This window comes from Bubalus bubalis, chromosome X (genome assembly GCF_019923935.1).
Source record: "Bubalus bubalis isolate 160015118507 breed Murrah chromosome X, NDDB_SH_1, whole genome shotgun sequence".
Lineage (NCBI taxonomy): Eukaryota > Metazoa > Chordata > Mammalia > Artiodactyla > Bovidae > Bubalus > Bubalus bubalis.
In genome coordinates this window covers 18,114,993-19,268,425 of record NC_059181.1, presented here as the reverse complement: position 1 = coordinate 19,268,425, position 1,153,433 = coordinate 18,114,993, and the positions used below count along the sequence as shown (strand labels likewise).

The 1,153,433-nt window shown below is 41.5% G+C and overlaps 8 protein-coding genes and 1 non-coding gene across 45 annotated transcripts; 7 read left to right on the top strand and 2 right to left on the bottom strand.

Moving 5' to 3' along the window:
• Positions 1–150,591: 150,591 nt before the first annotated feature.
• LOC102410871 (heat shock protein HSP 90-beta-like) lies at positions 150,592–152,855 on the top strand. Its single transcript, XM_044936958.1, is given in 1 exon segment — positions 150,592–152,855. A coding segment is annotated over 1 exon segment (2,178 nt). The 5' UTR covers positions 150,592–150,662; the 3' UTR covers positions 152,841–152,855.
• Positions 152,856–277,368: 124,513 nt separating this feature from the next.
• On the top strand, positions 277,369–381,339 carry RPS6KA3 (ribosomal protein S6 kinase A3). Of its 7 annotated transcripts, none has more exons than XM_006045388.4 (24): positions 277,726–277,835; positions 300,277–300,370; positions 301,354–301,390; positions 307,107–307,163; positions 330,539–330,655; positions 337,244–337,325; positions 345,709–345,789; positions 346,516–346,595; positions 347,193–347,299; positions 349,938–349,975; positions 350,207–350,349; positions 350,525–350,595; positions 357,732–357,820; positions 358,007–358,071; positions 358,152–358,254; positions 360,700–360,824; positions 362,793–362,918; positions 364,909–364,998; positions 367,194–367,352; positions 369,129–369,290; positions 371,860–371,936; positions 372,457–372,574; positions 374,931–375,071; positions 375,717–381,339. In XM_006045388.4, the coding sequence occupies exons 4-24, from the start codon at positions 307,122–307,124 to the stop codon at positions 375,837–375,839; spliced, it is 2,139 nt and encodes a 712-aa protein (XP_006045450.1). In that variant the 5' UTR covers positions 277,726–277,835; positions 300,277–300,370; positions 301,354–301,390; positions 307,107–307,121; the 3' UTR covers positions 375,840–381,339. The 7 variants fall into 7 exon arrangements, with proteins under 7 accessions (XP_044792886.1, XP_025131785.1, XP_006045454.1 ...); XM_025275998.3 differs by having other exon boundaries at positions 301,291–301,390; XM_025276000.3 differs by lacking the exon at positions 300,277–300,370 and having other exon boundaries at positions 277,444–277,835.
• Positions 381,340–383,327: 1,988 nt separating this feature from the next.
• On the top strand, positions 383,328–393,272 carry EIF1AX (eukaryotic translation initiation factor 1A X-linked). The gene is made up of 7 exons (XM_006045393.3): positions 383,328–383,544; positions 384,429–384,512; positions 386,538–386,641; positions 387,668–387,718; positions 390,289–390,370; positions 391,150–391,241; positions 393,166–393,272. The coding sequence occupies exons 1-7, from the start codon at positions 383,529–383,531 to the stop codon at positions 393,169–393,171; spliced, it is 435 nt and encodes a 144-aa protein (XP_006045455.1). The 5' UTR covers positions 383,328–383,528; the 3' UTR covers positions 393,172–393,272.
• A 7,573-nt stretch (positions 393,273–400,845) lies between these two features.
• On the top strand, positions 400,846–501,524 carry MAP7D2 (MAP7 domain containing 2). Of its 13 annotated transcripts, none has more exons than XM_044936943.1 (17): positions 400,847–401,401; positions 452,872–452,949; positions 454,380–454,543; positions 461,289–461,403; positions 462,278–462,376; positions 464,598–464,708; positions 469,300–469,454; positions 471,004–471,113; positions 482,388–482,665; positions 483,233–483,365; positions 486,435–486,657; positions 487,414–487,515; positions 491,050–491,106; positions 491,559–491,637; positions 495,542–495,728; positions 497,844–498,119; positions 499,849–501,524. In XM_044936943.1, the coding sequence occupies exons 1-16, from the start codon at positions 401,161–401,163 to the stop codon at positions 498,091–498,093; spliced, it is 2,382 nt and encodes a 793-aa protein (XP_044792878.1). In that variant the 5' UTR covers positions 400,847–401,160; the 3' UTR covers positions 498,094–498,119; positions 499,849–501,524. The 13 variants fall into 13 exon arrangements, with proteins under 13 accessions (XP_044792880.1, XP_044792878.1, XP_044792877.1 ...); XM_044936942.1 differs by having other exon boundaries at positions 400,853–401,401; positions 487,411–487,515; XM_044936944.1 differs by having other exon boundaries at positions 400,854–401,401; positions 462,311–462,376; positions 487,411–487,515.
• On the bottom strand, positions 425,099–425,171 carry TRNAG-CCC. The gene has a single exon. It is a non-coding gene; the product is annotated as a tRNA-Gly (tRNA).
• A 10,033-nt stretch (positions 501,525–511,557) lies between the features above and the next one.
• Positions 511,558–563,533, top strand: BCLAF3 (BCLAF1 and THRAP3 family member 3). 12 transcript variants are annotated; one of them, XM_006041388.3, is made up of 14 exons: positions 511,558–511,717; positions 513,909–514,061; positions 526,178–526,252; positions 528,676–529,245; positions 529,618–530,274; positions 538,480–538,655; positions 540,167–540,281; positions 541,021–541,084; positions 542,548–542,663; positions 548,418–548,532; positions 550,435–550,527; positions 552,926–553,081; positions 561,702–561,730; positions 562,507–563,533. In XM_006041388.3, exons 3-13 carry the CDS (start codon positions 526,212–526,214, stop codon positions 561,705–561,707), a joined length of 2,109 nt encoding a protein of 702 aa, XP_006041450.1. In that variant the 5' UTR covers positions 511,558–511,717; positions 513,909–514,061; positions 526,178–526,211; the 3' UTR covers positions 561,708–561,730; positions 562,507–563,533. The 12 variants fall into 12 exon arrangements, 10 of the variants coding, with proteins under 10 accessions (XP_006041450.1, XP_025133017.1, XP_025133015.1 ...); XR_326062.3 differs by lacking the exon at positions 561,702–561,730 and adding an exon at positions 554,555–554,670; XR_326061.3 differs by lacking the exon at positions 561,702–561,730 and adding an exon at positions 554,552–554,670.
• A 25,769-nt stretch (positions 563,534–589,302) lies between these two features.
• SH3KBP1 (SH3 domain containing kinase binding protein 1) lies at positions 589,303–925,645 on the top strand. 6 transcript variants are annotated; one of them, XM_044937139.2, is made up of 18 exons: positions 589,303–589,572; positions 631,423–631,580; positions 718,454–718,577; positions 755,507–755,610; positions 767,151–767,280; positions 779,065–779,270; positions 825,157–825,232; positions 840,294–840,388; positions 861,746–861,853; positions 872,632–872,683; positions 875,358–875,438; positions 878,226–878,385; positions 892,453–892,538; positions 912,072–912,181; positions 915,591–915,719; positions 920,410–920,678; positions 923,527–923,590; positions 924,594–925,645. In XM_044937139.2, exons 1-18 carry the CDS (start codon positions 589,569–589,571, stop codon positions 924,633–924,635), a joined length of 1,998 nt encoding a protein of 665 aa, XP_044793074.1. In that variant the 5' UTR covers positions 589,303–589,568; the 3' UTR covers positions 924,636–925,645. The 6 variants fall into 6 exon arrangements, with proteins under 6 accessions (XP_044793074.1, XP_025132002.1, XP_044793076.1 ...); XM_025276217.3 differs by lacking the exon at positions 589,303–589,572 and adding an exon at positions 626,277–626,296; XM_044937141.2 differs by lacking the exons at positions 589,303–589,572; positions 631,423–631,580 and adding an exon at positions 654,104–654,204.
• Positions 925,646–942,797: 17,152 nt separating this feature from the next.
• MAP3K15 (mitogen-activated protein kinase kinase kinase 15) lies at positions 942,798–1,104,733 on the top strand. 3 transcript variants are annotated; one of them, XM_025276771.3, is made up of 29 exons: positions 942,798–943,376; positions 980,448–980,587; positions 983,003–983,026; positions 1,011,935–1,012,128; positions 1,015,182–1,015,350; positions 1,017,356–1,017,462; positions 1,047,299–1,047,469; positions 1,051,876–1,051,988; positions 1,052,526–1,052,685; positions 1,056,407–1,056,557; positions 1,057,415–1,057,522; positions 1,064,492–1,064,541; positions 1,066,605–1,066,700; positions 1,073,452–1,073,539; positions 1,075,596–1,075,729; positions 1,077,714–1,077,841; positions 1,080,922–1,081,052; positions 1,081,249–1,081,354; positions 1,095,661–1,095,818; positions 1,096,722–1,096,905; positions 1,097,562–1,097,661; positions 1,098,081–1,098,255; positions 1,098,929–1,099,114; positions 1,099,721–1,099,826; positions 1,100,692–1,100,905; positions 1,101,929–1,102,041; positions 1,103,228–1,103,328; positions 1,103,407–1,103,483; positions 1,104,075–1,104,733. In XM_025276771.3, exons 1-29 carry the CDS (start codon positions 943,010–943,012, stop codon positions 1,104,160–1,104,162), a joined length of 3,939 nt encoding a protein of 1,312 aa, XP_025132556.2. In that variant the 5' UTR covers positions 942,798–943,009; the 3' UTR covers positions 1,104,163–1,104,733. The 3 variants fall into 3 exon arrangements, with proteins under 3 accessions (XP_025132556.2, XP_025132557.1, XP_044793472.1); XM_025276772.3 differs by having other exon boundaries at positions 1,097,475–1,097,661; XM_044937537.1 differs by lacking the exon at positions 942,798–943,376 and adding an exon at positions 944,129–944,252 and having other exon boundaries at positions 1,097,475–1,097,661.
• Positions 1,104,734–1,105,651: 918 nt separating this feature from the next.
• Positions 1,105,652–1,126,333, bottom strand: PDHA1 (pyruvate dehydrogenase E1 subunit alpha 1). The gene is made up of 11 exons (XM_006045837.3): positions 1,126,145–1,126,333; positions 1,113,186–1,113,245; positions 1,112,430–1,112,603; positions 1,111,541–1,111,667; positions 1,110,753–1,110,844; positions 1,109,815–1,109,907; positions 1,108,869–1,109,024; positions 1,108,585–1,108,656; positions 1,107,706–1,107,773; positions 1,106,457–1,106,565; positions 1,105,652–1,106,067 (listed from the first exon to the last, which is right to left on the bottom strand). The coding sequence occupies exons 1-11, from the start codon at positions 1,126,199–1,126,201 to the stop codon at positions 1,105,903–1,105,905; spliced, it is 1,173 nt and encodes a 390-aa protein (XP_006045899.1). The 5' UTR covers positions 1,126,202–1,126,333; the 3' UTR covers positions 1,105,652–1,105,902.
• Positions 1,126,334–1,153,433: the final 27,100 nt, after the last annotated feature.

Below are 1,153,433 nucleotides of genomic sequence, written 5' to 3'. Positions count from 1 at the left end.
CCCAACATATTTTCCACAGGACAAGCTATTGACAACACACCAATAGGATAAAGCATGGCTTTGAGCAGAAGCTAACAGGGATTTAAGATACAGTCTCCAGATGTGAAAGTCGCTCAGTTGTGTCTGACTCATTGTGACCTCGAGGACTATACAGTCCATGGAATTCTCCAGGCCAGAATACTGGAGTGGGTAGCCTTTCCCTTCTCCAGGGGATCTTCCCAACCCAGGAATCGAACCCAGGTCTCCTGCATTGCAGGCGGATTCTTTACCAGCTGAGCCAAGGGAAGCCCGATAGCTGAAAAATCTCTTCCTTCAAAGAGAACACCCTAGAGCTGTGAGGACTCAAGTCTGACCCCAGAAGCACAGTTCCCCTCCTTACCCCCATACCCAATCTTGTGTTGTCATGAGACACATGCACATACTCAATCTTCCCCATTACAAAATAAGTTGCCTTAGTTTTCCTAAAGCAAATAAACAAATGTACCTATCCTTTAACATAGAGATCAGATTAAAGTATAAATTCTTTCTGGAAACACATCTCAACCAGTCTAATGTTTTCCTTCTTGTTTTCCCGTTAATATACCAGAGAGAAAATTCTGCTCCCCATCAAAATTGGAGCCAGTGTAAATAATAAACTTGTAGAGCCATAGATTAAGTAGTCAAATGTCTACATATAATATTGTACTTTTTAATCAATATTTTTATTGATTAAATAAAATAAGTTAGTGTTGTGTTAATTTCTGCTGTATAGCAAAATGATTCAGTTATATATATATTCAGTTATACATATAATATACACGTATATTATATGTATATGTACTTTCTTTTTTTAAGGGGCTTCCCTCATAGCTCAGTTGGTAAAGAATCCTCCTGCAATGCAGGAGACCCTGGTTCAATTCCTGGGTCGGGAAGATCCACTGGAGAAGAGATAGGCTACCCACTCCAGTATTCTTGGGCTTGCCTTGTGGTTCAGCTGGTAAAGAATCCACCTGCAATGTAGGAGACCTGGGTTCAATCCCTGGATTGGGAAGATCCCCAGGAGAAGGGAAAGGGTACCCACTCCAGTATTCTGGCCTGGAGAATTCCATGGACTGTATAGTCCTTGGGGTCACAAAGAGTCAGACACAACTGAGTGACTTTCACATCTGAAAGGTGTGCCTTAAATCCCTGTCCATGGGGTCGCAAAGAGTCAGGCTTTTTTTTAAATTTTTCTTTTTTGTTATGGTTTATCATAGGATATTAAATATAGCTCTCTGGGCTATGTAGTAGAACCTTATTGTTTATCCATTCCATACATAAAAGCTTACATCTGCTAACCTCAACCTCCCACTCCATCCCTCCCTCAACCCCCTTCCCCTTGGCAACCACAGTCTGTCCTCTGTGTCCATGATTCTGTTTCATGGGTAAGTTCACTTGTATCTTGTTTTAGATTCCACATCAAGGTCATATCATATGGTATTTGTCTTTCTTTTCCTGACTTACTGTCTTTAGGTCCATCCATGGAGAAAGCAATGGCACCCCACTCCAGTACTCTTGCCTGGAAAATCCCATGGATGGAGGAGCCTGGTGGGCTACAATCCATGGGGTCGCTAAGAGTCGGACACGACTGAGCAACTTCACTTTCACTTTTCACTTTCCTGCATTGGAGAAGGAAATGGCAAGCCACTCCAGTGTTCTTGCCTGGAGAATCCCAGGGATGGGGGAGCCTGGTGGGCTGCCGTCTATGGGGTCGCACAGGGTCGGACACGACTGAAGTGACTTAGCAGCAGCAGCAGCAGCAGCAGCAGCATGTTGCTGCAACTGGGATTGTTTTGCTCTGTTTTGTGAATGAGTAGTATTCCATTGTAAATGTGTACCACATCTTCTTTATCCATGCACCCATCAGTGGACATTTAAATTGCTTCCATGTCTTGGCTGTTATGAATAGTGTTGCTATGAACATAGGGGTGCATGAATATTTTCAAATTATACTTTTGTCTGGGTATATGCCCATAAGTGGGATTGCTGGATCATATGGTAACTGTATTTGTAGTTTCCTGAGGAACATCCATACTGTTTTCAACTGTGACTGCACTAACTTACTATAATATTGTACTTTTAAATTTTCACACATGTGTATAATATCACAAATTAAATAAAGCCATGTATTGTTAAAATAATGCTTTTTTCCAAAGTCATGGGTCAGCAAACATTTTTTTATTCATTTTGGACAGGTTTCTATAGCTATGCCTCAATATCTTCATGGTCACTATAGTTATTTTTAACAGCATCAGTTTCAATTCATTCTGAGCTGTTGACATACAGCATCTTTTGATTTCATATATGATGAGAGTGTTGGGAATTCTATCTGAAATTAAAGCATTCTTTTGCACATTTAAAGAAACTTTATGTTATGAGTATTATAATCACCATCCTCTTCAATGGAGCATCTTAATATATTGCTCTATAAAGCAATGACTAAAAGATTTGTTTACAGTATCAAATGATACAGTGGAGTCATGATCCCAGTTATAATTACTAAATCTGTTATATTTCTTTTTTTCATTTTACCTTATCTGTAAAGTTACCTGTATAAACTTCCCAAATTAATATTGATTCAGGTTGTTTTAATGTTCCTCCCCAAATGGTACTTTTCATTCAAACAAAATTAATCAGACTTTACAAAGACTCAAATGGATGGCAATTCCTACTTTCCTGGAGAGAACTTCACCTCTGAGTTTGCTCTCCCTGGCTAAATCAGAATCCACGATGTTACTGAACCACACTTTTTTAAAAAAAATTAACTTTTCACTTAAATTTGTCTTTACCGTCTCCACTGCCCCAAACTCTCCCCCATCTCTAGAACTAACATCTGTATATTTGGCTCTTTGCACAGACACCCTTCTCAACCTTAAAGTCATTGTCTAGATACCAAAGAAATAACAAAAATAATAGTAGAGATTAACACTTACACCCACATGTTAGGCACCATGCCATACCCTGTAATCCTTGCAAAAGTAATGCACTAAATTACTATCTCCATTTTATTTAACTTCAGAAAAATTAAGTAATTTGTCCAAGGTCATAGGCCTATTACATTGTATGTATTAACTAGATCTGTCTGATTCCAAAGCTTATATTCTAAACCCTATCATCTTCTGCAGTTGCATTTTTAGACAAGATACTGTGATGATAACACATTAAATTCATTCTATAAGCCAAAGTGTGCAGAATACATCACAGATTGAAGTGCAGATTATGGGAGACAGTTTTCCACAAAGGAAGTACTCTATGTCTTGCTAATTCTGTACTCAGTGAGATACAGACAGATTTCCAGAGCCTGGACACTGTGAGCAGGCCAAACTTATGTTTCTCCTGAGCAGTGAGCCTATCATGGCCCCAAGATAATTTTGGAAAATCCACATCTAAAGTGTGAGCTATGTGTGCACAATGGCTAAGCACTTATACAGAACTTCTGGAGACTTCTGTTCAAAGAGCCAGAGTTCCAAATGAAACAGCATTTGAAGAACTTAAGAAAAGCAGAAAAGTTAGAAAAAGGATGCCCTTCTAAATCTGTTGCATCTCCTCATCAGAACTCCTAAAATCTAGAAAGGAAAGGCTAAGAGGCATATGGGGTTGAAGTGAAGAGCAAAGGCTTTAGAGTTAGAAACTTGACCCTGCCACTGACTGCCCAGCACTGCACACAACACTTACCTTCTTTTTCAAGTCTGTAAGATGTAAAATAACAACTATAATATAATAATACATTCATATAGGAGTCACGAGGGGCAAATTCACCTATGCCTGTAAAATACAGGAATTTTATTTTTATGTGCATGTGGGAAATCATTTAAAAAATGATGAGATGATGATGATTTCAATTCTATTTTATAAACATCTTCAACCCAAGCTTAAGTGACTGGAGTATCTCTTCTCACTGCATTTAAAGTATTTAATGTTCGCCCAGGAAAATGGGGGGAGGGGGGAAGAAACTTAGGGAATGTGAGGGCAGAGCATCCCCATTTTTTCACCATACTACTTGTTTCTGAGTTTGTTTTGCCACACAGTAACACTCCTCTCAGCCCACTCAATGCCAAGACTCACATCACCATCTGAAGTAACATCTTCAAGATGAAAGGAAAAACAGATAAAAGGATGCCAGTGATGTCTCAATTCAAGCCATGGGAAATACAGCTAAATTTGTCATTCCTCCCATCCCATGTGAACAAAACTGCCTTGTACCTGCCACACAGTAGCTCTATAACTAGTACACAGGTTGGGAAAAAGAACATCTGATTTTAATTCTTAATCATCTTGAATGATGCTAGACCTATTTTTGCCAGCTTTTTAGAACTTTCTATTATGGAAATTTTAAAATAAACAAAGTTAAAAGGGACTCCCCTTGTACCCATAACCCAGTTGAAAAAGTTATCAATTCATGGCCAAGTGCATTTCTTACACGCTCCTATCCACTTCCCCCCTCCTTTTACTTTATTTTGAAATGAATCCTAGATCTCAAATCATTTTAACCTTAGGTATTTCAGCAGGTGACTCTAAATAGTGATTCTTTTCTAAGGCATAACCATATTATTATCATTCCCACCAAAAAGTTAATAATTACTCCTTAATAACATTAAATATCCAATAAGTGTTCAAATTCCCCTAATCTCATACTCTTTACACTTTGTGTTAGAATCAAAATAAGGTCCAAATTTTGCAATTAGTAAATTAGTAGATGTCTCTTAAGACTCTCTCAATTTTACATTTGAAAGCACTCTCTCTCATTCTCTCTCATTTTCCAATGCAGTTTGGCCATTGAGAAAAGCTTGTTCCTTGCCCTTAAAGCCTGACAGTCTAGATTTTGCTAATTGCATCCCTATGGTATCGTTTAATATGATCCTCTGTTCCCTATAAATTGATAGCTTAGTCTAGAAGCTTGACCAGATTCTTGTTTGGTATTTTAACAAGAAAAACTTCATATATGGTATTTTGCACTTTCCCAAGGAGGCATATAGTATCTAGTTGTATCTCTTTTTAATGTGGTATCCATTGATGATCATTGTCCAGATTCAGTTTCTTTTTAAAATAAGCTTTAACTATAGTTTATTCCAATATTTTTTATAAACTAGATTTGACTTGATTAGGTACTAGTCATCTGGGCAGAGATCTAGCCATTTTAGAAAAGAGATTTATCTCCTTCTTCTTTATGCCCTCAGTGGTGAGAGCATGGTGCCTGTGACATCACAGGCACTCCAAAACTGTTAACCAAATTAAATTGGAAAACCAATATTTCCTCTAAAATATAATTTATGCAAAGAGGTGCATGCTTTTTCCCTCTCATCTTATAGAGTCAAGTTCTTATAGAGTCAAGGGCCTCACCACTACCCTAACACCTAGGCTGCCTATTCCTTCTAATTTAGTCATCAAATTCTCCTCACACACATAAAGAAGAAATTGCTATGCCTGGAATTGAGTGGCTGCAAAGGCTAACATTAGTTTTAATTCTTCCATCACATCTGCTTAAATTTCCTCATTAAGACTTCAGGTACAATTTTCTCTATAGCATTACCTGGGCTGTGTATGCAAATTATATCCCTGCTTACACAATTGAGCATTTAGAGCATGAATATATTTTCTTCCCTGCTGTGATAAAGGAACAAAAGGAAATTTGGTTCACACAAAGTAGGAAACACCTTTCAATTGTCTTATTCTACTTTTTAAACAATTCATTGCAACAGCACCTGGCAGGACTCGTGGCCCTGGGGGTTAATGATCCACCTTTGCCACACCCCAGCCTCTCTCTTGATCTTTTGACTGACTTAGAAAATAGGACCAAAGCAGCATTTAGCAGAGGTCTCCATAGAAGCTGGTTCGACATATAGAAATGATCCTCATGCATAGTTTCTAGTTTTGGTTCAGCTGTGACCCTTCACTGTCAGAAGTCTTTGGAGAAGCTGTTTACCTCCACTCTGTCCCCTTCTCCCATCTCACAGCCTCTTCAGCCTCCTGCAATCCCACTTTTATACCTACCTCTCTCTAGCAACTGTTTTTGGTGGCCAACATATCAAACCAAATCAACTTTCCTCAGTTCTCATCTTGCATGATGGTTTTGCGGGTTTCATGTTGTTGAGCAGCTCTTCCTTTTGAAACACCTCTCTCAACATCTGTCTACACACCGATTCCCCTTCTACTTCTCACACTTCTCTTCATTCTCACTTGCTGTTTTCTCTTCCCTTATTAACCTTTAAAATACTGAATTTTCCTATTGCTTTTACTGACGATAAATTCTTTTCTTATCCTTTTCCAATATTTCATTAGGTAGTCTTCTTCCAAAACTTGATCTGTCCTTGTCTGGGAGTTCATGTTAGCACAAGTCTGTGTACCCGATGTACAATGAGGCCAGACAAATGGAAACATCAGAGTTTGGAGCAAAGAAAGTTTATAGCAGGGCCATGCAAAGAGACAGGTGGTTCATGCTCTAAAACACTCTGAGCTCCCTGAAGGGTTTAGTCAAAACATTTTTATTTTTTTTTAATTTTATTTATATTTGATTCACAATGTTGTGTTAGTTTCTGCTGTACAGCAAATTGAATCAGTTATACATATACATATGCCCCCTCTGTTTTGGGTTTCCTTCCCATTTAGGTCACCACAGAGCATTGAATAGAGTTCCCTGTGCAGCAGGTTCTCATTAGTTATCTATTTTATACATGGTAGTGTATGTATGCCAATCCCAGTCTCCCAATTCATCCCTCCCTTACTTCCTCCCCTCATTATCCATAAGTTTGTTTTTAATACCTGTATCTCTATTTCTGCTTTGCAAATAAGTTCATCTGTACCATTTTTCTAGATTCCACATATAAGCAATATTATATGATAATTTGTTTCTTCTCTTTCTGACTTACTTCACTCTATCTAACAGTCTCTAGGTCTATCCATGTCTCTGCAAATGGCACTATTTCATTCCCTTTTATGGCAGAATAATATTTCATTGTATACGTGCACCACATCTTCTTTATTCCTCTGTTAATAGACATCTAGGTTGCTTCCGTGTCTTGGCTACTGTAAATAATGCTGCAATGAACATTGGGGTACATGCATCTTTTTGAATTACGGTTTTCTCCAGGTATATCCCCAGGAGTGGAACTGCTGGGTCATATGGTAGCTCTACGTTTAGTTTTTTGAGGAACCTTCATCCTGTTATCCTTAGTGTCTCCACCAATTTACATTCCCACCAACAGTGTAGGAGGGTTCCCTTTGTTCCATATCCTTTCCAGCATTTATTGTTTGTAGATTCTTTGATGAGGGCCATTCTGAAAGGTGTGAGGTGATACCTCATTGTAGTTTTGGTTTGCATTTCTCTAATAATGAGTGATGTTGAGCATCTTTTCATGTGTTTGTTGGCCATCTGTTTGTCTTCTTTGCAGAAATGTCAGCCTAGTATTTTTAAAACCCAGGTGACAGAGCAGAGTTGCAGGGTACATGATCAACTTGTGCACAATTCGCTGATTAGCTGATGGTGAGGTAGGAGGGTGATGTCACAAGAGTTAACATTATCAATCCTTAGGCTCCAGGAGGCTTGGGGCTATGTGCTCATGGTCATCAAGTAGTTAACATCTTCCATTTGATGGGGAATTTTTACATTTGCAAAACAACTCAGAAAATTTTCATCAAATATCGTCATCTAGGTACTTCAGAGAGGAAATGAAGCAGAGGATGTCAGGGAAGGGCCTGTTCCCGGAAGGCCCATAGGGTCCTGCTGGGTTACATTCAAACTCACATCTCTGGTTGCACACTGGCAGAGCTGCAAAGGAATGTGCAATCCGCACGTATCCAAATAAAGTTCTTAGCTCTTCCGCATCTATTTCTTGCCCTCTATCACTGCCTTTCACAAATCTGTAGAAACTTCAACCCCTCCATAGTATCCTTTATTCTGTCTTCTTCCCATTCTCCACATCTAACTGGTCAGCGGATTTTTTTTTTTTTAATTAGTACACCAGAGGTCTACTACAAAAGCATCATCCCTTCTGCCCTTTGGCTCTACTTTGCCAAGTTTATATCCCAACCTCCTTGCACCTAAACCTTCACAGTGGCCTTCCAAACGTGTGCCAGTCTGTGCCTCTCAGCAGCCGTCATTCACACCACTGCCACATTTATTCATACCTTCCTGAGAGGCACATTAGCTTCCACTGGCTGCCAACACCTTTCATGACGTGGACCCAATTTCTCTTTCTAGCCCTGTAAGTCAAAGCAAAGAGTCTCTGGGGCTTCCAGAAGCAGAGGAAATTTGCAGAAAGCTAGAACTCCTATCAGAGGAAAGCAAGCAGAAGGGCATGCTTGAGTGGGGAAGCAACGCAAACCAAAGCACTGACATTGAAAACATTGTTTTATTAAAGGGAAGCCAAAGGAGAGATAAGCTAATTGGCAAGGAAAGCTGCTGTCATGCAGAGAGAGATATGGTCCAATCAATAGGATGGAGAAAAATCATTAGCAAGAGTCTTATAATCAGACATGAATTTAATAACAAAGTTATGTTCATTGCCATGTATATTACCTATCGCTGCATACAACTAACTGCTCCAAACCTAATATTCTACAGCAGACCCAATAAAATGCTCACAAGTTTGTTAAGTGTTCTTATTTCTATTGTAGGCTGTCAATCCCAATTGTTAACAACTCCATTAAATATAAAACTTCCTTTCCAAGCTACTTGCAAACATGTTACATAAATGCTGCATATTTCCCCCTTACTTCTTTCCAGCTTCTCCAGCTTCTAAAAATAACACCTCAGATGCTGCTTTGTTCACTGTTCTAGCTCCCACTTGCACACCTATCATGTTCAGAGCCCAACTGGGACACATCGCTTTCATTGGCATTTCTTTTTTGTGTCTCCATTCTTCCTGCTCATATAGCATTTTTTTTTAATTTTTTTAAAATTAATTTTTTTTTAAAAATGAAGCTTAATGCTACTGAGGAAATTATGCTCTGCCATGGGAATGAAAAAGCTACAAGTCATTTTTCTCTTCTGATTGCCCTAGCAGCCCCAGAAGATATCCTTTGTGGCCAATATAAGAGGTCTTTTATGTACATTAGGAAAGTAATAAGGACAATAATAGTCAATGACTGACAAAATTTATTTAAAAGCTTAGACTATGAGCCAGACACTGTGCCAGGCACTTCATATGTATAATCATTCAATCATCACATCACTCCAATAACTAGGTATTATTACACCTTTTTCAGATAAGCAAATCAAAACTGGGAGGGTTTAAAAAACTTGACCCAAGGTCACAAATCTATGTGGCAGGACCCACTTTCAGACCTAAATCCACATGGTACCATAAGTCATGTTCTGCATGCAGATAATCACATATAAATTTTGAAATAGAAGCCTGTGTCCAGTATCTTAGGTTGGGTTCTCCCAAAGCAGGCCCAGAAACAAGGATTAGAGTTCCAGTCCTCTACACACACCAGGAGACAAGGGAAGAAGTGGTACAGGGGAGGGAAGAAAGCCAATAAAGAACGTGCATCCTCTGAGGAACTCTGGAAGCCAGCCTACAGCACTAGAGCATGCCTCAGAGTTCATCCAACCAGTAGACAAGGAAACTGAGAAAGTTCTCCAGCAACTCCTACATCTGTTATTGGTTGAGAGCTATGTTGGAGGCAGTAGAAGCTTGCTCTGAGCACAGACTGAGCACACTCCCCAATCAGAAAAAGACCTCAGACACAGAATCCCAGACATTCAATAGAAAGCAGCCTGCAGCAAGTCGAGTTGAGCTCTGAGGGGTGCAGCCAGGGCACCAGGAGTATCTGCTCTACACACAGATGGCCCAGGAACTCAAAAAGGAAAGACAGAAAACCCCAGTCCCTGGGCACACACACACTGCTTCACACACCAGCCTCTGGACTCAGCTTAGCAGCTGGGATTTCTCAGCACTGTCTTTCACCATCTTTCTTTAATAATGCTCTCTTTGCTATCTCTAGCTGAGCAATATGAACTGTCAAGGAGTCACAGGAATGACTGTGAGGCTGCTACCACGGAAGACAGCGGGACCCCAACCTACCCTTCCACCACTGCACACCAGGACTGTCTTCTCTCCAGCATTCCCCTCCATTGTGGAAATCAGTACCTTCCATGATAAAAGATTTCTCACATGTCTCCTTAGGCTGCAAAGACTGGATACTCTAATAGCCCCCAAAGTCCAACTTTTGGAGACCAAGATGAGGTCATTTTGAAAGACAGGATCCCATTTCTGAAAAAAAAAAAAAAAAAAAAAACCTGCCTTAAATTTATTTTTTTTAATGTATCTTATTGAAGTGTAGTTGATTTTCAATGTCTTAGGTTCTGGTGTACAGCAAAGTGATTCACTCATACATATATATAATAGTTTGCATTTGCTAAATCCCAAATTGCCAATACAGCCCTTCCAGCCCTTCCTTGCTCCCCCTTGTGAAAGTCGTGTCCAACTCTTTGCAACCCCACAGACTGTAGCTCACCAGGCTCCTCTGTCCATGGGGAATTCTTCCAGGCAAGAATACTGGAGTAGGTTGCAATGCCCTCCTCCAGGGGATCTTCCCAACCCAGGGATGGAACCCAGGTCTCCCACATTGCAAGCGAATTCTTTACCATCTGAGCCACCAGGGAAGCCTGTTGGCCTTCCTTAAATTTCTTCATTCAAGATTATATAATTCTAAAGTTTATAAGTTTAAACCTAACCAAGAGAGCTATATATTGCATAGTTCTTTGGGGTTAAATAACTCTCTAAATAATTTTATCAGTTGGGCATTATAGTAGTAATGACAAATATTAATACAGTTGATGGTTCTTTATGTGCCCAGCCATCTGGTTAACCCATTATTTCCAATTATAACCATAAGAGATTCTTGCAGTTTAAAAACCAAAAACCTGTGGGTGTGTTCACAGGCACTTCCAGAGCACCTATTCCTATGTGCCCCAAGCTTTATAGGCTTTAGATACCAAACACACAGAGGAATGAAAAGTGGCTCAGTTAGATTATAATAGTGAGGTCTGGGAGAGAGGGCTCTAGGCTGGCCCAAGCAGGTAGGGGAGATTAAAATCCATCTTATTCTCTTTCTTGCATGTCCCAAATTAGTGTAACATCCACTTGCATAATTTTCCTCAAACTTTCCTTCCAACATTTTTCATCCTCTCATCACTTTGCTCCCTTCCCAGAAAAAGAAGAAAAAGATTAGAGTCCAGCTGGTTAAACAACTTGTTCAAGGGCACATAACAAAGGCAGATTCAGGGTCCAAACCAAAGTTTTTTTTTCCTTGCCGTCACAGTGCTTTTCTAGCATTCCCCAGGGTCGATCGCCATTAAAACACTAAAGAAATGATTGCTAAGAAATGAGCTATTTTCATAAATAAGAAATATAGAGTACTTCAGAAAGCTTGAAATATTATAATATCCTGCAAAATGCTTGATTTATTCATGAATGCTGCTATATTCTCCATGAGGAGTCAAATTAACTACGTCATCTACGTTTGTTCTTGGAAGAAGAAAAACTTGTTAGAATGGAAAGAATTCTGAGATCATCTAATCATGGGCTCCCAGACCTAAGGCCCAGAGAAGTTAAGTAACTAAAAGAGGCTCAGCTAGCTAGTTAGCCCTCTGCTCCGGTTAGATCCAGGGTTTCCCAACTTCAAGTCTGTAGCTTTGCCATCCACCCCACCAAACTGCTTCTTTTCATTCAAACTGCCCCCTTGGACAATTGTAGATGGTCACAGTTTTTAGCACTGATGCAAATTTTGATCAATTCCACTGCCTCACATTTCTAACCATTCTCAGAAACGTTTATCCCACAGGCATCTAAGATAGTGCTGTAATAACAGGATTTTTTTAATGTCTTTTCTCAGAAAGAAATAACCAGCCAGAGCTCCAGGCTTCTGCTTCATCGTTATATAATACTTGTCTGGGACTGCAAATCACTTGCAAAAGGACAAGGCCTGGAGGAGGCGAGGGTGGGTGTGAATCTTTTGTGGTTTCTTGAGTAACGTGAGACGATCTGTCATTTGAGAGAGGCCGGAGCCTGTGCTCTCACATCCCTACGCGATCAGGCTCTTTTCTGTCATCTTTGGAAACAGTTTCTGAGGCTGTCACTGAATTGGGGTGGAATACAACAGTTGCAGACAGAGCTGCTTTTCTCTCTTCCCTTCCACCCAAGTAAGAGAACAGGCTAATAATAAACCAAAGTTCTAGAACTTGCTTTTGAACTGAAAATACCTCCGAAGAAAACCTGTTTCTTCCATCCTGCAAATGGAAGGAGACGCGATCAGAGCAGGGAACTGGCGTATTTTCTGTTAAAGTCCGCCCTCTAGTGATGTATTTCGGTAACGACTGGCTCTCGGGAGAAGTAAACAAAATTACCATACCAAAAAGAATTTTTTATCGGGGAGGGAGATCTATAGCGAACTCATTAATGTTCAACTTTACAGTCCTAAGTTAGCGGTTATGGAGGATCCACTGAGAGATTTGCACAAGGGAAATTCAAAACACTTCTGTTACTTGGGGAGCTCTCCAAATACCTTGTTGCCGGGTGTATTTATAGAGAAGTGAAAATACAGCAACTCCGAAGGGGCAACGGTGGAAAGATTTCGGTTATTTGCATTAAACCCTCAGCAAAATAGTCGGAAGCAGTATGAGGTCGCTTCAGATGGGCAGATGGACAAGAATACCAGAGCAAGTAGAAATACTTTTCACAAAATGTTTTGACTAAAAACGAATGAAGATTTTTTTTTTTTTTTAACACAGTACAATAAGCTGTGCCTTCAGTGGAAAACCCTCCACTGATGACTCTTGTCTTTCTACTCGTTTGCCTCCTTGTAAAAGCCCAGCAAGCTGCTGCTTATCTTTACTTCAGTATTTAGATTGAAAGGGCAGTGAGAGAAAGCCTTTATTAAGCATTCCACTCAGCCATATTCCATTCCGTGGTTCCTGCTTACATTTGATAAGGAACGAATTCCAATGATCTACGGTTAGCTGCTAGTAGCAAGAGAATTTTCCCCTCATAATTCCCTTCCCCGCTTCTCCTTTTTCACTCTCCTCACCCTCCCACACCTAATTCAGACCCCCTAAACTGCCTCCATTATTCATCCCAATCATTCCTCACCAAGCCATGCACAGGCATCCACGTTTATTTCCTTAAAGATTCTCAGTTTAACCTCTTGGTGCCTGAGTCTAGCACTCACTGGGACTGAGCACAAGTTTTCCAGTACCCACTCTTGAGCCGATTGAACGGGAGCCCATCAACAAACAGACTACGTTACATAAGCCAAGATCCAGGCTAGCTATGATCACACCGCCACAGCTTCACCCACGTGCTTGGAGAATCTCTACCAGCCCGTGGTGAGAAGCAAACCCAGACGTCTGTAGCTGTGTGTACATTTTGTGCCAGGCAGCAAGCACTGGGGTATAGAATGGACTCTCTGCATTTGTGTATTCTGAAATGGAAATACTTAACAGAATTCATGTTGCCCCAAGGGGAATACAGAAACATGCTTTCTTCCTTTGAAATTCCTTCAGCTCTTTATCAAGAATAGCAGTGTGCTGGGGGCGGCTTTAGCTCATTTGCTTTACTACCTGGTCAGCATGGGTTTGGTGACTAGGGTGAACAGAGCAGCCGTGATTCCTTCTTCTTGCTCCTTGCCTGAGCTTTCTCAGTTGGCTGCTCTGTAAGAAGAAAAGAGGGCATCACGAGAAATTGAATTCCCTCTGTGATAACCTGAATCATAGCTGCTCAGGTTCCAAACCCCATTTAAAGAAGTCTAAATCTCAGATGGAGATTCGCTTTGAGAAACGAGCAGGCAAGTAAAACCTCTCTCCACTTGGACAGAGATTGTCATTAGAAAAAGGAGACTGGAATTGTAGTCATTTTTCATACTGCATGATTTCAGTTGATCCTAAGTAGGTCGTTGCACTTCGCCTCTGCTCCTCTGTTCAGCTGATGCTCATTCAGATATGGGCAGATGACAGCAATGATTGAGCATTGCTTTTAAGTGGAAATAATATTTTCCTACCAAGATACCATACACACATTTAGTATGCAAGAAAACTCCCTTCTAACATTTTTGAGATCAAATTTATATTATATGGATATTCTCTCATTGTTATAGGTTTAACATTACATTGTAGAAGGAAGATCATTAGAATTCTAAAAGGGAGAGCAAAGAAGGAAGAGATGGAGAATAGAAAATGGAAAGGGGGAGAAAAGAAAAGAGAGGAAAAAAAAAAAAGTAGAAAGTGAAAGGGTCCCGGAATATTTAAAGGTATGAAAGAGAGCAAGTCCCACCCTAAGAGTGACGGTCAGTTCATTGTTGCTAATTCGAGAAAACTAATGGCTTCTGAAAACTCATCAGACTCTAAGGTTAGAGGTATCCCAGCTATACACAGCCCCCTCCCCACTGAGAATCATTACTGAGAATAATGCAATAATAATACTGAGAGTGATATAGTGGGAAACGTCACTGATATAAGAAGTTATACATGAGAATCACATGGAGGGAGAAAGAATAGGCTGAGGACCCTGGAAATTAGCAAGGGAGAAAAATGAATTCCTTCACTGCAAATGAAAGACACCAAAAACACATTTGAAGATAAGCTATAGAAACTCTCAAAGAGGAAAGTAAACCCAGAAATTAAGTCATTGAATACCTACAATACCCCCATTCCAAACAAAATAGGAAAACAACAACTCCTTGTTAATAAGTGAAGAGGAGTGTGTCATTCTCAGGGACAATTGGTCACTATGCGGCAGTCACTCTGCAGAGAGCTGGAGTCTACATTTTTCCCATGACTGTCAGAGATTCTTATTATGTAAATGTGGGTGGGTGGCAGCTAGTTTTGGGTTCAGTGAGGATATTTTCAGCATTTTTGGATTAATAATTTCTAAATTCTTCAGCAAAGGCTTTCCAAAACCTAAAGTCTGAATTGTCTTCAATTACAAAGTTCTGAACTTCTTTATGAGTTGCCTTTCTTCTAGCTTTTGTTGTTGATGATGGTGGTGGTGGTACAGGTGGTATTTTGTTGTGACAACGATGAAGTTGTACAAATAAGACGATGAGGTTGTACAAATAAAGGAGACAAAAGGGATAGGTCTTCTACACTGCAGCAGTTTCTGGTAAGAAATGATTCTTATGAAGGGTTTTGCTGCCATCTAGTGGCTATTATGTAGAACTGCCTTATTCTGACGTAAAATTCATTGAACTAGATTTTTTTAATGCACCTACACTATGCCGAAAGTTAGTCATTTAAAACACTAATACTACATGGGAAAATTATTTGGAAAAGAATGAATACATGTACTTGTATAGCTGAACCACTTTGCTGTACACATGAAACTAACACAACATTGTAAATCAACTGTACCTCAATATAAAATAAAAATTAATAAAAAACAAAAGCAGTTTTAATAAAAGTAGATTTTTAAAAAATACTCATACTACTGTTTTTAAAATACTGCTAATGATGATTTACCCTGCCACTGATATGTCCCTAGTATACTGGAAGAATCAGCTAGTTTGATGTAAACTAAACCAAGAATAATAAAGAGTCGGACACAACTGAGCAACTGGGCACACACACGATGCTGACTACATGTCAGACAGCCACCTAAGTGCTTTACATGTTTTAACCCACCTAATAGTCTCAATAACCCTTTAAGGTACTATTTTTAGCCTCATTTAAAGAGGGAGCTAAGGCTCAGAAGGATTATATAATTCCCCTAGAGTCATACAGAGTAAATGCTGGAGCCAGGCTGTGAACCAGGCCAACTGGCTGGAGTTCTACTATGGTATAGTCGTATGACAAGTATAATCAAAGGAATATATAGTAATTTTAGGAAATAAGTCATGGCAAGAATTTGGAGTAGGGGAGAGATCTAAAATATATTTAGGGGATAGATTTAATAGGACTTGGTGGACAATCGGATGAGGAGCAAAGGAGGAAGGAAGTTGCTAGTTTCTGGGTAAGCAAAATGGGAGATGGTAATCAATCAAGAAAGTGCATTTTGAAGTAAGCATAAATGGGAGAAGAATGGGTGAAGGTCAGACTCTCATTTCTTGTGTAAAGGCTTAGAAGTGATGAGAAGTAAACTATTTCAATGAAAACTTTTAACATTAGGAAAAGATCTCTGCATGATTAGGCAAACTATTCCTTAATATTGTGAATCATTGACTTGAGGAAGGCATATAAGATTATACTAATCTAATAGGACTTTGTAACACCTTTGATATTTCTGAAATGGAAAATGTTTATCATGAGGTATACCTATACCTAAATGTTCAAATGTTTTACTATAGAGTATACCAAAAGTGTGTAATGTGAGGTCCCCTATATGTTCTTATGAAATTTTTCACAGTTTTATTAAAGCTGGAGAGGCCTTGGAGTTCATGTATTCCAACCTCCTCATTTTGCAAATATAGAAAGCTATGTCAAGGGAAATTAATATTTTGAGCACCTAAAATATAATAAGGAACTGAAGGAGTCATTCTGTGGGATTAAAAGAAGTGTAATACAGAGATTTTATTCTCAAGTTTATGCATTAGTTGGAGAGATGACAATATAGTATACAAAACAGTTGTTCTTCTGATCTGCTCAGAATCCATTCCCTTCTTTTTTTGGTCACAGCACCATATATTTCTTTGGGGAAGCCACTCCTTCTCCACTCTCAGTGATTTATCTGGAGCGGACATCACCCCTGGTTCCAGGTGATACAACCTAGCCAATAAAACTAGTAGCCTGTTTCCATGGTGATTAGTTGATCCAGGGATGGGCTCATTTGCATAGCCCAGTCAATAAAAGAAAATGAATGATTTTTAACACTTTTTAGAAAAACTGCCCTCTTTCCACTCACTGAGGTTGCCAAACTGAAAGGGAGTCAGTCTAGAACTGCTGGAGGCAACCATGTGAAGAGTATCCTGAGAACAAGGCTGCCAGTGGAAAGGAGACCAAGAGAAAAAAAGATTTTGAAAGTTGCTGGCCATGTCTCATTCTCTAAATCAAATGACCCTAGAACTTTCCAGATTCAGCATCCTCTTTACCATGAGTTCTCCATTCCTGAGGTCTTTATTTTAATCATCCACATGCTTAACAGAATTCTCTTTCTGAGAAGTTACATTCCTTGATTCTCATGTCTCCCTGTTGCCTTTTTAATTGAATGATTGGTTAGCTGGGTATAATACTCTTGAGTCCCATTTTCTTTCCCACCTGAATTTGCAGATATTATTCCATTGCTTTCTGACATTAAATGTGGCTTAGGACTGCCAGATAAAATACAGGATGCCCAGTGAATTTTAAATTTCAGATGAATGATGAATGTTTTTAGTATAGGGCTGTTCCAAATGTTGCATCTAAATTTTAAAATTTAACTGGGGAGCCTATATTTTTGTTTGCTGCACTGAGAAACCTTAATAATGCTTTGGAAAAGTTACAGGAAAGTCTGATTACTCTTCCACCTCCTTACCTTGTAGATGACTTGCTTTTCTGTTTTCTAATTACCTGCACACCAAAATTTCTTTTTTAAAGTTAAAGGTCAATAATGAATATCATTTGTTTTCTTTCTTTTTTCCATGGTACAAAGGATACATTTTTGATATTAATATTTCCTTTTACCTTCATTTCAGTAACACAGTTGTCTACTATGTTGGATTACCTATTTTCCATTTCATCTTTCCTATTTACCTTTTTGCCTCCACATATATGTACTAAGACTATCTCAAATATTTTCCTATGCCTATTTTCAACCTTAAAATAGTCTTCTCCTTGCTGTCTCAAATTAATTTTTTTAAGTGTAATGGTAAACAAATTTCTTAACCTCTGAAGTCTCCCTTTTCTCACTTTGTTGTTTTATCATCTGTCTACTACTACTTGTTTTATTGAATTTATATTCTTACAAAGTCTTTTGTAATTTGTAGTACAGAAATTATGTGTATAAGGATAAATCTTATTCTTCCAATTCTAGAAAGAGGCCTTCTGTCTTTTGTTTATTTATTCATTTATTACTGTTCATTTGCTTAAACCTACCATTCTATTATTGATTTATCTTCTATTATTCTTCTATTATTGATTTATCTGTCTGTCTCTCTAGCCATTATTTACCTGTAATACAGTTCCGTTCCCTGACATTTTATTTCATCTTGCTAATGCTGAATGTGAGTAGCTTTGTGCAAATCTGTCTGCTCAGAAATTGTATGGGTAAATTTTAATTGATACTTTTCACACTTTATACAGGGTGAGTCTGTCCTTCTCCCTGTTGGAGAGCTGGATATTACATTCTTTTGTGTAGGTGGAAGCCATGTAAAGAAGGCAAGGGAGATAATTCCCTGGGAACTGAGATCACCCCTTGCTAGGGAATCTGAAATCCGCTTTTTCCTCTGAGGCCTTATTAAATTTCCAAGCTGGAATCCATTTTACCATCATGTTTGAAAGGAGTTTAGAGGTAACAAAGCCTTCTATACTTTGGGAAATTAATTTAAGGAGATAACATAAAGCCCTTTTTTTTGCAAAAGAAAAAAAAAGTGTTATAAACTGCTTAGCACCAGTCTAATCCTGGCACAACTACAAGTTTCATGGAATTTGTTTCTCTTTCATTCAGATTTCAACCTGAAATCTTTTGAAATATACCTCTGTGTGGATGGAGGGAAGGCAAGGGGCAGAGTGACTTCAAGACCCCTCCATTTTAAGTAGGTGCATGCTCACTGGAAGGAGGCTGGTCAAGCTGGAGTGTTGTGTGTCAAAAGGACCATAATACCAGTGTAACAGACATTTTGTGTCTGCTTTGTTTTAAAACCACATTTATTTTACGTGATTTTTACTGCATTTCATATGTGGCTTTAGGGATAGGCCCTAACATTCATAATCAGCCTTTATCGCTCTACTTCTCTACACAAGCTCTCCATTTCAGCCAAAGTGACCAACTCATTATGACCTAGTTTTTAATTTAGTCTCTGAAATTTGGCTTCTGTAATGCTACTCCTCTGAAATACCTTCTTTCACCCATTCTTACACAACCTTTAAGATTCAGTTAAAAGTCCACCTCCTTCACAATGCTTCCTCTGATTGTGCCAGTCTAAAGTGATTGCTCCCACACCCCCAGAATGTGTTATTCTCTGAGTAAATTCTTCAGCTCTATCTTCCATTTCAGTAGTTCACTCTTTAGCTCTGTCTAATCTATGGTTTATCTACTGACTTTGGGTTTTAATGGCTATTTTTTTTTTCATTTCAAAGAAAATCAGTTGGTTCTTTTTCAAGCCTGCTTGGTCTTTTTGGTGGTACTTTGATATTTATCATACTGTGTCATGTGTGTGTGCTTAGTCTCTCAGTCATGTCAGTCATACTTCATAGCACAAGCACATATTTAACAATCTCATCATCTGAAGGACTTGAGGGCCTGATCTAACTGTTGGTTGTGTTGGCTACCAGTGTATCTTAAAAAGAATGGTTTTTTCAGATGGTAAGCTCATGTTTAGTGAGGCTTTATCTGCAGGAATCTTTTGTGGTCTGGGTTGAGAGTGTGACTGATACTCCAGACAAGATTGGTGTTTACTTCTACCAGGGGACTCACTGGATAGAGACTACTTTTTCTGTTCATTTCATGGGTTGGAGTATACTGGATTGTAAAGGGAGTAGATATATGAACAGAAATACAACCAAGTGCAAGATTTAGGTTCCAACTTTTCGAGTGAAGAACCTGGGGAACAGGGTGGTTGTCTTGCTGGCAGTAGGTAGATTTTGCTTCTGTTCCACCCTTTCACTGTGGCATAGCTTATGACCTAATCGCCTTGGTTACAGAAATGAGCAAAAGCCACCATTCCCAAACCCTGAGCAGCAAGAGCTCAAACTTCCCCCTCTTACAACTCTCCTCTTCCAGTTTTCCTCTTCATTTTTGGTTTTTGAGGAGAATTCCTTTAGTTTCCTCTTATCTCAGCTTTGTATAAAAAGGATGTTTATTATGTTTCATTAATTATTTCTTGGTGTTTTGTGTTGGAATCATTAATATTACCTAATACACTACTTTAGAAGAAATGAAAAGTTATAATTGGTTCAATAATTAATCACAGAGAGCCTTGTGACAGATCCCCTATTGTTGTCTTGATCTATTATTTAAATCTTAAGGAATTTCTCACACATTCTCTGCTCAAATAAATTACCAAAAAAAAAAAAAAAAAAAAAAAGAAACCAGAAATTGTATCTCACAGCCCTTTTGGTTTATTATAGTGTTTTGCCTAGCATGGATCCAGGTTGATTAATAGAAAATAAATTGGTTGAGAATGTTTGGTTGAACACAACTAGTCAGAGATACAAATCTGAATATTCCAAGTTTTTTTTCAAATATTGATACACCATTAATAGAGAACTATTTATAGAAAATGGAGATAGAATGTTGAGCAAGCAGATGTGGTATCTTCCCTTATAGAGATACCAGCACAAGGTAGATTTATGGTCCTTTAATTGTTTTAAAGCATATGTATCCATTTCTTCTCCAGAAGTTTGTGTCTTCTCACACACACACTAATTTTTTGTTTTTTATTTATAATTCATTCTCGTCCACTTATTCCAGCTATGCCCGTTTGCAAATGATTTAATAAATTGTTACATCTGCCTCTAGCTCTAAATGAATCATCTATAAGCAAATTAGTATAAGAATTAACATTTACAATATTCAGTTCATGTATGTATAATTTTTGTGCAACCTAGAATAATTGTACAAATTTTAAACACAGTCATAAAAGTTAATTTTGTCTACCTTCTCATTAACCTTTTCATCCTTTTAATTTTCAAGCATCACCATTAACCTAATTTATTTAACATGTTTTCACTCTCGTTGCATAAACACTTATTTTTTAAGTATTCCTAGCTGAATTTGATGTTTCGTGGTCAGCATTCGTACAGTGTCTGCTGTCAGGATTGAAGCTGTAATGCAAAGCATGTGCAACCACAATGTGAATGCAAGGACAAGCTTAAGGTTGCTTACGCTGCTGGCCTGAAGGCAGATCGATCTGATGTTTGCCTTGCTGCTAGACAGGAGACAGAAATCTCTTTCTGGATTTTAAGAAAGAAAAACTGTATCTAAACATTGATCTTTATATGGTTTTCATGGGCTTTGGGCCATCATTAATCAATGCAGCTAGTTATAGTTTGAGGTCAATGACAAATAAACCTCAATTTTCTCTGATGGAAGGCCACTTTTCCAGCTGACAGCTGATATACCTCTACACACAGGCTCTCAAAGAATTAGAAATTTAAAAAATGAATAGAGTGAAAATTACCCTAATTCTAAAGAAATGAACAAAAAATTTTAAAGGCACAGGAAAAGGTTGCAAAAATCATCCCAGATTACTCAAAAATGTTCAGTAAGTGAAAATCAATTATTGGGAATAATTATTTCAACAATTTGCTTTCAAAAAATCATCTGGGACTCCCTAATAACAGTTAGCATTTATGAGCTGCCCATCCCACATACTCTTTTTATGACAGGCCTTCGACACTCCTCTCATAGAGAGGCAGGGAATCCATGTCTCCTTCCTTTGAATCTGGGCAGGCTTAGTACTATGGTAGAAGTGATGCTGTGTGACCACTGAGGCTAAGTAATGAACAGTGATGCAGCTTCTACCTGATTCTCTTGAGTTGCTCGTGCTGTGAGGAGACCCAGACTAGCTTACTCAGAGAGACCACCTGCAGAAGCCAAGTGTAGATGTTCTAGCTGATCACCTGAATGAGGTCCAGCCAAAGCCAGCAGGAACCACCAAACACTATAAAGGAAGATGCCCCGAAGTGATTCCAGACCCTAGCTGTGGAATCAATCCCAACCTTTGAGTGTTCCAGCTGAGGTCCCAGATATTGTGGTACCATCTCTGCTGTGCCCTATCTGAATTCCCGACCACCGAATCCATGAACATCATGAAACGGTTGTTTTAGACCACTATGTTTGAGGTGGTTTGTTATGCATTGGTAGATAACCAGAACATAGCCTTCGTCAATATGGTCCAAAAGGATGGTGAATAAGAGAAATCCTCTCACAAGAGAATATCAAGCAGTTCATCTCTCTACCTACTTTGTGTGGAAAGGGAGATGGCCTGAGGTCAGAATCTACACGAATGCCTTGGCACTGAGTAAAGATCTGAATAACTAACTGCACATGACTTAAGTGTTAAGTCTCTCAGTTGTGTCCAGCTCTTTGCGACTCCATGGACTGGAGCCTTCCAGGCTCCTCTGTGCATGGAATTCTCCAGGCAAGAATACTGGTGTGGGTTGCCATTCCCTTCTCCAGGGAATCTCCTGACCCAGGGATTGAACCGGGGTCTTTCACATTGCAGGAAGATTCTTCACCATCTGAGCCACCAGGGAAGTCCTAAAGGACCTAAAAGACATGACCCAAAGGAAACAAAATTGGAAGATTGGTGACAAGGATTGGGAAAAGGCTGTGTGGGTGAATTTCTATGAGTGGACTAGGGGACTGAGAATATTTCTATCCAGTGTGAATGGCCACCAGAAAGCCCCACAGCCTTGTTTATCCAATGTTGTCAGCTAGACTTTATTCCCAGCCCAGAGCTTGCTCAGAGGACTCAGGTTGGTCAGGATGAAGCCTACACCTGGGGAAGAGAACAAGCCTGTTCTCGCTTTAACAAGGCTAAATGCTCTGTTTTCCAGAAATCTTCTTGTTTTGAAGCCCACAAGTCTTGCTTCTTTTTTAGGGAATTGATTGTTCCCTGAAGAAAAGAAACTCTGCCAATTATATTTAGTTTAAACCAACTGAAACTGCTATTTTTCTAAGTCAAAATGGTTGAATGTTAGCAATGTCATGTGGCTCAAACTAATATTCCAGAGATTATTTTGTTGAGGGTGGATAAGTAGACTATCCAATTTTTTTAAAAAGGCAATTTATTGGTCTTTATGCATACTGCCCAAGATCAGTTCAAGAGCTGTATCAGTGGAGAAGTTATCTTATGTCTTTATTCTGTGATATAATCTTCTTAGTTATATAAAAATGCTGACTGTAATGTCAGTCAAACAATGCTTCGTGAAAGCTTAGTAATGTAGGAGGATTGAGAAAAATGAAGGGAGAAGGAGGATGAAATGACTGGTAGAATTAAAAGGGAATCAGCTTCTGCCATCATAAAAGACACACCTGACTGCTTTACTAAATTTGAAGATGATGAAGTACCGAAGAAGCACTTACCTGTCTGAGTCATGGGTAAGACGGAAGACAGTAATTGCACTGTTCTTTACTTCTTTCCTGAAATTTGCCTCTGAAGATAATGGGAAGTTTATTAGAAGCAGATAACGTTTCTTCCAGAAGAAGTCATCTGGAAATAAAGGAAAACATGAAATGTCTCAAGCACAACATGCTTTGCTGTGTCTTGCCCAAGAAAAGCCTTAAGAATGTGCCAAGCAGTATCTCACTTCGTTATGCCAGGCACCCAGCAAAATGCACTTGGAGAAAATACACTCAGAGGAGGATGCACAGTCACACCACATCATCTTTATTTCCCTTTCTCATTCACCCACAACATTCAAATTCAAATAGTATTTGTTGGCAGCTATCCTAGACTCTTGGGGGGCATCAGTGAACACAGCACACAAAGTTGGAGCTCCTCAGGAACGGGCTTTGCAGAATTAGGGGTGGGGAGAGCGAGCTAGAGAACAAAATCATGACTAGAATACAGAAGTAAATTTATAACATGGGTTAAAAGGTCATCTGAGCTATGCAGGAAAAAATGAAGAACAGAAGAGCAAGAGAGGGTTCAGGAACACACAGACCTGAGTGCAGAGGGCAGGTTGCAATTTTAAATCAGGTGGTCACAGTGGAGCTCATTGAAAAGGTGAGATGTGAGCAAAGATGTGAAAAAGGTGAGCATTAGCCAAGTGGATCTGGGGCAACGCTGTTCCAGGGAAAAGGAATAGCTGGTGCACAGGCCCTGAAACAAGAGGGCCTTTCTTGTGTGGGCTGTGAATAGTAGGGAGTCCCGTAGGGCTGGAGTGGAAAGAGCAAGACAAATAGGACAGGCAATCAGAGGAAATGGGAAGCCTTACTACTCAGAGCAGGGATCCAAAGACCAGCAGCACCCAGCTTCTCCTGGGGGTTGGTTAGAAATGCAGAGTCTCAGGCCCCACCCAGACCTACTGTGTCAGAGTCTGCATTTTAATAAGATCCCTGGGTAACTCGTATCATACGAAAACTTGAGAAGCGGCAATGTCAAGTCTGAAAGGCCCTTGTTCGCACTTGAATTTTGACTGTGAGAGAGATGGGAGTCATTGCAGAGTTGTGAGCACAGGAGCCCCAAGCTCTACCTTCTGTTTCAAAGGATCACTGTGGCCCATCCCATTGGGAAGAGCTTCTAGGATCAAAGCAGAGGGAACAATCAGGAGGAGATCACCATGATCCAGGGGGAAGATGTGGAGTAGGGTCCAGAGCCCCAAGCAAATTGCCTGATCCTGCTCCCTCTCCAACCCATCTCCTCTCCAGCTCCCCTTCCTCAGCTTTGATTCAGACACACAGGTCAGTTAGACATGGAAGGGTTAGAAGATGCTTTGGAAGAAAGTCACCTTTCCAATCAACTCCCTTAAAGAGGGCCCTGGGTGCTCTGGGAGCAAACACAGGTGGCCTAACCAAGTCCCATCATAGCCAGAAGAGTCTTCACGAGTAGATGCTTGGGCTGAGCTTAGGAGAAGTGAGAATTAAACTAGAAGGTGTGGGGAGAGGAGGGAAATAACATCCCGGGAAGAAACAGCAACGTATGTGAAGACACAGATGTGAGGAACTGTCTGACACACCTTGCCTGAGCAGAATAGGGGGCTGCGGGGACTGGTGGGAAATAAGACTAGAGGACTAATCAGATCCCAAAGTGCCTCGTGCACTGCAGTGAGAAGTTTGAAATATCTAGAAAGCTCTGAAGACATAATGTCAGATTTCAAGGCGGGAATAAGTTGTACATTTTATAAAGAGCATTTAGGAAGCAATGCAGAGGATAGATAAACTGGGGATGAGCCTAGAAGCAGGAAGAATAGTGCTCAGTCAATAAAGGATGAGCATCATTCATCCCAGGACACAAAGCCCAGGATTAGGGATCTGAAATGCCTGAGCCAGACCCGGCTGCCATCTCCAAACTTTATAATCTCGGCAAGTTCCCGAACTTCTCAAACTTCAGTTTTTCTTCCATGAGATTAAGTATCCCTCATTTCCATGATGATATCTCAGGCTACTGTTGGATCAAATGAGATACTATATATAAAGCCCTTGGCATGCAGTAAATATTAAACAAGTTGCCTTATAAAAGCAGTCCAAGAGATCCTAATTTGCAGCCAAGGACAAACCACCAATGGAGTCCAACTACTTCATTTCTGTGTGAAAACACAAAAGCACACGGAAGAGAAATTATTTGTTCAAGGACACACTTCTAGCCAGGAAAATGTCAGGAGTTGAGTCCAGCATATTTCGACATTGTGGTGTCCTCTCTCTCAGCCACATCTCTAAGATGTGGATAATGACAACAGGCTCTACCTCATAGGGTTGTCGAAAGGATGAAATTGATTCAGGCACACAGAACACTCAGCACAGTTCCAGGCACCATCTGAAGCATTAGTGAAATGTGTGCTATTGTTATTAGTTATGTTCCAACTTATGGACCAGCATTCTTTCCAAATCTCTCCCACTTTGTATAAGCCTCTCATGAATTTTAATTGTTGTTTGTCTCATCCCTCATGGCTGCACTCATGGGAATAGATTTTTAGATATTGAACTGAAAGAAAAAATTAACAAGCTGACTAGTTCTAATTCTTCCTGCCGGCTGATGATACCCAGAGTTTTAATCAAATGAACCAAATATAACTGTGTACCAAACATCCGTGCTCATGCACAGGCCTGGCCAGGTGCTGTTTGTGCTGTCACTGGGTTTTTTATGTCACCATTTCCTGTGTGTAATCAGTAATCGACACCAAAGCTCTAACAAAATGACCGGTTTTAGAGTGCCATTAGCTGTCTCCCTGGGTTTGGCTGTAAATGTAACATAAGTAGGATCTTTAATACATCAATTTCTTATTGCAGGCATGTGTATCTTCCTGAAGTAAAACGCTCTGGGAGGAGCTGAGTGGGTGAGTATTTTGGCTTGTTTTTCAGCTACAAGATGACTTTGATGTTCTTCTACTATTACCTGAAATGTGTGTGCTGTTGCAGAAAGCATCCTTCTCAAGGGAAGGACATGGGTATTGCTGGAGCTCAAGGACTGTTTTTGTTATGTGTACAAATGAGGCAAGAGGTGCGCTTCTTACAGAAAAGCTGCCCTGGTAGTACATCTAAATATCCTAACCCTTAATTAACCACTATAGACCATCTTTTGCCTCTTTCGTGTAGAGCACAGAGCTTTCAGACTTGAGCAATTAGAGAAAATGTTTTCTTTGGCATATATAAAAGTTATAATTGCCACTAGAAGCAAGGTAGCTCTATAATTGCCAGAGCCAAGACAACAAGATGTTTCCAAAGGTGCTTTAATTAGAGTTTTTTCCATGTTCCGTCTTATCATGAAATTGAAAATACCAACCATGAAAACTCTGTGGATAAGCTTACTTTTTATTTTGTTACATGCTTCTGTAGAGATTCTTGTTTTTTAGAATTGTAGATTCAATAGAATTGTAGATTCAAGAAATGTAAACTTGTTAATTTGGATGACCATGAGGAAAAGTGACTTAATTAAGGAACAAATCAATAAAAACATTTCAAGGGTTATCATGGGTTTCTGATTAAACAAATTTTAAAGTCTATAAAAAAAGTCACTATAGATAATTTATCAGTTGGAACTTGTACAAGGTTTGGGATTTCAAGCTTAACCCATCTCTCTGGACAAGTAAGCTAATTTTGTGTTTCCTAGTACATGGGGTGAGATGGGACGGAATGCAGTGCAAAACCAGTACTTTATTGCTCTTTTACAAGACACATTTACTTGAACACGGCAATTTTTAGTTTCAACCATTGTGACCCTCCTGGAAAGTAGGAAGAACTTAGAATAAGCATCTGGAAGAAATGAGTACCTTGCAGCTGATGTCATCCAAAACTCATTCTTAATTTTAACATCATGAAAGTATGCCTTACAAATTTCCCATGTTCTCAGAAATTGTAAATGTGATAAAGTGCCTTGTTGGCTCTAATTTTTCATCCCTGCCTGTATCATACCTTTTGTCATGTAACTTTGGAGATCCTTCTTAAAGGCAGAATTTTTATTGCTACCCTTTGTCTTTGAGCTAGGCCATGTGATATACTTTGGTCAAACGAATGTGGGTACAAGGGTAGAATGACCGTCAAAGCCTTGGCCTTAGAGGTTTGCATGTTTCTGCTTACTCTCTTGTGGCTCTGCCATGGCATTAGAAGATCATACCTGAGGATCAGAGACATGTGGACTTGAGCCTCCCACCCAGAGCCCAGCCTAGACCAGCCAATCCTAGGCAACCACACACTTGTGAGCAATTAGAAATAATTGCTGTTTAAACTACCAACATTTGGGGTGGCTTGTGATGCAGGAGTAGTTAACTCACATGATCCCATAACCAGTGACTGACTTGAGCGTCTCTAGGTTGTGGCCTATAAATACATATACTGGTTGAGTTTCTATAATAGAGAAGTTATTATCCAACTCTAATCTCCAGGAAAGATTATTTCTCTATGATATGAATACATCAAAAAATAAGTTGTCATCTATCAATTCTGGGCTCTGTGCTCTGCTGGGTTCTGATACACAGGATCAGTTCAGTTCAGTTCAGTCACTCAGTTGTGTCCAACTCTTTGCCACCCCATGAACTGCAGCACACCAGGCTTCCCTGTCCATCACCAATTCCCAGAGCTTGCTCAAACTCATGATATACAGGATGGAATACACAAAAGTGGTTCCCAAAGTCTCAGACATAGGTATATGCTTTCTAGTAACTGAAAAACTGGAACCATAACTGCAAAGGTCATTCAAACTGGAGGCTGTAAAACCTTCTTTTTTCAGGGTTCCATTTCATATAGCCAGGTATTGTAATATCGTGGCCTGTGTTTGAACACTGAAACCAGTGTGGCAAGCACTGTCTCTTGCCTGATTCAGTAAAGGGTCAAGAGTACCTCTTGTCCTGATTTTCTGGAATTTCCCAGGCAAGAATACTGGAGCGAGTTGCCATTTCCTCCTCCAGGGGATCTTCCCCACCCAGCGATCACACCCATCTCTCTTGCATCTCCTGCACTGGCAGGAGGATTATTTACCAACTGCGTCACCTGGGAAGTCTGATTTTCTGTAGCGATGACTAGTTAAGTTAGGTGTGTGACCCATGGAGGAATGGGAAATTCTCATAGGCCACAAGCCTTTCAGTATAAACAGATGTGTAAGAGAGGCTGGCCTAATGTGTGGTCGGACGGTGGGCAGGAAGTAGAACTTGGAATTACTCCCCGTTAGAATAGAAAGACGATCCCTGAGAACAGGGCCACTGGGCAGAGGTAGGAGGGCTGGACTGTGGTAAAGAGGAGAGCAAGGGGGAAGGAAGAAGATGGGTAGAACGCCGAGCTAGAATCTGAGACAACTCTTTCCCAAAGGACCTTATGTTAGTTATTTTTGCTTGTTTGGATGTGTTTTAGCACCGCATGGGATACAGAACCTTGGGGGACTTTCAGTTTTGAGGTCTTGGGTGTTCTTTGTTCTGCACTTCCTTTTCTCTGACATCAAGAACGAGGACCATTTGGGGACAAGATTGGTCTTCTAGTTTGGAAGTGATATCTTTCTCTGCCCATGAAGCCTCCACATTTGTCAAAGGACTCATGCATCCTTTGGGCATGTGGAAGCAATTGTCTCATTCAGGAGACAATTGGAAGCTGAGTTCTCTGAGAGCAAGGACGTTGCTTGTTGAGTCCTCTTGGATCTTGGCCCCTAGGTTCTGCTATGCCACACCAAAGGAAGCTCTTGGACTCTCTGCCTCCCTCCTCTCAACCCACGCAGGGCATTCTGACCCATCTAGGTATCAGCAGGGGATGACTCATCAGTGGGTTGCCTCTGAGTCATGGCTTGGGCCTGATGTGGAAAGGCAGAGTGAATGCAGCACTTGAAAATTAATGTGAATTGGTATTCATTTGGGATTTGTACTTAATATTAATGTAAATTGACTCAATGTTAGTCCTCCTTTTAGTTTAATAAGAATAATGATGGCAAGATATTCAAAGTCGTTCTGATGACTTCATTCCTGATTCAGAATCAGGCTGAATATCCATCATTTTTTATATTGAACCCTAATATCAAAGTAACTGCTGATATCAAATGATGACTGAGTTGATGAGACTCCATAATTATTTTTTATTAAAGTATAGTTGATTTATAGCACTGTTAGTTTCAGGTGTACAGCAAAATGATTCAGTTTTATATATATATATTCTTTTCAGCTTCTTTTCCATTATAGATAATCACAAGATATTGAATATAGTTCCCTGTGCTATACAGTAGGTCCTTGCTATTAATTTTATATATAGTAGTATGTATATGTTAAACCCTAACTCCTATTAATAATTTAGCCTTCCCCCCTTTGCCCCTTTGCTAACCATGAGTTTGTTTTCTATATCTATGAATCTATTTCTGTTTTATAAATAAGTTGATTTGTATCATTATTTTTAGATTCCACATATAGGTGATATCATATGGTATTAGTCTTTCTCTTTCTGACTTACTTCACTTAGTATGATAATCTCAATTCCATCTATGTTCCTGCAAATGACATTATTTCATTCGTTTTATGGCTGAGTAATATTCCATTGTGTATATATACCACATCTTCTTTATACATTCATCTGTTGGTAGATATTTATGTTGCTTCCATGTCCTGGCTATTGTCAATAATGCTGTTATGAACATTGGGATGCATATATCATTTCAAATTAGTGTTTCCTCTGAATATATACCCAGGAAGGGGATTGCTGGATCATATGGCAATTCTATTTTTAGTTTTTAGAGGAACCGCTATACTGTTCTCCATAGGTGAGTCCATAATTCTTGATACAAAATAACTTCAAAATCAGTGCAATTGACCATTTTCCTTTGGAGAGAGGAGCAGATTTTCCCATGTGATCAGCATCTTGAACTGTTGCTGTTGTTGTTCACTCACTCAGTCGCGCCCAACTATTTGTGACCCCATGGACTGCAACAGGCCAGGCTTCCCTGTCCTTCACCATGTCCCAGAGCTTTCTCAAACTCATGTCCATTGAGTTGGTGAAGCCATCCAACCATCTCATCCTCTGTTATGAACATCCTCAACCTTCTCCTCCTGCCTTCAATCTTTCCCAGCATCAGGGTCTCTTCTAATGAGTTGGCTCTTAGCATCAGGTGGCCAAAGTATTGGAGCTTCAGCCTCACCATCAGTCCTTCCAATGAATATTCAGGATTTATTTTCTTTAGGACTGACTGGTTTGACCTCCTTGCAGTCCAAGGAACTCTCAAGAGTCTTCTCCAATATTGCAACTCAAAAGCATCAATTATTCGGCATTTAGCCTATTGATGGTCCAACTCTCACATCCATACATGACTACTGGAAAAACCATAGCTTTGACTACACATGGTGTGATCACTCACCTAGAGCCAGATATCTTGGAGTGTAAAGTCAAGTGGGCCTTAGGAAGCATCACTACGAACAAAGCTAGTGGAGGTGATGGAATTCCAGCTGAGCTATTTCAAATCCTAAAAGATGATGCTGTTGAAGTGCTGCACTCAGAACTGTTGCTAGTTTTGTTCTATTGATAATTCTGATTAATCTCTGTCATTCTGCTTATTTGTCAGCTACTATCCTATTCCCCAACATGGACCATAAACTATTTAAGATGACAAAATAATAATTTTGTCCTATGAACAGCTAAGTAGCCAACTCTTTAAGTTGTTGTATTTCTTTCCTTTCTGGATTATATCCCTTCTTGAAGCTCTGAAGTCACTTTATCTAAGTTATTAATTTTCTTTAATTCTCTCAACAACCCCCTCTTGCCATCCCTCTTTCTCACATGAGGAATTTGAGTCAACCTTTCAGAGAGAGCCAGTAAGTGGACAGCAGTGATACAGTTATAAAGTCATGGAGCCAGACTTTGAACCCAGGCAGAATGACTCAAAAGTCCTATCTCTTAGCCTTTATGTTACTAACCTCACCAGATGCCTGAGTCTAAATTATCTATTCCCATATCCTAGCCAACATTTGCAAATGACACTTAATAGAGATATAGTTTAGAGATACAGATTTTTCTTTCAGATACATTCTAGGAGACTATTTTTAAAACACCATTGAGTCATCTTGGTTCCCCCAATATTGATCCTTAATGTCAACATTTAATACAACTTACATTGTACTTGAGGTAAGTACAACTTTTATCCTAGTGACTTGAGGTTCTTGTGTTAATACTACATTTATTTGGTAAACTGAGGTTCCTATATTAATACTACAGTTTAAAAAGCAGCATTTTCCTATTTTTTATAAACAAGCTTCGACTGTTCCTTCCTCATCTGTCTGCATTGTGGCTATATCTAGTAACCATCAATTAACAGTAATGTCAATAAAACAAGCTTAGCAAAGTGGGGCTAGGAAAAACAGAGTAAAGAGCATTATGCCAGGAAATACTTTAATGCAGGTGGACCTCTGCCAACTTATTATTATAAGAAAACAAAGCATCTTTATTAACCCAACAGACATTATACTTTGGCTTTTATTTTTATTTTGTTTTATGGTTGAGCATGCAGTAGAATTCTTTGTGTTCGGATTTTCCTTATTGTCTGCTACTTGCTTCGGATAAAAGGAAGCTTATTTTAGTGCAAGATACGTATGTCTTTCCATTTGTATTCATTCATTCATTCTCAAATATCTACAAAATTCTCTTATCTGTGGTGTTTGAGAAGCATAACTGCTACTGAAGCAGAACCAATCCGGCACCTTGCTTCCTTTGGCTAGAGCAGAATTTGTTGCAGAAGAAATTATGTTTGCTTCTGAGCTGCCCCAGGAGCAACTAAATCCCCTGAAAGGATTATAAATAATGACAATTTTATGCATAAATTTGCTCCATTACTAGTATCTATTACCAGAAAAATCCAAAACAAAATAAAAAGGATGCTCCAAGCAGTAACAGACTTTTTCATTGAGGTTGCAGACAATAGGAACTCGGGCCTATTGGGGCCCCTCCACTCCCTCCAAACCCTCTTCATCCCCTCCCTTTGCAGATGCTCACAGGCAGATTGACGAAATTTGATAGCTATCTGAATATCTAAAGAGAAAAAAAAATACAGCCAGTAAATATATGCAGCTTTCTCATCAATTTTTCTCTGCACGAAAGAACAAAATGTAGAAACATAAATCTTCATATTTCCATGCTTTAAACATACCCTTGAAACCTTCATTGCTATGTTGTCATATGGCAGAAACCAACACAACACTATTAAGCATTTATCCTCCAATTAAAAATGTTTTTAATTTTTTTTTTTAAAAAAAACCTTCATTTGCTGTAAATTCAGATTTTGTGTGCTTCTCTCTTTAATGAAAAATCACAAACCAGGTCTCATCTAAGAAAAAAATAAAAGATTGGTTACTCTGTTTTAACATTTTATTATAGAAATTTTCCATTGTTCACACAATCAAGAGAATAGTACATTTAGGGACCCCCCTCACACATATCTGTCACTCTGCTTCAATTATCAAAATTTTGATCATCTTGTTTCATCTATTCCCCCTGTACTTTTTTCTTACCTTCCACCCCACTGCGCAGGTCTCCAATGCAGTCTGTTTAAAATAATTCCTAGACATATCATTTCATCAAGAAATAGTGTGTATCTGTAACTAGTAATTGTTTACATAACTGCTATGGCACCATCACACCTCATAAAATTAGCATAATCCCTTAATGGTTTTTAATGTTTACTTCATATTCGGAATTTCTCCTTTCTCTCAAAGGAGAATTGATTTGGTCCAGTGAGGATCTGTATCCGTCCCTTCACAAAAGAGCACTCTCAGGTCAGGATGGTTCAAGGAGGGTTTAGTTATAAAAGCCCTGTGAGGGGTGGAGGAATCACAGAGGCTAGTGCTGTCGTCTCTGGCTGCAGAGCTGTTACCGCCACTAGGTGTGAAGGAGTAAGGAGAACAATGTCAAGGTTACTGAACCTGCAAGGAAAGGGTCTGCAGAGAAGACCTTCTTAAGAGGAACAGTGTCCTTCCAGTCCAGGTGACCTCACAGAAAGGAAGTCAGGGGAATAAATCCCCTGACTGCCCTCTCTTACCCTTGTGATCTCCTACTGGGTCATACAGAGTCTGACACAACTGAAGCGACTTAGCACACATGCACACAAGTGGAAATTTAAATAGTCACAATGCCAAGGCCACACCCAGAGTCATTTAAATCAGAATCATTGATGGTGTGACATGGGTATTTGCATTTTTTAACCCCCTAAGTGATTCCAACACACATGCAAAGTTGATAACCTCAGGCCTAATGATTTTAGTATCCACTGATTATCATGTTTTCTAGATCTGTTATTTCACTTGAATTAGAAAATTGGTAATTGTCTATTCTATTCTGTTGATAACTTCTATCATTCTTTCTGTATTTACTATCTGTCAAATAGTACCAAGCATACGCTTGCACTCAGTAAAGAAGTATCTGTTGATCTGATCTGTAGTACATGAGTATGACTATTTTTCATCAAATTTTACGGAATTTCTCTATTAAAGAGATTTTGGTGTGTGCTAAGTCTCTTCAGTCATGTCTGACTCTTTGCGACTCTATGGACCGTATAGCCTGCCAGGCTCCTCTGTCCATGGGATTCTCCAGGCAAGAATACTGGAGTGGGTTGCCATGCCCTCCTTCAGGGGATCTTTCCAACCCAGGGTCTCCTGCATTCGCAGGTAGATTCTTTATCACTAGTGCCACCTGGAAAGCCCATGAAAGAGATTTAAGCATTTATAAATGAATTTAAGTAGGATTTTATTATTTTTATCAGATTTATATTTATTTTTACAGATGAAAGCTCTCTGGATCATGTCTACAATTAAAATTTCCCTCAAAAAATTCTCCCTCTAAAATCTCAGCTATATGTGTTGCTTATTTGTTATTCATGATATGTTAGATTTTTCAGTCCCATGCACACTAGGATCATATGATGTAAATACATACTTTTTTTTTTAAGGAAAACTTACACCAGAGAAGTAGAGAATGCACACATCCCCAAAACTCTCATTATCCCATTAAAGAGGTGTACTTAGGCTGACCAGGCTAGGCTGGACAGACAGGGTTCCAGAATAGAGATCCCATCTCCCATTGTACCCTACATATTTATTTTTAAAATGGGGAGTAGGGCATCTTCAGGAACTATATAACAATAGAAGGTTGATGTTTGAGGAAGTGGCCTAGTTAGAAAAGGGGAGCCTCTGGAACTTAGCAACTGGCATTTGTTGAGTTGACTCAGACCTGCTGGGCTACCTCTTTGCCAAACCACCAAAGGAGTGCAGTGCCTTCCAGATTTGCCTCTTTTCAATATCATGCATATATAAAATAAATATCATAAATATAAAAGATTGCTATATATAAATATATAAGATTACACTCATTGAGCATTTACTAGGTGCCAGTCAATTCAATCAATGATGTTATTTTCCCCAAACACACTTGTAAACCCTCTATCCTTCTTTGATTTCTTTGTCCTCCAAGAGCTATTTGGTGGTTCATCTCTCATAATGCTTACACATTTGATGTGTACTTATCTATTCATTTTATTCACAGGTTACTTCATTTACTCAATTATTCAGGAATATTTATGTAATAGACCTTTTTTTTTGAGGCATGATATAGGTTCCAGTTATGACCAAGGCATAGTCCAAGTAGCTTATAATCTAGAAGATGAAATAAGGCAAACCTAATAGAGGGCAGCAGAGGATGAGATGGTTGGATAGCATCACCGATTCAATGGACGTGAACTTGGGCGAATTCTGGGAGATGCTAAGGGACAGGGAGGCATGGTGTGCGGCAGTGCGTGGGGTGGCAAAGAATTGGACACAACTGAGCAACTAAACAATAATAATATCCAAAATATAAAAGGTCCCTTCTCTGTCCTTTCCCTCCATCCTACCCATCCTAGTCCAAGCTTGATTCTCCTCCTCCTTTGGCTAGCCCTCCTGCTTTCGTTTTATTTTCCAAACCATACTGCACACCTTTTTCAAGTTACTTTCTCCAAAATACTACATTTCACTCTGTTCACAAACTAAACGACTCCTTTTTTGCCTACTAAATGAAATACAAGCTTTTCAATTTAGTTTAGCATTCAAACCCCTTCCAGACCAGTTTATTACCAACTTCTACCTTTCTCTTAAATTTCTCTCTTTGAACCCTTCTCCCCAGTGAGCTTTTCTGCCAAGTCATCTAAACACTCCAAATCTATGAAGCCTTCCATACCTTACCGATCCTTTGAACAGCTAAAGTAATTATTCATTGTACCTCTCATCATCGTGTCCTAGCTTATATTTTTAATAACCTTTTCATACGTTGATGTCTCACTTCCCTTCCTAGAGTATAATTTCTTTAAGATCAGAAATCGTGTCTTAGAATTCTTTTCATCTCAGTACTGAACACTGCTTTGCAGACAGTAGGTGCTCAATAAAAAGGTGTTAATGAAGATGAGAATATTGGGAAACTCTTGGGATATGGGGGTAGTTAAAGCATTATATCAAGAGTGAAATGGTTTTTCAGCCATGTTTCAATGGATTCTTTTTCTCTTATCTTTAGAGTATATCCCAGTCTTTCCATCTTAAAGATGGAAATTAAAGATTTCCTATGTGCAGGTAGGTAATTGCCTCTCTCTTTCTCTCCCTCCCTCCCTTCTTCCCTCCCTCTCTCTTTCCCTTCACAGCCAGACTTCCTAAATGAATAGCCTACACTTGCTGCCTCTGCTTTTTCACCTCCCATTCACTTCCTCAACCCACTGCCATCTGTCTTCCTCCACCACTATACCAAAAATCTCCTGGCAGAGGTCACCTAGCACCTCAAGATGCCAACTCAGATGGACAGTTTCCAGTTCTTTTTGCATCTCATCTCCATAGCATTTGATGCTGTTTCCTCCTACCTCATTTGGGAAACTCTCCTTTACTTTGGGTTTTCAGACCACGCTACACAACATAGTTTTCTGGTACCTCTCTCTATTTCTTCTCTAGTTCCGTCACGGGCTTCTTTTTCCCCAGTCATCCCTTGAATGTTATTGTAAACCAAGTTCCATCCTTGCCTGTCTTAATTTCGGTTCTCCTAGAAGCAGACCCTGAGACAAAGATTTACATGCTCATCATTTCTTGGGGAGATGATCCCAGGAGAGGAGTGGGAAAGAGAGGCAGGTAAGGGAAGGAAGCCATAAAGCATGTGATACCAAGCCAGTCACCACTGTGGGCAACTGGAGCATAATCCCGCTGTAGAACACATGCCTCCAAATTATCCTGCTTGTGGAACCACCAGTTCTCTGAGTTTTGGTTGAGAGCAACATTAATTCCCTACACTTCTCACCTTCCCTCAGGCAAAGAGTTGTGGGTGCCCTGGTTGGAAGTCAGATTGCTATATGCAGAATGTTAAAGGCTGAGGGATATGGTCAGGGCACCAACAACATTAGTCATCTTCTTTCCTAACCCTAACCATTACTCTCATCAGTGATAGTAAAATTAACAATGATAATAGCTAACATTTATGTACTAGGTTGAATGTTTTACCTATGTTAGCTCATTTAATCCTTACAGCAGTTCTATGAGGTACCTTTATCACTCTCATTTTATTGAGGAGGAAACTGAAAACCAAATGGGCTAAATTGTCCAAGGTTCTGTGTCTCTGCACTTATTTACAATCCATATTGCTGCAAGCTCTAACTATTATTTCCATTTGCCAACTGGATATCCTCACCAGGTTCTACTGACATCCCAAATGCAGCACATTCCAAATGAACTTATCAGAAAGTCTGAAGAAACCATGGTACATTATGAGCCTTCTTATCTTTTCCCTTTTGACAGCTTTTTGTCACTTAAGAATAATTTTTATCTTAAAATATTTTTTCTGAAAATAAGAGATATACATTCTCATTATAGGGATTTGAGAATATATGTGGAAATATAAAGATTGCAATACCATTCTCCACAGATGCACCACACAATTGACAGTGTGGTCATCTCCTTTTGCCCAATTGTCTATGTATTTTTTAATTAAATTTATTTATTTTTAATTGGAGGATAGTTGCTTTACAATGTTGTGCTGGTCTCTGCCATACATCAACATGAATTAGCCATAGGTTATACACATGTCCCCTCCCTCTTGAGCCTCCCTCCCACCTCCCACCCTGCCCCACCCCTCTAGGTTGTCATAGAGCACTGGGTTTGAGATCCCTGCATCATACAGCAAATTCCCACTATCTATTTTTCATATGGTAATGTATATGTTTCCATGCCACTCTCTCAATTCATCCCACCCTCTCCTTCGCCTGCTGTGTCCACAAATGTGTTCACTATGTCTGCATCTCCATTGCTGCCCTGCAAATAGGTTCATCATACCATTTTCTAGATTCCATATATGTGTGTTAATATAGAATGTTTGTTTTTCTCTTTCTGACTTATTTCACTCTATATAACAAGCTCTAGATTCATCCACCTCACTAGAACTGACTCAAATTTGTTCCTTTTAAGGCTGAGTAATATTCCATTGTATATATGTACCACAACTTCTTTATCCATTTATCTGTTGATGGTCACCTAGGTGTCTATATATTTTTAAGATATCTGAGAATATTCTTGATATGTATAAATTTGCTTATTGCTTTTTTGCATTATTAGCATTTCCTCATGGCATTAAAAAAATCCTTATAAACACATTTTAAAGGCTATATTATGTTCCTGACATAGAGGTGTATGAGATTTGCTTTACTCTTCGCTTGTTATCAAACATTTGTATTGCTTCTTTTCTTCAGTCCTATTACAGATACTGAAATTAACAGTTCTATACTTAAGTTTTTAGTTGCATTTTGGATTATTTCCAGAAGAGGAGTCAATTTTAAGGGCAATAGCATTTTTAGGCTTTTAATGTATCCTGCTTTCCAAAAAGGCTATCCCAATTCACACCAATACCAAGAGAATGTAAGAGTGTCTTCTACCACACCCTTGCATGTAATGAGTATTTTCATCCCTTTATAAACATATTAAGTCCATAAGAGAAAACTGTACTTATTGGTTCCATGTTTATTATCTGTTTCTGATGAGGTTAGATTTTTTTTCACCTGTTTCCTTTTTGTAAACATCATTGTCCAATTTTTCTAGTGGTCATTGTGGTATTTCTTATCACTTTTACAATTTAGTGATAAGTCTTTATTATATTTATGGAAAATTTTCCATCTCACCATTTGTCAATTTTTTACATAAAAAATTTAAATGACATAGCAGAGTAGCTCACTTGCTGCAATCTTTTGAAAATCAGTCTTCAACAGGAGGGTTTCTTAAAAAGACACATACAAAAAAGATTTTAACTGTTTTCTGAAATCAAATATAACATTTCTCTTTGAGATTATTCCTATTACATTTGAACTCTGACAGTCTTTTGACAGTCTTTTCCCATCCAGAAATTAGGCAAATATTCACCTATATTTTCTTCTAGTGTCTTATGGTTTGTATTTCTGCATTACATTTCTTTTAAATCCAATAAACTACTACATAAAACTGATTTCCCCACTCCCCCAAATGCTGTACCTGCTAGCCAACTTTTTGTTTATTAAATTCTTATCCTTGTTGTTATAGGATATCTCCTTTCCAATGTATAACAATGTTTTGATTAAATGTTTTGATTAAAGCTTTGCAATAGGTTTTAATATCTGTCATAGGAGGAGTACTATAATCCTTGCCTCTCCAGTATTTTCTCAGCTATTCTCATCTATTTATTATTCCATTTGAAATTAAGAATCATTCTATTACATTACAAAAAATTCCAATATGTATTTACACCAAATTTAAATATTAATTAGATAAGAATCAATCTAGTAATATTTAAAATATTTAGTGTTTTCATCCATTAAGATGATGAATGGTCTCTCAATTTATTAATATCTTCTCTTACATGTCACACAAGCTCCTAAACTTTTCTTATTAAATTTATCCTAGTGTTTATGTTTTTTTTTCCTATTTCAAGTGGTTTCTTTTGTGTTATACTCTCTTCTGACTGGTTATGTTTGTTATAGAGTAGATCTATTTATTTCTGTAATTTGTTTATCCAACCAGTATGATGAAATCTCATTAATTACAGTAATTTTTAGTTGATTCATTTGGGTTTCTTCCTTTGTTTCATGTCTACTTCTACTACTTTTCTTTTTGCTGTTTGGGGTTTTTGCTTTTGTTTTGGTTTTCCAGAACTTCTAAAACAATGTTAAATAATAATTCCCTTCAGTTCAGTTCAGTTGCTCAGTCATGTTCAACTCTTTGCGACCCCATGGACTGCTGCACACCAGGCTCCCCTGTCCATCACAAACTCCCAGAGTTTACTCAAACTCATGTCCATCGAGTCGGTGATGCCATCCAACCATCTCATCCTCTGTCGTCCCCTTCTCCTCCTGTCTTCACTCTTTCCCAGCATCAGGGTCTTTTCCAATGAGTCAGTTGTTCACATCAGGTGGCCAAAATATTGGAGTTTCAACTTCAGCATCAGTCCTTCCAATGAATGTTCAGGACTGATTTCCTTTAGGATTGACTGGTTGGATCTCCTTGCAGTCCAAGGGACTCTCAAGAGTCTTCTCCAACACCACAGCTCAAAAGCATCAATTCTTCTGCGCTCAGCTTTCTTTATAGTCCAACTCTCACATCCATACATGACTACTGGAAAAACCATAGCCTTGACTAGATGGACCTTTGTTGGCAAAGTAATGTTTCTGCTTTTTAATACGCTGTCTAGGTTGGTAATAGCTTTTCTTCCAAGAAACGAGCGCCTTTTAATTTCATGGCTGCAGTCACCATCTGCAGTGATTTTGGAGCCCAAGAAAACAACGTCTGTCACTGTTTCCATTGTTTCCCCATCTATTTACCATGAAGTGATGAGACTGGATGCTATGATCTTAGTTTTCAATTGTTGAGTTTTAAGCCAATTTTTTCACTCTTCTCTTTCACTTTCAACAAGAGGTTCTTTAGTTCTTCTTTGCTTTCTGCCATAAGGGTGGTGTCATCTGCATATCTGAGGTTATTGATATTTCTCCCAGCAATCTTGATTCCAGCTTGTGCTTCATCCAGCCAAGCATTTCGCATAATGTACTCTGCATAAAAGTTAAACAAGCAGGGTGACAACATACAGCCTTGACGTACTCCTTTTCCTATTTGGAACCAGTCTGTTACTCCATGTCCAGTTCTAACTGTTGCTTCTTGACCTGCATACAGATTTCTTAAGAAGCACGTCAGGTGGTCTGGTATTCCCATCTCTTGAAGAATTTTCCACAGTTTGTTGTGATCCACACAGTCAAAGGCTCTGGCATAGTCAATAAAGCAGAAGTAGATGTTTTTTGGAACTCTCTTGCTTTTTTGATAATCCAACAGATATTGGCAATTTGATCTCTGGTTCCTCTGCCTTTTCTAATCCAGCTTGAACAGCTGGAATTTCACAGTTCACATACTGTTGAAGCCTGGCTTGAAGAATTTTGAGTAATTTTGAATAATTCTCTTGATGTATCACAATTAATTAGATATTTACTGCTATACTGAGATTAATATTTTACTAATGCTATGCTATTTTTTCTTTCTAAGCTATTTTTAAAATCAGAGGTAGCTATTGAATTATCAGCACCCTTTTCAATATTTGTTAAAGTAATCGTGTGATTTTTCTTGTTTGTCATCCTGATATGATGCATTATATTAATATATTTGGTAATATTATATTATGCTTATATCCTTAGGATAGTATTACTTGGTGAGTTATTCTTTTAATATGCTTTAGACTTGATTTGCTGCTATATTATTTTATTGTGTTACATTCATACTGAGATTAGACTACAATTTTTGTTTTTTGAATTTTTTGTCAAGTTTTAGTTTAATGCTAATGTCATAAAATAAGTTTGATAATAAAAATGGATGGGAAAGGTTTTTGTCCTTTTGTTCTGTTCATAAACAGTTTATATAATATTAAAAGTATGTTTCTTGCTGGGTAGAAAGAACTCACCAGTAAAGCCATATGGCAAGGATAAATTTTTGTTATAATTATAAATAGAGATAACCTGTGTTGACAGGCAAAGTGGGAAGAAATTAATTATTAATCATTAATAGTACAACATTGATGTTGTGCTTTATCCATTTCTAAATTGCTCTTACATCTGCTACCTCATTAGTTCACCCATTAAAAAAAACCTGTATCGAATGCCTTCATGTGTTAGATAGATTAGTTGATGCTGCAGATAAAAGATGAATTGGCTGTGGTCCTTGATTTGGGGAATTCTTTAGCTAATTGAGATAAACCAATAAGTCTAATATATGACAACTATTTTAATAGATGCATGTTTACTCACATTATCTCTGAACTACTTATACTAGTGTCATTATGCCCTTTATACAGGTGAGGCAACATTCCAGGTATTTGAATACCTCCAGTGACCAATAATTCAATATCTCTTGAGGAAAACACATTTATCTTTGGACCAGCCTAATAGCTGGAGTGTAATTCCATATGTCTTCTAGTAGCTTCCCCTAAACCATGATTTTGGCTCTCAGAGCCACATGATGAATCTGATTCCTTTAACACAGGATAGTTCTTCAGATTTTTAAACACTGTTATAACCATAGCCTCCCCCATCATAAGCCTTTATAACCAAGACAACTCTTTCAACCTGTCTTTATATAACACAATCCTGACTAATCACCAGCTTGGCCCCTTTCCTCTGAATGTACCTCAATTTGTGTTGTTTCAGAATTCTACCCAATAATCTACATGTGCTCTGACAAAAACAAGGTACAGAAGAAATACTACTTTTTTCATTCAGATTTTACATTTATGAATGTAGTCCCAGATCAACTTGGTTTATTTGGTGGTAAGACTGTCAGCTGACATTGAAGCTATTAGCCACTGAAAACTTGAAGTTTTTTATACATATTCTCCTAAGTCATATTTCCTTCATCCTGACCTTGGACAGTTGTTTCTTGGTGCTCATACCTGATACCTCTCACTTTTCCCTGTCAAATTTGATTTTAGTTGTTTAAAATCATTGCTTAATCATTAGAAGATTTTTTCTTGGCCCAGAATCTGCTATTGATTAGCTAATTTTTCTAGCTTCACAAATATATAAATATAATGGTGCTGATCCCACAAGTCGTGATCAAAATACCAGATAAAAGAACATTAAGGACAGAGTCAGTCCTGTAACATGGCATAAACCTCTTGTCATGTTGGCATTGATCTATTAATTAACACCTACTAAGTATAGTCACTGACAAAGTTACTTTACTAAGTGACGTGTATCATATACACACACACACACACTTCTCGTACTTGGCTCACATGTCTTCATCTTGTTCACAGTTGCATTTAACATCTGTCAAATGTCTCTGGCATTGAGATCATTGCTTACTAAAAGAAATTAAAGCATACATCCATACAAAATTTGTACATGACTGTTCATAGTAGCTTTATTAATACCTCAAAATGCAATACAAACCCAAATGTCTATCAATTTGTTTGTGAATAAGCAAAATGTAGTATGGCTACATAATGAAATATGACTTTCAATAAAAGTAACATCCAACAGCATGGATAAATTTCAAAAACAACACAGTGAATGCTAGAAGCCTGACACAAAAATTTACATACTATATGTCTATATGCATATGAAATTCTAGAAAACTGAAACATCTACAGAAACAAAGAACAAGCAGATTAAATATTTGCCTGGCACCAGAAATTAGAAGGGGTTTGACTGCAAGGGAACACAAAAGAAACTTTGTGGGTAATGGAATGTTCTATGTCTTGATTATTGTGATGGCTGCATGGGTGCACACATTTGTAATGGGCGCGGTTTATTTTATGTAAATCACACCTCAATAAACATGATCCCAGAAATTCCCTAGCAGTCCAGTGGTTAGGATTCCATGCTCTCACTGCCAAAGGCCTGCGTTCAATCCCTGGTTGGGGAACTAAGATCCCACAAGCCATGCAGCATGGCCAAAAGAAAAAAAAAAAAGATGATCCTTTAAAAATAATATTGTTTATTGAATTCTCTGGATTATTATAATCATCTAATAATTTGATTAAAGAAAAACTTAAACTAGTCTCATTCTTCATGAACCCCTCTTGAGTGCTAGAGACTGCTACATCATTTTCTAAGTACATGTAAATTATTCTCTTAATAATATGTTCTAGAACATTTCTGAAAATCGATATCAAATTCACCCAGCCATATTATGTGAGAGCTATCTTCTCCCACCCTTTGGAAATGGGAATTCTACTTGCCTGTCTCAGTTTTCTGTGACTTTTTATATTGCCAATTCCCATAAAGAAGTAATGATTCTGTCACCTGATTTGCATGCTCTCTTAGTTCCCTGGGATGTAATTCACCCAAATCAGGCGATTTAAAATTTGTTTGGAAATATTTAGTGCTCTTTCATCTCAGGCTTCGTTTACAAGGGGCCTTTTGAGTTAGAGATATTGTGGGAGAATTTAGGCTGCAATTTAAGGAGCCGCTCGCTGCTTATGAGCCATTCTGTTAGCCTCTGTCAGGATGTCTGGCTCCAAGTCTGGTGCGGCTGATGTCTGAGGAGCTTTCTGTGTGAGAGCACCACAATTTCCTTCCTGAGAGTTCAGTATTGATCTGACTCAAACCACTAAAGGATTTTTACTCTCCTTCACTTCTTTGGTGGCAGGAGACAAGGTTACTTATGCTTTTATACGGTGCTGATTTCATATATTCACATGCCATAAATGCATGTGTAATACATGTTGTGCTTGGCATTCTATATTACTGTTACTGAGAATATGTTTCCTCTCTGTTTCTGCAAAAACATTTAGAGCCTGGAGGAGAAGAGTGAAGCAACAGTCTGCATTCTGAGCTGACAGCTTCTAGCCTCTATTTCATCCAGCCCATTGTAGGTCAAGTTATAAATCTGAAGACAATGCCAGTATATCTGTGACAGGGAGCTATAGGCCAAGGGGTAGGATATGGAAACTCTAGTGGGTGAGGTGCCCCCTGCCCTCCCTCTTCAGAGCACAGGATAGCCAATAGAAAAATGGACATAGAAAAATGAACAGTGGAGGGAAGAAATCCTCTGTCCTTTGATCAGCATGCCTTTGGAACTGTGGCTTTGACCTTGATGCTGATGGATAAAGAGAAGTACTTACCAAAAACTCACCAAAACAGAATAGCCCTTCTTAAAGGGATCTGGGTACTTCTGTAAGAGAGCTTATTTATACCACTAGAATCCAATAGCCCTAACAATAATCCCGCTAAAATGCTCAAAGCCTAAAGGACACTAAAAACAAAGGACGATCCCTGTGGCTCCTATGTCAGATTTGGAGATATTTTCTTTCTGAATTTGGAAAGTTGGAATCACCAAGCACTGTGAGTGTTAGAATTAACTCAGGGTTGAGAGATGTTTAGGTTACTCTAGTCTATCCTCCCACCTAATGCAATATCTCTGACAGATGATCACCATGCCCCTGGATAGATATTTGATGCACAGGAACTCAATTCTTACCAAGTTGCTCATTTCCTTGCTGAAACAGTTGGTTCTCTGAACTGAACGCTCTCCTTGAGTAACTTGTATTTAGCACTCTTATTTCTGACCCTTGAAGCGGTATAGAATGAGACCATATTCTTTAAAGTCTGAGAGTCATTTAAATATCTGAAGACAGAGATCATGTTTCGCATTAGTTTCTGCTCCCCTAGCTTAGACATCCCTAGTTCCTTAAATCGTTGCTCCTTAATACAGTGTTTAGCTCCTGCCCTGGATGCATTCAAAATAAGCAATACAACCCTTAGAGTATGATCCAACCCTTAAATACAGTGTAATTTATTGGTGTGACAGAATACACACAGAACACACACTGTACAACACTTCTCTTAGAGCAGCTTAACAGTGTTTAGCTTATAGCTGACAGCAAATAGCTGCTCTGGCATAATTGTTCTTTACTGGAAGGGTTGTGGAGTTCATGACCCAGAGACCCAACTCCTTAGGCATGGGAGCTCCTGCCAAGAATATACAAAATTATAAATCTGTTTTAATCTTTTAACAACAATATCATCAAAGATTGTTTGATCCTTAAAATGTATAACAAACCATCTCCTGAACTGATATATAGAATAAGACTACTCTAATTGAAATATAAAAATATAAGGAACTTAGAAATAGTGAAATTATATCTACCTAAGCAGAGCCTGGTGGGCTACAGTCCATGGGGTCACAAAGAGTCGGACAGAACTTAGTGACTAAAACAACAACAACAACAAGACTAAGTAAAGTTCCCCATATTTGAGTAGAGAGCATGTTACTGAGGATCCAAGCCGTGGGGGGCATTTCAGATTTCATGCTAACTTTTTTGTTTCTGTGGACAATGTTCCTCTGTCCATTCGTTGTGATTCTAAAAAACTACACGGAAGCTGTTAGGAGGTGTTTGTCCTGTTGAGTGCAGCACAATATTATGTCATAATGCTTGTTGGGGGTAGTTTTGTTAGAAATGAAGATCTATATGATTTGCTGAAAGTTCCAGACTTTGGAGTGGCTGAGCACATTTGGAGTTCAGCTCATTTCTCATCTTTAGCTAAACGTGTACTGCATGGCATCACAACACAGAGCCGGTGCGCTGTGGGGTAGATGCCGTGGTCCTTTCGTTGCCTCATTATGTAATTGACTTCACGCTACCTGAGAATGTGACCTAAGGGGTGAGTTACTTTGCTTTATCTAAGTCTTCTCTTGTTCATGGGCTGCTGATCATGAGAATGCCTGCTGGGTCTGTGTGCTGGGATTTCTAATGTAGGGGAATGGAAGAAAGGGCTCTTTGAAAACATGATTTTATTTAATCCTCAAGTAGCTCTCTCATGTAGACATGAGACATGTAGTCATGACAAACAAAAGCAAAATGATCTATTCAAAGTCATAATTGATAACAGGTAAAGCTAACTTTCAAATAAATACACATGTTCCAGGGCATTCCCCGACAGTCCAGTGGTTAGGATTCTGGGTTTTCACTGCCAGGGGCCAGGGTTCGATCCCTGGTCGGAGAACTAAGATCCCACGAGCTGCATGTACTGTGCAGCAAAATAAATAAATAAATAAATTGCTCCAGAATCTAAAGCCTTAATTCTAGATGCTGTGCATTATGCTGCTCTGCGTGTAGAGGATGAGTCCAAGTGCTCTTTTGACCCTCTACATCTGTGGACATAAAGACAGATATGTCTTAACTTTTTCACAGGCTACTGATGGCTCTCCATCCATTCTCCCTGCTTATTTTAGTGATACTGATAGCTACCAACCCATATTCATGATTTCTACTGATAGGAGCCTGGTATCTTTCAAAGCTGCACTGTTTCCCTGAACACTCTTACAGCTTGTGTCCATGTGACCCATTTTTGTCCTTTGAAATGTGAGCAGGTGTCAAATGGGTGAGGCTTCCCCAAGAGCAATTGCTCTCGTGATAGAAAGGGGCACACTAGAAAGGGGCAAACTCAGGATCTTTCCCTTAACTCTTTGCCTTCTTCCTCTCTGGGATGTGGACATGATGTGCTGGGGGAGCAGCTATCTTGCAGTCTTTGAGATGATAGCCACAGGATGGCAGAATAGAAAGATGAAAGTAACCTGTGTGCCAGCTGGCATCTTGTATGCTGCTGCTAGAATTGTAATTTTTGGTACATTAGGAAAAGTTACTATTACATACAGTCCAATGCCATCCTAACTGATATAATGGTTTTCTCCTTCCCTTCCATTTGTCACATGCTCCAGACCATAGTTAAGAAGAGAGTATTTGAAGCCTTAATTTGGAAATTCATATCAGAGTTGTTCATGTTCGTGTTAGTCACTTAGTCGTGTCTGACACTTTGCAACCCCTTGGACTGTATCCCACCGGGCTCCTCTGTCCATGGAATTCTCCAGACAAGAATACTGGAGTGGGTAGCCATTCCCTTCTCTAGGGATCTTCCCCACCCAGGGATCGAACCCTGGTCTCCTACACTGTAGGCAGATTCTTTTTTTTTTTTTTTTCAGTTTTTTATAATTTTATTTTATTTTTAAACTTTACAATATTGTATTAGTTTTGCCAAATATCGAAATAGATCCACCACAGGTATACATGTGTTCCCCATCCTGAACCCTCCTCCATCCTCCCTCCCCATTCCATCCCTCTGGGTCGTCCCAGTGCACCAGCCCCAAGCATCCAGTATCGTGCATCGAACCTGGACTGGCAACTCGTTTCATACATGATATTATACATGTTTCAATGCCATTCTCCCAAATCTTCCCACCCTCTCCCTCTCCAACAGAGTCCATAAGATTGTTCTATACATCAGTGTCTCTTTTGCTGTCTCTTACACAGGGTTATTGTTACCATCTTTCTAAATTCCATATATATGCATTAGTATACTGTATTGGTGTTTTTCTTTCTGGCTTACTTCACTCTGTATAACAGGCTCCAGTTTCATCCACCTCATTAGAACTGATTCAAATGTATTCTTTTTAATGGCTGAGTAATATTCCATTGTGTATATGTACCATAGCTTTCTTATCTATTCATCTGCTGATGGACATCTAGGTTGCTTCCATGTCCTGGCTATTGTAAACAGTGCTGCGATGAACATTGGGGTACACGTGTCTCTTTCCCTTCTGGTTTCCTCAGTGTGTATGCCCAGCAGTGGGATTGCTGGATCATAAGGCAGTTCTATTTCCAGTTTTTTAAGGAATCTCCACACTGTTCTCCATAGTGGCTGTACTAGTTTGCATTCCCACCAACAGTGTAAGAGGGTTCCCTTTTCTCCACACCCTCTCCAGCATTTATTACTTGTAGACTTTTGGATCGCAGCCATTCTGACTGGTGTGAAATGGTACCTCATAGTGGTTTTGATTTGCATTTCTCTGATAATGAGTGATGTTGAGCATCTTTTCATGTGTTTGTTAGCCATCTGTATGTCTTCTCTGGTCAACCACTTGTAAAAGAATGAAACTAGAACATTTTCTAACACCATACACAAAAATAAACTCAAAATGAATTAAAGATCTAAACCTAAGACCAGAAACTATAAAACTCCTAGAGGAGAACATAGGCAAAACACTCTCTGACATACACCACAGCAGGATCCTCTATGACCCACCTCCCAGAATATTGGAAATAAAAGCAAAAATAAACAAATGGGACCTAAGTAAACTTAAAAGCTTCTGCACATCAAAGGAAACTATTAGCAAGGTGAAAAGGCAGCCTTCAGAATGGGAGAGAATAATAGCAAATGAAGCAACTGACAAACAACTAATCTCAAAAATATACAAGCAACTCCTACAGCTCAAATCCAGAAAAATAAATGACCCAATCAAAAAATGGGCCAAAGAACTAAATAGACATTTCTCCAAAGAAGACATGCAGGCAGATTCTTTACCACCTGAGCCATGAGAGAAGCCCAGAGTTGTTAATAGGATACTATAAATTCAGATGCTTCTCTTCTACTCCTCAAACCAAAATCTGGTTGTATCTCCCACCACCCCAGTGCTGTGGGTGACCAGGTGTCTGAACTGGGGAAAAGCATAATGGGATGAGGGGAGAAGAGAGCGAGGTGGCTTCCTATACTCCTAATTATCAAGCAAGGGTGGTGTTTCCAGAGTCCAGGGTTGAATGCCCAGTCTTCTATATTTCATCAGTACTGAATTTAGAAGAAAAAGGTATGTAATGTGATTTGCTTCAAAATTTCGTTTCTATGGTGCTATCCCTGGATATCTTGGTGCATTTTTTTTTTCAGGTGGAACTATTTAAGTCAAATTTATTTTAGTGTCCCTCAAATCTAGGAAGAATAAGCATATCCTATTTTAAAGCACAGGGGAATTGTCACATTAAAATGAATGTAGAATATGTAGAATAAATCCATAAAAATAGATCAGAATAAAGATTTCTGAGTACCTCTTATCCAGTATGACCCTCCTGTGAAAGGGAATATTTATTCAGCATATTTGTATACCCAGAGGGAATATTTACATGCCTTGTAAACAAGAAAATGCTATAAAAGATGAGTAACTGTTACAGTAGCATCTGAAAGTAAAGAGTTATTCATTGTGATCTTTTAAAATATTTTCTCACAGTAGGGCTAAAGGTGAGCAAATGAAACACAGAAGCATGTCTTCTTTGCAAATTAAGATCAAGATTACTACATTATGCTTGACTGCCTTTTTACACAATGATAAAGGAAGTTAATGAAATATTCTGTGTGAAGATGGAGAAAAGGAAACTACAGAAAGTGGGCCTGTTTTGTGTGGGGTTTTTTAAATTTGCTTTTTGAGTTTCAGTTTAGAAGACAACGGGGGTAATGAACAGCTCAGTGGCAAAAAGTTGGTCTGCCACGTATCATTTGCACATGATGTGGATAAATGAACTCACCCATGAGCTTGAATGTCAAGGGAGAGGGACAGAGAAGAGAGATGGAGAGGATACATACCAGAAGTATTAGCCATCCATGCTTCAGTCCATTTGGAGAATCCATTTGCAGGGCCCCAATCAGGAAGGCTCTCTTTTCTCCAACAGGAATGAAATAAAATACCCCCTCTCTTCTCTGCCATTTGAGCAGAGCATATGCTGAATACACAGTAGCCTGAAACTCTGGGAGAGTGCAGCAAGGTGGCCTAGGGGATTCGGTCTCCTTTCTTGTCTCCCATTACTTCCTGTCATCATTTTAACTTGCTCAACTCTCTCCCACTCTTAAATTAATAAACAGATCCATTCCCATGACTTTGTGTTAATCCCCAGCTGCCCCTTGTCTCTTTCCTCCCCTTAGCAATAAAACAATTTTTCCTTTATTATAGAAGTTAATACAAAAAGAAGGAAATCCTCCCATTTGCAACAACATGGTTGGACCTTGAGGGTATTATGCTAAGTGAAATAAGCCAGAAAGAGAAAGACAGATACTGCATAGCATCACTTATATGTGGAATCTTTAAAAAAAAAAAAAAGTCCAACTCATAGAAACAGAGAGTAGAAAAGCAGTTGCCAGGGGCTGGAGGGTGGGAGAAATAGGGAGAAGTTGGTAAAAAGGTACAAACTTTCAGCTGTAAGATGAATAAAGTCTAAGGATCTAACTAAAACATGGTGACTATAGCTGATAACACTATTTTCTAATTGAAATTCACTAAGAGAATAGAACTTAAATATTTTCACTAAAAAAAGAAAAAAAAATAGGTGAGGTGATGGATATGTTAATTAACTAGACGTAGGGAGCCCTTCCAAAATGTATACATACATCAAATCACCACAATGTACACTTAAATATCTCTCAATGTTCTATGTCAATTATACCCCAAGGAAGCTGATGTTTTTTAAAAACAGCTTTTAAAAAAAGCAAAAACCACCATACTATAGTTTTGTAAGATGATACCACTGGGGGAACTAAGTGAAGGGCATAGGGGAAATCTCTATCATTTCTTACAATGCATGTGAATTTACATTTCTTTCAAAATAATGTTTAATTTTTAAAAAGAAGGCACATGCTTGATGTAAAAATATTTAAACACTATCTAGTTCTAGAGTGTGTACAGTCCCACCACCACTGGCATGGTTTACCCACACTGAAGAATAACTCAGAAATATTTAATTCTTTTGTATGCAAGTTGTTTCCTTATACGTGAGGGAATCCATTGGTGGACTGAATTAAAAAGTCAAAAGCAGGATTTCTAACAGGCTGGAGACAGGGGAAGGGGAAACCTGCAGATATTCCTTTGCACATTTATGGGTGAAACTGATTGGCTGACAGCTAACACAGCAGTCACTCTGGGCACCTGGCCTTGGTAAGGGCTTCAAAGAAAACAATTTCACTCGCTTATGGATTCTCCCTGGTGGCTCAGATGGTAAAGCGTCTGTCTACAATGCGGGAGACCCGGGTTCGATCCCTGGGTTGGGAAGATCCCCTGGAGAAGGAAATGGCAACCCACTCCAGTACTATTGCCTGGAAAATCCCATGGACAGAGGAGCCTGGTAGGCTACAGTCCATTGGGTCGCAAAGAGTTGGACACGACTGAGCGACTTCATTCATTCATTCATGGATTCTCCATCACATTCTAAGAGTTTAGCTAGGGAGCACTCAAGCCAGGTTCTCTAGCTCTAGCCATGGCCTTTCACCAGTCTCTGCACCAAAGTTAGGCCCATTCTGCACCATTGTCCACATCGGAGTCTCTCCCCATTGTGGAAGAGCCAGTCAGGGCTGGTTCTGGAATCAGCAGTAAGACTTGGATTGCAGCCTGACTCCACTGGCCGGTCATGCAGAGGCTTGGCCGAACCGAGCTCTCCAAGGCTACATTTCTCCACCTCTTAAAGAAGCCGAGTGCTCTTGGGAGAGTTGAACCATAGCATAATAACAAGTCAGGTCCTCTACCGGTGCTGTGTACTTCTTCTGCTGTCATCAGTGCATTTGGTATGAGAGATATAAAAACACATGGGCTCAAGCTCTGCTTGTTCTTCCCACAAGGAAATTGTAAAGTTAACGTAACTCTTACCTCTTTAATGTAGGCCCCGTAATTAGATCTATATTATTGATTACATAGAGCTTTCAGTGGCTGTTTTAAACCCTGGCTGAAGAGGATATTACTTTGACTTTTTTTTTTTTTCTTGCTGAAGCACCATGCATCATTTTTTTTTAAAAAAAGAAGCAATAGGAAAAAAAAATCCTGACTCTCCACGCCTCAAGACCTTTGACTCTGCGGCTAGAGCTACCATCAGAGGCCCCAGGTGGGTCCCTGGGTTCTGTTAGCACAGCTGACAAAATGTTAGTGCCCGCCATTTCTTCTGGGAGCTCTTGAGAGCTGATTGAGCGGATAGCTCAGTCTTTTCCAGAAGCAGTTCTCCCCTACTGCCTTATTGATCCCTGCCAGGTACCTCATTTTTGATCCTTTAGCTTGATGTGGCCAATTCGCCATTGAGTTACTGTGGAGAACTATGGTATTAAATTGTCCAGCTGGAAACAGTCCCAGTCCCACTCCCATTCACCTCCCCATTTTGTTTTGAGCTGGCTCTGTAACAGCTCTCAAAAATGAAGTATTGTCTGTGTCATATAGTTAACACTTCTTTAATTCCTGGTGTCTCAAGATTAAATTAGCTCTTCTGATGGGCTCATATTCTGAGAACACTGTGTTTTTGGAAACTAACTTTTATCAGCTGGGAGGAGTCATTTGAAAGCTTTGAGTGAATCTTTGCCAGACCTAAGTATTGATCTTTGTGGCAAGGGCAGGAGGTAGAGAAAGAAATGTAGCAGACAGGACACACGAATAGGAATCAAGAGGTTAGAGAACACCATTGAGTTCCTCTACATGAGGAAAGCATTGTTATGAGGAGCAAAATGGGCCAGGGGAGGGATACAGGAACATCCCGGGCTTTGATGATTTTCTTAAAAGCAGCCCTAATGATTCTCAGTGACCACCGTGAGAGGAACCTTATACACAACAGAAAAAAGTCTCCTTACCATCCTCAATTGACAGTAATTTCCACTCTGAACTAAGCTTTTTGTCTTCAAAGGTTAATTTAGTTTAGGGTCATCAGCTCATTTGACACTCTGGTCAGTAATGTCACAACCTGCACTGTGTTGATATCACTGTGGCATCTTAATAATAATCCCCTCAGTAACAGTTAAAGGTGATAGTCTAGACTGAGGGCCAGCAAACAATGGCCCACCACCTGTTTTTGTACAGTGCCATGAAATCCGCTTTCAAATGGTTGGGGAAAATATCAAAAGAAGAATAATATCTTTGTGACATGAGAAAATTATATGAAATTAAAATTTCAACCTTTATAAAGTATTATTGGGACACAGCCATGCTTGTTCACTTACATGTTGTCTGTGGCGACTTTCGCACCACAGTAACAGAGTTCAGTAGTTATTTCAGAAGTCACATGGCCCACAAAGTTGAAAATATTTACTCTCTGGCCTCTCACAGACAAATATTTCCTGCCCTTGCTCCATACCAGTGCTGCCCAACAAAACTTTCTACAATGATGGAAGAGTTTCATAGCTTTTACTGTCTAATCCAGTAGTCACTAGCCACGTGTGGTCATTTCAATTTAAACTAATTAAAATTCAGTGAAATCTAAAATTGATTTCCCCAGTTGCTCTAGCCACATTTTAGTGCTTGATGGCCACATGTGACTAATGGATACCATGTTGAATAGCACAAGTCTAAGATAATGAATAGTCTGTATCAAGGAGCTCTATTGTTTGTTCTGTGGAATATATAAGCCTCTTTCATTGCTTCTGCCTTCTTTTACGAACTTCTTAGGGGTTGTTTCTCTGCTTCACTTTACAATCAGAGGACAGTAGCTTTCTTAGCTTGGTTACTTCTGTTCAGCAGATTTAAGGCAAGGATTTGGGTGTGGGTGGTTTATATGGAAGGTGATCCCAGGAAGCATCAGTAGGGATATGGGGAAGTGAAATAGAGAGGGGAGGAAAGCCAATTAATGATCTTTTACCAAACCAGTCACCACATGGGCAACCAGGAAACAGCAGTAATACCGAGGAGATATAGGCAGGGCACAGATAGCATCTGCTCCAGGAAGCCATAGAAGGGTATTGACACAGGAAACTCAAAGTGTGGCTTTGCTCGTTTGTACTAGCTTTGGTAAGAGGCTCGTGATAGTTGTTGGATAAAGTTTTTGACTGAAATTGAGACTTGGGGGTATCTGTAAGTGACTAGTGTCCTTTACACCAAAATGTACGTATAGTAGCACCACCTGACCATGCTCTTTGAGCTCATGGCAACCAGCATTTCTGCCACATGTCCTGCTGTGGCCTCGTAGAAATATCCCTACCAGCCAGCCCATGTTCTGGCTTTGGCAACTGAACATTGGTTGACAGTTGAGCATTGTTTTAGGATCATGCCAGAGGTCAGTACAGTATTAGATGTACATATAGTATTAGACCCAAGAAGGCTAGGTGAGAAGGGGGAATTGAGAAATAAAATTTAAAAGTGGTCAAGAAACACCAGGAAATCCATGAGGATGGATCAACCAATCTAGGTGGCCTGGAGAAGTTCCAAAGATCCTGCAGATGCCTTGGGTAGCTACTTATGCACTTTTTACAGGCTGGCTTCAACATGCTGGCACCCTGAAGCAGGATAGATAATGATTCTGAATTTGACAATTCAAAGCAGCAGTAGTCAGCTTATAATTGATGACAGGAAAACAGAGAAATATACCATATACCAAAAGTCTCTGTGAATTCAATACAAAACCTCAGTGATAAATATTGGCCTAATTTTGAGGGAACAGCAGTTAGGTCATATGTTTCTAATTATGTAGGGCTTTAAAAACTTTTTAAAAATGTATGTTTTTGAAACTTTCAAAATATAGGCTGTTTCAATTGGGAATCAATCATCTTTTTTAAAAATGTAAGGGGTTAACCACCCTTTCTTCCTTCATGTCTGTAATTGGGAGAAATGAGGTCACCTTTTGTCTTTCTGGCATATTTCCGTGTTCAGAGTAACTGTCCATTCTTCAGGTGCTTCGTCTTTGGTCTTAGCTTATGTCTGAAATCCCTTCCTTCTGCAAAGTCCTAAGTCTTTAAAACTTTGTTATCACAGTTGAAAACTAGGAAAAAATCTAAACAGGTCTTCAAGTAGATGTGAATAATAATTTTGAGAGCAATATAAAAATGTTTCTTCTATTAGGTTGAATTACATACTACTTAAGTTAAAGCTAGCTGTTATATGAGATAAACCCTATAATCTTTGTGGTTTAACAAAACAGAATTTTATTTTTTGATCATAAAAAGTACAGTTTGGGGGCTAGGGGCCTCTGTTCTCTCAGTATTTGGGAGCTCAGGCAGAATAAGACTCTAAAATCTTTAAAACATAGCTTCCACAATTTCTCCAAGCATCAGTCCAGTCAGCAGATAGTAGGGAGGGGTGAGAGAGAGTGAGAGAGACTAAGAGAGATTGCTTGCACAGGAGGAATTAAGCAGCCCAAGCCTGAAAGTGGCATATGTGACTTTTCTACCCATATTGCATTGGCCAGAACTCAGGCATGTGGCATGACCTAATCGCAGAGGAGGCTGGGAAATGTAGTCCGATAAGGGGCCAGGTCCAAAAGAAGAGGGTTTGTTGAACAGCCAGTCAATTTCTGCCATGCAAGGCCATTTGTGGTCTGTCTCTTTTCTTCTTCCCCGCTGACCTTTCTCTACTACAACTGAGGTATGGTAAAGCCCTCTGACTCTCCTGGTTGGGGCAGTGTGTCCCCTGTGGATTTCTTTAAGCACATGTGCTCAGTCTCTCAGTTGTGTCCTACTCTTTGCAACCCATGGACTGTAGCCTGCCAGGCTCCTCTGTCCATGGGCTTCTCCAGGCAAGGATACTGGAGTGGGTTGCCATTTCCTCCTCCAGGGGAATCCCTTTAAGACCCAAGTTCTAACCTCTTTGCCTTTTCTCTTGCTTTTTAAATTCTGCGAATCTCTCTAGTTTCTGAGACGAGCCTAAGGACAGGCCAGTGGTGAGGGGTGGAAGGTAAAAGCCATGAATTCTAACTGTGGCAGTCTCACTAGAGCCATTGCTGGATCCCTGGCTTTGTACCCATAGGTGCAGATTCTTGCAGGCCTAAGACATCAAGCCTGTAGTCATGTGTACTTCCTGCTCCCAACAACGTGCTTGAAAGGACTGGGGGTTTTGTCTGAAATGACCTGCTCCATTGATAATGCACCTCATCTTCCAGGGATGGGAAGAGAATTCATTCTTCAGAGGGCACAAACAGCAAATTCTTTTTTCATCTCCTATGAAACAGAGTAGGAGTGCTGTAAATGCCAAGCAGTATGGATTTTTAGAATGATGAGTCACTGCTTCTGGTTTTTTCAAGGCAATTATTCATCCAGTCTGAATCTCCTCAAGATGAGCCTCTAAGTCTGTTATATAGGAAAAGAGAATGGCTGAGATCCCCAAAAGCCAAAAGATTGATTTAGGTCAAATAGTAAAGCTGGGGCAAATAACTTTTATAAATAGTGTATCTATTTTGAAATAAGAGTTGAAATTCAGAGCTCAAAGGCTGACACTGCTTACCAGTGTAACCCTTGGCTTCAACAATCCTCTGGCACCAAAGGTCTGGATTACTTTTGTGGAAGAAAGGGTCCAGCTTATGCTTCACTTTCTCCAGAAAGGTACCCAGCTCCTAGAAAATGCCTCCTCAGCTCAAAGCTAGAGAGAGAATTAATTAACAGACAACAATATTATACACATTAAATCTGCAAGTAGTCTAAGGAAACAGATCCCTTCTCCCCCAAGTCTTGTAAACACCTCCATGGCCTACAGTTTCCCCTATGCAGTGTACTCTCCACCACCCCCCTCCCACCTCCACCCTCCTTTTTTCCCTCAGTTTTCTTCTGCCCTGAACCACCGTCTTTTGGCTCCAAAGTTATGATTCCAGCCTAAGCTGTTCCCTCAGCCTTCTTTAAGTGTCCAGAAAATCACTGCCTGTTGTCCCTTGCATGCCCTTCATCCTGGTGGGAAAAAGTCCTCCCTGTTACTTATGAAAACTGGGATGGCATCCATTTTTCCAACTCTATTTGTTAAAATGGGATGATAAACTATGGCTTGCTGCCAGAAGAAGAGAACAAAACGTCCCCACCCTAACTCCTCCCAAAGCAGGCCTGTTCCTTAGCTGATGCATAGGTACCTGCCAAGCCAACTAGCAGACAATAAAGAGATCACTGCCTTGTATGGATCTGTGAAACCAGGAGCCTGAACTTATTTTATGAAGAATTGCTGTGTTGACTTGAGTGATGAGAAGTCTGGGACACTTCCTATTTTGTGTGTGTGTATGCAACCTATGCCCCATGTGGTACAATCCTGCCTTCTAGTCCCTGGTCATATTATAGAATACATCATTATTCTGCTTAGAGAGTTTGGGGCTTCCCTGATAGCTCAGTTGATAAAGAATCTGCCTGCAATGCAGGAGACCCCAGTTCGATTCCTGGGCCGGGAAGATCCGCTGGAGAAGGGATAAGCTATCCATTCCAGTATCCTCGGGCTTCCCTCGTGGCTCAGCTGGTAAAGAATCCGTCATCAATGTGGGAGACCTGGGCTCAATCCCTGGTTTGGGAAGATCTCCTGGAGAAGGAAAAGGCTACCCACTTCAATATTCTGGCCTGGAGAATTTCATGGACTATATAGTCCATGGGGTCACAATGAGTCAGACGTGACTTTCACTTCACTTAGACAGTTTGGGTCATTGGTGTCTTTACTTTTTAAAATTATTTATTTATTTGGCTGTGCCAGGTCTTAGCTGTGGCACTCTGGATCTTTGATCTTCATTGTTTCATGCAGGATCTTTAGTTGAGGCATGGAGAATCTTTAGTTGCAGCACGTGAACTCTTTTATTGAGGCATGTGATTCAGCAAAACCTGACCAGGGATTGGACCCAGGCACCCAGCATTGGGAGCACGGAGTCTTAGCCTCTGGACCACCAGGGAAGTCCCAATACCTTTACTTGTTAATGATCAATAAGAAAATGTGTTGCAACTAAGAGATTGTAGAATATTTCAAGTTTAAATCTTCAGCATCATCTCTGAAGATTTCAAAATATTAAATGTTATTCCATTTTGCAAGGATTAACTAATTCAGAAAATGAATTTGGGAAAGACAAAGCAATGGCACAGATGTTGAAATTCTAGTTACATAGTTAACACTTTGCAAATGGGGTTGTACCAATTTAAGTTCTGGCTCCTAGTTTGACCTGATACATCCACAATGGGCACACATACTACAAGGAAGGAAGTGGGAGAAGGTGACATCCTAATGTCATGTCATCAAGGATTTGCCACCCTCCAGTTCACTGGGTGAAGTTTTAACCCACCAAGCCTGGGCTGTGAATCCAGAAGACTTGTACTCAGTCTAATTCTTTGCACCAACAGTACTTTGTAAGTTGTTATCTGTCAATAAATATCTAGCTCTAAAATTCCACACTGTGCATCCGCTTTTCTAAGTCATGGACTTTTTTCTTCATTCTTCATACTAAACATTGACTCCATTCAAAGCTTGGTTTAAAATGACTTCACAGGGTATCTTCTTCTTAACCAAAAGACATTGATTCATGCCACACTTCTCCATGCAGAATTAGCTTTTTGGTGTACTAAAAGTGGGCAGACGTTCTTAGTCTATAAAGCATATGGAGTGTCGGGGTTTGGGAGGAACAAAGCATCTCAGAAGGGCTATATTTTTCCTACTTTAACACCTAGAGAATGTCTCTTTCCCCTCTAATTTTTAAGCAAACTTATTTGTCGGCAGAACTAAGCAAAAGCATTCAAGTCAAAACATCATTTGCCTTGAGTTTCAAAACCATAATCTCTGTTTTGTTTCATTGTGTCTAGCTGAGAACCTGTGGGTTAGACTTTGTTTCACTGTAAACAAAAATAAATAACCTTTGATAAATGTGATGACGAGAGCACCCAACTGTAAACTCTAGCCTAGACTTTGCTTCAAAAACTCTTCCCTATCTTGCTGCTCCTCTCATATTTAAAGCAAGAATCATCTTCACCTAGATATTCATTAACAGATAACGTCTTGCTTGAGTACTGTTGAAACAAAGAATTAGACGGAGTTCAAGGCTTCTAGACTCACAACCCAGGTTTAGTGTGGTAATACTTTACCCACCGAACTGAAGGGTATGCAACTACTTGATAACAGGCTTCTGCTGATTCCCGAGGTGGGTGAAGCATCTCTTTACTAAATCACAGGTTCATGGGCAAAATCTGGAAATGACTAAAACGATCCACAGTTCTGATGGTCAGGATTTTTGGATGCATCTATGGGAGAATTGTGCAATGAAAGTTCCCATGGATATATTTGAGCAAATGATTATGGGGTTAAGGCAAAGCAAAAGGACTGTTGCAACACTGTGGTATTGAGTGTCCACCAGTGGGCTTATTTGGATTGCTAATATTTGTGATAAGGACCTGGAGCTGTGTTTTCCTATCATAGAAGATGGTAAGTAATTGTTTCTGATCTTTCCCTGTCTCACCTTACCACCCTGTCACGTCCCAGATCTTGTGTTTTTATTCTTGTCTGGATGTTCAGTGTTATTATTGTTGTATCTGTCCAGGTTCACCCAGCCACCTACAAGAACCCATCAGGTTCCAACAGTAGCCAGAATGACCATTTAAAAATATCAATAAAAAATTGAAGAAGATGGAACACTTCCAAACTCATTTTACCAGGCCAGCATTACCCCAATACAAAAGCTGGACAAGGACATCACAATAAAAGAAAACTACAGGTCAATATTTTTGATGAACATTGATGTAAAAATCCTCAATAAAACATTAGCAGACTGAATTCCACAGTACATAAAAAGGATCATACATTATCATCAAGTGAGATTTATTCCTGGGGTTCAGGATGGTTCAACATGTACAAGTTAATACATGTGATACACCACATGAACAAAATGCAGGACAAAAATCATATGAATGTCTCAATAGATGCAGAGAAAGCATTTGACAAAATTCAACATCCTTTTGTGATAAAAACTCTCAACAAATTAGGTGTAGATGGAATATGTTGCATGCTCAGTCATGTCCGACTCTTCACAACCCCATGGACTGTAGCCTACCAGGCTCCTCTGTCCATGGGATTTCCCAGGCAAGTATCCTGGAGTGGGTTGCCATTCCCTTTTCCAGAGGATTTTCCTGACCCAGGGATTGAACCCAGGTCTCCTGTGTCTCCTGCATTGGCAGGTGGATCCTTTACCACTGAGCCACCAGGGAAGCCCATAGATGGAATGTACCTTACCATAATAAATTCCATAGAGTTCTCCCCCAGTATCCACAGGGAGTTGGTTCCAGGACCCACCACTGTGTGTGTGTTAGTCTCTCAGTCATGTCCGACTCTTTGCAACCCCATGGACTGTAGCCTGCCAGGCTCCTCCATCCATGGAATTCTCCAGGCAAGAATACTGGAGTGGATTGCCATTTCCTTCTCCAGGGGATCTTCCCAACCCAGGGATTGAACCCAGGTCTCCTGCATTGCAGTCAGGCTCTTTATTGTCTGAGCCACCAGGGACAACCACAGATACCAAAATCTGAGGATGCTCAAGTCTCATCATCAGCTCTCCATATCCACAGTTCTGCATCTGCAGATTCAACCAACCACAACCACACATCATGTAGTACCTTATTTACTATTCAAAAAAACCCATGTATTAGTGGACCCACCCAGTTCAAACCTGTGTTGTTCAAGGGTCGACTGCATATAACCCACAGCTAACATCATATTCAACAATGAAAAACTGAAAGCTTTCCTTTTAAGATCAGGAATAAGACAGTGATGCCCTCTTTTGCCATTTTTATTCAACATAGTAGTGGAAGTCCTAACAGAGCAGTTAGACAAGAAAAAGAAATAAAAGTCACCTGAATCAGAAATGAAGAAATAAAATTGTCTGTGTTTTTAGATGACATGATCTTATATATAAAAATCCTAAGTACTCCACCAAAAATGGTTAGAATAAATGAATTTAGTAAAGTTGCAGAAAACAAAATAAACATAGGAAAAATATCTAAAAATAAATCTACTGTGTTTCTGTATACCAAAAATGAAGTATCAGTAAGAGAATTTTTTAAATAATCCAATTTATAATAGCATCTAAAAGAACAAAATACTTAGGAATAAGTATATATAGTAACATATATTACTTGAGTTATATATATATATATATAAAACTTGAGTTAGAGTAACCTATAACTCAAGAAATAGAACAGTATCAACTACCCAGAACACCCTCATCATGCCCCCTTTCCGGTATTACTGCCCCCAAATAAACACTATCTTGACACTATAGTTTAGTATTGCCTGTTCTTTACTTTAAATGAATGGAAGCATACAATATGTACTCTTTTGTCTGGTTCCTTTCACTCAACATTTTGTTTATGAGCCCCAGCACAACTATACTGCGTCTGTTTGTAAATTGTGCATTCTCGTTTCTGTATAGTATCCACTGTGTAAATATACCCCAGTGGATTTATCCAACTATCATCAGGCAGTATTTGGATAGTTTCCAATTTGGGGCTTTTACAAAGTGCTGTGATCCATATTCAGGTTTTACAGTTCTTCTGTTAGTCACATATTTATTTTGTTGGTAAAATTACTTTTCCCGAGAAATGCCTTCAGTGACGTCCTTAATTCCAAACTAATCTGCACAGTCTTTTACTTGTTGAGTTAATTAGAGCTGGATCAGTGAGGTCAAAAATGACAGATCAATTATCAAAGAGTTGGTGAGTAAAGTCAACCTCCTAGGACAAACACAATTTACCAGCTTAAGCAAACAAGCACAAATTTCTACCCCAACCATTCTAACATGCAGTTTCCTGTCATAAACATTCATAGTCTCAGGGTTACAAGTCAACAGTCTTTAGAGTTACTAAAACAAACCTTGCAAGATCATAGAAATGTTCTTTGCCCCTTTTCAGTAAACAGCCTTAGAAATTCAACTATATAATGACAATATATAGAAGCAAAGATTTAGCTTAAATGTTGTGAAAACTTGTAGGTAAATATTTGCTAAACTTCGCCTTTATCTGTCTAAGCAAAGGGTAATGGTTAATCCAGTGTTTTCATTTGTCAAAAATGCTTGTGTCTGTCATGTCTTAAACATTCTCTTTGTGTTTTCTATTTGAAACTTGTAGCCTCTGATTTCAGTGTTTATATCAATTGAGCCTGAATTGTAGATACTCGGGACTTGTTTTATTATTTTCCATAATGATGTATGTATAACTTTATCTGATAATTACTAAGAGTTTCGCTGAATTGAACTGAATTAAATAATGTTTTAGAAAATAGTTAAGAAGTAAAGGTGCCCACTGGGTGTTCTGATGGTTTTATTGTATTTCCTCTTTTCAGAGATGTAAACTAGGACAAGTATGGTTAATAATGATTAAATTAAGGTGAACTTAAACACTACCTTGAGATATCTTTCATGTATGCTCAGTCATGTCCGACTTTTTGCGACCCCATGGACTGCAGCCCGCCAGTCTCCTCTGTCCATGGGATTTCCCAGTCAAGAATACTGGAGTGGGTTGCCATTTCCTCCTTCAGGGGACCTTCCCAATCCAGGGATCGAACCCATGTCTCTTGAATTAGCAGGCGGGTTCTTTACCACTGAGCCACCTGGGAATTCCTGAGCTATCTTGAGCAGGAATCTAGTATAGAAGAAAGGTTTGGAAAATAAGAGGGGAAAATACAAGTGCTTCTTTAACATGTTGAGTTAGGATGGCTAGACAAGCCATCAGTCATAAGCAAAGTGGGAAAATGAGCAGATCTAATAAACAGAAAGGATCCCAAGTTAAAACAGGGAAGAGGAGAAAGATCTCTAAGGATTGGAACATATTAAAAGCAAATAAGTAAACATTCCTGTAATGTATGTGTGTGGAGGGGAGACCAGAATCTGTGAAAAGATTTTCTCTTGAAAAACTTCTGGTAAATCAGTGGAGCGCTAAAGGCCCACACAGAGCTTCTTGTAGGTTGAGTTCCCACATGTAAATCAGGGGATGAGAATTCACATGAAAGTGACTTATTAGTAGGCATTCCCAAGGAGGGGAGTGGGAAGGGGGCATGGGGAAGGAGGAGGCCAAGCAAGGGTGCTGCAGCCAGCAAACCTATGGAGGGTAACGTGGGCTCCGTCTTGAGGGAGCTCTGCAGGCGGTGGCGGTCACACCACAGAGTTGTCCCCCACTGGGAGCACAGGGACTGGAGTTGCACTCCTGGACTGTCAGTCATTGGTCAGAAGCTACCCTGGGGGCACCTACAGCTCTCTCTTCACCCAGGCCAAGTGGGTGCCAGCAGCCGGGGTGGTCCTCCAGGAAGGAGGTGAAGGTGCTGCGGTTGAGAGAGCATGCAGTGGGGAGCAGGAGTGCACAGAGATGCTGAAGGGATCCAGGAGGTAACAGGCTGAGCTCCAACAGCATCTGCTACAGAGCTCTAAAGCCTCACGATTAAAAGTGGGGCAACAGCTCCAAAATCCCTAGAGCAAGCAGGATTGGAGAGGGAGATGAGATGCTCTGTGGCTTTTTCCAGGCTGCTCTGGACATCTGTGGGAAACAGGTCAATCTGAACACTTCCCCAGGGCTCTGCAACCTGGAGCTGAGAGAGAGAAACCGTTAGTCCTCGGCTGTAGACTTGGATTGGGTAAACTGGAGCTTCGCTGAAGTCACCAGGATGCGGCTCGCTGAGATCATGAAGGGACACCAGACAGGGTGGCAGCCCAGCCTATTGGTCAAAGGGAGCCCCGAGGGCATTCATGCCCTTAGTTCTATTATTTATCCCTTTTGCCATGGATTGGATTCAGAAATTAATTCTCCTCTTCGCTTTATTCTTCAAATATTTACTGAGCACCTATTATATACCAAGCACTGCTCTAGTGCTGAGACTGTGGCAGTGAACAGAAAAGATAAAGCCTTCTAGCCTATGCTTACAGCCTAGTGGAGAGAGAAGCAATTATCTGTGTGAAATGTGAGCTAGTTCTTTTCCCACTAGACTATAAGCTCCATTTTATATATGTGCATATGACAATGTCCCATAGAGACAACTGCTACGAAGGAAAACAGCCAGTCAGAGCAAGTGGATGGAGTGAAGAGTGAGGAGGTTATTTGGCATAAGGCTGCCAAGGGAGGCCTTTCTGCCAAGGGACATTTGAGCAGAGACTTGAATACAATGAGGGTACAAGCACGCAGGCAGGAGGCAAATATCTGTCAGTTGCAACCAAAAGTCTGATTTTGAAACATCATGGCTTGCAGGATTGTATGTGAGCCAACCTACCGTGGTTCCTTGGGCTAAGGGGGTGTGTGTTCCTTCTGGGTCAGCGAGGGCCTTCGCTTGGTGCTTTTGCCTCCTTGTTCAGGGCTGAGTGGGCTTCCCTTGTGGCTCAGCTGGTAAAGAATCTGCCTGCAATGTGGGAGACCTGGATTCGATCCCTGGTTTGGGAAGATCCCCTGGAGAAGGGAAAGGCTACACACTCCAGTGTTCTGGCCTGGAGAATTCCGTGGTCTGTATAGTCCATGGTCACAGAGTCAGACACGACTGAGCGACTTTCACTTTCAGGGCTGAGTGTGCACAGGGCTATGCCTGACATGACCTACTGAGAGGTGACGGTCTAGATTTTTCTTTATGGTCATTTGGATTACAACATTGGAACTTTTCTTTCCTAGTTCAGTTGTAAAATTAGGTTTTAAAATCTGCTTATATGCCAACAAAGGTTAGTCTAGTCAAGGCTATGGTTTTTCCTGTGGTCATGTATGGATGTGAGAGTTGGACTGTGAAGAAGGCTAGCACTGAAGAATTGATGCTTTTGAACTGTGGTGTTGGAGAAGACTCTTGAGAGTCCCTTGGACTGCAAGGAGATCCAACAAGTCCATTCTGAAGGAGATCAGCCCTGGGATTTCTTTGGAAGGAATGATGCTGAAGCCGAAACTCCAGTACTTTGGCCACCTCATGCGAAGAGTTGACTCATTGGAAAAGACCCTTATGCTGGGAGGAATTGGGGGCAGGAGGAGAAGGGGATGACAGAGGATGAGATGGCTGGATGGCATCACTGACTTGATGGACGTGAGTCTGGGTGAACTCCAGGAGTTGGTGATGGACAGGGAGGCCTGGCGTGCTGCGATTCATGGGGTCGCAAAGAGTCAGATATGACTGAGCGACTGAACTGAACTATATGCCCTCTTACTTCCTGGTTCAAGGATGTGATCTTTCTTTCATTTTGGTTTGGTTTAAATCAGGTTTATTAAGATATCATTGGTATTCAGTAAAAAGTCACCCTTTTTAGGTGTACAATTATCTGAATTTTGACAAATACACAGAGTTGTGTTACCTCTGCCACAAGCATGACACAGAACATTTCCACTGAAGCCTCTGTATCCCAACACCAGATTAAATTTCAGAGACAAGAGTTTTGGGTGAAGTGGAAAAAGATAACTTTAATGCTTTGCTAGGCAAAAGGGAGTCACAGTGGGCTAACACTCCTAAAACTATGTGTCCCAACCTGGAGAGGATAGTGAGGAGTTTTGGCATAATGCTTCAAAGAGCACATGATGAGCTTGTGGACATTCTTCTGATTGGTTGGTGGTGAGGTACGTGGGCGTCAGCATCATCATCCTGGTTCCAACAGGTGTGGGATCTACTGTGCTTGTGGGCAGCAGACCATCATTAAATTTAACTTCTCCCACCCTGTGGGGGTTTCAGTATCTGCAAACAGCTCAAAGATATTGTTCTGTATACCATGAGAGGGGACCAGCTCTCTACCCCAAGGCTGTCCTATTGTTTCTCCTGACTGCTCATCCTTTGTCTCTGCATCCCCTCCCTTCCCTGTTTGAACCTGCTCCTTGGAACTCAGGAAAAGTCTGGAGGCTGAATGAAGCCTACTTCCTGTAATCAAGAAATAATAAGTGGCCACGGAAAGGACCCACAGGGTCCTGCTCGCTATCACCATCACCCCAAGAATATGTCCTTGAGAAAACTTAGGACCTTTTCTCTCTCTCTCTCTGCTGACAAGTTGGGGATACAAAGATACACAAGCATGGAAAATAAAGTTAATACTTGAAAACCGAAATGGAATCTTTGCCTGGGAATTTAAGCTACAACGGATAAACTATTATAAAGATAAATATAAAATAATTACATAAATATAAAAATAAAAATATATTACAAAAAGATACCTTTACTAAACGTATTTTTTATATAAATTGAGCTGTTTCTTCTAGATTCATAAACAAAATAGTTAATATGTGAAAATTGTAATCTTCACCTAGACAATTTGAATTGTAGAGGATTGACTTTCTTTTTTTCTGTCTGCTTGGAGTTTATTGTCCACTGGCTGCAAGGCAGAGTTATGGGGTGTCAGGAAGGCTCTCGTGTGGCTTGGGTAGCAAAGAGTAGGGTTCTCTCAATTTCCTTTTTGGTGTTTTGGTGTTTTGATATTAAAAAACCAGCTGCTTCTTCTGGCTGCACCCTGCTTAGTCTCGAGGAGGTGAAGGAGGAGAGGGGGGCTCTGGAGGCCTGGGGAGATCCAGGGTGCTCTGGGGACTCCAACACTGTGGCCATAACCAGGAGACTGGATTTCCCAAAAAAGAAGCTACCCCACCAGTGTCCGGGCTGGGCTCTGGGGACACCGGGATGGTGGGGGATGGCTTCCCCAGGGTACAGAGCACAGGAGCCGTTACTGGAACTGGAGCCCAGGTGGCCCTGGTAGTAGTCATTGGTGGCTGCCATGCTCTTTCCTGGGAGCTGAGGGAAGCCTCGGTGGCGACCCCTCAAGGGCCTGGGCTCGTGATCACAGGCAGCAGGGATCAGAGCACTAGGCCACGGAGCCCATCTGGGCAGGAGACAACGGGCAGCTGCCCCAACCAACAAATTTTATCAAATAATAATGTGAACAGGTATGTTTTAAGACTAATTGAGCTGTTTCTTCTTGGTAAGCAACTACTATTTAGTCGAGGTGGGGTATTCCTTCAGGAATCATCTTGGTTCTAGCGTGTTCAGGACATTTGCGTTGAGATGAGATGTGGATGACCTGGTTCCTTCCATTGTCCCCCTCCCTCCTGCAGCCTCCATCAATGACCTTCCCTCTCCAGGGATATCTTTCTTTTTTCAACATGCCAGTTCTCCTCTATCTGTGGGGAAAAGCAGTTAATTCTTCTCTCTTAAATCCAGCTGGGTTCCCAGTAGCTAACATTTGTTCAGTACCAGCAAATTTCTAATTGCTTTTGGTCATCATCCCACTTCATTCTCCCAGACCTTGGATGCAGGTGGTTCTTTACAGAAGAAAAATATGATGGCCCTGTGCCTAGATTATCAGTGTTATGAGATCCCAGCACATCATCCTCTTTGATTCTCACAGCAAATCCTGTGTTTATCAGTGAGGAAACTGAGGCTTAGAAGGGGCAGGAGAATGTGTGATATTTCAGGCTCTTGGGAAATTGGTTTCATATTCCCCTTGCAGCTTCATTGCTTTGACTTTGCCCTCAGCTCTGCAGCCTGGCTGTGTTTCTCCTTCATTCCCTGCACCTGAGTCTCCCAGCCTTTACTCAAGGTGTTTGGGGCTGGGGGTAGGGGGAGGGGAGAAATTGCAGAAATTCTTTCAAAGTGGCTTAAATTTTAAAGGGGGGCTTCCCTTGTGGCCCAACTGGTAAAGAATCCACATGAAATGCAGGAGACCTGGGTTCGATCCCTGGGTTGGGAAAATCCCCTGGAGAAGGGAATGGCTACCCACTCCAGTATTCTGGCCTTGAGAGTTCCATGGACTATATAGTCCATGGGGTCTCAACGAGTCGGACATGACTGAGCAACTTTCACTTCACACACTTCACACAAATATGTTATAGAGGGTTATCACACAGTACATATGGTAGAAAGTACTGGTAGGCTTCTGATAGGACTGGCACCAGGAATTAGACAGCAGTCAGGAACCAGGGCAACATCTTCTTATTTATTTGAACATGAAATCCTTTTACATGGGATATCCTTAACACCAAGTAACTAGTGTTCCTTAGAACCTTGTTAGACCAAGCATGATTCATGGACCATCAGCATGAGCTGAGAGCTTGTTAAAATACAAAGTCAGGCAGCACCCTCGCCACAGCATCAGATTTTATATTTTAACAAGATCCCTGGGTGACCTGCGTGTGCATAAAAGCCTGAGAAGCACTAACACTGGTGTAGAGCACAATTAGGGGAAACACTAATCTCTCAGGCCTCCATCAAATCGGGAGATTGAGCAAATGCCTTTATAGTTTTTAACCCCCTGAAGACAAACACTGGCAAACTTGTTTGCTGTGTTCATCAAGAGGCCTCCACTAGATAGTCCATTAGAATATGAGCTCCATGAAGCTAGAACTTTGTTTTGTTATAGGTCTTCCCCTTGCAGTTAGAATAAGGCCTGACATATGGTAGGCACTCAAATGATACTTGTTGAAAATTTTTAAAAAGCACCACAGGACAAAGGAATGTAATAGAGATAGTCCCCTCACTCCCTCAACATTCTATGGTGCTTGACTTTGCTTCAGTAGAAGACACTGTAATGATTGGCTGCGTGGGACTTACACTGCTTGGCATGGACTAACTACTGAACCAAACAGACCCAAAACCGTACAATGGCTCAAATACAGTAGAACTTGATTTCTTGCTCACTTACTAGTAAACAGATCAACAGGGTACTCTCCTCCATGCAGTCACTCAGGACCCAGGCTGATAGAGTGGCTACTACCTTTAACACGTGTATCCCCAGTTGTCCTGAGAGTGTTTCATTTCAGTCATCTGAAAAGGGAAAGGCGCTTGAAGCAGCATGTGAGAATTCTTTCTTCCTTTGGTAGCCAGCCTTTGAGATAGCCCCTGCCTCCTGATCTTGATCATGTTGAGCCCCTCCCATACTGAATGGGATTGACCTGTGGAACAAATACAATATTGCAGAAATGACAGTGTGTGACTTCCAAGGCTGAGTTTTACTCTTGAATCACTGAGGGAAGCTGGCTGCCACATTATGAAGACATTCAAGCTTCCCACAGACGGCCCAGAGGCATCCCACCAACAGACATGTGAGTGAGCCAGCTTGAAAGTGGATCCTCCAGCCCAAAGCAAGCCTTCAGATGACTGTAGCCCCACTTTGACTGCAGCCTCATAAGAGGTGCTGAACCAGACCACCTTATTAATAGACTCTGAAATGCCTGATCCTCAGGAACTAGGAAATAACAAATGTCTATTGTTTTAAGCAGCTTAGCTGCAGGGTGATTTGTTATGTGACAGTAGATGATTAATACATTTCCACTCATTTCATTGGCTAGAAATCAGCCACGTGGCCATACATAACTGAGAAACATAGCCTGGCCCAGAAATAAGAGGGTTTTACTAAGCAGTGGGCAGTCTTCCACAGGAATAGATAGAATAATCCAAAGATAAAATAAACAGAATTAAGGACATGGGTTCAAACCACAGAGCTAATGGACACACTTTGCCTTTCTCTCCATCTCTGCAGAGTCCACCTGCTCTTAGAGGGTCATCTCCCATTCTTGCCTCTTCTTGAAACTGTCTCTGTGAACTTCAAATCACATTCCTCCCTCTCCCCTCTGAACTCCTTTAGCTTTTCTTGGCTTGGTCTCTTCTGTATATAGCAATATACGTCACTGGTTCAGAGATAGGAGGCATCATTTGACATTCAATCATGCATTTCCTTGTTATAGCTCTTATATCACTGTCTAGGATGATTAACTTTTCATGTCTGTATATCTTGTCTTCCCAATTGTGTTTAATATCCTAGAGGGCAGACACCAGTGGAGGTAGATGATATATGATTTGTGACCGCATCAGCCCAATAATCTGTAAAGAGATTTATTGAAACCACCAAATCTAATCTTGATTAGAGTTGAATTTTAATAGGAATTCAGTCCTTTCTCTAGATCACTAAACATATGATCACAACCATGTATTTAAAATTCTGTTTGCTAAGCATTAGGTCATAGCCTCAGTGGTACCTAGCACAAGGGCAGTCAATGAGTATTATTTGAATACAATTTTAACAGTAACTAACACATCAGAAACTTGATTAAATTTTGGATAATGATATTTAGAAAAATGCAATGAAAATAGCTATTAATCTAGATTTATTTTGATACAACTCGCTCACCTGTGGTTTAACAGATCCTAATCAACTTTAAATTTCAACTACTTCTTGGTTTTATAGGAGCGACCATCATGTTGCCAGCAAATGTTATTTCATTTGCTCTCATTAGCCCCTCCTTGTGATATATATTAGTCATTTGACATAATTGCAGAGGCTTTATGTTCACCTTCCATTTGAATCTTAGCTTGATGCCAAAAGTACTGACTGAAGGACTGACAAGTAGATATTGCCTTATAATAAATTTATGAGGAGTTTATCAAGCATGTGCACTGTTCTTTGTCAAGCATCTTGTAGCTAAACATAGCAAGCAGACCATTTAAAGTAACAATGTTCACAGTAGAAGCTTTTAAGAACGATCACAGAATACAGCTTCTTGAAAAGGCCAAGTTTAAAAAAAAAAAAAAGCACCCTGTGATCAATTACTTCGGCTAATAAATACTTTGGTGACAATTTTGTTATTTTCTAAACTGAAAAAAAAGTTTTATTTTCATATCACTGATTTTTTTTTAAAGACCCATAGAATAGTAGAATAAGGAACACTGGTTGAACTCTTGGAATATGTAGTCTAACTGGCTCTATAAATACTTGAAATTAATTATTTATACTATATGTAAGGATTTGTTCTTAGAAACTGAGGAATTTAGATTTTAAAATACTGGACCTTTTAATGTGAAAGGAAAAAAATATGACTATGAGCTTTTCCCCAAAGATAAATGTTCTACTCTGACTTGAATCACTACATGTCAAACACACATTTTTTTCTGCTGAATTAAATTAGGGAATTGATTTGTTTTACAGATTCTGTAGAAATTACAATGGCTTTGAGCACCAGGCAAACTCACTGAGAGTACAAAAATCATTGGTTAAAATAAAAGGTTCTTTGTGTTATGTCTTCATGTGTTCAGACCCCAGAGTCCCTGAAGCAATATCAGCTAAGTACGCCACACTGTGATCTTGTAAATAAAACATGACAATCTGAAGGTCAGAAACTGTTTTACCAGGGTGCTCTCTGACTGCTAAAAGTAGGACCCATGATTGACACACGTCTTCTGTACAATTGTGTCCTTTACTCTGAGTCACCAGAGTTCAGTGTATAACCACATTTCATGTGCTCCCTTACAGAAAATTTTTAAAAATATGTCAATTGACTCTTAGCTGTCATAACTGTTTCTAAAATACTACAAGTACCACAGTATTTGTTAACTTGTTCATATGCTGTAAGTTTAGCATGATTTCATCATTAAAATATTAATAGAGACTATAAAGCTGGTTAGAAAGGCATGCTATAAAAACATACACCATGCAAAATAAAGTGAAGTTAAAATATACTGTTATCACTCACAAGAAACAATATAGTGGACTGTTTTTGGAAAAAATATATTTTCACTGATCAAAATGATTCGGTGTCAGTTGAATGCCAAATTATTTTTATTTAGAGAACACACAAATCAAAGGCACTAATAGAAGGATTATACAGAAGAAGGGATCCTTCCAGACCAGAAGAGGACAAATACTGGGCAGGGTTTAAGAAGGTGTGGGTGTACCTTCTGGGTAGTACCCCTGCATTGGGGTCTGGGCAAGAAAGCCCCTTGAAGTGAAGAGAAACTGACTGCTTGTTATCAATGATAACAATATCACCCCTCCCACCAGTTTGGGATAGACCCCTACAGAAGGGGCTAGTTTTATGAAAGAAAAGAAGGCCTTAAGAAAAAGAGTGATGTCTCATATCCCTTAAAAGTGGCCCAGAGGGAGTTCCCTGGTGGCCTAGCAGTTGGGATTAAGGGCTTTCACTGCCAGTGGCCTGGGTTCAATCCCTGGTCAGGGAATTGAGATCCCACAAGCCAGGATCAAAAGTGGCCCAGAGGTAGAACTAGTGGTTGACCCATGACCTTGCTGGGCCTCTTTGTAACTGGAGAAGAACCACCACAGAGCTTGCTATGACCCATTGGCCTCTGGATGAGCCATCTTCTTCTGCCCCAGCCCCAGCCCTGGATCAGCCCTCTTTCTTGCTGCTACAACAGTACAGGAGCTGAGAGCTCCAGAATTTTATGGCAAGAGAAATGGTTGATGCTAGGCCCTTCAATGGTGCAGACATATTTTAGAATAACTTCTGAGATTTTAATCATCATTAGGGACAGCTTGGCTATGGGTTGAAATAATCATTTGAAATTACAAAACTCTGTTATAGCTGAGCAGCAAAGGACTTTACTTATGAATACTGGAAGCTTTCATTGGTATATGAGAAATTAGAGAAGTAAATATAAAGTATGTATTCTCAGCAGACTCAAGATAAAAATAAAACTCCCTTTAAAAACTCAAGGCAAACACAATAACACATTCAAGGCATTTAACAAAGAGCTGTTTAAGAGTCAGAATATTCAAGTGTTATATTTTTTAAATTAAGGCTATCATGATTATATTTGTTAGAATATGCACTGAGCTGCTATTTCTCTATTCTGAAATACACTGAGCCTCCCATAGAGAACCAATTTACCCGTCATCTTTGCCTGTAGTATGCCAGCACGGCTGTACTTTGCATTATCACATCTGAGACTAAGTCAGTCAACAAAAGCAGATTTAATATGTGACTAACAGCACTCATTTTTCTTTAAAGAATAACATAAAAAGAGTAAAATAAAGAATCAGAGACAGAAGCCATACATCTTCATATGGCTTAATATGCACCAGAATAGACCTTAATTAACATCATAATTCACATCACATAGGTCAGTGTTTCTCAAGCTATTGTCACAGACCAATAATTTTATAAATTACAATGAAAATAAATTATTAGGAAAGTATTAAAAAGCATACAAAACGCAAGCCCACTGATCACATAGTGCTACAGTAATGTCAAATTTTTGTAGAAGTTTCTACATGCTTATTCCCAATCCCTGTGCTTACCACAGACTAGTAACAGTTTGTGGACTAATAGTTTGCTGGTCCCAGTTGGTGTTAGTTACAGTCACTCCAAGTTTCATAGGTCAAAATGATTTTTTATTTAAACTTTGTCAAATGTCCCTTGAAATAAGAGAGCCATTGACAGTGACTGGGACATTATCACCCCCTTTACAGTAACCTTCACAATATCACTTTAATGTGTGTTCAAAATATGACATATCATTCTGTACTGAATAACTTTTCTAAAGTGAAAGCTGCCTTCTCTCATTTTCCTGGGTATTTATTTATACCACCAGCCCCCAATCTTGTTCCTTAAATAATTTAAGAAAGGAGGATTGAGTGTGGTGTATACTCAGGTACTTGTTGTTTCAACCTTATTTGCAGAAGACGCATGCAAATTCAGTTCTGCAGATTTGTTCAGTTTAACCTCAAAGGTGTTTTTAAAACATTAGACTTTCAATGTCTCTAAGTGAGGCATTGGCACTTACCCGGCCCCACATATGAGTTACATGGCTCTCAGTCTTTGGTTTCTTAACCAGAGCCTCCTGCTGTTGTGGAAAAGGATGTGCTAGAGGCTGAATCCATTTGGGCTAAAATTTTAGACCTGTGACAGATGATGGAGACATTTCTCGTGCAACCTACACAAGTTGTTTAAATGCTCTTAGATTCATTTCCTTATTCTCTAAAATGGAGATAATACTTAGATTGCAGGATTCTTGGGAAGATTAAACAAGGCAAAGTAAGTGTAATGCCTGGCGTGCGTAGTTGAGAACACAATAATATTATTTCCTGTCCGAATCTACCTCTCTATGCCCCATTTCCCCTCACCCCCACTCTGCCTGCCCCTGCTCTTTGCACCATTGGTATTTCGCCTCTGGTGAGTGTACTGCTTCGCTCTGCTGAAGAGAAGGATAAATGAACCCACCAAAAACATACCTTTTCTAAGTACAGAGGAAATACCATACTAATACTTGCAGCTTTGCCATCCTTAGAAAAAAAGATGACTCAAAGATGGTACTAAATGAAAAGGAAAGCTCTGAAGGAAAAAGCTGTGGAAACACCCCTTTCCCAAAAGCAGGAACTGCTCATCCATCTGATGGAGTCTTCTTGCCGTCCACCGTCCCCATTTCGCTGATGAGCACCATGGCCTGAACAGCACTGCACTTCAGGAGAGTGTTTGATCTCTGTTAGCTCTAATTCTTCACTGGAAAAGTACTTGCTTGTCTGTTAAATATAAATATTTCCATGATTTTAGGAAATGTCTTTACTAATGGAATTAGCAGAATTGTATGCTTTTATGCGCTTTTTGTTTCCTGTGAAAACTGGTATCTTAGATAATAGCTTACTTAGTACCAAATGATTCCACTTATAATCATTTAATTTAAATATGTTTGAGAGAATATATTTAAGAAATCAAATTGTGTGCACTCCTAATGCTTTATTGGCCCTTGTAAGACACTATTTATACTTTCTGGTCAATTGCCTAATACAGTGCAATGATACTATCCCACACTTGGTTTGATGTGTCCACAAGTTAATGTATATTTTTCATTCAGTTTAATTATATATAATTACTAAGTGTTTAATTAACTTCAGTTATAAAATTAATGACTATCACTAGTAAAAGTCTCAATTTAGAAGTAAATGAAATAAAAAACGTGTCTGCTCCTTGGTGTTTACCCAAGGGAGTTGGAAACTTAGGTCCCCAACACAGTCACACACATATATTTATAGCAGCTTTATTTATTTATAATTGCCAAAACTTAGAAGCCAAACCAACATGTGAATGGATAGATAAATAATGGTACATTTAGCTAGTGGAATATTATTCAACACTAAATGGAAATGATGAAGATATGGAGAAATCTTAAGTGTATACTACTAAATGAAAGAAGCCAATCTGAAAAGGCTACATATTCTGTGTACAACTATATGACATTCTGGAAAAGGCAAAACTATGGAGACAGTAAAAAAAATACAAAATACAAAAATCAGTGGTTGCCAGGGTTTGCAGGAATGGGCAGGGTAGGGGAGGGATGAACAGGAAGAGAACAAAATATTTTTATGGCAGTGAAAATACTTTGCATGATACCATAATGATGGATACATGTCACTAAATATTTGTCTAAACCTGTAGAATATACACGACCAGGAGTGAGCCCTAATGTAAACTATGAAGTCTGGGTGATAATGGTGTATTGATAGAGGTTCATCAAGTAGCACAAATATACTGCTCTGGTAGGGGATGTTGATAATGGGGGAGACTATGCATATATGAGGCAGGGGTCTTATAGGAAATCTCTATACCTTCCCTTCAACTTTGCTGTTTTCGACTGAAAAAATGCACACCCTAAAAGTTCAGAGTTATGTTTTATTTGGCAGACATTCTTAGAACTTCAAGCCTAACAGCATCTCAAGTAACCCTGAGAAAACTGCTCCAAGGAGGTGAGGGGGGAGCTGGGCTATATAAGAGTGTTCTAATAAAAGGCAGATAGTCTTAATATCAGAGGATTATTGTTAATTAAAGAAAACCAAATATCTCAAGTTAAGGAATTTAGTACTTTTCTATATATGGGAAGATGCAAGAGTGTGGGCTCACTGACATCATTCCTTTGATGTTCATCTCAGCTAACTGGGGCTTGTATCCTGTTTTCCTATCCTGAGTTTCCCATGACATCCTTTGTTTACTGATAAGCAGAAAATGTTTTATTTCTCACTGTAAACCTGAAACTGCTCTTAATAAGTAAAGTCTTAAAAAAAAAAAAACTAAAGCTACTCCTACCATAAACCACTATCCCACTCACACCCCCCAGTCAACACCCTTCCCCATCCCCACTAAAGGTCTTTTAGCCCTAAGAACCTGCACATTTCTGCCTTATTACTCAACTCACTCTGAAACTTTAGGTATAACCCATTCTTCAGCCATTCTGCTTTTCTCCATGAAAGATCTTTCTTCTCTTTTTTACTTCTAATCCTCTACCCCTTCAGATACTAGAATCCACTTGACTAAAAATTCCAACTCGACAGTAACAAAAAATGAATTACTAATTTTATAGAGATATACATCAGACAGTAAAGAATCTGCCTGTGATGCAGAAGACCCATGTTTGATCCCTGGGTCAGGAAGATCCAATGGAGAAGGGAATGGCAACGCACTCCAGTATTCTTGTCTGGAGAATTCCATGGACAGAGGAGCTTGGCAGGCTAACAGTCCATGGGGTCACAAAGAGTTAGACATGACTGAGTGACAAAGTATGGATAACAGACATATAACATTATATTAGTTTCAGTGTACAACATAATTCAACATTTGTATTCACCAAAATAGATCTAACATCCATCACCATACATAGTTACATATTTTTTGCCTTGTGATGATAACTTTTAAGATCTATTTGCAGCAATTTTCAAATATTCAATACAGTATTATTAGCAGTAGTCACCATGTTGTACATTGCATCCCCAAGACTTACTTATTTTATAACTAGAGGTTTGTAATTTTGACTCCATTCACTCATTTCACCCACCCCTCCAGCCTCTGGGCCTAAGAACCACCAGTGTGTTTATTAAGCTTGATTTTGGTTTTTAGATTCCACATACAGGTGAGATCATACAGAACTTGTTTTTCTCTGTTTGATTTATTTCACTTAGCATAATGCACTCAAGGTCCATCTATATTGTAACAAATGACAAGATCTCCTTCTTTTTTAATGACTGAATATTATTTGTGTGTGCTTGTGACATTTTCTTTACCCATTTGTCCACTGATGGACACTTACTTTTTTCCATATCTTGGCTATTGTAAGTAGTGCTACAGTGAACATGGGGATATATGTATCTTTTTACATTGGTGTTTTTACTTACTTTGCATAAATACCCAGAAGTGAAACTGCTAGATCATATTGTGCTCCTCTTTCTAATTTTCTTTCAATAACGTCCATACTATTTTCCATAGAGGTTGCACCAATTTACATTCCCTCCAATAGTGCACAAAAGTTTTCTTTTCTCCACATCCTCACCAACACTTATTATTTTTTGTCTTCTTCATAACGGTCATTTTAACAGTTGTGAGGTGATATATCATTTGTGGTTTTGATTTGCATTTCCCTGATGATTTGTGGTGTTCAGCATCTTTTCATGTGGGTGTTGGTTATCTGTTTGTTTTCTTGGGTAAAATGTTTAATTATATCTTCCTAGTTCTAATCAGTTGGAGGAGGAAATGGCAACCCACTCCAGTGTTCTTGCCTGGAGAATCCCAGGGACGGGGGAGCCTGGTGGGCTGCTGTCTATGGGGTCGCACAGAGTCGGACACGACTGAAGTGACTTAGCAGCAGCAGCAGCAGTTCTAATCAGATTGCTTGTGTTTTTGCTATTAAGTTATGTGAGGTCTTTACATATTTTGGATATTACTGTCTTGTCACATATATAATTTACAAATATATTCTCCCATTCCATAGGTTGTCTTTTCATTGTATTGATGGCTTCCTGTGCTGTGCAGAGCTTTTTTTCCCCTAGATTTAAAAAAAAATCGAAAGGAACAAAATGGCGGAGGAGTAGGTGGACATAGAGTATATCTCTCTCCACAGATACATCAGGAATACACCTTCAGACACAGAAGTGCATGCAGAACACCAGCTGAGAGTGGACAGGAGTACCTGACCAGTGGAAAAGAATATACAGAACCACGCAAAACTCGGTAGGACGAAATAACTAGGGGAAAAAGTAGGAGTGTTAGTAGGACTGGACCTGCCCTCAGCCAGTGGGTGAACTGAAGCAGGGGTCTGATCCCCACATCAAAGCAATCGTCTGAGTCAGAAGAGAACCACTTAAGGCTGAGAGTGTGGCACCCTAAATGGAATAAGAATCAGACAGTCCTTGCCAAAGCCATACATACCCCAGACAGGGATGCAGGTCCCCTGGAAGGCACAGTGGCTGGGAGCTGGAGTTTAGGGATTGTGGAGCTATCCCAGGGCAAGGGCTGCTGTTAACTATGGAGAGACAGATCAAAGGAATGTAAGGGGGGAGACTGTGGTGGGAAATGCCTGTGGAGGAAAGCAGGGCAGCCAAGGAAACAAGGCGATACTGCTGAGTCACACATAGCGGGTAGAGCCATCACCATAGCCTCTCTCTCCCCACACACCAACATGGGCAGCTGAACAATAGAGAGGCTGGGCCATCAAATGCCTGACGCACTGAACTACAGAGTAGGACCCCACCCAGGGTGCCCCTTTAAGTACCTGATGTGCCGATCTACAGAGTAGGACCCCAGCCGGGGGTGGGGGGGCCTCTATGTGCCTGATGCACTGAACAACAGAGAAGGACCCCAGGCAAGGGAGTCTTCTAAGTGCCTGAAGGGGCGGAGCTACGGAGAAAGATTGGCCAAAGAGGCCAGTCTTGAGCTACAAGATGCTCAAAAAAAGACTGATAGGGCCATAACTTTTGTGACTGAGGCAGTCCGTGTCCCTGCACACTTGGCACCGCCAGGGTCCCCATATGCCAAGCAGCTGTGCCACCTTCACGCTCAACTCTCACTGGGGCAGAGCTGCCACAGGCAAAAAAAAGTCTTGCATCTATGCATGCAGGGTCACTTTGGTCGTGTCTGACTCTTTGTGACCCTGAAGACTGTGGCCTGCCAGGCTTCTCTGTTAGGGAGGGGGCTTCTCCAGGCAAGAATACTGGAATGTATTGGCCAATACTGGTTGCCATACCCTTCTAGAGCACTATATTTCCTGCTGCCCTAGCTGCCAACTCCCCTGAGTACCTGATGCTGCCAGAACCTCTGCAACCCAAGCAGCTGCACCACCTCCACACCTGGCCCTTACAGGGGCAAACCCAAGTCCTCCAGGGCAGCCTCAGGAACAAATCCCAGTGGACGACCCACATGCAGAGGTGGAAATAAAACCACAATTGAAACCCAGGTGCAGTGTGACTAAGGAAGAATATCCAAAACCTTCCCACAAGCTGTACAAACTGTAGATTAAATCCACACAATCAATAAGGCAGACTCTGTGTCTTGCAGTTCAGTTCAGTTCAGTCGCTCAGTCGTGTCTGACTCTTTGCTACCCCATAAACTGCAGCACACCAGGCCACCCTGTCCATCACCAACTCCCAGAGTTCACCCAAACTCATGTCCATTGAGTCGGTGATGCCAACCAACCATCTTATCCTCTGTCGTCCCCTTCTCCTCCTGCCCTCAATCTTTCCCAGTATCAGGGGCTTTTCAAATGAGTCAGCTCTTCACATCAGTTGGTCAAAGTATTGGAGTTTCAGCTTCAACATCAGTCCTTCCGAGGAACACTCAGGACCAATCTCCTTTAGGATGGACTGGTTGGATCTCCTTGCAGTCCAAGGGACTCTCATGAGTCTTCTCCAACACCACAGTTCAAAAGCATCAATTCTTTGGGACTCAGCTTCCTTTATAGTCCAACTCTCACATCCATACATGACTACTGGAAAAATCATAGCCTTGACTAAATGGACCTTTGTTGAGAAAGTAATGTCTCTGCTTTTTAATCTGTTGTCTAGATTGGTCATAACTTTCCTTCCAAGAAGTAAGCGTCTTTTAATTTCATGGCTGCAATCACCATCTGCAGTGATTTTGGAGCCCCCCCCAAAAATAAAGTCATCCACTGTTTCCCCATCTATTTGCCATGAAGTGATGGGACTGGATGCCATAATCTTAGTTTTCTGAATGTTGAGCTTTAAGCCAACTTTTTCACTCTCTTCTTTCACTTTCATCAAGAGACTCTTTAGTTCTTTTTAACTTTCTGCCATAAGGGTGGTATCATCTGCATATCTGAGGTTATTGGTATTTCTCCCAGCAATCTTGATTCCAGCTTGTGCTTCTTCCAGCCCAGCATTTCTCATGATGTAGTCTGCATATAAGTTAAATAAGCAGGGTGAGAATATACAGCCTTGACATACTCCTTTTCTGTGTCTATGGAATATATAAAAGATCACTGAGAGTGCCCACAAAAGAAAACACACTAGTTCTGATAGCTGTGGACATTGGAGGCAAGAACACACAGGAGTAGGACTAGATTAGAATCTGAGCTGCCCCCACAGCAGGTCCAGGATCAGTGTTGGAGGGTATCCTAGAGAGGTGATGTGGACTGTGACTCCCAGTGAGGGAAAGGACTCTCACAGCAGTGACTCAAGAAAAACATTTATTATTCTTATGTTTTGACTTGTTCTATAGATTCTTTTGGAATTTTTTTCTTTTTTTCTCCTTTTCCCCCTGTCTGTTGTAGTTGTTGATTTTATTGGCACTATGAAATCTAATTAAGCTTTTGAGCTTTTTTTTTCCTCAGTCACATTTTTTATTGTTGTTATAAACCTCTGCCTCTACATTCGGCTTTTGCAGTTCTGTGGAGTTTTCCTTTTTTAGTTTCTCTTTTTTAAATTTTAATTGTTAATTTTTTAAGCCTATTATTATTTTTTCTACATTTATTCCTTTGTTTGCTTTTCCTACTGTTCTTGTCCCCTTGTAGTTAATCTTTAATGTATACAAATCTTTATCTACCTTATTTAACTTTGCATATCTATTCTTTCTTTCTTTTCTTTCTTTTCTTTCCTCTTAACATATGTTAGTTTTATTTTTATTGCTTTATTCTCCAATTGGCACCTTGCCTTAGTTTTGTTTTCCAGTTTGCGCTTTAGTTAGTTTTGTTCTGTTAGATATAATTTTTGGTTTCCTATGTTCACCAGATCAATCTATTGTACTTTATTTTTGCTGGACTGTTTTGATTTTGCTTATGGGTGTATATGTATATGTGTATATTCAGTCACACTTTTTATTGTCATTATAAACCTCTGCCTCTACTTTGGGCTTTCACGGTTCTGTGGAGTTTTCCTTTTTCTCTCTCTCTCTCTCTCTTTTTTCCTTCTTCTTCCACTTTTTTCTTCTTTTCTCTTTTTTTTAATTTTAATTTTTAAAATCTATTATATTTTTTCTACATTTATCCATTTGTTTGCCTTTCCTACTGTTCTTTTCCCCTTGCAGTTAATCTTTAATGTATATATATCTTCTTCATCTACCTCTATTTAACTTTGCATATCTACTTTTTCTTTTCTTTTCTTTCCTCTCAACATATTTGTTAGTTTTGTTTTCATTGCTTTATTCCCCACTTGGCACCTTGCTTTAGTTTTGTTTTCCAGTTTGTGCTTTAGTTAGTTTTGTCATTAACTGGTAAATATACTTTTTTAATTTCCTTTGTTTGCTGGGTCAGTCTACTGTACTTTATTTTTGTTAGACTATTCTGACATTGCTTATGGGTGTATATGTATATGTGTATATTCCATTATCTTAATTATTATTTGCCCGATTTTATAACTGCCATTTGTCTGGGGTTCATCTTTGGTTTCTCATTTTTGGGTATTTGTTTTAATCTCACTAAATACCATAACAAACCACTTGTGGAATCTTCGTTCCTGACCAGAGATCAAACCTTGAGCTTTTGGAGTGGGAGCACCGACTCCAAGACCCTATACTACCAGAGAACTAACCCTAGGGAGTACCAAATAGTGAGAACTCAAACAAAGGAAACCACTTGAATACAAGACCCAGCATCACCAAACACCAGTAACACCCTGTACAGGATGCCTCATCTAAACAAACAAAACAAATATACAAACCCAATTGTCAGGAGACAGGATTACCACCTCACTCAGCCTTGCCCATCAGAGGAAAAACTAACAAACAAACAAAAACTCAGCACAAATCTCACCATATACTAAGCTTGCACAAACCACTGGACCAACCTTAAGAGGGAAGAAACAAAAAGGAAGAAAGAATTCAGCATTGAAGCCTGGGAAGAGAAAACCTCAAATACAATAAGTTAAAAAAAAAAAAAGAAAAGGCAGAGAAATACTATACAAATGAAGAAACAAACTAGAAACACAGAAGTCCAAATCAATGAAGAGGAAATAGGCAAACTACCTGAAAAAAATTCAGAATAATGATAGTAATGATGATCAAAAACCTTGAAAACAAAATGAAGAAAATGCAAGAATTAATTAACAAAGACCTAGAAGAATTAAAGAATAAACACACAGAGACAAACAACACAATTACTGAAATTAAAAATACTCTAGAAGGAATCAGTAGCAGAATATCTGAAGCAGAAGAATGAATCAGTGAGCTGGAAAATAAAATGGTGGAAATAACTTCTGAAGAGCAGAAAAAAGTAAAAAGAATGAAAAGAACTGAGGATAGTCTCAGAGACCTCTGGGACAATATCAAATGCACCGACATTCCAAAATAAGGGTTCCAGAAGAAGAAGAGAAAAAGAAAGGTTATGAGAAAATTTTTGAAGAGATTATAGTTGAAAATCTCCCCAAAATGGAAAACGAGATAGTCAATCAAGTCCAAGAGGCACAAAGAGCTTCATACAGGATAAATCCAAGGAGAAACACACCAAGACACATACTAATCAAACCACTGCTCCTGCTAAGTCACTTCAGTTGTGTCCGACTCTGTGCGACCCCATAGACGGAAGCCCACCAGGCTCCCCTGCCCCTGGGATTCTCCAGGCAAGAACACTGGAGTGGGTTGCCATTTCCTTCTCCGATGCATGAAAGTGAAAAGTGAAAAGGAAGTTGCTCAGTCGTGTCTGACTCTTAGCGACCCCATGGACTACAGCCTACCAGGCTCCTCCATCCATGGGATTTTCAAGGCAATCAAACTAACAAAGACTAAACACAAAGAAAGAATATTAAAAGCAGCAAGGGAGAAGCAACAAATAACATACAAGGGAAACCCCATATGTTTAACAGTTGATCTTTCAGCAGAAACTCTGCAGGCCAGAAGGGAATTGCAGGATATATTTAAAGTACTGAAAAGGAAAAATCTACAACCAAGATTACTGTACCTGGTATGGATCTCATTCAAAATTGATGGAGAAATAAAAAGCTTTTCAGACAAGCAAAAGTTAAGAGAATTCAGTACCTCCAAACCAGCTTTACAGCAAATGTTAAAGGGACTTATATAGTCAAGAAATACAAGAGAAGAAAAAAGATCTACAAAGTCAACCCCAAACAATTAAGAAAATGGCAATAGGAGCAAATATATCAATAATTACTTTAAATGTAGATGGATTAAATGCCCCAACTCAAAGACAGACTGGCTGAATGGATCCAAAAACAGGACCTATATATATGCTGTCTACAAGAAACCCACTTAAGACCTAAAGACACAGATAGACTGAAAGTGAGAGGATGGAAAAATATATTCCATGCAAATGGAAAGCAAAAAAAAGCTGGAGTAACTCATATCAGGCAAAATAGACCTTAAAATAAAGAAGATTACAAGAGATAAGGAAGGACACTGCATAATGATCAAGGGATCAGTCCCAGAGGAAGACATAACAATTGTAAACATCTATGCACCTAACATAGGAGCACCTCAATACATAAGACAAACACTAACAGACATAAAAGGAGAAATTGACAGTAACACAATAATAGTAGGAGACTTCAACACCCCACTCACACCAATGGGCAGATCATCAAAACAAAATTAATAAGGAAACACAAGTCTTAAATGATACATTAGATGAGATGTATCTCATTGATATCTTCAGGACATTTGATTCAAATGCAGAAGAACGCACCTTCTTCTCAAGTGCACATGGAACATTCTCCAGGATAGACCACATCTTGGGTCACAAATCAAACCTCAGTAAATTTAAGAAAATTGAAATTGTATCAAGCATCTTCTCCAACCACAACACTGTGAGACTAGATATCAATTACAAGGAAAAAAACTGTAAGAAATACAAACACATGGAGATTAAACAACATATTTCTAAATAACCAACAGGTTACTGAAGAAACAAAAGGGAAATCAAAAAATTTCTAGAAACAAGTGACAATGAAAACACGACCACTCAAAACCTATGGGATGCAGCAAAAGAAGTTCTAAGAGGGAAGTTTATAGCAATACAATCCTACCTCAACAAACAAGAAAAACATCAAATAGACAACCTAAGTTTACACCTAAAACAACTGGAAAAAGAAGAACAAAAACCCCCAAAATTAGTAGAAGGAAAGAAATCATAAAGATCTGAGCAGAAATAAGTGAAAAGGAAATGAAAAAAAAATAGTAAAGATTAATAAAACTAAAAGCTGGTTCTTTTAGAAGATAAAATAGACAAACCTTTAGACAGACTCATCAAGAAAAAAAGAGAGAAGAATCAAGTCAACAAAATTAGAAATGAGAAAGGAGAGGTTACAACAGACAATACAGAAATAGAAAGGATCATAAGAGACTATTATGAACAACTATATGGCAACAAAATGGAACCTGGAAGAAATGGACAGATCCTTAAAATGCTCAATCTTCCAAGACTGAACCAGGAAGAAATAGAAATTATGAACAACCCAATTACAAGCACTGAAGTTGAAGCTGTGATCAAAAATCTTGCAAAAGACAAAAGCCCAGGACCTGATGGCTTCACAGGAGAATTCTATCAAACATTTAGAGAAGAGCTAATGCCTATCCTTCTAAAACTCTTTCAAAAAATTACAGAGGGAGGAGCACTTCCAAACTATGAGGCCACCATCACCCTGCTACCAAAACCAGACAAAGACAACACAGAAAAAGAAAGCTACCTGCCAATATCACTGATGAACACAGATGCAAAAATCCTCAACAAAATTTTAGCAAACAGAATTCAGCAACACGTCAATAAGCGCATACACCATGATCAAGTTGGGTTTATTCCAGGAATGCAAGGATTCTTCAATATATGCAAATCAATCAATGTGATACACCATATTAACAAATTGAAAGATAAAATCATATGGCAATCTCAATAAATGCAGAAAAAGCCTTTGACAAAACTCAGCACCCATTTATGATTAAAACTCTTCAAAAAATGGGAATGGAAGGAATCTACCTCAACATAGTAAAGGCCATATATGATAAGCCTACAGCAAACATTATTCTCAATGGTGAAAAACTGAAAGCATTTCCCCTAAAATCAGGAACAAGACAAGGGTGTCCATTTTCACCACTATTATTCAACATAGTTCTGGAAGGCCTAGCTACAGCAATCAGAGAATAAAAAGAAATAAAAGGAATCCAGATCAGAAAAGAAGAAACAAAGCTCTCACTGTTTGCAGATGACATGATACTGTACATAGAAATCCTTTAAAGATAGTGTCAGAGAATTACTATAGCTAATCAGTGAATTTAGCAACGTTAGAGGATACAAAATCAATACACAGAAATCACTTGCATTTCTATGCACTACCAATGAAAAATCAGAAAGAGAAATTAAGGAATCAATCCCATTCACCATTGCAACAAAAAGAATTAAATATCTAGGAATAAACTTACCCACGGAGACAAAAGAACTGTACACAGAAAATTATAAGACACTAATGAAAGAAATTAAAGATAACATAAACAAATGGAGAGATATCCCATGTTTCTGGGTAGGAAGAATCAATATTGTGAAAATGACTATACTACCAAATGCAATCTACAGAGTCAATGCAATCCCTATCAAATTACCAATGGCATTTTTCACAGAACTAGAACAAAAAATTTCACAATACGTATGGAAACACAAAAGACCCCAAATAGCCAAAGCAGTCTTGAGAAAGAAGAATGGAGCTGGAAGAATCAAACTTCCTGACTTCAGATTATACTACAAAGCTACAATCATCAAGACAGTATGGTGCTGGCACAAAAACAGAAATATAGACCAATGGAACAAGATAGAAAGCCCAGAAATAAACCCATCCACCTATGGGTACCTTATTTTTCACAAAGGAGGCAAAAATATACAATGGGGCAAAGACAGCCTCTTCAACAAATGATGCTGGGAAAACTGGACAGCTACATGTGAAAGTGAAAATGAAAGTGAATTTGCTCAGTCATGTCCGACTCTTTGCAATCCCATGGACTGCTGTCTACCATGCTTCTCTGTCCATGGGATTTTCCAGGCAAGAATACTGGAGTGGGTTGCCATTTCCTAACACCATAAACAAAGATAAACTCAAAATGAATTAAAGACCTAACTGTAAGACCAGAAACTATAAAACTCTTAGCGGAAACATAGGCAGAACACTCGATGACATAAATCAAAGCAAGGTCCTCTATAACACACCTCCTAGAGTAATGGAAGTAAAAACAAAAGCAAACAAGTGGGACCTGATTAAACTTAAAAGCTTTTGCACAGCAAAGGAAACTATAAGCAAAGTGAAAAGACAACCCTCAAAATGGGAGAAAATAATAGCAAATGAAGCAACTGACAAAGGATTAATTTCCAAAATATATAAGTAGCTCATACAACTCAATGCCAGAAAAACAGACAACCTAGTCAAAAAGTGGGAAAAAGACCTAAACAGACATTTTCCCAAAGAAGACATACAGATGGCTAACAAACACATGACAAGATGCTCAACATCACTCATTATTAGAGAAATGCAAATCAAAGCTACAATGAGATATCACCTCACACCAGTCAGAATGGCCAATCATCAATAAGTCTTCAAACAATAAATGCCAGAGAGGGTGTGGAGAAAAGGAACACCCTTGCACTGTTGGTGGGAATGTAAATTGATACAGCCACTATGGAAGATGGTATGGAGACTCCTTAAAAAACTAGGAATAAATCCGCCATATGACCCAGCATTCCCACTCCTAGGCATATACCCTGAGAAAACCAAAATTGAAAAAGACACATGTATCCCATTGTTCATTGCAGCACTATTTACAATAGCTAGAACATGGAAGCAACCTAGATGTCCATTGACAGATGAATGGATAAAGAAGTTGTGGTACATATACACAATGGAATATTACTCAGCTATAAAAAGGGATACATTTGAGTCATGTCTGATGAGGTGGATGAACCTAGATCCTATTATACAGAGTGAAGTGAGTCAGAAAGAGAAAGATAAAATATCATATTCTAACACATATATATGGAATCTAGAAGAATGGTACTGAAGAACTTATTTACAGGGCAGCAATGGAGAAATAGGACTTCCCTGGTGGCTCAGATGGTAAAGCATCTGCCTACAATGTGGGAGACCCGGGTTTGATCTCCAGGTCAGGAAGATCCCCTGGAGAAGGAAATGGCAACCCACTCCAGTACTCTTGCCTGGAAAATCCCATGGACGTAGGAGCCTGGTAGGCTACAGCCCATGGGGTCACAAAGAGTCGAACACGACTGAGTGACTTCACTCACTCACTCACTCAATGGAGAAACAGATAAAAAGAATAGTTTTATGGACATGGAGAGAGGGGAGGAGAGGGTGAGATGTATGGAAAGAGTAACATGGAAACTTACATTACCATATGTAAAATAGATAGCCAACGGGAATTTGTTGTATGGCTCAGGAAACTCAAACAGGGGCTCTGTATCAACCTAGAGGGTTGGGATGGGGAGAGAGGTTCAGAAGGGAGGGGATATATTACCTATGGTTGATTCATGTTGAGGTTTGACAGAGAACAACAAAATTCTGTAAAGCAATGATCCTTCAATAAAAAAATAAATTTAAAAAATTATTTATTTTTTGACTGCACAAGGTCTTCATTGCTGTGTGCAGGCTTTCTGTAGTTACAGCAAATGGGGACTACTTTATGGAGATGCAGAGGCTTCTCATTGCAGTGGCTTCTCTTGTTGCAGAGCACGGGCCCTAGGCACCCCAGCTCAGTAGTTGCAGCTCACGTGCTCTAGAGCACAGGCTCAGTAGTTGTGGCACCTGGCCTTACTTCCTCTGTAGCATGTGGAAACTTCCCAGACCAGGGATTGAAACTTTCCTTACATTGGTGGAGAGATTCTTAATTCTTTATTCTTCTTTCTCCAGATTGCTTTGGCTATTTGGGGTCTTTTGTGGTTCCATGCAAATTTTAGGATTGTTTGTCCTATTTCTGTGATTTACCACCAGGGAATTCCAGAGCTTTTTAATTTAACATAGTCCCAGTGTTTGGTTTTGCCTTTGTGGCCTTTGCTTTTAGAGTCAGATACAAAAACTCATTGCCAAGAGGGATGTCAAGGAGCTCATTGCCTGTGATTTTTTCTAAGAGTTTTAGGTTTCAGTTCTTGCATTCAAGTCTATAATCCATTTTGAGTCAATTTTTGCATATGGTATAAGATGGTGGGCCAGTTTTATTCTTTTGTGTGTGACTCTTCAGGTTTTCTAATACTGCTTATTGAAAAGACTGTCTTTTTGCCATTGTATATTCTTGCCTCCTTTTTCATAAATTAATTGACAATAGGTGCATGGGTTTGTTTCTGCACTCTGTATTCTATGCCATTGATCTATGTACCTGTTTTTATGCTAATACCATACTGTTCTGATTATGATAGCTTGAAGCCAGGAAATGTGATGCCTCCAGCTTTATTCTTCTTTCTCCAGATTGCTTTGGCTATTTGGGGTCTTTTGTGGTTCCATGCAAATTTTAGGATTGTTTGTTCTATTTCTGTGAAAAATGTCACTGAAGTTTTGAAAGGGATTGTACTGAATCTGTAGATTGCTTTGGGTAGTATGGGCATTTTGACAATATTAATTATTCCACTCCATGTACACAGATATTCTTTCCATTTATTTGTGTCTTCTTCAGTTTCTTAGTGTCTTGACTTAGTAATGTTTTAAAACATGTAAAATTGTATTATGCATGCTTTATGTTGTATTCAAGCATGAAGGCGCAACAGTTTGCCTGAAGTGGAGGTAAAAGTCTCCTTACAAGACTTCCACTAAATTAACTAACTGACCATATATTCTCTCTGCAAAACAAGACAGTCAAAGCCCATGACACTTGGAATGCCCCACATTTCACTTCACCCATGCAGTTTAGCTCCCATTTTTTAAGTTGTATGCTTAAAAAAAGATCATTTGGAGTTTTGTTCTCAAGTTTGTTTATTCCAGTTGTAATTGTAGGTATATTGTTTAGTTTTAAATACTATGAAAACTAATTAAATGTGAGTGCTAGTGAGGAGAGGGAAGCAGAATTTTACAGAGGGAGAAGCTGCGTGGCAACTGCGTGGCAACGTGATGATCCCAGGGGCACTACTTCATAAACATCTTGCCCACTAAACTCCGTTTCAGGATCTGCTTCCCGGGAAACCCAATCTACAACAGTGTTGCTATGCATCAGAGCACTTAGCCTGGGGAAATAAAAATGTTTATGTCCATTCAGCTTAAATATAATTTCATCCAAGTATAGTCAGACCTTAGACCAGAGGAGAGTTAATTCAAGGTATCCCCTAGCCAAGAAAAGCACCACATCCATTATGGATATAAGCATCTCTTCTCCTGAGCTATGCTGGCTGATAACCATAAAAGATGGGAAAAGTGTGATTTTTAAGACATATATCCTATCGATCAAAAAAAAATCTTATAGGAAAAGAAGTTAAATGTAGTAAATATATTTAGGTTCAGAAAATCTAGACACTCCCACTTAATATTAATATTAGAAGTCCTGAGTAGATTAGAAACTGTGAGACTTCAAAAAAAGAAAAGGACAGAAAACACCAATTCAACATTGCAACAGAAATCTCTAGATCCTTTTCTAAGATGATAAATTTAGGCAAGGGAATGATTGCTCCTCATTACTGATGAAAAAAGAAATATGCTTGACAATAGTTGTGGGTGGACTTGCTACTTGGTCCCCAAAGCAGTCAAGATTAAAAAAGAAAAAATAGTCATTGTCTGAAATTTTCCATCGTGGTGACAGCTATTCCAGTGTGCTCTTTTGACCTAACAATCTAATCTATCTGATTTGCTGCAGGAATGTTTCACTAGTGACTAAAATGTTTATTTAGCTAATAAAATTATTCACTGTCATTAGATAGAATGATAGAATATTTTAATGCAAATAATGAGAAGAAAAGTGTCATCAACTGTTTCATTTGCAAGAATAGGCTAGCAAAGAAAATAGAAAGGAAATAAAAACATTGTAATGCATCACTTCAAGAATTATTGAATCCCTTTACTTTTTTTCATATGCATAGGGACTTCAGATATATTCACTTCCCATATTCTATCAGGGTGAAAAATTACATCTTTCCTATCTATAAATAGAAAATTTTATGACCTGCTAAAATTATACTATATACCCAAATCCTACATGGAATTATAAGTAGAAGGAAACTTAGGAATTGACACAGTTGCACTGAGAAATTTTCATCACCAAGAATAAAGAGGTTAACCTGTCTCCCCTCCACTCTCCACCACCTATGCTTCTTTTATCGGTATCATCTGACTATAAGTTCTGATTATCTGCCTCCAGTAGGTCTAGGACCTTGCACCACCTTTGATCTCTTATCAGCAACATTTTGATCAACCATCCCTAAATCTTTTCTAATGTGTGTGTTTTTAACTGAATTCCGATGAAAATTTGGAAAGGTATTGCATCTAAAAAGAAGTGCAAATTTCTAATGGGAAAGGGCAGATGTGGCAAAAGCAACCACTGGTATGCTTCATACTCATAGGGCTTCTTGGGGAGAAGAGGATGTACCAGATAACAGTGATTCTGTGTAACAACCAACCACAAAATCTCAGTGGCAAACAGTAATAAACATTTATTTAACCCATGCACAACCTAGTTGACAGGAGTTCAGCTGATCTAGGCTGGGCTTTAGCTGAGTGACTCTCCTGATCCCTGCTGGGCTTACTTATGCATCTGTAGGGTTGACCGAATATCAGTAGATCTCTCTGGGCTTGGCTTGAATGACTTGGCTCTGCTCTACATGTCTTTAATCCTCTTTCTGGGACCAGCAGGCTAGCCTGGGCATGTGCTTCTCAAGGTGTTGGCAGAGAGGTAAGAAGGCAAGCCTAATCATGTAATGTCAACTTCTACTTTGGGGTCATCTCACATTTGCTAACATTCCATTGGCCAAAGCTCATCACAGAGCCAAACTCAACGTCAAGTATCAGAGAAATATCACCCACCTGTTTAGTGGGAAGAACTGTAGAGTCATATCACAAAGAATGTGGACACAAGAAGTAAAAAAAAGGGCCATTAATTCAATCTACTATAGGAAAGGAGGAAAAGCAGTTGCTTTGATATCAGAAGGGACACTTATTGATGTGCAGGCATATCCTGCACAACAGCATCTGATGAAAGGGGAGGGAGGGGCTGGAATCCAGCCCACACTCCACTTCCCAAAGCCATGCACCCTGGCATGGGGCTGTGTCTTTCTAACAAAAGCACTACATAGGTTGGTGGATCCCTATTGGAAATTTACCACTGAAGATGTCAAAAGCTACTGTTGTATCACTGTCTACCCACTGGACAATTGTAAACTTTCTCATCAGGTTTTTCAATTCCATGCTCTTCTACTTCATTACCCCCTTCTACTCCCAAACCACCCCCTCCAGATATTATTTCCAACACATGCAGTACATATCGATCACAATGCACAAACCTACACTGTCAAGGAATTTAACTTAACTTTTTATGTGTGTATGCGTGCTATGTCACTTCAGTCATGTCCAACTCTTTATGACTCTGTGGACTGTAACCCACCAGGCTTTTCTGTCTGTGGGATTCTCCAGGCAAGAATACTGGAGTGGGTTGCCATGCCCTCCTCCGGGGGATCTTCTTGACCCAGGGATTGAACCCATGTCTCACGTCTCCTGCGTTGGCAGTCTGGTTCTTTACCACTAGCACTACCAAACTCAATCCTTTTTAGTCCCCCATTTCAGTCAGTGGTAGAAAATTAACCCCAGCCAATTGAGCATTACCCCTTCTCCACAGTTGTGTCAAATGCATGGGGGCTTCCATATTGTCATGCAGTCAGTGGAAGATCTGGTATATGATCATCACGTAGTCAGTGAAATGTGAGGCTGATGTGCACCCATAAAATCCTCTCACATGTGATCCTCCATGTTCCCTCCCAAAGCTGAGACCTTAGAAACCATGCATCAAAGATGATAAGGCCACAAGAGGGTAAGAGCCTTGGATCCCTGAATCATCACCTAAACTAGAGCCACCTGCCCATCAGGAACACTCTTTGAGGATTTACATAAAAAGAAAGAAAGAAACTTTTATTACATTAAGCCACTGATGTTGGGAGTCTATATTTTCAGCAGGTAGAATAACACAAGTAGAGAAAATTAAGACAGGAAGTTGACTGGGAAATGCAGGATGACCAGGCTGTACCTAGAACTCATATGACTTTGATCACTAATTCAAAGTGCAAATCATTAGCACAGTTACGGGTTTTTCTCCAACCATATTAAGCTTCTCAGTGCAGATGTTGAGTAAGCAAGAGTCCCATTTTGAACCTCAGGCCTCTTGGCCTCATCCTCAATGATTTTAACACCCAGATAACTATCTTTCTTGACAACATTACTCCTGTCATAATTCTTGGAAATGTCAGTATCCACACAGATGGTCCTTCCAGTTCCCTTTCCTTGCCAGCTCACTTAGTAAGAGGCATATCTTTCTCCAAAGGTTGGTTTTTCCAGAAGCAGATTCTGAAATGGAGATTTTTGTATAAGGGATTGATTGAAGAAGTACTCTCAAGAGTAAAGCAGGGTAGGAGAGAACAAGCCATGAAAGATGTAGTTTCAGCTCTAGCCTCTGCTTGATCCCACAAGAAGCTCTGGTGCTTGAACCAGCACCATGGAGTTGTCCTACCTGGAGACAAGAGTGGACAGGATTTTGTACCCTCCCCCTAAAGCAGGTGGTCATTGGCTGTGGGAAACCCTCATGGGAAAGGCATGATGCCCCATGCAATTCCAAGGAAAGCAGCTCCAACTGACCAAGGATACTTCTCCAAGGACTAGTACAACTATCAGTCATAAACAGCCAACTCTCACAGGAAAGAGCATCTGAGTGAAACACCAACAGCTTATGACCACATGTGACCAAGAGTTGTCCTCCAGTAAGAAAAATCAGCTTTTCTCTGTGTGGCCTTCTTCAGAAGGAAGCTAACCAGACCACTTCTCACTGGCCAGTTGCCTGGCAGAGCTACCTGGTGAGCCTCGCTGCCAATCCAAGGTCATATCAGATGGATGTCTACATCCTAGTAGCCACTTGGAAAGGGGTAATGCTAAAAGCTAAATCTCTACCTAGAGTAAAAAGCAATAACAGGCAGGTATTAGCTTGAGTTATTATGTCTCCCACCTTGTTTCAGCTGAGATAACTTGATGTAGCCCTTAACTGCTGCTGCTAAGTCGCTTCAGTCATGTCCGACTCTGTGTGACCCCATAGACGGCAGCCCACCAGGCTCCCCTGTCCCTGGGATTCTTCAGGCAAGAACACTGGAGTGGGTTGCCATTTCCTTCTCCAATGCATGAAAGTGAAAAGTGAAAGTGAAGTCGCTCAGTCGTGTCCGACTCTTAGCGACCTCATGGACTGCAGCCTACCAGGCTCCTCCATCCATGGGATTTTCCAGGCAAGAGTACTGGAGTGGGTTGCCATTGCCTCCTCCGGTAGCCCTTAGCAATCTTGTCTTATTAGGAATTTTGTGAACTTGATATGCAAAATAAAACTAAAGGGAGGATGATCTGTGCTGTTAACCTCACTGCAGTTCACAATTTTTGTGCAACATTTCCCATGTAACTAGCTTTTCCATTACTTTCCAGAGTGGTTTCAAATTATGGCGACAGAATTATTCTTGCAATTTAAAAAGCCATTTCATGAAGAAATTTTGGCTCAAGACATGCTCAGAGAGCTCTTGAAATTGAATTAACCAAGTGAATGGGGGCCCTTGTCTTTCCAAATTAATCAAAGACCTACTTCTCCTCCATAATAACAAAACACTCTAAAACTCCCTTTTTTCCTTGCTGATGATTTATCAGCCCCATTAAAAAAATCCACCTACCCAGTCTATAAAACTCAAGGAAGGAGTTCTGCTTTCATTCAGTCCTACCACCTACCAATTTCTCAAATATATATATTACACACACACACACAGACACACACACAGACACACACACACACACATATATATATATACATACATGTATAAACACATGCAAAAACTAAAATATTGGCCAAAGTTATCATTATATGTCAACTATCTTATTCAATGTGACAAATATTTATTTAGCATAACTGTGCCAGACACTGTGCTAAATGCTAAGCTTGCAAAAGAGAATGAGGCATGTGACCCATCTTCAAGTTGCTGCCAGATCATTCATTGGGAGAGATGGACTTGAATTCAAATAAATTACAGTAGAACTGTGGCATGTGGATGAAACAAGTTTTCATAGGTTAGTTTGCAAAAGCTTCATTGAGATGGTGGCAATTTTTTTGAAGTTTAGAGGATGAGTATGCATCGTCTAGTAACTGTAACAGTTAATTAATATCCTAATTTATAGAATAATCAATGATTCTACATTTCAAAATTCAGAAGAGTCCCTTTTTTCCAAGATATACTAGTGAAGCTTCCAATATAAAATGCTCCATCAAAAAAACATAGATAATAAACATTTCTGGCATCTAAAACCAAAGAAAAGAAGAGGGCTTGATACAGTGTAAATAGTGAATTTTAAAAAAGGAAGAAAATCATAATTATACAGACCTTATTGTTTGCTACCAAATTATGTTTCTTCTTTCCACTCGTTCAGCTCAACAAACATTTACTGAATACTTTCCAGAAGCCACACCTGGCAATATTTAAGATGATGAAGAATAGTTGTGTGTGCAAAATCAAAATTTCAGAACTTTAGAGCAAAACCTCTGGCAATGAAAGCCATTAAAAAAAAAGAAGAAACGATATTCATAGAATTGTTTGATGCATTGCTCATATTTTTCTTTACCAAAGACTTCTCTTGCAAAAAATTAAATAATTAATTCTCTAAAACACGAAAACCGGAAGCACCCCAAGGATGGCAGGTACATTAGGAAACGTAAGGAGCTCTCCCACCTCAAGAGAGTCTGCCGCTTGAGTAGTTCCAGACTATGGAAGATGGATTAGCCATTGCTGACAACCATGAAATTGATGTAGCTAGAGACTGATTCAAGCATAAGAGTCACAGTCATAGTCATGGGATTTAGAGATGGAAGGAAATCCACTCATCAGGAGCAGACAGTTGTTTGTCAAACACTCATCCAATTTAAATAGCTCTTCCTGTACTGAAACCAAAGGTCAAGATTAAAGCATTGGGGAAAAAATTGGCGTGGCAACCCACAAGCACAAGGTGGGCAAGGAGAGGCCACCCATTTGGGCTGCAGTGATTTCAGGGCTCCCAACCTTTAACATGCCCAGCATGTGCACAAGCACACACATGCTCATTCACACACACACACACACACACACACTCTTACTCTGTACCTCAAAAGCACAGCCGTAAGTCTCACACTTTCAGAGTCATTACAGTTCAGATGTTGAATTCATTCCTGGACCCAGTTAGAGTAAAATTCCTCTGGAAAATAGAAAAACTTGTTTACTGTGTGATCCAACAATGCCATCCCTAGAGAGGAAATCTTACATTCCTACAAAGACTTGTACAAGAATGTTTATAGCAGCTCTACTCATAATTGCCCAAAGCTACAAGCAAATGTCCTCCAACAGGTGATAAACTCTCTGCAGTACATCTACAGTCTGGAATACTACCCAGCAAGAAGGACTGACTAAGAATGCAAGACAGCGACATGCGTGGATCTTATAGGCATTATGCTGAGTGAAAGAAGCCACTCTCAAAGGTCACCGTCACAGTGAGATTCTCTTTACATGATATGGAGAAGGATGGAGAACAGATTTGCAGTTGCCAGCATTCAGGTGTGGGAAGCAGGGTTTTCTAAAGTGACAGCCCAAGGTTTTGTTTTGTTTTTTTTTTTTGAAGTGATTGAACTATTCTGCATCCTGATTCTGGTGGAGGTGACACAAGCCTACCTGGTGTTAAAACTCATAGACCTCTATATTAAAACAATTGCAAAATATGTCAATTTTTTTTTAAAATTTAAGACAATGCATGCCAATCTAAAAAAGAAAAGAGAGATGTATATTTAGCTACAATGTGGAAGGATAATTAGATTCTCCTTCTCTCCAAAAATCTGATTTATAAAAAGTGAGAGGGAAGAAAGATGATGAAAGCATTTGGGGCTCCTGGAGGTGGATGTGCAGGGGATGTAATGTGTGGGAAAGAAATGGCATGAGTGAGGGAGGATAAAGAGCAAAGAAAATGAAGTCTGGGAAGCCAGGGTGTTTTCTGACTCCTCCATTTTGCCCAAGGAGCAAGTCTGAGACTCGGAACCATAACAGCACCAATTCCAAAAATTGAGCAGATAAGATGATGCTCTTTATTTATTTTTTTAAAGGCTTAAAATGTATTTTAATAAGTTCATGTTGCATTATTCATTTCTCAGAAAAACTTCAAAGGTATTAGGGACAAAATCAAACATGGTACACCAATAAAAAATGCACAGCATAACTACCTAAGATAGGCAAAGCTAAGAGCTACCGTCTGACATTCAGCATACAGCAACCCTGTTCTCAAGATTGTACTACGCCTATCAAGAAAGCTGTGAATGGCAACATCACAGACACAAAAGGGCCATTTCTGGGTTGTCCTTACCCAAGAAAAAGATGGAGGCAAGTTTAACACAAGATTTTTTAAAGATACACTAAATGAAAATCTCTAAGAGAAAATGTCTTCCTTGGGACATGAAAGGGTAATATATGGGACATAACAGAACCGTATGTATGTTGTCTGTGACCTCTGTGGACATGTGCCTGAATTCCCACCTGGGAGTGATTGGAACAGTGGGGCCAAGGTCATTGGGGGATGTTTGGTTTTTGTGGTATATGTGGCAGGATCTCTGGGGTGAGACAGTGCACTAAGTCGTGTCCGACTCTTGCGACCCCATGGACTGTAGCCTGCCAGGCTCCTCTGTCTATGGGATTCTCCAGGCAAGAATACTGGAGTGGGTTGCCATTTCTTTCTCCAAGGATGATGCTCTTTAGAACCAATTACACAGCCCCCAATTTTTGTTCTTCAAGAAATGGAGGTTGAGAAGAAGAGAGCTGAATAAAATGGGAGGAGCAGGGGCAGATCAGCAAACTAAAACAAGAGGAGGTGTTCCCCTAAGAACTTTCACAGTGGATATTGCTTTTCACCTTGTGTGTAAGTGCAGAGGTGAGTCAGCAGCTCTCCATCAATGGTAGCGTTGAAATCACCTGCCTTTGCCGAATGAACCACCTCTTGTCCATTCCCAGCCCTTGAAAGAAAATGATCCAATTACTTACTTTCCACGTTGACAAGAGGCTGGTTTTTACAAAGACTAGGAATCATCATGGAGAAGGCAATGGCACCCCACTCCAGTACTCTTGCCTGGAAAATCCATGGACGGAAGAACCTGGTAGGCTGCAGTCCATGGGGTCACAAAGAGTCAGACACGACTGAGCGACTTCACTTCCACTTTTCTCCTTCATGCACTGGAGAAGGAAATGGCAACCCACTCCAGTATTCTTGCCTGGAGAATCTCAAGGACGGCGAAGCCTGGTGGGCTGCCGTCTATGGGGTTGCACAGAGTCGGACACGACTGCAGTGACTTAGCAGCAGCAGCAGGAATTATCATCAGTTAAACAAGCCTTCCAAACTTTAAGCCTCTCAGATGAGTCACGTGCATTGGGGAGCATATGTTTATTACATATCTACTTCTAAACCAGTGATTCTCAACTGGGGACAGTTATGCCCTTCATGGGATACTTGGCAGTGTCAGGAGACATTGTGGGTTGTTACAGCTTGGGAGAGGATGCTACTGTGTGTCTCAGGTGGAGGCCAGGGGGGCTGCTGAACATCCCTACAATGCACAGGAGCTGCCCCACAACAGAGAACTACCCGTCCCCAAATATCAGTAGTGCCAGGATTTAAAAAAACCTGTTCTAAGTGTTCTACTGGTACTTGAAATATTTCCATTACCTAACTTACATGCTACCTTTTCCTGAAATAACTTTTACTCATAGGGGTTTTTCTAACACATGCGGTGTGGCTGGAGATCTGGTTGGGTTTCTTGACTTCACAACTAAAGCTGCTGATCACCACAGGAAGCTGCGAACTCAATACAGTTGCTTTGACTTAAAAACCCAGGCTGCACGCTCATCCCCATATGCTAAGTGCATTTTTCACATTTGGTGTTTTTTATGGGGCAAATAAAGCCCACACTGCTTTCTCAAGTTCATACGAAGATCAATCAGTGTTCTCCATGGAAACATCACCCAGCTCAGGGCAGAGCAAAGAAATGTGCCCTCTCTGTGAAGGGACAGTCCTTCTTGTTTCACAGGCTCATGACAGGTAAGATGATACGTATGTTCATGCTTCCTCAACGTTTAAAAAGCATGAATTGTTTTCAGTGTAATAGCCAGAACAACCTGTTGAAATCACCAAGCTCCCTGTGTACCCCCTTTCCTGTCCTCATCACCCTTCTCTCTTAAAGCTGCAGCTGTCCTCAGCTGGGCGATGATGAATTCCTTTTAACCTGAAATGTAGACTAGCGAATCCTCTGCATCCTCTAAGACACAAGGAAGAGAAGGCAAAGTAAACCCGAGTCACATCTCTTTCAGTGAAGGTTTAATAGAAACGTTAAGTTGCCATTCATGCTCGAATGAATTCTGTACGTGCTGAACTTTCTTTTCCTGCATCACAGACACTTGGGTTTTTCATACATTTGTCTCCTGTCTCTCTTTCACCTCCTGTCCCATCCAGGCTCAAAGAATCAGCACAAAGGTACATTATGCTGCTGTCTTGGTTCTTTATTCAGTGTCTTGTTAAAAAAAAAAAAAAAAGACAGCGATGAATGGTGTTGAGCATAAATGGAAGCAGGTGTGGCACACCTTGCCTTCCATCTCGTGTCTGACATTTTCAAACACATAATAGGAAAATTGTGCTCTAACAGGGCCCAATTTGTTGCCATTTCTAAAATGCCTAAAGCGCTAGAGGATGACTAACAGCTCTAGCTCATTTCTTCCATCTACGCATTATTATGAGAGCAATACATTCACTACAGATGAAAAGGACATTTATTCAAAGACCACCTGCCCCCAAAGGCCTGATTTTCTATGTAGAGACTCTTTTCTATAAGAAGAGTAACATTTCAGCCTGCACTTAATAGCCCCCTTACTATGATGGGCTCCATAAGCTGCTTGTATTTATGGCATAGTGAAGCTACATCCAAAGAGAATGATCACCTAAAGCACAGCTCTGGCTAGAAATTTTGGTCACTGAGGATTTGGGGATGTAGGATAGGGGCTGTGAAATACGTGTGTTAAATCAACAAACAGTAGGTGTAGCATTCCAGGTTCTATTACAGGTTTAAAATGACCTGCCTGCAAGGAGTTTAAGATATAACTGAAAACATAAGACAGATATACTTACAGCAAAAGGAAAAAACCCACTAAAACTAAACAAGGGCACTACAGATGTACATATTTCACTTATTGCAAGCTCTATATGATGGTGGTTAACCCTCAAATAAAAAAAAAGCCAAACTTCCTTTTGGGAGATTCAAAGAATATGATATCATATGATAGCCAGATGACATCAAACGCAAATCAAATGTGGGTTTTCTGAAGACATCAAGGTATGGCAGCCATATGTGGATGATTTCTAAAGTAGTCCCAATTTCAAGTATTTTATCATCTTGCCAGATTTGGTGCCAATTTTCAGTTCAGAAAATATGGTCACAATACGTGAAGGGCTGGCTTCTCCTCAGTGGGGTCTCTACACACCACCATAGGAGGAAGTTCCTAGAGAAAGACTTCTCAGGATAAGGAATCCCACCGTGAGTGGACAATTGTCTCAAAGAAAGAAGGTAGCACTTGGTCTTTCTGCCCTCACACTTTAAGAGGTGATTCTCACTTTTGAACCTTTGGGCCCCTAAAAATCAACTACATTTCCTATCATCATGCTGAGGAGTCCGAAAGCAGAGAAACAAGCGATGTACTTTTGCAAGCAGTGTACTTAATCAAAGAGCAACAAATCTCTGACACAGTAAAGACATTGTTTTTTGTTGTTGTTGTTTAAAGCAAGGGATATTTTTATCCTGGTCAGGCTGTGACATTTATGTGGGAATACATAAAATGAATTCTTATTCTCCAATTAGCCGCAAAGCTCTTGACCCGAGGTTATGCTTATAAAGGAAGCAAAGAGAATCAGAATTCAGAGAGAAGATGCCTCAAGCCCAGTATATCCATTGAAAACCATCAAATCCATCAAATTCAACATGAAAGAGCTTCTGTATTGTCTCCACAAACAATTTCTTTTTCCCATCTCCCTATTTTTCTCTTGCTGAGTGGAGAATTTTCAAAAGAACCATTGGGTCAATGACAAATTGATGGAAAATGCTTCAAGCCACTTGTTCTGTCAGCATGTATAGACTCCTTTAATTCTCAAATGACTGTCTTTGGTAGCCTTCCTGTTGTTATGAGTTAGGAGTATTGATGTGTGATGAATAAATTGCACCCATTGGTTATTGTCAGAACAGAGTTAAATTACATGTTGAAACTGGCATTCCTTTCTTAAACCTTATTGGTAAATGAAGCATGAGTGATATGACTGTGAAAGTCCTTCCTGACTCAGAGTAGAGTAAAATAAAAAACAATTTTTAGATGACTGACTCCTTATAGGATAGGAAGAAAAATCCTAAATACCCGCGAAATATCCAAAGGCCTTCTGGAGATCCTCTTAGGGCTGTGTCTCTTTCCTTCTCCTGTATCACACAAAAGCTAATAGTTCTATGTAAGACCAATGATGAAATGCTTGAGCTCCATTTGTTCACTGTTGTTCAGTTCCTAAGTTGTATCTGACTCTTTTGTGACCCCACGGACTGTAGCCTGCCAGACTCCTCTGTCCATGGGATTTCCCAGGCAAGAATACTGGAGTGGGTTGCCATTTCCTTCTCCAGGGGATCTTCCTGACCCAGGGATTGAACCTGAGTCTCCTGCATTGGCAGGCAGATTCTTTACCACTGAGCCAGCAGGGAAGCCCCATGCTCCATTAGAGAGGAGAATTAAGATAAGAATCCACTAATTTGTGAAGTTAGAAGTGGTTAACTGAAACCTAAGCAGGCAGGTCATCACTGTTGATATCTCATGCTTTCATGTAGCAAACCCTGCTCTAGTCTTTCACGGCCTCCTATGATTCCTTACTCTCTTCCTTGTGAGTTTTATTTTTTTTTATATTTATTTATTTTATTTATTTGGCTGTGTCAGGTCTTAGTTGTAGCACGTGGGATCTTTTTAGTTGCAGCATATGAAGTCTTAGTTGCAGTACATGAACTCTTAGCTGCAGGATGTGCAATCTAGTTCCCTAACCAGGGATTGAACTTGGGCCCGCTGCATTGGAAGCACTGTGTCTTAGGCACTGGACCACGAGGGAAGTCCCCCTTATGACTTTTAATGGGAATAGAAAAGAAGAAAAATGTTCCAATTCACAATCCTATTAATGAAGATTCAGTCCAAATTCAGGACTCTGTATAAATTATTATACACTAAGTACATCTTAAATTACATCAATATACTTGAAACGGGAAATGAAAACAGGTTTATGGATTTTTTTTTTTTTTTGCCACACCACACGGTTTGAAGTATCTTAAGTCCCTGACCACCGCCACAACCCCACCCTCACCATTGAAAGTGTGGAGTCTTAACCACTGTACAGCCAGGGAATCAGATTTATGGATTTTAAATAGCTACTGATTGCTTGCCAAATGAACTTGCCTTTGTAAAATCCACTTGATAACTCACCCATATCCCCAACACATTATTGTTCTGTTGTATGGAATATTTAGTCATTGAAATTGTTTATTCAACAAACTATTCATTCAAGTAACACTTACGGAGTTTCCAATATCTAACTAAGACAGGTCTTAATCTTAAGGAGCTCAGTCTAAGGGGGAAATTTTATCTAAGGTCATAAAAGAAAATTTAAAGTCATCAAAAAATCATAAAGAAAATTTAAACCATTCAGTAATGTTATTGTTACATCTAACTGTGATAGTCTTATTCAGAAGCTATTTTTTATTCGTGTAAGATAAAACAATTATATTAAGAATCAAAATTTTTCAGAGAAAATAATTACAAAATGAAAAAAAATTTAAGTGATATTAAAGTTAATTGGATGTATCAGTATGAAGTCATTTGTAAAATATACATATAATTAAAATGCATTAAAATGTACTAAAAGCAGTCACCCCCAATCATCGAACTTAACCTTGAAACTTTTTTTTTTCTAATACTTGTTCCTCACTCAAAGGAACTATGTCTCTTTAAAGAAATGGCTGATACCAGGCCTGGGGCCGAGAAGGTACAATTATAGGTCTGAAGTTACAATTATAGTTTCTTTTAGGCAAGAAAGAAAGGAAGTTTTTGAAGATGAATTGAGGAATGTCAAAAGGACAGAGGAGCCAGACTGAAAGTGCCCCGCCTACTGGCCAAAGTTGTTACAAATGAGCATCAAAAAGAACAATGTAGTCATTTGAAATGTATTGAATGTATGAAAATCCATAAATCAAAAAAGAGAAAGCCAGGAAAAATCCATTTGGCACCATTAAGGGCAGCTCTAAAACCAACTCCTTCCTTTGAAAGTTGGTGATTAAATGAAAAGAATTAAGCATTTATCTTGGAAAGGTAGCCAAATAGCTGTAATTGATAAAAGACAACTCTTCATTCCATAAAGATGCCAGTTAATACATGTAAAAGGAATGCTGCTGCTACTGCTAAGTCGCTTCAGTCATGTCCGACTCTGTATGACCCCATAGACAGCAGCCCACCAGGCTCCCCCATCCCTGGGATTCTCCAGGCAAGAACACTGGAGTGGGTTGCCATTTCCTCCAAAAAGGAATGCTAGGATTATGCAATTATTATTTTGCCGCCCTCAGAGAAATTATTGATTCGGGCAAGGATTATCAATCGGTGTTTAAAAAGAAAAATTTTAAGGGAATGGTTGATTCGAGGAACGAGGCATTCATATGCTGCCAAGAAAAACCAAACTAAATCTTCAAACTCTGGTCTTGAAGAGTAAAACTTAAGTGTATGGCAAAGAGATCAAGCTATCATCACTTTAATCCAGGGTTAAGTCTCTGCAGCACCAATGGCAGAACAAGCAGATATCACATGTCACCTGATATGACGCACTATAACGTACTCATCATCTATGATGAATTCTTGCAGCAAATATTTAGCATGTACCTATCAAGCTTTCAGAGCCAACTTCTACTTTACAGGAAATACAGCCAAATACAGCAAAGTGACACCACAAGGAATCAACCACACAAATCCAGACAGTGAAATATTTTTATGGGCAACTTGCCCATCAGTAAGTCAAGGTCATGAAAAATAGACTGTTTTGGAATAAAAGAGACTTAAAGGAAATCACCATATGTGATGGGTGGTCCTATGCTGAACTCTGATTGATTAAAGGGCATTTTGGAAGCAGGTGGGAAAATTTGAATATTGACTGCATATTAGCTTTAGGGAACATAATTTTAGCTTCAAGCATGATAGTTATTTTGCCCAAGATGATTTTTAAAGATGCATATTCAGTAGCTTATGTAGAGTGGTATGCAACACAAGCCAAGCCTAGAGCTAAGTGTGATCCATGAACCAGCCACACAAGCCTCGTCTGGGAGCTTGTTAGAAATACAGGCACTCAGTCTTCACCCTAGACCTACTAAATCAAGAGTCTGCAGCTCAACAAGATCCCCTGGGGATTCCTCTGCACATTGCAGATTAAGAAGCATAGTTGTAGAGTGTGTATCTTGCTACATGGGAAACCACAGAAGAATGTTGTGACAGGATGTCAATTGCTTCTGCCTCCAGCTCCCAGTGGACTGACGTGCCCCATTCCATCCAGAAATGGATTGGGGGGATTCCCTGGCAGTCCAGTGGTTAGGACTTGGTGCTTTAACTGCCAAGTGTGCGAGTTCAATCCCTGGTCAGGGAACTAAGATCCACAAGCCAAGGGGCATGGCCAAAAGGGAAAAAGACAAACCAAAGTTGGATTGGGACCTAGCCTCTTAGTCCACAAGACTCAGCCTTTAGTTTTTCTGTCTGCCTTCTTCACTTTCTTCCTGTCTTGTAACTGCTCCTGTGGATGTGTGTGTGTTTGCTCAGTCGTGTCTGACTCTTTGCGACTCCATGGACTGTAGCCTGATAGGCTCCTCTGTCCATGGGATTTCCCAGGCAAGAATACTGGAGTGGGTAGCCATTCCCTTCTCCAGGGGATCTTCCCGACCCAGGGATGAAACTCGCATCTCCTGCACTGGCAGGAGGATTCTTTACCACTGCGCCACCTGGGAATCCATAACTGCTCCTAGTGGTTCCCAGTTTTCAGCTCCAGGTTAAGGAGAGTCTGGTCAGGAGATGTGCTATTGTATTCAGTGGACTGAAGCAGTCATCCAGTGAATATGGAAAACCCTTCTTTTGGGGGGCGGGGAGAGACTTATTTCCATCCCATCCCTTCCCTTCTTGCCCAGGTTCTGCTTAGTTCAGAGTGAGCTCTGCAGGTTCCCTCTTAATCTTTTCCAGGACTTAGTACTGTCCCATACTGGTATACTGTTTTAAATAGTGCCCCCCTCCTAAAACTCATGTCCACCTAGAAACTCAGAATGTGACTTTATTTGGAGATAGAGTCATTGGAGTTGCAATCAAGTTAAAATGAAGTCATACTGAAGTAGGTTGAGCCCTAAATCCATATGACTATTTCAGGAAATTTGGACACACACACAGGGAGAATGCCACGTGGCAATGGAGGCAGAGATTGGAGTGATGTGTCTACAAGCCAAGGAACACCAAGGACTGCCAGCAAACAACAGAAGTTAGGAAGAGGCAAGGCAGGATCCTCTCCTAGAGCCTTCAGAGCCTTGCCAACACCTTGGTTTCAGACTTCTAGCCTCCAGTACTGTGAAAGAATAAATTTCTGTTGTTTTAAGCCATCAAATGTATGGTGCTTTGTTTCAACAGTCCTTGGAAACTAATACACCGGGCAGTCCTCCCATCCTAAATTCAAAAGGAAGAATATGAATATTAGTTAACATTCATCAAGTGTTTATTGTGAGCAAGACACCAGACTACTTTATATGCAATTATCTAATTTAATTTTAAAATCATCCTATCAATTAGATAAATTTATCCTCCATTCTACAGATTAGAAAACTGAAGCTGAGGGAAATCAATGACCTTGTATGAATCTACAAAGTTAATGAATAGCTGGATGAGATTTAATGCATCTGTCTGACCACAGCCCATGCACTTAATCACCATGCTGCGAAAGTCAAGATGAAAATAGAATCATATTTTGACCAGGATTTTTCAATATGCATGTCCCATGATCATTTTGATTATGGACTTGTATCATTTCCCAGTCAGAAGGCAGCAAAAGCCAAGGCCCAGAAAAACTAGGGACCCAGGGTCACTCAGAAGGCTACCAGTCCCGGTCTTTTGGTTACCCGATCTATCAAAGTGGCTTTTTTATTCTCACTTACTGATGTCTCCATTGTTTCTGAATACAGTTCATGTCACAACTGAACCTAAAATAGCTTTCAGTCAGCTCTATCCTATTAGATACTTGAAATAATCAGTCTTTTATTCTTGTTAGGACAGAGATAAAGCCAAAAAGTGTGATCTGTACCATACATTACCATTGACTAGGTGAAAAATGTCTGACTTAAATAATCATTAGCTTCCTGCACTAGCTAAAAGCCAGAAAGCTCTATTTAAAATACACCAGTATTTTTACTCAATTGCCTCTTTGTCTTTCCTACAAAACCCAGAGACAAATCCTCCTCATTATCAAGAGTGACATCTGGGGAAAAAGGCTGCTTAGGAACGGGTCAAAGTTACCTTTCAATGATTAACAGCTTAGATGTGAATTTAGTGTTCCAGTAGTCTCAATATTTTATGAGAATTCTAGGCTTTTGAATTATTACTACTTAAGTGTCTAAATAACTCGTAAACATAATTATGAGAATCCTAAAATGATTAAAGTGGCTTGCGGGGGTAGGGGTAGGGAGGCTGTTACTGATTTCAGTGCTAGAGCCCAGTAAGGTAAGAGGATTCGTCACTACTCAGAGCCAGAAATATTTGGGTTTTCCTTTCTTTAACTGATTTTTAAAAACTATTTATTTACTTATTTATCTGGCTGTGCCAGGTCTTAGTTGTAGCACGTGGGATCTTCGATCTTCTTTGTGGTCTTGAACTTTCAGCTGCAGCATGTGAACTGTTAGTTACGACATGTGGGATCGAGTTCCCTGACCAGGGATCCAACCCAGGCCCCTGCATTGGGAACACAGAGTCTTAGCCACTGGACCACCAGGGAAGTCCCTGACTGATTTTTTAAACCATTTAAATAAGTATCTTATTGATCTCCAGCTCTTGAGGCTGCTTTATTTTGTTTTCAGCTCCTGTTTTATGTCTCATGTAGCCTATCAAATCAGCCCAGGGCTGAGAGGGTATGACGGGGAGGGGGATCTATATTACATTGTCTTTATTTCTTTCCACTTACATAGAGCTTTAGAATTTCAAATCTATTATCGTATTTGATGTTCACAATACTTGTAAGAGGGAGGAAGAAAAGACATTACTCTGGTGGCCCCTTGTGAAAAGAGAGTTTGCTTTGATAGTCCAACAAGTGAGTTTTGGGACTTAGATACTCTTGACCAAAGGGCAGAAAGACTCCCATAGGCTTTGGGAGGGGTTAACATAAGGAAGAAAGGGACGCCTACTTAGCTGGTCGGATCAATGGAGACAATCCTGGCAACCAGTTCAGTAACAGATGCTCCAGCCAGATGGCCCTTTCATTCATTTTACACATGAGGAAACTGAGGCCCATTCATGCAACAGATTCATCGGACAAATATTTACTGAACACTGGGCTTGGGATACAGTATCCAGAGTTGCATTCTAACCAGGGGAGTGGACATTAGCTGAATGGATAACTGCTCTGAAGATAAAGCATGGTGAGGGGACAGAGAGGGATGGGAGTGCTGTTTTAGATAAGACACCATTAAGGCGGATCCCTGAAGGTAGTGGGGGAGTTAGCTAATGGATATCCAGGGCAAGGTTATACCACTTAGAGGGAATGGCAAGTGCAAAGGCTCTGAGGCAGGAACATACTTGGAGAGTTCAGCAGCTGGGAGGCCAGTGTGACTGAGCAGAGAGAAGGAAGGGAAGAGTGAAAGAAGAGGTCAGTCTCATGCTGGAGGTGGGTTGAAGGCAGGGGATATTATATAGGGCTCATGTGATTTCTTTCTAAATGCAGTTGGAAACCATTGTGGGTTTTTCACAGGGCAGTGACGTGATCTGACTGGCACTTTTAAAGGATTACTCCACCTTGCTGTGTTGAGAACAGATTGTAAAGTGGACAAGAGTGAAAGAAGGGATGCTGGTCCAGGCAAGAAATGATGGTGGAAAAAAAGAGAAATGATGGTGGTGATGAGAGACAGCAGAATCAGAATATTTTTCTAAGAGAGAGCTGGGAGGATTACCGAAGAATTGGGATGGAAGTATGAGAGAGAGGAATCAGGAGTGACTCCACTTTGGGGCCTGAATAATTGAGTGAACTATAATCCCATTACTTTAGATCAGGGGTCAGCAAACTTTTTATGTAAAGTGCCAGATGGTAAATATCTTCAGCTTTACAGACCAGACAATCTCTTTCGCAATTAGTCAACTCTACCGTGAAATGTGAAAACAGCCATAGGTAACAAGTAATGAATGGACGTGGCTGTGTTCCCATAAAACTTTATAAAACAGATTTACTCATGATTGCGTAGCTGATATGGAGCCAGGATGAGAAGTCTGATCTACCAGTCCCCACTCTGCTGTTCTTTCTGCTGTTCGGCCTCTCCTAATAAGATTGCTCCTACCACCGGCAGTATGTGAGCATCACAGTGTACAAAGCCAACAGTATTTTAAAAACCACCAGGCACTCAGTTAGTACCATCCAGTGGGCATCTACAAATGACAGAGAAGTTCAGCAGCCCACATGCCTGAGAGAGGGCCAACAGTCTCCCCTCACACCTCTGTTCTAAGGGATATGTTCGCACGGGCACTTGTTGAAGGTGTTCGATCTTGTCCTGCTTTCAGTAAGGTCACTGCAATGAACTTGGGGCATGCTGTTCTTTGTCAGAGTAAATTTGCACAATATTGCCAAGCAAGAAAAACGAAAGATATCCTACTGCATCATCTCAGTAGCTCTAACAAGATGAACCTAAAATTGAGGTTTCTTTTTTTCCTTTTTGGCTTCTGCCAAGAAATAAAAGAGAGATTCTGGCTGTATCTCCTGTAATAAACTGTAATTACTGCAGTGATTAACAGTCACCTCTTCTGTTTCCTCAAGCCTTTTCTGTTATGTCTCTGACTGCGGGTCACAGAGGTGAGCAGTCTCAGGGCTTCAGCAGGAGGTGTCTGATTCTCAGTTATTATTGGCTTTGGCCCTCACTAATGCCCTCCAAGTTTGCATCTACAGCTTATTTCTGTGTGCCCATCAGTAATCAATTACACAAAATTCTTCATGGGTTCCTCATCCTGACCTCAAGTCCCCTTGAGCTCTTCCAGCTCATGTTCAACCACTTCTATTATGCTCTCAGGGTACAGGAAAATCTGAATCTTCTCTTCTACCACTAGGGAGGGCCAAGAGATGTGAGAGTTGATCGTATGCCCTGGCCACCTGGACCCTCCTAAATGGGCCCCCATTTCCACTCTAGATGACACATTCTGGGGAATCCTTAGGCTCTTTGATGTCTTTTCTGGTTCAAGCCTAGAAATAGAGTACAAGATTCTCTGCCCTCAGATTCCCAAACTTGGGTGAAGGATTTCTCATGTTCATACCCAGTGGCATGCTTGAGCCAGCTCCTACAGATTCGCTAGAGCCAATTGTGTGTATTTCTTTCCAACTCCAGTCAATGATGTTGTCTTGGTAACTTGAAATTGGCCATGCATGGTGGGAGTATTTATACAAGAGAAAGTGGAAAACACTATAATTGAGGCTTCTTTTCTTTGTTTTTCCATCTGTTAAACATTTACCAGCACATGACTACCCATACCCACTTCACGGTCTGATGGGGATGTGGGAGATGGGGGTCAAAAATGTCCTTCTCAAGGACATTATTAATGTCTAAGCTACTGTCTCTCTATTTCACCTCTCCTCTCACTTGTTAACCTGTGGAAACTTCTAAGTGTAAAGCAGTAGAACTTTCACCAGGATTTCTTCATAAATCTACTGTTTAAGGCACCTAGGTGCCCCCTCCACACATTCCAGTTTCATTGGTACAGGTACAACCTTGGCATTGATGATTTTAGCCCCCCGAGGTGATTCTAACATGCACCAAAGTTTGGGAACAACAGTTTTAAGGCATTGGTTCTCCACCCTGCTTGCATGTTAGCATTACCTGGGGAATTTATAAATATATATATATATATATGAATGCCCACCAAAAATCAATTACACTTGAATCTTTTCAGTTAAAATACAGGTACTGGTAAATTTTAAAGCACTTTCTGCTGATGCCAATGCTAGGAGAAGCCTGAGAACTGCTGTTTCTAGCATACAATTTTGCTCCTTTAGTGTTTTTAAAAAAAATTCTGTTAAAGTTCAATGCCTTTTCTCTGAATCTATCTAGAAATTCAAAAGCTGTAAAATGTCATGGCTTTCTCTCTATTTTCCTGCTACAACCAGCCTACCTTGTGGGGAATTTGTTTAAAAAGGTTTCACTCTGCCTGAATGGTGCAAGAAAGACATAGGTAAATGGGAATTCCTGTAGTCAAAAAACACACAAATGTTATTATAAATATTATAAGACTTTAAAAAATAGTCTTTAAAATAAAGCTTAAAAACCAATTCAATCATTTTCTTCAAGAGAAAAGAAAAAATGGCACAATCTCTAGGTATCTGAAACTGTTTGTGCCTTACAACAGAATATCATAGACTAGGTGAGTCAAAAATAACAAAAACGTATTTTTCACAGTTCTGGAAGCTGGAAGTCCAAGATCAAGGCACTGGCAGCTTCTGTGTCGGTAAGGGCCCACTTCCTAGTTCATACATCAGGGTCCTCTTACCATGCCCTCACACGGAGTGAGGGAACTCTCCCAGTCTATTTTCATAAAGGCACAAATCCCATTCATGGGGGCTCCATCCTCACGACTAATCACCCTCTCAAAAGCCTCCACCTCCTAATACCATGGCACTGAGGGTTAGGTTTCAGCATATGAATTTTGAGGGGACACAAACATTTAGTCCATAGCATTTGGCTTCTGTGGTCATGTTGGTTTGTCTGCTTTTTAGAGTTTAGGTTGTTTTTCATTCTGGTTTCAGTTTTCAGAAGCTCAGATCACATCCAGGAGCTCACATCAGATCACATTTCAGAAGCTCAGATCCAGTGTTCTTGCCTGGAGAATCCCAAGGACGGGGGAGCCTGGTGGGCTGCCGTCTATGGGGTCGCACAGAGTCGGACATGACTGAAGTGACTTAGCAGATCGCATTAATGATCTTGTGGCAATGAGTCTTTACAGGCAATAAGTCTCTACAGGGAGATTAGTATAGTTACTTTGTTACATTCTGGAAAGTGCTTGTTCCTCTACCATGCACAATTAAATCCTGTCCTCTGCTTTTTTCCACTAAAAATCCAGTTAGATACTTAATAACTCTTATTATTTTTATAATTTCACACCCCAGTGAAGCTTCAAATCACTTCTCCCTACAAGATACCTCCCCCTTCCACTGAGATTTATCCAAGAGTGTTCAAGCTGGTTTTAGAAAAGGCAGAGGAACCAGAGATCAAATTGCCAACATCCACTGGATCATCGAAAAAGCAAGAGAGTTCCAGAAAAACATCTATTTCTGCTTTATTGACTATGCCAAAGCCTTTGACTGTGTGGATCACAATAAACTGTGGAAAATTCTTCAAGAGATGGGAATACCAGACCACCTGACCTGCCTCTTGAGAAACCTGTATGCAGGTCAGGAAGCAACAGTTAGAACTGGACATGGAACAACAGACTGGTTCCAAATAGGAAAAGGAATACGTCAAGGCTGTATATTGTCACCCTGCTTATTTAATTTATATGCAGAGTACATCATGAGAAACACTGGGCTGGAAGAAGCACAAGCTGGAATCAAGATTGCCAGGAGAAATATCAATAACCTCAGATATGCAGATGACACCACCCTTATGGCAGAAAGTGAAGAAGAACTAAAGAGCCTCTTGATGAAAGTGAAAGAGGAGAGTGAAAAAGTTGGCTTAAAGCTCAACATTCAGAAAACAAAGATCATGGCATCTGGTCCCATCACTTCATGGGAAATAGATGGGGAAGCAGTGGAAACAGTGTCAGACTTTGTTTTGTGGGGCTCCAAAATCACTGCAGATGGTGACTGCAGCCATGAAATTAAAAGGCACTTACTCCTTGGAAGGAAAGTTATGACCAACCTAGATAGCATATTCAAAAGCAGAGACATTACTTTGCCAACAAAGGTCCGTCTAGTCAAGGCTATGGTTTTTCCAGTGGTCATGTATGGATGTGAGAGTTGGACTGTGAATAAAGCTGAGCACCGAAGAATTGATACTTTTGAACTGTGGTTGTTGGAGAAGACTCTTGAGAGTCCCTTGGACTGCAAGAAAATCCAACCAGTCCATCCTAAAGGAGATCAGTCCTGGGTGTTCTTTGGAAGGAATGATGCTAAAGCTGAAACTCCAATACTCTGGCCACCTCATATGAAGAGTTGACTCATTGGAAAAGACTCTGATGCTGGGAGGGATTGGGGGCAGGAGGAGAAGGGGACGCCAGAGGATGAGATGGCTGGATGGCATCACCAACTCGATGGACGTGAGTTTGAGTGAACTGCAGGAGTTGGTGATGGACAGGGAGGCCTGGCGTGCTGCAGTTCATGGGGTCGCAAAGAGTCGGACATGACTGAGCGACTGAACTGAACTGAACTCAGCCAGCAGATCTATTCATTCAGTGATGGTGGTATGGTAATGATGTTGGTAAAACCATATTTTAGTAACTAAAAAAGTTAGTTACTAGCTTCATTGTTTCAGTGTGACATTGCAATGTGTCCCATAAACACATAAACATCACTACCTCAATATAGTCCTTTGGCAGATATAACAAGCTCAAATGCAAAATGGGAAGCAACACTCTCAAGTCAGAGTGACATGGATTTGAATCCCATTTCTGCCACCAAATAGACATGTGGATTTGGCAAGTTATTTTTCCTCTAGGCCTTGGTTTTCTCATCCATTAACTAGAGATAATAATGCTTTTCTTAGAGAGGTGTTACAAGAATCACAGTTAATGCATTTAGACTGAGAAATTTGATACATTAAGTGGGTCTTTTTAATTACTATTTTCAGGTCTAGGCTTAGCCATAGGACAGTAGCCACATACTTATATTAAAGTGCTTTCTCACAAGCAGAGAGAAACAGTAAGCTTTCATTTGCCCTTTTAATTTTAATATATTAGCAACCACCAACCTATACCTAGCATTCAGTGTACCATGTGTGTGCCAGAGGTTGTAGTAAAGAAAGGGAAAGGAGGCAAGAAAAAGAAAAGAGTGGGAAGTATGCTGCACAAATTATCAGATTTCATTTTCAAACCCCAAAAATCACCAGTAAAGATTAAAATGCAAAGGGAAATTTGTTCCAGCAGAAAACTATTCAAATACCACCCTTTCTTATTTCCAGAGTTCACCAGTTTGTCAGTGCTCATCTAATTCTTCTGATGACACAGAGAGCTTCTATTGGATGTAAGTGTTATTTTCGCTTCCTGTGTGTTCCTCCAGCAGCACTTTGTTTTTACCTCTACCTAACACTTTGCATGTTTTAAAATTTCCCTTTACAGATTTGTCTCTTCCCCCTTCCCTAGTGTTTCTCTACCTCAGCTGCACTTTGAAATCAGCTGGGGAACTTTAAAAGGTATGAAAGTCTGGGTTCCCCCAAATTCTGATTTTATTGTGCAACTTAAAGTTCTCCAGGTGACTATAATCTGCAACCAAACTTTTGACGCCCCCTAGCCAACACCCTCCCCAGATTACGTGAGCACCATGGAGACAGTGTCTGTGCCACACTCAGCCTTGCGTGCCTGGTGCATAGCACAGTGGCTGGAGCAAGAGGTGCTCAACAAATGCAGGTGATACTTAAGATCTTGTCATTTGTCATTCTCTCCCAAACAAAGAAGGAAATGATCAGGATATTTGTAATAGTCTGATCCTAGAATCTTGGGTCCACCAATCCCAGGGGCTCTTGTAATTAGGTTCTCATGTTCGCCAGTTGGCTCAGGCCCTGGATGATGATGGTACTAGTGGCGATCCCCCAGCCTTCTTTCATATATTAAATAGAGACAGAATAATTTCATGTCATTTGGAAACCTGAGACAGAGGGATCACCAATCCTTTTTGCAAAGGCAAAATGAGAATTTCCTTCCTGGAAATACTTAATGGAAGCATAAAGAATATGGCAGCAAAATCTCCTTCTCAGTGGGTAGCTCCATCCAAGTTAAGGCATGTCAGCCTATCAATAAACATGGCAACGTGTGACCTTATTTCATAATCTTCACTGCAACTCCTTATGCCTAATCATGTGTTTCATCTAGGGCACGTTTACTGAATGGATATTTTGTGCAAGGTTCTGAAATTCGTGTTATGAGAAATACAAGGAAGATCCAGTATGATTTAAAAAATACATCAAAATTGCAGAGTACTTTACATTTACACAGTACATGACACTTTCTTTTTTTTTTTTAACTTTACAATATTGTATTGGTTTTGCCATATATCAACATGAATCCACCACAGGTATACATGTGTTCCCCATCCTGAACCCTCCTCCCTCCTCCCTCCCCATACCATCCCTCTGGGTCGTCCCAGTGCACCAGCCCCAAGCATCCAGTATCGTGCATCGAACCTGGACATGACACTTTCTAAACTTTATACTTCAAAAGAGTCTTGTTCAACCCAGTCATCTGCCAATAAATTCACAAAATTGTCCTGTCCCTCCTTCCTTCTCTTTGCCATAGTTACAACAAATTCTACTACTTTAATTTCCACATCTAAAGCCAGCCTCACAGAAAAATAAGTTATTACTTGCCTGGGCATAATTTAAGAAGTTCTAGAAAGATCTCACAGCCAAAAACACCTACCTTCCTCGCCCACAACTGAAATTCCAACATTTGAGATTCTTCTCTTCTTGATATCCTATTGGGAAGAATAGGAGAAAACTCTTACAACTTAAGGAATTTATCAGCTGCTTCCTTATCCCAGGGAGCATGGGAGAAGGAGAGCAGGATCAGTGAAAGTTTGGAGGAGAATGAATAAAGAGATGGTGGAGAGCATGGAAAACAAATTTCTCCATCTCCATACTACACTTAAGGTCAGGGCTGAGCACTGCCCCATTTCTGCTTTGGGTAAAGTGATCACACACTCAAAATGTCCAAAAACAGACTTCACTCCTTCTGTCTCAGTAAGCTCCCTAAGTCTGCTTTCACTTGCTTGACATATTTTGTTTATGTTCTTAAACCTTCTGAATAAGAATTGCATATAAACGGCTCAGTATCCCCTGAGGAGGGGAAAAAATATTTCTCATCTGGGCCCTATTGGCATTTTGAATGGGACAAAATTTGTGCTAGACATTTTCCCTCCCTCCTCGACCTCAGCAACTGGAAGCAGCACACCCCCCAGTCATTGTGACAATCAAAAATGCTCCCACACTCCTCCAAATGCTCACTGGAAGGGTGGTTCTGGCGTGGGTTCAGAATCGCTCATTTTGCATCCTGAGCAAGCAAGACACAAAAGGCTCACAGCCGTCTTGTAGCGGCATTTTGCCTGCAGAACTTTGAGGATGAAGTTGTCGTCTTATCCTACCACCTTCAGTAACAAGGCAAAAATTAGAAACTATCCAATCACGTGACGCCCTTTCTACAAGAAATAAACCGGAAAGGAGTCTTCCCTCCCTCTTGCGAGAGCTTAAACATCTCATATATCCCTCTTAAGCCTTCCCTGAATTGAATGGTTCTCAGTAAAACTCCAAAACATTCTAAATTTATTTTGAAAGCTTTGAAGAGAGTTACTGAAGGAGTGAAGTCTGAGACATTATTCAACATATCTTAATAAACTTGACCTCAGTCAGACGTTATGTCTACAGGAGGAACATTTCAGTGTCCCCCAGGGGGCGCCATAACCCCTTCACAAGTATACCAGCCCGGTGTTCTGTGGTTAGGCTGGTCTCCAGCCCACCTCCATTATCAGCGGGTTGGTAGCAGAGAATAACTCTCAGCAATAAGGTTGCCTGGAGACCATCCAGCCCAATTCTGGTAACCCCGTGGCACTTGGGCTGCACTGAGCTCTCATAATCCATCCTGCTTGGATCTCTTCCAACAATGCAACATAACTCTGTTTGGCCTTGGGTGATCTCAAGGTGAACCAAGCTATCCTGTTTCTAAATGATGAAACCCAAATTAATCCAATTTCCAAGGTACTAAGCATTCTGTTGCAAGGACTTCTGAGCACTTCCATCCATTCAGACATTCAGCACCCGTATTCATCTCACCAAGAAAGAATCTGAACTATATCTCCAATTTCCCAAGCAATAATTTGAGATATTCCAAGTCTAAATGCTAAAACATTGTGTTCAGGCAGTACAAGGTTTTGTTCTCACTTTGCCAGGAACAAACAATACATAATCACTTTTTATGTACCCTTCCAGTTGGTATCAATTTTAATTTTATGCGTGTATGTTTTGTAAATTTTAAAAACAGACCCAGCACTACTGGTCTTGGGTGTGTATCCTTAAGAAATAGGTACCCAAACAGCTGTGTTCTGTACACTATCCATAAAAATATTCCTACAAGAATGTTTAAATCAGCTTGTCTCATAGTAGACCAAAACCCCAGAAAAATTCATCAGCAAGAAACTAGGTAAACTGTGGTACATTCATACAACTGGATACTACCTAGAAATAAAAAGGAATGAACTACTGATGTATACCACAGCAATCTCAAATGTGTTATGTGAGGCAAATGAAGCCAGATTTTTGAGTACATCCATTTATATGAATTTCAAGAACAGGTGAAACTAATCTGCAGTGTTAGCAGTCAGAAGAGTGGTTACCTCTGGGAGAGGGTGTTACTTGGGAAGGAGCACAGGGAACTTTCCAGGTGGTAGAATTGTTCTGTACCTTTAGGTGGTGGTTATATAAGTGTATGGGCTTCCCAAGTGGCTCGATGATAAAGAACCTGCCTGCCAATGCAGGAGATGCAGGAGACGCGTGTTTGATCCCTGGATGGGGAGGATCCCCTGGAGGAGGAAATGGCAACCCACTCCAGTATTATTGCCTGGGAAATCCCATGGCCAGAGAAGCCTGGTGGGCTACAGGACATGGGGTTGCAAAGAGTCGGACGCAACTGAGCACAGCACCGTATGAGTGTATAGATAAAAATTCAGAAAACTACATACTTAAGATGTGTGCATTTTACTGTAGGTCAATTATTCCTCAAAAAAATTCCAGGGCAAGTGAAAAATAATAAAAACAGAAGCCTCAGTGAAGCTTTTGTCTTGTATGCAGTAATTACATGTGATGCCCAGTGTTTACGCTAATATTTCTGTCACCTATGTCATGTGTTGTGAAATCATATTTTTATGCTTTCCTCTAAATTATGTAATTGAACAGGGCTGTCTGAGCTGGGGCAGCATCCAGAAGAGGAAGCAAACTTCCCCAAATCAATGAGTGGTCTCAGTTTAAAATGGGATTTGCTAAAGAGGCACTTCCTTATCCTCCAAACCTTGCCAGGAATCTTCGAGACAGGCCTCCTTTTATGAGGCCTGCTGAACTCTACAATGACTATTGGAGCAATAATTGCCCTATGCCCCAAGTTTCTTCCTTTTTAAATTCAGTCTTTGCTCCTGTGAATAATTTATGACAAATCTGGTTTAGAAGACAAACACACAGGCTCTACCTGATTGAATGCCCCTTTCAGCTTTTCAAAATGCAGTAAAGCAATTCAGTGATCTAAAATTGTTTTTCCAAGCAAGCATTTAATTACTGCACAATTACCTAGACCCTGCATCTGAACTGGCACTTGCTAACTCTATCGCAAGAATAATTAGAAAATAAAGAAAGTCTTTAGAAAATCATATTCCAGTTGTATACAGCAACACAGTGCACTTCTTGCCTGCTTATCACATTTTTTTAATCACAGTAAAACAAATTAGAATTTCAAAGAAAGTTATTGCAGCATTGCTTACAGGGTTTTTGTTTCTCAGCAAGCTAAGAACTTGATGAAAGCTTGATTTATTATTACATGTCAAAGTTCAAGGCCACTAGCTGAGCTCAACAGAGGTAGACCCACCGATGAGCGAGGCTCAGTAAAGGACACTCCAGTAATCCTTCATATTTTATCAAAACATGAATGCATTGACCGCATAAGTTCCCACTGCAAAACCTGAAGAACTTTCATTCACACTTGTTTACAGGTTATAAGAACGTATAAATTGAAGGATAAAATTGGGAAGCAATGCCTTCTTAAGAAGGAATTACAACCAGAAAATTAAGATCTGCCAGTAGATCCTCAGGGTCAGTCTGAGATACCTACACACCCATTGCTGACCCCAAGACTTGCTTCTTGGGTTTGTCAAAGTTCTGTTCTTACATGGGGTCCTCTAGCAGCAGACCCTCAGGCTCGGGTGTATAGGTACGCAGTTTATCAACGAAGAGCTCCCAGGAGAAACCAGTAAGGCTAAGAGGGAAGCAGGATGGGTAAAGGGAAGAAGTCTAAGTAGGGTGTTATCTCAGGTATCTGGGGCTCTCAGCTCATGCGGATCCCATGGAGAGCTCTGGAATGTAAATCCTAGCTTGAGGCAAGAGAGCTCCCGCAGTCATGCCCTAATGGATCTGCGGTGGAGGTAGGAAGAGATACACTCCCATTAATTCTCCTAGTGTCTGAAAGTGGGCTCCAGTAGCCCAAGGCCAGGTCCCTAAAGAAAGATGAAGGCAGTTACGTATTGGTGGAGAAGGCAATGGCACCCCACTCCAGTACTCTTGCCTGGAAAATTCCATGGATGGAGGAGCCTGCTGGGCTGCAGTCCATGGAGTCACTAAGAGTTGGTCACGACTGACCGACTTCACTTTCACTTTTCACTTTCATGCATTGGAGAAGGAAATGGAAACCCACTCCAGTGTTCTTGCCTGCAGAATCCCAGGGACGGGGGAGCCTGGTGCGCTGCCGTCTATGGGGTCGCACAGAGTCGGACGACTGAAGCGACTTAGCAGCTTAGCAGCATGTATTGGTAAATACTTAATGGGCTTCCCTGGTGGCTTCAGTGGTAAAGAATCCACCTGCTAAGCAGGAGATGCGAGTTCAATCCCTGGGTAGGAAAGATCCCTTGAAGAAGGAAATGGCAACCCGCTCCAGTATTCTTAACTGAGGAATCTCATAGACAGAGGAGCCTGGGGGGCGACAGTCCATGGGGTCACAAAGAGTCGGATACAACTTAGCAATTAAACAACAACAAAAAATACTTAACAACTGTCTGGGGGCTAGGGAGCAAGAGCTTTGATTTGTAGCATTTGCCAATTTCTGTAGTGTAAATACTCCAGCTGTGGCCAGTGTCAAACTACCAGCTTGCTATCACCGGACATGGGGACTCAGAAAGAGATGCACAGCAGGCCCTTCCATTGTGTAGTATTTCTACTACACAAACACACAAAATACACATAAATCACCTCAAGAGCTTAGACCATGGCAATAGGTAGCAAAGTCATTAGGAAGTGAAACATTTTGAGTATTTATTACCTTTATTGTACAGTCACTTCTCATTATTCATGATATTTATGTTCTGTAAAGTTGATGCAAACACTGAATTAGCAAATATTAAATCATTGCTTCTAGAGGAAGTGGAGGGTAGGTTCCTCCAAGCCACTGGGTCAAAACATTTTGTCAACTGATTGATGTGTAGCCTTGTTTTATGTGTGTTTCTGTTTAAAGACATCTTATTTAATATATCTTGCTGATTCATGAACAGTGAACTCATGGCCAGCAGACTGACTCAGGCCTGAACAGAGCTCCTCTAACACACATGTAAGTTCTCCATAAGGCATCTCACAGCCTTTCTGTGCTCAGGAACATTAGACAGCACTTCAGCACTACCCTTAGCCATTTTAAACAGTGAAATCACTCACCAAAGGCATAAAAATGTATGAAAACCTGGCACTAAATATACCACAAAAAGGACACTTGTTTACAGTATGAGAGCTGGAATAAGAAAGCTTTGTTTGATCTCAGCTGGGAACATGCATGTCAGGCAACCCAGGTTTTTCACAACTCTGCATGAGTTTTTCACAGCTCTGCAAATGACCACAAAAGTGCCCCAAGTATTGATCTGGGACTTACAAATACATTTTAGTAAGCCAGTGAATGCACAGATAGAATACGTGAATAATAGCTGTCAACTATATCTTAATTCTTAATTTTTAATAATAGCTGTATTTAACAACTCATGTGCAGAATTCCTGAAAATTTAGCAGCTCTTGTGAGCCTGAGTGAGCCAGCTCCAGCACAGCATTGAGTGGACTAGACATTATCTTGACCATCATCTCCATTGACCTGTAAACTTCTACAGTGCAGAAACCAGGTCTTGTTTATTTTGTTTATTTTGTTATTCCACCACTTAGCCCAGTGCCAAGCTCATGGCAGGTAATCAGAAACTGTTAATAGATGGATGAATGAGTGGTCTGTTTCTCTCTTTTTATTATCATGGAAAATTAATAATCTCACATTGGAAGAGCAATTTCACATTTATAAAGTAACTTCCCATTAAAATTCTGTGGCCAGCTTCTACAATTTTGCAGATACGAAAATGAGGCTCTGAGATTTGGGTGACTTCCCAAAGGTGACAGTCAATCAGGAAGAGAATCAGGACTCAAAATATTCATGCTTTAAATCCCATGTGCTTGCATCATACCAGGATTAGCTATAACCCTTCCATTAATGAACATCAACAGCAAACATAGACAAGCTATGCCTGTGTAGGGTCCCCACATTTGCTTCAAAGGTTTCAACTGAACAAGTCACTTTGTGGTTGTTCAGTTGCTAAGTTGTGTCCAACTCTTTGTGACCCCATGAACTGCAGCACACCAGGCCTCCCTGTCCTACAACTCACTAATCTACTCAACAAATAACAACAACAAAAACCACCTCCTATAGTAGCAGTTCTTTAGTCATTCATGGTACAAAACTTAGCATTCTAGATTTTTAAAGGCTTCAGATAACTTCAACACAAATCCTTTAACCATAATTGTTTCTGTAGAAACAGTTTTTAATAAAATGTGTCTAAAATGTATTCTATGCAGAAGATAATTTCTAACTTCTCAAGCAACAGAGATGTTTGTGCAAGCTCCTGGCTATCTCCTAAATCATATTTCCTTTAAGAGTAGCTTATTTCCTGTGCATGTCCACACACCACAAGTTATCTGCTTTTTCAACTTTTACTAGTGTTTTCTCTTTCACTTACAGCTATGTCTAACAAAGAAACACGTTTAACTGTCTTTGTACCTTATGTGAGTAGAGAATGCAAGAGCCATGTTGAGGTTCAGAGGTTAAATAGTTGGCTAAACTTAACAGTTAAATGATACAGTTCTGTAACCCAGCCTCACAAAGCCTAAAATTCTAGTCACGTACACACAAAATCTGAAACTGCTTCCTCAACTGTAATGCCATGTTCAGAAATGTAACACATCCTTAGAGATTCCAGATCATAATCATAAGCTGCAGGGCCTGAAACAGCGCCTGGTTCATGGTAGGTACTCATCAACCGGCTCAGTCACTAACCAGAGTCTATGTTCCCCTCCTAAATCATCAGGAACAAGAAAAAGTGTATAATCATTGAATGCAAGATCTTTCTCAGCTCTCGTCCTGACCAATGAGCCACCTACCAGCTCAGCTACATTCAGGAAGAAGTTTGCTAATTATATGGGAAATAAGTCAGGACAGCTGGGCACCAACAGCCTTAGAATGTGTTAGTGTACAGTTCTCAGCCTTATTTCCTTTATGTAGAGAGCTTGTATAATGGCAAGAAATGAGACTCAGCTCATCAGTGAGAGGAGATGAGTCCCTTCCAAGAGTAATGTCTAAAGGAAGACTTGAGACAGTTGACAGCAATTCAACTAGGGAATGTCAAAAGTCTCTGTAACAGATAAATCATTTGCCCTGGCAATTTCGTATCTGGGAATTTAACTGTAGGCAATAACAAGGGATTGATAAATCAGGAGCTCCCACAAATTTCTTTTTTAAATATTTATTTGGCAGCACTGGGTTTTAGTTTCAGCACACAGGATCTTCTGTCTTCATTGTAGCATGCAGGATGTTTAGCTGTGGCATGTGGGATCTAGTTCCCTGACCAAGGATCAAGCCTGGGCCTCCTGCATTGGGACTGTGAAGTCTTAGCCACTGGACCACCAGGGAATTCCTTCCCACAAATATTTAGCAAAATTATAAAGAATGTGACTTTAACAGAACATGTTTCAGGAAAGAAGTATAAATAACCAATTATTACAGGAAAGAAGTACTATACAATGGTGAGGTATCATTTTCATCCATCAGTCAGCCTGGAAGAATTACAAACATGAGTAATAGCCAATGTTGTCAAGGGTGTGGAAAAATATGTGGGAGAAATATAATTTGGTTCTCCAATGTTAAGAGTCAACTGTCTACCAAGGGTCCCCAACCTCCGTGATCTACTGCCTGATGATCTGAGGTGGAGCTGATGTAATATTTAATAATAATAGAACTAAAGTGCACAATAAATGTAATGCATTTGAATCATCCCCCTCTCCTAAGTCCATGGAAAAATTGTCTTCCACAAAACCATCTCCGGTGCCAAAGAGGTTGGGGACTGCTGGTATACTATTGAAATTGCAAATGCCCATACTCTCTGACTCAACTGCTGTTACACCTCCAGGCAACTATATCTTAAAAATACCTGCACACGTACAAAAAGGTATATATGCAAGAGTACTTATTTCAGCTGCCACTTTTTGTCATTGAAAAAACAATCACAACTAAAAGTCCACTACCCAGGAAGTCATTGCACAAATTATGCCATGTCACTTCAATGGAATAATATAAAGCAACTTAAAAAAACAGTGGGTAGATATATGAATATGAAACAATCATCATGCTATATTATTAGACAGAAAAAGCAGTTTGCAGAATGGTACAGACTGTAGGATCTCGTTTAAGGGAGAATAACTCTATGAGCATATATACACACTCTTGAATATATGTATATAGAGAAAGTATAAAGGGAGCCACAATAAACCATTTGTAGTTGTTACTTCTGGAAAATTGAGTAGATGAAGGGTCAAAGTAAAAAGATGTTTTTACATTTTACTGTGGATGCTACAATACTGTCATAACTTTGCAAGTGAATATATATTTATATAGTGCTTAAATTCTTTTTAGAAAACAACAAAAAATATATGAAAGCAAAATGGAAGTTTCAAAAAATGAAAATAAAAAGAGTGAGTGACTCTGTACAGCTGAAGGTTCAAAGACCGCATGCTGACTCTCTACCCCCAAAGTTAAAAATTGGCCACTGAGAGGAAGAGACAAGGAATCACAGGGAGTTCTATTGACTGCTCAGGCTTGACTTAATCTGATAAGAACCGGGGAAGAACATGAATAAATATTTTTCTTTCCACTTTTCTCTCTGTAATAGATTAAAGAGGGCCACAGATTCTTTGCTCCCGCATCAAGAGATGAAGTCTATTTCCCTTCCCCTTGAATCTAGACATGCCCTGTGACTTGCTTTGAACCAGTAGAACATGGCGGAAATGACAATATGCTTGTTCTGGGCCAAGCCTTTGAGAGGCCTGGCAGCTTCCACTATCTCAGAGGAAGCCAGCTTTCAGTTAAGAAGTTTGACTCTTCTGAGGCCAGTATGGGGTGGCCTAGCTAGCCATGTGGAGCAGTCACATGGCAGAGAACAGACAGCCCAGGCATATGACCCCAGCTGAGCCATCTCATCCACTTCCCAGTTGTTCAAGCCACCTAGCTGAGGACCCAGACATTGGCCAGGGGAGACAAGCCATCCCCACTGTGCCCACAAAATCACAAGCAAGTAAAATAGCTATTGCTTTAAACCACTAAGTTCTGGGGTACTTAGTTACTCAGCAATCAGTAACGAAAACTCCGTGCTGTTCTTCTCTCCTCTCAACCATAAGAAGACGTTACAGAATTTATAGTCTGACACAGTTGACATTTATTACAAATCTTGTAGTCATGACGCTGACCATGTAAACTGACTAACGTTCTGACCAAAAAGATGCACCATGCCAGATACTCAGAAAGCTCTCTTCCTAAACACTTCCAACTAAAAAGTATTGTCAGAGAGCCAATAAAGCATGGGTGTTTTCGAGCTGGAAATAATCAGGTCATGATTGAGTTTGGAAAACCAAATTGCCAGCTCCTAATGTCACGAAAGATTTGCTCTTCTCTGGAACCTGCCCTGCGCAAGTTTATCCAGGGGCTGGACCCTCTGGGGGCATACACTGGCTCGTCCACCTGGTCCTTCTACATGCCGGGCTGGGCCCTGAGCAGCGCGCATGGGGAGCGCCTGGGAGTCATCAAGCATCTGAGGGAAGTGGCAAGTGAGAGAGGTCACAGATGTGGGTGGGAGCAAAGCCACAGATGTGGCCCTCAGAGATTGACTGGGTGGGCCCTGAGACTGAGCCTCCAACAGGGTTGAGACCCAGGAAAATCTGGCCATTTGAGTACTGGAAGCAGGAAGTGGGCAGTCCCTGTCACACTTGGTCTGAAGCTTCTCCAAATGCAGTGCTTCTGGCACACTGAGACAGGAAGTTGCTTGGTTTCCCTAAACCTTGAAGTCAGTCTGTCCCTCAGAATCATGGCTTCCGACATGCACATGGGCCAGTATTCACCACAGTCCAGGAGCTAGCGAACACTGTATCCATCCAGATGAATGTACGCAGATGTTTCAGACTTCACTCTCACATGAAAAGTCACTGAATTGCTCTTTCTCATTCTGGAATACTCTGACTTAGTTTACTGAGACTTCATCTGGCTAACTAACAATTGAAGTATTTTTCTGAGGGTTTTCTTATTTTTATTTTTTTTTTAATTGAATGAAAGATTCTTTAAATTCTATAGTGCTTTACACTTTTCAAAAGTTTCACATACATGAATTCATACAATCCCAGGATAACCATTTTTTTCACCCACCCCTATATTTCCCTCCTCCACCTGCCCCGTCCACCACCGGTAACCACTAGTTTGTTCTCTAGATCTGTGAGTCTGCTTCTTGTCTGTTTCATTCACTTGCTTATTGTAGTTTTAGATTCCACATATAAGTGACATTGCACAGTGTTTGTCTTTCTCTGTGTGACTTATTTCACTTAACATAATGGCCTCCAAGTCCATCTGTGCTTGCGTGCTCAGTTATGTCCGACTCTTACGACCCCATGGACTGTAACCCACCAGACTCCTCTGTCCATAGGATTTCCCAGGCAAGAATACTGGAGTGAGTTGCCATGTCCTTCTCCAGGGGATCTTCCCGACCCAGGGATCATACCCATGTCTCCTGCATTGGCAGGCAGCTTCCTTATCACTGAGCCACCAGGGAAGCTATATATATATATATATATATATATATATATATATATATGTATATGAATATGACTCAGCCATAAGAATGAAATTTTGCCATTTGCAGCAACATGAATGGACTTGGGAGCTTCTCCAGTATTCTTGCTTAGGAAATCCCATAGACAGAAGAGCCTGGTGGGCTACAATCCATGGGGTCGCAGAGAGTCAGACATGACTTAGCAAGTAAACACAACAACATATATATGCCACAGCTTGGCTGTTCATCTGTTGATAGGTTGCTTCCATATCTTAGCAATTGTAAATAATGCTGTTATGAAAATTGGGGTATTATAGTTGAAGTTTTGAAACCTCCCAAACATGGTAATGTTCAGTTGTTTGGCATAAATATATGTGACCACCATCTAATCTAGGTCTGGAAGCTTACCACTTTGGGAACCAGCAGCATCAGCATCACCTTGGAGCTTGTTAGACCTGGAGAGGTCTTGTTAGACCTCGCAGGCCCCACTGAAGATCTACTGAATCCGAATTTGCTTTTAAACAAGCTCCTTGGGGGATTTGTGTGCTTACTGACATTTGAGAAGTGCTGGTCTGGGGGAACCACATCCTTTGACTGTGGCTCCAGAAGCATCCAGGTCCTCCTCCTCCACCCCCAACCCCTAAGTTTCTTACAGGCAGAATCAGTTTTTGAGAAACATGAAAAGTGGCTTTGAAGAAGAAAATCAGGCCAAATAGGCCAGCACGTTGCCTCATAGAGCGGGAACTCGATTAGGTAGGAGTAGGACTTTGGCCTTGATGAGTTCTAGCTCTGGTGACGATGTCACAGAAACAAGCTTTCTCACAAGAAGAAGAGAACATAAGTATTTAAAGGTACCTAGGACACCATGCACCACCCTGTTTTAAGCCCGGTAGGAATAAGAAGAAAGTGAAAGATCGCACAAACGCCCTTCAGAACGTAACTTCCTCGTCAGGGACTCAGCAAGCAAACTGGCTAGATTGCTCAGGAGGGTGCTACAGAAAACAGCTCTCTTCTGCTCTCTGCTCTGTCTCTCTTGCCATAACAAGCACTCTTATCTGGTTTCGGTGTGTCCTGTTTAGTGCCACATGGAGCCTTCTATGGTTCTTCAGCAACATCACTGATGCACTGTGACTCTGAACCTCAGGCTGAGAGGGGAAATCCTGCCCAGCGCCCTTTCTCAAGATACCGAATGTATGTTATTTATTTTGTCTTATCCCTCCCTGTGGTTTACCGAGCATTTCAAAAGATCTTAGAGCCAAAATGAACCTCAGTAAACATCTGGCCCAACTGTCTTACACATGATGAAATAGAGGTCCAGAAAGGTCAGATGTTGGGCAGCAAAGCCAACATTGGAAAAAAAAAAAAAAAAAGACTCAGGCTGTCCAACTCGCAGGCTCTGCTAGTTTCATGGCCACAGTAAATAGACTGGCCCTTGACCATTTTTCATCTGAGGCAAGCTTTAGGAGACCACAACAACAACTTGAGCGCAGCCTTTGAAGTTGAACAGATCTGTTTGAGTTCTAAATCTTCCACCTACATGTTGGATGACCCTGAGCAATTTAACCTCTTGGTTTCCTCATCCCATACAGCAAGGATAAGGCCACCTAACTCAGAGATGGCTGTGATGACCGATGAGAGAACACGGGAAGTTCTGTGTCAGTTGGGGTGATTTCAGCTCACGGTGTCTTCAATTTCACCCCTACATACACTCCCCAGCCACCTCTACCCCTTAACATCTTTCTCTTCCAAGATCCTGGGTGTTAGCTTCAGCTTCAGGCAAGCAACAACATGGCTGCAGCAGTTTAAGACATCTCCTCTGGGCACAGCAACTCCAAAGAAGAAGAAATTTTTGTGGCCCTCTCTTGGGAGTAAGGAAACTTTTTCCAGAAGACTCCCAGTAGGCTTTTCTTTGTTTCACTGGCCAGATGAGGTCGCATGTCCATTTAAGCAAAATGGGAATAATGTTAAACCAACTAGGCTATCCCTGAATATGTGGACAGGATTGGTTTCTCTTGGGGACACATGATTGAAAAAATGTAAGTTTCTGTTAAAAAAGAGGGCAGAATGGATGCTGGGCAGACAAGAAGCAGTGACAATTACAATAGATTATTTCCATGAACTTATTGTGAATGAAGAAGATACTTCTGAAGTATCTTAGATGACCTTTCTGATAAGGTTTTATATATACACACACACACACACACACACACACACACACACACACACATATACATATATGTATTTGTCTGTGCCAGATCTTAGTTGCAGTATGTAAACTCTTAGAATCTAGTTCCCTGACCAGGGATTGAATCTGGACCCCCTGCATTGGGAGCTCAGAGTCTTAGCCACTGGACCACCAGGGAAGTCCCTGATAAGGTTTTAATGATAGTCATTGATGAATTCCTTTCCCTCATCCATGCCAGTTCACCCGAAGTGAGTTTCCTGACATTCCTGCTATGGCGTCTCCCTACCCCTCTGGGAAATATGTGGGCTGCACCCTCGGCATTGTGCTGGAAATGAATAGAATAAAGCCATCTATGTGAATAGTACTCTCAAGTTTACAAAGATCTTCAGCCCTGTTATCCCATGTGAGCCTCTACATCTTAGAAGAAGGAGGAACATGGAGAGGTAAGGCAAGTTACCTAAAGTCATAAACTAAGAAGTTGTGGTGTGGTCTGGAACGAAACCACAAACACAATGTGCTTTCTGCCCCTCTACTTTGCCACAGAGAATTTCATGTCAAAACTTGGTGTATGTGGCAGCAGGAACAGAAAAAGGTTATTGGTGCCAACTGCACTGTGGAGTCTGCAGTCTGAACCCCACTATATCTGTTCTTTAGAGATTCATCCATTTTCCTCGAAGCACAAATAAAACCTTCCTTAGTTCAAAGTAGAGCTTCTCATTTATTTGTCAAACATTTATATAGCACTTGCTGTGTGCCAGGCATTATGCAATGTGCTTTACAAATATTAACTCAATTAATCCCACTTAGCTCTATCTGCTTAGCAAAGGCCAGCATCCCGAGGTCACACACGTTTCACAAAGCCTTGTATAATTTATTCCATTGGAAATCCACTGAAGGACGAAGTCCCAAAAGGGTCCAGAATTCAGGAACAGATCAAACTTTGGGGCAAAACGTTTCCAGAACTAATTATCCTTTGTCCCATTCTTTTATTAGTAACAACCTGTGCCTAAATTACCCAGTCAGGGCAAACACATGTAAACAAATCACGCTGCAGTCTGCAATTGCTTGAGGAAAATTCTGGATTGTCCTAAACTTATTATAGAATGTAATCCTTTTGTAACCCTTTTTTCTATTTTGGCAGATTATAATCTTCCTTAAAAGGCGAGGGAGCTTTCTGGTTCAAGTTTAGGAGGGCCAGAGGGCATTGGTTGGTGCCGTTTTTGTGTCAACACATTCTTAATCTTCCTGTTGGTATTTTAAAATAACAGATCACCCATGGAAATTATAAACTGTACAGTGTCAAAGTCTCTGTGAAGTGCTGCCATTTGCAAGAAGGGCTTTCTGACAGCCCAAGAAGTCACAATATGTCTTCCTGCTTTTCATGTGACAGTAATTAGTATCTAAGCTCTAAAGTGTTTACTCCCGCAGCTGAGAAGACAACATTTATAACAGCTTCCAGCCACAAACCATTACTGTTTGCAATATATAATCCCCATTTTCAATAAGGAAGGAGAAAGCCTTTAAGCATAAAAAGAGAGAACCTAAGATATTTTCTCCAATTTAACAGTTTGGGGGAACCCTTTTAAGGAGGATACAGTCAACAGCCTCACATTCTTGCAAAAACAAGTCACAGTTTTATAGACTTGATTAACAAAGTACCCAGAGGTGCTGGGGTGTTTTTTTTCTCTTACACAATTTTTTCTCTTTTTCTTTTTTAAATTAAAATTTCCCACAGATAAACTAATAAAAATTCCTACTTCTTATACCTTGGGGAACTAGAGAAAATTCTGTCAGATTCTAAGAAATTTGCTTAAGTTGCCCTTGATTAAATAGGTATCACAAATAGGCACTCCTCTATAAAATGTCAAATGTAGAAAATTAAGATTTCTTCCTTAAAACTGTCTATACCAGTGCTTCTCAGACCTTAGCAGCTTGTCAAAAGGCAGATTCCTACCCACTCTCAGAAAATCTGATTCATCAGGCTTGGGGTGGAGCCCAAGATGTGGCAGCTCTAACAAGTCCCCAGTTAATATTGATGCTGCTGGCCTGGGAATCAGCCTGTGAATAGCACTAGTCTATAGCAGTAGCCTATTCAGTGAAGGCTGAAATTCCACCTTTGGAGATTCCTTTCCTGGAGTAAAGAAATGTGCAAATCAAATATACTAACCCATGTTATCAACTAAACTTGTATTATGAATTTGAGTTCAACTCAATTCAGCAAGCTCACTCTGCTGCCTTGCACTGTGCCAGCTGGACACATCAGTTTACATTTAAGAAGATTCTGATCTATACATGTACAGAAATAACAAGGCAAATTGTAATGATACTGTGAAATGAGAAATAGCAAAAATAAGATACAAAGTCTTATGAGATTATAGCATGCAGAGAGTATCAAAATGGAGATGAATAGTATAAATGAGTATATATGACATATATATTTTATATATATATGCTTTACACATATTTTATAGGTGAGAAAATGAATGCTTAGAGAACTAAAAGTAATTTTCTAAAGGTGTGTTTAAAACAAATAAGTCAGATTTTAAGTCGTGGAGCTAGGATGATGGGCATCCTCAGATGAAGAAGCAGGAGGAGGAGAGAAAGAAAATTATAAGGTTCTAAGAGTAACAAAAATAGTAATAGTAGATTGCCAACATTTCTTGACCACTTAACAAAGCAGGCACAGTCCTATGAACTTAATAGACTCTACCTCCTGTCATCCTAGAAAACAATCCCATAAAATAAGTATATGATTATCCCCTTTTACAAAGGAGAAAAACAAACACAGAGAGGTTGAGTAATACGTCCAAGGTCACATAGCTAACAAATGGCTCTGCCAGAATCTGAATCCAGTTCTTTTACAGTTTCAATAAAGAACAAGGGAGGGACCATTGACTAGAGCTTTGTTGCTGGAGGTGAAGGGCAGATGAGGTTAGAAAAGGGTCTTAATTGTTGGAGTTGATGTCAGTGGATTTGAAGTCAAAAGGAAGTCAGTGCAAGTTTTATTTAACAAATGGGAATGAAAAGATCAGAAATCTGTTTTAGAATGATGTTTGTAGCAACAGTATCTAGGATGGTTCAGTGGGAGCAGAGAAGAGAGGCAGGTGAATCAGTTATGGCTGTCAGGAGTCCCCTGAGAGCTGGAACCAGAAGCGTGTGATAAGCCCCAGGTAAGTGCTGCATCAGGAAGGTGAAGAAAGGGCTGTAGAGTGAAGACTCTGTCCAAGAGGGGCTGCCAGAGAGAGGCATCTGGGCTTCTCTGAGCAGCCTTATGGGTTGAGACCTCAAGTAGACCTCAGAGAAGCCTGGAGTCCTTATGTTTGTGTGGTGCCTTATACTTTACCATAAAGTTTCCATGTAGCCTCCCTTGGTCTCCAGAATAAGCCTGTGAAGTAGATATTATCTACCCCATTTTGTAGATGAAGAGATGAAGGCCCAGAGGGTGAAAAATAATTTGCCAGAGTTACAAAGCAAGAGAGCTGGAGCCAAGGAATAAAGTTCAAAGCTAACATTATGCTTCCCTGAAAGAAAATTTGGACACATCACAACTTGGCTGAGACAGCCCTCTCTGATGGTGATTCCCCATGGCAGCAGGTCATAGGGCCCTGCCAGCTGTTAGTGGGAAGAGGCTTCCAGGATCAAATAAGAGGAGGTTAAACAGGGTTGTCTCCTGCAGAACTTCTCAAAGCCTTCAATAGAGGTGTGTAATCCAAAGCTGTAAAAAAGGGGCTATAGGACAGGGTAATACTGTTAACAATACTATGCTGTGTACTTGAGAGTTGCTAAGTGAGTCAATCTTAAAATTGTTCACCACAGAAAAAGGTAATTATGTGAGATGATGGATATGGACATGTTCATTAACCTTATTGTGACAGTCATCTCACAGTATAGTTGACCCTTGAACAAAGCAGGTTTGAAATGCACAGGTCTACTTATAAGTGAATATTTTCCAATAGTAATGCTACAATACTGCAAGGTCCATGGTTGGTTGAATACACAGAAGTGGAACCTTGAATACAGAAGGCCAACTGTAAGTTATATGTGGATTAACCCCAGTTGTTCAAGGGTCTGTAGATACGTGTAGCAAATCATCATGTTGTCCACCTTATACTTATACAATGTTATGTCAGTTATATCTCAAGAAAGTTAGGGGAGGGGAGAATTGATGCAAATGCAAAAAAAAAAAAAAATGGAGGAGAGACTGTAGTACACATCATATACCGAAAAGAAAATATTGGCCCATGGAAAATTTGCCTTTTGCAAAATACATATGTATTTAATTTTTTATTTTATAATGGAGTATAGCTGATTAACCAGAATACATATTAACTGTATAGCAGAGAGTACAAAATCATTCCCTAAGGAAATTATTTTCAGTTCAGGTCAGTTCAGTTCAGTCTCTCAGTCATGTCCAACTCTTTGCGACCCCATGAATTGCAGCACGCCAGGCCTCCCTGTCCATCACCAACTCCCAGAGTTCACTCAGACTCAGGCCCATCGAGTCAGTGATGCCATCCAGCCATCTCATCCTCTGTCGTCCCCTTCTCCTCCTGCCCCCAATCCCTCCCAGCATCAGAGTCTTTTCCAATGAGTCAACTCTTCGCATGAGGTGGCCAAAGTACTGGAGTTTCAGCTTTAGCATCATTCCTTCCAAAGAAATCCCAGGGCTAATCTCCTTCAGAATGGACTGGTTGGATCTCCTTGCAGACCAAAGGACTCTCAAGAGTCTTCTCCAACACCACAGTTCAAAAGCATCAATTCTTCGGCACTCAGCTTTCTTCACAGTCCAACTCTCACATCCATACATGACCACTGGAAAAACCATAGCCTTGACTAGACGGACCTTTGTTGGCAAAGTAATATCTGCTTTTCAATATGCTATCTGCTGCTGCTGCTGCTAAGTCGCTTCAGTCGTGTCCGACTCTGTGTGACCCCATAGATGGCAGCCCACCAGGCTCCCCCGTCCCTGGGATTCTCCAGGCAAGAACACTGGAGTGGGCTGCCATTTCCTTTTCCAATGCAGGAAAGTGAAAAGTGAAAGTGAAGTCGCTCAGTCGTGTCTGACTCTTAGCGACCCCATGGACTACAGCCCACCAGGCCCCTCCGTTCATGGGATTTTCCAGGCAAGAGTACTGGAGTGGGTTGCCATTGCCTTCTCTAATATGCTATCTAGGTTGGTCATAACTTTCCTTCCAAGGAGTAAGCGTCTTTTAATTTCATGGCTGTGGTCACCATCTGCAGTGATTTTGGAGCCCCCCAAAAATAAAGTCTGACACTGTTTCCACTGTTTCCCCATCTATTTCCCATGAAGTGATGGGACCAGATGCCATGATCTTCGTTTTCTGAATGTTGAGCTTTACGCCAACTTTTCCACTCTCCTCTTTCACTGTCATCAAGAGGCTTTTTAGTTCCTCTTCACTTTCTGCCATAAGGGTGGTGTCAGTGGGGCCATAATATGACTGCTTGCTGGACCTAGAAGTGAACCCATTGGATGGCTTTGGTACTTCCCTGACTTTTTGTGTGAGGCTGGAACATTTAACAAAGGCTGGTCACTTTTAAAAAAAAGAGAAAAATATCACTCACTATCTGAACTTGGCTAAACTCTCACTGTCTGAAGGCAGAAGCTAAATTGAGTTGAGAAGCAAGGAATATTTGTATTTATCCCTGTCAAATGAGATACATATTCTTTACCATCCTTAGGGAAGAAATAAAAAAGTAAGCCTTCATGGAAACAGATTAATAATAACATAACAGGCCATAACTGTTCAATTGCCTAATTCCATCATTCCCACTCTTCTTCACTCATCTCTTTATTGGCAGGGACAGGAAACTTGCGAACTACATTTCCCAGACTCCCTTGCCTGTTGGCATCTGGTTGGGTTCTGCCAGTGGGAGAGAATGACAGGAGACTGGAAGGTGAAAGAAAAGAAGAAATTCTTTTTCTCCTGCTTCTGGGGGTATTCCTGGCACAACGGGTGGCCTTCTGTTTTTCCAGCAGCTGTGCTGGTGGGCAGTTGTTGGTGACTGCCAGCAACTAAGGACTACAGTGAAAGTAGCAGATCTGACATCAGGGATAGCTACAGGCTCTAGTGGCCTTTGGTGTTTTCAGGAGGGAGCAGGATTCCGAAAGCATCAGCAGTGTTTAAAGAGTTTCACTGATGAGCGTCCCCCTCTGGTAGTACCACCTCTTCCCTTTTGCTCCTCCATTCCTAACAATGATTCCTCCAGTCTTCGGAGGTAGCTTCCTGCAATTACTACTGTCAGGCTTTCCTCATCTTTTCTGTGAGCTCTTTGTGCCTTGCCAACACTGTGTAAACCATTTCCTGTACTAAATTCCCCATGAAAGACCTAGAATGAACTCTGTCTTCCTGACAGACCACTGACTGATACACCCGTACAACTAAGTTTTCCCTTACTATTGCAATATTTCTCAAACTTTCCTATAGAAATCCTTCTCAAGTAGAGAAGGCTCAAGGTGATTGCTTTGTTCCCCATACCTGGCATCTAATGATTTAACCCAAAGTAGTTTCCAAAAGCAGGAAATATATTTTCAATCTCTTTGCTTCACATTAAAACTTTTCTTTTTATACACATATGCATCATGAATAAGACTTGACATTGAAGATGCATCAAGTTTATTATGTGGTTCTGCTTACCCTGGCATGTCACCACATAGGTCATGTGGTACAAATATCTCAGTTTGAAAAGCTAGAATGCAGGGGCTCTCTGAGGCTATCTTAGCCATGAGTCATCAATGGACTAGCCCTTTTCCTTAGAAAGCAAACTCTGGTAGGCAGCTTGGCCAAGTAGAAAACCTGTGGTTTTGGAAGCAAGACAGGTTGTGTCCCAACCCTGAGAGATATTTGCTAGCTGTGTGACTTAGGTCCAGTTTCTTAACCTCTCTGAATCTTGCTTTCCCTGTTTATAAGTTGAGCCTAGGAATCTCTCCCATACCAGGTTGTTAGGAAAATGTGCTATAATATGGAAGATCCCCTGGAGAAGGGAATGGCAACTCACTCCAGTATTCTTGCCTAAAGAATTCCATGGACAGACCATGGGGTTGCAAAGAGTCAGACATGACTGAGTAACTAGCACTTTCTACTTTCTAAATTCTTAATAAACGGTAAATTGCTGGTTGCTTTCCAAGCTCCCCCTCTCTGTAGATCTTGGGAATGAAGACGAGGCTAACAGCCCACTCCCATGTCTATCAGCCAAAAAGACTTCATAGAAGTTGATAGCTGCTTCCCATCAAGAGGAGGATAGGACCCCTCGACCCAGTGACTTTTACTTTTAGTCAGCTTTAACCTCACCTGACTGAGACCTGCTTTATGAAAGGGGTCAATGACACCTCTAGGGAATTCCCTGGTGGTTCAGTGGTTAAGAGTCCATGCTTTCACTGCAGGGAACATGAATTTGATCCTTGGTCAGGGAACTGAGGTCCCACATGACTCATGGTGAGGCAAAAAAGAAAAAAAAGACACCTCTACTACTTGCGATGCCTCTCTTGTTCTCTTAAATTCCAGAGAGTCAGGTAATGTCTGAAAATCTAGGCACAGCTTAGAGAATAAAAACACTTTTCTTTAATTGTAGGATGTATAAATTCAATATTGAAACCACTCTGACTGTGCCACATTTAACTTAAGGCCAAAACTTTAATAAAATGGACAGCCTGGGCTTCAAGTTTTTGTGATGGGAGTGTATTTTGGGGTTGTTGAGTGTTTTTTACCTTTGTTCCTAAGTAAAACTTCCAAGTATTACTATAAGCTCTAATAATCATAATAAACAACAACACTGCCCAGAAACGTATAACTGCAATGCTATTTTTAAAAAACACTTGCTTTGAGGTATTTATATTTATAGTGTGGTTTCTCGCTGTTAGTGTTGCCTCCTGTCACTCCTTTTCTCCTATTATCCCCATGGTTACCTCTTTGTCACGAAGTGCTAACTGGGCTAGTGTAAATAGACCCTATTTAAAATGTTAAATGAATAATAATAAACCAGAAGGAATTAGATCTTAGATTTTAAAGCTTGACTTTACAAGATTGTGAAATAGGTGGTCAGTTGGTTTGAAAAGAGAGTTCGGTACATTTACAAAATAGCAGGGACTGACTTTACGGATGGAGGAGGCAATGGCACCCCACTCCAGTACTGTTGCCTGGAAAACCCCATGGACGGAGGAGCCTGGTAGGCTGCAGTCCATGAGGTCACTAAGAGTCGGACACGACTGAGCGACTTCACTTTCACTTTCATGCATTGGAGAAGGAAATGGCAACCCACTCCAGTATTCTTGCCTGGAGAATCCCAGGGAAAGGGGAGCCTGGTGGGCTGCCGTCTATGGGGTTGCACAGAGTCGGACACGACTGAAGCGACTTAGCAGCAGCAGCAGCAGACTTTACGGAACAATAGAATTTTTATAGAAATGAGTTCACCATACTTTAAAATGTGATCAGCATATCTATATTAGTGTTTTGGTAGTCTAACACATCCACCTAACTGATTAATATTGGAGACCACACAAGACCCATTTATTCATTCAAAGAGCAAATATTTATTGAGTATCTACTATGTGTCAGACATTGCAATAGGCAAAGACGAATAATCTCTGCCTTTACAAAACTTAGAGTCTAGTGGGGGTGGCCCACAAAAGATGTTCTACCTGGAACTTTGAGTATTACCTTATTTGGAAAAAAAGGTATATATAAATGCATATGTAAACGGTAGATATAATTAAGGTAAGGTTCTTGAGATAAAATCACCCTGAATGGGAGGGGGGAGGTGGCAGTGGCTAAATCTGATCAGTGTCCTAAGAGACAGAACAGGATGACTCTGAGACACAGGGGAGGTCATATGAAGCAGGAGACAGAGATTGGAGTGGTGTAGCTATAAGCCAAGGAATGCCAGGAGCCACCAGACCTGGAGGAGATGAGGAAGGAGTCTCTCTAGAGCATTCAGAGTTACTATGGCCCCATTTGCACCTTGCTTTGAGACTTCTGGGATTCAGAACTGTGAGAAAACATATTTCTAGTTTTTTTAAGCCACAAAAATTGTAGCAATTTGTCTCAGCAGCCCTAGAAAACTAATTCAGCAGATACTAGTCAAGTAGCCACAAAATAAATATAAAATTGCAGTGGTGCTGAAAGTTATGATGAAGAGTTAAGTGATGTAAGCCAATACCACAGGGCTCTGACCTCCTTGGGAAGATCAGAAAATGATCTGAGGGATAAAGAGGGAAGGGGTGAGTGAATCCTCTGGGCAGAGGGAAAGGCACAAGGAAAGTCCCTGGGAAAGAAGGCAGCACTGGCTAGGACCAGGTCTCAAGATGACTTTGCGGCTCCAGTTCATCCAGACCAGACCTTACCAACCATTTTAAGGATCTCTGATGTATAATCTAAGGCAAACAGAGAAGAATTCAAATATATGAAGTTCAAGGGATGCTGTGTAATCCATTCAGAAGATTAAGCAGTTGATTGAAAAGGCTCCATAAAATAAGAATCATTTAAAATGACACATGTATACCTTTCACATTTTATTTGAAACATATATTCATTCATCAATCACTCCATGAAGACCCAAGACTTTAAGTGTGGTTTCGATGAGTGTTTTTCCTTGGTCTCTGTCTTATCCATATAATGTGCTGACTGCAGTTTTCCAATTCAGTTGCTTTTAAAAAAGAATTGATATACATGTGCAAAGAATTCAGAGAGCAGAATTATTCTAGAGTTTTATTTTATTAGATCTTTTATATATTTCTCACTTATACTTAAGTGAATACTTTTCTTTATAGCAATTCATCTTTATTGAGTCTTCCCAAAGTATCTAACCTAGTTTCAGAGGGAAAAAGCAAAGCCCTCTGAAATATGAATGTGTTCATGTTTCATCAGCTTACATAATACATTAAATTTGGTATTTATTTCAAAAACAGACAAAAACAGGTTAGAGACTCTTAGTAAACATAGAGCCCAATTATTAGGAGCAGAAATATATGTGCATCCTGGAGAGCAGTCTACTAGCCGTGAGTAAGCAGTGTGCTGTGGGCATGGACTGTGTTTTTACAAAGGGTATCATTGGAGAGCAGGCTTCCCAGGTGGCTCAGTGGTAAAGAACTCGCCTGCCAATGCAGGAGATGTGGATTTGATCCCTGAGTCTGGAAGATCCCCTGGAGGAGGAAATGGCAACCCACTCCAGTATTCTTGCCTGGAGAATTCCATGGACAGAGGAACCTGGTGAGCTACAGTCCATGGGGTCACAAAGAGTTTGACATGGCTTAGCGACTGAGCACAAGCACAATCATTGAAGAGTACTGTTGTTAAACTGAGCCGAGTGATTAAGTGTGATGTCAGTTATAAGAATAAAACTGAAAAAAAAAAAGAATAAAACTGAATCTTGGTTTTAAGAAGAACAGATTTCATGGAGAAAAAGAATAAATGGTTGCAAGCCAAATAGGAGGCTAACATAGTTCATGTGAAATATTTGTAGCTTGGGTTACAAGAGTTCTCCATAATGATAAAGGAAAGATAGGCCCACATTTGAGAGAAACATAGGACATAACATTGGCAAGATAGTGGGTTAGATGAAGTGAGAAATAGAAAGGGTCAAACATGACTCCAGGTTTCTGGTCAGTGATGTTCTCACTAAGTTAAGTTATGCTGGAGTTGAACTAAGTTTGAGATGAGTTTGGGATACATTGAGTTTGAGTTACCTTTAATATCCAAAAGGGGTCTACAGCTCAGAGATATGTGGGCTAAAGTTTAATGTTTAAATATAATCAATCTCATCTACCAATACATTGATAGTTATGGCAGGTTTCAATCAGCAATAATTGTGCTTTGATTAGAACCTCATTAACTATGCAATCACCTCTACACAAAAATTGCCATGGCAGTTTTGCATGTATGTATACATTATACAGCTATACATTGCCAATATTTAACAACCTGGCAGACACACATACACACACATACGGACACCCACACAGACACAATTCCGTAGGTGACAACCTTTTGAAAGAAAATCTGATTCATTATGGTTTTTCTCTATTCCTCATTAATACTGATAGTAAAATATTGAGTGCTTTCTACAGGCATTCTCCTAAGTGCTCATACGTATTTCAGTTCATTCAATCTTTGAAAAGATACTTGAAGGTAGATACTGATGTCATCATGTCCATTTTACAGATGGAAAAGGTGAGCCACAGTGGGACTAACTGTTCTCATATTGCCCACCCAGCAAGTGGCAGAGCTGGGAGTCAAGTCAAGGGTATCTGTGTCCATAACTACTGCACATCACCGCTCCCAGCAAAAGGAGGTATCACCACCCACAGAGCTTCTGGACACAGAATATTCCAGCACCTGAAAGTGGAGGAGTACAAAACAGTGCAGCCATGATAAATGTCCTATTTGATTAGGCTCGCTGTCCATAGTCATGCAGTTTCCCAGCTCCTAGGATCCTGTGTTAGAAAAACATATTCTCTAAAGTAGCAACTCAAACTGCTTCTTCAAAAGTTTTGAAGTCTTTGTGCTGCTGGCTCAGATAGTAGTCTTGCTGGCATTGGAAAGCAGTAAAGCCAATAAGGAAACTACAAACGAAAGCTTCTTTAAAGAGGTCTGAAATCATCTTTCAGACTATGGAGAAGGAGGATATGTTTGCAAAACAATAAGAACTGTCTCCAAAGCCTTCTCAAATCTTTAGCAATACCAGGTACTTGATACCTACAAAAAAACCTCTTTAATCTCTGAAAGAGTAAAGACGTCATAGAATCAGTGCATTAATAACAAGGGCCTTGTTTTGCTGTCAGGCAACTAAAACATATTTCTCTCCTAGGAAATATTTTCTAGATTTCATCATTCCTGGTCATAAATTAGGCATTTCTAAATTGTTGTTAGCCAACTGCTAGAGTCGGCTGGACAATTCTTTTTACAGAGGCATAACTTGACAGTGATTTGATATCACGAACTTCATTGGGCCTGCCCTGATTAAATTTGTCAGAAAATAAAATTATTTGAAGAAAGTGAATTCATCTCACATGGAAAAACTATAATAAAATTTCACTGTCTTTCACACAGCCCTGGATAAGCTTCAGAATTCACTTTTCTTTTATCTTACTGATCTCAAAAAAATTGAAGTTGTTTTAACAGCTATTCTTTCTTTTTCTTGCTTTCTTTTCATCTCTTGTCTCTTTTCATTGACATCCTCCACCTATCTCTTATTCCTTCTTCTCACTCAACTCCCAGACTTCCCTGGTGGTCTAGTGGCTAAGAGTCCACACTCTCAATGCAGAGGGCACGAGTTTGATCCCCAGTCAGGGAGATAAAATCCCATGTGCTGCCTTGTCCAAGAAAAAAAAAAAATCCCACTCAAAAAAAACCCTGTGATTCACCCAGTGCTCTTTTTGTCACCTGTGTCTGCCCTGCACCTCCAATCTTTCTTTTTATCTCAGATTCTTTCCTGTTCTTATAAGAATTAAACCAGGTACATAGTTCACAGTATCTATCTTGGCCATTGATATAAAGCAGGAGTCGGCAAACTACAGCCTTCTGGCCAAATCCAGCCCTCTGCCTGTTTTCATAAATAAAATTTTGTTGGAAGACAGCCAAACGTATTTGTTTACACACCATCTACGGCTGCTTTCATGCCACAACAGCAGAGATGAGTAGTTGCAACTGAGACCATATGGCCCACAAAGCCAAAAATATTTGCTATTGAACACTTTTTAGAACAAATTTGCTGACCCCTGGTATAAAGCAATGGGCTCCAGACTTGAGCAGCCATATTTCCAGGGTCTTCAGAGCACTTCTCTCTCTAGCCAGGGGACTAGATCACTATTCTGCCAACTTGGAATCTCTTTGCCCAGTTCTCTCACTTGTAGAATCAGTCCACAAAAAGTCATTCTTGCTCCTATTTCAGAATGCTGTGGTGATCATACATGAAATAATATTCCTGATATTAATACATGAATGGGGAAAGGTATGGGGGCACTATAACTTCAGATGCCAGGAGGAAAGTTTTTCTATGGACACCATCACGGAAAGTATAAATGACCTAGGCAAGGAATATCTTCCTTTTTGCACCTTGACATATCTGAATCATAGTATTTATTTCTAACAGCCTGCTCACCTTTGCATCCACTCTCTTGTGAGAGCTCCCTTATGATAGGGAAGTATAAGGCCAGCTTCAAATACCCACTGCAGAGGGAACTGGGGAGCTAGGTCCAGCTACGGAGCTACCGAGATCCCATAGCAAGCTGCCAAGAACGGACGTTGGCCATGGCTGCTTTGAGTTCATTCTTTGGCTGCTGTTTCTTCAAGATGTTTCCAGATTTCCATTTTGGGGCTGTGGCCACCACCCTGTTTATTATACCTTCAATTTACAAAGTGTGATCTTATAATTCAAACTGTTTGGGGACAATCTACTTTCTCCTCACACCAATTTGGTAAGATGATCCCCTTAGGAAAAGATGGATATAGTACGGAGAGCCTGTGTGGAAATCATGGGTGAGTTTGGGATTCTTCATCACCTCTTTAACATCACTTCTTCAACAGGGTGTCTACAGAGTAGACACCCTGTCGAGTTATCACAAAGTGGTGGTCATCAATAGAACATTGTCTCCAGGTACGTAGGATGAACCATCGGAGATCAGCCCGGATGAGCCCCTTCCTGCTTTCCTATTTGACTGATGGCATGAAATGGCTCAAGTTAAAACATTAATATTATTTGGGAGAGGCCAGGCTTTCACCTCGGAACTCTCTGAATCCCCATCAGCCAGTGAAGTCCTGGCAGATTTGATGCAGAAGCAAGAAACGAGAAAGCCCTAGAGTAAGGAAGGTGGGAAAGGAGGGCACACCACATGCCTGCCCCAAAGGTGGCACGAAGACACAACTGACCGGCAAGAAGTCCTGTAAAGGGCTTCCCTCCACGCCAAACAGGAAGGCACAAGCACCAAATTCTTCAAGACCTCCTAGGATCTCGCCGCTCAAATGTGAGCATCCCTGGGAGCTTGTCAGAGATGCAGAAGCTTAGGCCCGGGGGACTTGTATGCTCCTTAAAGTTGAGATGCATTGTCCTGGGATGCACTCAATTGTCAGAAAGGACTTGTGCCAGTTGTTAAGTTGTCCATTTATTCACGTGTTCTCTCAGTCCCAAGCCCACCCTTCCATGCTCTGTCCCGTGACACTGGTGCTGGGACTCTGCAAACTACATTTCTATTTTGCTGATTGCTCATGGTTTGGCTCGGCCAGCAACCCACCCCCTCTGTGGGGGTCAGTGCCTGGGCCCATGAGCCCCTTTTCTTGGAGATGTCAGCACCAGTGGCCTCCTCAGAGAGCCGAGTTTCAGCAACATGTGCACCTTCCCCAAATCTCTGTGTGCATGCTCAGTTGCTCAGTTGTGTCAGACTCTCTTGCAATCCCGTGGACTGTAGCCCACCAGGCTCCTCTCTGCATGGGATTTCCCTGGGGCAAGAACGCTGGAGTGGGTTGCCATTTCCTTCTCCAGGGGATCTTCCCGACCTAGGGATCTGGCACTGGCAGGTGGGTTCTTTACCACTGAGCCGCTGTGAATCCCACCTCCCTCCATGCCAAGTCTCTAGCCTTTGCTCTCTCAGCCTCAGGGGTCAGAGTTGCTTCCTACAGTTGCTACCTTAGTGACATCTTAGAATTCTCCTTTCACCTTTTTGGTTACCTAGTTAACAATTGTATACATAGTTCAGTTCAGTTCAGTTCAGTCGCTCAGTCGTGTCCGACTCTTTGCGACCCCATGAATCGCAGCACGCCAGGCCTCCCTGCGTTGGTCATCACCAACTCCCGGAGTTCACTCAGACTCACGTCCATCGAGTCGGTGATGCCATCCAGCCATCTCATCCTCTGTCGTCCCCTTCTCCTCCTGCCCATAGTTAGTGATGTCTTAATAGGAAAACCTTATTGTTCAATAAGGTTCAAATAACTCATGTAGCTTCCATCCCCTGACTGGACCCTGCCTGACCCCAGACCCTAAGCTGCTACAACAGAACTGGTCCCAGGACTGACTGCTCCATGGGACCACCCTATGACTTTGTCTTCCATACTCAGAGCCACAGAGAAACCCTAAAAAGAGCAACACACCCCACAGCCCCCAGGGAAAAGCCCTTTCTCCCTCAGAGGATAGGCCAGTTCTGCTTAAATACCAAAGCCAGAGCCAAACAAGAAGCCAGGGCAAAGAAGAGGGCCAAAGAGGGAAGCTTCTGGGTTGTCAGCCTATGAGGGGCCCGGTGCCCTCAGAAGGCCTTCTGGTGATCACTGTTGAACTTCCTCCCCCAGCACCTCTGCACCACCAGCTGGTTCTACTTTGAGAGAATGGGCCTTGTATTTAGCAAGAGGAGTAGCTTCTTTCTTGGGTCAGAGTCCAGGTGTTCTGAGCCCCCTGCCACAGCCACAGGCATTTCAAACAAGGAGCTGAGGAGTGGGCTGTCAGCTGTGCTAGAGCAAAGATGGGTGTGGAGGAGAATGGGACTTGGAATTTAAACACCTAAAATTCCACCCTACCACACACAAGAAATAGAAAGATGGCATTGTTTTTAGCAGTGGGTCACCTCAGCACAAGGTCATATTCCTGCCTATGGTAGAGGCACACCCAAAATGATGGGTTCTGATTGATCCTGTCAGCTGTTCAGAAGCAAGAAGTTGTCAGGAATATCTAATTAAAAGAAGAGCCCAAAAAACCCCAAACCAAACAAAAACAAAAAGGAACCAGTATGTTTAAGCAGCAACATCCATTTGCAAAAGAGGGTACAGCAACAATAAAGAAAAAATAAAGATTGATGATAAACACCAAATGGAGCAAGAATTGTGTAACTTGATGTAAACTGGCATAATGAAGAGAAATGGAATAAAACAAAAGAAAATACAGATTTTCAAGAAAATCAGAACCAAATTTAGAATACTTCATTTCCTTGTAAGTTTTGAAACTACTTAAAAGTATTATGAGTGCATATCATCTCTCTACCCATGATTTAAATGGAGGAAAAGAAGAGAGACCACATCACATTGTTGGTCCCACTATTGCCAGGGATTGAGTTCAGTGCTGCACATGGAGGACATCAGAGAATTTTCTCTCCTTTGCCAAATAAACCTGTAGCTATTATTATCCCCATTTTAGGAGAAAAATGGAGCTCAGAAGTCCTGAGTCTTACTGAAATTTTGGCACATGTTGAAATGGAATTAGGCCACAGATTCCATGTCCTGTTTTCCATCCCATGCAGCTGCCTCCCAACAATCTACTTGTGGGTTATTGACATCTCCCATTGTCTCACACCATTTGGGTTGCTATCACAAAATACTTCACACCAGGTGGCTTACAAATAACAGAAATGTATTTCTCACAGTTGTGGATTCTGGGAAGTCCAAAATCAAGGCACCGGAAGATTCAGTGTCTAGTGAGAGCCCACTTCCTGGTTCAGTAGACCACTGGAAGTGCCTTCTAGGTGTAACTTCCCTCAGCAAAGAGAGCAAGGGAGTTTTCCTGGTCTCTTTTATAGGAGCACTACCCTCTCCAGTACTCTTGCCTGGAAAATCCCATGGATGGAGGAACCTGGTAGGCTGCAGTCCATGGAGTCGCTAGACACAACTGAGTGACTTCACTTTCACTTTTCACTTTCATGCATTGGAGAAGGAAATGGCAACCCACTCCAGTGTTTTTGCCTGGAGAATCCCAAGGACGGAGGAGCCTGGTGGGCTGCTGTCTATGGGGTCACACAGAGTCGGACATGACTGAAGTGACTTAGCAGTAGCAGCAGCAGCAGTCATGGGCTCTGCCTTCATGCCCTGAACACCTTCCAAAAGCTCCACCTCCTGATACCATCACCTTGGGGGTTAGGTTTCAACATATAAATGTGGGATGGACACAAAAATTCAAACTGTAACACCCTTCTGTAGTCTGTCCTTATTTATTATTTCCTGAGATTTGAGTAAAACATTCAGCTTTGCATGACTTGATTATTTAAGTAGTTCATTATATCATCCTGTTATGATTCTAGTACTTAGAGAAGGAATTTCTAGCCACTGGGAACCTACAGTTCTTTCCTCACCACACAGGAAACTTCATTCAGGATCTCTTTGCTTTATCTGTACAACGGAGCTTACCACCTGATAAATTCTCTGGTATCTCAAGATGGAACCCCTGAAGTGGATTATACTTAAATCATTAGATAGTCCCCAGTTCATCTTTAAAAGCCTGCTAGTTCATGAGCAGGGCAGACTAGAGATAACCCAACTTGTGGGTTCTTGTAAATAGACTACATGTTGTATTGAAGCATCCCTTTGAATGGCAGCTAATTTGTCCTCTATCGCAGTGGTTCTCACACTCCCCCAAATTCCCTGGGGAGCCTGTTCACACAGATCAGCAGGCTCTACCTCGGAGTTTCTGAGTCAGCATCTCTGCAGTGGGACTCAAACATTTGCCTTGGTAACCAGTTCCCAGATGTTGCCAATGCTGACGGTCTGGAGTCCAGACCTGAGACTCAGCACTCTATAGCAAGGTTATGGAAAATGAACTAGCCATTGCCTCTTTCTTCTTTACTAATACAACTGATTTTTTAGAGACTTTTTAAAAATTTTTATTTTATATTGGCATATAAGTTGACTGGGGCTTCCCAAGTGGTTCAGTGGTAAAGAATCCACCTGTGATGCAGGAGACGCAGGTTCAATCCCTGGGTCAGGAAGATCCCCTGGAGGAGGAAATGGCAACCCACTCCAGTATTCACGCCTGGAAAATCTCGTGGACAGAGAAGCCTGGTGGGCTACAGTCCATGGGGTCACAAAGAGTTGGACATGACTGAGTGGCTAAGCAATAATAAATAGTTAATAGACAATGTTATGTTAGTTTCAGGTATACAGAAGTTATGCATATACATGTGTCTATCCTTTTTCAAATTATTTTTCCATTTAGGTTATTACAGAGTACTGAGCAGAGTTCTCTGTGCTGTACACTAGGTCCTTGTTGGTTATCTATTTTAGACATAGCAGTGTGTGCTGGTCATTCCCAAACTCCCAATCCATTCGCCCCCTCCCTTCCACCCTGGTAACCATAGGTTTGTTCTTTAAGTCTGTGATTCTCTTTTCATTTTGTAAATAAGTTTGATGAAACAGATTTTAAATCAGGGTGGAAATGCATCTAACCAAAAGATTCTATTTCTTAGCCTCTCTTGCAATTTGATGTGGCCCCATGACTAAGTTCTAGCCTGTGAACTAGAAGGAGAAGTGTTGGGTGGTAACTCCAGAAAGGCTGCTTGCAGGAAGCTGGGTCACTGGGAAATGCCTGTGGGAGGCAGCCTCTAAGATGGCCCAGTGACACCCATCTCCTGGTGTTCAGGCCCTGCCGACACCATGTGAGCAGGTTGGAAGCAGATCTCCTGAATGGAGCCTTGGGGTGACTGCAGCCCAGCTGATGCCTTACTTGCAGCCTGGGAGACACTGAGCCATGAACACACAGCTAAGCTGCTCCCAGTGGTGAGAAACTATGAGATAATAATATCTAGGAGATAATATGGAAACTGAGATAATGAATGTTTCTTATTTCCAGCCCGTAAGTTTTAGGATGACTTGTTAAGCAGTGAAATGTAACTGATGCAGAGCCCGTTTCTTGTTCTCCTGCCTGGATACCTGGATATGAGAGTCAAAATCGCAGAAGTCATCCTAGCCCTTGAGGACAGAGTCTACATGATGAGGATGGCAATGAAGGACAGGCGTCTGGGTCCTGATGATACGAACATTGGGGCTGCATTCCCCACTTTCTTTATATGTGAGAGAAAGAGGCTGCTCTCTCATTATTTTTTTTACCTGGAGTATAATCACTTTACAATGTTGTATTGCTTTCTGCTGTACAACATAGTGAATCAGCCATGTGTATACATATATCCCCTCCCTCTGGAGCCTCCCTCCACCCTATCCCACCTAGAGGGTCATCACAGAGCACTGAGCTGAGCTCCCTGTGCTACACAGCAGCTTCCCACTAGCTCTCTATTTTACACATGGCAGTGTAATACGTCAATGACTGTTCTCTTATTAAAGCTTAAAAATATTTATGTATGCCTGCCTTTCCTCCTTTCACCAAGTCTATAAAATAACAATATTACAATTTTTGCAGACATTTAGCTCTTGCTATAGGCCAGATACTGTCTAAATACAAATATTTACCCATGAAATTGACATTACAACCCTATTGTTGGTCCCATTTTGCAGATGGGGAAACCTGGGACACAGCGAGGTTAAATGATTTGCTGAAGGTCACACAGCTAGTGAGGGTTATAAACCCAGGAAGCCTGGCTGCAGAATCTGTGCTTTTAATCGCTAAGCCTTGTTGTGCTAACATTTCCTAAGTACTTCCCAAGTGCTGGCCATCATACTAAGTGCTTTACACATTTCACAGGAGAGGAAACTGAAGCTCAGGGAGGGTTAAGTAACTTCCTGAAAACCACAAGGCTGAAACTGGCAAGTTGAGATTCAAATCCATGTTTCCTGGCTTCCAGGGCCAGGGCTTTCACTTCTTGTGAATTGATCCTTCTGCTCTGGACCTAGTTTGTCTTCAGGGATTCCCAGTAACTGCATCATTGAACCCTGAAGCCCCCCAATCTTGGCTGTGCATACAGATCAGCTCGGAGGCTTGGTAAATGCAGATTCTGACTCAGAAGTTCTATTCTGGGGCCCAAGAGTCTGTATGTCTCACAGGTGCCCAGATGACAGTGATGCTGCTGGTCTGGGGACCACACTTTGTGCAGTGAGGGTCCAGATGGCAGGAGATGGACTTTCTCCTTAGCGGGACTTGACCCTAAGTGGCTGTGGCTACCTGTTTCCTTTTCCGTAAAACAAGAGGGAACTAGAGGAGATGGAGGTTTGATGAGGTTCTTCCTTCTGGCTCTCAAAGTTCTTGATTCTCCACAGAATATAATTTTCTACCACTCTCCACACCTTTGTACTTATCTGACAAAAGAATCATGCATCATTAAATGCATCTACTTTGATATCAGGGAGAGGATCAATTTGTTCAAACCCTTCACTTTGCAAATGAGAAAACAGAAGTGAAGTGACTTGCCCAGGTCACAGGGCTGGGGTGCAGGAGAGCTTGTGACCCGATGCTGTTGCTTCTCAGACTTGCTTGTCCCTCCAGGGATCTGGGTACAAGGCAGAGTCTAGTTCTGGGGCTTGTGCTTTGTGACCCAGCTCTCAGATGAGGCCAACACGGGGCACAGATCCAGTGCTTCTCACAGTATCGCTCTCCTCTCCAGCCACATGACTGGGCGTCAAGACGGCTCAGCTGGGGCTGGAAATGGAGACCAGGTCTCCGAGCCCTCGCAGTCACAAGAGACAGGAAGTGCACGGTGAGACAGGAAGGAATGAGCCAAGTGACCCGAATTTAGGAGGACCACCACCGCAGGAGGGCTGAGGTTCGGGGAGGGACTGAAGTTCAGGGGAAGTGGTTAGAGTCCCAGTGAGGGCTGAGAACACAGCAAGAGCAGAGCCACTTCCGGCTCTGCAGCACAGCTTTCCTGGCATTTCTCTAACACAGGGGCCAACCCCTTGGAGGTGGTCCCGGTCTGTAGTTGGGCACAGACCTGGGTGGTAGCACTGGGGCGGTGTGGAGTGTTCAGGGGTAGCCCTCAGGCAACAGCCTGACCTGAGGCCCTGGGGTTCATCCCATGCATCTATGAGAATGCTGACCTCAATTAATTAGTCTTTAGTAAATGTCCCCTGTGTGCGTAGTGCTGTGCTAGGTGGTCTGGCAGAGAAAATGAAGTATACAATATGGTTTCCACCCTCAAGGGGTTTGTCATCTAACTGGGGGAATCAACAGAAAAGTCAAGAATTCAAGAGTTCCAGAGAATCCTCAACTCTGCAGTGAGGACTGGATATGCAGTGGAGAATCTCAGAAGGAAAAAAAAAAATGGGTGTGAGTCTGAGGGAGTCAGAAAAGGCTTCTTGAAGAAGTGATACCTAAGCTGGAGCCTTAGTGTAGGTGGTGTTGGTAGTGTTCATTTGCTCAGTCGTGTCCAACTCTTTGCAACCCCATGGACTGCAGCACACCAGGCTTCCCTGTCCTTCACCATCTCCTGGAGTTTGCTCAAACTCATGTCCATTGAGTCAGTGATGCTATCCAGAGGTGGGGCCTATTACTAAAATGGCCCCAATTCTTCCCCCTCCCTGTATCCTCAGCTTTTGTTACGTAACTTTGTAGCTCTCCCCACTTCCCTGACCATTTGCAAGTCAGCCATGTGACTTGCATTGGACAGGGGCGTGTTAGAAAACTTGACGGAACAGGGGTCTGAAAATTGGCTTTCGTAATTCTGCTTGCCTTTTACACCCTCAGGCATCACCAGGCAGATATGCCCAGGCTGGCCTGCTGGAGACTGAGAGACCAGCATGGCAAAGCCATTGCACCCCAGTGGTCCTAGCTAAGAAGCAGGCAGACCCCAGTCTTAGGAACCAGCTGAGTCAAGGTCAGCAGAGCCACCTAGTCAACCACCCCAGTTGTGCAAGCACTAAGAGCTTCTTGTTACCTGACATTTAAGTTCTGTGACTGTTTTCATGCTGCATTATTATGAAAATGGGTAAGTGATGTAATAGGCAGAGGTTGGAAGAATGGAGTACTCAAAGTGGCTCCTGTGGAAACTCCTTTAGAAAACTAGCTTGGTGTGATGATAATAGTTGCGACTTAGAACAAGGCTCCCTTGGTTAAACATGTTTGGGAAACACTGAGTAACCTAAAATAACAGATTTCTTAATATAGGACTTCCTGGGACCTTGACTATGAAATTGTACATTGTAAATCTCCAGCAGCAACATTTTTTGAACATTATGTGAAATGCCTCATGGGATAGATGTGCCCCGGACACATTTTGAGACATGCCGGTCTCAGCAAATCATGTGCCATTCCATCACTAGTGGGGATAGCGTCTTTCTGTTTCAGTGCTGTATCTCTGGGGACTAGACCAGTGCTTACCAGGTCATGGGCACTCAGTAGATAGAGAGAAGGGGAGGGAGGGAGGGAAGGAAGATGTGGGGTTTCTTACCCCTGCTCTCCCTTTTGTGCTGTGCCTCTGCCAACAATGAATGCCTTGACTTTGTCTACCTGGTGAGCCCCAACTGTGCATCAAAGCTCAGGGTACAAGTCCTCGATTCCCTGAGGATTTGTCTGAGGCCCTCAAGCAAAGTTGGGTGATTCATTCACCATTATAAGCACTTAAGTATGGCTATGTCCCTCTCCCCCATGATGCTGGGAGCTGGGCGGCTAATTTCATCCTGCCCCCTACACTGAGTCAGTCACACTGTAGATGCCTAATGAGTAGGTGCTGGGAGGAAGCAAGGGGGAGAAGGAGGGAGGGAAGGAGGGAGAAAGGAAAGAGGGATTGAACAGCAGGAAAAAGAGAGGGAGGGAGTAAGAGAGAGAGGGAATAAGAGAGGAGAGAAGGAGGTAGAAATTAATATCCTGGGGGTAATTTCGTAACAGCAAATGGTTAGAGATGAGAAGATTGGAGACATTTCCTGAGGGCAGGTGGTGGAGAGACATGAATATCAGTAAACGAGTTCAGTCTTTATCCTGTAAGTTGTAAGGCACCACTGATTAATATTTTAAGCAAGAAAGTAGCATTAGATAAGCTTTCTCAGGAAATTGGTTTTTTTTCCAAAAGGTAAAACACTATTAGACCATGTATTCCAAGGTAACCCAAATATGAATTAAGTCATTTGCTTAATAGAGAAAAGAATGTAGCCAAAGAGAAAAAGAAATTTTGTGCAAGTCCCTCAACCTTTGTAAACTAATACGGAGACCTCTACTGAATGGAGATGCTGAACTCAGCTGGGCTCTGGTGACCAGCAGTCATCACCCATGAGGTTGAGCCATGTGTTTACACATTAAATATTGATTCAAATCTGCCCTGTGTTGATAAAGGAAGGCAGGAGTCCCAAGAAGAGTCACCTACACTCAGAGTGGAATTAAGTATTTTCCTCTTCTGAAAGGCAAGAACAGCACAAATAAGCATTTAATCAAGATTTGTTTATCATCAACCCTCATGCATGGAACATAAAGAGCTTGTCAAATTTATGGGTTCCATTTTCTACCCTTTAAACTCTCAAGCACATTCTGGCAGTTTCTTCATGGCTAACATGCCTGCCAAAGTTGAAGGAATGCCTTGTATTTTTCTGAAAGCTATCCAGAATCACAGTTATGTTAAATGCTCTATACTAAGGAGGAGAAAATCAGAACATAACCACTGTGCCTGCTTCGTACACTTGTCGCTGCTGCTGCTGCTAAGTCACTTCAGTCGTGTCCGACTCTGTGTGACCCCATAGATGGCAGCCCACCAGGCTTCCCATCCCTGGGATTCTCCAGGCAAGAACATTGGAGTGGGCTGCCATTTCCTTCTCCAATGCATGAAAGTGAAAAGAGAAAAGTGAAAGTGAAGTCGCTCAGTTGTGTCCGACTCAAGCGACCCCATGGACGGCAGCCCACCAGGCTCTTCCATCCATGGGATTTTCCAGGCAAGAGTACTGGAGTGGGGTGCCATTGCCTTCTCTGTTGTACACTTGTAGTCCTTACTAATTCAAAGCTGACTGAGATCATTAAACAAGCTAAATCTTATTTGTATTGACATTTAATAAGAGGTGAAAACTCAATTCTGCCCAAATCTAAACAAGCCAAAAGAATTACAGAAGTTGGAGAATTGTCCAGAAGTTTCCAAAAATTTAAGAAACAGTGTGTGTGTGCATGCGTGCATGTGTGCACACGCACATGCATATTAGAGTAGGGAGGCAGAGAAGGAAATGATGGATAGGAAGAATCTCTGTTGCAGTCAATATATGGAGGTGTGACATTTAAGCATATCCAGGAGGGGATGAGGTTAGGTAATGGATGTGATTAGCATTCACAAACGGAGAAGGCAATGGCACCCCACTCCAGTACTCCTGCCTGGAAAATCCCATGGATGGAGGAGCCTGGTGGGCTGCCGTCTATGGGGTCGCACAGAGTCAGACACGACTGAGGTGACTTAGCAGCAGCAGAAGCAGCATTCACAAAAATAATCTATACAGACCCTATGAAATTGTGACTGAAAATATTTGAGGATACATCCATCCCACCAAAATATTTTGAGAAGGATCTCAAGGAAAATGACTAGAACTTTTAAAAGCTGATTGGATTGCTCTTGAGTCACCCCCGCATAGCCTTCTTGCAGCGAGTGAGCCCGAGGCAGCCATTGCCTGCTCGGTGTTCTCTAGTACCTGTGATTCTTATCCTTGAAGATGCCTGAGGAAGTGCACCATGGAGAGGAAGAGGTGGAGACATTTGCCTTCCAGGCAGAAATTGCCCAACTCATGTCTCTTATTATCAACACCTTCTATTCCAACAAGGAAATTTTTCTTCGGGAGTTGATCAGTAATGCTTCTGATGCCTTGGACAAGATTCACTATGAGAGCCTGACAGACCCTTCCAAATTGGACAGTGGTAAAGAGCTGAAAATTTACATCATCCTGAACCCCCAGGAGTATACTCTGACTCTGGTAAACATGGGCATTGGCATGACCAAAGCTGATCTTGTAAATAATTTGGGAACCATTGCCAAGTCTGGCACTAAAACATTTAGGGAGGCTCTTCAGGCTGGTGCAGACATCTCCATGATTGGGCAATTTGGTGTGGGCTTCTACTCTGCCTACCTAGTGGCAGGGAAAGTGGTTGTGATCACAAAGCATAATGATGATGAACAGTATACTTAGGAGTCTTCTGCTGGAGGTTCCTTCACTGTCCGTGCTGACCATGGTGAGCCTATTGGCTGCGGTACCAAAGTGATTCTCCACCTGAAGGAAGACCAGACAGAGTACTTGGAAAAGAGGAGGGTCAAAGAAGTGGTGAAGAAGCACTCTCAGTTCATAGGCTATCCCATCACACTTTATCTGGAGAAAGAACGTGAGAAGAAAATTAGTGATGATGAGGCTGAAGAAGAGAAAGGTGAGAAAGAAGAGGAAGATAAAGATGATGAAGAGAAGCCTAAATTTGAAGATATGGGCTCAGACGAGGAGGATGATAGTGGCAAAGATAAGAAAAAGAAGACTAAGAAGATAAAGGAGACGTACATTGATCAGGAAGAACTGAACAAGACCAAGCCCATTTGGACCAGGAACCCTGATGACATCACCCAGGAGAAATATGGAGAGTTCTACAAGAGTCTTACCAATGACTGGGAAGATCACTTGGCAGTGAAGCACTTCTCTGTAGAAGGTCAACTGGAATTCAGAGCACTGCTGTTCATCCCCCTTTAGGCTCCTTTTGACCTCTTCGAGAACAAAAAGAAAAAGAACAACATCAAACTGTATGTCTGCCGTGTGTTCATCATGGACAGCTGTGATGAGTTGATTCCAGAATATCTCAACTTCATTCGTAGGGTGGTTGATTCTGAAGACCTTCCCCTGAGCATCTCCCGAGAAATGCTCCAGCAGAGCAAAATTTTGAAGGTTTTGAAGGTTTGTAAGAACATTGTTAAGAAGTGCCTTGAGTTCTTCTCTGAGCTAGCAGAAGACAAGGAGAACTATAAGAAATTCTACGAGGCATTCTCTAAAAACCTGAAGCTTGGAATCCATGAGGACTCCACTAACCAGCGACACCTTTCTGAGCTGCTGCGCTATCACACGTCCCAGTCTGGAGATGAGATGACTTCTCTCTCAGAATATGTGTCTCGCATGAAGGAGACCCAGAAGTCCATCTATTACATCACTGGTGAGAGCAAAGAGCAGGTTGCCAACTCTGCATTTCTGGAGCATGTGTGGAAGTGAGGCTTTGAGGTGGTGTACATGACGGAGCCCATCGATGAGTACTGTGTACAGCAGCTCAAGGAGTTTGATGGGAAGAGTCTGGTCTCTGTGACCAAGGAGGGCCTGCAGCTGCCTGAGGATGAGGAGGAGAAGAAGAAGATGCTGGAGAGCAAGGCAAAGTTTGAGAACCTCTGCAAACTCATGAAGGAGATCTTGGATAACAAGGTGGAGAAGGTGACGATCTCCAATAGGCTCGTGTCGTCACCCTGCTGCATTGTGACCAGCACCTACGGCTGGACCGCCAACACGGAGCGCATCATGAAAGCCCAGGCGCTTCAGGACAACTCAACCATGGGCTACATGATGGCCAAAAAGCACCTGGAGATCAACCCTGACCACCCCATCGTGGAGACCTTGCGGCAGAAGGCAGAGGCAGACAAAAACAAGGCCGTCAAGGACCTGGTGGTGCTGCTGTTCGAAACTGCACTGCTCTCCTCTGGCTTCTCGCTTGAGGATCCCCAGACACACTCCAATCGCATCTACTGCATGATAAAGCTTGGCCTGGGCACTGATGAAGATGAGGTGAAGGCCGAGGAGCCCAGCGCTGCTGTTCCTGATGAGATTTCCCCCCTTGAGGGTGACGAGGATGCCTCTCGCATGGAAGAAGTAGATTAGGAATTTCTACCTGCAGACTGCTCCCTCTGTATAGCGTCCCCACAGCTCCTGCAGCAGCAGCAGCCCCGGTGGCCCTGGCCCATGTGGTTCCCTCTGCTGATGTCTAGTGGTTTTATTTCTGTCCTTCTAAGGCAGAATACATGGGCCTCAAGCCCTATCCCTCTCCATGTTTGACATGGGGTTTGAATGTTGTGTGTTGTGTTTTTTTTTTGTTGTTTATTTTGTTCTGAAATTAAAGTATTAAAAATAAAGAAGATGCAGGTTTTTTACACAGTTTAAAAAATAGTTGATTGGATTAAATTCTGATTTTTTTTTTTTTAAAGATTTTAAAAACCCCTCCCTGCCAACAAGGATGCTCTGATTAAAAGCTAGAAAACAAGACTTGGAAAGCAAGAATTAGTCAGCATCTCAACAACCATCCAAGAGTAAGGAACTCTGAACAGCCAAAATGGGCATCCACCCTACTCAACAAAGACATAACCTTTTTGGTCAGCTCAGCTGTTAGGTTTCCTATTGTGAATTTACTTTGCATTTATGCATTAGTCTCTGTGAGAATGACTAGCAGAAGCCAAAATCCCCCCCAACTCCCACCCCACCAAAGTTGGTTAGCTTCAGTCATTCTAACACAGTCAGTTTTCTGGACCTGCAATGTTGAGGTCTCAGTGTATAGGTTCCTGAGGTTCTCGCCATCCTACTGAATCCCGGCCTGGGTGGCCAGCTATCTTTCCTTGATGACATCTCCATCTCCTCTGTCAAAATGTAGCAGTGGCCTGAATTGGGTGAACTCATTTCAGGTACCTGTGGAAAGGTGGAGCCTTTTTTCCAAAAGATATAAAAATATCATGAAAATAGACACTTGATGAACTCGTCAAGTATCAGTCAGTTGCAAGTGAAGTAACCCCAATTCAGATTAGCTTAGGTAACAAAGAGAAACTCAGAATGGCTTAAAAACTTAAATATAAGATGTGATACCATAAAACTCTTAGAAGAAAACAGGCAAAACATTCTGACATAAATCATAACAGTATTTTCTTAAATCAGGCTCCCAAGGCAAAAGAAATACAAAATAGTAATAAAGAAATGGGACCTAATCAAATGTATAAGCTTTTGTACAGCAAAGGAAATGATAAACCCAATGAAAACACAACCTACAGAATGGGAGGAAATATTTGCAAACTATGAGACAGACAAAGGCTTAATAAACTAAATATACAAACAGCTCATACAGCTCAATACCAAAGGAAAAAAAAAAAACAGCAACCCAATCAAAAAAGAGTAGAAGACCTAAATAGATATTTCTCCAAAGAAGACAATCCAACTCCTGGGCATATATCTGGAGAAAACCCTGGTTGGAAAAGACACGTGCACCTCAATGTTCATAGCAGCACTATTTACAATAGCCACAACACGGAAACAGCCTAGATGGCCATCAACAGATGAACCGATAAAGATGTCATGCATATATACAGTGGAATATTACTCAACCATAAAAAGAATGAAATATTGCAGCAATGTAGATAGACCTAGAGATGATCATACTAAGTGAAGTAAGTCAGAAAGAGAAAGACAAACACCATATGATATCACTTATATATTGAAGCTAAAAATAATACAAATGAATCTATATACAAAACAGAAAGAGGCTCACAAACATAGAAATAAATTTATGGTTAGGGGAGGGAGGTTAGAGGGGAAAGGGAGGGATAAAGTAGGAGTTTGGGATTAACAGATATACACTGCTATATACTAATTAGATAAACAACAAAGACCTACCATATAGCACAGGGAACTATATTCAATATATCTTATAATAACCTATAATGGAAAAGAATCTGCAGAAGAATATGTGTGTGTGTATCTGAATCACTTTGCTGTATGCCTGAAATGAACACAACATTGTGAATCAACTATACTTCAATTAAAAAATAGCTTAGACACACAAACCAAAAAATTATTTACTCTCATATCTGAGGTTCAGAAGGAAAGCTTCAGCTTCAGGCATACCTGGATCCAGAAGCCCAGTAATGTAACCAGAAATTCATCCCTTTCTATCCATCTCTCAGTTCTGTCTTCCTCTTATTGACTTTCAGTCTCAGGTATGCTTTTATTGCTGGGTGGCAGATATATCCATTAGAAGTTCAAAACTTACTTACCCTTCTATCTAGCAATCACTGCAAAAAGCAGTTGCCTCTTTACAAGTTGTCTTAGCAAAAATTCCTGGGGAAGCTCTAGTTGGTCCATCAAGAGTTACAGATCCTTCTTTGAACAGTCACTACTAGGAAGTTTTGTGCTAAATTGTCAATGTGACAATTCTCAAAATGTTTAAGTATGAACAGTGTGAAATATGTGTTTAAATCAAGTTGAATCTCCACCCAAGGGGTGGTTAGTATTTGAAATCTTCTAATCAGGAATCAACACCCCAGGAGTGATTAGCTAGAAGTGCACTGTAATCAGTAATCAACACCTTTCTAAAGTCCCAATAGGAAAAAGATAGCCCACTCAAATTAAGATAATTCAAGCAGGGTTTAATAAGCATATGGTTTACAAAGGTGTAGATAGGATGTCAAGAAATCTCAAAGGATAGTACAGTACTTAGGAGCTAGTAACAGCGAGGCTATTACCACCCTAGGCCCAAAGGGATGAAAGGAAGGAACAGTTTTGAGAACCTAAAGAAGACAGTCATGTAGAGGTTGCCCCCTTGAAGGAATTGTGGCCTTCAAGATGCGTCACAGACAACTTAAGGAGACCCTGTGGAGATAGAGTTGGGGGAATTAATACAGTAACCACTCTCTTCCCTCTCCCCAATCACCTGCAGGCCTCACCTTTGGCCAAACTCAGTTGGAAGCCAGAAAGTATGTATGGGAGCCCATTGATACAGTTCATGTAGGCCAGACAGCAGAGAGAGGAAGGATGGACAGTACGATCTGGACAGGGCAACAGAAAATATTCAGCAAAAGATGTGATGATACAGCACTCAAAACCTAAACATGGGATGTTTCCTAATGAGCAGAAAGAATGTTAGAGAAATGTATTGATGAAATGTATAATAATCAAAGTAGCATATGGTTTGAAAAGCTATAGCGGTTACACCACTATTGTGTGAGAATCTGGCAGGACCAGCAGCCTAATGCCATAGGCGACCCTTGGGTGTAGAACCTCACCTCTCTGTGTCACTCCCTTCAAGAACGCTATCATGAGCCCACATACACGGCTGACCTGTCCTGCTGTCAGAGCACTGTGTCATCCACAAAGGGCTCCCATGCAAGGTGCTGTTCTCAGTGTCTAGGAAAGAATGGAACTTCCCTGAACTACAGAGCAGACAATGGTATGCTTGGGGCTGCTCGCCAAAAAATGTGCATTCTATAGTACTTAGTCTAAGACTTGGTTTCATTGGATAGTTAGGTTAAGGAGGAAGGGCACCAATTGCTTCCTTTCACCAATTGCTAACCACCACAGGCTCCCAAAACTTCCCAAGGGAGTCCAACATCTGCTGACCAGCAAGACTGGATCATGTGCCCAACCCTTAGCAAGGAGGAGGGGTCATTTCCACAAAGTTTATCCAGAATGTATTTTTCCATAAGCAAAATAAATTCTGCTACAAGAAGAAGGTTAGGGAAGGAAGGACAGTTTATTAGGTGGACAGTAACTGTAACTACCCCAGCTTGCTACACTTTCCACTTGTGGATTTAACATTTATGGTTCCTGAGTCATGTTTTTTTGTTTTTAATATTTATTTATTTACTTATTTGACTGCTTCAGGTCTTAGTTGCAGCACATGAGGTCTTCATTGTGGCATGTGGGGTCCTTTAGTTGTGACAATCAGGCTTAGTTGCCTCCTTGCGGCATGTGGGATCTTAGTTCCCTGACCAGGGATCGAACTCCCATCCCCCACATTGGAAGGCAGATCCTTAACCACTGGCCCACCAGGGAAGTCCCATTGAGTCATCTTGAATACCATAACATTCATAAAAGTTGAATTGCCCATGTATTAATACAAAGCCAGGGAAATGGTGCTTAGCTAGTGCATGAGCCTAGCTGACCACCTGTCAACCACATCTCAGAATGGTTTTGTTCTCTCCTACATCTACACAGCTTTAATAAGAGGCAAACTTTGTTCCTTGGGGAAAACGTCCCTCAGGTGATGGCAACTATTGATGTTGACGCTGAAGTGAAGAAGTGACTGAATCTTTTCTAAAAACTAGAACCACATTATATTCAAAAATCATCATAAGCCTGAAGGGACTACTCAGATATTTTCATCTTAGCTGATTGCATATTATGAGTTTAAATGTCACAAAGTCTTCAAGAGCACCTGAGACACACACTATATGAATGATGTGGATTTACTATACAAAAAAAGTCTGCATAACCTTTTCAGTTATCTATTCTTACATAACAAACTACCCCAAAACTCAGTGTCTCAAAGCAACACACACTTTATTGACAGTTCCACAATCTGGGTTGGAGTCAGCTAGGCGGTTCTTCTGCTAGTCTTACCAGCACTCACTCATGAGCCTGGATTCACCTGGTGTGTTGGCCAAAAGCTAGGCTCAGCTAGGACATTAGAATGCTTGGATCTCCCTCTCTCCATAAAATTCTCAAGTCCTCTCTCTATGTATTCTCTTCAGTTCAGAGAACTTCCCATATGGCAGGCAGACTTCCTGTATGGCAGCTCAGAGCTCCCAAGAGGACAAATGCAGGAACTACCATGTCTTCCTATGGCTTAGGCACCGAACACACTCTATTAATTAAAGTGAGTCACAGTGCCAGCCCAGATTCAAGGGACAGGAACTCCACAAGGGCGGGAATATAGGGAAACATGGTCCATGGGGGCTGTGGTTATAACAGACCACCACGGCTCCCCTATACTCCAGTTGTAGGTGCATTAGTCTAGTCTTTCACTGAATAAATCCAGATGCATCCTCATTTTGTAGATAATGAAGTGAGGCTTGTAGAGATTAAGAAACTATCCCAAAGTTGCCCCGTTAGATTTGAATCCAAAGACAGTGCTCAATCCACTAACCATAGGATGTCATACTAGCTTTGGAACATACAATTAAGTTCAGTTCCTGGAAATGTATTCATTGGGTGTTTCCGTCGGGTGTTTCCTGGTAGATTTCAAAACAAAGACACCCTTTCATCTTCCATTCTCTCCTGTTTAACCTCAACCCCAATATTATCATCCCCTACTCCAGGACTTCCGGCCACTCAGATTCCAGAGCTCATTTCTCTATCTGCTTTTCTCCAGGCACAAAATTAACCACTCACTGCCACACACAAAACAGCACCCACTCAACAGTTAAGTGTGTGTGTTAGTCACTCAGTCGTGTTCGACTCTCTGTGACTCCAATAGCCTGCCAGGTTCCTCTGTCCATGGGATTTCCCAGGCAAGAATACTGGAATGGGTTGCCACGCCCTTCTCCAGGAAATCTTCCTGACCCAAGGATCAAACCCGGGTCTCCGGCGTTTACAGGCAGATTATTTACTGTCTAAGCCACCTGGGAAGGCCAAGACTGAACTCAAATGCAAGTACACCTAAGTTTCCCTTGTCCCTGATTCCCCACCCCTCCATCCTCCATAGCCTAAGGTAAAGGCTCTCCATACTATTCAAAAGTACTGTCATGCTGCCAACCCCTCCCGCTCCTATCAGCTTTCAGCCAAGGTGGTATCATCAAGGAGGTTTTGAGGCTGTGGACTCTGGGCCAATGAGCTGAGGTTGATAAGCCTAGACTGGTGGTCTCAGAAGGAGGAGAGGGTAGCTCAGGGTATAGTCAAGGACCCATGAGTAAGAGAGCCACCAAGTCAGGCCTACTTTATTATTATTATTATTAATTGATATTTTCAAAGATGCAGAGACAGTTTATTGATAAATAACTGTTAAAGCATATTGACATGAAAATTTGACTCTGACAGCTTTTCATAACAGCCTGGTGCCAAGCAAGTGCACTGAATATCCAATTTCATGTTTTCCCCACCATGGTCTCCACAATGGTGATTTGGAGAAGAGACTGAACCAAGAGTGAGAAGGAGAAGAGAAGGCCTACATGAGTCACCCTTGAGCCCACTGTTCCCCAGATTTCAGGTTCTCCCCTCTTGTAGTAATCTCCCCTGTACCCCAGGAGTTTACTTTCCTCCTTATGACAGTACCCTGGTGGCTCAGATAGTAAAGAATCCACCTGCAATGCAGAAGACCTTGGTTCTATCTCTGGGTTGGGAAGATCCCCTGGAGAAGGGAATGGCTACCCACTCCAGTATTCTTGCCTGGAAAATCCTATGGACAGAGGAGTCTGGTGGGCTACCATCCATGGGGTCACAGAGTCGGACGTGAGTGGGTGACCAACACTTTCACTATGACAGTACCACACTCCCTGGGTTTATGCTACAACCCAGGCTGGTACAGGGACCCAAGGTGGGAAGGGGAAACATAGAGGCCTTGCCCTTGCCGCTAGAGGGTTGATGAATGAGGGACAATGAAACCCCCTATGTTTATATGTCTGAGCCCAGCCTCAGCTCTAAGTGGGTGCCATTTTGTGTGTACATGCGAAACAGTTTAAAGATGCGAAGAAATTGTCAGCCTGAATTTTCCAAGATGTATAATCTGCATCAGCGTGAGAAGAGAAAAGCACAGAAATTGATTTAACTCTGTAAATATAATACTAATTATATCCTTTAAGTGATCTATTTACTGTTTAAGCTAAATCACCACTTGGCACAATAGCAATTATGGGCATATCATTAAAATGTGTCCTGTTGGTATGGTTTCAAGTTATATTTGATTCTGATAATAATCCATGAGACTTATTTTATGAGCAATATATGAAAATTAATCTTTTTACTTTATAATTATATCATGAATTTTCCATCTTTGTAATTTGCTGCTCAGAAAATGTGGTCATGGCTGAAACAATTGAAGAAAATGTTAACTGTTACTCAAATCACATATTGCTTTTTCTCCATTTAATTGGTTCTAAAAATTCTATGAGTTTCCATTTAAAGAAGTCAGCGATCCTTGGCTGTGGCACCATGAAATGTCTGTTCCTTCTTTCAGACATTTAATATGCAGTGTTTCTCTTCTGTTATGCTTAGTACATCTAACATCTTGTATTTCTTAGACCAGGGCCATAAAAGGAAAATGTAGTAGCATATTCTACCTTTACCTTTTATCTATAGATACTTTTTAAAATTTATCTGAGCTTTAGTGCTGAACATTGAGGAGGCAATATATGAGAACAAGTTACCAAGGTGTCAGAGTTCCAGCTCCACAGTGATGATTTTTTTTCTCAGCTCTGCTGGACAGGGGCTATATGTTACAAGATGCTAAGGGCCACGAGATGATAGGGTGACTGGGTGAGATCTCCGTGACAAGCAGGCAAGCATATCCAAATTGGGACAGAGACTGAGTAGGTAGATTTACCCTCCCATTTGCTTCTGCTAAGGCACCCCCTGAAAATTGATCTGAGGAAATTGTTGAGTCACAAGTTTTCAGGGTTTGGGGACTGATAGGAGTTAGAAGTAGATGAGGGCGATAGTTCTTCTCTCCAACAATCTCACTATCAGGTGCTGCTGCTGCTGCTAAGTCACTTCAGTTGTGTCCGACTCTGTGCAACCTCATAGACGGCAGCCCACCAGGCTCCCCCGTCCCTGGGATTCTCCAGGCAAGAACACTGGAGTGGGTTGCCATTTCCTTCTCCAATGCATGAAAGTGAAAAGTGAAAGTGAAGTCACTCGGTCGCGTCCGACTCTTTGGCGACCCTACGGACTGCAGCCCACCAGGCTCCTCCGTCCATGGGATTTTCTAGGCAAGAGTACTGGAGTGGGGTGCCATTGCCTTAAACCAAGTGTCAGCTCAAATTCAGGCACTCATACAAGCGTTCATAGCAAGGAGACAGCTTAACCGTCACACAATCTGTACTGAAAGTGCAATGATGTCCCATCCTGGTGACCCTTTGGCCGCTCCTACTGCACCTTGCATTGGAAGCTTCACATGAGATCTATGTGCAATACTAGGACTGTTGAATTTACCAAAACCTCTAGCCAGAATCAGGTAACCAAATCCCCCCCAAAATGGGGAAACGAGGGACCAGTCTAGAATCCTAATCCTCGAGTGCCATCCTAAAGGGATGTGGGCTATTGGCATCACCACATGCTTATACCCTTAGCATGCAAAACTAGGACTTTCTGAACAATATTTCTAGCTACTGCACACTGCTTAAATACCTTTTATTTCATCAATGAGAAATTATTTCTAATATCCCATTAGGCTAATTAACAAAGCCTGTGATATTGATCTGAGATAAAGATATTCGAGGGCTTATAGCAGTTGCTTTGGGAATGTTGATTTCTGATTAGAGTCTTTCAAGGGAGAATAATCCCTAGAATGAATATCTTCAATTAGAGGACTTCAAATGTGAACAACTGCCCCTAGGGTATAGATTAAAATTAAGAGGCATAAATATCTATCATATTGTCTTTCTTGACATTTAATAAAGTAAATTACACCACAGCAACCATATGCTATGAGATATGATGTTATTATGGCAATGATTATAATAAAAGATGAATTTCAATATTTTGTTTGCTTTACATGTATAAGCTTTTGTCCAAATGAATGCCTTTGAGCTAAGCTTAAAAATCACTTTTGCTAGAATGGCCATATGATCCAGCAGTTCACTTTCAAGGTATAAACGCAAAAGAATTGAAAGCAGAAAGCAGAGTCTCAGAGATATTTGTAGACCCGTGTTCATAGCAGCATTATTTACAACAGCTAAAACGTGGAAGCAACCCAAGTGTCCATGGAGAGATGAATGGATAAAGAAAATATGGTATATACATACAACGAAGTATTATTCAGACTTTAAAAAAAAAAAAAAGGAGATCAGTCCTGGGTGTTCTTTGGAAGGAATGATGCTAAAGCTGAAACTCCAGTACTTTGGCCACCTCATGCGAAGAGTTGACTCATTGGAAAAGACTCTGATGCTGGGAGGGATTGGGGGCAGGAGGAGAAGGGGACGCCAGAGGATGAGATGGCTGGATGGCATCACCAACTCGATGGACATGAGTTTGAGTGAACTCCGGGAGTTGGTGATGGACAGGGAGGCCTGGCGTGCTGCGATTCATGGGGTCGCAAAGAGTCAGACACGACTGAGCAACTGAACTGAACTGAACTGATCTGAAAAAAAAATGGAATTCTGACATGTGCTATAATGTACATGAATCTTGAGGACATTAAGCAAAATAAGCCAGTCACAAAAAGACAAATACTGTATGGTTCCACTTATATGAGGTACCTGTGCTAAGTCACTTCAGTCGTGTCTGACTCTGTGACCCCATGGACTGTAATTCACCAGGCTCCTCTGTCCATGGGATTCTCCAGGCAAAAATACTGGAATGGGTTGCCATTTCCTGCTCTAATATGAGGTACCTAGAGTAGTCAAAATCATTAAGACAGAAAGTAGAATGGTAGTTGCCAGGGGTTAAGGGATTGGGAAAAGGGACACTGGTGTTTTGTTTTGTTTTTTAATTGAAATGTAGCTGATTTACAGTGTTGTCTTAGTTTCAGGTATACAGCAAAGTGATTCTGTTATATATATATACATATATATATATATATATATATATATATATATACACACACATATGTATATACATATGTGTGTGTGTGTATGGGCTTCCTCAGTGGCTCAGTGGTAAAGAATCTGCCTGCAATGCAGGAACTACAGGAGACATAGGTTCAATCCCTGGGTTAGGAAGATCCCCTTGAGGAGCACATGGCAACCCACTACAGTATTCTTGCCTGGAGAATCGCATGGACAGAGAGAGGAACCTGATGGGCTCCAGTCCATAGGATGACAAAGAGTCAGACATGACTGAAGCAACTTAGCATGCATGCATATATATATAATACATACTGATATATATATATGTGCTTTCTCAGGTTCTTTTCCCATATGGGTTATTAAAAATATTGAGTATAGTTCCCTCTGCTATACAGTAGGTCCTTTGGTTATCTATTTTACATATAGTAGTGTATATGTGTTAATCCCAAACTCCCCACCCTTTCCCCTTTTGTAACCATAAGTTTGTTTTCTATGTCTGTGGGACTATTCTGTTTTGTATATAAGTTCATTTGTTTCCACTTTTTCTATATTTCACATATAAGTGATGTCATAGGATATTTGTCTTTGACTGCTTCACTTGATATGACAATCCTTGGGCCCATCCATGTTGTTATAAATGACATTCTTGCTTTCTTTTTAATATCTGAGTAACATTCCATTGTATATATGTACCACATCTTCTTTATCCATTCCTCTGACCATGGAAATTTAGGTTGCTTACTTGTCCTGGCTATTGTAAATAGTGCTACTAGGAATACTGGAGTGCGTGTATCTTTTCGAATCATGGTATTCTCTGGATATATGCCCAGAAGTGGGATTGTAGGATCATGTGGTGGCTCTATTTTTAGTTTTTTTAAAGAACCTCCATACTGTTCTCCATAGTGATTCTACCAATTTACATTCCCACTGACAGTATAGGAAGTTTCCTTTTTCTCCATACCCTCTCCAACATTTACTATTTGTAGACTTTTTAATGATGGCTATTCTGACCCGATGGGTCAGATGGTCAAGAATCTGCCTGGAAGACGGGAGACCCAGATTCGATCCCTGGGTCAGGAATATCCCCTGTAGAAAGAAATGGCAATCCACTCCAATATTCCTGCCTGGGAAATTCCCATGGACAGAGGAGCCTGATGGGCTACAATCCATGGGGTTGCAAAGAGTTGGACATGACTGAGCATGACTAACACACAACACACACATTCTGACCACTGTGAGATGATACTTCATTGTGTTTTGCTTTGCATTTCTCTAATAATTGGTGACATTGAGCATCTTTTCATGTGCCGGTTGATTACCTGTTTATCGTCTTTGGAGAAATGTCTATTGAGGTCTTCTGCCCATTTTTAAAAATTGGGTTGTTTGTTTTTTTGGTATTGAGCTGTATGAGCTGTTTGTATATTTCGGAGATTAAAAATCCCTTGTTGGTCACACTGTTTGCAAGTATTTTCTCCTCTTCTGTAGTTTTGTCTTTTTGTTTTGTTTATGGTTGCCTTTGTTGTGTAAAAACCTTTAAGTTTAATTATTTCCCATTTCTTTATTTTTCATTTTATTTCATTTAATCTAGAAGGTAGAGGCAAAAAGATATTGCTGTGATTTATGTCAGAGAGTGTCCTGCCTATGTTTTCCTCTAGGAGTTTTATAGTATCCATTTTACATTTAGGTCTTTAATCCATTTTGAGCTTATTTTTGTGTATGGTGTTAGAGAATGCTCTGATTTCATTCATTTACATGTAGCTCTCCAGTTTCCCAGCACTTAAAAGAGACTGCTCTTTCTCCATTGTATATTCTTAGCTCCTTTGTCATAGATTAATTGACCACAGGTGCTTGGGTTTATTTCTGGGCTTTCTATCTTGTTGCATTGATCTATGTTTCTCCATTTTGTTTCTCAAGATTGCTTTGGCTCTTTGGGTTCTTTTGTGTTTCCACACAAATTGTAAAATTTTTATTATTCTAATTCTGTGAAAAATGCCATTGGTAGTTTGCTAGGGCCTGTTATGACCAACCTAGATAGCACATTGAAAAGCAGAGACATTACTTTGTCAACAAAGGTCCATCTAGTCAAGGCTATGGTTTTTCCAGTGGTCATGTATGGATGTGAGAGTTGGACTGTGAAGAAAGCGCTGAAGAATTGATGCTTTTGAACTGTGGTGTTGGAGAAGACTCTTGAGAGTCCCTTGGACTGCAAGGAGATCCAACCAGTCCATTCCGAAGGAGATCAGCCCTGGGTGTTCTTTGGAAGGAATGATGCTAAAGCTGAAACTCCAGTACTTTGGCCATCTCATGCGAAGAGTTGACTCACTGGAAAAGACTCTGATGCTGGGAGGGACTGGGGACAGGACAAAAAGGGGGCGACAGAGAATGAGATGGCTGGATGGTATCACTGACTCGATGGACGTGAGTTTGAGTGAACTCCGGGAGATGGTGATGGACAGGGAGACTGCGATTCATGGGGTCACAAAGAGTCGGACACGACTGAGCGACTGAACTGAACTGACTGAACTGAGAGATTGCATTGACTCTGTAGATTGCTTTGGGTAGTATAGTCATTTTTACAATATTGATTCCTCCAATTCAAGAACACTAAATATCTTTCTGTTTATGTCATCTTCAGTTTGTTTCTCATCAGCATCTTATAGATTTCAGAGTTCAGATATTTTGCCTCCTTAGGTAGGTTTATGATCTTAGTTTTGCAAGACAAAGAGTTCTGGAGCTGGATAGTGGTGATGATTGCACAACAGTATGAAAGTATTTAATGTCACTGAACTGTGTATTAATGGTAAATTTTATATTAGGTGTATTTTATCACTATAAATTTTTTAAAATCACATTTCCTGCTTTCTTGATATTTGGGTTCATCATGAGAAAAATATTTTCCAGGTTTCTGTCCCTCTATCATTACCCTGAAGCCTCAGGAAGAATCCACTTCCTGCTACAACAGGTATTATTCTAGCAACAATAAGAGTAAGGTGAGTTCAGAGGTATATACGCAGCCCACTATGTTAAAAATGAGAACTTGAGTGGCAAGGAGATGAGATGAGATCTGAGAGAGTAACAGGGGCCTGCACAAAGGCAAAACTACTTGGCTGGGGCAAGTAAGCTACCTAGGGAGTAAAATTTAAGGTGGTATTCACACTCAAATGCTAACTCTACATTTTCACAATCCTTGAGAGTGGGTGCCTTCTTAAATTTTGCACCCAAGTGCCTTTATTGCCTCCTCCTACTTCCAGTCCTGCACCTTGGGCCTTGTTTGCAAAGTAAGAATATTAGATTACATCCTGATGGCTCGAAGGAAACTTTGCTTTTTTTTTTTTTTAAAATGAGAATTTATTTATTTATTTATTTTTAGATTTTAATTGGAGGCTAATTACTTTACAATATTGTGGTGGTTTTTGCCATACATTCACATGAATCAGCTATGAGTGTAAATGTGGTCCCCATCCTGAACCCCTCTCCCACCTCCCTCCCCATCCCATCCCTCAGGGTCATCCCAGTGCACCAGCCCTGAGCACCCTGCCTCATGTATCGGACTTGGACTGGCGATCTATCTCACATATGATAATATACATGTTTCAATGCTATTCTCTCAAATCATCCCACCCTCGCCTTCTCCCACAGAGTCCAACAGCATCTGTGTCTCTTTTGCTGTCTCGCATATAAGGTCATCATTACCATTTTTCTAAATTCCATATATATGCATTAATATACTGTATTGGTGTTTTTCTTTCTGACTTACTTCACTCTGTATAATAGGCTCCAGTTTCATCCACCTCATTAGGACTGATTCAAATGCATTCTTTTTCATAGCTGAGTAATATTCCATTGTGTATATGTACCACTGCTTTCTTATCCATTCATCTGCTGATGGACATTAGGTTGCTTCCATGTCCTGGCTACTGTAAACAGAGCTGTGATTAACATTGGGGTGCACATGTCTCTTTCAATTCTGGTTTCCTCGGTGTGTATGCCCAGCAGTGGGATTGCTGGGTCATATGGCAGTTCTATTTCCAGGTTTTTAAGGAATCTCCACACTGTTCTCCATAGTGGCTGTACTAGTTTGCATTCCCACCAACAAGGGTAAGAGGGTTCCTTTCTCTCCTCACTCTCTCCAGCATTTATCGTTTATAGACTTTTTGATAGCAGCCATTCTGACCAGCATGAGATGGTACCTCATTGTGGTTTTGATTTGCATTTCTCTGATAATGAGTGATGCTGAGCATCTTTTCATGTGTTTGTTAACCATTTGTTTGTCTTCTTTGGAGAAATGTCTGTTTAGTTCTTTGGCCCACTTTTTGATTGGGTTGCTTATTTTTCTGGAATTGAGCTGCAGGAGTTGCTTGTATATTTTTGAGACTAATTCTTTGTCAGTTGCTTCATTTGCTATTATTTTCTCCCATTCTGAAGGCTGTCTTTTCACCTTGCTTATAGTTTCCTTCATTGTGCAAAAGCTTTGAAGTTTAATTAGGTCCCATTTGTTTATTTTTGCTTTTATTTCCATTACTCTGGGAGGTGGGTCATAGAGAAGACTGCTGTGATTTATGGTGGAGAGTGCTTTGCCAGTACCATACTGCCTTGATGACTGTTGCTTTGTAGTATAGCCTGAAATCAAGCAGGTTGATTTTTCCAGTTCCATTCTTCTTTCTCAAGATAAACTTTGAAATAACCTAAATAAAGGATTCAGGTTTTTGAAAGATAATTCTTGCCATTGTGTAGAGAATTGATTGGAAGAATGTAAGACCCCTGGAGGCAGGGAGGTTAATCCAGACAAAAAAATTATAAAGGCCTTATTTTGAGTCTTAGGGCTGGAGGACAATGGATGCAGAAAGAGCTATTAAGGAAGCAGGATTGAAAGCCTGGTGACTAATTCAGTATGGTGGTGATAAAAGACAGGAATGGTCAAAGATGACTCCTTTGCTCACTTGGACAACTTGATAACATGGTAATACCATGCACTGAAAAGAGATAAAGGAGGTGAATAAATCGAGAGTGTACAGAGAGAGAAAATAGGATGCATGTGTCTGCATGCATGCTAAGTTGCTTTAGTCATGTCTGACTCTGCGATCCTTTGGACCGTAGCCCTCCAGGCTCCTCTCTCCATGGGATTCTCAGCAAGAATACTGGAGTGGGTTGCCATGCCCTCCACCAGGGGATCTTCCTGACCCATGGATCAAACCCATGTCTCTTACATCTCCTGCATTGGCAGGTGGGTTCTTTACCACTAGCACCACCTGGGAAGCCCTAGCTGAGAATCAGTGCTTTATATATTAATGGAGAGGAGGGATGGAGAGGGAGTTCACCTGTTGGCTCACCCCTGTCTCCTTTTCCAGTAGATCAAAGTTCAGTACATGTGGCATTAACTTACCTGTTCTTCCCTGTTGCATTAACTGCCTGGGTAAACTAGACCCCACACCCACTGGTTGTATTTGAGTTAGGGAAGAATGAGAAAAGCCAGAGTCTAGGCCTCAGACTCCAGAAAGGGAACCACTTGGGCCCACACAGAGACTATTGCCATAACAACACAAGTCGCAGAGAGTCCAGGAGACAAGTGAGGTTGCGAAAGTCTGAGGAGGAGGTGGAGATGGGTCTGATGCACAATGAACTTGACCAAAAACCGGAGGGGAGTGGGGAGTGCATTCCCATCCTTAAGACCGTAGCATTTCCATCATGATTTCCTAAAAAACTCATGCTGGAAGGTATTCTATCTATGCTGAAAGAAACACAACCTCTGGAGTGGGCACAATATATTAGTTGCCTACCCTAAATTCCTTCCACTGATGAGTGGTTTATATAATTAGGGAACAGGCCTCCTTACCTCCCCTCCTACACCCTCCCACCTCAGAATGGACGTCTGAAACTGTCTCTGTGATGACTTTGGCTACAGCTGGAAAGACTCAGTAAATCTTTGCCATTCTATATAAACAGGAAGCCAGGAAGGGAGAGGAGCACTGTAGAAACTTTCACAGAGAATTATGTGAAACAGTCCTGCCAGAACAATACAGCTGGGCAACATCTTGCCTTTCTTTTTCTTATGGAAACTCTGTTCAAAGCACAGAAACACACACACACAAATCACAACCACAAATGCAATAGTGTGCGTGGGTGCGTGCACACACACACACACAACAAAATTTGCCAGTCTCGCTAGCAGGGGTAGTTCTGAAACATTGTTTTAAATTTATTTACTTTTGCTTCCCTGGTGGCTTAGCTGGTAAAGAATCCGCCTGCAATGTGGAAGACCTGGGTTCAATCCTTGGGTTGGGAAGATCCCCTGGAGAAGAAAAAGGCTACCCACTCCAGTATCCTGGTCTAGAGAATTCCGTGGACTGTATAGTCCATGGGGCTGCAAAGAGTCGGACACAACTGAACGACTTTCACTTCACTTCATTTACTTTTGATTACACTGGATTGTCATTGCTGCATACAAGATGTCTCTAACAGAGGTGAGAGGGGTCTACTCTTCATTGCAGTGCTCAGGCTTCTCATTGTGGTGGCTTCTCTTGCAGATCATGGGCTATTGGGCAGGCTTCAAAAGTTGCAGCTCCCAGGTTCTAGAGCTTGGGCTCAGTAATTCTAACTCACAGGCTTAGTTGCTCCATGGCATGTAGAATAGTCCTAGACCAGAGACTGAACCTGTGTTTCCTACATTGGCAGGCAGATTCTTATCCACCATACCACCAGGGAAGTCCTTGAAATCAAGTATAAACCCTAGCCGTACAAGCATCTTCTGTGCCACACTGGAGGAACTTGGGGTAACTGAAAAAAAAAGGCCAAAATATTCCTCAGAACGCAAACTAGTGTTTCTCTTGCCCAGCTGAGAAGAACCCCAGGAAGTGAGTTTGAGAAGGGGAAATTTGGGAGGTTATTTTTCAAGGGTGAAAACACAGTAGTTTCTCTTAAATATTCAATTGCAAATATTTCTTGAGATCCTTCTATAGTCGACAGTCCTGATAGACACTGGAAGATGGGTATCATGAAGTGTAGAAGGCAGTCCTCACCTCTGGGACAGAAAAAGCTCTTTTCTCTACTTCTCCTTGGCCCTTAAATATAAAGTTCTCTTTATACCTTTATGTCCTCACGGACATGGTAGACAGGAGGTTTCACCCTTCACTCCTTTCCTGGTAAGACAAGAAGAGAGACAAAAATCTAACATCCATTGATCTTCCATCAAGTGGTAGAAATGTCACTGACAGAAGTGGCATGTGACTTTCTGGAGACATCCTACCCATGGGAGGGGGGTAGGTTTCCTAGGGCTTGCTGTCTCTTCCCCTTTATAAGCACACTGGGGTGGTGCGGGGGAATCTTCCTTGCTGTGCTGGAGAATCCTTCAGTTTTCTGCTTGCTCCCTCTTTGTTTGGGCAATTAAAGGTGGAAATTGTAGAAAGATTGATATGGGCCTTAGTTCTAATGGGAGGACCCCTTTCTTGTTTCTGTTATCACCAAGTGAAAAACAGGCCATGACTAAGCCAATAATTCAAGGAGAGTGAGATTCATGTAGAACAGACATGACCTCAACCTACAGTTGGAGCTGCCCAGCTGAGCCCAGCTGATACTGGCAAACCCGTGCCAGCCAACCTGCAGACATGTGGAACCTAAATGCTGATTATTATTTGCCACTAAGATTTTGTAGCTAATTGGTACAGAAACTGGTGGTTCTAAGTAATTAAACAACCGGAGTCTGGTTCTAATTGAATCAATCCAAAAGTCGATAAAATTCAGACAAGTTATACTTCCCTTTTTTGTGTCTGTATATCCATCAAATGGGTATAACACTATTTCATGTCCCTTAGAAGGTTGTTGTGAAAATTCAATTTCTTAATGCATTCAGAGTTGTTGTTCAGTAGCTCAGTCGTGTCCGACTCTTTATGACCCCAAGAACTGCAGCACACCAGGCTTCTCTGTCCTTCGACAACTCCCAGAGTTTGCTCAAACTCATGTCTGTTGAGTCAGTGATGCCTTCCAACCATCTCATCCTCTGTCATCCCCTTCTACTGCCTTCAATCTTTCCCAGCATCAGGGTCTTTTCCAGTGAGTCAGTTCTTCACATCAGGTGGCCAAAATATTGGAGCTTCAACTTCAGCATCAGTCCTTCCAATGAATGTTCAGGATTGATTTCCTTTAGGACTGGCTGCATTCAGAGTGCATGAAGCAATACCTGGAACACAGTAAGCATTCAATAAATGTTTACCAGCATCATTTTATCTAGCAGTAAAGCTGGTGTTATATTTTTGCACAGGAATGCAAATGTTAGAGTCAACTTGCAAACTTCTATCAAAAACTCCTGCAGGGATTTTGATTAGTATTGCATTGAATCTATAGATCAAGTCAGAGAGAATTGCATTTTAGCTCTGAATTTTCCAGTCCATAAATATGACATATATCTCCATTTATTAGGTCTTTTAAAGTTTCTTTCAGCAATGAAATCTTGTACATAGTCTGTTAGATTTATACATGAATATGTCCAATTTTTATATTTTAAATGGCATTTTTACTTCACTTTCCAGTTGTTGATAGCTAGTATATTGCATTGTATCTTGTAAACTTGCTAAATGCACTTTTAGTTTTAGTAACTTTTTGATAGATTGTTTTGAATTTTCTATGTAGATGAACATTTCATCTGTTCATAAAGCAGTTCTATTTCTTCCTATTCAATCTTTATACCTTTTTTTTCTTGACCTCTTACACTAGCCAGAACCTCCAGTACAATGTTGAATAGAAATGATCAGAGAAAATATACTTGCATTATTCTTGTTCTGAGGAAGAGACAGAGCATTCAGTCTTTCACCATTAAGTTTAGCTACAGAGGGACGTCTCTTCAAAAAAAACCTTTGTATGATAATGTTCTTCTTTTTAAAATATGTTAATGTGGTAAATTACATTGATTGCATTGACAGATACAGCTTTGCATTCCTGGGGTAAACCCCATTTCTTCATTGTGCAATATCATTTTCATATGTTGTTGGATTAGGTGTGCTAATATCTCGTTAAAATTTTGCATCTATGTGAGGGATATTGGTCTGTAGCTTTCTTTTCTTATTATGTCTTTGTGTGGTTTTGGTATCAGGATAACACAAGCCTTGTAAAATTAGTTGAGAAAATTTTGCTGCTCTTCTATTTGATTGAAGAGTTTGTATGGCAGTAGTATTATTTTTTCCCTTGGTAGTGCTTGGTAGAATTCACCAGTAAAGTTTTTTTGGGGGGAAGACATTTCACTATGAAAGAAATTAATAGCTATAAAGTTATCCTGAGTGTATCTTCTTGAATGAACTTTTGGTCATTTGTGCTTTTCAAGATTTTTTGATCTACTTTGTCAAATTTATTGGCATAAAGCTGTCCACAGTATTTCCTTATTTTCTGTTTAATATCTGTATGATTTTTAGTGATGTCTCCTCTTTCATTCCTGGTGTTGGTAATTTGTATCTTCTCTTTTTCCTGATCAGTCTGGTCAAAGGTTTAGAAATTATACTGATATTTTCATAGAATCTACTTATAGTTTGATTTTTCTCTTTTTTTCTGTTTTCTGTTTTGTTGAGCTCTGCTCTTAATTTTGTTATTTCCTTCCTTCCACTTGGTTTGGATTTAATTTGCTCTTCTTTTACTAGATTCTTACAGTAGAAACATGGCTCATTGATTTGAAAATCTTTTTTATTTCCAATACAACCATTTAATGCTATAAATTTTTATCTAAGCACTGTTATCGACATTCCACAATGTTTGATATATTCAGTTCCAAGTATTTTCTAATTTCCTTTGTGCTCTCTTCTTTAGCCAGTGATGTTGTTGTTCAGTTGCTAAGTCGTGTCCGACTCTGAACCCCATAGACTGTAGCTTGCCAGACTTCCCTGTCCTTCACTATCTCCTGAAGCTTGCTCAAATTCATGTCCATTGAGTTGATGATGCCATCCAACCATCTCATCCTCTGACATCCCCTTCTCCTCCTGCCCTCAATCTTTCCCAGCATCAGGGTCTTTTCCAATGAGTCAGCTCTTCACATCAGGTGGCCAAAGTGTTGGAGCTTCAGTTTCAGCATCAGTCCTTCCAGTGAATATTCAGGGTTGATTTCCTTTAGGATTAGCCAATGATGCTATTCTTTAATTCATACATGGATCCTGCATCTCTGTCTCAGTTGGTTCAGAATGCATATGACAAAGGGATGTGTTTTATTACTATCACCCAGTGAGTTAACAACCAGGATCAAGCTGTGAGGTCAGACATAAAGCAACAGCACCTAAGTGCCGAAGGCCAGTGTATCCTATAGACATAATACACCAGAATCACCGAAGTGGCTTTGTTTTTGTTCCTCAGAGACTCTACTTCAGTATATTTGACCTGTAGATATAGAGATCTTTATTTTAAAATCTGCATTTAAAAAATAACACAAGAATAACTCTGTAGGTAACTATGATGTTCAGCTAGATTGGGTAACTCGTGTTTGGATGTAGAGAGAACGTGCTTTCTACAAAGCCTGAACTAGAGCCAAGGAAGAGAAGCACCTAGGGCACCACATTTAAGGAGGAACTCATTCTCAAGGTTTCAGGTGTGCTTACACACATCTGTGAGGGAATGCCACCTTACATTTTGTGCACCTGGTAAGTTTCTTGCCTCACCCTAGTCCTGGTTTTCAGCATTCAGAAAAAAAAAAATGCAAGTAGGCAGGAGTCCCTGCTCTGCCTGATGCCCTGTCTCCCCGCACTCCCAGGCTTCTCTCCAAACTACCCCAGTTTAACGCCAGGCCACTTGCTTGCCAACCTGGAAGCAACTCTGCTGTCAGTCCTGCATCCCTAGCCATTCCCAATAGCTACTTTCCTATCTTAGGCCTCCTTGGTGACCATCTCTCACTCTTGCATCACCATCTCCTAAAAACTCAGCACATACTGCTTTATTTCCAGCTCCTTTCCCTAACTTGAGAATGAGTTTCTTTCAACTCTGTTTATAAGTCAGTTGTTTGTGGTTTGAAGGATTTCAGTTTAATTCTAAGGCTAACGGAAGGTCACTGGAAAATCATTGAAGAGTTTTCAGCAAGCATCTTAAATGCCACGTGTTTGTTTAGTTCCTCTCTTGTTTCGAAGAAATAGATCTCTATGTTTTTCTGTTTGCAAGCTTTGTTTGCAATGATTTTCTTTTTCTGACATCTTCAAATGTGAACATTCTTTGAATGCTTTAATTAAAGATTTCCAAATGGCTTTGAGAAAACAATGAAATAAAATTTAGAGGACTCACAACAGTGTTCAAAGCCAATGTAGAACACTTAGTTTGATTTACAAAGTAATTCTTCAAAGCCTCAGAGATTTCTAAAATCGACTTGATGATTGCCAGGAAAGAGAAAGCACATACTATTATGTTAAGTATTTTTAATTCAGCATCAGCTTTATCATAAAAATGTTGTATTTCAGTTATTCTAATGTTGTATAGATAGAAACATTTGTAAATTCTGAAAACTGCATCTTCTATTTTGATTGGTAGAATATTGCAGCTTGTTTGTATACAATTAATTATAAATTATGTTTGCACCTTGACAAATTCCAAGTACACTTAAGATTTCTTAATTTTAGTAAGAACGTTGTTCTTGCCATCATGTTCTGCTGCACCAATATTTGTATTTTAACCATTACCTTCAAAACAATTTTATCTTCAAATGTTAAACTTCTAAAATGAATTTACTATGAAATTACTAACAAATGATGGCAGATGTTTCACCTTTATTAAAACGAATCTCCAAAAGCTTTTTTTGAGTCCATGAATTGGATGAAAATATTAAATTATAATTAAAATAAATTAATTTTTTATTCAAAACATCTGATGACACTAATATAAAATGTATCACATAACTCTTTGTGAACTTTGTCTTCTGATGGAACCAACATGTTGACAACTCTTGTTTCACTTTTGTACATGCACAAGAAAACTTAGAATGCAGTCCAGCCATTTATGAAACTATATGCTCCACAAAGTGATATGTAAATACTCTCAGATGTAGACAGGAAGGACCCCTGCCCTCAGACATGAACTTTAGGTGGCCTGGCCCATCACAAACACACACAAAATAAGTATGTTAAAAAACTTGTGGACAGCCCTGTCACTCATGATCCAAAACTCAGTACCAAAACCCTAAATGTCCACACTCAAAACTAATACCTTTTGAAGCTCTAGGCTCTCTTTTCCACAACTCATCCCTACTGTTCTAGAAGCAAAAAGCAACTGCATGCAAATACTGTTGCTGAAATCAAAGAAACAGTTTTAGACTGCAAGCAGGAGGTAAGGAGCACAGGCACTTACATAAGAGAAAAAGCGAATTAATTGATCTTTCAAATGTTTCCCTGCAGATAGCAAGAATGCTGGAGATTTATGCACAACCATATTATTTCCAATTAGTCCTGAGCATCCTTTGCCTTGCTTTTCTTTTTGCTCCCCTTCTTGATTCCAAAGGTACTAATGATTTAGTATGTGTTAGTAATGTTTTACAAGAGTAAACAATTCATAATATTCTTAAATGGGTGTGTGTACATATATCCATACATATAAATATATTTAGTTCATTTTAGGTAATTATGTGTAAGAATATATAAATCTAGCAATAACATGGGTGAAGTGTGATGCAGGTTCTTTTTTACTTTTGACCACTCCACGATGTTTGCAGGATCTTAGGATCTTAGTTTCCTGACCAGGAGTTGCAGATTGTTTTAATTTGTGACTGGATAGGCAATGAACCCTAGAATTGTGAGTAGTTCTATTTTTATAAGATTCCTTAATACAGCTGGATTTTCAATTGCAAACTTAAATTGAAATGTTCACCTTTCTTAATTTTGATTGTGAAATTTGTTGATATACATGAATCCTAACTTGTATTTCCCTTTTAACTGGCAATTGATCATTTAATTGATAATTTTGAATATTTTAGAAGAAAAACCCCATTTTTGAAAACCTGAAAAGTACTTATTTTTTTATATTTTTAAATTCACTTTACATATTTCGATGAACATGTGTTCAAGTGCTATACATTTAATATAATTACATTTTATTTTTTAATCCTTTAGATTTTAACTATGAATAGAAACCAAATTATGTGACGATCTCAAATACAAATATGGAATTAGTGATTTTGCTGAAATGGAAGAATAAACAATTTCATAGAACAAATATAATTCCTGTATTACATATTACTTTACTTGTATTACTCATCTAAACTTTGACAGCCCATCAAGAGAAAAATTCAGACATGTTCAATATTTAAGTTTAATCATCTTTGAGTCTTTGCCAACTCCATATAAATACTGTAGCTTTGCATATTTTGGAGGGGTCATAATGAAGGTATTTTGTCAAGGTAGGAGCATAGAACATATTTTATTGAACAGTTTGCTAGCTTGATTTATCACTTGTAAATATTTAAACCTAATGGAATGCGGGCTTTCATTTGTCCTCTTGCCCGGGGCCCACAAATGTCAGGAACAACCAGAACACAGGTCTGCAGCTGCATGTGGTAAATCACCATCTCCAGGCAGTCTCCCCACAGTGGTGATTACCTCTTGAAGCAGATGATAACGCTTCTTCAGCAGCTTTGGCTTTTCTACTTCCCACATGGTCAGTGACATCTCTATGGCCTCCATGGCAGGTGATAAATATGCACCCACACTTGGTGCAGGTCACAGACTCAACATCAACATTCCCTTAAGCTTGATGTCAAAAGGGTTTACTGCAAAAACAAACCACCAAAAAAACTAGCAAATGATACAATAAATGAGGAAAGAGACCTAGGTTAGCACAATACAATAAACAACAAAACCCCTGTAGCAAAAGCATTGCGACTACTCTTTCCACACTCCACAGAAGCACAGATCAGCTTCTATTTCCTGCACATACTTCACATACATCTAACCTGTGATGTCCCCATTTCCCACTGATGCTGCCAAGAGGTGGCCTCTCCGTGTGAGTCACAGCAACTGGCTGGCTCACAAAGAGGCTGGCGAGGACAGTAGTTTCAAATATCACCACCCAAGACTGGAAGGGCTTCAATTGCTGGGGCTGCTATAATCTGAACCCAGTTGGTTTTATCAGGGAGCAGCCTGCATGTTCCTCTTCATTGAAAGGCAGGCATTAGCTCCCTTGCATCTGGAAAGGGCCAGGAAAAGAGAGGCAGGCTATCGCTGGTCTTGTTCCAGGTTTAACTACATGATAAAGTGAGACCTCTGGTCAGCGAATATGCCTCTCACTACTAGACAGGACCATGACAGAAGCTGGAAGGACACAATGGAAGTCTACCAAACTCACCTAGACTTAATTGAATGCTTTGTAATTATAATACTTAATTTAAAAATGAAAAACCCAGGATAAACGCTCTAAACTGGGCAGAATCCCAGGACAACAGGTGTAGATCGAAACTGCCTCAAGCCAACTGGCACTTACATCACTCAGAATATTCCCCCCTGATTGATTCTCCAGAATGCGGCCAGAGTGGCCTTGCTAAAGCATAACCTTGATCAGGTCAATCCTGTTTACAACTCTTCAATTACTTTCCAGTACCCTAGGGTTAAAATGCAACCCCCATGATGAAATAGACTATCTGGACTCTGCCCAGCTCAGCTTTGACTCCCTCCCCCTACATTCCTCTTCTGGACCCAAACTGAGTCTCACCTAATCTTCCTTCTTCTAATGATATCCTTCCTCCCCTGTAACCTTTCTTTGGCTAACTGACATGTATCCATCCATCAAGATAGTTCAGCCCTCCTCTTTTCTGGTAAGATTCCCTGGCTTCTCTCTTCTAGTCAGGCTGTTCATCCCCTCTTTCCCCATGGTGCACTTTGAATGTTTCCCACATGAGGTCTATACCACAGATTGCAATCTTCAATTTATCCTTTCTACCTCCTCTGTGAGCACCTTGAAGACAGAGACCTTGTCACCTCTACATCCTCAGCACTTAAACATTGCTCTAGTCTACATGGATTTGGGTTGGATTGGATACAACATGAAAATAAATATTTAGAGCCAAAATATGCAGAAATGTTAATGCCTGGTTAATGAAATTATGCTTTGCTAGATGGCTGATAATAACAAATGGGGAGATTCTCAGCTGAAGAAGGCATGTTGACAGTATTATTTTAGGAGAGTCAGTCTGGAGGTGTACGGAAGCAAATTTCCGCTCACTCTCATACGCTCCCCACCAATAATGTTCCCAGTAAACACCCTCACATTCCCTCTCCACCCACTCCATCTGGGCCTATCAAAGTCACTAACACATGAGAATATGGAAGGCATTTCTAACTCAACATTTTTCATTTTTAGTGAGTAAATGTTAATATCTTTACTGTATAAAGCGGAAACTTATAAATAAACATGAAAAATACTAACATCAGTTGGACCAAAGAGAAAGGATATAAATAGGAATGTCACAAAAGAAGAAGTTGGGCCAAGTAAGCAAAGAAACTGCAGACTAAATTAATAGTGAGATGCCAATTTTGCCTATCAAATTGTCAGAAATTATAAAACGAATAATAGAGTAGGCAAGGCTTTAGGAAAATGGCACTCTTATATGTTAGATGTAGGAGTGGAAATTAGGTTTCTGGAATGGAAAAAGAATTCAGAGATGAAGATAACAATATAATGTACTAGACATTCAGAATATTTATATTCACTCAGAAATTTGCAAAGAACGGAGTGGCCAACAATAAGGGAATAATTAAATTATGATAGTCTAATGACTATTTCATACAGTTATTCAAAACCTTAAAAGAATATTAGATATTTAGGGAATTTCATATTTCTAATATAATGTTTAGTTTAGAAAACAGAATATGGACATCTATATAGAGTCATACCGAATGCATGCTTTGGCTGAATATAACATGACTGAGTGTTAAAATTGATATGTGGCTGAAACCAAATATCACCATCACAGAACAAACTTCTGAGATACTAGAGTAAATTAGAACTTTTATCCAAAATTTAATTCAAATTGCAATTTCATTATAAAAATATTAGTAGTTAAAAATTCAATGTTGCCCTTATAGTATTAGGACAATAATTTGAGGTATTCAATAAATGTTTTTTAACCTAAGGCTGGTGGAATAACAAGATATTTTCATGTAGTTCATTTTTAAACATAATCTTCATGTTCTTTATATTCTTCATGATGGAGTAATTGAGGATGGTATTTCATTAATGTTGCTGTGTGTGATTTTAAATTTCTTCTTCTATTGTTATTACATTTTTATAAACATTTGTTGACTTGAAAAGGATGTAATGAAGTCTCTAAAATTACTAAGCTAACACACTCTCTTAATGTTCCTATTATCTGTGCATTTATTTATTTAGCTGTTTTAGAATAATCATTTTCATACTTAAAATTAACAGATCTTACAGTCTTATAATAATAAACATACATCCATACTTCACCTGATTAGTAAAATTTCAGTACATAACACACTTAAGATATTCACTTCATTTATACCTAGTATCTTAACTACATTTGAAAGAAAATAACCAAGTAAACAATAAAAAAATCATACTAATACAGCTAACTTGCCTTCTTCATGATATAGTTTGGCCTTGCTTTTTTATCTAACCTGGTTATTTCTCTCTTTCAATTGGGATATTTAGATCATTTACATTTAATCTTATTGTTGATACAGTTGGATTTAAATCTACCATCTTGCTATATATTTTCTGTTTGTCCCATCTGTTCTGTGTTCCTTTATTCCTCTTTTTCTGCCTTTTTTTTTTGGATTGAGTTTTCTTATGATTCCATTCTCTTTTTTGTGTGATCATTAGCTAAAACTCTTTGCTTTGTTATTCTAATGTTTGTTTTAGGATTTATAGTACATGTCTTTAACTTATTACAGTCCACCTTCAAGTAATATACTACTTCATGTTAGTATAAGAACCTTACAACAATGACTTCCACTTCCCCACTCTCATGCACCCAGAGAGAAGGCTTATAACTTTTCAATTCAAGAGTCCACTAGAGAGTCACACTCTGGATTCTTCTGTTTCAGATGATGACCTGATCACACCAGCCCAGCTTCTGATTGGTTGTCCCAAATCAGGTGGCCACTCCCAGCCTAATCAGCTGAGGCCAAAGGTGATACAATACAAATATGGCTGCCTAAGTCCTCCCCTTCCTCAAGGACAATTTCAAAGAGGGGTGAGTTCCACAGACGTCCTAAAATGGCCCTGACACATATGTGTAAATAAATACAATATGAAAGGCCAAAACTGTGAACCCTGTTTCTCTTTGGATAACTTTTCAACAGGTGACTGAGTCCCAGAGGCTTGGGAAAAGATTAACATTTGTACAGCACCTCTTAGAAGTCAAGGAAATTGGGGCAATAATGAGCAACTCTTACCATAATTACTCATCTTAACTGACCTATAAAGCAGCTTGAAGGGAGAGTATTAAAGAGTGTGGGGCAAAAAGAGAAAGTGGAATATAAACAGAAAAGAATATAAAAGGGAAAGGAATGACTGTTTATTGAACATATATTGTGTGTCATACAATGTGATGGGCACTTCCCACAGGTTTTCTGGTGTGTTTGTTTGACATGGGGAAGAGAAGGAGGAACTTAGGAAAGAATTAAAAAGTTTGAAAATGTGTTCTCTCCACCACTGGTAAATGCCACTGCCTGTTTTCCCACAGGGTGGATTTATTTTAAGAAAACTCTATTTTTATGTTATCTGTAGAGCAAATCCCAGTTATCAGAAAACTTCAGGTGATGGGCAAGTTCTTCTAGTTTTAGGTGTAAAATATTTTTAAAAATTTTAATCAGCTCGTATAATTGAATCTCAAGCATTATGCCAAGTGAAAGAAGCCAGATTTGAAGGGCTACATAGTGTAGTTACACAACTGTATACACTTCTGAGCACACATAGCACTATCCATACCTAAACAGGATGAATTTAATAGTATGTAGATTACACCTCAGTAAATTTGTCTACATTTTTTTCTTATTCAGACTGAAATATTTTGAAATCTTATTACCTACTGTCTTATGTGTTCTGTCTCTAAACATAAGCTGACCTTTCTTTATTGATTTAGGATTTGAAAACAATGGGAAATTCTAATGAGTGTTCTCTTCTGTATAAAATTGATACCTTCAGAATCTATTTTACCCAAGACTGAATGGCCCCAGATCTCTGTGCCTTTTCAATCCTTACGACTGTTTTATAATTTTTCTTCCCCCCACCCTTGCTATGTTATCAGTAGTGACATACACCCACCCCCACTCTCCTCCCACCGCTACCCCGGGAGTATACTTTCCCAAAACAGCAATTCTAGGGTGCTGCTTCTAATTTGTTGTGAACTATGAAGAGTAGGAGTGAGGGCAGATAATTGTGTGGATAAGAATTGTGTGTTCAGTACAAATAAATAAGTGCTGAGTAAGGGTCTAGGAAGGTTTCCTACAATAAAGCGCACCAGCTTGTGTGCACAGATTTGAGTAATTAGTTAAGCCACTCAGAGGCCCATTTTACTTATTTATTAGTTCTTGCCCAAGTTCCTGAAAGGTCAGGTTGCTACATCCCTGCATTCATTTGAGGTGAGGTGTTATCACAGTGTTTTATTCATACAAACACTCATACATACATATTTACACACAACAAACCACTTACTTAAACAACAGGAGAGAGGAGGGAGCCAAAAAAAACATTCCATTCTGGATAATTCAGAAGGTACAGCATAGAACAGAGTTAAGGAGGAGGGTGGATTACACACACATACATACATATATATTATATATATATAGACACACATATTATGTTATATAAAAATTATATGTAATATATATTATGATATAATATACACATATATGGCTTCCCAGGTGGCTCAGTGAGTAAAGAGTCCACCTGCAATGCAGGAAATTCAGGAGATGTGGGTTCAATCCCTAGTTTGGGAAGATCCCCTGGAGGAGGGCACGGCAACCCACTCCAGTAGTCTTGCCTGGAGAATCCCCATGGACAGAGGAGCCTGGCGGGCTACAGTCCATGGGTCACAAAGAGTCAGACATGACTGAAGCTACCAAGCATGCACACACATGTACATATATACTACATACATATATATGTGCATATATGCATGTTTCTTGAGTTAGAAAAGATTTTATTCACTGACCACATGAGGATAAGGTCACATTTTGAGTCAACCAACTGGTAACAGCAGGAAAGCATTTTAAAGAAGCATGAACATTAGCGGCTGTTTTCTCTTTCTCAAACAGGGCATTTGATTAACCTTTTTGCAAGATAAGAGAATCAGTGACGTGCATAGCCTGTTGCATGTGTATCTATGCACGATGACACCATTTAAAATCTATAAAAATCAGGTGATTTCTACACTCACAAGTCTAGACAGAATTTTGTTAATTCATTCTCAGAGGACATAGTAATTAGTGCAATATTTAAAACGACAGGAAATACTAATGAAGCTTTGGAGTTCTGCTGTGAAAAGGCATAATGACTAGAATATAGAAATTCAATTCTTGGCTTCTCTTCCCTGCGCTAAAACCTCAACAATTGAATTTGTAGGTGAATTTAGTCACTTTAGTCAGACATCCTCGGTTTGCTTCCCTATCTGTTCTGTAATTGCTACCAACTTCAGAACAGCTTTGTAAAAATTAAGGCATTCATTTCAGATTTATCTTCTCCTAATATTTTTACGCTTCTCTTTTGTCTCAGGCACTGTGCAGGTACTTTTAATCCTCAAAGGATAGGTACTAATATTTTCTCCATTTTATAGCTGAACTAACTAATGCTCAAAAAAAGAGATTTCAATAGACTTCCCAGTGATACATAGCTAGTAGCAGGGAGCTGGAGTCTGAGGCAAGGACTCTGTGCTAATGTCCTCAAAGTCATTGACATCACTTTGACTCAATAAAAGGTAGAGGCCTTGTTTCCTTTTGTTGTTGCAGCAGAGAGTCTCCACTAAATCTCTATCTTTGTGTATTTTAAAAATTAATTCTACCTCCAGTGCCTCCACTCATGTGAATTATTCTCTCATCATTTTGTTTGGGCCAACAGCGCATTTTTCGTAAACATGAGCCACAGTTTGCTATCTCTAGGAATTTTTCATTTTCTCTATTATGTACCAAGGTCTTCAGAATCCTCTTTTCATTGTGAAAATGTCCATTTTACCCTTTCCAAGTATAAAGATGGCTATCTCAAGGCTCAACTTTATAACCCTCCCCTGAAGAAAATGGACTGAGTCTTCATTTTCCGCAAGGTTGAGCAGTCCTCCCTTCCCACTTCAGTTCATATGATCATCAAATCTTAGTAAGAAAAGAATTGGACCGTCTCAACAGTTTCATAGGATTTTTAAAAAAGGAATAGGAACGTCTAATTCAATCCCTTTGCTTCATCTTTTATGCTTTTACACAATTTATTTAAAAACGTATGTCTTCACCAATGCTATGCCTCTCTTTCCAAGGGACTCTCTAGAGAAATACAGAGGTTAGGAGAACCTTTACAGGGAAAAGGATGAGGCCCAGAGAGCCCAGAGAGATGTTAGAGTCCCTCCCTCTGACCCCCTCTCTCCTGCTCGGCCTGGGGTTTGCCTCCTTCCCACTGGTTTTCTCCCGATACCTGGCTCTCTTCAGTCTCCCTGTCAGTCTGCTCACAGAGAAGGCTATGTCTGTGCTTTCTAGCAAAAACAACTTCTGAATGGTACCCATTTGTTTTCCTTGATGATTAAAGCACAACCCTGCTGGTGTTAACTTTCCAAATCATCAGATAACAAATTAAGTCATCTCTATGTTCCATGCGGCTAGGCCATCCACTTGTGCTGACTGATGAGAAATGCCATGAAGGGCAGGGAAGCGATTCTGGGGCAACAAGTCAGAGGAGCAGGGATCGATTCTTTGGTACAATCGTGCTTGTTAGGTCAAGATAACCCACCCCTTTGCAAAAACCTGAATGGGAAAAGAGAAATGAGAAGTCCTTCTAGCTCTCACCAGTTTTGTTTTAATTTACACATCTTGTAAAAATGAGAAACTGAAATGAAAGAGGGAATGAGAGCGAGGAGAGAGAATGATTACTCTAGGGTACAGGAGAAAGTTCAAAGCGGAGGAGCAAGCCCAGATTTTTGTCCCTCCCCTCAAGAGCTGGCCCTCTTCCTTTCTGGAAGCAGGCAGGCTGCTCCACGCAGTTGGCCACCTGTGAAATATTGCCCCATGCTGGGTTTTCATCAGGAAAAACAAACACCAGCCAAGTTTCCTCATGTGTAAAATGCAAAACACAACCTGTGCCTCAGAGTGCTGTGAGAATGGCATGATAGGACTAATGTGAATGTGCCCCAGCACAGGCCTGACACAGAGAACGTGCTTCTCGAATGGTAAAGCACGTGGCAGACCCAGAGCCCCTTCTGGGAAAGGCTGGTGGGCCCCCCTGCCAGAGGTGCTGTTGGCCTCTCCAGAGACTGCCTCAGCTGGGGCGCCCCCTTGGCGTAGGCATACCCTGTCCGGGGTGGCCCACACCCTGGAAAGGCAGGAGTATAAAGGCCTAACCTTTTGGGTCCAATTTAGGACAACTTCGATGGGCTGTTTAGTCAAACTGCTCCCTGTAGGATTGGCCTAAGGGGTCACAGCTTCTCCCCCTGTCCGCTCTTGCTTCCTCCCCCTCTCCTCCACAGTTTCAACTCCCAGGGCACCCTAATAAACATCCTGCCCACTCAACCCTGTCTCAGAGCCTGCTTCCCAGGCAGCCCCTCCTGCAATAGGAGAGTATGGAATTTGGGGTTTAAAATGGTGTGTAGCTCTGGCTAGCACTAATACAGCTTGTCCAAACCTATTAGTATAAGATTTGTAAAGCACCAGAAAAATACGCCTAAAATGCATAATGACTTTCTAAAACTAACTCAAGTTAATATTACTTGTCAAATGGGACTAGGAAATTAGCCACTGGGAAAATTGACTCCTAGGGAAAACATTTTCAGATATAGGCTTCACTTCCTATATCTACCAATTCATTTTCAGATATATTTCAGAGTTAAATGCATTTTCTTAAAATATAGGAAAATGTATGGGTGAATATTTAGCTGATTTCTGCCTTTTATGAATGTTTTAAAGTAATTTACACATCATTGTTAAATTTTAATTTTTTTCTACTTTTGAGAAACTTAAAAGTTATAAAAATAGAAAGAAAAATATAACAAACTCCTATAGCCCCATCACCCAAAATTGATAACTGTTGATATTTTCTAATGTTTGCTTCCAGTCATTTGTTTAAAATTCACATGCATGGTATTTTTTTTATTAGTTTGAGTATTTGAAATCAGGGGCTTCCCTGATGGCTCAGTGGTAAGAATCCACCTGCAGTGCAAGAGAGGCAGGTTTGATCCCTGGGTCGGGATGATCCCCTGAAGGAGGAAATGGCAACTCATTCCAGTGTTCTTGCCCGGGAAATCCCATGGACAGAGGAGCCTGGGGAGCTACAGTCCACGGGGTCACAAAGAGTCAGACATGACTTAGCGACTAAACAACAAAATTTTGAATTCAGGTAAGCAGAAGAAGGATACACTGGTTATTGGGTCCTTAAAGCATAGAAACAAAGTCTGGAGATGGCCCCTTAAGACAGGCAAGCCCAAGGGCTACTGGACAGTAGGCAGCACCACCAAGCTATGGCAGAGGAATAGTCTTATTTGGAGCCATCGCTGATCCTACCACTGCCTGCATTAGACACCTCTATCTCTGGACTCTCAATGTGGCTGTTTCAACCCTGAGTAATTTTTCAACTCTTCCTTAATCTTAGCATCAGTCTCTCAAGATTCAAAGTACATTCAAATGCTCTAGCTGTCGAGGTTGGGGAGAGGGTATATCTGACCCACTTGGCAGAGACAAGACTTCCTCTCACTGACTCACAAAATTTGGAGTATCAGTTATTAAGCTACTTTTTCTCAGCTTCAAACCCTATTTCCTGTATACCACTTTGTGATGCTGAGACTGAGTTTCTGTAAACCACATTTCTCCTTTGCCAGCTGCTCCCTATATTGACTGCCAATGGAGGATTCTAGAAGAGAACTTGAAGTCTGGGGAAGAAAGAAAAGTTAATGCTCCTTCCTATTTACTTCCTTTGCCTGTCAGCATTAATCCAGTAATGCTTCTTCACCCCAGCAGTGGTAGAAGATTCCAGACTGCAATTTTTCCAATGCTCCCAAAGTGAGGTCCTCATGCTCCCTTGAGCTCAAGGACACCAGGGCCAGCTAGTCAGCTCCCACCTCCTCACAGGCCTAAGTCCAAGCCCCATGTGGTCCCTGCTCTAAACCTGTAAGGTTTAAACATTCTAACGTTTTGCCTCTCCTCTTTCATTCCTGGGGGTGGTAGTCCTTAGTGTCTCCTCTTCTGTGAATTGCCTGGCCATATTTTGCATTCATTACTATAGTGTTATTTGTCCTTCACATATTGATTTAGAAGACTGCTTTGTATATTCCGGATACGCATCATTTTTGAGTGTCTTCTGTTGTTCATAATATAGCTTTTAACATTTTTGTGATATTATGTGCCAAGCAGATATTTTATAGTTTGATACACAAATTCATTGATCTTCTCCTTTATGGTTTGTACTTTTTATGTCTTGTTGAAAGAAAGGAAGATGAAGGGAGGGAGGGAGGAAGGGAGGATGGAGGGAGGAAGAGAAAGAAGAGAGGGATTGAGCAAGATCATCCAAGCCAAGATCATCCACTCATTCATTCACTGAACAATTTTTTTTTGAGTTTCTGCATTGGTCTTTCTTCTGCTGTTACTTGCAGCAATAAATAAGACAAGTAAGGCCTGCCCTTGTGGTGTGCTTGTGCTTAGTCACTCAGTCATGTCTGACTCTTTGCGACCCCATGGACTGTAGCCCACCAGTCCCCTCTGTCCATGGGATTTTTCAGGCAGGAATACTGAAAATTTGGGTTGAGTGGGTTGCCATTTCCTGGCAACCAATGGACAGAGGAACCTGGAAGGCTATAGTCAATGGAGTCTCAAAGAGTCAGACAGAACTGAGCAACTAACATGCCCTGCAGAATTGATGTAAATATAGAATGGACTGTGGAAAATGAAGGTACTGGGAAGGAAAGTGGGCATGGGTAAGTGGATAGATAGGGACAAGAGAGCTACCTCGCTGAGGGTTGTCTGGGATGCCACTCTAAACAGAGACCTGGATGGAGTGAGGGAGTATGCAGTGCACTTATCAGGGACTGGAGCCTTCCAGACAGAGGGGAAAGCCACAGGAGTGGCCCTAAGATAGTGCAAATGTTTGAGGTGTTGGAGGAGCCATCAGCAAGGAAGCCAGTGGAGTTGGAATCCAGTGAGCAGGGGCAAGTGGTAAGATATGAAGAGAGAGAGGTCAGCAGGGCAGGGGCCACCTGGGGTCACTGTGCAGAGCCAAGAAAGAGATCTTATCTTACAATTTCAAAGAGTCACTGTGTTCTCCCATGCCAAGAACAGGTGAGGGGAGGCATGTGAGAAACCAGAGAGACTAGTTGGAAAGGACCACAGTGTCCAGGCAAGAGATAATAACTGCATGAACTAGGTCATCACCATCTTCTTACATTTCTCACATTTTCTTCTCTTTTAGAACATTGTTTTGTTGTTGTTGATGCTGCTGCTGCTGTTTTAACCTTTAGGACTTTTATGTAGCAGAATTTATTTGGGGACATGATGTAGGGATATAATTTTAACTTTTTTCCATATGGAGAGCCAATTGTCCCAACTCCGTTTATTGAATATAATTGATCTTTCCTCAATTGATTTGTGAAATGAGCCAATGGGCAAGGTCTCTTTTCTGTTTCATGGATTAGTTTGTCTATTTCTATGCCAATACCATTCTATTCAAATTGTTAAAAATTTTTATTGTGTCTTGATATCTAAATATCAATCAAATAACCATTATATCTACTACTGTGGGCAAGAATCCCTTAGAAGAAATGGAGTAGCCATCATAGTCAACAAAAGGGTCTGAAGTGCAGTACTTGAATGCAATCTCAAAAATGACAGAATAATCTCTGTTCGTTTCCAAGGCAAACCACTCAATATCACAGTAATCCAAGTCTATGCCCTGACCAGTAACGCTGAAGAAGCTGAAGTTGAATGGTTCTATGAAGACCTACAAGACCTTCTAGTACTAACACCCAAAAAAGATGTCTTTTTCATTATAGAGGACTGGAATGCAAAAGTAACAGGCAAATTTGGCCTTGGAGTACAGAATGAAGCAAGGCAAATGCTAATAGAGTTTTGCCAAGAGAACGCACTGGTCATAGCAAATACCCTCTTCCAACAACACAAGATAAGACTCTACACATGGACATCATCAGATGGTCAATATCGAAATCAGATTGATTATATTCTTTGGAGCCAAAGATGGAGAAGCACTATATAGTCAGAAAAAACAAGACCAGGAGCTGACTGTGGCTCAGATCATGAACTCCTTATTGCCAAATTCAGACTTAAATTGAAGAAAGCAGGGAAAACCACTAAACCATTCAGGTATGACCTAAATCAAATCTCTTACAATTATACAGTGGAAATGAGAAATAGATTCAAGGGATTAGATCTGATAGAGTGCCTGAAGAACTGTGGACGGAGGCTCATGACATTGTACAGGAGGTGGGGATCAAGACCATCCCCAAGAAAAAGAAATGCAAAAAGGTAAAATGGTTGTCTGAGGAGGCCTTAAAAATAGCTGTGAATAGAAGAAAAGTGAAAGGCAAAGTAGAAAAGGAAAAAAATACCCATTTGAATGCAGAGTTCCAAAGAATAGCAAGGAGAGATAAGAAAGCCTTCGTCAGAGATCAATGCAAAGAAATAGAGGAAATCAATAGAATCAGAAAGTCTAGAGATCTCTTCAAGAAAATTAGAGATACCAAAGGAACATTTCATGCAAAGATGGGCTCGATAAAGGACAGAAATGGTATGGACCTAACAGAGGCAAAAAATATTAAGAAGATGTGACAAGAATACACAGAAGAACTGTACAAAACAGATCTTCACAACCCAGATAATCACGATAGTGTGATCATCAACCTAGAGCCAGACATTCTGGAATACGAAGTCAAGTGGGCCTTAGGAAGCATCACTACGAACAAAGCTAGTGGAGGTGATGGAATTCCAGTTGAGCTATTTCAAATCCTAAAAGATGATGGTGTGAAAGTGCTGCACTCAATATGCCAGCAAATTTGGAAAACTCAGCAGTGGCCACAGGACTGGAAAAGGTCAGTTTTCATTCCAATCCCAAAGAAAGGCAATGCCAAAGAATGCCCAACTACCACACAATTCCACTCATCTCACATGCTAGTAAAGTAATGCTCAATATCCTCCAAGCCAGGCTTCAACAGTACGTGAACTGTGAACTTCCAGATGTTGAAGCTGGATTTAAAAAAGGCAGAGGAGTCAGAGATCAAATTGCCAACATCTGTTGGATCATCAAAAAAGCAAGAGAGTTCCAGAAAAATATCTCCTTCTGCTTTACTGACTATGCCAAAGGCTTTGATTGTGTGGACTGCAACAAACTCTGGAAAATTCTTAAAAAGATGGGAATACCAGATCACCTGACCTACCTCCTGAGAAATCTGTATGCAGGTCAGGAAGCAACAGTTAGAACTGAGCATGGAACAACAAACTGGTTCCAAATCGGGAAAGGAATACATCAAGGCTGTATATTGTCACCCTGCTTATTTAACTCATATGCAAAGTACATCATGAGAAACACTGGGCTGGATGAAGCACAAGCTGGAATCAATTTCTGGGAGAAATATCAATAACCTCAGACATGCAGATGACACCACCCTTATGGAAGAAAGCAAAGAAGAACTAAAGAGCCTCTTGATAAAAGTGAAAGAGGAGAGTGAAAAAGTTGGCTTAAAGCTCAACATTCAGAAAACTAAGATCGTGGCATCTGGTCCCATCACTTCATGGCAAATAGGTGGGGAAACAGTGAGAGACTTTATTTTCTTGGGCTCCAAAATCACTGCAGATGGTGACTGCAGCCATGAAATTAAAAGATGCTTACTCCTTGGAAGAAAAGTTATGACCAACTTAGACAGCATATTAAAAAGCAGAGACATTACTTTGCAACAAAGGTCCATCTAGTCAAAGCTATGGTTTTTCCACTAGTCGTGTACGGATGTGAGAGTTGGACTATAAAGAAAGTTGAACACTGAAGAATTGATGCTTTTGAACTGTAGTGTTGGAGAAGACTCTTGAGAGTCCCTTGGACTGCAAGGACATCCAACTAGTCCATCCTAAAGGAAATCATTCCTGAATATTCATTGCAAGGACTGATGCTGAAGCTGAAACTCCAATACTTTGGCCGCCTGATGTGAAGAACTGACTCATTGGAAGAGACCCTGATGCTGAGAAAGTTGAAGGTAGGAGAGAAGGGGACGACAGAGGATGAGATGGTTGGGTGGCATCACCGACTCATTGGATATGAGTTTGAGCATACTCTGGGAGTTGGCGATGGACAGGGAGGGCTGGCGTGCTGCAGTCCATGGGGTCACAAAGAGTTGGATGCGACTGAGTGACTGAACTGAACTGAACTGAACTGATATCTAAAAGGATGAGTTTCTCCCTTCTCCCCACTGTATTTTGTTCTTTTTCAAAAGTATTTAAGATTGTGGTGTACTTTCATTGTTTCATGCTAAATTTAGAATCAGTTGTTGTTGGGTTCCCCACCACAATCAGAAAAATACTCTAAGGTTTTTGGTTTTAATTACACTAAATACATAGCTTAACCTAGGGAGAATTTACATCTATAAAGTCTTCCTAAGTATAAATGTAGCAAGCTCGCTGGTGGCTCAGATGGTAAAGAATCTGCCTGCAATGTGAGAGACCTGGGTTCAATTCCTGAGCCAGGAAAATCCCCTGGAAAAGGGAATGGCAGCCCACTCCAGTATTCTTGCCTGGAGAATTCCATGGACAGAGGAGCCTTGTGGGTTGCAGTCCATGGGGTCGCAAAGAGCCGGACACGACTGAGCGAATAACATTTCAACCCTTTTTCCATATATTCAGATCCTTCAATAAAGTTTAAAATTTTTCTCCATAGAATCCTTCCAAGAGCTCTAAAGTTTTTATTGCTATTATGAGTCTCTGTTTTCCTGTTTTCTGTTGGTTACTCCTGGTAATGAAGGACTCCACTCTTAGTGTCAATAAAAACGCTTATCAAATATTAAAAAAGGCAAATAAACAACTAAAAACAGTAGGCAAAGGACAATGAACAGACAGCATTTTCAGGAGAAAGACAAATAACCTATTAACATATTGAAGTTATTCAGCCCACAGAGCAAAGAAATACAAATTCAAACAACCCTGAGATAATCATTTTACACCTGCCAAAGTGGAAAGGTTGATTTTCAAATTCTGTGCTTACTCTATTTTGACTATACTAACAGGCACTCTTATACTTTGCTAGTGAGAATGTGTTTGAGGTAAAAGAATGTAGCACAAGGTTTCAAAAAAATTTTAAAGTGTATATTTGCAATCCTAGGGATTCTAACCAGAAGGAAAATTCAAAGATTATTGGGGGAAAAATGCTCATCAAACAGCCATTTCCAATAACAAAAACTGAAAGAGTCTAAATCTCTGATACCAGAGGGATAGATAAATAAAGTATATTATGGCCACATGATAAAATGATGCATCTCTTATCATAACCATGTTTTAAAAAATTTTAATGGCTGAGAAAAAGGCTCATGATGAAATGTTAAATGAAAAAGGAAGATACAAAACTGTAATCTGTTTCTTTTTGTGTGTATGTGTACATATATATGGGCTTCCCAGGTGGTGCTAGTGATAAAGAACCCGCCTGCCAATGCAGGAGACATAAGAGATGAGGGTTCGATTCTTGGGTCGGGAAGATCCCCAGAAGGATGGCATGACAACCCACTCCAGTATTCTTGCCTGGAGAATCCCACGGACAGAGGAGCCTGGCAGGCTATAATCCATAGGGTCACAGAGTCGGACATGACTGAAGTGACTTAGTATATATATATCACAAATCAGATTAGAGAAAATATATCAAAATATAACAGTGTTTATCTCCTAATAGTGGAATACCAGTGATTTTTATTTTTGTTGCAGCTATTTATATTTCCTAAATTTTCTATGGTGGGCATGTGTTGTTTTTTAGATGCAGGACATGAAAATGTTAAGTAAATAATAAATTCTCAGAAATGCTACAAGAAACTAGAAGTATGAAAGGACCCACCTTGAATTCTCAGTTCACTTTTTAATGTTTGGTTTATTATATGTAATAACAGACACTGCCTGTGGACAGATTGGTCTCTGCTTACAAGTGCAAAATGTTGGTTGTAACATTTGAGCTCCTAATGAGAAGGGGTCCACTTCATAGTCTTAAGATCCTTAATGAAAGCAAATGCAGCAATGAGATCTGAGAGCTATATAGTGTCAGGAATAGGGACTTTGTCCATGTATCTTATACTGGGAACTCATCATAGTTCTAAAGTATCTTTATTGCCCACCTATCCACTCGATAAATATTTTCATGCATATTTGGTTCTAGACTTTAGTATAATGTTGGCATTCTAAGAAAGATGAGTTTGTTGTGATTTTAGCAAAAACAAATGCATTTTTTCCTAAGGTTTATGTTGTGACTTGGTCTGGTGTCCAAGCCCAGCATATCCGCAAATATAATCCCACCCACAGCCTTTCTGGAGAATGTAATTCACTCCTCCTCGCCCTTGCAGCCAGGAAAGATTTCAGAGTATCCTTTTACACTTACGTGGAACTGCCTCCCAAGATATTTTTATCGTATCCTCAAAACCACTCATCTCCTTTTCATTTGCCTTTTATACTTACAATAACTTTGACTCTTTCCTCTTTCTGAAAACAAGGAAGTTCCCTTGATATTTGTGTATTTATTTTGCTAGGAAACAAATTGGAGTTAAGCCCACATTTCTATTCAGTGTCAATAGAGCTCATAAAGAGACCAGTTTCCCCCTCTGTTTAGGCCTCTTGGTCAAATTTACTCAGCTTCCCAGTCAGCAGTCCATCCCACTCACAAATGCTGGGCACCTCCAGAGAATAAATAACCTAGGCCGGGAGCTTGGTGACTAATAGTGTTTGCCCAACCCTCACCATTCCCTCATTAAACAGCTTTTAAAATTCAACTTCCTCTGTCTACCAGCGAGTAACCAAAATACAGGGACCCTCCATCGCCAGCTCCAGTCTAAAATGGCAGCTCCTCTTGGCTGGGTCCTCATGGGCGGGCAGGCACGTAATTGATGTGTTGTGTGTCCTTGCTCAGCGTTTGCCCAACTGGACAGACGCCCTTCGAAGCCTGTCCCCATCAGTAGTGTCTCCATTCAAATACGAGCCCTCAGCCAGCAAGTCCAGAGCTAAGGGAAGGATTTTTATGCTCCCCAAAATGATGAGGCCACTTAGCTGAGTCATCTGGAGCCAGAAAGGAGAATGGTGGTTGCCAGGGGCCAGAGGCAATGGCAGTTGGGAGTTAGGGTTTAAGCGGGGGACATAGTTCCAGTTTGAGAAAATGAAAAAGTTCCAGAGATGGATGGTGGTGATAGTTGCTCAGTGGTATGGATGTACTTCATGCCACAGAGCTGTGCACTTAAAAATAATTAAAATGGTCAATGTGTGTGATGTGTATCTTATAATATTTTTTTGGTAAATCAAGTTGATAGAAGGTAAAAGAGAAAAGATAGACAGAAGGGGAAGGAAAAAGCCCCCTTGTTTCTCTCCTGTAATTCAAACCCTCTTATCTAGATGCTGCCTCTTAACATTCCAGATGGGTGAGCTCTTAGATTTTCAGAGTTCCACACCAGGTCAACTGGTAAAAGGGACTGTGAAGAAGGGGAGAGAAGGGAGAGTTAAGAGGCACGTGCCCACCCTGGAGAGCCCGCAAGGAAACTGCACAAAAAGTGCACGTGGCTCCACAGCTCCTGCAGACTCCCTTTCCTGCCACAGGCTTCCTAAGCCCTTATTAGGCAGAGGGCCTTGTTTCTATACTTCATCTTTTTTGGAGGTGAATGCCTCTCTCACCAGCTCCAACAGAATTGATCCTATTTGCCCACCAGCTTTGCAGACTGCAGCCTTGGGTGAAGCACTGAGTTTCCCGCTTCCCACCCCACCTAGCCCGTTAGGATCACACCCTAGCTGTGCCCTCCCCAAATAGCAGGGGAGATGGATGGGACAGGTCAGTAGCGTGGGCATTTGACTCTGCATTTTGCTGAGCATTTGCCCCAATTCCTAAGTAAAATTCCTAAAGTAAAAATGGAATTTTTGCTGGAAGAGTTTTTAAGTCAAGCAAATCTGCCACATTCCTTAAACGACAGCTGCGGTAAGTACAGCTACTGTGTTGTTATGCAACATTCAGCCAATATTGGCACAACCGAGCACATGGATAAAACATGAAATGCTTTCCCTGTTTTCCATGTTTTGCCACAAAATTCTGTTGAGAAAAGTCTGCGACTCTTCACTGTCTGTCATTTCTGTGGGCTCATCCGGAAATTTAGAAAGTGCCCTTTCAGTTAAAACTCCTCCCCAGTGTAATGAAAGTCTTTGTTCTCACCTTGGGTAACACATTCTTACCTGAACTCATGTTTACCTGTGTATGCTTAAGCGGCAACAACTCCTGTTTTTATTTTGCACTTTCAAGGGTTAATATATAGGATCCCACTTTCCCAGGTAACTGAACTAGCAAAGACCCACTCATCTAGTAGAAAGCCGAAATTCCCCCATTCAGTTAATATTCTACAGCTTCCCTGCTCTTTGGAAACAGTATTGCTAACACTTCTCTGTATTTGCAATCTGTTTAGGTGTAACATTGTTGGAATTAACTGTAAGGTGTTACTTTAAGTGAACTAAAACAACAACTTTTGAACCTGAAATTTTAATGTATGCCAGGTAAAACTAATATGTCCAAAAAGGGAGAAAATGCTCAGGAAACTACTTGGAATATCACAAGTGTGTTTAGTCCCTCAGTCCTGTCCAACTTTTTGAGACCCCCCATAGCCTGTAGCCCACCAGGCTCCTCTGCCCATGAATACTTCTAACTTAATTAGGCTTCACTCACAAATTGGAAAAATGTGTTTATTTGTTCCTAAGAAATCAATTTTTTAAATATTTTGAATGCTTCTTTCCTTCTGGGAGAAAACTTTAATCATTCTTTTAGTTATAGGATTATAAAAATGAAAGAAAAAACTGGTAAATAAAGTTGAAAAGATTTTTCAGATTAAAAACAAAATATCTACAATGCCAAGCCAAAATATTTTCCAAAGCCAGGTTCTAAAAAATGAACTACATCTTTCAGGATCCCCAAGGATCATTCCAGATTGAATTTCATAAAAATAAGTACCATTTTGGCAAAAAAAAATGTTTATTCAACAATAGGATTGCCAAAACCCTAACCAGTACCCATTCACTATAACAAAATTTCAACACACTAGTATTAATGTTTAAATGGTCCTTACAAATTCCAATGGAGTGTGTGATAAATACAAAACAATATAGGAGTAGCTTGCCTTATATAATACACTAGATGTGTTCCTACAATGATAACAGTAACTTAAGTTTTGTTAGATTAACTCATATTTTTAAGATTTAACAATTCTCCATCAAAAGAACTCTGACAAAGCTCTTATTAAAAGAAGCATTTTTCAAAGAAAATCATCACCTCTTAATTTATGTGCTTTTTTAACATGTCATTTCAGATATTAGGTTTTTGTAAAGGCGAGCTTTCCCCATAATACAACCCTAAACCTTTAGGATAGACCCCTACCCCCAAACAAAGAGTTACCATTCCTCTTGAACCCTTGACTATTAAAAAAGTAGGGCAGCCATATCTTGGAGAATCATACTTACATAGGCAACTTTATGTGGTCCAGTAGTTTTCAAAGATCGGACTGAAGCAAAAGATTGATAAAAAAACCCTAAATGGCTGTGTGTAGGGGTGCCCTAATAGCTCAGCTGGTAAAGAATCCACCTGCAATGCAGGAGACCCCGGCTTGATTCCTGGGTCGGGAAGATCTGCCAGAGAAGGGATAGGCTACCCACTCTAGTATTCTTGGGCTTCCCTGGTGGCTCAGCTGGTAAAGAAGCCTCCTGCAATGCGGGAGACCTGGGTTTGATCCCTGGGTTGGGAAGATCTATAAAAACTGAATGAAGCTCTCTGTGTACATGTATTGAAAGTCCTCCAAAATATAGTGTAAAGGGGAAAAAGCAAGATATAGATACTGGGTATAGAAGGTTATCCTTTGTGTAAAAGGGATGAGGAAGAAAATAGAAATCTGTATTTGTTTGTATATGTACTTTTTGAATCTGTGGAATAATTCAAAAGCAATTAGAAGCTGCAGTGACCTGTGAAAGAAAGTGAATGGGCAGACAGGGAACAGGTTGTGAGAGAGACCTTTCGCCACATATCATTTTATACATTTCAATTTTTGAAGCATGTAAAGGTATTACTCTTTGAAAAAAAAATTTTTTTTTTAACTCAAGGTCAGATTGAGTGATCCTAAGCCATGTGCATGCATGTGTGCTAAGTCCCTTCAGTTAAGTCCACGTCTTTATGACCTAGCCCACCAGACTCCTCTGTCCATGGGATTCTCCAGGCAAGAATACTGGAGTGGCTTGCCATGCCCTGCTCCAGGGGATCTTTCTGACCCAGGGATCGAACCCACGTCTCCTACATCTCATGCATTGCAGGCGGATTCTTTACTGCTGAGCCACCAGGGAAGCCCCCTAAGTCATATATTCTCTACATATTCATTCCCATCTTGGAAGCCTTCTTCAAGCCTCCCATCTGCTCTGCCTGCAAGCAGAGCCTGAGACAGGCATCCAGATGCTCATGATGGAGTGGAGGACTGCTCTCTGAAAGCCTGTTATGGAGGAGGGGAGACACAGTAGGGTGGGGAAAGAGCCAGGCAAGGATGTGGTCTCAGGTAAGATCCAGAGCATAAATTGCATCACACATTGTCCCTACTTGAGACTAAAGAGCCTGCTTTTGTACCTTGATGTCAGACTCTGGGCCTTGGGGGCACGGGCAGGGGACTGTAACCTCTCAGGCCATGTGGCTCCTGTTCGGCCAAAGGCAAGTCTCCAGAGATTTCAATGGGCCAGCTGGGAGCAGCCAGCAAACAATATTCCTGGCAGCTGGTGGGTGAGCGCATGGCCTGGAGAGGGGTGAAGATGGGGCACCAGCCACTTCCCCTGCTCCAGGGATTCTCCACCTTCAATGCCCATCAGAGGCCCTTGGAGGGCTTCTCAAAACAAATGACTGACCCCCAGCCCCAGAGTTTCTGATTCAGTAAGTGGGGGAAAATGGAGGGAGAAGAGAAGGCCTTGCTATTTCTAGGAAGTTCCCAGGTGATGCTTTGCTGCTCTGCTAGTTCAGAAACCACGTTTGGAGAACCACTGCCCTACAGCATTGTTGCCTGTCCTTTTCCTCCATAGCCAATCTCAGGACCCTCTTATCTCCCTTTGAATCTTCTGCAAGGTATTTCCTCTCCATTCTCATGGCTGATGTTCCAGGGCAGATCCTTATTTTATCAAGACCTAGACTAAGGGTATTTATTCCATAGACAAAAAAGGGCAGGGCCTATTGTGAATTACCTTTACTGGCTACCCTGATTAAAACCACAGAGTAATTATCTCACTCTGCTGCTGCTGCTGCTAAGTCGCTTCAGTCGTGTCCGACTCTGTGCAACCCCATGGACTGCAGCCCACCAGGCTCTTCCATCCATGGGATTTTCCAGGCAAGAGTACTGGAGTGGGGTGCCATCGCCTTCTCCGAGGGAGGGCTTGACACGGGTTCAAACAGTGAAAGAACTGCTGCAGTTCCTTACCAGTGATCCATGTGCTAACTGTTTTTTCTAGGGAAATGTATACAGATCATCAAGTTCAGTAGTTTTTGTGGGGTGGTGGCACTGTGGTGCAAAGGAACAGCTCTCCGAACTGGGGTTGGGGGGTAGGTCACTGATCTCCAAGCCTTGCATTTTAGAGATGAGGAACCTGAGGCCCTGCTCACAGTCACGTGCCTTAGAGTAGCACACAGCTCCTTGTCCTGGGAGAATCCCAGCTCTGGCATCTAAGATGAGGACCCCAAGTTTGGGCTGTTTACAGCCCAAGAACTTCAGCAGCTGTCAGCTCACCAACTCCAGATCCACCTTCCTGCTTTCCAGGCTCCTCATCCCTAAGAAACAATGTAACTAACACTTATCGGGACCCTAGTGTGTTTGAGACAACATACCAGAGTCGTCATGTATACCACCTCTTTATCTCCCTTACACATCTCTCCAAGACCAATTCCAGGACTAGCGTGAGACAAGAGGAGTATGCAGTCCCAAGCCTGACCAGGACCACCACCTTCAGGGTGGGTACAGCCACCCTCTGGGGATGCCCTGCTCCTGGCATCCCTGACAAAGTCAAATCCTCTCAAGTGACATTGTGCATGTGATCATGGCAGAAGAGTGCTCCTTAAGAAGTGATGGTGTTGTGCAAAATACTGGTCAATGAGAAGTTACCCTTAGGTTCTCAGAATCACGAACTCCTTTGTAAAAAGGGGAGTGGTGTCAGCCACCCAGAAAAGCCATCTGTAGCCTCATTTTTATGTCCTCAACTCTGTCCTTAAAGGTCACTTGGGAATGGAGGCTTCTTTTGATATGAGATGTCTCTTTCAAAAGGTAATGGCATCTCTTTCCAATGGGAAGATTTCTTGTTCTTTTGATGGAGTGAATGGCTACCTCCAGGCAGTTATTTTGTCTATAACTGTGAAGGCAATGGCACCCCACTCCAGTACTCTTGCCTGGAGAATCCTATGGATGGAGGAGCCTGGTGGGCTGCAGTCCATGGGGTCGCTAAGGGTCGGACACGACTGAGCGACTTCACTTTCACTTCTCACTTTCATGCATTGGAGAAGGAAATGGCAACCCACTCCAGTGTTCTTGCCTGGAGAATCCCAGGGACGGGGGAGCCTGGTGGGCTGCCGTCTATGGGGTCACATAGAGTCGGACACGACTGAAGCGACTTAGCAGCAGCAGCAGTGCCATCCAATATGATAGCCATCAGCCACATGTGGCTATTTCAGACTAAATTTAAATCAATTAAACAATGCAATTAACAATTCCATTTTCAGTCTCACTAGCCACAGTGCAAGTGCTCATTAGCCACTTGTGCCCAGTGGCTACAGTATGTGACAGCACAGATAGGAACATTTCCATCGTTATTGAGAGTTCTGTTGGACAGTGCTGGTATAGTGGCTTTCCCTATCCTTGATTTTTTCAAAAATTTTATTTCTCAGAGTCACCTAGAAAGACAAAAAGTTTTCCTCCTTAATTATAGAGAAACTGTTTTTGCCTTTAGTGTCATCCTTTAGTTTCTCTATGACTTTTAACTGCCTGAATTCACTTTAAAAATAAGTTCATCTATGTCAGTCATTCTCAAAGTAGAGCCCAGAGATCCCTGAGGGCTCCCACAAGCCTTTCAGGGGGTCTGCAAGATCAAGCTATTTTCATAGTAATAAAATAAGTAAGACATATCTTTTTCATTTTCATTCCTTCCAAATGTACAATGGAGTTCTCCTGAAGCTACATGACTTGTGATATCACAGAAGCAGATAAGATAATCCATGAATCTTCTATTAAGCCGGGAAAATCCATGAATCTTCTATTAAACCAGGCATTAAAAGAGATTTGCTAAAAGGTAAAAGCAGCACTACTGGCAAGGACAATAAACTAGGAGTTTGGGATTAATAGATACACACTACTATCCATAAAAATGATAAACAGCAAGGGCCTACTATATAGCACAGGAAACTATGCTCAATGTCTTGTAATAACCTATAATGGAAAAGAATCTGAAAAAGAATAGATATATATATTTGTGCATATGACTGAATCACTTTGCTATACACTTGAAACTAACACAGCATTGTATATCAACTATACTTCAATGTTAAAAAAGATTACATTATATCAGAATAAACAGTGCTACTTTCTCACTAATTTTTTTTTGTTTTGGAAAAGAGCTATTTTTATTTCTTTTAATGTCACGTTAACATGTAATGGCTTATTAATGTTATCTTAAATGAATTGATGAATCATTTTAAGTATGTTTTCATATCTTATCTGGTAAATATTGATAGTTATAGCCTATGTGAATAATTGCTCTTTGGCGGCCTCAATTGTGTTTGGGAGTGTAAAAGGGACTACATTTTTACACTGCCAAGCTATGTTATTGCACATTTTTGTTTTCATCCTGGCTTTTGACATATACCCATCACTAGATAGGACTGGTCCCATCCCAGATTCTCCCATTGTTCCCAGCTTGTTTGCTGCAACATTAAGGAGGCAATCATCTCTAATCCCTTGTAGAATGAAACTGATGTGAACAGGAGAACAAGGGCTCTGTTGTCTCCCGCACAGATGAGCAAAATGAACATCTTCTCAGGAAGTGGAGCAGCAGGCAATGAGAATGTGCTACACAAATGTCTTTCCCAGCCACTAGCCCTTTTCTCTCCCAACCCGCCCCTACCCTCTTAACCTAAGAGAGCTGCTGGAGAAAAATCCAAAGCTTGAGGAAGGAAAAAGTCAAACTCAAAGGTTGTGATGCCCAGGGAACACTGGGGTGAACAAGGTTGCCATTCGAATCAGTGGCTGCTAATAAGATTGGTATTAAACTATTAAGAAATAAATTAAAGAGTAGGGAAATATACACCTGTGTATTTTAGGAGTCAATGTTTTAAAAAAGAAATTCTAAAGATGCAGCAGTTTCACATTGTTTAAGCTTTGTGGGATTTTTTTTGTTTTGCTAAAGCATTGAATGCATACAGGAGGAAGCCATGTGTAAACACAGCTAAACCACTCTGTCCCTGTGAGTGAAGGGAGGCAGGAACAGAGGAGAGGTGAGGGCTCCCTAGAGAAAAATAATATCTAAACAAATGCTAAAACCGAAGAGCATAACAAAGTTATGAATCTTAATGACATAAAAAACAGAAACCCAGAGCCTGGACCCTAGGATGCTGATCTGAGGGAAATTGTCCAAAGATTCAATAAAGTTATATTCTTTTCTCCTTGTTTTTCTCTTTCGAGTGGGAGTAAGAAAAAGAATAAAGGAAGTTGGAAGGTGGGAGGGATATCGTCCCCAGTAAACAAGGTTCTCTGAACCCTGCCATGCCTCTTCCTCCTCCTCCTTCCTCCCTTCACCCACTTTCACCACCTCAGATAATAACAACAGTAACAAAAGTAGCTTCTGTGTATTGAGTCCTTGAATGTACCGGGTACTGTTCTAAACACTTTCCATGTTTTTCCATGTGCAACTCACTTAGTCCCACAAGCCTATGAGGTGGATACTCATGCCAACCCTCACTTTATAGATGAGGAACCCAAGGCACACAGAGGTACAGTAATTGTCCAAGGGCTTTGCACTTCTGAGTCAAGAATTCTAAGAGGAAAAATAAAAAGCATTGGTTTTGATTGAATGGATAATGCTTAAAGTTTACAATAAGAAAAATGTGCTGTTCGCACCTAGGATGTTATTCTTCTTTGAAGATTACTCTTTCAGTTCAGTTCAGTCGCTCATTCATGTCCGACTCTTTGCGACCCCATGAATCGCAGCACATCAGGCGTCCCTGTCCATCATCAACTCCCAGAGTCTACCCAAACCCATGTCCATCAAGTCAGTGATACCATCCAGCCATCTCATCCTCTGTCGTCCCCTTCTCCTCCTGCCCTCAATCCCTCCCAGCATCAGGGTCTTTTCCAATGAGTCAACTCTTTGCATAAGGTGGCCAAAGTATTGGAGTTTCAGCTTCAGCATCAGTCCTTCCAGTCAACACCCAGGACTGATCTTCTTTAGGATGGACTGGCTGGACCTCCTTGCAGTCCAAGGAACTCTCAAGAGTCTTCTCCAACACCACAGTTCAAAAGTATCAATTCTTCAGTGCTCAGCTTTATTCACAGTCCAACTCTCACATCCATACATGACCACTGGAAAAACCGTACCCTTGACTTGACAGACCTTTGTTGGCAAAGTAATGTCTCTGCTTTTCAATATGCTATCTAGGTTGGTCATAACTTTCCTTCCAAGGAGTAAGCGTCTTTTAATTTCATGGCTGCAGTCACCAACTGCAGTGATTTTGGAGCCCCAAAAAATAAAGTCTGACACTGTTTCCACTGTTTCCCCATCTATTTCCCATGAAGTGATGGGACCAGATGCCATGATCTTCGTTTTCTGAATGTTGAGCTTTAAGCCAACTTCTTCACTCTCCTCTTTCACTTTCATCAAGAGGCTTTTTAGGTCCTCTTCACTTTCTTCCATAAGGGTGGTGTCATCTGCATATCTGAGGTTATTGATATTTCTCCCAGAAATCTTGATTCCAGCTTGTGCTTCTTCCAGCCCAGTGTTTCTCATGATGTACTCTGCATATAAGTTAAATAAGCAGGGTGACAATATACAGCCTTGACATACTCCTTTTCCTATTTGGAACCAGTCTGTTGTTCCATGTCCAGTTCTAACTGTTGCTTCCTGACCTGCATATAAGTTTCTCAAGAGGCAGGTCAGGTGGTCTGGTATTCCCATCTCTTTCAGAAAATTACTCTTTAGCATATTTCTAGAAATAATTATTGGAAAATCATTTGCATGTTTATACCATTTAATGTTTTAATAGAAAAGACCTACATAAAAAGGAAAGAGAATGATATTTGTATTTATCTTTACTGTCCACATTTGAGAATCTAATTGCTGATACTCAGTTGCTTGTTCTGTAAAACGGGGATAAGACACCAGCTTCTTAAAGGTGCTAGAAGGATTCGATGCCAAAAGTACAAACAGATTCTAATGTCTCCTAATACACATTAGGTGATAAGTGGCAGCTGTAACAATGGTTCCGCCATCCTCTGCCCCAGTTTCTGTACTTTACTTTCTCCTCTGTGTTGATTTCATCCCAAGGCAGACAAGGTCATGTCTTGTGGTGACAAGATGGCTGCCAGCAGGTTCTCCTCAGCAACTTCAGCAGGAAACAAGGATTGTGACCAGTGTCAAGATCTATGCAGGCTCTGAGATTTTACCCTCTTTGCAAGCTAACAACTTATCCTGCCACAGTTTCATGGATGCTGGGAGAAGACACAAGACTCCTCGGTCAGAGATAAGGGAAAGTTTATTACTCATAGCCATAGTAGTAGCTAGAGTACCAACAATTTTTGTGCTGGTTCCCCAGACCCAGTTCTCACAGGGCAATACTAACAGGGCCTGGTGACACCTGTACACAAGGTAATTGTGTTATGGGGGAGGAGCCTTGAGCTTGATGAACCTGAATCTTTTATAACTGTCTGGAGAGAACTATTATCTTTATTATGTGGGACTGTAAGCCTGCACGTCCTTGCTTTGGAGGGAGACAGTATCTCAATCTTCCAAGTAATGAGAATCACTGTGCTGCTCACCCCAATACCAAGGTCTATTTATTTAATACTCTCTTTGAATTTGCCAAGGTAGCCATCAAGCAAAGCCTGGATGGCCATATGTCTGGCAAGGATGTTATGAATGGGGTAGGAGGCTATGATAGATGTGTTTCCCAAAGTATATGGAACGTTTGATTATCTCATTAGATAAACATGTTTTTGTAAAAAAATAAAACAAAAAACAAATTCCATGACCAAATTTAAGAAGTATGCTACAAAGTTGAACAGGTTTCTTTAATGCAGGATTTTTCAGTGCCTTTAAAATAGTAACATGCACTATGAATCTCCACAAGAGAGAGAACTGCAGAATCACCTATACTTCTTTGACCTCAGAAGAAGCAATTTTTTTTTTACAGAAAACCTAATCATAATTCAGTGAAGCACTGTGAAAGATGAACACTAACAATTCTTACCAAATCAGAGGTTTCATAACTCTGTTACTTTATCCTCCACTGAAGACCTAATAGAAATGTGACCAGTGATTTTTACATTTTTATATAATCGACAGTGTCTATAGGACTAAAATTTCCTCCATAGATTATGTAATTCTTCAACAAATTATGGAAATTTTAGTTCGGCTCCAAATTCTTTTACTGTGACAGAGCGCTTAGGGTTTCAAGATATCTAACTAAATGTGTCAAAATTAAACATGATTATTACAGACCAAGAGAGACAAAATAAAGTCAAAACTATCTGAACACTGGCATTTTCTTCAGGCTAAAATACACTTTTTACAGAGTGCGCAGCCATAAAACTAGCATTTATGTCAAGCTAGGATTAGTGTTATCATATTGTAGATACACTGAGGTACTTTTAGCAATTTTGAAAGACAGTTTCATATTCCCAACTGTAATAGAGTGCCTGAGAAATCATACCCATCTTGCTAAAACTAGTGTAATTATAAGAGTGAAAACAACTAAATAGCTTTGACACAGCCCTTTGGCTGTCTTGTAATACTGAGACATTAAGTTAATGCAGTCTGCCTCTCTGAAGAAATGTAGAATCTGCCCTTCCATTTGAGTTTGAAACAAAAATTGGTAGCATAAAATTGAGAAGTAAATGAACCAAGAAAGATGTCCATATTTTTTGTGATAGCCTTGCCCTAGAGAATAAATCCCCCACTGAAGAAGTAGTTAGCAGTAGAAAATGAGCAGATCAGAGAGTCTCAGAGGCAAAAAGGATCTTAGACATCATCTGGTATTATGTAGACCAAGTTGTGCAATTTATTTCTTGGAAGTAATAAGTATGGCCATAGGAAAAAGATGCCTCAAGGTAGATAATGTCTTATTCCACTTGCTATTTCGTGTTATCTGCCCATGTGAGACTGTGCCAACAATTGCACACACTCTTCCCAGACTTGCAGTTGGGAGCTAGCAAAACCAGGAAGCAGGGACAATGGAGAATCCATGTTGGTGGTGGTGGCAACAGCATTGGCCATGGTGGCAGGCGTATCTGGAGTCCAGGGGTGGCAGCATCCAGTGCCACTGGTGCAGCGACACAGCTACGACATTTGCAGGAAGAACGTCACATTGAGCTGTGACTTTTGGCAGTTTGGAGGGCATTACCCAATGTCTGAGCTAGGGTTCAGCTGTCCTGAAGATACTTTGTGAGCTACCCAAAATCTTTTCATTAAACCTTTTGCCATTGAAGTCATCCAGTGTTTGGTTTCTTCTTCCAGAGAAAGGGAGTCTGGGAGATAGTTTTTTAGGTGGCCTCATCAAGGTGGGCTAGCCTGAGGTATTTATCCATGGTAGGCATCCCATCTTGATACCAGTCTTCTGATCAGATCTCAGCACAGCCTTGTCTTTCTAGTTTTACAAACATCACCCAATCCTAGGAGTGTCATGATGCATCTTCATATACTGACTGTAGGAGAGAAGCCTAGAAAGGTTTTTGAGACCAAGTCCCAAAAAGAGGGCTATGAATGTCAGGCATGAATTTCAAAAGTTTCTAAGCAGAGGGCTAGTATTGGGTTGGCCAATAAGTTCTTCTGGGCTTCTCCATAAGATGTTACAGAAAAACTCAAATGAACTTCTTGGCCAACCCAATATGACTACAGCTGCACTATTATTAGTTAATGATGTACAGAATTGAGAGGAAGAATCCCAAAAGGCCAGCTGGGAAGCCATCACAACAATACATGTAAAGTACTACCGCTGGAATAGCCTTCTCACCCTCGGCTGAACAACTAGACTTTGTCCTCCAGTCTCAGCTCAGATGCCAAATCACCTAGGAAGCCATCTCTGAACACCCAGCCAGGCCGCATACCTGTTCTCTCTGCTGTCAGACATTCAAATGCATTCCTCTACATCAGTTCTTAATACATTATTTTGAAAGTAGCAATTTACTTGATAGTCTCTTCCAAAAACCTTACTGTTTCTGTTTGCATTCTAAATACCTAGAAGCTCATGGCATGGCCAGCAAGGACACCCAAATCTTCTTTCCCAAATCTGCTCTAATTCCAAATATTTGCACTTTGGCAAATGACTCCTGGCTCAGGCAAAAAACCTGGGAATCACCCAGGACTGACATCTCTGTCACCTTACCACCAACTGCCTCCAGTCTCCTTTCCAATCCACTTCATCACCAAGTCATACCTGGTCTACATTCAAGACGTACCTGGAAAGAATTCACAGTCCCTAGCAGGCAGAAATATTCAACCACCAAGAAGCCAAGAGAAGGTAGAGAACTTTTTATGCTCCTTGCCACGGCCCTCCGCCCACCTCAGATTCCCACTTCAGCCATGTGGACAGTACCACGTGACCTTCCACATCTCTATGCCTTTTTGCTTCAGGACTATTTCTAAAGCTTTTCCTAAGGCTGTTTCTTCCAGGGCAGTCCATAAGCACAGTTCAAATAGGAAGACGCTGTTACTGTTCCAGAGAAAGCCCTCAACCAGGAGGGAACAAGGATGGATAAATGCTCCAGCGTTCAACGCTGGGAAGACATTTCTGAGGTGTATTCTGCACAGTTCCTCAAAAAGTCCCCAAAGGTGTTGAGCACAGTGGCTGACAGAGATAACCAGCTCAATAACGCCCATGTCATTGGTTCTTGGTGCTTCCTGCAACTATCTCCCAAATAAGCTACCTGTACCCAAGGCTGTTTTCAGGGTCTGCTTTCAAGGGAACCCAAACTAAGACAGTAGTGGACAAATGTTCTTCCTGGCATCTTTTAAACAACTAGCATTACCTTAAATATACAGATGGGTTCAATTGGCTGCAATAGAACTGAAACAGAGACTATGGCAAATTCAGGACACTGAAGATAGTTCAGAAAGCTGGAGAAGACAGAGCCAAAAAAAAATGTGTGGCAGCGGATCAGGCTGGAGAGGAAGGCAGAGGTCAGGTCAAGTGACAAGACCTCACAGAGTTTGCTTTAGTAACTGTAAACTCCACCAAGGTCAACCTCCAGAGAGTGCAGCAGGACAGAACAGATTAGGCACGAAATATACACGTGTCCTTCGTGATCGTTTTCTCCCAAACTACTCAGTATACTTCTTGGCCAAATAGATTAATAAGAGAATCTCAGAGCAGTTGATGAAACTTCAGAGAGAAGCCCCAGAAACAAACAATGGGTAAGGGATGAACACCTTTGAAGTAAAGATACATTATTTAATGTGAGGAAAATGAAAACGTGAAGGACTTGTCTGTGGTCTTATGAGGCAATGACTAAGCTAACAGATACAAAGGGAAGTCATGGGTTCCTTCCACATATTTATGGAGGGGCCAGGAGGAGAGGCTCTAAGTGGGTCTGCTAAACCCTGACGCTCCTATAGGTACCCAGCTGAGAGAGTAGAGGAGAGAAGGACTCAAAATAACCTAGAATTGGTGGATGGTAACTAAGGTGAGTGTGTTACTCACTCAGTCATGTCCAACTCTTTGGATTAGGGCCCACCAGACTCTTCTGTCCATGGGATTTCCCAGGAAAGAATACTGAAGTGGGTTTCCATTCCCTTCTCCAGGGGATCTTCCTGACTCAGGGATTGAACCCAGGTCTCCCACATTACAGGCATACTCTTTACCATCTGAGCCACCAGGGAAAACTGGGAACTAAGGAGATCAGTGTAAATAAACACAGATTATTTCTCTGTGCTCTGGGGAGTGGAAAGGCTGTGCTAAAGAACTGAGCAGACTGATATTCAGTGAAATAAAGGCATGTTGTTTGGGTCCTCTTACCTCTTACAACCCAGCAATAGATGCCTGGACTTCTGTCTTCTGATTGCAGTGAGTTGCAGTGCATCATCATTTGGCAAAATCCAGTACCTTCTTTTGCCTGTTTGAAAATAAGCCAAATGTTGATGGTAATTTACTGGTCAGAAATGAAATGGGGGAACTAGTAAATGATGGGGAAATAATGGGCAAATAGTGAGGGATAAAAGTCTCTTCCATAAGATGGGAGAGGAATCTGAGAAAGTGGGGGAAATTCTATTTAAAGACATTATTGGTAAAATACTAGTTACATTCTTCTTATTCTCGGTATTAGGGGCTTCCCAGATAAACCCATGATGGTATTTTGATCTTACTTGACTCTAATCCAACTGTGGTCATGCCTCCTCTCTGTTATCACAGGCACCACTCTCCCTCCTTAGTTCATTCACTGGTTTTCTTTGCAGCACTATTGCGCCACACTTGGAAAATCCCAGTGTACCAGCTGCACCAGCAAGTCAAGCCTTTCTATTTTGCAAAACCTTCACAAAATGCTTTCTATTAAATAGTGTTCACTGGAAATAATACCATTATCATGATCCCTTGAGGAAAGAGACATTAGACATCCTGGTGAAAGTGGCAGTCATCCCCAAGATGCTGTGACAAGCCCGTTATCCTCTCTTTGTGACACTTCACATTTGCACCAGGAACAGTTACTCTCAGCGAGAGCCAGTGCAAGGATTGCTTCAGCAGGTCTGCATTTTATGTAGAGTTGTGACTGGTTAGTTCTATCCTCGTATCTCCTCTGACAATAAAAGGTTGACCTTTACTTCAGGAGAAAGTTCATATCTAGTTGATGCTTTGTTTAAGAAGTCTAATTAGGATGATTGGTTTGAAGAGTTGAAGTGAAAAGTATGTATTTGAATTACATTCACTCCTTTTAAGGTTCAGGTCCTCACTTTTAAAAATCTGAAATCCTCAGCTCCCACTTCACCCGAACACCTTCCTCCAGGTGTCACCTGTCAGTGTCATATGCATTGGCCCTTCCTGGTCTCAGAGGTAGTACTTACAGTCAGTTCCTTGCTGCCAGAAACAACTTCTACCTCCTGACCACATACTCCCTGCCCAAGCGAGACGTTTGTAACTCAGTGTTCAAGTTTGATTTGCCTTCAGAGAAGATCTCTTTGAAGCGCCTTAGTTGCAAGCAAAAAAAAAATCATTTTAGAATTAAATTTCTTCCTAATTTGTTTCTCACCCTCTCCTTCCTCTTGACAATTTTATGGCACTGCACAGGTTTCTGAGAGGTTCCTATAAGTTATTTCACTTGTTCTTCACTATCGTCTGTAAGCAGGTATGGCAGATTTACTTGTGAGGAAACTGAGATATTCAGGGGTCAGTAAATTGGCCAGGGGCTCTCAGATGGCAGATGATAGAGAAAGGACTCAGTGCCAGAGTTCCTGTTGCCTAACCCAGGGCTCTGACAGTTATTCCCTTCATTCCTTGGCTGTGATCTTCCATAAAGAACCACCCTTGTGGCTCCTGATCATTTGCATGAACTTTCTTGGGACTGCTGTCTTTGAGATTGATGTCCCCTTCTTTCCACCTGTCTCATCTCTGACCACCCTTTACAAGTAGTGTGCAGCAGATGGAATCAGAGCCTTACCTCCGTGTAGGTAGCTAATGCCCTTCTCCCCACCACACACCCAGAAACAGCCCTCCACCCATGGCTGATGGAAGTGCGTACATAAATTCTCAGTTCCTTTACCTCACTGGTAGAATAGGAAGAATATTCTACATTTTGTTGCATTGTTTCTCAGTTCAGTTCAGTTGCTCAGTCGTGTCCGACTCTTTGTGACCCTATGAATCGCAGCACGCCAGGCCTCCCTGTCCATGACCAACTCCCAGAGTCCACCCAAACCCACGTCCATTGAGTCGGTGATGCCCTCCAACCATCTCATCCTCTGTCGTCCCCTTCTCCTCCTGCCCTCAATCTTTCCCAGCATCACGGTCTTTTCAAATGAGTCAGCTCTTCACATCAGGTGGCCAAAGTATTGGAGTTTCAGCTTCAGCATCAGTCCTTCCAATGAACACCCAGGACTGATCTCCTTTAGGATGGACTGGTTGGATCTCCTTGCAGTCCAAGAGACTCTCAAGAGTCTTCTCCAACACCACAGTTCAAAAGCATCAATTATTCGATGTTCAGCTTGTTTCTCAGGTGCTTTGATTAGTATGCCGCTCGGTCATACTCCTTCTACTGGCTTCTTTTCCTTCACTGTCTCACTTAGTACTTCCACACCAGTGTTTCCTGGGATCACCTACCACACAAACTAGTTGTATTCAAATTCTGTCTCAGAGTCTGCTTCTGAGGGAACCCAAACTAAGAAATGCATGCCCCCTCATCTCAACCTGCCTTCCTAGCTGGGATTTCCAGCCTTCGGTATGAAGGAATTCTGCTCAAAAAAATTCCCTTGGCCTTAAGGAACTACTTCTGCTTTAACTACCAACTTCCAGATTGGTCCTAAGTCTGACCATTCCCACGCCATCCTCATAGCTTGTGTATAGGTGTTCTAAACACATCTCCTCTCCCTGCACCTTCATACCTCTACCTCCAATACCATAGCCCCATCAATTCTTGGTGTTCAGCTGGATGGATGGATGGTATGGCACGAATCGATGAGGGTATATTCTAGAGGGAATAAAAGGAACAGAAGACAGAATGCATGTGTACATGTGGAACTAACAGGAGTTTCTATATGTCTGGAGAGTTCTGTATGTCTAAGGAGGAAGGAGAAGAGAAAGCTGGTGACAACCACTGGGGAAGCAGAGATTATGTCCAGAAGAACTGAGCATGCTCTGCAAAGTTTACAATTTATCCTGAGGTCAGCCAGTCAGCTCTCAAAGATTTCAAGCAAGAGAGTGCTAAGTTTAGATTCGTATTAAGAAAAGTTATGGGGATTCCCCTGTGGTCCAGTGGTGGTCCAGTTTCACTGCCCAGGACACGGGTCAAGGAACTAAGATCTCACAAGCCTAGAGGTGCAGCCAATTAAAAAAAAAATTAACCCAAAGGTTCTGTGGAGGGTAGTTTGGAGTATACTATTATCTAAAATCAGATGATGGATGTGAAAGCACAATGTAAATTGGGAAGATGATTCCAGGTGCAATATTTGGAGTCCTGAGGTAAATTACCCTAGGAGTCCTCATTTACATGGCATAGTGCCTGCCTCTATTCACTCCTCCAGCCCAAATCTGGGACTCCCAGTGGCAGGAGGCAGCAGTGGAGGTATTCCATCAAGATTGATTCAGCATCTTCAGGAGCCTGACGGGTGACAACGCATGGGGTAGCAAACAGTCGGACATGACTGAGCACGCACAATCTTCCAGGCATTGGGATTGTGTTGGGGTCGCTTAATGCCCGACCCTAACCTTAGTTGATTTCACTGTGCAACTTGCAGAACCGGCAGCCTCTGGACCCGCCCACATGTCCCTCCACAGGCCTAATTGCAAGATTCTGTAGTAGCTTCAAGTAGTAGTTTCAAGGCTCCACTGTAGTTTCAAGGCTCTGATTACACTGCACCCAGTGATGGAAACTGATGGGAGACTAAGAGGGGGCAGAAGCTGAGGCCAGTACTGGGTGGGGAGAATATACATGTTTCCTAATAAATTGTTGGAAAGTGGACATATACAAATAATTTCGGCATGCTTTTTACATTAACAGCACTTGAGGATTTTGCACTTAAAAATGAAATGTTTTCTGTGCTTGTGAGTCTCCTTTTCTGCTAAAAGAAAACATAATGCAGCTGAACCTAAATGAGATGTATTTAAAAATTCAGTGACATTTTAGCAACAGTGTGAATAAAAACTAAATGGTGCTTTGCCTTGCATGAAACAAGAGCATTTGCTAACTTTGATAATATAAAAAAACAAGTTATTTTTTCCTTGTATAATATTAATTCCCTAAATAAACACTATGGTTTTGCATTATAATATTCTGGATAATAGCTACTTTACAGCTAATATTAATCCTCTAAATATGACAGCACACAATAGATTTGCATTTCAATATTTTTGGTAATGGTTGGTTTATGTCAGAGGGAATAAAGGTTCTTATTTGATATAATCTCTGCATTATCTTTTCACATACTATTTTTGATTAAATGTTCCCTTCCAATATCAGAACTGACCTTTTACAGAAATCTCTACACCAGAGCAGAAATTGATCTCATAAGGCAAAGGGATATTAAATAACAGAGCTTGGCAAGGATGTATAATATTATCGTATCCTGGTCTAGCATTTTGCTGCTTGTGCATGCTGCTGCCTTCTTAAAGTTACAATTAACATTCGTAAGTAAGCTCATTAAGGCCACTAAGAGGAAACACAAATCAGCGAGGGTGATGAAAACCGAGACAAATATCAATAATCATCTTGGCACACTACTCAAAAATCATGTCCAAGAAAAAAAAGTTTTAAAATAAACAAGAGAGAGCTTCTTTAAAAAAAAAAAATTCATTTATTTATTTGGCTGCACTGGGTCTTATCTGCAGCATGTGAACTCTTAGTTGCAGCATATGGGATCTAGTTCCCAACCAAGGATTGAACCCTGGCCCCCTGCATTGGGACCATGGAATCTTAGCTACTGGACCAACATGGAAGTCCCCAGAGAGCCTCTAACTTAATCTTTGCTTTTGCATTCTAAATTCCCCCTCTGATCGTCTCCCAAAAATGGGTTCGCTTTCAAAATAATGTAGAAATGGAGACTGGACTTGCACTGGGTGTGTCTGCATTTTTCTCCTCTGTCAATCTTCGCAAGCCTTCATTTCCGGTGTGCTTCTCCAGGCTTTAGAATGTTTACATGGCCCATTCCATTTTTTTGCTCTAGGGCAGTAGAAAGGGAGCATGGCTAATTTTAGAAGGAATAAGAAGACAGTTGTGCAAGATGTAGAAAATGAGAATATTTATAACTTTTCTGAAGAAAAAAATCCAAAAAACCAAATTTAGATCTTGTAAAAATTTTTAGCTAAAAAGCCTTAATATTTTCCATAACCTCCAGCGCTACAAAGAGGAAAGGACTGCCTTGACAAAAAAGTTCTCTCTTTTTAAAGATAGTAATGGGGGGAAAGGAGCTATAGATTGTATAATAAATATACAATTAACCTTTGAACAACATGGGTTTATTCAGCACGAGCCCACTCATACATGGATTTTTAAAATAAATATACTAAATTGAGATGAGTTGATGATGTCAGCCAAGTTTTCCTCATCACTGACTCATTACGTGAGCAGTGAATCTCTACCATACTTGGAATTAAGCCTTGTGTTGGCCATCTATGTAACAGCGATGCTTGATTTTCCAAATGAGCCCAGTCATCTTTGAATCCTCCAATGACTTAAGTCAGAAGGTCTGTCAAGTCTTACTCTGAATTCCTTTCCCAAAAACCATCTTATATTTTACAGTGCTTTCTACAACCTGGTAACTAACACTTAATGTTCTTAAATAAGAGACAGTTTACAGGTTACTAAGCATTTTTGACCTACTGATAAGTTCCAGGCTCTGAAGGGTGATGTGGAAACTCTCCTCCATCCACAGACCACAGGTACCAGCATCCTCTGGGAAGTCATTAGAAATGCAGAGTTTGGGGCCCTTCCTCAGACCTAATGAATCCAAATTTGCAATTTGACAAGATCTGCAAGAGTCCCATGCACACAACTGTCTGAGAAGCTCTGATATAAATGACTGAGGAAAACTAGTTCCCACACAGGCACCAATGTGATGGGACCTTTCTGGAGGAAATTCAGGGAAGAGGGGGATACTCAGAAAGAGGCCCCCAAATCTACCCATTTGCAGACACATATCTTAAATAGAGGTCATAGCATTTCACGCCACAATCAGAGATAAGTTTTAAGAAAGGATAGCTTCTGGGAGGATACTGACTACATCCTCATACATACCTGCTTGTCCTGACTCCACAGCTCTGGTTTTTCCCACCACCTTGGCATATCTGCCCAAGGAAAGCCTGTGCTGAGCAGATAGGGACCAATTACAGTGCCTGAGCATTAGGTTCCAGGGGTTGGACCTGAGGTGGCACTCACACCCCACTCATATCCCAATACCTTTTAAATCATATGCCCCCAAACAGCGACCTAGTGCACAAAAAATAAAATACTACTTCCTGAAGCCAGAAGTTTTATTCCTGAAATCTATCCTCCAACATCTACACACATTGTCAACAGGATGGAGGTTGCTTGCTGAGAGGCCGGCCTCTGAGTTTGGGTGCCAGCCCATCACTTACTGTGTGGCCTTAGACAAAGGATTTAATGGCTCTGATCCTCACTTTCCACATCTGTACACCCAGCCATAATAATAGCTCCCACCTCCTGGAGTAATTGTGAGGGCTCAATAGGTTAATACAAATAAAGCATTTTTAGCACCGCCTAACACAGAGTAAAAACTCAGTAAGCAACAGCTACTGTTACTATCATCATTTTTATAATTGTTATTATTATTACTGTTATTACTGGAGATCCGCTTCTGACTGAACATGAATGAGCTCTCTCTGGGTAGAGTTGTTCAATCAGTTCCATAGGCACACCATCCCCAGCTGTTTTTCATCCAGTTCATAATTCTCAAGGAAATGAATTTTTGTAAATTACTGTGACAAACAGGACTAAAATCTGATCGTGGAGTCTCATCACTGGAACACAGCCCTAATCTGCCAGAGCACTAATGATCGGAGCTTGAGTTAGTGACTCAGGCTTGAGTTAGTGACTCAGGGTTGTTTGCTGGCCAACCCCTCTTCCCTGCGTAAGTACCCGTAAGCCACTCAATTTAATCATTCATTCTAGAGTTCTGAGCAAACTCAGTTTCCAGTCTGAGGTGGGAACTCTGGAGAAATTCAGACATCTTCCCCTTTTCCAGTCTTTGAGCTCTCTTCTTGCCTACAGTTCCTCATAATGACCAGCCACGGCTCAGCAATTTCATCTGCATTTGTCTGATTTCTCTCAGATTGTCATTTTTCTGTGTCAGAAGACACCAATCCATTTATAGCAGCTTGTGGCTCTCTGCTGATCTTCTCACTTATCTCTGCCTTCAATTCCCCTTAACCAGACATGTTCTGACCTTTCTGAATTCTCTCTACTGCCCACTGACATGACCCCATCAGACCCAAGCAGTCAGGCTAATCCCATTTTATTCTTTGTGAGCCAGGATAAATTGAAAAATCTACCCCCAAAAGAGTTAGCTTTGATTCATTTGGGGTTGAAATAGTCATGATAATAGTTTTACAGGCTTGTGTTTGTTCTTTTATAAATCAGGGAATGTCGGATGGGACTTTGAACCTAAAGTTGAGGACAGAGAAGTAATAAGTAGCTCCACATTCTAAAGATGAGAGAATGTTGGGAGTTTGGAGATTTATGTGAGCATGGAAACTGGAGCCTGCTTCTAGCCTGGAGGTGTAGAACAGGTGGATCAAGGTGGATGCTGAACAGCCCACCCTAGAAGGCTGGTGAAGAAGGTTGGCAGTGTGCTTGCATGGCATAGGCTGGCAAGACAAGAATGAGTACATTTCCTGCAGGCCAAGGAGACGCTGAAGAAGAAGGTACCTGGACTTAAGCAATGGTACCTCATCCCACTCAAGAGGGCTGCCCGCTAGACCAAGGGACCCTCAGTAGTGAAAGGCTTGGGGAAGGCACCCAATGATGGTAGCTGATGGAGAGGGAGGAAAAAGAGGCTGAGACAGACCTCCGCAATCAGAGACCTATATCTTAGGGAGGCCCTCCAGGGTCTTCTAAAAGAGTACATGTACCCCCATGGATCATCTGGGCATGTTAAAATGCCAGTTCTCATGCAGTGAGTCTGGGATGGAACTCTGCATTTCCAACAAGATCCCAGGTGATCCAGATTCTGTTGGTCCATGAACTCACTTGGAATATCCAAGCCCTAAATCACCAGTTCTCAAACTCTGGTCTTGGGATCCTTTTGCAACCTTAAAGATTATTGAGGTCACAAGGAAATTTTATGTGCCTTATAATGATTGATATTGACTGAATTCAAGCTTAAAACGGAGAAATTTTAATATTTATTGAACAATTCATTAAATAATACATTAAAACCCATTACAAGTTATCATAAAGAACCTATCTTTATGAAAAGATAACTATATTTTCCAAGGGAAAAGAAAATATTGAATGGCATTGCTTTACATTTTTGCAAATTTCTGACTTAGAAGACAGCTGGATTCTCACACATCTGCATCTGCATTCAGTCTGTTACCTCATGCAGATAGGTAGTTGGAAAAGAAAGGAATGTTTTAATGGCCTTTTCAGGTAATTATAAGTACTCTTCTTTGATATCACACTAAAAGTCTATAAGATATTTTCTTAAAGATTAGTTAGAATGTGAAATCTGAAACCACAACAATGAACTTTTCATGCTCTGTTACATTAAAATCCATCTGTGTAGCACTTTGAATGGACCCACACATGATTTTGTAACATCATGTATCGGTAATTTCAATATATTGGCTCACTGAACTGTGCAGATGTTCCCAATGTTTATATATTTCATTATATAATTTCAAAAAGTCACATTTGTTGATCTTACCAGTGATCTCACCATCAGCTCACCAGAAATTTAAGAACTAGGAAGCTTTCATGCTCAAAATGGTGGATACAAGTTTTACAAAATTTTACTTTTGCTTGAAACCTAAAATTTTATCATTGACAACAAACGGTATCTGTTGTTTTTCTTGAAGTGGCAGGTTTCCTTCAATTGTTTACAGGAAAATGACTGCCAAATACCTGAGTCTAACAACCAGAGCTTGTCTGTTAGGAGTTTTTCCCAGTCAAAATTATTTTCCAGGAAGATAAGTGGCTAGTTCAGTTCACAACTCAACCCACCATACACATAATTTTTCTCAAGATAACCATCATGCCTCAGTATACAGCCAGAGTGCTTTCTGCACACTTCCCATTTTATCACACAGAGTATTAAGAAGACATATACTCAAAGGTCACTATTTAACACAATTAATAATTTTTACTGCTTTTTCAAGGACATTCTTAATTGAAACTGGATTCTGTTTTGCTTTGCTTTTTTACCAAGAGTGACAGCAATGAAGAACACCATGACTACTAGTAGAGCTTATTGTCACTGCTTTGATTTGGGCGAAGGGACAGTCAACCTTATCCCCAACTGCTTTTGCACTATCATTGCAAATGCCAACACAGCGAAAAAGACAAATAACATCTCAATGTCAGTAAGAAATAGTTTTGATCTCGCAGACCAAAGAAAGGGTCTCTGAGAACCACCACCCTAAGGAACTCACCATGTGCCCCCTAAGAAAGTCAGCATTTGGAAAGCTGCCAACAGAGGGTGCAGAGGCCTGGCGGTGTGCGCCCTCAAAGCCACAACCACTGAGAGAGCAACAATAGCATCCCAATAAGTAAAGATATATTTTGCATTACGTAAAGGATACATTTTAGAGCTGGATCAGACCATTTCAACACAGCTCAAACTTAGGCTTGGGCAAGGAAAGGAAATGAGAGATTGAGATCAAAGTTGAGATTGAAACTTTAAGCTGGACTGGACTTCTCATAATTAAAAGTGACCAGAAAGTTATGGAATTTGCCCAAGATGTTATTAAGAAAACGGGAAGGGTAATAAGACAGAGCACAGTGGGAAACAGAGATTAAAGCGAATAAAACACTTTCATGTCTCTATCCCTACTGAGTTGAAACTCTTCATTAGAAAGTTATGTCTAGTCCCCCTTCCATTTATATCACATACATATTTGGGCTAATTGAAAAGCTCCCTATGTGACATGCCATATTCCTTTTTTCCCTTGTTAACATCATATCATTCATCTATTCAACAAAATTCGACTGAATGCCTACTGTGTCAAGCACTGTTCAAAAGGCTTGGGAAACACTAATAAAAAAACAGATGGATATTGTTGGTAGAGCTTACATTTGTAAATGTTACTTTTTAAAGCTTTTGTCCGGTTAGCCATGGAGGCTCAGTTGCAAAGCATGCTGGAATTTTGGAGCCACATAGCAGGGTTCAGTAGAGCTTGGCAAAACATTCTGAGTAGTCCATAAAGCCAGGCCCAAGGAACACGGTCAGTAATCTATATCACAGTGTTCCAGGGCCTGCTGGCTCCAACAGTCAAGGTTATCTGATAATCTGGTGGGCAGATGCCCAAGAGCAAAAGGCTCTGGGCAAGATTCATAAGAGTGACAGCATCTTGATTTCAGTGGGATGGAAGAGGAACCTAATCCCAGCCAGTATCTGGAGGCACAACGGACAGGAGCAACTCTTCTGAGGAGGGGGACCTGGCGAGGGCTTGGCCAGGGAAGGGTCTTTGTCAAATGAACTGGTCTTCTTCTGGGAACGTGAGTAGTAGAAACAGAAACCAGCTTACAGGCTGGAAAGGACACTCTGGACAGGATTCAGAACAAAGAGCAGTTCATGGGGTATGTGGTTGCCTCCTGCTGAGCTCTTTAATGAGTGTGTTCCACATCCAGTGAAAGACCATTAAAGGTGCCACACTCTGAAAAGACATATAATATCAAACAAAAACAACTTTAAACCAGAAAATAAGTACAAGGAAGTCCAACAAAGTTCTACTTTTGCTCATGATGTCGTCTTCAAAGTAGTCTCAGTATCCAATTCCTTCAAATGGGCATTTGTGTGGGGAAGTGCGGGGTTCCTGCACTGTAGCATATGTGTGTGCCATGCTGTCTCAGGGGTCATCTGTGCTGCTCTGTCCCCAGCCCAACAAGCAACGTAAAGGACATATGATAGGAAACTTCAGAGTGAACCACTAGCATTCATGTGATCAAGCCTGAGCAGGCCCTTTTTTTTTAAACAATTTTATTGGCGTATAGATGATTTATAATGTTGTATTAGCCTCAGGTATGTGGCAAAGTAAATCAATTATACACATACATGTATCTCTCCTCTTAGAGTCTTTATAGACTCATGCCCATATAGATCATTACAGACTATTGAGTAGAGCTCTGTGTGCTATACAGCAGGTTTTTATTAGTTATCTATTCTATATATGGTACTGGGCATATGTCAATCTCAGTCTCCCAATTTATCTCCCCACCCCCCGCAACTTATCCCCTGGTAACCATAAGCCTGTCTTCTACATCCATGACTTTACTTCTATTTTTTAGAGGAGTCAAGGTGTTTGAACACCAACTTCCCTCAGTCATTGATTGAAGCTGCATCTGGCTGGTATGAATTCCCTGATACTTCTGGCCTCCAAAATCATAGCCTTCTGGTAAAAAGATAAAGGTGCTAGGAAATGGCAATCGGGTTGAGTGCTCTGAAATTGTAAGGGTTGAGGAAATATAGTCAGGGACCCACCGTCATTTGCTACACCAGGTAAATCAACCTGCCTGTGTGTGGGACTAGAATCTACATTTTGAACAAGTTCCTCAACTTATAAAAGTAGTACAAGTGAGATTGAATTTCTAATTTCCTAATGACCCCTGTAAAGAAAAAGATACTTCTACTCTGTCATGCCTCCCCACTAGGAAAAAAATCCAGTTTTAGTAAGCCCTCCTTTTCTTCTAACAAAAAAGCATAGAACTTGAGTCTACCACTCACCGTTATTATCCCTAGGCTGACTTTCCATTTTGTACCAGGGGAGCTATTTTAGACAAACCCTGTGAACTTAAATAGGGAAAGTGATTCATTGGCATGTAAGGCCCGTTTCATGTTGATGTCAGGATGGAGAAATCAGATGGTGCTAAATGTTCTCTCAGGTCAATATTTGATGACTTCATAGCTTTCACCAGCGTTTTTAATGGTTCAACATTTAGCACTCAAGTCTAGGAGCTTTTTGTCAGCTCTTTGTGTGGGGGGAGGCAGCGGGGGGAGATGCTATTGAAAGGTTTTTTCAAAAGGTTAGTTAATGCACTAGGGCATGGATTTCATTACATGATCGCATAACACTGAGTGGCAGAACATATAGTAGGCAATCTAAAAATAATTACTGCTCAGATGTCGATTAACCAAGGGTTGGCCATGAGCCGGACTTTTGGAAATGTGAAGTTGGAGTCTGAGAGAGCAGGTTCCTGGGACCCCCATAAGGCTACAGGTTGGGAGCGATTTAAATCAAATTCCTGCTATTGCAGGTCTCACTCACTTTCCATAATCATAAGCTAGTCCATGCCCACAGGAACTGCAAAGGGCTAATGCAGCAATATCTTAGTCTTTCTTTGCTACAGTCAGGAGCCACCTTATGAATACATATTAAGCATCAGTCTAGATTGTCTGTCGTGGGTGTCCTGCTCTTTCTGTAGTTTTACCCTACCTATGAAAGTATGGTAATTGACTGGATACCAAGGGAAGCCAGAGAAACTAGCCCAGAGTGGAGCTGAAGGTTCTCATATGAAAACACTCAGGAGAGGCAGGGAAGTGAATTCAGGTAACTGAGACCGACATTCTGAACTTCCACCCTCTGCCAAAGCACTCATCGTGTTGTCATGTCTTTGTCTCTTTCCTCGTCTCTCTCCTCCCTTCTGCCACCCCCACTGATGGCTCCTTGAAGGCAGAGCTAAGTCCTGTTCATTCATGGTAGGTTCCAGCGTTTTTTGTCAATGGTTGTTCAGCAGTTAGTTGTGATTTTGATGTTTTTTTAAGAAGGGGGTGAGCTCATGTCCTCTACTCTGCCATCTTGAGCTAATCCAAGCCCTGTTCATTCTCGAATCTTCTCTGCCTAGTATCCAGTAAGCTAACACTGTATTTTGGTTGAGTAAATAAATGAGTAATGATTATTTTTCAAAAGAGACTTGTAATGCCAGAAAATAAGGAAGTGCTGAAAGAAAGAAAGAGGAGGAAAGGAGGGAGGGAAGAAGAAAGGAAGAAAGAAAATACAAGAGCCAACTGAAAGACTTCTCAGTAGTCAAAGTTGGAACAGTTGGACTAACAAAATAAAGAAAGTAGTATTGGATTATAACTCAAAGTATAAAATAAATATAGAGTCCATACTGATATAAACAAATTATTGAATTAATTAATAAATTAGGAGAAAAAAACAAATTTTCCATGCAGAACAACTGAAAATAAATTTTGAAGATACTCCACCCTACAGGAAGTAGACCCTAACTTCCCACTCCTTAAAAGTGGGCTGTGCAGAGTGACTCCCCTGAAAAGAGGACTGCATGGAAAGGGGGAAAGGAGGAGTAACCTTGCTGTAAAGAGATCTGTATTAGCCGAATGACCAGTATTAATGTCAAAAGTCATCGATCATGTATAATAGATGGTATGTACCCCTGATATGCTGTGAAAGTGCTGCACTCAATATGCCAGCAGTATGCCAGCAAATTTGGGAAACTCAGCAGTGGCCACAGGACTGGAAAAGGAGAGTTTTCATTCCAATCCCAAAGAAAAGCAATGCCAAAGAATGCTCAAACTACTGCACAACTGCACTCATCTCACATGCTAGTAAAGTAATGCTCAAAATTCTCCAAGCCAGGCTTCAGCAAAACGTGAACCATGAACTTCCAGATGTTCAAGCTGGTTTTAGAAAAGTCAGAGGAACCAGAGATCAAACTGCCAACATCTGCTGGATCATGAAAAAAGCAAGAGAGTTCCAGAAAAACATCTACTTCTGCTTTATTGACTATGCCAAAGCCTTTGACTGTGTGGATCACAATAAACTGTGGAAAATTCTGAAAGAGATAGGAATACCAGACCACCTGACCTGCCTCTTGAGAAACCTATATGCAGGTCAGGAAGCAACAGTTAGAACTGGACATGGAACAACAGACTGGTTCCAGATAGGAAAAGGAGTATGTCAAGGCTGTATATTGTCACCCTGCTTATTTAACTTATATGCAGAGTACATCATGAGAAACACTGGGCTGGAAGAAGCACAAGCTGGAATCAAGATTGCTGGGAGAAATATCAATAACCTCAGATATGCAGATGACACCACCCTTTTGGCAGAAAGTGAAGAGGAACTAAAAAGCCTCTTGATGAAGGTGAAAGAGGAGAGTGAAAAAGTTGGCTTAAAGCTCAACATTCAGAAAACTAAGATCATGGCGTCTGGTCCCATCACTTCATGGGAAATAGATGGGGAAACAGTGGAGACAGTGGCAGACTTTATTTTTTTGGGCTCCAAAATCACTGCAGATGGTGATTGCAGCCATTATATTAAAAGACGCTTACTCCTTGGAAGAAAAGCTGTGACCAACCTAGACAGCCTATTAAAAAGCATAGACATTAATTACTTTGCCAACAAAGGTCCATCTAGTCAAAGCTGTGGTTTTTCCAGTGGTCATGTATGGATGTGAGAGTTGGACTATAAAGAAAGCTGAGCGCCGAAGAATTGATGCTTTTGAACTGTGGTGTTGGAGAACACTCTTGAGAGTCCCTTGGACTGCAAGGAGATCCAGCCAGTCCATCCTAAAGGAGATCAGTCCTGGGTGTTCATTGGAAGGACTGATGCTGAAGCTTAAACTCCAATACTTTGGCCACCTCATGTGAAGAGTTGACTCATTGGAAAAGACCCTGATGCTGGGAGGGATTGGGGGCAGTAGGAGAAGGGGATGACAGAGGATGAGATGGCTGGATAGCATCACCGACTCTATGGACATGAGTTTGAGTGAACTCCGGGAGTTGGTGATGGACAGAGAGGCCTGGCGTGCTGCGATTCATGGGGTCGCAAAGAGTCGCATGCGACTGAGCGACTGAACTGAACTGAACCCATGATATGATGTGATGACAACAACACTTTACCTTCATGATCTTACTCCCCCAAACCCATCACCCCAGTTCAACCAGAAGAAAAAAATCAGACAAATCTCAATAGTGGAGCATACTAAATAGTACCTGACCAGCGTCCCTCAAAAGTGTCAGGGCCATCAAAAACTAGGAAACTCTGAGAAATTGTCACAGCCAAGAGGAACCTTAAAAGACATGACAACTAGACATAATATGGTATCCTGGACGAGAGCCTGAGAAAAGGACATGAGAGAAAAACTAAGGACATCTGAATAGACTATGGGCTTTCGGTTAATAATATATCAATTTGAGTTCATGAATTGTAACACATGTATCTTGCTAACAAGTTAGTTTGGGAGGAAACTGTATGTGAGGTAGTAGGAGAAGTGAGGAATGTGGGAACTCCCTGTAGGATCTGATCTATTTTTCTGTAAATATAAAACTTCTAAAAATCAAAGTATTTTTTAAAAAGAGAGAAAGAAGGTGAGAAGGAAGGGAGGAAGGGAAAGAGTGGAAGAGAAAGAAGAAGACAGAGGGTTTAGATCTGTGCTCTAGGCCATGGCCAGGCCTGCTTACAGAAAACTTGTAAGTAACCATAAATGGGAAACTCCTAGGACCCACAGTGTAGGCACGGATCTGAGGCCTCTGTGATGTTCTAGCAAGAATTCAGGCCTGAGCGAGGGGCTTGCCAGACTACTGCCTGACATGATTATACAAGTTGTTTCTAGATGGTGACATGGATGGGGTTTAAAAGGCAGTGGGCCCACAGCTTTGGGTTCCTCTGACTTAGGAAATGTCTCACTGTCTTCAGACAGCAAGATCACTAAGAAAAGCAAGAGAAGAGATGGGGAGCTGCATCAGCCTCGTTGCATCCTCATCTCTCTCATTTGCATGGTTTTTTGTTTTCACTTCTTTTGGGAGAAAGTGGAAGTGAAAGCCTCCTTGAGGTGAGCTTAGGTCAATCCCACCCATCCTTGCCCGCCGACCAGAACCTGGCCTAATCCCTCTGTAATTGTGGACTAGGTGGGATGTGAGAGTATCTCACCCGGTGAATACTGCTGACTTCTTCCATTGTGAATACTGCATCTGGCCTGCCCAGTGAGCTCACGTCTATTGAGAGCTTTCTGGGTGCTGGGTGCTTTATTTTTTTGGAATAATTTTTGGCATCTTTCTGTGTTGTTGCAGTACTGCTCCCATTTATGCAGAGGGGGTACTCCTTCCCCACCTGGAAATGGAAATTTGACATTTTCGGAGGGCCTGTGGTGGAATCACAAAGCCTGCAGTCCAAATTCTATTTCTTTCTGGTCCATCAGTGAAGCTGCTCAGTCGTGTCCGACTCTTTGCGACCCTATGGACTGAGGCCTACCAGGCTCCTCCGTCCATGGGATTTTCCAGGCAAGAGTACTGGAGTGGGTTGCCATTTACTTCTCCAGGGGACCTTCCCGACCCAGGGAAGATAATCCCGGGTAAATCCCGGGTCAGTTAGATAGCCTCATATGGGGATTAGCATAACCATGGCCAAGAGTCAGAGACCCTGGGTTTTATTTCAGTTCTGACACTGACTAGTTGGAACATGCCTCAGTACTGATATTGACAGACACTCCGTGGTGGTAACAGCACAAAATATGCTGAGGATTTGGTCACATCTCTTTATTCCTTTCATTTTTATAATAAACATTTATGTTTGAGTTTCCAGTGTTCACACAGACCCTATCTCACTTGCTTTTCAAAAGAATTCTCTGAGATAACTAGAAGAGTGGTTTTTGTCTCTGTTTTGAAGAAGAGCAAGCCAGAGCTCAAAGAAATGAAGCAACTGGTAACAAACTAATGTGGCAACAAAGACAGCAAGGGTGTGGGCAACTCAGCAAATGGCTCCTCCTGAAACCTACAGTCAGGAGCCATCTTATGTCTGTTAAATATCAGTTTAATGGTATTTCCTGGGCTGCCCTTCCTACTCTTCTTTTAAGTTCCATTGATTGGATTTTTTTTTAATCTCAAACTCTCATAAGTCTCCAAGTTGGGCTTGTTGTTAAAAATGAAGAAACAGGTTCAAAGTTACTTGCCCAGTACCATACATCTCAGCAGTGTGAATCCAGACCTAATAAGACAACAGAACTCCTGTCCTTCCCTCTCAGGCATGGTTCTTTCCTCAAGCTATACCCTTCCTGAGTGACATCCCTCACTCCTGTGACATGTTAACCATCAGATCTGTCTCCAGCCCAGACTTCTCCTGAGCTCCAGGTCCATTTACGCAACAGCCTGCTGGCCATCTCCCCTTGGGTGGCCCATACACATCTCCAGGCCAACACATCCTAAACTGAGCTCATACACCTCCCAAACCCGCTTCTCCTTGGGGGCTTCCACCTACAGCTAGTAGCGCCACCGTCCAGTCCACTCCACAAATCTGAAACGTGGAAGTCCTGTGACAGCCCTTCCTCTTCCCCCACCCCACCCTCAACTGGTGTGCCTTCTCAGTTCTTTCTCCTAAACCTGTCTCTGACCACCCTGCTGCTTCATCTCTCCTGTGCCTCTCAATCCTTTATCTTCTGCAGTAGATCTCTTGGCCTCAAGTCTCACCCCACCCCTCAAACTCTTCTTGACCTGGCAAAGCAGCACCCATAGATCTGGCTGTACCTGGCTACTGTTGCAGCCTCACCACCCTCACTTAACCTCAAGCACATTGCGTTCAAATCCAAGGTGCATGCAATCCACAAAGAGCCATGCACCTTCTGCCTGGAACACCCTGTCTGCATCTACAAGGCTCAGGTCAGCAGCCACTGTCACATACTTCCTCTAAGAGGCATGTGACTCCCCCAGGAAAGTTGCTTACTGTCACCTTTGTGATGCTCCTGTACCTTGAGCTTGCCCCTGCTGTGGCCCTTCTAACAATTCTTTGCCGACATGCCCCTCTGCCACCATGCCGGGGGATCCTTGAGAACAGAGACGAACCCCCTGTTCATTCTAGCCCAGTGCCCAAAACATAGTAGGCACTCCATAGACATGAACTGAATGTGTGCTGGAATTCATCATTGCTGACTTTTAGAATCACTGAAGGAAACTTAGAGCAAGTCGTCATTCCAAACCCTTATTTTACAGATAATGATATCAGGACTGAGAGAGGATATGACTTGCTGAGCTATATAACTACTTGGCAGTGATGGTAATAAATAGATTCAAATCTGAACAGATTCACTCCTTTATCAGCTCTCTTTCCATGATTCCTCATTGCCTCTCAGACTCAAAGTAGAAAAGCCATTACGCCTGTCAGTGTCTCTGTTTCCACTCATAGACAACGGAAATTACTAATGCCTTCCCTTTCTACAGCATAGGGATTTTATTTAATGATGGCTGAATGCTGTCTGTAAAAATACTTTGACTTCAGAGATGAGATACACCACAGCCAAGACTTAGCGGCCTACCACTTTGATTTCAACTTCTCAGTTTACTCTCTCACTTCCTATATTGACTTTTCCTCCCATGCAGCCTGCAGCCCAGCAGAAGCTGCAGGAGAAGGAGATTTGTGATTTCCTCTTCCACTCTAAATAAGGAGAAAGGCATTGTAAATAAAATAAGGCCAAGGTTCCTGCATAGCAGCATTAAAAATGTTGCCATTGATGTTAAGTTCAGAATGAGAATAAAAGGAGATTCAAATTTGGAGTCTTACACTGGGAGTGATTATATTACTCAGAAAATTCACATCCATCCATATGTATATAAAATAGTCTGCCAACCTAGGAGGTTTTTTTTTTTTAATTCTGACATTCTTTAAAGGGGAGAGGTGTGTTAACTTGAAAACTAACCGTGTCATAAAAGATGTGGAAGTGTTCCCCCTTAAAGGAGGTGAAAGAAACACAACCAGGTGCTCTATCTTGACCCTACACTGGATCCAGTATTGGAGGGAAAACATGCCATAAAAACATTATTAGGTCACTTGAGCAAATTGGAATGAGAGCACATTATTGATACAAATGTGTTATATCAGTATTTAATTGATGAAAATTGAATCCTCTCTTATGATTAGGGAAGAGATTAGTCTATATTATTAGCCTATATATTTTTAAAATATATTTTGTTTTTTTTTTAATTAGAAGATAATTACTTTCAATACTGTGATGGTTTTTGCAAAACATTGATATGAACTGGCATTAGGTATACATATGTCCCCTCCCTCTTGAACTCCCCTCCCACCACCCTCGCCACCCCACCCCTTTAGACTGTCACAGAGCACTGGCTTTGGGTTCCCTGCATCATACATTGAGCCCCCACTGGCTAAGATTAGCCTACTCTTAGGAAATATACACTGAAGTATTTAAGGGTAAGGCCTCATGATGTATATAATTTATCCTCAAATGATTCAGGAAAAACACTCTGAGTGTGTGTGTGTAGATAATATGATAGAAAGATAGATACATAAATGATAGAGATATTGAAATACAAAGGAAATGAAGTAAGATATTTACAGTAAGTGAATAAGTGAATCTGGATAAGGCATTTACAGGTTTTATTTATATTATTTTTATTCCTGTAGCTTTTCTGTTAATTTAGAATTATTTCCAAATAATTTTTTAAAAATCATGTGTGAAAAAGACTTTGCATTTGTGATCTTCAAGAAGTTCAATTTGCTATACCTCTATCTTCAGTATTCATGTCCCTGACTATGTATTAAAAACCATAAGGGTTCAGAAGAAAAATAGGCACAATATTTTCTTTAAATAATTCTTTTCTAGATCAGAAGAGAGGACATAAACACATAAAAAAAGGAAATAATAATAATAAGCAGCAAATACTGAAATCCAATTGAGTCATGGCAACAAAACGGAAGGCAAAATGGGATTTCAGAGCCTTAGAGAGGAGACAGAATTAGAGTCAGGCCAGTGAGTGGGAGTGAATCCAGAAAGGAGCAGAAGGGAGGAAAGGACACTGTAAGTGGAGAGTAGAGTTGAGCTGAGGTGTGGAGCTGGGAGATCATGGTCTGGCAAAAGTATGATTCAAGAGGTTTCATGGGGAGCAGGGCAAAGATCAGGGTAGAAGGGTAGGTTGGAAACAACCAGAGATGCCTGGAAATGCCAGGTTCAGGAGTCTGGGCTTTATTCCAGAGGCCAGAGGTCAGCAATCTCTTAGAAGTGGCTGACCCGTCTTTCTTGCGGGCAATACAGATAAAGCTGGGAGCGGGCTGTGCTCATTATCATGTGAAGACAATGAGGAGGCTCAGATACTTCAAGAACATCTCTTTCATAGATCTTACCGGATGTTCTATAAAACTCCTAGAGGAAAACATTGGCAAAACACTCCCTGACATAAATCACAGCAGGATCCTCTATGACCCACCTCCCAGAGTAATGGAAATAAAAGCAAAAATAAACAAATGGGACCTAATTAAACGTCAAAGCTTTTGCACGACGAAGGAAACTATAAACAAGGTGAAAAGACAGCCTTCAGAATGGGAGAAAATAATAGCAAAGGAAGCAACTGACAAAGAATTAATCTCAAAAATATACAAGCAACTCCTGCAGCTCAATTCCAGAAAAATAAACGACTCAATCAAAAAATGGGCCAAAAAACTAAACAGACATTTCTCCAAAGACATACAAATGGCTAACAAACACATAAAAAGATGCTCAGCATCACTCATTATCAGAGAAATGCAAATCAAAACCACAATGAGGTACCATCTCACGCCAGTCAGAATGGCTGTGATCCAAAAGTCTACAAACAATAAATGCTGGAGAGGGTGTGGAGAAAAGGGAACCCTCTTACACTATTGGTGGGAATGCAAACTAGTACAGCCACTATGGAGAACAGTGTGGATATTCCTTAAAAAACTGGAAATAGAACTGCCATATGACCCAGGAATCCCACTGCTGGGCATACACACTGAGGAAACCAGAATTGAAAGAGACACGTGTACCCCAATGTTCATTGCAGCACTGATTATAATAGCCAGGACATGGAAGCAACCCAGATGTCCATCGGCAAATGAATGGATAAGAAAGCAGTGGTACATATACACAATGGACTATTACTCATCCATTAAAAAGAATACATTTGAATCAGTTCTAATGAGGTGGATGAAACTGGAGCCTATTATACAGAGTGAAGTAAGTCAAAGAAAAACACCAATACAGTATACTGATGCATATATATGGAATTTAGAAAGATGGTAATGATAACCCTATATGTGAGACAGCAAAAGAGACACAGATGTATAGAACAGTCTTTTGGACTCTGTGGGAGAAGGCGAGGGTGGGATGATCTGAGACAATAGCATTGAAACATGTATATTATCATATGTGAAACAGATCACCAGTCCAGGTTCAATGCATGAGGCAGGGTGCTCAGGGCTGGTGTACTGGGATGACCCAGAGGGATGGGATGGGGAGGGAGCTGGGAGAGGGGTCCAGGATAGGGAACACATGTACACCCATGGCTGATTCATGTCAATGTATGGCAAAACCCACTACAGCATTGTAAAGTAATTAGCCTCCAATTAAAATAAATAAATTTTTTAAAAAAGAAATCCATTTGCAAACAGAACTATCTTTATGTAGCTAACTCGGTACTTCTTGTTCAGTTGAGTGTACTTCAGTAGGTAATCATGTCATGCTTTTAACACGTGGCCATTTTCAGCTATGTTATTAGCCATTTTGAGGGAATGGGGGAAAATATTTTTTGGGGCTGTGCCACACTGCATGTGGGACCTCCGTTCCCTGACCAGGGATTGAACCCATGCCCCCTGCATTGGAAGCCTGAAGTCTTAACCACTGGACCACAGGAAAGTCCCCAACATTTTTAAAGGATGGAGAGAAGTCATTTTTGAGAATTGAGTGAGAGCAGGAACATTAATCAGGATAGTTGATGCTGCTGCTGCTAAGTCGCTTCAGTCATGTCCAACTCTGTGCGACCTCATAGACGGCAGCCCACCAGGCTCCCCTGTCCCTGGGATTCTCCAGGCAAGAACACTGGAGTGGGTTGCCATTTCCTTCTCCAATGCATGAAAGTGGAAAGTGAAAGTGAAGTTGCTCAGTCATATCCGACTCTTAGCGACCCCATGGACTGCAGCCTACCAGGCTCCTCCGTCCATAGGATTTTCCAGGCAAGAGTACTGGAGTGGGGTGCCATTGCCTTCTCCGATAGTTGATGCTACCTGCTGTAATAAAAGAAAAAAATATCAGTGATTAATGTAGTAGTTATTCTCATTCATTTGTGTCACAAGCTGGTACAAGTGGGACAGCTCTCGTCAGTAGGTGCCCCCCAGTCGGTGACTCAGGAATCCAGGCAACTTCTATCTTGTGATACTGCTGTCTTAAAACGTGGCCTCTGGAGTCATCGTGAAGAGGAAAGATTGAGAGGGATGAACACACCAGAAATTTTGTGGCCAGGCCTTGAAGTGATGTATATCACTCTGGCCCATGTGTCAGAGCCTAGTCACCTGGGCTCAAGCAGACTGCAAGAGCCACTGGAATATGTCACTGTCCTATGTGCCCAGGAAAATGAAATGAGATGGTGAGTTTGGGGTCCCCCTAAGACCAACTCTGAGACCAGGATATAGGTACTGATCATCTAGACAAGAGGTGATCTTGGGACCCAAAAAGGAGAGTAGGAAGTGAGGCAGAAGCCAATACGGATTATGGTGATGAACGTATTCTGGTCACCTCCAGCTCAGACCTACTGGGGACTACTGGGAGACCACATAAAATTAGCCCCAAGTTATTCCAGCTGAGTGGTGAGCCCGTTGAGCTGTTTATCCACCAGCTTCTGTCCTTCTTGGTTGAAGGCTGCTCCCTAGGAAATTAACTCTCTGGCATTTCTGGCAAGCAGGCCAGCATGCTCCAGTTGCCAGAGAAAGTCCTCAGGCAGAGAGTACATGTGCTTGCACATGACGCCAGCAGTGTGTACTGAACGGTGAGCGCTGAAGGCATGTGAAAGGGACATCAACAGCATCCGCTATGGGGAGCACCCACCCGTAGCTTCTGAGCTCTTTGCCACTCAGATCATTCTGATAGAAGAGCTCCTGGGAGGCCAGAATATACCCTGAGGCTATGGCTCTGGGGTGAGTCCTAGAAATGCATCTTTAATGAGCTCTCCAGGGGGGATCAAGGCTGCCCATTTATAGGTGAGCATCTGGGGCTATCTCCCAGTCTCCTCTCCACCTTCCTTCATCACTTCTCTAGTGAACCACTAGTGAGACTACCCTCCATGATCACCACTGGCCTGTCCCTTCAAATCTCATTGTCTCCTCCAGTCCTCAACTTAGTCATTTGATAAATCTTTTTATTTCCTTCTTGAAACACTCTTCTTCCTTCTGGGACCACCCCTCCCCACTCTTCTAAGACTTCCCCTGCTTTTGTGGGTGCTTTCTCTGGCCCTGATACCCAGAGCAACTGACTCCCACAATTGTTCCTGATCACCACAACTAGATTTTGAAAAGAAACCAGAAATGGTAAGTGAATTTGTTGGCAGTGGCTCTCTGAAGCCACATGTTGCAAAGTATTTTGAGGTTCTATGTTCAATTAATTATGACTGCCATGGGTATTGACATAGGGAGCAGCAGCCAGAGTTCAGCTCTGCTGTGGATCTTTCTCAAGCTTCTATTTTACATAATCTGCCTTAACAATCTCCTCTACTCCCAAGGCATATAACCATCATCTCTCTATGTTGGGTGGGCCAAAAAGTTTGTTTGGGTTTCTCTGTAGGATCATATGGAAAAACCTGAAGGAACTTTTTGGGCAATCCAATACATACCACCTAAATATGTATTTCTATTCATGACCTCTCTCAGGAGTTCCAAAGCCGTATTTCAAACTCTTTGGAGGACATATATACTTGATGTTTATTTTCTAGTTACAACATCTTTCATCTGCATTCTCCATGTCACATGATGGCTTTACTGTCTTTCAAGACACCGCGGCTTAAAACATTAGCAGCGCCTTTACTCTTTTAATATTTCTTCATCACTTTTCCCTATCATTTACCAGGGTCTGCAACAGATTGTATTAGAATTAGTTGTTTACTCTCTGTCTACCCCAACACACTGTGGGTTAATTGAACAAAATAATCAGTTCCCTGCTGGTCTAGAGGTTAGGACTCAATGCTTCCACTGCTAGGACCTGGGACCATTGATCTTGCTAAGATTCTGAAATCTGCACGGAGTGGCCAAAAAAAAAAAAAAAAAGGAACCAGATTTGCACCTTCAGCTTCCAAAGCTGTTTCTTATACAAAGTAGAGTTTAAGTTCCTGAGAATGTATTATGCATTTACATATATATAATATGTGTATATATATTTAATGTATTAACTATGAATATGTGCGTGTGTTGCTCTTTCTCTTTACCCCTTCCACCCTTCCCACCCAATGTCTCTAGTCAGTCACCAAGCTCTAGCCAGTGGATCACTCCACAGAGACATCTACATATGCCAGCTCCGTTTCTAGACTAAATGTTGGGCTGACCAAAAAGTTTGTTTGAGTTTTTCCGTAACATCCCACTGAAAAAACCCGAATGAACTTTTGGCCAACCCAGCGTCTGCCATGCTCGTGGTCCCCTGGAAAATGGACACTGAGGAAGAGCTACCAATGCAGGAAGTTTATTAGGAACAACACCTGGGGAGGAGCGAGGTTAGCAGAATTGGGGAGAGGGAGGACTTGGGCTGAAATACAGTCATAATAAAAGCCTCAGCTTTTAGGAAGCTTGAGAGCCAGGATGGCCTGTATAAATCACCCCTCCACACACACACACACACACACACACAATAGATTAATCATTGGATGTAGGCTGTCATAAAGAACAAGTGTGATTTGGGGCAGGGAGCTCTCCTCGGGTGAGTGCAAGGCCCCAAAGGAGACTTGACTGAGATCCATCAGCACTGGCACTTCCTGCTGCTGGGCTGACATGTGCCCAAGTCCTGAAGTGGGAGTCTCAGAAGTGCACCCCAACATTCATGCAACTGCTGTGCCTCATTTGTACCCACATATCTTCTTGTGCCCCTCACTACAGGCATTGCTAAGCCATGTCACTGCCCCCAACCTCTTTTTCCAATCCATCGTTGCCCTGCCACCCAGGCTAATTTTTCACAAGCCAATCTGATATGGTCAAGAATCAAGAGATATATATGTTCAAGAGTCAACACAGCTTACTTCGCAGTATGTACAAATCCCTCTGTGTAGTGGAGAGTATATGTGTAGGTAGTATGTGTTTTACACATGTATACACACAAAAAAATCTCTCTGGGAAAATCCATAGAGACAGAAGGTAGATTAGTGGTTGCTAGGGGTTGGGGAGGAGAAATGGGGAGTGATTGCTCATGAGTATGGAAGTTTCTTTGGGGGTTGGGGGGAGTGATGAAAATGTTCTGGAATTAGTGGTGATATTTGCACAACCTTGTGAATATCCTAAAATGCACTGAATTGTACACTGTAAAATGGTAAATTTTATAGTATGTGAATTCTATCTCATTTTGTAAAAAAGTATTTCAGAGTTGACATATTAAAGTGATAGCAGTGATTATATTTGGTTTGTGTCTTTCATGTTGGACTGGCTTTTCAGATTTTTCTGTAAGTGAACATATTTTTAAATATTAATTTAGGGAGGATAACAATTCTCACTTCAAAGTTATTCCAGTGCTTTAAGACCTTTGAAACTTCATCCTTCTGGGTGGAGTGAAGGCCAAACTCCTTGCAAAGTAGTCCAGGCCCTTACAGAGCTGTCCCCAACCTGCTTTGACAAATGCTCATCTTTCCCTCCTCCAAGACTTTCCACCCCTGTCTTCAGCCACTCTCTCCATTTCCCGAATGTGCCCTGGGCTTGCTGTCCCAGAGTCTTTGTTCCCTGCCACTCACCACCCACCCCCTTCTTTGTCTCCTTTTCCACCCAGCCCTACCTGCAGAAATACTTTCAGGGCCAGATCAAATCTCACTTCCCCCAAAGCTGCAATTGAAATGACTCTCTCTTTCTCGCTCTGCTACCACGTTGTTTGGCATCTGTTTCTCTAGCATTTATCACAGGCAGTCATTTTATGTAGTCGTGTATTTTTCCTTAAGCTAACTTACCTTTGATTCCTCTCCTATATATATATATATATATCTCACATGGAATAGACAGTAAAACTCTACTTAATTTGGGGGTTAGCATTTTTAAATGCAAATCCACATCTATTCACTTGCTCAGTAAGTAAAGAGTGCTTACTGATAGCATCCTGTGTGTCAGACAGTAGTACCCAAGTCACAAAATGTCCTTGCTCTCATGGAACTTGCTTTTTTATTTTTTTAATGTATGACATATATAGAATGTGCATGAATCTTAAGTATGCACCTTAATGACCTTTTACATATGTACATATCCATGTACTCACCACCCACATCAAGATATAGAATATTTCCAGTACCTCAGGCTCCCTCCCAGGCAATATCCTCCTGCCCAGAGGTAATCATTATTCCCACTCCTACTATGATAGATTGGTTGTGCCTGTTCATGAATTTCATAGAAATGGAATCATATAATATGTTCTTTTTTGTGCCTTGCTTTGTTTTTTATCCCAGTTTCTAGGAAATCCATCCACGTGCTCTGTATAGCAGCAGTTCGTTCTTCACATTGCTGTGTAGTATTCCATTGTAGAATATTCCATTAAATATTTCACAATTTACTTATCTATTCTCCTACTGATGGACATTGGGTTTGATCCCAGTTTGGGGCTACTATGAATAAAACTGTGATAAACATTCTTGTATGTGGCTTTTCATGGACATTAACATTCATTCCTCTTGGAATTACCCCTAGGAATGCAATTGTTGGGGCTTAGATGGCTTTGGTACATACTACCCAACAGCCTTCCCAAAAGGGTTGTGCCAACTTGCACTCTCACGAAAAACATAGGAAAACCAACAAAGAAGGAAAACATCTGAGCGTGAAAGAAGTGACTGACATTGAGAGTTAAGAACAGATGATGAAGCTGCATTAGATTTGGTAGCAGGCAAGGCATCTCTGACAAAGTGAAATTTAGCCTGAGACCTAAGTGACAAGAAGTCTGTCGTCTGCATATCAGGGAAAGAGCAGTACAGGCCTAGAGAGAGCAAAAGGCCCTTGGGCAGGAAGAGGAGTAGAGAGGAAGCCCATGGCCTTGGAGTGAGTCGGGAAGTGAGACACAGAAGGGAAGGAAAGGAAAGGCTGCAGATGAAGGGTATGTTGTTAAGCCAGCTGCCACAATAGATGACTAGAGCTTAATCCTATGGGCAAGCTATGGGAAAGGTATAAAATACATGCTTCCAGATTACCCCACCCTAGAGCTGAGAGAACTCAGGTATTTATGTTCCAGCTGCCGTAGTCATTGGTTGCAGATTGCTGCTGGGATGTTGAGCATGGAGGTAGATGTTCACTTCCCAGTGCTCTGACCTGGAAATTGACCTTCCGCGATTCTGGAAGAAAGCCCTTGGGTACAGGTTGCAGATACCAGCAGACAGAACCCACTAAACTGGACAGTGTCAGGGCAGGAGTGTACTGACAGTTTTGCTATGTTTTCTTTTTTTTTTTTTAAGATTTTTTTTTAATTTTATTTTAACTTTACAATATTGCATTGGTTTTGTCATATATCAAAATGAATCTGCCACAGGTATATGTATAATATCATATATGAAACGAGTCGCCAGTCCAGGTTCAATGCATGATACTGGATGCTATGTTTTCTTATGTTAATTTTATCTGTCTTCTATATTAACACTTAGTCACACAGACACATATCTAAGAGAGGTTATTTCCTTCCATAACTGAGAGTCAATGTCTTCCTCTTTGTCTAGGCTTTTAACTTCATCCTTTTGTCACTGTTCTCCTTGACCCTCGACTCCACAGCCAGCTCCTTGATTTCACCCTTCTCCATCACCCTAAACATCCTCAGTCATTTGACCAACTTTTTTCTTGTGGCTAGCCTCTCTAACGGAGAAGGCAATGGCACCCCACTCCAGTACTCTTGCCTGGAAAATCCCATGGACGGAGGAGCCTGGTAGGCTGCAGTCCTTGGGGTCACGAAGAGTCAGACACGACTGAGCGACTTCACTTTCACTTTTCACTTTCATGCATTGGAGAAGGAAATGGCAACCCACTCCAGCGTTCTTGCCTGGAGAATCCCAGGGACGGGGGAGCCTGGTGGGCTGCCGTCTATGGGATTGCACAGAGTTGGACATGACTGAAGTGACTTGGCGGTAGCCTCTCTAAATCATGTCTATCATTCACTTTTGCTTTTGTGGGTTCCCATTCCTTAGGTATTCCTCCTAACATAGTGTCTTACCAATAATAGACTCAGTATATGCATGCAGAATGACTGTTGGAGTGGTATACATAACTGTGCTGATTTGCAAAGACTTCAGATTTGTGTTAGATCTCAGTTTGATTCTTGCTACTCTCTGCAATCCTCCAAGCCGTAACTTCCTGGATGTTCCTCTGACAACTAAAGTCTCACTTTCTATATCAGTTATCTGTTGCTGCATAATGCTGTGCAACGAAATACCCCGAATCAAAGTCTTTAAACAGTAAGTATTTATGGAGTTCATAAATATGTCAGTTTACAAGTTAGACTTGACAGTGCTTCTGGTCGCAACTGGACTCACTCAGCGGTCTTGCAATCAGCTGCCGCTCAGGTGATCTAGGATAACCTAGTCAGTTGCAATGACTAGGGCAACTCAGCTCTGTTCTTCATGTCACATTTTCCAGCAGCATAATTGGGGCATATTCTCATGGCAAACAGAAGAGGAAGCAAATGAAAACACTGAAGGTCTCTTGAGACCTAAATTTGGAACTGGTATAGCATCACATCCACCACATTTTATTGGCCAAAAGCTACAAGATCAACCTAGATTCCAGGGAGAGAAAACAGACTCTCACTCTTTAGTGACAGAAACTCCACGGTCACATGGTAAAGGAGGTGGTTATAGAAAGAAGTGAAGAATCAAGGTCATTAACGCAATCTGCCGTATTTTACTATGTGTTTTTTCTTTTTTTTTTTTTTACTATGTGCCTTTTGACTTAGAAGGTTGAGTGTATATTTCCTTCCCTTTTCAGTTCAACGTTTCTGTGTCTTAAAACCTCCCAATAAATAGAGCCAGCAGTGCTTTTTTGGTTCGAATGGTTCAATATTGCTTCAGTTCTCCATTTTTATATGTGTAGACATCAAAGAAAGAACTATGGAAAGTGTGATTTGGGTCATGACTATCCTGACAGATTTTAACAGGATTTCTAGTCACCAACCAAAAGCCGAGCTGGAAAAGAAGTTAGATAAAAATCACTCACAATCTTAGAGTTCATTTTCTAATGGAGAGAGAGATGCTTTTCCTATATCTGATGTCCTCATTGAAAGAGAGGCAGTGCAGGAAAGTGCTTAAATTATGTGTCGTTTATGAAAGGGAACAAAGGAGCTGCCACTATCACAGCTGTTGCCATGGCCTTATCATATTAAATCAGGGTAGAGGAGGATACTGCATCGGCTTTTCAAATGGGGTGTCTCCTCATAAGACATCTCTGCCAGTGACATCAGCAGGAACACCAAGTACAGAGTGTCCAGTGGAGAATGTGTACAAAATATCCAAGACAGCGGTGATGCTGTGAATCAAATAGTCCTGCTGTGCCCCGCTCAACACTATTTCTGTCCTGTGTGAGGTGTGTGTCTTGAATTTGATTTACTATCTTTACCGCCATTCACCCACTGTGTAGCGTGTGGCTGCAGTAAAGGACTCCAGCTAAGACCAAGACCTGGAAATCCACTGCAGTGCAATGAAAGCATGACAGTTAGAAACAGATAAAAGCTGTGGAGAGGGAGAAGGAGGTGAAGACAACCCATTCCTGATTTCCTGCTTAGAGAGAAGGGACAATGCAGAATGGTGATTAAGAAGCTAGGTTTCCAAGACAGTCTCAGATTTGAGTCCAGGCTCTGCCCTTGTTCACTGCGTTACTTCAGGCAAGTCTCTTATCCTCTTGATGCCTCCATTTCTTTCCCTGCAAAATGGGGCTGCTGTGGTTTCAAAGTCTCGAAGGTTTAATGGAGGGGAAAGATCCAGAGATAAAGCACTTCACAAGGTGCCTGGCACAAAGTAAGCACTCCATAAATGGGATCTAGCCATGTTTTAACTGCTAGGTACTTGGAATATTTTCCAATCCAATCCCCTCATTCAGAAGATGAAAAACAGAGTCACGGAGATGCTAAAGAATCTTCTTGGGATGGGGTAGGAGGTGGGAGGGAGGTTCAAAAGGGAGGGGACATATTTATACTTATGGCTGATTCGTGTTGTTGTATGGCAGAAACCAACACAATATTGTAAAGTAATTATCATCCAATTAAAAAACAAAGAATCTTCCTTGGTTACAGAACACAGTCAAGGCTGAAACCCCAGAATGTGCTGATTCCCATATCCCCCTTACCTTCCACTAGCACACCCACCTGGGGCCTTCCTACCCTTTTCCACAAAGTGGGGCTTCAATAAATAGCTGCGAGTTTTCCCCTTTCCCCTGATAGCCGCATCTCAGGCACAGGAAACTCTGAATGGTATGGAATTTTCTAACGTGGCACTCACCGCCTGCTCACTTTAATCTGCTGCAAGTGTCTCTGGGAAATAAAATATTGGCAGGTTTGTCCAACAGCTGCTCAGCCTAGAGACCACAGCTTATTTTGGTCCATTTATGTTAACTCATCTGTCTTAAGCTCTTTGTTAGTGACTCACCGCATCCTGCTACCAAAAATATACACCAAAATCCAAGAATCATTCATATGAAGGGCAAACCTCTTCCTTAAAATACCACATTTCTGCCGTCTTGTCTTTATGAAGTTTTTCCTTCCTCCCACCTCCACATCACATTTTCTTTTTTCTTGCTTCTCCATCTTTGATTGCCTTCAGTGACATGGAAGCTGCAGGCTGTGGTCAGAATTCTAGAATGGACATCCGAGGGCTTGGTTCTGGTACTGGCATTCTTTAGCTGCAAAAACCTAGCAACTCACAATCAGTATGAGAATCCGTTTCCTTATCTGTAATACAGGAGAGTTACATCAGCTTTACAGCTCGCATCGGCACAATTGCCAAAAACTTCCTTATTATTTTTTCCTTCAAAGATTCTAGGCTTTGAATGATTTTCATCTGCTTTGTAAATTGCCTTTTAAAATAACATTAGTATTCCCCATTTTCCATTAATTGCAGGTATAAACAACCAAAGAAATATATATTAGAATCAACAAACAACAATAAATAGGAAATAAAACATCTTGGATTAAATTGAGCCTATTAAAATGACTGCTGCTTCAGGTACCATTGCCAGACTTATCACAGGAAAATAAGCCATCTTTGTTAGACTTAGTGAAATATTGAAAATAGTTCATATATTATGTCATATACTTAAAAATAGACAGATGTGGGAAGATACACCCCAACTTCAAGATGATGCTAATTCCAAGGAGGAGGAAGGGGAAGAAGATGGGAAGAGAGTCTTCAAGTGCATCTATAACATTTCATTTATCAGGATCAGAAGCAAATACTGAAAATTTTTAATGTGTTAAATCTGAATAGTATATAAAGACTGTCAGCTAATATTATTCATTTTTTATCTTTGAAATGCTTCAAAATTAAATATATTAAATAAGTTTATCAATGGAAACTCTTATGCATGACTGGTGGAAATATTAACTGATGTAACCACCTTGGAAAAGCTTGGCAGTTTCTTAGAAAGTGAAATCTACTCTTACCATATGACCCAGTAATTCCCCTCCTGTGTCTAGACCCAAGATGAATGAATACATACATTAACCAAAAGACAGGCACAAGAATGTTTTTAACAACTTTATTCATTATAGCCAAAAATAGGAAGCAGCCCAAATAACCATCAATAAATAAGTGGATAAATGATAGCATGGTCATACAATGGAATGCTTAACAATAATAACAAGAGAACTTCTTTCATCCCATAATGTGGATAAATTTTTAAAAAAAAATACATATTGAACAAAAGAAGTCAGACAAAAAGAATTCAGACTGCTCAATTCAATTTACATGAAGTTCTAAACCAGGCAAAATGAATCCATAGTGATAGAAATAAGAAGGGTGGTTGCTGATTGTGGGAGGAGAGTGCCTAGAAAGAGGCATAGGGAAATTTCTGGGATGAGGGGCATATCTTATGGAAATATCTGGGTTTGAGGAAATATCTTGATTGAAGTGGTGCTTATATGGGTCTTTGCATCTGCAAAACAAAATTCTTCAAATTGTACATGTAAGATCTGTACATTTTGCTGTATATGAATTTTACCTCAAAAAAAATGAATTTTACCTCAGCGTGAAAAAGAAATACCTAAAGATTATGTCATTATCTTCATGGGTTCCCAGGAGCTCTAGGGACCTCAGAAGAGGAACCAGTCTCAGCTGAGGGACTCCTGCAGCCATTTCCCTCTCTGAACAGTATAGGATTTTGCCTTCTTTACTGCTGTCTCCTTTCCTTCCAAATGAAGTCTGTCTCTGAGGTTGGCTTTCAAAGGCGATGTGGTGTTGTGTGGAACCCTGGGTTTGAGCCTCTGCCCCATGATTCACTGGCTGTGTGACTCTGGGCAAAGAAGTGACTTCCCTGTTTTTGTTTTTGTTTTGTTTTTTTCCTTAACTGTATGCAGGAGAGTACGAAGCCTACTTCCCAGGGTTATTTGGAAGATTACATTAGATTACACCAGCCAAAGTGTATTTCACACAGCCAGGCTCAGCACAGATGCTCCATACAGTCTGATTTTCTTTTCTTCCTTCCTTTACTTTTTATAGACCCTCCACAGAACGGAAGTTTCATATCTCCTCCATCATCACACTTCAAATCCTAAGGATACAGGGAGTTGCCTCCTTGTTGCTTGTCAGGCATGATGAACAAAAGTGCCACCCTAATGTCCTGCAAATGGGCCACTGCCCTGGCCTCTGTGATTTCAAGGGTCTTGCTCTGACCCTCCCCCAGCCACACCCGCTCCTAGAGGGCAGAGTCAGTGGGGTCCAGGGGCTGTCCCCATCAAGAGCCTGTGCCCCATCTAGATCACATTCTGGGTATCAAGGACCCCAGGTTATGCTGCCCAAGTGGCCAAGAGCTGGCTTCCAATGTCAGAATGGGCCCCTGACCTGGTTCATCTTCCCACGAGCAGACTGTCATGAGTGTGCACATCCCTAGTTCCAAGGGGCCATCAGAGGGCAGCTGGTTAGGGGGGTCTGTCGACAGAACTTGGCCATACAATCAGGGATGCCCACTCACAGGGTGCAAGAGCCCACATGGCGATGGGAGGATCCCAGGATGGGAGGATAAAGGGGATTGTCCTCTGGCTAGTATCAGATGCCAGAGGCTGGCTCACCCCGTACCACCAGATTCCTGTGTAGAACCCTGAGGAGTCCAGGAATGCTAAATCTAGACCTGTCCTTCCTGGCCAATATTGACATATATTGGTCAAGTTTGGATAATAGGATATGTTTTATAACTTTTAATGTTGAGACGTACATTTCATGGGCCTCGACTTGCACTCTTGCCCTGGGCTTCACAAATTTTAGGGACAGTCCTGCCAAGCATGTTCACCTCTCCAAGCCTTCTGTTCTTATGCCTGGAACATCCTTCTCCCAGATATCTGCTTGGCTTCTTCCCTCATTTCCTTCACATTCTCCCTCCCATTCTCACCTGCCTTCCCTTTTCTGACCATCATGTTTAAAATAGCTCCCCCACTCTCATGACTCTATACCCTTGCTATGATTTTTTGTGTTACAATTTCATATTTGAGGGTCTAACTCCTCCATTAGAGAAAATATAAGCTCCAAGCCATCAGAAATTTTTCTGTCTTGTACACTACTATATTCACAGTCCCTAGAACAGCACCTGGCACCGAGGAAGGGGTTAGCAAGGTATTCGTTGAAATAATGAAGGAGTGAGTTGGTGAATGAATTTCAGTTTATGCCTTACTCTCTGTTCTAGCTCTAATATTTTACAACATAAAAACCAAAACAAAACAAAACAAAAAAAAACTTTTTAAAATAGGCCAACTTACTTGCTTTTCAGATTTATTTCAGTTTTAATAAAACATGCTGAGCACAAACCCCCGTTCTTCCAGTCCTCTTGCTCTATTTTTACCATTATGTCTGCTCTTAGTACAGAGACCTCTGTCGCCTTGACCTCTCCTACTTTGTTTTTATCTATCAGCCCTCACCTGTCTCCATTTCCTTCCTTCTTCTGTCTACAACTCGTGGCACATCACTTCAACCATTCTTTTGCCAGTACCCTCAAGAATCTTGCCCTTTTGTGGGAGAGGGAGAGGGTGGGAAGATTTGGGAGAATGGCATTGAAACATGTAAAATATCATGTATGAAACGAGTTGCCAGTCCAGGTTCGATGCACGATACTGGATGCTTGGGTCTAGTGCACTGGGACGACACAGAGGGATGGTATGGGGAGGGAGGAGGGAGGAGGGTTCAGGATGGGGAACACATGTATACCTGTGGCGGATTCATTTTGATATTTGGCAAAACTAATACAATTATGTAAAGTTTAAAAATAAAATTAAAAAAAAAAAAAGAATCTTGCCCTTTTGTCTGGCAAAACCCTAACTCTGGATCAAATCAAGGAACTTCTTCATCTCTACACTTCAGCTACAGCAGAGGACAATATATTAACAGGGATAGGGAAATGATCTAAAAATATAGGCATTTCTTTCCTGGCCCAAACTCTTGCCTACCATCTATTGCACATTCTTTACATGGCTAAAATTAAATATGCAAACCTTCCATGGCATTTAATTAGCAATCTGTCAGAAAGCAAATGCTGCTCTACTTTCATTCACAAATTTTAGTTTAATTACATTCCATACCCTTTTCCAACCCAAGATGGTTGGGTTCAAATCTATGGTTTAAAAAAAAATCTAAGGTAAATGTTACATCACTTTTGAAAAGCTCCAAACTCACACAATCAACACATGTTCCTTCCTTTTTTTCAGCTAAAGTGACGTAGCTTCCTTAGTCCTATTTTCTGTCTTCATAGAAATTCCAGATTTCTTTTCAAAAGAGAGTTGGCAATAAAAAAGCAGAATATAATATTGTATATATACTGTGATTGCTACTATGTTTAAAAATATAAATGTGTATGGGCAAAGAGTAGAAGGCAACAAATAGAAATGATAATAGTAGTATATGGAATTATGTTTCTGAATGCTCTTAGGTACTATAATACTGTTTTTGCAATTGGAAGTGCAGATAGGGTAGGGAGGAGGGATAGAAAGTCAATTTTACTGAAGAGAAGGTATGACGTCATTACAATATTCAAATTTATTTTGAATTTCTAATCAGCATTGATTCCACTGACACCTAGAAGTGGCCATCTCTCTGACCTTTAATAAATTTCCTAAACAAATCAAAGTGTTTGCAGTAGGACAGTTATAATCCTGTGGTTTGATTGTCACATGCATCGTACTTATTACAAATGTCTTACCGGCCTTTTTTTTAAGTCCCAGAATACAGAAAGCTTTTTTACATGATCCTAGAGTCTGGATCAAGTTGCAAGAGAAAATCACTATAAACCCTCATGAAAAGGCAACTATATTTTAAAGATTATGAATAATAAATGTATTACTAGAATTACCTCACAACATATACATATAGCTTTTCCAAGGCCAAAAGTAAAAGCTCAGAGCCCAGAGACTCAATTCTTACAGAAGGAGGAGTGGGGGGAATACATTTAAAGCTGGATTATTCTCTAAACCTAAAGAAAAATGAGGAAAGGGCCCTATCATTCCCTTCAAGTCCAGATTCACCCCTCAAAACTCAGTGTTTCAGTAAACAAATGAGGTGAATAATCCACTTATGATAGCACTAATTTCACAAGGTTACTTTCTAATCAGGACAAAAGTAAACCCTAGACATCAATGGATCTTGCTACTGGCTTCTCCATAAATAACATTATTATGTTCATTTCCTTAGGAGTATGTGAATTATTATTCAACATTCTTGCATAGAAAATGTGAGTAAAAACAGAAAATTAAACAGAAACCATTCCAGTATCCCAATACGTTCACTTTGGTTATGTCTTTCTTAGTAATTCTATTTCTGTTATTTGAAATTTTTTCCCCAAAATACCTGCTTGTTTATCTTAAGGAATCCTTCTAGAGGTGGGAAGACTAATTTGGTACAGTTTAATATCACTGTATTTTTTAGTCAAGAATGATGGTAAACTATAAACATTTTAAATTATCAGTAGAAACATGCCTGGTGGGCTGCAGTCCATGGGGTCGCTAAGAGTCGGACACGACTGAAGCGACTTAGCAGCAGCAGCAGCAGCAATAACGTTGTATTTTTTTTTTAATTTTATTTTATTTTTAAACTTTACATAACTGTATTAGATTTGCCAAATATCAAAATGAATCCGCCACAGGTTTACATGTGTTCCCCATCCTGAACCCTCCTCCCTCCTCCCTCCCGAATGATGGTAAACTATAAACATTTTAAATTATCAGTAGAAACATGCCTCTACTAACATTCAATTTACTCCAAGAGCGAGTTTTTATGATTTCACTTACTTATTGTGTTTCTGCATTTGCTATAAAAATTTGTTTATAGAAATAATGAAGGAAGATTGAAATAAGCAATTAAGTGCATAGATCATTGAGCAATATTTGTAGAAGTAGCAGCAGCAGCAACTGAATGTGCCACCTTTTTAACATGATACTGTAATCTCACTCAGAGCCATGTAAAGCAGTGTTATTAAGTAATAAAGTGTAAGCGGGGTGAAGGATAATGGAATAATTCCCACTTACCACTTTGTGCTGTGTGAACTCAAGTCAAGGGACATTTCTGCTTCTAAGTGAGTTTTATTAAGCAACAATAAAGAGTCCTGGGAGATTCTTTTGTAATTCTCATTTTTAAATAAGAGCCAAAGACAAAGAACCATTTCTAGCACCACAGCACTAGCACTTTTTAAAAAAATATACATATATTTCAAGTAAAAGGTAAATTGCACTCAGGGGAACAAAGCTAGTTCTAAGGCAATCCTGATGGTGAGTCCTTGATGATCTGTGGTGCGTTCCTAGGGCACTGGGGTTTGGTGTGGGCCGGTGTCTTGCTTTGGGGTTCTTGCTACTTTTAGGCAGCGTTCCTGTATTTGGAAGGTAAAGAAAGAATAACATAGAGTGCCTTTGTCAGAGTTCATCTGAATTGTTAAAGAAAATATGTAGAACCTCACTGATGAGTTAGCAGTTTGAGCAAGTCTCTTAAGCCTGCGTTTCTTAATTTACCAGCAAAGTTCCTTTAAAAGCAAAGGGGTATAAACTCTTAACTAAAGAGAGCCTACTGTATAAAACAGGAAACTCTACTCAGTGCTCTGTGGTGACCTAAATGGGAAACAAATCCAGAAAAGAGGGGATATATATAAATATATAGCTGATTCACTTTGCTGTACAGTAGACATTAACACAACATTGTAAAGCAACTATACTCCAATAAAAATTAATTTAAAAAAAACCTAACCATCACCCTACCCACCCTAGAGTCTGGAGACAGTTCAAACTAGACTCAGCATCTTGCGCAAGTTGCCCAAGAAGCAGACCTGAAGACTAGGATTTGAGTGGTTTATTTGGGAGATAATCCCAAGAAGCCATTTCAGGGTACACTAATGAGCAGGTTACCTCTGTGGGCAGAGAGCTCAATCCCACAGAGGACCTTTGGGAAACAGTATAGAACATAAGTCACAACTTCCTCTCCCACCTCCTCCCCCACCCAAAGTCAAGGAAGCAATGGTATTGAAAGTCCAGTTCCCATTCATCATTGGCTTAAGATGGGTCTCGGGTTTGTTAACTGCTTCTCTGGCCAAGAGAAAGCCCTCAGTCAAAATTGCACCTGTCAGTAGTAAGACATCAACTAGCTTATACAGGAACCATGAGTGTCAAAGGGACATGGGTATGACCCAACTAGCTGGTTGCACTCTACAAGTCTCATAATGTATTATAAAAATTCACACTAACTGTGCACCTCATTCCATTATAATCTCAATGTTAAAGTGATGCTCTATAAATACAAATCCTATTTATACTGTGGCTTCAAGTACCTGTCTGTAACATGCCTTTTGAACCTAGTATTAGCACACCCCAGTTTTGAGGGAACCAGGGACAGATAATCAGCTTCTGACTACACCCATTTGGGCAAGGAAGGAGACTAGGTCATCTTGGCAAAAGTTCTCTGCACAGGTTTCTCTAGGGAGTATATTAAGTCAATGCCTTCCACTTTGATTTTCCATAACCCATAGAATTTCCCAGTTTTTCATGGATTCCCATGGAACCTCAGTTTTTGCTGGCCTCCCTCTCCCAGTTGACCCCTCCTCTTGATTATGCACACAGGCTTGGACAACTGATTCTATCTCATTCTTCAGGAGTTCTGGTACTTCAATTCAAGTACCTGAGAATCCATCAGTCTTGGACCCAGACTCCAGTTGTGGCAGTTGTCTCATTTCTAAGACTCTGCTCATCATGTGGCCCCACTCTGACATCCAAGTTGTGTCTCGGTCTCTGTCTGAATTGCTGTTTTGGCCATCCCCAATCCCTTTTCACACTAAGGCTCATCTTGTGCTCTTCAGTCTTTGTTACAGGTTAAATTGTGTCCCTCCTCCCCCATCAAAATCATGTTGAAGTCCTGACTGGTGTACCTCAGAATGTGACCTTATTTGGGACCTAGCATCTTTACAATCAAGTTAAAATAAGGTCATTGGGGCAGGCTCTAATCAAGTATGACTGGTATCCTTATGAAATGGAGAGATTTGAACAAAGAGACATGCATAGAGGGAAAATAATGGAAAGAAACACAGAGAGATGACATCCATCTACAAGCTTCAGAGAGGCATGGAACAGACCCTTTCCCCCACAGCCCTCAGGAAGCACTCTGCCAACACCTTGATCTTGGACTTCTAGACTCCAGAGCTATGAGACAATAAGTTTATGTTGTCTGAGTCACCCAGTCTGTAGTGCTTTGTTTTGATAGCCCTGACACACCAGTACAGTCCCATTCCTAAGCTCCAGCAGGCAGCCCTTACTACCTGTTTACTTTAACTGCCTGTCTACCTGGATTCATCCATTTCTCCTCTCCCAGATTCCTTCTAAAGGCATTCAGCATTCACTGGAACTCCCAAGTATCTCCTCAAACTCCTAATGCTGGTTGCTTGCTTGAAATTACAACATGATTTTACCACTCCCTTTGGATGTTGTATCTTTTCTGCTAAACTCAAACATCTCTCTCCCCAACACCTACTGCCCTGCCCCTAGCAGGTGGACCAAATCACAGGTCCTAACCTTTCTTAATCTTTCAATACATAATGTCAACTGACAGGCTCTGCCATATTCTGTCATAGAGCATCTTCCTCCATGCAACACTGAATAACTATCATAGAATATTGGCTCTCTAGGCTTATAGATATTATTCCCTACTCTCAGGACTTTATATCTCTAAAATAAAGTTATTCATGTTCATATCTTGATAATTATAGGTTGCTTCTACCTTCCCTTCATTTTGGTGATCCTCTCCTTTTTCTTTGTTCATATGAATTAATCTAGGAGGCCTAAATCAATGTTGTTCTAAAATTAAGACATACTCTGGGTAGCAAGTTCCATCACCAAAAAAAAAAACACACTACCTTGTAGATATTATTTTTCCTCTCCAGTCATGAGAGAGAGAATGAATTTGTAAAAATGCTCCAAGAACATTTAATACACACAAAAATAAGAAAAAAAAAAGTCAAACTTGAACTTTTGTCACCACTTTCTTAGCATACCCCAGGAATACTATTATGTTTTTTTTTTTTTATAACCATTCATATAAACTTAGGAGTAACCTTGAGATAGTGACTCTCTCTGCTGAGTAGGAAGGGGTGCAAAAGGCTATCATGTACAACGGTTCCATCTTTGTATTTTTTTCCATTCTTACTAGTGTTTTTCTTCTGATTTCTGTGTGATACTACAAGAAGTAGGATGGAGATTATTCAATGGTTTTCAGCTATCAGTTTAGTTCAGTTGCTCAGTCGTGTCAAACTCTTTGCGACCCCATGAATCGCAGCACGCCAGGCCTCCCTGTCCATCACCAACTCCCGGAGTTCACTCAAACTCACGTCCATCGAGTCAGTGATGCCATCCAGCCATCTCATCCTCTGTCGTCCCCTTCTCCTCCTGCCCCCAATTCCTCCCAGCATCAGAGTCTTTTCCAGTGAGTCAACTCTTCGCATGAGGTGGCCAAAGTACTGGAGTTTCAGCTTTAGCATCATTCCTTCCAAAGAAATCCCAGGGCTGATCTCCTTCAGAATGGACTGATTGGATCTCCTTGCTGTCCAAGGGACTCTCAAGAGTCTTCTCCAATACCACAGTTCAAAAGCATCAATTCTTCGGTGCTCAGCTTTCTTCACAGTTCAACTCTCACATCCATACATGACCACTGGAAAAACCACAGCTTTGACTAGACGGACAAAAAAAAATGAAACCTGCTTTTGAGCACCTCTACCTAAAGTATGGAGAAGGCAATGGCACCCCACTCCAGTACTCTTGCCTGGAAAATCCCATGGATGGAGGAGCCTGGTACGCTTCAGTCCATGGGGTCGCTAAGAGTTGGACACGACTGAGCGACTTCACTTTCACTTTTCACTTTTATGCATTGAAGAAGGAAATGGCAACCCACTCCAGTATTCTTGCCCGGAGAATCCCAGGGACGGGGGAGCCTGGTGGGCTGCTGTCTATGGGGTCTCACAGAGTCGGACACGACTGAAGCGACTTAGCAGCAGCAGCAGCATCTAAAGAATTCTATCGTCATTACCTAATGAAAACGTTTTTTTAATAACGTTAAAAATTATCCCCTGCTTTTGACCACTTCTTCCTAAAATACTCTATTGTCATTACCTAATGAAAACATTCCCTAAGGATATAATGCTTTGAACTTCATGTTCATTGAATATGGAGGTTTATTGTGTTTCAGTGGCCTGCTGAATTCTATGGTGAGGTATCTAAGGGGAAAATTAGAAGTTGTTTGCATTCATAATTAGACTCTTGTTCTGAATGTTCTGAACAATTTTTATAACTCAGCTTTATGGTTTTTATCAAGTCATTTTAAGATTTCTGTTTGGGTGAAATAATAGCATCACACATTGTAGAACTGAGTGGAAGCTTTGGCCTTTAGTCCTACCCTCTACTTCTATGGAGAATGAAACAAGCTCAGACAGAATAAATGATTTACCCAAAATGCCAGAAATAAAGAGTAGCAGAGATCTAGAACCCAGGTATTCTAACTCCTAGACTTATTATCTTTGGTCTACATGTGGAGTACCAATTTAAGGTAAAATTAAAAGACGCTTACTCCTTGGAAGGAAAGTTATGACCAACCTAGATGGCATATTCAAAAGCAGAGATATTACTTTGCCAACAAAGGTCCGTCTAGTCAAGGCTATGGTTTTTCCAGTGGTCATGTACAGATGTGAGAGTTGGACTGTGAAGAAAGCTGAGCACCGAAGAATTGATGCTTTGGAACTGTGGTGTTGGAGAAGACTCTTGAGAGTCCCTTGGACTGCAAGGAGATCCAACCAGTCCATCATAAAGGAGATCAGTCCTGGGTGTTCTTTGGAAGGAATGATGCTAAAGCTGAAACTCCAGTACTTTGGCCACCTCATGCAAAGAGTTGACTCATTGGAAAAGACTCTGATGCTGGGAGGGATTGGGGGCAGGAGGAGAAGGGAATGACAGAGGATGAGATGGCTGGATGGCATCACCGACTCGATGGATGTGAGTTTGAGTGAACTCCGGGAGTTGGTGATGGACAGGGAGGCCTGGCGTGCTGCGATTCATGGGGTCGCAGAGTCAGACATGACTGAGCAACTGAACTGAACTGAGTTACATTCCTGAGATACAGCTTCTGAATCTTATACTGTATTTCCCAAGTTTTTCCTTCCTTCTTGAGAAAACTCAAATTTTTCACTCCCTTTTCTCCTTCCCAACTGCTCTCAGAGTTTGTCTTGAGTCTTAAACTCAGGAGTTTCTCTTCTGCATGTTGAGTGGCAGGTAACTAATTTAAGTCACATGATGATATCCTATGGCTTCATGCTAAGTGGTTCAAATATACTAATGGATACACATAAGTATAAGGCCAAGTACATGGGATCATTGAAGCCTTGGATTAAATATTTTGACTCATCTTCACCTATCATCAAATTATCTGAAGAAATCGGTTGTGGAAAAGAGTGCTGAAATCTTTGCCCCTTCAGATATATGTTCTATCCCTCACTACCCAATTCTGTGCTCCTAGAAGCTGACCTGTAGAGACTGCATCAATGGGCTCCCTTGTCTTTTGGTTTCTGATTGGGCCTGAAGAATAGGGAGCATCAACAGAAGATTAGAGGATATTGATTCCCTCAGCTCTGTCTCCACAGGATCTCTAGAGGTTGGCTCCATCTCTCTGCTGAAGGCTGGCTACTGTCAGACAGCCCACTTAGTACAGCTGAGTCCCCACAGCCGCTCCTCCAGTCCACGCAGTAGTAACAGCTTCTCAGTATTACTACTTCCAAGGTGATGCACCATCCCTTCCTGTTTTCCACACCAATGCTTTTGTAAGTAGTCCCTCTCTCACACCCTCTTCAGCTACCCAGTTTGAATGTGCCATCTGTTTCCAGGCAGGAGCCTAACTGATAGTCAAACAGGACATTAAATAATTTGACTAAGTAATTTAAATATTTTTATATTACCACAAACTTACATATATTAAAGAGGAAAATACAAAGTATGAATTTGTTGTCCTCTGCTAAAGGACATCTCTGTGGAAAATTTCAGGACACACTGGCAAATATAATTCTCTTTCCTTAGGGAAAATTTATGAGAATCAGAACTCAATTAGAACTTTTGCATTACTTTTTTTTTTCTGGCCTTTAGCTTGTAGTGAAAGAGGAAAAGGAAAAGACAGAAATAAAAAGAATTTCATGGCAAGAATTCACCTTTATAAAAATGTTTTCAAATAATGCCCTGAGCTCAGAACATTTTTTTTGAAATTCAGTATTCACATTTTAAAAACTTGCTCTTTTATGTTTCTACTCACAAATATAATTTTATAAAAATCCATAAATCTGATCATATCATATACATTTGAATTTTTGGTGCAGTCTTTTTTTCTTCTTTGCCCATTCAACTTGGCTTCCCTCTCTCTCTTTCTTGCCTGCCTCTCTGGCAAATATCCCCCTTCCAAATAATCCATAATAGCAAAGTAGTCTCTATCTGTATGTATTTTCTCCAAGTGCATATTTTACTTACTTACCTACACAGACACATACACACCTGCACATACATTTGAGGGGTTTTTTTTTTTTTTTTTTGGTCATTATTTTATAAAGAAAGATTTATATTATAGTGTGTTTCTGCATCTTGGTTTTCTCATTCAAAAACACCATTTGGAAATGTCCAAGTAAAATGGTATACCTCTCATTCATTTTTAAAATAACTAATTGTACAATATTCCAATGGATGGATATACTATAATTTATTCACCATTTCCTATTTTGCTTTTACTTTGATAATCTTCTGCTGGTATAGGCAGTGTGTGTGTGTGTGTGTGTATTTACAATTGTTGCTTTTAATTCCTAAGAGCTGGATACGCTGAAAAGGGATGACTAGGTCAAATGCCTTGGATATTTTTAGTCTTAATAGATGCTGCCAGATTATCTTGCAAAAAGCTGTAGCAGGTCAGATTTCCTCCAACAATGAATGACAGTGTCTTTTCCCCTGAATCCAACCAACAATAAGAGTTATAGATATGTTTAAATTTTGTACCTGTTCCTTGAGCAGTGTGTCTTTGTTACCTTCATTTGCATTTTCCTTTGCTAAGAGCATCTTTTCATGTGCTGTTGACCATCTGGATTTGCACTTTGGCCTGTTTTTTCTATAGGCAGAGAAATTGTATGTATAAAATAGAAATGCAGAAAGCTTAGGTCCCAAAACTGCACTTTTTTTGGATACTCATCTTCAAATTGCCTATTCTACAAAAAAAAAAAAAAAAAAACACCTAGTTGAAGTATATAAAGTTAAGTTGATCTAGACTTTTTAAATGCTCTTCAGTTCTATAAAAATGTGTGTTCCTTCAAGAACTTAACTCAAATAATTATTTTCAAGAAAGTTTTGAAATAATTGCCTTTTTAAATCTTTTACCCATTTTTACATTGAGTTTATAAGTTTTTTTTATTAAATATATATTATTATGTCTGTCTGATGTCAAACTACTGTGTCAAACTACTTTGCTATTTTTTCCCAAATATATTGTTAGTCCATTAAAGTTGACATTTTTACAATTTTACAAAGTCAAATATATCTGAGCTCAGTTTTACTTAAGAAAAAGTTTTACTTAACCCACCCCAACTGTGTAGTTGCCTAGACTTTCTCACAAGATGTTTATTATTTTATTTTTATCATTTGTGCTTAATCCATCTTAAATTTGTTAGTATATACAACGTATACAAATTTTACAAAGTCAAATATATCTGAGCTCAGTTTTACTTAAGAAAAAGTTTTACTTAACCCCACCCCAACTGTGTAGCTGCCTAGACTTTCTCACAAGATGTTTATTATTTTATTTTTATCACTTGTGCTTAATCCATCTTAAATTTGTTACTGTGTACAATGTATAAGGTCTCGTTTTATTTTCTTCTAGATGCACAGGCTAGTTATGCCTACCCCATGTCTTAAAAATAGTCCGTCCTTCTCCCATATGTCACCCTTCTCTTCTTAAAATTCTCCATTCTCTCCCACATTTCCTGTCTCTCCCCAAATCCTTTAGTTTCTCTGCAATTCTCTGATTTCTCCCACAGTTTCTTGTCTCTCCCACAGTTCCTTATATCTCCCAATATTCTTCATTCTCTCCCAATTTCCTGTCTCTTTAATGTTTCTCCATTTTCCACCAAGATTCTCTGGTTTCACGAACACTTCCTTTTGTCTCCCACCGTTCTTTCTCTCTCCACAATTCTCCTGCAATTCCTTATCTCCCCCACCATTGTTCATTCCCTCCCACAATTCCCTGTATCTCACACATGTCTTGATTTTCTCCCAGGATTCTCTGATTTCACCCACAATTCTTTGTCTCTCCCACAATTCCTTATGTCTCCCACAATTTTCCATTCTCTCCCACAATTCCTTATTCCTCCCACATTTTTTCATTTACTTCCACAGTTCTGCCTCTTCCACAATTCCTCATTCTGTCCTATAGTTCCCTATCCTCTCCCACAAATCCCTGACTCTCCCAAATTTCTCCATTGTCTCACATAATTCTCTGGTTTCTCCCACACTTCTTTGTCTCTTTCAAAATTCCTTACATCTATCACAGCTTTTGTCACTCCCACAATTCTCCCACAATTTCTTGTCTCTCCACAATTCTCAGTTCTCAAAATTCCCTCTTACACAATTCCATGTTTCTCATACAATTGTCTGTTCTCTCCCACAACTCTCCATTCTTTCCCAGAATTACTTGTCATTGCTAAATTCTTAAATGTGTTGGAATTTTTTCTGGACTATTTTTTTCCTTTGAAGCATTTGTTTATTCTTATTCAATTACCATATTAATTGGGCCTTATAATATGTTCTTTCATCTGGCAAAATGTTTCCCCTTTATTGTAATATATCCCAAAAAATGCCTTGACTCTTCTCAGACATTTATTCTTCCACCCAAGAAAAAAAGGATATTTTATTCAGTTAGAAAATGTATGAAAGTTCAACTATTGACTTTCTAACTATAACTAATTAAATTAATATTATTAATTAGATAAAATTGAGTTTTTTATATTGTCTCCTCCAAGATTTAAGGTGTCTTTCCATTTGACCAGATCTTTTTTTATGAACCTTCAGTTTGAATTTATTAGCCTTTTTGTGCCAGTTCTGAACCTTTCTTGTTAGCTTTCTGTTCTGAATCTCATGTGGGTTTTTTTAGTACTATGAATAGAATAGATTTTTTTTTCAATTTCCTGTTTTAGGTACTTATTGCTAGAAAAGAGAAAAACTATTGATTTTTGAAATGTGTGTCTTCTTACTTGCACGTAGTGAATTGAGGCAGTGAATTATGTAGAAAGCTGGGGATGTAGAATCCAAGCAGAAGAAACAGTAAGAATACAGATTCTGAGCAGAGGACATGCTTAATGAGTCAATAAATACTGAAAAGATCACCACTGCTAGAGCCAGTGGGCAATGGGAACAGAGATATAAGGTGCAGTCAGAGAAGTAGCTTTGGGCGAGATTACCTGTCCAATTTCTACTGCTGCATAACAAATTACCTCAACTTAAGCAATTTGAAGCAACAATAAGCATTTATTATCTCACAATCTCTGTTGGTCAGAGATTTGTCAGTCATTTAGCTGGGAGATTCTGGCTCCCAGTTTCTCTTGAGATTGCCATCAAGATATCACCCTGGGCTGCAGTCATCTGAAGGTTTGACTGAGGCCGAAAGATTGACTTCTAAGATGGTTTACTCACAAAAACCCTGTTTCAGACATTTTTAAAATTTTTTCAATCAATTCCTACTTAATGCCTAAGGTGAAACCCTGAAGTATATGTACTGTCGCTTTTCTCTATTTTTCCTTGACTCCTATGTTAATTTTGAAAGACATGTTTTGAGAATGAACCCATCTAAATGTCAGACCCCAGCTACAAATGTCACAATCCATGTACATTTCTAAAGCCTATAAATGCTTTCTTTTGAAAACACAAGAGCATTTATGCAAGCAAGAGGATAGTAAGAAAAGAAGTATGAATATTTTAAAGCAGGAAATATGGGGAGCCTCAAGATTTTGACAGACTCTCTTTGATGAAATACTGTGTGTAGCTCTTTCTCTACTGCAAACAAAAGGCAATATCTCTTAGCATGGAGATTCTCTCACGTCTACCTATTTATAGGAGGGGAGGCTTTATGTAAATGAAATGGGAGCAGACTTGACTATAGAGAATTATTCCATCCTCCAAGAGCTTAGTCTCTCCTTTCAGAATTAGGTTACAAGTTTATTCTCAGGCTGTGACCTTAGAATTTGCATAAGTGGTTCCATGTTTTTTCTTTTAGTTTCACTAAGTTCTAATTACGGGAATTGGAGTTGCTTTCAATATTCAGCTTTCTGTGGACCTTCTCCTGGTCCAATCTGCTGGACCTGGCAAGTAATAAAGAGTTCCAGACCCAGGAGGTAAAGACAAAAGCCAGGAATGACATGAACAGTGAATCAGTCAAAAATCCAAGAGATGGCAACATCTCTGATGAAAATTAATACAACTCAAGAAGGTAGCTGGGTGGGATCCATCCAGCGGAATAGATGCCACCAAAAAAAATTGTCAGTGCAAAGAGAAGGATATCTATAACTTTTCCAGAGACTACTATTCTGTTTTTGAGAAGATTAGTTCATTAGGATATAACAAAGCCTGGATCTCTTATCATCTTGATTATTGACTGATGTCTTATTGATTTCTTCCCTCTGTAGTTCCATCCGCATCAGCATGAACTTTCAATAAATAAGATAGTTCCTAGGTATACTAGGAAGGGAGTATCTTGGAGAGAAGACTCTGCTGTGGTTCAAATCACTAGAAAATTGTGTGTGTGTGTGTGCGTGTTCAGTCATTGAGTTGTGTCCAACTCTTTGCAACCCCATGGACAGCAGTCTGCCAGGCTCATCTGTCCATGGACTTTCCCAGGCAAGAATACTTGAGTAGGTTGCCATTTCCTTCTCCAGGGGATCTTCCCCATCCAGGGATCAAACCCACGTCCCTTGCATTCCCTGCATTGGCAAGTGGATTCTTTAACACTGCACCACCTATTAGTGTTAGTTGGTCAGTTGTGTCCAACTTTTTGCAACCCCATGGACTGTAGCCCACTAGGCCCCTCTGTCCATGGAATCCTCCAGGCAAGAATACTGAAGTGGGTTGCCATTCCCTTCTCCAGAGGATCTTCCTGACCCAGGGATCGAATCCAAGTCGCCTACGTTGGCAGTCAGATTGTTTACCATCTGAGCCACCAGGGAAGCACTGCCTGTACCTCTCTATAAATTAATAAAATTTTCATTTTGGTTCATAAACCAGACTCTTATAAATTTTACTTTATGGTTTGCTGGGACCTGATTGCTTCCTAGAGCAGGAGGAAATTAAGTGACATCTATTGTTTCTTTTCTCTTTCATTTTATATTCAAAAGGGAAATCAATACACTAATGTTAAAAGCACTTAAAATTTTAAAAAAATCTTGATAAATACAGATGGAGAAATATGAAATAGGAGAAAGCTGAATTGTAGGATACTGCTAATGAAATACATATATGATCACATAATCTGCCAGCAGACTTCTGTAAGTATGAGACATGTTGAATTTATTGATAATTCATTTAATAGATGATTCATATCTAATTAGCAAAATCCATTTGGTCACAAGCAGTTACACTAATATGTGGAGTCCTTAAGCACTGGTTAATCCCCTGATACTGAGGGGACAGTTTCACATGTACCCTGTGTCATAAGTAGCACTGTCTCTGTTGCAGATTATTGTTGTTATTCAGTTACTGCAGCACACCAGGCTCCCCTGTCCTTCACCATCTCCCGGAGCTTGCTTAAACTCATGTCCATTGAGTCAGTGATGCCATTTAACATCTCACTCTCTGCCGCCCTCTTCTCCTTTTGCCTTCAATCTTTCCCAGCATCAGGGTCTTTTCAAATGAGTTAGCTCTTCGCATCAGATGGCCAAAGTTTTGGAGCTTCAGCTTCAGCATCAGTCCTTCCAATGAATATTCAGGGTTGAATTCCTTTAGGATTGACTGGTTTGATCTTGCAGTCCAAGGGACTCTCAAGAGTCTTCTCCAGCCCCAAAATTCAAAAACATCGATTCTTTGGTGCTCATCCTTCTTTATGGACCAACTCTCACATCCTTATATAACTACTGGAAAAACCATAGCTTTGACTATACAGACCTTTGTCGGCAAAGTAATGTCTCTGCTTTTTAAAACACTGTCTAGGTTTGTCATAGGTTTCCTTCCAAGAAGCAGTTGTCTTTTAATTTCATGGCTGCAGTCACCATCCACAGAGATTTTGAAGCCCAAGAAAATAAAATCTGTCACTGCTTCCGCTTTTTTCCCTTCTATTTGCCATAAAGTGATGGAACTGGATGCCATGATCTTAGTTTTTTGAATGTTGAGTTTTAAGCCAGCTTTTTCACTCTCTTCTTTCACCCTCATTAGGAGGTCCTTTAGTTCTTCTTCACTTTCTGCCATTAGAGTGGTATCATCTGCATATCTGAGGTTGTTGATACTTCTTCTGGCAGTCTTGAATCCAGCTTGTGATTCATCCAGCCTGGAATTTCACATGATGTACTCTGCATAGAAGTTAAATAAGCAGGGTGATAATATGCAACCTTGTCATGCTCCTTTCCCAATTTTGAACCAGTCCATTGTTCCATGTCTGGTTCCAACTGTTGTTTCTTGACCTGCATACAGGTCCCTCAGGAGACAGGTAAGGTTGTCTGGTATTCCCATTTCTTTAAGAATTTTCCACAATTTGTTGTGAACCACACAGTCAAAGGCTTTATAGCCTAGAAATAGATGTTTTTCTGGAATTTCTGGAATTCCCTTGCATTCTCTATGATGCAACAAATGTTAGCAATTTGATTTCTGGTTCCTCTGCTTTTTCCTAAACCCAGCTTGTACCTCTGGAAGTTCAAAAATACTCAAACTAAAGTTGTTCAAGCAGAAAGAGGAAATTGGGATAAAGATTTCTCACAGAATTCTAAGTCAAAAATGTGATTGATGCTGCCTTAAAAACGACTAAAATAAAAGATACATTTGGTGAATTCTATCATACTTCTCTCTGCTCATTGGCTTTATTCTTCTCCCTTGCTGCAAAGTGACTTTCTCCATGTGAAGAAAAGCATGGCTAATAACTACTTCAGAACTTTACAGCTTACTTTTTCCAGTATCTAAATAGAAATTGATCTTCTTTCTCCTTTCCTGTTCTAAAAAGTCCTGAGCTCACACTGTAATTGACTTGATTTGGGTCAAGTGAAAATCCACACCAATCAGATGCAGACAGGGATGAGCTCATATTGTACCAGCATTGGGACTCCTATGATAACCAAGTGGATGGAAAAGGAGTTTCCAGAAGAAAGGTGCCAAGGAGATAATTCCAATATATGTCTGCTACCTTGAATATATTTTCTTGGGATAGATCCATAAATTTCATCAAATTCTCAAGGGATCCTAACCTCAAAATGTTGATGAACTACTGTCCTAGTACAGCTCATGTCTTTTAACATTTTCCCACACCAGAGAAGATAAAGATATATGTGCTCCTATCTATATTTCTATACTACATTATTACTTAAAGTTAAGGTTGTACAAGGTAAATACAATGAAATTCCCACAAATTCTAAATTGTTAGAATCAAACAAGGTTATCATGCCAGATAGATTCCATAGTCAGTCTCTTGGAAATATTTTTATTGTTTTTTTTCTAGTTATATATTGTTACTAACTGTGATGGGAGGCACCAATCACATCTTTGGTTAGAGAAAAATTATCATTATGTATGATCTTTGATTGATATCTGACAATGATAGTTTGAGAGATTTATACTAATAAGAAGTGGGGCATGAACTATTTGACTAATAACCAGAGCTCAGCTAGAGAAGTCTATGCCTCTGTTCTTGATTACTCTTTATATATTGTTATAGCTAATGATTTCTCATAGTACTTGAGCTTGTTTGCAAGGTAATAATTTCTGGAAACTGCGTCATGACCTCCTTGTTCAGCTTTTATTATACAGTCCACAAAAAAAGTATCTTATTGATAAATGTGACATACAGACTTGATAAATTTTTCTATATCATCTTAGAATAATATCTAATGATTTTCAAGTTAGGGTAGATGATATTGTATGTGACTGTACCAGTTGTAAAGCATTATCTTATAATCCAGCTGTATTAGCCCAGTTTAATATCCTCATAAACAGATTTTCAAGCATGTAGCTAAGGGATCAGTAGGTACCAAAGAAACATTTCCTTTTTCACAAAATATTCAAGTCGGTTCACTAAAAGATGATTTATTTGTGACTGTTAATACCTGCAATCTTGTAACTAAAATCAATGGAAAAATAAGAATCAGGTTACAAATGATTTTGCTAGCTGTGAATCATTAAATAGGCAACATGAAGTAGGAAAACAAGATCTAAAGTCAACTGGATTTTACACCTGACTTCACCTTCATTGAATTCCCACTGAGTCATCTTCCAGCTATAATATCTTAAAATCTTATTTCTATCAATTAAATTAGATTTGGTAGCAAGTAACAAAGACTCAAAGTAACTGTGGTTTAAACAAGGTTAAAATTTATTTATCTCTCACATAAAAATTAAGAAGTCATCCATCCAGGACTGCTATAGCAGTGCTGCTTCACCAAGTCCTCAAGAACACAAGTTCCTTATAACTGTAGGATGTGACCCTCATCCCTGTGGTCTAAAATAGTGACTAGAGGAACTTCCCTGGTGGTCCAGTGGTTAAGAATCTGCCTGCCAATGCAGGGGGTGCGAGTTCAATCCCTGGTAAGGGAACTAAGATCCCACGTGCTGCAGGCCTACCAAGCCCGTGTGCCACAGTGAAAACTCCCATGTGCCACAACTAAAACCCAATGTAGTCAAATAAATAAATTTTGAGCAAAAAATAATAAAATAGTAACTAGAGTGCCAGTCATCATACCTGTGCTTTGGGCAGCAAGATGAAGAAAGGGAAAATAAGATAAGAAGCAAAGATCATACACTGGCCATCTTTTAAGGAAGATTCTTGGAAACTGCCACACCTCATTTCTGCTAGTGTCCCATTGGTCACACTGAATTACAAAGGAAACCAGGAAATGTAGCCATCATTTGGAGTGGCCATGTTCCCAACTAAAGATGAGGAGAATGGTTGCTCAGGAATACCTTGCAGTGTGAGCTTCATTCATCATCTAAAAAGTCAGCATTTCTGATAGGGTACCAGGAAAGATCATTCAATATTTAGTGGTGGAGTTATCCATACCCATAGGAGTTAAGACCCTTGTTATTTCAATTCACTGTCTCCCTTTGCTTGCCACTGTGCCAGGCTCTGGGGACACAAAAGTAAATAAGGCAAGCTTAGTCCTTCGTCTCATGGGCCTTACATTGGAATGTGGAAGATCTTAAATACATAATTATAAACATGGTGATTATTACATAAGAGAACAGGCTGCTTTTATATTTGTGATAATTTATCCACCAACTCCTCTAGACTCTCTAGGGGAAGAACATGACGTTATCCTTATTTGTCACAAAGACCAAAAAGGAGTTTTCTATGACATTAACTTGTTTCGTACTCGCCTACCTTCTTTCCTGCTCCTTCCGTCAATGCCAGGAAGTGGTCTGAGTTCACCAATTTTCCATGGAACCTTAATGAATTACTCATCAGTTTTTACCCTGAGAGCCCAGCATGTTAAAATCTGTGTTCATTCTAATATCTAAGGGTAGAGCAATAATAGTGCCAGAGATATTTAAGAATTGGTTTCCTTCAGATCGCCAGTCTGGTTTCAATGCATGAGACAGGGTGCTCAGGGCTGGTACACTGGGATGACCCTGAGGGATGGGATGGGGAGGGAGCTGGGAGGGGGGTTCAGGATGGGGAACACATGTACACCCATGGCTGATTTATGTCAATGTATGACAAAAACCACTACAATATTGTGAAGTAATTAGCCTCCAATTAAAATAAATAAATTAATTTTTAAAAAAGAATTGGTTTCCTTGAGTTTATGTTTATGGAGGGAAAAAGCCTTGCAGAAGATTGCATCAAGAACTTTACAACTGATTGAACACACTTGGGGAAATTATATTGCATTGTTAAATATTATCAAATCAGGATTTGCTTTTTCTATTTTTCTTTATTTTAAAATAATTTCCTTGAAACCTTATCAAATGTATATTTGTCATTAAAATGGCACCCCACTCCAGTACTCTTGCTTGGAAAATCCCATGGACGGAGGAGCCTGGTGGGCTGCACTCCATGGGGTCGCTAAGAGTCGGACACGACTGAGCGACTTCACTTTCACTTTTCACTTTCATGCATTGGAGAAGGAAATGGCAACCCACTCCAGTGTTCTTGCCTGGAGAATCCCAGGGATGGGGCAGCCTGGTGGGCTGCTGTCTATGGGGTCGCACAGAGTCAGACACGACTGAAGCGACTTAGCAGCAGCAGCAGCAGCACTGTAAAGCAAGCTGTCTGCTACCTACAGTATTCATGTCATCTCACACATCCATAAACATTAAACAAAGAGCAGCACAGCACTTATAATGTATTCAAAGAATAGGAAAGGAGTCCTTCAAAAATAAAATAGTAGGTTTAACAGAGTTGTATGTAGAGGAATGTGTTAAATACTTATGTATGAGAGTGTAATTTTTTAATAATGAAGGAAGTTCATTAAAATGTTCTTCATATCACTTCCCTTAAGACAGCCTACTGACTTTCCCTGAGAAAAATTCTTTCTTTCACATTACATTGTCAAAGTTCAAATGAGTCTAGAAAGCATTTAACCACTATACTGGATTGAATGGCACCCACCCCCAAGTTTATGTCCATCCAGGCCCTCAGAATGTGACTTTACATGAAAACAGGGTCTTTGCAGATGTAATTAGTTAACAGGAGGTCATACTGGATTAGGAAGGCCATAAGTCCAATAACCGGTGTCCTTATAGGAGGGCCATATGAGGACACACAGACACACAAGCAAGAGCTCCATGTGAAGACAGCGCATGTATTGGAGAGATGCATCTACGAGCCTGGAACGCTAGAGTTGCTGGCAACCAGCAAAAACTAGGAGGAAAGCATGAAATATTCTCCCTCAAAAGCTCCAGAAGGAGCCAACCCTGCCAAAAACTGACTTTGGACTTCTCGCCAACAGAGCTATGAGAACATAAATTTCTGTTGCCTGCATATGACAGCTGGAACTGTTGTGACCATCTTACATCCATGATGGGACAAGCTTGAGGAGCAAACCAATTCTCTGAGAATGGCAGAGCAAAAATATAGAAAGAGCCTGGGCTTTTAGTAACATTGTCAGTCACTGAATTAGTTAACCTTGCAATCCCTCTGCCTTTATTTCTCTTCTTATATAAAATAACAAATTTCCTTGTTCCTTAAGCTTCTTTTAGTTGGGTCTTCAGCTCTTTGCAGTCAAAAACATCCTGACTGATAAGCCTCCTCTGGTACAAAGACAAAAGAGCAATACTTTAAAAAATTTTTATTTTGTTTTGGGATATAGACAATTAACAAACAATGTTGTGATGGTTTCAGGTGAACATCGAAGGGACTCAGCCATACATATACATGTATCCATTCTTCCCCAAACTCCCCTCACATCTAGGCTGCCACACAACATTGAGCAGAGTAAAAGAGCGATACTTTGGCTTCACTTCATGTTGCCTAGACTTTTGTGCACTACTCTAAAAGCTTTACTATCCGAGTCATCAGGGTTAACCACTGGGATTAAAAAATGAGTAGAATAGAACCTTTGAATGAGAAGGAGAAAATTCTCATACAAAAAACTTGAAGAGAGAAAAGATTATTCATCATCTGCACGATGTTTTCGTGCAGATAACAATGACATCAATGGTCTTGAATTATTTAATACTTTGTTCCACAATGTCATTTATGAGCAATGTCTTCTGCAGTTCAAGATTAGCAGCATCTTAACTTTGCATTTCATCTACCTTGGTCACTTAGTTTTTAGTCACATATTTTTCTGTGTTGGCTTTGCTTCAATGTCTCTTTTCAATTTACTAAAACTCTTCTTTGTTGAACCTGAGCAAAATACAACAGAATATGTACAGAATATAAAAGTAGAGAAAATGGAAACAGGTAAAAAGTCATCCCCAAATAAATAATCCACAGTAAAAACATTGGTGTCGCTTCTATAAAAAGTTAATAAAGCAAGTAAAAAGTGCTAAAAATGACCAACAAACTATGGCAATAAAACTTATGGACAGTTGTATGAGATGAAAAAAACATAAAAATGTATTTCTCTCTGAGGTGAAGCTGTTATGACATTAATGAGCTTGGTGAAGGAGTTTAGATGCTGAGTAGAAGCTTGAAACAGTACCAGGGAAAATAATAGTTCAGCAGCAAGGGCTGGGAAACTAGAAAGAATAAGTAAAATTGAGCCAAGGAGAAAGATGAGATCATGAAAAGCAGTCTATTTAAGGTTCAGATCTGAGATTTGTATAATTAAAGTGAAAACTTTTCCATTTCAGGACCTGGAATTATGTCAAAATGGATTTTGATAAAACTCACCATTCAAACTTTATGAGTATGACTGCATAATTGCTACCTATCCATTATATAGAATGTACCCACGAAATTCTGCTAGCTGAATTAGTCATGACTCATTGGTATGTTTTTAGAACATTTAGATATATTGGTTGCATGAACATTTTAGGCAGTTTGTTCAAATGCATCTCAATCACAATACTTCAGTAGTTTCCACCATTTCTAATGAAGCACTAAAACCCTACAAACCACTTAAAACATTTCATAAAATAGACATTAGTAAATTGTGTTTTGTTAATTCCAAAGGAATTTAGCAACAGCCTAACCGAGACAGTTGTTGGTACTGTTTTTAGTGTTAATGATACTCCCTTTCAATAGAAATAAATATTGACGTGGTTATTTATTCATTTTGCTCAACATTTATCAACATGGCTCTGTGCAAAGCCTTATAGTAGGCCATGTGGGGAATATTCAGATGAATCAGGCAGGGATTCTGCCCATTCTGATATCACAGTTAGTTTGGGAAGATAAAACACATACACAAATGACTATAACATGAGATGGGAAGTGGTAAATGTTAAAAGAGATGTGGACACAAAATTCAAGGAGAATGAGAGCATATTGCCTTCCGAGAAGTACAGGGAAGGCTTTGTGGAGACAGTGCATTGATGTTGAATTCATTCCTTTTTCCAAGAAAAACTTATTGGAAAAGTCCCAGCCCTCACAGAAAGGACAGTCCAACAGGGAAGACAGACAACGAGTAAATATTTTTTTTTTTTTGAGAGTGGTGAAATCAAGAAATAGAAGTAGGGCTAATGTGGGCAGAGTGTAATGAGAAAAGGAGAGAGTGATAGGGGATGAAGTCAAAGGGGTAGGCAGGGATCAAATCACATAAGACCATGTAGGCCATAGGAAGGAGTTTGGACTTTAAGTGCTTTGGCAAGGCATGAATGATTGAGCAAGAGGGTAACATTATCTGGTTTGCTTTTTTAAAAGTTCACCATGGCTGAAAGGTGGAAAAGGAATTATAAGGAGGTGGCTCAGAGGGTAAAGTGTCTGCCTGCAATGCAGGAGACCTGGGTTTGATCCCTGGGTCAGGAAGAGCCCTTGGAGAAGGAAATGGCAACCCAGTCCAGTACTCTTGCCTGGAAAATCCCATGGACAGAGAAGCCTGGTAGAATACAGTCCATGGGATCGCAAAGAGTCGGACACGACTGAGCGACTTCACTTTCACTTTCAAGAGTGGGAGCAGGAACACCTCTCAGGGCACCTGGAAGAGTCCAGGTGAGAGATCATGTTGACTTAAATTCCAATGACAGCAGCAACAAAGACCCAGCACAACCAAAAAATAAATTAATTAAATACATAATTTAAAAAAAATTCCAATGATAGCCAGAGGGCTAGAGAGAAATGAACAGATTCAAGATCTATTGTGAAGATAGAGCCAAAGTACTTGCTGATGGATTGTAGGTGGAGTGTAAGGGAATTGGAGGAATTGGAGATGATTCCTAGCCTTGTGGTTTATGAATGGTGTTGACATTTATTGAAATTGAGAAGGCCTGCAGAGGGAATGGAACTGAGGAGAAAGATAAACAAGAATTCTAATTTGACCATGTTAAGTCTCAGATACCTATTGGACATTCAAGTGGAGATATCAAGTAGACAGTTACACACAAATCTGGAGCCCAGTGGAGGCATTAAAGGCTGAGGTTACAGACTTGTGGACCATTAGCATATAGATGGTATTTAAATCCATAATCTAGATAAGATCAATCTGGAGAAAGTGTTGATCAAGTAGAATAGAATAGAATAGAATAGAATAGAATAGAATGCCTGATAGCCATTTTGATAGGCAGAGATGAGAAGGCCATTTAATAGAAAGGAACAGAGTGAACAAAGTTCAGAGAAAGCAAAGTGCTTAGCAGGAGTCGGGTAGCACAGGTGATCCATTTAGAGAGAACCTATGCTGCTGCTGTTGCTTCTGCTGCTAAGTCGCTTCAGTCGTGTCCAACTCTGTGCGCTCCCCCGTCCCTGGGATTCTCCAAGGCAAGAACACTGGAGTGGGTTGCCATTTTCTTCTCCAATGCATGAAAGTGAAACGTGAAAGTGAAGTCACTTGGTCGTGTCCGACTCTTAGAGATCCCATGGTCTGCATCCTACCAGGCTCCTCCATCCATGGGATTCTCCAGGCAAGAGTAGTGGAGTGGGGTGCCATTGCCTTCTCCGGAGAGAACCTATAATAGATATCCTATAATAGATACCAAATCCTAGATTTGGTCCACAGATTTCCATGGAGAATCATGGAAGTTTTTAAATCTGTGGGGTGCTTCTGTTCCTGATAATGTGAGAGTAGCTCCTTTGTGACCACCCTTCTCTAGATAACAACTCTAAATCCTGGACAAGATTTTTTTTTTACATCTTACCTGAAGACACTGGAAAGCAAACAAGCAGGAAGGTACTAGAGGGAGGTCATCCCTTGAAGGACAGCATCAACTCCTTGTGAGTTTGTTGTATTCATTTTACAGTTTTTGCCTGAAGGCAAGTTCCAGTCTACACCAAGGAGGGCTGCTAAACCTGCAGTTTTATTGGACTAAAGAATCAGAGGACAAAATTTGGAGATGGGTTGTGGGGAGGAATCTGTGAATGGAGAGGGACAGAAAGGAAGTAATTTAAGTTCTGTGTTGAAATGTTGCCTAAATCTCTGCACACATGTACAGTGAAGACTCCAAGAAACCCAGGTAAGGTTTAAAAAAAAAAACAAACACTGAACTTTGATTTTAGCTGCTGCCCACCATGAGGGAGACAGTTTGGAATTTGAGCTCAACCAAGTTAACTGCCTGCAAAAAACAAACAAAATTTTCCTTTGGAAAAGCAGGACAGAATCCAGAATCTCTAGAACACATCACTTACAATATCTAGGATACAAAGCCAAATTATTAGATGTAGGAAGAAACAGGAAAACCTGACCCACACTCAAGAGAAAAAAAAAGATCAGTGGAATGAATAAGTGGAGATGACCCAGATGTTCAAATCAGTAGAAATAGGAAAACAGGTGGTTCAGTGAAGAACCTGTTTGCCAATGCAGGGGACAAAGGAGATGCATGTTTGATCCTTGGGTGGGAAGATCCCCTGGAGGAGGGCATGGCAACCCACTCCAGTATTCTTGCCTGAAGAATCCCGTGGGCAGAGGAGCCTGACAGGCTGCAGTCCATGGGGTCGCAAAGAGTCGGACACAACTGAGCACACACATCCAAGGAAAACATGCTGGTAATGAATAAACCTGTGAAGTGAACTCATCACTCTGTATCTTAGAAGCATGAATCCAAAATCAGTGTATGAGAACCAGAACCTGCATTGTTAACAGATTCCCAAGATTCCACATACATGGTAAAGTTTAAGAAGTACTGTGTTCATGTGACTTTCACCTTCACTCCTTCCCCAAACAAATCACCCTTATCCAAAGTCCTTTCCCTTATTTAGCAGCAAAGTGCATGTAAAGGAAACAAGTTATTTCAAAAATAAATAAAATCAGTGTATCAGATCAATCTGAGGATGCAGAGGCCAGAGATGAGAGAATAATGAGAAAGTTTTGATGAGTGAGTAGTTCTATAAAGTGAGGAAATATGGTAAAAAAAACAACTTTGAAAACTGTCATCTGACTGACTAAGGGAAGAAATGAGAGGAATCAGAGATAGCACTGAGGTTTCACTGGTTAACTGAAAGAATGTTAGTACCACCAACAGAAATAAAAGCATCAATAGAGGATATAAGGTTAAATATTGGATGACAAATCCAGCTTTCCAAATAGTAAGTTTAGAGTATTACACATGATATCCAAATGGAGTATTAAATATGGAATTCCAAATTCAAGATAGAGCTGAGCAAAGCTGGGAAGAGTGAGTTGGAGTCATTCAGTATGGTAGTGATCATTGAAGTCCCTATGCAATTGGATTCGATCTCCGAGGAAGAATGCATATAGTTGAAGGAGAAGTAATGTGTATTAGTTATTAATTGCTGCATAGCCAATCAAAAATGCTTAAGACAACAACCATTTGTCTAGCTCATAGTTCTGTGGGTTAGCAATTTGGGCTGGGTTCAGCTGGACATTTATATTAGTCTCTTGTGGGCTCACTCAGTATCTGCCAGTATGGCTGCCAAGTCAACTCTGCTGACAATGGTTGGAATCATGTCAAAATGGATTTTGATAAAACTCACCATTCGAACTGTATGACTCCTTAATTGCTACCTATCCATTATGTAGAATGTGCATCTTTCACGCCTCATATGTGATGGCTCATCTCTGCTCCATATGCTCTCTCATTCTCTAATAGTCTAACCTAGGCTTGTTCACATGGGTTCCAAAAGAGCAAACAGATGTCCAAAAAAGACCTCTTAAGGCTCAGACTTGGAAGCAGTACCATATTGCTTCTATCTTATGCTATTGCAAAGCTAGTCATCAGGCTGTTTCAAATTCAAGTTGTAAGGAAATAAACTTGACTCTTGGTAAGAGAAAATACAAACACATCAAAAAGGGGCATGGATACAGGAAAGGGAATAACATATGGCCATTTTGCAATCTACCATATCGACAAAGAACTTTGGATCTGCACATTCACGTTCATAATAGGATTATTCAGAAATAGCCCTCAGTGTCCATTGACAGAAGAATGGATAAACAAATTGTATATACACGCAGTGGAATATTATTTGACCTTATAAAGGAAGGAAATTTACAGATGCTACATATGGATGAGCCTTGAGGACATTATGCTAAATGAAATAAGCCAATCATAAAAAAGACAAATAATATTTGATTCCATTTATGAAAAGTGAAAGTGAAAGTCACTCAGTCATGTCCGACTCTTTGCGACCCCATGGACCATACAGTCCATGGAATTCTCCAGGCCAGAATACTGGAGTGGGTAGCCCTTCCTTCCTCCAGGGGATCTTCCCAACCCAGGGATCGAACCCAGGTCTCCTGCATTGCTGGCTGATTCTTTACCAACTGAGCTATCAGGGAAGCCCGATTCTACTTATAAGAGGATCCAAAGTAGTTAAATTCCCAGAAGCAGAAAGTAGAAATGGTGGCGGACATAGAGGAGAGGGGGAAATGAGAGCAGTTGTTGAAAAGGTCCAGAGTTTCAGTTTTGCGTGATGAAAAAGTTCTGGAGATGGGTTGTGAAAGTTGCTCAGTCATGTCCGACTCTTTGCGACCCCATGGACTCTATAGCCCATGGAATTTTCCAGACTAGAATACTGGAGTGGGTAGTAGTATTAGTCGCTTCATTCATGTCCAACTCTTTGTGATCCCAAGAAGGACTGTAGCCCACCAGGCTCCTCCATCCATGGCATTCTCCAGGCAATTCCCTTCCCTTCCATTCATGGGATTCCCTTCTCCAGAGGATCTTCCCAACCCAGTGATTGAACCCGGGTCTCTCGCATTGCAGGTGTGGCCACCAGGGAAGCCACAAGGGAAATGGTTTAATTCCACAATAATGTGTATATACATAACATTACTGAAATATACACTTTAAAAGGGGCCTCCCCGGTGGCCCAGTGGTAAAGAATCTGCCTACAATACAGGAGACACGGGTTCAATCCCTGGGTTAGAAAGGCTCCCTAGAAAAGGAAATGGAAACCCACTCCAGTATTCTTGCCTAGAGAATCCCATGAACAGAGGAACCTGGTGGGCTACACAGTTCTTGGGGTTGCAAAATGGTTAAGATAGTAAATTTTATGTTTGTTATCATAATTAAAAAATAAAATATTTTGTAGAAGATAGGACCTAAGACATGACCCATATTTTGGGGAGAGAAAGTAAAAGAGAACCAAAGAAAACAAATTTTGCCCAGTCCAGAACTAATAGAAACCAATCTAGCAAGTGGGATTTGAAAATGGTTCTCTTCTCTTCTGTCTATAAGGACCACTGTCAGATAAAGGTTCTAGAATTTAGCCTTTCCACAGTGGAGAAAAGATGAGACCAATCTGCTCATCTGAACCTCTTCTCTCCAGGATTCTGGAGTTCACATGGTTTTCCAGTTACCCGAGTTTGGAAGATCATGGTGGAAATTCCAACCCCAGATTCACCTTCTTTTCTCATTCATGCCAGCCCTATCTCCTGATCCTGGACCCCAATTGTGGTCTCTTAGCTTCACATCAAATTGATTATTCCCTATTAATAACACAATCTGCATCCAATCCTTCTCAGAAACAGCCTGCCTTGCTCCCAAAGAGCCGGCATCCATACTTGGAGTAGTTCTGAAGGTTGGTTGCACTCATAGATTTGTTTGCTCTGGGCTGTCCATTTGCCACCAGGGAAGAGACAACTGTTCTGCCATCCTGGATGTTCTCATGTGCCTGGTTCTGCCTCGTGCCCTGCTTCCTCTCTCATTACACTCAGGTTGTCTTGTGGGCCAACCTGGAGTCCTTCTCGCTAGAAGCTGCTGCAGATGTTAAAGTCAGGCAGGGAAATGGGCATCCCAAAGAGCTGAATGGGCTATCAAAGTTCAGTAAAATTTGAAAACCACCAAATTCCATCCATAGTCACATTTTCATGATTATCTCCAAAATGTATTCACAATTGGTTTGTTCAAATCAGGTTCCAAACAAGGCCCACACATTACATCTGGTTGTCTCTCTTAATATAAAACATTGCTCTCTCCCCCTTTTTATTCATTCCATTGAATTGTTGTAGAGCCCAAACTACCTAAACCTGAAGAATATATCATATTCTTCATACTAGTCTACTTGCTTGCTTCTAGTGTCATTTAATGTCTTACTTTAACCCCCTTTTTTCCAAAAATAGAATTTAGCTCTGAATCAGTTCTGTCCAATAGAACTCTCTGCCCCAGTGGAAATATTCTATAATGTGCACTGATACCATAGCCACTAACCACAGGTGAAAACTGACAAATAAAATGTGGTTAGTGGGACTTAAAAACTGAATTTAAAAATTTTATTTTCCTTAATTTAAACGTAAATAGCCAAATGTGACAAGTGGCTACCGTATTGGACAGCACACCTCTAGAGGCTTAATTTAATCCCATTTCAGGTTTTTGGAAAGAATACCTCATAGGTGGTCTTATATGCTTCCTATTGTGTAACAGAAGAGGCTGACAGTGCTTGGTTGTCCCACATTTTTTGATGCTAAGATGGATCATTGTGTTTAGGTGGTGATAGCTGATCCTTCCAATTTCAAGTTCTCCATCCACCTTTCATCTAATGGCTTGATTCATTTACAGTTGTTGCCTGAATCAGTTCCTTCATTATGGTTTTCAAAATGTATCATTTTCTAAGTCTGTCATTCCTTCTACAGGATAATCCTGTAAAGAACTTTCATCATTTAATATTACATGGTTGGGTTGGCCTGAAATACAGTTTATATAAGAAAAGCCATGATAAATCCTTAATTATTCCTTCTTAATTGCCATTAAGTCTTCCCTGGTGGCTCAGACGGTAAATAATCAGCCTGCAATGTGAGAGACCTGGGTTCGATCCCTGGGTTGGGAAGATCCCCTGGAGAAGGGAATGGCTACCCACTCTGGCCTGGAGAATTCCATGGACAGAGGAGCCTGGCAGGCTACAGTCCATGGGGTCGCAGAGAGTTGAACATGGCTGAGCAGCTTTCACTTTCAATTGCCATTAATGACTAGAGAAAAAGGCAGGAGTCTTGCATCTATGCAAAGGTGCTGGAACTTTATCCTGAGGTAAGGCAGGCCACCATGGGTTTTAAGCAGGGGATAAACAAGATGAGATTTTCATTTTAGGAAGCAACTTTTGGCCATGGTGTGAAGAACGAGTGAAAGTCAGGTAGGTTCTAAAGCGTGTGCATCTAAGTCACTTCAGTCTCGTCCGACTCTTTGCGACCCCATGGACTGCAGCCTGCCAGGATCCTCTGCCCATGGAATTCTCCAGGCAAGAATGCTGGAGTGGGTTGCCATTACCTCCTCCAGGGGATCTTCCCCACCCAGGGACTGAACCCACATCTCTGGAGGCTCCTGCATTGCAGACGTATTCTTTACCACTGAGCCACCAGGAAAGCCCAGGTTCTAAAGGGAGCTGTCATAATATAGGCTGGATCTGGCAAACTCTGGTAGGGGTGCTAGAGTAGAAGAGTTTGACAGAAGTCAGATAGATGAGAAAGCAGAGTCAGCAAAATCTAGCTGTCAGATAATGCAGGGGATGGAGGCGAGAGGGAGTGCGGTAGGATGACAGGATAAAACCTTGATTTCTAATTTGGTGAACTAAGTAGATGATAATGCCATAAACTACCTTGAGAAATACAGGGAGAGAAGTAGAGGCAAGTTACTTTCTAAATGAAAAACTAAATTAGCCCAAATACTGACCACTCAGACAGAAGGAAAGATTTAGGATGCTATAGAATATTTTTTTTTCACTTCAGTCTAATAAATAAATAAACTGCATGGTGGGGGTGAGATTGCTCATATAGAATAATCTGGATTCCAGAGATCTATAAGTAAGAATCAGGGATTATTTTTGTTAGCAGTAAGTGTTTAACCTGAAGGAATTAAATTCTAACTGCTAGTCCTAGTCCATTTTTAAACATAGTTCAAGTTCTTATCTATCATTATTTTTTGCACCATTCATTACAGAGGTGCACCAACTATTTTCAGAATTCCTTAATAGTAGATGCAGTGTTTTCAGAAGTGAAAACGCTATGCAAGTGTATAAATGAAAATCTTTTCTATGTTGGATTAGTTTGCCAGGACTGCCATATGAAACACAGCAAACTGTTATCTTAAAATAACAGAGTTATTGCTCACAATTTTAGAGGCTCGAAGTTCAAAATCAAAGTGGCAGCAGGGCCATGCTCCCTCTGAAACCTGTGGGAGAATCCTTGCCCCTTCCTAGCTTCTGCTGGTTTGCCAGCAACCTTTGGCTTGTTGATGCAATATTCCAATCCTCTGTCTTTACATGGCCTTCTTATAAGGTAAACAGTCACATTGGATTAGGGGTCCACTCTACTCAAGTATGACCTTATCTTAACTGATTATATCTACAATGACCTCGTTTCCAAATAAGGTCACTTTCTGAGGCACTGTGTGTTAGGATTTCAACATATGATGTGGGAGTGGGGGGTGGGATGGACAGAATTCAACCTGAAACAGCGGTCTACAGACCCATGATGAATTATGGAAGGAAAAGTTTTCATTTGAAAATTATCTCCTTTAGCATCCTTTCAAAAGCCTTACATTGATCTTTGGAGAAACTAAAATTTATTTTCTTTTTTTTTTCCAAAATGATAGTCATAGAAGCTTGCTGTCTCCAGAAAGCAACATGACATGCAGATATATTTAACAAGGATACTTTTAAGTACTTATTTGACTATATCTTATGGTACATTTCCCCCAAGCAATGTCCTGAAATTTTTTGAAAGAATTAATTATAGTGGAAAACATTCATTCTTTATGAGAATACAACACTAACTTTTGCTAACAATATTTCTTGTTAGAATGAAACACAGTAACATATGTAAACCATTTAACAATTTGCAAGTACTCATGAGCTGTTAGGTGCTATTAATATATATTTAGTATTTTTTAGGATTGCAATGAAGATTAAAGGAGTTAATACACATGAAACACTTACCATAGCACCTGACATATAGTACCTATGAAATAAATGTCTGTCTGTTGCTGTAAAGTGTCCAAAACTGCCAACGCAACTTCTAATTGGTTTATTAATTGGCTTACACACACACTCAACATTTGCATATTGTTTCATTCAATAGGGTTTCTTTAAATTTCATTTAATCTACAGAATTCATCCCTCAGTTAGTAGACAGTTGTAAGTTATTTAAATTCAATTTTTTAAGTAAAGAAATTTCTTAATATTTATACTTCCCCAAAGCATTTATTTTATTTACTACTTACCTGAAACATAACTTGAAAACAAGCTACTGAAATCATAAGCAACGTGTTGTTTGATTAAAACATACTTCGTTTACAAATACGCCTTATTATCTGCAACAGACCTGATTTGACACTGCCCCCATTCACATAATTTTTGACACATCTTTGGGATTAAAGCTGCAGATTTCCCAAACATGGAGATCCGAGGTTCAGTTGGTGGTCGAGGAATAGAGCTCTATTTGCTACAATAGCTTTACCCAAATTTCATTCCCCCAGTTGAAGTCTGATCATAGACTGATCTTAAATGTACATCACTAAAAAAGTTAGCATTTTTTTAAAGTATCTTTTCAGGTTGCAGATGCAAATCTATATTCAAAAGCACAAATATAAACTTTAAAAATAAAACCCCCCACAATAATAGCCACGTTCTAAAACAACAGTTCCATAAAGTTTTTTTTTCTTGTTTTTCCATAGTGGTGAGTAGGAACTACTGGTTCTTGGGTTTTTGTTTCAGAATGGTTTGTGGACTGAAAAAAGATTTGAGAAGCACTGCTCTAACCAACCAAACTAAATTGATAGTTATAAAATGGGAATGTTTATTCTCTGAAGGAGTACTTTATACTGTAATTTTTGGTTAATGTTAAAGCAGTTGTTTTTAATATCAGTTTGAAAATGAAATTTTAATGTATTATCTCCCTCTTATGAATTAGTGTTTATAAACAAGAACATTTAGTGGGTCTTTTCTGTGCTAGTAAAATGAAAACTGAAGGAAAACAGTAGCTTATGAAAGCTCCAGGAATGGCTCTTCTCAATTCCTTGTCAAGTTTCAAAGCCCCATAATTCTTCCCCTTCAAACAACCCTGAAACAAAGTGACACCTCTAAGGATTAAACATTTTGGAAACCAATAAAGGAAAACATTAAAGCATGTCTGACACAGACCTCTCCTCCATACTTCCCTGTTCCTTGTGTCCTCACTGTGTAAGTATGAGTCAGGTAATGTTAACTTTGAATCATACATTTGTAGTTTCTTTTGAGCATTACATAAACAAAGTTTTGATCATAGCCTATGAGGCAACTGACCTGTAATCATTTGCATTTCAACATATGTGGCTTGAAAACCAGAACAGTAAGTTACCCTACATGCTCTTTTATTTGAATTCCACAGAAAGTTACAGTATCATTTTGTGTGTGTGTGTCTCATATCACTATAAGAGTGCCCTCAAGAAATAGATTATACCCTAATGAAATGATCACACAACAAATGGAAAGAAGTAACTTAGGAGTAAAGTCTTTGAATTATATTATGTATGCAGGAATACTCCCTTTCTGAAGTTGGTAACAATAGCTCCATTTATTGAATGTTTCCTATGTGGCAGGCACTGTGCTTAATGCATCCCAGACATTATTTCTATTTAATCTTCCTCAAAATTTACAAGGGGGGCATTGTTATCCTGTTTTCAGATGAGGAAAACATCTTATTTTGCCATTGTTTATTGAGCAACTATTACATGCCAGACCCTGTTCTAGGCCTTTAACTTGAAGCTTAGAGATGTAAAGGAACCTGGAGTTTAGACATAGGCCTAGCTCTACTCTTGTCCTGATCCTGTACTGCCTTACCATGAAGAATGTTAAATGTTTCAAGTATTTGTATCATAGATCGTCTTCCCTTTAATTCCTTATAGATTTTATGAGCATCTTGCACCACATGCAATTCCAGAATCATTGAACTTTAATATCTATAGGAGAATCTAGAGAAGATCTTACATTTTCTGAAACTTGAATTCTTTCAAATAAAATGTCCAGATAGGTTTAGAAATATCTGTTGTCTCTTAAGATGTGTGTCAATCAGGAAACGATTAATTTTTACTTGGGAAATTTCAAAGAAAAGATGAAATTCATACACATGAAAAAAATATGTCACCATGTATTTTGTTTAATTATTGTCTTATGCAAGATAAAATTCGAGCCCAAGGTTTATCTTTCTTTCTTACTGCAAAGAAATAGTTAAATAGTCTCGAGTGATTACTTTTTTGTATGGAAAGTAAACATGTTTCAGATAATGTAGAGGGATAACACCTGTTTCAGAGAGGTACTGATGAGTACATTTTATGGGTTTTCTATAGGGACAAACCTATAACTGGGAGTACTGGATGTATATGAGGTGGAAATTGTGCCATGAGCCATAGTTTAGTCATCTTGTAACTTTTCCAGACTGATGTAACTCCATTTTTTTTTTGAACAAATGTTATTTTGTTAAGTAAATGCCCATTTAAACTTGTATACAAAGGTTATAATTATAGCAGGAAATTGTTGGGGACAGAGGAGGTTAAATCTGGTTGTCCTGTCATACATCAGGAATGATTTCTTGGAAATCTAATCCAGATTTTTGACTGAGGTTTGCTGTTTCCCTTTGCTGTAGTTTCAAGTAATAACTTTCCAATATCTTGGTTCTGACTGAGAGGTGTGTGTGTTGGGGGAAGGGGTGTAGAATCAGTAGGTAACTAAATCAACCCTTTCTTCAGATTTTGCACCGAGGAGCCCCAAAAGACAATGGAATATGAGGGCATCACTTAACATTACAGGACTTTAGGAATACATAAAAGGCTCAGTGTTAAAGGAAAATGCTAACACAGAGCTGTCCTGTACAGCTATAATGCCAGTCTTGACAAGTAAGCCACATATGTAAGTATATATTTTATAGGAGCCACATTAAAGAAGTAAAAAGAAACAGGAAATTAATTTTAACAAAATATTTTAACTCAGTATATTGAAAATATCAACTCGTCATTATTACTGAGGTCTTTACATTCTTTTTTGGTACTAAGTCTTTGAAATCTGGTGTGATCTCAATAGCAACCAGCCAACCTTGTTTTAAGTTTTCAAGAGCCACAATGTGGCTAGTGGCTACCATATTACCCTGCACAGATGCTCTCTAGAGGCAGCTATTCTTTGATTACCTAAGAGTTTTCCTTTCTTAAAGGGGAGCGGGGAGTAATCCTGCTCAGGGCAATATCACCTTCTATGTTCAAATAACTCCTTTTGTTGCCACCTGCAAGACAAATCCCCCAGCCTTATTTGATTTTCCCCAATTCTCCCAGCAAGAGTGAGTGGTTGCACCACTCTTGGATTTAATAAATGAAAGAAGCCAAAAGTTTATTGTTAACCAAAAGAAAAAAATCGCTTTCTTTTCTTTTTGGGCAAAAGGAAGGAGAATAGTGTTTTCCCAAATCAATTCACATACTTATCAACTTGAGCCTATTTGCAGGACAGCTGTGCTAGTGGTACTTTAGCCCATTATTAAGTTCATTTAATGCTTAACTCCTGCAATGTGACCACTGTTCACACTACTTTTTCAGATGAATTCGCTATTTTAAAAGTTATTCCTCTGAATCAACTCCCTACTGAAATCAACTTTTCAGTATGCAAACAACTAGATTTATTTTTAAAAGGTTGGCTCACCCTTTGGGTGGAGTATTTAGCGTTGGACAGTATTAGACACATAACTCTTTTCAACTGTATGTTTTTACTAAAGAAAGAATGTTAATTGGAATAATTGATCACCTTTGGGGGCGGGGGACTAATTTACCTTAAACTAACCAAACTGACCGACTTCTTTTTGCTGTAAGGAATGGTAACGTGCTTTGCAATATAAATGAAAGATAAATCTGGCACTTTGTGCATAAATGCAAAACGATATACAATTCCTTATCTTCAAATTACTGCAGGCTGGTTTTGCTGTCAGGAGTTACAGAGACGGTGGCTGCCAAATTAGCTGAGGTTTGGGTCCAGATTGGATTTGCAGCACTTGAATCAGCATGCTGGGGGAGGTGACAAAATCACGAGCTCCGTCCTCCCCACCCCCACCCCACAGACCACGCTGAGCCTGCCCAGATGTTGCTCAACCCTGAGCTGTCCCCCTGAGTCCAAGCCTGCAGGAGAGGGCGCGCAGCGAGGATTTCCGGCCGCCTCCTCAGGCTCCCTGAACAGATGGAGCCTCTTCAGGTGGCCACGGGGCTCCGGGGCCTCGAGCCTGTGCCCAGGGGCGCGCCAGCGAAAGCAGCAGAAAAAACTAACACCTGCCTCTCTCGGCCCAGAGAGAAACCTTGCACCGCCCGCACAGACCTGGCTGGGCGGCTAGGTGTGGGGCTCTAATCTCATCCTCACACCTGCGTTAGGGAGGAAGGCCAGGGCTCTCCAGGTGTGTGGGTCCCTGGAGGATGAAAGGAGCTGTTAAGAGGCGTGCACAGGAGCGCAGCGGGGGACGCGCTGTGGTCGCCGAGCGTGGGAGGACTCAGACGCCTGGGCAGAGGCCTGAAGGGATGGAAGCACTGACCGGCTTGGAGATTGGAGATTTCCCTTTACTTTTTTCCTTTTCCTTGTAGGGCGGTTAGCCAATGGCTGCGGTAGCTTTCCACTCAGCCCGGCGACTTTTACACAATTCTGCCCGGGCGCACTGAGCTCGCCGGGCACCTGGCGCCGGTAACATGGGGTCGAAACCGCCGCCCCCATCCACTCCAGACGTCCAGGCCTCTCCCTTCACGCTCTCCCGGTCTTCTGGCGCTCCATCGCCGTCTGGGGCTTGGGATTCCTTAACCTAGGGCTTCCCTGTCTTGGGCAGGAGTTAGAAGCCCTCCCTCTCTCCCCTCCTCCACTCACCGCCAGCCTGATTTTTAATCTAATCTTTTATTTAAAGTCAACAGAAAAGCAGGAATCCCGGGCTCCTGCCACCAAGATATTTTAAAATAATTCCCCAACCTCTGCTGAGACTGGCAGCCTTAAAGAACCTCCTTGTTTTCTCCTTCGTGAAGATTTAGGCTGCGGAGAACCGGGGAGGGATGGGAGGGGGCGAGCTTGGAGGGTAGTGCCTGAAGCCCGAGGGCTCTGCGGACTTGGGGGGGGGGTCGACTCATGCAAGACGAAGTAATTCCAGATATTAAAAATAATATAACACAGAAGCGTCAGTTTGGAGAGCCTTGACTCAAACCGAGAGCCGAAGCCCCAAGCGGTTCCAGGACACGAAGCCTTCTGTGTCCCCATCGTGGGGGGTGGAGGGGCAGGTGAATGCCCATCATATGACCCTGGGAGAGGGTGGGTCCTGGGCCATTACGAGATGTGCCCATAGACTCGGCGCGCCCACATGCACCCACGGAAGAATCGGGCCGAAAAGACCCCACGACCCCTCCCCGGATCCTTGGTACCGTACCGCACCCCCTATGCCTCGCCGGTCTCTCCCTAGATGGGTGGGGACCACTATTCTCTACATCCCCGAGGAGCCTTCAACCTGCTCGGACCCGTGGCTCTTAGAAACTCTCAGCCTTTCGCACCTCCTCCTTTCCCGCTCTTTCCCCCACCTCGCGCCGACGCCCCCAGATTTCTCCGCTTGCCCTTCCTGAAAGAAGGCGAGGCCCAGAAGCTGAAGCTGGGGCGAGGAAGGAGGGACGAGCGGAGCGCCGCGGCCAGGGGCGTGTCTTCCCAGGCCCCGCCCCCGGGTGCGCGCGGCGGTGGCGGCGGCGGCCGAGCCTCGCTCTGAGAGACAGGTATCGCTTAGGCGCCATGTTGTGAGCGGAAGTGGGGGAGCGCGCGGGGGCCGCTGTTCTGCTGGGAGCGGGCGCGGGAACCGGCGGGGGGGGCGGAGCTGTAGTCCCGGCGGCGGAAGGAGGAGAGGAAGAAAGGGGCGAGACCCGGTGCCGGGCAGCGGCGCGAGGCTCTCGCTCAGCGCGCGGGCGTCTCCAGCCGGGCGCGCGGCGTTCGAGGGTCGGTGTCGGCGCCGAGCCCTCTCTCGGGCAGCCGCCGTTGCTGCTGCAGCTGCTGCCGCCGCTTCTGCCGTGGGGCTCGGGCGGCGACGGAACGGGGCCGGCCGCGGGGCGGGCGGGGAGGGAGGAGGCGGTGAAGGCGGCGGGCCGGGGGGGAAGATGCCGCTGGCGCAGCTGGCGGACCCGTGGCAGAAGATGGCTGTGGAGAGCCCATCCGACAGCGCTGAGGTGAGTGCAACCGGGCGGCTGGGGCCGGCGCGCCCCCTCCCCGCGCCCCCGCCGGTTCGCTCTCTTCCCAGGAGCCGGCCACTCGGCCCCTTCCTCTGCTGCTCGCTTCTCCCCTCGGTTCGGGATTCCGGTTTGGGTAGTTGGGGTTGATCTGTTTGCCCTTCTCTTCCTCCCACCCGCACCCCCTCTCCCTTCCCTCGCTAGAGGGGCTGTGGTGTGGTGGCGCGTGGGGTTTGGAGTGGGCGCCGGGGCTTTGCAAGAAGCCGATTTTCATCAACTTTGCGTGGGGGGAGCAGGACGCGCGGAGCGGGGGCCGGCGAGGAGTTGGGAAGTTTGGCCCTGCTTGGTCGGGGGCTTCCCTGGACGCTGGTGACTTTGGGGGATGCGGGAGGGGTGTGGATTGGGTTCACTGGAGAGCGGGGACTCTCGAGTCCGGCCAGGGGACAGGGCTACCCTGGGGAACCGGGCGCGCGTGGGCAGGAACGGCCCGGGGCAGGGGTAGCGACCTGTGGGGGGGGGGGGTTTCGGATAAGGGGTGCAGGACAGTCGAGGGTTTTTGGCCCCCCTCCCATCTGCCGCAGTAGTTTTTGCTGCTGCAAAGGAAAAAGTGGAAGCCTGAGGTTCTCCATCCTATTCCCCCCCCCCCCCGCCCCGTTTCTGAGGTCGCTGAGCTTGAGGACCCCGTCTCTTGGAGTTTAACTTGAGTTTCCTGTCCGCGGAGATGATACAGGGATATTCAAGGAGATCAGCGGCCGCAGTAAAGGGCTTTCTGGTTTACCTCGCCCGGGATCCGGTGACCGTCCCTGATGATACCCACCCTGGTGACCCAAACCCAAACGATATGACCAAACAGGGCCAGACAGAATTTCCCCGGCTCTTCGCAGCCGCTTCTGTCCCAGAACCAACTCGGGGTCTGTGAAAATAATCCAGACAAGACCCATTCCAAGGCATCAGCGCTCCTCTCCGGAGCGGAAAATCAATTCCTGATGGTGGCGCGTCTGTGATTCTTCCTTCTTGACTTTTTGCTGTCTTCTATCCCCACAGCGGACTTTGGGGGATTACAGGATGATAGGCTGCGTGTGTGTGATAGTTACTGAGTGAGTGACCCCATTTCTGGAAAGCATGACTGAAGCGCGGGGGCGGAATGGGGCAGGCTCTGATGAGTGGTGTACTTGGCGGCAGCCGCTGCCCTGCCGGCCTCCGCAGTGTGAGAGGTGGATAGGGTTACTGGTTACGTCAGTAAGACCGAGGCTCAGTTTTGATCTGAGATGCGGGACACTTGCATTCTTGGGTAGAATGGAGGGGGAGGGGGACGGGGATCAGTTCAAATCACTTTGCACTTTTTGCCTGGTCACCTCCGCTGCTGAATAAAGTAAAATGTTTACTTGCTCTCCTTATCACAAGCAGAATTGTAATAGTGCTTACGGTTGGTGCTTTGCATTTTGCGACTTGGATCATATTTTTAAAACCTAAACGAAACGCTGTTCTTCCATGGAAAACACATTGATAGATGTTTCCTAAAAATATATTTTTTAAAGGAAATAAGGTTTTTAAGTCTGGCGAAATAAAGAGAATTTCATTTAAAATTGCTAGCCAGTCGAATATTGTAAATTTTTTTGTAAGGAAATCAAATTTAGAATGTTTAATCATCTTTCGAATGGATAGTGTGAAAAAACAATGCGTCCGGGACTCTTTTCATTCATTTTTTTTTTCTTCAGAAAAAATTTTTGCTTTAAGTACCATAGGTAAAAGGTTAATAAAGTATATTCTCAAACTGCCGACCTTGTGGAAAGAAACTGAATTTGCTTTGAGCTTGATTTGTAGATGCAAACGTTAACATTTGCTACTCTTAATCAGTCCACATTTCTGCTTGGCATTTATCAGTGTGTTAAAAAAAAAAAAAAGTCATTTAAGATTCCACCTGATCCTTTTTCTATGCAGCATGCATTTAGCTAAAGAAAACACAAAACTGATGTTTACTTAGCACTTACTATATGCCAGATACTGTGCTCATGCTATTTCATCCTTCCAATCCCCCCAACAGAGTAGGATCTTGGTCTCCGTTGTTACAGATTAACAAACTGATTTCAGAAGTTAAGGGCACAAAGATTATAAATAGTAAATGGCAGAGCCATAATTCAAAGCCAGGTGAATATAATTCATGTGCTTTACTTTATACTAGGGTAGATGTTTCATATCTTTTGTGGAAAAAATCAGTACAAACAAATAAGCCAATAGTTAGAGGCCATGTATTTTTCAGAAACAATTATGGTATTATAAGATGTCTCATTTGTTAAAGCTTACTTATTTCAGTTACTGTCATGGTTTCCAGACCCTGGCAGATAGGTTTCCACAACTTGCCATTTTCAAGTAATTTTCTTGAAATTCTGGCATAAGGTATTTCAATCAGAGCCAGTGTTGCCTAGATTTATTAAAATTAGATTCTAACAAATTGCCTTTAGATATTTTATTGCTTTTGCTTATTCAGCTGTTTCAAGTAAATTACTTCTGACACAAATATGAAAATATTGAAACCAGTAAGAAGAAGGTTGAAAATTTTCATTTGGATGTATAATATTGGACTTAGTATTATGCCATCTTCTCCCCAGTAAGTTCTTATCAGTGAATAATTGTATTTTATTAGAGTAAAATCATTTTTAAAAAGTCATTGAGTAAAAACACCAAAATGTTTCTCATCAGGCTAAAAGATTTCAGGGTCCTTCTCTATAGAGATTTACATTTATAGTCTCTTCCTTAGGAGACTGAATTCTTCAAAGCTGAGACTTTTTTTTTCTTCTCTATATCCTTAGCACTTGACACAGTGCCTGGCATATACATAATATAGGCCCCCTAAATGACCAGTGAGTTAATTATGAAGGTCAGGAATAGGGTAATTGTCAGTCTTATTTCTATTCTTACCATTTTAATCTTAAATTGAAATATGAGCAATCTTAAAAGAACTGAGTGCTTCACCAAAAGTACAGGCAGTTTGTTGATTCCTTTATATATCTTCTTGACCTCATATGGGTCTCATAGTGCTCAAAACAAAAAAACCCTTGTGGTTGAACTCAAACATGGGTCAGAACATGATAGGCTAGAACTATGCCAAATGTTTAAAGAAGCAAATTTAGACTAATAAAGGAAGTACTATGTAAGCAAAGTCAAGGTTGGTACAAGATTAAAAACAAAATACCTTCCTAAATGCTCCAGGTTAATTCAAAACTCTAATGAATTATTTAAGATGGTAGTGTGTTTTTGAATATTTGACGGTTTAGGAGATGGATATCAAGGGATTGTGGTTAATCAGTTCTACAAACTCCAGCCTCTGTTCTTAGGGACATTTACTGAATCTTAAGCCTAACTTAAAGTGACACTTTCTCAGTTTTAGTAAAGATAAATTATAGTAAACCTAAATATGAATAATTTTCAAAAAGAATAAAATTAAGGAGATTCTCTTTGCTTTATAGAAATGTGCTATGTAAAAATATAATAGCTACTTTGAATTCCTTTAAATAAGATGTACCCATAATGCATTGAAAAATATTAACTATATAAATATTTACAAAAAACAAGACCCTTGTTTTGGAAACCATCTTCACTGGATGTGCAACCATTTGTGATCTCAAAGATTATATTGGCTTCTGTAGTATTTCCACTATATCAATATTAGATTTCTTATATTTCATCTGTAGGGAAAAACATTCTATTAAAGTGTGATCTTTGATTTTGAAAAAAATGTTTTATTAAGTTTCTTTTCCTTTTCCTGTTTCATTTTTACCACTTTTCAGGTTTTTTTCTTTCCCCCAAGTGAAGATCTGAGGAGAGGACAGGTATTGTTACATGTCAACTGTCGAGTAACTGTGACACATTATTGAACACTTTGCTGTTTTCAGTGATTATAATATTAAATATCAGTTTTTTAAAACTAAATTTAGGAAACTTTGCTTTATTTTGGCAGCTTGATCCTATACTAATGGGGTTAATCCAAAATGAGAAACTTCTTTGATACATTTAAATTTTAAGATAAAGAGAGAAGCCTATCCAATTAAACAGGTAAAGGCAGACTGCCTTTTCATCATTGTTTCTGGAAATCACAATGAGTATATCTTATTTTTATATGAAAAGAGTGGCATAATTGGGATGTGCACCCTTGACCAAGGACATGACATTTGGTAAATTATAGAATGATCAAAAATATAGCAGATCATTTATCAGAAGTCTGAATTGCAAAAGAGTTGTTGTAAAGATTTTTTTTTAATTTATCATCCATTAAAAAATGTATGCCATTGTGATCATTGACAAGATTCGCTCTAGAGTTCCATACTCGGGGACGTGTGGTCTGCTGGGCTGTGGACGATGGGTGGCCTCACGTGGCCCAGCTTGTCCAGTGCAGACTGAGTGTCTTAGACCCAGTGCTTTCAGGTTACAGTGTACAACAGTGACATCTTGGTGGTCTCTTGGTAATGCATGAGTGTAATAGTGCTCAGTTGTTTGTTTTTTGGTGGATAACAAGTTTTAAAGCATTGGAATGCAAGTGAGTAAATGTAATATTTTATACATCCCACTCCCTATTTCACATAATAGGAAGAAAAAAAACAAGTAATTGCATTTTAATACTTGGCATTAGAGTTATACCGGCATCACATCCCCCGCCACCTGAGGAGTTGGTAACAGTTTCCTGTGTCATTAATCTGGAACAATTATCGAATCTCAGTTACTCTAGTTTTTCAATTTTATACCAAATAGCAAGATAACTAAATCTTAATTGTTAAGTAAAGTGTGTCAGTTAACAAAACAAACACAAATATATATGTTATATAAAACAGTATAAAATGTATCCATATAAAACATAACTATCATTCAATGCATTTGGCTATTTCAAGCAAATACGTTAGTTACTAGCAATTAAATATTTCAATTTTACTTATTCCACTTTGTGGGATAATTTGAATGTATGGCAAAGTGTTAAAGAACAGACTTTGCAGCCATGAAGATCTGGGTTTGAGCCCTGCCTCTACCACTTAATATCTTTGTAATCTTATGCAAGTTATTTAAAATCTCTATGCTTTAACATTCTAATCTGTAAAACAGGCATAAAAATAATACCTACTTTATTGGGTTGTGATGGGAATTAAATGATAATATATGTAAAGCATTTGGTTCAGTACATGGTTTAAGTGTTTAATAGTTATAATGAATCATCTCTCAAACAGAACTATTTTAGTAAATTCTGTATTTTTTTTCTGGGGTAGTTTTTCCAGAATCAAACAGAACAATTAAAAATCGTTTATTTGGTTGACCTGTTTTAAAAGAACCTTTGTAATATCGGAATATAATTGTAAGGGTAAGGTGAACAGAAATCTCTTGAATCTTACCCTTTTTTGTATTGTTCCCCTCTTCGATAGTGTCTTTAAAGGGGGAAAACAGATAAATAACATTTTGAGGAGTATGTGTGGAAGGAAGAAAGGAAAGTATGTTCATATTTCAATAATGCTTAAATTGGAAGCCCTCTCACAATCCATGGCATGTCATTTAGTTAGTAGTTTTTTTCCCTTAGTGATATATAAAATAATAGTGTATCTTAACACATGATGGTATCTAGTAATTGATGAAATATGATATACTGTATATGTCAGCCTCTTGAAGGAGGTATGTCTGTGAAGAAATAAACTTAATACGTAGTATCAATAGGTAGAATTTTAACTCACTCTAAAAAGTAACAAAACAAAATGTGTGCGTCTTTTTATATTTTAGGGTCACTTCTGTTAATTTCCTTTTTTAGGGACAGAAATTAATACTGCACACCTCCCTCCCCATTACTATAACCATGTTTGTTTTGGTTATTTGATTATGCCATGAGTAGCTGGGTTTTCCTGTCTAGAAATACAATCCTTTGGATTTTATTCTGTTATGTGATACTGGTACGTAAGCAACTTTCAATAGTGCATATGGTATTTTCAACTGAGAAGTCTCTGAAAATTTGCAAAATGTGTCTGTGTCCCAACAACCATCTTCTCCCTCCAACACACACACACACACACACACACACACACACAGCATCATGACATAATCAAGTAAATTTGAGGGTTGTGGAGTTAAATGAGATGTGACCAATGTCTTTACTGCCCAACATCTTAGAAATTTAAGATGATGTACATGATGAATCTGCAAAAAGGAAATATCTCAAAGCATTTGAGACTTGATGTCAGCACCCTTTTTTCGTGAACCGTCTATTGAAGTCTCAAAGGACATAAGTGCTTTGCAGAACACAATTTTGGAAAGTCTGATAACTATAGTAATAGGATCCAGTATTGCCTGGAAACAAGCTGTTATGTTTAATTGACTGTATCAAAGCTTTTTTTTCTGTAACTGTCAAAGTTTTTGTTTCATTTTGAAGTCTTTCTAAATTAATTTGTGTAACAATTTTCCGTCTTAATAGTGGACTAAAATTTAAATACAATAATTTAAATTAAAGTTTTAAATAATTTAAACTTTTAAAAGCCAATGTTCTGAAATTAGTGGTCATATTCTATCTTAATATCAAGCTAATTGCCCCTACTAAATGGCCCCCTTATTGACTTGCTGTGTAACTTATTTTTAATATTCAGAGTTTTTAAAAAATTTATCACTTGCTACTTAATGCTGCTGTCAGTCTGTCTACCTGTCCCATTCTTTTTTAATTAATTGCTTCAAACTTACTAGAAAATAGCTAGGATTAATAATATTTTGATGCAGCTGTTTTTAACTTGGGAATACTGTTACTTCATCTTTTAAAAAATTTACACTTACAGCTTACTAAATAATGTAAGGGCTTCCCTGGTGACTCAGATGGTAAAGAATCAGCCTGCAGTGCAGGAGACCCAGATTTGATCCCTGGGTTGGGAAGATGCCCTGGAGAAGGGAATGGCAACCCACTCCAGTATTCTTGCCTGGAGAATTCCATGGACAGAGGAGCCTGGAGGGCTACAGTCCATGGGATTGCAAAGAGTTGGACACAACTGAGTGACTAAAACTTTCACAAATAATGTAAAATGACTTTCTTAGCCTTTTTCTGATCTCTGTCCATCATGTACACATACCTCTGGAATCAGGGATGTTTGATGGACATATTACCTACTAACAAGCTGATTTTGTTTCAACCTACCATAGTGGAATAGCTCAATTACTGGTATTACCTACTCTGAATCTTTACCTTCTTCTCCTGAAGGTGTCAGCTAGAAAGAAATGTGAATGAACTAAAGATCAGCCAGCTGCAAGACTGAAAGCTAGCCTGCTGTCCCACCTGGAGTCAGCTCTCCACATTGTCTTTTGGAGGGTATTTGTGTGTGTGTGTGTGTGTGTGTGTGTGTGTGTTCCCCATGAAACAGTGCTAGTTCCCTGAATATTACATAACCATACATTTATGTGTAAATCCAAAAGCATTTTTATACTTCCTATTATTCTTTTCCTCTATTAGTATAAATAGAATTACAGCAGTAGCATAACTTAAGTCAGATTTGCCTGTCTTAACTAATATTCTATCCATGGTCTCTTACATACCTTAAAAACTAATTATGTTTTATCCACCGTGTGAATTGATTTTTATAATCTTACATGTGATGATGATCTCATCTTCATTTCTGACCTGGTCATCTAGATTTCTGTGAGCTTACCTCTAATCCTTTGGGCCACAAAACTTGTTATAGGAAATTTGGTTTAGTCATTTGATATGAGTTAGAAGCAGATGTCAAATGATAACCTGAAACAAAAGTTCATTTTGACATTAAGAGATTGAAGTACATCTCAAGTGCAGTGTTTGGGGAGATATCTTCACTCCAGAAATCTTGTAGAATCTATACTAAAAACCTCAGTTATGCAGGATCTTATTTTGCTTCTTCACATTTAGGAGCAGAAGAGTGTATCTGAAAACAATATAAAATGATAGAGATTCACTTAAACAACTTCTAGACAGGCACTGTTTGGTCGCCACTAGCTATATGTGGCTATTGAGCACTTGAAATGTGGCTAGTATGAGGAACTGAATTTTTTAAATTAACTTTAAAATTTTAATAGTAACCTGTGGCTATTGGCTACCACATACAACAGTACAATTCTAGGTTATAGAATACAAGTTGAATCCTTTTTTCTACACCAGTGTTTTTCAACTCTACCTTCTATTGCTTGTATTTTAAACTTAATAGGCTTAATGCTTTTTCTAAATGAAAAGTATATTGAATATGCTTTTTCAAATTATGTTTAATCAGCTTTGTCTTGTCTATCTTCTACCCTGAAGATTTTGATAAGTGATACATGTACCTCAAATAACCATTCTGCAATTTATACAACTCTACTAATTTTACGGTGACATTCTCATTCAAGTGGTAACATCGAAGCATTGGGGAAATTTGGCAATCCGAAATGGTGCCTTTTGTTCACTATACTGTACTAATAAATACTGGGAAAGTAGATTGATACATCTTAGAGATTAACATTTACTGAATGCCTTTTCTTTGACTGGGGTTTCTCTGGTGGCTCACATGGTAAAGAGTCTGCCTACAATGCAAGAGACCTGGGTTTGGTCCTTGGGTCAGGAAGATCCCCTGGAGGAGGAAATGGCAACCTACTCCAGTGTTCTCGCCTGGAAAATCCCATGGATGGAGGAGCCTGGCGGGCTATCATCCACGGGGTCGCAAAGAGTCAGACGTGACTGAGCAACTAACAACTCTCTCTGTTTTCTTTGACTAGACGCTTTGTGTGTATCAACTTGAATGAGATAGATGTAATTAACCTCAACTTACAGATGAGGAAACTGAAGCCTAGAGAGGTTAAGTAACTTGCTCATGATTGCACAGCTATTAAGTGGAGGAGGCAGAGTTCAAACACCAAGTCTCACAGATTGAAAATTCCATTGATTTTCCGCTAGACTGCCCGGCTTTGGTTGAGAACAGCATATAGGTGAGTGACTGAGTCAAAATGACATCTCCTCCTAAGGGAGAAAGGGTCCATATGGTTTGTACTGAGCACATGTTTTTATGGGAATGTATAGGTAGACTTAGAAAAGCAAAATGGATATTACTCTTCAAATAGAGCTTGGATAAAATAACCTGTGAGCTGGCTTGAGAAACAGCATTTTTGACATTGTATGGGAAATTTTTACAATTTTTAAGCTGTCTTACAAGTGAGAATTTGAAACAAAAACTACTGTACTTGAAAAAGGAGGTTTGCCCAGATGTAACTTAACCCCTCTCCATACAGAAGGCCCTAGGTGTGTGCTTGAATAACTGCTGTTTTTTAATTGCAGCTTATTAAATCATTACCTCTTTATATTTGCATCTTCTTTTCAGAAAAAAATCTATTTAACTTTCCCTCAGAGTGCCAGAAAACAGGGTCTGACTGAGCCTGAAAAAGTTGCCAATTATCTTGCTACAGTGAAAGAAAAGGAAATTTAAAGAAATGTTACACAATCATTGGTGGCTTTTTTTCACGCTTTGGGTTTTTTTAACTGTTAGGTTAAAGAGCCCCAGTTAATCTTTTTAAAAAATTGAGATATGATTTATATGCCACAACATTTCACTCTTACGAAGTATGTAATTCAGTAGTCTTTAGTATAGTCATAAAGTTGTGCAACCATCATCACTATCTGATTTCATAACTTTTTCATCACCCCCAAAATCCCGTACTTGTTAGCCAGTTACTCCCTATTCACTCCTTCCCCCAGCCCCTGGTGACTAATAATCTAATTTCTGTCTCTGTAGATTAGTCTCTTATGGACATTTCATATTAATGGAATTATATGATATGTGGCCTTTGTGTCTGGCATCATTCATTTAACATAATGTTTTCAGGGTTCATCAGTGCTGTAGCATATGTATCAGTGCTTCACTTTTATGGCTGAGTAATATTCTGTTGCATGGTTATAGCAATTTTGTTTAACCATTTATCTGTTGATGGGCATTTGAATTGTTTCCACTTTGGGCTATTATAAATGCTGTGAACATTTGTCTACAAGTTTTTATGTGAATATGTTTTCAGTTCTCTTGGGTATATGCCTAGGAGTGGAATTGCTGTGTCATATGGTAAGTCTGTATTTAATTTTTTGAAAAACTGGCAAATTGTTTTCCAACTGGTTTGTACCATTGAAAGTACTGATGCTGAAGCTGAAACTCCAATATTTTGGCCATCTGATTAGAAGAACTGACTCATTTGAAAAGACCCTGATTCTGGGAAATATTGAAGGCGGGAGGAGAAGGGAACGACAGAGGATGAGTTGAAGGGCGTCACCGACTCAATGGACATGAGTTTGAGTAAACTCTGGGAGTTGGTGATGGACAGGGAGGCCTGGCATGCTGCAGTCCATGGGGTCACAAAGAATCAGACACGACTGAGAGAGTAGACTGAACTGAACTTGTACCATTTTACATTCCCATCAGCAGTGTATGAGAGTTTCAGTTTCTCCACATCCTCACCAACACTTGTTATTGTTTTTTCATTATAACTACCCTGTTTGTGTGAAAGTGGTATCTCATTGTGGTTTTGATTTACATTTCTGTAATGAAGGAGGATGTGAAGGATTTTTCATGTGTTCATTGTCTACTTGTATCCATAATTCTTGCGCATGTTTTGTTGCTGATTAGGGAGCTTAAATGGAGTTTTACTCTAATGCTAATATAGAAGATGCTTACTTATGTCATGCTATATACATTGTTCTCAGAAAACTTAGTTTCAGTTTGTACTTTTAAAAGATTTGCTTCATTTTTAGAGGTGATAAAAAGCTTTTTCTAAATAGCTTTCCAACTGAGTGAATAGAGACCTACATTCTGTGGAAATATCTTAGGCTACCTCATCACCTGGGCCCACCTCCCAGCTAGAGCAGAGTTTCTAAAGAAACACATCTAGGAGTAAAAGATTAATTTTAAAATATTATAGAAAGAAAGCAAAAATTGAGGTGATATTTTTCCTTACAGTCCCTTCAGCCTTCAGTCGTGTTATACTGTAGTTTCTTACTTAAAGCAAGACTATAGCAATAAATCAAAGACCAATCAAAACAAAAAGTCTACAATCTCTGAAATTAAATATAAATAAATGAATTTTCAAGAATCCATCTCTTAATGTGAGATATACAGATGTTTCATTTAAAGAAGTAAAAATGCAAAGCAAAACCCCTGTTTGCCTTCTTTCCTTCAAGTTCCTGTTGGCTCTTCGTATAATTCAAGAATAGCTATCAAAATGGATGTTGGTAGCAGTAAGGGGAGTTACTTAGAGGTGTCACTGGCAAGTTAAAAATAAAATTTGCTTTAGAGTATTAAAAAGAAGAGCTCAAAATGAGTTTCAAAGTGATCTTTCCCCCCTGGCTGTTCTGAGTTTGTGTAGTATATTACTAGGTGATAATGAATAGAGTTCTTTCCTTTGGAATATTACAATGTGAAATTATTGAGGTGGACAGACAGTTGAATAACATTAAGCAAGCTAAGTTTGCTAGGAACAATATAAACATAATTGGATCTTTAGGGGGAAATTATGATTTATGATGTTATAGCGGTTTTCCATAGTGCATTTTTAACCATAATGTGGAAACTTAGAAAATAAATGTTATTACCCCAGACACCCAATAAAGTTTCTTTTAACATGTACACACACACACACACACACACACATGTTATTTCAACATAAAAAGTAGTCATTTGGAGGAGACTTCTGTTTATGCCAAGATGGAGGAGTCTTTTTTTTTTTTCCTTAGGTCTTCCTTTACAACTAAAACACCTAACAAACAAGCACAGAAACACTCTGAAATGTGGAAATAAGAAGGCAGACTGCCTGCAGACTTTGAGACTAAAGGAATGACACAAATAGTAAGTTTTCTGGGTGTTCTTATCACCTCCCATATATCCTGGAGGGTGTTGTAAAAGCCTCCAACTTGGAACCAACAACAGGCACAGACAAAACGGACTCCAAGAAAAGCCAATTCTCTTTAACCAGACTGGGGGGGAAGGGTAGGCTAACAACAGTAAACCTTTTTGGCAACACCCACCCTACTATAGCCAAACACCAACAGAAAAACCCCACCCTACTTCCTAAGCAGCAAGTGGCAGTACTTGGATTCCTCCACCCCATGGTGTTGGCTGGGCAGCTGAGGGACCTCATCTTCCCTTCCTGCCTAGCAAAAGCAGACAGCACTTTGATTCCCCCTGCTGGGTGGTTTTGGCAGGTTGTGCAGGGACCCAATATTCTCTCACCGCCACCCCTGTCCCACTCCATACAGAAGGAGGTAGTGTTCTCACTAGAGTAGTGTCTGTGGGTCCAGCAACCACTGAGCCTCCACCCCAACCTGAAAGAAGTGAGACATAACAAGGTAGTGTGAGGCAGGGCTAGTCCTGGCTAAGCCTCCCCACTGCCCTGTGTTAGTGAAGTGTTGAGCCTTCACCCTCACCCAGCATCAACAAGGTAGAGCAAGATGGTTGGAGATGGCCTAGTCAACACTGCTTCCCCCTCCCCTGATGCAGTAAGGCCCAGGTGCCACCCCCATCTGGCAGCTACAAGGCAAAACAGTGGTGGATGACAGGGCTGATTGGCACTCCACTCCCCCCCTCTCCCCTCTCCTGTTGTCAGCTGGGTCTTTAAGGGAGCTGAACTTTTCCTCTCTGCCTTGCAGGAATGAAGCAGTGTGAGTCAACCCTCCACTTCCCCTCTCCCTACTGTCAGTGGGATCTGTCAGGGAGCTGAGCTTACACCCCTACTCTGTGGCAACAGGGTGGTGCGGGTTGGTGCCCCACTTTCACTAGGAACAAGAGTGAAGCTGAACTTCCATCCCACCCATCTGCAAAAAGGCAGTGTGAGTCATTGCTCTACTTTTGCCAGGGTGGTGTTGGCGGAGCCCAGCAGGAAGCTGAACATACACACTCACCCTGCCCTCACACTACACCTCAGCTGGTAGACTGCCTGCTAAAAAAGAGTAAATAGGATCCAGAGTCTTAAATTCTCCAAAATGTCCATTATTGCAGTTGAAGTTTGCTTAAGAATTAGGAAAATCATACCATGAATGAGAAAAAAAGGCACCAGATACCAATAGTCAGATGCTTTAGATGTTGGTTGTCTAACAAGGATTTTAAAACAGCCAGTATAAAAATTTGAAACAAATGAATTAGTCTCAGAAAAGAAATAAAGCAGAAAATTGACATTTTGGAACCGAAAAATACAATAACCAAAATAAACTTACTACATGGGCTCAACAGAGGAACAGAGGGACTTCCCTGGAAGTCCAGTGGTTAAGAATCTGGGCTTCCACTGCAAGGGGCAAAGGTTTGATCCCTGGTCAGGGAACTAAGATCCCACATGTGGCACACTCAAACAAAAAAGAATGGAGATGACTGGAAAAGAATCAATAAAACTGAAGATAGAGTGGTAGAAATTGCTCAATCTGAATATCAGAGTAAAAATAAACCATAAATTAAATGATGAGTATCTCAGGGGTCTGGGGAACATTAACAGGAGATTTAATATTCATGTCACCACAATCTCAGAGCTAGAGAAAAAAGGTGGACTTGAAGAAATAATGCCTGCAATTTCCCCAGTTTGGCAAACGATGCAAACCTACAGATTCAAGAAGCTGATTGAACCCCACATAAGGTAAACCTAAGTAATCCACACCTAGACACATCAAAATCAAACCTTTGGAAATGTGAAATTATTTAATGGCTATAGAGTTTAAATTTTGCAAGATGAAAAAATTCTCAAGATTGGTTGCACAACAATGTGGATATGCTTAACATACTGAACTGTACACTAAAAAATGGTTAAGATGTTAAATTTTACGTTACATGTATTTTACAATTAAATTTTTTTAAAAATCAAACTAAATGACAAAGAATCTTAAAGCAGTTAGAAATGAACTGTTACTTACAGGGGAACAATGATGGAAGCCAGATAGAAATGGCACACTGTATTTTAAGTACTGAAAGAAAAGAACTGGCAACTCCAAATTCTATACTTAGTGAAAATATCCTTCTATCATGAAAGTGCAACCAAAGCAGTCTCAGATGAAGGGAAGCTACGAGAATGTGTCTGTAGTAAGACTGTGAAAGAATGACTGCAGGTAGTTCTTCAAGCAGAAAGGAAGTGATAAAAGAACGATCTGGAACATCAAGAATAACATGAATTCTACATATTTTCTTCCAGAAAATAGATGGGGAAACATCACAAGTCATCTTTTGAGGCCAGTGTTACCCTGATACCAAAACATAAAGACAGTGCAGAAAAGAAAACTACACATCAGTACCCTTAGAAATACAGACACAGAATCCTCAACAAAATATTAGTAATATAAAAAGAACTATACACCATGACCCAAGTGGGTTGTATTCCAAGGATGTAAGACTGATTCAGTATTCAAAAATCAGTTGATGTAGTCCACTGTATTAAACAGTTGAAGAAACATATTTAAAATGTGCAAACACATGATTAAAGACAAACAGATTGGAAAGGAAGAAATTAAAAAATAGTCTCTATTAGCAAGTGACATGCAAGATGAAAAAATTCATCAACCTAAACCTTAATCTTTATACAAAAACTAATCAAAAGTGTATCATGGATTTAACTATAAAACTCTATAAAACATTTAGAATTTAGATAGGAGAAAATCTTCAGGACCGTGGACTGAGGAAAGGGTTCATAGACCAGATACCAAAAGCACAACCCATAAAAGAAAATAAATTGGACTTTATCAAAATTTATAATGTTTGGTCTATGAAGAAGATCCTGTTACAGAGATGAAAAGACAGGTTACAGATGGTGTGAAAAAGTATTTGTACACCTGTTTCTGAGACAGGACTTGTATCTAGAATATATACAAGAACTTTCAAAACGTAACAGTAACAAAGGAAAATAGTCCAATTAGAAATGTCCAGACATTTCATCAAAGAGGCTATATGGAAAACAAATAAGCATATGAAAACATGTCAACATGGTTAGCTATCAGAGAAATGAAAATTAAAATCACAGTGAGGGATATCTGCATGCTTTTTAGAATACTGTTTTGCTGAGATTTCACTTTGGTCTCAGGTTCAAAGGATTTGTTAACAAAATAAGCCACTCATTATATACAAATAAATAATACAAATATTAGAGAATTATCTAGCTTAACTTTCAATAAACTAATATTAAAAGAGAAATAGCAAGAGCAGAGAATACATCACCAAATTGGGTTTTGACCAATATCCAGACTTAAAACAATGCTGCGAAGTCCCATGTCAGCACATCTGGAGTTCCAATTGGGAAAGGGTCCCAGGCAGGGCGTCTGGTCTATGGGTAAGACTTCAAAGATTGCAGTTCAGGATTCAGGATTCCCATTTATAATCCCAGGGTGCAAACTGATTTCATCATCAATCTGTGATGAAATTGCAGCTCTGGTTTTTATGTTAAAGCTGTTGGTTTTGTCATGTAAAAATTGAATGTTGCTAAGCCTGGGGCTTGGTTGCCCAGGCCCCCTCCAGGGGCACAACCATCTCAAGATTCCTCCCCCATCTTATATATGGTGCTGCAAGTCTTGCACTCACAGCAGGCAGTTACTCTCAGTCAGCTCACCATCTGGGCAGTGTCCAGGCAGGTTAGAAGTAAGGTCAGAGGCCTACTCTGCTTTGTCTCTGAAGCCTAATCAAGACTATTTATTTAATTTCCCTAACAAATAGCCAAAATGAAAAATATTAACACTACTTAGTGTTGTGAGGATGTGGACAGACTGGCTCTCTCATATGTTGTTGATGGGGCAGTAAAATGATACAGCCTTTCTGGAAAACTTTGGCCATCTCTTCAAAAACTAAACATACACTTACTGTACAACCCAGCAGTCGCATTCCTGGACATGCGTCCCAGAGAACTGAAAATGCTTGTCCACACAGAAGTCTGTACATACATGTTCACAGCAGCTTGATTTGTAATATCCGAAAGTTGGCAAATGTCCTTCAATGGGCAGATGGTTAAACAAGCTGTGGTATGTTCTCACTGTGGTATACTGGAATACTACTAAACTAAAAGGAATGAATTATTGATACACACTCAAGGGAATTCATGCTGAGTGGGGAAAAGGTACATACCATATGATTCTATTTATATAACATTCTTGAAATGACAAAATTGTAGAAATGGAGACTAGATTAGTGGTTGCCAGGGTTAGGAAGAAGGGTGAGGGAGAGGTGAATGGTTATAAAAGGGCAACACGCAGGATCCTGGTGGTAAAGAACTGGTATCTTTACTCTGGTGGTAGATACAAGAATCTATACATGTGATAAAATGTGTAACATGAGTGCACAGACACACACGTGAGAACCTGTAAAACCAGTGATATCTGAGTAAGGTCTGGGCATTGTACCAGTATAAATTTCCTGGTCTTTGACAGGAAGTTGTGTAAGATGTAACCATTGGGTTAAGGGTATATGGGACCTCTGTATTATTTTTGCAACTTCCTGTGAATATATAATCATTTCTAATTAAAAAGTTAGGGGAAAAGTTGAGAAAGCATTAGACAAAATTCACTATCTATTATCCATTTAAAACAGTGAAATAGAAATAAAAGAGTGTGTCATTAATGTTATTAAAAAATAGTCTAAAACCAGTAGCCAGCATCATGCTTGATAGAGACATATTAGGGGCAATCTCATTAAAAGTATGCCTACTGTTTTCACCTCTATTTTACATTCTAGAAGAGTTTGCTAATGAAGTTAGACAAAATCAAAGAATATTCAAAAGAAGGATAAAACAAAACTATTCATAGGTGATATAATCATCTACTTAGGTAATCTAAGGAAACCACTAAAAAGGTTTGTTAAAACCAATGATAGTCTAATAAGGTGGTATTAAACAGAGTATATATTTTTAAGTTGATAAATAGTTTTCTTTGTTAGAAATGATAATGGGAAAAGATTTAATTCAAAATAGCAGTAAAAATATTAAGTGTATGGAAATAAGCAAAGGACCAGAACTAAATGAAAGAAAATAGTTGCATTAAAGAATGAGTTGAGAGAAAAGCTATGATTCTTTAAATTACTTTCAACAGGATTTGGTGTTTGTTATTTTCTTGTTTATTTTTTTAAAAATTGAGGGTAACCTTTTCTCTGTCTTGAATGAATATTCCCAGAGTTTTATTATTTTTTTTCTGATTTGTTTAGGTTTTTTTCAGTTTGTAGCTTATCTGGACAGTTAATATAACAATTTGAGTCGAATACTCTTATTAATAGTGTTTATGCTTAATACATGGACAGAGGAGCCTGGTGGGCTACAGTCCATGGGGTCACAAAGAGTTGACACGACTGACTAACATGCTTAATATATATACAGCTAGAATTCATTATCTAGCTGTAATTATAAACTATATTTCTCATTTTTCATATGTAAACCTTGCTGCCATGCCAGGTTGTGTGTAGACGTATGATAATTTTAAATATATGTATCTGTGTACATAAATGCATGCATTTATGTTAATGAATGAGTAGTTTAGATTGTTTTTTCCTAAGTTATTTCAGTTCTAAACTTGTCTAATACACTTCGTGTTAAGATACAGTTGATATTGCTTAGGTGTTAAGTTCTTTTTTATTGTGTATTTGAGCAAGTCCTACATCTTGGTTCTTTTGCAAGCTATTATTGCTGTCTTTTTGTTCGTAAGGGTGTTTGTAAGACTGTGTGTAAGTTTAATTATTTTAATTAACAATTATGTTATCAGTAACATTTTGGGTTCAGTTCAGCAAACATTTAAGCACCACTTGTTTTACCGATGAGGAAACAGTAATTGGTAATTTTGCCAATTTATAGTAAATCTTGCTGTTTATTATAGCAAATAAAGCTTGGGCTTTGAAGCTCAGCATAATGGTGTATCTTTTTTAGATAGGAGGGCTTCATTAATAAGCCTCCAGAAACCAGAAGAAATTATTAGACTTTTCCCTAAGACCTAAATTAGCCAAACCAAGTAATGCATTAGCAAATTACTACTCAGATTTTTAGCCCTAGAAATGGAAGTGGACCCATTAGGGTAAGGGGCTCATCAGAATATTCTTAAGTATTTGCATTTGTCACCCCCTTTGGCAAGATAAGCAGGAGGAGAGAGAGGTTAACACTCACTGAGCAGCCAGAATGGCTAAGCACACTAAACTTGATTACAGCCTCCAGCATAGCTAGTATTCAAATCTTGTAGTTTAGAAAACTAAGACTCATGTTAAGTAGCTTGCCCAAAGTTACACCTATAATAAAGGGCAGAGCCAGGTTCTGAAACTGGATATGTCAGGCTCCAAAGCCCATGATCTTTTCTCTACACTGTGATTTCCCAGACTTACCTAATTACAGGAGTCATCTCAGGTACCTGTTTAAAAAATGAAATACCGAGCCATGGGGCTTCTAGAACTTCTGATTCAGTTTTGGTTTGGGGTAAGGCCAGGTAATGAGTATATTATTAACAGGAGTCTTAGGTGATTCTGATCATCATACATGTTTATGAAATACTGTCAACTCCATGAAGTACCAAGAGGTGGGATTCAAGGTGTTAGGAAGGCAAAAGTTGCATTGGGAGTACACAGAGGAGATTAAAACATAAGTTGACACTGTACTAGTAAAATGAGAACAGTAAGATTGGATTGTGGAAATTATAAAATTGTTTTAGGTTGCTTAATCTGCACAGAAAAACCATGTTTCATTTATTTTATTTTTATTAGTACGTCTCTTTGAAGTGGGGCTTCCCTGGTAGCTCAGTGCTTCCCTGGTAGCTCAGCTTGTAAAGAATCCGCTTGCAATGCAGGAGACCCTGTTTTGATTCCTGGGTCGGGAAGATCCCCTGGAGAAGGGATAGGCTACACACTCCAGTATTCTTGCCTGGAGAATCCCCATGAACAGAGGAGCCTGGTGGGCTACAGTCCGTGGGGTCACAAAGAGTCGGACACAACTGAGTGACAAAGCACAGCACTCTTTCAAATGACAGCATTTGTACATTCCATTCTTTGACGTTATCCTTGTTTACATTGGAATACAAAGCACCCCTAAAGGATACAGATAAAACTGTATTTTGGATGCAGAAAAGAAAGAAGAAACTAGAGTTAGAAATAATGTGCAGAACAGCTTTAAAAACAGAATTAGTAATGTCCTGAGGTGTAAAAAAGCCCACAAAATTTTAAATACTTTTAATCCTTAAAGTCACAGGATTATAATATTTTCAAGCTGGAAGAGCTCTTAGATATCCATATATTTTATGCATGAAGAAACCACAAATCAGAGAGGCTTAAGGGCTTGACTACAGTTGTGTGCTTAGTGGCTTAGTCGTGTCGGACTCTTTGCAACCCCATGCCACCAGGCACCTCTGTCCGTGGGGATTCTTCAGGCAAGAATACTGGAGTGGATTGCCATTTCCTTCTCCAGGGGATCTTCCTGACCCAGGGATCAAACCAGGGTCTCCTGCATTGCAGGCAGCTTCTTTACCATCTGAGCTATGAGGGAAGCCTACACCTAGTGGCAGACAAACTACACACTGGCCAAGATTCCATGAAACTCTTATGGATTGCAGATAAATACCAGAAAATAGTGACTTTTTAGAAATAAATTTAGTAGCAAATCATGTTTACCTTATATTCCCTACTTTATCTGATTTTATGGTTTCTTCCTTTTTAATTGCCCTCGAGAATATGAATGTTTTCAAAGGAATCTTTTTTAGGAGATTATGCAGTTTGAAATATAAACAGACATTTTCAGAACATGTGTTGAGGAAGAATTCTAGTCTTCTCCACTTTTTATTACAAAATTTTATAGAGAAAAATGAGCACAGGTAGTTGCCTATACTTGAACAGTAATAGGGCATTTCTGTGTAGTAGTGTGAGCTTTGGATTCAGATGTGGGTTCAGTTGTCTTATCTGCAAACTGAATACCTCTGTGACCTTGGACAGGTTATTCTCAACTTTTTTCTTCTCTATATAATAACATGACTCATGGTTTATTAATGATTAATTGGGATTAAATGAGAGAATATATGTAACATAGCTAACACTGTACTTTGAACAAAATAATTGCAGAGATAATAGCTATTATTATTTCCTTGAGCCAGTAGTTACTTAGAATAATATAAATTTCTGAATGAGTAATTTATTTCCTTATTCAGTATTTTTTTATCATAATCATAAAATACTGGTACAATTCCTGCTTTTAAGAATTTTGGATTTACCTCATGGCCTGGAACATGGTTCATCTTTATAACTTTATAGACAGTTGAACCCATATTCTTTTCACAGTATAAAATTCAGTATCTACCTATTCTAATGTAAGTTACATCAAATGCTTCATCCTTTTCTATTCATTATGCTAGTTTATGTTAGTGTGCTAAAATTTCCCCTTCTACTTGTTTCCGTTTATTTCATGTCCGTATTTGTGTTTTGTGATTAGGTTAGTCTGTGATTAACTTTTCAGTACTGTTTTGCATTATATTATTTTTAATGACTTGTTTGAAAAAAACACAGGCTAATTGTAGAAAATCTGAAAAAGAGAAATATGCACAAAAGGAAATAAAAGAAAAAATAGAACATCTTTACTCTTACTATGAAATATCATTAGGAAAAGATTTAAACGTGATTGAGTAGGGGTTTTAGAATCAGATTTAGGTTTGAATTTAGGCTTTGCTTATTTGCCTTAGGCAGGATATTAGACTTTTTTACTTATTCAACGAATATTTATTGAGCACCTACTGTATGCCAGCCAGGCATTTTGTTAGGGGCTGAGGATACATGTGCATGTGTGTCAGTGCTTTCAAAGATTGACATACCCGTCTTGACTTCCTCATTTGTAAATTAGTGATAATGCCTCACAGAGTTGTTAGAAGCATCAAAGATGGACTTGCCTAGTGTGTGATAATTGCTCAGTAAATGATAGCAATTATTATTACTGTATGCATTAAGTACTAATTATATTTTTAGTCCAGATCAAATCACCTTTTTAATCAGTTTAAGGTTTTTGCTTCACATTTTATTTTTGGCCTTATTATTGCAAACACTTGCTTTCTTCTTTTTCTTTGTGCTTTTTTATGCTTATCTGTTTTTGTTTGGGTTTCTCTTTAAAGCAGTAAATAATTATGTCAATTTTTTAAGCTTTATAAAAATGCACTAAAGACCATTAAATTTTTATTATCAAGCATTTTGAACACATACCAGAGTAGAGAGAATAGAATAGTGAACCACCATATTTCAATAGCCCAGCCTCAAAGATTATTGACTCATGCCCACTCTTGTTTCATCTGTACTCCCCATCACACACACTACTCTCTCTCTTCCCCTCCCTGGCTCCAGTGGATTATTTTGAAGCTGATATATCATTTCAGACATAAATATTTACATGTGTATTTCTTAAAAGATAAAGAATTTTTTAAACATCTAATTAACATACCATCATCACTCATAAAAACATCAATAATTCTGTAATAGCATCAAATATCCTTTAAGATACTCAGTTTTAAGTAGATACTTTACAGTTCTTAGTGTAAATAGGTGTAAAATAGGAATTATTTCCATCATCTTATTTTAACTTTTTTATTCTTGTGGCTTGGTTTCTTTCTGCTGCCTTATGGATTCTTTTGTTTGAGGAGGTTATGAAAACTTGAAGAAAGAATTACAGAGCTGGAAAGACTTGGGTTTGAGTCTTGCTTCTGCCATTCACTAATTAACTTTGCTGAACCTTGGTTTCCTCATCTGTAAAATAGGGGTAATTATACCTACCTCATGTGCTTAGGGTTGAATGGGATGCCTACGTAAGGCACTGTTCACAGTCTTTGCCAGTTATTATATTCTCCACTGATTTGGACTGCAATAAATAATTATAATTTCTCAGTTGTTTCATGGTTTTTCAAAGCATTCCAAAGTTTATTAGCTAGTTACTAAAAGCAGTGGTTTTTAAATGTCTTTTTAGGAAAGACAGAATTTAGAATCTTAGTTTTTCCTTTCTTCCACTACCTCTTTTATTTTCAGTCCACTTTATTTTATCAAAAACTTGCTAAAGTTTTATATTGTTTATATACTTGTATCAGTTATTTATTCTTCATTAGTGACCCTTTCTCCTTTATTGGGGTTAATTATTTTATTCAGTTATTTCTAGATACTAAGTTGGTGTCAATATACTTTACCAATTCTTTCCTACCTCAGTATTTTTGAATTCTTATTTTGATTCTCTTTCAATGGTCTAAGATATACCTTTGAACAGTTCATGAAAAAAGGTACTACCATGGTGGTGAAATTTTATAAGACTTTGCAGAACTAAGAATAATTTCCTGTAACTTTTGGATGTGAAGAACTGGGACAAGGTATAAAATTCTTAGATCCTAACTTTTCCCTTTTAACTCTGTGTAAGTCATTACTTCATTGTCTTCTGGCATTTTATTGTTGCAGAGGAGAAATCTGAGGTCAATATGATTTTAGTTCCTTTGAAAATAACCTATTTTTTTCTGCTTGTATGCTTGTAGGATTATATCTTTATCCTTGACATTTAAAAACATTTGCCAGGACATGTCTTGGTGTTGATGATCTCTGTTGAACCTTCTCAGTCTCCAGTCTCAGGTATTTTTTTTTTCAGAACTGGAAAGTTTTCTTATACTTTTGATTGATTAAACTGCTGGTTTTTCTTTAGGAGCATCTGTTATTCATAGATTATTTCTACGTCTGTCCTCCATAGTTTTTTAATCTTTTCTTTCCTTTTTTTTTTCATTTACTCAAGTTTGTCCTCTGTGGCATGGATTCTGTTTTCTGCAGTGTCAGTTCTGATACTTGCTATTCATAATGCAGATTTAATTTTGGCTACCATGTTTTCATTTCTTTATTCTTATCTCAACATACTCTTGTTTCATAAGCAGAATTCCCCTTAGGGGTACACTCCAAAAAAATGAGATGGATTCAGGCCTAAAGACTTATTTATTTTCTGAGGCCACAACCACAGGAAACCATCAGAGAGGAAAAAAAAAAGCTTCTGAAAGATTCTTCTAAAACTTAATAATGTAAATATAACCAGTGGTCATTCCTACCCTAGTCTATAAAATAGAATAGTCTTGAGTACTAGCAGACCTTTAGTTGCTAGAGGAATAGCAAAGCCCATGTAATGGCACCTTAGCTAGAAATAAATGGATTTTTCTAATTACATTGATTGTTTTTTCTCTTTATAAAATAATATATAATAAATGCATATAATTTTGAAAATACAGTACAAAGAAGAAAATTCTATGACCCAGGTAACTACTGATAAGATTTTATATGTTTTCCAGTTACATGCACACATGTTGGGAGGGGGTGTGCAAAATTGGGATCATATGATTTAGTTTTGTATCCTTTTTAACTTAATATATTGCAGTCATATTTTTACATCATTAATTTTTATTTGAGGCCCTGATTTTAACCATTGCATAGTATTACTACATATGAATAGATGTATTATGCTTTATTAACCAGTCCCCTGTTGGTCATTTAGATTGTTTTCTATTTTTCAGTATAATGAGTATGATGAATATCACTGTACATAGTCTTTATGCACATCTCTGATATTTCCTTAGGATAAATGAGGAGCTGATTCTTAATCCTGTCACATTGGTAAGGATTATATACATTCCTTATTAAGAATATAAAATGCTTGTTTCTTATTGTTTCAATGTGATTGCATAGAAGATTCTTTGGATTCTGAACAATTTGATGCTATCTTAACTGAAGTTTTAGAGAGGTTTCTCATGCTTCATCGTCAGCACCTTCATGGAAATCCTCTGCCATATGCTTTGGGCAGGAAAACCGCTGCTGATATCAGGGAGTTTGGAAGGCAGATATACTTGTGGAAACTTGAGGATGGTTAAAAAAAAAAAAAGGCATGGTTCTTGTTTATATCTACAACCTGGATCTCCAGATTAGTACACTAAGGCTCTGGCCCTGTTCTTTTCCTCCTCCCTTCCTGTTGTTTTAGGCTGTTCTCTATGAGGAATTCTTTTCTCCCAATGTTCATATGTATATTTCATTTCTAGGTGGTAGGATGTCACGAGATGATATGTCCTGCTAAGTTCAAGGTAGCATTTATGAGTCACAAATCATTTTTGTAGTACTAGTGTATTTGTGCAAGATGGTCTTCTGCTAGACTCAGTGTATTTTTTAAAACTTATTTTATATTTAGTGATAGCAAACTACCAAGCAGCCTAGAAATGTGCATGGTAGTAACACACCATTACAGCAAAACAATCTGTTTAATAGGGTTGCTTAAAATTAAAAAAAATTTTAATTAGAGAAATATTCTTGATTTTAACATTTTTAAAATTTTCCTTAAAATACTTTGCAATATTCTAGAAGTCCTGAAACCTTGGTTCAGAATTACTGATTTGAACTGAGGCTAACAGTCTCCTTTGTCTGATTTGTTCTGGTGAGACCCATATTGTATGTTATTCTAATTTTTGACTTTTACACATTCAAACTACCAGAGTAAAGCATGATTAGCATTTCCTAACCTTTTCCAGTATTTCACATAATATTTGCATATGTACAGTCTGCCAAGCTCTGTGATTTTTTGGCTGGAAGGCATTATGGTGGGATGAGAGAGGATAAATACGTTTGCCTCGCATTTAAACTATTCTTTTTCACTCGTACTCATTCTTTAGCCACATTGTATAAAAATATATCACACATATGAATGATCTCTTCCACCCTGCTTGGCAGGAAATTGGCTGTGTAAGTGGTGAAACAGGTATCTCAATACTCTCCTGTACTTCTTCATTGCATTATGACTTTTGGAAGCTAACTGTAGAAATAGAAATATTACACAGTCAATTGAAGGCAAAGAGGGGACAGGAAGTAGCATTTACTGAGCATCTACTGTCCCTTGGTGAGTCCTTTTAATTTCAACAGCCCTGTGAAGTAGATATTATATGCATCTTACAAATGAAAAAACTGAGGCTCAAAATGTTAAGTAACTTAGCTAGTTAACTACAGCAGTAAGTGACAGGACTGGGGTTTAAACCTGCTACTAGCCAGACTCAGAGCACATGTTTTTTTCTATTTGTTTCTTAAAATTAGAGAAATTTTCTTGTTTAATTAGTATTATTTCTTGAACTTTTGAAACTGTAAGTATTACAATAGTGAGTCACATTAGTGGTCCATGTAACCTAATCTCTAGTGAAGTCAAGAGTCCTTTTTCAGAAGGGAAAATTCTTAGCCACAGAGGTAATTATCCTCATTTCTAAATAGTTAGCATTTGAATCCTTGTTTTGCTGAAGTGATATAAAAGGTTTATTGAAGTAAAGTTGCCTTTTAGGGTTGATTTTGGTAACGCTACACTGGTATGTAGGATAAAATTAGCTTTTATATTTCCCTGCTTTAAAAATTAAATTGTTCAAAGTTCTAAATCTTTCATAAACTCAGAAAGGAAGTAGATGTTTTTATTCTCCAATTAAAAATAATTATATAAAAAAAGGCTGAAACATTAGTAGTTTGAAAAAAATGTAGAACATAAAATACCTTTAGATTATATTTTACTTAACTTTTTTCTTAGACCGCTTTGTTAGTATATTGTATTAATTAACCAGGTGGAAAATTCAGAAAAGAGAATGCATTGTACAATTTATGGATTACATAAAGATGAAAATAGTGAAGAAGCTGATTGACAGAGTTGGAATCTAATCTATAGAGGTTGTAGCAATGAATCAGAACTGGAAAAAGATGAATAAAAAAATTTAAGACTCTAAGACTAAGTAACAAGTACAAGATAGAGGATAGAGGGCTTAGTTGCAGTGTAAGTGAAGAAAACAAGAATTTAACCAACAGAAAACAAGAAAGAAATAGTATGACTCAGCAATGTGTTGTGGACATTCCAAAAATAATGCATTTGTGAACTGCATTAATATAAGTGTATTATGTAGAACAAGGGAGGTGATATGCCCTTTACTCTGCATTGGTTATATCAAGGTTACAGTTAATTGCGCACAATTCTCTATACCACCATTTAAGATGAATTGGTTGCATGCTCAGAAAAGAAAGTGGTCTGATCTTCTAAATGGAGTGTTTGAAGGAACTTGAATTATCTAGAAAAGAACAGACTTGAGGTGTTCTTTGAGTTTATGGTCACAGCTGTAGATTTACTTCCATGACTTTGTAGATAGAGTACAGACAAGTTAGTCATCGTGTATTAGTAATCCTCTTAAAAAGAATTTGCATTTGAGGAAAGTTACTATATGAAGAAGAGCATTATCTAGCAGTCAGTGCTTTTCCTGAAATAGTATAGTAAGCTGCCCAGTGAGGTATAGTACTTTCTTGTCCTAATAGTGTTCATAGGTGAGAAGGGGATAGAAAGAATTTAAGCATATGATATGAGTATGTTTGTGTATTTGGAACAGAAAACTAAGATCAAAATGACTTTATGCAGTATTATTTTATCCTTTTGAACCTACCTTACCTTAATAATAGTAATTTGTGTTGGTACAGCTTCTTACAGTTTATAATGTATTTTCTTATGAGTTATCTCAGTTTTGAGCTTAACGACAACCCTTTGAGTAGACAGGGCAGATACCCCCATTTTGAACAGATATAAAGTAATGGATCAAGAGACTCTGAATTGCCCCAAATCATAAAGCTTTTTAAGTGGCAGATCTAGGACTCTACCCCTGGTCTACCAATTCAGATTTTAGTGCCGATTCTCCTATACCAAAAAGTAAGTTACAAGCTGTGATTCTTTGCATTGAAAATTGCAAGGAACAGATGATTCTCAAATTATATTCCCATGGAAAATATAAATGTAGCTCAAGTTAAACCAAGGGTTCTAAAAGCCAAATAATGGGGAGCCATTGAGTAGATCTGTGTTAATAGGAGGAGAGCACTATGTACAATTAGTGAGAAAATCTACTTTGGGCTCCTAGATTAATGATGATACCATTCACTGAGACAGTGAATGCAGGAGAAGTAGCAAATTGGTGGGCTGCAGAGGGAGTGATTGAATTTTGACAATAATTAAAATAGCTAACTTTGATTGTTTACTGACAGGTCTTACATCATTATCTTATTTAGTCTTCAAAGCTCTCTGAAGATAAGACTTTTTAATCTCCACTTTCCATATGAAGAAAGAGCTTAGATAGTTTAAATAACTTGTCCAAGGCTTCATAATCAGTGTAAGAGCAGGACTTTGAATCTAGGTATCTGACTCCAAAACCAGTGTTCTTAAGAGCTCCTTAAAGGTTTTTCTGGGATATTTGGATAAAAATGATCAGTGTTCAGTTGAATAAATGGTTGTGGCTTATAAGAGAAAGATGTATCCTGGTGTTATTTGAGTCCTTACCATAGGAGTGGACAATACATAGCCTCTGAAAGTGTCTTCAGAAAATAAAGATTTTACACCTGCTTCCTCCTTTTCTGTATTTTGGCACCATTTCTGTGCTTTGTAATCTTGTATGGGCATTTCCTAACCCTGGCACATACTCTGTGAGTGTTTGAAAATGGAAGTTGCCCTTTTTATGGGTCAGTAAACCTATGAGATGCTGTAGGATGGATCTTTAGGATGAGGGTATGTTTCATTAAGTTTTCATCTCCAGTTTGGTGCCTAGAACATAGATAGCATGAATGAAATGAAACGGATGGATGAATGGATGGATGAATAAATAGAGATAGGGAGAGTACAGAGAGGAGTTCAAATTCGGACCAGATGTCTCTTGTGGGATATGGGGTAGTGGATGCCTACCTTTTATTTCCTAGTTGATAATTCTCTAAAGATGGTTAGCTTAGATCCTTGTACTTTGTTGAATTAACAAGTGGCCAGGGACATTACTCCTTTTTCCAGTGAGGGAGTTAGAGAAGACATTACGTATACCTGACTTTTGCTTTTGTTTTTAATTACGCAAATAATACATATTCATTGTAGACATTGTAGACACATTAGAAAATCCAAATAAGCAAGACAATTTAAATTGTCTAAAATTCTACCACTCAGAGATAGTCACTGTTAACATTTTGGTGTATATCCTTCCAGAGTTTTTCCCATACAAATATATACATTAAAACATGTATATATTTATTTACAATGGGATCATTACAATCCATACTGTTTTGTAAACTGCTTTTTCACTTATTACATGTGAGTGTCTTTCCATGTCAATAAATTTACATCTTTATCATCATTTTTAGTGACTGCATAGTATTCCATTATATGGATGTACCATAATATATTTAACTAGTTCTCTATTGTTAGGAATTTAGGTTTCCAATTTGGAGTTCTTTTTGGAAAAAGTTATGGTGAGCATTCTTATATGTACATCTTTGCACACGTGTCTATTTTTTTAAAAAGTTGAAATGAGACATTTCAAAGTTTTATGTGTCTTTTTGTTTTTTAAATATAGGCTTAGATTGCCTTCTTGAAAGGTTGTGCTGATTTACACTTGCTACAGCAGTATATCCAGAGTGTTCTTATCCCCATACCTGTATTAGCACTGGGTGTTATTTTTTTCTGTAAATCATTACCAATTTGAAAGTCAAAAGTATCTTTCAGTTAAATACATTTCTTTGATTAGTACTAAGGCTGAACTGTTTTTTCTCTTATTGCTCATTTCTGTTGAAGTTCAGTGTTTTTTCTTACAGGTTTGTAAAACGAAGTTCTTTATGTATTGAGGATACCAACCCTTTGTCATATGTTGCTTTTATTTTTTTTTTGTAATCAATTTGTCTTTATCTTTTTTATGTCTGACAGAGACATTTTAAACTTTTATGGATTCAAATGTCATTTTTTTCCTTTATGATTTCTACCCCTCTTACCTCATAAGTAGTACTCACCTGTGTTTTCTTCTAATGCTTGTATAATTTTACTTTTTGACACTTAAATGTTTAATCCATCTGGAATCTCTATTGATGTAGAGATTTAGCTTAATTTTCCCCCCAATAATTAATCATTTGCCCTGATTGTTTATCAATGGAGTTGGAATTTAGAATGTGTTTTGCCATAGAAACTATTGTAAATGATGTTTGGTGAGGTTTAAATAAGACCATTGTAATGCATTTAACTATTAAAATAAACTCAAGGGCTTGCCAGGGATTACCTGGAAAGGTAACCATCAGTTATTACATCATTTCCATGGAAAAATATTTTTATAATTTTAAACATCAATTTATACATTAACTTTTGAAGCACAACCTGTTGCAAATTGGCAACTGCATACTTAAATGGTGGTTCTTTATTTCATTAGAACCCTTTAGGAGTGAAAATATTCCTATATGATTTTTTTTTGTCTGCCTTCATTTGACTCGAACTGATGTGAAATCTGTTTTGGTAACTTTCTACTTGCTATGCTTTTCACAGAATGGACAGCAAATTATGGATGAACCTATGGGAGAGGAAGAGATTAATCCACAAACTGTAAGTAAAATATTGTATCATAGGGATATAGATAAATCAGATACCATAAAATTTAAACATTCTTATTTTTAAACTGGGCAAAGTAATGATTTTACAGTGTTGGAAACTTATTGATGCTTTCACATTAACTTTACCAAAATACATTCTTGAATATGCCGGTGATATTTTTAAAAACTGTTTGACAAGCCTGATTTTAAGACAGATTATAAAGACAGACTTTATATTGTTGAAAATTTTTCATTAGTAACTTAAATCTTGCTTTAAAAAAAAAAGAACCTAACCATAGATTTATTGGTGAAATAAATAAATGGTCATGCTTTTTAGAGATGTTTAATGTTGAAAATCATTGTTCACTGTTTCCTCATCTTGCTTTTTTAATTCAGTCCTGAATCCCAGCACCTAGACCAATGCCTGGCACATAATAGGCACTCTGTAAATATTAAGAAACAAATAAATAAATAGTCTCCTCTTACAAGATAACCATCGCTAGCAGCTTAGTTATTATCATCATTTTGTTCTGTATATAAGACAATTATTATTATTGTTTTACATTATTTATTATTATTCCTGGTTTTACATCCATATATCCGCCATCCAGTACCCAGTAGATGTTCCATCAGTGCTTGTTAGGTAAAGGAACGCATGAATTAAGTCTTGGCTAACATGTAGAGCCTAGTGCCTGAGGCTGCCTTCAGATTTGGTCTAGATTTCTGCACCTCCCAGATTATTTGGATCATTTTACTTCATTGGTCTATAGTATATCTTTATTAGCATGTAAGCAAATATAAAAACAAGTATTAATATTGATTTTTCTGCCATCAGCCACCTTGTTTTTCTTGCACAACAATTCCTTTGGAAGGAAAACCTTCAAATTTTTTATTCTCTGTAGTATAAAATCAAATCATTTTCCATTGTGATATTCTACATACATGGCTCATACTTTCCCTCTGAGTACTCCCAGCATTAGTGACATTTACATCTGAAAGAAGATTGCATTCTAGAGATAGATAGGTTGAAAAAGTGCAGGACTAAGAAACTACCAGCAATGTGGGTTAAGTTGTTGAGATCATTCCCCATTACAGGAATTGGGTATAAGATGAAAGCCTAATATTTAATATTTCTTTAATGATATTAAATCCAGAAGACTATCAAATATTTCTTAGCCTTATACTTTTAAATTGTATTTGCCTATAATGTACAATTACATGTTTTTGTCAGTTACTGTTAAATAGTGAAAGTTGAGATGTTGTAGTAGTTATTTTCGGAGAAGGCAATGGCACCCCACCCCAGTACTCTTGCCTGGAAAATCCCATGGACGGAGGAGCCTGGTAGGCTGCAGTCCATGGGGTTGCTAAGAGTCGGACACGACTGAGTGACTTCACTTTTCACTTTCATGCATTGGAGAAGGAAATGGCATCCCACTCCAGTGTTCTTGCCTGGAGAATCCCAGGGACGGGGGAGCCTGGTGGGCTACCGTCTATGGGGTCGCACAGAGTTGGACACGACTGAAGCGACTTAGCAGCAGCAACAGTAGTTATTTTATATGTAACAAATTACCCTAAATTTAGTAGCTTAAGCCAACATACATTTTTTAACTCACAGTTCCTGTAGGCCAGGAATATGGGCATGGCTTAACTGCGTCCTTTTGTTCAGGGTCTCTCATGGACTACAGTCAGGGAGTTTGCTAGGGCTAAAGTCTCATTTGAACCTCATTTGACTGGAGAAGGGTCTGCTTCCAAGCTCACATGTTTGGTGGCCGGGATTCCTGGCCCCTAGAAACTGTGAGATAGTAACTATGTATGGGACTGGTAGACTTTCTTGTAGGTTGATTGACCCCTTTTTGAACCCCCCCCCCCCATGGGCTGGAATGCAGAGTGTGATGATTAGCCAGTTTTGGCCACAACAAAACTATAGAATGGATATAGAATAACAAGAAAGAAGAAACTTGGATCCTTAATGACCTAAGGACCTAGCGACACTTCTTCACTCTAACCTAACCTTGTACCTGTAAAATGCTCTGTGAGAGAAAAATAGGCACTTCTCTTGTTTGAGCCTTTGCATTTGGGGTCTTTTTGTTAGAGCAGCTGAGTCTGTACTCTGACTATATCTAGTCATTCATTAGTGAAGTATTTAATGAAGGTCTGTTTGGTGCCAAGAACTCTGCTAACTTGTTAGAGACACAAAAATACATACGGGAAACTTGTAGTTTTAAAATGGCAAAATAAAGCTGTTTTTGTCCTCTTCTCTGAGATATTATCACCCTAAACAACAAGGAGAATAAAAAACAGAAAAGTGGTCTTTGAAATTAGAAGACTTCAGTTATTTGAACCACAATATATAAATATGAAAAGCAGATAAAAGAATCATAAAAAGATGGAGTTATAGGACCTACATGCTGGTAAGGGGTATATCAGTACGAAGGAAACCTTGTTCAGGGCCCCAGAGCCCCAGAAGAGCTCAAAAATGAGGTCATCTAGTACTATGGAAAGTGGAGGTATGGCCCAGGCTGAAAATAGTGATTGGTTGAATGTCGACATAAAAAGCCTTCACTGTATCCCCTCTCCTACCCCTGGAAGAGACAGAAAGTATTTCATAGAGAAAAATTAACCAGAGAGGCTCCAGACATGGAGAAGCCCAGGCATAGTAGTAAGTGGGATGAGACACTGGGCTGGAAACAGGGAGATCAAGTGAAAGGCTACTCCTCAATGGTACTGTGATCCCCTACCGCTACCCGTTTCACCAGCCAGGACCATATCCTCCATACAGGAGAGTGGAGTCACCTTTCCTGAAGAAACAATGATCCCTGATAAAAGACCTTCAGATAACTGCTGTTTGGGAGATCTTATTGTAAAGGCTGGCTGCTTGGCCAGATACAAGAAAGCCTACCAGTTGACAAGCTCCAGAATATTTGGTCCACTTCTTAGTGCCTCCTCACTCTTAAATATGAGTTAAAAGCCAAATATCACCAGATACTTGAGAAAGGCTTCCAACATGAAAGAATAAGATCTTAAGGGAAAGAGACAATGCAGGAAAAAAAAAATTAATATCCTTTGAATGCTAAGAGGTGAAATTGATTTTCTAAATCAGAAGTAGAATGCTATTTTTTTAGTTAGAAAAAGAAACTTTTAGAAATTAAAAATGTGATAATATTTTATATTTCAGTAGAATATTTAGAAGCTAAAATTGAGGAAACTTCAAAAAATAGAATAAGACAAAGAGAAAATAGGAGAGAAAATGAAAGAGAAGCAGTCTAACATTTACCTAATAGGAATTCCAGAAAGAGACAGTGGGGAAATGGAGAGGAAGAAATTAGGAAAGAAGTAGCATGAGAGATATTTTTCCCTATATCTTAATAATCTTTGAAATCAGAATGTTTGTTATGATTGAAGGTGTGACACATTTTAATTGGCATCACTTTCTCTTTCTTAATGTCATAGTGATAAGCATGCTCTTAGATTAAGTAGAATACTAAAATAACAGAAAAAGTTTTTTTCCTTCAACATGAGGACCATGAGTCTCTGGATTAAAATGGCTTACTGAAAGCCTGTTAATAATAATAATAATTAAAATAAGCCAGAAAGACCACCCTACTCTAAAGAAGGGTCCTTATAAAATATCAAAACACCAGGGATAAAGAGAAGATCCAGGGATAAAGAGAAGTTTTGCTGTGGGCTAAATGTGTTTCCTCAAAATTCATATGTTGAAGCCAATGTGATGATATTTAGAGGTGGGGCCTTTGGGAGGTGGTTAGGTCACAAGGGCAGAGCCCTCATGAATGGTATTAGGACCCTTATAAAATACACCCTAGAAAACTCCCTCACCCGTTTTGCTGTGTAACGAGAAGACACAGCAAGAAGATGGCTATCTGTGAATCAGGAAACAGGTCCTTACCAGACACCATATCTGCTGGCAACTTGGGCTTGAACTTCCTGGTATATAGTACTGTGAGAAATAAATTTCTGTTGTTTATTATAAGCCACCCACTGTATGGTATTCTGTTAGAGTGGCCCAAACAGACTAAGATAAGCTTTTAAGAGATTTTTTTTTTATACCATATATAAAGGAGTGGATATAAGAACAGTATCAGACATTTCAGCATTGAAAGTTGAAAATCAAGGAGCAATGCCTTTGAGATGCTTAGTGAAAGTGATTTTCAAGGAAGATATTTTCAGACATGTACCTATTCTTTGGAAGTTCCTAGAAAATGGGCTCTGCCAACAGTAGAAGACTGTTAACTGAAGGAAAGAGATTCAGGCAACAAAAGACCCAACATTTGCAAAAGCACAATGAAGAAAGTTCCTTCCCATTATGATGAATAAAGGATGCCTTAGAAGATTAATTCATTCAGTCCACTTAGACAGTCCTCAGTCCAGATTGAAGCAGAAAGATGATTCCAGGAGGGCTGTCTTCGGGGGAGAAGATGTTAGAAGTTATGAATTATCCAATAGGTTTTGAGTATTGAAAATTCACTTGAGATACAAAGAGAAGAATTTGAGATAGGTACAAAGAAAAGAAAGCAAGTTCTAAAGCAAAACAACTATAAACTAAAAAAAAATGTGTATGAGAAATGTAACTATAGTATATTCCTTCAAGTAGTGAACAGTGTTTGCATAGTCATAATATTTATAAAGACTAAATATTGATTTAACCAAAGCTTGTGTTATGAGTTATCATCTATAATAGGATGTCTAAAGGTAGTAACTGAAATTGGTGAGTCAGAAGAAAATAGTATAAAGTTATTAGCTGTCATATAAATACCAGAGGGAACAATGAATAGAGCTGAAAGGGTATTGGAAACACTAGGTACTGCTACTTTTTGGTTATATAAGCCTTGCATTATTTGACCTTTTAACCTTCACTCAGACCTTCTTGACATGGAGCTGCCCCTGTGATGTCTCTTAAACATGTCCCCTGATTTCTGTTTGTTGGGAGAGTTGTTTCATCCTGGCTGAATTTTTTTTTTACTTCTTCACACCTCATCTCTTCTGCTTTTCCTTCTGTTCTTTGCGCTGCAGTCTGCCTCCTTCCCATATCTTAATCCACCTTTCTTCCATCTTCTAGAATTTATTGCTGTTTTCCTTTCTTCTGCTTTTCTGAAGGTTCAACCCTTTCTTGTCTATATGTACTTGAAGTACAATTATTTCTTTCATGTGTCTAATAAAATATTAGAAAATTTATCTAATTAAATTGATCCGTACCAGAATAAACAAGTAGTTATCACCTTCCTCCATCTCCTTGCCCCAGGAATGTTTGCATGTTCAGTTCAGTCACTCAGTCATGTCCGACTCTTTGTGACCTCAATGGACAGCAGTACTCCGGGCTTCCCTATCCATCACCAACTCCCGGAGCTTGCTCAAACTCATGTCTGTTGAGTCAGTGATACCATCCAACTATCTCATCGTCTGTCATCCCCTTCCCCTCCTGCCTTCAGTCTTTCCCAGCATCAGGGTCTTTTCCAGTGAGTCAGTTCTTCACATCAAGTGACCAAAGTATTGAAGTTTCAGCTTCACCATCAGTCCTTCCAATGAATATTCAGGACTGATTTTCTTTAGGATTGACTGGTTTGATCTCCTTGCTGTCCAAGGGACTCTCAAGAGTATACCACAGTTCAAAAGCATCAATTCTTTGGCACTCAGCTTTCTTTATAGTCCAACTCTCACATCCATCCATGACTACTGGAAAAACCATAGCTTTGACAAGATGGACCTTTGTCAGCAAAGTTATGTGTCTACTTTTTAATAAGCCATCTAGGTTGGTCCTCCTTCCAAGGAGCAAGCGCCTTTTAATTTCATGGCTGCAGTCACCATCTGCAGTGATTTTGGAGCCCCAAAAAATAAAGTCTCTCACTGTTTCCATTGTTTCCCCATCTATTTGCCATGAAGTGAGGGGACCGGATGCTATGAGCTTAGTTTTCTGAATGTTGAGCTTTAAGCCAACTTTTTCACTCTCCTCTCTTACTTTCATCAAGAGGCTCTTTAGTTCTTCTTTGCTTTCTGCCATAAGGGTGGTGTCATCTGCATATCTGAGGTTACTGATATTTCTCCTGGCAGTCTTGATTCCAGCTTGTGCTTCATCCAGCCCACCGTTTCTCATGATGTACTCTGCATATAAATACAGGGTGACAATATACAGCCTTGATGTACTCCTTTCCCAATTCAGAACCAGTCTGTTGTTCCATCTCCAGTTCTAACTGTTGCTTCTTGACCTGCATCCAGATTTCTCAGGAGGCAGGTAAGATGGTCCGGTATTTCCATTTCTTTAAGAATTTTCCACAGTTTGTTGTGATCCACAGAGTCAAAGGCTTTGACATAGTCAATAAAGCAGAAGTAGATGTTTTTCTGGAACTCTGTTGCTTTTTCGATGATCCAGCAGATGTTGGCAATTTGATCTCTGGTACCTCTGCCTTTTTTGCATGGTTCAGTTCAGTTCAGTCCAGTCGTTCAATCATGTCCAACTCTTTGCGACCCCATGAATTGCAGCACGCCAGGCCTCCCTGTCCATCACTAACTCCCGGAGTTCACCCAAACTCATGTCCATCGAGTCGGTGATGCCATCCAGCCATCTCATCCTCTGTCGTCCCCTTTTCCTCCTGCCCCCAATCCCTCCCAGCATCAGAGTCTTTTCCAGTGAGTCAACTCTTCGCATGAGGTGGCCAAAGTACTAGAGTTTCAGCTTTAGCATCAGTCCTTCCAAAGAACACCCAGGACTGATCTCCTTTAGGATGGACTGGTTGGATCTCCTTGCAGTCCAAGGGACTGTCAAGAGTCTTCTCCAACACCACAGTTCAAAAGCATCAATTCTTCGGCGCTCAGCTTTCTTCACAGTCCAACTCTCACATCCATACATGACCACAGGAAAAACCATAGCCTTGACTAGATGGACCTTTGTTGGCAAAGTAATGTCTCTGCTTTTCAATATGCTGTCTAGGTTGGTCATAACTTTCCTTCCAAGGAGTAAGCATCTTTTAATTTCATGGCTGCAGTCACCATCTGCAGTGATTTTGGAGCCCCAATAAATAAAGTCTGACACTGTTTCCACTGTCTCCCCATCTATTTCCCATGAAGTTTAATGAAGTTTTGCATGTTTAATAGCCATCTTTGCATGTTAATTCATATTTATGTATAATTAGTTGAATTTATCACCAGTTAACTTGCTCTAGCCAGTGTATTTTGTTCTTCTCCCTTACCTGTTAGACTTTATTTTTATCCTTTATTCTGCTAAGGCTGGGAGAGAGAGATTGCCTTCATAGTAGAAGATAAGTTACTATATAGCTCCTCAAGTGAGGATACCTTCCTGGACTCCAAAATTTTCTATCTTTTCTCATCTGGTCAGAGGACTCCATGCTCTGATGATCCATGCTGAGGAAATAGGGTGTCTGAGCTGTTAAAGTCTCCATAATCATCCAGGAATCTTTAAAGCAGTTTCTTGTTTAGTGGGGAAATAATTCTCTTAATGGTTCTTACAGTGGCAGGCAAAGGTTCTTCTGAGGCTTGAGAATTAAAGGAGATAAATAAATACCTAGCACAAAGGAAGAGCCCGATAAGTGTTAATTTTCCTGTCCTCTTCCTCCCAGAGACTGATCCTGCTCTCTCAGACTATTCACCAGGGAGAAAGTATGCCTTTTAGAAACAAGGGTGGTATCCAGTAATTTTGTGGCTGACAGTAGACCTGGCTTCAGACAAAATTGAGAAATGACTTTCTCTTAATTTGGTCCTTTGGCCCTTCCGTTCCTTTTATTGTATATTTCTAATGGCCATGCGTATGTGAATTGCTCATAACATTAACTTTGTATTATATTACTACAGTCCTAAATACTATATATCAACTCAGTCTTTTGTAGCTCTTATATCAGAGTCACATGCATGATTGTCAAGAATTAGAAAAAGCTTGTTAAAAGTAGCAGTGGTAAAAATGGTTTTAAAAGATACAATGGAGATGGGTCATAGATGACCTTAGATGCCAAGTTAAAGAGCAGCACCCTGTGAAGGACACAGGTAGAGGTACATAGGCAGTGTCCTGTTCTTCTCAAGTCTCCCCATGGGACTTAGTAATAGTTTTTTCCAATGTCTACACATGCCTAAGGCAGCAGTGATGTGTTTGATGGCCTTCACAGCATCAAGGGAATTTCACCAGTTCCCTGTTGATTTCCTCCATGTCCTTGAAGTTTCCCTCAAACTCTCTTAAGACTTGGATTTGAACATCCAGAAATGACAATCATAGCCATAAGTCCAGCACACACTTGTGTAGCTTTTGAAGTTATGGGTTAAATACAAACTACAGAAAGAGAAGCCCTAGAAGAGTAGATAATAGTCAGTGAATAACCCACTCAACACAGGAAAGTACAATAGAGTGCTCATTGGCAGTGAGCATTTGTGGAGTGATACATTGATGACACTTACTGACTGATTGTGTAGAGTATTGTCTGTGGTTCTAACTCTCATAGGCTGAGAGTATATTTTAGCACTTAGAGCATGGGGAAAATATGCTCTAGTAGATTTAAGTATATGCCACTTAGAAAAATATTTCTGAGATTAAGTAGTATTATAATTAGCACTGCATGGTGGCATTAAATGGAGTATATGTATAATAGACAAAATTTCCAAGCATGTAAGATTTCCTATACTACATTTTTCACCCTCTTTCAGGGCTATTTTTAATTTCTAGTGTCCCTTCTCTCCTCCCCTAAGAGCTTTTAAAAATCACACATGCACACTCCCTTTCAAAAAAAAAAATCATAACTTGCCTAACTCATATAATCCCCCTGATCCAAATTTGCTTCTCCTCTGCTCTAGTCTGCTTATCACAATACTCATTTTTTCAGAGTTTGAGTGATCCAAACCATAATTGGAAAGAAAGAATATTCATTTGATTAAGTTCTTTTGAAATGTGAATGGTTTATTTAGTCAACCTGAAATACTGGTGTATTGAAAGTTGTAACCTCTGTACTTGAGTGGATCTCTTAATTTACCCATTTTAGACGAAAATGACTAAATGAAAAGAACTCCAGGCTAAGCAGGAAAAAGTGAATAAGGAGACCAGCAATACCGCCTAGGGTATATTGCTGCCTACTGCAAGATGCCAGTCTGGGACTCTGGTGCTGCCCCATTGCTCTTACATCATGCTCAGGGGAGATGTTGTGAGTGAAATATAGTGTGCTTTCCATTGAGACAGGGCCTTAGAAGCAACCCCTCTCCATGTTCAAGGAAGCCACTACCATTTGGTTCAGGTTGATGGTCATTAAACTTATTTCCCATTTCTGATTTAAAACCTTACAACCTTAGCATTTTATAACATTTTTTATTAATGGATGTGTGCTACAGAATTCTTCCCCTATACTTAAATATCTGAAAATTTAGTATCTGAAAATTTGATTCATACAAAAAAAAAAAACCCTGTATCTGAAGGAATTGGTTAAGAACATGTTAAGTTTTTATTATAGCAGTTGATTTTTCTCCAGCAGAGTTCAGCTCTCATAGAGTCATGAAGATGGTTGATAATTGACCAGAGTTCAGGTTTTGTCAGACAAATATAATGTGTGATGTAGAAAAAGTGTTCAGAAACTCTGCTGTGGACCCTCTACTGAGCCGTATTCCTTCAGGGTCATATCAAAAGGTTTAGCACCTCCTGGTGTCTGGCCTACGTCAGCCACTGGCCATACATATACACACTCTTTCCCCAGATATAATTGCCTGCCTGTGCTCTTACCAACAACATCGCAGCCATTCCCACTTCTGAATTTGGGCAGCAGGTTCCTTAACTTCTCTCTAACCTTTTGTTTCTTCATCTGTAGTGTGGATAACAGTACTTATCTCATTGCAGTGAGAAGTAACTGAAATAATTTCATGTGAAACATGGTTCTTAGCATATAGTAGTATGTTAAATGATATTGTTAGAATTATACTTGAAAAAGATTTATTAATAAATGAGAATTCAAAGAAAGGAATTGAGAATTCAGTGAATGAAACTGGAAAAAGAACTACACAGTAAACCTATAAAAAGCCAAAGAAGAATTTAAATTCCAAAATGGATGAATTAGAAAACAGGAAAAATAAGAAACAAAAGAAAATGCACAACATTAGGAAAGCAAAACAAGATATAACCACAGATAGGAAGGAGATTAAAACATTATAACAACTGAAATATTTACAGATGAAATATTATAATGTCTGGGATTTACTTCAAAATAATTAGTTATGAGAGTGGGGGAAAGTGAGTATTTCAAGCAGAATTGGCCATGAGTTGATAATCGTTATAGTTGAGTGCTGGATTCATGAGGGTTTGTTATACTATTCTATTATGTAAGCTTGAAGTTTTCCTTAAATTTGATTTTTTTGGGGGGGGGTTGCAAAGAGTCTTTATTATTGTAGCTATTGATTGTTCAGTTGGAAAAGAATCTCCCTGCAATGCAGGAGATCCCGGTTCATTTCCTGGGTCAGGAAGATCTGCTGGAGAAGGGATAGGTACCCACTCCAGTATTCTTTTTTTTTCTTTTTTAACTTTACAAAATTGTATTAGTTTTGCCAAATATCAAAATGGATCCGCCACAGGTATACATGTGTTCCCCATCCTGAACCCTTCTCCCTCCTCCCTCCCCATACCATCCCTCTGGGTCGTCCCAATGCACTAGCCCCAAGCATCCAGTATCATGCATTGAACCTGGACTGGCAACTCACATAATAGTGTACTAAGTATGGGCTTCCCTGGTGACTCAGTAAAGAATCTGCCTGCAGTGCAGGATACCCAGGTTCAATCCCTGGGTCAGGCAGACCCCCTGGAGAAGAGAATGGCAATCCACTCCAGTATTCTTGCCAGGGAAATCCCATGGACAGAGGAGCCTGGTGAGCTACAGTGCAGGGGGTCACAAAGAGTTGGATACGAATGAGTGACTGACACTTTTTTCACTTTCATATGAAGTATATCTCTATGCCAATGTGAAAGTCTTGCTGAAATATGTGTTTTTTAAGAAAACCTGAATGATTTCATCAGGAAAAAATGGAAAAACTATGACTTTACCCATAGGAAGGGAGAACTTTAAGTTATTAAAGAATATGTGCTGCTGCTGCTGCTAAGTCGCTTCAGTCGTGTCCGACTCTGTGCAACCCCAGAGATGGCAGCCCACCAGGCTCCCCCATCCCTGGGATTCTCCAGGCAAGAACACTGGAGTGGGTTGCCATTTCCTTCTCCAATGCATGAAAGTGATAAGTGAAAGTGAAGTCGCTCAGTCATGTCCGACTCTTAGCGACCCCATGGACTGCAGCCTACCAGGCTCCTCCATCCATGGGATTTTCCAGGCAAGAGTACTGGAGTGGGGTGCCATTGCCTTCTCCTAATATGTACTGCCATTGTCCTAAAACATATGAAAAATTTGTATCACCTTCTAGACTGTTTTATAAAGTTAGCATAGCCCTGAAAATGAAAGAACACAGAAAAGGAAATTGTGCCAATTTAATTTATGAATACAGATGCAAAAGTCCTTCTAAAAATTTACAAATCAAATACAGATTTATAGTAAAGCAATGGAATTTTCCCAGAAATGCAAGCATATTAGGACATCTGTTGATCTAAGTTATCAAATCAGTGAGTCAAAGGAGAAAAACTAAGTTTATTATATTAATAGATAATAAAAAGACACTTTACAAAATTCAATATTCATTCTTCTTTTAGTAAAGAGGAAATTGTCTCATATTAACATGATTAAAATATGTCTAAACCCAAATATTGATAACTGTATTTGAACGATTTTCTGAGTATATTCCCAAGTTAGGATCAAGGTAGCATTTATTAGTGTTTGCTTTATGCTCCATAGACTATGAGAAATTTGAGTTTTAGTCTGGAATTCGAAGCCATTGAAGCATGTGAGATAGGGGTGTGACCCAGCCTGATTTCTGTTTTAAAATTATTCTGGCTGCTGTGAATAAAAAGGATTATATAGGAGAAATTTGGAAAAAGGAAAATCAGTTAGATGGCACTAGATGATAATGGCTTGTACTGACAGTGTCAGAGGAAATAGAAACAGACAGATTTGAGGTATATTTCAGAGATAAAATATGTAGAATTTATTGATGGATTAAATATGAAGGGGAAGGAAATTAGATTAGAAAGGAAAAAGCCAAAAAGGGCTTACAGATTTTGGGAATCAGTATTGATGCTGCTGCCTAAAATGAGGCAGTTTAGCTTCCCATTACACTGGAAATCAAATCCAAACTTCTTGATAGTCTGTAAAACCCTGCTTAATGTGGCCCAAACCTACCTCCCCATTTCCTTCTCTTTCCTTGGTGTTCACACATTCTAGCCACCAAGGTCTTTCCTTTGTGTTTTGAGTTCATTAAGCTGATTTCCTAATCTCAGGGCTTTTGCATTTGCTGCTCATTCTGTTGGAAGACTCAAGACCATGAGTCAGCAAACTATGTCTATAAAGGGCTGGGTAGTGAGTATTTTAGGCTTTGTGGCACGTGGGCTTTGTGGCAGCCACTCACGTCAGTGGTAGCCATTATGTAGGGCAAAACCAGCAGGAGCTGTTAGGTAAATAGTGATGGGCATGACCAGATTTAGCCCTTGACTGCCCCTGCTTGGCTGTAGTTTACCCTTGCCTGAGGTCTTGGTATGGTTCTCTCATTATTATTTACGTTATTCCTGGAGGACAACTTGCCAAATAAGTTAGGATCAAGAAACTTTAAAATGCTGTATACTCCTTTAGAAGGTTCCATCCCTGGTGGCTCAATCGATAAAGAATCTGACCACAACATGGGATCCCCAGGTTCTATCCCTGGGTCGGGAAGATCCCCTGGAGGAGGAAATGGCAACCCACTCTAGTATTCTTGCCTGGAGAATCCCATGGACAGAGGAGCCTGGTGGGCTACATTCCATAGGGTTGCAAAGATTCAGACATGACTGAAACAGCTTCACATGCACTACCTCTAGAAATACAGTGCCATTTATAGAAATTATTTCTGATAAACTGTGAATGTACACAAAACATGGAGACATTCTAGTGATATAGATCAAATATCCAGCACCCCAGGGAATTTATATAGTAGAATCCTCTGCAGTCATTAATGACACATTGAGGCTGATTTAATAATAGAAAACAAGAGTCAGCAAACTATACCTGACACCTGCCCCCTATTTTTGTTAATGAAGTTTTATTGGAACACAACGTCACCCATTCTTCTTCCTGCTGCAGTGGCGGTGTTGACACCAGTATGACTTGCAAAGCCATATTTTCTGACCCTCTACAGAAAAAAAAATGATAATATTCTGTAGTATGGTTCAAGTGTGTGCATGTATATATTCAGAAAAAAACTAGAAAGCATTGACATAGTGAATTTTTTCCCCTCTTTTGTTTTTCTCCTTTTTGTTTATCTTTATTATTTAAGCTTTCTATCCTGGACATGCATAATTTTTATAATGAAAGTTACTTAAATAATAAGGTGAATGATAAAACCAATAAGACACAAAAATGAAAAACTAGCTGAAAATTTTAAAAGATAAATTTAAAGATAGTTAAAAGTTAGAGGCAGGTGAATATTAACAATAGTATCTAGTTTCATGGGTACAACCACACAAGTAGTGTCCATTTCAGACTTCAGTATATGATACTTAATTGAGCAGCCGTTATTTGAGTTTCTCCTATGTGGTGTTTGCTATAAGGATACAAGCAAGTATGGTGCCTGTTCCAAAGATTAATCTGGTAGGGACAATGGGATATGCTTAAACACTAATAAATGCCATAAACAATGTCCTGAAGGACTTTAAGAGCTTTTGTTCTGGTTAGGAGATAACTAACACCCAAGTAAAGCAATTGTTCAATGATATATATTGAGCTACTCTTCTAACTTTGTTTATGGTGCCTTTTGATGTAAAGGAGTTTTTAAATTTTATAACCAAATCTATATCAATGTTTTCCTTTATGCTTGCATTTTCTAAACAGGTAGCCAAATACCACCACATCTCCCTCAGAGGTAAAGCGTCCCATTCTTTTCTGTCGCTATGCTTATCTTCTATACAGCAGTACCATGCTGTTTTACTTAAGGTATCATTTCAACTGAGGAAGACTTAGTTCAGATTTTGTTGTCTGAAATATTGCTTTATATTTTAGGGGTAATATTAAAAAGCATAACTCACAGTAAAATGTGAATTGTTAACCTGAGCATCACTAGTCATTAAAGCCAATTTAGACCAACGCTTTAAATTCAAAAAAGGTTATTTGGTTGCTCCTGTTCTTAAATGTTACAAGAGTAAAGTTGGTGACTGCTCTGTACGGGGACACTCCTGTTTTGTTTTGTGCACCTTAGTTGGTTGTAGAATAACCATGACGTTTGCCTCTTCTTGACAGTCTTAAGAAGCACCTCATGTTGAGAGACTGGTTCATTGTTGGGTGATTGTCCTGGCCTTGCTGCCCTTTTGCAGTATTGTAAGGAGCCTTATGTAATTGATTTTGGGAGATGGGAGGGTTTATGTTCTGATGGAAAACTTTTTAAGTGCTTTCCTTGCTGAAAAACTAAGATATGCATGTTTAATCAAGAGACATGCAGTTTCCCAGGCACAGTTGAAAATTTTATCTTGGCTCTTTGTTCGAGTCCCAGGTGATTCTAATATGTTTGGTTACATAGAATAATTTTTCAAATCGAGTAATTTTTTTTAAATTCTTCAACTGTATTAGGTCATTTATAGAACATGGCCATAAAAATTTGATCTAGCAGAAAGAGCCGTGGCCTTTCACATGGTATCTGTAATACCTAATACTGCTACTGCTAAGTCGCTTCAGTCATGTCTGACTCTGTGCAACCCCATAGACAGCAGCCCACCAGGCTCCTCTGTCCCTGGGATTCTCCAGGCAAGAACACTGGAGTGGGTTGCCATTTCCTTCTCCAATGCATGAAAGTGAAAAGTGAAAGTGAAGTCGCTCAGTCGTGTCCGACTCCTAGTGACTCCATGGACTGCAGCCTACCAGGCTCCTCCGTCAATGGGATTTTCCAGGCAAGGGTACTGGAGTGGGGTGCCATTGCCTTCTCCAAACACCTAATAGGCCCTCTAATGTTTGCTCAATACAGGACAGCAGCACTGAGCTCTCATGGTAGGTAGCTCTGTCATCAAATATGTGCCTGCCTTCACCGTAGTTCCTTCATGCTTGGAGCAAACCTGCTGATTTCTAAATGCTCTTCAGTTCTTGAAAATTCGGTGATTTTTATGAAATTGGTACAGGTTATGTAGATTAACATTTGAGGTTTTTATTGGTTCCACATAGATTGTGTACGTTAAATAGAGTATTTCCCCACAGATCTTGATGCTTCTGTCGTTTGGTTTTGTTTAAATGACACTGTCTCAGTGATCATGTCTGAATATTGGCATACTTTAAAAAATATTTCTCAAAGCAAAAATACCTTAGAAGAACTTCTGGAAGCTATTAGAGGATGAAATGGAGTAGGGGATTGTACAGTAGTTTCACCCTTCCTTCTTTTCCAGATTTACTTCAGTAAATGTTCCTTTTGCTCACTAATAACCCAGGGAGTGGACTTTTTTTTTAATTTAGATTTTATCAGCTAGGAATGTGAATTTTAACTGTGGGCCTTGAAGTCTTTAACCTAGTTGATAATTGATGTTTAGAAACCAATAAGAATTTAAATGTAATTTACTTTCATTTAAGATAGGAAGAATCTGTCCTTACATCACAATCAAAAAGTTTCTTGCATGTGGTCATTTTCTTCCCATAGTTCGGAAACTCTTCCTCATTGACAGGGAACACCCATTATATGTCTACATGTAACCTTAAAGTAGTCTTGAAACTGTCTTTTGGAGTGTGTGTATAAACATTACACAGGGTAAAATTTCACATGTGAATGGATGACTTATTATTTTAGCAGTGCTGACTAGTTTCCGTTGCTTTTAAAGTGTCATATAGTTAAGAAATACCTTAAGAAATACCAACCTATCTCAGGATTCTGAAATAAAAGAATGTTCATTTTACTGGTTGTGAAAGTCATCCAGATTTCTGGGAACCAGGCGTATGAACATTTCAACAGGATTTTGCTATCAGCAAATCTGTTTTGGTTTCCTGTTCTGGCCTCCCTACCTATCAGCTACATTAGTGCCCTCGCCATTACGGTTCTCCTTTCTTTTACCACAGGAAAATTGTCAGGCCTCTTTCTCTAGCATTTCGGGACCCGCCTGACAGGAAATTTTCTAATTGCCGGAACAGCTGGTAGGGGAAAACTTTGCAGGGGCTTGGCCTTCCCTTTCTAACTTAAGTTTTACCGTCAGAAATTCTTTTATCACCATCATGGTTTCGTAGCCATGTTTAAATTTCTGTCTTTTCGTGTTCGCTCTATACAGGTAAGCTTTGTTCAACTTCTTTAAAGACTAAAATGTTTCGGTTGGAGCTAAGTATAATTACACTAATTAAACAATTATTTTACTTCATATGTTCTTTTAAGTAGCTTTTCAGAATTCAAAACCAGTTCTTAAGGAACATTTAAAGGATGCTATTTCTGTTTGCTTAAAGTAAACTAGCTATTTATATTATACATTTCAACTCTGTGTATTTTCTACAGTTATTTTACATTGGCTTTTTAGTGCTAAAGTAATGTTTATCTTGTTAGTGTGTATAATTTTGTATTATAAAACAGATGACTGTAACTCTCAGTATTAAACTAGGCCTGAACAAAACTGGAAACGTACTAGTATTTACGAGATTACCATGTAATAATAATGAAAGCAACATTGTAGGAGAATGTCTTATTTTAAAGTCAAGAACTTAAAAGCAGAGTTTTGTTGAAATTAGTTCTTTCAAAAATTTGAAGTTTTTAATCAATTATATTTTAAGCGGGTAATTTTATCTTAGAGTAGGCACAGTTTTCAAAGCATAACTTTGTTAAAATGTGTTTGTGAATGATAATTTGCATTGTATTTAATCTAAAAGCATGCCAAAATCAACTTGATATTTTCCCATGAGAATTGTGCTGTCCTCCTGCTTTTTAAAGAGAATTAAATTTGTTGATCAGGATTCCCGACTGGGAGAAAACTTAGTGCTCTTTGCAGCAGTTATTGAGAATATTAGTCTGGGAAACTAGCAGTGCTCTTTTTTCAAGCATAGATTCAATAAACTGGTTGGAATATTCTCTTAAAGAATTTGATTAAATGAGAAATGTTGAGCATATTTATCATTCATTAGCAAATCAAGTAAATTGGATTTGGTCAAATTGTAATCTAGAATAAATTAAAATGTAGTTTCTCACCACAACTTGAACAAGCAGCCTAATTATGTGTCACAGCCAAAAAATTAAAATATCTTTTTAAAATTAAAAAATGTGTATTATGGAACTATAAGTATCTATATAGAAAGCAGTGTTTAATTTTGGATTATATTTACGAGGTAAATATAATCTTATAATTTCATTTGTCAGAGTTTTTTTTTTTATGATAGGCCACAAAATGATTACATATCCATGAGTAGAAAATACTTATTTATTGACTTTTACTAAGGAATATTTAAATGTTTTATTTCCAGCTTCAACAATGTTTTCTGACATTAAAAACAATTTTAAAAATACAAATGCCTTAAGAACACACTTCCTGACTCAAGGGAGGGGAGGAAAAAGGAAATTATGTATACAAGGCAGGGCATAATGCCAAATGTTGAATCACTCTTTAAAATCAGTTAATGTCACCCAGTTTGGTTTTTTGATGTTCGGATGCTAAAATATTATGTTTTCTATAACTCAGGTAGGCAGCATCAATTTCAGTTCCTTTTCTTTAATCCTTTTAAAAAAACATTTTAAGAACAAAATTCTATTTTTTCCCTTTCAACTTGGAAAGGAAACATTGAGTTAATTTTTCCCTATTAAGGGAAAGACCTCAAAGACCATTTAAGACAAAACCTATGGACCTTTTCTTGGTCCTGGGAAACAAATGAGGTGACCTTTCTCTGTGATGGAAGGAGCACCAAAAGATCCATCTGTCCATGAATTTTCTTCTGCCATTTTTCTGTAATGTCTAAAATGATACTCTTTACAAATTCCAAAAATTACAGATTTTTTTTAACTGAACGGACTTTGTTTTATCTATCAGGGTCATATCTCAACAAGTGTTTCCCCAGTAGTACATTTTTGAAACCCTGGGTAAATTCCTGAAGAGCAGTTACTTTTCAGTATCTTAGTATTGCTAATACCTAGCACCATGCTGCTGCTGCTAAGTCGCTTCAGTCGTGTCCGACTCTGTGTGACCCCAAAGATGGCAGCCCACCAGCCTCCCTTGTCCCTGGGATTCTCCAGACAAGAACACTGGAGTGGGTTGCCATTTCCTTCTCCAATGCATGAAAGTGAAAAGTGAAAGTGAAGTCACTCAGTCATGTCTGACTCCTAGCGACCCCATGAACTGCAGCCCACCAGGCTCCTCCGTCTATGGGATTTTCTAGGCAAGAGTACTGGAGTGGGGTGCCATTGCCGGGCCCATAATCTGAATTGCCTTCTAACAAAAAGGAAGGACCCTAAGAGAATATGTCATAGATCAGAAACACTTCCATCAGGACCAGGCAGTCACGAAGGAAAAGTACAAGAGCTGCCTTGTTTTAGTCCCCTCTTGAACCTTTCCTTTTCTTCCTCTCCTTCTCACTCTCTGATCCGAACACTAGTTTCCCTGTGTGCACCACACTGGCCTTCACACTGGTTTGTCCATTTGCCTGGAATGCTCTCCCAGATGGTTGACTCCCTCAACTCCTTCAGGAAATAGCATCTTTTCAGTAAAGCCTGCCCTGGTGTTTTTATTTCAGATTGCAAGGCCTTCTTTCCATCCATGCACTTCTGATCCCTCTTATCCAACTTAATATCTTTTTTCCACAGTATGTATCATGTTCTAAGATGAACTTACTATAACTACTATTACTAGTAGTAATACTACTACTACTTATTATTATTCGGTCTCTCCCAGAACAGCAAAGATTTTGTTCTGTTTCATTTATCATATGTCTCAGACAATTAGAAGAGTGCCTGGCATGTATTAGGTGTTCAATAAATAAATGTTTAAATGGATGAATGAATTAATTCCCATTCATAAGTTGAGAGTATTGAACACCTAGGCTGGAGTGCCAAGTGTCTGAAAGTGCGGGGAATGTAGATGAAGGATACAGGATTGTGATGTAGACCAGCTGCCAGCCTCACAATTTTACCTACAAGTACACCTTTATCAAATAAATGTGGACTTTGTAAAAATAAAAATATGAAATTTGTTACAACTTTTTTAAACTACGCAAGCTAAGTTTTTGTGATAATGAATGGGCGGCTGCTGCTGCTGCTAAGTCACTTCAGTCGTGTCCGACTCTGTGCGACCCCATAGGCGGCAGCCCACCAGGCTCCCCCATCCCTGGGATTCTCCAGGCAAGAACACTGGAGTGGGTTGCCATTTCCTTCTCCAATGCGTGAAAGTGAAGTCGGTTAGTCGTGTCCAACTCTTTGCTACCCCATGGACTGCAGCCTACCAGACTCCTCTGCCCATGAGATTTTCCAGGCAAGAGTACTGGAGTGGGGTGCCATTGCCTTCTCCAATGAATGGGCAGATATCCATAGATCAGTTAAAGTGCAGTTGTGCTAGAAAATGTAAAAATGTGAGCCTCACAGAAAAATTATAATGGTTATAATGTATAGTTCTCCTCTACCTCATTGACAAAATTCTTTTCCCATAAAATTATAGTTGCTTCACTGTATACTTAAAGGCAAAAACACAATTTTACAAACTATCAAGCTGTAATTCTATGTTTTCCTATGACAGATTGATTTCAGTAGCAGTTGATTTAGTGACATAAAGATAGGTTTGTCACATGTGAATGTCAGTCTGTCCTTGGTTATCTGTATCTTCAGAAATTTGATATTCTTCCCTGCATCTATCTCATTGGATTCCAAATATGAGCTGGAAGAGCATGCTGTTGCTTTCCTATCTGTTATCCAAGATTGCGCAAGCATTAGTATAACGTCCTAATTGAACCTCAAGCTCATTTCTGAAATATTCATGGTCCAATAACTTGGAAAGACTCTAACATAAAGCACAATTTGGGAATCAAGATACCAACCAAGGATATCATGCCTATTATGCTACTGTGACTTCACTTATACGTAAAAGTAGATAGAAAATGGTTTACTGATATGATTAGTAAAAATTTCAACTGGGAAGGAAAAGAAAAATGTGTTGGGAATAGAACAGTGGCAAGGTTTTGGAACTTGAGCCAGAGACATTGATCTTTTCTCTTTACCCCCAAGGACGATTTTTATATTCTCTGCACTCCCAATTTAGAAAAAGATTTTTAAAAGTCTAATATCCTCAAAATGATTGCATCCATTTTGGGGAGGATGTGGTAGGGGAGTGGAGGAAAGTGCTGTTTAAAAAAAGAAGCTGAGAAAAGAAGGATTTGAAGATTTATTTTAAAACAAGATTTACCATAATAGAAACTTTGGTATGAAGGTGGGAAAATAAAGTCAAGGATGTCTCTCAGAAAAGAGACAGAAACCAGGAGAAAAAAAGATGAGAATTAAATTCCAGACATACAATGTCCAATTGATAGAGTTGTTGTAAAAAGAAAAACCCTGAAGAGTAGTTGGAAGGAATTTATCAAAGAAATGTTAGAATTCCGCCAGAGTTAAAAAATTCAAGTCTTTAGATTATAAAGGTTTACCAAGCATCTAGCATTCTGAAGGAGAGGAGACCATTTTTATCTCACTTAATGTGGAATTTCAGAAATACAAAAACAGAAAATTCTTAAAACTTCCAGAAAGAAAAACCAGGTCACGTACTAAAAAGTGTGTATCAGACTAGCATCAGCAGCAGCGCTGACTGCTAGAAGGCAGTGGACGAATGGCGCCAACATTCTTGGGCAAGGTTGTTTTTATTCTAAAATTTGGTAGGAAGCCAAACTATACAAATGTGAAGACAAAATAAAGACATTGTCAGATGTGTGAGATCCAGAAAGTTTTCTTCCACATCACTTTTCTTAGGAAGTTAGAAGGGAGTGATCTAAGAAAGAGAGAAACGTGGGAAACTGAAAATAGTAAATTCAACCAGGAAAGCACTGAAGATACATCCCGAGATAATACCTATGCAGCAAGGTCTAGAGAACATCCCTTCCTGAGGGAGGGTAAGAAAGGCTCTCAGAAGAATAGAAAGTATGATTAAAAGCTAAGATTTCAAGTCCCCTTGGATTGTCCCAGAAGTCACTGTTAGGGACCGTATGAAAGGAAATTTAATAAACCTCCTAGCCTTCGTTTAAACAATGTATTGTCATGAAAATGCTGCTGCTTGTATAGGCATTCAGCTTTTAGAATCAGGCTTTGAGGAGAGCAAGAAGAATTTGGTAGTGGTTACAAGAGAGGATGTTAATTTTCTTAATATTAAATTAAATATTAATACAAAGAAGCTATCAGCAGGTGGGGGGTAATTTGAGGAAAAGAATGTATGGGCACTACTACCCTCTTACAAAGTGAAGAGTTAGGATCCTGTCTAAAACTTATCAAAAAAATGAGAGGGTTTTGTGAAAATAATTATCAGATAGTAGGGAAGAAGATGATGGATGGCAGGGGCATATAAGTAAGTCCTTCATCTTATTTTTAAATCAGTAGGCATTGTCGTAAAGTTAATAAGCTAAAAAATTATCAAAGTTAGTGCAGAAAGAATTAGATTTTTTTTTTTAAAGCTTAGGTATGGCGGTGAGAAGAGACTTGCTTTTCATCTTAAACTATTCTGCCACTATTTGATTTGTTACCCATGTGTAAGTATTACTTAGATTTTAAAGACAAAAATTTAGGAAACAGGAAATAACCCAGCCTGACAAAAGACTGTATAAGGGAATGTTGGGAAATAATGCCAGAAAAAGCAGTTGAGACCATGTTGCAGAGGACCTCCAGTGCCAAGGTGAAGCAGCGCATTTAATTTGGGAAAACTTGGAGAAGTTTTTGAGCAGTTGGTCATGTAACTGGAGCATCTACTTTCAGAAAATGAATTTGTCAGGAGGATGAATTGGAGTGGCAGTGGCAAAAAGGGGCATGATGAGTGACCAAGCTAGTTTCAGTTTCCTACAGGAAAGGTAATGACGGATTATATCTAGACAGCGTTACTAGAAATAGAATGAAAGGTATTCCCAGTACTGTGCTAATACATAGTAGGTGCTTAGTGTGATTATTCAAAGGAAAGGAAGGGTAGTCATCAAAAATGAAATCTTTCTTGAATAGTAACTGCTGTTTATTGTGAGATCCGTGGCCTGATTGTAGCTCACACTGTGGAATGAGGCTTAATTCTGAATGCCTGTGACAAAATGCAGAACGGTTATAATCAGTAATCCTTCCCTGCCTGTGTTGCATTTTTATTTGTGACAGATAATTGTAGTGGGTATTTGCTGTGAACTATAAGATGAAAAAATGTTGCAGCCTAATAAATTACATCCCACTTAACCCAAGAAAAAAAGTGCTAAAATATACAGCGTATGATAATAGTCTGTGACAAGCTTATGTTTCTCATTTTGTTGGGTTTTGTTTTATTGTAGTTTTGGGCTGATTTTTATGTGTCTTGATTAAATAAGGTGTATTTAATCTTCTGATCTCAGGGTAAATAAATAATTGAAATTATATGTATACTTATATGTACTTTCAGCCTTTCTCTTCTGACACCTTCTCTCAAATATAGTAAAACCACCGCCATCTTTAACTATCCTTTTCTTAACTCTAAGATCTTCTACTATTCCATCATGCTGGAAAGACACTTTTTTTTCTATCTAATCCTCCATCCAAATGTTAAATATTTTTTGATGTTGTGCTTTAGAGATATCCCTTTCTCCCCTTCTCAGATCTCAGGTTGTCCTAGAAACAGGAAGTAACTTAGATATTTCAAACACAATAAATTTCAGCATGCTAATTCAGATGGCCTTGCTGAGGGTAGAAATTTCCACATTTACTTTGGAATATGTTTCAATCCCTCTCCCCAGTAATCAGGTTTTTTTGTGTATAGTATTGATTCTACCTGATACAGCCACATATCAGAGCATAGCAGATTAGTCTGATCTGTTTTCAGATTTCTTTACACCCTATGCCCTCAGCCAATGAAAGTAATTATTCTGATTATTTCCATTAGGAAGCATGAAGACTTGAAAATATTCAGTGCTAATGTTATGTAGAGGTTTAACTGGCCTGTGTGGTTGGCTGGTATTATTCTGTCTCTGACATTTAACTTAAAGTATATTTGCTTGGCATGTGTTCTCTTTTTACTTGATGGGTCAGTAAAGGCAGTTTATGTATGTTAACTTGAGGATTTCTAATATGAATACACTAAATTTATATTGTTTGATTTATAGCCAGAGGAAGTAGCTCTAACTCTGTTTTATCCCCTTACATTTGCATCAACAGGAAGAAGGCAGTATCAAAGAAATTGCAATCACACATCATGTAAAGGAAGGACATGAAAAGGCAGATCCTTCCCAATTTGAACTTTTAAAAGTATTAGGGCAGGGATCATTTGGAAAGGTAAGTCATGAATATGTACTTTTTAAAAAGTTGTTTTTTGAAATTAATGTGTATTTCATACAAATGGGGAATGGAAATATTTTATTGAAATACTACTGATCTCCCTACAAAGAGGTATTTTCTGTGTTTTTACAATTCTCACTGTCAATAAGTGTGAGAAAGTGAATAAAACCATTCAAAAATACATTGGAAACTTTTGTAAACTGGCAGTATTCAGTTCATTTTATCTTCACGGCGTTCCGTTCATTTTATCTTCACAGCGTTCAGTTCAGTTCAGTCGCTTAGTTGTGTCCGACTCTGCGACCCCATGGACTGCAGCACACCAGGCTTCCCTGTCCATCACCAGCTCCAGAAATTTACTCAAACTCATGTCCACTGAGTCGGTGTTGCCATCCAACCATCTCATCTTCTGTCGTCCCCTCTTCCTTCTGCCTTCAATCTTTCCCAGCATCAGGCTCTTTTCAGATGAGTCAGTTCTTCACATCAGGTGGCCAAAGTATTGAAGCTTCAGCTTCAGCATCAGTCATTCCAGTGAATATTCAGGACTGATTTCCTTTAGGATTGACTGGTTTGAGCTTGCAGTCCAAGGGACTCTTGAGAGTCTTCTCCAACACCACAGTTCAAAATCATCAATTCTTCAGCACTCAGCTTTCTTTATAGTCTAACTCTCACATCCATCCATGACTATTGGAAAAACCATAGCTTTGACTAAACCGACCTTTGTCAGCAACCTCTCTAATTGCACTTCTCAAATGATTAAAAAATCACAAAATGTTCCTGTGATACACTGGTCTCTTTTTGAGGCTTCGTGTAGAATTGGAAGGTGATCCTGCATTACATTCTAACACTGCATATCAGTCTTTCCTCTGGAATATCCCTAATTCCAGCAGAAAGTGAATAGGTACTTCCAAGGAAATAGGGTTTGGGGGTTAGCACTACAGATATGAAATTGGGGGACTTCTAGCTTGTCTTTAAAATGAACGCAAAGGTTGCATTCTAATCAGTGATATCTGTGTCTGTTTTAATATCTAAAAATATTTCCCAAATCCACTAGCTGAAATTGCAACATCTTTATCATTTTTCCCCCTGTTGCATACCTCAGGAGCACTTCCTGTACTCCATTTTGGGAAATATAGCTTTATAATCACTACTACTTGACCTGTTTATCTAGTACATTTCTCAGCAAGAGGAACTTTCTGAGAGTGCATTCAACTTTCACCATGCAATACTTCTTTGCCACCTCGCTGAGGAAGCATTTGAAGATAACATGTTTTGCAAGTTTCAGAATAACACCAGTTTTTCTCTCTTGTGTATTTTAATGGGACTATTTAGCAATTCTTGGCTAACATAGGTAATCTGTTACAGCTGTTAACTTCTTCCAAACCCAGAATGGTATTTTTAATCCAAATACAGATTAAGTAGCCAAAAGAAGATAATGGTTGCAAGTTTGTGCTCTAGGTCAGCCAGAGGTAGATTCTCTTTCTTTTTTTCCTACATACTTGCTATTTGTGCTTGAGCAAGTTACTGAACCTCTTAGAGCACCATTTCCCTCTTCTAGGCAGTCATCAGGTATTAAAGTTCTCAATGTTCCATTCTAGGCTCCCTTCTCCTCACTCTCTACCTGCTCCTAATTACTTTCTCTATGTCCACTATCTTAATAAAACCCATGTACAGCTGACCTAAGAGATTAGCACCTTCAGTCTAGATTGTGCCTCCAAGCTCTGAACTCTATGTATAGCTACTTGTTTTTTTTTCTTTTTGCATACCTTAAAGTCAATTTAAATTCAATGTGTGTAGACCAAACTCATGATTTTCCCCTAACACCCAAACCTCTCCTGTTTTATTTTTCTCCATCACTATGAATGGCATCCATTCTTAACATATCCTTCTAGTCCCCACCCTTCCCTCTCCCCTCACCTCTACTAGTATGATTTGTCCACAAGTTTTGTTGATCTAGTAAAGATTTCTCAAATCATGCTTGTTTTCTCTTTTTCCCTGCCACTTCTTCAGTCTTTGCCACCACCATTTCTCCCTGACCTAATGAAGAAGGCTCCTACCTTGGGCTTCCCAAATTTATTCTTGCCTCAAGCCATTATTTACAGGGCAGCCAAGAGGAGCTAGTCTTGTACTCCGTCCCCTTAAACCTTTGGTAGCCTCCCTTTGCTTTCAGGAGAAAGACGAATTCTTTAAGATGATAGAGGAGCCCCTGAGTCTGCCCCCTAACTACCTCATCAACATCGCTTTATATACTTTTCGCTACCTGTGTTCTGGCCACATGGGCCTCCTTTTCAGCCTGTAAGCAAAAGCCTTTTGCACGTGCTGTCCCCTCTGCCTGAAACACTGTGTCCCACCCCACCTCTTCCTCCTCTGGTTAGCTCCTGTCATGCTTATGAGCTCAAAGAAGTCTTCCCAGCCATCCTGGCTAGGTCATATTTGTCTCTTTTACCCTTGCAGAACATTACATACCTCATCTTCACAGCACTCACCACAATTGCAGTCTTTTGTTTGAGTAGTTATTCATTAATTGGCTAACTCCCACACTAGACTATATGTTCTATGAGTGCAGGGGCCATGCACGCCTTGTACCATGTCTCAGTGTTGATCCTGTAGCACGGTACCTAGCATATAGTTCTGGAAAGAATTAATGAGTAAATAATGTCCTACCCTCATAAAGTAGTAGTGAGAATTAAATCATGTAAGGTCAAGCACATAATATCTGCTATGAGATTGTATTATCATGTAATTTATTACAGATAAACCAAAATAGATGGACTTATTTCAGCATATTATATTTTCAGGGAACATAATATTGAAGTTTCCAGGAGTTAGCATGCTTCTCCCTTTATTTCTTTAAGAGTAACTTAAATACCTTACTAAAAATAGCAAACATTAAAAATAGGGCGTCTCCTTTCTTACTCATCCTCAAAAGCCAATCTAAGCCAAGGAAACAGGGATGACCTGTCACAGCCTAGAATAGCTTCATGGGGGAGTTAGAAAGGTCAGAAATGCTGGTGGGAGAAGATCCAATGGCATCTGGGACTGCTGTTGCTACTGCTGTGCTTGACTGGTGACCTGCCAAAGGCAGCGGAATAAGAGGGCCCTGAGCAGAAGCACAGAACTGAGTTCAGTTCAGTCGCTCAGTCGTATTTGACTCTCTGCGACCCCATGAATCGCAGCACGCCAGGCCTCCCTGTCCATCACCAACTCCCAGAGTTCACTCAAACTCACGTCCATCAAGCCGGTGATGCCATCCAGTCATCTCATCCTCTGTCGTCCCCTTTTCCTCCTGCCCCCAATCCCTCCCAGTTTCAGAGTCTTTTCCAATGAGTCAGCTCTTCGCATGAGGCGGCCAAAGTATTGGAGTTTCAGTTTTAGCATCAGTCCTTCCGAAGAACACCCAGTCCTTTAGAATGGACTGGTTGGATCTCCTTGCAGTCCAAGGGACTCTCAAGAGTCTTCTCCAACACCACAGTTCAAAAGCATCAATTCTTCGGTGCTCAGCTTTCTTCACAGTCCAACTCTCACATCCATACATGACCACTGGAAAAACCATAGCCTTGACTAGATGGACCTTTGTTGGCAAAGTAATGTCTCTGCTTTTCAATATGCTATCTAGGTTGGTCATAACTTTCCTTCCAAGGAGTAAGCGTCTTTTAATTTCATGGCTGCAATCACCATCTGCAGTGATTTTGGAGCCCAAAAAAATAAAGTCTGACACTGTTTCCACTGTTTCCCCATCTATTTCCCATGAAGTGATGGGACCAGATGCCATGATCTTCGTTTTCTGAATGTTGAGCTTTAAGCCAACTTTTTCGCTGAAACTGGGTAGCTGGCCCAATTCTTATCCTGATGTCACCACTGTGACTAAGTGAACTATTTCACCTCTCAAAGCCCTAGCTTGGGCAGCTATAAAATAGATATTGCTTAGTAGGCCTGCTTCCCAAAATTATCATGAATGATGCATTACAAATCCTTGTGAAAGTCATTTGCAAAAACTAAGATGTGCTGAAAGGTAATAAGAGGGTGCTTTCAAAGAAGGGTGAAGAAAGCTTGCAACCCATGAAGACAATATTTCTTGTAGAATGGCCCAAAGAAACTTGATTAGGGACTCTTAAGAATAAATATAAATATCATATAAATCCTCACTATCCCTACCTAATCAGAATTTATTTCAGATCAGAAATACTCATAATCTCTGACTGCCTTTAATATTTGAATATCATTCCTTCTTAGGAACCACCCTGACTAAGAATACACTTTTTCTCCCCAAGTTGGCTCACTGCTAGCTGGCTGAAAGAAAGTTTCACCAGTGAAGGGGGACAAGGGGAAAGATTTAGGCAGAGAAGCATACCCTGCATCAGGGTTTCTGTGTACATTGTGGCACTTTTCAGTGAGGTCATTGCCCATTGTCTTTGGAAAAATTTCTCAAAGTGAGGAACTCTGCCTTGCACCAGAATCAGTTGAATGAATCAGTTTTTGATTTTGTGCTAATAGTCTAGTGTGCTGATGCAGATAATTGAGAGCTGACCCTAGAATTATTCCTTGATTATAGTTGTGTCTCTTCTTAGCATCTGTGGCAGCTCAATAGCACTGCTAGGAAAGAATGGGTAGGAGAAAAAAGAAGTCTGTTAAAAGAATGGGTAGGAGAAAAAAGAAGTCTGTTAAAAGTCTATTTAAACAGACTTTAGCAAGTCTATTTAAAAGTTTGATGGAAAAGATCATGAAACTCATGGTCAAAATGAGTAGAGGGGATATATTGATAGTTTTGTATTAGCCATGTTATAGTATGACCTTGCGGAGAAGGCAGTGGCACCCCACTCCATTACTCTTGCCTGGAGAATCCCATGGACGGAGGAGCTTGGTAGGCTGCAGTCCATGGGGTCGCTAAGAGTCGGACACAACTGAGCGACTTCACTTTCACTTTTCACTTTCATGCATTGGAGAAGGAAATAGCAACCCACTCCAGTGTTCTTGCCTGGAGAATCCCAGGGACAGAGGAGCTTAGTGGGCTGCCATCTATGGGGTCGTACAGAGCTGGACACGACTGAAGCGACTTAGCAGCAGCAGCAGCAGCAGTATGACTATGAGTTATTTAGAGCAGGCTTTATTCATTTTGCATAAATCTCACACTGAATTTTGGAAATATTTGGAAAATCTAGAAGCTCAGTTACATACCTGGGAATTATAGTCTTAATATTTAGGTTATATGTGTATATTTTATTTTTAAAAGATGGGGAAGCAGGGTTCTGACTTAGCTTACATTAAGTATTTATGAGTAGGCTTCTTCAGTATAAGTGTTATAAATTGTTCTGCCCAAGTCAAAACTGCAGTGAGATATCACCTCACACCAGTCAGAATGGCCATCAATAAAAAGTCTACGAATTGTAAATGCTGGACAGGGTGTGGAAAAAAGGTAACCCTCCTACACTGTTGGTGGCAGTGTAAATTGGTACAGCCACTATGGATGTTCCCTAAAAATCTAAAATTAGAGTTGCCATATGATCCAGCAATCTCACTCCTGGACATACATCCAGAGAAAACTGATTCGAAAAGATATATGTACCCCAATGTTCATAGCAGCATTATTTACATAGCCAAGACATGGAAGCAACCTAAATGTCCATCAGTAGATGAATGAATAAAGAAGATGTGGTGTGTATACACAATGTAATATTACTTGGCCATACAGAAGAATAAAACGAACGCCATTTGCAGCAACATGGATGGACTTAGAGATTATCATACTAAGTGAAGTAAGTCAGAAAGAGAAAGGCAAATATCCTATGATATCACGTATATGTGGAATCTAAAATATGATACAAATGACCTTGTTATTTACAAAACAGAGACAGACTCACAGGCATAGAAAACAAAGTTATGGTTACCAAAGAGGAAAGAGGATAAGGGAGGGATAGATTAGGAGTTTGGGATTAGCAGATAGAAACTACTATATATAAAATAGATAAACAACAAAGTCCTACTGTATAGCACAGGGAACTATATCCAATATCCTGTTGTAAACCAAAATGAAAAAGAATGAATATATATATATGGAATCACTGCTGTACACCAGAAACTAACACATTGTAAATCAAGTATACTTCAATTTAAAAATAAAAATAAATTGCTCTGCCCAGTAAATGAGAAATTGCGGCAGTTTTTATATAGAAAAGACTATTCAACAGAATTGAATCAGCAGAAAATTATGGTTAATGGGAACTCCTGTATAACAGTTTTTATGGAATCAGAATTTTTGTTCTGTTAAAAGCAGAGTAGTTACCACCTGTGTTATACTTTAAACATGTTAGACTTTGATTGCTACATGTTTTAAAGATTTTTCCTTGTCTTACATGTTATTTGATCTTCAGGGAATTGGCAAATAACAATAAGAAATGTGTTCACTTATATTGACACCTAAAGTTATAACCACTGTTTACGATTCATTGTGTTTATAATTGATAGAGTTTAAGGAAAATAGTTAATGTACCAGAATCTTTCTAATAAGCTGTATTACAATAGGAGTCTTATTTTAGCAATAGCATAGTTTGTGATACTTTGTAAAACTTACTTTCTCTTATTTAAACACAGGTTTTCTTAGTCAAAAAAATCTCAGGCTCTGATGCTAGACAGCTTTACGCCATGAAAGTACTGAAGAAGGCCACACTGAAAGGTAAGTGCTACTGCAATTTGTAGTGTTCGTGTAGTATGAACAGATGAAAAATCTCAATTGATCTCATATGATTTCTCAGCCAGTTACTTAAATTCTGAATCTGTACCTGTTACTGTCTTTAAATTTAGACTTTGTTTTAGTGGATTTTTTCCTACAAGACTAGGACTCATATGACTAGTGATAATGGGAGTTGCCATGTTTAGAAAGAAGTATGACAAATTTTTCTTGGGTTTTAGGCAAATAGAAGTTTAGAATATTAAAACTAGGTTTGATACGTTTACCAGTTCATATTAGTATTTTAATATTTTAAAAATGTACTAATTAATTTATGACACACAGTAGCTTTTATTCTAAGGACTTTATCATTTTGACTTCTGGTCTGCAAATTGGTTCTTGTAGGTAAACAGTCTCTTAGAAAAAATTGTACCTAGATTTCAAAATACTTAAATCTTCCTTTTTAAAAGTAGTATTGGGTTTTTTTTACCACATAACCTCTAATTGTTTTATGTGTTGATTCCTAACATCTCTTTTTCCTCTTCAACTTTATCTGTATTTTCTAAAGGTTTTAAAATATTCTGGAAGGAATATTTATGATGATCAATTACTATTTCTGATGTTATTCTTCCCAATTAGTAACTCACGCTGGATTTTGCCATCATTTCAAGAAATTTCATCTTCTTCTAAAAATACCATCCATTGCTTCTGTTCTTTTGCTCCTTCCTGAATGTATTTTTTCTTTCCTATCTAGTGTCCACTTCCTGACCTACTACTTAGTTGATTCTTGCTGGGACCAGGGCATTAAAATTATATCCTTAGTGTCCTACTCTGTGTCACTATTTTTTATAACTTCATACTCAGGAATCCCATGTTATAAAGCTACATCTGTTGTTCGGTCATCCAGTTGTTTCTGACTCTTTGTGACCCCATGGACTGCAGCATGCCAGCCTCCTTGTTACTCACCATCTCCCGAAGTTTGCTCAAGTTCATGTCCATTGCATTGGTGATGCCATCCAGCCATCTCATCCTCTGACGTCCTCTTCTCCTTCTGCCCTCAATCTTTCCCAGCATCAGGAACTTTTCCAGTGAGTTGGCTGTTTGCATCAGGTGACCAAAATACTGGGGCTTCAGCTTCAGCACCAGTCCTTCCAATGAGTATTCGGGGTTGATTTCCTTTAAGATTGGCTTGTTTGACTTCCTTACTGTCCAGGGGACTCTCAGAAGTCTTCTCCAGCTTATTTAAGAGAGTTCATTTACAGAAGCAACAGAAGTAGTTTGTTTTCATGTATATAACAGCACTTGTGTTGTGCATAATATATGTAAAGGAAACAATGCAACTCTGAGAAACCTAAAAGATATTAGGAAAGGAAAAACATGCCCAATTTCTTTTAGAGAAGGCTAATAAGATTCTCAGTATTCCACTAGTCATCTAGTTAGCTCCATATCCTCAAGATTCCTGTTGCATTTTCCTTGAAATATTCAAAATTTCACTTGAAAACATATGCCTCAAAGAGTATTCTAAAAAAGAAGAAGAAAGGAACAAGCTTTATCAGGCTTAAAGCTTATTAAAGCAGTAATGCTGCTAAGTCACTTCAGTCGTGTCCGACTTTGCGCGACCCCATAGACGGAAGCCCACCAGGCTCTGCCATCCCTGGGATTCTCTAGGCAAGAACACTGGAGTGGGTTGCCATTTCCTTCTCTAGTGCATGAAAGTGAAAAGTGAAAGTGAAGTCGCTCAGTTGTGTCTGACTCTTCGCGACCCCATGGACTGCAGCCCACCAGGCTCCATCCATGGGATTTTCCAGGCAAGAGTACTGGAGTGGGGTGCCATTGCCTTCTCCGAAAGCAGTAATAATTTAATGTATTTTGAGGGGGAAATAATATAGGTATATAAACCAGTGGGACAAAATAGTACAAAAGTATTATATATTAAAGTTTAATGTATTTGTTGCAAAAATATTAATTGCTGTGCTGTATGACAAAGCATATGTCCAGAAAATGAGAAATTTAATACTGATTTTATAAATTTTGCTTGAAATCCTTCTGAACAACCTGGAAAAAAGTTAGTCTTCTCTTAAACCATATACCATAGTAAACAACAATCTAACTGAATTTTACAATTTAACACATCCTAGGAAACTTGTGAAGAAATGTTGAGCAAATCACAAATTATAAGCAGATTGACAATACAAAAATTTTTGGCCCTTCATATAATGAAAAGTAGTATAAATAGGAAATCAGGAGATTATTTGCCTTAGATATCACAAAATAGTAATATATAAGGAATTTATTAAAAGACTCCTACTGGCCAAATCTAGGACAGTTTAAACATTGCAGTAATTAATGATAGTGATCGATTACAACCCACTGAATAAAGAATCCATGGGTTAATCCATAAAATAATTCATGGAGAACAACGGAAAGCTCTTTCTTACAGTAGAATTCCAACTAATAAATGTAAAAGGAATGATTGGGTTAGGAGTTCCTAAGAAACAACATTACAACCTCCACCTACAGGGTTTTAGATTACATTTTATATAAGGGGATAAAATAAACCATATTTGGAAAGATGTCTCAGTTTTCTGATAAATGCATATAAAATAATGAGTTTTTTCATATGATGGCAACATAAATTAGAAAGCTGTTTTGCATTAAGTATAGCAAGCCATTATTGCTGCTAAAGTAACCTGAGGAAATAATCTTAAAGGAAGATTTTGTGCACTTGCCATTTTTTCATTGCAACAGTATTTACAATATCAAGAATTTAAAATCTTATAAATATTGAAAAATAGAGGCCCGCCAGAGCCTGTTCGCGTCAACTGACCAGAGTCCGCGAATTCAACGCTCCGAGCCCGTCCAGATGGCCCCGATCCCAGCTTTCTATCCTTTGAAAACACTAAGAATAATGTCCCTGTATCAGTTTTACTGGAAATAGAACTGCCTTATGATCCAGCAATCCCACTGCTGGGCATACACACTGAGGAAACCAGAAGGGAAAGAGACATGTGTACCCCAATGTTCATCGCAGCACTGTTTATAATAGCCAGGACATGGAAGCAACCTAGATGTCCATCAGCAGATGAATGGATAAGAAAGCTATGGTACATATACACAATGGAGTATTACTCAGCCGTTAAAAAGAATTCATTTGAATCAGTTCTAATGAGATGGATGAAACTGGATCCTATTATACAGAGTGAAGTAAGCCAGAAAGAAAAACACCAATACAGTATACTAACACATATATATGGAATTTAGAAAGATGGTAACAATAACCCTGTATATGAGACAGCAAAAGAGACACTGATGTATAGAACAGTCTTATGGACTCTGTGGGAGAGGGAGAGGGTGGGAAGATTTGGGAGAATGGCATTGAAACATGTGTAATATCGTGTATGAAACGAGTTGCCAGTCCAGGTTCGATGCACGATACTGGATGCTTAGGGCTGGTGCACTGTGACGACCCAGAGGGATGGTATGGGGAGGGAGGAGGGAGGAGGGTTCAGGATGGGGAACACATGTATACCTGTGGCAGATTCATTTTGATATTTGGCAAAACCAATACAATATTGTAAAGTTTAAAAATAAAATAAAAAAAAATTTTTTAAAAGAGCAAAAAAAATGTAATTTGGCAAGGAAAGAAAAATAGAGAACTATTTAGAAAATTATGGTATACCACTTAATAGAATATTATTTAAATGAACTATTTCAAATGTGAGCATAAAAATGAATGTAATAAAAATTTGCAAGTGAACATTATAACAAATTGGTCTACCTAAAGTATAAATATATAAGCTATAGAAGAGACCATAGAAAAGTGAAGATACTTGACATATTGGAATTGTAGGTTGCTGGTGTGTTCTTAAATTTTAATTTTTATTTTTCTCAAAGTGATCTGCATATAGAGTCTTATAAAATATCAGTGCTTTTCCTATCCTCCTCCCTATCCCAATTCTTGACCCTCAGAGACAATGACTTCAATCTCTTTAGCCACTACTTATGCCTTTTACCTCTACATTCAGTATTCTTTTTTTTTTCTTTGCCCAATTTTATTTTATTTTTTTGTGTGATGATGTGTATTTTATTTTTTTAATTTAAATTTATTTATTTTAATTGGAGGCTAATTACTTTACAATGGGGAACATGTGTATGCCTGTGGCGGATTCATGTTGATGTGTGGCAGAACCAATACGATATTGTAAAGTACATTCAGTATTCTTATATTGTAATTCTTTGCCTATTTTCATAAGGGGACATAATCTTTTGACTTCCTACCATGGAAGTTTTGGATTTAGTTCTTTTATACTACCATCTACACACAATTTCCCTTTTCATGTCCTCCTAGTAATATTTCCATGATGCTTTATAAAAGCTGTTCCTTACTGAGCCAGATAGTATACTGAAGTCACATATCCTTCACATCTTTGCTGATTAGATCTCCTTTCCTAAATTCTGTATCTACCTTTTTCTAAGTTTGCTTTATAGTTTTGGTGGAATACATCTTCTAGGAGGTACTTCAGAAAGGTTGGACAGTAAATTTTTTTACAACTTTACATGTCTGACAATGCCTTTATTCTACCCCCTCACTTAATTTATAATTTTCTTTAGTGTGGGTTTTTAAAATTCATTGTACCAGAAATGGGGTGGTCTCTTTCAATCCAGAAACTCATTTCTTCAGTTCTGGGAAAGTATTTTGTCAAATTTCTTCTCCATTTTACAACTTCTACTCTTCGGATATGTTGAACCTCTGAGTTTGTTGATTTATTTTTATTTTTTTCCTGTTTTCTAGGAAGTGTTATCAAATATCTTCCAACCCTCTATTGACTTTTTGTTTCTACCATTATTTTTAACTTCCTAGATTTTTCCTTGTTCTCTAATTATTTCATTTTTAAAAACTTTTTATTATGGAGAGTGTCAAACATCTACAGAAAGAAACAGAAAAATATAGAGAACCCCCATATACTCTTCTTTTTCCTTCAGTATTTCTCAACTCATGATCAATCTTTTTTATCTGTGTTCTTCCCCTTTCCCTGTTTTGATATTTGAAGCAGTTTTCAGACGTTGTATAATTTCTTGCATAAATGTTTTGGTGTGTATCTCAAGAAGATCAAGACTCTTTAAAGAAGTAATATAATTCTGTGATTATATCTGAAAAAACCTTACTGTACAGATGTCTGATAACTGTTCAGATTTCCAGTTGTCCCTATTGTTAGAATTCATTTTTCTTTCTACAGTTTGTTTGAATCAGGATCTATACTTTTCTGTTTATTTTGGTAGCTATTTTTCATGTTTAGAGTCTTTTCTTAAATTCTTGGGAATTCTTTGCTTTCTTTTCCTCATTTAAGAGTGAGGTACCAAAAAGCTGATTGGAAGCGATTTTGTGGCAAGAATTTTCTGAATTCTCATTGGCTTCTTTTCCTTAAGCTTAGATTTTAGCTTTCTCTGATCTGCTGTGTGAGTTACCACTTAGTCAGTTTCTGCTACTGTGTCTTCTCTTTTTTGTCCTTGTGAGTTTATGTGTAATTTTCCCATTATTATAATTTCATTAGGATTTTTGAAAGAAAGAAAGTAAAACATTAATGTTTAATTAGAAGTCTCTTTCCATTTTGAAGTTTCTATTAATACAATGAATGGGGTCAAAAAGAAGTCAATAGTGTTAGGTTGAGTTTATAGGGACTCTTGTCCTAATATGTGGGCCTAAAAGGTTTTGTAAACTATTGCTTAAAGCATTTGTTTAATATGTAATTCTAGACACACAAACAGCATTTCTTCTTATTCGTTCTCATGTTCAAGTCAAGTAGAGTTTAAAATCTAATAACTAGTATGTAATACAAATTATTCCTGAGGAATGTAGTTGCTTTGCCAACATGAGTCAGTATTAACAACTTCTATTTCAGGATTTAGAGTTTAACTAATATAAAATTAGTGGTTCTTCTGAACCACTAATATCCTAATCAAAATTCTTGATGGTAAGATGATTTATATTTGTCACTAGGTCTTTATATACATAAAAGAAACCTGATTGGAACTATTGTACAGACCTGTCTCCAACAAAAGGAAGGAATTCTTTAGTGAGTGAATCTTACTGTTCATTTTGAACTAAACAAGGTCTCATCAATGTTGCTTATAAGGAAACTATCTGACAAGATAATCATATTAAAAAGAAAACTATCTGGTTCCAGCCTCTTATTTTATACAGAAGGAGGCAGAAAGTCCCTGAACAAAGGATTTTACCAGGGTAACTCATCTAGTTATTAGCATGGCCACTAAACTATAGCTCTTAACTCCCAAGTAATTTTTTTATAGCAGTAGAATAACAGAAGAGTGATATACAGTAAATATAATGATAGGTATTTTTGCTGCTTACTGAGCAGAGGAGTGATTTTTAAATAATAAGCTTTGTATAATTACTGAAAGAGATAGAAATTTGAAATCTAGCTTTAAAGTAACCAGAACATAATCCAAGATTCTATGGGTAGTAATGGAAAAAAGAGCAGTTTTGGGCTAGAGTAGAATAGAATTGTCAGCAGACCTAGGTGATGAACCTCATTCACATAAATAGTAGAAAGGGCCTGTTGGACATGAGGCACCAGGGTAGTAGTGATAGGACAAAATAACAAAATCAGAGATTGATAACTGAATTTGATATATCAACAAAGCAAGTCAGGTAAAAAACTGTATTGATATCAAAGCAATTGATTCCTTTTCCAGTTTTGCATATTTTCAGTCACTGGCACCAAAATCTCCCATTTGGAGGTAGAAAACTGGTAGAATGGCAAATGTAGGATTTTTTTTTAAGCTTTGTTTATTTTTTCCAGAGGGCTTATATCTGAGTTTTAAATATCAGTAGTCACCTTTAATTGACAAGGAAACCAACACTTTGTTCCCACCCCTGCGCCCCCAAAAGACTCTCCCATTCTTTCTGTTTAATCTTTGGCATAACCATGCAGTCTCTTTGGCCTGAAAAATAGAAGTTATGTGTGATTTGTCCTTATTACACAAAAGAAAAAAAAACTTTAATGAATGATTATTTTCAACTCTTAAATCCATTCAGCTACCAACAGAGTAGTTATCAGATGATTAATCATCAGTTTACTTGTCTCATTCCCACCAGATTATGAGCTTCTTGAAGATTATTTTATTTGTATCTCACAGTGCCTGGCACACAGAAGTTTGCTCAGAAAATGTTTTGTTGGTAAAAGAGATCTTTGCCCACATACAGGGTCAAATGTAAATTCATCCTGGCATTCCAAATTGTCAGGAATCTGAATCCTCCCTACTTCACATCCTCCCCCACATTCCCCTTCCTTCCCCCCACCCCCACCTACCCCCGCTACCCCGAACCAGTTTCAACACTGATTAGATTCCTTCTTGTGCATCATGCATGCCTCCATGTCCTTGCTCGCACTGGTACTCTATACCTGGACTTTTCTTCTCTGTGTCCAATCCTTGTTGCCCATCTAAATTCTACTGTGAGAGTCCTAAACACCTCTTCACTCTAGCCTTCCTGTGCAAGTAAAACTCATCTTTCTCTTTTCTGAATTCTTGTACTTATTCCTGGTGGTAATACATCATTTATTGCTTTATCATATTCATGGTACTATAACTTTATCATATATACATGGTGCTATAATTGAATATCTCTTATATCAGGCTCTGGGATGTACAAACCTTATCTCAAATGGTCACACAGCCCCCAAAGATATAGTGGTGTTAGCCCCATTTTATAGATGAAAGTAATAGAGGCACAGAGAGTTTAAGTAACTTGCTCTAGATTACACAGATCGGTATCCAGATTTTTCTAATTCCAAAAATCTTTACTCTTTTAGCTGCACCACAGTATCTCCTCTCAGTATCTCTATTCTCCTGCCTCCCTCAAAATAGACTTTTTGGTGTATATCTGTCCTTCACCTTGTCTGCCACATATTTTAGATGCTTAATGAATGAATGTTGAATTGAGTTGATATGATTGGTAGGGAGGGGTGTTTAAACCTATTTCATATTTTTGTGTTTTAATACTTCATTAACATGCCATTTTTTTAAAGTTGCTTCTTTTTTGGCCAATTTTCATAACTTTGATCAAAATACTTAGATTCTGATGTTAAAGCCAACATCTAATATGTTCTCTATTTTTTTAATGTAGAACACAGGTTTTATAAATATATCCAATTTTTTCTGGTAATATAATTTAGTTAAAATTAGTTAATGTTGAAAATTTAAGAGTAATAAATAGTTTTATTTATACATAATAATTTTATTTCTGTGTGAATTCATACTTTTATACATATAAGCAAAATTTTATTTAATGTAGTCACCAAAGAGATTTTATTTCAAAGATTGTCTCTGGAAGCTATTGCAGTATAGCCATATGTACAATATTTTATAGTTCGAGACCGTGTTCGGACAAAAATGGAGCGTGATATCTTGGTAGAAGTTAACCATCCTTTTATCGTCAAGTTGCATTATGGTAAGTTATGAACAACCTCCTACGTCATCCTTTCACCTCATTCTCCCACTCCCTGATTACATGCAGATATACAAATGTATATAAATATTTACTTGTATATATTCATATATGTCTCGTAGATACATCTAGTAAGTCATGGAAATTGAACCATTACTTCTTAGATAAATTTTAAAAGCTTTTATTGCATTTAGCTTCATGTTTCTTTTAAACATTATAGTTTCTGAGTAATTAGCCATAGGAATGGGTAATAATAATCATTTTAAAGTTATAATAATGTGCCAATATTTCAGCCTAACTTAAAAGCAAGAAAAATCCCTAATATAGACATCCTGATGTTCTTATATGTAATTAAAGCTAACCAGTCCACATTTTTTTTGTAGTTAAGTGACATGGTTTTTGTATTTTGTTTCATGGTTAAGTAAATCTTTTCTGTTAGGAATTTTTCTTACTGACCACATGTTTTAGAACTATTGTATTCTTGAAAGACTATTGCCTGAATAAAATTTAACAAATGTTCTAGTGGTTCCATAATAAGAAACACTGCATTTAACATTTCTACATGAAAATGAAGAGGAATTGGTGATTAACTTGTAAATAAAAATTAGTTTAGATATATGATATAGTCATTAATTGCTAAAATAGTATTTATTTGTGAATGAGTTGACCTAATGTAAGCCCCCCAAATTAAACTGTGAATTAAATGGAAATTTTTATTTCTTCTTTCAGCTTTTCAAACTGAAGGGAAGTTGTATCTTATATTGGATTTTCTCAGGGGAGGAGATTTGTTTACACGCTTATCCAAAGAGGTATATAATTAATCTCTATTTTAAATCTATTTATATGCATCCTGTTTTAAGTAAAGCTTTGTTATGTTTCAATATTATGCTTATCATATTTTCTCAAGTGGCACACGATTCTTACATTGAAGAATCAGAACCAAAAAGAGTTATTTTCCTAACGTTTGAATTTATTCTGAAGGTAGATTTTTAAATTGATAAACTGTCTTTTGTCCTGCTTCTTTTAGTTTTAGGTTTTTCAGAAGCAATAATATATCAACAAATATCCTTGAACAGTCAGTAGTGGAAATTCAGCATGCGTTGTAAAGATCATTTTTCATTTCTGAAGATTTTATTATGGTGGGGCAACAGTGGCACAATCTGAATATAGTTGTTTTAACAAAATGTAAAATTATTTCCCACACAGTACATATTTAGCATTTAGTAAGTCATTAATTGGCTGATGTAATCATCTTTGCAAATATCTTCCATAAGTGAATTGTACAGGAAACAACATCTAATAGCATATTTATACCTTTTAATATTTAAACTGTAGAGTGGAACTTTAAATAAAAATAGCAAACACCGAAAGAAAATAAAGACAGAAAAATTATTATTTTATTTTAGGTGATGTTCACAGAAGAAGATGTCAAATTCTACTTGGCTGAACTTGCACTTGCTTTAGACCATCTACACAGCCTGGGAATAATCTATAGAGACTTAAAACCAGAAAAGTAAGGAATCATGCTGCTAAGTTTAATACAATGTAATGTAATTATTTAAGCGGTAAAACAAAGTAACGTTTGAACTACCACAAACATTGAATTAGAGTACCTGTGCTTCACATTTCTGCTAACCCTCTGTATTCTCATACTTTTACATTTCTGTTAATCAAAATATCTGTTCACATTATCTTGTTTTCATTTACATTCAAACCTATGCTCATAGATTTATTGGCAATTTGTCTTTTTCTGTGATTTTTTTGTTCATTGCCTTTGCTAGTTTTTCTTTTGGAGCATTATTTTTTTCTCATTGATTTGTAAGAGACCATTCTTTATAAGCTAAGATTTTACCATTTGACATTATCATAGGTATGCTTTTCTAGTTTATTTAAAATTTTTATATTATTTTAACCTGCACAAGTATTTTTTTCTCAGGTCTACCAATCTTTTGAGATCTTTTCTATGGCTTCTATTCTTAGGAGCCATAATTCTCTAACTTGGCTAAATTCATGATCAGATTTTTTCTTCTTCTAATTTCATGGTTTCTTTTTTTTTTTTTTTTTTACTTTAACTCCATCTAGAAAATTTTTGGTATGAGAGATGTCATGGAGCTAATTGTTTCCTCCAAATACCATTTATTGAAAATTTTCTTCTCGACATGATTTCAAATTTTTAGTGTGAGTTGAGCAAATTTTGCATTACTTTTATAGTAGTGGTTACCAAGAAACTAATATTTAAAAATTGCACACAGTTCTGTGCTTTAATTTGTCAGTGTTCACTGTCTACCACTTTGAGCAAGAGAGGGTTTTTTTCATCCTTTTTTTTAAAAGGATATAAACAAGAACCTTGTTCTATCAAGAATTTTTAAAAATAGTTTTATTGAGATGTAGTCCACATACTCCAGTGTACATGGCAGCATTATTTACACTTGCCAAGATATGAAAGAAACCTAACCATCCACCAATAGATGAATGGATAAAAAAGATGTGTGTATTTCTCAGCCATAAAAAAACAAAATTTTGCTGTTTGCAGCAGTGTGGATGGACTTGGAGGCAAGTCCCTATGGTGAAAAGGACGTCTTTTTAGGGTGTTAGTTCTAGAAGGTCTTGCAAGTCTTCATAGAACCATTAGCTTTTTTGTCATTAGGTTGAGGCATAGACTTGTATTACTGTGTTGTTGAAAGGTTTGCCTTGGAAACGAACCAAGATCATTCTGTCATTTTTGAAATTGCACCCAAGTACTACATTTCAGACTTTTATTGACTATGAGGGCTACTCCATTTCTGCTAAGGGATTCTTGCCCACAGTAGTAGATATTAATGGTCATCTGAATTAAAATCACCCACTGCCATCCATTTTAGTTCACTGATTCCTAATATGTCAGTGTTCACTCTTGCCATCTTCTGCTTGACCACATCCAATTTACCTTGATTCTTGGACCTAACATTTCAGTTTTCTATGCAGTATTGTTCTTTACAGCATCAGACTACTTTCACCACCTGACACATCACGACTGAGCATTGTTTCCACTTTGCCCCAACCTCTTCATTCTTTCTGGAGCTATTTTTCCACTTCCTCCATAGCGTGTTGGACACCTACTGACCTGGGCGCTGACCTTTCAGTGTCATATTATATTGCCTTTTCATACTGTCCATGATTCTTGAGGCAAGAATACTGGAGTGGTTTGCCATTCCCTTCTCCAGTGGACCACATTTTGTCAGAACTCTCTACCATGACCTGTCTGTCCTGAGTGGCCCTTCATGGCATGGCTCATAACTTCATTGAGATCCATGTGATTTTTTTGGTTAGCTTTCTGTTCTTTATCATAACCCATACCTAAGAGCACAATAAATATTCTTTATTTTTCCTTCTAAATTGTTTTCTAAAATCACAGGTTTGATTATCTCTGCCTTCCTTGCTTGTAAATCTTTTATGATCTTCATTACCCTTGAGAAGAACTCCAAAGTCTTTGGCATGCTGTATTGGCCCTTTACAGACTGGTCTCATTCGTGCAATGTACATTTCTTATCTGTGCTGTGCCAGACACTGAACTACAAGATGAATAAGGTCAAAGTCTCAAGGAGCTCTCAGTTTACTGAAAAAGAAAACACTGGGTAATACCAATATACACAATAAAAGGATGAATCAAAGAAAAGCAAGGAATGTGAGGAAGGTGTGTTGAAGAGAAGAGGATTGTGTAAGTTGTGTCAGAAAATAAACTAGGAAGGAATGACTAAGTCAGATGCCTTTTAAAAGACCAAGAAAGTGACAGCTCTAACACATTTGGCTTAAATTTCCAGACCCTTTGTCTATTGTTCAAGCACTAGGGAGTTTAGTTAGGCTACCTATGCAGAAAGTCACTAGAAAGAGCAACTTACAGGAATAGGTTTTAGTTCCTTTCCTCATAGTTCTCAAGTGTCCCTGTCTCTTTAGTACAAGTTTATATCACTTTGCCTTTAGGATTTGTTATATGTGTGTGTCCAGAAGAATAGTTTTTCTCCTCCTTTACCTTTGCCTTCTTATTCACAGTCTAAAGCAATGTTTTGGAATGACTGTAGTGGTCTGATGCTTAACAAAGTAATTTCAGTTTTAGCTTCTAAAAATCTCTCTTTAGTGGTTTGAAAAGATTTTCTGACTTTGTTGTCTTTCAGCATTCTTCTTGATGAAGAAGGTCATATCAAGTTAACAGGTAAAAATCCTTATTTTGTTAAAATAGTCTCTCCTGCTCTATATAATTTCCTGTAAGGTTGATCATGATATAAATATTAAGTAACATATTGTGTTAAAAACTTGAATTAGAATTTTTAAGTAATTAATGTAAATATTAGAACTATTAATGTAAATTTTGGAAGTCAACGTTTAAACTTTGTATGTGCAAATTATTGTAGGGTATTTATGAAATTGGTATTTATTTTCTCAGACTTTGGCCTAAGTAAAGAGTCTATTGACCATGAAAAGAAAGCATATTCTTTTTGTGGAACTGTGGAATACATGGCTCCAGAAGTAGTTAATCGTCGAGGTCATACTCAGAGTGCAGACTGGTGGTCTTTCGGTGTGTTAATGGTAAGGTTTGAGGTTTTTTGTATTTTTTTGAAAAGTTCAGTAGTGACTATAGTAAAAATATGTCACTTATTTTATTCTATAGCAATTTTAGAAGATTTGATTGTCATTAAAACGATGCTTTTTGTCTTTTTGATAAAATTTTATACTTACTAATACCTCTTATTTTTCTTTGTAGTTTGAGATGCTCACTGGTACACTACCTTTCCAAGGAAAAGATCGAAAAGAAACAATGACTATGATTCTTAAGTAAGTATGCCTTGAGTGCATGTGTTTTGATGAGATTTAAAAATCAGTGCTTCACACTAGAAAATGAGATTTTAGAGTGTTAGATATAGTATAATAAATAAGAAATTCTTTGATATTATGATATTCATATTATGTGGTTGAAATATGAACAAACCCATATAATTATCTTCATGCTAATACTGAAAGCTTTACCTTTGAGATTTGGAATATGACAAATATGCCCATTATTCTACTTCTGTTCACATTGTTCTGAAGGTACTAGCAAGTACAGTAAGGCAACCAAAAGAAGTGCAGTTTAAGATTTAGAAAGAAGAAATAAAATTGTCATTGAGAATTCCCTGCCTGTCTAGTGGTTAGAACTTCAGACTTCCACTGCCAGGGGCCCAGGTTTGATCCCTGGTCAGGGTACTAAGATTCTACAAGCCATATAACATGGCATGGCCAAAAAAAAGAAAAAATGTCCTTTAGTTAAAATGATTGTGTCCATAGAAAATGCACATCTTCATATAAATCCTTGGTATTAATAAGAGCTTGATAGAGTTGCTGGATAAAGGGTCAATAAATAAAATCTATTTCATGATTGAATACTAGCAACAGAAAATGTAATTTTTAAAAAAAGATTCTGTTTATGATAGTATAAAAAAATCAAACCTAGAAATAAATCTAGAAGTTATGTAAGAACACAGTGCAGAGAACTTGAAAAATGTATCAGGGTACTTCTTGCACATTGAGAAACCAGTACTCAGATAGTCATAGCAACATTACTTATAATAACCAAAAGTTAGAAATTAGATTGTTAACAGAAGAATGGACTAATAAATTATGGTAAATTCATACAATGGACTACAACAGGGATTGACTATCTATAAATATTTTAGACTTTGTAGGCCACACACAGTCTCTATCAGATATTTGTATTGTTTATTCTTTCTTTCTAACACTTTTAAAATGTAAAAGCCATTTGTAGTTCAAAAGCCATACAAAAATAGGCTGAAGTCTTTTGCCCATGGGTGTAGTGTGCCATACAGGAAAGAAAATTAACAAACCACGGTTATATACAACTTGCGTAACCTCACAAGAATGTTGAGCAAAAGCAATTCAGATACAAAAAATGAATACTACATAGGTGGTTCTATTTATAAAGTTTTAAAAGCAGACAAACTAAAACATAGTTTTTAGGGTCCATATTTAGATGGCAAAAGCCTGTGGCAGAATAAGGAAAGTAGTTACATTGGATGAGTGGTTCTGGAAATCTTATATTTCTTGGTCAGATGACTGTTCACTTTGTGGTCAGTCATTGAGCTGTGTACTTTGGTTTGGGGTTTTTGTTTTGTTTTGTTTTTTGCACTTTTATGTTATCCTTCATAATAAAAAAACGTTAAAAAGTATTTGCTATGTAAACAAATGTTCACTGAACCTTCATCACTCTTATCTACTCTGGCCCCTCCTTTCAACTAACACTCACACTCTAGTGTTGAAAAAATCAAACCATTTCTTTGACTTGGCCTTTTTTTCAAGGTTCTGCTTCATCTTCCTGCATTCTTTTGATACAATGGCTCTTTAAAGAGTAGTCTGTGCTTTTTGTTACCTTTTTGGCTGCTTTTATCATAACCATAGCCTGTTTGTTGCTCACTTCTACCACCCTGTTGAAACGTCTCTCACTATATAGTCACCAGTAATTTCCTGGTTGCTCAAATTAGTGACAGATTGTTTGAAAGGTGACTCTGTATCATTTGTCTCCACAGTTCATTCAACAGATGATTGAGGTCTTGCTGTATGTATGTACTTAGGATGCAGTGTGAACAAGACTGACAGGATCTTCTGTCGTCTCACAGAGTTTGCGTTCTAGTGGGGGAAACTAAGGAATTACTCTAAACAAACAAATACAATAATTTACTATAGTAATAGGAGCAGTGGGGATAGTAAGCCAGGGTACTCTTGAAGTGTGAGGGCAGGAGTCGTTTTAGGGGGGACAGTTAAGGAAGGCCTTTTTGAGGAATATTTGACCCTGCTGGCCTCCTCCTCCCCACTTAATTTTTCCTACTTTTTATCTGTTGCTCCCACCTCTCTAACCGTTCCTGTTTTAGTCTCTTTTACTTGACTATTCCTTCTCTGCCTGCCTTTCTCTTTATAAAATCTCTTATGAAAAATTTCCAGCATAAGTTTGCAAAAATAGATTACAGTGAACATACGTATACCAATCAAGAGTCATCAAGATTTTGCTGCATTTGCTTTGTCTAGTCTTTTCTTTTTTTTCTTCTTTCCTGAGATATTTCAAGCATTCCAGGCATGTCATTTCTTAGCTGCTTCAATTTGCATGGTAATAGTCATCTAATATCAATCCTTAACCAGATCTTTCAGGTTTTCTCCAAAACTGTGTCCCAGATCAAGTTTGCACATTTCCTTTGGTTATATTTCTTAAGTTTCTGTTTATTTAGAACAGTGTACTCCTGTTTTTCCCCTGCCATTTACTTGTAGAAATTAAGTCACTTTTATATCATTTCACTTTCTAAATTTATGTTGTCAAAAGATAAGACCACTTCTCAGTATCTGAAACAAAAAGTATAAAGGTGGTTCTGTTGCTTACGATAGTAAGGGAAAGCGATGGTGGTTTAGCCACATCTCTCCAAGCATAGTAGACCACTGTTCTTGTATAGGGTTTGGAGGAAAGGTGGAGTTCAAGAACTGGCAGGTTTTCAGGGCCTTAAGTGAGTTGACATCATTTGTAAGAGTGTAGTTACTTGGGTGGGACTGTTGGTACTCAGGTCTGGTTATTGGAGTTAGTTCATTCTTGTTTGGCTAATTTTCACAGATGAACAGCAGTTATTGAATGGTCGGTTTGCAAGAACAAAAAGGGAAGGCTGTTCACCTAGGCAGATCGTCTTTGATCAATTGACTGGTTCTGGTGACTTGTTACCATGGTTATATAACAATTAGTCTTTTCCCAGGAATGTGGATGTTTCTTAAATTCTCCTTGTGGTATTTTTTCACTTATTCCTTTATCCCATTTTTGGTTAAACTTTTTTGCAAGATTATTTCCATAGCTTGTGCTTTTGCACCCTGTTACATCACATCAGGAGACTTACAACACTGTGTTGCACCACTATATGTGATGAATTCTTGTGATTATAGCTGATCCCTCCATTGTTAAGTTCCCTGTCAGGCTTTCATCTAATGGTTTCATCCATTGATAATCATTACTTGAAACAGTTTTTTATTAGGGACTTTAAATGGTGTATTTTCTGTTATTTTTTCATTTATTAGCTGGTGTTTTCCAAAAATGATAAACTTTTCTTCATCAGCTGGGTTTATTTAGTTATCTTGAAATTAGACTCAAACAAATGCAAAATAAATATTTGATTCTTTTCTTAATTATTTCCAGTTGTCAGAGCCCTAGTTACTTCCACTGGGGGTGATGTCCAATGTGAGTTGGGTTTTTATGTTACTTTTGACTTTTTAAATTTTTCCTTTTTTGAAAAAAACTATAACAAGCTCATGGGAATTAATAATCTGTTTGATTCAGCCAGTTGCAGTCATTACTTTTAATGCCCAAATTGTTCTTTTCCTGACCACCTTTTAAATGTTCTCATTCCCCAGGGTTCCATCTCTGATGTGCTTTTCTTCCCCCCTGGACTCACTTTACTGAATATCAATCTTTCCAATAACTATTAAATATTTTAATTACTCCCAAGTCACTCTTTCTTAATTTACCAGACACCAAACCTGTATTTCCATTTACTCACCTGCATGTCTCACCCAAAACAAACGACATGCATGACTTAACACTTTTAAGCTAAATTTATCTTTGTTTGCTGTTCTGTTCCTATTCTTGTATTCCCAATTAGCAGCATTTCCATGCACCCTATTTCCCAAGCCAGAAACCTAGAAATCATTCTTAATTTCTTCCTGTTGCATTCACAGGTATTCATTAAATTCACTCTCAGAAATATTTCACTCTCCCAGCCTTTCCTCTGTATTGTACTGCTTATAGCTCTCAGATCTCCTACCCATGGTGATCTCCTACCCACACTATAGGGTCAAGCTTCTAAGTAGAAAGCCCACTGCCCACCACCTTTTACCACTCAAGATCATTCTGTACTTTCCTTGGCATTGCCTTCTTGAAAATAAGTATGGTCTGTTAGTCCACTGTTTAAAGATCTCTACTATATTCATGTTATCCAATATGGTGGTGTTTCCCCTTGTTTCTGTTGTTTAACATAACCCTAATTATAGAAGATGTTAATAGGTATTGTCTGAAAAAGAGATGCCAAAAACAAATGTTTAGAAAAATACTGATTTCTTAACTCAAGTTTATCAACCTTTAATATACAACATATTTTTATTTTATGTCTCCAGCATGGGGTATAATAGATGAGATTCCACAAGCTCATTGGATCATGAAATATTTTGTTGTTATTGCTTAGTGTCTAGGGAAATTAATGTTATTTGGTAAAGTATTGAAGGAATACTGACCAAATGAATAGATTCTCAACCTTTAATTGCACTTAAGGCCTTTTATAATCTCCCATATTAAAATAAATATCCCCTACGGTTCCCTTGAGCTTCCCTGGTGGCTTAGTGGTAAAGAATCCACCTACCAAACAGGAGACATGGGTTCGATACTTGAGTCAGGAAGATCCTCTGGAGAAAGAAATGGCAACCCACTCTTCCCAGGCAACCCATGCCTGGGAAGTCCTAGTGGAGCCTGGCGGGCTACAGTCCGTGGGTCACAGAAGGGTTGGACATAACTGAGAGACTGAGCATGCACACATGTTCCCTTAGCACTCTTCACATATGCCCTTCTGGATTTGTCTCTTAATGTACAAGAGTTACCTATACCCATCTTCATCACTCACCATTGGGGGCTGTCTTTATGTGTATGCTCAGCTCTAAGCAGTGTCTAGCACATAGTAGCTTCAATAACAACTCACTGAATAATAAATGGATCTATTCCTGAAATAGAAATTTCTCTACTCGCCATTTTGTCCATCTCTGTTATTATTTTCATACTTACAGGATCATTGGTTTCCTTAATTTGTAGGTTGAGAAAAAGAATAAAATTATATATTAGAGCTGAAACAGACCTTCAAGCTTATCCAAGCCAGTGGTTTTCAGACTGTACCACAGACATCTTAGATGTTCCACAGACCCCTTTGCCACCAGCTCCTCTTCCTTTCAGGGCTGTTAAAGGGAATGGAAGGAAAAAATAGGTATATGGAAACACATGTTCTCTTAACAGTTTTAAATGTTGGATTTCTTAAATTCCTTTTGAGAAAGGGTTCCAAGTCTACCATTTGGCAGCCATTAATCTAACATCCATATCCCCTTGCTTATGAAGAAGTGGTAACAGGCTCAGGGGGATTGGCTTTCCCAAAGTCACAGAGATCTTAGTAATAGATCCAGATGCCCTTACTTTTACAGTAGAGCTTCTTTAAAAAATTCTGAAAAATGAAAAAAATTCATTACAAGATTTTGGGCTAACATTCTATTATGTGTTCATGCAAAAACCTTGACCAAAATGTTCATAGCAGCTTTATTCATGATACCCCAAACTGGACACAATCTAGGATGTCCTTTAACAGGTAAATAGACAAACTGTGGCATGTCCTTGTCATGGAATACTGCTTGGCAATAAAAAGGAATGAACTATTAATACAACAGCTTGGATGAATCTCAAGGAAATTATGCTGCATGAAAAAAGTTACATACTATATGGTTCCATTTTACATGGCATTCTTTTTTTTTTTTTTTTAACTTTCTTAAAATGATGAATTTATAGAAATGGAGAATAGATTACGGTTTCCAGAGTTTAGGAATCAGGGAAAGAGGGAGGTGGGTAGGGTTATAAAGGAGCCACTTGAAGGATCCTGGTTGTTCAGTACCTTTGCTCTGGTGGTGGCTACAGGAACTTAGAAATGTGATAAAATGGTATAGAACTTCAACTCACACCTGTAAGAATGGCTGTCATCAAAAAGCCTGCAGATAACACATACTGGATGGGACTTCTCTGGTGGCCCAGTGGTTAAGACTTCACACTTTCATTGCCACGGGCCCAAGTTCAATCCCTGGTCAGGGAACTAAGATTTCACAAGCCGCACAAAGCAACCAAATAAAAATGTGTTGGAGAGTATGTTGAGAAAGAGGAACCCTTATACACTCTTGGTGGGAACATAAATAAATTAGTGCAGCCACTATGGAAACAGTTAGGAAGGTTCTCCAAAAAACTAAAATTAGAACTACCATATGATCCAGCAGTTCCACTCCTGGGCATATATCTGGAAAAAATGAAAACAATAATTCAAAAAGATACATGCACCCCAATGTTCATAGCAGCACTGTTTACAATAGCCAAGACATGGAAGCAACCCAGATCCCCAGATGATTGGACTAAGGAGATTTGGTGCGCGTGTGAACGCGCACACAAACACATACACACACACAAAATGGTTAGCCATAAAATAGAATGTTTCTGCCATTTGCAGCAACATGGATATACCTTGAGGGCGTTGTGCTAAGTGAGACAGAGAAAGGCAAATACTGTATGATGTCATTTATATGTGGAATCAAAAAATAATGCAAATGAATGTATATGTAAAACAGAAACAGACTCACAGACATAGAAAACACAGTTACCAAAGAGATGAAGCAGGAGGGACAAATTAGGGGTATGGGATTAACAGATACAAACCAGTATGTATAAAATAGATAAGCAACAAGGATATACTATATAGCACAGGAAATTATGGCCATTATCTCATAATAACTGAAAGTGGAATATAGTCTGCAGAAATACTGAATCACTATGCTGTACACCTAAAAAAAATATAAATCAATTCCAGTCTTTAAAATGACATAGAACTAAACACACAGACAAATAAGTGCAATAGAAATTGGAGACATCTGAAGGAGATCAGTGGATTCTATCGATATCAATATTCTGGTTGAGATACCCCAGTATAGTTTTATAAGATGTTACTATTGGGGGAAATTGGGTAAATGATACATAGGATCTCTCCGTATTATATCTTAAAACAGAGTTTGAATCCACAATTATCTTACAATTAAAAGTTCATTTTAAAAATAAAATACAGATACCTGCAAAAAATAAAATGTTATTGTATGGATTTATTATTTAGAGCCAAACTTGGGATGCCACAGTTTTTGAGCCCAGAAGCCCAGAGTCTTTTACGAATGCTTTTCAAACGAAATCCTGCAAACAGATTAGGTAAAATTCTTAATTTGTTTCTTTTTTGTGTTTGGTGATATTTGTTTTCTAGGGGGTGGATGGATATTTGTGTTGTGGAATTATGAAGTACTGGGGCAGGTGTTAAAAGTAAAGACTAAATAAGCATTGTATATCTATCCTTGAAATAAAATTGCCATTTAATCAAAGCTAATTAATTTTTGATAGGTGCAGGACCAGATGGAGTTGAAGAAATTAAAAGACATTCATTTTTCTCAACTATAGACTGGAATGTAAGTATCGAATGAAAACTTGCTTGAAATATTTTTTTTAATAATTAACACATGACTAAGGCTCTCTTTTTCCCTTCCAGAAACTGTATAGAAGAGAAATTCATCCACCTTTTAAACCTGCAACTGGCAGGCCTGAAGATACTTTCTATTTTGATCCTGAGTTTACTGCAAAAACTCCCAAAGGTAAGGAGAAAATGTGAAAACCCAAATATAAGACAGTCTATATATTTTTTCTTGTTCAATCAGAAAAGCTTATCTAATATAAATCTTTATGCTGTCCTCATTTCTCTGCTTCATACAATATCCCTGCTGCAATAAGTAGATCATTAGTAAATCCTTTATAGCATGTTATAGAAATTAAGGTCCTTGTTAAATCTTTTAGCAAATTATGTTGTGCCTTAAACTGATTTGAAAACATTATTTGGTTGTGCATTTATTTACTTGTGGCTATGTTCACATGAAGTACTCCAGCATAAATAGTGTTTGTGGAAATACTTCTAAAGTTCAAATCCCAAACATAGCTTAAACTTTATGTGAGATGTGATAACTTCAAAATGATTCATATCCTGTATTAGGATATCCTAAAATTACTGCTGTAACTGTTACAGAGAAGTGATCTTTTAAATGGTAAGCTATATTTCATTAATTTATATGTGCATTATACATAATGGTGTGTTTTGCACTTTAATATTCTCTTCTTTAGGTGTATCAAATCCCAGGTTTATCACTGACAAGTAAATAAATAGCAAATGTACTTGTGTGTATCATTTAAATCTGGATATAAAGCTTTACAGCCAAAAAGCCTGACAGCCTATAATATTAGCATTGAAGGGTGTTTATTTTTATAAGGCAGTCTTAGAAATTTGGATTAATACACGAATAGAATTTTATCAAATGCATAGGCAATGACATGCATAGACTTGATGATACATGGAAGTATTTTACTTTGCTTTCTTAATACAAGTTATTTTGATAGAGGGAAAATCTTAGAATAGAGTAGTTCTATCTTATGTTCTGCCCAGATAGGTTCTCTTAGCAGACGTCTTCGGTATAATGGAGCTTCCCTGGTAGCTCAGTTGGTAAAGAATCTGCCTACAATGCAGGAGACCCCAGTTCGATTCCTGGGTTGGGAAGATCCCCTGGAGAAGGGATAGGCTACCCACTCCAGTATTCTTGGGCTTCCCTGGTGGTTTAGCTGGTAAAGAATCCTCCTACGATGCAGGAGACCTGGGTTTGATGCCTGGGTTGGGAAAATCCCCTGGAGAAGGGAAAAGCTATCCACTCCAGTATTCTGGCCTGGAGAATTCCATGGACTGTATAGTCCATGGCGTCGCAAAGAGTTGGACACAACTGAGCGACTTTCACTTTCAGTATAATACTGCCACGTTAATGTAAAATTCACTAAATATATTATTGCTGAGGATATCAAGCTAATATTAAAAAGAATTATATGTGGAGTTGATGTTTAAGTAGATTTATTTGTTTTTTGCTTGCCTATAGCCTTTAGAGTATGTTTATAAATATTAGTATACCTAGTTGGGTTTTTATATTTATTAATAACACATTTATTATGCTTTTATTATTTCTTTTTATAGTGAACATTAGCTGTATTGTGAAAGTATTTTTCTGTTTTGTTAATGCCAATAGATTCCATGGATATGTTTGAATAAGTATACATGTAAATGTTGTAAAATATATTTTAAGGACTGCATACCATGATTGTCCTAGGAGATATATATATATATAATTTATATATATACATTTGATATTTTATATATTTAGTAACTTTAACTGGAGTTTAGATTTCTAGATTCTGCCGTTATGTCTTGAGACTACTGAACTAAATTTGTTTCTCCTAAATTATCTGTAGATGAACCTTGTATCTCCCTCTAACCAGTAGCCATAGCATTGTTAGGTTATTATTTAGAGTTGGACTGTCCAATATGGGCTTCCCTGGTGGCTCAGAGCGTAAAGCATCTGCCTGCAATGCAGGAGACCTGGGTTCGATCCCTGGATGGGGAAGATCCCCTGGAGAAGGAAATGGCAATCCACTCCAGTTTTCTTGCCTGGACAATCCCACTGACAGAGGAGCCTGATAGGCTACAGTCCACAGGGTTGCAAAGAGTTGGACATGACTGAGCAACTTCACTCACTTTCACTCACTCATCTAATATGGTAGCCAGTAGCAATATGTGGCTATTTAAATTGATTAAAATTAAAAACTTTGCTTCTTAGTCACACTAACCACATCTCGAATTCTCAGTAGCTGCATGTGGCTAGGGGCTACCATATTGGGCAGCACAGATAAAGAAAATTTCCATCACTGGAGGAAATTCTTTGGGACAGTGCTAATATAGAATAACAGTAACCCAGTAATTCATTCATTTAGTATATTCTTCAAATGAATTAGCTCTTTTCTGGGCTCTAAGGGACTAGGATGTCCGAGTTGTGATGGCAGTAAGCCATCAGGACAGTTCTGATACAGTGCCTCACTGAGTTATCCTGAAAGCACTGAATACCTGAGAAGTAGAATTCCAGAATAAGTGAGAAAGGTCATAATGTGGACAGTTCTTCCCTTAATTACCTTTCAAAGCAGTTGCCTTCATAGTAATTTATTATTATTTTCAGATTCACCTGGCATTCCACCTAGTGCTAATGCACATCAGCTTTTTCGAGGGTTTAGTTTTGTTGCTATTACCTCAGATGATGAAAGCCAAGCTATGCAGACAGTTGGTGTGCATTCAATTGTTCAGGTGAGTGAATGTATAAGTAATTTTAAATTTGAAATGTTGTAAGATATAGTTCATTGTGTGAATAATTATGTTAGATTTGATCTGCTGACTTTAAGTGAGCAGCTTAAAGTGCATTATATATCATTGACCCTTAGAAATTTCTTTTGTATGCCTTTGAAAAGGTTGCATGTGCCAAAATCCTGGATACCTATATGACTTGAAAGTGGAATTCTAAGAGAGTTTAGATCAATATTACCATCTTGTCTCTCTTGTCTCCTGTGCCTCAGAATGTTTATCAGGCCTAGTTTGTTTCATCCTCTGTCTCTATTAGATCACATATGATGAGCTGAGGTCTCCTGTTTCACTGATGTTTTATAACAGGGGTCAGCAGACTTTTTCTATAAGGAATAGATGATAAATATTTGAGGATTTGTAGGCTATATGGATCTCTATTGCAACTACTCAACTCTGCCATTGTAGCACAAAAGCAGCCATAGATTGTCCATAAATGAATTAACATGGCTGTGTGCCAATAAAACTATATTTAGAAAAGCTAGCATTAAACCAGATTTAGGCCACAGGCCATAGTTTGCCAACCTCTGGCATAGAAATAGATAAGAAATAAAAATGAACTTAAATTTTGAGTTTTCCAGGTTTGTGTCTTTATGCTTTTGGAGCCTGCATTGTCATTAGGAAAAAATGCCTGTGGATACTGCCTTAGGGTGCCCCCTACTTCCCTTTTCCCCTCTGTTGATCAGTGCAGGAGAAAAAGAAGTTACAGAAGCAGGTTTCTGAGTGACTCTGTGTGTGTGTGTGTGTGTGTGTGTGTGTGTGTGTGTGTAAGTAACAGGAAACTACACTACTAAATTAAATATTATTAGAGGAACACAAGTAGTACAAACCATTAGATTTTATTTCTTCCCATCCTAGTATCATTGAGAAATAAATTTAATTCATCTTCCTAATCATAGAGGGAACTAGATACATCTTTTGAAACATTGAGCTGTTTTTAAGGTATAAATAGTGCTTCAATTTGCCTGATGATTATATTGCTTTTGCACTTAAGTTTTTTTTTTCACAAGTCAGTCCTCTTGCTTTCCACTTTCTAGAAAATCAATTTAAACACTGGGTGTTTTTTTTTTTTTAACAAAGTTCATGTTTAAATAGTCTGTCCCTTTTACTATGACAGGCATGTGATGTATGGCAAGTTTCTAAGTCAAAACTTCTGTACCTAACAGAAATCATAAACATTTTTTCTGTAGAATTCAAGTTTTAACCTATAGGCATGCTGAGGGGTGTCTTCGATACTATAGGCAAGAGCAGAACAACTCCCCTCAGTCTGTTTGTAGAACTAGTAATTTGCCGTTCATCATCCTACCCCTTGTTACTAGTCCTCAAGCCATTAGCAGCTTCTCTAGACAGAGTTGTAATGAAGCTATGACTTGAGGGTAGAGAAAGGAGGGCATGGCTAGTGATAGTCCAAAGTGACAATAAAATAGGTATCACCTTCAGATACATTATTTTCTATAATCCTTACCTTCTGAGAATACACAAGTTCAAGGGTACATGGCCTACAAGTGGTGCATCTAAGACAAGAATCCAGATATTCTAATTCTGAATCTTTCTAATCTTTTCTTCTATACCAGAGGTTTCAAACATCTCCCCATTTGCTTCAAAGACTTGTAGCCGTTTGGATAGTAGAATGGGGAATGATCACAGGCAAGGCTGTCAAAAACCACGTAGCTCCATGTTTTTTGTTCTACATATTCAGTTTTCTCTTTTTAACATAAGCTTTTTAAAAAGGAGTATTTCTTGCTGTACATTTTATCATAGACACTTCTGAAATATAAAGTTGTAGAAGAATGAGTGCAGTTAAGATTCACTCTTAATTTTACTAAATTCATTTACAGTACATGCTGATGTTTCCGTATTACGTAATGTACCAAAGTCATTACAGAGCTCTTTATCAACTTATAATTGTGTTTGTAGCAGTTGCACAGGAACAGTATCCAGTTTACTGATGGGTATGAAGTAAAAGAAGATATTGGAGTTGGCTCCTACTCTGTTTGCAAGAGATGTATACATAAAGCCACAAACATGGAGTTTGCAGTGAAGGTAAGTGTTTTTAGATTTAAAATGCAATTCTAATACTTAAAAGTAAGAAAAAGATCTGAAGGGATGTACATTAAGGTATGACTAGTGGTAGAAATGTGATGTTTTTATTTTATTTTGCTTTCTGTGCTTTTAAATTTTCCACAATACACATGTATTGCTTCTGTAATAATAAAGTGTTATTTAAGAAATAAAAAATAAATAAAATGCAACTCTAACAGTTCTTATTCATACATGCTAGTACCAGTTAAAAATTACACTCTCCTTTGCTAAGTGTGTCCTCTTGTTATAAAAAAGTAAGGTAATTTAAATGTCTAACTAGTGATCTTCAGGATCTTAATCTGGAACCATAAGATTCCCCTGTAAGCTCGAAAGATAAGGCAGCATACATACAGTTTGAGGAAGGCGGTACCAGTTTTCACCTGACCTGGTTTTTAGTATCATGCCTTTTATTCTCAGAAGTCCCCATTTATAGTTAAGCCTTCAGGGAGTTCCTCGAAATTTTATGCTGGATTTTGTATGTATACATTTTTATGGCAAAAATATTGATACATCCTTCACATTTAAAAGGATCTGTGAACCAATAAAAGAACAAGTGTCATAAAATACATCATCATTAGCTGTTTTAATTTAGTTGAGTGTCCTAAGACAATAAGGAATTTCTTAGCCAAAAAATAAGACACATGCCTCTATGAGAAAGTTTGAGTCCAAACCAGACTTCCCCAGTGGTCCAGTGGTTAAGATTCTGCCCTTCCACTACCAAGGGCACAGGTTCAATCCCTGGTCAGGGAACTAAGATCCTGCAAGCTGCATGGTGTGATCAAATAAATAAATAAAGTAAATTTTAAAAATTAAAAAATAAAGCCTCCCAATGTGTTCTGGTTTTCACAGGACTAGTGCAAAATCATTTCCTTTGAGTTGGCATGTCTTTTCCCTGTATCTTTCCTCTTTATCATCCATTTGCCTGATTCCACACTATCATTTGCAGTCGCTCACAGTGGAAACTTGTATGTTTGTCTTCCCCATTCTCCAAATAAAGAACTGTTTTCACAACTAAGTCCATTTCAGATAGCGGGTTTAGCTCATATTGAGAGTTACAAGCTCTTTCCTAGGATGATGGAGCATTTGGGTATTTATTACATATATTAATTACTAAGTTATTTTAAAACGGAAAGTATGAAGATCACAAAATTTGTTTTAGACTACCTTTTGGATGAAATAAAAGCAAAACTTGTTGCCTTTTAAAAAATATAATATTCCTTTAACAGATTAAAACATTTACAGGAATATTCTTAAGAAGCAGCTGACATAAACGGGTTGGAAAGCTAAATTAGTATTTTAAAGGGCTTTATTATAATAATTAAACTTAATTCTAGCCAAGTAGAATTTCTAGGTATGGTATTCTGTTTAGCTCTCTGCCTAGCTTCAAAAATAAGCTTGTTCTACTTAACTGTTAATTAATTTTTTATAAGTAGCTTACAGCTAATGGGATATTCCATTGAAGCATTTTATTTAAAAAAGTAAAGGTAATCCAATAACTGTATTGAATTACAATAAACAAACTCTGGTGGTGGTTTTAAAGATACATCTTGCTCTTCTTAATTATCTATATTGATAGAGGTTAGAAGTTAACTGAGTTCCCAAAGGTCTTAAGACATTTAAAAATGGAAGAAAATTATGTTAACTGTGTTCTTGGTACCTTTTCTTGAGGCTTTTGAGCTTTTGTTAAATCCTAAACTTGTTACAAACTTAAACTAGACAGACCTGATGTGAATGTCACTCAGGGCATAGAGTTTATGGCCTTACCATCTATATCAAGACTGGCATTCAAATTTTGATTAGACAATCTGGCCAGGTACTTGAGTAAAAATTGTTGATAAGTGGCTTATAAATACAATGTTTACACAAAATAACACCTAAGTCTATAGCTGTAAATACTTAAAGTTTATACTGTATAGTTCATGAAATTTTATGATAAATATTTGCCTTTTAGATTATTGATAAAAGCAAGAGAGACCCTACAGAAGAAATTGAAATTCTTCTTCGTTATGGACAGCATCCAAACATTATTACTCTAAAGGATGTAAGTAGATTGTTTAACATAGATCATTTGAATCAGTTGTCTGACTCACATTTGGAATCATGTGTTAGACAAAGGACTCAATATAGTGAGCAAAAAAAAAAATAGAGGACAACATACATAATTCAAGTTACAGAAAAAAATCATGTATATAGTTAATTTTTCTGCCTTTAAGAAGAAAAGTACTAATGATATTATTGCTCTTAATATCAGTATTTATTGGAACACTTAGGTATCAATTATATTCAGGTTGAACTAGGTCAGGTTCCGGGTGTGTGTGTGTGTGTGTGTATGTGTGTATTAGTCGCTTGGTCTTGTCTGACTCTTTGCGACCCCATGGACTACAGCTCGCCGGGCTCCCCTGTCCATGGAATTCTCCAGGCAAGATTACTGGAGTGAGTTGCCATTTCCTTCTCCAGAGGATCTTCCAACCCAGAGATCAAACCCAGGTCTTCCTCATTGTGGGCAGATTTTTTACCATCTGAGCCATAGGGGAGGCTCCATAGGCTCCCCAAACTGTCTTCCATAGTACTGCCAGAGGGAGCTACCACTTCTATGGAAGTAACCACGTTACTTTCCTGCCTGTAGTTCAGGCTGCCCATCACCTCTGGTCCCTGCCTTCCTCCGTCTGTAGTTTTCACACTTCCTCACATACCCTGTGCTCCAGCCATGCTCAAGTATGTACAATTTTGTGTGTGTGTTTTCTTCTACTGCTCTTTCTTTTATATGATTCGCTCTGTTGGGAATACCGTTTCCCTTCTTTGCCTGGCTAATTACCACAATCTAAGACTTAGCTAAGGCATTATGTCCTTCAGGCTTCATATTCTGCCCACCACCACCCCCAAAACAAGTGAAGTTCCCCTTCCTGCTACCATTGGCTTTTGTCATAACAGAGATGTTGACAAAGGGTGCAAACTCCCCAGGCAGTATTAAGTCCTCTCTTGCTGATCGTGCTCATATGGGCTTAGAGGCCATGTCTGGGTGTTATAGACCAGAAATGTCATGTAGCCAACTCAGCCAGAAGACTCCTAAGGTACCTTTCACCTCTGAGGTTTTGTGAATTCCAGCGTTTATCCTTCCTTCTCCTTCCTAACTGAAACTCCAGTTTCCTCAGAATAATGTATCACTGTTCATTGTTAAAGGAGGTTAATATAATCCATTAAAGTGTGAAGCTGTTTCACTTAAGTGACTCTTTAATTAATATAACCTCCAAGAATCCAACCAAGTACATTAAAAAGGAAATGTAGAAAATATTGAATAGTTAATCTCAGTCTTGCCTGGGGAATTCCCTAAGCTATTGCTATTTTTTATATCTTTGCTCCTTCATGTCAAATTCCAAAGTCTCTAAAATGATCCCCACTTTTGTTACAGCATCGCCAACATTTTTTAAAACTCATTTCTTTTTTTTTTTTTAAAACTCATTTCTATGTCTGTTTCTCCTTACTAGAATAAAAACTTTGAGGGCAGGTACCTTGTTTTCTCCATATTCGGGGCCCCAGTACATGGTATCTGTTAGGGAGCTAAACAGAGCTGTGCAGTAACTCTATGAGAAGAGGGGAATAAAAAGGCCTGAAGTTTAAGGAGAGGGTTATTTCAGTTTGGGCTTGCCTAGAGTATAAATCCAAAATTACATTGAGCTTGCTTTTTCTACATTAGAAGTGAATTGGTATACTTCTGTATGGTTGAATGGAATTTCTCTTTGCTACTTAATCTTCCTACTTAATTCTTGCCACAGCTTGTCCTTCAATTTAATCAAAATCAGAATAATTCACTATACTGTGCAAATAAATATAGAAGTTCTGCAGTTGTAGAAGTTCCAGGAAAGTCTCAATCACATGTCTTTGTAGCAGTCCCTCTCATCATTAGTAGGTAGAAAGATCAAGAGGAACACACCCTAAGAGCAGAAGTTCAGTGCCCCTTCACATTCCATACCCATAGCTATTTTGATTGCCTTGAGTTAAGTTTTACGGAAGGAAATCAGAGGGTTTTATTTCTGACATTGTCTCATCAATTCCTATTTTAAAGTTTTTATGTGTATAAAATTGTTTACAAATTTTATATCCTTCATTGGTTATGATAAGTAAAATTTTCCTTGAATATAAATGGAGGTTTAATTTCTCTTTGCTATGCTAAACTTCATGCTGGGCGCATGTAAAGCTTCACATAACTTTTTGCATTTTTGGTGTTGAATTTTACAGGTATATGATGATGGAAAATATGTGTATGTAGTGACAGAACTTATGAAAGGGGGTGAATTGCTGGATAAAATTCTTAGGCAGAAATTTTTCTCTGAACGAGAGGCCAGTGCTGTCCTGTTTACTATTACCAAAACTGTTGAATATCTTCATGCACAAGGGGTAAGTATTTTTAACATTTTATTAACTTAATGTATATAAAACACCTTATGAAATTTGGTATAAAATACAAATTCCTTTTTTCTTTTTCACTCTTAGTGTTTAAGCTGAAATTACAAAGGTAGAAGTTAGTTTATGCATGTAAATAAAAGTAACTATATTACGTTAATTCTGCTGTTTTTCCACTATGCAGATTTCTCCCATTGAGCCTGAAGTTCTTCTTTGAAATTTTAGCTTGTTTATAAACATTAAATTCTTACACTTCCCAAGAAGTACGTGAGGTTTTGTGACCTAGAAAACAGCACCACTTTTGCTAGGCCACTGCATACTCTTGAGAATTGGGCCCATTTAGAGTTTAGACAAGAACCAGAGTTGTATTCACTTATAAAAGGAAATCCTTCAAACAAACTAGGCCAAAGAGCCACCTGCATTCTGACTGGTGGGTGCTTTCCTCCTTTATTCCTGCCTACAGATTTTTAGTAAATGGACCAAAAAAAAAAAAAAAACATTTTTTTTTTAAGAAGTGAGTCTGGGAGGGAAGAGGAACAAGAGAGAGGTGGAGAGCGGGGAGAGGGAGGAAAGAAGAATAGCAGAGGAGCAAAGAGGAATGGGAGGCAAGAAAAGAATAACAGACCTCTTCCTAAGGAGTTTATTTTCAGTACATTATTCTTGTTTTCTTTGTCTTTGCCCCTAGAAGCTAACAAGTGAAAAGTGTTCATTTAATTCTAGAGCTTCTTTACTTGTAGCTGCTCAAGATTTGCCTATTACTGTGACTGGAAACTAATAGAACTCAGTTTTCACTGAAGAATTTGTGACTTTGCAGTCATCTAACTCTTCTATGTTCTTTTCTTAGTGCCTCAGCAGTAATTAGTTATTAAAATAATAACTGGTCTGGAGAAGTAAAGTTCTGGATGTTAGGATGTGAAACTGAGGTTACTGATTAGAACATAAACTCAGAATTGAGTGATGGAAGAAACACATAAGTCTAATAAGTAATAAGGGGCATCAGAGAGACTTAAGATAAAAGAAGTATTCCAGTAGGTGATTAAAGGGAGAAAGTAATTCAGAACTCTAAAGGAATGGTATCTTTCTGTGTGTGTGCCATTGTTGCTTGGATATCACATAGGCAGTACTTAGGTAAATCTGGGTTTTTGTTTCCTTTTTACCCTTAAACCCCATGCCTGTTCCGTTGAGCCTGTCCACACATTTATTGTATTTATCCACTGTACACACCATTCCCTCTACTTAGAATAACTACCCCCACTTCTCTGGCTTCTACATTCAGTTCTTCAGATCTAAAGTCAGTTGTTACCTCCTCTAGAGTCCCTTCCTGACCCTCCTGAGTTGTGCCCCATCACTCACCTATTTATTCTCTGCCTCCCTTATTACTGGGTAAGCTCCTGGCATGTAAAGGCAAGGATCTTACAGGTCTTGTTCATCAGAGTATCTGCAGCTCCTTGTATAATACCCTGGTACATGATAGATATTCAGTTAATATTTGTTGAACAGTGGATAACTTGGAGACAGATATTACTGCTATTTGCATTTTTCATTAATCCACTTAATTGGACAAAGTGAGGGGGGAGATAAATACTGTTCTGACTTCCTCCTTTCCTTGCCACAGTTCTGCGTGAGAGAGTTATACTTACACTATCAGTATTTTATACTGTTGGAATAATGTGAAGGTCACTACCAATCATCTTGTTAAGTTTGTGATAAATAATTTTCCATAATGGAGACATATTGTTAATGCAGCTCTTTAATTTGTATTTCAATTAGGTGGTTCACAGAGACTTGAAACCTAGCAACATTCTTTATGTGGATGAATCGGGCAATCCAGAATCTATTCGCATTTGTGATTTTGGCTTTGCTAAACAACTAAGAGCAGAAAATGGTCTTCTCATGACTCCTTGTTATACGGCAAATTTTGTTGCACCAGAGGTAATTGTGAAAGAGTTTGCTTGCAATATTTCAGTATATTTAAAGACTCATTTGCTTTGTTTTGCCCATCTTCCCTGGTAGCTCAGATGATAAAGAGTCTGCCTGCAATACAGGAGACCTGAGTTTGATCCCTGAGTCGGGAAGATCCCCTGGAGAAGGAGATGGCATCCCACTCCAGTATTCTTGCCTGGAAAATTCTTTCCTGATACTCTTCGAATTTCCTGATTTTTGTCACCATCTTCCTATATTTCTAAAGCTAAAACATCATGGTCTTTTCTTGTCTTAGCTTTGTAGCCAGTTAGCATCTCTGTTATCCCCTATAACCAGTTTGGGCTTCTTCTGTTCACAGACCTGCCTTCCTAGCCCCTGCTTCCTTCACTAGCCCCAGGTGACTGCCACAGCCTAGGTGCATGGTGTTCCCCTTTGTCATTGTCTGATCAGTCCACAAAGATGTTGCAAAGCTGCTGAAGTCTTCCTCAAGCACTGCTTTGATCAGGTTTCTTCTTTTCCTAAGAAATTGCAGTTCCCCATTATAGCATCTCTAAAATCCAATGCTTTGCCCTCAAAATTTCTTGCCTTTGGATTATCACTATGTAAAAAAATTATAACTAGAAGCAAGATAATAAAAAACAATAGTTAATCCTAATATAAGGCTTGCATGTCAGGCACGTATGTTAACAGATTTCATCCTCTCAGCTTTAATTTGGGTGTAATAATTTGTTCTCATTATAACTATGTGAGGTGAGTACTTTTATTTGCATTTTACAAGAAACAAGGTGCACAGTGAGGGGTGATGCCATTTGCCTGAGGTCAGATCTAGATTTGAGCCCAAGCAACCCAGCTACAAAGTTTGTGCTTTACCATGTGCTAGGTTTTTCACAAAAATGATAATAGTTGATAACGTTAGACTAGTTGTATTATAGATTTGGATTCCCCTCTCTGTTTTCCAAACTTTACTTTTTAGATAGAAAAAAATTTTTTTAAGATTATTTGATTCAGTTCTCCCAGTGATACTAGAATTGATGAGGGACAGGTTTTTTTCCTTTTTTGTTGACATTTCCACAGCCTCTGACTACACACTGGTGTCCAAGCATGTCCCCCTAATCCAGCCATCTCATTTTTCCTCATGATTATTTCCTACTTCATATAAGTAGTCTTGGAATCTTGGAATCACCATGTAGCTTTTATGTCTTGGCACATTGGAATGTTTTTTTGCTTCAGATCCTGCCTCTAAATTCACCTTCAGGAAATCTTCTATGATCAAACTGTCCTTAGACTGACCTCTTAACTCTTCCCAAAATCCTCCTCCTGTATTATTTCTCCACATTCATTGGATCACCAGATCCTTTCCTTTCTGATTCCTAAATATTTTAGACCTTTTTTCCCTTACCCTACTCTGTACATCCAATCTTTACTGCATCCTTCCCATTTTATCTTTATGTCTTTTCCTCTTCATGTCCTATTTTAGTACAGATCCTCACAGCCTTTCACTTAGTTTGCTACAAATTGCCTCCAATGCGGTGGCCTTGTGTCCATTCTCTCTTCTTGCCAGCATTTTCTCTATACCTTGAGTTATCTTTCTGGTATACACATCCACTCATTTTATTTTCCTCTTTAATGCTTCAATGACATCTGATTGCCTGCAGGGGGAAAAAAACACCTAGATTCCTTAACATGATATTTATAAAAAGCTCTTCAGGGAATTTCCTGGTGGTCCAGTAGTTAGGACTTGGTGTTTTCACTGTTGGGGCCCAGGTTCGATCCCTGGTTGGGGCACTAAGATCCCAGAAGCCACATGGTGTGGCCAAATAAATAATTTAAAAACCTTTAAAAGCAGTCTTCAGTCTCTCTATAGAATCCCCTGTGTGGAAATCTGGCCACACTGAACTTACATGTCGCTAAGCAGGCTCAGCTCTCTTGCCCCTGCTCTCTCCCACCTCTTGATTTTGCCTCCTGAATTCTTCCTTATCAGCCCAATACAACAGGCTGCCTCCGAGCCTTCCCTCCGTCCCGTCAAGAGTGAATTGCTTTTTCATCTTTATACCCATATCCTTAAAACAGTTTTGTTAGAAAACTTATCATGTTGAATTAACTACATATATGTTTATTTCCTTTGCAAGATTCTGATTTTCTTACAGAAAACAGTTTGTTTTGTATTTGTCACAGTGTATGCCTGATAATAGTAATGATTAAATCTTGAGTATATATATAAAAGTACAATTTTGCCCTATACCATTTATACTGTTATATTTTCTTTGTTTTGTTAGTTCTGCAGCCCCTTACAAAATATAAATACATTTAAATAAGAAATTTACCTTCAGTTTATTTTTATAGTCCTCTGTGTGCCACAGCAGCATTTGATAAATTAATCTGAATATAAAAATTTAAATTTATATATATTAAGTATTAGTAGAAGTTTCTAGAAGTAGTATTACTATATTGCCTTGTTTGTTAATCATGCTCTGTTTTTCTTGTATGCATTGATTTAGGAGACATAATTTAGTTCACAGCCTATCCAAATCTGTATAGTAAACAATAGTGTGTTAATACTAATTTTTACTTTTTCTAGGTTTTAAAACGACAAGGCTATGATGCTGCTTGTGACATATGGAGTCTTGGTGTCCTCCTCTACACAATGCTTACTGGGTGAGTGTGTACCGTATGTTGTAAGCATTTATTCATCAATATTTTGGTTACATTATCTAGATTTATCTTTTAATCTCTTATAATACTTTCTTTCCATAGTTTCTCTCATTGTTTAACAATACAATTCTATGTGTATGTGTGTGTATCACTATTATACCTGTATTATTGTTTTCTGTAATGTACTATTATTAAGTTCTTCAGGTTATGAGTTGATTTTTTTCATACCTTTTTTGTACTCTGTGTCATAAACATATACTGTTTTAAATATTTTATTCTATAGTATGTCATGTCTTAATTATATTATTGTATATTAAATATAAATTAATATTTCATAACCTATACCTTGACCTGGTACTTTATGAAGCTTCATATTGTTGTTAATTTTTACTTAAGTAGATTTTAATGAGGTGTAACATTAAATGAACTACTTAGAGTACTTTTGGATATTGCAAATAAATATGAAAATTACCAATGAAAAAAGAAATTTTATTCATTAGCATTTTATTCTGTTATAAATTAGTTACACTCCATTTGCAAATGGCCCTGATGATACACCAGAGGAAATACTGGCTCGAATAGGCAGTGGAAAATTCTCACTCAGTGGTGGCTACTGGAATTCTGTTTCAGACACAGCAAAGGTAAGTATGGCTTCCTATTAAAGCCTTTGAGAAAATAATTTTTCATAATCCCTAGTGAGAAAAAATAATATCAGTTAGAAACTTGATAAAGCAGTATTGAAATGATGTCACCAGATACCTCAGACTCAAAAATTGACCACTTATGTTGTTTCTTTCCCAGAATAGATTGGTTTGGCCTTACTATCTGTATATTTCATACTACTTCTTACTAATGAACATGATGAATAATACTTGTGGTGGTCCTCATGATTTGTGTGTTTCCTCTGTGCCTCACACTGCAATTTACCTAAATTATCCCCTTTAATCCTCTTAACAACACTGTAGAATAGCTAGTAGTGTCACCATTTCACAGTAGGAAACCAAAGCCCAGAAATCTAGTGTGAACTTCTCCACAGTTACACACCAGGCATGAGTAGGTGCTTCAAAAGAAACAGCCGATTCCAAAGTCCTTGTTCCCTAGAGTAACTGTACCATGTTCTATTTTTGGTCCATATTATGAAGAAAGGGGTCTATCTTTTTCACAATAAATAGTAGTTTAGCTTTATAGTGTCTAATTGAAATCCATTTGAAAAGCCTTTCTTGCTAGCAAACCTGCCATCCCCTGAATAGCATTGATTTGCCTTCTAACTCTGCTCTAGTTTCACTTTCAGTTCATTTGAAGAAAATTCTGTTTGAAAGGAAGAGCAAAGTTTTCCATTTCAAAATAAGAAAAACATAGAGGAGATGAGGAAGATACATATTGGTAAAAAGTGCTCACTCCTTTTTCTTAGAGGTGGATGCTTGACTTGAAATAATTGCATTAGTAAATAGGATATGTCAGAAATTTCTATAGATAATTTTGGCATCGATATGAAGCCTCAGTGGACTAGTTTAATATCTGTGTAGATAATATTTAGCATTGTAACTGTATTTTAAATGATATGTTAGCTTTTCCCTTTGTTTAACAATAAAATTTCTTAAACCAGGTAATTCATTTTTCTTGGTACTTTTTACTTTTTTAAAATTCATGTATTGAGCACCTGCAATGTGCTTAATAAGTGAAGGTGCCAGGGATAAAAGATGGGACTCAGATGGAATTCCTGATCTCAGAGAGCTCTCAATCTAGTTGTAAGATGGCCAGAAATATACAGTTCAGTGTCACATGTGCTTTTACAATGCTCTGCTTACTGTGCTAAAGAAGTTCACAGATGATGTTTGATCAGAAAGATTTCATGGAAGGCTTTCCAGAAGCATTGAAGGGATTTGCCAGGCAGCTTTGGGAAGCAGAAGGATGTAGTCCATCCCAGGCTGAGAGAGCAGCCCATGCATGGTCATGATGGCATGGGAATGGCACAGTACCTCCAGGGTGGTGCACGGAGTTTGATGTGACTAGTACAAGGTACATGTAAGAGGGTCACTGATGAACCGCAATTATGAAAGGTTTTGTCAGTCATGCTCAGGATTTGGGATTTTCTCTAATTGCTGGGGAGCTGCTGAAAAATACTAAGCATTGTACTGATCAGATTTTCCTTTTTCAAGGTCACTGCGGAGTAGTAATTTTTAACCATTGGGATCCACTGCAAACTTTGTCACAATTGGTTGTCAGGCATATCAAGTAATGTTACCATAGAAAGTACCATAGTTTATACATTGCCTGGTTTTTTAATAAGTTAAAGCAAGTCTAGCTTATCTCTATGATTTTTATAATTTGGTTCTCATTCACTTGCATTTTATGATTTTTTTTGAGTGAAAGGCAGGTGAGGATGAGATACAAATAATGCAAAAAAATTACATCCAATACACAGCCTATTTTATGAATGCCACATGATTACTAATAAGTTTTGCTAATTTGTCCAGTTAATACTTGTGATTATAATGTAATATGCTGAATACCCACAAAATTGAGAAGTAGAAAAAAAATAAAAATAACTGTAATCTTTGGAGGGAGCATTTAGAACACTCCAATTAATTCCTGTTATTAGACAGTTATATCCTACTTTTCAGTTTTACCAGTAGTACAAAAAAAATCTTAAGTAGCTGAAAGTTACTTAGAAATAAACCAACGAAAATGTAGAGAAAATCAGAATATCTGAGGGAAAAAAGAGCCAAAATCCTTAAAGATACATAAAATGTGGTAAATTCACCCTTTGCAATGCACCAGAATTATTGTTAACTCAGGGAGGAGAAAACAAAAGACTTAAGTTTTTACTTTTTTTTTTTAAACATTGTCATATTGACCAAATTGCTTTGTACCCAAAGGTCTGCTCCTCAGAAAGAATAGTGTCATGGAAGCCAAGGAAGAATATTACACAGTATCAGGTGCTATAGGAAAACAAATAACAGGTTTAAGCTTGTTTTATTCTTTTTCCCACTACAGGACCTGGTGTCAAAGATGCTTCATGTGGACCCTCACCAGAGACTGACCGCTGCCCTTGTGCTCAGACATCCTTGGATTGTCCACTGGGACCAACTGCCGCAATACCAACTCAACAGACAGGATGCACCACATCTGGTCAAGGTGAGCAGCCCACTGGGGCATGCATGCCACATGCCCTCCAGGGGAGACTATGAGATGCTGTCTCTGTACCACAGCACCTTGCCCTTTCACTGCCTCTCAACACGCATCCACTTCTCAGGTGAGATTCTCATACAGTGGGTGATTTAGAAAAGAAAAAGCCAAGGCATGCCAAAATACCATCCTGAAGCTAGTTTAGGAATGATTGCTGAGTTTATTAATCAGATAAGCTTTGTGGACTTCCTGACTTTTCTTTGTACTTTTCTTTCTTACACACAACCCAAAGCAGACTCTTTGAGGTTGTCAGCAGTGGTAAAACACAAGTTCCAAAACAGCATTCCTTGCTGACTCTCATGGTAAAGGATTGCAGAGGTAAAAAAACAATTGAATAGTCCAGAGAAAAGTAAGGACTGGTTGTTATGAGCCCACCCCTGTCCTCTCTCATCCATAATTTCAACCTCCCTCATTGCCCTCTTCAATTTTAGTTAGATCAGAGAATTTGACTAGTGTGGTTATTTTCATTATGAGCCTAATAAAATCTATATAAATTTGTATGTGAAGAAATTATCTGGGGAAAATTCATTTCATATTCTGTGTATAAGTGACTACCCACTGTCATTATTTGTGACCTTTCTTTCCTGTTTTCAGGGTGCCATGGCAGCTACATACTCTGCTTTAAACCGTAATCAGTCACCAGTTTTGGAACCAGTAGGCCGCTCTACTCTTGCTCAGCGGAGAGGTATTAAAAAAATCACCTCTACAGCCCTGTGAAGTGACCTCAGTGAGATATTTGGTACCATGGTGTAAGTTGATAGCACAAGTTCTGGTGACAGGTAGCACATATCTGAGAGGCACCTGCAAGCACACACTGTCCCAGCTGGTACCCATAATGCTGCTGCTCCTGCTGCTGCTCCCGCTTTTGTCTCTTCTCGCTTTAAATGATTGTTAGCAAGTTAGATTTTCCTGGAGCTTCGGATGAAATGAAAATGGAAACATGATGAAGATATATTCACTGAATCAACAAGAATAATAATGAACACATGAATACCACCTAAAAATACACTGAATAAAGTACTCTACACCACATAGCATTATTTTTATAGGAAATATTTCATGTCCCTTAAATATTCTTCGTTAGTTATAGGGATGGACAGTTTATGTTAAGCACTTAGCTTAAACAATCCGTTTCTATTAGCACTGTATCCCTTGTGCCATCCAACATTTTGTATGTTTTTGTAAACAGTTCATATACAGTACATTTCTGTACTGCTTTCTTTAACGTATACATGCCTTGTTTAACTTGGAATCTATTATTAATCAATTGACTATTAAATCTGGTTAAATAGTTCACCTGGATTAACAGTATTGTTGGACAGCCCTCAAAATGGCCAGATTGTAGAACAGCCTTTGAATGTAATACTTCCAAAATGTACATATCTTTCCCCATGTCTGTTTCACTGGTTCATTTGTTTGTTTGTTTCTTAAAGTCAGGTGCTCTGTCAGGCTAACCTAGAGAGCTTTTGTGATAGAGAAAGTTACTGTGTGTGTGTGTGTGTGTGTGTGTATGTGTGTGGTATGACAGACATCAAGAGTACACCTATGAAGTTAGTCCGTATACTTTGCAAAATCCTTAGGGTCTTTTTTCCTTAATTAAGGAAGTAGTTCTTACATTTTTTATCTTAAATCGTCTCCATACTTAGAATTTGGCATACATTTGGGATTTTTCCCAATATACATCAAAGACCTTTAAAAGGCATGGTGAAGAGATGGCAAAGGAAAATTTAGCAACAGGTCATTGAAATCCCATTGGACTTTTCGTGTTTAAATAGATCAAATTGCAGAATTTAGCTTATGAATAACAGGATACTGTTCTTATATACCTGCAGGAAAAGTATGCTTTTTGGGGGGGGGGGAGAAAAAGATAAATCATAATGAATTATATCCCATTAAGATGCTCTACATTAAACACTAATTTGAATGTAATAAAGGCCATGGGCCTCTCTATGAAATTTGGACTTAAACTTTCTTATTCTAGGGAATAAAACATTCTGGATCAAATATTATCTGTTCTAACCTTAAATCATAGCTGAGGTAGACTAAGTGAATGTTTAGCATTGAGTGTTTTCTGAATTCCTCCTGATGATTTATAGCCATATAATGCTTTCTTTTCTTTTTTAAAAAATTTTTATTGGAGTATAGTTGATTTACAGTATTGTGTTAGTTTCATATAATGCTGTCTTTAATTTCAGAAATGATCAGTTTTCACAATGGGCACTGTATCTGCTTATTCATTATCTACATCAAATTTGGTAGTTTCCACAATTTCATTAAAGAAACGTCTGCATCCATTATTACCTGTATCTTTGCCAAGCTACCTAGCATACATCAGTATGTAATACAATAAACATACGAGCAAGGAAAAGGTGTTTTAACTTATCTCGTCGAGAATGTGCCCGAACAGATCTTTCCTAGTCATGTACTAAGCCATTTACATCAGAAATCTCTTTTCCTGCCAGAAGCTTTAAATCTTCCCCCTGAGAGTACAAAGCCAAGAAAGCATGGTTTATCTAAATGTCTTGGAAGCCACTTGTTATTCCTTAACTTCTCCTCTGTGTAATTCAAGAGAAAGAGAAAAGTGATCATGCCATTTGCCCAGGTGACACAAAATGATTATTGCCTAGAAATCAAATATAAATTTATCTTCTAAATAAAAAAATACATAAGAGGAAGGATTTCAAAAAATCTAGATGGAGAAAGTTTTAAAATATTCTTGAGTATATGGATGCTAACGATTAACACCTGCTTTCCATTGCCTGGAAATAAAGGTTTGTTTTTTTTTTTTTTCTTCTCCTCTATTAAGTGTTTCAAACCAGAAAAGTGGAGTCACTCAGTCGTGTCCCGACTCTTTGTGACCCCATGGACTGTAGCCCACCAGGCTCCTCAGTCCATGGAATTTTCCAGGCAAGAGTACTGGAGTGGGTTGCCATTTCCAGTCATCCCAAATTCTTGTCACTTACGTAATTCTAGGCAGAAAATAGATCTTTTCAGATTTTTGACACTGATGCTATTTCATAAGTGCTTAGGTGTATTGTTAATTGTAGTCTTTTAAAACCAGAAGTAAATGTGTAAATCCTTATAAATTGTCTAGTCCAGCTTTCTCATATTGCATGTAAAGAACCTGAGACCCAGAGCAAAGACTAGAATCCTTAACTTCCCATTCAGTTTCTTTCCCTCATAACACCGTGCTGCCTTCCCCTCATATTATCACACGACCATGTGCTGAGTTGTTCAAAAACTATAGTTCTTGGAGCAGTCCTCTGCTGGTACATGAATGCCTTCTTTGCCTTCTCTGCCTAGAAGAGCTGCCAGTTTTATTGGAGATAACTGGTTATATGTTCACAAAACTGAAGGCCTTCTGCCTAAAAAGCAGTTCATACTTTATTTCATCTGTGATTCTGGTGTTCCTATTGCCTTTGACTTAGAGCAGACAAACTTGGCCAACAATGTGCTCTAAATGTAGTGCCTCTGCTGGGATAACCTTTCCATTAATTTCTTCAAGTCCAGTTTGTCTTGGGCCCTACAATTGGAGTGAGGCCCTTTCCCATTAGTGCTGCTGGTTACCTCCCAGGAGGTTTTAGTTCAGTCTGAAGGATATTTCAGTATGAAAGAAGGAACTAAACTAACAGGCCACTTTCACAAACCTCCTCTTAGCTTATAATCCAAAATAATATCCAGAATGGTAGGTTGAATTTAACATTACCAAGCACATACTGGAAAATCTGGATTACACTGTACCATGTGTTTTCTATCTTCCCTTTCAAGCGATGATGCTAAATTAAGGTAAGTTTTTTGCCCTCTGAACTTTTTGTATAAGTAAATAATTTTCAGTTCCTAATTCATAGACATGTCTTCTTTCTAAGTACAATAGACTCTTCACTTTAGCAGATTTGATATAGATTCATTTATTTGCAAGCAACCCCAAAAGTCCAAAAATATAATAATTTTGACAAGGCACAAAGTTGGGATGCTGTGAGGCTGGAGACTGACATGTGGGAAAAGTCACTTGGTGAGTGTCTGGAGAGGGTGTGGTGTGTATGCAGTAGAGATTCCGCGTTTCACACACAGTGGGCTACAAGGAGCTGGTTTGGGTCAACCTTTTCCCAACTATTTTTAAGAAATGGTTACTGTTGGGACAAGAGAACATCATGGGAAGTGGGGCTAGTCTGTCAGCTGTACCTTGTACCCTCAGCTCAGGAAAGGCTTCATGATTGGGCACAATGGGTTGGGTAGGAAAAGCACTAGGGTACATCCAGCCTCAGGTGACAGCAGAAAAGCATTCACGATTTGGGGGCTTAGTACAAATGTGCATCACCACAAAAGCCAGCAGTACACACTTCAACATGGCTGTAATTTTTCTCAACTTCCTGGCCTTTATACATGAGCTGAAAATTTTCAGGTTGCTTGACTATATTTTATAGAGAAAATTCTCTCTTATGGTGGTATCGAGCATTTGAAATTTACAAAGGCATTAGGACAGATATCTCAGGAATGTAAATGGTCAGAAAAGGTCTGCTTTCTGTGATAAACAAATACGATGAGTTCCATAGCTGACCTTGGTGCTTAAACCAGGGGGTTCCAACTAGTCCTAGAGCTTCTGTCCACTTCCATGTGACTAACAAACTGGATGTATACTTTGAGCCTTATTTAATTCACAGATAAGTTGACTTAACTCAGCATTTTTATTTCAATTAATGAAAACAGCCCTCTCTTCACCTCCAGATTGCTTACATTTTGCTGGTCTCCCCAAGTGACCATTAGTGGAGACCAATTAATGAAGGAATGAAATTTGCTGTTTTTTTTTTTTTTCAATTTGCTTTCTTGGGACTGTGGTGTTCTGCAGAGCCATGCTTAACCACTTTTTCTAGTGAAGAGTCTACAGAATGATAATAACTAAATATGGATGGCCAAGAAGATTTTGTATCTACAGTGCGCTTTATATATTTTTGACACTGCTGTATTTTGTGTGATCGAATGACCTGTAACTGGTTCCAGTGTGACTGAGTGTTCTCAATGAATTCTAGTAGCAAAGTCAACTTAATTTTCTTAAGCCTTGTATTACTATCTGTCTCACATTTACCACTTTGATTCCAGTCTTTTAACTGTTCATAACAGGGCATACCAAGGGTTGGGATGAGAGCCTACTTCCTACCTCTAAAGGCACTTTCCTCATTATTTTGCCATATAACCTTGAAGTGCATGATAAGCTGTTTAAATGTCCATGACTTCTCCCAGAGCAACTAGCAAAGTATATGACATTGAATAGAGATTAGTGGAAAGGAAAATTTTTAGAGACTAAACAGAGGTGTAAACCTCAAGAAAACCTCTTTAGAGCACATACCATTGGAGTACAATGTATGTAAATGTATGTGAGAAGAGAGTTGCTATAATAGTCCTCTCTAAGTAGATTAGTTCAATATCTAATGGAAGTGAAAATCTTTACTCCTATTATCACTATAGTACTGAGTGAACTGTATACTGAGTTTTTCAAACAAGTACTTAAAGTAGAACTTTTAAATATAAAGCAAGGGCATAAGGACAAAGGTTTTGGTTTGCGTTTCTCTAAGTGTAGTTTACCATCTAAGGCTTTCTTTTTTAATTTAAAAAAAAAAAGCTTCAAGGTATTGCCATTCCTTAGCATCCTTAATAATTATGGGTGATGAGTTTTTAACTCTTAAGATTATATACCTGTATTACGTTTATCTTAATTCTTACCCTAAGCAAAAGGGAAGGTATACACCTAAGGGATGTAATTATTTTGCATTTTTGGCCATGGGTGGGAAAGGGGTGGGTATCTACTTAAACAGTTTTTAAAAAAGAAAAAAGTCACAAATATTTTTCTACTCTTATATATGATTTTACTTTATACTAGTTTCTCTCTAGTAAGGCATGCCAGAAGCCCATGACACCATATCATGAGTTTATATGTATTGTACCTTTTATTGGTGGTTAAATCTCATCAGATGCTTGGCACTGCTGCCATGATTATGAAATGCTTGTAAAGGATTAAATATCACTGAGTATTTTAAATTGTTTTACTTAAGAGTCTAATCTGGGAAGTTTTCAAATCATACTATTAATGTATAATCTAAGCTCTTTCAGATGTATCCACGAATAATCCTGGAACAATATTGCTTGTATTCCTGTCACAGAACAGGTTTTGTAATCTTTAAAAGAAATGAAAATTTATATAATAAAGTTTCAAATAAATGCATGTATGTCCTTTTATGAGATTATTTTGCTTAGGTTTGTCTGTTAGATGCCAGCAGCATGGCCCTCCTTCCCCAGTTGTGACAACCAAAAGTATCTCCAGACACTGTCAACCATTCCTGGTAGAGAACCACTGTTTGACAATTGTACTTTATTTCTCTGTCACTTAGGAATGTCCACTTCCTTAGAAAATGTTGAAATGCTAACATTTTCAGAAAAGTGATTTAAAATAAGCTTACTTAAAAGTGGAGCTCTTCCTCCTGCATAGTCAGCTGTATTAGTTTGCTGAAGCTACCAATAAAGTACCACAGACTGGGTGGCTTAAAAACAAATTTATTTTCTTACCATTCTGGAGGCTACCAATCTGAGACCAGGGTGTTAGCAGTATTGGTTTCCTTTGAGGTCTCCCCCCTGGGCTTGTAGATAGCTACCTTCCTGCTCATGCAGTGTTCCTTTCTGTGCTGTGTCCTAATCTCTGTTTATAAAGACACCTAGTCATATTGGATCAGGGCCTACCTTAATGATTTCATTTCAATTTAATTACATCTTTAAAGACCCTGTCTCATCCTGAGGTATTGGGGGTTATGAGTTAAATATGCAAATTTTCAGTTCAGTTCAGTTGCTCAGTCGTGTACAACTCTTGGCGACCCCATGAATTGCAGCACGCCAGGCAGCCTCCCTGTCCATCACCAACTCCCGGAGTTCACCCGAACTCATGTCCATCGAGTCGGTGAGGCATCTCATCCTCTGTCGTCCCCTTCTCCTGCCCCCAATCCCTCCCAGCATCAGTCTTTTCCAGATTTTGGGAGGATACAATTAAGCCCCTAATGCTGAGTTTGTCTTCTTCCCTCCCTTCCTGTGTGTACTGAGCACCTACTGTGTGCCAGACATTCTGCTAAATGCTGGTAATAGTAAGCAACTGATTTGGTCTCCGCCAAATTAGGTTTACAGTGAGGTAGGGAACACTTATAAAGTAATAACAAGTGTCACGTAAATATTACTCTTTGGGACAAGTAATAAACTGAACTGTGAGATTAATGAACCCGCAGCTCAAACCTGAAGACGTCAGTTTGCCACAAAGCAGTAGAAGTCCGGGAGTTGGTGATGGACAGGGAGGCCTGGCGCGCTGCAGTCCATGGGGTCGCAGAGTCGGGCACGACTGACTGACTGAACTGAACTGAGTAGAAGTCTGGCGCCAGGCAGCAGGGGGCGCTACCTGAGTACGCCTGTACCGCTGCGCCTGGGCCCCGCCCACTGCCTCCAAGACTCCCTCTGCTCCGAGGCTCACAGCCCCGCCCCCAGGCTCACGGCCCCACCCCTACTCGCGGGCTCGCGGCCCCGCCCCCGGGCTCATGGCCCCGCCCCTGCTCTCGGGCTCACGTGCCCCGCCCCCGGGCTCATGGCCCCGCCCCTGCTTTCGGGCACACGTGCCCCGCTCTCGGGCTCACGCGCCCTGCTCTCGTGCTCACGTGCCCCGCTCTCGGGCTCTTGGCCCCGCCCCTGCTCTCGGGCACACGTGCCCTGCTCTCGGGCTCATTTGCCCCGCTCTCGGGCTCATGGCCCCGCCCCTGCTCTCGGGCACTCGTGCCCTGCTCTCGGGCTCATTTGCCCCGCTCTCGGGCTCATGGCCCCGCCCCTGCTCTCGGGCACATGTGCCCCGCCCCCGGGCTCATGGCCCCGCCCCTGCTCTCGGGCACACGTGCCCCGCTCTCGGGCTCACGTGCCCCGCCCCCGGGCTCATGGCCCCGCCCCTGCTCTCGGGCACACGTGCCGCGCTCTCGGGCTCACGTGCCCCGCCCCCGGGCTCATGGCCCCGCCCCTGCTCTCGGGCACACGTGCCCCGCCCCCGGCCCCCCGCGGGGCTCCACCAACGGCCGTTAACGGTCTGAAAGCGCGTCTGCCTATCTAACAATAGGAGTCAGCCAGCCACGCATGCGCCGTAGGTAGAAGGGGGCGTGGCCTGCTGACGTTGGGAGGTGGAGATAAGGGACGCAAGCAGGCGGGACGCCATTTGCTGCGGCCGAGCGTCGGTGAAGGCGGATCTCGGAAGACGTCCGTCGCCAGACTCCCGCAGACGCGACCTGGTCTCTCGCAGCCAGTTCGTGTCACCCTATCTCACGCGTCTCCCTTCGGAGGAGTCGCCGCCACCACTCGGAGAGAAGTCGGGGACGCCTCAAGTGCGTCGTCACCGCCATGCCTAAGAATAAAGGTAATGCCGCTTGTACCTCAGGACCACGACTCTCCTCTGCCCGGTCTCCCTTGCTCTGTCCGCGGCCTACGCATGGCCTAGGCTGCAATAACTTTCCTCTCCGGCCTGCCTTCACACAGCTAGACTATCCGGACGCGATTCTGGTCTTGGGGGAGGAGCTGGGAAGTTACTTCAGGCTTCCAGTTTGGTCACATTGGGGTGGAGCCGACGCCATTTTTTGAGGGGCCTCCTGTGGGAAAACGTGTGCTTCTGCTCGTAATTCGCGCCAGACAGACCCCGGCGCTATAGGGACCTGTGGGTAGACCTCCGTGCGGCCTGGGCTTCCCGCATGGGCGCCTGTGGCCTTACCGGCAGTTGTTAACTTTCACAGGGTGATGGCTGCTTTAAGTGGCCATCAGTACTCCCGCCTCCCGCGTGGGATTCTGTATGGGCAGTTGCTGGGTGTTATTGAGACTCTTACCTTTCCGTGTAAAGGGGGCTTGATAGCTTACTTCTTTTTATTAATAAATAGTACTCATTATATGGAAATATCAGTTTATCCGTTTACCTACTGAAGGACATCTTGGTTGTTTTCAAGTTCAGGCAGTTAGGACCCTGCTTTTTTACTGGTTTGATGTATTCTACAGATCCAATGTAAACTCTCAGAGTTGCCACAACTGTTTCTCTCCCTCTACTACTGCAAAAATCAGTGTGTTCCATTACAGTAGTGAGAACTCTGCCGGGCCCACCTCTGGCCCATTTATCTTTCTGCACACAGATCTTTCATTTGGGAGAGCAGGTACAGAGAGACCTTATTTTATAAAATTAGTCATGAATGTTTTATAAGCCTTAGTTTCTTTTTCTACTGTTTTTCAGATAATGTTTTTTTCTTTAAAAACTATTAGGTAAAGGAGGTAAAAACAGACGCAGAGGCAAGAATGAGAATGAATCTGAAAAGAGAGAGCTGGTGTTCAAAGAAGATGGGCAAGGTAAGCATTTAATAAGTTAGGTTTCTTTCAGTAATAGTTCTCTTTTGTAAATAAAGATATTCAATTTCTAAACATAAAAGATACTGTTCATAATCTGGAGCAAAAAATGCAGTGTCCCTTCTTGCTCTTCTCGCTTTCTCATTCCCCACACTTCTCCAGAGCATTTCTTTGTAGTTATTTCGTGTATACTCAGCCTTTGTTGAGGGTTGATGGCATTTCTGTAAATACGTATGTTTCACTGTTTTATGTGAACACCCTCAGAACTAAGAATGAATTGAACAGTTCAGAGGGAACTAAACTTCAAAAGCTATATTGTTGACAATTCCATGACTTGGTTGGCTTTTTTTTGATAGTGAATGGTGCTACATAATAGTGTGTTCAATAGACCATGGTTATTAAATGAATCCAAAGCCTTTCCCTTACTTCTCCAGTTGTATTGGCATTTATCAATAATTTCTAAAATACAGTGAAATGAAACTGAACCATTGACTTGACCTTTTCAAACCAATTAAGACTTTTAAGTAATAACACTAGTTTCCCATGTTTTTATTTTGAGTAATTTCAAACTTTCAGAAAAGTTGGAGTTTAAGTACCATGAATTCCCTTAAACACTTCACATGTGCACGTGTGTGTTTGTGTGTGTCTCCATCCGTCTTGAACCATTTGGAAGTTCATTGCAGACATCATGGTACTATGGTACTTTTCCCTTACTATGAATGCTTCATCATGTGTCTCCTAAGAACAAGTCTATTCTCTCAGATAACTAAGGTTATCAGTTCAGTCCAGTCACTCAGTTGTGTCCGACTTTGTGCGACCCCATGGACTGCAGCATGCCAGGCTTCCCTGTCCATCACCAACTCACTCTCAGGTATTTTAACGTGAATATATTATCTGTCCAGTATATAATCATATTTAAATTTTTCTATTTATCTCAGTAATTTCCAGCAGTTTTTAACAAATAACTTTTTCTAATTGTCCCTTTTATAGAACTTGATGAATTTGTTCATACCATGAATATGTATAAGCCACTGAAAATGAAACACAGTATCTGGCTGAAAGACCTTTTTATTTCTTACCCTTGGTCATTTTTACCTCCTTTAGCAATTGACTTTATTTTGACTACCATTAGTTCTTTTTCATGTTTCCCCAAACTCCCTCTTTGGAAGAGAGGCTGCCTTTTAATTGACCAGCAATATTGAGGTGGTAAATGGGTGCTAGATTCACTGCAGTCTGAGTAACACTGCCACTTTGCAATCCCACAGGTGAACCTTTGAAAGTTAGGTTTCATTATATTTACACACTGGTGGATAGCCTCTTCTTAAACACAACTTGAGTAAGCGAAAAGTTCTGGAGTGACCCCATCCCCCATCTCCAATCTTCTGGGCCACGAGAGATGAGCCTTGTGCAAGCCAGGGTATAATCTCAGTTTTTCAAATGGCAGCAAAACAGGGTGGCTTCCTCAGTACCGTTTTGGAAAGATTTTGATTTAAAAGTTTGGCATTTGCCTGGGAACATCTTTCCAGCTTTACAAAAACCAAAATAATCACAAAGACATGAATAACGTTCAAGCTGCTTTTATTTGCTAGTGTACCAAAAATTGTGTTGTGACCAGTCTCTAAAGGCTAACCTTCCTCTGAGGGAAAGGAGATCCATAACTGGGTGAGGATCCAAAGTGAGCGATTGATGAGGAACATTTTAGTGTATATTTTGGGACAAGCCACTTTGATCTCCAGAAGTAGAGCATACAGTGATGAAGACCATGGTCAGTCTACTTAACTCACAGTGAGTAAGTAGGTAATTAAAATATTTCTAATAGAGACAGCTTGTCTTGGACATGGCATTCCACAGCTTTGATTCTGGCTCTGCTGTATACTAGGTGTTTATCACGCCCTTGTACTTAACTTTACTGCAAATACTTACTCCTAACCAACACACCTATGTGTTCTAATGAACTTATGTGGACTTTAAGTTACCTTTATCAGAAATTGAGCAATGTCCTATACCCTTTTCTTTTCCCTCATCCAGAGTATGCCCAAGTAATCAAAATGTTGGGAAATGGAAGATTGGAAGCGATGTGTTTCGATGGTGTTAAGAGATTGTGCCACATCAGAGGGAAACTGAGAAAGAAGGTAGCTGTGGAGACTTGTTTTACTTTAATATAAAATTATGGTTAAAGGGGGAGAAATGGCAGTAAGGTTTTTATGGGCCAGGGACCTTTTTTTAGCATCATTTATGTTGTATTCCTGCCCAAGGTGGTTAACCTGAATCTAATCGTGAGAAAATAATTAACAAGCCCAAATTGAGGGGCACGTTGTGTAAAAAAATCATCTGACTGTGAATATTGGGTTGGCCGTAACAACTTAAGGAAAAACACGAACCAGCTTTTTGGCCAATCCAATACATGCAATGTTACTGTCATGAAAGAAAAAAAAAATGCTGGAAGGTCTATTTCAATGTAAAGAAGATTAAAGAGACCCATTGGTTATGTGCAATAAGTGGTCCTTATTTGGGTTCTGACTTGGGGTTGGGGAAAATAGTTGTAAGGAGTGTTAAGAAATTTGAATATGAACTAATGGTAAATAAGTGTTGTATTAATGTTAAATTTCCTTAATTGAAATCATGAATGGACAGCCTTGGAAAGAAATGATTAATTTCCCATCAGTGTAGCTGATCAGGCAGATTTATTTATTCATGAGGTTGGTTAGAAGTCCCTCTAATCTTGACTTTATGATTAAAAAAATAATTGGGTCATTAATGCTTCTGTTACCAAACTAAAGGGATTTTGTTTCCTGTGTGTATTTGAGTACATGGGGGGAAGGTAAAACCACATTTCTAATTTTACTATTCTCGTATGTAATGGGTAACTAACCACTTGGAGTGGTTCAGTATTAGAAATCCCTTAATTGCTAAACTAATCGTTGGTCCTCTGGAATTATTAAACTGTCAAGTAGTTAAATAAGATTGTTATTTTTCTAATATCCCAAATGATAGAAACTTTAAAATGGCTCAGCTGCTTATTGTAGTTTTTTCCCCTAAATGTAGATACTCTACCCATAGTTGAGTGAATAGTATGTATGTGTTGTGGGAAGACTGACTCAACATTGCTCTTGGTTGAATATTTTTATTTTAAATGTAACCTGCTCTGGCTTTTATAGGTCTGGATAAATACCTCAGACATTATATTGGTTGGTCTACGGGACTACCAGGTAAAAATATTATTAAATTTTTCATTGTTTACTTGCTTGAATTTGGTGAGCAACTGATGTTTAGAACATAAGTCATAACCAAATTTGACTAGTTTCCAGGCAAGTAGGCTGCTCGGTATTGTGTCAATAAACATTTCTTAAGGGCCAGTTCTGTCATAGGCATTGTGCTGGGTACCCCAGGGATCATGGTTCCCCAGTGCCAGTCTATGGAGTCTGCATTTTCACTATAGAAGAATCACAGTGTGAATTTTTCATGAAGCTAAATGCTCCTTTTTCTCTTTTGGATATTTAGAAGTTCCCTTTTTGGAATGAAGGATACTATACTGTAGTTTTGTTAGTGTTCTTAGTTGGCAGGATAAAAATGTAATTTTATGTTGGATTGCCTGCCTGCCCCAATTTTTTAAATTTATACATATTGAAATAAAAATACGAAAACCATTACTCTAGGGGATACAACTGAGTGAGTCAGGCTGCCATCTACAAAATGCTTATGGCCTGACAGTGGAGAGAATAAGAGGCACACAAGTAATTACAAGACAAATCATGATAAAAGTGTGTGTGTTCAGTCACTCAGTCATATCCAACTCTTGTGCTCTAAATTTAGATGGGAACTTAGGGAAGAAAATGGTAGTTGCCCTTCAGTGATCTCTACCTGGAGACTCTACCCATTGTGAGTCTGTGAAATCTATTTGGTTTCCACCTATTGGAACTCATCACCATGTATATATTTACATTTTGAGTGATAGTGTTTCTATTTTTATAACTCTGATCATACTCTGATTTTTTAAATGTATGTTCCAGAATAAAGAATTAAAATTACTACTTTAAATCAATGGTTCTCCACTGTGGGTGACTTTCCTCCAGGAGACATTTGGCAGTGTCTGGAGACATGACTGGTTTGTACACATGCGGGTAAAGGGCAGTGCTGTTGGCATCTAATTGATAGAAACCAGGGGTGATGCTGAACATCCTAAAACACACAGATTTGTCCCTACAGCAAAGAATTATATGGCTGAAAACATAAACAGTGCTGACATTGAGATAGAGTGCTCTAAACTCATTATTTTAATTATTTTAATTTTCTTCTTTTGATTTTAAAGAGAACCTCAGAAGTAGAATTAATTCCCTGTTTGACAGATACGGAAGTCAAGGTTCTGAAAGATGTAACATTCATGCATGCGTGCTAGCGTGCTGAGTTGCTTCAGTTGTGCCTGACTGTGACCCCAGGGACTGTAACCCACCAGGATCCTTTGTCCATGAGCTTCTCCAGGCAGGAATACTGGAGTGGGTTGCCATGCCCTCCTCCAGGGATCAAACCCGAGTGTCTTAAATCTCCTGCATTGGCAGGTGGGTCCTTTATCGCTAGTGCCACCTGAGTAGCATTCATATTGATACTCTAAAATGACAGCCACAATAAATGTTCTGATTCTTAATTTCCCATGATCCTTCTTTTATGCCCCTGCCACTGAGAGGGTGGTACAGGGGCCAGTAGTATCACTAGCTTTCAGTTACTTGTTAGAAATGCAGAATCTTGGACCCCACCCCAGGCCGCCTCAATCAGAATGTGTGTTTTAACCAGAATCCCCTTGGGCTTCTGTACATAATGCTTTTTGAGAAGTGCTGGTCCTGAATCATACCATTCTTGGGTCGCTGTGATCACTTTCCTGCCTTTCTTTGGACCTTCTTTCAGGTCCAAAAATTTTTTTGAACTTGTGACAATCAGCTTCAACCTGTTTTTCTTCCTTAATTAAGTCAGATTCTTTTCAGATGGGAAAGTGTGAATGTTGTGAAGCATTCATTTTCAGTGGGACACTTGCATCAGAAATAGCCATGTATTTTACAAATACACTCTCATGGGCTTCATTCCACAACTCCTAATTTATCAGGAGATATAAAAGCTCCACCCAGGTAGCGTTACTGGTAAAGAATCTGCTTGCCAAGACATGGGTTAGATCCCTGGATTGGGAAGATGACCTGGAGGAGGAAATGGCAACCGACTCCAGTATTCTTGTCTAGAGAATTCCATGGACAGGGGAGCCTGGTGGGCTACAGTCCATGGGATCACAAAGAGTCAGAAACGACTAAGCATAGACATAAAAGCTCCAGAAGAGATTCTGATGGATTTGTACCCTAAGAACCACTGATTATGGAAAAGTATAATAATTCCCTTAGGTCATTATCCCAGTCTCAATTTTTGAATTAGTGTTTAATCACCTATAAATTATGGTCCCAGTGAATTTTTATTTTTCAAAAGACTTCTAATCACAGGGTAACTAAATAATTAAAAAATTGGGTCTGCACAGTTCTGCTTCTTTTGAAGTGAAATCTATATAAATGTCTTCCCTAAGCTTGTTGAACATTATTTGCTTACATATGCAAGATTCTTCAGACTGACTTAAACCCAAGAATGTTTTTCAGAGGGTAGGAGAAAACTTTAAAATTTAAGAAAAGAAGAGTTTAATAGCACAACAGTGAAATTTAATTTTTTATCCAGTTTGAAACTAATTTATGAAATTAATGGATAGTATTTTGGCATAATTATTTTTAAACATTATGTGTCTCTTTTTAAGGATAATAAAGCTGATGTAATCTTAAAATACAATGCAGATGAGGCTAGAAGTCTGAAGGCATATGGCGAGCTTCCAGAACATGGTAATGTCTGAGTTATTAACCTATTAATATGCTGTTAATCCTTGATTTAGATGAAGGAATTTTGATAGAATTTTTTGGATTTTGCATATTTAGTTTTGTCTTTATGTGATTCAGTCCAAGTATGCCTACCTTCACTTCATATTACTAGACACCTTAAGAAGAAAGTAATTGATATTCTGTTTCTAATAACTATATTTTTGGTGAGGATTTATCGTTTATGAGCCCTGGACTATATTTTGGTTGTTGCATATTACCAAGAAAACCATTATTTTACTTGGGTGTGAAAATCCTGCTGTAATTATTTACTTCACATTTGCAGTCTAGGAAATACTAATATATCTGGGAATAGGACTAGCAGTTCTTGGTTCATTTCTGTTAATTAAGGGATAAGCATGATATAACCAAATTTTTCTGATTGATGTGTTTGATAATTTCTGGGTCGTTAACATGTGCTACCTTTTTTGAAGTGTAGCTGGAAGTTGTAATAGTTTAGAGTTTGTTTAATTGGAGCCAGCCTCACTAAAAATACCTTTGTGAACAAAAGAAAGCTATCTCTATCTTGACTTAGAGATGTTGTTGTGTAAAATAGTGTTCTATATACTAGGGTTGTTAGGTAGACGTTACAAGGATATTTTTGATAATGAAACAGATTAAATTAAAAGTTTGACTTGTGTAGTTCAGCATTTGATACCCAACTACTGCTTTCAGTGGGCACTTTAATTCATTTTTGTTAACATCTTGGCTATATTATATGACTATATTTGTTATTGTTTCTTAAGCTAAAATCAATGAAACTGATACATTTGGTCCTGGAGATGATGATGAAATCCAGTTTGATGACATCGGAGATGATGATGAAGACATTGATGATGTAAGTTGATGCACCTTGTGTTTCTTAACTTTCGTTTGTGCTAGTCAAATTGTTTGTGCTTATGAGAATTTTATGATCTTTTTCAATATTTCTTCCTGAAAAGATCAGTATTTGCTAGAGTATCTAGAGAGAGAGCTGTTAAGAAATTTAGCTGTTAAGAAATTGTGAGAAATAAGATTTTATCCAAGAAACAGGCCTTTTCTTTTATTAATTGAGATATAGTTGATGTAGAATATTATGTAAGTTAACAAATGTACAATATATGGATTCACAATTTTGAAAGGTTATAGTGTGTTTATCGGAGAAGGCAATGGCACCCCACTCCAGTACTCTTGCCTGGAAAATCCCATGGATGGAGGAGCCTGGTAGGCTGCAGTCCATGGGGTCGCTAAGAGTCGGACACGACTGAGCGACTTCACTTTCACTTTTCACTTTCATGCATTGGAGAAGGAAATGGCAACCCACTCCAGTGTTCTTGCCTGGAGAATCCCAGGGATGGGGGAGCCTGGTGGCTGCCCTATGGGGTCACACAGAGTCAGACACAACTGAAGTGACTTAGCATAGCATAGCATAGTATGTTTATAGTTGTTATTAATATAAATGGCTATATTTCCTGTATTGTACAAACATGCCTTCTCTTAATTGAAACGAGTATATTAGAAGAATAATCTTGTTTGAACCAGTTTGGTATGAAGCATTGGAATTACAACATAACATTAAAAGCCCTGTTAAAGGGACTCCCTGGATTGCCAGTGGTTAGGACTCTGTGCTTTCACTGCCCTGGTCAGGGAACTAAGATCCCACAAACTTTGTGGCATAGCTGCCCTGCAAAAAAGCAAAAACTGGTCTTGAGGAAGACTGAGTTAAGTGGTACCTACCACCAAGATTTTATAATTAACATATTTCTAAACTTGGTGTATCACGTTTTTATCTATACTTTTATTCATCTGTCAGTCCATCTTACATATTTTGATGTATCTCCAAACCATTTAGAATACACCATGACTTAAAGAAAATTTGAGCATAAAACCTACAGTACTGTATTTTAAAGCATACCCTTAAATAGAAAATTAATAAGGGTTAAGAAATAAATCCATCATTCTATTTTTAATGTTAGCTCCGTTTGAAGACCCCTGAGCCAGAGGATTCCTGTGACTAAACTGTTAATGATACTTGGACAGTAGATTTATCGATGATATTCTGTGACAGTAACCTGATATGGAGCTGTTGTGTTATAGATCAAGGAGTGATCCCAAGATTCTGACAGATGGGGTAGAAGACCTTTTTTAGGAACTTAAGAACCTAGTCAGAGAACATGCCTGAGTCTGAAGTCACATACGCAGAGGTGATAGGGTGAGGATCTAGATAGGGTAAAGCTTTTCTAAGAAAAATACTTTTAAATTTGTGCCAGTGCTTCCTCAGAACTGGGATAATAAAGACAGTAGTTATTAAAGTAATTTGAGTTGGCTTGTACGTTTTGTAAGTGTTGCTTTATCACCTGAGAACACTAATTCTTCCCCAAGGTGTTTCTCCAAATGGTTTCTGTGTGTTCTTGCCTTCACCTCTATAACCAGGTTGACTGGTAGGAGAATTTGGTATCACACTTGGCCCTTTCTTGAGGAAGTAACACTCCTTGTGTCTGCTCCCACCCCTGAGATAAATTTCTAGTCAATATCATGAAAGGACAGAGACACTAATCTTTATAGATAATATTCTGCATAACATATAGCATTCTGAAGGAATTTGTAAAGATTCACTGGCAGCAGACCAGAATTGAGAAAATCCTAGTGTACAGAATTTCCTCTTCAAACTGAATTTGTTTCCCAGATAGTCTAAAGATAAAGAGGGTGCATGTGCCCCTTACATGAGGTAGACTGTTGGAGTATAAAAATTCTTTTGGTTGATCTGATTTTTTTTCTTCCAGATCTAAAGTGAACTCAGCCTCGCACATTCCAGTTTTCTCTGAAGATTGTTCAACAGTTTGGATGTTAACTGTGACTCATTAAAATAAAAGTTTCATTAGCAGCAAAATTTGCTAAAGCAGAGTGATTTTGTTTCTAAGGTATTTCTTTAAAAACTGGTAATGCTGAATTCTCTTAAGTGAAATGTTAGGCCACTTTGTTCTTTTGGTATAATGGAGCTTGGATAAAAGACGTCTGCTTTTTCAAAAAAGGAAGAAAATGGATTACTGCCTTTCCTACTTTGACCACTTCCAATAATAAGTAAATGGATGTTTTGAATAAACCACTTGCCATACACTCATTATAAATTATAATTAAGCCCTAGTTTTGACTTACCTGTTGACTGTACAATGAATTTTTATATATTCCAGTTACCTAGTTCCCTTAAGATTTTGGTACAATTTAAGGGAAGCAGAAATCTTCATATGAAGTAAAAAATTATTGTTCTGTTTTTCATATTTAAGTAGCATTTAGTTATTTTTATACTAACTTTGATATCATATCCTTTTTTTTCATGATCTTATTTTGCCACTGTAAGCCTGTCAACGAAAAAGGCAATTCCAAAGTGCAGTTTTTAGAACCTGGGTTTTAATAGCAATTTTGAATTTGTAGAGTTAGTAGTTGCAGAAATCAAACACTAGGTGGCACCCAGTTATCTTAACATTGAAGACATTGATATAGTTATCAACTTTTTTTTTCTAACTTACTGTTCATGGATGATTTCCCAAACAACAAAAGACTGATCACATGCTATGTAGAATATTTTTGCAAAACAAAAAGATTATGTTCAAAAAGTTTTATTTTCAGAAGTCATATGTGTGTAAACTGGGATTTTGAGCGCTTTATAAACTTATGTGTAAATGAAAATTAATTTCATAACTTCTTGTACAAATTAAGCCTTTTGGAAAGTATCTCTAAGCTGGGAAAAGAGGAAGGCATAACAATGAAATGAAAAGATGGTCTACAGTTTCTGAGTGGAAGAGCTGCATACAAGGGAGAAACATAAAAGTCAGTATTGTGCTGTAGAGAATATTAAACCCTTATTTTGTGTTTAGGATGTATTATGTGTACAGGTGTTTTTGCTTGTATTTTATTGGCAATTTAGATTTACCCTGTGTTACTTAGTTTTCTATTATCACTTCAAGTAAGATGAAATTAAGGGCAGGACCTAGACCTACGTAGAAATCATATAAAAGAAGTCCTTGTAGCTTTTAACACTTTTAAGGAAACAGCTTTGAAAAATTTGACTTTGTGATCGTCGTCATCACAAAGTAATGACGTAAGGAGTAATCTAAACCTCCTAAGATACTTAGGCTTCTGTACATAAAAGTGCTTTGCTAAATGTGTGCCCTATGTAGATCTTTCCTCCACATTATTTTACCAAGAATGTTTTGACCCTGCATCTGTGCTACAGTTCATGGTAGGGGTGGTACAACTCCAACATTGGTTTTTCTGCTTCCCTTAACAAATGGTTTGTCTAAAGATTCTTTTCAAATTACAAATATGACACTAATTCTTGTGTTTGCAAGTGACTTTTTTCTTGTTGAGGTAGTAACAGTCCCATCTGGTGCTGTTGCACTCTAGAAGATCTCAAATCACGATGATTAAAATAGTTGGGGTTAAACTTGTAGTTCATATGCAACACTACTTGGAGGAACTATTTTACTTGCTTGTCTTTAATGTAAAAATTAATTTGATTATATTTCACATGAATTTGGAATGGAAGTGGTCGTTAAGAAAAAAAAAAATTTTGTTACGCTGTTTGATTCCTATAATACAGTGCTATAAGGTGTGCCCTGAAAGAAAATAAAGTGTTTGAAATCTAAGAATAATGATTCTTGCTGCAAAGAGGGTGTAATAGTTACCACTATTGAGTTTGACAGGCTTGTGTTTTTATACAATGTTTATTCCAGTTAGAGTATAAATAAGTTGTATTACTAAGGTAGTTAAATAACCAAACCAAATGTTTGTGTAAAAAAAGAGACTTGCCAAGAATTAATTGTTTGACTGTTGAATCTTGAACATCCAGCTTCTCAAAGAGACCACCTCTTAAGGAGCCTGTAAACTATGCATGATGAAAATTCTTGTATTTTATTAAGGAAGTGGCCATTGGTTTACTCACCACATCCATGGAATTGTGGCTATAAACATGAAAGTGAAGTCACTCAGTCGTGTCCGACTCTTTGCAACCCAGTGGACTGTAGCCTACCAAGCTCCTCCATCCATGGGATTCTTCAGGCAAGAATACTGGAGTGGGTTGCCATTTTCTTCTCCAGGGGATCTTCCCAACCCAGGGATCGAACTCGGGTTTCCCGCATTGGAGGCAGACGCTTTAACCTCTGAGCCACCAGGGAAGCCCATAAACATAGTTGTTGCTTACAAAACTCATAGTGACTTAGTTTAACTTAATCTCATCTCTTGTGTAAATATATAGGATGTTGCATAACAACTTTAATAAATGCAAACTGCTGTCAATACTGACTTCAGAGCAAGTGAGTAATCAAATAGATAAAAGCATGTTTCAAATAAAATACCTAGCTAGATTTATACTTGATTGCATACAGATTTAACAACATCCAGTGTTGTGTGGCTTGACAGTGAAATAAAAAGTAAGTTCTTTATGTTCCCTGACAATCATAAAGATTAAAAAGATTTGTTCTGGTATGAGATGTTTAGATCTCTATCCTGCTTATTACTAAGGGGAAGTTTTGTTTATACAGTTTGGACTCCTATGAACTTTTGCATACCACTTTGTATTTATTTGCCTTAAAGTAGCATTCTTGCATTTTTCAGAAAGAAAATTTAGAAAAGAAAATCTGAATTACGTCTTACTAGTAAGTGTGATAAAACACTCTTAGGAATTTGGAGAGTGTGTTGGACTGTATCTTCTCTTCCTCCACAGCCGCCTTGTGCTTAGGAGGCCTTGTGATAAGTGAAGAGCGTGGACTCGGGTCAGGCAGCCTGTGCCCCAGCGCCTACTCTGCCCTTTACCTGCCCGTGACCACGCACACTTTGTCCAGCTTGTCTGAGCTTCAGGGCCCTCCCCCTGTAAGATGAGAGAGAACAGTACCTGCAGAATCAGCATTATTGGGAGGATTAATAATATGTATTCATATGTGATGGACTTAGAGCAGTGTCCACTACTATTCACTTGATACCTAGGACTGTATAAGATACAATATGCATGCCTTTTATATTCTCAATTTATCATTTCTTTCACTTGCAGTCTTTGGTTCCTATAATAAAAGAAGTGTGTAGAATATATTTGTATATTTATGTCAACACAGTATTTAAAATAATTGCTACCACCCTCATTTAATTCAGCATAAGACTAACAGATGGAATTTTCTAAATTGCCTAAAGATATTTTGCAAAATACTAACTTGCTCTATATTTCTTTAGAGAAAGTTTAGTAATGTTGATAGCTCTGGTCATATTTCATTCTTAAGTCTTAAATCAGTCTTACTGTAGATTCATGACAGGTAATTAGTACTGATTTGGAGGTTTCTTTTCCCATTGTTTGGAATTATGATTCCCATTGTCTGGAATCAGATGCAAACTATTGCAATTAGAAATAAAATATGAAATAACTTTCAGTATCGTATGAAATTGATTGTTTTTAAACTATCATGTTTCAAACTAAACTATTCATGATCATTCTTAAAATTTTGATTAAAAAAAAATTGTGATGTATGAGGGAAATCTATACATTATCTTTTTTTTTAATTTCTGTGTTTGATTTGAGTGAATCCATTTGGTCAGACTCCAGATACAGGATTTTCTGGGCAAGTGAATTTGTTGCAAACCCCTACTGAAGACATTTTCTAACATTAGGTCAGTGTCCAGAAGGATCTCAAATTCCCAGAATCCCATTCACTGGACCTTATTTTATACTGTGCAGAGACATAGGAGAAGTAGATATTTATTCTTAGGTCAACTTTCTCACTTTTAAAAAGCTAGTCTTTTATATTGCAATCCAAGCTTTATTTGGTTCACAACCTGATAATGGAAGATCAAAAAATGAAGACAAAATCTGAGTAAGGTCTCATTGCTGATTTGATCCACCAGACTGTCAGGTATAGAATTAGTTGGCTTTTTGCAAATTCGGTAACAATTTCTTTTAAAAAGCAAGTTTTACAGTGTCTCTGACATGCAGTAAAATGATTAATCTTGTTAACAAATCTTCTATACAGGGATTTGTTTCTTTAAAATGTATCTCAAGCATCTTTTAAAGTGCGAGCTACAAGTATGCTATATTCTTAAAGAAAAAAGCTTCCAAAGGAAGTATGAGACAGCTATACGACACTGTCAAGAGTGGTTATATAACCGAAGAATCCCAGCAGCACCCTGCTAACTCTTTGTGTGGCAGTCTTCTACACATCTACACATCTCTTCTACACAGTTGTCTCAGGGAAAAACTGTGATTATTGAGTTGCAAACTGAACCAGCCATCATTTTTCATGGAATACCATTTTTACTTGAACAACTAACAAACTGATTATTGAAACTTGGGTTTGTGGTCAGCATTTTCTCGATAATGAAAGAAATGACCCTGTCACTCCAAGGAAAACACAGCATTTTTTGCAGGTGATAAAATTTGAGTTTTAAGTGAAAAAGAGTTGGGGAAAATTGATAACTGCCACCATTAGCTTGACAGCTTCACAGTGAAGAGGTCAGTGGTGGTAGTAATGGATGTGACTTTAATACCATAGAATGAAATGTGTTGACATTTGGAAGATTGTAGCAGAGTCAAGCAGTATTTTCTAAATGATTGTTGCATTTTAGTGTGCTAGTATGAAAAGATCACTGATTCTGAAAGGAGGTTGTTGAATCACGCGAAGACACCGGGATTCTTGGCCCCCGGAGGAGAAGAATTCAATCCGGGGCCAGAGACGAGGCTTGATCGCTCAGAGCTTTTGTGTAATAAAGTTTTATTAAAGTATATAGGAGATAGAGAAAGCTTCTGACATAGGCATCAGAAGGGGGCAGAAAAAGTACCCGCTTGCTAGTGTTAGCAATGAAGTTATATAATCCAAAGAATGTCTGGAGGTTGTAAAGACCTCCTCAGACCTACTCCCATAATTTACATTTTAAGATAACACTGTCCTCTGGCAGGATGCTGCTACTGCTAAGTCACTTCAGTCGTGTCCGACTCTGTGTGACCCCATAGATGGCAGCCCACCAGGCTCCCCCATCCCTGGGATTCTCCAGGCAAGAACACTGGAGTGGGTTGCCATTTCCTCCAATGCGTGAAAGTGAAGTCGCTCAGTCGTGTCCCACCCTCAGCAACCCCATGGATTGCAGCCTACCAGGCTCCTCCATCCATGGGATTTTTCTAGGCAGGACTACTGGAGTGGGGTGCTGGATACATCCTTGTAAAGACCAGGTCTACTCCCATAATTTACATTTTAAGATAACAGAAGGTTTAATCCAAAGACTGTCCTTAGGCAGGATACATTATTGTTATATAATCCTAAGGAATGTGGAGAAAGAAAAAAAAGTTTGTCCTTTCTTCCTCCTTGAGAATTCCAGACCCCTCTCTCCTTGGCGACCCCTAGACTCCTTATCAACCTGCCTAGGAAATGACTCTCTCAATCCAGTGTCAGATTGTACATTGCAACTAACTTGAAGTTACCATTTGTCAAGATTGGATGTAGTATCAAGAACATACTTACCTGGAAAGCATTAAACTATTTCTCTCTTTTCCAAGGGCGTAGAGGCTAGACTTTCTTCGTGTGTTTTAACAACCTACTGTAATACATTGACTACAAAAGCAGATACGAGACTCAATTTTCAGTTAAGCTGGACAATAAAGAGATGTTATTTATGTTAAAATTTAGGTTTATTGTTGAACAAATCTAAAAATTTTCTAACAAATATCCCCCCAAGTGAACTTATTACTTCAAAGAAAACTGAGTGTTGCAATATTAACACGGGCACGTTCAGGTAAAAAGTTTTGGAAAATATGTACCAGCATCAGCAGATAATGAAGTTCTTTGGGATTCTTAATTTTAGGTGTAAAGTAGGAATTAGGTTTTACTGAAGGACCAAAATATTTTTAAGTTTTGTAGGCTCTATGATCTGTGTTACAACTAAGCAGCTCTGTGGGTGTTTCACAAAAGCAGCCTGAGATAAGATGTAAACAAATGACAGTGGCTATATTCCAGTAAAACTTTATTAAAAGTAAAAGTGAGCTACATTTGGCCCATGGGCTGTAGTTTGCCAACCCCTGATGTAAAGGGTCTCTGAGGCAAAAAAAAAAAAAGAAACAAAACCAGAACTGCTGCATTAGACTAACATACTAGGTGGTTTAACAGATTTCAAGATGTTCAAGGAATTCCCTGGTGGTCCAATGGTTAAGACTCCTTCCTTCCACTGTAAGAAGAAAAAAAAAAAAACAGCTCCAGTGCCCTAATTGTTTTAATCTTATTGAGTTAGGAACACTTTTCATTACAGCCAAGGGACCAGCCCCAGCTTGCCCACTTTCCTGCCCATTTGTGTCTAAACTCCTGGCTATCTCACCATAGTTGCACCCTACACCCAGCACCTACACCCAGCACACCTTTGGGAGTGTCAGGAAAATGTTCATCACATTTTTGTGCCAACAAAGGGACTCTTTCTAAGCTTTTCACTAAGAACCCAGCTATAAGTTACTGAGGGCTTCAACTTGTCAGGGTTTTGTGTGTGTGTGTGTGTGTGTGTTTATAATTTACACACCATAAAGTTCACCCATTTAAAATGTACAGTGTTTTTTTTGTACATTTAAGAGTCAACCATCACCATAATGTTATTGTAGAACGTTTTCATCATCATCACATACCCCCCCATTCCACCCACCCCCCAACCCGCATTCAGCTCTGTTCCTCTTTTTTAAATCATGCATTTTTCCCTGAGGGGTGTAAGTTAAAACCTGGGGGCTGGTCACCATCCAACAGAGAACGCTGCAGCAGAGATGTTCTCCTTATAGAGATTCCTCTAGTAGTGATAGTTTTTCTTAGTCGCTCAGTCGTGTCCAACTCTGCGACCCCACAAACTACTGTAGCCCGCCAGGCTCCTCTGTCCTTGGGATTCTCCAGGCTAGAATACTGGAGTGGGTTGCCATTCCCTACTCCAGAGGATCTTCCCAAGGATCGAACCTGGGTCCTCCTGCATTGCAGGCAGACACTGTTACAGGTACCTGTGTGCATTATTTGTGCTCCAGTAAGGAAGGAACCATTGAGTAGTCCTCAAGTGGAGTCAGACAGGGAGCAGGGGCACAGTTGGAAGGCAGACTACATACCCCTGCTCTTGCTTGAAGGTTCACCCAGCTGGCGTCCCGGAGTCTGCTCTGGGTGGATGCATGTCTGACTGCAGTGAGGGAGGACCTAGCTCCTGCCGCCCCTGCGCGCCTGTGCTTGGACCAGGGAGACGTCTGCACACATGGCACGGCCCCAAGTGGCACCTGCCTGAGGCCCTACTAGGACCTGTTGCCAGAGCTGCAGCTCTAAGTATGTGGTTGCCTAGTGTGTGTGAACTTAATGCGAGCCGTGTGAGGATCTGAATGCACGGTGTGTGAGAATGTGTGCGTGCTGGGTGGGCAGATGTGTGTGCACTGTGTTTGCAAGTTGAGTGAGGATGTGAGTGCATGCTGCGAGAAACTGCATTCCCTGTGTATGACACTGAGTGTATGCACTGTGTGAGGATGTGTGTTTACACTGGGATGTGTTCGCTGCCTACTGTGTGTAAGCACTGTATGGGGAACGGTGTCCATGCAGTGTGTTCTTTCGTGCTGTGAAGACCAGTGTACGCCTCGAACGTGCACGCGGTGTGTGGGAGCTCTGTGAGAACTAGTGTGCACATTGCATGTGCACGCCGTGTAGGCGTGATGCGTGAGAGTGGGTGTGCATATTGCTAAGTGCATGAGGTACGCGCCTGCTGCGTGAGGACTCGTTTGCACCTCGCGTGTGGACGCGGTACGCATGCGCAGCTTGAGAACCGGTGCGCACATCACACGTGCACGTCTTGGGGGGGACGCGCGCGGGTTCCACAGCGCGGCGGCAGGGGCAGTGCGCCTGTGCAGCCCCGGCATCCCGATGGAGCACGGTGTCGGCTACGCGGCGACAGCCGGGACGGAGGGGGCTACGAGGGCCCCTCCGCTTCCTGGGAAGATGGCCGAACCGGGCGCGGTGAGGACCTCACCGCCCAACCACCGGCCTTCAGGTAGGGGGCTCTCGGGCTGAGGCGAGCGCGTGGGCGCCTCAGGCCCCTGAGGGGGGCGGGGCGGGCCGCGCCGGGTGTGGGAGGCGGGGCACGGAGCGGGGCTAACATTCTCACCTGTGCCGGGAGTCGTCTAGGCGCGGGGTCCCAGGGCCGCGCCCCTCACGGCGCCGGTGACAGGGGGACACTCCCTCTCGGGTGACCTGAGTGAGTGGGTGCCAATGGGGGGTGGCTCGGGGCGGGTGGCAGGTGTGCTTGGTGTGAGGGGTGGAGGCAGAGGCCATGCTTGATGCCCTAGGGGCCCCGAGTGTCTGGCCCAGTCTCCTGGAGCAGCCGGCATGGGGAGCACCGGGGTTGGCCGAGCCTGTGCCGGGGGTCGCCGGGGCCTGCGCGCCCGCCCACTCTGCGTCTCGGGCGTCGAGCGCGAGCGGCAGCCCAGCTCGGTGCTTTGCGGCGTCCCCAGGGGGGCCGAACCCGCGCGTCGCCCACTGGCGGAGCGGCCAGGTGCGAGCCCCTAGCCGGGTTCCCCTGCCGCCCGCTCGTGCCCGCGGAGGCCGCGGGTACACTGCCCCGGGGTCTGGCGGGGCCGCGCGGCGGATGAGCCCCTGGCCCTCGGGGCTGCAGCTGCTGGGAGCTGAGGAGGCACGGTCCCCGTATTGGCTGCCCACAAACGAGCGAAGCGGGCAGAGATTTTGAGGACATTTGACGGAATTTCGATAAGCTAGTCTCGGGTCTTTTAACGTTCTGTAAAGTGGTTGCAGGTAGTGCGGGGGTGTAAGCAACGTGGAAACCGATTTCGTGTTTTTCCTGACAACACCTTTTTTTTTTTTTTTAAGTTAATGGGAGCTATTTTTAAGACATGTTTGTACCGCAGTACAGCATGCTTCCCACAAAAACGCACAGATCTTAAGTAGAGGATTTGGAGATTTATCACATCGTGAGGATCTGCGTATTTTATGTAAGGTATACCAAGGAAGGGAAGGAAATCAAGGGAAATGTTCTTGAATCACTTAAAACAAGATTTTCATGGGAGAAGTGGTTTTTTTTTTGGGGGGGGGGGCCTTCATTTGTATCGTTTAGAAAAGGAGGGGATGGCTTAAATCTTTACCGGTTTGCGTTTTTCATCATGCATATTTTGAAAGGCAGAATTTAACAATTATCACAGGACTGTGATATAAATACTATAAACACATACTTCTGTTTTCGTCTTTTTTGCTTGAGAAACTCGGTCGCATCTGCTAGGGAAGAACCCAAAACCTACGCAGCCATTAGAACCAGGTTGGGGGAGGGGAACCTAATAGAACAAAACATTGGGAAAGGAAGGTTGTTAAAATTCATCTTTTAATTCGGTCGAGAGTTTAAATAAGTAGGTAGTTTTGATGTTGTAGAGTCAAGGTGGAGCTGTATGGTTGGGCCTGAAATTCATCTGTGGTATTTTATTTTATTTGAAGGCACTTAATAAGAGAAAGCCCATGGACAGAGGAGCCTGGCAGGCTACAGTCCATGGGGTCACAAAGATTCAGACACGACCTCACGACTAAACAACAACCGCAAATAAGGGTACTAGTCTTATTAAGTTCTAGTTGAAAACTTTTATTGTAAAAAATAGCTTAAAGCTGTATTCCTTCATTTGACATCGGAAATACTGAAAGACATGTTCTGTGAAGGTTTAAAATATTTCAGGGACTTCCCAGGCAGTCCAGAGGTTAAGACTCCTCCCTTCCATTGCAGAGGGGAGGAGTTTGATCCCTGGTCAGGGAACTAAGATCCTGCAAGCCACCTGGTGCGGCCCCAAACAAAAGATTTTTTTAAAGATAAAATATTTAATAAACTTCCATGTACATTAGGGTTGGTGTGGAAAAATTGAAGTATTCAATTTAGGTGTCAGGTAGTACAAGGGTTTGCTCTTTTAAAGCAGGTTTTGTGAGGCTAGGTGCTTTGAAAAATAATGTCATCCTCAGAGAAGTCTTGATGATTGAGGTTTTATGATTATCCATCCTGATAGTGATTATTCTTGGCCATCCAAGGCTTTATCATTTGGGACCTGTTCCTGATGAGATTCAACCTGCATTTCTTGAGGATCAACCATTGTTCCTAAGTTTGTGCTGAGTGCTTTGAGGGCCAGAAAAAAACAAATTCCAGAGATGTTTAGGCTCTCAGACAATTTCATAGTGGGGGGATATGGGCCGGCAAGTGGTTTTCCTGGGAGCTGGTGTAGAAGGTCTCATGGGAATACCTTTCTGGTTGTTTCCTCTAGCAACAGGTTCTTCTGATATTGAAATCCTGTGCATTTTTCCCTATTATCCCCCAGTGATGCTTTCTTTCTTTCCCTTTACCTACACCCCAGGATGGAAATGACCAGAGTACTGTTCTCTTTAGTGCTTTTGTTATGTGCATGGTATAAGGAATGAGGTGCAAGCACCTGTTGCTTGAGTCTGCTTAGTACCTTTAGAAGGCAGGGAGAGGCAGCAGACTGTCACCAGAGTCTGTCAGACTGCCTTGGTGTCACACAGGTCCTCTGCTCCCCTCAGTCTGAAATGTGCCCTTCTCCACTTTTCCCATTGGCATTCACTTCCTCTAGGCCCCTCTTAGTCTGAATTAAGGAACTTCATCTTTTTTGTGCCTGTAGCACCTGCAGGAAAGCACTCTTCTTGTTCCGCCCATGTGATGACATTAACCTTCCAGCTTCTATCGGCAGATGTTCGTTGGGTGCCCACTGTGAACAGAGGCCTGACTGCCTGGGTGTGAATGCCATATCTCCTCTTCCTGCTTTCTTACCTGCAGAGACATTGTTGAGCTTCAGTTTTCTCACCTTTAAAATGGGTGTAAGAACACCGTGGTGGGGGGAAGGAATAGAAGCACTGCTTTGAAGATGAAGGAATTAGTAGCTGTAAAGCAGTGCTTGACACAGTAAATGCTCAAGCTGGTCATTCAGTGTCCCTTCTATTAGATGATCAGCTTGAGAGTAAGGCCTGGGTCCAGGTTACAGGTGCCTCTCACAGTGCCACCTGGTGCAGAGAGTGGCTGGATGGTCATCCTACTCATCCTCAAAGTTTTTGCACACAGTAGGTCTGTAGCTGATGTTCGACTCTCCACTGGGTTGAGTAAATACTCACAAGTTGGATTAAAGGAGTGTGTCGGTGGAGGAGATTGAAATAGTGGAATTACAGAACATGTTGAACTTTACAGTGCTTTCTGCAGGTAAATACTGTTTCCTAAGTTGAATTCATTTGCCCGTGGTTCCTGGCCAGGAGGAAATTGCTTTGAGGTGAGAGTCCCTTGGACATCAAGGAGATCCAACCAGTCCATACTAAAGGAAATTAGTCCTGAATATTCATTGGAAGGACTGATGTTGAAGCTGAAACTCCAATACTTTGGCCACCTGATGTGAAGAACTGACTCACTAGAAAAGACTCTGAGACTGGGAAAGATTGAAGGCAGGAGGAGAAGGGGATGACAGAGGATGAGATGGTTGGTTGGCATCACTGACTCAATGGACGAGTTTGAGTAAGCTCCGGGAGTTGGTGATGGACAGGGAAGCCTGGTGTGCTGCAGTCCATGGGGTTGCAAAGAGTTGGACACGACTGAGCGACTGAACTGAACTGTCCCTGCTCACCTCCCACCCAGATTAGGCGAATGGAAGGGTGCAAACTGGAAGTTCAGGAGAGACTCCCCTGGGGACCACAGTAGGGTGGGACCAAGTTGGAAAGGTTGAGAGTCCGGCCCCAAGAAATTCAGAGTTCTTCATCCTCTCTCAAAGTTGCATATGAAACTTTTTTTTTAATTGTCCAGCCACGCAGCTTGTGGGATCTTAGTTCCCCAGCCAGGGATTGAACGCCTCGGTAATGAAATCACAGAGCCCTAACCACTGGACCCACAGGGAATTCCCTACAACCATTCTTGACCACTCTAATACTAAAATTGTTTGAACCTAAGAGGAACGAGTTGAGCTTGTGCACGTGTTCTAACATCATGAGTCCCTTTGGCCTTGAGAAAGACATTCCCACTCCTCTTGGTCAGGAGACAGAGAGACAAAGTTGCATTTGGTCTGGGGCTTCTGTTCTGGCTTTGTTGAGTGATGGCACTGATGGACTTGGACTTGGCAAAACCTTCAGGGCAAACTCCTGAAAGCCTGTCTGACTATAAACTGTTTATTTTTTGATGTCCTGAGCCTGGTGACACAACTGGTCAAAGTCTGTCATTTCTGTCTCTAACCCTCTTTCCTCTCCAAAATTAAAGGATGTTTTCTTCTCATCCAAATGCTCCATCTTCTGAAGTGGTTCATTTTTTGAAAGAACATTTTATCTTCTTTTTGAAAAATTATTTATTTTTAATTGAAGGATAATTCCTTTACAACATTGTGTTCATTTCTCCCATATATCAACATGAATCAGCCATAGGTATACATATGTCTCCTCCCTCTGGAACCTCCCTCCCACCCCTCTAGGTTGTCACAGAGTACCAGGTTGAGCTCCCTACATCATACAGCAAATTCCTATTGGCTATCTATTTTATATATGTTAATATATATGTTTCCATGCTACTCTCTCAATTCGCCCACCCTCTCCTTCCCCCACTGTGCTACAAGTCTGTTCACTATGTCTGCATCTCCATTGCTGCCCATATAGGTTCATCAGTACCATCTTTCTAGATTCCATATATAAGTGTTAATATACAATATTTGTTTTCCTTTTTATGATGCCACTCTGTATAACAGGCTCTAGGTTCATCCACCTCATTAGAACTGATTCAAATGCATTCTTTTTTATGGCTGAGTAATATTCCATTGTGTATATGTACCACAGCTTCTTTATCCGTTCATCTGTCGATGGACATCTAGGTTGCTTCCATGTCCTGGCTATTGTAAATAGTGCTGCAGTGAACATTGGGGTACACGTGTCTCTTTCAGTTACAGTTTCCTCAGGGTGTATGCCCAGTAATAGAATTGTTGGGTCATATGGTAGTTTTGGGCTTCCCTGGTAGCTCAGCAAGAATTCATTCCAAGTTTTTTAAGGACTCTCCATACTCTTCTCCACAGTGACATTTTGCCTTCTGTATTAGCTGTACTAATTGACTTACACAACAGAAGGATTTTCAGGGCTGAATCAGGTAGATGAGAGATGGGGTTTTCTGGTGGATGCTGGTCAGTAGTCTGGTGGGCTTTGTTGGGAGGATTTAATAGGATAGAACTCATAATGTGCTCAGCATAGTAAGCACTCACAGGGCAGGTGGTATGATTTGGCAGCTGTGGTTTGGCAGCTGTGTTTCAAGAGTGGGTAACCACAAGTTGCCAGTTTTCTTATGGCGCAGATTTGAAGGTCCTAGAATGTCCTTTCTGCTGCACTTGGTGGTCAAAGCAAGTCACAGAGCCAGCCCAGATTCAAGGGGAGGGGAAATATACTCCACCTCTTGAGGTGATATGTGGTAAGCACCTACTGGAAGAGGAGGAATCTCCCTTTCTAGAGAGTCTTTACTGTAACAGGTGAGTACCTTGAAATTGAGATGTTAAGTAAGGGAATTCCTTGACTTGGTGCATTCACTGCCAGGGCCTGGGCTTGATCCCTAGTCATGGAACTAAGATCCTGCAATCCACGAGGCTCAGCAAAAAAAAAGAGGTTTAAATAAGTTGGTCAAGGTCACACATTAAGTGGCAAGCCAGGGCTCAAACTCAAATGTGTTTGACTCTAGAGTTAAGTATTTTTAATCTCCATGCCTCTGTTCTATTCCAGATAGATTATAACAAACTCCTTTTGTGCATGGGCTGTGCCTCCCACATTTTCTGTACCCTACTCAAGATGTAGCTTAGTACTGTTGATACACATTTTATGAAGATTTTGTGTGCCTTTTTTATAGTACACAGTTACTTTTCTGTATAAAGTTGATGATGACCTTCATTTCTTAGAACTACAGCAAAAATTGTATCAACAAAAATGCTTAGAGGGAGAGAAGTTTCATTTAACAGAATCTCTTGTTTGCCAGATTCCAGGATATCAATGGGTATCAGATTGCTTTGTCAAATAACTACAAATGTTTCTAAATATGTGCTCTCAATTTATATCGTTGCTGTGTGCAATAATGAACCATAAGGAGTCTGGCATCTGTCCACAGGCCACACTCTGAGTAGTTTTGCCCTGGACTAGCATTTCCCACAGAGAAGGCAGTGGCACCCCACTCCAGTACTCTTGCCTGGAAAATCCCATGGACGGAGGAGCCTGGTGGGCTGCAGTCCATGGGGTTGCTAAGAGTTGGACACGACTGAGTGACTACACTTTCACTTTTCACTTTCATGCATTGGAGAAGGAAATGGCAACCCACTCCAGTGTTCTTGCCTGGAGAATCCCAGGGACAGGGGAGCCTGGTGGGCTGCCGTCTCTGGGGTCGCACAGAGTCGGACACGACTGAAGTGACTTAGCAGCAGCAGCAGCATTTCCCAAAGGGTGTGATACACAAGATGATTTAGATTACATGTGGACAAACTTATCTTCTCAGTTTTAGATTAATAGTCCTGTGGATTCTTTCCTTGTGTTGTAAAAGTACAACTAATACATCAAACTAATTTCATGAATATTTTCAGCATCAAGTAAAATATGAAAAAATATTCAATTTAAAGAACAATTTAAAGAAAACTACTGAGTATAGGTTGGTGCTAGCTAATACAAATAGAATGCTAGCTTTAACTAACTTAGTATATCCAAAATATTGTCATTTCAACATGTAATCAATATAAAGAATTATTAATGAAATATCTCACATTTTGTCCTTTGCACCAAGTGTTCCAAAACCAGTGGAAGACTTGACACTTCCAGCTCATCTCTACGTGGACTAGTCAACAGTTCAGGTGCTCAGTAGTCACTGTGGCTAGTGGCTCACATATTGGACATGGTGATCTAAAACATTTCCCTCATGGCAGAAAGTTCTGTTGGTCACATAGGGCACCATGGCATTGAGTGTCGCATGAAGAACAGGATGTATGCTGCAGTATTCTGCCTATCGTAGCTCTCTTGTGTGGAAATGAAAAGATGCTTTGATAAAATGTCCTCCCCTGCAATAAGGCAAAACCTGCCTGGACCCTCAGGCTCCCAAGGGGAGAGGCTGCTTTTGCTTTCCCCAGTGTGGGCAGGTGCCAAAGTCCTGATACGGATTATTGTCTTGGATTATTCACAACGTGTGGAAAGGGAGTAGGCTTGGCTTCCTGGTAAATTTTGGGGTTGTCATCATGGAAAAGCATGGTATAATATTGATGGAACAGTGGGAGGAGAGTGGTATTAGCATGCACACTACACATTCAGTGTCAGGTCCAGTGGGGAGCCCCCTCTTCAGGGTGGGCTCTGTGAGGCAAGGTCTGGCCGTTCCCCCAAGGCTAACATTGTGCCTTCCTAGCTCCTGTTCACAGAAGCCACTCTCTGATTATGATCACCAAGTTCTTGTTGACTGACAGGACACACCCCCTAACTGTGGAGACCACGTAATTGAACAGTTTCAGGGAATGCAGGGGCCGAGCCACCTCCTGTATCCCAGGTTTGATGATGTGATGAAGCTGGCACTAGCTCTAGGGGAACATACTGGGCAGGGCCAGGTAACCCACACTCGCTTTCAGGGCCTGCAGGACAAGTCCCTGCCCAGACCAAGTTGTCCCCATCTTGAGCAATTGATCTGTCTTTGCCTTTGGTACCGAGTTAACTGTTGGTTTAGCAGGTCAGCCAGTGTGCAACACCAACTTCTATGGTAGATCTATTAAATGCATTTTCTTATCCCTGCCCTTGTTTTTTTCTCTTTCTCTCCCACTTTTCATTTGCATTTTTGCTATATTTTGTATAAGCAGAAGGAAGGAGAGAGGAGGACATAAAGGAATACCTGAAATTAATAAATACAGAGCAGGAAATGCCCCTATAGCTTGAATTTTTCACCAGACACCAAAAGTCCTTTATTAAGTAGTACTATGTGTCTTTGTTTCGAAACAACACTTTAATACATACCCATAACTGGAAATAACCATCTGAATCATAAACTGCGTGAAACAGGATTCTCCTGCTGTGCTTATTTTTAAAAACACCTCCCACTACACACACACACACACACACACACACACACACACAAGATTGTGCTATATTCTCTTCCCTTAGCACCTAGGCCTGTGCTTTCAGTATTCCACTGACTAGAGAGGCAAATGTCCTTGTGCAGGGGGGCAGTGTCCCTTCTTATGAGAGTTTGCACTTCTCTACCTTGTTAACTGTGTGTTCGGTTCTCTTGAGCACCAGTCAGGGGTGACAGTTTGTTGTGAAATATTATAACAGCCTTCAGTGGAAGCTTTCTTTGCATGTGGGTAATTTTTGCTCATGTAGATATCTGTTATGAACAAAACTTTGTTCATTTTCTTTAGTTAGGTAACCAATATTATTGAAGTAGATTTAGTTATATCCTCAGACAAAAAGCCCTCCTTAAAATATTTCTGATTCTAATTGCAGTTTTCTTACTGCGAAACATGTTCCTGCTCTTTTTTCCCCCCTCCTCAGTTCAGTTCAGTTCAGTCGCTCAGTCATGTCCGACTCTTTGTGACCCCATGAATTGCAGCACGCCAGGCCTCCCTGTCTGTCACCAACTCCTGGAGTTCACTCAAACTCATGTCCATCGAGTTGGTGATGCCATCCAGCCATCTCATCCTCTGTCGTCCCCTTCTCCTCCTGCCCCCAATCCCTCCCAGCATCAGAGTCTTTTCCAATGAGTCAACTCTTCGCATGAGGTGGCCAAAGTACTGGAGTTTCAGCTTTAGCATCATTCCTTCCAAAGAACACCCAGGACTGATCTCCTTTATGATGGACTGGTTGGATCTCCTTGCAGTCCAAGGGACTCTCAAGAGTCTTCTCCAACACCACAGTTCAAAAGCATCAATTCTTCAGCACTCAGCTTTCTTCACAGTCCAACTCTCACATCCATACATGACCACTGGAAAAACCATGGCCTTGACTAGACGGACCTTTGTTGGCAAAGTAATGTCTCTGCTTTTCAATATGCTATCTAGGTTGGTCATAACTTTTCTTCCAAGGAGTAAACATCTTTTAATTTCATGGCTGCAGTCACCATCTGCAGTGATTTTGGAGCCCCCCCAAAATAAAGTCTGACACTGTTTCCACTGTTTCCCCATCTATTTGCCAGGTGGGAAGTGATGGGACCAGATGCCATGATCTTCGTTTTCTGAATGTTGAGCTCTAAGCCAACTTTTTCACTCTCCTCTTTCACTTTCATCAAGAGGCTTTTGAGTTCCTCTTCACTTTCTGCCATAAGGGTGGTGTCATCTTCATATGTGAGGTTATTGATATTTCTCCTGGCAGTCTTGATTCCAGCTTGTGCTTCATCCAGCCCAGCATTTCTCATGATGTACTCTGCATATAAGTTAAATAAGCAGGGTGATGTGCTCCTTTTCCTATTTGGAACCAGTCTGTTGTTCCATGTCCAGTTCTAACTGTTGCTTCCTGACCTGCATATAGGTTCTCAAGAGGCAGTTTCCACTTCACTTGATTTTGTTTTTGGCAGTCATGAATTATTTCTAAAGAATAATTGCTTCTTATTAATGGTCCATAAATTTCTGCATATGGAGGAGGGCATGGCAACCCACTCCAGTTTTCTTGCCCGGAGAATCCCATGGACAGAGGAGCCTGGCGGGCTATAGTCCATGCAGTCACAGAGAGTCGGATGGACACGATTGAGCTACTAACCGCAATTTCTGTGTATCCTTAATCTTCTGGGGTGAGAGTAACTCTTTTTACCACAAAACAGTCAAGGGAGTGAAATGAACTGTTTCACTCTACCCTAATCAGCTTCTATTTCTTTTTTTCCCCCCAGCTTCCATTTTTGTTACTTGTCTTTTACTTTCTCTCAGTTTTGGTTGAGAGACCCAAGAAGACCCAGTGCCTTTCTACTAAAGAGTGTTGAATGTCCTGTGTGGTACATAATTTTACTTTTATTAGCTAAAAATGAAAAGGATTCTTGCCCCCTTTTTAAAGGTGTATAAAGATGCCCTGTAGTGGTGCATAAAGATTTCAGAGTTAGTATCTCTTATGATCAGGTCAATTCAAGCACGAGATACTATACACAGTGCTGTCCAGTAGAACTTTCTGTTCTCCAGGTGTTCCAAATGGTAGCCACTTGCTACATGTGGCTATTGAGCAGTGAGTAACTGACTTTTTGTTTGTATCTGATTTAAAATAATGTTAATAGCCATATGTGGTAACAGCTCCTGAATTGGACTCTGCAGTTAACTAGATGTTTACTGACCTTGTCAGGTTAGATCAGAAATGAGGAGTGTGTTTTGGGCTCAAACAAATTCCTTCAAACCCATCTATTCTTTTTTTTCTTTAATTTAATTTTTATTTTATTTTATTTTTATTTTATTTTGGAGTATGGTTAATTTAGTTTCAGGTGTACAGTAAAGTGATTCAGTTATACCTATACATATATCCATTCTTTTTCAGATTCTTTTCCCATATAGATTATTGCAGAATAGTGAATAGAGTTCCATGTGCTATACAGTAGGTCCTTGCTGATTATCTATTTTATATATAGTAGTATGTGTATGTTAATGCCAAACTCCTAATTTGTCCCATCTCTTACTGGTTTCTTCTCTACAAGCTCTGGTATTTAGTACTTGTTATTCAGGTCCTCTCAGATGTGCACAGGCCACCAAGACCAGAACTGGCATTTAAGCTCTTGTGGTTCACATCTTGTCTGCAGTGCCATGATAGATCTACCAGACAAGACTTATTTCTGGCTCCTGGGGGCCCTGGGATGCCCTCTTTGTCCCTGCTTCAGTTTTGGTTACACAGCTTGGTTGGAGGAGAAGCCAGATTGACTTCTAAGGCATCATCAGATCATGAGATGAAATATTGAGCTTTGCAGAATATGGATGGGCTGTGGGGAGAACTTTTCCATGAGGATGTTGGCAGGGACTGAGATCACAGGAGAAGCCCATAGTGGAAGGTGAGGGTGGTGAGGGGAGCCATGAGGAAGGAATCAGTTCTCCCTTCTCTAGGACGTGCTCACTAAAGTAGGCGAGCCTCAGCTCTCTTGTCCAGCTTGCTCCTCACAACTGTGGTGTCATGTGCTGGCCTGGGAGAAGAACTTGGTTACTTGTGAGTGCACTGGTACTTTAGGTCATCTGACTAATGCTTTCCAACTCTGACATGCTGTGGTCCTCCACTGCCAGCCCAGAAGGCTGGGGAAAAGGTAGTCTGGTCTTGCCCACTCTGATTAGCGGGATCACCAGCCATGTGAGCTTATTAACCAGCAGACTTACCAGACTTCCCTTCTCCTCCCATTACAACCAAGGCAGGGGGTTCTGTGTCCATCTCTCATGACCCCATCCCTACTGCCAATGCCTAGGTCAGACCCTGTCATTTAGGGCACAGCCATTATCACAGGAACCTCAGGGGTCTCTGTCCACGTCACCCTCCTGCCGTGGATCCATCGTGTTGCACTTTTGTGTGACCTTCTGTGACATCAGCCTAGCCTAAGCACAGTCTAAACTTCTGCTGGGGTTTCCCAGGTTGGTTGGTGGCTTCCCAGGTTGGTTGTGTTCGAACAGGGCTCCTGCTTACCCCTCCAGCATCCTTCTCTGGTCAGTGATCACCCCCAGCTGGTTGTCTCCAGCACTCTCTGCACCCACGTGTGCCTCACTGCCCATGCTCGGCTCACATCTCACCTCATCCCTGAAGCCTTTCCCGACCACACACACTTTGGGTGGGTTTTTCTTTTCTCTTCCATTTCCGTTATGGTGTTGATAACACTAATTCAGGTAAATAAGATCACGTGGAAATAAACTTGGGGTTGGCATTTGGAAAGTAAAGTGCACAGATCTTAAGCACACAGTCTGATGAATGTTTACATGTACATCCATGTAACCAACACCCAGATCAAGAAACTAAATATTTCAAGTACCCGGATGGCTCCCCTGGGCCTCCTCCTAGACAGAACTCCCTAAAGGTGGCCATTGTTCTCACCTCTTTTCACTATAGGTTAGTTTTACTTGTTTTTGAGGTTTATAGAAATAGATTTTTATAGTATGTACATTAATATTACAGCAAAATATACATCACATAAAATTTATCATTTTAGCCATTTTTAATGTACAGTTAAGTAGCAGCAAGTACATTCACATTATTATACAACCATCACCACCATCCATCTCCAGAACTTCTTAATCAAGTATTTAGTTTTTTTATGTGCTTGTTTTTTTCCTTTCAGAATTATGTCTATAAGAGTCACCCATGATGTTGCAGATATCAGTGGTTCATTTCTTTTTATTTTTGGGTAGTACTAGATTATCTGACTATACATACTACAGTTTGTTTTATCCATTCTCTTGCTGATAGACAGTTATTTCCAGTTTTCTATTGTGAATAAAACTGCTATGAGCATGCTTGCACATATCTCTTGGTGCCCATACACATACATTTCTGTTGTGTGTATTACTAGGAGTTGAATTACTGGGTCAGAAGGTAAGCATATGTTCAGCTTTTGCTGATAGTGCCAAACTGTTTTCCAAACAGTTGGTCGTAGTTCCCTATTGCTGTTATAACCGGTTACCACAAATTTAGTGGCTTATAGCAATGTGAATTTATTATCTTATAATTCTGGACATCAGAAGTGCTAAAGTCAAGGTGTCAGCAAAGTCTTTCTGGAGGCTCTAGGGGGAGAATCCATTTCCTTGCCCTCTCCAGCTGCTGGAGGCTGCCCGCACCCCTCGGGTTGTGCCCCTTCCTCCATCGCCAGGGCTAGTAGCATAGCATCTTCCAGTCTCCTTTTCTCTCCAATTTCTGCTACCATTGTGATGTGTCCTCTCTCTCACTCTAGCTTTCCTACCTCCCTTGTGATTACATGGGGCCCAGCTGGAAAATCCTGCATAGTCTCCCCATCTCAAGATCCTTACCTTAATCACATCTGCAGAGGCTTTTTTGTCACAGAAGGTGACATTTTCATGGGTCCAGGGCTTGGAACGTGGGCTTCTCTAGGGGGCTCTTATTCTGCCTGCCATTTGTATCCCCACCAGGAGGGCATGAGAGCCCCAGTTCTTGTCCATCTTTGTCAGTGCCTGCTCGTGCTGGTCTTTTTCATTGCAGTCATTTGGAGCAGACGTTGGGGCACAGACACAGCTGCCTCCCCCAGGCAGTGTGTCCTCCTTTGCTCTGATACAGATTTATTGAGCTGATCATTATTACATTATAAATATGTGTTTACATGCCTCTGTCTTGGCCAAACTGTACACTTTTTCATGAGACAAATCTCAGAGTAGCCAGTACAATAAGTGCTCCTTGGAGAGTAAGAAATTACTAAGGGCAGTTTTCAGCAGAGAACTGAGCAAAGCTAAAGGTGTAGATGAGAGCCTATGCTTACAATCCCATCTCTGTCTCAAGGTGGGTTTTCTCCCAAACAAAAATAGGACCAGAGCAGAGAGCCTTGTTTCTAACTTCTGCACACTCTTCTCTCCCAAGGTAGTTACTCTATAAGTGAGCAGTGCCCTAGAAGGGGATATGGGCCTCAACTCCTGAGGGCCTTGGTTGGAAATGACTTCAGCGTGTATGTAAATGAGAGAGGGCCATACAGTCCCACAGGCCGCCTTATGGGGAGGGTGAACTTGGACCTTGCACAGAGACTTGGGTTTTCCTTCTCCTTGGGCTTGGCTCGTGTAGCAGCACGCTGCAGCTTCTTGCCTGTGGGAGGAAGACCTTTCAAGGTAAGCCGGGCATCCTTGACCCCAGGGAATGTCGCCTGTGTAGACTGAAACCTGCCGTGGAAGCTTCAGGCTGGGATTGCTGAGGATGGCGGAGGCAGAGTGAAAGTGATTTTGCGATGCCCCTGGACATGGCAGGATGGGCGCAGCAGTCCTGGGGCTGGTGAGCCTGATCTGGAAGGTGGGACAAGTGTGAGACAAAGGCAGACAGGGTTGTGGCTCCTTCGGGAGCATCTGGACATGAGGGGCCACTTCCTATGCTTGTTCGTGATGCTCTCCTTGGCCGGGCATGCACCTGGCTCCAGGAAGGTGCTCAGGTTTCAAGGCCTCAGGCTTCTGTTTCCAGGCGCTGGGGTGTTTGCAGCAGGCCTGGCTGCCGTGACTTTGACCATCGGGTGTGGCGTGTGCATGAGGAGCTTGCCAGCCACATGGCAGAGGACTTTCCCGGCCCTTGTGGAAAAACCTGTGTCACTGACTGAGCCTTGGCTGGTCAGCACTCAGATCCTGAGGGAGTCGGTCTTCTGAGAAAACTACTGTCTCAGGGTAGACGCTCCTGGGACAGGCTGAGTAGGGCTGGTGCTGGGGACCCCCTGGCCTTCAATTGCTCTGCCTGCTGTATTCAAATTGCAGAGAAACTCAGGTGCCTGCATTCCTGCTGAGCCCTGTCCCTCTAGGACTTAAACCCTGCTCCCTCTTTATTCCTTGTCATCTTGGACCAAGGAGGTTAAGAGCCTGATCGCTTGGAGTCCCCTCCTCAGAATCCAGGTCTGGGCACCTGCAGAGACAACACCTTGAGAACATTATGATAAGTGAAATAAGCCAGTTACAGAAAGACAAATACTGCATGTTTCCACCTCATGAGGGTACCCAGAAGAGTCAAATTCATAGCATCAAAGAATGTAATAGTGGTTGCCAGGGGCTGAGGGGAAATGGAGAGTTACTCATCAGTGGGTATAAAGTTTCAGTTAAATAAAATTAATAAGTTCTAGAGATTTGCTGTTCAACCGTATTGTACACATTGAACTTTTTTAAGAGTGTAAGTATCATGTTAAGTATTCCTACCACAATAAAATTTTTAAAAAATTTTGATGAGTTTATCACTTACCTTCTTCTGATCAGGTACTAGTGTGGCCACTAACTTACTGTGGGGCTGTGGGTTAGTTTCATGGTCTCTTCCAGACACAACTTCTTATGAATATAGTAGCAAATTCCTCACAGAGTTGACAGGAGGATTATATGAGGTAATGAATGCAAAGTGCTTAGTGTGGTGTCTTGCATGTAGCTCTGCTCCTTGAGGTCATGGGTATCATTGTCATCATCTGTGCATTGAGTACAACATGTCTATGAACATAAAAATTATATGTTTGTATATAATATATGTTGTATATTATGCAACGTATATATATTGTGTATTATATATACACAACATATATACATTGTATACAACATGTATATATACGTTGTATACAGCATATATAGTGTATATATAAATTGTATATATACGTTGTATTTATTTTATATATTATATAAAATATAAAATTATATATAAATATATATAGTATATATAATATATATTTATATATATTTATTATTATATATATACACACAATGTATTTTGTGTGTGTGTGTGTATATATATATATGTTATATATAATATAAGTATATTGATAATGATAAATACTGGTATTGCCTTTCAAGGACCTAGTGACCTACTGAGCTGTACTTTCTCTAATTTACTTATAATCCAAGTTTAGCACTGAAAACTAGTAGAACACTTTCTAACACCATACACAAAAATAAACTCAAAATGGATTAAGGATCTAAACGTAAGACCAGAAACTATAAAACTCTTAGAGGAGAACATAGGCAAAACACTCTCTGACATAAATCACAGCAGGATCCTCCATGACCCATCTCCCAGAATATTGGAAATAAAAGCAAAAATAAACAAATTGGACCTAATTAAAATTAAAAGCTTCTGCACAACAAAGGAAACTATGAGCAAGGTGAAAAGACAGCCTTCAGAATGGGAGAAAATAATAGCAAAGGAAGCAACTGACAAAGAACTAATCTCAAAAATACACAAGCAACTCTTGCAGCTCAATTCCAGAAAAATAAACGACCCAATCAAAAAATGGGCCAAAGAACTAAATAGACATTTCTCCAAAGAAGACATACAGATGGCTAACAAACACATGAAAAGATGCTCAACATCACTCATTATCAGAGAAATGCAAATCAAAACCACAATGAGGTACCATTTCACACCAGTCAGAATGGCTGCGATCCAAAAGTCTACAAGCAATAAATGCTGGAGAGGGTGTGGAGAAAAGGGAACCCTCTTACACTGTTGGTGGGAATGCAAACTAGTACAGCCACTATGGAGAACAGTGTGGAGATTCCTTAAAAAACTGGAAATAGAACTGCCTTATCACCTGGCAATCCCATTGCTGGGCATACACACCGAGGAAACCAGAATTGAAAGAGACACGTGTACCCCAATGTTCATCGCAGCACTGTTTATAATAGCCAGGACATGGAAGCAACCTAGATGTCCATCAGCAGATGAATGGATAAGAAAGCAGTGGTACATATACACAATGGAGTATTACTCAGCCATTAAAAAGAATACATTTGAATCAGTTCTAATGAGGTGGATGAAACTGGAGCCTATTATACAGAGTGAAGTAAGCCAGAAAGAAAAACACCAATACAGTATACTAACGCATATATATGGAATTTAGAAAGATGGTAATGATAACCCTGTATGTAAGACAGCAAAAGAGACACAGATGTATAGAATAGTCTTTTGGACTCTGTGGGAGAGGGAGAGGGTGGGATGATTTGGAGGAATATCATGGAAACATGTATATCATATAAGAAATGAATCACCAGCCCAGGTTCGATGCAGGATACAGGATGCTTGGGGCTGGTGCACTGGCATGACCCAGAGGGATGGTATGGGAAGGGAGGTGGGAGAGGGGTTCAAGATGGGGAACACGTGTACACCCGTGGCGGATTCATGTTGATGTGTGGCAGAACCAATACAATATTGTAAAGCAATTAGCCTCCAATTAAAATAAATAAATTTAAATTAAAAAAAAGAAAGTATAAAACTGGACCGTGAAGCTATAAATGAGCAAACAATTACAGCTAGAGGACTGGAGACAATCTCTGTGTGCATGGGAATGACTACCACCGTCACTTGCACTTAGGTGCCCATGACCAGCAGGACAGCACTGCCAGGCACTCAGCAAATAGTCCCTGGGGGCCCCTCTTAGCTGTGCTGTCCAGCTTCTGCACAGGAATGTTACTGCTGTTTCTGCCACTCAGAGCTTAATTTACACACTGAAATTCTTAAAGTATACAGTTGTGTATTCAGGAGCCAATACAGCTAATGGCATTCCTTTTCCCCTTCCTGTATGTCAGACTCTCATCCTTGGTCCTATTTTTCATTGTTCTTGCTGAGTTCTCTCTGCCCACTTTGTGCAGTTAGCATCTTTCCAAAGAGGACATGGGAGAAGAGAGGGACACTCTTATTTTTTGCCATGTACCCCTCTTTGACACCCATTGCTAGATGCTTCACTCCACAAATTGGCCCAGAGCTCAGTAGAAGGTCACCTGACTTTCTGGAACTATGGAAACTGCATTTGGCTTTTGGCAAGACAGGAGAGTTGGGTGGTGTGCTGTATGTTTTTAAGTTTGGGATTTTAGACTCTGTGCTGACCAATTATGGTAGCCAGTTGCTATGTGTGAATATGTAAATTAGTTACAATTCAGTAAAATAAACAATTCAACTCCCCAGTTGCACTAGCGGCTAGTAGCTCCAGTATTGGACAGCACAGATACTGAACGTTCCTGTCACTGCAGAAAACTCCATAAGACAATGCTGGTCATGAGGGATCTTACGGTTGCAGGCTGTTTAAATAGAATGGAAAACAGAGATATTTATCTGTGCTGTTCTGTTTTTGATTCTTCTTCCAAATGACAAGGTTAAATGTATAAGCATTAAATCTTAACTACCTAATGGGTTGAAACCTGACTAATGCAATTAAAATGTTTCAGCCTCAAATTTGTAATATAAAAATGGTGTTTGCTCTCTGAAGTCCTTTTTGTAGTGCCTTATAACCTTGAAGCAGATATCAAGTATGAATTCTTAGATGTGAAGGCCCTGGTTTTTTAATTGGTTTTTATTGTAGTAAAATATACATAACATAAACTTTGGCATTTTAACCATTTTAAGTGTACAATTCAGTGACATTAAATGCATTCACAGTATTGTGTAACCATCACCATTATCTATTTCTAGAACTTTTCATCATCTCAGGCAGAAACTCTGTATCATTAAGTAACTCCCCATTATCCCCTCCCCCATGTCCCTGGTAACTAATATTCTACTTTCTGTCTCGGTACTTTTGCCTATTCTAGATACCTCCTCATATAAGTAGAATCATACAATATTTATCCCTTAGTGATTGGCTTATTTCACTTAGCATGATGTCCCCAAGGTTCATCCATTGTTGTATCGTGTATCTGAATTTCATTCTTTTTAAGAGCTGAATAATATTCTGCTATATGTATAAACCACATTCTGTTTATCTATTCATCTGTCAATGGATACTTGGGTTGCTACCACCTTTTGACTGCTGTGAATAATAGTGCTGTGAAATGGGTGTGCAGGTATCTTTCTGAGACCCTGCTTTTATTTATTTATTTTAATATTTTTTTTTATTTGGCTGTTCCAGGTCTTAGTTGTGGCACGTAGGATCTTCTGTCTTTGTTGCAGCATGTAAACTCTTAGTTGTGGCATATGAGATCTAGTTTCCCAACTAGGGATCGAACCTGGGCCCCCTGTATTGGGAGCACAGAGTCTTAGCCACTGGATCACCATGGAAGAAGTCCTGAGACCCTGCTTTTCATTCTTTGGGGTATATACCCAGAAGTGAAATTGCTGGGTCCTGTGGTAATTCTGTGTTTGTCTCTAATTTTTTAAACAGTTTAAAAATTATTTTGAGGTATTGTCCATATAACATAAATCTCAACCCTGTGAAGTGTATACAGTTCAGTGGTTTTTAATATATTCACAAGGTTGTGCAATCATCTGCACTAGTCACTGATTTTTGTGACCTCTGAGGAACTAGAGTGGGAGAGAAAATCTTGAAGGTGGCTTGGGTGTAAGGAAGGGCGCTTTCAGGATTAGTATGAAACTTTTAAAAAGAAGTATCTTTGCACCAGATCCTTAAAATGCCACCCAGGCTTTAGGAGGAATACTCTGCCCACTGTAGGGCTTTAGGACCAAAAATCAGAAAGGCTCCCCTGCCACCTGACATATTTTCAGCTACTTATGAGGCCTTGTTTTATGGAACAGGATATTGAACAACCTCACAAATGGGTCACCCTCCTTAAGAATACTCTGAAAGCCTGCTTCTGTAGGATCAGGCCGGCTTTTATGTGGCTTTTTGCTGCTTTGTAGCACCTCCTATGTTTGTTTTGTCAGATGGCCTTGCCTGGCTTGGAACTGGTTCTCTTCCTTCTCTGGTTCTGATCCCATATTCTGCAACTACTTTGTTTTCAAACATGAAACAGATTGTTTACCAAAAAATGCCTTATATATTTAATTTTTAGATTTTAGATTGTTCTGCTTTGAAGCAAACAATAAAACTCATCCACTTTTGTTATAACCTACCATTCATACATACCAGGGTGCTCTGATTTTCACTGGTTCTGCTTATGTACTTGTGGTTTGTAACATTTGTTACTTTAGAGATGGTTTTGTTATGATTTTCTGATAGTTGGCCTGCTTTGTTGCTTTCTTTCTTTTTTGGTATACCATACAGTTTTTCCCAGGCTTCCCTGGTGGCTCAGAAGGTAAAGAAACCTCCTGCAATGCAGGAGACCCAGGTTCAATCCTTGAGTCAGGAAGATCCCCTGGAGAAGGGAATGGCTACCCACTCCAGTATTTTTGCTTGGAGAACTCCATGGACAGAGGAGCCTGGCAGGCTACAATCCATGGGGTCGCAGGGTTGGACACAACTAAGTAACTAATGTACATACACACACAGAGTTTTCCCTTCAAAGTGTACAATTCATTGGCTTTTTAGCACATTCACAGAATTGTGCAATGTACAACCAACACCACCATCAATTCTAAGGTATTTTTATCACCTGCAAAAGAAATCCCATACCTATTGCCAGTCACTCCCTGTTTCCTCCCATCTCCCAGTCCTAGGCAACTCAGCCACTGATGTACTCTGTCTCTACAGATTTGGTGCCAGCTTTCTTAGATCCTTGTCTACCAGTGATTTTTCCCCCGAAATTATAGTATTAGCCACCCACTCTGCTTTCTTTCCCTGTTGCTTTCTTGTCATCTCCCTTCCTCCTCCCTCCCTCTTCTTACATTAGCAGGTTAGCTGTAAATCCTCCTTAAATAGCTCTCAAAGTAAATGAGTTGATAGATGGGGCACAACCACAGGAATTCATCTGACAGATGGATAGACAGCCATTGTTGCACCCTGGGACGCCCTTCTAAGTTACCTGCCTTCATTCTGTCACTGTGAGGCTGAATTTCTTTATTTTCCCCAGTTTTATTGAGAATTAATTGATATACATCACTTCATGATGGTTTGATGTACATATATGATGAAATGATTATTGTTGTTCAGTCTCTCAGTCGTGTCCAACTCTTTGCAACCTCATGGACTGCAGCACATCAGGCTTCCCTGTCCTTCACCATCTCCCATAGCTTGCTCAAATTCATGTCCATTGAGTCGGTGATGCCATCCAACCATCTCATCCTCTGTCGTCCCCCTCTTCCTGCCTTCAATCTTTCCCAGCATCAGGATCTTTTCTAATGAGTCAGTTCTGTGCATCAGGTAGCCAAAGTATTGGAGCTTCAGCTTCAGCATCAGTCCTTCCAATGAATATTCAGGGTTGATTTCCTTTAGGATTGACTGGTTGGATCTCCTTGCAGTCCAAGGGAATCTCAAGAGTCTTCTCCAACACCACAGTTCAAAAGCATCAATTCTTCGGTGCTCAGCTTTCTTTATAGTCCAGTTCTCATGTCCATACGTGACTACTGGGAAAACTACAGACAGATCTTTGACTAGACGGATCTTTGTTGCCAAAGTAATGTTTCTCCTTTTTAATACGTTGTCAGGTTTGTCATAGCTTTTCTTCCAAGGAACAAGAGTTCTTTAATTTCATGGCTGCAGTCACCATCTGCAGTGATTTTGGAGCCCAAGAAAATAAAGTCTGTTACTGTTTCCATTGTTTCCCCATCTATTTGCCATGAAGTGATGAGACTGGATGCCATGATCCTTGTTTTTTGAATGTTGAGCTTTAAGCCAGCTTTTTCACTCTCCTCTTTCACCTTCATCAAGAGGCTCTTTAGTTCCTCTTTACCTTCTGCCATAAGGGTGGTGTCATCTGCATATCTGAGGTTATTGATATTTCTCCCAGCAATCTTGATTCCAGCTTGTGCTTCATCCAGCCTGGCATTTCACATGATGTACTCTGCATATAAGTTAAATAAGCAGGATGACTGTATACAGCCTTGCCATATTCCTTTTCCAATTTGGAATCAGTCTGTTGTTCCATGTCCGGTTCTAAATGTTGCTTCTTGACCTGCATACAGGTTTCTTGACCTGCATACAGATTTCTTGTCATATAGATACAATAAAAAGAAAAAAAGGAAAAAATAATGTTCTCCTTGTGATGGCAGCTCATAGGATTTACTGTCCTAAATAGCAGTGCTAGTTATAGCCATTGTGTTGTATATTACACTCCCAGCATGTATTTATCTTATTGTTGGAAGTTTGTACCTTTTGACCACCTTCCTTCAATTTTCCCTCCCAGGTTGGCTTTCTTTTGTCTCTCTGGGCTGCAGGGTTCTTGAAAACTAGGCCATTCAGAACCACAGGGCCAGAAGCTGCTCTGGGTTGGACCGGCCTTGCAGTGTGAGCAAGTTCTGGGACTGAAATCAAGTGTGCAGTTTCTAGATGTGTAAATTCAGTCACGTCTTCTCTAGCAGAAATTATATTTAATAGTCACTAATGGTAGATCTTCAAATACTTTTGACCCTTGAACAAGGCAGGGGTTAGGGGTGCCCACCATCCCCACAGTTGAAAATCCAAGTATAACTTAGAGTCAACCCTCTATATACATATATTAAAAAGCAGATACATTACTTCACCAACAAAGGTCTGTCTGGTCAGAGCTATGGTTTTTTCCAGTGGTCATGTATGGATGTGAGAGTTGGACTATAAAGAAAGCTGAGTGCGAAAGAATTGATGCTTTTGAACTGTGGTATTGGAGAAGATTCTTGAGAGTCCCTTGGACTGCAGGGAGATCCAACCAGTCAATCCTAAAGGAAATCAGTCCTGAATATTCATTGGAAGGACTGATGTTGAAGCTGAAACTCCAATACTTTGGCCACCTGATGCACAGAACTGACTCATTAGAAAAGACCCTGGTGCTGGGAAAGACTGAATGCAGGAGGAGAAGGGGACGACAGAGGATGAGATGGTTGGATGGCATCACCGACTTTATGGACGTGAGTTTGAGCAAGCTCTGAGAGTTGGTGATGGATAGGGTAAGCTGGTGTGCTGCAATCCATGAGGTCGCAGAGTTGGACACAACTGAGTGACTGAACTAAACTGGACTATATACATGGTTCCTCCTTATAGGCGGTTCCTCTGTACATGCAATTCCACATCCATGGATTCAACCAACTTTGGATCATGTAGTACTGTAGTATTTAATAATGAAGAAAGTCCGTGTGTAAGTGAACCCACACAGTTCAAACTTGAGTGGCCCAGTGTCAACTGTATCAGTGTGTAGCATGCTAATCACTGTTACTGCTGCTGGGAAAATTACTGGTTGCACCTGCATTCAGCATAGCTTTTTGCTTGCTTTTGTAGCCAGATGCCCTGGGTTTGAATCCTGGTTCTGCTCCCTTTATTATCTAGATGAACATGTCAGTTCACTCTCAAAGGGGAGAGTAAAATATCCAACTGCACAGCTTGTTGAGAGATTTAAACAAGAGAATGTGGGCAAAGCAATTAATACAATGCCTAGCAGAGAGTGAGAGCTCCATAAATTACCATTTATGGAGTTAATGTATGCCCTGGTATTAAGACAGCATACTTTATTGTGTGCTTGCTGTATACAAGGTACCAGGTTAGGTTTTGCAGGGAATAAGCCAAAGCCTTGTGAATGGAATCTGAGCCCCGTTGATGTTACAGTTGTGCCCAGCTGGGCAGTTAACACTGGGGAAGCAGAGACTGGGTGGCATGCACATTTTACTCGTTTTTTTAGACTATAAATCTTATTAACTAATTTTCATAAAACATTGTGTTGATTATAAACATCAATGCAGGAAAGATTTGGCTAAGCTTAGTTTCTTACTGGGAGTTACAGATATTTTCATTTCCTTTGGGCAAATTAAAACATTTTATCATTTACTGTTGGCCACTGGTAGCTTTAATCAGGGCAAACCATCTTGCTCAAAACAAGTAACCTTGACAGAAAAGGTAGTCAGAGCCCTACTTCCTGAATCTATTAATTGTGTTTGGTGCTGCGGAGCCAGCAGCAGTGTGTGTTTGCAGGCTAGCGGCGTCTGTCTCCCGTCCCTTCTATCTGTTGCTCCTGCAGTGGAGCAAGGACTAGCAGGCCCTCTCTGTGGAATTTCTGAGCCACGCGAGAGAGCGCGTGGCGTACTCTTAGAACAAGCTCTGTCCTCTCTTTCCTTGTATACTTTGGTTGAGAGAAATAGTATAAGCTCCTGTTTGAGGAGGAATTTGGGGGTTTGGCTTATTTCTTAAAGCAGAAATTGGTGAACATTCTGATGGCAGAGGTTTTGTATCGCTTTTAGTCTGGAAGACCACTTTTATTTTTAAATTATTTATTTATTTGGCTGAGCTGGGTCGTTGTCACAGCATGTGAGATCTTCAATCTTCATTGTGACATGTGGGATCTAGTTCCCTGATCAGGGATTGAACCTGGGCCCCCTGCATTGGGAGTGCAGAGTCTTAGCCACTGGACCACCAGGGAAGTCCCTGGGAGACCACTTTTGACTTAGCTCTAGATGTCAGTCAGCTAGTGTCTGTGTAGGCTCGGCCTTCAGACCCCTAGGAGGACAGGGCCCCAGGAGCCAGGTGTTAGAGCGCCTCCCAGAGGCATCTTTACACATAGCCTCAACCCCTTGTGTTGTCTTGGGGAAAAAACCTTTCAAGCCCTCAGTTTCTTGTCAGTAAAATGATATGGATGACACCTGCTTCTTGAGTTTGTATTAAGGATTAGAAAATAAAGCACATCACACACTGCCTTTCATGGGTCAGAGCTGTTGAGGAGCCATTCTAGGCCTACAAAAGACTGTTGAGTTTGGTTTGTGACCCCTTCAAATGACCACAAAGGCCAGGTCAGTCAATTTCTTTTTCTTTCTTTTTCTCCTCGGCTCTGCCATGTGGCATGTGAAATCTTTGTTCCCTGAGCAGCGATTGAACCCTCACCCCCTGCAGTGGAAGTGCAGGGGGTGACACTGACAAGAAACTGAGTCTTAACCACTGGACACTTAGGGAAGTCCCAGTCAACATCTTTTGGTCAAAATAACATCCCTGAGTTATTTCATCCAGGGAGAGGAAAACCACGTGACGTGTATGCTGACACTCCTCGATCCTACCTGCTGCACGCCAGACTCAGTACGCCACCTGGAAGTGGCCGCAGCATTGTCCCGATCCCATGCTCCAGTTAGCTGGTCAAGGTCAGCAGGAGAGACACAGTCGAGTTGCCACCCCTACATCCTGTCGTGCATGCCCTCCTCCATGGCAGTGTCTTTTGAATGTCCTGTCTAAACCCAAGCCTGCCTGAACCACAACCTGGTAACACTCTTTGCTCTATTTTTACAGCAGCTAGTCTTTTCTCCTTGTCATCTGTGTTAGTCCTTGTTTCCTTCTAGCTTCTATTTCAGCAGCATCTCTTTTGGTGTAAAACTCCCCAGAAGGTGTTTCTAGAAACAGCCTTGACAGAATCTAAGGACAGGTGCTTAAAAGTGGCTCTTGGCACACTCTGCAGACATTTATGAGTACCTGACGTGTGCTGACCTGTGATGTGTGACACAGTCAACACAGCCCTAGTTTTTCAGAGTTCAGTCTAAAAAGACAAAAAGTGGACAGCCTGTTCTTTTATTTAGTTCTTCCCATCTGGTGCTGCTGCTGCTGCTAAGTCACTTCAGTCGTGTCCGACTCTGTGCGACCCCATAGACGGCAGCCCACCAGGCTCCACTGTCCCTGGGATTCTCCAGGCAGGAACACTGGAGTGGGTTGCCATGTCCTTCGCCAATGAGTGAAAGTGAAGTTGTTCAGTTGTGTCCGACTCTTCGTGACTGCATGGACTGCAGCCTACCGGGCTCCTCTGTCCATGGGATTTTCCAGGCAAGAGTACTGGAGTGGCTTGCCATTGCCTTCTCCGAGTTCTTCCCTCTACCTTGTGGCAAAGGCAGAAGTAATCTCAATTTACAAGGAGAAAGGAGAGAGAGAGCGATTTAAGTTTATTCAGCAGCTGGTACCTGGGACCAGATCTGTTTTCAGCAGCATGCTGATCCAGGCTTTGTTTGGGGACATCCATCCCCTCACTGGCTGGCGGTGGGGCATCCACACAGGAGGATGAACAGCAGAGCAGCCATTCCTTCCTTCTTCGGAGCTGGGGTGTTGGGATAGTCAGCACCAGGGCCAAACCTTGAGTCACTTCAAGCCTAAGTTGTTCTTGATGGTTCCATTCCCCTTTGCCATGTATCCACTCTCCTGGCCTCCCTTGCAGCCATGTAATCCAGTACCAGCCAAGGAGCCTTAAGGGGAAGACCACTGCGGAATCTTTCTGACATCCAAGAGAAATGAGCTTGAGGAGAGAGCTCCTTCCTCCCTATTTTGGCTCCTCCCTTCTTCATCCCAGCTCTGCCTGCTCTCCTGTGAGAAGATGATGCTGCTGCCATGGCAGCATCTTGTGATCCAAAGGGGAGACACAGTTCGAATGACTGAACAGGAAAGCAGAAGGATCTCAGGTCCTTCATCTTCCAGCCACTGAGGTATTCTAAACAAGACTTTTCCTAAATACCTTTTCAGAAAATGTCTTTGTGGTTAAAGCTGTGACCCATGAAATATAGCATGCTACGTGCTTCAGATGTATTTTCTAATCCCTAATACAACCCCAAGAAGCAGATAGCATGAAACCCATTTTGCTGACAAGAAGCTGAGGGCCTGAAAGATTTTTTTCCAAGACAACACAGGGGGCTGAGGCTGTGTGTAAAGATGCCTCTGGAAGGCAAGCTCTGGGCTTCTCAGAGGGTAATATCATCACCACCTGGGAGCTTGTCTGAAATGCAAATTCCTGAGCCCCACCCCAACCCTATCCAGCCCAGAATTCCATGGACAGAGGAGCCTGGTGGGCTACAGCTCATGGGGTCATGATGAGTCTGACACAACTGAGCGACTAGCACATCCCAGCCCTAGTGAATCAGGGGCCCAGAGTTTTTGTTTTCGCAAGCCCTCAAGGTAATTCTGATGCAAAGTCAAGTTTGAGAGCCACTGGTTTAAGCCCTTGTTGCTTTCCTAAAATGGATCCTGATGGGGTGAATACCAGATGAGCTATTGTTACCAGTCAGCTCTCCATATCCCATTGAGGACCAGGCTTGTCTCCATCGCAGCCAGTGGCTGTGACACAGATCTGTTGGCTCAGTGGGTTTGATGATACCTTTTCCAGGGGGGGCCCAATCAGACCTGCCTGGTTCTGGGGTGTCAGTGTCTGGGTCTCCAGGCACCTGTCTGAGCCCAGCCAGGCCCCCACACCCTGCCACTCCCTGAAGAGCACAGGAAGTATTTTGCCCTCAGAACCAAATGTGCCAGATGTAGGTACTTAATTGTTTTCCCTGAGTGAAAGAATTCTTTTATTCAAAGAGGAGAGGGTGATGGAGAAGACTAGACTTAAGGGTCTCACAGATAACATGAATGGAATAGTATTTGAAGTGTTCAGACAACAAATACTTCCCTGGAGCCTTCTCTGGACTGACTAGTGGGATAACACTGGTAAAGAAAATAAAAGGGTATGTGAAGCGGGAGTATCACAACGGCACAAATGAAGATGGATGGGCTGCAGAGGCACACAGAATTTTCCCTTCTGGGATACCCAGGTAGATCTTGGAAGGCTTCCTGGAGGAAGTAGCTACTCATCAGTCAATACTAAGCGTGTGTGTGCTGGGTTGGGGGAGAGGGTATTCCAATCTGGGGACAGAGCTTTGCAAAGACCTGGAGGGGAGGGAGACTCTGGCTCCTGCCAACAAAAGATGGGAGCTTGGTGTGGCAGGAGGGCAGAGTCCCCTAGGAAATGGTCCTGTTCAAGCTCACAGACCCAGGAACACATCTGAGGAGCAGGTTGAAATGTGGACAGAATGATATTGAAATGATTTATTAATGTGAACTGGCCTCTTACTGTCTTAAATGGAAATTATTTATTTACTGCTTTTTATTATGGCCCATTAAATGCTGCTTGGACACAGCAGGCCATGTCACGAACACTGCTCTCATCTCCCCTCCCTATCCTGCCTTGTTCCCTCTTTGTTTTACTATTAGGGAAATATTGATATATATTCATTCCTATGAACAGAGAGACTCGTTAACCACTTATTTGGGGCCTTCATGAAACTGCTTCATGTCATTAGGCCTCCTTTTCTGTGTTACAAATTCAGGTTCTCCGCCGCCTCCTGGGAGATGCCACTTCACCAGGTCTGAGGAGGAGTTTGGGAATCTGCTTTAAATTAGTTTTATTGAGTATATATGTTTGTTGTACATAGATTTACATACATAATTGATATACAGAGAAAATGCACTCATTTTAAGTATACTAATACTGGTGTTTCAACGAATGTATTCATTTCTGACCATCACAGCCCCTTGCAGACATGCTTCACCCTCAGCCCCAGGCATCCTCTGGTCTACTTTCTGTTACTATAGATTAGTTTCGCCACTTTTAACATTTCATGTCCATGGAATCATGTAGGGTGTACTCTTTTCTTTCTGGCTTCTTTCACTCAGTATGTTTCTGAGATTCATCCATGTTGTGTGTATATATAAGTAATTCATTGCTTTATTGCTGCAGAGTACTTCTCTCACTGAGAATGCACTTGTGTTTTTGCTGCATTGCCATTTTAGCCATTCTCTTGCTGATGGACATTTGTTTCTAGTTTTTGGCAGTTATGGACAAAGATACTGTGAGCATTCAGGTGCAAACTGCTTTGTAAACCCGTTTGCATTTGTCTTGGGTCAATCCATAGGAGTGGGCTTGCTGGGTCATATGATGCATGGATGCTCTAACTGGGAAAGGAGCTGCCAAACTCTTTTCCTAGGTGCTTGTAGCAGTTTATATTCTGACCTGCAGTGTAGGAGAGGGCTACTTGCTTTACATCCATGCAAGCACTTAGTATGGTTAGTTTTTCGTTAGATTTAAATTATTATTATTATTTTTTGCCATACCAGTGGTTGTATAATGATTTGTCATTGTGGTTTTACTTTGCATTTTTTTAATGATTGAAGATTGAGCAGCTTTTCATGTGCTTCTTTGCATGTGAAATGCCTGTTCACACTTTTTGCCCATTTTTTTAAATAGTTGTTCACTTATTTAACTGTAAGAATTTTTTATTTGCTTATATTTTATTTTAAAACTATACATCTTTATTCATAAGTAAGATTGGTCAATGGTTTTTATGTTAAATTCAGGCATTTTAAAAAATAATTTTTGTTATATTCTGGATTTAAGTTCTTTGTCACACATGTGTATTGTGAATATGTTCTCATTGTCTGATTTGCCATTTCATTTTCTTTATTGTGTCTTGAAGAGCAGAAGATTTAAATTTTGATGAAATTTGATATGTCAGTTTTTTCTTTTATAGTTTGAGATTTTTGTGTGTTCTAAGAAATCCTTGCATACTCCTAGGTATTAATAGAAGTTTTATAGATCCAGTTTGAGTTTTTATATATGGTGTAAGGTATGGATCAAGGTTCATTTTTTGCATATGGATATCTACTTGCTCCAGCACCATTTGTTACGAAGACTGTTCTTTTCCCACTACATTACCTTGACACCTTTGTTAACTATTCAGCTGATTGTGTATTTGTTGATCTGTTTCTGGACTCTGTTGTGTCATTTTGATCTTTGTGTCTGTCCTTATGCCAATGCCAGTGCCACACTGTCTTGATTATAGGAATCTGTATTTTTAGGAAGAACCCCTAGACGGTTCTCATGATCATGGCCATTTGGGAAACATGTATTAAATTTTTCAAAGGATCCTTCTGGTGACGACGGTCTTAAGTCTGAGTATTCCTGCCAGCTCATCCTCCATTTATACCCCAGCTCCTTGCTACTCAGAGTGGAGTCTACAGACCAGCAGTGTCAACATGACTCAGGAGCTTGCTCAAAATGCAGACTCCGGCCTTGCCCCAGACCTACTGAGTAGAACCTGCAGTGTAATGAGATCCCCAGGGGATTCCCATCAAGGTTGCACAGCACTTCTAGATGTCATTACCCTAAAGCAGGGCCTTACTGATTTTTGGATCATGGGTAACTCCACAGTTAGAAACACATATTACAGTGTGCGTATTGATGTAGCTGAAACAGGTCTTTACAAAACAGTGCTTACTTTTCCTACTTGGTGCTTACTTTTCTGTTCCTTTCCTCTCTGACCCTATTCCTCCCCCGCTCCATTTCTTCCTGTTAAAGCTTTCTTGAGGTGCAATTTATGTACTGTCAACATCACCCATTCTCTGTGAACAGTTTGCATTTAATGGTTGTGCAGCTCTCTCCGCAATAAAGTTTTAGAACACTTTCATCATCCCCAAAGATTCCATTTCGCTTCTTCACAGTCAGTTCTGCACTATTTAAAATACTGGTAGCTACCTACAGTTTACAAAGAGTCCCAGACTTGAGTTGAACCAGCCGTGCAGCAGCACTGCTCAGACTTGGCTGAAAGTGGCTGCCTTTTGGGTCAAGGACACTGAGACATGACTTCCAAACGGGACTATTTTTACACAGAATGTTATTTTTACTATATTTTTGTCAAATAGTAATGCATCATATATGTACACAAGCTTTAATGTGTAGACATTAGTTGCTGAACCCATAAGTTAAAAGATTCTTGACCTTAAACCCTTGAGTTGATTTGTTCTATGTATTTTTGAGGCTAGACTGGCTGGTTATGAGTTAGACCGGGATGGTTAGCAGAGAAATGAAAAGATTCCTCAGGTATTTTGCTCAGCAGTAGTTAGTCATGTGTCTGAAATACTGTAAATTCTGAAAATACAGGGGACTAGCTTTGTGGATTTCTAGTCTGTTCAGTTCAGTTCAGTCGCTCAGTCATGTCCGACTCTTTGTGACCCCATGAATTGCAGCACGCCAGGCCTCCCTGTCCATCACCAACTCCCAGAGTTCACTCAGACTCACGTCCATTGAGTCAGTGATGCCATCCAGCCGTCTCATCCTCTGTCGTCCCCTTCTCCTCCTGCCCCCAATCCCTCCCAGCATCAGAGTCTTTTCCAATGAGTCAACTCTTCGCATGAGGTGGCCAAAGTACTGGAGGTTCAGCTTCAACATCATTCCTTCCAAAGAACACCCAGGACTGATCTCCTTTAGGATGGACTGGTTGGATCTCCTTGCAGTCCAAGGGACTCTCGAGAGTCTTCTCCAACACCACAGTTCAAAAGCATCAATTCTTCGGCGCTCAGCTTTCTTCACAGTCCAACTCTCACATCCATACATGACTACTGGAAAAACCATAGCCTTGACTAGACGGACCTTTGTTGGCAAGGTAATATCTCTGCTTTTGAATATGCTATCTAGCTTGGTCATAACTTTCCTTCCAAGGAGTGTCTTTTAATTTCATGGCTGCAATCACCATCTGCAGTGATTTTGGAGCTCAAAAAAATAAAGTCTGATACTGTTTCCCCATCTATTTCCCATGAAGTGATGGGACTGGATACCATGATCTTCGTTTTCTGAATGTTGAGCTTTAAGCCAACTTTTTCACTCTCCTCTTTCACTTTCATCAAGAGGCTTTTGAGTTCCTCTTCACTTTCTGCCATAAGGGTGGTGTCATCTGCATATCTGAGGTTATTGATATTTCTCCCGGCAATCTTGATTCCAGCTTGTGCTTCTTCCAGCCCAGCGTGTCTCATGATGTACTCTGCATATAAGTTAAATAAGCAGGGTGACAATATACAGCCTTGACGTACTCCTTTTCCTATTTGGAACCAGTCTGTTGTTCCATGTCCAGTTCTAACTGTTGCTTCCTGACCTGCATATAGGTTTCTCAAGAGGCAGGTCAGGTGGTCTGGTATTCCCAACTCTCAGAATTTTCCAGTTTATTGTGATCCACACAGTCAAAGGCTTTGCCATAGTCAATAAAGCAGAAATAGATGTTTTTCTGGAACTCTCTTGCTTTTTCGATGGTGGCAATTTGATCTCTGGTTCCTCTGCCTCTTCTAAAACCAGCTTGAACATCTGGAAGTTCACGGTTCACGTATTGCTGAAGCCTAGCTTGGAGAATTTTGAGCATTACTTTACTAGCATGTGAGATGAGTGCAATTGTGCGGTAGTTTGAACATTCTTTGGCATTGCCTTTCTTTGGGATTGGAATGAAAACTGACCTTTTCCAGTCCTGTGGCCACTGCTGAGTTTTCGAAATTTGCTGGCATATTGAGTGCAGCACTTTCACAGCATCAGCTTTCGGGATTTGAAATAGCTCAACTGGAATTCCCAGAGAAGGCAATGGCACCCCACTCCAGTACTCTTGCCTGGAAAATCCCATGGACAGAGGAGCCTGGTAGGCTGTAGTCATGGGGTCGCTAAGAGTTGGACATGACTGAGTGACTTCCCTTTCACTTTTCACTTTTATGCATTGGAGAAGGAAATGGCAACCCACTCCAGTGTTCTTGCCTGGAGAATCCCAGGGACGGAGAAGCCTGGTGGGCTGCTGTCTATGGGATTGTACAGGGTCGGACATGACTGAAGAGACTTAGCAGCAGCAGCAACTGGAATTCCATCACCTCCACTAGCTTTGTTCGTGGTGATGCTTTCTAAGACCCACTTGACTTCACATTCCAGGATGTCTGGCTCTAGGTGAGTGATCACACGATCATGATTATCTTGGTCGTGAAGATCTTTTTTGTACAGTTTTTCTGTGTATTCTTGCCACCTCTTCTTAATATCTTCTGCTTCTGTTAGGTCCATACCATTTCTGTCCTTTATCGAGCCCATCTTTGCATGAAATGTTCCCTTGGTATCTCTAATTTTCTTGAGGCGATCTCTAGTCTTTCCCATTCTGTTGTTTTCCTCTATTTCTTTGCATTGATCTCTGAGGAAGGCTTTCTTATCTCTTCTTGCTATTCTTTGGAACTCTGCATTCAGATGCTTATATCTTTCCTTTTCTCCTTTGCTTTTCGCCTCTCTTCTTTTCACAGCTATTTGTAAGACCTCCCCAGACAGCCATTTTGCTTTTTTGCATTTCTTTTCCATGGGGATGATCTTGATTCCTGTCTCCTGTTGCGAACCTCCGTCCATAGTTCATCGAGCACTCTATCTATCAGATCTAGTCCCTTAAATCTATTTCTCACTTCCACTGTATAATCATAAGGGATTTGATTTAGGTCATACCTGAATGGTTTAGTGGTTTTCCCTACTTTCTTCAAATTAAGTCTGAATTTGCAAATAAGGAGTTCATGATCTGAGCCACAGTCAGCTCCCAGTCTTGTTTTCTGACTGTATAGAGCTTCTCCATCTTTGGCTGCAAAGAATATAATCAATCTGATTTTGGTGTTGACCATCTGGTGATGTCCACGTATAGAGTCTTCTCTTGTGTTGTTGGAAGAGGGTGTTTGCTATGACCAGTGCGTTCTCTTGGCAAAACTCTATTAGCCTTTGCCCTGCTTCATTCTGTACTCCAAGGCCAAATTTGCCTGTTACTCCAGGTGTTTCTTGACTTCCTACTTTTGTATTCTGCTGCTGCTGCTGTTAAGTCACTTCAGTCGTGTCTGACTCTGTGCGACCCCATAGACAGCAGCCCAGCAGGCTCCCCCGTCCCTGGGATTCTCCAGGCAAGAACACTGGAGTGGGTTGCCATTTCCTTCTCCAATGCACAAAAGTGAAAAGTGAAAGTGAAGTCGCTCAGTCGTGTCCGACTCTTCACGACCCCATGGACTGCAGCCTACCAGGCTCCTCCATCCATGGGATTTTCCATGCAAGAGTACTCGAGTGAGTAGCCTGTCCCTTCTCCAGAGGATCTTCCTGACTCAGGAATTGAACCAGATTCTCCTGCATTGTGGGTGGATTATTTACCAGCTGAGCTACCAGGGAAACCCTGTAATAGCGCTTACCTCTTCACGATCCAGATAATAGTGATGGTGTGATCACTCACCTAGAGCCAGACATCCTGGAATGTGAAATCAAGTGGGTCTTAGAAAGCATCACTACAAACCAAGCTAGTGGAGCTGATGGAATTCCAGTTGAGCTATTTCAAATCCTGAAAGATGATGCTGTGAAAGTGCTGCATTCAATATACCAGCAAATTTGGAAAACTCAGCAGTGGCCACAGGACTGGAAAAGGTCAGTTTTCATTCCAATCCCAAAGAAAGGCAATGTCAAAGAATGCTCAAACTACCACACAATTGCACTCATCTCACATGCTAGTAAAGTAATGCTCAAAATTCTTCGAGCCAGGCTTCAGCAATATGTGAACCATGAACTTTCAGATGTTCAAGCTGGTTTTAGAAAAGGCAGAGGAACCGGAGATCCAATTGCCAACATCCGCTGGATCGTCAAAAAAGCAAGAGAGTTCCAGAAAAACATCTATTTCTGCTTTATTGACTATGGCAAAGCCTTTGACTGTGTGGATCACAATAAACTGGAAAATTCTGAGAGTTGGGAATACCAGACCACCTGACCTGCCTCTTGAGAAACCTATATGCAGGTCAGGAAGCAACAGTTAGAACTGGACATGGAACAACAGACTGGTTCCAAATAGGAAAAGGAGTACGTCAAGGCTGTATATTGTCACCCTGCTTATTTAACTTATATGCAGAGTACATCATGAGACACGCTGGGCTGGAAGAAGCACAAGCTGGAATCAAGATTGCCGGGAGAAATATCAATAACCTCAGATATGCAGATGACACCACCCTTATGGCAGAAAGTGAAGAGGAACTCAAAAGCCTCTTGATGAAAGTGAAAGAGGAGAGTGAAAAAGTTGGCTTAAAGCTCAACATTCAGAAAACGAAGATCATGGTATCCAGTCCCATCACTTCATGGGAAATAGATGGGGAAACAGTATCAGACTTTATTTTTTTGAGCTCCAAAATCACTGCAGATGGTGATTGCAGCCATGAAATTAAAAGACACTCCTTGGAAGGAAAGTTATGACCAAGCTAGATAGCATATTCAAAAGCAGAGATATTACCTTGCCAACAAAGGTCCGTCTAGTCAAGGCTATGGTTTTTCCAGTAGTCATGTATGGATGTGAGAGTTGGACTGTGAAGAAAGCTGAGCGCCGAAGAATTGATGCTTTTGAACTGTGGTGTTGGAGAAGACTCTCGAGAGTCCCTTGGACTGCAAGGAGATCCAACCAGTCCATCCTAAAGGAGACCAGTCCTGGGTGTTCATTGGAAGGACTGATGCTGAGGCTGAAACTCCAATACTTTGGCCACCTCATGCAAAGTGTTGACTCATTGGAAAAGCCCCTGATGCTGGGAGGGATTGGGGGCAGGAGGAGAAGGGGATGACAGGATGAGATGGCTGGATGGCATCACTGACTTGATGGACATGAGTTTGAGTGAACTCCAGGAGTTGGTGATGGACAGGGAGGCCTGGCATGCTGCGATTCATGGGGTCGCAAAGAGTTGGACATGACTGAGCGACTGAACTGAACTTACATTTGCTGGGAAATTAAATGAGCTTAGAGTGTAACATATTTAGCACTGGGCGTGGCATGAGTGATGTTGCTTATCCTCGTCATCACCAGCATTAGTTCTCTAAACTGGCTGTTGTTGAAGTCTCCAGTTTAGCTACTTTCCAAGCTCCCCAAATTTACCACTTTGTTGACTACCAAACTTACCACTTTCTGTTGCTATTGCAAATGCCTTTTTGTGTAGCATCTACTTCTCTGGGCTAGAATGCATTTTTCCCTTTCCATTCCATTCCTGTTCATATCCCCATGAACACTCATCTGGATTATTAATTCACTGTGTAGCTCACAGAGGCAATCAGGTTTTCTGTGGCTCAGGCCCTGGGCCTGTTACTGAAAGGAATGCATGGGGGATCCAACTGCTTGCTCCTCAAAAGCTAGTAAAGAGGCCAGGTTGGTGGAAAGGAAAGTTTGCTTTATTTCAGATGCCAGCAACTGGTGGGGAGGGTAGCGGACATCTGTCCAAAGGCCAACTCCCCCACTCCTTGACAAGACGCAGGAGGTGAGAGCATTTATAGACAGAGTGGTGTGGGGGCACTCCATGTGGAAAGAGTACATCATCTCTAACAGTCATCTTCAGATTGGTCATTGGTGGTCTGACCAGCATCATCTTGGTTGTTGTAGGTACAGTTAATCTTCAGTTCCGGTGTGCGCTTGTTCCCATTTCTTTGCGGTCAGTTCTTGGAATTGTGGCAGCTCAAGTCCTGGGTACAGTCTGGTCATCATGTAGTTAACTTCTCTGCCTGGGGTTTTAGTATCTATAAGACAGCTCACAGGATATGACTCTGAATATTATCTACAGCCCTTGAGAAAGGACTAAAGGTCCTTGACTATGCTTAATGACTACATTGTTATTATTTAGTCTCCTTAGACTGTTTTCCTTTGTTTCAGCATTTCTCATTTCTCTGATTAAACTTATTCTTTGATGAAAGTTTTCCACAGGCCAAAGGCAGGCAGAGAACAAGGTGGAGCAGGGAGGCAAGGAACATACCGTCCTGCTCCATTTCAGGCCCACCTGCGTGGGCTGGGAGGAGAGGATTGGGTACAGGATGGCCTTAGCTATGTGAAGGGCAGAGCGAAAGGGCAGTGGGGACAGGGCTCTGAGAAGGACCAGGCTGCCTCACAGGACTCCCCTACCCTTGAACTGCTTTTAGGTCTTACATGTTCCCAGTGGACATCTCTCTGCAAAGAGCAAATGTCTGAGAGCCAGTTGGACCAAATGCCTTGTTATCTGCTTGAATGAGCACCTGGAGAAAAACTTCAGAAAGTATTTTACCTGATAATACCTGCTCTTTATCCTTGGTTCTTATGTTTGATGCACAACTCAGATATGGTGTCAGGGTGGGGGGGGGCCCTCATGCCCTGTCTTAGGCAGAGAACTCCCAATTTTGAAACCTCAAAAGATCAATACTGTGCTTCATGAAAGTACTTGGTGCCATGTTGATGAGTGAAACCTCGGGTTGCCTTGGGAACAGAAATATCCTTCCTGTTACTATAAAAAGGGACACAGTGTCTGCAGTCGTGAAGCATCCTACATTTTGCTGATTCTTTATGGGGAAAAAAAGTGCCCAAAAGGAAATACTGTGTTTAAAAAAAAACTTTGATCAAACATATAAGATTTCCTTTTAGTGCTGATCAAATCAAGTAAACCCACTTTTCAAATGCTTGTTGGATTTTATAGGTTCAGAGCTGCTCCATCCATCTCTCTTCCCCCCTTCCCCAGTTCCCCCTGTGAGTGCAGGACGTTTGTTGTGATTTTATTGCCTTTGCCTCCATTTCAGATTCGCACTGTGGTTTCACTGTGCTGCCATCCAGGAAGGCAGCACTGGGGCAGTTTGTTCCAAGATGCTTGTTACAAAACCCTTATCACTTACTCTTAGTAATTTTAGCCACCATGGTCCTGCCTAGGGGAATAAATTGTCCCTGCTGATGCTGTCAAACACATTTAAGATACTTGTTATCTATTTTTGAAGAAGAATTTTAAAAATACAATGGATATTACTATCAGTTGCTACCATTTTAAACTAAATTGTCCAAATGGGAATCATGTTTCTTCTATATCATTTTCTAGATTTTTTCATGCTATTGTGCATTGATGTGGGAAGAACCAAGCTGTATTCAGTGAGGAGGAGGTTTTTCCACTTTTCACCTGTAGTGCAACTTATTAGAGCAGGGTTTCTCAAACTTGACACTGCTGACATTTTCGGCTGGGTCGTTCTTTAGTGTGTCTGTCAGGGCAGGCTGTGCTGTCCTGGGCGCTGTAGGATGGTCAGCAACATCACAGGCCTCAACCCACTAGACGCCAGCAGCACGCCTGCCCCATGTCATGTGACCCAAAATGTCTCTGAACACCACCAAGTGTTTCTTGGAAGACACAATCAGCTCTGGTTGAGAACCACTGTACTAGAGCCTGAGAATTGTTTAGTGTGCTGTTTGTAAAGGCAGTGGTAACATAAGCACTGGTCTGGGGTCAGCTGTAATAGAAATGCATGTAGTGACCTTTAAGTGTGACAGTCTGGCTAATTTAAAATAATGTGAATCCAAAGCTGGGTTGCTGTGATGGGCTGGCATATTGTTTTTCTTTGGTGATTGTATTTGCAAGATTTGAAAATACACGTATTATGAGTTTTTATATTCTTGTGATAAGAAAGAAGGCGATAAACAGTGACAGCCACAACCGGCAAGGTGGCCATGCTCAGACCCAGCTGTGGTGCACAAACGGGCATTTGTCATGCATTGTTTTGAATGGCAGGAGCCTTTCCCATGGAACAACCCAAAGAGAAGCCTGCACAGAGCCATGAACCTTCAGACTTCACTTCTGAAGGCCTTGTGGTTTTACTCTGCAAAAATCATTCTCAGAAATGAGGAGTGAGATTCACAGTTTGCCTTTTCTCTTGTCAATCTGTAATCTTAATCTTTTCTCTTACAATCTGTAATCTTACTGTTTTCAAAATAAACTTTTGCCCACCAAGGCCCCCTCCCTGAGGACAGCCCCTCCTTCCCAGGCTGCCTGCTTCTCCTCAGTCACCTCAGTAGGCTTCAGACCTACTGAATAACTAGAACTTTAAGATTTATGTGGTTTTTGTTTTTCCAAAGAGGTATTTAGATGGGGTGAAGTGGGGTAAATTTAATTAGCAAGCTGAAGATCTCTGCAAGGCTGTGTAGAAAGGCATGCCAGACTGCCCTGGATGACATGGAGTGGGGGCACACATTTTGCTCTGTCCTCGCAATTTAAAAACAGCCTATTTGAGTCAGGAAGCTGTTTCCGTCTCGAGGCCTTGAAGTGCCCTTGAAGACCGTCCTTGTTTAAGGATGCCAGATGTAGGGCCTGTGCTTTGGGGCAGGGCCGAGCAATCCTGCTGGGCATGCTTTTCTGGGAGAAAAGGAGATTATTACAGCTTTCAGATTTCTTGATATGTCTTCACATTGTTTGCAATGCAAAGAGTGATTGTTTTTCTAACCTCTTTATTTACCCTTTGCATTTTGTTTTAAAACACATTTTTCTGGAGCCGCGCGCCCAAGCACCACACTGAGGCCTCCAGTTCAGTCCTGCTGGCCTGTCACTGGCCCCTCAATGCACTGGTGTAACTGGGGCCATCTCCGAGATGGGGCTCAGCCACCCAGGGCAGAGACTGGGAATAGATGGGTCTACAGCAGGAGACTTAGATGCTTTAGTTGCTCAGCAGTGGTCAAGGTGCAGGTCTGAAGCCTACTGAGGTGACTGTAGGGAAGCAGGCAGCCTGGGAACAAAGGGTTGTCCTTAGGGAGGGGGCCCTAAAGGCTCTTGCCAACCCTGTTAACAGGGAGGGTGGACAGACTGCCATCACCCAACACGTGTCGCTGTGGGAGGCAGGAAACAAGGGAGGACAGAATGAGGGAGTTTTCTGGTGCCTCACTCATGCTCAAGGACACAGCTCTTCCCACCATAGGAATCTGGGATCTGATGGGGACCTGGGTCATGAGTGGCATGAAGATGGGCCAGCAGGGTCTCCAGTGCCCCTTTGGGATCCTTTGCACACCTTTTATGGTCATCATCATGAAACATACACACCACCCTGAAGAGAAAATCAAATGGCAATACTAATAATGAGAGTGCTGCAGTTTATTTCTCGTTACCAGCTTTTACCTGCTGGGTTCTGTCCACATCTTCAAAGCGACATTTTTCAGTGTCTTGTACTTCGTTGCTAAAAAAAGCAAATAAGAAGAGTTATTTTTTCCCCCTGTGTCTGGCACTCTTTGCAGATGTCCAAGGCCTTTCTGAGTCCACACTAAACAACCACGTCCCCTGTGGTGTGCAACCCTAGAACCCACCTCTGCCCAACCACTGAAGGACAGCCCTGGGCTAGGCTCGGAAACGGTGACACCTGACCTTTATTGAGCACAGCAGGCAGTGTTCTGAGCAGCATGCGTATGTGTGGATGTGTGTGTGTGTGTCTCTTTCTCCTGCCCCCTCCCTTTCCCCCCTTCCCTCCTCTCCCCCTCCGTTACCCTCTCCCCTGATGCTCCAAGATCTCTGTGAGAGTGGAACCTGTGCTCAGCTGGCTCCAGAGCGCTCACTGGCTCCCAGCTTCTTCTCCATCCTTGCTGGGGGACAGGAGGGCTTTTCAAAGGTCATTCTGTCTTCACATTGAGCCTTACCCCTTGATTGGAACAGGCCAGCCTTGGATGCTCATGCCAAAGACCCCTGTGTCAGAGCTTCTCCATCTCTAAAGGACCCTGAGGGCAACCTCGGTCCCCTGGCCCCGCGCGCCCCATCTGTGACAGAAGCGTCTGGGTGTGCTCTGCTGTCCCATGTTCGCTCTTCTCAAGCACCGGCTCCTACTTCCCTCTTTCTTGCTCATCACCCTGGAAAGGACAGGTGGGATCCACAGGCCTGTAGCTGTAGATAGCTGTGTGAGGCACACAGAGCAGGGGAGCCTTGAGGTAGGGAAGGTTGGGAGGATGGGCATCAGTGCAGAGCCACCCAGCTGCCTTGGCGAGCCTTGAGCTTGGCTGGCAAAGGGGGTAGAATACACTACTCAAAATATGAAATACGCCTCTTCGGCATAGGATTATTTTGAGAAACTACAGACGCCTGAGAAGCTCTGAAAATGGTCCTTTTGTAAGGGAAATCTGTATTTATAAAGGAAATTTACATTAGGAAGAGGGGGCCTATACTAGGAAGATGGCTTTTACCGTGGATACGGATGACTTTAAACGTGGGAGACTTATCTGCGTTGCAGGGGAGCCTGTGTTTACCAAAAATTTCCTCCTCTCGCCTTCCATGAATTCCACCTCTCACTCACATCTTTCTTTGGTCTTTAGCTGCAGGTGGTATTTGAGGTAATGGTTTGGGCCATCCTGGAGAGTGTAATTGGTTTCCTGAGAATCTCCTATATGTACATGACGTATATATTTAATAAACTTCTGCCTAGGGCATGCCTGGTGGCCTAGTGTTTAAGAATCAGCTTGCTAATGCAGGGGACGTGAGTTTGATCCTGGGTTCTGAAAGATCCCACATGCCAAGGGGCAACTAAGCCTGTGCACCACAAATACTGAACCAGTGCTCTCGAGAGCCCTTGAGCCGCAACTACTGAAGCCTGCGTGCCCTGGAGCCTGTGTTCCACAAGAAGAGCCACCGCAATGAGAAGTGCATGCACAAAGACCCAGCACAACCAAAAATAAATAAATCTTAAAAAAAGTGCCATCTGTATTACAGGAGGTCCCAGCCAAGAACTCAGAAGGGTAGAGGGGAAATTATGCAGGTTTCATTTAGCTAGCAAGTCATATTGCAAACAGTGGGTCCTTTTGAAATGACACAAACGTGTATTAAATTTATTGTAGAAACACAGGAGTCCAGGTGCCTCCCAGATGAGGAGCCAGCGTAGGAGGGAAGTTTCTGCACTGCAGTGCTCAGTAGATCATTAATCGAGTTGAATTTTTCTAGCTGCTCGTTGTCTTCTTTTTAGCTACCTTTGACTTTGTTCACCTCACCTTTCAAATGAATTGTCGGCTCAGCAGAGGAGAGGAAATCTTAGAATGTAAACTGGGACCTTGTGGAAAGTTGCGGCAGGTCTCTTGGAGCAATTTTGTGGGGTTCATGGGGAGACGGAAGTGCGCAGAGCTTCAGATTCCATGGTCTGGGGCCTGGACCCAGTGCATGACTGCCATGACTTGTTTGGTCTGTGTTCTCGTATATCATCAGGGGAAGGGAGCCAACTGTGGCTCCTCCTGCTGCCAAGCATTTTCACAGCACCCCCACCCCCCAACACACACTGTAACCTTGGAAAGTAGGTAGCAATGATCCTGATTTATATAGAAGAGGAGCCCAAAGCTCTGAGAGGTGAAGGGATTACTCAGGGTCCCTTGACTGGGGCACTATTGGAAGGGCCACTAGATGGAACCTGGAAGAAGCCCCCAGGACTGAGCTCCATATGAATGGGGAAGTGATACAAATGGCGATAGCTCCTCTGATGGCTGTAGAAGAGCCAGGCCTTTTGGACAATGAGTAGCTGAGATCTGGTGTAGGGTGGAGACAGTTAAAGGCGTGAAAAAGGCAGGTAACAAGACCCTGGAAGAGAAGGTGTCAAGGCAGAGTCTTGAACTGGCTGTGTAGACCCCTTCTCTCTCAAATCACCACGTGCTCTTTAAGAGCCCTGCAGCTTGAGCCAGTCCCTGGGCCTTTGCTGGTATCTTCAGTTCCACACCAGCCCTGCTGAGGCTCACCTCCTGTCTCCCACACTGCCCTTGGAGCTCCCTCACTGCTTCACGGAGCCACACTGAGAATGCAGTTGCCTGGGAGATCCAGGCCTGTTCTTTGCAGCCTTGAGCACTACTGATACATGGCAAGTCAGCCAGCACTGAATTTTGTCTTTTCTATGTGTTGTTGCAGTTGTTGTAGTGTTAGGAATAGGTGTCTTACACTAAAGTGCACACCTTTAAAGTGTACCATCAGGTAAATTTTAACCACTGCGTACATTTTCTTGCCCCAGTCCCCTCTCCCCCTCAATTAGCACAGTAGTCCTCCAACAGTCAGGGGCCCAGGCTGCCAGGGAGGCCGTGGGGGCAAGCTGCAGACACTGTAGATTTGAAAGAAGGGTTTAAAGATCAAGGGAATCAGGGACTTGTTCTGGACTGTATAGTAGTAGCCTTACCACCTCCTTTGTGAATCCTGGTAGGAACAGCTACTCAGTTTCTGCACACCTAGATCCCTAGGTCTGTGCTCCTTCCTCCAGGTGGCCTTCCCTCTCACTATTGAGTTGATGCCCATCAGCTTGGGACTCAGCCAGATTGGCCTCAAATCCAAGCTCTGCCACTTAGCAGCTCTGACTTTGGACAGAAGTCTTAACCCCTGGGGAGAGTCTCACTTTCTCCATCTTGGAGCACACGATGCCAGGCAGGAGATACATGCTTAATAAATGGTACCTTTAGAAGAAGCCAGGCTAGGCTGCGAACCTGTGTACAGTTGGTCACACTGGGTGCAGTTGAATTTTATAACTTGGTGTGGTGTGTTTTCCTGTGGTTATGGGAGCCTGAGTTGCTGTGGCAGGAGTTCTAGGCTGGCTGCTTACATGTGTGTGAGTTTAACTAGGCAATCTACTGTTGAGATGGTGAAGAACAGCATCATCACATACCGCCTTCACAATTAGTGTTTGTGAAATGTCATCTGTGTATTCTTTTTTTAGTAGGAAGTTACTTGTCCTACTAGGGATAAGATCTAATTTCTGCTGAGTTACCAGAAGGGGAATGCCAGCATATGTGTAGACACAAGTAATGGTTGGTGACTGAGACATCAAAGGCATGTATACATGTTCCCAGTATAATTTTTATAGGAAAGGAATGCTCGCTGTGGTTTTAGACTGGCAGCATAGTACATACTCTGTCTCATCAGCTGTGTTAGGAAAGGTAGTATGGTTGGTCCTGTGGGCAGGAGCCCTCATTAACGGAAGAGGGAGAGCTGTAACTAGGAACAGGCAGGCTAGCGTGGGCAACGCAGACTAGCTGAATTCACTGTGCTCCCGCTGTGTCCTGGGTATGGTTAGTCAGTGCTCGTGAGCTTTCGTTACATCCTTACTGTAAGAGAGGCACTACTGTTTCCCCATCTTACAGAAGAGGAAACTTAGGGCAGTTGCTGTAGGACTTGGCTGTTGTGCCTGCCTTCTTCCAGTAAGCCTAGCAGATCTGTGTGGATTGGTGATGATTATGTACCAGATTCCTGGTTCCAGGGCAAGAATGATGTGATCTGAGATCCATTATTGTTTGACCTTTATGTCAAAGTGCTATACTCTTCGTGATTGCTTGGACTTGACCCAATTCTACACTTTAAAAAGCAAAAAAACTGGCCCTTCTCTTAGCTGTGCAGTTGTGATTTAAGACATTCATTTAGGAAGCATTTAAGTCATTTAGTAATACTCTTACAACATTTACATTTTGGGGGAAAATTTAATTCAGTTGTTTTAAAGGAAACTGCTAGAAATTTAGCATATTTTATAAAAACATAATAGCAGTGTAAATTTGTATATATTCTTATTTCTTATATTCTCTATTTCCCAACTTTTCAAGGACTTTTTGGTATCTCTATACATTTTTTAAAAATGTGTTTTGATACCTGGATATGTACACCTCCATGCTATAGTAGTCAATAGCTATTGAACGTAAATGCTAGTTCCAGGCCTGCCTCTTTTTGAAGTATTAATATAAATTATGACATCATCCTTGAAAGAGTCACATTGGAAGTAACAAATTCGGTGGCAACAGTGTAATACAGACTTTTTCACTGCAGTGAAAAGAGAATTTAAGTCAATTCAGAAGGTTATAGCTGGTAAGGAATGGAGTAGATCGGTGGTTCTAAAAGGAGACCTGATCACCTGGAAACTGTTAGCAATTGTGGGGGAAGCTGCCTTCCTTTCTTTACCTTTGAATTTCCTGAACAGATCCAGCAAAATAATGGCTACAAAGATATTTTAAAATGTTCCTCGTTTTTATAGACACTTCTGATACTTGGTTTAATGCTCTACAAATGGGGAGGTTTCCATCAAAGGGACATAATATTCATGGCCCCTCATTTAGTAACTATTTGAGTACCATGTGCAAGGTCTTGGGGCTTAGAGGGTAAGGGCAGATGCACAGGCACAGAGAGTAGCGTGGGGGCAGTAACAGCCATGGCAGACTCTGTGCAGGAGGGTGCAGGCAGACGGCCGATTGTTCCTTCTGCAGACATGATTGGGGACCCACTCTTTGAGCCCCACACTTAGCTGGGCTCTGGACATCCAGAGAGGAGCTGGAGGCAGGGCCTTGCCCTGTAGAATCAGCCTAGTCTAGTAGAACAGCAGCTCTTAAGGTGTGGGCCTTGGACACCCTTCTCTGGTGGGCCCTAGGCCCACTCCATGAAACTCTGGGAGTGCCGTCCAGCACTCTGGGTTCACAAGCCCTCCAAGTGGTTCCAACCCGTGCTGCAGTGGGAAGAGCAGCAGGCTAGGAGCAGTGTCAGTCCTTCTGAACAGAAGCATCACACGGGAGCTCTTAGAGCACCAGCACCCTGGCCACACCTGAGCCGACAGGGCCAGTCTCTGGGAGGGAGGCACAGGCACCCATAATTGTTAGAGCTCCCCAGGTGATGGCTTGTGTGGCCACAGGTGAGGACCAGTGGTCTCCATGACCTGAGACAGATCATCACCGAGTTGTTGGTGCGTCCCTGCCTGCCAGTCCACAGAGGGGTGGGCCCCCCACAGGAGGGGCTGGCAGACACGGGGCTTCCCATTTGATGAGCTCTTCATTCCTGAGTCCCGTCCTTTTGTCTGGTCATTGTAATTGCACAGACGTGAGCTGTGATTAGGAAGATTACTTGAAAATTCATTTAATGCAGTCAATTTTTAAAAGTCGAACACAGCTGGCTTCACTTAAAAACTTTGCATATCGATAATGGTTATTACATACCATGAATAATTGACTAATATCAGCTCATTGATATTCTAGGGAGAGAGTGCCTGAGGCTAATAAAATACATTTTTAAATTAGTTTTTTAAAATGTCTTGCCACAGCCCAAGGATAATGGGAAGTTACTCTAAGCAAGAACAGGTCAGCGAAGTATGAAATTTTATGCCCTTCTGTTCACATAAAATAGTCGTTTGTCTGCTCAGGATCCCTGTTTGATTCTTATTTCCTCTAGGGGTGAATTACCTAGGAAAACGCCTCAGTTTCACGGACACACTACCTGAGTGTCCTCACCCCAGGAAGCATTACTGCATCAAGAATGAGGCAGAGGTGACTCGGGCAGGGCTGCCCCTTGTCCTTCTGGGAAGGTGTCACCTGCTCCCTCTTTGTCTTTGGGTCCCTCCCAGGGTTTTACACTTCAGCAAATGGGCTACAGTGCACCGGTTCACAAAGAGTCAGACACAACTGAGCGGCTAAACTACATTTTAGAAAGCTTTGTACTTTGAGGTTATTGCAGATTCACATGCAGCTGTAGCAGTACTGCAGAGAGATCCCATGGACCCACCACCCAGTTTCCCCTGTGGCACTAACGCTGAACAGCAGGGAGAGACGAGAAAGCCTTCCTCAGCGATCAGTGCAAAGAAACAGAGGAAAACAACAGAATGCGAAAGACCAGAGATCGCTTCAAGAAAATTAGAGATACCAAGGGAACATTTCATGCAAAGATGGGCTCGATAAAGGACAGAAATGGTATGGACCTAACAGAAGCAGAAGATATTAAGAAGAGGTGGCAAGAATACACAGGAGAACTGTACAAAAATGATCTTAATGACCCAGATAACCACGATGGTATGATCACTCACCTAATCCGGACATCCTAGAGTGCAAAGTCAAGTGGGCCTTAGGAACCATCACTACGAACAAATCTAGTGGAGGTGATGGAATTCCAGTTGAGCTATTTCAAATCCTGGAAGATGATGCTGTGAAAGTGCTGCACTCAATATGCCAGCAAACTTGGAAAACTCAGCAGTGACCACAGGACTGGAAAAGGTCACTTTTCATTCCAATCCCAAATAAAGTCAATGCCAAAGAATGCTCAAACTACCGCACAATTGCACTCATCTCACACGCTAGTAAAGTAATGCTCAAAATGCTCCAAGCCAGGCTTCAACAGTACATGAATCATGAACTTCCAGACGTTCAAGCTGGTTTTAGAAAAGGCAGAGGAACCAGAGATCAAATTGCCAGCACATCTGCTGGATCATCGAAAAAGCAAGAGAGTTTCAGAAGAACATCTACTTCTGCTTTATTGACTACGCCAAAGCCTTTGACTGTGTGGATCACAACAAACTGGAAGATTCTTAAAGATATGGGACTACCAGACCACATTACCTGCCTCCTGAGAAATCTGTATGCAGATCAAGAAGCAACATTTAGAACCAGACGTGGAACAACAGACTGGTTCCAAATTGGGAAAGGAGTACGTCAGGGCTTTATATTGTCATCCTGCTTATTTAACTTATATGCAGAGTACATCATGTGAAATGCCAGGCTGGATGAAGCACAAGCTGGAATCAAGATTGCAGGGAGAAATATCAACAACCTCAGATATGCAAATGCTGCTGCTGCTGCTGCTAAGTCACCTTAGTTGTGTCCAACTCTGTGTGACCCCATAGATGGCAGCCCACCAGGCTCTGCTGTCCTTGGGATTGTCCAGGCAAGAACACTGGAGTGGGTTGCCATTTCCTTCTCCAATGCATGAAAGTGAAAAGTGAAAGTGAAGTCGCTCAGTGGTGTGCGACTCTTAGCAACCCCATGGACTGCAGCCCACCAGGCTCCTCTGTCCGTGGGATTTTCCAGGCAAGAGTACTAGAGTGGGGTGCCATTGCCTTCTCCAACATGCAGATGCCAACACCCTTATGACAGAAAGCAAAGAGGAACTAAAGAGCCTCCTGATGAAAATGAAAGAGGAGAGTGAAAAAACTGGCTGAAAACTCAACATTCAAAAAACAAAGATCATGGCATCCTGTCCCACCACTTCATGGGGTGTCCCATCACTTCCAAATAAATGGGGAAACAATGGAATCAGTGACAGACTTATTTTCTTGGGCTCCAAAATCACTGCAGATGGTGACTGCAGCCATGAAATTAAGACACTTGCTCCTTGGAAGAAAAGCTGTGACCAACCTAGACAGCATATTAAAAAGCAGAGACATTACTTTGCCAACAAAGGTCCATCTAGTCACAGCTATGCTTTTTCCAGTAGTCATGTGTGGATGTGAGAGTTGGACCATAAAGAAAGCTGAGCTCTGAAAATTTGATGCTTTTAAACTGTGGTGTTGGAGAAGACTCTTGAGAGTCCCTTGGACTGCAGGGAGATCCAACCAGTCCATCCTAAAGGAGATCAGTCCTGAATATTCATTGGAAGACTGATGGTGAAGCTGAAACTTCAATACTTTGGCCACCTGATGCGAAGAACTGACTCATTGGAAAAGACCCTGATGCTGGGAAAGATTGAAGGTGGGAGAAGGGGACAACAGAAGATGAGATGGTTGGATGGCATCACCGACTCAATGGACATAAGTTTGAGCAAGCTCCAGGAGTTAGTGATGGACAGGGAAGCCTGGCATGCTGCAGTCCCTGAGGTCACAAAGAGTCAGACACGACTGAGCAACTGAACTGAACTAACTCTCAGTGCAATAGTAGCTCTCAAAGCTAGGGTTGCTAACCCTGGCTCAAGTCACCACTGCCAATGCAGGAGACTCAGGTTTGGTCCCTGGGTTGGGAAGATCTCTGGAGAAGGGAGTGGCAACCCACTCCAGTATTCTTGCCTGGGAAAGCCGAGGAACAGAGGAGCCTGGTGGACTTCAGTCCATGAGTTCACAAGGAGTTGCACACGACTAAGCAACTGAACACACACACGCACCCACACACATACACACCCACCCATACCCATGTCTTTAGTGGAAGTCTCCTGGTGGTGTTAGCATTCATGTATTGAGGTCACTTGCCCTGGGCCTGTGAATCATAGTCTGCCTCGACTTCTCAGGCTGTGTTGCTGCAGTGATGCTAACTGGTCAGGTCCACGCCCCCAGACACATAGGGGCTGTCTGCTTTGTGCTGTACCCCTTCATCCTTTGGGTAGAACCTCTTGGCAGAGGTCCCCAGAGGTTCATCAGGGATCATGAGGTGGAAATGGAGATATAATTATTTGGCTTCTCCTCAAATGGATATTCTAGAAATGATTGCTTGACAGTTCTTTTAATCAGGAGAGGCAGATGCTATGTAGAAGAATGATGCCTTACCACAGTCTTACTCACCCAGCAAAACTCAACCTTGATTGGACGCTGAATTCTTCTTCATTTGTGTGTGTCCCAGGGCAGTTACGTGTGAATCACGAGAGTGAGCCTTGAGGTTCCTGGTTCACTGTTTTTCAGTACTGTGGCTGACAGCCTCATGTGGCTAGTGAGTGCCTGAAACAGGCCCAGTGTGATGGAGGAACAGAATTGTTCCTTGCATTTAATCTTTATTATCTTAAACAGAGAAAAATGGCTTGTCACTGCCATGTGAGAGCGTATAGAGATTCTAGGTTACCCACCTTGGACTGAGTCATTTTCTCCCCCTCAGTGGGGCCCAAGCAAAATTCCGTGGCACGGCTGCCCCCGGGGTCATCAGGCTATCCCCTTTCCCCACGCAGCATCCAAACATTTCCAAACCATCAGTTTGAAGAGGAAGCAAATACTTAGCACATCTGTTCACAGCTGGCCAGTGCCCAGCTCACAGTAGTGCTTAATCAGTACTTCTCTAATGAGTTGGTCTTGCACTTCTCTCCGAATTTGCATATGCATTCTTGGGACAAGGATGGAACTTGTTCCTTGTGTATAATAGAGTCTCAGAAAGCCACGAAGCATTCGTTCATCAATGCTGAGATCGAGCTATTACGTTTCCTCTTTTGCCACGTGAGAAAGCAGTAATTAAGAGTGTGAGTCCTGGAGTCAGGTTCTTAGGTTGGAATCTGCATCTCCACTTTCTGATGGTGTAACCTTGAACAAGTTAACCTCTGTGTACCTTTTTTGTACCTGTAAGATGAGGGTCATAATAGTACCTCTGTCATCATGGGGTGATTGGGCCAAGTAAATTCAAGCAGTGGACTTGTTTCGTACATTGTAGCCTCCTGTTATGACGAAGCAGGTCATGACTATGAGCCTGATAATGAAGATTTTCTGAAAAATGATTTGAGGGTGTGACTCTTACAAGTGCCCACAAGGGGGCAGCCTAAAATCATGCATATCTCTGCAACAGACATCCTTCTGTTGGTAAAGCCTTAAGGTATCATGGCCAATTTCAAATATGCTTGGCCTTTTTCCCTCAGATTTTCCTCTTTTTTTTTCTGTTCAAAGAATACTTTCAGTGGTTCTCAGTCTGCATCTTAGATCTGGAGGGTAGAAGTGGGTGCTGTTGCCAGCATCTGTCCAGGGGTTGTTGGCTTCTCTTTGTAGCTTTTCACACAGAACAAATCCTTATTAATCAAGTGCTTAAGGTAGAGACTAGAGCTTGAAAATGTTTAGAGAATCATCATGGAGTAATCTGGCTTTCTCTCCCCTCTACCCTACCACTGACCACATTCCTGTCTTTGAGTGTTGTGTATGCACCTTGAGGCTTGTGGGGGTAGGATGTGGCCCAAGTGGGTTGACCCAGAGATGCAGACCTGCCCTTGGCTCAGTAGGCCCTCACTCCCTGCAGGGAGACAGTGCTCTACAGCTAAGCAGAATGAAATTAGGGTTCTGCAAGCAATGTGAGAGCACAGAGGTTCATGGATCTGGGAAACTGTGGGCTCTTGAAGGTGAGTGGAGTTCATACAAGTTCAGGGGATGTAAGGGAAAGGGGTCAGACTGGGAGAGCAGCACTGATGAGCTGAGAAGTTGGGCATTTAAATTCTTGATGCTGTTCATGTCATTGGTACCATTGTAGTTCAGTTCAGTTCGGTTGTGTCTGACTCTTTACAACCCCATGGACTGCAGCACTCCAGGCTTCCCTGTCCTTTACCAACTCCCGGAGCTTGCTCAAACTCATGTCTATCAAGTCGGTGATGCCATTAATCATTAATCGTAATGATTAAGAGTTGACAAAAACCAAATGAACTTATTTACAAAACAGAAATAAACTCCAGACATAGAAAACAAACTTATCATTACTAAAAGAGGAAAGGGGGATAGAGATAAAATAGGAGTTTGTGATTAACATACATGCACTACTATATATTAAATAGATAATCAGCAAGGACCTACTGTATAGCACAAGGAACTATGTTCAGTATCTTGTAATAACCTATAGTAGAAAAGAATATGAAGCAATATATATATGTGTGTATGTACATGTATAACTGAACCACTTTGCTGTACACCTGAAAGTGACACACAACACTGGAAGGTAACTATACTTCAGTTTTTTTTTTAATGGGAAGTGGCACTTGAGTTGATTTTCCAAGACTTCTCTCTTGAGCTTTAATATCCCTGCTGCATAATCCAGGCTGCAAAATTAGATGGTTGTGGGGAATTGTGACAACCCAGAGCTTATCACATCCATCCTTATCCGCATTCCTGCTGCTGCTCTGCGGTCCAAGCCTCCAGGCCCCTCTCCTGGGCAGTGGAAGGCACACCCCTGAAAGGCACATGCCGTGAAGTCAGCTGTGATATTACCACAGAAGAGACCCAGGCACTGGGCACATCAGTCCGGTTATAGCAGCACTAAAGCCAGTTTCTCCAGAATGTGGTCCTTGACCACTGTGTAAGTAATACTAATGAATGATCAGTAATGATCAGAGCAAGCACAGTAAATTATTTTTAATCCTAAAACAACTGGGAAGATCATTTCATCTTTGCTTCAGAAAGCCCTTTAGGGTCCTGTACAAGATGAGTGGAGATGCGGAGCTCCTGGGATGTTTCCCAGACATTTTAGGTGGGAATTGCCATTTGTTCCATTTTATTTCTTGTACTGATAATAAAACAAAATGAAATAACAAGTAAACAGAAGTGCATTATATTCCTTCTTTGTGATTCTAAAATGCTAAGATTGACATGGGAGCAAACTTAGTAGAACCAAAATCAAACTTGAGCGTTACTTTTTTCCAGCTCACTCATACATGCCCCTCAGCAGTTGTCTTCTTCCAGAAAGCTGAATGTTCACTAATAATAATAAAAGTAAAAAAGCGAAGTCACTCAGTCATGTCCGACTCTTTGCGGCCCTGTGGACTGTTAGCCCACCAGGCTCCTCAATCCACGGAATTTTCCAGGCAAGAATATTGGAGTGGGTTGCCATTTCCTTCTCCAGGGATCTTCCCAACCCAGGGATCAAACCTGGGTCTCCCACATTGCAGGCAGATGCTTTACCATCTGAGCCACCAGGGAAGCCCTAATAATAACAATAATTTGTGTAATAATCGTGTCTTCTTTTATGCATCTGCCTTCCCCTGTGAGCCAGACCAGGGGAAGCCTGGTAGGCTTTTCTGCATGTTGCCAGGCCTGTCCCTTATTGAGCTTTCTGACTCCTCTGGGGCCAGGCCTGGAGCCAGAGAACTAGGAGGAAGGTTAGTTCTCCAGGGCTGGCCTGGGGCCACTTGAGCCCAGTTTGGCGGGTGAGCGTGACAGCCACAGCTACCGCTCCTCAACTCTCAGGTCTGGGCCATCCTCCCCTGTGGTAGGGAGTGATGGATCACTTCACACTGCAGGTGAAGTGATGTTGATGCTGATGTGTGCGTGTGTCCAGACCCAGGGTGTGGCCCCAGCGCCCCCTGGCACTCAGAAGATGGGGAGAGTGAAGCCTTTGATCGTGTTTTCTCTCTTGTAGGCATGGAAGGATTTTTAAAATCCGATGAGAGACAACGACTAGCTAAAGAAAGACGAGAAGAAAGAGAAAAATGTCTTGGTAAGTTGTGCGCTTTGGCTGTTTAAGTCCAAGGGAGTAGAGATGTGATGGTGTCTTTTCTCAGGACTCTTAGAAATTTGTGACTAAATGAGAAAAGAACTGGGACAGTTGCTAGGTCAATGTGGAAAACTGGGAGCAAACCATCACTACCACTGGTCTGCTCACAGATATTACATAATTCTCAGGGCAGTTGATTTACTCACTGAGCACGTGTTGAAGCTCTGTTACTGGCACTGCACTACGGCTGTGGCTAGGGTGCTGAAGAACAAGAGACATTCTCTGCACACCACCCCCCTCTTCAGGTGACCTCTGCCCAGGGCAGCTGAAGGGCCATCCTTGGAGGAACAGAGGAAATCAACACAGAAGGCCATTTCTATGTTAGGACAGGGAACCAATTGGGAAAGGCTGTCCTATTGGGAAAGGCTGTCCTACCTTGCAGGCCATGGACAGAAGCATCAGGGCTGTTCCCCACAGGGTGCCTCAGGTAGGTAGAGAGTGGCTTTCCTAGGGCACTGAGACGGAAGAGGAGCTTGTGAATCCTTCTCCTTGACTGCCTCCTCCTGGTCACCTCAGACATTGCATCCTCCTAGGAACCTTGGAGAAGGCAATGGCACCCCACTCCAGTACTCTTGCCTGGAAAATCCCATGGACGGAGGAGCCTGGTGGGCTGCAGTCCATGGGGTCGCTAAGATTTGGACACGACTGAGTGACTTCACTTTCACTTTTCACTTTCATGCATTGGAGAAGGAAATGGCAACCCGCTCCAGTGTTCTTGCCTGGAGAATCCCAGGGACGGGGGAGCCTGGTGGGCTGCCGTCTATGGGGTCGCACAGAGTCGGACACAACTGAAGCGACTTAGCAGTAGCAGCAGCAGCAGCAGCAGCAGGGAACCCTTGCCTGCTTGGCCAGGTGGAGTTAAGGCCCTTTAGTACATGTCTCAAGAAGGAAGGCAGTCCTGTTCATCCTCTTCTGTTTACTCTCACCCAGTTCAGCATCTGGTGTGCGGTGTATGTACAGCTAATGTGCCCTGAATGAAGATACCCTGATAGCTCTCATTTCTCAATCCCCGACGTGTCCTAGCCTTTGGGACAAGTCTGACTTGATGGTGATGACAGACAGAGCTCCCACGTGTAGGGGCAGTGACTGTCTACTTTCTCTGCATTGTCTCATTCGGTCTCCACAATGCTGTGATGTTGTACATCCCCACCTCGCAGAGGAGGAAACTGAGGCAGACAGAAGACGTGGCTAATAGGCCTGGGGTCACCCAGCTAGTGGTAGAGGTGCCAGAACCCTTCCTCTCAGTTACTGCAGCCTACGATCCCTCTGGGCTCCTTTTTGGGGTTCAGTCTCACTTCTGCATTGTTGGTATTAAGCCAAATGGCATGGGGTGCTCCGGTAATGACACATTTTTTCTGCCTTCCTTCCCGCAGCTGCCCGGGAGCAGCAAATCCTGGAGAAACAGAAGAGAGCCAAGCTCCAGTATGAAAAGCAAATTGAGGAGCGATGGAAGAAGCTGGAAGAGCAGCGGCAGCGAGAGGAGCAGAAGAGGGCGGCTGTGGAGGAGAAGAGGAAGCAGAAGCTCCGGGAGGAGGAGGTGAGGGCTGGCCGGAACAGGAGCAAAGAGACAGATCCATTCAACTTAGCAGTTTATTGCTGTGTGACCTCAGATAAGCTGGTTGGCCTCTCTGGGCCTTAATTTCTTTGTTTCTGAAGTGCAGGGGGTGGACTTGGTGGACTCCAAGACCTCTTTCAGATGTCTTCTTTGATGATAAGACTCAGAGGGGATTATGGGTGGGGACTGAGTGACATCCACCTGAGGGTTACTCGAGGCATCCATGCTTCTGGGGCAGACACGAGGCTGGAGGAAGGGCTGTGAGTGTAGAGGGTAATGTGATCTTGTAGTCACTGCTGGAAAATCAAATAGCCTACCTTCCAATACAAATATGCTAGTCTATTTATATTTTAATGCAGGTCTTGCTTTAATCATCTTTTCTCTCTAGTTATGTTTTAAAAAAGAAATGGAATGTAATTACCTGACAGAGTCCTTTATTACTAAACTCTGAAAGTATATTTAGAAAGCATATTTGGGGTATAGATTTTCTTAACAAATATATTTTAAGAGTATAATCATAGCCTTGTATCAGGTGATGATCATTTTTTATTCATAAGGTATAGTGACTCATCATTTAGTATGAACAATATAGAGGTTTGTTAATTGCCAGCACTGTAAGATAGAGTGAAAAGTGGAAGTGTTAGTTGCTCAGTTGTGTCTGACTCTTAGAGACCCCATGGACTGTAGCCCACCAGGCTCTTCTGTCCATGGGATTCTCCAGGCAAAAATACTGGAGTGGGTAGCCATTCCCTTCTCCAGGAGATCTTCCTGACTCAGGGATCAAACCTGGGTCTCCTGCATTGCAGGCAGATTCTTTACCATCTGAGCCACCAGGGAAGCCCATAAGATACAGAGATGTTGGTATAAATTCAGTATTTCTTTTAAATCTCTGAATTATCACTGTCTTTACCCTTTGGTCTTTTTTTTTTTTAACTTAAAAAACCCCCACAATCATGCACACATATACACAATTAGAACCATCTTTGGCCACAGCAGACAGGCTTAAGTGGCAACTTCTTTGTTCCTCTTAGCGGATGGAGGCCTGAGGCAAGGTCTTAGTCACAGTTCACTATTGCTGTCTCAGCCAGATCCCTATGTGCCTTTGCGAGCTCCTGGTGCAAATCCCAGCTCTCCCACTTAAGCAGCCGGCAGCCAAGGCCAAGTCCCACAGCCCCTCTAAGAACTCATTCTTCTCAGCCCAGAGCAGAGAGGTGGTCACAGGAGTTAAAGAAGGTGACTTTTGTAAAAGTGCCGTCAAAGCACTAGTGCAGAATAACTGCTCCCTTCACTGACTTCAGCTGACCTTGGCTGAAGCATGGTCAAGAGAGAGCTACCCAGAAAAGATGGTGGCACAGGGTGTGGAGACCAAGAGAAAAGCCACAGTGAGCTGGGCTGTTTCAGTGACCAGGACGGACCTCTCCTTTCCCAGCCTGGGCATTTGTCGTGAGTTGCTGGATTCACTTGCCCCTTTCTTCCTATACTCCCATCCTTGGCTCACAGCTCCCTGCTCCCTCCATTTCCACTCCTGACCCCTGCGGGACTGCTAATTGCAGGGAATGCTTGTCACTGCTATTTCCAGGAAAGGGTGCCTCAGAGACACAGGAGACACTTCCTTAGCCTGCACCACACCTGACAGTGCCATACAGGCCCGCCTCTGAGGCATTCTGTACTCTTTTATTTTAATTGAACAACAGTGCCAGAGGCATTTTAAGTCAATCATTTTACATCGGACTCCAGTCTCTTGCAGATGAGGGAATGTCATGCCAGCTGGTTAGTCCTGATGCAGCTGACTTGGTAGTGCTTGTGCTCGGGCTAATTTCCTATTTGCTTTGTCTGCTCCCATTCACCCCTTATGTGATGATGGTAGGCACTGGGGCGGCCTGCCTGCCTGTGGCTGGCAAACACACGCCAAGCTTTCATCCCCTTTTCCCCGGACGCAGCAGTGCAAGACTGAGAGCTGGGCCTCCCATGGGTGCAGAGCAACCTGAGGAAGCAGTGGGCTCCCTGCCCCACCTGCTCCTGCCCTTAGAGCCCCAGGAGACCTCAGTGGAGATCAGGGACTCTGCACATACAGCCTGGTCATCACTGCTTTGCTGGGGCTGAGGTCCGACTGGCATTCTCGTGAGGGATCTTTGGAGGGGATGGATAGCTCTCTGCTGCGGGAGCCTTTCTGAAGGAAAGCCTTTGCATTTACCTCCATGGTTCGCTGGAGATCTTTTGCGAGGGCTGCTCTCTGCTTGGCACGTGGCTGTGGAGATGCTCCACAATGCCAGGATTATCTCAGTCCTTTCTGTCAGGGCCCATCTCTGTCAACCAGGGAGAAGCCTCTATAGGAAGATGGTTCACTCCATTTTGCTCCTCTAGTTTGCTAGAAAGTGTGTTCCCCACCAACTCCTGCCTCTCCAGTCTGATGTTAGAAGCTCAGAAAAGGCCTGTTGACTCCTCACCTCCCCACCAGCCCTGCCCTGGCTCCAGGTTCCTAGGGTTGTTGGTCTTGCTATCACTCTTGGTAACACCTCACATCTGTGCAGGTGAGCCCCAGACTTGGCGTGGATGCCTCCTCTCTGACACCACAGAAGCTCCCAGAGGTGTCAAAGGCTAGAAGGTAGGCAGGCCTGTCCTAGGGAAGGGGGAGTCTAGTGTCCACTTGGCAGCCTGACCTTGAGCTCATTCTCTTGCTGCAGGCTGCCTTCTCCTCAAGGTGGGTTCTTGAAACCCTCACATGCCACATAGCTCCCAAGCATCAAGCTTCTGGAACCAGAACCTTAACCTCCCTGGGTTAAGGGTGACAGCACAGTATACTCACCTTTCTCCACTCAGGGAAGTATAGTTTCATGACTCGGAACCAACTCCTTGTTCCTCCTGCTAAACAGATAACCAGGAAAGGCCTCTTTCAAAGAGTACCTTCATCTCTGTAAGTTACTTTAACACATCACAGCTTCTCATCTTCTTCTTGCTTGATACCTAACAAAACCCACCAGGCTGATTGTAAAAACAAGACCTTTCTGAACTCAACTAAATGAAAACTTCTTAAGATGAGAGCTGGCTGCTCTTAGAGGGCATTGGCTGGCATAGGGCCATGGTGATTACATAGCTTTCTAGCCAGATGTGCATGTCTGTTTCCAGAGAAAAAGGCCCTCCACGGAGCCCTGCTTAGGACCATTTGGGGGCTTGTCCCCACTCTATCACTCCCAGAATGCATGGAGTAAGGGCAACGGGGAAGGCGTGTCAGCCCTCTACTCCTGTCTGAGATAGCTGTCTGGGTAACAGTGGTCAGGCCGAGCCCTGCCACAGGCTTTTTATACTGCTTGGCCAACTCAGAGCATCACCCTGGTCATGGTTCTCCTGTTAAGCTCATCCAGGCATATCTAGGGCCAGACCTCAAGGGGTCAAGGGTAAGTTGCCCTCATTCCTTCCTTCCGCTAAGCCCCACCCGGGAGAGAACATTCTAGGGACAAGAGTCTACGTTGCCCTTTCACCATCCTCTGTTGATGATCAGATGATACTCAGGAGAGCTAGAACTTGGCAGGATTTGCAGTATGCAGCTCTGATATTTATTAATACTGTTCTTCTGATGTGATTGAAGTTTCTCAACATGCTGCCTTGTGCTCAAGCTTTCTTCTAACCAGTGGTTCTCAGTACCATCCCAAGACCAACAGTATCAACATCTCCTGGAAATTTGTCAGAAATGTATTCTCAGGATGTTCACCTTGGACCTGCTGACTCAAACTCTGGCTGTGGGGCACAGCAACTGTGTTTTAACAAGCCCTCCAGGGGATTCTGATGCAAGCTCACTCACGTTTGAGAACCACTGCTTGAAATTGCCATGTTAACAATCCTCCTCATCAAATTTGGATCCAGTTAGCATTGGACTTATTATGCTTGCTATTATCTTGTAAATTTGAATGACCTGTAATATAGGTAATATCATCCCCATTTTATAGACAAGGGAACTAATGCCCAAAGACGGCATCAAATGATTTACTCAGAATCATGGGGCTAAAAGATAGCAGGCAGAAGTGGGATTTGAATTCATATCTTCTGACTCTAAATCTAGGATTCTTTACAGTCTTATCACAGGAAGGCTCAAACAGAAAGGTCCACACACATACTATGTAATACGGAACCAAATAGGACTAACCTCTAATAAGAGTGAAGTTTTGGTTTGACATGTTTGGAAAAAGCATCATCCCATTCTGACAACTTCGGGTTTTATAAGCCCACTCACCATAGAGCTTGGTTTGTTGTTGTTCAGTTGCTAAGTCATGTCTGACTGTGTGACCCCATGGACTGGAGCCCGCCAGGCTCCTCTGTCCATGGGATTTCCCAAGCAAGGATACTGGAGTGGGTTGCCATTTCCTTCTCCAGGGGATCTTCCCAGATCAGGGATCAAACCCACATCTCCCGCATTGGCAGTCGAATTCTTTACCACTGAGCCACCAGAGACCTTGGTTATCGCCTATTTTTCATCATCTCCCCCAAAGTGGAAGACACAAAGTGATTGTGTCTTCTCTCAGGGGTAATGTCATTTTCATAAGCCTGCTTATGTTTCAAAGGAATTAATCTCTCATGGTAGAGTTTGGAGCAGCTCAGTGGATTGGGGATGGATGACAGGTATTTTTTCTAAAGGTAACTTATTGACTCAGGAGTAGGTCTGGCTGTGGATGGCATTCCCTTATGGTTATGCCCCTAGATAGCTGTTCAGTGATGTGGCTGGCTGATCAGTCTTGGTGTTCTTAGTTCTCATTAGTGTCCAAATAGATGAGCAACTATCTTGTGAGGTCCTTCTGGCATGTAGGCAGTCTCCCATAACCCACTCAACACTAAATTCACTCTGAGGTGAAAGATTTCAACACTTAGATTAGGTCATTAGTTAAATCAGTTCAGTTCAGTCACTCACTTGTGTCCCACTCTTTGTGACCCCATGGACTGCAGCACGCCAGGCTTCCCTGTCCATCACCAACTCCCTGAGCTTACTCAAACTCATGTCTATTGAGTTGGTAATGCCATCCAACCATCTCATCCTCTCTGGTCCCCTTCTCCTGCCTTCAGTCTTTCCAAGCATCAGGGTCTTTTCTAATGAGTCAGTTCTTCCCATCAGGTGGCCAAAGTATTGGAGTTTCAGCATCAGTCCTTCCAATGAATATTCAGGACTGATTTCATTTAGAAAAGTTAAATACTTGATGCTAAATCTACATAATGAAATACCATTGAGCTCCAATCTTGAGTGACCAGACTTCAGTCCTCAAATAGTTAAGAAGTTCTAGTTCCTCCAAGCCCCTATCTTTTCTTGTACAAACTGCTGGGACTAACTATGAGAATTTAATGGGCCAGGGTCGTGAGGACAGGATTCTGCCAGGAAATGCACACTCATGATTGTAGAGTCTCAGCCAGAAACTAGTGCACAGTTAATAGCAAATACAAATCTGAGATTTACTGGAGGAAAGAAATACCCTTTCTGCTCATAGGTCCCTGAAGAGGCCATCTTTTAGTGCAGTGCTCTTTGGAGGAAGAATTATGCAGCAGAGTCTGCGATGTGGAGAATGCTCATCTCATTCCTCTGGTATGGACAGAAAGGCAGATCCACGTGCCTCCTAAGTGGCCTTTCTGTGTTTCAAGTGAGTGAAATAAAGGAGCCTTTCCCCACTTCTTAAGTCATAGTCACTTCTTTGGTGCTGCTCTAAATTAATTTTGCTCACTTCTTTATTTAAGCCATGAGAAAATAATATATTTTGGGTTTCAAGTTCTACTAGATTAGCCCAGCACCTCAGGGTTAGTTTTATGAGGGTGAAAAGGTGTCCATGTAACCGCTTACCCTGCAGACTTTCTCCAGTGGAGGCAGGGAGTGGATTTGGGATTTGCAGTGTCATTGAGGTTGTGGGGAGCACATAATTAGGACAGCTTCACTCCAGTGCCGAGGAGAGATTTGCCAGCAATCAGGCCCAACTTTATGAAAAGAACGGTTGGGTTAGTACAGGTGTGTGCTTTTGATAAATGCTCTGTTAGGAGAGAAACCTGGTTGTTGTTTTTATCTTCTGGCTAAAAACTGTTTAGTTCTTCCCCCCTTCCCCCCATCTACATGTGAGAATACATAAATGCTTAATTTTGTAGTCACAAGTTTCCCTACTCTTGTGTCTTTTTAAATTTTGAAATCTGCAGTATTATCCCCAGAATACTATGTATCACGAGCAGAAAAGTGTTACAATGGAGAACACAGTTAATTCCCCTTTAAGAAGTTCTAAGATGAAAATGGGACCTTGTAAAATAGACTTCAAAGTCATGGTGTATCACCCCAAAAAGTTATGCTTAAGGCTACTAAAATTCAAATTATATCTTAATTTCAGTTTGCTCAAATCATAGTGCTGTATGCTTTTCAACTCGAGAGGATGCAGTTGGTTCTAGAGCACAATTCCAGTTCTGCTGGATGGGATTGGTGTCAAGGAGTTAACTCTGGCCTGGCACTATTCTTAACCAAATCAAAGCCTGGCTGCTGCAGCAGCCGCCTCTCTCCAGGGAAGGGAGAGGTGTTGACGCTGGGAGCCCGCAGTAGCCGCAGCGTTTACTCTCCGCCCACTAAGAAAGCGCTGGTGTGGTGGGGCGAGCACGCGTGCCTGGGTTTTGGATGCAGAGCAGAGAGCCCTGTCTGGTGACTCACGCCCACGCAGAGGCACAGCAGTGCGGTGGGGCTGGGTGCTTAATGCTGCTCTCTCTTGCATGAACTGGACAGGAGCGGCTGGAGGCGATGATGCGCAGGTCTCTGGAGCGCTCGCAGCAGCTGGAGCTGAAGAAGAAGTGCTCGTCGGGAGGAGCATCACTGGCTGCCGGGCCCGGAGGACGTGATGGTGAGTGAAAGACTGTCCTTGCATCGCAGGGCCCAGTGGGGAGATCTCGGGGCAGGAAGGGGAGACCATGGGCAGACCAGCACCCACAGGATCTAGGGGTGCTTTATACCGGTCTACAGGTACCTTTTTCAGATGTGATGTTTAAAGTTGCCAAGCTTTCTGTGTATGCATTTCTTGTGAAGGAGATCTGTTCATTCTTCTTGCTTGCAAACAGCAGTTGATACAGTAACTGGGCTTTGAGGTAAAGCAAAAGAAAAAGCAAAGAAAATGAATGTAGAATCTGGTTAATTGGATCCACCTAGCAAGCCCAGACGTAACCTGATTTCAGGGAAGGTCAGTGGCTGTGGACTAAGTCATGGCTACAGCTTGACTGGGAAAGGCTGAGCAGCAGTAACCCCTAAAGGGGGCTGGGGTTCTTCACTCCACATCATTTATTTCTGTTGCTCTTTCAGTTTTGTTTCAAGGTGACTTATTTATTTCATTATCCAGTTCATACTCATCTTTAAATTTTCAGATGTTTAATTTAATGTATGGATTGTTACTAGTCCCTGGGTGGCTTTGCCATCTTTTTAGTGTCTTCTTTTCTGTGTCTGCCATTATGTTATGCAGGAGTTGTATACCAACTCTTTCCTAGAGCAAATGAGTTAACATGTGTGGTACAGTTTCATGACTTTATTATATTGTTCTTACGACCGAAGTGACTTAGCATACACAACCTTTTGTCAGTGAATATACTTTTCTGTTTTAATCTGGAGAAGTTAACAACCCATCCCAGTTACTTTTTCTAATTTCCTAATACAAGCTAGAGTCAACCAGAAATTGGAACTTTTTTCTTTTACCTCTTTTTGGTCTGATTTTTTTTTTTGCTGTGTAGGTGAATCAGGAAATACCCCACCCCCTCCTCTAGGTTTAGCAGCCAGCACCCTCCCTTTGGACCCAGGGACCACTGCCGCCGCTGCTGAGTCAACCAACGGTATATTTGAGCATCACTGTGCCATGGCGTTTTGTGATGACTGTCCTGGTCACCCTCCTCCATCACTGTGTCTGTCTGGAACACTTTTGCAATTGATTTCTTAGAACTTTTTTTCTAGAGATACAAATGACGTGCCCATATTTCTTTATTTGTCATCGTGGAACATGCATGCCTTACATCCTAGCACCCTGGAGACATTTCATCTTTAGCTCACTAACTTCTGCCTTGAAAATATTGTCAGTGTTTGACTTCTGTGCACTTAGATCTTTAACACTCTCATGTATCACTGGTTTTAGGCATTAAGTAGTAGTGTATTTCAGTCACTTCTGGTCACCAAAACCTATAATTATACAGTGTTAGGTATGTATTGGAGAAGGAAATGGCAACCCACTCCAGTGTTCTTGCCTAGAGAATCCCAGGGACAGCGGAGCTTGGTGGGCTGCCGTCTATGGGGTTATACAGAGTCGGACACGACTGAAGTGACTTAGCAGCAGCAGCAGCAGCAGGTATGAATGTTATGGATTCCTATAGAGGCATTTGAGTTTATCAGTACTAACACTGTGAATCCAGACAAGGAGATAAATTGGCTTCGTTCTTGATTTCCTGTCTCTAATAGGCTCTCTGTTTTGTATACAGGCCTGGGAAATTCTTAGGGTCTAGATCAAGAACAGAACTATCAAAACCTTGCTCCCATTTAATGATGACTTCAGAAATTCAACCCATCTTTGGGTGGCAAAGAAAAAACAAGATGTAAAGGATCCAATGTTTACCACCTACCCAGAAGGTCAAATTATAGCAGTAGGAATAAATATCCTTGATTTCCAGCATTTCTTTGACAAAGAATAATTTTTATTGGTGCTGCTGAATAGCAGAGTCTTTGCTGCCTGGACCACATTCATTGTCATGTGGGCACTGGCCTTCCACCCACAGAGAGGGGCAGGTAGAATTGGCAATTACTCCTTGGAAATCATACCCAGAGCCCCGGGCCAGGGTGAGGTGTGGTATGTGACCAGAGCCCTTATTTTAAGGGAACACCCAAAATCTCAGTAATCAAGATAAAAGAATATTTTAATCAAAATCACTGCAGAACAATCCATGATGAACAAACTATTGAATTTCCAAAGACTAGTACCATGCTGAGCCATATGGGAGCCTGAGGCAGAAGGGGAAATATGTATCCCTAGAGACATGATTTTATGTGATTTCTAATGGTTATTTTTTTCAGAACATTGAAATACTTGAAAAAATTACTGAAACACTGAAAAGTATATTAAAACTCATAACATTTTAAGTTTAAATATTTTATTTATACCCAAACAATATTGTTTTACTGCAGTCTAAGTTATTTAAAAATTATTTAGGATCATCAGTTGGTCAGGAGAAATTGTCACGCATGGCACTTCTTTCATTTGTAAACAAGATGAATAGAAGAGCAGATTTTGAAAATATTATTGATGAGTTTGCTTCCTTTAGAGCCGGGGCCACACATCTTTCCTTTTGCCTAAAGCTCCGACACAGCTTGGCTGGTACTGTTAGCACCTCTCCAGTTGTTGTGATGGTTTCCTTTACAAGCCTGTCTAAAATAATGGCTGCAAGTAAGAGCACCAAACGCAGGACCACATGTTGAAATCCTACCATAAACAGTCAGAGCCTTTTGAGAAAGGGCCATTGTGACCCCATTTCTTGATAAGAGCAAGAAACCAACTGCTAAAGGTTGTTCTGCTTTAAATACAGCTCTTTGCTTTACAAATTACTCCTCTCTGCAACCTGAGCTCTAGATAACCTCAGAAAAAGTCCGGTTTCAGCTCACACAGTCTCAGTCAGATCATAGAACATTCGGCAGTGGTGATTGGTCTCTCGGTCCAGGTTGGTTTTGTTTTCGTTTGGTCTGAATATACTTAAAAGTCCCTGGACACAAGGAAATGGTTGGCTGGTGGGATTAGCATGGCTTTAGTTGAACAGTTGAGTGAGGTTGAACATTTGAAATCAAAGAGAAGCACAAAGTTGAGCAGTGAAAGAGAAGAACTTGCTTCAAATAGATGGTTGCTGTGGCCCGGGCCTTCTCAGACTTGCTCAGTGGAGAGCAGGGAGCTGGAGGCAGTGTGCTGTGCCGCAGTGGTTTTAGAGGCGTGTGGATGAGGACAGGAAGAACACTTTGGAAAATGTGTTTCTTGGTTGAGAGTGGTGTGAATACCAATGTCTTTAATGCGTTTCTCTGCAGCATGTGACAAACTTTCAACATCAACCATGAATTTGCCAAAGCAGACGGAGCCTCCCATGAGTAAGCACCTGTCTTCATCCACTGCGGCAATATCCTATTCCCCAGACCGAGGCAAGTGAACGTGTAGACCTGGTCTCTCCAGTTTTCTTCTTTCTAGTGTGAGCATTGGTGTTAATGTCAGTCTTTGTGAGAGCCCCTCTCTTGAGCCTTCTTCAAATACCCACAATCTCCTAGCCTTGTGATCTGTGTGTGGGAGCCCCCGGGCCTCACTAATGGGACTTTGGAAAGTGGCATTGCTCTTTAGAGCAAGGTCATTGTTGGAAAGGGACAGGAGTTAATGCTAGTCTCCCAGTCTGAAAGAGACTTCCATTTTCCACAGTGCACATAGACGTTATCATGGCCTGGAGTTAATTGACCAGTGGACAGATGTGACTGTTAAAAAAGCAACTGCCTAGTTATTGGTGTGCTATCGTTGGTTAGCCAGACACAGCGGGATTGATGAGGCAGAGGTACGTGGGAGACTCAGATATGTGAAAAAATGGGGCTCTGCTCTTGTCTGTGATCTGTAAGCCTGCTCATTTCTGTTTGGAAAATAGAAGTTCAGAACTAATATGAAATCTTTAAAAGGGCGAAAGGATGGGTGGCATTTTCTGTTTTGAGGTGGGAGATGATGGATATAGGACAGTGCCAGTTTCAGAAACTGAATAGATTCAGCTGTGTTCTAATGGAGGCTCAGAGAAGGCACTGTAAGTCTGCATTGATACCTTTTAGAATGTGTAGGTTAAGGAAGGGAGGGAAGCTCTCTATGCATTAAATGCGTATCTTAGCATCAATGAAGAAGTGTCCGGTGCCAGTGGAATATTTAACATGTCGAGTCATCACCAGGGGGTAAGCAGGATGATGTTTGTGACTTTGAAGATGCCAGTGTGCCTTCCTGGTTTTTTTCCTCTGGCTTTAACTTTGCATCTCCAGCACAGAGGTCTGTCCTGTGTGTCAGAGAACCCGTGAGTGTCAGTGTTGATGATTTCTGATGCAGTTCATGGGTAAGTGCTAGAAACCTTGAATTAACTAAGAGCTGGATGAGAAAACATCTACATGCTTTTAACTCTATGTATCTGTTCTATTTGTATGTCCTGTATGTTTTCATTCATTCATTCATATGGTAACAAATTGATGTTAAATTCATATTTGCATTGATTAATGTATAAAGATAATCAGTATGATATTTATATATTGCTGGCCACTCAATTATCTGCTTGTGGATTATTAATTGAAACTTTGAAATTCCCAAACCATTTTTCTGGCTAGTGGATATCCAAAAAATACAAAGTAATTGAAAAGTTAATCCATTATCATACAATATGTTCCAAACCATCAAAATGACATTTCCATCACTAAATTTTAGAGTATGAATACTGCTACTTAACTTCCATTAAAGCTGATAATTAGTTGGCTATTTTTATTTTTATGTTTCTTATTTAATCTTTGCCCTTGTTTATATGGGAAAAATATGAAAGGATGCACATTTCTACATTAACAAAATCAGTGTGTTATAAAATATTCCTAACAGAGGACCTAAAACAAGTGTTTTGTAGGAGTAATCTTTTTTTCAGTGTTAGAGCTACTTTGGTGAGTAAATGGTTTCTTGAGTCCATATTATATCTTGAAAAATGGGCTAAGTCTCTTCTGGTGATACAGTAATTCTGTAGTAGAATATTGAATGAATTCTGGCACCCCAAGAGAAGTAACGCACTCTCCCAAGCTCTAAATGACACATCGTCCATTTTCTTTTACTGTAACAAGCTCCAAAGCCATCCTTTGCTACAGTATTTTTATTTTCCACATTCATTCTGCCACCCCAAAATTGATTTTCATCAGGCACTGTGTTGTTTTAGGCATTTTATTTTGTTTTGATTTTGCTTTTTAAAATTTTCATTTGATTCCACCCCTCAGCTCATCGCATGCACCTTAGTCCCATGGAAACATTTCTTGTTATGCGACTGTTGACACCCACACAGGCTTCTTTAGCCAGAAGCAGAAGTACACTTATGCTCTCTGAGCAGGCCAGTGACTCAGGTAAAAGAGGCCAAGCTGGTGACACTGAGGAAGGCACCCCAGTGGTATTGGTCAGCCTATGAGTTATTCCTGAATTTTTGTATCTTGCTTCCCATTCCCAGGCTTCATGAAATGTCTTCAATGGTTAATAACATTTTCTATCCACCAGTGTTTTACTGTTGCTATGTTTCTTGTCTTTCAAGTGTCACAGAGGTGAGTAAGTTATTTTATGATTGAGGGCATGTGGATTAGGAAAAGAAATCCATTTCATGAGCTATGGAGGCTAGTAGACTTTTTTAACCAGACAGTTTGGTAAAAATAGCCTATACACTGCAATCTCAGAAATCCCATAACTAGCCCTACCACTTACTAGCTCTTACCATGTTGGGTAAGTTAATTAACCTCTCTAAGCCTCTGTTTCCTCATCTATAAAGTGGAGTTACTTTAAATTGGCATGAGGGTTAAATGAAATAGCACAGTGCTGGGCATAGTAAGCACAAATATCTAGAGCCTCACTACTCAGGCTCCACCAGATCTGCACACTGAAGTCCAGGAAACACTGGGCCACATCATCAAAGCCTTTCCTTGACCAAAGCAGATCAAACTGTCATGGCATGGTGAATGGGGACTAGTGTTCTCTGTTTGCAAATAACGCCATGCCCACATTAGGCATGTCGGGTCTCCATCTCAGTTCCCAAGATATAGTGTATTCAGTGAGATAATGTATAAATGACATATAGTTCTCTACCTTCTTCTGTCTGTTTACAGGTAGTTGTGTAGAAACAGCACAGCAGAGAATATATAAAATGGCCAATAAGCACATGACAGGACGCTCAACATTCTTAGTCATTAGAGAAATGCAAATCAAAATCGTAATACCATTTCATACTTACTAGGATGACTAAAATTCAAAGAAAAAAGATCATACAGTTGACTCTTGAACAATTTGGCAGTTGAGGGTACCAGCCACCTCAGTCAAAAGTCTGCATATAACTTTATAATCAGCCTTCTGTCTTGGTTCCCCATACAGACTCAACCAATACTATAGTATACTATAGTATTTACTATTGAATAAAATCTGAGTGTAAGTGGACCCATGTGCTTCAAACCTGTATTATTCAAGAGTCAGCCTTAATATGTATTGGCAAGAATGAGGAGAAATTACAGCCTTCATACATGGTTGGTGAGAATGTAAAATGTTGCAGGCGCTCTGGAAAACAGTCTGGCGTGTTTTTCAAAATGTTAGAGTTACCACATGAACCAGCAGTTCTACTCTTTGATGTAGAGTCAAGGAAACTGAAAGCATACACAAAGTATACAAGTCTTAGCATTATTCATATTAGCTGCAAAGTGGAAACAACCCAGATGTCCAACAACAGATGAATTTATTGAAAAAATGTTTTTATTTATAAAGTAGAATATTATTCAGCTGTGAAAAGGAATGGATTACTGACACATGCTACATGATGAACCTTGAAAACATTATGCTCAGTGAAAGAAGCCAGGCAGAAAATGCCACAAGTGATATGATTCTATTTATATGAAATGTCTGGAATAGACAAATCCAGAGTGACAGCAAACAAGTGGTTGCTAGAGAGGAAGGGGAGTGGGTGCTTAATGGGCACAGAGTTTCTTTTGCAGATATTGAGAATATTCTGGAATTAGACCATAGTTATGGTTGCACAACCTTCTGAATATACTAAAAGCCACTAAATTATATACCTTTAAAGGGGTGACTTTATGATATATGAATTACGTCTCAAACAAATAAACAAAAAATTCCTGGGAAGTAGGAAGTATCCCCATTTTGAGAACAAAGAATGCATCAGGAGGACCACTCCTAGGATCGATGATTCTCTAGGAGGTCTCAGAGCTATGATTTATTGCAGCAAATGGCTACAGAGCAAAATAGGTAAAGGGAGAAACTGCATGGAACAAAGTCCAGGGAAGAGCAGGCGTAGGCGCCCAGCATCCTCTCCCGGTGTAGTCACACAGGCCACATTCCCCCAGCAATGAGTTAGGACACGTGTGAAGTGTTGCCAACCACAGAAGCTCATTAGACACTCAGCGCCCAGAGTTTTTATTGGGGGATGGTCACATGGGCACCCTCTGCCAGGTCCATGCTCAAATTCCAGACTCAGAAGAAAAGCATGTGTTCAGCATAAATCATAATGTTGGTACAAACAGCTTAGGCACAGTGACCTACTCATCAGTTAATGGTGAGAACCCTTCTGAAATCCAAGTTTCCAGATGCTTACAAGGGTCAACCTTATAAACAGGGCCTTCTAAGGACAGTAGTCAGGTCTGCTATGTTAACTCTCTCTTGTACAAGGGAATTGACATTTAGAGAGATTAAGTAACCTACCCAAGGTGAACCAGCTATTAGGTGATGGTGCTAGGTCCACCTGGCTCCAAAGCCCAGATTTTGAATTCCTGAAATGACCTAGACTCTTGAGCATTGAGCATGGGAGTCTTTTAAGATAACATCTATTCTGCGTATACTAGAAAAAGTATGGCCGTGTTTTGAGAATGTGAATTGCTCGTCTCACGTTTTAACTGAAATGTGGTATTCTTCCCAACTCTCTGCTCTCCTTCAACTTTTCCGTCTGTTCTCCCTGTGTCTCTGGCTTTTATACTGTAACTCTAGTATCCCATGCCTGTCCCCATGTAGCTCCTGCTGGCTCCCTTAAATCTTCCTACAAGTCTTCTCCCACTCGAAATGTCGAGAGGAAGAAGATCGCATCTACATCTGGTGGAGGAGATGCTGGGAAAGGCGCCCCTGCCGGAGTGGAGGCCTCTCCAGTAGGTTTCTACCCATTCACCCCTCGGGACTGGGTTATCTGACACTGTGATTATTCCCTGCACTTGACCTGGGGTCTGTTTCCATCAGTCTTCAGGGACTGCTCAAGGAAAAGATTTGGTTTTAAATGGCACCCAACCTTTGAAAATCCTGTAACTTTTTGCACCCTCCTAAATCTTACTGCCTTGAAATAGATTTTCAAAGCCCTCAGGTTGGGGGTCAGAAAGAATGTTCCGAGTGCCCTTTCTCTGCTTCTTTAAGAATGTCTGCTTCTGGGCCAGTCTTGCTTCTACAGGCAACTAGAACTGAGGTTCTGGGTCAATCTTCATCCACAGTAGTGGCCTTTGAAAATTTTTGTTGTCCTGATAACACCATCAGTAAGGCAGATGTTGAGCAGTATCCTCCATTGTGTCTGTTTGTTTAGAAATTATATATGCCATATTACTTTCATTAGTTACCACTTGCTGTGTAACAAATCACCCCAAACCTTAGCAGCTTAAAGCAAATGTGTATTACCTCACTGGTTCTTTGGGTCGGAAATTGAGGACATCATAGCTGAGTGGTTGTGGTTCAGGGTCTCTCATGAGGGTGTGGTCAGGACTGCAGGCAGCTAGGACTGCAGTCGTCAGAAAACTTGGCAGGGGTTTTCCAGGATGGCTCGTTCATGTGGCTCTTGGCAGGAGGCCCCCATTCCTTACTGCATGGACTTCTCCTTAGAGCTGCTTGAGAGTCCAAACAACATGGCAGCTGGCTTCCTCCAGAGCAAAAGATCAAAGAGAGAGAGAGAGACCAACTCATGCTTGAGGAGAAGTGAACTAAGCTCCACCTGTAAAAGGGAGGAGTATCATATGACATGTGGACTTATTTTAAATACCACATTACCATTGGGCATCTATTTTGTAATACCATATTTATTTTTTTTAATCCAGTATGATCCTGAGGTTCTCACAGGAGAAGTGAATGTTTCAGATGCTAGAGTTTTACTGTTGGATGGATTACTGTGGAAGGGGGCTAATGAATGTGGGCCCCATGAGGATTTGCTACAAAAAGTTACAATAGGGAGAGAAGAGAACCACTGTCATGGAGCATCTGCTCTGGGCCAGGCCCAGGGCCAATGTGGGACAGGCCATGGAGATGTTGAGGGATGGAGAGGTTACAGTCCCTGTTAAACCAGGTACACTGTCAAGGTCCCCAGCTCACTGTCTCGCACCCATCTATAGCTATTTTATAGTGATTGTATATCTTTGTAGTCATTCCAAATTCTGTATGTCCAGGACCATAATCTGGTTCCCTTGTTAGCTTTTTGTAAGATAACAAGGAAAAGGAGGTCTTTATGTTTTAAGACTGAAATTTTTTTCCCTAACTGAATGACCTAAATGGGATGATCCCCTGGTGCTTTTCTGCAAAGATTCCCATGGTGGGAAGCAGTATAGCTTTGTTTGGTTCCTTCTGAAAAAAAGCTGTGCATCACTTCCATCTGGGGTATTTTTAAAAATCATGGAAGTCATAGCAGTGATGGGCCATGGCTGTCCTATTCTGTGTCTCCTACAGACAGAGAAGATGAAGAGGGGGCCAAGAGCAACTGCTTCTGTTCCCAGCGTGGGCCTCATGTCTCCTCTGAGAAGCATTTCTAAGAGGTCGTCTTCTCCTGTGACATCCAAGTAAGCCTCTTTTTCTTTCGCCACAGTCACATGTTTAAAGCAATTTTGGGGGAGGCTCTGTGTGGGGTGGCGTGTGCCTCCAGCTCCCCCACAAGGCGTGGCCAGCACTCTGAGGTGTGTTATATGTTTCTGGATAAACAATGGGGTCTTGAGGGCTTTGTTGCCTGATGATATTGGACCCTGATTTATGGAGATGATCCACTTGGCCTGTTCTCTTTCAGCGCATCAGTCCCCTTCTACTTTTCTGGCCTTCTCCAGCTGCATCTGGAGTGAAGGGATTGCATTGTACTTGAGCTCTGAAGCCCATGTGCTCCATGCTTGTTCTCACACCCTCTCATCTTACCTGTCTCTTTGTTAACAGAGAGGCAATAATAACTTCTGAGTCACCATCAGCAGTGTGTTTTTTTTATAATGAAGCCATTATATTCTTTTGTTAAGAATTGAGTGAACTCACCAATGAAAACCTGTGTGACTGAAAAACAAATGTACACTGTGTGACCACTGACTTAAGTCTTTTAAATATTTTACTGACAAGAATAACTCAATAAATAACTCAATCCAGCAGTAGAATGGAAACATCTTCAAAAGTACTGAGGAAGAAAGAGAAATATGATTTTAATTTGGAAAAAAGAAGCTATATATAGAAAGAGAATCGCATAATGCTTCTATAGTACAACAGTTTGGTTCAGAGAACATAGGAAGAAACACAGATTTTTAATGAACACTTTGGAATTAAAAAAAAATATTTCAAAGTGATGTCAGCTCTTATTTCTGATTTGTTGCTTTCCGAGACTGTTCTACTAATATTGTTTTGCTCAGACATTGCTGTGGTTTTGATAAATTGCTAATACTGGTTATTGATGTATCTGCCTTCCATAGAGAAAATCTTTCCATAGCATATTACTGAATTCATAGTGTTTTTTTTTCCCTGAAGTCCATTGCATTCTTTCTGTGCCTGTATTGCCTGTCTTTGGTTTGGTATTGCTTTTTTGCAAACTCTAAATCCATTAGGTGGGCTTTGAGGTCTCTGTCTTATTTCTGAGCCTTCCATTTACATATCACTGCTCTGGTATCAGTTTGGGACATTGACATTAACAGAGAGAAAAACCTGTTTCTACTGGGGTTTTTCCATATTCCACCCTATCTTTGCTGGATATTGACTCTTTGTCCCTGCCTGGATAGTAGCTGGCAAGTTTCATTACCATCATTGTACATTTCACAGAGGTGCACTGGGCAGTGGGGTGGGGGGAGTGGAGGGCGTTCCCTCTATAGAGATACGAATTCAGTTTTTGGAAGCAGGCTTGTAGTGGGCTCTGTGCTATTTCTTTGAAGTTGAAAATCTTGAAGGTTGTGTTTCAGGAAATATATTTTAAAGGACATAACACTTGAATTTTGTAAAATCTTTCTCTGACTAAAGAGACTCAAACACAATCCCAGACTTTTTATAATGTAGTTCAATTTAGAGAAATATTTGAAATTTCTACTCTGTCCGGTATTGGGCACCTAGTAGATGGTTTCTAAGTATTCGTGGAATGAATGAGGGCAGGCCACTGTGCTAGATGCTCTGGAGAATCCCCAAGCAAATGAAAGTAGTCTCCACTTGGTCAGGCCCCCGGCGACGGAGGAGGTAGATGTGGACCCAAATAAGGACAGTTCTAGGCCTGCTCCAAAGAGAGAGCCGCTCACCTTGAGCTACTTGTCCCTCAGAACTCAGCTCAGCTGGCATCCTCTCCAGAACCAGCCAGATTGGAATTTGCCCCCTTCGCTGTGCTCACAGAACATACTTGTGTCAGTCCTTCCTTCATCAAACACCCGTAGAGCACCTACTCTGTGTCCACTGCTCTTATCAGTCCTTGTGGAGCTTGCCTGAGAGTAAACAGCAAATGTAATATCAGGTGGTGATAAATTCTGTGAAGAAAAATGAGCCTTGGTCAGATGGCAGAGAATGGCAGAGGGGAGTAGTCAGGAAAGACTGCTCCAAGGAGGTGACATTGGAGCAGAGCACCCTGCATGAGGTGAGGGAGCAGGATGAACTGACATGTGCCTCAGTGCACTTGATTTCCTGCTTGGCTGCCGAGAGGGCAGGGGCTGACTCAGTTTATTGTTGCACAATCTGGGCTCAATATGAGTCTGTGGATGCTTAGCTGGCGGTGGGGGGAGGTGGATCTGGAGGGCAGAGTGGTCTGAGTAGGTATGGGCAGTGCTGGGGCCAGACCTACTCAAGAACTCAGGCCTTTTGGATCCTCAATCCTTCTGGAACATTCATCAGTTTATTCTCTCACTGAGCAGTTTCTTAAACATTCTGTTTTCTGGGCTGCATGCCTCACTTGGGGAATTTTTAAAGGATGAGGGATAATGGTTTCTGTACCATGCTGCACAAGATTCCTACCACTTTCAACAAATTGATAGACTAGCTTTAATTTTCAGAGCCCTATACATGCCATCTCTTGCACAGGCAGGAGAAAGAGCACACACTACCGCAGCTGGACTTCCTGTGCACAAGGTGCCCTGGTGATAAAGATTGCTCAGGCACCTCCAAATCAGAACTACCAAGTCAAGACATCTAAGGAATAGCAAACATTTCTTGATTTTAAAATGTTCAGAAAGAAAGTTGTTTCTACCAGGGAAGAAAAGTAGTGAGTGAACTACAGTGGGTATGGGCTAGGTCTGAGACATATGGAAAGCCAAGTAGACTGCAAGTAAATTCTGAAAATCCAACCAAACTACAGCAGTGAAGAAGAGTGGATTTCAGCTGCCCACAAGCAGTGGGTAGATTTCAGGTATGCAGTGTAGAGCAGAAGAAGGAAGTTGTAGAAGAATGTCAGCAGTGATTCCATGTATCCTGAGTTCCCAGATGTTCACAACCAGTGTGTTTTTAGAAATATAAATGTGGTAAAATTATTTTTAGAAAAACTAAGAAAATGGCAAACATGAAATGCAGAGTGATGATGACCTTTGAGGAGGAAGTGGAGGTGGGGTCAGGAAGGGACATGTGGCAGATCCTGGCCTATTATGGCTTCTTCTTGCACTAGTTGGTGTGTGTGTGAACGTTTGTTATATCATTCTTCATACGTTTTTTATTTTATAAATAATCTTTCGTATACTCAATACTGAAGAAAGATGAAAAAGAAACACTTGATTTTTTTAAAATGGTATCACACAAAATAAACCCCAACCACATGGGCATTTTCAGCTTTCCCTTTGTGTAGACCAAGCGTGTGCTCTTTAAAGCACACTGGAAGTGACATGGCTTTGAATAGGATGGGATAGGGGCTAGTCAATCACCATGAACACTCATCCAGAAATGCAGAAGGGACTTGTGATGAATGGCTCTGTCAGTGCGTTGTTCTCCTCCCAGATCTGTTGTTGCTGTTCAGTTGCTAAGTCGTTTCCGACTCCTTGCAACCCCATGGACTGCAGCATGCCAGGCTCCCCTGCCCTTCACTGTCTCCCCGAGTTTGCTCAAACTCATGTCCATTGAATTGGTGATGCCATTGAACCATCTCATTCTCTGTTGCCCCCTTCTTCTCCTGCCCTCAATCTTTCCCAGCATCAGGATCTTTTCCAATGAGTTGGCTCTTCGCAGCAGATGGCCAAAATATTGGAGCTTCAGCATCAGTCCTTCCAATGAATATTCAGGGTTGATTTCCTTTAGGATTGACTGGTTGGATCTTCTTGCTGTCCAAGGGACTCTTAAGCACCACAATTCGAAAACATCAGTTCTTCAGCATTCAACCTTCTTTATGGTACAACTCTCACATCCTTTCATGACTACTGGAAAAACCAGAGCTTTGACTATACAGATCTTTAGACAAAGTGATGTCTCTGCTTTTTAATACACTGTCTAGGTTTGTCATAGCTTTCCTTCCAAGGAGCAAGTGTCTCTTAATTTCATGGCTGCAGTCACTGTCCACAGTGATTTTGGAGCCCAAGAAAATAAAGTCTGTCACTGTTTCTACTTTTTCACCCATCTATTTGCCATGAAGTGATGGGACTGGATGCCATGATCTTAGTTTTCTTAACGTTGAGTTTTAAGCCAACTTTTTCACTCTCCTCTTTCACTCTCATCAAGAGACTCTTTCGTTCCTCTTCACTTTCTGCCATTAGAGTGGTATCATCTGCATATCTGATGTTGTTGATATTTCTCTGAACAATCTTAATTCCACCTTTGGATTCATCCCAGATCTGAACAGTTAAATCACTGTAGGGTAGCTGTGCATATTAATAGCATTGCTCTTTTAAGTGTTTAAGTTTATTTTCATTGTTGATTGGCATTGTCGGGTACTTGTATGGTTTTAGAAAACTAGCTTCAGCAACACTCTTAAAGATGTGGATGGAGCATAGATTGCCTCTTATAACCTAGAGAAAGGAAATTGAGTGTGACCAAGTGGATTTACCCAGTCTGTCTTGCCTCTGCCTCTGCTGGTTGGTGCTGTTTGTACTCCTAGTTCTTCTGTGTGAAATACTCTCTAATGGTTTCAGATTCTTAGAAATGTATTCCAAATTGGTTTGGTCATTGTGATGGGAAACGTATCCATTATCCCTTGCTGCTGTGACAAACTCTCTAAAACCTAGTGGCATAAAACAATAATTTGTTATTAATTCTCACAGCTCTGTGACTTGGGCTTACCGGGAGGGTCTTAGGGTCTTTTATGTGGTGGTTCTGTGGATTAACATGGACTCACTGGAAGGTTCTCACCCTGGGGGTCTTCTGTGCAATTATGGTTCACTGTCAACTGGTGCTACAGTTACAACCTAAGGTCCAAGATGGCCTATTAAGGATTTTGGCCCATAAACCCCAGTTAAGGCCTGTGCCTTGAATTGGCACAGCATTCCTTCTCTGCTGTGTTTTCTTGGTCAAAGCAGTGGAAACACCTCAGATTCAATGGAATGGAAAAATAAACTTGAAAAGATCATGTGAGGTGGAAGAAGATATTATTGGGGCCATCTTTGGAAAATTTAATCTGCCAAAGATAATGACTTTCAGAGACAGCTTGCCTGAGATCAATTTTGTATCAGGAACCTAAGTTAATTTCATTTTATCATGCATTAGAAACAAAACTGAGAGTCCATATGAGGGAAGGAATTAAGGCAAGTTGTCTGATGGCCCAAAATAAGCACCTCCCTTTAGAATCACAGGCTCCTGGAGCCAACCTGTCTATGTCTTTCATGGTTGAGGGCATTTAATTAGTCACTGCCGAGCGCCATTTGCATAGGCTTCTTTGGTAGATGTGTGGCAGCATTGCCCTGCCCAAGTGAGTATCTACAGTGGACCAGGGCTCCCTGCAGTGATGGTTTAACTATTGTGTGTGTTACCACCGTCCTTCTCAGATACACTTACATTCTTTCCTGAAATTTTTCTTGAAAAGGATAATTGAAAATGTTAAGTTATACCCCCTCCTCACAGCCATAATTATATACTCACCCAGTCCTAGTCCTGTATTTGTCAGTCTTAGTAGAGAACAATTTGAGTTTAGACCAATTTTAAAAACCTTTTTATTTTGAAATCACTTCAATCCTATAGAAGAATTGCAAGAATAGAATAAAGAACTCCTGTATACCTTTCATCCTGTTAGCATGTAGCTGCACAGATTTCATCATTCCCATCCCCTACTCACTCTCATGCAGTCTTCATAGATACACATTTTCTGAGAACCAATCGAGAGTCATTTGCAGACATCCTGACCCTTTATCCCTAAGAATGAAGATATTCTCTTGTGTGACCACAATATAGTTGTGAAAAGTTAGGAAAGTTAACATTTGACATGATGTTGTTAGTTTCCAGACTGTAATCTTTGCCTGCTGTCCCAGTGAGATCCTCTACAACATCTTTTTTCTGGTCCAGAATCCAACCCAGGGTCCCACATTGCATTTAGTTGTCTTGCCACCTCAGTCTCCATTAACTTGCAATAGTTCTTCAGCCTTTCTTAATGACCCTGACATTTGTAAAGAGCACAGACCAGTGGGGTTTTTTTTTTAGCACTGTCCTTCATTTTGAGTTGGTTTGCTGTTTCCTCGTGGTTAGACTCAGATTATACATTGGGGGCAGGAGTCTCGTGGAAGGGATATTGGTTCCTTCTCAGTGCATCGTGTCAGGAGGCTATGATGTCAGGAGGCCATGTTTCATTACTGGTGATGATAGCTGTGATCACTGAGTTGAGGTGGTACACACAGCTTTCTCTGGTATAAAATCGCTCATTTTCCCTCTAGAAAGTAGTAAAATGTGATTGACAAATAGACTTGTCAGCATGTTGATCAAGTTGTGCTGATGAGGCAACAGACCCCTCCCATCCTGTGGGTGGGCTGTGTTTACTTGGCCTGGAGTCAAGTGGCTTGGGAGAAAAATAGAACTAGATTCCAAGATGTGGAGGAAAAAAAGCCCTTTGGGTTTATGCTTTGCAGTAAACTCACGTTCAGAAGCGTGACAACCCTCTCCTGAGAGTCTTCTTGCTGCTCTGCTTACAGAGGTGTTTGTTTATATTTCCTACCAGTCACGGAACCTCAAAAGGTTATATAATCCTGCCTTGTGCATCAAAGAGGCCTATCTCTGTTAATCCAACAAAATTTGTGAATTCCTTTTGTTAAGTTTTTAATCACTGGAGATATTGAGCTTTTAAAAATTGAAGTGGAAAAACTATTTTAAAAAGCAAGATGAAAAATCTAGTGATTTGGCTCTCTCATCTCTTTATACTTCTTGGGAAAGGTCATTTAAGCATTTAGGATTGGGGTTTTTTTAATCTAAAATATGGTTAATAGTAATTTCCTATGTACCTCACTGGGTTATCGTGGTAATCAAATAGACCCTTATGAAACAGATGAGAAGGTACTTTAGAATAAAACTATGAAAGCACAGTGAGTTCCCTGATTAATTTGTGTTTAATTTCTTTCATCAGCCAAGATATCTATTTCTAGGAAACTGGGAAAACAAGAGCTTTGCTACACTTGGTTTGGCTTGCAGTAAGTGGTGTGAGCAGGGGGCCAGAGAGCCTCGGGGCCTGGCAGACCAGCATCACCTGGTGTAAGATGCCCACGTTCAGCAACTCTTGCAGGGCTGGCAGGGTACTGCATCCATGTAGGAAGTAGTGAGGCAGGATGAGCAGGAAACTCTACAGATTTGGAAATAAAATAGGGAACTTCTAAGATTGTATTCTGTAGTTTGGTCATTTGGTATTTTTAAAAAAGGCAATGACTTACTTACTGTTCTCTTATTTGAAGCTCATGTTTGTGTGTATACACAAGTGTGTGTGTGTGTGTGTGTGCATGTGTGTTCTAAGTTACTATATTTTTTTATTGGGCAAGGGCTGGGTTAGGGGAATATAACTAGATTCCTTAATATATTTATCCCAAATTATTCCTTAATAGTTTTATCCCAAATAATTCACCCTTACTTCTCAGGTAGCAATTATTTTTAGATGTGTGCTCATGGACAATTGGCCCACTTTTATTTATAATAGAGCCTTAGAGTCTGTGGTGTGAACAGAACATACGTGTGACTGTTCTCTTAAAGCAAGTTGAAGCAAGGCTGCTCAGAGCTGAGTAGGTCTGAGGCTGTCAGAACCTCTCCTACCCAGGCAAGGCCAGCCTTTCCCCTTGATATTATAGTCCTGCCCTGCATGTCCCTCTTACAGGCTCTGAGCACACTGACTGAGGGGAGGGCATGACTTCAATGGGCTCCCTTCCCTTCTGAGCGTGAGCCATTTAGACCAGGCCATGGGGTCATGTTGGGATCCAGATGCTGGCTTTCTGCTGCTAAGGTGGGACTATAGAATGAATTGGGCCTGTAGCCATTTCAAGCCTGTTACCCACTCCTCCCTGAGTCCAGCCCTGGAAACCCTCCTGGTGGAAGTGGGGTCTGCAGAAGAGCTCCTCACATGTCTGCACATGTGCGACAGGTACTTGCACTAGGACCCCAGGGAGCCCATGTCTCAGGCACCCCTGAGGGAAGTGCAGATGTGTGCTTGCTGCAAGCAGGTCCCTTAGACAATTATAATGGACTGGGCGGTGGGCACCCGGTACCTTTGCTCTGTCTCATCCAGCAGAGAGGTCATGCTTCACTCCTGGGGGAGGAGGATGAGGGCCAGGAAAAAGAGCAGATGGCTTTTTGCCAATCCTTTCAGTAGCAGACATTCCTAATTGATGAGTCAAGTTAGGAATGCTTATGGGAGGAGGACATGTTTCTGTCTGCGTCATCTGCCATAAAACAGCAGCCTTCCTATGGCCGGCCTCTCCAAATCCCACATCCAGGGGTAACTCTTTATACTGTTGACTGCCCAGCAGTGGTTGCACCAGAGCTGCACAGAACATGCGCTTGACATTCCAGGGAGTAAGTGGCCTGTTTTGATCTTCTCAGTGTATAGGACCAGCCCCCTCAAGACCCCCTCCTGGTGGTTATAGGATCATTGCATCCCTAGATGACAGTATGAAAGGAGGGCATTGTTGAGCACATCTCCTGCCATACGGTTATACAGGCTGTTTGAGTCTAAACATAGGTTTTCGCAGCTAATTGGAAAATGATGCTTAATGGAACATTGTCATCATGAGGTAGCAGGGCCTGTGGTTTCCCTCATTATGCTTCCTCCTGCTTTTGGTTTGTTCTCATCTGTAAGGATAACTCAGATTTTATTTTATCATATATTAACACCAATATCTGACAGCTATTGTGTGCTTACTCTGTGCCCCTTCTAAAATGAACATCTGGGGATCATGGTGACCCCAAACTCCAGCTTAGCCATACTGCAAACAGGGAATGGGGCCAAGTTGAAAGAAGTGGAGTCAGGAAGTCAAAGGTTCAGACCACAGTTCAATGGCTTATTTAACCTCTCTAAGCCCAGCTTCCTCCTCCTTAAAGTGACCGTAATAATAGTACCTGTGTCATAACTGGTTATTGAGAACTAAAAGACAGACATATATACACATACATACACAAATACACTTAGCTCGGGGGCTGGTGTGCAGACAGCACTCAGGAAGCATGAACAGAGTTTTGGAAGGTGTTAGAGGAAGCCTGAGTTCCACATTATTGGAGGGGTGGTCCAGGTACAACTCTGTCTGAACACTGGAGGCACTAAGAATTCCCTCTCCAGCCAAGGCCCTTTAGGAAGCTCATTGGTGGGCCTTGGAGGCGTGGGGATTAGGACACCACCCCTCCAACCAGAGCAGCACCACTTTCATCTGCTTTATACACATAGAAGGTATGTGGGGGGTGCTGTATGTATGTCTTACCTCAGTGGTTCTTTGCTGGGGGTGATCTTACTCCTGAGGGGACATTTGATGATGTCTGCAGACATTTTTGATTGTCACAACCTCTGGAGGGGGAGTGGTGGAGATTGCTGCTGACATCTAGTGAGTTGAGACCAGGGATGCTGCTAAACAGTGCTCAGAATAGCCCCACAGAAAGAAAGATCTAGCCCAAATGTCATGGCAGGGTTGAGAAACCCTGGTACATATGCATATGTATATGGAGGGGGCAAGAGGATTCTTTACCTGGCTTTTATTTGGTTGGTGTCTAGGAACAGAATTAGAAAATCAGGGGTATCTAGAGCATGTGGAAAGAAACACCTGGTTGTCAAGAGATGCCCTGGAAATGGTGGGGCCTGAGTCAGCTGAGCCCCAGGACTGAGGCAGGACAGTCTGCAGAGGGGAAGCACCATCCAAGGTGTCAGGGGGTTCTGGGTGGCTCCACACTTAACGGGATGGTGGCACAAGGGAAGTTGCTGTGGCTAGTATGAAGTGATCCTTCCTGGTCTCACACTGGTCCAGCTAGGGAGCGGACTGCCGGAGAGGGGTGTACAGTTCACCATGGAAGTGGGATCTGGATGGATTCCATATCTGTAAAATGGTTGATGCTGAAACATCTGAATTTTAAAAATCCGGGTCACTTTTAAGTCATATTCTTTGGGTCACTGTGTGGCCCTCAGCCTGGCACGGACTGAGAAAAAGTGTTCTCTTCAACAGCCAGAGTTTGCCTTTTACCATGAGAGCATCAGTTGAAAACTGGCCTGCATCTTTTCCAGTGCACATACCACTTGAGGATTATTTTCCAGCTCAAGACCAAGTTTAATATTGATCCGATCTTATTTTTTCCTTACCACCAGTATCTGATTAGGTAACTCTTTATGTCTCTGGTGAGAAATTGGCCTTTAATATTATGTTGACTTGCCATTTTTATAGGTCACAATGGTTGACAGTTAGCAGTTTCATATTGTTCAACCTGCTACAGGATTGAGAGTGACAATTTGTAATTTGTCAGCCGAGTACTTTATGTTCTTCCTAAAAGTACTCTGTACAAATGTCACCCCAGTATGTGTGAACTTCTGGGTATACTCAGCAACTGAATCTAGGCTGTTACCCATGTCATCAGCAACCAGAGCTCACCAGGAGCCAGACTCAGCTAGGACACATGTAATGGACCTATTTCCAACAGATGTAAGGCAAGGTCCTATATTTTAGCAAAACTGTATTTCCCTGGATGGACATGGGCTTGTTCTTACATTTTGCATCTTCCCAGTAACTGGAGAGAGTCTTTTAAACCTTGAGAACCTTGAAAAAGACACCCCCTCTCCCCACATCTTCACTGACTTTGTTCCTCAGAACTTGAAAAGGAACTAGATGTCAGTTATACCTCAGCAAAGGTGATTTTTTTTTTTCACTGTATGATTCCGCTTATGTGAGGTATATGGAATAGTCAAATCCTTGGAGACAGAAAGTGTAAAGTGGTTTCCCAGGGGCTGGAGAGAGGTGAGAATGTGGAGTTAGTGTTTAAAAAGTACAGCATTTTGGAGGTGAACAGTGGAGGGATGGTTGCACTATAGTGTGAATTGACTTAATGCCACTGAACTGTACACTTTAAAGTGGTTAAGATGGTACAGTTCATGTTGTGTGTATTTTGCCATAATTAGAAAAAAATAAGACTGGGCTCGTTCATTGCCGTATGCTGAAGCCAGATCCAACCTTGGTGTTCATCTAAAAAAAGGAGGTGGGGAAATTCCTAACACTTTACTCTCATGTTGTCATCAAACTTAAGTGAAATCAGGACATGATGTCATCAGCTGAGCTTCCTAAAACATGGTCCCTTCCGTAGGGGATGTCTTGTAAGTACCATACATTCCTGTTAGGGTGATAGTACTTCAGGGACTGCTGAGTGTGTGCTCCTCCTTACATTTGTCCCTCTTGAAGGATGAAATTGTTCAGCTTTTTGGAGCCAGATGTCTTCGGAACAGAGGGTTCTGTGGTCAGGCCCAGTAATCATCTTATGCCGTGGTTTTGGTTTTCCAGGGCAACTTCAAAAGCATATCCGCAGTCTCCAAAGAACACAAAGCCGCCATACCCAGGATCTCCGGTGAAGTACCGCCTCCCCAGCTTTTCTGGCCAGGAGACACCCAAGAAGAAAGCAGACAAAGAGAAGAGCAACAAGGAGAAGGAAGGCACCCTGCCTCAGCAGGCAGCCAGCTCACCCAAGGAGGAGGCCCCAGAGAAGCACGTGGCAGACAGGCAGGCCACCGAGAAGCACGAGAAGCATGAGGCCACGGCAGGGAAGGCCAAGGGTGGCAGAGGTAGGCCCTCCTTGCCCATCTGGTTCTGCCACTGAGTCCATCCCCACAGGAGCCTCGGGTTTGGGGGAAAGACGGGGATTTTCCCCAGAGACGACTCCATGCCCTGGTGCTGCTTTCTCAGCTGGCACATTGCCCAGTCCTTCCCCTTGCTCTCCTGAGTGTCTCCTGGCAGAGGAGACCGAGGGACTGGCACTGCTTCTGGCTGTGGAAGCCCTGGGGGGTGCTGAGCTATGTTCAGTCAGGGTATGCCCTTCCCACAGAGAGGGGCTTCCTGTAGTCCTCTAAGCTTCTATGACCATGGTGAGTTCACCCAGACAGGTGCAGTGGTGGAGGCTGCATGGGGCTTGCTGGTGACCCATCTCTCCTCCTCGCCTTTCCACTGCCCTCCACGGTGGAATGCATCCAGGGTCCCAGCCAGCCCATGGCAGCCTCTGCTCGGTGGCTGATTGTGCTGGTCCCGGCAGCATTTCCCGTCACCCACTGGGTTGGCTTTTTCAATTCCAAGTGGCAGCTGCCATGTGAGTGCAGTCATGATTTCATGTCCCTTGATCTTTTCCTCCGATGCAGCCTCAGGGAAGCCCACAGCGGGCACCACTGATGCAGGAGAGGCCACAAAGATCCTGTCTGAAAAGAGACGACAGGCCCGGCTGCAGAAGGAACAGGAGGAGCAGGAACGTCTGGAGAAGGAAAAACAAGACAAGTATGGGTGGTGCTCAGACCTTTTCAGACCGCTGTAAATGCCCAGCTCCTAAATCTCAATGTTACAGACAGCCCCTGTTCTCAGCCTGGACTCGAGCACCAGCCAGGCCTCGAAGAACTATCAGTAGAGTTTGAGTTTTGTTTATAGAATGAGATTCTCTTTGAAAAGACTGGAGATGCCAAGATGTAAACATCTTGATTTTGCTTCCTAAATCGTGTCCCCCCCCCCACCCCCAGTTATCCTAACTCGCATCCCCAGGTAAGAGAGAGGAGGGTTGAGCAGACACCCGTTGATGGGGCAGAAGCCACCTTCATAGTCCATGAGACACAAGTTACAGGGACTCCATCCTGGAGCAGAACAGAAGATGTCATGGCAGTGGTCCCTAAACTTTGGAGGGTATCACAGTCTGTTAAGGGTTATGATAAAAATCCACAGGCCAGGCTGTGTCTTGCCTCAGTATTTCACCAGAGTTTGAGAACCACTGCATTTATCCCCGGAGCACTTGGTCAAAATACAGACAGTTCTGCCTTTTCTAGTCTTAGTATTCAGAGAGAAATGCATGTTGAAGGACAAGGTAAATTTATCATTAAGTTGATATAGGAAGCTTTTAGGATAATCACAGAGTGTAGTCCACTACTATTGAGAGAATTAACATAACAGGAAGCCCACCATGCTGTAGTACTTCACGACTGGCTCTGAGTTTAGACTGATAGAATACTCTTGATCTGTAAGTGACCTTGACAAGTCTTTCATGGTCTCTCATTATGCTTTTACTGATTTATTTTTTTTAAGGGTGGTGGGGAAAGATCTGACTGGTCCCTTCTTCAAATTCTGGACTTTTCTGATGATTTTCCCACCTCAAACTTTTTGGGCAACAGCAGCAGGTCTTTTTGTTGAGTGGTGTGCTTGGGCTGGGTTGCGTGGACCACAGGGTATGTGAAGGGAAGTCCCAGGAGAGGAAGCTGAATTGCAGGACCTCCAGTGATAGGCCAGGGCCTGTGCAGGCCCTGAGCAGATGAGTTGCATGCTTGTAGCTTGTTCTGGGGCAGGTGCAGCCATCTGCCTTCCAGCCAGCACCCTCCTGCATTTCCTTATACAGAAGACCCTCCCCAACGGCTGGGGATAAGGGATGCATCCACTGAATGGTGACTGCAATGCAGAGCTTTCTGGTACTTGCTACCTGGTGAGGAAGTGGGATGGGTTTGGCATGGGTGACAGAACTACATGTGGGTCTGGTGAACTCGGGAGGAAACCCGTAATGCTGGCAAGAGTGGCAGGGTGGGGCTGCCTGTAGCGGAGGGGTGCTGGAGAAATGAACACAGCCGTGTTCTCTCTGGGTCGTTAAACAGGGAGAGAAAGAATGTTTATTCTTGCAGAGGATTTTGAGATTCTTGGCTTCACACAGGAGAAGCTGGTTCTTCTCTACTTTGGGGGAAACAGAGTGTGGTTAAATGGAGGGAATTTTAGGGGCTCATGGGCCTCTGGGGAGGAATTTGTGTTCTGAGTGATGAGGAGGATTATTGAGACCTAGGGGCTAAGAGAATGTGTTACTTACTCATGGGTATTGCATCCAGCACCTTGGAAGTCCTCATGGTGAAATGGAAGAAACAGTGACTTTTCAGATCCAGAGGATGAAGAGAAAGATGAAGTAGCTTGTTTGTTAATTTATATACAACATGTCCTTTGTGTATTAACTTCCCTGAGACAGTCACAACTAGCTCTTTAGAAGAGAGAGAAGAACTGAAATATTGCTCTGATTAACCTTGGGAGAGATTTTGTTATGGATACATCTGGTTTTTATAATCCTGTGTTGGGCATCCTAGTCTTTCATTGCGGAATCTAAGAACTTGTGAGTTTCTTTCTGAGTAGGCCCCATAATGCTCTTCTCCAAAGTTCTCTAGAATATTCGTTAATAATTTCAATTGTTCTAGCTTTTGCACACTGCAGCTTCTGCGATTTCTGAAGCCAACCATTAGGATGCAAGAATGTTCTTTTTAAGTCTTGATCTTTTATAGTAACATACCAACACCCCAGTAAGTCAGTGCTGCATGCTTCCAAAGAGAAGTTATTTCTAAAAAACATACAGATTTATAGAAATTATCTTTATTTGGAAGCAGGTATCACTGATAAGTTGCTATTCCCATTGTTTTGAATGGGCATCATAAATGTTGAGTGGTTTTCCAAGGAAGGGTCACACAGCAGGTGGTTCAGTCAGAATGCAGTCTTGGTCTTGCCATGTGGCACGTTGCCAGTCAGTAATTGACTGCAAAATGAGTATAGTTACCTACAGTTTTTCATAGATGAGGAAATGACACGTGAGCAGGAAGAACATTAGAAATGTAAAAATAAGCACTTAAGACTGTACAGAATTTTCCCTCACTGCTTAGATCTCTTTATTGTTACATCACCAACCATTCACCTGTGGGTTAAAAATGCCTAAATGTCATTTAATTTTCATTTAGCAAAGAATAAAAGCTAAAAAAATTTTTAAGAATGACAAAATAAATGGAAAATAGATGCTTTAATTTCTGTATTAAATGTCAGGTTTCTGTTGAGCATTTCCTTCCATTTGCTACTTCAGAAGTCACATTCTAATTAGAATCAAAGTGAACTTTTTGAGCTCCTAGTCACTGTTCTTAAATTGCTGTCTGGCACAGATGTAGCCATTCAGACATTTCTAGTTTTTTTTCTAGCTTAGGTTGGTTTTAAATATTTATTCTCAGTTTTTAAACAATTGTCATTGAATAAGAATGATGGGGCTGTGATCATTTGTAAATTGATTAGGGAACATCTGTCTCTTCATTACAGTCTTTCACAAATCAATACATTAGTACTCTCGATATCACAGAATTTGAAGTCAACCCTGGTTAATATTTTTTGGTAACTGTATGGACTGGAGTGGCTTTCTGGGAAGGATGAGTCATTTTCTTAAGTGGATGCTAATTCACATACATGTGTCTATGACTGTGTCACACATACATTATGCTCTACTGTTAGCATAGAGTTCTTGGTGGTTTGTCTTTTGGGCATGTCATCACTGTCTTGTAACAATAGTTCTGTTCTCAAAAGACTGGAGAGAGAGGAATTGAAAAGAAAGGCAGAGGAAGAAAGACTTCGCCTAGAGGAAGCCCGTAAACAAGAAGAGGAAAAGAAGCAGCTAGAGGAGGAAGAGAAAAGGAAGGTGGCAGAGGAGGCAAAGCGGAAGGCCAAGGAGGCGCTGCTGTTGCAAGAAGAGCAAGAAAAGGAAAAACAAGAAAAAGAAAAGCAGGAAAAAGCCATGATTGTAAAGCAGGTACAGTGCAAGTCTTTATATAGACTTCCTTAAGGGCCTTAGTATTAGGTAAAATTAGTTAAATTTGAATGACTTACAATGTTTCCTTGAAGCATTTTCTTTAACTGAACTAGTTAATATATTTGAGTTACTTTGGGCAACACAAGTGAAGTGGCAATGTTTGTTACATGTCAGTTTTGATTCTCCCAAAGGCAGACCCTGGATAAGAATTTGAGTGTCAGCAGTTTATTTGGAAGATGATCCTAGGAAGCTGGTAGGGGAGTGAGAAGAAAGCCAGTGTAAGCACACTGATGAGTGGGTTACTGTGGGCATCTGGAACTTGTTCCCTGTGGAACTCTAGGAGACTATGGAATATGCCTTAGAATTACCCCTTGGAGGGATGAGGAAACCAGGTTATTTATCTTCCAACTCCTGCCCCTTGTGGTTGAAAGTAACTTTGAGGAATTAACTTCCTGAAACTCCTAGCCACATGCATACTTCATGGTCAGAGACTGCCCTCAGACACAAAAAGACCTTGACCTTGTATGCAAAGTGTCTGCAGGTGATTTGCATGGTAGACTGAGGTCGTAGGAGTGAGACCCAACCATGTCTGCTGTGTCATAGGGCAGGCTGTAAAAATCCACATTGAATATTGGAGCAGCATCCACTTTGGGAAGATGATGAGATGGAGGAACAAGTGCAAATCCCAGAGAATTAACTGGTGTTTTCTTAAGCTTAGTAACACCTATACCTTGGTTTCTATGTTTCTACCAGAAGGAAGCAGCAGAAGCAAAGGCCCAGGAGGCAGCTAAACAAATGCGTCTGAAAAGAGAACAGATCATGCTACAGATGGAGCAGGAGCGACTGGAGAGGAAGAAGGTGAGGGCTAAGGGATTAGGCGTACTTCGGATGAGGCAGGGACAGGAAGGGAGTCTGGTTATATTCTGCAGTCGTTGAGTACAATGCTCTTAGAATTGTTATTGAGGTTGAGTTCATTGATCATACTATTCACATCTTCTGTATCTTTATGAGTTTTCTGTCATCTTCTTTTATTTACTGAGAGATGGGTATTGAAAATGTCATCTGTGATTATGGATTTGTGCATTACTCCTTCCAGTTCTATACATTTTTGTTTTCATATATTTTGAAGCTCTACTGTTAGGTGAATTTATATTTCAAGTTATTAAGTTTTCCTGTTGAATTGACCCTTATATCATTATGAAATATTCCTTCTTTATCTCTAGTAATACTTTTTGTCTTAAATTCTACTTTGTCAGTCTTTTTATGATTAGCACCTGCATGATGAATTTTTTTACTTTAAACCTACTTGTGTTCTTATAAATGTTTCCCTTATAAACAGCACTGGAGAAGGCAATGACAACCAACTGCAGTATTCTTGCCTGGAAAATTCCATGGATGGAAGAGCCTGGTGGGCTACAGTCCTTGGGGTCGCAGAGTTGAACGTGACTGGGCACGCACACCTATAAACAGCATAGAGTCAGGATTTGTTTTTTAAATCAAGTTTGACAGTTTCTGTTTTTTAATTGGTATGTTTAGACCATTTACATTTAATGTAATTATGGGTGAAGTTGGGTTTAAGGTGGTATCCAGTTTGTGGCCTCCTCTTCTGCTCTTCAGCTAGGGTTTCTGTTGGGTGGTCCTCTTGAATGACAGGTAGTGATTTGTTGAATTCTAGCTAATCTAAAGAGAGGAAGGAGAAAGATGGGATATAAATGATTGATTCTAGATACTTAATAGTTCACTTCTTAAGCATTTGACCTTGTTCATATGGCAGAGGTATATATCTGTAAAACCAATGGAGGCACTTTCTATACACATTATCCTCTGCTAAGATTTCTCTTTTATGAGTTCTCTGAGAAATGTGAAATTGCATACAGACCAAGATACTTGTATCTATTTTTGGTCTTGTAGTCCTCTTTGTTGTTGTTGTTCAGTCACTTAGTCACGTCTGACTCTTTGCAACCTCGTGGACTGCAGCATACCAGGCTTCCCTGTCCTTTACCATCTCCTGGAGCTTGAGCAAGCTCATTCATTGAGTTGGTGATGCCATCTAACCATCTCATCTTCTGTCATGCCCTTCTCCTCCTGCCTTCAGTCTTTCCTAGCATCAGGGTCTTTTCTAATGAGTCAGCTCTTCTCATCAGGTGGCCAAGATACTGGAGCTTCAGGACTGATTTCCTTTAGGATTGACTGGTTGGATCTCCTTGTAGTTCAAGGGACTCTCAAGAGTCTTCTCCAACACTGCAGTTCAAAAGCATCAATTCTTTGGTACTCAGCCTTGTTTATATGGTCCAACTCTCACATCCATACATGACTACTGGAAAAAACCATAGCTTTGACTATATGGACCTTTAAACAAAGTTATGTCTCTGCTTTTTAATACACTGTCTAGGTTTGTCATAGTTTTCCTTCCAAGGAGCAAGTATCTCTTAATTTCATGGCTGCAGTCACTGTCCACAGTGATTTTGGTGCCCAAGAAAATAAAGTCTGTCACTGTTTCCATTGTTTCCCATCTATTTGCCATGAAGTGGTGGGATCTGATGCCATGATCTTAGTTTTTTGAATGTTGAGTTTTCAGCCAGCTTTTTCACTATCCTCTCACTTTCATCAAGAGGCTCTTCAGTTCCTCTTCACTTTCTGCCATAACGGTGTTATCGTCTGCATATCTGAGGTTATTGACATTTCTGTCAGCAATCTTGATTCCAGCTTGTGCTTTATCCAGCCTGGCATTTCTCATGATGTACTCTGCACATAAGTTAAATAAGCGGGGTGACAATATACAGCCTTGAGGTACTCCGTTCCCAATTTTGAACCAGCTGGTTTTGTTCCATGTCCGGTTCTGACTGTTGGTTCTTAACCTGCATACAGGTTTCACAGGAGGAAGGTAAGGTGATCTGGTATTCGCATCTCTTTAAGAATTTTCCACAGTTTGTTGTGATCCACACAGTCAAAGACTTTGGCATAATCAATAAAGCATAAGTAGATGTTTTTCTGGAATTCTCTTGTTTTTTTCTATGATCCAACGGATGTTGGCAATTTTGTCTCTGGTTCCTCTGCCTTTTCTAAATCCAGCTTGAACGTATGGAAGTTCTCAGTTCACATACTCTTGAAGCCTAGCTTGGAGAATTTTGAGCATTACTTTGCTAGCATGTGAAATGAGTGCATTTGTGCAGTAGTTTGAACATTCTTTGGCATTGCCCTTCTTTGGGATTGGAATGAAAACTGACCTTTTTCGTTTAGTGGCCACTGAATGAGTATTCCAGTCCTGTGGCCACTGCTGAGTTTTCCAAATTTGCTGGCATAGTGAGTGCTGCACATTCATACCATCATCTTTTAGGATTTGAAATAGCTCAGCTGAAATTCCATCACCTCCACTAGCTTTGTTCATAGTGATGCTTCCTAAAGCCCACTTGACTTTGCATTCCAGGATGTCTGGCGCTAGGTGAGTAATCATACCATCATGGTTATCTGGGTCATTAAGATCTTTTTTGTATAGTTCTTCTGTGTATTCTTGCCGCCTCTTCTTAATATCTTCTGCTTCTGTTACATCCATACCATTTCTGTCCTTTATTGTGCCCATCTTTGCATGAAATGTTCCCTTGGTATCTCTAATTTTCTTGAAGAGATCTCTAGTCTTTCCCATTCTATTGTTTTCCTCTATTTCTTTGCATTGGTCACTAAGGAAGGCTTTCTTATCTCTCCTTGCTATTCTTTGGAACTCTGCATTCAGGTGGGTTTATCTTTCCTTTTCTCCTTTGCCTTTCCCTTCTCTTCTTTTCTCAGCTATATGTAAGGCCTCCTCAGACAACTATTTTGCCATTTTGCATTTCTTTTTCTTGAGGATGGTCTTGATCACTGCCTCCTGTACAATGTCATGAACCTCTGTCCATAGTTCTCCATACACTCTATCAGATCTAATCCCTTGTATCTATTTGTCACTTCCACTGTATAATCATAAGGGATTTGATTTAGGTTGTACCAGAAGGGCCTAGTGGTTTTCCCTACTTTCTTCAATTTAAGTCTGAATTTTATAATAAGGAGTTCATGATCTGAGCCACAGTCAGCTCCCAGTCTTCTTTTTGGTAACTGTATAGAGCTTCTCCATCTTCAGTGCAAAGAATATAATCATTTTGATTTTGGTATTGACTATCTGGTGATGTCCCTGTGTAGAGTCGTCTTTTGTGTTGTTGGAAGAGGGTGTTTGCTATGACGAATGCATTCTCTTGGCAAAACTCTGTTAGCCTTTGCCATGCTTCATTTTGTATTACAAAGCCAAACATTTTTGTTATTCCAGGTATTTCTTGACTTCCTACTTTTGCATTCCAGTCCCCTCTGATGAAAAGGACATCTTTTTTGGTGTAGTCCTCTTACCTGTTTCTTTTTGGTTTCCAGAGAATAGATGAAATTATGAAGAGAACAAGAAAGAGTGATGTGTCTTTGGAAGTGAAGGTAGGCATTCAGAGTGCCATTTTCAAAATTCATGTACTGAGAAGAACATAATGGTAGAATATATTCAGTGATGTTGTAGGGCTCAGAGAGCATTAGCCAGGAAAAAAAATGGGTTCTTCCTGCTTTGTTCCTGGCTAGATTAAGAAGACTGTTGGTGTCTAAAAGGAAAGAGGAGTCTAAGAGAGGAGTTTCCGGGGTGGGGTGGTAATAAAAATTTCCTCAGAGAAGTGGAGGTAGGGATGCAGGGAGAAGCACTGTAGTCCACAGATTAAAAAAAGAGAATGGTGGCATATTACTATGGGAAACACAGATGATTTATAGTACACTCAGAAAATTCAAAGAATTACCATGGAATGGACAGATGGCTCAGCATGGTTCCAAATATCCCCTGATGCTTTTCAAAAGCACTTGTCTTGGTACATAAAGCCTACCTTCCCTCTGTTTGTTTTCAGAAAGAAGACCCAAAAGTGGAGCTTCAGTCTGCTTTCTGTGTGGAAAATAAGACAGAACCCGTGGTCCCTAACAAAATAGGTGAGTGTGAGATCTGATTCTCAGGTTCTTCATTTCAGAAAGTGAGGGCTCATGGTGTTCCCTGTAGAGAACTGGCACCTATCAGTCTGAAGAGTGTTATCACTGCACAAAGCCCATGTACTTTTCCCCATCACCACCCCCCTCCCTCCCGGGGAGTTTCCATCTCTACAGGTCCACTTGAAAACCAGTAGGTCCCTCAGTTACTCTAATAACCCCAGCACCAGAGCCGGGCCATCTGCTGGCTAGGCTGCTTTCCAGAGGGCTTAATTGCTGGTCACGTTCTGTTAAGAACTGACTCTCTTGTTCTACAGCAGTTTCTCCTGCCTTCGGGACTTCTGGATAGTCCAGCTCTTTTCTGTCATGGATTCTTAAAGCTCCTCAGGTTTCATGGCAGCCAGAGTCAGAAAACATATATCCATCTCAAAGTCACTCTTCACATTTCTCTTTTGCCTTGTGGCTCAAGAGCCTGGGGACCTGTACAGGATATGACATCAAGTTTCTTGGGTGAGTCATGTTGTTGTTCAGTCACTAAGTTGTGTCCGATGTTGCAACCCCACGGACTGTAACAGGCCAAACTCCTCTGTCTTCCACTATCTCCTGGAGTTTGCTCAAATTCATGCCCATTGAGTCAGTGATGTTGTCTAATCATTTCATCTTCTGCCACCCTCTTCTCCTTTTGCCTTCAATCTTTCCCATCATCAGGGTCCTTTCCAGTGAGTCAGCTCTTCACATCAGGTGGCCAAAGTATTGGAGATTCAGCTTCAGCATCAGTCCTTCCAATGAATATTCAGGGATGATTTCCTTTAGGATTGACAGGTTTTACACTCCAAGGAACTCTCAAGAGTCTTCTCTAGCTTCACAATTCAAAAGCATCAAATCTTTGGTGCTCAGCCGTTTTTAGGGTCCAACTCTCACTTCCATCCATGACTACTGGAAAAACCATAGCTTTGACTAGACAGACCTTTGTTGGCAAAGTGATGTCTCTTCCTTTTAACATGCTGTCTAGGTTTGTCATAGCTTTCTTTCCAACAAGCAAGGATCTTTTAATTTCATGGCTGCATTCAGCATCCACAGTGGTTTTAGAGCCCAAGAAAATAAAATCCGTCACTGCTTCCACTTTTCCCCTTCTGTTTTCCATGAAGTAATGGGACCTGATGCCATGACCTCAGTTTTTTTTTTTTTTTTAATGTTTCAAGCCAGCTTTTTCACCCTCCTCTTTGATCCTCACCAAGAAGCTCTTTGGTTCCTCTTCACTTTCTCCCATTAAAGTGGCATTATCTGCATATCTGAGGTTGTTGTATTTTTTCCCAGCAATCTTGATTCCAACTTGTGATTTATCTAGCCCAGCATTTCACATTATGTACTCTGCATTATAAGTTAAATAAGCAGGGTGACAGTATACAGCCTTGTCCTACTGCTTTCCCAATTTTCAACCAATCTGTTGTTCCATGTCGGGTTCTAACTGTTGCTTCTTGACCTCCATACAGGTTTCTCAGGAGACAGGTGAAGTGGTCTGATATTCCCATCTCTTGAAGAATTTTCCACAGTTGGTTGTGATCCACATAGTCAAAGGCTTTAGCATAGTCAGTGAAGCAGAAGTAGATGTTGTTCTGGCACTCCCTTGCCTTTTCCATGATCGAATGAATGTTGGCATTTTGATCTTTGGTTCCTCTGCCTCTTCAAAACCCAGCTTGTACATCTGGAAGTTCTCAGTTCACGTACTGCTGAAGCCTAATTTGAAGGATTTTGAGCATAATCTTCCGAGCATGTGAAACAAGTGCAATTGTATAGTAGTTTGAACATTCTTTAGCATTGCCCTTCTTTGAGGAATGAAAACTCCCCTTTTCCAGTCTTGTGGCCACTGCTGAGTTTTCCAAATTTGCTGACATATTGAGTGCAGCACTTTAACAGCATCATCTTTTAGGATTTGAAATAGCTCATTGAAATTACATCACCTCCACTAGCTTTGTTCGTAGTAATGTTTCCTAAGTCCCACTTGACTTTACACTCCAGGATGTCCGGCTCTAGATGAGTGACTGCACTGTCGTGGTTATCTGGGTCATTAAGATCTTTCTTACGTAGTCTGTCTATTCTTCTGTCTATTCTTGCCACTTCTGAATCTCTTCTGCTTCTGTTAGGTCCTTACTGTTTCTGCCCTTTATCATGCACATCCTTGCATGAAATGTTCCCTTGATATCTCCAGTTTTCTTAAAGATATCTCTAGTTTCTCCCATTCTGTTGTTTTCCTCTCCTTCTTTGTATTGCTCATTTAAGAAGACCTTCTTATGTCTCCTTGCTATTCCCTGAAACTCTGCATTCATTTAGGTGTATCTTTCCTTTTCTCCCTTGCCTTTCCTTCTCTTCTTTCCTCAGCTATTTGTAAAGCCTCCTCAGACAACCAGTTGACCTTTCTTGTATTACTTTTTTGGGGGGATGGTTTTGGTCACCACCTCCTATACAACATTATGAACCTCTATCCATAGTTCTTCAGGCACTCTGTCTACCAGATCTAATCCTTTGAATCTATTTGTCACCTCCTCTGTGTAATCATAAGGGATTTGACTTAGGTCAAATACCTAAATGGCCTAGTGGTTTCCCCTACTTTCTTCACTTTGAACCTGAATTTTATAATAAGGAGCCCATGATCTGAGCCACAGTCAACTCCAGGTCTTGTTTTTGCTGCTTGTATAGAGCTTCTCCATCTTCAGCATCTGCAAAGAATATAGTCAATCCAATTTTGGTATTGACATCTGGAGATGTCCATGTGTATAGAGTTGGGTTGTTGGAAGAGTGTGTTTGCTATGACCAGTGTGTTCTCATGACAAAACTCTGTTAGCTTTTGCCCTGCTTCATTTTGTACTCTCTAAGACCAAACTTATCTGTTATTCTGGGTATCTCTTGACTTCCTACTTTTGCCTCCCCATCCCCTACAATGAAAAGGAAATATTTTTTTTGGTGTTAGTTCTGGAATGTATTGTAGATCTTCATAGAACTGGTCAACTTAAAGTTGTTCAGCACCAGTGATTGGAGCATAAACTCGGATTACTGTGATGTTGAATCGTTTGCCATGGAAACGAAACTAGCTTATTCTGTCATTTTTGAGATTGCACCCAAGTACTGCATTTAGGACTGCATTGTTGACTCTTTCATTTGGTATTCTTGCCCACAGTTGTAAATATAATGAATTAAATTTGCCATTCCCGTCCATTTAGTTCCCTGATTCCTAAGATGTTGATGTTCAGCCTTGCCATCTCCTGCTTGAGCACATCCAATTTACCTTGATTCATGGACCTAACATTCCAGGTTCCTATGCAATATTGTTCTTTAAAGCATCGGACTTAACTTGCACCACCAGACACATCCACAACTGAGCATTGTTCCTGCTTTGGCCCAGTTGCTCCATTCTTTCTGGAGCTGTTAGTAATTGCCCTCCACTTTTCCCCAGTAGCATATTGGACACCTTCTGACCTGGGGGACTCATCTTCTGGTGTCATATCTTTTTGCCTTTTTATACTGTCCATGTGGTTCTCAAGGCAGAATAGTGGAGTGAGTTGCCATTTCCTCCTTCAGTGGACCACGTTTTGTCAGAACTCCCCACTATGACCTGTCCTTCTTGGGTGGCCCTACATGGCATAGCTCATGGTTTCATTGAGTTATGCAAGCCCCTTCACCACAACAGAGCTGTGATGCATGGAGTGGGGAGAGTGGGCCATGAGCCCTGCACAAACACAGATGATGTCATTTGTCTTCTCTTCCTGGTATGAAAGTGACTGCCTGGGGTTCTTTTTACAAAAGATGTTGCGTCATTGGTAAAGCAGAGGATTAATTGCCTACATAGATATTCCCCATATTATTTCATTGGTATATTTTATGATTGATGGAATGACTTTGTGTTCTCTATCAGAAATCAGTGTATTGAACACCTGCCAAGAAGTAAATGTTTTGGAACATGCTGCCCCAGAAACTTTCCCTCAAGATGTTTTCACTGATGAACTTAAACCAGTTGAGGGACTTGTTCATCTGGACACCCTTGATGGGAAATCAAACAGTCTAGATGATTCAACCGAGGAAGTTCAGTCTATGGATATGAGGTAAGTACATTGCTTTTGAATTTGAGCCTCATCTCTTCCCCAGATACCTCCACCATCCCTTAGCTGATTTCATCTTTTCCACCCCCAAATCTTTGTACACACCTAAAATAGGTGCAGTTGCTATTCAGGAAAACTAACCATGGTGTAAGTAATATCTGTATTTTGGGTTGAGTTCCCTAGAAGCAGAACCTGGAACAGGGATTCTGGGGCATGGATTTTAGTGGAGGAGAGCTCTCAGGAGAAGGGAGTGGGAGGGAAGCAGGATTGGGCAGGGGAAGTCACTCAGCAAGGATGTGGTCTCAGCTGGTCTCATGGAGCTCTGCAGGATGGTCTTCCACCAGAGAGGGCTCTGACTGTGATAAAGACGGGGCCTTCACGGCACTGTGTTCATCAGCTGTTGACTGTGGAGAATCTGGGGTGGGGACGCTTCCATCAGCCAAGGCAGTCATCCAGAGGAAGCATGTCAGCTGTGAGTCCATAGCAGCTGGAGGATGGGCACAACCGCAGGTAAAGAGGATCTGGGTAGGGCACCAAAAGGGCCCACCCACTGTGTCCAGTGTCTCATGTTTAAATAGACTTGTCATTGGAGACTTGATAAGGAACTAATTTGCTTTCAGATCCTAACAACTTAAGGAATTCTTAACTGGTGTGTTTTGGATAACATCACCTGGCAAATTATTCCCCGACAAAAGTAATGCTTAGTCAGCCTGGGCTTGGGGCAGAGATGAGTGGGGGTCTTCTCTGTGTTCAGGAGGGAATGCCAGGATTTTGCACAAGCTCTGCCAGAGCTCCAGCCTGCTGCAGCTTACCCTTCTCTCCTTCCTGTGAATTCCCAGCCTCGGCCTAGGGTGAGGGGTTGGGAAGCAGGGCCTTTCCCAGGGCACACTGATTGTAAATATTGCAGCTGGCCTTAAGCCACATAATGTGAAAACACGGAGTCCAGCCACCCTGTCCCCAGTAGAGCGAGTCCTGAGCAGTCTGATAACAGGACCTCCTCAGCCCTTGCCACCACCCGCCACTGTCCTGGCAGACTTCCCCTGATTGGTGCCACTCTGTCCCCTCCAGTAGGTGGGAACTGCTGAGGCATCATAAAGGATAACGCAGTACCTACCCACCCACCCACCCCATGCCACGTTGAGGCAGTTGTGCGTATTTTTTCTGCCTCTGGGTGAGGGAACTGGATGAGACCTGGCACTGGCCAAGGTTAAAGGAAATGAAGGAGCTTTGTTTGTATGCTGCATTCTTACTGTGGCTGCCTCTGCATTTGGAGAAGGGTGACTCCTGGGGGCAGCGCCCAAGCTTATGGCACCATTCTGTCCTCCCCATGCTCTGAGCAGCTGATAAAATCCTGGGAATGGAGGTGGTCACAGTGGAAATGGGGCAGACGTTCCCAGTAATGAAACAGTTTGCCCAGGCTCCAGCCACCGGAAGTGGTGCTAGGTCAGCTGCTTCGCTTTAACTATGTTCAGTGTGAGGGAGACAGATCATCTGAGCTTCTGCAGTTCAGCTAGTTTTTCTAGATTCTTCTCCAGGCTCTTATGGAGGAGGAAAAAAAAAAAACAACAGACAAACCTGACAGCAGCCCTACTCTGGCTGTTCAGAGACCCCTGGTGAGGGGACTTCACATCCCAGCCCACTGCTCATCTGAGCTAGGCCCTATGGTTGACACACAGTGGAACTTCTCTAAACTGTCATGGCATCTTCGCGTGTGTCATTTATCGTATACTAATGTATTACAGTGAGCATATAATGAGGCCCAAGGTCTAGTGGATGTCCAGTCTTCCACCATCTCGGGCCTAATCGGTTCTAACTAGTTTTTGTCGTATCCTCAAGGGTTATGTCATTCTTTTAAAGGTTGTGCGCTGCCCCTGCTCTCCTGTCTCAAATCCACTTCCCTGTTCTCATTCATGGGGGCCTCATTTCTGTCAGTGTCTCAGACTTGAACTAACCTGTATCTTTTATAATGTGTTACACACAAACTCTGGCTCTAAATCCATCTTCTCTAGGAAAGAAGAGTAGTATAACAAAATATGACAAGTAGAATTAATAGTTGTGTCTGTCTGTCTCTCTATCTCTCCATCTCTCTCTCCTTCCCTCTCTCCCTCCGCCCTCCAGTCCTGTTTCAAAAGAAGAGCTTATCTCTATCCCAGAATTTTCACCAGTGAGTGAAATGATTCCTGGGGTATCTCTGGACCAAAATGGAACTGGTAATGCCCGAGCACTTCAAGATCTCTTAGATTTCACTGGCCCCCCCATTTTCCCCAAGAGATCCAGTGAAAATCTCAGCCTGGATGACTGTAACAAAAACCTGATCGAAGGATTTAACAGTCCTGGTCAAGAAAATACTCTGAACACCTTCTGTTGACAAATACAACATCTCTTTAATTAAAGGTACAGTCTTTTGATGACAGTCTAAATCTGTAACTCTTCAACCTGGGTTTGTTAAGATAAGATAAACATCACTCAGCCTCCTGGATGGTCAATTTTATTTAAAAAGCACAAATATAAATGTGAATTCATGGTATATACTGCAGCACACACAAGAATTGAGACAGATTTCAAATGAATCCTTTAGACAAGAGCCTTCAGCACCACACCCCTTGTGCTCACCCCTGCTGTTTGGGGCAGTGTGTGTAGAAGCACTGGCTAAAAGTTTGACCAGCCATCTGTCTCAAGTAGCAACTTTTTAGAGGCAAGAGAATTCCCCTTCCCCCCCCCCCCGCTAGTTTTATTCAGTGATATCCTACATTCTATCTAGAATCACTCATATACATTGGTGAGTTGTTGGGCCAAGTGATTTGCTGTTCTGTTGACTTCTTCTGGATTCTTTCAAAGCAAACATCTGTTCTTGGATCATACCTGAGGCAAGGGGGGAAGAACTGAAGTTTGTGCCCTGAAGCTTTTGTTCCCTTCCTTTGGCCCTTTTTTCTTCCCAAAGTGTTTCTAGAAGCTTCTTCTTTGAGTAAGTTAAATTTATGGGTTATAAACACTCTGAATTTGTGTGTAGTTATAATCACCTCCTGTTGGCTTTACTTCAGATTTTGGGGCTTAGTTTTGAATGATGAAAACAGAATCTATCATCAGATCCTTTCATAACTAATTGCTCCTCCCATTGTAGACTGTTACAAAAATTTTCTGTTCTCAACATCCTGTCAGTCACCTTGTTTTATGATATTCCACTCCTATAACAGTATTTTGATAACTGATGTGATTTAGTCCAACCTTTCTGTTTCTCAAACAAGGAAACAAGTTGGGGAGGTCATGTGGCTGAGGTCACCATGTCTCAAATGCTTATTTCTACATGACCTCAGCTACTGGCTGTAGACGGTACATTTTAGAGTTTGATTCTTCTCTTGGCTCTTGGGGAAGCAGTTGTGGTCCTTTTCACATATGAGAGGGAATGCGTGACAGGTAGTTTTTAAAATAAACCATATCCCTGGTTGGAAGAGTAGCTACTTTTTGGACACTTAAAAAATTCACCTGAGTGTTCTATTTCCCTGACAGTTACATGGATTAATATTTAGTGAGAGGTTTCTTTTGTTGTTAGCATACATTGCACCCTTTGGTTCACCTACCTCAGTATCAAATAAGGACCAGAAAATCCACAAAACCTAGAAGAGTGTTCATGGCTCCTCAAATCTATTTTCTACCTCTCTAACTAAAAAAAGTCCAAAATCCCTGTCCAAAAAAAAAATCTTGGCTAAATAATTTATTTACATTCCTTGTATATTTTCATTTGTCATATAGTCTAGTTAGCAAATTCTTCTCAGCCAGAGCTGGCACCACCCCCACTGGAAATGTGTTGGAGCGGGTTATTGTCACAATGGCTGGAGGCAGCACTGACATTTGGAAAGCAAAACTTGTGACATTAATCATCCTGCAGGTTTTAGGATAGTCCCACATGAAGAAAATTTGATCCCCCCCACCCCAAAGAATAGTCCTACACAAAATGCTGCAGCACTTCCATTGAGAGGTACTGTAAGCCAAGGAAATGTAGTTACTAAGAAGGTAGAAAGTCCCACACTGCATGACCATTTTAGTGACACAGAATAGATGCTACAAACTGTAAACGATTGTCTCTACATTGGTTTCACCTGGTTTTGGTTTTGAATTGACACAGGTGGTGTTTGGAGAAGCCGTGAAGCTGCTGGTAGTCAAATCTGAGCTGCCGGCCCTCTGAAGAAACTTCAGTCGTCTTTAACTGCTGAATTCTAAACTACTAAATTGAAATGTAACTGCATTCCTAGTTAGTATGTCAAACGCTGGCCACTCTCAGTAGAAGCTTGAGACAGTGGCCTTTTCGGGCTTTAGCAGAGTTCTATGTTATGGTTCTATTTATGAGCTTTAGCTGCTGATAAAGCGCTTCCTGTACTCCTCTATTATCATAGTGATCTTCTGAATAACCCGTGTGATTTTGACTTGAAAAGTCACCTTATAACCATTCTTATCCCCAAACTTGGAGCATATAAACATTTAGATGTCTTTTCTAAATATTCTAGACATTTACCCAGACTCTATTTAAACATATACTGAACCTGGGCTGCATATCTCCCTGGCTCTGTTTAGAAGGAGAACAAATTCTGGAGGGTTTCCCTCATCTCTGAGGTTCTTTGCTGGAAGTTTCTATCAAGAAGCCGCATTTAATATTATTAAGCTTAGCCGCGTGCAAAATGTGTTGCTTCTCATTGCTCCTTGGGCGGCCAGCAGAGTGAGTCTGGCTGAGTTAAGGAAGCCATTGAACAGCATGGAAGACTGTCTGCTCTCTTAGGCATATTCCTCCAGACTTGGGCACCTGAATCTTGCAAGGGCCTTTTCATGTTGCACCTTTAAATCCTCCAAGCTATAGTCACTCCAAACCTTCGGGTGGCTTCTGGATTGAATAATTTGTGCATCTCCTGCACAGGTGGTTGCTTTTCATGTTGCTGTTTCTTCTTGGCTCTTGGGCCTTTTGTTTGTTTGTTCAACTCTAATAAAAGCAGGCACAAATGAAAAGCATTGTGCTCTGAGACAAGGGGCCCTGAACTGGCTCCAAAATGGCACTATAATAGACTTGAACATAAAAACATCTGGACGGGGGAAAATGACGGTAGAATGTATGTATATTCCACACGTTTTTTTGCCATATAATAGTATGTTTTCTATTGGAGAATGAAATAGCAACCCACTCTAGTATTCTTGCCTGGAGAATCCCAGGGACAGAGGAGCCTGGTGGGCTGCCGTCTATGGGGTCACACAGAGTCGGACACGACTGAAGCGACTTAGCAGCAGCAGCAGCAGCAGCAGTATGTTTTCTTCATTTCTTGTGGTGAAATGTGACTTTCAGATTAAAGTAACCTTTTCTTCTTTGAAAACTTTTTTTTATCTTGTACAATAAAGAGTTTGGAAAGATCCATAATTCTGACTGAAGTTTGCAACCAGAATGTACAAAGAAGTCTCAGTAGTAATCTTGTTCATGTGCTCTTAAAACCAGCTACAGTGTAAGACTATTAGTTATGGAAACTGTGTATGTTTGTGTATGGTGTATATACTAAATAAAATACATGCCTCCAATAATACAGTGCCATGGATCTTGATGACTATCTGGGGAAAATCCCTTTTATGACAAGCACACAGAAAATGGTAGCATGATCTGACTTTCAAAAACTGTCTCACCATCTTTTTTACAGCCCTGTTTTGCTAAATGTCTGTTTTCTTGCAGTCTGGTGTACCTCACAGCACCATTGTGATCATGGTGATGCCTCATTTGCATGACGTGTACATTGTGTTTACTGTGAAATACATTTTCATTAAAGAGTCTGATGGTGTGTAGTGCTTTGTTTGTTCTGTAGGCTCAATGAAAAAAAAGTTACATCACATACAGAAGTAGAACTGAAAGTAGAATGCTTCTCAGAAACTATGCAAAACAGAAGACAAGGAGGGATAAAGTTCAAGTCTGAGGTAGTGGTGGTGAGTGTGGGGGGCTGTCATCAAAGAATTCTTTGTGTAGAGAAAATATCTTTTGAGAATAAAAGAGAAATAAAGCCCTTTTCAAATAAAAAAAAAAGAAAAGAAAAAAAGTGTGCTGAAACCAAACCAGATACTAGGTTTCTAAAAAACTTATTGGAAAAAAATTTTAAATCCTGTGTGGGTGTCCTTTCCCTGTCTAACTCATGAATCCTCTATTACCAGTTCCAACTGAAGCCAACTGTGGAAATAAGCTTCAGTGATGAGCTGTGCCAAGACATGAGGAACTTGTAAGTACAGTAAAGTTGCTCTACTTTCATACCAGTGATGTGAGGGATTTCTAGATGGCTAAGATGCAGTTAACCTTAGTGTAATCTCCAAAAACATTCCACAGAGCAATCTGGCATTTAAACAAAATTATAATGGAAATGATGACCCCTTTTTTCCAGTAAGCTGAAACCCACACCAACTTTTTTGCATCTAAATCATGACTTGTTTACATCCTGGAAGGCAGTTCCAACCAAGACCAGGAGCCGAAGGGCCAGGACTGAAATAGGGATGTTGGATCTTTGTGGTAACTTCTGGGCTGCCATCTCTGAAGCTGAGGGCTCAGTCAGTGAAACTCTCCTTAGTTCTGATGACAGAGCCTCTAGTGAGGGTACAGGAGTGGACATCCTATTTTTTTTCCATGTGCTGGCCTTAGCCTGTGGCATTATAAAGTAGCTTCTGTCATCATGAGGTCTGACCCCAGAGGGTTGTAGTGGTGGCTAGTCATTCCTAAGAGCAATTTCTGTTTTGTGACATTCTAAATCTTTCTTAGTAACTACAGGTTTTCTCTTAGTCAAAGGCTTTCATAATTTTTTTTTTTAATTTGGAAAGGAAATGTAAAGAAATAACTTGTTTCTAGAGTTATACCCCGACTCCAGTACTCTTGTCTGGAAAATCCCATGGACGGAGGAGCCTGGTAGGCTGCAGTCCATGGGGTCGTGAAGAGTCGATACGACTGAGGGACTTCACTTTCACTTTTCACTTTCATGCATTGGAGAAGGAAATGGCAACCCACTCCAGTGTTCTTGCCTGGAGAATACCAGGGACAGTGGAGCCTGATGGGCTGCTGTCTATGGAGTCGCACAGAGTCGGATACGACTGAAGCAACTTCCAGCAGTAGAGTTATACCCATTACATTGGGGCACAACGCTGAGTGACATCCATCCCCACTCTTTAGTGTTATTCAGGAAGCACAGTTATGTAAGAAAATGGAGCAAGAGCTCTTAAGAACATTAGAAAAGAGAAGCCTTTACAGGTAGTCTTTTTGCGGGGAGCCCAAATGAAATAACTAGGAAACTCAGGATAGTTGCACGGGGAGCTGACCACTAAGAGAAGAAAATTGATTGTTTTCTTATACACTAAAAACAGACAGGAAAATAATCCTAACAAAGCTTATAAAATTTCTAGAAAGAACAAACTTTGTCTAAAACTTGGCCAGAGAACATTAGAATAGATGCAAATAGAAAGACATGCCATGTTCCTGAAAGGGAAAGCCTACATACCTGATAAAGACAAATAGGTGACTCACCCTCACATTCGTGTAAATTAAATGAAGTTCTACTCCATGAGATTTCCGTTTTGCAACTTAAAATATAGTGGCACAGGGAACCCCTGAAAGTCCAGTGATTAGACTCAGTGCCTTCTCTGTCAAGAGCTTGAGTTCAATCCCTGGTCAGGAAACTAAGATCCCATAAGCCATGTGGGATCTTAGAAAATGAAAATATAATTTGTACATTTCATGTAAGAAAATGAACACAAAGCTAAGAAATTTATAAAATAAGTCTTTAAAACAGAGACTCCCCCCCCCCACAATAGACAGTAAAATATATGGTAAAACTTCATAACTAGAATAGTATAATCTAATAGAGAAATATCAATAACCTCAGATATGCAGATGACACCACCCTTATGGCAGAAAGTGAAGAGGAACTCAAAAGCCTCTTGATGAAAGTGAAAGAGGAGAGTGAAAAAGTTGGCTTAAAGCTCAACATTCAGAAAACGAAGATCATGGCATCTGGTCCCATCATTTCATGGGAAATAGATGGGGAAACAGTAGAAACAGTGTCAGACTTTATTTTGGGGGGCTCCAAAATCACTGCAGATGGTGATTGCAGCCATGAAATTAAAAGACACTTATGCCTTGGAAGAAAAGTTATGACCAACCTAGATAGCATATTGAAAAGCAGAGACATTACTTTGCCAACAAAGGTCCATCTAGTCAAGGCTATTTTTTTTCCAGTCGTCATGTATGGATGTGAGAGTTGGACTATGAAGAAAGCTGAGTGCTGTAGAATTGATGCTTTTGAACTCTGGTGTTGGAGAAGACTCCTGAGAGTCCCTTGGACTGCAAGGAGATCCAACCAGTCCATTCTAAAGGAGATCAGCCCTGGGTGTTCTTTGCAAGGAATGATGCTAAAGCTGAAACTCTAGTACTTTGGCCACCTCATTCGAAGAGTTGACTCATTGGAAAAGACTCTGATGCTGGGAGGGATTGGGGGCAGGAGGAGAAGGGGACAACAGAGGATGAGATGGCTGGACTGCATCACTGACTAGATGGACATGAGTCTGAGTGAATTCCGGGAGTTGGTGATGGACAGGGAGGCCTGGCGTACTGCGATTCATGGGGTCGCTAAGAGTCGGATGCGACTGAGCGACTGAACTGAACTGAACTGAATAGAGAAATAGAATTTGAAATAGAAATCAGCAACACACCCAAGAGACATGAGAATTTAGTGCATCATGGGACCAGGGTGGGTGGATGTGACTTAGTGTCTCCTGAAGGTCAATCAAGTTTAGGATCTCTGATGGGGTGGGGATAAGGACCCAGAAGTGAAGAAATGATCAGGTCAGGAGTGGGGTCCAAGGTGTGGGTGTCAGTTATGGTTCAAGGTTTAAGTCGGGAAAATGGAGACAGGCTTGGTACCAACCTCCGTAGACCCAAACTGATGCTTCCCCCAATTTGGGATATGCCATGATCTCAGGAGGTGGGAAGCAGTGGCCTCCATTCACCGTGGCTTAAGCTTCTCCTACAGGAATGGACCAGAACAGTCAGCATATCCCTGCTGTATGAGAGGTGGTCCCAAGACTTGTCAAGGATGTGAGGTAGGTAGGAGAGGGTTACTTTCCCAAGGACACAGCTGGAACTTTGCAGAGCTGGGATTGACCCTGAGTCCCCTGCTTTGGTGCCCCCAGGGGAGTTGGCGGGCTCTCTGACCCGGAGAGCAGCAGAAATGCTTTGCTAGAGCAGGTGCTTATAGCGGAGAAGGGGCAGAAGCCCCATGGGGAGTCATAGTTCTCATTCTTTTTATTAAAAAAACTATTGTGATATCATTCACATACCATAAAAATACCTTCCTTTTAAAGGATATAACTCTGTCTGATTTCTTCACAGTCACACAACCATCACCACTATCTAATTCTAGAACCTTTTCATCTGAGTGTGCTATTCAAGGGTTACTTATCCATCTGTCTACTCACAGTAGCAGAGTTTATCACCAGTTCAAGTTCCTATTGTACCTGGAAGCAAGACCATGGGATTTGAAAATAATATTCCCTGAACCAGTCGTTCCCCCTTTCCCCATAATTTCCAACAGGCCAAATTAGGGTTGTGTTTATGCAAGTCAATTCATGTTGGCTGTTTTGTTTCACATTCTCTGTGCATAAATATTGCATCAGATGCCAAACATGGGCTTTCTATCAGATGCCCAGCATGGGCCCTTTAGGCTGATGGGAGACATGGAATGGTGAGCCTGCCTTTAGCTCTGTGGTAAATAAGCAAGAAGCTTCTGTGCAACAGTTAGGAAATGCCAAGTTTGATTCTTTCCGTTGGCCCTGAGAGATGATTGATGTTAGGGGAAAGATTTGAAGTGGCCAGCCTTCTGGACTTCCAAGAAAGTATGAAGGCAGGCTTCCCCCATCTCGCGAGATGCAAAATGTAAGGAATATAGCCCCAAGGAATTAAACTTTTGCTTAAGGGAACTTCCTTTTTCGAATCAGCCCACAGCTCTCTGTTGGCTGCACTTGTCTTTGAATCACATTTTCCTAGTAGTGCGCGCAGGCTCATCTTTGAGAGCCAGAACATTGTCACCATAGAGATGATAGCTAGGGAGGTGCTAGGTTCTGCACTGTAGATGTTGGAAGAGCTTTTGGGGTTGAATGCAGCCCCCGTGGCTGGTCTTCCTGGTTGTTTTAGAACAAATGGGATCCTACTTGCATCACTGAGAGGGAAGAAGCAATTCCATCTGCACAGTAGACCTGGCCTTCTGAAGACTTCTCAGGGGCCACCCCTGTACAGTGACAGCTCCAATGGCTGGTATGAGTTGTTCAATGTTCACTGCTAGTGAGAAATGATGCAGAACGTGGAAATAGGCTGAAAGATAACCGCCCTTACAGAGTCCTGCAAGAGTATGGTTTCAACAAGGCAGCCCAAGGGGCTGCTGAGTCTTGGGGCATGTGACTTTGCATGACTGCCTGTGTGCTGTGTACTAGGACCTCATCTCTGGAGTTACTCACTTGTAGCCAGGAAGTTGTAATGACTTTTGTCCCATAGAAAAGCTAATTCCAAAGCTTACGCCTGTTTGTCCCTGTAGGACACCAAGCAGTTTTGTATCTAACTTTACAGTTTTATCCAGCATTCTTTGTCCATTAAATATATGTATGTTACTGTGTGTACACTTAAATCCAAGGGCATGTCACAATCAGTTCCGTATCTTCCCTGATCAAGTTTCATTATCCTGCTCCTTAATGAGTTAAACACTGTCAGGAGGGAAGAAAACTTAACCGTACCCTTTTTGGTTCTTCTGGCTCATCTAAGAAATCAACGTTGAGACAGACTAACAGGAGATAATCAACTTTAATTTCATACAATGGGAACTCCACATACATGAGAGGGTCAGAGACCCCATGTTTATAAGAGGTTTGGAGACAGGTAAAATGAAGTCTCTGCTGTCTGAGCTGAGGAATGGAATAGGGGCCAGGGGCTTCCAAGGACAAGGGTGTCACCTGAAGGACGATAAGAAGAAAAGCAGATGTTTGGTAATTGGATGTTTGTCCTGCCATGTAGATGGTGCCACGTAGATAAAATTTATTTCTGCTAGTGAGTCTTCTCTGGTTTTAAAAAAAATTCAGTTCTTCTAGATAATCAAAGGAGGGCAGTAGTTTCTCTTGAATATGCAGAGTCTCAAAATAATCCTCATGAGAATGTGGCACGTTTGGGGGCGGCTCATTCTGAACCCTTACAACACAGGTGTAACACATGCTCACTGAACATTTATATCACAATTACGTTTGTAACCTTTGGGAACTTACACTTTGACAATGAGGACACTAAGCCCTCAGCAGCCTGTGGGAAAGTTTAAGCAGAGGCTCTAATGGCTTTGAAGGTCACATTGGATGCTAGTGTCGTGGATGTTGTGGTGCACCATCTGGATGGACCTCCCCTTTAGGACCAAGGTGTTTGTCCTTCTGGATGTCTCCTTCCAGATGGTGGAGGTAAGTTGCTGAGGCTTGTTGGTGGAGTTCTTTTCCAAGAATTACCCTTGACGGAAGGAGGCTGCTTCACCAACATTAAATCCTCTCACTTGGGCAGCCTGAGAGGCTGGATCCTGACTGAATTATTTGGGCCTGTGAAGACCCTTGCCTTAAGGTAGGACAACTCAGAAAGGCTGTCCCAGCTTCGGAGCTCCCTGGGAGGAGCATCTGAGGCCTTTGTTGAAAATGTATTGCAGCCCAAATTCTGGCTCCTCCTTCCTTCACTCCCCCTTCCTACCCACCCACCCCCAGCACTCCCTGAGCCCTTCCTCTGTGCTAACTGGTCTCAGAGCCTGTTCCTGGAAGAACCCCACCAGAGCCAGCTAGGCATGGTGCTATTTAAGAAGCAGCTATGGGGTGCCTAACAAATACAGAGTTAAACAAAGCAAATTGATCATGCAAATGAAAGTTCTGAGAGCTTAATGACTGGTGTCTGGGTTGTGTCAGGACACCAGACCTGCTTGTGATAGGAAAAGATAGGTGAACTCAGTTTATCAAGGGTTTGGGGGAAAAAGGCTGCCTTGGTGGTCCACGGGTTAAGACTCAGCCCTTCCACTGCAGAGGGGATGGTTTCAATCCCTGGTCGGGGAAGCTAAGATCCTGCATGCCATGAGGTGTGGCCAAAAAAAATTTTTTTTAAGTATTTGGGGGAAGAGCTTCAGGGAAAACTGTAAAGATATAAATAAGGTGAGTAATGAATTTTTAAACAATTATTTTGCATTGAAATTAAGTTTTAAACCTAACTTCACCATTACTTTTTGCCTTGCATCAATGTAGGTAGTTCACATCAATAAAAAAAATTTTTTTTTCACAATAATTGCTGACTTTTGACACACTGTTTGAAAACCACACATATTGTATTGCTTTCAGAGCCAGGGCCAAGCTGCTTCACATATTGCATTACAAAGGAAATAATTTATGGAACCAGAGAGCTGGTAGCAGCTACCAAATCTTGTTTAGGAATTTGTCCTCTATCTCAGTAGGAAAACAGCCATAAAGTCAGTGACTAGAATGAGCAAAAAGAAATCTGCAGCATAAGCCTGTCTAAAATCATTTTCTTCCAAATGTTATAAATCATTTCTGTTTGTGCTCTACTGTTGATGATGCCCTTTAAAAAGTAAAGGTAAAGGACAGTGTCCACCAAAAAAGTGCCTATATCATGGAATGGAAGAAAAAGAGGAGGGATCAGGGCCAGCTGAGCATTCTACATTCAATTTCACTGACAGTGTTAAGGAACGTAACCAAAGCCAGATGGTTAAGGAAAGAGAAAACTTTCCTGGTTCTGTCAGTCCTGGGTTATAAGGACCAGAGTAGACTAAAACTGAGAAAAATCTGGGCCAACAGCATTGTCAAGGGATGAGAGAGTGATTTGTCCTACTTCTTCCTAATTACCTTATTCTCACATTAGCATTTAAAAAAGAAAGCTATCCAGAAGGATGGCTGGAGGTACACATCAGGGCAGCTGACAGGTTTGCCCCGAAGCAGTGTTCCTCCAAAAAATGACAATGACAGTTGACACTTGGTCTATGTCAAGAGCCTTGATTCTCTCTCTTTTTAATTTGACTTTTTTTTTCTGGTTTAAGAATCAGTTTAAAAACTAGTGTGAATTTTATCAAGCCTCTGTGTTTATCTGCTGGTTTACAGAAAATGCAAGTAACAGAGAAGTAGTTCTTGGGCTTGAGCATGGTTTAGAATCCCATGGAGGGCTTGTTGAAACTGTGCTGGGTCCCACCCCTAGAATTTCTGATTCGGGTTTAAAGCAGAAGCCTTAAGATCCAATGCATGGTCCCACTCATGGTCCTTTTCTTTGGATTTGACACCAGTAATGTCTCATGTGTGTGTGCTAAGTTGTTTTAGTCGTGTCCGACTCTTTGTGACCCCATGAACCTGATGTAACCCATCAGGTCTCAGATAGAACCAAAGCTGACCTGTGGTGGACTTGAAATATAAGTGAAAAATAAGCATTTGTTGCTATAGGCCACTGAGATCTGGAGATTGTTATCACAGCATAATTTATTCTCACTAATATAGAACTCTTATATTAAGCATACTTGGCATTCTACAGTAGATTTGGCTTGCCTGAAAACCAAAGAAAAACAATATAAATGGAAAGGCAAATAACATTTCACTTCTCTTAGGCTGGTTCTATATATGCGTTCTAGTCATATACACACCAAGAGCTCTGAGACCTTATGCAAACTACTTCTTTGTCCACACAAGCAGCATTAAGGGCAAGGGCCATCTACTTGTGCTTATTATTAATCAGTAATAAGTCTGAACAAAAATCACTTTGTTCAAAGATGAATCAATAGAAATATATATATATATTAATTTTGTATACTTCATTATATATATACACACATATGTATTTGTGAAGCACACAAAACCTAATCATGGAAAAGAAAGAGCATACTTATGAAAATGACTCACTACTGTATGCCAGACATTCTGCTAAATGCTGGTAATAGTAAGCAACAGATTTGGTCTCTGCCAAATTAGGTTTACAGTGAGGTAGGGAACAGAGAAGGAAATGGCAACCCATTCCAGTATTCTTGCCTAGGGAATCCCGTGGACAGAGGAGCCTGGTGGGCTGCTGTCCATAGGGTCGCACAGAGTTGGACACGACTGGAGCGACTTAGCATGCATGCATACATGCACTGGAGAAGGAAATGGCAACCCACTCCAGTATTCTTGCCTGGAGAATCCCAGGAACAGAGGAGCCTGGTGGGCTGCCATCTATGGGGTTACACAGAGTCAGACGCAACTGAAGTGATTTAGCAGTAGCAGTAGGGAACACAGATATTTAAAAGTAATAACAAGTGTCATGCAAACATTCTAACATCAAACTACCACCTTGAAACACTCCAGTTATCTGCATTTTCCATTCCTACACCTATGTTTCCAAGCATTGACCAAAAGAGGAGAGCAACTAGAGAGGTAAGTATGAAACACATAATGCAAGGGCTTATACACTCTGCCAGGAAATTCTCTCTGCAAAACAGGAAGCAAAACTCATGTATGAAGAGAGGAAAATGATCATTGATATGGGGCTTAAAGAGAGTGGTAAGGATTAGGAACAGCTATTATGGAAATGAGAGAGGTCACATAAAAGGATTCCTGAGAGGCACCAAGGGGGTCTCCATATTAATATTATAGTTGTGTGGCTTTTTCCTCCCAAGCAGTGTTTGGAAACCTAGGTGTAGGAATGAAAAATGCAGATAACTAGAGTGTTTCAAGTTAGCGATCTAATGTTAGAGTGTATCGAAGGGTGATTCAAGTGTTCTGCTTACAAGGGTGGTTGAAGTCAAAGGCCATGGGCCTGTCAGGGGATGTGAGGGCTCTGTGGATTTTGAAGAACAAGTATATTGGGACTAAGGGAGACACAGGACTGCAAGAATGAGGATTGAGTCCAAATAAATGGGGTTTGTAAACTTAAGGTTTTAGCTACAACACAGTATGAAGTGATGGATATCTAGATTTTATAGAATGGGTACCTGGGAACGGATGGATTAAGTAGAATAGAGGTCAAGTCATCTGGACTGAGGAAGTTAAGGAAGCATGCCTTAGTCATGGGTGTTGGATTCATCAGGTTGATGGCAGTAATTCAGGTGGAGAGGGAAACTTATGCAGGAAGTAGATGATGGTGGCAAGGCAAGATAAAATGTCCACCTGATGGAGTGGACCCTGAAAGAGAAATCTTGCAAGGGGTAAAAAGAACATCAAAGTGTCAAGTGAGAAAGCTTCAAGAGTGAGGACATACTACCTTTGGGGTGCTGGATGGAGTGTGGAAGGAGGGAAATCAAGAGAGCTGGCAAAAATGAGTCAATATTTTTAATTGCATGGTGGAGAGATAATGGTATCATTAACCTGTTTGGAAGGTCTAGAGGGGGGGTTTTGTTTTTTGGGTAGAAGCTTAATTTAAGGCCATGGCGAATGGTTAGAAATTGAGTAGGCAGGAAAGAGGCCACAGCCATTGCAGGTTCGGGTGGGCTGAAATCCACGGCACCAAGCTCCTGCTTGTGACTGAGGGGTGAGCTCCTACCCCTGACCTTTAACCTCCAGGATCCGCGAACCATTGCACCCATTGTGGTCCTTCCTTCCCGGAGGGAGCGCGGCAGACGGCGCATGCGCCCTGGACAGAGCTGCAGAGGTGGGAACGGCCGGCAGAGGGCGCAGGAGCTCAGGCCGGAGCCACTCAGGCGGGGCATCCGTCACCGGGAAAGCGTTGAGAGCAGAGGTCGGTGGGAGAGCGCGCTCAGCACGAGGTACCAGGCAGTGGGCGTGGCCAGGGCGGGGGCGGGGCGAGGCGGTTCCGGAAGGAAGTGGTTCCGGGTCCCGCGGCCCGGCTGAGGTAGCCGTGTTGCCGTTTCTGTGGGAGGCGGCGGCCGTGTGAGGGGCGAGGCCCGAGGGGCCGGCAGCGGCGGCGGCGGCAGTCGCGGCGGCGGCGATAGCGGGAACTTCTCGGTCCGGTGAGCGGCCCTGGGGGGCGGGCGAGTCGAGGAGGCTCCGGGCCGAGGGGAGGGCGTGTCCGTCGCCTTAGAGAACGGTTCTTGTGGTAACGGGTGAGACGGTTGAGGCGGTTGGGAGGACGCGGCGGCCCAGCTTGGGATCCCGGGGGACTGCTCCCTTATCTCTGGACACTAGATCGGTGCCTTATTTTAGACGCGGCGACCCGGGCACCTGCTGCCGGGGCCCTGACCCTCGCCCGTTGTCGGGCAGGCTTCGGCCCCCAGCGGTCATGATCGTCTGTCTTGGGGACGGGCGGGGGGAGGGGGCGGTGCCCAGGGACAGAGCCCTTTCCCAGAGGCGGCTGCCGACGCGTCGCCGGAGGGACCCGAGCTGAGGAGCCCCCGCTTTGTCCTTCTCAGGAGGCTCTCCTGCCGGGAAGCGGCGTCTTCCTCTGCTAACGTCCAGAGTGAGTAGTGAAGGCTGCTCTTTATCCTGCATTGGAAAGTAAAACTTGTCTTTTTAGAAACATATTGAAAATTGAATCTTCTGTGGTTCTCTGAGGTGTATTTAGGAAACTGGGCCGACTCCTGTCAGGTTTGCCCTGTCCGTAGGTCGGGAGGGAAAGAAATCTGAGAGAAACTTACCCTCTCACATATTTTCCTGCCGAGGTGCTTTTCGAGCTGCCTCTTAGGTGATTGCTTTCCTTTTCAGAAACAAACTAAAAACCACAGGTAGAAATCAAGAAGGTCTCTCAGACTTCTGGCCAGGCAACCTTCTTAACGTTTTCCTGAATTTGAAAATAAAAGATTTTGATGTAGAGTCATGATGAGTGTTTTATTTTTCGATGGTGTTTTAATGCTAACGGTGTAGAATGCTTGATTTTTTCACGTGGTATTTTTAAAATGGCTACTAAAGTGTTCCTTTGAAAGCCCTGCTCTTTCACACCCTCCCCAGAAGCCTTTAAAACATTTGATTAGAAATATTTATGTAGCGAAATATTTAATAATATATTTATATATACAATTTCTAAAATATACAGAACCACGGTGAGGAAGATAACTCTTCTTTCACCGTTCAAATAACTGTTGTGAGTGTTTACGCTGGGGATACACCTTCCATCTTTTTTTTTTTTAGAGATGAATATATGAATTATGAAGTAGATTCTCTTTGATAACCAGTTTTTTCGTTTGTTTCCTGACTACATAGCATGCCGTTATTTGGCTGCAGTAATTTACTTAGTTGGTTATTCCCAGTTTGTCACTACTTAAACACTTGGTTGGAGAAATGTAAAATCTGCACATCCATGATTACTGTTTTAGTGTACATTCCTAAGTGATAGAATTGTTGGGTTGTTTTTTTTTTTAATGTGAATTTCCCTCTGGAAAAGATGTGCTATTTTGCACTCCCACCAACAATCTGTGAGTGTCCTTTTCCCCACCCTAACAAAAGGCAACAGTTAAAGGATTTCTATAGGACCCCTTCAGGGCCATTTATGTTGTTCTGCAATCAAGTACAGGTATCCTCCTCTAGAAGTCCTGTTCTTCCCACCCCGCCCCGCCCCGCCCACATTCCCCGTGCCTCTTATTTGTTGATGACATTCTTCGTGCCCGCCCCCCACGCTGTTTATTGGTTGATGGCAATTCTGTTTCTCATCTTCTAGTCTTCCTTCACTAGTTTCCTAAAGAAGGGTTATCTTGGTGAGGCAAAGGCATTATAAAGTGAACAGATTTGAAGTCAGGACTTCCTCGAATTCCAGTATATCTGATTATCTTGAACATGGACAGTTTGCTCAACTCTGAATTGGAGGTTATAGTGCCTTTACCTTGCATTTCTTGCAGGGTGATATTAAGGGTCAAATGAAAGTACATTTAAATATACTTTGTCTCATTGCTAATTTTTTACCATATTGTAAAAATGTCAGAGCACATGAGCATATTGATTTTCTAATGTTAATTTCTGAATTCAGAAAGCTGTTCTGTGATACCCTTTGCCCCCACTCTTTCACCTTTAAATTTGAAGTTTTACACTGATGCCCTAGATTATATTGATAATGATATCAGAGTTATGAAATTGAATGAATGAATCTGCTAATGTTGAAGGAGAAAATAATTAAAAGCACTATATATAAAGCTGAGGGGGACAGATAAAAAGCTAAATAAAACACAGTCCTTGAGATCATGATGAATAAAACATAGTCTTTGTGTCCTACAGGCTACAGAATATCCAGGCAGCTAGAGGACATAAAAGCTGCTTTCCAAATTTAGACGGCAATTTTAGATGTGATGCAGGATGTCAACTATTCTCAAGTGTGCTAAAGTCCAATTCTGCTGACCAGGCAGTCACTTCAGAGTCCTCTTTCTGAAGGTAGGAGTTGCAAGGCGGGGAAGTGTTAATGTTGGGAGTCCCTGGATTCTGATTTTTCATCCTTCTCTTGGGGCAGGTTGGTTAACTTTTCTGAGGCTTGATTTCTTCATCTGTGAAATGGAGGTACTTCTGGCTTCCTCAAAGGCTTATAAGGATTAAATGAGATAGTGTTTGCAAAACAACTTAGTGAACTAGGAAGTACTGGTACCTTGGTGATCCTTCTTATCCAGTGAAGACTGAGCTTCTGCAGTAAAGAAACTGGGTCTCTTCTGACTTTGTATGATTTGCCCCTAGCAGTTGCTAGCAGTGAGTAATATTTGCCAAATTAACATAAAATGTGCCTGCTGATAAAAATTCAGTCTGGACATTTGAAGAAGGTAATATATAAATGTGAAATATTGAGAGAAATTGACTACGTTATTTGGAGTTGATAGTAAGGAATCAAAGGAAACACTGAACTAATTGGACCTAGACAGATTTCTACTATGACTGTCATTCTCCATTATGTCCCCAGTGCCATGCACATAATTTTTCCTTATCAATAATAAACCTGCTCAGATTGCTCCCATTTCAAAACCTCCTGCCTAGACCCCTATCCCTCAACTGCAACCCAGCTTCTCTCCTCCCGTGCCAGACAGACTGTTAGAAAATATTGTTAATAAGTGGCTTTCTCAGCCTCCTTACCTTCCTCAAGCCATATATTCACACTTTTCATTCCTTTTATTGGGTCTTTATATAGCTTTTGCTATGAAAGTCTCTTTTATTGAAACATTCTTCTATGCCAAAGGGTTCCAACCTTCCTTAGAGGATGTTCGTTCTCAGTCTTGGCTGGTTCATCTCCTCAAAAGGTTAATGTTCCTGTAGGCTTGATCCTTATCTCGATATACCAGCTCTGGAATAATTTATAGAGCATTGAGGCAATCTGATGTTTGAAAGTTTGGTAGAATTCCCCTGTGAAACAATCTGGGCCTGCTGCTTTTTCATGTAATGTTTTCTTAATAACTTTCTCTGTTTCTTCTATGGAAACTGGTCTGTTCAAGCTTTTTAATGTGGTCAATTTTAGTAATAATCAGTTTTTCTAGAAAATTATCCATTTCATCAGGGCTTTCAAATTTATTGGATAGAGGGCTATAAAATAATCTCATGATTTAAAATGTTTCTTCTATTTCATTGGTTATTTCCCCTTTGCTCTTTTTTATTTTTTCTAGTCAAGTTATATTATTTTTCCTAGTCAAGTTATATTATTTAGTGGTTTATCCATTTTAATTTTTCCCAAAACTACAGAATTCTGATTTATTACTTAGATCTACTTTTCTCTTCCTCTACTTTTATCTTTATTTCCTTCCTTGTGCTTTCTTTTGGTTTACTTTGCTGCTTTTAGTTCCTTTTTTTTATCTTGGAAGTAAATGTATTTACTTTTATTCTTTCATTTTTATTGATAAATAAGTTTAGTGCAATGAATTTTTCTTTGATGACTAAATGCATCCCATAGAATCTGATATGTAGAGCTTTTATTGTCATTATTTCTTTAAAGATCTATGTTAGAGTATCCAGGAGTTGTTTAATAAGAGGTTTTAAAATTTCAAGGTGAAATTTGTTTTTTGTTAGTAAACTAGTTTTATTGTGTTATGATCAGAAAGTTTTGTTTGTAATGTTTCTATTATGTGCAGCTAACTGATGTGTTCTTTGTGACCTAATGTATTTTTGGTGAATGTGATGTGGAAACTTCAGAAGAATATTGTCAAATAGTATCAAAATGTAGAGTTTGATAAATATACTTAAGATTTACCCTGTTGATTTTGCTGTTTAGATCTTCTATCTCATTTTTGTCTTAACACCACTAAGCATGTTATATGAAAGTCTCCTATTGTTAGTGTTTCTATGTCTGCTTGCATCTATTGTAGTTTTTGTTTCATGAAGGTGGTTGCAGTGTTACTTGTTGTAAATATGTGTATTTTTATTTGTTCTGTCTTCATCGAGGATTGTGACTTTTAACATTGAAGTGTCTTTCTTTGACATGATGAATGCTTTGGGACTTGAATTCTGCTTTGCCTGATTCCAGGTTTCCCACCCCTGCTCTCTTTTTATTTCAATTTGCCTTGTATAATTTGGCCATCCTTTTATTTTTAACCTTTCACGACTACTTTGTTTTAGTTGTGAGCCAAATTGAACCTGTTTATTTTAGTAGGTGAGTTAAGCCCATCACATTTACTATTAGGACTGATATGTTTGGTCTATCATAATATTTTATAATCATGTGTATTTTGTTATACTTGCTATTTCTTTATGCCGTGATGTGTAGTTTTTGCTCTTCTGTTTTAAAAAGAGGAAGGTTTTTATTTTTGTCTAATGGTTAACCTTTGTACTTATACCTTTGCTCCCCATTTGTGTGCTAAGTCGCTTCAGTCGTATCTGACTCTCTGCAACCCCATGGACTGTAGCCCTCCATGCTCCTCTATCCATGGGATTCTCCAGGCAGGAATACTGGAGTAGGTTACCATGCCCTCCTCCAGGGGATCTTCCCAACCCAGGATTGAACCCACGTCTCTTATGTCTCCTGCATTGGCAAGTGTGTTCTTTACCACTAGCGCCATCTGAGAAACCCACTCCCCTATTTATTTAACCTTTTTTGTGTGTGAGAGAAATATAACTGTGTCCATGAAATCAGAGTAGAATAATAATAGGCAACGCTGAGATTCTATATCCACTTCCAGCTCCTCGTTACTGTGAACTGGTGACAGCACCCAACCACTGTAGGAGAATAGACTGTGACCTGTTCTCTTGAGGTCTGACTTCTCTGATCTGATGATTGCCCTCTTGTTCTGTGGGTTCTGAGTTGACCTGGTTCTATGCTGGCAGTGTGGCGTCTTTGTTACAAAGGCTTTCCTGGTCAGTTTTTTTGCATTTGTAAATGCTGAGTTCACATTTAGTATGGAATCTCTGTCAGTTGTTGTTGTTTTTTTGTAACAGCTTTACGGAGTTATAATTAATATACCACACAATTCACCCACTTAAAAGTCTACAATTCAGTGTTTTTTTAATACATTCACAGAGTTGTGTAACCATCATCAGTCTAGTTTTAAAACATACTCATCACACCAAAAAGAGACCTTGTGCCCATTTCCCCCAGTGCTTCCCCTCCCCCTACCATACCCAGGCAACTGCCAGTCTACTTTTTGTTTCTATGGATTTGCCTATTCTGGACCTTTCATATAAATGAATCTTGTGATATGTGGTCTTTTGTGACTGGCTTCTTTCCCTTAGCATAATGATTTCAAGATTCATCCCTGTCTGACTGTGTGTCAGTACCTCGTTCCTTTTTATGGCCAGATAATATTCCATTGTATGGGGGTACCACATTTAGTTTATGCATTCATCTCTCAATGAACATTTGATTTGTTTCTGCATTTTGGCTATTGTGAATAAGGCTGTTATGAGCATTTGTGTATAAATTTTTATGTGGATGCATGGTTTTATTTATTTTGGGTATATACCTAGGATTAGAATTGCTGGGTCATATGGTAACTACTATGTTTAATTTTTTAAGAAACTACCAGACTGTTTGCCAAAGTGACTGAATCATTTCATTTATTTCCCCTGGGGCACCTGGTAATTTATTCTTCCCTTCTGAGATAATTTTTGGGCTTCTCCTGTGGCTTAGTTGGTAAAGAATCCACCTACAATGCAGGACACCTGGGTTCCATCCCTGGGTTGGGAAGATCCCGTGGAGAAGGAAACGGCTACCCACTCCAGTATTCTGGCCTGGAGAACTTCATGGACTGTATAGTCCATGGAGTTGCAAAGAGTCAGACACGACTGAGTGACTTTCACTTCTGAGATAATTCAGCCATTTTCTCCCATTCTTTCCGTTTAGTTCAGTTAATTTTTTTCAGTCATATCACTCTGTTTTTTGATATGTTTCTGTTCTTAGTTTTTAAATTTCTGATTCAAGGTGAGTTTTTAAAATATACATTCCTAAATGCTTTGGGATATATTCTGTTTGGTGTATAAAGTTAGAGTTTGCTTCTGCTTCATGTTTTTTGGAGGACAAATTTTCCTCAGTTGAGAAATTGTCTTTTCCTGCTTTCTTGTAAACATATGGGGGTCATCAGATTAAAAGTTTTTCAGATCTAATGAGTATGAGATGGTACTCCATTGTTTTAATTTTATCTTCCTGAGTAGGTAGTGTTGGGTATCTTTTTGTATGTTTATTGGACAGTTATGTTTCCTCTTTGTTGAAAACTCTTAAGGATGGAGTTGCCATTTATTGAGGTGGGGCAAACGTTGAGCAGATTTTGGAAGAAGGTGTGGAGTTTGCTTTTGGACATGTTTACAGCGTCCAGCAGTCTGTTGGATGTGGAAGGCTGCAACAGAGAGGATAGGTGAGGGCTGGAGATGTCAACTTGGGGTTGTTAGTATATAGGGAGTATTTAAAGCCATGAGATTGAAGAAAAGTGCAGACTGGGAAGAGAGTGTAGACAATGAAAAGTCAAAGACTGAAGTCACTATTTAGAGGAAGACTGGCTTCACTATTTAAGGATCAGGATGGTGAGATAAGGAAAAACCAGTTAAGGAGACAAAGCATTGTTAGAGGAATGAGGAAAACCAGGCAAGTGTAGTATTTTGGAATCCAGGTGCAGAAAATGTTTCTGGGAGGAAGGTGTGATTAACCATCTGGTGCTGCAGGTAGATCCAGGAAAAAGAGGGAAAAGAACCATTGGATTTAGCGTGGATTTTGTTAGTGACCTTGACTGGAGCAGTTTGGTGGAGTGGAAAGGTAGATTGGTGAGGGGACAAGTAGAATGGGAGGAGAAGAATGTGAGAATGATTGTGGTATACAGGCAGCCCTTTGAGGATTTTGTTTGTAAACGGAGAGAGAGGTTGTATAGTGATGGAAGGGACCTAATGGGGAAGGGAAGTGATGCTATGGAAGGAGAGAACTGCTGGAGCCGGGCCTTTCAGGCAGGTGAGGGGATGTGTCCAGTTCTGTCCTGGTAGGAATGGCTTTGTTTGGCACCAGCATCCCCTTCAGCATCCTCCTGGGAGTGGATACCCCTGTTGTCCAGTCATCTTTCTAAGTTCAAGGGCACACAGATTCATTCACTGCCCTTAAACAGTTCACTCTGAAGGAACAGTATAAATGAATTTCTCTTTTATTATTGATACCTCCTTCTCCCCAGTCACAAACCCTGCTGGTGTTTCTTTTTCTTTTTTTCCTCTCCAGTTCTGTCCTTTGCTAGTCACAAGTGTTTTGTTTAGTCACTAAATTGTGTCCGACTCTTTGCGACCTCTGTCTTTGAGGTTTCCCTGGCAAGAATACTGGAGTACATGGGGGAGGGATGGACTGGGAATTTGGGACCAGCACATGCAAACTATCGTGTACAGAATGGATAAACAAGAAAGTCCTACTGTATAGCACAGGGAACTATATTCAATAACCTGTGATAAACTATACAGGAAAAATTTGAAAAAGAATATATATGTATGTATAACTGAGTCATTTTTCTGTACAGCAGAAATTAAACACAACATTGTAAATCAAGTATACTTCAGGAAAATAATTTTTAAAAAAGATTTCTTTATGTCTTTTCATGACTTGATTTAAAAAAAATACTGGAGTGGATTGCCATTTCCTTCTCCAGGGGATATTCCCAACCCAGGAATCAAACCCACGTCTCCTGCATTGGCAGGTGGATTCTTTATCTCTGAGCCACTTGGGAAGCTCAGCAGAGCATGCAAGGACCTGCTGCCCTACCCAGTTTCATTCAGGGATTGGCAGTCTTTTTTGTAAAGGACCAGATTCTTGCCTGGAGAATGCCCATGGACAGAGGAGCCTGGTGGGCTACAGTCCATGGGGTCGCAAAGAGTCAGACACAACTGAGCAGTTAAGCTCAGCAGCAAATAGTAAATATTTTAGACTGTGGGCCACATACAGTCTCTGTTGCATATTCTTCTTCTTTCTAAACAATGCTTTAAAAATGTAAAAACCGTCTTAGCTCTAGAGTTTAAATGAACTCTCTTCTCTTATGCACTAAGTCCCTGAGCCACTACTAATTATTACTAGCTGATGAACCCAAAAAAGCAAATGCAAACAAAGTTACCTTAAAAAAACCTTTATTGAGATATATTTTACAGGTTTAAAATGTACAGTTCATGATTTTTGATAGTATAGTTAGCAGAATTGTGCAATCATCTCCATAATATCTGGTCTAATCTTACAGCACTTTCATCACCCCAAAGCTTTTTTTTTTTTTTTTGCAGCTTTGAGGTATAACTTATATGCAGTAAAATTCACTCATTTTAAGTGAATAGTTTGAATTTTAATAAAGCTAATTTTCATATTGGCAGAGGAAAATATTCTAAGTAATACTTCTTTTTGTCACATAACCAGTAAATCTCACTTGTAAACATTTTCTCCCAAGTGACCTATACCTTAACATTTAAGCCAGTAGTTTTTCTCTTTTTATTAATGAATTTAATTGGAGGATAATTTCTTTACAATATTGTGGTGGTTTTTGCCATACATTGACATGAATCAGCCACAGGTGCACATGTGTCCCCCCATCCTGAACCCTCCTCCCACCTCACTCCCCACCCCATCCCTCTGGGTTGTCCTAGAGCACCAGCTTTGAGTGCCCTGCTTCATGCATCAAACTTGCACTGGTCATCTATTTTGCATATGGTAATATACATGTTTCAGTGCTATTCTCTCAAGTCATCCCACCCTCACCTTCTCCCATATATTCCAAAAGTCTGTTCTTTACATCTGTGTCTCTTTTTCTGCCTTGCATATAGGATTATTGTTACTCTCTTTCTAAATTCCACATGTATGCATTAATATACTGTATTGGTGGTTCTCTTTCTGATTTACTTCGCTCTTTCATCCACCTCATTAGAACTGACTCAAATGTGTTCTTTTTATAGCTGAGTAATATTCCATTGTGTGTATATTACCACAACTTCCTTATCCACTCATCTGCTGATGAATATCGAGGTTGCTTCCATGTCCTAGCTATTGTAAACCATGCTGCAGTGAACATTGGGGTACATGTGTCTCTTTCAGTTTTGGTTTCCTTGGTGTGTATGCCCAGCAGTGGGATTACTGGGTCGTATGGCAGTTCTGTTTCCAGTTTTTTAAGGACTCTCCACAGTGTCCTCCATAGTGGCTGTACCAGTTTGCATTCCCACCAGCAGTATAAGAGGGTTCCCTTTTCTCCACACCCTCTCCAGCATTTATTGTTTGTAGACTTTGTGATGGTGGCCATTCTGACCAGTGTGAGATGGTACCTCATTGTGGTTTTGATTTGTATTTCTCTGATAATGAGTGATGTTGAGCATCTTTTCATGTGTTTGTTAGCCATCTGTATGTCTTCTTTGGAGAAATGTCTGTTTAGTTCTTTGGCCCACTTTTTGACTGGGTCGTTTATTTTTCTGGTATTGAGCTGCATGAATTGCTTGTATATTTTGGAGATTAATTCTTTGTCAGTTGCTTCATTTGCTATTATTTTCTTCCATTCTGAAGGCTGCCTTTTCACCTTGCTTATAATTTCCTTTGTTGTGAAAAAGCTTTGAAGTTTAATTAGGTCCCATTTGTTTATTTTTGGTTTTGTTTCCATTACTCTGGGGGGTTGGAGAAGGCAATGGCAATCCACTCCAATACTCTTGCCTGGAAAATCCCATGGATGGAGGAGTCCATGGGGTCACAAAGAGTCGGACACGACTGAACGACTTCACTTTCACTTTTCACTTTCATGCACTGGAGAAGGAAATGGCAACCCACTCCAGTGTTCTTGCCTGGAGAATCCCAGGGATGGGGGAGCCTGGTGGGCTGCCATCTATGGGGTCGCACAGAGTTGGACATGACTGAAGTGACTTAGCAGCAGCAGCACTCTGCGAGGGGGTGGGTCATAGATTTTGCTGTGATTTATGTCAGAGAGTGTTCTGCCTATGTTTTCCTCTAAGAGTTTTATAGTTTCTGGTCTTACATTTAGATCTTTAATCCATTTTGAGTAAACCAGTAGTTTTATATTCCCCGGACCAGCAGAATCTCCATCACCTGGGAACTTGCTAGAAATAGGGCCCATCCCAGAGGAGGGCTCAGCATTCTGTGTTGTAACTAGCCTTGCAGGTAACTCTTCCTCGAACTAAAGTTGGAGAACCACTGTTCTAAGCTCTATCCCTGAGTGAAATTGCTAGTTCATGGAATATGAGCATGTTGAAGTTTAACGGGTACTGCCAACCACTTCCAAACTGGTTATAAGCAGGTTATATACCTGCTTAGCTGTGTACGACAGTCTCTATCATTCCACAGCCTCACCAACACTGTGAAATATGCAACTTCCATTTTTTTGTGGTCATTCTGACAGGTGTGGAATGGTTATGATCTGAATTGGTATTTACTCAGTTACTAATTGAGGTTGAACATCTCAGATGTCCATAGGTCATTTGAGTTTTGTGTTCTGTGATGTGCCATTTGGACTCTTTTGCCTATTGAGATAAATAGTTATATTAAATAATCGCAATGTATTGACAGAATTGTAGAATAAACTCAGAATTCCCAAAAAGAAAGGAACTCAGGGGGAAAAAAAGAAAGTCAGGGAAAGAATTTCAGGGAGATGATGGTCAAAGAGTCCTGAAAGAATAGGGATTTGTCAGGCAGAGTGAGTGAAAGCCACCTATGTGGTATGAACAGAATGGCCTGATCAGGGAAAAGCAAGTCATTTGCTCTGGTGAACTAATAAGATATGTGAAGGAAAAGACATACAAGGCTAGGAGAAAGGTAGGGAGTGACTAGATGTATGTATTTTAAATTTGTTTAATCTTTTATTGACTGTTGGGCATTTGCATTATGATTAGTTTGAGTGGATTTTTTTCTTTCCTATTTTAAATTAAGCTGATATAAACATCTTAGTATATATAGCTGCTTTTTTCTTTTAAATTACTATCTTAGAATAACACATTTAGACAAATTATTAGATTAAAGGAAAGTAGGCATGATTAGTTTCATAATTTCTTACATATTTTGAAGTTACCCGTCATTAGGGAAATGCAAATCAAAACCACAGTGAGGTACCGTTTCACCCTCACTAGGATGACTATAGTGGAACAGACAGACCATAACAAATGTCGATGATGATGTGGAAAAATTGGAACCTTCATACATTGCTGGTGGGAATGTAAAATGATGTAGCTGCTTTGGAAAACTTTGGCAGTTTCCCAAGAAGTTAAACATTGAGTGATTGTATAACCCAGGAGTTCCATGCCTAGGTTTATGCCCAAGAGAATTGAAAAACTTTGTCTACACAAAACTTGTATGCAAATATTCATGGTAGCATTATTCATAATAGCCCCCAAAATAGAAACAACCCAAATATTCATTGAGAGATAAATGAATCACAAGATGTGGTATACCCATAAAGTAAAGTGGGATATTATTCAACTGTGAAAGAATGAAGTACTGATAATAGTAAAACATTATGCTAAAGGAAAGACACCAATCACGAAGAATCACATATTCTAAAATTAGATTGTGGTGGTGGTTACAGATCCCTGTGAATATACTGAAAAACACTGAACTGTACACTTTAAATAGGTGAGTTGTATGATATGTGAATTGTATCTCAATAAATGTTTTACAAAAAATAAAATGGATTAAAAAATTACCCTCTGGGAAAATTATACTTTTTTTATCACAATCAACTGTGTTTGGTGTCTCCCGTACAACCTTTAGGCTTTATTATTTTTGTTCAATTTATTAGGCATGTACTCAAAACTTCCTTAATTAAATTGTAAGTTCCCTCGGTAGAATGTAAGCTCCAAGAGGGCAGGAACTTTCTTCTGTTTCTCTTCACTGCTCTCTCCCTTGAACAGTGCCTGGCAAATAATATGTACTCAGTGACATTTGTTAAATGAATACATTTTTATATATATTTTTCTTTTGTTAAACTTTTTATTTTGTATTGGGTTATAGCTGATTAGGGCCTTCCCTGGTGGCTCAGTGGTAAAGAATCTGCTTACAATGCAGGAGACACCGAAGACATGGGTCCAATCCCTGAGTTGGGAAGACCTCCTGGAGGAGGACATGGCAACCCACTCCAGTATTCTTGCCAGGAAAATCCCATGGACAGAGGAGCCCAGTGGGCTACAGTCCATAGGGTCTCAAAGAGTTGGACATGACTAAAGCGACTAAGCACTCATGCATAGCTGATTAACAAACAATGTTATGATGGTTTCAGGTGAACCGTGAAGGGACTCAGCCATACATATATATGTATCCATTCTCCCCTAAACTCCCCTCCCATCCAGGCTGCCACATAACATTGAGCAGAGTTTCATGTACTATATCGTAGGTTCTTGCTGGTTATCCATTTTAAATATAAGCTTTGTGTGCATGTCCATCCCAAACTCCTTAACTATCCCTTCCCCCATCCCCCCCCACCCATTTTTATATTTTTAGTTACTAGGAAAACACTGGGCTTCCCTGGTGGCTCAGATGGTAAAGCGTCTGCCTGCAATGTGGGAGACCTGGGTTCGATCCCTGGGTTGGGAAGATGCCCTGGAGAAGGAAATGACAACCCACTCCAGTACCCTTGCCTGGAAAATCCCATGGACAGAGGAGCCTGGTAGGCTACAGTCCATGGGGCTGCAAAGAGTCGGACATGACTGAGAAACTTCACTTTCAGAAGAAAACACTTTCTGCTTTAGTGTCTTAATTTCATAGTACATTTTGTTTTGAAAAGAACCAGTGTATAACTGAATTGAATTGAATGTGATTCTGGTGAGTGATCTGGTTCAAGTCCTTTGACCTTACATGCTTTTACTTTCTTCTGAAATTTATTATAGCAATAGTTTGCAAATGTTTGACTATGAGAACTCCATTTGCAAACCTATGTTCACATAGTTAACGGTTGTACTTTTTATATTAGTCAGTGATAAAACTTCGTAGTGACAAGAAGTCATTTATATTTTAACAGTGGCTATAGTATCTTCAGAAATTTGCAAAATAGAGGTTCTAATATGTGAGACATACCCTTATTCATTCTGTAGTCCGTTTTTGGTAGCTGTGTGTATTATTCATGGACCCATGGCAATAATTTTGAAAGCCATCAGGGAGTTGGGTCCAGTTAATTGGGCACTACTTAACTACAGTATCAGAACTGAGGAAGATTACTGAAATGGAGAAAGGAACGGCTTCCAGTATTCTGGCCTGGAGAATTCCATGGACTGTATAGTCCATGGGGTCGCAAAGAGTCAGACACGACTGAGTGACTTGTGCTAAAAACAACTTATAAAAGATTATACCCAAATGTGTTTTTTTATAAAAATTCAGTTCCTAAATCTACCAGTTTCTTTTAAAGACTGAAATGTATTTTTAAAACCTAGTTTATATGTTTTCTAAAATTAACTTATTTGACATTATTTGTTTTAGAAAACAGAAGCAAATTAAATGTCTAATCATGCTTAAGTTTTGGTGTATTTATCTGGTGGAAGTTAGGTGATAATTGAGTATGATAATTAGGCATTGTAATTCTTATTATCTAACAATTTTAAAAGTGGGATATATCATCAAGTATTCCTAAATATTTTGACTGTGATTGTATGAACGTAACTGCAGTTATATGTATGTGACCAGTGGTGAAAGGTGGGGAGGAAGAGTAGTGGTTGTGCTCAGAGGAATTCTGGGGGAGTGTTCCCTCTTTTTGAAACACTTATTTAGCAGTTGCTGTGTGCCAGGCAGTATTCTGAGCTTTTTTCATGACTTAATTCAGGGATCATCAAACTACAATGCATTTGGCCTTTGGGGCCTAGTTTTGTGTGGTCCTTGAGCTACAAATGATTTTTATATTTTTTTAAAAAAATTTTTTGAAGAAGATAATATGATGAAGACCTTATATGAACTGCAAAATCTGAAATAGTTATGCTCTGGCCTTTTACAGAAAAAACTTTCTTATCTTTGATCTAATTGATTTTATGTTTACAACATTCCAATAAGGTGGGTGCTATAAGGAAATTGAGGCACAGAGGGCTTAAGTTACTTTTTGTCAGTGGCATTCACTGTTTTTGGAGCAGGTTACAGGCCCTTTCTACAAACTTGCTAATCCTGTGTTTCTTTGCAGTGTAAAAAGAGGATAGTGGCTCACGTGTCAAAGGATGGCACGGTCACGCTCTAGATCCCCCAGGTGGAGGCACAGGTGAGCAGTCCTTAGTTAAGCAGAGTAAGCATGGGTTTGGAACGTGCTTCAACAGTTTTCATTTTGTCACTTTCAAGACCAAATTATAATGTGGAAGAGCTTCAGAAAGAAAAGGGAATGCAAAGAAGTAAATGGTTTGAACATGGAGGGCCTCACAGAGGTCATTTGTTTCACCCTTTTGTGGTAGGCTCTGGTGAGGTGGCACAAAAGACCCTGCCAAGCTTAGTGCCTGATTTCTGGGTGCCTTCTCAGAACTCTTTGTCACCAACTCTAAAGGGTCTGCTATCGTTCCCAGCTTGCAAGCTAACAGATTAGCGTGTCACAAGGCACTCTTGGATCAGAGACAAAAGCCTTTATTACTCATGTGCAGCAGGCAGCTGAGCTTCATGTTCCTGTGTTCCCATTACCTCTGGCTTTCAGACAGTAAACAGTCTGCCTGCAGTGTAGGAGACCTGGGTTTGATCCCTGTGTTGGGAAGATCCCCTGGAGAAGGGAATGGCAGCCCACTCCAGTATTCTTGGCTGGGAAATTCCATGGACGGAGGAGCCAGGTGGGCCCCAGTCTATGGGGTTGCAACCATGTAGTCACTCATAACTGAGCGACTAACACACACACACATATTACCTCTAGTCCTCTGAGGGTGGGAGCTGCTGACACAGCTGAGGAACCCAAGCCCCATTAAGGACAGTAGGGAATCCTGCCCGGCCTTTGCCTTGGAGGAGACATTATCTTGTTATCCTGGACAGCAAACACATTGGCTCTCTGCCCCTTAGGGAGGCCCTGTCCCTATCTTTCCAGGGAGTTTGCCTTGAAACAGAAGCTCAGGAGGCGTGCAGAGCACTAGAGACCTATGGAGTCTCCCAACAGACTCCCTGGGTCTCTTTTGTCTCTTTAGGAGAACTGTAAATGATAGCCACTATTTCAGCAGTCTCCTTCAGAAGAAAGGGGCTCTGTGCAATAGAACCCTGATATGAGGTATAATACCAAAGCAGTACTCATTGTGAGGTAAGGATTAAAGTAAGAGATTGAGTATTTCATCAGTTTGGAAGACCTCAGCCTCTGGCTGGCAGCTTTTCTCCTTAGCAGTAGAAAAGATGGAGTGTTCCAGGAAGTCCTCAGGGTCTTCAGTTGCTTCTTCCTGTGAAGAGTTGCAGCCAGCTGGATGACAGAGTCTCTGCTTCAACTGAATAATGCACTTGCCAGTGCATCTAGCTTGGTGACTCTAGAGGGAGACATTGTCAAATCCAGTGTATAAGTCATGGTATGTACATGAGGAAGATAAATCAGCCTCCTTTCTTGTAGGGAGAACCTAGACATGTCACCAAATGGAAAGAGTTTTACTTGTGGTTGTTTCAACTCCGTGGCAGCTGCTGCAGAGGGGGGCTGATAACAAAAACTGCAAAGGTAGCTGCTGCATTGGTTAGAAGACATTAAACTCTCAGGGAGGAAGTTGGGAGATTGGACAAGTCAGATGGGAGGAAAGGTCCCCAGGTGCAAATTTGAACCAGATGGTAGTACTTCTCTTCTCTCAGACTGGTTTCCTCAGATACAGAAGGCTTCCTCCTCAGTTGGAATGAAAGGTTCCATGTTGGCAGTGCTCAGGTGTTGAAGAAGGTAGTTACAGAAAGGACATGCTGTCCCTGGAGATCATTAAAGCTGCACTAAAGCACATATTCACAGAAATAAAAGCTCTGATTCAACAGCACTTCCTTCATTTTATATATAAGGGGACAGGTCTGGGAAATAAAACTTATTTATGTCAATAGTAATACTGGAAGGACTAAGCATGAGGTCCACTTCTTAAGGTCCTCTTCCTCCCACCACCTCCACGTGCTGTTTTAAGATGTAGTTTTTGCTACTTGATATAACCTTAGTAGAGAGAATAGATAATCAGTTAGGGAAAGTGTGGGATCAGTTTGGGGTCTGAGTTTGGATTTGATATGCAACATAAACTCTTAGAATCTATTTTGATTTCAGAGATTATGTTCGGTTTTCCAGAGACTCTCCTGCACACTTAATTGTGTGACTCTAACCCTCTTTCTCCTTATTTCTTACTTGACCATGGAACCTGACGTAAGCTTTGTTGACGGGCCCTTTTGCCAGAACTTTGCTGTCAGCAATCTTCCAAAATGGATCCTGCTGAGTACCTAAGCTGGTCCTCCTCTAGTAGGATGGCTGTGCTCAGCCCATTTTGATATGTACATGGGGTATATCAGTTTAGGTGAAAAGAGTATGCGTGTTGAATTGGGCAGAAGCATAGTCAGGCTCCCAAGTGAACAATTTAGAATACATATATCAAATACTGATGAATCTGAGTGGAAGAGGCAGGGGAAAGCAAACGTTTTATTTGGATAAGTCACTGTAATACCAACTTAGTGTATTGTCTTTGAATGGACTAAACTTTTCTGTATTTGTTTACATAGGTCTTTATCGCCAGTGCCTAGAAGTTCTGAACACTACAAGCAAAGATATGAGCATTATGGCTACGACTATAGGAAGGATCCCAAAAGACCCATCACTTGGAGAATGGACGATGAGAAATATGGACAGAGCAAACCAAGGATTTCTTCTCATGAAAATATACATTACCGATCTTACGAGCATAGATCACCTTCCCCAAACATAAGAGGAAACTCTTCAGAAAAGTTTTATACTTATAAGCCTCCCCAAGTATATTTACCAGAAAGAGGAGATGATAGTAACAGAAGAGCTCAGTATGTGCCCAGACACTCAGAAGGTATGTTCTACAGAGAGCACCAGAGGAGTTGTTATCCCCAGAAAGCACAAGGAAGATATATTCCTGATGACCGCAGAAATAGAAGAAGTGAAAAAGGAGGGACACCATCTGTGAGATCAACAACAGATTCTTTTAGATTCGAAGGACATTGGCATGAAGATGAACCGAGGTACCAGAGGATACAAGATGAAAAATACTCTCAGTCACTTAGAAGAGGCTCTGAAGATTTTGAGAAAAGGAGCTCTTTTCAGAAGAGGTATAGAAAAATATTAAACTAGCATAATTTGATATAAAGCCTCAAATGAAAAAGTCTGTTTACTTTATGGTTGAAGATAACCTTGAAAATCTTTTTTCTAAAAGATTAAAAGCATTGCAATGTAGTTTTGGTCTACTGATAGTAGTGCAGTGTTTATTTTTAGAGTAAATCATGTAGATGGCTAGAATATATTTTTTTAAAAGATGCTATTTTCTGTAAGTAACCTTGTGCATCTATGAGCTGGCTTAAGGGATTGTAGGTTAACTTTCCACTATATTTTTCATTTAAAGCCATGCTGCCCAACATTCCACACATATAAATTCTCACTTTATTCTTTCTAGTGCAAATGTAAACTGTTTTATGTCAACACAGGTATCCTGAGGATCATGATTTCAGAAAATATGGACACACATCAAAAAGACCTCACGATGTGGAGAGGTATGAAAACAGAGAGCCTGCCAGGAGCCCACAGTGGAAATCCAGGCATTTTTCTTCTCCTTACCAAGAGAAGAAAGATCAGCGGAACCTTGAAACCCAAACTTATCGATATGCTCCAAGGGAGTTCCCAGAGACCAGTTCAGCAGCCAAGGTATCCTGTGATTCTCGCCACAAATATCGGAAGACCTCAGATGGCGACAAGGACTTTTATGATGGAAGAGCTCAGAAGTACCCTAAGGAGGAAGATAGAAAATTGGGTTCTCAAAAAGGCCCTGTGAACAGAGAGTCCAGTTGTTCTCATGCTGGAAGAGGGAGAGAGACTGAAGGTGGGCAGGTCAGAGAATCTTCTAAGCCATCTAAGAAAGACTGTGCTGCCTTAACCCATTCAGATAAAAGTGATGTTGATTCGAGATCCTGTAAGGACACACGGAAGGACAAAATAAAGAAAGAAAGGGCTGGCAGTAAAGAGAGCAACTCTTCCTGTAACCAACTTGATAATAGTGATTCCGACTTGAAACCTTCATCTGTCTTTCTTAAGGAGAAGTCACTCACAGTTAAAGTAGATGTGAAGCAAGGACAGAATAAATCTAGGTATTATCTTCATTTTTTCTTAATGATGTGTAATAACTGTTTCTGCCACCTTTTTTTAGCTTTGAAAATAGAGTTCATAGTGTGTTTAGAGTTCATCAAGTGAGGGGGTGGGGATTGCCAGATTTTTTAAAAAAGCCCTGTAATGGGGATTAATCCCGTGATTTAGTAATACAGGATGATGTCATGTTTGTTTCCGTGTTTGTATCTGACGATGCTTTTGGGGTGCAGAGCATTCTATGGAGTTGGTCCTCTTCATGAATTTACATGTTTTTATGTTTCCACATTTTCTATACCCACAAATAGGCCAGGTAGTGTTCAAGGAGACCTATTCCTTGCTCAATTTCTCAAAGCCTGTTTTCCCTATTGCATGAAATTCAGAGAATTTTTGGCCTGGAAGGGACCTTTCAGCAGGCCCTGATATTGTAGAGAAAGACCATGAGGCCTTGAGAGATGAAGTGACTTAGATCTGAGTCTGTGCCTGGGGATCAAATCTATATGTCCCCTTGTGTCTCAAGGAGGTGGATGACTTAACGTGGTTCTTGCTACCATCTCAAAAGGAGTGGAGCTCAACCAACTAGCTTCTCCTAGGTAGAGGAATTAGGCTAGAGTCTATAAAGAGGCCAATTTGTAAGACATTTGGTTTAGCGCTTAATGAGACTTTAACAAAAAAGACTACTTTCGTAATAGGTTTTATTCCTCTAAAGTGGATTGCATGCTTTGTTCTATTACCTCTGTTTATGGATTCTGAGAATAATAAGGCACTGACACTTGGATGCATCAGCTAGTTTGTTTGTTGTCTTAATACACTACCAGTATGTGAGTTAAAAAGTGATGGACCATGTTGATTTGGTGATTTATGTTCACAGTTGACTCGTATCTGTATTTGAATAAAAAACTAGAGGGAACAAAATCCAAGGTTAGAATGTAAAAGTGAGGGTGGTAAATCCATAGTCTTTTTTTTTTTTAAAAAACAAAAAACAAAATACATTTGTTTCTTTCTTTAAAGTTAGATTTAACTGTCCCTTTTCCTGATTTTTTTTACGGTCATTATACTTGCAAAAATATCTTAAAATATACATATGTATATTTATATGTACACAGAAAGAATTTATATATATGATTATATTAAAAGAAGTTGGACAAATAGAAGGGAGGGGGAAATCACCCATAATCCTACTACCCTAGGACCATTTTATTAATATTTTGATACAGCTTTTTGGGGCTACTTTTCTATATGGTTGTCATAACTGTATATAACTATATATATGGTTGTCATAACCCACTCCAGTAATCTTGCCTGGGAAATGCCACGGACAAAGGAGCCTGGTGGGCTATAGTCCATGGGGTCGCAAAAGAGTCAGACATGACTTAGTGACTAAACAGCAACATTCTATTTCATATAATATGTCTTAAGTCACTTTGTGCTATATTTCCTACTCGTTCTTAATCTTAAGAGTATAAAGGCTCTGCTGCTGCTGCTGCTAAGTCGCTTCAGTCATGTCCGACTCTGTGTGACCCCAAAGATGGCAGCCCACCAGGCTCCCCTGTACCTGGGATTCTCCAGGCAAGAATACTGGAGTGGGTTGCCATTTCCTTCTCCAATGCATGAAAGTGAAAAGTGAAGGTGAAGTTGCTCAGTCGTGTCTGACTCTTCGCGACCCCATGGACTGCAGCCCACCAGGCTCCTCTGTCCATGGGATTTTCCAGGCAAGAGTACTGGAGTGGGATGTCATTGCCTTCTCCTTAAAGGCTCTACTAGTTCTTAATCTTAAGAGTATAAAGGTTGCTCTGAGCATCAAGTTTAAGGATCTTACCTTAAGATTTTTCTCTTTCTAACCTTATATTATGAAAATGTTCAAACATACAGAAAAGTTGAAACATAATTGAAAGTTGAAATAAAACATACAGAACTGTACACTTGACACCTATATACCCACCACCTAGAGTCTACAATTAACATTTTACTCTACTTCTGTAATCACATCTGTTCATCTATCATTCCATCTTAATTTTTCACTGCATTTCAAAGTGAAGATACAAGTACACTCACCTTTACATATTTCAGTATTTAATATTTGTTTACAGTTTTTTTCTTTTGAGGTAAAATTACATGCAATCAAATCACAAAAATCTTGAATTTTTACATAAAAGTAAAATCACAAAAACTTTGAATTTTAAAATGATAGTAAAAGTAATTTAAAAATAAAAGTTAAAATCTTGTATTTTTTAAATATTTAATGTTTTATACTTAAATTAGAATTAATAAATTGGCTGTAACATTTTTAAAGAATGCTAAAAGTAACAATTTTGAAGTATTTTATTTTAGTAGACCTTATTAGAGATAAGGTCCTAAGATAAAAATCTTAAGGTAATATCCTTAAACTTGATGCTTACACTGTTAATTTTATAACTTCACGTTGAGAAATAGAAGCTCGATCTTCATCATGTGTCACAAAAATGAGCTTCCAAAAATTGAGGCTGCTGTACCTTTTGTTTTGAATTTATAAACTGTCTTGTGAATTTCATGGCCCATTAGTGGGACCTGTCAGTACATGTTTGAATTACCTGACAAGGACCTATAGAATGGTTTGTGTAATAAAGAGCTTCACTGTAAGTTCTTTCTAAAGACTTGAAGAATCTTGGTTCTTCATTTTATACATTTGTTTAAAATGTATAAATGGTGGTTCATTTTATACATTCATTTCCTTAGCTTGGGTCAGGTTTTAATACATGTTCTTTGAGTTATCAGTGCAGTTGAAAACAAGCAGATGTCACCTAGTGATTTTTCTTAAATATATGCATCTTTTCAGTATGGCACTGCATCATAATCAACAAAAATCTTTCTCTCTGATTATAATTATTAACTGATGAATGAATGTGGAAGAATTTTGTGGGGTTGAATTTAGTTATGTGTGGACTGATGAAGTGTCCATAAAACAAAGGTATTAATAGTTAATACCCTCAACAGAGCCATGTTCTCAACTCCCAACATAAATTAGATTTTCTTCTGCTTAATAAAACTGAAATAATCATAGAGTGCAGAGAGGTTATTTGTTGGTTAAAATCTAGAGTATCCACTTTTTTTGGAGATACTAATAAGGCAGTTCATTTTATACATTCATTTACTTTCTTAGCTTGGGTCCGGTTTTAATACGTTGTCTTCCAGTTATCAGTGCAATTGAAACCTAGTGATTTTTCTAGGTATTAGTTTGTATCTAGAATAGCAGTAGGTGACACTTCCTTGAATGTTCAGTGCATAGTTAATACTTCTGTCAACAAAGTCAATAGAAGTAACAATTTTGAAGGATTTTATTTTAGTAGACCTCATTAGAGATGCTGAACACTGTTAATTTTATAATTTGATGTTGAGAAATAGGAGCCTAGTTGACTTAGTGACCTTCTAGTGACCTACTTTGTCAGAAACTGCATTATCAGAGGTAGAAGTTACATATGAGTCATAACTATGTTTCAGAATGAAGTTAAGAGCGTCACAATATGAAAATCTGTACTAAGGTTGTTATGAACTCCAAACACTCACTGTTGTAGACATCTGAAAGTCATGGGGCAGATGAAGGGAGTTTGGGTTTACTATTGGACAGAATAGGTGAGAGACTGAACCTTGGTCAGGCTAGGAAGATGGTGAGAGGAGGGAAGGAGGGCATGCCAGTCTCCAGAGAAGAGTAAGCTGGGGCAGGTGGGCCTGCACTGAGGCTCCTTTGACTTCCCAGGTGCTGGCACTAGGCATCTAGAATGAGAAGGTTGGCTAGTGAAGGCAATGTTGGACTGACTGCCTCAGCCATATTTGCATTTAATCCTTTTATTTCCCAGTGAAGAGATACAGAGAGGGCATCCCTGACCCTACCCATTTTTCCCCATTCTAAAAGGGGAATGTGGTAGATGATGAGCCCCAGAAAACACTGGAGCCCTGATGCTCTGGGCAAACAGGTGCTGCTTAGGCTGGGGAAGAGTGAAAAACCACAGCTAGGATAGAAGGAAGGTAACCTAATCACACAAGCTTACCTGTGATGGGCACTGTTCAGCTGGAGGCAAAATAAGCTGGATGGAGATGTTTTTGTGATACACAAACCTGCTAACTTGCTGCTAGGTATCACAAAAATCTACGCGTTTTTTCCTTCTACTATTTCTCATATATATTTTCTAAACTAAAAAATTAATTGAGAAAAGATTCCCTTTCATTCCTATGTTTCACTCAGTCTTCTCTTAGTACCTCTTGGGGGTCCTAGTATAGGGAGGTAAACTTTCTGTTTGATGTCGGGATGTATAGGTCTTTGTCTTCCAGTAGGTCACTGCGCAGTTCTGTAACATTGGGCAGGTCACCTGGCTATGCCTTTTGGGGCCCAAATTAACTGGGTGTTCCTCTTGGATCTGTGAGTCTGCTTCAGTTGGTCATGTGTTGGTACCTATTGAAGCTGACTTACAGGCTCATCATAGGATTCTCTGAACTTTTGAATATATTTGAGATTTTCTCTTATAAAAAATGAAAAAATTTAAATTTATCTAAATTAAGTTAAAAAAAATTTTGAAGTAAGCCAAGAAAGTTAAAAAACAAAAATTGATCTCAGAATTTTGAAATCTGTCATCTTTTAAAGTGAAACTTACCATTTCATATTGTGCCAGTCATTTTCCATTTTATCATTTTTTTATTCAGCAGATATTTTTTGAGGACCTACCCTGTGAGACAATCTGTTAAGGTGCCCTGGAACTATGGACCCACATAGGATTAGGTTTCTTCTCCCCTGGTCTTAGAGGCAAGAAGATGATGTTGGTAATACTATGGCACAGTGGAGTGATGTGTGAGGTGGTGTGTGATGTGTGATTCAGATGATCCCAAGCTGGGGGATTCAGGGAAGGCTTCTTTCAGGAGTTGACATGTGAGCTAGGCTTTGAAGGTTGGTGTGTTTTAGACATGTGGAGATGAGATGAAAGACCTTTTACATTTATAGGTTAACAAGGCAGAAAACACACCCAGGAACTTTGAGCTGTGCCATTCTGAGCAATCTAGGGAAAGGAAATAGAAGGGCAGGAGGTGTGAAGGTAAGACTGCCACACTGCCAGCCTGATGTAACAGGATTAGCTGCTGGGAGAGGGTTCAGTTTTGGCCACCTTCTATCAGGTGTCTTGAAAGGGCACTGAGGTTGACAAGGCCAGTTACGGGACTTTTGTGAAAAAGTAATAATGAGATGTTGAATTAAGGGAGTAGCAGTCTCCCTAATCCATTTCCCTCAACTCCAAAAATTCTAAATGTGTTCTTAGGAAGACAAGAACAAACTTATGATTTGGAAAGTGCTTTGTGATAGTTATTAGCTAGAAAAAAACTGAGAAAGGAAAACTTTACATGTGTCATATGAATTTTGTTACCTATTATAAACTTCCAGAGAGCAGGAGATTATCCGTTGATTTTGGTGGTTCGGTTTTTGTTACTGTTGTTTTGCCAGGCAGTTGGTTTTTTAACTGTGGAGAAGAGGAAATTAAGTTTTAATGTAGTTTTTTAAAATGTTTTGTTAGTTGTTATGTGTGACACTCAGATGAACATCAGGGGAAATATCCTTAAATAGAGAAGGAAAACCGGGGTGAAGTGGGGGGAGGAAACAGAGAACCCAGAAGATTTAATAGAATACAGGTGATGGCTATATTTTAATTTTTAAAAGTGTCTAAAATGCATCTCAAATGAGAACATTTGGTCTTTCCAGTTTAACTACTTGTTTTGGGGGTATTTTGTGAAATTGTAAACTTGTTGATCAGTAATGTCATAGGAAATACTAAAATATAAACGAAGAGGTGATTAAATTTGCAAATGAAACTACCTAGAACATTTTGCATTTTGAAGTCTCTAGAAGTTTTTGCTTATAGCAACAGTATAGTTATTTTTAAAAAACAAAATTTCAGGTTATATTCTTTTCATGTATATTTTCTAGAAAGATGGTCACTTTTATATTTTTTATTAAAAATCTTGTGGGGTATCTCTAGAGAAAATTTTTAAACTGGTAAATATCAAGAATTACGTATAGCTTCAAAGTATACCACAGCATTCCTATGAATTGAGAGTTGGACTTGGAGTGGGAAGATAAGAGTTATGACAGTAATCATAAATTACAAGTAAATTTTAATAATTATCTGGTGAAAAACTGGAAGCCTTTATCAGCTGGTTTTGTCTTGGGGGAAACTGAGACTGCAATGAAAACCATTATCAACTGATTTCCCCTTATAGATCATTTTTTTTTAATTTTATTTTATTTTTAGACTTTACATAATTGTATTAGTTTTGCCAAATATCAAAATGAATCATTTTTATTATTCTATTTAAACATCTTATTTTTCTCCTGTAAAAAAAAAATGTAAAGCTGTTATGGGGGTATGGAAGAGCTTTTTGTACCATTAAACCCCTTTGAACAGAAAGCATATGTAATTCTTTTTTTAAATTTATTTTTTATTTAAATTTATTTATTTTAATTGGAGGCTAATTACTTTGTTAGTAGAGGTTGTTACAGGTCCATTCTAGCTTCTAACATTTATCACTAAATGTCCTTTACTAGTTACCAGATATAGAATGAGAAGCTTGGAACAAATTAGGAGGAGAAATGGGCCCTCTAAGAAAAGTCTCTCTGATTAGTCAAGGAAACCATAGCAGTGGCATCAGCCTGTGGCTTAGTCACTCATCCATGTTTCTGCCATGGTCAACAGGGCTGATTTAAGAGGGAGCATGAAAAATCAGATGGAAGGTTTTCCTCTGAGAAGTTAAAAATAAGCACTTAAAACCATCTTGCTAGAAGAGTTAAAATTTTCAGTTAAGAATATCTTTAAGCCCTTCATAACCTTGGAGCAGTTTTAGATATATGGCTGTTAAGTGATGCCAGTAAATAAATACGTGCATGTGTACACCCACAGCCCCAAATGTATCCATCCGATTGATTTTTGTTGTATGAAGAGATATTTTTTTCTAGTGGTGCGGCTATTATTTAAAATATATTTCAGGGCTCTCTTTTGGATTTATCTTTGGATTCTGAAACATAATCATAAAAAACCCTAGCAGTTGTAAATCTTAATTCTTTGGATAATGAACTTATTTTTTAGGAAGAGCCAGAAGCTATTCAGAGTTAAATGCAGAGGAGTGAGATGGATATAAGCTGGTTAGTGCCGTTTTGGGTCCAAAATGAGGAATAAATATAAATAATGAGGCATTTTCTTTTCTGATGCATAAACTGCCTCCAGATGAAGAATTTGAGTGGTTTTAAGCGGGAGTAGCATTCTTAGAATAAAGTATACTTTCCCATTATGACATTTGGAAGGATTACATGCAAATGAATGCTTAACCTCGGGGATGAAAAGCAAAACAAATGACATCTATTGTCTCAGTATCATGACACCTTCTGCATAGAGGTATTGCAAAGATTAATATTTGTAAGCTCTGAGCCCCTTTGTTTGGCATGAATAATTGTTATATGTCATAATCGTGAAATTATAATGGTACTTGAAGGTCAGGAAAGTGCTTAATGAAAGTTATTAAGATTCAGAAAGTATTAAAATGGTAAGATGGTTGGGGTTATATTATAAATGGTAGTATATCCTTAAGGATATATTTAGGGTGAACAGTATCATTGCTTCTCATGATCATAATTTTGCTAACAACTAAGGCTATTTTCTGAGAGTTCAGTGAGACTTTGTAAGTGATTAAGCTAAACAGAATTTGATTTCAAAATACTAGTTTCAGCTCATTACTGACATAGAGGTTTAAGGATTTTTATGAAGTCAGAAACATTATTATGTTTGATATCAGCTTGTAAAGAATGGTAGTATTTCAAGATAGTGTCAGCTTGCTGGCTTTATAGTTTTATGGACATTTGGGAGTAGAAAATAATCTGATTATATTTTGCATATTGAGTGTCTTCAATGCCATGCTGTATTTTTCGAAGTAAAAATTGTTTAGCTTAGAATTTTGAAGATTTTATTATTAAAGTGGCAAATATTTGACGATCTCTGATTTGAAAAGGAGAACTCAAGACTGTGTGCCTATAGCTGTTTTCTCCTACTCATTATTGTACATGTTTATGGCATACAATTTAGTGCCTTAATTATAAGAAAAAAATAAACATATTTTTAGTTTTATAGTTATCTTGATTAATTTTAATAAGTTATTTTCTCAGTGAATAGTCTCAAATTTAGTTAAACATTTACAAATTATTCTAGGGTTGCTTCTAGCTATTCCACAGAGAGACAGATGTCACATGATTTGGTTGCTGTTGGCAGGAAAAGTGAAAAGTTTCATCCAGTGTTTGAACATCTTGACTCAACTCAGAATACTGAAAACAAACCTACAGGAGAATTTGCTCAGCAAATCATAACTATAATCCATCAAGTTAAAGGTTGGTATATTTCGCACATACATTAGGGATAACGCAAAAATAATGTACTGACTTTTCACGAGATATAGGTAAATATCTGATATTGTAATAGTAATTAATATTTCATTATAAGTTAAATCATTAATTAGGAAATCTGTTGAAGAAAGTAGCACATATTAATTCAAGCCAGTTCTTTTTATGTAGTTCCAATAATCTGGTGCTTCAGCTCATAGTAGATTACAAATTGAAAATTATAAAAGAAGAGGTTGGCTGCTGCAAAGGACAGGTGTACTGAGAGCAGAAAGAAACAATACCGATAACCCAGTAGAAAGGAGGAAATAACAAAAGCCAGGTATAAAACTCAAGAAGCTCGAGAAATCTGGAAGTGTAGGTCATTTGGTCATATTCCTAAAGCCCCCAAGGGTGTTACTGGGACTTTGTGCCATAAGGGTGATGCTAAGTGATCAGTAAAAGACTCCAGTATTATTTGTTTTACTTTATGACGTCAGGGAATTGCATAATTAATATTTTAAAGGTTTTCATTGAGTTGTGTTTTGCTTTTGCTTCTGGCCAGTTTCCATTAATTGGAAAATTTAGTCATGTAGAATAACTTTCTTTTTGATGCTGTATAATTAAGGCAGATTTGCATATTATAAGCTAGGATCTTTCATGAATTTCAAAATTTTAATTTTATATTTCTTACTAGATGATTGTGTTGATCTTTTTTACTTTCTTAAAACATTTTGCAAATGAATTATTTTCTCTGCAGCCCTCAAACTATGGCATATATTTACTTTAAAGAATGCAGTTTGAAACAGTTCACCTTCTCAATTCCAGCCCCTCTCACCCAGAGGAAGTGTGGTCCTTGGCAAAAAGGAAGCTGGTATTGCAGAAGAACCCAGGAGATTGTCCCAGAACAGGAACAGTATGTTAGGGAAAAGGATTGCTAAAGTAGCTTTCTCATGGGTCAAGTGTATTATCTTACTCTCTATTCTGTTCAAAGCTTGTAGCATAGGCACTTTGAGAATGTCTTCATGAACTTCCGTTAACACTAAGAAAAATGGCATTAGGAAGCCTTCTGTGATATGTAACCATAGCATTTAGCATTTGTTCAGAATTGTTTTGATGTTTTAGGGTTGTTTTTGAAATTATTTTTGCTCTAAGTGAACTGTAGAGCTCTATGCCAGCTTTACTTCCCACATATAGTAACAGTGAGGAAGCTCTTACCTTGGAGAAGAAAGGTCCTCTCTCTGAAAAAGCCAATATTTTTTTTTCCCTCTGGCAAGTAAGCAGGAATGCCAAATAGGAACAGAATCTTTGCATTCATAAATCCATTTACTGTTGCTTGAGCTTGGAAAAAACATGTGAGCACTACACATTAGTCTGTGAAATAAATTTAGGTCCCATATTTTTAAGAGAAAGCAGTTTGAATGTTTTTTTAATAGTCCCTTACTCCTGTGCTTATTGTATATATAACTTTTTAAGTGGAATCAGTTTTACACTGAGATAAAACTTTTTGTTTCCTTTTGCAGCAAATTATTTTCCATCACCTGAAATAACTCTGCATGAGCGTTTCTCAAAAATTCAAGTTAAAAAAGCTGAAGATGTAAATGAAACTAAGTTGAGCTCGGATCCAGAAATTCACAGGTAATGACTGATTATTGTACGCCCATATAACTCATGGGAATAAGCCTCAGAAAAGATGTGGGAACATGCTGCCTGCCTCTTGGGTTTACTGTAGACTCTAGAACAGCATTTCCTGCCTAAAACAGGACTGACCCAAGTAGGTACTAGGCCAGTGCACATTGATAGACTAGGTTGTATTAAAGCCATGACTGCTGCTGCTAAGTCGCGAAGCCATGACTAGCATTGTTTAAATGTGCAGGACTTTGAAAATATTTACCTATCTAACTTTGATTCTGCTGTGTCTATAGTAATTGCCTACTGAAGTTATCACTGGAAGAATGAAAGACAGTTGTCGAGCCATTGAAATCATGGGTTGCTTCATGTCCTCAGAAATGACTGTTCTGAGGGCAGCCGGATGAAAACATATGTCTTCTTCTGCTGGCACCTGTCCAAGCAGGTGGTGCGCCCTGTCTTGTGAGCTGAGTTGAATCAATGTTAGAATGCAGTAGATCACCGGAGCCAAGTTTAAGGTTACACAGACTAGTGATTTGAGAACTACTAAGGCTTCACTGTGATGTTGTTTACAGGATATGTGTGTCCTGGGAGGCTGCCACATAGATGAAAAACCACCTGGTAGCAGATTTCTTTTTCTTCCTTCAAGACACACCAGCTTTATTTCAAATTCCATTCTGTATTAATGGAATCGAGTTATCAGTGTATAGCATAATTATTTAATTGTAATATGCCTTTATTATTTTAGGAGAATAGATATGTCTTTGGCCGAGCTTCAGAGTAAACAAACTATGGTATATGACTCAAAACAGGTAAGTGAATATGGTTTTTGATGGGGGATTATCTTACTGTTGACAAACTAATGGGAAAGGGAACTGGTCATTGGGAGTAAAAAAGGTAAAGTGGGTGAGGAAGGATGATTGAGACCCAGGAATCTGAAATTTACAAAGCTCTCCAAGTGATTAGTTTTCAGCCAGGTTGCAAAGAGAACACTGGCAAAAGACAAAAATATTCCCTAAGAGAGACAGTCCCTAAGGATTTTACAGCTTTGTAAAATTGACATAAAATTATAGTGTTTAATATTCATCCCAAAACTTCACAGTATAAATCTTGCAGACAGTATGTTTGATACCTTTTTTCCCCAAAGCAGTCATGTGGGATATATTTTAAGTTGTATGTGGAATGCATGCAAAAGAACTTAGTTTCATTTGATACTGCCCTTCTGTTTACTGAAGATTATATGAAAGATTCTATGGAGTATGAACTAACAAAATAATGAAAATAATACTTTTTTGTATTTTTCCCACCCCTGCCACCTCTGCCTACCCTCATTTCATTGCTATTAGAAAAACTATCTTAACTAGCCAAGGAGGAAGAAAACTGGCTCTTGTTTTAGGAAAAGTATATCAAGTTCTAAAAACCCTGCTAATTATTCATTGAGAGTGAAGAGTTTTTGTAGAGGAGAGATTTTAATAAATACATTTGTGATAAAATATGTAAATAATTTTTTTCACATGTATGGTTACAATTTTACTGAATTTATAGAGATAGGTTAGTTTATTGAATCAATGATATTTTCAGGAAATTTCTGTTAATCAAAATACTATAATAAACTTATAGGAAATTTGAGGATTTTTTTAATTACCTTTAATTCACTTAACACAAAATATTATTTGATTGTCTTTCCTTGCAGTCTTATGTCTGAAATTTTAACATAGTCACTGTCACAGTACATGCAATTTTGGATGCTTTTTCTTTTTACATAAGCTATAATAACATTCCTTTTATGTAAAGTCTCTCAACTCCCAATGACCTTTTTATAATTGAGACTTTGCAAGTTTTAGTAAACTTTTCAGTGTTTTTCCATGTTTACTTCCACATAGTCTATATCATCATAATTTAAGTGGTTGTACATTATTCCTATGACTTAAATTTGCCATAAATTTTTCTTCCCTTCTCCTTTAAAATTTTTTCACACTCAAGTTGCTTTCATTTTTTTGTTATTTTTTAAATAAAACATTTTGAATATACTTGGATAGATAGACTTTTCTTTGGTATAGAGGCCCAGAATTTGGATTCCTGGTTCAGTGTTACGAACTCTTCTGACTGTGTTTTGTCAATTGTGTCTCAAAATACTTCTATCTGTTTATACTACCATTAACAAGATAAGTACAAGATAACTTATTTAGGACTTTAACTTAAGGTTCTTGTTCAATATGGTCTTTGTGCAACTAACAGTAATGTGAATGGTTTGTCTTCTGTCAAAATTCCTCAGACTCTGGTCAAAATAATAGATCCAAGTGACCTACGACATGACATTGAAAGAAGGAGAAAAGAACGGTTACAGAATGAAGATGAGCACATTTTTCACATAGCTAGTGCTGCAGAGAGGTAATCAGTAGATGAAAAACATCCTCTTATCAGAGAGCTTTTGGTTTTAGCATATTTTCCAATTTTGTGTGTGTGATGGTAATTTTCACTTTAGTGTAGGAATTTAATCCTTCAAATCCATGTCATATGTTTATTAAAATGTTTCAGAGTTATTCAGTGGTCATCATGTGCTATTTCACTGAAACAATAAAAATTATGGGGTAGGTGAGTATTTGAGATCTTTGTGATCTAGAGAGAAGTGTAATAGCTTTTTTAATATCAGCAGGAGCAAATACCAGCAAATATATGGACTATTTGGCTCAAGCCGATTGAAACTCTGACACATTCTGCCTTTTAGATTCTGGTATTCTTTGAATATTGCAAGATTTCCTGAGGTTATTGCTATCGTCTTTCAGAACTCTTCATGGGTGTCTGTCCATGAAGCAGAGGCAGGTGCAGTAGATAATGCAGAGGAGACCTGGGTTTGAATCCTACCTCTGCCAGTTTATAAACTGTTTGCTCTTGGGCAAACTTGCTTAGTTTTTGGAGCCTGTTCCTCTATAAAGTGAGAATAACCAATTTATGTTGGACAGGTTAGAAATATCACATGAACTAACACATGTGATGCACTTAATGCCATGAGTGGCACATTGACTGTCAGTAGATCCTTGTTTTTCGTTCCCCACCCTGTACCTCTTTTTAGGGCTTCTGAGTGTTCTAGAGTGGTCGCAGTTAATCTCTAGTTCTGAAAACTATGTAGAACTCATGGCAACTCTGGGACCCCATATGATTATGAGGTGTAATTGAACAGGACAAAATTTCCAGTTCACTCAAGGGTCCTTAAGTTATTTGGATCTCCCAGAAAGTGGGAATGTGTGAATAGAAAAGGCTGGTGCTAATTCTATTTCCACAGTCCTTAGTTTCAAAAATTAATATATTTGACTAGACTTTTAAGTCATGTCTATGGGTAACTAGGTCAAGATACTAGAGCTTGTTTAAAACTGGAATTGATACTGACAGTAAGTTTGGGATTAATTAAAAGATAGCAAAACTGCATGTTGAGGCATATGAAATAATTGAAAATAAAATAGTTAAAATCTTGTCTCTTGGTGGGTGATCTCCAGTTTCCTATATGACATGGCATGACTGCTCTTTAGTGACACAAGCTCTGTCATGCTATTCTTGACTCAGCAAGTGCAAAAAACTCAGGGTACCAAGAAAAAAGGGTTTTAAAACAGATTTTAGATAATCAACATACTATAAAGACCATGTGAGGCTTTAGAATATATCTTTACCCTTTGAGGTGATGAAGAACTTGAGCAATGGAGTTTTACCTGAGTTCAATACCTGGCTCTGTAGATAACCTAGCTGTGTGACTCACCTTGGACAAGTTACTTAATCTCTGTTTTCTTAAGCTGTAAAATAGAGATAAGAATTATACTTACCTCATGGTGGTGGTGAAGATTAAGTAAAGTGATGGATGTAAGCTGCAGAGTAGTTAGTCAGCATTAATGTTAGCTTTGAGGATAGCATTGTGTGCAAAAATGTCTTCCGGCAAGTTGTCTTTTGCTGGATCTGTTGAGCTGTTTTATTTGTATTAGATGGCTAGTGTGTCTTGGTGGAGCCATGAGAATTTTTTTTTAGATATTACTTACCATAAAAGTCACCCTTTCAAAGTAAACAATTCAGTACTTTTTAGTATAATCACAAAGTTGTGCAACTGTCACCACTATCTAATTTCAAAACATTTTCATCACCCCCAGAAGAAACCCTGTACAATTAGTTGTCACTCCCTATTTCTTTGTCCTTCCAGCTCCTGACAGCCATTAATCTACTTTCTATGTGTATGGATTTGCCTATTCTTGACATAATTGCAGTTATATAATATGTGTCCTTTTGTGACTGGCTTCTTTCATGTAGTACAATGTTTTTTGTGTTCCTCCATGTTGAGCATGGACTTCCCTGGTGACTCAGTGGTAAAGAATCCACCTGCAATGCAGGAGCTGCAGGTTTGATCCCTGGGTTGGAAAAATCCCCTGGAGGAGGGCATGGTAACCCACTCCAGTATTCTTGCCTGGAGAATTCCATGGACAGAGGAGCCTGGCAGGCTGTAGTCCATAGGGTCACAAAAGAGTCAGACACAACTGAAGTGACTGAACACACACACACACACTGAGCATAAATAATCCTTTTCTGGCTGAGTAATGTTCCATTGTATGTATTCACCCCATGTTTATCCATTCACTGGTTGATGGTTATTTGGATTGTTTCCGCTTTCTGACTTTTGTAAATTATGGTGCTGGAACATTTGTATGCAAGTTTTAGTGTGGACATAGGTTTTCACTTCTGTATATACCTAGGATTGGAATTGCTGGTTCATATCATTACTATGTTCAACTTTTTGATGAACTGCCAGTCTATTTCCATAGTGGGTGCACCATTTTACATTCTCACTATCAAGGTGTGAGGGTTCCATTTTCAACACATCCTCACCAACAGCTGTTATTGTTCATCTTTTAAATAAGATAATATAGAACCTTTAATCTCTCATTTTATCCTAATTCAGTTTCCTTGTTAACATAAGAAAAACTTTTTATTTTATCCTTTTATAGAAATTCAGTTTATTGAAATTGACCTCACTAATATTTTTCTATAAGCCTTTTTAATCAAGTCAGTGTATAGATTTCTATAGAAATTTAGAAGAAATGAAATATTACAAAATTATAAGTCATAGGATATAACTGTTTCTCTCCTATGCAGTTTTTTTCCCTTAAAAGTTGTATGTAGGCTCTGCATCTGTGTTTGCTCACCACTGTATCCCCACTGCCCTGGGCTCAGTTCATATTTGTTGAATGAAAGATTTTCCAAAGGTATAGACAGGACAGAGACACGGAAATCATAATGCATTTAGATCTGGATCACTTTTTATTCCCTGATACCTTAAAGTCTTTCCCAAGCAAGCCTCACATCAGGGCATTCTGTCTTATCTCTAAGACCCTGGTGTTCTCTGTCTTTTCCTACTTGCAACTGGCTTCTTACCCTAAAGTCTCTATGTGTCCTTCTGACACACTATTTCTCCCACTTGTCACCAGCATTAATAAATTCCCTACAGTGTCACTGAGGTGCTGTGTTAGAGGGGTGTGGTATGTGTGTGATAATGCAGCTTCTAAATATTATCAGTAGACTTCAAGAGAACATCAAACTGCCTAGATTTTCTTTTTATCTAGGCGGGTTTTAGAAAACATCAGTTTTTATTTTTGCTATTGTAACAGTCTGTATCTACTGAACTAGAGTTAACTTTGTAAAGATCTTTTATTCATATATTCAACAAATATTTATATATTAATGTCTATGTTCTAGTCACTGTTCTGAGCACTGACTTAGAACACTGAATTTTACTGTTTTAAGTATAAGATTCATTGGAATTAAGTACATTCACAGTGTTGTGCAGCCAACACCTCCAGAACTTTTTAATCTTCTCCAACAGAAACTCAATACAAATTAAACAGTGACACCCTATCCCCCCGACTCCTAGCCCCTCATGCCTGTATTGACATCTCTATGAATGTGCCTATTTTGAATACTTCATACATATATAAATAGAATCATGCAATAATATTACCTTTCAGTCTGACTTATTTCACATGGCATAATGTTTTCATCCATGTTGTATCCTGTGCCAGTATTTCATTAAAATAATTTATTCCTTTATAAGGCTGGATAATATTCCATTGTATGGATATGCCACATTTTGTTTATTTTTTGATGAACATGTGTCTGTCTTTTGGCTATTGTAAACCATGCTGCTGTGAAGATTGGTATTATCATATTTTTGATTATAGCCATCCTAGTGGGTTTTAGGTAGTTACTTGTGGTTTCGACTTGCATTTCCCTGATGACTAATGTTGTCAAACATTTTTTTCACGTGCTTTTGTGTGTGTCTTCTTTGAAGAAATATTTATTCAAATCCTTTGCCCATCTCTAACGGAGAAGGCAATGGCACCCCACTCCAGTACTCTTGCCTGGAAAATCCCATGGATGGAGGAGCCTGGTAGGCACTGAGGGTCGGACACGACTGAGCGACTTCACTTTCACTTTTCACTTTCATGCATTGGAGAAGGAAATGGCAACCCACTCCAGTGTTCTTGCCTGGAGAATCCCAGGGACGGGGGAGCCTGGTGGGCTGCCGTCTATGGGGTCACACAGAGTCGGACACAACTGAAGTGACTTAGCAGCAGTAGCAGCCCATCTCTAAACTGGATTATCGTATTTTTATTATTGAGGAGTAAATTCTTTTTATATTCTGGGTAATACCCCTTTATCAGATACATGCTTTGTAAAGAGGATTTTTTAAAGTCCATTGTTTTGTTTAAAGTAGTAGTAGTAGTACAGGTATGATTACTGTTAATATTTAGTACATTTCCTGTCATTTTTTTCTGGGCATATACATGTATATTTTAAATAAGTGAAATTATCCTCAGTATTTTACTTCACCCCTTGCTCTTGACTTACTATCATATCGTGAGCATTTTGACAGAATATAAGGTTTCTTGACATTTTAAAAAATCCTATGTGGCTATTTCATGTCAGGTTCTAGGATCAGAGCTGGGACTATAAAACAAGCTATTGGCAGTGTCTCCTCTGAAGAAATTGTACCTTGCTTGGTGAGAAGGCACATCAGTAGTTACAAACGCAAATGATACTTGTGAAGACCCCAAAGTGCTGTATGTGCACAGAGCAGGGACCCCTAGTCCACTGCAGAGGGGACTGGGAAAGCCTTCTTGGAACAGGTTCAAATGGGGCTCACTCTTGAGTTTGATCTGAGTTGGAAGGAAATTGCAGCAGAGGAACCGGATGGGCCAGCGTGTAGAGGCAGACGATTTTGTGGTGTGTTCCAAGGGCCGCGTGGAGCTGATGTTCCCACAGTTTGGTGTGGGTGTTGGGGAGGTTAGGATGAAGCAGCTGGCCGAGGCAGCAAGGGTGTGACCGGAAAGGCCTTGGTGGTCAGTGAGGGGGAGTGTGGATTTTGTCCTTGTGTCAGTGGGGTCCTGTAGCAGAACTGCAGTGAGGCCAAGGCTGTGAGCTCTCTGTTTGCCACCGAGCAGGAAGGGTCTGAGGAGCACTGTGGGAGAGGCAGGATGTGACAGAAAGAGAACCCCTTGAAGGCTCTGGGAATGAGGCAGGGTCAGAGGAGAAGCCAGGGAAGGACCTCCCTCCTGGGTAGAGCTGGTCAGGAATAACCCTTGGGAGCCTCCAGAACTCACTTCAAAAGGAGAGGGGAGCCAGAGTACAGAGGCCCCAGCTCTACCAGTGAGAAGGCCCAAGTTGCTCACCCGCCTCTTCTCTGGAACTTTAGCCACTGAGTCTGTTGGCCCAGGGGGGGCCATCCAGTGCCGCCAAAGGCTCAAGAGCCGTGACTGTCTTCCTTCAGAAAACATACAGTCTGTGTATGATTTCAAGAGTTACAGCCCTAGGAAGCCTGTCCTTGGATTCCAGATTAAGAACCCTGGTCCTCAGAATACTATTTTCCCCTGTTGCTAACTTCCAACTTGGCTAAATAACGTTCATAGAAAAATGAAGAAATGAGGGTTTTAGCCCTCGTAACTATTATTTGTAATTTTAGTAGTGATAGATAATTGAGGGTTTTTTTTGTTGTTGTTGTTTTTTACTGTCGTGCTGGTTTGTTTCCGAAGGGTGTAATTTGATTTCTCTTGTTTATTTGTTGGATAAACATAAACTAATAAAAGATTCTTATTTTCTCTTTCATTTTATTAGGAGTGATCAGCATTCCAGTTTTTCAAGGTCAAAGGATACTCATGTTGATGAATTCCAAAAACCTACATCTTTTGAAAAATCAAATTTTAGAAAATTTATTCAGAAACCTTGCTCGGTAAGATTGTATTCCCAACTTTTTTATTTTTGTATGTTCCATTTTCCTTCTCACATGTATCTTTAGGTACATGGACCACCAATGTTTTTCATGTTTGTAATTGTTTATTAATAAGTGTTATGATTCTGTTGTTCAGTGTTAAGATTCTGTTAAGGCTTATAGTTATTATGACCAAAGAAATGATCATCTCATTTGATTTAGCAGGATTTTACTGCATGTATTGTAGAACTAGGTTCCTTAAATTTTTTGTAACAATTTTATTAAGGCTTATTTTACATACCATTAAATTCACCCAGGGAAGGCATACAATTTAATGATCTTTTATTAATTTACCAATATGTGTGCCATCACCATAATCCAGTTTTAGAACATTTTCATCACCCTTATTAGATCCCTCAAGCCTGTTTATTCCTTGTTCCCACCCCCAGCTAACAACTAATCTACTTTCTGTTTTTAAAGATATGCTTTTTCAAAGGGCACCTCACAGAATGGCAGCTGCCTTCCATAAGAGCAAGCAGGTGACAGCTAGAAAGATGGAAGCAGTGTCTATTTGTAACCTAATCTCAGAAGTGATATCCCATCACTTCAACCATACTCCATTTGTAAGAAGCAAGTCACTAGATAGAGCCCATATTCAAAGGCAATAGCATAGGGGCCTGGATACTGGACTCTGGGGATGATTTGGAGCCTCATCAGAAGCCGCCTGGTACAGTCTTCCCACTGGCCCCTTCATGTACAGAATACGCCTCCTCGCTCTCAAGGTCCCCCACAGTCTCATCTCATTACATGTGTCTTTTTGCACTTATTCAAATATATAGACTTAGTATAAACTCAAGATGACTACTAGGAAAAGGATTTTATATGACTTTTCTTGAACTGGGGAGAGAAATAAAGATGTGAAAGAGGAAAATTTGTGAAAAGTAGACTCCATAGCAAATGGAATAAATAGAAGGTTATAAGACTATTGATTATGGAAAAAGAAATCCATCTTCAGAATGGGCCCATCTTCTATGTTCCCATCAAAGGCTTCAAGTTCTTTGTAGTTGCAGTCTTAATACTCTGCCTTCTGGAGAGGGAAATGGCAACCACTCTAGTATTCTTGCCTGGGAAATCCCATGGACAGAGGAATCTGGTGGGCTACAGTCCATGGTGTTGCGAAAGAGTCAGACACAACTCAGTGACTAAACAACAACAACTATAAACATTAAAGCAACTCCTAAAATAAAACAAAAAATGTATTGATAATAAGTGGAAAAATAGAGAATATAAAAATCACACACACTCTACACACACACACACACACACACACACACACACACACACACTCTCTGCTTTCTGATACTTTCTTAGTCATGGCAGGAGCATCTACTTAAAGCAGGAGCCTGAGTCAGCAACAACTGCCTCATACAACACTGAGAATTTATGTTCTTGGTCAGTGGGAACTTTAGCAATTCCTAGTAATAATGAGTTTGTTTCTCTTCTGGATGCCTTGAGTAAATACTAGATTTACAGTCCCCTTTTCTAAAAGTCACAGACTGTGTTAATGCAAAAGTGTGTATTTTGTTAACGATTCTCACATTCATGAATTAAACTAGTCCTTCACAAACTAGCATAGGTTACATAAAGGAAGATGTGTGTATGTTCGTACAGCTAAGCTACATGTTCTGTGTTCTTAATCCCATGCATTTAAAAATGTATATTTTGGGGGCCTTCCTGGCTGTCCAGTGATTAAGACTGCACTTCCAGTGTAGGGGGGTGCGGGTTTGATCCCTGGTCAGGGAACTAAGATCTTACATGCCATGGGGCACAGCCAAAAAAAAATTGTGTATTTTTTTTAATGTTGAACTTTTAAAAATAAAATTTAAAATATATTAACCCATACTAATAACTTTTTTCATGCAGAGTGATACTATGCAGAAAAAAGATGTCATTACTCACAGACCATTTGTTGAGGAAAACAATCAAAATACAAGAGGCTTTAGAAGACCTTTTAAGGTAGAGTGCTATTTTCCATCTAATTCCTGCTTTAGGTTTTTGCTTTAGAACATAATGTTCTAAGTGCTAGTAAATTAAAAGTTCTTTATGTGATTTTTGAAGTAATAGCTTTAGTATTTCTGGATTATAGTTAACTGTAATCAGTTTCATGATGACCCCTTTCCTCAGAATTTGATTTTCAAATATATTTTACCAGTGGAACCCTTTTTCAGATATTACATGGAAACTCAAATACATAAAACAGATCTAGATGGAGTGGCTGTAGGTGGAGAGGCAGACAAGATCCTGCCCCTTTACCTCTAAGATGTAATCGCATAGTTATAGAACCTTCTCCAGGATTCACCGATTAAGAAACCCTGCCCTTAGACACACAACCCTCACAGGTCTTCCAGATCATCAGAGAAAGTCTCTGGTCCCACATGCTTTGTTAACACATATTTCATCACATTACAATTACTTGTACAGCTATGTCTGATGTCAGTGTTACTTTTAATCAACTGACATGTTTGTTTTTCAGGAACAATTCATGCCTCAAACATGGAATAAGAATTATAGTGCAAAGTATTATATTTCTCTCTCCTTGCTTTCAGAAGTTGGGGTGGTTTTAAAATCCATTTTGACTGAATTTTGATAAATCCTTTTTTCATATTTTTTCCACTCAACAGTGTCTCTTTCCCCTCCCCTAAAAAAGAAAAGAACCTGAGGTTTTTTTGGTGAAAGTAGCAGGCAGTTTGTCTAGAGCAGTTAGCTCACTAGGAGGAAGTTAGTATGACAAGAAAGGTAGTATAAATGATCTCCAGACCATAGACTAGGAGTGTACTTGAGTGATCTTCTGTTAATACCTTGGCTTCCTAAGTCAAAATTTCTAGATGTCAAATTTTTTTCAGTGGGAGTAACACAATTTGTAGCCATTGCCTAGATAAAATTTTTAACTAATGGTTCATGTACCTAAAAGCATGTGTGACATTAGGTTTTCAAAAATAAAAAATAGGGGACTTCACTGGTGGCCTAGTGGCTAAGACTCCACGCTCCCAATGCAGGGGACCCGAGTTCAATCCCTGGTCAGGGACCTATATCCCATATGCTGCAACTAAGAATTCTCGTGCCACAACTAAAGATTCCACATGCTGCAACTAAAAAGATCCCACATGCCATAATTAAAAGAACCTGCTTGCCAGCAACAAAGAGTGAAGATCCCGTATGCTGCGACTGAGACCCAGCACAGCCAAATAAATAAATATTAAAAGATAATAGCTAGGGCCATAGAATATATAAACATGTTTCATACCATCTTTTAATCTGTTGAGCAATGAGGTATAAAACTAAAAATGTAATGTCTGCATAACTCAGAGACAGTGTAGGAAGACTTTCAGATTTAAGTGTTTCCTACATGTTGCACTTCTCATTGGTCATATGTACTTGCTTGTAGTAATTCTTCTAAGACTTGTAAGACCTATTTCCTGTTATCCATTCTCCTTAAGGGAAAATTCTTTAACATTAAAAGGAGATGAAATAATCCTTCCTAAGAAAAGGAGCTATTTCATTAAAATTTACTTTTTACAAAAATTGGACTAATTCAGAGTCAGATAGTAATTACCTTATTAGATGTGTAAAAATGGGAATGTAAATCACAAGATTAGCTCTGATGTATCAAGTTATAATTCTGTTTCACCTGAAATTGTTTGTAGCTTAAGAAAATAATAGGCCTGGCATAAATACTTTTTAATAAACTATTCTTCATTATGCATAATGTACCCATTTGTGAAATCATCGCAGAAAGAGGAATCTACTTAATTTTAAAAATTACTCCTTTGTAAGATACCAGTTGTATATTTCCCACATGAGACATACAAATACTCATTGTCCTCTATGTCTGTTGTAATACTGGACAGTATACAGGCCAGGAAATGTCTTGTTAAGCATAGCTCTTATCTTGGAAATATGTGCAGTAGTGGGATTTTTATGGTAAAGAAAGATTGACTCAAAATTACTGACAAGGATAAAGTTAAGAGAGTTTTTGATTCTCAAGTAGATGTTGATACTTCCTCCACCCATTTGGGATTTGATATATTTCACTATGAATCAGAACAATAATTCTGAAGTTTTTAAAGTTGTGTTTTTCTTAGTATGATAAATTTCAAGAATTTAAAAATTTAACTTAGTAGTTTAAAATATTCATTTTATATAAAATATTTTTAAAATTATTACTACAAAATGAACTAAGAAGCTAATTTGAGGAAAACATACTTTATTACTATCATTAACCTTTTCCCTTTAAATACCTGTAATACCTAGAATTAAGGGCAGCCTAAGTTCCAGACCTTTTGCCCTTTCTTATACTAATAAAGTAGATTTGGAAGCTGTAGTTTTAACATTTAATTATTTTTTTCCTTTACAGACCAACTTTAGAGGTGGCAGATTTCATTTCCAACATAAATCAGACCTAGTACAGAAGAGCTTGTACATTCAGGCTAAATATCAGCGTTTACGGTTCGCTGGTCCAAGGGGATTTATCACTAATAAATTCAGAGAAAGATTACTGAGGGGAAAAAAGGTTAGTTGGATTATTATCATTTAAAAATGTTGAGTGACTTTAGAACTCCTAAAGTATCTATGTTTAATAGATAAATTCAGGTTTTTAAATTAAATTTTGACCTAAGAAGCAGCCTACGTATCAAAGTCTTTATTGCATGATAGTTGAAGAAAAACTTAAAGGAATAATGGTAAAAGATTTGTGAGACCACTTAATTTTAAAATGCCTTGGCTATTATACCTCAAATACTTTAAATATGCCAGCTGTTTGAACAGTTTAGAATTTCTGTCCTATGGTTAATCTTTGAAATGGAAATTTGGGTAAAGACTTAGTATCTGATACATTTTAGCCTAATACAATGTGAATTTTCTAAGTACCAAAAAATATTGAATTGACTACATAAAAATGGCATATAATTACAAAATACACTAACTTTTCTTTTTCCCCATTCATTTGTTTTTTTGTGATAAAATACATATAACAAAATTTGCCATTTTAACCATTTTTATACAATTCAGTGGCACTACTTATATTCACAGCACTGTGCAACCATCATTACTATATGCTAACTCTTACTATTAATAAAAAGTTTCACTACTTGATAATTTGGATTGTGTACTCTTTAGTTGTGGATTGATTTTATTTAAACTTGCCATTTTGGCATTTGAAAATGCAGCATGCTGCTGCTGCTAAGTCGCTTCAGTCGTGTCCGACTCTGTGTGACCCCATAGACGGCAGCCCGCCAGGCTCCCCCGTCCCTGGGATTCGCCAGGCAAGAACACTGGAGTGGGTTGCCACTTCCGTCTCCAATGCATGAAAGTGAAAAGTGAAAGTGAAGTCGCTCAGTCGTCTCCGACTCTTCGCGACCCCCATGGACTGCAGCCTACCAGGCTCCTCCATCCATGGGATTTTCCAGGCAAGAGTACTGGAGTGGGGTGCCCTATATAAAAATAACTTTTGCAAATATTTGAAATGAGAACAATAGCATTTTAGTGTTATGTGAGGCATGTTTGTCAATTTTTGACTCGTTTTTGTTAATTATTTGGGGCTAATATTTTCTTTTGAGAAGTAGATGTATATCTAATGTTACTATCAAATAATCTAGTTGTAGCTTTATAAATTTTCTAACCTTCAGTGTTCCCATAAATATTCATGCTGGTAAAGCCTTTACACTGAGCTTACTTAGTGATTTTAGTAAAACTTATTTTTCAAAATAAGTAGACCAGTAGAATGGAGTTAACAATTGTTTTTTTATTGAAGTTTTCGAGTTGAATAGAATATCTTCTGTAACTTCTCCCACCCTTCAATTTTAACTGACTACCTTAAAAGGTTTTTAATTTCACTGTGTCTGTCACTCTTAGTGTTATGAAAGCTATCTCTTGTTTAAAAATGTGAGAGTGACTGAAGTCATTTTCCCCTTTCAAACACTTCCCATATGTTGGATCAAGGTGCTGCTTCTCTTCCTGTCTCATGTGACAAGTTTCTTTGCAGCAGATCTTCTAGGCATGCGTCCCCAGTCAAAGGTGGCAGCCTGGCTGTTCTCAGGGAAGCTGGTCATTGATCCCCACTCGAGAAGGAAGGCTGAGGCAAGCCTTTTCCTCAATTGCAAGGTTGGGTTTCATGTACATAGCATGTGTTTGTCTTTTGTTAGCTCTGTGCAGAACTTTGAGTGTTAGCTTCAATTAGCTCCATTTTTACCTGTGTTTTTTAGATGATTTTGGGCTCCTGAGTGCTCACTTGACTGTTTGCCTCAGCCTGCAGTGTCTGTATGCTCAGTGAATTTGCCCCATTTCCTCATCCTTTTCTTTGCCTCAGCTTGTTTCACTCCTGCTGGCCACCCTGTTCTTCCAGACCACATTGCCTGCCAGCTTTACTTAATAGCCTGTAGAAACCAGATATCAAGCCTTCATCTTAGGACATAACAAGTTTGTCCTGGAAAGAGCCACAACCTGCTATGGGTCTCCAATCTTTAGGGATTAGGCTTTTTGTATTATCTAGGATATAGTGGTTGTAGTTAGGGTCCCAGGCAGATCGTGGCTTTACCTTCTTCTTGCATTTCACTGCCAACTGAGTGCTTTAGAAGTTGTCCCCATACACTAGATTTTTTAATAAAACAGTGTCTACTACTCTTTTTCTCGGGCCTACCATTCTGGGTACTACTTCAAAGATGTTTGTTTAGTAGCTACTTTGACATGAGCTTTTCTAGCCTGGCTACTGTCAATGCCTGCAAGTCATAGCCAGACTTTGTATCAATTTTTGTTTGAACTTATGTCCACCTCTCTGAGCATGGCATGAAATCAAGCACCTTACTATTAGCATCCTTCTTGACAGTTGGGCTCCACACTCTCCTGAACTTTAGGGAAAGGAATGAGGCATCACAAACTGCTCTGTTTCTGTCAGGGTCTGAACTAAGGTACTTAAGACTAACTTCGCCTTAGGGATGTCCTAGTAATATAGTGCTACTCTGGAATCCCACTCCATAGTACCAACTGGTAGTGTAGACCTAGTCTTCCATTTTACCTTGACTTTCATGCCCTACAGAAAAGAAGTGAAGTCCTGGAGTCTTTGATTTCTTCCAGTGTTGCTTCATCCCAAGCTTTAGCATTGGGGGTGGGGGGGGTACTTTGAAGCTCCTGCCCTGGAGAGAAACCTCAGTCCAGGCAGCATCTGTACCCTGCTTTGGCTTTTTTGACCTACTAAGCAGTTCATTATTTTCATTATTAGACCACCAGCTAGGTTAAGGATGCTTGGTTAATTAATTAATCTAGGTGTCCTGGAGCTTCTTGATTCTGAAATTAGATATGATCCAATGTGTTCACATATGCCTCAAAGTCCACCAGGAAGGTTTACAGTGATCTTGTCTGGATTCCTCACTCTCCGACCATGTTGAATTGTCGAGGCTGATCATTCATAGCTTGACGTTCTTATCATGTTCATCTGTAGTACAGTCTGGTTACTGTGCCATCAGACATGTGCTTCTTGTGTCCAGTACCAAACAGTTTCAGGGAGGAGTAGGGGAGATCCTTGATGTGCTCCTAATATATTTTGTCCATTTACCAGAACTGTCATGGCTTCCCTAAACTACTTTAGCTTCCTAGCTGCCTACAAAGTAGTAAGATTCCAAGGCAGTGTTAGGAACATGCAAAACTAAAATGCTTCCTCCTCATTCATCATGCACTTGTCATATTAACCCAATTCTGGCACCCAAATTCCATTTTATTATGTTTCCTTTGTCTTGGATTCTGTGCTTGGGCTAGAAGATGAGGAGATAGGAGAAGTGTCTGTTACCCCCTGGAAAGAGACTTTTATTCACTGTCATTCATAAGTGCCCCCATGAAATATTCTCTGCTCATCATAAAAAGTTTCCAGAAACTCTTGAGGGTCTGTCTGACTATGTACCAGAGTAGGACGGAGAAGCTATTCAGAATTCATGAAGCCCCCTCTGGGAACATTGCCTCTGAAAAACTGCATTTGGTCAGGAAAACATGCAGCTCCTCAGCGTCCTAGACTCCAGGAGTCCCCAGGTACCTGTCAGCTCAGTGCCTACCAGAGCTCTTCTGAAAATGGATAGGAAGAGGGGAAGGAGAGAGCAGAAAGAAACACTGTGGAGAGGAAGCTAGAGACTGAGATTCATGGCTTTGGGGGTTGGAAAAAAACACAGGGGTCATGAGGTACAAAGATAGAGCAGGAACCAAGATCAGATGAATCAACAAGAACCTATTATGCTCCTGCTGTATCCCTCGAGTTGAAGGATGCTGGGGCACAAAAGAAGTAATGATTGTGATGGTTGCACAACTCTGTGAATACACTAAAAACCATTGATTGTATTTTTAAATGGGTGAAGTATATGGTATGTGAATTATATCTCAAGATGTTAAAAGTAAAATCACACTTGCTGTTCTCCCCAGACCACTGATTTCTCCTCAGGGTCCGTAGCTCTCACAGCTAGCCAGCCAGGCTAGAAACTTGTCCTCCTCACCCTCCTAATTCTTTGACTACAATTGTCCCAGGTGTTCCTATTTAACTCATCTATTGTTCCAATTCACTGCATGTCATTCCACTCTGTGGATGTCTTATTTACTTCAGTGTTTTTCAAACTTCTTTTGCTTACATACCCTAAAAGTACAAAAAATTATCTACCTCCCTGTACATTTTTAGGTTGGTATCTAATACGTTTTTATCATAATTTTAATTTGTTATATAGGATATAATTTATGGCATATTATAAAGAGAGAATCTTAAGTAAAATTGTTACATCATCATTTTAAATCTCTTTGGTGAACCTACACACCACAGGAATTCGATAACTAGCATCCATTTTTTAAAATATGCAGACTTTTTTTTACCTTGAATTTGGATCCCATTTTCCCCATAGACTTTTAACTTTGAAAGTCTTTTAGTGCTCAGCAAATAAAATTTGACAGATAATATTAATAGATTTCTATGACTATTAGTTTGGATTGAATTAATAATATAGTTGATCACAATATTATAAATATATTACAGATTTTGTTAAGTAGTGATTAAACAAAAGTTTTATTGGAAATGCATTTCTCTTTTCAATTAGTTTGTGTGTTCATAGATAAATATTACTTATTACTAGTAGAGTGTATAGGATAATATTGTTCAATTATCGATTCTAATGTATTTTTTCTTTTTGTAGATATAAGTCCTGAGAAAACTTGTTTATAGGATTGTATAGCTGGAAATGAAAGGACTTTTATTATAGCAGTGCCACTCAGTTCTTTGGACTCACTCTCAATTATAGGCCAGAAAATCACTTAGTGATCTGTCATCAAAAAGTATTTGAATATTCTTTTACTGACAGGTTGATTTTGTCCTCCTACAATTAAAATAAGGCAAAAAAATGGAAAGCATCTGACTTGCAGAAGTATGATCTTTATTACTAGCTACTAGGGTTGATTCTGGAGAAGGCAATGGCAACCCACTCCAGTACTCTTGCCTGGAAAATCCCATGGGCAGAGGAGCCTGGTAGACTGCAGTCCATGGGGTCTCGAAGAGTCGGACACAACTGAGTGACTTCACTTTCACTTTTCACTTTCATGCATTGGAGGAGGAAATGGCAACTCACTCCAGTGTTCTTGCCTGGAGAATCCCAGGGACGGGGGAGCCTGGTGCGCTGCTGTCTGTGGGGTCGCACAGAGTCGGACATGACTGAAGCGACTTAGCAGCAGCAGCAGGGTTGATTCACTTTCTTTACACCATCACCAGTATTTCCAGGTGCCCCTTTTTTGGGGGGAGGGGCCCCAGGTAATGCAAAGTACTAAGATTCAGGATAAGAAGGTGTATCTTTCTAGTATAAAAGTATATCTTTCTAGTATAAAAAGGAAGGGAATCAGCCTTAACCCATTGTACAGGCAGATTAATTATGGAAAGCAAGCATTGAGCATTTGAAGGTCTGGAAATTAATCCCCTCCAAACTGTCTGTATCCACATACACTCTGGAAAATCATCATATACCCCTAAGAGTATGTGTTACCCCAGTTTGATGATTGCTGACTTACTTAACCATGCCTCTGTTGATGACTTAAAAAAGTTAAAGTCACTCAGTCATGTCCCACTCTTTGTGACCCCATGGACTATATACAGTCACATGGAATTCTCCAGGCAAGAATACCGGAATGGGTATAGCTGTTTTCTTTCCAGGGAATCTTCCCCACCTAGGAGTCGAACCCAGGTCTCCTGCATTGCAGGCGCAGGATGCATTGTTGCTGTTGATGACTTAGGGATAGTTTACAGGTTTTTTCTTCTGTAAAGCAACTGAGCACATTGACATTTTGGTATCTTGCCGTGGCTTCATTTTTCCTCATTTTTGTTTTCACCAGAAGCACATGAAAAGGCCTGTTTACCTATGCCTAGCTAGCACGCCACATTATTAATCTCTATTACCCGTTGTCAGTCTAATAGCAGAAAATAGTTCTCATATGCCTTTCTTCAGTTACTAATGATGTGAACATATTTTTTATGTGTTACTGGTCATTTGTATTTCTTCTCTCAGTTTCTTTATTTCTGTGCTCTACCAGTGTTTCTGTTGAGGGTTGGTACTTTTTCTTACTGCTTTGTGGGAGCTTTTGATTTACTGAGGGCATTAACTTGTCACGCATTTTGCTGCTATTTATTTTATATTTGTCGGCTTTTGTGTGTGTGTGTGTGTGTGTGTGTGAAATTTTTTTTTCTTTTTTATTTTATTTTATTTTTTAACTTTACAATATTGTATTGGTTTTGCCATATATCAACATGAATTAGCTTTTATGGTGGCTTTTACATTACCGACCTGGTAAATTTTCATGAATCTATCAGGTTAATCCTGTATCTTTTAGATTTCATATCATGTTTGTGCTTATAAAAAAATACCTTACTGTGTTTCCTTTAAGTAGTTTTATGGTTAATTTTTTCAATATATAAATACTTGTTCCTTTTAGAATTTGTCTTTATGAAACAATATAAGGTCAGGATCTAATTTTTTTCCCAATGGATGGTCAGTTTTTCTAACACTGCTTATTGAGTAGTTTGTCCTCCCCTCCCCAACTAGAAATGCCACCTTTGCTGTGTGTTGCATTCTTAGGTATTCCGGGGCTTTTCGGGGAATCTTTAGAGCCTCCAACTTGCTCTCTCACCTCCTGTGATTTGTTTATTCTGTCCCTTTGCTAGTAACACAGTTAATTGTCCCAAAACACAGCCTGAGTCATATCACTCTTGTGCAAACATCTTCCAAGGATTCTGTTGCCTATTAAAAAAAAGAGACCAGACTTGTTAGCCAGGTCCAGCTCTAAGCTGCCTTTCTAACCACATTTTCCCATGTGCCCTCTGTTTTTTGGAGCATAATATGTTTCATGTATTTTTATCTTTATTCATGCCGGTCTCTTGACTAGAAATTGCCTCCAGATCCCCATTCTTTTCTTATTAAACCCCCTCTTTCCTTTTAAGATCCACTGTAAAGTCTTATGAAAGCCCCCTCTTTAGCTCTTGCTTCATTTGGTCTCTAACCGTTGCTTCTTACCTTTCTATTTCCCCAAATAGTTGATCAACTCCTTGAGGATAGAGGGAACCTCATTAGTGTCATGTCTCCCCCTACTACCTTTCATAGTAGTCTGTCTTTTAAAATGCTTGTTGAATGGAATCTAATCACAACACACACAAACACATACATATACACATCTATAGCTCTAAAAAGTTAGTGTACAGCAGCAGTTGTGTCAGGGGTCCCGAGAACCACCCCAGGTTCAGTGATTCACTAGGAGGAATCAGAGGATGCAGCCTGTGGCGACACTGGTAGCTGTGATGTTCAGCGGATGCCGCACAGCACAGTCAGCACAGAGAGGTGCACAGACGAAGTTCAGAGGACAGTGGGTGCAGGTTTTCAAGAGTCCCATCCCAGTGGAGTCACACAGGATGTGCCTGAGACCCCGAACAGTGAGCTGTTAAGGGGCACGCGTGAAATGTTGCCAAGCAGGGAATCTCGGTAGAGACTCAGGGCCCAATGGTGGTCATGTAGGTAGCCCCCGCCAGGCACATACCACATTCCAGACTCTGAGCTAGAAAGCAGATGTTCAGCATAGACCATGTTGTTTGCACAATTTATGCACTCATCGATGGTGAGAACTTCCCGAAATCTAAGTTCTTAGATGCCAGCCAAAGGCCAGCTTTATAAGCAGGCCTTTCAGAGGATAGCAGTCAGGTATGCTATGTTCACTCTTTTCTGCACAGCCACATTTTTGAAGAGCTTGTTTCCACAGGTGGAAGTGCCTGGAGAGAGGTGGGAAAGATCAGGATGTTAGAAATGGTCAGGGAGTATATGCTAAGTATTGTGATTTCTACTGTCTTTACCGAGGAGGGAAGTTGTAAGCTGAGCCTTGGAGAGCAGGACTTAGAAGCAGTACAGCCAAAGATCCATTTTTGTCAGTAGAATGTAGAGTTGGATAGAGACAGGGGTATGCAAATTATAGAGGACCTGGAAATCTGGGTAGAAAAGAGAGGACATGAGGTGGTAGCAGTAGAACGTCTTCCTAGACTGAGAAGGAGAAAACTGTCTGAGGCTGAGGGCTTGGTGGGCAGGTTCCAGGAGGAGGCAAAATGGAGGAAGACCAAAAAGGAAATACTTGCAGTGACACAAGTGTCAGGTTATGAACACCTCGACGAGGGTGGTTCATCTAGGTCTAACTAACTCATATGTCTAGTTCAGCATTCTACTTAACATAGGTTTTCAAATAATTGGAAGAATGTAGGGATCAATCTGAGAGTGAGTGTAGAAGAAGCCATGTCAGGGGTGAAGGTGATGCAGAATAATTACACATTTTTACAAACAAAATGTTTAAGTTGAAGTTTTTCAGAATTATTACAGTTAATGTTTATTTTTAAAGTTGTTAGTAGGCAACAGATAGTTTATTTGAAGATCAATGTAAATGCTATTTATATTATATAATGAGTAAAGAAATAGGATACAGTGAACTCTGGCTCTATTTAAAGGAATGATGTTGACAAAAATATATATGTATGTATTTTGAACATTTCATTAATCAAAATAGAAAGAATTTTCATCAGTACTGTTTTTGTTTGGAATTAGACGTTTCCATACAAATATAAGTGCCAAAAAATAAATAAACTTTTAAATTTTTTTCAGTTTTAATAATATAAGATCCTAGTTAAAAGGTAAGGCTATATGTATTAATAAGTTTTTTAATGTCCCAGAAAAACATGCCATTCTACCATTTTTGCTCTTTTATTAATTGCATGGTCCTGTGTCCAGTTTGTGGTTGGTAATTTAATATTTTGCATAGCATCACAGTATAGAATTCACATTTGTTAAGTCATAGTCTTATTGTTATTGTGAATTCCTTTTCCTGTGTTTATTGAAACCATACATCTTCGTACAATGTAGGTAACCATCCAAAAGCAAGAAAGCTTTAACCCCTCTAATAGCTTTCTCTGCTGTTATCAGTTAAGCTAGAAGAGTCCATATAGTTTTAGAATTAGATACCATATGATGACAAAGATAAAGGTTGTGTGCGTGTCACATTGGGGTCTGTTTTTGAGAGACTAAGGTTTAAGAGTCTTGATTTTTCTGTCAGGGATGTCCCCAATGAAACTCACCTAAGTAGCAAAATGCTGTTTTCATTAACTTACTAATACTAGCCTATTGAGTGCCATATATTCTTTGTCCTACTGACACCATTTGATAGCTGCTTTGATATGTTTTGTTGTTACTTTCTGTCTTTGGGTATATGTGTGTGTGTGTGTGTGTGTGTGTGTGTATATATATATATATATATATTATATATATATATAGCTTTGTGGGGATCTTGAGTACAAGTGGTAATATATTAATTAAAATATTTTGAAAATTGGAGTGTAAACAAAACTCTAGCTCAGATGTTTGAACCGACAATTCTTTTGAAGACCGTATTTCTCCTGTTTTCTCTCAATAGGAATATACAAACATTGACCCAGCAATCTAATCGGAAATTGTTATAAATGGAAACGACACTACAGGACGATATTTGGGAGCATCTTTTTATCAAGAGTTAGAATTGGCACTAAAGCACTAATACTGTAACTTTCTTGATAAAATAATTTTATTTTTCTGTAGTGGAATGCTGCAACTTTTTTACACCTAACAATTGCTTTTAAATTACAGTATTCAATTTAAAAGTTGTATTAACTACAGCTTCTTTTGCAAAAAGTCTCAAAGGGGCATTATTTGTTGATGCATTTTTCTCTGAGCATGGTTTCATAGAGAATTGAGTTATATCCAGACATTTCTATGTTGAAAGTTTTGCTTATGAAATAAAACAAAGTATAAATTGTATAGTGTCTGTACATGAAAGAACTTTAAACAGTGGCCTTACATAGCAATTTTTATATCAGATTTTTCTTTTTCTGATGACATTTTGGCTTACAACTTGAAGTTTTCTTAAGCTTCTGAAGATCGAGGTCTATATACTTCATACATTTCATATTATGACATAAGAAAGCGCAAAAAAGGTGCTTCAAATTTTCCATCAGGTAGTTATGAGTGCACTGAATTTTTAGTAATTGGTTAATTCAATTTTTTTTCCACAACTATTTGTTCTTTTCCAGTTTCAAAATGCTATTGTGAAAAATACATAAAGGTTTTATAATCTATATATTCCATCTTACTTTCCCTCAGGGTAAGCTTGTGCGTATCATATTTTTAAAGGCTTTTAAAAAATTGACAGACAAAAATCTCATATTTGGAAATTGTACTTTACTACAGCATTACACATTTTGCAAGCACATATTATAAAGTTTTCAGTTCAGTTGTATTGAGTACCTACAATGTGTAAGATAACATCGATGGGACTTTCAATGATATTTTAAGTCTCAATACCTTGTTTCTTTGTTTTCTGTGTTCTGCTTAATAATAATATACATTCCCACTTACATTTTTGTCAAATGTTTAATTGTAATGAAATAAAATACTATTGCTCCTTCTGCTTGAAGCAATTACTTGCCAGTTTGTGAGAACATTAATTTCGTATGAGAATTACAGCCCTAGGTATGACCTGTTGATGTTTAAACCACTTCTTTGTACTTAACAAAGACCAAACATAATATACTAAAGGTTGAGAGAGAAATTGGCATTCCTGGTTGAGCATCTCCTGGTCACATTTCTTTCTTACTGGTTTCACAGACCTCAAGAGGCACTATTCTGTTGGTGGTTTTGCTGCTTTTAAAATCTGATGGGTTGGCGAAATCTGGGTAAAGCGTACATAGGATCTCTGGATTATTTCTTATATCTACATGTAAAGTCAATATAAATTTCAGTTTGTAAAAGATCAGCCATAATCTTATCATAGAAAACTACTATAAATATTTTGGAGGATATATTTTTTCAATTAGAAAAACTATTATGTAGATACATAGTACGGACCATATTTTATCCAATAAACCCTACATTTTTCAGTGGTTTTTAGAAAAAGGTTGGGGATAGTTTCAGGTGGAAGGAAGGAGGAAAAAGTAAAGCAGGATCAGAAACTCTCCTTTTCTATTATCTAGCAAACTCAGTGACTGGCAACCACAGATTCTCCAGCAGCAACCAAGCAAGGAAATGGGGAAGATGTCAGTGCAACAGGGCGTGGTGTGACTTGCAGCTCCCCCCACCCCTTGAGTAGTACTGAGCAAAGAAACTGGAGTGATAGGGAGCCCCAGTATGGATGGGGGGACTGATGCTGCGACCAGGTCATGTGGAGGAGACTCAAGGAAAATCCTTGGGAAGGTGAGGGATTTGCTACTGTCTCAGGACCTCAGGGAAAGGGGAAAGATTCACCAGGACAAGGCACTCTCCAGGTTGCAAAGTAGCCTGGGGAAGCCAAAGCCCACAGAGTAAGATACGCCTTTGGGTCCAGTGAGCACCAGTTCTGGACACTTAATGGGAACCCAGACAAGAGAGGATACCAGGTTCCCCAACAAAGTCTTGGCTAAAGGAATGGTTATTATTACTAACTCTGAATCCAATAAAATACACAACTAAGATTTTAAAACCGAGGAATCAGAGTTGTAGAATAGAATGTTAATGTTATAAATCTTGACAGAAATGAAAGTACATCAATCAGTTTGGACATGGTGGGGGTGGGGTGAGGTGGTGTGGGGGGAAAATGGGATGAAGACTAAGAACCAACCACCTCATCTTTCATGGGCAGGTGTCATGTCAAGTTATGGTATCTAAGATTGTGATATAAAATAGAAAAAAAATCTTGTTTTTCAGTCTTTTTCTTGACCTAATGCAGTGGTTCTCAAAGCATCATTCCCCAACCAACAACATCAGCATCACCCATGAACTTGTTAGAAATGCAGATTCCTGGCTGCACTGTCAACCTGCTGGATCAGAAACCTTGGGGATGGCCCAGCAGTCTGAATAACGCCTCTAGGGGCTTTGGATGCTCGCTCAAGTTTGAGAATCACTGACTTAGTGCTTTTAGGAACCTAGCAGCCCTTGTATTTATCAGATGTTCATCAATACCTTCAGTTTCATTTCTAATTATTTTTCTGTAGCATTCAAATAATGAAACTTTTAAAAATAGCAATTTTCACCATCAGTCCTGTCTGTGCATGGATAGAGAGAGGTCAGGACACATGCCCACCCACTGTTAACTCAGATGATTTTTGTAAGTGGTGGGATTATGAGTGACTGTGCTTTTCTGTATTCTGGTTGAATACAATGAATGTTGTATCATTTTTATAAAAGGAAGCCATTTTTTTAAGTAGTAATATTTCATCCTATCCATTTTATATCTGTTACTAAAAATTTATGGAAACAGGTTTTACCTCCAAGGGCTACCCTACTTCTCCTTAGTTCAGAGGGGTTTGCTCCCTGTGTCCCTCCCACATCATCAAATGTGGATAAACATATTTATGTGTTGCATTAGCTTTTAATAAATTGATTTATAATATTTGATATAATTATATATAATTTAAATTCATTTAGAATAGTATATAAAAGGAAGAAAAATTCATTCAACAGTCACACTGCTCATATATATTTAGTGTAAACTAACTTTTGCTATTTTTTATTAGTTTTTTTCTGAGCTTTATCATTTTGGTAGTTGAGATAATACTTTATGTATATTCAGCCTTTGTAGATAGTCACACACATATTTAAAATGTGTTTGCAGTTTGTATGACATTCAACTTTACATATTTTAGAGGACAAGGAGAATCCTGTTCCCAGAAAGCAAAAAATGTTTTCTAAAACCCTGAATTATTAACATTAAGAGAGCATGTTTCTTTTGCTGTACATATCATTTATGATATTAAAAGCTAGATTAAATTTTACAGGTAATTTTCTGAAGCAAATTCTTACCTCAAATTCTAATCCCTTCTAATGATACTTAACATAATATTTCATAAAGAAGAAATTGACTCCAATGTAAAGTTCTTGCTGATGAGAATTTTCTACAAAGGACTGCAGAGAATACAGTGTGACTTACTTAATGGTCTCTTAAGGACTATGGTGAAAAATGCCCAGAAGTTCCTCAATAAGCTAGATATGGAATTACCATAGGACGTAGCAGTTTCGCTCTTAGGTATGTATATACCCACGGAAACTGAAAGCAGATACTGAAAAACTACTCACTGGCATTTTTCGCAAAAGCCAAAGGTGGAAACAACCCAAGTATCCATCAACAGATGACTAGATAAACAAAATCTGGTCTATCCAGACCATGGAATCTTATTATACAGCCATAAGAAGGAATAAAGTGTTGATACATGCTACCTCATGCTTGAGTCTTGTCAACATTATGCTTAGTGAATAAGCCACAAAAGAAAAATATGATTCTATTTATATGACATATAGAATAGATAGGAAATAATTTTGCTTTCTATTTTAAAAAATTTCTCCATTGCTTTGGCTCCTACTCCCACATATGTGAATATTTCTAACCTCCAGGAAATTTAGAATTTTGCCTTTTTTCTCTGTTATTATGAAAGTTATCAATGATGGGTCTTTTCTATGGCTCCTTGTTTATCTGAGCTCCTGCTGAGCTCCTTCTGCCTGGAGACTTAGGTCTTTCCATTCTGTGGTAATTTTCACCTTCTACCATCTCTCTTGAAGCTCTGTCCTTACCTCCGAACCCTCAGGGCAGCACCTGGCAGCATTCTTATTCATTTGGTTTTTTGAATAGGCACAATATTAACATACTTCCACAAATCAAAACTATAAAAAAAAGATACACTAAGTGTCACTGTCTTCCATATTCCTGCAACACTATTCCCTCCCACTCCTTGTAGATAACCAACTTCTGGCTTCTGCCTGTGTTTTTGATAAAGACAAGCAGATACATGTCTGTTTTCTTATTTCCTCTTATGCAGAAGGAAGTATCTTCTATGTCCTCTTCTTCACTTTTGCTCTTTTCACTTAAGAAATCCTAGAAGTCACTCCATGTCATTTTGTAAGGTTGTCCTCCTCCTCCTGTACAGATACACATCCTCCACTTGTCCCTGTGCTCTTATGTTCAGACATTTGGGTAGTTTCTGATATTTGGCAATTACAAATAATGCTGTAATCAATAACCTTGTGCATATTTAGTTTCATTTTGTTGGAGGTGAATCTTCAGGGTAGATTCTAAGAAGTGAGATTGTTGGGCAGAAGGGTAAACTGTATGTGCAGTATTCCTAGATACTGTTGGCTCTTCTCCATAGGAGTTGTACCAGTTGGAATTTCCTCCAGCAGTGCTGGAGACAGCCTCTTTTCCCACTGGCCTGTGGCATGTATTGACAAGGTTTTGAACTTTTGCCAATATGACCCATGGAAAACGCTATATTGGTGTTGTTTTAATTTGCATTTCAACCAGAGATATTTTAATTAATTAGAAATACAGTTGATTTACAATATTAGTTTCAAGTGTGTAGCCTAGTTATTCAATGTTTTTTATAGATTATACTACATTTAAAGTTATTACAAAATAATAGCTTTGTTTCCCTGTGTTGTACAATACATCCTTGTTGCCCATTTATTTTATACGTAGTAGTTTGTATGTATCTCAATCCTCTCCCCATATCTCCCTACTTCCTCTCTCCACTGGTAACCACACTAGTTTGTTCTGTATTTCAGCCTGTTTCTGTTTTGGGGCAGATTTGATCATCAGGTACCAAAACACATTTTACAGATTCTCAATTTGGTATTCTGTAAACCACTTCAGTATACGTGCCTTGAGAACACCATGAACTGTATGAAAAGGCAAAATGATAGGGTACTGAAAGAGGAACTCCCTAGGTCAGTAGGTGCCCAATATGCTACTGGAGATCAGTGGAGAAATAACTCCAGAAAGAATGAAGAGATGGAGCCAAAGCAAAAACAACACCTAGTTGTGGATGTGACTGGTGATGGAAGCAAAGTCCGATGCTGTAAAGAGCAATATTGCATAGGAACCTGGAATGTCAGGTCCATGAATCAAGGCAAATTGAAAGTGGTCAAACAGGAGATGGAAAGAGTGAACGTTGGCATTCTAGGAATCAGCGAACTGAAATGGACTGGAATGGGTGAATTTAACTCAGATGACCATTATATCTACTACTGCGGGCAGGAATCCCTTAGAAGAAAAGGAATCACCATCATAGTCCTAAACGCAGTACTTGGATGCAAGCTCTGAAATGACAGAATGATCTCTGTTTATTTCCAAGGCAAACCATTCAATATCACGGTAATCCAAGTCTATGCCCTGGCCAGTAATGCTGAAGAGCTGAAGTTGAATGGTTCCTAGAAGATCTACAAGACCTTCTAGAACTAACACCCAAAAAAAAAAAAGATGTCCTTTTCATTATAGGGGACTGGAATGCAAAAGTAGGAAGTCAAGAAACACCTGGAGTAACAGGCAAATTTGGCTTTGGAATACGGAATGAAGCAGGGCAAAGACTAATAGAGTTTTGCCAAGAGAATGCACTGGTCATAGCAAACACCCTCTTCCAACAACACAAGAGAAGACTCTACACATGGACATCACCAGATAGCCAACACCGAAATCAGATTGATTATATTCTTTGCAGCCAAAGATAGAGAAGCTCTATACAGTCAGCAAAAACAAGACTGGGAGCTGACTGTGGCTCAGATCATGAACTCCTTATTACCAAATTCAGACTTAAATTGAAGAAAGTGGGGAAAACCACTAGACCATTCAGGTATGACCTAAATCAAATCCGTTATGATTATACAGTGGAAGTGAGAAATAGATTTAACGGGACTAGATCTGATAGAGTGCCGGATGGACTATGGATGGAGGTTCATGACATTGTACAGGAGACAGGGGTCAAGACCATCCCCAAGAAAAAGAAATGCAAAAAGGCAAAATGGCTGCCTGGGGAGGCCTTACAAATAGCTGTGAAAAGAAGAGAAGCGAAAAGCAAAGGAGAAAAGGAAAGATATAAGCATCTGAATGCAGAGTTCCAAAGAACAGCAAGGAGAGATAAGAAAGCCTTCCTCAGTGACCAATGCAAAGAAATAGAGGAAAACAATAGAATGGGAAAGACTGGAGATCTGTTCAAGAAAATCAGAGATACCAAGGGAACATTTAATGCAAAGATGGACACAATAAAGGACAGAAATGGTATGGATGTAACAAGCAGAAGATATTAAGAAGAGGTGGCAAGAATACACAGAAGAACTATACAAAAAAGATCTTAATGACCCAGATAACCACGATGGTATAATCACTCACCTAGTGCCAGACATCCTGGAATGTGAAGTCAAATGGGCCTTAGAAAGCATCACTATGCACAAAGCTAGTGGAGGTGATGGAATGTCAGCTGAGCTATTTCAAATCCTGAAAGATGATGCTGTGAAAGTGCTGCACTCAATATGCCAGCAAATTTGGAAAACTCAGCAATGGCCACAGGACTGGAAAAGGTCAGTTTTCATTCCACTCCCAAAGAAAGGCAATGCCAAAGAATGCTCAAACTACTGCACAATTGCACTCATCTCACACGCTAGTAAAGTAACACTCAAAATTCTCCAAGCCAGGCTTCAGCAATATGTGAACTGTGAACTTCCAGATGTTCAAGCTGGTTTTAGAAAAGGCAGAGGAACCAGAAATCAAATTGTCAACATCTGCTCGATCATCAAAAAAAGCAAGAGAGTTCCAGAAAAACATCTATTTTGCTTTATTGACTATGCCAAAGCCTTTGACTGTGTGGATCACAATAAACTGGAAAATTCTGAAAGAGATGGGAATACCAGACCACCTGACCTGCCTCTTGAGAAACCTGTATGCAGGTCAGGAAGCAACGGTTAGAACCGGACATGGAACAACAGACTGGTTCCAAATAGGAAAAGGAGTACGTCAAGGCTGTATATTGGCACCCTGCTTATTTAACTTATATGCAGAGTACATCATGAGAAACACTGGGCTGGAAGAAGCACAAGCTGGAATCAAGATTCCCAGGAGAAATATCACTAACCTCAGATAGGCAGATGATACCACCCTTATGGCAGAAAGTGAAGAGGAACTAAAAAGCCTCTTGATGAAAGTGAATGAGGAGAGTGAAAAAGCTGGGTTAAAGCTCAACATTCAGAAAGCTAAGATGATGGCATCTGGTCCCATCACTTCATGGCAAGTAGATAGGGAAACAGTGGCAACAGTGGCTGACTTTATTTTTCTGGGCTCCAAAATCACTGCAGATGGTGATTGCAGCCATGAAATTAAAAGACGCTTACTCCTTGGAAGGAAAGTTATGACCAACCTAGACAGCATATTAAAAAGCAGAGACGTTATTTTGCCAACAAAGGTCCGTCTAGTCAAGGCTATGGTTTTTCCAGTAGTCATGTGAGAGTTGGACTATAAAGCAAGCAGAGCATGAAGAATTGATGCTTTTGAACTGTGATGTTGGAGAAGACTCTTGAGAGTCCCTTGGACTGCAAGGAGATCCAACCAGTCCATCCTAAAGGAGATCAGTCCTGGGTGTTCACTGAAAGGACTGATGTTGAAGCTGAAACTCCAATACTTTAGCCACCTGATGCAAAGAGCTGATTCATTTGAAAAGACCCTGATGCTGGGAAAGATTGAGGGTGGGAGGAGAAGGGGATGACAGAGGATGAGATGGTTGGATGGCATCACCTACTCAATGGACATGAGTTTGGGTATACTGCTGGAGTTGGTGATGGACAGTGAGGCCTGGCGTGCTGCGGTTCATGGGGTTGCAAAGAGTTGGACACTCTGGGGAAATAGTTTTCATCCTTAAAAAATTTTAGCACACATGCTACCCAAATGGACAGAAATGACTTCGAGCCTTTCTAGTTTTTTTTTTTTCATGCAATTTGGTCTCTTTCTGTTCATGTTTTAGCTAGCAGGAACTATTCTAAAGCTTTCTTGCCCCACCTAATGGGCAAGGAAGGAAATTGAGCTGCCTTTTTTTGATTGCTGCCTAGAAACCAGTTGAGATTCAGCGCCTCCTATGATGTCCTAGCCTAGCAGTAGTAATGCATGAGTTTTCAGTTGTGTCTGACTCTGACCCCATGGACTGTAGCCCGCCGGTTCTTCTGTCCATGGAATTTCCCAGGCAAGAACTCTGGAGTGGGTTGCTGTTTCCTTCTCCAGGGGAGCAGACCTTAGCACAAAATAAGATTTGAAAGAGAACAAGATACAGAGATTTATAGTCATGGCTTCAACATACTCCTAGAGCATGGATAGCTGCTGCTGCTGCTAAGTCACTTCAGTCATGTCCGACTCTGTGCGACCCCATAGACGGCAGCCCACCAGGCTCCCCCGTCCCTGAGATTCTCCAGGCAAGAACACTGGAGTGGGTTGCCATTTCCTTCTCCAATGCAGGAAAGTGAAAAGTGAAAGGGAAGTCGCTCCTAGAGAGTGTTAATTACTAAGGGTGGTTGACATTTTTTCTTAGCCGTGCTATTGCTAGTTGTGTTATCTTTGGTCACTATAGCTGTTGCTATAGTTAGCCTCTGAAGCCTCAGATGCTCATTTTAAAAAGTTATTTATGCAAAATGAAAATAACATTTTTACTGGTTATAAGAGTAATACACACTTGAGGGGATGAAATATCCTAGAAAGTAGGAGAAAACATAAAGAGAAAAATTAAAATTGCATTCCCACCACTCAGTCGTAACCAGAGTTAACAGTTTGGTCTCAATCCCGTGGGCCTTAGGCACATATATACCCACCAAGCATGCACATACACGCTCACACATTCCCATTTTCCCACTCTCTCTCTCCCTATATAAACTCTCACACACACACATATATGTACACATATATATACATAACAAAAATTTTTTGTACACATAATACACTCACACTTTTTAAAAATTCGATAGTTGTGAACTTAACATTTTGTATTTTTTTGTTCACTACAGTCAACATCTTTTTGTATTCATCATAAAGCTCTATAGCATGATAGTTAACTGCTACATAGTAGTCTTTTTATATATGTGTGCATGCTAAGCCACTTTAGTGGTGGTAAACTCTTTGTGGCCCTATGGACTGTAGCCTGCCAGGCTCCACTGTCCATGGGATTCTTCAAGCAAGAATATGCTATGCCCTTCTCAAAATATTGTTCTGGTAAGGAGCCCACCAGGCTCCTGCTTCTGCTGCTCCTGCTGCTGCTAAGTCACTTCAGTCATATCCGACTCTGTACGACCCCATGGACTGCAGCCTATCAGGCTCCTAGGTCCATGGAATTCTCCAGGCAGGAGTACTGGAGTGGGTAGCCATTCCCTTCTCCTGGGAATTTTCCTGATCCAGGATCTAACCCAGGCCTACTGCGTTGCAGTAGGATTCCTTACTGTTCGGTTCAGTTCAGTTCAGTCGCTCAGTCATGCCCAACTCTTTGTGATCCCATGGACTGCAGCACTCCAAGCTTCCCTGTGCATTGGGTACATCTTTACCATTGCTGTACCTTAAATCTTTTTATCATGAAAGTGTATTTTTTATAATTTTTTAGCGTAATGAACAATGTCTGTGAACATAAATTTTTATACACATGACTTTTCCACTAGCATTAATTTCTAGGAGGAGAATTGTTGGGTCAAAGAGTGCATGTTTTAAAAAATATTTTTATTAAAGTAACACAGGCACATTGGGGTAAGCCGAATAAAGCCACGCCACTAACGACATCCACGTCCTCATCCCTGGAACTAGGACTGTGTTCCCTTCCCTTCCCTGGCCAAAGGAATTTTGCAGGTGTGATGAGTGAAGTTGATGCTCTTGCACTAGAGAGAGTGTTCTGGATTACCTAGGTGGGCCCAGCATAATCACAAAGGTTGCAGCAAAATGGGGAGAGAAGATAGTCCCAGAAGGAGCTGAGATGTTGGGAGCAGAATTCAGAGAGATGTAACTGCTGACGGGAAAAGGGCCACAAACTCCCAAACACCCACAGCATCGAGTCTCTAGAACTGGAAAAGTCAGGGAAATAGATTCTCATATAGAGCCTCTGGAGGGAGTTCAGCCCAGTGACATCCATTTTGGACTTCTAACTTCCAGAATGGTAAGATGATTAGTTTGTGTTGCTTTACGCCCCTCCACTCATGGTACTTTGTTACAGGATGACGGGAAAGTGGTATACACATAAACAAGTGTCCTAAATAAAATAAGGCTTCTTGCCTTATTTTGAGAGTTGGGGCAGTGGTCCCCCACTCTCCTCCCTCGTATTCCTGAGTTCCACTCCCCGGGGGGATTCACTTTCAAACTCAACTCTTTCTTCTGGATTTCCCTCCCTATATCTAAATAACATGCCTATAGTGCTATGTCTTGACTTATTAGTTTTAGGCACTACCTCTGGAGCTCCTCTTAGAATCACTTCTGTTATTCTCCCAAACTTCTCTCCCAAAGTCTTCCAGTATATCATATTTTTTTGTTAATATTTATTGCTTTACAGTAAATGACCACTTAAATATTGTTCCAGGTAGTTTATACTATAGATTGTTTTTTCTTCATGCAATTTATTGTTTTTCTTGATGTTAATAGGTGTCTTGATTTTCTTACTTGCTTAGTTCTGAGGCACTCATTCAAATCTTCCTTATTTCCTATTGCTGCTATCATAAGACCAGAAGTCCAAAATGTGTCTCACTGGGCTAATATCAAGGAGTTGGCAGGACCACATTCCTTCTGGAAGCTCTAGGAGAAAAGTTATCCCTTGTTTTTCCAATTTTTAGAGGTTGCCTGCATTCTCTGGCCACTTCCATCTTCCAAGTTTGAAACAGCTGGTCCAGTCTTTCTCTTCTTTCTCTTTCTTGTGCTGCAGCACTCTCTTTTTTTCCTTTTTTTTTTTGCTGCCTCCCTGCTGCATATTTCCCACTCCAGTACTCTTGCCTGGCAAATCCCATGGACGGAGGAGCCTGGTAGGCTGCAGTCCATGGGGTCATGAAGGGTCGGACACGACTGAGAGACTTCACTTTCACTTTTCACTCTCATGCATTGGAGAAGGAAATGGCAACCCACTCCAGTGTTCTTGCCTGGAGAATCCCAGGGACGGGGGAGCCTGGTGGGCTGCTGTCTCTGGGGTTGCACAGAGTCAGACACGACTGAAGTGACTTAGCAGCAGCAGCAGCAGCAGCTGCATATTTAAGGAACTTTGGGATTACACTGGGTTTACATGGATAATCCAGCCTCCTTGCCGCTTCCCAAGGTTGGCTGCAACCTTAATTTCTCTTTTCCATCTAACCTAACATATTCAGAGGTTCCAGGGATTAGGACATGGGCATCTTTGGGGGGGCATTAATTTGTCCACCATGTCCTCCACCAGGTTTGCTCATGATTATCAATAAGATGTTGCACAAACTCCCTCCTCAAGCTCTCCATGCTGTTTCAGCTAAACTGGTTGCCCTGTGGTCTCGTCACACAGCGTCATCCAGGAACCATCCTGTTGCTGGTGTCTTCAGTGGCACCCCTGGTTTCCTAGGTCTTGTGTCTTCTGTGTTCTTAGTGTACTCCTTTCTCTGCTGGGGCACATCCTCTCGATGCTTCTGAAGGAAGAGTACATGGGAGGCATGCATTTGGAGTCCTCACATGTCTGCAAATGTCATTCTTCACATTCATACTTGATAGATGGTTTGGTTGAGTGAAGAATTCTAGGTTGAGGGTCAATAACTCAGAATTTGGAAGGTATTGTTCCATTATCTTCCAGCTTCTGGAAACCTTATTGAGATGTCTCATACTGTCCTGATCCCCAATCCCTTTGTTAGACAACTTGCTGCTTCTCTGTGGAAGCTTTTAGGATTATCCCTGCTGTTCTGAATGTCATGAGGCTATATCTTTTTGTGAATCTTTTTTTTATTCATTGTCCTGGATACTTGGTGGGCCCTTTCCATGCAGAGACAATTGTCCTTCATTTTAGGGACATTTTCTTGTATTATTAATAATTGCAGTTCTTCCATTTATTTGCTTATTTTCCTGGACTGCTTATAAGTTGGATACTTGACCTTCTGGAATGATCCTCTATATTTCACATCCTTCCTCTTCTGTTTTCCACTTCACTGTCTTTTATTTTACCTCCTGGGAGATATCCTTGACTTTATACAACAGCTCTTTTATTTAGTTTTTAAAATTTTGGCTATCCTATTCTGTATTTCCAAGATCTCTCTCATTCTTTGATTGCAACAACTTTGCTTCCTCTTCTACCCACTTTTTCTCACTCTCTCTTATCTCCCTCTTTGTCTCTGTTTTTATTTGTGACATGGATGCATAGTCTCTTCACATTCTGAAAATTTTTTAGTGTTTGGGTTTTTTTGGTCCTTGTATAGTGTTTATTTTATTAAAATTCTTAAAATTGAGCTAACAACACTTTATAGCATTACATAAGTTTCATTCATACAGCATTATGTTTTGACTTGTGTATGACCCTGCAGCATGCTCCGTGGGCCACCATAGAGTTGACCCCCTTTACCTATTTCACCCTCCCTCCTCCCACTCTGGTAATCACTCTTCTGTTTTCTGTATCTAAGTGGCTCTTTTGGTTTGGTTTGTTGATTTTTTTTTGTTTTTCTGTTTGTTTTTTAGATTCCACATATGAGTGAAATCAGACTGTATTTGTTTTTCTCTGTCTGATTTATTTCATGTAGCATAATACCCTCAAGGTCCCATCCATGTTGTCACAAAGGGCAAGATTTCATTCTTTATTCGGCTGAATAGTATTCCATTGTGTATATATAACATATCTTCTTTATCCATTCATTTGTTAATGGATACTTAGGTTCTTTCAACGTTTTAGTGTTTGGTTTTTGATGAAGTCTTATTTTGTTCCCTATATGCTTATCTTTTCCCCTTAGTTTCTTTCTTTTTTTTGGTATGTTTTTGTTACTTCCTTCACAATGGAAATATTTCTCAAATGTCTGGTGATCTTTGATGGTTGGTACTGAACACCGAGGCACCTACAAGCCTTTTGGCTGTCCTGTGAGCCTGGTAGGGTCTTTGGTGAGCAGTGATGGAGAGGGGTGTCAGTTGGGGCATGGCAGTAAACATGCTACACTTCAATTGGGCCATTTAGAGGGTTTAATAAGGGATCATTTATGAAGATGTGGGCAGGGTGCAGGGGAAACAGCAAAGATTATATCAGTATGCTGGGGCCCAAAGGGCAGAAAGAGGAAGTCATATTTGGAACTCCATGAGGGTCTCCACACAGGAAGGGCAGGGGTGGGAGCTGAGGTCTTCAGCACAAGGACATAGCCAGTTGGTGACATGGAAGGGAGAGAGTGAAGGGACTTAATCCCCTAACTTCTCTCTCCTCCTGCCATTCACCCCTGCTAGTGCTGTCCGCTGGGTGAACCTGACACGAAGCTGTGCATGCTTCCAGTGCCCAAAGTGGGCTCGAGGAGAACTGAGGGTGGCAAAAGAAGGCCTCCTGCACAGCCTGTCCCAGGCTGGGTCCATCAGAACAGAAGCCGTTCCGCATGTTTCAGGGATAAAAGGTCAAATGTAGAATTAGGGTCTTGGTTGTGGGTAGGAGCAGGCTGGAGGGAGTGGTGAGGTCAGGGTTGCTGCCGAAAAGGTCAGAAGAGCTGATAGTTAAATGCCTTGGTCCAGAGCTCCAGAACTGGATGCTGCGGCAATTCTCAAGAATCTCCAAGAAGATTGTCCCACAAGTCACCCCAGTTTATAGTGGCAAAGTGTTCTCAAAGGCTTCATGGGCAACGGCTGTGAATCCCATCTGCCCGTGTGTCTTGTTCCCAGGGAACTGGTGTTTGGTTTCAGTTTCCTCTCAGCCTCTTTGGTTTTCTAGAGAAGGAGACTCCTAGCCCCCACCCATGGCAGGGAGGATGGCCAGGCTTGGTCACTAGGGTTCTGGGAACTGGATCCTCTTGGGGTTAGTGTCTGACAGAGCAGGGTCAGGAGAGGACCGAGGATCCAGCCACTCAGTATACAGACAGCAACACTGTTCCCCTGATCACAGCCCTGAGCCTCGCCTGAATTTCACTCAGCCAAGGTGCTCGCTTCCTGGGGTTTGCTGCAGACCCCTATTTGCTGGCCTCCTTCTAAGCCTGAGGGCTTCCCTGGTAGCTCAGCTGGTAAAGAATCCACCTGCAATGCAGAAGATCCTGGTTCGATTCCTTGGTCAGGAAGATCTGCTGAAGAAGTGATAGGCTACCCACTCCAGTATTCTCAGGCTTCCCTGGTGGCTCAGATGGTAAAGAATCCGCTTGCAATATGGGAGACCTGGGTTCGAACCCTGGGTTGGGAAGATCCCCTGGAAAAGGGAAAGGCTACCCACTGCAGTATTCTGGCCTGGTGAATTCCATGGATAGAGGAGCTTGAGGGGCTACAGTTCATGGGGTTGCAAAGAGTTAGACACGACTGAGTGACTTTTATTTCACTTTGCTAAGCCTGATACCCTCACCAGGCTGCTATTTGAACCCCAACAGTGCCTTGAAATGCCTGCTGCTGCTGCTGCTAAGTCGCTGCAGTCGTGTCCGATTCTGTGCGACCCCATAGACGGCAGCCCCTTGAAATGCCTAGCCCTGTGCTGTTTCCTCTCCTGTTCTCCTTGTCCTTGTGGGTGGTGAGTGCATGCTAAGTCCCTTCAGTCATGTCGGACTCTTTGTGACCCTATGGACTGTAGCCCGCCAGGCTCCTCTGTCCATGGGATTCTCCAGGCAAGAATAGTGGAGTGGGTTGCCATGCCCTCCTCCAGGGCATCTTCCTGACCCAGGGATCGAACGTGCATCTCTTACGTCTCCAGCACTGGCAGGCAGGCTCTTTACACTGGTGCCAATTGTGGGTGGAGTTCCTCTTTATTCCTTTATCATCATTTTCTTGGGATTTGAGAGGGAAAGATGGTGACACATGTTAGTGTGCTAGGATGGACAGAAGCATGTGTTTAAGACAGTGGCAAATTGTCCAAGTAGATGCTCACTTTACAGTCCTGTGATGATTTTTAAATGTTTGTTTGCTCAGTTATTTGTTGTTATTGTTCAGTCGCTAAGTTGTGTCCAACTCTTTGTGACCCCATGGACTGCAGCACACCAGGCTTCTCTGTCCTTCACTACCTCCCGGAGTTTGCCCAGATTCATGTCCATTGAGTCAGTGATAATATCTAACCATCTCATCCTCTCCTGCCCTCTAATCCTTTTGCCTTCCATCTTTCTCAGCATCAGGGTCTTTCCCAGTGAGTTTGCTCTTCGCATCAGGCGGCATTATGACTATATGACTGTAATTACTCAATTATAGTCACTGTTTATTCTAAGGTATTCAATAAGGAAAACATCATCAAGGTATAACAACCTTCAAAAGCAACCTTTTTCATTACTAAAATTATACTCATTCTACAAAATCTGGAACAGTGTCAGACACTGGGCTAAGCACTTGGCAAGCATTAGCCCATTATAGTCTCAGGCCAACCCATTTTCCAGATGAGGAACCTGAGGCATAGAGAGGTTCGGAAAGCTCCCAGTACTGAGAGCCAGTTAGTCCCCGGTGAAGCCTGAATCATTCATTCCCAGGCCAGTGGCTGCACCCCCATCCTCTTCTGGCTCAGAAAATAGAAGGGAAAAGGACCAAATACTGCCATGTGATTCCTAGATGACCTCTTACTCTTTTGGACTATTTACTGCCAGAGTTTTAATGTATTTTCTAAGTTAAAAGGCAATTATAAGTAGAGGACATGTGAAGATATGGATGTATTCTGTGTTTTGTCACTTGCTGTTATGTCATAAGCATTTTGTATATATACAAACTTCATACCAAGCAAAGCACTCTCAAGAATCTATTTACATTTTATAGGAAGGCCATTGCATAGGAATTTTAAACTATGAAAAAAATTGGATCGTTTCATTCAATTTCAGACAACTCTAGTTTCTAATGAAATCAGAAGCTGTCTTTACATTGCCAGACCTCCTTGCTAAGGGACATGAGGCATTTAGCTTCTCTGAACTTGAGTCTCCTCACCTGTAAAGCGGGATAGTAACATCTTACACTGTTGTCCTAAGAATGTAAAAGAGGATAAAAGAGTATCAGCTGCTGCTGCGTGCATGGTTAGTTGTGTCCAACTCTTTGTGACCCCATGGACTGTAGCCTGCCAGGCTCCTCTGTCCATGGGCTTCTCCAGACAAGGATACTGGGGTCGGTTGCCATTTCTTACTCAAGGGGATCTTCCTGACCCAGGGATTGAACCTGCATCTCCTGCATTGGCAGGCAGATTCTTTACCACTGAGTCACCTTGGAAGAGTATCAGAGCTCCCTGCTTCTCCATAAGAGGTAGTGATTATCTTAAGCCAGGTATTCAAGAGGTAGGTAGCGCACTGTGTTTTTGTGTAAGGTTGAAACTTTTTTTAAATTTATTTATTTTAATTGGAGGCTAATTACAATATTGTGGTGGTTTTTGCAAGGTTGAACCTTTTTAATCCTTTATTTGGGGACTGAGAAAGGTCTAGTGTCTATATGATAGGCTACTGGTGGTGTTTACAGTTAGGAGAGACCGAGGCATATATAAAACTTTTCTGAAAATTTAATTATGAACACAAGGAGAAGTTTCAAGATTCCCCTTTTTTCAGGACATTTTCTGGGAAACAACTGGTTAGATAGATGATCATCATTAGATCCTGCGGTGGTGGTGGTTGGGGGGAGAATGTCAGGCTAAAGATTACTAGACTTCTGACCTGAGGTCGGTGGAGAGGGTGGGTGGGCAAGGAGGTAGCTAGTTTCCCCGAAAAGAGCTTTGCTCATTGAAGAGAATCAGAGAATTCCTTAAGCATTTTCATCAGGAATTCTAACTTATTCCCAGAAGGTTATGAAATATGTTCTCAAAAAGTTCTGTTCCAGACAGGTTTAATATTTCACAATCAAATTTATAAGAAAAATAAAAGGTGTTTTGGGACTCATCCAAGAAAAAAGTCCTCCCTTCCCAAGGTTCTCAGTTTCTATCATTAGAGCACTAGAGAGTTACCAACTCAAAAAAAAAAAAAAAAAAAAAAAAAAACAGTTATAGTTTGGGAATTTTCATATATCTTAGTATCATTACATGTTTAGAAAATGCCAAAAGGAACATTCCATTAGAAGGTAAGTGATGATCAATTATCTCCATAGTAACCAATAACTGTGAGCTTATGGAAGATTTTCACCTTCTATACTATATATTTATCACAAAAAATTAAAAAAAAATAATGAACAGGCATTACTCTCATAATGATAAGAAGCACCACATCTCTTTTTCTGGCTCAGAGGTGTGTGTCACTGGTAGCTCCCTTGAGCCCCCTCTCATCTCTAAGAACCAGTAGTCACGTGACCACACGCGTCATCTGGGCTCCAGGATGCTGAGGTCCAGTGAGGTTCTCAGATTTGAGCTGCAACAAAATTCCCTGGAGGACTGGTTCAAACTCAGATCACTGGGGCCCCTTGGAGTTCCTGATTTGGGAGATCTGGGGAGGTGTCCACGGTGTGCATGGTTAACTTCCCATGTGCCACCACGGCGCTGCTCTGGGAACCACACCTTAAGATGTAAATAGACTTATTTGACATATTTTGTTAGATTTCACATAGAAGTAATACAATATCTGTCTTTGTCTGACATATATATATATATATGTACATATATTTAAAATCTAACATCTTATAGCAATTGTCTGTTGATGAGCATTTGGGTTGTTTCCATATTCTGACTATTGTAACTAGTGCTGCTATGAACATTGGGCTGCATATATCTTTTCAAATTAGAGTTTTCCTTTCCAGATATATACTATATACCCAGGAGTTGGATTGCTGGATCTTACAGTAGCTCTATCTTTAGTCTTTTAAGGAACCTCCATACTGTTTTCCTTAGTGACTGCATCAATCCACATTCCCACCAACAGTGTGGCACCTCTACACCCTCTCTAGCATGTATTTTTTGTAGACTTTTTGATGATAGCCATCCTGACCCATGTGAAGTGGCACCTCGTTGTGGTTTTGATTTGCATTTCTCTAATAATTAGTGATGTTGGAGCATCTTTTTATGTGGGGTCTGTATGTCTTCTTTGGAGAAATGTGTGTTTAGTTCTTCTGACCATTTTTTTGATTCAGTTGTTTTGTTGATATTGAGTTGTATGAGCTGTTTATATATTTTGGAAGTTTGCATTGTTTACAAATATTTTCCCCCATTCCACTGGTTGTCTTTTTGTTTTCTTTTTTTTAAATTTTTATTTTATTTTTAAACTTTACAAAATTGTATTAGTTTTGCCAAATATCAAAATGAATCCACCACAGGTATACATGTGTTCCCCACCCTGAACCCTCCTCCCTTCTCCCTCCCCATACCATCCCTCTGGGTCGTCCCAGTGCACTAGCCCCAAGCATCCAGTATCGTGCATCGAACCTGGACTGGTGACTCGTTTCATACATGATATTTTACATGTTTCAATGCCATTCTCTTTTTGTTTTCTTGATGGTTTTCTTTGCTGTGCCAAAGTTAAGTTTGGTTAGGTCCCATTTGTTTATTTTTGTTTTTATCTCTTCTGCCTTGGGAGGCTGATCTAAGAAATTATTGCTATGATGGAGAATGTTTGCCTATATTGTCTTCTAGGAGTTTTATGGTGTCATGTCTTATATTTAGGTCTTTAAACCATTTTGAGTTTATTTTTGTATGTGGTGCAAGGGGAGTGTTTTAATATCATTGATTTACATGAAGCTGCCTGGCTTTCCCAACATCACTTACAGAAATATACTCACAGATACAGAAAACAAATTTATGGTTACCAAAGGGGAAGGGGAGGTGGGAGGAAGGATAAATTAGAGTAGTATGGGATTAGTAAACTATTGTACTATACATAAAATACATAAACAACAAGGTCTACCACAGAGCACAGAGAATTGTATTCAATATCTTGTAATGACCTGTAATAGAAAATAATCTGAAAAAATACATGTAACTGAATCACTTTGCTGTAAACCCGAAAGTAACATGACACTGTAAATCAAGTATACTTCAATCAAAAAGTGAAAAAAAGAAAAACAGACAAAAAGCCAAGCAAAGATGAACTTGATATACTTCCCACTTTTGCCTCTGGCTGGCCTATAATTATTTTTGAGGAGAGGAACTTGATTTGATGGGCTCTGTATAACAAGAAGTTGTGCCAGAAAAGGGTTTCATGCTACCTTATTACAGGCAGACCTCAGAGATATTGCCATTTGGGTTCCAGACCATAGCAGTAAAGTGAATAGTGTAATCAAATGAGTCACACACATTTTTTTGGTTTCCCAGTGCATATAAAATTATGTTTACACTATCCTGAAGTCTATTAAGTGTGCAATAGCATTATGTCTAAAAAATGTACATAACTTAACTTAAAAATACTTTATTTCTAAAAAATGCTAAACATCATCGAGCTTCCAGCAAGTCCTAGTAACATCAAAGATCACCATAATGAATATAACAATAATGAAAAAGTTTCAGTTATTGTAATGATTTCACAGATGTGACTGCTGCTGCTAAGTCACGTCAGTCGTGTCCGACTCTGTGAGACCCCATGGACTGCAGCCCACCAGGCTCCTCTGTCCATGGGAGTCTCCAGGAAAGAGTACTGGAGTGGGTCGCCAGTGCCTTCTCCAACAGATGTGACACAGAGACATAAAGTGACCAAATGCTGTTGGGAAAATGGGGCCAATAGAGTTGGTTGAGGCAGGGTTGCCACAAACTGTCAATTTGTAAGAAACACAGTATCTGTGAAGCATAGTAAAGTGCAATAAAGTGAAGTATACCTGTAACTGGGGGCCTAGTTCAGAGACTTTTCCACTAAGTCTTATGGTGTCTGGGGCTTGAAGACCCATCTGGGTTGGCTGTGTGCACTGGGGGCTTGACAACCTGGTGGGTGGCTATGGCTCATCACCCTCAGCTCAGGCCTCTGGATGTGGTTTCTCTGAAGCCTGAAGAAGTGACGCTGAGGGTAATGGGGTAGCAGTTATTGCAGTACTGATGTTCTGTTTGGGAAGCAATGTGGAGTTGTTAATGGACAGGACAAAACACAGGGGGAACCATCCCTATCAGGCTCTACAAATGCAGTAACACTTTCTTTTCTTATTGTGGTAAAATATACATGAAATTTACCATTGTAACCATCTTTAAGTGGACAGTTCAGATGAACAATGTGAATGCACAGCACCTTCACATTGTTCCCTCCATCTCTGGAACTTTTTTCTGTTCCCAAACGGAAACTCTGCCCCCATTATCACTCTTTTATATATATAAAACAGTCTTTGTTGGGATATAGTTTATGTACTATCAATTCACCCATTTTAAAGTATATAATCCAACAGTTTTCTATTATCTTTGTAGAGTTTAGTGCAATAATTATAGATGTTGTTTTTGAGTCAATAAGTCGTGACTGACTCTTTGCGACCCCATGGACTACAGCATACCAGGCTTCATGTCCATCACCATCTCCCTGAGTTTGCTCAAACTCATGTCCATTGAGTCGGTGATGCCATCCAACCATCTCATCCTCTGTTTCCCCCTTCTCTTCTTGCCCTCAATCTTTCCCAGCATGAGTCTTTTCCAATGAGAAGGCTCTTCTCAGGAGAGTATTGGCGCTTTAGCTTCAGCACCAGTCCTTCCAATGAATATTCAGGGTTCATTTCCCTTAGGATTGACTGGTTTGATCTCCTTGCTGTCCAAGGGACTCTCAAGAGTCTTCTCCAAAACCACAGTTCAAAAGCATCCATTCTTTGCTGCTCAGCCTGCTTTATGGTCCAACTCTCACACCCATACATGACTACTAGAAAAACCGTAGCTTTGACTAGACAGACCATTGTCGGTAGTGTCTCTGCTTTTTAATATTCTGTCTAGGTTGGTCATAGCTTTTCTTCCAAGGAGTAAGCATCTTTTAATTTCAGGGCTGCAGTTGCCATCTGCAGTGATTTTGGAGCCCAAGAAAATAAAGTCTGTCACTGTATCCATTGTTTCCCCTTCTGTTTGCCATGAAGTGATGGGACTGGATGCCATGATCTTAGTCTTTTGAATGTTGAGTTTCAAACCAGCTTTTTCAGTCTCCTCTTTCACCATCATCAAGAGGCTCTTCACTTTCTGGTTCATATCACATCACATCTTCACATCAAGGTTCCTCTTCACTTTCTGCCATTAGGGTGGTATCATCTGCATATCTGAGCTTGTTGATATTTCTCCTGGCAATCTTGATTCCAGCTTCTGATTCATCCAACCTGACATTTCACATGATGTACTCTGCATATAAGCTAAATAAGCAGGGTGACAATATACAGCTTTGTCATACTCCTTTCCCAGCTTTGAACTAGTCTGTTGTTCCATGTACAGTTCTAACTATTGCTTGTTCTGCATACAGGTTTCTCAGGAGGCAGGTAATGTGGTTTGGTATTCCCATCTAAGTCCAACTATGACCACAATCAATTTCAAAACATTTTTGTCACTTCCAAAGGAAACTCTGTACCCATTAGTAGTCACTCCCCAATTCCTCCAGCCCCTCATCATCTTTCTGTCTCTTTAGACTTGCTTGTTCTGGACATTTCTTGTAAATGGAATCACATGATTGTATGTCCTTTTACATCTGACTTCTTTCACTTAGCGTGATGTTTTCAAGGATCACCCATGCTGTAGGGTGGGTGACTGCTTCATTCCCTTTTGTATTCCAATTTGAACTCAGAATCTCCTCCTCATCCCCAATGACTTCCTCCTGCACTTGGCTGATCTTTTCGTCTACTCCAAACCAGCTAACAAAATCTTTCTTTCATATCCTCATCTGTGTTCCCTCTATGTGTGTGTGCTCAGTTGCTCAGTCATGTCTTGACTCTTTTGCAACCCAGTGGACTGTAGCCTGCCAGGCTCCTTTGAACATGGAGTTTCCCAGGCAAGAATATTGGAGTGGGTTGCCATTTCCTCCTCCAGGCGATCTTCACAACCCAGGGATTGAACCTGTGCCTCTTGTGCCTCCTGCACTGGCAGGGGGGTTCTTTACCACTGAGCCACTGGGGAAGCCCCTATTGTTGATTAGCTCCCATTATAAAAAATTGCCCTGTCAGGATGATTTATTCTGATGTCAAACTCCAATTACTCTATTTAAAGTTGTATATATTTATTACAATGTATATTTCACACAAATGATCTTAAATTAATGCCAAGTGCCTTTGGAACTTTTTGGGAATGCCACTTGATTCACTTTTTAATTGTGAAAATGCCCTTCTTTACACAGAACCCCTTGTAATCTTGGGGGAAAGGGGGCCAGGTAGAGTAGGAAGAAAATAGTGGAAACCATATTGTGTGTTAATCTCCTAGGACTGTCTTCCCAATTTGCTATTTTCTTAGACAAAGTGATGCTGTGAAAGGGATGGAAAATGTTCTTGGCAAGTTAGTCTACAATGGGGCTCCTCTTGTGTGTTTCAGATGCAAGTTCCTCTCACTGATCAACTTTGAAGTCAGTTAAGCAGGCATTCTTTGGATCTGTTAACAAGAACACCTATTCCTGTTATAGCCTGATGGGATAGCACATTTCATCTCCTACTTACTTCCTTTGTGTTTCCCTTTACTTTCTTTGTGTATTCCTTTACAAAGCAAGCCTTTCCTACAAACTTTGTAAAAAATAATCATAGTTTAGTTTTTGTTAAAAAATATTTATTTGGCTATGTCGTGTCTTAGTTGTGGTATGCAGGATCTTTAGTTGCAGCATTGCGAATTCTTAGTTGAGGCATGTGGGATCTAGGTCTCTGACCAGGGATTGAACCCAGGCCCCCTGCATTGGGAGTGTGGAGTCTTAGCCAGCGGACCCCAAGGGAAGTTCCAATCATGGTTCAGTTTTATAAATGATCTGCTTCTCTGAGTAGTTTTTATCTTTGTAGAGCTGATAAAACCAATTTTGTTAGATTTGTTGCAAATAATTCAACGAAAAAGATAAAATGGGCAATGAATGGGTCAATCTATGCATGGTTATCAAGTGGAGTCAGCCACATAGAGAGAGAAGTTATTTCTGTGACTTGATCTGGGCAGGTGACCTTTAACCCAGCGTGCATGATGCAAAGGAAGGTGGGAAAAGCCTACCTCAAAAATGTGAGTGTAGGAAAAAAAAAAGAAAAAAATAACAAAAAAAGAAAAAAAAATGTGAGCACAGAACTCTGACTGCTCGCTTACCGTGCTATCTACAGGGTTCTTTCTTAAACCTGTACCTGCTCTTTTGAGAATTTGAGGGGTGTTGTGTGCACTGTAAATGTTAATGTGGTGTTCTCAATGGTGATTTTCTCTTTCCCTCATTTCTTTCTGTTTATTAACTGGAATTCCTCAGTAAGGAAGATTTGGCCGCTCTCTCTGATGTATTTACTTATTTTGTCTGTTATTTATATCCTTAGGGACTTAAAGATAAGACTTTTATTCTTTGGGTTATAATCCAATAAAATTGTTATTTATTTTGTTACTTGGATTGTTCCAGCTCTGGCCTTTGGGAGCTCTTTCAGAGCCCTTTTGACTTGCCCCATCATTTTTATTGACCACTTCCTATTTTCTGGCACCATGAAGTTTTTACATCTCTCCATAAACCTCATCAGAAGCACAGGATAATGACTGTCTTTTGTAAAGCACTTTGCATGTAAGTTATATTTAATGTAAAGTTGATATTAAAGGTTATCAAAGCAAAGTATCATTCATCACATGCAAATTACAGATGTCAAGTCCAAGAGTGTGAGCAGGACAGGCTGTGAGCACTCCATGGGCAGAGGCTCAATGCCTTCTACTGCACCCAAAATGTTATCACCACCGAGCGACACAATGGGGCCTTTTCAGTCTATGTGTGACAGTTCAGCTACTCCCCATTCCCCCAAATGCATCATCTATCCTGGTAGAAATGGGAGTTCAGTGGGACAAAGATGTGGTATGAAATCTGATTGTATTTCTCTAGTCATCTTCATGGGATGAACTGACATAATTTGAAATAGTGCACTAACTATTCTGTTAAAAAATACTCTTGTAAGAGGGAGGCAGGATGAGAAATTACATATCTACTCTTGTCAGCAGCTGGATTCAAATCTTGATTTTAACTTCCCTTATGCTAATCAGCAAAAGTTTCTCAAAGGAGAAATAAAAGGACAATAGGGACAATTTAGAAGAACCAAACAATAGGTGTGTTTGAAAGGGAAAGTATGTCCATCTTTGTAATTTAGAGCAATTGAAAATGGAAAAAGTCTGTAGTGTTATGGATAGAACTGATACAACTTAGTTTACTTAAGGCATTAAAATTAGAGCACAGCTCAGGAATTTTCAAAAACGTTGTCTTGCTATCAGTTTTTCTTCTGTGATAAAATGACAAATTTGTTCATGCAGGAAACATACCTAGATCAAGGAGTCTGTCTTGACGTACCTAGAACACAGGACTCTGGTTCAAGAAGGCAAACATGTCTTGAAATAGACCAGAACCAAAACAAGCCACAAAAGTTCAGGTCATCTGTCTTTGCCTGTGTGAACCTGGGAGAAGTAAAGACTGTCTTCTCTAAGTAGGACAGAAGTGAATAAAATTAAGCAGGGCATAAGACACACTGCTGTTTTGTTTTGTTTTTTTTTTTTTCAGCCCTACAGAGTTCAACCACCAGTTTGCTGTTTAAGGGTAGGGTTCAAGAAAATTCCCAGTAACTGAGTTTTAGCCAGGCTTTATGAGTTTCAGTGTTTTGTCAACTCTAAGATCATATCAAAAGGTCTCATCGCCCTGATATGCCAAGGCATGCAATGAGTGAGATGCCATGGTGCCTGGAGCAGGTCTAATTGAACATTCATCTGTGCCCTCAACACTTCAGATTCTTAACTTCCATGTTCTTTAATCCCTTTCATAGGAGTCTGTCACTGATGTCACTACCACTTCTCAGCAGCTGTGTTGGATGGGTCTTCTCCTTGATTAGTCTCTTGTCTAGATTGCTCTGATATACACAGAAAGTATTAGAAAGATGAAGCTACTGATTTCTTGTTGGTAAGACCCTGACTTTGAAAGGTTTTTTGGTTTGTTTTAAGCTAATGAAACAGTTATAAGTACATCTTTCTGTAGAAATCCCAGGATGTAACCAATTTACAAGAGCATCCCCAACATTATTGTTGAGGCATGAAGACAACTCTGTATTTGGTAAGGGGTCTGTTTTTGTCACTTGTGGATCCACTAGCCCTCGGTCTCCTCCATTTTTCAGTGGTCAATTATTTAGTTTCTTTGAATGTAATTTCTTTATTGTCTTTATTTTCTCTCTTCCTGAATGTCTCCCATCTATTTCACTATCTCTTCCTACCACCAGATGGTGGAAAGGGAAAAGGAAATAACGAGTTGGTAAATGAATGTGGTGGATGTCAGAGTATGGTGAAAGGTGTGGTAGTGAAAGAACTCCAGAAAGAGCTTGTGAGTTACCTGTGAACTAAAATAAATCCACTGTTTTCATTTTAGTGCCCACTCAAGGGTAGGCTGCCCTGATCTGGGGACCAGCTCAGTATGGCACAATGTTGCCTGTTGGTGGGGAATTGGCTCAGTGGATTCCTGGGAACATGAGAACCTGGGAACATTGCTGAGCAGTGAATCCCACCTGACTCAGGCAGGGGGGTGCTGGGTTAGGAGCCGTATGAGGGTCGGTGTGTGGCGATGCAGCCCTCTGGCTTCACTTCTCTTTCTGCATCTCCATCCCACCACCTCCTACAAGCCGAACTCGCGCCTGGCCTGCCGTTCCCACGCTGCACTGAAGGGAAACAGCGTTTCTCTCCCTCCGTAGGATAAACCCCTTCTCCTTCCCAACAGCCCCCTCTGTGAAGCCTTCTGGGTTGCCGCGACACCCCAGGATTACCTGTCATCACCCTCAGCAGGTGTTCAGCCCCTCACCTGCCCATGGTCTCCCCTCCCCCAACCTGTCCTCTACCTCACGTCGCACCTTTGGGATCGGCTTTTTCCATCTCCTTTCCACGTGCCCCTCCACCTGGACGCCCCCTCCCCTCAGACCCTTCCTCCCCTCCTCTGGTCTCGAGGAGTCTCGCGGCATTTCCCGGGGCGTTAGCGGAGCCGCCAAGGGTGGGGGGCAGCCTCGCAGAGCTGGGTCCCTCCCCAGCAGGCGGTGAGGGGGGTGCCGGAGCGTAGCAGTCACCGAGACGCCCCGGGCGCCAGCCCGGTCCTTCGAAGGCTCCGCCCCACTGGCCCCGCCCCTCCAGCCCCGCCCCCGCCCTGGCGGCCGCGCGTCCCCGGCAGGCGGAGCCGCAGGAGCGGCGGCGGCGGCGGTGGTGAGGAGGAGGGGAGAGCGGGCTGCGCGGCCGCGACTGCTGGGCGCTGGGCTGGGTGGCGCTTTTTTTTTTTTTTTTTTCGCAATTTCCACTAGCGGGGAGCAGGAAACCCGGCGCAGCCGGGCGCAGCGGGTCGCGATGCAGCAGCAGCAGGAGTCGCCCCGGGGCAGCAGCAGCAGCAGCAGCAGAGGCAGCAGCGGGCGGCTTTGAGCCGCCGCGGCCGCCGCTACAGAGGAAAAAGCCGACCCAGCCGCCCGACCCCCGCGCCCATATACCAGCGCCCCGAATCCCGCGCCCAGGTCCCGGCGCCTTGACCCCCGCGTCCGCCTCCGCTAACTTTCACGCTGCCTCGGCGGCCCGGCCCGGCTCGACGCCAATGGGTGAGTGGGGGGCGAACGGGTGCTCACCGCAGCCTGGGGCGGCGCGCCTGTCCCGGGACCGTGGAGCTGAGGAGGGCGCCCTAGGGGCAGGGCCCCGGCGGGTGACACCGGGGTGGGCACCCTGCCTGCCTCGCGCGCTCCTGTTCACTCCCACTCGCGCCCGCGTCCCTGCCGAGCCCGCCCGGCGCCCACTGGAACCTCGCGGGGGCCTGGGTGGAGGAGCGCGGGGGCCGGCCCGGGGCGGCTGGCGCGGAGGGATGCAGGGGGTGTGGTTGGCTTTTCGGGTGGGCGGGGAGAGTTTTGTCTTGGCCATTTTCTCGCCCCCAGCGCGCCTTCCTTGCGCTGAGGGCGGGGGTACAGGGAGCTGGTGGGCTCCGGCCCTGCGCGCCGCTTGCGGTTCCTGCCTGGCCCCGCTGCAGAGGCGGCGGGGGCCCGGGTGCCTTTGCCGGGGGCTGACGTGGTGGTGGGGGTGGCGGGAAACGCCCCATTACCCGGGCTGGCGTGCAGTCCTAGGGTCTGTAGCGCCTTGACCCGCCTCCCTTGACGTCCCTTTTCCTCCCAGCCCTGACCCCTCTCTGCCAGCCTGACTCCCTCCCGTCTGGCAAGCTCTCTGCTCGGTGATGCTCAAAGGCCACTTCCCACACCCTCTAAGTCTGCAGGGTTGGGGAACTGGAAAGGGTGATATAGTCCTTGATTTACTGGTCAAAGATCAGTTCTAAGTAGCCAACAAACTCTTAGGTCCCCTGGGTCCCATCTGGTATAGACCCCAGAGTATTGAAGCCACGTTGTCCAGATGAACTGGCACTTTATTGGGCAATGGACTTGAGATTGCCAGGGCTATTAAACGTTTGGGCCACCCAGGTAATATTCTTGGTGGTAGGCAGTCTGTTTTTCATGCCTCTGGCACATTACTTTGAGGTGTTTCTAGGCCAAGTATAGGAAGACTGTAGATTTTAATAAATCATAATGAAGTGAGACCTTTCTGGGTTCAGGTCATAGTATTTAGGTAGGTGAGTCAGACAGTGAATGGCCAGTAGTTAGTGGTGAAGACGGATGCACTGGAAAAGGAGAGGTTTAACCCCGGCAGTTGCTGAGAGTTCAAATCCCATTTGTGGTCATTTTCCAGAAATGGGTTTCCTTTTCCAAAGTGATGACGATCTGATGGCTTCTCAACTTCAATGTCACTTTTTTCTTAGTGCCCTTCTCTGATCCCTGCACCACTCCTAGTTTAATTTAGTTCCTTTCTGTTACCCTTTCTCCTATAGCACTTTTTAAAAAATAGCACTATTAGGTATTTATTTGAGTTTAACATTCTGTCCCCTACAGTAAGCTCCATGAACATGGGGACGTTGCTGTGTTGTGCCGTTTTGTTAAGCACTGTTTTCTTTGGTGCCTGGCACAGCGTAGTCCCTAAATAAATATTTAATGAATGAATGAATGAATGAGGGGTTAGTGGAAGGCAAAACACTTAGCTTGGCACTCTTGTTTTGCTTTGGCACCTAATAAGATAATTTAGTTCATTAACAAAGTATATACTTGAAACATCACCCATTACTTTCACAACAGATTGGTTTCTCCTGAGGTAACCCCAAATGCTATTTTGATCATCTGTCCTTTTGGTTGGGTCACCTAAAGGATTGCACACACACACACACACAAAAAGATGTTTGATCCAAGCATCTTCTTTCATGGCTGGACTGTGTTTTCTGTATCTCAGTGGGAAGAGGACTGAGTTCTTTTTAAGAAACAGACCTGTAATTTATCTTTCAAGTCTGAACTATTTTCATTATCCAGAACCTCCTAAGAAAATAGAAAGTGCTTCTGCAGTTTATAGCCCTTTAAGGCTTAATCTTTTTTACTGTAATCATTACAAAAGGGAGAGGGGGCCCTGAAAGTGATTTTCAGTTATTTCAGGTGTTAATACTTAGCAGTGCTAAGAGTAAAATGGACACTGTCATTTAATTCATTAAAATGTTTAGAGTGAGATTTGAGATGCTGAAAGTACTTTGGGGGTAAAGATCACATGCTGTTTTCTAAAGTTTTTTCAGCAGTGTATTTGTGATGAAGCAGAGTTATTTAACAATTGATGCTGTATGTCTTCTGACGGAACCACCTAACAATGTTGTTTCTGAAGCAGGTGTGTGTACACACAGGCACATCCCCCTTTCCAGTCCCCCATATCACTTTGGTTTTCAGAAGATTTGTCCAGTTTATTAATTTGATACACTTCCATTCTTATCGAGTCTGATAATGATTTTTCCCATGATGGATAACACAATAAAGCTGTATTACATAGTCTTTGATCTGAAAAACAACTGCAAAGCATCAAATCCCAAACCCTGAAATGAAGCCAGGTAGTTGTGAAATGGCCTCTTAAAAAGTGCACTCAGAGTGTGCCATCTGAGTTTGCAGGAAGATGCCTTCAGTAAATGCAGGGAAAGGCTCTTGTAATTACAACTGCACAAATATTATTACAGCCCAAATCTGTGAGTCCTGGAGGATCTGCAAGCCCCGTGAAGGATTTCTGTTTAAAGAATCCCAGAGTAACAACAAAGTGTGGACTGTCGTTAGTGTATTGTATTGGTGTTGGTAGACTGCTTTACGGAGGAGGCAATGGCACCCCACTCCAGTATTCTTGCCTGGAAAATCCCATGGACAGAGGAGCCTGGTGGGCTGCCGTCTATGGGGTCGCACAGAGTCGGACACGACTGAGTGACTTCACTTTCACTTTTCACTTTCATGCATTGGAGAAGGAAATGGCAACCCACTCCAGTGTTCTTGCCTGGAGTATCCCAGGGACGGGGGAGCCTCATGGGCTGCCGTCTATGAGGTCGCACGGAGTCAGACACGACTGAAGTGACTTAGCAGCAGCAGCAGCAGACTGCTTTATGTTAAATCAACTAAAGCTGAAATGAATATAATATGTTCAATAAATAGGCTCGAGTTAGAGATAGGCTCCACCTCTTATCTATAATGACCTTTACTTTATCTTCTTCTAGCCATCACAGCTACCTCCTGGTTGCACAGATCTTGCTTGTTTCTTCTCTGACAGCTCTAGTTCTTACTGTGTTATTGATATTCTCTGGTCACCATTTGTATTTGTAATTGTTTTAAAGCCAGTTGCACACAGTGGTCAGTATTTGTCTATTTATCCATCTATCCCTCCGATATTTATTGACCTCCTGCTTTGTGCCCAGCATTGCGCTAGGAACAGACACACAGCACACAGACCTGCCAGCTTGCGTTTCTCATTCTAGTGGGAGAGGTAGGCTAGAGTCCAACACTTACAGCAATATGTAATTATAAACCCTGGTAGGTCTTGTGAAAGGAGATTAGAGAGGTGGGATCTGAATTAGGTTGTGGAGGGTTAAGGACAGCATCTTTGAGGAGATTGAGTTGAAATCTGAAAGTTGGATGGGAACCATCACTGCCCTCCTCTCCCTCACCCCCCAGGACCACCTGCAGTGAAACAGCCCTGCGCTGTGGGCATGCCAGGGGTATCGCAGTGAGAGAGGTTTCCTCTGGATTAGGAGCTGTTAGGAAGCAGGAGTGAGTCCTGATCGGGTGCCTTAGTAACCTTACTTAGAAGCGGGGAAAACCAGAGTAAGGCTGGGATTGGTGAAGAAGCCAGAGTTGGTCCTAGAAGCCAGGACCCAGGGACATTGGGTGACTTTGGTGGCTTGGACAAGTTCCTGCTTCATCTGTGTTCTCACTTGATTACTGAGTGGTCTTGTCAACTACGTGATGAGTGGGGGCAGGGAGTAGGACTTGGTGGTGGGGAGATAAGAGCCATCTAGGTATATTTGGGGGTGACTTCCTTAATATCAGCCCATCTGGGGGCTGTTGTTTAGCCTTTACAGAGTGGACAACTTGCACACTCCACCTGGAATCATTCCGGGGGGATAGAGCAAGCTGCTGAAAACCAAGAAGCAGCACAGCTGTTAATGGGAGAGATGGAATGCAGGAAAGTACTGGAATCCTTTCAATGTGAGAGGAGGAGGATCTCTCATACAATGGTACTCAGAGTGTGGTCCCCCAGTCAGCAGCTTCAGCCTCCTGGGATCCTGTTTGAAATACCAGTTCTCTGGCCCTCACTGAGTCAGGAAGGCGAGAGCATTAATGCATTAATGAGCCCTCCAGGGGTTTTGATGCATGGTCAAGGTCAAGTGTAGAATCTCATTGCCTTGCAGATGAGAAGGCTGAGGTCCAGAGTACATGGGTTTGTGGGCGCTCTGGTCATAAAATAATATGCCATTATAACTGATACAGGACCTCAGAGAAGGAGGAGAATATGCTCCTAGTCTGGAACAAACCTCTCCTGGAGTTATGACTCAGTTTTGAGAAATGAAATCATTCCCCTGCTTTTTCCAGCTTCTAAAGACAGCCTGCATTCCTTGGCTTGTGGCTGCATCACTCTCACCTTTGCTTCTGTCCTCATGTCTCCTCCTCTCTTTCTCTGACCCTCCTGCCTTCATTTTATAAGTACTGTTGTATTATACCATGCCCACCCAGATAACTGAGGATACCCTATCCATCTCAAGATCCTTAACTTAATCACATCTGCCAAGCCCCTTTGCCATGGAAGGTAGCATACTCATGGGTTCTGGGGATTAGGATGTGGACCTCTTTGGTGGAGTATTAGTCAGCCTACCACCCTCTTATTCCTCTTTTGAGGCCTGCTCCAAAGGTTGTTTTACAACACTTCATCTTGTGTTAAGTCTGTTCATCTCTAGCTGGGTGTCCCCAACTGCATCGTCCTGGCTCATTGCCTGGCATAGGGTAAGTGCCATATGTTAGTGAACGAATGAATAAATGAATAACCCTCTCACCCAAGTGCAGCTACTACTTGAAATTCTCTGAGGCTATTGGCTGCCAGGAGTATGTGTGCAGTTCTATAAAATCCCTCAGGCACAGGGTGCTGACAAGGTCTATTTGCTGACAGTTCCCAGTGGCCTGCACAGCAGCGAGTGAAGAACAGTAATGCCGCATGTGTCACATGGCTTCAACAAAGAGCTACAAGTTTAAGATAGCAAGTTCTCTCTGGCAGTGGTTTTCAACCAGGGGCAATTCTGCCCCCAACCCCTGGGGGGACATTTGGCAGTGTCTGGGGGTGGCAGCTGGTGGGGGAAGCCAGCCTGCTGGCATCTGGTGGGCAGAGGCCAGAGATGCTGCTTCACTTCCTGCAGCGCTTCACAGTCTCCTCCACACTTATTCGGCCCCAAGTGCTGGGGAGGCCGGCTCTGGGTGTTACACAGATGGTCAAACACTGTTCCCTTCCTTCATCCTAACCGCTCTGGAACCTAAGATTTTCCTCTCTGGCCACAGCCTTTGTTTTATGGATGGACCAAGAAGTCGATGGAGAGCAGGACTCTGGCACTTCGTCACTGTTTTGTCCTTTGAGTGCAAAGTGTCTTCACACAGCTTACCCGCTTCTGTCCTTACCTGGATTGTGAAGTTGTTGAACTTCCCTCTCCCATGTGTGGCTCCTCTGATGTTTTGCCTTCCTGCTGGGATGTTCTTAGATGCCAGGTGACAGATAATGGTCCTGCTGCTGCCCACCTATCGGTGCCTGGTTCTGGAGTGCTGGGGGGGCCTTTGGCAGCCATCGACCACACCATCAGATGATGGAACTGAGGCTCCAGGAGGCAATGTGACCTGGGCCCCCAGGTGTAGAACCCAGCTCTCTTTCACTGAGAGAGAACCAGCCACCTGTATCGGTGCTCAGTAAATATCAGGCTACTGATCTCCCCTCCCCCCAGTCCTGCTGCCCACCCCCCCAGCACTGTGAGGAGCTTTCTACAGCCTGTTTCCTTGAGAAGTCTTTTTAAAACAGCTTTATTGAGATATTATTCACATATCATATAGGTCACCCATCTAAAGCATGCAATTCAGTGTCTGTATATCATGTTATTTGTGAAATTATGGTGTAACATATGTAACAGAATTTGCCATTTTAACCATTTGCGAGTGCACAGCTTCATGGCATGAAGTGCATTCACGGCGTTGTGCAACCAGTGCTGCTGTCTGTTTCGAAAACTCTTCATCACTCCTCCCTGTAAGTTTGTGACTGGAAGGTTAGAGTCCATGCCCCATCCTCTGGAGGGGTGTTCCTGGACCACGCAGCCGTTTTGGTGGAACACTTGGTAGAAGCCAAGGATCCCAGTTAAGATTCCAAAGAAATACAGGAAAAGAGAAAGTATGGTTTCGTTGTTTTTTATGATGGTTTTTGCTGATATTTTCTTTGGGGGGTGGGGTACTTCAGTTTTGCTTTGACCCTCCAGGCAGCTCCCTTGGATCCATCTCTTTCATCCTTTGGGAGAATTGTGACTTTCCTTCTGTATCCTGAAGCACTTGTGAGTCAGTGGCTTGGGCAACTTCCTTTGCAATTACTGGGGTCCATTAAGAGTATTTCAGTCATGGGAGAATACACTGTAGTGCCGCACTGGTCTCTGGAATCCACACGTGAGGGTTTGATGGAATGCCACATTTCTTTGCTTATGTCCCTTCAGCTGGCAAAGGTACACTGGCAACTGGTTGGTGATAAGTGCTTGTTTTTCAACTTGATCATTATTTTATGGATAAATACCTTACAGGCAGTCCTGTAGTTCACATTAGGGGGCACTTAAGCAAAGCAAAATGCAGTTCGTGAGCCTTACCTCACTGGTAAACTATGCTTATAGTTAGGCTCAGGAGGAAAAAACACTGATAACAAAAAAATCCTGGGATATTTGTCCTCCCTGAGCAGTATTCACTTGGCAAGAAAAGCTCTGTAAAGGCCTTCGCTTATTTCCTTACAGGGGCCAGGGAAGTGGTGGGGCCACTGCAGGAGGCTGGTCTGTGCCTAGACTCAGGGGATAGAGAGCAAGATGAGTGCTGTTCAGTTCATACTGCTGTTTCTTCCTTAGTGTCTTGGATGAAAGACTATAAATATTTCAGTGCTGATTAATTACTCATTTTGCATAACAAATCTAAGCCCTTAAGCACCCAAGTGTAGCATATATAGACAGTTGAAAATACTGGGTCTTTAAACTTCCACTTCTTAATAGTCAGTGCTCAAACATCAGCCCTGGTGTTTTTGCTGGATTTTTCTGGACTCTTCTAGACTTAGAAAACTTGGGGCCCAGTTCTAGGTCTGGTCCTCTGGGGCTGCACCAGTTTTATCCATCGCACACCCACTCCCCGGGTGAAAAGTCTTTAATTAGCTTAGTGTCCTCTCTAATTATTCCAGCTAGTTCTCCTTTTTGTGCCTGGGGCTAGAAGGAGGTGCTTGAACCTTGTTTTGGGTGAGCACTGGGAAGGTCTGCTCTGGCTTTGCTTTCCCCACTCCGAAGCCAGCTTCTCTGTGGATCTGCATCTTCTGTGGCAGGCCCTTCTGGATGCTGCCTTCTTCTGCTTGGGTAGTTTACGTGCTCGCCCAGTTAAATCCCAGTTCCGGGTTCCCACAGGGTGACTCTGAGTCCCTGGAGTTGGTGTCACCCTGGAGACACACGAGTGCGTGGTGTGTGCCCACATCTGTGAGGGGAGGGAGTGCCTGGTTCCAGTCCCGTGTGAGTTCTTAAGGAGGGCCTCCTTGGTGCCAGGTGAATGCTGGGTGCTGGGACAGTCCTGACTGGGGTGTAGCCCCGCCCCTGGGATGGGGTGCCTGGGGGCCACTCTTGGGGCAGGTACTATAAATGCAGATGCGCGAAGGTGCCCCATTGACCGCACTTCCTGGCTGTCTTGACCAAGGGACCATGGGTGTGAGGTGTGGTGCCAGAGCCGTCAAAGATGAGCCCGCCCCCCCCACCCCCCTGAGGGACGGCTCCTGGCTTTGCTGGGCACCCTTATGCTTCTGAGTGAGTCACGGCTATTTTTACCTTTTGAGACCCAGAGTTGTCTAACTGAACTTGGTTTCTCCTTTTGAGTTGGCACCACTTAAAAAGTGTGGATGTGACTGGGGGCACTTGGAGGGGTTGATGATAGTGCGCCGTGGGGGCAGGGTGCAGTTGTGACATTGTCTGAGTCTTTTAGGGAACCTGTGGGTTTTTAAATGGAGGAAGAGATGAAGACGTTGTGAAAAGCAGCCACCGCCTGGCCGGGCGAGTTAACCGCCGGAGCCAAGTGATGTCGGGGAAGGGGCAGGGGACTGTGGCTGCTGTGTGCTTGGGCTCCCTCTCTCCACCCTCCCACCCTTTCTCTTCTCTTCCTCTCCTCTCTTGCTCTCCCCCTTACTGGGTTGCCTTCCCTTCTCTCCCCCAGCCCTCCCCACACCTTCTCTGTACCCCACTCTCATCTCTCCCCAGCCTTTCTCTTCCCTTGGCCCTCTCTCTCCCCTCACTGCCCACCCACCCATTCCAGACCCGCCTCCTGCTCATTCCCTGTTTCCCTTCAGGCCTATTTTGTTGCCCCCTCCACTTCTTTCCTTCTCTCTTCCCCACAGCCTCCCCCACTCTGTCCCCCCACCTCGTCTCTCCCATCCCTGGGTCTGTCCCATTCTCCTCCAGGTCCCTCTGTCCACACCTTCTCTCCTCCTAAGGGGACCTCCTCTTACCCTCTGTTTGTGCTTCCCCTTCTTACCCCGCTTCCTTCCTCCTTCTACTCCCTTTCTTCCCACTCTTCAGCCTCCCCGTCCCCTAACTCTCCCCTAACTTTCTCCCCCTCGAACCCTCTCTTCTCTCCCCTCCCCCGTTCTCTCCCGCCACTCTGTGGTCTCCTCCCCTCTCGGCCCACATTCTCTCCCGCAAGCCCCTTTCTCTCCTGAAATCCCGCATGTCTCACGGCCTTCCTGGTTCTTCCCATAAACCTTCCCCATAGGGTACTGCCCCTGCTTCAGCATCTTCAGCTGAGAGCAACACCTCTTTCGTGGATGAAGCCATTGTGTATTTAGTGTCCTCTAAGGTCAAGATGGTCACGTGAGGATGTGTAGAAATGGCTCCCACTCCACCACAGACACTGGGAACCGGTTCGCTGCCAGTGAGGACAGTCGTCTTAAAGGATAACCTCTTCTCCAACAGTGGTGCAGGGGGCTCCATCCCTGACTGAGGGGAGAGGCAGGTTCTAGGATGGATATGTCTTCTTCTAGTTCCAGCATTCTGTAACCCTGAAAAGTTTTTTTGTTATAAATAGTAACTCTATAATAGAGTTCAGAAAATAGGAAGCAGGACAATTTAAATTGAGGGCTCATACAGCACCCCAATACAAGCACTTTCATTGTATCTTTGTGTGTGTCTTTTTAGGGGCTTCCCTGGTGGCTCAGTGGTAAAGCATCCATCTGCCAATGCGGGAGATGTGACTTCGATCCCTAGGTCCGGAAGATGCCCTGGAGAGGGAAATGGCAACCCACTCCAGTATTCTTGCTTGAGAAATCCTGTCAACAGAGGAGCCTGGTGGGCTACAGTCCATGGGGTTGCAAAGAGTCAGACACGACTTAGCTACTAAACAACACCAACATACATATCTTTAGACTTTTTACTATATACTTGTAGATAATATTAATATATGTAGTATATATAATTGTACATCCTGTTTTTTTTTTTTCTATGCCATAATCATCTCCAAAACTGGTGTTTGTAGTAGCTGAGTATGTGAGTTCCTGAATCCTAGCTTATGGAACCATTTCCCTACCATTTGAGCATTAGGTTGCTTCCATTATCTTGATATTATAAATAAAGATGGGATGGACACCGTTTTCCTTTTTATCATTTAAGGAAACCAGATTGCAGGCAGGGTGACATTCCACATCCGTTCTTTGTTTCCATAGCCTCCATGTGACTGGAATGGCCCATGCTGATGATAATGACGATACGTCCATGAGGGTCAATTACTGCGCACTGGCAAGGTGCGTGCCATCCCTGTGTTTGCTTTCAATTTTAGTTCAAGAAACTGCTCACGTGGCTTATCACCCCTTCTGTGCCATATGTGCTGTGTGTGTCTGTGAGCGACACAGGGACGGGGAGAGAGGGAGGCGTCTCTGAAGGAGACTGCCGGTGGGACTTTGCTGTTCCACAGCGTGTGCCTGTTGCACTGTGCCATTTGGAGACAATGAATCCTGGTTCAGTGCTCAGGCACGAGAGAACGGGATATACACAGCGAAAGGTAAAACCCTCGGAGACTTGCTTCCTTCTCTACTGTCTCTTTCTTTCCATCCTTCCTCTTGCCCTCCTTCCACTTCACGCCCTGACTGACTTTTTAAAGGGTTTTAGTGTCCCAGAACTGCAGGGGAAACGGGGTCCTGAAGGCACTGGGTCATCAATGGGCCTTCTCTTTTGGCTGGGCTGTGGGTCCAGGTCTCATGCTGACAAGGGAAAGGTTGTGACTGTAACCTGCTGTAACTTCCTAGCTTAGCTTTATGTCATTGTCATATGCTCTCTTGAAAAAATTGGACTTTTAGATTCAAAGGACATCAGATAAGGGTGGCTAGAACCCCAGGGTCCAGGCTGGATGAACCATCTTGAACTCTGCCTTCTTGATGCATCAGTATGAGTGAATGGACAGCACTGTGTAAAGCATTTGCTCCCCAGCCACCCAAGTGCATGTCAGATGCTAGCTCGTGGGCGGCCAAAAAGAAGCTGAACATTTATGATGCCCTTTCAAGGCCAAGTGTCCAGTGTCTGTGAAAGTTCTAAACTTCATGATAACGTATTAGGAAGCCTTGATCACTAATGGGTACCAAATCCTTTTTCCCTTTGTTTCATTTTTAAGTTATGAACATAACCAGACTGCACTGCAGGACAGACAAGACAGTTGATTCATTACTGCCATTTATATTGGAATTTGATTAGGTTCTACAAGTCTTTATTTAGTGCCTTTTAGGTGTGAGAGCTGATATAACCAGAGGGACACAGATATCTAAAGTTTCCCTCAATGACACATTTTGGTTAATTCTCATTTCCCTAATTACTTGGGAGATGTGATGTGATCATTTCATGAACCACACAATGAAATAAGCAGTTAAAACTGGACACTGTTAGTTTGAACAAGTTTTGTTTCTCCCCAAAGAAGGAAAGGTGTCCATATGAGGAACGCACATCAAGTTAGAAGACAACTCTTGGAGATAACAGTTGTTAGTTGGTCTCTGAAACTCCCTCCTTGCTGGAGGCTTAGAGAAACCAAATAGAACAGGGTTTCTCAGATGAGTAAGGCTGGAGTTCCTTTCAGGGAGGTATTTCAAGACTCCCTCTTTGCCTTGAACTTTAAAAAATGTTTATTTATTTATTTGGAGTAAAATATATATGACAGAAAATTTACCATCAATTTTTTTTTTATCGTGGTGACATACACGGAATGTGAAATGTACCATCTTAACTATTTCTAAGTGGCCAGTTCAGTGGCAGAAAGGACCTTGACCTTGTTGTGCAAGTGTCACCACCGGCCATCCACAGAACGCTTTCTTTCTTGTAAAACAGAGACTCCACACCCCTTCAACAGCCACCCCCATTTCCTGCTCCCCCCAGCCCCTGGCAACCAGTGTTCTCCTTTCTGTCTCTGTTGGCTTGACTACTCCAGGGACCTCATTTAAGTGGAATCGTACAACGTTAGTGCTTTTGTATCTGGCTAATTTCAGCTAGTGTGGTGTCGTCAGGGTTCACTCATGTTGTAGCATGTGTCAGAATTTCATTCTTTTTTAATTGCCTAAAACTTTGTCGTAACTAGATATATGCTCCTTTTGCTTTTAGCTCATTTGGAAATATAAACCTGCAGTATCAACCTGAAGCTCATTTGGAAGTATAAACTGATTCACAAATGAAGGATGAATTAACCCAATAAAGCTCAATCAACACTAATAGGAGACACAATGACATGTTTCAGAGATGCCATTGTTGCTCGCAAGGCGGCTGGGTGCGCACACTTGATGTGGGGTGCAATCTTTTGACTTTACTTGGTCATCTCATCTCTTCCCTCTTCAAACCAATGTGAGAATCCTTCCTTCACACAGTGCTCTCTGAGGCCTTTTCACGGCATGCTGTGCATGAGAACCGATTCTGAAAGTTGAGAGGATATTTGATCCACATAGACCACGTGTGGGTGTGGACAGTGTCAAGCATTGGTAGAAAATAAGTCCTCATAAGCCCATCCCTCAATGTGCACTGTGGCTCCGTCCTGTCCCCCTGCCTTCTTGAGAGGAGATGAACATCAGGAGCCTTTTAAAACATCATATTTCCCTTCTTTTTAAGAACTAGTTTGATCATTTCCATATGTATCTCCTAAAAACATTTTGTCTGGTTTTGCTTGGTTTTAATTTTATGTAACCAGCATGCAAACCACACAGAGACTTGTGACTGGCTGTTTCTCGTTTTGTACTTCATTTCTTTTCCCTGTCTGATCTTCCATTGTTTGAATGTGCCATTGTGGCTTTTTCGTTTTACTTGTGATGGACTTTTGCATTGCTTCCAGTTTTTGCTACTGTGAATGGGTGTCCTGTCACCATTCTGATCATTGTCTCCAGGTGCCCATGTGAAATACGTCCTTGAAAGGTGTATGACGAGGAGTGATTTTGCTGGGTTGCAAGTTGGTGGATTTCCAAAGTGGTTGTACCAGCATGTTCCCAACAAAGGACTGAACAAACAAACTAATAATGAAGGAGAGAACACCGTATTCATTGAAGAGAGGATGTGAGCTTTAGAAGAGAATGCCTAATTGGTTTTCACAATGTGTGTTCCCAGAGTATAAACATTTCTGCAGCTCCCATGTTGCTCAACATTTGGCCACCTCTGTGTCTATCATCACATCTCCTTCTCTATCTCTTGAGCCTCCCTCTTCCATCCTTTAAAGACCCTTGTGATGATGCTGGTCTCCTCCAGATCATCCAGGATAATCCCCTCATCTCAAGATCCCCTCATCTCAAGCTTAATCACATCTGCACAGTCCCTTTTGCTAGGTTAGATCACATACTCACAGGTTCTGGGAATTGGGGAGGGCATTATGATGTCTACCATGGACGGAGGGAAGGGCTCCATTTCTAAAGGAGGAAGGGGATGTTTGGAGATGATAGTCTCTACTGTATCACATGACTGCATTTTTTTCCCATCTCGTGCCCATGGATAGATTTTAAAAGTATTACATTGTCAGAGCTGGTGAACTTGCTGAAGATGGGACTTTGTTTTCTTATACTTTGTGGTTCTTGGGGTTTGCATATCTAAATAATCACAAAAGAAAACTTTTTGAGGTCTACGTCTTCTCTCACAAGTGAGTGTCCTCTGTCCATCTTCTGTTGGCCGCATTCCTTTCCCGAAGGCCACTTCCCTGTTGTTATGCTTGTAGTTTCCTCAGAAAAGCTAACAGCGCCACTAGCATCACTAGGATTAAATGCGTGCTGAATGTTTGTATTGGCGCAGAGTAGAGGCTCAGATGAGTTACAAATAGACAACAATAAAAGGCCACACTGGCACACTGCCACAGCCCGCTTGTGTCTGAAGACCCCCTCATCATATACTTTGTGCCCACAGTAGGTGCACTGATCAAATACCTTCCTGGTATCTTTTGCCCCTCACAGATTTTTTGGGCATGTGCTATGAACTGAATGTTGAATGTTTTTGTTACTACAAAATTTGTATGTTGAAACCCTTGATCCCAAATGTGATGGAATTTGGTGGCGGGGCTTTTGGAAGGTTATTAGATCATGGGAGTGGAACCTTCATGGGAAGGCAATGGCACCCCACTCCAGTACTCTTGCCTGGAAAATCCCATGGATGGAGGAGCTTGGTAGGCTGCAGTCCATGGGGTCACTAAGAGTTGGACACGACTGAGCGACTTCACTTTGACTTTTCACTTTCATGCAATGGAGAAGGCAATGGCAACCCACTCCAGTGTTCTTGCCTGGAGAATCCCAGGGATGGGGGAGCCTGGTGGGCTGCTGTCTATGGGGTCGCACAGAGTTGGACACGACTGAAGCAACTTAGCAGCAGTAGTAGCAAGAAGAGAGAGAGGGCTTGCTTCCTCTCTCTGTCCCCAACCCCACTCCACCATATGAGGAAACCAGGAAGAGGCTTCTCACCAGAATCTGACATGCTGGCACCGTAATCTTGAACTGTAGCCCTCCAGAACCTTCAGGAATACATGTTTGTTTAAGTAACCTAGTTTATGGTATTCTTCTTCAAGCACCCCAGACTAAGACAGCATCGAGAGGAGGAGGGACCATGAGAACTATGGTGGGATCTATTTACCAGTCCTTGAGTTTGTCTCTCTGGTGGAAAACTGCAAATATTTATATCAGTGTTAAGAGATACACAGACATTTTGGAAAATAACCCAGTTTGAATCATCTGAAATTATAAAATTTATCTTCTGTCAGAATGTGGAAATAACATAAATCAATACTTATCTCTCCAGTGAATTCAGAGCATCTTAAAATGGAGCACTGGACTCAGTCGTGTGGACCGAAAGCAGGGGCTGAGAACACTGGGCTAATGAGTAAGAAGGTTGTGGGAAGGATCCTTGCTGTGGGGGGTGTCCTGGAAATTCAGTGTAGAAAATAATCTCAGGATCTTTGGAGCTGTGAGAGTCATACCAGCTGTCTCAAAGTGCCCTGAGGTGTTTTACAAATCTGGAACCGCTCATGTCATGTTTGAGACTCAGTTTGAGTTTTCTCATGACATTTTAGATCCCCAGCTGCTCTGAAATGCCGGGTCTTGGGGAAACCTTGGCTGCTGTTCTTGTTTTGCTGCAGTCGTGGTACGTCTGTTCAGATGGGCCAGCATGGGGGTTCAGTTTGTCATGTTCCCTACCATGCCCTGTTGCCTCCCAGACACAAGCGGGACTGACAGTCCATTGCTAATCAGGCTTGTGTCTTTGTTCTCATGCTCTTGGGTAGCCTGTCTCCACCCCAGGAGACCACTGAGTGGGCCTTCAAACACCCCCAACCTCAAGAGTTTGAATTCTCTCCTGAAATTACAACCAGATTGTATCTGCTTGATGGGGCAGAAGTACTTTTACAGACAAAGTTGCTAAAACTTTGCAGGTCACCAGGACTTTGAACCTCTAGATGGAACTGCTCTTTAATGATGGACTCCAGGTCACTGTCCTTTGGATGTCCCAGTTACACCCCGCACGATTGATATGTTGGTTTTCATCTGATAACCTTGGGCCCATCGTGTGTTTGCCTGGCCCTCGAGTGAGAAATCCCAATAGTTTCCAATATCCCAGGCTCTCCCTACTCATCAGAGATTTCATTTGAGCACCAAACACTACCAGCGTCTGCTGCACTTTCTTTAGACCATTGTTGACCTTGGCTGCTGACACGTGTGTGTTGGCTCTTGACTGGATGTACCGTGGGAGTCGCTGTTTTAAAATCAGTGGTCCTGTCAAGAGCACCAGGTGGTGGAACTTCCATAGCAGGAAAGGATATTTAAAGGTGCAGCATGACTGGAGAGTTCTGAGTCAACCCTTTTAGGGGTGGGATATAGAGAAGTAAAACCAGGGCCAGTTTGGGGAGTGCTGTGGAAAAGCGAACGTCCTTGCTCCTTGACAAGGTGGGTGAGTGGGGTGCAGGGGGAGGGGCAAGGGGAAGGGTAGGGCCTCATCTGATTTCTGTGTTAGCTCAGGTCCCTGTCTAAAAGTTTTAGGAATCTTCTTTGTTTTCTCTCCTGCCATCAAATGCTTCCTTCTGATAATGGGAGGGGAGTTGCTAAGTCGATAATATGTCAAATTTCTGTGCACCAATTTTGCTATGTGAGGTAGGGAAGACTTTGTGTGGTGCTAGCTGAGGAGCCTGCCAGTCTCATGGCCCCATGAGACTCAGTCTGCTGGCTCCCACAGCACCATTGTGGGCACCTTCCTATCGCTGCCCTGCCCTCCTTGGTCTCTGCTAGGTCTTTGTGTGGTCTCTTCTGTACGTATTGTCCCAGGCGTGGTCCTGGGGAATCTTGGCTCTCAGTCTGGAGCTGATGAGTTCTTGCTTAGGAGGTGAAAGGGAAGAGCACGCTGGGCTGGACTAATCCACGCATGTGCCAGTCAGGAGATCACTTCCCTGGGTTTATAGTTATGAACGGGAAGAAGCTGCCAGTTGGGCATGAGTAATTTATTTTTGAGGAGAGATCATGAGACATCTTATTTATCTTTGCTTTACTTGATCTGGAAAACACAAGGACATCCGATTTGTTGTAGCTAGACATCACCCTCCTTCCCCTTCCTCCCTCCTCCCCACCCCTGACTCAAATATGAATGCTTCTGGATGCGCAGGAGAAGGGTCACCATTTGAGGAGAGGGCACTGGGCATGTGCTGGCTCAGGAGGCCCCACCAAGGACCGCAGGGACCCAATAAATCTTGCTCCGTGGACTGTCATTCCTTCAGTGCCAAGTTGAAGACCATGGCCGTCTCCTCCATGCTGGTATCCCTGCACCTGGCTGTTGTCTCAGCCAGAATGAGCAGTAAAAGAAAAATATCTGTCAAATGACTATAAACAAGGGATGATGTATGACTCTCAGGCCAGAGTCTCGTTTCCCCAAACTGGGCCGGAAATTGATCTTTAACGGCATCGCTTATTCCTGTCTCCTCCGCACATTGCATGTGATCAAGTGCCAGGGAGAGAGTCAGTGCCGCTTAAGAGTCTTCTCTGCCATTGGCCTATTGTTTTGTAAGGTGTATTCATGTTTTTGAAAGCATTTCTCTTTAGAAAGACCTCAAAAAATGGATAATGATGATCTGTGACGTGGTCTCCGTAGAATCTAGCCAGCACGACAGCCCTCAGGCCCAGACCCCTTCAAATGCACACACAGCATGCATCTTCCTGGGGTTCTAGATCAGCCATTAGTAGACACTTGTGTCACAATGAACTTGTCAAGAGAAGACCAGTGGTGGCTCCTGGTGCAGGGCGTGCTCTGTCTTTGGGGCAGCTAGCAGGCTGGCTTGCTCTACTGCTCCTCCGAGGTTCCTTGCCCTGGGTCCACCCCAGCAATTTTCTCCTTGATCTTTCTCAGTTGTGGTCTGCATTCAGGCTTGCCACACTTCCGTCCGGGGACATAATGAAGTGCGTGCAGGTGCCCTGGGCTGTGCAGAGTCGAGCTGCGATAAGGGAGCCTGCAGGCTCATTTCTGCAGGGCTCTCATCCTGCATTTTAGGGAAGTGTCATTGGTCCCGTGTACGCCCTGAGCCACACAGTGTTTTTCTTCTCTTTTCGTCTTGCTGGACTTTATTGTTAGCCTGACCCCAGTCTCTGACTTTTTGCTTCTGGATGCTTTTCTTCCTCCCTAGGGAGTAATTGCTTAGAAAATGCCCTCTTGTCAAAAACATAATATCTCCAATATCATAAATTGGTGGTGAAAACTCCCCTCTCACTTGGCTTGATAGTTTCATCATGGCTAATGGAGAAGAGATGGCAGCATGATTTCCAGTCCCTGTGGAAGCCGAAGGGGTCAAGCGTGAGAACACTCATTGGGGGCCCAACCCACTTTCCGCAGGCACTTTAATCTTTTAATGCGTTCATGCTTTGGAGAATTATAGGGGCCATATGCAGCTTCCCAGGTAACCAAGACTTGCTAAAAATAGAGCTTAAATGGCCTCACTTTTCTGGCATTGGAAATCATGGCTTTTTATTTTTAGGCCAGCTGTTGTTAGTCCTAACTATTGTCAAGCCTGGGGAAGAGGAATCACTGAGCAAGACCATTGCCAGTTGGATGCTGTTAGAGTTTGAGCCCTCACTCCCAGCCAGTTGGAAGGAGGATCCAAATCTATGGAAAGATAGAGACTGACTGCCATGTGGCTTCCCTTCCTTACCCCACCCTCTATTCGGGAGAATTCTGCTTGCATTTAGGGTATTTGTTACAAGAAAAATAGGTTGAAAAGAGTGAATTCTGGCACTTGGTAAATTTATAGCACTGGTTAAACCAAAAACTGGCACAGATGGGAATGCAGTAGTTTTGAGGCCATTGGGAAGCCACACTGAGACTCCCACCCTCGCACTGTGGCATTGGGGTGGTCGCAAATGGAAATTGTTATCACCATACTTAGTTGTGAATTGATGAATTCAGTTATAGGTAAGAATAGGTTTAACTTCCATTGCTCATTTCTTAAGTAATCTCATTTTACTATCCCCATTCTTGCCCACCTTCAGTTACAGAAATAACTCTGAGTGGGTTTTCTTTTTAGAGATCTGTGTCAAGCAGATACCTCATAAAAATGGCACAGGCGAACTGTTCCATTTAGAATGGCCCTGTGACACAGGACCATGTGTGTTTGCCATCCCTGGGCACTGGTTTATTTGGAGGAAAGGTCTAAGAGAATGGAGGCCAGTGGCAGCCAGGGCACGGAGCCAGGCCTTCCAGAGAGGCAACTGGAAAGTGCTGTGGACTTTGCATGGACAGTTTACTTAAGTTTGATAGCCAGTTGTATTTATTTCCTATCGCTGCCATAATAAATTTCCACAAAATTAGTGGCTTAAAGCAACCCAAATTTATCGTCTTACTGTTCTGTAGGTCAGAAGTCTGATGTGGCTCTCACTGGACTAAAATCAGTGTGTTCCCAGTTCCTTTCTGGGAACTCTAGGGGAAATTCCCTTCCCTTGCCTTTTCCAGGATCTAGAGACCACTCCTCTTCTTGGCTCATGGCCCCCTTTCTCCATCTTTAAAGCCTGCAACAGTGGGTCCTGTTCTCCTCATGTTGTGTCACTGTCACCTTCTCTTTGCCCCCAGTTTAGACTTCTAAGGAGCCTCAGGATTATATTCGGTCCACTGGTTAATCTGGGCTACTCTCTGTATTTTAAGGTTAGCTGATTAGGAACCTTAATTCCATCTGCAACTTGAAGGTCCCTCTCAGGTGTTCTCAGGTTCCAGGGATAACAGTGTGAGCGTCCAGGGGGGAGGGTGGGCACTGCTCTGCTGACCACACTGGGTGCATTGTTTTTCCTGATTTCCACATCCGGTCAGGCCAAAGGGCAGTCATTTTGGTGGCAGCCTGTGTGGGAGATGGCTTCCATCTTTGCAGAGTTTGAGGAAGTTGAGAAGGAGATTTCTCTTAGCCTGGCAGGCGGTGAAGGTTCTCAGATACCTTGTTTCTTTGTAGGCCTGCCCTGGAGTCTTGATGATCCAGCTAGGACTGTCACTTAGGGCTACCCTCCCAAGGGTGCAGGGGTCAAGGGTGGCCTCAAAGGCAAGCAGGGAGTCGGGATGGCTGGGAACAACTGGGCTGAGTGAGAAGAGAGTAATGAGGAAGCAGGGGGACGAGGACAGGAAATGACAGACGAGTTTGCCCCTTGGGAGGAAGAAAATAGAAGATGGGGTTGATTACATCTGGCCCGAAAGAAAATAAAAGTTTGGGCTTTTTTGTCATGTGTTTTGTTTTGATTTCACTGTTGAGTCAGCTTGGAGACCTGGGTGACGTTTTGGGCATCCAGTACACTCTAGCCCTGAAACCCCCTAGGGGTTCACTGTGGACACTTGGTGGCCCAGGGGAGGGTTGTCACTGCCCCAAGGGCTCTCTCTGGAGAGCAGAGTGGCCCAGCTCGAGACCCCATCCCAGCGGTGCTCCGCCCTGGGGAGTGTAGACGACCCGGCGCATGTGCAAGGGACCGCAGATGTGTTCTCAGCAATCCTAAGAAATGATCTTAGTTGTAAACTGACCTAGACTGGTTTGGCATTTGAAGACTTGTCAGATTATTTTGGGAAACAGTTTATGGGAACCTTGTGTGTTCTTTCCCACAGTCACATGACTGGGAGGTATGTTACAGGGAGAGCAAGTCTCAGACTGACTTGGGCCGCTCGCGTGGCCGCTTGTCAGCAGGCAGGCTCACAGAAAGCCCGCCTGTCCCTTAGGCTCGAGCTCGCTGGTCAGGCGAGAGACAGTCAAGGCAGATGTCGTGGTCTCCACTGGGAGGACTCCCCCAGTGCACCGGGAGGGGACAGGTCCTTCTTTCATGGGCAGCATGAACCCTGATGGAGTCTTGGCCTCCCTTCCCACAGTGGGTGGACTGTTGGTCTTCCTCAATTCTTATGTGTGGTTCTTGCTAAGGTTCACGTGCCAGCACATTTTCACTCCATCCAGAGAACAGGGAGCTAGTAGTGTTCAGTTCACTTATGTTAATTGGCTAACTCTCAGGTAGATGGAAAATCCTGTGGACGGAGGAGCCTGGTAGGCTGCAGTCCATGGGGTCGCACAGAGTCGGACACGACTGAGCGACTTCACTTTCACTTTTCACTTTCATGCACTGGAGAAGGAAATGGCAACCCACTCCAGTGGCCTTGCCTGGAGAATCCCAGGGATGGGGGAGACTGGTGGACTGCCGTCTATGGGGTTGCACAGAGTCGGACACAACTGAAGCAACTTAGCAGCAGCAGCAGGTAGACTCTGCTAAGTTTTTCAGGTGCTACCCACCCGTCCCCCACCCCACCACCATCCCTGGAGTGTTCTTTTCTCTTTTTTTTTTTTTGGTCAGATTTATTGCTGATTTGCAGCTCTGGTTTATTTTTTTTATATAATTTTATTTTTGACTGTGCTGGGTCTTTGTTGTTGTGGGCTTTTCTCTAGCGAGTGAGGGCTGCTTTCTAGTTGCAGTGTGTGGACTTCTCATTGTGGTGGCTTCTCTTGTGGAGCATGGGCATGGGCATGTACGCTTCAGTGGTGGCGGCTCCTGGGCTCTAGAGCACAGGCTCAGTAGTTATGGTGCACGGGCTTAGTTGCCCCGTGGCCTGTGGAATCTTCCTGGACCAGGGATTGAACCCATGCCCCCTCCATTGGCAGGCGGACTTTAATCCACTGTACCACCAGGTAAGTCCTGAAGTATTCTTTTCTGATTTGGGTTCTTCACATAGGAACTGACCACCTTCAGGGTAAGGATTTGTGTCCACACATCTGTATGTTACACTATTTTTTTTTAAATGAGGTATTGATTAAGCAGATTTTTTTTTAACTCCTAATTTCCTTTTAGACTTAAGGAAAGGATACAAAAATAATATGGTTTCCATATACCTCCCACTCAGCTTTCCCTAGTGTTAACACCTTGTATGATACAGTATTGTTATCAGAACCAGGAAATCAACATTGGTGTAATACTGTTAATATTTACTAAAGTTTTATTTAATTTCACCAGTTTCCACTGATGTCCTTTTCTTGGGTTCTAGGATCCTATTCAGGGTCCTACCTTGCCCTGAGTTGTTACTTCTCCTTTGTTTCCTTCAATCTGTTGGCAATTCCTTGGTCTTCCCTCATTTCTCATGATCTTGACAGTTTTGAAGAGTATTGATCAGTATTTTGTTGAACGTCCCTCATAGTGAATTTTCTCGTGATTGGACTGAGGTCATTCTTTTTTATGGTGGCAAAATATCAATAACATAATGATGGCCATTTTAGCCATTTTAAATGTAGAAATCAGTGGCATCAAGTACATCCACAGTGTTTTGCCACCATCCCCATTCTCTATTTCCGTTATTCTCCAGTACCTATCCCCCCAACCCCTGATAACGCCTATTCTACTTTCTGTCTCTATGATTCTGCCTGTTCTAGCTCCCTCGTCTCAGTGGAATCGTATAATAATTGTCCTTTTGTGATTGGTGTCTTTCATTCGCCTAATGTCCACAAGGGGCATCCATGTTTAGTACGTGCCAGAACTTCATTCCTCTGTATAGAGAGACTGCACTTTGCTCATCCATTCACCAGCTGACCGACGCTTGCTTCCACCTTTGGGTGTTGTGAATATCGGTGCTAGAAACATGGGTATTTAAGTCATTGGTTCACATTTTCCAAAGGAATATGGCGAAACTGGAAAAGATACAGCTGGAGCTGGCAGGAGAAGGTACTCTTCTGTTTCTCCTGTGCCCTGTGGGATGAAGGCTTCCACAGGAGAGAGATTGGGATGGGGCTGTGCAGTGAAAGGGCAGGGGACTCAGAGGCAGGTGCTAGAAGGTTGAGAGGCCAGCAAGAGAGAGGAAGCCAAGCTGTCATACTTGGCCAGAGGTGCCACCACTGAGGGATGGCCTAGAAGGTTCCAAGCAGGAGCATTGGACAGAGTCAAAGGCCAAGGGGAAGTGGGGGTAGTTCATTCCTTACCACCTGGATCCAGGCAGGAGGGAACAGGCACAGGCCAGGCTGGAAATTGAGTTCACTTAGTATTTCTTTTGCTCTTTTTCAGATTTTAAAAAATATTTATTTATTTGACTGTCCTGGGTCTTAGTTGCGGCATGTAGGATCTCTGATCTTCGTTGCAGCAGGCAGGATCTTTAGCTCCGGCATGTGAACTCTTAGTTGTGGCATGTGGGATCTAGTTCCCTGACCAGGACTCAAACCCGGGCTCCCTGCATTGGGAGCTTGGAGTCTTAGCTGCTGGACCACCAGGGAAGTTCCTCTTTTTCAGATTTTTGTGACCTTATCTCCCAGTAAGGAATATGTTTTACATTGCAACCTGGTGCACACACTCATCCTTAGTACAATTGAAATACTCATTTCACTGAAAACATTTACTACATGCAATGTTTTCTGATATTTTTTTTCAACACTGTTGCATTAAAAAAAAAAAAGGCTTATTATGACCTGGTTTGCCCTTGGCTTGAAAACACAGTGCTGTATGAAGCCCCACACACAAAGTTCTTTGTGCCAGTTAGTTTTTCTTTGGGTCCCCCCAGCCCTGCCACCGCTTCTGTGAATACTGTAAACTATATAGTGTGATCGTGTTTCCCTTTTTGATTTGGCTCTTAGAAAACTAAAAGCCAATTGGCTTGACCAAGTGGTTGGTCTCTATATGATAATCATATACCATACCTACTGATACCTTAACTTTTCCTGGCTGTTTACCTTTTAACTGTATTTTTTCTGATCCTAATTATTCAATATATTTTTATTTTACTACATGAATTCTCGAGAGCTGCTCCAACCTATGTGGAATGCATTAGGATATGATGATGGAATACCTAGGAAATCATTGAGAACTTTGAGAAAAGCTTTGGAGGCATCTTCCTCTTTAGAGACTTTTTCAAAGCAAGGTCTGAACTTATTTTCCTTTAGCTCTAAGACTATCTGATTTGTTTTTCAGGCCTTTGATTCTTTGTTTCAGATTATCTAGAAAGCATTTCCACCCCCCTCTCTTTTTTCTTTAAAGAAATTTACTACAGTTACAAAAGTAGAATTCAGGAAGTTTAGTATTGATGTGGAGAAAAGGTGTCATTTTTTTCTTTAAAATGGGAATATTTTTACTTACACTCACATTTCTTAGAATGGTGTGTGTTTATGTAGATGTTTTTATTAGAGATTTTAGCCTCCTCTTTAAATCAGTAAAGTATTATGAACATTTTGTTTCCATTCTTTAAAATAAATTGAAGCGTAATTGATTTACAATGCTGTGTTAGTTTCAGGTGTACAGTGCCGTGACTCAGCTGTGTATTACATATATGCGTGTGTGTGTGTGTGCTCAGTCATGTCCAACTCTAATGACCCTATGGACTGCAGCCTGCCAGACTCCTCTGTCCATGGAATTTTCCAGGGCAGAATTCTGGGGTGGGTTGCCATTTCCTTTTCCAGGGGGTTTTCCTGACCCAGAGATTGAACCTGCATCTCCTGAATTGGCAGCTGGATTCTTTACCACTGTGCCACCTGGGAAGCCTATATATATATATATGTGTGTGTGTGTGTGTGTGTGTGTGTGTGTATTTTTTTTTTCTTTTTCAGATTATTTTCCCTTATAGGTTATTACAAAATATCGAGGTCCTTGTTTGTAGACTTTTTTTTAATCCCAGAAATGTCTCTTAATCAAGCACCCTATTCCTGTAGAGATTCCCCTGCCTCCTCTCTGCTCCTTATCCCCCTTCTTGCTTGGCCATCTAACTGGTTTGTCTGCCACCTACAAACTCTGTCCATGGATCCCGCTCCTGCCACAGGTGTCTTCCGAGAACCTTTGTGTATGGTTGTATCTCCCCTCTGCTCCCAAATCTCTGGTCCCTCCCTGGGCTTGCGGATCCCACAGTCTATTGAGCTTGTATCAAGGCTGGAACCCGCCTTACCCCATGAGTAGCAGCATCACTTTCACTGCGGTCCCCTCCACACCCCCAGATCAGAAGGCTTTGAAGGAGGATGAAGCGAGCAGCCCATCTGATGCACCTGGAGCTCTCAAGAGGCTGTGAAAGCAGGGGAGGACGAGTTTGGAGAAGAGTCGGTTCCTGGATGAACTTTTCACTAAGCAGATGAGGGCTGCCCATGCTGAGCTGCTCTTGCCTTTGTTTGAAGTGGTGAAAGGAAGTAAGAACTGTCTTGGCGTGGAAGGTCACTACTGCCAAGAAGAGAGGTCTCAGGCTTTCTGAGACTTGTTTATCATTTCATTCTGAAAAAACATCATTACTTTTTTGCTCTATATATGGAATCTACCTTAACATAATCAAAAGCAGGGGTTTTTTTGAAGGGGGAGTGATATAGTTGATTGAGTATTTGAAATTCCTCAGAAGATGTCTCCTTTCTTTTCTTTCTTTTGGCAGTTATCGATTTAGAAGTGAGCTAGAAGCATCTGACAGGAACTGTCACTAACCCACAGTGAAGTTAATTTTATTTTGGTTACATGTAATTATTTCATGTTTGCTTCTGTGCAGAACAGTGGCAATAGATTTCATCTCCTTCCCCCTCCTCCTCCCGCCCCCGAAAGCTTTCCTTTTAGCTGTGCAAATCTTTCTCTCTCTGTGTTCCTGTGATATGATGAGGGAAACTCTGAATGCTTAAGTGGGCATCTACAGAGAACCTGCCTAAATCCTGCTGCTGCTGCTAAGTCACTTCAGTTGTGTCCGACTCTGTGCGACCCCATAGACGGCAGCCCACCAGGCTCCCCTGTCCCTGGGATTCTCCAGGCAAGAACACTGGAGTGGGTTGCCATTTCCTTCTCCAATGCATGAAAGTGAAAAGTGAAAGTGAAGTCGCTCAGTCGTGTCCGACTCTGTGCGACCCCATGGACTGCAGCCTACCAGGCTCCTCTGTCCATGGGATTTTCCAGGCAAGAGTACTGGAGTGGGGTGCCATTGCCTTCTCCACTAAATCCTGCTACTGATGTCAAATAGCTCATGCAGTGTGCCAGTCTGATTAAGTCACTGGTAGAATGAGGGTATTAAGTCATCTGTAGAAATGACTAGAAGAAAAAAAAAATCTAGCAAAAGAGCAGACTGGGAAAATTAGAAAAAATACTTTCTGGCACATAATTCAGTTAAGTTACTCCTTAGAAATTTATGTTTGGACCATCAGTGTACATGCTTAAATGCCAGAGTCCAGGTGTGATGTGTAGTCCATCGTTCAACATATACTCAAAGGCTTTTTTAGAAAATGTGTCTGTTCCTTCCGTGTGTAGCACTGTGCCAGATAGGGACTAAGAGTAAATGAAAATATTTATGCTGGGTCCCTTCCTTATAGGAACTTAAATTTGATTTGAGGTGGCAGGACATACAATTTAAGAGCTAAATTAAAATAACAATCCAAGACAGGGGATGGCAAACTGACCTACAGGCCAGTCTGGCCTGCTGATTCTTCTTGTAAGTAGCTTTATTGGAGCATACCGTGCCCATTCATTTATGTGTTGTTCAAGACTGCTTTCTTGCTGTATTTCACTTGAGTAGTTGGAACAGCATATATGGCTCACAAAGCCTAAAATATTTACTATCTCACTCTTTAAGGAAAAGCTTACCAACCCCCAGTTGAAGACAATATTTCAGAAGATGTTAAAGGCAGTGTCTGATAGACGTGATTTAGGCGGTTAATGTTGCAATTAGTGAGAATATATTGGTATGTATCTCAAGATGGGGCTTGAAGTTGACCTCAGGCCATGAAGATGGAGGATGTTTTGTGTTGTGGAGAGTAAGAAACAGGGTTCATGGGTGAGACTATAGATCATGCCCTCTGGGGAAGAGTGTGTGAGTGATGGCAACCAGGACTGTCCACTTGCGCTTGGGGCTAGGGGTTGGGTATAAATGCATTTGAGCTTGTTAATGTAAAACCTGTGCTACATAGTGGTGGCCTTTGAGTTCTAGAATCAAGGATGGGAGCCTTCCCAGACATCTGCTTTCTTTCAAAGGCAACATTCACTTTCACAATTGATGTTGACTTCAGACCTATGACGTGGTTGGCTCCAAGGGTGTGTTCACATTCATGGAGGCACAGTCCCCTCATGGACTGGTAAATTCAGCTTATTTGTTTTGTGTAGTGCTAGTTCTTGGTGTATTTGGGGAAATAGCTGTCATTTCCAAGAGAGGTTTAACCTTGGGATCCTCTGAAGGCCACTAACACTAGGAGACTTGTATGGATAGACAGTCTCCCATTCCATGGTGACAGTGTTCTGGAGAGTCTTTTGAGAAGGGAATTCTGGAAAGAAATGTTGTGTAGATGAGAGATGTTGGGAGGGGAGAAGTAAGGAGGAGGAGCCCCTATCCTTGGTTACTTCCTTGTCTCTTTCCTTTCGCGCTTCGGCACTGTCTGCCATTTTGCCTGGCTCTGCAGCGCTCCTGCAATGTGTCCTCACAGGCTGTGCACTTTCAGCTTCTGGATCCCCAGCCTTGTGACATCTTCATCTTTCCACTCCCATCATCTTTCCCCCCCAGCCATCATCATCTTTCCACTCGCTGCCATGTCCCCTATTCTATGACCCCCACTCCCAGCCTGGATCCTGCCATCTTGGCTCCTGGTACACACTGAACACCCTCCCCGCCTCCCTCACACACACTTTGCCTCGATTAGTTACTGGAGGCCACTCAGCTCACCTCTGATCCCTTTTCTCCTCCTGGGGCAAGCCCTGGGATGCCCATGCCACGCTTGCCTCTGGCCCTGCCATTGGCTCTGGAGCCACCCAGTCAATGCTTCCACTGGCCTCTCCCACTCCTTTGTTTTCTTCTGTGAATTAACACACACACACACAGTGCAAAAGAAAATCCCATGTGCATTTTGCACTGAACTCATCCTAGATTGTTTTCTCAAGCTCCTCAGATTCCCTCCTCACCTGACCATCACCAACAGATGACCTTAATTCCTGTGTTTCCCACCTTTGAACAGGATATCTGACCTCTCTGGGAACCAGATTCTTCATAAATTTGATACCCCAATAGACACCTCATAGAGTGTGTGTCAGTTACTACTGCTGTGTAACAAACTATTCCAAACTTGGCACCTCCAGACAGCCATTTTATTATGCTCATGGATTTTTGTGGGTCAAGAATTGAGACAAGGCATGGTAGGGATGGCTTATCTCAGCTCCACAGAGTCTGGGGCCTCAGCTGGAAAGACTGGAACATGGGATGACGACACTGGAAAAGCTGGAATCATCTGAAGCCGCTGACAGGTCCATGTTGGCCTGGGCTTGGCTGAGTCAGCAATTCTGTGGTGAATGCCTACATGTAACATGTATGCCTAGGCTTCCTTATAACTTGACCATCTCTTTTCAAGCCAGCAAGTGGCTTGGAAATTGCATATTAGCCTTTTGTCACTCAGCCTTAGAAGTCACACAGCATCATTTTCCTGCACTCGCCTGGTCAAAGTGTTTACAAGCCTGCCCAAATTCAGAGGCCCAGCAATTGAGGTTAGATTTCCCCTGTTGTTGCCTGGGGTCACATTCTGGAAGAGCATGAGGGATGCGAAAGTTTGCTGTAGCCATCTTGGAAAGTATAATCTGCCACAGAGTGGTTGTTATAGTTAAATGATGTGATGAGGACAAAAACAACTGGCACCAAGAGATTGAGTATATTTTCATCCAGCAATTGTTTGTTCTGTTCCTACTATATGCCAGGGGTTAGGCCAGCACTGGATCTCTAGGGGCAGACACAGCCAACGTGCTGTCTGCCCTCCTGTGGCTTGCACTGCAGTAGGGGACACAGGCTGAAATCCAGTGTGATTAGATCTGTGACAGGGACTCAGGATTCCAGCCCCTTTCAGGGAGAGGGACTAGTTGAGCATCTGGATTTGTTTCATTTGACATGAGGATGAAGTGAATTTCCCCTCATGAATGCTGAGGAAGGGCAATCTGCCTGGCATTAATGATCCTGCTCACTCCTATCGTGCTAGTGGCACTTCTGTGGACCTGTAGGCTCGTAGCCCTCAAAGGTACCTCAGAAATCATCAGGCCCAGGGTCTGCCAGCACCCCCTAACCCCACTGTTCAATGTAGACTTATGTTCCGCCTTCCTAAAAGGGGTGTTGAGGAGAGTGGTGGTGTGGAGTCACCTGGGGGACCATCTTCAAACTAGATGTGCCCCCCTGCCCCCAATTCTTATGTGGCCAGGCTGGGAGGAGAGGCAGGGGGAGGCTGCATGGGTGATTCTGACCCCCGGGTGAGGATTCCATGTGGTTTTAAACCAGCATTTCTCAAATGACACTGAGTGTGTCAGTACCCTGGGAATCTCATTACACTGAAGCTTCTGGTTCAGTAGGGCTGGACAAGGCCAGACCTGGCAAGGCTGTGGGCAGTACCAGCAAGGGACAGACAGAGATGCCTATCGAGGCTTTTCCATACCAGGTGAGGGCCAGCTCACAGAGAGAGGGAAACCTCAAGGGCTAGGCAGGTGACCTACCACATTCTGCCATTTTTCAGCACACATTTCTTAAAGATGAGGACTGTATCAAAAACCGTAATCATGTTATCAGTTTTACACCTAAACAACCAAAACCACAGCCTTCTTTATACAAAACCCATCTCAAGAAACCCAAACTCAGAATGTAAATTGGTATAACCACTATTGGAAACACTGTGGAGGGGTCCTCAAAAGATTAAAAATAGAATTATCATGTAATCCAGCAGTTCCACCCCTGGATATGTATCAGAAGGAAATTAAATCATTATCTCATAGAGATATTTGCACCCCAGTATTCATTGCAGCATTATTCACAGTAGCCAAGGGAATAGCTTAGGTGTCTGTCGGCAGGTGAATGAATAAAGAAAATGTAATAGATGTGTACAGTGGAATACGATTCAGCCATGAAAGGGAAATCCCATCATTTGCTACACCGTACGTAAACCTCAAGGGCATGTGCTAAATGAAATAAGTTAGACAGTTCAGTTCAGTCGCTCAGTTGTGTCTGACTCTTTGCGACCCCATGAACTGCAGCACGCCAGCCTCCCTGTCCATCACCAACTCCCGGAGTTCACTCAAACTCATGTCCACTAAGTTGGTGATGCCATCCAACCATCTCATCCTCTGTCATCCACTTCTCCTCCTGCCCTCAATCTTTCCCAGCATCAGGGTCTTTTCAAATGAGTCAGCTCTTCGCATCAGGTGGCCAAAGTATTGGAGTTTCAGCTTTAACATCAGTCCTTCCAATGAACACCCAGGACTGATCTCCTTTAGGATGGACTGGTTGGATCTCCTTGCAGTCCAAGGGACTCTCAAGAGTCTTCTCCAACACCACAGTTCAAAAGCATCAATTCTTTGGTGCTCACACAGAGAAAGATAAATACTGTATCATATCACGTTGTGGAATCTGAAAAAGCTTTAGTCAGAAAAAGGGAATAGAATGGTGGTAATCAGGGGCTGGGAATGAGGTGGAGGAAATGAGATGTTGGTCAAAGAGGACAAATTCCCTATAATAAGATAAATAAGTTCTGGAATATCTGGATGACTGTAGTTATGAATACTGAATTATGTACTTTAAAATTGCTAAGAGAGTAGGTCTTAAATGTTCTCCCCACTACCTTACCACCACAAAATGTAATTATGTGAGGAGACAAATATGTTAACTAACCTTACTGTGGGACTCATAGAAGTATATCAAATCATTACCTTAAACTTATACAGTGTTGTATGTCAGTTACGTTTCACTGAAGCTAAAAAAAGACATGACACATGACAGATAAAAATACTTATACCCTTACTCTTCATATGCATCCACATACAAAGCAACCAAAAAAAAAAAAAAGATTCAAATTAAGAAAATGTTCCCAGAGGTTGCCTTGAAGCTTTTTCCGGAGGTCCATGCTTGTAGACGTGTGGTATAGAACAAGCATACATTTGATTGTGCTTGTTGCTTATTGTAGTTTTAAAGTAGCTGACAGTGTACCTTAACAAAGCAATTAGGATTAAGCATTGTATGTACACCTTCCAAGGTAAACAGTTTACATCCAAGCTGCCTTGAGATTTCTGTTATAAAGCATGTCTTACAGAGAGATAACCACCAGTTTGGTTATAAATTATTCACAGAGAATAAAGTACAGCACCAAAAAGAGAAAGTACTTTTGGTTTAATTGTTTATTTAAAAATATTTGTAGATACTTAGTGCCCTTCATGGCTTCCCAGATGGCTCAGTGGTAAATAACCCAGCTACCAATGCAGGAGACTCAGGTTTGATCCCTAGGTTGGGAAGATCTCCTAGAGGAGGAAATGGCAACCCACTCCAGTAGTCTTGCCTGGAGAATCCCATGGACAGAGGAGCCTGGCGGGCCACAGTCCATGGGTCACAAAGAGTCAGGCGCAACTGAGCACAGCACACACACAGTGCCATTGATAACAACCTTAGGTACACACACATACACTTTTAGTGACTTGCTGCCTTTGTAACGCCCATCTCCATTTTCAGGTGCCTTGCTGTGTATAACACAGTTAGCTGAATCACTTGTGAAACAACTGATTACACCAGCGTAGATTACGCCATCATTAAGACTTTTATCTTAGGTTTTTCTCTTAGGTTCAGTGTAGAATTCTGTTCTTCTCCATGCATATTTAGAGCATTTTAACAATCCGGAAGTGTTTCAGCATGTATTTCTTAAAGATAATGATTCTTTTCAAAACCATAATCATAATGTCATTTTTACATCTACAATAACTAACAGTGTTTTCTTATCATCAGGCATCCAGTCCAAATGGCCAGTTATTACACATAGTTAAAATATTTCAAAAGGCATTTGTTTGAATTTGAAAGGTCTGAACTTTCTAATTGGTTGTTTGTCTCTGAGTCTCTTTTAATCTCTCTCTTTCTGTTTAGTCGCTAAGTCATGTCCAACTGTTGCGACCTCATGGACAGTAGCCTGCCAGGCTCCTTTGTCCATGGGATTCTCCAGACAAGAATACTGGACTGGGTTGCCATTTTCTTCTCCAGGCTCTCTTAATCTAGGCTCTCCCATATCTTTTTTTTCCTTTACAATTTTGTTGTTGTTGTTGAAGAATTTGCTTGTGGAGTTTCCTACAGTCTGGGTTTTGTTGACTGTACTTTCGGGAGCCATTGACCATCTTCCGGTCCTCCCTATCAACTGACAGTAAATCCAGACGCTGATTTGACTTAGGTTCGTTCCCCTCATTGGCAAGCGTGCTTCATGGGACTATGCGTACTTCCATCATGAGGCTCTCAAAGCCTGGTTGTCTCCCTTTTTGTAACATTAGCAGCCGTTAGTGAGCATTGCCCGTGTCCCTGATTACACTACATGTTGCAAAATGTCGATTGTCTAATTCTCTCATTCGTTCTTCATTTATTAGTTAGAATATGCCTGTAAAGAGAAATTTCTCATCAACAATTTAGTTATCCTGAATTCATATGGGCAAAGCAGGATATATGTTTGGTTCTTTCCCTGAATTTACCACTTTTCAGAATAGGAGTTGATTCCCTAGCTTTGATAAAAAAAAAAAAATCACTCTGAAACATAGATTCACATAACATATATCAGTTTGAGGCATCGAACCTGTTTGATGTGTTTCAGTCCACTGCAGTTCTTACTGATAGTCATGTTGTCTCATCTGTGTCCTTTTCTCATTCAGTTCTGAATCCTTTTGGCACGACTTTATTAATCTTTGATGGCTTCCTTGATTTGACAAGATGTTTGTCTGATAAGATGTTTTAGGCTTGTCATCTTTCCTGCCCCAGACCTGAAATCAGCTATTTCTCCAAGGTTACCTGGCTTTTTTTTTTTTTTAAATGATGTCTAATGACTAAATGTAATTATTTCTGAAAAAAAATTACACATTGGTCTACTCAAGTCATCCTAGAAGTCTGTTGATATGGGGCTGTTGATCCTTTTAGTTTTTTAATTTTTATGAACCTCATGTTTTGGTTTTGGAAAAGGTTTCCATAGTTTTAAACCTCAGTCCAGTTTATTTAGGTATTATTTTGTTTGTCCAGCTTTAATTTATAACCTTCAAAGGAAAGAGAAATGTTGGGTTTTAGCTCGACTTCCGTTTTTTGTTAATCTGTCTAGATGCATACTTACCAAGTGGTTTTCTGATACTGTGACAAAGTATAATTTAGTTGATTAAGAATATTCGCGAAGTGGATACTTGACTAGCAACTTCAAGTTCAAATTGTTGCCCTGCTATTAAACATGCCAATCAAAAAGATTTGAAAACTGTTGGTAGTTACTGTTGATAGACTCAGAATTACTGTATAACATCAGGTATGAAACCATGAGATGCAACAGCCCAAGTAACCTACATGTTATGGTGTTATAAATGCTGTGGGTTTTATATCCCGTTTGGCTGTTGGGGAGTTCAAAGTAGTTATGCTTCTGACAGTTTGAAACTCGCGATTGCTTTGAAGAGCTGCTGTTGTGCTGTTATTTTCTGCTCTCAGCCCTGTGCATTTGTCTCAGATCCCATGTTCTTGGATTCTCAGCTTCTTGACAAAATCATCCTGGTAAATTTCTCCCCTCAACAACAAGCATTTCTTGAGTGCCTGGAAGGGCCAAGCAGTCAGCTCAGCGCTTGAGGCAGGAAGATACATTGGGCAGTGTGACTTTTCTTTTAGAAGTCCCACAGCTTCAGCTTTACACTTTTCTTCTGCCTTTTAGGGGCTCTTAGCAGGATTATGATACCTGGGATATAAAGGCCTGAAAAGGAGCACTAAATCTGCTGGGAAGGGAAGCAAAAAAACTGTCTGTGGTTTCCTGTCACCTCTCTACTTTCTCCCTTCCCAGACAGGGCACTTCTTGTTAACAGAGGGCCAGGCAGTGACTCAGTCCTTGTATCCACTCTCCCCACCCCCACCCCCCCGACCACACTGACCATGTGTTTCTCTGGAATCTTCTTCACTTCCCTCCTTTTGACCTTGTTCTCCACTCTTCTAAACATTCTTGCCTCTTAAAGCTGATTCAGCTTAGCTACACTGACATCAGCGGAAAGGCTTCTGCCTTTCTTCTTTCACACGTGTCCAACTTTAAAGCCAGTTTCCCATCTGCCCCATCGTGTATTCTTTTACAGGCCTTACAGAGAATCTTTCACAACAGGGTTCTATGAATTCATTTTTAATAAAAAAGTTTTAAGCAAACCTTTTAGATACCTTATCCATAATGGTGTTTCAACCATCTATGTAGTATCTGTTGAGTAAAATTGGTTCCTGAAATGACTGGGTGTTGGGGGAAAAGCAATATTTTCTAATTATTTTATTTTACAGAATCTCTAATTAAATTAATACGTAGTAGAAGCAGACATCTGACCGTTTGTTCTCTTTTACATTTTGATTGGCCTCAAACTTTTTGGATTTTTTTTCACTGAGAAGCATAGGGGATCACCTTCTAATCAGGCACCTAGCTTCGAGTCTCCTTTGAGTCCGAGAACCAGGCTGTCATTATAAAGTCCAGGGAAAAATACCATCTCTACTTATCCTCAAGCCATTTTATTACTTAAAACTTTATAAATATTTATGTAGAGCAATATTCGTGTGCTTTCTCTCTTTTACTTAAAAAAAGGTTCTGTTTTAGGTGACTAAGTCATTTTGACTTAGCTGACTTTTTACTAAATTGGTGCTCTAAGATGCAGTTTATTTTCCCCTCCATAATTGTTACACAGAATCCTTTGTACAGGCTTATCTAACTCTGATCAATTGTATTTAGTCTCCTTTTTTTATTAACCTGCCAAACCATCTGCATACTCTCTCTCTGTTTCCTTTTTCCTTTAAAGAGGCTTTTTCTGTCTAAGGTATTCTTATCCCATCTGTCAAATGCATGTTCTTAAGAGAGCTGTGCATGAGGTTTGCAAGGGTTAATTTTAGTCGGGAAGTGTTTAATAACTCATTGTTCTTAGCTTCTTGGTTGAGGCCCTGGCGAGGTGAAGGCTTCCTAGTGCAGGCTGCAAGGCTTTGTGAAGCACTTCCCCATTGAGGGAACGGCCCTGTACCCCATTCTCAGCTTGAATTCAGTGCCCCTCTACTGTCAGGGGCAGTGGTCCTGTCATGGCAGGGGAGAGCATGAAGTCGAGGTTGATCCCAGTGCACTCAAGAGGCTCAGCCCAGGGCACCATTCCTGTTCTGTGACTGTCCATTCATCCTGATCTTTGACTTTTTCCAGCCTTCTGGCCTAACAACTAGGCTCCCAGTGGCAACTGCATTTCATTGTGCTGAGTGATAAGCTCTGGTTTAGGGGTGACACTTCCTCCAGACGTACTCAATCATCAACATTTGTTGAGCACATAACGTGTGCCAGAGACCAGATAAGGGGAGGGAATCGTCAGATCTGTCCTTTAAGGGCTCCCATTCCAGGGGGCAGACCGGGAAGATGGGCCCAGGAAACCCTCCCAGCATCAGGGCCCATAGAACTAGTGGCTGTCGTTCATGGAGCAGCTTCTGTGTACAGGAGTTCACAGGCATCGTCCCCCTGCCTCGAAATGATCTGGTGGAGAGATCATCTCCCAATTTTAAGCACAAAGGAAATGAACTCAAGCAAGGTATCTGGCCTCAAGTCACACAGCTACTGAATGTCCAAGCTGGAATTCACCCCTGGGCATCCCAGACTCCAAATCCTGTGCTTTTTCTCCTCTTCCTCACATCCTCTGTAAAGATGCTTAGGCAGAGGTGACAAGAGCAGGGAGATGGGCTGGGAGGCTGGGGTTCCTCGGACCATCTTAGAAAGCTGCATGACAGGTGTTCTTAAGGCTGTCTGAGGAAGCCAGTGGTGGCCCTTGGTTTATCTCTCCCACCTGGGTTTCTTCTTTCTCATCTTGTCTTTACCACTCATCTCATCTCTTTACCACTTCCCTGCTGATGCCCAGTTCTGGGAGTTGCTACTGGCTGCAATGGTTCACTGCCCGCTACCTGGGGAGAGAGTTCAAGCCCAGTGGCTCTTGGTTCACTGAGATCTGTGTTCTGAGCATCTCTTCCTTGGGGGAGCTAGTGTGCAATTTGTAAGTTTCAAGGCTTAGGCATGACCCCCTTGTTGGCCTGGTGCCCCTTAGTGGTGTGTTTGTAAAGATACCGAAGGAAAACGTGGCTGGTGTCAAGGTCAGCTTTGTTGGACTTGAAAGTCCCTGCGCTGCCTGAGGTCCTCACCTGGGAAGTGCGGGTCCCCAAACCGTCAGCCCAAATGCTGCCGGGAAAGCATGAGCTGATGAGAACCGGGCCTCATGCATACTTGTGTTGGGAAGAGTCTGTTTATTAAAAACTTGATGCTTGGACTTCCCTGGTGTTCCAGTGGTTAAGACTTCACGCCTCCACTGCAGGGGGCACAGGTTTGATCTCAGCTCAAAGACAATCCCACATGCTGCTTGGGGCAGCAAAAAAGTTTTTTACAAAGTTGATGCTTGAGTGTACCCATTAGGGTTCTCTGGCTGAAAGCAACAGAAACCAATTCTTCTTTCACTAAAATAGGGAAGAAGATTTACTGGAAGGCCATGGGATGGTTTATAGGGTGGAAGAAAAAACTGGAGGCTCAAGTCTGGGAAAGATGGCAACCAGTCAGCCCTGGAGTCCCCGCCTCATCTAGGGGCCCTGCTGGGGGATCTGCTGCAGCCCGTTCCAGCCTTTGTCACAGCTGCTGTGAGAGGTAGTTGAGTCCTGTGCTGGCAGAGGGCAGGGCCGGCCTGTGGGCGGACGGTCCCATCTAATGGTATCTCCTCGGGGAGGGGAAAGTTCCCCAAATGGCTTCTCCTTCCTGAGTGGGCAGTGGTTTCTCCTTGGGACACACACAGGCAACCACCTTGATGAGCAAATTTCTGCCATTGTAAATTCCAAAACTCACACAGACTGTCTTTTTAAAAACTATGTTGAGGTATTAAATTCTACCCTTTTAAAGTTTACAATTCAGTGAGTTTAATACATTTTTAGCATTGTGAAGCTCTCATGAGAATTTAATTTTAGAACATATCTGTCCCCCACTAAAGATGTCTCCTAGCCATTTGCAGTCAGGCCCTGTTCCCACTCCAGCCCTTAGGCAACCACTCATCTGTTTTCTGTATCTGTAGATTTGAACATAGGTTCTCATATGTTCCTGGCTGGTGAAATTTTTTCTGGGTATCCTGTTAACTATGCTTTAGGTGAAAGAAAGAAAGAAAGAGAAAAGGCCAGTGCTGTGGAAGTGTGTACATTACTGGTCTGTTTTCCCCCTCCCTTTTTTTTTTTACTTTCGATTTTCCCTTCTCTCACCTGGAGAGTAAGGCAGGAGAGCTTAATCCTAGTCTTGATGATGCTGCCATTATTTAGCTCTGTAAGCCTTGGTCACGGAACATTCCGGGCCTCAGTTCCTCATCTGTAAAGTTAAGAAAAGGGTGTGACAAGATGATAACGCGTGTTCTTTCTATCTCTAATGACTGGCAGTTGTGATCTTTTTTGGTGAAAACTTTCTTGGTGAAAAAGTACTTCTTGATTTTTATCTGTTCTCTTCAGTCAGGGCTGGAACACAAGTTGATGCTGGGCAAGGGAGGTGGAGTCCTGAGAAGGAGCAGGGCTTTTCCCAGAGGGAGCTCGCTGTCTGATTGGCGCCAGCTGCCCTCGAATGCTGGCAGGGCGTGGTTAGCACCCACATCGAGTTCAGCGCAGAGGTAGGGAGGGGCCGGCCACAGAGCGGGGCCTCCGAAACCCCACCGCCACCGTGAGAAGTTGGTCGCTGTGAGAAGCTGCTTGGCAGCTGGCTTAGCCAACCGACAGTTAAAAACCACCCATTTCATCTTTGGGGGGAGGAGACATCCCAGCAGGTTTGAAGGCGGAGATGGGGAGGTTTTGCCTTTCGAAGCAGATCTCTTATCTCCTCTGGCTCTGCTTCTGTCTTTCTGTGCACTCAGGTTAACTGTAGATTTGGCTTTTGCAGCGATGGTAGCTTTAGCAGACGTGTGGAGGCTGGCTTTTGGCACCGCAGGCAGCTGGAGAGTGGTGTTTTCTGACAGGGAGACGTCCTTAAGTTTTATAATTTATGGTGTCTTTAAATACAGGATTTTGTTTACTGTTGGCCTAATTATACCTCTGATATATTTTATTTAGCTTAATGTTTTAATTTTGTGCTCATGCTCAGAGGTAGTTTCCCAAAGGGTACTGTTTAAAAAAAAAAACTTAGGTCTTCTCCTAGTGGCAGCTTCCTGAAGACAAGGAAATGGGTTTTAGGGCCACAGACTTTCTCATGGGCTTCTGTGCATATTTTAACTGTGTTTGTGCTCTGTGAGATCTAGAGATCCTGTCTGCCGAGTATTATCCTACACTGAAATATCCTACACTAAAATAGAAATATAATACTGGCTGCGTATGTGATTTTAAATATTCCAGTGGCCACATTCAGAAAAGGGAAAGAAACAAGTGAATTTTATTTGAAAAATACTTGAAATGAAATTGAATAATTTTACCTAGCACATCTAAAATGGTATCATCTCAACATATAATCAATATAAAAATTAGTGAGATATTTTGCATTCTTTTTTTTTCTAATAAGTTTTTGCCACTTGCTGTGTATTTTATGGCACATCTCAATTTGGACGAACCACATTTCAAGTATTCAATCCATGTGGCAAGTGACACTTTAGTGGACAGCAAAAGTTCTAAACCTTTCAAAGGCTTTACAAGGGACATTGAAAGAGCCCTTAAAAGGGGTAGGAGAGACATAACCACATGTTTTGTGAGCTCTTAACAAAGCCATACATAGGTTTCCTCCTGTTAGAGAAACTTGATATGTAAAAATTCTTCTTGACAGGAAAGGTAAAGCAGGAAGTGATTATTCATGTTACAAAAGAATTAACCACAGGATCCTTTAAATAGCAAGCTCCCTTCGTGCACCGAAGATCTGACTCAATTTGCAAAAATGTGATTGACACTTGGCATTTTAGTAGCATCTTTGTTGGGCAGAGAACTATCTGCCATTATAAAATGCAAATGCAAGCTGAGCCGTTGGTTTCTCACAGCTTGGTTGAGTACCTACCTACTGTATGTTATGGGTGCTCATAGGGACCACGACAGAACTAAGGGACATCTGTACCCAGAAGGTATTTAGAGGCTTACTGGGAGGATAAGACACACATGCAGCCACCACAGCATGGAATTGCCTCAGTGCCAGAGCCCAGGGAGGCTCGGGGGGCCACATGAACCAGAAAGGGGGCAGCCAGAGTCCGGTTGGGCCCAGAAGGAAGGCAGAGTGCATGAGATTAAGTGTCTGGGAGTTTAAAGGAAGGGTAACTCAGGAAAGACCAGCTCAATAGGATGTTGGGAAGACTTAAAACTTACTCAGTTATGCTTTATAGATCCCTGAGCCCCCAGTCCGTCATTCTCAGCCTTATTCCTAGCAGCCGTTGGTAAAGCTGTGTTCTTTTTGGGCTCCTCATAAGAAGGAGATGGAAGGAAAACCAGGCTATGCTTCTCTCCAGTTTTCAACAGCAGGCAGCAGCTGTTTATTTCTTTGGACTCATCTTCCTGAAGCAGATCCCTTTGTCCTCTTCCAGCTTTACCTTGATAAAGCCAGTGTAGAGAAGGCAGAAAAGGAGACTTGCTGTTTAAGAAAGAAGAAGCACAGTTGTGTTCTCGAAGTTGATGGGGTTCTGAGTTCCCCAAAGTACACACCAATTCAATTTAGCATCAAGATGGACCCTTGAGCAGCTTCCTTCCCCCTCTACATCAGGCAGGTCCCATGCGTTGCTTCCCCCCAACTCCGCTTTGGGCAATACTCTGTCCCCATCAGAAAAGCTATGAGTGGGAACTTCCCTGGTGGTCCAGTGGTTAAGACTTTGCTTTCCACTGCAGAGGGTGAGGATTTGATCCCTGGTCAGGGAGCTAAGAACTCACATGCCTCATGGCCAACAACCCCAAAACATAAAACAGAAGCAACATTGTAATAAATTTAATAAAGACTTTAAAAATGATCTGCATCAAAAAATTAAAGGAAAAAAAACCATGAGTTTTAATCTGTAAGTACTGCAGTAGGATCAGCCTTGTGGAGCCTAGGTCAGTGTTCTAATCCTGTTCTTGTGAAAAAGAATAATACCTGTTATTTTAAAAATTACTATCTCCATATATGTATTTATTTATAGATTATGTATAAATATATTGGTGTACTTGTTGATTAAGACAACCCCAAAGGAGCTTCTAAACATTTATTATTAGGTTTAATGAACTTTTGGAAAACATAAGACTGACTATTGTATGATTTTAGACATTGGTAAAAAGTGAAGACATTTGTCTTCATGGCTCAGGTACATCATTTTAAATAACTTGCTAATCCCAATAGTTCCATATTATAATTAGGTAACTTAAACCTGTATCAAGAGTAGGAGAAAACCCGAATTACAAATTGTCATGATAACTTGGAGCATGTTGTGGTGATTGGCTGGTCCTTGTCTTCGCCTCCTAACATGGCTGACAAAGAGCTCCCACCTAGGGACTGAAGTGTCAACACCTCCACATTTGTTTGTTGACATGGTCGTGTGTCGAATATTATCTCCATCCCCTATTTTCTTACAAACTCTTCTCAAGCCTCTCATCCATTTAGTGAGGGTGATTTTAGTTGAAAGGGGTAATAGTCATACAGAGGCTCTACCAAGAGGCCTCTCAGAACTGTGGGGTGCCCGTGAAGCTGAAAGCTGGTGCTGACTCTGGCAGCCGCTCTTGTCAAGGGACACAGCTGTCCTGCAGACTGCTCTGTGCCCTTGGAGCATCCCTGACTGCCTGACCTAGAGGCTGGATGAAGGAGCCAGTGTCATTCTGCAAATGGAATGTTAGAGATGTTGAATTTTTCTCTTTCTAAAATTAAAAAATGAATGAACTCATTTTTTTTTCATCTTGTCAACTAATTCCTCAAGTAGTGAGTGCATCTCAGTTTGGAGAGCACTGGCTCAGAAAATAAGCTTAACTACTTTGCTAAGCTTCAGGTTCTTTAATTGGGAAGATGGGCATCAGAGGATTAAGTGAGATAATGCAGGAAAAGTGTCTGGGGCATAAACAGTGGTTACTGTACTCTCAGTTCTGATAGCACAGCTTCAATAGATCCTTGTCTAGGTAATTTGAAGAAAGCTGCTTTTTGATCGACCTGGTTCTGATTGTTATGATGGCTCATTTTAACTGCTGGTGTGAGCATACGATACAAGAAAATTGGAGTGTTTCTGCCTTTGTATTTGTCAGGAACCAGGAGAAATCTGAAAAGGTTGCCTTGTTTATGCTCTTACACTTTTCCTTTCTGTTGATAAGTGATGAAAATGGTTCACAGCTCAACTTCAACCTGGGCAGATTTATGACAGCACAGTCAGCCAGCTAATTTTGGAATGAAAAAATAATCTAGGAAAGGAAATTCTGCTTTGAGTTGCTTATGAACTGTCTGGCTTAGCTGATATTGCAAGTGGATGAGATGAGGCACACCAGTCTGGGTGGATGGGCTTGTTTCATCTGCAAACACTTTAGGAATTTATCCCCAATGGATGTATATGCAAAATGTATTTGACAAGGAGCCCATTCACCTACCAGTCTTTTTCCTGGAAAACCTACTGCTTTATATTAAACTTGTAAAAGTCATTTGCGCTTTTTTTGGTATTCTATTGAAGAAATCTTTGCCAAACCCAAGATCACTAAGATTTTCTCCTGTGCTTTCTTATAAAAATGTTATGGTTTTAGTTCTTACATTTAGACCAATGATCCATTTTGAGTTCATTTTTATATATGGGTTCCTTACAGAGCTCATTTAACTTTTCCATTCTTTTTTTTTCTTTTTTAAAAAATTTATTTATTTTTTAATTGAAGGGTACTTGCTTTACAGAATTTTGTTGTTTTCTGTCAAACATCAACATGAATCAGCCATAGGTGTACATATGTTCCACTCTTTTTTAAAAAATATATTTATTTTTATTTATTTATTTGGCTATGCTGGGTCTTAGTTGCAGCATGCAGGCTCTAGTTCCCTGACCAGGGCTAGAGTCTAGGCCCCCTGCATTGGGAGTATAGAGTCTTAGCCAGTGAACCACCAAAGTCCCTCTTCTATTCTTTTACTGTAATTTCTAAGTTGCTAATTCACCACTTGTGATTTCACCTAATTTTTACTACCCTTGTATTTATTCATTCACCCTTTGTTCATCTGTCTATCCATCCATTTATTCATTCATTCAGATCAAGCTGCAAGTAAAAAAGGCAAAGGACAGGAGACTGAGGTGGGCATGAGGTGAACCCTGAAGAGCAGATGAACTGTTTAATCTGTGTGTGGATAAATTAGTCAACCTCTGGGTTGATTGGCTCTGTTAATTTGCATGGGTACCAGAAGACCTCTCTGCCTCATTTTTTGCCTGCACTTATTACTGTGTGTACAAATCACTGTGGGCTGGGAGAACAGTTGCAAATGGTATTGCTGCCTAAGCTGCCATCTTCTTATTGGTGAGAGGCAGGCATTATCTCTGTAGCATGGGAATGATCATCACCCACATTTTGCACAGTTCAGGCTGGGAGGTTAGCCTCACCTAGTCTTGATGAGAGAGGGGGCACCCGAGAGCCAGACTTGCAGCTGCTGTGGCCCGCAGTCTCTGCGCCTGGGGAAATGGTGCTGGGCTGCGTCTGGGGGCAGGGTGGTGCACCAGGGTTGTCTTCCTTCTGTCATTGTGTGTTTCCCCTCTGAAGCCCCCGCTGGTCCTGAGACCTGTAGGTCACTCTGCTGGTGCCTGACCACGGACCAGCACTTTGTGGCTTCTGTGCTACAGGCCTCGGGTTAACCAAAGTCGGGCTGCTGTGGGTGGCCCTGTTATTTTAAGTATCGGTAGAGGGGAAGCCCCTTTAATAGGACTTCCCTGACTGTCCAGTGCTGCCGGCTTCGGATTTCTCCAACATCCGATCTAAAGTGCTCTTCTTCTTTTTTGGTCCCTGTTCCTTCCAGTGGAGGCCATAGTGGAGTTTGACTACCAGGCCCAGCACGACGATGAGCTGACGATCACCGTGGGTGAGATCATCACCAACATCAGGAAGGAGGATGGAGGCTGGTGGGAGGGACAGATCAATGGCAGGAGAGGTTTGTTCCCTGACAACTTTGTAAGAGTGAGTACAAAGCGAAAACCCCTTTTCCTGTCTCCTATGTGGGTTCTACTGGCCAAAGGTGTGGGGGCACTTGAGGAGGAATTTCCTGGGACCCTCCCAGGGGAGGAGTTGACAGCTTGACATCTCATGTGCTGTTGAGAAGAGCACATAGAGCTTGGCCCTTGATATCGGGGGATACTTGTTTTGAATTCACCTTCTTTAAGGCCCAGGATGTTCACTTTCCAAACTGTATCACTTAGACAAGCTAGAAAAATGTAAAGTTTGTCTACTTGCTTTACTTGTTTTACTTTTAATTGTGTGTATGCTCTGATAGTTTCAGACTCGTGCCTTTTTCTGTCCCATCCGAAATGAAGGTGAAACTCAGTTTTGACCACTTAAATCAAGTAGCAAACTAAAGGCAGAATTCCAGTTGTGCCACGTTTCCATCTTTACATCATATTGCTGTTTTGATAGGAACAATGTTATTTTCCTTTCCCCCTTTGTGGTTATGAAGCATTGAGTAAAATCTTTTTTTTTTTCCAGTAAGGTTTTGAAAATGATGGCCTTTGCTGAAGGGTTAATTACGAAAAATGTATTGTATAACTCAGTCATGTTGAGAAAGTTCATACCATGCAATTGTAAATAATAGTTGGAATTAGCTTTAAAAATGGATCACCTGCGGGCTGATCCCAGTGGGAAATACCATGTAAGTCTAAAAAGTCCTTGGACCGTAACTTTCCCGCCCAGTGCTGGGCTAGACAGGCCTGTTCTTGGTAGGGAGGGTGGCATGCAGGAGTCCCCAGGGCCCCTGCTGTAGTTCCGGTGGCACCAGACCATGCCTGAGACCTGGGGCCATCGGGAGGCAGGTGGTGTGGGGGATGCTGAGCCCAGAGAAGCAGGTGCCCCCATCAAAGAGCCACGTGAGCGACATGGGAGGAGTTGTTGAGGAAGCACAGTGAGGTGCTCCAGGCTTCACCGCCTGGGCCTTCTATCAGTAACCCCCGCCCCCACCCCCCACCCCAGTGTAGAACAAATGGAAACCCAGGTTCATCTTTGTTCAAGATCTTGCCTCAGAGGATCCTACTAACCTCTCTCGTGCTCTTTCTCCTTGGTGTGCAGAAAGTTGGGGAGAGCTTGGTGGGTTCCAGGCTGATAAGCCTTGCTTGCTCTGAACAGTGTGGGAGGATAGACTTTTTTTCTTGGACTATGGTAGGACCTGGCAGCCCTCTCTCTCCCATTTTAAGACAAGAACAGCTTCACATCTGGGCCCCAGGGGTTGAGTCTATTGATGAGTGAACGAGGGTGAATTCTTTTGCCCTTCCCAGCTAAACCCCAATTTTGGGGCAAGGACCATCCTTAGCATTGAGCCAAATTCTGAGTTGAAAGGGGAACTTTTTTGGATAAAAGAGACAAAGCTTGGCATGAAGATGGAGGAGGAAGGAGTGACAGAGGAGAACCATGGGAAGGAGGGGAGGACCAGGGGAAGGGGGGGAGGATCATGGGAAGGAGGGGAGGACCACGGGAAGGAGGGGAGGCTCAGGGGAAGGAGGGGAGGATCAGGGGAAGGAGGGGAGGACCATGGGAAGGAGGGGAGGATCAGGGGAAGGAGGGGAGGACCATGGGAAGAAGGGACTCCAGGTCTAGTTTAGAAGATGGGCCCTGTTTTGAGAGCCTTTACTGTGTTCTTTCTTTCTTTCAGTTGCTCAATCATGTCCAACTCTTTGTGACCCTATGAACTGTAGCCCGCCAGGCTTGTCTGTCCATGGGATTCTCCAGACAAAAAGACTGGAGTGGGTAGCCATTCCCTTTTCCAGGGGATCTTCCCAACCCAGGGATCAACCTGGGTCTTCTGGGTCATTGTAGGCCAATTCTTTACCATCTGAACTACCAGGGAAGCCCCTTACTGTGTCCTTGGCATATTCCAAACCACTAATCTACAGACTCAGAAACTTTGAACTTAGCCTTTGCTCAGGGATAGTGGGGCATCATAAGTGTTTGTGGAAGCTAGTGGGCACCAGGGCAAGGAGGGCATGCTCGAGAAGAGCCCCAGGGGTGCTGGGGAGCAGGAGCTCGTCACTGAGATCCTGCTCCCCTGCCAGGGCCTCTGTCTGCCCCTCTGCACCTGCTGGGCCTTGGGCCAGGCCAGCATGGCCCATGGGCTCTGTCTCAAGGGGAGGCTTGTGGGAGATGTCTGAGGCAGAGGGGAGGCCAGCGACATCAGGGCTTATCCTGCTGGCTCCCCGCCCCAGGCTGGCCTGTGTTTGGCTGTGTCCTTCTGCAAGATGGTGGCTGCTCCCACCAAATCGTTTTTCTACATTCCTTTCCCTGCATCATCTCAGCAGACCTGGGGCTCCTTTGTTTCTAGCCCTCAGCTCCTGCCTCGGAGTGTCTCTCTCCTTCACCTACTTTGTAAAAGTCTCTTTATGCCTCCCATTGCAGATTACCTAATCCGAGTGTGCCATCTGTTTTTCGCTCCCTCCTGAGCCTGGCCACCTCGTCAGGGCCCTCTGAGGATTCATGGAGACCATGCGCCAAAGTCACTTAGCATGTGGCCGGCCACCTACCAACACCTGCTGTCCCTGCTGCTGGTGGTGGAAGGGACTGTCTCCCCTGGCCTTGGCCTGAAAGCCCCTGCCCTTGCCTGACACTTGTCTCACCTTAGCTTGAGCACCTCCAGGGAGGGGAAGCCGCATGCTTGGGAGGCGCTTGGTCCACCTGTGCCAGAGAGGATGTGGCAGGAGCGGCTGGGGCCGCACCACTTGTGGCTGTTACATTTGGCAGAAAAAGAAACTTCGCTTCTTTCAGATGGCTGATTCTATTTTCAAGTCTTCACCCACTGGGAATGTTTTAGGCCTATTATTGAAAATCCGGTGGGTGGATGCAGCAGAGCTGAACAATAAAGAACACTGCCATAGAGAGTTCTGGAAGCTGAAAATACATCTTTAGGTAGTAATAATCATATTGGCATAAGTTCAAAGTTTTGAAAGTAGGTTTACACATGCCTTATTTAGCTTAAGAATCATTTTTCCCCGCAGAGAATTGAGTAATCTTGTGGTATCCCGTTGTTTAGTTGTGTGCCTTATGCCAATGTAACCATCATTGGAGAGCTTATCTTAAGTGTTTTCTTGATTCATTTATCAGATCCTTAATCAGTGTCCCAGTTGAACCTGCTCCCCTAAAGTGTGGGGATTCAGTATCCACTCTCAACTCTGTATTGTCTCAATTTCTTCAAGGAAAAATACCTGGCAGTCTGACCACTCCAGCATTAAGAAGATGCCTGGTTTGCAATGATAAAATTAAAAACGAAACAAAACACAAAGTTATCTGGGCTTCTCCAGCTCTTGGGCTATTTCTTGGTGCCCATCAGTGTACCCAACCAGGCCCCATGGCCTTTTGGGTTTGTTCCTCTTTTGCTTTTATTTAGTTAGTTCTTATTTAGTTGATTTACTGTACATGTGGAAGAAGAGTCTTTTAGAATCCCTCTTCCCTTTCTTCTCCCCACCTCTCTCCTCACCTACTTCTTTCAGAGTACATTTTCCTTGATCCCTTCTCTTTAAAAAAATTTTATTCATTTTTCAAGATGCAGTTTACATAGACTAAAATGCTGTCCTAATTGTACAGTTTGATTTTTTTATATAAGTGCATGACTCTATAACCATCATCCAGATGACTTTTATTTCTATCTCTCTAGAAAGTTCCATCATGCCATTTCCCAGTCATTCCCCTTCTCATAAGTAATCTGTCATCATAGATTAGTTTTGCCTATACTTGAATTTCATTTAATAGAATCATGCAATATGTACTCTTGTATATATGGCTACTTTCACACAACAAAATGTTGTGCATATCAGCTGTTCTTGCTGTATGGTATCCCATTTTATGAGTATGCTGTAATTTGTTTATCCATTCTCTTATACATGCACATTGGGTTGTTTCCAGTTTGAGTGTTTATTGGAGACAGGCACTCATTTCTCTAATGTATATACATGTAGGAGTGGAATTGCTGCCCTCCCTCACTTTCAACATATTTGTTTTTCTGTTTAAATCTGTGGCCTCTATGAGGCGGGGATCTGGGGCCTCATTTGTGCCTGAGTCTGGTGGTCTTCATGTAGTTGACCTTTGAGTTTGACTGCTGAAGGGTCCTTAAGCACAGAACTCAATCTCCTAGGGACGATTTGATTGTTGGGTCCATGAACTATCAAAGACTCCTTCTTAGATTGTCAAAAACATGCCAGTAGAGAGCATGTGTCAAAATTTTACTGAACTCATTTAATGAAAGAACTAGCAGAATAACAAAACTGACTCTGAGGATGTGGGGAACTGATGAAAAAGTCCATGAGAAAAGGAATATTCAAAGAAAATCAAAGCAAAAACAACATTATAAATCAACTATACTTCAATAAAGTTAAAAAAAGAAGATCAAAATGGGTTCATGCGTTTTTTGTCGTTTAGTCACACAGTTGTATCCGACTCCTGCGACCCTATGGACTGGAGCCTGTCAAGCTCCTCTGCCCATGGCATTTCCCAGGCAAGAATACTGGAGTAGGTTGCCAAGTCCTCTGCCAGGGGATCTTCCTGACCCAAGGATCGAATCCATGACTTCTGCATTGGGAGGCTTCTTTATTGCTGAGCCACCAGGGAAGCCCATGTCTCAGAGGACAATAAAATCTTTTTCTGTTTGTTTGTTTAAATGTTTTTATTTTGTATTGGGGTATAGCCAATTAACAATGTTGTGATGGTTTCAGGTGAACAGTGAAGGGACTCAGCCATACATACACATGTGTCCATTCTTCCCCAAACTCCCCTTCCATCCAGGCTGCCACATAACATTGGGCAGAGTTCCATATGCTATACAGTAGGTCCTTGCTGGTTATTCATGTTAAATAGAGCAGTGTATACCTGAAGAGAACAATAAAATCTTAACCTCTGGGGTTATCATCTCTATCAGAAAAGAAAAAAAGAAAATGGCGTATCTTACTGTTTTTCTATGTTACCCCAGGAATTTTATAGAATTGTAAAGTACCCTAATAAAGTGTGAGTTAAATTAGGATATATTTTCAGAGAGAATAAGATAACCCCTTCGGCAGGGTCACACTTATTAGAAAATACATCAGCATGACATTAAAAGTTCACACAATGATCATTTTTGGTTTCATTTCCAAGTTTTGGATATTTTGTCTTCACAGACCACAATAGACTGTAATATGAGATATAATGGTAAGAGACACGGATGAAATCCTCATAGTTATTTATTTTTTAAAAATACGGCTGCCCTCCTGAGACCTGAAATGGAAGAGAAATATAGCCACCCATGAGAGGCAGATGTGGGCTCTTTCGTAGGGGTTCATTTCCCCCATGGTGGATTTACTGACCAGTGTCCCCCTTTTTGGAACCTTACATCAGAGCCAGACAACAGTGGATTTGAGTCCAGCAAAAATCTTCTTAGCAGCCTTTTCCTGAATTCTCCTGACATGTATCCACAGACAGACATTTTTTCACAACTGGCAAAAGGACTCTCAAAAGGCAGAGGCCTTGAACCCATGGCTTGGGTCCCCAAGCAGGGTTGGCTTGTTTTAGGGGGTGACCTTAGGTGAAGGGCAGTGGGACCCAGGCTCTCAAGTAGAAAGCAGGAAGCTGCAGCAGGGGTTAAAAGAAGGTGATTGTTGATCTTTAAGTCACTGTGTGTGTGTGTGTGTGTGTGTGTGTGTGTGTGAGGAAGTGTGCACTCTCCCTGCCTGTTGGTGGATGTGTGAGCTAGAAGCACACGCTGCCGCAGCCGCAGGCCCCCCTGTCGAAGGCTGAGGTGTGTTTACTTGTAGCTGTAGGTCTTATGCTGAGTGTAACAGTTTTCAGCTCGGTTTCCCGTTGCCCCAGCTTTCATCTGCTAGGTGTTTCCTCTCTCTCTGGTGTATCCAGAGTCTTTTTTGTACTTGGGTGAAGTGGTTGGTGAACATGGTTATTATTTTTTTTTCATCGATGAGGTGGAAGGTGAGGCTTTTGCATGTTTGCACCAGTCTGAGGCAAAGCTCATATTTACTCTGCTTGTCTTGATTTCAGAAAACACACACATTTACTTCAACAAGTGGCATAAAGCAGAGATTTCCAAGTTGCTATTCTATATCAGAAACCCTGAAGTAGATCTCTTTGATCGCATTTTTCTTTTTCACCCCAAGGGCCATTGATTTTGTGAGGTCTCTAGAATATTGTCTTCAAGGTACTCACCTCTCTTAGAAAGGTGGCGGGAATTTTCCAGGTGTGTTTCCTAGCGTGCACAGCCTCCTCCTGCTCACAATGCATCATGGTGATGTCCTTGGGTGTGGGGAATCTGCCATACTCCTCAAGGACCCTTTACTGGCAATCTGCAATGGGCCGGGACCAGAGACTGTGAGCACAAAGGAGACACGTGAAATGAAACAATGTATTACTAGGAAGCTTCTTCCTCAGGAGGACAGTGTTAGCTCCTGTTACCTGGCCTTTGGTCATTCTGTACTCTGGAGAGCATATGTTAGACATTGTTCTGAAAAGATGGGCCTGATTAAAATGCCACTTGAGAAGGTTTTGACTAGACTCATCAGGCGGCTCTGTTGCAACACGCTAAATGAACCTACAGTTATCTTTTGGCCCTGATTGCTGGGTTACTTTATGGAATAATGATGACTGTCTTCTCTTTCAGGCTCGCTGGCTGCCTAGCTCTGTGTATATAATCTTGCCCATGTCTATCTGCATGCAAGGACTAAAATTTGTTGAACGCTTACACCAAGCAGGAAGGAGGCTAAGCCCTTTACATGATTTTTTTTATTTTAATTATTTTAAATTATGAAAGTATGTTGAAACATTTACAGGAGATTTGGAAAACACAGAACAAGGTTACATATAGTTCAACTATATATTGCAATTATTTTTTTAGGTAGATAAATGAAGATTTTCAGTTGGAGTTTCAATATCAAACTCTTAAGAATTAACAGAATGAATATACAGAGAAGTAGGATATAGTAGGCGATGGCACCCCACTCCAGTACTCTTGCCTGGAAAATCCCATGGACAGAGGAGCCTGGTAGGCTGCAGTCCATGGGGTTGCAAAGAGTCAGACACGACTGAGCGACTTCACTTTCACTTTTCACTTTCCTGCCTTGGAGGAGGAAATGGCAACTCACTCCAGTGTTCTTGCCTGGAGAATCCCAGGGATGGGGGAGCCTGATGGGCTGCTGTCTGTGGGGTCGCACAGAGTCGGACATGACTGAAGTGACTTAGCAGCAGCAGCAGCAGGATATAGTAGACCTGAAAAGCAATCTGAACCAATTCAACATAATTAAGATTTATACAATTTTCACACAATAGTAGGATACAAATTCTATTCAAGTTCCCATAGACTGTAAACTAGGAGACATTGGAACATATCCAAGGACATAGAACAAGGTACAAAAATGTAATGGTCTAAAGGTATTGAAATCATACAGAGACTGTTCTCTTATCACTGTCGAATTATGTTAGAAATCAATATCGAAAGATATTTTCAAATGCACTGTGACATTTACCAAGAGAGATCTTTGACTTAGCCATTGAAAGCCTCAGTAAAATTAAAAGACTGAAAAAACAAAGAGGGTGATTGCAGAGAAGCAAGCCTTTAAATGAGAAATTAGTATCAAAGTGAGAAATTAATATTAATGATACTTTAAACAAAATTCAAGCCCTTTACATGCTTTATATATCATTAAATTCTTAACACCTCCCTATGACATAGGTACCAGTTTTTTTTTTAATTATGCTCATTTTTTAGAAGAGATAACTGAGGCATCTTAAGGTTAAAAGAGTTCCAAGCTAGTGAGGAATAGAGAACTTTGGAACCTGAACTCAAGCAGGCAGCCTTATCTGGGTGTCCGAGTTATCCTGGTGGCGTTAAACCCCTCACCATTATTACCCACTGCATCCTGCCTTCCCCAAGTGCCCAGGGAAGTGCACGTTTGTACCACTCTGAGAGAAACCTCTCAGTTACTCTGCCATTCTTGAGTTAAAAAAATTACAGAGTTACTTTACAACAAGTGACATCAAGTAGAGATTTCCAGGTTGCTATTCTATATTCAGAATTGTGGCTGTGAACTTGCTTTCTGCATTTTAAATGATTCTCTTAAGAAATCAGCTACTTCAGCTCAAAAGAACAACCTTTGCCTGGATTTCTGGGCTGGTACTCTCTTTTCCTATGAATTCTGAAAGTAAGGCAATTCAGGAAAATATTTCATTTTACTCGTTTGTAAAGAAGCTTGTTATTTTGCGGTGTTCAGGATATGCTTTTCAGAAGGAGCTTTGTGGTCTTTTCTAAGAATGCTAAATAACCCAGATGTGTGACTGCCTAGTTGTTCCCCATCCATGGAGGCCTTGCACACAACCAGTTCCAACTCAGATTTTTGTTGAAACTTTGAACATGTAGTTTTCTTTTAGAGAACAAAATCTTAAAACTGACAACTGGAGCCTGTTAGATGCTGTTCCGAGAAATGGTACTCCAGGAAGGGTCTGGAGTAATTGAAGACAAATGTGTTACCAGTAAAAGCCACACCAGTTGGCATATTCCTCAGCCTTTGTCACTGTTGCAGCACAGGAAGTATGTGTGTGTGTGTGTGTGAAGCGATGTCTTGTGACTCAGGGAGAGCAGTCCCCTGACCCAGTTGATCTTTGTGATTATGCATAATGGAGTCTTATTTTCTTAATGACAGGATTATCGAATTTGAGGTTGGAAAGGGACTTTGAAATCATGTGTTTCCTTTTTTTTTTTTTAATTTTATTTTATTTTTAAACTTTACATAACTATATTAGTTTTGCCAAATATCAAATTCAACCCCTAGCTTTCTAACCGATCAGAACCTAAACCATGTAAGATATTGCTGTGATCATTACCGGACACTTAAACTTGGGAACTGGGGGGGGTCCCATACAGGACCGTAAACCAGTCAGTCTCCAGTCTGGCACTGCTCCGGGCACACTGTATCGTCAGGAGTTTGGAGCGGGCCGCAGTTGGTATAGGAGCCTTGGAATATTTTTTAAAGTTCAGGTGATTTGCTGCCTGAAAAAGCCTGGGCACTCCTTTTGTACAGTGGAACTGATTGTATTGTTCTCTTCAGTATCTTTTCTCAAGCCCATGGCTTGGTAGCCTGTGAGCTGAAGTTCTACATTTGAAAATACTGTTATTTCTAAAGTACCTTTATGAATACATAAAGAAACATAATCATGCTGGAAATTGTTTTTTTAAAAAGTGTACTACAAATACAAAAACAACACAGAAATATGCAAACAATGCTCTTTGTGAGCCCATTAGAATTAATACGTTCTAATTGCAAGAACTCTGGACTACTGAACCCTGAAGTAAACACTGTCTTCTACCCAGTGGTAGTAAGGTGGGCAGAATTTCTAGGAATGATCCCCAAATTCCACTCCAGAATCTCCAGAACCCATGAATGTGATGAGCTGTCATCCCAGTAGTGAAAGACAGGGAAGTCTGGTGTGCTGCAGTTCATGGGGTCACAAAGAATCGGGCACGACTTAGCGACTGAACAACAACAATCATTCTAGTAGTTGTGTTATGTTATATGGTGCCATTGACTTACCGAAAGAGAGGGATCCAAGTGGGCCTAACTGTAGCATTTGAGCCATTAGAAGCAGAGAGATTTCTCTGTCAAGTGAAAGAAGAGGCAGAAAGATGGAAAACTTGAGAAGTTGTGACTTGGTAGGTGGAGTGGTCACATGAAAAGGAATGTAGGCCACTTTGCTGGAGCAGAGAGCAAACCTTTGCTGGCAGCCAGCCAGGAAATGGAGACCTCAGACCCACTGCTGCAAATAATGGATTCTGCCAACAACCTGAATGAGCTTGGAAGTGGATTGTCCTCCCAAGTCTCCAAATAAGAGTCCAACCTTGTTGAATTCTTGATATTAGCCTTGTGAGACCCTGAGCAGAGAATCTAATTGAGCTGACCTGGACTTCTGACTTAAGAGAAGTGAGAGGTAATAAATGGAGGTTGTTGAGCCATCAAGTATGTGGCTTAAAGTACAGATAGCAAATTGTTTCTGGGGCATTTGGCTCCTTCCCTAGTGGCATGTTGTCAGTGGATACCAGATGGAAAGTCTGGACTGTTACCCCTGCCCTGGGCTCAGCAGTGGTAGGTGACACCTCTCACCCTCTCCACTAGATAGTGGGGAGGATCTTGAAGAAGAGAGAGCTAGAGAAAGGGATTCATATAGGAGATCTTGAGCAAAATCCTGACCAATACATACATGAATCTGACTAGAATTAATGTTCCAGAAAGTTTGAAAAAATAAACTACAGTATGAAATGCTACGTAGGTATTCAGAGTGACCTCTAGGTAACACAAATGAAGACCAGACTAGCACTGCATGGGCTCTGGATACTTAACTGTTGCTAGCATCGTATAGCCCACAAATTAGCCCAGGATCTGCATGCTTAATCTAAATAGGGTTAGTGCCTGCTAAATGTAAATAGGATACAGTCTTATAATAGCTCAAATGCCTCAGATACAATAAAAAGTGACTTGTCATGCCAAGAACCAGGAAAATTAGAACTTCAATGAAAAAATCAACAGACACCAACACTGGGAAGACTAAAATGTTGGAATTACTTGCCAAAGATTTTGAAGCAGCCATCAGAAAAATGCTTTAATAAACAGTTGCAAACACTCCGGAAACAAATAAAAAAAATTAGAAAATCTCAGCAAAAAAAAAGAGATATTAAAAAATGAAAATTATAGAACTTAAAAATAAATCACCATATTAAGTACACTGGATAAGCTTAATAATGGAAATGACAGAGGGAAGAATCAATGAAGTTGAAGAGAGATCAATAAAACTTAGGGTACCCTGTCTGTCTGTTGTCCAGCCAACAGATGGAAGCTAGTCTTGAAAAAAAAAAAGAACAGAGCCTCAGAGACCTTTGGTACAATAACATTAGGTCTAACATTTGTATCATTGGGGTAGCAGAAGGAGAAGAGAAAACTATAGAAATAAGAAGTATTTGAAGAAATAATGGTTGAAAACTTCCCCAAATTGGGCAAAGGGATAAGCCATTAGAATCAAGAAGCTGAGCAATACTCAAACAGGATAAACTCAAAGAAATCTATCCCAAGACACAGCATAACCAAACTTCTAAAAACTTTTTTGTCTTTAGACAAAAAGCAGTGAGTGAGAAGCAACATATTACCCATAGCGGAAGAATGATTTGAAAGACAGTGGATTTCTAATATGAAATCATAGAGTTCAGAAGGAAGTGCACAGCATTTTCAAGTGCTGAACAAAAAGGACTATTCACTCCAAGTTCTACATCTAGTGAAAATATCCTTCAGGAATAAAAAGAAAATAAAAACATTCTCAGATGAAGGAAAAGAAAGAAAATTTGTCATCCTTAAATAAGTTATGGCTAAAGAAAATTCTCTAAACAGAAAAGTAAATGATAACAGGGAGGAGGCCTGGGACTATAGAAAGAGGGAAAAGAACAGAAAACAGTGGATGGGTAAAAACAGGAGTTTGTTTAATAGACTGTCTTTATCCTTAATTAACTTTTTAAAGATTTATTAGAGTATAGTTGATTTACAGTGTTGTGTTAGGTATTAGTTTCAGGTGTACAGAAATGTGTCTTATTTATGCTATGCTATGCTAAGTCCCTTCAGTCGTGTCCGACTCTGTGCGACCCCATAGACGGCAGCCCACCAGGCTCCCCCGTCCCTGGGATTCTCCAGGCAAGAACACTGGAGTGGGTTGCCATTTCCTTCTCCAATGCATGAAAGCGAAAAGTCAAAGTGAAGTCACTCAGTCGTGTCTGACTCTTAGCCACCTCATGGACTGCAGCCTACCAGGCTCCTCCGTTCATGGGATTTTCCAGGCAAGAGTACTGGAGTGGGGTGCCATTGCCTTCTCCATCTTATTTATACATACATATATGTGTGTGTGTGTGTCCACTCTTTTTTAGATTCTTTCACCATGTAGGCCATTACAGAGTATTGAGTAGAGTTCCCTGTGCTATATAGTAGGTCCTTATTATCTATAAGTATTGTGTATATGTCAATCGCAATCTCCTGATTTACCCTCTGCTCCCCATATTACCTACCTCCTGGTAACCATAAGTTTTTGTTTTTACATCTGCAGCTCTATTTCTGTTTTGTAGGTAAGTTCATTTGTAGCCTTTTATTTTTCCACGTATAAGTGATATATGATATTTATCTTTCAGTGTCTGACTTACTTCACTCAGTGTGACAATCACTAGGTCTGTCCATGTTGCTGCAAATGCCATTATTTTATTCTTTTTTATGGCTGAGTATTATTTCATTGTATATGTGTCCCACATCTTCTTTATCCATTCCTCTGTCCATGAGCATTTAGATTGCTTACATGTCCTGGCTATTGTAAATAGTGCTACAATGAATGCTGTGTGCATATATCTTTTTGAAGTATGGTTTTCTCCAAACGTAGAGGAATTAGGCCTCTTGACTTCAGACTTCACTACAAAGCTACCAAAGGTACTGGCCCCAAAACAGAAATATAGATAAATGGAATAGGATAGAAAGCCCAGAGATAAATCCACACACATGTGACTACCTTATCTTTGACAAGGAGGCAAGAATATACATTGGAGAAAAGACAGCCTCTTCAATAAGTGGTGCTGGCAAAACTGGACAGCTGCATGCAAAAGAATGAAATTAGAACACTCCCTAACACTATACACAAAAATAAATTCAAAATGGATCAAAGATCTAAATGTAAGACCAGACACTATAAAACTCTTAGAGGAAAACATAGAACACTTTTTGACATAAATCACAGCAAGATCTTTTTTGATCCACCTCCTAAAGAGGATAAAAATAAAATAAACAAATGGAATCTAATTAAATTTAAAAGCTTTTGCAAGCAAAAGAACACTTCTCTTGAAATGGGAAAACATTGATACTAGTAGTCATTGATAAGTTCCATATGTATATTGTAATAGCTAAAAAAAAGCAAACCCAAACCACTAAAAAACTAAAAAGTAATAAAAAAAAACTATACAATGATATATACTCAAAAAGTCTATAAAGAAATGTACAAGTAACTCACGGGAAGATAGGAAAAAGGAAAAAGAATGATAAACAGGAAATAAAGAGGAATTCGTTGACAAACCTAATATCAATAATTATTTAATTGAAAATGGTCTAAATATACCAATTGATAGAGATAACAGAGTGGATAAAAAATGTGACTCAACTGTGTGCTATCATCTACAAGAAACTCACTTCAAATGTATTGATATAGATGCATTAAAAGTAAAAGGGTAGAAAAAGATAAACCATGCAGACATTAACTTTGAAAAAGCAGGAACAGCTATATATAATACCAGATAAAGTAGATGAGAGAGTGAAGAAAATTACCTGAGATAGAGACATTACACAGTGACAAAAATGTCATTATACCAAGAAAACATAACAATCTCAAATATTAGTGAACCAAACAACAGAGCTGCAAAGTACATGAAGCAAAAACTGATAGAACTTAAAGGTAAACACATCCACAATAGTAATACTTGGGAGCTACGGCATCTCTCTCAGAATTGGAAGAATTACTAAATTAGATATCAGGAAGGATATAGAAGAACTGAACAGCATTATCAGCCAAGCAGTTCTAATTAATATTTATAGGACACTTTACTCAAAAACAGCTTAAAACATATCTTTTTCAAGTACTCATGAAACATTCACCAAGTTAGACCATACCCTGGGTCATAAAACTAATCTCAATGTATTTAAAGGAGTGGAAATAATACAGTGTATGTTCTCTGACCATAATACAATCAAACTAGAAATCAATAACAGATAACAGGAAGATCTCCAAACTCTTCAAAATCACATAACACACTTCTGAATAATTCATGAGCCAAAGAGGAAGTCTCAGAGGAAATTTTAAAAATACATCAAGCTGAATGAAAATGAAAATACTACATATTAAAAAGTTTATGGGACATAGCTAAAGTAGTGCTGAGAGGGAAGTTTGTAGCACTAAATTCTTAATTCAAAATGGAGGAAAGATCTGAAATCAATAATCTAAGCTCCCACCTCAAGAAACTAGAAAAGAAAAAGACCCTCGCCCCACCAAAACAAGCAGAATAAAGAAAGTAGTGAAGAGCAGGAATCACTGAACACAGAAAACAACAGAGAAAATCCATGAAAAACCAATTCTTTAAAAAGATCAGCAAAATGGATAAATCTTTAAGATGACTGAAAATTATTTTTTAAAAAAGAAGACACAAATTTCAATATTAGGGAATCAGAGGCTATCCCTACAGATCCTGCAGCTATTTAAAAAATAGTAAGAGAATATGACAAACAGTTCTGTGCACATACATTTTGATAATTTAGATGAAATGGACCATTGCCTTGAATATCACAAACTACCAAAACTGACCCAAGATGACATAGGTAGTCTTGGCAGTCCTATAACTGTTGAAGAAATTAATTGATAATTTAAAAGCTTCTAAGAAAGAAATCTTTAGGACTAGAAGGTTTCACTGGAGATTTCCACTAAACAATTAAAGAAGAACAGGCACCAATTCTACGTAATCTCTTCCAGAAAATAGAACAGGAGAGAATGCCTTCTTATTCATTTCACGAGGTCATTGCAACTTGATTACCAAAACTAGACAGACACTACCAAAAACCTACAGACCAGTATCCCTCAAGAGCATAGACACAAAAATCCTCAACAAAGTACTAACAAAACAAACCCAGCAGCATATAAAAAGAATTATGTACTGTGACCAAGTGGGGTTTATTCTAGATATGGAAGTCTGCTTCATTGTTTAAAAATCACTTAATGTAATCTGCCATATCAACAGATTACAGGAGGAAAAAATCAGATAATCATATCAGTTGGTGCAGGAAAATCACTTGACAAAATTCAACAAAGATTCATGATGAAAACTCTAAGTAAAGTAGGAATATAGGGGAATTTCCCCAGCTTGATAAGGAGCATCTACAGTTAACATCATACTGAATGGTGAAAGAGTGAATGCTTTCCTCCCTGAGAATAGGAACAAGGCAAAGATCTCTGCTGTCACTAGTCTTATTCAGCACAGTACTGGATATCCTAGTCAGTGCCATTCTGAGAAAAGAAATAAAAGACATACAAATAGGAAAGGAAGAATAAAAACTGTCCCTGTTTGTGGATGACATGATTCTCCATGTAGGAAATCCCCCAAATCAAAAAATAACTCCTGGAATTAATAAGTAAATTCAGCAAGATCACAGGATACAAGATCAATGCACAAAAATTATTTCTGTGTCCTAGAAATGAGCATATGGAAACCCAAATTAAGAGCACAATACCATTTATAATCTATCCTAAAAAAATTAAAATACTTAGGTATAAATCTAAGAAAACATGGACAGGATGTGTGTGTTGGAAAATCAAAGGAATTAGAATAGGTAAAATAATTTAGAGAAAGAAGAACAAAGTAGAAGGCATCTATTCTATTTTATGACGTACTTTAATAGCTAAAGTAATTAAGACTATGTGGAATTGGTGGAGAGATAGATACATAGGTCAATTGAACAGAATAAAGAACCCAGAAATAGACCCACACAGATATGCCCAACTGATCTTTGACAAAGGTACAGAAGCAGTTCAGCAAAGGAAAGAGCCTTTTCATCTCATGGTGCTGGATCAGTTGCACAGCCAGAGGCAAAAAATAAACCTCTACCTAAACCTTACACCTTGTAACAATTATCTCAAAATGGATCATAGATCTAAATGTAAAACATAAAACTATAAAAGTTATAGAATTAAACACAAGAGAAAATCTTTAGGATCTAGGCCTTGGTGAAGAGTTTTTAGACTTCACACCAACAGATCATTAAAGATAAAAAATCAATCAATTAGATTTATTCAGAGTTAAAAACTTTTGTGAAAAACTCTGTGAAGAGGATGAAAAGACAGGTTACAGACTGAGTGAAAATATTTGCTAACCATATGTCTGACAAAGGACTTATATTTAGAATGAATGAAGAACTCTCAAAATGCAATACTAAGTCCAAAAGTCCAATTAAAAATGGGTAAGAGATGTGAAGATACATTTCACTGAAGAGGATATACAGATGGAAAGTAAGCACATGAAAAGGTGTTCAGCATCATTAGCCATTAGAAAAAGGAAAATTAAAAGGACAATGAGACTGTATCTATCGATCTATGTATCAATGATACTAGTACTATTTATCTATTAGAATAAGCATTAGAAGGGCTGCAACAAAAAACAGTAGTAATGCCAAATGCTGGCGTGGGTGTACAGAAAGTGTTCTCTCATACACTGCTGCTGGGGCTGTAAAAGGTTTCAGCCAGTCTGGGAAATAGTTTGGAAGTTTCTTATAAAACTGACTTTGCACTTGCCACATGACCCAGTGATTGTACTCTTGAACATTCATCTCAGATAAATAAAAATTTTATGTCCACACAAAAACCTGTACAAGACTGTTCATGGCAGCACAGCTTTATTTATAATAGTTCTGAATTATAAATAACTTAAATGTCCTTCAATGGATGGATGGTTAAACACAGTCGAGTCCATTCATATGATGGAATAGTACTCAGCAGTAAAAAGAAATGAATACAGGCAACAACTTGGATGGGTCACAAGAGCATTGTGCTTTGGGAATAAAGCCAGTCTCAAATGTTATATACTGTATGATTATATTACATTGCAAAAAGACAAAATTATAGAGTTGAAGAACAGATGATTAACTGCTAAAGGACAGTGACAGGGTGGGGAGAGGACTGGTAGAACTATGAAATGATAGCACAAGGGGGTTACTTCGTGGAGATGGAACACTTCTGTATCTTGATTGTGATGGTGATTACTCAAATCTGTATGCTGGATCAAACTGTGTAGAGTTATACACTCCTGCTACTGCTGCTAAGTCGTTTCAGTCGTGTCCGACTCTGTGCGACCCCATAGACGACAGCCCACCAGGCTCCTCTGTCCATGGGATTCTCCAGGCAAGAACACTGGAGTGAGTTGCCATTTCCTCCTCCAATGCATGAAAGTGAAAAGTCAAAGTGAAGTCGCTCAGTTGTGTCCAACTCTTAGCGACCCCGTGGACTGCAGCCTACCAGGGTCCTCCGTCCATGGGATTTTCCAGGCAAGAGTACTGGAGTGGGGTACCATTGCCTTCTCCAGAGTTATACACACATACACACAAATCAGTACTTGCAAAAACTATGAGAGGTGAATGAGATCTGTAGTGTAGTTATCAGTATTGTACCCACATCAATTTCTTTGTTTTGATATTGTACTGTAGTCATGTGAGATGCCATAACTGGAGGAAGCTGGGTGGAGGGTTCATGGCACTCTGCACCATTTTGTAAGTTTCTGTGAGTACATAATTCAGTTCATTTCAGTTCTGTCGCTCAGTTGTGTCCAACTCTTTATGACCCCATGGACTGCAGCACACCAGGCCTCCATCACCAACTCCCAGAGTTTACTTAAACTCATGTCCATTGAGTTGGTGATGCCATCCAACCATCTCATCCTCTGCCGTCCCCTTCTCCTCCCACCTTCAATCTTTCCCAGCATCAGGGTCTTTTCCAATGAGTCAGTTCTTTGCATCAGGTGGCCAAGGTGTTGGAGTTTCAGCTTCAGCATCAGTCCTTCCAATGAATATTCAGGGCTGATTTCCTTTAGGATGGACTGGTTGGATCTCCTTGCAGTCCAAGGGACTCTCAAGAGTCTTCTCCAACACCACAGTCAAAAGCATCAATTCTTCAGCACTCAGCTTTCTTTATAGTCCAATTCTCACATCCATACATGACTACTGGAAAAACCATAGCCTTGACTAGATGGAACCTTTGTTGGCAAAGTAATGTTTCTGCTTTTTAATATGCTGTCTAGGTTGGTCATAACTTTTCTTCCAAGGAGTAAGTGTCTTTTAATTTCATTGCTGCAGTCACCATCTGCAGTGATTTTTGGAGCCCCCCCAAAATAAAGTCTGCCACTGTTTCCACTGTTTTCCCATCTATTTGTGATGAAGTGATGGGACCAGATGCCATGATCTTAGTTTTCTGAATATTGAGCTTTAAGCCAGCTTTTTCACTCTCCTCTTTCACTTTCATCAAGAGGCTCTTTAGTTCTTCTTTGCTTTCTGCCATAAGGGTGGTGTCATCTGCATATCTGAGGTTATTGATATTTCTCCTGGCAATCTTGATTCCAGCTTGTGCTTCTTCCAGCCCAGCATTTCTCATGATGTACTCTGCATATAAGTTAAATAAGCAGGGTGCCAATATACAGCCTTGACGTTCTCCTTTTCCTATTTGGAACCAGTCTGTTGTTCCATGTCCAGTTCTAACTGTTGCTTCCTGACCTGCATACAGACTTTTCAAGAGGCAGGTCAGGTGGTCTGGTATTCCCATCTCTTTCAGAATTTTCCAGTTTATTGTGATCCACACAGTCAAAGGATTTGGCATAGTCAATAAAGCAGAAATAGATGTTTTTCTGGAACTCTCTTGCTTTTTGATAATCCAATGGTTGTTGACAATTTGATATCTGGTTCCTCTGCCTTTTCTAAAACCAGCTTGAACATCAGGAAGTTCATGGTCCACGTGCTGTTGAAGACTGTCTTGGAGAATTTTGAGCATTACTTTGCTAGTGAGTGAGATGAGTGCAACTGTGCAGTAGTTTGAGCATTCTTTGGCATTGCCTTTCTTTGGGATTGGAATGAAAATTGACCTTTTCCAGTCCCGTGGCCACTGCTGAGTTTTCCAAATTTGCTGGCATATTAAGTGCAGCACTTTCACAGCATCATGTTTTAGGATTTGAAATAGCTCAGTTGGAATTCCATCATCTCCACTAACTTTGTTCATAGTGATGCTTCCTAAGGCCCACTCGACTTCACATTCCAGAATGTCTGGCTCTAGGTGAGTGATCATACCATCGTGATTATCTGGGTCATGAAGATCTTTTTTGTACAGTTCTGTGTATTCTTGCCACCTCTTCTTAATATCTTCTGCTTCTGTTAGGTCCATACCATTTCTGTCCTTTATCGAGCCCATCTTTGCATGAAATGTTCCCTTGGTATCTCTAATTTTCTTGAAGAGATCTCTAGACTTTCCCATTCTGTTGTTTTCCTCTATTTCTTTGCATTGATTGCTGAGGAAGGCTTTCTCATCTCTCCTTGCTATTCTTTGGAACTCTGCATTCAGATGCTTATATCTTTCCTTTTCTCCTTTGCTTTTCACTTCTCTTCTATTCACAGCTATTTGTAAGGCCTCCTCAGACAGCCATCTTACTTTTTTGCATTTCTTTTTCTTGGGGATGGTCTTGCTCCCTGTCTCCTGTACAATGTCGCAAACCTCTGTCTATAGTTCATCAGGCACTCTGTCTATCAGATCTAATTCCTTGAATCTATTTCTCACTTCCACTGTATAATCGTAAGGGATTTGATTTAGGTCATACCTGAATGGTCTAGTGGTTTTCCGTACTTTCTTCAATTTAAGTCTGAATTTGGCAATAAGGAGTTCATGATCAGAGCCACAGTCAGCTCCTAGTCTTGTTTTTGCTGACTGTATACAGCTTCTCCATCTTTGGCTGCAAAGAATATAATCAATCTGATTTTGGTGTTGACCATCTGGTGATGTCCATGTGTAGAGTCTTCTCTTGTGTTGTTGGAAGAGGGTGTTTGCTATGACCAGTGTGTTCTCTTGGCAAAACTCTGTTAGCCTTTGCCCTGCTTCATTCTGTACTCCAAGGCCAAATTTGCCTTGGAGTACATAATTATTTCAAAATAAAAAGTTAAAAAATAATATTGCCAGTGGGTTTCCCCTTTGGTTGTACATGAGTATCAGCTGGGGAGCTTTATAAAAACCCCATATTCAGACTGTACCCCAGAGCCATCTGCATCTCTGCTTGTGAGTACTAGTATAGGTATATATTAGGATTCTTAACTCTTGTCCTTGTTTTCCACTAAATTAGAAAAATACAAAAACAAACCAACCCCTTCCCCCCACTTTCCTCATGCTTAGTTCTCTAGCCTGTCCTGGGTATCGCAGGTCTCTCACCCGAGGTCAGATTCTCTTATCAGCGTTGTGTTGTTATGGTCATGGCTGGAATTTAGTGGAGCCCTGCCCACTGTGCAGACACTGGGAGGCATCACTGTTTGATGTCTCTGTGGTTGGTCTGGAGAACAATGAGAGAAGCAGACTGGAAAGAAAGAAGAGTGGAGGAAGACGGCAGTGAGGTGGGCCAGAGGAGGTCGGGGGCCGCAGAGACAGTGCTGATGAAAGGGCCTGGGTCTAGTTCACTGCCTGGGCCACATCTGCTGGAGCAAATGCCTCCCAAGACTGCTTGAACGGCTGTCCTGCTTTTGCCTCACCTTGAGGTTCTACTGACAGTCTTGAAATACAAATCTGATCACACCCTCTTCCCCAGATACTGCACATACTTGAAATATCCTTCTTTGGCTTTTCCTTGGTTTGAGGCTAGAGATTAAGCTCTTGAACGTGGTCCACCCATGGGCTGCAGCTCCCACCCTTCTTTCCAGCTTTGTCTCTCCATTTTCTGCGAGTCTTTGTGATGTGACTTTTGTCTCCTAACATTTGTCACTGTTAACATTTGAAATTTGTTTTTGTGGTTCTTTGATGAATGTCCATCATCCCTGCTGGCCTGAGGGCCTGTGGCCTCTGTGTAGCATTGTGTCTCCATGCCTGGTGCACAGTGATGCTTTTCCATATTTGTTGAGTGAGTGACTATCTTTGTTGCTTGTTTCCTGATGTTTGTGGTTATTGGCACTGTTGGGAACTTAGTTCTTACTCTTTGGATGGTGGTGATCCTAAGCTCCTGGTATGGGAAGTGATATGGCCCGAGGATTGCCAAAGGAACTGATGCTCCTGGCTCTGGGAGATACACCTGTGTCAAATCCAGTGGTGGAGCTAGCAGTCAATTTGAAGATGGCCTGCTGAGAAGTGGTCTTGGGGTTCTAATTCGAATTGATGTTTATGTTCTTTGCTTTTCTTTTTGAAAGTGAAAGTGAAGTCGCTCAGTTGTGTCCGACTCTTTGCGACCCCATGGACTGTAGCCTACCAGGCTCCTCTGTCCATACTAGCTTAGAATTGCATTGCCTGCTGACAGGATACCACATAACCTTAAATTTGGGGGCTGTAAGGATCTGTGGCTTCTCAGGTAGCTCAGTGGTAAAGAATTCTGCCAATGCAGTTGACACATGAGATATGGGTTCGATCCCTGGGTTAGGAAGAGCCCCCGGAGAAGGGAATGGCAACCCACTCTTGTATTCTTGCCTGGGAAATCCTATGAACAGAGGAGCCTGGCAGGCTACAGTCCATGGAATCACAAAAGAGATTGGATATGACTGAGTGAGCATGCACACACAAGGATCTATGCAGTAATATAGAAACTACGTATATGCTATGAGAGAAAAAAAGCAGGCTACATAATTGTATATGCAGCATGTTACACAAACACCAAATCGTGTGTGTAGGGGGAAAATGCTAAATGTTACTAGTGGAGGTTTTGGCTTTTTTGTTTCTAAGATTTTTGAAAGTTGATTTAAAATGAAAAATTATGTATTTTCATCTGACTTGTTTACTTTACCTCAGAGATTGAGGTGCATTCAGTCCTTCGACTTCTTGTGATGGGAGTAGCTCCCAGATGTATGTTACTTTTTCTGAATTGTTTTTAAATCCCTCCTGTCTTCGGAAAGAATATCAGGAAGCAGCAAATAATGAAAGTAACAAATGAGCTGAGTTAATGGTATGTAACCCTTGCTGTGTAACTTGGTTCAAATTTTTATCAGGTCTGTAGTTATCTGAGTGTGTAGTGATAAAGCATCTTTATTTCATCACAAATGGTGACTCAGCACTAGTTTTGGAGTGAGAGCTGAGCTTTCCCACCTTGGGCAAGTTATTTAAGCTGTCTGAGTTTCATTCATTCATCAAATGTTTATTGAGTGTTTGCTGTGTTATAGTTACTAGGGAAGACACTGAACAAATCAGACAAAAATCCTTGCTCTCGTGGAATTTACATCCTAGTGGGATAGATGGACAATAAGCTATCAACATAATGAACAAGTTACATAATATGTTGGCGGGAAGAAAAGCAGAGGAGGGGGGGTATGGGATGTTGAGCATGGGATTGTAGTTTGTGATAAGGAGACCAGCACAAGCCTCACTGAAAAGGTAACCTTTAAGTCAAGACCTCAGGAAGTGAGGAGGGGAGCCCTGTGGGGGTCTGTGGAGAGAACCTTTCGGTCAGAGGCAATAAAATAAATAGCACGTGCAAAGGCCCTGAGAAAGGAAAGTCTGTGGTGTGTTGGAAGAGCAACAGAGACCAGTATGCTTGAGGGGAGAGACCCAGAGGGGAGCAACAGGGAAAGGGCTTAGAGGTCACGGGGCTGCAGATCTGGTCAGGCTACTCTAAGCCTGGGGACGCTGAGTGAGATGGGAAGTAATCGTGCAAGCAGTGAAGTGGTGTGACTGGGGTGCTCTAACTGGTTCCTTCCGGCTGCAGCATTCAGGACAAACTGCAGGGGACAAAAGGTGGAAGCAGGGAGGGCGGTTTGGAGGCCCATGCAGGAGTCCCGGGGAGACCAGAGAAGAAGTGGTCAGATTCTGGATGCTTCTGAAGGTAGAGCCACCAGGATTTGTGCATAAGGCTGGTTGTGTGTGGTGAGAAAGACGGAGGAGGGAGGGGGGATGGCAAGGTTTTGGTACTGAGTCTCGGGAAGCAGATTGAAGATGTGGGTCTGGATTTCAAGGCTAGAGACAGGAATTTAGGGGTCTTTGAAAGCCCAGACTGGCCGAGATCACCAGGGCAGAGAGTGAGGTCAGAGAAGAGAGGAGTTGTGCCCCTTCCCCCCACTACAGTGTTGAAAGTAAAACCAGAATTGAGACTGATTAGGTAGTGGTCAGAAGGGGAGGAGAAGATTCAGGAAAGTGAATGTTCTGAAAGTAGGAGAAGGTGCTTCAGGCCAGGACAGAGAGTGGTCTCTTGGGCCCAGACTCTCTCCCCAGGTGGCTCCTAGCATGGGGTGTGAACTGCTCATTGTTACTATTGTTATTAATAATGATGAGCACCCGATATAAGGGGAATTTTTAACAGGGGCTTTTCTACCCCTCTCAAGAATGAGTCCAAGTTTGGGCATATAAAGGAAAACTGCTACTATTCTTAACTGTTCAATATAACACTATTCTCTAATGTTCATGCATTTACATACAGAATATCTCTAATATTTAAAAAAAAATCTAATCAGTAGTATTGGAGCTCTTAAATCACATTGTAAGAGTTAGAATTTTTTTAAAAAATTAGTTTTACACACCCGCCAAATGTACAAATTCTTCAAGCTGATAAATTTTGATATGGAAAAAAAAAAAAGTTAGTGTCTCCAAAACCAGGAAGCAGAACATTCCAAGTTGATAGCACAAAGTAAATTTGATACGGTGCATAAAATCTTTATTCAAGAAGGCCTTACGGAATGAATGCCATCTTCCAAAGTTTATTGAAGGACATGAAATGGTAGTCGTTTAAAATAAAAATGGTAATTTTTAGAATAAAAGTTTTCATATGTGAACAAGTTGTGTGGTAACTAAACTTCTCCTTTTTTGATTTTCAACTCATCCATTCAACTTTTACTTGATGATGACCTTTTAAAAATCATATTTTCATCTAAGATTTCTTTTTCATGGTGCAGGTAGACAAATCTGCATGAAAGTGTCTATAGTGTGGGTCATATCAAGAAGCCAGTCTTTCCCCTTCCCCATAGTACACACACTGTGTTTGGGAAGAGAGTTTACCATGGCCTTGTCTTTTTACTTGGTCATTTCAGCCTTTTCTACTGTGACCTGTGAGCCTGGTCAGGTCAGCCACGTTCAGCACGTCCTTACTGAGGTCTGTGCCCAGGACTCAGTGTGCTTTGACCAGGAGCAGTCATGCCTGGTGGTCTAGAAGCTGGAATCTGTATTAATTAGCCCTGAGACCTTGGGGAGGCCATTTGATCCTTCTGCCCAGGTGTCCATTTCTTTCTTCTTATGAAAAATGGGAAGGATGACAACGGTATATCTTTTAGTTAGTGTCCTTGGAAGAATGCACGAGAGTACACATGTAAGGCAACTGAGAAGTGTTTGATACTTATTAATCAGTCAGCAAATGTTAGCTGTTAATACAAGTGTTTAGCCATGCTGAGAGATTGGGAAGATACAGAGATGAGAGTTTTCCAGTTGGATGCTGTGGGCAGTGGTGCCGAGATGGAGGTAGGGCTCAGGTGGGGAAGGGGCACAGGGAGCGCCACAGGCTGTGACGCCTTTCATCCCAGTCAGCCTGGCAGGGAGCTTCTGAGCCCAGATGCCCGAGAGAAGAGCAGAAACAGGCAGCAATGGCCAGGTGTTGGCACTGCCCCTACCCCAGGGCAGTGATTAGCAGGAGCTGGTGGGGGGTGGGGTGGGCAGTGTGACCTCAGCTTGAAAGCCACCTAGGGTCTGGGGAGGAGGCTGGAGACACAAGGTCTGTCCTGAAGCTCTATGTGGACAGGACACCTCATGGGCTGCCCAGGAGACATTTGGTTTCACTTTGGTTTCTTAACTCCCAAGGGGATTTGAAATAATGTATCCCCCACCCCCTGACTCCCAGGCTCAGGGGTAAACTTCCTCATCTCTGCCCCTGTGGAAGATGAGACAAGAAGTTCTTGAGGGAGGTTCAGGGAGAGGAAAGGTGGAAAAGTGAATGTGTCTTTAATGAGTGTTCACTGCACGCAGTAACGCAAAAGCCACACACGGATGTGTTCAGCTATTTGTGGAATGAAGTACGTGGCGTTGGGCCCTGTTAGCCCTTGGCTGCCTGTTTTGCTCGTCACGGAGAAAGGAGAGTTTCATTTGTTGTCATCCTTCCTCTGGGACCACCAGGTTTTTTTCAAGAAAAGTGACACAGAGATGATATCCTGTGTCTGGGTGTCCGGGTGGAAAACAACACAGGCTGGCCTGCATTTGTGAGCTGCGAGCTTGTCCGAGCCAAAACACACCCTGCCCTGGCTTTCTTGAGGCAGGTGGTCCCAGATCGAGGCCCAGAGTGAGGAGCCTGCGGTGCCACTGCGTTCCCAGGTGGCGTGGGGACACTCTGGCCACCGCCTCCTCTTGCACCCAGTCTTTCTTCGATTGAGGCAGGACAGCTCCTTGGTGGCGGCCCTGAAGCTCTCAGGGCTGTAATTTTCCTGGCTGTAAAACAAGGCCATGGTCAAGATCTGAGATAACGAGTATCAGTACAGTGGGGGGCCAGGTGACAATGAAAAAGGACTGGTTTTTGCACATTGTGGAAGAAAAAATTCAAATTATCTTTAAAAGACTTACAATAGATGTGCATCTTAGTCATGACTGTAATAAACTATAATTGGCATTGATGATAAAACATGAATGTGGTCTTAGCAAAGCCGTGTGTGTTTGGACAACACCTTATTGTCTGCAGTGTGATGCCAGCTACTGAAGGGTTTGGTCCCTTGGGATTTGTTTTCTGACCACATAGATTCATAGTAAAGAAATGGTATCCGAATCAATAGGTTGGCAGGTTGTAGGTAGAAGATACGTTATGACTGTTTAACATGGTAATTATTATCGAGTTATAGCCGCTAGACCTGTAGTCACACTTAATATTGAGGCCTTCATGGGCACAAATAGAAAAGGAATCAGGTTTATTGCTGGTCATGCTGTATCTGCTCACAGCTTGCCTTGTGTTCAGTCTTTAACTGTTCCTCTTGGCAGCAAAATCATGAGTGTGTGCACAACTTTTCTCTCCCCAAATCTTGAAACTGGAATAATTGTCAACCTGACTACAAAAAAAGTACATCTGCCATATGAAAGTAGCTTCAACTTTTCTGTGTCAAATGAGTAATTATGACATTAGACTCTGATGACACATAATATGAACTTTGAAAAGTATTTGACTATGGAGCATGTCAGGTTTGTGTGGTTTCTTTCAACTGTTGAGAAATTGCTTCTTTGTGCTTATTGATATTTTTTTTTCCAGAGAGTGCTGTGTTATTTGGTTCAAAATGTCACATGACAGATGCTCTCTTTGGTACATATAATCTATGCAATTATAACGCGAGCTTCTCCTGTCAGTGGTGGTTAAAAATCTATATGCCTTTATTCTCTTATAGCCTGTGATATTTTTTATTCAATTTAACTCACCCTTTTATTTTAAAACTTGAGTTTGAATGGAGTCCATTAACAGGTATTTTAAGGTGACCATTAAGACTAGGATGCTTTCAGCTAAACATCGTCCCCAGCCCTTGAGCTGGAGGTGCAGTCTGATTTCGAGCCTATTGCAGTGCAGGAAGGTAAACAGCTGTGGTAACGACACAGCACAGTTGACGAGTGATGGTTCTCAGGCAGGGGAAAGTGTTATTTAGCTGTCTGACTGGTCACCCTGATTGCAGTTCTACCCGGAGTGCATCTAACAGAACCACACATGGTGATTAAAGCTACAGATTCATCATTGGTGGAGTCATCCCATTTAAGGCTCATTACAGCCAAGCTTAGGCCTGTCTTCATTCATTACAAAAAAAGCCGACTGAAGATGCATTCTACTGAAAATGATTTCCTTTGAATTGGCATATACAAGTGAATACTAAAGCATAAAAATAATTAAAAGTCACCTTCTTTGCTAATGAAACTTAACTGGAGGGCCCTTCTTGGTCTGTGCCAGGCATTTGCCATCCCCTGACTGTGGTCACGCAGGCTCCTGTCAGCCCTGCAACCCGTCTCAGGGTCTGTCGTGATGGCAGAGATTGGTAGGTTATTCATGTCTGCCCATTTTTCCCCCAGAGTGGCTAGAACGGTTGTAAGTACAGAGAAGAAGTGTGTTAAATATTCATCTAGTTTAATTGAATTGAATATACAATCCTTAAGATTAATCGGAAGTTTTGGAGTCTTTAATGGTTCATTTTTTTCATAGCATATAATTTACTTGCTATTATCTAAGGTAGTGAATTATTTAAGTAAAAAGAGAAAGTTCTTTCCACGAGATGGATCTTACCGAGCCTTTGCTGCTTTCATTCGTATGCAATGAAAGGTTATATTAATTTAGGAACACAGGTTAGGGGAGACATGGCAGTCTGAGGTTTAAGGTGTGTGATATTAGGTTCCCATGTGTTGCCTGATATACTGCAGCCTGGGACCCAGCACTTGTTGAATGAGCTGTGGTTCACAGGCACATGCATTAGTAACTTCAAATTCCCATGAATATGAATAGTAATGGTTGACTATCAGTTTAAAGGACAGTGAATCAATTAACATGTAATATTGTCATGTACTTTGATTTATGAACATGCACAAATAAATTGTTCTCTTTTAAGACATTAATTTTTCTATTTTAGTTTCTTCTTTTACTTTGACACTAAAATTGAATGGTATTGGGGTGATTTAAATTTTTTCATAACAGTTTCTGAGGTGTTGCCAAAAATGATGGTTATTTTTTTAAAATTCAGGAGACTTCTATGTATTGTTGAACAAGAACCAAATGTATACATATCTCAGTCTATTTATATTATAGTACCGTTTCCCACTGTGGCCACCCACACCTTAAACTTGAAATGTTACCAATCTATTAAAATATAGAAGGGCATGAGAATATAAGCAACATCTACCTACCCACCACCTAGTTTTATCAAATGTTACCATTTTGTCATACCTACTTTTGATTCTTTAAAAATCAGTAAAGAGACTTCTGATTTCAGCTCAGAGACATAGAGAGTTGCAAAAATGTCCCTCCCACACTTACAAGAAAAAATCTGGACAGACTAGAAATGAACAGAGAACAAGTTTGCAGAGCAAACAGTCATTTCAGAATCTGGAGAGAGAGGAGGGCACTTTCTGAGACACAAGACTTTTGCTTACTCGAGACAGAAGCCACCAGGCACCACAGAAGCAGGTAGAAAGATGGAGCTTGCGTTTTGACAGATTGCTGGAGGCTGAGTGTAGGCTAACACCAGTGTGAAGCTCCTCAGGACAGTGGTGGGGTAGAAGGGAGTCTTACCCCCTGCCAAGAACCCCACCTGGCTCTCACAGCAAAGCCTGGTGAAAATCCAGAGAAAACTCACGGTGTGGGCTGGGGGTACTGTCTCAGGAACCACTGAGAAATCTGCTTAGATCCTTGTCCCTCAAGGAACAGAAGGTTTCTTTTGTGGGGGGAAGGACGCGGTCTGAGCACGCTGGTGAAATACCATTGCAGCTGGAGGCAGGAATTCCACTCAGCTCCAGCCCCTACCTTGCAGTCTTTCTCTGTGTGGAGAAGGGCCTCAAGGCTGTGGACTGTAGACACTGGAGGACACCCCCTGCAGCTGAGGGAAGAGGTGAGGGGCTCTGCCCCTGAGTGAGGGGCAGAAGCACTTTAAAGGCAAATCCCCAACCCTCAGATGAAGGCCCCATGTGCATTCCAAAGACTGAGGATCAGAATATTTGAGAGCCCATTCTCCCCCAGCATGCTAAGAAGCCTCCAGGAGTTAACAACAGTGGATTTCAACAGGAAGAGCTACTAGAGACAGGTTCTGTCTGAGGAACAATAGAAAGGGAACCCCTAAAGTCAAGGGTGGGGGGCTCACCAGAGGAAGTTCTAAGTTTCTAATGTCCTTGGGACCAATACACGGCAACATAGCCCAACTGTTGACTAAATTAGCATAAATCCCCTAGTAGGGGCTCATTTATCTCAGTAGCTACTGCTGCTGCTGCTGCTAAGTTGCTTCAGTCGTGTCTGACTCTGTGCAACCCCATAGATGGCAGCCCACCAGGCTCCCCCGTCCCTGGGATTCTCCAGGCAAGAATACTGGAGTGGGTTGCCATTTCCTTTTCCAATGCATGAAAGTGAAAAGTGAAAGTGAAGTCACTCAGTCATGTCCGACTCTTAGCGATCCCATGGACTGCAGCCCACCAGACTCCTCCGCTCATGGGATTTTCCAGGCAAGAGTACTGGAGTGGGGTGCCATTGCCTTCTCCGCAGTAGCTACTACCCTATACAAAATGTCTGGCTTTCAATCCCCAAAATACAAGGCATGCCAGAAGGCCACAAAATGCAGTCTGAAGAGGCAAAGCCATCATCAGAACCAGATGCAGATATGACAGAGTGTTGAAACTGTCAAACACATAGATTACCTAGGTCTGTCCACTGAGGCCCTTCATGTGCCAGGTGCCAGTTTTGGAATGCACTTCACAAGGTCTCTGCCCTTAGAGAGTATATATTCTAACAGAGGAAAGAGAACATGATAACAGACAAGCAAAAAAATCACAGATCGTGAAACATGCAGCAGAGAAATACATGAGGGGGAAAGGATCGAGTGACTGGTGGAGTGTGAGCTGTTTCTGTTTCATCCAGAGTCATCAGAGAAGGCCTCGGGGGCAAGGTGACATCGTAGCTCACACCTGAGTGATGAGGGTCCTCTGTGACTAAGGGCCATCTGAGTAGAGAATAGCAAGTGCAAAGGCCCTGAGCCATGAACAACCTTGGATCCCCTCAGCTTTAGAAGGTCACAGCGCTATGGGGATGTTGCTGATGAGAGTGACCCTTGCAGCTGTCACTGTTAAGACTAACCCAGAGAGGAAGTAGTGCATGGGGTTTCTTCCTGCTCTCATTCTTCTGTTTTTTAAACACAGACAGGAATTACTCCTCTCTCCCTACATTTTGAGGGACAGTGAGAGTTTATTATTTAATAAATAATAAACTTTTTAAATAGCCACTCCAGGACCTGACATAGAGAGAAAAGGAACGTGAATTGCTGTTGTGAGTAGAAGTCTTATTCTTTATCCATTAAGGGAGTGTTACTTACTCCTCTTCATAATTGTAGAGAATGTGCATAAATTCAGCTAATCCTCACCCCCAGACCCCACCCCAAATAGTGATTATTCTTCATATTACAAACAGGAAAATTGAAACCAGAGAGGTTATCTAACTTGGTGAAGACTGTAGCTCTTTTAAAGGTCAGCCTTGGTGTCTGAACACCAGTAGCCCTTCTTTGAATGATTGCCTTGTAAGAACTAACTGGAAGGATGGGTATTCTTAAAATGAGCCTCTGGTGAAAAAAAAAATCGTTTAATTCTTATGGTAACTCAGTTTATGGTAGAGTGTTGGCTAGTGAAATTGCCCAGGGAAATGGATTTAATAAATACACTGAATAATCTATCATTTGCTCATTTGTCATGAGTGCTTAAATCAGATGAAGATTGGTAGTTTAAATAGTTTCAATACCCCAATTCCCTCTGCTGTCTTATTACTGCATATATCACAATGTAACATTGATACTGTGAAGACTATATTGCCTGGTAGTTGCCTGCCCTCAGCATTCTGGAAATCAGCATTTGTGATCACAATAACTGCATGTCACTGGTACCAGTCTGCTGTTTTATAGAGTGCATTTTTCACCTGGCATGCATTGGGTCCGTGTAGAGCTCTTTAATACTCAGAAGCTTTGCCGGTCCTGCTGGTGTGCTGGGGTAGGAATTGAATGTGGCTGGTAGCTTTTAAACGTGCGCAGTACCGTGAGTGTTGATGCTGCCAGCACGAGTGGAAAAAAGTGTTAAATACTTTATGTATTTTTTTCTATAATAATGCTTCTTTGTTAAGAATAAATGTCATAATATAAATAAACCATATTAAGTACACGATTTGAGAGGGAGAACTTTATATATTCATTGATTTCTGGTTTATTTATTTATTTTTGCCATTGCCATTAGAAAAATAAACTTTCCCACAGGCACCTTTCTTGACAGAACCATAAGTTTGCTCATGTTAAGTAATGAAATATTCACTGAAGGAAATGTAGTCTGGGTGTAATAATTGAGTGCCTCTTGTGTACATAGTTCTCTTGTCTATACCATTCATGGTACTCTATTGTTGTTGTTGTTCAGTCACTAAGTCATGTCTGACTCTTGCGACCCCATGGACTGTAACCCACAAGACTCCTCTGTCCATGAAATTTCCCAAGCAAGAATACTGGAGTGGGCTGCCATTTCCTTCTCTAGGAGATCTTCCTGATCCAGTGATTGAACCCATGTCTCCTACATTGGCAGGTGGATTCTTTACCACTGAGCCATAAGAAAAGCCCCATGGTATTACGTTCTGGGTAGGAAAAACAGTGAATTCTTACACAACATTTTCCATGGACCAGAGAGGTTAAATAACTTGCCCAGGGGAGAGCAGATAGCGCCAGAGCTGAATTTGAACCTGTGGGTGGTTTATCTTGAATCCATGCTGTCTCACTCCTAATTGTACTATGATACAGGGGTACAAGATTGTCAGTGTGGCTTTGCCTACATTAAAACAGCAACAACACAGATCTTAAGTAGCATGAGGGATTCCCTAATTTGCTGGGTTCTAAGAACCTGCTAGGAATCTTTGCTGAGCTGGGTGTTAGGCTACTGAGAGATTTTGTGTGTGTGCGTGTGTTTAAATACATAGGCACATTTGCTTGGAATCATGACTTCCTGTGAATTTCTTATGAAGTTATTTGAACAAGAGAAATAACCATATGAATTTTTAAAAAGTTTCTTGAAGTATATTGATTTTTAAAAATGGATGCAATTAGTAGTTCTTATGAATCCTAAGAATGATTTATCTTGGCATGCATTGGGTCCGTGTAGAGCTCTTTAATACTCAGAAACTTTGCCAGTCCTGCTGGTGTGCTGGGGTAGGAATTGAATGTGGCTGGTAGCTTTTAAACATGCGCAGTTCCGTGAGTGTTGATGTTGCCAGCACGAGTGGAAAAATGTATTTCTTTAATTGAACAAACAGGTGGTGTTTAGTCTTTTGACTCCCTTTAAATTTAATCTGACTGCTCATAGTTTCTGGGAGGGCGAGAGGGAGGGAGGAGGATTTGGCCCTCTTCTTCATCAGTAAGATCCTGACAAACTGTGGGATGTGGATTCTGAGGTCTGATGGTGACCTCCCGCTGCTGCTTCTCCCACTTGCAAAGGGAAAGCGAAACACGACCTAGGAGATTCTGAAGTCGGATGATGGTGTAGCCTGAATTTCTCAAACTCTGTCATGCCTCCCAGCCTTTGTGATCTGTCCTTTCCCAAGTGCAAGTTTGGGCTCAGGGAGTCTTGGCCGGGTGGGTGGGGAAAGGCTGAGATTGATGCTTCTTTTAGTAGCCAGAGTGTAACTGGCCCTTTTCACCCAGCCCTCTATTTGGGGGCTGTCTTGGCCCCCTGAGTCACTTGGAGAAGTTTGAATACTATGGATTTCCAGACCCCACACCAAACTACTTGGATTAGAGTCACCCTGGCTGAGGCCAGCCAGGTATTTAGGGAGAAAAAAAACCTACTGAAGTGATTTCATGATAAATCTGTCACCTTTGGTTTTATTGTGAGGGGGAGAAGGGGGATAGTGACAGCTTTGAAAACTTCAGTGTTGGAATCAAATTGAGATGTTTAAAGACAAACTTCCTGACATCCTAAGAGCTTCCTGTTTGATCTAAACTATGTGAGAAATCTTAGCATCCCCCCAACACACAAGGGAATCACTTCTTTAAGATTGTGTGCAGACTGCTTTAAATCAGGGCGCATAAAAAAGCAGAGTACTTAATGGTTAGTTTGCTGATCTGCTTAGCATTAGATAATGTCTGTGAGGGCTTGTGGAGTGCATCCAGGGAAGCTGGGGCCCAAATATGGAAAAGAGGAGTCATGATTATGAGGTAGGACTTACAGTTACCATCGCGAATATCTGAAGTGTTGTTTCAGCTCTTTCCTCTGCTCCTGGGTTGGAGTTGCATTTCTGGGACATTTGGAGAGCTGGGACAAGCAGGAGGGCTGGGCCATGTCTTTCTTGTGATGAAGCATCCACTCCACGGTGGGTTTCTGTGGGTCATTCCTTTCACAGAGTGACTTTGTTTTGTTTTGATCATTGAGACTCTCCAGGAACTGGCTTTTTAACATTTCTTAAGTTTTGCTATTAATCTTTTCCCCTGAGATCCTGCAGGCAGATAAGACATTTGGTGGAAATGATCTTGCCAGCATTCCTCCGTTTATTGAGTCCCTTTAAAAATGTTCAGTCTTGCTTTAAAATCTAGTGTTTCCCATTCTAGTTGCATTTGTGACTTTTGGTACCCCAGCTCCTTACCTTGTGTAAGGATTAAAGAAAACAAGGACAACTCCGTAATCAGGGGGAAAAAAAAAGGCATTCCCACTCTTCCTTTTCTGAAAGCTTAGACATGGTGAGGGAGACAACGAGCATTGTCACCATTACTTTCTGCGTCAGGGAGTGTTTGAGCCGAGAAGCTGAAGTGCTCCGTGTGGTTGCAGATGAGGGGTTTCTCACAGGGTGGCGTGTACATGTTGGAGGTGCCTGTGTCTCTTGCTGGACCTGAGATCACTCTAGGCAAGTGGGTGTGGATGAGAGCCAGGACACTCGGGACCTCACTGGCTCTCCCACCCCCAATGTCAATGACACAAGTGACCTATAGGAGAAGCTGGTGTCCTTCCCCAAAGAGAAAGAGCAGACCAGTTCAGTGGGTGTCTGCTGAGTGTCTGTTATGTCTGGAGTGCTCTTTTCAGCCCTGGAGTCTAGCCTGAAGAGACAGACCCCCAAACATACTTTTTCAAGCCACCAAGGCAAGCACTCAGTATGCTCAGGGAGCCCAGAGGGATGGGACCTAAGAGCCAGTGTAGGATGAGCAGGATGAGATTAGTGAAGAGGAGAGCTGGAGCTAGAGTGAGCAAGAAAGTGGGTGTAGTGTGCTCAGAGGCTGTGGGGAGACAGTTGGATGAGTTTCTGGAAGTGAGCCTTGCCAGCGAGTGAAGTGGGAAGTGGGGAAAGTGAGGCTGGCAGGCAACGGGGACGTCGCATCCCTTTGTAAAGCACTTGGATTCTGCAACGAATTGGGACACACTGAAGGAAGGATTTTAAGCAGGGACATGCTTCCGTCAGCTGTGGATGAAGGTAAAGGCTAAAGGCCTTTCATCCTGGGACTTTTGAATGAGCATCTGTTCCCATGTAGCTTTTTTTTTTTTTTAACAGCTCTATTGAGATCTAATTTACATACTGTAAAATTCACCCATTAGAAGTGTCCCATTCAGTGGTTTTTAGTATATTTACAGAGTTGCTTAACCATCACCATAGTCTAATTTTTGACCTTGTCCATCACCCCCCACCAAAGAAACCTTGTGCCCTTTTGCAGTCACTTCCATTTCCATGCCCAGCCCTAGGCAACCGCTCATCTTTATAACTTCTCCCTTTTCTTGAACATTAAGGGGGATGTTTTCTGTGAGTGTTTTATTAACTTTAAGGGAGTCTCTTTTGCCAAATTACAAACTGTTGCTTGGCTCCCCTGACTGTTCTTCTCAGCAGTGCTTTAGCTCATCACCCAAAGGCAGTGTGATCAGCTGCTAAAAGTGACATCAGAGACCTATGTTCTTACTGTCTCTCTTCCACTGTATGCATCTGGCAGTAGCTTCACCCAAGGACTGGTTTCTCTGTGGTCATCAGGCCGTTGTAGGATGACAGGCTTTGGCTATGGGGCCCTCTGCTTCCTTGTTCATAGCTGGTTATGTAGGAGGAGTCCTTTCCTGCAGCCTGATAGGGTGAGCTTACTTCCTGTTGCTCACCCTGAACCAGTGATTGGCTTACAATTAATTAGGCTGCCTCTCTGAAGCTGGGAATGGGCTCTATGGGGGAATAGGTGGACACCTGTGACTAAGAGTGGTACCTGAGCATTTTTGAAGCTAACCCTAGCTTTCCGTCTCTGTGAAAAGTGTCATCAGTTCAGCTCTCACTAATTCAGGAGTTCATCATAGTCTGATCAGGGAGTGCTCTGAAATTTACCTTTGGATGATGTCATAGTGTAGGCAGTAAGGGGGATGGTGGTAACATTAACTTATGTGGGATATTAATGACTTAAGTCTCTTTAGAAAACCTGTTTGCTTTAGGATAGAATTGTTTAAATATGTCACTAGTAATAAATAATAGAAAATCAGTCTTATCTAGTTATTAAGTTAGCTCCTTGGAATCTCTCCTGGAGGAAAAGATAAAGTAAAATCCTGTCCTGGATATGTCAGTGTTTAAGTTACCATATGAACTTGGAATTAACAAAAATTGACTTTCTTTCAAGTATAATCCATGCTTCACTAAGCCAAAAAGACATTCTGCCAGTTATTTGGACTTTATTAAATTTGCTTTATATGTAGTAAAAAATCAGGGTAGGCCTGTGCTTTGCACAGTCACTTATTTGATTATGAGCTACATTTTCAAGTCTATTGTGGAGTGAGGTTTGTCCCCATGTAAGTACTGAGTGTTTGCTGGTGCAGCTCTTAATGGTGAGAACGGATGTTGAAGAAAGCAAACACCATATGCCCTTTGTTCCCCGTGCATGTCCCCTCCTGGAGGCTGGGTGGAGTGTTTCAGCTGTCTCGAATAATCTCCATTTTGCTGTGACTGCAGACTTTGTGGTTCTCCAGCTCTCCTCTCCTATGTTAGTTACAACTTCTTCCTAATTAGGTGGCTCTTCTTCCTCTTTTACCCCCAGGGTCATAAAGGTTCCACACTCTCAAGTGCCAGAGACTGGATTAATTTGGAAAAAGGGTATTTCACTCGATTTGTGACAGAAATAAGCTCAGAGAGAGAGGAAAAAAAAAAAAAAACCAGCCAGTGTGAATGTGTAGTGGGAGGGGCGGGCGGGCTGGCTGGGTACGGGACAGGATGCTTAGAATAATTCTGCTGCCAAGTGAATCAGAGAGACTTGTAGTTCTCGCCGAGCACAGCACACACTCCTGCCCAGAGTTCAGACACAGTCAGCCCACACTCACCATTTCATACCCCACAGTATGGAGCTTTCCGCAGCCAAAGCCCCGAGCGCTGCTGCCGATGCGTCTGAGATTGTAAGTAGGCCATACATCTGTTTCAATTGTTATTCCGTCTGCATCTTTTGTAGCCTGTTGCCCGACTACTTTGTAGACTGGGAGGGAGGCATGATGGGGAATTTGGTCCTGGCTAAGTCTACTTACTTCCACGATGGTGAGCAAAACCGCCTTCCATTTGGACCCAGGTGTTTGAGTTTTCTTGTTTGTGGAGGAAGGGAATTTCTTCCCCAAGCCCTCCTCTGTGACAGAAGTGACTCTCGGTTGATGGCGGCATCCATAAAGATTTCGAACAGCCCTGTCATCTGGTGGGGTGGCTCTTTCCTTCTCCTGACCACTATCAATGAGTTTTTTCCAGGGAACACGGCATACAAGACAACCCCAGCCAGCCAAGCCCACCCGCGAACCCCCAAGCCTGCAGGTGGCCCTTTCACGGGTGAAGTGTCTCTGGCGAGGGTTGGGAGCAGGTAACATTTCTGAGGTAGCTGGCAGAGTTGGGAGGCTGGGATGAAGGCAGATGTGGAGTCCAGCTTTCCTATAGTGGGAAGAAACGATGGGACAGGAGAGGGGGGAATAAAATGGGGGAAATAGGACAGAAAGAGCAGGGTCTTTTCAGACCACTGGCCTGTTCCTTAGTGCCAACCCAGGTGGCACACGAGGCTCAAGTCCTCACTCAGCTAACTGTAGCCTGGGGCCACTCACAGAAACCTCTTTTAAGTTGTACTTTTCTCATTTGAAAGTTGTGATTGTTGCACTTCATGGAAATGCTGGGGTATTTGGAGTGATGATTGTGAAAGTGCTTGGCACTTGGTAGGCCTTCCCTAAACCATGTATTTTGCCCTCCTTACCCCATCTCCTTCCTTAACGGGATATTAGACCACTGATCCAAGAAGTGTGCTGGACTATGAAGTGCCGCCTGTGTTGCTGTCCCCAGCTCGTTTGGGGGCAGTCATTGTGGCCATTGAGTTCTCGCAATTGGTGTCATAGGCTTATCTTACTCAGCCATTTAGCCTGGTTACCCTCTTATTCATAGGCACATGACTCCCCAGAAAAAGGAGGTCTTGGGGAGAAGTTGTGAGTGGGTCATGCCCATGTGCCATAGATCTGTTTGTGTTACAGACCATGGAGCCTGGGGACCTGAGTGTTGTGAGTCCTAGAGAAAAAGTGACCATTCAGAAGAGTCATTTCTTGTTCAGCTTTCAGTTTCTGAGTTATGAATACCTGTATTCAGCTGGCACAAGGGAGAAGATAAAGAAAAGATAGACCTCAAAGAACACTGCTCAGCAATTCATCTAATTTCGGATTCAGAAGTAGGTGTAGAGCACCGTTGTGTTGACTTGCCACCAGTTGTTTCGGTCAACCTGTTCATGGATTTAGGCAACCTCCATGTGCATGGATCAGTTCTCAATTGCCTTTGCACCATTATGTGTGTTTGCTTGTTTATGGGACTTTCTAGAGCCTGTCTTGTTAATTAGTTTTACTATGTGCTTTATATTTGCTGACTGTGAGCTAATTGTTAGTAATAGTGTTCCCTTGTCCGTTACAAGTTCTCCCATCCCTTTCTCTTCATTGAATTCCATGTATTTTATCTCACATGTAGACTAAAATTCTTTGTCTCTAGCTGGCAAGACTCCTCAATAACTTTATCTGTGAGCTCTGAGACAGTGGTAATTTTTATTATTGATTTTGGAGACATCATATCATAATCTGCACACTTTGTTTTGTGTGCAATGATTTAAGAGTGTGCCTTTCCCCTTAACCATCATCAAAATCATGTGTCACCATGTACCAACTTTCAGTAGCTCTCACTTGCTCTTCATTGGACTCCATCATCTTGCCCATGGCTGGCTGTGCCTTGTGTGGTCTGGCATGTGCCTGTCTCTCCAGCCTCATCGTGGTCACCCTGCCACTTGGCCACTTCCTTCTCCCCTGGGCCCTGGCCACCCCAGCTCTTCCTGAGCCCTTTCCTGCTGCTGGTCTCAGGCGCTCGGGGTGCCGTCTCTGGGGAGCACCCTTCTCTGGCTGCTGCTTGGCTTCCTCTTGCTCCACTTTCAGGTGTTACCTCAGAGAAGCCCTCCTGGGCCATCTTATCTAATGGGACTTCCTCCATCTTAGGTTTCCTTTCTCCTTTCCTGTCACATTGCCATATCTGTTTCTTGCAGAGTGCTTACATCACAGCCTGTAAATCTCTTGTTGCCTCATTGATTTTCTTGGCACTTGCTACCTCCTCCATTGGAATTTCAGCCCTGGTGCGGGCAGAGGTCTTGTCTGTCCTATTCCACTGTATCCCCAACCCCTAACTCCATTCTGGACACTTAGTAGATGCTCAACAAATATTTGTTAAATAGAGGCTTTGGATGAGGGATACAGTGGATGCCTTTTAAGTGGTGTGTTTCTACAACCTGATAAAGTTAGTTCCCGCTTTTCTGTGCTGGACTGTCCCATGTGCCTCCGTCACCGCTCTGGTACTTTGGGAGCACTCCAGACCCTAGGACCCTGTTTCCCTCTCCTGGCAAGCCCATGGCTGGTATCCAGAGTCGCCCTCTAACTGTTGTAAGCATCACTTTTGTTCTCAAAATGAAAACCACCTGTCTTCAAAGTGATTTGCTTAAAACAAATGCTTATTTCTTTACCAAGGCCTTCCTCCCCTTCTGCCTTTCGCCACCTCCTGCCAAGAATAATGGGAAAACCCTCTTATCTTGGAAAGTGGTTTTTTCCTCTGCTCAGAATCCACAGCTGGATGATTTATCACCCAGTGTGCTGGGCAATAGCTTCCCTGCTCTGCCACTCTCAGACATCAGAGGCTTTAAGGGGGTCCCATGATGGGGGCTCAGCCTGGATACTGCCCGTCTTTGTATATTTCCTTCAAGCGTCCTTCCTACAGATAAGGAACCTAGCCCAGGGCACCAAGTAAATGGCGGCAAAATTGGAGACAGTGTCTTAAGTTCCCTGTGGTGGACTGTTAGCCAGATCATTGATCCTTTACACCAACTCCAGGAGGTAAATAATATTACTGCCCGTTTTAGAAATGGTGAGATAGAGGCTCACAGAGGTTATGTAGATTGTAACCAGCCAGGATCAGAACCCAGGTCTCCTGGCTTCCAAATTCTATTGTCAGTGTACTCAGTGTTTCTTAGGCTTTTTTTTCCCACTGTGTCCTGCAGTTTTTTAAAAAAGTCTGACGACCTAGTATACGTGTGCACATATAGTACACATGTGCATATACAGACACATACATGTAGATGCAAAACATCTCCTGAAGCAGTAGTTGCTTTCATTGTGTATGATGCACTCTTTTATTCTCTATTCTTTTTAAAGAATGCTGGTCAGGCTATAGCAGGATTCCATTCTTTTTTTAAAGCTGAATAATTTTTCATTGTTTTTATATGCTGTGGTTTCTTGTTCCATTCATCCATAACTGGACAGTGAAGTTGTTGCTATATCTTTGTTGCCATGGGCTGGTGGAGACGGAAGTGGGGAGTTGCTGTTCAGTGGGTAAGAAGTTCCAGTTATGCAAGATGTATATACTGTAAAGTTCTGCTGTACAGCAATACTGTATTGTGCACTTAATTTTTAAGAAGGTAGTTCAAGTGCTTTTACCACCCCGCGCCCACACACAGAATGTTGGTGAGGACCTTCTAAGTTGACTGCATGGCCCACTAATTGACAGCAGTCTGAAGTGTGGAAATGCAAACACTAGTGTAGGTGATGTGTGATATATGCTTACTTTACATAGAGGTTTACGTGATGTAAGCTACTTTCTAAAATGACTGTGAAGTATAGCATAAGAACACATATAAAATGCACATAAGAGTAAGCTGTTTGAAGTTTTGGAAACTGAACATATCTGTGTAACCATCAGATCAAAACACACACCACTGATTTAAGCTTCTTTGATTCAAGACAGGCAGACGTGGAGTACAAGAAACAGATAGGCCCACAATTTGTTCTGAATTATGCACATCCAGCTTACTTGATGGAATTTCTCTTTTTAGATCCATATTTTGTGTTTCTAGTGACGGAACCAGACTGGTATTTTAGATCTAACAGCCACCCAAGAAATGGAACAAGGTTTCTGTAGGGATCATCAGAAACGGGCAGAAAAGGAGGCTGGCTGAACATGGGCCTGGCAAAATATGAATGAGGAAGAGGAGGGAAGGGCAGGACCTCACAGTGGGATATGGAAACTCAAGCATGAGGATTTATGGTGATAATAATTGAGACCAATTTTACTGAAATTGGCGATGGCAAGGAGGGTGTGAGGGAAGGAAGGAAGGGAACTTGTGATTAGAGTCCCAGGCCCCTAGAAGCCAGTGAACTTTTGTGTGAAATAAGGAATGTCTACCTCTCATGGTGAGTGTTGACTTTTAGAGAAAATTGTTTTAGCACACCGAAGCAAACTGCTTATTTCTTGGTGAAAGACATAAATGCATCTCAGTGCAAAAGCAAGCTACAGTTAACACAGCTTTTCAGCTTTCGTAATAAATGTGTTCTGCAAGCTGTCTAGGTGGACAAATTGTACACAGCTCTTTGTAATGGGATGTTCGTAGAAATGAAAGAGAGCAAATACTTTACTGAGCTTTTAAACATTACATGCTCTTACAAAATTGTATTAATCAACACCCTTGGTGAAATGCAGTGATAGCAAATTTTGTCAAACTGTGCAACCATTTCCTTGAATCAGGGTCTTTGGAATAATAATAAAGTCCTTTAGCTTTGTGGATTAGATAAGCTCTTACTCATTGTTCATACTTGTGAAAGAGACTTGGAACTTTTATACATTTGGTATGTGTTTCCTGGCATTCTTGACCTGTGGTGCTCACTGTGGGTTTGTGCTTAATTCTGCAAGTGTTGTGACTGTGTTTGTGCAAGAAAAGTCCTGGGGCTGTAACACACACACACACACACACACACTCACACACACACACACACTGTGGCACAGAGGAGGCGCCCCACTGGGGACAGGGAGTGGGTGTGTCTGACTTATTCTTTGCTTGGAGCAGAGTGTCAAGCCAGGGCACTAAGTACTTGCTAGATGAATGGAGGGAGAAAGGAAAAAAAAATCATAGCTAGCATTTACTAGTGTATGCTGTGTGCTTTGCCTTTTTTAGCTGATCTGATCATCAGAACCAGCCTTTGGGAGTGGGCACTGTGAATATCCTTATCTTTAGAGTGACTTCATGTCCCTGTTTGCTGGAGGACTGTCCCAGTATCTGCCTGTTGTCCTGGCATTGACATCAGTAGCATCCTTTTCACTCCGAAATGTCTTGGCTCAGATGATAAATTCTTTCACTCTAAAATTTTCTGGTTTGGATAGACAGAGGAGGAAACTGAGGCACAGAGAAATTGCATCACTTTCCACGGTCACCAGCCAGTTAGCAGTAGTGCTGGGTTTCTTCTAGAAGTCTGACTCCAGATCTTGTTGCTTGACCATAAAGTTCTGCTGCTTCACACCTTAGGCCAAGGAACATGTAGAATAAAAACAACATTTTTGATGGTTCAAATCACCACTATGACATGTGATTCAGGGCAGGAAGAGTGTGCTGGGCGAAGACCCATTGCAATCCTCTGTGCATTCACTGATAAATGTAGACAATGAGTAGCTCAGGGTGATAACACTGTTCCTGTGTGTGTGGTGCTTCGTCATTTACAGAACCCTTTCTCCTCCAGTATTGTGTTGAAACTTCTTGTGCGCTCTGGGGCGTGGGTGGTGGTATTTCCATTTTAGGAAGAAGGATGCAAGATCAGCAGGCTGCTGTGGTCACCTGCCTGAGGTTTTACAGCCAGAAAAGGAGCTGATCCAGGATTCAACTCAGATATTCTGCCTCCATCAGCAGTGCATTTTCCATATGCCAAGCCATGCCTTATGCAGCTATTTGATGGTGCTGCCTTTTAAAATTTTTTTAAATTGAAGTACAGTTGATTTACAGTGTTGTGCCAGTCTCTGCTGTACAGCACAGTGACTCAATTATACACATGTAGACATTCTTTTTAAAAATGTTTTTTCCATTATGTTTTATCACAGAATATTGAATATAGCTCCATGGGCTCTACAGTAGGCCCTTGTTTATCCATCCTGTAAATAATAGTTTACATTTCAAGGGTGCTGTTTTGGAGCATAAACATGTCATCTGAAGATTCATTAACCCCAACACAGGACTTCTCAACCTTGACACTGTTGACATTTTGCGCTATTTAAGGCTATTGTGAGGCTGTCCTGTGCACTGTGGGATGTTTAGCAGCATCTCTGACCTCCCCACTAGATGCCAATAGCACACAGCTCCTTTCCTCACCTAGTTGTGACGATGAAAACTGTCTTCAGGCGCTGTCAACATGTACCCTGGGACACAGTTGCCCCTGGTTAGACCTGGCTTTCCCTCTCCCTCTAGTTTCTGAAGCATCAGAAAAACTATTGAAAGCCCCACAAAGGGACAGAAGAAGAGGACAAGCGACACATTTCATGTGGGAATTTGCTTCCATGGAAGAACATTGGGTTCTTATCCCAAGGAAGGAAAAGATAGCCAGCATTTTCGAAATCACACAAAAGTTTTTAAAATAAAAAAGTTAGAATAAAGATGAATTGAAATATGCACATTAAAATCTCCTGTAATCCAACTGCCCAGAGATAACTATAATTTACAGTATGTTCTTGCTCCTCCTAACCTTTTCCAATATATGTGTAAATATGTGTATCATTTTCCAAATAGGGCTGTGCCACAAATGCTGTTAAAATCAGCTTTTTAAAAAATCTTAAATGTGCCACCAACATCTTTCTGTATCTATGCTGTTGAACTGCAGAGCATTTCATTGTATGGCTATGGTATAATTTATTCACTCAGCTTCCTGTTGTGTACATTTGTTTCATTTCCAATTTTGCTTTTGCTGTTACATGCAAAGCTCTAATGAGGATTCATGTGTGTGCATCTAAGCCCTTCACAGCTTTTTCCCTTATAGAAATAAGGAAATTTTAGCATCTAATGAACAAGATACCCAATTCATAATGTGCTGAATTGTATTTTGATTATATTACGTACTTTTGCCCCTTAAAATTATGAAAAGTGCACTGATAAAATTTTAATTATGCACTCAACTTGCAGAATGCAATGTGGAAAGTTCTTTGGTTTTCTGATTAAATGATGACTAATAAGACACCATTTAGATTTCATGCCTTCTTCATGAAAACCACTCTAAACTGTATCAGGCTACTTCCTGAGTAGGAATTACAGCCCATTGACAATCAGTAAGTCTTCTTTTAAGACTCTGTTCACTGCTGAGAACAATTTAGGGCTAAGTTCTCATGAATTCTCACTGCTCATATATTTTTCTTATATGTGTTTAAAATGGGGGGAAAAAAAAAACCACCCCACCTCATGGTTGAAGCACAACAGAAGACCTTAAGTAGATTTCCCTACTTTACTTCCCTCTTGTTTTTTTAATTCTCTCGAATTTTATTGCAACTACAAACAATAAAAACACAATTTAAAAAAAAACCCACAAACTAGACAGTATGCAAGGTCTGATCCAATTGGCTTTTTTTCAATTAATGATTCTTGCTATGTCTGCTCTTATTGTGTATAATTGGTGCCCTATTTGGGATTGTTTCTGGTCTTTCTTTTTTTCCTGCAACAAAGCACCCCCTTTCATGTGAGTCCACCCATAGGATAAATGCCTCACAGTGGAGTTGTTGGGTTAACAGTCTCTCCTTAGGATTTTCATAGATATTGCTAAATTTCCCTTCCACCAATCATATTGCCCTTCCACCTCTCTATATAGGGGGACTTTCCTGGTGACTCAGATGGTAAAGGTTGGGAAGATCCCCTGGCAGAGGAAATGGCTACCCACTCCAGCATTCTTGCCTGGAGAATTCCATGGACAGAGGAGTTTGTCGGACTACAATTCATGGGATCGCAGAGTCGGACACGACTGAGTGACTGACACTTCCACTTTCGTGTGTGTGTGTATGTGTATCTCCTGACTTGCTTCCATTGTGTATTTTTTTCTACCTGGCATAAACTATGGATTAATAGACTAGGGACACAATAGTTGAACCTCATCTATAGGGAGGGCCATAATCTAGATTAGGAGGAGACCTCAGTCTCCCTGGGATTGGTTTTTGGCCTTGGGAGCACTTTTTTGTACTGTGCTCAGTCATGCCTGACTCTTTGTGACCCCATGGACTGTAGCCTGCCAGCCTCCTTTGTCCATGGGATTCTCCAGGCAAGAATGCTGGAGTGGGTTGCCATGCCCTCCTTCAGAGGATCTTCCCGACCCAGGGATCCACGTCTCCTGCATTGCAGGCGGATTCTTTACCCACTGAGCCACTGAGGAGGCCTGGGGACACCTGGGGGGATATGTATTCACTGGTTTTCTTCTGGGATTGGCCTGGAACTGGCTTTTTTTCTTGTCAAGTATGGAGTAAGAAGTATACGTGTAAAGTTAGGTGATAATACCCAGGTAGACAACTTTCTGGTGATGTTTGATGACATGTCTCATTTAGAATTGAAGTGGTTAGAAATGGACATTTGTTAATAAAGAGGTGACAGCATTTACTTCTCACTGGGTCTCTGAAATAGAAGGGCCTATCATTTAGCATTTGGTACAGTGTACCAAATGTAACATGTCAATATAATAAATGTAAATGTAATATGATGCAATCATTTCATAATCGTTTTCACTCCCCTTACGTTTTATGTGAAGTCTTTTCTGATGTTTTTTCCTTCTCTGTCTTTGTCTACTTATTGGGGATAATTTTTTGTACTGTCCTTTTAAAAAACTGATAATCATGATAAGTACTACATTTTGGGTGTTATGTTGTTTTATTATCTGTGACCAGCTTTGCCTCCCTAATCAAATGTTCACCATCCCTTGCTTTCTCGTCCTCAGAATCCTAGCACGGTGTTTGGGACATATGTATTTGTGTTGGCTGCTCACTTCAGAACTTTCCGTATTTTATGGGGCCTCTGGGCTTGGCGAAAGAGAACCATCCCTGGACAGTCTCCGTTTTTTTGGCCCCCAGAACAATGCTCATTAAGGTCTCTGTTGCCTCACTCTTCAGGGCCTTGCTTTCCTGCCCAGGGGAAGGCACCATAATTTTATTGATGTTGTGTTTGAAGCCGTGGAGGCCGGCTGACATTTGAAGATGGTTCCGTGAACCCTGGTGGGCGCAGCAGCTGCCATGGCTCTGGGTAACAATATGAAGGGCCTGTGTTTTCTGAGAAGTCTGGGGGGTTTCTGATGGGTGCTTCAAATGTTCACTCACTGCAGTCTTGACCAGAAGTTTTTGAGTCGGCCTGGGTAAGCCACCCTGAGGCTGAGGTACAGAGAGGAAAGCAGGGCTGAGGGGACCGACTTCTGTCAGTGAGCTGGCGCCTCTTTGGGTTTGGCCTCCAGCGGGGCTCCTTGGGGGGAGAAGGGACTCTCCTCTGCCTTCTCTTCTGCCCTCCAGGGCTCATACCTGGGGCCTGCTGACACGGCTCTCACGGGAGCTTCCGGAGGCATGGCTGGCTTTGAGCTCAGCAGCAAGCCTTAGAAAAGAAGCCACAGAACTTTATTTTTCTTATTGTTCAAGTAATATATTTTCTTTTAGAGCTAATAAAGAAGACTTTTAGGGCCAGGCAGTGTGATCCAAGGAAAATGGCCTTTGGCACCAAATGGTTCTGGGGTGGACTGTGAGCTCTGCAGATTTCTCCTTAAGGGGCTGTTATGAGCCGAATTGTGTGCCCCCCCCCCATTTTTATGCTGAAGCCCTAACTTCCGGTTCCACAGAATGTGATGATATTTGAAGACAGGGCCTTTTAAAGGGGTAATTGTAAAAATGAGGCCAAACTGATTGCTGTCCTTGTAAGAGTAGGGGACTGGGACACAGACACCAGGGATGCACACACCAAGCACAGACCATGTGAGGACGCAGCGAGAAGGTGGCCGTCTGGAAGCTAAGGAGAGAGGCCTCTGAAGAAACCAGACCTGCAAAGACCTTGATTTTGGACTTCTAGTCTCTAGAAGTGAACTGTGGGAAATAAATTTCTGTTATTTAAGCATCTCAGTCTGTGCTATTTGTTACAACAGCCCTGGCACATGAAAATAGGTGCTTTTATTAAGTCAGCTTCTCCAGTTTTGCATCCCCCTTCACTAAAGAGAGGACCAGAGCACCTGCCTGTCAGAGTCTATATGAGGGACAGACATAATCCTGGCTTAGAGCAGATACTCATAACTGGTGCTGGTGGTTTAATAATATAATGGTTAGAAACTACCGCCCTTTCCCCCACCCAGGTTTTCTGGCCTCATCCTGCTATCAGGGTTTTTTTCCTTCCTTCCTTTATTTTTTATTCTTTACTTTTAAGTCCTTTTCAAACAGGGTTGCAAAGAACTCCTGGGATCAGAGGAGTACATACATAAAGTAAATACATAAATACTTTATGTATTTAACAAGCAATGAAACATTTTCTTTTGAGTAATCCTTTTCATCCTTTTAATCTTCTAACATACTGGGGTTCCAGGTACAATTTTATTTAGGACAAGGATTTTGCTGCTAAAGTTGATGGAAAGTGACTTTTGGTGTGGTATGTGTATTTCCTGGACCTAACATCTAGTTTGCTAGGGCTACCATCACCAAGTACCACCAACTAGAGGTACTTACACAACAAAAATTTGTTGCCTCACAGTTCTGGAGCTTGGAAATCCAAGATGATGATGTAAGCAGGGCTGATTCCTTCCGGGGTTCTGAGGGTGAACCCGTTCCAGGCCCTCTCTCACAGCTTCTGGGGCTTTGCTGGCCTTGACTTGTAGATATATCACCTTGATCTTTGCCTTCATCTCTGCATGACGTTCTCTCTGTGTGCACACTGCCATTTCCAAATTTCTCCTTTTTGTAAAGACGTCAGTCATGTTGGATCAGTTCAGTTCAGTTCAGTTCAGTCGCTCAGTCATGTCCGACTCTTTGCGACCCCATGAATCACAGCACGCCAGGCCTTCCTGTCCATCACCATCTCCCGGAGTTCACTCAGACTCACGTCCATCAAGTCAGTGATGCCATCCAGCCATCTCATCCTCTGTCGTTCTCTCTTCCTCCTGCCCCCAATCCCTCCCAGCATCAGAGTCTCTTCCAATGAGTCATCTCTTCGCATGAGGTGGCCAAAGTACTGGAGTTTCAGCTTTAGCATCATTCCTTCCAAAGAAATCCCAGGGCTGATCACCTTTAGAGTGGACTGGTTGGATCTCCTTGCAGTCCAAGGGACTCTCAAGAGTCTTTTCCAACACCACAGTTCAAAAGCATCGGTTCTTCGGCGCTCAGCTTTCTTCACAGTCCAACTCTCACATCCATACATGACCACTGGAAAAATCATAGCCTTGACTAGACGGACCTTTGTTGGCAAAGTAATGTCTCTGCTTTGCAATATACTATCTAGGTTGGTCATAACTTTCCTTCCAAGGAGTAAGCGTCTTTTAATTTCATGGTTGCAATCACCATCTGCAGTGATTTTGGAGCCCCAAAAGATAAAGTCAGCCACTGTTTCCACTGTTTCCCCATCTATTTCCCATGAAGTGATGGGACCAGATGCCATGATCTTCGTTTTCTGAATGTTAAGCTTTAAGCCAACTTTTTCACTCTCCTCTTTCACTTTCATCAAGAGGCTTTTTAGTTCCTCTTCACTTTCTGCCATAAGGGTGGTGTCATCTGCATATCTGAGGTTATTGATATTTCTCCCGGCAATCTTGATTCCAGCTTGTGCTTCTTCCAGCCCAGCGTTTCTCATGATGTACTCTCCATAGAAGTTAAATAAGCAGGGTGACAATATACAGCCTTGACGTACTCCTTTTCCTGTTTGGAACCAGTCTGTTGTTCCATGTCCAGTTCTAACTGTTGCTTCCTGACCTGCATATAGGTTTCTCAAGAGGCAGGTCAGGTGGTCTGGTATTCCCGTCTCTTGAAGAATTTTCCACAGTTTGTGGTGATCCACACAGGCAAAGACTTTGGCATGGTCAATAAAGCAGAAATAGATGTTTTTCTGGAACTCGCTTACTTTTTCGATGATCCAGCAGATGTTGGCAATTTGATCTCTGGTTCCTCTGCCTTTTCTAAAACCAATTGGATCAAGTCCCAGTTAAATCACCTCATCTTGTTGATTGTCTGCAAAGACCCTATTTCCAAATGCAGTCACATTCACAGGTATTGGAGAGTAAGAATATAACATCTTTTGGTGGATACAATTCAAGTCGTAACAGCAATGATTGGAACCCAATTTGCCATCTGTGTCCCTCTGCCTGCAGCTGGCAGCTTCCCTAGAGGAGTGTCCTCGCCTGGTCTACAGCTCCCATCCATCATGCAGATTTCAGGTCAGAAGTCACCTCCTCAAAGAAGCCTTCTGTAGCTACTCTCAGCATAGACTGATGGAATGAATGAAATAGATTGTGGAGTAAAATTGAACTGTGACTGTGAATGATGCTACTATTTTGCCCTAAGAGCATGAGGGAGCATCTCTCTCCCCACCATAAATGTTACTTGTAGCTTCTTGTATATCTTGGCTGTGTCACCACCACAGATGCTATTTAAGTATCATTTTGTGCCTGTGAATTAAGATGTCGGGCACCTCCCGAATGCCATGATGTTTCCTGTTCTGTGTGCAGAGCATGCCAAGAGGACTCAATCTGTTGGATTTTAATTTTTTTTTTTTTGCAGTGAATCACAGCTTGATTATGATTGTACAGTAATTCACACAGCAAAACTGGCTAGAACCCTTCTCTGAAGGACCTCTTGGGTCTAGAAAACCTGCAAGTTGTGAGTAAGGGAGACATTTCCTGATTCCAGTAAATTGGTTATTGTTGATTGAGTATGCTCTATTTGCTAAAACCTTGCTCAGTGCTGTGCAGACCATAGGTAGCAGAGATAAAAGTTACGGCCTCCAGCACCACACAGTTCACATCAGATATTTGAAAAATAAACACCAATCCACACAAAGTTGCATGAGAACGTGTAGTATAGAAACTAAGAAGAAAAGGCTGCTCACTGTGGGCCAGAGAGTCAGGACAGGCTTTGTGGAGGAACTGAACTTAAGCTTGGGCTGTAGTGAAATGGGGAAAGAGCCAAGAAGAAGAGGGAAAATACTTGTCCAGGATAATAGTAACACACTGGGAATGTATGTAATAGTCCCACTATGTGTATTAAGCAACCTTGTTTTAATAAAATTGACTTTTTTTTTCACAGCATAGATACGATCTAGTTTAGAATAGGAAGATTTGGGAAACAGCTAAACTTCCCATCAACTTGGGAAGAATATATTAGAGTAATCTCTGTACTATATGGGACACTGTACAGCCAGAAAAAAAGAATGGGAATACTTTTTACTGATATGGAAAGACCTCCCCTCCCCCAAATAGATTGTTGAGTGAGAAAAGCAAAGCTTTGGAGAGCATGAATCATATACTAATGTATGATATTTGCTTAAAGACACTGGAAGATAGCCAAGAAACTAATTACAGTTAGGAGTGATAGTGGTGAACTAGAGGAGTGGGAGCTGGATTGCATGTGTCTCTGTGCTTTATTTCAGAGATTTGAATGATACAAGTGTATCCTATTCAGAAAGGTAAGAAGAAATCTAGGGACGCTGACCTTAGTGTTAGCTCACACTGTCGCTCTGACATTGATTGCAGTGTCTGGGGGCTTCGCCTTGCTGGGACAGAATGAATGAAGATTACCAGTCACACTAGACATTTAAGGGATAAGCCTTTGCATTTGTCCAGAGAAGGAAATTCTCTTAACCATGTTTTCACGTTTATGGGTTATGACTAGAAATGTTTCAAATGTGCGCTAAGTTGAGGAAATAGTATAAGGACCCCCCTTTGTGCCCATCATCCAGTTTCAGCAGTCACCAGCTGCTGGCCAGTCTCATTTCATGGCTTCTCCCTCCTCCTCCTTACTCTCCCTCTCCACCCCAACCTTGATTCTTTTGAAGGCAGTGCCTTTCTGATTGTTTTATTTAGAATTATGACTTGGACCTCCGGGAACCCACATGGCCATGCTTGAGGTGGAAAAAACTTTCTTGAACTGAATTTGACTCATCTCCCTTGGTGTAATTTTAAAAAATCATGGTAAAATACACATAACGTAAAAGTTACCATCGTAATAATTTGTAAGGGTACAGTTCAGTAGTGTTAAGTGTGTTCACATTGCTGTGCAGTTGATCTCCAGAACTCTCTCATCTGGTGATGTAAGAACAATTCCCAACTCGACCTCCCACCATTCTACCTTCTGTGTCTCTGAATCTGACTACACTAGGTACCTTATACAAGTGGAATCAGACAGTACTTGTACTATTATAACTGGCTTATTTAACTTAGCAGAATGTCCTCAGCGTTGATCTGTGCTGGAGAATGTGTCAGAATTTCCTTCCTTTTTCAGGACAAAGAATATTTCATTGTAGGGATAGACCACATTTTTGTTTGTTCATTCATCTGTCAGCTGACTCTGGGGTGGACTTGACTGTTTGCCCCCTTCTAGGATATAGTGTTTTGCATCTCATAACAATTTCATGCCATGGCACTATGATCCTCCAGTTAAGAGAATAATCCTGAGCAGTTTGAGAATTTTTATGACAAAAACTTGACCTGCAAAGACCAGCAAACCTTCCTCTCTACTCTTGTGACTGAGGACACCTGTTTTTCTTAAAGCTCTGATATTGAATCTTGTCTCTCATTAGAATCGATTATGAATTTAGGGAGAACAGGGCAGAGGTAGGGAGGTATCTTCTTTTGCCCTCTACCTGGCACTGTGCTTGGTACTGGTTGGGTGCTCATGAAATGTTTGTTACAGGGTGAACCCTACTCTGAACAAGTCACATAACCATATCTGTGTGATTAGGGAGTTGAACCCAATGAATTCTAAAGGTCCTTTTGGTTCTAGCACTGTTTGGGTCCATTAAATCTTATGATGAAAAGTTCAAACTCTGAAAGAGAGTCAGGGATGGGGGGAGAGAGATTTTTGGGAAGATCTGTTTTCAGTACCCCTTGAATTATACCCTGGAGACAGTTGCCTACAAATAGAACCACCCCAGGATATAGTATTTCTTAAAATAACATTTTGGATTTGAGATTTCCTCTTTGTGTGGTGGTAACATTCTTCGAATAACAAAAAGCCAGCAGCTAAACAGTTATTTTAAGTTTAGCTTAATTGTGTACCACGTTTTGTAGATATACAAGAATAGAAATGAAACCTACTCTTCACATCATCATCTTTACAAAGAATAATTTTACCATGAGCACAAATCAAGGCAATAGCAACTAAGTAAAAGAAAGCTTCCAGAATTAGAGATCAAAATCTGGTAAGGAACAGTAGCGGGAGATACGATTTGAGTATTGAATCTTGTTGATTTTCTGAACTATGCGCTGGTTTCTGCATTTTTGTTTTAAGCCTGGTTTCCAAAAGACTCTTGCTGGCAACCAGATGGTCGTCAGATAATTGATGTATGTTCATTTTAAGCCAATTTGGGGAACGGTGGCCTGGATTTTCCAGTAGAAAGATTTAGTAATTCTGTTGGTCTTTAAATGCCAGCAGGGTTTTTTGGAAGTTGAGTTCTCTAATGTCTTGGAAGTAACCCCTGGAAAATTGGAAGCAATGAATTGATTGCATGATGTACTTAGGATAAAGTTAAGGATATGGATACAGTTATTTCTGTTATAAATATCCACCTTTAGAAGTGGTAAAATTTGTAAAATTGGTTGAGAATTTTTTTTTTAGTGTTTACAGTTTTTTCCCATTTTTTTTTCTGAAACTTGAGTTAATGAATAAGAATAGGCATTTAGAATACACTCATGATTTTATTCCCTGTGATTAGAAAGTTGGTCAAAGTTCTTGGGTCTACTACTTATCATCCTAATGACTGCTTTTCAAAGAGAGAAACTTTTTAAAAAAATAGTGGGGTTTGCAATGAGAAAAGGGGTCATGAGTCAAGATGCTTAACTTAATTACATCTTCAGGTTCTGGGAATGAGGATGTAGACATATCCTTTTTTGGGGGGGGTCACCATTCAACCCAATATAGTGGGAGCACCAAGCCAGGATGGGGCCCTTGTAGGAATCATACTGTGGGCCTCAAGAAGGAAGCAGAGGGAAAGAAACCCTTCTTTGGAAATAGTTAAAAGCAGCTCCTATTTGTATTTTGGTATTTAATTATCATTATTACTTTTATTGTGGTAAATTGTATATAACACAAAATTTGTCATTTTAATCATTTTAAATGTACAGTTCTGCGACATTAAGTATGGTAACATTGTCATGTAGCCATTATCATGATCAATCTCCAGATCTTTTTCATCTTCCCCAAACTGAAATTTTGTACCTATGAAGCATGAACACCCCACTTACCCTTCCCTCAACTTAGTATTTTTTTAAAATTCTTTCAGTGTTTTAAAAAAGTGCTATGTGATCATTTTTTTTATTTTATTTTATTTTTAAACTTTACATAATTGTATTCGTTTTGCCAAATATCAAAATGAATCCGCCACAGGTATACATGTATTCCCCATCCTGAACCCTCCTCCCTCCTCCCTCCCCATTCCATCCCTCTGGGTGCTCCCAGTGCCCCAGCCCCAAGCATCCAGTATCGTGCATCGAACCTGGACTCATTTTTAAAAATCTGCCTGGTCATTTAAAAAAACAGTTAAAGTAATTTAATGGAGGTATATTTTACATATCATATAATTCATTCAAGTATATATTTCAGTGATGTTTTAATAAATGTATATGGTTGTACAACCATTACCATAAAATGCTTTAGAATATTTTCACCACCCCTACAAGACCCTTCACGCCCATTTATAGTTTTCTTTCCTTCTCCCGGTCCTACTGTCTGTCTCTATAGGTCAGCCTTTTCTGGATGTTTCATATAGAGTTTTAGTTAAAACTTAAAAACAATTTTTTTCTGATTGTATAATGTGGAGAAATAGAATCCCATCACCTGGGAACTCATTAGCAATGCAGAATCTCAGTTTCCACCCTAAACCTACTCAATCAGAATCTGTATTGTAACAAGACTTCCAGGGAATTCTTAAGCATAGTAGATTTATGGAAGCACTGAAACATTGTGTTTACCATAGTGATCCTTTGAATTTCTCAAAAATTATTACATGTCTTCTGAGAATAGTAAAGTCCCATTGTAAGAATATACTGCAGTCTTTTTCACCAGCCACTTTAGGGCAGACCTCTTTTTTGCCACTGAAAATAAAATTATGGTGGCCATCTATGTATGTAAATCTTTGTGCCTAGTTTCATATCCACTATGCCAGTAATTCCATTTCTTGGAATTGTCCTAAGTCAATAATTAATAGATGTTGTTGTTCAGTCACTAAGTTGTGTCCGACTCTTTGTGACCCCATGGACTGCATCACGCCAGGCCTCTGTGTTCCTCACTGTCTCCCAGAGTTCACCCAAGTTCATGTCCATTGAGTCGGTGATGCCATCCAACCATCTCATCCTCTGTTGTCCCCTTCTCCTCTTGCTTTCAATCTTTCCCAGCATTAGGGCCTTTTCCAGTGAGTCAGCTGTTCACATCAGGTGGCCAGAGTATTAGAACTTCAGCTTTAGCATCAGTTCTTCCAATGAGTATTCAGGGTTGATTTCCCTTAGAATTGACTGGTTTGATCTCCTTGCTGTCCAAGTATACTGATAAAATTTAGGAAGTGTGTATAAATGGTGCTCAGTGTCGTTGATCATTTAGCACACCATTTTCCTGGAAACGGGACCTCAAGCCAAGCAGATAATGGGAAATCGGGACCCCAGTATCTGATGTTAGAACATCTTTCTAACTCTCACCTCCATCTTCTTGAACTTCAGTTTAACTGTTGAATAAAATGAATCAACAAAAACAGCACCAAAAGGTGAAGTACAGATTATTACTAAGCAGTGGTAAAATAGAATGCGACAAAAACACAGACCTGTGTGTACTTTCTCATCTGTTAGAATCCTATACTCCATTACTCTCCAGCCTCCCTTGATCAGTTATTCCCTTGCAAGCAGTCTAACATGTGCCTCCTGGAAGCCCCTGCTGCCTAAATAGTCTATAACTCACTCCTCCTCCTAGATGGGAGGTGGCTAGGGGGTAGAGCACATCATGGAAGTGCTCATTCCTGAAAGTTCAGAGACATCTCACCACTTCGGAGGGTCGTGGGCCTCCTGGAACCTTGCGGTGGGGCAACCTTTTTTGTTCCTCTGGACAGAGGTTCTCATGCCAGGGTGTGTGTCAGCACTTCTGGGAGGGCTTGGTGGCACATAGGCTCCTGGGCTCCATCTCCATGGTTTCTGATTCAGAAGGTCTGGGGCGATGCTGGAGAATCTGCATTTCTGACAGGTTCCTGGGGGATCCACTGCTCGGGGCCTCCTCTCTTCCCCTGCGATCACATCCAAGTAGGTGAAGCAGGGCGCTGGAGGACCTATGTGTTTAAGGTTCCTGTCACTGGGGATCGTGTCCAGGCATGCAGATGCAGTGCCTTGCTGTGGGGGTGCTTGCTTGCTCAGTTGGTGAAATTTGGCGAATGAGTGAGGCTTTACATAGGCCCTTCTGAGTACAAGGAACAGCAGCTCATTCAGGTTACTTCACATAGCTAGACTGGGATTACTGAGTCATTTAGGGAAATAAGGGACTGAGGGGATATGAACAGGAGCCCCAAGTCTTTAGGGCCTCATGGGAACTCGATCTGAAAAGCCAGGAGCTGCGAGCCCTAGTATTTCCCTTAGCGCAGGGCTGAGCTGAACATGACAACCTTTCAGCCCCAGCTCTTTGGTTCTCTTGACTTCCTCTCCTCCCCATAGGATTTTCCCCTCAGTGGGGCAGGGCAGCTTCTCCTGGCAGGGCCCAAGTGATAGCAGGCTCTTTCCCCACACAGCCCCAGCCCGCTGGTGGTGGCAGCCATGGTCCTTAGCCAAATGGGGAGTGGGCGATGGAGCCTTGAGTTGCATTGTCCTCTGAAGACCTCGAGGGGTTAGCTTTTCCATTTACCCTGAAAGGCTTGAGGACAGTGGATGGGTTAGGGGAGATGGAGGGCACCTTTAGTCACCTTAATCTGGACTCTGTCAGTTGTCTCTTAGTGGGCCTTTGTGGTCTTGGTGGTGGCCGTGTGCTGTTACAGTACAGATCCAGATGGCAGGTGGTTGGCAGGTTGGTATAAACCAGAGATACATTAAAAGAGTCAGGATGGCAGTGGCTCCTGTGAAAACTAAGAGAGGAATTGACTCAAAGGGCCCACTGTCAAGCTAGATTTACACTTAATTCTATTGTCTGTCAGCCCAGGGCCCCTCACTTCCTAGTGGCCACCTCAGCTCGTCACCTACCCTTCTTCCTGGGAGCGTGTGCTCTATAGAGTTGCATCTGTGAGGCAGTGCTTTCCTTCCTCCTCCAGCACCTTCTTACTAGACCACCTGAGCAAGGATCTACACACCCAGGTCAGAAAACATTTCTGTATCAGACTCCCTCCAGCAGTACAGGTGATTCCAGCTGCCCTGTGGAAGAGTGGCCATTTACATGTGTGGTATTTTGAGAATTCAGACTTTAGATCATTTCTTTTTTTAAAAAAAAAAGATTTGATATGGACCATTTTTAAAGTCTTTATTGAATTTGTTACATTATCATTTATGTTTTTTTTTTGGCCCCGAGGCATGTGGGATCTCAGCTCTGGACCAGGGATCGAACCTGTATGCCCTGCATTGAAAGGCAAAGTCTTAACCACTGGACTTCCAGCGAAGTCCCATGACTTTAGATCATTTTGAAGAGGATATCTTCTGAGGTCTTTATTTTCTCTAAACTGATGGAAGCAGCTAAATCAGTTCTTCTTGGGGACATGAATTCTTGGCCCTTTCTGTCATCCTTTGGGCTAATCATGTTCCTACTAAATATCGACTGAGCTCCCTGTAGGAGAGGGAAACCATCTTATTGTTGCCAGTGTGCAAGGGCTAAATTGGGCTGCAGTGCTTGAGAGTGAAATTATTAAATATCAATGGGGGATAATAAACGTGAAGTAGCTTGCAAATCTTTCGATATTATAGCTATTTCAGTGAAAACACAGCTGCTAAAATACTTTTCTAGATATAATTGAGAAGGTAATTTTCTCTAAGGCCATTTAAGCCAGGTCTCCAGTGCCTTTGGACCATTAAGAAGTACAGATAGGGGTGAGTGGGTCTCTGAGAAGGGTGGCTCAATGTAAAGCTGCTGCTGCTGCTAAGTCGCTTCAGTCATGTCTTACTCTGTGCGACCCCATAGACGGCAGCCCACAAGGCTCCCCCGTCCCTGGGATTCTCCAGGCAAGAACACTGGAGTGGGTTGCCATTTTCTTCTCCAACGCATGAAAGTAAAAAGTGAAAGTGAAGTCGCTCAGCCGTGTCTGACTCTTCGCGACCCCATGGATTGCAGCCTACCAGGCTCCTCCGTCCATGGGATTTTCCAGGCAGGAGTACTGGAGTGGGGTGCCATTGCCTTCTCTGCAATGTGAAGCAGAGATACCTAAAACACAGAATGGTGCCATCGAGGCCCAGGTTTTCCTTACAGACCAAGGACTAATTTGCTGTGTGGTTTATTAATGGACTAGAATTAACACTTGACTAATATAGCTAATTCTTCCTTTTGGAGTTAATTACACTGAATTTCCCCCAGTAATGAATGATTTTGAGTAAGCAGGCATGTCAATTTAAGATATAGTGTGAATATTTCATTAAAAACATTGAATGAGGCATGATGTTTAAATCAGTAGTTGAAAATGTGAGGCAAAACTTTCCCCAAAAGGCTTATAAGCTGAATAAGAGCAGTTAATTGGAAGGAAATCAAGCCCACCCAGTATTTCAATTGTTTAGAAGCCAAGTGAATATGAAAGAAAAGAAACCCTCCTCTGGTTCCATGACATTGTCCCTTTCCTGACATACGGTGGAGCTTTTGCCAGTGGTGTGGTGCTTTACCTCAACCAGGCTGACAGGAATGGAGGGAGCCTGGCTGGGCACAGACTTCAGCTTTTTTGGGGGGTTAGTCGTGAAGACCTGTGAAGAGATTTGCTTCCATTCAGGGTGGACCACTTTTGCCCTGATAAAATCCCCTGATGGCAGGCCTCAGATGGAATTTCCACAGACTGCGCTCTGGGGACTGGTGACAAATTCTTTATGAGAATTCTGTGTGACCCTGAAAGCCTTTTGGGGAGGGGAGTGGGGGAAGTGCTGTTCAGCTGTTGGCTTTACTCACCACCCCCACCCTCAGAAGCCCGGATGGAGCAACACTCAGGCAGCCTCTTGGCAAGTCTGATGTATTTTGAGGTCTAGCTTTGCAAAGTAGGATGGCCCCTGCAATTATTACTTTTTTCTAGTCAGGACTTTTCTGGATTTCTCTAGAATTGAGAATACAGTTTCTAAACTGTAAAGGTGAAAATGCATTCTTTTAGGTTTTAACACATGCTCTCAGTTTATTGGGGAAAACAGTGTGAACTAGAACTTCCTCAGGTTTAAAAGTTAACTGAAGATTACCAAAAGGATATACACTGAAATTTCTTTTCACTTGGCTCAAATGATTGCTGACAAAAGTTAAGATGTAAGACCAAATCACACACTATGGGGTACGAAATCAAATACTTTTATTTATAGTAGAAAATAGGGAAAAGATACCATCAGGGTCAAACCCCTTTAAAAGACAATAAAAAAAGACCCTACAGTTAGGACTATGGAGAGATTTTTTTTTTTGAGCTGTGAGGACCGTTTGGAAATCAGGACAGTGACTGATTTCTGAGGATTCTGCTCCTTCAGATTGTGTATCCTTTGTGAATGCTGCTGAATAGCTGCTAACTCTTTCCTACAGAAGGTAGCACTGGGTGACAGAGTGTTCTCAGGAGATGAGCCGTTCCCCAAAGCCGCATGCCTTTCTCAGAGCGGTGCCGTTAGCTGAGACCTAGGGAGGAAACACGGAGCCAGACCCTCTCTGGCTGTTCGTTTAGTTGTTCTGAAAATGATGGTTCGCATAGAGGTGTCCGTGCTCGCAAGACAGCAGTTTGCTTGGTGAAATTTGCATTTGAGTTCAGAGAGAGAAGCTGAGATCTGTGACAGCAGCAGTGAATGTGGGTGACTCAGATATGCACATGAACCTGTGGCCTTACAGTTAGAGAAAAGAAACACACATTTTCTGCTCAATTTGAATAATTGGAAATGAGGTAGAATTCCAAGGAGCAAGCTGTGATCTAGGACAAAGGAGCCCCTGGAACAAGTGACCACTTGGTGAGCTAGAGGCAGAGAGCGGAAGGAAACACAGCTCAGTATTAAGGTTACCTTCACGATGGTTCACCTCTGGGGCCTGATGATCTCTTTTTCTGGGTGTCTCTGCTCTCTCTGTGTGTGTGTCTGTATTTCTCTCTGTATGTGTCTGTATGTCTATGCCTGTTTGTGTCTATGTGTGTCCATCTGTACGTGTCTGTGTCCATCTCTGTGTGTATCTATCTGTGTGTGTGTCTGTAGGTCTGCATCTGTCTGTACGTCTATGCCTCTATGTGTCTGTGTCTGTCTGTCTATGTGTGATCTCTCTGTCTCCCCTGAAATAAATAGGCTGCTCCAGGAACTCTTGTCAGGCAGGGTCAGCTGGGCTGAGTTGAAGCCACATCTGGTTTCTGACCACTGCAAAAATGCGACAAGCAGACAAAAATAGGTGACAAAAATAGGTGCGCTTCAAAGCCCCACACAGTGACCAGGTTTCCTCATGGTCATGATATCTGTCATCGGGGTGGGGGAAGGTGAGGAGGAGGAGAGAGCTGCAAGTTTTGGAATTGTGTGTAACTTGGGGCTCATATCCACCGCCCCACCCTTTCCCTGACAGACTACCCCCTCACTTCTCTTTTTGATTACTTTCATCCTCACCCGTCTCCATGGGATATTCCCAGAATTCATAGTGCTTTCTTTGACTTTCTGTTGTGCAGAAACCTTTCCTCCTGGGAGTCATTATTATAGCTCCCGTTAATTTTCATGTTCAGTGTTCGGTATTGCAAAGGAGAGGAAATGAGAGAGGGTGGGTGGTGACTCAGGAAGCTGGGGAAATATCCCTTATTATGTCTAGAATTTTCCCCTTGAATATTTAAAAACTGGCCCCAAGCTGTTCTGGCCTAAATTTTCTGATTGCTATCTTTCCATTGACCTCTCTCCTTCAATTTTTTCCCTCTTACTTCTGCCTTGATGGTCTCAAAGCTTCCCAAAGCTGTTACAGGTTACTGGGAACCCCCTTTATTGAAAGATGCTCTTCAGCTATTTGAATTCACCTCAATCAATGGATTTCTCCTAACACCACTCCTAGAGGCAGAAGGGGCTCTCTTATTGTCGATAATAACTTTGAGTTTAAAAAAGGCCACTGTCATTAACAATAATTTGAATAAATCTCCTGAGCTCTTTTCCCTCTTTTTCTCTTCCAGTTTAATCAATGTTTTGAGTCTCTTTAATTTTCTTACCACCAGCACAGGTATTTTCTTTCTTAATGTACATATTTAAAATTTATAAAATGAAGAAAAGAACATAAGGTGAAAAAAATTTTCATCCCACCTTCTAGAAATAACCATGGTTGAGAGTTCACATTCTGACTTTCCGGTCATTTGTCTTTTTTTTTTTTTTTTTTTCGGTCATTTGTCTTAAACATGGATAAGTGTAATTTTTCTACAAAAATGGGATCATAGTGTAGGTGGTGTTTGCAGCCAATTTTTAAAAAAGTTTTAATTGTGGTAAAATATATACAGTGAAAGTATAATCAATTTTAAAAATATTCAAAACTATTAATGTTTTTATTTTTAGAATAAAACAACTAAGACAAAACCAATGCTTAGCAGAGGAGAAAAATTAAAAATAGTGCACTAAAAAAAATACATTCTTAAAAGAAACAACCTCATTTCACCTGGGTACCAAGTCTTCATTCCAACCAATTTTGAAGTTTAACATAGTATCACTTAGTTTTCTACAACATCAGTAATGTTTTGCAAGCTTTTTGAAGTTGCCGAACCCTCTCCTCAAAAGCAAGACAGATAGAAGCAGAGCCCTACCATCGAGACAGGCGTGGGGAGCCCAGGCCGATCTTCTCAAGGCCCAGGTCCACCTTCCCTGTAGCTTTGGGGGCTTCTAGGCATCCTGGCTACTCTCAGTCATTGACTTTGAAAACACAAAGTCCTACCTCACTGTGTCCCAATTGTTAATAGCTTGCATGCATGCATGCTCAATTGTGTCTCACTCTTTACAGCCCCATGGACTGTAGCCTGCCAGGCTCCTTTGTCCATAGGATTTCCCAGGCAAGAATACTAGAATGGGTTGCCATTTCTTACTCCAGGGGATTTTCCCAACCCAGGGATTGAACCCTCATCCCCTGCATCTCCTGCATCTCCTGCATTGGCAGGCCGATTCTTTACTACTGAGCCACCTGCGAAACCATTGTTAGTATCTTAGATTGCTCTACTTTTCTCATAAAGAGCAAATTGTGCTCCTTTATATACACCTTTGAGTACATCTATGATTACTTCTTTTGGATAAGTGCCTATAAGTCAGGTTACTAGGTTTAGAGTTTATGAGATTTTTTTTTGAAAGACATATGATCCTTGTTGCCAAATGATCTTCCCAAAAGTGTGCCAACTTGGACTGCCACCAGCAGCACTGGAGAAGGCTCCATTCCCCTTCTCTGGTTACAATCTCCCTTACAAATTCAGTGTTTCCTGCAGTGTATCTCATTGTTTGCTATTTGCTTCTCTGGTTACTACTACGTTTATATTTTCATATGTCTGTTGACTATGTGTAGTAGTATTCATAAATTTTGCCCATTTTAACATTTAGATGTTTGTCCATGAATCCCAAGGTTAAGTGGGTGAGGAGGATTGTGGTTTGAAATTCTCAGTCAGATTTCAACATAAGAGCTTGGAAAGGATAACATTCTGGTTTTCAATCTTTGATTTTATGATACTATGTATCTTATCTGCCATTTAGAAATGCTCTATAATATTGATTAGAGAGAAGATTAAAGCCAATAACTGCCTTGTTGGGGGACTTTCCTAGGGGTTTTGCTTATCTTTATTACTCTATTCTCAAATTGTAATGTGAGAGTTCGATCTTTTGATTTATTACAAGCACACACTGTATTGAACATCTTCTACTTGAGAAAGACATGAAGTGTCCCTTGTTAGTTTTGACATTTATGTCATAAGTAACGTCAGCCTTACAAATAGCACTGTGGCTTTGGGGATTTGTGTTTAGAAAGTAGTTAAAACTTTTGTTTCCTTCTGTTTGTTTGCCCAGTGATGCTAAATCAATAATAATATTGATTAGAAAAGGAGCAAAAGCATGCAGTGGCTATTTGTAATGCAAATAAATTATAATGCAGCTTTAAAATTATGTTCAATACAGTCTTATAAGCAATGGAGAGCCTCTTTCTATTTAACAAGAGGTTTATCTACTTTGAAGATAGGAAACTTTACATGGATGTTACTAACTAAAAAACTATGTACTAAACTTGGGCCGACAGGAAAATAAGATGTAAAATGCTGAGTTCTCTCCATCATTTCAACCCAAATGCCTTCAACAGTCACATCTAGGCTTTTGTGGGTGTCAGAAATGTCTGAAAAAATTAATGTTGTACTCATGTGTTGACTCATAAATCAGACCATGGGATTACTCATCAAAAAATGCAGAATTGGGTATCAGTCTTGGAACATGTCGGCTTCATTTTAATTTCCCTATTGTGGACATCTATTTCATTTTGAAAATTTAGCATATTCTATTTCTTCCAAACATAGACACCACAAATAAGTATTTTGTATCTGTTTCTTTCCTTCAAGGAAAAGAGTTCTTTGCCCAGATTACCTAAACTTTAAGACAAATAAATACCAGTCACAATTGTTCCATGTGTCCAGGACAGAATGCCCATGATACATGCTGTTTGGTTGTGGGGCTGAGTCAGTTACATTGGGTGGATTTTAGCCTCACTCTGAGTGATTATTGGGGTTGTGGATAACATGTATTTAAATCTCTCATTTATAAGGTGGAATATAAGTTATAAAATGATGTTAATTTTGGTTGAACCCTATATATTACTGTGCACTTTCCCCACCCCCCTCCAACATATCGTAAAGCCTTAAAACAAAGTCACCAGCATGCTCTTTCTGTGTTTAACCTTTTGGAGGTGCCTTTTATTGTTGAGCTGGGATGATTATAGCTGATTGGCCCAAATGATCAGAGAGCAACAAGATGGCTCAGGAGGATAATAAATCCTGCAGATCTATGCATCTGTGTTTGTGGCTGTGTAAAAATCTCAAATTGCAACTGGCATGTGTGTTTTGTGTGTCCATGTGTTTCGTGTTGGATTGCAGTCGATTGGAAAATTGATACTAGTGCGATGCGTTGTTATCAACATGTCTCCTACGTGTGACCTAAAACCACACCACTCGTTTGTTGGACTCCCCAGTGTGCCCTGGGTTCAGAGCAAATTAACCTCCGTGTAAGAAGTGCTGAAGCTGAGCTCCTGTCAGTGGTGGGGGTAGGGAGAAGGTTGATCACGAGAGGACAAGGGCAGTTGAGAAATTGTTCGACATCTCAGCCAGTTAGTTATTGTAGCTCCCCAGCACATATGAAAAGAGAAATGAGAATAACTGCAATAGTGATTATTTTCCTTCATTGCTGCGTCCGCCTGCTATTTACTGTGAACATTCCAGGGAGCAGAGCTGCTAAGCAGAGGCTGGCTTTAAAAACCCAGAGTCTCAGGCATGCTGTGCCTGTTTTTCCAGCATTGAGGGATGAGGGTGGGGCAGGGCTGTCACCAAAGTTTTAGATCTATTTTTAAGCTTAAAGGACAAATTTTATAAATATGAGCTGCTGCTTATCCTTAAAAAAAAAAAAAAAAAAAAAAAACCCTTTCTACTCTAAAAATAGTTTGTTGGGAAAAAGTTTGTGAATTGTTTATTGAAGAAAGATTCAGAAATTCAGCTGAGTGTGTTTTCTAATAAATACATTAAAAAGTATACAGACACACGTTGTTGTTTAGTTGCTAAGTCATGTCTGACTCTTTTGTGACCCCATGGACTGTAGCCCACCAGGCTCTTCTGTCCATGGGATTTCCCAGGCAAGGATACTGGAGTGGGTTGCCATTTCCTTTTCCAGGGCATCTTCTCAACCCAGGGATCGAACCTGCGTCTTCTGCTTTGGCTGGCGGATTTTTTACCACTGAGCCACCAGGCAAACCTATACATATATACACACATATATATTTATAAATATATATGCATACATAAATATATGTAACACTGTGTAGCTACTGTCTGAAAGCAGATGTGGCTTCTTGGGAAAGAAATGAGATTTTTACGTTATTAATGCCAATGTAAGAATGTAGAAGAAAGTTCAGAATTTTTTCTCCTGGCATTCCTTTTCAAACCCTCCAAATCCTTCTCATTTCTTATCACCAAATTGGTATGTTATCTCTTTTGAGAAGGCATTTCATTCTCCCCACACAGAATAAATGGCTCCAACTTCTTTGCTTACCAGTACCCGTGACTCTACTGTAACACTTCGTATGGTTTTGTAATAATCTCTAACGTTTACCAGGACTGTTCTAAGTTCAGTTTATTTTTTTTAGTTGTCATAACAACTCTTGAGTTAGAAACTGCCGATATTCTCATGTAAATGATGAGGTAGGCTGAATAATGGTTCCCCAAAGACCTTTACGCTCCATCCCCAGAACCTGTGAATACGCTACCTTATGTGGCAAAAGGAACTTTGCAGCTATGATTAAATTAAGGCTCTTAAGATAGGGAGATTATAAGCACCATGGTTCTTATAGAGGGAAGCATAAAGGCAACAAAAAATATGTCGGGCTACATAAAAATTAAAAACGTCTGTGTATCAAAGGATACAATCAACAGAGTGAAAATAAAATGGAATGGGAGAAAATATTGCAAATCTGGTAAGGGATTAATATCCAGAATAATAAAGAACTCTTAAAACTCGACAGCACCCCTCCCCAGTAACCTGATTAAAAATGGCCAAAGGAACTGAATGGACATTTTCCAAAGATTTGCAGTTGGTCAGTAAGCATATGAAAAGATGTTTGATGTCACTAATCATTAGGGAGAGGCATATCAAAACCACAGTGAGGTCACCTCACACCTATTAGAATGACTGCTATACAAAAAGTAACAAGAGCCAGTGACAATGCGGAAAAATTGGAACCCTTGTGATCTGTCGGTGGGAATGTAAAATGGTGCAGTCATTACGGAAAACAGTATAGCAGTTCCTCAAAAAATTAAAAATAGGATTACCTTAGGAGCCAGGAGTTCTACTTCTGGGTGTTTGTCCAAAATTATCAAAAGCCATGTCTCAAAGACATATTGTTTATCCATGTTCATGGTAACATTATTCACAATAGCTGAAAGGTGAAAGCTACTCAAATGTCCATTAATGGATAAATGAATAGCCAAAATGTGATATATCCATATAGTAGAACACTGTTCAGAAGGAGACACATGCTACCGCATGGAGGAACCCTGAGGACATTATGCTTAATGAAGTAAACCAGTCACAGAAAGACAAATATTGTATGATTTCATTTGTATGAGATGTCTAAGGTAGTCCGACTCTTTTAAACAGAAAGTAGAATGGTGATTACCAGAGACTAGGGGGAGAGAAGAGTGCAGAGTTGTTATTTAATGTGTATAGAGTTTCACTTTTGCAAGATGAAAAGTTCTGGAGACTGGTTGCACACCATCTGAATGTACTTAACACTACTGAACTAAACACTTAGAAATGGTTAAAGGTGGTAAATTTTGTTATGTGTAATTGACCACAATTAAAATTTATAAAAGAGAGGGAGGTAGGAGGATCGGGGTCAGTGATGATGGAAACAGAGATCAGAAAGAGAGCTTTGATGATACTACCCTGTTGGCCCTGAAGACAGAGGAAGGGGCTATAAGCCAAGGAATGCAGGCAACCCTAGAAGCTGAAAAAGACACAGAAATCTTCTCTTTAGAACTTGCAGAAGGAACTCCTTCCAGCACTTTGATTTTAGCTCAGTGAACAGTTCCTAGACTTTTGACCTCCAGAACTTGAAGAGAATAAATCCAAATTGTTGGTAAGAAACTAGTATGAGGACTGTTTGGTTCAGGGAGGTTAATACCTTGTTTGAGGTCACCTGGTGATTAAGAGCTGGTGTGCATGCCCATGCCACTTGGGTTCCAGCCTTACTAGATGCTGAGGCCTTGGAGATCAGGCACCATCTTGAACCCCACTACATGATGAAATGCCTAGCACATAGCTGAAACTTAATAACTTTGGCAAAAGGATTGACAGTGGTGTTCCATTCCCTTCCTTCTCTTCTCCTTTGCTAATTAAAGAAATGTAGATTAAATATAATTTTCTCTAAATAGATGGGCAGAAATTGCCAAGTTTAACCAGCACTCTTTCATGCTATTAAGTGAAAGTTGCTCAGTTGTGTCTGAGTCTTTGTGACCCCCATGGGCTATACAGTCCGTGGAATTCTCTAGGCCAGAATACTGGAGTGGGCAGCCCTTTCCTTCTCCAGGGGATCTACCCAACCTAGGGATCGAACCCAGGTCTCCTGCATTGCAGGAGGCTTCTTTACCAGCTGAGCCACAAGGGAAGCCTAAGAATACTGGAGTGGGTAGCCTATCCCTTCTGCAGCAGATCTTCCCGACCCAGGAATTGAACCAGGGTCTTCTGTATTGCAGGCAGATTCATGCTATTGGTGGTGTGTAATTGAGACAGACTGTTTGGAGGCCAATTTTGCATTATCTGTTAAAAGTAAGGATGCACCAAGTGTTTGACCCAGAGATTTCACTTTCAGGAATTTGTCCCCAATTACACTTGTGCGTGTGTGCAAAGTTACAGGTACAATGATGCTCAGTGTAGTGTTGTTTGTCATTGCTGAAGACTTGAGACAACTGCATGGTTTTATGTGGGTTATATCCAGGAGGGAAAAGGACTGTCTTCACCCACCAGGTTCAAATAAGTTATCCATTTAACCAGCCAAGAATACAGAAACTTAGCAGAAGGTGGGGGGGGGGGTGGACTCGGAGCAGGAGCAGATGAGGTGTATATTGACATGTATTTTATGCTCCAGTCCCAGTGTTGTATGTGGCAGTGGAGTTTCTGTCAGACCTCAGAAACAGCTGAAGTTTGCTTGTCACAAGTCTTTTTCTCCATCAGTGTGCCAGAGAGCCAGTGGTGACAGTGGGTGTACTTTTGTTTATGCTCTAGTGACAAACGTGTGGCTCCCCATGCGTCCTGCTGAGTAGTGGAAGGCAGAGGCAGTGTCCACAAGTCCCCAAGGTGGTGTCTGCACTCTGATTTTCCACCCTCTCGTTTCCCCAGGATCCCCACACTCCCAGCTCTGATTTAGCATCCTTTAATCTGGATATTTCTGCTTGGTCAGATTTCCACCATCTGAAATCTCCTGTCCCTCACAGCCAGATCATCTGCTCTGATGCTAGTATACTCCAGAGGTGGATTCTGTGCTGCTTTGACAAAAAACCCACCACATATTGTATGAGTCTATTTGTGTTAAAAACAAATAGGGATGTACCACACGCTCAGACACACACACGCATACACAACTTCACATTAATGATTCCTAGGGAGGACGAATGAGATTTTGGCAGGGGGGAAATGGGTATAACTAACTTTTTGCTTTATATCCTCTTTTGCTATTTGGTTTACTTTGGGTGGACAAGCATGTGTGCCTCTAAAATTGTTACATTTTTAATCAAAGTTACATGGTATATGTAATGTATATGAATAATATGTGTGTGTATGCTTTAAAACTCCCATTTGAGTAAACAGCAGCTCCGAGTCTCTTCTCATGTTATTGCTTTACTTTTAGGATACAAACACTTTTCAGTTCAAGCTGTTGTTTCTAGTATTTGCTGCTCTACTTCTAAATAACAGGCATGTGCTTCTGTCTCCTCCTTTGTGACTTCTAGGGCATTATCTGTCACCTATGATGATAGTTGCAGAATTTAGTTCATTTACCACCCCCCATCTGCCATCCTCCCTATATGTGGTCATATCTTAGGTTTTGGTTTAATCTCTATGTAATGTTTTTTATTACTATAGAAATGTTGACATTTATTACAGCAAGAGTATACTGTAATTAATTTCCTTATATAACTTTTCATTTTCCCTAGAGATAATAATTTTCTTTTTTGTCTGTTGAGTTGTCCTAGGACATTCTAATCTTCTCAGACCTTTAATGAAACAGTCCTGTGAGACGCCTCTCAGTCTCTCTCTTCCTCCATCTCACTCCATCCCTCTATCCCCCTGCTCCCCTCTCCCACCTGAAATAGTACCAGCAGCTTCCGGCTGAACTGGTCTCTGGAAGCTGCTGCCCCACAGTCAGCCAGGAAGTACCATTACCTCTCCCTCATTACTGCCTACCCTGGGTCCTGGATTCTTCTCTCCTTCGTTTAGTTGTTTAATTTCGTAGAACACACTTTCTAGTAGCTTTCTGAGTGAGTGCATGGAAGTACATGTTTGATACTTCTGCCAGATCTGCCACACTTTAGAGTTGTTGCCTTTGGAAATTTTTCCCTTTTCATACTCCTCACCCCTCCATGCCTGGCCCTGTGTTGGTGGGTGAGGTTCCTGCTCCTGGTGATAATCAGAACCTGACAATGTTGGGACCCAGAGGTGGTGCCTTTACCAACAAGATCTCACTTCATCTTCAAAATATTTTAATCTTTTGTTTGACAGCTAACAAAAGTGAGACAGCAAAGGTTACCCCCTGAGCAGTGTCAGAGCCAAAAGTTGACCTGAAGTGTCAGATGCTGGAACCAGTGGCTCTGCCTTTCCAAGCCCAGCTGCTTCTTACCGGAAAGAGAAATATCAGTCGTGGGGCCTGAGTGCCAAATGTATGGTCATGGCTGTAGGCTGAGTCTGTGAGTGCCTGCCTAGGTCTGGTTGTTGATGACTTCAGCTCTACTTAGCCATCCTTTGCTAGAAGTATCTTACAGTCTTATTGACGCATGCACGTGTGTGTATCTATGTATGTGTGTGTGAGAGAAATTGTTTTATAGTTATGCTTCTAGCTGCCTGTGAATTAAAATGCTCCACCTATCATCCCTATAGGTTTGGTATGATTATTTTTATTGCTACAGTATCTGCTTCCAAGCAATGTAAGAATTTCACCCGCCTCTTCCCACTCCTTTTGTAATATGAAATGCCCCATTACTTAACAGTTTTCTGCTGATTGTACAGTTTAGCATTTGATCTTTTTGTTAACCACAGTCAGGTGACCACACACAGGGTAATTAGATTAACCTGCCCCTCCTCTTTACCGAAAGAGTATAAAATCGGGTATTCTGTTGGCACATGCTTTCCTTAGATTAATGATCTTGGAGTTGCTGCATGGAAATCTGCATAGCTCCCTACAGCTCTGAGAAATGAGAATGCCCAGCTGTCTAAAAGCTTTAATCAGGAAATGAGCATGAAATGGCATTGTTTTGTCACAGGCTTGGAGTAATTTATTCTTGACAATCAAATGATCCTAGATGGACATGTGTATAAACAATCTTTCAACAACCAGTAAACAGGTGCTTTTTTGTTGGTGAAAATTCAAGGATTTCTTTACTTGGGAGTGGCTTTCAAATTGTTGGCTTTCACACTAGTCACTTCTGGAAGTTTATTCTATGATCATTTTCCTTGTCTCTCCCCTTTTAAATAGCAGTTTATGAAAGTTGGCCTTTCAGAGTTAGAGAAGGGGGAACATTAGGAATGTACGTTGTTTGTGGGTGTAGCGTGGTGTAACTGTGAGGCTTGCCTACAGAGCTACCCAGCCATCAGCCCTCACTCAGCAACCCCCTCTGGCTTTTAAAAATTGAATAAATTTGATGTGTGACATTGTGTAAGTTTAAGGTGTACAATGTGTTACTTTGACACATTTATCTGTTGTAATATGGTCACCAGTATGGTGATATTTATCATATTACATCATTATAATACAGTATTATTATATGTATTCATTATACTGTGAATTAGATCTCTATGTCTTATTTACTCCTCATTACAAATTTGTGCCCTTCAACACTGTCATTCTTATCACCATCCCTTATACCCTGGCAACCACCATTTTACTCTTTTTATTACAGGTTTAGCTTTTTATTTTTAAATTTATTTTTTATTAAAGTATAGTCAATTTATAGTGTTGTGTTAATTTCTACTGTATAGCAAAGTGACTCAGTTATACACATATATACATTCTTTTTTTCCATTTTTGGAATTCTTATTTAGTTTTAACTAAAATTTTTATTAGAGAATAGTTGATTTAAAATGTGTTAGTTTCTGCTCTACAGCAAAGTGAATCAGTTATACATATGCATATATCCACTCTTTTTAGATTCTTTTACCATATAGATTTATTATAGAGTATTGAGAAGAGTTCCCTGTACTATATTCTTTTCCATTATGGTTTATCCCAGGATATTGAATGTAGTTTTGTGTGCTTTACAGTAGGACCTTGTTGAGTTTCATTTTTTCAGGTTTCACATATAAGTGATACAGTACTTGTTTTTTTCAGACTTGTCTCACTTACCGTCATGTGATCAAGGTCTATCCATGTTGTTGTAAAATGGCAAGGTTGCTTCCCTTTTCATGGCTGAATAATATTCCATTGTGTGTGTGTGTGTGTGTGTGTGTGTGTGTGTGTGTGTGTGTGTGTACCACATTTTTTTAAATCCATATCTACTGATGGACTTTTGGATTGTTTTTGTAATCTTGGCTATTGTGAATAATGCTGTGATACACATGGAAGTGAATATATCTCCTTGAAATACTGTTTTCATTTCCTTTGGGTGTATACCCAGAAGTAGAATTGCTGGATCATATGGTAGATCAGTCTTTAATCTTTTGTGGAACCTGTGTATTGTTTTCTATAGTAGTTGAACCAACTTCAGATTCTCACCAGCAGTGTATGCAAGTCCCCTTTTTACTACATCCTCACCAGTACCTGTTGTCTCTTATCTTCTTGATAATAGCCATTTTGACAGGTGTGAAATGATATTTCATTATGGTTTTGGTTTACGTTTCCCAGATGTTTGGCTTTTTTTTTTTTTTTTTAATGTGTCTGTTGGCCATTTTGATGTTCTCTTTGGAGAATTGTTTATTTAATTCTTTTGCCCATGTTAAAATCAGATTTTTTTTAGTTGAATGAGGTTTTTATATATTTTGGAGATTAACCCCTTATCTGATATATGATTTGCAGAATTTTTCTCCATTCAGTATGTTGTCTTTTGATTTTGTTAATTGTTCCTTTTGCTTTGCATAAGCTTTTGAGTGAACGTGAACGTGAATTCGCTCAGTTGTGTGCGACTCTTTGCGACCCCATGGACTGTAGCCTACCAGGCTCCTCTGTCCATGGGATTTTCCAGGCAATAGTACTGGAGTGGATTGCCATTTCCTTCTCCAAGGGATCTTCCCAACCCAGGGATCGAACCCGGGTCTCCCGCATCGTAGACAGACGCTTTACCGTCTGAGCCACCAGGGAAGTAGTGGTGTCATTTGTTGTTTTCTTTTTTCTTTTGTTATTTATACCCAAATTACTGCCAAGAGCAGCATCAGTGATTTTTTTTCCCCTCCATTTTCTTCTAGAAGTTTTATGGTATCAGGTCTTATGTTTAAGTGTTTGATCCATTTTGAGTTAACTTTTGTGAATGGTATGAGATGGGTGTCCGGGGAGCCTGGTGGGCTGCTGTCTATGGGGTCGCACAGAGTCGGACACGACTGAAGTGACTTAGCAGCAGCAGCAGCAGCATGCAGTCCTCCAGTTTTCTGGGAATCATTTATTGAAGAAACTATACTTTCCCCACGGGTATTATTGACTCCCTTGTTGAATATTAGTTGGCTCTGTAAGCAGGATTTAATTCTAGGCTCTCTACTTTGTTCCATTGGTCAGTGTGTTTATTTTTGTGCCTGTACCATGCTGTTTTTATTACTATGACTTTGTAGTATACTGTACAATAAGGAAGTGTGATACCTCTGGCTTTGCTCTTTTTTCTCAGAGTTTTCTCTCAGCCCTTTTTTGCCTTTGTGCTCATCTCTTCTTGGGACCCACTTCCCCCAACCTGTTAAAGAGAGGTGATAATGCTCCCTACTTCTTACTGTGGCTGTGAACACCCAATGAGTTATACTCCATGTAAACCCTTAGGCCAGTACTTTTCTCCTAATACACTCTTCATAATTGCAAGCTAATTCTATATTTTTTAGAAGATTTAGGAAAATGAAGAATGTATTTGGTTTCCTTTTATATTTAAAAGATCCTAGTGTATTTACATTTTTGAATTGAAGTATAGTTAATTTACAGTGTTGTGTTTCAAGTGTGTAGCAAGTGGTTCAGTTTTATATATATATATATATATATATATACACACACACACACACACACACATACACACACATATATTTGCATTTCTCTAATAATTAACGATATCAAGCATCTTTTCATGTGCCTGTTGGTCATGTGTATGTCTTCTATGGAGAAATGTCTGTTTAAGTCTTCTGCCCATTTTTAAATTAAGCTGTTTGTTATTTTTGAGGTTAAGCTGTATGAGTTGTTTGCATATGTTGGAAATTAAACCCTTGTTGGTAGCATTGTTTTCAAATATTTTTTCCCAGTCCATAGGTTGTCTTTTCATTTTGTTTATGGTTTCCTTTGCTGTGCAAAAGCTTTTAAGTTTATTTTTATTTTATTATTTATTTATTTATTATTATTATTATTTTTTTACTTTACAATATTGTATTGGTTTTGCCATACATCAACATGCATCCGCCACGGGTGTACACGTGTTCTTCATCCTGAACCCCCTTCCCACCTCCCTCCCCATACCATTCCTCTGGGTCATCCCAGTGTACCAGCCCCAGGCTTCCTGTATCCTGTATCGAACCTGGACTGGCGATTCGTTTCTTAGATGATATTATACATGTTTTAATGCCATTCTCCCAAATCATCCCCCCTCCCCTCCCACAGAGTCCAAAAGACTGTTCTATACATCTGTGTCTCTTTTGCTGTCTTGCATACATACAGCAAAAGCTTTTAAGTTTAATTAGGGTCCATTTGTCTATTTATTTTTGTTTGTTTGTTTTGGCTGCATCATCTGGTATGGGAACTTCCCTCACCAGGGATTGAATCAGCATTCCCTACAATGGAAGCTCAGAGTCTAGTGGTTAAACTAGATCACCAGAAAAGTCATATTTATTTTTGCTTTTATTTCCATTACTCTAGGTGACTTTCCTGAGTTCATTGGTGATCCCTAGTAGTTTTCTGATAACATCTTTATAATTTTCTGTGTATAACATCATGCTATCTGCAAACAGTGATAGTTTTACTTCTTTTCCAGTTTGGATTCCATTTATTTATTTATTTTTTATTCTCTGCTGTGACTAGGACTTCCAAATTGAATAAAAGTGGTGAGCTTGGTCATCCTTGGCCTTTTCCTGATCTTAGAGGAAATGCTTTCAGCTTTTCACCATTGAGTATGATGTTAGCTGTGAGTTTGTCATATATTGCCTTTTTTATGTTGAGGTATGTTCCCTCTGTGCCCAGTTTCTGAAGAGTTTTTAGTCATAAATGGATGATGAATTTTATCAAGAGCCTTTTCTGCATGTTTTGAGATGATCATATGGTTTTTGTTCTTCAGTTTCTTAATGTGATGTATCACATTGATTGATTTGTGGACACTGAGGAATTCTTGTATCCTTGGGATAAATCGCACTTGATCATAATGTATGATCCTTTTGGTGTATTGCTGACGTTGGTTTACTACTACCTTGTTGAGAATTTTTGCATCTATGTTCATCTGTGACATTGGCCTGTAATTTTCTTAGTGTGTATGTATGTGATATTTTTGTCTGGTTTTGATATTAGGGTTATGGTGGCCTTATAGAATGAATTCATAAGTGTGCCTTCCTCTGCAATTTTTAGGAGTAGTTTAGGAAGGATAGGTTTTAACTCTTCTCTAAATATTGGTAGAATTTACCTGTGAAGCCATCTGGTCCTGAACTTTTGCTTGTTGAGAGTTTTAAAATTACTAATTCAATTGAGTACTGATAATTGGTCTGTTCATATTTCCTGTTTATTCCTGGTTCAGTATTGGGAGATTGTATCTTTCTAAGAATTTGTCCATTTCTTCTAGGTTGTTCATTGTATCTGCATATAATAGCTTGTAGTAAGTCGTCGCTTATGATCCTTTGAGTTTCTGTGGTGTTGGTTCTGCATTTTCATTTTTGACTTTATTGATTTGAGCACTTTTCCTTTTTTTCTTGATGAGTCTAGCTAAAGGTTTATGAACTTTGTCTTTTCAAAGAACCAGCTTTTAGTTTCATTGATCTTTTCTATTGTTTTTTAAGTCTCTATTTCATTTATTTCTGCTCTGATCGTTATGATTTCTTTCCTTCTATTAACTTTGGTTTTTGTTTGTTGTTCTTTCTCTAGTTGTTTTAGGTGTAAGTTTAGGTTGTTTATTTGAGATATTTCTTGTTTCCTGAGGTAAGCTTGTATCATTATAGACTTCCCCCTTAAAATTACTTTTGCTGCATCCCATTGAGTTTGGATCATTGTATGTACATTTTCATTTGTCTTTAGGTGTTTTCTGAATTCTATTTGATTTCGTCAGTGATCCATTGGTTGTTTAGTAGCATATTGTTTAGTTTCTACGTGTTTGTGTTTTTTGCAGTTTTTTTTCTTGTAGTTGATTTCTAGTGTTGTGGTCTGAAAAGATGCTTTTGTGCTGATAGAAGCATGCTTTTTTGCTGATAGGATTTCAGTTTTCTTTAATTTACCAAGGCTTGTTTTGTAGCCTAGCATGTGATCTATCCTGGAGAATGTTCCATGTGCATTTGAAAATACTGTGTGTTCTGCTGCTTTTGGATGGAATGCTCTATAAATATTAATTAAGCCCATCTGGTCTAATGTGCCATTTAAGGCCCATGTTTCTCACTGATTTTCTGTCTGGCTCATTATCTTCCATCCTTCTTTGTCTCCTGTAACAGTTTTTAAAGTCTATTTTGTCTGGTATAAGTATTGCTGCTCTTTCTTTTGACTTCTATTTACAAATGATACCTTTTTCCATCCCCTCACTTTCAGTCTGTATGTGCCTCTAGATCTGAAGTGAGTCTCGTGTAGGCAGCAGATATGTGGGTCTTGTTTTTGTATCCATGCAGCCAGTCTGTGTCTTTCAGTTCAAGCAATTAGGCTGTTTACATTTAAGGTAATTATTGATCTGTATATTCCTGTTGCCACTTTGTTAATTGTTTTGAATTTGATTTTGTAGGTCTTACTGCCCCTTTTTTGTTTTGTTCTTTTCTCTTGTGATTTGATGACTATTTTTACTGTTATGTTTAGATACCTTTTTCTGTTTTGTGTGCATATCTGTTATAGATTTTATTTTGGTTACCATGAGGTTTTTATATAGGAGTCTGTATTTATATGTACTGGTTTTAAGTTGCTGATCTCTTAATTTCAGAGACCTTTTAGATACCCTGCATTTTTACTCTCCTCCTCTCACAATTACTATTTTTTATTTTATATTTTACTGTTATTTATATTTACTGTTTTTTGTATCCCTTAACTGCTTATTGTGGATACACATAATTTTACTACTTTTGTCTTTTAACCTAACTATCTTTGTGTGTGGATAATTTCCTATCTTTACTGTATGTTTGCCTTTATCAGTAAACTTTTCCAGTTTGTTACTTTGTTGTTTCTAGTTGTCATCTTTTCTGCCTAGAGAAAATCTTTTAGCATTTGTTGTAAAACTGGTTTGATGGTGTTGAATTCTTTTAGTTTCTGCTTGTCTGTAATGCTTTTGACTTCTCTATCAAATCTGAACAAGAGCCTTTCTGGGTAGGATATTTTTGGTTGTAGGTTTTTCTTTTTCATCACTTTAAATATATTGTGCCACTTCCTTCTGGTCTGCAGAATTTCTGCTGAAAAATCAGCTGTTAGCCTTGTGAGAGTTCCCTTGTGTGTTATTTGTTGCTTTTCCCTTGTTGCTTTCAATATTCTCTCTATCTTCAATTTTTGTCATTTTGATTACAATGTGATGTGGTATATTCCTTGGTGGGTTAATCCTGTATGGAACTCTGTGCTTCCTGGCCTTGGGTAACTGTTTCCTTCCCTAGGTTATGGAAGTTTTCAGCTATTATCTTTTCAAATATTTTCTCAGGCCCTTTCTCTCTTTCTTATCCTTCTGGGACCCCTATAAGGTGAATATTAGTGTGCTTCATGTTGTCCCAGAGGTCTCTTAAATTGTCCTCATTTCTTTCTTTTTTTTCCCTCATTTCTTTTCATTCTTTTTTCTTTTTTGTTTGCCAGCAGTGATTTCCACTACTCTTTCTGTGAGCTCACTGATCTGTTCTTATGCCTTATTTAATCTACTGTTGATTTCTTCTAGTGTATTTTTCATTTCAGTTATTATATTCTTTAATTCTGCTTGGTTGTTCTTTATATTTTTTAATTCTTTGTTAAAAACTTCTAATTTCTTGCTCTGTGCATCTATTCTCTTTAGTTCTTTGATCACCTTTATGATCATTACTTTAAACTTTCTCAAGTAGATTACCTTGTGTTTACATTTTCCCATTAGATTATCAGTCTTAGAAGCAGTTGTGACTGTAAAAATTGACAGTCAGCCAGATACATGCACTGTTTTCATTTCTATCTGACACAAAGTAGGTACTCAAATAATGGTTAAGAGAATGATAGAGGTAATGATAATGGCTAACATTTATTGTGTACCTACTGGCCAACACTTATTGAGTGTCTGGGGATGAAAGATGAGCGAGACCTATTTCTTTCCCCTGAAGTACTTACCGAGTGACTGAGAGACTTCTTAATTCAAGAGTACAGTGGTCAGTGCTGTGACTGGGAACCCAGCAAAGGGTCAGAGAGGCACAGGATTGTAATAATCATCAAAGCTATTTAAAAGATTACAGAAAAAAAAAAGAAGAAATGGATATTGGACCATGGATGTCCCTTCTTTTTTTCTCCAAGAGCAATCTGTTTACCTAGCAAAAGGCCCAATAGTTTATGTGTTTCAAATAGTATAGCTTCATGAAGTAGGTACGATACTATCAGTAACATTTAAACTTTTCTCAGGAAGAGATTGACAGAGAAAGTGCCCATTCCTTAGGGAGCTCAAATTAAACAATTTGAGATTGTTTAATTAACCTTTTCGAGTGCAGTTAACTAATCCCAAACTGTAGTTAAATAATCCCAAACTATAATCCCCTATAGCTTGCACTCTGGGCACCAAAGCAAAATGTATTCTCCCCATGATAAAAGTACACATAAGATTTAATATTGCCTCTTTATATGCATTTTATTTGTCTTTATCAGTTGTTATCATGCCATTAATTATATTTTCATAATATTGAGTTTTGTATGAAATAATTGAAGAAATAATTGATTATTGTTTCTGTCTTGATTTTCTCCACATTTCAACTTTCCCGTGTCCCCTTCTTGATGAACTATATGTGCCAAAGAGCTTTCTTTTTAAGTTTTGTATTTGTTTATATGTACTGTTCTCACTTTGACTGGTTATGTTGGGATCTTTTAAATTAGCTGTGGAGATAATATAATCCCAACTTAATTCTTGTTTGCAGAAAAAGTAGTGGTCAATAGTCTAATGATTGGAAAATACTAAACACATTTTAGTTATGAATTTTGAAGTCAAGTTAAATTTTGTACAGGCAAGACAGGTGCATGGTACCAATTAAAAGGGACAAATAAGTTTTCCGTCTCTTAACCACCCTGTTTCCCCTTCTGAAGGTCGTCTCAGTTATCCGTTTGTTGTTTTGTATCCATTTGTGTGCACAATGAGGCATGCACACAAATTCAAACAAATGTTTGTATGCATTATTAGGCTTTTTTGCCTAGTAACATGTCTTGGTGTATATCTTTAATGACACTTCTGGACCAGCCTCATTTTTAGAGGGTTGCATGGTGTGGATTCATGGAACCAGTTCGCTACTGAAACATGTTATATTCTTTCATTCTTTTACTAATTTAAGCAGTGCCATAATGGTTAATCTTGTACATATGCCACTTTGAACATGTGCAAGTATATTTGCAGTTTAAATTCCTAGAAGTGGAAATACTGAGTCAAAAGGCGTAGGCATTTACATTTTTGATAGATAATTGCCACATCGCTTCCCACAGAGGTTGTACCAATTTATTCATCAGTTTATACTCTCAGTGGAAAGTATGAGAGGATGTCTTTCTCTATATCATTGCCAATATTATGTTACAATTTTTTGATTGTTTTTGACAAATAAAAACTATCTCATATCAGTAAGACTAAGAAATCCACTGGGTATAAGAGAGAGCCATTGAGAAACTTTATGGTATTTAATATCAAGGGAAAAAGATATCTCATTGTAAGTAAAAAGTTATTTATATCCCTCTCTATCTAGACTGTCACCTTTTGGGGAGTTTTGTGCTTGCCATTTCTGTATCTCTCATACTTATTCTTTGCATGAGTACCAGCTGTATGCCAGGCACTGTGCTACGTGCTATGAAAACCAAGACAATATTCGGAGAGAGTGCACACTCTGTTGAGAATACTTGTGTAAATATTCTAATATAGAAGGTGTAAATTTTACAGTTTTCATATAAGAAAATCGCCAAAAAGATTCAGGGTCCTTCTGGTGGTGAGTACTGTACAGGTATTGTCAAATGAATCTCACTGTAATTTGTATTTCTTTTATGAGTGTGATTAAACATCTTTTCATGTGTTTGTCATTTTTTTCCTATGAATTGTGCTTTCCTATTTTTATTGATCTCTTTGCTGATATTTTGTGGAAAGAGGTCTTTCTATATCACAGGCAATATTCTCCCGCTTTGACTTCTGTCTGTTTTGATAAATTTTCTTTTTTTCTATGCCATATTTATAGTTTTCTGTAATTTATCAACTCTTTCTTTCGTCTTCTGGATTCTGTGTCAGACTTTCAAAGAGTCTTTCCCACTATGAGATTTAAAATCTTTCTCTCATGTTTTCTTCTAGTGTTTTTAAGGTTTCATTTTATATAAGTACATTTATTTTGAATATTCACAGTCTAGAAAGAAATGGCATTGCTTATTTTAAAAAAATGAGGCACAGTGTGAATTTTCTTACTGTATCTTCTTCCTACCACTCTCATGCCAGACCTGCATTCTCTTAGGTGAGGAGTTACTTGTGACCCAGTGAACACCAGTTGTGTCATTGTAAGGATCATACAGGTCTCAGTGTTGTCATAGCTTTGAGCTGAATTGAAAATACTCCCCCTTATCTGTAGATAGCCATCCTGCTTATTACACCCTGCTAGATTGGCCATTCATTTGACAAGTATTTCTTATGTGCTCACTAAATCATGTCCAAACAGTTGGTATTGACACCCTTTGATCCAGTGGTAATAATCTAGCTGTTTAGCAGGGCATGGGCATATATAAAGGCATTGAGTGTCATACAGGTAATTGTGTCATGCATCAGAAAGCTGTGTCATCTCTTCGGAACATGAAATTAGTCAGTTTCATCTTTGTCTGGAATCTAGCACTGGCTGAACTCTTCACAGCATTCATTCCCATCCTGCAGGTCAAGAGCCTCTTGCCCAGGCTTGTGTAATGGGTGATTCTTGGGAGGTAATAGTACAAATATATGATAGATGTCATTTGAAGATTTACATATAGACATAACAGTAGGTTTCCTGCTACTTAAAAAACTTTCCTTCTTAGCTTTTGAGCTGAAAATATCTTAGGTATATTTATGATAGTATGTCAGAGCACTTTTTAAAGTGGCGGTGTATTTTGTAAATATAAGGAGGTCATTGTGGTATGAAACATCAACATGGTTTCACTATGTAATTTTTAAGGGAAATTATGAAATATTTCAAGCATTGGAAAAAGAAACTGAATAATGAGTACCAGTGTACTCACCAGTCTGCTTTATCAAATCCTCATATTTTGCCTTATTTATTTCAGACATTTTATATACATTTTCTTTACAATTCTCTCTAATGAACTTGGTGCATTTTGTGGTTCAGCAGCATGAATACTTCAAAAAATATTGTAATAATGAGATGTATTGTTTTAAAGAAACAGTCTTACAGACAGAGCTGAAGCTCTCTTGGTGTCTGCTATTACTTTCAGGTTACTTGCAGTATCTTCCTGGGTGTTTTAAGACTGATATTGTGAAGGGAGCCAAATGGTAGGAAAGCGGAACGTCTGTAAGCAGGGCATGTTCATGGAGCAGCTTCTTCACAAACTTGCCTTTTTGCGTGTGAGGAGGGCAGGAAGATATCATGCGTCTGTGTGTGAGTGGGGGGCACAGCAATGTGCTATTCCAGGGTTCTGTATCTATTCAGAACTCTCTTGATCAGTAGATTTGGGGTAATTTTTAGTGACTTCCTATTAATTTCTGCCAGTGATAATTTTGCAAAAAGATTTTCCATGAACTAGTATGGGGGCACAGCTGTGAACCCACAGCCCCGTCTAGCTCTAAAGGAAACCTTACCCTTCAGAAAGAAACGGACCAAGTTTGAAGGCAGGCTGACAAACAATGCCTCATTTCCCTGCCCTGCTTCAGCCCTGAGCTTTGGGGGACCCTGCCCAGCCTTGCTCTAATGCTGCGAGAAGCCTGGCACCAGCATTTCTGGCTGCTCAGGACAGCACTGAGCTCCCCTGGTGTCAGTGTCACCAGCCTGCTCCATGTGCCTGTATTCTTGATGGCAGGAGAGAAGGAATCATTGTGAGATCTGAGGAAATCAGCTAATGGGGAGAGGAAGTGCCCCTTGGAGGGAGCTGAGCCACTCAGCTGATTATGTCAATTAGATGAGACGCCCCTTGGCTCACCTACTTGGTAGGGTGCATCTGGCATATTCTGACCGTTTATTGTCTTAATGTTGATCCCAGAAGGCTTTTCACTCCCTGAGATGAATATTAAAACACCAAAGCACTAGCTTTTCTGGTTTTTGACTTCCTGGAATGAAATATTAGTGCATTTTGATTGAAGAGAATCTGTCTTCTTCTGGTTTATGTTTTCTTTTACATTGAAATAGCATATAGTGAAGTGCAGAGATCTTAGAAATACAGCCTAATGAATTTTTACATGTGCAAACCATCACCCACGTCAAATTGTCGAACATTTTCATCCTCCCAGCAGGCCATCTTGTACCCCTCCCATTTGGTACCTTCCCAAGGGTAACATCTATTCTGAGATCTCTCACCATTGATTAGTTCTGCCTATTGTCAAACTTCACATAAGTGGAATCATACAGTATGTGATCTCTTGGGTCTGGCTTCTTTCACTCAACATTCTGACTGTAAAAATCCATCCGTGTTCTTAGGTGTAGTTCTTTTTTTTAAATAACACTTGCTATTTAATAATGGCATTAATTATGACAATAAGTAATCAATTTGTATACTGCTCTCCAATTCACTGATCCTGAAGACGTCTCTAATGGTGCCAAAGCATCTAGCATTAAACTGCTTTTGGGGATGATGAAAGAGCCACTTAGAGGCTTTCACTACTGACCCCAAGGTCACCCACCTGCTAAATGATGATGCCAGGACTAGTTTTGGTTTGTTGACAGCATTCTTTCCATCCGGCATGATGTCTCTGTCTTAACTTGTCTCAGAGATTGGTAGAAGACAGAAAGGATGAAAGCAGGGAGGGGCCCCCAACTGGACCTTCATTGATATTTTGCTATGTAGTATTTTGGTTAATTGAAAGAAGTTGAGGTTCAACCGATCTGACCCCCCAGTGCCTGCCTAGTATGTAATGAATGGGGAGGGAGAGATGAAAATAGAGAGCTGACTTGACTCTGCCACCAGCTACATCCAGGTAGTCCTGCTTATCAGAAAGCAGACTCTGCTAGTTTAACTCCTAGTGGTGTACGAATTATGCCTTTGCCCAGTGAGGCTGCTGTTTGCAGGCTGCTAAATGTGTCACAGAGAATTTTTGCTAGAGTGGCATTATCAGGGCTTCTTGGCTTCCAGTTGTGGATAAACTATCTCAGACTCTGATGAGCATACTGCTTTGGGAAGCAGGAATGGCGTGAATTCCCCTCTCCGTTCACTCAGGAGGTCCTTGCAACACAGTTTGAGTGTCATGGGAACATCGATAGTTTATTGATGGCCTCAATTTTGCTGTCCAAGCAGAGTTTCTGTTGTTAAGGCTTCAGATTTGAGAAGAGAGAAACTGGGTTTCCTTTACCTCCTAAAAACATTTAGGATAGTGGATACCCTGACTATTCTGTTGTGTTTTAAAGCAAGCAGAATCATTGCTGATTTATATTTGTGGGCATGTATGAATTTCTGTAAGCCCCCGTGACCCACAATTTTGACCCAGGGTGTGTTCTCTACCACTGAGAGAGTAGGATCCAGGTTCTCAATAAATGGATTAGTAACTTAGGCCTCGTCATTAGAAAGCTGAGACTGAGGGTTGGGGGCTCGGAATGCTCATACCCAGGAAATCTGGCACCCTCCGACTTGGATCAGAACCTCGGAGAGCTCCAGGTTCAGGAATCCTGGCAGCTGTAGACAAGCAGGGGTTATTCCACTGTCAGTCAGGTCCACCCTCTTCTGCAGCAAAGAACTATTTTGTGTGGATGATAAAGAGTCTTCAAGGATTCCAGCCCTAGTATTAGTGGGCTTAGGGATAAAGCAGTATTAGATTCTTTAGATGTGGAGGAAAGTGAAGTTTTCCACTGGAGCCATGGCTGGGGTGATTTGAGTCTCCCCAGTATAGTCAGGGGGAGAAGGCATTGGCACCCCACTCCAGTACTCTTGCCTGGAAAATCCCATGGACAGAGGAGCCTGGAAGGCTGCAGTCCATGGGGTCGCTGAGGGTCGGATATGACTGAGCAACTTCACTTTCACTTTTCACTTTCATGCATTGGAGAAGGAAATGGCAACCCACTCCAGTGTTCTTGCCTGGAGAATCCCAGGGACGGGGAAGCCTGGTGGGCTGCCGTCTATGGGGTCACACAGAGTCAGACACGACTAAAGTGACTTAGCAATAGCAATAGTATAGTCAGGGAGCTTCCCAGGTGGCACTCATGGTAAAGAATCCACCTGCCAATGCAGGAGACATAAGAGATACCAGTTCGATCCCTGGGTCGGAAAGATCCCCTGGAGGAGTGCATGGCAATCCACTCTAGTATTCTTTTTTTTTTTTTTTAATTTTATTTTATTTTTAAACTTTACATAATTGTATTAGTTTTGCCAAATATCAAAATGAATCCACCACAGGTATACATGTGTTCCCCATCCTGAACCCTCCTCCCTCCTCCCTCCCCATTCCATCCCTCTGGGTCGTCCCAGTGCACCAGCCCCAAGCATCCAGTATCGTGCATCGAACCTGGACTGGCAACTCGTTTCATACATGATGTTTTACATGTTTCAATGCCATTCTCCCAAATCTTCCCACCCTCTCCCTCTCCCACAGAGTCCATAAGACTGTTCTATACATCAGTGTCTCTTCTGCTGTCTCGTACACAGGGTTATTGTTACCCTCTTTCTAAATTCCATATATATGCGTTAGTCTACTGTATTGGTGTTTTTCTTTCTGGCTTACTTTGCTCTGTATAATAGGCTCCAGTTTCATCCACCTCATTAGAACTGATTCAAATGTATTCTTTTTAATGGCTGAGTAATACTCCATTGTGTATATGTACCATAGCTTTCTTATCCATTCATCTGCTGATGGACATCTAGGTTGCTTCCATGTCCTGGCTATTATAAACAGTGCTGCGATGATGTTCATCGCAGCACTCCAGTATTCTTGCTTGGGAAATCCCACGGGCAGAGGAGCCTGGCTGACTACAGTCTATAGGATCTCACAACTGACACAACTTAGCATGCACGCACTGGTTCTTCAGGGGACGTGAGGTGTAGAAGGAGAGGTCTGCCTGGAAGGCCCGAAGCTGGGTTCCACTGCCCTCCCTGCCCCACACTAGCCTCATAGCCTTTTGATGGTCTTGCATCCTCCCTAACTGGGTCTCATGATTCTTGTGTGCAAAAATATATCAGTCTAGAAAAATCAGGATTTTTTTTTCAGTAACAAAATGACAGTGTTATTGTGAGGAGCAAGTGAAAAAAAAAGTTACAGCACTTTAATTTATATAAACCCTTGCCAGTGTAAGGCTGTGTCATTGCCAGCATCGTCACCTATTTTTGGAGCCCCCCCGATAGGGGTGCATGACATCAGACATCTGTGAATGTCAGGGTGTTCAAAGGGTGCACCGCCCCCGCCCTTGCATGTGCCCGGTAGTTGGTGCCTGGGGTCAGCACATACGTCAGATAGGTTGAGCCAGAAGTGAGCACACAGGGACATGTGGCTTGCTGTGCAATTGGAAAAGTTTTTGAAGGCAAGAGCTTTCCCTGTGGTCTTTTGGGAGTAATTGGAGGCTTTGAGGAGGAGAGTGGCAAGAATGAACAGTAGCTTTAGGAGAGCGTCCCTTGGGGCAGTGTGGAGGTGAAGCAGGGAGGGCGGACTGGAGGCAGGCGGCATTTGGGGGAGAGTGGCTAAGAGGCGAGCTCTGAAGCTAGCCATTGAGTTCCAGTTCTGGCATCTCCTTTGACCTCGGACAGGCTTCCCCAGCTCTCTGTGACTTGGCATGCGCATCAGTGAATAGGGCTGTTCTGCATGTTAAAAGTTGCAATCCCGGTGCAGCTCTTAGAGGAAGCTTTGGTACAAGGTAAACTCTCAAATGTAAGATGGTATTCATGTGTATTTTTTATTGTGGGTAAAAAAAAATATAACACAAAAAGTTGCCAGTTTAGCCATTTAGAAGTACAATTCAGTGGCATTCATTGTATTCACAATTTTATGCAACCATCACCACTGTCTGTTTCCAAACTTTCATCACCCCAAACAGAAACTCCATAACTGTGAAACATTAACTCTCGTCCTCCCATCCCATTACTCCCTGGTAACCTCTAGTCAGTTTCTGTCTCCGAGTTTGCCTATTCTAGATGTCCCATATACATGGAATCAGATCATTTTTGTCCTTTTGTGTCTGGGAAATGGCAACCCACTCCAGTACTCTTGCCTGGAAAATCCCACGGACCGAGGAGCCTGGTAGGCTACAGTCCATGGGGTCGCAAAGAGTCGGATACGACTAGGAGACTTCAGTTTCACTTTCTTTCACTTTCTTTCACTTAGCATGATGTTTTCTAGGTTCATTCATGTTGTAGCATGTATCAAAATTGTATTCCTTTTTAAGGCTGAGCAATATTCTATTGTATGTGCGTGCCAGATCTTGTTTATCTGTTTGCCTGCTGATGGACTCTTGTGTTGTTTCTGCTTTTCAGCTTTTGTGAATAATGCTGCAGCAAACATTGGCATACAAGTATCTGTTTAGGTCCCTGCTTTCAACTCTTTGGGGTATGTTACCTGAAAGTGGAATTGCTGGATCATATGGTAATTTCATGTTTAACTTTTTGAGAAACCACCATACTGTTTTCCACAGTGACTGCTCCATTTTGCATTCTCACCAGCAGTGTACAAGGATTCCAGTTTTTCCACGTCCTCATCAGCACTTGTATTCCTTTAAAAAAAAAAATCTAGCCATCTTGGTAGGAATGAAAGGGTATATCATTTTGGTGTTGATTTAAGTTTTCCTAGTGAATAATGATGTGGAGCATCTTGTCGTGTTCTTATTGGCCATTTGTATATTTTCTTTGGAGAAATGTCTGTTCAAGTTCTTTGCCTGATACTCGTGTTTTTAAGGCAGTATGGGAGGAAGGAGAGAAATAGATTAAGGAAGTAGATAGAGCCCAACTGGGTGGCTGGTTAGATACGAGGGTTAACGCTGAGTCTTCCAGCCTGTGTAAGTGTGCAGATGATGAGCTATCAAGCAGTATAGCTCCTGTTGCTCCCAGAGAAGGGGCAGATTGGAGGGAAGATGTTTGGTTTTGGTGAGGTTACACTGAGCCTGGATGAACCTGGTTGTTGGGCCAATGGAGAGTCTGTAGTATGCACTGCCGTGGTTGCGTGTCTGGTTGGTTTCTTTGGAAAAGGGCAAGGCATATTTTTGGTTTTGTCTCCTTGCTTCCAACTTAAGGAATTGTGTCATCATTAGGCTTATGTATCTGGCAAATGTGAACAGTCATTGGTGTGGGGCACAGAATCTGAAACTTATGAACCAGATCCTCCCCTGTTGCTGGTTTCTCAGCCCTTAAGCACCTGCTTCATCAGATCAGTCCTTCAGAGCTCGTGAGGTGCTGCTCTGAAGCCTTGGGTGTGAACATTCTTGACAACCATGGCTTCTGAGGCTTTCCCCAGTGACCACCCCAATTTTTCAAATGTTTGCAGCCCCTTCATCCTTCCCCAGCTGCATGCCATTAGTGGTTAGTGCTAAGCAAGCACTCAGCATGTCACCCACAGCCCACTGCGTTTCTCTGAATCACTCCTTGGCAGAACTGGATGTTGCACCACTGCATTATGTTGTGTCCAGTTGGGAAATTGGTGTTTGTATGGTCATACCCACCCTACAGTGGAGACTGATGTTTAAGCAACTCTTCTACCCCCAAAGAAGCAGCCACTGGGGAAGAAGACCCCACGGTGGCTGCTTTTCTGTATTTCTAGAGCCATAGCAGGCTGGCAGCCATCACTAAGAAAGCATCCTTTCATGCAACTCAGGCTGGCAGTGTTTGCAGATTGTCCCCTGATGCCATCTGCCTGTGAAGCTGCACAAACCCCCAGCAACTGCTGTTCTAGCAGGTGCCGGGCTGCTGAGGTGGGAGTGTGTATACATGCACGCGCATGCCCACAGCTTTATGCTGTGTTGGCCTGGTGCGCCAGCTGAAACTCTCAACCTAGCAGAGCACCAGCCACAGTTGCTGGTTTCCGGTGGGGCCCTGGTGAGGGAGAAGAGGGCGAGGCTGTTGTGAACAGGGCCAGCAATCGGGGAATTGGATACAGTAACTAACACTTGGGTGTGTAGGAAGCTGCTAGGCAGTGGCTATGTTTTGACAAGCTTTTGTTCTGTTCTTTCTACCTCTGCCCAGGCCAAAGTGTGGCCTCCCACCAAATTTTCCATCTTCCTGTTCATTCATTGAAGGACCCATGCCCAATTCTTGCCCCAGCCTCTTTCTAAAGAACACATCTTTCCTCTTTGAGCCCTTCCTGACACCCAGGTATGCTTTGACTCCAGGTGCTTAGCTTTCCCTTCTTCCCAAGTCAATGTGATCCTGGGTCCAGACAAGCCCAGAACCCCAGCCCAGATCTGCAGCTTGTGAGTTACTATCATTTCTGACTCTTAATGCTTTTGAACATAATTATGTAAATTATTAAGTAATTTGAAATGATTGTATCAGGCATCAGGTTTTAAAAATCCAGATCTTAATGGAGCTTTGATAAGAGACTACCTTGTGTAAACTTTGTGTGTCAGGTATTTTGGGCTTGAATTTCTGTTCCAACTCCTCAACTCTGCTCTTGCAGCATCAGAACAGCCATAGAAAATACCTAAATGAAATGAATGGGCTTGTATTATAATGAAACTTTTATTTACAAAAACACATGGTGGCTTAGTTTGCCGACCTCTGGCTTAGAACGATAGTCTTTATTTTAGTTTGTTATCTCTGTATTTTTCTTGGTTAAGGATTAAAAAGCCAGAGGAACTTGGTAACTGTAAATGAACTTAAGTCTTCTTTTGGGTTTAGTGTAACTGTGAGTGCAGTGGTGATTTTGGAATATACTTCTTTAAACCCCTGTTGGAAGAATAGAAAGCTTTTGAGGGGTGACTGTGCTTGGCCAAAGCTTGTCATTGTTCAAAAAGTAGAACAGGCTGTCCCTTAGAGTTGTATGGTGGCCTTTATGATCACTTGACCATAGTCACAGAAGATTGCGTCACTATATTGGACATTATTCTGTTTTATAGGACCAGGTGCTTCTCTACTAAATGTAAGGAAAACAAACAACAAACACATAGGAAATGGTGTTTCTAAAATGTTGTGCTGAGTTGAGGTCACTGTAGTGCATTCCAGAAAGCTGAAGCTTAAAATAGAGACATTTGGAAATGTTAAACTACAATCCTGTTTTCCTTTTTCTTTATCCTCATAGGAAATAAAGAAGGAAATGAAGAAAGAGCCTCTCTCCAGCAAAGCTCCAGAAAAGCCCATGCACGAAGTGTCCAGTGGAAATGCTTTGCTGTCTTCTGAAACAATTCTAAGAACCAACAAGAGAGGTATGGCAAAGGAGGGAGAGCTCTCTCCCCACACACAAACCCAAACTGATAACTGCTGGGTGAACTGGATCAAAGTCTGAATTGCTGGAAAATTGAATGGCATTGGTTTTTGTATACATTTTGGGTGCACACACACTTATACATGGCAAGTAACGATACCATAACCATACCAAAGGAAACTAATGAAATTTTTTTTTACAGTGGTAAAGTAGACTAAATTTCTAAATGATAATTTTTCTAGGACTTTAGCTTTCTCTTTTGTGTCTGTTTTTATGGATGACAGGTGACTTCAGAGAATGCTATGGTGCTGGCTAAGCCGAGCATGTCTGGCCGTGCTCTCTTCTTAATTTAAGGGCAGACTTCAGCAGGCTCTTTTTCTGACTGCTGGGCTCCCAAACACAGGCCTTGTCTCTCAGTTTAGGAGGCAGGACTTACAGAGATGCAGCTCATTCAGACTTCTGTGTAACCAGAAAACCTTTCACCATCTTGTCTCCACCTTGGTGGATTTTCCAGGTATCAGCTGGTTGGAGTTTTGTTTTCTCCCCTGTCCACGCTTTGTGACCTTGTTGTTTTAAAATGGTAGGAGAGATTCTATAAGATGGCACAGGTGACCTGACTCAATTTTATACTAAAATGGAAACTGATTTGCCTTAGTTTCTCCCATGCCCACCCTCCGCATTGGACCAGCCCAGGCACACACTGATCATACCCGAAGTAACTTAACTTTCAGAGGCAGCCTTTTCAGGGGCTTATTACTTCCTTAAAGAGAAACATAGAACCGGTCAAAAAGCAGGACCCAGAAATGTATTAGCAAAGGGTTCCATTAAAAAGAAAAAAGAAGGCAAGTTTGCATAACCATAGGCAAGAACAGCTAATCTTTCATCAAATGTAGACGTTGTAAGACTTCGTCCAATAAACTGTCCATTGATCATAGTGCTTGAGACCTCAGCTTTGTGTCTCTCTTCCTTCCTGCTTCTTCCTCTACCCTCTCCAGCTGCCCTGGGTTACATTTCCTTTTTTGAATTATTCAGATGAAATATTGGCTGGCAGCCCACACTGGTTAGCAGCTATAGGATTTTTTTTCTTTCCTTTTTTTAAAAAAACCCATCCTGCCAATGGAGATTTCCCGTTGTAAGAATTTGGGCTGTCTAGCTCTAAAACTGTAGCCATAGCCCAGAGCCCATCCTGCGTTCTTGCAAGTAGGTTCCAGAACTCCTGAGACCTGTGCTCATTGGACTTGGACAGCTAGAGTTCGGTGCATGGGTCTGCACCCCCAAACCTCCCTTGCTCACCTGAGCCCCTCCCATTTCTCCTGATACTGCTTGGGTCGGTGGGCTGAGGAATTGCATACACAGACATCAATGGCAAGGCCCTTCCAGCCAGCTCTGTTTTTGTAAAGTAAATAAGATAATTCAGGTAATTCATTAATTTAAGAAGATAAGGAATTAAGGAACTAAGGTAATTATCCAGATGAATTTGATAAAAATTACCTGAGAACTTTTAAATCAATGAAAGAATCAAACTTTTCAGATAATTGTCTCTTTACAACAAAAATATGACCTTTGAAGTCCCCTACAGAATTTTTCATTAACCAGAAAAGGGCATTTAAAGAACTGGCTTACTGACTTTAATATTCCCTTTTTAAGCCTCCACCTGATTATGACCAACTTTTTATTACTCCTAGGTATTCTATGTAATGAATCTGTCATTGACTCTGAGACCTTAGCACATGGGGGTGTCCTGTAAATATGAAACACATAAGAAACCATCTTCATTCTATCCCAGGCTTCATACTGACCCCCAGGTCACCTGGGCCAAACATAAATTTCCAGTTGAAGGGAAGAATTGTGTACCAGGATCAGGGCTGTCTTTGGCCCTGCCCCCACTCATCAAAGCTAACAGTATCCTACTACTCCTTATAATAAACAGGGAGCTGGATTGATTGGCCTTGTCAGGCCAGATAAATAGTTCATTGTGCTGAGCTCAAAAGCTACATTTTTTCCCACCCCAAATTAATGAAAAACCACTTTTTTTCCCCGTAAAACAAGGATCAGAGGCTAAATCTGTGGGATGATTCTAGTTACTTGTAAACACTTCCGTCCAACTAATTTTTTCAAGTTTTACGAGTTATCGTAAATGACCAGTCTCCTTCCCTTTGTTTCCATCAAGCTTTGTCCCTAGAAATCTCTTGGATGTTTTTGTCCTTTGCTGTTGTTATGGAAGGAAGTTGCCTTCAGAGTGTAGTAACAGGCTACTTGGATTCACTAACTTGGAGTTTTTCTTATAGTATATGAGTCCACCTTGTGGTTCAGCCTTGGACCTTGTGTGAATTTGACAGAATTAAATTCTATATCTATATCCTAAAGATGTGACAGATTCTTTTTCTTCATCTTTATCAAATGTGAGATGATTGTTTACTTTATATGGGCTATATCATTTGATATAGGCTTAGCAATGGTTTAATAAAGATTGAAGTCTATTTCTATGGAAAGTAACCGTTTTATTGAGTCCCGAACTTGAGACAGACTGAGCTGAAGAAATATTGTGTCCAGAAGTTTTTGCACTGGGGACGTGCCTCACTTTGCAGCAGGGGCAAATGGGTTGTAGTAGCTCATGGTGTGGGATGAGCTCACTGGCCCCCCACCAAAGCACCTGCAGAAGGTCAAAAGATACTTTACATTTCATGGGAGCTATTCATAGCCTTGAGAAAAGGCCAGGACCATGGAAACATGAGTTTGGGGACTGATTAGTTTCAGTTTTCAGCTTTAACCTTTGCAAAGCTCTACAGAGTTGATTTAGGGAGGTACTGGAATGACTCCCCGGGCTTTTTATTTAAGTAAAAGATGTGACTGAAATTGAGAGAGAGAGAGCAAGCAAGTGAGCAAACAGATCATCCCATTGTCCTGGCAACCATTAGCTATATATTCCAGGCATTAGCACTATTAAGGACAGTTGTATCTGCTCTCACCCTTGGCCACTTCTCTGGGCTTTACCTGAGTCACAGTGAGGGAGCTTCCTGGTTAAAATAAACCTTCCCCAAGGCCTGAGAGGTTATTTTTTATGTAAACTTGAAGCATGGATGGTGTATATCAGAAAGTTATCCCAGACTCCAGAATATTAACAAATTACAGTCAGAACATGTAAAAACTTTTCTTGGAGTAAAATGTCATTCTCATGAACCAGAAAGAAAAAGATTGTTTCCTTCTGAGAATGATTTATTCTTTTGCTTCTTCCATCATAGAACCCATATAGGAAAGTAGTGGGCCCTCCTAAATTTCAACGTTACTACATGGAAGTTTATTTTTTAAAGACACTCACACCTTGAGTTTAAAACCATAACTGAACAGAATGGATGCTTTAACAGTTAACAGCAAATATAATAAATATATCCTTGAAAATAAGCAAGGAGGATTTTGTTCATTTGAATATGGACTCTTCCAGTTGAAGTAGAATATAATTAAAAATCTTTTGGTTTCACCCTTATAAGTGTTTCTCATCGAGGTTTATCCATGTGATAGGTTAAATGTCCAGCCTGGAATCAGTACCCTGCTGGCCTCTGTGAGGATCAGCTTCTGTTTCAGGGTTCTTGTTGCCCAGTTTTTGTACCGTTAGCAGCCTCATGGGGAGGCTGCCTCTCTCTGAACCCCTCCTGCTGCCTGTAATTTTGGACATTGTTCTTTACTCACTTTGGGATGGATACCAACAGACATTCCCTAACACATGTTTCCTGTGTGCCTACTATGGTCCTGGCCCCATGCTTTGTGCTGGGACAGAGAGAAAGACTAGAAAAATACCAGCGGGTCCTGCCAGTAAGCAGTTCCAGTCTGTTGTGTCACTTGAGAAATGTTAAGAAAGTGCTGCACATTTCTTATATCTTTTTTTCTGGCACAGTGGGGATATATCTCTTATTTACTTCTGTCATTCTGAATGTGAAGCCACTCCGCATGTTTCTGGTTAGCTTTATATGTCCTTGTTTCTATTTCCAGTTTTTCATGAATTCAGTGTTTGGTAAGTCTCTATTGTATTTTGCACATTTATTATTCTTTGCTATTATTATTATTGTTATGCTCTCCTGATATACAATGTATTCTATAATCATCTTTTTAAGTCGCTCTGCTACTTTGGCATCTGCCTTCCGAAAGATAAACTGCTTTTACCATCTTTATTTAAGGTTTGTTATGCATTTGCATTTTACTGCCCCTTCCAGAGATTAATACGGAAAGATCTGAAGGTTTAAAGGATGTTATGTAACAGGTATAGTGCTGATGCTATGAGATAAGATTCAAGATGAGATGGGGGAGGGTTGCTATCCAAGTTGGTAATGTGGCTATGACTTTGAAGCACACGACTGTTTGAAGCTCGTTTCTTGTATATTTAGTCCTTCAGACAGGTTTAATTCAAAAGTGTTCTTTGCCAGAGGGACCAGCAGCTGCTCTGCCTCTGGTGACACACTGTTGCTTTAAAAGTTAGTGCATAAATTCTCCAGAATTCATTTTCTGTGTGGATGGGGCTACATACACGCCCCTCAGAGTAACATGGACCCAGTGTTTGCCTCACAGAAGGTCTCTCCATTTTGGTCTGCTGCCTGGAGTTGTCAGAAGAATTTCACCTTCCGTTTATGCTTCTTCTTCTCAGTTTCAGCACTAGTCATTCTAATCCCTAAACACATTTGGCCATAGTGACCTCCCTCCCATGACTGTATGAAAGGGGAATGTTTGTTCAAACTTTCATTTCTTGAGCATTTACTTAGCAACTTTGAATAATATCCTTGAGGTATCCATTGGCTTGTTCGTCAGAACGTGAGTGAGTGTGTGCGTGTGTATGTAAATGTGCACATTCTGGTGTGGAACTCTTGTGTTGGCTCAGAGGCAGTGCATGGATCGATTCTTTGTTTGAAATGAAACTGTAAACAAAGGATGGAACAAGTGTGTCCTTAATAAAGAAAATGTTAACTACTTTGGTTTTCAAGTGCCTTGTTGTTTGAGGTAGATATGAGATCTGGGGATTTGTTTCTAGAAGCAAGTCTTTTTCCTTTCAAATTTCTTTTTGGAGAAACAAATATGAGTTACCTCCAGTTAACTAGGAATCAGAAAAATGGGGGGTATTGAGTCAGATTTTTCTTCAAGTTTCCAAATCATCTGTTTTACCTAAATTGCTGGCTTTTAGTGAGGGTTAAGAGAAGGCATTACTATTGTGTGGAAGCTCTTGGCTGTCACTTCACCATGGAGGGACAAAAATAAAGCTGGCCACCTGGCAATGAATGTAGATGAATATCATATATAGTCATGCAGTAATATATATGTCTATCTAAATGTGTCTGTATATGCATTTATGGTCTTTTCTTTTGCCCCAATGGACCTTCATTCTTGAAAGTTTGAGAGTAAAGGGGCCATGGAGAGGTCTAATGCAGTAACTGGTCCCTTGCTGCATTTCTGACATGTTTTATTAGGAGTCCATGTTAGGACCAGTAATTGGTGTTAGAGTATGTTGCTCTTGTCCATTTTGTCATCTTTGTAGTACTGCTTGCTGGGCCTAGGGTTAGTGATGAAAAGAGTGGAAAGAAGTCATTCTAGAAGGATATTGCTATCACATTTTTTCTGTCATTTTTAACGTGTGAGTCATTGACAAAATTATTTTTAGAATTTTTCTTCTATTATAGTTATCTCCTTTTTATCTCTGTGCCTGGGGAATAAAACATTAACAGTGGAGTCATGAGTGTCCCATGGAACAATCAATGGTTGAGACTTCAACCCAAGTCCTTGCAGAGGACCCTCCCTGAAGTGGTTTTGTGGTGGTGGCTCCACCTGCTGGCTCTCCTAGGAAACTCCTCCTCCTCCCCGCCTTTTCTTTCTCCCAGGGAGAGTCTTGAGCAGGATGCCTTTGGTTCCTCTGATTTAGTGTTCTCAGTCTGTGCAAATCCATCTCAGACCCATGGCTTCTCACATTATACACGTGTTCTCTTTGGCTCCTTTCCTTTCTCTTCTAATATTTACTCATTGAACTCATATAATCTATTTCTCTGTCCTTGTTCCATCTCTTATACCCCTACTGACCAGGATAATTGCTGATAAGCATTTTAAAAAAAAAGGACTCCTGTAGGCAAAACTCTAGGTATAGATACTAATTTGGACACAATAAAGAATTACACTAAAATCCATGTGGGTAAGCCATGGTCTCCACCTTCATAGCTCCAAGTACTCCTAACTGCTGCTTCACTTCTTGTTGAACCCAGTTTTACTCAGAGGCGTACTATTTTATTACTGATGTTTTCTTCAGTTGTCAGCAGGTAGTGAAATAAAAAGCCAAGTGAGTTTGCTGGCTTCATTATCATTTGTCAGTTCTCTACAGGAAGTCCCTTCCTGTTTGGGAAGGGGCTGCCCCTCTACGCTCCTCTGGATATACCACTGAGCATAAGTGTTCTTGATAAATAAATCTGTTTCTTCTTTGATTTTATTGTTTTACTTTTTTTACTTGATGACATTGCAGATGTACCTTGTTTTAGCTACATTGTGGGTTAGTCTGGGAACTTAATCACCACTTACGACTTTGTTTCTATGGGAAAAAGCATTTGGAGTTCTAAACACTGCATAGTGCATAACCACTTGTGAATCTCACTTGATTTTTTTTAATTTTGTATTTTACATTGCTGGCATATAGCCTTAGGTACCTTTTAAAAGTCAGAGAGTCTATATAAGTGGGAATGACTGAAGTTGTCTCATATTGTAGAGGAGTTTATGATTCACATGGTGCAGAATGCTGGAATTGTATAAGCTTTATGCAACATACCAGGGTCCAAGGACAGTGTTGGGTTCAGCCACATAGCACCATTGTATATAGTACTTATTTTCACAAGTCCTGAGTTGAACCTTGGTGTGCTCAAGTTTGGAGAAGGCAATGGCACCCCACTCCAGTACTCTTGCCTGGAAAATCCCATGGACGGAGGAGCCTAGTAGGCTGCCGTCCATGGGGTCGCTAAGAGTCGGACACGACTGAGTGACTTCACTTTCACTTTTCACTTTCATGCATTTCTTGCCTTGAGAATCCGAGGGACGGGGGAACCTGGTGGGCTGCCGTCTATGGGGTTGCACAGGGTCAGACACGACTGAAGCGACTTAGCAGCAGCAGCAGCAGTGCTCAAGTTTATATTTATAAGGCATGTTGTAAAAGAGGTTGGTGTTGTATGTTTCCATGCACTAGAGAAGAGCCCATGCAAATAAGCTTGAATAGAAAGCAGACCAGCATTTCCCAGCACGTGTTAGGCAGAATTGTAGCCCTATAAACTATTCTCAAATGGGGAATGAAGAGAGAGAGATAAGGAGATAAAGAGAGAAAGTTGTCTGTCAGGACAAATAACTTTCAGCCTCAGCTATGCATGTGCTAAGACCCTCTTAGAGACTGATAAACATATTATAATTTTGCAGGCTCTCAGATTTCCTATATAAGGAAACCTGCTTCTCTTTGACCACTGAACCACATTTTACTGGAGACTAGTTAGGATTCCACTTTGAGATGTGCTGGGCTTTAAAATGCAAAGCAAGGACTATCTAAGCATGTCTCACATCATCTTCAGATTCTACCTTGGACAGGTTATGTTAGAATGAGTGAGTGTAGATGGTGATGCTGGCACTGAAAGTAATGACTGATGTTACTTCTCAAACCCGTGGTTGTGAGTAAACAAGTTAGATGATGCTACGAGAACATTCCTGAAATCTAAAATTTGAAAGCTATCCTTTTTGGTTGTTTTTCAAGTGACAAGCTGAAAATTTTTTCTCTTGATCATTTTTTGCATCCTCGTATCTAAGAGTGTCTCCCTGGGCTGGGTTTTGGCAGGAAAAGTGGGCTGAGAGGGCAGAGCCAGTGAACTAAGAGACCAGGTCTACCCGGGACTTGAGTCAGGATGGAACTTGCTCATCCAGTGGTGAATTTTATAATGGTGACTGAATGGTGGTCCCCCATAGTCAAAACATTTCCATTGTCTTTTCTATCCACTTTAGTAGAAATATAGGGAATCTTAGCTTTTCTTGACTCTATTAAAACCTGATTGGACATGAAAAAGAGTTTTATTCATTCTTTCCCACTCCTTGTGAAAGACGTGGGCATTTTGTGTTCAGATAATGAACCCACCTATAGGGCCATGAGAATAAGCCATGTAGCCTGCATGGCTTGTTGTAGAATCATAGAATTCCTGAGGTGGCTGAGGTCCCTGTTAGTGGCCCAGGATTTGGCCTGATTCAGGGATCCATTTGTCAAGATGCCAGGCATGAGGACATGGAGTCTCTGCTCAGCAGACCTGAAAGGACACCCCTCTGATCTGGGGTGCTGTGCTTTGCTGAGGCCCACATGGGCTCCTCCTTTCCAAAGGGAGCTTATTCTCAAAAGAGAGCTGATAGGTTAACTGAAAGTAGTTCGTTGGAGGTCTTGTGTTGGGACAGCAGCTGTCCTCACTTGTAGAGAAAGCCCTGGAAAGGGGACCTTTTCTTCAGAAGCTTCCTCATTCTCTTTTAATTACACAGGTTGGTCATACTGGTCTGTCATCACAGCCTGGTCCCCCGATGCCATCTGCAGCCGCAGTTCAGTCTTTGGACTTGTGGTTTTTTGTGCTTGTGAGGCTCTGGGACTGCTAGGCCCTGAACAATGAGGACGTTTCATGGCCTATCTTCCTAAGCCATGGTCAGACTGACAGCGGGCCCAGCTGCAATGCTGGGTGGGCCACCCTTTTGTCTGCAACTAGAAAGGGAAGGAAAGGACAGCTTGAAGGTTTCCCTGGGTGTGTGTATGTGTGCAGGTGGCGGGGGAAGTGCATTCCAGGGTGACTGAACTTCTTGTTCCATTTATGTTTCTCTGAAGACCTCAGTAAGCTCAGTGACAGCAGGGCCTTGTTACAGGAAGAATGGCTGGGGACAGAGTCCAGAACCCCTTCTGCTACACCCCGGAGTTTCTGTGGGACTTTGGGCAAGTCTCATGCTCTTGTTTTCTAATCTGTAAAATAAGGAGAAGCTACTCTTGTTAATTCCCTTAGGGAAATTATAAGGATAAAAATTAGGAAAGAGAAGTTTGGGGGCAGAGGGTGGTAATAGTAGTGTAGGGCATCACTCACTGAATATAGTAGTAGTTGTTATTCACATGTATACCTGTGGCGGATTCATTTTGATATTTGGCAAAACTAATACAGTTATGTAAAGTTTAAAAATAAAATAAAATTTAAAATTAAAAAAATGAATAAATAAAAAAAATAAAAGTGATAAACTGCTAGTAGGGCCCCAGAGTGGTGGGAAGAAATTATTGATGTCTGAAAAATACTAATAAAGTGTCCATGAAGGGGCCAGTGATCAGATGCACACAGAGCACTCTCTAGTTTAGACTATATGGTAGGCCATAAAATAATTCTTAATAATTTTAAAAGGATTAAAATCATGCAAAGTATATTCTCCAACCACAGCGGAATGAAATTAGAAATCAACAACAGACCTGTGGGAAATTCACAAATGTATGGAAATTAAACAACATACTCCTAAATAACCAGTGGGTCAAAGAAGAATCCACAAGGGAATTTTAAAATACTTCAAAATGAGTAAAAATGAAAACACAGCATTCAAAAATTTATTGCAGACAGCTAAAATAGTGCTTAGAGTGAAATTTATAGCTGCAAATGGCTATATTCACAAAGAAAACATCGCAAATCAATACTTTGTTTTTCCAGCTTCTTTGAGCTATATATAACATTGTGTAAGTTTACGGTGTGCCACATAATGATTTGATATACATACATATTGTGAAATGCTTATCTCAATAAGGTTAGTTAATATATCCTTCACCTCTTAATTACCTTTTTTGTGTGTGTAGTGGTAAGAACATGTAAGATTTGTCTTTCTGTGGCTTACTTCACTTAGCATAATGCCCTCAAGGTTCATTCACATTGCCCTTATTTCTATGGCTGTATAATATTCCTCAGCGTGTTTGCACACCCACACCTGTGTTTGTATCACTTTTAAAAATCCATTGTTCCATCAATGTACACATAGGTCATTTCCATGTCTTGGCTATTGTGAATAATGCTGCAGTGGACATCAGGGTGCAGATATCTCTTAGAGGTAGTGATTTAATTTTCCTTTGAAATAGAAGCTAGAAGTGGGATTGTCAATAACCTGTTTACCCCAAGAAATTAGAAAAAGAAGGGTAAACTAAACTCAAAGCAAGTGGAAAAAAGGAAACAATAAAGCTCAGAGTGGAAATAAATGAATGAGACTAGAAAATCAATACAGAAAATAATTGAAACCAGAAGTTGGCTCTTTGAAATGGTCAACAAAATTGATAAAGTTTAGCTACAGTGATCAAGAAAAAAGAAAGAAGACTTAAACTGCTAATATGAAGAAGTAAAAAAGGGACATCACTATTCATCTTAGATAAATTAAAATAATTATAAGGGAATACTATGAATAACTTATACACTGCTGGTTGGATTATAAAATGGTACCCCTGCTTTGGAAAACAGTGTAGCATTTCTGGAAAATTTTAAGTATGGTTACCATATGACCCAGTATATCACACCCAACGAAAACCACACACAAACATGTATACAAATGTTCATAGTAACATTGTTCCTAATAGCTAAAAATTGGAAACAACCCAGATGCCCATCAACTGATAAATGGATGAACAAAATGTGGTTTAATCTCTACAATGAAATATTATTTGGCAATAAAAAGCATGAAGTACTGATACATACTGCAACATGAATGAGCCTTGAAAACACTGCTAAATGAAGGAAGCCAGATATGAAAGATCACATATTGTATGATTCCATTTATATGTATGTCCAGAATAGACACATCCCTATAGACAGAAGGTAGGTTAGTACTTGCCCAGAGCTGGGTATGGGAACGGAAAGTGACTGCTAATGGGCATGAGGTTTCTTTTTGGGGTGACAAAAATGTGCTAAAATTAGACTGTTATGGTGGTTGCACAATTCTGTAAATACATAAAACCCATCAGACTGCACACTTAAAATGAGTGAATTTTATGGTATGCAAATTAGATCTCAGTAAAACTATTTAAAACAATTGCCCCATAAATTCGTGTTACAATGCGTCATCTGACTGTGTCTGTCTGTCCTCCTTTTCTTTTCCGTCCTCGGCCACTACCCCGGCCCAGCTGAGGGACAAGACGTGTCATTGCATTTATTCACATTTTTACAAATTATATATTTCTCAGTGAAGCTTTATTTTTTCCTCATTCAATCAGTTGCCTAGGAGATAGTGAGTCTGAGGGATCAAAAAGACACTGTTTTGCTAGAGATGACCTAAATATTAGATAATCGATTTGAGAAGGGTAGAGAACTGACTGTGGCATTCTATTGTTCATTTCTTGAGGGGAAAAAAATGAGTTTCCTTGTAAATCAAAAGCCAGACCTCTTATTTTCTAAATTCTGTGCTTCATAGACAGAGCGTTTGCTGGAAAGGAAAGAATCCGTTTATGGTTCCAGCTTTTCTTGCCGTTGTCAGTAACTCTCCGTTGGCTATTTTAGCTCCTAAATCTTCATCTGCAGTGCTGATGATTTCTTTAGTAAAGATTCTTAGATGTGTCATCCCAGACAAAAGCATGTGTATATTTGGGGTGATTTTAAGTTGTTATTGAATCGATTTCTGGAAGGCTTACAGCCAACTTCCACCACCACCAGAAGTGGGGAGAGTGCTTATTAGTGTTTTTAGCTGGAATTTCTTTGATTAATAGAGTACTTCAACCTTTTTTCCCCTCTCTTGTTTGTTGTGTTCTTGGCTCTTATATTGAGATCTGTATACAATTTTTCTTACTGATTAGTATATTATTACTTTGTCATTCACAGCGGACTGTGCTTCCTGGTTTGTTGGTCTTTCATTTTGTTTGCAATTGGTTTTGATGTACAAAAATAGTATATTTATATGTGGATTTGCATATTGATGTTTTCTTTGGAGATTTTTCTGAATAAATTCTCACCTAATTTTTCTTCTTTATACAAGCTTCGGTTTTTAACTTCCAATTTTTAATTGATAAGGAATTTTGATGTAGAGTATGAAGTTGGTGTGCAAATTGATTTTTATTTTGCAATAGCCACTTTGCCAGGACCACTTATTGAATAATCTAGCCCCCCCCATTCATTTGTGATACCTCATTTATCATTTAAATATTTTTGGACTTTCAGTTCTCTACCGTTAATTTGTCTAACCATTCTTATATCAATATTGTTAACTGTTGGGGCTTTAGAATACATTTGAATATATGATATGGCTTTTGTCCTTCCTGTTATCACTCTTCATTTTCAAATACATTTTAGCCACTCTCACTTGTCCATTGTAAAATCATGTCATCGAGTTAAAAATTCCATTGGTATTTGGATTTGAATTACATTAAATTATATGTCAATTTAGAAAGAATTGACATTTGTTCGACTTTGTTTAAAAACTTTGTATTGTATTATATAAACTGCCTTTATATATAGGTGCTTATATATATTCTTATATACATAAGTGAAACTGTTTTCTCCCCTTCACCTTTTCACCTAAACATCTCAGGGGTCCAGCTCTGGCAAATATATCACCACATTAAAACATATATCCCCTTCTGAATTCTAAATTGTAGTGATCTACTAACATAGGATATCACTCTGTTCATTCAAGTTATGGTTTTATCTATGCTGTCTTGCTTACCCCTTTTTCCTACATAGATTTTGGTTATTGTTGGCTTTTGTAAATAGGATCACTTCCCTTTCATATTTTTTTTTCTTATTGCCAGTCCACAGAAGAATTTAACTTTTGAATGTTTCTGTCATAATAGCCATTTGTGGAATACTCTTGCTAATTATTGATGAAAATGTTCCTCTTTGATATAGTACTTATTTGAAGGTGGATGGGTAGAAATTACAGTTTTATTTGAACAAATGACGTTTTTTAAACAAAAACTCATTAACTTTTTTCAGTAAGATTATTTCCTCTCATTAGCTTTAGTTTTATTTTTAAAAATTTTGTTGAAACATAGTTGATTTAAAAATCCCTTGACTTTGATAGAACTTTACAGTTTATATAGAGACAGACTGAAAGACTCATTCACTTCACCACCATGAAGGGTGGTGAGAGAAACATTATTTTAAATATAAAGAACTGAGGTGGGGAGAGGTGAGAAATGACTTGCCCCACACACCGATAAAGGTAAACACAGAAGGTCTCTTGCTGCCTTCATTGTACAAAAATATATGCAGTAATACAAATAATAGTGTCAGAAAAGCTTTAGTGGATGGCTGATCTTTAATGGTTACTTTTGGATACTTGTGAACTGCATTTCATGCTATCAGTACATTTATATTCTTCTTCTTTGTCTGTGTGTGTATTTCGGTTTTGGTTTTCTTTATTAGATTGTAAACTCCTTGAAGGAAGAAACCATATTGTATTCATGTTGGAATCAACTTTAAATATTGGATGGAAATACACTTGACCCTTGAACAATGTAGATTTGAACTGCCTGGGTCCACTTAATACACACACATCTTTCAATAGTAAAAACTACAGTACCTCGTGGTCCATGGTTGGTTGAATCTGTGGATGTGGAGGAACCGTGGATAGAGCGCTGACTATAAACTATACCCAGATTAGCCCCCATGTTGTTCAAGGGTCAACTATATGTAGTTGTTCTCAAACATCCTAACCTTTTTGCAAAATGAGATACCAAAAGGAAACTATCAGAGAGAGAACAAGTGCATTAAGTTGTGTATTTAGGGAGAAGGTGTTGAAGTTCTGTGATTCAGAGAAATTATCTGTTACTGAGCACTGAGGAGAAAGGAGACTTATTAAGTGTCTGTTTTGGAAAGTGGATTATGAGAAAAAGGACTGCATCTAGCTCTAGACCTGATAATGTGCCATTAGTTGAGAGTGAGAAAGTGAAGTACATTTCCAAAGGAGGAAATTTGAACCAGATCTTGAGTAACAAGATTGAAAGTAGAATTAAGTCATAAGGGTAAGTGTGTTTGAGGAAAGGCTCCTAAGTGTTTCAGATTTCCTAGGTGAAGTATATCTGGGGCATGAGAAGGTTTAGATTTTATGTCATCATTTTAATCTGTGTTTGATTTTACACCCTTCCCCAAGGTCTTCTAAATGCAAGTGGATAGGGTTCAGTTTATTTCCATCCAACAGTGTACCTGTCTTCCCTCGTTTCTGGGCTCCTTCCTCTCTAATATTTGAGTGCTCAGCGTTACTATCAACAGAGCCGAAGAGGGAAAGTGAAGATACTCATTAAAAGAGATGGCTGGATTATGTGATTATATGTTAATTTTGTTTGTCTGGAACCCCACATTTATTATGCATTACTGGTGATTAGTATCGTGTTTTCAGATTTCAGTTTAAGTAAAGTCTGTCTGTGTAACCACCTCCTGTTGGCTTGTTGAAGATGCTGCAGCTTTGGATCAGGGAGCTGTCTTCCCCAACTCCCCCTTGGATGGGTTCTTCAGTATTGTCATTACTTGCAAAGAAAAATCAGATTTCCCAAGGTTTTGTTATTGAGTTTTCCCTTTATTTCTTTTAATCCTTTTTTCTAGGCCCTGGTATTTGACAGAGTAAAGCAAAAAAAAAAGCAAAACAAAAATTCCAACCATATTATAAAAGTTATCTTTTTAAAAAAATGTTGTTTAGGGAAAAAAAAGATACCCGTTGCTTTAAGCTTGACTTTTAAAAAGCTTCAAAGCAACTCTTTAATGCCATTAGAAATAGTTTGTTTCTTCTGAAGAAATTAGCTTTCTTTTGTATAAATCTTTTAGATAAAAAGTAAGATGCTTGAAGTTATATAGAAAGAGAAAAAGTAACCAAGATGCCAACGTGTCTGACACTGTGTAGATAGGGACTAGCAAACCCAGATGAGCCAGGAATGGAAATTCTGATTCCATTTTGTACATATATGTACACCTCACAATATGCTTCATCTTTGCCTCCTGAGCTTGGGCTGTATAGCCCTGACCTTCTTGCACAGAATTAGTGTGTAATTCACAGTCATCTTTAAGAGCCTCCTTCTCGCCTTCTCTCTTTTCCTTTCTTCCTTCTCTCTTTCCACCCTTCCCTCTGTGATGTATTACTCTTTAAGCTGCATCCCATTCTGGATCTAGGCCCAGGCTGTGCATATGTCTGCATATGTTGCATATGTGTTAACAGCTTTTTTTTAAAAAAAATTATTTATTTTAATTGGAGGCTAATTACTTTACAATATTGTAGTGGTTTTTGCCATACATTGACATGAATCAGCCGTGGATGTACATGTGTCCTCCTGTCCCGAACTGCCTTCCCACCTCCCTCTCCACCAGCTTTTATTTACATTTGTGTGAGCTTGACTGGAATGACATGGATCGTGGAAATCCAGGTTTGACCTGCAGACAACCTTTTTCAGTTTATTAGAAAGCTTTATGTAGGGTACTATTTCACTTTTCTCACTTCCCATTGATCTGCTCGGGTGGAGATGTTAAATTAAAAAATGACCAACCTAAGTAGCAAGAAGGACGAAAAGAAGAGATGCAAGCCTCAGTTGGGTGGTTCTACAGGATCAATTTCTCCCTCCATCCATATATTCATAAATTATGAACTGTATCGATCTATTCATATTGATGTGTGAACTCATTCTATAAAAAGCCCAAGTTGAAGTGGAAAATGGAAAGTGATCATTTATTAGAGCTGAGGAGTGTCAGCTTTGTATTGAAACCAAACCAAACTACACCAGACAGACTCCAGTGGCCTCCCTTTCAGTCTTTAGATTACATGGTGCCAGATGAGGCTTGGGTAACCAGGAAGGCTTGGTAACGGTTGCCAAATATCCTATCCATTTTCAGTGGCTTAGAACTTGACTGTGAGTGCATTGAGGCTAGAAAACCATTTGTGTTCCTTTTTTTCCCTTATGCTTCTGCCCAGGATGAGTCAGAGACCTTTATTTGAGTACTCAAGAGACATTCATATAGTTCACAGTACTCACAGCCATTAGCCATCTTAGGAAGGTCATTTCACCTTTGAAACATCAGTTTCTTCATCTGCAAATTGGAAGGTTGATTGAGAATTTTCCATTATTCTTTAAATCTGAGAACCCTTTCTGAGTTTTTGACTCTTTAGTTGCTAAATTTCCATATCTTCATTAGCATATAACTAGGTCTTCAGATTAGGGTCATGGTACTGTTTATATATAGTCCTGTGAAGCATTTTAACCTGTGTACCCTCAGTTTGGTCATTAAGCCTTTTAGAATGTTAAAAAGGTGAAAGATCGCAAATGCTTTCCAGGGTCTCCAGGAAGGAATGTGTGTGTGCATGCGCTTAGTTGCTTCAGTCATGTCTGACTCTTTTGTGACCCTATGGACTGTAGCCCTCCAGGCTCCTCCGTCCATGGGATTCTCCAGGCAAGAATATTGGAGTGGGTTGCCATGCCCTCCTGCAGGAGATCTTCCCAACCCAGGAATCAAACCCAGGTCTCCTGGAAGGAATATTGGAATCCATTTTGTATATTCTCAGCAGCCCATTCAAGTTCTATGGCCAACAAATGTTTGTTGGATGAATCAGGTTCCGACATGACCTACTGGAAAATTCTGGAGAACTTTAGAGGATTTTGGTTCTTTGCTGAGAAAGCTCCATGGTGGTTTATTGAGCAGTGAATTTAAAACAGTGTTTCTGCCTTTGGTAAACCATCATGCAGGTTTCTTACTCAGCTTGATTGTACAGGGTTGAATGGGTGGTAGGATGTGTGTTCATTTTGTGTTCAGATTAGCATGTTTCAGAATCCTACCTCCCCCAGAGACTTTTTTTGTATCATCTCTGTATTTATTGCAGTGGGTGTGGAATAAAATCACTCGTGGCAAATTGGGTTGATTTGCAAACGTAGGAACCAATCCCATCCCCTCAGCTTTGTCAGATGATGCCTGAAGACTGCTAGCTAAGTGATGTAGATCCTTTACCATGTTTAATATTTCAAAATAAGGTTTTAATAAAGAGACATAAAATCAGATCAAGAAGGGACTTGAACGGGTATTTGTACACCCATGTTCATAGCAGCTAGGAAGAAATTTTGATATATGCTACAACATGGATTAATCTTGAGAAAATTATGCTAAGTGAAATAAGCCAATCATAAAAAGGACAAATAGTATATGATCCCACTTGAATGAGGTCCCTGGAGTAATCAAATTTATAGAGATAGAAAGTAGAGTGGTAGTTACCAGGGGCTGGAGGGAGAGGAGATATGGGAAATTTTGTTTAATTGATATGGAATTTTAGTTAGGGAAGGTGAAAGAAGCTCTGGAGATGACTAGTGGTGATGGTTGGACAGTAATGTGAACGTGCTTAATGCCAGTGAACTGTACCCTATGTTATGTATCTATTACCACAATTTAAGAAAGGATCATGAGTGGAAAATACTCAACACCCTTCTACCCACCAACAGCTAAGAAATTTTAAAAATTAATAATTACCATTGACACATCATATCTGTTACACTACCTAAATTGAATTATGTGTCTTCTGAGGAGTGGAGAATGACTTGGGTGATAGAATTCTGGGATCAGATCAGATCAGATCAGTTGCTCAGTCGTGTCCGACTCTGCGACCCCATGAATCGCAGCACGCCAGGCCTCCCTGTCCATCACCAACTCCCGGAGTTCACTCAGACTCACGTCCATTGAGTCAGTGATGCCATCCAGCCATCTCATCCTCTGTCGTCCCCTTCTCCTCTTGCCCCCAATCCCTCCCAGCATCAGAGTCTTTCCCAATGAGTCAACTCTTCGCATGAGGTGGCCAAAGTACTGGAGTTTCAGCTTCAGCATCATTCCTTCCAAAGAAATCCCAGGGCTGATCTCCTTCAGAATGGACTGGTTGGATCTCCTTGCAGTCCAAGGGACTCTCAAGAGTCTTCTCCAACACCACAGTTCAAAAGCATCAATTCTTTGGTGCTCAGTCTTCTTCACAGTCCGACTCTCACATCCATACATGACCACTGGAAAAACCATAGCCTTGACTAGACGAACCTTTGTTGGCAAAATAATGTCTCTGCTTTTGAATATGCTATCTAGGTTGGTCATAACTTTCCTTCCAAGGAGTAAGCGTCTTTTAATTTCATGGCTGCAGTCACCATCTGCAGTGATTTTGGAGCCCAGAAAAATAAAGTCTGACACTGTTTCCACTGTTTCCCCATCTATTTCCCAGGAAGTGATGGGACCAGATGCTGTGATCTTCGTTTTCTGAATGTTGAGCTTTAAGCCAACTTTTTCACTCTCCACTTTCACCTTCATCAGGAGGCTTTTTAGTTCCTCTTCACTTTCTGCCATAAGGGTGGTGTCATCTGCATATCTGAGGTTATTGATATTTCTCCCGGAAATCTTGATTCCAGCTTGTGTTTCTTCCAGTCCAGCGTGTCTCATGATGTACTCTGCATATAAGTTAAATAAGCAGGGTGACAATATACAGCCTTGACGTACTCCTTTTCTTATTTGGAACCAGTCTGTTGTTCCATGTCCAGTTCTAACTGTTGCTTCCTGACCTGCATGCAAATTTCTCAAGAGGCAGGTCAGGTGGTCTGGTATTCCCATCTCTTTCAGAATTTTCCACAGTTTATTGTGATCCACCCAGTCAAAGGCTTTGGCATAGTCAATAAAGCAGAAATAGATGTTTTTCTGGGATAGGAGAACAGAATTCTGGGATGGGAGAAAGTTCCTTCTGCTTTATTTCCCCACTTGCATTTGTTAGCTGGAAACAAACATACTAAACAAGTAGGAAATTAGTAACTTTTTCCTGGCCTTTGAAATGAGTGTTTCTAAAAACCTCTAAAAAGAAATCTTTCTAGAAACTTCTTTTACCCTTTGTGGCTGGGTGAATAGGGCCAAACAGTCAAGGGAAATAACACTTAACTTACCAGCATAGAATGATACAGTGTATTTGCAGCCTTTATCTTTCCTGAGTGTGTATGTGTGTGTGTTTGATTAGAAAACGGATTTATTAAAGGCCCGAGGTTTAAGACCCAGAGAGATAAATATATAACATCACTGTGGAGAAAGGGGCTTCTTTAGGGAAAAGACCTCTGCCACCACTGATGCTGAGAACTGGACATCAGAAATTCCATTACTGCCCCTTCCAAGGAGTGCAGTGCTGGTGGCATGGGCCATGAGGGTGAGGATGCCATGAGAGAGCCAGGCTTCTGCCGAGGAGGGTAGGTTTGAGAAGGGAGCAGAGGCAGAGACTCACATCTTTCAGAAGCATACAGCCCAGCCCTATGTGGGGCCTCCCAGGACTTCAGCCTCTCAGGGGAGCACAGTTACTCTCCTGGGGCCTGTGGTGACCACCACGGGTACTCAGGTGGTCCTCCTCATCCAGGAACTTATTCTGCACATGCCATAAGCAGGTCTTACAGAGCCTGAGCCGGTATTGCAGATGGACCCAATGAGCAGATCCCTGCAGGGACCCGGGTAGGGAGGCTCCAGGCAGAAGGCAGTGAGCCAGGCTTGGGTGGGGCACTGGTTTCATCCCCCTGGGTGCCAGCCACCAGGGTGCCCAGGAGGACAAGAAGGGCTGCAGAGAGGGATACGGCTTATCTTCATGGCCTTGCAGGAGGGCTTCTGAGGACCTACCCTGTGCCAGGCATTGTTGTATCACCTACCAGTGGCCGCAGTCATGCTTCATAATGAACAACCACAAAACCTCAGTGACAAACAACAGTAAGCATCTATTGCTTCTGAATCTGGGGTCAACTGGGAGCTAGTGAGGTAGCTTTTCTGGTTTTGACCAGGCTTCCTCATGTGTCTGGTGACTCAGACAGTAAAGAACCCGCCTGCCAATACAGGAGACCCAGGTTCAATCCCTGGATCGGGAAGATCCCCTGGAGAAGGGAATGGCTACCCACTCCAGTATTCTTGCCTGGAGAATCCAATGGACACAGGAGCCTGGTGGGCTACAGTCCATGGGGTCACACAGAGTTGGACAGGACTGAGTGACTAGCACTTTTTTTCACCTCATGTGTCTGGAGGCCTGCTAGCGTCTGCTTTGGCTTCAGCTGTCCTGTGCTGTGTGTCTCGCATGCTCCAGCAGCTCGTGGGAGCATATTCTCGTGGCAGTAGTAGAGGGCAACAGAGCGAGTATGAACATCGGAGTTCTCTTGAGGCCTGTGCTGCAGATTGGCACGTTGCTACCTACACATCACTTTGTTTCCTAAAACAGGTCACAGCATGTGGGGAGATCTACTCTGTCTTTAAGGGAGGCACTCCAAAGCCATGTGAGAGTCATGTGAGGGGTGAAAGAGTTGGGCCTAAACGTGGTCAGCACCCCCAGCTCTGTGTGATGTCCTAGTAGAAACACCTGGCAGTCCTCTCCACAGTCCTGAAGAAGGCGGCATCGTCTTCGTGTGACTGTTGGAAAACTTGAGGCTCAGAGACTTTCTGCTACCCATGGAAGGTTATACTTCTAGTGAGCGGTGTAGACTGGGCTTGGACTCATCTGTGAAACCGCCTCCTCTGTGCTGCCCTGCCCGACTCCACAGCACTTGGTATTACTGCCTCTCTGAAAACATCTATTTTGCCCTCTGTGTTTTTATCCCTCTCACCCCTGCTCTGCCTCTTTCTCTGTTATATTTTGCCAACGCATCTTCTCCAACTTCTTCAGTGTAACCAGTTTTTATGGTTCTGTCCTAGGCATCTTCGATTTTGGCTACTCATTCCCGGGCTCAGCCACTGCCACAAGGCACACGAACCCTCAGACCTCACCTCTGGGCCAGACCTCCCTCCTTCTCCCCTCACCCTCACCTCAACTTGGCCACCCCAGCTGGTTGCTGGTGTCTCGGCTGCAAGTCACAGACCCCCTGGTTTCACCTGGCTTAGGTTGTAAAGAATTGTCTCTCTTGTACAACAGGAGGTCCAGAGGCAGGGCAGCCTCCTTGGGCTGCAGGTTGTTTCTCCTCCTGCCCTGCCTCTCAGTGAGTTGGCTTTGTGCTATGGCCAGCAGATAGGGTGGTGGGTGGCCCTGCTTATGCCCCATGGGGGAAGGACATGGCTTCTCTACCTTGGGATTGCCAGAGCAGGCCTGTCCCTGTGTCTCTCTGTGCCACCCTGGCTTAGGGCTGCCCAGCCAGCCCTGTGCCCAGGTTCAGTTGTCTGCAGTGGAGTCCCCAGCTGTGCCCACGTGGCTGAGCCAGAGATTCTCCTGTCACACTCCCACTCCTGCTTCCTTCTGCATTTTCATTGGCCGTGTCATCCCAGCCTTCAATTCTTCCCATCAGCACTTCATGATCATTGGAACTCCTTTTTTAAAATTTTTTTATTGGAGGATAATTGCTTTACAGTATTGTGTTGGTTTCTGCCATATATCAACATGAGTCATCCATGGGTGTGCATGTGTCCCTCCCTCTTGAACCTCCCTTCCACCTCCCACCCCATCCCACCCCTCTAGGCTGTCACAGAGCTCTGGAATATTCAGTTCAGTTCAGTTCAGTTGCTCAGTCGTGTCTGACTCTTTGTGACCCCATGAATCGCAGCACGCCAGGCCTCCCTGTCCATCACCAACTCCCGGAGTTCACTCAGACTCATGTGCATTGAGTCGGTGATGCCATCCAGCCATCTCATCCTCTGGTGTCCCCTTCTCCTCCTGCCCCCAATCCTCCCAGCATCAGGGTCTTTTCCAATGAGTCAACTCTTTGCATGAGGTGGCCAAGGTATTGGAGTTTCAGCTTTAGCAAGAGTCCTTCCAATGAATACCCAGGACTGATCTCCTTTAGGATGGACTGGTTGGATCTGGAATATTACTCAGCTATAAAAAAAGAATGCACTTGAGTCAGTTCTAATGAGATGGATGAACCTAGAGCCTATTGTACAGAGTGAAGTAAGTCAGAAAGAGAAAGACAAATATTGTAATTCCTTTTTCCCCCCATCCTCATCTTCATTTGTTGCTCTTTCCTGTTTCCTGTTTTCCTGTTTGTTTCGCTTTTGAGATTATTACTAAAGACTTGTTGAGGGCTGGGGTCTGGGCTAGCCCGTCATAATCCACAAGGAGACCAGCTTAGCAACTGCTCACAGCAGTTTAGGATTTGAGAATTGAAGAGTCCTGGGCAGATGGTCAGTGGGATCAGAATGAAGAGAGTATCCTGCTTTGGGTGCTGTGCTGTCCCATGGCAGTGCCCATGGGGACACCTAATCTTGTCTCAGAAGTTGTCAGGGAAGGTGTCTGAGAAGGGAGTTAAGATTGCACTTTAGCAGTGTTTCCTGCTCTTCCTTAAAAGAAAAATCATACCTGGTCTCTGATTTGGACACTTACCTCCCCTTTATGTAGACCAGAGGTTGGTAAACCCCAACCCATGGGTCATATCTGGGGCTGCCTAGTTTGGGAAATAATGTTTTACTGGCATATGGCCACGCCCCTTCATTTACATATTGTGTGTGTGTGCGTGCGCCCTCCAGGAAGTTTCAGCTTGCAAAAGAGACTTCCTTACGTATATGATATAGAAAACTTTATCATGAAGCCTATTAAGGGAACGATACTAAAGTGTTGAGGCAAGTGCTGGGGACAAAAATCAGTGTCGTTGGAGGAATTCATGTGCATTTATTTCTCTCTGCTTCTCTGCCTCTTGATCTTCTTTTCTCTATTCCACAAAAGAATCTACATTCATTTTCTTGCCTCCAAATTTCTAGGTGGACCCTTTCTATACTTACAATTTCTAAATTTACACTTTTTACAACATTCTATTCCCTCCCTCAGAGGGTGGAATAAAGGTGTAGATTAATGTAGAAAATGAAAAGTCAGAGTGTGAGATACCATTTTTTTAATGCACCTTTGCTACTCTCCCACATTTCCAAGGAAAGTAGGACTTGCTTCAATAAAGGAGAAAATATTTTATTTGTCTTAAACAAAGAGATATGTATATCAGTAAACTGTTAAGGGGGAAAATTCTGCTTAAAAACCTTTCATACATGTAGCCCAGTCCCTTTATCTGCACTGCTCCTTTTCCTAAAAACCCATCCTTTTCTGAATGACACTCCTCCAGAGGGGCCTTGGCAACAAAGCCCTTTGTAGCCCCTAGAGGAAGCCAGTCATGGGCTTTGTTCTTTCATCACCACAAAATCACCTGCTCTCTAAGGCAGCTTTTGTGCTATAGTGTCTAGGCCTCTACTCTTTTATTAAAATTTAAGTTGTACCTTTTCTTTTAGATTCACCCCAAGTCTTCTTTGTTAGACTTATTATAAAAATCATACATGCTTTGTGTGAAAAATTAATAAAAGAACATCATGGTAATGAAAGTCAAAAAGTAGCTTAAAACCCCTTCCTTCATTCATTTTCCCCAGAGGAGGCCTGGCTTGTGGTTATCTCCTCAGAAGATCTCCACTTGTATCTATTGGGATGAATCATAAGAAATTGCAGAGATTCGACCACAGAAGTGTCAATTTCGAAGGATATGACTTAATCTCAGCACACAGTAATACAGATGTACTGGTATTTTTGAGAAATACAGATGGCATCATGTTGTTTATAGTGTATTGTGATTCGTGATGTTAGATTGAAGAGAATCTTGGAACTCATGCCATAGCAGTTCATTTAAGGCAGTTCCCTGTTGAGGAAGTGGCACCCCACTCCAGTATTCTTGCCTGGAAAATCCCATGGATGGAGGAGCCCGGTAGGCTACAGTCCATGGGGTCGCAAAGAGTTGGACACGACTGAGCCACTTTACTTCACTTCCTGTTGAGTAGTATACCTGTAGATAAACCTCAATTTGAATAACTCATCCTCTCATTTATTAGCTATTTATTGTTGGCTGTGTTGAATCTTAGTAGCAGCATATGGGGTCTTTTGTTGCAGTGCCCAGGCTTACTAGCATAGGGAATTTTAGTTCCCTGACCAGGGATCTAACCCACGTCAACTGCATCCCATGGTGGATTCTTAACTACTGGACCACCAGGGAAGTTCCTCCAGTCCCCTGATTTAAGGAAGTTTAGTATGATTCTGGTTTTTCACTCTTCTGAATAATGGAGCACTGAATATTATGCATGTATCTTTGTACATTTCATGTAAGTTATCTGGAGTATAACTTCCTAAAAAGTGGAAGCGCTGTTTTCTTGATTTTTAAATATTTTGTTTTTAAGAATTTGTCAGATGCCTCTGGTTCTGTTGGACTTGCTGACCTTAGAGTCCTTCATCCTCCAGTGGTACCAGAAAGACGGGACCTTGGTGGAAGCCTGGCAGACCCTCCAGGCAAATTCTTTGCAGTTGTAGACATTGGCACAAACTTCCCTCCCTTCATGAAATATTCGTGCACTGACTGCCCAGAGGGCACTGGAAACACGGACTCAAAGAAGACAGTGCAGCTGATGAGGGGTGGGAGGGAGAGGTGTACCTGGAGCTCTGTGGATGCACAGAAGCCCAGGTGACCTCTTCATCCTGGGGTGGTGGGGGGACCTTGTGATGCTTTCCATAACCTCACTAGTTTGCAGAGGGAGAGGAACACAGGGCCCAATTGGAGGGGGACATTGAGGCGGCGGCAGGTGTCAGCCTGGGAATTAGTTGTGTTGGCCTTTGTGGAAGGGAGCAATGGGCGTTGAGCTCAGCCGAGCCAAGGTGCCAGATGACAGACCAGGGCTCTTGCCAGCCACTGACCCGGGTAATAAGAGGGCACTTGGCCAGCAGCCACCTGCACACTGTGCCACACGGCCGCTCGTGGGTCAGGACCTGTCAAGTTGCCCAGTGTGAAGCACTACAACAAGCAGAGTCCAAATGCTATGTCTACTGATTTATTTTATATATATAATTCTCCCTCACACTTTGAAATTTCCTTGCAAACCATAAACTTGAAATCAGCAATTAGTAGTTCTTAATGCTGTGGAGCGTTTCTGCCAATCTGGTGAAGCCAATGGACCACTTGTCAGAATAATGTCTGTAAATGAATAAAATCCATAGGATTAGAAAAGAAGCCAGTCATACTCATATACAGGTATCAAAATATTGCAAAAACTTAAGCAATACATATTCCTTTATTGATGTATTAAGCAGCAAGATCCAGCAGTGGGCCTAGAGGTGCTCATAATTTTGAAGTAGGAATGACTATCAATAATATTTCAAGATCACTGCAATGACCATGATGTGAACTGAAAATATCTATCCCACGTAATAGTCAATAAAATCCACAGATGCTGCTACTCTGTGAACTTCTTGTCTGTATACAGAGTGGAAAGAAAGACTAGGTTTCAGATAGAGAGTAGTGAAAATAAAGACGTAAGTTTCTTCTGGTCCATGTTGAGATGCCCAAAAATCTGTCCACAAAGCCAGTTAAGAATCTCTGCTTTTAAGACGTAGGGAACGGACATGTGGACACAGTGGGGAGTGGGGTGGGGGAGGGCGAGATGAATTGAGAGAGTGGGATTAACATATGTGCACGACCATGTGTAAACTAGACAGCTAGCGGGAAGCTACTGTAGAGCACAGGGAGCGGCGACGACCACGAGGGGTGGGAGGGAGGCTCCAGAGGGAGGGGACGTATGTATACTTATTCACGTTGTTGTACAACAGAGACCAACGCAATATTGTAAAGCAATTATACTCCGATAAAAAAAAAGAATCTCAAGGAGAGTATATAACTCCATTGCTAACACTAGCAAGGGGGTACTCTTTCTGCCCCCTTCTGATGCCTATGTCAGAAGCTTTCTCTATCTCTTTTACACTTTAATAAAACTTTATTACACACACACAAAAGAATCTCTGCTTTTAGATACAAAAGAAGGAATTGGAATGAAAACCCCCATTTGTATCAAGGAAATTTATAAAAACTTACACTTTATTCTGATAGGGATGAGAAAAGAAACTATATTAAAAATGAATCAGAATTTAACAAACATTTTGATTACCTGCAATGAAGATCTTTTCCCTTCTTCCTAAAGAGAAAGATACATGGAATTTTCTGTCATTATCTAAATCTCCCAGGGCTGTTTTTGTTTTTTTTTTTGGTACTGATTTTGAGAACTGGGAAACTCTAGATTTGTTCATGGTGGGTATTTTCCCCTGCAAATTCTCTAGTCATGAGAGATGACCCCAGAAGAAGGTTTCTGGGGCTTGCTAGACCTTTGTTGCAATGCATGTTCCCCATTGCTCCGTCTCTCCTCTTCTTGTTCCCTCTCTGCCTCCCCCCTTCACCATAAAAGTTAGGGGTCAGATGGATCCATTTGTCAGCAGCAAAGTTTGAGAAGGCCTTTAAAAATAGAGATGTTGTTGAGGGGGGCGTGTTCCATAGGAGAAATCTTGTTTATGCTCAACAAATAACTTATATTTAGAATTTCCCTTCAGTTTTTCCTTTGAAATTCTGTATTCTCATTTCACTTGAATGACTCTGCATGGAGCATTTAAAAGTAGATCAAACAAAACTCTATAAATACGTTGAGTTCTTTTGGGCATTTTGCCCAAATCAGCTTTGCTAAAGCGGAGAAAAGCAGTGTGCTTTATGTAGCAGATTTTCTCCTCTGAACATCCAGGCTCCCTCCCCCAGGGGTGCTTTGGAGCCATGTCCCCCAGTGCGGTCTGCTGTGGTTCTGGTCACATGGATTAAGGGGCTATGCAGAAAGGCCAAATCAAGCCCTGGTACCAGCCTAAGGAAAGGGGAAAACCAGAAGGATGTTTAGAGATGTCACTGAGTTTGTTGGCCATTGTGTTTCCTTTATCTCACTCTAATGGGAAGCAAAGGTTGGCAAAAAAAAAAAAATTGGTTGAACTGGTATAAATAATGAACAAAGGTGTCTTGTAGCAAATTCTTGAATGTTAAAAGAAATGGGAAAAAAGGGCAGGAGTCAGGGGGCAGGAAGCCCTGCTGTAAAGCAAGTCTGCCCTCATCTTTCCAATTGTAACACATGAGAAAACTGAGGCTGGGAGCTCAAGTGGGCTGCATGATGTGCTCACAGTGCTGGGACCACTGGGGTATCTGTCTTTTCGCTGTTATGAGGCCCAGGATTCTCTCAATGTGCCTTAATGCTATGTTGATAACCACGTGTCCATGAGCTGGAAAATCAGAGCTCATGTGTCCTTTCGGACAGCTAATTCACACCAGTTTTATGAGTCAGTTTGAAGTGGAGGCCACTGTGGTTGGAGAAGTTCTTCATGCCCTGTGCACCTGTATTATTAATATATTTTGTGACTTCTATGGAAATATCAGGTGACAATGTTAACATTGAAAATACCCATGTGTAGCTTCTATTTGCAGAAGCTCAGCTTGTGAAATGGATGGCCCCTTTCTGTATTATGCTGGCAGTAGAATCTCAGTGGTTTTTTTTTTTTTTTTTTTTTTTTTGATGATAAAACGTTAATTGGCTAACTTTAAGACTGCTTTCAGTGGCTTCTTTAAACAGGGCATTAGACTCTGAAATTTTAGTCCTGAGGGAAGGTCTAGATCAGGGATTTATGTCCCTCCCCCTGTTTCAAGATACCTGCTACCTGGGCTCACATGTTGGTGGTGAGTGGGCATTCATGATGAGATGGCATCCACAGAACCATCATGAGGCACGTGTGGATGTTGGTAAAGGAGTTGCATTTGTTGAAAAAGGTGTGCATGAAAGAGCTGAGAGGTGTCAGAGCTGAAGGCATGGAGAAAAACATACACACTGGTGCTCAGAGATATTGCAAATACAGTGGGATGCAGGCAGTGTTAGAGAAAAGCAATAGTTGTCAGAGGAACATAGAGAAGGAACCCTCATGGCAGAGAGTGTGTGTGTCCCTTTCCATACCATCTTCTGTGCCTACACATGGGTATTCATGCACACACGCTCTCCTTCTCTCACTCATTTAATTATTTAGGCTCTCACATATCAGTTGAGTGAAAGAATCCATTTATTGATTAATAAGCATTTGTTGAGTCCATACTCTTGATAGGTTCTGGGTAATAGGAGTAAATAAAAGAGTCCACGATGGGGGTTAAGGAGGGAGGGAGGTGGTGGTCTGCGTGTGTGTGTGTGTGTGTGTGTTTGCAGTGTTGGGATTGTATAGGTATTATGTAATTTGGTCTTTTAATGTACAATGGGCACCTGTTACACATCAGTACACGTAGAGCTGCTTGTCTGGTTTAACTGGCTGCTGCATTTCCCAAGGCCTTGATAAACCATGATTAATGGAGCTATTCCTTCACAGAAGACATTCAGGATGTTTCCTGTGTGGGTCTCTGTACATGTTAGAAGCAATGCTGCCCTGGACATGCTTACACATATATCTCTGCCTACTGAAAATAAGGATTTCCTGTCTTAAAGAGGACTACATTTAAAATAAAAAAAAATAATAAAATAAAATATACATCATTTCTTGTTCGGATCTAGTCCCTTTCTCCCATTAGGTATAATTGACAGTTGACCATAAACTTGAAAGAAGACAGCAGTTAAGATTATCACAGACACTGTTTAGCATCACAGATGCTTCGGACTACAACACTGGTGGAGAGTGAGACACCTTCAGCACAGTGGCAAGACTACAAGGGTCACCAGAATCTTCTCATCCTCGACACTGGCTTTTTAAAAAATTGGTGAAATGTACATAACATAAAATATACCAACTTAACAATTTTGGAATTGGCTTTTAAACACACATTGGTGGGTGCCCTGCTTAACATCAGGTTGAGTCTTTAACTCTTTCCCTCTACCTTTCTGATCTTGCTTCAGTGCTCCTCTAACTGGGAATTTGTGTTCACAAAACTGACGACTCACAGACAGAATGTGGACTAGTTCATTAGTTCATTCATTCATGAAGAATGGATTGTGTGTCTGCTTGAATAGACACTGAGCTAGGTACTGGAGATCAAAGACGAACAAGAAAGGGTCATTGGACTCCAGAGGGGTCAACAGAGACATACATATCACCTGATGATGATACTGTGTATCATCCTTCCTTTCCTTCCCTGCATATCTGATTCTGCGTGTTTTTCAGACTTTCTCTCTTTGTGTTCTATTGGGCTCCCTGTTTGCTTCTAGGCTCCTTCCCCCAAGCTGTCCTGCATACCCCTGGTACCAGGCACTTCTCCCCAGATCACTGTCCTTCTCACACGTTCTGGTCACTTCTCTGGGCAGGATCTCACAAAATAAAAGTTCTCATCCTTTGCTTGGTGTACAAAGTCCCCCAGAAATACACTCCTGATCTGCCTTCCTGGTAGTCTCTGGGGTTGGTGGAAGAGGAGGCCTGCAGACCACAGCTTATTTTACTCGTGGGCCTCGTACAGTCATCCAGGCGTTCTGTGCCCATCCATCAGGATGGGGCCAGCACCCCATCCCCATAGTGTTGGTGCGAGGACTTGAGGGGATACACATTACATACCTAGCAGGGTCCTTGGCACATAGCAGATACTTAGTCAGGGTTTATTTCCTTCATCTCTGCTAAGATGCAGTTGATTTTCCTTACGTGACTTTTGACTTCACCTCCCAACCCTGTCTCCGTGGCCCAGAGGCCCTAGTCACTGGTTCCCTCTTGGTTCTGCACTTCCCTCCTGCATTCTGGTGAGACTTGGGAGCAAATGAGCACTGGCTTAGCTCTAACCTCTTTTCGGATGAACCTTGCGTTTGAAGGAGTAGGCAATTGGATTTTCTGTTTTCTGCCATGCAAAGATGTTGATTATACACATCCCTTTGAGGATCAAGCAGGCTCATCTCCAGGGACCAAACAGGGCTGGCTGATTAAATACTGTACATTTCCACTGCGACAGTCCAGCCACAGCCAAGAGTCATTTGTAAAGAAAGACCCATGAGCTCCTTTTCTTCTGGCATGCCATCAGCCTCTGAAGTAGCCTTCTCTTCCTCTGAGTTACATTCCACTGGAAACAGGGACATGCGTGGGAATTTTTCCAGGACAAGGTTTGATGCTGGGTCCACAAAGTCAGTCATTCAGTTTTCTCTTCCCTTGCACCCAAAAGCCACTGGGTGTCCTGAGTAAAATGGGTGATTCTCCACTTTCATTTATTTCACTTTGTATTGTTTTTCTGTCCTAAAATAGTAAACCTGACCCCTTGCGTAAATTGATGTTTCTGAATCAAAAAACAGCTGCCTCAAGAATCCAGAATGCTGCTCAGTAACTTGGGGAATTGCTGCAACCCTGGCAGTGTTCACTAATTAATTATAGCAGAGACTACCTTCTTTTCCGTCCCCCGGCCCCCAGGAGCACATTTCCAGAGCTAGAAACTGCTTAGTATAATGATCCCAAAGGCCTGTGAAATAGAAACCCAGCACAGCAGAGTTCACCTGGGTTATGTGTTAGGATGACATTGCCACCTGGGTTATGTGTTAGGATGACATTGCCAAATAAGTACAATTTTTTTTGTCCTTTTGGGAGAAACTGAATATAGGACCTAAATAGCATGGTCTGGAAGAGTCCCACTGATTTTTTAAAATAGTTTATTTTTGGTTGCTCAAGGTCTTCATTGCTTTGCATGGGCTTTTCTCTAGTTGTGGCGAGCACGGGCTACTCTTCATTGCAGTGTGCGGGCTTCTCATTGATGTGCATTCTCTTGTTGTGGTTTCCAGGCTCTAGAACATAGGGCCAGTAGTTGTGGGGCGTAGACATAGTTTCTCTGTGCATGTGGGGTCTTCCCAGACCAGAGATTGAACCTGTGTCCCCTGCATTGGCAGGTGGATTCTTATCCACTGGACCACCAGGGAATCCCCCATTGATTTTTTGACAACTGGCCTGTCTAGATGTCTCTAGATCCTGGCTGTATGTTAGAATCACCTAGGGAGTTCCTGAAATTCACATACCCAGGCTGCACCTAGACCAGTGACTTCAGAGAATCTAGGAGTGGGGCCCAGGCATCCTTTTTTTTTCTTTTCCGCCTAAATATTTTATTTAGAAAAATTTCAAATGTACAGGAAAGTTGTAACAATAGTACAATGAACATCCATTTAGAGTCACCATTTGTTAACATTGCCGCATTGGCTTTCTCTCTTTCTCTCACTGTATGTCTGTGCGCATTCATATATGTCTATATGTAAGTGTATACACAAACATGTGCACATCTTTCATTTTTTCCTTAAACAATTTGAAAGTACATTACAAATATCAAGACACTTCATCTCTGAATACTTCAGAACAAGGACTTTCTCCTATGTAATTGCAGTAGAATTAACACTCAGGAAATGTAGCATTAATGTAATGCTATTATCTATTATTAGTCCATATCCAAACTTACCCATTTGTTCCAATAATGTCCTTTATAACCTTTAAAAGAAACCCTGAATCGAGTTAAGAATTGCATTATATTTAGTTGTTAAATCTCTTTACTGTTTCAAAGTCTAGAATAGTCCTCTAACCTTTAAAAAGTTTTATGTGATATTGAACTTGAAAAGATTTTTAAAAAGTAAAACCAGGTCACTTTTGTCAACTGTCCTTCATTTTGGATTTACAGGATTTGAATTTGCATGTTTCTTCACTGTCAGATTTCATCTAAATGTTTTGGGCGGGAGCATTGTGTAGGCAATCTTAAGCCGTTCTTAGCATATCACATAAGGAGGCAGCACCTGGTGTCAATTAGTCCCATCGCTGATGACAGGGACTTTGAGACCTTGTCTTCCAGGTTCCTCCATACTCTGGGGACTATTTCCTTTCATAATCAATGAATCTTTGGGGAGATACTTTGAGACTGTCTAGATATCCTCCTAATCCCCAACAAGATTTCACCCCGTGGTTTTAGAGACCATTGATTATTGTCAGAATCAGTTGTTGCCATGATGGTTATAAGATAGTGATTGTCAGTTCCTGTCATTTCTACATGACAGTTGACATTCTTTTGTAAAGGAGAGCTTTGCCCTCATGGCCCATCCTTACCTGTCTAATCTTACCCATCTGTCTAGCTATGAACCTAGCTACCTAGTGAATGTATCATGATGGGCTCATGAGTCTTTTTGAACTGAATGAATTCTTCAGTACATGGTGTCATTGTCCCATATTTGGCCAGTAGAAGCCCCATCAAGCTCATCCTTGTGTCCTTTTGAAATTACCCGTCAAGGCTTAGAGTGCTTCATTCATTTTGTCATAGCCACGTATTCCAGTCTTACTTTGTATTTTCTTTGCTCCAGCCCTGGAAGCCCTGGAAGAAGTCATTTTTCTCTGGAGACCTAGTTCCTTAGGGGCTGTTGTTTAGGAAGTTATGGGAAATTTCATAAAACTTGAAACTATGAAACAGGCGATTTTAGGGGACAGCCAAGATGGGGAACTACTGCTTAGCATCCCCCAAAGGGAGAGTGTTTGGTCCCACAAGGTATTTTCCTTTGGTCACCTATAATTGGTGGCTCTGATGCATTGTTGAGGTTTAGATTTTTGTGGGCAGTGTCACTTGCAGAGTTAGGTTTAAATGCAAGCCCTTAGACTCAACCTCAGAGAGTACAGTTCTGTTGGTCTGCCCTGCATGCCGAAGTTTTGATACAGGTGGACCCCAGGCCTTATCTGGAGAAAATGCCAGAAGTGACCATAAGAATTAGGGGCTTCTTATGATGTTTCACTTTGATTTTATAAATGTTGTCTCTTTTGTAAAACAGTGTCAGGATACTGCTGCATTCTCTAGGCATGTGGAGAGGATTCCCTTCATTAAGTTAGTGAGTTTCTTGAAAATATCAAGTGATTTAAACCCTCGTAGTTATACTCTTGTTCTATCAAGGAGGATGTGGCATATAAAAAAAACAGGCTGTATGAGTATTGAAAGTTTTCAGTTGACCCAAAGGCTTTTTTCAACCACTTCACTATTTGTTGTTATATTTTTGTGGTCATTGAATGAACTGACCTAGTAAAGTTTTCACATGTCATAAGACCCCTGAAAGCCCTAAAATATAGATGTGTGTGCTATTTCTGACACTTGGTCTTGGCACCTTTTGTAGTTTCTATTTCATTTTTAGAGAATGTGAATATATGACATTTCCTCCCCATCCAACCAGTTTTATTTCATTAAAATATGGGCCCCAGTTCTCAGCAGCTATAAGGAAATGCTCCTGATTCGTGGTTTGTCACTTCCTGGTTTCACATCTGAACCATGTACCATGTTAGTCCAGTGAGTCCTTTCTGCAATCTCAAGGCTCATGGACAGGGATTCTTCTTAAGAACAGGGGAGGCAGTCTCTGGAGTTGCATATCCTAATTCAAAATCCCAGGCCCTTCTAGCACTTTCTAGCTGTGAGACCTCTGGTAAAATAGTCTCTGTGTGCCTCCTTGGTCTCCTTGTCTGTAAAAGGGAAGGTTCAGGATGTACCCTCAAGGTTCAGTGAGAGGATCAAATGGGCTAATGCATATGAATTGCTTAGTAGTCTCTGGCACACAGTAAGTGCTTAATAAATGTTAGCTGTTACTAATTTTATTAAGCAAAGCTTGTCATGAATGGAAGGTGGTTATGAGATCTAATGAGGGAGTTGAGGGTACCTCCCTTGCTACCTGTGTTTGCCTGTGTTCCTCTAAATGAGTACATGTTCATGCATTTGGATTTTGTGGCCATCATATAATATGGCAGTAAAGTAGAGACATGTCAAGTATGCCTTGTGAAGTCTGCCTTAGTCATAATTTTTTAGTAAGCCGTGTGCCCCCGTACCTTTGCTTGTATGTTCATAAAACTTGTGTTCATTACTTTCAATTATGTATAAAGAGTTAAAAAACACACATGCAGTAGAAGTGTATTAAAACTTGCCTGTGGACCAGGCTGTGAGTGTGGAGGATTCCAAACCACAGCCTTGGGCAAGTCATACATTTTTTCCCCTCCAGTTTCTAGTAGCTATTAAAAGGAGATGACATTGTTGTCTGCATACCTCTTTGAGGAAGGTCAAGACCAACTAGTAAACATTAGTGAAATGCCAGGGAAAGGAAAACATGGCAAATGACATTCTTAAATTTCCTTTAATTTGATATGGACAGAAGCCACTGAGATACAGTGCCTCCGAATGTCAAATATTCCCCCCGAGCTGAGTTTTAGGTTGGGTGGAACTGGCGAACAAGATTGAAACAGTAATTTGCAGAGGCTGAGGAATGGAAAGCAGCCGTGCAGGAGTTGAGGAGTTATCTGTAATGAGAAAGCTGTGGAGAAGCCCTCAGGCTGTGTTATGCAATGTTGTGGGAAGCAGTTAAGTACAGATTGCAGAGAACTTGAGCCGAGATGTGACCTGAATTGGTTCATCCAGCATTGGAGCGAGAGCTCTGAACTCAGGGCAAGGAGACACTGCCACTTGCTAGCTTGGTGACCTTGGGTAAGTCACTGCGCCCCAGCTGCTTCATTTCCAAGATGGTTGCTCAGTCTGGCTCTTTTCTTTTTCACCGCTGTGATTGGTAGGGTAAGTTAGGGTGATGGGTGTCAGAGGTGCTTTAGAAAAGAACAGAAACAATCCCAGTGTCAGAGGGGGTCATTGTTTCAGGGCTCACTTTTCTTGGTCTTGTATGTTGGCAGTGTGCTTTATAGGTCTTTGTGCCACCAGTTGAATAACCTTAGAAGCTTTTAAGAAATATTTAAAAAAAAAAAAAAGAAATATTGAGTAGCCTGGCAGAGAGAGATTAGTTAGTGTGCTTTTCTTTCTGATTCCAGGTGGGGCTCTACAGATGTCATATGGAAAGATTTGGTTCTCGAGAAATACTATTCTGTTCTAGGTCCTGATTGCTGAGTTAGTCTTGTCTCTCCTTCGCCCTTTACGTAGTATTGGGTTAGATGCTACTTTTTACAAAGGATTTGGTGAAGATACGAATTCACATATAACTGAGTTTTATGACTTCAGCTAGCAATAGGTCTTCAGATGTTATTTTAAAGTCACTTTGGTCAGAACTTAGGTGACCTCCGTGGTTATGAGTGTGAGGTGTCAGACAGTTGTCACATTTACTTGTTTCATGCTCAGTTTTCTATCTGCAGAGTTTGCTTTGAACATAACATGAACAAATATAGCTCTTAAAGATGTATAGAACCTCACCTTATGAGATGTAGATGGGGGCAGCGGAGGCACAGGGAGTAGGAGATGATGCCATGATCACTTGGTCATCTGGACTCGTGGCTCGAATGAAACTCTGTATCCTGTATTACAGAGGGCTTGATTCGCCTTCCTTTGTGTTGGAAGCCAGGGAAAGCAGTGGAGTTCTTTTTTAAATTGTTTAATTCTATTTATTTTTGGCTGTGCTCGCTCTTTGTTGCCGCATGGGCTTTTTGCTAGTTGCGGCGAGCAGGAGTTACTCTCTAGTTGCGCTGCATGGGCTTCTCATTGTGGTGGGTTCTCCTGTTGTGGAGCATGGGCTCTAGTAGCATGGGACTCAATAATTGTGGCTCCCAGGCTCTAGAGCACAGGCTCAGTAGTTGTGGTGTATGAGCTTAGTTGCTCTGCAGCATGTGGGGTCTTCCCAGACCAGGGATTGAACCTGTGTCCCCTGCATTGGCAAGCAGATTCTTAACCACTGCTCCATCAAGGGAGTCACAGCAGTGGAGTTCTTTGTCCTTAAGATGACTCTTGTGGACTTCCCGCCTGGGAAGAGCCATTTGGGTGAGCCCTCTGTTCCTAGGAGAGCTGGGGCTGCCCTCCTCTGTCCACAAACAGTGTACTTGGCACCTGGGAATCAGCTTGAGAGCCATGTGTTGGTACTTATGGAGACCAGGCAGCTTGTGGTTTCTCACAAGGGGGTGGAGTGTTTTCGCGTCATCACCAAAGTCGTGGTTAGGTGACATGCTGGTTCTCAACTTCTGCCCTCTTCCCTTTGTTCAGCTCTGTTCTTCCTTAGTGAGGTTCGGGCAGAAAAAAAATGGAACAGAGAAAACTAGGCCATTGACTTGGGATAAATGTCAATCAGCACATCAGATGTAGCCAAGGCCTCCCCTCTGTATGACATCACATTGCATGGGGGTCTCAGTGTGGCCACTGGTCACTCCTGTGGGAACTGGCTGTTTCAGGGAAGATTAGAAAAGGAAAGGAGTCCCTGTAAGCAGTATCCAAAAATAACATAAGCACTTCTAAATGTGTGGCCTTGAAGTCGTTGATCCCTATGGCGTTTGAGGCCATGTGGCAGCAGGAAGGAATGAGGTGAGGTGGTCAGCCTTGAGCGATAAGCTTCTGAGCAATGCCGGTCTCAGTGCCCCTCTCCGGTCCACTTCTGTGCAGCTTGGGCCTCCTCCGCTGTCTGTCTCTGCCCACTAAGCCCCATCACACACCCATGTGCATGTTCTGTCTCCCCACAGTGCATGTCTGTGGCGTGGATAGTTGCATCCGGATTTGAACAGCTTTGAACCAGGACCTCCCAGTGGGGCCACACTGGGGGAGTGAGATGCTGTGACTTTGAGTGTCCTTCAGTCAAGCAAAGTGTGGCCCTGGCTTTTCTCTTGATGTTCCTGGATTGGTTCTGTGTAAGCAGCCAGGGATCCTGCTAATGGCTCCCCTGGGACAGAGAGAAGAGGACCGAAGTGGATTTGCTGATCCCCTGTGGGGCATTTGGAATGGTACCAAGAGTAGGCTGAAATCTAATCAGCCTTTGCTTATCAGCCTGAGTTCCAGCATGTTAAAAGGGTGATGATTAGTGAGAGAAAGGCCAGAATACTTTATCTTTTCCTTTGCACATTTGGGAAGAATTTCCTCTGCCTCGCTAGCATTAGAAGCAGACCATTCTTTTCCCTCCACTGTTATCACATCAGCTTTCATTAAAAGTCACCAGCAGCAAATACAAAGCCCTGTCCATGGAAAACCGTTTAAGGCAACACTGTGCTCCAGCGCTTCGGGGTGGGCTTTTGCCTTCTGCACCACCAGATCAGTTTCTCATATCCATGCCTTTCTGACCCAGCAGCTTTTCAAAGACCAAGCAGCATTGCTCTGCTTTCTCCTGCCTCTCTCCCAGAGACCAGAGCTGCCATGCCTCTAGCCATGTCCCAGAGAGCATATTTGAGACAAGTCAGCTTAATTTGCCTGCATGCCTAGGATGCCTCTCTTTAAAATCGATTTTTGAGACCAGAGCTGGATCTGAATATTTTCCTTTTCCTATGCAGGCGAGCGACGGAGGCGTCGGTGCCAGGTGGCATTCAGCTACCTGCCGCAGAACGATGACGAGCTCGAGCTGAAAGTCGGCGACATCATAGAGGTGGTGGGAGAGGTACGTGTGCCAGGCGGGTGGGTGCAGGGCCTCTCACGGACTGTCAGAACCCACCTGTGGCTAGTTGGCCTTGCTGTGGGGGATGTTAGGACTCAAGAGACTGGGGACATCATCCGGTTCAGTCTTCCAGAAGAGATTCTAGAGAGGTGTGCCTCCCAACCCGCTGAGGGCAGATGTGGACCATTTAAAACTGTGGTCTTCTTCACTGCATGCTAGCTAACGCCAACCCAGTACCATAGCTTTCCTCCTCTGCTTCAAGTACTCATAGACTCTCGGTATCCAGAGTGACCACATCCACTTTAAAGGATGGATTCGGTATTTGTCATGGGGAGCACTGAGGATTCAGAGGGAAGGAAACAAGTGACATTGATAGAAGACCTAGTATGTGATGGGCATGACAAGATTCTTTACACATTGGTCCATTGACTCTTCATAACCACTTTAGTTTTGTAGATAAAGAAAGAGGCTTGAGAGATGCTATAACAGGCAGGGCTGAGGGTTGAAGCTAGGTCCACCTGGGTGGAGACCTTTGTTCTCTCACTGCCCTACATTACCTTGTCCCTGCGTGGTCCCAGCTGCTTGCAGCCAGGCCTGCTGGTGAGATGTCCCACCAGACCCTGGCATGGGATTTTGGGGCTCCACTCCCTGAGGGCGGGAGCATCCTGGGCTTCGCACTTAGAATCTGATCATTCATCCTGATTCAACATATGTATCTGTGTATAGTGATAGTTTTCCAATTGCTTTCATTTCCTGCATACCATTCAATGTTACAGAAACCCATGATTTATTAAAAACAAAAAAAACTAGGAAGCCAGAAGTCAAGGAGGAGGTTAAGTGAAGTATGACGTGGGTGGGAGTGGCAGGGCTGATGCCAGCAGACAGATTTCTGGACTCTCGTATAAACGTAAAGGGAGCATGCATCAAAGCTTTATTTAACCCATTAATGAGGGCATCTGCAAGATGGTAAGGCTGACTCAAAGAGAATGGTGAAAGAGCAAAGTGTTTATAAATGATTGAAAGAGAAAAACGCTTGAGTAAGATTGCTAAGTTAGATGCGAAACTACATTGCATCCTACAGGGCAGTGAGACGAACCTCTGAGGTCATCTTTTCTAGGGGATGAATCTCTCTCTCTGCTGGTCAGAGGTTATTTTCATGGTTATCTGACAAGACTCATTCACTTTGTTCTTGGTCTTCTAGCAGTTAGCATCTGCACTAACACAGTTGTAAACTCTCCTCATAAAAAGTAAACGGTGTGTCAAGCAAAGATACTTGTCCCTAGAGAATCAATCAGTGTGGTTCCCAGTGTGGGAGGACATGCAGTAACCCGCTTTTTGCCAGTTTCCCAGTTTTGGATCATTTGAATTAGTATGTCGTTCATCATGTTTTATTCCTGGTGCCAAGCACAACACATAGGAGACATTTGTTGAAAGCTGAATGAGTGCAAAATGAATGGACAGCCAGAGTAGAACATTTATGCCAATGGTAGACTGGCACAGTTCTTAAGACTGAAACCAGGGAAGAAATTCCAGGGGAAAAAAATAAACGATTGTGACTAATAATAAAAAAAAAAGAGTTAAAATCTTGGTATGATTTGAAGTGAGTTTAGCTAAACAAAGAGGGCAACAAACAGGAAAAAATTTGAAAAAATTTTATATATGTAACATAGGAAAATATATTAGGAAGCTATTATAAGAATGATAAAGGATAGATATGATATAAACACCCATTCCACAAGTAGAAATAAAAATCTGAACCATGAGAAAGTGTTCTAACCTGCTACTAATTAATCTAATTAAGACAATTTGATTGGGTACCTCCTTTTGAAAATCCTAAAAAAATATTTAGTGGTGAGACTTGGCAGTGATTAGAAGAAATGGTGACTTTATGATATATCTTTATGATCCTTGTTTGATGCTGTTTAGCAAGGTGCATCAAGAGCTATAAAAATCTGAATTAATACTCTTTGACTCAGTAATCTTACTCCTAGAAATTTATTCATGGAAAATGGTTACAGAAAAAAATATGTTAAACATGTTAATTGCAGCAATGCTCGTGATAATGAAAAAATCATCAAGAAAGGGAATAGTTGTGTGAATTAAGGTATATTACCCAGCTAGAAGATTGTGAAGCCTTTAAGATGGTAAATACAGAAGCCTTTATATTTATTACAATACTGTGTGTTGTAATTATCTGTTATATTCCACTAACCTGAGAGCTTTTCAACAGCTGGGATCTGGTTTTTCTCTATCTTTATATTCATAGTACATGGAATAGTGCCTGAAACCTAACACATACTTTAATAAATGCTTGCTGAATAAGTAAATGAATACATGGAAGTATGAAAAGTTTTTTTTCAAAATAAATGAATAGATAGTCACAAAATTACATTCACTAGGAGCAGTTGAATATAATTGTCTGAAGTCTATCTCAATGCATGTGATCGAAGACAGAAAGGGCTCCAGAATTGAAAGTGGATCTGCCATAGAAGATGGTTTTCCCTTTAATGTTGTAATAATACTGTAACAAATACAAATCAAGATAAAAGTTCTTAATAAATTTCTGGAATTATTGCTGAGTCTCATCTGTCTGTTGACTCCAGGGGAACCAAGTGAGGGTTGCTAAGGGAGAGGGATGATTGCAGGGCTGGTGTTCTCCTTTCCTGGAAGAAGAGTTTCACCACCCTCTGTGGGCCCAGCCTCTTTACCATCCATGCCCGTTCAGTGCTAGGCTTCGTCCTGGGCTTGCCTCAAGTAGGAAAAGGGAAAACTAACTGGGTAGCCTCTGCTATTTCTGTAAAACAAAGCATAAACGTTTACCTTTTAATCCATATTTTAAAATTATATCACCAAAAGTTAATTTCCCTACTTTTGAAGTTTATTCTAATATTGCATTATCTTATAAAGTCTGTCCTTTTCTCCTATAACAGATGTTATATAAATGCCAGTAGGTTTCTACTGTCTAATGCCACTGAATACTAAAAACAAAATAAAAATCCCAAATAAACAAAATCCCTTAAATCACAGGAGCAGGTTATGATAAGACCATAGTAATAGCTTTGCAATACTATAGTATCAATCTGTTTGCCAAGAGAAAGATGTGTATGTGCATATAGATTATATTTTTATTGATAAATTGATTCATAGATTAATTCTACAGTGTTACAAAGCTATACAAACACATGCCCCTACTTCCCCCCTGCCCCTAAGAGACAATTCCTAGGATTTTGAATATATGGACCAGTTCTTGAGAACAGCTGAAGCAGGTAGAGAATCCTAAAAAAATGATATACTTATATCTTAACATGTAGAAGTGAAGTGAAGTGAAGTTGCTCAGTCGTGTCTAACTCTTTGCGACCCTGTGGATTGTAGCCCGCCAGGCTCCTCTGTCCATGGGATTCTCCAGGCAAGAATACTGGAGTGGGTTGCCATTTCCTTCTCCAGGGGATCTTCCCGACCCAGGGATCGAACTCTGGTCTCCCGCATTGGAGGCAGATGCTTTAACCTCTGAGCCACCAGGGAAGTCCATCTTAACATGTAATCTTAGCTTAAAAATGTATAGTCATCCCTCTTAGGGCCAGGGTGTTTTCCTAAACTATGTGTTTGTTGGTTTGAGCTCCACCTTCTCTGCATCCATGATGCATCCTCTACTATTCCCACTGTTTTCTTTAAACTTTTTGGAACTAGGAGTGTTACACTAAGTGGCATATAGGATCCTAGTTCCCCAACCAAGGATCAAACCTGGGCCCCTTGGCTTGGAAGCACAGAGTCTTAAATATTGGACTACCAGGGAAGTCCCACCACTGGTTTCCTTGAAGTGGATTGAGGACAACTTAAGGGAAGCAATGAGCTCCCTTAAGCAATGAGCTGAGTAATAATTCTTCTAAAATTCCACACTGCCTCACCTCCCAAACTTTTAGCTGTCTTTTCTATACCTAATTTGGCACCATGTTTTTAAACCTTCAAATTACATCATATTCCTTCTCACCACTAGCCTTTTGTCTTCAAACCTACGTATTTTGTACTCTTTAACCGTGTTGTGTGCTGGCAGGAAGAGCAGTGAACTGGAGCAGGTCTGGGGGGACATGGCCCTGACCTTTGGTGAGGGGGGCAGCACTTCTGGCTGAAGTTACCGGCTCAGCTCGGATGGGTCTCTGCAGCATGGCCAGAGGAGAAATGGAGAGTGTGGGGCGGTCCAGGGATGAGTGGGGCTGGCAAAGTGAAGGTCACTCAGGAAAGTGCTTCTGCCTCCTGGCTGGGGAGCAGTCAGTGGTCTGCAGGGAGGACAGAAGTTCTTGTGAAGTTAATGGGACTTCACTTTCCAAAAGGAAAGCTAGCAGGCTAAATCCTTGGTAGGCATTTTTAAGTACACAGTTGTGACATTTCTGTCTGGAGTGGGGCAGACTGGTCATTGCAGTCTAGACTAGCCTGTAGACGAGCCTGTAGCTAGTCTCTCTGTGTGTGTTCCAATAAAGCTTTATTTACAAAAGTAAGAGCCAGACTTGCCCCTGATCCCCCAGCAAGAGGTTCCCCACCCTTCATTCTACACTGCAGAGAAGGCCAGTGGGATGGGATGGGGAAGCTGATGTTTATAGGGTATTTACCACATGCCAGGGCACTGTGCTAGTTCCTTCATACATGATATTTCATTTGGTCATCACAGAAATCACTGTCTGGAAGGTGTGATCAGTATTTGTGTTTTGTAGCTGAGGAAACTGAGGCTCAGAGAGGTTAAGAAACTTGACTGAAGTTGCTCAGCTGTTAACAGGATCTGATATGTAGCTGTTTTGAAGGATAGGACTTTCAAGCATTGCTGAAGGATGTCTGTAAGAGCCGTACCAGAAACCCTTGCCATTGTCAGGAAAATCGTGGCTATATTGCTCTCTCTCATTGGACAGCATTTGCTTAAGTCTTAAATATGTATCATATATATTTTCTTAAGTCATTACCCTATAGGTTTTTTTTTTTTTGAGGAACCCCTCTCATGTGGAATAGGCTTGTTCTCAGAAGAATAAGGGGAGGGGATAAAAATCAACTTCCTCTTGGTATGGTCCTGCCCGGAGAGGTAATCAGACAAAGAGACGTAGCAATTTGGGGAAAATGTTGACTTGGGCATTTAGAACCTAGATAACACATGTTTATAGTTGGCACAACCAGCTTTCCATGTCCCCAGATCAACAAGTATGGTTATTTAAAGCAATGGAAATAGAAAATAATGTAGGTATTTATGGCTTCAGAAAGTGGTTCCCTCAAAAATATTTTTTCCCACCAGTTCCACAAATAGAAAAAATGTTTTCCAGAAACAATTTGTATTTTTTCAGCAGTATTCAAAGGGTAAAACCATGTCTTAGCACATTTACATAAAGTTCTTAGAAAAGGCAAAACCAATCATAGGTGATAGAAGTCAGATTAGTGCTTGCTTGGAGGTAGATTGACTAGGAAGGAACACAAAGAAATTGTTTGGAGCGATAGAAAGGCTCTGTATGTTAATAGAAGTATGGGTTACATGGGTGTATGCATGCATTTATCACAACTGTTTGACTTGTACCATTAAGATCTGTACATTTAAATGAATTATATCTCAATTTAAAAACTTTTTAAAAAGTATCTTGATGCTTTTCTAGCTTGAAAATTTTCTAAAATATTTCCCCATACCTCTCACAGGTAGGAGAAATGACTGTTATTGTAATTCTCATTTAATTATTTCTGAATAATTTTTTTAAATTGAGACATGATTGACATATAACTATACTAATGTTAGGTGTACAGCAAAATGATTTGATATATGTATATATTGCAAAAAGATCTCTCCCGTGAGTTTAGTTAACATCCATTACTACACATAATTACAGTATTTTTCTTGTGATGAAAACATTTAAGATCTCTCCTAGCAATTTTCAAAAACACAATACAGTGTTATTAATTATATCCACTGTGCTGTGCATTGTTTCTCTTATTTCACTTAGCATAAGGCCTTCAAGGAACAAGAAAAAGTATAAGCTATTTCCAGAGTTAGTAGAAGAAAAGAAATAACAAAGATCACCAGAAATAAATGAAGTAGAGTCTAAAAAGACAATAGAGAAGATCAATGGAGCTCAGACCTGGTTTTTTGGAAAGATAAAATAGACAGCTCTTTAGCTAGATTCACGCAGAGAAAAGAACTCCAATAAATCAGAAGTGAAAGAGAAGTTACAACTGATACAACAGAAATATAGATGATCATAAGATGCACATGAGTTTGGGTGAACTCTGGGAGTTGGCGATGGACAGGGAGGCCTGGCGTGCTGCGATTCATGGGGTTGCAAAGAGTCGAACATGACTGAGCAACTGAACTGAATTGAGCTGAACTGAAGAGACTGTTATGAGCAATTATATGCCAACACATTGGCCAAGCTAGAAGAAATGGATACATTCCCAGAAACATAGAAACTACCAAGTATTAATAAGTTTTGACAAAAATTTGAGTGATCTTGAGATGTGGGCCTTTCCTTAGAGCTCAACTTGTAACCATGTTTCTTTCTGGAAAGAATGGCACAACAGCTCTTGAAACAACGAAACACAAGTACCCATTTGCTGTGAGCCTCGCCCTCCCCCATGCTTCCCTTCTTCACACTCGCCTCTCCAGTGAGTTTTTTAAAAAATTTATTTGGCTGTACCATGTCTTAGTTGTGCACTGGGATCTTCAGTCTTCATTGTGGCATGCAGGATCTTAGTTGCAGCATGCGAGCTCTTGGCTGTGGCATGTGGCATCTAGTTCCCTGACCCAGGCCTCATACATTGGAAGCACAGAGTCTTAGCCACTAGACCACCGGGAAAGTCCCCTCCGGTATACTTCTGACTGAAGTTTGGGTAACAAAGGGCAATTGGATGTGAAAAGCTATAGCAACCCTTAAATGGACCTTTCCTGTCTTGCTGCTTATACCCTGAAGTAGATTTTAGACTTGGCGAATCTGTTGTTCCCCTCCTTGGTACAGTTGAGAGGGAAAACTTCAACAGTGATGTAGGACCTACAGGCATATCTCAGAGACGTTGCAGGTTGGGTTCTAGACCACTGCACTAAAGCAAATATTGCAATAAAGTGAGTTACAGTAATTTTTCAATTTGCAGTACATATGAAAGTTATGTTTATACTATCCTATTTGGAAAAGACCCTGATGCTGGGAGGGATTGGGGGCAGGAGGAGAAGGGGACGACAGAGGATGAGATGGCTGGATGGCATCACTGACTCGATGGATGTGAGTCTGAGTAAACTCCGGGAGTTGGTGATGGACAGGGAGGCCTGGCGTGCTGCGATTCATGGGGTCGCAAAGAGTCGGACACGATTGAGCGACTGATTTGATCTGATCTGATAGTCTATTAAGTATACAATAATATGATGTCTAAATTGCTAAAAAAAAATGCTCACCATCATGTGAGCTTTTGGGTCCTTCACTTTTCACTTTCATGCATTGGAGAAGGAAATGGCAACCCACTCCAGTGTTCTTGCCTGGAGAATCCCAGGGACGGGGGAGCCTGGTGGGCTGTCATCTATGGGGTCGCACAGAGTCGGACACGACTGAAGTGACTTAGCAGCAGTAGTAGCAGTAACATCAAAGATCACCAGAGATCTGTATAACAAATATGATACTACTGAAAAAGTTTGAAATATTCAAAAATTACCAAAATGTCACACAGAGACACAAAGTGAGCAAATTCCGTTGGGAAAATGGTGTCGATAGACTTGATTGAGGCAGGATTGCCACACACCTTCAGTTTGAAAAAATTCTGTATCTGTGAGGCACAGTGAAGCAACATGCAGTAAAATCGATGCACCTGTGTTCTGAGTAACTGGGGTCACCTCTGTATTCCCAGGCATCCCCATCAGTGCCTTGAAAATGTTGCTAATGTTTGTACGAGTTGGGGAGCTAGAGATGGAAGTGTAATTCTCCCAGCCTCTTCTGCAACTTGGAACAGGGCTAAGAGCTGAAAACTACTTCCATGGGCCTTGAACCCACTTAGATGCTGGTGACTGTGAAGGCTTACTAAGTGCACGGCCCACAGACACAATGGTCTAAGTGGTTTTACTGCATCTTTCTTTCTCAAACACTGCCATGTAAAGCTGCCCTGCTCCCAGCTCTGGGACACAGCCGTGGGCTCCAGACCTGGCAGGGTTGGTCTTGGAGGTACAAGGGGTTTGTTCTCAGCCTGGAAGCCCAGGCCTGCAGAAGCCTGCTGATATTTGTGTGTTGGTGCAGAGAAGGTCGGTGTCTGTCCCACCTGAATACTTGCTTTGGGAAAGAAATTATAAGCCCTTGGTAACATCCATAATCCTCACTTTATTACAAATGGATGCATTCCTTTCTCTCTTTAAATATAGAAACATAAGCATAAGCAACCTGATTTCTAAGCAGGTGGTGTGCAGACTCTGCATGTTCCATTCTTGTAGAAGATTCTCAAGGATGGAATCTTTGTTTTGTTCACTGATGAATCTGTCCTGAGGTCCTAGGGCAATGCAAAATAGGTGCTCATTAAATATTGGTGAAATTGGGAGGGGCACACAGGCCTGAGTGTGGTGTTACCTAATTAAGAACAGCGGGCAATATAGTCAGAGTCTCCTGGTCCATTTTGCTTCTCACAGAAGGGAAAATTCCTTTTGTGGAGGAATCAGGGCTTCATAGCCCCCCATGGAGGATTTCTCCTGGGTGATTTCCCTGCCATCCATTCATTTATCCATCCAACCATTCATGAATGACTGTAATCCTCATGGGCTTCAGTGTCCTCATCTTGCTGCAGGAAGTCGAACTGGAATATCGCTGAAGAGGGATCATGTGAGGGTGGGGATCATTTGTCTCCTATCTCCAGCCTGAATCTTGCAACCAGAGCAGTAGTCTGTAGGAGGAAATAGCACTGAGCAGCTCTCTCTGCTGTTGGGTACAGACACACCCTCCATGGCGCCTGTAATGGGAAGTGTACCCCCCTGGGCGATGAGCAGTGGTTTGATTGTCTGCTCCTCTGTGCGCTGCAAGGCTAATGATAGGCGTCTGCCAGTTCCCTTTTGGCCTCTCCTTTCAGACTGTGCTGTGACAGGGCTGCAGGCATATGGGGGTGTGGTGAGGTGAAGACACCCCTGTTTTCCCAGCAGGCAGCCTGCCGAGCCCACACATCAGGAGCACTTCCTTCAGGGATCTCGAGCTGGAGCCGCTTATTACTGGAACGGGAGCATTTTAGATACTGTCAAAGTGAATCAAACAGAATTGGCCCAGCTGCCCTGCACTGTTGGGGATGGCGACAGGAGCTGCTCATTTGCGGTCCATGCCCTTGGTTTCTCCCTCCTGCCCTGCGATTTCTGGGAGAAAGAAGGTCATTTTATGGTTCCTTATTCAGGACAAACACAAAGGACCCCATGCTACAAATTGTGCAACTGTTTATATTCAGGGTTATGACAAAGCCTCCTAACCATTCTAATCCTATAAAAAGCTCCTTGAAAGAATAATACATATCAGTAGAGTTGACATAGAAACATGGAATGAGTTCAGCGGAAATGCTATTAAATGCTGTGATTTGGTATTGAATAGGGACAGTCATGCATAAGTGCTGTTATCTGGATTCTTTCCTGAAGATTCTGTGATCACGCAGATGTAATATCCACTCTGTGAGTCTAGATATCCCAGGAGTTCCCTAACACATGCTTTAAATGCCATTCTGTTTGTCTTCATTCTGAGGCTCTGTCAGCGTTCCCCTGAATATCTCGCACTTACCTTCCCCTACTTATACCTGATATTTCTACTCTTTAAGGCCAACCTTAACTTTGATTCCTTTTTTTCTCCAAGTCTTCCTTTAGCATCCCAGATCTCGATGAGCTCAACTTTGTGTAACACATTTGGTTTGTGCTAGGTCATGGTGTTTTCTTATCTCTTTACCTTGCATTTGCTAGGTTTTTGTCACTCCCATCCTCTGCCATCTTTAAACCACATGCCCTTTCTACCTTGATTGATTGTCACCTTCTTGAGGGGAAAAAAAGAACATGTCCTGTACAGTCCTGTGTCCCTAGCCCCTAGTGTAGAATCATAATACATCTATTTCTAACACATCAAGTGTACCCATCATGCCGTTGTGCAGATAGGAAAGTCAGGGTTCAGTCAGTAGGAAATCTGAACGATCACACAACTGCTAAGTTTCAGAATATGATTTGAACGGGCCTTTGACTCTTAATTTTATTTTCTGTTTTAATTATTTAAGCTTTTAAATTATATTTGTTGATTTGAGTAGGTAATATGTGCACATGGTTAAAATTGTTTTTCAAAGTTTCTAGGTCTCTTTCTAGTATACCATACCATTACTGGGAACTGAATACTTCATAGTGCTCAAAATGCTCTGTTATTTTCTTCCAAGAAGCCAGTTCGCAATTCTCACCTCTGCTCTTCTATTAGTGGCTTCATCACAGAAACTTAGGATGATTTTTTTTTAACCCTTCTCTCACTCAGCTCAGCTAGTTGGTTGCTGCAGACCAGCAGATCCCTCATAGATCCTCAAATCTGTCAATGCCTTGTTCATTGTTGCCCCTCCCCAGATCCAGCCTTCATTCTCCCACCCAGGTCACTGCAGTCTGACTGCCCTCCCTACCTCCCTTCATCCCATATCAGTTCATCTCAGGGTAATCTGAAACCTTCCAGAAACCTGCAGAGGGTCCTTCTACCTTCTGATCAAGTTCTTATTCCATAGATTCTTAAGCAGTTTTTGTTAGGCTGTCTGGTTAGGTTTGGTAATCTAGGAAAGCCATTCTCAGTTTTTAAATACTAGTAACATATGCATAATATAAAACACATATGGCACAGTGGTAAAGAATCCGCCTGCCAATGCGGGAGATACAAGAGATGCGAGTTTGATCCCTGAGTCAGGAAGATCCCCTGGAGGAGGAAATGACAACCCACTCCAGTATTCTTGCCTGGGGAATCCCATGGACGGAGGAGCCTGATGGGCTACAGTCCATGGGGTCACAAAGAGTCAGATATTACTGAGCATGCACACACATAAAACACATAGGATTACCAAGGGAGCCATTTTGGTATATTAATCTATGTGTACTTGCTTGTTATAATTTCTTATTAATACATTAAATAACAAGGTCTCCCAGTAGCTGTGATAACTACCACCACTTCAAAGTAGTGATGAGTACAAACGATATCTTGAAATACCCACAGTATCTATGATGCGATATGAAAATAGTATTTGGTTGGTGTCAAATCACAGGTTCTTCTCTTAGTCTGGTATGTTACCTAAATTCCCAAAGGAGATGGCAAATTTCAGTTGGAGGTTATTGAAAATAAAGTGTTAATTCTTTTCCACTTGCGTTTACGGTCCCTGGGTTAAACCCCCTTCCTGTGCCTGAATCTCGAGGCTCTGTGAGGTCTGCCGTCTCATTCCCTGTTCCCCTGGAAGCTTTGGGTCCCGCAGCTCTCCTTGCATGGGCTTTGCACTTGGCCCTATACAGAGGGGACAGAAAACTGGGAAACACCACGTCTAACCTGAGTCCTGCCTCTGTTCTTCTGTTCACATGTGTGCAGGTAGAAGAAGGATGGTGGGAAGGTGTTCTCAATGGAAAGACTGGAATGTTTCCTTCCAACTTCATCAAGGAGCTGTCAGGGGAGTCGGATGACCTCGGCATTTCCCAGGATGATCAGCTCTCCAAGTCAAGTAAGGAAGTCCTCCCACCACACAGGAGGGGGTAGGGGCACCCACGGGTGCCGCTGTAGCCTCCCCTCTGTTCCTTGGCCTTCGCTAAGTGACTGTGACAGAAGCTCATGAGTATTTTCCTGGCTCTGCTGCCTTAACCCACCATGGTTTAGTAGGTGTATCACTGTAAGTGTGTGACATTCACAGACGCACACTATTATTATCTTTGGATAGGTGACTTTCGACCTTCCCACTCCCCCATAGATGGCCCAGGTTGCCGTACCTCTGTATACTTCTCAAGTGTCACTCCCTGCAAGTTGATAATTATTTTTAAGATGAATCAAATGAGATTGTTGATATTTCACAGCATCTCTTGAGGAACTTAGAGAAAACAACACACACACACACACACACACACACACAACATCATTGGTGGGGAGAAGAATGATGTTCAGGACACACGTGGGCCAAGCCAGCTGAGGGTCCAGCCCCACGTCAGGTGAGCACGCATGTCCTACTGCAATGGTGAGAACGAACTCCAGGTCTTTTTCTCTCCAGGGCCTGAAGCTCTCCTCCCTCCAGCTTCTCTGCTGCCCTTTCCAGCTCACGGAGCAAAAGGTCAGGCCCGGGAAGCTTTGTTCTCCCAGTTGCTAACCCAACTTCCTTATGTGAGCGTCTGTGTACCTCTTGTGCCGTCTTGAGCCGCAGTCGTGCGTGTGAATGTCGTAGAGGCGCGACTGTGTCACTGCGCTTTGGCACTGGCGGGGGCTGCAGACGTTCCTTCCTAACAAGAAGAGGACAGCTCAGTCCTGTCAAAATAATTCTTAAATTGCTTTCTTTTCTATTTGGAAAAGTCTGACTTGAGTGGTATTTGCCACTTAGTTGTGTCTCTTTTTATTCAACCAGTGGCATGACTGGGCACATCCCCAGTGTGGAGGTAAAGCCATTTCTGGAGTCGTGCTAGGGCCACCTCCTTCACTTGGTGTTTCAGTGGCATTGACTGATCGGCTCAGTGGCGTCCAAAGTCTGGGGCTCCTACCCCTGAACCTCATTCCATCCTGGGATCTACGATAGGAAAGAGAGGAGCTGATCTGGGGGCAAAGGAAGCATCTTGAGACTCCTACATTCTCTGGTTTGGGATAAGGAAATTCTCTGCTAATGTAGGCCAGCTGATGCTTATGGGCAGGACAGCAGGAAGTGTCCTTGACCCCATGAGACTGGCATTTGCTATGGCTTACAGATTGCACACGAGAGTTCTCAGTGCTGTGCTTCTCCTTTCAGACACTGGAATAGTGTTGTGACTGGGTCCTGTAATACCAATACTGTATCTCAGGGCTATTGTGCATTAGATGGGCTTTCTTGGAGGGAGGACCAAATCAGGTCATCCATCATACCATTATTCCTATGGGTAAGTGTGTTATGAGTTCCCATGGCAAGAATGTATAAAAACCACCTCACCTATAGAAGACCCTCTATAAATGGTCACCTTCATTGTTAATCATGATTAACCCTTGGGACATAGCCTGTTAGTATGTTGAGGCTATTTACACAGCAGTTGGTACTGTGCTCACTGAAGCATTCTCTCTACATTTGGAAATTACTTTGAGATTCTTCTACTGATGCAGAAAAGGAGATTTGGAGAGGTATTGGACCGCATCTTTGGGAGAACCCTGACCTCTTGGTGTCCTGCCATGTTAGGTGTGCTTCCAGAGCTGGAACTCAGAGAAGTAATGCCTCCTGTGTTCTTGGAACTGTTGCAATAAACCATCTCCTCTTCCTCCAAGTCAGTAATGTGCATATTTGACCCTGCTTCACTCCTCAGCTCAAAGCACATGGTGCTGGAATTTCTGAGGCAGGAGGTTAGGAGACAGAGTGGAATGGTTCCCCCCATCTCTTAGCCTTTCATCACACGCTCAGAAGGGCTGTTTCTCTCAGAGACTGCTGTCCCCAGCACTCTCAGTCAGTTACGAGTCTGCCGTTTCAGGCCTGGGACAGCCTGATAATTCCAGCAGCCATGTTTAGTTTTCACAGGATCTGTCCCTGGTGAGGGGGTTTGAGGCCTCCAGAGAGGCCTGGTTTCCTAACAAGGATGGATGCTTGTGAAAGAAATGCATGGCTTTTGTAATCTTCCTGTATGTGTACTTAAGGAGAAGAGGGCCTTTCTCTCCATGTCTCTGGCTGTCCATATCCATCCATCCATCACTCCTTCTTGTCTTCTAGTCTTCATTCAACTTTCATTTAGCCCTTGTTGTTACTAAGATGCTGTACAAGGCACTGGAGACATACAGAGACAAATCAGTTAGGGTCCCTGTCTTCAGTCAGCTCACACTGAGGAAAGAGGGTGCACAAACCAGCAGCAGTTGAGAAAAGGTGCGCAGGTGCTCAGCTAGCCAGGTGTGTGAGGAACAGTGAGATACACAGATAGAGAGAGCCCAGTCCCAGAGGGATGTAGGGACAATGGTGGTCATGAAGGGCTTCAGAGGAAAGCAGATGTGATTATCATGTCCCTAGGGCTTGCTAAATTGAGATCATCCCCTGAAAGAGAGAAATACCATCTCTCACTGTTCTGACAGGCTGTTCAGTAGCTCTTTACACTGAGATGGTAAAATACATATAATTAGATCAGATCACATGCAGAGATTATGTATACTGGTAGGATTTGTCTACATGGAAACTTTGGTTTTAGAGTGAATCTGCTTATTGTCTATCTCCAGGGAATGGAGTTAGTTTCAGGGTACTTTACTTCATAAAAGAAACACCGTTTTGTTTTGAAATAATTGTAGGGTCATAGAAAGTTGCCAAAAAACCCCCACTGTACAGGGAGGTCCCGTGAACCCTTTGTGCAGTTTGCCCCAGGGACAATATCTTGAATAGCTGTAATACATGTGTATTTACTTTTATCATAGAACTGAGAAAGACAAATGGAGTTAATGCACAAAAGATATCTAGCTTTTTACTCTAGTATGAGCTGAGCTGTAGTTAATAAAGGTCTTTGTTAGACCAGTTAGTTTTCACAGAGATTGCATAATTAATACATGGTTCTGGGGGAAAGTCAAACTCATAATGTTTTATACCATTTTGGTAATTTTTAGGGACCCTAGTGATGTCATATAAAAATCTTCTCAGTTAAAATGCTAGTAGACATTAGGAGAAGTTTAAAAAAAAAATATATATATATATATAAAAGACAGGTAAAACCTGTATCCTAGTATATACGAAGAAAACTTTGTGTTCATGTATCCTTATACATCTCTTTGTTATGCACATAGACACACCTGTATGTGCAGAAACTCATTTGATATTTGTACTCTTCACATTTCTACTTCTAGAATGTTTTTAGGGATAGTTACTCAGTTGAGTTTTGTCAACCAATGGATGAGTGCAGTTGAAGAAACATTGTATTATATTTATAAGGAAGTGTGCCAGACAGCTTGACACATGGTAGGTATTCAGTAAATGCTTGCTAAATCCTTTCTGACTCTGTGGAGGCGTTTTTAGCTTCGAATGACATATGCAAATTGCTTGAACTTGCTTTTCTTTAACCCTGGTGTTTTTTCTTTTTGGCCACTCCACATGGCACACAGAACTTCCCTGACCAGAGATCGAACCTGTGCCCCTTGCAGTGAAAGCAGGGAGTCTTAACCGCTGGACCACTGGAGAAGTCCTGCCCCGATGTATTTTTGTATATGATGGTTGGTTATGAAAATCTATAAACTTTCGATCTTTATTCAGGGTAATCTAATTTATCAAGGAAAGAGTTACAGCAATTGTATTGGTTGATATGTTGATTTAAACATTTTATCTTGAATAAGAAAATTAATTGTCAGGTAGTAGCAGAAACTTTGGAGAAGGCAATGGCACCCCACTCCAGTACTCTTGCCTGGAAAATCCCATGGACGGAGGAGCCTGATGGGCTGCAGTCCATGGGGTCGCTAAGAGTTGGACACGACTGAGCGACTTCACTTTCACTTTTCCCTTTCCTGCATTGGAGAAGGAAATGGCAACCCACTCCAGTGTTCTTGCCTGGAGAATCCCAGGGACGGGGGAGCCTGGTGGGCTGCCGTCTATGGAGTCGCACAGAGTCGGACACGACTGAAGCGACTTAGCAGCAGCAGAAACTTTCTGCTGTGTATTTAATTTGAAGGCACCTTTACCTTTCATAGAATTCATGAAACCTTAAAGGTGCCGTTTCAAAAAGATTTTTCTCAACTCTTTATTATAGAAATGTTCTAACATACACAAATTGAGAGAATAGTATGATGAACCCTTGCATACCTGTCACCCAGCTCCAGCAGTTAGCAGGCTGTGGCCAGCTTATTGCAATTACACCACTGTACAATCCTCCCTCATAATTGAAGCAAACCCCAAATATATAATTTCATCCATAAAAATTTCAATGTCAATAAAAGGATATCTTAAATACTGTTATCACTCCTAATAGTAACAATAATAGTTGTAATTCCTCACAATAATTACCTATATGGTCAATATTCACTTTCTCCTAATACTCTTCTATTATTTAACACAATTTGTTTGTTTGAATCTGCACCCAAAGAAAGTACATACAATGTAATTGGTTGGTATGTCTCAAGTCTCTGGATCTCTAGGTTCTTCCTCCATGTCACCTTTTTGTTGAAGTAAGTGGGGTCCTTTGTCCATTAGTTCCCCACAGCTTGCCTTTTGCTGATTTCATGTCTGCTGTGTCCTTTACTTTGTTGTCCTATAAACTGGTAATTAGATCTAGGGCCTTGATTAGATTCAGATCTGAGAGATTTTGGGGGGTAGGGGTAAAAAGCTGCTTCATAGGTGGTGGTGGACAGTGTATTTGGAAGCTCATAATGTCTGGTTCTGTTTCTTTTTGAATATTAGCCACTGATGATTATCACCCAGATCTCTTCTCTCATTAGGGCTTGCAAAATGGTTCCAAACAGGGAGGTTTTTTTTTTTTTTTTTTTTTTTGAAGAATGAAATGGGCTCCCGTGTAAGAGATTAACAGTGAAAAAAATTGATTTTAAATTAGATTAGATTAAAAAATTAAATTAGATTTTTAAAAAACAAAACATCTAAGGGTTTACTTGTGTGGGCAAGGTCTTATGTCAGGGATGGAAGGGAATTGAGAGCTCTAACGTGATATCAGTGTGAACACTAAAGCCCAGTGAGATGGAGTCTGGGGTGTGTCCTGGCTTCTGAGGCCACCATATAGGTGAGCCTTCCTGCCTGTACTTTGCATGCACTTTAGTTTTGCCTCTCTTACGGCCTGTAGTTTACCCTTTCACAGAGCATGCAACAAATTTCAAATCTGAGTACAGTTTAACTTATTTCATCTAATTATCACAGATTATGATGAATTAGTTACCTTTTCAGTGACAATTTTGCATATGCAAGTATTGACTAAATGATGTGAAATAGAACTGATTATGAATTATATTGATATTATATTATGGTATTAAATTATAATCAGAAAGTATCTTGATCTATAAGATTTATTTGGATGTAGAGGCAAAGAAATCCAGATATGACTATTGTCCAATTTCAATTTCATGCATACTTTGTTTGCTTCACATTTAAGATATGTGACTTTCCTATTTCTAACATCTTTTTGATATTATTTAATTTCTTAAGAGTATGAAATAATTGTAAAACTAAAAAGCATTCCTGTTTTTCTTTTTAAAGAAAACATTGTTTAGCTACAGAAATGTTTTAAGCTTTTTCCCATAGTTTTTAGAGGGAGAAAGTTTGCATTTTCTTTCTATAACCCTTAATAACCATGATATTTGAGTTTTAATTGGTTTTCTTATTTTCCTGATTCCTTATTTTTGAATTATAAGTTCAGATACTTTAGTGACTTGTCAAGTGAAGACAAAGACGGTGGCCTTTTAAAACTTAGGCCAAACCACCCCCATGATATAGAAATATTTTTTTTCATTAGCTGTGAGAAATGGATTACTTAATGCCCAATGCCTATAAAAACTAAAGCCAGGCTGGTATCCACCATGCTTTGGTATTTGTATACTTTTTTATTTTTAATATTAAATGATATTTGTTTTGTATATGATGTTCTGGTGGCAGGAAGGAGCAATTAGCAAATTGATGAAATAGAGTTTCAGGCAAAATTAGATGCTAGTGTAAGCATATGATTTTGTGTTGAAATTGAAAAATCCTTCCCCTTTACAGAGTTTTCTGCCTTCAAATACTAGTATTTAATAGTAGAGTATCCCCCCCACCTCATAAAATAAATAGCACTCATATTCATGGCCTTTCCATGGCCCATCTCTCTTGTTCTTTAGATGGAATGTGTGTGTCCTTGCTCACCCCCAGCCCAGGCTCCTCTTGCAGTCATCTCACTGCCAGTGGATGGGGGGACCTTTACAGAAATGCTTGGCCATTCAGAGACAGAAGCGCCATGTCTACCTCATTGATTCTCAGACTTGGTCCTGGGGAAGAACAAAGGGAGGTTCTCTTGTACTTGGAGGAAATTGAAACACTGAAGTACTTTTCTGAAAATAATTGAAAAATTGTTCATTGAAATACTGATTTCTTTTTCTTTTTGTGACACCAAGAGAACTGCTGCCATTCAGTTCTTGGATGGGGGGAATCTGGCTCACAAGACAGCTGTATTCCTTAGGAGTAATGCTACCTTAATGATTGAAGTTAAGCAGGATGAAAATTCACCCAAATAAAAACCAGCCACTGTTACTTGCTCCGCTTTGTCATCAAGTCCTTAAGAGCTACAAGTCTAACGAGAACATCTAAAACACTTGTTTCTTTGATTCCCCTATGTAGCCAGTGATTTGAATGTCTAAGTTTTTGCTTTTGTTAGTTGGAGCACATCTGTCAAAAAGGGAAGATTTCAAAGCAGTCCACCATGTCTGTAGGACACAGAAATTGGCAATACCTGATTCCATTTAATTTGTTGATCTGATCAGTTACAGTTCCTTTCATGTATTAGGAGTGACATGGCCCAGAAGTTGACATGATGGTCCCTAATGGGGTTTCCCATTTTCCTAGAGTGTTTCTAAAAAGTGAGACAAGTTGCTTTCTGTCACTCAGTTTTCCTCTCTGCCTCTCTGTAAACGTAGCCTACCTTTTCATCCTTCGAACTTATTATCAGGGAGCTATAACAATAACTTCTTATGAGGGAGCTATGTGGCCTCCAGTTCAATATTTAGCTCACAACCATAATAGGATCTGTTTCTTGGATAACTTAGAGTAATGCATATATTGTTTGTCTTTATTAAACCATTTTACCTCCTAATGTAGGGTGTGTGTGTGTGTGTGTGTTCGTCCATTCAGACTGGGGCAGTGTGTGTAGTCTATGTACTTACTCGTGATTCCAGAGAGATTTGGGCTTTAGCCACGTGCCCAGTCTTATGCTATTGTTAACTTCTACTTGTAACAACAAAAAAGGAGATAATTTGACACTGGGTGAGTCCTATGTCCTCATGCTTAAGTGCAGTCTCATGACTGATATGGCAAACCTCAATTAAGGTGGTTTAAGAAAGAGGGTTTTCTGGCATCTTTGGTGCTAAGCAGAAAACCCCTTACATCAACATGGAAGTCACGATTGGTTTCAAACCTCATTGATAAAAACCCTTTTCTAGAATTCTAGTACATTTTCTTGCTTAAAGATACTAAGAATGAAAAATCTTTTAAAAAGGATTCTGTGCCTTGTTTAGATTCTTGGGGTCATGAGTATCAGTTTGTATCATCTTGGGCTCTAGGGGTAGAAGATAAAAGATAATGGACCAAAATCTATATTCTGTTCGAGACGCACTCTGCAGAGAAGACTGAGTTACCTAAGGAAACTGATTGGTTAGATTTCCTCTGGTTAATTGTGATTTTCCTGCTCTTGAGGTGTAATGTGGAAGTGGCTTCCAGGTTTAAATTGGGCATAATCCACAGGCCAGACATCAGAGAGGTGAGCCTCAGTTCTGGGGCTCATTGCCATCATGGTTGCATGGGGACTTTGGGCTCATTCTGTAACATTCTTAAACTCTGCCTTTATGATTTCTAATTAATTTTGTGGATGAAGCTTAAAGTGGATTCATTGAAGACAAGTTCAGTTAAAGACTCTCCCTCTTCCTTCTTTTGCCATCACTTGCTCCCCCTCCCCCCTCTTGTTTTTCTCTCCCCTTCTCTTTTCTCATTCACTGTCAGGAAAGACTACCTTTGAAGGGACAATTCTGTACCGAGCCGCACCGGGAAAGACGGAGGGCCACAGACGCTATTACAGTGAGTGACCTTAACAGCAGGAGGCATTTGTAAAGATAAGATCTGGGTACTTGTGTTTTTTGATGCAGCTGCACTCCCCTGAGCTGCTCATGCTTCTGCCAAGTGTCTGTGAATTTCTCATCCAAGGACATGGGCTTATTTGCCTGAGATAAGTGCCGTCTCCTTGGTGTGTGCTGCAGGAGCATTCCCATCACCAGCCCCCAGCGCTGTCTTGTTTGCTTTGTGCCTCCGTCATGTGTGACATGTGTGCATGAACCATGCGTGCAGAGAAGGGATCCGTAACACTGGTCATGGCATATGTATTTGTCCCAGTATCTGCGCCTCTGGAGTGGTGTAAGATGGCTTCTCATGGAGATGTCAGCCCTTCGCGGTTATTGCTTTTACTGAGTGGGTCAATCAGTAAGTCATTGCCTCATTGCGCGGTTCAAAGAAGTAAGAAGTGGGCATGAACAGTCCATGCCAGAAATGATATTTTGCTTTGCTCATTCAGCCAATCACCACACGGCAGACTTCTTTTGGCAGGACCGGGATGTAGCCTTTGGTGCAGTGGAAAGAAAGCTGCCAAAAGTTGAGGGGATGGAGATAAATGAGATTGATGAATGAATCTCGTGAAGTTCTTAGAACGGGCCTGCCACACAGTAAGCACTAGACATGTGAGTGTAAAACTGAAAATAAATAGAAATAGCTCACGGATTTGAATTGATTGGTGCTGGAATAGTAAGGAAATTATGGACAATGACTTTTCTGTAATTCAACCAATTATATGAGTGGCCATATCAAACCTGAGGAAGCTTTGTTCTATTCTCACGGCAATGGAAAATCATCCGCCTTAGTGTGCATATATACATATGTGTACATAAAGACGTATACACATATGTGTGCATAGAGATGTATACACGACTATGAAAGAGAAGGTTCTGGCATGAACTCCAGAGCCAGGCTTCTCAAACTGTCTGCGGCAAAGTGTACTTTTATTTCCATCCCCCTGTGGACAGATAACCTGGTCCTGCTGGGCGTGCCTTCTCTGCGCATGTGCTGCACCTCTTGTGCCTCCCTGCGGGAGCAGACCGACCAAGGCTGGTCTGTGCTCCATTCACATAGACAAGTCTGTGGGCCACACGTCTGGAAGTCACACCAGCACGCACTGCTATAAGTGTTTCTGTGCACAGACACTTTCCGTGCTTGTTACCCAGTGTTCAGTAACGAACCCTTCATGACCTGGCCCCAGTCCACAGACCACACTTTGGGTTTCCTTGCCCTCGGGTGTCATGTGGCATGCCAAGCATGACATAAGGATATTTTCCACAGTAGTGTGTGTTATGAGCACCAGGGACCAAAAGATACAGCACCAAACAGACGTGAGCATGAAAAGCCACCTTTCTTTCCCACCAAAGGGAAGGTACTAGATTTTGAGGTTTTTCATCAATCTAGATATTCAGATATTTAACTTGTATCACACTGGAAAGTGATAGAAGCAGGCTGCCAGAATTTCTGGAAGACAGATCTGCCGTGTGTTTCCTTCCCAGCCCATGCTTGTGTGGTTGAATGACCCTGCAACCTCTCCCTGTGTAACGTAAAGAGTATTTCTCACAGTGATTAATGCAAAATTATCCAGGTGAGTGCGGAAGGTGGCAAATCCCTAAAACCAGAAGCTCAGTGAAATCAGGATGCCAATGGTTGAAAATATTATGTTTCTAGGTAATGAGGAATGATAAAAAGAATCCTTCACGTTCTTTGAGAAACTGTAACAGCCTTGCCCTACTCCCTTTGCCCTGCTGCCTTCTGCTGGTGGTGCTGGTGGTGGTTGGGGGCCGGGGTGGTGGTACGATGATGGTTTCTATTCACTAACCATTTCTTTATTCCACTCTCAAATGCTTCTTTCCAAACCAGAAAAGAATATACAAGCCATTTATCACACAGAAAGAATCCATACGGCAAAATGAGAACATGTTAAAGGGGGAATGACATAATATTTAGACTCCGAAATTATATCTCCAGCAGGGATATTTCCCAAAACAATGAACAGATAAACACATGAATGGATAGCTAATCCAGGGAGGTTCTCCATGTTTGTACACTTGCATCCAGTCCTGTAAATTGCAGCCGACCCCCTTGTTATGGGCTGTTCCTTATTCTTATGGCCTCTGTTCTTGCTCATAAATGCTGTTCTTTAGTTAATTAAAATGTACACCTGGGATCTTCCTCCTTGCCCCCCCCCTTCCTGGCTTATAATTACTGTTTTATTGAAAACAGCAGCAACAACAAACACAGCCATCGTTTAAAAGATTTGATTTTGAAACATGTTAGCGATTTTTAATGACCTTTCTGTATTTTTTTCTGTTTTCATTTAACAGTTTTTTCCTGCACTGACACTTGTGTGTATGAATGACTTCGACATTTTTTGACAGTTTATGCAAGCAGTGATTTGGTGTATCTTTCTTAGGTACTAGGAGGCCACCTTACCTGTAGGAAGATAATGCACAGTGTGGCTAATAGAGAACTAGAGCATCATTGTCATCAGCAGATACATAGTCAATGTTCAGGAGCTATTCTGCACATTTCGAGTCTTTTAGAGACAGGCTTAATGGTAGACTTTTCATAAAATATCCTTTGATTCTTGTCCTTTGATGCCATGACTAATGTACTAGCCATCAAAGTAAGAATGTACACTCAGAGATTAACTAGAAACAAATAGGCTCTTCCTTTTAGGAACATGATTGTGGGCAGAGCCTGGGGAAAAAGGAATCTGGGGAGGTAAGTGTCCACGCTGTCTTGCTGATAATGGTTTGACCACAGGAAGTCCAAGGAAAGGTGTCATGTCCCCAGTGTTCTCTTTGGAAAGGAGTTCAGCTTCAGGGAAACGTTGGTGTTAGGGGAGTGAAGAAGAGCTGGAGGCTTGGGGCATTCTGGCCTCCCACAAGGCAGCTTTCTTTCCTTCTTTAACAAATACAATCATCTTGCCAGGGAAAGTGTTTCAGTGTCAAGTTTGGTTTAGTGCTATCCTAGAGAAGTATGTCTGTGTGCATTTATTCCTTGTAAAGCCATCCAGAAATTTAATTCTTTGGCAGTCATAATTTTGTGTGGTTTCTTTAATTGCTAATTTGTTTAAATGGCTTTTAGCTTTACAGTTTCCCTTTAGGAAATGTTACTTTCGTTGCTAATTGCTAATTGACATGTCATAGAGATAGGAGGTACAGTATGTGGTACTGACTGGGTTGGGAGGCGAGAGGGGGCAGGAAAGGTTGTTACTGCATAGACTGCACCAAAACAAATTTGGCTAAGAACCAGGCTCTGGCTGAAAAGAGGTGACATGTCACATTGACAGAGGCATCTGCTTTGAAATTGGATGTTCTGAAAAGTTTTGATTCGCTTCTTAAAATTCAAGGCTGGGGAGGTGGAACAAAACTCAGAGCCACCTCCCTGCAACATCCTTACACACTAAATGAACAACGGCAATGCAAGTTATCCTGTACCCTATGATACTTGGAGCAGTGGTTCCTGGCTGGCTATGAGGTGCTTCATGGCTGTGGCTGATTTCTGAGCTCTTTCTTTCCCCATCCCCGCTCTTGACAGGTTTAAGGGAAACCACAGGCTCCGAGAGTGACGGGGGTGACTCCAGCAGTACCAAATCTGAGGGTGCCAACGGCACAGTCGCAACAGCTGCCATCCAGCCGAAGAAAGTCAAGGGAGTGGGCTTTGGAGATATTTTCAAAGACAAGCCAATAAAGCTAAGACCAAGGTCGATTGAAGTAGAAAATGACTTTCTGCCAGTGGAAAAGGTATGTTCGAACGTTTCTGTTTTATTTCCACATAATGTCCTGTATCCAAAAGTTACCTCGTAGGGCTTGACATCTAAGATGTCCTATGCCTCTCTTGGGCTCTCATTGTCCTTGTGTGCAGCTCACCTTCTGTATGAGGACAGCTTTTAAAAAGGCTCACGCTCTAGTTTACTGTTGCTTTTCTTACTGATCTCCTATCTACGGAACATTTCTCAGGGTGACTTTTCCCATAGACCAGCCCTTCTCGGTTTTCTCTGGAGAAAAGCCACTCACGCCTGGTCTCAGCTAAACACATGACCTTGATACTTTTCAGGCAGCCACCAGTCTCTCCCCTCTCCTGGAATGTTTCTCTGGTGCTTTGTGCTGGGGCATGTTGACTGCTTCTGCACTAGAGAAAGGGGTTGTGCATTTTTTTCTCAAGGTCTTTCGTGCAAATGATTTCAGACTGCCACAAGGAAGTCTCCTGCGTGCATGAATGGCGGAGATGGCCCTCGCTGTGAGTGCCTGGGTCTTTCCTGTCAGGGAGCTGGCTGTTTTGTCCTGCCCCTGGTTCTGGGTTGGTGAAAGGCAGACAGCGTGCTGCTGCTGACTATTCGGTTGCCACAGCAACACACCCCGAGCCGTCATGCTTGTGGCTGTCAGTGACGTCTACTGTGGTATACTTCTAAGCATCATAGCCTTGCTTAGGATTTGATAGATACTGTGGAATTTTCCAGATTGTAATAAGCTACACTCGTGCTGTGCTTAAGGAATGTTTGTTAATTTGATTTAGTGCTGAAATTTTCTCTTTGACGTTTGTGCCAGCAGGCTTGGGGGATGGGGTATTGGCAACATCGCTACTGCAGGTTTATCCGCAGCTTTTAAGGGTTTTCCATTTTTCAGTGAGATGAATTTTTGAAAGTTGCATCATCTTCTGCAGCTGTAGAACTTCCACCCACCTCCCTCCCTCCATCCACCAGCAACCTAGCCTGGTGTCATCATGCATTAGAAACAACATCTGGAAAGGAAACTTTTTGGACACTTAAACATCCTGAGAAATGTAAGACAGAAAGGACAGACACTTAAAAACAAAAGACTGTTTCATTTAAATTCTTTCGTGGAAACTTCTCTTATGCACCATTGTTTCCTTCAGCAATCAATTTGGTGTTTCTTAAGATCTGAAAACTATTTAATATCCCAGCTTGTGAGCTCATTTCTGTTCAACACAGTCACTTTCAGATTCCGGGAGATATTTACAAAAAAGCAAGTTCCCATCTTGGGAAGGAACAATGAATACAGTTTTTTCTTCATTTTATTCAAGAGGTTGAAATGAACATGATCGTTGACTCTGTCAGTGAACAGTTAATTCCTTCTGTTCGTTTTATGATTCTTGGTCTAATTCTTCTCTGTGTAAAAGCACATCGCGTGTGCGTAATCATTGACAAATATAATATTCCCAGGTTTGTACCTCAGCACATGTCCTCTGAGCCCCACGGCCAGCCACATGTCCAGCTGCTGACTTGAATATCTCCACTTGAAGTTCTTAAATTCTTATTTTTATATAAGATAAATCCTTATATAAGACAATTTTATATAAGATAAATTCTTATCTATCTCAGCCATACATATACATGTATCCATTCTTCCCCAAACTCCCCTCCCATCCTGGCTGCCACATAACATTGAAGACAGTTCGCTGTGCTGTATGGTGGGTACTTGTTGGTTATCCATTTTAAGTATAGCAGTATAACACACCATTTCTGTACAGAGAAATCTTACTAGCTACTGAACTCCTGAAATGCTGGAAAAAAATGTAATTGTATTTTTTTTATTCATGGCCAAGTTTGTGGCAAATTAATAAGAACAACTGAAGGCAGATTGGGAAAAAGTCACTTGCAGTTCTGAAATTCTTATCAGCTTGTCCAGGCCATAACTCATCCTCTTCCCTCTCAAATCACTCTGCCCACAGCCTTCCCATCTCAGTTGAGGGCAGTGGCGCTCCCCCTCCCATCACTTGGGAGAAAAGCACTGGGGTGGTCTCTCACGCCCCTCGTTCCCTCACATCCCATGGCCGATCTATCAGCAGCCCCACCGCGTTGCCTCCTAAGCGTGTCTGGCACCTTCCTCAGCTCCGCTCTCACCATCACTGCGGTGACCTCTAATCGGTCTCCCCTCCCCTACAGCCTAGTGTCAGTGTCGAAGCCAGGGTCATGCCACTCTTTTCAAACACCTGTAGAGGCTTCCCTGTGAACCAAAGTGAGAATCTTCCCCACAGCCCAGGAGCTAGGATGACCTGAAGCCCATGGCCACTTGGACCTCTCTGCTCACTGCTCTTTCCCCGTTTGCTCACTCCCAGCCCTCTGGTTCCTCCTCACACATGCCACGTATGCTCCCGCTTGGGGGGCCTCTGCCTGGACACTCTGTTACCATCTGCACCCCTCTCCAGCTGCCTGCCTTTCTTCCCTGATGCCCCATCATTCAGGAACCTGCCCCCTTAGCCCCTCCTGCACTGCACTTTTTGTTTTCCCTAGCACACGCACCCTTCTGACATAATGTTTATCTTGTATTATGTTTATTCTTTGTTCACTGATGTGTGTAATGTGCTTAGAACAGTGTGTGGCACATGGTAGGTGCTCAGTATTAGTTACAGGAATAATATTAAAACTAGCGCTTTAGAGAATCCAGACATCTATGAAATGAGGGGACTGAGTGTGATAAGATAACAGTTATATAGTTGGAAATATAGTAGTTGTATGGTTCGCTGCATCTTTGTGAAACAAGATTTACTGCATCGGTCTTACAGATATGAAATGTTAACTTCATCAGAGTAATACACACACACACACACACATATACAGCGTGTGTGTGCATCTTAATTCATGGTTTGTTTGCAGAATGAAACCATGTGCTGGCAGCTCCCTTAGCCTGCTTCTCATTGTGAAGTCTCTGGGGGAAACGTAAACTTCCCAGCCTGCTTTACTGGCAGCGGACAATTTTTACAGCATCTAAGAGGATGTAAAACTCTCTCCACCCCCTGTTGTTGGCGCCATGAATAGTTCCATAGATTTATGGATCCATTATGTTATTCACAACCTGGCATGGGAGCTCATGAGTGTGATGATGTTTTACTAGTGTACAACCTGGTTCTCCTCGCTTTTGAGAGAGTTCTGTGTCAGAGATTTATGTTTAAGGAAGAAAGTTTCCTTTGAGAGTTGAGCTCACTGTTTCAGTTTTGCAGAAGCACAGACTGGATCTCATGTGACAGCATCTGTGTTCAGTGAAGCACAAGCGGGTCTTCCACTTAGGCTGGGGCAGTTGACCTTCTGACATGACTGGTTTGATAACTTACATGAGGGGAAAAAAGGACTATGATAATTGTTAACAGCTGCGAGCATTCTAGTGTGCTTTCTGTTCAAGTGTGAGAAGTTCAAAGATCTACTTTTCTGAGTCAGTTGAAAATTCTGTGCTTATTTTACTTGTGCTTTAATCTGTATCACCGTACCTGGAGTGGTTGAATGCTGATGATTAAACACCAGGAGAGAGATACTGGTGTAGCTTTAACACCCACCCATAACAACAAGGAAATAATTCGTATTCTTGCTTCTCTTATTGAACTATAAGGAAGGACCCCAGTTATGAACCTTTTGAACACTACCAGTTGTGAATATGCCTGTGAATGATGTGTTTAATGCACCATTTAACCGAAATATGTATAGATGAAATGATTTAATGTCTGGGATTTGACTTCCAGTAAGTTGGAAGATGGAGGAGTGGGTGAGGCACAGAGGAAACCAGATTGGTTATGAGTTGATAATTGTTGACACTAGGTGGTGCATACACGGGGGTGCAGTATGCTGTGCTCTGTTTTTGTACATGTTGGAAATTTCCTCTGATAAAGGTTAAAAAAAAAAACTTGGGGGAAAATGTACCATTTAAACTCAGCCCAGAGCTAAATATGTGTTATATCAAAAACAGTGGAAAATATGGTGTGGCTAAAGGTGAACTAAGTTGAATATCATAAGATTAGAAAGGTGTGGTACCATTGTCCTAGCTGATTGACCTTTACAAACTGACTTTGCCTTAGTTGGACCATCTGTAAAATGGGAATACTCTTTATACCTATCCTACTTCGTGTGTGTGTGTGTGTGTGTTCAGTTGCTACATGCTGTCCAACTCTTTGTGACCCCCATGGACTGTAGCTCACTAGCTCCTCTGTCCATGGGATTTTCTAAGCAGGAAAACTGGAAGGGATTGCCATATCTTACTCCAGGGGATCTCCCTGGATCAGGGATCAAATCCACATCTCCTGCATTGGCAGGCGAATTCTTTACCATTGCACCACCAGGGAATCATAGGACTTCAAAAAAAATGCTATATAGCTGAAGATACTTGGAAACTGTAAATGTAACTCATTTCAGGTAGTGTTTATTGAGTATTCACTATACGCTCAGCACTGGGGGTACAGTGGTAAATAAGAACAGGTCACTGCCCATCAGGGAGCTGCAGAAAAGTAAACAAGAAGAATAATACAGTGTGGGGAATGCCATGACCAGGATGAGAACATAGTGCTGTGCTGCAGGAAGCCTTGGGCATGGCAGAAAGTGGTGAATGGTTAGGGAGGCTGGAGAGTGTGTATTCGTGTGTGTCTGTGTGTACCTACTTCCTAGAGGAAGTGATGTTTAGGCTGAGAACCATGGGTGCAGTACACATTCATCAGGCAGAGGAGAACAGAGTTGTCAAAGTGGAAAGAGCAACATGTATACTTGCCTTGAAGGGAAAAGAAAACAGCACAGAATGTGTGTCGAGCTTCCAGCAGGAAGTGGGAAAAGATGAGAATGAAGAAGAAAGCCGGGCCCAGATTAGGAAGGGCCTGTTGAGACTTGTTAAGGAGTTTGGATTTGAATTTGAGGGCAGTGGGGAGCAATTCTCAGCAGAGAAGGACATGATCAGATATGCGGTTTAGGGAAAGTATTCCAAGTTGCAATGGGAGGAGTGGATTACAGACGACAGGTAACTGGAATTCAGGAGAGAGGTTAACAGAAACTTATGTTGACTCTACCAGTACATTTCCCTCCTCGTAGGTTCTAAACCAGTTAATGAATAAGGTGAGTCAGTGGATGGAAAATCAGAATATTATTTGTGCTTACTTTTTCAGTATGGATGTCCAGTTGACTCAGCACTGTTTATCAGAAAGATCATCCTTTCTGAAGATCACCTGTTTGTCAAAAAGGTCACCTTTGTCATAATTTAAGTGCCTATGTATGTGTGGGTTCACTCCCATACTCTGTTCTGTTGGTCTGTTTGTCCTTATGGTCATTCTGTACTACTTTAATTACTGTAGCTTTGTAGTCAACCTTGATTTCTGGTACTGTAACTACACAAACTCTATTTCTCTTCTATAAGATTTCCTGGGCTGTTCCATTTCATATAAATTTTCATATAAAATCAGCTTGTTAATCCCTACTCCCCAAAAAACCTTCTGGATTTGGAATGGGATTACTTGAACTCTACAGATACTTTGGGGGGAGGGGGAGAGAATTGACACCTTTCCAATCTATGAACATGGTATATTTATTTACATAGGTCTTATTTTACTTTGTAAAAATTTCTCAGGTTATATATTTATGATCTGTGTCTGTTTCTCTACTTGTGTTATATTACAATGTTGTTATCGATGAAGGAAAATTTGGAGGATATAGATTAGGAGAATCAAATGGGTCTAGCTATTGATCTCCAGAATTAGACAGACTCACTCACCCAGTCTCAGTGATGCTGGACTCAGGCAGACCCATGTGATGTAGAAGAGCCTGCTCCTTGGGGAACAGCAGAGACAGTCAATTTCCAAGAGGAGAAAGAAGAGCTGAGCTAAGCATGCTCAGTTTATTTTTTCTAAATTCACATATCAGAGAAGTCATTTCACTCTCCCAGGAAAAGTGAACAGGGAGACAGAGAGTTCCAAGAGTGTTCAGTTCTGCCCAGAGGCCAAGAGTGTCCGGAGAGAATGTCTGTTTGGTCTCCCCTTTACATGGAAGGAAACATCAAGATAAGACAAACAAATTTTCTAACAGCTTTGAACTATTATTATAAGTATTTGGGGGAAATATTTTGGAGATAGAATCAAGAAGTTTGATAGTATGTGGGGGATAAAGGAGAGGAAAGACTTGAAGAGAATGCCTTGGGCAACTGACTTCAGCAGCTGGATGGATGGCAATATCATACCCTGATTAGAGAACACAGGAGGAGAAAGATATTGGGGAAGGAAGGTTATGGGGTCAGTCTTAGACTAGCTGCATTTTGAGGTCCTTGTGGGACCATCAATGGAGGCATCCATCAAGCAGTTGGGTAAATAAGTAATGGGGAGAGAGCTGTGGGTGTGGGTTTTAGAGTCATCCACCTAGAGATCAGGTTGAGAGACTGTAAGAAGGCAACCTAGACAGGACCTTATTCTCATGAACATGGCTTATACCTTATCTCCCACCTGTGGACCAGAGAGAGAACTTCCTCATCAGGCTGCTTCCCTGTGACCCTGCTCTCGTCTCACTCTTTTTCTGAACGCCTTCCCTTTTCACAAGTCACTCAGGTGATCACTCCTGGCCAAATAAGCTCAGAAAGATGTGTCAGGTATTACACCTGGGTAGGTCAATTCCAGATGCACAGGTGAGTCCCAAGACCTACCTAACCTGATGTGTTTTTTTTTTGTTTTTTTTTTTTTGATGTGGGCCATTTTCAAAGTCTTTATTGAATTTGTTACAGTATTGCTTCTGTTTTATGTTTTTGTTTTCTGGCCAAGACAGGCATATGAGATCTTAGCTCCCCATCCAGGAATCAAACCTGCACCCCCTGCATTGGAAAGCCATCCAGGAATCAAACCTGCACCCCCTGCATTGGAAGGCAAAGTCTTAACCACTGGACTGCCAGGGAAGTCCCTGATGTATTTTTCTATAGAATAATTCTGGCTTTTTGGTACCAGCTTATTCCATGCTTAAGTGCCCTAGGTACAGCTAATATTGGCCCCCTAAATTAATGAGAAAAGTAGTCTTTTTGGTCTGGGATCTTCAAATGGCCAGATTGGAAAAAATATTTTTCTAAGTTGGTTGTTTGCCCTATTGGATTCCCTACAAGAAGCTCCATGGTCTTCCCATCTTAGTTGATTTCCATTATGATCTCTCTCTCTCTCTTGAAATGATTGTTTTCTTTCTTTTTTTTCTTCTGTGTTCCACAAACTAGATATTGTGTTTGCATCAGTCTCTTTTTTAACTCTCATCATCTTGAATCTCATTTATAGAATCACAGGCATCCAAATTAATGCCTTAATAATATCAACATTGTAGCTTTTACTTGTAACAGAAAATTAGAATTAAAGTCACATATAAATGAGCTACTAATCAGTTTTTTTAATCAGCTAAATTGCAGGAAGAGAAATTTTAATATCATCATATATATCTCAGGTAGTCTTTTTATCCCTACTAGTAAAAATTCATCAAGCTGTATACTGATGTAAGATTAAAACATGTAAACATCTAAAGTGATTATCTTAGTTGCTTAAAAATGAGAGAGTTATGTCTCTAATCCTTTGAGGACTGTAGCTGTGGGGAATCCCAGGAGCTAATAATACAAACTTTGATTAATGAAACACAACTGGGTCAAACCTTGTCATGATTATCTGACACCTATAGTGTTGAATGTCTCGCACAGTGGTTGAAAGGTAAGATTTTGTGACATCTCTTAAGCAGATGAAAGACCTGTGATTTTTAAAGAGCAGATGGAATTGAGATGCCCACTGGTTGCCTAAGCTGAATGAAGTGTCTGGGATTTTCAGACTTTGCTTTATGTGTTATCTTTACTAATCTAGGAAAGGTAAGAAGATTGGTGATAAGAAAAGGGAACCAGAAGCAGTATACAGGGTTACTCTTGGACATAGTAGGTGCTGTTTAGTATTTTATGTGTGTTTCATGTATACTTTCTAAAACATTCAGATAGTGTATTTTCCGTGAAATGTTTAATAGCAGCCATATGGTCACCAAGAATCACATTCCCAGGAGACCTTAAAATTGTGTTTTTAGGAATGTAGTGGTTATTAAGCATGAAGGTCAGAATTCCCAATGTTCACATCCTAATTCTGCCTCTTCCTGGGACAAATTATTAGTATATCTACAAATTTAGATTCCTCATCTGTAGAATAGAATAGCAAGAAAACCTGGCTCATGTGGTTGGTAGGAAGATTAAGTAACACACACAAAAATGGGTCCAAGTGCCTGCATAGAATAATCACTGAATTAACGTTAGTAGTTATTGTTACCCTTCTGGTTGTTAGAATAGGAATGCCTATAAATAGCAGTGCAGTCTCCAGGATCATGTCTTTAACTTTTCATTATGGAAATTTTAACACTTGGAGAAGTAGAAATAAATTTTGCTGCATCTGTGGTAGCTGTTTGATGTCACCAAGTCTTCAGTATCGGCCATTGGAAAGTAAATGCTGTGCAGAGGACGTGTGGGGCACTGAAAATACTCTGTACAGCGTGTCTTCCCAGGTGGCTCAGTGGTAGAGAATCCACCTGCAAATGCAGAAGACACAGGTTCGATCCCTGATCTGGGAAGATCCCTGAAGAAGGAAGTGACAGCCCACTCCAGTACTCTTGCCTGGGAAATCCTATGGACAGAGGAGCCTGGTGGGCTATAGTACATAGGGTTGCAAAAGAGTCTGACATGACTTAGTGACTAAACAACAATTCTGTATGATTCCATAATGATAGACACATGTCATTATATTGGGTTGGCCAGAAAGTTCATTCAGGTTTTTCTGAAACATCTTACAGAACGAACTTTTTGGGCAATACAAAACATTTGTCCAGACTCATAGAATTGAAAAGTTAAGAGTGAACCCTAAAGTAAACTAGAGACCCTGGGTGATAAAGAGGTTCATTGGTTGTAACAAATATATCACTCTTGTGTGAAATGTTGATAGCAAGGGAGGCTGAGCATGTGAGGAGGTACAGGGTATGTGGAAATCTCTGCACCTTCCTTTCACTGTTCTGTGAACCTCAAAGTGCTCTAAAAGTAAGTCTAAAAATGAAAGCAAGTCCATTATTTTGGACCCTGTCTTTGTTAGTCACCGTTGTATCTACAGTTCCTTGAAAATCATTGGTAAACTATAGGTGGCCTTCAATAAATATTTGTGACTGGATACATGAATATGTTTTGTCCTAACCCAACCATGAGAATAAAGGAAGACCCATTCTGTTTGGGGTCTGCTGTAGCCTGGTTGTAGATTTACTCTTCCATTTGCTCATTAAGTGGCTCATTCCTTCATTCACTGAAGCTTTACTGAATGTATTTTATGGATCAGCAGTGGCAGCTCTGAAATTTCTAGATAAATGAGCTAAGGAATGGCAATTCATTTGGAAAGGGATTGGCTAGGTAGCATGTCTGGATGCTGTGTTAGCATAATGTGTGCAGACTTTTCACCTGGCAGGTTGTTTGTTGCAGGGGCGAGGGGGAGGGGGTGGGCGGCTCTGGTGTAGTTAACTGGAATGGAGTTCACACTTCCTCCCCCACATCACGCCTTAGATCAGCTGTAACATACAGGCCTCTCATTTAGCGCTTTGGATTGTCCCTACATGAGAGAGAAGTGAGTACATATTTAAAGTCATTCTGATTCAGGGGAAAAGGACTGGCAGAGCTATGTCCAAAGCATTAAAGACATTAGAGAGGAAGGAGCTGCTAACTTGCCTGGAGTCTGCGAGGAGGGAATAGTGTGTAGGGGAGATTTTTCAAGGAAAGTGACATTTGAGCCAAGTGTTAAAAGATACCTGGAGATTCATGGTCCCAGCAGTGTGTACAGGGACCAGGGGAGAGCGTGGTGATGGCCAAGGGCTGGGTCTGGCTGGACAGCAGGGGTCTTGGGGGCAGGAAGTTGCAGGAAAAGTGAAAGTGAAAGTCGCTCAGTTGTGTCTGACTCTCTGCGGCCCCATGGACTATACAGCCCATGAAATTCTCCAGACCAGAATACTGGAGTGGGTAGCCATTCCCTCCTCCAGGGGATCTTTCCAACCCAGGGATCGAACTCAGGTCTCCTGGATTGCAGGCAAATTCTTTACCAGCTGAGCCACAAGGGAAGCCTGAGTTGCAGGAAGGCCTGACCCTATTTCCTCAGGTCTGCCAGCCTGCTCACAGGCTGCATCTCTGGGTGGGCTGGCACACTGGTGGAGGGGTTCTGACAGGCAATGTGTTGGTCACATTGGCACTTTGGAGAGAAAACTGGGGAGGTGCTGGGCAGTGTGGACTGAGATGGGACAGGAAGTAGCTGGGAGAGTTGCCAGTCTCAGGGCTCTGTGCTTGATGACTAATTGGCCAGGCACCAGGAACTTCTAGTAGCTCTTGGAAAGGGGCAGATGGGCCCACCTCATGCACGCTCTTTGAGTTGGGCCGCTGTAGACTGGGTTGGCAGCAGAACTGACAGAAGAGCCAAGTTTCCTTTCAAAGAAAACTCTTTTGTGTGTTATGGAAAGCAAAATGCCAGGAGTCCGCATTCGACTATCTGTATCAATAGCTAGGCTTAGGATGAAGAGATAAGAAAGTTAAGCTGAGAAGGCATTAAATACATTTATATACATACATATATATATATATATATATGCAGATGTATATAGTCAGAACATCATCATGTGTGTCTATAAATCACATATATACATTTGTGTATATATACGTGTACATTCAGCAGGCTTATCTTCCTAATTAATTTTTTAAGAAAATTTTAATTTTAGAATAGTTTTAGATTTATAGAAAAATAGTGAAGATAATACAGAGTTTCCACATATCTCACTGCCAGTTTCCTCTGTTACTAGCATCTTACATGAATATAGTAAGTTTATCATAATTAGTGAACTAATGTTGCCATTAATTAAAGTCCATCCTCTTTTCAGATTTCCTGAGTTTTTACCTAGTCCTTTTTCTTGTCCTGGATCTTGTCCAGGAGACCACATTACATTTGCTTGCCCTGGTCTCCCTAGGCTCCCCTTGGCTGTGACAGTTTCTCAGACTTGCCTTGTTTTTGGTAACCTTGGCAGTTTTACAGAATTTTGTAGGATGAACTCAAGTTGGCATTTGTCTGATGTTTTTCTCGTGATTTGACTGAAATGATGGATTTGGGGGGAGATCCACCTAGGTGGAGTGCCATTCTCATCCCATCAGCCTACATGACTTTTCACTGGTGATGTTGACCTTGGTCTCCCAGCTGAGGGAATGTTTAGCAGTTCTCTCCACTGCAGAGCTGGTCTGTTTTTTCTCCTTTTCCCCATCAACCCTTTGGGAAGAAGTCACTGTACATGCCTTGCTTTTCACGAGTGGGAAGTTGAGCTCATCTGCTTCAGGGTGGAGTATCTACATTAATTATTTGGAATTCTTCTGCAGAGATGATTTGTCTTGTCCCTCCCATCCTAATTAGGTTTTGATAAGGGGATTTCTTATCTGTCCTCTAAATTCAAAATGCTAATTCTGTGGCACATGCATCATACTTGCCATTTTCAGGCAAGTGACATTTCCCACATGTGTTTTCTTGCCTGATACATAAGCAGATCTATGCCTTATTTACTCAAGCAGATTGCAGGTTTCTTGAGGACTGGGACAGCATCTTATTCAAAGCCCTTTACTACTGTAGGTAGTTAATAAATACTGAATAAATGATTTTTGAATGAGCTCAATTTAAAAATTAACCATAGTTAATAACTGAAACCAGTTATCAGAATCTCCATACATGAAAACTGTAGTAAGATGAGGATACTATTGAAGTGAGCTTGAATTTGTAATAGTTGCTCATAGGGTACTTCCTGTGTGCCAGGCACTTTTCTAAGCAGTTTACATATATTACCTACTTAATCTGCCAGATAACCCTGTATCATTGTGCTATTATACCCATTTTATAGATAAGGAAACTGAGGTGAACACAGTCTAAATAAGTTGCTCAAGATCACACAATTAGGAAGTGGCTCAGCTGCATATTTGATCTTAGATGCTCTGGCTATAGAGTTGTGAACTCTTAAGCACTAGGCTCTGAAGTCATCACAATGATAATTAAAATGGTATCTCATTTAGGCAAAAAACAAGATTTCTATTTAAACGCTTTATTCCTATCTGTTAGGATACTCCCGGTGACATGGCTGGCAGAAGTCTTGCTGTATTTTTCCTAAGGGGAGTGTTTCTATAAAGGCATGGCTGCTGCTCCTTCTTCAGATTTTGTCTTTTTTTAATGAGTAATTTGTGTGTTTTACAACTATTTTATTTCTTTAAAATACAGGCACTCTCATGATGGGCATTTCATATACAAACCATATCTTAGACATCTCTCACTCCCAAATCATGTCATCTATTGAAAGATAGTGGGTTTTTTATTTTCTCTCTGACGTTTTTAACCAGAAGTGGTTGCCGAGTCCTGCCAAATAAACGCTCCTTGAGTGTGTTGCTTGTCCCAGTGGTCACACCTGCGGGTCTGAGGAGGCAGCCTAGATTCCTGCGGCAACGTAGGCGAGGGAGGAGGACTTTTCTCGAAGCCACCCAAGCCATGAATCGGCCCTGGCTTCCTGAACCACAAACAAATGGGAGCTTTGTTCTCCCCGTTGCTCATTTGGTCCCAAGTATGACTCAGGGTTAGGCTGGGTCCTTCAGGCTCCGTGCCTTTGGCTGTTGGAAGGAAGTGGGAGGGCTGCAGGGCAGTTCTGGGACCTTTTCAAACTGGAAAGAGGAGGCTGCCTACATGATGGGAGAAGAGGTATTTCTTTCTTTTTTTTTTTTCTTCTTTTTTTCTATTTTCTTTTAGAGATGGAATAAGTTCCCTTAACTTGTATCTTACCTATACTATTCTCTAACAAGCTTTGTGATGAGTTTGCATTAGTAGGTTAAAATGAAGTGTTTGCTAGCTAGGATCCCCTGTGGAGGTGGGAGGGGGGGTTGCTGTGAATGGGTTAAGGAACAACCTATAATGTGGAGGATTATTTTCTACAATCAGATGTGACACTGGAACTATTTAGCTGTTTTAACCACCCCCCACCACTTTGGTCAATTTGGCCATTAATTTTTACAGATGTTTCTAATTTCTCTGTGTCTGGGGTTTTCCTGTGCTCATACTGCAGAGAGTAATTTGGATGGGCAGTCTGCACAAGCAGTAACTGTTACACCATGTCACCAAGATGTTTAGCAATTACAGATGTTTGTGTGGTAAACAAATGAGCTTGCTCTTCAGGTTAGCTTAGGAGAGAAGACCACGTCCACACAGAGTGAGCCAGCCATGGGGCATTTCACTCTGGGGTGGGTGGCATGGACATTGGCGTTTTCCTGGTGAATGAAGAAGCTGTGAGTAGTGACTTCTGGGTGCTGTTGAATTGCTTTTTATTGAGGTAAAGATCTTTGGCTGATTTTGTAGTACTGGACATTTCTATTTGTTTGCTCATATACAGGGTAAAATAGAGACACTAAATTATTTTATTTTCTAAGAGTTTGCAAGTAGTACGTAGTCTGGTTTCTCTCTGTGAGTTGTTCATATTTGTCTACCTAAAAGCAGAAGTCTGTCATTTTCCAAACGCAAAATAAAATTCCCTAAATAAGCCACAGGACAAGTAAGGCTTCCAATGTGTCATATGTCTTCCATATTCCTGTTTCTTGTTGCAAAAAAAAATTTTAAGGGACAAGTTGATGGTATCTATAAAATATATCCCTCTATGTCTTTTTCTGTCAGCTCTAACATAATATTTTCACAATTACATAAAAAGGAAAATAGCCATTAATTTTGGCTATAAAATTTAATTTTGGCTATAATTTGGCTATAAAAAAGAAAACACCATTTTAACACACTATTTTAAGAGTAGGAGGACTTCTTGAAAATTTTTTTGAATGATCTGTTACTTGCCTGGAAGGACATGAGTACAGGCAGCAGTTGGTTAGAATAAAAAATGTATTCATCTGCAATGGCTTGAAAGAATTTTCCTATTGAAAGATATCTTAAATTTGCTGATTATTCTTATCACTGGATGTCACTGATCTGAGTTGTGAAAAGTAAAAATCAGAATTAGGTATTTATATGCAAAATTCAGATGGTGACTCTTCATTTGGGAAATGAGTAAAAGCTTGATGAAGCATAAGTTGGAAAAGTCATGGTGATGGCCTCTCTGGCTCCATCAGATGAGGGCCTGGAGATGGGCCCCTTAAAGGTTAGTGACCTGTACACTACTCTTTGCACTGCTGAGTGCCTCCCAAATCCTTTGCTTACTTGTTTCTCAAAATGGAAATAGCTCTGTTATTCCTCTGCTTATAGAAGCTCTTTGCCATAATTATTATAATAATAACAACTCAAAGTTAAAGAATATGAAGAAACAAATAGAAATTGTCCTTAATTCTATAATCCAGGGATAACCATAGTCAACATTTTATATGCATCTTCTAGACTTTTATCTGATCCTGAATGTGCATGTAGCACACGTCACTCTTCATACAATAATGAGGTCATATTAAATGTCACCAGTTTTTAAAACTTAATATGAGTTCTCCTTTTCTGTCAGAGAGCTGTGTGATCATTCATTGTCAAGATGCACCACCATCTATTGAACCATTCCTGTGTGATAACCATTTAGGTTGCTTCCAGATTTTTGCTATTAAAAATAACATTTTGTATATGCATCATTGTACCTTCTCTGATTATTTCCTTTGACTGAATTTTTAAAAGAGGAACTTCCAGATTATACTGTGACTTCATTCTGGTTGTTTTTGTTTTAAATGAAAATAACCCAAGTAAGTATATGATTTTAAAAAATTCCAACAGAACAAAACCAAGACTGTCTCAATTCCACACTTTACTTCCCAGTGGAAATCCCCCATAAGAGCTTTCTGTGTACCCTTCTAAAAGTATAAAATCTCTTCATTGTGGTAAAATATATATAACACGACACCACTTTATTCCTTTTTGAATGTACAGTTCAGCAGTGTTAAATACATTCACATTGCTATACAACCATCATCACCATCTATCTCCAAAACTTTTACGTCTTCCCAAACTGAAAACTTTGTGCTTATTAAATGCTAACTCCCAATTCCCCCTCCACTTAGCAGTTACCTTTCTACTTTCTTTCTTTTTCTTTGACTACTCATGTGAATGGAGTTATAAAATATTTGTCCATTTGTGGTTTATTTCACTTAGCATAATGTCTTCAAGGTTCATCCATGTGCCTGAATTTCCTTCCTCTTTAAGGCCAAATAATGCTCCATTGTATCGGTAAACCACAGTTGGTTTAACTATCCTTCTGTTGCTTCCCTAGTGGCTCAGAGGGTAAAGAACCTGCCTGCAATGCAGGAGACCCATGTTCGATCCCTGGGTCGGGAAGATCCCCTGGAGAAGGAAATGGCAAGCCACTCCAGTGTTCTTGCCTGGAGAATCCCATGGACAGAGGAGCCTGGCAGGCTACAGTCCATGGGTCACACAGAGTCGGACATGACTGAAGCGACTTAGCACGCGTGCACACACACACACACATACACACACCCTTCCACTGATAAACAGGTTGTTTCCCTCTTTTTACTACTGTGAATAATGCTACAATGAAGACTGCCATACTGATCCCTACTGTCAGTGTTTTGGGGATATATCCCCAGGAGTAGAATCACCGAATCATCTAGTAATTCCCTTTTTAATATTAGAGGGAACCTCCATACCGTTTTCCACAGTGACTGCAGCATTTTACATTCCAACCAGCAATGCACAAGAGTTTCAGTCTCTCCATTTGCTTGCCAACACTTGTGATTTTCTGTTTGTTTTTCTTTTTTAATAATAGCCATACCTATTGGGTATGAAGTAGTGTCTCATTGTGGTTGGGATTGGTGTTTAACGTGTGTTCGTGTTGCCTATCACTAAAAGGAAAGGGTATTATTCTTCTCATCTTAGAATGATGAGTTGAGAAAAAAGTCTTCTGAGAATCCCTATGAACTAGCAGATCAGGTACATGATCCCAAGAGATTGTAAAATTGCTTCAAGGAAGAATTAGTTCCCCCTGTTCCTGTGGCTCCTGCAGAACAGATGAGCAGAGAGTTTTGGTGGTTGCTGAGCTTCAGAGGTTTAAGGGTGACAGGTTTATGAAGAGTGGATTCAAAGCCATTCTTTTGAGAAAAGATGAATTTCTCTTTTGTGCTATTTTAATTCTGTCTAAAAATTTTTATTGGAGTATAGTTTTTTTACAGTGTTGTGTCTCTGCTGTAAAGCAAAGTGAATCAGCCGTATGTGTGTATATACATATACATATATACATACATATATATATATATATATATCGCCTCTCTTTTTTTGGATTTCCTTACCATTTATGTCACCACAGAGCATTAAGTCGAGTTCCCTGTGCTCTACAGTAGGTTCTCGTTAGTTGTCTGTTTTATGTATAGTAGTATATATATGTCAATCCCAATTCATCCCACTCCTCCTCCCCCCCCCATACTATTTTAATTCTAAATGATAGTACTTGTTTCATCTTATGTTGTGGGGAAAGCAGTTTTATGATTGAGTTTTCTCTCTTCACGTTCTGCTCTGGAATTCCTTGGGGACAAGAGATGAAAGTCCTTCCTTTCGCACATCATTTGCCAACATTTGCTTCATTTGCTTCAGTGGACATTCTTCAGTGGGGTGGGCTGAGGTATCTGTAAGTATTTCATCATGCCCTGTTGTGTTCATGTATTAACAATTATTTCATAATATTTATAGTCCTAGAGTTTGCAGATACTTTTGGTTCCTGAACTTCAAGGTTTTAAAATTTTCTGTGTGGCCGTTAAAATGATCATGCTTCAGTACCTAGCTTGTCTTTTTCTCTCAGAGATTCTCACTAGTTGTTAAATGATGTTCTAAGCAACTAGATTTCAGTGAGATGTATTAAGTGTAATGCTCTCTGAAAGGGCTTCCCTGGTGGCTCGGATAGTAAAGAATCCTCCTGCAATGCAGGAGACCTGGGTTTGATCCCTGGGTTGGGAAAATCCCCTAGAGAAGGAAATGGCTACCCACTCCAGTATTCTTGTCTGGGAAATCCCATGGATAGAGAAGCCTGGTGGGCTACCGTCCATGGGGTCACAAAGAGTTGGACACGACTGAGCAACTAACACTTTCGCTCTGGAGGCTTCTCTGGTGGCTCAGACAGTAAAGAATCTGCCTGCAATGGAGAAGACCCAGGTTCAATCCCTGGGTGCGGAAGATCCCCTGGAAAAGGGAACGGCTAACCACTCCAGTATTCTTGCAACTTTAAAACAACCCATTCAGCTTACTTTGCATGGCGGTCTGTCTTTGCTTACATATAAAGAATTTAGATCACAGAGATCATTCAGTTAGTCAACAAGCTGTTTTGTAGTTTTCTGTGGCATTCAAGGCCATTTAAAAGGTGTGAGATGAAGAAAAAAAAGTATGAGATGACAGCCTTATTCTCAACTCAGGCTCTTCATGTCGGAGGCCAGATCCTAAATAAATACATAACCATAAATGCTCCAGAAACCATGGAAGCATAATTATAATAACCCCTACTTATACCTCTAATAGCGATGTCTCTCTCTCTAAACTTGGGCTACAAAATGAACAATTTACAAATTAAGAGTTTTCCAGTATTGACTTAAAAGCCAGTTCTTCATCAAAGGACCATGGTTAAGTCATTTCACAAATGGCCTGTGACTCAGGAGTGTCACCCCAATTAAACTCATCCTTGAATTTTTAGGAAGAAAATAAGCAATATTTGGAAAATTGAAAACAGATATTTGGGGGTCTCTATCATTTAGAAGCTATATTTCTGTTTTGATCATTTAAGCTGAGGCTGTTAGAAGTGATAAAGATGGATTTACTGCCTCATTTTCTTTTTCTTCTTTCACTTACTAAGCATTTTCACCCGCCAGTGATTTTAATATGTTTTGCTCCATTTGTTTTGGTAGCATCTGCTCAGTCTGTTCTTTTTATTTTGATTTCTTCGTTGGATTTCTCATTTTTTCTCTTCACCAGAGGCAGCTTTTCTGAAACTTCTTGGGTACCTTTTCTAGACTGTTAAGAAAAATTGATAAGATATAAAATGTCAAGACTTTAGATCCTAGAATTGTTCAAATATGTCCTCTTGGGACAGTGCCTAGCACTGTCTAGTTACTGCATTGGGAGAGCTGGATACAGTTTATGTCTTATATGTCTCAATTTTAGATTTAGTTTCTTTTGCTTCAAACCCCAGTATCCTCTCTGCATTCAGGTGTTGTTAGTAGCAGAGAAAGTAAACTTGCTCAGGATTTAGAATTCTATTTTTTCAAGTGATGTGAATACAGATACTGCTATTTTTGACTCAGAAGAGGCCGAAATGTTACAAAGATGGTAACTCTGTGCCCATGCATGGGTGTAATCTGCCTAAGCAATGCATGTCATGTTGTTGATTTGCAGCATAGAGGTGAGCAGAGCATAATTAATTCTTACAGTGCTTACAGTCAAGTGTTATAGGATCACTGACATTTTGGTGTAATTTTTGCATTCATTGCCCAAGAGCTCAAACAATTCCAGGTTTTTCTGACTAGAGCCTTCAGTCTTAGGTCATTAGGCAGGAGAGGAGAAAAGTGGTCCAGGTAAGAGAGGAAAAGGGGTCTTGAGAAAATTCATGAGAAACCAAAAGACATACAGCTGGGTCAGGGAGACATCACAGTACTAAAGTGGTTTAATAGGGCCACAGAGCAGTATGTTTGTGCGAAGCCCAAGCCTGACATTAGTCTAAAAATTCTGTGTGAAATGAAGACCTAACATGGGTTGATGATCTTGTCATGAAACTGAATGACTAGAAAGAGGAAGGGGTACTCTAAGAGGCGATGACAGAAAGCAGTGAATGAAGATAGTCAGGAAACTGGAACTCAGGGGATGATTTGGGAGTGTGGAGTAGTGTCAGTCTTTGTGGCAAAGAGAGAAGGATAAACAGAGTTGAAGAATTATGTTGGGGTTAATGGTTGACCATTCTCTGGTCCCATTGATGGATGAAAAAAAGGGAGTCCCCTTTAATTTGAGACATGGTGGCTAGCTTGGAAATAAGAGAGAAGTAGCTTCCCAGGTGGTGCTCGTGGTAAAGAACCCACCTGCCAATGCAGGAGATGTAAGAGATGTGGGATTGATCCCTGGGTGGGGAAGATCCCCTGGAGAAGGGCATGGCAACCCACTCCAGTATTCTTGCCTGGAGAATCCCATGGACAGAGGAGCCTGACAGGCTGTAGTCCATAGGGTCACAAACAGTCAGACATGACTAAAGCAACTTCGCGTGCATGCACAGCCAACAGTGAGCACTGATCATTCTTCCTTGTCCTATGATGGGAACGGTGTGGAAATCTTCCCCTGAAAGTCCCTGTAGAATTGGATAGATGCTCATCTGAAGACCACCTGTCTGAAAGAGATGAAGTATAATAACTTGGGAGTAGGGAATAGTTTATAAACTCCAGAAGTGCCATCACTGGCCTCTGTCCACCTTTGTCAACATCCTCCGTGAATCTGTATTGTTTTTTTCTGTGCCAAGCCTATAGCGAGTCTTTGTGGAAGGCACAAAGAGGAATTGCTGCTCTCGGGAACTCAAACGTGGAGAGCACTGAAATGAACGTTCTCCATTGTAACAGAAAAGGACAAGGGATTTCTAAAGACCAGAAAATGCATCCGTTGGGTATTTTGCTGTGCACATTGTCTTCCCCACACCCTCATAAAAAAACAAGATATGCCTTTAGAAAATAACGTATAACTGCAAAAAGTGCCGTTTAAGAAAGCACATGATTAAAGTAGGTGATTTCATGGTTTTTTTCCTTCTTTTTAAAATATTTATTCATTTTTAATTGAAGGATAATTGCTTTACAATATTGTGTTGGTTTCTACCATACATCAACATGAATCAGCCGTAAGTATACATATGTCCCCTCCCTCTTGAACCTCCCTCCCACCCCATCTCACCCCTCTAAGTTGTCACAGAGCACTTGTTTAAGCTCCCCAAGTCACAGAGCAAATTCTCACTGGCTATCTATTTCACGTATGGTGGTGTATGTGTTTCCATGCTACTCTCTGCATTTGTCTCACCCTCTCCTTCTCTCTCTGTGTCCATAAGTCTGTTCTCTATGTCTGCGTCTCCATTGCTGCCCTGCAAATAGATTCATCAGTACCATTTTCTGGATTCCATATATATGTGTTAATATGTGATATTTGCTTTTCTCTTTCCAACTTATTTCATCATATAATAGACTCTAGGTTCATCTACCTCCTTAGAACTGACTCAAATCCATTCCTTTTTATGGCTGAGTACTTTGTCAACAAAGGTCAATCTAGTCAAGGTTATGGTTTTTCCAGTAGTCATGTATGGATGTGAGAGTTGGACTATAAAAAAAGATGAACACAGAAGAATTGATGCTTTTGAACTGTGGTGTTGGAGAAGACTCTTGGGAGTCCCTTGGACTGCAAGGAGATCCAACCAGTCCATCCTAAAGGAGATCAGTCCTGGGTGTTCATTGCAAGGACTGATGTTGAAGCTGAAACTCCAATACTTTGGCTACCTGATGTGAAGAACTGACTCATTTGAAAAGACCCTGATGCTGGGAAAGATTGAGGGCAGGAGGAGAAGGGACGACAGAGGATGAGATGGTTGGATGGCATCACCGACTCGATGGACATGGGTTTGGGTGGACTCTGGGAGTTCATGATGGACAGGGAGGCCTGGCGTGCTGCAGTTCATGGGGTCACAAAGAGTAGGACACGACTGAGCTACTAAACTGGACTGAACTGAATATTCTGTTGTATACCACAGCTTCTTTATCCATTCATCTGGTTGATGTACATCTAAGTTGCTTCCATGTCCTAGCTATTGTAAATTGTGCTGCAGTGAACATTGGGGTACATGTGTCTTTTTCGACTGTGGTTTTCTCAGGGTATATGCCCAGTACTAGGATTGTTGGGTCATATGTTAGTTTTATTCCTAGTTTTTTTTTTAAAAGAATCTCCATACTGTCCTCTTTAGTGGCTGTGTCAGTTTACATTCCCACAAACAGTATAAGAGGGTTCCCTTTTCTCCACACCTTCTCCAGCATGTATTGTTTGTACATTTTTTGATGATGGTCATTCTGACCAGTGTGAGGTGATATCTCATTGTAGTTTTTATTTGCATTTCTCTAATAATGAGCAGTGTTGAGTGCATCTTTTCATGTGTTTATTAGCCATTTGTATGTCTTTGGAGAAGTGTCTGTTTAGGTCTTCTGCTCACTTTTTGATGGGTTATTTGTTTTGTCTGATATTGAGTTGCATGAGCTGCTGGTATATTTTGGAGATTAATCATTTGTCAGTGGTTTCATTTGTTATTATTTTCTCCCATTCTGAGGGTTGTCTTATCACATTGTTTATAGATTCATTTCCTGTGCAAAAGCTTTAAAGTTTAATTAGGTTCCATTTGTTGATTTTGGGCTTTATTTCCATTACTCTGGGAGGTGAGTCATAGAGGACCTTGCTGTGATTTATGTCATATGATGTTCTGCCTGTGTTTTTCTCTAAGAATTTTATAGCTTCTGGTCTTACATTTAGGTCTTTAATCCATTTTGAGTTTATCTCTGTGTATGGTGTTAGGAAGTGTTCTAATTTCATTCTTTTACATGTAACTGTCCAGTTTTCCCAGCACCACTTATTGAAGAGACCATCTTTTCTCCATTGTATATTCTTGTCTCCTTTGTCAAAGATAAGGTGCCCATAGGTGTATGGGTTTATCTCTTGGCTTTCTATCTTGTTCCATTGGTCTGTATTTCTGTTTTTGTGCCAGTTCCATATTGTCTTGATGACCGTAGCTTTGTAGTGTAGTCTGAAGTCAGGATGGTTGATTCTTCCCGCTCCATTCTTCTTGCTCATTATTGCTTTGGCTATTCAGGGTCTTTTGTGTTCCCATACGAATTGTGAAATTTTTTGTTCTATGAAAAATGCCATTGATAATTTGATAGGGATTGCATTGAACGTGCAGATTGCTTTTGGTAGTATAGTCATTTTCACAGTGACTATACTATATTGACTCTTCCGACCTAGGAACATGGAATATCTCTCCATCTGTTTATGTCATCTTTGATTTTTTTTCATCAGTGTCTTATAGGTTTCGGTATACAGCTCTTTTGTCTCCTCGTGAGTGTTAGTTGCTCAGTCCTGTCTGACTCTTTGTGACTCCATGGACTGTGGTCTGCCAGGCTCCTCTGTTCATGGGATTCTCCAGGCAAGAATACTGGAGTGGGCAACTATTCCCTTCTGTGGGGGATCTTCCTGACCCAGGGATTGAACCTGGGACTCTTGTATTTTAGGTGGATTCCTTACCATCTGAACCACCAGGGTGGCTTAGGTAGATTTATTCCTAGGTATTTTATTCTTTATGTTGCAGTAACAAATGGGATTAATTCCTTAATTTCTCTTTCTTATTTTTCATTGCTATACATTCCTATATATTCCTAGTGTATAGGAACGCAAATGATTTCTGTGTATTGATTTTGTATCCTGCAACTTTACTAAATTCACTGATCAGCTCTAGTAATTTTCTGATAATATCTGTAGGGTTTTCTATGTATAGTATCATGTTATCTGCAAACAGTGAGAGTTTTACTTCTTCTTTTCAAATCTGAATTCATTTTATTTCTTTTTCGTTTCCAATTGCCATGGCTAGGACTTCCAAAACTATGTTGAATAATAGTGGTAAGAGTGGGCTCCTTTGTCTTATTCCTGATCTTAGAGGAAATGCTTTTAGTTTTTTACCATTGAGAATAGTGTTTGCTGTGGGTTTATCATATATGGCATTTATTATGTTGAAGTAGGTTCCTTCTATGTCCATTTTAAAGAGTTTTTTAATCATAAATGGGGTGCTGAATTTTGTCAAAGCTTTTTCTGCATCTGAGATTATTGTATGGTTTTTATCTTTCAATTTGTTAATATGGTGTATCACATTGATTGATTTGCATATATAGAGGAATCCTGCATCTCCAGGGTAAACCCAATTTGATCATGGTGTATGATATTTTTAATGTGTTTTTGGATTCTGTTAGCTAGAATTTTGTTGAGTATTTTTACATCTATGTTCATCAGTGATATTGGCCTGTAGTTTTCTTTTTGTGTGATGTCCTTATCTGATTTTGGTATCAGGGTAATGGTGGCCTCGTAGAATTGAGTTTAAAAGTGTTCCTTCCTCGGCAGTTTTTTGGAAGAGTTTGAGAAGGATAGGCATTAGCTCGTCTCTAAACATTTGACAGATTTCACCTGTGAAGCCATCTGGTGCTGGGTGTTTGTGATTTGGGAGATTTTTGATCAGTTTCAGTGCTTCTCATTGGCTTGTTCATATTTTCTGCTTCTTCCTGGTTCAGTCTTAGAAGGTTGAACTTTTCTAAGAATCTGTCCATTTCTTCCAGGTTGTCATTTTGTTGGCATATGCAGTTGCTCGTAATAATCTCATACAATCCTTTATATTTCTATGTTGTTTGTTGTAACCTCTCCTTTTTCATTTATAATTTTGTTGATTTGATTCCTCTCCCTTTTTCCTTGATGAGTCTGGCTAATAGTTTGTCAATTTTATCTTCTCAAAGAACCAACTTTTAGTTTTATTAATCTTTATTATTGTTTCCTTCATTTCTTTTTCATTTATTTCTGCTCTGATCTTTACAATTTCTTTCCTTCTACTAACTTTCGGGGGTTTTGTTTTTTTTTTCCATTTGTTTTAGGTGTAAAGTTAGATTGTCTGTTCAATGTTTTTCTTGTTTCTTGAGGTAAGATTGTATTGCTATAAACTTCCCTCCTAGAACTGCTTTTGCTACATCCCATAAGTTTTGAGTCATTGTGTTTTCATTGTCATTTGTTTCTAGGAATTTTTTGATTACCGTTTTTATTTCTTCAGTAACGTGTTGGTTATTTAGAAATGTATTGTTTAATCTCTATGTGTTTGTGTTTTTTTTTTCCTATAGTTTTTTTCTTGTAGTTGATATCTAGTCTCATGGCATTGTGGTCAGAAAAGATGCTTGATATGATTTCAGTTTTCTTATATTTACTGAGGCTTGCTTTGTGACACAATGACAGATGTGGTCTATCTTGGAGAATGTTCCAGGTACACTAGAGAAGAAAGTGTATTCTTCCGCATTTGGATGGAAAGTCCTGAAGGTATCGATTAGGTTCATCTAGTCTAATGTGTCATTTAAGGCTTCTGTTTACTTATTAATTTTCTGTTTTGATGATCTGTCCATTGGTGTTACTGGGATGTTAACGTCCCCTACTATTACCGTGTTACTGTCAATTTCCCTTTTATGTCTGTTAGTGTTGGCCTTATGTATTGAGGTGCTCTTATGTTGGATGCATAAATATTTAAGATTGTTATATTTTCTTCTTGGATTGATCCCTTGATCATTATGTAGTGTCCTTCCTTATCTCATCTAATATTCTTTATCTTAAGGTCTATTTTGTCTGATATAAGAATTGCTACTTTGGCTTACTTTTGATTTCCATTTGCATGGAATATCTTTTTCCATCCTCTCACCTTCATTCCATATGTGTCTCTGGGTTTGAAATGAGTTCTCTTATAGACAGCATATATATGGGTCTTGTTTTTGTATCCATTCAGCCAGTCTGTGTCTTTTGGTTGGAGCATTTAATCAATTTACATTTAAAGGAATTATTGATATATGTGTTCCTATTGGCATTTTCTTAATTGTTTTCGGTTTGTTTTTGTAGGTCTTTTCCTTCTTTGTGTTTCCTGCCTATAGAAATCCCTTCAACACTTGTTGTAAAGCTGGTTTGCTGGTGCTAAATTCTCTTAACTTTTGCTTGTCTGTAAAGCTTTTGATTCCTCCATCAATTTTGAATGAGATTCTTTCTGGGTAGAGTAATCTTGGTTGTAGATTTTTCCCTTTCAGGACTTTAAATATGTCCTGCCATTCCCTTCTGGCCTGCAGGGTTTCTGCTGAAAGATCAGATGTTAATCATATGTGGTTTCTCCTCTGTGTTGCTTGTTGCTTTTCCCTTGCTGCTTTTAGTATTCTTTCTTTGTGTTTAATCTTTGTTCATTTGATTAGTATGTGTCTTGGCATGTTTCTCTTTGGCTTTATCCTGTATTGGAATCTGTGTGCTTCTTGGACTTGATTGACTATTTCTTTTCCCAGGTTAGGGAAGTTTTCAACTATAATCATTTCAAAAATTTTCTCATACGCTTGCTTTTTCTGTTCTTCTTCTGGGACCCCTATAATTTGAATGTTGGTGTGTTTAATTTCCAAGAGTTCTCTGAGACTATCCTGATTTCTTTTCATTCTTTTTCCTTTATTCTTCTCTTCAGCAGTTATTTTCACCATTCTTATTTTCCAGCTCATGTATCCATTCTTCTGTCTCAGTTACTTTGCTATTGATTCCTTCCTGAGTGTTTTTAATTTCAGTAATCGTGTTGTTTGTCTATGTTTGTTTATTCTTAATTTCTTCTAGGTCCTTGTTAAATGTGTTAATTGATTCTTGCATTTTCTCCGTTCTATTTTTGAGGTTTTGAATCATCTTTACTATCATTACTCTGAATTCTTTTTCAGGTAATTTACCTGTTTTCTCTTCATTTATTGGGTTTTGTGAGTTTTTACCTTGTTCCTTCATTTGCACAAAATTTCTCTGTCTTTTCATTTTTTTCTAACTTACTGTGTTTGAGGTCTCCTTTTCCCAGGCTTTAGGGTCATATAACTTCTTCCTTTTGATTTTTGCCCTTGGTGGGTGAGGGTGATCCAATGATTTGTGTCGGTTTCACGTTGGGAGGGACTTGTGCCTGCATTCTGGTGGGAGGAGGAAAGTTTTTTTTTCCCCCTCTGGTGGGCAGTACTATATAAGGCACTATGTTTTGAGGTGGCTGTGGGAAGCCTATCTGCTGATATTTGGGTTTGTGTTTTTGTCTTGCCTGTTGTTTGGTTGAGGCATCCTGCACTGGGTGTTGCCAGCAGTTGGGTGATGCCTGGTCTTGGATACAGGTGGAGGCCTTAGTGGGAGTTCTCACTAATTAATACAACCTAGAAAAACATCTATTTCTGCTTTATTGACTATGCCAAAGCCTTTGACTGTGTGGATCACAATAAACTGTGGAAAATTCTAAAAGAGATGGGAATACCGGACCACCTGACTTGCCTCTTGAGAAACCTATATGCAGGTCAGGAAGCAACAGTTAGAACTGGACATGGAACAACAGACTGGTTCCAAATAGGAAAAGGAGTAGGTCAAGGCTGTATATTGGCACCCTGCTTATTTAACTTATATGCAGAGTACATCATGAGAAACGCTGGACTGGAAGAAGCACAAGCTGGAATCAAGATTGCCGGGAGAAATATCAATAACCTCAGATATGCAGATGACACCACCCTTATGGCAGAAAGCAAAGAACTAAAGAACCTCCTGATGAAAGTGAAAGAGGAGAGTGAAAAAGTTGGCTTAAAGCTCAACATTCAGAAAACTAAGATCATGGCATCTGGTCCTATCACTTCATGGGACATAGATGGGGAAACAGTGGAAACAGTGTCAGACTTTATTTTTCTGGGCTCCAAAATCACTGCAGATGGTGATTGCAGCCATGAAATTAAAAGACGTTTACTCCTTGGAAGGAAAGTTATGACCAACCTAGATAGCGTATTGAAAAGCAGAGACATTACTTTGCCAACAAAGGTCCGTCTAATCAAGGCTATGGTTTTTCCAGTGGTCATGTATGGATGTGAGAGTTGGACTTTGAAGAAAGCTGAGTGCCGAAGAATTGATGCTTTTGAACTGTGGTGTTGGAGAAGACTCTTGAGAGTCCCTTGAACTGCAAGGAGATCCAACCAGTCCATCCTAAAGGAGATCAGTCCTGGGTGTTATTTGGAAGGAATGATGCTAAAGCTGAAACTCCAATAATTTGGCCACCTCATGCGAAGAGTTGACTCATTGGAAAAGACTCTGATGCTGGGAGGGATTGGGGCAGGAGGAGAAGGGGACGACAGAGAATGAGATGGCTGGATGGCATCACTGACTCAATGGACATGAGTTTGGGTGAACTCCAGGAGTTGGTGATGGACAGGGAGGCCTGGCGTGCTGCGGTTCATGGGGTTGCAAAGAGTCGGACACGACTGAGCGACTGAACTGAACTGAACTGACTGAGGATCAGAAGTTCTCTGAAAGTCTAGTGTCCTGGACTCAGTGCTCCCATTCCAATGGCTCAGGCCTGATCTGTGACCAGGGAACCGAGATTCCACAACCTGTTTGTTATGGCATTAAGGGGATTAAAGCAAACACACAAAAATAAAAAAAGAAACTATAATCAAAAAACAAACTCCAGACAAATGGTAAATACAAGATCAGACAAGTAATACCAAAATCAAAGGAACATACACACACACAAGAAAAACTAAAACAGTACAAAGCAAAAAGAGTACAAGAGTGACCTGGTGAGTGAAGGAAACCAAAAATGATATTGACCAATTAAAAAAAAAAAACTAACTAAAACTCAAACTGGAATACAATACCAAAGCAGAGTGCCAACTGGGGAATAAAGGAAACAAAACAAAACAAAGTAACAAACATGGTTAAATAAAGAAAAAAAAGGACAAAAATAGAAAAAATAGAAAAACAAAGTTAAATAGGAGTATATTAAAACGGTTTGTATATTAACCTTAAAGAATAGTTAAAGAATAACTACAGCAGGAAAAGAACAGTAAGAAAAATATTTAAAAAAGAAAAAACCCCATAGAACTACAGAAAGCTAATGTAGAAGTAGATTAAAGAGGTATATAAAGGAAATAAAAAGTGTGAGTTTTTTTAAAGTTCTCAAAACTTTAGATAAACTTAATAATAATAGTAATAAAATCAACAGTGACAGAGAAAAAAGAAGAAAAACAGAACAAGTCAAAATATCAGAATAATAATAAATGTTTTTCTTGGACCTCAGCTGTCAGCATCCTTTCCCTCTCTGTGAGTCATAGTCCACCTCTGCCTCCCTAGAAGGCCATCCAGTACTGGGCTGGTCTGTGGACCTGCTGTCAGGACAGCTCAGACTCTAATCTGGCCCTATTTGCTGCATGTTCTTGCCTCCAGTGTCCACAGCTGCCAGAGCGAGAAGGCATTTTCTTTTGTGGAAACTTTCATTGTCCTTTTGTATATTCCATAGACACAGAGTCTGCCTAGTTGATCATGTGGATTTAATTTGCATCTTGTCCAGCTGGTGGAAAAGTTTTTGATCCTCTTCCTTTACCACACTGCCCCTGGAGTTCAATTGTGTTTTTATCTCCACTTCTGCGTGTGGGTCATCCACAGGAGTTTGCTCCTGAGGCTGCCCTAGAGGACTTGGGTCTGCCCCAGTGAGGACCAGGTGTGGCGGTATTGCAGCTGCTTGGATCACAGGGGCCCTGGGAGCATCAGGTACTCAGGGGAGCTGGTGACCATGGGCATAGGAGATATGGCATTATTAAGGTTTTTTCTCCCCTCTGGCAGCTCTGCCCTAGTGAGGATCAAGCATGGAGTTAGCATGGCTGCTTGGATCTCAGGGACCCTGGCAGCGCCAAGTGTGCAGGGATGCCAGTGGCTTCAGGTACAGGAGTTCTGGCACTATTAGAGTCTTTATCTAGCTTCTGGCAGCTAGCCTTACAAAGGCCTCCCTGCCTGGCTGTTCCTTCTCTGTTGCTTGCAGCAGTCAGTTCAGTCACTCAGTTGTGTCTGACTCTTTGCAACCACATGAACCACAGCACAGCAGGCTTCCCTGTTCATCACCATCTCCTGGAGCTTGCTCAAACTCATGTCCATTGAGTCGGTGATGCCATCCAACCATCTTATCCTCTGTCGTCCCCTTCTCCTCCCGCCTTCACTCTTTCCCAGCCTCAGGGTCTTTTCTAAGGAGTCAATTCTTCGCATCAGGTGGCCAAAGTACTGGAATTTCAGCTTCAGCATCAGTCCTTCCAATGAATATTCAGGACTGATTTCCTTCAGGATGGACTGGTTGGATCTCCTTGCAGTCCAAGGGACTCTCAAGAGTCTTCTCCAATACCACAGTTCAAAAGCATCAATTCTTCGGCACTCAGCTTTCTTCAAAGTCCAACTCTCACATCAATACATGACCACAGGAAAAACCATAGCCTTGACTAGACGGACCTTTGTTGGCAAAGTAATGTCTCTGCTTTTCAATACGCTATCTAGGTTGGTCATAACTTTCCTTCCAAGGAGTAAGCGTCTTTTAATTTCATGGCTGCAATCACCATCTGCAGTGATTTTGGAGCCCAGAAAAATAAAGTCTGACACTGTTTCCACTGTTTCCCCATCTATGTCCCATGAAGTGATAGGACCAGATGCCATGATCTTAGTTTTCTGAATGTTGAGCTTTAAGCCAACTTTTTCACTCTCCTCTTTCACTTTCATCAAGAGGCTCTTTAGTTCTTTGCTTTCTGCCATAAGGGTGGTGTCATCTGCATATCTGAGGTTATTGATATTTCTCCCGGCAATCTTGATTCCAGCTTGTGCTTCTTCCAGTCCAGCGTTTCTCATGATGTACTCTGCATATAAGTTAAATAAGCAGGGTGCCAATATACAGCCTTGACCTACTCCTTTTCCTATTTGGAACCAGTCTGTTGTTCCATGTCCAGTTCTAACTGTTGCTTCCTGACCTGCATATAGGTTTCTCAAGAGGCAAGTCAGGTGGTCTGGTATTCCCATCTCTTTCAGAATTTTCCACAGTTTATTGTGATCCACACAGTCAAAGGCTTTGGCATAGTCAATAAAGCAGAATAGATGTTTTTCTGGAACTCTCTTGCTTTCTATATTGGTCATAACTTTTCTTCCAAGGACCAAGCGTCTTTTAATTTCCTGGCTGCAGTCACAATCTGCAGTGATTTTAGAGCCCTAGAAAATAAATTCTCTCACTTTTTCCATTGTTTCCCCATCTATTTGCCATGAAGTGATGGGACCGGATGCCATGATCTTAGTTTTCTGAATGTTGAGTTTTAAGCCAACTTTTTCACTCTCCTCTTTCACTTTCATCAAGAGGCTCTTTAGTTTGCTTTCTGCCATAAGAGTGGTGTCATTTGCATATCTGAAGTTATTGATATTTCTACCAGTAGTCTTGATTTCAGCTTGTGCTTCATTCAGCCTGGCATGTCACATCATGCACTCTGCATATAAGTTAAATAAGCAGGGTGACAATATACAACCTTGACATACTCCTTTCCAAATTTGGAACCAGTCTTTTTTTCCATGTCCAGTTCTAACTGTTGCTTCTTGACCTGCATACAGATTTCTCAGGAGGCAGGTAAGGTGGTCTGGTATTCCCGTCTCTTTAAGAATTTCCTGCAGTTTGCTGTGATCCACACAGTCAAAGGCTTTGGCATAGTCAGTAAAGCAGAAGTAGATGTTTTTCTGCAACTCTCTTGCTTTTTTGATGATCCAGCGGATGTTGACACTTTGATCTCTGGTTCCTCTGCCTTTTTAAAATCCAGCTTGAATATCTGGAAGTTCATGGTTCATGTACCGTTGAAGCCTGGGTTGGAGGATTTTGAGCATTACTTTGCTAGCATGTGAGATGAGTGCAAATGTGCAGTAGTTTGAACATCCTTTGGCATTACCTTTCTTTGGGATTGGAATGAAAACTGACCTCTTCCAGTCCTGTGGCCACTGCTGTGTTTTCCAAACTTGCTGGTGTATTGCGTGCAGCACTTTCACAGCATCATCTTTTAGAATTTGAAATAGCTCAACTGGAATTCCGTCATGTCCACTAGCTTTGTTCGTAGACTTAAGAGAAGTGTTTTTCCTCGTGACACTGTTGTGACACTACAGTTTGAATGAATGAATGAATAAAAATGGCAGGTAAGCACAGAGTGAATTGAACTTTTGCTCTAACGGACCAGAAATTTTTCTACAAAAAGGTTTCTCTTAAAAGTGTATTTATTCCATCTGTCCACACCCCAAACTTGAATCTCATCTAAAAAAAAAGTCAGGCTTGGTTTTTGAAAGGTAGCAAAATCAAAGTATGTTCACATTACGTGAAGACAGTTGGTAAATAGTTGAGAAAAGAAGATAGCTGTGAAATCTGTGTGATTTTAAGGGTTTGATATACTTAAGTCAGTGGTTCTAAGATCAGGGGGAAAACAACCAAACCTCAAAATCTGGGAACCAGAGTTCAGTCACATTTTGTTTTTCTACCATTTGTGAAACTATTTGTAATAATTACTTTGGTTTGTGTTTAAAAAGAGTTTTTGCTTATGAAGAACTGATAGAAAACTGAGAGCAATTAAGCTGTGGACCCTGTGCAAATAGGTCACACCCCTTAAACCAGTGCTTCTTCAAATACTGGGAAGTGAGAACTTGATAAGGAATCATTCATTAAAAACAGTTACACAGTTAATTCAACTCTTTTCAATCCCATTCCCGTGTATAAATAGGAATTCATGGGTTTAATTAGAGGAGCAAGAAATATATTTTTTACATTGAAAACATTTGATAAAATGACTTGATACTTTTCATGAAACAACATTAATTGAAAATGACTTTAGATCATCCACTTAGTCACTGATGGATAACTATAAGTAAAGTGTGATGATAAATGGCCAGGGATGCTCTGTATGGGTGGTATCTTGTGAGTTACCATCATGACTCATTTTACATCTGTTCTTAGCATCCTTACTAATGACTTGGAAAAGGAAATATAATGACACACTCATGGAAGCTGCATGTGATTTCTAGTTAGGATGTGTTGCAAACCAAGTCAGACTTTAAGAAAGGCATCAGTAATGTGAAAGGTAGGCCATTCTTTCTACCTATGTTAGTGTGTGCTATTTTCTTAAAACTTTTACTCTAAAAGTAATCACTGGTTTGTAGAAACACTGGATAGTATAAAAATATATAGCCAATGGGAATTTCCCATATGACTCAGGGATCTCAAACCAGGGCTCTGTAACAACTTAGAGGAGTGGGATGAGGAGGAAGGTGGGAGGGAGGTTCAAGAGGGAGGGGACACATGTATACTGGTTCATGTTGATATGTGTCAGAAACCAATACAATTCTGTAAAGCGATTATCCTTGAATTGAAAAAATTTTAAAAATATAAAAGAAAGTAAAAAGCATTATAATTTAATCACCCTGGGGTCCACACTGTTGACATTATTTTGTATTTGCTTTCACTCCTTTTGCCATGCATTTTTAACTGGTTGAGATCATACCACATGCATAATTTTTTTTCACACACATGATTGTGTATCTTTTCCACTCAGTATTATATATGATTTCCCATGTCATTGCAAACTTTCAGTAGACATCTCTCTAGAAGGCTATGGAATGTTCAGCTTTGAGGCTCTAGTTACCTAGAAGACCTGGGAGATCTGGAATTGGATGGTTGCATTGATTCCTGTCAATATTGTATTTAAATCTCCCATATTATAGCTAAAAACACAACACTGTCTTGAAAACAGAGATAAAAATAACAGAGGAAAGCTGTTTTGCCTTGAGGGATGGGCTGTGTAGCAGTAGGCATTCCACAAATGTTTGCTGAATTTAATGTACTACCTATAGGATCCAAACTGAATACCATTTGTCCCTTCCTTCCTGGTCTTGAAAGAAGCCTTTAAGAGCAGCATTTGGCAGTAAAGCCTGGCCCCTTCCAGGAAGAGGCCTGTGAATCCATCTTTTCATGTGTAAGTATCTGTCAGCAATATCCACTAGCATATTTGGAAATCTGTACCACATGAGTTTATGGTCTCATTCAGCCACTGTTTCTTCACTGCCTTGGGAGGAGTATCAGTTTGGCCTGGCAATTTCAGATTTCTTCATCCATTATTGAATGGTTGCCAAGCTTTGTGAAAGATGGCTTGGGGTGATTTTCAGTGGTGGTGTGTTTACTCCTGAGTATCAAAATGCTCAATAAAAGGCTTTCTGTTCTCTGACAACAGGCCGTTTTCCCTAGACACATGCCTTGTTGTTTTTCCATCGTTAACAGTAGATAACAGTTTGGGAGCAGCCAGAAGCAGTTGGCATGGGCTCGAACTTGGGGGGCTTCTGGCCACTCACTGTTGGGCACCACCTTAACCGAAGCCTTATTGACCTGAATGCTCTGTGGTTTGTCGGCTCTGGTCCTTGTGGTTTCTCCTGTTTGTTCTGTCTGCCTTTCCTTATAGGCAGTGACTATATGGTGATGGCTGTTGCCCTTCTTCCTTGATCTTTTTTCAGAATGATCGCTTTCCTCTGAGCCTGTCTCTGCTGTGTGACTATCTTCTATAAGTTGTTCATGCTCTCCAGTCCCCAAGCAGAGGAGCGGGACAGTTAACCTGCTGTTTTTCAAAGCTGTTGTAATTGAAACAGTCTTCCTTTGTAACTAGATTCATGAAGAGGCATTATGATGATTGATTTTTTTATTTGGTAAAATTCAATAACAGTAATAATGGTTATATACTTTACATATATTTTTCCATTTAATCTTCCTAGAAAATCTATGAGGTACCTATTATCTCCATTTCAGACAAAGCAACTGAGGTTAAGTAAGTTGCCCAGGATCACATAGTTGGTAAGTCTGATCTTAGAGGGGATTCCTATTAATACTAATTCACTTTTAACCACCAGATGCTGTCATGAAAGGGAAAACAGGTTGATTTGTTCCATTCTTACATCCCTTGTACCTAGAAAGTGCATCTTACAGAGGACTTCCCCATAAATCTAAATTTTTTTTATTGTTAATATTTTTTTAAATTTTTTAGCCATGCTGCCCAGCATGTGGAATCTTAGTTCCCTGACCATGGATTGAATGTACACTCCCTGAATTGGAAGCATGGAGTCTTAACCACTGGACTGCCAGAGAAGCCCCAAAATCTAAATGTTTTGGATGGATGTTGAATTTATTGTGGACTGAAGTAAATTACAAAATATTTCGTACCTCCAGTGTGCAAGACACATCACAGAATACAAAGATTACCACAATACAGCCCTTGCCTTCCTGTCTTGCTTATAGTCTCAGTCTGTTAAACAGATACATACATCAGTGGCCATAATTACAAGGCAGAGAGTAGTGAATGCTATTCTAGAGATTCAAAGCAAGTTCAGTAGGAATAGGAAGAAGAGAGAATTCCAACAGTTGGCATCTAGGATATTTTTATGGAAGGCACAGAATTTGGGTTCACCCCTCATTGTTAAATATCTTTTTTTGTTGTTAATATCTTAATAACTAGTTATTAAACTACTCTGAGTTTAATTGGATCTCTTTTTGAGGACCTCCATTCTTGGAGCACCTTGGGGTCATCTTTCTAAGTATTCAGCTCTACATCTAGAAAATGTAAGCAATGTGTACCTGACCTCTGGATGTGCTTAAAAGTCCCTGTTTTGCATAAGTATGTGATGTGAACTCATTCTTTCTAATAAAATATAAAGGTAGTGTCATTGAGTCTTTAAGCTTTGGTGCAGTTTTCTCTTCTGTTCTTCTGTAAAATCGGGGAGCCTAGTTGATTCCAAAAAGGAGTAAGTGTTATTCTTTGGGAATCTGTGGAGCAGCTGATGAACATAAGGAATGAGTCCTACAGGATTTAAGCCAGAGCTAGTAATATTTACATTAGCCAGATTTAGAGATTGTCTTTATGGAGACAGTTGGGTTATCTTTCAGAGAAGTGGAAAGAGTCTTTACTGGAAGACTGAGGTGAATTTCTGGATAAAGATGGGTTTGTTCTGTAACTCACCTCACTACATGCTGTCTGCACCCCTAATGATTTTGCGGTTGAATATTAAATAGCAGGATATCACAGCCTCATGAGCAATTTTTTTGCCGTTCTAGTCAGTATTCCTTCATAGAGAGAGGCTGGTAGAGAAAGAGCAGTATACCCTAAGCCTTTGTAAAAATTGTAATAAAATATACATAACATAAAACTTACCATTTTAACCATTGTTAAGCGTACAGTTCAGTGACATTAAGTACATTCACATTTTTACACAACTATCACTATCATCTGTCTGTCTCCAGACCTCCTTTCACCTTGCGAAACCAAAACTCTGTACCCAGCAAGTCTCCATTCTTCCTGCCCCGCCCCTGGTGGTCACCACGCTACTTTTGTGTCTCTGTGATTTCTACTATTTTAGGTGTCTCATATGAGAGGGATCATCTAGTATTTATCCTTTTGTGATTGGCTTCTTTCACTTAATGTAATGTCTTCACGGTTCATCCATGCTGTACCATATGTCAGAATTTCCTTTTTTTTTCAAGGCTGGATAATCTTTCATTGTATGCCCTAGCCTTGTAAGTAGCAATTTTACTTGAAAACCAAGCAACAAAACATTGCTCCAAGTATTACCTCTTTTCTTTCTTTTCTTTGATGGGGTGGGGGTGGGGATTTTGAAATGTTTATTTTAGAAATACGTAAAACTAAAATGAGTACTCCAACAGCTTACAGAGAAGAAACAAGAAGCTACATGTTTATAGATTCACGTTTGCATGAATATTCTTACCATGATTCTAGGACCCAGAATACCTAGAATAGAGGACATTACATTTTGATTTGAAAAATACATAATTAAAAAATTTTACATGTACAAAATATGACTAATATCACTTTTAGAACAAAAGCAAGCTGCTTCTAGCTTGTCAGAGTTAAAGGAAACCAGTAGTGCTCATACTGATTGGTTATTAGATCTTTATGCCAGCAATATAAATACATTACAGAGCTTCCAAATGTTTTTAAGGAACTGCCTGAGAAATTAAAAGTGTGTCCTGAAGTACATAGTGAGACCTTATTGGTGACACTGAAAATCAGGTATCAGTTGGTCACAGTTTTCATGATGATGCCCCCAAATATAGGTCAGCTTTCTAAACCAGCTCAGCCTGCTTTGTCATTTATTATGGACTTCATAGCCTATTAACAAGCTTAGCATAGCTTATTAACTTATTGTGACTGAAACTGTTTCATTTCCTTTCCTTCCTCTGAAGGACAGAAAAGCTTGTCCTTGGGGGAAAGAAATTTCCCATTTTTGTCTCTATCTTAAGACATTTTTGGAGACATACTTGACTAAACTGTTTACTTGAAATTTGTTAGATTAGAAAGATGTTTTTTCATATGTGTCAAGAGCTTATATATTTTTATGTATTTTTTTAATCTTTTCAAATGGTAGATGGGTTGATGTTTTAACAGTAAGCTAACTGTTCAAAACTATCACAGGCCTACTATTTTTTCACTGATGTCACCACACCAGCATCAGAGACTTGAGAAACATATCCACTGTGGTTCTTCTCATTGGGATAGATTTTCCACCATGCTCCTCTGAGCCTCTGTTTCCAGGTTTTTTGCCTCTCTAGTGAGGGTCTGAATTTAACGTTCTTCTTACACCATTGGCACTCAACATCTCTGTCGAATACATACATGTTGACTTAAGAACATAACAGAGTTTGGGTGTTTTCCCATCTGTATACACACCAATTCAGTCGCTGATTTATCCCCGTCATGACTGTGGAGTATAAACATGTTGTCAGTCTATGTGTTTCTCCAACCTCTCTTCTGCATCCTTAGTTTCACTGCCTCAGTTGGATCATTGTGGCAACCTCCTAAAGATCTCCTTGACTTTCACGTGCTCTTTCTTCTTCATTCCTCCCAGTGCCACCAGATCACTGGTCTTAAAGTCACAAATGTAATCAGACCATACCTCTGCTTACTCCTAGTTGCCTTTAAGATACAGCGGATTCGTTTTGATGTTTGGCAAAACTAATACAGTGTTTCAGGTTTAAAAATAAAATAAAATTAAAAAAAAAAAGATAAAGCACAGACTGTAACATTGGCCCCATTTATCTTGCTGACCTCCTGGTCCAGGCATCTCCCTCTCCCTTCACCCCACCTGCAGGATCCCCCTTCATCAGCCCCATTCTGTGCTGTGAAGCCCCCTTTCCCTGCTTACCTTCTTACCTTTGCTCCTTCTTTTCTTTAGCCCTAATGCTTTTTCTACCATTTTCTACTGGGCAAATTCCTACTCATCTTTCAGAATTTAACTCCAGCTGCATCACTGCTCTGAGACTTATTTTCCCATGTAGAATTGTTAATGGCTCTTTTTTTCTCTTTTATATATACTTATATTGTCATGTTTATCCCTTTGCACTGTGGTTCTTGGTTAATTAGTATGTCTCCACTGCTAAACTTTGAACTCATTAAAGATCCAGGACTTGGCCCATCTGATTTTTGTAAACCCAGCTTCCAGCATGGATCGTGGCTTATGGTTGTGTTGTTGTGCTCTGTTGCCCAATCCTGTCCAACTATTTGCAGCCCCATGGGCAGTAATCCACCAGGCTCCACTGTCCATGGAATTCTCCAGATGAGAATACTGGAGTGGGTTGCCATTTCCTCCTCCATGGGATCTTGCCAACCCAGACATCAAACCCACGTCTCTTGTGTCTCCAGCATTGGCAAGCGGGTTCTTTACCACTTCACTACCTGGTAAGCCCCTAATGTCCCTGTAATAGTGGTCAAAGTCAAATGTTCACTCATGGTGGTATTTCTAGAAAAGAATGCTGAATAAATGAACACGTGAGTGAGTGAAAGAAAGGAAGGGAGGGAAGAAGGAAGGAAGGGGTGAATGAAGGAAGAGTGATGGAGCACTTTAAAGATAGAAAGGAAGACTGAATAATACTTTGCCCTCAAGTATCTCATACACATAAAAATGTCATGATCACATGTCAGCTGCATGTCAGTAGAATATATTTAGCTAGCTGGACTTTAGTTGCACCTTAGAGGTGAGATGGAATTCAGATATACTAGAGGAAAAGATGCTATCCCAGGTAAGGGGAATAGCCTAGACTATGTTGGGACTGAATAAGTCAAAATACTGTAGAGCTGGGAAGGATCTTGTATGCTCATTGAATTCATACAGCTGCTTTATTAGAAAATTAGGACTTGCTCCATGTATGTGTAGGCAGTTTCTTATTAAAGCCCCGGATAAACATAACTCAAACTGGCCCTGTGATATTCCCTGCTGCCCTACCATCTTTCTACATTCTTCTTAAATTCTCTAAATGCATCTAAAAGGAAGGTATTATTAATCAAAAGATAAAACTAATCCTCTGGTAGAAGAAAGGCATGAGATTCCCTTTTATGTGTCCTAACAGCAGAAGAGAGTCTTTTGAAAGCATAATGGTAAACTGTGTTTTGCCAAAGTAGTATGTGAAATGGAAATTTACTTTGGCTTGTTTATCCTCTTTGAATAAGATGTCCTACAACAAAATAGCATGCAGGCTCCTCTCTCGGGAACAGTGGGGGTAAAATAGAAACAGCATTTTCATATACTGTCAGACGTTTGGAGAGCTACCTTCTATGCTTTTAATGTTGTCTGAATGTACATCCTCCACCTCGTTGAGTACTTAAGTAGGTTTTGATTCGTTCTTTAGCACTGCATTTCCCTAGCATGATTGGAAGCCTCTAGTACACCTTCAGAAAGTTATTTTGCTTTGACAAAGAGAAAATCCAACCCATCCCATTAATGCATGTATTGGATGGTTCTTTCCAGTTTTTTTAGGGCATGGTCTCCTGAGGTATTCAAAAAGCAAACAAATGAACCAAATGATCAGATCCTGGCAGAAGTTACAGTGCATGATAAATTCTAGAATTTGGCTCGTATTCTCAGGTACATCTTTCCTGCTGATGCACACATGTGTCTCAGAGAGTGTGTGTGTTTAACATACAAATATAAAACAGACTTCATATAAGCACATTCAGTAAAAGGATAGATACTAACGTTTCTATTGGACAGGTTGACAGAGTAAACCCTGGAAGATCTAATGGAAGCATCTAAGATGGGATTAGGTGTCTTACAGTCAGAGAAAGTTTGCTCTTTGTCTAAGAGCACAAGAGAAAGATGCCAGCCATGGAGAGATCTAGCACGTTGCAGCGATTAGAAGTAAACCCTCAAATTTCTTCAGGACTTTGGGAATTTACATGAATAGCCATTGAGAAACAGTATATATTCTGAGTGTTTTAAGTAGATATAGTAAGGGGTGATGGTGGAGAGTGATTAAAATTTGAGTCTACAGGAGATCCAAAGAAGAGACTTGAATTGGGGAATAGGACCGTTGTCTAGAAAACTTTCAAAATAGTCCCTATGATAGAAGCTAAGTCCATAGGCTGGGGTCAAAGAGGAAGGGATGAATCTGAAAGCAGAAACTAGGTGGTGGGTTTGATATGGAAAGGTACAGTAAGAGAGTCAAGAGTGGGTTCCAAGTTGTGAGTCTAGGAGACAGAGAGGATGAAGCAAGAGAATTTAGGAAGCAGAGGTGGTAATGTTCTCACCCAGCAATTCCATAGCTTGCTCATTCTTGTGATGTGTCGACAGGTATCAAAGAAGTGGGGTGTGTTCACATAAATTTAGAAAACTCCAAAATAATGTTAAGGATAAAAGTACACTGTAACTACAGGACTTCTTCAAGCCCAAGTATTCTGTGTTTCCCACGTTTACCAGATTGTGACATGAGGTGTTGAGGTGCTGAGTTGGTGTGTTGGTGGAACATCTTGGCAACACTTTTTGGAAAATTATTTCGGAACAAGAGAATGGGGTGTGTGTGTGTACACATACATGAGTGATAGTGACCCCTCCAAGTGAGAGTCCTTTGATCATAATATATAGGAACTTGAGACAATGTGAGGGAGCAAGCAAGGAAGAGTATTTGGAAGTCACAGGCAGAGAGAGGTCCACCAGAAACCTGGCTGAGATTGGGTTCTTCTTTATGGCAACCAATAATTAATAGGAGATTGGAGTCATGTGCATGAGAACAAGGGAGTGAGACAGGGGCCATAGAGGGCCAAGAATAAAATCTGCTGTTATCAGAAACCAGGCTAGAAGAGCTGATATGTGACAGTGACAAACAGCAGGACTCCAAGAGGCGTCTGGATCGTCAAGGAGGACAGCTCCTTTCATGTAGCTCTTGTGATGTGGTAGGATGCTAATGGTAGGGCAAAGGCGGAGGAGATATCGTCCCCAAATTTCTGGCTCCATTCAGTGAATACTTCCTGGCCCTTTACTTTGTGGAGATAAGAGAATAATTAACATCTAGGCTTTGCTCTCAAGGAGGGCACTGTTTCTGAAAAGAAAGAAGGAGAAAAGCAGTTAAACTTCAAATACTTCTAAAGCAGCTGTGAATCTGACAAGGTCTTTAACTCTGGTTGGGCTGGGAGGTTTCATGTAACTTGACTTATCACTAACTTTTCAAGACAGCCAGGGAAATACACATTATGTGAATAATTGCAAGTCTTAAACCCAACATCATAATCAGAAGATTACTTTTTACATTTTATCTTCTCTTATAGCCAAGTTTGAAAGCGATTCACATGAAGCATGTCCCTTTGGAGATGTCAGAATTAACACAGTGGTATGTGAGGTATTTCGAAAGTAACCTCTGTCCCTAGGATGGAGGTCCAAATATATATTTTTCCTACTGCACTATGCATTTGATTTTTAGAATTTTGAGTTGTATTTTATTCTGGCATATCTTCTGTTGAGATCAAGTCATTTAAGCTGAGCCAGTCAAAGGTGGGTGAATTGACAATTGTTAATGTAAATTTCCCAGCGAGTTAAAAAAAAAATCTTCTATTAAAAGTGCACAGATGCTCTGTTGTGTGGACACTCTTTTGTACTAGTTCTCTTCTGGCTCAGACAGTAGCTGGCTGCTCATAGGGCTTCTGCCCTGCTCCTGCCTCTCCCTGCTGAGCACCGAGAAGACTTCATAATATCATCAGTCATAGATGTTCGTGAAAGAAGCCTGTAAGAATAAATAAAAAAGGTAACAGTGAGTTGAAATAGCAGTTTGTATATCTCTCTGAGTTATGGTGGAAAAGGAAAGCTGACAGGTTGTGGATATGGTCATATAGAGACACTGTTTTGTCTCTATTCTCATCGTGGCCTCCCATGACCTGTATCTTGAACAGGATTTGGGCTGACCATGCAATGGGTGGGCACCCCTCAACACACCACTCTGGAGAACCCAGGGAATTGTTGATTCAGTGTTTGCAGGGACATTCAGCATCCTCTTGCCTTTTCGTCTGCTTCACTGCTTCATGTGTTTTGGATTTAATAAATCTGTACTGAACAGAAAGGGAAAGTGCTGTCAGATACTAGTGTAATAAAATTAATGCCTTCAAAGAGCCATCCTTGATCTTGTATCTCACCAGCTTTTTGAAACGTCATCTCTTGTGTTTGGCTTTGTGTAAACACTTGAATGCTGTCTCCATTTAGCTCCTCAGAAGATCACCTTTTCCTAGAATAGCTGCCAGAAAGCCTAGTCTTCCCACAGTGGGGCTCCACCAACTGCTAGGACGTACAGAGCTCTCTCCCCCCTCCCCTTGCCCCGCCAACCTGGTTGCCTTTGTGATTTCAGTTTTCTGTGATCGTGCTGGAGAAGAGACTTCCAGAGGTGAAACTTAAACTTTCCTCTCCTTAGCATTGTCCTATAACTGGAAATTTTTTTGTACTCAAAGGAGCTTGCATCTGAATTAGAATAAAGTCAGAGGAGTGATTTTTGTGCTTGGTTTGAGCGGGATCCTGGTCTCAGGCTCCAGCAGATGCAAAGAGAAACAGATATTATTAATCATTAGGGAACCGGATTCCACTTGAGTCCAATCCAGTGATTGTGTTTCCTACAAGCATTAGTTTCTTCATTTTGGCACAGAAAAGAAAAAAAAAATAACTTCACTAACTGAAATCATATGTGAGTTATCTGTTCTGATGGTCTGTTACCAAAATCTTGCTGAGCTGGAAGTGTATATGATGCTCTTACTGTTCACAAAACTCCCCTGAAACTGTGGTTAATACTTTTGTCAAGAGAGCTCACAGGTGAGGGACTTCTGATATTAACTATTCAAAGGACAGAATTTTTTGAATTACTTATTTTTAAAAATCAGTCTTTAATTGGAGTTTAGGGCGTGACAGGAGTGACAGAAGTTGACACCAACTTGGTGATGACTGTGTGTTGAAGATAGTCACCATACGTCAGCTCCAGACATACATCCACTCCCAGACCAGCAGTGGCCTCTGGGTTGGGGGCAGTCAGACCAGAGTCACGTGGATGTGGATCCTGGGAAGTCTTTAGCCACAGCACAGAATAGAGGAGGGCATATGGGCTGAGCTATAGAGGAGGACACATGGGCTGAGCTATGGAGCAGAGCGTGGGAGTCCCTCCTTTGGAAAGTGAAAGTGAAAGTCGCTCAGTCATGTCTGACTCTTTGCAACACCATGGACTGTACAGTCCATGGAATTCTCCAGGCCAGAATACTGGAGTGGGTAGCCTTTCCCTTCTCCAGGGGATCTTCCCAACCCAGGGATCGAACCCAGGTCTCCTGCATTGCAGGCAGATTCTTTACCAGCTGAACCACAAGGGAAGCCCCCCTCCTTTGGAAGGCGCTTGATAAAGTGGGCCCATTTGCAGATCTCTTAGAAGATGGAAGAGCTGCATCCTGAGCAGCATCAGCACAGCCCTGAAGTGTAAGGCCCATACTTGCCCGGGATAAACCATCTTCTTTGTGATACCCAGGAGGGCAGGAACTCTGAACTCAGCTGAGGAGGCCAAAAGTGGAGATCCTGGATGCTCATCCACATCCTCTACCGCCTGCCAAGTGGATGAGAGATGTATAGATACGATTCCCCAGTTTTTCCATCCACATAAACCTGCATGGTGGCTGACCTTCAGTTACATAGGACCCTTGTGTGTACTGGAGCTGGGCATTGCTCTCATGATGTGTGCCCTTTAAAATCTAGGGTTTCCATTCATGTTTAGTCCAGATGTTTTCAGAGGTAGGGGAAGCTAGAAGTCTGGTGAGAAAGAAGTATTTCACTACCTTTTGTCTTTCTTGTATTTAGAGGAAGGGTAAGGGACAGAGGTTCTCAGATGGGGTATTTGGAAAAGGTGTAGGGTGTTTGGGGTGGACACAGTGATGAAGGAGCACTCTAGGCTATTACTGGGCAGGAACAAGGGTTGCTAACTGCCCTTGAGTGTGTGAGAGTCTTGTCCAGTGAAGAAACCTCCCACCCCAAATGCCACTGAAGAGCAGCAGGGCTTGGCCTTCCCTGAAGGTTGGTGCAGTCATGGGGATCTACACACCTGGTCTTCAAGGTAGTCTGAGCCCAGGGAGGCTAGATACAGTCTTCCATTTTTGCTTCAAAGCCATCTTGCTGTCTGTTCATTCATCTGCTGTCTGTTCATTCAGCCTTTCAGTCCTCCTTTGGTGAAGGGTCTCGTGGCCACCTATGCTCCCCTGGCCCCCACCACTATATCCTTCAGTGATATTGTCACCTTGTCTGCTCTGTTACACTTCATTTCTTCTCTGAAGTGACTCATTTAGTAGCAATGACAAGTTCTTATGCCAGTAAGACTGGAGAAGGGGAAGGCATTTGGTGGAAGGAGGTAGAGAAGAAAGGAAGAAGAGCAAGAAAGATGTCTTATAAGTTGTCTAGCTTTGAGACTAGGCACCCAAGCTGTTAATCCCAGGAACAGGTAATTGGTTAGTGCTAATGGAATCCTTTTACATCGAGTTTGGTGGTTGTCACACTTGAATGTACATCACGATGCCGTGGAGGGTGTGTTCAGACAGAGACTTCCGGGCACCATCCCCCGGCTTTATGATTGAGAAAGGCTGGGCGGGGCCTGGGAATTGGCCTTCCTGACAGTCTGCAGATGAGGCTGGTGCCACGGGTCTGGGAGGCAAACTTCTCTAGGTCTGGGTCCTAGAGAAAAGAGAGGTTCCTGGAAGACCAGGCTGATCGGGGAGGAGCTGGCATTCCTCTCGACCTTTAGTCAGGGCCCATATGAGGAAGAAGAAAGAAGTTAAGATGTAGCACCCCCAGAAGATGACAGCCACGTCAGCTTCACCACCACCCCAATTCTGGGATCCATGAAGAGGCCAGTGTGCTGTATTTTCTGAAATACAAAGAAAAAAAAATACAGTAATCTTTGCTTTCTTTTATCTTTCTGTTCAGAAGTAGGAGTATTTAACTGGTGGCCTTTCTTGATGTCCCTTAGCTTGGTAAACTGGGATATCACTGGTAAACCAAGACATCAGAGCTGGAGGGCAACAATTCCTTTCATTACCAAATAAGGGGGAGTCATAAAAATACACAACCTGTGAAGGCTTCTCTAAAGGAAGGCATCTGGCTTAAGGCCCAACCATTGGATGTCTGATTTTTTCAGGAGTGGAAGCCAAGTCAGGATTGGGCATTATGTTTACTGCTCTGTTTTCCTAATTTTCTCTCTCTACTGTCAGCAGTAACTAAAGGATTCATTGTTTTTGTTTTCTTCTTCCTAATTTGTTGACAATAGTGTTGCTTGATTCTGGTCCCCAAAAGGGAAAACCAGAGAAAGGGGAGAGATTCTGTTGGAAGTGTGAGCAGGAATGCGGCTAACACTCTGAGAGCCTCTATTTTTATTGTCACTTCCTGACTTTTCAAGATAATTCTAAGAACAGTTTTTCATCAAATGTGACCTTATGGCCAAATAACAACCAGCTTTTTTTCTCCTTGACGTTTTGTCAGAATCACACCATGTTATTAGTTTGAGTACTTAGCGGTGGTTGAGGAGCGGCATAATATTTGGGGTTTCATTTTTTATCCAATATAGAAAGCCCCGTGGCACTAAATAAAAATGTCACCGTGTAAAATTTAAAGGCTTTCTGTCACAAATGTTTTTAAAAATTCATGAAGGGCTGAGGATTAGATTCATCTTACCCTCTTTCTGTGATATATTCATATTTAATGTTAGTTTCAGCATTTGAAGCATGAGGAACTTTTTTGAATGAAAAACTGTGGTGAACCAGTTGTATCTGAAGAAGCAGGCCACAGGGTGGTGTTTGAATTGTGCAGTTTACTCCCCTTCATGTGTTCAAGGGGGCAGATATGCTTGGTTTTCCCACTGGCTGGACTTCTGCTGGGAAAAGCCCTCGTTGCTGGAGAGATTGCCACACGTGGCTACTTGGCTCTGACAGCTGTTTCCCTGCGTCAGGGGCTGTTTTCCTTGGGCATTAATCCCCAGCACACATATGTGACGGCGGAGGAGCAGAGTGGGGCCAGACCTCCTCTTTGGAACTCTTGTGTTTCTTCTTTGTGGCTTTGAGTCGCTGAGTTGCCTGTGTTTGGGGAACTATCTTTAGTCAGAGACAATATCCAGTCTTCCCTGTGGAGGGTCCAGAAATAATGAATGACAATAGAATTAGCTATGAATGAAGAGAAGAAAACGAACTCAAACTCATGTATTTTTTAAAAAATTGCTAAGTAGATGTCTTGGGTCTGCAGCATTGGCCTTACTCAAAACCCTGGAGGGTGTGAAAGCTGGTGAGGAGGAAGGGAGCTGTTGGCCCTGCTTGTTCCACCTTCAGGGCAGACAGACCTACCTTGGAGGACACAAGCATGCTTCCTCTCACCGCAGGTTGGCTCGTAGGTGACTAGAAGGAGACGCGACAAGGCATGTTTGTTGTGGACTGTGGCTTCTGCCTGTCCTTCACCTGTCATTCATCAGTCTGTTCTTCTGTCCCTCTATCCCTCCATTCCTCCCTTTTTTCTGTCCTTTTGTGCTCTCCCTCTTCATGCTTTTCTTCCATGCTGCAAATACTTTTAAGCACCTGCTCTGGGCCATAGATTGAGCCAACTTCTCATAAAATGAGGGGAAATGTACCTGTTTTCTCTGCTGAAAGTAATCAACCTTTTAATAAGAGCCAAGGAAGAATGGCAATAAGAGATATGGCTTGCCTACAAGGATAAAGCCCTTTTGAGCTGATTTTCCCACTTACTTGTCCCTGAGGTCCAGACCTAATTGAAGACAGGCAGCCATTACCTAGAACAGTACCAAAACGTAAGTGTGCGGTTTGGGGGATGAGTTGTGAGCTTTTCGTCATCATGATCTTGATGTTTTTATTCCTTTGTTTAATGCAGAGAATAATCTTGATAAGTAAAAATCATCTTTTCCCCCCTTAGACTATTGGCAAGAAGTTACCTCCAACTGCAGCAACTCCAGATTCATCAAAACCAGAAATGGACAGCCGGACAAAGGGTGAGTTTTCCTTGTTTATCTGTTTTATGTTTGAAAGCAGTGAATGGCTTTATGATCATTGAGCCACTTTTGAAAAATTCTTATATAATCTTAATGGCTTTTTAAATAGCACATTAGGGAAAAAATGCACCCAGATAGGTTTCATTGTGTTCAACCAGTAGGGTGGGTACGAGTTCGATTCAGAACTCCTTGATGGAAGAAGATGCTTTCCTGCCATTTGTTTCTCACCTGCTTGCAGAGCCAGGGCTTATCCATGTATACCTGGATCCATCTGCCAAGTTGAGGAGTCAGGAAGGTTTTAGAAAATGGCAATTCAAGCAGTGTTGAGATTCATAGGCCGTCAAGTCAGAGAGGCTTTATGTTTTAGCCTAACCACTCAACAGACACTCCCAAATCTTGACTCCTCAGCACAGCTCTGCTGTATTCCTATAGTTACAAGTGTCTGTCTTCTGTCGAGCCAGATATGCTCTTCCTGTCATTTTTACCCATCGGTTCTAGTCTCTGGGTCTATATTGATTTTAGCCCATTTTTCTCCTAACAGTCTTTTAAGTATTTGAGGATAATTGCCCCCCCCAACCTTCCCAGTGGTCAGTGCTCCCCATCCTAGAGTTGTCAGATAAAATACAGGGACGCCCACTTATATTTGAATTTCACATAAACAATGGACAATTTTTTGTCTTTAGCATGTCCCATGCAATATTGGTTATTTATACGAAATTCAAATGTAACTGGGCATCCTGTGTTTGTATTTGCTAAGTCTGGCAGCCCTCCACTTCCTTTAGTCATTCTTCCAATAACTGGAATGTTCTGAACGTGCTCTAGTCAGGAATAAATACTGCAGTTCCTTCTAGGGATTTCACTTATTTTTTTTTTCCAGGTTCAGATTTCCTTATGAGGATAATGTAGACAGACTACTAATCTAGTTTGGAAATCCAAAGATTGAGAGAAGCTCTATCATACATATGTGATTATGATTAATATAAGAACAAGCACAAATGTATTCTTTTAGTTGTGGAAAATATACCAGGAACTCCTTTTTCAGTGCAAAACAGGTAGTTTTGAGAGCCAAGTAAATGTTACTGCCTTAGACATAAAAAATGAATTTATGGGACTGCCAAGCCCCAAATGGTGTTTTAGATAAATACATTCATGGGTGTTATAGGTGCAGCTGTCTTAATGGTTAAGGTTCAGATGAGGTCGACATGCCTTCAAGGTATTAATGATACAATCAGACTCTGTTTAAGAGGCAGGAAGCTCACTAGACTAACGCTCTAATCCGGCAGGTCCCCAACTTGAGTGTGCCCCAGAGAGCTGGGCCACACCTCCAGAATTTCTGAGGCAGCAGGTCTGGGGTGGGGACAGAAATTGTGCTTTTCCAACAAATTCCCAGTTGCTGGAATGCTAATACTAAATCTCCATTTAAACACTAAAACTTTCAAGATTCTTGAAGAGCATCCTGAAACTTTTTCTTTACCCGAATTCAAAGTTAAACCATTTCCATAATGTTTTCTCCGGTTGGAAGGTAGCCCATCCTTCCTTCCATTCAACTGCTCATTCTGTAGTTCTGGCCATTAACAAGTTTATCAGTGATCCAGGCTATTAGGCAAGTTTGCTGGAATGGCTGGAGTGGAGGATGGGCAGGAAGAGGGGAAGACACAGCAAATCTCAAAGGTAATTGGAGTGGGGTCCCTGGGACAGGCTGTCCTCGTGACAGGTGACAGCCAGTGGCCTTCACCAACCTCAGTCATGTTTGCAGAAATAAGACTCTGAGAAACAGAGAATTTTTTTTAATGGAAAAGAGTTTCAATAGAAGTGAAAGAAAAATGCCCTATAGATTGTTCCTCTCTCTGCAGAGTAAACAGAAGCTAGGGTGACTTGTGAGTTGGTTTGGGGGAGGCAGAGCTGGGGGAATCTGAGTGTCACTTGTAAGATTGTGACACAAATTAGGACAGTCTGCAGGACATGCTTAAGTGACTCATCCTCAGGCCTCAAGAACTCACACTAGAATAAGAGCATATCCTTGATAGATCTTTTTGTCCTCAGTAATGTCTGCAGGCAGGAGACTCAAGTCTTTTTTGGCAGGGTTAGGTGGTGGGTGTGGAAGGAGTTTTAGAGAAGTACTGACCAATAGAAATACTATGTGAGCCACATACAAGATTTTACATTTTCTGGTAGCCACATTAAAAAATAAAAAAAGAAAAGAAACAGGTTAAAAAAGAATTAGGTGAACTCAATTTAAATATATTTTATTTAGCTCAATATATCCCAAGTATTATCCTTTCAACATGTGTAACCCATAAACAATTATTAAATGAGGTATTTTAATTCTCTTTTAATCTGAATCTTGAGAATCCAGCGTGTATTTTCCATGTATGCCACATCTCATCTTGGCTTAGCCACGTGTTGATTATCAAAAGCCACACATGCCCAGGGGCCACCGTATCAGACAGCGCAGTTTGAAAGTGATTCTGGGATCTAAGATGGGCTTCCTGGGCCTGGATTTTAACACAGTTCAGAATGCTCAACTCCCTTGACCATGTGGGAGAATCCTGACTCTTGCCCACGCCTCTTTCAGTCCCAGAAGTATCTGTTAACGACGTCTGTCACTAGATGCATCATAGAGTGAGGCTGAGTTGTTAATAACGAGTGGTTTTACACAGTGGCGGGGGTGTTCTGCTGAGACTCAGGAAGCACAGCTTCCGGGACTAGCTCTCTTCTTATAGTCCTGTGTGACCTTGGGCAAATAATTTTGTTTCTCTGGCCTTGCTCTTCATTGTCTGCATTGTCTCTGAAGTCAGAGGGTTGTACTCGAGAGAAGTCGTCAGGTCTCTCCCAGCATCTTCAATATCTGATTCAGTTCCAAAAGCTTTATAATTCAGAGTGAAAGCTTTCTGCATTCCAAGAATTGAACAGCCCTTGGGAGACACAAAAGAAAGATGTGAACAATTGAGTCGGAATATGAGAGGATGTCATTTGGCACAGATGCCATAGAGATAAGTCTGTGTGTAAGTGGTTGGGAAGAATGATCACTGTCAGTGAAGCCTTGGAGAGGTTTTTATTGACAGCCATGTTTTCATGTAGCCAGAGCAAGATTGCTGCAGTTTAATCTCACCCCTCACACACTTTCTGGCTTCCATTGTAAAGAGCGAATTCTGGGGGTAATGGTTCTCCCATGATTTCCACGAGGGCCCCTAGTCCACCAGGTAGCCCACTCCATTTGAAACCTTTTGCTGCTTCTGGATTTTGATGTAGTACCCAAGTTCAGGTGGAAGGACACAGAGGGCTGACCCACTTTTTGAAATGACCCTGAGCTTGGGGAAGAACACAGCCTCCTTCCTCCGGTTGGAAGTCACACCCATAACAACTTGCCCAGCAGTACAGAGGAGAGATGTGCCTTCCCACATAGCTGTCTCCTTAGCACGTTCAGATACTGAGTTAGCCAAAAAGTTTGTTCAGGGGACTTCCCCAGTGGTCCAGTGGCAAAGACTCCGAGCTCCCAGTGCAGGGGGCTGGGGTTCAGTCCCTGGTTAGGGAACTAGATCCCACATGCCACAACAAAGAGTTCATGTGCCACAACCTAAGACTGGGTGCAGCCAAATAAATAGATAAATATTTTTGAAAAGGTTTCTTTGGGTTTTTTGGTAATATTTTACTGAAGAACCCAAGCGGCCTTTTTTGCCAACCCAATACAAGCTCATGTCACGAGTAAGCATTATGATGATTCAAAAAATATTCAGTGTAGATTGGTATCTTCTGAGAGAAAGTGAAACTCAGCTGATCAGGATTTATTTAAACTAACATCATCTCCCCTCCCCCAATAAAGCTTTTATGATATTGAAATTCATCAGAAACGCATGCTGTGGAACAGATTGCCATAATTTTCATAACAAGAGAAAAGCTGTCTAAATATTCATAAATGTAGTGCCCTGAGGTGCCTCCAGCTCACCACATCTGGAGCTCCCCTCTTTCTGACTACAATTGATGCAGATTTGTGGCCTCTGTGGGATAGAAAAATAGCCTGAAGAAAGAGTTCTTTAGCATCTTCCTGAACAAACAGTTCAGTCTTAGAGATTCAGAGGACCAGTTGAGCAGGTAGGTTAGAGAAAAAATAGTCCTTGACAGAATATGTACAAAGGCAGGTCAGGCTTCTAAACAAACGATGCCTGGGGAGCAAAGGCTAAACTTGCCCTGCTTAACCTCCCCTCACATTATCACTGGACACTTGTACCACCTTTCTGATCACTTTGTTCCTTGACTTGCTGCTTAGGCATTGTCCCTTGTGACGGTGACACGTAGTGCCTTGTGGCTATCATTTATCCCTCATGGCAGGGGCGGTGTCTTCTGCCCACTACCCCCACCATCCAGTCCAGGGAAGTGTCATGGACTCAGTGGACACTGGCAACAATGGTGGTGGAGCAGATGGAGAATTAGAAATGATTTCAATTTACCAGGCTCTGTACCTAACAGAGTCTTGTCAAAGCAGTGTAGTAGCCACAAGTCTCCTTCCCCAAGTTCACAGTCACTGGGAGGGAAAGAACACATTTGTTGACCCTCGAGCTTATTTCAGATTCCTAGGGGGTCAGCAGTGGTTGCTCTGTGGGACTTGACAGATCCTCGTTCTTTCTAGCCTCTGCCAACGCCCAGCCAGCCCAAGAGCTCCTGGTTTAGGCTAGTTTGACAAGGTCACGTTTCTGGGCTCATTGCAACACAGGGACTGCCCAGGAACCCTGTGGAGCATTGCACCAAACAAAATCGAGCAGTTACAGATTTGGAGGAGAGGCGGAAGTGAGTGAAATTTAGATGAAGCAGCAGGGTTTTGATACATTCCAAACAAAACAGGGCTGTGTGAGTGGGGCCACATCACAGCTGGTCTGTGAGCTGAACCCAGGTCCTGTGTCTTTGGGAACCACTGATCCATGAGCAGGGCTGTGTCCAGTACCCCTTACAGGAGGCCCTGTGCTGGTGTGGGGATTCTAGGCTTCTTTTCTGTGTCACGGTGACTTGTTTCCTTCAACAAAGGGTGGAACACGTCATTATTACTAATACGATACATAAAAGCAAAGTTTCTGATCGCCTGTGGTCTTAGAGGACAGACTTTCTCAGGGAGTAAAAAAGCAGTAGTCACTCTCTCAGAGAAGGGGCTTCTGGGACCCTTTGCAGCTGTAGCGTGTGTGCTTGGAAGGAATACTATTTCCAGTTCATGTTGCAGCTGGCTGTATCTGCATTTGTATCCGCATTTGCAGATTTTTACTTTCTCAGTCTGAGCTAATTTTCACTTTCTCGCTACATGTTTGATTAGGAGAAAAAAGGGTCACCTCCCCTTACATTGGGATTTTTCCCAGCCTTGTTGTTGTTGATTCACTAAACTGTTTCCAGCTCTTTGAGATCCCACGGACTGCAGCATGCCAGTCTCCCCTGTCCTTCACTACTAACTCCTGGAGTTTGCTCAGATTCACGTCCATTGAGTCAATGATGCTATCTAACCTTCTCACCCTCTGCCACCCTCTTCTCCTTTTGCCTTCGCCCAGCCTTACCTGTGAACTCGTCATCTCTTTTGCCAGGATAGGTGTTTTTGCTCATTTATCTTCTCCAAAGCTCGCTCACTCTTGGGCCTGGAAATTTGGGCACATTTGATATGAAATGTGTGTCCTACCCATCCCTTTAGCTTCTCCCACAGCTGATGTGTCCTAAAGCCCTCAGGCTCAGTGTCTCAGGGGTCATTGCTCACCTTAGGAAAGCACCTTTCATCAAATGCTCCTAACACAGATTCAGAGTGGGGGTCTTTCTGCAAGGGTGCCCAGCCTACCCGCGCTGCAGATGACCTGGATTTCAAATGCAGTCCTCTTAGAAGACAAAGTGAACTCTCGCTCTGCTGTCCTGATGGATTCCCTTCCTCCCAAAGACTCAGAGTTTCTCCTCACCTGAGCAGGAGAAAGTGTCATTGAGAGGAGCCATTGTCTGTTCCATATTAGAGAACAGAAAGGCTTCCTTTGCCTGTCACATTTTGATTTTTTTTTTCTTTTCAAAGTAAGAGAGTAAAAAGTGGCAGAGTTCATATATATGAAATAATTTGAAAGTCATATTCCTATCAACATGCAAGACCAGAGGGGTCAACTTTTTCGTGACAGAAAGCATTGGGCCAGGGTTGACAATGTAGTGGCAAAGACGTTGTGTTTCATTTCCCCGAGTTTAGATATGGACCAGGTTTTCTCCACTTGGGCCCTGTGAACATTTAGACCACATCAGACTTTGCTGGGGGCTGTCCTGTGTCCATTGTATGGTATTTAGCAGCTTCCCAGCCCCTACGGACTAGATGTCCGTTACCATCTCCCCCCACACTGTGACAACCATAAACATCTAGGGGCTTTGTGGGTGTCTCATGGGAAGGCAAGTCAAGCCAGTTGGGAACCACTGATGTGGACTTATGCCCCAGGAGGGCACCGCTGTATCTTCTGCCGCCAGGCACATGCTGGACACTCAGTATTTTTTGAATAAATGTATTCATCCTACCCCTCCCATGAGTGTTAAAGAGAATAAGTGAAATAAGACTAGTTGTCTGCTTCTTGTCATCAAGAATGGTTGGGAAACACCCCAGCCCACTCTAGTCAAAGGCCTGGAACATTGTCCAGGCAGGGCCAGTGCTATTTTCCTCTTCTAGGAAGGGACCCCAAGTTTCTGCTTTAGGAAGTGATTTCCCCATTTCCAAGCTTCTAAGGCTTTAATCCAAACACATCACTCTGACTCTCTTCCCTGTTGCCTTGTCCAGAGCTCTGCGTATACATGCTTTATTTCCTCTCCTTAATGATAAACTCCTTGAGAATCAGATAACTAGTCTTATTTCAGTTTTCCCCAGAACATGATAGAAGTCAAACCCTTATTGGAATTCCAAAGTACAAAACACTCCTGAAAACTAGAAGGCTTTATCACTTCTTGGGTGATAAAACTTGTTCTGGGCTAATGTGAATGTGGGTATGTGCTAAGTCACTTCAGTAGTGTCCAACTCTGCGACCCCCTGGACTATATAGCCTCCCAGGCTCCTCTGTCCATGGGGATTCTACAGGCAAGAATACTAGAGTGGGTTGTCATGCCCTCCTCCAGGGGATCTTCCCAACCCAGGGATCCAACCCCTGTCTCCTAAGTCTCCTGCATTGGTAGGCCAGTTCTTTACCACTAGCTCATTCATCCCATTTGGGGTGACGAAGCATCCATTTGCTGCAAATTTTTAATGTATTTGATGCTTGGGTATAGCCCCAGATCCCAGCTGGGGATGTTACATATTATATGGTATGTGCAATGTATTTCCTTTCTAAAATCTGAAAAATTCTGTCCCCAGGGCTTCTGAATAAGGGATTATGAACCAGTCGTGTCTCAGATAATATTTGTCAGTTTAATGAAAGAATTTTCAGATTTTGATGTTGGCAAAAGTAGACACCACTGAGTTTGATATTTTTGTTCTGGTGTCCTCAGAAGAAAAGAAATTCTCCGGTTCTAGGCATGACCTGATACTTTCCATCTCTGCTGAAAGTTCTGGAAGGCTTCCGACCAGACATTGTGATACATGGAGTTTTGATCTTCATGTCCTAAGTTGAGCTCAAAGAATTGTCCTAAATTTAATGTTACTTTCTTGGTGTGTGTATGTTTTCTTTGTTGATATGTTTATTCTGTTTTTCCTGCTATTTTTTTTAAGGTGAGGGTATTTTCTTAAGTTTGTTTGCTTTTTGTACAAATAGATTATAAAGGCAGTTGAAAGGTGTCATTGGGTGTGGTCATGTGAATTAAATTCCTTGAACAATCTGTTTTTAATCTCATGTAAATTTCTAGAAATTTAGAGATTGGCATAATGGGGCTTTTTTTGAAAGGGATGTGAATTATGACTGGACTTGGTGTTTCTTGAAATTGCAATGCCAGTCATCACATATAAGGGGCTCTTGATTGGGAACTGGGCAATTTTGACCCTTCTGATACTGTATACCAGATATTGTATAACACATTTTCTCTGTACCTTTGAATGTATCTGTGTGTTTTGGTTTTTTTTTTTTTCTTTTCTGGAAAGAGTCATTGCTTTTTATCAGATTCTTAAAGGACTCTGAGACAAAAAAGGCTTAAAAACTGACTTAAGGTTTCAGTCTTATGCTAATTTATTAATATTTTTAAATCTTTCTAAAGAAAAAATAGAGACACAATCGTGTTAATCACTGGATAGATCGTGTCTTTATTTCTTGATGTGCTTGTGTGTATTCATTCCTATTTGATCTTGGACTAATTAAATCCATCTAATTGATGAATAGATGGAAAATGCCTGCCTCCAAAAATTAATTTCAGTCCTTTACTCTCCATCTCTGTCTGCTACTCATTTAAAATTTATAATCTTCCCACGTTCAAAAGGGATTTGGAATTATACCCTTCTTTCAAGACCTATCAAATGCCTGCTCTTTTGTGAACTCTCTCCTGAATATGATCTTGCCTTTCTCTGAAACACCGTGACAATATTCTGTCATGGTGAGTTGATGCTTATTTGTGTATTAGGTTGGACTTCTGTGTGAGGGTGGTTGGACTGACCTGTATATCACAAGCCCAAGAACTGACAGTAACTTTTTCATGTTGTTGTTAGTCACTAAGTGGTGTCACACTCTTTTGTGACCCCATGGACTGTAGCCTGCCAGGCTCCTCTGTCCATGCGATTCTCCAGGCAAGACTATTGGAGTGGATTGCCATTTCCTTCTCCAGGAGATCATCCCAACCCCGGGATTAGATCAAACCTGCATCTCTTGTGTCTCCTGTATTGTCAGGCAGATTCTTTACCACTGAGCCACCAGGGAAGCCCATCTTTTACATGGTGGTAACTCAGTAAATATTTGAATTAAAGTAAGAAATATTTTTATTCCACAGACTAGAAAATTAAAATCATAGTCTCAGTTAATATATTATTTTACATTTGAATTTACTTTTGAATATCTTAAAACCATTGATATAGCCAAACCAGCCTAATGTTCTTATTTCCCAATACTGCTGAGTTAGGGCCTAAATGCCTCAGAATTTTAAAAAAAAAATTCTTATTTTCAAATATATCATAATAACTTAAAATGTGAGGTAAGTAGTTGTCATGTTTGGTCAGGAGTGTTGTGAGTTACGGTGCTCACGACCAGAGCTCTGAACAGGTCAGAGGTGGCTGGGACTTATGTATAGCCCAGTGTGTTCTTTGATGCCTCCATTATTTCACTGAGATATTTCTGAGGAGAAGATGGATGAGCGTCACTCTCTAATTTAACCAGATAGCTCTGTTTTTATTGTTTTATATTAGAGTTCTAGAATATGTTTAAATTGGCTCTAAGAGTCCTGCTAAAGTTAGCTGAGCGCTCCTCTTGGTGCTCTTGGGCCAGCCTCTCTTTCACACCTGAGGACGTGAGGTCCAGAGCAACAGGTGATTGCCTCAAGTTGTGTGCTTGGGAAGGACTGGTTGGGGCCAAACCCAGTCTTGACCATCCTGACTTCTAGCCCAGAATCCTCTCTTCCTGCTTTGCTATCCCATAGTCCTCTACTTTATAGGTGTTGCTAGAGAATCATCAAGAAACACTGAATGGGAGCTATGTCAGGTTCTGGAGATACAAAGATGGGTGAGGTATTGTGTGGGAACCTGCTTTACAGAGAGAGGTAGTTGACGGTAGCCACTGGCACTATTACCTCCTTCTTTTATCTAAAATTGGTGCTTTCTAGGTCATTTTGCGTCTAAGGCTTTACATATTAAACAGCATAGCTACATGTTGAAAGTGTTCTAAAACTGCATTGCAGTGATGGCCACCCAACTCTATAAAAACTCTTCAAACTGTACAACTTACATGTGTGAATTTTATGGTATATAAATCATACATCATTAAAGCTGTTTTTTAAAAAATGACAGAGGAACACCTACCCTCCTTTAGCTCATAAGGAAACTGACCATAAAATGAAATGGCCTCATTAAACATTTTAAAAGCATATTAGTACTTTCTTATAAAAATGTTTTCTCACTTCTGTTGGTTATGAGTCAATTTCATAGTCATTTACTGACCTATTAGGAGGCCAGGTCTTAAGGTAGCAAGGGAAGAGTTGGTGGGGGAGGGTGGGAGAAGGGATGAGAAAGATACATAGGAAGAAGGTTTGGGTGGGGGGGCTGGCAGATTATAGTTAAGTGTTTCAGAAGAGGTTACTGAAAGTGTCCTCTCTTCCCAGTTCCTTCATGTCAGGAAGCCGCCTGCTTTGAGTGATAAATACCTACATCACCACAAAGTGATGATAAGCAATGAAATTTTCTTAAGTCAGATAACAAGAAATCCAAGGACAGGTCCCCTGAAGTTGAATAATTTGACAGACATCTCAACAGTGTCAGGGCTCAAGGTCACTTCCTCTTTGATTTTCTTGGCTTTCCTTTCATGGTTGAAATGTGACTGTGGCAGGACGAAACTGTGTACTGTCTTCCAACAAGGGTGAAACAGTGTTAAATGCAAAAAGGCTGCGGTAACTATTTTTCTCATGTATCTTTTTTTTTTTATTTTTTTAAATTTTATTTTATTTTTAAACTTTACATAATTGTATTAGTTTTGCCAAATATCAAAATGAATCCGCCACAGGTATACATGTGTTCCCCATCCTGAACCCTCCTCCCTCCTCCCTCCCCATTCCATCCCTCTGGGTCGTCCCAGTGCACCAGCCCCAATCATCCAGTATCGTGCATCGAACCTGGACTGGCAACTCGTTTCATACATGATATTTTACATGTTTCAATGCCATTCTCCCAAATCTTCCCACCCTCTCCCTCTCTCACAGAGTCCATAAGACTGTTCTATACATCAGTGTCTCTTTTGCTGTCTCGTACACAGGGTTATTGTTACCATCTTTCTAAATTCCATATATATGCGTTAGTCTACTGTATTGGTGTTTTTCTTTCTGGCTTACTTCACTCTGTATAATAGGCTCCAGTTTCATCCACCTCATTAGAACTGATTCAAATGTATTCTTTTTAATGGCTGAGTAATACTCCATTGTGTATATGTACCACAGCTTTCTTATCCATTCATCTGCTGATGGACATCTAGGTTGCTTCCATGTCCTGGCTATTATAAACAGTGCTGCGATGAACATTGGGGTACACGTGTCTCTTTCCCTTCTGGTTTCCTCAGTGTGTATGCCCAGCAGTGGGATTGCTGGATCATAAGGCAGTTCTATTTCCATTTTTTAAGGAATCTCCACACTGTTCTCCATAGTGGCTGTACTAGTTTGCATTCCCACCAACAGTGGAAGAGGGTTTCCTTTTCTCCACACCCTCTCCAGCATTTATTACTTGTAGACTTTTGGATCGCAGCCATTCTGACTGGTGTGAGATGGTACCTCATAGTGGTTTTGATTTGCATTTCTCTGATAATGAGTGATGTTGAGCATCTTTTCATGTGTTTGTTAGCCATCTGTATGTCTTCTTTGGAGAAATGTCTATTTAGTTCTTTGGCCCATTTTTTGATTGGGTCATTTATTTTTCTGGAGTTGAGCTGTAGGAGTTGCTTGTATATTCTCGAGATTAGTTGTTTGTCAGTTGCTTCATTTGCTATTATCTTCTCCCATTCTGAAGGCTGTCTTTTCACCTTGCTAATAGTTTCCTTTGATGTGCAGAAGCTTTTAAGGTTAATTAGGTCCCATTTGTTTATTTTTGCTTTTATTTCCAGTATTCTGGGAGGTGGGTCATAGAGGATCCTGCTGTGATGTATGTCAGAGAGTGTTTTGCCTATGTTCTCCTCTAGGAGTTTTATAGTTTCTGGTCTTACGTTGAGATCTTTAATCCATTTTGAGTTTATTTTTGTGTATGGTGTTAGAAAGTGTTCTAGTTTCATTCTTTTACAAGTGGTTGACCAGTTTTCCCAGCACCACTTGTTAAAGAGATTGTCTTTAATCCACTGTATATTCTTGCCTCCTTTGTCAAAGATAAGGTGTCCATATGTGCGTGGATTTATCTCTGGGCTTTCTATTTGTTCCATTGATCTATATTTCTGTCTTTGTGCCAGTACCATACTGTCTTAACATGTATCTTTTTTTTTTTTTAAATCTGGGAATAAAATCTAACAGCCTCTCCCCACCCCAGGACATTTCTTCTCACATCTCATTGGCTAGAAGTGGATCACATGCAGACTCCTCAACCAATCACCCGCAAAGGGGAGTGAAATAGATATTATTTGTCTAAAGAGACCTAAATCGACATTTTCCCAAAGAAGATACACAGATGGCCAACAGACATATGAAAAGATGCTCAATGTGACTAATTATTAGAGAAATGCAAATCAAAACTATAATGTGGCATCACCTCACACCAGTCAGAACGGCCATCATTAAAAAGTCTACAAACAGTGCTGGAAAGGATGTGGAGAAAAGGGGACCCTTCTACACTGTTGGTGGGAATGCAAATTGGTACAGCCACTATGGAGACAGTATAGAAGGTCCTTAAAAAACTAACAGTAGAGCTACCATATGATCCAGTAATGTCACTCTTGGGCATATATCCAGAGAAAATCATAATTCAGAAAGATACATGCACCCCAATGTTCATGGCAGCACTATTTACAGTAGCCAGGGCATGGAAGCAACCTACACGTCCATCAACAGAGGAATGGATAAAGAAGATGTGGTACATATATACAATGGAATATTACTCAGCCATAGAACGGATGAAATAATGCCATTTGCAGCAACATGGATGGACCTAGAGATTATTATATTAAGTAAATGAGACAAGAACAAATATCATATGATATCACTTATATTTGGAATCTAAAAAATTGATACAAATGAACTTATTGACCAAACAGAAGTGGACTCACAGACAAAGAAAATAAACTTACAAATACCAAATGGAATAGTGGGAAGTGGAGGAAGATAAATTAGGAGTTTGGTATTAACATATACACTACTATATATAAAATAAACAACAAAGACCTACTGTTATAGCACAGGAAACATATTCAATGCCTTGTAATAAATTGTGTGGGAAAAGAATCTGAAAAAGAATACTATATGTGTGTGTGCATAACTGAATCACTTTGCTGTCCACCTGAAACAAACACAGCATTATAAATTAACTATATTTCAATGTAAAAATGGTTATAAAAGTATTATTTGCCTAGACATACTTTACTCATCCCCAGGGCTGTGGGAGGGTTCCCTATTCCTGAAAATAATGCCTGAGCAAATTAGGATTCTATGAACTGAGAAGCGGATGGGGAATAGTGACTGGGTAGTTAACCAGCAATGTCTACCACACTTAATTGACTATTTTTGATGGGTGGAAAGGAATATAAACATGACTTTTTCCTTTTCTTTGTTGGCCACAGATGTCTTATCTTCTAAAACGTTTCCATGATTCTGATCCAACAAATTATTCTTAAAGCAAAGACTGCAGGGCAGTTCTCCAATAATACTGCATTTATTTCAGTGTTGTTCCAAGTTTTGAGGTGGGGTGGTCATATTTCACTAATACCGTCAATAGGAAAATTGGTAAGGAGCTGTCATTATCCAATTTAAAGATGCTTAACTTTCCCCCCTCCCTTTAGAACATTTGGGCCCATTCAGAATTGGGGAGGTTTGCTATAGCTAATTTAAGAGAGATGGCACCATGTGGGCTTAGGAATATTTGGGTGGATTGATGGTGATGGGATTTAGAACTAGTGCCTCTTAGGATGAGTTAAGGAGCAAAAGCCATCAACTTCCCAGAGTACCTAAGACAGAAGGGTTCCCACACTAGGCTAGGGGATATAACTGATATCTTCAAGTCATTGAATGGGAAGCAAAAACATCTGTCAACAAAGTTAGTCCCTCTCTTTCCTCTCTCCCTTCCTCCCTCATCCCCTCCCTACTCTCTGTCATATCCCAACCCTAGACCAGTGTGTCTGTATTATAGATGTTTTATTGCCTTGATTTTATATATCACTCTCTTTGATTGATGTGATATTAACCATAATTTAAAAAAATCCCCACATTTTAGTGATGTAAATTGTACCAAGGATAATATAATTGATACTTATATACCTCTAGGTTGTAATCTGTCTGTAGGAACTGGCCTAATCCTTGGGAAATATCTAAAGCCATTCAAAGTAACTGGGGTTGTTGACTTTGGTGCAGAATAATAAATACCCAGTTGGTGCTAATTCTCTCGAATTTTTCTTTCTACCTTTTGTCCTGAGTCTTTAAACCTCTTTTCAAAGTCTTAATTTCCCCAGTACCTTACAAATATTTTCACTGTCTTCTAAACAGGTGCTTTTGTGGAAATAGTGAAGGTTTTAGTATCAGGTAGACTTTCCAAAGCATATAATTCAGGGCACATTTGAATGGATTTTAACTGGCCTTAGTGTTTTCTCTCTGGGGTGAAAGCTGTTTCCTTACTGTCGAACAACCCCCTTTCTGAGTAGGCAGGTTCCCATAAAGGGACCTTGAAACATATTTGAAAAGTTTGCCCCCACCCCACATGTGTGTGTAAAGAACATTTGGTCAGCATTTGTTGGCCATTTGTGACTGAAACATGATCACAAACAGTTACATTGACCTCTATCTCTTAACAGACCATACTGGAGTCTTTTCCATTGTTTTGAGTACCATTTTATAACATATGCATATGCTTGATTTCTGATTTAGTGATGTGCAAAAGAGGGCAAAATTTAAGCTTTTAAGCTCTTTGTAGATTGTGTCTACACAATCCACCTGAAGAAGATATAAAATGGTGTGTAAAATAGTCTATAAAAGGACACCCTGTTTTCTGAGACCAAGGAAACCATTTTGCTTTTCTGTCTGAGAGAAGCAAAGCAGTCAGTGGCTTTTATGACATCACCTAATTTGTGAGGGAAAAGAGTGAGAATAAAAAAATGCATGAACCAAAAATGAGCCATGTTGGGTGGTTTTCTGAGGGTGAACCTTGTTTCTTTATGCAGCAGTTATGTCCTGTTGGTTAAGTGTGCCTTTCTCTGCAGTTAATGTGATAGAGAACATCTCCTCCTGGGACAGCTCATTAGATACAGCATTTTAAAAGTTGTGTTTTCTTTTCTCCTTACAGCCAAGGATTACTGCAAAGTTATATTTCCATATGAGGCACAGAACGACGATGAATTGACAATCAAAGAAGGAGATATAGTCACTCTCATCAATAAGGTAAACAAAGGTTTCCTCCTATCTTCTAAACTCTGAAGTACTTTGAGGTGTTGAGTGGATAGTACGAGCTTTTATTTTAACCTTTGAAATGATTTTCATGATCCTGAATTCCCAAGGAAGAATCTTGCGTCTTTCCTCTCAGTCAGGCTAGGCCAAATGTATCCAAGTGAATGAATGAACTTGAAGCTCAGCTAGATTCCATTTGCATTGGAACCAGCTGCAGATTTGTGTGGCCCCATCCCAGAAAGGCTGACCTGGGGGATGGAGAGTGGCCTGCTTGACTGGCGAGTCCATCCTCCCCAGCAGCCCCGGCTGCAAAGCTCTGTGCCAAGAGGGACCCAAGGAGGGGTTCCAGAAAGGCAAGGTTGTGCTTCACAGGCAGATAAGGCTTAAAGAATGTTTACTGTTCAGATCAAAGACAGGTAGCATGCCTGAGAGAATCTTGCCCATCTTGCTCAGGCTGAGAAGATGGGACGATTTTATGATCACTGCATCTGTGTGAAGTGACACAGCTTAACAGGGCCTGCACCATGGACTTTATGCTTTCATGCAGTGGTACTCATCAAGAAGGTGGTTGAAAGATCTATTATTTAAGTAATTCCCAGAATATGTGGCCTTTTCCCTGAAATACAGGGTTCTTATGGTTGACCATGAGGAAAAGCTGAGCTGTCTTTAGGATGCTTAAGGGTGTGACTGGGGAATCATCACTGCTGCTTTCATTTATGCGGGGCTAGAAAGCTGAAACTCCAGTACTTTGGCCACCTGCTGTGAAGAGCTGACTCATTTGAAAAGACCCTGATGCTGGGAAAGATTGAAGGCAGGAGGAGAAGGGGATGACAGAGGATGAGATGGTTGGATGGCATCACCGACTCAATGGACATGGGTTTGGGTGGACTCCAGCAGTTGGTGATGGACAGGGAGGCCTGGCGTGCTGCGGTTCATGGGGTCGCAAAGAGTCGGACACGACTGAGCGACTGAACTGAACTGAGAAAGCATGGACAGGGTGGAGGGGGCAGAGAAAGGGGAGAGAGGGCAGGGGGTTCAGGTGGGAAGCAGGCCCTGGGTCCTGCTGCCTCTAGCCATCACTGAGAGGGGAGGGATGTGGTGTTACCTGCTCCCCTTCCCCCGCCCCCAAATGTGTCTATAGGTGATTTCTAATCAAGGACAGTGACCTTTAAGGAATGGCTGTGGAGGCTGTGTGTTTGAGCCCAAGCCCCAGATGCCAAGGAATGCAGGACCCCAGAGTTTAATTAGCTTGCCCAAGGTCAGATTATTTAGGGAGACAGCTTGCGCTCTCACCTTCTACATGGAAAGCGGCATGCTGGGCAATGCTCAGGTGCCTTTCTGGACCAGCAGAGTGTTCCCTGCTTGCTGAGGGCCCCAGAACATCCATCTTCTCACCTCTAAACTTTTCTCCTGTGAACTTAATTTGATTCACCTCTGTAGGTGCTGACCGTGGCCAGAGGAACCCAGAGGAAGGGAAACAATGCCTTTCTGTTCCTTTCAGCCGAGGAGGCAGAGAGGTTCTCTTTGCCGGACTTGCCCTTATCCTGTGAGCCTCCTCCAGGCTGCATTCCTGGTCACAGGGCATTGCCTATTTTAAATCAGACCCTGAACCAAAGACATGAAGCGACTGTGAAGCAGGAGATAGATACTCCGATAACTGGCCCAGAAACTAGTTTTTATTACCATGGAGGAAGGGGTAGAGCTGTTTCCCTCCCCCCACCCCCAGACGATAAAGAGACCGGAGTTTTAAACAACTGCCATTCTTTGCAATGTGGAGGAGGGGGTCACTTTCCTGTTTTTGTTTGGAGGGGGACACCCTCTTTTCAGTTGAAAACCAGATGTACAATAACGTTTACTAAGGTCTGGGGAAAAGAAAAAACTGCCGCAGATGGTCTCTTGTCTGAACTCATCTATTTCTACCTCAACATCTTCTTATATTCCATCCTTGTCATTTGATTCTATATGATGAGAACTCATTCATCCTGGTGATTTCATTCCTTCCTCCCAGCCTGAAATCCTGCCAGATAAAAGAAAGTGGAGTTTTCTAAAGAGCTTCTTTAGTCAGAGTGGGACTCTCTCTTGGTCCCATCCACCCAGTAGGGAGCAGGGAACCAGGTGGAGGTGGAAGGCTGCTCTCAACAGTGTCCTGAGGGTTGCGACTGCTTTCCCCAGTTCCCTAGCTGAATGTTAAGAAGCAGTTTGGACCTATGAAGCAGCTTACAGATAATTACAACTACACTTGCAAAATGAGCTCTTGGCATCCTCCCTGTCCACGTGATCCCTGCACCTGGCTTCCACATGGAGGGGTGGCACTACTCTCTAGTTGCAGTGCACGGGTTTCTCATAGCGGTGGCTTCTCTTGTGGAGCTCAGCTCTAGGGCATGTGGGCTTCAGTAGTTGTGGATTGTGGGCTCAATAGTTGCTGCTCCTCAGGCTCCAGAGCACAGGCTCAGTAGTCGTGTTGCCGGGCTTAGTTGTTGCAACAGCCCACACTCTGTGGATGTTTCTCCCAAGGCCACACTTGCCCTTTGAGACGGATGGCCCACACCCTGTCTATGGAGTGTGTTTCTTTCTAAATAAATCCACTTCTTACCTAAAAAAAAAAAAAAAAAAAAATCTGCCTGCAATGCAGGGGACACAGGTTCGATCCCTGGGTCAGAAAGATCCTCTGGAGAAGGGAATGGTAACCCACTCCAGTATTCTTGCCTGGGAAATCCCATGGACAGAGGAGCTGGTGGGCTATAGTTCTTGTGGTTGCAGAGAGTCAGACACGACTGAAGCGACTGAGCATGCTTGCTGCAACTAGAGAAAGCCTGAGCAGCAACAAAGACCCAGCACAGCCAAAAAGAAATAAAATTATATTTAAAAAAATAATTTTGCAATGGGTGAGATTTCAGCAAGAATTGGAAAGAAAATATGCCAAAAGTACTTTGCCTGCTGAAGATGGGAAGGATGGAGTCTGAGTCTGTCAAGCCTGCTTTATAAAAAAATCTTCCTCTTGCTCCAAGTTGAGGGATCACTCACAAGTTCATTTAGATGACTGTTTGCTTTTCATATTGCAGAATGAATAGTTTCACCATGATTTGTTTAATCTACATTTTGATATGGTTCTTTATTACATTATGAGTTGAATTGAAAGTTCAGAATTGCTGTTCTCTAAGTGTTGATGGCTTTTGCTGTAGATTTTATCAATTTACCCCAAAAGCCAGCTGCAGTCTCATTTTATAGTCAGTTAAACTGATTTCTCTTTGCCCTGCTTTTCTGAGCCGTGGGAGGAGTCACAGGGCAAACATCACCCTCATTTTCAGTCCTAGGTTGTCAGTTCATAGAGCTTGCTAGAAAATGAGTCAGACACCTTTAGTGGGTGCCTGTAAGCGCTCCTCAGTTCCGGAAATAATGTGCACCGGCCCGAACTATTTGTGTGTGTCCCTGGAAACCAGGATGAAATGTGGCAACTCCAGTGGTGTGTTTTTTTTAGTTTATTTATAAAGAATTCTTGTGGATTTGGAAACATTTCCATGGGTGCAGAACACACCTGTGTTTAGCTTTTATTTCCAGTCACTCAAAAATAGCTCCTTCGTCTGCATTCCTGCCGCCCCCATCCTGACCTTCCTGGCTTGTGCTCAGAGCATGATTGAAAGGGTTCAGAAGCCTCTGGGTCTGGTTTCCAACCCGAGAAGCTCCCTGGAGAAAGACTGAGAGCAGCTGGGGGGTCAGGAGGGGCTCGGCTGTGAAGAATGTGTGCGCCCTGGCCGCTGCTGCCTGGGGCAGAACGAGCCCAGCTGTGGAGAGGGCCAATGTCCCTGCCCTTGGCCAACAGCCTCTTGGCCCCAGGATAGTGGTCCCCACTCACCAGGGAGGAAGGGCTTCCCACGTGACTCCTTTAGAACTTGGGTATATCTTATCAAAAGGCTCCCCTGAGTGGCTGTGTCTTTGACCCATTAAAGGCAAACAGACACCCCCATTTCTTCATGGTTATACAGCCTATTTGACAATATCAAGGTAAATATGAAGAAAGGTACTATTATTGACTAAAGTCACAATGTAGTGTAGTTGGAGGAAAGGAGAGGCGGACAGCATTGATATTTGGGGGAGAAAACTGATACATGCACCTCTCAAGAAAGAAGGAAGCCAGAAGAGTAGCTACAGGTAGGAGTGATTTAAGGTCACCACTGTGAAAAAAATCCCAGCTAGGGATGTCGCCTGTTCTTAGGGGTTTCGCCTGTTTTTAGGGATTTCGCCTGTTCTTGGGGATGCCGCAAACCAGGAGCCCCAAATGCTTGAGGTCACAGCAGTCCTGGGAGTTAGATGGCACCCTGGGTGTTCTGTCCTGGTGACGAAGGAGGAACAGAGAGAGGCCCAGAGCCCGGAAGCGACTTTCCCAAGAGACTCCTAGTCACCAGCAGCCACGCCAGGGCAGAGGCGTCTCCTGACCTTGACTGTGGGGGCTGGTGGGACGGGACTGCTGTTTCCTGTGGGGCTGTGGGTGCTTGCAGTAGGTGGGGCTCGGTCACTCCCTGAGGTAACTCTTGTCTACTGATTGAGTCACGTGTTGTTGCTGGATATATCTAGGGCAAGTGCCTGTGGGATTTTCTTTCTGAATTCATGACATCATCATTATTTTATCAGGAAAACAATATTACGACACCATTCCCCCATCCATTTCTGACATTTTGGTATCCATGGCTGTGACCTCTTAGGGTCAGAATCAATCAGGACTTGCTGATTCCATTGTCGCATCTACAGAAATGGAATCATAGTGCAGAGAACACATTGAGCTCAGCACAGGGCTCATGTTGCTTCATTTTGTGCCTGAAGCTCTCTTCTCCTACTTCTTTCTTCCACTTCTTCCCATGCCCAGCCCATTTCGCTTCTCTCTCTTCTGGATTCTGGTTCGTTTTCTCCTTGCTGTCACCATGAAAAAAGAGAGAAAGAGGAAGAGAGCAGTGAGGGCAAGGGGAAAAGAGAGAAAGAAAAGAAAGTCACCCTGAGCTCCTTCCTAAGTCTTTCTGTTATGATCTTTCCTTTGTTTATTTTAATGTTTATTTTCCCTTCCTGCCTCCCTTCCATTAATTCATTAGTTGAAACATTTATTCATGAGAAAAATGCATCCAGACTCCCTTGCTCCTCTCCCCATGGGAAAGTGACTTTGGAAATCTCAGGAAAGGTTCTCAGCTTGGAAGAAGAAAGCTGATCAGATATATAGATTGCTGGCCTTGACCCTTTCTCTCTCAACTGCTGAAGCTTTTAGCAGAGGTAAAGTGTAGGATTAAATGTGGTTTCAGGGGTGAGGAGTAAATTAGCAGGTGTCACCCTGAAAATGATGACATGCTGACAGACCCATTAGAAGGACGTGTTTTATGAGTGAATGAAGAAGTTAAGCATAGGTCTGGGATCATCTGGGTTTACACACATTTGAAAAATGTCAGTGTTCAGCAAATGAGTCATTTATGGCCTCGGATGTATTTCTCGCGGTATAGCCTGTCTTGTTAGACTGCATATGTCCTGACTGGGTACAGCAGTCACAATATATCTTTTCCTCAGACCACTGGAAAGCCCCAGGAATACAGTTTGCTGCTGTTTTGTCTTGCTAATAAAAGTAACCTGGACTCTGAGACCGTCAGGAAGATTCCTGGCACCAGAAACACATTTGCTCAAAACTCTTCTTCCTGAGCTTGTGTACCATTACAGAGACACAGTTTTAAATTAGATGAAGACGGTAAAAGTAGGACTTTTACCGCTTGCCAGTAGACAGTCAAAACAGTGCCACCTGGAAATTTCGATGATTGCAGATTTCTCATTGACAGATGAGTTGGCAGTTGATGCCGACTCTCAGCTTTGCATGCTTCCTCAAATTATATAAAACTGAACGGACCCTGTGTTTGTTCAACTTAATTATCATCTCTCTCGCAAGTGCTGTACTTAAGTGACAGGACATCAGTCACCCTTGCCCCAGCATCTTGGAATACTTTTTTCCTCCAACACACACATAAAAATCTGCAGGTGTCTTAAGGAATTAGAGAAACTCTTTTTTCTGTTTTCTGTTTCCACCCTTTCTATTTGTATTATTGTTGTAGGATTAAATGAAATGTTGTGACTGAAAATGCTTTAGAAATAAAAAGTAAAATTATAGTTATTGCTGTGATAAGTTATGATAGGAAGAAGAAAAGACGAATGCCCATTGATTGGGAGTTCTCTCTTGGTATATTGAACTCCCCTGCAATTAAGGGCTGTACTTTCCCTGAAATGCCCCTCTATTATTTAACTTTTCTTAGGATGAAACTGATTTATTATAGTTTTATAGCCTCTGTCTTCTTAAAGTATCTCAAAGCTCTTTACATTCACATTTGCATTTTATTAAAATATACTTTTCTGAGATGGAAAGTAGCATGGGGTGCACTTTTAATTTGTTGTTTTTCAGTCGCCCAGTCGTGTCCAACTCTTTGCGACCCCATGGACTGCAGCACTCCAGGCCTCCCTGTCCCTCACCATCTCCCAAAGTTTGCCCAGGTTCATGTCCATTGCATTGGTGATGCCACTAGCCATCTCATTCTCTGATGCCCTCTTCTACTTAAAAATTAAATAAGTAATACTTACTCTCAGGGAATAAATGAGAACAAGACAGATCAATAGGAAGGCAAGTCAAAATCACCTGTGACCACATCACCTTCAGATATCTCTCTTAATATTTGAGCCATGTTCTTTCAGACTTCACACATACACACACACACAATTACAGTTTTCAAAATAAAAATAAAGTCATATCATGTACACTCTTGTGCACCCTCATTTGTCCCCAGTATATCATGTCTATCTTGGGCAGCAAGGTTAAATGGTTCCTTAACATCCCAACATATGGCGGACCACAGTCCTCTTTTACATTTGCTTGTTTCTGAGTTTTCCCTGTTCTGCACCGTGTTGCCTGTAGTCGCCACCTTATTTGTAGGTCCTCCTGTGTGTAAGCATTCCTACCACTTTCTACTACTTGTGTAACCTTGGGCGGGCTACTCAGTCTTTCTGTGCCTTGGTTTTCACATCTGTGAAATGGAGATGATAACAGTAGCTACCTCTTGGTGTAAAGATGAAGCAAGTTAAAGGAGGCAAAGCACTTGAAATCTCTGATAGTAAGTTCTGGATAAATGTTAGCAGTTATTATTTCATGATGATAAATTGCTGTATTGCTGCCTCAGTGCCTTTTCTTTTGGCTGCTCTGGGTCTTCATTGCAGTGCACAGACTCTTCATTGCTGCCATGGTTTTTCTCTAGTTGCAGCGTGCAGGCTTCTCTTGTTGTGGAGCATGGGCTCTAGAGTGCTCGGGCTCAGTAGTTGTGGGGCATAGAGTCTCCAGTTGTGGCACTCAGGCTCTCAAGTTTTGGTGCCCAGGCATAATTGCCCCCCAGCTTGTGGGACCTTTGTTCCCAGACCAGGGATGGAACCCACATCCCCTGCATTGGAAGGCAGATTCCTAACCACTGGACCACCAGGAAAGTCCTGTCTCAGTGCCTTTTAAAGACATTTAAGTGATGTTCTGAAAGATCGCCTCCCAATTAGTCTCCCCCCAGGAGCCAATGAGAATGTTTCCCTATCCTTATCATCCCCTGGTATTGTCATTCTTTGTCATCTCTGCTAATCTGATAAGTGTTTGCATTTTTTTTAATGTTTACTCAAGTAGAAAATTTTGTAATTTTCCAATTGATTTTTATAAAAATACCATATTATTCATGGCATTATCATGTCATCTTTCACATTGCAAATGTTTTTTCTTAGTTTATGACTCATAGAGATATTTAAGAAAATGTCATTAAAAATAAATACCTTTTAGACTTAAAATTTCCCCATTTTGTAGTTAACTACATGTTGCAGTAAAATTCATCCTTTTAAGAATAGTTTTACTTAAAGCTTTTATATTTTAGTCCTAGTTGGAATGGGTAGCTGGCTATTAAATGCTTTCCTTCTCTGCCCTCCTCGGGGCTTTCAGAGGTTCTATTTAAAGCTTCTGTCCTTACAGTATCTTTTTATAATATCATTCAGAGAACCCCTGAGATTATGCATGGATAAGGATTCTCATATCCCAGACCAGGTCTTGGCAAACTTTTTCTGTAAAGGGCCAGAGAGTAAATATTTTAGATTTTATGGGCTATACAATATCTGTGTCAACTATACAAAAGCAGTCATAGGTGTTGATGAATGGGCATGGATGAGTGCCAATAAAACTTTATTTATGGACATGTAAATTTTACTTTCCTGTAATTCTCATATACTTTGAAATACTATTCTTTTGATTTTTAAAAACCATTTGAAAATGTAAAAACTATTCTTAGTTTCAGAGGTGCACAAAAATAGGTAGCAGGCCACATTTGACCCATGGGAGGTAGTTTGCTAGCCCTTGAAATAGAATGTCTAGAAACAGATCCATAAAAATATAGCCAATTAATTTTTTAACAAAGGTACAAAGAAAATTTAAGAAAGAAAGGATAATCTTTTCAAGAAATGGTGTTGGTACAATAAACCATCAATAGGCAAAAAAAAAGAGCCCTAACCTAATCTAACACATTATGCAAAAATTAACTCAAAATGAAGCACAGATCTGCATAGAAAACATAAGACATAAAAAAGTTATTTATGAAAACATAAGAGAAGAGACTTGTTAGGACACAAAAAGCACAATTCATGAAAGAAAAAAACTGATGCATTGGAGTTTGGCAAAATTACAGACTTTTGGTCTGCAAAGGTACTGTTGAGAGAATGTGATTGGTTAGTCTGTTTTTCCTCCAAGGTCATCTGAGCCTCAGTATTTAGTAAATAATTGCTTGATACATAAATTGCCTGAATTTCAAAGAGCTTGGTTTTGTTCTGAGTCTTGCTGGGAATATTCTTTGTAAGACAAGAGACCATGAAGCTCCCATAGCAGAGCTGTTTCATGTACCCCACCTCTGCACTCCTATGCCCCCTTTTCCTCCAGGTGGTAAACGAGTGTAGCTGTAGTCCACTGGTCAGATCTGAGCTCGGCTGAGTTGCCTGAGGACTGAGATTGGACCTGGGAATTATATTTTTCACTCACTGCACAGGCCTAGAAGCTAAATTTTCTGTGTATAGAGAAAAGACTCCAAACAAATTTTTATGCCAAGGAATAAGTCTTTCTAAAAGAAAGAAAAGAAATGTACATTTGTCTTATAAATAAAAGGGAGATGGAAAGTAAGAATTTACCATTAGCTGCTGTAGCTGGCTTGGTGTTCTTGACCTTCATAATGATCATGACTATACCCTTCACTTCTTATTCCTTCCTGGTGCTTATTTGGAAAATGAAGATTCCTCCCCCCTCACCCTAACAGCCTTCTTTGTGTCTCTTAGAGGTGATGCAGGAGCTAAGAACATCTCTTAAAACATAATGAAATATGTTTTATAAATGCCAGTGTCTTTGTAATGAAGCAAAATGATTTTTTATTATACCTACTATCCTTTTAATGGAAGAAAAGCATGTATTTGTGTGCAGAATCAATATAGTTCTCTAAACATAAGTGAAATCTCTGCTATAGGATGCACAGCCTTGAGAGGTAAATTATGCCATTAGCCATTTGGATGAGCTGAAGGCGCCATTAGAAACAGCTTCTAAAATTTAGCATCAAGTGGTCCTCTCAATGTAAATGACCTAACAAGTAGAAAATGAGAAGTTTCTATGAAAACATATTGTTATATAATTTCACATGCTTAATTATATTTAAATGGACAAAAAAATGCAAAAGTGCCACCTTGATGATCTGCACTTGACGTAATGCTAGTTCACACGCCCTTATATATTATGTCTCTGATTGTTCTGAAAGCCAGAGTACAAGTAGCCAAGAAAGGCCCTCTCTGCAAACATCCACTTTTCACATGATTACTGATGTTTGAAGTAGAATTAAGAGGGTACAAAGTCTTTCATTCTGCTAGAAAAAAAAAGGACAAAAATATAAACATTTCCTAAGACTTAGGATTGTATAGGCTGCAAATGAAATCAGTTGGCAGTTCATATATATTTGTTGTGATTAACTATATAGCCACGTCTCACAGTTCCAGGAGATGCCCATTGTGAGTGATGACCCTGGAGTTGGGCCAGTATGGTAGCTTCTGTTGGGTGCTGTTCTCTGAAGGGCTCCATATAGAAGCATCTTTTTCTAAGAGGCAAACCATCTATGAGCCCAGAGGTGTTTGAGGCTTCTGCTCTGGGCTGTCTCCTGTAAAAGTCTCCCCTAATTCCTGTCTGCCTGCCTCTCGTAATGCCTGTGAAAACTCTCTTTTCTTTCTGGGGACTGAGATTTGGTTTCAACTTTTCTCTTATTTCTTAGTGAAATCTGAACTCAAATGTTACTTCTGTCGTATTTCCTCACCCCTGTGCTCTGAGCGGGCTATAGGAGTGATCCTCTCAGTTCTCCTGTGTGGATGCAAAGGGCCTTTGGGGGTGGAACCCCACCCTTTCCTGAGTTGATGGCCTCCAACAATGTCAGGCCTCCAGCAGCGTGTCATCAAAATATTAGCATTTTATAGATGTGCTATTACCTAGAAAAGATTGGGTGTCACTAACTTACTGTGTATATTTAACTTTTCCATATAAAAATGGTTAATAGTGACTCGACTTTTCCTTAGGGAATATTCTACCTTCCTTGTTAGAGAAGAGTATATATGAAGAGCAAAGGAAACTCCGGGATAATTAAAAACCCTTATATGTGTCTTCATTTCAGAAATTCTTTCCCTAGACTTCTTTTGGGAATTAGACCTTGAAATAGCTCAGACTTTTAAAGATAGAGTTTAAAATTCTATTCTATCTAGAATAAAATAAATTCACTCTGATTAAAGAAACAACATTTTCAAGTGAGAATATAACTTCTGGTTGCAGCCACGATGGAGTAAAGGGTATATTAGATTTACCCTTCCGCCACTTTGGGCTTCCCAGGTGGCACTAGTGCTAAGGAACCCACCCACCAATGCAGGAGACATCAGAGACATGGGTTGGATCCCTGGGTCAGAAAGATCCCCTGGAGGAAGGCATAGCAATTCACTCCAGTATTCTTGCCTGGAGAATCCCATGGACAGAGGAACCTGGCGGGCTACAGTCCACAGGGTCGCAAAGAGTCAGACATGGCTGAAGCGCCTTAGCATGCATGCCTGCCCCCCACATACAACTTTAAACTTGGACAAAATACATGAATCAGCTGTTTTGAGGCATCAGGCAGTGCACAGCACAAGGATATGATCTTTCAGAGAAACGAAGCATAGAGTTCCATGTAACCCCTGGCTTTTTGCCTGGGAAAAGAAAGAAAGATAGTGCTAAGTCTAAACTGGGGCTTCCCTGGTGGCTTAGCATAAAGAATCCACCTGCCAATGCAGGAGACAGAAGAGACACGGGTTGGATCCCTGGGTCAGGAAGATCCCCTGGAAGATGAAATGGCAACCCACTCCAGTATTCTTGCCTGGAGAATCCCATGGACATAGGAGCCTGGAGGGCTACAGTCCACGGGGTCACAAAAGACTCATACAACTTAGCAACTCAACAACAACAACTTTCTAGTTGTAGTACAGGGCACTGGAGCACAGAGAGCAGAAGACTCATTGGATAGAGGAAACAGAGATTGTAACTGTTTGTAACTCACAACTGCTGAGGTAGATGAAATTTTCAGGGCAGGGAGTTGCAGAAGATTGAGCTGTGCAAAGAGTGAGCTCTGGAAGTTTATACATAGGAGTCCCTTGAATCTTTGGCCATATACTAAGCATGCATCATTAGGGCAAGAGTCTTCCAGGCCCAGCAGAAAATAAGTATGGGAGGGAAGGTGTGGGTGGGCTGTGAGATGAGTGGATATCCTAGAGATATCAGTAATTGGAGATGTTGGAGTTCTGGCCAAGCAGACTAGGAAAACTTCATTGAACACACTTGGCATCCAATTGACAACTCAAAAAGTCAGTCATAGGAATAGCGCTACCCTTGTTGTTGTTTAGTTGCTAAGTCATGTCTGACTCTTTTGCAACCCTATGGACTGTAGCCCACCAGGCTCCTCTGTCCATGGAGTTCTGCAGGCAAGAATACTGGAGTGTTTATGACCAAGAACCTATGCACAATATGAACTATCATTTATTTTTGGTCATGCCAAAAATGTACAACATTTATTTTAATAAATTAAGACATTTTAAAAAAACAAAAGAATATTGGAGTGGGTTTCCATTTCCTTCTCCAGGGAATCTTCCCCACCTAGGGATCAAACCAGTGTCTTCTGCTTGGCAGGTGGATTCTTTACCCCTGAGTCACCTGGGAAGCCCAGTGCTACACTAGACCCACCCTGAATGAAGGCTAAAACTAAGCCTTGACAGGTCGAGCTGATTTGCAAATAACATGCCCACCATAATGAAACTCCACACTCTTGCAGGGAAGACAACAAAATCCAGTCCTTTGATAATGTAGTGTGCAGTGCGTGGTTGTTGAGATTATACAGTCACAGATGACCAGATGTAAGAGGAAGCACAAAAATGTGAGGTATGGTATGGATAGCTTATAAAGGGCATGCAGTTATTTCTGAATACAATTTTCAGGCATCAGGACTTGCTTTAATTAATATTGACATGACTAAAAGGAAGCTTGATTAATGCTGTTTGTGTGTTATTCATCTAATTTTTTGTTACCAGTCATACAATATGTAAAACGAAAAGGTTATAAGTATAGCAAAGCCTGTAAGTTGTTGCCCAATAAAAAGTCAGGATTTTTTCTTTTAGAAGTAGACAATCTCTTTGAGGTCACTACTTCCCAGTATCATAAAACTGTGAATTACTGCCTAAGCCTCACCCATCCTAGGATGTGAACACTTGAAATGTGACATCTTCTTTAGTGGGCTTGTCCCTGGAATGGTCTCCTTGACTTCCCTCATTAACTATGCTCTGATGAGCATTTCTTCTGACACTGAGATAGACATGGTTCTCTTTTTTCCTGTTACCTCATAGACTGTGATGTTGATGAGTCTGCTGGAGTAACTGACTTAGGGGATGTTGGAAATACTGAGCAGAAATCCCAGCCACGCAGAATAATTGCATCTCTTGAGAAGGTGTTAACAAGCTGAGGCAGAACGAAGTGCTCCTGGGCTTCGGCTTCCATGAAGTGTCCTTTCAACAGCCCCCCTGAAGCTCCATGCAGAAGGCGTTCATTAGTAAATATTAAACAGCACTTTTCATACTGCTGGTGGGGTGCTGAGAGTGTGAGACCCCCTCGAGGCACTCAGAGGCTCACTTGACAGCCACACTGAAATCACATAACACTCACTTTCTCCTCTAATGATATTTCAGTCATCAGAGAAGGTCATGAAAAACAGTCATGCTGGATAACTTCTGGGAAATCAGTACTAGGGAATGTAGGGACAGCTGACCACCAGGGGAGCACTTTTCTTTTTCAAGAGGACCAGCTGGTGAAACCATCATTTTGAAGTTTGCTGGGGTGACATAAGAGCAAACTATATGTCTGAATTATACACTCCTGTCCCAACTCACATAGGCCATGTACAATGTCTTAGAAAACATGACCTCTCTTTGAAAGGTACTTTTTAAATTGTTACAATTATGAACAAATAATTCAGTACAGACCACCAGGGAAGCCTGATTATATAAATGAAGCTTTCTTGTGTAGCTAATCTAGACCTTCCTCTTCCTTGTTCAACTTGACTTCACTTTGGATGTTTGAAAATTGTGAGAAGTGGAATAGTAGTCTGAGAGGAGATTGGGCCATCCATCAGTTCATCCATTCAGCTGACATGTACTCATCATCAGTATTTGCCAGGCACTGTGCTAGGTGTTTGGTGAATACAGAGTATAAAAATAAGATTCTTTGTTTCTATGGAGCTTCCCAACAAAGGTTACTCAAAGTTATCATCCAGTAGCATTGAGATCACTTGGGAACCTGTTAAAATGCTGAATCTCTGACCATCCCCAGACTTATTGAATCCAAATTGTCGTCTTCACACAAGGACAGTATACACATTTGAGAAGGCTAAGTCTAAATCATTGATTCTCAGACTGCACATTGGAAGGACATAGGGACCTTTAAAAGGCACTGATTTCTCAGTCTCAACCCCCACCCCCAGGATTTATAGTTTAATTGGTGTGGGGTATTAGCCCCAAGTGATTCTAAATGTGCAGCCAGCTTAAAGAAACACTGCTCTAAGAGGTTGCTTTGCACTCTGGACCAAATGGAGCCCCACATGAGGTTGCAGCCGGGTTTTACAGTTTACAAGCCAGGTGGCAAGTTGGTCTTTTTTAAACATTTGAAGTTCTTACACAAGAGGCAGACAGAGCAGGGCTCACTGGTGACTCCTGCCGCCAGCTTGGATGTCAGAGAGCACCTCTAAGCTGGTCCCTAGCACGAGAGCTGTGCGCAGTGGTGGTGCTTCCGTGTTCCCCAGGGCCCCTCTGGCAGGGTGGAGTGGACTAATTCCTGACATGGGGGGCCGGGCCAGTCTCCCTCCTCTGCCGGGGTCCAGCCCCTGCTGATCCAGGGTATTCGAAGGAGAGACGACGGCGTAGGCGACCTATTTATTTAAATATTCATCAAAGATATAAAGAGTAATAGAATGAGGATAGCTCAGTGAGGAAATTCAGTGGAGAAAAGAGGCTGAGTAGCTTGGTTTACGCGGGAGACCAATAAAACTTCAAGACAAGAAGTTTGCACCACTTACGTAGGCCGCAGGCGTCCTTCCGTTCTCCCGAAGGAGAGGAGACACTGAGGCCTCCCCGGTTGGATCTTAGAAGCCCAGGCATAATTAGTAAGCATGGCGGGTTCCGCGCTCCAGATGGAGACTCAGCCAGAATTTGAGAGAGAGAGAGCGACATGGGGAGACCAAGTTTCGGTGAACAAGGCCCACACTTTATTTTCCAAAGTAGTTTTTATACCTTAAGTTATGCATAGAGGATAATGGGGGAAGGGGTAGAGTCATGCAGCAAGCCAGGCTTTCTTCCTGAACACTTATCATATGCAAAAGTTTAGGTGATTTGCATCATCTTCTGGCCCGGAGGCCTGTTAACATTTTAAGACCCTTTCTTCAGAAAACTTATTTTCTCTAAAGGTGATTAGTCAGGTGCCACCCTCCAAAAGCATTAAAGTTGCATTCCTATAGGGCAAAGGTGTGGTGGGCTACAACAAGAAAAAGAATTAACTCAAGGGTCCGAGGTTACAAACATTAAAGCTACTACTTACACCAATTATATTAATCAATACACTGCGGGACACAGCAGGTAAGGGATATGGAGACTTAGCAGCAAACATTGGCCCAACAAGTGAAAAACCCTTCACCAATACAATTTCTAATCAATCTTTTAACTGCTCAAAGGACTCTGTATTTAGACAGCTTAGAACATCTCATGCCTCTCACAGTTGGGAGGCTCTGAGCAATCACATGTGGCCGGAAAAACCTATTCAGGCAGGCTAGAGGATTTCCAAAGGAGTTTGTAGGTTAAACACTGTCACACCCAGGAATTATTAACTGGAGCTGTAAGCTAACTCTTTTTTCAGAGAGAGGTAGTGGGGGACAGCCCCCCGTAAAGTCAGAGGTGTAGGTGAAAGCACAAAGCAGAAAGTAGGCAGACTCAGGTTTGGGGGGTAGATGCTCGAGAATTTCCAGGGGGACTCCTGAGGCTCGATCCCGCCTTTGCGTATGCCGAGCCTCCTTCCTCATGACCTTTGTCATGGGCAGAGTTCCTCACGCTGGCTCCCAGCAGTGATAGAATTCTAGTTGAGCTATTCCAGATCCTGAAAGATGATGCTGTGGAAAGTGCTGCACTCAATATGCAATATGCTGGCTCCCGGCACTCCTCAGACACACTCTGGGGCCTTAGCCTCCCTCCAAGAGTGTGAGCCGCTGCCAGGGAGTTTCACCGGAAGATGATGCTGAGTCACGTGACAGATGTATTGTATACTTAATCAAGACGCTTTCCTGGGCTCATGATCCCTCGAGGTCTCTAGGACTACCCCCCTGGAATCACAATAAGGATGACACCCACCAGCAGCAGTTCAGCAGTTGTGTTGCTCTTTACACTTCAGACATCTCCTGTGTATCAAGGAACTGAGACCCAGAGTCTTTATCACTGGAGGGCCACTGAAGTATCTGATGGCCCCAATTCACTGTCTTCCTCCTCTCTCTGAGATACCTTGGCTCATGAGATAGATACAGTGCGGAACATAGGTTGGAGTACAGCACACCTAAGGCTCTGTTTATTCATTCCTTAAAAGGAAACATATCATTTGTATTTTACAAGGAAAAATATATTTTACTCTAATATCTGCCTGGGGATGAGGCATACAGAAACCATTTTGAGGACTTAAATCATAAAAGAGTGTATATCCTATGTCAGAAATATAATTCTTTCTATGCTCTTTGATTCATGATAAGGGTCAAGGTCTACTTTCCTCTGCTTGCATGTGAATAGATCTTATTTCTAGTCATCATTGTTCTGGAAACTTTCATCTATAATACATGCAGATCTTTTACTCTGTCCCACTGCAAACTTCCACCTCATTTAAAGACCATCCCTTTAGCTGCATACATTGCCCTTTCCTCGTCCTTATTGAAATCTCAAAATTTACTAGTGTAGCCATCGTCTTGGATTATACCTGTGGTATAATTATTAATAGTGTCCTAGATTTGGAAATAAATTATATGGTCACTGTAAAATCTTCCAGTATTTTAACAGCACTACCTCTCTCCTTAGTGGTCAGCTACTGCCTCATTGTTCTCCCTTCATCCACCTCCTGCCATCCTCCTGGGGGACATTTAAAACTCCACCCTGATGATGCTCTGGCCTCATAAGTCATTGATTGTCCATTCTGCCCCCATCACTCATGAGTGCCATCTTGCCTCACCCCTCACATCACTCTTCAGTAGAGGCTGGTTGGCGCTTCCTGGGAGGCAAGCATTGCTTTCATTCTAAGGGCCAGTTCTCGAATGTTCTCGTCCATGACCCCAGCTTCCTGCTTTCCCTTTTCCCTTGTTTCACCCTTGGAGACCCCGCCCTTGGCCTTTCTCATGACCTTGATTTTTGCCCTTGTCCTCTCCTTCCAGACGAGGATGAGGCTTCTCTCGGTCCCCCTTGTTGTTGCTGATCCAAACTAGCACTGCTGCCTGGGTCTCAGTGCCATCTTGATTCGCCGTGCCTGCCTCTTTCACTTGGCTCTGAGCTTGGGAGCCCCATAAGGTTACAATGACTTTCTTTCCCCTCTGAATTCCTCTCCTGTCCTGCATGTTTTAGGTCCTAATTAAATAAATTGAATTCGCTGCTGTTTCACACTCCTGGAAGCAGAGCCCTCAGACAAATAATTCTCTCTTCATCTCTGCCACCAAAAGCCTCATTCTTCTGTCTGGTTTGTTGAAGAGGACTTATTTTCACTTCTCAGTTAACTGTCAGAATTTTTCCTGTTTCCCTTAAATTAGCTTCTATTGCTAGGAGGAAAAAAGTCTCAGTTCTGTAAATCTCGCTCCCACTGCAGGCATCTTGACCCTGTGGCTGTTTTCTGTCCTGCAGCAGATGCCCTTTTCATTTTTCTTAGTATTCTAAGTCATGATGTCAATTTTCTGTTTTCAGTGTACTTATCCATGAACCTTGTGTTTGTTCTTATACCGGTCAGAATGGTTAGACACACTGTGTTCCACCTTCATGCTTCCCCTCTCATACCTTGAATTACACAGCAATTAGCACTATTCATGTTTTCCTTAAAAAGCAGAACCCAGATGAGCCATCCGAGCTATTCATCACTGATGGGAGGTATAATAAATATACTGTCATATGCACTGCTTTTCCCTGTAGGCGTACATAAGTTCTGAAGTTATTCTGAATATGCTTTTGCTTATTAAAATGTTCTTTATTGTTTTTCTGGCATACAAAACCGAAAGCTTCATTACAGTGGTTCTTGGGTTACTGATTGCATAAGACTAATGGGAAGCTTGGATTTGCACCATTTAGAAAGTTAAAAAAAGCCTTCAAAAGAAAGACAGCACTAAACAATATTTAAGTGCCTTTTACAGACCTAAGTCTGTATCAGATGATCTGAAATGAACGTGGAGAAAAATTCAGCCCTCATATAAGCAAACCCTTCACACATGAAAAGATCCAAGATTATTGGAAAAGCTGTTAATGATTTTTTTCTCTTTGGTACCAGAGCTCGTGGTTGATACAGTTATCAAAAAAAGACCTTGTATGTTATGTGAGTGCTAGTGTGCATGTGTGTGTTTCACACACATCTCTAAGCTCCCTGGAGTTAGGGATCATGTTCTTTTGCATGTTTAATGTTCGGTGCCTACAGAATGAACTGACATATATTTTATATGTAATAGTTGTTTGTTAAATGGAATATCATGAAATGCAAATTAACACAGTTCTGAGTGTTAGAGAAAAGATAAAAGCTTTTATTATAGTCACTTTCCTACAGGTGAGTTTCAGGTTGGGTTTTGAAGATGACAAGAACTTGTCCAGAGAAAAACAAGAGAAAAAAATATATGCCAGGCATTTCCTCAGAAACAGAGGCTCTGGATTGAAAGACTTAATTTTTAAGGATTAGGAGTAAAGAATTTCCACCCGTACTCCTTCATAAGTTTTCCTGATACTGTTGAGGACATAATGGTTTCTCAGAGATGGAAGAAACTCACAACCCATCAGATTCTGCTTCCACAACCCCTGTTCATGAATCCATTATTTCAGGACTGATGTTAGATTGCTCAGGGAGTGATGTGACATGGGCAGGACCAAAACACTTAGCTCAGCTTCACACTGTCATTTTCCAAGAAAGATAAGCATTCTTTCAGATTGTAAGTTTTTTGAACCTTGTTTTATTCTGAGTAAATCTGCACTTGATGCTTCAAGTGTCTTTGTCTAAGGATGTTGCTTGGGGTGATGTAGGACCCACTTCCTGAACCTATGTTATCTTCTAAAGAGTTGGTCTAGCCTTGTAACAGTTCTGATCAGATCAGTCGCTCAGTCGTGTCCGACTCTTTGCGACCCCATGAATCGCAGCACGCCAGGCCTCCTTGTCCATCACCAACTCCCGGAGTTCACACAGACTCACGTCCATCGAGTCAGTGATGCCATCCAGCCATCTCATCCTCTGTCGTCCCCTTCTCCTCCTGCCCCCAATCCCTCCCAGCATCAGAGTCTTTTGCAATGAGTCAACTTTTTGCATGAGGTGGCCAAAGTACTGGAGTTTCAGCTTTAGCATCATTCCTTCCAAAGAAATCCCAGGGCTGATGTCCTTCAGAATGGACTGGTTGGATCTCCTTGCAGTCGAAGGGACTCTCAAGAGTCTTCTCTAACAGTTACCCCTGTGGGAAGAGACAATGGTGAGCATTTACTTCTCACCTGAGGTGGACTCTGCCTTAACTTTATACATAGAATCCTCACAGCTTGGGGAAGATAGAGACTATCTTGTCCTGCAATAATCCTAGTCTTGGACTGAGGGAGATCACAGAATTCGGGATTAGAAAGAGCCTTCATTGATTCCAGAAATAATTATTATATGTGGCATTGGGCTGGGGGTATGATGGTGAAAAATTCAACTGTGTTTCTGTCTTTGCTGGACTGGATGCTCTAGCAAGGCACACATGAGTCACATAAGCCAGGGCCTCCAAGGGCTCAGTGCCAGGCCCGAGGCCAGCTGCACATCTGCTGCTTGAGTCTGCCTGAGCCCTCCCCCAGCCCCACCGGTATCGTGAAGGACCACGAGTGTGTCTCTGTGGGCCCTGAGCAGGAATTCCTCACTTTATCAAGCATTTATTTTAAAAGCATTTCTCTGGGGGAAAGACTTTGCCCATTTGGGTTTTTAGCTGGAAGCTGTCGATCACAGTCTGAGAATTGTCAACGACATGTGCTTGACAGTGGTGCGTATGTTATACATACACAGGGAAGGATTCAATGCCCAAGTGAGGAGGTTGGCAACAGGCCAGTAGGTCTTGGATTGGGTGGGGGAGAAGTGGAATTGGACCCAGAGAACAAATGCGAGATTTATTATCGAACTAGAGAAGATCAAACTCCCCACCCACCGAGGATGGGGAAACCTGCAGGCGGTTCTCTGGCATGAGGCTGAGTGCCTGGGAGTGCCGTGGGGCCATTAGGCTCGGGATGGAAGCTTGTGAAGGCTACACTGAGCTCTGTCCCCAGGACTTGGCACAGAGTAGGCACTCAAATGTTCGACAAAGGTATGAACATAATAGGGGTTATTCCAAGGGAAGCAGGTTTGATCTGGGAGAATGAATAGATTTCTTCTTTCATTTAGTGAGCAAACACTAAGCTCTGGAGGGTGGGGAGAAGGACTTTTCATGATGACTGTGCCCCCTCAACACGGGGAGGAGAAGGCGCATTAATGAGCTTGCACAGGGTGGGATTTTTCTCCCGCTTGGCTGACTGTCACCCAGTGCTTCTTAATTTCAACAAGCTTTGTGACAGGCTAATCAAAGAGAACATTTGTGTGTGTGATGTTTTCTAACCCACATTTGCAGTTAATGAAATAATTTCATTGTGTTAAAATGAAGAAAATATATTTTCTCCTATCTTTAAGAGGGGGAAAAAGATCTTATTGCTCTCAGTCAGTTCAGTCGCTCAGTCGTGCCCGACTCTCTGCGACCCTATGGACTGCAACTCGCCAAGCCTCCTGTCCATTGCTAACTCCCAGAGTTTACTCAAACTCATGTCCATTGAGTCAGTGATGTCATCCAACCATCTCATCCTCTGTCATCCCCTTCTCCTCCCACCTTCAGTCCTTCCCAGCATCAGGGTCTTTTCCACTGAGTTAGTTCTTTTCATCAGGTGGCCAGAGTATTGGAGCTTCAGCTTCAGCATCAGTCCTTCCAATTAATATTCAGGACTGATCTCCTTAGAATGGACTGGTTGGATCTCCTTGCAGTCCAAGGGACTCTCAAGAGTCTTCTGCAACACCACAGTTCAAAAGCATCAGTTCTTTGGCGCTCGGCTTTCTTTATGGTCCAACTTTCACATTCATACATGACTACTGGAAAAACCATACCTTTGACTAGATGGACCTTTGTTGGTAAAGTAATGTCTCTGCTTTTGAATATGCTATCTAGGTTGGTCATAACTTTTCCAAGGAGCAAGTGTCTTTTAATTTCATGGCTGCAGTCACCATCTGCAGGGCCTCTAAAAGCCTCACTGGGTTTCGAGTCCCAGCTGGCAGCTCTAGGACACTGGAGGTTTTGTCCTCCCATTCAACTTTGGGGTTTGTGCTGTTGAGTCTTAGGAACCATTGATGGCTGCCTCAGGGAAAGTACTTCCATCTCTCTAAAAGGGGTATCAGAGCTCTCTGTGAGGCGCTTGCCCCCTTTCTCACTCTGCTCTCCTGTTTCCTAGGACTGCATTGACGTGGGCTGGTGGGAAGGAGAACTGAACGGCAGACGAGGAGTGTTTCCTGACAACTTCGTCAAGTTGCTGCCACCTGACTTTGAGAAGGAGGGAAACGTAAGTCTCTGCGGCTCGGCTCTCAGCACACCGCCTGCTGTCAGAGTTGCGGCCTCCATGACGGGCTGGGGGTGCGGGGTGAGGACATCTGTTGTTAAAGAGCCTCGGCATTTTAGTCTGATGGACTGGCTGCCCCATACCTGATGTGTGTGGACAGGTCCGTTATCTTCCACAAACCCCAGTTTCCTCATCAGAGAGCCTTCTTCTAGGGTCGTTGTATGACTAGACAAGCACTTGGTTTGGTACTTGGAGTGTTTAAGCAACCAAATAAATGACAGAAACCATTGGGGTTTCCATTGGTAAGTGGATGGCCTGTATCCTACATAGTGTGTCCTTGGCTGGTGAAGTGACTAATATGGAAGTGGCTGAAAAGCACATTGTGAAGCTGAGGATACAGGATGAGGCCTACTAATCTTCCCAAGTCTGTGTATCTGTGTACACATATTTGGCCAGGTATACACATGCGTGGGCTTCTTAGTGGCTCAGTAGTAAAGAACCCACCTGCCAATGCAGGGGGCATGGCTTCGATCCCTGGGTTGGGAAGATACCCTGGAGTAGGAAATGGCAGTCAACTCCAGTATTCTTGCCTGGGAAATTCCACGTAGCCTGGTGGGCTACAGTTCATGGGGTCGCAAAGAGTTGGACATGACTTAGCAACTAAACAACAACAAATACACATGCATCCCTATTGTGTGTGTGAGTGTGTGTGTGTGTGTGTGTGTATCCCTCTGATCTGTACTTTCTCTTTCTTTGTGAGAACCCATTTTTACAATGCTGTGGTTTAAATGAGCCAGTCCATCTTTGCTTGCCTCGTGGCAAGCATGTTGTTTCTCTAATGACACTGTAACAGGAAATGTTGAAAAGTTAGAAGCACTTTACATTCTAAGAGGAATGTAAAGAGGAATTCTACAGTGATTTGGTCTATTTGGTCTTTTCCAAGCTGTTCTTCAGCTCAGAGCTCTTGGCTCAGGCTTTCTCATGCCTTCTGCCCACTTTTTCTGGCCTGTGTTCTCTTCATGCCCATGGGGGCTCTATTACTGGACCATGAACTTTGACCCATCACATTCCCATGGAATTGAGGTTCAGGAAAGGTAGCTACAATACTAGTGGGTTGATTACCAAGGATACTAAACAGCATTGGCGGTGTGTACACTGCTTAGATGGATGGATATGATTGTTCAAGGAGCCAGATGGTGTTTGTACCCACCAAGATTACAGCCCTTAGATTGGTTTGAACAAATGGCTGCACCTTTTAGGCTTTTTGATAGCTGTCTTTCTTGTTTAGCTGAAGGATGCTTGGTTCCACATCTGTATTCTCTCTGGGATTTAAGTTTGAGGTTCAGAGAATTCTGCTTCCCAGTGTTTTCTAGATCCTTGAGACACTGCTGGTCTGGGGACCACACTTTGTCAGCCTTACCTGGAGCTTGTTAGAAATTCTTGAACCTCACCCTAGACCTGTGCATCAGAACCCACATTTTATCAAGATCCTCAGGTGACCTGTTTCCACATTACGATTTGGGAAGCTCTGGTGTAGATGCAGGTGTCTATCTAAGTGATGACAACCCCACCTTCTAGTTTCTAACCATATTTTAGGAGGAGAATAAATTCGTAGAACAGAGAAGGGCTCACCATTCAGTAGATGTCTTACACCAAGCAAAATCATTTGAGCCATTTTTATTGATAATGGTTGTAGTGGTGGGTTATTGGCTAACAGAATTCATGCCTGAGGAAAAAAAGACACTAGCCCTTGGCAGTATCTGTATAGTAAATGTTTAAAGCTATAAGACACAGGAAGGAGGTTTGGCAGACATTTGTAGAACGTGGTTGTGACTCTAGCCTGCAGCATTGAATAGACTTGAACTTGAATCCTGACCCTGTCACTTAATTGTTCTGTTCAAGATCAACTCATTGACTGTTTCCTCAGTATCTCTGGATTCTGCATCTGTGGATTCAATCAACCTTGGGTTGAAAATACTAAACAATAAATTTCAGGAAGTTCCTAAAGGTAAAGCTTGGATGTCTTGAATTTGCTGTGTAGTGACAATTATACACATAGCATTTACAACCATTTATATAGCATTGACTTTGTATTAGGTATTATAAGTAATCTAGAGATGACTTAAAGTATAGGGGAGGATGTGCATAGGTTATTTGCAAATACTCTCCCATCTTATATGAGGGACTTGGACATCTGTGGATTTTGCTCTCTGCAGGGTTCCTGGAACCAATCTCCCATGAATACTGAGTGACAACTGTGTTCTCATCTATTAAATTGCAGGAATAATCATACCAACCTTGTTAAATTGTTGAGAAGATTAACCAAAATGACACATATGAATTCCTTAGCACAGCGCCTGGTCCTTTGCGAATGCCCCATACATATTAACTATTCCAGTCTTTGTAATTACTATTAGCACAAGTGTGAGAAGACTCCAGCTAAAACTGTGCAACAGTGGTAGAAATCTGATTCCAGTTCATCACATCAGCACAGAGTTAGCTTGGTGTCTTGGTGAGCTTCCCTGGGGATCCCAGTGCATCTAAGAACTTTGATGACTAGCCTTTAAAAAGAAATCTAGTGCCTTATGTATGTGTAGAGACAAGCGAGTACAGGATGGCACAATCTTCGTGTCTTTTTGCATATCTGGTGGGCATCTGCTGCCTGGCAGTGATGTTTTATGTTTATTCATTCATCTCTGTATCTATTGGGTTCCTTCCTTGGACAGGCTGCCATACTGGTTGATGGAAGTGAAGAAGACTCACATGGCCGCTGTCCTTGTGAGCTTAGAGTTGGGTAGCAGGGGACCACCCAGACTACCTGTTTGAGCCTGATAAAGGGTGTTCACATCCAAAGCATTTGGATGCCAAGGCCTCCATGGTGACGCCTCTCCCTCTGGCTAAAGGATCTTAGCAAGCTCTCCATCCTACCAGACTTTTGCCACCTTCTTGATTCTGACTGAGGTAGTATGGTTTTGAATGCTGAGGTAAAATCTGGATAAATAGTTTAACAAATGGACAAAGCCTGTGGTTGCCTACCTTGTAGCACCCTGCCTTCTAGTCCCCAGTCATATTTTATGGGGCAATAAATTCGCTCAAGTGGGAATCCATGGCATACTTTTCTAGAAGCGCTGCTCTGTTACATAAAATATTGCAGGAGGACTCCTGCTGAGAGAGTGAAGTTGTCAGTGATGAGTGGACTCGTCTTGGCTTGCTCACTGAGGCATGCGTGCCCTTGGGGCCCATGGGCATCTTTCCCACCCCAGACATGCAGCCACCATCTCTCTGATAGGTCTTTTACCTTTGTTCCTAAGAAGCAGAAAACTCAATTTTAGGGAAACAATAGTTATACCTGTCAGACAAAGTAATACCTACAGCTGAGAAGTGATTGTATAATGTGACATTTAGCTTTTAGAAGATTCAAAGTATTACATCCTTTTCATCCCCTCTGACCTATAAAACCCACCAACCAGCTTTGCACTGGTTGTTACACCAGCCTTTATTACTGCACCCAGAGTGTTGGTGAGTTGGTGACAGCGTGACTGGAGACAGGGCTGTCGTGTGCGGAGTTGACTGTGTAAAGATGATTAGAATCATTAACACAAATGCATGGTGTGAATGACAGAGCCTGCAACATGATTCTGCCATCGGATTCAGCAGATGTCATCTTGTCTTGCCAGTGGCTGGGGTTGCAGTCACTCACCCAGAAAAGAGGACGATGTGCGATGATTAGGGTAGACAGCAGCACACAGCATTTATTCAATGGCAGACCTCTTGAATCAGTAGGCATCAGCAAAGCCTTATGACAAGGCTGGCATATTTTCTTCTGGGGTGTGGATTCCGGTGGTTACTCCCAGGCCTTTTGGAACTCCTGGAGGTCTTTCTTTCAGAGGGTCCTCTCACACCGGGCTTGCAAAGACTCTGGGGCTTTTCCCTAAGACATTTCCGAGAGCACTGGTCAATCTCCGGGTGCAGATTTTAGAGCAATTATATAAGCCGTTTATAAGAGAACCTAGATTCAGTGGCTGCCTGTTTATTTTGAGCCTCAACAGGAAAATTGAAAATTAGAATGGAAAGATTAAATGTTCTGAGAGCTCTGATGAAGGGTCGTGCATGCTCTGTTGTCCGGACTGAGGGAAAGCAGGGAACTTAGACTCTCTGAACTGCAGAAACATCTTCTTCATTAAAAATAACAACAATAATAATAATAAAGATAGAACAGGTATCCTGAAAGGTAATGTTTCTGAAAGACAGTGTTTTAAGAAAGTCTCGGGATCCAGTTCTTCTAAGAGAAAATGTTCTGATTACCAGACAATGATACTGTGCTTGTCTGCATGGATTTGGGGGCTCATGAGCTTGTGCCATGTTGAGAATCAGGACGTTGCTGAGAGGCCCAGAGGCATTGCCCTAGTGGAAGGTCTGCCTCTTGGCCTCAGGGACACAGAACCCTACCCTTACAGAGTTTGAAGGGTACCTGTGACTGTGACGCAAACTCACATTGCCAGACTCACAGAGACTTACTCAGGGAGCAGACTGGCAGCTTACTAATCATGACAAGAACTGAAATATCAGCCCATCTAGAGCATGTGGGTCTGCCTGCCCTGGGCATTTGCTCCCTGTGGGCCTGATTCCTTAAAATCCAGATTCTATAGGAAACCACATTTGTTTGGTACTTTCCAGGAGAGCACAGAATGAAAGGAAAAGGAGCTAGTTATTTTCACAAAGGGTCTTATAGTTGTAGCTTGAGGTCCCTCAGGCACCAAGGGGTAGGGTGAGCCGAGGGAACTGGGTGTTAAGTTCAGTTCAGCAAAGCCTAGATAATGCTGGTGAGAGCCCCACACCTGTGGCCCCAGCAGCTCTCCATTTTTCTCTGTTTTCATAGCTGATCGGATACTTCCCATCCATCATCCATCTTTGGACACACAGCGGTACAATCAAGTGGGTTTCCCACCTTCTCCATTACAATTGAGTGCCACCCTTAAGATGGTTTGGTGGGAGTTTTGTGGGTTTCAAAGTTTTATAGGAAAGTATCTCTCTTGCTTGATTCACATGATGACTCAACCTCTCTAGGTGACTTTGGTGGTTTAACTTGGACCACATTCTCTTTACCAAGTTCTCAGGAGGCCCCTTACCTTAGCCCCCGTCATCTGATAATCTAATTTACAACACTATCCTTGGCCAGAATTTTCTTTATTCCTAGTCATGAGCTTCATCCTTTTGAGAACCACTATCCTTTCTAATTTCTGAAGTTGCCCAATGAATTCTTTCCTTCTTTTTAGTCTTCCAAAAAGAAATATGTGCGTATTAATAAGCAGCATGATGAATAAAACTTGCCTTTGACATTATTTGTCTGTACATTTGATTTTCTGGGTAATTTTACCTGCAGAGATGGGGATCATTGAAGTGTTGATGTTGCCGCAGTGATGATGATGGCCTAATGACAGAACACCAGCTGAGTTTCTCTGACATGGCCTGGGTGGCACCCTTCTTCCTTCTCTTTTGGTACTTACAGCTTTTGTTTTTCCAGCTGAGCAGCTCATTCAGTATACTCTTGCCTGAAGTGATTCTTTCTCATCATGCCATCTGAACTATAATCTCTTTGAAGGCAGACCCCATGTCCCAAGCTTCACCTTCATAGGGTCTAACAGTATGTGTCTTAGTCAAGTCAGGTTGCTATAACAGATACCATAGACTAGGTTTATAAACAACAGAAATTCCTTTCTCCCAGTTCTGGAGGCTAGGAAGTCCAAGATTTGGCATCTGTTGAGGGCCCTCTTCCTGGTTCATAGATAACTCTCTTCTTGCTGTGTCCTTGTGTGGTGAAAGGGGTGAGGGAGCTTTCTGGGGTCTACTTTTTAAGGGCACTAATCTCATTCATGAGAGCTCCACCCTCATGACCAATCTCTTCCCAAAGGCCACATCCCCAAATACCACCACACTGGGGGGTAGGTTTCAGCAGAAGAATTTTGTGTTCATTCAATGGGCAAATATTCAGTCCTTAGGAGCATGGTTAATATACATTTGGCACTAAGGAATGCCTTGTCATTTGGTCACTTGGTGACAAGGTGTACCTTCCCTTCCTTTTGCCCCATCGTCCTCCTAGCTGCTCTCCGTGATAGTATGAAAGAGGAGGAAGAGTAGAGGGAGGGTCAGGGAAAGCCAGGTCCCTTGTCAGGTTTCTCTTTTCCATACAAAGTGGGGTCCAGATCCACCATGCAGTTGTGAGGTCTGGCCATGGAATCAAAGCATCACTTTCAAGGTGGGATAGATAGAGTGAGGAGGCAAGCCAAGGGGTTGAATTGAGAGCACCTTAAGGAGAAACCGAACACCAAAGCCTGGGTGACTACCCAGCAGGCCGACAATCTGGATGAGCCCAACCAAGAGGCAGACTGTGGATATAGGCCACCGGCCCAGAGGCCAAGAAGAGGAAACTCGAGAGAGACCCTCCCAAAAGCAGGTTTTGTGGTAGCTCTCGGGGATCTCCTGTAGGGGGAACTCTGTAGGGTACAGAGGGGCATAGCCCCAGATGCACTCTTCAAAGTGTTGTCAATCCACCAGGGAAAGGAGAGGAAAGGGCAGAGTGGAGGCTTCTATGTGTTTCTAGAGCCATGAGGGTTACCCTGATCAGGAGCTGTGTATTTATGTCCCCTGTCCAGCCTTACATGCAGACACCTCCAGAAAACTTAGCTAGGGGCCTGAAGGAGGGCTTCCTTCAGTCTCAAAGTCAGGCTGAAATTGGCTTCCACGACCTTACCATCTCCCGCTGACAAAAGGCCCTGAAGGGCACCCAGCCATCAGGAGTCCACTCCTCTGGTTACTTTCAGCAAGTCATGTGTCTGGGACCAGAACTCTGAAGACAAACTGGCTTGTGACACATAGTGACAAATCACAGTTCTTGTCCAGGAGGATGGTTGGGACTGGCCAGACTTGCCACACAAAGGCAGAATCAATGATGAAATCCTTCAGCAGGAAGCAAAACTTGCCTTCCTGCTGTCTTCACTCCAGAACACCCAAATCTGTTTCCTTCCTGGTCATAATAGGAAGAAATGAAATCTGGTTCAAATATCCTTTGAAGGATGGTATTTGCTTCTGTGTCCAAGCCACAGATCTCCACACAGGGAGGCACACACACACACGGGCCTGTATGCTCTGCACATATGAAGATCAGGGAAGGCATTCTTCTCTCCTGGAAATTAGAAGATGTTGGCTCATTGACTTTCTGAGGAATATTTTCACGTTGGTTCTTTTTTTAATGAATTGCCACAGTCTGGACAATGAGAGATTTATTTTAACTCCTGTTAACATGGCTGTTAACGTGGCCCCTCTGGGCCTGAGTTTCCTCAGCCTAAAGGAGACCTTCAGATCACTCGGAGCTCTGACATCCTCTGTTCTTAGCACCAACCTGCCAGTTGAGCAGGATGACACCACCTGGGCTTGGAGCTGGAATGTTTTATTTTCACTATGGAGGGAGGAGAATAAATAGAACAAGTGCCTCTAAAAAACTCATGACTTAAAATACTTGACTGAGTTGAAAGGCTGTTTCTGTCTGTGTACCTACAGGAGCTACTTAATGCTGGTAAACTCAATAGAGAAAGCATTGACCTACTGCTTATCCTGGAAAATCAATTATGTGACACGCTTATGTCTTTTGAGAATCATGAACTCTTGTGATGAATTTTCTACTACCACCAATTTACCCACTCTGCTTTCTCAGTTCTCACTGCCCTGTCTTCTTGTGGCATTCAAAGAAAACATTGTTGTCAGCTCATATGAATACTTTATTCATCATTTGGAGGGGCAGTCTAGAGCTACAGGGAACCCTGGTTTTGTTTAGAATTAGCTTCAGAGACATCCCTTTTGAAAAAAATGTGGCATCATTTCTCATGTAAGGAGGCAGGAAGGCTAAGTTTGATGGAATCAGGGAGCGAAGTCAATCAAAGGGGAAAAAAAACAGGACAACTTGTAAACCTCCTCTGCTACTAAGCAAAGCAGGCACCTGGCCAGCGTCAATCAGGCTTGGTGGATACAAGACAGACAGCTCACCAACTGCTCCTTCCTTTCCAAACTGCCCCACCTGCCTCCGCAGCTGCCAGGGTTCCTGATACCACCTTACACCACTGTCTCCTTCCTCTGCCCTCCGAGCAGGCACTTGGCATGACTTGCTCTCCACACACTGTCAGGGAGCACAGTCCTTCCTGTCTCCTCTCTTGGTGTCCCTCTGCCCTGCCCTGTCACATTTCATGTGTCTGTTCCATGCCAAATCTGACACAACACTAAGGGTTTCTTTTTCATTTGCACAGTAATCTTGGAAAATATGACTTGTAATTGTCTTTTTTTATCTGAGGCCCTGTGGTTTGAGGCCAGGTCGCTGGGGGAACGGCTTCAGCAAAAGGAGGCTCATGCGAAATTGGTTAGACAAATGTTCCAACAACTGAGAGTGAGGAAGCCATTCAGGGGGTGGGCATGGTTGGGGCTGGGCTGGGAAGAATTGGGCCAGAGGGTGTTGGCAGTTTCATACATAAGAAATGACTCTGATCCAGAGGTAAAGGAAGGTTAATTGGCAGGGTTTCAATGATAAGTTCATTCGGTAAACACATATCTGTCCCCAGTCTCATTTCTACAGAGACAGAGAAGGAGGGGAAAGGAGCCAGGGTAGAGAACTGGAGGGGGCTGGCAACAGGGGAGAGAGCAGTAAGCCCTGGGAATGGAACACATTGGACTGGTGGAGGGCCTGCCCCCATGTAGAGGGGACCTTGCAGGATCCTTCTTTCTTTATTTTCATAATGAAGTTTGGACGCATGTAGACACTACAGAAAAATATTAAGGAAGCACACATATGCACTCATAATCCTACAAGAGATCAGCATTATAGATTTCTGTCTTTCCAGTCTTTTTCACATTCTGAATGCATTGTAACATAGTTGAGCTCATACTCTAGCTGCAATTCGATACCCCTTTTTCCCTCATTAATGTTAACAAAGGACAGTTCCTTGTGTTTTTGTAAACTCTGTGTAGTTTATGGCCGTGAGATGGTTTGTCTGTGGATGCCCTCTGGCAGCATGGCCACTGCACAGGGGTTAAGAGCACGCCTACAGGACAGATAGCCCTGGCCTAGACTCTTGGCCCCCTGTCCCGTTTACTAGCCTAGTGACTTTGGGAAATGACTTTATCTCTTGCAGCCTCAATTATATCATCTGAAAAATGGGCGTGATAATATCACTCCTTTGAGAGTTGTCATGAGGCTTGGATGAGATGGTGCTTACTGATTCTCTCCATTTGTGAAACCACCTCCTCCTAAGAGGGAAGTAATAATATTATCTCCATTTTACAGATGGGAGCTTTCATCTAGGTGAGGTCACTTGCCCAGGGTCCACAGGTAAAAATGGAAAGAGCCAAGCTGTGTAATGACGGCCACATTCTGAAGCCCTGCCTCTTGCCCACCATGTTATACTCTTACTTGGGGTCACTTGGCCAAATCACCCCACTCATAGAGCAGAGCTGAAATTTCATATCCAGAGCCTGCATGCTGTGATACGCCCTGAGATAGTTCTTTGTGGGTCTCGTATTCTGTAGGTTTTACTGAAAACCATCTCTTCCTGTGCCCTGGTACTGCATCAGGAACCGGGAGGCACAGGTGGGTTGGGCACTTTGGCTGGTCACAGTAGTGCTTTTTCAGCATGCAGAAGAGTCTGTGGAGCTTTTTAAAAATCACAAGTATATGATAGCCAGAGAGGGCCAGGAGAAGTATTAGCAGCAACACGGATCATATGCTCAAACCTTTCCCAAGTCCATCTTTCCTTAATGATGTTTTTTCAAAAACTATTCATTTACTTCTTTATTTGGCTGGTCCAGGTATTGGTTGTGGCAGAATCATTTTAGTTGTCACATGTGGGATCTAGTTCCCTGACCAGAGAGCAAACCTAGGCCCCCTGCTTTGGGAGCATGGAGTCTTAGCCACTGGACCACCAGGGAAGTCTCCCTTAATGACGTTGATAATGAGATGGTTCTCTCCTTGCCTTTGGCTCCCTTCTCCCCTGTCCAAGAATGGCGTCCAAGAATTCTGCCCTGGCTGGACTCTCAGCCCCAGGACATTTGCCAAGTCCAGCCCAACTGCCTCCGTCCTATAGCCAGCCAGTCCTGGGTGAGCCAGGAGATGCCATTGATTGCATTGCTGCTCATCCCCCTCTAGAATGATAGGGTGCGAGAGAAAAATAAATAGCAGCTGATAGGCAAAGAAACTCCATTCCAGTGTCCAGGGTATGAATGGTCTGTGGGGGACCCTAGCAGCCTTGAGGTGAAAAGGGGCAAAAGGCTTAGAACCCTGCCCAGCCACAGGGGCTCCTCAGCCTGCATTTTGTTGCAGGTCCCACAGCCAGAGCCCATCTAATTTAGAGCCATTCCCAGTGACTCTTTCTGAATCGCTTGGTTATTCAGCAGATTAAATCTTAATTGCAAATGCGGTTTCAGCGTAGGAGTACCATTGTGCTTGCTGGTTTCAGGCCATTTTTGCTGAGCCGTGCTTTTCCAGAAGGCTGTTACAAATTTAGAAAGGGGGAAATGGTATTTCATTTGTCCATCAGAGCTTTGTTTTGCAGACTGGATTTATTTTAGTGTTTGTTTAAAGGTGCCAAAACCTGACATCCCTGGAGAGAGAATTGCTCAATTTTTTGGAGAGCTTCTTTGGACTGTCCAAGCTACATCTAGAAAACACTGTCTGTGGTCCTTATGTGAGAGGCCGGGCTTGCCAACAATCTCATGTGGTATCATTTTCATTAATTTTTCAGAGACCCAAGAAGCCACCTCCTCCCTCGGCTCCCGTGATCAAGCAAGGGGCAGGTAATGTACCTCTCGCTTCTGTCAACACACTATCTTTCTGTTTCTGTATGTTTACAGCATCCTGGGTAGAGCTCAAGAGCTTTAGATTCAAAGGCCACAGATGACCAAATTGGGAAGTAATGATTTGGTCTTGACAGGCAGGTTTTAAATACACTCCTGTTTTTCCTAAACAAGCAAATGTGTCATTAAAATGTATCCCCAATACAGCTACAACAGCAACAGAATCTAGCTTTCAAAGAGAATGACTGGAAAGACTTTGTTTTGGAATCAGCCAGCTTTGTTTGCTTTTTTAAAAAAATAAAAATAAACCACTTTTGTGGCCAGAAGAACTAGCTGTGTGCTTTGCCCGTGTCTGCCTGTTGAGGGTCAGCCTGGGAAGAACTGCTTCCCATGGGTCATGGCGTCCCTGTGCATGGATGGCAGTGCTGAATTTTCAGTTTCTGTCCTGTGCGGTTAACCAAAATTTGTACTTACTTCACTTGCCCCCAACAACAAAAAAGTGTTTTTTTCTAGCAATACTTTCCCTCATGACTCTTTTCTCATCTGGAAAAGAGTCCAGTTAATTCACTTTTTCTGTGGGCTTCAGATATTAAGGTTGAATAATATAGGAAGACTTGACGTTGTTCAACACTTGGTAACTCATTGTACACTGACGTCTCATACATAAAGATGAGCATTCCTAGTTCCCAGAAGAACTGCTCTTTAACATGGTTAGAAACACAGTTTAGGGAGAAATTCCTCCATGCATAGCTAGTTAAGTGGCATTTAAAAAAATTAACTCAAACTGAAGAAGAGCAGGGGTATTTTTAATTCTGCAGTTACGATATTCTAATATAGCATTTAAAGTATGAATACATTTCCCGATTGGTTTATTCAACCCATTTGTTAGGAGTGATTTTTTTCTTCTGGCCCATCCTGTTGGGGGTTAAAATCAGCTTGACCTCACATTCCTTTCCCATTCCCTTTGGCATAGTTGAGAATTACAGAGATTAAGCCCCAAAATGGGATGTTAATTGCATCTCCTGCTCAGCCCCCATCCTTGTTTGTGTTGAGCAGTTTAACTTTGCCACCTAGTGGTTCTGGCTGGATAAATATTTTATTTTGCTGAGATGAAAGCAGGCTCTTGATTGGCTTTTTTCTGAAGACCCTTTTCCCTAGATGCCTGAGTGACAGGTTATGGAGACCAAGGAGGTGAGTTGAGTGGTCCCAGGCTCAGGTGGCCTGGAATGTCATTAGGGTTGGATTCTTCATGGCAATAGGACTGTCCATTCCTCCTGTGTCTCTCAGAATGATGCTGAACTTCTTCATTAGCCTTAGGAGACCAGATTGTAGCATGGTAGGCAAATTCTTATCCTTTTAAAACAGTTCTACCAAAGGTTGTACTGGATCTCTAGGGCTAAAGCATGATTGGCGTTTAATCTTTCTCGATGACTACTACTGTTCTTTTATCCTCCTGTATAATCTTGGATGCTGCTTTGTGACAGGGACGTAGATATTCCTCTTTTCTTTCTCATTATATTTCCTTGTGTTTGGTTATTTGACTACAAAAAAATCAGGTACAGAACTGATAGAAATCAGATCCAGTGTTTAATTTGTAGTGAGTCATTAAAGAGATTAGGTAAAGTGTGTGTTCAGGGGACTCATTAAGTTCTTTTGGCCTCTTATGCCATGTGATTGAAATTTTAGTACCAAGCACCCATCTATAGGGTTGGTCATATAAGGGATTTGTCAATCACTCAACCAAGTCCATAAATCAGAGGAGTACTTGTGATGGGTTTCATGCTTCAGCTATTTTCCAAGTGTTCTTATGAACCTGAGGGCACTGACGATGATGAAGGCCCCAGGCGAGGGAGCAGCTACAGTCCATGTGCGTGAAGAGGAAGTGTAAATTGTCCTGTTTGGGAAAATATGGTACTTGAGGAATTCAGATGCAAAGGACCTAGGGAAAACCACCTATTTTTTTTCGTTATATCCCACCACTTAAAGGGATGTTCAAGAGGTCCAGACAACAGTTATAAAATAAGTCAGAGGGATGTAATATACAGCACAAGGAATATAGTCAATATTTTAATAACATTATATGGGGTGTAGTGAACAAAAATATTAAATCACTATGTTGTACACCTGAAACTATTGGATTGGCCAAAAGATTCATTCAAGTTTTTCCATAAGATGTTACAGGAAAACCCAAACGAACTTTTTGTCCAACCCAATAATATAATACTGTAAGTTAACTAACCTTCAATTTAAAAAAAGAATGCATGTTCTAGTTACCATTGTTGCATAACAAACCGCTCCAAATTTGGTGGCATCAAACAATGATCGTCTTATCCCATGGATTTGTTTATTGATTTATACATATTCCCTACCCATACCACATGGTCTCCTGTGTCTACTTTGATGCTGAAGGAAGTCAGATTTAAACATCAAGAAATAGTAGTGGTGTTCTTGTAAATTAAGAATGTATAGGTAGGCAGAGTTAATGGCATATGCCAAAAGTGGCTTCTGCTCTGTTTCTAAGCAGCTTGTTTTTGCCAGATAACACCAGCCCTCAGATTAGGGGGGGGAAAAATCTGTTGACTTTGCTGTACCTGATAAATATTTTAAATGCTAGTGCATCTAATAAGTGGATAGGAAAACATTTGCTAATAATTGTTATCCTCCCCCTGCCCAGGTACCACTGAAAGAAAACATGAAATTAAAAAGATACCTCCTGAAAGACCGGAAACGCTTCCAAACAGAACAGAAGAGAAAGGTATGAAATCACATCTTCGTTGGCACTTCTGGAACAGCAGGGGACAGAACTGTCTGTCACAGGGCTACTCCAGATTACCCACAGAATTTGCTTTTTCTTTGCAGTATGCAATATGGTGATTATGGTTTTGTTTTGATCATTTTTAAATTTCCTGTGTCTAAGGAAATAGGAGAGAGAGTGATTGTGGTGCTTCTTTGGGCCAGCATTTCTCATCAAATGAAAAACACCCAAATAGTCGTTTAACACATTGGGGCTCTTGCATCCCAGTCTTCTTGCAATTACCACCTTCCCCACACCAGACGCTTTTCACTTTCATGCATTGGAGTAGGAAATGGCAACCCACTCCAGTGTTCTTGCCTGGAGGATCCCAGGGACGGGGGAGCCTGCTGGGCTGCCGTCTCTGGGGTCGCACAGAGTCAGACACGATTGAAGTGACTTAGCAGCAGCAGCCACACCAGCAGCAACCTGAAGTCAGGATGCCGAGTGTGAGTCCCCCGAGGGCCCGGATGTACCTGCCACATTTTCTGGCTAGCCTAGTGCCCCAGGCGCTCATTACCTGCTGATGAGTGAGTATGGCTTAGAGAGATTCCCATCCAGACAAACGAAAGCTGTCAGTCATTGCTGGGCTTTTGACTCTGGCTACTGTATTATAGACACACGTCCCTGGTTAGGAATGTTGATGATGGGGCTGGCATGGCCAAACTGGGAGAAGCAGCCCGCTGCCCACAGTCCCCTTAAGGGGGTCAAAAATGATCATGTTCAGGAAAGTACCCTAACCTGTATCACACAGTCAGTTTTATGGCTGGGTTTGACTTCTATAGCCTGAGTGTCCCTCCCAAAGAAATTTGTATGCTGTGGAAGGACTGCTTTTATTAGGTGTCTCAAATTTGATTGATCACACATTTTATGGGAAAAATGTTAGGTTATTATTATTAACAGGAGGCAGAGCAAATTCCATTTTAAAAAGCAGTTATTTGTAAGTCACAAGAGAAATGCTGAATTAATGCACACAATTATTTGTAGGTGCTCCTGGGTGGCCTCATGAAACTTTATTGTGAAATGTAATATTTTATATCAGTGTGCCACAAGTTTTACCAACACTGCAAGTTCTTAAGAAGTTATACGTCTTTCTTTCAGAGTGAAGAGTTAAAACTTGAGTTGTAGAAGCTCACTGTGAAGGCCAGGTCTGCATCACAGATCAGTAAAATTACTCAGCATCCGAATAGTTCTTTGATAGAAGTGTGCATGTTGTGACATAGCTAAACACCGCCTCTGTCCTCATAGAGGACATGTGGCTGCTTTTGGGCTTCTCGCCAGGCTCTGTGTTGAGGACACTGCCTGCTCTGTTCCATGCTGACTAGCATATGGCCTTGGCTTACATGTGAACAGCCACCCCAGTTGGCTGGCCAAATGGCCACACACTTCTGCTTCCTTCCCCTTTCATGATGCCTTGCTCTAGGCCGCAGTGGGTCAGGGTGCAGATGCTCTGGTCCAAAGCCACAGGGAAGCTGGTGAACCAGCCCCACCTTGAGACTCGACCTCCCTAGTAGGTGGGCACGAACCCTCTCTCCCATTCGTTCCGTAGGCTGCCAGAGTGCCCGTCCCTCCCAGCAGGAGGAATCTCTGCTCCTTTGTATTTTAGCAAAGCCCTTCTTCCTCTGGTCCCTGAGGACCAGGAAAAGAGTTCCTAGCAATCCACACTCCCTTACTGAACTTTTGTGGGGCTGAGCACAGTGATGTCTGTATGATACCTGGTGGGCTTTTTAAAGCTTTGCCAGTTGTCCAGGTCGCCCAAACGACGTGAGTTTGTGTCTGCAAGTAACACGTGTTCAGGGTGCCAGCTTCCGAGTGAACACAGCAATGCTGCCAGTCCCCCAACGGGCAGCTCTCTGAAGCCCTGTCTTTACAGAGAAGCACGTGGGTGTGGGCTCTTCATAGCACACACAGGGCAAGGTGAATCTGGGACAGAATACAGGAAGCTGCCACCAAACCCTGACCAGTTTGGCCACTAGATCTGGCGTAACTTCATTCTAATAGCTATGAAGCCCCAAACCCTCAGAAACTGATTACCTGTGAAGTCCCAGTTTACCTTCCAAGGTGAAACTGTGCACAGAGAGAATCCAGACTCAGTTGTTTTTTTCTGAAATGCTCCCTTGTTATTGGTTCCTGGCACTCTACACAGGCTGACCTGGGAGGAGACAGGCCTTTTTCTTCCCCACACCCTACAGGTCCCGCTGGTCATTGACCAAACCCATCAGCCATTTACCAGGCACATGTTCAGTGCCAGGCCCCATGCAGGTCCTAGACAGATGCCCTTGGGGGCTGACAGCCTGCCGGCTGGGCCAAGCATACAGACACCCAGAAAGTATTCAAGTGGAGCTTGTTTATAAAGGGCTGTCCTTCATGGCTTAGGAAAGGGAGTAGTAGGAAAGTGTGCCTCTGAGGGTGGGTCCAGCTGTTGAGAAGGGAACATGATGGTGTGACATTGCAGCCTGGGAAAATGTGAGTAGGCCCAGTGAAGTGTGAGTGGGAGTTTTCCAAGGCTGGGCAGGGACTGGAAGGACCCTCGGCCAGAGGGACCAGCATGAGTAAAGGCGAGCAGTGGCCTGTGATTCTCTAGGACTTTTTCTAACTTGACCAAGAACAGGTGATGCTCTTTGCTTCCATCCTCACCTTGGCAAACAGCATCAGTGTTTTGTTTTGTTTTTTTTTTTAAGCAAGAAGCACACAGTCTTCGGTACTGTCCCTTACATGAGTTCTCTCTGTCTTCCTTATGCTTCCTTAAAGAAAGACCAGAGAGAGAGCCAAAACTGGATTTACAGAAGCCTTCTGTTCCTGCCATACCACCCAAAAAGCCACGGCCACCCAAGACCAATTCTCTCAGCAGACCAGGCGCGCTACCCCCGAGGAGGCCAGAGCGGCCCGTGGGTCCCCTGACCCACACCAGGTACTGTGCTGCTCTTGATGCCGAGGGTGGGAGTGGGGTGGGGCAACCAGAGGACACTGGACTTTGGCCACTTGGGTCCTTGGTCCTGTTCTTGGGAAGAAGTGGGAGCGAGGCTGGGAGGCGCAGCATGGGTTTCAGGATTACAGATGAGAATCCAGGTCCTGGCATCTTGGCCCTGCTCACGTGTGGGAATTCCCTATGCACCCTTAGAGCAAGGCCAGCTGCCCTTCAGACCGGAAGTGCTAGGGGTGGCCTGCCTTCACCCCTGGAGGTCCTCTCACTGGCTGCTCCATCCCTGAGCCTCTCCCTGCTCTGCGGCGCCTCCCTCCGCAATCCCAGGCTCCCTCTGCCCTTGGCTGCACAGCCATATTGTGGGCCCCAGGACGTAGTCTAGCAAAGATTGCCTTAGTGTCCATGTCTGCAGACTGTGAGACCCTCAAAGGCAAGGGGCATGCTTCATTCAGGCATGAGTTCTGACACGGGCCCGGCAAAACTCAAATGTGTTCTGCTGCTGACTGTTAGTGTTAGTGATATGATGGGATTAGAGTTGGACAGTGTGCCTTCCAGACCCAAGATGCCTACCACAAGGAACAAGGGAGTGTTGCATTCTCTCCACAAGTTCATTGCTGGAACTTTCTACTGTTACTTGCACATTCTACGTGTTGATGTGATATACTGGAGCAGGTTGGTGGCTTAGAGTTCTTTATGTGGACCTGTCAACACATGGTCACTCACCGAATTTTTGTTCTTGTGAGCTAAGTTTGCACGTGGAGAATCTCGTGGGGCTTCGGTGCCCTTGTGCTGAGGTCAGGCAGGCTTCCGGGCCCATGTCATGGGAAGAGGGCAGCCTTAGCAGGTCACTGCCCCTCACCTCTCACTCTCCCTGTCTGTAGATTGCAGGGATCATGGAATGCATCTGAAAGGATGGAAGGATATAATTCCCAAGTATGTAGCCCTAGGGCTGTAAATCAGTTTCACTTCCATTGTCATATTTATGATTGTGTATCAAACTGGAACAAAAATAGCTCACTTTACATTTTAGAAAAAAGGTTTAACTGTGGTAAAATACACACAATACATGATTATCTCAGGTGTGTGAGCCCATTGGAGGAGCGGCTGGTTCACCCATGACATTTGGCAGGTGTCCCCCAAGATCCAGTGAAACAACTGCCCCCTATGATGTCCTGGGGGGAAACTAATGGGACCAGGGCCACTGTTGAGTTGGTCAGCCTCCTACGTGCTGTGTCCTCTTCTGCCGACTGACATGCACACCACGAGGCCACTTGACAGCCACAGTGACCTGAGCAAGGGCCGCTTCAGTAGCGTGGTTGGCCCAGGGCTCACACTTCAGAAGGAAAGGGGTATGTATGTGAACATTAAGTACTTTTGAAGAGAATATGTGCTCCACACCCAGGGAGGGTGGACCAGCAGAGGTCGTACATCACTTTGTGGTGGTGAAAGGAGAACAGAAGCCACGCTCTGCCAAATTCTTACAGCCTTCCAGGGACCACAGGCGTTTCAGTGAAGTCAATAACGATTTCCAGAATACTCCTGCCAGTCTCTCTAATGATCTGATCTGAAGAGAAGTGCAATTCCAGTAGCTTCTGCGCCTTCAAAGGTTGCTCTCAACTGTCTTGTTAGGACATAGGTGTGGGCCTTGTGGGCCATCGATTAGACCTCCAGGGAAAGTGGGCCTGAATGATAACTACCAGTCCTCTGGGCTCACAGAGGCCCCACTTCCCCGCCACCTCTGCTTAGCTCTTCCCTCCCCTACAGCTCTTGCAGCATCCAGGTGTAGGTCAGAAGGACGAGCCACTGAGGAAGATGCATGAGAGGGGTTTAGACAGAGGCTGGTGGGAAGCATAGCTGTTGTTGACCTCATGTGTGAGGTCTGAGCAGCCTGGGAGAGGATGAGTGGGCAAGCCCCCGACCTCCCAAACCCCCAGGGCACTGGTTTGCAGAAAGGAGGGAGCGTGAGGCAAGCTCCAGGCTTCATTCCTGCCAGCCCCAGCAAGTGACAGAGCTGGACAAGGAGGAGCTGGTACCTGCTCTGGCCCCTTGCTCAGCCAGTTGGAGGGAGAACAGTGCCCACTCCCACTCAGTGGTTCTCAAACTTGAGTGTGCATCAGGGTCACCTGGAGAGCTCATTTGCACACATTGCTGGATGCCACCCCACAGATGCGGTTGGTCTAGGGGAGGTCTGGGAATTGACATCTCTAACAAGCTCCCTGGTGATGCTGACACTGCCAGCCCACATCCACGCTGTGAGAACCTCTGGTCTGCATTCCCCTGGGTTTTTGGTGGCACCTCCTCCCTTCCCTGTCTGCCTCTCCTGCACCCGTTAGTGCTCCCCAGCTGTCCAGTTAGCATGCCCCTCTTCTGGAAGCCTTCCCTCATCCCTCACAGTTGCTCTCTCCTTGAAACGCCTGACACCCCATGTGGAGCCTGGTGCAGGGCCCCCTGCTCTGCCACTTGGGATGTTCACACCCCCGGACTCCTTCCCCAGATTTAAAGCGGATCAAGAGTGTGTTTTGTCATCTCCACATGCTTTACAGGGCTGAGCATATGGTAGTGGCTCATTTAATACACTTGTTGAATGCCCTGGTTCCGGAAAGGGGGGAGGTGCCAGTGCTTTCATTTTGTTCACTTTGGCTCTACTGTACAAGCTCCCTAGCACTCATGTCTGATGTTCCAGGTCACCTTGCATGCCATGGATTTCAACATAACAAAATTTAAGAAGATTGAAGAAAGGCTCACTGTTTCTCAGTATCTCACATGCTTCATATTTTTTGCTAAGCAGTTATGTTAGACAACCAACTCATACTGGTTTATGAACTTGTTTTGCTCTGCCAAATGAGTTGACTCAGGGATGTTCGTGTCAAGTAGTTTTGTGTTGGTGGTCCTCCAGAGAAGGGATATTGTCTGCTGTGCAAACCCAAATCCTTGCCGGGATTTACCTGACGGGATGGGTGGACGGGCGGATGGATGGACGGCTGGGTGAACACATGGATGCACAATCACCATTTGCTGTTCTTACTGGAAGCGAGACATGAGGCGTTGCCTGCCACTCCAGCTGCAGTGTCTGGGCTTAGCTTCTTCTCACCCACCAGAAAGCTCGCCGCCAAATGTGGCTTCCAGAAGAGATCAATTTCCTTCTATTTAAACAGGAACTAGCACCTTTTAGAAAAAGGAATACATAAGTTCGGTAAGAAAGGAGTCGTCTTCAGATGCATTCACTTAGCAGAAATAGATTGAAGGGCATCTGTGTGCCTGATCACGGGCTTCAGGAATCTCATCTAAGGGAACTGGGACACTGGCGTGATTTGGAGTCCATCTGAGCAGGTAGCAGCCTTCCATTAACATATTTCTAAACAGTAAATGAAGGTAGAAATGTAACAGAAAAAAGAGACTGTTTCAAAAAAAGCCAATAACAGAGTTAATTTACAAATCGAATGATGACAGGAGATCCCCCTGGGTCCTAAGTGCCTCTTTGTTTGGAAGTCTGTGCTTTGGGGATATGTCAGTTATCTCACAGTGTGAAAACAGTGTCTGCTAGTCTCATCCAGCCCACCATGTAACTAAGGCAGTCATCCAAAGAGCCTTCTGCCTACATCTATCTTCATACCTGAAAAGAGCCTACTTACTTTTTTGATATTTGATCATCAAGGTATTTCAAATGACAGAGTATACCTAAACCTTTTTGTATGTGTGTTGTATACACACAAATGAACATGTAATGTTGTACATCTCACAATGTGTAGTGTCGATTTAATAAAGATAGGGTCAGAAACCCCCATGAGAAGAGGTCTTGAACTTGAGAGAAGGGACCAAAAGGAAGGGAAAAAAAAAAAAAAAGGAAAATCCAAGGAAAAGCTGGAAAGAAGCAGGCTGTCCTGAGCTCTAGCAGTCTGTTGCAGTGGGAGGCAGTGAGCCAGAACCTGAGCAGCAGAGCAGGTGTGTGCCTTCAAAAGAAAATAAACCCCAGAGGGAAAGAGGTAGACGCAGGCTGGATAGACCAGAACAGCTTTGTTAATCTTCCCAAACATGGACACCCCAAGTTGTAATAACCCTTCATTTTCTTCCCAAAGAACAGGCAAGTGGGAGTAAGACCTTTAGTCTGCGTTGCCAGGGAGCTATGCTGGTTGTCTGGGGCAGCACAGGGAATGGGGGGCTGGGGGGACGGAACTTGAGTGATAGGGGCTCTGGGATGGAGGGAAAAGAAGTAAAGCCAAAAGAAGTAAGAGTCTGTGAGATGCGCAGGGATGGAGTGGGAGCTGGAAGTGGAGAGAGTTGATGGTCAGAGGTACTAGAGATGCTGGTCAGAAAGAGGAGATTGGTGTTCACAAATTCAGAGGTGGAGGGGGTCTGAAGATGGACATATCCACAGAGGGAAGGGCCCTGAATGTGGGTGGCTGAGGGTGAATGAAGGTTGTAGGTGCTGAAGGGACCAGGGGAAGGAGGGAGGGAAATGGATCGCCTATATGGCTGTCACAGGCTCAGGAAGATGGCAAGAGCTGAAGTGAGATGAGGCTGATGTTCTCAAAGCCAGTATCCTCCCAGGTGGATGTCAGTGCATTCTGGGAGTTGATGACAGTCAGTCATGAGAAAGTTTCAGTAGTCAGAGTGGTAGCAGGCCATTAAGTCAAGAAGTTTTTAGGTGGCTGGAGTTGGTTACTGTGGCTCAAGCACCGCAGAAGGCACTGTCCCCTGGCTTCAGATGTGGAAGCCTGTGTCAGAGGAGGAATCTGAGTGAGAATACTGGCAGTCAGGTCTTGGACACCAGGCTGTGGGCATGAGGCCTGGTGGTTTCCCAGACCTGTGCTTCTTGGAAATGGTCTATTCCTTTAGGTCTTAAACACACCAGGCGCCTTTCACATGGAAGGCTGAAGGCTGTGTGGAGTCTCCTGGAACAGGGAACAGGTGTGAGGGACCATGGAGTTGTACATTTTTCCCTCATAATGAAGAGGGATCTCTGAATATCAGAGAAACCCTGGGAGATTAGTGACTGTTGAGTCCTGAGACATTTTAGCTTGAGGCAAAGATTAAGTAAACATTTATATGCCAAATATCAACTAAGTACTTAGGGAAGGGCAGATGTCTCTCTGGAGACCAACTTGCCCACACAGAAATTAATTTTTCTTTAGATTTATGCAGGCATCCAGGCTGCTTCAAGCCCCTTGGGATACAAATTAGCCCAAAGTAAGCCGGTCTAGTGGTTCTATGACTTGTGTGGTCCCTGCACCCACCAAAAGAAAGCATTAAAAAGAAAAAAAAAGACCTTTGCTCTTATTAGCTCTAAGATAATCAATCATTTAATTTTTTAAAAAAAGAGGGAAAGAAAGGTAGCCAGAGTGTACCCAAACATTCCCTAAGCAGGCATGTAGAATGTGTACCCAGGTGGCCAGGCCACCATTTTGAGTTTGGATTGCTTGAGTATTCTAAACGTCTTTTCAGAGATTCCTAGGGATACGGCATGTGATGCTTGAGTGTTTCCCTTCTTCTCTACAAGTCAGGACCAAGATATGTCTTTGGAGAATTCAGGAGAGATCTTGGCTAGAAATTACAGAGGTAGGTGTCACTGGCTCGTAGACAGTAGTTACAGGCATGAAATGGCTATAATCACTCCAGGAGATTACAGAGAAGAGGAGCAGTGGGTACAGACAGCAGTGGGGAAAATTGTTACTTACAGGGTGGAGGAAGGATGAGGAGCCGTGGGAAAGGGTGGGTGGGCAGTGTGGCCATGGAAGCTAGGAGAAGGGAGGGTGGACTGGCTACAGGCCAGTGGGTCTCACACTTGAATGTGTGTCTCCATCACCTGCAGGCTTGTTAAAACGCAGGTCGCTGCTCCCCAAGCTTCTAATTTAGGAGATCTGGGTTCAGGCCTGAGAATTTGAATGTCTAGCAAGCTCCTGGGGCTGCTGCTGCCACTGGTTTCCCACACCCACTATGAAAACTGCCACCAAAGTGAGAGCCAGGGAGACTGAAAGGCACTCGTGGTCTTTGGTCACTAGTTGGCCCTTGGTGATCCCAGTCAAGCTGATTCTGTACAAACTCAGGTTGAGTTGAAGAAATAACAGATGGGCAACCGAGCACATGTAGACTTGTCTTGTGAGAAACTCAGCTACGGGGAAAAGATGAAAAATGGGTGCTAGACATGAACTCAGTGATAAGAGAGGAGTGTGTGTGTGTCATTCATTCATTTCAGAAATGTATCAAGTGCCTCCCCTTGACCAGGCCTTCTGGGTGGTAGTTAACTCTGGTAACCAGGCCAGACCTTCTTGCTCACCCATTGCTCCCTGGGCTTTGGAGCCAGCCCCACCAGGGTCAGAAGTCCACCCCTCTGCTTCTTTACCCTGTGGCTTTGGGCACGGTAGCCACCTCCTGAGTCTCCATTTCCATCACTACCCCCAGGGCACCTGGCTCCTCAGCTAGTACTTGTGAGGCCCTCAGTCTATCTTTTTTCCTCGCTGAGAGAGCTCAGTGGGTAACCTTACGGGGAGAGGGGTTGCCATATGGTGATAAGCAGATCAGGCTTGGTAGCCCTGAGGGAATGGGGAAATAGGGACACCCTCAAAACTGCACAACAAGGGGTCTCCAGGGAGTGGAAGCAGAGGGAAGGCTGGGGCCCGAGGGAGGGCGGGTGATGTATGGCGCACAAGAATCCTACAGGATACTAGAGAAACACCTGGTCATCGTGTAGAAATGTCTGTGCGGTATTTGCTGGCCTCATTTCATTTGTATGTATAACTCTCTCCATACATCTTTCTACCCTCACAAAGAATGAATTTTATTCCCTGCAGCAAGATCCAGCAGTAGTGTGGTTTAGCCTTAGTCCAGACTGAGCCACATTGATTTTCCTGCCAGTGATGGCCAGAGGCAGGCAAGGAATCAGCAGCAGATAGTGGCACCCTGCATGGGCACAGTACTACGTGGTTCCTGTGATGCTTTTCCCATGGGCTGTTTCTTTGAACACTCTTCCTCCAAGTGACACCCACCCCCAGACTCTTCTCAGAGTTGCTTGATGATGAGAACTCCCTCCTCCAGGCATCTGAAAAGCCCCTTGCCCCTCTGAGATACCCGGCTGTGGGTCTGCAGATGAGGGCTGTGGGTGTCATCGTTCTTTGGCCTCAGGGGCTATGGGGCTCGTCATGCCCTGGATGGGCTCTGGACGGAGGCCTGTTTCCACACACACTTGCAGAGTCTGCACAGAGAACAGAAATGTGGGGGAGAATTGAGCGGGCAGTGTCCCATCATCTTCCAAAGTGTCTTCACCAACTATAAATAGCCAAGCCTCTCTGTGCTCATCCAAACAGGGACACGGTGCAAGGGGAGAGTTGACAGGAAAACCACTCTCTGGTCCCCGCTTCCTGCACCCCTGGCCTCACTGCTGCCACCATTTTGTCCTTTTCTGAAGGAAAGATTCAACCTCCCCAGGCAGGAGGGGCCCAGGAAGGGCCATTATCACTGCTTTTTTTGTGAGAGAAATAGCTCTAGAAGCATCAAACATATGCATTTTGATTATCACTGCCCCAAGGGTGGTGGGCAAAGATAGGGCTGGGTGTTAAGAAGCTTCTATCGAGTTTCAATGTGGCCATCAATTAACTGCATGATCTTGGGCTCATAGCTCCCAGCCTTGGAGCACAGCTCCCTTGTCCATAAGAAAATGGGGGCTTGAGCTGGGTAATCTCTACTCAGTTTTCATAATCAGAGCCTAAGTCTGAGATGTTATAATAAGGCAGCCTGGAAAGCAGGGGAGAGCATTCACTTCCTCTGACCTCGCATCCTCAGTGCATAGTTGGACCAAGACGAAGGAGGTGAGGAGTAAGATAGGGTGATTTTGCATCAGAAGGGGCTGATAAAACAAGGTTGCAGGGTTGGAGCAAGAGAGAGAGAGAGAATCTGCAGTCGTTTCTCTAGCAACTTCCCATCTGCCATCTGTCATCCCTGTAAGTGGCTAGACTCCCAGGCAGGATCCATCACTGACTCAATGGACATGAGCTTGAGCAAACTCCGAGAGACAGTGAAGGACAGGGAAGTCTGTCACGCTGCAGTCCATGGGGTCGCAAAGAGTCGGACATGACTGAGCAACTGAACAACAACCCAGGCAGGATGAAAGCTGGGGGGGAAATCAAAGATTGAAGGTGCCCCCCAGTGATTTTCTGAGAACAAGGTACAAGGATTTTCTGCTTCTTTTTTCTTTCCTTTCTTTCCCAGCTTTTTTTCCCCCGTAACAATTTTTAGACAGTTAAAACCCAAGCATACATGATAGTAATAGATCCTGCTGAGGGTCCAGAGGGGAGACTGACAAAAAGATTCATCGTCTGGACTTGGAGTCTTTCGCTTGGTAGGAATAAGTAGACTCACTGTTTCCCTTCATCCCCACTCCCCTCTAGAAGGGTTGTGGGGTCTTTTGGGTGGATTTTAGCTGCTGCTGTTAGTGCTGCTGCTCATTCATTTATTTATTGTACTTGTTTCCTTGCCTCGGCCTCCTGTGCACTTCAGCATCTTTTCCAGGCCACATGTCTTGGCTTAACTGTCCCAACTTGGGCTAAATTGGGCCAGGCCACTGGCTGAGCTCATGTTCTCAGGGGATGCGCATGGTGCGTCTTCCACATTTCCAACTGTTCATGTGTCCCATCTCATGTCTCGGATCTGAGGGGGAAGAGCAGGCCCTTCTGGGTTCAGGTATGTGATTTTTGTTTATTATTAGCACTTTTTAGCTCAGGGAGCAAAGGCGATGTCCCCAGCCTTTGCAGTGAGCTGCAGTGACACGGGTGGCCAGGCCTCCACCCTGCTACACGGTCTCCAGGACCAGCAGGCTGAGTGAAGCAGCTCTGAGAAGTAGTCAAGAGCTTGCGCTCCAGAGTCAGAGTTAGTAGGTTCAAATCCAGATGCCACCACTCTGCTAGTTTTATAACCTTTTGTCGGCAAGTGACTTCCTCTCACTGAGCCTGAGTTTCCTGCTCTATATAATGAAAAGAAGGGCCTCCCAGGTGGGCTTCTCTGGAAAGCAGCCTCTGTGGCAGTGTTTAGAATGCAAGATACGTGTAGGGGTCAGTGCCTGTGGGGAGAGAGAAGGAAGCCATGTTGGGCAGAGGGAGAAAAGTTGTGATGCTGCCTTACCAAAGCTTCGGCCAAGTCCATGGAGCTCTGGGACTAAAACAACCCCTCTGACTTGTTGATGTTCAGTTGAAATGACTGAGACTTTTTTTTAAATTAATTTTTTAACAACAGAAGCATTTTGTATTAGGGTCTAGGCGACTAACAATGTTGTGAGTTTCAGTTGAAAAGCAAAGGGACTCAGCCATACGTATACATGTATCCATTCTCCCCCAAAACCCCCTCTGAAATGGCTGAGACTTTTATACCATGAAGCGTGGGCCGCCCTTGAAAGGCCGAAGGAGGCTCCCTGCAGCTGAGGCGGTCCCTGGAGGGGCCAGCACCTCTACTAGCAGTGTGGGGGGACCCACTTCACAGAATGGGGCTCTGGGTGGTGCAGCTCTCTGTCTGCCACACAGAGGAGATTCTTCAAGGGACAGTTGGGGCGGTTGAATCTTACATGGAAGGATCTCATCTTCATGCCTGGTTCATGGTAGGCAGCCACTCAAGTGTGGTACTGCTGTTAGTTCTCCGGGATTGTGGGTTCCACTTACTCCTGCCGGCCGGATGTCCTTGGGCTTGTCAGCCCATTCCCTGCGATTTCAGGTCCCTGGCCTGAGCATGAGGACTCTTGGTTGCTAGTTGCCTACCCAAGTCACGTGTTTTAAGTGTCCATAATCAAATCCGCTGAAGAAATACAAGAAAAATAACATTATTTTGGTTTAAAAATCAGAGTTGAGTGAGGGTCACATTCCGACATTGTTGACTATGTGGGGATATGCCTGCTTTCTTCTATTTTCTCCTTTTATTTAACAGCCATGGGCATAGAAACTCACCATAAAAAATAATCCTCATGGGAGCTAGTAAACTACAAAAGGATGAGCTCTTTCCTCTTTTGTTGAATTTAGTAACATCCTTTTTGCCAAAATGGTACCCATGTGTTGGGCAGACTGGAGGAGAACGGGGACCACGGAGGGCTGCAGCCTCATTGGGTGTCAGCCGCTCCAAACATGTGCTTTGGAGAATTTCAGAAATTCTGCTATTTTTCAGAACTGAAATTCATTAGCTTTGTTGTAAGCATCTATAAATACAGTGAAAGGCATTTACAAATAGACATTGTAAAACGCTTCCACACCCACAGTCTGAACACTGTCAAAACACCAGCTGCAGCTTCCCTACTTGGAAGGATCAGCACCTTTTTTAAACTGCACCTACTGTGTTTTCAAAATAGGCTTGCTTCTGGCCCTGTGTAGAAGATAATTTCAACTGAAAGCCTGTGTCTGCTCTTGGCATGAGGGATCAGAGCTCATTTAGAGATGGGGGTGTCCCAGTCTCCTTCCTGTCAGAATATGGCAGGCACTTTAGAATCTGGGGAGGGGTCATTCATGGGCGCTGTTCCCTATTTCTTTGGGCGGACGCGTCTCATCACCTGGCCCTGTCAGTGGAGGCTTTGTAACTCTACTACCCACCCACCCCCGCCACAGCTGGTTCCCAGGTGAGCTCCAGGTGTGGTCACAGGGGATCACAGAGGCCCCTGGATCGGGGAGATCCTTAAAGGAGAGTTTGTAGGTAGGGGCCAGGCAGTCTTGTCTTTTACCTGGATGATACTATTGGGGAGAAATGGGAGCGAACAGAAGCTGCCTGAATTGTATGCATCTTTTATTGAAAGTGAACTTAAAAAAAAAAAAGAGTGAACTTTCAAAGGAAGGAAAAATTCACCTATAGGCTTATCCTGGAGACAACTGCTATTAACATTTCAAACTGTTTCTTGCCCATCTTTTTCCTATGTATGACTCGGTTTGTTTTCCATCGCTTTTACATAGGTGTGATCATACTGAATGTTGTACAACTTTGTCTTTTGGGGAAAAGTGCGATTCTTATAAATATATAATGCATTCCCATTTCATGAAAAAAAGGCAAATGTTCATTCATTCCACAAGTATTTTTGAGTTCCTGCCATGTACTAGGTGCTGGGCTGGTGCTAGAAATCACCCATCAGAATCCCCAGGAATAGCCATTCTAAATACATGTTCTTCTAGCCTTAAAATAAAAAATCCCTCTTCCTAATATATCAGAAGGGCATGTGGGTGGCTGTGAAGTAAGGTGTATGTCAATTTTAACTCATGTTTTTTAGTTGACATTGTAACATAAGCATTTGTCCCTGTTGTCATGAACTACTTACACATATCATTTTAATGGTTATATCAAAGTCCATCAAATATCATAGTTTTTCAACTGTTCCCCTATTTATGAGAAATTCCAGTTCTTTTCAGTTTTTCTATATTATAGATAATGCTGTGAGAAACATCTTAATCCACAGAACCCATTTGTGTATTTCAGACTATCTCTTTAGCATAGACCCCCAGATGAATGTTTCAAATGCTATGAATATATACCGCATTCTGAAAAATTACTACTTTTTACCCTGCCCTGGTCCCAAAAGGCTTGGAGGTAACTTTCGAAAATGCATATAAAAGAATAAAATAGTTAAAAGGGTGACAGTAAAGTGGAAATAAGGGCAGATAAGTAATACAGCCCAAGATCAGATGAGCACAGTAATGCACATAGAGTGTTCCACAGCCCCTCGGGAGAGGCTCATGTTGGACTGGAAGCTTCCATGTGTCAGACCAAAGAGGGAAATGGTAGCTACAAGATTCACAGTTCCCAAAATGCAAGAATAAGCCACGTGTTCAGAAACAGCTGAGTTGTTCTGACATACACGTGGTTCACTGATGTACAAAGTTCCTCCCCCCACCTGCACCTCCAATACCCCCACCTCTGCCCTGACGGTCTCTGCAGTGTCACCTCCAATCATCTTCCCTTTTGGCCAAAAGAAAAAAAGGCTAGTGGAATTAACTGGACCTTCCTTGCCTGAGTGACGTCTCTCCCCGGACAGAACATGTGTTCTCATAAGTTTTAGTCCTTGGTGTGTTCCCAAAGGACAGAGTTGGCTGGCTGTGAGCACAACTTGAGTTTAGTCCGGGAATCGGGAAGATGACAGCCCTAAATCATTCCAGCTCCATAGCTACCAAGTAACAAGATTAAGAACCCTCAAGAATTTTTAAAAATGAAAGTGCTTTCTTACTAAGAGTAAGAAATGCATTTCTAAAGCATTTCATTCAGAAGGTCACATTTAAATTAGCAGATGCAGGAGCCCTGCCAGTAAAGTGTTTTGAAATAAAAGTCCTCAATCCTGCCACTCCAGTTGGCTCAGCGTCTGTCCAGGCGAGTGTGCTTGTGGGACCTGGGCTTCAGTAGCCAGGGGATATGGGGCGGGGGTTACTTGTGGAAACTCAGCCCAGGGGACCCACAACCTTGGGGGTTGAGGCGAGGCAGTCTCCTGCTCTCACACAGTCCTCAAGTTGTCTTTCCTCTTGGTGGGGACCAAGCCATCTAGCCTAGCCCTGGTCCCGTGGAGTTCTCACCTCTGCTCATCTTCTGGCAAAGGCGCTTGAGGTTGAGAGTCAGTCTTGTTCATCTGGGAGCTGAGGGAAGCTGACCTCTTTCTCCTGGGCCTTCTCCGCTGATCACAAGGATATGCGTGTCATGCTGAATTCCACCCCTATCACCTCTTCTTGAGTGAGGAACCCAGAAATCTGCCTCTTACCTCCAGGTTCATGGGTCGCCAGCTTCAGCTTTCTTCTGTCCCCATTGCCTCCGGGACACACCAAACCCCATGGAACTCAGCCCAGCACCATTGACCTTTGCCAACTGACCTTTGCCAACCTTTGTCCTTTCACTCCTTTCTGGGGACTCAGACTTCAGCCCTGAGACTCCCTGGCCAGATGCCTCCCTCCCAGATGCCTTGGGCCCTTGCTCTGTCATGTCCTTTCTCCCTTTTCCTCCAAGGCCCAACTATAAGGCCACCTTCTCTGTGTGCCTATGGCCTGCCCACAGGTATCTGTCCTGACCCAGTTCTTGATTCCCCGAAGACTGAGATGCCCCTGTATCTTACTCAGCCTATGCCATGTGTGCTTGGGGTTCTCTGTCTGTCTCTTTCCCCCATTTAGACCATGAAACACCTCCCCAGAGTGGGTGCCACCTGGCTTGGCCCTCTCATTACCAAGTATCTCTCATTGCTCAATAGCCATCAGTGTGGTGGGTATTTGACAAATGCTCCTGGAGTGAATCTGTTACTTGTTAGTTTGGCTACATGGTGACCACAGGGGTTGTGACAAAAGTCTCTTGCTTTAAGAGCAAAGATCTGCCTGTTTCACTTGCCATCACAGACCTTGGATAATCTAGTTTGTGGCTCATCTCCCTGAAAGGGTCCCAGAACTGCCCATTTTCGGGGGACTTGGAGGAATCTTCTGCCTGTGCATGAGTGGCCTGTTTCTCTCATCATCTTGGAGGCCTGTCCCCATCCTCCCAACGGGCTGCTCCTAGCCCACATACAGAGGAAAGTCTCTTGTGTCCCGACGGGCCTGGGGGCACCCACCCAACAGCTGTCTCATTTTACGGGCCCCCACCCCAGTGCCCGCCGTCAGGCTGCCAGATCTCAACTTGACACCTTGTGCCTGTCAACAGCCTGGCTGATGCCTCAGCTCCAGGCCAGAAACCCTTTTTCTCAAGGTTAAAAGTAGCCGACCTTTGACAAGTGGCACTGGCTAAATTCCTGTCTCCTTAAAAGGGAAGCTCCCGGTTATCGTTCACTGGTGCTTATTTGGCCATGGGGCGGGAGCGGGCCCTGCATCACACCCTGTGGGCCAGCAGGAGGATTTGTGGCTGAAGGTGCCTTGCTGAACACTCGTTATTAAAATAGCCATCTTTGAAAATGTGTGCGGGAGAGGAGGGCTTTCAGTGTATCAGCTGGTTTGCACCAAGGCCCATGTGGTTGGACAGCTTGTCGGCTCCCATTGGCCCCCTCCCAGGAAACAGTGCGACCCACCCCAGGCGCAGCATACCCCTTAAATTGTGTGCAAGAAAGCTGACAAAATGATTATTAAAAGACTTGTGTCTTTAATGTAGGGGTGACGGTGCCAAGATTGACTTGGTGGGCAGCTCGATACCTGGCATGCTGGACAAGGACCTCTCAGATCGCAGCAATGACATTGGTGAGTAAGGAGAGCATTCTTCGTTCTCTTTGTAAAACTTGAAAGGAACTGCAGAGCGCGGTTTGCCCCTTCCAGTGGCCTGATGTCAGCTAACACAACCATTTAAATGCGAAGCTAACGGCCCTCGGTCAGTTTTGATGTTGCAGTTTTCTAAGGAAGGGACGTGAGGATGGTTTCCACATTAAAGTAGAATGCCTGGGATTTTTACTCTCCCTGACCTTAGGAGAAATTCCTTGCGAGGTCTAATGAAAAGAAATGATGGATAAACCTTTTGGAGAAGTGGACATTAGCATTTATATTCATATTTTCCAGCGATTTATGTATTTAGTGTAAAAAGGTGAATGGGTGGACATGCCGTGTGGCAGAATTCACTGTAGATACAGCACTAAGTGTTTTTACTTTGTGTTAAAAATGAGCTTTGGTGGAGTAATTGCCACTTAGTTTGGAACATGAGTTTTCCTAAGGTCAAGATCCCACCATGTGGCAAATGGGAAGGTACCTGGAGCCTGTGGGTAAACAAGTCCGAGGGCTTGAAGCTGGGGGTGTGCGTGGGTGGAGTGTGGTCAGGTGCATGCTGTTTGGGTGATAGCCCTTTGAAGAAGTCTGGGTTCAGGGACTACATTTCTTTCATCTTTACATCTTTATTTGTATCCATAATGGCCAGAAGGATACGTTTTGGAATTAGCCTTTTATAAGTGAAAGTTTTTATTTTGAAATAGAGGTTCACACACAATTATAAGAAACAGTGAAGAGAGATCCACATCCCCTTTGCGCAGTGTCTTCCAGTGGTGACATCTTATGAAACTAGAGTGCACGGTCACAGCGGGATATTGACATCGACACAGCCCACGGGGCTCTTCAGTTGTAGCAGTGCTCATGTGTGTTTAGTTCTCTGCACTTAGGTCACATGTGTAGGTTTGTATATCCACCACCAGAGTCAAGATGCAGTACATTTCTATCACCGCTAGCATCCCTCGTGTGGCCTTTTTATAACTATTAATACTAAGCACACCTCCCGCCCCGCTTCCCTTCCCTAAGCTCTGGCAACCACTATCGGGTTGATTTGAAGTGGAAGGTTCTAGCATGATTTGCCTCAGCTGCTCAATTTAGAAACAAATGGCTGACAGTTAGCAGGCCTTGTAAGAGGTACTGGGGCGCCTATCATGAGCAGTCTCATCACCTGGGGTTACTCTTTTTGGGGTGCTGTTTTATTCTGAACCTACTAATCGAGTTGCATCTTTGCAACTGCTGACCTGCAGTCTGGTCCGGTCTTATGACAGCCTGGGAGTACGATACGTTGTTGTGACCATAAACACCACAAGTACTTGCCCTGGTTCAGAAACTCTTTTACATCCTCTCATAGCCTTTGAGAAGCCTGGTCAGGAAGTGTGACCAGGAGCTTTTGACAGCTTGGGCTGATGCAACAATAATAGCAACACTGGCCTGCTGCAGCTTTGGACCTGGTTAAAGGGCAGAAAAGAGCAGAGCGGCCATTGGCTGTGAACGAGAAGGAATCATCAGAATGAGCGTGATTAAGTCCTGGTTTCACTGCTATGGTTCAGCCTTTGGGCCCCGTGCTAAGGCTGGCTGGCCCATTGGCAAAGTGGCAGTGAGGGTCCCATGGGGAGCCCCCAGGAAAGGAGGTGTTACCCACATCCAGGATGCACAGGGCTATGCCCTGCTGTGAAGGGCATTGGCCCTTACGCCTTGTTTCCTTTGGGTCTGGAGATGGCTGAAGTGGCTGTCGCAAAAATAAGAATCCTAGGATTTTCAGTCTGATGATGTAGTTCGGAAATACTGGGGCATTGATGGAGGGCTTGGCCTATGCAAGCTTTTCATACTGTGTATGGATCAGGGAGCCCAGAAAGAGATGCTGATGTTTGGTTCACTCTCATTTTTCCAAGAAGACATTAATCCCAGAAGACTAATTCCTCAAGCTAATAATTTAATGTATATATTATTTGCATTGCCAGAAATAATGATTGGCAGCCTTGTCAACAACCACTAAATACTTGAGTACCTACTCTTCAAGTGCAAGGTTTCAACAGATGCCAGGGTCCTTGTACACAGGCCCCACTTTCCAGGGCCTTTGGGTCTGTTGTGGCCCCCAAGACAGCAAATGGGAAGTGTCACACTGACTATGCTAACTGAGTGTTAGAAAGTAATACTGATCAGAGTTGGGGCTGCTCCATGATGTCCAGGATGTCAGGGCAGGCTCTGCAAAGTGGGACAGATGGACCTGAATCTGGAAGTTAAATTCGCTTCAGTCGAGGCAGAGGCAGGCAGGAAAGTCACATGGGGAGTGCTGATCCTGGGCATCAGTCAGCCTGGCGCAGAGCAAGGTGCTGACCCAGAAATGGAAGTCAGGGCTGCTCTGAATTTGGGAGGGATGGATTTGTCATTTTTTCTATAGGCAGTGGGAGCCATGGATGGTTGACACTGAAGTGACATGATCAAGTCTAAAAATTGAGATGATAACTGGTGGAGCTTTGTGGAACCCATCAGATGAAGGGTAGACGGGTGTCAGGGAGTCAGGTTTGTTGATAGTTCACCTGAGAGGTAGTGAGAGAGAGCCAAGAGGCCAGCTGCTCACAGGAGGATTGGAAAGAAGGGGGATAGTTGTGGAGCAGCAATGAGAGAGAATGATCATTGGTCCTCACGAGCAGATCAGATTTGGGAGTGGGGAGGAGGAGAGACTGATTTGTTAGCTCTGAGGGTTTTTAGGGTTGGGGGACTGACCGAGGTGGGGGAGTGACTTGGATTGAAATAAATATATCCAGAGGAGAAACTGGTTTGAGGTAAACATGATGAATTTAAGCATGTTGACATTGAGATGTGGTCAGACATCCCGCATCGGTGCTCCATGTGGATTGAAGGTGGAGGCTGAGGCCAGAGAGGTGGGCAGGGATTGCAGTGGAGATTAGAACCTTCCAGGAGACGAGAAGGCAGGGCTGGGCACCTGAGGACCTGGGATTGAGTGTTGATTGTGCTGCTTCCTGGCTCGGTGACCTTCTGTAATTTATACCAACTCTCTGAGCTTCAACTTGCTTTCTCTGTAAAGACTACTGCTGTCTCTCTCAGCTTCTTCACCTTGTCTTCCAGAATTATGTAAAATCACTTGATGAGCTGCTGAAAGGCAGAGATGCTAATTTTTCATGTTGTTTGCTTAAAAGTGATAGTCAGGAAAATAAGTAAAATCCTTACCATGAGAAAAGACAAAGAAGGACCTAGAGCTGAGGACTAAACCTGGTGCAAAGCCCACACCTAAGGGAAAAGTGGGCTCTTACAGCATCACCAGGGCCAATGGAGGAGAGGATTTTAAGCAGTGTCTTAGGTCCAAATCCAGAAACGTTCTTTGCAGGTGGGTCTGTCAAGATTAGGACATTGCCGAGGGGCTGGGTCTCTTCCGGGCTGCTTTTGTATATCTGCTTTTGTAGCATCTGTTCATTGCTTTGAATCAAGAAGGAAATTATCTGTACCAGAATGTTTTGTTAGTGATTCAGACAATTGAAGCTGTCCAAATGTGGGCCGCAGTGAAATCACAGAATACAGCCTTAAAACCCATTAGAAATCATTGTTGGTAGCTATAAATGAATCTGTGTTTCCTCTTAATAAAGCTATAATTTTAAATTATTATAATATTAAATTTGAGAAGGTGGCTTTTTCAGGTCTCGTGTGGGCAGCTACCAGCATCTGTCTGCCCAAGATAATTGGGAATGAAATCAGTTGGTCCAAAGCTGACTTGTTGATGTCAGTTTGAGATATTGTTTGTATCAAACTATGTGGCCATATTTCAAGTAGCATAATAGGAATACATGGATGAGCTCCAAACAGGCCTATGCATGAATAGAAAGGAAAATTAAATTGTCCAGTTTTCTCTTGCTGATGGAAGAATCTCTGTTCCGATTGAGTGGGAGATTATAGGCCGCAAAGTCAAGTGCCATAACATTTACTTTTATTATGCAGTATATTGTAGTTCCCATGGCATGGTGGGATTTCTTGTTACACTTCAATGCTACGGAGATTTTCTGTTCCTCTCCCACTAAAGCACATAGCAACGGGCCTCCAGGTGTGAAGCAGCCTGGGAACTAAGCCATCTAGTTGCAATTAATTGACTTCAAAAAAAGCCTTTCTCATTCCTCTTCAGTTGCTTGACTTCTTTGTTTTGACTCTTGTTTTCCATTCTATTCAAATCTCATCATACTTTTCCCACTTTGGTCTCTTTACATGGATGCCATCCCCTGTTCCCTTGAGGAAGCTGATTTCCGCTGTATTTTTTCAGCGGACCCACAGTTTTCTTAAATTGGGGCCCACTTGGGCATTGGCATAAATACAGGTATGTGATAGAATCATCACAAAGTGTTTGGAAAGCCTAGGAGTGCTTTCTCAGAATCTTTTATAGTAGAACATGCCTTTATAATCTTTTTGATTCTTCTTTGAGGTACAATTTGTGATAGTTTCTTCCAAGTAAAATAGCTATGTGTATAACGTCCTGGTATTAGAATCATTCCTCCAGGGCAATGAAGAGTGTATGCTCGCTCTCTTTATCTCCCTCTGCTGTCATCCTGAGGTTATAGTGGTGAACTCATAGCAATGGGAGTGAGCAAAGGAGAGGAGAAAAGGAGTTAATAGTCGCTGGGTACCTACTAGATGCTTGGTATATTTTATATATTTTTCATCATCATCAACCCTGTGAGGAAGGTGTAATGTCTTGTTTTACAAGGAAGGGACAGGGACTAAAGAAAGTCAAGTGACTTGGGAAAGGTTAACTGCCTGGTAAATAGCAGATTTGGATTTGAACCTAGTTCCCCCTGACCCATAGAGCCCAAATTTTCCTGTGTACGAAGTTGGTCTGTATCAGCAGTTCTCAGCCATTCTCCCCAGGGGACATTTGGCAATGTCTGGAGACAGTTTTGCTTGTTACAACACGGTGGGAGTGGGATGCTACTGGCTTCTAGTGGGTGGAGACCAGGGATGCTGTTAAACGTTCTGCAATGCACAGGGCAACCCCCACAGCAAAGACCAATCTGGTGCCAGGGTCAGTAGCGCCACAGTTGAGAAAGCCAGGTGGTGAGTTGGGAACAGCTGGGCCAAGGACAGTGTCCCCTCAGTTGAGTGCAGCTTTGTGGTCCTGGAATAGCTCATCTTGCTTCTTGGGATTCTTTATAAAACGTCATGTGAAAATGGTTTCAGAGCTTTTGGCACCTGGTGCGTTTAGATATCAAAAATTAAATATATTTAAGTTATTCACCTAAACATGGACCAAGGAAGTTGCCATGACCTTTGAGAAGACACTCATCCTCTTTCTCCTTGCCCTATAAAAAAAATATAATTTGCATTTAATTTTCATACACAAACAGTGTTATATTTGAGACTAGTTACTCTCCAAAGACTTAATACCCAGTGTTTAAATGGACATTAAATAAAAGGACAACAAACATGAAATTTAATCAATGCTAAGTTAGAAATTTGTGTGGTAAAGCTGAAGACTATATATAGTTTAAAGCAGTTTAATAGTGACCAGTAACACAAAGTTTTTGTCAATGTGACCCCAACTCTCTGTAAACAAGTGATGAAAATTTTAACTTACTTGAAATTTCTGCCTTTTACCATAAGAAACCATTTCTTTGGGTTTCTTGGACAGATCTTAGGGGAAGAGTTAGGTCCCCAAGCTTTGGGCTGTTGATTTTTGTGTTCTTTTTTGTTCCCCTTCATATTTTTAATTTCCCCTTTTGGAGCTCCCAGTCCAGTAACTGGATCTTGCAGCATTTCAGGTCATTGAGCAATTTCTTGGGTTTAATAGGACAACATATACTGTATCCTGCCTGCCTTAGAGAACCCCGTAAGTGACATTTGGAGTGTTCCAGAAGGTCTCCTGGCTGAACTTGTGTGTGAGCAAGCCACATCTCTAAGCTTATTCGAGAGCCCCAGCTCACTCTGACAGGCAGTGTCCCTTTACCAGTGACCTTCAGACGTGACCTTTGGGATCAGGACAGTGGCCAGCATGACCTGTACAGAGGAAAGGAAGATGTGATACCTGCTGTGTCACCGTCAACTCTGCACATGAGGCTGTGGGGTCTGCACGTGCGGAGCTCTGCTCCTATCCGGGGACACCAGTGAGGATTAAACTTCAAGTCATATCAGGATAATTTGAGAAGCAAGTGTGATGACAAAAGCAAAAGAGATTGTACTTAGGATCAAACACTTTATACCAAGGAAGGGAAACAGATTGAACTTCTAATTGGTGGGTCTTGAACCTAGTCAGTCCCTCTGACCAGTTTTGGTTTCCACCCCGTGCTTCTGGACTTAGCCTTGGTTCATAAAAGGCTCTCTGTCTGGGTACCCCCTGCATTACCTCTTCCCCTGGTTCCCGACCTCTCATCTAAGATTCTTGGGACTCACAGCCAATCTTAGAGAAGACAGGCTGATGGCAGGCCTTGTCCTTCTCAGCACTTCTACAACTCTGATCCCAGATGTTCCACTGCCAGATCTTCACCGTTAGAAACATCAGTCCAGACCAAAACTGAGGTGCTCACTTCCGCCAGCTTGGCCCTCTCACAGGGCAACCCTGGCCTTTGGCAGTCTGTCGCATTGTTAGGTTTGTGCTTTGATGGGTGCCACAGACTACTTTGACCTCGTGACATCTGATAAGCATGAAAGCAGTAAACATTCACAGTGCTAGTAGGAAAAGCTTCGTGAATACTCTAGAGACACAGGTGGAGGTTAAACAAAGCCAAGTGGGGGTGACGATGATAAACAGTGCATAACCTCCCAGGAACAGGGTATTTGGGAGTGTGAATTATTCTAAAACAGAGAACAAACAGTACCCTCCTGCCTGAGCCACCCACAGCCATCAGCCTGCCCCAAGGAAGAGTGAGTGACTGGTCAGATGAGAGGGGGGAACATTTGGGTGTGCAGCAAGCATCCTTCGGATGGGTCTTGGCTGGAAGAGGGTCACAATGTCCGCTTGCTGTGTGGACTTGTAGCCAGCCCCAGAAGTCCACCTGTGTGCCGGGGCATTATGGCCTCCCCTCCCTCTCTGGACAGGACCTGGCACTCTTCTTTTAGCCCAGCTGCTTCACCGCCTCTGCTTTCACTACATGCTGGGACCATTTTCAGCTTTAAGAATATAAATGCAAAGGGATACCCCGTAGGTTCAAAGTAGTCTATATCACAGCAAAGAGACATATATAGTAACCTCTGTTACATACACAGTGTGCCCACTGAGGCCTCTGCGCTGCGACTGAATGTGCAGGTAAGAAGGGAGCAAGTGACGGTCAGCGCTCAGATTGCACATGGCATTTACTTGGCCTGTGATGGCCCTTCCACCCACTGGCTGTGGATTCATAGACTGGCAGAGCCCTGTCTGGCTTCTGTTTGACTTGTAAATATCCAGAAGGATACACAACTTGCCAGAAAACCATGCTCAAGTACCCCTTTGTCATACTAAAAGCATTCTGGACAAACCACCCTTTATGAAGGAGGAAAGCTGAGTTATCAAACTCCTTCTAGTCATGGACTCTTGGGAAGGCATGGGCTGGGAACCTCAGCCTACTCTGCCTCCCACTGCCTTTGGTTCATTCAGTGACAAAAGTGATGAGCTCTTGTGGAGTAAGCTTGGGGGGCCCATTTGAAGGGAATTGGATCTGTTGGTGACAAGCTAAGGGTGAGGTGTCAGTGAACAGCGAGCCCTAGTTTCAAGTCAGAAGATCTTTATTTAGCTTCCCAATGACCTATCGTGGCACTCTCCACCTCTCCAGGCCTGAGTCCTTTCTCTCGAGGTGGTTTACAATCTTTGGAATTTCACAGACTCATTTACCCCAGTTCCCCCCCAAAGCCTTTTAATTTGAAGGACTGCTCATTTTTATTTGACTAATGAAGCACATTTTAAAAAACAAATGCCATCATCTGGTAGGAGATAATCTCCAATTTAAAAATTGAACATACTTGGCTTACTGGAAGACTCACCACGTTGACCTTCTTTTTCTTGGCACTTGACGTGTGCTTTGGAGACAACTTTGTTGTTATGAATGCATACCAGTTCTTGGGAGTGACCTTGGAAAACTACTGGTCTAGCACAGGTGTGCAGAGATGCGGTGTAGGAGGAGGAAACAGGTGGGGGCAAATGAAAGGCCCCCGACAGAGGCAGGTATTGAAGCTGGGGTAAAAACTCAGCACCCAGAAATGAACAATTAGCTTAATTTTTTATAGAGATATAATTGCCGGTTGTTTTAAAAAAAATCACTCGTGGAATGTCAGAATCGTAAGGGCATTTAAAATACTTAGTACCTCTGTCCTCTGCCTTTGCCCACGACTGGAGTATGGGGGCCTGCCAATCCTTCTAGCAGCTCTGCCCAGCACAGTAGAACAAGTGCTTCAGCCAGGAGGAACTTCCTCCTCGAGTTTTGCTCTCAGCATCATTTTGGCACTTGATGTGCTTTGGACTACATATTCTGGACATTGAGATACTCTTTCACATGTGCATTAGAATTTGCTATTTTGACTGCCCTCCACTCCTCTTTCTCTAACCACTGTTGAAGAAGAAATGCCCTGTTCAAAGAACACACACCCTCTGCCTGCCTGCGGCTCATCCCACTGAAGTGAGCCATCAGCAGGGTGTCAGCCTCTTAGGAGCTTGTTTTTTTTTTTATCCTTAAACCAGGGGCTTAGAGGAACTGATCGAAGGGGCCCAGTTCAGCCCTATAGTCTTATTTTTCTGACTCGATCTGTTTATTTTAGCTGAGTGTTCTGGACGTTGAGAAAACTGCTCTGCTGGTAACCGCTGAATCCTCTGTAAGATTAAATAGCTTGTTCTTTCATTTGTCTCTTTGCCTCACTTCCTCTAGTTCTGTTAGTTCCTTAAACCCAGAATTGATAATTTGCTCCTTTCTGAGTTCTCATCCAGGGTTTTCTTTGGCCTAAAGATTTTTGCTTATAAGAGATTTGCTGGCCATCTGGAAATTTAAATTGTTAAGAATTAAGGGCATAACAGTTTAGGCAGAACTTTTTATGAAGTTTAAAAATTCATTCACCTTTAAAATACTCATTATGATTTTTTCACCCAAATTCTTACAGAAAAATGTAAAAGGTGAGATGTTTGTCATCCAAAATAAGTTTGAGTAGCCAGAGAAAACCCTTATATGGAGGCAAGATAATCCCACAGAACCACTGAGGAAAGTGGTGGTGTGTTACATAGACCGTGGGTTTTCAGATAAGGGCACTTGGATTTGAATTCCTAGCTCTGCAATCTGGGTTAAGAGACTCTGAGCTCCTTTTTCCTCTTCTATATGACAGGGTTAGTTACTAATGCCCACCTGCCTCAGAGGGTTGTTGTAGAATTTAGAGCTAATGATGTGATGTGGCTGAAACAAAACAGGTTCTTTCAGAGTGGTAGTTGGTATAGCTGTGGTTCAGTAAGAGAGAACCACATATCACCCTTCATTCTTACCATGACTCCTGTTATCAGAAATTAGGAAAGTTCTTGAACACAAAAATCAGCTGTAATTTTGACAACTGTATCAGAAATCTTTTCATATGTGATTTGCTCAGTTGTCTTTTTATATTAAACAGCTTTTTCCCACCCCACAAAGGGGAAAAGGCACTCACTTAAAAAAATGAAAGAACACAGGAAGTTAGGGAAATTCCCTAGAATCTCAGCCTCTTCCTGAGATAATCACTGTTTACTTGGTGTACACACTTTTAGAAGTCTTTCTGTGATTGGATGGAGGTTTTTAAAATGCTGTCATGTTGCAATACAGTTCTAGTCCTTACTTGTTCTTTTGTACTAAATAATGTGTGTTTGACATCTTTCCGCATAAGTCACATAGACCAACCTTATATTTTTAAAGGCTGCATGATGTTACATTGTGTGATTCTACTGTAACCTGTTCATTAGGGGCAATGTTGCAAAGATCACCTTAGGACATTGATCTGCAAACACGAACCTTGGGGGACCATAGAGATCTCCCAGGCCACAGATAGCACCTTGTCTTCTTATGTACTCTTTTCTTCAGACTCATCTCCTGAGAGTCCTGATGTCACGCTGCTTTTCCTTTCTCACTCCCCTTTCTCATTTGCCCTCTCTCACCTCATGTGGTATAGCCAATCTCTTGCCCACTCCAGGGGTACAAAAACCTCTGGTGAAAACTCAGAGATAATTCTGAGATTGGTGTTAGACTTGATTAAGTTAAAGACTCTATTGACTGGACCGAAAAAACACATCCATTTACAAGCCAGTTGCTTTCTAATCCTTTTGTTTCCATCCAAATTGAAGGGGGTACCCACTGAGTTGTTCATTGATAGATAGTTAAAAATAGTTCTTGATGTTAGCCCACTGTCTGATTTTTGGTATGTAACTTGGAAGGACTTCAAAGAATTAAGTGACATTGTGATAACAAAATTCTTTCCATTCCTGTCTACTTATTTTTGTGTTAACAGAGTTTCTTGGCACTTATATCTATAAAGTGGAAAATAGGAATAGAATCAATATCAAGCTGAATATAAATACACATGAACTGATTGAGGGAGATGCCAAATAAAATTCTACTTGTTATGCTATTAAATTCCTTATCAAAATGTGTATACATATGTTTTGATCATTTTCATAGTAATAATGATAGGTCAATCCAGAAAAAAGTCATTTTTATACCTAGAGCCTTATGATTTCAGGAAATGAAAAAGTTATTTTCAGTTTATATACATGTTCATATGGCAGGAAGAGATGAAAAATTAACAATGGATAAAATTAACAAGAGCATAAAATATACTACATTAGAATAAAATTCAGCAGTGGAAGTATGATGGATATATGAATTCAAAAAGGGAAAGGAATGGTACAGAATTTCCAACCATTAAAGAAGAACTTATTCATGATTTTTTAAATGGATAATGGTGGTTGTTAAATTGGTATGGTATCAGATTTACATTGAATATATTCAAGAGAGCAATAGTTATATTTTAAGATATCAATGTTTATAATATATAAATTATATAATATATATAGTAAATTATATTATAATTTCTATATTATAATATAAATTATGTGACTAAAATTTGTGAAAAATTTAGATGTCAACTTAACCTGTGTGAGGGAGTACATAGATTTTTAACATTATTTTAGGAGGAACACTGGTAAACAGTTTGAATGCCCCGGCCTCATGAATATGTCATTCTACATGTACAGAAACATTGCTATGGGTTAATTTCTAGAAGCAGAATATCTGAGGGTGTACACATTTACATTTTGTGACAGATATTGCCAAACAGCATTAGATAAAGGTTGCGCCAGTTTACATTCTGGCAAATACTAACATAACTACAATTTCTAATAGATACATTATTTCCTAAATCATTTTCAATGACAAATTTGGGCCTGTAGTGAGCAATTTTTAACAGAATGCAAAAGTGAAGTGCTACATCCCCCCTCCCTCCACGTTGCTGGCTATGGATGCACATGAAGCTCTTTACTTCTCTGTGCTAGACTTCAGGAAGATGTACCCTACCCCCTTCCCAGATCCCTTCTGCTGATCTCAATTAGGTCACCAGACTGTCACTGCTAATTTCATCTTATACCTGTCTCTCGTATTAGCTAGCAGAATTTGTAATTATGTCTGTAAAATCCTGTCTCTCTCCAGAGGCTCTAAGCTCCATGGGGTGGGGCCCACGGCTGTTTTGTTCATCGCTGCACACCACCCCCCACCCCACCCCTATGCCTAACTCAGAGCCTGGCTCACAGGTCTCACTTAGGAACTGTGTACTGAATGAAGGAGCTGAGCACATGCGAGAAGAAATAGCACGATGTAGGATCACGTTAGAGATCTTCATTGTTGCTAGCCCCATGTGGCTGTTTAAATTTAATTTAAATCATCACACTTAGCCGTGTTCTGTGTGCTCAGTTAGTCACACGGGGCTAGTGGCACCATATTGGATAGAGCAGATATAGCCAGTTTCCATCATCCCCAGCAAGTTTTAATGGATAGTAGTGTTATAAGTGATTGTCCTTTTATTCTCAGAACTTTCCCTGTGTCTGGCACACAGTAGTTACTTAACAAATGTTTAAGTGAATGAGTAAACAAACTTTATCTCCCTCTTTTATTCTTGAGCTACAAGTTTCCATATAAAAGTTACTCCACACTGAATAGACCAACATTCCCCCTTAACTTGCTCACACCTTATATTTCTTGCCAGAGATTTCTTTAAAGAAGCCAGCCCCCTTTTCAGTCCTTTTAAGAGCACATTTAAATAAAATAGAACAAAGGCAGCTTCTTCTCAGAGCACAGAGTTATTTCTACACACACACAAATTACATTTCCTGGCATCTTGCTCTTGATGGAGGAACAATTCTCAGAATTCACTATCAGTTGGATGAGAAGGAAGGTCCAATAGGAACACTGCTGTCTGTCCAGTGCTCTGTAATGGAAAGAATGTCACCAGTGTGAATCTAAGAGTGCACCCTGCCACTTTCTGACTGTGACCTTGATAATGTTGTCTAACCTGTGACCTCTCTGTCTCATTTATGGAATAGAGTATCCTGCTTGGCATGGGTTTTTGGGAGGGCTGGATGAGCACACTCTCATGAAGGGTGGAGTAGTAGGGTGGCTGACCGGTAGCTCACGTTTGTTTACTCCTAGCCGCCTGTATCAGAGAAGGCAATGGCACCCCACTCCAGTACTCTTGCCTGGAAAATCCCATGGATGGAGGAGCTTGGTAGACTGCAGTCCATGGGGTCGCTAAGAGTTGGACATGACTGAGCGATTTCACTTTCACTTTTCACTTTCATGCATTGGAGAAGGAAATGGCAACCCACTCCAGTGTTCTTGCCTGGAGAATCCCAGGGACGGGGGAGCCTGGTGGGCTGCCGTCTATGGGGTTGCACAGAGTCAGACACGACTGAAGCGACTTAGCAGCAGCAGCAGCAGCCGCCGCCACCTGTATCTTGAAAACTTCACCCTGGTTGATAAATGAAAACAAAACAGCAAATCTGCTATATCCATACACATTTTGGAGGGCTTATTTTCCCACAGAATCTAATCATTGCTTAAATGAGAATTTTTCAGTTGGTGACTCAGCTGATGCAGGTGTTCATTGACCCCTCATAACAGGCCTATCTTTGCAGTTTGTACAGGTTTTTCACATGAGTCAAAGGATTTCCACTCAGGGTGAGATTTCCTCCTGACCAGACTACCTTGAGATGCTTCTTCCTTGTAGAGAATATACCTGCGGCCCTGTGGGTTTAGAGTTTTCTCATCTTAAATCTTAAAAAAAGAAAAATCTTGTTTGTGGCTTGGTTTTCTTTTTTTAAAAGATTTAGCCTTGCTCTTAAATTTCTGCTCCCAGATCCCACAGCTCCATCACTGGCGTCTGAAAACAAAATTCTACCTGCGTGATCTGAAAGGGTTTTCACATAATTGCTCATTTATTAAAGAATAACCGTGCAGAGCTGATAGCTCAGATAACTGTCTCCTTTTTTCCCCCCCTCTGGTGGGAAAACCAAAGCCCAGAAAGGTTGTTTGTTCATTTATTCAACAATCATTTATTGAACACTCACTGCAAGCCAGGTATGGTGCTAGGCCTGGGAAGAACAGAGGTAGAAGCCATGGCTTCTTCCTTGGCTGGTGAGGGAGATAGATAGGCCAACAGAGACTGTTAGTTCAGGGTGCTGAACATTGACATTGGAGTGATGAGTCTCTAGGGAGCACTCAGGTCAGTTTAGAGTGCAGTCTGGATTCTTGGAAGAGATCTTAGTTGCCAAGCCAAGCCTTGATGGCCCCAGGGGAAGGGAGGAGAGGAGAGGGGAGCGGAGAGGAGGAAGTCACCTGAGGGACAGAGGTGCATCGGCCACATGAAGGCACCAGGATTTCGTTGGCACTCAGGAAGGACTTGAAGCAGCAAAGGGGCATACTCAGATCTTCACTTTACACATCTCTCTCTGGCAGCAGCTTGTGGGATGGTACAGGACTTGGAGTGAGAAATTCATTTCCATGGTTCCATGCAAGAAGTTCCTGCAGCTTTAATGGTCCTTGACAGGACATGCAGGGATGGTGTGGTTTCCAGAGATATTGGGAGGGAGCAATGCTGCCAAGCTTCAGATGTAGGAAACTTCTATTCCAGGACTCATTCTCGAGTCCAGAGCAGCGAACTACAGTAAGTAAAGAGAGCCACGTAGGAGCTCACAAACATTTCCTTTGGTGCCACTGGCCCGCCTCAGGCTGTTGACTCTCCTCCATGTTTTCAGTGGGTGTGTTTCAGGTTGCCTGTGGTCACTGGTACCATCCCTGCCATCAGTGGAAAATGAACCCACATTTTCTAATTGAACTAAATAGGGTGTGACTGAAACTTATGGAAAATGGGCAACTCCTTGTGCCGTGAAGAGTCCAAAGGCATTTCCAAGCTGACTCCATGTCCAGCATGAATTATCCCCGTATGTCTGCAGAGGGTTCATCTTCCAAGTATCAGAAAAGTGCAGGGCCTCTCATCCTTATGAAACTAACTTTAAAAAAAAATACCCCACCTTTGCCAGTTCCGGAGTTTTGGATTGGCTTATGGGCATTAAAACTATTTTTTATTAAGAGGAAAAATTCCTAGCCAGGCTGAGAAAGCTCATATCAGGTTTCAGCCTGATTCATTTCAAAACCACCATGAAAATTGGGACATTTTCTTCACACCACAATGGGTTAGTCATGGAAATTCTGCCTTAATCTCAGCTCCCCCGGCCACAGTCATGAGAGCATGCTCTGTGCCACTGAAAATTTATGTTACAGTGCTGAAGAGCTGCCCCCTCCATTGTCCGAAAGCAGAAGTGAGTTGAAGTTCAAGGTCTGAGGTTCCCTTTTCAACAAGTGACCTCATCTTTGGTGCATCTTCTTCTTTCTGGCACTTTGGTTTTGTTTGTTATTTCCCCAAAGTGCTTTTTACGAGCTCCAACTGTAGAAAGTTCCACATAGCTGAGTCTGTGTGAGGAGGTTAAGAGTGCAGCTCCCCTGCAGGCCTCAGCCCTGCTTGTATTGTGGAGTGGCAGAGATGAGATGCTCTTCTGGGCCATCTGTCATGGGGATGCTGACTGAGGCTGCTTGCTGAGTGGCCAGGCTTCAGCTTGTGTGGGGCTTTTTTAGTGCAGACCTCAGCCAGTGAAACAGCATGGATGGGCCGGCTGGGCTGTCTCTGCAGCCCCGGCACCAAAGGCTGCCCACCACTCCCCACCACAACCAAGCTGCTCCTCGCAGCCCACCAGCAGCCCCCACTCTATAAGCTGCATGCCTGTAATCAGAGTTCTTTCTTGAGAGAGTTGATTCATCCGTGGGCTTGCTCGTGTGTTCCTTCATCCACCGGACCGCCAGTATGCCTGGCTGAGTGTGAGAGCACGAAAACGGGTCCCTGCCCTCCTGGGGCTCAGTCATGTGCCACACACAGACCAGCCCTCTGAGTCATTTGGAAAGTGTGATTTAGGACAGACCACTGTCTCAAACGGTGTCAAACTCTCAACTCCCCCGGGGCCTTCATTCTTTCAGCAGGCTCGGGAGGGTGGGTTGGGAGCACAGATGGAATCCAACAGAAAATTCCTGGGTGCTGCCTGGTCTGCACACCAGAAGATATTCTGGGTCTGTTCTAAGGAGGGCCCAAGGCCACCTCACCAACTCCCCTTGTCCCCCCTCCTGCCCCGCTCTGCATGCTGGGCTTCTCAAGTGCCTCTCTCTTACCCCAGCTGCCACATTTCTGACTTGTCACCCCTGTGACCACTTTGGTTACCACCTGATCACCTCTGTTGCCCACCCACCAGGTCAGCAGGGGACCCACCCTGTGAGGAGCCTAACTCCCGATGCCTCACTGGACCCTAGAACCTCTGCCACCCCCCTGGTGGCCCTTGGCCCAGTGCCCTCTCCTCTCCTCCGCTTGCTTAAGTCCTGACTCACCCCCTACCCTGCCCCCCGCCTCTGCTACTAACATCCTAATAAGCCTGGGGAGACGGGGAGCCTACCTGGCCTAGACTGAAACCCCAGACTAACCCAGTCAGTCCCACAGCGGGAGCCAGGCAGGAGCCTTTTTATTTTTAATTGTCCAGGTGGCTCTTCTCCGCAGCCAAGGTAGAGAACCACAGTCAGCAGGCCTTTGATTGTTCTTTCATGGCTTCAGCCTGCTCCAGTGTTGCCTCCTGAGCTGGCTTCAGTGTCCAGGATGGAGCCATGGTCTAGGTGGTGGCTCTCAGGTCCTGGCAGCGCCCGGCCAAGGCCCTCAGCGCTGGCTTGTTTACTGCAACCTTTACGACCCTGTCCTTCGCCTCCTTCCCTCCTGGCTGCTGCTCAGCATTTGCTTCCCCCACCCAGGCTTTCTGTGCCCTGCAAGTACCTTGTGCCCTCCACACCCCTCACCTCCACCCTTCTGCCAGCAGACCTCCCTGCCCTGGGCCTTAATCCCTTCCTCTAGGGCCCAGTTGAGGAGCTGCCCAGAGAACCTGCTAAATTCACTGGATGTAGAGTGTATGCAAAGATGTTTGTGCAGCGCTCCTCCTTAATAAAACAACAACAGAGAGAGAGGAAATGATTTGAAAACTAATTACCCATTGCTAAGGAATTGATTCAGTAAATCATGAACTGCAGTGCAATGGAAGATTCTACAACAATCAAAATAGACACATGGAATATAATGTTGAGTGAAATAAGCAGAATGCATTACTACATGTAATGTGAACTAGGCAGTCTATTTATAGAAAAAGCCTGAAGGGAAAGCTACCAAAATACTAATAGTGTTGTCCCGGCACAGTAAGGTTATAGTTGACTTTGTTTTGTTGTTATCCTTTTATGGCTTTGAAAAATTATACACTGTGCACATATTCCATTTATAATTGGAGAAAACAGCAATTTTTAAAAAATTCAGATATTAGTGTCAGATGATGGCTTTTGGCACCAATCCAAGTGTGTAATTGGGAATTTCAATTTCAGACAACATGGAGCTGGTAGAAGTGAGTCCTGGGGTGGGGACTGAAGGGGATTCTTTTAGGAAAGTAAGATTCTCTTAAAGGTAAGGCCCCTGAGAGGATCAGGCCAGTGAACAGGCTCTAGAGGGACCCACCCCGATCTCCACAGAGCTGGCTGGTGAGTGGGGGCCCTTTTCAGAAGCCTCTCTGTGGCCCTGGGTGCTGATCAGCTCCTCATTGGCCTCAGAGCACTGCTGATGCTTTTCTGGTGCTGTCTCTGCAGAGTTAGCCTTTGGTTACAGTTGCTTTGCCCTGATAAGATGAGTTCATGTTGAGTAATTATTCATTCACCAGGTGCTGGAATAAAGGCATGTCATCTAATCCCAGGGGTAATGTAATGGTTTGTCCTGACCAGTGAGTTGTGCTTGGTTTTGCATATTCCACTCAAGGAAGTAGTTTGCAGACAGCACCTGCCTGCGCATTAATAGAATAACGCTGTCACACGGCCAGACTGCTTATGGTACCCCTCAACAAAGGAGCACTCCCCAAAATAAGGAAGGGAAAAAAACACACATCATTTTTATCTTTTCTGTCCTGAGCCAGCACACTTGCAGTTGTGGCAGTTTAAGATGCTTTCAGTTGCAGAGAAAGAATATCTGACTAAAATTAGCTGACATAAGGGGAGGGTGAGTTTATTTCACATGGTGAGAAGTCAGGACATTGTCATTCCAGGGTTGTCGAGTGGCTCCTTGAGGTGATCAGTCACCCAAGCTCTTTCTGTTTTTCTGCTTTGCTGTCCTGAAGATCTCCAAGAGCATCTCCCTCATGGTTCATAAAAGAGTGTATAGTCATTTGTGCAATGGCAGGAAAAGGACTGAAGACTACTGCCGCAGGAAGGAGCAGGAAGGGACTTCCCTGGCGATCCAGTGGTTAAGACTTATGCTTCCAATGCAGGGGGCATGGGTTCAACCCTTGGTCAGGGAACTGAGGTCCCAAATGTTGTGGGGTGTGGGCAAAAGAAAAAAAGAAGTGACGGGAAGAGACTAGAAACATGCCAGGTACACTGGTGGCTGGTGGTGGAGCCGGATTTGAACCCAAACAGCTTAGTTCAAAATCCATGCCTGTCTTAGTCTACCAGATCTGCCATGACAGAACTTAAGCAACAGACATCTATTTCTCACAGTTCTGGAGGCGGTGAAGGCCAAGATGATAGCACTAGCAGATGCTGTGTCTGTTGAGTCCCCTCCTCTCGGTTCATGGACTCTGTCTTCTCACTGTGTCTTCAAATAGCAGAGGGATAAGTGGGTCCTGGTGTCTTTCTCTTCTTAGAAGGACATTAAGCCTATCCACAACTCCAGGCATCCTATTCTTGCACAACAACTCCCCAAGTAGGAAGGAAGAGGAGGTTTAGAGGCAGAGAGGAACTCTCCCCCAGAGGCTGTCCATGGACTTCCTTTCCTTTCTCAGTGACCCAAATTGGGCTCCACGGCCACCTTTAAACCAATCACAGGCCATGAGGAGCAGGATCGCCATCACCAGATTAGTCCAAACAAGCTTCCACTGGGCACATTGTCCTAAAACAAAACTGGGGCTCTGTTGGGAGAATGGGGATGGTTTGGGAAGGCAGTGTCAGGCACGGCCAATGAAGCATGGTCTCCCGGTCAGGAAGAGGGGGTATGGTCCCATTCACCAGCAGTAATGAGTCTCAAGGTCTGTTCCTTTCTGCTAGCCATCCCTTTGTCCATCACACAGATATCTACACTTGGTTTATAAATTCCCAGAACTCTGTAGAACCAGAGTTCCCTTTTGCCTGATCTGGTTGAAGGAGGTGACAAAGTAAAGGCAGTGATGATCTGACTGAATGATGTGCCGTTCATCTGAGACATCAGTCCTCAAGATGGGGGCACCCCGAGGATAGGCTAATTTCTACCATGCTCACTGGGTTTGCCTTGGTGTCCAGCTCTGTGTGGGGCACAGAGTCGTTGCTCAGTCATCATGGAGAGATCGAGTGAGCAGACTGGTGACTGAAGATGATATTGTCTCCGCTGGGTGATGCTTCTGGAAACAGACTGGTATGGGGCTCTGTGAGTCATCTGAGGGAACAGAAGCTTGCTGTCTGTTTCCAGGCAGTTAAGAGTCTAACAGTAGGGTGATGGTCCAGCCAGAGGGCAAGATTGCCCTCGCTTGTCTTCTGGAATCAACGACCAGCGTTCACTTGCCCAGGGATGTGGTACCTTGTGAAGTTCTTATTGTATTGTAACTACAAGAATGTTGTATCTACCAAAATGGACTTGGCTTTGCGGAAGAAAGAGGAGTCCTCCTTTATTTCTCTTTCTGTAGCTTTTGAAGATTTATGAATATAGCTATTGAAGGTGGGAAGAAAAATCATGGCTCTCTTTCCTCCATGTTAGCTTGTTAAACCGAGGTGGAAATGATTCTTTCATTCAGTTTGAATCACACTGATGAGGTGACCAAAGGATGTAAAACAACCTTCATAAATGATGAAGTATAAACCAGACATAAAGGATGACTATTAACGAAAAGACATGTTTGCAGCATGTTAAAAGAACCTTCCTTTACTCCTACTGATGCACTTTTAAAAATCTGTTGTCCTTTTGTTTTAGACCTAGAAGGTTTTGACTCCGTGGTATCATCTACTGAGAAACTCAGTCACCCAACCACAAGCAGACCAAAAGCCACTGGGAGACGACCTCCATCCCAGTCTCTGACGTCTGTAAGTGTCTCCTCGCTTCCCAAGGCTGGAAGGCAGGAGAGATTGGGGCCTCTGGCCAAGGGCTGTGCTGCGAGTGGCTGACTGGAGGACCCTCTGGGAGAGGGAGGTCTATGAGCTACACTGCTGGCTGGAAGCAATTGGAGAGTCTTCTGGAGTCAGGCAGTGCTTCCTTCTTTTAGTTCTTTGTGCATCTGCCAATGAGGTGGGGACTCCCTCGTGCCACTCTCCTCCTCTGTTCTTCCACGGATTTTTGTTTGAACCTGAAGTGAAATCGGTAAGGGGACAAAAATGTCATGTTTTCTGACGGGAAAGGAGAGTAAGGCTGGGTTGGTCTATAAACAAAAGAGAACTTTTGAGGGGAAGAAAGGGTAAGCTGCTCTCCAGTGCTTGGCAGTGGCCAAGCATTTTTCTCTCAAAGCCCTGTCCTCAGCACCCCTGCACAGAACCCCACGTAGACCTTTAAGAGATGGGTTTCAAACATACCAGACACCTGATCATGCAGGAGAGAACAGGCAGAACACTCCAGATAACCCAAAGAAGTTTTCATTTGGGTCATTTTGAATAACTTTGTTTCTTATTCAAAACCTGTAATGCATTTATTGTACCACATTTGAAGCACAAAAGGGGTGAAGAAAAAAGTAAGCTCCCTGTAGTCTTGTTCCCAAGAGCTAAGACCTGTTCACCTCCTGTTGTGTATCTTGCATTTCTTCAAAATAGGCCCACACAGAATACATGGCTCTGGAAGTTGCTTTCCCCTTCCACTGTGCACCTTCTCCCCATCATTGCACCCCCCCATCACGCCACAGTGAGTGTGGCTGCCCCCCGTGCTCTAGCCTGGGAATACGTGGGCGTTTATCTAGCCAGTGCAGTGTCACTGGACATGTATGTTTCCATTCATCCTAAACGCTGAAGTGAAGGTCACTGTAGAAAAATCGTGATGCTTCTGCAAGCAGCATATGTATGTATGTATGTGTGTGGGTCTGTCTGTCTCTATATATTGAGTTGCCTTGTCCTTGCTGGGACTGTGGGACTAAAGCCTTCACCCAGATACCAAAGAATTAACCTTTTTCAGGCTTCTCAGGACACTTTCTAATGATCCCACCTAAGGAGTGGTCATTTAGAAGAAAAAGAATGCCACTTCCTTTGAACCTCGTCTCGCATATCCACTGAGTCCGGAAGTGTGGATTGAGTGGTCCTGTTTTTCCTCATTGTAGGAAGCATATCTAACTGTGTATTGCCATCTTTGGGGAAGAAAGGCTTGAAGACGTGGCTTACTTTTCACTATTACAGAGAGCACTGTGTCAACACCACCTTCCTTCCCTCTCAGCTTTCCACACCCTCCTCAAACACTTCATCAACACACAGACTATTTAATTGCTTCTTAGTATCTCTGTATTTAAATATTTCATTCTACCTCTGATATGTTCTCTATGCATCTTTCACCATTTTTGTTTTCTGTCCAAATTCTTCTCAACTTTTCAAGATCTAGAGGACCCTGAGGTATCAGGATTAAATACAGAGAAGTTTGAGTTTCCACCTGCCCTCCTCCCTGCACCACACTCTTGGTCCCTACAGCTTGTGTCTGGGGGTTTGGATACATTTGGGGGAGACTGGGTAAAGGCATGTCATCTTCACCCCGCCTTTAGATAACATGTTTGTTCATTCACTCATTCCACACATATTGATGGTTATCTGCTGTGGGCTCAGCTCTGTGCCAGGTACCAAGGCTGCAACTGGGAATGAGATAAATATGGTCCCTGTCTGCAGAAAGCTTATGAAATAGTGGCTCGAACTTTGATATATTATATGAAACAATTTTATCTGTGGACTTAAAGCAGCAGGATACATTTGTGCTTTAAAGAAGTACAATTACTGTACTCTTTCCCTTCATGCCTGTCCATTCCTGTTTACCCTTCTTTCCATTAGCACCTTCCCATTAGGTTTTTCATAGCAAGATGGGACTACTGGGTATGGACATATTCCTAAAAGGCAATTGGAGGGAATGATGGAGGAAACACATTAGTCATGTCTCTGTAGCCTGGGGCCTCTCAACCTAGTGTGAGCTTTGTATTGAATTCAAAGAGCCAACATTGATTGACAGCTCATGAATCATAGGTTCTATAGGAGGAAACTGGCTTTTTGAATAAAATCTGAAAATAAGAGGCATTATAAGGTAGTTAAGCTTATAGTAAAAGAAAGCTTGGTTGGGGGGATGTAGGTAATTGGATTTTCAGATTAACTGAAGATTAACAAACAAGACCTTTTCATTTTAAAACATTGCTTAAACATTCCCTCAATGTAATGCGTAGTAAGTAGAGTAAACAGAAGAAAATGAATAGTATTTGCAGGTCTGATTTTTCTATAGTGGAGCCACATGGTGACCCTGAACATGGCTATTTTTCCCACTGCAGAGGTGGAAGGCGCAGAGGCAAGGCTGAATAGGAGCTCACCCAGCAACATGTCTGGAAGATTCCTCCTTGCTGCAGGAACTCTTCTTTTTCTCTGCTTTGTCCTAAAATAAGGAAATTCTAACATAGTCATCTTCTTTGACCAAGTGATTCCAGTGAATTGGTTTTTGTTCATCCAGCTTTTTCAATCTTCACAGCAAGGCAGAAAGGGTAGGAGTGTTTCCCCATATTTCACCAAGAGATGCTGCCATTCTGTAAATACACCTTAGCAGAGATGGAATCCAGAATGGATAATGATCGTCCATGGCCCCGAGGGCAGCGTTTTAGCAGCAGGTAGCAGATTAGACATGAGCATGGTGTGCTGGCAGGCAGGGCGGTTCTCTGGGGCCGCAGATAACACTGCTCACTGGACCCAGGGCTGCTGATTCCTTACTCTCAGAGATGGTTTCCTCTCAGACAAGTCCTTTCAGGCACTTCACTATGCAGTAGATTCGGTGGTTCTGAGAAAGGATCGGGAGGGAAGGGAGGAGAGGCGGGTTAGAGGCAGCTTCCTCTCAACCTGAATGTCCTTCCCCATTGGACTGTCCACCCTGTGAGAGCAGGGGCCGTGTCTGGCATGTCACTGTCAGGTTCAGTACCAAGCTGAGTGCTTGGCACATGGTAGCAAATGTTTACAAAAAAGAGAAGGTCTCTGAGGGATGGAGGGAGCTGGAAAAGATAGATGGATAGGTGGATGCTTGCACAGATGAAATGACCAACAGGCATCAGTGGAAAGATCCCATAGAAAGAAAGATCCCTAGTCAAGGAAATCATCTTAGTCCCAGTTCTGCCACTCTCTCTAGCACACAGATAATAGCACACTTTCTGCCTGGCATTATAATGAGGAGACAAACAAAATATAAGTGTCGAGTGCTTTGAAAAGCGTACTGCATTATGTTAACAAAAGCTATGTCAGCTAAGGTGTAACTCTGACAAAAGCATTTTCTTTTGGCTTTATCCAGTCTTCCCTTTCAAGCCCTGACATCTTTGACTCCCCAAGTCCTGAAGAAGATAAAGAAGAACACGTTTCACTTGCACACAGAGGAGTGGACGCATCCAAGAAAACGTCGAAGACTGTTACCATATCCCAAGTGAGTGGCCAGCCGTGGCGAGGGTATCCTGACAGCACGGGACCCCTGCCTTTTCGTGTCTGCTCTGATGTTGCATCATAAACCAAACAAAGAGAAACAGATGTCTTAGTCATGTGGAGCTGCTGAAACAAAGTGCCACAGATTGGGTGACATAGAAACAACAGAAATTGGTCTCTCCCATTTCTGGAGGCTGGCTGCCTGAGATCAGGATGCTGGCGTGGTTAGCTTCTGCTGAGAGATCTCTTCAGAAGTGCAGACTGATGACTGCGCTTTGTATCTTCATATGGAAGAAAGAGGGTGAGAGAGCTCTTTGAGTCCCTTTTAGAAGGGCAACAACCCATTCATGGGAGCTCCACCCTCATGTCCTAATCACCTTCCAGATATCCCATGTCCCAATACCATCCCAAGGGGAGTTAGGGTTTTCACATAGAAATTTTGGGAAGACACATTCAGTCCATTACAACACACAACACAAATTTTTTGTCATTCTTTGATGACAGTGATGACTTTGGTCATCAGAGTCCCTAAGGAATGTTACAGTCTCCAAAACTGAGCAGAATCCCATGTTTTCTCTTATGGCTTGATCCCCTTTTCATACCGGCAACCACATACACATGCACACACACATATTTTCTCACACACCATCACCATCACAACAACCAAAACAGTTTTACAAAGATTGCATGAAATATGTTAAATGCTGTGCCCTCTGCCTACAGATTGTGACTTTTATGTTCAAAACTGGTGGTGTCACAAATTACAATTGGCAGTTCATGAATTTGAATAACTAATGGGATTTCTTACAGAAAAGCTTATTTGGATTCATTTATTAGGATACATTTATAATCTAAAAACATTTTAATTTCACTGCATGCCCAGGGATAGTATAGCTCTCTTATTATTGGCTTATGAGGCACAAAGAACACATTGTTTAGCAACTGTGTGTGGCTTCTAAAGGTTATCCTAAACAAGTTCCGTTCATCCTGTGATTGTGAAGTATGATTTTAAAATGCCATGTTCTCATGCTGAGAGAAGCCGGTCAATTGAAGTTATTTTCTTTAAACATTAGCAACTGCTTTCTGTCTAAAAACAGAAAGCAGAAGTCATTTTTAAGGCACTCACAGCAGGAATTAACACAAAGAAATCAAAGGTGATGTGTAATTTTCCTTCTCATAGATTTACGGATTTACATGTATAGATTTTCTTAAAAAGCTGATATAGTCAGCAAAAATATGATCCTGTAAAGCAGATCGATTGTAATATTCACAAAACTGAAGCAGTCTGCCTTTATAAAAGGATTCCATTTGCAGAAATTGGATTTAGATCCGTTTTTTCTGGTGACCATAGAAATGCCTAGAGTTGCACTCTCTCCCATGTCCCTAGAGTGTCTCTGTAGCGACATCTACTGGTGGGCATTGGCTCTTCACATTTCTGAGTTTCACTGTTCTGTTCCATTTCTCTTTCCCAGAGTTGTCATTCTTATTTATTGCTTCTAGAAATTCCTCTTGAACTAATTGATCAGGACATTTGGTGGCCTGTACTCTGTGAGGGCTTGTAACAAACACGTGTTAGCTGAAGTGATTTGGGAGGGTGAGTCACATAGGAAATGCAAAGAGAAGCATCGATCCAAGAAATGTCTGAAAGTCACTGTGAGGACATGGGTGGGTTGAGGGATGTATGTGAGAATACAGGGTGGGAAGTGAGGAAGGGCATGAATTTAGGAGTAGAAAAGAAGCAAAGAAAATCAGGCCAGGAGAGAGGACCCTGAGACTCGGGCAGAGGCAGCCCTGGTCACATTACCAAGCCTGAGGGTCCAGCTGATATCATGGGAGGGGATTGAAGCTCAGTTCTGCCACTCCTGAGCTCTGAGATGTGGGGAATTTCTCAACCACATCCCTAAGCCTCAGTTTCCTGCTCCATAAAGCCTGTGTGCCAACTGACCCTCGTTTCAGTTGTCCAGCCAACGTCTGGCATATAATCAGTGCTCTGTAAATGTCAGCCCCTCGCCCCTCTTACTCTAACTCCTACTAACAATCAGCACAGGATGGTGGCACATTCTCTCTGGCAGCAGAAAGCGATTTTCTCAATGATAACTTGGCAGAGAAAAGGCGAGCAGAAAGGCTGGGAACGATGGCCCATCTGCTTCTGGCGGACTCTGCCCAGTTTCTCCCTGCAGCACAGCCTGAGTCCAGGCTCAGCCTCCTCACCATGCCAGCCCAGCCCCATCTTGGCTCCAGCCCTGGGCGCTGGCTGCTGGAGGGAGTCCCGGCTATGTTGCCCAGCCTCACCAGCAGCCTCGACTCCCTCACCTCCCACCATCCTGTCTACTCCCTCCCCACTCCCCCCGCCTATGATCTCACCTCCATAGGCCTGCGGCCTGCCCCTCTTCCCTCCCACCCCTGTTTCTCATGCTCCCTGTGCCCTTCTGGCCCCCTCAGGACGCCTCTCCATCAGACCTCCCTATCTGTATCCTCCATCTTCACCTTGGCTCTTACCTTCAAGAAATCTTCCAGCTCAGGGTCTCCCCTGTCTTTGAAAGCAAATCCAACACTTTCTTGATCCTATTTCCTCCTGAGGCTTCTCTAAGAACTCTCTCTTTCTCCTATCTTCCTTTCTCAGCCGAGTGTTTGGAAAAGGAGTTTTAAAACTGCAGGCCATGCCCCTCACCTCCCATGCAGCTGCCAACCTGCCTTGACCAGAATTCACTCTCCCTTGGCTCCACCGATTGGCTCCCCCCAGTTTTGCTCTCGGCACCTCTGGAAGCTCCTCCAGGGGCCCTCTTCTGGTCTGGCTCCATTCCCTCTCTCACCTCTCCATCTCAGCCCCCAAGAGCCCTCCCCTCTCTTTCTACCTCTTCAATCCTGGGCACCTGTAGGCTCCATCAGTGGGCCTCTTCTCTTCCCGTTCTGTGTCGTCCACCCCCATGGCTTGCACTTCATCTGGTGATTTCTCTGGCCCAATTCACTTTTTCAGTCACTGACTCTGCCCATTGGACTTCCCCTTTGGCTATCCATCAGGCTCCTAAAATTCAGTGTGTCTGAAACTGAGATTGTTCTTTGGGCCTTCGGCCTGTTCTTCCTCCCATGAACAGGTCAGCCTTAGTGCCTCCTTCCGCATCCCCACCCACGGCCCTCGGTCTGTACCTCATCTCACCTGCTGTGGCCTGTCTAGGACCACATCCTCGTGACTGTGGGGTGTCTGCTCCGGGAGGGCAGGGCTGCAGCTCTTGTTTGAATGAACCTGCCATTGCCACATCTCTCTAAACTGTCTTCTCTCTAGACTCCTGGCCATTGCCTGAAGCAAACCCTCACTGTGTCCGGCTTTCACTATATGAGAGTTCCCAGAAAGTGTCTAGATCTCCAAACCCGCCAGCTCTTCGGCCTTTCTGCAGCCATGGTGACCTTTGCTTGGCAGCCGATCTTTTATCCCTTTCCACAAGCCCCCTGTGCCTCCCTAGCCTTAACTGTCCCTGAAGGCACACCCCACCTCTCTCTTGCCCCCTGACATTCTAGCTTCCCCTGACTGCAGTTCACTCTTCGCTCTCTAGGCCTTTGTCTCACACACTGCCCCCTCTCACATCCATACATGATGTGTGTGGTCATGTATGTAGTCATGTATGGATGTTAGAGTTGGACTATAAAGAAAGCTGAGCGCCGAAGAATTGATGCTTTTGAACTGTGGCGTTGGAGAAGACTCTTGAGGGTCCCTTGGACTGCAAGGAGATCAACCAGTCCATCCTAAAGGAGATCAGTCCTGGGTGTTCATTGGAAGGACTGATGCTGAAGCTGAAACTCCAATACTTTGGCTACCTGATGCAAAGAACCGACTCATTGGAAAAGACCCTGATGCTGGGAAAGATTGAAGGTGGGAGGAGAAGGGGATGACAGAGGATGGGATGGTTGGATGGCATCACTGACGTGATGGACAGGAGTTTGAGTAGGCTCTGGGATTTGGTGATGGACAGGGAGGCCTGGCGTGCTGCAGTCCATGGGGTCACAAAGATTTGGACATGACTGAGCGACTCAACTGAACTGAACTGCCCCCTCTAGAACCACCCCCCTTCTGACCATCTCCTGGTCCTCCTCCTCATCCTGGTACCCTCCCTCCAGGAAACTGGGTCTTTCCTGGTTGCTTCCCTTCCTGCCTGTGCACTCCCCCGTCATTTGCAGTGTGTTGGTTGGTCTATCTGCATCTCACTGGGTTCTCAGCCCCTTGAAGGTCAGGAAAATGTTTTACTCACTTCAGAGTTTGAAGAGCCTAGCAGGTCCATGGGCCTCTGGACAAGTACATTAAATCAATTAGGAACTACCTGTTCAGAAAGGTGGCTAAATTTAAAATACATAAAGGGACAAAGGCAAAAGGAGAAGGGGGCAGCAGAGGTTGAGATGGTCGGATGGTATCACTGACTCAATGAACATGAATCTGAGCAAACCCCAGGTGACAGTGGAAGACAGAGGGGCCTGGCATGCTGCAGTCCATGGAGTTGCAAAGAGTCAGAGCAACTGAACAACAACAAGGGGTTGCCTGCAGCAAGCAGGCCCTTGAGGGCACGCAGAGGAAGGAATGAATGGGTGGACCATGTGGAGGGCTTCAGGGCAGGTGATGTAGACGGAGCATTGTAGTAAACAGGGCAGGGCAGTGCCCCACATGCCTCCCTGGCCTGAACCCTGTCTGTCCTGCCTCATTGCAGGTCTCCGACAACAAAGCGTCCCTGCCACCGAAGCCGGGGACCATGGCTGCGGGTGGCGGCGGGCCGGCTCCTCTGTCCTCGGCAGCATCCTCCCCTCTGTCATCCTCTTTGGGAACAGTTGGACACAGAGCCAACTCCCCGTCTCTGTTCGGCACGGAAGGCAAACCAAAGATGGAGCCTGTGGCCAGCAGCCAGGCAGCCATGGAGGAGCTGAGGACGCAGGTCCGGGAGCTGAGGAGCATCATCGAGACCATGAAGGACCAGCAGAAGTGAGTGTCTGCAGCCCCTTCTCAAACCACCTCCTGGGGGTGCTTTCCGCAGGTCAGGGATGAGTTCTGCCAGCCTGGGTCCCAGCCTCCCTGGGGATAGGCCAGCCTCCCCCGGGATGATGGCAGCAGGGGCGGGAGTGGGCGGGTGAACCCCGGAGGCTTCAGGTAGCTCAGCTGCACCTGGGAAGGGCCCAGGCTGGCCGCACGGTGGACGAGGAGGAGTCAGCCACGGGGACCAATGTGCTGAGCAGGCTGTGAAAAAGATCTTCACATCCCCAGAACACGTGGTATGCGCACGCACCACTGCTTAATCAGCCAGCGGCCTGGCATCAGCGAAATTGCCATTTCTTCAGTTAGCTGCCCTGTGTAGGAACTGGCTTGCATTTAGGGACACAGAGTGGGAAAAAGATGCAGGGACTCTTTCAACCTGAGGCTCGACACTTGGCACACACACCCCACCCAGGACACTGCGTGCAGTGACAAAAATAGTAAAAGGGCTGGGAGTCGGGAGGCACTTACCTGAATAAACTAAGGCGCAGAGAGTTTAGGGGCCCATTCGCTCTTTCTGGAGGGAACAGGTGAAGCACCTGAAGGAGGTGTTTCCTGAAAGGGTCTCCAAAGGCGACCTAGCACCCCAGCTGGGGAGCAGCATGGCGGCTTCACAGGCACCCGCAGCCACGCCCTGGGGAGGACACCTGAGGCTGAGCACCTGCCTACCACTGAATGTTCATGTTCTTCGGGGAACAATTGGGTTAAACCAAGTTAGTTTCTTCTCTAGAGCACTGCTCAGAGCCTTCACTGTGCCTGGGAAGACAGAGGCTAGTGTATGTGGTGTTTCCCAAATGTACATCACCGTCTTTTCCCCAAACGTACATCATTGTCTTTTCCCCGGAGCATTCTAAGATAAGGCTCCTGTGGAACCCTGAGCCCTGTGGCTGTATCCTGCTTCTGTTCCGCTCAGACTGGAGGTGTCCTATGTCCCCTGCCTGGCAAGGGCTCATCAGACAAATAGGCAGAACTGCAGGATGGGACTAGAGCGGGTCTTGAAGGGCCGGCCAGGCTGCCCCTATTTCCTCCAAGTCCCCAGCTCCTAGCTGTCCCTGCACAGGAGAGCTATGGGTACCCACAGGCCTCATCCATGTCCAGGCAACAGGTGTCCCCTGCCTAGACAGTGACCCCACAACCCCAGTTTGTCCCAGAGCACTGGTTCTCAGCCTTCTGACCAAGATGAATCAGCCACTCCTGGATCCAGGTCTTCCTGCCTTGGGACCCTCCTTCTGGGAAGTGCCTAGAACTTTCTTGCCTGTCTGAAATGCCCTGTGCCTGAGTCCTGAGTGTAGAGTCGCCAGTGCCTGGGGGCTGCTCCACCCCATGTTTCTCTCTCCACTCTGAAGCCTGGGTGTGGTCGGCTGGAATTGTGCTTCCCAGCCAACTTCTTCTCAAATCAGACATCACAGTGGCTCCTCTCCAGGGCCTGGCCTCCATGCCCCGGGGTGCTGGGTCCCCACCAGTCTCCCAGCTTAGCTCTCTGTGTCACTTTTCGTGCAGCATTCAGCTCAAGTCTGTGCTGACTCTCCTCATTCCCAAACCTGAAGTTCTCGCCTCCCTGTTCTGTCCTGGCTCTTCTCCATCAACTCCCCCATTGTCTCCCCTCCTCATAGACACTTTTTCACTAGTTCAAGACGTAGCAACTTCCTTCACACCTCCTTCCCCAATGAACTCCCCCAGCTGGACTCGACTCCCTCCTGGAGTCGTGCCGTGTGATTCAGGCCCCATCTTATACTTCTCTCCTAAACCCTAAGTCGGGCCCACTGAGATCATGGTACACAGCGTGTGCATGAATAAATACACGGACAAAGCGTGACCAGTGCATGTCAGAGAAGCCAGTGCGTCGACCACAGTGCTTGGACACTGGTCCAACTACAAGGACCACATGGCGCACGTCTGCAGTGAGCGGATGCCGTATAAGGCCTCTGCGGGCTTTGCTTTCTAATTTCCCAGTCTAGTTTGCACACCTGCACGTGTAAACTGGAGTGTCTAGTACCCTAAAATGGCGCACAGCTCTCTGACCAGAGTTAGCATGGCTGTAGTGACCTCAGTCTAGAGCCTGGGTTTGTGAGATGATTCGTTTTGTTCTACTTCATTATTTAACGTTAGAAAGGGCACCGGGCTTTGTGTTCTAACTTGTGTCTACTTCGTCTGTGACATAATTACTGTATCCTTAGTTCAGTTCTTTGACCTGCCAGTTTTTAGGTGTTCCTATTTGTAGGATTCTGTGAGAATATCTGAAAACATATTGCTAACCTTTTAGTAATTTAAAATTCTGTGAAAATAAAGGAAATATATATATATATATATATATATATATATATATATATACACACACACACACACATATAGATGTGTATGTATATGGGGAGCGGTAAAATGTCTGCAATGAATATTGTTAATGTAAGTACATGTAAGGACCAGCAATTCTGGAAGAAAGGACTAATTAGAGAGAAGACGACCAAATACAAGCCTGGATACCTAGAGACTAGACCCCGGGCAAATCAGGCCACCCCCCTGAGTCTCAGTTTCCCCTTCTTCTTCTAGAAGAAGCTTACATTAAGGGATTTCCAAGGTCACATCGGACCTATTATTTAATGGCTGCATATTTGGGGAGCCCAGAAATAATGGCCTTTCTACACCAGGCTCTAAGCCTTAGCTGTACAAAGAAAATAGTGTAATGTTCTGTCCACATCTTCTTTGTAAAAGGAACAGATGGATTTTGTAGTGATAAGAGATTTCTTATCTCCTGTTATAGAAGTCTGGGCTTTGTTTAATGTTACTGCCATTTGCTTTCCAGACGAGAGATTAAGCAGTTACTGTCAGAGTTGGATGAAGAGAAGAAAATCCGGCTTCGGTTGCAGGTGGGTCCCTTGGGGTCCTGTTGCCCCATGAGAGGCTCAGTTGAGGGTGGGAGTAAAGTCCGGGCTTTATTTTGAAAATAGATGCGAGTTATTTTTCTACCGATTTAGATGGGCTTCCTGTGACAATTGTCTTAGAATGACACAGCCTTACTCACATCCCTTCCTGGGACCCGGGAAGTCTTGGAGAAGGGAGGCATTAGCAAATGTGCCCCCAGTTGGGTTTCTCATTTGGAATCCATCTCTGTGAAAACTACCCCCAACCCCGCCATTTCCGGAGGCCTCATTGTCATAACTACCAGAGAGTGTGGGACTAGGGAGACACACTGGTATTTCTGTCATGCGGCCATTGAAGCTCAAAGGACCACAGCCGTCCACACTTGGTGCCTGCTCTTTATTTCTCTACTTCTGCCTGACAGCTGTGTCTGTCCTGCAGGGCATCAGAGCTCTGTCCCCCTCTGGCCTCTCTCTGGCCTAACTCAGCCATGACTGAAGGGCAAAGCGTGTAGGAGTTGGAAATGATGGGCTTTCCGCTCTCACGCAGTCAGTTCCTTTGGGGGTGACTGGGATCCATGGTGTTTAAAGGATCAGTAACTGCATGCCATCACTTTGGGGGTGCTCATAGACATCCCCTTGGGCCCAAGCACAGTGGCCTTCCAGCCCTGCCAAGTGGTCCAGTGTGTCAGGACAACCTTCTCCACCCTCTGACCAAGAAACTGGAATTATTGTTGTATTGTTGCTTTTGACAAATTTTGGACACTTGTAGCTGGAGAATTCAAACATCTACCCTCTCCTCGAGCTTCACGTCGATGCGCCTATTCTTTTGGTTTATGTCATTTCTGGGATTGTGATCAACTCTTCATTCAGATACCATTTCACTCATTTCACCTTTCAAACTGTCAGGTTGATTATTTTCTTTCAATCAACCAGGCTGCTTATCTTTCCAGCTTTTATCTAGCCAGCCAATTGATTGTGATTTTGTTCGGCTCTTGTTTTTCCTTTGTAGATGGAAGTTAATGACATAAAGAAAGCTCTTCAATCAAAATGAATACTTGATAAATGAAATGTCGCATTATTCATCCCGAGTCCAAGACTCAAATTTTCTGCCCCAGCCAAAATAACCTTGTGCCAAAAGATTAAAGGTTTGCCTCAACACGTCCCTGTTTGAAAGATTAGCACAAAAGTCTTGATAGCACAACACAAATTCCATCCAAGAGGAGATTCTTCCCCATGGTATAGTCCTGGGTCTGGCACTGGTTGTGACTTAAACAGAGCAAATTGTGCTAAAGGCTTTTTTACTATGAGATCTCACACGAAACGAAAACTCAGGCAGTTTAGTCCGTAGTGGTACTATTTTGATGATATTTTCCATTAATAAAATGTAATTTTAGATTCTTCGTTTACAAGCTTTATAATTTTATGATTTTTTTTTAAATCGTGTTTTGCCACAGATTTCCCCAGTGTTTGTACTACACGCAGTCCAGAGTGAGCATCCCATTCTTTTCGCTTTACGTGAAAAGCTGCCTCGCTCTGTGTCCCCCTCAAGGATTCTATTACATATGCAATTTTAGGTCCAACCTGTCCCTTGTCCTGCCAGCAAACCCCACCACCCTAAGATAAATTTTAGCTTATATATGATGGTATATTTACAAAAAGAGAAAGAGAAAATCTGGTATTTGCAATGATCTGTGCCTTCTTTTTACCACCCTCTTGATTGGAGCTTTTGTGATGCAGCTACCATGATTTAAAAGACACACACACACACACACATTTTTTTTCTAGCCACTTATCAAAGTCCACTAGAGGCCACTGTCTTCAAAGCTTCTCTCGCCTAACCAAAGGTCCTAAGAGGAGACAGCTGTGAAGTTGGGCGCGCTCTTTGGTACCAGCTGTGACTTTTAAGTTCTAGTTTTAGGTTGTTCATGAACTAGAAATGTCACCCCTGCTTGATTTTTCATCAGCCAAGTTAAACCCCTGCTTCCTGTCCTTTGCACCTTTTGAGTGAACAGAATATGCATTATTAAAGCAAAAATAAATAAAAGTAAAAATGAAAACCAAGGGGGGGGAATGTTGTATTCTTTCCTGCACTGGGTCATCGTGTGTGCTGTTGTGGAAACTGTACTCACATAATGTCATTTGCCTTGCTTTCTTGTAACCCTTTCCTCAGGTCCAAGAGAAAGGGGGGAGGCGCTTGTGGAAGTGTAGCCGTTGGCTCGCTCTTGCATTCCTGGAATTGCTTTTTCCGACCCAAGGAAACTGATGTTTGCTTGTCTGCTTTATCTCTGTAGCCAATGAGGAGTTAAGCCTTAGACTCTGTAACTGTTTTCTCATCCTTAGCTGAAAATAAGGGAAGCATACTGTATTGCAAGACTGTTTGGGGATTGGGGTGTGGGGGGTGGCCCTTCATGGCCCCTGAAGATGTTTTATGTGTTTCTAAAAAGCTGCTTTGTCCATTTCCTGAGTTTTAAAGCGAAGCTACTAAACATCAGTAGATTCGCACAATGACAAAGACTGAAAATTGATGAAAATGAAGGAGTGATGAAAAAAAAAAACCCAACCACATGTTGATCATCAAAAGTATTACGAATAAATGTCTTTTCCTCTGTCCCTTCCTTCCTCCTCCCTCTCACCTACATACTCACCCAGAGGCAGCTACTTCCTCTAGAGTATTCATAGATCCCTGGACACCCTGGTCTTCCAGGTGGGGTTTCAGGGTGAGGGTGTAGTTAAGGGAAGGGGTGTGTAAGGAAAGAAGCTTCACACCCTTCACTCTCACATCTGAACATGCTGCCTTCCCAGTTACCTTGCCCTTGGTATGCTGGGGGCCAGGAGCACCATGTTTCCGAGAGTGACATAAAATGTCCCTGTGCCCCTTGACTGTTCTAAGAGTTTCTATGTTAAAATTGAAGCCTTCAGAGATTCCCACCACCTAATATAAGAATGAGGATAGAATTCTTTTACATGTGGATATCTCACTCATTATGAAAATCCCTAATGATATAGTTTTATATAATGTGTATACAGACGATTGTGAATAGTTAAATTGAGAGGTTGGAGCACCCTTGTGGGGCATTGGTGACCTGGAATACAAGAGGGATGTTACCTTCTCATAGAGTCACTGGCTTTCAGGAGAAGGAGAAGCAATTCTAGAAGGAGAAGTTGGCATATGCAGCTTCCTTCCTGCCCTATGGGCTAGCCAGCAAGAGGATTCTACAGTCATGGAACTGGACGAGCCACTGCCCAAACAGCCACCATCTTTACAAAATGGACCCATCACGAATATTGAAAAGCTTGGAAGTATCACTTTTGAAAAAATTCTTTTGCATTCAGCATGGACTTGACCAGCATCTATGGAGATTATTTTTTTGCTTCATTTTCTAAAGTTGTATTTAGAAAAGTCTTAAGTATTGTGCTTTGTAAAGAAGATGATTAAAATGAAGTTTTGTGAAAATATTTTTGTTCAAAGTTGTCATGGTCCAAGAGGAATGATATCTTGGAATTCAAGTCATTTTTCTCCATTTTACACAATTTGATTACTCTCAGATAAATGTCTTCAGAAGACATGGAATATCATGCTCCTCCCTCATCTTCCCCAAGTGAAGAGAAATAATCCATTAAAATCTGTGGCTGTGAATTCCATTTCCAAGTTGTTTGCTTTTACTTTCATATTTAAGTGGGAGATTCAAGTTAGGTCTAAATTCTTTTTAGTGTAAAAATCATTAAATTATTATTCAAATAATTATGTAAAGCCAGTTTTATTTGTACACAGCCCTCTAGACATCATTCTCAAGACACTTGTTTCTCCCATAAAGACAGCCTGTACCTATGATCACGTGTGTGTCTTTGCTTACTAATCACAGGCTTTTTATTTCCTTACATAACCATCTCCTGGATGGGAAAACCACAGGGCATATAATTTATTGCTTACAGTTGCCATGATCTGTATAAAAATAAGCCCCAGGTCCTACAAAGGCCTTTATATTATAACCTGAGGTCATCATGGTCTCCTTTTTTGTGTGTAATATTATGTTTTAATCCTCTAGTTATTTTATCACAAATTAGTTATTTTATCCCAAATTAATGTCAAGATGTTTTAGCACCAAAGGGATTTGATAAAAAAAGGAAAAAAAGCTTTTCTCTTTGGTTTTGTACAAATGAAAAGTCTAACAAAGCAATGCTTGTGTGGGTGATAGGTGTCCAGTGTGGCTAATTACAGTTTCCAACAGAGCGAAGGCTTGGCTCCTTCGACCCAAGCCAGAGGAAGAAGATGCTATTCCCCAGACTGGCTCTAATGAGGAAACACAATGACCAGGGCAGAGAAAACTCTTTCCTGGCCAGAAGTAAATGGTTGTCAGTGTGGTATGAACAGAGAGGGGGCATGTCTCTTAAGGGTTTGAACCTTTGCTGTCATTCTTAGTTCTGTCCCTAGGTTTTCCCAACATGTGGAACAGAAGGCAGCGTCTGAAGCCAGGGAGAATCCATGGAGCAGCTGCAGATTCCTGAGGTGGTTTTATTTCATGCCTTTTTAAGTGACCTCCAATTGGAGTGGCCGTGGAGCAGCCTCTCCACATAAATGAAAAAGTGTGTGCAAACTATATTTGTGAATTCAGAAGCCCCATTAAAATGGGCTGTTATTCCTTTTTTTCTTGTTGGAGTAATAGGTGATAAGATGTTTCAACAAAACAATAGAACAAGGTAACCTAGTAGGTTGTAACTAGAATTTTCTAAGGAAAAAATAGAGGAAAAAAACTGACTAAAAAAGAAGAGTTGAGTTCTTGGAGAACCAGGTTCATGGGACAGTCTTATTTCAATGGCAACCGATTTAATTAAATTATACAGACAAACAGGGTCATTTAAATCATGAACGCTTCCCTTCCCTCTCACCCCTATAGAATGACTAGTTCTCTAAGAAACTAAGATGTGTTGGCAAACTTTGAGCGCTTTGATGGGAAAGTGCCCTGGAAATGCAAAACTTCATTATAATTTGTGTTAATTTTTTAAAAAGTCTTAAAGGGTTTACAAACCAATTTTTTAAGTAACCAAGCTAATAAAGTGATTCAAAGGTACAGAAGAACCACAAAGAAGTCAATAGCATTTCCAAGATTATTCCCTAAGAGAAAAACAGAAATGTCTTTGGGGAAATGGAGTGGGTTCTCTTGAAAGTTCATGAGTATTTCTTAGTGTGGGGCCTAATCTGAGAGAACAAGGAACTTGACTGGGGCTGGAGCTGTGGTGTTGAATGCTGAAGGGAGGTAGGTGAACAGGAACCCCCACCTATCCCCGCCCTGCCTTGGCCCAAGGAGGCTCTCAAAAAAAAATGTTCTTGTTTGTTCTCAATCAAGGCAGTCTCCATGGAGGAAGTGAATCTGGAATGAAGAGAGAGAGAAGTCTCAAAGGGAACTTCGGGCCTGGAAGGGTAAATGACCTGCTTTTAAAAGGGTGCATCTAGTGCTGAGAATGTGGCAGGGGGTGATGAGGAAGACAAAAGGAGGAGGCAGAGCAGAGTGTGAGACGCTTTGAGATAATAGGGGCCGCCTCGTTCTAAGGTGTCCCATGTCATGCCTGTTGACAAGAATCCTACCAATGAATCTTCTAAGGTTTAGAAGACCAGAGTAGTGACTGTAGGTTCAGATGTGGAATTCAGTCTGTTACCTTGAGTATTTTTAGCTAACTTACTTTTTCTCCGATTCAATGGCACCCCACTCCAGTACTCTTGCCTGGAAAATCCCATGGACGGAGGAACCTGGTAGGCTGCAGTCCATGGGGTCGCGAAGAGTCGGACATGACTGAGCGACTTCACTTTCATGCATTGGAGAAGGAAATGACAACCTACTCCAGTGTTCTTGCCTGGAGAATCCCAGGGACAGAGGAGCCTAGTGGGCTGCCGTCTATGGGGTCGCACAGAGTCAGACACGACTGAAGTGACTTAGCAGCATGAAGCTAATATTATACCCAGAGTAGAAAATAAAAACTGTAAAGAGAAAGGCAGAAAGTATTTCCACATCTCCACCACAGGGACATTGGTAGGATTGTGCCTTCTTGCCTTCTTGGGGTTGGGTGGGGGCAGTTCCTGGCCAATATGGCTGTATGATCTGGGCATTAAAATTATCAGAGCATAAAAAAAGAGATGTGAGAGGCTTTAAATTTAAAAAAAAAACAGGTGAAATTGTCCTAATTTTATTCAGATACAGCCTTTAATAATTTTGGTGTCTCCTAATGGAGGTCATTCTGTGTCTGTAGTTTTATAGTTTATACTTAGTTTATCATTTCTTTGCCGTTAACTTTTTTTCAAAAGCATGATTTATAGTGGCTGCCTAATATTCTGTCTCTAGATATGCCAGAGAGCATTTAAGCAACCTTTTCTGGAATGTGTATTGAGTGCTTATGATGTGCCGGACACCATGATAGGTGCTGAATGCAATGTAGAGCCTCTCTTCAGGGAGCTCAAATAAGCTCAGGTAAGCAGGCAAGTGTTCCGCAGTGAGAGAGCGTGACCACAGAGAGAAGTCCAGGGGCTTTGGAACTGCAGAGCAGAGGTGCCCAATGAGCCTCGAGGGTGGAGAGGTCAGGGAAAAGACATTTTTGGTTAATTCTAGTTTTTTTATGTTATAAAGTTATGATGAACACCTTTTGGCATAAATCTATGTCCACATTTCCAGTTTACCCTTAAGACAATTCCTAGAAGTGGAGTGTGAGTTACCTGAGATTATTTAGCAAGGATAGTTTTTGCCTGAAGATAAACATAGTTGAGGGGCTTCCCCAGTGGCTCAGTGGTAAAGAACCCACCTACCAATGCAGGAGATGCAAGAGAAGTGGATTCGATCCCTGGATCAGGAAGATTCCCTTGGAGTAGGAAGTGGCAACCTCCTTCAGTATTCTTGCCTGGAAAATTCTATGGACAGAGGAGCCTGGCAGGCCACAGTCTATGGGTTGCAGAGAGTCAGACATGACCAAGTGACAGTACAAACATAGTCAAATTAACAGTATACAAAAGTGACTAGCCACCCCTCTGCCCCTAAAGTTGTAGTCATCTAAACCTCCCTTGGTATCAAGTCTGGATCTCTTCCTTCTGGCTAGTCACTCCTCGAACGTCATCGCATCAGAGAGGCCATCCCTAACCTGCTAAATAAAAGAGCAACAATAGCCTTAGTTCTCCCTCAGATTCTCCCATAGGAGCGTGTGTTTCATTCTGTTTTAATCACACACACACACACACACACACACAGTTACTTGTTTTCTGTCTACTCTCCCTAGAATGAAGCCACCATGAGATAGTGACTTTATTTTCTTCACTGCTCTGTCCCTGCCACCTGAAACATTGCCAAGTGCATAGTAAGCACTTGATACATGTTTATTGATTGAATAGATGAATTGGTAATTGTGACTGAGGCCAATTGGGATTTAGTCTATACATTTGAGCAGCCAGTTTTACCTTTACTAAAACTCTTAAGTGTAAAACTGTAGGACTCTGGAGGATTCATGACATAAGAAAACAGTTAATAAAGAAAGCCTTCAGAGGTCCTTGTACCTGAGTCTCAGCCAACACCTGGACCCAAAGGAGTGTGCTAACATCACCATGGGTCTAGAACAAGTTCACAGGGTCTGTACACCATCATCTCTAAGACTTTCATCGGCTATTATAAAGCTGTGGCTACCTTTGTTTAAAGACATAAAGTATTATTTTTTACTTAGATTCACTGTGCAGAATGGATTCAAGAGTGAGCATATTCCTGATCCTTAACTGTTGACAGTTCTGTAAAGTCAGCTGAGAACCTAATCGCTGCCCCCCAGGACCGACCATTTGCTGTCAAAATGATGGATAAGCAGGACATGTAGATGTGCCCTGAGCCTCTGAGATATGCTATAGGGTTCTTGGGGTGTGATCCCCAAAAGAGCAGTTAGTAGCATCACCAACCAGGTAACTGGTAGAAATGAAAATTTGTGGGCCCTGCCCTCAGCCTTCGGACTCAGAAACTCTGGAGAAGGACCCAGCAATCTGTGTTTTAATGATCTCACTCTCAATGAATTGTGTGTAGAATAACCCTTAGCAATCTTTTTCAGAAATCTCTAGTTAGACTTTGGCTGCAGCAGAACAGGGTGCACTATCCAGAAACTATGCCATGGTCTATTAGGTTAAACCATAAGGAATTGACATTTGTAGGTCAAATATGGTTGAATAAGACTTCCAGTTTCAGTTCAGAGATGTAGAGAGCTGCAGGATGTCCTTCCCATGCTTCCAATAAGAAAGCTAGAGAGACTGGAAAGTAAGAGAGAACTAACTGGGTTTTCAGAACAAACAGCCATTTCAAAATCTGGAGAGACATAAGCACTTTTTTTTTTTTTGAGACATGGGACCTGAGCATTTGCTTACCAGGGACAGAAGCCACCAGATACTATGGAAATGGAAAAGAATATCAAAGTAGAAAATAAAGCAAATTTCTTGAGGCTTAGTGTGGTCTAGCTTGAGAGAAATGGCAACCCACTCCAGTGTTCTTGCCTGGAGAATCCCGGGGACGGGGGAGCCTGGGTGGGCTGCCATCTATGAGGTCGCACAGAGTCAGACACGACTGAAGCAACTTAGCAGCAGCAGCAGCTTGAGAGCATGATGCTCCTGGGGAGAAGGGTTAAAACTTTTTGCAGACATTTCCTCCAAGAACCCCTCTTGGCTCTTACAGAGCAGATCACAGAAAATCCAGAGAAAATTTATGGTGCAGGGTTGAAAGTACTGGCTTAGGAATCACTGAGAATTCCAGTCAGACCCTTCTCCCTTAAAGAGAAAAAGGCTTATTCTGCAGCAGAGAGGACATGTAAAAGGGCACTGGTGATATACCACCACAGTTGAGGAATGAATTCCACTCAGCCTCGATTCTCATCTTGCCTAAAAAAACAAAGATCTAATCTTCAGGGAGAAGGGCCTCAAGGCTGTTGATTGAGAATGCTGTTGGATGCCCACTGTATCTGGGGAAAGAGATGGAGGAGGGGCAGAAGCAAGTGTGATGAAACTGAGGCTTAGATTGTTAGAGACACTCCACCATGCCCCACGAGCACACTAACAGGTCTCTGGAAATAACAACAGTGGATTACAGAAGGGAGAGCTGTAAGAGAGAGACTAGGGAACAGCACAAAAGGAAACCCCAAAACCAAGAGGAGGGACCAAAAAAGATCACTAGAGGAATTTAATATCTCTGATGTCCATAGACACAACAAACTTCAGCATGACCATGATATCTACTGCCTTATGCAAAATGTGTGGCTTTCAACCAGAAATCACAAAGCATGCCAAAAGGCAAGGAAATTCAATCTGAAGAGACAAAGCAATGATCAGAATCAGACTTAGACATGACATGGCTGTTGGAAGTATCAGAGAATGAATTTAGAATGATTATGGTTACTATAAATATGTTAAAGGCTCTAATGTGAAAAAAGTAGATAAGATGCAAGGTCAGATAGGTAATTTCAGCAGAGATGGAAACTGTAAGAAAGAGTCAAATGGCTAGAAGTCAAAAACAGTAACAGAAATGAAGAATGTCTTTGATGGTTCACCAGCACTTAAATATTTATATTTACTTGAATAAATACCAGGACTGACAAAGATAAGCAGAGAAGGCACAAATCACCAAATCAAAAATAAAACAGGGAACATCATTATGGATCCTGTAGCCATTAAAAGAATAATAAGGGAATACTATGAGCAAGTTTATGATCATAAATACAACATATTAAAAGAAATGGATCAATTTCTCAAAAACCACAAAATATCAAAATTCAACCAAAACAAAATAGACAATCCTAACAATCCTATAACCACTGGGAAAAAGAACTTGTAATATAAAAGCTCTGAAAAAGAAACCCCCAGATTAAAATGGTTTCATTGGAGAATTCTATCAAATATTTAAAGAAGTAACACCAATTTTACACAATCTCTTCTAGGAAATCAAGAAGAACAGAACACTTCCCAAATCATTTTTGAGGCTGGTATTACTCTGATGCCAAATCAAGGCAAATATAGTACCAAAAAAATTGAAAACTGCAGGTCAGTGTATCTCATGAACCTAGATGCAAAAACCCTTAATAAAATGTTAGCAGACAAAATCCAGCAATATATAAAGAGAATTACACACCACACCAAGTGGGATTTATTCCAACCACCCAAGTTCAACATTCAAAAATCAGTTCATGTAATCTACCATATCAGTTGGCTAAAGATGAATAAATCATATAATCATATCAATTGATACAGAAAAAGCATTTGAAAAAAATCCAATACCCATGCACAATAAAAAAAATTCTCAGTGAACCTAAAATCGAAGGAAGCTTCTTTAACTGGATAAATAGCATCTACAAAAAACTTATTGCTAATATCTTACTTAGGGTCAAAGTCCAAATGCTTTCCTTTTAAGACTGGAACAAGGCAAGGACATCCACTCTCACTGTTCTTATTCAACATAAAACTGCAAGTTCTAGCCATAGCAATAAGGGAAGAAAAAGAAATAAAAGGCATAAATATTGGAAAGAAGAAATAAAACTAACCCTTTTTGCGAATTACATGTTTGTTGACATAGAAAATCCCAAGGGAGGCAAAACAAGAAACTGTCCTGAACTAATATGTGGGTTCAGCAAAGCCATGTAATAATACAAATGCAATGCACATAAGTGCTTGCATTTCTCCATTTTAACAAATGACCATGCTTGCTTCTAAAAAATTAAATACTTGGATATAAACTTAATAAATATGTGCAAGATCTGGATGCTGAAAATTAGAAAATTCTAATGAAAGACATCAAAGAAGATTGAAATAAATGGAGAGGAATACTGTGTTCATAGATTGGAAGATTCAGCATAATATATTTTCAAATCGATCCATAGGTTTATGTAGTTCCTATCAAAAGCCTAACAAGGTTTTTATAGACAGAGACAAGATTATTCTGAAATTTATATAGAAAAAGGCTCTAATTTAGCTACAACAATCCTGGAAAAGAGAAATATAGTAGTCACTATATACAGTAGTATATACAGTATGTATATGTATGTATATACTATATACAGTAGTCACTCACCCCACAGTAACGGCTGCTATATAGCCTGCTCAGTAATCAAGGCAATGTGGTATTGGTGGAAGGATAGATACATAGGTCAGTGGAACAGAATATTGAACCCAGAAATAGATGCACACAAATATGCCCAATTGTTTTTTCACAGAAGTGTAAAAGCAATCCAGTGAAGAAAAGAGCCTCTTCATCAAATGGTGCTGGATCAATTGAACATCCAAAGGCAAAAATGAACCTTTATCTAAGCCTCACACCTTATATCAAAATTAACTCAAAAATGGATTTTAAATGTAAAATGTAAAGCTATGAAACTTTTAGGAGAAAAAGAGAGAAAATCTTTGAGCCCTAAGTCTAGGGAAATTATTCTTTAACTTGGAATGAAAAGCACCATCCATAAATGAAAAAACTGATAAAGTAGGCCTCATCAAGATTAAAAGCTTTTATCTGCAAAGCAGAAACAGACTCACAGACATAGAGAACAGGCTTGCCAAGGAGGAGGTGGGGAGGGAGAGTGTTGGATTGGGAGCTTGGGACTAGCCAATACAAACTATTATATATAGAATGGATAAACAAGATCCTATTGTATAGCACGTGCACATGTGCTAAGTTGCTTCAGTCGTGTCCAGCTCTGTGCGAGGCTATGGACCATAGCCCACCAGGCTCCTTTGTTCACGGGATTTCACAGGCAAGAATACTGGAGTGGATTGCCATGCCCTCCTCCAGGGGATCTGCCCAACTCAGGGATCAAACCCGTGTCTCTTACATCTCCTGCATTGGCAGGCAGGTTCTTTACCACTAGCGCCACCTGAAAAGCCTATAGCACAGGGTCTTATATTAAGTATCCTGTAATAAACCATAATTGAAAAGAATATGAAAAAGAATTTTTTAAAAAGATTAAAAGTTTTTTCTCTGTTTGTGAAAGACCCTGTGAGAATTAAAAAACAAGCTACAGACTGGTAGAGAAATATTTGCAACCCACATATCTGAAAAACAACTCCTATCTAGAATATATAGAGAACATTCAAAACTCAACCATAAAAAAAACACAAACATTCCAATTAGAAAATTGGCACAAGATATGAATAAACATTTACCAAGAAAGATAAATGGCAGAAAAGCACATGAAAAAGTGTTAAAAATCATTACCCATTGGAAAAATGCATATTAAAACCACAATGAGATTTTACTACACACCTATCAAAATGGCTACAATTTTTTAAAGTGACAACACCAAATACTAGTAAGGATGTGGAGAAACTGAATTATTTATACTTTGCTGCTGGGAATGCAAAATGGTGTAGTCAATCGGGAAGACAACTTGTCCGTTTCTTAAAAAGTTAAACAGGCAAATACCATATGACCCAGAATTTGCACTCCTAGGCATTTATCCCAGAGAAACGAAAACTTATGTTCACACAAAAAACCTATATATAAATGTTCATCATAGCTTTTTTTGTAATGGCCCAAGACTGGAAACAAGCCAGGTGTCCTTCAAAAGGCGCATGATTAAAGAAACCATGGTGCGTCTCTACCTTGGAATAGTGCTCAGCAATAAATAGAAAGGACTACTGATGCAACAACTTGGATGAATCCCAAGGTTATATACTGTATAGTTCCACTTATAGAACATTCTTGAAATGACAGAATTATAGAAGTGGAGATCAGATTAATGCCTGCCAGCAGTTAGGGATGGGAGGTGAAAGGGCAGTCAAAGGGCAACAAGAGGGATCCTTGTAGCAATGAAACTGTTCTGTATCTTGACTGTCTTGATGCCAGTATCCTGGTTTTGAGAGCATACTATAGTTTGGCAAGATGTTACCGTTGGGGCAAACTGGTTAAAAGCTACACTCAATCTCTGAAGGATTTCTTGTATATGATAAAAGAATCATCAAGGTTGTGGGTAGCCTGGAAATTATATCATGGAGAAATGACTGAAAGGTGTGGGAGGGGGGAGAAGACCCAAGAGCAGTACTTAGCTGCCATGTGGAAGAAGGATTAAATTAGAATAAATGGGTGGAAGTTATAAGAAAAGATTTTATTTAAATATATGGAAGAACTTTCTAGAAACTAGATCTGTTTAAAAAATGAAATGATGGAATTCTGAATATCTAGAGATTCTGGCCTTGCTGTTGCTTGAGCATGCCAGGATGCCTTAGGGCCTTTGCACTGGCCCTTGCCTCTGTCTGCAGTACTCTTCCTGTACATATCTGCATGGCTAACAGCTTCATCTCTTTCCAGTTCTTCTTCAATGTCCATTTTAAGTTAAATGAGGGCTTTGGTTCGTTATATCATCCTCCTCACTCCAGGCCCTAGGCTGATGAAGCAGGTATCATCTGGAACATTTGTGGTAGCAGAAAGTTGATGGCAGAGAGGAGAGAGTTCTGGAAGGTCTGGTACCAGAAGCAAGATGCTCATTTTCAAAGTGAGGCTGAGAAGTCCCAGAAAAGAGAATTGGAAATTAGAAGAGTATTTTGGAGAGAGATCAGTGTGCTGGTGAGTTCCTCCCTGCCATTGGGCATCTTGGAGGGTTGCCTACTATTCACTAGGAGCCTAGGAAAAGGACTCAAAAGATGGCTTGCTACATATGGCCCAAGAAGTTTTCAGGACCTAGAGGACAAATGTGGAGTGAACGCTATGCATTTTCCCAGGATAAGAAACCCATGAGTGGGGTTGTCTCAGCCCCTCTCCCTACACCTCCATCTTGGAGAGGTGGCTGGTAGGGTAGAAGGTGGAGAAGCCAACACTACGCCTTCTTTTCCTGCCACAAGGGGGCAGTCTGCAGCAGGCCTAGACTAGAGAAGGGAGAAACGCTTTTCTTTTTAATATTTAAAACTTTAAAAAATTTTATTTATTTATTTAACCTTTGGTTGCACTAGGTCTCATTTCTGCCAGCAGGCTTCTCTCTAGTTGCAGCGAGTGGGAGCTACTCTTCGTTGCAGTGCACAGGCTTCGCATTGCGGTGGCTTCTCTTGTTGTGGAGCATGGGCTCTGGGGCACGCGGGCTTCAGTAGGTGTGGAGAACCGGTGTCCCCTGTATTGGCAGGCAGATTCTTAACCACTGGACCACCAGGGAAGTCTAATGTTAGAACTTTCTCAGTCTCATCTTTAAAAGAATTTTGGACTTTTCCAGAACAAAGGTTGCAAAAAATCATATAAGGAGCACGACACAGGACAGAGATCCTGGAGAAAGGGGGAACAATAGAACCCTGTAATTTCCCAGCTTAGTGGCCTGAGAGAGTTTCTAGGCCATAGAAGAGAGAAAGGGCAGTCTAGGGAACCTCGGGATCATCCAAAGTTGATGGAGCTGGAATGCCAGTGAGGCCACGGAGGCTCCAGTTTGCATTTTGGAGAGGAGAGAGCTACACCAAGTTCTAGAGGTGTGTAGATCTGGAATGTTCAGTAGAGTACTGACCAGCGCTTGGGGGTAAAAAAAACATTCAGGGCTGGAGCAAGAATTACCTGAATGGATGAGAGGGAACAGTCCTTGGAGGTCCCACAGGACCCAAATAGTTTGTTTCCACTGGCCAGAATGGAACAACTTCATAAATCATAGGATACCGTGTAGAATTAGGAATGGCATTGCCTCAGTAGTGGAGATTAATTAGCCTTAGTCTAAAGTCTGCTCTGTGTGTGTGTGTTAGCCACTCATTTGTGTCCAACTCTGTGCGACCCCATGGACTGTAGCACACCAGGCTCCTCTGTCCATGGGATTCTCCAGGCAAGAATACTGGAGTGGGTAGCCATTCCCTTCTCCAGGGGATCTTCCCGATACAGGGATTGAACCAAGGTCTCCTGCATTGCAGGTGGATTCTTTACCCTCTGAAGCACCAGGGAATCCCCAAAGGCTGCTCTGATCCCTCTTAAAGCTTAAAAACAAGCCTCAAAAAGATCAAACTGTTTTTCCAAGTAGTTGTGTCCCAGGATAAAGCTCAAGAATATTAATGAAAGTAAAAGTAAAGTGAAAGTCATTCAGTCGTGTCCAATTGTTTGTGACCCCATGGACTATACAGTCCATGGAATTCTCTAGGCCTTTCCCTTCTCCAGGGGATCTTCCCAACCCAGGAAATATAAAAGAATATTTATAGGAATATAAAAATGTCTATATATTCCTATATAGGAACATAAGAATATATAGAATATTTATAGCAATATAAAAATACACAGTATTCATTAAAGTAAAATTCAAAGTGTGTAGCATCGAATAAGAAATCACCAGGCATGTGAGGAAGCAGGAAAACATGACCCAGAATGAGGAGAAAAACCAACCAATAGGAAAAGATCCAGTGATAAAACAGATGATAGTATTCATAAACAAGTATGCTGCTGCTGCTGCTAAGTCGCTTCAGTCATGTCCGACTCTGTGCGACCCCATAGAGGGCAGCCCACCAGGCTCCCCCCATCCCTGGGATTCTCCAGGCAAGAACACTGGAGTGGGTTGCCATTTCCTTCTCCAATGCGTGAAAGTGAAAAGTGAAAGTGAAGTGGCTCAGTCATGTCCGACTCTTCGTGACCCCATGGACTGCAGCCTTCTAGGCTCCTCCGTCCATGGGATTTTCCAGGCAAGAGTACTGGAGTGGGCTGCCATTGCCTTCTCCGATAAACAAGTACAGTAAAATAGTTTATTATAAATATATTCTGTAAGTTCAAGAAGGTGGAGGGCACATGTAGGACTAAAATGGGACTGTGCCTGGTGTCACCAATGGGTGGTCGATTTAGGGGATGACTGTCAGTTCAGAGATTGCATGTTCCATGCCTAATGACTTTCCATCCTTATCTATCTGTAAGTGCTACTCTTGTTCCATCATATGTTCCATCTGCAGCATGTTTTAAAGGGAAATAACTTATTATTCTTAATAAATCTTATGAAGTCCACATTTTTCTCATAATCTACTTGTTCACTCATGGTGTATAATTAAAACAAGCTGTGAGTTTCACCTATATTTCATAAACTAATATCTTACACACAATTTATGCTTAATGCTTCATCTATTACGTTTGATTTTTTGTACTTTATGGCGGATTACAATAATCTATCCATACAATATTTATAGCATCCAAACACAGGTATATCTGTCTATAGCCATATCTCTTTATCTATTTATAACATAATGGCAGGGACTTTGGCTGTCTTGTTCACTCTGATAACTTCTGCACCAAGAAAAGTGCCTGACACATAATAGATGCTCAATAAATTCTTGTTGAATTACTGCATATGTTAGAGTTTTTCCAAATACATTTAATATAGTACAAGCTGGTTGTTTCCCTTTTGTCACTATGTACTTGGCCCTCAGGTACAACGTATTTTCTTAGGAGAAAAGGATTAAGATTGCCACTCAAATGGTAACTAATTTCTTTTTTTCTAGAGTCAAGGAACTAACTTGTAGGACTATAGTTGGTATGAATCAGTTCAGTTCAGTCGCTCAGTCGTGTCCGACTCTTTGCACCCCATGGACCGCAGCACACCAGGCCTCCCTGTCCATCACCAACTCCCAGAGTCTACCCAAACCCATGTCCATCGAGTCAGTGATGCCATCCAGCCATCTCATCCTCTGTCGTCCCCTTCTCCTCCTGCCCCCAATCCCTCCCAGCATCAAGAGTCTTTTCCAATGAGTCAACTCTTCACATGAGGTGGCCAAAGTACTGGAGTTTCAGCTTTAGCATCATTCCTTCCAAAGAAATCCCAGGGCTGATCTTCAGAATGGACTGGTTGGATCTCCTTGCAGTCCAAGGGACTCTCAAGAGTCTTCTCCAACACCACAGTTCAAAGGCATCAATTCTTTGGCACTCAGCTTTCTTTATTGGTAAGAATAACCAGTCTAAAATAAGATAGAGGAAATGAGAAAAACACGTAGATTTAACCTTTAGCTACAGTGTCTCCACTCTATTCTTCAACTCCCCATTCCAGTCCAAATGACATCTCTCCATTGAGGCAAAGTATTTTCCAGGGTATGTGCTTAGTAAGGGGCAAGGCAGAAGTAAGAACAGAACAATTGTTCAACTAAATGGAAAAGACTAATCCAGAACTTTTCAGTTTTCTCATCAGTGGGGCTGGAGCAGGGGAGGTAGGAAGGACATCAGGAGGAGGGACTCGGGTATGTTTCAAGCATTCAAATTACTGGAGACAATGAGAAGGTGGGCTGTGTGTTCTACCTGTGGGGAAGATGCCTGTTAGCCAGGTCCTTTACTCCACAGGGGTTGCATTTAAAGAAAGATATTATTCAAGCCAGAATTCACAACTCCTATGAGGTTTGCTTAGTCATCAGGGCCCCGTGAGAGCTGGAAGAAACATGGGAAGATTGAAGTGTGGCAACAGCAGGATACTGGCAAGAAATTGTGAAATGGGCATCTCTGCCCTTCTGAAGGCTGTGCCAGTCATTGAAATGATCTCAGATGAACAGGCACATTAGGAAAATTACTATTATTATGCATTGCAAGGTTACAAAGAAAAGGTGTCCTTTTATAGCATAGTATTTTTAAAAAGTCTTAGAACAGAAATGTTGAAAGTTTTCTCTAGCTTTCCTCTTCCTAATTCTGGTTTTGGTGTTTTTATAGTTTTCCTTGGAGCCCATTTTCCATTCATTGGCCACAAAAGAGGGTGCACACTGACGTCACTTGTGAAATTGCTAATTTCTATCAGGCCAGGAATGAGGATTTCTCCAAAGATTTATGCTGGCAGTTTCTGCTTCCTGTTAGGGGTGAAGTGGAGGAATGGACTATATTATTACTGAAACATGAAGAAAAGGCAAAGTATTATTTTATAAGTCCTATTCTCCTTGTGTCAAAATGGCTTGTGATATGCTGCAAAGGACACTGTCAAGAACATAAAAACATAGCCCATAGAAGAGGAGAAAATATTTGCAAATCACATATCTGATAAGGGACTTGTATCCATAATATATAAAGAGCTTTTGCAACTCAATAATAAACAGATGATTACCTTATTTTTAAAAGGGCAAAGGGTCCAAATGGACTCTCTGTCAAAGAAATTATGCCAATAGAAGATAAGCACATGACAAAATGCTCAACATCATTAGTCTTTAAGAGAAATGCAAATCCAAATCGCAGTGGGCTATCACTTCATTCCCAGTAATCAAAAAGACAATAACAAGTGTTGGTGAGAGTGTGGAGAAGTTGACACTCTTGTCCACTGCTGATGGAAATATAAAACCATGGAACCACACTGAAAAGCAGTGGTAGTTTCTCCAAAGCTTAAATATGGAGTTGCCATGTGATCCAGAAATCCCATTCCTAGGTATATACCCAAAGCAAATGAAAAGCTTTATCCACACTGTGTATGATTCTATTTATGTGAAATGTCCAGAATAGCCAAATCTACAGAGACAGAAAGTAGATTAGTGGCTGCCTGGGGCTGAAGGGCGTTGGGGAAGGTGGAAAGAGACTGGTAATGGGTACTTGGGTTTTGGGGGGTGTGATGAAAATGTTCTAAAACTGAGTATGGTGATGGCTGCTCAACTCTGACAATAAACTAAAAACCATTTAAATGGATTAATTGGATGGTTTGTGAATTATATTTCAATAAAGTTGTTATTAAGGGATTTCCCTGGTGGTTCAGTGGTTAAGACTTCACCTTCCAGTGCAGGAGGTGCAAGGTTCAATCCTTGGTTGGCGAGCTAAGATCCCACATGCCTCACGCCAAAGCGTAGAACGGAAGCAATACTGTGACTAGAAATGGTCTATAGGCCAACAGACTTTGATGCTGGTGCATCATGGTGCTTTTGTCAAGGTCACAGTGAGAGTCAGGACGAGCAGCCTCCAGGGCATGGGCTCAGAAGGGCCCTGCTCTCCACAACTGGGGACACGCAGTACAAAATCAGTAGTTTTAAATAAGCATCTTCTCATCTCGATTCTGAGTTAAAACTACATCAGTATTTAGTGTGGAGTTGAATATTGACATCCAACCGGCGCTTTGAAAGAGCTTTTTTTAGTCTGTTTAAAAAGCCTCAAATTGTTTCAAGGGAAAAAATCGGGACCCCAAAGGCTGGAGCGATGGCAATACACAACAAAATCCGCAGTTCGTGAATCCGCCCTTCTCAGAGCACTGCCCGGGGGACGCGGCAGGGGGCGCCCGGCGGGCTCCTGCCCCGCCGCCCTTCCCAGACCTCCCTCCGCCCTCCGAGGGCCCTGACGTCCCCGCCCCCACCTCCCGCCTCCCGCCCGAGTCTTCAAAGGGCGCTCGGGGGCTGCGGGGCAGGAGCTTCCGCGTGCGACCCAGGGGCCCCGCCGTCACCTGTCCGTCGCGGGGCCACTGGCGGGCGCTGGGTCCCCCCAACTCCCTTCCCGCGTCCCGGGAGCAGGTGCCGCCGCCGGCCACTCGCGCCGAGGTGGGACCAGGAAGGGCGAGCCCGGCGGCCACATGGAGAGCGGCGGCGGGGCGACCCCGGCGGGGGCGGTCGGGGCGGCGGCCGAGCCCCCCCAGTGCCCGCTGCCGCCGGTGGGCGAGGGCGTGGCGGAGCCGCCGGGCCCGCCGGAGCCCGAGGGGGCGGCCGAGGGCGCGGGGGTTGGAGGCGAGGGCGGGGGCGCGGGTGGGCCGCGGCGGGCGCTGCGGGCAGTATACGTGCACAACGAGAGCCCCCAGGGCGGCGCGGCCGGCGGCCCCGAGGCGGGGGCGCGCCAGTGCCTGCTGCGGGCCTGCGAGGCTGAGGGCGCTCACCTCACCTCCGTACCCTTCGGGGAGCTCGACTTCGGGGAGACGGCCGTGCTCGACGCCTTCTACGACGCAGGTGAGGCGGGTCCCCCCCCCTCCCACCCCACTCCTCCCAGCTTTCCTTAGCACTCTTGCCGCCATAGCACCAGCTCCTCCCTATCCTAGCACCCCCTGATAGGACCGCCCTACCTTTTGGGGAGGGGAGAGTAGGGGGCATTGCACCCTTTTACAGATAAAAAGCAGAGACCCCTGGCATTTATATTTCTTTATTATTCAGTTTTCTTAAACATCACATGATCCAAGAAATAGCCTGTGATCCAGACGAGGCCGAGTCCCCCTTCCCACTAGGTATTCTACTCTTACTTTCTCCCTTCTATGGGTCCCAACCCTGGCTCCACGTTAGAATCCCCTGGGGGAGCTTTAAAAACTTCTGTTGCCCAGACCAATGACAGCAGAACCTGAGGCCTCAGGATTGTTGAATGCTTCCCAGGTGATTCCATTTTGCAGCCAAGAATGGAAATCGATGTTAGAGTGGGGATGGAGGTGCATCTCTTGGAAATATCCCCGTTCTTTTTTTTTTTAAGATTTTTTTTGGTGTGGACCATTTGTAAAGTCTTTATTGAATTTATTACAATATGGTTTCTGTTTTATGTTTTGATTTTTTGGCCACGAGGCATGTGGGGTCTTAGTTCCCCCACTAGGGATTGAACACTGCACCTCCTGCATTGGAAGAAGAAGTCTTCAAGACTGGACAGCCAGGGAAGTACCCCCGCCCCCGGACCCCTCCCCCCCCATGTTCTTTTGCACACTTATCACAGCTGTGCTGTACCACCAGTGTGGCAGGTGCATTTTGTTCTTTCTCAAGTGTTCCTGATCTCCTCCATTGCTGGAATGGGACCCTCAGCTCACTCAGCTTTAAATCCGTACTTGTGGTTGGCACGAGTTCCTCCAGGTATAGAATGGATTATTGCTTGGCTGTTTTCCTTACGTAACCTTTAGAAGCTATGTGACAAGCCTCTGGCACTTGGGTGACATTCACGAACACTGCATGTGAGACAGTAGTTTACCTGGGAGCCTGGGCCTTGGTTTCTCCTCCGGTCAGACAGGAGCACCATGCCTGCCCTAAACCCAAAAGCACCTGAGAAGGGAAATGGAGAGTCTGTACGGTGCTGACCAGACTGTGCTGATGAGGTGGTGAGCTAGCTTTATTACCGTCCATTCTTTGTCAGGATCTGTTTTCTGCAGAGCAAATGCTCCCCAGATGGAAGGGGGGCAGGGTAGCAGGCTTGTTCAAACAAGTGGCAGCTGGGCCCTTTGAAAATGCTCCCTTGACTTTTCTGACCACTCAGAGTTGACTTCAGCACAGCATCTTTTTTAGAAAAGTTGTTCAGGAGCCCACTTCACTGGGAACCACTCGGTTTTCTCAACTTCTGTTCATTCTCTTCTGAAAATGAAGTTGAACAGACTCTTCTCTGAATGGTTAAATGTCCATTTGACCATTAGGCACAACTGTAGCCTCCTGCCTGCTGGTGTTCTGAAAATTGGCATGCAGTGGCTTTTCTTCTCTGTGGTGTGTGTGTGGGGGGTGTGTGTAAAAAACAAGCCTCATCTACTACTAGAACTGCTTCTGTCGGGTTGGGTGTGATGGTTCATTCAGGCAGAGATCTTGGGCTTTCAATTCCAGAGCCACACAAAGAGCACATGACCTTTTCTTGTTCTGGGTCCTGATTGCCTAGAATTTTCAGCTTCATTATGGACCCCCTTTCGATGACCTGGGCCTGGTCTTGAAAAATTATTTTTCAATACATCATGATAACTAATAATTTCTTCTCATAGGTTTGACGAACAGTGTACAAAACTCGAGTAAATGGGTTCATGGATTTAAACAGACGCCCCCACCCTCCCACCTTCCACTGGCTTCCTAATCTCTGCCATTCACACAACATTTTGGTGTCTCCACCAAAAAGATAACAAATCTGTCACTTGGCTTCTTTGTGAAATTTCTAAAACCTTCCTGTCTGATATGTTAGCCTCTACCCACAGGTGGCTTTTTACATTTAAGTTAGTTTAAATGCAATAAAATAAAAGTTCCTCATTTGCATTTGCCACATTTTGAGTGCTCCACAGACACAGTGAGGAGAGTGTTTTCCTCATCGAGGAAGGTCCCATCACATGGTGCTGTTCTAGAAAAATGCTTGTAGGAGAGGGGAACTACTCAACTGTCCTAAGTGTGTTTGGGGGGATCATAGATGTGAAATTGAAGCCCTTCTGTCCCCTGTGTCAGAGCAAGTCAAGGCTGGCTTGGATCCTGTTTCCCGTCTCCTTGTGCAGTTTTCTGTAATCCTTTGTGGGTCGAAAACAGAGCTTATATGTCACCAGTGCCTGGGTGATTTGATGCGCTGCAGGAGAGCCATCAACCTGCAAGGGCGCATGTGGGCACTGCTTGGAGAGACAACCACTGCAGGCCACGAGGGCTGAGGAGCATCTCAGTGGCTTTTTTTTCCAATTATTTATTTTTGGCTGTGCTGGCTCTTTGTTTATGTTTTTTTTTTTTTTTTTTTTTTTTTTATTTTTTGAAATTTTATTTTATTTTTACACCTGAAACACTATTAGTTTTGCCAAACATCAAAACGAATCCGCCACAGGTATACATGTGCTCCCCATCCTGAACCCTCCTCCCTCCTCCCTCCCCACACCATCCCTCTGGGTCGTCCCAGTGCACCAGCCCCAAGCATCCAGTATCGTGCATTGAACCTGGACTGGCAACTCGTTTCATACATGATATTATACATGTTTCAATGCCATTCTCCCAAATCTTCCCACCCTCTCCCTCTCCAACAGAGTCCATAAGACTGTTCTATACATCAGTGTCTCTTTTGCTGTCTTGTACACAGGGTTATTGTTACCATCTTTCTAAATTCCATATATATGCGTTAGTATAGTGTATTGGTGTTTTTCTTTCTGGCTTACTTCACTCTGTATAATAGGCTCCAGTTTTATCTACCTCATTAGAACTGATTCAAATGTATTCTTTTTAATGGCTGAGTAGTACTCCATTGTGTATATGTACCACAGCTTTCTTATCCATTCATCTGCTGATGGACATCTAGGTTGCTTCCATGTCCTGGCTATTATAAACGGTGCTGCGATGAACATTGGGGTACACGTGTCTCTTTCCCTTCTGGTTTCCTCAGTGTGTATGCCCAGCAGTGGGATTGCTGGATCATAAAGCAGTTCTATTTTCAGTTTTTTAAGGAATCTCCACACTGTTCTCCATAGTGGCTGTACTAATTTGCATTCCCACCAACAGTGTAAGAGGGTTCCTTTTTCTCCACACCCTCTCCAGCATTTATTGCTTGTAGACTTTTGGATCGCAGCCATTCTGACTGGTGTGAAATGGTATCTCATAGTGGTTTTGATTTGCATTTCTCTGATAATGAGTGATGTTGAGCATCTTTTCATGTGTTTGTTAGCCATCTGTATGTCTTCTTTGGAGAAATGTCTGTTTAGTTCTTTGGCCCATTTTTTGAGTGGGTCATTTATTTTTCTGGAGTTGAGCTGTAGGAGTTGCTTGTATATTTTTGAGATTAGTTGTTTGTCAGTTGCTTCATTTGCTATTATTTTCTCCCATTCTGAAGGCTGTCTTTTCACCTTGCTAATAGTTTCCTTTGTTGTGCAGAAGCTTTTAAGTTTAATTAGGTCCCATTTGTTTATTTTTGCTTTTATTTCCAATATTCTGGGAGGTGGGTCATAGAGGATCCTGCTGTGATGTATGTCAGAGAGTGTTTTGCCTATGTTCTCCTCTAGGAGTTTTATAGTTTCTGGTCTTACGTTGAGATCTTTAATCCATTTTGAGTTTATTTTTGTGTATGGTGTCAGAAAGTGTTCTAGTTTCATTCTTTTACAAGTGGTTGACCAGATTTCCCAGCACCACTTGTTAAAGAGATTGTCTTTAATCCATTGTATATTCTTGCCTCCTTTGTCAAAGATAAGGTGTCCATATGTGTGTGGATTTATCTCTGGGCTTTCTATTTTGTTCCATTGATCTATATTTCTGTCTTTGTGCCAGTACCATACTGTCTTGATAACTGTGGCTTTGTAGTAGAGCCTGAAGTCAGGCAGGTTGATTCCTCCAGTTCCATTCTTCTTTCTCAAGATCGCTTTGGCTATTCGAGGTTTTTTGTATTTCCATACAAATTGTGAAATTATTTGTTCTAACTCTGTGAAGAATACCGTTGGTAGCTTGATAGGGATTGCATTGAATCTATAAATTGCTTTGGGTAGTATACTCATTTTCACTATATTGATTCTTCCAATCCATGAACATGGTATATTTCTCCATCTGTTAGTGTCCTCTTTGATTTCTTTCACCAGTGTTTTATAGTTTTCTATATATAGGTCTTTAGTTTCTTTAGGTAGATATATTCCTAAGTATTTTATTCTTTCCGTTGCAATGGTGAATGGAATTGTTTCCTTAATTTCTCTTTCTGTTTTCTCATTATTAGTGTATAGGAATGCAAGGGATTTCTGTGTGTTGATTTTATATCCTGCAACTTTACTATAGTCATTGATTAGTTCTAATAATTTTCTGGTGGAGTCTTTAGGGTTTTTTATGTAGAGGATCATGTCATCTGCAAATAGTGAGAGTTTTACTTCTTCTTTTCCAATTTGGATTCCTTTTATTTCTTTTTCTGCTCTGATTGCTGTGGCCAAAACTTCCAAAACTATGTTGAATAGTAATGGTGAAAGTGGGCACCCTTGTCTTGTTCCTGACTTTAGAGGAAATGCTTTCAGTTTTTCACCATTGAGGATAATGTTTGCTGTGGGTTTGTCATATATAGCTTTGATTATGTTGAGGTATGTTCCTTCTATTCCTGCTTTCTGGAGAGTTTTGATCATAAATGGATGTTGAATTTTGTCAAAGGCTTTCTCTGCATCTATTGAGATAATCATATGGTTTTTATTTTTCAATTTGTTAATGTGGTGTATTACATTGATTGATTTGCAGATATTGAAGAATCCTTGCATCCCTGGGATAAAGCCCACTTGGTCATGGTGTATGATCTTTTTAATGTGTTGTTGGATTCTGATTGCTAGAATTTTGTTAAGGATTTTTGCATCTGTGTTCATCAGTGATATTGGCCTGTAGTTTTCTTTTTTTGTGGGATCTTTGTCAGGTTTTGGTATTAGGGTGATGGTGGCCTCATAGAATGAGTTTGGAAGTTTACCTTCTTCTGCAATTTTCTGGAAGAGTTTGAGCAGGATAGGTGTTAGCTCCTCTCTAAATTTTTGGTAGAATTCAGCTGTGAAGCCGTCTGGACCTGGGCTTTTGTTTGCTGGAAGATTTTTGATTACAGTTTCAATTTCTGTGCTTTTGATGGGTCTGTTAAGATTTTCTATTTCTTCCAGGTCCAGTTTTGGAAAGTTGTACTTTTCTAAGAATTTGTCCATTTCTTCCACGTTGTCCATCTTATTGGCATATAATTGTTGATAGTAGTCTCTTATGATCCTTTGTATTTCTATGTTGTCTGTTGTGATCTCTCCATTTTCATTTCTAATTTTATTGATTTGATTTTTCTCCCTTTGTTTCCTGATGAGTCTGGCTAATGGTTTGTCAATTTTATTTATCCTTTCAAAGAACCAGATTTTGGCTTTGTTGATTTTTGCTATGGTCTCTTTTGTTTCTTTTGCATTTATTTCTGCTCTAATTTTTAAGATTTCTTTCCTTCTACTAACCCTGGGGTTCTTCATTTCTTCCTTTTCTAGTTGCTTTAGGTGTAGAGTTAGGTTATTTATTTGACTTTTTTCTTGTTTCTTGAGGTATGCTTGTATTGCTATGAGCTTTCCCCTTAGGACTGCTTTTACCGTGTCCCAGAGGTTTTGGGTTGTTGTGTTTTCATTTTCATTCGTTTCTATGCAAATTTTGATTTCTTTTTTGATTTCTTCTGTGATTTGTTGGTTATTCAGCAGCGTGTTGTTCAGCCTCCATATGTTGGAATTTTTAATAGTTTTTCTCCTGTAATTGAGATCTAATCTTACTGCATTGTGGTCAGAAAAGATGCTTGGAATGATTTCTATTTTTTTGAATTTACCAAGGCTAGCTTTATGGCCCAGGATGTGATCTATCCTGGAGAAGGTTCCATGTGCGCTTGAGAAAAAGGTGAAATTCATTGTTTTGGGATGAAATGTCCTATAGATATCAATCAGGTCTAACTGGTCTATTGTATCATTTAAAGTTTGTGTTTCCTTGTTAATTTTCTGTTTAGTTGATCTATCCATAGGTGTGAGTGGGGTATTTAAAGTATCCCACTATTATTGTGTTATTGTTAATTTCTCCTTTCATAGTTGTTAGCATTTGTCTTACATATTGTGGTGCTCCCGTGTTGGGTGCATATATATTTATAATTGTTATATCTTCTTCTTGGATTGATCCTTTGATCATTATGTAGTGACCATCTTTGTCTCTTTTCACAGCCTTTGTTTTAAAGTCTATTTTATCTGATATGAGTATTGCTACTCCTGCTTTCTTTTGGTCCCTATTTGCATGGAAAATCTTTTTCCAGCCCTTCACTTTCAGTCTGTACGTGTCCCCTGTTTTGAGGTGGGTCTCTTGTAGACAACATATGTAGGGGTCTTGTTTTTGTATCCATTCAGCCAGTCTTTGTCTTTTGGTTGGGGCATTCAACCCATTTACGTTTAAGGTAATTACTGATAAGTATGATCCCGTTGCCATTTACTTTATTGTTTTGGGTTCGAATTTATACACCGTTTTTGTGTTTCCTGTCTAGAGAATATCCTTTAGTATTTGTTGGAGAGCTGGTTTGGTGGTGCAGAATTCTCTCAGCTTTTGCTTGTCTGAAAAGCTTTTGATTTCTCCTTCATACTTGAATGAGATCCTTGCTGGGTACAATAATCTGGGCTGTAGGTTATTTTCTTTCATCATTTTAAGTATGTCTTGCCATTCCCTCCTGGCTTGAAGAGTTTCTATTGAAAGATCAGCTGTTATCCTTATGGGAATTCCCTTGTGTGTTATTTGTTGTTTTTCCCTTGCTGCTTTTAATATTTGTTCTTTGTGTTTGATCTTCGTTAATTTGATTAATATGTGTTTTGGGGTGTTTCGCCTTGGGTTTATCCTGTTTGGGACTCTCTGGGTTTCTTGGACTTGGGTGATTATTTCCTTCCCCATTTAAGGAAGTTTTCAACTATTATCTCCTCAAGTATTTTCTCATGGTCTTTCTTTTTGTCTTCTTCTTCTGCGACCCCTATGATTCGAATGTTGTAGTGTTTAATATTGTCCTGGAGGTCTCTGAGATTGTCCTCATTTCTTTTAATTCATTTTTCTTTTATCCTCTCTGATTCATTTATTTCTACCATTCTATCTTCTAATTCACTAATCCTGTCTTCTGCCTCTGTTATTCTACTATTTGTTGCCTCCAGAGTGTTTTTAATTTCATTTATTGCATTATTCATTATATATTGATTCTTTTTTATTTCTTCTAGGTCCTTGTTAAACCTTTCTTGCATCTTCTCAATCCTTGTCTCCAGGCTATTTATCTGTGATTCCATTTTGATTTCAAGATTTTGAATCAATTTCACTATCATTATTCGGAATTCTTTATCAGGTAGATTCCCTATCTCTTCCTCTTTTGTTTGGTTTGGTGGGCATTTATCCTGTTCCTTTATCTGCTGGGTATTCCTCTGTGTCTTCATCTTGTTTAAATTGCTGAGTTTGGGGTGTCCTTTCTGTATTCTGGCAGTTTGTGGAGTTCTCTTTATTGTGGCGTTTCCTCGCTGTGTGTGGGTTTGTACAGGTGGCTTGTCAAGGTTTCCTGAGTAGGGAAGCTTGTGTCAGTGTTCTGGTGGGTGGAGCTGTATTTCTTCTCTCTGGAGTGCAATGAAGTGTCCAGTAATGAGTTATGAGATGTCTATGGTTTTGGGGTGACTTTGGGCAGCCTGTATCTTGAAGCTCAGGGCTGTGTTCCTTTGTTGCTGGAGAATTTGCTTGTTATGTCTTGCCCTGGAACTTGTTGGCCCTTGTGTGGTGTTGTTGGCCCTTGTGTGGTGCTTGGTTTCAGTGTAGGTATGGAGGCGTTTGATGAGCTCCTGTCAATTAATGTTCCTTGGAGTCAGGAGTTCCCTGGAGTCAGGGTTTGGACTGAAGCCTCCTGCTTCCAGTTATTGGTCTTATTTTTACAGTAGTTTCAAAACTTCTCCTTCTATACAGCAGCATTGATAAAACATCTACGTTAAAGATGAACAGTTTCTCTAACTTGAGGGTCACCCAGAGAGGTTCACAGCGTTACATGGAGAAGAGAAGAGGGAAGAGGGATTTAGAGGTGACCTGAATGAGATGAGGTGGAATCAATAGAGGAGAGAGTGGGCTAGCCAGTAATCACTTCCTTATGTGCACTCCACAACTGGACCACTCAGAAATGTTGACGGAGTTATACAGAGGAGAGAAGAAGGAGGAAGGAGACAGAGGTGGCCAGGAGGATAAAAGGGGGGAATGAAAAGGAGGGAGACAGATCCAGCCAGTAATCGGTTCCCTAAGTGTTCTCCCCGTCTGGAACACACAGAAATTCACAGAGTTGGGTTGAGTAGAGAGGGGTTAGAGAGGAGACACTAGTGACCTGGTGGAGAAAAAGGAGAGTCCAAAGGGAGAGAGAGCAGTCAAGCCAGTAATCTCGCTCCCTAGTGAAAAATGGGTACTGAAGATTGGGTTCTTAAAGGTACAAAATTGGTAACAAATACATAAAAGCAAAAATTAAAAATCTAGAGTCGAGTTTGGAATTTCAAAAATATGATGTTAAAGAGAAGAAGAAGGAAAAGAAAGAGAGAAAAAACGAACAAACAAAAACAAACAAGGTCGCGAAAATTATAAAGAGAATATAGGTACAAAATTGATGACTAATACCAAAAAACAAAAGTTAAAAATCTATAGTAGAGTTTGGAATTTCAGATATACAATGTTATATAAAAGAAGAAGAGAAACAAAAAAAAAGTCACAGAAATTATAAAAAAAAAACTATAGGTACAAAATTGATAACAAATACCAAAAAGCTAAAATTAAAAATCTAGAGTAGAGTTTGGAATTTCAAAAATACAATGTTAGAAGAAGAAGAAGGAAAAAAAAAAAAAACAAGGTCAAAAAGTTATAAGAAATATATATATGAAGTTTGCTGTAAAAAAAAAAAATAGGGTCTTTTTTTTTTGCAAAGTAATAGGTTATAAAAGTGAAAATTAAAGGAATAATAGAGGACTTAAATTTTTTTTAATTAAAAAAAAAAGAAAGAAAGAATGATTGTAAAAATAGTAAAAATATATCTAGGACTTTCTCTGGTTTTGTTGTGAGTATTGTGGGTTCAATTCATTTTCGGCTAGTTCCTTGGACTGACTTATATTTCTCAAGATCTATAGGCCCCTTCCTATGTAGTCGGTACTAACCACAGGGTTTTAATCTATCGCCTGTAGCTTCCAAGGCGGTTCCCTCTGTTATAGCTTCTTCTGTTTGCTGGTCTCTTCAGTGTCTGGTTTCTGCCCTGACACAAAGGGGATGGTGGAAGATATTTTTTTTTTTTTAGGCTCACTTGTTCAGTGGCGCTGTTGGGAGGGAGGGAGGGATGCTGAAAATAACACTGGCGTGTGCTCGCAGTGCCTCAGCCACACTGGGTCTGCCCCCGCTCACGGTGCGTGTAGCCTCCCTGCCCACACTTCTCAGGCTCTGGGTTGCTCTGCCAGGAACCATCCATGGCCGGCCCTGTGCTGCCTGTACCTCCCAGGTCCAAGCCGCTCAGGTTCAGGCACTCCGGTAGTCCTCAGAGGCGCAGACTCGGTTGGGCCTGCGTTTTGTGCCCTTCCCAGGTCCGAGCAGCTCAGGTGATGAGGTGTTTGGCGGGCGCGATTGCTGAGACTTATCGCCTCCCCGCCGCTCGTTTATCTAGGTGTACAACCGGCGTGCCTTCTCAGGCAGATGTTGACCGTCCAGACCGCCAAGAAGTTTTAGTTAGCAAAGAAGCCTGCTTACAGTTTTATAGATAATGTCTCTCTGGGGCTGCGATTACCCCCTTCTGGTTCTGGCTGCCTGTCACCGGAGGGGGAAGGTCTGCAGCCCGCTATCTCTGTTCAGTCCTTTGTTCCGTGCGTAGGGCTGGCTTTTCGCGTGGTAGATATCCCACAGTCTGGTTTACTAGCCGAAATTATTTCACTCAGATAGCGCTCAGGGTATTCAGGCCAGGTCCTTACCCTAAGCGATGCAGCCCACTCCGCGCCTCCCTGCCCAGCCCCCACTTGCTAATAGTGGATGCAGGCGTCTGCCCTGCTTTTCTGCTGTGGGGAGTTACCGTAGGGCTCGCAATCTGCGGGTTTTAATTGTTGATTTATTTTTCCTCCCTGTTATGTTGACCTCTGTGCTTCCAAAGCTCGGCACAGAGTCGGCAGTGAGCAGGTTTCCTGGTGTTTGGAAACTTCTCTCTTTTTAAGACTCCTTTCCCGGGACGGAACTCTGTCCCTCCCTTTTTTGTCTCTTTTTTTGTCTTTTATATCTTTTCCTACCTCCTTTCGAAGACTTGGGTTGCTTTTCTGGGTGCCTGATGTCCTCTGCCGGCCTTCAGAAGTTGTTTTGTGGAATTTACTCGGTGTTTAAATGTTCTTTTGATGAATTTGTGGGGGAGGAAGTGTTCTCCCCGTCCTACTCCTCCGTCATCTTGGCTCCTCCCCCTTGGGTCTTTGTTGCTGTGTGCTTTTCTCTCGTGGCAAGTAGGAGCTACTCTCTAGTTGTAGTGCATGGACTTCTCATTGTGGGGGCTTCTCTTGTCGCGGAGAGCACGGGTCTAGAGCTTCAGTTGTTGCAGCTCCCGGACTCTAGAGCACAGGCTCAATAGCGTCTTAGTTGCTCCACAGAATATAGGCTCTTCCTGCACCAGGGATCAAACCCGCATCTCCTGCACTGGCAGGCAGATTCTTTACCACTGAGCCACCAGGGAAGCCCTTATCGCCTTTTGTTTTTGTTTTTTTAATTATGACAAAGTGTATGTAACAAAAAATTTGCCATTTTAACCATTTTTCAGTGTGCATTTCAGTAGCATTAAGCGCAGTTGCCCTCCTGTGCACCTATCACCACTATCCATCTCTAGAACGTCTTCATCATCCTGAACAGAATCTCTGTACCGCTTAATAACTCACAACTCCTCACTCCCCCAGGCCCTGGTAACCCCTGTCCTACTGTCTGTCTCTATGAATTTGGCTGCTGTTGATGCCTCGTATGAATGGACTCGTACAGTATTTGTCTTTCTGTGTCTGGCTTATTTCAGTTAGCATGATGTCTTAGGGTTTTGTGAATGATGCTGTCATAGGTGGATAAATTTCTGTTCAAGTCTCTGCTTTCACATTTTGGGGTGTATACCTGTACATGAAATTGCTGGGTACGATATGGTAATTCTGTGTTTAACTTTTTGAGGGACATTCTTTATACATTAACAGAAGTGGTGGTCATCTCTGTGTGCCTCTGACCCACAGAAGGACCCTTTTTGTTTTGTTTTTTAACATCCATCCTCAAAGACGAGAGTCTCAAGTTCAGTAAAACTATCAAATTCAGCATATGGGGATCCATCACTTGATTACTTCTAGGATTTGGAGAGAAAAGCATATCTGGTTTTTTGTTTTATAGGAGAAACCCCTTCTTCTGGATATACCTTGATGCCTTTTGTTGAGGTTCCCATTTCGGTACTTTAACAGAATTCGTGATCATGACTTTGGCTGGCATACTGTGTGTGTTGGGTATGTTTGCACCGAGCAGCCTCCTTCCTGGGGGTCCTCAGTGCTTGTGAACATACCAAAAACTCAGACATCCTTCAGGAAGGAAACCTGGGTAACTCTGTCTCAGGGTTTCTAAATGTTTCAACCAGGGAAACTGTTCTCCCACAGTGCTGCCATTGGGTACACTTATAGTGTGAACTCTTAGACTGAGCTCTGGCCCAGCAGAGCACAATGCCTGTATCTCCTGGGAATGCACCGTATTATTGATGTAGGTGTCCTCTCCAGCTAGTTTCGTTAATGACCAGACTAAGGACCTACACCTAGATGCTGGAATGGAGCTGTCCTGAGTTAGCTATTAACTGCTCAGATGACAGAACAGCCCCTTTGCTCAGGCCCAGGGATTGGGTGAGCTTCCCATTCCTGGTGTTTCTGGCTCTGCCTACCCTCTGTCCACTCTGAACCCCACTTGCAAGCTACTTTCCTGACTCAGGGGCCCTGCTTTTGATTTTTTTCTTCAGCAATGTTCACAGTGATTTTAAACGTGGAGCAGTGTTGCCACCTGCAACAGGAAATCCTTGCATTTCCTGGACATTGATTCAAAGACCAAGACATCAGTTTCCCAGTTAGTTATTTGACTTTCATGATTCCCTTGTTCTGGCATGAGTCATTTGGAGGATACGAAGTATGGCAGAGCTAGCTGGGGGGTCAGGAGATTGATTTTTCTCATTGTTGCTGGGAAGTGGGGACTATATTTTCCAGCACCCATTGAGCCTATTGTTGGATGTATAAAACTAGCTTTGGCCAATGAAATGTGAGTATTAGTGATGTCTGTCACTTCCGGTCAAGGCATGGCTTATATGCAAATCTTCACATACTTTCTCATTCCTTTCTGTAGTCTCCAAGGGGACCTTGGAGGCTGATTGTAGAAGATGACAGTGGCACGGGATGGAAGGTACCTGGATTCCTGAACCACTCCTTTGAGGACAGCTGTTGGACCAGGATCATCCACTTTTGGATTTTCCATAAGCAAGAGAGAAGCTTTTATTTAGTCAGGTTCCTAAGACTTGGGGTGGTTTTTTGACAGTGATAAGAGCGTACCACTTGGATTATGAAAATATAGCCCAACAGCTAGAAAGTTGTCTCCTAGGGCATGCTTTTCCAAGAGAAAGCCAAGCCATGTATCATCTCATGTAATGGATTGTCACTGGTAATAATATATGCCAGTCATGGGGTCCCTAACTGTGCTGCTGTGGACCTTGAAAATAAAATGTAAATGCTTGGACCATCAGGTTCATGCCAGCAATGGGAGGAGACATTCTAGGTTCTTTCCTGGTTTCCCTGGTATTGGAGACTAGGTTCTTTTTTCCTTCTGATTAAATGATACTGTAGTGATTCTGTTAGTTTATATCTAACAGTAACATTGAAATTTTTGCAACAAAAAAGAACATAAAATGGTTTAAAATAAGGCCAGCTCTAGTTCCATTCACTCCCCTTCATGTGGGTTGTGTCTTGCTTCACCTTCCATGATGTTACTCATAAATTCATTAGCTTGATCCGTTGTGTAGCATGGAGAGTGCCCAAGGCTTCCATAGATGTTTCCACATTGCCTGGTCTCCCCTGCAGTTAGCTGGGCTTCTTGTGGTGAGCGCTGGCCAATGGAATGTGAACAGCATCAATAAGTGTCACTTTGAAAGCAGCCGAGTCAGATGATACACCACCACCATTTCTCTTTGCCTCTATCAGGACAAACTTGAAGGCTGTGTGTTCAGGATGGTAGTTAAGCCCCTGAAATGTGGGGGATTTGTTTGAGGTAGCAGCATAACCTAGCTCCTCCTGACTCAGATAGCTTGCTGTGCATTCTGTTAGAAATGTTTGCATGTTTCTCCGCTAACTTTAATCCACAGGTGCATTGGCTCCTGCTTGAGAGAGACTTGCTGCTAAGTCACTTCAGTCATGTCCAACTCTGTGCGACCCCAGAGACAGCAGCCCACCAGGCTCCCCCATCCCTGGGATTCTCCAGGCAAGAACACTGGAGTGGGTTGCCATTTCCTTCTCCAGTGCATGAAAGTGAAAAGCGAAAGTGAAGTCGCTCAGTCGTATCTGACTCTTAGCAACCCCATGGACTTAAAGATGTCTTAATACTTCTAAGAATTTGGTACACACTCTTTCTTCACTATTCTGGAAAATGCATAAAGTTCAAAGGAAGACAGACCTCTGGGACACATGGCAGTGTTTTTTTCTAGAATGTGTGTCATCTGTACCTTCCCAAGAGACTGGCCACATCTATTTCCAGCAGAATGCAAGGGCATGAAATCATCAATTTAGCAGTTCAAGTCAGAAATCTAGGAATCAGTCTCGACTCCACCCTGTCCCTCATTGCCAAATCCAACCTATTGCTTCCAAATGGTTCTCAAACCTGCTTCACTTCTCTGTGCCTGCCCCCTGCCACCATCGTGGTCCAAGCATTGACTTCTCTCATTCAAGTTGCTGTCAACAGCTTCGTACCTGATCTTTCAAGGTTGGGCCAGTCTTGGTGGATTCCAGTCCATGTCATCTGCTTAGAAGCCACTGTATCCTGGCAGCCTCCGCCACCTGGCAGCCCTCCTCTGTCCCAAACCCATTCAGCCTTCACATCTCAGGTCTTCAGAGAAGCCTTCATGGCCTTCTCTCCCTGTCTGTTCATTGTGTGCACACTGTGGTTTTGTTTCTTAGCAAGTAACACAATTGTGCTTACATGATTACTGACTTAATGTTAGATGTTCTGACAGTGAACTCTTCAGTGACAGGGAACCAGATGCAGTTTTCTTTGTGACTCTTTCCTAGGATTATCCATCCAGTTCCTTTTTAGACTAAATCTCAGTGGACACAGACAACACTTGGTTTCTCCTGTTGAGATGAAGCAAGATTTGTCAGGATCTCCCAAAAAGAGTCAACGTAACTCCCTGTAGAAACCACGTCGAAAATGGTGGCCAGGCCTGGATACAGTGCAGTTGTGATTTTGTTAAAAAATAAGAGATATCCTAATGACACATTTCTGGGTCTGAATCTTTCTCCTGGGTGGTACCTATGAAACAGAAGAAACTGGAAGAACTCTGGACACACTGGACTGGAAACAGTGGTTTGGACTGTGTGCTGTGAATACTAATTCTTGTTGTTTGTCTACATTTTCTATAATGTTTATTTTCTGTGACATGAATGTGATTTTAAGAAAGTGCAGTAGGAGATTAAAGATGCAGTTGTAAGTCAGAAGCCTTTTTCCACTCTCCCTCCCTCCTGACTGGCTCAGGCAGCAATGATTGTATGTCCAAGGACCACAGCACATGAGCCCCTGGCCGGGCCTCAGCTAGATTTGGCTGCTGGCTTGCCCATGGGGGCCCTTTGCTGACCCTCCTTCCTTTTGAATCACTTTTACTGCTACTGACTCAGCCTTGAACCTGGAACTTTCCCCAACTCCTAGTCATGTGAACTGGCTGATGAAAAGCATCACACCTGTAGCACTGAACTGAGGCATTGCTGTGGGAGCCTGGAGTATGTGCAGTGGGTAGATGGATATTTGTGGGCTGGCCTGCTGTGTTACTGGCTGTATATTATTTGTTACAAGGGAAATCACATTTTCAATTCCCAGTAGTCAATTTACATGATTTTGGAATACAAGCCATAAACTATCTTTTAAAGCCTCCTAAGTATCAGGCTTTGAGAGAGGTGCCATGTAAATCTTGGGCAGATAGTACAGGTGGGAGATGACTGAACTTCTGCAAAGCAAGCTGGAAAACTTCTTGTTTCCCAGTCCCTTGAACAGGTTTTGAGCTCTTGGGTGTGACAGGGCTTGGCAGAAATGCCTGGTGGTTACTGGGGCTTAGCTGGTGGTGGAGAGTTGTAGAGCAGACAGGAGTTGAGCTGTGGCCCTTGGCAAGAAGCAGAGTTCACTTAGGAGTTGGGGTCTGTGAGAGGGCAGCCCAAGGGGGAGGCAGAGTTGGACACAGTGGTGGAGGGGTAAGCAGGAGCATTCAACATAGAAGATTTTTCTTCTTCTCTTCAGTGTTTTTAATTATGGTAAATTTCAAGTATGTACATTACCCAGCTTCAACAATTATTAACATTCTGCCATCTTTTCTTCTTGATCTCGACCCACCCCTCACCCCTTACTTGATTGCACTTTTAAACATTTTTAGTATAGAATGTCGGAGAAGGCAATGGCACCCCACTCCAGTACTCTTGCCTGGAAAATCCCATGGATGGAGGAGCCCGGTAGGCTGCAGTCCATGGGGTCTCGAAGAGTCGGACACGACTGAGCGACTTCACTTTCACTTTTCACTTTCATGCATTGGAGAAGGAAACAGCAACCCACTCCAGTGTTCTTGCCTGGAGAATCCCAGGGACAGGGGAGCCTGGTGGGCTGCCATCTATGGGGTCACACAGAGTCGGACACAACTGAAGCGACTTAGCAGCAGCAGCAGCAGCAGTATAGAATGTATATACATTGTAATGCGCAAATCTTAGTTGTACAACTTTGAGAAATGACTAAACCCAGGTAACCAAAGCCACTCACAATATAGTTTCCATTTGCCCAGAGAGTTCCCTCATATCCCCTCCCAATCATTCCCCTTTCCACTCCCATTCGTGGCCCCAGGTAATGACTGTTATGCTGTCACTTTAGATTTGCCTTTTCTAGTGGAGAAGGAAATGGCAACCCACTCCAGTATTCTTGCCTGGAGAATCCTATGGACAGAGAAGCCTGGCAGACTACAGTCCATGGGGTGGCAAGAGACGGACATGACTTAGCAATTAAACTGCCTTTTCTAGAGTTTTGTTAAATGGACTGAGACGGTGTGTACTCTTCAGTATCTGACTTCCTTTACTCAGAATGACATTTTTGCAATCTGTCCATCTGTATTGTTGCATGTTATCAGTAGTTTGTTCCTTTAGAATGCCAAGTGCTATTCCACTGCATGAATATTGGTTTAGCCATTCTCCTGTTGAAGAACATATTTGGGTTGTTCTGAGTTTGTGAAATAGAGCTTCTGTGGACATTTGTATTTAGGTCTTCTTGATGGCAAATGTTGTCACTACTTTGGGGTAAATACCTAGGAGTGGAATGGCTGGATCAAAGGGTTGTTGTTGTTGTTCAGCTGCTAAATCTTGTCCGACTCTTTGCGGCCCTATGGACTGTAGCCCACCAGGCTCCTCTGTCCATGGGATTGTCCAGGCAAGAATACTGGAGTGGGTTGCCATTTCCTCCTCCAGGGGATCTTCCCAACCCGGGGATCAAACCCAAGTCTCTTGCATTGCAGGCAGATTCTTTACCCTCTGAGCCACCAGGGAAGCCCCAGATTCCAGATCAAAGGGTAGGTGTAAGAAACTTCCACGCTTTTTTTTTTTTTCAAAGTGGTGCCATTTTATATTCCTTGCACCAGAAGCCACCAGAGTTCTGGCGGCTCACAACACTTTGTGCTAGTGAGCTTTTCTATTTTGGCCCTGCTAGTTGGGAAATGTGGTTTCTCATTGTGGTTTTAAGTCACCTTTCCTTGACGATCAGTGATGTTGAACACCTTTTCATATGCTGTTTGGCCATGCAGATACCTTCCTTTGTGAGGTGTCTGTTGAAGCCATTTACCATCATCCCACTCCCCACCCCACCCCCACACTGGGAGCCTGCCATTTTAACCACTCAACCAGCAGGGAAGTCCCCATTTACCGATTTAATTGCATTGTCATCTTATTATTGGATTAGAAGAGTTCTTTATGTGTTCCAAATTCAAGTGTTTTGTCAGTTTATTTTCTGAACATTTGGTCTCATACTGTGACTTGCTTATTCATCTACTTGTGATATTGGATGAGCAGAAAATTTTAGTTTGGGTTAAATGTAATTGAGGATCTTTGCCTGTTAAGGTTGCCTTCTGTGTCCCCTCTAAGAAATCTTTGCCTATTTCCAGGTTGTGGTCTTGGAGCTACTCTTCTTTGTGTTCTTTTAAAAGCTTTATATTTTGAGCTTTTACTTTGAGGGCTGTGATTCATCTCAAATGAATTTTGACACAGGTGACTTTGGATAGACCCATCCTGATACCTTGATTCAAACATCTGGGAGATGGGCCTTGCCCAGGAGGAGTACTCCAGGCACTTTGAGTCTGGTTGGCAGGACCATGGCTACTTCCCTTTCATCTCACCATCCAGGAACATATATGAAAGGCAGGTTGTCCTTTAGGCAAATTGCCTTTCTGACTTCTGGAGTAAAAACTGACAAAACAGATCCATGATGAAACTTTGCCAACATATGTTCCATCATCGTGTTCCACTGGGCCAAGCAATGTGAGTGTCAGAGGGCAAAGAACATTGGCTTTATGGATCAGGTTTTCATTTCTGTCTTGTCATTTATAGGCTGTGTGACCTTGGATAATTTACTTAACATCTCTGAGCCCCATTTAAAAAAACTGTACGTAGAAATTCAAGCAGAGTGCCCTGAACTTAGTAAGTGCTCAGTGAATGTCAGTCCCACATGTCTTTGCCTTCTTGCTCCTAGCGATAAACACATCAGAACCTCAGTATGGAAGGAAATATGTATATTGAAATAATGAAGACTGGAGACTCAAATCCTTTGGACAATAATCACATTGTAGGGTCATGTTACACTCTTGCAGTTGGTAAAAAATAAAATTTTTCCCCTAAGTTTTGAGGTTGGAAATTCCATCGTAACTCTGTTCCTTGTCTTGTGCTCCAGAATGGAGGTGAGGAGAAGGCACAAAGCCCTGCTTAGTGGAGAGCTCTTGATTGTTTCTTTCAGTTGAGGTATAGAATCTATACCGAAAAGGGTACAATCCTGTGTACTGTTCTATGAGTTTTCACTAACTGTACGGTAACTGGGGTAACCCGGTACCTGAATCAAAAAAGTGAATGCCAACAGCAACTCAGGGTATGACCACTTCTGTTTTTCTGCCTGGCCAGGAATAATAACTGTCTCTATAGGTTTGTTTATTCATATAAATGAAATCATATAATACTAGGTTTTTGGTGACTGTCTTCTTTCACTTAATGCCTTTTCCAGATTCATCCATGTTGTGGCATAAGTCAGTCCTTCATCGTCTTTTTATTACTGTCCTGTGGATATACCACATTGCATTTTCCCATTTTTCAGTTAATGGGTGTTGGGGCTGTTTCCAGTTTGGGCTGTTGTGAATAATGCTGTAAGTTATTGTGTGGACATATCTTTGAATTTCTCTTGGGTTTATATCTAGCAATGGGATTTCTGGGTCATATGGTTAACTCTAATGTTCTTTTAAAAAGTTTTTTATTGTGATAAATAAGCACATCATAAAGTTGACCATCTTAATCATTTCTCAGTGTACCATTTAGTAGTATTAAGTACATTCGTATTGTTGTGTAACCAATCTCCAGCACTTTTTCACCTTACAAAACTGAAACACTGGACCCATTAAATCATGATTCCCCAATGCGCCCATTCCTCAGTTACTAGTAACCACCATTCTACTTTCTGTCTCTGAATTTGATACTCTCGATGCCTTATGTGAGTGGAATTGTACAGGGTTTTGTGTGGGGGAGCTGGCTTTTTTCATTTAACATAGTGTCCTCAAGGTTCATCCATGTTATAGCATGTATCAGAATTTCCTTCATTTTGAAGGCTTAGTAATATTCTTCTGTATGGATAAACCAGATTTTGTTTATCTATCCATCCATTGATGGGCACTTGGATTGCATCCATTAACCTTTTGAGGAACGCCTTTCCAAAAATCTTTTCCAAAGTAGTTACACCATTTTACATTCCCATCAGTGATGTATGAGCATTCCAGTTTCACTACATCCTTACTTGTTACTTTCTGTCTCTCTTTAAAATTACAGTCATCCTAGTAGGTTGAAGTGTTATATCATTTTGATTTCGCTTTCCATTTCTCTGATGACTAAGGATGTCAAATGTCTTTTCATGTGTTTATTGGCCATTTGTGTAGCTTCTTTGGGCTTCTCTGGTGGCTCAGTGGTAAAGAACCTGCCTGCCAATGCAGGAGACATGGGTTCGATCCCTGGGTCAGGAAGATTCCCTGGAGAAAGAAATGGCAGCGCACTCCAGTTTTCTTGCCTGAAAGTGTTAGTCACTCAGTTGTATCCGACTCTATGCAATCACATGGACTGTAGTCCACCAGACTTTTCTGTCCATGGAATTCTCCAGGCAAGAATACTGGAGTGGGTTGCCATTTCCTTCTCCAGGGGATCTTCCCTACCCAGGGATTGAATCTAGGTCTCCCTCATTGTAGGCAGATTCTTTACCGTCTGAGCCACCAGGGAAGAAAGATTCTTGCCTGGGAAATCCCTCGTACTGAGGAGGCTGGAGGGCTACAGTCCATGGGGTCGCAAAGAGTTGGCCATGACCTGGCGACTCAACAACAGTATCTTTGTGGAAATGTCTGTTCAGGTCCTTTGTCCTTTTCTTTACTTGAGTTATCTGTCATCTTGCTGTTGAGCTGTAAAAATCCTTTATTTAATCTGGAGACAAATCCCTTGTCAGATATATGATTTGCAGATATTTTCTCCCATTCTGTGGTTTATCTTTGAACTTTCCTGATGCTCTTCTTTAACACCATGAGTTTTTAATTTTGGAGTCCAACTTATGTGTTTTTATCCCATCTATGCTGTTTCCTCTAAGTTTTTTTAGTTTCTTATTTATCCTTGGAGTTTCTTTATGTTAGTTGTCAGCAAGTTGCAACCTGCAAGCAAGCTGCCTTTATTTTGTAAGTACAGTTTTATTGGAACACATCCATCCATCTGTGGCCACTTTGGGGCTGCAATGGTGGAGACTGTGTGGTCCACAAAGTCAAAAATATTTATTATCTGACCCTTTACAGAAGTTTGAGCACTTCTGCTGTGTCAACATAAGCACATATGACTATGCGTTCTTATTCTCCCTTTCTTACTCAAAAGGTACCAGACTAAACACACTGCTCTACACCTTGCTTTTTTAAATTAACAACTTAGCCTGGATACCTTTCCAAACCAGAATGTGGTAATTTTCCTTATTCTTTTTTATAGCTGAATAGTGCTTCATTGGGTAGATGTGTTGTTTATCAGTACCTTTTTTAAGGGACACTTGAATGTAGAGTTTTTTGCTACTAAGCTGCAATGAATAACTTCACACATGGGCCATTTAATACATGTATGGGCATATTTGTGATTGGGTAGCTAAAAGGTATATGTGAATTAAAGAATAAATGCACCTATAATTTTGGTAAATAGTGTCAGATTCCCATCTGTGGGTTCTGCCATTATCTTTCTTTATAGCCTCACTAACAAAACAGGTTGCCAATGTTTTAGACTCCTGTTAGCCTGATAGTTAAGAGATAAATCAATTAGTTTTTTGTTTTTTTGATTTATTTTTAATTGGCGGACAATTGCTACAATATTGTGTTGGTCTCTGCCGTACATGAACATGAATCAGCCATAGGTGTGCATATGGCCCCTCCCTCTTGGACCTGCCTCCCACTTACCACCCCTCTAGGTAGTCACAGAGCACCGGGTTTGAGCTCCCTGTTACACAGCAAATTCCCGACCATGGGGGCAGCCTCCACGATTAAGAGGAATTACGACCTGCAGGCCTGCAGAAAGGAGACCCCAAACACAGTAAGTTAAACAAAATGAAAAGACAGAGGAACATGCAGCATGACCAAACAAGTGAAGAGGAAATAAGCTGCTACTTTCGCTTCCTTGGGTCTATTAGTTTTAGTCTCTATTTCTCTTATTCTGAGCGAAGTTGAGCATATTTCCTTCTTTTCCTGAGAGCTGCCTCTTCATAACTCTCCCCACTTTTTCCTTTTGGTTTATGGGCCTTTGGGAGAGGGTCTTAATTTCTAGGAGATCTTTATTCAGGCCTCAACCCTTTGTCTTTTGTCTCTTGTTTAGATTGTGTCATTTCTGTTGATCCATCTCTTAAGTTCACTGAACCTCTGTCACCTCCATTGTTCTTGTGAGCCAATCTAGTGAGTTTTTTCTTTTGCTTATTAAAATTTTCATTCCTAAAATTTCCATTCAGTTCTTTAGTTGCTGAGACTTTCTATTTTTTTCCATTCTTTTCAGGAGTGTTTGCCCTCACTTGGAGAATTTCTATAATAACTTCTTTAAAGTCATTGTGAAATCATTCTGATGTCTGGTGATACCATCTTGTCACTGGAGTCTGTTGATGGTCTTTTCCCGTGTGAGTCGAAACTTTCCTGCGTCTTTGAATGCCGAGCAACAGGTTTCTCTCTGGAGCATTTTGAATATTATAATAGGAGATTCTGGCCCTTGTTTATATCCTATGGAGTCTGTAGATATTTTTGCTTTAGCAGACAGTTGGCCTAGCTGGTTTAAGCTGCCAAGTTCCGTTTCAGTTGTGGTGTCAGATAGGATTTCCAGGCCTTGTTAGTCCTGTTCAGCATTGCACTCTCTGGTTTACTGAGGCTCCCCTTTTCAGTCCTGTGGCCAGTTACTCCACTCAGCCTTGCACTTCCTACACCTGGGCCCATGTCTGGGGCCAGGAGTTCAGAAGGAGAAAAAACCAATGAAGAGTCACAACCAGCACCTCCCTTGGGACCACAGCTCCTTCAGTTAGATCACAAGATTGCCCTCTCTCAGTTCCCGACATCAGAAGGCCCCCTTTGCCACTGACTGTCTCTGCTATCACCACTGCAGGATTGCAGGGGGCCTGGGGCTACAGGGGGACAAAGGAAACAGTAGAGAATTTCCCTCACTCTGAGCATTAGGAGCCTCCTTTCCTGCCTTTTTTTTTTAAGATGGTTTCTCCTGGTGCTATTTGTGTCTGCATTTAGCACCCAGTTCTGGATTCATGCTGCCTTTAGTCCAGGCTGGGGGAAACCAGGGGAACTTGCTGTTGACTTGGTGGCACTCAGAAACCTGGTCGTCATCTCCAGTCTGCTTGCTTCCACTTACTTGTCACACTCCTGAAATAGCTATTCCATCCACTCTGTCTAGTTTTTGTAGCTGCATTCATGGAGAGACAGAGTGGAATGTATTTATTCCATCTTACTTGGAGCCAGAACTCAGACTTGTACCATTAAATTTTGAGATGATTTTTTCATGCAGCAATAGTAACCAGAATTTGATAAAGTATGTCTGCATCCCAGCAAGCTTAACCAATAAGTAAAAATAGCCTCAGTGCCAACTGCATTTTTATCAGACCAGTTCTGTCCATAGTTGATACTCTGTGTGACTAAAGGTTGCAGTAACGGGGTGCAAGAGAAGTGGAATAAATGAAACAAAATGAAATGGTTTACATGATAAAGGTGCTTGATTGGCCTTCAGTGTAGCCCTCCAAATACATTAGTTGTAAGCTGGAAGCAAAGTCCATGTGGATGTTTAGAATGACTGTTGGATTGTCAGTTGGATCTCACAAGGCCAAAGTTTCAAGACTTATTGGATGGGTTCATTAAAAAAAATATGTTCTCTGTCCTGAGAATAAAAATCTCGCGTCCAAAATACTTGTCCTTGCTAAGTAATTTTTGTAAAGCTTCTGGCTAGTAAGGCATGCTTGATGAGAATCATAAGCTCTGCGTATTTCTTTTCAGAGAACCACCTAAGAAAAAGGAAATTGGTGCCTGGAAAAAAGGAAATTAGACGGGATTAAAAGAAATAAAATGGCCCCATATCTAGCAGTGAGTCACCATCACCACCATGAAATGAACTCAGTTGCCCTCCACAGCCTGTCGTGGTGGACCACCACTTGGCAAGCTTAGGACACAGAATGGGGGAACAAATCAGCAAAAGTCCTGGCACCTAGCAATGACCTTGAAGGAGCAGTTGATTTTGTTAAAAATAAAGAGGGTATTATGGTTGAAGTTGATGTAGAAGTCAAGGGTCCTCTTGTGTTGACTGGTGGTCATTTTAAGGAGGTGATTAGAGAACAAATTAAGGAAATTCCTGCAATTTTGCCACTCTAACAGAAAAGCTCAGCAGTACCCTCTTGGCAGTTTCCAGGGTGTGGTAGCAGCTCATCTCTAAAACTGCCCACATCTTGAAGATAATGTGTGACACAGACCATTTAGACGACGAGGTCACTAGCTGCTGGTCAGAAAAGGTTTTAAGAAATAGGTTGCCAAAAAATCTGCCAAAGAAAGTCATGTCAAAGTAGATTCCCTTATAAAAGAGTTGAAGGAAGCTGCTAAAAATGAGAGTATGAGGTAGTGTTTTCAAAGGGAACCCAAAGTCAAAACTGTGAAGTGTGAGATCACAGGATATTGTTACCATCTGAAGTGATGAATGCACCGTAGCTTGCAGTATAAAGCTGCACATTTTTTTTGCCTTGTTAGTTGGAAGAGCAACATATGCGTTGCTTAATTCATGCTGCTGCTGCTGCTGAGTCGCTTCAGTCGTGTCCAACTCTGTGCGACCCCATAGACGGCAACCCATCAGGCTCCCCCGTCCCTGGGATTCTCCAGGCAAGGACACTGGAGTGGGTTGCCATTTCCTTCTCCAGTGCATGAAAGTGAAAAGCAAAAGTGAAGTCGCTCAGTCATGTCCAACTTTTCGCGACCCCATGGACTGCAGCCTACCAGGCTCCTCCGTCCATCGGATTTTCCAGGCAAGAGTACTGGAGTGGGGTGCCATTGCCTTCTCCGTAATTCATGCTACACTTGTTATTATAAACATTTCATGGCAAGTGGTCTGAACTTCAGCCCAATGACTGCATTCACCTCTGTGAGTAAGCATAGTTTGCTTATATATGGCATCTTTCTTTGGAAAAAACTGGTAAATGGACATATCTCAATCATACCTATAAAATATAAAAATGACTTATTTTTTTGGTCATTCTTACCAAAAAAGATACTAGAAGGCAAAATACAGGGGACCAGATATAGGTTATGGACGTCCCCCCTCTTTCCCACCCCACACTCGCAGTTGAAACTTAATACTCCATCCCACGTGGCACTTGGTTAGGATTTGTTGACTTCCTGACCCTGAACTGGTAGGCTGTCTCCTCCTTACGAGATGGGAAAATTGGATTTTAATGACACTTCACAACATTCTTTCCATTGACCTGCCCTCAGATATGTTGGTATTGAGCAGCAGTGGATAAAATTAGGTCTAAATTCTGGTTGGGATTAGTGGAGGTGCCTCCTGTCCAGTGAATATGGGCTCTGTTGTTTCTTAGGTAGTTTTTAGATGACCAGTGTTGCCATAAATCCGATCAGATTTTTTTAAATGTCTTTGGCAGAAATATTATTCTGAAATCTCGTTGTTTTCATTTTGGCACAGCCAACCTTAACTTGAATATTCATCATATCCTATTTTCTGCTGGGAGACAAGCTTATAGATTACCTAGAATGTATTTAAAACCTGGCATGAGCCAGTACAATCTTACTATATGGTAAATCATTTGCCATCTTATCGTTGCACTGACTAATACTTTGCTTTGAAAATCAGATACTTTTAAACCACAGTAGAAAATTTATAGTTTTACTTATTCCTTTTAAGGCATTTCACTGAAATAATATTCAAAAGTTTTTAGCAAACTAAAATCCTCTACATCATTCATTTTCTTATTTCATGTAAACATGTAATGAGATCATTAAAATTGATTCTTAAATTGTTGCAAGGGCACTTTGCTTTTAAATTCAGACACTTTCCTGCGAAGAGTGGGTTTTAATGGGAGCCTTGGCTGTTTGAAGTCCCTGATGGGGTATCACTTCTTAAAGTTTATTAAGCCAAGATGTATAGAGGTATTGTGTGTGTTTGTGTGTGTGTGTGTGTGTGTGTTGCATGATCAAAGAGGAAGATTTATTCTGTCTAGGCTTTTCCTCTGAGATTGGCCTGCATCAGGGGAACTAAAGGTAATTGGAGCGTAGGGTGCATTAGTCAATGAAAATCTGAATTTGACCTCTTTTTTTTCTGTGATCTGTTTGCTTTTTGTTGTTATTCAGTCTCTAAGTCACGTCTGACGCTTTGCAACCCCATGGACTGCGGTACATTAGGCTTCCCTGTCCTTCACTATCTCCTGGAGTTTGCTCAGATTCATGTCCGCTGAGTCGGTGATGCTATCTTTACTGTTTGCCTAAGACTGATAAGCTGTTTTGCCCCTCCTCCCCATGACTCAGTTTCAGAAAGTGAGTCTAGGAAATTGTAAGCCTCATCTGGGCCCTGGGGAGCACAAGATTTGGCTTGTTTCGAGCCCCGAGTGCTGTGCCCTTGCTGTGTGACCTTGGGTGATTCTGTTACTCTCTCTGCCTCATTTTCCCACCTACAAAGTAGAGTCAGTTACCAAGCCTGCTTCATGGGCTAGTTCTGAAATTCAACACAGATGTCTATGACAGTGTTTTGTAAATAGCAAAGCAAGTGACCACTGTGATGATTAAAGCTTTTAGGTAATTTATAGTCTCTTGGAAATGGCAACCCACTCCAGTATTCTTGCCTGGAAAATCCCATGGATGGAAGAGCCTGGCAGGCTGCACAGCTCATGGGATCGCAAAGAGTTGGACATGACTGAGCGACTAACATACTTTAGGGGAAAAAACTCAATTCTGCATACATAATAAAGAATTCCAATCTGATGTTTTATCCTATTTGTCATTTATAAATCTGCTAACTTAGTGTCTTAAAAGTTCTAAAAATAAACTGGTCAAATATTGTGGTAGAACTTTTCCAAGTAAACTAACTCAATTGGGCCAACTGAAAACTGTCAGGCAAATGTCACCTTTGGGTTTGAGGTGTTTTTCCAATTGAACATGAGTTACTTGGAATTTTTTTTGTCAGTGGCAGTATCAATCTGTCCTTTTTTTAAACAGAATTTTTATTCAAATATAGTTGATTTACAGTGTTGTGTTAGGTTCAGCTGTACAGCAAAGTGATTCAATCATCCATTCTTTTTCTGATTCTTTTCGCATATGTCATCAGAGAATATGGAGTAGAGTTCCCTGTGCTGTACAGTGGTCTTTGCTGGATATCTGTCATACATAGTGGTGTGTGTATGTTAATCCCAAGCTTCTGATTTATCTCATCTCTCTCACCAGAGTTTCCCCTTTGGTAGCTATGATTATTTTCAATATCTGTAAGTCTCTCTCTGTTTTGTAAATAAATTCACTTGTATCATTTTTTAAAAATTAGATTCCACAAATGAGTAATAACATATAATATTTGTCTTTGTCTGACTTAGTTCACTTAGTATGATCATCTCTAGATCCATGCATGTTGCTTCAAATGACATTACTTTGTTCTTTTTTATGGCCAGGTAATATTCTGTTATACATATGTACCACATCGTCTTTATCCATTAGTCTGTCAATGGACATTTAGATTGCCGTCATGGCTTGACTATTGTAAATAATGCTGCAGTAAACATTGGTGTGCATGTATCTTTTTGAATTATGGTTTTCTCTGGATATATGCCCATGAGTGGGATTGCTGGGTCATATATGGTAGTTCTATTTTTAGTATTTTAAGAAACTTCCATACTGTTCTCCATAGTAGCTGTACCACTTTACATCCCCACCAACAGTGGGGGTGTAAGAGGGTTCCCTTTTCTCTACACACTCTCCAGCATTTAGTGTTTGTAGATTTTTTTTCGATGATGGCCTTTCTGACCAGTGACAAATGATATCTCATTGTAGTTTCAATTTGCATTTCTCTGATTAGTTATGTTGAGTATCTTTTCATGTGCTCTTTGGCCATCTGTATGTCTTCTTTGGAGAAATGTCTATTTAGATCTTCTGTCCATTTATTTTTTGATTGGGTTTATGTTTTTGGCATATAACTACATGAGCTATTTGTGTATTTTGGAGATTAATCACTTGTTGGTCACTTTGTTTGCAAATATTTTCTCTCATTCTGTGGGTTGTCTTTTTGTTGTGTTTATTATTTCCTTTGACTTCCCTGGTGGCTCAGATGGTAAAGCGTCGGCCTACAATGCGGGAGACCCAGGTTCAATCCCTGGGTCGGGAAGGTCTCCTGGAGAAGCAAGTGGCAACCCACTCCAGTATTCTTGCCTGGAAAATCCCATGGACAGAGGAGCCTGGTGGTCCAAGGGGTCACAAAGAATCGGACATGACTGAGCAACTTCACTTTCACCTTCACTTTTGCTGTGCAGGAGCTTTTAAGTTTAATTAAGCCCCATTTGTTTATTTTTGTTTTTATTTTCATTATTCTGGGAGGTGGATCAAAAAAAATTGCTGCAATTTATGTCAAAGTGTGTTCTGCCTGTGTTTTTCTCTAAGAGTTTTATAATATCTGGCCTTACATTTAGGTCTTTGATCCATTTTTAGTTTATTTTTGTGTATAGTGTTAGAGAATGTTCTAATTTTTTCATTCTTTCACATGTAGCTGTCCAATTTCCCCAGCACCATTTATTGAAGAGCCTGTCTTTTCTGTATTGTATTTCTTGCCTCTTTTGTCATAGGTTAATTAACCATAGGTGCTTGGGTTTATTTCTGGGTTTTCTATCCTATTCCGTTGATCTGTATTTCTGTTTTTGTGCCAGTACCATACTGTTTTGATGATTGTAGCTTTGTAGTATAGTCTGAAGTCAGGGAGTCTGATTCCTCCACTCTGTTTTTGTTTCTGAGGATTGCTTTGGCTATTTGGGGTCTTTTGTGTTTCCATACAAATTAGAAAACTTTTTGGTTCTAGCTTTGTGAAAAATGCCATTGGTAATTTGAAAGGGATTGCACTGAATCGGTACATTGCCTCAGACAGTATAGTTATTTTGATGATATTGATTCTTCCAATCAAAGAACATAATATATCTTTACATCTGTTTGTGTCATCTTTGGTTTCTTTCATCAGCATCTTTAGAGTTTTTAGAGTACAGGTCTTTTGTCTCCTTTGGTAGGTTTATTCCTAGATATTTTACTCTTTTTGATGTGATGGTAAGTGGGATTGTTGTCTTAATTTCTCTTTCTGATCTTTTGTGGTTGGTGTCTGGAAATACAAGAGATTTCTGTGTATTGATTTTGTATCCTGCAAACTTATTGAATTCATTGATGAGCTCTAGTTGTTTTCTGGTACCATCTTGAGGATTTTCTATGTGTAGTATCATGGCATCTGCAAACAGGGACAGTTTTGCTTCCCCCCACCAATTTGGATTCCTTTTATTTCTTCTCTGATTTCTGTGACTAGGACTTCCAAAACTGTGTTGAAGAAAAGTGGCAACAGTGAACATCTTTGTCTTGTTCCTGATCTTAGAGGGAATGTTTTCAGTTTTTCACTATTGAGAATGATGTTAGCAGTGGGTTTGTCATATGTGACCTTTATTATATTGAGGTAAGTTCCCTCTATGCTCCCTTTCTGGAGAGTTTTTGTCATAAATGGGTATTAAATTTTGTCAAAATCTTTTTGTGTATCTATGGTTTTTATTCTTCAGTTTGTTAATATGTGGTGTATCACACTGATTGATTTATGCATAATCCCCTGAGATAAAGCCCCCTTGGTCACGTTGTATGATCCTTTTAATGTATTGTTGGATTTGATTTGCTAGTATTTTGTTGAGGATTTTTGTGTCTGTGTTTGTCAGTGATATAGGCCTGTAATTTTCTTTTCATGTGTTATCTTTGTCTGGATTTTGGTATCAGGGTGATGGTGGCCTCATAGAATAAGTTTGGGAGTTTTCCCATCTGCAATTTTTTGGAAGAGTTTGAGAAGGATAGTGTTAACTTTTCTCTAAATGTTTGATAGAATTTGCGTTTGAAGCCATGTGATCCTGGACTTTTGTTTGTTGGCAAGTTTTTTAATCACTATTTCAATTTCAGTGCTTGTGATTGGTCTGTTAATATTTTCCATTTCTTTGTTGTTCAGTCTTAGAATATTGTATCTTCATAAGAATCTGTGCATTTCTTCTAGACTTGTCATTTTGTTGACATGTAGTTGTAGTAGTCTCTTATGATCCTTTGTATTTCTGTGGTGTCACTTGTAATTTCTCCTTTTTCATTTCTTTTTTAATTAATTAATTTTATTTTTAGTATTTATTTATTTGGCTGCATCAAGTCTTAGTCGCAGTGCGTGGGCTCTCTGGTTGTGGTATACAGGCTCCAGAGCATGTGGGCTCAGTCATTCTGCTGTGTGGGCTTAGTCACTCTGCAGCCTGTGAGATCTTAGTTCCCTGACCAAGGATTGACCCTGTGTCCCCTGCATTGCAAGGTGGATTCTTAATCACTGGAACACCAAGGAAGTCCTTTCATTTCTAATTTTACTGACTTGAGCCCTCCCCCTTTTTTTCTTGATGAGTCTGGCTAAAGTTTTATCAATTTCATCTTCTCAAAGAGCCGGCTCTTGATGTCATTCATCTTTTCTATTGTTTTCTGTATCTGTTTTTCATTTATCTCTGTTCTGATCTTTATTATTTCTGTCCTTCTACTTTATTTGGGGTTTGTTTGTTCTTCAGGTGCTTTAGGTGTTGCTTTAGGTGTAAGGTTAGGTTGTTTATTTGAGACTTTTCTGGTTTCCTAATATAAGATGATATTGCTATAAAAGAGACACAGATGTTAAGAACAGACTTTTGGACTCTGTGGGAGAAGGCCAGGGTGGGATGATTTGAGAGAATAGCTTTGAAACATGTATATTACCATATGTAAAGTAGGTGACCAGTGCGAGTTTGATGCATGAAGCAGGGCACTCAAAACTGGTGCCCTGAACCCAGAGGGATGGGGTTGGGAGGGAGGTGGGAGGGGGGTTCAGGATGGGGGGACACATGTGCACCCGTGGCTGATTCATGTTGATGTATGGCAAAAACCACCACAATGTATATAGTAATTATCCTCCAGTTAAAATAATTTTTTAAAAAACTTCCTTATTAGAACTGCTTTTGTTGCATCCCAAAGGTTTTGGACCATCGTGTTTTTGTTGTCATTTGTCTCTATCTACTTTTTGAATTCCTCTTTGATTTCTTCAGTGATCCATTGGTTGTTTAGTAGCATATTGTTTAGCCTCCATGTGTTGTGGTTTATTTTTTTATTTTTATTTTTTTACAGTTTTTTTCCTGTAATTGATTTCTAGTTTCACGGCATTGTGGTCAGAAAAGATGCTTGATATGATTTCAGTTTTCTTAAATTCATGGAAGCTTGATTTGTGGCCCAATATGTGATCTATCCTGCAAAATGTTCTGTGTGCACTTGAGAAAAAAGTGTATTCTGTTGCTTTCAGATGAAATGCTCTGCAAATATCAAGTCCATTTAGCCTAATGTGTCACCTAAGGCCCGTGTTTCCTTATTGATATTCCGTCTGGATGATCTCTCCATTGATGAAAGTGGGGTGTTAAAGTCCACCACTGTTATTTTGTGACTGTTGATTTCTCCTTTTATGGCTGTTAGTATTTGTCTTATATATTGAAGTGTTCATATATCGGGTGCATATATATTTACAATTGTTATATCTTCTTTTTTGATTGATCCCTTGATCATTATGCAGTGTTTTGTCTCTTATAACATTCTTTTTTTTTTAATTTTAACTTGATCCATTCTAATAGGCTTATTGCCTCTTTTTAAATTTTTTTATTTATTTTATTTTTGGCATTGCTGGGTCCTCATTGCAGTGCACCTGGCTCTTTTTTTGCTGTGTGTGGGCTTTCTCCAGTTGCAGCGAGGGGCAGCTACTCTCAGTTGTGGCACATGGGCTGAGTTGCCTCATGACATGTGGAATCTTAGTTCCCAGACCAGGAATCAAACCCAAGTCCCCTGCGTTGGCAGGAGGATGCTTAGCCACTGGACCACCAGGCAAGTCCAGCATTCCTTATTTTAAAGTCTATTTTGTCTGATACGAGTATTGCTACTTGAGCTTTCTTTTGATTTCAATTTGCATGGAATACCTTTTTTGATTCCCTCATTTTCAGTCTGTATATGTCCCTAGATCTGAAGTGGGTCTCTTATAGACAGCATATATACAGGTCTTGTTTGGTTTTTTTCTTTTTATCCATTTAGCCAGTCTTTGACTTTTGGTTGGAGCATTTAGTCCATTTACATTTAAGGTAATTATCACTATGAATGTTCTTATTGCCATTTTGTTAATTGTTTTGGATTTGTTTTTGAAGGTCTTTTTTCTTCCTTCCCGCTTCTCTTGTGATGTGATGTCTGTCTTGAATGTTGTTTGGGTCGCTTTACCTTCTGTGTGTGTCTATTGTAGATTTTTGGTTTGTGCTTCCCATGAGGTTTTGATAGACCAGTCTATATATATACAAGATTGTTTTAAGTTGCTGGTCTTTTAATTTCCAGTGCATTCTGAGATCCTGCATTTGTACTCTGTCTTCTCATGGTTGCTGGTTTTGATGTCATAGTAGTGTGTGAATGATTTTCTACCTTTCCTTTATGTTTGCATTTACTGGTGAGCTTTCCCGTTCATAATTTTCTTGATTCTCACCATGGCCTTTTCCTTTCCACCTAGAGAAGTTCTTTTAGGTTTTATTGTAAAGCTAGTTTGGTGGTGCTGAATTCTCTTAGCTTTTGCTTGTCTGTAAAATTTTTGATATCTCCATTGAATCTGAACGAGAGCCTTGCTGGGTATTCTTGGTTATAGATTTTTCCCTTTCATTACTTTAAATAGATCTTGTCACTCCCTTCTGGCCTACAGATTTTCTGCTGAAAAATCAGCTGATAACCTCTTGGGAATTCCCTTGCATGTTATTTGTGTTTTTAATATTTTTTCTTTGTCTTTAATTTTTTTCAGTTCGATTAATATGTGTCTTGCTGAGTTCCTCCTTGGGTTTATCTTGTATGAGACTCTCAACACTTGTTGGACTTAAGTGTTTCCTTTTTCATGTTCCTTTTCATTTTTGGCTATAATCTCCTTAAATATTTTCTCAGGCCCTTTCTCTATCTTTTCCCTTTCTGGGATTCCTATGATGTAAATGTTAGTGCAGTTAATATTGTCCCAAAGGTCTCTGAGACTGTCCTCATTTTTTCCCATTATTTTTTCTTTGTTCTGTTCTGTGGCAGTGATTTCCACCATTCTGTCTTTTAGCTCACTTATTCATTCTTCTGCCTCAGTTATTTTGCTGTTGATTCCTTCTAGTGTGTTTTTCATTCCAGTTATTGCATTGTTCATCTCTGTTCTTGAAATCTTCTAGCTCTTTCTTAAACATCTCTTGTTAACTTCTCAGTCTGTGCCTCCATTCTTTTCTGAGATCTTGGATCATCTTTAGTATCATTAATCTAAATTCTTTTTCAGATAGGTTGCCTATCTCCACTTTATTTAGTTGTTCTTGTGGGTTTTTATCTTGTTCTTTCACCTGGAACACATTTCTCTGCCACCACGTTTTGTCTGACTTTCTGTGGTCTCCTTTCTGCAGGCTGGAGGGTTGTAGCTCCACTTGCTTCTGGTGTCTGCCCTCTGGTGGGTGAGGTGGATCCTGAGACTTGTGCATCCTTCCTGGTAGGAGGGCCTGGTGCCTTCCCACTGGTGGGCGGAGCTGGGTCTTGTTCCTCTGGTGGGCAGGGCCATGTCAAGTTGTGTGTTTAGGGGTGGCTCTGAGCTCAGTATGGCTTTAGGCTCCCTGTCTGCTGTTGGGGGGAGAGGAGTAGGAGGGCTGTGTTCCTATCCTGCTGGTTGGATACCTGCAGGCATTCCTGAGGCATTCCAGCACTGGGACTTGTAGGCTATTGGGTAGGCCAGGTCTTGTTGCCAAAATGCTGACCTCCAGGAGAGCTCACACTGGTCAGTGTTCTCTGGGGCCTCTGCCATCAGTGTCCTTGTCCCTGCCCTCACCCCCGACCAGTATCCTCAGAAGACCCTCCAAGACTTGCAGGTAGGTCCTGTGCAGTTACTGCTTTGCCCTGGGTCCCCATATGTAGGAAACCTTGTGTTTCCCCCGTCCTGTGGAGTGCCTGCACTCAAGCCCTGCTGGTCTTCAGAGTCATATGCTCTGGGGGTTCCTCCTTCCAGTGCCAGAACCTCAGGTTGGGGAGCTGATGTGGGACTTAGGACTCTCAAACGAACAGGAGAAATTCTGCAATATGATTTCTTTAAAGTTTGTGGGTCGCTCATCTGGTGGGAATGGGATTTGATTGTAGTGAAAGTAGCCTTCCTACCATCTCATTGTAGCTGCTTCTTTTTCTTTGAATTTAAAAAAAAAATGTTTTTTGGTAGGCTCCAGTCTTTTTCACTGATGCTTGTTCAGCAATTAGTTGTGATTTTGGTATTTTCACGAGAGGAGGTGAGCTCAACTGCTGCTACTCCACCTTCCTTTCCAGAGTCGAGGGCTGCATTTAGTTTGGGTGCTTGCTGCCTCTTACCCCAGTGTTTGCTGGTCATAATCCCCTTTATACAGGGTGCACAGGTACGGCAGCCCTTGCTTACTTCTGGGATCGGGAAATGCTTAGAGTGTTGTTGCAAAGGATGACACGAAACTATCTTGTTCATTTTCCATCAAGCATGTCTTTGTTTCTACCCTTTTTTCCTTAGTAGTTCACTATGTAAAAGCTTTGCTGAACCATGCCTCTTGAAAAGGATTTCCTTTCTGCAGTAGCATGACAAAGTCTCATGCTGTCCTGCCGTCCTGGAATGTGTCCCGTGTCCTGTGTTCCCCTCCTGAGTCATGCAGTAGCCATTGTGCTTCATTCTGCCCTGTTTTAACGAGGCACTGAGAAAAGTCTCCATTTCAACCCTTGGTGGAGCCCCAGACAAGCTCCTTAGTGGAGATGGTGAGGCCAGTGTGCAGGTCTTAGCACAGAACATTGACAGGGCATGTTCCTCTCAAAGATGAGAGAGGAACTCATGTCACCAGATTCAAGTTTAATCTGCTTAGCAACAAGCTGCTCTACCAAGTTGCAGGCTTCCTGTGAAAATGGCCTGCACAATTTGGAGCTGATGTCCTTCCTTCAGCTCTGCTCTGCCCTTTCCCACTCTTGTTTTCTTCCTTTCCTTTAATTGCAGAACTTCCCATGGTCTTAGAATTAGCATCTGTGTTGCCACTTCTTAATAACATCACTGGGAAACACATTCTTTATCGTTTGAATAGGTAATAGAGTCCAGGGGAAAATCATATAGGCAAAATATCTAGTTAATTCCACTGCAGTGTGATTTTTAAGCAGATGTCTGTGGGGGGCAGACATCCATTTGAGATAAATTAACCAGGCTGGGTTGTAAAAATGTTTCCTTAGCATATGCATTTGTCCTTTCTTGAGCAGGAACCTCTAAAGGGTGAATTTAGATATGATAGTCCCCTGTTTAATCCCTTCATGATATTTTTAAAAAATAAAGAGACTTTGAAGTGTTTGGGGATGAAATTATATGCTCTGAGGGATTTGCTTCAAAATAATCTGAAAGGGGTGGTGTGGATGGCAGTTGAGATGAAATAAGGGCGGCTGTATTGATAATTGTTAAGGGTGGTGAGGGGTACAGGGGTTTCATTATGTTATTCTGAACTTTTACATACACACACACACACACATATTTTTAATTTTCCATGACACCCTACTGTAGGTTTCCCGTTGTCTCAAGCTAGTGTCCAGGCCTCTTTAACATGCCCTTCTAACACCTACTAACCTTTCCAGGTTCCTCTTCTCAAGGCGTTCTGAGCCCATGAAATGATTTGTAGTGGCTCCAACATCTATATCCCACCTGACCTCTGACCTTTGCACTTGCTAGCTTCTCTTCCTATGACACTTTTTCCTTCCCTTTCCATCCCCACATCCTCATCCCAATTTGTCTGCCTCTTCTGCACCTTCATGTCCCAGACAGCGCACATCCTTTCAGCCTTCCCTGACCACCCTCCACCTGAGTGTGGGTTCAGTCCCCCGGGGTGTCACCATTCCCCTCACTTTAGCCTTCCTTACCCTGATTCTAATCACTGCTTCCTTCCCGTCATCCCTGTTGTGTTAAACATGGTTTTGAGGAGAGGGATTATGCCTTGTTCACACTTCTGTCCCTGGCACCAAACACAATGCCTGGCATTTATATAGCAGGCAACCCATGATTTTGGCTTCCCTGGTGGCTCAGAGGTTAAAGCGTCTGCCTGCAATGCAGGAGACCTGGGTTCGATCCCTGGATCAGGAAGATCCCCTGGAGAAGGAAATGGCAACCCACTCCAGTATTCTTGCCTGGAGAATCCCATGGATGGAGGAGCCTGGTGGGCTACAGTCCACGGGGTCGCAAAGAGTCGGACACGACTGAGCAGCTTCACTCACTTCACTCACCCATAATTTAGAGAATAAAAGGCCCACCCGAGGTCTACCGATGCTCGATCTCAGATCTCCCAAAGCCAGGGGTACCTGGCGCTGAGGCAGCTTCTCTCTGCCTTTTCTTTTCTTCATGCCCCTGCTCACCTCACCTCTGTTCTGTTTCATTGGGATTTGCAGTGACTTCCTGTGAGTCACAGCAGCACAAGCCTAAGTTTGGACATTATTTCCCCAAGTTTCTGCTGCACAGGGTGGGGAAATCCAGTCGAACTTGGAGCTCTTGATACTGTCTGGAAAATGACTAGGTTTGAAATGGTGACCAATGCTGCTAGGCAAATTTTACTCTTTTTAAAAAATTTTTAAATTTATTTTTTAATTGAAGGATAATTGCTTTACAAAACTGTGTTGATTTCTGCCAAACAGTTTACTCTTTACTGCCGTGTTGCTCCTCTGTTTTGATTGAAGTCTCTCTAGTTCACAACTCAAGGGGCATGTGATCTGTGTCGTCTAGTTGATGGTAACATGGGAACTAGAAGCATGGTGCAGGAATGGTCATTACAACAGTTGGAAATAGGAAAAGAAACATTGAATAAAATGTCTGTAGACGGGGTGGATAGTGAGATTGCCATCTAGTTATCATAGATGGCTAAAGTGAAAATGTGTAAACTTAGAGCTAGACATATAGCTTGGTTGTTTTACACCAAAATCCAGCAAGTCAAAGAATACATGTATCATACTACTATATAAAGTTCAAAAACATGCAAAAATTGAACAATATACTATTTAGGAATTCATAACTATAATAATGTATAATATGCATATACAGGTATATGCAAAGAACTGAAAAGTACAGCAGTCAGGATAGAGACATTCTCCAGGCAGGAGGGAGAGATGTGATTAGGGGAGGCACATGGAGCTCTGACAGTACAGATAACGCTTTGTGTCTTGGGCTGCATGCTGGTTGCATGGTTTTTCATTTCATTACACTTAATACTTTGTATATAAGCTAAATATATTCTTTGAATATGATAAATCTCCTAATAGAAATAACATTTAAAATAAATTCACCAGCAGTTTTTAAGTGATAAACTATATTTTCAGCACTTTGAATAAGGAAGAGAGTTTCAGTTTTGGGTATTTATTCCTGTTGCTTTTCCTCCACAGTTCATGGTGGTCATTTTAATCAAATCATTCCTTATTTTGGACTAATGGTAGAATACAGATTGCAGCAGCTCACCATTGGCGATCATCAGGAAATAGAAAGTAGATCACCTCTCTCTCTGCTGACCTTGTCTCCTTGTTCATTGCAGATGTTGCTGTGGTGGACATGAGCGATGTTTCCAGACAACCTTCACTATTCTACCATCTTGGAGTCCGTGAAAGCTTCGACATGGCCAATAACGTGATCCTGTACCATGACACCGATGCTGACACTGCTCTTTCTTTGAAGGTAAAGAGTATTGTTCACCTTCTCCTAAATACTTCATTTGGGAAAGCAGTACTGTGAATACTGTGTGCTCAGTTGAAATGAACATGTAGCAGATGAGGTTGGAGAGAAACAATAAAGATTTGCTTGTGCAGTTCCTTCCTCCCCACCCCAAATTCTAGCTCATGCAGATGACTTCTTGGCTACTCTGTGAGCATATGTGCTATTGATGTGTGTTTGCAGGCAGTTTGAGTGTGTCTAAGCTCATTAGGAAAGTGAAGGCAAAAACTCCTGATGGTTTCCATTGAAGCAAACACAGCCTTTGGAATCCTATATTGGGCAATTTGATCCAAACCTATACATTTTTAAAAATTTCAACTTGGACGGCAATAGGAAAATGTTTAACATTTACCAAAATGGGTAGGAACTTTTAGGATCACAGATGTAATCAGTGTTAAATCTGTTATTTTCTCCCCAGTTTAAAGCCAAGCAGAACTGAAAACTTGTGTGTTCATGGGTAACTCAGTAATTATTGAGAGGTTTTTTTAATGTATTTTTGCAAATGTGATACAAACTTTTTAGAATAGCGGTGCTTTTTTTCTTAAAAAAAAAAAAAAGTTCCTGTTTGTAAAATCTGAAGGTTGAATGTGAGTTATTACAAAATTTAGCTAATACTAATATTGTTTAGATGGTTAAATAGCATTACCAACTCAATGGGCATGAATTTGAGCAAACTTCAGGAGATAGTGGAGGACAAAGGAGCCTGGTGGGCAACAGTCCATGGCATCACGAAAAGTCGGACACGACTTAGCAACTGAACAATAATATTGTTTAACATCTTAACATCAGTCAGGAAATCCTGGTCTATGTTAAGTCATTTCAGGAATAAAAGATTAGTTTGTTTACAGCAGTGTTACTCAACCTTGACTGCACTTCAGAATCATTTGGGGAGTTTATAAATGTCCCAGTACCTAGGCCACACCAAGACCAATTATGTCAGTCTCTAGGGGATATTTTTTAACCCCCAAAATGTGCAGCCAGGAGTGAGAACCAGTAGTTCAGCCTTAACCTTCACAGACCTAAATGTCCAGCTCCCTTAGCATTAAAAATCACTAGTATATAAATGACACAGTTTTGTGATGGCAAATTGGACATTTTTGTTTGTGTTTCTTAAGGTCAAATATTAACCAGATGTGTGTGGGTTCTGTAATAATTTGGAATTATTCCTAGTAGAAATATTACCTGTCTCAGATGTGTGACCTGTATGTGTTATATATCACATACGCCTGACACAGGATGTCCTCTGGCATCCTAGCACAGTACTGTATTTTAAGAGTCATTCGTGTGACAGTGGAAGAGGAAACTGTTCTGTTGTTATACTGTACATTGTAAAATAATTTCCCAAAAGGCTATAAGCCAATCTAAATTACTTTAGGTATTTAGATTTCTTTTCTTTACTGATTTTAACTAAAGTAGTTACACTTAGCCGTATTTAGAATTAGAAAATGTGAAAGGGTGGCTAATATGAAGCTGTATTTTGATGAAAAACATGACATGAAATCTGAGTGTATCATATTTTCCCCAATTAAGTCCTTTTTTTCCCCTCTTTTGTGCCTTAGTGAACTCCTCTGGAAAGTCCCATGACCTAGATAAGTTTTAATTTTTAATGATACAGAAAAATACTTCCTAAAATGGAAATGAGTACTCATTGTATCTGACGGCAGAAGAAGTGATCTGCACTTGTTAGAAAACAGAAATCTCAGAACATATAAAACACATTTTACAGGACAGCTATTTAATTATGTTTTCTTTGGTCAGCAAATGGCTTGCATCATATAAATGATACACAGTTGAGGGCTGCATAACCGTTATGCTGTTAAGTGACTGAAACGATTGTCATTGAATTTGAGTGTGAAAATTCCTATAGTGAAAATATGTAAATAAAATACCTGTAGTGCGGTGTCAGGAATTCTATCTGCAACACCTCTTCTGTCGGAAGGCTGACTGGGGGCGGGAGGGTGACCTGCAGCCTTCACATTGATGGCACGAATGGTTCCAGACCAGAGGACACAGTGGGCCACCCATGCACTTTGTTGCTGTCCCCGAGAAGGCAAGGTGCAGGCATTCAGAGCCCTGAACTTGAATCTCAAAATAGCTGGACAGAAGTATGGCCACTGCTACAGGAAATTCCTTATAACCATATATGTACCCAGGAGTTCCAAAGCTAACAAATGATGGTGAATTTTCCTTAGAACGTGAATTTTATATTTCTTGGAGCTCCATTCTATTTGAAGCTTTTTATGGGGGGTAGTGGGGGGAGGTCTGAAATGAATAACTCTTGCTGTAAAGTGGGTTTCATATGATGGCATGGGGACAAAGTGCTTATGGAAATTAACTGTTCTGGAAAAAAGCTACATTGATCCTATCTTTTCTTTACAGGATATGGTAACTCAAAAAAACACAGTAAGTATTGTATTTTCAGATTTTTAACTTTGTGAATGTGAACATGTAAAATACTTGCCTGGGTTTATCTCTGGGCTTTCTTACCCTGTTTCATTGATCTACATTTCTTTTTGTGTGTGTGCCTGTATCATACTGTCTTGATGACTGTAGCTTTGTATTATATAATCTGAGGTCAGGGAGCCTGATTCCTTCAGCTGGATTTTTCTTTCTCAAGATTGTTTTGGCTACTTGGGGTCTTTTTTGCTTCCATACAAACTGTAAAATTTATTGTTCTAGTCCTGTGAAAAAATACCATTTGTATTTATTTTTTTACTATTTTTTTTTTACTTTACAATATTGTATTGGTTTTGCCATACATCAACATGAATAAAAAAAAATACCATGTGTAGTTTAATAGGGATTGCATTGAATCTATAGATTGCTTTGGATAGTATAGTCATTTTCATAATATTGGTTCTTCCAATTCAAAAACATGGTGTCTTTCTCCATCTGTTTGTGTCATCTTTGATTTCTTTCATCAGTGTCTTACAGTTTTCAGAGTACAGATCTTTTCCCTTCTTAGGTAGATTTTTTTCCTAGGTATTTTCTTCTTTTTATTGTGATACTAAGTGGGATAGTTTCCTTAATCTGTCTTTCTGATTTTTTGTTGTTTGTGTATAGGAATGCAAGAGATTTCTGTATATTAATTTTGTATTCTGCAACAATACCAGATTCATTGTTGAGCTCTAGTAGTTTTCTGGTAGCATCTTTAGGGTTTTCTATATGTAGTATTATGTCATCTGCAAACAGTAACAGTTTTACTTCTTTTCCAATTGATTTCCTTTTATTTCTCTTTCTTTGTGAATTACTGTGGCTAGGATTGTACCTATTGGTGGTATTTCTTGTGAGGACAGCTGGAACCCCTTCCCCCTCAAGCTGCCAACTGGCTCATCCCCACTCAGCCTCCCAGCTCTGTCTCTGAATAACTTTGGTCAGTCATTCCATCCCAGAACCCAATCCTCAGTGCCCTCATAGGTAAAATGAAAAGGTTGAACTCAGTCATTTCATTCATAGATAACTTCCAGCACTCATTGTCTGCGTCCCATATTTGTTGTACAAGTGAATAGACAGGACTTGGATTTAATACACAGAACATCTAGGAAACAGTAATTCCTTGAAGCAAGAATTACATTAAGGCCAGGTACAAGGAACACAACTCTTTTGCATCTTGACCGTTGGTTGTGTCAGAGCCTAGACACCTTTTTGTTCTTCAGGAGACTTAGCCATACTCTGTTACCATTCCACTATATAGTCTCCCTTTTGGTACATTCTCCCTTGTGTATAAACACCTAGGAATTCCTTCACATTCTTGGTAATTCTAATTAGACCATAGCATCATTCTCCCTAGGTTTTTGTTTGTTTTGCTGGTTTTTAGGAACAAACTGATTCTAAAGGATTTGGCAATGACTGTCTCTGCTGTGTTTGACATTACTTTAGAATTTGGTGCCCAGTCCTGGTTGTCATGCTTGATGGGGTGTGAAATTTTAGAGCATTCAGGAGAACAAAATAAAGGACCTGAGGTGACTGGAAGGGTTGAAAATAGCACCTAAAAGGAAAAATTGAAGGGAAATGAATCTCAAGAGGTATGGTTCATGGTCTTTTTCAAAGGTTACCCCTTTTCATGAAGCTGGGAGGCGGTTATTTCTACTCCAAATGGCATGGAACTAGGGCAAATGGAAAAAAGGTTGGGATCAGCAGAATGGACATCTCACAGTAATGGTGATTAAACACTGAAATAGAATGTCAAAGTAAATCATTGACTTTTATGAAGAGTGTGTTCACTGGTCCCCTCCATATGGATGGGGGTAATGCTGCCTGAAAGCAGAGGTATGGTTTGTATGACACCAGAGGTTTGGAGAGAGAATCTGATGACGCTGTGGGACTGTGATAACTGGACAGCTTTAACAGAGAGAGATACAACATAGTCATGCTTGGTGAATTATAAAGTCCTGTGAGTCAGGTACAGATCAAATGCCCCACAGTGAACATGGAGCTGGGTGCTTGCAGTGATTTATGAATGTATGAAAACCAACATGCTTTGAGATATCTGTCTTCAGGGAGTATTTCATGTTTTTAGAATTGTGCCTGATGATGCATGGGGCTCGGCTTCACATGATATAGGGATGGTGTATTAATTAGTAAGGGTTCTCTAGAGAAACGGAACTGATAGGAGATAGGGACATTTATTATGAGGGTGCCTGGGAAAACCAGTCATGTAATTCAGTTTAAGTCCACAGGCCTGGGAAGCCAATGAGGGTAGATCAGAGAAGATGATATGAGTGTCCCAGACCAAGCAGTTTGGCAGGCAAAAGAGGCCGAATTCCTCCTCCCTCTGCCTTTTGTCCTGGTTAGGCCTCAGTGGATTGGAGGATGCCCACCCACAGCGGGGAGGGCAGTCTACTTGACTGAGTCCACTGACCCAAATGCTAATCACATTCAGAGACACCCTCCCAGACACGTGCAAAAATAATGTTTAATCTGAGCACCATGTGGCTGGTCCAGTTGACACATAAAATTGGCCATCACAGATAGCTTACATTTGCTCCTGTTTCTGGGAGCAGTTGCTTTGCAGAAATGCAAAGGATGGGAAGCCAATCTGTAGTCTGGACCAGACCTGCAGCCCTTCTGGGCTCTTCTGGTCTTTGGAAACATAGTATCACCTTTCGTGCTCACCTCTTTTTTCAGATGATGCTCATAGTCTTGTCTTCCAGGTTTGTTTTTTTAGCTCTTTATTTAGTTATGATTGACATACTGTAAAGCTTACCTGTGTGCACAGCATCCAATGGCTTTTAAGAGTTGTGCAGCCATCGCCACAATCCAGTTGTAGAGTTTCCATCACCCTGCAATATACTTGTTTTCAGACAGCCCTTATTCCTATCCAGCCCCAAGCCACTAATTTGCTTTATGTGTTACAGATTTACCTTTTCAGGACTTTTCATAGAAATGGAAGGATACAATAATGCTGTCTTTTGCATCTAGTTTCTTTCATTTGGCATGATATTTGTGAGGTTCATCCATGATGTAGCATGCATCAGTGGTTCCTTTTTATTGCTGAAAAGTATTTATTGTATGGATATTCCACATACTTATAGCAATTATATTCTTCAATTGATGGACTTTTGGATTGTCTCCACTTTTTAGTTATTTTTCATAGTGTTGCTATAAACGTTCTGGTGTTTGTGTTGGAAATATGTCTTTATTCCTCTTGGGTAGATACCTGGGAATGGAATTGCTGGATCATATAGTAAATATATGTTTAAGTTTGTAAGAAACTATCAAAATAATGTCCAGGGTGGCTGTACCATTTTACATTTCCTTCACCAATGAGAGATCTAGCTTCTTCACATCTTCATCAATACTTGGTATGGTCTGTCTTTTTATTATATCCATTTTAGTATGAAGTGGTATCTCATTGTGGTTTTGTATTTCCCTAGTGAGTCATGATGTTGAGCATCTTCTCATGTGCTTATAAGCCATTCATAGTCTTTTTTGGTGAAATGTCTATTCAAATCTTTTCCTTATTTTTAGTTGGATTTTTTTGTCTTATTATGGAGCTGTTAGAGTTCTTTGTGATTCTGGAAGCAAGGCCCTTTTCAGAGACCTCATCACTTATTTTATGCCTCATGCTTTTGGTGTTGTATCTGAGAATGCTTAGCCTAACCCAAGGTCACAAAGAATTACTTCTGTGTTTCCTTTTAAAGTTTTATAGTTTTGGCTCTTAAATTTATTCCTCTGACCCATTTTGACTTAATTTTTGTGTCTGGTGTGAGGTCGGGATCCAACTTTTTTCTTTTACATGTGGCTATCCAGTCAAAGATAGTGGAGGTGATGGAATTCCAGTTGAGCTATTTCAAATCCTGGAAGATGATGCTGTGAAAGTGCTGTACTCAATATGCCAACAAATTTGGAAAACTCAGCAGTGGCCACAGGACTAGAAAAGGTCAGTTTTCATTCCAATCCCAAAGAAAGGCAATGCCAAAGAATGCTCAAACTACCACACAACTGCACTCATCTCCCATGCTAGTAAAGTAATGCTCAAAATTCTCCAAGCCAGGCTTCAGCAATACGTGAACCATGAACTTCCAGGTGTTCAAGCTGCTTTTAGAAAAGGCAGAGGAACCAGAGATCAAATTACCAACATCTGCTGGATCATCAAAAAAGCAAGAGAGTTCCAGAAGCACATCTATTTCTGCTTTATTGACTATGCCAAAGCCTTTGACTGTGTGGATCACAATAAACTGTGGAAAATTCTGAAAGAGATGGGAATACCAGACCACCTGACTTGCCTCTTCAGAAACCTATATGCAGATCAAGAAGCAACAGTTAGAACTGGACATGGAACAACAGACTGGTTCCAAATAGGAAAAGGAGTACGTCAAGGCTGTATATTGTCACCCTGCTTATTTAACTTATATGCAGAGTACATCATGAGAAACGCTGGGCTGGATGAAGCACAAGCTGGAATCAAGATTGCTGGGAGAAATATCAATCACCTCAGATATGCAGATGACACCACCCTTATGGCAGAAAGTGAAGAGGAGCTAAATAAAAAGCCTCTTGATGAAAGTGAAAGAGGGGAGTGAAAAAGTTGTTTTAAAACTCAACATTCAGAAAACGAAGATCATGGCATCCGGTCCCATCACTTCATGGGAAAAAGATGGGGAAACAGTGGAAACAGTGTCAGACTTTATTTTTCTGGGCTCCAAAATCACTGCAGATGGTGACTGCAGCCATGAAATTAAAAGACGCTTACTCCTTGGAAGGAAAGTTATGACCAACCTAGATAGCATATTGAAAAGCAGAGACATTGTTTTGCCAACAAAGGTCCATCTAGTCAAGGCTATGGTTTTTCCTGTGGTCATGTATGGATGTGAGAGTTGGACTGTGAAGGAAGCTGAGCGCCTAAGAATTGATGCTTTTGAATTTTGTGGTGTTGGAGAAGACTCTTGAGAGTCCCTTGGACTACAAGGAGATCCGACCAGTCCATTCTAAAGGAGATCAGTCCTGGGTGTTCTTTGGAAGGACCGATGCTAAAGCTGAAACTCCAATACTTTGGCCACCTCATGCAAAGAGTTGATTCATTGGAAAAGACTCTGATGCTGGGAGGGATTGGGGGCAGGAGGAGAAGGGGACGACAGAGGATGAGATGGCTGGATGGCATGACCGACTCAACGGACATGAGTCTGGGTGAACTCCGGGAGCTGGTGATGGACAGGGAGGCCTGGCGTGCTGCAATTCATTGGGTCGCAAAGAGTCAGACACGACTGAGCAAATGAACTGAACTGAACTGATCCAGTTGTCCTGGTACCATTTCTTAAAAAGACGATTCCTTCCCCATTAAATTTTCTTGGCACCTTTGTCAGAATCAACTGACCGCAAATTTAAGGGTTTGTTTCTAGACTTGAAATTCTGTTCCATTGACCTGTATGTTTACCCTTATGTCAGTTCCATGCTGTTTTGACTACTGTAACTTTATAGTACTTTTTAAAATCAGGAAATCTGTCTTTGTTCTTTTCAACACTGTTTTGGCCGTTTGAGGTCACTTGCAATTCTATGTGAATTTAAGAATCAACTTTTTCATTTCTACAAAAAAGGCCATTGAAATTTTGATAGGGTTAGGGTTTATTGCTTAGGTGGTATTGATATCTTAATAATATTGTTTTCCAATCCAAAAACACAGGATGTCTTTCTGTTTATTGAGGACCCCTTTAATTTCTTTCAGCAGTGTTTTATAGCTTTCTGTGTACAAGTCTTCTACCTTCTCAGTTAAATTTATTCCTAGATATTTTCTTCTTCTGGATATTCTTGTAAAGGAAATTTTCTTAATTTCCTTTGCAAGATTTATTTTTAAAGATATTTTCCATAGAAATCTTTAACACATCATATTTGGCTTCATAATTCAATATTTGAGTTAAAATGTAATTCAGTTTTTGATCAAAATTCCAGAAAAATTACCTTATATATTATTTTTATCCATTTTCATTCTTAGAGGATATATTCTTCTGCTTAGTGATAACCAAGATAGCCCCTTTCAGCATTTTGTCACTTCAGAAGACTTGTTTATATGATGAGAGATCAAAAACAAGAGTGAAAGTATAGCCTTTATGAAAACAAGAGTGAACGTATAGCCAACCCCAAGACTCCTTTATCTATTAACCCTTGGAACTTCCTGGTAGTTTGTTATTGTTGTACATAGTCCACAGGTATTCTTTGTTTTAATTTTCCTTTGTAAAAATAACTATACCTTCAAAGATACGTTATATTTTGTAGGTTGATTCTCCCCAGGAAGTAAACTGTGAGACTGAGTTCAGTGAACAGGGAATTTGTTGAGGAGTGCCCTCGGGATCACCTGTGAGGGAGAGGAGGGCAGGAAGCAGGATTGGGCAGAAAGAGAAATCCCGCTGGGATGCAGGCCCAGTGGAAGCCTTGCCTGACCTCCGTGGGGAGCTGGAGTTTCCGAGTAGTTCTGAGTTGTGACGAGATGGTCAGGCCTTTATACTCCTACATCCATCCCTCACTGGAAGGAGAATGATACTAGGTGAGGTGCTCTCTGCACCTGAGGCAGTTCCACAAGGGGCTGGCAGCAGGGGTGAGAGTTGCAGTGTTCTCAGTAGCTAGGACAATACATCTTTCCTTGAAAAGGGGGGTCTGGGTGTGCACCTGAGTGTCTGCTGCATTGTAATCATTTCATTTGAGAAATATATGAATCATATGTACCTTAAGACTAAGGCATGTACCTCGGAGGCAGAGATGCACAGAAATGATGTTTTCTTTTGAATTGGTGGGTGATTATTCAGAAGCTGTATGTAGCCTCAGCAGAGAGGAAACATGGGGACATAAACCTTCCTTGATCCTCAGGAAAATGACCAGGAGAAGATGAGGTGTTCCCAGTATGTGGAGAAGAGATAGTTCAAAGTAAACCGGACCTTACTTTCATTTGTCGTGTCCTAAAGCTAGAGTTGAGAGCTGATCCTTTAAAAGCAGAGTTAAATTTCCGAGCTAGGATCATGGTATTAAAAAACTAATCTGGTTCTTGACCTCTGGACTAGGTGATTATTTTTTTTTTCTGGAAATTCAGTGAGATTTAAAAGACATTCATTGTTCCCATCAAAATAGTTATCTTTATGATGGCAATAAATTGGAAATTCTTTGAGAAACAGACATTGGTAGTATTGGGAGTATTGTCTGTAGTACTGCAAGTCTTGTACCTGGCTTGCAAGCTCACTGAGGCCTCAAGTTTCTAGTAACAGAATTTCTCCTGGTCTTTCTCTCTCTTGCCTGCCTCATTCCTTCAGTTTGCTTTGGCTTGGGATCCAAGATTATCAAGGATGATGTAGATTGCTTAGGGACACTTTGGTAAAAAGGCAATTAAATTTCTTTTCTCCTTTCTGCATCCTTTGGGTTTCCTGAGTTCAGAGTCAGAATTTCTACCATTTTTGTTAGTGAAGACTCAAGTTCAAATAAGAAGGCTAATTGTCATAGTAGATGGAGAGGGAGGATTTTATTCATTGAATGTGATTTATGTAAAAAAAAAATTCTGCCATTTGAATATTTATTTCATTTGTGTAGCTATTTTGTATTTCTACCTCATCTTAAGTTCTCCCTTCAAGTCTTTTTGTATTTTTTCCCCTTCATGCCTGTGGTTGTGTTCTCTTTTAATTGAAGTACTCTGGAAAAAAATAAAATAAATTGCAGAACTCTGGAGGTGTGAACCATACAACTTTTCTCTGTATCTCTTGAATATGACAGGAGTAGTGTCACATGTCACAGGGCCAATGTCAGAACCAAAATAGAAATATTTAAATCTGCCTACCAACTGAATGAGTTTTTAGTGTGCCATTTGTTGTTGAATCATTCAGTTGTGTGCGACTCTTTGCGAGTTGGACTGCAGCATGCCAGTGTCCCATGACACCCATTTATTTTCTTTAAGATGTAATTCACATACCATAAGCTACACCATTCACCCATCTGTTGGTGTTGGGCACTTGGTTTTGTATATCATGTCTATCTTGATATAAGAGTGTTTCAGGATTAAGCAGGATTGGCAGTTAGTGGCAGGAAGCCTACAGGAAGGGAGAGGGAGGACATGAGATTTGCCTGGCTCTGTGGTCATCTGTGGGCCAGTCGGTTAACCTTGCTGGGAATCGGTTTCCTCCAGTATAAAATGAGATGATTATTAATAAAGTGATCACTGCCGTTTGTGCCAGCTCTAAAATAATTCTCTGACTTTATGATAGCCATTCTGTTATTTGAACAAAGCAGATGGACTGTTGGAATAGCTCAGTTGGTGCTACATGGCATGTTTCCAGCAGGGATGTCTTCATTCACCTTTCAGTGGCACAGTAGTCTGATTATCCAATTGAAATTGTTACTCAGCTTCTGTATTTTCCTCTTATTACCAGATAAATATAGAAAGCTAGCAATGTACATAGAATGCTATTTGCATTGATCTTAAAAAAAAACTGCATTTCCCTGATGTGCATGCGTGCTGATTTTAAAAATCCTCCTTTAACTGACTAGACAAAGAATTACACCTTGTTATCATTTTTTAGAGCAGTGCTTGATTTTGGTTTTCTTCCTTAATAAGTTGACTTTGTCACACGTATGGTTATGTTAAATAATTTTTAATTGTCTTAAGTTTGCTCAATTTCTCCCTAAATTTTCTTGGGAACAATTCTCTGTGCTTTTTAAATTCCAGTTTTCACCAAGGGTTTGCAGCCCTTTTCTATTACAAGAGTTAAACTCCAGAGTGGCACGTTTTCCTAGCAATCAAGATATGCATTCTCCCGTAAGTGCTTGGAAATCAGCTTATCATGGGTAGTATTAAACCTCCTTCCATTTGCCTTAGATTTTTCCCTCTTCTTTTGACTAAACATTTATTTAATCGTTATTTTAGAAATGTTCCCTAGAAGGTCACGCTTAAAGTCTCATGTTGAAGTTGGTTGGGATAAATTCTTACATATTTTTTTGCTCCAAAGAATTAGTTTATAAAAAATAATAATGAAAAACTTGTGCTATTACTGAACAACTTTGTGATCTGCTGCTGTTGTTCAGTTGCTAAGTTGTGTCCAACTCTTTGCAACCCCATGGACTGCAGCCTGCCAGGCTTCTCTGTCCTCCACTATCTCCTGAAGTTTGCACAAACTCAGAGTCGGTGATGCCATCCAACCATCTCATCCTCTGCCGCCCCCTTCTCCTTTTGCCTTCAATCTTTCCCAGCATTGGGGTCTTTTCCAATGAGTTGGTTCTTCTCACTGGGTGGCCAAAGTATTGAGTTTTAGCATCAATCCTTCCAATAAATATTCAGGGTTGATTTCCTTTAGGATTGACTTGCTTGTTCTCCTTGCTGGCCATGGGACTCTCAAGACTCTTCTCCCACAACACAATTAGAAAGAGCTGCTGCTGAAAAGTGAAAGTTAGTCTATCAGTTGTGTTTGACTCTGTGCAACACCATGGACTGTAGTCTGCCAGGCTCCTCTGTCCATGAAATTCTCCAGGCTGCTGGCCATAAATAAAAAATAAGTGCTAGTGTAGTGAGGCCCCTTTGCTTGTGTTATTGTGCTGGCCTTCTTGCATAGGGCGCCTTGCATAGGGCACAGAGGAGCCTGCTGGGGAACTCGTCCTAGGTGTCCTTGGGTAGTGGCCATGATTGAACCTGATGGACAGTAAGGTTGAGACTGCAACATGCTCTGCTCTCCTGGCAGCTCTTTATGGATGGGACTCGCCTATTATCATGTAACTGTTCATACATGAAGCCCACTGAAGAAACTCTGATGTTTTAGGGCTGCAGGTAGTTTGTTCTATGTGCAAATTCTGCCTAGAGTCCAGAGCAGGGGCTCTTAGATTTTGGGGTCCTGGGACTCTTTTGTCAGTCTGGAAGAGCCTATGGACCCCTTCTCAGAATAAATCTTAAAATGCTTAAATAAATACAAACTACTACAAAAGAGACCAATTATACTGAACTACATAAGTGGAGTTGGTGGTAAAGAACCTGCCTGCCAGAGGCAGGAGACATAAGAGATGCGGGTTTGATCCCTGGGTTGGGAAGATCCCCTGGAGGAGGAAATGGCAACCCACTCCAGTATCCTTGCCTGGAGAATCCCATAGACAGAAGAGCCAGGTGGGCTCCAGTCCATGAGGTTGCAAAGAGTCAGACACAACTGGAGCGATTTAGCATGTATGCATGTAGTTATCAAAAATATTTTAAAGTGATATATTGTAGTCTATGTCCTCCTTTACTAATGTCTCAAATAATAAGATCAAACAGCAAGTCTAAAAACTGCCGTAATTTTGGTGTAGTGATAAATATAAAAGTTATTTTGAGATCTCTTCAGGAACTGTAATGTGAGATGAAAAATTGTTTGATTTATATTAGTGACAAAGTCCCATGTCCTGCTGAAAACAAAATGTATTGCCTACATTCCTGATCAAAAGCACTGTTATATTTCAATGAAAGGCGAATGATGAGAAAGGTGAACTTTTTTTTCTCATTCACTTTCACAGACCCCCAAGAATTAATGGGCTCCAGGTTCAGAATTCCCAGTCTGGTCTAGTCTAGAACTGTCGAACATAGCTAATCTTTATTGGATGTCCACTATGTGCCATGACCATCTTTAAGCCTCTGTCACTTAATGAAGTTGACAGTATTATTGTCCTCATTTCAAACATAAGAAAACTGAGGTTTAGATGGACAAATACATTTTCCAAGGTCATCCATCTAGTATGGGGTGGAGCTGAGATTCCATCTTTGGCCATCCAGATTCTCCACCATCTTGCTGTGCTTGAACTGGGATGATATTGACTTTCCATTTCAATAATTGTGTTATTTCTTTGTTACCTAACTTAGCAGATGTGGAGGGGGGAACCCCACTAACCAGCTCTACTGAGACAATGATGAAATTGAAATGTCTTTGTATGTACTACTGGTGGGAATATAAATTGTTCCATCCTTTTTGACAGCAACTTGGCCACACATATGGAGAACCTTAAACTTGCTCTAATAATCTCACTCCTGGGAAGCTATTCTCAGGAAAAGACCAGAGTGGAAAGATGCCATATGCAAGGATGTTCATCTCAGTGTATAGTAAGAAAAAATTCCAAACAAAGTTATATAATAAATGAGAATGATGAAGTATACACTATATATATATATATATATATATATATATATATATATATTCACCAGATGGTGTATTAGATAGGCATTAAAAATTATGGCATTTGAGACTATATAGCCATACATTTGTAATGAGAGCTTTTATTTTATTAAAATATTTATTTATTTGGCCATGCTGGGTCTTAGTTGTAGCATGTAGGATCTAGTTCCCTGACCAGGGATAAAACCCAGGCCCCCTGCATTGGGAGCTTGGAGTCTTAGCCACTGGACCACCAGAGAAGTCCCTGTAATGAGAGCTTTAAAAAACCTATTATTTAACCTAGTGATGCTATGGGATGAACTGTTCATTGTGGTGATGGTCGTAGTTCCACTGATTCCTCACCCCCACCCTCATAGTGTTAGAGACCAGTGGCTTTTACTCTGCTCTCTGACCTCATTTACTATATCAGAATCATCCTTTTGGAAATGCTTGAAGAGTGTTTGGAATAAGGGTTTACATGTTAATGTGCCTAGCATACTGGTTCTAATGCCCCTTTATGTAGGAAACTAAGCTGTCTTTGTTAAATTTGTTTTAATGAGTTGGATTCTTGAGATGTTTCTCTTTATAAATGTAACAATTATAAATATCCCAGCCTGGTTTGCTATTGAACGTGTGTTATGCTAATCAATGTTTTTCTTTTTAATTTTGGGTCTCCCCACCAACAAAAGTCTTCAAGTCATCACTTGAAGATGTTTGGGCCTATTCTTTCTAAGAACAAAAGTACTGTACTCAAGAGCCTGCGCTTTCATTTGGAAGTTCATGAATTGCTTTTTTAAATGCAGTCATTAGTCCCAGTTTCTTTCTGTAGAATTTCTTTAAGTTTTATACACTTTTATGGAAGATTTTCTCAAAGTAGTTTTACTTTCCCAAGATTCCAGATTCCTGCTGTCTCCTCAGTCCTGTTCATTAAACTCACCCAGCTGTTTTCAGAATTCATGCATTCCCCTTCTTTCTCCTTATTTTCTCAAACTAAGGCTAACTGTTTGCTCAGAGGATCAGGATCCGCTCCAGCTGTGGGCAAGCCTTCACCAGCCTCTCTTGCTACTGTTCTGCTCACTTGAGCCATAACCTGTGACAGCACAGAGCATATATTTATCAATGTCTCATTTTTTCACACTTCACTATTGAGGATTTGAGCAGAACTGGGGCAAAGTTAACTCCTGTGCTCTCTGGGATGAATAGATTTGCTTAAGGAAGACTGTCAACAAGATTTCAGCACAAATATTTGTTTTGGAAATATTTTTAAAGCTTCTAACAATTCTATCCAAATAGGTTGGACTCTTGCACCTTCAATTTACTTACCTTGCACCTTCAATTTACCTACCTCTTATGGAGACTGGGGATTATTTAGTTGTAATGTTTGTAAGTATTTTTGTTAGAATTCTTACTCTGTATAATATCATCTTTTAACAAAGCTGAGAGAAGAAAGGAAAATAAGTCTTTATACAGTTACATTAACCTGTTTGTTTACCTTCCAAATTCTTTTCATTTGTTTCTGTGGATTCAGGTTACCAAATGGTGCTATTTCCTTATTCAAGTACAGCCTTGTTTCTACCTACATCTTTTGTACTGTTAGTGTCAAATATGTTACATATCTATTAATATATGTTATAGGCCCCAACATGTGATTCTATATGTTATTTTGTGCCATTGTGTTTTAAACCAGTTAAGACAAGAAAAGAAATTAGCAATTATATTGTTTCTTACAGTTACCTATATAACTAACCTTATTGCATATTTTTAAAGAATATTTATTTGGCTGTGCCAGGTCTTAGTCGCAGTAAGCAGGATCTTCGATTTCCATTGTGGTATGTGGGATCTTGAGTTGCGACATGTGAACTCTTAGTTGCTGCATGTGGGATCTAGTTCTCTGACCAGGAACCCTGGTCTCCTGCACTGGGGGCATGGAGTCTTAGCCACTGGACCACCAGGGAAGTCCCCATACTTTGTTTTTATTGTGTGAATTAAAACTACTGTCTGGTATCACTTGCTTTCAGCCTGAAGAACTTCCTTTGGTTTTTTTTTTTTTTTAATAAAACATGTCTTCTAGGAACAAACTATCTCAGTTTGTGTTTACTTAAAAATGTCTTTATTTTCTCCTTTTCTCCTCAGATTTTCTTTCAGATCCTTTATTAGGGTGTTGAAATTTTCTCTAAAGATCTTGTGTACTTTAGGTAAAGTTAGATTCTCCTTCATTTATAAAAGATAGTTTTGCTAGATACAAGATTTTGGTTGACTTTCTTTTCCTCATCTCTTTGAATATGTTGTTATACTGCCTTCTAACTTTCATTGCTTCTGATGAAAAGTCAGATGTTGATTTTATTGAGTTACCCTTGTACAGAATAAGACACTTTTTTCTCTTGCTGCTTTCAAGACTTTGTCTTTCACAGTTTCAACTACCGTGTATCTGGATGTGGCTCTCTTTGAGTTTATCCTACTTGGAATTTAGATTCTTGGGTATATAGATTAGCTTAATCAAATTCTGAATTTTTCAGCAATTATTTCTTTTAGTGTAGTTCTGCTCCTTTCCTCTCCTTCCAAGACTCCCATTATGATCTGTTTTTGTTGGTATACTTGATGGTGTCCCACATTTCTTTGAGGTTCTGTTCATTTTTCTTCATTCTTTTTTCTCTCTGTTCTTCAGTCTGCATAATCTTCTGTTGATCTGTCTACACATTTGCTGATTCTTTCTTCCATTGTAATTTCCTCTTGAGCCCCTTCAGTGAACTTTTAATTTTGGTTATTATCCTTTTGGGACTTCCTTGGTGGCTCAGACAGTTAAGAATCTGCCTACAATGCAGGAGACCCAGGTTCAATCCCTGGTTTCTGAAGATCCCCTGGAGAAGGGAATGACTACCCACTCCAGTATTCTTGCCTGGAGAATTCCATGGACAGAGGAGCCTGGCCGGCTATAGTCCATGGTGTTGCCAAGAGTCAGACATGACTGAAAGACTAACACTATTTTTTCATTATACTTTTTAGCTCCAGGGGCTTCCCTGGTGGCTCAGACAGTAAAGAATCCACCTACAATGTGAGAGACCTGGGTTCAATCCCTGGGTTGGGAAGATCCCCTGAAGTAAGGCATGGCAACCCACTCCAGTATTCTTGCCTGCAAAATCCTCATGGACAGAGGTCCCTGGCAGGCTACAGTCTGTGGGGTTGCAAAGAGTTGGACATGACTGAGCAACTGAGCAGCACCAGAATTCCCCTTTACTTTTTTTTTTTTTTGTAATTCCTAACTCTTCATTGATATTCTGTATTTGATGATGCATTGTTTGTTAAGTATGATTTCCTTTAGTTCTTTTAGCATATTTATAGTAGCAGTTTTCAAGTCTTTGTCTCCTGAGTCCAATACCTGGGTCCTTTCAAAGGCAGTTACTCATTGCCTGCTGTTTTTCATACATATGGACCATGCTGCCCTGTTTCTTTGCATTTTTTGTGGTTGAAAACTGGACACTTTAGGTAATGTAGCAACTCTGGATACTTATTTCTCTCCCTCCTGCCTCTGCAATTTCTTCCTGTTTATTGGTTTATTTGTTGAGTGACTTTGCTGGACTAGTTCACTGAGGTCTGTTTCCTCCACAGTGTGCAGCCTCTGATGTCACTCCTCAGAAGGTGCAGCCTTGGGCATGCACACAGCTACCCTAACTCATCCCCACCTGGGGTGACAGTGATTATAGCTGGGCTCTCTTGGACTATATCTTTCCCTAATTTCACTATTAAGTTTTTCTTCTTGATTTTTTCTTTTTTTGGTTGCACTGGGTCTTTGTTGCTGCGCACGAGCTTCTCATTGCAGTGGCTTCTCGTGTTGCAAAGCACAGGCTGTAGGCACACTGACTTCAGTAGTTGCGACACTCGGGCTCAGAAGTTGTGGTGCGTGGGCTTAGTTGCTCCACAGCATGTGGAGTCTTGCTGGATCGGGGGTTGAACCCATGTCTCCTGCGTTGGCAGGCAGATTCTTAAACACTGGGCCACAGGAGAGTTCCCTGGTGGGATTTAAGTTCCTGATTGATCTTCCTCTATTGATACCACATCCAGTTGTTAGTGTCCCCAAATTGGTAGCTAATTGCTTTATTGTTTTAGCCAGTAACCTGAGACCTAAATGTTCCACAGTCTAATATCATTAACATTGAACTTCTTTGCAGATGTGGTTTTTTAAGGCTGTTCTTTAAAGTCTACTCTGACCACAGGAAGGCTTCCATAACTCTCTGTTCCCCTGTTCCTTTTTGTTAAACTTCTAGCTGGTCTACCTTTCACCCATTGCTCTCATGGAGCTACCAGCCTCCTCTTCATTTCTTGCTACAAAAGTCTTCGTAGTCTTTGACAGCTTCCATGGGTTTGAACTTCCCCATGCTATGTTCCACATAAAACCAGTCCCCTTGGGGAGAGCTGCAGAGCTCTGTGTTTTTACCTTATGCCTTGACCCTAGGCAGAGCTCTGCAGCACTGCTCCAGAGCAGGACAAGGGGATAGCAGCCTGCCTCTTTTAGAATGATACCCTGCTGTGAGTGGGCTGCTGGCCAGAGCTAGCAGCCCCTGACCTTCTCAGCTTGCCTCTCCTAACATGGAACCTCCATCCGATGTGAGCTGGGACATAGATGATCAGGGCCCAGTATTCTTGGCCTGATTGACCTAAGATGCCATACGAGTGGGAAGTGGGTGAGGGGATGGAGCCCTGGTTCTCTTAACCACACTTACCTGGAATAGGGCTTTTACAACACAGGACGCTGGTGAATGAGGATGCTGGTGGCCTAGCCTTCCTAGGGAGAAGCTGTCATCTTAGACTTGAGATTGGGGGTGGCAGGGGGCCACATCTTCTTGGCTGTACCCATCCAGAGTAGAACTGTCACTCTGGGCTGGAGGGTAGGAGAAGAGCAGCTTATAGCTCACATGCTACAGCCTCACTGTCCTTATCAAGATTTAATTGTTTTTTGAATAAAGATCTCTTGTCCATTTGCTGTTTGCTCTTAAGACATTTTATACAGACTTGAAATGGTTTTTTTAGAAAAATATTTCTTACCAGTTATGGTTGATTTTCTGGGAAGGGAATCTGAGGAGCTCCACATATTTGTCTAGCCCTAACTTTTTGAAAATAACAAACTCCATTCCTTCAGGGATTTTTATTTTTTACCTTCTAGACTTCACTGATTCACACAGCTCTTTTATCCTTCTTAGTCTAAACTAGGAAATCTTTTTACCATAAACTCAACCAACTTTAGGTAAAAGAACAAGCAGATTAATGTATAAATGAATGCATAATGGCATTTAATTTAATTAACTTTGGCACCATGACTTTCTTGATATAGATGATGGAGAAATGTGTCTCTAACCTACCAAAAGCTTACTTTGTTAGGCACTTTGAATCGATCTTTGAGAATTTGCAGATATTACCAGAGGGGGAAGGGTCTTTGTTCCTCTGGTGCAGGCTTTGCTCAGTGATTGCTAGGAAGTAACCATGAGTCTTCCTCCTGTTCCCCATTTATCACCAACATACCCATAATGTTGCCACCTCTCTTTATAACACACCAGCATTTGCAGTGAGAGGTGTTTAACTCCAGTATCTAGTGTCCACAGGGACAGTCTCCAGCTGCTATTTTGCAGCAGGGTAAGTACTTTCATAAAATCTGTTATCAGGAATCATGAAACATCAGGCAGGTTAGTGTTAGACAAGGGTTGGCCCACCATTTGTTTTAGTATGACCTGTGAGCTTACAATGGCTTTTACACTTTTTAGCGATTGAGAAAAAAAATCAGAAGATGAAGAATATTTTGTTGTTGTTGTTTAGTCACTAAGTCGTGTCCAACTGTTTGCAACCTTGTGGACTGGAGCCTGCCAGGCTGCTCTGTCCGTGGGATTTCTCAGGCAAGAATACTGAAGTGTGTTGCCTTTTCCTTCTCCAGGTAGTCCTCCCAACCCAGGGATTGAACCAGTGTCTCCTGCATTGGCAGGCAGATTCTTTACCACTGAGCCACTGGGGAAGCCCAAAGCATATTCTAGGACATGTGAAAATATGAAATTCAGATTTTTGCCCATAAATAGTTTCACTGGGCACAGCCATGCTCATGTGTCTGTGTCTTGTCTGTGGCCGCTTTCATGATTTAACAGCAGAGTTGAGTACTTGGAGAGTAGAGATTATATGGCCCACAAGACCAAAAACATTTACCATCTGGCCTTTTACAGAAAAAGTGTGCTGATGCAGTCTCAAGTATGATTGAGTGGAGCAGCGCTAATCATTTTTCCTTAACAAAGTATTTTAGGGCCTACAGACATCTCATCAGGGATATAGATGCCCTAGGAGGTGCAAAAGAGGGAGAGAATTTCAAGACAATTATTTGTATTTTGAATTTAGATAGAAAGAAGAATACCACCTGTCCTTGTGTAAGCAAATCTTATTCAAAAGGAAAACTAAAATGTCTATCACATATATGTTTGAAACTAGTTCCCCAATGTGGAGTTTTCCCAAGACCTCTGTTTGATCTGAAATTGTAGCATTCCGACAGTTGTCTCTGGGGTGAATGAATTTCTTTTTAATTTAGAAGAAGTTGTATTGCTCATTTGACCTCTCATTCTTGGTGAAAGTGTGCTTCCCAAGGTTATGTGTTATGCCAAATTATCCCATCACTTCATGGCAAATAGATGGGTGCCGGGGTCCAGCCCCAGCTGATCCAGGGTATTCGAAGGAGAGACGGCGTAGGCGAGGGTCAGGAAACAACTGCTTAATTACACTTTAATTAAGGATACAAAGAGTAATAGAATAAGGATAGCTCAGTGAGGAAATTCAGTGGAGAAAAGCGGCTGAAATAAGGATAGCTCAGTAGGAAAATTCAGTGGAGAAAAGAGGCTGAATAAAATTCCAAAGCAGGGAATTAACGTCACCTACGAAGGCCGCAGGCGTCCTCCCGTTCTCCCGAAGGAGAGGAGACACTAAGGCCTCCCCGGTCGGATCTTAGAAGCCCAGGCAAAATTAGTAGGCTTGACGAGCTTCCCCGCCTCAGAGGAAAGATTCAGCCAGAAGGTGAAAGAAAGAACGACATGGGGAGACCAAATTTCGGTGAACAAAAAAAGGGGCGTACTTTATTTTCCAAAATAGTTTTATACCTTAAGTTGTGCATAAAGGATAATGGGGGAAGGGGTGGAGTCATGCAAGGACAGCAGTTCCTGGTTCTAATTGAAGCCAGGCTTTCAAACTTATCATATGCAAAAGTTCAGGTGATTTACATCATCTTCTGGCCCGGAGGCCTGTTAACATTTTAAGAAACTTATTTTTCTCTAAAGGTGATTATTCCGAAGTCAGGCAGCAGCCTCCAAAAAAGCATTGGACAAAGCTGCATTTTACATTTCTATACACCCATTATATCAATCAATACACTGCCAAGGATACAGTAGGTAAGGAGTATGGAGACTTAGCAGCAAACATTGGCTCAACAAGTGAAAAAAACCCTTCACCAATACAATTTCTAATCAATCTTTTAACTACTCAAAGGAATCTGTGTTTAGGCAGTTTAGAACATCTCCTGCCTCTCACAGTTGGGAGGCTCTGAACAATCACCTGTGGCCGGAAAAACCTATTCAGGCAGGCTAGAGGATTTCCAAAGGAGTTTGTAGGTTGAAACACTGTCACACCCAGGAATTATTAACTGGAGCTGTAAGCTAACTCTCTTTTCAGAGAGAGGTAGTGGGGGACAGCCCCCCGTAAAGTCAGAGGTGTAGGTGAAAGCACAAAGCAGAAAGTAGGCAGACTCTGGTTTTGGGGGTAGATGCTCGAGAATTTCCAGGGGGACTCCTGAGGCTCGATCCCGCCTTTGCATATGCCTAGCCTCCTTCCTCATGACCTTTGCCATGGGCGGAGTGCCTCACGCTGGCCCCCGGCAGTGATAGAATTCTAGTTGAGCTATTCCAGATCCTCACTCAATATGCAATATGCTGGCTCCCGGCAGATGGGGAAACAGTGACAGACTTTTTCTGGGGGGGCTCCAAAATCACTGCAGATGGTGACTGCAACCATGAAATTAAAAGACACTTACTCCTTGTAAGAAAAGTTATGACCAATCTAGACAGCATATTAAAAAGCAGAGACATTAATTTGCCAACAAAGGTCCATCTAGTCAAGGCTATGGTTTTTCCAGTAGTCATGCATGGATGTGAGAGTTGGACTATAAAGAAAGCTGAGTGCCGAAGAATTGATGAACTGTGGTGTTGGAGAAGACTCTTGAGAGTCCCTTGGACAGCAAGGAGATCCAACCAGTCCATCCTAAAGGAAATCAGTCCTGAATATTCATTGGAAGGACTGATGCTGAAGCTGAAACTCCAGTGCTTTGGCCACCTGATGCAAAGAACCGACTCCTTGGAAAAGAACCTGATGCTGGGAAAGATCGAAGGCAGGAGGAGAAGGGGACGACAGAGGATGAGATGGTTGGATGGCATCACCGACACAATGGACATGGGTTTGGGTGGACTCTGGGATTTGGTGATGGACAGGGAGGCCTGGGTGCTGCGGTTCATGGAGTCGCAGAGTCAGTCATGACTGAGCAACTGAACTGATGCCAAATTTCCTAGATAACTCCTTTAGTTTAACAAGTTAGGGGGGAAAGTCAGATGTATTACTGCTGGCATCAAATTCTTTAAAACTTAGTGAAGATATAGGAATTAACAAGTCAGAAATTTTAACATAGTGGCTTTTTGTAACAGTACAGACAAAAGATAGACTGTGATAGTAGAATGTCGTTTAAGAGCATATTGTAGTCCTCCAGATATGCTAAAAACTGAACATGGGCTTGAAAAAGTGAAAAGTGAAAGTCTCAGTCGTATCCGACTCTTTGCAACCCCATGGACTGTATAGTCCTTGGAATTCTCCAGGCCAGAATACTGGAGTGGGTAGCCTTTCCTTCCTGAAGGGGACCCTCCCAACCCAGGGATCGAACCCAGGTCTCCTGCATTGCAGGTGGATTCTTTACCGGCTGAGCCGCAAGGGAAGCCCAAGAATACTGGAGTGGGTAGACTTGCCCTTCTCCAGGGGATCTACCCAACCCAGGGATCAAAACTAGATCACCCACATTGCAGGTGAACTCTTTACCAGCTGAGCCACAAGGGAAGCCCAAGAATACTGGAGTGGGTAGCCTATCTCTTCTCCAGGGGACCTTCCCGACCCAGGAATCTAACTGGGGTCTCGTGCATTGCAGGCAGACTCTTTACCAACTGAGCTCTCAGGGAGCCCGAGCATGGGCTGAATGCTATTTAAAGGTAGTGTTTCTTTTTCTATTTCATGTTCAGTGCTCCCATTTCATTTAGTTTATGTTTTCTAACTTCTTTGTGTCTTTTCTGTTTTTCTTTCTCAAGCCTGTATCAAGCACAGTAGAAAAACTTTTGTATATGTATATATATGTGTGTGTATATATAGTATGTATGATATATATATATTTTAGAAATGTTATGAATTTTTTCCTAGCTAAATAATTTATGACATTTTAATTCCATTTGTTTGACTTAGTATAAATAGAATGGTAGGTTTCTAATTAATATTCACTCAAAACTTTGATATAGTTCCATATATTTTGGCATCTGATATTACTGCTAAAAGACTAGGAAGTTTATTATCTTAGTGATCTTTTTTACAAAAATTTGAAGCTCAAAACTTCTAATCCAGTTCTGAGAATATCAAGAAATACTATGTTGTCTAAAAAAAACCCCAGAAAACATGTGATAACAGTATTATTAAGTAAAGTACAATTTTACAAATTTCACAAGATTTTATGCTAGTGTCCATTATTTATTTTCATACCTTATTCAAGATTCTGCTTTGTATTTAGTTGCATTGAGCAGTTTCAGCTGCGTGCAACAAATTCTGGTAAATTCTCTTTTCATTTTTATTCTGTTACAAATATTTTCTAATTTTCCTTGTTAGGGCTTCTTAGTTACACCCATCATTTAAAAGTGGACATTTAATTTCCAAATACATAGGGGTTTTAAATCTTTGATATTAATTTTTCATTTTTTTTAAATTTTATTTTATTTTTAAACTTTACATAATTGTATTAGTTTTGCCAAATATCAAAATGAATCTGCCACAGGTATACATGTGTTCCCCACCCTGAACCCTCCTCCCTCCTCCCTCCCCATACCATCCCTCTGGGTCGTCCCAGTGCACTAGCCCCAAGCATCCAGTATCGTGCATCGAACCTGGACTGGCAACTCATTTCATACATGATATTTTACATGTTTCAATGCCATTCTCCCAAATCTTCCCACCCTCTCCCTCTCCCACAGAGTCAATAAGACTGTTCTATACATCAGTGTCTCTTTTGCTGTCTAGTACACAGGGTTATTGTTACCATCTTTCTAAATTCCATATATATGCGTTAGTATAGTGTATTGGTGTTTTTCTTTCTGGCTTACTTCACTCTGTATAATAGGCTCCAGTTTCATCCACCTCATTAGAACTGATTCAAATGTATTCTTTTAATGGCTGAGTAATACTCCATTGTGTATATGTACCATAGCTTTCTTATCCATTCATCTGCTGATGGACATCTAGGTTGCTTCCATGTCCTGGCTATTATAAACGGTGCTGCGATGAACATTGGGGTACACGTGTCTCTTTCCCTTCTGGTTTCCTCAGTGTGTATGCCCAGCAGTGGGATTGCTGGATCATAAGGCAGTTCTATTTCCATTTTTTTAAGGAATCTCCACACTGTTCTCCATAGTGGCTGTACTAGTTTGCATTCCCACCAACAGTATAAGAGGGTTCCCTTTTCTCCACACCCTCTCCAGCATTTATTGCTTGTAGACTTTTGGATCGCAGCCATTCTGACTGGTGTGAGATGGTACCTCATAGTGGTTTTGATTTGCATTTCTCTGATAATGAGTGATGTTGAGCATCTTTTCATGTGTTTGTTAGCCATCTGTATGTCTTCTTTGGAGAAATGTCTATTTAGTTCTTTGGCCCATTTTTTGATTGGGTCATTTATTTTTCTGGAGTTGAGCTGTAGGAGTTGCTTGTATATTCTCGAGATTAGTTGTTTGTCAGTTGCTTCATTTGCTATTATCTTCTCCCATTCTGAAGGCTGTCTTTTCACCTTGCTAATAGTTTCCTTTGATGTGCAGAAGCTTTTAAGGTTAATTAGGTCCCATTTGTTTATTTTTGCTTTTATTTCCAATATTCTGGGAGGTGGGTCATAGAGGATCCTGCTGTGATGTATGTCAGAGAGTGTTTTGCCTATGTTCTCCTCTAGGAGTTTTATAGTTTCTGGTCTTACGTTTAGATCTTTAATCCATTTTGAGTTTATTTTTGTGTATGGTGTTAGAAAGTGTTCTAGTTTCATTCTTTTACAAGTGGTTGACCAGATTTCCCAGCACCACTTGTTAAAGAGATTGTCTTTAATCCATTGTATATTCTTGCCTCCTTTGTCGAAGATAAGGTGTCCATATGTGCATGGATTTATCTCTGGGCTTTCTATTTTGTTCCATTGATCTATATTTCTGTCTTTGTGCCAGTACCATACTGTCTTGATAACTGTGGCTTTGTAGTAGAGCCTGAGGTCAGGTAGGTTGACTCCTCCAGTTCCATTCTTCTTTTTCAAGATCGCTTTGGCTATTCGAGGTTTTTTGTATTTCCATACAAATTGTGAAATTATTTGTTCTAACTCTGTGAAGAATACCGTTGGTAGCTTGATAGGGATTGCATTGAATCTATAAATTGCTTTGGGTAGTATACTCATTTTCACTATATTGATTCTTCCAATCCATGAACATGGTATATTTCTCCATCTGTTAGTGTCCTCTTTGATTTCTTTCACCAGTGTTTTATAGTTTTCTATATATAGGTCTTTAGTTTCTTTAGGTAGATATATTCCTAAGTATTTTATTCTTTCCGTTGCAATGGTGAATGGAATTGTTTCCTTAATTTCTCTTTCTGTTTTCTCATTATTAGTGTATAGGAATGCAAGGGATTTCTGTGTGTTGATTTTATATCCTGCAACTTTACTATAGTCATTGATGAGTTCTAGTAATTTTCTGGTGGAGTCTTTAGGGTTTTCTATGTAGAGGATCATGTCATCTGCAAATAGTGCGAGTTTTACTTCTTCTTTTCCAATTTGGATTCCTTTTATTTCTTTTTCTGCTCTGATTGCTGTGGCCAAAACTTCCAAAACTATGTTGAATAGTAATGGTGAAAGTGGGCACCCTTGTCTTGTTCCTGACTTTAGAGGAAATGCTTTCAGTTTTTCACCATTGAGGATAATGTTTGCTGTGGGTTTGTCATATATAGCTTTGATTATGTTGAGGTATGTTCCTTCTATTCCTGCTTTCTGGAGAGTTTTGATCATAAATGGATGTTGAATTTTGTCAAAGGCTTTCTCTGCATCTATTGAGATAATCATATGGTTTTTATTTTTCAATTTGTTAATGTGGTGTATTACATTGATTGATTTGCGGATATTGAAGAATCCTTGCATCCCTGGGATAAAGCCCACTTGGTCATGGTGTATGATCTTTTTAATGTGTTGTTGGATTCTGATTGCTAGAATTTTGTTAAGGATTTTTGCATCTGTGTTCATCAGTGATATTGGCCTGTAGTTTTCTTTTTTTGTGGGATCTTTGTCAGGTTTTGGTATTAGGGTGATGGTGGCCTCATAGAATGAGTTTGGAAGTTTACCTTCCTCTGCAATTTTCTGGAAGAGTTTGAGCAGGATAGGTGTTAGCTCCTCTCTAAATTTTTGGTAGAATTCAGCTGTGAAGCCGTCTGGACCTGGGCTTTTGTTTGCTGGAAGATTTTTGTTTACAGTTTCAATTTCCATGCTTGTGATGGGTCTGTTAAGATTTTCTATTTCTTCCTGGTCCAGTTTTGGAAAGTTGTACTTTTCTAAGAATTTGTCCATTTCTTCCATGTTGTCCATCTTATTGGCATATAATTGTTGATAGTAGTCTCTTATGATCCTTTGTATTTCTGTGTTGTCTGTTGTGATCTCTCCATTTTCATTTCTAATTTTATTGATTTGATTTTTCTCCCTTTGTTTCTTGATGAGTCTGGCTAATGGTTTGTCAATTTTATTTATCCTTTCAAAGAACCAGCTTTTGGCTTTGTTGATTTTTGCTATGGTCTCTTTTGTTTCTTTTGCATTTATTTCTGCTCTAATTTTTAAGATTTCTTTCCTTCTACTAACCCTAGGGTTCTTCATTTCTTCCTTTTCTAGTTGCTTTAGGTGTAGAGTTAGGTTATTTATTTGACTTTTTTCTTGTTTCTTGAGGTGTGCCTGTATTGCTATGAACTTTCCCCTTAGGACTGCTTTTACCATGTCCCAGAGGTTTTGGGTTGTTGTGTTTTCATTTTCATTCGTTTCTATGCAAATTTTGATTTCTTTTTTGATTTCTTCTGTGATTTGTTGGTTATTCAGCAGCGTGTTGTTCAGCCTCCATATGTTGGATTTTTTAATAGTTTTTCTCCTGTAATTGAGATCTAATCTTACTGCATTGTGGTCAGAAACGATGCTTGGAATGATTTCTATTTTTTTGAATTTACCAAGGCTAGCTTTATGGCCCAGGATGTGATCTATCCTGGAGAAGGTTCCATGTGCACTTGAGAAAAAGGTGAAATTCATTGTTTTGGGATGAAATGTCCTATAGATATCAATTAGGTCTAACTGGTCTATTGTATCGTTTAAAGTTTGTGTTTCCTTGTTAATTTTCTGTTTAGTTGATCTATCCATAGGTGTGAGTGGCGTATTAAAGTCTCCCACTATTATTGTGTTATTGTTCATTTCTCCTTTCATACTTGTTAGCATTTGTCTTACATACTGCAGTGCTCCCATGTTGGGTGCATATATATTTATAATTGTTATATCTTCTTCTTGGATTGATCCTTTGATCATTATGTAGTGACCTTCTTTGTCTCTTCACAGCCTTTGTTTTAAAGTCTATTTTATCTGATATGAGTATTGCTACTCCTGCTTTCTTTTGGTCCCTATTTGCATGGAAAATCTTTTTCCAGCCCTTCACTTTCAGTCTGTATGTGTCCCCTGTTTTGAGGTGGGTCTCTTGTAGACAACATATGTAGGGGTCTTGTTTTTGTATCCATTCAGCCAGTCTTTGTCTTTTGGTTGGGGCATTCAACCCGTTTACGTTTAAGGTAATTACTGATAAGTATGATCCTGTTGCCATTTACTTTATTGTTTTGGGTTTGAATTTATACACCGTTTTTGTGTTTCCTGTCTAGAGAATATCCTTAAGTATTTGTTGGAGAGTTGGTTTGGTGGTGCAGAATTCTCTCAGCTTTTGCTTGTCTGAAAAGCTTTTGATTTCTCCTTTATACTTGAATGAGATCCTTGCTGGGTACAATAATCTGGGCTGTAGGTTATTTTCTTTCATCATTTTAAGTATGTCTTGCCATTCCCTCCTGGCTTGAAGAGTTTCTATTGAAAGATCAGCTGTTATCCTTATGGGAATTCCCTTGTGTGTTATTTGTTGTTTTTTCCCTTGCTGCTTTTAATATTTGTTCTTTGTGTTTGCTCTTCATTAATTTGATTAATATGTGTCTTGGGGTGTTTCGCCTTGGGTTTATCCTGTTTGGGACTCTCTGGGTTTCTTGGACTTGGGTGATTATTTCCTTCCCCATTTTAGGGAAGTTTTCAACTATTATCTCCTCAAGTATTTTCTCATGGTCTTTCTTTTTGTCTTCTTCTTCTGGAACCCCTATGATTACTGGCTAGCCCACTCTCTCCACTATTGATTCCACCTCATCTCATTTGGGTCACCTCTAACTCCCTCCTCCCTCTTCTCTTCTCCATGTAACGCTGTGAACCTCTCTGAGTGACCCTCACAGTAGAGAAACTTTTCATCTTTAACGTAGATGTTTTATCAATGGTGCTGTATAGAAGGAGAAGTTTTGAAACTACTGTAAAAATAAGACCGATAACTGGAAGCAGGAGGCTTCAGTCCAAACCCTGACTCCAGGGAACTCCTGACTCCAAGGAACATTAATTGACAGGAGCTCATCAAACGCCTCCATACTGACACTGAAACCAAGCACCACACAAGGGCCAACACGATCCAGGGCAAGACATACCAAGCAAATTCTCCAGCAACAAAGGAACACAGCCCTGAGCTTCAAGATACAGGCTGCCCAAAGTCACCCCAAAACCATAGACATCTCATAACTCATTACTGGACACTTCATTGCACTCCAGAGAGAAGAAATACAGCTCCACCCACCAGAACACCGACACAAGCTTCCCTAACTGGGAAACCTTGACAGGCCACCTGTACAAACCCACACACAGCGAGGAAACGCCACAATAAAGAGAACTCCACAAACTGCCAGAATACAGAAAGGACACCCCAGACTCAGCAATTTAAACAAAGGACACCCCAGACTCAGCAATTTAAACAAGATGAAGAGACAGAGGAATACCCAGCAGATAAAGGAACAGGATAAATGCCCACCAAACCAAACAAAAGAGGAAGAGATAGGGAATCTACCTGATAAAGAATTCCGAATAATGATAGTGAAATTGATCCAAAATCTTGAAATTAAAATGGAATCACAGATAAATAGCCTGGAGACAAGGATTGAGAAGATGCAAGAAAGGTTTAACAAGGACCTAGAAGAAATAAAAAAGAGTCAATATATAATGAATAATTCAATAAATGAAATTAAAAACACTCTGGAGGCAACAAATAGTAGAATAACAGAGGCAGAAGATAGGATTAGTGAATTAGAAGATAGAATGGTAGAAATAAATGAATCAGAGAGGATAAAAGAAAAACGAATTAAAAGAAATGAGGACAATCTCAGAGACCTCCAGGACAATATTAATTTTTCATTTTAATATTTCTCATTTAAATGCTTCCTCCTCTGTAATCACCCTCTGTGTTTTTTCAGTCTTCTAAGTTTACTGAGGCTTTCAATGGCTAAGTCAAAGATCTCTCGGTAAATGTCACAGTGGACTTGAAAATACGTGGGTTATTTTCAAATATCTTTTGATACTGATTTCTTTTTTGCTTGTATACTTTTTTTTAATTTAATTTTATTTTTAAACTTTACATAATTGTATTAGTTTTGCCAAATATCAAAATGAATCCGCCACAGGTATACATGTGTTCCCCATCCTGAACCCTCCTCCCTCCTCCCTCCCCATACCATCCCTTGGGTCGTCCCAGTGCACCAGCCCCAAGCATCCAGTATCGTGCATCGAACCTGGACTGGCAACTCGTTTCATACATGATATTTTACATGTTTCAATGCCATTCTCCCAAATCTTCCCACCCTCTCCCTCTCCCACAGAGTCCATAAGACTTTTCTATACATCATTGTCTCTTTTGCTGTCTCGTACACAGGGTTATTGTTACCATCTTTCTAAATTCCATATATATGCATTAGTATACTGTATTGGTGTTTTTCTTTCTGGCTTACTTTACTCTGATTTCTAACATAATTCCACAGTGATAAGAGAACCAACTCTGTATGATTTCAGTACCTTTAGACCATGAATTTTTTGCACCTGTTTTATGTCCCTGCATATGTTCCAGTGTCTCCTAGTTTATATATAGTCTATGGGAACTTGAATAGAATTTGTATCCTACTGTTGTGTGAAAATTGTATTAATCTTAATTATGTTGAATTGGTGCTTTCCTTCTACTTTTCTGTATCTTCATTCTATTAATACTTGAGAGTTTGATAAACTCCAACTAAAAATTTATCTATTTAGAATAATTGTAATATATAGTAGAACTATATGTAACTTTCTTGTATATTTTCCAAGTCTCCTGTAAATGTGTTATCATACTTTCATAATTTAAAAACTGAAAGAGTAAAAAAAAAAACTAAAGGTAGCATTTATGCTTTAAAAATGGTTACAATTTGACTATGAATCATGATTATTCCATAGAAAAAGCATAGTTTTACTTGAGTATTATTTGACAATGTAAAAATTTTTAAACAAAATATTTTCCCCAAAACATCTCTGGGACTAATTATATGTTAATATCTGCTTCCTGCAAAACAGTTTCTACTCAACAAAGTTTATAAATAATTCACCTGTGGTTAAATTATCAAATAATAAGGCTTTTCCTGCTGCTGCTGCTGCTAAGTTGCTTCAGTCGTGTCCTACTCTGTGCGACCCCATAGACGGCAGCCCAACAGGCTCCCCTGTCCCTGGGATTCCCCAGGCAAGAACACTGGAGTGGGTTGCCATTTCCTGCTCCAATGCGTGAAAGTGAAAAATGAAAGTGAAGTCGCTCAGTCGTGTCCGACTCTTAGCGACCCCATGGACTGCAGCCTACCAGGCTCCTCCATCCATGGGATCCTCCAGGCAGGAGTACTGGAGTGGGATGCCATTGCCATGCCAAAAGAAAGTAAATTAAACCTTTACATTTTACTTCTTGGTTATCATTGGGCTGACGTTCCCTCTGATTTGGAGGATATGTAATGAAATATAATTTCTGGGAATTAAAAACCTAAAATCTCTGCCAGTGAAATTCAGAGATGTATACTGCTCAGTTCAGCATTGAAAACCAAATTTTTGTTGTATGCCCATGTGTTAGAGCTTGTGAAATGGAGTGGTTTCCTGTTTGCATCTGATAGATTCATAGTCATATTGTGCAAGTAGTTGTTCATTGTCAGGCATTTTCTCCTTTCCTGTCCCACCAAGGTTCCACCTGCCCAAATCCACAGCTGTGCTTCTGCATTGTTTATTTTGTGAAACATTTTTGTTTCTTTTTTCCAGGCATCCAGTGGAAATTATTATTTCATCCCATACATCATGACACCATGCGCTGATTATTTTTGCTGTGAGAGTGATGCCCAGCGGCGTGCCTCGGAGTACATGCAGCCCAACTGGGACACCCTCCTCGGTCCACTGTGTGTGCCTCTGGTGGACAGGTTTACTAGCCTTCTCAAGGACATCCATGTGACCTCATGGTAATTCCCATCAACTGTCCTCAACCTTGGGAGCTTGACCAAAATTTTCCTTTCGTGTCCATGGAGGTGATGTACCTTCAAGAGACCATAGTGCCCAGAGAGTGGGGAACTCCAACCAGTCATTTTAAAGTCATCCTGGAATCCAGGGTTTCACACTGGCTCACTGCATTGGGCTGTTGAGGTGTAGCTGAAAGAGAATGAAACTGGAGTTGAGGTCAGGGTTCAGTTTGTGTTTGGTTCCAGCTCCTTACGCAACCTTGACAAATAGCTTTTCTGTAGCTGTTTTCTCATCTAGAAAGGAACTTAAATCATTGATTTTCTTTAATGCACTTTCAACTCTGACATTCTGTGTTCTAAGATCATTTCTGAAGGTGAGTTCCTGCCCACCGCCAATCAGCTGTTGAGGTTGTTAATGTGTCAGCAAAGTTATTCCAAACATTAGCCCCTTTGCTATACAAGTCAGGGTATATTGAGTCAAGCTGAAGCCATCCTGACCACGGTGTGCCCTGGGACATGTTCTTGGTAGATTTATGTCAGAGAAGGTGTGGAGCAATAATTCAAGAGCTGACAGGTTTGGGTTTGAATCCTGGCTCAGGCCGTCCTTCACTGTGTAGCCTTGGAACAGTCAGCTCACCTCTTGGAGCCTCAGTGCTCAAGAAACCAGCCCTTGAAATATCCCTGTTTTGAAACTTGAAGGCAGAAAAATTATTCCACTTAAAGAAAGAATTCAGATTTCCTTTGCCTGTAGCCAGTTTAAAGGATTTACTCCTGAAAGTTAAGTCACAAGGAGAAGGATTTGTCTTTCCAAAACAAATGAAAATCCAAAGCGCTGGCAGAACTGACTTGAAGTATAAGGGCCACACGTCCCTCTGGCTTGCGCTGTGGTGCCCCAAACTGTGGAGCATTACTACTCTGGGGCTGGTGGGAGGTGCATGCTTTTTCACAGTCTGTTCTCCTTTTCTATCCTGTCACCTCTTTTCTGGACACACAGTTTCTGCTGCAGGTTGTAATGGGAAAAGAAGACTGGCAACTCAGGTATATGTGACCACATGCCAATCTAGAAAGTAAACGGGGCACCTTTTGCAGCACATCCCTCAAAAACTTCATTCGGACCCAGCTTGCTAACTATTTTCTTACTGCACAGTGAATATTCTAGTGAGGTTCAGGGAGAAAAGTCTCCCAGGATCATTTTTTCAGGTCTGACGAGGAAGTAGGCTAGCTTGAGTCTGCCAGATGAGCAAGGTGTCTGCAAGAAGTGGCCTCAGGTTTGTTTCTCATTCACTTTATGTATGTTTCAGTAGGAAGACAAGTCTTTCAATTTGGTTTAATTTCAAAGAACTTGAAATACCTGTTGGTTGATTCCACCCCTTGAACTCCCAGATACCTGGCAAGGGTTAGTGAGAGGGTAAATGATGCTAATGATTGAAAACATCTGTAACAGGGATGGCAGACAGATTTTCAGCTCAAATGCCAACTTGCATAGATTGATGAAGGCCACCCGGAGCCCTGTGCAGAAAAGGGATTTGGAGCCATTTCCAAGTTCACACTTATTAGCAGTATCTTTCCTGGTTACCAGAGGCAGAAATGGCTGCATGTTTATTACATACATGTTGTCTCCAAGCCATACTTAATTCAGTGTTTTGTTTATTTACTTACAGGTTACCATTCTTACTAGGTTTCTTAGTTTATTGAAACTATTTTTCAGAGTTCCCCTTGAAAACAAGACTAAAGTGTACATTTTTACTTGACAGAAGAAACTAATAACACTTTAATAGCTTTTGATGCCTTTATAGTCCAGCAAATGGACAGTGGCTATCAACCAACTTAATTATTCATTTGATTAATCATAGAATTTTAAACATTAGTAGAATCTACTAATTTGCTCATCATTGAGGTAACAAGCAAGAGACAAGGAGATAAAAATTAAAGCAATGCACTGATACTTTTATATCAGAGCACTTTCACTTTACTTAAGTGAAAGTAAATTAATTTCACTTAATTACTGAAATGTTGAGATTTATTATAAGCATTGGACCAGGAAGTGTACTGTAAACACTTTTTTGGACAGAGTTTTGTAACAATTAAAATCAACATTGGTTATTCTTTGGTATTGTTTCTCATTCTCTGAAGACTATTACTTGTTAAACTTGTTCTTTTTAAGAAACAACCTAATTTTACTGTCTACAGTTAAATCGTTTCAGCTATGTAATGGGTTGACAGTATTATAACTTGGTCATGCCAAGTCTCCATAGAAAAAAAATTGCTTGGAAAGTAGACAACATATTTAAATTCATCTATTTTAAACCAAGTACTGAATACTAGCATTGGTTCTTGGAGGGGCTATGGTGAGACATTCCAGTGTGAATTTAAACTGCTTTAAATGTTGTAATACATCCCTGTTATTATCTGGATGCCCACATAAAGGAAGTTCTGTGTCTTCCATTAGGAAAGCATTCTGGCTGTCAAAAATGACATAGAGAATAGGGGGTGAAAGGCAGAGGTGGTCTGCAGGCGTCCAGGCATGGCTTCTTGTATTGCTCCTGGACACTTCCAGATTTTGTTTCTCGACCAGTTGTAAAAAGCTTTGTGATTACTAGCTGGGGATACCTGAAAGATACATCTTAAAGACATTCATCTTACTATGTCTCATGGCTTTGGACTTTTGTTTGGCTTTGTGAAAAATCTCTTAATGGTGGGGGAAGTTACTCTTCAAGTGAAGTACTTTCTTGTCCTCTGTGTGTTTGAAAATACAGGAGGAGAGGGGATGGGGTGGGGTAGCTAGTGAGTCCTGTGCGTTATCCAAATACATCGGGGATCAACTTTGAAAATATTTTCAAGGTCATAATGAACTGATTTTCTTTGTAACTGTTGAGTGGTTAGGTTTTTGCAAAGTGACACTCACAAGTAGGATGTGCTCCCCGTTGGCTGATCCTGGGAGGCTCAGGTGTGGGCAAGGCCTAAGTCATGTCCATGAGAGCTAGGTTTGTTTGGGCTGCAGCACAGTCCTGGATGCTTGTAGACATGACTGGAGCTTTTCTTGTTTCCCTCACCAGTGCTTATTACAAAGAAACCTTGTTAAATGACATCCGGAGAGCCAGAGAGAAATACCAGGGTGATGAACTGGCCAAGGAGCTGGCTCGGATCAAACTCCGCATGGATAACACTGAGGTTCTGACCTCAGACATCATCATTAATTTACTGCTGTCCTATCGTGATATCCAGGTATGCCATATGCTTATCTGAAGCTAACACAGTTCTTCCCTGACATGGGGAATTCCTTGTATGAAGTACTCATACACTAGATGTATGGTTAGGTAGCTGTTTTATAGCCAAAATGGGAATGTGGCTGGGTCATAGGTCACTATCTTTTGTGGTAGAAACGTTGCAGAAGGTTTTGTCATGTCAGAAGGGTGCTCCAGCAAATTCTTAGATATGGTACCGCTTAGTAAAAGGAGTTCAGAATTTAACAATTTATATGCAGTTTGTGCTAGGCGTTGTTCCAAGCCCTTTGTAAGCCCTAATTCACTTAATCCTTTTCAGAAGCCTATGGGGTGCACAGTCTGATTATTCCCATTTTAAAAATGAGGAACATGAGGTACAGAGAAGCTAAATAACTTGCCTAAGGTCACACAGCAGTTGGCAAAAGTCAAGATTCAAACTGAGGCAAGCAACTCTGTTGTCCTTGCTCTTAATGCCTCTCCTCTTCTACTTCCTTTAGGCCTTTGTCACTTCCTTCTTTGTTTAGCTCTACCTGTTAGTGAAAGGGAGAGCAGGAGTAACAGAGGCATGTCCAGGAATCAGGGGCTGCAGGGCTTTATTCTAAGACAAGGGGCAGAGACTTCTGGAAAGTCCTGAAGACAGGATTTGTAGAATATGGTACCATGGAGGAAAGCAATAATTTCCCCCCTCCAAGTTTAATGCCGTGAAGCCATTTCCAAGATGTCTTGTCTTCCTTCCCTTTGGAGGAACACAGAGCAGTGTACATAACCAGTAGAATTCTATCAGTGCAAAGCCATATTGGAGGTTGTTGGCCACAGGTCTTTAGACGAGAGAGGCTTCCATTTATGACCTGAGCCAAGAACAAGAGTCAACCACTTAAGGAACTCATGCCCCTGGTGACAAACAGATGCATCTAATTGATTTTAATAGCAGATGCTATTAGAAATTATGCTGACTGAGTGATGCCCCATGGAACAAGAGAATGGGAAGGACCTTGTTTGAGGTCTTTCTTCCATTGAGCGGCTGGCTTCCTTCTGCCCGTGCTTTCACACATCTCTACTCTTTATAACCTTCCCTTGGTGGGACTCTTAGGCTCAAAGATGAGTCAGAAGCTTCTTGCAGTACTCTGCTTTCCCTTTCCTTGGGTAGCAGCATCAAAGTGTAATGCCACAAAACAGGCGTGAGATTTCGGTGGGAAGTCCTCGTCTGCTAACTGTGGCCAGCTGTCAGCAAGTTGGCCAGTAACAGTGATTCTGAGTTGGCTGAAAGGGTAACAGATGGCACTGCTCACAGGGGATACAGCCGAGACGAACACGGTAGCAGTTTTTCCCTGGGTAATTATGCAGTTTAGAGCCGTGGTTCTCAAGCGGAGGACATGTGGCAGTGTCTGGAGATATTTTGGGTTGTCACAACTTGGGGTGGGGGGGTAGAGTGCTACTGGCACCTAGTGGGTCAAGGTCACAGGTGCTGCTTAATATCCCACGATACACAGGACAGCCCCCACCATAAAGAATGATCCAGCTTCCAAATGTCACTAGTGCCAAGGCTGAGAAACTGATTTAAATGAATTGGAATGTTTCTGACAAAATAGGAAGCCTTGGGATATTTCCTCCCTTTATGTGGCAAATGACTGTAAGATTTCTTATATATTTACATCCAGTTCATTTTAACCCACAGCCCTGCCAATGGTGATAACTCTCCTATGCTCAAAATGTGGTACCTTTTCCTAGCTGCTTGGCTCATTCGTTTATCATCTTTGAATCTAACTTCCTTTCCTTGGTCCTTTTGTGACCTCGGAGAGCAGGGATTCTTCCTCTGTCTTCTCTCATCCATCTTGTTGTTGTTTTTAATCTCATTGCTCTTCTTTTAAGGACTTTAACTTCACTGAATACTGCCTGTAGGGAAGGGCCTATATTTAAATACTGAGGTGGTCTCATGTTTATAACTGTTTAAGAAACCCTGCAAAGAGCTGCGTTTCCTCTCTCACCTTGGGACCTCTTGCCAACAGGACTATGATGCAATGGTGAAGCTGGTAGAAACACTGGAGATGCTGCCTACGTGTGATTTGGCTGACCAGCATAACATTAAATTCCACTATGCGTTTGCACTGAATAGGTAAGAGTGATAATGTATGGATAGAGTTTTGAAGCAGGCCAGCTGTTAAATTCTGCTTCCTTTTTTTCTTCTGTTTTAAAATTGTAATATTATTGCTTTACAATGTTGCTAGTTTTCCACTGTACAACTAAGTTTATCAGCTATATGTATGCGTGTATCCCCTCCCTCTTGAGGCTCCCTCCCACCCCCTAACCTACCCTTCCGGGTCATCACAGAGCACCAGGCTGAGCTCCCTGTGTTGCACAGCAGCTTCTCATTAGCTATTTTACACGTGGTAGTGTGTATATGTCATTGTTATTCTCTCAGTTTGTCCCGCCCTCCCCTTCCCCCACTGTATTCACATGTCCCTTCTCTACGTCTGTATCTCTGTTTCTGCCCTTCAAATAGATTCATCTGTACCATTTTTCTAGATTCCACAAATATGTATTAATATATGATACTTGTTTTTCTCTTTCTGACTTACTTTACTCTGTATGACAGATTCTAGGTCCATCAACATCACTGCAAATGACCCAATTTCATTCCTTTTTAGGGCCAAGTAGTATTTCATCATATATATATTGTCTCACATCTTCGTTATCTATTCCTCTGTTGATGCACATCTAGGTTGCTTCCGTATCCTGGCTATTGTAAATAGTGCTGCCTTGAACTCTGGGGTACATCTGTCTTTTTGAATTATGGTTTTCTAAAGGTGTACAACCAGTAGTGGGATTGCTGGGTCATATCATTCCTTTACTTTGAGTTTTTTAAGGAACCTCCATACTGTTCTGCATTGTGGCTGTACCAGCTTACACTCCCACCAACAGTGTAGGAGGGTCTCCTTTTCTCCATACCCTCTCCAGCATTTATTGTTTGTAGACTTTTTGATGATGGCCATTCTGACCAGTGTGAGGTGATACTTCATTGTAGTTTTATTTGCATTTCTGTAATAATGAGTGATGTTGAGCATCTTATATTCTGTTTCCTTCTTTCATTCAACCCTCATTGAGTATGAGCCAGATCATGGCTGAATGCCAAAGTTAAGAAAATGGACATGACATGATCTTAACCTTTAGGGACTTTGTCTTTGGAGCATATATTCTAGCTGTGAGGTCAGACGTGCACCTAAACCCCTACAGCTCAGAGTGATAAATGTCTTGATGAATACCGCAGCATAGTAGAGGGAGAAAGTCATTCTGCTTCGGGGTTTTCAAGAGGCTTCTCGGGAGTCTTTCGGGCTGGGTTTTGAAGACTTAGTAAGAATTGCCTCATGGGCGGAGGAGACCATGGGATGGGGTTGAGGAAGAGGCCACTCCACGTGGCCAGAAGTGTGAGCAGAGAGTTCTTCAGGTGTGGGGACCTCCAGAATACGAGCTTATAGGTGCAGCAAATGTGTGCAGTGAGGCAGAGTGTGGAGGATGGGACTGTGTTGTGACAGGACTGTATATATACCAACGAGGAGCTGAAAATGTCTCATAGACTGTGGAGGTAGGGGGCTAGTTTAACAACAGGATTAACATTGAATGATGGGGAAGGGGGCTGCTGTCTTCCTGTACTAGTGTAATCTGAATTACTAGGCTACGTAGTGTGTGTGAAACTTGAAAATTCCTGCCTGGAGACCCTGAGCCTCAAAAGCTTATTGCTAGGGGTGTCAGCTAAGATGCTCTAGTATAGAGACCCCAAATGCAGTGATTGAAATTTCTCTTTCACATAGCAGTCTAGAGGTGAGTGGACCAGGCTAGTGGCATAGGAGTTGTTCAGGGATCTAACTTCTGCCCATTTTGTAGCTCTTTCATTCCCAAGAGTGTTGTTCTCTTCTAGTTGAAGCAGTCTCTGCTTTACTCTTTGTTCCAGCCTGATGAAAGGAGTAGTGTGGAAGCCCAGTTAAGCCGTTTCCTTTAATGCAAGTAGAATTTGCATGGGCCACTTCCACTGACATTCTGTTGGTGAGAGCACAGTCATGACCCCTATCTAACTATAAGGGAAGCTGGGAAATGGAGTCTCTCACTGAGTGGCCATGTGGAGAATAACTAGGAGTTTGATGCATCTAATCTCACAAAATCCAAGCTGCCTAAACATCTTAGCCCTACAGTTACTCTTCCTCCACGATAAGATACAGAAAGAGGGATGGCATTGGGTGAACATAGTGAGAGCTACATACAAATACACTTCCTGCTGGGGCTAGGAATCACTCATGTTTGAATCACACCGCCAAAAACTTGAGGATATTCAAATGTGGCTTGAGAATCAGAGTTCTGGCACCTTCTTAACCCTCCGTGGCAAACATCTTCCTTAGGGAATGAGTACAGTGAGGGTTGATGGGGACTGAGTTAGAGGACACATGCATCTGATTTCTCAGAGGCTTGGCTTTGCTTCAGCAGCTGGATTAAGCTGTAGATGATGGACTCGCCACTGGCAGCATCTGCACGGGAGCAGCCACACAATCTATGGCTTCAGAATTCTTGTAACACATATGAGGGAACATCTCTCTTTTGTATTGAAGTATATAAAGCACACAGGCAGTGAAGTGTGTAGATCTTTATACAACTTGAATTTTAACAAACAGATATACACATGTAAACAACACCCCTATCAAAATATGAAATAGTTCCACCCCTGCTCTAGAAGTTCCTTTGTTCCCCTTTGCAGGTAGTCCCCACCCCTCTACAGGCCCCCACTCTTCATATATTGCAACCTCTGTCTCCAGAGATGAGTTTTTTCTGTCCTTGAACTTTGTATAAATGGAATCACATGGTATGGGCTTCCCAGGTGGCTCAGTGGTAAAGAATCCGCCTGCCAGTGCAGGAAACACAGGTCAGGAGGATCCCTTGGAGAAGGGAATGGCAACCCACTCCAGTATTCTCACTGGAGAATTCCATGGATAGAGGAGCCTGACGGGCTACAGTCCGCGGGGTCACAAAGAGTCAGACATGGCTGAGCGATTAAACAGCAGTCACAGAGTATGTACCGTTTTGTGCCTGGCTTCCTACACTTGGTGTCATGTTTCTGAGTCGCCCATGCTGTTTAGGGTGTCAGTGGTTCATTCCTTCTCCTTGCTGTGGGGTATTTTGCTGTGTGGATATGCCGCAAGTGGTTTATCCATTTCACAGCTGGCAGACGAGGTTGTTTCCAGTTTGGGGGTACTGAGGACAGTGCTGCTATTAGCATTTATGTGCATGGCTTTTGCACACCTCTGGGCACATTTCTGTTGGGTACAAAGCACATGCTTGTGTCCTACTGTACCAGACACCTGCAAGCAGTGGTTAAGTGAAAGTCGCTTAGTCGTGTCCAGCTCTTTGTGACCCCATGGACTGTAGCCCACCAGGCTCCTCTGTCCATGGAATTCTCCAGGCAAGAATACTGGAGTGGGTAACCATTCCCTTCTCCAGGGGATCTTCCCAACCCAGGGATTGAACCCAGGCCTCCCACAGTGCAGGCAGATTCTTTACCAGATTCTGAGCCACCAGGCAACCAGCAAGCAATGGTAGTCAGGATTTTTACTCTTTTTGGTGGAGGAGCTCCATGGTCTCTATGAAAATAAGCCTTCTCTCTCCCCAGCAGTCTTTAAACTCAGCATCCCAAGGCGGGTAACATGGGGATGGGCATCTTCCTTAAGCCTGAAAAGGAAGTTCTGTAACTCTGTCCCCTCAGAGTAGTGGGGAGATAGATATAATTTATACTTAATTATATATTAAGTATATATAATTTATTATTATAATTTATTCTTAACATATAAATTTATTTAAGTACAATTTAAGAATAAATTATATTTAAGATAATATATAAATTATATTTAAGTATAATTTCTCTTAAATATAATTTATTCTTAAATTATACTTGGTCGATCCTTGACTTAAAAGGGTTAATCAGTTATCCCTGGTGAAATTTCTGGAAGAATGCCTGGCATACCATAAGTGCTATTTTTTAAAATGACTCATTAAATTGAAACTAAAAGGGCCTTTTAAATCACTCACCACCAAGTCTTTCCTCAGACCAAGTAGAGGTACCGGTTGTCAGGCAGAATGAAATAGTCTGATAACCATCCACTCAAAGTAATAAAAGAATAAAACGTGTTTTAAAATGGAAAATCAGCATCTAGGAGAACCCAGCATGGCAAGATGAAGTGATTCCAAGATGATACACATTTTCCATTTGGAAGCGGAATGGCTGGGATTACTCTCTGAACAACCACGTTTCTGATGTTCAGTCTTGTCCTTCTAGTCTGATTGTCCCCTGTACAGCAGTCCCCAACCTTCCTGGTACCAGGGACCCATTTCATGGAAGACAACTTTTCCATGGAGCAGGGTTGGGGGGGATGGTTTGGGGATGATTCAAATACATTACATTTATTGTGTACTTTATTTCTATGATTATTACATCCACTCCACCTCAGATCATCAGGCATTAGATCCTGGGGGCTGGGGACCTCTGTCCTGTTGGACAGTGGTTCTCTTCACTGTCAGGAAGACAATCAACACAAATATGTATTGAGGCCGGTCAGGCCCCTCATTGCCAAGAATCGCATTTTCTCCAACCAAAGAGGGATTTTCTGTGGAACTGCAATATTTGCCTCATGTATCCATGCAGTCTGGTCCTGAATCTTTGCTTTAGGTATAACTTGGCCACCCATCAGCAGAGTCACAGTAGGACTTGGCATCATGTACAGTTTTGAGAAAGTTTATGGAGGTACTGTGTGTTTATAAAGGGGAATATCAGTGTTGAACAAATAATGAATTTTCCTGCATTACAGTTGACCTTTAACTCTTAGGAAGTGGAACGAATCATGGCCATTAGTGTTACTAAAGGTGACAGTGATGAATGATTGCACCGTCAGATACCAAGGGCCCCTGTATTATGCTGCCTTGAACTGGTGTCTTTTCCTGACAGCTTCCCCTTCACTGCATTCAGAAGCCCAGTCAAAGGTACTTCCATTTCCACTGAGCACTTAAATTGCTTGCTTCCCAGTGGCATGGAACCTTTGTGAACAGTTTTTACTGGCTGTTACTTTTACAGATGGGACTTTATTAGATATGCTAAGGCAGCTAGAAGGTCCAACTAGGGATCAAGGCAGCAGGCAGATGCATGGTCTGGAAGAACAACAACAGAATCAAAGTCCTGGGTTTAAAAACAACAAAATTGGCCTATCAAAGAGCGGGAGTATACTCTTATTCTACTCCCTGCATCTTTGGGTCCACACTGCCAACCCTGGCAACGTTGAACTATTCAGCAAAGTGGAAGGGGAGACTGAATGTGTGACACATGTATTGGAATAGCTGATGTATTGCTCTGTGAACAAGTTAAGGATGGAGAGAGTAAAATACTTTGTGGGCCCTAGACACATGTAGAGGAATACAAGATGAATGATACTGAATCCAGCACACACCAAAGGGACTGCAGGCTTGTTCCAGAACCTACAGCAGTCAACCCATCCTCAACCTCTGGGCTACCCATCCAGGCCCCTGCTCAGGTGGAGGGATGGAGAGAACTTGTGTCTCTGCAGTAACTGCCAGCCTCCTTTTCTTTGTTTGTTTATGTTCACTGTGTGATCTCACCATATTAATTCATATGTTTAGATAAAGAACCATTTTTATTACATGTTTGTAAAGGGTAGGAAAATGATGACATCACCCTACTTTTTTTTGTCTATTTTTTAATTGAAGTATAGTTGGTTTGCAGGGACTTCCCAGGTGTCTCAGTAGTAAAGAAGCTGCCTGTCAATGCAGGAGATGTGGGTTTGATCTCTGGGTCAGGAAGATCCCCTGGAGAAGGAAATGGCAACCCACTCCAGTATTCTTGCCTAGACAGCTCCATGAACAGAGGAACCTGGCGGATTATAGTCCATGGAGTCGCAAAGAGTCGGACACAGTTTAGCGACTAAACAGCATGGTTGGTTTGCAGTGTTATGTCAGTTTCAGGTATACAGCAAAGTGATTACATATTACATATACTTTTTCAGATTCTTTTCCATTATAAGTTATTATAATATGTATAGTTCCCTGTTCTATTAAGTAAGTCCTTGTATCTATTTTATATACAGTAGTATATATATGTTAATCCCAATCTCCTAATTTATCCCTCCCCCCTTTTCCCTTTGGTAACCATAAATTTGTTTTCTATCTCTGTGGGACTATTCATGTTTTGTAAGTTCATTTGTATCATTTTTTTAGACTCCACATATTAGCGATGTCATGCGATAGTTGTCTTTCTGTGTCTGACTTACTAGCCCTACTTTCCTAGTCCATTTGCCTCCAGGGACCTAAAACCATGTTGCAAAAAGAAGGATACGTATTTGTCGTGATTGTTTTCCTGGAACCACAGAATCTATGCATTTATAAGGAATCATGTAGTCTCAATCCTTTATTTTAGAGAGGAAAAAGAAAGGCAAGGGCCCAGAATAAAGCAGCTGGTCAATAAGAGCTTGGGGACCAGAACTCCCCAGTTTGAACCCAGTTTTCTACATACACTGGTTTCATATCATGGCATAATCAAGGGAACTCTGCCCAGATGGCTTGAGCTTCTATTTTGTTTGCCTGATGGGCAACTAAAATAAGCCATAGGCCTCTTGGGATTGTAGGGCCATACTCTGTGTGTGTGTGTGTGTGTGTGTGTGTGTGTGTGTGTGTGTCTGTGCACGCTCATTTGTGTGTGACTCTCTGCAACCCCATGGACTGCAACCTGCCAAGTGCCTGTGTCTGTGGGATCCTCCAGGCAAGAGCACTGGGGCAGGTTGCCACCGCCGCCTCCAGGAGATCTTCCCAACCCAGGGATCAAACCCACATCTCCTGCATTGGCGGGCAGACTCTCCACCCCTGCACTACCTGGAAGCCCCTTATAAACATAAGGTTAGGCCAAAGAAGTAAGACATAAAAGTAACATATAAGATAATTCGATGTATCTTATTTCTTCCTTTCTAAGATGCAGAATTTTTTATATTTTTAAAGTAATGCTGAAATTTGTTATCTTACAATTGATGACCTCACAATACTTGGTCATGATTTAGTTATTAGATTTTTTTTCTTTCTAATTGAGCCATCAAATAATGACATTTTAAATTCTATAAAATACAAAAAACATGCAAAGCTAAACCATTTGCTTTACAGATATAGAAACCCTTAACTATATAGAAAAGCAAAGATAAGATATGATATTAAGTATTTAAGATGCTAAGGATGGTGATATCATCTTAGGTGTTTAAGATGCTTTGGAACATTCTAGAGGTCTAGCTGGCAAGGGTACCAGGCACTCCTTGATCCTTTGGGAAGGATATGTTTGCTCTGTAAAACCTGGAGATGGAATTCAACCCAATTTACTCAGCATCTGTTGGGCCATACTTTTATGTCTCACTTTTTCATATATGATGAGGGCATTAGACAGTAGCTGAATATTAAAGCCACTTTCATAGTAAACACTTTTTATACCAAAAGACCAATTGCATTTTTTTCTGAGAAACAGATGATCTTGTATCTTCTGAGCAGTGGCCTGGCTGATAATAACATATTTTCCTTTTGAAAAATTTTTATCCAGAGAAGTTATCACTTCTATCTGTCCTCCTTCCTCCCTGCTGGTATCCTTGAGCATATGTTATCTTCCTTTTCTGTCAAATTCCTGCTACAATGCCCTTTCTTTTGTCCTTCCTTCATTTACTACCTTATTTGTATGTCAGTGGAAGGGCTTTGTGCTAAAGGAGAGAGCTCATTACCAGTGACTCAAGTTAATGAGTGATTTTAAAATGTGATCACATGTGTACATATTACACACTTGAACTTACATAGACAAGTGAACTTGTTCTCTTCAAATTAATCATGCTGCAGTACTCTGCCTTTGACAATGCTGCCATTATTCAGAATACCATTGTATCATTGGGTGGGGGGAGATTTTTCCTTCAGAATTGTTTTGTCAGCTAACATGGCCTATAGGAAATCAGTATCATTACTTTGGGCTTTGAAGGAAAACAGATTTGGATTTGAATTCCAACTCCTATACTTAAGTCTCATGGCCATGATCAAGCCACTGAATCTCCTGAAGCCTTACCTTCCTCATGTGTAAAATGGGTACTAACATTTACCATGTAGTAAGCATTCCAGAGAGTCATCCTGGCATGAAGCTAGTGCTTGGCTGTGACGGTGACTCTTACTGTGTAGTTTATTCATCTGTATTTTTACTAAGTTTAAGAGAAAATGTTTGACCATTTCTAAATATCAAAACTACTTGGAAAATGCAGAGATTTTGCCACCAAAGAAGATAGTTTAAAGGAAGAAATTTCATAAAGCAGTGCTGATAAAAGTGTTGTTAGCGTGAAAACGTTGCTGGGATAAGTATATGGTCCTCTGAGGTGATGATTTTGAATGAGACAAAGTTCGTTTGAATGTAGAGATTTGTAGGGGAAAGAATAGTGTGTTTAGTCAAATTCAGAGTTGATTAATGTACAGCAAGTTTCTCAGCTTTGCATTACTGACATCTGGAGCTGCATAATTCTGTTTGGGAGGCCGTCTTATGTATTGTAGGAAGTTTAGCAACTTTCCAGTCCTTCTACACTAGATGCCAGTAGCCATCCTCCTCAACCAAAGTTGTGACGATCAAAAGTGTCTCCAGACATTGCTAGGTGTCCCCTAGGGACAAAACCAGCCTGACCTGAGACCACTGCTTTATAGGGAGTCATTCTGGGTTGTGAGAAGAGCATTAGCTTTGATATTTGAATCACTTACCAGCAATATGATGTTAACAAGGTACCAGGATGAAGATTCTATGGTGTGGATTAAAATAGATACACCATATGCAAGTGGCCTGCATAGCTCCCAGCAGCTGTTAATAAAAGTTCAGTTCCTTCTTCATTTATCTCCTCCTTTCACTTCTTAATTCAAACGGGGAGGTTACCTAGTATGGTATAAAAATATTACAGAATCTCTGTCAAAATCCCAACTGTGTTTTCCACAGAAATAGGAAAAAGAATCCTAAAATTCATATAGAATTTTATCACACAAGACCCCCAAATAGCCTAAGCAATCTTGAGAAAGAAGAACAAAGCTGTATCATACTTTCTGATTTGAAACTGTAACCCAGGTCTCCCACACTGTAGGCAGACACTTTACCCTCTGAGCCACCAGGGAAGCATATGTATTACAAAGGTATAGTAATCAAAATGGTATGATACTAGCAAAATGATCCAGACACACAGACCAGTAGAACAGAATAGAGCCCAAGAGATAAGTCCATGCATATACAGTCAACTAATCTTTGACAGGGCATCAGGATTACATAATGGAGAAAAGATAATCTTTTCAATAAATGGTGTTGGCAAAAGTGGATGAAAGTGAAAGTAGCTCAGTCGTGTCCAACTCATTGCGACCCCATGGACTACAGACTCCATGGAATTCTCCAGGCCAGAATCCTGGAGTGGGTAGCTGTTCCCTTCTCCAGGGGATATTCCCAACCCAGGGATCGAACCCAGGTCTCCCACATTGCAGGTGGATTCTTTACCAGCTGAACCACAAGGGAAGCCCAAGAATACTGGAATGGGTAATCTATCCCTTCTCCAGGGGGTCTTCCCAACCCAGGAATTGAACCAGGGTCTTCTACATTGCAGATGGACTCTTTACCAACTGAGCTATGAGGGAAGCCCTTTAGGTACAATACTGCAAGTGAAAGTGACTCAGTCGTGTCTGACTCTTTATGACCCCATGAGCTATACAGTCTCTGGAATTCTCTAGGCCAGAATGCTGGAGTGGGTAGCCTTTGCCTTCTCCAGAGGATCTTCCCAACCCAGGGATAAAACCCAGGTCTCCTGAATTGCAGGCAGATTCTTTACCAGCTGAGCCACAAGAGAAGCCCGCAAAAGTGGATATTTACATTCAAAAGAATAAAATTGGACCCTCACCTTACATCAAAAGCAACAATTAACTTGAAATGAATCCAGGTCTTATATCTAAGGTCTGAAACCATGAAACTTCTAGAAGAAAAACAGGGAAAAACTCCTTGAAATTGGCCTTGACACTGATTTTTTTTAGCTATGACATCAAAAGCACAGACGAAAAAGCAACATTAACAATAAAATCAAAATAAGCAGTTGAGACTATATCAAACTAAAATGCTTCTGTACAGCAAAGGAACTAATCAACAAAATGAAAAGGCAGTCTACAGAGTGGGAAAAAAATTACTTGCAAACCATCTATCTGATAAGAGATTAGTATCTAAAATATATAAAGAACTCATGCAACTCAATAGAAAAGACAATCTGATTAAGAAATCGGCAGAGGACCTGAATAGACATTTTTTTCTAAGTAGACATCCAAATGGCCAAGAGATACATGAAAAAATGCTCACTATAACTGATCGTCAGGGAAATACAAATCAAAACCACGATACCTACTAAGTGTTGGTGAGAGTGTGGAGAAAGGGGAACACTGTTGGTGGGAATGTAAACTGGTTCATCCATTATGAAAGACAGTATGCAGGTTTTCAGAGAATTAAAACTAGGTCTCCTATATGGTCCAGCAGCCCCACTTCTGGGTATATATCCAAAGGAAATGGAATCAGTATCTCGAACACATATCTGTAGTCCCCTGTTCATTGCAGTATTATTCACAATAGCCAAGATAGGGAAACAGCCAAAGTGTTGGTCAACAATAAATGCTAAAGAGAATGTGGTGTGCATATGTATATGCAACAAAATATTATTCAGCTATAAAAAAGGAGGAAATGCTGTCATTTGCAAAAACACAGATGTACCTACCTGGAGGACGTTATGCCAAGTAAAATAAGCCAGGTGCAGAAAGACAAATACTGCATGATCTCACTTATATGCAGTATCTAAAATTTTAAAACTTATGGAACTGGAGAGAACAATGATTATTGCCAAGGGCTGGTGGATAGAGAAAATGGGAAGATATTGGTCAAAGGGTACAAACTTTCGTTGTAGGATAAATGAGTTCTGTGGATGTAATGTACAGTATGGTGACTATACAGTTGGTAGTACTGTGTTGTATTCTTGAGATTTGCTGAGAGTGGATCTTTTTTTAAATCAATTTATTTTGTAAATTAATTTTTTAGTGGAATTTAGTTACTTTACATTGATGTGTTCATTTCTGCTGTACAGCAAAGTGAACCAGCTATATGTATACATGTATCTCCTCTTTTTTTGAATTTCCTTCGTATTTAGGTCACCACAGAGCACTGAGTAGAGTTTTCTATGCTATACATAAGTTCTCGTTAGTTATCTATTTAATACATAATAGTGTATATATATCGGAGAAGGCAATGGCAACCCACTCCAGTATTCTTGCCTGGAAAATCCTGTGGACGGAGGGGCCTGGTGGGCTGCAGTCCATGGGGTCGCTAGGAGTCGGACACGACTTCTTATTTTGCACAGAGTCAGACACAACTGAAGTGACTCAGCAGCAGCAGCAGCAGTGTATATATGTGGAGAAGGCAGTGGCACCCCACTCCAGTACCATTGCCTGGAAAATCCCATGGACGGAGGAGCCTGGTAGGCTGCAGTCCATGGGGTCGCTAAGAGTCAGACACAACTGAGCAACTTCACTTTCACTTTTCACTTTCATGCATTGGAGCAGGAAATGGCAACCCACTCCAGTGTTCTTGCCGGGGGAATCCCAGAAACGGGGGAGCCTGGTAGGCTGCTGTCTATGGGTTGCACAGAGTCAGACACGACTGAAGCGACTTAGCAGCAGCAGCAGTGTATATATGTGAATCCCAACCTTCCAATTCATTCCTCCCCTCCTTTCCCCCCTAGGTGTCCATGTTTTTGTTCTCTGTATCTGTGTGTCTGTTTCTGTTTTGCAAATAAAATCATCTGTACCATTTTTCTAGATTTCCACATACATGCGTTAATATACAATAATCGTTTTTCTCTTTCTGACTTCAGTCTGTATGACAGTCTCTAGGTCTATGCATGTCTCTACAAATAATGCAATTCGTTCCTTTTATGGCTGAGTAATATTCCATTGTATATATGTACCACATCTTCTTTATTCATTCCTCTGTGGATGAACATTTATATTACTACCATGTCCTGGCTACTGTAAATGGTACTGCAGTAAACAGTGGAGTACATGTGTCTTTTTGAATTACAGTTTTCTCAGAGTATATGCCCAGGAGTGGGAATGCTGGGTCATATGGTAGTTCTACTTCTGGTTTTTTGGGGAACCTCCATACTGTTCTCCATAGTGGTTGTATCAATTTACATTCCCACAAACAGTACAAGAGGGTTCCCTTTTTTCTACACTCTCCAACGTTTATTATCTGTAGACTTTTTGATGATGGCCATTCTGACAGGTGTGAAGTGATACCTCATTGTAGTTTTGATATGCATTTTTCTATTAATTATTAACATTGAGCATCTTTTCATGTGTATCTTGGCCATCTTTGTGTCTTCTTTGGAGAGGTCTATTTAGGTCTTCTGCCCATTTTTTGATTGGGTGGTTTTTTTTTTTGATATTGAGCTGCACAGGCTGTTTGTATATTTTGGAGATTAATCCTTTGTCAGTTGCTTTGTTTGCAAATACTTTCTCCCAAGAGTAGATCTTAAGTGTTCTCAGCACACAAAAAAAGTATGTGAGATGGTGGATGTGTTAACTAACTTAATGGTGGTAATCATTTCACAGTGTATATGTATATTAAATCATCATGTTGTACCTCCTGGGAAAACAGATTGCAGGAGACGGTATAGCAAGTGAAAAAGTGACTTACTAGCATAGTCTGTAGAAATTATGGCTAACAAGAAAAACTCCTCATAATTTAGCCAAAAAGTTGTACATTTGTTGTTGTTGTCCAATCGCTAAGTCGTGTCCGACTCTTTGTGACTTCATGGATTGCAGCACGCCAGGCTTCCCTGTCCTTCCCTATCTCTCAGAGTTTGCTCAGATTCATGTCCATTGAGTCGGTGCTGCTATCTAACCATCTCATCCTCTGCCGCCCTCTTCTCCCTTTGTCTTCAGTCTTTCCCAGCCCAAAGCTCTTCTTAAAAAAAAATTTTGGAATACAGTTGGTTTACAGTGTTGTATTAGTTTCAGGTGTGGGGCTTCCCAGGTGGCTCAGTGGTAAAGAATCTGCCTGCCAATGCAGGGGACCCAGGTTTAATCCCTGGGTCAGGAAGATCCCCTGCAGAAGGAAATGGCAACCCACTCCAGTATTCTTGCCTGGGGAATCCCATGGACAAAGGAGCCTGGTGGGCTACAGGACATGGAGTCACAGAGAGACAGACACGACTGAGTGACAAAACAAATAAACAAACAATTAGTTCAGGTGTACATCAAAGTGATTCAGTTATACATATACATATATTCATTCTTTTTTCATATAGATTATCACAGAATATTGATTAGGGTTCCCTGTGCTATACAGTAGGTCCTCGTTGGTTATCTGTTTTATATATAGTAGTGTGTGTTAATCCCATGCTCCTAATTTATCCCTGCCCTCCCCTACGCTTCCCCTTTGGTAACCATAAGTTTGTTTTCAAAATCTGTGAGTCTGTTCCTGTTTTCATTCTTTTTATGGCTGAGTAATATTCCATTGTACTTTTGCTGCCCATAGCTCTTAAATGACTGGGAGTTGGTTGTCTAAAGCATTTAACTTTGGAATGGTTTTAGAAATATTTCAAAATGACTCTGCTGTTTATAGCCCACAAAACCATGGATTGAACCACTGTGGAAGAAATGAGGTTATGGGAATTAATGAGATGGTCTTAAAAAAGAATATCATAAGGAAAAAAGCATAGTTCCTAGGACACAGGAGATGCTGCATAAATGTTAACTGTCCTTCTACTTCCCAGCAGAGAATCCTAACCACCATTGTTATGTCATCTTAAACGATGGTATTTGGGGAAGGGTTCTTGGGAAGAACTAGAATCTGGGAGAGCCATTCAGAGTAAAATGTGAAACTTAGTGACTTCTCAGTAGAAGTCCCTTGATTGAGAAGCCTGGCCCTGCCTTACCTCCCATCCTGCTCCCCCTAGTTCACAGCCCTCTAGCCATTGTCACCTGTCTTCAACTGTTAAGAGCAGTAGCCTGTTGTCCCCTGTGGATGTTTGTGAAAGCTGTTTCCTTGGTCTGGAATGCTCATTGTTACCTGAGTCTGACTATCCTGCAGGGTCTTGTTTGTTTGTTTATTGACATTTGATCTTTTTCTTTTTCTTTTTTTGCATTTATTGTCTTCTTTCTAATTTTACAGGCAATAATGTGTTCATTGCAGGCAATTAGAAATACATAAAAGCATAAAGAATAGGAATCACTCATAATCCCCACCCCCCAGATATAACCTCCATTAGCATTTTGATGCATTTCCACCCAGTGTCATTTTTTAAACTGAAGTATAATTGACCTAGAACACTGTTATTTCCTTGTGTACAACATAGTGATTCAATATTTCTGTATGTTACAAAATGATAGCCATGATAAATCTCCTTACCATCTGTCACCATACAAAGGTATTACATAATTCTTAACTCTATTCCCAATGCAGTACATTTCATCCCCATGACTCATTTATTTTGCACCTGGAAGTTAGTTTGTACCTCTTAATCTCCCTCATCTATTTCACCCATTCCCTCACCCCTTTCCTTTGGCAACCACCTGTTTGTTCTCTATGAGTTTATATCTATTTTGTTATGTTGATTTGTCTTCTTAGATTCCACATGTAAGTGAAATCATACAGTATTTGTCTTTCTCTGACTTATTTTACTTATCATAATACCCTCTAGGTCCATCCATGTTATCACAAATGGCACTTCAAGGTCTGGTTTAAATCTCTCTTTCTGAAAGAGGTTGATATTGCAAAGAATACCAAACCTGAAAACGATGCTGCTATTCATTCTCATAGCACTTGCTCTTTTCCTTCATAGCACTCACATTTCTGTGTTTACTTGTTTAACATTTATAATCCCTTCCCCGATTGTAAGCCTGAGGGGAATAGGGGCCATGGTATACTAGGTCATTGTCTACCCCATGCCACATAGTAGGTGCTGAGTAAGTATTTATCGGGTAGATGAATGAATATATGACTAAATGATCACAACTGTGGTATATAAGTTGGAAGAGATCCATGTGAGTATCTGGCTGCTACAGTTAAGGATTTGGTGGTAGAAAGCAGATTGATTTTATTTTTCTTTATATTCATAAAAACAAAGACAAGTAAGTCATACATCTTCAGTGTATACAGATATATAAAAACACAGTTACTGGTAATACCACCATTCAAAGATAAACTAGTTGAAGTAAGGCAGGGTCCAACACAGGGGACTGAGGAAATTCTAGGGCTGCACAGGCTAGGTCAGGGTCAGCAGTGAGGAAGTCTTCATAGTGGGGGATCCCAGGTGTCTGTTAAGTGAGATCTGATGCAGATTCAGAGGGGAGTTGTTCTTTCTTACCGAGGAAACCCATGCCTTCTTAGTGTTGGTGACTTGTCAGTTGGTGTATCAAGTCAGGGTAGGGTAATTGCTAGAACAAATGGAGTCACAGCTTCATTGACTTAACACAATGAAACTGTATTTTCATTTACACAGCGTTCCAAGGTGAGTGTATCTTCTTTTGGCAATCTCTTCTTTTGGTGATTGCTTGATAACCCAATCTCTTTCCGTCTTCAGCCTCTGCCCTTCTTAGTTCATCAGATCTCCTTTCAGACAAATGACAAGAGCAACCATGGTGAATTTCCAGGGATGTTTTGTGGGTTTTGTAACCACTTTCAGTTCAGTCACTCAGTCGTGTCCGACTCTTTGTGACCCCATGAATTGCAGCACGCCAGGCCTCCCTGTCCATCACCAACTCCCGGAGTCCACTCAAACTCATGTCCATCGAGTTGGTGATGCCATCCAGCCATCTCATCCTCTGTTGTCCCCTTCTCCTCCTGCCCCCAATCCCTCCCAGCATCAGAGTCTTTTCCAATGAGTCAGCTCTTCGCATGAGGTGGCCAAAGTACTGGACTTTCAGCTTTAGCATCATTCCTTCCAAAGAACACCCGGGACTGATCTCCTTTAGAATGAACTGGTTGGATCTCCTTGCAGTTCAAGGGACTCTCAAGAGTCTTCTCCAACACCACAGTTCAAAAGCATCAATTCTTCGGCACTCAGCTTTCTTCACAGTCCAACTCTCACATCCATACATGACTACTGGAAAAACCATAGCCTTGACTAGACGGACCTTTGTTGGTAAAGTAATGTCTCTGCTTTTGAATATGCTATCTAGGTTGCCATAACTTTCCTTCCAAGGAGTAAGCATCTTTCAATTTCATGGCTGCAGTCACCATCTGCAGTGATTTTGGAGCCCCCCCAAATAAAGTCTGACACTGTTTCCACTGTTTCCCCATCTATTTCCCATGAAGTGATGAGACACAATTCACATACCATACAATTCACCCATTTAAAGTATACAAGTCAGTGGTTTTTTAATATATTCTCAGAGTTGTATAACCATTATACTAATCAGTTTTAGAACATTTCCATCCATTGAGTGGCTGAACGAATATATGACTAAATGATCACTATTGTGGTATATAGTTGGAAGACATCTATATGAGTATCTGGGTATTGCACCCAAAACCCTGAATCTATTACCAGTCACCCCCCACCCCATTTTCTAATAGCCTCCCTCCCTGCCCTAAACAACCACTAATCTATTTTGGCCATCCATTAGCAGTTGATTACTGTTCCTCCACCTCACTCCCTAGCCCTCAGAGACTGCTCAGCTACTTTCTGCTTCTAAATTTGCTTATTCTGGACAATTCATATAAATGGAGCCATATAATATGTGATCTTTTGTGACTGGATTCTTTCACTTAGTAAAATGTGTTTTCAGGGTTCATCCATATTGTAGCATATGTCAGTGTGTGTGTATGTGTGAAAGTCTCTCAGCCGTGTCCTACTCTTTGTGACCCCATGGATTATACAGTCAATGGAATTCTCCAGGCCAGAATACTGTAGTGGGTAGCCATTTCCTTCTCCAGGAACATATGTTAGTACTTTTCCCCTTTTTATGGCTGACTAATATTCCATTCTTCTGATAGACAACACTTTATTTATTCATTCATCAGTTGATGGACATTTATGTTTCTACTTTTTGACTGTACCAGAAAAATCTGGTTGAGTCTAGTCAGGAAGTGATGATCATTAGTTGTTAGCATATTTCATTGAACAAAATCCAGTCTCGTAGCCCAACCTCACTTCAAGGGAAGTTGGGAAATGCGGTATGGCTGAGTGCCCAGGGGAAAAGAAATAGATGGGGTTTAGTGAGCACATCCTAGTCTCTGCTGCTGCTGCTGCTGCTGCTAAGTCGCTTCAGTCGTGTCTGACTCTGTGCGACCCATAGACGGCAGCCCACCAGGCTCCCCTGTCCCTGGGATTCTCCAGGCAAGAACACTGAAGTGGGTTGCCATTGCCTTCTCCAGTGCATGAAAGTGAAAAGTGAAAGTGAAGTCACTCAGTTGTGTCTGACTCTTCGCAACCCCATGGACTGCAGCCTACCAGGCTCCTCCGCCCATGGGATATTCCAGGCAAGAATACTGGAGTGGGGTGCCATTGCCTTCTCCCTAGTCTCTGCTACAACTTTCAAATAAGGAATAGAGTTGAACTGGATCCATCTGTGTGGAGATCACTGGGAGTGTATCAGAGAGAAAACCATGAGTTCAGGCAGGAACACGCTTCAGCCTCTATGGCCTCTGTGAGAATGGGAAAGCCAGCCTGAGAATGCCCAGCTCCTCATCAGGGCCTGCCAGCCCACCTAGAGCCCAGTCTTTACAGATACTGTCCTGTGGTCCCAGGAAACAGAGAAAAGTGGGTTGATGGGAGCACAGGTGAGATGATTGAATAGTGGTTCTGCCCTGCTATATGACTAGGTCCTATTTGTAGAGGAGAAACACAACCATTCTGGTTCGTATCTTTCTCTGGCTCTAGGCATTGCTCACGCTAAAACACAGGTTGCCTCAACTGATCCATCTCCATATGTAAATACAAGGCATCTGGCTGGAATAGGGCACCTGCTTTCTTGTGGCAGTTGTGCGTCTGTCAGTATCTAACCAGGAAACAAAAACCGCTCTAACTATTTAGAATATTGGAAACATAATACAGGAAACTGGTTATACAGGTGACAGAAGAGCTGTGAAGGCAAACAGGGAACTGAGGCAGCTCAGAAATTAGCATCAGCAGGAAGCAGCTCCCATCTCTCCCTTGGCTGGAGGGACACAGGGAAGAGGTGATGTTACCAGAACCCAGGAGCCAGGATCACCTGGAACTGTTGTGAGCCAGCATGTTGGGAGTCGGTGTAAAGAAGAGATGCAGCTGGTTGCTAAAACCACCATACACAACACAGAAAGAAGGAAAAAGGGCTCTGGCTTCTTCACCTCCTCTGGCTGCTCGTCTACCAGTGCCTCCCACTGGCTATTCATTACTGGTAATCAGCCAACTTGGGGGCCTGGGAAGCGGGCTAGAGGAGTCAGCCCCCCTGTGATGCTGAGCGCAGCAGAGGAAAACAGAAGTGTATATGAGGGCAAACAGGCCAGTGAGTGGCCCGCAGGACAGAGCTATCAGAAACATGACTCCGTTTCTGTGTACTTTTAAGTCAACTTTATTAAGGTAATTCGGAGAAGGCAATGGCACCCCACTCCAGTACTCTTGCCTGGAAAATCCCATGGGCGGACGAACCTGGTAGGCTGCAGTCCATGGGGTCACGAAGAGTCAGACACGACTGAGTGACTTCACTTTCACTTTTCACTTTCATGCATTGGAGAAGGAAATGGCAACCCACTTCAGTGTTCTTGCCTGGAGAATCCCAGGGACGGGGGAGCCTGGTGGGCTGCCGTCTATGGGGCTGCACAGAGTTGGACACGACTGAAGCGACTTAGCAGCAACAGCATTAAGGTAATTAAGGAATAATTTACATACAATAAGTTGCACCCATTTGAAGGGTGCAATATTATGACTTTGGCCAAAAAAATACACCCATGTAACTACCACCACAATCAAGATATAGAATGTTTTACCCACCCAGTTTTTTTTGGGGGGGTGGTGCCCTTTCGTAGTCACTTCCCCTCACCATCCAGCCCCATTTGGATAATTTCAATTACCTTGTGTTTTAGTTCACTCATCCTTTCTTTTGTAGTGTCCAAATCTGATGTTATGCCCATTCAATGGTTATTTTTAAAATTTTTTGAATTTTTCAGTTCTAGGACTTATATTCATTTGGTTTTTGAGACTTTCCATTTCTCTTACAAAATACCTTCTCATTTCATATGTACACATGCATTATATTTATAGAAATAATGTATTTACAATAGTTTCTTTAAAGTTCTTGTCTGTTAAATTCAGTCATAGTCAATTCTGGATCCGGTTCTGCTAATTATTTTATGTCAATTATGGGCCACATTTTCTTGCTCCTATGCTTATTTCATAATTTTACTATATTCTAGACATTTTATCTACAAGAACAGTGGAGACTGACGTACAATTTCAGTTTGTTTTGTTTATTAGCCTGAATGTCTGAGCCCTCTCTTAGGTCTGGCAATGAACATGTATGACTGATGTTTTTCATATTTCTCCTGAATGGTAGCTGGGTTGGGAATGGACCTTCCTTTTTGTTTTCCCTAACTTATTTATTTTTAATTGAAGGAAAATTGCTTCACAATGTTGTGTTGGCCTCTGCCATACATCAACATGAGTCAGCCATGGGTATACATGTGTCCCCTCCCTCTTTTACCTCCTTGCCACCTCCCCTCCCTTCCCACCCCTCTAGGTTGTTACAGAGCCCTGGTTTGAGTTCCCTGAGTCATACAGCAAATTCCCATTGATTATCTGTTTTACACATTGTAGTGTATATGATTCTATGTTGTTCTCTCCATTCACCCCACTCTCTCCTTCCTCCCCCTGCCCATGTCCATAAGTCTGTTCTCTATGTCTGTGTCTCCATTGTTGGCCTGTAAATAGGTTTACCAGTACCATCTTTCTAGATTCCATATATATGGATTAATATACATTATTTGTTTTTCTGACTTACTTCATCTGCCTCATTAGAACTGACTCACATGTGTTCCTTTTCATGGCTGAGTAATATTCCACTGAATGTATGTACCACAGTTTCTTTATCCATTTATCTGATGATGGACCCTCCTTTTAACTAGACTCAGTTTACTTGTGGTTAGCCCAACCCAAACCTCTTCCCCCTCTGCTGCCTTTTTTATTCTCTCAGTATTTGAGCAGAGAAGGCTTGGGGCTGCTTTCTGGTATCTTTGGATTCAGTGTTGGCAGAGCCCCAGAATCTGAGTGCTGTGGAAATTTCTGTGGTGTCCTTCTATTTTTGAGCCTTTCATTCACTGTGGCTTTCTTGGCAGAATTCTGGGGGTGGGTGTGAGGCCAGAGCATTATTACATTAAATGATCTGTGTTTGCTTGGGGACCCTTCCAGATCCCATTTTGTCCTATCACCCATCATCTTATTCAAAGCTTGGCTGATGGTCTCCTCATCTTTGTGAAGTTTCTCTGTGAAGGGCTCTTTCTTCCATTCATCAGTACTTGGAGCAGGCTCCCAGCTATGGAAGCTATCACAGCTCTCTGCTCACTCTGAAAGGTCCATTTTTCTCTGGAATTTATTTAATTAAGGTAGTTCTTCCTTTCATTCAGTATAATTTTTATATTGTCTGTGTTTTTATTGTTATCCCAGGAGTTGAAGGCCTGTCACATTCTCCTACATCCTGATAAGAAGCAGAAGTCTCTTAAAAAGGTTTTTGATGGGCAACCTAAGGAAAAGTTTGTTCTGAAAAGGATACCGCTCTAATGAGACCTTTTGCTTTTAGTTCTTAGAGCTGGCTTAGAAGAAAGTTATTTTGGAACTCTGTCTCCCACTCTATAAAATTTCTCTCACAGACACACAGTATAGAACACAGAGAGGCAGAGAGGATGATTTGTGACAAACCAGTGCTCTAGCAGACCTCTGGCTCACAGTAACCTTGTGAGGCGAGCAAAGCCAAACATACTCTTCAAGTGAAGAACTGAGGCACAGAAAGGGCAAGTACCTTGTTCCAAATTCAGATGGATAGTGCATGGTATGAAAATAACTGGAATGTAGCTTTATATATTTCCAATGCAGTATTCTGTTTTTACTCCATGCGTTTTGTTGCATCAGTAACACGTGAATATGTTTATATATCCTTATGAAAAATTGAAAAAATACATTTAAAGTAGTTTTCCCTTGTAATTCTAATCTGTGATCCCACTTGTATTCCAGAAGTAACCTCTCTCGTCAGTTTGGTGTATGTCCTTTCACGTAATTTTGTTGGCTTTTACATGCTACTAAACTGTCATACCCGGATAAGGCGATGGCACCCCACTCCAGTCCTCTTGCCTGGCAAATCCCATGGTCGGAGGAGCCTGGTGGGCTGCAGTCCATGGGGTCGCTAGGTGTCAGACACAACTGAGCGACTTCCCTTTCACTTTTCACTTTCATGCATTGGAGAGGGAAATGGCAACCCACTCCGGTGTTCTTGCCTGGAGAATCTCAGGGACAGGGGAGCATGGTGGGCTGCCATCTCTGGGGTCGCACAGAGTCGGACACGACTGAAGTGACTTAGCAGCAGCAAACTGTCATACCACTGGGTTTTTAAAATACAAGACCATGCAGGAGATGTTCTGTTATTTTCTGTGTTCACTTAGCAGTCAGTGCTTGGAGATCTTTCCATGTCAGTACATTTAGTGCTGCTCAGTTTATCACTAGACACTTTTTTTTTTTTTAAGCAGATCCAGTTCTAAGCCCTGGGGCACAGCAGAAAATAGACCAAATAACAAAAATCCTTCCATCTTGGAGCTTATATTCTTAAATAGGGGGGAGATAATTTAAAAATAAGTAAAATTATGAAAACAGATTAGGATGATAAGGAGGGGCAGTGAGTCTGGGAGATGGCAATGATAATTTGAGTGCTCAGAAAAGACCTCACTTATTAGAGAGCAACTTGGAGAAAAGATCAAGAAGAGATAAGGGAACATACCATGTAAACTGTGGGGGAAGAGCCCTCCAAGTCAAGGTATCAGCACGTAGAACATCAGAGCAGCTAGAGCAGAGCAAGTGATGGTCGGGGGAGAGGGTAGTAAGAGGTGAGGTTGGAGAAATAGTGGGGACCAGATCTTACAGAACCTTGTCGGGCCTCATAAGAGAATTGATATTTGCTTTGAGATGGGAACCACTGAGGGGATTTTTTTTTAAAAAGATGTAATTGACATATATATATGTATATGAGTTTCAAGTGTACAACATAATGATTCAATATATGTATATATTGTGAAATTATCACCACAGTAAGTCTAGTTAACATCCATCACCTTACATAAACAATCTTTTTCTTGTTATGAGAACTTTTAAGATATCTCTTAGCAATTTGAAAATATGCAATATAGTAGTAGTAATTATAGCCATCATGCTGTACATTATATCCCCCAAACTTACTTATTTTATACTTGGGAGTTTGCGGTCTTGACCAAGTTTACTGTTTTGCCCACCTCTCACCCCCTCCCTCTGGCATACCAATCTGTTCTTTATACCTGTGAATTCAGTTTTTTATTTTTAGATTCTACATATAAGTGAGATTATACAGTATTTTTCTTTCTCTCTTTGATGTACTTCACTTAGCATAAGGCTCTCAAGGTCTATCCATTCCTTACTTTTTTATAGCTGAATAATAGTTCATGGTGAGCATGTGTATGTATGTGTGTGTATACACACACATCACATTTTCTTTGTTCATTCATCTGTTTATGGACACTTAGGTTTTTCCATGTCTTTGCTATTGTAAAGTATGCTGCAATGAACATAGGAGTGTGGGTATCTTTCTGACTTAGTACTTTTGTTTCCTTTAGATAAATGCCCAGAAGTGGAGTTGTTGGGTCAGAGAGTAATTCTGTTTTTAATCTTTTGAGGCCCTCCACACTGTTTTCCATAGTGGCTGCACCAATTTATATTCTCGCCAACAGGGCACAAGAGTTTCCTTTTCTCCACATCCTCACTAACATTTGTATCTCTTGTCTTTTTGATGATGGCCATTGTAACAAGTGTGAGGTAATATCTCATTGTTTTTGCATTTCCCCAGTGACTAATGATGTTGAGCATCTTTTCATGTACCTGTTAGCTTATCTGTATGCCTTCTTTGGAAAAATGTTTATGAGATCCTCTGCCCATTTTTATATCAGATTTTTGGTGGGTTTTTTTTGTTGTTGTTCTTTATATATTTTGAATGTTAACTTCTTATCAGATATATGATTTGTATGGAGAGTTTTGAGAGACATGTTAAGACTTAGAGTTTAGCAGGATCACTTGGACTGCTGTGTTGAAAATAGACTGTAGAGAGGCAAGGGTGGAAGCGGAAAATGATGGTGACTTGGACCAGGGTGGTCATTGTAGAATTCATGAGGAGTAGGCCATTTTTTGATATGGTTTGAAATAAAAGCCAACAGATTTTGTTGAGTGAACAAAAGGTGTTAGAGTAATGAAACTTAACTCCAGAGTTTTTGGCTTGAATAACAGGAAGAATAACAGCCATCATTAAGATGAAAATGACTGTGAGAACAGATTTGATGGGACAATCGAGAGTTTTGTTTTGAACACACTAAGTTTGAGGTATTAGACACACAAGTGAGATGTCTAGAAGGCAGTGAATATATAAGTCTGGAGTTTAGGGAAGTGCTCTGGGCTGCAGATAGAAATGGGGGCATCGTCAGAATATATATAGATGGCTTGAAAAATCCTGATGCTGGATAATATCACCAAGGGATCTGGTGCAGTTACTGATGAAAAGTCCAAGCATTGTGCCTAGGGACACTCCAGTGTTAAAAGATCAGAGCGATGAATGGGAACTAGAGAATTAGATTGAAGTAGAAGGAAAATTTAGGAAGTGTGGTATTCTGCAAGCCCAGGAAGAAGGTGGTCCAAGGAGCAGGGAGTACTCAATGGTCTAATGCTGCTGAAAGGTCAAAGACAAGGGCTGAGAATTAATCAGTGGATTTAGTAATGAAGAAGACATACTGAATCAGACTGTCCAGTATTAGATACTGATGCCTGAATCCCATCTCCACAGATTGATTTAATTGGTCTGAGGTACAGCCTGGACAGCAAGGTTTTTAAAACTCCCCAGGTCATTCTAGTATGCAGCCAAGGTTGAGACCCTACTGTCTTCATTAACTTCCTCTCTTAAATTGTGAAATGGTCTTGTTATCAGAAACAGATGTGGCTGGACTGATTATACACAGAAGTACTTATCTATAGGCTTATTCTTGGATACTTTGGGATGTGAAAATAATAAGCAGATCTGAAAACTGATTATTAACCACTAAAGGGATTAGCTATTTAGCACCTATCTGAAAGTGGCTTTTAAGCTGAAAATCCCTTTGCTTTTCACTTTTTGCAAACGTTTGATTCTTTGTTTTGTTTATCCTTAAAAGACCTTTTGTTGTGAGTAACAGGGGTAAGTTTCAAGTTAATGAAAAAGTTCAAGGGAAATCTTGATGTAATTGATCTAAAGAAAACCAACCAAACAAACTTGGACTGAAATCAATAATTAAGCATTTAAAAGAGTTAAGTACATTCTTTTCAGAATCTGAACACCTCAAAAGTTGGCTCATAACAATTATAGAAATTTTGTACTACATTAAAGCTTTAATTGTTTTCATTTTCTCATAACAGACTCTAGAAATTATTTAAATGTTTTAGTATATTTGAGTTGAGTTGGTAGCTGTTGGCTCTTAAAAATTAAAGCATATCATGGGTAGGCTGTTCATCAAGTGATCTAATTCGTAGGCTGGTAAACTTGGATTCTATGGCCAAAGAGAGGAAGGATTCAATGTATTAGGACAGGACCAAGATAGAAAATAGAGAAAGTCTGAGTTGAAATAGAGGCCTAATTATTGCAGGCTTCCAGAAGGATGTCAAGTGTCTAGAGTAGCCCTTCTTAGTCCAGGTTGGGTTCCAAGAGAATTAAGACCTAAGGCATTCATTGTATTAACTGAATAAACTCATACATCCTTAATGGGGCTATGTACCATCCTTGGGAGAATGGAGAAAATAGTCACTCAGATAATCAAATAATTTTCTCTAGGGTTTCTCTAGCAGAACCCCAGTTGAGAAAGGCTGTTTTAGGTACTAATCTGTCTTCTTGGATGGCATAAGTAGTCTTTTGAGGTACGGGTCCTCAGGAAAGAAAGCATAAAAAAGAGCCTGTTGTAAAAATGCCCAGAAATTAAAAAGAATAATCTCTTTATTAGAATAGTTATTAGTAACATAAGCACAGGAACACCTTGTACAAATCTCAGCAGTGATTTTTTGGACAATTTAATGTGTATCTTTCCAGACTTTGTCTCTGCACATAAACTTACGTGTAAATAGTGTTTACTACAGAGTGGGATTTTGCTATTCATTTAGTTCAGCAATTTTTTTCCCCTTAAGCTATTATGGATGTTCTTCTATATAATTACATATGGATTTGCTTCTCTCCAAGGGTTTTATGATATTCTATAGTTTGGTTGTTAGAAAATATATTTTACCACTCTTCTGTTAATGGATATTTGGATCATCTCCAGTTTTTCACTATTGTGAACAATGCCATAATAAACATTTGTTCAAAAATTCTTGAAAATATATATGTATATATGTTTCTATTTATATAGTATAGATTCCAGAAGTAGAATTGTTAAGTCAGGATTATTACCGTCCCTTTTTTTATTATATAAATTTCAAATATATTCAAAAGTAGAAGGTAACATAATGAACCCCCATTTATTCCTTATCAACCTCAATAATTACCATCACAAGCCAGTTTTGTTTCCCACTCCCACTGACTCCCCCTACCCCAACACCAGGTTAATTATGAAGCAAAGACATGACATTTCAATGATAAATATTTCACCTATAAGATATTGTCCTAAAGATTAAGAACTTTTTGTAAAATATCATCACAGTTATCATACCTAAAAATTAGCAGTAATTCCTTAATATCAGTGTCAGATTTTCCAAATTGTGTCTTTTTTTTTTTACATTGAGTTTGTTTGACATGATCAAGGCAAAGTCTACACATTGCATTTTGTTGATAAGACTCTTAATTCTTATCAACTTTTCTCCTCTTATTTTTTCTTTTTCTTCTTGTCAAAGAAGCATTTGTCATGTAAAGTTAACAAATTTCTGGATTTTGCTGATCATATCCTTGTGGTGTAATTTAGTAAGTCCCTCCGCCACACGCCCCCCAACCCCGCAACTCCTGTAAGTTGGTAGTTAAATCTGGAGGTTTATTTCAGATTCTGGTTTTAATTTTTAATTTTTATTTTATATTGGAGTATAGTTGATTTATAATATCATGTTAGTTTCAGGTTTACAGCAAAGTGAATCAGTCTACATGTAGCCATTCTTTTTCATATTCTTTTCCTGTATAGGTTATTATAGAATGTTGAGTAGAGTTCCCTGTGCTATACAGTAGGTCCTTGTTGGTTATCTATCTTGTATATAATAGTGTGTGCATATTAATCTAAAGCTCTATTTATCCCTCCTCCCACCATGTTTCCCCTTTGGTAACCATAAATTTGTTTTCGACATCCGTAAGTCTGTTTCTATTTTGTAAATAAGTTCATTTGAATCATTTTTAAAAATTGAATTCCACATATGAGTAATATCATATGATACCTGTCTCTTGCTGGCTTACTTCACTTAGTATGATAATCCATGTTGCTGCAGATGGCATTATTTCTTTCTTTTTTATGGCTGAGTAATATTACATAGTACATATAGCACATTTTCTGTATTTATTCCTCTGTTGGTGGACATTTAGGTTGCTTCCATGTCTCGGCTATTGTAAATAGTGCTGCAGTGAATATTGGGATGCATGTATCTTTTCGAATTATGTTTTTCTCTGGATATTTCCCCAGAAGTGGGATCGCTAGATCATGTGGTAGTTCTATTTGTAGTTTTTTAAGGAACCTTCATACTGTTCTCCATGGGGGCTGTACCGGTTTACATTCCCACCAACAGGGTAGGAGGGTTCCTTTTTCTTTACACCCTCTCCAACATGTATTCTTTGGAAGGAATGATGCTAAAGCTGAAACTCCAGTACTTTGGCCACCTCATGTGAAGAGTTGACTCATTGGAAAAGACTTTGATGCTGGGAGGGATTGGAAGCAAGAGGAGAAGGGGACGACAGAGGATGAGATGGCTGGATGGCATCACTGACTCGATGGACATGAGTCTGAGTGAACTCCGGGAGTTGGTGATGTACAGGGAGGCCTGGCGTGCTGCGATTCATGGGGTCGCAAAGAGTCGGACACAACTGAGCGACTGATTGATCTGAACATGTATTGCTTGTAGCTTTTTTTGATTATAGCCATTCTATCTGCTGTGAGGTGATACCTCATTGTAGTTTTGATTTGTATTTTTCTGATAATGAATAATTTTGAGCATCTTTTCATGTGCTTTTTTCACCATCTATCTGTTCTTTGGAGAAATGTCTATTTAGGTTGGTTTGATTTTTTTAAAGACTACTTAATAGTTGATTGTGTACTTCATCTGTTTTTTCTTTTTGTGATGATAGTGGCCCTTGCTCATTTCCTAGATCCATTATTTGGTTAGAAGTTGTAAAATAGTGATATTTGAATTTTATCATTAATTCCTGAGTTAGTAGCACAAATACTTTATTTATAAAGAGAAATTTTCCCTCATCAATGACTTGGTTACAGTTTGTATGGGAAAAGGAAGCTGTATGCTTAATTTTGTCTTGATCATTTTTCAAAAACAGTGAATTGGTTTGTTAGCATCCTCTAAGAGTGACCGGTGAGGTTTTATAAAATCTTTATGAACTCATAATTTTAGTGATAATTAATGTATTTCAATGCTTTATAGTTATTTTTCTTCTTAATGCTCAAATTGTCCCCTCTTTAGCCAAAAGCTTTCAAGTTGGCTCCTGAGTCTTTGATAAGAGTTTAGTAGCTTCTTTGTTTCTTTGTGGGTTAAGATGTTCCAGGATCATCTTAGACATAAGTTGAATCAGTGATTCACAGAGTCCTGGTTTCTTTAATGAGAGATGAAGTTTACAGACCCCAGTCAGGGCTTGAAAGTTCTTATTGCTACTGAGTTGGTCATTGCTTTGGACCTTTTTGGTAGATAGAGCTGGGGAGACCACCTCATGAATTCCTACTGATATTCCAATTCAAATTTAGGACTATAGGATTTTTGCTTCTTTGATTTTGTATTTATTTCTCCTATGCCGAAAATTCTGGTTCTTAATGATACTAAATTAATATTTTTGTATTCTTTTTCAAAACACCAGTACTGTCTCATCACTTGGACTTCCCAGGTGGCTCAGTGGTAAAGAATCTGCCTGCTGATGCAGGAGACACAGGTTTGACCCCTGGGTTGGGATGATCCCCTAGAGGAGGAAATGGCAACCCACTCTAGTATTCTTGCCTGGGAAGTTCCATAGGCAGAGGAGCCCGGCAAAGAGTCAGACACGACTGAGCACACACATACACTATTATCACTTACATAGTATGATTACTGGAAACTATATAAGATTTCTTTGCATTTATATTTTTTCCTTAGGTTATATCCTCTTAGGAAAATACAATTGGATTGTTGTGTTTGTAAATCATGTGATAAATTAGTTTCTCTTTTGTGGGTAAGCTGTCAACCAGATGCATAGGTTCATTTGTTTTGCCCCAGCCACAAATTCAGATAGTATGTTCATTAGCAAACTCTCTTTTTAGGCAAAATTTTAAGAATTGTCTCATTTTTAAAAAGAATCATGTAAAAATCTTATGTAGTTTCAAAGCCAAATTCCAAGACGTATTAATGGAACTTTCTGTCTCTGCCCCCTTCATCATGTTTTTTTTTTCCCCTCAACCTATCAGTAGCCATTTTTCTTACCTTTTTATTTTCCATTTTGAAGAAATGAAAGGAGATACATTTATTGTTCACATCCCCCCCCTTTTTAAATAAAAAGGTAGCATTCTGTGCACAGTATTCAATACCTTGCTCTCTTGTCTTAACAGGCTGGAGAAGTTCTGGAGACTTCTCCATAGCAGTATTACATAGAAGTTTCTTCATTTCTTTTTAGAAATGTTTAATATTTTATATTATAATATGAATAGCATTAACCATCATTGACTTAATCAGTCCTTACTACTGATGGACTGTGCTTCCAAACCTTCACAGGAACACTTTTAATATTTCACAGCCACAAACTCAAGATATTTTGTGGCAAAAAATATTAACAGCTGTCTAAGGAATCCATTTCTTGTGTATAAAATGAAAATTTTACCATATAATGTACTAATAAAGAAGACTTTGATCTGTGAATATATAAATGATTTCTGATTCTGATGAATATAACAGGAATTACTGGTGGGGTCATTCCCTGTTTGAGGATGGCAAGACATTTCAGGTCAAGAAATGCCAATATATATTTCTAAATTCATCTTGGCTTTCTGAATTTGGGGACCCTGTCACTTTTCCAAAGGAACCTTGTGTCAAACTATCTCATCCTCATGATTCAGGCTTAGCTTCTGAAATCTTTACTCTCCATCCAGCAACAGGAGGATGCCATATTATTTTTTTTTCTGTCTTTCCAAATACATTGATCTGCATACACTTTCATCCACAGTCTAAGTCTAACTTAGAAAAGATCAGGTAAGGACTTAGTATGATTTAATGAGACTCACTGGTGTGAATCCTAAGCACTTGTTTCATTTGAATATGAAAAATGAAAGATAATTTAAATTTTTTCCTGTTAAAGTACAGCATCCTTGCACCAGCCTTTCACAGAACGAAGGCATATATAGATATAGACATAGACATATACATTCTGTGTCTTGAGTCAGACGCTTGTCATCTTATCACTGAATCTTTCAGGAGAAACAGCGAAGGTGATCGTGAGAAGGCCCTGCAGGTCATGCTCCAGGTTCTGCAGAGCTGTGACCACCCGGCCCCCGACATGTTCTGCCTCTGTGGGAGGATCTACAAGGACATCTTCTTAGATTCAGGCTGCAAAGATGATGCCAGCAGAGACAGCGCCATCAAATGGTAAACTGCCCGCCTTCGTCAGTAACACATGCATCTTTGCAAAGAATAGAATTGCACAAGCTCAGGGTACAGGTCTTTTCCCTACATATATGTATCTGCCTGTTTGTTGGCAGTAAGAAAGATGCCATACATATGGTCTGGGAATTTCCAGATTCTTTTTTCCAAAAGGAAACTATTAGAAACAGGATTTTCTGCTGGTGACACTCATCTCACAAGTTCATGCATTTATAGGGGCAGGGAAGCTCAGCACTGTCCTTCCCAGCTCCTGCTTCTGGAACCTTGTTCCACCACCATCATGGCATTATCCTCTCAGTGAGCTGTTCATTTCTTTTTCATTTATTCATTCAACAAATGTTTTCTGAGGGTTTACTGCATGTCAGGAACTCTTCTACATGATGGGGATAAACAGCAGATCTGAAGCCACACCCTAATGGACCTTGCATTGCTGGTAAGGAAGGTCAGACAAACAAATACAGTAAAATAGAATATCAGCTGATGGTGAGGGCTTTGGGGAAAAGTTAATCAGGGACAAGGGAAGGGAGGGTTGGGAGTTGTCAGCAGTTTTATATAGGATGCTCAGTGAAGGTGAATAAAGTGTAGGTGGTGAGGGAATGAGCCTTGCAGATAACTGTTCCAAAAGTGGGATGGGGGGCAGTAAGAACAAGAGCTGAGGGGGGTCTCCTCAGCAAAGACCCTGAGGAGGAAGCATGCCGAGTATGTACAAGGATGATGAGGCAGGAGCGAGGGGGAGAGTGGCAGGAAATGCAAAAGAAGACTGTTTTACTCAGAGTGAGATGATGCAGTGCTGGAATGTTCTGAGCAGAGGAATGACAAAATCTGAGCTGCATTTTAACCAGAAGACTCTCGTGGTTATGCAAAGAATACATGTTAGTGGGTGTGTCAGCTATCATTTACTGCATAACAAGCATCTCCAAAACCTAGTGGCTTAACACAAGGGTTTATGATTTCTCACGATTCTGTGGATTGCCCAGGCAGTTCCTCTGCCGATTCTAGTCCTGAAGTGCTGAACTCATCCCTAAGGTTGTAGTCATCTGGAGAGTCAGCAGGGTTGAAAGGTCCAGGATACTCACATGTAACAGCTGGTACCAGCTGTTGGTGGGAGCCTCCATTCTCTAGCAGTGGTTTTAGTCCTGCAAGACCAACTCCCTTACATGGTGGACAGCATTCTAACAGAGTGAATGTGGAAACCAGAAAGCTTCTCAAAGCTCAGGAACTCTCACAAGGTCAGTTCTGCCACATGTTCTTGATCAAAGCCAACCACATGGTCAGCCCAGATTCAAAGGGGTGGAGACACAGATTCCCCCTGTGGGAGGGAAACATGACAAAGGCATGTGCTTAGTGGTTTGGCAGGGGTTGTGGTTATTAAGTAACCTACCACATGGATGAGGGCTGACACAGAACAGTTAGAACCTCAGAGAAGAGCTGATGGTAGCTTGAACCAGGGTAGTAATGATGAAAACAATGAGATGTCAGAACCTGGGTGTATTTGAGATAGAGCACACAGCCTACATCATCCATTTCCATCGCAAGAGCTCTTGGTACCGCTGTTTGGTCTCATTTCATTCTGACTGCTCCCTTTCCCCCTCCTCTTTGCTTTCCTTCTATACAGATTGGACTCTGTCCTCTGCCCTCTTCTCTCCATCTACACTGTTCCCTGGTAATCCCAGTCACTCCCACACCTTGGACTGTAGTCAGTCTCCAGCCCAGCCCCTATCCTAAGCTTTGGCCCCACATTGCTTACCTATTCTTTCAAGCTGGTGCTGGTATTCAAGACTCAACATGTCTAAGACTGAGTTATTCCCTCCTCTCCATAAGGGATGGCTTCCATTGTCTTGCTGTCTTACCACCATTCTTTAGCCTTCTCCGCATGAACGTTTGCTTAATGTTTGGTGACCTTCACTTACTTATCTCCCCATACAGTCATTTCCCAATTCCAGTCCTTCTGTGAGCCTTCGCTTCCTCCCTAACCATCCTTTCCCATCAACACCACCCTCAGTCAGTGCCATTTTTTTTTTTTTAACTTTCTTGCCAGGAATGTTCTTACAGTATCTCAGGTAGGTTCTCTGCTTGGTGTCTGTAAAGTGAATCCTTCATAGATTAATAGCTTACTTTTCCTGAAGCTCAAAGACCCAAAATACCTCTCCACTCCCTACTAAATACAACTTCAAACTCGTAGATCACCGTTCTGGGTGCTCTGAAGACTTTCTCCAACCTGCCCCTAGCCCTGTTTCTTACTACTTGATATATGTCCACATAAACTGGAGTTCCTTAGGAGCTCCCCAAACTCCCATCTCTGCTCCTGCCATTTTCTGTGCTGGGGATTCCCTTTCTGAATCGCTGCTGTTACAATTCTGTCCATCTTCATGCCACATCTGAAGCCTCTCTGTCTCCTGTGAGTCCCTCTAGATGGATTTGTGTGGTTTTAGGTTTGCCACACTCATGAAAGTTAGTATTTTCACTAATTGTGTGTAGATCTTACCTCTTTCATGGTATAGGTTCTTAGAGGGTGGGGATCTTCTTTTAGTCTTAGTTAATCCCCAGTAGCACCCAGTGCACTGCATGGTCAAGAGGAATCATTCGGGGTGTTGAAGGGAAGGGAAACGGAGGAAAATAATTGGCAGGGGCAAAATAGGAAGCTGTGGTCCCACCACCGTGGCCAGGAATTCAACCCCCAGGTCAGGAAATGATGGCCTGTGGCTCCTTCAAGGAAGTCATCAGAGCCCTCTCCATACAGTTCGGAAGGTAGTGCTGTGGGTACAGGAGCATGTGAAGCTTGATCTTCTGGTCAAGGCATGCTGGCTCTGGTGAGGCCATGGGGATCATCTCTCTCTCAGAGATGTGGAACGTGAGGCCCAGGGAGGCAGGGGGCCAGTCCAAGGTCATGGGGCTGGGCAGACACAAGCCTGGGACTGCAGTCCTGACTCCAGATTAGAGACTTGTATGTCCCCAAGCTGGGCCTGTTTGATTTGTGGATAAGAAACATAGAGAAATCACCCCCTCTGCCCTCTTCCCAGATAGCTTTCTATAATAAAAGAAAATGGAAAAAAAATTCACATATAGTAGGATATGGAATTTAAAATCCCCAAAACATACCAGGAGTGGGAGGGAGAGAAGGTTCAATTTTATTGGAATTTTGTTGACTGGGGTTGGAAGAACTTTCTTGATGTCCTCGGCTCCACTTGAGGGTACTTGTATCATGCCACAAAGTTCACAGAATCAGATTTTAACTCATTTCATGACATGATCAGATTTAACTGATAGGTTCTCCCTTTCACAATGAATGTTTTGTTGGTGTTTAATCCTCCTGTTGTCACATGAGTGATAAAATCACTCCTGGTTTACAAAAAGGCATTTTTTGTGTCATTACTTCATTGGTCAGATTCTTTTTTCCCTGATCTTGATATTCATACTTGATCATGGAAGAGAAATACATTTTTTTATGTGTAGACAAAGGATAAATAAGAAAATTTTAAATGGCATGGTAAACCTTTCAGTGTAAAAATGACACTCACCGTTTAGGGTCTTGTTCTTTATCCTAATGTAAACCATCACTGCCCCTTCTCTCACTTTATGCCACTGCTCTTTGGGATCCAACATTTTGGCAGAACTGCTTCTTACATGAAAAAATAATTCCATCTTGTGATACAAACAAACAGACGGCCTACAGAGAAAGGGCCTATACCTGTTGAGATTTCCGTGAAATAAAAAATGCTCAGTGTGCAAATGGACTATAACTTTAAAAATGGTATGTTGACATTGTGGCTCACTTTAAGGGGTAAAATTATAATAGATTTTAAATTTCTTTTGTACACTTTAATGTACTTTCTTATTTTATACAATGACCACAGATTTTCTCTAAAAGCTATAAATCTGATGAGGAAAGATTTTAAAACTCCCTAGGCAATGGCACTCCACTCCAGTACTCTTGCTTGGAAAGTCCCATGGACGGAGGAGCCTGGTAGGCTGAAGTCCGTGGGGTGGCAAAGAGTCGGACACGACTGAGCGACTTCAGTGTCACTTTTCACTTTCATGCGTTGGAGAAGTTAATAGCAGCCCACTCCAGTGTTCTTGCCTGGAGAATCCCAGGGACGGGGGAGCCCGGTGAGCTGCCGTCTATGGGGTCGCACAGAGTCGGACACGACTGAAGTGACTTAGCAGCAGCAGCAGCAGTGCTATTGTGTTGCTATTATGACATTTTTAAGAAGCTATCTGATTGGTGCATGTAGCTATCTGTAAAGATGGGCAGGGAGGGGCAAAGAGTTGGAAAACAAATTAGAATAGTAAAAATTTTCATGAGAAGGTTGATATGTGCTATTATTTACACTTTTTTTCTTCTATTATAATAAGCTGATATAAAGGGAGTTTTGGTGCTTCTATAATTACAGGTATCGCAAAGGGTTTGCGCTCCAGCCATCTCTCTATTCAGGAATCAACCTTGCGGTATTGCTGATAGTTGCTGGACAACAATTTGAAACTTCCATGGAACTGAGGAAAATAGGTAAAGCTGTTCATGACCACACGTGTTGATATGCTTTGACAACACAAGTCCAGCATTCAAAATTATGCTCAAATAACCAGCATTAGGGGACTTCCCTGGTGGCTCAGTGGTAAAGAATCTGCCTGCCAATGGAGGAGACGTGAGTTTGACCTCTGGGTTGGGAAGATCCCCTGGAGAAGGAAATGACAACCCACTCCAATATTCTTGCCTTGGAAATTCCATGGACAGAGGAACCTGGCGGGCTACAGTCCGTGGAGTCGCAAGAGTCAAACAGAACTTAGCGACTAAACAACAACAAAAACAACCAGCATTATATCGCAAAAGGAACAGTTACTCTCTGATAGCACACATGAGGCTGCAGCCCAAATACAAAAACAACCAGCATTATATCGCAAAAGGAACAGTTACTCTCTGATAGCACACATGAGGCTGCAGCCCAAATACAATGCCCAGTTTCTCCTCTATCTAAAGGCTTACATGATATGATAGAAACTAGGAAGATTTGTCTTAACTTTATCTAAAATTCAAATTATTCAGGTGTCCGGCTGAACAGTTTGTTGGGAAGAAAAGGCAGCTTGGAGAAAATGAACAGCTACTGGGATGTAGGTCAGTTCTTCAGTGTCAGCATGTTGGCCAGTGATGTGGGGAAGGCTGTCCAGGCAGCAGAGAGGTTGTTCAGACTGAAACCTCCCGTCTGGTGAGTCATGCCTATGCATTTTTATCACCCATGTCAATATCCAGTCTTGTTCTTTTTTTTTTTCTTTTTTCCAGTCTTGTTCTGAAAAGTTAACCCAGGAGGAAAAGGTGTGAATGCAAAAAACAATAACAACTGCTGTGTTTTTCCTTCTGACTTCTTCATTAAAGCAAAGTTAAGGCAGAAAGGCTCACTTGGTTTTATGTGAAGGGAGGGAAAAACAGACAGACCCCCCGCATAGAATATATCCTTACATGCTATGTCTCCAAGACAAAATCTCAGTCCCGTTAGTTTTTTCAGATCATGTAGGTTCTCAAGAGCATAACATTCTTGGGTACCAGTCCATATTGTGCATTTGTGAGAAAGCAGATAGTAAAGCTCAAAGTACACCAGGTAAATTATTTTCATCACAAATGGAAGCGAACTAAAACACCCATCATAGATATGGTCAGGAAAATGGAGGCCCAGCAGTGCCTCTAGTTAGCTCATTATGTAGCAATTAAAATGTGCAAGAAAGAATACTTGGAGACATGGAAATGTGTTCATGGTTTATCACTGAATAAGAAAAGCCAGATGCAGCATGTATTTTTTTCTATCAGTGACATTATTAGAATCACCTGTGTTGATTAAAACAGATTGCCAGGCCTAACCCTTAGGATTTCTGGTTCAGAGGGTATAGGGTAGGGCCTGAGAATTTGCATTTAGAAATTACAAGCTGACGCTGCTGGCCTGGGGGCCACACTTTGAGAACTACTGTTGTATATGGACTCATTTTCATTAAAAACCTCTGTTTCATGTGACTTGGAGGAGGGTCTGGGAGAGTTGGGCAATAGTTGATTTCCCAATAGACAGTGAGCTCCGCTAGAAACGTGGTTCTGCCATTGATTGCTATAGTCTCATAAAATCAATAGAGCTCAGCAGATATTTGTATAATGAATAAATGATGAGTCATGAATTTTCCCAAAAATATTGATAGTGGTTGTCTCAGGGAGGTAGCCGATGAAGAAGTTTTGAATCTGCTTTTTAAATCTATCCTCTGATTTGTCTAAAATGCATTTGGATCACTTACATAATTAAAACATTTTTGCTTCTAATGGTCCATGTTTGTCTGTCCCCTTCTGTGTCTCCTCTCAGTGGGCCAATCTGGACTCTAGGGGATAGGAATTTCAGTGGCCATACCTAGGGTTGACTGTGTTTCCTCCTCATCTAGAGGACTTAAATTTGATCCTGAAACCCTATGAACTTGCAAGTTTTCTGAGGCTGAGAGAACACAGAGGTAGGCTGAGCTTGCAGGTCTCCTGGAGTGGCCGCTATATTTGAAGCACTCTAATGTTACGGTGTATTGCTGCATCTGAGGCAGACAGAGCTGACTCTCTGGAGATGAGCTCTGAGGCTTGAATACATTCCCATTACATCAGAACCTGGACTGACTTACAGTGTTCATACCTATTGTGTGTTCAAGACCACCCTGAGGTTCATGATTTGCTCAAAGAATTCATAGAATTCAGAAAAGCTGTTATACCTGTGGCAGTGGTTTATTGCAGGGATACGGATTAGAAGCAGCAAAGACAAGAGGCACTTAGGGCAGAGCTCAGGGGAGACCAGGAGCAGGCTTCCAGTTGTCCTCTTCCAGTGGAGTTGTATGTAGCTGTTGTTACTTAGTTGCTAAGTCGCCTCTGACTCTTTGCTACCCCAGGGACTGTAGCCCCCAGGCTTCTCTGTCCATGGGATTTCCCAGGCAAGAATACTGGAGTGGGTTGTCATTTCCTTCTCCAGGGGAACTTCCTGACCCAGGAGTTGAACCCACATCTCCTGCATTGGCAGGTAGATTCTTCACTGCTGAGCCACCAGGAAAGCCCAGTGGAGTCATGTGGACAGTGCTTAACTCTCCCAGCAGTGATGTATGACAACGTGTACAAAGTATTGTCGACCAGGGAAGCTCACTAAGCCTTGTTGTCCAGGGTTTTTATTAATTGTTTTAAAAAATAATTTAAAAAAATTTTTTTAATAATTTTATTTATTTTAATATTACTTTATTTTGAATATTAATTATTTGAAATTAACTGTATTTGAATATTAATTTTATTTTTTAAATGTATTGAATGCTACTCCATTTTCCAGTCACTGTTTATTACATGCTATTTATTTTTATTTTTTAATATAAATGCATTTTAATTGGAGGCTAATTACTTTACAAATATTGTATTGGGTTTGCCATACATTGGCATGAATCTGCCACGGGTGTACATTTATTTTTGACTGTGCTGGATCTTCACTGCTGTGCAAATTCTTCCCTAGCTGCGGTGAGTGAGGGCTACTCTCTAGTTGCAGTGCACAGGGTTCTGTTGTGGAGCTCAGGCTCTAGGCTCACGGACTTCAGTAGTTGTGGTTCCTGGGCTGTTGCACACAGGCTCAGTAGTTGTGAAGCACGGGCTTAGTTGCTCCTTGGCATGTGGGCTTCCCACACCAGGAATCAAACCTGTGTCTCAGTTTTGATCCTGTGTAAAGAATCTGCATTGGCAAGCATGCAAATTCTTTACCACTGAGCCACCAGGGAAGTCCCAGGGTTTTTACTGAGGATCAGTTATGTAGGCATGAAGCATGCAGGTAGCTGACCTGAGTCCCCAGCCTCTCCAGAGATCACACTGATACAACATGGCCTAAGGCCTCCACCGTGAATCATAATATTAGTGTAGACTAGCTGACCTGGCACAAGGCCTAAGGTGGACAAAGACTCTTATCAGGCAGGACATCCCAAGGGCTTAGAACTGATGCTTCAGAAGCCAGTCAAAGGCCAGACCTTTCTCTGGAATATGTAGTTTGGAAACCCAGGCCTGCCAAATTAATCCTTTACAACACCGTACCTTCCCAGGATAGCTCCAGACTTTATCCTCAAAGGGCAAAATAATGCTCTGATACTATCAGTGTAACCACCTCACCTCAACCCTATTTCCTACCAGAGAGGAGAGCACCGCTGCCTGGCAGTTATGTTTAAAAAGTTCAGTTTGCCTAAAGATAGTAAAGATGTGGTGAGACTGAAGACCTCATAAATTAAAGATCCACCAGGTCAGATTTGATTTTTTTTTAAAGAGACCTTGAATTTAATATTAGTGATGGCCAGAGGTCAAAGAGGAAATAGGGTAGGAAGGAAACTGGCCTGGCTATAGAAGAGAAACATGAGGGATCCTTTCAGATGGAAATTTCTTCTGTCTTGACTGTGTCGATGTCAATATCCTGATTGTGATACTGTTCTAGAATTTTGCATGATGTTGCGATTGGTATAAACCAGGCCAAGGATACATGGGATCTCCCTGTATTGTTTCTTACAACTATATATAAATCTATAATTGTCTTGTTAGAAAAGAAAAAGACACTGAGTTTGAAATTTTGTCATTTTGCAGTTCCTTTGAACTTCAAACCACTTGCTCTTGTTAATTAAGATAGCAAATGTTTGCCAGTCTTTGTGCTTTGAACAAGATGTACCAAAATTGAGGTCTAGCCCAATGTTAGTAAAAAGGCATGTTCTATGATTTTGTTGGACAAGCTTATTTTGCTCCATTTGGGTTTCTTGTAATTAAGTATGTGGCTGCCAAATGATTAAGAAGTACCCGCTATGCAATATGAATTTAAGAAATAAAGCTTCGGTGAAACTTCTTTTAAAGGGAGGAGGATTGAATACTGTTTCCTTGGAAATCTAATTTATTGGTACTTGTGGTCTTTCCAGGTACCTGCGGTCATTAGTTCAGAACTTGTTGTTAATTCAGCGTTTCAAGAAACCCATTATTGAACATTCACCCAGGCAAGAACGGCTGAACTTCTGGCTAGATATAATTTTTGAGGCAACAAATGAAGTTACTAATGGACTCAGATTTCCAGTAAGAAATGCTAAATCTTGAAGATAAAATAAAAAAGAAAGTGGGATTGGTACTGTCAAATTATTGAATACTCTGAAAGGAAGAAAACTTTAGAATAATTGAAAATGTTAAGAGATTCATCAGTCTTATGCAAAGTCAGCCAGTGAGAGATCAACTCACTAGAAAAGGTTGGCTATATCCTTTAAAATAGTGGTTCTCAACTAGGAGTGATTTTCATCCCCAGAGGGCATTTGGCAATGTCTGGAGACAGTTTGGTTGTCATGGCTGTGGGGAAGGTTTTGCTACTGGCAGCTAGTGGGGTGGAGGCCAAGGATGCCACTAAACCTCCCACAAAGATGACACAGCTTCCTGCCCCCAACACACAATTACCCAGCCCCAAATGTCCATAGTGTTGCGGGGGAGAAACTCAATTCCACAACGATGCAGCACTAATAGTAAAATTTTGAAGTTTTACTGCTCCTCTTCTCCTCTCCCTCAGCACAATAAAATGTAACTCATGGACTGTCACTTCATCCTGCATCCTCTTGCATTTTTTGCAGATTTGGGTACCTACCTGTGGATCCTCCAGTTTACTTCCTCATTTCTCTCAGAAACTGTAGCCTTCCTTGTTCTTCTCTGTTACCTCCTTGGGCAAGCTGTTCTTGGCCATAATAAACAATATTATCTAATAAACAAGTGTGTCCCCCACCCCACCATTATTCTTCCTTATTTTCTATATGTTCCCTTATTGCATATCCACCAGTAGGTGCTCAGAGAGGGTCTGTGGAGTCCGTCCAGAGCTCCCCACTTGCTCACTGGGCAGGGTGAGCTCTGTGACATGTTCCCGTGCATCACAAGAATCTGTTCTGTTCTTTTAGGTGCTGGTGATAGAACCAACCAAAGTCTACCAGCCTTCATATGTCTCCATAAACAGTGAAGCTGAGGAGAGGACCGTTTCTCTGTGGCATGTCTCACCCACGGAAATGGTAAGAGAACAATCATAAACAGCTCTCTGTTTATTCTGTATCATTTAGTTAAAAATTCAGTTTTCATGTAGGAGAGTTAACTATATTGTAGTACTTGAAAGAACAGGCACCTGTGCTTAACTTCTGAGTGACAGAAGTATATCAGAGAGTGTAATCACAGTTGGAAAAAGGAAGCAAGGGGTGTGTGTGTGTGTGTGTGTGTGTGTGTGTGTGTATATATATATATATATATATATATATGGAAGCAAGGTGTATATATATGTGTGTGTGTGTGTGTGTAATTATTTGTATTATATGGTACCTATATGTGTATATGTGTGTATATATATGAATGAATGCAAGCTTGTTGATAAAGAAGTTAGAACACGAGGACGTGGATAAGGAATAAAGTAAAAATCCCTTCAGATCCCCCAAACCTGGTCTGTATTCCAACCAGTGATGATTTGATGGATGTCCATGTATGCTTTTCTCTAAGCTCAGTTATATATGTATACTGTGTGTACATATATCCGTTATATACATAATATACATATAGACAGCGTGAGAAGCATTTTCATTAAAGTGAGATCACATGGTGAGATTTGTTACTTTGCAGCTTACCCTTTTTAAGTGATGCGTACACCATGGAAAGTTTTCATATGGCACACAGTGATCCACCTGATTTTTTTAAATGTAAAATCCCCTATATTCCCATGTCACAGTGGTGCATTTCTGGGTATTCATGAGCCATAGTTTATTTTACCACTTTGCTGCTAATGCACACTTAGGTTTCAATTTTGCATTCTAGCCTATTGTAAATACACTGGTGCACATCCTGGCAGTTACATCCTACCATGCACATGTAGATTTTTCAGGAGCAAAGAGTCGAAGAATTGGACCTGCTGGATTCAAGACTACATATGTTTAAAATTCAATAACTACTGTCCAACTTGTACCATTCCAGTTCATACTCAACACCAGCAATGCAGGAGAGAAAACATTTTCATTGCCCCTTAAAGATATTACACAAATGCTGGGCCAGGCCTCATGTTTTGTTTCATGAGGTATATTTTCATCTCTATGTGTCCAAAGTACTTCATCACAGTTTTTCTTTAATAAAATATTTTGTAGTAATAAGTAGCACCTTTGATAAGCTCATTAGATAGATCTGTTTTCTGTCTTTGTTTCCATAGAGTAGGGGGAGAGTTCTGTCTTCAAGTTGACAAAGAAGGATTTTTCCCCCGCTGGAAATAAGAGTGTAAGCAATTATGTCTTAATAGTTTAATAAAAGCTGTATCTTCAAAAAATAAAATAGAACATCAGAAAATAAGAGTTTCAAAATCATACTACAAACTCTTTATCAGAAATAGTCGTGATACAACAACTTTCCATTGTTCAGTGGGTATTAAGTTTTAGTTATGCTAGATAAATAAGTCACAGAGAGCTGCCATACAACACAGTGGCTATAATTAACAGTATGGGGTTGTACACTTCCAAATTTGTAAATACCATGTTGTGTGGTCTTACCACACACACACACACACACACACACAAATAAAAACACCCCCAAAGCCCTATTCATGTTCCCTCCTCTCCAGGTTCAACTGCCAGGAAGCCCCATCTCCTCGATGTTGGGATTCTTGTACTAGATACCAACCTTGCTTATATTCTTTGTGTCGTTGATGCCACTGTGATACAGGAGAATTTTAAAAATTCTGATCTGTAATCTCACTATTCTGTTGATAGAGGTAGCAAAACACCTCATATTTTTAGATTAATATTTTATTGGAATATAGTTGATTTACAATGTTGTGTTAGTTGCAGGTGTACAGCACAGTGAATCTGTTGTACATATAGATATGTCCACGCTTTTTTAGATTCTTTTCCCATATAGGCCATCACAGAGTATTGAGTAGAGTTCCACATGCTATTCTGCTGCTGCTGCTGCTAAGTCACTTCAGTCGTGTCCGACTCTGTGCGACCCCATAGACGGCAGCCCAACAGGCTCCCCCATCCTTGGGATTCTCCAGGCAAGAACACTGGAGTGGGTCACATGCTGTTCAGTAGGGCCTTATTAGTTATCTGTTTTATATATAGTAGTGTATATGTGTCAATCCAGTCTTCCAATTTATCTCTCCTCCCCCCTTATCCCTCAATAACCATAAGTTTATTTTCTACATATGTAACTCTATTTCTGTTTGGTAGATAAGTTCATTTATAGCCTGTTTTTATAGTCCACATATGAGTGATATATATTTGTCTTTCTCTGTCTGACTTACTTCACTCAGTATTACAATCTCTAGGTCCATATTGCTGCAAATGGCATTGTTGCATTCTTTTTAATGGCTGAGTCGTATTCCATTGTATATGTGTACTGCATCTTCTTTGTCCATTCCTCTGTTGATGAATATTTAGGTGGCTTCCATGTCCTAGATATGATAAACAGTGCTGCAGTGAACATTGAGGTGCATGTGTCTTTTTTTTTAATTAAAAAAATTTATTTATTTTGGCTGTACTGGGTCTTCATTGCTGCAGATGGGCTTTCTCTAGTTGCAGCAAGCAGGGGCTACTCTGTAGTTGTGGTCTGCGGGCTTCTCATTGCAGTGGCTTCTCTTGTGGAACACGGGCTCTAGGGCATGTGGGCTTCCGCAGTGGCGGCTTGCAGGCTCTGGAGCATGGGCTCAGTAGTTGTGGTGTGGCCCAGTTACCCCGGGGCATGCAGAATCCCCCTGTTTCATGGATCGAGTCCATGTCCCCTACATTGGCAGGCAGATGCTTAACCACTGGACCACCTGGGAAGTCTGCATGTATCTTTTTAAATTGTGTTTTCCAGATATATGCCCAGGAGTGGGACTGCTGGATCATATGGTAGCTTTAGTTTTAGTTTTTTTAGGAACCTCCATACTGTTCTCTGTAGTGGCTGTACCAAGTTACATTCCCACCAACACTGTAGCAAGGGCAAGGTTCCCTTTTCTCCACACCCTCTCCAGCATTTGTTGTTTGTAAACTTTTTGATGATGGCCATTCCAACAGGGTGTGGACACCTCATTATTTTGGCAAGTATTAATAGTTACAAAAAAAGCTGATCCTATTAAAGCGAGTCTTCATACTTAAGTGACTTAGCAGCAGCAGCAGCATACTTTTAGAGCAAAAAGGTTTTATTCTCGTGGAATTCTATAATGGTTGCAGGTCTTTCATGGAACTTTCCATCAGTACATATAACATCTCACTAGTTGTAAATGTTTTGCTTTGTTTGTGCATAGTCTGTAATAAGAAATGGAAAGAACTATATAAGCAGCAAATGCTAGTTTTCCTTGACTGATGAAATGTTTTGCACAGCGCTTGGTAGTTGTCAGAGCAAATGTCTGAGAGAAATATAAATTGCCTTTTTTCTTTGAGAGGAAGGCTTTGCTTTTGCTTTCATTTACATTTTTGAAATTCTGCAGATTGTAAAAGCAAGCAGATTAGCCCAGAGTGAAAGGAAACTTCTCTATATGGAGTTGCAGTTTTTCCCGGTGGGCTATGGGTGGTGGGAAGCGATTGCACAGAGGCACACGTTCACCTGCAGACAGCACCACTGTACCATGAGATGAAGCTCTGGTTCATCGGCCAAGGATTCAGAAACTTAGACTGGTGAATGTTTAACCACCAGCTCTCCAGGGGATGTGGGAGCAGAGGGCGATTTGTCATGTTTACTGAGCTCTGTGGTGCAAATACTCCCATCCTGGCCAGTTTCCAGCAACCATGGTCGAGTCACCACACACAGGGTTAGGAGGAGATGTGCAGGATTAGCCTCCCAAGCTGGCGTGAGCTGTTCCCAGCACAGTAATGCAGGGGGGCTGCACAGAGCTAGAACGAATGCAGTGTTTCTCCTTCGACTCCTCTTGGGCCCTGACAGATGCATTGTGGCCCCATCACTGTCCATATGGGTAGGGCTGCTTGTTTTGGAAAGCTCTTTGGGGGTGCCATTTATACTTATATTAGTGACTGGAACATCTTACACAAAAAGTCAATGCTTTTAAAAACAGCAACAAAGCCTATGCTTTTAACACAAAAAGCTCCCCTCCCCTCTGGGGGTAGGAGGGCAGAGGCTGAGTCAGCTCCTAGGGGATCCTGAAGGCACCCCCTCTCTGACTTCCCGGCCCATTTCTCCAGAGCCCACCCTGGTTCTGCCTCCAGTGCATGCTTATTGGGGGCTTCAGACACCACGGAAAGCTAAAATTGTGAGTCTACTTCCTCATCATCGTTTGGTGAAACATCCCCTCTCAGGAAGGGCTAAGATGCTGCCGAGCAGGAAGACAGTCTCAGCTATCCTGACTGACCCACCTGGACCCTGGGTCAGGAGCCACGCACCCAGAGTAGCCGTTGCTTTTGGGTCGACAGGAGTGACTGGGAACAGGGGTGTGAGGGGGGCTTCTGGGCTGCTGCTGAGGTTCTCTCTTGGTGTAGATTCTGGTTACAGTGGGTATTCATTTTGCAGAAATTTGTTGAGATGATCACTGTACCCTTTTCTGAATGTATGTTGTATTTCAGCTTAAGAGTTTAGTCATAATTTAAAAAACCCTCGTAGTGACCTTGTTGATATTCCCAGATCACTACTGGATCCTGTGACTTTCCAGATAAAGCTCAAACTTTTTTTTAAGTTTTTTTTTTTTTTTTTTTAAACGTGGACTATTTTTAAAGTCTTCATTGAGTTTGTTACAGTATCGCTTCTGTTTTATGTTTTGTTTTTTTGGCCCTGAGCCCTGTGGGATCTTAACTCCCTGATCAGGAATCAAACCCACACTCCCCTGCATTGGAAGGTGAAGTCTTAACTGCTGGACGGCTATGGAAGTCCCCCAAATTCAAACTCTTTTCCCAAGTGTCAAGCGCCTACATAACCCTGCCCCGCCTTGCTCCTCCTCCCCCTCCCCGACCCTCAGCCCAACCAGACATCCATCATTGCACGGGCCAAAGCTGGCCCTGTAGGGGTTCACATGTGCTCTTCTGTTATCTTTACCTCTTCCTGGAATTCATTCTTCCAATTACCCAAGTTCTAACTTCTGCAAAGGTGTGTCTAAGCACCCTTTCCCTTCTTGCACTCAATGTCTATTGGCTACCCAAATGTCTGTATCATGTACAAAGTACATCCTGTCTCATTTATCCACTTCCCAAAGTGTCTACCCAACTGCTGGCAAGCCTGTGCTTGACTTCTTTATTTTTATATCCATAGACCTACAAAGCAGGAACCCCCTCCAATGCCTCTTGATAAAAAGGGAAAGATGTGAGGTCTCTGTGTTTTATTTCTTAACCAGTAAATCTTCCTCCCATATTGAGAAGTTCCCTAAAGCTACTCAGAGTAAACCTCCCATCTGGGAGTACTTTGAAAACTTGCGTGGCTGAGCTTTCTATATACATGCAGCCTCTTGCCAGTGTATGTGGGTCAGACAAGGTTCTCCCGAATCTGCCAGGGTTCCTATTTCTGTACCTGAATCCAGAGCAGACTCCTATTCTCCACCACTACTCTCTTTCAGTGACTCAGAACACACCTCTTCTTTGAAATAATGTGCAGACTTTCTATACAGATAGCTCTGTGATTGGCTTTCGTGTTTTCATCCACGTTCACATCTCTCAGTGATTCTCACACAGAGTGGTGGCTCAAGTCCTAATGATGACTTCCAAAGGCCTGCGTGATCTCCCCAGCCTCCTCTCTCACTCCCCTCCAGTCTCGCTCCCCTCTGTGCTGGTCCCCAATAGGACAGCAGGGAACTTGTCCCCTGACTGCTCGTGGCTGGCTCTCCTGGGCCATATGCTCATTCGTTTGCCTCTCACTTCTCTGCGAGGCTTTGCTGGTCATTTAAGCCAGAGGTCCCCAACCTCTGGGATCTAATGCCTGATGATCTGAGGTGGAGCTGATGTAATAATAATAGAAATAAAGTGCACAATCAATGTAATGAGCTTGAATCATCCCCAAACCATCCCTCCCACCCCAGTCGTGGGGAAAAAAAATGTCTTCCATGAAATGGGTCCCTGGTGCCAAAAAGGTTGGGGACCACTGCTGTATGGCATTCCTCAGGCTAACCAAATATATTTTCTTAGTTAAAATGGCTCTCTGTTATATTGCTGTGGTAACCTGTGACTCTTCTAAATCTGAGAATTCAGACATTGTTTCTGAGGCTCAACTTTGTTTAAAGTTTAAGGGCAAGGGATGTTGGTGGAGGAAGAGGACAGAATTGTGTATTTATTTCTTAAGTGCTTCTTGTACAGATTGAAATCCCAGTTAGTCTTTGTATTAATCATGGCAGGTTAGATACTACCAAATATCCCCCAAATGGAAACTAGACCCCCAAATAGCAGTTTATTTATGATGATAAAAGTTTATCTATGCCTTGTGTCATGTCTGGGTTGGCAGGGCTCCCATTGCATCTGGTAGTGGATGGGGAAAGAGAATGGAGAGGAGAGGATTACTGTGGAGGTTTTATGGGCCAGGCCCACAGGTGGCACACTCTTGTTCACATCCCATTGGTCAGAATTCCATCATATGACCACGCCTAGCCACATAGGAAGCTGGGAAATGTAGTCTAGCCAGGTACGGGGTGGAGGGTGGGGAAGAGAGATTGATGAATACTGTCTGGTGTCTGCCACATTCTTGCCTCTCCAAACATCTTTGTCAGTCATTCAACTTGGGTGGGCTGTTCCCAAACTTCTCTTAGAGTTTTCCTGGTGTGTTGACAGAAAATGAAAGGCCACTCACTGTGTATGTACCGTGTGCCTATTGTTTCTGTTTCAAATTTAGATTGTTAGTTCTGAACTGGATTAGAGATACAAATGAATTTTTTACAATATAGAAAATGTTTCTGGTGTTCCAAGGTATGCAAACTACTTTGCTTTAAGTGCTAAATTCCACTGAAAGTAAAAAATAGCAGAAGTAATTCACCATACAATGAGACCAAAAATGATTCTTTACATGGAAAAGATCAAAATACTGACTTTTGTCCTTGAATCTTGCAGAAACAAATTCATGAATGGAATTTTACAGCCTCTTCCATTAGAGGAATAAGGTAAGAGCATAAGAGAAATGTAATTATTGTTTTAATACAAATAATGATTTTATCACCTTAATGTTTCTGTTTAGTTATAATATGTGATGTTCTCATTTTCAACAGAATCCAAAACAGACTTTTCTCATGTGTGGCCCTGCCCAAACTTGTTTATAATGTGTTGCTAGTAATGGCTTCTTGGCTTGTTATAGCAGAGCAGCTGCTTTTGTATCAAAACTCTGGTGTCTCAAACTTATTTTAAAAATGAAGTTATGCGTGTAGAGAGAGAAAGTGTTTCTTCTTTAAACCAATGATGTTAAAGTGCTCAGAGACCCCCAGAACTGCAGCTGGGAGTTACATGGTAACTTGGCTTTCCTGGGGAGAGTAATGGAGCCAAGGGCATTGCTATTAGCAGGTGGGTAGGGCGATGTATTCCCAGGAGAGGTCTGCCACTTGCTATTTGGTTCAGGAGTGGTGACCATTTGGGTCTGAACTGTGTTGCTGCACTCTGAGTCTGACCCTGCCAACACGCAGGGTGGGAGCAACTCTGGAGTAGATGTGGGTTCTAATCCCTCTTTTGCTGTTTGACCTTGAGAAAATCACTTAACCTCTCTGGGTTTCAGTACCTTCATAGTTTCTCTGATTCTGAGACCACAGGCCACTTAATGAATCCCTGTTACCTCTATATGTAGCATGATCCTTTCCTAGACATTGTTGTTGTTTAGTCTCCAAGTTGTGTCCCACTCTTTTGCAACCCCATGGACTGTAGCCCATCAGGCTCCTCTGTTGGTGGGGTTTCCCGGGCAAGAATACTGGAGTGAGTTGCCATTTTCTTTTCCAGGGGATCTTCCTGACTCAGGGGTCAAACCTGCATCTCCTTCATTGGCAGGCAGGTTCTTTGGAGTAGTATTTATCTCACTTTTAAAGGGAGGGAAATCATTTAAGAACAGAGTCATGTGTTTGAATGATACTGCTCAGAAAATTTAAGATAATTCAAAATGTGTTGAACATTCTCAAAAATGTACTACTCAGAAACTAAGTTGTATGTTAACATACAGTCAAGAACCTTCTGTTTGTACCATCTCATAGAGATGCCTTTTTCTGCCATTTCAGCCATCAACAGGGATGTGCAAAGGGCCTGGGGTGAACCAAACCCTGGAACCAATGTGATATGAAGAGCATGTGTTGAGCATTCCCAGTGCTATCCAAACAACTGTGGTAGTTCCTTTAAAGACTGGTTTTCAAAAGTTACTCATGTGTAACCTAGTTGTAATTCACTTTGAATCACCCTGTACTATTAATTGTGTCTACTTCTTGTCATGTAATCCATAACATGTAAGGGATGGTCAAAGAAGCTATGACTTTAGGAAGAGATGACTTAAAAAGAGCAAGATAAAGTGGCCTCATTTATTCAAAGGGCTAACCATAGAAGGGAATCTAGCCTTTTGCACAATCTTTGGCACAGTGCAGGTAAAGAACTTTCTAGCTATGAAACACATCAGGAGATGGACTATAATAATTTTCTGTCACTGGAGATTCTAGGCACAGTGAACTTTGCCTGTTTGAGAAGCTGTAGAGTCAGATCCAGGCCTTTGGTGTGGATGGACCAGATATCATTTAAAGGCCTTTCTTGAGCTAAGTGGCCATGTTTATTTCCATTTGCTTTATGTGACCACAGATGCTGTGTCATTTTTCAAGTCCAGAAATTTCTTTGATACCATAATAAATTATTTAACAGGTACCTTTTTTATGACCTTATAAACTCTTGAAGATAGAGACCGTATTTTATTCTGCTTCTTGCTTCCCATATGCTTTGCTTAGCACTGAATATATAGTAAGTTCTTAAAGCATAATAAAGTCTGTCAATGAATACACACTCAAACATAAGCAAGATTAAATGCCCCTCTGATTTAAATTTCATGGAGAAATTGGAGTCATTTTGGTGTGGGGGAGATTTGTTAAAACTGTAATGAAACTTTCAGATTTGTAAACTGGAAGAAAAGCTGTTACTAGATTTTTCTCCAACAATTTAAATTGATATAAAACTATATAAATAAGCATTCTTGTGTTTTGAAACTTTATAGCATATCCAAGTTCGACGAACGGTGTTGTTTTCTTTACGTCCATGATAATTCTGATGACTTTCAAATCTACTTTTCCACTGAAAACCAGTGCAGTAGGTAAGTTATAATGTGATTCAGATATTTTCAGTCTGATAATGGTGGGTCACTTTTAAAGGGTCTCTGTTGTGAAAAGTATTTGCTATACTGCCTTCCCTGAAGTTTTACCTTATGGGAAATAATTTTTACAGTTTTATTGAGATGTAATTCACCTAGCATGCAATTTTCTCATTTTAAATTGTACAATTTCGTCTTTTTTTTTAGTATGTTCACAGTTTTGCAGCCATCACCATAGTCTAATTTTAGAATATTTTCATCACCCCTAGAAGAAACCTAGTATCCATTAACAGTCTCTGCCCATTTTCTCTCAACTTAAACCTCCAATCTCAGTCCTGTACAGACACTGAATCTACTTTCTGTCTTTATGAATTTGCCTATTCTTGATGTTTCATATATATATACACACACACAGACACACACACACACACATATATATATATAATCATACAATACATGAGCTCTTGTGACTAGCATCCTCCTTTTGACATGAAGTTTTCAAGTATCATCCATGTTGTAACATGATTCAGAATTTCATTCCTTTTTTTGGCTGAATAATATTCCATTGTCTGGATATATTTGATTTGTCTGTTCATCACTTGAAAGGCATTTGGGTTATTTTCACATTTTGGCTATTGCGAATAATGCTGCCATGAATATTCACATGCAGGTTTTCATGTGAACTTAATGTTTTAATTTCTCTTGGAGTCAAATTACTGGGTCTTACAGTAATTCTGTATTTAACTTTGAGGAACAGCCAGACTAGCCAGACTGTTTTCCCAGTTGACATTCCCATCAGCAGCATATGGGGGTTCCAATTTCGCCACATCCTCCCAATACTTGTTATTGTCTGTCCTTTTTATTGTAGCCATCATACTGAGTGCTAGGTAGAATCCAATTGTGGTTTTGTTTTGCATTTCCCTAACGACTAATAACTTTTCTTCCAAGGAGTAAGTGTCTTTTAATTTCATGGCTACAGCACCATCTGCAGTGATTTTGGAGCCCCCAAAAATTAAGTCTGTCACTGTTTCCACATATTAAAAAGCAGAGACATTACTTTGCCAACAAAGGTCCATCTAGTCAAGGCTATGGTTTTTCCAGTAATCATGTATGGATGTGAGAGTTGGACTATAAAGAAAGCTGAGTGGCAAAGAATTGATGCTTTTGAACTGTGGTGTTGGAGAAGACTCTTGAGAGTCCCTTGGACTGCAAGGAGATCCAACCAGTGCATCCTAAAGTAGATCAGTCCTGAATATTCATTGGAAGGACTGATGTTGAAGCTGAAGCTCCAATACTTTGGCCACCTGAGGCAAAGAGCTGACTCATTGGAAAAGACCCTGATGCTGGGAAAGATTGAAGGCTGGAGGAGAAGGGGACGACAGAGGATGAGATGGTTGGATGGCATCACTGACTCAATGGACATGAGTTCGAGTAAACTCCAGGAGTTGGTAATGGACAGGGAGGCCTGGTGTGCTGCAGTCCATGAGGTCGCAAAGAGTCGGACACAACTGAGTGACTGAACTGAACAACTGATAATACTGAGCATCTTTTCAGGGTCTTATTAGCCATTTATGTATCTTCTTTGGAGAACTACCTACTCAAATTCTTTGCCGAATTAAAACAATTTTTTAACTTTTTATTTTGGAACATATTCAGACCTATAAGAATGGTTCAAAAAATAGTACAAAGAATTTCCGTGTTTCACTAAGAACGTCTCAGTGTTAACCATTTGTGACCACATTTGTTTTACGTTCTCTCTGTAGACAGATGACTAACTTGTTCTGAACTGTTAAAGAGTAAGTTGTAGACATGATGATCGATTACCTGTCAGTACTTGACTGCATGTTTCCCTAAACACAAGAACATTTGCTTATGTAATCACAGTACAGTTATCAGAACAGGAAATAGAGATTGATGTGGCACTGTCATTTACAAACCTTATCCAAATTTTATATATTGTCCCACTGATGTCCTTTATAGTAAAACAAAAAATATTTTTTCTCTGGCTCATGATCTGATCCAGGATCACATGGTAACATTTAGCTGTCACGTCTGCATAGTCCCATTCAAAGAATACAGACAGTTTATCTTATACGATCCTTCAGTTAGGGTTAGTTTGCTGTTCCCCCATGAATACGTTAATGTTTTGCATTTGGGGTGGGAATACCATGGATGTGATGCCGTATCCTACTCACTATATCACACTGGGAGACATCCGATATCTTTGTCTCATTACTGGTGACATTAAGTTGGCTCACCTAGCGAAAGTTTGACAAGTTTCTCTGAACTTTGCCCATTTTTAATTGGGTGGTTGGTATTTTTGTTAATGAGTTTTAAGAGTTCCTTTTACATTCTGAATACAAGGCCCTTATCAGATGTATGAATTGTCAGTGCTTCCTCCCATTCTGTGGGTTGTCTTTTTCTGCTGATGGTGTCATTTGCAGCATGAAAGTTTTAAATTTTGTGGCAGTCCAATCTATTTTTTCTTTTGTCATTTGTGCTTTTGATGTCATATCTAAGAGGGCTTTGCCTAACCCAAGATTTTCTCTGGTGTTTGTTTTCTTCGAAGGGTTTTATAATTTTAGCTCTAATATTTAGGTCTCTGATCCATTTTGAGGTTTCTTTTTATATGGTATGAGGTGAGGGGACAACTTCAATGTTCTACACGTGGATATGTGGTTATTTCAATACTGTGTCTTCTTCCATTGAATGGTGTTGGCACTTTTTAAAAAAATTAGTTGACCATAAATGTAAACATTTATTTCTGGACTTTCACTTCTGTTCCATTGATTTGTATGTCTATCCTTATGATGCTCTCACATTTTCTTGATTATTATAGTATTGTAATAAGTTGTAAAATCAGAAAATGTGAGTCCTCCAATTTGGTTCTCTTTCTCATAGTCATATTAACTGTTGCCAGTACTTCCATGTCTGTATGAATCTTAGAATCAACTTGTTAATTTTTTCAGGAAAGGTCGTTGGGGTTTTGGCAGGTATTATCCTTGAGAAACCTGTATGCAGGTCAGGAAGCAACAGTTAGAACTGGACATGGAACAACAGACTGGTTCCAAATAGGAAAAGGAGTACATCAAGGCTGTATATTGTCACCCTGCTTATTTAACTTATATGCAGAATACATCATGAGAAACGCTGGGCTGGAAGAAGCACAAGCTGGAATCAAGATTGCCGGGAGAAATATCAATAACGTCAGATATGCAGATGACACCACCCTTATGGAAGAAAGTGAAGAGGAACTAAAAAGCCTCTTGATGAAAGTGAAGGAGTAGAGTGAAAAAGTTGGCTTTAAGTTCAACATTCAGAGAATGAAGATCATGGCATCTGGTCCCATCACTTCATGGGAAATAGATGGGGAAACAGTGGAAACAGTGGCTGACTTTATTTTTTGGGGCTCCAAAATCACTGAAGATGGTGATTGCAGCCATGAAATTAAAAGATGCTTACTCCTTGGAAGGAAAGTTATGACCAACCTAGATAGCATATTCAAAAGCAGAGACATTGTTTTGCCAACAAAGGTCCGTCTAGTCAAGGCTATGGTTTTTCCAGTGGTCGTGTATGGATGTGAGAATTGGACTGTGAAGAAAGCTGAGCACCGAGGAATTGATGCTTTTGAACTGTGGTGTTGGAGAAGACTCTTGAGAGTCCCTTGGACTGCAAGGAGATCCAACCAGTCCATTCTAAAGGAGATCAGTCCTGGGTGTTCTTTGGAAGGAATGATGCTAAAGCTGAAACTCCAATACTCTGGCCACCTCATGCAGAGAGTTGACTCATTGGAAAAGACTCTGATGCTGGGAGGGATTGGGGGCAGGAGGAGAAGGGGACGACAGAGGATGAGATGGCTGGATGGCATCACCGACTCAATGGACATGAGTTAGAGTGAACTCTGGGAGCTGGTGATGGACAGGGAGGCCTGGCATGCTGCAGTTTATGGGGTCGCAAAGAGTCGGACACAACTGAGCGACTGAAATGAACTGAACTGAACCATGGATATGTAGATCAATTTGAGAGGCTTTGCCATCCTAACCATATTAAGACTTCCATCCATAGCATTTCTTTCTATTTGTTTAGGTTGTCTTTCTTTCAACAATTTTTGTTGTTTCAATCTATAAGTCTTATACTTTTTTGTTAAAAAATATATATATATATGTATGTATCTTCTTGTTTTTGATACTATTGTAAGTGGAGTTTTTCAAATTTCATTTTCAGATTGTTCGCTGGTGTGTAGAAATACGCTTGATTTTTTTATATTGATTTAGTGTCCTGCAAATTGGCACTCACTTATTAGTTCTAATAGTTTTTATTGAATTCCTTAGGATTTCCTGTATACACGATCATGTCATCTGCAGAGAGCGATAGGAGTTCTTCCTTTCCAGCCTGGATGCCTTTCTTTCTTTTTCTTGCCAAATTGTCCTGACTAGACTTTCTGGTATAATGTTGAGTAGAAGTGGTGAGAGAAGACATCCTTGACTTGTTCCTGAACTTAGGAGGAAAGCATCTAGTCTTTCACCATTAAGCATGATATTACTGGTACGTTTTTCATAGGTAACCTTTATCAGGTTGAGGAAGATTCCTTTATTCATAGTTTGTCTCTGAGAGCTTGCATCATGTAATTTGAGAACATTTTAATTCAATGTGTCTCAGATAGTCATCATCACAACATATTTAGAAATCAGACAAAATATCAATCAGCCCAGGGAACGCTTGGGTCACAATTCTCAACTTAGAGTTGGAAAATGCTGTCAAATGTCATGTAGAACATCCTTTTACTACAAAGTTTAGCTTTCTGACTCTCATTCTGTCCTCAGTGCCTTTTCTTGCCATGTGTTTAAATTAGTTTTTAATTGAGATGTCACGTACGTACAAGTGAAGTACATACAGTGTGGTAAGTGTATCAGGACCCCAGCAGGTGCTCCATGCCCCTTCCTAGGCATTAAACCCATTCCCAGTGGTAATTATTTTGATTTCTATCATCAATAGTTAGTTTTGCCTGTTCTTAAACTTCGAATAAATAGAACCATAAAGTAGGTACTCTTATTTCTCACTTCTTTCTCTATGATTTCAGCCATGTTGTAAGTATTAGTTCATCTTTTTTTCCACTTTGTAGTATTCCACTGTGGATATATGTGACAGTTTATCTGTTCTAGCAAACATTTGAATTATTTCCAGTTTTGAGCCATTATCATCAAAACTGCTGTGAACACCCTTGTGTGTGCCTTTCAGTGAACATATTCATTGATTTCTGTACAGTATGTACTTAGGAATGGAGTTATTGGATTATGGGGAGGTTTATATTCAGCTTTGGTAGATACTGCCAGTACTTTTCCAAAGTGGTCATATCAGTTTATACTGCCACCAGTTATGTATGAGGGTTCTAATTGTTCCATGTTCTCAACATTTGACCCTGTTTTTTCAATGTTATTGTGTTGAGTGCATGCCATATGTTTCCTAAGAAGCCTGACTTATCACGTTTCCCAGCTTTCAAAGTTTAGAAGAAGTGGAGATGGGATGTGTTAGAGAGAAGAGCATTTTAATGTTTTGTAGAAATTCCCTTAAAGTCTGCAATATTCTTCCCTGCTACCCTAAGAGAGAATATTGAATACAGACCTTCTGAGGCAAGTCATTTGTATGCAAAGAAACAACTGCACAAGTTTAGGGAATGGCTGATGTGGCTCAGCCAGCATTTGTGAGGAAGATCTATGGGTTAGAGTTGATATTAAGCTTAGTCTACATGAAGAGAACCATGAGGTTGTCTTATGCATTTCCTTCTCATCCTCCCCTTATGCAAGACCTTATTTGTCACTAAGGGCTAAAGTATTGGCAGCTTGGGAGGTGATGGCCCCACTATATCCTTCGTACTCAGTCACGCAGTTGTGTCACAATTCTTTTGTGACCCCACAGACTAAAGCCTACCAGATTCCTCTGTCCATGGATTTCCTAGGCAAGAATACTAGAGTGGGTTGCCATTTCCTTCTCCAGGGGACTTCCTGACCCAAGAATCAAACCCGTGTCTCCTGTTTAGCAGAAAGATTCTTTATCACTGAGCCACCTGGCAAGCCCACCACCCCCCCCCACCGGCAGTATCCTCAGCACTGATTAAATTACCCCTGAAACACTGGTCTCGGGGCCAGACTTGAAGAATAATATAACACAGGGATACCTTTGAGGAATTACCAGTTAATGAAATGATTTATTAACAAGTACTAGGGGAAACATTGAGGGCACAAGAAGAAAAGACTTACAGGGACAAGATAGAATTATGTGTTGGGTTGGCCAAAAAGTTTCTTCTAGTTTTTTTTCCCATAAGATGCTATGGAAAAGCCTGAACAAATTGTTTGGCCAACCCAATACCTATCTAATGGGCAGTTATGCACAAAAGAGACTAATTCTAAGCAGTCTGTCAATGGGACCCCCATAAAAGAAGTCTTAGTTCAATATTATAAGTGAAGCATTTCTCATCGAGTTCACTGAAGGATGGGTTGCCTTGTGAGGTAATGAGTTCTCTGACACTGGGGGTATTCAAGTATGAATGTGCCACCCAGTTGGTGGGGATGCATATCATATGGGTATTTAAACTAGATTAGATAGCCATGTCAGAAGAGTACCATATCAGTTCAAGGGGTGGAGTGATTGCTCTGTAACTTGTAGTTTATATTTAATCACAGTTTAATAAGGATAAGTTTTAGGTAAGGAATAGGAATGATCATAGTTAACAGCATCTTTGTGATTGGTGTTCTAGGTTTTGCTCTTTGGTCAAAGAGATGATAGCCAATGGAATGGGCAGCACAGTGGAGCTGGAGGGAGAGACTGATGGGGATACCTTAGAGGTGAGTCGCAGAAGACCTGGAACATGGAAAAAGTTATTTGTTGTGCTTTTGATACTTAAAGAAAATGTCCCATTTTTTTGTGTGAAAGTTCTTTGTGTGTATTTTTAAGTAATCATTTATGAACAAGCTAGCAACCACTATTCATGACTGTCAGAGATTAAATTTAACGCATCGCTATAGAAAAACCTCATTACTTTGGGACCGCATCAACCAGAATGTGTAAGAAAAATCTGACATGGACTAGCCTAAAATTCCCTTTGGTGTACACCTGACAGAAAAGCTTTTTTATGCTAATTAATAATATTTGTAAAACCACAAGAGCGATAGTTGGACAGCTAGTAGCAGACTTGTTCATTTATGTCTGAAATGACTTTAGTTATATCTACTGCATATATTAAATATAATGATATTAATGTTCAGAAATTAATGTTAATTTCTTAATATTTAGAAAATAATATTCAGAAAGGATCACAGTAAGCTTTTTTTGGACAGCATAGTGATGGTTCACAGATACAACACCACTACACATGTGTTTAAATCTTGCACAATTTGTCAGACTTACCACTAATTCAGGTCCATGTAATTTAGTGAATTTTAATTATACTTTCAAGTGAGCTGAAATTAGTTCTTTGAGGTTTCTTTCAGAAAATATCAAAGGGATTCATTTTCATAATTGAGTCAGGTACTCAAATTCTTAGCTTAGAATCAAAGTTAGTTGTAAAAACGAACTGAGTGATGCCCTTTGAAGGTAACAAATGTGGGGGCAGAGAAAGGTGGGAGATAAAAGCCTGTTATGAATGTCTGGTTGTCTGGCTGATGTCTGGTTAAATCAGACAGTGATGGGACCCGCTAGTAATCGTAATTGTCATGCACATCCCTAGACATGGATGGGAAGGGACACGTATGCATGTCCCGTGCACTTCTGTAAGGAGGCATGGTGGGGCGTAGAAAATAACAGAAAGAATGCCTGACTACTTCTGCTTTAAATAAATATTGCTCAGCCTTGAGTTCCATTTGTTTTTATCACTGAGAAGAACGAACTGGAATGAAGCTGTACAATTTTTTGTTACTTTATTTTTTAAGGCAATGGCACCCCACTCCAGTACTCTTGCCTGGAAAATCCCATGGACGGAGGAGCCTGGTAGGCTGCAGTCCATGTGGTCGCTGAGGGTCGGGGACATGACTGAGCGACTTCACTTTCACTTTTCACTTTCATGGAGAAGGAAATGGCAACCCACTCCAGTGTTCTTGCCTGGAGAATCCCAGGGGCAGGAGAGCCTGGTGGGCTGCTGTCTATGGGGTCACACAGAGTCGGACATGACTGAAGTGACTTAGCAGCAGCAGTTTTTTGGCCACACCACATGGCATGTGGGATCTTGGTTCCCCAACCAAGGATTGAATCCATGCCCCCACAGTAGAAGCATGGAGCCCTAACCACTGGACCACCAGGGAAGTCCCACAGGTTTTTGATGATAAGATTGGGGGAATAAAAGAGCAATACTAATGACAGATGGAATTTTGCAGTATGTGTTTAGTGCTAGATCTGTACCTCTAAAAGCAGGGGTGGGGCAGCATGTGTACTTTGTATGAAATCAGTTTTATTTGCCTTCAGTTCTTTTCTGGGCTATATAGTAAGTGGTTGCTTTCCTGACAAGTTGATAGAGATCATGCAGGAAGGCACCTGTTTGTGGTACTCAACATGCTTAGGAGCATTTTTATTTTGTTTGTCTTTTTTAAAAAAATTAATTTTTTCTTGGTATATAGCTGCTTAGAAGTATTTTTAAAATTGCAGCATTAAAGTGGGGAGAGATCTCCAACAGGTCAGCCCACCAAGTTACACATGAGCTATAGTTTTAAATTTCTTATATTTCATTTCATTAAACCATATTATGAATATATGAGTAACTGAAAACTCTACTCCTTGAAAGTAATTAATTAATGAAAAATACTTAAGAAATATAACCTGCCTGCTACTCAAATAATGTTATTTGTAAATTTTTTTAAAATTTCAGGACAATGTGTGGGCTTTTTTATCTCATTACTTTTTCTTCTATAGTATGAGTACGACCATGATGAGAAAGGTGAGCGAGTGGTACTTGGGAAGGGCACGTATGGAGTCGTGTACGCTGGCAGAGATCTGAGCAATCAAGTGCGAATAGCCATCAAAGAAATTCCAGAGAGAGACAGCAGGCAAGTCGGGGCGGGCCTTCTGCAGCTGCCACCCCCATACCCCAGGTCCCACGTGCCCCACTGATGGTGCACAGGAGGGAGGAAAGATGAAGGCTTTCTGTCATCAAAAATTGATAATTTTTTTTTCTCATAAGGGTGATCTGCTTTGTGCTCTGCATATTGTAAATAGATCAAGAAAATGGAACAACTTCATTTACAGGCATGTGGATTGCAGAGTCACATTTTAAAAGAAGACTGTAGTTTTTTTCCCACCCATCAGGTAGAAATGAACATTTTTACATTGATATTTGTTTGCCAGTATTTTAAAATGTGACTCAGTGCCTTAGTTCCCATTGTAACAATTTTAAATGGCTATGATATATTCAGATGTATCATTGCAGAAAATGTGGTAAAAAGAAATTTGGTTTTTTGCAATACAGACTTTTTTCTGTACCCTGCCTTTTAACTTCACTCATAGATTTTAGAGTATTTTTTTTTAACCACCAGTACTAGCAATTTATTTCTCATACATTTTTTAGAGTGTTAACTAAACGTTTATTCCATTTAAAGTTCATACGCCTCCTAATTCTAAACAAGAACGTGTTGACTGTCAAATGTTTTTGTAGAGAAGCAACATACACAGTAATGACCATGGTATAAGAAACAGTAGCTCCCTGCTCCACAGACATGCTCTGACCATGTCTGCAATGTTGCCTTCAGTGATGAACGCTGATGGATATGTGCAAGCATCCCTATATCCAGGGGCTCAGTAAATTATTCAGGATAGAGTAGAAGCGATTTCTAGCTGCTGTAGAACCCTTCACTGGGCTTCCCTGGTGGCTCAGTGGTAAAGAATCCACCTGCAATGCAGGAGACTCGGGTTCGATCCCTGGGTCAGGAAGATCCCCTGGAGGAGGAAATGGCAACCCACTCCAATATTCTTGCCTGGAGAATCCATGAACAGAGGAGCCTGGCGGGCTACAGTCCAAGGGGTCATAAAGAGTCAGACATGACTGAGCAACTAAATGACAACAAGACCCCTCATCATTTATTATTTTATTTATTCATGTGTTCATCCATTCATTTTTAATGGGATTGAGCATTATGATATTTGAATTATAAGGCAGGGTCTGAGATGAACTCATCCACCTTCTAAGGCTAAGAAGGTTAAATGACTTCTCCAAGGACATGAAGAAACAAGACTAGGATCCAGTGTCTTGAATTCCTCGTCCAGTATTCTGTCTCTTATTTTCACAACGGATGGGGTGTTGCAGTTGTTTTTTGGGAGAAGCTGCTGGCATGAACAAATTGTCTGCTGTGACTTGACTGTAAGATGTAGGGCACTGGGGGGCTCTTGGGACGAGGCAGACAGTTATAAAGATGTAGTCTGACCTGGGTTTGAAGGTCCTTGTGTGCCATGTTAAGCAGTGTGGTTTCTGTTGAATATTTGTTTGTTTGTCTGGCTGCATCGGATCTTCGTCGGGGCCTGTGGGGTCCAGTGCGCTGTGGCTATGGATGTGGCATGTGGGCTCCAGAGAGCACAGGTTCAACAGTTGCAGCCTGTGGGCCCAGTTGCCCCGCAGCATGCGGGATCCTAGTTTCCTGACCAGGGATCAAACCTGCGTCCCCTGCATGGGAAGGCAGATTCTCAACCACTGGACCATGAGGGAAGTCCCCAGCACTGAGGTCTTTATGTGGACTTTGTGAAGGGAAGTAATAAGATGAAGTGTGTGTTTTAGGAAGGAGGATTGTGGCAGCTGGAGGAGAACAGACCAAAGAGGCCAGAGACTGAGGCTGGGAGGGCCATTAGGTGACTATTGCTGGAGTAAGTCTGCAGAGTAAGACTAGAACACACGGGAAGCCGAGTAGTCTCCTGGGAGCCCGGGGAGAGAACATTCCCAGAAAGAAGGGATGGCCGGCAGCAGAGCAGGTACTGGCAGGACACGATGTGGACCCCAAGCCCCAGGGAGCTGGCAGGTGACACTGGCTTTGTTTTTGCTCCCAGGTACTCCCAGCCTCTGCACGAGGAGATCGCCCTGCACAAGTACCTCAAGCACCGCAACATTGTTCAATACCTAGGCTCCGTGTCCGAGGACGGCTACCTCAAGATATTTATGGAGCAGGTGCCTGGGGGTGAGTGCTTGCTGGTCTTCTGGTCTCACACCGTGAAAATCACTGACAAAAATACAACACGAAAAGCGTTATCCATCCTGCTATTAAAAACTGACAGATGTGTTAGGTGTGGGAGGGCTTTTGTTTCCCGGAGGAGTCAGATGCAGATGTTGCAATGTCACATAAACAGTCCAGCCCTGATCTGGTAGTTCAGTCATCAAATATTCACTGAGGATCTGCTGCATGCCAGCCGCTGGGCCAAGCACTAGAGACGTAGAGATGAATAAAGCATAGTCTCTGGCCTTGAGGCCTTCACAGTCTAGGAGTTGAAATATGCTTTGGAGGAGAGGGAACAGAGGCGTTTTTAATGACATTGCAAAATAACATGTTGACTGTAAAAGTGAACAGCAGTGCTTGATCCACAAAGTCCCTGAAAACTGGCAGTAGTATGCGGGGGTAGGAGTCCCACCCATCTGGAGCCCGCTGTCTAGTTTGAGTTGGTCCTTCCATCTGCAAGCTGTGTGACCTCAATTTTCTGTGAATAAATGAATTTTAAAATTAGAGTGTTAATAAGTACTATAATAATTGAAGTAGTAATAATTATGGGAGTCATGACACTATCTCAGTGGCTTGTCAGATTGGGTAAATGAGGTAATGGCTGTAAGGCTCTCAAAATGGTACCAGGCAGAGAACAAGAACTCAGTAAGTGCTCATTTTAAGAAAATAATGATAAAATTAATAATAATCTGAAAGCACATCTAAAAACCTTGAAATCTGTATTCCATCGTTCATTCAACCCATAGTCATTAAGAGCCTGCCATTACATTAAAAGCCTAATTAACTTAATAGCCAGGCAGTTCAGTTCAGTCACACAGTCGTGTCTGACTCTTTGTGACCCCATAGACTGCAGCACGCCAGGCCTCCCTGTCTATCACCAACTCACGGAGTTTACTCAAACTCATGTCCATTGAGTTGGTGATGCCATACAGCCATCTCATCCTCTGCCATCCCCTTCTCTTCCTGCCTTCAATCTTTCCCAGCATCAGGGTCTTTTCAAATGAGTCAGTTCTTCACATCAGGTGACCAAAGTATTGGAATTTCAGCTTCAGCATCAGTCCTTCTAATGAATATTCAGGACTGATTTCCTTTAGGATGGACTGGTTGGATCTCCTTGCAGTCCAAGAGACTCTCAAGAGTCTTCTCTGACACTATAGTTCAAAAGCACCAATTCTTTGGCACTCAGCTTTCTTTATAGTTCAACTCTCACATCCATACATGATTATTGGAAAAACCATAGCTTTGACTAGATGGACCTTTGTTGGCAAAGTAATGTCTCTGCTTTTGAATAAGCTTTCTAGGTTGGTCATAACTTTTCTTCCAGGTAGCAAGCGTCTTTTAATTTCATGGCTGCAGTCACCATCTGCAGTGATTTTTGGAGCCCCCAAAAATAAAGTCTGTCAGTTTCCACTGTTTCCCCATCTATTTGCCATGAAGTGATGGGACCAGATGCCATCATCTTAGTTTTCTGAATGTTGAGCTTTAAGTCAACTTCTTCACTCTCCTCTTTCACTTTCATCAAGAGGCTCTTTAGTTCCTCTTCACTTTCTGCCATAAGGGTGGTGTGATCTGCATTCTGAGGTTATTGATATTTCTCCCGGCAATCTTGATTCCAGCTTGTGCTTTATCCAGCCCAGCGTTTCTCATGATGTACTCTGCATATAAGTTAAATAAGCAGGGTGACAATATACAGCCTTGACTTACTCCTTTCCCAATTTGGAACCAGTCTGTTGTTCTATGTCCAGTTCTAACTGTTGCTTCCTGACCTGCATACAGATTTCTCAAGAGGCAGATCAGGTGATCTGGTATTCCCATCTCTTGAAGAATTTTCCAGAGTTTGTTGTGATCCACACAGTCAAAGGCTTTGGCATAGTCAATAAAGCAGAAGTAAATGTTTTTCTGAAACTCTCTTGCTTTTTTGATGATCCAGCAGATGATGGCAATTTGATCTCTTGTTCCTCTGCCTTTTCTAAATCCAGCTTGAACATCAGAACAAGACCCAATTTTCCCCTCAGTCAGTCTCTCTCATCAGGAAGCTTCCATAAGCCTCATACCCTTCTCCATCAAAGGGCAGACAGACTGAAAACCACAATCACAGGAAACTAACCAATCTGATCACATGGGCCACAGCCTTGTCTAACTCAATGAAACTATGAGCCATGTTGTTTAGGGCCACCCAGGACGGACGGGTCATGGTGGAGAATTCTGACAAAACGTGGTCCACTGGAGAAGGGAATGGCAAACCACTTCAGTATTCTTGCCTTGAGAACCCCATGAACAGTATGAAAAGGCTAGATTTTGAGGGTTACATTTAAGATGAAGTACAGTCTCTTCTTCCCTCAAGCTGCTCATAGCCTAAGCAGAGAATCTGAATTGGTGTTCCAGGTATAAGATCTGAGGATGACCACAGAGTTGGAGATAGATGTGTACCCCTCTTCTGAAGATGGAGAAACTGAGGCATAGCACCCCACTGTGTAAGGGAGACTAGCTGATGCCGAGGGCCTGGGCAGTGAGCTCAGAAACACAGGGTCAGCAGGCGGTGAAGGGAGGTCTTCTTCTGGCCCCAAGGTTCAGTGTTTCATAGTGTAATAGGGGTGTAATATTAAGACAGTCCTGCCCCTGGGACCTGGCCTTGGGAGCTTCTCACATTGAGCACCGAGAACCCCAGCCTCCTGTGATCCCGATCCCAGTTTCCCTCAGGGGCCCTTCACTCTGCTCCTGTCCACCTCTGATTTCAGGGTGAGATGCTGCTGCAGGACCTACAGTATCCCCCAAGGTGGCCTGGCTGAGTTTCAAGGGTCACCAGGGGTTCCTTCCCACCCTTCACCTCTGGTCAGCCTCATGGGCCGGGTCTCATCCAGTCCCTTCTCTGCTTGCACATCTGGGAAACAGGCCATAAAGAGGGAAGAAAGACTGCATTTAGGCCAGATACAGTGATGTGGGTGCAAGTGCTTCCATCAGGTTAGAAACAGCACATTTTATTTCCCTGAACCTGTATACTTGAATTTTCATCACCCTAAGGAGCTTTCTGCTGTGTCTGCCAGGAAGCCTTTCAGCTCTTCTGCGATCAAAGTGGGGGCCAATGAAGGAGCCCACCATCAAATTCTACACCAAGCAGATCCTGGAAGGCCTCAAATACCTGCACGAAAACCAGATTGTGCACAGAGACATCAAGGTACTTGCTTGTCTGAGCCTCCGGGGTGTCGCTTTGCATCTCAGACCATGGGAGCTGCGGGCACTGTCAGAGGGGGTGGATTGAGCAAAATCTAGTCTTCCTAGAGATGCATGGCCCTTGGTTAAGACCCAAGTCAGTTTTACATGAGTTTGTTGAACTCTGTCTTTAAGCATTTGATGTTCTTCCTTTTCCAAAGGGTGATAACGTTCTGGTGAACACCTATAGTGGAGTGGTGAAGATCTCCGATTTTGGCACCTCGAAACGTCTTGCAGGAGTGAATCCGTGTACAGAGACTTTTGCTGGTAAGCAGAACAAAGCTTGCTAGGGGGTGGCCATCCTGGAGTCAGGCTGCTGGAGCCGCAGTCCTTTGGGAGTTACTCACCAAGCACCTGAGTGCAACTGGTAATTGAAGTGGACTGTGTATTGTCCCCAGCTTCAGAGGGTTTGAGCTCTGTCAGGATGACAAGCTCAGCCCGTTGCGTCAACCAGATTGCCTTACTTTCCTCTTTGTCTTCCAAGGTTGAATAAGTGTAGCACTCTGCTTGAGGTTTTCCAACAAAATGGCAGCATCTCTTTTAAGTTAATAGCACATTATTCAGAATCGTGAGTGATTCTGAGTAACAGTACCCTTCAGACAACTTACCAGGACATCTTACTGGTCCTTCATAAAACTGGCCTGTTAGTTTAGGGAATTCTGGCACCTCATGTATTGATATGATGATTTTTCCAAGGGCAGTTGATTCTTATGGGGAATATGGTATTCTTAGCAGATTTGAACACTTATGTTTTCTTTGCTGTGTCAGTGATAGAATCAATTATGTGTTGCAAGGAACTGGATTCAAAGAGTGGTGTAAACCTGTGAGCTAGCTTTCCATTTACTCGACCAGTGAATAGAACGATGCTCAAAAGCTGCCTATGGCTTTTTATTATTCCCACTTAAAAGCAAAACAGAAACTTTGATCCTTGGAAAGAAGTACTGATTTTGAATAAGAAAAGGTTTATGGTCCCCAAAGGTGTAATGAAAGGATCACAAAGCTCTTGTTTGATGGAATTATGAAAGCACTTACAATATTATCAGTTCAGTTCAGTCGCTCAGTCGTATCTGACTCTTTGCGACCCCATGGACTGCAGCACACCAGGCTTCCCTGTTCATCACTAACTCCCGGAGCTTGCTCAAACTCATGTCCATCGAGTTGGTGATGCCATCCAACCATCTCATCCTCTGTCAATATTATACAATATTAAAGCTCCAGTATAAGCTATGAAAGGCAGATGACTGTGTTCTAGCCCTATAACACCAAGCTGTAGAGTAGACAGACTTTGCCTTAGTTTGGGTGAATAATATCTCAGCTTCGACAGACTTTTCTTTAACAAGAGAGTTGTTGTGTATCAGCCACCGGACGCCCACAGTGGAGACTCATTCTCTATCTGAAGAGAACTTTTATGCATCAGAAGTGACTTCTCAGTTGTAACACCAGGGGAGGTACATGCACCTCAAAATGGGGAACTTTTGAAGACCCCACCAGAATCTCTCAAGAAGTGTATTGAATTTTCATTCAATTTTTTCTGATAATTATACTTAACATATGTATATATATATATGTATATTGACATGTATATATCAGTGAGTATATATGTATGCATGTGCGACTGGCATATTTTTTTTTACTAGTCTGATTGAAAATGAGTTTTTTTTTCCATTTCTTTGGAAGCCACCAGTTAGCTTGGTAATATATAGCAAGAGGGGCTCTGATAGGGCAAGAAATTATTTAAAGACTTGAAACCCCCAACTATTTATCTCATAATTACCATCCCTAAGGAGGAAAAAAAATTCATAAAGAAAACACATGTATAATTCATTATAGCATATCACATTTTCCCAAGTAATTGGCTTGAGGCAGGAATTTTGCATTGCAAAATAATGCAGGGGTGTTTGGGGGATAATAAAGAAGGGGTCTCATTTGGGGTAGGAAATTCCCCTGCATATAATTACTCTTTGCAAAACAGAGCGGTTCTGTAAAGGAATCTCGACGGCCTGGTGCCACAGTCCGATTGGGTACAGGGGGATGTGGCAAGGCATTTCTGCGCAAATGCCCAGAGGTTTTCAGAGCCTGGAAGGAGAGACAGAGGTTTCACACAACCTTAAGGCCTGAAATTCTCCCCTCAGGTGTTCTTCTGAAGGCTTTTTGCTGTAGCTGTAAACCAGCTATAACAGGAGGAAGGGCCATTATGACCAGGGTCAGCCCCCTTCACTTTTGGTTTTGCAACAGTTTTATCGAGGTTTAACTCACATAAATGTACCCATTAAAAGTGCACATTGTGATGGTTTCTGGTAAATTTTCCAAGTTGTGCGGCCATTGCTGCAAAGCAATTTTTGAGCATTGCCATCACCCTCAAAAAGGGGCCACCTTACAGTCAACCCCAGCCCACCACCGACCTATTCTGTCTTTGTTTATGTAGATTTTCCCACTCTGGAGATTTCTTATAAACAGAAAGATAGAATATGTGGTCCCTTGTACCCAGCTTCTTACGCTTCACAGAATCTTTTAGATGTTCACCTGTGCTGTAGCATGTATTGGTATTTCATTCCTTTTCTGGCTGAATAGCCTTCCATCGTATGGATAGACCGAATTTTGGTTTGGTTTGTTTTGATCTGTGGCTGCATTGGCTCTTCTTGCAGTGGGCTTTCTTTAGTCTTGGCATGCAGGCTTCTCTTGCTGCAGCACTCGGGCTATAAAGTGTGTGGGCTCAGTAGTTGCAGCATGTGGGATCTTAGTTCCCTGATCAGGGATCAAACCTACATTCCCTGCATTGGAACGTGGATTCTTCACCACTGGGACCACCCAGGAAGTCCCTAGACCACCTTTTGTTTATCCATCTACCAGTTAATGGCCATTAGATTGTTTCCCCTTTCTGGCTGTTATGAACAATACCGCTGTGAACATTCAGATAGAAACCTCTGGGTGGAGATGCAGTTTCATTCCTCTCTGCTGGATACCCAGGAGTGGAACTTAGGACAGAAAATCTCTCCTGATCTCTGGCTGTGAACAGACTTGGTTCAAAATCTGGCTCAACCACTTGCTAGCTCTGTGAGCTTGGACATGTTACTTAACCTCTCTGTGTCTCAAGTTTCTTCATAAGTAAAACAGAGATGCTCATAATACTTACCTCACAGAGTTTTTATGTGGATTAAATTTATTGATATTGGAATGAAGCACTTTAACCACTACCCGGCTCATAGCAAGTGAGGCTGAAGTCTGCATTAATGAAATAATTGCTCATTTACACTTAGAGCTGGCAGGAGCCTTTGAGAGAATCAGGTTTATGTGCATAACTAACGTATTGAACCTGTTGGACTCAAAAGAGGTAATTTTAATTTTTGTCTCCCATGGTCCCTTATATCCCGGTCCTTTCCTGTGACTTTTCCAGCCACCCTTAGCTAACAGAAAGAAAGGCCTAATGACACTTGGAGAAGCAAATGCAGTCCGAATCCATTCACTGGAAGGGTTCTGGCTGACACCCAGGCACGTCTTGTTTAGTTGTGCTTTGCTTGGCTGCACTTCACAGATACTGCATTTGTTTGTTTGTTTTTAACAAATTGAAGGTTTGTGGCAACTGCATCCTTAGATGACGGTGAGCATCTTTTAGTGATAGAGGATTATTTAACTAAAGTCCATACATTGTTTTGTTAGATATGATGCTTTGTTGTTGCTGTTTAGTCGCTCAGTCACGTCTGACTCTTTGAGACCTCATGGATCATAGCCCGCCAGGCTTCTCTGTCCATGGAATTCTCCAGGCAAGAATACCGCAGTGGGTTGTCATTTCCCTCTCCAGGGGATCTTCCCGACCTACGGATCAAGCCTGCATCTCCTGCATTGGCAGGCGGGTTTATCTATCGCTGAGCCATCAGGGAAACCCCTGATATAATGCAACTGCACATTTAATCCACTGTAGTATAGTGTGAGCATAACTTTTCCATGTGCTCGGAAGGCAAAAAGCTCCTGTGACTCACTGTATTGAGATACTCACTTGATTGTGGTAGTCTGGATTCGAACCCGCAGGATCTCAGAGTCTGCCTGTGCTCATCGCACGCTGGTCCCCGTGCAAAGGGTGGACTCCTCGCCCCTGTCCCTGCTGGTCCGTGGCAGGGCTGCAGGGGTCAGGGTGTCAGCCTTGACTCCCTCCCTCACCTCCTTTCCTTCTCAGCGGCTGTGGGCAGGAGAAAGGGACAGGGAACGTTTTCACTTGATGGGCACTGTTCTAAGTGGCCTCCTGTGCTCTGGGCCTGGCTGATGGTTGCTGCTAGCTCTTTGCTGCTGGCTCCCTCTAAATATAACTCCAGAGTCCTCAGCAGGGGCCTGTCCTTCAGCTGACTGTCCCCTGTCCCCTCACCCTGGTCTGTTACGTGCACCATATAACTACCTCTCCGTCTTTTTCTACTGAGGGAAGCAGGCCCTGAAAGGCTGTCTTTGAGCAGGATTCCCTTTAAAAAGACCCTCAAGCGATATGTCTACAATGAGTTCTACATCTGGTGTCCAGGATTTATGTGCCTTTTACCTGCTGTTAAGAGGGTGTGGTGATCTCCCCCAACCATATGGTCCCTGCTCTACTGCTGTCAGCTGCTTTTGCTCCCATGGGAACCAGTCCTCTGTGTGGTGTCTTTGCTGGAGACACGTACGTACGGGGCTCTGAGCGGGCCCCATGAGGAGCCCTCACAGGATCGGCGTGTGGAGGATGTGGCGGCCTATCCCTTGGGCAGGACAACTGGGTAACCCTGGAAAGGGTTGTACTGGAAACTGGAAAGCTGCACCTTACTTCTCTTTTCGCTACTTCATTAAATTTTGAAACTTTGGGCTCTAACACTGTCCGGGGGCCTCTAGAAGATGCTGACATGTGTGGCCTCCTTTCAGGTGCACTCGTCTTGAGTGGATGTTGAGTTGCTTGAGTCGCCATGGCCCCACACCCTTCTGGGGACAGCCCTTCCTCACTCATGTAATGGGACAGTGTAGACCTCCCAGCACCACTCTCTCCAAAGAAGTCACTTTCACCCCCATCCCCACCCCAAGAAGGTTTCTGTGAGTCCCCTGTCACCTTCTTTTGCACCTGTGTAGGTACCTGAAGGATCATAGGAAACCCCCTAAGTGAGCCAGATGTAAGGTGAGCAAAATTCCCAGGATTGCTCCATTCATTTGCCACACCATGGCATCTTCACTTGGTTTTCTCCACAAAAGCCAGCCTGTGGTACAGCTCATGTACACCCACAACATGCATGCTGTCTGAAGATGGTCCCTTGACTCTTAGTTATGTGGATCCATCTCTGTGTCACTGCTGGCTGTGACTGGGTGGTTCCCTATGAACACAGTAATAAGTAAAACAGAGCACCCAGGTTTCTATTACTGCCCTAGGTCTTCGAGTTATATGAGAAGAAGTCACATTATGGCTTTGAAAACTCTTGCATCAGCTGCTCTGAATCAGGCAGCTTTCTCTTCAGTTGTGCTTCTCCTGGATCCATTACTTTGATCAGCAGTGTCATGGTGTGTAGCTCTACATTTGAAGACCAAAGACCTGGGCTCTAGCTTGAATGATTTCCCTAGCTTCTCTGAGCCTCAGTTTCCTCATATATAAAATGAGAATAACAGTACCTCATACCTCTTCTGAGCGTCCTTAATGGAGTTGTGAGAGTCAGATGTCCAATGCTATGTGGGGATGCTTTGTAGCATGCTTTGTAGCTTGCCATTGAGTGCTAACTAGAAGTCAGATGTTGTGGCCAGAGCCTCCAAGATGGCCTCTAGTCATCCTTTTCTCCTGGTATTCACAGCCTATTATTCCCCTCCCCTTGATCGCTGCCTGGACTTAGTGACTTGCTTCTAATGAATAGATTAGAGTGGTGGTGTGTGATCTGGAGGCTAGGTCAGAAAAGGCAGTGTGGCATTTCTCTTGCTTTCTGTTGGATTATACACTCTGGGGGAGGCCATATTTTAAGCCACCCTATGGAGGATCCCAGGTGGTGAGAAACCAAAGTCTCTTCCCAACCGTTACTTGAGCTTGGAAGTAGATCTCGAGCTCCGGTCTAGCCTTCGGATGACTGTAGCTCCAGCCAAAACTTTGGCTGCAGCCTAATGAATGACCCTGGGCCAGATCTACCCAGCCCAGTTGTTCCTAGATTCAAATCCTTAGAAACTGTGTGATATCATAACTGTTGTTTTAAACTGCTAACCTTTAGGGTAATTTATTCTTTTTTCCTAGCAGGCGATATGTGTTTTGGTTTTTTTTTTTTTTTTGGAGTATAATTGATTTACAATATTGTGTTAGTTTCAAGTATACAGCAAAGTGAATCAGTTTCACATAACATATATCCACTCTTTTCTTTAGATTCTTCTCCCATATAGACTATTAAAGAGTAATGAGTAGAGTTCCCTGTGCTGTACAGAAGGTCCTTATTAGTTATTTATTTTGTATATCAGTTCAGTTCAGTTGCTCAGTCGTGTCCGACTCTTTGCAACCCCATGAATCGCAGCACACCAGGCCTCCCTGTCTATCACCAAGTCCCGGAGTTCACTAAGACTCATGTCCATCGAGTCAGTGATACCATCCAGCCATCTCATCCTCTGTGGTCCCCTTCTCCTCCTGCCCCCAATCCCTCCCAGCATCAGGGTCTGCTGGGCTGGAAGAAGCACAAGTTGGAATCAAGATTGCCGGGAGAAATATCAGTAACCTCAGATATGCAGATGATACCTCCTTATGGCAGAAAGTGAAGAGGAACTAAAAAGCCTCTTAATGAAAGTGAAAGTGGAGAGTGAAAAAGTTGGCTTAAAGCTCAACATTCAGAAAATGAAGATCATGGCATCTGGTCCCATCACTTCATGGGAAATAGATGGGGAAACAGTGGAAACAGTGGCTGACTTTATTTTCTTGGGCTCCAAAATCACTGCAGATGGTGATTGCAGCCATGAAATTAAAAGACGCTTACTCCTTGGAAGGAAAGTTATCACCAACCTAGATAGCATATTCAAAAGCAGAGACATTACTTTGCCAACAAAGGTCCATCTAGTCAAGGCTATGGTTTTTCCAGTGGTCATGTATGGATGTGAGAGTTGGACTATGAAGAAAGCTGAGCACTGAAGAATTGATGCTTTGGAACTGTGGTGTTGGAGAAGACTCTTGAGAGTCCCTTGGACTGCAAGGAGATCCAACCAGTCCATTCTGAAGGAGATCAGCCCTGGGATTTCTTTGGAAGGAATGATGCTAAAGCTGAAACTCCAGTACTTTGGCCACCTAATGCAAAGAGTTGACTCATTGGAAAAGACCCTGATTTTGTATATAGTACAGTGGAAGTGAGAAATAGATTTAAGGGCCTATATCTGATAGATAGAGTGCCTGATGACTATGGACTGAGGTTTGTGACATTGTACAGGAGACAGGAATCAAGACCATCCCCATGGAAAAGAAATGCAAAAAAGCAAAGTGGCTGTCTGGCGAGGCCTTATAAATAGCTGTGAAAAGAAGAGAAGTGAAAAGCAGAGGAGAAAAAGAAAGATATAAGCATCTGAATGCAGAGTTCCAAAGAATAGCAAGAAGAGATAAGAAAGCCTTCCTCAGTGATCAATGCAAAGAAATAGAGGAAAACAACAGAATGGGAAAGACTAGAGACCTCTTCAAGAAAATTAGAGATTCCAAGGGAACATTTCATGCAAAGATGGGCTTGATAAAGGACAGAAATGGTATGGACCTAACAGAAGCAGAAGATATTAATAAGAGGTGGCAAGAATACACAGAAGAACTGTACAAAAAAGATCTTCACAACCCCAATAATCACGATGGTGTGATCACTCATCTAGAGCCAGACATCCTGGAATGTGAAGTCAAGTGGGCCTTAGAAAGCATCACTACGCACAAAGCTAGTGGAAGTGATGGAATTCCAGTTGAGCTATTTCAAATCCTGAAAGATGATGCTGTGAAAGTGCTGCACTCAATATGCCAGCAAATTTGGAAAACTCAGCAGTGGCCACAGGACTGGAAAAGGTCAGTTTTCATTCCAATCCCAAAGAAAGGCAATGCCAAAGAATGCTCAAACTACTGCACAATTGCACTCATCTCACATGCTAGTAAAGTAATGCTCAAAATTCTCCAAGCCAGGCTTCCGCAATACGTGAACCGTGAACTTCCTGATGTTTAAGCTGGTTTTAGAAGAGGCAGAAGAACCAGAGATCAAGTTGCCAACATCCGCTGGATCATGGAAAAAGCAAGAGAGTTCCAGAAAAACATCTATTTCTGCTTTATTGACTATGCCAAAGCCTTTGACTGTGTGGATCACAATAAACTGTGGAAAATTCTGAAAGAGATGGGAATACCAGACCACCTGACCTGCCTCTTGAGAAATCTGTATGCAGGTCAGGAAGCAACAGTTAGAACTGGACATGGAACAACAGACTGGTTCCAAATAGGAAAAGGAGTTCGTCAAGGCTGTATATTATCACCCTGCTTATTTAACTTATATGCAGAGTACATCATGAGAAATGCTGGACTGGAAGAAACACAAGCTGGAATCAAGATTGCTGGGAGAAATATCAATCACCTCAGATATGCAGATGACACCACCCTTATGGCAGAAAGTGAAGAGGAGCTCAAAAGCCTCTTGAGGAAAGTGAAAGTGGAGAGTGAAAAAGTTGGCTTAAAGTTCAACATTCAGAAAATGAAGATCATGGCATCTGGTCCCATCACTTCATGGGAAAAAGATGGGGAAACAGTGGAAACAGTGTCAGACTTTATTTTTTTGGGCTCCAAAATCACTGCAGATGATGACTGCAGCCATGAAATTAAAAGACGCTTACTCCTTGGAAGGAAAGTTATCACCAACCTAGATAGCATATTCAAAAGCAGAGACATTACTTTGCCAACAAAGGTCCGTCTAGTCAAGGCTATGGTTTTTCCAGTGGTCATGTATGGATGTGAGAGTTGGACTGTGAAGAAGGCTGAGCACCGAAGAATTGATGCTTTGGAACTGTGGTGTTGGAGAAGACTCTTGAGAGTCCCTTGGACTGCAAGGAGATCCAACCAGTCCATTCTGAAGGAGATCAGCCCTGGGATTTCTTTGGAGGGAATGATGCTAAAGCTGAAACTCCAGTACTTTGGCCACCTCATGCGAAGAGTTGACTCATTGCAAAAGACTCTGATGCTGGGAGGGATTGGGGGCAGGAGGAGACGGGGACGACAGAGGATGAGATGGCTGGATGGCATCACTGACTCGATGGACGTGAGTCTGAGTGAACTCCGGGAGTTGGTGATGGACAGGGAGGCCTGGCGTGCTGCGATTCATGGGGTCGCAGAGAGTCGGACACGACTGAGTGACTGAACTGAACTGAACTGAATGTATATATGTCAATCCCAATCTCCAAATTTATCCCTCCCCCCCTTCCCTCTGGTAATCATAAGTTTGTTTTCTACTTTTGTTTTGTAAATAAGTTCATTTGCACCTCTTTTTTAAATTCCACATGTAAGTGATATCATATGATACTTGTCTTTCTCTGACTTACTTCACTCAGTATGACAGTCTCTGGGTCCATCCATGTTGCTGCAAATGGCATTATTTCATTCTTTCTATGGCTGAGTAATATTCCACTGTGTGTATGTAGCACATCTGCTTTATCCATTCCTCTGTTGATGGACATATAGGTTGCTTCCATGTCCTGACTATTGTTAATAGCTCTGCAATGAACATTGGGGTGCATATATCTTTTTGAATTATGGTTGTCTTTGGGTATATGCCCTGGAATGGGATTGCTGGATCATATGGTAGTTCTGTGTTTAGTTTTTAAGGAACCTCCATACTGTTCTCCATAGTGACTGCACCCATTTACATTCCCAAAAAAGTGTGGGAGGGTTCCGTTTTCTCCACATCCTCTCCAGCATTTATTGTTTGTAGACTTTTTGATTATTGTCCTTCTGCCTGGCGTAAGATGATACCTTGTGGTAGTTTTGATTTGCATTTCTCTGATAATTAGTGAAGTTGAGCATCTTTTCATGTGCCTTTTGACCATCCACATGACTTCTTTGGTGAAATGTCTGTTTGAATCTTCTGTCCATTTTTTATAGGATTTTTTTTTTTAATTGAGCTGTATGACTGTTTGCATATTTTGGAGATTAATCCTTTGCCAGTTGCTTTGTTTGCAAATATTTTCTCCCGTTCTGAGGGTTGTCTTTTTGTTTATGGTTTCCTTTGCTGTGCAAAAGTTTTTGAGTGCAATTTGTTTGTTTTTATTTTCAGTACTCTAGGAGGTGAATCAAGAATGATTTTGCTACAATTTATGTTAAAGCATCTTCTGGCTGTTTTCCTCTAAGAGTTTTATAGTGTCCAGCCTTACATTTATGTCTGTAATCCATTTTGAGTTTTTTTGTGTGTGTACATGGTGTTAGGGAGTATTCTAATTTCATTCTTTTACACATAGCTGTCCAGTTTTCCTAGCACCACTTATTGAAGAGGCTGTCTTTTCTCCATTGTATATTCTTGCATCCTTTGTCAAAGATAAGGTGACCATAGGTGCATGGGTTTATCTCTGGGCTTTCTATCTTGTTCCATTGGTCTATATTTCTGTTTTTGTGCCAGTACCCTACTGGCTCTATTACTGTAGCTTTGTACTATACTTGAAGGCAGGCAGTCTGATTTCTCCAGCTCTGTTTTCCTTTGGGGTAGTTTAGTATATAGCAATAAATAACTGATACGGATGTCATTGTGAAGTCCCTGCCTTTAGAAACAGTGATGTTTACTATGGTTCCATATAATGAAAATCTCTGAATTTAGCATGAAGCAGACTAATCCTCCAATTGTGAAACCATTATACTAAGGACAGTTGTTTAGTTGAGGTCAATAAGCCATTGAAATTTGGTTTAGTACTATTTTCTACTGCTTCATAAGTTTCTAAGTTTATTCTCTTGGTCTTTTAAGAATTAACTTTTAGCGATTGTGTTAGTCAGGACCCAGGCAGGAAAATTGAAATCACCACAGTTATTTTTGGGCTTCCCAAGTGGCGCTGGTGGTAAAGACTGTGCCTGCCCATACAAGAGATCCAAGTTCGATCCCTGTGTTGGGACTGGAGAAGGGAACAGCTACCCACTCCAGTATTCTTGCCTGGAGAATCCCATGGACAGAGGAGCCTGGCAGGATACAGTCTATGGGGTCGCAAAGAGTTGGACACGACGGCACAGATGTGCACATGCAGTTATTTTTACAGAGAGAATTTAGTTGAAAGAACTGTTTACTGATAATCAGAAAGCAGCCTCCATCCCTGGGGCTTGAGGGAACAGAGAGGAGAGGAGAATTCAAAGCTTTCCATCAGGGGTGCTAACTGGGCTGTAGCACATAACTCGGAAGGGATGAGATGAGGCTGGTTCTGAAAGTATGGAGGGACAAAAAAATCTGGTAATGAGCCAACCACTGCTACTGCAACCAGCTGAGGGTCCAGAGGGAAACTTGCTAACCTCTCCTTCCTGTCACTTGTGCACAGGCGCACTGTCTCCTCCACACCCGCCCAAGCGGCCGGGGAGCAGCAGGCAGAGCAGAAGTGTGGTTTGCACAGTCCCAGACCCAGTGTAGCAGAGCTGAGAGATGACAGCTTGATACAGCACAGTGGCACGGTTCTCCTAAGTTAATGAATTACTGGTTAGTTAGAAGGCACATCGCCTGTGGAGGCCTCGCCCTGTGTTGTTCGCTAGAGTAGGAGCTTGTAGGGGATGTTGTGTCACTGGCGGTTCCCTTCCTGGGCTGAGGTTTCCTAACACTGCAGCCACTGCTACAAGCCTCCATCTTGCCCAACCCTGCTGCCAGCTGAACACTTCCCCACCAGGCTTTCGGCTCAGGAGACCAAAGCCATCATTTTTGCCCTGCTAATCTCTTGCACTCATTGATACAGCCCAATTTATGTTTAACTTTAAATTAGGAAGAATCAAATAAAATCTAAAAAAAATTCTTTTAATTTACATTTATTTCTTCAGTCTCAGCAGCCACATTTCAAGAGCTCAACAGTCATATGTGGCTAGTGGCAACCATCTTGAACTGCACAGAATAGACCATTTCCATTATTGCAGAACATCCTATTGGTCAGAGCTGTCCTAGAGCCTTTGCTTACAGGAAAGAAAAATGCTGATAAGACATTGGATGTTCAAGAGGAAGATGTAGGTGGCATCTCCAAACTTACTTTAACCAATGAGCCCTTTGTTTTCATTGGTCAAGACTCAGGAAACCTATTTTGGTTGTGTGACTTTTTTTTTAATTGGAGGATAATTGTTTTACAATGTTGTCTTAGTTTCTGCTGTGCAACGTGAATCAGCTCTGTGTATACATATACCCCCTCCCTCTCGGACCTCCCTCCCAGCTCCATCCCACCCCTCTAGGTCATCACAGAGCACCAGGCTGAACCCCCTGTATACCAGCTTCCCACTAGCTGTCTGTTTTACACATGGTAGTTTATATATGTCAGTTCTAATCTTGCAGCTGATCCCACCCTCCCTTTCCCACCCTGTGTCCATATGTGCTTTCTCTACATCTACATCTCTATTCCTGCCCTGCAAATAGGTTCATCTGTACCATTTTTTCTAGATTCCATCATAGTTAGTGTTAATCACTTAATCGTGTCCGACTCTTTGTGACCCCATGGACTGTAGCCCACCAGGCTCCTCTCTCCATGAAATTCTCCAGGCAAGAATACTGGAGTGGCCTGCCATTCCTTTCTCCAGGGGATCTTCCCAATCCAGGAATCGAACCCAGGTCTCCTGCATTGCAAGCAGATTCTTTACCATCTGAGCCACTAGGGAAGCCACATACATGTGTTAATATATGATATTTGTTGTTCTCTGTCTGGCTTACTCAGTATGATCATCTGTAGGTGCATCCATGTTGCCGCAAATTATATTATTTCATTCTTTTTATTGGCTGAGTAATATTCCATTGCATAGATGTACCACATCTTCTTATCCATTCCTCTGTTGATGGACATCTGGGTTACTTCCATGTCCTGGCTATTGTAAATAGTGGTGCAGTGAGCATTGGGGTGTACATGTATCGTTTTGCATTATGGTTTTCTCAGGGTATATGCCAGGAGTGGGATTGTTGGGTCATATGGTTGTGATCCTGAGGCAGGCACTGGAATTTCTTGGTGCGTTAATGTTCTCGATTCACCCTTTGGCCAATATCACCTTCAAATTGGCTGTTTATTATAAGTGTCTTTGCCAGCACACAGCATCTGCTGCTGCTTCCACATTCCCCTCTCTTCTCCTCAGGATTAGTTTCAAGGAAAAGCAAAGATTTTACTCTTAGAGCCCTTGATTGACCTCACTGCCCCATATCTTCAACAAGCCCTCCTCCTCCCTGATCACCGCTTTCCCTGTGGTAGCTTCTGGTGGCTCGTGATCCACAGGAGAAAGTCCAAAGCCAGCAGTTTCAGAGTACACACAGCGCACAATATGGGCTGCACTCAGGCGGCTGCCGCCTTCATTCTTCCTGCCCTCTCCCCCCGGCCTGTGTCAGACAGAGCTCCTGGGTTCGCTGTGTGCTTCCCACCCATGCATGGGCTTTGGCTCAAGCCCTTCCCCGTGCCTGAAAGTCCTCCTGCTTTGGCCACTTGGCCAAGCCTCATGGCAGGAATCTACTTCACTGGCAGCCGCAGCCAGCACCTGTTTGGATCGGCCACTGTGTTCCTGGCCAGGTCATACTTTCCCCACCTACTGCCAGCCAGTGACCAAGCACACTGGAGGTACTAGAACCGATGTGGCGCTCTTCCAGTGGGCACCTTTGGGTCAGGGCCTCCTGGGCAGCCTGGCTAAGCTGTCTCAGAGCTCTTCTGCCATCAGAGACTGCCCCCCACCTTTTATCCTTCACTCACCTTCTCCCAGGAAGTCTCTTGTATGTCTGAGTCTGACTTGGTATTTATTCTCAGACACCCAAATTGACACAGCTAGAGCTTCCCTTGACTCGAACCAGGCAGAATCAGGCACTTTTCCCTGTGTTCTCAGTGCCTTCTGTGTATACTTGTTAATATCTGTGTGTGCTTAGTCATGTCCGACTCTTTGCAACCCCATGGACTGTAGCCCACCAGGCTCCTCTGTGCATGGAATTTTCCAGCAAGAATACTGGAGTGGGTTGCCATTTCCTCCTCCTGGGGATTTTCCTGACCCAGAGCTCGAACTGTGTCTCCTGCATTGCAGGCAGATTCTTTACCACTGTGCCCCCTGGGAAGCACTGACTATATCTTCCATCACACTGCTGCCCTGCTCAGCACACCATCATCATGCCTGTCTCCTCCTCTAGACAGGTCAGGCCCTGTGGGTCTCACATTCCGATCCCTCTGTCTGTGCAGTGCTCTCAGATGTGTTGACTGAATTGGATCAGGCCCGTTTATCCTTCAAAGGGCTTGAGCGATCCTCTCTCAATGTGACTAGTGTTAAAGGCACTCTGCATGTCTCTAGTCCAAGAAAAGATGCAGCAACATTTATGTGTGAGATCAGACTTCATCTGTCATTAACAGGAGAGCGAAGCTCACACACTTGTTTACTAATGGTACACTTCGTTTTTGAACAACACGGTGCCCACCATCTTTGTTGTATTTTTTCCCAATAGGCACGCTGCAGTACATGGCACCTGAGATTATCGATCAAGGCCCTCGTGGGTATGGTGCCCCAGCTGATATCTGGTCCCTGGGCTGCACCATCATTGAGATGGCCACCAGCAAGCCTCCATTCCATGAGCTCGGTGAGCCACAGGCAGTGATGTTCAAGGTAAGACATGCTGGGTGATTCAGGTTGCTGGTGTTGGAGAGAGAATTCAAATCAAAAACCTCCTCCCAATGCAGAAATCTCTCCACAAAGGTGGACAAGAAAGAAAACAGGTTTTTTTCTTTTCTCTCTCTCTCCTCTCTCTGCCTTCTGCCAGTATCTTACTATCCCAACTAGGAATCAAACCCATGACCCCTGCATTGGGAACCAAAGTCCAAACCACTACACCACCTAGCAACTCCCAAACCCTTAGCTTCTCTTCCCTCCTTACTGTGAGAAATTACTATCAGTTTACAGAGGTATAATATATAACCTACCAGCGAATGTTGGTAATCTCTGGTTCATCTGCCTTTTCTTAACCCAGCTTGAACATCTGGAAGTTCTTGGTTTGCATAATGCTGAAGCCTAGCATGCAAGATTTTAAGCATGACCTTACTAGCATGGGAGACGAGTGCAATTGCCCAATGCTTAGAACATTCTTTGGTACTACCTTTCTTGGGATGAGGATTGACCTTTATATATACCCTTACTTAGGGTTTTCTTAGGGTTTAACTTATCAGAAATTTAAATTTAAATTTAAATTCTTAAATGTTTGTGAAAGGTGTGAGGTACTCATCTAAATGTATCTGTTTCCATATGGAGAGCACATTTATTGAAAAGTTCATCATTTCGCCTGCTGAACTACTGTTCTCTATGTATCATATAAGATGATTACATTTCTACCTCAGCATATTAATAAGGGTCATATATGACAGACCTACAGCGAACATCATACTCAGTGGCATTCCAGAGGCTGGTTGGCGCAGCCGTTGCTGGAATCCGGCGTCAGCCCTCCGGGATGGCAGACACTGGGGTTGTGTGGCTCTTGTGTGCACCTGCGTGTGCCTCACTGTGCCTTCAATGCAGGTGGGGATGTTTAAGATCCACCCAGAGATTCCAGAAACCCTCTCAGCTGAAGCCAGAGCCTGCCTTTTATCCTGTTTTGAGCCTGACCCCCACAAACGCGTCACCGCCGCAGGCCTGCTCCAAGAGGGCTTCTTCAGGCAGGTGCACAAGGTCAAGAAGAACCGGATTGCTTTCAAGCCGGCAGGTGAGGTCTCCCTGGACAGAGTAGTGGGGACGCAGTAGGGGTGGGGTTGTCCAAACCCAGGAAATGACTGTCCCTCGGTGTACTGCGAGAGTCACAGGGAGCCCCGTAGGCAACAGTGAGGTACCATCTCCTCCATTCAGCCTGGCTTTCAGGGCTCTGGCTGGGAGGAAGGAGAGAGGCACCCTGGCTGGGGTTCTGTCTTCCCCAAGTGCAAGGCCTGGGGCTTCATGTTTGGAACCTGGCCTCTCACCCTGTGCTGCTCCCGACCTTGGTTAAAGGCTGTCTGTTCTGGGCCAGTAAGTCCTGCTGGGCACTGACAGAAGAGTGGCCTTGCTGTGGATGGGGTTGGAGGCAGCTCAGCCTCTTGCACCTGGAGAACCACTGGCTGTTAGAAATGCAGAGTCTTGGGTCCATCCCGGATCTGCAGAAGCAGAGCCTCCGTCTTCCCAGGACCCCTGGGTGATCACTGGCGCCCCCAGTTACAGCCGTACAGGCTTAGGCCTCCTGGTGGGTCGCCTGGCCCGAGGAGCTGCCCGCGCTCACCCTGCCCTCCCGGCTGCCCCCGACAGAGGGTCCCCGGGGCGCTGTGCTGACCCTGCCCCCGTCCGGAGAGCTGCCGGGCAGCAGCAGCAGCGAGCATGGCTCCGTCTCCCCAGACTCCGACGCCCAGCCCGACCCGTTCTTTGAGAAGTCCCGGCCCGACCCATTCTTCGAGAAGTCCCGGCTGCCGGTGCAGCGGCTCAGCCACCTGCTCAGGTACGGCTGCCCCGCAGCCCTTGGGCACAGAGTGCGTCCGGTGTAAACCAGTCTTCCTGTCTGCATGATCAGTAGGGTGACTGGGCGGCCACTGAAATTGCGAGCGAGGTGGGCGATGTGGTCGCTCACTGTCCCTTCCCCTCTTCCTCCTCTCCCCACCGTTTCCTCCTCCTCCCCATCCCTCCTTATCCTCACCCCGTTACCCCTCCTTCCCCCTTCCTTCTTCCCCTTCTTCCCCCCTGTCCCCGAAAACCCTGATGGTCTGGGGATTAGAAAAAACGCTAGTCTCACCTCCTGCAATTTCATCTTCCTGAGGGTGGGGATGTGGAGGATCATCTCTCAGCCCCTCCCCCACGGTGCCCCCGCACAGAGACCCCGCCCCTGGGAAGCGGAGGACTGTCACGTGCGTTTGTCCGCAGTGTTCCTGATGAGAGTTCGGCCTTGGAGGACCGAAGCGCAGCCTCGTCCCCTGAAGACAGGGACCCGGGCCTTTTCCTGCTGCGAAAGGACAGTGAGCGCCGTGCCATCCTTTACAAAATCCTCTGGGAGGAGCAGAATCAGGTGGCTTCCAACCTGCAGGAGTGCGTGGCCCAGGTACAGGCTGGGCGTGGGGGCTGCAATCCCACCCCCTCCGCCCAAGGCAGGGTCCCAGGAGAGGTCCAAATGGGCCTGCCACCCCCGAACATTTGCAGTTACAATAATCACCATAAGTATTTCCCAACGTCCTCTTTTCCAACAAAAGAGAATACAAAAAAGACTGAAACCTGAATTTGCCAAATACTGCGGTGAAACCAGGCCCTGATGGGGCCGCGCTGCCCCCTGGTGGAAAACAGGCCACATGGCAGCACAAAGGCCAGTTAACCCCCAGCTGCAGTTAGCCTCTGCTGCCTCTGAGGAAGAAAGGCTGTGGATGGAAATGTGACTTTTAACTCATTTTGGATGGGGTGAAGTCCTTTTACTAAGAGGCCACTGCCCTCTATGAACTGTGCCTTCTGACAAGGCCCATTGGTGGTGGGGGGTGGTTGACAAGGGGTCAAACAGGATGGCAGCCCATTCCTCCAGAGAGGGGAGGGGGCCTCGTAAGCCTCTAACAGGAAGGATATGGAGGAAGTTCTAGGACCAGAGACGCTATCTCAGCCGGGGGTTCCCACTTCCATAAGCTAGTGGACAGTGTGGTTCATCTAGGTGCCCACAGTACTTCTTGGATGCCCCCTGCTCCCGATTTACTCAATGACTTGATTTTTTTGGTTGGGGGCTTGGTGATCAGAGTTCAGAAGAGTTGCATCTCTCAGTCGGCCACATCAAGCAAATCATTGCAATCCTGAGAGACTTCATCCGCTGCCCGGAGCACAGGGTGATGGCATCCACAATATCAAAGCTCAAGGTGGATCTGGACTTTGACAGCTCATCCATCAATCAGATTCACCTGGTACTGTTTGGATTTCAGGATGCTGTAAGTGTCCCATTTGGCCCTAAAGAACATGACAGAAGGTAGGACACCCCCAAAGTGGCTCATAGCTGAGACCATGAGTTCAATTACCATCTTCTCCCATAGTATCCATCTCTTCTCACCTGATTACACCTGAATCCCGAGTGCCAGCAGTTCTCTAAACACTGGTGTACATGAGACTGAGACGATTGCATTTGGCCACAAAGAGCAGAGTGTAGGATTTGGGGATGAGCAGCATCTGCCAGCTGAGTAGGTGTGTGGTTTAAGCTTATGTGTCTGCGCAAACAGGTGTGAGCTGCTCCAGACCCAAGACCATGTCTGGCTTAGCTTTGTGTCTCAAGACCCCACCACAGAGCCTGAAGTTTCACGGGTGCTCCACAAACATTAATTGAATAAACAAAGAGGCCTATGCAGTAGCTCCAATCGCTGTACCTGTCCTCTCGACCCCAGTGTGACTTGGGGTCAGCTTAGAGGACTCAGAAGAAACGTAAATCCAGGGCAGCATGGTTAACATTTTTATCTCAGAGTAGAAGCACATTTGAATTGGTAAGAACTCCTATTTCTGAAAAAAATACAGTGGACCAGAAATCTGGATTTTTGTGATTACAGGTAAATAAAATCTTGAGGAACCACTTAATTAGGCCCCACTGGATGTTTGCAATGGACAACATCATCCGACGAGCAGTGCAGGCTGCGGTCACCATCCTCATCCCAGGTAAGGGTCCTCTTTTTGGTCACAGTAAATTAGGCTATGGTGGGTATGGAAAAGGTTAGCCAGGTTCTCTGTGCTCACCAGTTGTTACTCTCCCTTTCCCATCTGGGCTATATACGTCCTTGCAATTAAGGAAAATGATGTCACAGACCCCTTTGGGGTCAGTATTTTGTGATTCTGAGCACACCTTCTGGTGCTGTTTACATGCACCTCCCCCCCTCAGCATAACTAAGGAGCACGCCCGCAGACTAACGATACACACAGCGCACTGAGCCTCAGGACCACCTCCTAGCTGGCTGAGGATTTAAATGGCTGTCTTCTCTCTCATCATGTGGTAGCTACACAAATCTCTGGCTTTCATAGGCTCTAGTTTTCAAATAGACCAGCTTAGTACCCAAGTTGATCCTTCTTCTGTGATGCCTCCTAGGAAAGGGGGCTCGGAGGCACTTCTGTTGACACTGCCGCTTCCTCTCTTTGCTCCCTCCCTGTCATCCTCTGCCTGCACTCAGCCCAGGCTCCACTTGTGGGAGTGGCTTGTTAAACCCCAGGACTTCATTACTCCCCTCTCCAAGCAGGGAACTGCAGAAAACACACAGGCCTGGGTGGAAGGCTGCTTGTCCCTTTTTACAACTGCCTTTGCCTAACTAACTTAATGTCTTGAAGCTTGTTTCCTTATCTGTAAAGCGGTGTGGGGACCATCTTTTCAGGTAGAGGTAATAGTCTCCTCTCCCTTTATTAAGGTCAGCAGTCTCCTGGTGGAGCATAGCGTTGGCGGGGCGCCCCCCTGCCTGGTTTGCTGGCCTGGGACATAAGCTACACCAAGCATATGGCCTTGCTGAACCGTGCTCCTTTTCTTCCATGATTTCAGAGCTCCAAGCCCACTTTGAGCCCACCTCAGAGACCGAAGGCATGGAAAAGGACACAGATGAGATGGAAGAGGACTATCCCCCCGCAGACCTGCCTGCAAGCAAGGCACAGGTGGCACATGGATGGAGCGAGCCAGCTTCAGCAGCTGCCCAGGAGGCCCCACCCCAGCAGCACCTGAGCTTTCAGCTGAGCAAGCTGAGGCAGGAGACCAGCAGGTAGGCGGGGGTGGGACAGAGTTGTTGAGTGCTTCACCCAGGTCTCAGAAAGTCATCTTCATTGCCCAAGGAACTGGGCAAGGGGTATTCTCAGCTTCAACTGGGGACCTAGAAGGATGCCTTTCTTTAAAGCCAGAGTGTTCCTGGCTACAATAGGGTGTCCCTATTTCAGAAGCAAAGTTGTATACACCCCCGTATAGGGATCTCTGAAGTTTAACTGTAGACAAATCTGTTTTTTTTTGTTTTGAAAAATGTGGAAGTTGACAGTATACATAGCACTTCTTTTAAAATGGTTTTTCCAGTAAGGTTAATCATCACCTGATTCATCAAACGTTACATATGGATTCAAAGGTGATTGATGTCCAGGGTCAGTGGGCACTGTATCTTCCCCCCTCAGGAGAATTAGTAATGAGATAGCCAGCCTGACTGGGGACAGCTGACAAGAACACAGCCGCTTCACGCCTGCCCTGTAGCACAGAGACGCCTCAGCTGCTGTTAAGCTCAGCAGGGAGGCACCTGCTGCCCTGAGTGAGGGAAGCAGGTCTGTCCTGAGGAGTGCTGGTGAGACCAGAGCCCAAGGCATTTTAGTGCCATCCCGGGTAAGTGTTGGCCATAGTGTCCCTCCTACCTTCCGAGCAGCATCTTTCCTGCACCACCCCCAACTGTCCAAGGCAGCAAGGCTTCTATCTTGATGTAGTCTCCAGTGAGGAAGGAATAGCTTCACCATGTTTTCGCAACTTGACCTGACTTAGGAAGACAAGCGGGCTGAGTTCTCCTGATCACCATCAGGTTATCTTTTGGTTTATGATACATTTTGATACAGAAGATACCCACACACTGAGCAGGGCTGGTCTTTGTTTACAAGGGGAGGAAACACAAGGCAGGTGCCCATGTGCAGGCTGAAATCTGATCCTAGACTGACCTGGGATTGTGCCATTTTTTAAAACTTCTGTTCAACAAATGTTTGAGTTGAGCTGAATGGTGTTAGGCTCTCTGAGTGATGTTTTGTTTTGTTCTAACAAGACTTTTGGAACACCTGGTTCAAAAAGAGATAGAGTACCAGAATCTTCTACGGCACATCCTAGAACAGAAAACTCAAGAATTATACTACCTTCGGTTACAATTCACCTCCAATGGTGAGTGATTTTCCACTTGCTGGGACTTGTGTGTGTGTGAGACCATTTAAAATCTGGCTAGACTACTAGTCAGCCTTGACGCAGCTGAGGTTATTCTCAGCTCAAACCAGTAAGTACTCCAGTAGATTCCAGAATACTCATCAGTAATAAAAAAGGAACTACCACTACGTTCAAAAGCAGATGAATTGCAAAGAAGCCTACATGTTACAATTCCATAAATGTTGAACATTTATACGATACTCTGTTAAAGCAAAACTATAGGGACAGAAAAGAAATCAGAATGGGTGGGGGAGGACTGATTATAGAAGGCCCCAAGAACTTTTGGGCTGATAGAGAAATTTCTCTATCTTGACTGTAGTGGTGGTTCCTTATCTGTGCTTAGCAAAGTTCTCAGCACTGCATACCTAAAAAGGGTGGTTTACTGACTAAAGTATACCTCAACCAGCCTTAAGCAATTGGTGCCACTTACACAAGGGCTCTTGGACTGCAAGGAGATGCAACCAGTCCATTCTGAAGGAGGTCAGCCCTGGGATTTCTTTGGAGGGAATGCTGCTAAAGCTGAAACTCCAGTACTTTGGCCACCTCATGCGAAGAGTTGACTCATTGCAAAAGACTCTGAAGCTGGGAGGGATTGGGGGCAGGAGGAGAAGGGGACGACAGAGGATGAGATGGCTGGATGGTGTCACTGACCCGATGGACGTGAGTCTCAGTGAACTCCGGGAGTTGGTGATGGACAGGGAGGCCTGGCGTGCTGTGATTCATGGGGTCACAAGGAGTCAGACACGACTGAGCAACTGAACTGAACACAAGGGCTCCAGCTGCCTCTTGGAGGAATGTGGGGTGGATAAGCTGTGAAGCGAAACTCAGTATTGAAACCTATCTCCTCATTTGAATTCCAGTGTACTTAAGGGAAATGATTCCTTAGAAAAGGCATTTTAAAGATGGTAAAACACATTTAAAGTGGTAGATAATGTACCAAACTCCAAACTAACTATTTATGTATGACACCTTTAATCTCTATAAAGTGATGCCAAGGACTGTGGACTCTTATGTAGTGTGTAGCTGATCCATTTCCTTTTCACAGCACAATTACATTCTGGAATAGTTTATTTCATCCATCTTGCTACTCAAAGACTTTTACTGTTACACATCAGTATACAACATAACACATTTCTAATCATTACAGAGAACTCAGTATCCCCTCCTGGGTCTCAGGAGCAGCAAACAGATAAAGAGCTTGTCGATTGGTTGCAACTGCAAGGAGCGGATACGAGAACAATTGAAAAGGTAAGCTGAGAACCAAACCATTCCTAGGCTGTTATTACAAAGCTGCTTAGCTCTTGATGTATGTGATCTTTGTTTCAGATTCTTGAAGAGGGTTACACACTGTCTGATATTCTTAATGATATCACTAAGGAAGACCTAAGGTACCTTAGACTACGGTAAGAATAGCCTCAAAACATTTTGTGTAACAGAAAATGGCTTTTTGGGTGTGGTTAGGCTTGTACATAAAAGCAGTAGAAAAGAAAGTGCTGGTAGCTTTCCCCCTTTCCCTTAGTCAGGAAACAAAAACTATCCAACCGCACTCCAAACTCTGGAGTTTCCAAGGGTGAAGCTGGGGAAAAGCTGAGAGGGAGCAGAAGCTAAAGGCCCAGTAAGCAAAGTCAACAGACTGCCAGGCTGGGAGTGGAATGAGCAAAGACAGGAGCTGACAGCAGGTCACCCTCAAACCCTTTTGTTCTCCACTTTAATAGCCTACTTTGCACAGATGCCCTGGCGCTCCTGTACATACCTCTAAGACCACATCCCACTCGTGCTAGGGTAGAAATTTCACCTCCATATGTGAAGGGAACATATCCCTATTTTAGTTTTTAAGTTAGGGACTGCATTTTTAAGACTAGCCAGCAAAACAAGTTTAGAAGTACATACTAGAGCTTTTGCCATAGGGCTCCTAAAGAAGTATTGTGTGGTATTGCTTTGAAGTCATCTTTCCTTACGACTCACTCTAAAGAAGACTTCTGTTTGTTTCGTAGCGGTGGTCTTCTCTGCAGGCTCTGGACTGCAGTCTCCCAGTACAGAAGACGGGCTCAGGGGGCGCCAGCAACCCAAGATGAGGCTTAATAATCAGCCACGCGGGGAATAGAGGGAGCCCAGAGCTGACATCTTTGTTAAAGCTTCTGTTACATACACACCAATCCTGCTGTGATTCCACAAGGAAAACACCACTGTTCATTGAACAAATTTAAGAACTTGAAGTTCTAAAGAATTATGGAAAAAATGTTAATATTTCTCAACATGTTTTAAAGGTGAGGAGAACTGTATGTATTTTGAGAACTGTGATTGTAAAACTTGGTCTTGACATCCCAAAGTATTATGGGATTCTTTAACTTCAAACATTTGCTGAAAAGGTGGAACAATAGGTGTTTAACAAAAAGGCTTGGAATCACTGTTTCAGTTATACATTCCATACATTAACTGGAATTGCACTTAAAATTAGAAAAAAATCGATAAGACTATGCCTTGTATTTAATAATGTTTGATATGAATGTAAATAGACAACTGTTAAGAAAATAGCTTCATATTTATATTGGATGTATAAACGGAGAAAACTAACTTATTTGGCCTTTGAAATTAAGTAGAATTGTCCTTCCACCCCTGCCAAGTTATAATAAATTGTGTTTTATTAACGAGACATGATGGTTCAGTGTGAACAGGCTTCAGCACCAACGTGCACACTAACAGGGGCGTGTGTGCACATTAGGGTACACTAGGTAAACTGTTAATTAAAAGACGCTTACTCCTTGGAAGGAAAGTTATGTCCAACCTAGACAGCATATTCAAAAGCAGAGACGTTACTTTGCCAACAAAGGTCCATCTAGTCAAGGCTATGGTTTTTCCAGTAGTCATGTGTGGATGTGGGACTTTTGGACTGTGAAGAAAGCTGAGGACCAAAGAATTGATGCTTTTGAACAGTGGTGTTGGAGAAGCCTCTTGAGAGTCCCTTGGACTGCAAGGAGATCCAACCAGTCCATTCTAAAGGAGATCAGTCCTGGGTGTTCTTTGGAAGGAATGATGCTAAAGCTGAAACTCCAGTACTTTGGCCACCTCATGCGAAGAGTCGACTCATTGGAAAAGACTCTGATGCTGGGAGGGATTGGGGGCAGGAGGAGAAGGGGACGACAGAGGATGAGATGGCTGGATGGCATCACCGACTCGGTGGACATGGGTTTCGGTGAACTCCGGGAGTTGGTGATGGACAGGGAGGCCTGGAGTGCTGCAATTCATGGGGTCGTGAAGAGTCAGATACAACTGAGCAACTGAACTGAACTGAGGTAAGCTATTGGGCACTGCGAGGGACAGGACACTGATCCCCCCACAAGGTGGCGGCAGAGTTGGACAGGCATACAAGGAATTGTTTTTCCTTTTAGTAAAGTTGAAAGTTGCTCACTCGTGTCCAACTCTTTCTTTGCAACCCCATGGACTATACAGTCCATGGAATCCTCCAGGGGATCTTCCCAAACCAGGGATTGAACCCAGGTCTCCTGCATTGCAGGCGGATTCTTTACCAGCTGAGCTGCAAGGGAAATGTTAAAACTAGTATACAACGAAATCAAATAGAACTATTTTAAAGAAATAATTTGGAGGGTTAAGCAAACTATTACCTATTTTAGACCTATATAACTAAAATAACCTTATCTGTGCAATCACCTCTTTTAATGCAACACTGTACAAACCACATGCAAACACTATCTCAACCTACAGCACTTTCTCTCTATGGGTTTTCCTCCTTGACAAAGTTGAGAACACAAAGCATTCCTTACAGTTGCTGCCAAATAACCCACTGAAGGTGTGTATCTCGCCTTAACTGATGGACTTAAACTTGATCCACTGGTTTGCACCCCGGACTTCAAAAGGTGGATCGTTGCAGTAAATGTGATAGCCAAGTTCTTCCAAAGGTGGTTCAGGATCAGCAGTAGCAAACTGAGCAGCATCCTCAATTTCTTTTCTCACTTCCACATCAATTTCCTAAAAATCAGATTACAGTTCAAGAGATTTTTTAGAAGATACACCTCTTAGGTACCAAGTAGTTCAACTCTTCTACTAGTACTAGAAGTATACTTAAGGTGCTATTATGGTAAAAGTAACAACGATCTAGAAAGAAATATTCTGAAGTAGAGACAGAAACATACACCCTGGCGAGGGAACATTTAAAAACCTCAAGTGTATTTACAGGAAAGAAGAACTGCGCTATTGGAGTTTAAGAGCTTCATCAATATGACGGATGAATGCCCTATGAGAATACAGTGTGTACTTTCCCTTACCTAGTTCACCTGAGAGTGGCAGCATTTTTGTGCAGAGAAAAGTTGCTCAAAATCTGAGAGCGGCAACTGTGAAAACCCTTAGAGTAAGTGTACCTTTAGTTCTTCAACACTGGCGAGATTGCTGTTCACCATCCTGTCCTTGAGGAGCATGATAGGGTCACTCTTACTTCTAACTTCCTGAATCTCTTCTCGGGTACGGTAACTGGGGAGGGAACCAGAGTGACAAGTAAGAACAGTTCCAGTAGAGCAGACAGTCTGTGAAACACAGCAGCATATCAATACTTACATCTCCGTAGGAAGGGCAGAATTATACTTCAAAATACAAGAACGCATCCTAACATTCTGTAAGAGCTGCTTTGTCTAAACTCTACCGTGGCAATTCGCTGGGCTTCTCTGGCATTCTGACAACAGGAGCCCAGTTGCTATCTGCTTCTTTAATCTAGATGTAGGGCATGAAGGTAGTGATGGGGGCTCTTGAAGTGGGAGAAGACAGGGGGAGATGGTTTTCTGGGGTGATAGCTGTAACCTTGGAGGCAGGAGAATGCTAACCAGGAAAAAATTGTGCCCTTCCTTTCTCCTTTATGCTGGCAAAAACCTGGAGAGGAGGTTTTCCAATTCTTGAATGTATAGTTGATCCTTGTCCTACATTATCTGAAATAATACTAAAAGCAAAGGCTCTATCATTGTTTTTTAAACAGCAGAATTACACAAAGTGCTTTTTCCCATAAAAGCAGTTCTTTATAACATTTTCCCTTAGACCTTTAGCCTACACTCTTAAAGACTTCTTACGGCTTACTTTAACTAAATCTACTTTTTAATTATGCCACACTCCAGGACTACAGCATTTCATGCTGGAGTTAGGACTTTTATCACTATTTTTTTTTAACTCATCTATTTCAACACATGGAATATCCCTTCTGCTACTTGGTCTTGTACCATACCAGCCAGAAGAACATTTTCAAATGGAGGAATGTGCCCTGGGAGCATCTGAGGTAATGCCTACAAAACGTAAATGCTCCCAAGTATACTACTGTTACCATCAGACCTGCTTTAAGTAATAATTCCTCACAATTCCTTCGTACAATTGTTTTTTTAATTGGTACTTATGTTAAAATGTACACAATACATAGTGTAAAAGTTTCCAGAATGCTTTCTAGATTGGAACCAACTTATTATAAAGCACTGTTTTCAGGCTCAGTCTAAACTACTAAATCAATGCATGAAGCCAACTGGTGTCTGGATTCAAAAGTAAATTTTGAAATGCTTTTGCTTTTTCATGTAAGTAGTACCACTCTAAGCCCATCTACTTTGAACACCACACTCAGTTTTTCCTTTACCCTACCTCACTCCAGGATCACTCATGCTGTGTCCATGGTAACGGTAAGTCTGCAGCTCCATCAGTATAGGCCCCTAAAACAGAACCCAATGGAGGTTAGGTGAGACGATGGGCATGGCCTCAAATATACACCCTGTCAACTACTCTGATCAGATCTGAGTTGTCAAGAATTTCTTCTTAGTTGACTGATTCAGTTATCTCTTCTCATTTCTAATACCTATTTACAGCATCTTTCATCCTCCCTATTTTTAAGAGGGACTTATTATCTTAGGGGTCTGTTTTCTGGGTTGTGGAACAGTGATTTAGGGAGAAGAACATCCTTCCACCAGTTCAAATAGCAGGGAAGCCTCTTTTTAGGCCAATCTCACTGTTTACTTCTCCTTCCACTGCTGTAACTGGAAAGGTCAAGCTCCTTAGGACTAAAACAATAAGACTACATAATTTAAACATATTAATTTATAGAAAACAAACTTATACTGAATGCTTATTATATAAGCACAGTTCTGTGCGGGGCACTGTGGGAGTCTCTAATAATCTTCACTCAAGGGGCTTATCATTAAGGTGGGGTGGGTGGGTGTGGAGGCACATAATGAACTGGAAGGCAAAATAGATTGTCACAACAAAGACAAAGGCAGAATGCTGAGGGAACACTGGAAGAAAAGATTTACCCCAAATGGGGGAAACATGGAATGTTTCCTAGGATGTGAGCTACCAAGACCATGTTATTTATAAAGGGACCCGACTGACTCAAGTGGATCCTGCTTCTATCTTATACACCTCAATTAGCAGCTACCTCTAAATTGCCACAATGGACACTTCTTTCAACTTTAAGACAGATAAATGCCATTAGAAATCTCTAGCTTAGAAGCCAAAAAAAAATCTTACCTTTCCAGATCTACAATAGGCAGCTGCAAATTTTGTGGCCTCCCGGACACACAGGATATCCATTCCATCTACCTGTCAATAAGTAGGAAAGATTTAAACACAACATTGTAAATCAACTACACTTCATAAAAGTTCAAAGATAAAAAGGGCAGAGCTTAACTCCAACTGCCTAAGATAGTTTTCTTTTCCTATGACCTGTTCATCCACTAAGAAAACAGAACCCTTCCTTTGATGTGAGACATCAGCCAGGAGTGCTGCCCCAGCTCTACCACAGGCGTCCTTACCCTCAGCCCAGGAATAAAGTCGCCTCTCTTGTAGTAATCAGTGCTGGCTGCTGCTCTTTCCACAGATGTTCCCATCCCATAGCGGTTATTCTCACAGATGAAAATACAAGGCAATTTCCACAAAGCTGCCATATTGTAAGCTTCGAATATCTGACCCTGGAAGTACAAATAAAAAGTTCAAGTGGTTTCATTGTGCTGTTTTTTTCTCAACTTCATCATCCCCAAAAGCCACTGCTCTACCCAGCAAGAGAATGCTCTCATAAAAGATGAAATGCCTCGCCTACAACCCAGATTCTGAGGCAAAGAAGTGTGTGTGTGAGGGGGGTGGTGCACCTGAGGAAGTGACAAACCAAATACTTCTGCTTGCTTCTGGGGCTGAGACAGCAGTACAGAGCACACTGGGGAAAGCCCAACATGTAGAATGGACTGCAGCTACCTAGTTTGGGGTTTTTATGCTCGATTACAAATCCTATGAGACCCTCTGGATAACCAGTGTCTGAGAATCAGCATCCAGAGCAAGGCCTCACAGAGTGTCGGCCACAGACTGCTGATCACTCAGACCATGACAGAAGGGGAGGAAGAATCAGGGCTCAAAAACCATGAGAGGAGTCTGAAAATGCCTTGGCATTCAAGAGAATGAGTGCACATCACAGTACTGGTTTAGGAGTTGGTTTGCAAGGGATTACAATGTAAACCGTTCCTTCACTACAGAGTCTGTGGAGCACTGACAGAACAAAGGTGAGCATCTGCTTAGGCGCACACTCATACAAATCACTTGTGAAACAATGCCAAGATGCAAATCTCTAATGTGGCCACAAAACCAAATTTTAGCCTGCCATATAAATGGCCATTTCAACTAGTAATCGATACAGTGCTTCGCCACAAACTGAACTATGAATATTCAACACTTTGGACACTACTGCAAAGTTAAGAGGCACTTACTCACCTGATTAGCAGCACCATCGCCGTACAAAGTCAAACAGACCTCGTCTTTTCCATTATACTTACAGGCCAGAGCAATCCCAGCTCCCAGGGGCACCTAATATTGAGGACAAGCAAGAAAGGAACCACAGAAATCCATGAGGGAAGAAATTAATGCTATGAACGTTAGCACCTGACCAGAAAATGAGATAGAAATGACACGGTCCCTACAAACTCTTCCCTACCCAACCCTATCTCTGCTTACCCCACCCCTAAAATTGTAAACTGGCAAAGTAACACAAGTAACTGCTATTGTATTATTGTATTCTATTTCAACCCTTAAGCAATAACATTTCTGCATTCAAAGTTTCAACTATCAATTCTAAAAGCACCCCCCAGCAAACCAAGGGTTAAAAACAATACCTCAAACAACAAAACCCCAGATGCTAAAACCTTAATATATTAGAAAGTAAACTTAACAATCTAGATATGATTTTATACGTCTACTTGTTCATTATTTACTAACTGATGAGAACAAAGAGGATGGCACAACCACAGAAGCTGGCTTTAGATTCAAACTAGGTCCTTAAGATCCTGACCTCTTGCCTGTCCTGGTCTGGTACCAGCACCAGCACTATCTACAGCAGGGAGAGGGCTGTGGCAAAGAGGATGTGACCAAGCAATTAAGGTACTTAAATATCAATTAAAAGACAAAGGTATAGCTCTATTGCTAGAGGCTCTTGCTTACTTGTAAAACATAGCAAATGCCTAAAAAGGAAAATCTTTAAATTATTGTCTAACTCTATTAAATGGTCAAATAATAGAGTATGAAAGCAACAGATCATTTAAAACACATCATGCCCCCCAAGTACTTCAGAGAGAGAGCCTCTGGGGTACAAAATATTGCAAAGATGTGGGCCAGGGCCCAACCCAGGAAATGATGCAATCCCAGTCCTTGGCTACCTGAGCTCCCACGATGCCATTGCCTCCGTAGAAATTCTTGGCATACATATGCATCGATCCTCCTTTTCCTTTAGCACAACCACCTCTTCGTCCTATACATGGCAGCACACAAATGTGACATATCAAACACCAAACATATAAAACAAAACCACACTGCTGTGTGCTGGCTTGACCATTAGATATCAAGAGACCAACTCAACTATATAACCACATGTCCCTCAAAGTACATATATAGTCCTCCTGGTCTCCTGGCCCTTTTATAATAAAGGTTAGACCAGTCCCATAAACCTTTCCAGCTCTCAAATCACCAAGTTTTCTTTAGATGTTAGTGTGGTACTCTAGACTTTTTTTGGCCCATTAAAAATATCTTCCAATTTCTGCTACACTGGTGTACAAGTCAAGGGGGACAAAGGGACTATTAAGAAGATGCCTACAATTTCATTTCTACACAATGAAATACTTACACTCAATTTACTTTCTCTGGCTGCTAGATTTCTGTTGGCATGCTTGAGTGATAAACACTACTCTGATTTTATGGAGCTGACCTTTTTACCCAAGAGGCCAGATAACCTCAAAAATGGTCAGTTTACTCAAAAGCGCGATAGAGGTACCAGAGCACCCAAAGGGAGAGGTTTTTTTTTCCCCTGGTTTCTCAGCTTTTTTTAAAAAAAACATCAAAAAAGTTTTAATTAAAAAGTTTTAATGTTAACTTATAAACAGCATCTTTATTGGAGATTTGAAAACTTAATTCACTCAATTCCCTGTTTTTTTGTAAATTAATAGCAAACCTGTAAGCTCTGCAAGAATCTCCCGGACAGAGAGTCCACGAGTAAAGGTAAAGCCATGAGCCCGGTACGCTGTGATCAGATGGTCTGTGGGGTTGATGCCGGCCTCCAGGCCTACACAACAAGCTTCCTGCATTCAAGGAAGACGCATCAGTGAGGCAATACAGTACATATTTCTAGTTAATAGGCTTCCTTGACTATTATGAAACATTTGACCTAGAACGCATTTATAACCACGACAAGTAGTTCCTTTTTCACCAGAAAAGAGTAAAGGGTAAAGACCAAGCCACAGCCATAAACTGTGGCAATCCACAGATATGCTGTTTCTCTTAAGCCTGTATGGTGACTTGAGAAAATCCTGCATCAGATGTCTACATCAAAATATTGGGGGAATTTCACTTGAAAATGGAGACTTCTGTCTTCTTTCAAAGACAAATAACAGGAAGCATTAGCCCCGTATTTCCACATGGCACCAACTGGCTGGTATCGTTATGACTTATCCTGCAGGTGGGACCTATCTGTTCCAGTTCACCACCAATTCCTGTCACCATTCTCAATTCTTCATATAACTGGCAGCCTTCACTCATTTATTCCACCTAATTGGTCCCTGGTAGGCATTTGGTTTTGTAAAACAAAAAAAACAAAAACCCTTTTCTCCAAAGTATATCCAGTGCAGGTGATCATAATGCCATAGTGGAACAGGAAATAAGCAGTGTGATACACGACTAAATTCTGTAGCATAAGCATCCTAGCAGGTCTCTGCATTTTCATTTTTATTCTAAAATACCAGCCTCAAATCCTTCAGACAAATAAGGTAGGGTTAACAGCCAAAAAACACACACTATACTTAAATTCCAAAGTAACATAGCTTTCTTACAAAACTACCACTCACCTGACCATCACACAAGTGACAGAAACCACGAATAATTTTCTGTTTATACAGCTGATCTGCTTTTAACTCCATTCGGCGAACAGTCTGCATCATCCTGTAGTATTTGAGCCCATCTTCTCTGGTAAGCACTGTAGTGACAGGAGGGCCCTCTTCCAGCCGGTGAAGATCACATTTCTGAAATGAAATCAGACAATTATCCCTCAGTCACTACAGTGTAAACACTGCTAACCCATTATAAGATGTAACTCAAAATAGTTAACTTAAATATTTACAATCTTTACTGTTTTTTAACTTGAACACCAGCAGACAAGCATATCAGAAATGCTGCATATTGCTTCTGATTCCTTCTTAAAACTCACTGTGCAATGAAATGGGGTTTTGGAAGAAGGAAATCTTTCTAAGATGACTTTCATTGAAAACCTCTAGGTCAACTGAGTTATAGGTTCAAAGACAAACTTTCAAAGAATCATTCTAAGAATCTTCTTATTCAAACTTTTCACCAAATTACATTTTAAACCTTAGAGTAGGTCTTTAATTTTTTTTAGCTTGTGCTCCCTTTCCAAACTACCAATAAGCTGCTACATAAAAGGAGTAAATTCTATTTTTTGCTGAACTCCTCTGCATCTTTGATTCTAGAACACTTGTAATAAGATGGTGAAAAAGCATGATTATCAAAATGCCCTATCACAAAGGTAAAACTACACATCAGTGTCTACCTGTGGAAAAAATTTCAACAGAAAGCAAAACACCTCTTACCTTAATTTCAAAAGTAGCATCATTTGCAAAATGACGAGATGCCACCAGCACTCTGCTTGCCTTGAAAGATCAAAATACAAAAGTATATCAGGACTTTTTACTGCTTTTTTTGAGTTATTATTCTTACTAATTGGTTATCAGGATGGAGTCCTAGAACTCAAGAGCCCTACACATTCATGGGCTTTATCTTCCATTCTGGTCACTGTGTTGGGATCCTTTCTTCCAAAATACTTTGGCCAATGAAACACGATTGTACCCACATCTGAAGGCAAAGAGCAGAAAGAGAAAGGGAGCAAAACCCAAACCCATCTAGTTTGCCACTTTGTTTTCAAAGAAATTAGTGAAAATATTATAAGGCTAATGGTGAACTTAAAGAGACTAGATGATCTGTGGGATGTGTTTATTTATGCTATTCTTAGTCATAATTAGATATATTGGGCAAGCTAAAGCTTTACTTTCAGAATTGTTCTTCAGATAAATCTATGTTTCAATTCCTGTCTCAGGAAAATCACTTCTGTATAAGAGTACTATAAGAAAAATATTTTAAACTACTCAAAGCATTAGATAAACACCTTAGTGAGAAAAGTGAAAATCGCTCAGTTGTATCGGACTCTTTGCAACCCCATGGACTGTAGCCTGCCAGGCTCCTCTGTCCATGAATTCTTCAGGCCAGAATACTGGAGTGGGTAGCTGCTCCCTTCTCCAGGGGATCTTCCCAAACCAGGGATCAAACCCAGGCAGATTTTTTACTGACTGAGCAACCATGGAAGCCCTTTTAGCAAGAAAGGTATAAGAGAAAAGTAAAGATATGCAGCATTTTCTGACTTAAGACAACAAAAGATCTGAGGGATGTTTTATGATTTGAACAGACAGAGGCTCCTCCTGAAGCACCAGAAAGAAGATGTTCTCTAAACAGTAACCCCACCCCCCTTTTTAAATAATAAATAATCCTCATTTATTACTGGGGAAAAAACAGATTAGCCACCTGTTTTTTTCAGTGGGTGAAATTCTGTCAAAAATGCCTTGTTCTGAGGTTTGATCTCTTGTTAGATCAAGCAATGTGACCTATGTGCGACTTGGACCACTACTTGGACTCAAAACAGGTCTCGGAGCTGCTGTCATTGACTCATGTCATTTGGCATGCACATTAGTGGCATCTGTGTTTTAACCTCAATTCCCATTGCTACATGGGTCTGAGGTTTAGAAGGGCATCTGAGTTGAGGGGTGGGACCTGCAATGAGTTTTCACTGAAGCTTTCTCTCTGTACTGATGAATCCCATGCTGAGTCCCTTGGACTGCAAGGAGATCCAACCAGTCCATCCTAAAGGAAATCAGTCCTGAATATTCATTGGAAGGACTGATGCTGAAGCTGAAACTCCAATCCTTTGGCCACCTGATACGAAGAACTGACTCACTGGAAAAGACCCTGATGCTGGGAAAGAGTAAAGGCGGGAGGAGAAGGGGATGGCAGAGGATGAGATGGTTGGATGGCATTACCGACTCAATGGTCATGAATTTGAGTAAACTCCAGGAATTGATGATGGACAGTGAAGCCTGGAGTGCTGCAGTTCGTGGGGTCGCAAAGAGTCAGACACAACTGAGCAACTGAACTGAACTGAGTTTCCCAAAGCCATAGAGCACTTAAATGTTGGGGCTGAGGTAACAAACCTAGCAAATCTGGCTCAAAGGTCTGTTACCTCACACCTGTGAGCTGCCTCCTCAAACCCACACCACCGCAAGGGAAGTCCCAGTGGTCCCTTCTTGATGTTCAAGGGGCTGTCAATGCCTGAGAGCAGGGGCAAGCTGGGAGAAGTGTTTCCTTTTCATTCTTTCACTCTGCTCACAGCAAAAGTACTCTATGTGATGGCTAAGGTCCAGGTTAGATCACAAACATTTAATCAGTTAGTACTGTTTTAGCCACATTCTGCCACATCACATATATGTAAACAAACACTTCTCATGCAGAATTGAAGCACATCCTTCAGATCCCACAAAAGCACTTTTGATATGTTCACACACTGGACTTGATCTTGGTGAGAAGGGATAAAGTTGATCTGCTAAGTGTACAAGCCAGAAAGCAGAAAGCTATTACCTACTTATCTCTACACCCATCAGTATACCACAATCCAATAAAGTCAACAAAGACAATGACATTGCTAGAAGAAGTGAAAATGCTAGAAATAAATGCTTCGGACAAGTCGGGGGTAAAGACAGTTCATTAAAATACCTAAGAATAAGTGAAAAAAAAATTGAGAAACTTGGGGGGGCACTCTCTGTCCCCTTCTGATGTCTATGTCAGAAGCTTTCTCTCTCCTTTTTCACTGAAATAAAATTTCTGCCACACAAAAGCTCTGAATAATGAAGCCTGGTCCCTAATCCCGAAGCTAAATCTTCTTTGGAGATCACTAATCTGACACACTGTTCACCATAAGCTATCAACTTGGGGGCTTGTCTGGGATCTTCAAGACAAACTTTCAGCTTTTCAACCTCCTCATCGGTGAAAGGCTTCACATGGTGGATTCCTCTGCTTCAAGGAAAGGACTTTGTTCAACTCTGCGAATATCTTCACCAACAACAATCATATGTGATGCCTCTTCTTGATCAGATGACATCTAACAATTCTAAGATGGACTGGTATAACACATTATACCTTAACTATGGACATAATGTGACTTTTAATTTTTATTATGTTTTAACTTGGTTTAATGACTATTTTGCCTTATATCTGTAACTGTATAACGGGGTTTATTTCTAGCTGTCTGAAAGCTTTTAGGTTACAAAAGATTGTTCATGCCCCTACAATTTCTACAGCCTCCTCCAACTATTACTTGGGACCCCTGGATCAGAAACCCTCAATATGAGCGTTAGGAGAATATGTTGCCTCAATAATTTAGGATCTGTCTGCCTCCCTTACCAGGTCGAAGAAGTTATGAAATGAGAATGCCACCCCTTTCCCTTGGCAACATAATTCTCCTAAAAGAAAGAGGGGGGAATGAGAGAGCTAATTCTTAGGTAGGTTGATAAGGAGCCTGGGGCCCTCAAGGAGGAAGGGATCCAGGGCTTTCAAGGAGGAGAAAAGAACAAACCATTTTTTCTACATTGCTTTGTCTTAGTCACATAAGAGACTTCCCTGGTGGCTCAGATGGTAAAGTGTGTGCCTACAACATGGGAGACCCAGGTTCAATCCCTGGGTGGGGAAGATCCTATGGAGAAGGCAATGGCACTCCACTCCAGTACTCTTGCCTGGAAAATCCCATGGACGGAGGAGCCTGGTAGGCTACAGTCCATGGGGTCAGAGTTGGACACGACTGAGCCACTTCACTTACTTAGTCACATAAGACATTTTTTCTTAAACTCTGAGTTGTTATGACAACAATCTTGAAGACTAACTTTCTTTCAGCCCAGAGCTAATGATTACACAACAAAACAACACATCTTGCTCAAGGGACATGAAGGGGCATGAACAATCATTTGTAACCTAAAAGCTTTCAGACAGCTAGAAATAAACCCCGTTATACAGTTACAGATGTAAGGCAAAACAGTCATTAAACCAAGTTAAAACAATAAAAATTAATCATTGTACTAATGATTATATAACAACAATGTATCTTGCTCAAGAACATGTTTCTCCTCGTAATAGGAACTTTCTACCAATCTTATGTGGGAGTGGGTCTGGTGAAAGTATATAAGGCCTTGCTAAGACTATCAAGAAGGGGCACTCTCTGTCCCCCCTTCTGATGTCTATGTGTCTCTGTCAGAAACTTTCTCTGTCATTTTTCAATGTAATAAAACTTCTGCTACACACACACACACACACACACAAATTGAGAAACTTGGGAATTTTCTCAAACACTTCCAAAAGACTGAAGAGGAGGGAACACCTCCAAGCACATTCTAGGAAGCCACCATCACCCTGATACCAAAACCATACAAAGATATCATCAAAAATTACAGTCCAGTATCACTGATGAATATAGACACAAAAATTCTCAACTGATTAGCAAACCAAATCCAACAACACATAAAAAAAGCATACACCATCACCAAGTGGTGAACTCCAGGTTCATAAGGACGGTTCAACATATGCAATCAACGTAATACACCACATTAATAAAAGTCAGACACCACATGATCATCTCAATAGATGCAGAAAAAGCACCCAACAAAATTCAACCCCCCCAGAGCCTCTTATACAGAGTGAAGTAGTAAGTCAGAAAGCAAAAACAAGTATCGTATATTACTCCATGTACATGAAATCTAGAAAAATGGTACTGATGAAGCCTGCAGAGAATGGACTCGTGGGCACAGCGGGGGAAGTTAAAGGTGGGACAAATTTAAGAAAGGAGCACAGTGTAAAATAGAGGGAAATTGTAAGTAACATGGGGAGCCCAGTCTGGCACTCTATGATGACCTAAAGGGGTGGGATACGAGGAGGGGAGGGAGGGAAGGGAGATATATATATGACTGATTCACACTGTTGTACAGCAGAAACCAACATACTATAAAGCAATTTTCCACCAATTAAACAATTTTTTAAAAATTCAACATCCATTCAGGATAAAAACTCTTATCAAAGTGGGTATACAGGGAACATATTTCAAAATAGTAAAAGCTATTTATTAATAGCCAATAGTAATACTGAATGGTGAAAAGTTGAAAGCCTTCCTGCTAAAATCTGGAACGAGACAAGGATGGTCACTCTCACCACTTCTCTTCAATGTAGTATTGGAAGTTCTAGCCACAGCAATCAAACAAGAGCAAGAAATAAAGGTATCCAAATTGAAAGGGAAGAGATAAAACAGTCATTATATGCAAATGACATGCTACTATATATAGAAAACCCCAAAGACTCCACACAAAAACTAATAAATGATAAATTCAGCAAGGTAGGCAGATACAAGACTAACATGCAGAAATCTGTTCCATTTCTTTACACTAAAAATGAAATATCAGAAAAAGAATATAAAAATAATAACAGTATCTCTTAAAAACTAAACTTCCAAGGAATAAACCTATGAAGACCTACAAGACTTTCTAGAACTAACACCCCCCAAAAAGATGTCCTTTTTATCATAGGAGACTGGAATGCAAAAGTAGGAAGTCAAGAGATACCTGGAGTTTGGCTTTGGAAACACAAAATGAAGCAGGGCAAAGGCTAACAGAGTTTTGCCAAGAGAATGCACTGGTCATAGCAAACACCCTTTTCCAACAACACAAGAGAAGACTCTACACATGGACATCACCAAATGGTCAATACCAAAATCAGATTGATTATATTCTTTGCAGCCAAAGATGGAGACACTCTATACAGGCAGCAAAAACAAGAACAGGAGCTGACTGTGGCTCAGATCATGAACTCCTTATTGCAAAATTCTGACTTAAATTGAAGAAAGTAGGGAAAACCACTAGGCCATTCAGGTATGACCTAAATCAAATCCCTTATAATTATACAGTGGAAGTGACAAAGAGATTCAAGGGATTAGATTTGATAGTGTGCCTGAAGAACTATGGATGGAGATTCATAACACTGTACAGAAGGCAGTGATCAAAACCATACTCAAGAAAAAGAAATGCAAAAAGCCAGAATAGTTGTCTGAGGAGGGCTTACAAATAGCTGAGAAAAGAACAGAAGCGAAAGACAAAAGAGAAAAGCAAAGTTATACCCATCTGAATGCAGAGTTCCAAAGAATAGCAAGGAAAGATAAGAAAGCCTTCTTAAGTGAACAACGCATATAAATAGAGGAAAACAGATGGGAAAGATTAGAGATCTCTTCAAGAACACCAGAGATACCAAGGGAACACTTCCTGCAAAGAGGGGCACAATAAAGGACAGAAATGGTATGGACCTAACAGAAGCAGAAGATAAGAAGAGGTGGCAAGAATACACAGAAGACCTGTACAAAAAAGATCTTCATAACCCAGATAACCACGATGGTATGATCACTAACCTAATGCCAGACATCCTGGAATGCAAAGTCAAGCGGGCCTTAGGAAGCATCACTATGAACAAAACTAGTGAAGATGATAGAATTCCAGTTGAGCCAATTCAAATCCTCAAATATAATGCTGTGAAAATGCTGCACTCAACATGCCAGGAAATTTGGAAAAGTCAGCAGTGGCCACATGTCTGAAAAAGGTCAGATTTCATTCCAATCCCAAAGAGGGGCAATGCCAAAGAAGCTTCAAACACCTTACAATAGCACTCATTTCACATGCTAGCAAGGTAATTCCCAAAACCCTTCAGGTCAGGCTTCAACAGTAAGTGAACCAAGAACTTCCAGATGTACAAGCTGGATTCAGAAAAGGCAGAGGAACCAGAGATCAAATTGCCAACATTTGTTGGAACATAGAGAAAGCAAGGAAATTTCAGAAAAACAACTTCTTCTGCTTCATTGACTACGCTAAAGCCTTTGACTGTGTAGATCAGAACAAACTGGAAAATTCTTAAAAGAGATGGGAATACCAGACCACCTTACCTGCCTCCTGAGAACTCTGTATGTCAAGAGGTCAAGAAGCAACAGTTAGGACTGGTCATGGAACAACGAACTGGTTCAAAACTGGGAGTCAAGACTGTTTATTGTTACCCTACTTATTTAACTTAGATGCAAAGTACATCATGCAAAATGCCCAGCTGGATGAATCACAAGGGAGACATATCAACAACCTCAGATATGCAGATGACACCACCTTAATGGCAGAATGGGAAAAGGAACTTTAAGCCTCTTGATGAAGGTGAAAGAGGAGAGTGAAAAAGTTGGCTTAAAACTCAAGATTCAAAAAAGTTAAGATCATGGCATCCGGTCCCATCGCCTCGTGGCAAATAGATAGGGAAACAATGCAAATGGTGACAGACTATATTCTCAGGCTCCAAAATCACTGTGGACAGTAACTGCAGTCACGAGATTAAAAGACGCTGCTCCTTGGAAGAAAAGCAATGACAAACCTAGATGGCATATTAAAAAGTAGAGACGTTACTTTGCCAACAACGTTCCATCTAGTCAAAGCTATGGTTTTCCAGTAGTCATGTATGGATGTGCGAGTTGGACCATAAAGAAGGCTGAGTGCTGAAGAACTGATGCTTTCAAACTGTGATGCTGGAGAAGACTCCTAAGAGTCCCTTGGATAGCAAGGAGCTCAAACCAGTCAATCCTAAAGGAAATCAACCCTGAGTATTCACTGGAAGTACTGAAGCTCCCATACTTTGGCCCCCTGATGCCAAGAGCCGACTCACTGGAAAAGACCCTGATGCTGGGAAAGATCGAGGGCATGAGGAGAAGGGCATGAGAGAGGATGAGATGCTTGGATGGCATCATTGACTCAATGGACATGAGTCTGAGCAAACTCTAGGCGGTAGTGAAGGACAGGGAAGCCTGCCATGCTGCAGTCCATGGGGTCTCAAAGAGTCGGACACAACTGAGCAGTTGAACACCAAACCTGACCAAGGAGGTGAAAGATACACTGACCACTATAAAACACTAATAAAGGGAACCGAAGATAATTCAAAGAAATGAAAGACTATCCCATGCCCCTGAAATGGAGGAATTACTATTACTAAACTGGCCATATGACAAAAAGTAATCTACTGTAATGTGATGTCTATCAAATTACCTATGGCATTTTTCACAGAACTAGAACAACAAATCCAAAAATTTATAGGGAACCATTAAAGACCCAGTATTACCAAAGCAGGCAGGGGGGAACCAAAGCAGGACATTTAACTCTCCCAGCTATAGTAATCAAAACAGTGTAGTATTGGCACAAAAACAGACATACAGATCAATGGAAGAGAACAGAGAATCCAGAAACAGACCAACACACCTATGGTCGATTCATCTTTGACAAAGGAGGCAAGAATATAAAACAGGACCAAAACAGTCTCTTCAGCAAGTGGTGCTGCTGGAAAAGTTGGACAGCTGCATGCAAATCAATGAAATTAGAACACACCCTCACACCATACATAAAAATAAAGTCAAAACGTCTTAAAGGACTTAAATGTGGGCTTCCTTGGTGGTGCAGTGGTTAAGAATCCACCTGCCATGGCAGGGGACACAGATTGAACCCAGGTCCGGGAGGATTCCACATGCTGTGGGGCAACTAAGCCCGTTGAGCCTGTGCTCCAGAGGCTGGAAGAGCGAGCACTGAAGCCCGCACGTCTTACAGCCTGTGTTCCACAACAAGAGAAGCCACCGTGATGAGATGCATGCGAACTGCAACCAGACTAGCCCCCACTCACAGCAACTAGAGAAAGCCCAGGCACAGCAATGAAGACCCAGCGCAGCCAAAACTAAATAAATAAATTAAAACTTAAAAGAGAGAGACTTAAACATAAGACATGCCAACATAAAACTCCGGAAAGACAGCATAAGCCAAACATTCTGACATAAATTGTAAAACATTCTAACCATAAATCGTACCAATGTTTTCTTAGGTCTCTCTCCCAAGGCAATAGAAACAAAAACAAAAATAAACAAATGGGACCTGTTCAAACTTACAAGCTTTTACACAGCAAAGGAGACCATAAAAAAGACCTAAGGGATGGGAGAAAGTATTTGCAAATGATGCAACCAACAAGGGCTTCATTTCCAACAGATACAAGCAGCTCATACAACAACAAAACAACCCCATTGAAAAGCAGGCAAAAGACCTTAACAGACATTTCTCCAAGGAAGACATACAGATAGCCAGTAGGCACATGAAAGGGTGCTCAACATCACTCATTATTAGAGACATGCAAATCAAAACAACAAGGTCCAATGAAGTACCACCTCACACCGGTCAGAAGAGCCATCACTAAAAAACCTACAAATGCTGGCAAGGGTGTACAGACAAGAGAACGCCCCTACACTGTTGATGGGACTGTGAGCTGCTGCAGCCACTGTGGAAAACGTGGAGGTTCCTCCGAAAAGTACAAATAGAACTATATGATCTAGCCTCCTGGTGGCTCAGCAGTAAAGAATTCACCCGCAATGCGGGAGACCTGGGTTCGATCCCTGGGTTGGGAAGATCTCCTGGAGAAGGAAACAGCTAACCCACTCCAGTATTCTGGCCTGGAGAATTCCATGGACTGCATAGTCCATGCAGTTGCAAAGAGTCAGACACAACTGAGCAACTTTCACTTTCATATGATCTAGCAATACTACTGCTGGGCATATACCTGGAAAAAATTACAATTCAAAAAGATACGTGCACCCCTATATTCATAGCAAGAGCCAAGCAGTGGAATCAATTTAAAAGTTCATCAATAGATGAATGGATACAGATGTGGTACATACAGAGAGTGGAATACTAGTCAGCCATAAAAAAGAACAAAATGATGCCATTTGCAGCAACATGGATGCAACAAGAGATTATCAAAGTAAGTGAAGTAAGTCAGAAAAAAAAAGACAAACACCATATGCTTTCATTTATACGTGCAATCTAAAATATGGCACAAATGAACCTATCTACAAAGCAGAAATAAACTCACAGATACAGAGAACAGACTTGTGATTGCCGGGGGGAGGGAGAGAGATGGACTGGAAAGTCTGAGATTAGTAAATGCAAACTAAGACATTTAGACTGGATAAACAACAAGGTCCTACTTTATAGCATAGGGAACAATACTCAATCTCCTGGGATAAACCATACTAGAAAAGAATATTTTTAAAGTATGTATATATGTGTATGCTGCTGCTGCTAAGTCGCTTCAGTCGTGTCCGACTCTGTGTGACCCCAGAGATGGCAGCCCACCAGGCTCCCCCATCCCTGGGATTCTCCAGGCAAGAACACTGGAGTGGGTTGCCATTTCCTTCTCCAATGCAGGAAAGTGAAAAGTGAAAGTGAAATTGCTCAGTCATGTCCGACTCTTAGCGACCCCATGGACTGCAGTCCACCAGGCTCCTCCGTCTATGTGATTTTCCAGGCAAGAGTACTGGAGTTGGGTGCCATTGCCTTTTCTGATATATGTGTATAACTTAGTCAATTTGCTGTACAGCAGAAATTAGCACAACACTGAAATAAGCACTCTGAAAACTCAACCTCATTCAAAGATGAAATCACAGGTACTTAAGCACCTTAAGTAACTTCAGTTACAGTGGACTCTCTGCTTTCATTTTAAAGACTCAACTTTCTGTAGCAGGTGCAAGCATTCAGTTTCTGAAAGTTCTGGTGGATTGGCTGAAAGGAGGCAATGAATTAAATTACTACTTTGTTTATTACTACTACTTCATACAATGATTTTGTTAAACAATAAGTTCCTTAAATGTGTTTAAGTCACTTATGCTTGAGTAACAAGCTGTCTTGACAGGACTCACGTCCGATGTGCTGACTTAAGTGTTAAACCCAGAATACTGGGAATCTGCCACATTGGTTCACGGAACAAGAAACTTGTCTAGTCCATGACCTAAGAGTTTTAAGTGTTTTTTTCCTTCACCTTACAATGATCTTTGTAGCATTAAAATGAATAGAACAGAATGTCTGTGATGATTTTAAACCAAACACTGAACTCTCCAAGTAGCCTGTGTTAACACATCTGAAACCTGATAGATGAATGAGCACACTGGACCCAAGAGCCCAAAATGCACTGAGCACTCTGGGAACCTTTCATGATTACTACCGTTTATAGAAATGCTAGTTAGCTGACTTACTTTGTTGCAGGGAGTGGAAGCTATTAAACAAAATTTCAGCTCACCCACAATCCAGGGTTAATATAAAATTCTTAAAATATTTGTGTCTAGGCCTTAGTACACTTAAGGGCACAAGGACAGGCAGCCAAAAAAAAAAAAACAACAACAACACAAACCCATGCAAAATAGCCAAAAAGAAGGGCAGCTCAAAGAAGCATAACTCCTTCACTGTCTTCTCATCCTCAACAAAAAAATTTTTTTAATTATTTTTACTTAAATAAAAGAGAAATGCTCTGCACAGTAATCAATTTCTGCCATAATAACCTTTTCTCTCAATTAGAATTTCTGACTAAATAAAGGTATACTCCATTTTTGTTTTATCCAACTAGCACATCATTGTAAGTCAAATCTGATTTGTTTGATTTGAGCTGTATTATATGATTTTTGAAAAGGCCAAAGTTTTATTGAGGTGAAGATGAAGCGCCATTTGCCTTTCATGCCAACATATTGCTGGAAAACAAAAACACAATCAGGAGTACTTCGGACAGTTGAGGGAATGAGGCTCTGATTTTCAACAATGACTTCTCTCTGCTCTTAGGGACACAGAGGTGACAGTAATTTGAAAACTCACGAATTTTCTTTTCCTGTAGAACATCACTGATTCAATCAAAGTTTTACTTTTTTTAATGTAATCCTTTAAATTTAATGTAATACAGGACTAGGTCTGCATTATGTTATATGCAAATATACATGCATTACATTACATACCTCTATCATGTTGAAAACATGTTTCTGTTACCTACATTTAACTAAAAATTGATGCTATGGACATTAACTAGCCAAGGGCCCAGCACACATGAAGAGCTCAATAAATGTTGGGTATGTCATGTGTACAGGGAGAAATAAAGAACAGTGGAACATGGCTGTCCTTCACCTTACATGCTGCTGCTGCTGCTGCTAAGTCACTTCAGTCGTGTCCGATTCTGTGCGACCCCATAGATGGCAGCCCACCAGGCTCCTCCGTCCCTGGGAGTCTCCAGGCAAGAACACTGGAGTAGGTTCCCTTTTCTTCTCCAATGCATGAAAGTGAAAAGCGAAAGTGAAGTCGCTCAGTCGTGTCCGACTGGCAGCTACCCCATGGACTGCAGCCCACCAGGCTCCTCCGTCCATGGGATTTTCCAGGCAAGAGTACTGGAGTGGGGTGCCATTGCCTTCTCCCCTTACATGCTAATAAGGATTAATCCATTACAAGCTTTGTATTTGCCAGTCAATAGCATTCCTAGAGGGGTACACTTTCTACCTTTTCAAACTCCCTGCCCATACCAAGCAGAGTTGCCACAAAGTCTTGTGTGAAGTTACTAGAACCAGAATTCCAAGTCTTGTCCGAAGTTATACCAAGTAACACTACCCCCAGTGCCTAGAGGTCAAAATGCTCCAAGCTTAGTCTAGGCATATCTAAACCCTGGAGCCACAAATAACCTCTAACCCCACCCTCCCAAGCACCACGGCTGTTTCCTTCAGCTACTTTTACCCTAAGAACAGGTGTGCAAGGGACAGAGCGTCTCCCTCTAGGTTCGGCTTGAGGGCTCCTGAACTGACTGCCAAGAAAAGCTCAAGGTTGAGGAAGACGAAACGGTAGGAGGCGTGTTTCTGGGGACACTAACCCTGCGTGAATCCTCCAGGGACCAGCACTGGTGATCAATAAATGCATACCAAACTGGGCACTCAGTAACAATATGTAACAGACAGCAACTACTATTAACAAGCGCTACAGGGAAAGGTCTGCATACCTGTCAATCTTTTAAGCCTCACAGCCACCCCACGGGGTAAGTACTCTCAACTCCGTTTCAGAGATAAGGAAACAGCACCGACATGTTTCAGAAAGGACAAAACCAAAAAACTCTCGCCCAAGGTCACAGGATAAGCAAATGGTGAAACTTCTGACTGAGCGGGGCCACTCAGTCTCCGGATTCCCGGTCAAGAGGAACAAAGTTACGAAGATTTAAAAGGAATGGGGCGGTAAGAGGTAGTCAACTGTACACTCAAGGAAGCCCAAGTGCCTCCTTTTCTGACTGTAGTAAACGAACGCGCCCTTCCGGAGCGATTCGATTAGTCCGACATCGGCCGCCGCGGCTGGCCGCCACGCGGACCTTGTAAACCGCCCCCTCTCCCTGGTCGGCGCCAGAGGCCGAACCATAGCTACTCTCGCGACCAGGAGTACAGCGCAAGACGTGGAAACTTAACAAAGGCCCGCGGCTGCACGAGGCCCGGCCCGCCAGCCCACTGAGCCCACGCGCCCTGTCCTCTGCAGTCCTCCAGTCTCGCGCCCATCCCGGGTCGTTCACTCCGCCTCACCGGCTTCTGGGCGACGCCCGACAACACGCGAGAGACGGCGGCGAGCATCTTCCTCATGGAGCGCAGGCAGTGGCTGCAGCTGCGAACCTTCAACGAGCCCAGGAGTGCGGCCCAGGTGCGTCCAAGTCTCCTTCAGGTGCCCTGAGCTGACTCTTCCACTTAATGGGTGCGCGACGCGACGGAGACACGTCATGCGCCGCGCCCGGCCGCAAGCCAACCAGGACGGTTCCCAGGGTGTACCCCGCCCACCCGAGGGAACGACGGCCGGCCATTGGGTGTCGGAGCCGGAGGACAAGGCTGAGCAATACTCGCGTCACTACGCCGCCGACGGATGAGGCGCCGTAGACCCCAGGGCGCCTGCGTGGAAAGTGGGGCCACACTTTGAGGCGGACGAGGGGCGGGGTTTGGAACTAGTTTTCCTACCCAGCTTAAGCCACGCCCGATGGATACCGTGCAAAGCGAATCTTACTGGGCATCCTACCCTGCCTGTGCTGCAACTTAACAGCCTTCACTCAACACACGGAATGATGAAGATTAATAGCCTTGTTGATCAGTCACTAAGTCCCGTCCTACTCTTTGCTAACACAGGACTGCAGCAAGCCAGGCTCCCCTGTCTTTAAGTATCACTCCTAGTTAGCTAAGATTCATGTCCACTGAGTTGATGATGCTATCTAACCATACTTTCCAAGATTAATAGCTGGGTAAGGGCCAAAAGATATAACATCTGGTTTCTATAGATGGTTCTGCTGCGAAATTGTCTTTAAGAAATCGTATAATAGTTGTAAAAGGCTTCCGGGTCTGTCTGAGCTAGGGTCTGATAAATTCATATTTTAAAGCAAGACAAGAAAACTTTCAACACTTTTTCTCTCTTGTGTGCACTGTGAATCTGCCCTATGCACTGATCTGACCCAATGGCAGAAACACCTACTCAACTAGAAAGATCAATTCTTCTTCTACTGCCAGCCATGGAAACTCCTTAAAAGATAACATGAATCTCTCAATCCTGCAAACGATCACCATGACCCACCACGCACCCTGGGATGTACATACATCTTTGGTGAAATTCACATACAATGCCAATAGATCATTTCCTTTAAAGATAGGGACTGGTACAGAACAGACCAAGTCACAGGACCTGAGGAGACATGGAGCCACATGTACCAGAAGTTCTCACCTTAAATACTTGCTTAAGACCTTACTAGTCTCACTAGCTATACTGTTCATATCCTGCCTATTTGACGACATGATAGTTTCTTGCATTACCAGATGTGTGACTGGGCCTCTGATAAAAACAACAATAACTAAGTGACTTGAAACCATTCACCCAATAGCTAGCTCTCAAAAATCAATGATGGTAATAGCAGAACTCTAGCTATGGGAAGAAGTAACAAGAGGGAATCATCTCCTGGCTGTAACAGACCAGCAAGACAGGCCATCCAGAGGCTGGGGGCTACTGTCCGAAGGGCCTAGTCCACTAAGAGCACATGCAGGGTCCTATCAAAGAAATCCTGGCCTGACCTGGGGATGAGCATTCCTAGTGTTGTGGGCCACATTGGTCACAAAATGCCTCTCAAACCTTGGCCAAAGTTAAGACCTAAAGGGAGGAGTTTGTAGAACAAAGATTGTTGCCCACCGTCCAGTCCTACCAGAATCCAGTTGTGAGCCACTGCAGTCACTGACCTAAACTATACCCTAAAAGGAATTCAGGGTGAAGATCAGAGTGAGGAATTTTGTCCTCTGGGAAAACTGACAAAACTGATGCCAGGTACCATTAGGCGTTTTCGGGTGCAAATTTTATGAACCCAGTTTCCTGCATCTTCCCATACTTGGAAAAGCACTAAAACCACTAACTCAGATGTCTGTTCCCGAATGAAGAGCAGTAACCTTCCAGCAAGATGTGTGCTTGACTGTACCCACCGAATTCTAAAGTCACAGACATACTGGCCTCCCCTCCCCTCCCCTCTTCAGAACCGTCCTCAGAGCTCTCTGAGAGGCTGTCTCCCAGGTTATCATCCTCAGGTTGGCTCAAATGAAACTTTCCATTTATTTGTGAAGCTATTAATTTTTTCATCTTTATAAAATAAGTAAGTCATGTGTGTACTGTGCTAAGTCGCTTCAGTCGCGTCTGACTATTTGCGCCCCTATGGACTGGAGCCCGCCAGGCTCCTCTGTCCATGGGCTTCTCCAGGCAAGAATACTGGAGTGGGTTGCCATGTCCTCCTCCAGGGCATCCTCCCAACCCAGGGATCGAACCCAGCTCTCTTATGTCTCCTGCATTGGCAGGTGGGTTCTTTACCACTAGCGCCACCTGGGAAGCTCCTAAGTAAGTCGTGGGGATGTCATACACAGCATATTTGAAAGATGCTAAGAGTACATCTTAAAAGTTTTCATCACAAGGAAAAACTCATAATTATGTGTAGTGGTGGATGTTTTCTAGACCTATTGTGATCATTTCACAATAGCTACAAATATTGAATCATTATGTTGTGTATCTGAAATATAGTATGTCAATTACACCTCAATAAAAAAAGATGTTTCATTTCTTAAAGAAGAATAAACTTTGACAGTCTCTACAATAATATTAAAAAAAGACAAGGGGAAGATTTCAGAGCCAGGGTACAATTAATTGGAGATAAGGGACTCTTGTTTCTCTAGCATCCTGGCCAATTTTGGACCAGCTTCTCTGGGTGAAGCTGGAGGATTTAGATTAGGGATATTGAAATATGCCTTCTGACCTTTCCTTTACAAAGCACCCTAAAAATTCTCAGTCAAGCTAACTTTAAGGCACGCCATTGTCCTTTCCATACCTTTGGCTTTGTGAGAACCATCCCCCCAGTGGATGATTTAGAAAAACCATATACACAGATTATAAAAGCCAATGAATATTTGAGTGTTTTTGGTGTGCTAGACCCCAGGCTGCTGGAACGATTATTTTTAGTTACTATTTTTGGTCACATCGAATTGCTTGTGGGATCTTGGTTTCCCAAACAAGGATCGAACAAGGGCCCTCAGCTGTGAAAGCACTGAGTCCTACTCACTGGACAAAGGGATTGTCCCTGTTGGAAAGATTATCACTCGGGGCTACTTTTACTCTGGAGCAACATAAGTGTTTTCCATAAGCACGACACCAAATGGAATACAAATGGAGACAAAATGCAACAAATGAATTTAACCATATACCAAGCTGTTGACCTAACTTCACAGGGCATGACTAGAACAACACAGTAATATAGCCAGAAGAAAAGAACTGCCAAAAAACAAGCTTCAATCGTTTTCAGTTATCAGTGCCACTACAGATGGTGACTGCAGCCATGAAATTAAAAGACACTTGCTCCTTGGAGGGAAAGTTATGACTAACCTAGATAGCATATTCAAAAGTAGAGACATTATTTTGCCAACAAAGGTCCGTCTAGTCAAGGCTATGGTTTTTCCTGTGGTCATGTATGGATGTGAGAGTTGGACTGTGAAGAAGGCTGAGTGCCCAAGAATTGATGCTTTTGAACTGTGGTGTTGGAGAAGACTCTTGAGAGTCCCTTGGACTGCAAGGAGATCCAACCAGTCCATTCCGAAGGAGATCAGCCCTGGGATTTCTTCGGAAGGAATGATGCTAAAGCTGAAACTCCAGTACTTTGGCCACCTCATGCGAAGAGTTGACTCATTGGAAAAGACTCTGATGCTGGGAGGGATTGGGGGCAGGAGGAGAAGGGGACGACAGAGGATGAGATGGATGGATGGCATCACTGACTCGATGGACGTGAGTCTCAGTGAACTCTGAGAGTTGGTGATGGACAGGGAGGCCTGGCGTGCTGCGATTCATGGGGTCGCAAAGAGTCGGACACGACTGAGCGACTGATCTGATCTGAGCTGATCTGATACACACTCACAGCCTGAAAAACTGAATACACAGTTATCTTGATGTCATTAAGAACAAAGATTTTAAACATGAAACAAAAGATACACAAGCATGAAATGAAAGGAAAAGAAGCCTGGTGGTACTGATTTTGAATTGGAAATAACAGTATAAACTCATGGCTATTTTCCCCTTAAAAATATATACATCCTAACTCTCTACTGGAAAGACGTAGAAGCAAAGAGACACCCAATTGTAATTACTCTGAAAACAGGTAATGGGAAAAAAATTGACAATTTATCCTCCCTTTCCTACACAGACTGAATTACAAGTAAACCAGTAACTGATGGGGGAAAGTTCTTTATAGAAAAGTTTTCACTAATAAAGAAGGAATCCTAGAGTTCTAATATCTCCATCTTGTAACCTTCAATGAGATGATGGATCTAGCCACTGGAGAACTTTATAAAGTACCATCAAATTGACAACATCTACTCAACCAGCGGCCCACACTCCTGCCCCAGGAGAAGCTCAGATGTCTCCTCACCTGCAGAATGTTCTTGCTTCCATATCACACTGGAATCCCATCAAGCTTTCAGACTTCCTACCGGCTTACAGGATGGAATCTGTAAAAATCAAAAAATGCAGTAAGTATTACAGAAGAGATGGCCTAGTGTCTTTAGTAAGCAAATGGCAAGATAAATGAAAAAGAAAAAAAGAAGATACAGGAATTGTCACATAAATGCAACCTGTGGATCCTGGCTGCATTTCATACAAAGCCAACTGGAAAAAAAAATTTATCAGATGACTTGGACAATTTCAATACTGATTGGATATTTGATGATATTAATTTGTTTAGGTATGCAAATGTTATTAAAACAATTCTATAAAAAGTCCTTATCTTTTACAGATACACTGAAGTTTTTATGGCTGAGATGCTATGATGCCTGGAAGCAGCTTTAAAATAACTCAGTGCCAGTGGTGGCCATGCTGGGGGATGCGTACAAGGAAACAAGTTGGCACCTGAGCTGATAATTGTTGAAGCTGGTGATGTCTGAATAAGTGTTCCTTGTACTCTTCTCTGAACTCTTGTGGATGTTTGGAAATTCCTCATTACAGAAAGAGTAGTGTAGATGCCAGACATTAGGGATTACATGTTAAACAATTATCTCCAGTTGTTTTAAGGAAATCCACATTTCATCTTTTGCTCTCTGCTACAGACACCACCCTTATGGCAGACAGTGAAGAAGAACTAAAGAGCCTCTTGATGAAAGTGAAAGAGGAGAGCGAAAAAGTTGGCTTAAAGCTCAACATTCAGAAAACTAAGATCATGGCATCCAGTCCCATCACTTCATGGCATATAGATGCGGAAACAATGGAAGCAGTGACAGACTTTATTTTCTTGGGTTCCAAAATGACTACAGATGGTTACTGCAGCCATGAGATTAAAAGATGCTTGCTCCTTGGAAGAAAAGCTATGAAAAACCTAGACAACATATTAAAAAGCAGAAACATTACTTTGCTGACAAAGGTCCATATAGTCAAAGCTATGGTTTTTCCTGTAGTCATGTATGGATGTGAGAGCTGGACCATAAAGAAGGCTGAGTGCCAAAGAACTGATGCTTTTGAACTATGGTGTTGGAGAAGACTCTTGAGTGTCCCTTGGACCGCAAGGAGATCAAACCAGTCAGTCCTAAAGGATATCAACCCTAAATATTCATTGGAAGGACAGACAGTGAAGCTGAAACTCCAATACCTTGGCCACCTGATGCAAAGACCTGACTTGTTAGAAAAGACCCTGATGCTCGGAAAGACTGAAGGCAGGAGAAGAAGGGGATGACACAGTATGAGATGGTTGGATGGCATCACCATCTCAATGGACATGAGTTTGAGTACGCTCCAGGAGTTGGTGATGGACAGGGAAGCCTGGCGTGCTGCAGTCCATGGGGTCACAAAGAGTCAGACAGACTGAGTGACTGAACAACAACGACAATGCATTTCTATTATAAAGGGTGTTATGCAGGGCTGAGGGTCTGAAGTGGTTAGGAAAGGCTGAGGAAAAGCCTTTCAGATGCAATCTGCTAGCTGAGCTGCACTGGGTAACCAGCTGAGCTGAGGCAATTAGAGGCCATGCCCAAGGCAGTCCTAGGGCACATCACAGATATTTTTGAGTAATGGAAATGAGATTGGCAGATCATCCTGGCCTTTTTAAATTCACTGAAGATTTAGACACTTGTCTTAAGAACAGTGAGAAGCCAAAGAAGGATTTTACCTTCAGCTTTGCATTTTGTACATATGGAAGATAGATGTATATACTCATGGCACGGCTCCAAGGGAAAGCCATTGAAAGAAGACCCATAGTGTTTTCTTGGAAGTGTGGGTTTCCTGAAACATGGTAAAATGTGTGAATAATGGAGGGCTGGAAGGACTGATGCTGAAGCTGAAACTCCAATACTTTGGTTACCTGATGGGAAGAACTGACTCATCGGAAAAGACCCTGATGCTGGGAAAGATTGAGGGCAGGAGGATAAGGGGACGACAGAGGATGAGATGGTTGGATGGCATCACTGACTCAATGGACGTGAGTTTGAGCAAGCTCCGGGAGTTGGTGATGGACAGGGAGGCCTGGCGTGCTGCAGTCACAAAGAGTCAGACACGACTGAGTGACTGAACTGACTGAAGATCATCTCTTTCTTATAGCCAATGTAGAAGTGTTAAAAAAAAATTATAAACTCTTCCCTATTGAAATGTGGGTGTGCTCCAGTTGAAGAGAGTTTTAGCATGAAATGCTGGGACCACCAGATCTGTAGTTCAACCATGGCGATGCCTTTGACTTATTCTGTGTGGCCTGACAAGATTAGGGCAAGCCTTTTCTTCCATCTGCGGTTGTATGAGTTGGTTTTCACTAAACCATGTATTGCATCACATGGCACATTCTTTAAGTCTGGCTGTGTTTTCCCATCATGCAGACCATGGCTGATAAGTGTGGCCTTAATTTTGTTGTTGTTCAGTCGTCAAGTCATGTCCAACTCTTTGCAACCCCATGGGCTGCAGCACACCAGGTTTCCCTATCCATCAGTATCTCCTGGAGTTTGCTCAGATTCATGTCCATTGAGTCGGTGAAGCCATACAACCATCTCATTCTCTGTTGCCCCTTTCTCCTCCTGCCCTCAATCTTTCCCAGCATTAGGGTCTTTTCCAACGACTCAGTTCTTTGCATCACGTGGCCAAAGTTTTGGAGCTTTGGCTTCAGCATCAGTCCTTCCAATGAATATTCAGAGTTGGTTTCCTTTAGGATTGACTGGTTTGATCTTGCTGTCCAAGGGATTCTCAAAAGTCTTCACCAGCGCCACAATTCAAAAGCATGAATTCTTTGGTGCTCCAGCTCTCACATCCATACATGACTACTGGAAAAACCATAGCTTTGACTAGATGGACCTTTGTTGGCAAAGTAAGGTCTCTGTTTTTTAGTATCGTGTCTAGGTTTGTCATCCCCTTGCTGTCTAGGTTGGCCACAGCCTTGTCATGGCAAAGGGGCTTGCATAACTCAATGACGCTATGAGCCATGCTGTGCAGGACCACGGAAGACAGACAGGTCACAGTGGAGAGTTCTGACAAAACGTGGTCCACTGGAGGAGGGGATAGCAAACCACTCCAGTATTCTTGCTGTGAGAACACCATGACAGTATGATAAAAGATATGACACTGGAAGACGAGCAGCCCAGGTTGGAAGGTGTCCAATATGCTACTGAGGAAGAGTGGAGGGAAATTACTAACAGCTCCAGAAAGGATGAAGACGCTGGGCCAAAGCAGAAATGACACTCAGTTGTGGATGTGTTTGGTGGTGAAGGTAAAATCCAGTGCTGTAAAGAACAATATTACATAGGAATCTGGAATGTTAGGTCCATGATTCAAGGTAAATTGGACGTGGTCAAGCAAGAAATGGCAAGGTTGAACATCCACATCTTAGGAATCAGTGAACTAAAATGCACAGGAATGGGAAAATTTAATTCAGATGACCATTATATACACTATAGTCAAGAATCCTTTAGAAGAAATGGAGTAGCCCTCCTAGTCAACAGGAGAGTCTAAAATGCAGTACCTGGGTGCAATCTCAAAAACAACAGAGGGATCTCGGTTCGTTTCCAAGGCAAACCATTCAACATCACGGTAATCCAAGCCAATGCCTCAACTACAGATGCCAAAAAACTGAAGTCGATCAGTTCTATGAAGACCTACAAGACATTCTATACTTAACATAAAAAAAAATGTCCTTTTCATCATAGGGGACTGGAATGCAAAAGTAGGAAGTCAAACGATACCTGGAGTAACAGGCAAGTTTGGCCTTGAAGTACAAAATGAAGCAGGGCAAAGGCTAATGGAGTTTTGCCAAGCGAACACACTTGTCATAGCAAGCACCCTCTTCCAACAACATAAGAGATGACTCTACACATGAACATCACCAGGTGGTCAATATTGAAATCAGACTGATTATATTCTTTGCAGCCAAACATGGAGAAGCTCTATACGGTCAGTGAAAACAAGACATGGAGCTGACTGTGGCTCAGATCAACAGCTCCTTATTGCAACATTCAGCCTTAAACTGAAGAAAGTAGGGAAAACCACTAGGCCATTCAGGTACGAACTAAATCGAATCCCCTATGATTACACAGTGGAGGTGACAAAGAGATTCAAGAGATTAGATCTGCTAGACAGACTGCCTGAAGAACTATGGACAGAGGTTCATATCACTGTACAGGAATCAGTGACCAAAACCATCTCAAAGCAAAAGAAATGCAAGAAGGCAAAGTGGTTGTCTGAGGAGGCCTTACACATAGCTGAGGAAAAAAGAGAAGCAAAAAGCAAGGGAGAAAGGGAAAGATATACTCAACTGAATGCAGATTTCCAGAGAACAGCAAGGAGAGATGAGGATACTTTCTTCAGTGAATAGTGCAAAGAAATAGAGGAAAACAATAGAATGGGAACAACTAGAGATCTCTTCAAGAAAATTGGCGATATCACGGGAACATTTCATGCAAAGATGGGCACAATAAAGCACAGAAATGATAAGGACCTAACAGCAGCAGAAGAGACTAAGAGGTGGCAAGAATACAGAGGAGAACTAAATAAAAAAGGTCTTAATGAGCTGGATAACCATGATGCGTGTGGTCACTAACCTACAGCCAGACATCCTGCAGTGTGATGTCAAGTGGGCCTTATGAAGCATTACTACAAACAAAGCTGGTGGAGGTGATGGAATTCCAGTTGAGCTAGTTAGAATCCTAAAAGTTGATGCTGTGAAATTGCTGCACTCAACATGTCAGCAAATTTGGAAACTCAGCAGTGGCCACAGGACTGGAAAAAGTCAGTTTTCATTCTAATCCCAAAGAAGAGCAATGCCAAAGAATGTTCAAACTACCATACAATAGTGCTCATTTCACATGGTAGTAAGGTTATGCTCAAGATCCTTCAAGCTAGGACTCAACAGTATGTGAACCGAGAACTTTCAGATGTTCAACGTTGGGTTTAGAAAAGGCAGAAGAACCAGAGATCAAATTGCCAACATTTGTTGGATCATAGAGAAAACAAGGAAATTCCAGAAAAAATCTACTTCTGCTTCATTGACTATGCTAACACCTTTGACTGTGTGGACCACAATAAACTATGGAAATTTCTTAAAGAGATGGGAATACCAGACCACCTTACCTGTCTCCTGAGAAACTTGGATGCAGGTCAAGAAGCAATAGTGAGAATCTTACATGGAACAACGGACTGGTTCCAAATTGGGAAAGAAGTAAAACAAGGCTGTATACTGTTACCCTGCTTATTTAACTTCTATGCAGAATACATCATGTGAAATGCTGGGCTGGATGAATCACAAGCTGGAATCAAGACTGGGGGGAGAAATATCAATAATCTCAGATATGCAGATGATACCACTCTAACAGCAGAAAGTGAAGAGGAACTAAAGAGCCCCTTGATGAGGGTCAAAGAGGAGAGTGAAAAGTTGCCTTAAAACTCAACACTCAAGAAACTAAGATAATGGCATCCAGTCTTATCACTTCATAGCAAATAGATGGGGAAAAGGGGAAGCTATGACAGATTTTATTTTCTTGGGCTCGAAAATCACTGCAGATGGTGACTGCAGCCATGAAATTAAAAGACCCTTGTTCCTTTGGAGAAAAGGTATGACAAACATAGACAGTGTATTAAAAAGCAAATACATCACTTTACTGACAAAGGTCTATATGGTCAAAGCTATGGTTTTTCCAGTAGTAGTCATATATGGATATGTGCGTTGGACCATAAAGAAGGCTGAAAGTGAAAGTGAAGTCGCTCAGTCGTGTCCGACTCTGCAGCCCCATGGACTGTAGCCCACCAGGCTCCTCTGTGCACGGGATTTTCCAGGCAAGAGTACTAGAGTGTGTTGCCATTTCCTTCTCCAGGGTATCTTCCCAACCCAGGGATTGAACCTGGGTCTCCAGCATTGCAGGCAGATGCTTTTACTGTCTGAGCCACCAGGGAAACCCTAAAAGAGGGCTGAGAGCCAAATAATTGATGCTTTCAAATTGTGCTGTAGAAGACTTGAGAGTCCCTTGGACAGCAAAGAGATCAACCAGTCAATCCTAAAGGAAACCCTGAATATTCATTGGAAGGACTGATGCTGAAGCTGAAGCTCCAATACTTTGGTCACCTGATGTGAAGAACCGACTCGTTGGAAAAGACCTTGATGCTGGGAAAGATTGAAGGCAGGAGAAGGGGGTTGCAGAGGATGAGATGGTTAGTTAGCATCACCAACTCAATGGACATGCATCTGAGCCAACCTCAGGAGATAGTGAAGGACAGGGAAGCCTGGTGTGCTGCAGTCCATGGGGTCACAAAGGGCTCGACACAACTTAACCACTGAACAACAACACAGTTCGTCATAGCTTTAAATTACTGCCAGTCATTTGTGTGGCTGATTTCCAAATAGAAGCAGCCTTTGGAAACCTAAGAATAGGCTTGTGGAGAGGCAGAATAGCATCTGGACTCTCAATCTGTCTGATCTCAAATCCTGCGATCTGGAGAGGTTGCCTAACCTCTGAGTGCCTGGGCTTTCTCATCATTAAAAGCAAGGGGAAGAAAACATTCATCTCTTGGGGCCCTTATGCAACTTATATAGATTCACATTTGTCAAGCATTTGGAAGAGTGCATGATCCATAACGAGCAGCATACTAGTATCTTTGAACCTCTGGGCACCTCATTGTCCTCATTAGTTGAGCAACTTCTAGAAACTTCTCTGCTAGGTACACTTTGAGAATGAATCAGTTGGGTACTCGGCAGGTTTTAGAGGTGACTGCTATCTTCACAGTCAATAGTTAACTATTGTTTGGGAGCTAGCAACAGGAGCTGCTACATAAACAGAGACAACCTGTGTCAGTGTAGTGCTTAGCCAAAGATCATTAATTAAACAACCGGCCAAACAAAGACAGATGCCCAAGGACAGGTGGAATCGGGGTGCTCAGCGGCCTCCGACCTCATCCTGCAGCTCAGCTTCTTTCTGGTTAAGGTTCTCCACTCACAAAAATCCACCAGGCCTCAAATGGGACCTAATTAAACTTAAAAGCTGTTGCACAGCAAAGGAAATCATAAACAAAATGAAAAGATGACATACAGAATGGGAGAAAATATTTACAAATGAAGTAACCGAGAATGGATTAATCTCCAAAATATACAAACAGCTCATGCAGTTCAAAATTAAAAAAACAAACAACCCAATCAGAAAATGGGTGGAAGATCTACATAGACATTTCTCCAAAGAAGACATAGAGATGGCTAAGATGTACATGAAAAGATGCTTGACATCACTAATAACGAGAGAAATGCAAATCAAAAACTACAATGAGGTAGTACCTCACACTTGGCAGAACGGGCATCATCAAAAAACCTATGAACAATAAATGCCGGAGAGGGTGTAGAGAAAGGGAACCCTCTCACACTACTGGTGGGAATGTAAATTTGTACAGCCACTGTGGAAAATAGTATGGAGGTTCCTTATATGGGCTTCCCGGGTAGCTCCGGTGGTAAAGAACCTGCCCGTCAATGCAGGAGACATAAGAGACATGGATTTAATCCCTGGGTCAGGAACATCCCCTGGAATAGGGCATGGCAACCACTCCAGTATTCTTGCCTGGAGAATCCCATGGACAGAGGAGCCTGGCGGGCTACAGTCCATGGGGTTTCAAAGAGTCGGACACAGAATGAAGTGACCTGGTGCGCACACACACCGAGGTTCCTTAAAAAGCTAAATGCTGGGCGCGAGCTCTGCCCGTGGCAAAGGTCATGAGGAAGGAGGCTTGGCATACGCAAAGGCGGGATCGAGCCTCAGGAGTCCCCCTGGAAATTCTCGAGCATCTACCCCCAAAACCAGAGTCTGCCTACTTTCTGCTTTGTGCTTTCACCTACACCTCTGACTTTACAGGGGGCTGTCCCCCACTACCTCTCTCTGAAAAAAGAGTTAGCTTACAGCTCCAGTTAATAATTCCTGGGTGTGACAGTGTTTCAACCTACAAACTCCTTTGGAAATCCTCTAGCCTGCCTGAATAGGTTTTTCCGGCCACAGGTGATTGTTCAGAGCCTCCCAACTGTGAGAGGCAGGAGATGTTCTAAACTGTCTAAACACAGATTCCTTTGAGTAGTTAAAAGATTGATTAGAAATTGTATTGGTGAAGGGTTTTTCCCTTATTGGGCCAATGTTTGCCGCTAAGTCTCCATATCCCTTACCTACTGTGTCCTTGGCAGTGTATCGATTGATATAATGGGTGTATAGAAATGTAAGTAGTAGCCTCAATGTTTGTAACCTTGGACCCTTGAGTTAATTCTTTTTCTTGTTGGAGCCCACCACACCTTTGCCCTATAGGAATGCAACTTTAATGCTTTTGGAGGGTGGCGCCTGACTAATCACCTTTAGATAAAAATAAGTTTTCTGAAGAAAGGGTCTTAAAATGTTAACAGGCCTCCGGGCCAGAAGATGATGTAAATCACCTAAACTTTTGCATATGATAAGTTTGAAAGCCTGGCTTCGATTAGGATCAGGAACTGCTGTCCTTGCATGACTCTACCCCTTCCCCCATTATCCTCTATGCATAACTTAAGGTATAAAACTACTTTGGAAAATAAAGTGCGGGCCTTGTTCACCAAAACTTAGTCTCCCCATGTCGTTCTTTCTTTCACCTTCTGACTGAATTTTTCCTCTGAGGCGGGGAAGCTCATCAAGCCTACTAATTTTGCCTGGGCTTCTAAGATCTGACCGGGGAGGCCTTAGTGTCTCCTCTCCTTTGGAAGAACGGGAGGACGCCCGCGGCCTTCGTAGGTGACGTAAATTCCCTGCTTTGGAATTTTATTCAGCCTCTTTTCTTCACTGAATTTTCCTACTGAGCTATCCTTATTTCAGCCTCTTTTCTCCACTGAATTTCCTCACTGAGTTATCCTTATTTCAGCTGCTTTTCTCCACTGAATTTCCTCACTGAGCTATCCTCATTCTATTACTCTTTATATCCTTGATGAATATTTAAATAAATAGGTCGCCGACGCCGTCTCTCCTTTGAATACCCTGGATCAGCCGGGGCTGGACCCCGGCAGCCTAAAATAGAGTGATCATATGATCCAGCAACCCCACTCCTGGGCACGTATCTGGAAAAAATCATAATTTGAAAAGATACATTTACTGCAATGTTCACTGCAGCACTATTTACAATAGCCAACACATGGAAGCAACCTAAATGGCCATCAATACAGGAATGGATAAAGAAGATGTGGTATATACATATACAATGGAATGTTACTCAGACATGAAAACAGAATGAAATAGTGCTGTTTGCATCAACGTGGATGGACCTGGAGATTGTCATACTGAGTGAAGTCAGAGAAAGACAAATATCATGTTATTTTGCTTACACGTAGAATCAAAAAAATAGTACAAATGAACCTGCAACAGAACAGAAATAGAGTCACAGCTATAGAAAACAAACTTAAGGTTACTAAAGGGGAAAGCGGTGGGGAGGAGGAGGGGGGAGATAAAATGGGAGCCTGGGATTGACATATACACTAATATGTATCAAATAGATGACAAACAAGGACATACTTTATAAGACAGGGAACTGGATGTTCAATATTCTGTAATGACCTCTGTGGGAAAATAATCTGAAAAACAGTGGATCTATGTATGGCTTTAACTGAGTCACTTGGCTGTACAGCAGAAACTAGAAACATTGTAAAACAACTATACTCCAATAAAAAATTAATTAAAAAAAACCACCGGGCTTCACCAACTGTCTGCACAACTGGCTTCACCATCAATAACCTTGCCAATCTTAAGCAATTTGCCAGCCTTTAAGATGGAGAAGGCAATGACACCCACTCCAGTACTCTTGCCTGGAAAATCCATGGATGGAGGAGCCTGGTAGGCTGCAGTCCATGGGGTTGCTAAGAGTTGAACATGACTGAGCGACTTCACTTTCGCTTTTCACTTTCATGCATTGGAGAAGGAAATGGCAAGCCACTCCAGTGTTCTTGCCTGGAGAATCCCAGGGATGGGAGAGCCTGGTGGACTGCTGTCTATGGGGTAGCACAGAGTCGGACGTGACTGAAGTGACTTAGCAGAAGTAGCAGCAGCATTTAAGAAACCAAAAGTGGTATTTATCAAACACAAGGGGGAGGAAGTTAGGGACTTTACCAATAGCTATCATGGAATTCTTTCATAAAGCTTTTTTGCATCATTTTACAACTCGCATTTTTCTTATTACAAAAGAAAACATGTTCTGTATAGAAATTCTAGAAACTAAAGATAAATCAAATTTAAAAGATAAAAATATTCTCCAACCATACAGGGCCACAAAAAGCACTGTTAATGTCAGTGTATGATCTGCCAGCTACATACTTTTGTCACACATTTACACATGTAAAAATTTATATGAATGAAGTCAGAAGGTACCTCTTAGTTGTAACCCGCTCTCAAGGGTAAGTAACGATTTTTAACAACATGATTTTTAACTCCTAATATTCCACTGTAGCTGTAACTTATTCCACTGATCCCTCATTGTTGCCCAGTTAGATGGTTTTCTGTTTTACAATTATAACAATGCTTGAGTATATTTGTAACTATCACCTCATCCAAATTATTATTTTTTATTCAATGTATTTTAATTGGAGGTTAATTACTTTACAATATTGTATTGGTTCACCATACATCAACATGAGGACCAAGTTTCTCGAGGTGAAGTTGCTGGGTCCAACAATATGCAAACATTCAGGGATCTGATTCATAATCCTACTTTGCCCCTTAAGAAGCATTAGATTCATTCTCAGAAATCCACTTGGGGCCAAAAAAGAACATTACATCTATTTTAAAAAGGTTTTTAGGAGAAGGAGATGGCAACCCACTCCAGTATTCTTGCCTAGAAAATTCCATGGACACAGGAGCCTGGCGGATGACAAACCATGAGGTTACACGACAGAGCATGCACGTGTGACCAGGGTGGAGGGAGATGGGTTGGTAGCAGTAAACAGGTAGAACTTTTTAAAAGGATTTCTAGATATTTAAATATTTTCTGACTCCAAGGGTGGTGGTAGAGGGGCTAAAACGTGGGAGGAAGACACAAGTGAATGGTGTTTCCCTGCCACCCAAACAGGCAACACAGCGTGCATGTGCACCCTAGCCACGTGGGCCCCACGTTGCTGCATCTGCCAGAAGACTATGCTCCTTGGCCCATCTTGAGCCTTCAAGTGCATTCCTTAGTCTCTCCTCTCTTGCCTTTGCTCCTCTCTTTCCAGTGATTCTCAATGGGCGCTGCGCTGTCCTCTATGGCTCACAGTGGGCATCTCTGTGGGTGAGGGTTTGCTGTGACAAGGATCTGGGGGTACTCTTGAACTTCGACTGCTGACCTCCTGTGCAATGGCAATGTTGTCTACTTCTCACATGACTTTCAAATGTTCCTCTGGACATTTATGTAGGTGGAATCCTGCATCTAAAACCTGCATGCAATATCTGGACTTAGATCCTATCACCATTCTACAGAAAAATAAAAATAGCTTTTGAATGAACTTTCCAGGAATACAAAAGTATCTAGTAAGTAAATTGAGGGCTGTGTTGATAACTTGCTTTTTTCCAGGTTTTTCATGAGTTGTTTACCACTGCAGAAAAGTCCTATCACCAGCGGCAATGCTACTAGTGGTATTCAAGCCACTGATTTAACACCCCACTTTGGTCTATACCCGCCGGCGCCACCACAGTCACAGCGATCACAAGCAAACATGCAACCACTTCGTCGTGACTCGAATGTAGTCGTTCAAGCATACATATTAGTTTATAACACAGTTTTGATTTCTTGCTTGTATTAGAGTCTTTAAAAAATCTAAAAATTATGTGTGAAGTTAAGTATTATTACCTGTGAACTACACTTAAGGATTCTAAGGAGGATGCTTAAAAAACAGTTGTTTTTAAAAGCTGGCAATGGGTTGTGATAGGCTTGAGAGCAACTTGCTGGCGAACCCCTAGTGGCGAACTCGAACAATGCTTCATAGCCAGCGGCTCTTTTAAAAGCTTTTGGCTCCAAACTGTGGTTAAGGAAATGATCCCTTTCTCACCCCCACCCCCGACCCCGCCCAGACTCAAACAGGGCTGGTTCCTGTTAGTGAGCTGGTGCCTGAGCAGGGGGGGATAGAGCGGAAAGTGGGGAGGCAGTCAGAGACACGGGAAAGAATGGCAACCCCCAAATTTTCTAGGTATTTGTTTGTGCCCAGAAAATTTCAGCATGTCACATCCCCTTATTCTTTCTGTCTCACCTGCTGGTGTCTCCCAGGTCTTTTACTCCATTCATGGCAGAGTCCCAATGTGTACTTTGACTCTTGCTTTTCTCAAACCAGTGGTCCTTTAATTCAATGCCCCAGCATCCCTCCTTGGACTTGGTGGTCCAGCCCGAGGGTTTCACATCCGGGACTTCTGGGCGGGGCTGACTTGGCATCTCCCAGGTGATGCTGACGTGGCTTGATGGGGGAGAAGTTCAAACTCGACTTTAAATCCTTGCCTATGTGAGCTGTATTCACCAGTCTCACGTTATGAGACCACGACGCTCTGAGAAGTTTCCAAAGGGCCTGGAATTCAAGGACTTTGGCACTTTTCTAAAAGCAACAGAGCACAGTGCAGCACCACCGCACAGAAGGAGTCCCGTGAATCCTTCCCTGGAGGTGGCTCCCTCCCCATGGGGAGGCAAGGTTCCCAAATCTCAGCGTTTCCGCCAAATGAGCCTCTGCGCCTTAAATAGAAGATTTCACTGGGAAAAGCTATTTGCTCCTTTTGGCAGCTTTGAGGCCTCTGCTCCGAAAGAATAGTGTCTTTTGGCAGCCGAAGTAGGTGTCTTTTCACGAGAAAAACTCGAGTCTCAAAGGGCCAGAGTACTTTGGTTTCATCCTTCTTCTTGGACTTGTTCCTTGTAATCATTTTGAAAATTAAATCCTCCTGTGCTTTCTGGAAAATGATAAATAAGAGAAAATGAGGAAGAAAAAGAAAGTGGAGGGAAGCAAGAAAGGCAAGGAAAAAAAGGGAGCTAGAAGGCAGGGGTTGGTCTAGGTTGGGAGGTCTGGCTGGTAAGGGGAGAAAACGGTGAATTTTTCTGGAGAGAAGAATACTGAAGGAGGGGCAAGTTAGAGGACTTGGAGAGAGCACAGGGCAACCAGACTTCCCTTCCCACCAGAGGACGGTGTCACCGTGATGTGCATGGCTCCCTAGGCGGCTGCCCCGCAGCATGGATCTGCAGAGGCAGGTGCAGCGGCCCCAGGCTGGCCCAGTGGGCGCCACCACCCTGGCACTCACACCCTCGGGTCCTCCTCCTGCACCCTGGCAGAAGCAGTGATGTCACTGCTAAGACAGGGTCATAAAAGCACTAGGCTTTTTTCCATCTGCTGGGTCACACTGGCTCTGGGAGCAGCCAGCTGCCCCCCTAGCAGCCTTGCAGGGAGGCCCACGGGGTACCCACAGTCCAGCCAGGGACCTGGGGATGGCTCCTCCCGGCCCAAATGACTACAGCCTGGCCCACAATCTCACCAGAGACCCTGAGCCCCAATCCCCCAGCTCAGCTGCTTCTGCATTCCTGAGCCACAGAGATACTAAAAGGCGTGTTGTGTTGTGGCACCAAGTTTGTACTGAAACAGACAGTTGTCTTCGACAGTGACAAGAGTTTGGGAACTGGGCACCCCACTGAGTGAGGAGAGTTCCCACTGATGTGTACCCGCCCTCCCCTTCAGCTGCTTGGCAAGCTCTGACTCACATCTCCACTGGGCATCTTTTAGGGTAAGGACCATGATTCCCGTGGCCTAAGTTGCACATTTTTGAGTTCGTTCTACGGTAGAGAAGTGCTTATCACACTGTTCATGTTGCAGCCAGGGAAAAAACAGTGCTCCTTACTCAGCTCATTGGAGTCAACGGGCCAGGCAGCTGTCACACCAACCTGGGCCTCCACAGGAGTTCCAGCCTCCAGCAAAGGCAAGCGGATCAGTCTACCTTGGCATCCTCGTAGCTCATCTGTGGCACCCCTTGGGTGTTCTGTGCTGGATGATCTGCAGAGGGCTTTGCAAGGCTTTTTCATGCCAGGTTCCTCATCTGGACCACAGAACACAGATGATGGCAGTGACTGTCTTTTCCCTTCTGCCAGACAGAGTACAGAACTCCTATGTTAGGCCTACAAGAGAGAAGTTAATTCACTACATACAATGGATGCTTGGGCATATCAGGGTTTAATCCTCACTGCAGCTGACAAAGGCTGGAGGATAACTGGAATTGCAAATCAGTCCTGACATTTTCCAAAAGAATGGTATCTTGACATTTTAGAGTTAGAGGTAGCTTTAGTAATGGCTGGTTCAGGCCTCTTGTTCACAAATGAAAAAAGGCTGAGCGAGGTTAAGGAATTTGTCTGAGATAACACAGCTAGCTAGCTGGTGGCCTAGCAGAGACCAGAACTCAGAATTCCCAACTTTTAGCCTACATTCCCACGTGTTAAGACTTTTAATAGTGAGTAAATAAATGCATGAAAAAAACCTTTCTGGTTTCCAGGATTTATACTGTCTGCAATTTACTTTCACAGAATCCACCGTAAATGAAGTGGTATCAGTTCAGTTCCGTCGCTCAGTCATGTCCAACTCTTTGCGACCCCATGAATCGCAGCACGCCAGGCCTCCCTGTCCATCACCAACTCCCCGAGTTCACTCAAACTCATGCCCATCCAGTCGTTGATGCCATCCAGCCATCTCATCCTCTGTTCCCCTTCTCCTCCTGCCTCCAATCCCTCCCAGTATCAGGGTCTTTTCCAATGAGTCAACTCTTCACACCAGGTGGCCAAAGTATTGGAGTTTCAGCTTCAGCATCAGTCCTTCCAATGAACACCCAGGACTGATCTCCTTTAGGATGGACTGGCTGGATCTCCTTGCAGTCCAAGGGACTCTCAAGAGTCTTCTCCAACACCACAGTTCAAAAGCATCAATTCTTTGGTGCTCAGCTTTCTTCACAGTCCAATTCTCACATCCATATAGTAGCAAAGTTGCTCAGTCGTTTCCGACGATTTGCTACCCCATGGACTCTAGCCTACCAGGCTCCTCAGTCCGTGGAATTTTGCAGGCAAGAGTACTGGAGTGGGTTGCCATTTCCTTCTCCAGGGATCTTCCCAACCCAGGGATCGAACCGAGGTCTCCCACACTGCAGGCAGACGCTTTACTGTCTGAGCCAGCAGGGAAGCCTATATAGATGTCTATAAATTCACATTAGTCTTTTCTACCAGAGGGGCAGTCAGTCAACCTGTGATGCACCCTAATCAGGGAGCCATGCTGCAGGTTAGCTTGTTAACATCGGAAGAACCCTGATAGGGATTCCATATTGTAGAGGACTTGCAAATATCCCATCTCCATCTGCACCAGAGCTTATTACTTCACCTAACAAATATAAGGAAAACTTTTTAATTGGTGAAATGAGTGGTGTTCAAAACATGTGACTGGCTACAAAGATAATGAGGGACCCACTCTTGCATGAACAAAGGATAAGCATCTGACAAGTCAGAGGGATAACAGCTCTGAAATGGTAGTCCATGTTCGGCTCTTGCGGAGTCTCTGTTATCTCTGCCTTGATTTAACACTTCAGGAAGAAGCTTGTCATGGTGCCTGAAGAGACAGAGCAGGCCCTTGGCTGCTTCTAGGCACAGGCGGTAGGGCAGGGTTTGTGCTTGCATGTGAATAAATGATTTTGACTGATTTCTGTCTGCAGCTTCTTTCACTGTCACATGATAGTGAAGCTGCAGACAAGGAAACCAAGTGTCCTATTTCAATAGTGGAAAGCTGCCATGTTTATCCTAACAACCTGGCAATGCTGAAGGCCCACGTTTGTTCACCTAACAGATATGCAGGGAGCACCTGTGGTGCTGTGGCAGAAAACAAACAGAATTCATTGCACACTGTAATGTGGCTTAGGTAAGTTTGCAAAAACTGATATCAAAAGCACTGGTAGATCTAATCAACAGGTATCCTAAGTTCTTTGGAAGATTCAGGAGAGCAAAGGTTTCCAATCCTTACTGCTCTTTGGAACTGAAACAATTCTAGAAATTATACAGGAAAAAAATTCTGTTATGTGTGAAACTAAGATTTAAGGAGTAGGTATTTCAGCGGTTCTCAAAGGGCAGTCTCGGATAATTAGCATCAGCATAAACTGGTTTTTTAGTCATGTATGGATGTGAGAGTTGGACTGTGAAGAAAGCTGAGGCTGAAGAATTGATGCTTTTGAACTGTGGTGTTGGAGAAGACTCTTGAGAGTCCCTTGGACTGCAAGGAGATCCAACCAGTCCATTCTAAAGGAGATCAGTCCTGGGTGTTCTTTGGAAGGAATGATGCTAAAGCTGAAACTCCAGTACTTTGGCCACCTGATGTGAGTACTTTGGCCACCTCACAAAGAGTTGACTCATTGCAAAAGACTCTGATGCTGGGAGGGATTGGGGGCAGGAGGAGAAGGGGATGCCAGAGGATGAGATGGCTGGATGGCATCACCAACTAGATGGACGTGGTTGGAGTGAACTCTGGGAGTTGGTGATGGACAGGGAGGCCTGGCGTGCTGCGATTCATGGGGTCGCAAAGTCAGACACAACTGAGCGACTGAACTGAACTGAACTGATAAACTGGAAAGCTTGTTGGAAATGCAAATCCCCACACCCCATCCCAAACCTCCTGAATAAGAAACTCTGGGGATGGGGACATGAAATTTTTGTTTTAAGAAATTCTCCAGGTGATTCTGATGTCTCAGTGTACTTATAACAAAGAACAATTCCACTAGGTGGAACTCTCACAGAAAATGAAAACTTTTTTTCCTGCAACTGCTGGGTAATCCTGCAAGGTGCCACTTTACATAAGAAATTGAAAGCACATCTGTTATACAATTGCAGGAAAATTATACTGGGTGGCATCCTAACCTGAATAATAAGAAACTTGTTTTGCAATTATATGGTATTTCCACCCCCATGGTGATCTGGGGTACCACTTGGTGGAATTATCATGTAAGTGCAGAACACATTTTTCATTCTATTACAGGTTTCCCCACTATCTGAAAGCAAAGTTCCTGTAAAACATTTTGTAAACAGAAATGGGGTAGAGAGAATCCCAGATTCCTAGAAGTTTCAATAATGCCACTTAACTGTAACAAAAGACCAACATCAATACAGTCAGTAATGGCTCTTTTTTGTGTGTGTGAAAGCAAAAGTCCTCTTCAGATTTATTTTGATTACTGAAAATTAGGTATTATTTTCAATAGCATCTCCTACTAATTAGGTCTTTCATAAAACACAATGGAGTAATAATAATTTTCAGAAAGCAGGCAATACCTGTAATAAGAAAAACAAGTTCTGTGGTTACACAGTAATTCCACTGGGGGGCACGCTAACGTGAGAAACATGAAAAATCTGATCTGCAATTGCAGGAAAAAATCGAGTGACAGCAACCTAGATGTCCATCAGCAGATGAATGGATAAGAAAGCTATGGTACATATACACAATGGAGTATTACTCAGCCATTAAAAAGAATACATTTGAATCAGTTCTAATGAGGTGGATGAAACTGGAGCCTATTATACAGAGTGAAGTAAGCCAGAAAGAAAAACACCAATACAGTATACTAACGCATATATATGGAATTTAGAAAGATGGTAACAATAACCCTGTGTATAAGACAGCAAAAGAGACACTGATGTATAGAACAGTCTTATGGACTCTGTGAGAGAGGGAGAGGGTGGGAAGATTTGGGAGAATGGCATTGAAACATGTAAAATATCATGTATGAAACGAGTTGCCAGTCCAGGTTCGATGCACGATACTGGATGCTTGGGGCTGGTGCACTGGGACAACTCAGAGGGATGGAATGGGGAGGGAGGAGGGAGGAGGGTTCAGGATGGGAACACATGTATACCTGTGGTGGATTCATTTTGATATTTGGCAAAACTAATACAGTATGTAAAGTTTAAAAATAAAATAAATAAAAAATCGAGTGACATTCTAACCAGAATAACAAGAAAACATATCTGTTTACGATTACAGGAAAATTCTACCTGGTGACACTCTTACCTGATAAATAAGAAAAATATTTGTTGCTTAGTCAGCAAGTCATGTTCAACTCTTTGCAATTATGTAACAAAACAATTGGCGGCACTGTAACAAAGAAACAAAAACTACAGATAATCCATTCTGTAGTTACAAGAAAATTCCAAAAGATGGCACTCTAACATTAAAAAATGGAAAAAAAAAAAAAAAAGGATGAACCACAATTACATAAATAGTCCACATGATGACACTCTAACATAAGGAATAGAAAAATGGTGACCAGCAATTACATAAAAATTCCACATGATGGCACTCTAACATAAGGAGTGGAAAAATGGTGACCAGCAATTACATAAAAATTCCACATGATGGCACTCTAACATAAGGAATGGAAAAATGGTGACCAGCAATTACATAAAAATTCCACATGATGGCACTCTAACATAAGGAATGGAAAAATGGTGACCAGCAATTACATAAAATTCCACATGATGGCACTCTAACATAAGAAAAAAAACCTTGCAGTTGTACTTCCAGGACATTTTCAGTAGATGGTATTCCAACACAAGTAATAGGGGGGAAAAAAAAGACTAAAAGGAAATACTGTGATAATCAACGTACATGATTTATTTACTTAGTAATGAAAGTGTAAATTAAACTTTAGTATATTTTTTCAAGTGGTTTTGGCAGATCTTAATTATAGTGCTTAACTTTGGCATTTTAATTACTTGTTTGTATCTTCTTCCCACCATTAGCAGGTCCTCAAGGGCAGAGGACAACTATCTAACTTTTCTACCACTCCAGAATCTCCTACAGTAGCTGATGCATAATGGGAATTCAGTAAATGTGTATTAATAGTGAAAAGAATGAATAAAACTGTGAGAGCCAGTGAACAAGGAGAGGAAAAAAATGCTTCTGTATCCTGCAGTTAGACAGGTAGGGTGAAAAGTAGGAGAAAACGTGATTGAGACAAATAACAATGTTGTTCATTTTAATGCCTTCCAAAGGTGAGACGTTTTAAGTTAGTGAATTGAAAGATAAGAAAATTCAGCAAAGATCACGTTAAAGGATAAAATGCAGTGAGAAAATTATTTTTAAATAGGCTTACAGCCTATTAAAATGGTTTTGATTTGTGTTTTCAATGGCCATCAAAACTGTTTCAGTCACTTAAATGCTCTGGATGTTGGTTTTTGAATTAAATGTTGGTGTTATTCACCCAGAGGAGCCTGGGAAAGCTGTTAGGTTCCAGGAGCCATGGGAGGAGGAGGCTAGGGCCTCCTGATTTCAGATCAGACACAAGAGGCCAGGGTGGCCTCAGGAAGTGTGGCTCTATTTGCCCCCCTGCCCATTTTCAGGCCCTGATGGACGGCTTCCTTCTCTCTGAGCTCCCCTCACCCCACCCAAACCTGCTCACCCAGCGGTCACCCACTGGACACCTCAGGACTTCCATGCCACAGCCCTAAACTGTTTCCAACCCAGAAAGAATCTTCTGTCCCCTCTGACTTCTGACAGTCCTGAAAGTCACGTTCCTCAGGGCTCAGTCTCATGGCTGGCCTCTGCTTTGCCTTCTGGAAGGAATTCGCATTTTGTCCCAAACTACAACCCAACCCTGAAAGACATTTCTCAATGGTGGAGCTTCAGGCATCAGTCACCAGACAGGGATTTTTCAGGAAGGAATAAGAGGATCTCCCCCGAGCCGGCCGTGCTTTGGCCTCTGCTCTGTGCTGCTCACACAGGCAGCAGCTCCTGGCGCCACTTGGCTCTGACTCCCAAGGAAGTTACAAAATGCCCTACTCCCTGGCTGTTAGCCTATTTAAAAATAAAAATGGGTTTACAAGGCCCTGGCATTCACACTCTCTGTCATTAGTCACGCTTCATTCCCTGGAGCTTCAGCTTCAAGCAGCCCGAGCGTGTTGCCAAGCCCCCAGCTCCTCACTCTGGCCTCTGTTTGTCCACAGCTGGCTCAGTACACCGGGGCTGCCAGCCCACGTAGGCCACCAACACTTCTCCCGAGTCTCCTTCCAAATGCAAGCACTTCACCTCCACCCCTCCAACCCAGCTGGCCTCACTTGGACTCCTGAGGAGACCAAACAGCAGATGCTTCTCTCGTCCTGCTCCAGGTCACTCTGGCACGTGCTCAAGAGGAGCTTTCCAAAGCAGAAACCAGACCTTGTCCCTCCCCTTCTCCTCCTGCACCTTCTGTCATGAAATACACACACCCAACTTCCTGTGAAGATCTTCAAAGGAGCCAGCTGCCCTAGCCTCTCTCCCCTCGCCTTCTGTTTGCTCTGGTCCAGCTGCTTCTCTTTATGTTCCTCAAATACTCCGACTCATTCCCAGCTCAGGGCATTCATTGCAGGTGTGCTTTCACCAGGCTAGGCCCAGATCTCTGAGCAGATGCACCAGCTAAAGGCGTCCCTCCCTTCCACACCATGCAGCCACTCTCTTCCACAGGGTCTAGTTCTTGTCCCAGATTTAGCTTGTTGGCCTAGATGTGCCCGTGTTTATCACTGGCACCCCTCATTAGAATGGAGAACCCATCTAGGGTCAGCGTAGGGGCTCCCCTCTGTATCCTCACAGCCTTGGAACACTGCTTGGCACAGAGTGGGTGCTCAATAATCATGTCTTGATGGAATCTTCACCACTCAGGCTAACTCGTATCGCAAACTCCTTGGGAAATTTTCTTGCCTTGTTCCATCTGTGTTCATACGTGGAATCACAGTTAATCAGTGAACATTATCATGCTGAGGAAGTCTCTAATATAGAATATTTCGGGGGGGGGGTTCTGTTTATCTCACGTTCTTCGTGCGGTGTCAGGACAGATGGGTAACAAACGTCCCATGAGGCTGGCAAGACTTCAACTTTTTAAAGCCTAAACTTAGAAACTGAACAGATGATGCCTTCGAACCTCTTATTTGCTGTTGTTTTAGAGGTCTGAGGAAGTGGCCCTTCTCCTAGGAGAAATGTTCAGTTCAGGCTCAGTCGTGTCCGACTCTTTGCAACCCCATGGACTGCAGCACACCAGGCCTCCCTGTCCATCACCAACTCCCAGAGTTTACTCAAACTCATGTCCATTAAGTCGGTGATGCCATCCAACCATTGCATCCTCTGTCATCCCCTTCTCCTCCTGCCCTCAATCTTTCCCAGCATCAGGGTCTTTTCAAATGAGTCAGTTCTTCACATCAGGTGGCCAAAGTACTGGAGTTTCAGCTTCAGCATCAGTCCTTCCAATGACTATTCAGGACTGATTTCCTTCAGATGGACTGGTTGGATCTTTGCAGTCCAAGGGATTCTCAAGACTCTTCTCCAACACCACAGTTCAAAAGCATCAATTCTTCAGTGCTCAGCTTTCTTTATAGTCAACTCTCACATCCATACATCCATACATAGCTTTGACTAGATGGACCTTCATTGGCAAAGTAATGTCTCTGCTTTTTAATATGCTGTCTAGGTTGGTCATAACTTTTCTTCCAAGGAGCAAGCATCTTTTAATTTCATGGCTGCAGTCACCATCTGCAGTGATTTTGGAGCCCGAAAAAATAAAGTCTGACACTGTTTCCACTGTTTCCCATGAAGTGATGGGACCAGATGCCATGATCTTCGTTTTCTGAATGTTGAGCTTTAAGCCAACTTTTTCACCTCCTTTCACTTTCATCAAGAGGCTTTTAGTTCTCTTCACTTTCTGCCATAAGGGTGGTGTCATCTGCATATCTGAGGTTATTGATATTTTCCCAGCAATCTTGATTCCAGCTTGTGCTTATCCAGCCCAGCATTTCTCATGATGTACCCTGCATACAAGTTAAATAAGCAGGGTGACAATATATTTGGAACCAGTGTGTTTTTCATGTCCATTTCTAACTATTGCTCCCTGATCTGCATACAGATTTCTCAAAAGGCAGGTCAGGTGGTCTGGTATTTCCATCTCTTTAAGAATTTTCCATAGTTTATTGTGATCCACATAGTCAAAAGCTTTGACATAATCAATAAAGCAGAAGTAGATGTTTTTCTGGAACTCTTGCTTTTTCGATGATCCAGTGGATGTTGGCAATTTGATCTCTGGTTCCTCTGCCATTTCTAAAACCAGCTTCTACGTCTGGAAGTTCTCGGTTCACATACTGTTGAAGCCTGGCTTGGAGAATTTTGAGCAATACTCCACTAGTGTGTGAGATGAGTGCGATTGTGTGGTAGTTTTAGCATTCTTTGGCATTGTCTTTCTTTGGGATTGGAATGAAAACTGCCATTTTCCAGACCTGTAGCCACTGCTGAGTTTTCCAAATTTGCTGGCATATTGAGTGCAGCACTTTCACAGCATCATCTTTTAGGATTTGAAATAGCTCAACTTTAAGTGAAATGTTGATATGACACTGTTTACTTCAAAATGAAAAAAAAAAAACTCATGTAAATCTGAAACAACTTCTGAATCATCTTATTTGACTTTGTGGTCATTAACTCTTTTACAATATGAAATTCTCTTAGGCCAGTGGTTGTGAACCAGGAATGATTTTGCTCCCAGGAGACACTTGGCAATGTCTAGAGATGCTTTTGTTTGCTACAACTGGAGGTGGGGTTTTGCTGGCATCCACAGATGCTGTGAAATATCCTCCAGTGCCCAGGACAGTCCCCATGAAAAAATTTTGTTATATGGATATACCATTATTTATTCACTTCCCTATGATAGGTCACTTACATCTCCCAACTTTATTATTTTCAATGCTTTGACAAGAGATGAACATTTTGGTGTCTAAGTTTGTGTACAACTACAATAATTTTCATAAAATGTATTCTTAGAACTTGGACAGCTACATCAAAACTTGTATTTCAAAGCTTTACTGTCTACTTTAAAA

Bases quoted from the DNA above. Each gene is read 5' to 3' on its own strand.
- RPS6KA3 (XM_006045392.4), top strand. From the start codon at position 277,767: ATGCCGCTGGCGCAGCTGGCGGACCCGTGGCAGAAGATGGCTGTGGAG. The intron at 330,656-337,243 runs GTAAGTCATGAA...ATTTAAACACAG, and splicing joins GGCAGGGATCATTTGGAAAG to GTTTTCTTAGTCAAAAAAAT. The intron at 360,825-362,792 runs GTGAGTGAATGT...TTGTGTTTGTAG, and splicing joins GTGTGCATTCAATTGTTCAG to CAGTTGCACAGGAACAGTAT.
- EIF1AX (XM_006045393.3), top strand. The intron at 387,719-390,288 runs GTAAAAATATTA...TCTCTTTTTAAG, and splicing joins TTGGTCTACGGGACTACCAG to GATAATAAAGCTGATGTAAT. The intron at 390,371-391,149 runs GTAATGTCTGAG...TTGTTTCTTAAG, and splicing joins TGGCGAGCTTCCAGAACATG to CTAAAATCAATGAAACTGAT.
- MAP7D2 (XM_044936942.1), top strand. From the start codon at position 401,161: ATGCGCAGCTTGAGAACCGGTGCGCACATCACACGTGCACGTCTTGGG. The intron at 401,402-452,871 runs GTAGGGGGCTCT...TCTCTCTTGTAG, and splicing joins GCCCAACCACCGGCCTTCAG to GCATGGAAGGATTTTTAAAA. The intron at 452,950-454,379 runs GTAAGTTGTGCG...TCCTTCCCGCAG, and splicing joins AGAAAGAGAAAAATGTCTTG to CTGCCCGGGAGCAGCAAATC.
- BCLAF3 (XM_006041386.3), top strand. From the start codon at position 526,212: ATGGCACGGTCACGCTCTAGATCCCCCAGGTGGAGGCACAG. The intron at 526,253-528,675 runs GTGAGCAGTCCT...TTGTTTACATAG, and splicing joins TCCCCCAGGTGGAGGCACAG to GTCTTTATCGCCAGTGCCTA. The intron at 530,275-538,479 runs GTATTATCTTCA...AAATTATTCTAG, and splicing joins CAAGGACAGAATAAATCTAG to GGTTGCTTCTAGCTATTCCA.
- SH3KBP1 (XM_044937139.2), top strand. The intron at 912,182-915,590 runs GTAAGTGTCTCC...GGCTTTATCCAG, and splicing joins CATCCCAGTCTCTGACGTCT to TCTTCCCTTTCAAGCCCTGA. The intron at 923,591-924,593 runs GTGGGTCCCTTG...TTTCCTTTGTAG, and splicing joins AAATCCGGCTTCGGTTGCAG to ATGGAAGTTAATGACATAAA.
- MAP3K15 (XM_025276772.3), top strand. From the start codon at position 943,010: ATGGAGAGCGGCGGCGGGGCGACCCCGGCGGGGGCGGTCGGGGCGGCG. The intron at 1,081,355-1,095,660 runs GTAAGCAGAACA...TTTTCCCAATAG, and splicing joins GTGTACAGAGACTTTTGCTG to GCACGCTGCAGTACATGGCA. The intron at 1,103,484-1,104,074 runs GTAAGAATAGCC...TTTGTTTCGTAG, and splicing joins CTAAGGTACCTTAGACTACG to CGGTGGTCTTCTCTGCAGGC.
- PDHA1 (XM_006045837.3), bottom strand. From the start codon at position 1,126,201: ATGAGGAAGATGCTCGCCGCCGTCTCTCGCGTGTTGTCGGGCGTCGCC. The intron at 1,112,604-1,113,185 runs GTAAGAGGTGTT...ATTTCATTTCAG, and splicing joins ATGCTACTTTTGAAATTAAG to AAATGTGATCTTCACCGGCT. The intron at 1,109,908-1,110,752 runs GTAGCCAAGGAC...CCTCAATATTAG, and splicing joins ATGGCATCGTGGGAGCTCAG to GTGCCCCTGGGAGCTGGGAT.